The sequence below is a fragment of the Ptiloglossa arizonensis genome, chromosome 6 (genome assembly GCF_051014685.1).
Source record: "Ptiloglossa arizonensis isolate GNS036 chromosome 6, iyPtiAriz1_principal, whole genome shotgun sequence".
Taxonomy (NCBI): domain Eukaryota; kingdom Metazoa; phylum Arthropoda; class Insecta; order Hymenoptera; family Colletidae; genus Ptiloglossa; species Ptiloglossa arizonensis.
In genome coordinates this window covers 510,205-1,416,174 of record NC_135053.1, presented here as the reverse complement: position 1 = coordinate 1,416,174, position 905,970 = coordinate 510,205, and the positions used below count along the sequence as shown (strand labels likewise).

Sequence of the window (905,970 nt, the reverse complement as noted above, 5' to 3'; positions counted from 1 at the left end):
ATTCAAGATTCGAGAACAATTTCGAAATGATCGTCCCAAAAAAATGCATTTCTATTTTCTTAGCTGTTTCACCGATTTAATATACTAGATTGTTCGATAAGTCTTGCCGTTTTTTCCATTGTAAAAATATACTACGATACTTCAACGTTTGAACAACTGTAAACGTACAAACGAGTCGACAGATCTGTACGAAACTTCACGCGTGTTCATCGAGCAGTAGTACCATCTTTAGAAAAATAAAACGACGAACCTAGTATCTCCATTTCTTATCGAACGACAAAACTATTATACATCCTATCGAGCAACCTATTACATTTATTTGAATTTAGTCTGCTCGAAGAAGAAAAAGAAGAATTCCAATAACGAGGAAAATAATTGTCTTGATACACACACAACGGTTGTGATTCGAACGATTTGAACGAAAAGCTCTTTCAAAGTTTGTTCACCTATTTTGGTTATATTCTGCAGTGACAAAGAGAAAGGTAGATTATTGACCGATCGAACTTATAGTTGGGAGATGTGTCGAAAGAATCGACCTAAAGCTGCGAAGGGTTTCCGACAAATGCACAGGTATGCACGAACGAGGCCACACGGAGGTAAAGTGGAACACGAGATTCCCTCTTCGCAACGCCCAACTCTGGTTTTATTTCGGCACTGAAACCATGCTGTGACCTTGACCCTTGGGCGGGAATCGAAATCCTGCTTGCAATTCTACTTTCATCGACAGAGAAACTTCGTTTTCGTTGCCGTATCGGAAGTGGTCTGCGCGCCCATTATTTTATTCCCTCGAGTCGAAAATATTCGAAACAATTGTTCAATTATTATTTACACCCTTAGACCTCTTTTTACGCGCACTGTCCACGTTGGTTATTGTACAACTGAGTGCTCGAGAACAACGCACGTTACACACCGCTCGCTTGCATCATCAGAATCTTGTATACTAAAGTTTCCAAAAATATGTACGGATATTTACGTTCACCTTGTTATTATAAATGTATTATCCAAACAAGTATACGAACTATAACGAACCATGCTTTAAAAATATTTGCTTCGTATCGATTAAACTTAAATTTCTATAAATGTAAAATTAATAACGCTCGATTAGAAAATCATTGTAGAATCAAGGAGTCGAGTATTCTGGTTATTCGATTTATAATTAGAAAATCGTCAAGTGTGTATTTTGGAGCGGTACGTAATGATGTGCAAATTTACTTTTATAAACGAAGTGATCTTATTGCGGTCTGTACGCGAGATATTTAGGTCAAAGGAAAACGTCGCTGAATGTACATAAATCGTATGTTCCATGATTTTATAGAAAGATTCGGAAATGAAGTGTGTTTAAAGCCGGCCAGCTCGTCCGTGTTGCAACGTTTAGACAGTCTTACTTCTTGGAATAGAGAACGAAGGACGAGACGGCCAATAGATTTATGCTCTCTGTCTTTCGAACGAAACACTAAACATATTTAATTTCTAAATTTTCCGATAGCATACCGTACGATTAAATTTCTCTCCTTGTGTCCTTTTACCGCGTTAAGAAAATATAGATTCTATTCGAGAAAAACATAAATGACCTTGACATTTTCTCGTCACTTTCAAATGAAACATAATTGCTACCACTGTATCGGGTATCCGCATTGAACCGGATACTTTTCGTACAAACGAAGCATATAAACAAGTCTAATATCAAATTTCAAATATTTCGTACGTGCAAACAGAATCAATTAAACGAATATGTCGTACCTTTCCCATTTCTTAAGACTTTTGAGCCCGTGGATAGTATCATCGTGATTATGCATCGAAGTCACTTGAAAGATGATCGTATTAACCTTATATTCTCCATTTTATTACTCAAAATGGTTCATTCCGTGACAAAAGTCGAAATTTAGGGTTTTTCGTTTTAAAAATGAAGAAAGATAAGTTTTTCACGAATCCTTGATAACCTACTCTTGCAGAGCCATGGGTAATTCAAATAACACCGTAATTTACAATGTGGAAATATGCATAGCTATATCATTTCTTACGAGAATATCTACGTACGACAGAATACAAGGAACATTGATCTAGCATAATGGACAATCTAACCGATAGTTAGTATAATAAGTGTACAACGAACTAACAATAATGAAAGAAATTGATAATCTAATAATAAATGAATTTAATAAGTACGACATTGTTTAATTGTATAAAAAGGAAATTCGAATAATTCCTTATGGCAACTACGCGTTGATATAATTGCTATTTGAATTTCTGGTAAAAAAAAATGGAATTGCTCGTTTTACGTTAACGAGATAAATCGAAAACCTCGGGAACCGAGACAAAGAAGGAGGAAAGGTGCAGAGTAGAAGGAATCGGAATTCTAAAACCAAGGTGAGTGTTTGCCCGAGGGCAAATGCCACTTCCTGCATTCAGAGCTTTGAACTCGTGATACGTGAACCGAGAGACTGCACTTTTCGCTCATATTTCCTCAGTGACTTTTACTTCCGTCTTCGCAAGTACCTCATTTTCGAAGAAAATACATTGTTAAATTGCAGATTAATTACGTAACGGCTACTCGGTGGAGTAATTAAATACCTACATTGCGCTAACAACTTGACATACGCATACAGCATTAAAAATATTAGAAGCGTATTTTTTTTTTTTTTTTTATTGACCGATATTTGTATTCAGGGGATAGAGGGGGCATTAACCCTCAAAGTTATGGGGTAAATGCCTATTTACTTCAATATCTGATAAACTAAGGGTGATTGAAAAAACGTCGAACGTATCAAAGAATTTCGTTTTCACCGAGCAAGGACCATGTTTGAATATCTAATCGATCGAGTATTTATAAAAAAGTGATCTAATTGATTATAATGGCGCCACGTATGAGGTGGTTATATATTTACAACCTTTAGGTTACCCGTTAAAAACAAAATTCCTTTCTTTTTATTCGACATTTTTTCCTATTTCCATTAGTTTCTCAAATATTCAATTAAATGCTTACGTATTTAATTCACAACTTTGAGAGTAGTTTCCATGTGTAACATTTTTCAATGCTCCATCTGTGTATTAATTTTCGTCTATCGGACGATGTTCTTTACAAGTATAAAATAGTGTAATATCTATTATTAATTGCGATTAAGAATTTTCCAAAATCAATGTAATTTATCGTCTAACGTATTAGAGACAGATTATAGGCAATTTATCAACAGCTGAAAGTGTTGAATTTAAACGGAAAAAAAAATTGGGTTACAAGCAACGCCCTATAATTATGCAACGTAATTGATGTTAATTATTACATTACGCAGGGGCGCGACAAAGTCGCGTATCGTGCAAACGCAAGAAAGCGAAACATCCAGTTTTCTTATCTACGTTAAAATCTACTCTTACGAGAAGCGCGGTGCAACTGAATCCCGCACAATCGACTGCAAGTTTTCACGTAATCTTTAGATAATGCCTCGTATATACGGTTTTCATGTTTTTACAGCATGACGGTAGTTATGATTTTCAAGAGTGTACATTACGTTCTTTATTTTCCTCATTGCGGTCTACTTCGTGCCCTCTCTTTGAGAATAGTCTCCGATCGATCTTTATTGTTATTATTTCGCTACCTTTCACCGACTAAATCCCTCTACAGACTTAAACGACATTTGATACAACGATTCGTAGGTTTACTCGAAAGTTTTGAAAATAATAATCAATTTTAAAACTATATTTGTTTCGATCGAATTTAACTCGAATGTATTACTAACACGTTAACATTGCACGAAAGAATCGCAAACTTTGTTTTTCTATTCAACCTCCATAGTGTATCCCTTCGTTATACCATTCGCTAAAAACGTTTCAACTCAAGTTCAACAAGGAACTTATTGTTTGTGTATAATTCAAAAATAATAGCAACGAGTTTTTGAAATAACTGATTTCGAAGGGCATCCTTCAATCGATAGGCGAAAATAGATCTTTGTTGCCTGTAGGACAAAGCGTCATTGTTTAAACTAATCTGTTTGGAAGTATCTTACAATTTAAGAAGGGCACAAAAGAGAACGTTTAAGGTAGAAAAGTGTGAATAACGTAAACATCCCTTTCTATTAATTATCGAAGTTTAACAATCGTGTGACTGTATATTTAATTTCTTTCTCTGACACAGAAATTTGTTTCTCTTTTCTGGAGAGTGCCACCCAAAAAATAGGAAAAACACTGACCTGGAGAAAATTGTTCGTATGGAAAAATATGAATGACTCGAGTGAAGTAACATTGTACTTCCCTTCTTAGGGAAGAGCCTTCGAAAAGAGTACCACTGGTTTACACACCCTGTATAGCGGTATCGCATACCTAAGAAATCTATGATCAAAGACCCGTTTCAAAAAATTCGAAAAACACTGACCTGGAGAAAATTGTTCGTATGGAAAAATATGGATGACTCGAGTAATGCGACATTGTATTTCTCTTCTTAGGGTAGAGACGAAAAATGTACCACTGGTTTGCACACCCTGTATAGCGGTATCGCATACCTAAGAAATCTATGATCAAAGACCCGTTTCAAAAAATTCGAAAAACACTGACCTGGAGAAAATTGTTCGTATGGAAAAATATGGATGACTCGAGTAATGCGACATTATATTTCTCTTCTTAGGGAAGAGAGGAAAAATGTAGCACTGGTTTGCACACCCTGTATAGCGGCATCGCATACCTAAGAAATCTACGATCAATGACCCGTTTTGAAGAGGACTCGGAGGGACCTTTCCTTGTACGCGAAGAATGCGAATATGGTGTCGTAAAGTGTCCCACGAACGAGCAGTCCGGGAAGTACGATCGGCTCGGTTTTCGCGCGAGCTACCGAATTCATCGGTCGATCGCGATCGTCGATGCTGATCTTGAAAACGACTCGCCGCTATTTTTCCTCATTCCACAGCGGTCGAGAAATTACTGACCGAGCGCCGCGTGAAAAACCGGGACCACGTGGCGACGAAACTTTCACGTGCGCGCGCGTATCGTAACGAGGACAAGAGCGAACGGGGAAGCAAGGGGATCAGAGTCACGGGACACGCAGTGAAAGTGTTGTTGAAAGAGAGAGAAAGAGGAACATCGAGTCTTCCCTCTCGTTTCACGAGGCTGACAACACAGCCGCGATGTGTGTCGGGTAAAAAGCCAGGTAAAGGATTACACGAAGCCGCGGAAACAACGCAAACAAATGTACGTTTGCGATTTCGGTTATCAATCGTTTTCATGATTCTGCCCGCCATAGGTTTCACATCAGTGGCCGATGTCCCTTGGTAAAAATTGCCACGGAATTACCTGTCGAAGTACGGCCACGCATTGCATCAAACGTTTCCGCATTCTAATAATGCGTCAAGAAATAGAAACGCGCGAAAAATTGCAAACAACGCGTGTACGCGTGTACGCGCGCGCGCACTCGCACGTGGGAGGAATGGAAAGTACAAATTCGTTCGGCTTGTGAATGTTTTTCAAAGAAATCATACGCGTTCTTAAATTCTGTTTCTTCCAAATCGTATTTCAGACCGGTATTTTAGCGATCGAGAAAGTTGACAAACATAGAACCGAGAATTAGAAAAGCATGATTTTTTACAGTGTGAAATCTAGAACTATACAAATATTTGATTATACAATCAAATCTTGTAATCCCTAATTCCGTAATATTGCTTCGTCTGTACTCATTCTAAGACGATTTTGGCTGTATATTTATGTAAATTGTTCAAACGAACATTGTTGCTCGAACGTCGATGGTTAATGTATTTATTTGTACCTGTTTCGGATATGAAAGAATGGAATATTATGTATTTACGTACACTGCTCTAAATATAGTTTACAGTAATGTAAATGTGTTAATGGAAAACAAAATTGCAACTATTTTATTTTAAAAATAGTTAGGTATTTGTACGAAAAAAAAAAGATATAGAAAAGACCGTATTACTTGTTTTGAATTTTAAAAGTCCGTCTATTGAATTGGAATCTCTTCTTCCGCGCTAATTAGCACTGTACTTAAATTCAAATATTGATTAAAACTCGCAAATCGTTGGAATGATATAACCGCAATGTCCGAGAACAATGGTGACTTTCTATTCCTCGAGTTGATACTTTAATACTCATTGAAATTGAAAACTGCTCCTCTGCAACAAAGAAATGTTTTCTTGCTAAACGAGTAGCTACTCGGTTGGTCGTTTGCTAAATTCCCTAAAAGATTTTCACAACCACAACAGCACGCTATCGTATCTCAAACGATGACATTTTTATTTTCTATCTTTGTGCTTATATAACGTTCAATATTGGGAGACAATTTGTCGAAACTTCGTAAAAAATTATAATTTTTCAAACACTTGAACCAATGGATCACACTCGATGATAAAATTTGACGAAAATACAATCTGTATATCGTCTTCTATAGTAAGAGTGTAGGTATTTTTATTTAAACTATTTCGCAAGAAACTGGTGTAATCGAAAGTGTGCGACACTTTCATAAAGTTATCGTATTCAAATTAATTTCAAGAATGGAATGATTGAACAAGCGGAAACACTTTAAAGCCCAATGTCTTGAAAAATAAAACATAATTTGGTTTTTGAGAACTATAATATATTTCGGTATATTACGTGTATATGTATTTAAGACGTTTTCGACTAGATTTCCAGTCCTCTTCGATATTACTCGAACTAAGATAAATTTTACATAACAAACAATAAAATGAAATAAAAATATAATATGAAATCATGTAAGTTAAACGGAAACGTAAAAAATAAGAAGCAGAAGTGTTTAAAAGGGTTAACCTGAATTCAAGGTTATTTCGTTCTATATTCTTTATGTAAAATTTATTTTCGATCGAGTACTATGGAAAAAAATTAGAAATTCAGTCAAAAACATTCTATGCAAGAAATATACTCAAATATTTCCTAATTCGTAAAGACATCGATTAAAGACAATAAAATACTACGATTTAATAGTACAATAACGAACGGTTATTGAGTAAATATGTAAGTACGTTCCAAAATTCATGGTACATGAAATTAATCGTCAGGTGATATTTTTTTGTAGTTACCGTGGTGTTTGGAAAAGTTTTAAAGGTTAAATAATTTCTTGTAAAAGGTGAAGCAGATCTTGTTTTTCGCTTATGAATGTTCCTCTTTAAAAAATACACACGTATATCCCGATTAATAATCTCCAAATGAGCGTACGATAAATTTGACTGCATTCTGTATTCTTCTAACGTGTACAATCATTGAAGGGAAAATTCATCCCTAAAAAAAAATGTGGTTAAAACTCGAAGACTAACTGCCACGTTATCATTTGAATAATTATGACTGGTACGAAGATCTGGCTACTGAAGATCTGAAAGATATTGCACTGTGGATGAAAATTTCATTCTTAAATATACATAATATATATATTTTTTTAATAAGCAAGACGAAGTAACTGCGATTTTCTTTAACGAAGTCGAATATTATTTTACATAACTCGGTTCTTATAAATCTGCGTATAAAATTTATTAGACTCCGTACATCGTAAAGCGCGTACTTCATGAAGTAATTGAAAATAAAGAACAAAGAAAGTTGAACAATTTTCCCTATCGCAAACTTTTCCCATTCGCTCGAAAACATGAGCAAAGTTTTTATCTGGATAAAAATTTCGTATAACGAACAAAAGATTACGAAAATTTGTATTCGTTATTACATCTGTGTTGTTCGAATTAACTTTTATCTGCATACAAATTCAAATGAAATTGTGCCGAACACCGGTTGCAGGTTTACGCTCTACGTCTTTCAAACGCAACTTTAAACATATTTTACTTGCAAATGTCTCGTAAAGCATTAATTTCTCGATGCACGTAATGTACATTAGTACATTACACGCAGGGCATAATCATTTATTTTAATAAATCGAATAAGAATTAAAATAGCAGTGATAGTTAGAGTTTAACTACATTTGTAATAGCTTTAGTAGTCAGTTATCAACTGCATAAACTTAAGTAGAAATAATGAAATTGTAGCTTTATTTATTAATAATTATTGATCGCTTCAATCTGATTCACATTTTTTCGTTATTAAATATCTTGAGGATCTCAAGAAGTGAAAACCTGAAAAATGTTGAAACTAGAAACATTCTACAGATAAAATTGTATTTGTAAAAGCTCAAAGAATTTGTAAAAACTTCGACACATTTTTTCTAATGTTGGACCAAGTCAATAACGAAACTGATCCTAAAAAGCCAATATGTTTAAATAAAGTGCTAAATTACAGTCCATCTGTGGAGTGTTCGTATCCAAAGAAATTTAACAGTCGATTTATGTAAAAAATATACGTAACTCCATTTAAAAAGCACGATGTCAATTCATATATGCATCTTCTGAAAATAATATTCACTTAGATAGAAAATAATTATAGTCTAATACAGTTTTAAATAGTGCGTATACAAATTGGTTTGAATAAAACTGAATCGAATCAATTGTAAATTTTATTAACAATTATTTAATTGTTAATTACACTTCCAATCAAAAGGTAATCAATTATAATCTCTACGAGCAATTAATCTTCATAATTAGAAAGGTTAATCGGTACTTCCAAATAATGTTTGTTGCAATCGTCAATTTTATTGCAGCTCCCCGACGCTGCACGATTTCAATGGAATTTTACTCGCAAATCGAGCACGATGCAATCAATTTATCAAAGGTCCAAAAAGTTTCTCACATTTTGGGACGCCACGTACACGAAATCAACTTCCTAATATTTGCGAATCATACGATTAGTATATTTTCGCTATATTACTGTCCTCGTCGTGAATACAAAATTACACAGTACTTTCGACTCGGGCCTCTTTAGCATACATCGTGGCTTTTTTTTTTCGAGAAACAAAGTGTCTCTGGCCCCATCGTTTAATTTGTAAACCTAAGAAGAGCGATATCTCGATCTTCCGGAAACGCTGGAGTGGTAGCTGTGAAGCAAAAAGGAGGAAGAAGAAAAGTGGAAGAGAGAGAAATTTCATCGGTGTTCCAGTGAAATTCGAAAGGTCGTCTTTTTTGAGGTTACCTGCACTCAAGGCATGTCTCCAACATAACTAGGGCAAATATTTAATCTTCTCACACGCGGGTAGGGTGCAAGGATTCCCCCTTTGTAATCTTTAACAGATTATGTAACTTCATTACGACGAGAAATAGTAAATGTAATTGGCTTTCAGCGTGCTGGTTACCAACCGTAAAAAAATCTTTTTATTTCTATCATGTACTCGTACACGGATATTTGTCAGTTTAATTAACTCATTACGTTTAAATCGGAGAAAAGTATACGATACTTTCAATTTTTTATTCCTCGTTTTATATGTTGTACAAGGATCAAATTATAAATTATTATATCATTTACCCAAGAGGATCGAAATTATAATGGTGTAATACAAATTCGCTGAGACCAACACGAATTTTTATAATTTTTTGCAAGCAAACGATTATCCTAATTGTTATTTTTGTACCTCAAAATGTACGAAAAATCATCTATTTTCATTCGATTCGAAAGAAATAATTTCTTATATCCAATGATTTCTTTCACTTGTAAATGATTAAAAATGGATATCAATAATTGTGACGTACGAAGAAAAACATTTTTATTATAAACGGTTTCTTTCTTTAAAACATTACCCTCGGACTCTTATTTTTATATACATACTTGATTAATCTGATATAAAAACAAGTAAACATTAAAACAAATAGTGCAATTTAACCGTCAAAATATATCAATCAACGGTTACACCTCTTTGTTTACGTCACTTTACGATATTATTTTTGCGTACTCGTTTCCGTTTTAGGAAAAATAAGTGTCCAAGGATGACCTTTTACGATCAAAGACGTTCACAGTATCAATATTTTCGTCCACGCGTCGATGAGTAAAAACTACAAAAGTGCTTGTACAAGCACAATTAGTCCTGTTCGTTCTTAATCTCTTATTTACCGGAATAAAGAGTACAAGACCGGGGTGCTTAATAACAAGCTCCGAACGAGTGGTTCCCCCACACCTCTCCCCGTGTCTTTCGAGGATTTTTTTTCTCCCCGTTCATGGCAAGAAACACAGCCACAATAAGTCGATTTCTGTGTCAGTGTGTCATACGGGCTCGTATCAATAGCGAGAGTGAGCGCGAGCGTTACTCAATGGGCAATTCTCATGTGTGACGAGCATACGCGCGAGTGAACGGTGGTTCGCGCCGCGTCACGTCACGTTGCTCCGTGTCACGTCACGTCGTTGTCACGCATGGGTGTTGCTCCAGTGATCTTCTTTCGCACGACCGAACCGACCCGATCACCGACAACGGGAAGATGGCACAAGTCATCCGGTCATCGTTGCCCCGAGATCGACGGTATTATCGTTACCTTCGTCGAGCTGTCGGAGAAAGTGAAGTTAAATCGGCCGAAGTATAATCAAGAGTTTTCCATCGGACGCGCTTCCTGGATCACAAGATTCTTACTAATCGACCCGAGGTGCGGGTTTTTTTTCCTTTTTTCGATCACGTGTACCCTTCGCGCCGCGAAGAAGGAAATTACGAAACCGTGAAACGCGACCGATGTCTAAAACGGTTTCCTGACGGGAAGCTTTTCAAGAGAATGTTACGCGCAAATTGTTTTTGCTATTGCATCTTGCACTTTACTCGCTATTAATGCTTTCGCTACGAGAAATTTGACCCTGTGCGGAAAGGGTAATATTCACCAGTGAATAGCGGAGACCAGCAACGTAAATAGGGCCATGGTTGGAGTTTAAGGGACGACGTCGACTTTTCAATGTCGGAAAATTTATATATTTTCTCTTTTGTTCGCGTTTTCTTAAGATTTTAAGAATACTGTTCTACAATGCTAAAATAAAATTCGAAATATCGACAAAGTTGTAACATTTTCCGTGAAACGCGCCAAATCTTCAACTTTCGACGTGTTTACCACGAGACAGTTTTGTGATTTTTATCGCCAAACATTTTTCAAACTGACAGGTAACTTCTCTCAGAAACTATTCATCCGAGTGATTTAAAATTTAAACGATGTATTCACGCTATCGCGCTACATCGTTTCACAAGCGGATTCTATTTTTTTTTTTTTTTTTTTTTTTTTTATTAATACTTTGTAACAAAACACTTTGAATACTGTTGATTTTATCTGTAAAATTTACATTTTTCTTTTTAAAAACTTGCCATTCCTTAATAAATCGATATTTCAAGCATTGTGTTTTATATATATACATAAACATTTGTTTCTGAAAATTGGAGGAAATATTGTTCAAAGTATATATTTTTGATATATGTATGAAACGTTTGTGTTATATATTGTAAATTCTCAAATATTAGTTTCTCTTACGGCTCGAAATTTTGGCTTCTCGGTTTGAAACGTTCAAAATGAAAGAGTTCGAAGAATTCTGTAAAAGAAACAAAATAAAGACACGAGTACATAATTTTACACGGTTATTTATATATAATTCAAATGGCTGTATAAACTTTTACGTGTTACAAATTTTATAACAAATAACGACTAAATTCCAAGAAATGTTCTGAAACCTCGCACATAGAAAATATCGAAAATCATTTCGGCAATGTTTTGGAGTAAAATTTCACTTTTCACGTGCAAACTTAGCTCGCTTGTTTTTCAATATAACCAGGTGTAATAAGTGTGAGCAGCATTTCCAAGGTTACGGAAAAGATACAACGTCTGTAAATGACGAGCGGTTTTCTACGGAGTGACGTATTTATACGGCGTCAGCACTGATTGTAAAACGTACCATTTGCTAACGTACATATCTTTACATCACTCGTAGCGAAAGGTTTAAGGATATAGTCGTCTAAAATTTAAAAAAAGTCGATTTTTCCAGTTTTGTATTTTCTTAAAATTTTAGATGGTATATAGAATATGTATTGACAAATGAATTGTCAAAGTAATAAGATTTTACACTCTCTGTATGCTTTAACACTGTTTGTCAAAATTTTTAAAACAAATGTTACTTCTTGAAATAGTATTTTTCGAAACGGTGGACACTACATCGCAAGATGTAGGTAACCTACTGATTTAAAAATTTGCATAAATGTAAAGTACATATCCCCCACTATCGTGTGAAGTAATATTATCTTCGTATGTAGAAAATCTCTTTAGTTATTGTACAATTATACGGTATAAAGATTTATTCGAAGCTTTTCGAATAATCAATGACTCTCGTAGGACACTATAATCACATCATTGTTCTTACAAGGTCTCGATGAAATTTGATGTTCGTATCGTAATTATACTAGGAAAATTGGCAAGAAGTATGTCTCATTAATTCCAATATCAATTTTTTGTCAATATCTCTTTTCATGCCTCTACCTCATACTTAGGAACTGATGCTATCACTTTCTCCCCTTCATATGCATCGATTCGTTCAACTGTCATTGCTTAGGACGCTAGAGACAAGCATCATTCGAAAGAGACACTTGCCAGTCATCAAACAATGCGTGGCTTTGTTTTATAATGTATTTTTGATAGCAAACTACTTGATGCGCACCATTGAACACGTTGTCTGAAGACTTACGAAGTCGCTGGTCACCAGACACTTTATGGCCTCGTCTGAATGACCCCTTTGCTTTATTTTCGATGGCATACCACTCGAAGAACATACTAGTATGCGAAGTGTTCGTCACCGATTTTGACGAAACTTCCCCAGTTGATAAAATAATAAAACTTAAAAGAATGTACTCTTTTTAGCTACGGATTCTCAAACTTCAAGGGTGAAACGATTCTCCAAAGTTTCATCTCTGTAATTCTACGTGGAAAACTATTCGAGATATAAGTTATTTAAACCAATTTTTCACAGTATTTGATGGAACATGGGTTATAGAAATATTAGAAAAAGAATTTTTTAAATCATTTTTACTACAATGTTCCAAACAAATAATGTAACTCGTATCTATAGCAATTTAAGGGGGATAACAATGCAAGGACGCGCAAATAAAAAATTTCATTTTTACACGTTTCAAAAGATTAATTATTCACAAAATATATTCCTGAAGGTTTACTTTGAAGTTTGGACTATTTTTCTTTTAAGAAAGCACCATTAGACATATCAATTTCAAACATTGTGTATTTATTTCTGTTTTGTAAAGTTATAGAAATTTTTTCAAAGTATAAATAAACGATTTTGTTGAAACAATGCATGCGTTTTCGACGATGTATGCACAAAAACATACGTCCACGTTTTGCACGATAATGCTCTCGTTTTCCTTAGACTAAATAAAAAAATTAAAACGATTCTTGTTTCGCATAAACGTGGCTATCATCCGAACTAAAAGAATTTTGAGAATTACATAACTCGTCCAAAAAAGAATTCAATCCCTTTGCCAAATTTTGTTGCTTCTTCAAACGGTAAAAAAAGTATTTGCAGATATCGAATTTATTTTAGTTCGGACAAAGATAGAAGGGTATCTGCTCCATGTGTTTATCAACTTTCACGTATCGATAACGAGGTATCGTGCAGCATTTCAACGAAAACGTCATTGTTAACGTAGAGTGTGAGAGTATCTATTCAGTGTACAGTTAAAAATCTAATAACACTGGCAATTTTTCGAATTTCGTTACAGTTCATTCGGCACAGTATCTTTAAGACTCGAATCTTTCAAAAAATGTGGAAAAAGAATTCATTTTTTTTCAATCTCTATACTAAATAGATCACTTAAGGACGAACAGATTGTTATTCAGAGTTTAGCGCGCAAAAAATCTCGAAGAATTTTCAATAGCTCGAGCAACGAATTTCCCTAGGTCCTTTGTTCGACGAAAGTAATGAAACGAGAGTTCTGTTAGGTCAGCTTTATTTTTAAAACGAGTTACGCTTAGCACGCGGGCCAAAAGTGGATTTAAAACGCGTACGTGTCGATTGTTGTGTCTTGCTTCCGTTTAAGAACCATCGCATTCCAATGCGGCATGAGTTAATCGATGATGAATCCAAACCTTGAACCGATTTCGATCGCATGTTAGACACGAATGTGAGTGACGCCATATCCTTCGTTTACCGATGAACATTTCGTAGACGATATTTTCAAGGTATTCTTGCAGCTACTTTTGTACGTCGGTTACCCAAATTTGCTAACATAACACGCTTCGAGTACTATTAAGATATCGCCTTCCAACCGAATCACTTCAATCCCGTATGTTTTATTTGAACCCGACAACATTGTTAATTAAAATGTTTAATTTAATAATGCAAGCTTCGTTTTTCAAAAATTTTATTCAACAACGTTACAGTGTTGAAATAAATCGACGACATTGAATGCAGTCGTAACAAATCATTTATTACACGTGTTCAAGAATGACTCAAGTTTCAGAATTCCAAATTACGGTTTTTGTATGCCTTGTGCCTCTGCTACTGTGCCACTATTCAAAATAGATGTTAATTTTACTTTTAGAGAAACTTTTTTTCAAATTATGTTAATTTTAGGGAAACTTAAAATTAACGAAATCGAACCACAGGGGGAGGATCACAATGGAAATCAAATTTCGAGGTTTAACTTGTAAACCTATTCCAGATACCCTTTTACCTTTGTCCGAACTAAAATAAATTCGATATCTGTAAATACTTTTTTCACCGTTTGAAGAAGCAACAAATATGTTTAACTTACAAATTAACTTGTAAAAAAGAACTTGGACAGAAAAATGTCAAAGGATAACTAAATAATCGTTTATGTACTTTTCATCGACGATTTACTTTCTTCAGACATGGCTTTCAAGTAAACTATGCAACTAACGTAACTGCTAAATAACTCGTATGTACTTCTTGATAGCCTATACTTGACTTATTTTCTAGGCGCTCGCATAATTAAAACTCGCGGACGATTAAGGAAGCGCTTACAGCAGTTTCTAGTGAACTTATCATAATACTACTTCGAGATCAGTGTCCGTTGAGTTCCTGCTTCTTAGATTTCTATTATGTAATAATTCGCTGATGTATTATATATAGATGTGAACGCAATTCATGCGTTAAATTGTACACAGTTTAGAGGCACATCGTTAAGAAGTTACGACAGTGTAACGGGTTAAAGTATAAACTAGCGTTTAGAAATTGTTTTCGAAGACGAGTATGTAATTTTATGAAGTATTTATCCTACTACTTGGTAGTATACACAGGGTATCCCGTTTAAATTGGCACAACGAAATACCTCGTACGCAACTAATTAAAAAAGAAAAATGGTACACGTTTTTTCATAATTTCGAGAGAACATTCAAGTAGCATTGTTTTCTCAAGGTCGTTTCAAAGTCAACTGGATTTCTATATAACAAATCTACACGTTTTATTTTCGAATCTACTTTATGTTAAAATATGCCTCACTTTTGTCTGGAATATATTTTTGTAAAACTTCTATTTTTTTCAATATTTAGAGAAACATCTATAAAACGATTGTCTGCAAGAATCTAAGAAGTTTCGATATTTCCCTTCATCTAATGTTCATATTTTACATTTGCTTTGATTTTCCGAAAGCCTATTCGCTTATGTGCAAACACAGTTACCGACAGCTTATATCCAATCGAAATGCTACAGATCAAAACGGAAATAGTCTAGTAGATCTTGTATAGTTAAATATATTCACGCAGTTATTATTTTATTACGAGTTATATATAAAATATTTAACAGTTTTAGATAGAATTGAAATTATTTTTATTTATAGTGAATCCAGACAAAATATTAAAGAGGCTGTTAGTTTCTGTCTTTATAATGTTTTGGAAGACGTTTATTAGGTTGTTCATTTTATCGGTCGTACAAACGAAAAACAACTACTGACGCAAATAATACAGTTCGCGTAGTAGCTGTAGTTATTCACAATCCAGATACGTTTGGATATATCCAAATATATCCGTAAATGAGTGTGCAACATATTTTAAAGCGTCATAACTTCTACCCCTACAAAGTATCCCTATACCAAGAACTTCACAGAAATAATTGTCAAAGTCAAATAACATTTATAAATGGCCTTTGCGAGTTTTCAATGAACATTTCCAATTGCTATTTTATTTTTCAGCTTGTCAATCGAAATATACTTATTAATCAAAATGTACTAATTAATAAATAAAAATGACAAATATTCGTCGACGTGTAGCATAACAGGCTACAACTTTAAATTCACTTTCTTTGATGGTCTATTTCGGAGCACAGCAAACATGTAACTACAATTATATATCACTTAACGTATATATCTTTGAACACCTGATTCATTTTCACGTTACCAGTATATCCGGGTTATTAACAGAACGGTTTCTCTAGACACAATAATAAATGCTTAATGGATCTACAATAGATCTAGAAACTAAACTGATCAAAGTTGAAAAATCAGTTTTAGTTTTCGTAAAACATGTAATTTACTTTCTTCTGTACATTGTAATGTGTAAAAACATAAACATCCTCGTTTTGTCGCATTGAAAAAATTTGACTTTTTCCGAATTATTCGACAGGTATTTTCTACTAACAAAAACAAGTACTATTCCTCATAATATTTATAAAATTATATTATTATAGAACAATCACAATATTCCTAAAAAAAATTTCCCGAACATTTTTCTTTAATACGCTTGCATCTACAAATACAATATATGGAGCTAATGATACTTTTTTAATTTTTAACGTTACGGTTATAAATTTATACATTTCATTTTGAAGAAATCGAATAGAATATATTACTAACACCATTGTAGTAATTATTCCCAAAAAATGTTATACTTCAAATTATGTTCTTTCAGAGACTGTCACCCATAAGTCATTGTTTGTGTTATAAATTCCTCATAAAAATAAGTTTTCCCGGGAAATACTTATTAATCAGTCGCTTTCTTATAACTTATAATTGGGACGTATAATTTGTATAAAATTTTGATAGAATTTATTTGACTCGTGATCCGTTGAAAATTTCTTTAGAAAAAACGATGTTGACGCTTTGTGAATTACGGCGATTATGTCGAATTGGAACCTAAGAGTACCATTGATGTCGTTTAAGTCAGTCGGAGAATTGGTTTGTATAATAGCTCAACAATCAAGTCTAGGTCGCAACGACAGCTACTATACATGATACAATACGTAAAATAAATATGCATCGTCAAATCGATCAAACTCGAATGATTCCTTTAACCAACATTCATTAAATTCTCGTCATGTTAAGAGTGTAAAGTCAATTGGTACCCCTTTCATCCTCAGTTGCATTCCAGAATAATCCTCTTGTCGTAACGAGATGTAACGCAAGTAGGAGAAAGTTGTTATGTTTTTAGCGCATATTACCGACCATATTCGACTGCGTCGACTGACCAAATCTTTATATACAAGGTGTTTCAGAACTATAGGTATAGACTGTCGACCTCGACAACTCTACACTTCAAATTCACTGGCTATCTTTGCGAAACGAATCTTATCAACATCGATTCTATTATATTTGTATGAGAGTTTAAAACAATTATGCAATATTTTTAAAAAGAAACTACGTTTACGTAGTTTCAGTGGAACTTTTTAACAAGATATTTTCAAATTATTAATTTTCATATAATATTATTTAGTTCCTATGAGTGCAAGTAAATAGAAATTCTTGTTCGAATCAAATTTGTAAAATATAATATTAAAAATTCTTGCGCAACACGAGCAGATGTTTTACGTTGTTGAATGTAAATATAATATTTATAATGTTATGCATACGTTACGATATCTGCTGGTTAGATTTCAATCGAAGTTTTGAAATAATCGTTTCTATGGAACTTTTATTATACGAGTTCTAAAATATTTGTGTCGCGAGAACAATTCGAAAAGATTACCTAATGATATTTTTCGATAAAAATACTTCAAAGACAGATAAGTTTTTGAACGATAAATATAAATTTTAACAGAATTATCGAAAATAAAAGTTAATTGTCTCTTTCGACCTTTGATTTCTATTTATCATAGAATTACTTTACGAAACAGATATAACTACCGATAAAATTCTCTAAATATTTACGTTACGAATGCATATTTATGCATATGTTCTCAGTTACATAAATAAGCATCTATTCCGTTGTACAAAATGCTTCGTAAAAACCAAAACACCTAATTACCTCCTTTGAGTTTGATGACACGCGAAAATATTGAAAAAGAAACACGGTACAATGTAAGATCCGTTTTTATCAGATTTTTCAAGATCGCCGATATTTTTTACACGAAGGCAAACGTTTTTCTTTCGTGTGTTGTAGCAAGAAAAAGGTGCATCGGGCTCGAATGATGACTTTCAAGTGACCTTGAACTCCACAAGAATGACACTACTCAAAGCCGACGTTGTAGTAGTAGGCGAGTTTATCGTTTATGTCGATAAATGCTCAAAATGATATCCAAAGAGTGAACACATCGCGGGTACTTCGAAAAGATAAATATTATTTTGTTGCGCAAAATGAGTTGAAATATTGAGATCGTGAAGAAATACGCTAAAAGTGATTCGGTGACTAAGAAATATAAAAGAAATCGGTAACAATTTAGAGTTAAAACACTGTGATTGATAAATCGGAGCAAGGTTTAAGCATATTGGTACGATGCACGAATCAGGATTCGGTCACACAGGACCTTAGGTGACATTATTGTCCCGACGAAGCAAGGTTCAAACGACGAGATTCGGAATCAAATGACCCCCTGAAAGGTTGATTTGCGTATTACATCAGTTCTGTTGTTATATTTTGCCAATTTTTCAACAAAATTACGTACCAAAGGTATTCCGTAACAAAAAAGCTAAATGACTTCGAAATATTCTCAAAGCTGCACCTTGAGGCTTCTATCGATGCTGAATTTCAGTACTACTCGATCCCCATCAACATCCACATCGACTTTACCGATTCAATACACAATCCGAGATATTTCCATTTACGGATCAAAATTGAACACTCTGTTTAAAACGAAAAGAAAAATTTATTTTTCAAATCTATTGCTCTAATCCTATTATCCGACACGGTTTAAGGAATACTCAAAGCTTACAAGCACGATACTCAGTGTGCTCGACCCATATCAACATTCACATCGACTTTACCGATTCGATACACAATCCGAGATATTTCCATTTACGGATTAAAATTGGACATACTATTTATTAAAACGAAAGAAAATATTTATTTTCCAAAGTAATTGATCAAATCGTATTATTCGACACGGTTTAACGGATGCTCAGCGTGCTCGAGGTTCGTAGCTACAGTGCGCGCGGTACAAAGATTGGAAAATGTTTAGTCCATGTGTCGCGATTCTCGAGCACAATCGCTTCGGAAGAAAGGAGGTCAATATCTTCCCGAAGGAATTCAATTCCAACGTGTCACGAGTTCGTGCCTTGCAAGGACACGGATTATTTTCCATCGTAAGAATCTCCGAACCGTTCGTTTCAGACCAGCGCCACGAGTCGCATTCGAATCGTAAAAAAACGTCCTTTTATTAAATATCGCTTCTCAATTCAATAACAAGCTTTCGATGAACCTTGCGTTTAGTTTTGCGAAGCGATTATCGAACAAAATGAAGCAAAATTGGGAGACATTGTTGTATTATACGTGTATACGCGTAGTTTAAATATGCGACTTCTTTTATCCCGGATAATCGGTCGTAACCGAATTTCGGATAATCGACGTACCACTGTATTTATTATCTTCGATAGAACCGTTCGGGATGGCGGCAAAATGTTTCTTACGCTTTTCGTGGCTCGATGACAAGGTAGTAGTTAACAAATAGGATACCGTGACCTCCGGACAGAAACGAGACCATCTCCGTTTCTTTTTAACGAAACTGCGCATAAATTTTCCCACAGTACGTATTTTTCAATGTTGTTCGATGGTAGCCAAGCACGTGACACAGCGAACGTTTCCTCTCCTAGTCGCTCTAGATCGACGTCTCCGTCTCGAGAGTCATCGTTTCGAAATAGAGCATAAGATTCTCCCGTGTGATGCCTCGAGACAATAAAGGTTAGAGACAACCGGACGAAGCGAGCAACGTCTTCAAGGTACGGCTGCGTCCTCCTCGGTCGCGAGACGACTCGCTCGAAACGTTTTCGATAACTCGGGCGAAGAAAACAGGAGCAAATCGAAGAGGTGAAACGATCCAGGAACCGGGTGTAAGATAAACGAACCGTGCACTGACCCGCTTTCCGCCACAGACATCCTTGTTTCATAATATCCATGCTGAACGTCGGTTAGGGGCCGACGTTGTAACCCGGGAGAGATGCATCTTCGTGCATTAGTCAACGTGTATTTCCCCGGTTGGTGCTCGAGCAACACCGACAACAGACTCAGGACGCTGTTTCTTGCGCAACACGCCCCAACGCGACGCCGCGGCTCTGACTGCAGAGGAGAGAAGACGCGTTCCCGCCATTCCGAAGGATTGGTCCTTAATGATTGTGGACGTGCCGCATGTTCGTGACGCGCGTAATTCTTCGCGTATGGTGCCTATTACGAATAATCACCAGAGCAACCTACACGCTGCGGTGGTACTTCCACGAGTATTACAGCTCTTTCATCGATCCCTTTTCCTGAGTCTTCCACCGCTCCCGTCGATCCCTTTTCGCGAATTTTTCAGCGTTTCCATCGATCGTTTCTAGCGAATTTTCCACCGTTTCCATCGATCACTTCTATCGAGCTTTCCAGTACTTTCATCGATCGTTTCACGCAAGCTTTTCAGCACTCCCGTCGATCCCTTTTCGCGAATTTTTCAGCGTTTCCATCGATCGTTTCTAGCGAATTTTCCACCGTTTCCATCGATCACTTCTATCGAGTTTTCCAGTACTTTCATCGATCGTTTCACGCAAGTTTTTCAGCGTTTTCGTCGATCCCTTTTCACGAATTTTCCATGGATCCCTTTTCGCGATGCATGACGCATTCCTGCGAACCGCCCAGTGATCACGCCTAATTAATGAAGTAACGAGGAATTCGTTGTTCCTATTCGTAGTTGGCACGACAAAGGATTGGCCCTTAATGATTGTGGACGTGCCGCATGTTCGTGACGCGCGGAATTCTTCGCGTATGGTGCTCATTACGAATAATGACCAGAGCATCCTACGCGCTGTAGTGTACTTTCGTGAGTTTTCCAGCGCTTCCATCGATCCCTTTTCGCAATGTGTGACGCACTCCTGCGAACCGGTCAATGATCACGCCTAATTAAGTAGTTGGTACGACCGAACCGAACTGTCGATGGACCGTTTATCCAGCACCCCTCGACGAATGGACGAAATTACTAAACATAACAGTTTTAATGACAATATAAGGAAAACATACCGGTAAATGAGATTTTTATTACTTTTCGCTAAATTTTCGAATCTTTTTAGTAAATAGTACCTTTTTATTTTACGTAACGAATAAACTCGTCAAACGCACGAAAATAGAGTTTTGGATGAAACACGTACACTCGTTAAACGCAGTTAACTGGTTAAGGGAAACATAGCTTTTCCAATTTCAAAAAATCAATATTTTTATAGTCGTTATGCTTTCTTAAACTTTAATGCTTCGAGAACACTGTCCTATGATGTTAAGGTAAACTTCAAAATAATAACGATGATGTACTATTTTGCCTGAAGCGCGTCCCTTAAACTGGTGGGTAACTTTTGAACTGTAATATTTATGATAACATTCTCTATCGTTGCCACGAGCAGATTGTGTTTCTTAATTCTTTTCGAGAGTACTTTAGAAACGGTATTTTTCAATATGTCAATATTTATATCAATATTTTCAAAAATTTGCAAAGACGGTAACAATGACGTTCTTCTTGTTTAGAAAAGTTCCAATTTTATTTAATTCCACACCATCGTGCGACTGGGTATTTCGATTAGATTGATACGAGGGCTAATTCGTATTTTCTATGTATACATATACATTAACATTTTTTAATCCTTGTATTTTTCTTGATATTTTATCGGACAAAAATATATGTAATAAAAAATTGGGATCATATTGATCGTACTTTGTATCACTGCTACCTCACGATGTACTAAATTTGAACGATTACTTTGAACGTCGATTAATTGTTATTACCAAAATAAAAACAGCGAAAACGAGTGAGAAACAGAAGGGGCTGAGCTGTTTCAGGAAGTGAATCGTGACAACTAAAAAGACTGTAATTGGTATACATCGTAGTTTGAATTTCCGAAAATCACATTCAGAATTTATTTGTTCCGCTCATTCTCGGTACGTTTTTACACCTCTTTTTTTAAACATCAAATTATATGAATATTCAATGAAATAACGATCCTGTTTTTTTCAGTCTCCAATATGAAACGATGAAATAGACTTTTTAACGAGTCTCCTGATTCCGGGCTAACACATGTTTATAGATAGGAAACAGATTCGTTACCTTGAAAACGAATCTCTTGGTTGATCATTGTCTCGATAATGAAAACACAAGCAGTCTTGTGCAATAATTCAACACACAACACATTTTGTCGTCGACCACCGTCAAGGATCCACGAATCGACAATGTATTTCGAGTTTCGTCTCAGGTACATAATTTCTCAACCGTACAAAATTCAAAGAAATTTGCCTCGTTCCTTTCACTTTTCGCAGGAGTTCTTCTTTTATATTCCCTCATTAGCGATACTTACGTATTTGGATGTCAGTAGTCATAAACGAAATTGTGTCGTAACTTTATTCTTAATTAAAAATAAAGTAAACTACGTTCTTAATTAAAATTAATTAACCTCGTATCTCTCGGAGCAATGACAAATACGCAAATTTTAATTTATCGTTGTCCATCGTCTTTCATTCGTATAATTCACGTGATTTCAAATAAATCCTAATATTTTTAACGCAACGGTTTATTTTTGCGAGCTTTAAAATTATGAAAGTGCCGAGCAAGTAACGAAAACGATATTAAAAATACTTGTGCTCGTAATGCTCTAACATTAAAATTAGTACACGTCAAGAAGTTGAATTATTATAAATTTTGTAAATAAATACAACATTCGATATTAATTAGTTATTCGTTCGTAATTTACAATAGCAATGGAATCGACTCTTGATCGGACTATCGAAATGGTACGTTATTTTATACCATTGAATTCATTTTCAAACAATGGGAACAAAATATGTAATTCCATCCGAAGAAAAGAACTTAACCTTCAAATTTCCTTAATACATCCTGCTACGAAATTATACTTTTCAACAGAGGATGTTCCCCTTCAACGTTTCTTACACATTACTTTTTCTCTAGTTGTCAAAATTTCTGAGATATTCGTATCGGTCGTTTCGTAAGAATCACCCTATATATTCGCACATGTACGTTACATGTACATACTTATGAAACGATGCAACGATCTTTCCTAATACATTTTCCACCGTATCGTTTTAATTTGTGGAAAATCGTTGAAAAGCAAAATTATTAGTGACCAAAACACGACAGAAAATCGAGTCGAAGATCCAGATTCGAAAGCACACTTCAGAATTTCATTGTCAACTTTGTTGCTGCGATAGAAAAAATGTCTAGGAAAGAGTTAAATCATTCCGCTAGCAAAACGCCAGGCATGAACGAGGCGAACATAATTACGAAAATCTGATGCGGCTGTTCCAATTTTACGAGCGGGGTCACCCATTTCATGGATATACTTTCCAGATTCATATCTGCAACCTTGTACACAAAATCACCTCAGGATCGTTAGATCCCGAGTCGCAGGTGTTTCCGCGGATAATTAGAGTTCCATATATAAAGTTGTCGGATTACTCATCCGGCAAGGGTCAAACGTAAAATGGAACAAATTGGTTCAACGAGTAGGCGATTAACCGTTGACTGAACTGCAGAAATTTCTTGGTAAATTTATTGCTCACTGAATGAATGGAACATTCCTTTTTCCATGATGCCGATTCAGTGACGGAAGAACGAAGTTGATTGACAATCTTTCATAATAAACATCCGAATTTTGAGAACAGGTCGTCTGTTAACACGAAAAATAACTCGAATAATATCTACGACAAATCTCTCTATTGAATCTTTTTCTCAAAGTCAACGACATTTACAAGTGCATCGTTTTATCCAATACTTTAAAATTACTTTTAAAGAGAACAGATGGTGTTCTATATCGTTGGTGTACTCATCGATGAACCTTCCATTGGGAACCATCTATTCTCGTTAAAAATACTTTCTTTTTTAAATATGAACAAGAAACAAAGAGAACAAAACAGTTTTGAGAGAAACCAATACAACGAAATATTACTTCTTCGTTTAACTCGAATGAGAGAAAAGTTCATCGACAATTCTTCGTATTATTCGTGTTGCTTCTCGCGGAAACAAACGACGACCTTCTCGCAAACTTTGGTGATTTATCGACAACGATTGCGAACCAAACTTTATTCTCTTGTCATAGTTCCAACACTACAAAAGAAAGAATGATACGGTTCGTTCAATGAGCAATAAATTTCCCAAAATGTTTCTAAAGTTCGGTCGTTGATTAATAACGTCCTCGTTGAACAACTTGTGGTGGTTCAAATTCGAATCTATCTTAAAATGAAAAATGTAAATGACTCTACTTCAACGAGAGAGATCAATTAAGATTACCATGATTCGAAACCGTATTTGGCATTCGTTTTAAACGATCGAATTTAAAGAAAGATTAACCGCTAAGGCTACATGCAATTTAAACGATACGCAAAGTCCTCGATCGCAATCCTTAATTTTTGATAATGTTACCTCACCAGAGAACGGAGACCAATCAGGGTTGAGGTTGCCTGAAACTGCGCAGAGGTTCTGCTGCGAGATTCGCGATCTTTCTACCTTACGCGTCAGCCGCGAGCATGATCTCAACTGGCAGACGATCACGTTAATCATAGAAACGCAAGGGCGACCGAGAATTGAAATCGACGAAATTGGGAACTGACCTTACGTCATTTACGAACGGATTGTTTCATCTTTGAACGCGACTAACTGCGGTGAGAACAAGTTTTCGAAGTTTCGAATTACAATTTTATTCTGTCGCGCGGAGTAAGTGTATCTTCTTCGATTCTATGATCAATTCTCGCATTGTCGTTTATTTTTCTTATATATGACAACATTTCCGTTCAATGTTGACCACCCTCTTCGAACACAACGGAAATTATTTCATCGAAATCCTAATATTAACAAAATGATATTCGTAATATTCGTAATATTCGTGTTTTGTATTATAATTATGCTTAGAAACTAACTGTCTTTTATTCACAAACTCGTCTAAATTGAACACAGTCTATATCGAAATTTATTCAATCAAGAGTTACAATTGGTCGAATGCACCAATTATTATCATATCTTGATAATGGGAGATCGTACAAAAAAGAATGTTTTCTACATTTTCGATTTGTCTTTGCGTAAAGAAATCAAACTTTCTTCGGATCTTTCGACAAATGGGAAAATATCGTGAATTCGCGCCAACTTTGCCGATCAAATGGATAAATTTGTACGTTTGAAACCAAAAGTGTTGCGCATCAAGTCCGTACACATTCAGCCATGTTAAAATATCAACTTAGAGGACGAAAGGCATCGAAGGTCGTGCGACCATTCGATAATTCCAACGATGCGACCGATTCACTAAGCTGGGTCACGGTTTCGAAATGTGTAAATTTCAAACTGTGCGACAACACCCGCGGAGAATCCTAACAGAGATTACGGCAACAAGAAGTTCAGCGATTCGTTCGTGACGTTTACTCGATCGAACAGTTGCTAAGATAAATTTTTATTCATTCAACGTAAAATATAATTCTTCTTTATGATTGAACTTCTAATCTTCAAATTTATCGAAATTTTTATCCGGATAATGTATGATCAATGGTGTGTACCTTCCTAAAGTCAAAATAGACTAATAACTCGGATCAAGAGTGTTCGAAGATTATTATATTTTCACATATCGTTGTATTCGTCTTAACATTAAATGTAACACTGTAACGATAAAAATATGTAATTCCAACCAAAGAAATGTCGATGACCTCGAAATCTCGAAGAAAAAAAAAATAAACCTGAAAAAAATGCTTCCCCGATCCATCAATTCAAACATTTACCTTCACTGACGTTTCTTCGTATCGATAAAAACAACGAAGACATTTAAGGTACTCGAGTTAAGTGGGACACCCTGTATAATTCTGAGTTCCACTTCCTTATTTCTCTTCTCTAAATATATGCATTTCTACGATCGTTCGCAGTCTAATAATAATTTATCAAGCTTAGCGAAATTTATGGAATAAACTGAAGGCTACCGTGTAACATTCTGAGAGACAACTCGATTGGAACGCAGAGTAAATTTACATTTACCTGGAAATGTTAATATTCAGAGTATCTCGATGAACAGGTTATACATGTGTACATCTGTCGTAAAAATTATAATTATATCATGTGCGATCACGAAACAACAATGTACGATAAAAGTGACAAACAACATTTTCCATTTTCTATTACTGAACGTGCAATTTAAATATACCCTTGTTCATTTTTAAGAATTCTATAAAATAATAGTTTTCGATGTACTTGAAGACAGCCTTTTATGTTAGGCAAAGAGGTCCTTATAATAAAGAACAAATGACCACATGAGAATTGCTCATAAAAAAAAGTAGAGGCATGACCAAACAACTTCGTTTCTACAAAATGTTCCAAATATTAGTCCCATATTTTGTTTACCAGTAATTTCTAGAAGAAATACGAGACTACTGATTTGAACAGATATATTTTATACCGAAGCTTGGGAATTAAATACGAAAAACTAAACGTACAATCTTAACTTATAGTTTCGTTCAATTTCTCTAGAATTCTAGATTTATTAGCGTAAACCTTGCTCTTTAAGCAACCCCAAAGAGAGAAATCGAAAGTGTCAGATTGAACGATCTGGACGATCAGACAATGTTACGATTTTTGGATATTAACACTAGAACTACCGATAGATTTTAATATATTAACACTGCAACTACCAAAGAGACCAATTTGACTCGTTTCAAACTTCTTTTAAAAATTACTTAATTATTAACCGTGTCTTTGCCTACAATATTTGTGGACAATTATCGAAATGGACAACTAATAGTACTCGTAAATTAATTTGCCCTTTCCCCGTCTAATTTCGAAGATTATGTAGTCTCATACAAATAGGAATACGTTCATTATCGGTAGTTCTAGTGTTGAGTTATCCCTCGTATGTATTTGAAAAAAATCGATGATCGAGGAAAAATAGAAAAGGTCATAACGTCTTTTTTAAAATATACTATAGAATTTAAAATAAATTTCTTTGTAAAAGCAGTTGGAACCAGACAGTTTGACTTGTTGGTAAATTTAGTGTTAAACAACTAGAAACACATACTTCGAAATTAATATCGTATTACGTACTGTATGAGTCATATCACCATCCTGTTGAAACCACGTGTTTTCCAAACCCAATTCGACCATTTTGCGAGATAAGAAATTTTTCAATGTATCTCGATAACGTAACCAGTTAACAAACTTCCGTTGTCATTTTCAAAAAAAAAATACTGGACAATGACACCTTTTGCTCAAATTTCACACGAAACCGTCGCTTTACCCGAATTCAACGATCGTTCGTGAACTATACACAATTATGATTTTCAATAGCCCTGTGACGACTATTCTGCTTGATAAGGCAGCTATTGAAGTCGACACGAGTCTCGCTGCTCATTATGACTTTTTCATCAAATTCAGGGTCAATCATTAATGATATTTATCATCGTTTCGCTGTATTCTCGTCGACGTTGATGGTAATTTTCTTCAAGCTGTCGAGTCGATTGAATTTTGTAGCGGTATAATTTCAAATCTTTGGTTAAAATGTTATGTAAAACAGTAATAGGTTGCTCAATATGTTTTGTCGTTCGATAAGAAATGAAGCTATTAGGTTCGTCGTTTTATTTTTCTAAAAATGGTACCACTGTTTGATGAACGTGTATGAAATTTTATGTAGATCTGTCGACTCGTTCGTATATTTACAGTTGTTCAAAATTGAAGTGTCACAGTATTTTTTTACAATGGGAGAAACGACAAAACTTATTTTGTAGTACTTTAAAGACCCAATTTCTGAGCACGATGACAAAAGTGTTATTCGACACTGTCACGTACACTTTGAATATTTTCTACCGAACATCTAGTTTGAGAATTATATCGTGTCTGACACAGTATTAAATTCTTGAAAATTCTCGGTCAAACAGTTTTGGTTAATTATATATTTTGTGATTAAGCGCACGATTTCGACCGAACTTTTCACGTAATTTTCTTCTTCGTAATATTAGAAAATATCGATTTACAATATCAGTTTCTACGATAAGTGTAAAACTTCATGATAAATCTCTCATGTGTCTGCTTCACAGTTGTAATATAATAAATGACTGTGTCACGTCGTATACAAATGGTAGCCAATCAAAGTATGAAATTGATTTTTAAAACACCCTGTATTAACGACACGAGTTCAACCAATCGGATTTGTATCCATGTGTTTAATTTTTCATTAAAGTTTCTATCATGAAGTTCTAATTTTTCATTAAGTTTTTCATTAAAGTTGAACAGAAAATTAATAGTTTAATCGATTTAAATAATGTATAAAAATTTATATATGTCTAACTACGTATACCGTATACTTATAAACACAAGTATATCCTAAACTTAACATCATAAGACACTTTTACCACTGAATGAAAGAGCTACGTCTTTGTCTAATAAAATATTAATATATGCATCTGTATGGAAATACTCGCATCGTGTTTACACCAACTTATGTGCGTCTTTTTCGACTTACGTGGCAATTACTCCGGAATCAACTAATACGTAAGACTGAAAATTTATTGTGCATCTTTTTCCTGCAATTATCATTTTGATTCTAATTAAGGAAAGAATTCAAATTTTAATACTTGTTTTATTTGCGCAACAAGTTTCTGCGTACGCGATTTATTGTAAAATTTTGCGTCACGGATGTTGTTCCTTTGAAAGCAATTTGCGTCAGAGAGTTTTAAATATTTTAGAAACCACGTGTAAAATTATCGACGCTTGAATGAATTTACGGAAAAATGTTGGCTTAGATTGGCGTAAATTTTCTGTAAAATTGCAACGTGTAAAATCTGTACAAAATTACAAATCGTTACTCAAATCTATTCCGATCTTCGAATAAATTATCGCAATTAGTGAGCAATTTTCCGTTAACACGTGACGTAGATTTATGCACACTTTTATAGTTGCCTGTGACTCACAGATTTTCCATATAACGATCAATAAAACGAATTCAATGTAAGTTTACCTTGTCTTTGATAGTTTCATATTATCAATATCTCCATACGTATCTTGTCTTTAATGCAAATGTAATGCAATTGATAAATACATCGAATTGAATTGCTCAAAATACGTGCCATTGTTTAAAGTAAAAGCTTGTACGTTTCTTCGAGTTTAACTTTCATAGCCTCGTACGAAATCTGCATACTTTTACGATCCTTAGAAAAATGGTTTAAAAATGTCATATAAACAAAAAGGCAACATTTGCAAATATTTATATGGCGTGTGTGATCAAGTTTAGTAAAATAGTTAACACTTACAGTACTGCTTTCTAAGTTGTAGGCTGGAAACCAACGAATCTCTCAAGAGACACACTTTTAGCATTTAATAGCATCGCTGACCCCTTCGTGGCCACAGTATTGTTTTTAATACAGTTTTGGACAATTTATAGAGCTATTATATTATTATAATATCGAGTGTGTACTTTATTTTTTTGTAAATTTGACATACTTCTTCGATTTCAGTACAATGATAAAATATTTACGAAACCAATCTGTATTGTATTTTTTTGTTTCTTTTTTGCAATTTCGTTATACATACAATTATTCATTATTCAGAGGAGATTAATCTGAATCGAAAAAAGAAAATAATGTTTACCGTATGTAAGATGCAGGCACGAAGAGATTACGCTCTAGCGCCTTCAAAATGAATAAAAATATAATAATAATTTTAATTTATCAAAATCAAAAACTCGTAATACGATCAAATTGGTCAAAAATTTAAGCTACTATATATTCTACCTAACAAAAATTATACACAGATACCAAAATAACACGAATTATCATGTTTAAAAGATAAAAATAAATTACAATACATTGTTAGTTGTTTGGAGAGTCCATGGCTACAATGCTGCTGTTCGTACATGTTATTACAATATATAGAGTCTACATAGAGGCCAAAACAAAGTTTTTCGCTACCTGTTTGACGATTGCCACGTACACAGTCCACTGACCCACAGATAAATCAAAGTAACTTTGACTTGAGAAATATCGCTTGTGTGATTAACCTAGAAGTTGTTGTTTGTTTTTCAACATTGTAAACGGGGGTAATAATACACATCGTTCGGAAAAGAATAGAATATTTACTACTATGAAAATCATAATTGCAATCATTTTATCAAATATGGACAATAAACGTGTTAATTTATGTACATATTAACTCACTCGCATCGTATTTAAAATTAACCCTAGGAATTAGATTTAAAAGTCCTGTAGGAAGTAGAAAGTTAAAAGTGTCCACAAACGTGTGAAAAATCATCAAAAATTAAATAATAAATATTTTACGTTACAGTTTTGCATGCGTATTTACATAAACCACTGTAACATCGCGAGTTGTTATAATAACTGGAATAAAATAATACTAAAAATTACGATTGTACGAAAGAAGTGTACACTTTCAATGTATAGAACAATTATTTATTTTATTTTATCTTCCCAATTATTAATCGCCGCGATAAAGTAATACTAAAAATTACGATCGTATACTACAAATGTATGCAACAATTATTTATTTCATTTTATTTTTCGAATCGTTTCTCGTGAAATACCATTTGGAGAACGCTACTATAGATGCTAGTGCAGGAGCACGTACAAATACTAATGAATGCCCAATTTTGAAACTCGGGTGATCCGAAGTTTGAAGCAAATGTCATTTCGAAGCTAAAAAATGTATTACTAGTATGTCGGGCAAGTTGTTGCGAAAGTGACCGGCATAAAAAAAAACTGAATTTTCTAGGTGTACGTGCACCGATTGATAAATTCGTTGCGGGCTTGCATTCCAGGCACAGAAATGCCGAATACACGAGTAATTTGTTGGCCGCACGCTGTTGGCCCTCGTTTACAGGCGTATCACGAATTCCCTTTAAACATAAACGTTCGACCATTGTAAGAGAAAGTAACGTCGCAGCGATTATAATTTACCGTGAAAAAAAGAATAACAACAAAACATTCCCTCCATTTTACGTCATTCTCTCCGTGGAGCTTTACCAAAAGGAAACCAACGTAACGATTGTTGTTTCGTATACAAAAGTTTATTTACGGGGTCATTCCATGCTAAATTGATCACTTTTCGTAGTCGAGGTCAGGGACATTTATGAGATCGAAATACGTTGTAATCCATGTGAAATTTAAAGAAGTGTAAGTCATCCTTTTTTCGATTTCGAATTTGCGGGTCTTTTCAGACCGGGAGATACTTTTGTATTGCTCAGTTATACCGTTAGTAGAATTTTCTTCGAAAAGATACGACAAAACGATAGAATTTTTATTCCAAATATTTGTGCAAGCAATATCAAATTACGGGTCAATTTGAATCGAGGCGTAGTCTCTTTCGTGGTTGCCCAAACCGTTTGAATTGCGCGAATAAAAATGCACAACTGGTCAAAGTTTGAGATGTTTGCCTAGCTTCCCGTGATCGGATTACGCGAATGAATTTTAATCTCCGAAACTATCGATCGTATCGAATTTTCGTTGTGTTTGTTTTCTTCGAGAAAGATCCCTGCCTTTCGGTATGAATTTTCTTTTAGACCAAACAGTGGTTTTTGCAGCGTGAAAATTGTAAGCAAACTCTCACTTCGCAAATTTTTGATCAAAGGGATTTAATCCAATTCCATTACTCTTTGAAAATCCCGAAAAATATGACCGAATTCTTTGAAACTTTCTCTACAATGTCACGAGGTACCAAAGGTTACAGTGGAATCTTTGATGCCGAATCAGTCGCTGTCTCTCGTACAATCGACTTCAAGATATCTTTACAATCTGTTAAAATATTAACGTACAGCTACCGCCATTTCAATCGTAGAAAACATTGATTTAACATTTTCACGAATTACGCAAACACAACGGAGCAAGTATCGCTAACACAAGTTGAAATACATTCCTGCAAAAGTTAATTTACAAATAAGCTAAAACCGACTTTATTTGTCGAATGCGCTTCTTGAAAGATACATAAATCTCTCCGAGATTACCCAAGACCAATCGTTTCTCAATATGGACCCAAGACCTATTCCTCAATACCGAAATAACGTCTTTTTGCCGAGTATAAATACTTATCTCGTCTTTACGGTAGAAATCTTCTACCAATTACTTCGTATTCTCTGGCAATTCACGACCATGTTTAGGATTTGGAGTTGACATCACTCTGTGTTCGACTTACAGCTGATGTGGGAGTCTTGCCTTATGATGAAAAGTATGGAATTTATTACAAACCTTTGAAAAGCTCCACAATTTCGAATGAACAGTAAGAATACAGATTTTCTCCTTATTATCCGAGTTTACGCAAAACTTATCCTTCAACTGTTTTTGGAAGTACTTTGTACTTTTACCACACTTTGTTTCAATATACAGAATAAGTCGATAAGAATTATTATCCGAAATATCTCGTTATTGACTCGATGAAAAAATGTTTCGTATAAAATACAAGTTCCAAAGCTGAACGATACCTGTTATACGCAAACAGATATTTATTTGCTGACGAAATTATCGCGTTATACTCCGTAGAGAAAAGTAGATCGAGTCTTGACGAGTGTAACCATTCGAAATACTATTTTTCTAAACCAATCCGCGATAATTGAGGCAATCGAATAAGAATTTAAAGGATATCATTTTGACCACATCCTGAAACCATTGGCAGACTTTGATCGTTCCACGGGACACTAGGAGTACTTAAAATTCCCAGGAAAAATGCTTTTGTGTGAGAATGTAGATCGATAATATTCTTAACACAATTTCTAAAACCGTGGTAGAGAGAATGAGTATCGAATGACGATACTGATGGAAAGTATGTGACTCCGAATATTGTGGGTGTAGATGCACAGAGTACCTTCACAAATAGACACTCGATACCAGAAATATCAGTAATAATTGCAGAATTTCGTAAGTACTTTCTTACAGCAATTAGAACTCCACCACTTCCAGAAAGGTTACTCGTTAGGTTAGAGCTATCACACCGATAAACATCATAGCCTAAAAAGCCAAGCTCCACAGATCTGATGCCAAGATGAAGCCACGTTTCTACTAAAGTGATGATGTAACTACCTAAAGTGCATGCAATTTCAAATTGAAGATTACAAAGTTTTGTACGGAGACCTCTGACATTCTGGTAGTATACCAATGGGAAATTATGGTTTGTTAAACGTTGAGAAACAATTTTAGGAACAACGTGGATGTATCGGATTATTTTTGTGTCGTTTGGTGCTTGATACTGGCTGGTCCATTGTACTTTCTCCTGTTTTACAGGACAGATAGCGAAGAAAACGAAAAGTTAACACAAATCGATCACGGATTATTATCAGCGTTATGCTTACCTAACCGTCTGATCGAAGTGCACGATTCACTGGTCGTACACTGTCCAGAATCCCTTTAACAATTGATGTGTCCAATACTTAATCCCACTCCTTCGGATCAAAGAATATAAAGTTACGCAATCTCCCGTTTCTTTCGGCAATCTTGTCAATATTATTATTCTCGAGATTCCTTTCGGTATATTTTACATTTTTTACGATTGTACAGACTCTTTGATAAAAACTATTCAAAGTGTTATTCAAGAGCTCGAGCTCGAAAATACACTCGATTGTAGTAGTTTGAACTCATTTTCGAGCTTACTCGATTTTATTATTGATCATCGAATTCGTGTTTTTATCGACTACGATGCAGCACTAAAATGTATACGTAGTTTCGTTTAAAAAATTCAAGTTCACCTTGATATCTCAGAAAATATGACGCAAAAAAAAAAGTATATCGAGTTATTTCTGAAAACAGTTCTTGTTTTATGGACCCTATCTACTTGCTCGATTGTTCATTTCTTAGGTCTGGAAGTTTCAGGCGTTAATAGAGGGTCAACTGTAATTAACTATAATGAATTTAAAGTACTGATCGATCGATCATCCATTCGATCAATCGATGTTGAATCCCTTTTCATCGAAGTATCGCCAATACTCTCCACCGATGATCGTCGAGATGGTCCTACTTCAGGTAATACACTTTACGGTTTGATTCTTATTGTTCTTGCGGAATAATTTTCTTCGACAACCATCGCAAATGTACGCACCCTCGGAAACGATTTCTGCATTTCCAACGTCACCTTTCGAAGAGCTTTTCTATACCAATAGTGATTCTCCCGGTTGCAGGGATTGCTATACTTGTAATTCACCATCTTGGAAAATACACTCGCGGATTTACCGGAAACAGAAACGATACAAAAGTGTCACGAAAACGAATTAAGTACTTTCAAATGCGAACGTGTAAACCTGATAATACGGAGAATTCTACATGTGCATCACCATATTGGGAAAAAATGTTGGTCGGTTAAAATCCCTACAACCGCTTTTTTTATTAGTGCTGCATCGAATATTCTAGATAAACGAAAGGATACTGAAAATGAAAACAGAATGCATTCGCGTTAAAGCGTTTTATTATACGAAATAGGCAATTTCGAGTGTACACCTTGCCGATTTCAATTTTACTGTAGATTTTGTTGAAAAAATATAACGCAAAAGCGCTATGGTCGCCCAACCGTAGTCAAGCTCGTGGTCAGTTACTTAAAATTGATCGTCTCGACCTTTACCAACTCACTGAGATATTAAGGGGATGCACATTGTAAAAATTACTTATTTCAATTTTGCTTTGTAAAAAAAACTTCTCCAAACAAAGTTACAATCTTTCAAGATTGTAAAGATACTCCGTATCTTTCAAGGGTTACGTGTGTCAAAGTAATTTTTTTCACAAGATTTCAAAGTAATCGATATCTTCTTAAACGATATCTCTTTTGCTTCATTGTGGAACATAAAAAAAAAACAAATTCAACGACCGTAATAATCGTGCCATTTCTAACATTTATTCTCGAGATATTTGCATCGAAATATATTTAAAATTTTCCAAACATTCACACGATGGAATTTAATAAAACCATGGACTGGTTGCCTCGTTCTCCTTAAAATCACAATAAGAACTAAATAATGTGCAGGAATAATTAATTAAAAGATTTCAAGTACGCATTGAAGTCGACTATCACCATTTTAAACATTGTAATCTTAAGAATTGTGATTGAAGTGTAAATGTACCTTCGGCTATCGCTTCCAATAATAGCCAGTGTTTACATACGGATACGAATGCGTAATTCGATCCGCTGCATGAATGTTTAAAAAAGTTGGAATGTTTTCCGATGCAAATATCTCGAGAACAAACGCTAGAAACGGTATAGTTATTATGGTCGTTGAATGTTTTCCATGTTCTGTAAAAATAAGGAAAAAGGTACACGGTATTGTTTAAAAAAACATTGATGACTTTAAAATCTCGTAAAAAAAAATGATTTCGAGGAAAATTCTTTCCGTAGTCACGTATAACCCTTGAAACAGTGCGACTTTATCTTAGGAAGTTTTTTCATACGGAAAAAAATAAAGCAGAAATTTAGGTGATCCCATTTAGCTGAGAAACCTTATATTATGTCGTCTACTACAAATTAATGTACAGAAAATACGTTAAAGGGGATAGAGGCGAATACAATAAATTCCTTTGTTAACCTACTACTAGACTTACACCGAAGAATCGTTTAAATAGCTTTAAATAAATCTTTATCCCGATTTATATTAATTATAGATAATTAATCGAATAACTTCGCAAAAATGAAAAGATGGATTTATCATTAAAAGGTATTAAATGAATTTCAAGAATTGAATTTTTGTTCACATTTATATTAAATAACGTAAAGAAAGTATAAATAAAAAAATATGACACCGTTTAAAGAAAATACCAAATTGTCGAATATTAAAGTATGATAGTGCTCACGTGAAATTAGGGACGATTTAGGTCATATTTTTCCTGGTTTCGAATTTGTTTAAAGAAATATAGGACATTTACCTTTCGCCTCGACATATCTTGTTGAATGCATAATGTATTTTTCTACATAGTATACTCTTCGTAAATTTTGCAACGCTACTTTAGCAAACACTCTGTGAAATACATGTTGATCTCCTGCAGGTGTTTGCGAAGCTCCCATCAAGGACAGAATGAAACGCTTTTAAATATTCTTCGAAGCTTTGCGCGAACAGCTGCTGAAGTTCACGGTGAAACGAAGTTCCTTCACGTGTCAATGTAAATCACGGAACATCAATCATGCCTGAATTAAATAAAAAATAATTACGTAAACCGAGCGCCGATTGAAATGCGTTTACCAGGATCTGAAGCCTGCTAACCGATGTAAATCTCGTTAGATAAATGTCTGGCTTCGAAGATTCTATGTAAACAAAGTACCCGCTTCAGGCAACGAGAATCCGATCGATCGAGTTTAATCGTCGTCGTGCTAATATCTCTCAATTTCAAATTAATTATACGCGAAGAGATGTTTTCTTTGCGATGTTTGTATTGTAATTGTAAAAGCATCCATACGTTGTGTTTTACTCGCGATATATTTTAAATATAAATACAAATTACACTTGATTATCAATTAGAGAACTATGGAAATGGAACTACAGTGCTATAATGTGCAGGATGTTTCAAAACTACAAGCACGAACCTCACTTTCTTTTTCCAATGTTGTATCAGCTTCGAAGTTAAGGGTCACTGTCACATTCTTACCATTGAATATGAACTTTATACGAAATTAATAAATAACTGTTATATAAAAAATTATCTATTTATATTCTACATTGTACAAAGTGATATTTGAGTTTTTATATTTTGAAATTAGTTAGGCAATTGTTCTCGGTACATTGTTCTTGACGCTTAAACAGTCTTTCTGAAAACATATTTTCTTCTTTGCATCTGTTTTTGAGTATTCGATGATCTTCTATGACGAGTATTATTGTTAATATCTTACTACAATTGTATAATAAGGGTGGTTCGTAGTGTGTTACTCGGTGAGAATAGATCAATCTAATGTGTCCTGTCCTTAATCTGTTGTATTATTTGAAAATATAGTTTGTTTCACATCACGAATATCTGTATGTTTGGATCGTGACTTCTCTTGATTTCAATTTTCCTCAAACTTCTCTTAACAAATATGTCTGGGAATAATAAAACTTTTCTTAACGTATACGTCTGTGAATATTAAAACTTTTCTTAACAAATATGTCTGTGAATATTAAAACTTTTTTTTAAGAAATATGTTTGTATTCCATTGAAACTTCCATATTAATTAAGTCTACATTTACGGTTCCCAGTTTCTATCGATGTTAGTTTTTCGGAACTTTTTATCTTCAGCGTTATATTTCGATTTTTTTCCGTTTGTAGTTTATGTCCAGCCTAACAAATTTTCGAGGTACTTATCAATCAAAATAAAACTCATCGAGTACCTATAAACTGGATAAACAATCAGTTTGTCCGCTGATAGCTTAAGGGGGTGTATTGCGAGTAAAGAATGCAACGTTTACTGCAGTACATAAACAAAAACGATTAGATTGGACGAAACGCGATGAAAATTTTACAATTAAGGTACAATAGTAAAACCTCAATAAATGGGAGAGAGTTGCCTTAATCGGGCCATTGCCTACGTGCGACCAGTGTTGCAATTTGAGATTTAGGGAAGTTTTCTCTTGTTTTGGTTGGTAAAACAAGTTGCCTACATTGGTAAATAGATGATGCAACTACTCGATTCGTTCGAGCAGTCATTTTTACCATTAAATATGAGCTTTATATAAAATTAATAAATAACTATTATATATGAAATTATCTGTTTATATTGTACATTGTATAAAGTGATATTTGAGTTTTTATATTTTGAAATTAGTTAGGCAATTGTTCTCGGTACATTGTTCTTGACGCTTCAATAGTCAATAATGGTAATGTTCCTTAACAATTAGGAATTATTAATTGTGTTAGTTAACGATCGAATATTTAAACAACACACCAAAAGATCAAAGTCATTACATTGCTTCTTTAAAATGTATTATACATTTGATCGGCGACAAGATGCTGTCATCGTTTTAAAATTCTTATCTAAAATGAGAATTGGACCACATGTTTTCAATTATTTAGTAAAATTCCCTGGTTTGGACCACAACCTGTTACCAACACTTGGACCAATTCATCGAAGGTAATCGCAACATAAGTAAAAAATAAATTCTTTATGAATCTTGTTTTTATGCTTCGATGAATAAAAATGATTTAAACATCGTACAAATGAAATATTACTGTTCCTCTTATCAGAACTCAGTCGGTTCGAGTTTTTTTTTTTTTTAATTTGATTCGGACGATCACCGCATTTATGTATGAAAAGGATCTTTCAAATTTCTTTTGTTTTGTACAAGTAGAACAAGAGTGAAAACTATGGACGTAAGTTTTTTTGTACACACTATATACAACGATGCATTGCTTCAACAACATCGATTATTTATGGTTATAAAAAAATCTTACAGCCGGTAAAAAAAGAAATAAATGTCCGTACACGTTAAAGTAGTAAGTATCGATACTTCTCTCAAAATTTAAATCTTATGTACAAATTTTTGGACTCCAATCTAGACAAACCCTTTAACTCTGATATCACAACCAGGTAGTCTAGTACACTTTTGTACATTTCGTTTAAGAAGTGTTAATGTTTTTGTTAAAATATTACAAAACCGATCTCAATTCTTCGGACTATTCTACGTTGAGTATTCAAAATAAAAATTGATCGAGAAACTGTTCGGTAGAAGAACATCAAATCCATGGGCATTATCGAAATACAATATTATTCGAATAACAATTCAAATGAAATGTTTATTTTATTTCTTATTTCGCCTATCACATTATTCTAAACAATGTTATTTGATATTATACAGCAAATAGATGATTTTCAAATAATTTCGTTATTTCGAATAATAATGAGAAATAACAAATAATTTTTTATAATAATTATACACACTATTGGATTAGAACATTATCCAATTATTTCGCTCAGAAATAATGGATTTCAATGATGTATAAATACGTGCGTGTATAAATGTGTGTACGATAAGCGCGCATCTCTGCTCCAAATATAATTATACATTTGTTCAATCATTGAGAAACCCAGATACCCCTACAAATAAAGCTACGGTTAATTATATTCTAAACAAAATTGTGGAAACATTTTATGTATACTTTTGTTTATTGAACCGTTTCTTTATATTACAATTACGAGTATTTCTGTTTTGTTTCTTAGTTTAAAAAAAATCAGAAAAGGTTTTCGAGAAAGTATAGGAGCGAAATCATCTGTATATCCGATTCATCCGAACAAAATGCTCGTGGTACTTAACTACCTCGATTATCGAACGACCGTTTATATTTGAACTATTGACACAAGGATTGGCAAAACTGTTATCGATACTTGTCTTCCCAATGAGAACGATCGAATTATTTCTACATGGTATTGTTATGCTTCCCTCGAGCAAGGAGAATAATTCAGATCCCGTTCCGCGTGCGCAACACGTGAGGCTAATCTATGCCTACATAATTTATTACGAAAACAGCAAAATACCGGTGCATCCGAGCGAAATACGTCTCGGTCGAGTGCACGCGTAATGAAGAAGAACACTGTACAAGGGATCATTAGCAATCATTTTCCTATTCCCTCGGTAAACGATGTATCTTTCACGTTGACAGCTGTATTATTCCTAACGAACAGCGTGGTAACGGCAATTTTCGCGTAATCAATTTTCATGCGACGAGTATCCATAGATTTCTACGAAAGGATAGTTATACAAAGACAGACGAAAACGTAAAAACAATGGGTTGACTGCCATTTCCTTCTTGTTCGAAATAGAACGCTTAGGCGACTGTATTATTTGCTTCTTCCTTGTCCCAGAACTGTATCCATAGTAACATTAATTTCTGCAAACGATGTGTTTCCCACGGAAGGATAAATAATGTCTAGGAACATTGTTTTTCAATACGGAAGACTGCCTTTCGCTTTTTATTCGAATCTAATTCGAATCTTAACGTAATATTATATACTCGAAAGGAAATTTTTTCGCAATTGTTTCTAGTATATTATCGACGAAGCGTTAACAACGAAGACAATTTGCTTGTACCATCGATGTTGCAAATACGATTAACATATGTAAACTGTCTTTGAGTGAAACGTTCGAGAAATTGTTACAATTTTGGAAAGAAAGTACTTTTTCCTCGATAAGAAAGATCGTCTAATTTCACTAATTGAATAAAAAACAAAAGTTTGAAGTAATAGGTTGCTCGATAAGTTTTGTCGTTCGATAAAAAATGGAGCTATTAGGTTCGTCGTTTATTTTTTTAAAGATGATACTACTGTTCGATGAACATGTGCGAAGTTTCGTAGATCTATCGACTCGTTCGTGTATTTACAGTTGTTCGAACGTTGAAGTGTCGTAGTATCTTTTTACAATGGAAAAACGACAAAATTTATTGAACAAACTAGTACTTTTCAGCGAAATTCCATTTCTACCACGAAATCGAAAGCGTTAATAAGAATTTTAAAAACTGATAAAGAAGTTGGACAAAAAAGTGATATTTGTCCGAAAATTTGGATAGTTTCATCCATTTATTTATTATTCGACGCTCGAAAGTTTTGCTTTCGATAAACATCGTGTACAATAGCGGTTGTATCCGGTTTCTTCGAAAGTCTCTTCGATCGAGCACTTTTGAATAGACGATAAAATTTAAAATTCCAATTTACAAACAAGATGATCATAGTCTACGAAAGTTAAACCGAATTCGACTCTCTCCGACTTTCTCGATTGGCGCTTCGTAGTGACAGTATTCTCTCGTTAAAATAATTTTGTCGAAAATCGCGATGTCTCTGGAAAGACCAAAGATCATCGTCCGCATACTCCGTTGAAAACGTATTCTCAAGATCGTCGAACGAGTAGAAAAGTCATGTTAAGGTCAATACTGTCATCTTGGTATACAATTATAATTACATTATACACCTTTATATACATAATAACCGCACAATATGTTATTACGGTCGTAACTTTATAATAATATTATTACCCCACGTTGAATAACGTTACCTCTCTATTGAAACTTACACGGTGCGTTATTAAACGAGTTATTTAAAATTTTCATGCTCGACGATGAAAACATCGACTCTAGCTTTCGCTTTCGATCGAATCACCCGAAGCACTTCTCCATCTGGTTATCGAACACTTGAAAAGTTCACTCGTAATTCGGGAAACGTAAACCACAAGTTGTCGTAACACAAAATCGTCTTCGACGATCCGGTGCGATCCAAGTACAGCCATATTTATCGTTTCTGCTGAGTACAGTAGCGTACACAGAATCGTAACTTAACGTTAATTATAATTGTATAATTTAACGTTACAATTTCTCATCTACACCCACGATTCGTTTAGTAATCAAATTTAATGTAATATCGTACTTCAAATATGTAAATATATCGAAGGAGAACTGTAAGTGGCAATACTGCTGGCAGAACGCATAAGTGGAGTACTTGAAACGAGGTTGACCAAGCTCTTTGACAGCTGATTTTGAATGAACGTTGATTTTGAAATGTTCCAACTAAGAATTTAAAAGCACCAGAATATTCGATCGTTAATTTTTTAAATTTTTACATTCGACTAAAAATTTGCAAAATAAAAATTTATTTACAATTTTTGTATTCTAAACATGACTTTTCTCCTTGATAAAAACAAAAGACAAACTCAAGAAGATTGATGAGTTTCGGAGATGAAAATTCATTCGTACAGTCGTATTTCACAAAAATGAATCAAAATCGCAGTCTTCGACGTTCTATGCTTTTTAAACAAATTCGAAACCGGTAACATTACGACTTAAACCCTCGCCATCCATTATATTCTAAAACTTCGCAATTAATTCAAATGAGTTTCTAAACTTTTTTCACTTTCTTCGATGTAACTTAAATTTGTTTTCTTTTATTCGCCAGTTTCACGTCGCGTCGATTACACGGTTATCAACTTAAACTTGTTCCTAACGTAACTTGTACTTTGAATCGTAAACAATTTAAACGAGTTATTCGATTCGAATGAAACGGAATGAAGTTAGATTGGCAAAAATTAGTCGATCAGAGCTGAAAATAAATGTCTCGTCGTTATACTTTTCAAATAACGTTGCACCGTAGGATCAGGTGACTTTAGTTTCTATGTCAGTTTCTCGATGACTGCAACTGAGTTCTACTCAACGTTAGTTCATAAAGTGTCATCGTTCGGCTGCACGTGTCTTTCAAAGTTCATTTTTAAAGTAGCAGTTTGCTAACTGAAAGTTTTTCAATCATTTTCGGTACGACATCCGACATCCGACGTCTGTGTTTCCTCGCTACAGTTGCATTGCTTCCTATTTTGAACAGACTCCTCTATTTCCTCCCTTTTTCAACTCTCTCTTTTTTATACGCTCGCTTCCGCCGTTTCTCCATTTTTTAAATCCCTTTTCGGAACTCTCCCGTTCTTTTTGTCGTTTTTTCCTCTCTTTTCTTGCACTCGAACAACAAAATACACCTTTCGTCGTTTCCTCTTTAAACGTCTACAATTGAGAAAATATTCAACCAATAACTCCGAACGACGTTAATGGTATACGGTTTCCCGGAAAAACTGTATTACTTACGGGATGACGTAACAGTTCATTGTTCGCATAAAATTTGATGCGTTGTTCGTTATTCGTACTTCTAGGAATTGAAAAAACAGACGTTAACCTTCAACGAAGCGAGATGAACCGGAACGGATCGATCGTTTAATCGTCGCTAGAATTACGAACCAATGGCACTGGATAATTTCGACCATTATTTGTATAAAAAGTTACACGCGTGACTCGAGTAAATAATTCGACTAAAATCGGCGGAGTGGTTCCAGTGAAAGTGTACTTCGTCGCGCACGAACGAGTTATCGATCGTCATCGCTGGTTGTTTACCGCTGGAAATGAGATCTTTGCCCATTTCTTGTAACTGTGACATCGGTGATTCCATAATCGTGGTGGCGTCGTCGACGCGTTAACCGGTCGAGGAATCGGCAGAGTTTCGGAGAAGGCTGCGCTCGGGAAATGGCGTCGATTCAGGCTCGCGTGCCGTAAGGATATTTTAATTGAATACCCGTATCGCGGATTACAAAGTCGCTGTAGGATAGACCGCCGCCACGCGAGTACACCGAGATGAGCCGCGTTTGTATGCGCGCGTTCCACCAGGCTGCGATCACGCGCCAAATTGTGCAATCCTTCGTCTCCTTTTTCCCTCCTCCGCTCGATCGTCTCCTTTTTTCCCTCCACCGGTTCTTCGTCTCCTTGTTCCTCCTGTTCGGGCGAGTGTCGACGGTATTATCCATCGTTCGACGGGATGACAACGCTCGAAAAGGGGCGTATCGTTATCTAATGGTGTGAAGCGGTTTACACGTTCCGCGTGCAACGACATTACGTCACGGGCGTGCTTGAAAATCAAATGTTATATAAAACCACATCGGCCGTGTAATGCCTTCCATTACAATAATTACGATTTTGTGTCAATGCTGCAACCGCCGCGCGGATTCATAGTCACGAGTTGTTTTCATCATCGTCGCTCGAAAGCGGCGGGTCGTTGAATCGAATTACCGTGATGCCTATAACCGAAGAAGAAATTTCGCTACGCTCCGGCCGCTGTCATGAATGGGTGCCGAGTTTTACGGCCGTGCCACTGGATAACGATTTTTCGTCACCCGTTACAGTATACTCCATCGTTCGATAATTATACATTATCGACCATGGTGAATCCGTTACGTGCGACATTAGAATTCAAAATTTATATACCTTTGCCTTGGAAAGGTCTATTGTAAAATTATTTTCTATATAAATACGTTTAACAACCACACGTCTCTCTCGACTTTGTAAATTCGGTAAGTTTCTTACGCTCGGCATTGTAATTAAAATTTTGTATACCTTCGCCTTGGAAAGGTCTATTGTAAAATTATTTTCTATATAAATACGTTTAACAACCACACGTCTCTCTCGACTTTGTAAATTCGGTAAGTTTCTTACGCTCGGCATTGTAATTAAAATTTTGTATACCTTCGCCTTGGAAAGGTCTATTGTAAAATTATTTTCTATATAAATACGTTTAACAACCACACGTCTCTCTCGACTTTGTAAATTCGGTAAGTTTCTTACGCTCGGCATTGTAATTAAAATTTTGTATACCTTCGCCTTGGAAAGGTCTATTGTAAAATTATTTTCTATATAAATACGTTTAACAACAACACGTCTCTCTCGACTTTGTAAATTCGGTAAGTTTCTTACGCTCGGCATTGTAATTAAAAATTTGTATACCTTCGCCTTGGAAAGGTCTATTGTAAAATTATTTTCTATATAAATACGTTTAACAACACGTCTCTCTCGACTTTGTAAATTCGGTAAGTTTCTTACGCTCGGCATTGTAATTAAAAATTTGTATACCTTCGCCTTGGAAAGGTCTATTGTAAAATTATTTTCTATATAAATACGTTTAACAACCACACGTCTCTCTCGACTTTGTAAATTCGGTAAATTTCTTACGCCCGGCATTGTAATTAAAAATTTGTATACCTTCGCCTTGGAAAGGTCTATTGTAAAATTATTTTCTATATAAATACGTTTAACAACCACACGTCTCTCTCGACTTTGTAAATTCGGTAAGTTTCTTACGCTCGGCATTGTAATTAAAAATTTGTATACCTTCGCCTTGGAAAGGTCTATTGTAAAATTATTTTCTATATAAATACGTTTAACAACCACACGTCTCTCTCGACTTTGTAAATTCGGTAAGTTTCTTACGCTCGGCATTGTAATTAAAATTTTGTATACCTTCGCCTTGGAAAGGTCTATTGTAAAATTATTTTCTATATAAATACGTTTAACAACCACACGTCTCTCTCGACTTTGTAAATTCGGTAAGTTTCTTACGCTCGGCATTGTAATTAAAAATTTGTATACCTTCGCCTTGGAAAGGTCTATTGTAAAATTATTTTCTATATAAATACGTTTAACAACCACACGTCTCTCTCGACTTTGTAAATTTGGTAAATTTCTTACATTATGATTATAAATTTGTATAGTTCCCTTTCAAAAGTTTACCAACATACAATCCACCTACTTCGATTTGGTAAATCGACATTGCGATTACAAATACTTCCCCCACAAATGTTTATCAACGTACAATACACCTCTATCGAGTCGATAAATTTTTTACGTCCGACGTTATAATTACAAATTTGTATACTTTCCCCTTAAAGATCCATTATGAAATTACATACAAATAATACACCTCTTTCAATTATGTAAATTCATTATCATCGTCGTTACAAATTTGTATACTTTCCCATTAAAGATCCATTATGAAATTACATACAAATAATACACCTCTTTGAATTATGTAAATTCATTATCATCCTCGTTACAAATTTGTATACTTCCCGTTCAAAAATTTATTATAAGTTTACCAGCGCGTAACGCATCGATTTAACATTACCGTCTAGTGTCGCCATCGTTTGGCTCTCGCTTATGACCGACAAAATGTCACATTAGCGCGTCAATATAGTGTGTTTACAGAAATCGCTTTAAGTACAGAATCATTCTACGTACGATCAGTGTCGAATCGACGCAGAGGCAAACCTCGGGCCTAGGGGTGCCATAGAAAATGAGGTGCTCAATGTTCCATAAACCATAAAAATTATTCGTTTTCTACGATACGTCGGTTTTCTATTTACCATTAACAATTTAAAAATTTTATTCTTTTAGAAGCAAATGCAAATCAAATTTGATACGAACACTCGCAAAGAATAGAAACGTCCCTTATTTCCTTTATTAAGTAAATAATAATATATTTGTTTTAGACGCAAACAGTTACTTCTTTTTATCAAACAATGTTTTTAGCAAACATCGTCGTTACTTCTTTTTATCTATTGTTTTACTTCACACTTTTCCATCTAAAGTGTTTGACTAAAATGATACGCGATAGAAATTATTTAAGTCATTTTCTCAGTTTGGTTTATGTGCGCGTAAAAACAATCAAAAGCAAATCTAGAAGAAAATTAAGATAATCGGGACTTTGACTTTGGCAAAGGAGGACAACGTTTCAACCCGTATCTTGCAATTAATCGTTACTATTGTATCATAATTTTATAATATCATAAGCATACCTTCTTGCTTTGGCAAGTGAAACATACCTATCAAATAATTCGAAACGAGATATATTTGAATAAAATACACAATCGGAGGAACATATTTGAACACTTTTTGCAGATATTGGATAAAAATTACGGTAAGAAAATTCATTTCGCTAGAAATCGTGCAAAGCGAGCAGAAGCAAACAGATCACGCGCGTTATGGAGAAAAATCGCTTGCTACGCTTACAACATTTATTCTTTTATCTATGTGCATCGACTAATTATGTTTTACTCGGTTAAGTCAATACTAAACATACTTTTCTACGCGTCTATTATACTTCGTGGACGTTCCAGATAAAGAGGATTTTTCCAGGCAAAATTTTGCAAATCAATTGCGAGATTGATGACAATCTCGTGCAACAAGCGTGTCGCGGAGAATTATTCTACATAATCGACAGACCCGATCAATTTCACGATTTATCGCCGATGGTTTTTCACCGGAGCAATAACCCGTAACACAGTGGCGGCCTTGTCACAGTATTTAGTCGGGAAAAACACAGTCGACTTAAGAAGTTCGGCGTCCTTGCGGGAGATCGCTTGTCAGTTATTACCGTCTTTTCCAGAATGCGTTTGTGCAATCCTTCGGACTATTGCAAAACTGTGATTACGTCAATAGTTTGTGTACTACAACAATCGGTACTCTTAACCCTCTTCTGTTTCAAGTGTCATTGACAACATCGAGTACTGTTTGCTTAATCATTTTTTCCTCTTCACAACTTCTCTTCTCGGTTCTGTGCTATTCTAATCGAGTTTCGAAATCCTTTCTACGTTTCCTCTATTTCCCAGTGTTTCTTTTTTCTTCTTTTTTAGACACGTGTTCGACCTATATTATTCGTTTCCCATTTGTTTAATTTTTCGGATATTCTGTTTCCTATTTTCAATTCCCTAAATCTCTAACTCCCTGTTTCTAATTTTCTTCGCGCTTTGTATATTTTAACTTTTATATTCCTTATAATCCTTATTTTCTATATTTTTCAATCCCTTGTATTTGGTATTTCCTATATTTTTAACTCTTCGGATATTTCCTATTTCTCAGCTTTGCAAACTTTTGTACTCGCTACTGTTGATAGTACCGATACTACTGTAATATAATGAAAGATTTAGTAACGTTAAGAATACCAATGGTACTGCAATATAATGAAAAAGGTAGTAATGTTAACAATACCGTAATTCAATAATATTAATAATAATACCAGTAGTATAATAATATAATAAAAACGTGTGATATTTAAAATACTGTGACACCATGGTACCGTAATAAAACTAGAGGAGTATTTAAACGAATTAGATTGAAAACGTTAATTAAGTTCCATGTTGGTATTGCGTTCCTTCGATACTTTCATGTTTTCTTTTCTAATATTGGCTACGTTGATTTCGCCATACAGTATTTGTCAATATCGTTCGAAAATGTGCCAGAGGAAATAATAATAATTGGCTCGAACTGTCGCAAGAAGAACACATCCTTGAGCAGTTTGTTACTCTTTCTATCGCATTTTAGTCGCAAAGCACAACCGCAAGAATTCAATTCTTTCGCTGGTTGATTTACGAGATTGTCGTTAACACTGGCAGTGGAATTTAACGCCTAATAAGTAGTTGTTCGCGATAAATATTACGTTACATAAAGTGTTTGACGCGACACGAGTTCTCTTAGATTTTTAAATTTGCAGATCTAATACGATAATTCGAACCATTGAAATTATTGAAATTGGCAGTAACGTTACGCAATATGTACCGTTAATTGTACTGTTGGCCATTTCGCTACGAAAATAATAATACTCGGCATTATTACTTTGCGCGTAGAAATTTATTATAATGACTCGTCAGACTTTTCTTACTCTACTGTTGCGCAATGAATAACATTTTCAAATATAATCGAACCTCCGTAACTGGCACTTCAAAGGAGGAATGAAAATCTTCGAGTCGTAGAATTTTCGACTAATCGACTTATCGTGTAAACGAGATTTAGCCAACGAGAATTCAACGTACAGAAACTTTCTACGAAGATCAATAATTGTCCAATTGTCTTTATAGAAAAAGATTCAATTCTTGAACGAGATCTATTTATCGCATAAATATATAAATGTAATCGTAAGAAAAATGCCAGATTACTCGTTATTATTAAAAAGGTCTGTAATTTTTCTCTGTGTTAAGTTTATCGATGTTGATCTTCTCACTGTTTCGATTACGTTCACCTTTTCGGAAAGTGTTAGTGTTTTATGCTTCCTCTTAGTCTTTTATGCTCCCTTTATTCGACGTGAACGCAAAAATTGAAAACCGCCTTTTGTTACTCGAGAAAACCCTAACAGTTAAAAGAAAGAAGACAGTATCGAATAATTAGTTTCCAATATCTTGCGATAGATAGCTGTAAACTTCGAGTTGTAGATTCAGCGGCGATGGAAGTTCCAATTGTAGAAATCTAGCTATTCTAAGTTTGAGTTGTAGTAAAAAATGCATCTGTATATTTGGCAAATGATTCGAGTTAAAGATAGTTTTTATTTCGACTTGTACAAATTTTCACAGTAAAATGAAAACGAACGATTGAAATTAGTTTTGTAGAGGGTTTCGAGTTATCGAAAGTCGTCTGTATTTCCAATATAAAATTCATTTATTCATTACTCCTCGTTATGTTTTACTGTTTTACTTTCCCATCCATAATGGAAATATTGTATTCGTAAAAAATTTCAAAACAACTTTGTTCACGAAGACATATTTTAAGAGTTCCTGATTACCTTTCCATTATTTAAAAAAAAGGTTTTTTTTTTTAATGCGCGTACAGTACGCGTACGTATACTGTATGTGTTTTAACATGATTCCGTTTAAACGATTGAATAAATTTCAACGAATCTTTACATTTAAGTTTTATCTATCCGTGGAATTTTCTCTGTCTTCGCTAATAAAGTGTTGTGTAATGTAGCAATTTATTTACGAATAAATATAACTATTATAATATAATTAATATAGTGTTAATATAGTGTATTTTATTAAAACCTTATTATATCGAACAAAGTTATATCAAAATGCGTAAAGGATATTTTAGAAAGAAATATAATAATTCCTATACCAAAATATTAAATTGTTATACGATATGTAAAACTTGACTTACTTTGCATGCAAAAATGGCAATGCAAAACAAAAATTACATGCAAGTAATTAATTAAGTAACGTAACGGATATTTGCGTACTCACATAAAAAGTTTTATGCGGACTCAATAGTGCTTCGATATGTTTGATACATGGACTGGTTATATACACGTGGGTTTCGTACACTTTTCCTAATAAGTTTTAATTAAAATTGTATTAAAGTTAAAACAATTATCACAAACTAAAGTATCACTTCCACTTTTCAGGTTGTGGCCAGGGTGTAATATCTACGGAATTGAAATTATCGATATTTCAATAAAAACTCCTGCAAAAATCGATTCTCGAATACCAATCGGAAGTAGCGACATTCGAATAAAGTTTATTACTCTATGGCCACGAATAAAGAATAATTACTGTAGATGGGTATTTCTCTCGGTTTCTATACATCTAGTAACTTTTCCGTGGTTTATTTTACAGCGCTACTAGTGACCTGTCCTACAATTAAAAGGGAAAAACGTGAATTGATTCCAACTTCCTTTTCATACTCTTAAGTATTAATTATAACTCAAAAATTATTACTCGTAACTAGGAAGATATGAATTAACATATAGCAGTATCTTCGATAGAATTTTAAATAATGCAAGATATAATAACTAAATAATATTAAGTATTAGGTATATAGAAAGACAATATATATTATGATCTAAATAAAGATTTGAGAATCATAGTTTCGTGGTGTTGATAAAATCAGTATCTTTATAAACAAGATTATAAGCGATGTAAAATATAATAATTAAAAATTATAAACAAAATCCAATTTCTAGACTACAAGGCTAGTACGCAATAACTTACTATTATTATATATCTTTCGACAAGCAACTAATCGTTGCTAAATAACTATGCCACAAACTAGACATAGACTACCTAATATAGCGTTATCTAGTAAGCATAAAAGAAGTGTGTGGCCCATAAATATAAGCAGCCTCGATCTAAAGAAAACACAAATCATACAGAACTCACAGATAGTATTCAAACCCTGACTACGGTACAAATTATGTTTGATATAATATAATTATGTTATATCTGTAATTGAGTTTCTGATACCTAAAGGAAAAACAAAATGAATATTGTTACTAGACAATACCTTAGAATTTTTAAACATAATTTAACACTGTATAATCAGTGTAACGTTTTAGGAAGAGCACTTGCATTTAAAAGTGCTTTATCTCTTGATAAATTATATCCGACAAGTAACCTTCAACTTTTTACACCAACCTTTGTAAGTTTGCATTTCTAATGTTTTATTAATATATTACAATTAATTTTAACCTTTATTGATACTCACTCTTATCATTTGATTTTCTGTTTGGTAATTTAAATTAAATAATAAACGTGTTTGTCGAATTTTTCTTCAAATTTTCAATTCTCAGTTTTCAAATCTGCGACTTAATATTTTAAAACTACAAACAATTTATTTTTACCAAGTTTCTACTATGTTAATATTTACAATTTTAGATCTTTTCAGGTTCCTGAAGATCCAAATGCAAAATTCAGTGGCTATATACCTATAGAACAACTTAATATAACATATTGCCGTAGTAGTGGTGCTGGAGGACAACATGTAAATTGTACAAATAGTAAAGTAGATCTGAGGTTTCACTTGAAAAGTGCTAAATGGTTATCAGAAGAAATTAAAGAAAAATTATTAAACTTGGTTTGTAATTTAGACTTTACAAATTATTCCAAAGAAGCAAAATTATTTGTGTTAACGAATAAACCTATTACAGCATATAACAAAAATAAACAAGGAGGGCTATTTTGTAATCAAGTCAGAATTAACTAGATCGCAACATTTAAATCTAGCTGATGCTCTACGAAAATTAAGAACAATAATATGGGATTCTATTAAACCACCACCAGAAACATCTCCCGAAACTAAAGAAATGAAACGGAAACAATTGCTCGCAGCAGCAAGAAAAAGACTTCATGAAAAACGAATGCATTCAGAAACGAAACAAAATAGACGACCCTCTATTACAGATTTACTTTCATAATTGTAATTATATGCATAGCAGTATATTATTAAAATAAATAATATATAATGTAAAACAGAGTAGTAAATTTTATATAAATCAATACTTTCAACCTAATGTTTCTTTGTACTTCAAATCAATTATTGTATAAACTTTTAATTATTTACAATAATAATATAAATACTTGATACAAATGGTATTAAAATGTGAAATTAGCCATTATTATTATATTACAACTATTAATACTTAATATTTGTTTCTCAAACATATTAATTATAGATGGAAATTTTATATAGTATCGATAAAAGAAAAACTCGTTTTGTATGGAATAAACTTAATAATAAGCACTTTTATACCGTCTCAAAATTTACTTCAACTTCTAAACTGAGAACACAGTAACAACTGCAAAAGGAATAACAATTACATATGCGAGAAAAAAATGTTTGCAGGTTGGAAATAGAACGAGAACTAATATTTTTGGAAAGTAATCATTTATTCTTATGATTCAAAACAGGATAATATTATGTACTATATAGTTACGTGATGTAACTTGTTTCCCTAGCAACGCATACGCGTAAATGAAAACAACGAGTTACGTCAAGAAAAAGTATCGTGGTTCATTGATAACTCAGTTTTATTCAAAAATGTCATTTCGTGACTTAAGAAGTAGGTAAATTAACGTTTCCATACTGAATTTAATAAACCTCGTGATATAGTGGCCATAATAATTGTAATTTTTTATAGATTTCACAGAAATGATGCGTGTGCTCGGTTATCCGAGATTAATTTCCATTGGAAATTTTCGATTACCAAATTTTCCATTGGTTGCGGAAATTCTTATTTGGCTGGTGAAAAGATTTGATCCTGAAGCTGATATACCCAATGAACATAATACCGAAGAAGAACGTATAGCATTAATTCGTGCAGTTGCTGAATTTATGGTAATAAAAATGGTTTATCAATTTAATATAATTCTTCTTGTTTTAAAAGTAGGAATTATACAGACATACATTGGTTTATAGATTTATTCTAATAAAAAATGACATTTTCATTTATCTAGATATAGTTTCATTTGTAACACAATATTAACAAAAATTAAATCAGAACAAGTTTAACAAGTGTATAAATACAATGATACTTTCACTTTTAAAGGTAGAATTTATTGATCTTGAAAGGAATATGTAGAATTCATGACATATACTTCCAGCTTTTACTAAAATCAATTATTGTAATGTGCAGTTAAATACTTCAAATTATTTTCCAATAAAAGAATAAATATAAATTTTTATTTCTTACATTGCAAGAAAACAAAGATAATATTAATTCTTACACTTGCTTATTATTCTGAAGTTTGTGAAAGTTGTGAATTAACGTGAGTCAGTTGTTTATTATGTATCATAAATCATTAATCAATAACTATGAAAAAATATATAAATTTGAGTAAAAATATTTATATATATATATATATATATATGTTATAATCTTTGAATTAGAAATTGATATTATCAATTGGTTTTAATATAGGCACTAAAAACGAATATTAAGTTGAATACAAAAAAATTATACCAAGCTGATGGCTATGCTGTAAAAGAATTATTAAAAATAACCACACTACTGTACGATGCTCAAAGCAATAGTAATAATAATAATAACGTAACATCTGATAATAACTTTGATTTAACTAATTTTGATATATCTGATAAAGTTAATGGACTGAAATCAACTAGACAGTTAGCTAGTCAGTTGACAGTTACTGGTGCATCATTGTTTGACTTACTAGGACGTGAAGTTAATCTTCGGGAAATTCGCAATTCAAAGGTTGCTAGACAGTTTGATACCTCAGAAATTGAAATGGCACTGAAAAATGTTATTGAAAGTGTACATAAGGAAATTGATGATACTAAAAGGCAAATTGATAATGTTAAGGTATTACTTAATTTTTCTCTCTTTATTCTCGCGATACTTAACAATTTCGATACACTTTGTTTTTACTTGTAAAGGATACAGAACAAAACTTGGATGTAAGAATTGAAAGGCGTCGTACAGAACTTGATAGAAATCAAAAAAGGCTACAAACATTAAAGAAAGTACGCCCAGCTTTCATGGAAGAGTTTGAAAAACTTGAAGTTGAATTAAGATCTTTATATGATGATTATTTACAAAAATTTCGGTATCTTGCATATCTTGAACATTTATACGAAGATACCGCTAAAGCGGAACAAGAAAGATTTGAAAGGCGGTGCGTATATTGACTGCAATAATTAAGAGTCTGTAATAACATAGTGTAGTAACTTGAAACGAATGTTATAATTAACTTAAAATAATATCTGATTAATGACAGACAAGAAGCAACACGGAAGCAGTTGGAAAAAATGAGAGCAGAGGATGCTAATTTTGAAACTATGATGGAAGGAAATGATTCTATATTACCAACAAATCTTCAAGAACCTCCACCTCCTCTCGGTGATATTGAAAAACAAAATACTGAAAAAAGGATACAAAGCAGTCGATTAAAATCAGGTAAAGAATATTACAATGTAGTCTTTAAATATTTTAAAACAGTTTATTATTTCAAATAAACTTCAACGATAAGTATAAAAACTCTCTTCTAAACTTATTTATAAAAAAAATAGCTGGCCGTGCATCAAGAATGCAAATATCACAGCGACGAATTTATGGCAGTATGTCAGGACGTCAGAGAGGAACAATTCAAGAATCAAATGACAGTGTTGGTTCTTTAGATAGTGATAGTGATTTGCTGATTGACGGTGATCTCGATGATGACGATGAAGATGACGATATTTTAGACTCTGTAGGAGGACCAGAAATTGGGAATTTTAATTCAAAAGTTGTGCAAGAAAAACGGGCTGTTAGTAAGTTAGATCATTCAGATGAGGATTTTTAACCATTATAAAACACAATTACAAAAGTTTCAAAATATACCGTCCATGTAATTATCGATCTGTATACGCATATTTTTACAATAACTGTGAGTAGATATTAATAAAAAATAATACGTTGTTATTCCTCGTGACTTCTAAATTTTGACTGTAGCAAAGAATACGTCAATATAAAAAGTTGTTCTGCTTATTTTGTTCATTCGAAATATCGGTTACTTTTTACGGTACGAAAAATGGTGAGAAAAAGATTATTTTTTTCGAAGAGGTAAACATGATTATCAATATTTTTTTTTTCTTCGAAATTTAAAATTTAAACAAAAATTACGTCTATTTGAGAAAACAGAATGTCGAAAAAAATTTATTACATTCTAAGACTAATAAATAAAAATTTACGTTCAAAGCTGTTCATAATGACATTTTTGTTTTACATAAACGTAATTCTTCTTACTTAAAGTCATCCAGAGGTTATCATATGTAATTTATCGTCTTCCCAATTATAACAATATGGCAACGAAAATACATTATTATATTTAGAAAAATTTCTAGAACCCTGAAATCTTTGTAAAAAATGACCTTAGGAACGAAATATTCATTAGTACTATATTGAATAGTACTTGTCTTTTTAAAACAAATAATTACACAGTATTTCGTACCTTTATAAGTAACAAAGATAATGTAGATCGTCAAGATAAGCGAAACACAGTATATACGATATAGTCTCGTTAAACAATATAAAATTCAATTATTCGTAAATTTTACATATGATCCGGACTTACATTACGAAATATATTTTCAAGGGAATCAAAATACATATTGTCGTCGTATAATATTTATTAACTTTTTCAACACGACCAAACGGCATGTTGATTGTGGCTCAGCACCGATCACGTGTATGTAATCACCTATCCTACATGCTGTGTACGTAAATTTACGTACACATTTGTGTATACACATATATACATAAATGTATGTGCGCGTAAAAAATGTGACCTTATGAAAGAAATAGAAACAGTTTGCCGTCTTCATTGTCATAACGCTCAAATTTGTAACTTCTACTTAGCTGACACAGTAATACTTCCCCTTTTCGTCATTTATGAACATAATTAACAATTACCTTCTGTAATGCGACTACTTTTATGTAACAACGTCATCGGAAATTACTTTCATTGAGCAATGAAAAGTATTTGCGAGACTGATCGATAACAAGTAAAATCGTTAAAACGTAATTAACATTAATCGAGGTAAAAGGTAAACAAGATCTTTCCTAAGAGGTTCTCCACAGCGTAACAAATTCGTCGGATAGAAATTGCTAGATGTAAATGGCGTTTTAAAAACATTACGCATTCTACTCGTTCGCTATAGATTAAATACTAGATGTTCTAGATACATATTATACATACATAAACTACAACTAGGTATTGATCCTATGGATATGCGTATGTTTTATTTATACGTTGTGCGAATTTTATAGGTGTGTTCAAAAGAATGTATCAACAATACAACAGTGTTAATATCAAATCTCACGTTATAGCCGGCAATGTAGACCGAAGTGTAGGCCTTGCTTAATAACTTCTAATCAGTTTCACGTAGATCGGCTTCGTTCGAACAGAAACAAATCTATAAGTAAATACACGTATAAAATCGTGAAAGAAGCACCATAGCGTAAGAGTTGCAGGATCGACCCGGAAAGTCGTCCGATACTTTCCTGGCCGGTCATGAATCCTTCTCACGTAGAAAAATATTATTCATCAGCTTTTCGATGAGCATCATCGGGCCTTCGTCAAACGACAGCTCTCTGGAATGACTCGTTGACAGGCACCGGTTCTTCGTTTTCGAAAACGAGATTTATCAGGCATGGACCGCAAAGGTTAGAAAAAATCTTACAGCCATCCTCCTTACTCAACCCTCCCACCCAATAAATCCCGAACGCGGTGAAATTTCTCGGCTGGAAGCGACGATCCATTGAGAAATTAAGGGCCACCGTAATTATAGAAATAAGTTCTTGCTACCTTGGGCGTACCAGTGAAATTACCAATATCCCATAAGATATCAACGATGGTCTTCTGCTACCTGACCGACTTCAATACAGGACCTGTTTTTATTCGCGGTGTGATCGCCGGTATTGGTTTCAAATTTGGCAGCGAACAATCAGCGTCCAGATCCGACCAGGTTTTGCCAACGCTGTCAGCCAATCTATCCTTGTATTTGTAGGCCGTTCTATCGACTACCGATTGTGTCTTTATACAGTCGTCGCCGCCGAACTCGCATACACGGTAGTGGTGCAAAATCGCAGCTTCCGACGGTACGTTCAACGTTCCGTGTCCAGGGATGAACTCCCAAACAAAATGGTTGCCTGCCTCAACGATATTCTGCGGCTTGCAAACATACTTCGAGCGTTGTTTATGCGGATGCAACTTCGCTCTGCGTCTCGTTTTTCTTAATGTAATTAAACCAGCCTCGATGGGTGTTCGACTCATCGTTACAAACGGATCGTCAGCCCATTGCAGATAAAAAAAAGCATTCTGAAAGGAATACGCTCCGGTGGACTTGGTGTTTATACGACTGCTCATCCACCTGGAAAATAATTTAACATCAATACGATGCCGCGCGTGTAACGTTTGTGTAACGAGTAGCAAAAGTGCAAGGATGCAAACATAATAGATTGTTCAATAAGTTTTGTCGTTCGATAAAACAATATTATAGTACTAGGTTGCTTAATAAGTTTTATCGAACGATAAATTTTTGAAAACTGGTAGGAATTCTCACATTTTACAATCTCGCTACATCAATTCTTATCACAAAGAGGTTTTCTTCTTCGTTTTACTAGTAGGCATAACCGATTTTATTTTTGCTTGTTTTTCAAATCTAAAGTAGGAATTGTCATATTTGCAGTCCAACCGAAGTCATATCTATTCTTATCTAAAACAAGTTTTCTTTAGTTCACGTGGTGTATGTTTTTCGAAATAATCAAAAATATGTAATAAATAAGAACGTATTAAGCCTTCCCTCAAAATGAATAACGGAAATTTGTAATTATTTTCAAGAGTAAAAAATCGCACGAAACATTGGTTCTTTAAATCAATAGTTTTTTGAGGTAGTTAATAATTAGTTAAAAATAATGTTTAAAAATAATAATGAAGACACAACATTAGGTAACGTTTGTAAATAGAAACGATGTAGCATTGTATAAAAGAATTTGCAAGAATCTCTGTAGCAACCTAATATAAAAAAAAATTCTATAAATAACGTTATATAATATAAGTAATGTTTCATGTATAACTATAAATAACTTTTGGGAAAATTTCTTTACCTTTACCGTTAAAACGGTACAACGAGAAAAAAAAATTCTTCACAATAAGAATAAATGTAGTTTCAATTGCCTACGAGCAATGTTCAAAAATGGGAGCGCAAATTAATTATTAATATATGAACACGGATAGAGGAGTTTTTTTTATCTCAAATGAGCCACTCGAAGAAGACAATAAATTACATACAGTGAGATACAGTTCGATTTTGTTTTTATAGACGTGCAAGGTCTTCAGTGTTTAAAAAATATATGCCTATACTTCAGGAGACAAATCCACGCACTAAGTCAAGCAAAAAATATTGTACAAACGTGTCCTGTATATCTTAGTTTTTGAGATATCGATGATTAAAGAAAATGTTCAAAGTGTCCATCTTGTCCTGCAACATTTTTATTTTAAAGCTGTTCAAAATCTATCGTGTACTCAACAGAAGTCAACAATGTATCGTGCGAAGCTGAAACGTTGACCTCTAAAAAAAATTGAGAATTGTATTGAATCAAACGTTTTAGTCAGCCTTCAAAGGCTTGCAACTAAGTAAAAATTGCTCGACGCTGCCCACATTCTCCTATACCATGGAGCTACTACATTCACCTTAACCCAAGAGTTCTTCCCAGCTCTCAACTATAGACGATCTGGTACAAAATATTCAAAACCATTCGTGGAACATCTGGCATTTTTGAGTCAAATGAAAAATGCAATGCTAATACGTGCAATAGCATTATTTGAGGCGGACGCTTTGTACATTTTCTTCAATCATTCGTATCTCGAAAGCTAAGGTATACAGTACATACGTTTATATGAAATTTTTTTAACTTATTTTACCCTCAGAAATATAAATATGTATTTCTAAAAAACTCCGTATATTTTTCGAAATGACGATCGTTCGAGTCGAAGGAACACAAGCGTTAGTATTTTAATTTGAACATTAGTACATTTATTCGCGCTTTCGTGCGTCATTGAATATCAACAAACTTCTCACCTTATGAGATCAATTATTGTGTCATTGTGCCTCGGTATAATAAATTCGTCGAGGTCCACCAACGCCACGTACTCGTATTTGTACATAGATCGATAAAGGCAATCGTTCAGGGCAGCGAATAGTCCTTCCGTACGAATTTCTAGTTGAGAAATCATGTCTAAATGATGCCAAGGTAACACGGTAACGAGACCTTTAGCTTCGTAGTACTTGAGCGCACATCCGGCCTCCGCACCAACCGTGTCATTGTATAGTGTCACATGGGTGGCGCCAAGCAGTCTGTGCAATTCGATAAACTCCACAAGTTGCAGCACCTATAAAATTTTCACGCATTGGCACTCGATACACCTGAAATTGTCACGCGACGATTCTTCAAGAGGTTACGTTACCTCGGCTTCCGTCAAAGCAGAGAATATCTTCACGAATTTTTTATAACAATACTATACGTTTAATTGAAACGAATTTTTTACTACGAACGAAACGTATAACGAATTTCAAATCTAATTGTTCTTTTACGCGTACGTCGGACGCGAGCAAACAAAATAGCGTTCATCCGATCCGCGACATGTGCGGGGATTCCCTGACGTCGGCAATAGTGTTCCGGCTCCAACAGTGTTCGAAAATTCATACTCGAGTAATTATTATTATTTTTTAATGAATTTTCTGCCGTACGACGTACAAGAATTTTTTCAAACTGAAAAAGATCGAAGAGATTGTAACATTTTGGAGAAAAATGACACTTTTGCAAAATTATCGAAAAAAGAAATCATGCGTCGTGCAATGAGCAATACGATTAAGAATATTAATATCAAATTTGATCATAATCGATATAACGGTATTTGAATCGTTACTGAGACATCGATACAAGAAACACGATTTCGCGAGGAACGTGTAATAGGTTGTTCAATAAGTTTTGTCGTTCGATAAAACTTATCGAGCAACCTAGTACTATACTGTTCAATAAGTTTTATCAAAAGACGAAACTTATTGAACAATCTAGTATAAAGTTTACCCGGCATCCAATGAAATAGAAACAAAAATTCCGAAATCTGCGTATTTTGGTTATCGAATAATAGTTGACGACGTTCTTTCGTAGAATCGGAAGCAAATGAAGGCGTTGGAATGTCAAAGTGTGTATTGCTGATCGAATAAAGTTAAAAAGTGAAAAAAAGATATTTGTAGAAGTGTATTTTTCATAAGTACACGACGATATCTAAGACACAAAATTATATGGCTTGTTCGTCTAGTAGTAATTAAAGATTATATATTATGATATTTAAAGAATATTGCAATATTTAGATACGATCGACGGTTTTCGTAGCTTTGAAAAAACAACAAAATATTTATACACGTTTGAACATTTGGTTGTGTTTCTAGTGTATCTGAACAAAAAATGTTATCTGACCTTAATAATTCGGAAGAAAGAGATTCAACTTGTTTGTACTTTTCGAAAAATTACATTTCCTCTGTGCGCAGTAATAATTTGTTCATAATTTCTCTCGGTTATTGAATAGGAACCTGTGAAGCAAGTAATTTCTCAAAAAGTGTGAAAAAGATGCGACTTTTTTCCAAATTATAAGTACACGCTACATAATCTTATACATAATCTTTTACTTATCACTTAGACGAACAATCCACACCAATTTGATTTTGAAATACCGTTGTGTATTTATTAAAAAGTACTCGTACACTTACACGAACATCTCTTTTTCTAAACATCTCTAACCAAATTTACCAGCAACGCACAACACTTGAATTTACATGACATCGATTTTGACAGTCCAACGCCTTTATTTGCCTCCGATTACTAAAGTTACTAAAGGACGGTCACTTCAAGCGTCTTGTAATAGGTTGTTCAATAAGTTTTGTCGTTCGATAAAACTTATCGAACAGTGCTACGATCAACAGTACAGTACTAGGTTGCTCAATAAGTTTCGTCGTTCGATAAAATTGATCGAACAGTGCTACAATGAACAGTATAGTACTAGGTTGCTCGATGTATATTGAGATTTCGATTTTGTCGTTTGCGGAAAGGAAATTTCGATTTTGTTCACCTGCAAAGGCGACGTAACCCCTTAATCTGTTCGGTTGTACTTTTATCGATTCGACCGGGCGTATCGTGACTCGACACCGTCAGCGCTCCAATCCTCGCTTTCTTATCGAAAGTAATACATCGGACAGCGAAATAAATAAGACAGGTCGCAGAGAAAATGAAAAAGCGAAAGTACGATAGTCTCGTTGGATGAGTTATTCAAGATTTCCGCTTTAGGTGACGGGTAGGGGGTTAGAGTCGCGAGTCGATTGCGTTAACAAGTTACTCAGTTACGTTTTCCTTCAAGTCTCTCCGTGGTATCGCAACCTACCCTGTTATAATCGTAATGCAGGGGTTTCACGCAAACAGCCAACAATTCCTTCTCCTTCGACCTACTCTCTGGTCGGTTCTGTACGAGGATACGATTCGTCGGGGTTGCTTTAAGCCTTGCCACGACGCTCACCGTCTCCGGCACTTTATCGTTGGTGGGCGATTCCTTTGGTAACGGGCAAATCACAAAGCACGCACTGTACTTCAGGCTCCAATTCTCCCTGATCACCTATCGGAATACAAACACCGTAACTGTTAGTTTCGTTCAGGGGGTATTCTGGTAATCTGGCCGAAAAACATCGACTTCTTTCCGATTTTTTTCCAAAGAAACCGTACGATAAACACCATATTTATCGGTGTTTACGTTAGATTCATGATTCTTTATAAAGGAAAACAATGAAAATTGCAGACGTTCCATAATCTTAGGTGAAGTATATTTTGAAAAGTTGGCCCGCATGGCTGACACGATTCCTGACGTTCTGTTCGTATGAAACGAAAAGAATCGAACAGCATCTTGATCGATGTAAATGTGACTGTGGCACGGATCGCGAGAAAAATCTTGAAAATTAAGAAAAATTCCGATTTTTGAAGTTTGAGTGTCGATCTTTTTGCGTCTTCTTCGTCCTTAACGCGTTAGAAAAGAAAAACATTAAATTTTGAAATTCATAATTCGTGCGATAAAAGGACAATTATCTGCTGATGATTCTTTCTAAACTCGAAGTATCGGTCGACCAGAATTCGAGATACACTGTCAGCCATTTTAAAAAATGCAGATTCGAGATGTTCCCTTTAAACGTTTATAATGTTGTTCATTTTGTGAACTCGAGGAAATCGTTTTGCACAAATATTTTCGAAGACTAGAAAAATCGAGTTTTTGAAATCATATCGCTGGAACGTATCCTTGATACTTGGACGTCGACGCTCGGGTCCGTTTAGACCCAACTCTGGACAGTCTTCGGTACTCGATATTACGTATCGCTTAGAAGATACTAGGTTGTTCAATAAGTCTTGTCGTTCGATAAAACTTATCGAACACTACTACATTGAACAGTACTTTATCGAACGACAAAACTTATCGAACAACCTATTACACACATTGCTAAACGGTATTCGATGTTACATCCGAGAGAAAAAACGTATCCATACCGTAGAAAAATTTACCGTGTTTCAGTTTAAGAAATTGTTATTCCAAAGTTCTGCAATATTTTTCTGCACGATTTCTAATTACTACCAATTAATTTAAATCACTACTAATCCATCTAAGGCAATGGTGTCAGACACGCGGCCCGTAAGTCCCTAGAACGCTATCCGCGGACTGAAGCCGGAAAGTTGATTTTATTAAAACGATAAAATGAAATTTAGAAAAAAGATATAAAATACATATGTTGAAATAGTACAAATTAATCATTGCGAACAATATATTGTAAAGTAAAATTTAAATCATTCATCGATTCGGTGACATTATTCCGAAACACTTTTTTTCATTACTCTGATCCACGATTCAGGACCCGAGAGTTGATTTTATTAAAATAATAAAATGGCGTTTAAAAAGAATAGAAAAGTATTGCAAAGTAATTATTGCAAAAATTGTATTGCAAAGTAAAATTTAAATCATTCATCGATTCGGTGACATTATTCCGAAACACTTTTTTTCATTACTCTGGTCCACGATTCAGGACCCGAGAGTTGATTTTATTAAAATAATAAAATGGTGTTTAAAAAGAATAGAAAAATATTGCAAAGTAATTATTGCAAAAATTGTATTGTAAAGTAAAATTTAAATCATTCATCGATTCGGTGACATTATTCCGAAACACCTTTTTTTATATCTCTGGTCCACGATTCAGGACCCGAGAGTTGATTTCATTCAAATAATAAAATGGTGTTTAAAAAGAATAGAAAAATATTGCAAAGTAATTATTGCAAAAATTGTATTGCAAAGTAAAATTTAAATCATTCATCGATTCGGTGACATTATTCCGAAACACCTTTTTTTATATCTCTGGTCCACGATTCAGGACCCGAGAGTTGATTTCATTCAAATAATAAAATGGTGTTTAAAAAGAATAGAAAAATATTGCAAAGTAATTATTGCAAAAATTGTATTGCAAAGTAAAATTTAAATCATTCATCGATTCGGTGACATTATTCCGAAACACTTTTTTTCATTACTCTGGTCCACGATTCAGGACCCGAGAGTTGATTTTATTAAAATAATAAAATGGTGTTTAAAAAGAATAGAAAAGTATTGCAAAGTAATTATTGCAAAAATTGTATTGCAAAGTAAAATTTAAATCATTCATCGATTCGGTGACATTATTCCGAAACACTTTTTTTCATTACTCTGGTCCACGATTCAGGACCCGAGAGTTGATTTTATTAAAATAATAAAATGGTGTTTAAAAAGAATAGAAAAATATTGCAAAGTAATTATTGCAAAAATTGTATTGCAAAGTAAAATTTAAATCATTCATCGATTCGGTGACATTATTCCGAAACACTTTTTTTCATTACTCTGGTCCACGATTCAGGACCCGAGAGTTGATTTTATTAAAATAATAAAATGGTGTTTAAAAAGAATAGAAAAATATTGCAAAGTAATTATTGCAAAAATTGTATTGCAAAGTGAAATTGAAATCATTTATCGAATCGCTAACATCTTTTTGAGACACCGTTTTTCTTTATTCGTAGTTCGCGGACTCTCCAAAACTGCACTCGACGACGCGCATCGTATTCAAACTTCGTGAGTTTTTGACTACGGTGTTTTGCGAACGGTGAAACGAAATTGTACGCGATGAATGAAGCAGAACAGCGTTGCCTTTGACCTATCGGGAAGATAAATTTGTTCGAGGTTGTAAAACAAACCCCGATGCGCACGAAACAAAGCGTGACGCCAATACACTTGCGATGAAAATTAGTCGCGCTCCCGCGTTTTTTCTGCGCGTTTCATAGGCAAGATCACGGAAGCAAGTTATTTCTCTGAGTTAACGCACCTTTACTTTAGCAGCCACCGTTACAGAAGCGGTAACGTTTCCTCCGTTCTCTGGTCGATACCAAAATCTGCACCAAACGCGCTCCGGTCCTTTAGTCTTTGTCGCGCTTATTATGCGCACCATGCCTTGAGTTTTGCCAGTTGGCGAGCCTGCACCGCCAACTCTGTCGTCGAAGTACGCCGAATATACAAAGAATTTGAATCTGAGAATAAAAGAAACGCGAATCTTTGAGAACAAGAACGGGCAATTTTCATTCGGTATAACAATGAACGAAAAGGACAAATATTTACTTACTTGAAACGAAATGACAAACAAGTTTGTTTGAAAATAAAAAGGAATACAAAGAAATTCTGATATCTTATTGGAGTAAATAACGAATAAAATGAACATTTTGTTCGAATAATATTTCGTTTCGTAAAACTCCGTTTAAGAATTAGAAGACCAATGTCCTGTACAAAGATACAAGAATAAATTAGTAGATATTGTACACCGTGGCCTGTGTCGGCGTTTCCTAAATTGTTTTAGTCACGGAACACTTTTCATCCAGTAGTACAGTATTTATAGAACGCTTGTATTTTTTCTATTTGACTTTTTCAACGGGAAATGTCATTTTCATTTGTTTACTAATTTGTTCGATAAGTTTTGTCGGTTTTTCCATTGTGAAAAAAATATTATAACACTTGAACTTTGAACAACTGTAAATACACGAACGAGTCGACAGATCAACATGAAACTTTACGCATGTCCATTGAACAGTAGTACCATCTTTCGAAAATTAAAACGATGAACCTAATAGCTCCGTTTCTCATCGAACGACAAAACTTATCGAGCAATTTATTATTTATTTTTTTATTTAACGTTTTCATTCTACATGTATTGTATGTAAAGGTGTTCGGGTAAGTTAAACGAGCAAAATACGTTGACAATCGTGCAAACAGAAGTGCTGTTTCTAACCTAGCTTTAATTAATGCTCGAATGTATTTTATTTTTAAAAACAGTAATCGTGTGTCTTGCTTCGAAGAAAACAAATCTCATTTAGAGAATCTATCTCTGTTACTTGTGGTCTCTGCTATCGATTATATAAATATTTTTCAAATTGTTATAAAATTTTGTCCCTCGGATTATGAACTTAGACAGTAATCTAGCATTTATTAAAGAAACGAAATATGTCGAATATTTTTGTAGGAACATTGTACAAAAGGTTGACAAAAATCGTCCACCGTTAATTCAAGAAATTTTCTTCCAAATAAAATGACGCAAGAGTATTTAACGCATCGAGTTCAAATAAGAAAACATAAAATATGATGAAAACTATTGAAGTGTACGTATTACTTTCCATAAAAATGCATTACAACCAGAAGGATATTACTGCACTTTTTCTTCCATTTGCTAAGTAATTGTCCCTTCTACTTGTCAATGGAATGCAACAAATGAAACTCTCGTGCGATAATCGAGATTTGATTGTGTCGATACAAAAATGAGAAAAAAATGTACAAAAATGATTTTTGTTTGAATGATTTTTGATATTATGTGGAATTAGCATTTTCTTGGGGCTCGAGTCGTTTAAATTGCAACTCGTTTTTCTACTTTCCCGCAGGTTTCTAAGATTCGTACTTACGTCGGTAATTTTAACTTTCCGCTCAATTTATTCAAATAAGTTGCACAGATTTCGTTAATGCATCGCTAAAAATTGGCGAACCATCTACTCGAATGACATTATTTTTACTACCTTGAAATATTACCGTATAAAACGTTACTGTGTGCAATATACACAATATTTCTTTCATTCTCGATAATTTATTTCACTCTCCAAACTTCTTTAAATAGACGATCATTTAACTTTTCAGGCAGTGTATTTAAAAAATAGAAAAATTAAACAAAAAGGTAACAAATACTTGAAACGAAATAAGAAATAAGTTTATTTAAAAATACGAACGAATACAAATAAATTCTGAAATCTGATCTGTTGAATATATTTTCGATCGAATAACATTATCTCAAATAAAGTAATTATTTCAAAAGAGAGCAAATATAGCGTTTCTTGCAACGGATACGTTTAATTAACACTTACGATCGAAACAAGAAATTTAAGTTCGACGTAACGCAATATCCGCAACACTAAAGTTACGTATAATACCCTGACGAGTGCAAGTTTCCTTTTTTTGCGTGCAAGCAGCAAGTTTTCAGCGATTAAAGGGGTCAATCGGAATTAAGTGTGAACAATTACGGCCAATAAATATTCAAGAAGCCCTTATCAGTCCGCGAACACACCTGGTTTTCGTGACCGGTAACCATTCGGCGTGCGTGATCCTCAAGCTCTGATCGAGTTGTGGTAGACGAGCTTCCAAGTTGGGTGGTAAACTCGGTAAACCTCTGGGGTCCGGTTGTATCGCGGTCTTCTGTCCTCCGTCTTCCCCGTGCACCAATAATCCGATATGATCGTCAAAGCTTCCCTTCAATCCGATATAATCTTCAGCCTGGAAAAATCAAACAAAAACGTTTAATAATTCCCATCTGTCGGGAGGAACTGTCATTTCTGTCGGATAGAATTTACTTTCCCAAAATACGCGAGGAACGATAAACACAAAATATTGCCGATACGTCGAGAACTCGAACCGTTAACGGTCTCCCAAAAAAGCAGTTCCAAAAACGAGCAAGTCATCGAAAAGATAACTTCGAAAACTTTGAAAATTGTTCGAAACACGATCTGGAATCTTAGTATCGTAGTATCGGTATTATTCGAATCAATTGGCCGACTGGCAAAGGAGGCTCGAGGTAATCCATTTTTTTACAATAATCGAACGTCTACAGTTAAGAAATGTTATTCGGTAGATAATATACCGAGTTGATAGCTTTCATACTTTTCGTAACTACTTTAGCGGAGTCTTTCCGTAGTTTATGTTAAGTAAAGTCTGTTTTTAAAACAGCGAATATTTTACAATGCCTGAGGGTGTTATTTTCAAATGCTCTTTGTTAAATTCTGTTCAGAGTGACGGATTTTTGTTCGCGAACACTGAACGTGGACAGTTCACGTATGTATAATAGATTGTCCGTGGACAGATAGCGGACAAAGCAAAAATCTGGAGGCAGTCTGCGGATAAATGGTGGCTTGTATTTAGGTCCTAGTCCTGTCCAGATTGAGAATGAACTGTCCGGGGATCTGTCCGTGTGCCCTGATGCAGTTGATCAACAGTTTAGCATAGATTATTATAGACAATTTCCAGGTAGAGAAGAACGAAATAGAACAACGAAAAAAGTGTACGGATAAATGGTGACTTGTGTTTCGTTTTTCGTTGCGATGGAAGACAAGAGACTTTCCCACGAGTAAGAGCTGAAGTCAATGTTTATCAGAGTGCATTTCAAGCTCTTCACGGGGAATAATCTTCTCGTTATACAATTGTCAATATGTAGACGAACGAGGAAACATTGTTAATTATTGAAGACTCACAAATAAATAAATGTTTATGGAAGGTTACTCGCGAAGAATACAAAAACCGATGTTTAAAAAGATATGACGCAATGATGTTTCTGTCAGAAAAATATGAATGGAACATCAAAGAAATGGACGAAAAGATAAACAAATTATGCAGTCAATTTCGCAGAGAACAAGTAGCAAAAAAGTAGCGAATATTAAAAGTGGACGATCGTTGAAAGATTATCGTGTTTCGTATAGGAAACTTCGTTGTTTCCGGTGAAAAAAGTCAACTCCAGAGGAAGCCGTACCATCGATGATGATCCATATTGTTCAGCGGATCGAAATACTTAAGTAAATACTCGTGTATTATTAATAAGTTTATTTTTTATAAATCTACTTTACTTTAGTTTTACAAAATAAGGAGCATCGATATTGTTACTGTACAATATTGACACACGTGATTCTGCCAATCTACGAACGATAAGAAAAACAGGAAGAGGACAAAAACGAGCATAGAAGTGGAAACTGCGGAATGTTTAAAGAAATTAACTGTAGTAGCTTCCAAGAGAGACAATTTCTTCGCATACGGAGCACGCGGTGTCGCAAAGCTGCGAAATAGCGGAAGGTGCCAAACGGAAATTACTGTCGCACAATATCACATAGAGCAAGTAGAGTATACAGCTAAGAACAACCACATATAACACATAGAACACCTCAAACACATACAACGTCTCGAACACAAATTACCGCTAGTACACCCCAATCGTCGTTATTAAATTCAGAATATTCGAATTGATAATACAGGAATTCATATTAATAAACTCGTTCTCTCAAGTATAAGGATAATTTCACTTCTAATACACTTCTATAACCACCAAATATCTATAGATAAACCAATGTTTATTTATTTGTTAATTTACTAACAAAATATTTAGTTTTCTCCTTACCTGAACAAAATTCTTCAAAATATTAATAAGAACTTGCAGCATGTTTCTGGTACAATTTCTGACATTAACTGTTTCGATAGCCAATCTTACGGAAGCAGAAATTATTGTACGAAAATTAGTATCGTACTTCTTTATCAATGGGCTAACAGTCTTTAATCAAATTTCAAAATCACTTTTAGACATTCTAACGAAATTCCAAAATCCAGGAGCATCAAAATTACATTCCAGGAGGTGATTTTCTCAATGTTGATGACGTTTTTCTAAAAATATACGTATCCATAATCGTTTTCTCCTTTTTTGTCGCAAGCGTAATAAAAATACATATATGCCAACCGCAGCAACAACCTCGTCAAGAGAAACGTACTGAGATATTGTTCGACATCTTCGACGATACTGTCTCGTAGGGTTCAACAGGGTTTATTGAATTTTCAATTGCAAGACGTAGGGCATGCAAGGAAATGTCCGCCAATAGTTTGCAAACAATGTCCTAGATGTAGTCGTGTGACATCGTCTGCAGGATGTGTAAACACTGTCAAGCGATTTCCCAGAGTGTTGACAGACAATGTTCTCGGACAGTTCACCGACAATCGTCTGTCAATCTGAGCAGGGTTTCAGTTCCGTTTCTATCTTGATTTAGGTTACTATCGTCGAGTCATAAACGCGACCGAAGTAAGTGTCTCTAGCTCAAAGACATTCGCTTTGTTTAAATTTCAAATCAGTTGGTAAGAAAATTTCAAGAGAAGATGACGATGCATGCTTGTTATATATTTTTACAGAAGAAAAACAACGGTAAAATGGGGGAAACGATGGATACATCCTTTTGTTAAAAATGATAAACAGTGTTTGTTGTTGCTAAGGAGGTGTAAAAAGATGATAAAAGATGCAAATCCTTGTATAGGACGTCGAAAGAGATTTTCTTTCAGTTTGTTGAACAAATCAGACCATTAACAAACAAGATACAAAATACAAGAGGAGTATGGATGTTAAGAGACGATTGATAATAAGACTGAGGAAAATTTCATATTTTATGTCTACTAAGAATAATAGTATTATATATTTTGTTTATATTAAAACTAACGTTTACAAGTTTTATCGTACAAAGATAGATAGCAATTTGCCATTGTCATTGTGTTGTAACTGATTTTATTTTAAACTACTTAAAATATACCACGAATCTCGAGCGTCTAATAAGCGATTGTTGCGAAACAATTGAAGAGTCCAAGGACGAACCAAAGATGGAGATTTTAACATTGTGCGTTAGAGTTTAGAAAGAACTATATCGGATTATAGTTTAATAAGAAAGAAAAGTGGCCGCAGTTCAGAAAAATGTTGGATTCGTTGGAAAACGATCAATGTCACATTTCTCCAATGGAATGATCGAAGTCCAACTAAATTGTAAGTAGATGATTTTTAAGGATACAGTTCGACCAGTACGAGTAGAAGTGCGAGTTCTTCCACGTTACCTACATTCTAAACAAATGCCTATTACAATAATCGTTATTTTTTCCCCATGGAGAAACGATGAACGAGTTCGTACTCTTTTTTATTCAAATAACGTTTGATCGAACTTCGAATGGTAAAAACAAATTTTATTTTCATAAAATTTATAAATGGATACGAAACTAATCACTTAAACTTAAGTAAACACTTAGTTTATTACTTAAACTAATCACTTTGCGCAGTGATACTGTTGGAACGAATACAACGATGATGTTCAGACGTGTCAGACGTCGTTAGCCAATGGCTGACGTTAGTTTTAAGGACTGTCATTGTATGTCAAAAGTTTGGCCATTTTCCTTTGCGTTTTTCAGTTCCAAAAGAACACACAATACTGTCGTGGCGCATACTAAGTTGTATTACTCTACATTTCTTTATATATTTTAACTTTATATTCTTGTATTTACAATTCATTGTACGACTGGATACGCAAGATCCTTGCATATTATAATAAACTGTATATTATAATCTGAATTTACAATAGATACAGATTCACGATTTCAGAAGTTGCCTTTGTCAAGGTATTCATTTGGCTACTCAAATCCTTATAAGAAGTTTCACAAACCATATTCTTCAGCCCTGACCACAATTCATAATTAAGTGGATTCAAATCTGAGCTACCAAAGAACCAGTGCTTAGTTGGAATGAACTTTGAGGCATGGTTCCAAAACTATTTCTGAGTTGTTTTTATTTTGCGAGCTGGGCTTTCTTGTTGGAAAACTCACCTTTGACTTTGAAGGATCATTGTATTCGAATGTTTTCTAACAAGTGGTTTATCACTTATAAGTGATTCGAAGATCGTAGAAGTTTGAGATAGAAAGAACGTACAGTGTAAGTGTGCAATCTGTGACGTGTAATTTAAGAACATAGAGTGATTGTTACGACTTTGGTCGTTTAGAATCGTTTGTAGATAAGGTCGGATCAAATTCAATTGGCGGCTAAATGCCATTTACTCGACTGTGAGTCACGTCAGCTTGCCACTCTATTCGGGAGACAGAAACGGTATGGTTTTACGAAGAAGCAAAACGTAAAGCTGAGTAAAAGCCTAACAGTACGAAGGGATATCTTTGGTAGCCTTGTACGGTTGATTGATTTCAATCCTACTATAGTTGTTCAGAGTTGGTGTAATTCTATTGGTATCTGCAAGACCAAAACTGTCTCCATTTTACCATTGAGTAGTGGAGTAGCATCAAGGATAGTTGTACGAATTATTTTACCAAAAATATTACATCTATAGGGTCTACAACTTTTACTTCCTCATTTTTACTCAACCCTCCGCCCATGTGAATTTAAATGACAACAACCGTGAACGATTCGACATGTGCACTGTATTGAATTTGATCCACTAATGAAAATTTAAATTTGTATAACATTCGTTATGTCGTTGTCAGACCACTTGTACTGCCTTTCGTTTAATGAGGTTTCCCCGATCAAAATAAGTCCAAACAGAGAATATTTCTAATTATACGTTATTGGAATCATTTCTGAATATTGCAAATACGCGTACCAAACATACGTAATGAAAAACTAATTTTGGACTCATTTCGATCGGAAATATATCTCGAATTCATTGGCAACACTCTCAAAAGGACGCGGTGAAAAATAAAACAATAAAACTTCTCATTGGAAGATTTAATTCTGTGCGCGTACCTTTCGATTTACGGCTATTGACTATACAGATAAGTGAAAACCAGAGATGAATAAAATTCTTATACAAAATGAAAGTTCTGAGTAACGAATACAACACACATAACATTTTATCCGTTACTTATCGAATCAAAATTAGAACTTTATTTACAGACTGAAATTACATTTCGTATTGAACGAATAATAACGTATTCGAATAACGATCCAATCAAATAAACGTCACGAATAAATTTCTGCACATCGTGTTTATTTGTCATCTATTTTTCGAATAAAATTCTACCAATCTCTGGCAAAGGCTCACTGTTACTGAATTTCGTTGCTTCTCGATGTATACACCCTATTTACACTCCTTGTTAATCATTCTCAAACAATCTTTTCATGTAAAATCAGTGCAGCTCACTTCCATATTTGAAAAAGTGACACGACTTACTACTTTTTTATATTTTATTATTCATATTTTCCTATTTATTTTAAGAACTCACGACACGGTAACTCATTACCTAAAAGTACACACTTTAAGCTATAAATATAATAATTGTTATTAAAAAGTTGGATTTTTTTTCGAGAAACTTTCTGCTTTATGGTCAAAAGAATGCAAAGATGTATGGTAAAAAATTCAATGTTTCATTTACAACCAATACACAAGACACGTAAAATAATAAAAATTCGTACGCTTAACGAATTTTCTTATTTTTTCATTTCAGATGATTTAATCATTAGATGTATCTTCCATCTATTCAGGCAGAGTAGCTGTAGGTGATCGACCGTAACCTTTACACGAATAAAATTTTTTTAACAAAATCTAGAATGTTTGCAGTTTGATACAGAACTTTTAGGTAACGAGTAAACATTTGATTAAATTACATATCTGTTTTGAAAGAAAATTTTCAATGTTCAACTTGTCACATTTTCGTAATCCCTTGGACGCGATAATTTTTTCACGTATAATTTATATTCACGCATTTTCATTGTGTTCACATGTATACTTATGAAACAGTACACTGTGCACCGTGGAGTTTTAATTTGTCCAAAACTGTTCCAGAAAAGAATTTTCAGTCAACGAAACCCGACCACAGGACATGTCTAAATTCCAAGTCTGAAAGGGTTGAAGCAGACAATCGGACAAAGCGAAGAGACGAGAGACACAATGGCGTACTAGCCAAGCGATATAGCAAGCACCTCTCTATGGCCCTGACCGGCCAATTGATTTAGCGGCAACTGTAATACTAGTCCGTATTGTACCGTCAGTCCTTTTAGAATTCTAAAATGCATGTACGACATTTACCATTCAGCTGACAGTGTAATCCACATCTGTCCCCCCCTCTCTCGCTTTTCGTCCTCTTCGACTATTAACTATAACCGTGCATCGATCTATTCAACCGACAGGTATACATTACAGAACCGTTTTTAAATTACGACAAATACGAAACGGATGAGAAAATGACCGGTTTCGCGAACCTCAGTCCCTTGTTCTCACAAATCGAAAATGTACGGAATATCCTTAATATTTCAAACATAATCGTTACCAATTTGCGTTCGCATCAAGATCTTGGAAATTGGCGCGTGACTTTTCGTCGATGAATATTTCAATTCAATATTCGTTCATCAACAAAGACGTTTGAAATTGTAAAGAAAAACGTCTCCGTCCGAAACGTGGTCAATAGTTTTCTCAAGAACTCTGAACAGAATACCTCTACGAAAGTTTCGTTCACAAGCTACGTACCTTGAGGAAAGTAAACTGCACTGTTCGCATCATCGCGGAACATTTCTTTCGTTCCACGGTCTCGCTTTGAAACGATTCACGTGGACATTGAATGTATCAATATGGGAAGAATGAATTTTGCCGGTGAGATTTGTTTCATTTTAATCAATTTCGTACAATTGCATCGTGGTCAGGAACAAACGAATCTTTCTACCTAAATGAACATCGCCGAATGAAAATATGGTAGACGCTAAGGGTGAACATTGACAAATCTGTTAATACATGTATCACGTTGATCGGAAAGTTTTCACGTTTTCTACGAGATGGTGTTGATGTAGATCAATGTGGAGATTAAATGCTCCATTTTGATGTCAGTCATTTTTCCTTTTTTTTAAAATTGTGTCCCAAAAAGATTGAAGAATTTGTCCATCGACAGAGTGCACATCGTGTCATAATGTTTCATAAGTGTGGACATATGTCTAGGTTCTTGCTCGACGACAAGAATGTAATAAAAAATATAATTACAAAATGAATATTTTATAGTAACGTTATTTGACAATGTTTATTCTGTTAATTGTTACGGAGTTTTCCCTGCATTATTGTTCAGAACTTAAATTACGAAATAGTGCAATTTGGGAATGTCAATGAAGAAAATCCACTCGCTATACTATGTAATATATGGATATAAAATGGACAAGATGGCGGTACTAGGTGCTATAATTTTATATAAAATTTTAGGGAAATGGAACGACTATTGTTATTGTCAGTTACATGCCAAACAGATTCACAAAATTTCAATTTGACTTCGAAATAGAGATATGCAAACATTTTACGACAAATAAAGCCATCTATATTGATTTATTCGTGACACATATTCGATCGAACAATTATTTAAATAAGTATTTATCAAATTCTATCGAACGATAAAAATTTGTATTTGAATAAGCTTTGAATAAGTTTAAAGTTGAACCGCGCTATGAACATAGGATAAATAGTTGAAAGTATACATATATGTGGTACAATAACATTATATTTATCAGTTGCGTTTCCAATGTTGCTATGAAATTACGATATGCGATCCGTTTTCGTGTTCGAAAATGCATCTTCAAAATAGAATCTCGAATAACATTGAATAGAGTTGGTCCTCGAGGGCTTGGTAGATAAATTATATCGACAAAGTGAAACTGGAGACGTAACTGTTTCGTGAACCTTAATGGTTTCGTTTCTTGGATCTTTTTCGACCCATTGCGTCTTCATAATATATCATTTTTCTATAATTAAGTCTATTACGATTATGAAACAGGTGGTACTGGATACTCTTCTATTTCCTTAATTCTCTCATTGTATTGCAAAGTTAGAAATGGGATCCATAGATTTAGAACATTTTTGATTCAAAAGCTCTGAGTTTATAGTAGAATGGAAGGACGTTTTAAGGTTAAGAAAACAAAGCACGCTGTGGTCTTTTACGACAAATGGGTCTGTTATTTCTTAGGAAAATTGCCCTTAACAATGCAAGAGAAGAAAGAATAATACAGGGAAGAATATAATTACAAGTATTTCGAGTCGTACCATATTTGGACTAATTTTCATGAGAAAAATCTTGCCAATCTTACTCATTGATTATACTCTCGTGAATATATAATGACAAATATAAGCATTTTGCGCTTCATTAGTGGATAAAATCTGAATCTTTTCGATTATGGAAACAGGAAGCTTCGTGCTGATTAAACAAGAACATTGGAGAGACACACCGTAACTTGAATCCTTCTCTGAATACAATACTTGCCGGTGGTCAATAGAAAAAACGTTACCGTTGTTTATTCGCTTGTTCCTCTACTATGTTTGTTCCTTTTTGCGACCATAAATCCATGCTTCTTCACGCCTCATTTAATTTATGAACGCATCTACATCTCTGTCATCGACTCCACGCAAATACGATGTGACATTTCACAAATTGTACGTTTCGTCGTTCGGAGTTGGACTTATAAATAAATGAATAACACGATTTGACTGTCAGAAACGTGTCTGCTATCGGCCGTGACGTGAAAATCCTGTATTTACTTCGCTTTTGCACTTCACGCAACGACACCAAGCGTTCAAAATTGAAGGGCGAACAATCGATTGACTTAACGTCACTATTCTCTCACAGTTAAATGTAAAAAAAATTCACTTTCGTGTTGTTGACAGACCAGATTGGCGAAAAACTTTTCCGTTATGCAGATCGTTAGAACCGCTATTACCATTGGACACTTCGAAATTTAAAAAGAGAAATCTTATTCTAACCAAGAAGAACGTAAATGATTTTCTTTTGTAACCAATGAGCTAGTATACTTTTACTATAACATGATACTTTACCGATACTATACTGTGGCTTGTACAGTATATTCTTCAATTAAGTTTTAACCATTCAGTGCTTCAGAAAGACGAGAAACTAGAAAACAGTGTATTCGATATTCCTTACTACCAATCGCTTAGGAAGTACTTGATATTTTTGGGACAGTATCCATCTCAAACAAAACTTAATAATAAAATAAAGCTAGTTGTGTTGATAAGTATTATCAGTAGCATGATAATACCAACGGTAAGTAGAAGACGTTAATTCGTTAATATATGCTGCCATAAAACATCAAATAAGAACATTGTAAAATTAACAAATCCTATGTATGAAAGTAAATAATCAGACGATATTGTTACACAATCGCAACATGGAATTTGATAGTTATTCGAGATACATAGATCGATAAGAGCCAAGGATTGGGATGGAATCATCGAGTGTCTACCACATTTAATTGCAGCTGTTGACAGTTTTATCAAATTATTAAGCCTCCAGTTCAACAGAGCGAATGTATGTAAAATTTCTATTGCGAAAGGAGCAATTATTAAATGTACAGAATCATAGATATCCACAATATTATAGTTCAGAGAAATATTTAACACCGTGAAGGAAGAATGGGAAATATTGAAGCTCCATAACGAAGTGCATTACCTAGATGTAATCACCGGAAAAGGAAGTAAAATTGCGCAAATGTACAGAAGTAAGTATTTTGTCGTAATTTTCAATAAGTATCCAATTTGAATATTTTCGTGTGATAAAATTTGAAGAATGTACAATGCGGGTACAAGAATATAGGCTCTTTCTTTGAAATCAATTATTGGTCCGTGCCAGTATAAATAAAATTAATAAAGACGAATGAATGAAAATTAATAGAAATGTATCGTTACAATAATTTTCAGTGCATAGCTTTAATACTGTTTTAATCAAAGAAAGTGTAATTCAAGTATGCAACGAATAGAATTTAATTTAACTTCTTTATCGAATAAAATAGGGAAAAAGTTTATTTGCATAAAATTTAACTATATTTAAGGTTTATTAAGTACACTGAAATAAGGAAGATTAGTCAACATATGTGTACCCATATATCAATGTCGCGTAAAATAACATCACGCGTTGAAATATGTTTACAACCTTAATTTTGCGTGAAAATACAAGTTATTGTATACTCGTATATATACGAGTACAATATTGTCTCGTTATAAGTCGATATTTGTGTCTCGTTATAAGAAATCTCTCTTCGATTGTAAAATGATATCTCACTTTTTGATTTATATTGGTACGAGAAATCTATCCCGAAAAAAGGGTCCATGTTTGTATTAACACGCTGTATTTCGTGTACTTATAATTACAGACCAATTATACGTATGCTTTTCAGTATGCTTATTATCGGCTGTGGCATTATTTACATCACTTCCGTTGTTCAACCCCGTGTTGGATATTATTGTACCGCTAAATGTATCTCGAAAACGGAACCAAATACTGAAAGTTTATTATTTTGTGGACAACCAGGACTATTTTTATATCATGTATCTTCATTTGGCTTTCTCTTCAGTTATTGTAGTAGTAGTTATAGTCACCGTAGATTCTTTGTACATGATCATAACTCATCACGCTTCTGGAATGTTCACCGTATGCGGGTAAATATATCCGTAAAATTTGAAACATTGCACAATGAGCTACATAGTCACAATCACGATTCATTATAGCGATGCACACTGTGCATTCTGCAATTTCAAGTGGAAAAAGAAGTACAAAGAAGATCAAAAGGCATTTTCTTTCAAAAAATGGCCCTGTTACATTTGAAATTTTCTTCTCATAAATCTTTAACTCGATAAAATAGGCTAAAATGTTTCTCCAATGCATCAAATCTAATTACGAACAAAACATTTCAGCGTTGTTAATAATCCTGAAAGAAATAGAAATAGCTCGCTTCGCGCGACATACTCTGAAAAATATTTAAATTTCTTGAAAGATTGTTCGCGTCGGACATTATTATGTGTAACGTCGTTGCATTTCCACGAATTGTGAATGTTCAGGAACAAATCGAATACGAAGCAATTTCAAATGCGTAACAACTGCATTCGGCATATAGTTCATCAATTTTCATATCCGTTACTTTCGTAGAAATAAACATCACGCTTGTTTATTCGAGTAATTCTGATAAATACAGATATAAGGTTAAGAAAGCAACGGAAAATAACGATGCGACTAAAAGAAATAAATATTTCCTAATGGACGATGGATACGAAGAAATCAGACAGTGTGTGATAGCCCACAAAGAGGCCATCAGGTTCGTAACAATTAAATAATATCAAATTAGAACGTAAATCCTTTCGAATACTTTACATAATACGACTAATTCGTTATTTTATTCTGTTTCGAGATTCTTCAAGTTCTTGGATGAAATAAACCGAAATAATTACTTAATTCAGATGGGACTCAACATGATGGGTATTAGCATCACAGCTTTTCAAGTAAGAGAAATTTAGCGCGACAACGTTTCTTTCTTTAAGGATCCGTTAAACAGAGGCACATTTTGTTTATCAGACCGTTATACATTTGAACGAACCTACTCAAGCTTTCAGACATGGTGTTTTCTTCCTTGCTCAGAAATTTCATTTATTCATCCTCAGTCTACCTGGACAAGTTCTCGTGGATCATAGTTTAGAATTAACTACCATAATGTATGTTTTCAACATGAACGCGATACAGGGAAGCGAAAATGCTTTTTATCTCGATAAAATCGATTCGAGAGTAACCTTTCGTGGATTTTGTAATAGATACGCATCCAGCTGGTACTGTACACCGATAAAAATGCAAAAAATACTTCGCATAATGCAAATGAGGAGCAACAAACCATGTGCATTGACCGCGGGTGGATTATACGAAATGAATATAGAAAATTTCGGAATGGTATGTAACAATACGAATGTAGCCGTAAATAATTCATTATAGATTGTGAATAGTATTTAATAACAAATGCGCTTTAATTTTAAGCTGTCTAAAACGTGCATGTCGTATTTTACGATGATGCTGTCGATGAAAAAATAGCTGCTGGTTATCACAACATTATAAAAGTATTCTCGTTGATGCAGAATACTGTCCGATCGATATATAACAAAATAAACTGCATGCGTATGGTAGACATGTATAGGTGGTTTCGTTGAACATGTGATTAAAGTTGTTACACGGTTTATTAAACGCTATTATTTCAATATGCGTTAAATGTTATTATTTAAATATGCCTTGGTATCAATACCAAAAATCGTTGCGATGTAGAGACAATTTATAAATTTATTAGCCGATAAAAGTAGGTTATTATTCTTTAAAATGTGTCAGTCGTTTGATTTCCCTTAATTGTTGTTATGTTCTTTCTTTTTGTGAATACGATGTTAACTGAGCAGGAGTAGAAAGTTACATTAAACGATAATTATTAATGAATTTTATTGGTTGAGAATACTTACACAAGAATTAGATTAAAGGCAAAAATTACAATTATTTTTCAATATATCTATAAATTAAGTATTATAGGTAAAATGTACACTGACAGAACCAGTGTTTGCCAGTCGAAGCATTTGTAACGTGATTGAAGCAATACATGGTACAAGAAGACGTATGAAATCAGATGTACAATGGTAAATAATAACTTGGAGTACTGGTTTCTATAACGGTACGTATTTTAAACCGAGGTATAAGAAAACGTGTGCAGAACCAAGGAAAGAAAATATATACGAAAGTAATAATAGAGGTAAAAGATAACGTAAAAAACATATAACAAAAGGGAATAAAAGAACATAGCTGTGTACATTTTTCTATTATATAATTATAATTATTGTCACTAATATTGGAATCTTCTCTTTTACATTATATTATATATTCTCAGACTATGTGTTCTTATATATAATACAATATTACTCATTTCTGAAGATGCCCTTAATTAAGAGGTAAAAAGAATGAAATAAAAATTTGCTTAGTACAATTAGTAATTTTGAATAATAATCTTCGATTGTAAATATTTCAGTAGACATTTTTCTCTCAAGGCAAAACATTATGGTCCATTAACTATTTGTACCTCCATTGTTTTCAAAGAAGATAAAAAATTTATATAATTGCATACATCTTTTTATCGTTGTATCACATTTTGTGTAATTAAATAATGTACATTAATTTTCAATATTTTTATCATTTAGATCCCTGAAGAGATCCAAAAGAATCTAGACGATACGTTTATGCCTGTAATTAATTATACAATTGTGTTTGCTATAGAGAGCCCAACCAGTAATTTTTTTCCCTAATGACTTCTCAACGAATAAATAAAAGAGCAACAAATGATTAATTTATTATGTCCGATATGCCAAAAACAAGTTGCACAGTAAAGGAGAATGATGTTACCATCGTATGGTGTTAACGATATTTCTATAGGTAAAGTTGCTGCTAAGCTAGCAAGGTTGCCTCTATTCCTTTAAATGGAACTCTATGTTTTTAAATTTATCTTCCGATAATAATTGTTAAGACAAATGCAACGACCCATAATACAAGGTCGTAAAATAAGTTCAGCGACTGTCACAAAAGGTCGGTTATGAGGAAAAGCCAAATTGATACATTTAGCTACATTGGTTTTCTGTATCTATTGTATTATTGCGAGAGAAAACTGAGTTTATGGAGGACTGTTTTAAATTGCTGATCCAAGTAAAATGTCATTCTCCGGTTTTCATGGATTCATCTCCGTTAAATTGAACTACTAGAGGACCAAGTGTATCATACATACACACGATAATCGCCATCTACGTATACTCGTAGCTTCTGTACTTTTTACATTGTCCAATAATCGATCGTCTAACTGAATTGCGAGTGCGGTGGACGTATGAGGAATGGCATCATCTTTCTTCAGTTATGGCTACGTGAAAACTCTCCTCTCGTTTTGCATATGTCACTACGACGGGACGCTTAAAACATTGCGGCAGAGAAGAATTTTTTTTTCGAATAATCGTAACGGTAATTTTTCCATAAATTTTCATTCGATTAACATTAACCGTGAAATACGTTATTTATGTGTGTAAACGATTGCAATTTCAATCGAACGTCGAAAGGTTCAATTAAGTACATACGTACCGGATAAACTTTCAAAATTGATTTTCTCGAAAATAAAGCGTTGTTCGCACATCCTTTATTTACATTTTCACGAGAAATCACTACTAACGCTATTTATTGTCTTTTATTTTTTACAATTATTCATTATTATATTTCTCGATTGATTCACTTGATATATTATATTTTCTCTCGCAATTTTAACAAACGTGATAGTTAAACCAGTGGCTCCATTTAGATGCGAGCACGAATGGAACTGTATACGGTATGAAATATCTGATCGTTATGGCAAATAATCCAATTTCACCAGTACTGGATGTTTATATTTGGAAAAAGTACCGTACATTTGTTGGTTTAACATTAAGTAGAATTAGCGCGCGATAACGTAAAATAATTTCCAGTGAAAAACAATAAAATCAGTAGCTTTAAATGAGAATATAAGAAATATCTCGTATTTATTCATGTAATTACTGTTAGTTTATACGACTAATGTTATATGAAACTCACGATGAAATTTCTTTGGCTATCTGTATATAGTACATATAACGTGTCATTTATTACATTGTTAACAGAAAGGTCTTTATTCTTATGTTAATTAGTAATTTATTAAATATATATTGTCCAATCTTTATTTTGCAAATAAACACTACTTTTAAAACATATATGGTCTATATGTCTGAGACTGTAGAGTAGTAAAATAATGATGGGACAACATACAAACAGTATGTTAAGTAGTGTAGAAAGCAATGCTCGTTATCCATATAATTTAATATCAGAAACGTTCCATTACTGTAGCATCAACTAATTTCCTATTAAAATATTAAATTAACAGAATATATGTAGAAGCTTGAATGGAATAATTTTAGAGTAAAATCAGTACCGACCGATGAATAGGAAGGAAAAACCTAGTTCAATTTAATTCAATTTAATTTAATTTATTTCCAGGAATAAGTCCAATTTGTGATAGAAACGTAAATACGAAGGAAACGTTTAAATGAAATGGTGAATTGAATTTTAATCGGAAGGAGAAATACAGGAAATAATAAATTGATTAAATGCCGATTGTTATATGATAAAATGTTCAAATAATCATAAAATGTCAGAAATGATCAACATTCGCATATTACGTTGATTTAATTACATCTTCTAACGATAGCATCGCTGAAGAATAAATTAATCGTAAAATTCGAAAGACCGATGTTTCGGACACGGATTTAATCCAATAAGTTCAAGAGCACCGAAGTTATCACTGTTGAAACTGATGATAATTTCATAAAGAAATGCTGCGTTACTCAAAGTTGTTTAACGTTGAAATTACATGGAAAATTTTATTCAAGTTAATGAAATTAAACCTTATCGCGAGTCGCGTTTCTGTGTTTCTTCGAATGCAAATGATTTAGAAATCAAGGATATTTTCTGTATTTTCCGTGCAAACCGAAACAACCCAAAAGCGGTACATGTCAATCGTGTCGTCACGTGTTACGTTATGACAATTGTAAAACAAAACTGCTAACAACGCTAAGTATACTGGTACACCTGTTATGTATATGTTCACTTAACGCACTACCCGTGCGTTATCACACACTCATATCTCTGCAACAAGTTTCGCGGTGCTCCCTCAAAGTTAGCGGTATTGACTTTGGAAACTCGCCCACAGATTTACTTTTCCCAAGACTTTACAAGGAGAAATATTTGCTTTTTCCGTAGCAGCGATTTCTATCCCCCTCGAAGTTTAAACCCTCCTCCTCCGATTGCTTCCAGAAATGAAAAATACTAATAAAGCTACAGTCGAACCTCGATAATTGCAAAGTAACTGCGTTGGACATTTCTACGAGTAACGAAATTCATGCGATGATCAGGGTAACCAATCCAATAACAAGGAACCTGACTTACGCGACACTATGTCACTACCAATGATTACTACCTATTATTTCCACCTCCAACTTTACTCGTTGCTAAGTAACCATCCCTTCCACTTGACAACACGAGACAACGAACGAGGTTCTCGTACAACCATCAACGTTGCATTTATCGAGGTTCTACCGTGTCACGTTGAACCGTCACGTATAAAATGTTCACTTTTTAGGTTATAACAGGAATGTTTCACCTTCTTATTAAAAAATAATTCGATTTACTTTCGTTATTATTGATGTTGTATTTATAGATGACAGTTCGACGGATAAGTTTTGGAAAGAATTGTTATTTTTATTGGGTCAAAATTATCAAAGATTACTCGAGACCGTTCACATTTTTCTTACCGTATCTTTTTGTTCGAAAAATTATATTCTTCACCTTTCCACGACCTAGAGTTCAACGCTTTTAACCTAGATAGTTCTAATTTACTTATAAAAACATCACCTAAATCGTTTTATATATCTCGTAATTTCAAAAACACTACTTACACGTCACATAATCGTTGATTGCAAAACATGATATCGCCTTTGTTACATTTTTCTTTATTTCGAATAAAACGATAATAATAGATAATATGTAACTAATTGTAATGACCGTAAGAATCATTTTTACGAGTTTAAATTTGATTATCCAAAGGAAATAAACTTTATTCTGGCAGACAGACTTGTCTCGAAGATCATCTTCGTTGTGAAACCAAGTGTTAGTGAAACTTTCCAGTTTCTTTCTTATCTTGAATAATTGTGTTACCGTACTTGAGATCAAGTTGTAACACAATATGCTAACAGAAAGGTGGATGACATTTTATCGTTATCATCGCTTATTTTTGTATACATCAAAGATACGAGTGAGATACAGATAACACAGTACGAGCAGTTTCAGGAAGGAATGCGGACCTTTGTGACAACCTGACAGAGAGGAATCGTGACAATAGAGAGTATTGTACAGTACTATATAATATTTTCTTGTATATGGTAAAATATTTGTTTTCACCAGTAAAACTCACTCGATATCCTTACTTAGAACTACTGATATCTGATGTATAACGGTTTGTTTCAAAAAAAATATTCAATTAGCATTTTCGATGAATGTACCGGTATAACGTATACCATGTATTCGGTATAACATACAATTAACATATAAAATCAATCATAATAAGAGGTACGATCGTGTCGCGATTAATGAATAATGAGTAACGTTCGTTCATTATATTCGATTTAATTATCCCTATTACACATGATTATTCATCGTAATGGATATTTATTACTAACGGTTAATCATCAACTACATTTCTTTCAACTATGTTGGAGAAGGGTCTGTGTAGTCTTACGCAACACTTATATATTTTCGTGTGTGGGTGAGAGTAATAGTGCGCGTGTTAGATAAAGGCAGTTGAGAGTGAACCATCAAAGAAAGATCTTCAGGAAATTAAACTTAGAGGTACACATTGTAAATTCAGAAAAAGTCGTTAATAGTAGAGTCACACTTGTTTCGTTTCTTAATTTCGAACATCTCATTGCAAATATACATTTATCGACGTAAGTAAATATTTATCGGTATTTTATCGATTTCATTGTATGTTTTATATCCTGTAATATCTACAGATAATATTTGTTGTATACAAAAAGATTTGCTGTACTACTTAGCAGCGAGTATGTATAATCAAATACAAAGATACCAATTACTAATTGTTTATTAACCGATAATATTTATTTACATAATTATCCAAACAGACCGTAATCTATTTAACATTACACGTCATCGCGCATAGCAATAATCGATTAACACTCACTAATTAAACTGTTATCCCAATATTCTGTTTCAATCCTCATTTAATTACGTAAGAAATAATGGTAATACTTCGTTGAAATTTACGATAAACTGGAACTAACTAATTATATTCGAGTTATACTAGTCTTTTATTCTCAACAAAGATCGTCTTTGATAAAGCGGTGAACAAAATCTTTTGTATTGTATAATTTATATTATGTAAAGTAGACTCTGTATTCGATAATCATAATTATTTATAAAGCATCATATTTAAATAAACGTGTATGTTTATTCATTTTCGGCACTGATGCATATAATTTTTGACATTACGATAAAAACATTTCATTTCTCATGATTTACATCTGTACATTTCTCGCGAGTTCACAGGTTATAAAATATATATGTGCATACAATTACTTCTTTTTCTATATTTTTCTCACATATCGCTCAAATGGTAACTACTTTTTATATTTCCTTTCGTTTTCTTCTTTACAAATCTTTCCTTTTCCACTTCTAACGCGTAAACGCATACTTGTAGCGCGTTAAAACTGATTGAAAAAATTGAGAATGAGTGGAAAACAAAAATAACGCTTAAAATTAAACCGGTGTAATTTGAGCGACCACATACGTGACTCCTTTAATCGAGCCCAGAGATTTTTTTCGTCATTGTAAAATTACTGTATCTCATAAAAATATAAAATACTAAAATATATTACCCTCTGAGTTGTAAATCTGCTAGCTGGACTTCATATTACATCAAACGTCTTAAAGTTAGATTTTACGCGTAACAAATCAATTGTTGAACTTCAAAACATAAAACTTTACCATAAAACCGAAATATCATAGTAAAATGTAAAACAAACTTCTCTGTATGTTCACGTAGTATTGGTCGACTGAACGCTGCTAGCAGTGAAAGGGTTAATACACTTAAACGAGCACAACAGTGGTATTGTACGTACATTTGTTGTTTCATATTTCAGTGAATGTGAAACTATAGATACACGTATGACCGTTTATGCGCGTACACGTTGTATTTAATGCAATGCAAGTCTATTCATTCTGAAGCATGCTAAGATGTAAGAGAACTCGTGACAGGGGATAAATTCAATTTTGCCCCACGTTGTATCCGAGTGTTTCCGTTTGAGCTACCTCGCGACTAATTTCCTTTGAAACGAAGAATACTATTCCGATGTTGAGATTCCTCGTTAACATTAAAGCGTGCGTATTATATAACTATTCGTATCGGTTACGAAATACGTTACTGGGTAAATTAATTTTAACAACAACGTTCCTCGATACAAGCAGCTATTAAATAATATTCTTGAACACTAATGAACCTATGGTATCTATGACTGTAATTGCATTACAGTAAATGGAGAATTATTTATCAAATAGAACGGATCGGGAAATTAATTTTGTACACATATCGTGTACATGTATATTTTAGTGTATACGTGTAAATTTATTTATGTATTTGTATTGAAAAAATGTTTTGGAAGATTACTGTATTTGCCGTTTACTAATTTTTTGAACTAATTACTCGGCAAATGAACGTAAAATTTCACTGGAATTATTTTTAGTCTTCCGTTTCTTCGATTATTTTGCAAGAATTAAGACGATTAAGATCAAAATACGTGCACGTATTGTGGTATTGGAATTTTCCGTTTCCACTTGGGTCTGCTTGGAGTGCAGGCCTAGAAGAGTGCATTGCGTGCGGACCCTCGTTGGGGTAGACATTTTGGCGCCGATCTGTCGTCAGGTTTCCCGAAGGGCACGAGCGACCCTTCACAGGGGGTCGTGCAAGACGACCGAGCGTGGGAGTGCGTGAGAGTGAAAGGAAATGCGTGTGGTCTGGAGAAAGTGAAAAGTGTTTGGAAAAGACGAGCGATTGAGATGAGCGAACGTGACCGGATACCTCAAGTGAGAGAGACTGAGGATTAGAATGAAAGGGAATGAATGCAGTCATTGAGAGTCCTTATTGGAAAATTGTCCAAGTGCGTCGTGTCGCGTAAAGAAGGAATAGCGTAGTCGACGTAGTTAGTGTAGTTATTAATTGTGCGATTTGTTAATGTTTTGTTTCTACTACTACCTCATTCAATACACGTATATCCTAGAACTTTATTCACCTTTATTTTATAACCATCACTACTTAATTAAATAAAAAAATTCTACAATATTGGGTGGGTAAACTGAACCATATGTCTGAGGATATCAAGCTAATTTTGAACATTGAGCGTAAATTTTTTTATTCCCTCTTGGTACATTTCTTTTATATAGACAGTTTAGCTTAAGCTGGAAAGCATTCAAAATGATCAAAAATTCGAACAAAAGTATTAAAATATATGATACATGTGCTATACTAGCCATTTTATAAAAATGAATAATTAAATTTTTTATACAAATAATATTTTTGTTGAAGCCAAGCTCTTCGACAATCGTTTACTTTTTCCAAACGGAAACCATATTCTTTTTCAGTCACGTTACATGTTGTATAACTTTCTTTGAAAAATTTAGAAATAATTTATTTAAACCTCTTTCTAAAATGTACGATCTTAGAGAATCTTGTAATATTCCCCAGGAATTTTTAAGCAGCGATTCTCAATTAGTGATCCGCGTAATTGTCATAATATGTTTGACGTGAATTCATAAGCTCTTTAATTAACATCTTCTCAGCGTGCATTTTTACTTTAAATACCTGGCTCGGAAAAGTTATTGTAATAAAAAATGAACCGCAACTTCAAAGAGACTGAGAACCATTGCTCTCGAGACTCTTAATTAGGATACCGGGCAAATAAGGAGAAGAGTCCCATCGCGCTAATAACGAAACTGAGAAAAAAGGCTGAGAAATGCAAATTTTCTATACTCTGCGTGCCGAGTACCAGAACCGGGGTAAATTTGTGGAACTCCAGCAATAAAGTCTCAACTTCTTGCCCTTTTATTATTCCCTTCAGAGCCGAATTCACTGCGAGCGAGATGTATCTTTTTTTCGATATACTAGGTTGTTTAATAAGTTTTGTCGTACGAGAAAAAATAGTAGTTAACAATGTTTCTCCGTAGAATAGTGTTCTCCATTAACGCTTGGTATAATAACACAGCAGCATCTCTCTTAACCGAACTTCAATATACCGAGTACTACATTATTCCAACATATTTTTTTATTTAAACAATTTCTATATTTATACACGACTCGGTGTAATAAGTTGATCGATAAGTTTTGTCGTTTGATAAGAAATGGAGCTATTAAGTTCGTCGTTTTATTTTTCGAAAGACGGTACTAATGTTCGATGAACATGTGTGAAGTTTCATGTAGATCTATCGACTCGTTCGTGTATTTACAGTTGTTCAAAATTGAAGTGTCACAGTATTTTTTTACAATGGGAGAAACGACAAAACTTATTTTGTAGTACTTTAAAGACCCAATTCCTGAGCACGATGACAAAAGTGTTATTCGACACTGTCACGTACACTTTGAATATTTTCTACCGAACATCTAGTTTGAGAATTATATCGTGTCTGTCACAGTATTGAATTCTTGAAAATTCTCGGTCAAACAGTTTTGGTTAATTATATATTTTTTGATTAAACGCACGATTTCGACCGCACTTTTCACGTAATTTTCTTCATCGTAATATTAGAAAATATCGATTTACAATATCAGTTTCTACGATAAGTGTAAAACTTCATGATAAATCTCTCATGTGTCTGCTTCACAGTTGTAATATAATAAATGACTGTGTCACGTCGTACCCAAATGATAGCCAATCAAAGTATGAAATTGATTTTTAAAACACCCTGTATTAACGACACGAGTTCAACCAATCGGATTTGTATCCATGTGTTTAATTTTTCATTAAAGTTTCTATCATGAAGTTTTAATTTTTCATTAAGTTTTTCATTAAAGTTGAACAGAAAATTAATAGTTTAATCGATTTAAATAATGTATAAAAATTTATATATGTGTAACTACATATACCGTATACTTATAAACACAAGTATACCCTAAACTTAACATCATAAGACACTTTTACCACTGAATGAAAGAGCTACGTCTTTGTCTAATAAAATATTAATATATGCATCTGTATGGAAATACTCGCATCGTGTTTACACCGACTTATGTGCGTCTTCCACAAAGTGGAAGTGTTATAATATTTTTTTACAATGGAAAAAACGACAAAACTTATCAAACAACCTAATATTCCACCTCTATTCTACATAGAAAACCATAATCGCTCAAACAGTTTAAAATCATGAGTAACACGATATCCGATGGTGTATTTCAAGCTTGTCATACATCGCGTGCGCAATGTACGAGACAGACGTACGTATGTATACGGATATTAATTGTAAGAATTAATCACACGTTCGTTTACATCGTAAAAGCAATTCGTTGTGAGTTACCACAAACTTTACGACTTCGTAATTCGTAGAGAAAATGTAACGATAAGAGAAGTAGGTAGTCACATGCTGTTAAATTTTATTATCCGATATACCAAGTTGTTCGATAAATTTTGTCGTTTTTTCCATGGTAAAAAAATACTACGACACTTGAACTTTGAACAACTGTAAATATACGAACGAGTTGATAAATTTACATGAAACTTTACACACGTTCATCGAACAGTAGTACCATCTTTAGAAAAATAAAACGACAAACCTAATAGCTCCATTTCTTATCGAACGACAAAACTTATCGAGCAATCTATTTTACGGATTAATCTGTTTCACTTTCAAACGTACCTGTATCGTAGAATCTAAAGATTAAACTCCTTTATCGATTATCATTTTCCTTCAAATATTTTCAGTGACTTATTGGAAACTTTCATAGACACACGATAGACTTCAATCGAATCACTTTATTAATCGAATGATTACAAAGACAAATTTCTTACGAAACAAAACTAAACATTGTAAACAAAACTGTGCACGTTTCACCGAGGCTTCGCTGATTTGTACAGTGCTTAGATCTCCTATCTTGGTTGACTAAACTTTTGATAATTTAACAAATTATACCGTATTTACATCATGTCACTGTCTGCATTCACAAACGCTAATTAAATGTAAATAAAAAACCGTTCGTAGAAATACGATAAGCACTTACATCAGAATCTAAATTCTATCCAGTATATTACACTATATTACAAAAGAAGAATTATACAAGTGATGACTGAGAATTCTACAAATATTCTCAAAATATGTTTATGCCAACATAAATATTACAATTATTGTACAAATATTATCGTGTTACTCACGATTTTAAACTGTTTCAGCCATTATGGTTCTCTATGTACAATAGAGGTGAAATAATATATATCGAGAAAAAAAAAAGGTAGTTGTTATTGAAGTATTATACATGAAATGTATATTTATGCTAATAAATAATACAAAATTAAAATTATATAATTATACAGTTTATTAATCAAGGGTAACTACGAATGTAGGATTTCATTTGTCAATGAAAATTATGATTCACAGAATTTCTTGGAAACATCAGCTGTAGAAATCCACGAAATTGTACCACCTTCATCGCTATCGTGTTCTCTCGACACAAAGTTTCGAAATCGATCAAACAGTCGTGCGAAAATCTCGAAAAATTGAATTCGCCAAATTTCTTGGGAATGACGTCATAATTCCAGGAATTTGCGACACTCTAAAAGTTGTAAAGAAAAACGAAAATGCAGGAAAAATAAATGCGACTGATTTTGTTTAACTTTACGTGACTGCTAAATATTATATTAAAACATGCCAGCTTACAAAAATCTGAGCACTGAGTAGGGTAAACATAATTATTGTAATTAATAGCAGCAGTATTGGCAATAGTAAAACATTATATTTAAACTTAAATGTATATTTTGTGTGTACTAGTTTTAAAAAATACCGGTCTAATCTAATCTCATCAGAAATCATAATTCTAGAAATTATGAAAATAGATTTGATCTAAAGAGACTACCGAATGAGAAGCGCTGGTTTACGAGATGCGATTAACGTCGAAATTATAACATCGATGGAATAAGTACTGACGTTAGATACTGTATAGACGTTATTTTACGATGAAGTTATTACATCGATGTGATAACTCAGAGTCACCCGACGGAGAGACTTAGCGTTACTATAGCGACATTAAAGAGACACGTAAACAGTCGTGAATTGTACAAACAAAAGCAGTATAATGGAAATAATTTGGCGGCGTTGAATTCAACGAATCTCGTAATATCGTTTTAATAAGACTGTCGTTTGATCAAAATATTTTTGACATAGATTGCACAATCGTGTGTTCCATATTTGTCGAGTAAACGAAAGCGGTGGAGGAGAACAATATTGATGGAAAAGAGGGTGGAACGGAGGTAGCGAAAATGAGATAGTTCAGAGTTGGGAGATGTTGGAAATAAACGAGGATGAGGACAAGAGGGAGAACCACAGGATGAGAGGAGGAAAGGAAGAAACATTACGTGCACAGGAGGATAGCAATTGTGGTATAATGCACCGATGCACCTTTTAGATTCACTTTTCCATTTCAATTTATTATAAGTCTTTCCTCTATGTCACCAAGTTTTACGTTATCGTATACTACACTATTGAACTTAATAGGTTGTTCAATATGTTTTATCGTATACTTCGAAATATCGCTTCTTAAACCTAAACCCGACTGTCATCAACTTCGCGATTAGATTTATTAATTCAATTTGTAGACTAGGGAAGTTTTATTTTTTATTTTATTTACATGCACTACTTGGTCTATTTTATATATAATTTATTCGTAAAGCTATTTTATTAATAAGTATTCACTTATAGTTTATTTTATTTCGATATCAAACAAAGGTATGAAATAACTTTGTTTTTACCTCTTGGTGAAAGATAACAAATATTTACTCTTACGTGAAACAGTGCCAAAGCATCAAATCAAATTACTGACAGCTTTAATTGACTAGAGAATTAAATAAAGTTGTTTTCTACGGTGTGCTAGCTCCCTGGTTGAATTTTGATTCAAAAATAATCTAATTCGAAACACCGCTTCTTAAACCTAATTTCAACCAACGTCACCAACATCGTGATTCCAATAATCCTTAAAATCCTAAACAAAGGGACGACATTCGATCACTGTATCGTTGTGTTTCTATATCGACCAGTAAATCTTTCCCACTTCGTTTCGGTCTCAACATCGTGGACCAGTCGATCGATCGCTATTCTTATACTTTACCTATCTATTTCGAAATATCGTGCGTTATAAAATGAAATTCATCACCTTTGAAACTACCCACGAAGTATTAATAACTTTCGTGCAATAACCGATCATTACGGGGGGTAAGGGAAGAAGAGACGAAGCACAAACTGTGAGAGTAGAATTGAGTACAATACACGTGTAGAGAGATTAGAACACTAGGAATACCGAAGCACTTGAAAGAGAAAGGAAACGAACAAAAAGTACAGTACTTTCTACCATGTTGTCACAGCTCGGTCACGAGCCTGTAACAACCTCGCGGAGAGTTTTGCACCGCAATGGTAGATTCATAAAACCAACGAATCCAGGTATTCATTCTTTAGAAATCTGAATTTTTCGTTCATAACCCAGTGCCACGAAGGTTGCTAATTAGACAGGAATTTGTTCGTTTCGCTCGTGTGTTTTCCAGACGCAGCCGCTTTATGAGTTTACAGCCTGCAAACTGTAGTAGCATACGAAATTTCCGGGAACAGCACCCCAAAGATCGGTACCTGAGGGTGCAGTTAATTGGGGGCGGTTACTTTGCTCTAACCGAGCGCGTGTCTTTAACCAATTAAATGCAGTAACAGTTTCCCTTCCCAAATGGGGAACATTTTCAAATTAATGAATCCCTGTGTTCCGTTCCCAAATACGCTACACGAAAGTTCGCGGCTCTCAACGTTTAAAAGCGAGTCTTATTAGACCGAAAAGTTAATTGCATATAAATCGTGGATATAAAAAAAAAAGTCAATCGCGAACAATTACGGTTGCTTTTAAGCTGCGAACCATTGCATTCGCTTGCAATACTCGAGCGAAATAATATCAGGGTACACTTGTTTGGTATCCACCGTTTGAATGGAATACACGAAACTAAAGTGGTGTGTGACGGAGAGAAGCTCCAGCCTCTTTGCATCGTGGAATGGTACAGATAGTACCGTAACAAAAATGACAAAGTATAGAACAAGTAAATTGTTTAGACAAGTATAGGGGAAAATATAGTGTATTCGGTATAATTCAGAAATACATGTCCATACTTCAAGGAGTGAATCTACACGCTAAAATGAGTAAAAAAATGTCTTACGAACGTATGTCCTATATGTGCATCTTACGTTACGGACGATCGAAGAAAATGTTCAAAGAGTCCTCTTTGATTTTCAACATTTATATTTCGGGGCCGTTTAAAATCTATCGCGCGTTCAATGCAAGCCAACGATGTACTGTGCGGAGTTGAGAAGTTGGCCTCTGAAAGAAATTGAGAAAGGAATTCTACCGTTTTGATCGACTTTCGAAGATCTGCAGCTAACAATAAGTAAAAATTGCTAGATTGCATTTCTAGGGAGTATTCTGGGGTAATTGGCCTTTGAAAAATCGATTTTTTATTTACACTTTGAACATTATCTTCGATCGACTGTAACTCAAGAACCAAGTTATATTGGATGGACGTTCACAGGACATTTTTTATTCCTCTTAGTGTCGTAGTATTCATCCCCTGAAGTACGAACGTATATTTCTGAATCACTTTGTACAGTTTGTAGAACGAGACGGGGATAAAGTACTGAAACGAGTGTCGGTGAAGGAGTGGGGAGGGGAGCAAAGACACTAGGAGAGACGAATCGGGGGACTAGAATGAACGAAGGAGCTACACTCGGCGCTGACTTAACTGGCTGCTCAAGGCCACTTTCTCTACCGTGAATGATCGTCCCAAACTATCCCATCCCCTTCTATATCGTTACAGATATTTCCTTTCTTTCGATACAGGAACATTTGGACTCACAGAAACGTCACTGCGGTGCAATCTTCGTTTGTCTTTGAACGTTGCCAGGACAATCTATTTACCTTTCTCTTTCAATCTCATATTTACTTTCTCACTCTTCCCCTGCAGATGTTCGTTTTGTTAGCTTTACGTCCCTGTTTCTTTCTTACTGGCTTTAAAACAAACAATAGAGCGGAGTGAATGTACATCAAACGAGGAGCAGAGAGACGAAAGAGGGCGGCGGAGTGGTTAGACGGTATGGTGGGATTCACCCCTCGATGGCCTTGAGCGGCCAGTTAATTTGGCACCGCGAACAGACATAAAACAGTGGGACACTGGAAGATGAATGGAAAGGCGTGATAGGGGAGAACGGTGGAATGAAAGACAGAGAAAATGAAAAAAGAGTGATACGTAAAAGGAAATGTAAAATACAAAAACATCAAACTGAATCGGACATGCATTGGCGCTCAAAAATTTGGAGCAATTTTCGATATTTAAAATTAACCTTTACTCGTATACGTTTTACTGGAAATACTAACCTTGCATATTAATGGAGAATTACTAAAGTATAATTTATGATGAAAAATATAGTTGTAAAAGTATTTAAATGTAGATATTTTATCGTTGAATATTCTAAACGATCTGTGAACTTCTTCGAGGAAGTGAAAATTTCTCAAAATAAACTGTTGCCTAAGAATTGATTAAAAAGAATCATATTTAGCAAAATACTCAAACATTCAAAGAAGTATGACTCGACAACGTATGTATGTATCTATCGACAGTTTTAGCCCGAACAATTGATAGGAAAATTTAATTCTATACGACAATTTTTTGATTAGATAGAGCAACTACAAAATTTACTTAATAGTTTATTACGATGTTTCGATCAATAATTTGAGCGATACTCTTCAAAAAGAGAGACTTTGCTCTTGATAAAACAATTATATTACCGACGAAAGAGCAATCGATATTAATAATCATGGACGATAATAACCACAATTAATAACCATCGGTTAACGAACATCGATGTTGCAATGCTATTAATTTTTTCTTAGGATTTCCGATCGACCAATAATAGCAACGGTATCGACTTAATTTTCTTGCGTTTTTAAAAGTGTCTGATTTGAATGATAGAAGTGTAATCTGCAATTAAACGGTAAAAAAAGAAAATAAGTCATGCATCGTTTAAAAAAATGCAAATGACCCTGAAATGATCTTGATGTCTCTCCATTGAGTGATTATCCTTCTTGAATATTTAGAAGAAAAATCTTACGAATATTAAATAATTGTTCGAAATCCAACGTAATTACCAAACTATATTTATTTAAAGATGAAATATACTGCAGGCGTATGAATATAAAGTGGCTTTGTTTCCATAAATATTGAAGGCTGGTTTAAATTTTTACGAAAGTAGTGGGTTTGTGTGATCAAGCGCATGGGTTTGATATATTGAAGCCAAGCTACAGTTAAATAAGTCCTTTGTAACCCAAATGGGAATGGTAAAGTAAGTACATACACGGTGAAACCTCAATTGTTCGAATTAATCGGGAAACGTGAGTGTGCGGATAATCAAATCTTTGGATAATAGAATACACGTGTATACAAGTATAGTATAGTATCGAACTTCTTCGTTGTTAATTTTCATAGACTTTAGAATAAAAAAGAAACAATGAAACTGCGCTTTGTTAAAGATTTATAAATTCCAAATTCTCTTAGCAAGTCCAATTAGGTAAAGTGTACATTTTCTTTTTGCTTTCAAAATGTTGAAATGTGTCAGCACAGTAGTTAACTTTACATTTCATTTTATCGATCGAGCCACAAACGACACCATGTCGTTAAAATGCTATGCGAACAGAGTTCCACCATTAAACTTTCTAGGTTGTTCAATAAGTTTTGTCGTTTTTTTCCATTGTAACAAAAATACTACGACACTTCGACCTTGAACAACTATAAATATACGAATGAATCGACAGATCTACTATACATGAAACTTCACACATCAGTGAGCAAGTTCATCAAATAGTAGTACCATTTTTCGAAAAATAAAACGACGAACCTAATTGCTTCATTTCTTATCGAACGACAAAACTTATCGATCAACCTACTACACCGAGTTAGAAACTGTTTAAATAAAAAAATATGTTGGAATAATGTAGTACTCGGTAAATTGGAGTTCGGTCAAGAGAGATTCTGCTGCGTTATTATGCCAAGCGTTAATGGAGAACACTATTCTACCGAGAAACATTGTTAACGATCGTTTCCTTTCGCGTGTTTCGTGCAACAATTTCGAAATAGCACAGTTTAAATTTCCACCGCGTCGTGTTAAAATGCCGAGGTAACGTTTCAGTTATTTATTACGGTAGTCGCCGAGGTTTTTGTTAATGCGGTGCACGTTGAAAGGGATTTTCTGCGGTAATTGTGCAAGTTCATGGCCCAACTCTGCAAAACGGACGAAAGAAACAGAAACCGCGAACCTTCAGAAAGCGTGCCCGCCGCCAAAGCAAAAGTCTCTTTGGACAGTTAACAAACATTTTTTCTTCCAATTTTCAGCAATAGACGCCTCTGAATACGCGCATCCACGGTACGCTGTGAATAAATCATCTTCTTTGCGGTGGTAATTGCCGGTTAACAAGTAAAACGCACAACGGTTTTACCCTCGCTTCATTAACGAGACATTACATTGGGCGAGTTCTCGTGAATGGTTTATCAAGCCACGGTCTGTTTCGCCTAAAATAAAATCAACGCGAGCCGCATTCATCTTGATAACAGCTCAACGAATCGCCAAGATTTTTATCGGTGTAACGATTCTTCGTGAAACAGGTTCCCTATCCGCGATATTAATTCATAACTGTGCGTCAGTAACGTGTATACGGTTTCGTTTTACGAAGAAAGATTGGTTTAACAACTAACTTTCTTCATCTCCATAAGTTGCAATCCATTTCGCATCTCGGAGTAGATACTTCCAAGCAAACGTACTTGTGAAATGTAATTACAAATTGACTTTAACTGGAGAACAGTTTGCTTTTGAGAACACTTTCTCTGTTGAAGACGCGGACTTGGATTTCCTGTACAAGTTGAGCCTGTAATTTTGAACTTTGATGCTTTTACAATTTCTATAACACTAGTTTGTATCTTTCGTTCATGACCAAGAAATTCATTCTTCTACGTATACGAAGCAAGAGGACAACATTATACTGCACAGTTACTTCGAATCATTTGTACAATATTTTGCCATCTTAAAACATCGTACAGAGTACAACGATACTGATTTTGATTAATTGAATTTTTGCTTTTCATTCTTTCACGAACACTGTTTCATTCGTCAAATATTAAGTATAAAAACACGTCGTTTATTTTTATTTAATATTCGTTTTCCTAAATTATCTTTCACCGATGTTTAACAACATAAGGACTTGTTCACTTGTTCACTAATGAAGCAAAAGAATAAAAGGGAGAAACGACTCGTAATAAATAAAAAGTAACGTCACTATGCGCGAATCTACACACTGGCTCGGTACTATAGGTTTTGTTCTCTTTTTCCAGTAACGAACGTGAAACAAAGGATAGTAGACCAGCGATATTAGGTATTATACATACTGCAACGACCGGGCATAACACAACTTCATATCCATTGCAACAGTTTTGTCTGGCTTGGGCAACATTTAGGAAACCTCCCAAAAATTTTCATTAATTCCGCCATACATCCTACCTACTACAAGAAGCTATGAAGAATGTCCCTGAGATGTATTGACGATGTGAGAGAAATCCATCCTTTCGTCCATAAATTGCGTTTTACGATAGACATTAATTTACGCGATACGAATTTGGATCAACGATAAAATAACCTTTAAAAATTCTGATTATTAAATCTCAATTTCATCTAGGGTCATTCTTTTCAGTTTACATCCTCAATAACGATTTAAAGAGAAAATTTTGAATATTATTTTTATCTTTATTTCAGATATTACGATTAATACGAAAAATGGAACAAATTAAAGCTTCGATGATTAATAATTGCTTCCTCGAAAGAGAACAAACTAGATTTTAGTAAAGGAAAGACCAAAGCTACCGAGATATGTGAATTTTTGAACTTACAATATTTGATTTATTCAAAATAGGATAGAAAAGAGATTTTAAGAAAAATTGTTTAAATACCACAGAAGATGATAGCCATACAGGACGAGTTCAAAGTATAGTGAAGTGTTCAATATTTTGTTCGAAATCGTTAGATTTTGTAGTATCAAATACGAGACGTGTAACCACATATGTATCGAGCACGATAACCAATAAAAACAGGTTCCAACTATTCGTCGGAAAATCAGTCGATGCGTGTCATACTTTTGTAAAATATTCAAAAATTACTAACTGGCTCAGTGAGTTAGCAGGTAATGCTATTTCGCTCAAAAAAGAGGATGAATCGACAAGGAGAACAAGTTGAAAAATATGGGCGCATAAAAATGAGTTACAAGTTGTAAAAAGAATCGTTGAATTTTCATTGGCCCACGAAGTAAAATTTCATCGATACTTCAGAATTTCTAAATACCACAAGGATGGATGATTTATGTCAAGGCTGTGTTCAACCCTTGACCCAGCTGTAAACTATTTGAAAACGAGATAGCGTTGGAAACCTCTAGCTTCAAAACATCCATAAAGTTATGTCAGGGTTAACAAACTGATGCTTTGAGACTGTATCCACGTTCTTAAGAAATAAATATATCTAAACCAGAGCCATGCTAATGACGACTTCAAAAATAGCATTGTTCCTCTCAACTGCAGTGTAAAACCAACGATGTATCTTAATCCAGCAGAGATTAACGCGAATCATTGAAATGATTCTTCGGAGAATGTCAACCAGCGATAAGCGGAACGATGACAACAATATTGTCTGCATAATTAAATTGAATTTTCCCTCGATCGATGAAACACAATGAATCCAATATTTTTTCAATCATTCAGAGAGTACTTGATACAAACTCCATTGGAAAATTATTCTACACTCGTATAATGAAAATCAACCTCAAGATTCCTGTTATCTAATGTTCGTTGTCTTAGCGTTCACAAAAAGGTACAAATTGATTTTAAATTGCTATTAACTAATGTCAAGAAGAGAATAAAAATGAATATTATTAATACTATGAAAGTGTAAAACGATACTGCTGTCTTCACTCCAAAAATTTAAGGATGTTCTTTTTAAGGAAGTTTTCTACTCTAGACGTAAAAAAGAATAATTTTTCTTTACATTTTCTTAAAGTTAAAATGCTAAAAATATAGGTTTATTCGTTTCTTTGATAAATAAATATCACTGCACGAAAAAAAGGTTTTCTTAAAATGTATATAAATAAATGTGTAAAATTTGAAAGAACTATTATCAGCAGTATCAGAGAAATAAATTTATGAAAAACACAACTTTTGTCTTCAACTAGAAAGTTTCGAAACTAGTAGGACATGTGTAATTAGCATAACAGAAGCGTAAGATCGGAATTGTACAATTAATGTATTTCGTGAAATATCTCACGATTTAAGAATTGATTATTATTCAAGGTGTGTTAATGGTACATCGAGTACTGGAATAGCAATTCACGAAATTAAAATAATTTAATTTATCAATTTTAAACAAACTTAGAGCTTCGATCAATTGACTTGAAATTATATTTTTTTATATTAACAACTGAATAGAATTCCTGATCATTTTCAATGGTTCGACATTACAGTTCCATAGAATGGAATGTGTACATACCGCTCCTGTAAAAGCTATTTCCTACTGCACCAACTCACTTTTCCATCACGGAAATCATCTGAGACCAATTTACTCCTTAAATTCGCTTTTTAGGATTTTCCGGAGTGAGGAAATTCGGAACTGGAATTTAGCGAAAAAAGAAAAACTACGGATAGCAAAAATGGACGACAAGTGCGAAAACACAATTCAGTGAGAAACGTTTCTGTGATGTAAAAACTCAAATGATAACAAAATATTCGAACATAGAAGAGCAGTACGCTCCAAATGATTCGTAAACAAAATCTTATAAAATCCTTAGTAATTATTTAATGATAATATCATCGTCTAGAGATACCGATGAATAAAAATAAATTTAATTGCTAATAGAATTAATTTCTCGTGATTCTTTTCTTAATGTCACTTGGATTTATTCGTTCAATTTGTAGACTAGGGAAGCTTTATTTTCTTTTTTATTTACATACACTACTATTTATTCATAAGCCATTCTCAATAAGTATTCACTTATAGTTTATTTTATTTCGATATCAAACAGAGGTATGAAATAACTTTGTTTTAACCTCTTGGTGAAAGATAACAAATATTTACTCTTACATGAAACAGTGCCAGACCATCAAATCAAATTACTGACAGCTTCAATTGCCTAGCGAGTTAGAGTTGGACAAATATAAAGTTGTTTTGTGTGTTATACGAGTTTTCTGGTTGAATTTTGATTCACAAGTAATCTAATTCTCGATTCGAATTAAAAATCAAATATACAAAATAGTACAGGGGAAAATCATTATAAAACGAAATTACTTGAAAAACTTGAAATTTATTAACGATTGTAACGGAGTACTGAGACGATCTAAAAAACACATTTCTTTTTATTTATCTTTTATACTAGAGTTATGTATAACGCAAACTTTTATCAATTATTTTTTATTGTACTGCATTTTAATGGATAAAATTCTGGTAAAATTGAATTAACTCCCAGAAAAGGTCCTTTTCACGTAAATGTCACCTACATAATATTTGTCATTTTATTCAAGGAAAACATAAATATACAGAAAAATGTTAACAAAAAAGTGGTTTTAAGGAAACTCTGCTTTTGACCCACTTTCGTGCAATATGCGCCATAGATTAAACGTTTATAAAACATTGTCCAGAATTTTTAGTAGCACTTCCGGTGTTTTAAAATGATTACAGCCTAAATTATGTATTCTTCATTTTAAAAAATTCTTGATAAAGCCCGAGGTATGTAAATTTCTTAACGTATAAGAAAGCGATTCCGTTAAGTTGTTGGTTTGAGTATAAGGAGTTCTTATTTAAAATCATATATCTAGGGCAAATCTTATTACAACAAACGCGATTTTCAAATCTTAATTCGAGATAATCTTTAAATCTATGTATATATCACAAGTAAATCCTTCATTCGTTATTATGGATATTTACAGACACAAAGATGAGTATATAATTATTAATTTCTTATCCTTTTTGAATTTAAAATTGTTTCGTTCCACATCGACTGGATGATTAACAATTCCTTGAAAAAAATCATTCGTCTTCTAAATCTATTGTACGATTCACAGACAGACTGTTCTATCACTTACAATCGGTCGTAAAATGCAAATAAATGCCATAGCAGGAGATAAATGAGTGGTTAGCTTACAAATTAATTCTGTAACCATATCATAAATCTGGACAGCAAAATATGCTGATGATACAGAGTTCTCCAAGCCTATAAGCTGGAATGTAGATTCATTAAATTTACATTATCCGCCTGAATCTGATTTACGCGAGCCAGAATCTTAATGATATATCAACAGTGTTTGTGTCTATATCAAAGAGTGTTTTATCATTCTATTGAAACAGATAACCCGAGTTTATCCAACACATTCAACGAGATATCTCTCGTCTGTAACTTGTGTGCGTAATTCGGATATCCTGTTTAATTCGACGTTAATATTTACACATTGTTATAATCACATTTAACCTATTGTTGCAAACGCATTAAATATGTATCTTATCATTGTTACTAAAATTTCAAGTCGTAAAACTACTCGCGGATGCTAAAATATTTAAAGAAAAATTCGCACTTGCGAATATTAGTATTACACAGTATAGTTTACTCGTGCGTTATTTATGTTTAATAATTAAGACTCCAACTGGAATAAATTACGCGCTGCTGCCTAATATAAATTGATTACCGTGACAAGGCATTAGGTATCTTTCTATAATTATCTCAGGAATGTATCATCATTATACACGTTTCTATAATTGTCTGACTACGGTCACGGTGAATGAGATTTTTTAATATTTTAATTCGATTGACAGTGATGATGTAATTGGTATAAATGAGTTTTTGCGTCAAAATTAAAATTTTTTCTTTCCAGTTTTCATAGATTAGTCGTGCAATATACTCTAAATGTGAAAGATATTTGTGCATTATAGATTCTATAGCTGAGTACGATATATAGATGACCGCTTGTACTGTTTTATAGGCCCTTGAATACAACCAACATGAATGTTCAAATAATATTTCTCAGCAAGAAACTCGATAATAAATTGAACAACGTGGGTCGCACTCCAAGTTTTAAGGATATCAGCCATTAAATTTTCTTCAACACTTCTTCGTTCGAGTGTCAAGAAAACTGCATAAAACCGCAAAAGGCGTTAGGGTCTACATCAGCGGACAAAGGATCAAAATTTTGATCGTTTTAATCGTTCGATCAAACTGCATCGTTTGTCCAAGGAACAAAGACATTAGAATCAAGATTTTTCTATCTTAAATGTGAAAACCTTGTGCGTCGATCACATATAAAAACCAATAAATGTTTATATCGTCGTATAACAAACTCAGATTCTAATTGAGATATTTATGCGAAAGAATTTTTAATTAAAATTTCTTCTTTATAAGATTCTATAAGCAACATTTTATTCAATTTTTGATGAATGCTTCGAGTTCGTTATATTTTATACGAAAAGGAAACATTTATTGGTATAAAAATGTGATTCTACGTAAGTTTACCAATAGGATAAATTGCTTATTTCGAAAATTGTTAATAATATTACAATTTTGTGCAAATATCCTCAATATTACAATCTGTTATAAAAAGTGAAATTTTTAGTAAACAGGTGTATCGATTTATTAATAAGTAACGATTAATTAAATTAAAGAAAAATTTTACACTGTACACGCTATATACACTACTTATATGGCGAAGATAAGGGAAAAATTATTTGCACCGAAAAGACAATTTTGGCCGCAGTATAGTATTTAGGACAACGATCACTGGGGGGTATGGCACACCGTTTGAAAGCTTATGAGTAAAGAAGTCCGATGAGGGTGGTCACGGCTACCGCAAACGCCCTATTCAGAAAATATAGGTTAACGCTACCTCTTTACGGATTTTAATGAGATTTATTCAAATACATTATTACGACGTACATGTAACAAAGTTCCAATAACCTTGAAAACATCTGAGAAAATTAACCCAGCTAGGAGATAATGTCTGGTTCAACTCAAACCCAAAACTCGCAAAGCGGCCAGCTACGTCGGTGCAAACTAATTTTTATTAATTTTTTCTCAAGGTCATCGAGATATAAAAAACTTGTTCAATCCCTTTTTTCGTGGTTGATACATCAAAAAAAAACAAAGTTACAAAATGTCCCGTTCGAATCATCGAAGAGTTCCAGAAATTTACAAATTTAAGCTTTTCAACCTGTATAAATAATATATCGATACCATTGTTCTTATTCACAATCGAGAGAGACAACATTCGAGAGTCCGGTAATACAAGTTTAAGAGTTAATCATCGATTTTAAATGAAATCGAGGTGAAGAGAACCGATTGCTATTTCCCAATATGGATTTGAGGAAATTGAATTGTTAGTTTTATTTGCGTGTCGATTAATGTTCGAAGTTCGACGAACTCGAACAAGTGCGAACTATGTTCTACCACGAAAGAAACCGAATCCTTTTACAGTGAAACTGTTAGCGAGACGTTCCGGTTGACTTTTACCTCTGTAAACACCTCCCGTGTATGTCAGTCGCCACGCGTTTTTCATCGAGTATTTAAATACTCGGCAATACGATAAAACCGTTTCGCAATCGAGTCGAATCGATTCGATTCGCAAAACAATACGAGTGCCCCGACGTCTTTTCGTAGCAGTGGGTAGCTACGTACTTGCTCGATTCTTTTCCTCGTGAATCATTGTCCGGCAACGATACAGCGAAGCATATAAAACACTCGAAGCACGTTGAGACGAGGAACGACGGCACAGGGAAAAGTGGAAGCACGAAATAAAAGGGGAATAAAAATAGAAGTAAGCGCGGCAGGATGGAAAAGCAGCGACAGGGAAAAATCGATGGACCACGATGGTAAAGTTTTCCGTCTTCACTTTTCCTCCGCCTTGTACGAACAAAGAGCGACCGAGTATAAAGTTGAGCCCTCGCCATTAGTTCAAAAGTCTTTTACCAGTTCTCTTTACCTCCAACGGGAAACGTTTGAGGATTATCGAGCCCCTCCTCCATCCGCGAGAAGGAGACGTGGGAGTTTTAGAATGGAGAACTGGCGTTCATCGAACTCACCGGATATCTTTTGCTTATTACGGGAAAGGAAGGCGAAAATAAAGGGGAAGAGGACGAGGAAGGAAGTTCCGACGGTCAGAAAAAGTAACTCGGTTGTCAAGGATCGCCGCGGGCCATCGAGATATTTTAATTTCCCGGAGGGTAACTCGCGGACACTAAAGCGTCCTCGTAGCACGATTTTAGGTCATAATCTGTTCCCTTTTATTCGCGATGATTGCGAACTTTATAGCGGAGATTAAAATGGTTTCCGCTTCGTTGGAAAGCAGAGCGTTCACTTGTGACCCTGCGCTTTATAGAGTTTCATCGGTCGCGTTTTGTGTCAAAACTTTTGACTTTGTCCCTTTGTGCTACCCTAAATTTTTCACGCGTTAACGGCGGTTTACCAGACCGTAACGAAAAAAGATGTAACAATCGTGATCGAGGAATTTTGATAGTTAAACCAGTCTGGGAATTTCGCATCACGAAACACGCAAAATATTAACGAACGGTTAATTCTCGAATTATGTTTCCTATTGGCACGTTTACGATCCATCGAGCCGAGACAGCTTCTAGTTCAATGAATACCACATGGACGATTAAATCGAACATTTTTCTAAAATTGCAAAACGTGGATATTATATTGCAGATGATGATGCGCATCGGTCGGGAAAGAAGGTCGAATGTTTATCGCTATGAAAATCGAGACAATTTTTTGTACGTTTCAGCAGTATCAACGGTTGTGAACGAATAGTTTAACTTTTTCGGTGTTAACATTTGTACCCTCGGCACGTGCCCCGTGTTGGAATTTCATAGTCGTATTTGTTAACTCGTTGACTTTTTTGGGCATAGTGAATTAAGAAATATCACCTTTTTAATACCCCGATATGCATGCCGGGATATTTTTCAAACCACCGTGAAGAATTAAAATAACTCTGTACGAGTTGAGACTGTTAGTATTCTATCTCGTAATTAAATATCTGATTAAATATCTGTGCCTCAGAGAGTTAAGTATCGAATTACTATTTTTTCAAAATTGACCTAACTCGAACCCTGCTACGCGAAACATCTTTTTAGAATTCGTAGAATCCAGTGCCCCGAATTTTGTAAAAATGTGATTTAATCAGCGATATAAATACTCCGATTAGTCGTTTCGTTGAAGAAGCAAAGTATTTCTACTTCACCCTAAAGATGTGGACACAGGTGTGGACAATTGTAATGTAATTATACGATTACGTTGAAAAGTATTATACCGTTTGAGCGTAGAATCCTTCAAACACTCGTGCTTTGAATTCGAGCAAGCCAGAGTTTCCACCTACGTTGACTTTAAAACTGTTACATTGAACTTTGAACTTACGAACAATTGAACTCAAACACTACGAACTGTTGATATTATTACTTAACGTGTGTGCTGTTCCTTCCGTTAAATATCGTTAGTTGCTAAATAATCGGTGTCGCTAATTTTTTAAGAACTTACTCGAACTTGATAGTGAATTTACTATTTCGATTTAACGTATACGAATCGTGTTTTAGGTGTATCCTATGACAGTTAACTACTAATCGTACAGGAACTTCGCGAGTATAATTTTCAACAAGAGCCAAAACTATGAAAAATGAACTTATTTGTTGCATTCTTTGAAATCGTTCCAACGGATCGTTTAAATTGATCTAATTTTGTTCGTCCTAAGAGCATTAAAACGCTACGTAAAATGAACGCGTATCGAACGTATAGCACTTTTTTGCGGCTAAACGAAAATAACTACAGGTCGGTTTATTTGTCTTTATTAATTCTCACTTTGACGCTAGCTGTTAGAAGACACGTTTTACACATATGCAGGTTCTATCGTCGATAGCGGAGTCATCGTTATCGTTACCCACCCAACAAGTTATCACGATGCAGTTGCGGCGTGTGTATATACGCGAAGCCATAATTTGATATGCACGCTCGTTACAAAGTGACATCCTGAATCGCTTGCCCCGTTCCGTACCGAGTCCAAGCGAAAACCGTTGGCGCTATAATTTTTATCTCGGCATCAAATTAATGAACGTAATTCGTTTATTTTAACGAGCCGCCGTCCCTCTTAAATTGCGTCGATTACGATAACAGAAACTATTATTTATTCAACGTGACCGACGAAAAAATTAATACGAAGAGGGCTCGTAATTCGTTCGAAGATATCGGTTCGAGGGAGTTTCGTTCGGTGCGCGTAACGTGATAAATTAATTCCTTCCGAGCGGGTATATCGCGACTGGTGGATCAAATTTCAACCAAATCGCAGCTAAGATGTAAATTCGGGAGACTCGATTTATCGTACCGGTTGCAAAACCGGGACGAATTTATCGCATCTGTTTCGATAATAATTGTACCCGGAGTGTTTCACGCAATTGAAATATTCAAAGTTTCGGCGTATCTCGTGCTTCGAATTTCGTTTAAAAATTTTCTTCGATCAATATTTACCGTCGACTAACGACCATTAAAGCGGTTAACAAAACAAAAATAAACATCGGCCAATGAACGGTCCATCGACCGTTGGTAAATAATTCGTTAAACACGGCTCGGTTAATTGAGTAACTTGCCGTCACGTTTTGCCGAAAATGATCGAACCAAATTCTCGGCCAGCGTTCGCTCCATACACCTGCTAAATATAGCCGGATATTTGCATCAAATAGCGCGCTTAATTAAGTGGATACAGATGGTCCTAATTGCGTACTTACTCCGATTTCCCCGTAATCCGGACGATCGGGCGCAGGCGGCAATCGATGTCCGCTCCTGTGACCTCCTAGGGCCCCGGTGCCACCTACACCCACGCCTCGCCTCTCGTCGATCAGGAATATCTCCGTAAAGACGATCAAGCCGAACACGGCGAAGAACATGACCACCAGCATGAACGACATGTTGGCGCGTTCCTTTAGAACGCCGGCGGTTGCCCGGCTCCCGGATCCGCTCTTTCGGAAACCCATCCTCGAGCGGCTCTGGAACAAACGATACAAACATTCGAACGTGTTCACCGACTCTTTTCTTTTCGCACAGCTTCCAATAAAGATTGGCTAATTATTTGGCAAACGGGGGATCGGACCGATTTTCACGATTTTTGAACAATGGGTTGTTCGATAAGTTTCGTCGTTCGATAAAACTTATTGAACGGTACAATAGTACTAGGTTGCTCGATAAGTTTTGTCGATCGATAAAACTTATCGAACAACGTAATATGTTGTCACAAAATCCTTAGTAATTGATCAATAATAATATCAAAGTCTAGAGATACCGATGAATAAAAAGAAATTCAACTGCCAAGAGAATTAATTTCTCGCGACCCCTTTTCTCAATGTCACTTGGATTTATTCGTTCAATTTGTAGACTCGGGAAGCTTTATTTTCTTTTTTATTTCAATACGCTATTATTTATTCGTAAAGTCATTTCTTTTTAATAAGTATTCACTTGTAGTTTAGATAAACTATAGTTCAGATTTTTCAATATGTTGTAGAAATCAACATTTTGAACAACGTTTCTTTAACGCCTTAGTTTCTGAGATTTTTCCTCGAAAAAATCGCTGCTACTATATACATTGAATTCTACTTACGCGTATCATTCAGCTGCGAAAAGAAGGCACAGCGTGTTTACATCTTCGCTTCTTCCGTACTTGAGTTTTTAAGTACACCCGTTATACGTGTCCATTGCACTATAAAAACCATAAACAATCGGCGACTCAACCCTTACGCACACGCCGCCGCAAACACGTACCTATAAACAATATTCATTGTAGTGGTAGCAATAGTTTTATGTAAAAATCTCGGAAACTAAAGCCAAACGGCAGTTATACGTATGGGAAAAAATTGTTCAAAATGTTGATTTCTACAACATATTCAATAATCGTCGAAATCGGTGAGACTCCCTTTTTCTTTGGTGTAATTACCAAAGATTGCACTGTGCGCGCGTAGCTGATACTCTTGTGCGTACCCAAATACTACACTTCCAACGATAAATTAAAGCGTTGAAGAGGTTTCGATGCAATAATTGTTAACGAAGACGGATCAGCTAGACAAATAACTATAACTGTATTTCATCTGTGGCACAAGATCTCGTTACGATCGTGATGTTAAAAAGTTGTATAAATCTCTATTGTAACAGAGAACGTTTCGTTCGAACGGATACGCCGTAACGAAGACTCGGTCAAAGTGGAATCATGATTTTAAAATTGTAAATTGAGCTATCATTGACCTCGACTCCACCCTGCCCTTTCCCCAAGGGGTTACCTTCGTCACCAAAGAAATGGCAAGCGAAGTCGCTAGCCTGGGAAAATTCAACGCTGTAGGTGCCTGGCGTCGATTTGGGGACCCATAAATTAGGTTCGGGTCGCGACGTTTGCATAATATTGCACCTAAACTCGTACCCGAAAACTATTTATAAGACGCCATAAGTCAACATCCATCTTATCGTTCCCCGAGACTCGTTTGCATATTTCGTCGAGGACTGAACACTGACCAACCGATGAAGAGACATACCCAAGTGTGTCGCTAACCATCTAACGAGCTTTTGCACGATGTTAGAGATCGAAATACTGTAACGAACGGTGTATAGTTTTAGGCGCAGATGGTCAATTGTTTAGAATACACGTTTCAAGGAGCTGTAATAGGTGGCTCGATAAGTTTCGTCGTTCGATAAGAGATTATTAGGTTCGTCGTTTTATTTTTCTAAAGATGGTACTACCGTTTGATGAACATGTGTGAAGTTTCATGCAGATCCGTCGACTCGTTCGTATATTTACAGTTGTTCAAACGTTGAAATGTCGTAGTATTTTTTTACAATGAAAAAACGACAAAACTTATTCAACAACCTAGAACTAAAATATGAACGTATCGTAGATATCGTTCGCAGCGTATATATTATTAAAGGTTCGAGTTAAATTTGATTAATAAGAGTTATACTTAAAAAGCGCAAATTACGTATTACTAATGAATTTTCATCGGAGAGTAATTTTAAACTTTTAAAGTAAAGTTTCTATTATACTATTGCACGAAAGACTATTAATTACCACAGAGCAGACAAAGAAACATTGATACGTCCGTTAATTTTCTCTCTACTAATACATGCGATTTCTATTTACAAATTGCAGATTACATTTAAAGAGACTTGCAATTCATTTGTCAATGGTGCTTATATCACCGAATATATATATATATATATAGTGTTTAAAAATTGCCAGTTTCGCAGTAAATTGTAACGTTCGGAATTAGTTTCAACAGTTACAGAAGAATGTTTCAAGAGGAAGAGATATATTCTGCAGGGACAGGCTAAGTTCGAATACAATATGCGTATCTTTCGTTCGAATAATAGTGTTCCGATGGTGGAGCGTTCGTGTAACTGGTGTCGGGATAAAGAAGGTTCTACTGTACTTGACACCGGGGATTACTCGATCTTTACGAGAGTACAGTAATTCCCGGTTTCAAGTGACAAAGTCTGAACCGCTTGCTCGCTTGAAACCGGGGTAGCGATTGTTATCTCGAATAGACGTCGTGGGAATTTAAATGAAATACGTTGAGAGTGAGCGAGATAGACCAACGACGAACGAGTCTCGCATTACATGCGTTCGATGAGCGCAGCTTCAAAGCGATACATCGCGCGTATCGTTGTCTCAACCACTAAATATAGAAATAAAATTGTTGTATTTTTCGTTACATCTTTACGAAAGTATCGTCAACGAATTGGCGAGATTTGCTCGACGAAAATGAGTCTAAACGCGACCTCGTTCGAGAGGCGTACATATTTCCGAAATTCAGAAATGATTCGTATCAGGGCTGGAGTGATGCAACATGTAATGTAAGTGATTCGCATTCCGAAAATGTTGCACGCAATGCTCGACGAATGGTTCGTGGTAATCCATCACCAGTCGGTTTTTGCTACGAACACAAAGGCGTTCCCAGTTTACTGCTGTACGCGTTCGATGCAAGTTCGCGTCGTGTTGACGTCTGAGAGAACGGATTGATTGAAATTATCGATTTTTAACGAGGAAAATATGTGTTAGCGTTGCCCCATTTTTAAGGTGGCTTTCATCTTCGGAACTTGAAAAAACGGGGTTTCATACTTTTAACGAATGCGTGACATTATTGAAATTATTCCCTCTTGCACGTGGAAACCGTTAATTAATAAACAGTTTCTCGCGATTTTATCGTCGAAAAAGATTTTAATACTTCCAATAAACTTTTTCATTCTGGAATTTATATCTTTCTCTTCGCGAACAATTGTATAATTTCGTAATGCCAAAAGAAGATTAAATACTGCTAAACGACAAAAATATATAGAAAAGCAAATTCCATATACATAGGTATGTATATTAAATAAATAGTTGATTCACTGTTATCGCATAGATTGTTACTTCGGACGAAAAATTTGATGCGAATCTACGTAACATATTCATTTTAAGTTTTAAGTTCTAGAAGCTCTTTAGGTCCGCGTATACATTTTTATACGTGTAAAAGCCTCCAGAGACCAAAAAGTTTGAAAACCGCTGACCTAGAATGCCTTTCGGTTAATCGTAATTAATTTTCAGTTACGTTAGATAACCTGCTTCGTAATATAAATGTCTGTGTCCGTATCTACATCGAGCGAGAGTATACCTCTCTCTTGGGATAAAGGTACTTGAGAATGTACCGTAAAAGATGAAACTTAAGAAAATTGTTTCGCAAGACGCTGTATCGAAACACGCGAACATTTAAAAGATTAACAGAAATATCTCTTAGAGTTGCATTTAGTTTATCTTGTTGTAAAGTTCAGATTATAATATCTAGTTTATTATAATACGCAGGGATCTCGCGTATCTAGTAGTACAGTTATCGTATATATTAGAATATAAAGTTCGAAGAAATGCGTATACAGTGATACGTCTTGATGTGAACGACGACAATGTCGTGTGGTCTTCGTGACTCTGGACTTGGAACTCGATTAAAAAGAAAAATCAAAAAGAAAATGGCCAAACCGTTGACCGCGTGGCCGACGACCCTTCCGCGCCAATACGGAGACAGTTCTTAAAACTGACATCGACATCTGGCACCCTTAAGATCGTTGTTGCATTCATTCCAACGTATCTATATCTTTTTATATATTTCTCCGTACATTAAGTTACAAGTCGTTGAAATATTAAAAACGTTTCCCAAAATTGATATTTCTTTGTTCCTTCTGTGTTTAACTAACCTAATATAGTATAAATTTAACTCATTGTACCTTGTCACCAATTTCCGTACACTTTGTCCAAGATGTTACGTTGAATATTTATTATAATCGACAAACACGTACAATGACGGATTAACTACCGAGCAGCTTGGATTTCACTACTGAGTTTTTAATTCCGTACGTTAGGTCTGATCAACTTGTCAGCACCAATTAATAATAGCTTCGGAGCCCAATGACGTTTAGTTATTCGATCGTGACTAGAAACTGGGTCGCGATCTGCGCGTCTGTTTCATTGCACCATAGTGCTAAACTCGCTGTCGCTTATGTTATTCTGAAATTAGCGTCTGTGATGGTTCACACTTCAATGTATTTTTGTAAATATTTTGCTTTGCGAATTAGAAAACTCCGAAGCGCAAATCAGAATTAGATTTTCGATTCGTGAATTCGTGTCACCTCTTAATTTCTGAAGTCGAAGAAACATATGTACGTTTGAAGGACGTGTAAAAAGATCCAATCACTCGTCCAAACTACCTCTATTAATTTCTTAGTATCTACTACATACATAATTACATATGGATATAACAATGGCGAGTTACCTACGATCACTTTCTTCAAATCTAAAAGTGATCTTTTAGGTCATAAATGTAACTGCTGCAATGTTCAACTATATTAAATGGTCAGATTTCTAATCTTTTTCTATGTCACGAGCATGACCACCAGAATAGAAGAATTACTTAGAACCAAATAGGGTTTAGAAATAATCGCTAGAGAAGGATCAATATGTTTGTTCGCAAAGAGTTATTGCAATATTATAATATAATAGAAGTATTGTATTGTATAGTTGAGCGTTATCTTAGTTTAGTAATAGGAGAATTTTAATTATGAAAATATGTAAATACCTTCTATTCGATATATAGAGTACGCAATTTAAACGCGAACGCCTAAATATGTTCGTTAAGTTTGAATATATGAGACAATTGTTAGGGAAAAAGTTAAACTGTTATAAATCGTGTTATGATGCACCTGTGATTGTGTTTCGAAAATTGCTTTAAAGAACTAAAAATCAAAGTATTATCCCACATATCTGTATATGAACTTTTTCCGTTATTTTGACACACAGAATCGATCTTGAAAAAGTGTTCCATATTTTTATTCATATATTCGTATACGCCATTATTCAAAAACTTGATAAATCGATCGAATGCATTTGTGTATTGCATTGCGACAGAATGAAGTGTTCCCTGCTTTAAAAATAAGTAAATTGCATATACATAAATCATACGTGTACGGTTCGAATGTCAAAGTGATAAAACCTACGTCAATTACCCATTTAGATGGTAAAAGTGCGTGTTCACGTGATATTAAGTCACGACTTCTATTGCCGTGACAGTGAGTGTCACGGCATTTGTCATCGTGAAAGCTGAAAGTTGCGTTGTCATGACGTTACGATCAGTGTCGCGACTTCAGTGTCACAAAATCAATCCAAGTTTAACGTTTAATGACATTTCCAATACAATATCACGAGATGCGCAATGAGAATGAGCAAAGTCGCGATATTTTTTCAACGGTACTTTAAATAAACTGCATTCTCTGTAATACGTTGTATATTTATAAAAAGAATCAGAATACGGAAGAACGATTAATGGATAGAAACCGTTCGTGTGTTTTACGGTCTATTTTCTTGTCAGAGTCATCGTCGTTGATAAATCATTTCTGCACAGTGTTTATGATCCAGATACATTTTCTTCATTTTCTATTAATTTGCTCATTTCTTATGAAAATAGTTTGCTTCACAGAGCGAAGAAACGGTAAAATCGCATCACCTTGCACTATCATTATAGCGACAAATGCCATGACATAAAATTGCGTGAAAACACCAGAAAAAAAGTCTCACGTTCATGAATTTACAATGCGATGTCTCTAATGCGATGCGTACACGCACCTTTATAGGTAAGCAAGCATCCCCCACCATCGACTCTGCAGGCACTGCTCAAAAATCCGTATAAATACAAGGCCATCGACTGAAACCAGTCAGTATCTAGTGGAGCTAGTCACGAGCTACTTGGAATCTCTCGAAGTAGCTTTAACCAGCTCCTAAACAGACTCTCTGAGATAACATTAATTGGTCTTTGACAACCTCTCTGGGGTAGCTTTATACTCGAAGGTAACAAGTACTACTTCTTTATTTCTCGAAGGTAGCTTTTACCAGTTGATTGGTAGCCTGCTTGAGGTAGTTCGAATCAAATTTTTCATTTCCTTGAAGTAGTTTTAACCAATTTCTCAATTTTTTTTTAAGTAACTTTAACCAGATTCTTAAGTTCTTTGAGATAGCTTGCACCAATTGATCGACTTTACCTCTTGTATAAACCTTTCACCAGCCTTGTTGAGGTAGTTTTCATCGACTTTTTTAGTAATTCGGTTAAAGTAGCTTTTGTTTGGTAATCCCGTTAATCAGACTACTCCTTGACATTTTACAATCTTCGAATACCTAGTTTCTACAATTTGAGTCACTTATAAGTTGCAATTTTCTGATTATAATACGTCTAGTATTACTATTTCTTATTGTCTGTACACAATTCGCTGCATCATTATTAATATTTGAGTGATCTACTGCATTTTCTAAACGTCATTAATACACGTATCGCTAGAACATTGTATCGTTACGCATATTATAGTACAGTTAAACCACACGATCAATTGATGTTAAATTATTCTTCATTATGTAATCATTAATATTATAAAGTGTCATTACACAGCGCTAAATCATTAATCATTACGAAATCGTTGCTGTTGTAGAATATCATCGAATTATATACATTATCTATTATAAATTATGGTATTTCGGTAAAATAAAATCCGTGTAAAAAGAAATCTCCGTCTTTGAATTTTACTTTTTAATCGCATCGAACCCACTTTTATTTTTTCACCTCGATAAAGAAACGAACAATAATTCTTAAAATATTTCTGCATATCGCAGCTTCGAAAATAGCTTTCAAACGTTACAAAACTCGAATAGAAAGTAATTCTACCGATTTAATAATATTGAGAAGAAGTCAAGTGAATAAATCGAAGATATTGGGAAATTAAAATGGAAAAAACGAAAGGAAAACGACAACTTCAATTTTTGTTTGAAATTCCTCTACTTCGAGTAAACGATACTATGCGCTGTAATAAATGATCTTCTTCGGGGGAAAATACAATTATTCGTTTATACGAAAAGATCGATTATCCTAACAACACGTGCCCTATTTACTTCAGATAATCGAGGCTCCATTGTGGAACAAAAGTAACGGGACAATGAGATAACAAGTGTCATGTTCTCGATACCTTCCTTTGTAAGACCTCCTTTTTCTAAAAATTGTAAATCGCTTACATGCATGGTTTTAGCTGTGCGCGCACACACGCCCAAAATATACGGTCGATAACTGACGTCCATTCCTATATTTATTTCAATATCGTACAGAAAGTACACTTGACCTTTGAAGAAAAATGTTGCTTCTGGCAAATATTGTAAATCGTTAACAATCTACGTGTCGTTAAATATGTCACAATTAATAGAACGTATAGTTCATTTAATATAAAACACGTTTCTAGCCTCGCGTGTAGTGAAGAAAATTTCGTGCCAGCGTATCAATACATATGTATGTTTGCAAAAATCGATCGAGCTAGAAAAACATATTGTCGTGAAGTTCGAATGGAGAGTCATAATGGATGAAGGTATCTCTTAATATTTTTCAGAGAAAAATAATATATTTATTTTATAATACTTGAGTGATTTTCAATGGAAATTTCTAAGAAATGATTCGAAAATATTTGTTCACTATATAAATCAAGATTCAACGTTATTTATAATTTTATATTGAACTCTACAATTTAAATATATTAAACAAAATTCTATACAGCTGTTTCAATCATTCTTTAACGGAAACGGAATTATCAAATTGAGAGAGTGAAAATAATTAGAAGAGGTAAAAAGAGGAGCAAACATTGAATCGAGAAATTAAACAGAAAAATAGTATAAGGTAAAACATGTCTATCAAAGAGTTGAGACAAGTGAGACATACATGTTTACATGAGGTTCAACGTAATGAATAAACGATACTTCAGGGGTTGATTCAGTGCCTAAAAACAATGAAAAACGTTCATATATACATATATTTTGTTTTACTTTGTTTACGAGATATAGCAAGTTTTGTATTGAAAATAATAATAATCCGTTAAGCAGTTTAGTTTGTCTATTTGATAAAAGCAATACGTGTCGTACTAACGTGTTGCGATTTATTCGAAGATTGTGTTGTGCGATACAAAATTGAACAAAGGTTTCAACAAATTCGAACATCAGAGAATGTTGAAAAAGTAATCGTATCGATGACAAGACCTGTAGAGGTAATGAATACGAAATAACAAATTATGTGAACTTTTTTTATTGTTTTTAGGCACTGAATAAACCCCTGGAATATTTCTCACTAATTACAGTGCACCTTGAATATAATTCCGATAAACGAATCTAAGATTTAAGAAGTAATTTATGAAAATATAACACAGCTGGCAGGAAACTGGAGAAAGTGTTACAATTATCTACTAGTATACTAAATAATGCGTAGTTCAGTTTTGAATGTGACATACTTTTAATTCTCTAAGCAATTATTTAAAGAAAAGGAGATGAAACGTATGGCTAATATTTTTGCTTTTATAATATTTGGTACGTGCGCTAGCCGGATATCCAATGGAGAAACTTCTGGGACAGTTTGGTGAGCAAATATACGGACTTATATACATATATATGCGCATACACGGTCGAGGACGAACTTCAACCTCGGATTTAGATCAAATCGTCGATCCCCTGGGAACTTGAAATTAAATTTCAGGAAGACTGAAGTTTCGTACGTTTTACTGCTATCTAAGTGAAATCTACCTACCATTGAAAAGTACAACATAAGAAAAAGTTTCTCCTATCGATCTGTTATCGTGAAAATAAAGTTGGGAAGATAAGAAGAAAAAGGACGATTACTCTAACCATAAACTCGTGTTTCGACAAAATTGTACTTCCCTGTCTTTGATTTATTTGAAATATCCCCGTCAAGTTAATCGAAGACATCCTCATTTCAAACCAAAATTAATTATAATTAATTCTAGTCTACTAAATTTGTATAAATCTACAGGATGATCTGGTTACATATTACTATTCGCATTGATAGGTAAAAAATTGCCAACTTTCATTATACGTCTGCGAATAAATGTTGTAATTATGCTGTGGCTCGTCTACTGTTCTTCATTTCTTAAATATCATGTTTGACATACATAAAATGTGTACAACTATGTATTTATAATACGTAGGATCTGTATTGCACGATGACACAAAATTGTATAAGAATAATTTCACAAACGAAAATGTGAATATCGTTTTAGAAATCACTTTATTTTCATAAAACTGTCGAATGTTTAAAATGGTGTTCGATTTACGACGATTCAAACTTTTCGAACGTCCCCCCTACATGTCCCTATATTCTCTGACCCTTTTCGTAGATCACTTTGTGTAAAACCAATTCCAATCTTGACGTAACTTTGCGATCAATCGCAACTTCTTTCTGTTCCTATTATCGAACTTCTGCCGCGCTGCCAGACATAAATCAAGTTTGTCAAGTTTATAAGGAACTTGACTTCCGTCGTATTTCTTCGTATCGTGTTCTTTAGCGTACCCCGGTGTATCGATTTCTCTTTAAAATGCAAGAGTATTCCGTATCGCTCGATAATAAACGTGAATGGAGCGCTTTGAATCACATCGAGGTCGGCAAAGCATGGAAGATGGAAGGCAAACAATCTTATTGCTTGAAATTTTAATAGAGAAATTTCCATTACTGCATCGCACGACTCACCTAAAGTGGTCCCAGGAAAGCCACTGCCAAGCATGGGGACGGTAGTTCGTTCTGCAAGCAAACAGAAATAAAAAACGACAAATAATTAATTCGTTCTCTCCAGACGGGAAATATCGCGATTTACAAGGCAAATACTTTTGTATTCTATCTCGACTCGCGTCGATGCAAAGAAGACGTCGTAAAATTCGTAGACATTTTTCCAGCAGCGCGTATGTTTTGCATAAACTACCGGCCACACAGATACAACGACGAGGACAATAAAATTGAGAACTCTCAACGTTACGGTTGTACATTTTCCTTCGAAAGGTTCAAATAAGTACATTATCGATCCGAATGAAGAAATTATATTTGACAAAAAAAGAAAGAAAAAAAGAAAAAACGAAACGAAAGAAATGTTTTTCTTTGCAACAAATTACTAACGACATTTTGTATTCAATTATGATTCTCTTAATATAAGATAAACACACGGTTCGTGTGTAAATAATTATGTTTTGAAATTTTATCCGAAAGTCGAGTACGGTAGAAATTTGTTAATACTATTCGGTAAAAAAAAGTTAATTCATTTATTCAACGATATTGAATAAATAACAAGAAGATACACATGAGTGTGATAATTTGTTTTTATACTTGTTTCTCTAGATTGCAAACCGCGTATACAAACTTTAACTTAAAAAATACGAACGAATTTAAATCGAACAAAAATTTATAAAACGTACGTACATTCTATTTGAAAACAAGTTTGAAACGTATCGAAAGAATAATATTTTACTTCTACTGTACGGAGTCCGCCAACAGCTTTCCTTTGTCGAGGAGGTTCACTGAAAGGTATAGTGTTCGGCTTGAGGAGCACTGTACTAATATGCAAGGTGTCCCACAGGTTTTTATACAAACTTTGCCCGCATGTTCTGCCGCTGAAAATAAGGTGAAAACGTCATTGAAACGTAGGCTCGTAAATGCTTTATTAAAAGCTTCCAACGAGAATATGAATTATGAGGGCAACGATAACGATCTTGCTCTGTAACGTGACACCTAGTACCTTTTGTGCAACAAAAATAAATGAAACGTTCGAAAATAGTTTTGGCATTTAAAGAACGCAGACTGTCGCTGCACGAGCCGGAATGCAACGGAAAGTAAATTGCTACCGAAGTGTATAATTTGCAATCGTATCGAATCGTTTCAAAAGAGCAGATACAACCTCTACCAATATACGTATAACGTAACCGTCGTTTATCTAGATATTTGTGCACTGTACCGCGCCAATTGAGTAAAAATAAAACTGTCATCGAGTCTTTGATATTTCATATCTTCGTTAGAATTTATGCGAAACGTTTATATTACATTTTTATACAACATTTTCATCTTATTTTTAGCCAACGAATAGAATGGAAATATTTATACGAACCTACGGGACACTCTGTATACTCTACAAGTTAGTTTTGAACAAATTAATCGTTTACTCTCTGATCCGAGTAAAACTTTACACGTTCGGAAAACAGCCAAAAATAATAGATACGTACGATTTTTTAATTACGATAATTCGAGTCAAAGGGACGAAACCACCCTTACAACTCTATCGCCCAAAGTATCATTTCTTAGCACCGTGGGTCTGAATTTTGGATCTTTCCTTAAACCTAACTCACAGCAGTTACAAGAGGACAAACATCTACTTTTGGCTGTTCTACAAGCTTAGAAAGTTTCAATTCAGATCGTAGCCGTTGGCGTATGGTCCTTGTTAGTATTGCGCAAAATTGAATATCGTGTACACGACAAGTAGTAACATAAAATCGAATTGATAAAAAAAAGTTCCATTTAGAAAGAAACGCACAAGTGTTCGCAACACTTCGGCTTCGTTACGCCTTCCGTGTTCTATTTAAAAACCAGCGATGCGAATAACGTGCAATAATTATTCGCGATTCGCACGATTCCGCGTCGAGTCTGAATGCAAGGACTAGTCCCAATTACGTATGCACTTTCGATACATATCTAACTGCGCTGCGTTCCCGTAATTTTCAAAAGTCGAGCAGAAATTATTTAAGTCGGCCACGTGATTGAACGTGCACGGTCACGTATCGCAGAGTGTAAAATAATGTGCACGCGTGAAAATGAAAAATACATTACCGCAACTAAAAGGGAACACACGATTCGCGATAAAATATTTCCATATAATAGCGTAAACTGTTTCGTGGTTTACAGGGATATTTCATAATTTGTCATTAAATACGAAGCACGATACGTTCACGTATGCGTGTATCGAGCACCTGCTCGATGAAAGTTTGCATCGCGCGTGGAAAATAATCGGAATACGTTTCGTCGATAGAGCTTAAAGCGCTAGTCCGATTATGCTGGCAGCGGTTTTACCCCCCCACCCCCCTCCCCCTCACCCCTCCTCTCCCGCACCGTGGAATGCACCACGTTCTCGCGTCAATGCGAGGAATGCATTCGCTTTGTGCGGAAAATCGTCGAACTTCGTCAATATTGGACAAGTTCGTTGACTCGCGCGAAACCAATAGAAAGTTCGGTTTATCAACGCAGAGAAAACTTTCGTGCACTTAATTTTCGTGACCAGTGCCTTAAGACAGAAAACTTTAAATTGGAGAAAAATAGCGGTCCCGAGCGTCCCCTCGTCGAGATACATTGCTATCTTGTCGGGGCTTGAAAAGTTTCCCGATACAAACAAGGCTGCGTTCGCAAATTTAACTTTAATAACTTTACAAAAACACAGGGGAAAAGAGTTATCGAGTTTCGTCGTCCCTCAACTTCCCCGTTTCATACTTCTGGAGTTATACAGAGATTACCTAATGTTCATATTTATAGTATTTTATGAAATATTTATGTTAGGGAAAATGAAATCGGATGGAAAGTTGCTAACATTTTAATCAATGCAGCGCTTCTTTTTCAAGAAGTTACGTTACCAGAGACGTCGAAGAGAAAGGCAAATTTGGCAAATTTTTGTAGAAAAGTGTACGTCGTGATGAAATTATCGGTTAACGTGTTACTAATGTACGTGAATTTTTTAAATTATACATAGAGAGAAAACGTTTTAAAATTATTCTAATCTAACGATAGACGTGATTAAAGACCAACCTGCCGAATAAAGAAGACAGATTTGTAACAGGTTAATCGAAATAAAAAAATCGATGATACTTTTAAATTATTTTAAATCGTATCGGAAGAATATTTTAAAAACTACCATTTGGAATTTTAAGGCAAGATTGAAAAAGAGTTTTCATAGAAATGAAAAGATATGAAAGTGCTGCAATACTTTTAACATATGTAACACGTTGAACGCCACATCATGTATCTATAGTTACAAAACTATTCGCCCACATCATGCGTGTACCATATTTTACGTATTTAATCAGTTCCGACGTTAGAATTACCAATTCTAATTTACTGTAATATAAACTTGAATTAACATACTTTAAGTTAGAATGTATTCAACTCAAAAATGGTACACAGTTTGTTTAAAAATTATTATTAGCAATGCGTGGAACAAAATAGAAGGATTTTGTTTTCGACGAAGTATTAATTTATTGTAATTCAGATTACGCAAAGTATTGACTTTAAACGAATTTATTTTTTGCGTCTTTTTGATACTTTCCAGATAAGAAGGACTTGTTACATAAAGTTTGTACATTTTTTTTATCGAATGCATCCTCGGCTAAAGTATATTAATTAAGGTTTGTATTAAAGTTTATATTAAAGCAAAAGTTTTACGAAGTGAGTTTGACAGTCTACGTGTCAAGAGACAATGTTAAATTTTTAGAAGTCGTTTAAAGTAAAGAAATCATTATTTAAAAAATAACCGTAAGTAAAATTTGTAATTACAATTACTCTGACCAGCTGGCCTGGAAATACCATTGTTTCGTTCGATGATTGTTAAATTACCATTATAATATATAGAAACTGAAGCAAACTCGAGAGAAGAATTACGAAGAAAGAGCTCATAGGATGCCTATCTAAATAATACTTGGACACCGAAACTTTCTTCACATTTTCTCAGAAATTCCTGACCAAGAAAGATTCTCTCTTCGTTCATCTTGGGTCAGTTTTAGAATCACTCGTACATGATAATTTTGCGTTCAGTTTATCCTCGACCGCGTCCAAATTTGTGTTCAGATTTTCACATATTCAGCCTTGCATTCCGAAGTATGCATCAAATTCTTGTATAAATTCATCTGTTGCAACACATACTCGTAAACGTATGTCGATTGGTCAATCCTACGTATATGTATCTCAACGTATCCGCTGTTTCTAGGAATTTATGCCGTAAAAACTCGTCGAATTAGAATGATTAATAGAATATCTTGTGCGATTAATGTATATGAATTAAGAGTTTTATATGTATAAATTAAGATTTAGATGTTACAAGTTTATATTTATATAATACACAGTTGTATAACAAACTTATAATTAGTGCATTCACACAATAAAGCATGAATGTAAATTTTACAGTACGAATGTGTCAAAGATACGTTTGAAATATATTTTGACTGATTTTAATTGAACGAAGGGTGAATGCACTTTCAATATTAATATAAATTTCTTCCTATTAACGGTTTGTTAAGCAATGGAAATGCGTGCATATGATCGTAAAACACGTTTTTGATGTAAACATGTCTAGTTAATTGTCAATGATGCATTTCTAACCCGGGAGCATAGGTCTTTTAAACACTGTTGCATAAAAATGAATAATCAAAGACTCTTTTTCTTTCCAGTATCTTTCGAGAACTTTTTTTTAAATATTATAAAAATATTTCCAGTATAAAATACTACGTAGAGAAAAGCAAGGTAAGTCTAGTTTGTACTAGCATGATCGAGAAAACATAAATGTACCTTGTAACAAAATTAAACCTTTAAAACCAAAAGAGGTCATTTACCACTAATGGAATAATAACGATCATGATCATTCTTTGCAAAGGAGGTAAAAAGAACTATCGCATTAATTAAAAACTTTTTACTTTCGTTTTAACAAACTTAACGATTACATGATTCGCAAATATAGTCATCAGATGTATCTCATCACGGACACTCGTATTCTTCCTATTGAACTTTTTTAATTCTTTTTTGAAGCATTGATTAGGATATTTCAAACAATTGTGCTGCCATACGAATAGACATTTTCTTCTTACCAATAACTTCTATAGCCTTTAATAAGTTTTTTAGTACGTTTATATCTCCGTACCATCTAAGTGAAAAAAAAAGGGTTCAAAGTTCGCTGAAATGATCTCTTCGTTTTATGAATGTCAATGAACCTGCGCTAAGTCGTATAAAACTAAAAAAATTACCGATCGAAACAAAATAAGTTAAGAAGGTTTCGGGTCGCGATAAAAAAAAAAGGGAGTTAGAATCGAAGAAACAAAACAAAATCCGTTGCTCGTTGTGGAGTTTATATCGGATCACAAGACAGGAAAACAAGCACATCGTGATACATTGCGACAAAGTTGTTCGTAAACAACGTACTATTTCTTTTTAAGAAAATTGTGCACCGGAAACAGATACTAAATAAAAATTCTAACTGCAAGCAAAGTTGTACATTCTATTTTAAATAAAATAATATGCAAAAACGATATATCGTTCAATTAGTATTTTTACTATGCTATTAAAATGCGACTGATATCGTTTCTTATTCTATTATATTTAGTAAGCGATTTATTATTTTACTTTATTGTTTCTGTTTTCTAAGACAAATAGATAACTTTTTCGTGTTATTATTATATAAAATATTATTAGAGAAATAAACAAAAATATAAAACATTTAAGAACAATGTAAGGAGCATTGTTTATAGATTCTAACGTGTGTGCTTCCAGGTTAAAAAGGGTCTCTATTTTTCTCTTGTAACGATTATCCGAAAATTTAAAAAAATCAGCTTACATTGACTACGATATCAGTCTTGAAGATGAAGGAACAAATTACAAATCTACAAAGAAGGTAAGCAACGAATATCTGAAAATACTGAGCAAATTTTAATCAGATCACTAACAATGTTGCAAAGCAATCGACTATAAGTGCTCTGATGGTTTCCAAACGCACAAAGGAACTTGATAACGTGGAAAAGTATGTACACAAGTGTTCGACAAGAATGAAAAGAATCATCGGGAAAACTTATACAATTCATCTCGTTAACGTCATCCTAGCAAGTAGTTCTCCCAATTAGGAAGACTATCTGCCAACCGATAAACCTCCACAATGTACGTCGATACCAGATAATCGCTTTAAGAAATTGATCGTGAGTGGTAATTTATAGCTGGTACCGAGCAATATTCCATTCCACGGTAAGATAAATCAATTGTTGATCGATAGCCGCACTCAAGGTATTTCATAAACTATCTACTGACCTTTTCACTTAAAATTGACAAAGAAAAACCTTCACCGATCATTTTTACCGTTCCTGTAACACTAAAAATGACGATCCTTTACGTTTTTATATTTAAACGAAATAAATAACAGTCGAACGATACACGTATACGAGTTGAATGATACACGATTGTGGTAAACGAACATCACGATGCAAAAACAATCTTCGAAATATTCTCGACGCTTGAAATCCACTAGGATCCATTTCTGTATTTCCACTTGACCCGGATACGTTAAGTAAAATTTACGAAGAAAGACTCGAATCCATCGAGCAGAATCGAAAGGAAGGAAGAGCGAACCTCTGCGTAAATATTTTCCTTCGGGAGGGACACTTCCTTCGGTGCACTAAGTTATTCAGCCTCTAGTGCACTTTTACACCCTCTAGTCAGAAGTAACGTCGCGACGCGCCCTGTTGAATAGCTAAAGAGAAGCCTTTCGAAGAGGCCGGGAATTTTTGATCGAATTAATTACACGATCCATGCCAGGCCTCGAAGAATCAGCGACAAATTACTGACCATTTGTCGCTCGTCGACACGAATACTCGAGCGGACGAAAGTTCCTCAGCCACGCGGAATGGTGAATAAATCCTTGCATGGTCAGTCACGCACGACTGGTTCATATAGTTTCTGGCTCGTGCTTTTTGCCGGCTCTTTGTCCACCTTCCCCTTTTGCACGTGCTGAAAGACCAAAGGAAAAGACCTTCCCTTCGCTCGCATCGTGCATACTTCATAGAAATGGATAGAGTTGCTAGATGACTGAAGTCTACTGTCGACGGTCCCGCATTGACCATTCATTGATTGACTTTCATGCGGGTAAATATCGCGGATGCACTTTAATACCATAGTACTTTCCCAATCTAACCTCGCAACTTGCGTGGAAAAATATTGCGGAATATATAACCTCCAAGGATTTGCAAACGATCGAGTTTACGATACGTGACTTCTTCGTTATTGTTGAGATTAAGGATTTCATTTCACGATCGGTGCAACCCTCCGCGTTCATTTTTCTTCGTAGACGGACAAACTTTAAATTTTAATTGGGATTTTCAGATCCTTGGAATTTTTAAATTTTAATTGAGATTTTCAGATCCTTCGAATTTTTAAATTTTAATTGAGATTTTCAGATCCTTGGAATTTTTAAATTTTAATTGAGATTTTCAGATCCTTGGAATTTTTAAATTTTAATTGAGATTTTCAGATCCTTTAAATTCTTCCTAATCCTCAATGGCGACTCCACGAAGATAGCCTTATTTGGAATTGGCTGAAATCAATACAGTGACGTCGTTAATCGTATATGTTTTCAACGTTACTACGATAAGATGGTAGAAGGTAACTTTATGCATTTATTTTATGCATTTATGATGTAATATGATAATTTTATAACACACCGACGAAAAAATCTTTAGGATTTATAAACGAGGTCACGCGCGTACGTGAAAAAAATTCCGTGACAACCGAGTTGTTCAAATAGTGCCGTGCTTGGTTTAATTTAGGCATTATTTAAATACAGAACACAAATTTTGTGCAATCTACGAGCAAATTGTAGAAGAAGAAACGATCGAATGTACACGCGCAGATATATTATTTATTTCTTGCGATCTATGGACTCACTGACAAGAACGCTAGATGATGTGCAGGTGAATCTAAGTCGAGAAATGAAAGTTTTTCTTATTCAAAATTAGTAAACATATAAGTTTATTTAAATATGAAACTTAATATTTCATGTAGGTATAACGTTATGGTCCAAATTAGGATACCGATGGTGTAAATTTAGCGATCGATCTCTCAATTTGAAACGACTTATTGTTTTATTCTTCCAATCAAATAAATAATATCTAAATCGACCGTTACACCGTGTACCTGTTTTGTTTCCTATTCTAAAATACCGAGAAAGCATCATATGTATTATATATGTATTGTACTTAGAAGTGGGTAAATTTTCACTTTAAATCATACTCGATATACATAAAATCTAAGACCTGAAGAAAATCAAAATTAGTAAAAGGATCGGAACTAAATAAATACGATTTGGAGAAATATTATCGATTGATATCCAATAAAACAGAAAAGAGATATTCCTTTATGTTCTCCAAAGAATTTGTAGTATTTAACTCGACAATTCGAGCAATATTGAGAATCAACGAGATCGGAAAGAAACGAAATTTTACGATAAATAAAATTCTGAATGTTTCGTGCATCGCGCGACAAAATATTTATTGAAATTCAATAAGAGGATTAGGAAAGAGAAAATACAATATTACGTATGACCACGTTACACTTTCCCGCTATTGATCCGCGAGAGCTCGATCGAATACTTTTAAGTCGATTTATACAATGAAAATTTAATTTCAACCGGAGGCTGCATAAAAAAAAAAAACGAGAAACTAAAACACGGAATCGTGTTGTATGCACTTATTAACGTATGATGATAAAGGCGAACGTTCTACCGTGAAACTCTGAATTATTCATAAGTGTTTCTAATGTTCGCCAACAGTGATAAAAAAAAATGAACGACGATAAAACAGAAAAGACGTCGAAAGTTTTACTCTATCCTCGTGTCTTATCAAGCCACCCCTAAGGGAATTTGAATACATTTCATCGACTCCTGCCAAGAAGACTACAAACGAGCTTTTACAATTTGCAAGCCATTCGAATTTTATCATCGCCTCTCTCTGTTATTGCAGACGTTCGATCGACTACTGAATATGTATAACAATTTTTCCTCTATCAAACGCGTTGCGCCCATGGCACATCCGGAGTGAAAAATTTTCCAACAAATTTCAACGTCAAATCGAATTGTATTTACTTTGCAGCAACGGGTTTACCGAATACTTGTCGCCGGGCGTTTCCATATTTAATTCATTCGTTTACGACATTTGAAAAATTTCAATTTTCGTCCCAAACCCACATCGTACTTCCATGCTAACATGACGCAACTTCGTCAAAAAAAAAAAATACTTCTTTTTAGTCGAACATTTTTCAATGTTTTCGTATCGAAAATTTTTTTTTTTCAAAATTTCTTAAATCTAACAAATATACGCTCGAACGAATCAGATATTTCATTCGATCAAACGAAGCCGATGACAAAGGAATACTGATTACAAATCGTTGAATTTAATCAAAACGATCTAATATTATTCACAATCGTGCATTGAAATAGACAGGCACAACTTGATTTTAATCACTGCAAGAGAAGATGAAACAAATTAAAAATTTTAACGCTGAAATGGTAAAACGTTCAAATTTCGAATCTAATTTAAAATTACTATCTATTACTGTATTACACGGAATAATATTTTAATGACTTCTGATGGTCCGAGACTGTAACATTCATTAAACTAACGATTATAAACGCCTTTAATAATTTTCTCGATTCAAGATGATTTTTTTGTTTGGCTTCTACTAAACTACCGTAAGCAAAGTTCTAATTAAGAAGTAACGTAACATTTATGATACCATGCATAATATATAATTATATATAATTATAGTTCCATATATAAAAGGCTAAGTGTATTAAATATTTACGAGAATAATCGTTGAAATATTCTGTTGAAAATACAAAACAAATTTACGGGGTTTTGCACTGTAGTGCGATAAGTAATTCTCTAATTATTTTGAACAGTGCGTTACACAAAAAGCTTTCGTTCAAATGCAAACACCGAATAATAATATGTATTCCAGTAAAGAGACTTCCAACAAAGCTCTGGGACGTTGTCGACGCTTAATCCACATTCTACATAGTCTACATATGCAAGATGTTTGCTGGAATCCAACAAGAGACTGTATATACGACTTTGTAAGATAATTTTCAAACAAGATGTTTCACCCTTGAGACCGGTATCTGTTAGAACAACCACAATAGGTCCACCCCCAGAGATTGTTAGAGGTCATCTCTAATTTGTATTCCTTTAGAAACCTCTTGCTTCTCTTCGAGTGGTCAAAGCATTCGTTTTGGCAAAATCTTTTCAAAACGTAACGATCGAAAGTGATCATTTTTTATATGCGTTCGAAAAGAATAGTTCTATTTATATAACGTGTATCTATATATCCTAATTAATCGGGAGGCAATAGCTTTTTAATTGATACGCGTTGAGTATCTCTTTCCGACAATTTAACCACAACCTCTGTAATTGTGTTACAAAATAAAATCTATTTTCTTTAACACTGTTCACTTTGTCAACTTTTATTGGATAACTGTTCGTTAACGTTTTTAATTAAATTTTTCGGCAAACTCGCAAATCTGAATTGGATAATAATATCTATTTAAATTTCCAACGATTATTATAAGCGAAGTACACGGTTCTCTACTTTGTAGTTAATGTGTAGTTGTGAAAAATTACAGTTCAAACAAGGTGTTTCTATTTTATTATTTCGAAACGATTACTAGTCAAGTGATATTTTATTATTTTATTTCACCTGATGTTTTTGTTGGACAAAGTTTGCGATATTATACATTTAAATAAACTGCTAAACTTTACTGCGCGAGATAAGATACGAGAAAGTGTATGGAAACGAGACGCAGTTGAAATGCTATTTCTAAATCTAACTTCAACATTTTTAACGTCATACGACATTTAACATTGTCACCTATTATAGTTATTAATTTTGATCACTGTTTAGACATTGTGTAACAAAAATTATAGTGTTTCATTTATTATGTGTACAACCTATGTGTTGTATATTAGTACGATAAAATTACCTTTGTAATTTTTAAATTATTTCGAATTTTGATAACTTATTTTCGTGTCACTTTTAAAATATAACGAAACGTCTTCCATTATCGTTTACTTTTTGTGTCATTTACTTCGAAGAAACATTTTAGACTATAATAAGACTATAGCCTAGATTATAGGCTATAATAAGTAGACACCGTGTACAGCAGAGATGCGAGAAAAATCTAAGTGGAAAGGCACGTAAGTAAGAAGGAAACGTCGACGTAATTACGAAAATACGTTTACTGGGCTGTACATATGTATAGACGATCATGAAAATACAAATTCTCGCGAAACGTTAGATGGAAAACCAAGATTGGAACATTTTGCGAGAAACACTCGGACAGCACTCGGTTAAAAATCTCTTTCAAAGCGCGTTTAATTCTTCAAATTAAATAGAATAATTCAAATAAGAAAACATAAATTTTTGAAAAACACATTTTTGAATTTTCTCCATATCGAACTACAGCAAGTAATGGTTTCATAATTATCCAAAATTGTATCCGAACAAGCACGTTTACTTATTAGAGGACATCGACGGTTACAATAAAGACTCAATTGTGGCTAAAAATTCAAATTCTTATAACGATAATGTTTAATCGTTAAGAAAATAAAATTCCCCGAAAGAGATTTAAAAATTTCTCGATAAATTCTTTCAGCGATGTTTACGTCGTGTTAATTTGCGCAAAGAAAACCGTAAAATATTTATGTGAAAAGTTTTCTCGTACCTAGCAATAGTCTCCAAGACTCCATCATGGAGGGATGAAAATTTAAAGGGTGATCTCGCCCCTTGAACTCGACCCCTCGCAGTTGAAAAGGTACATTTAATTTTGTCTATTCCGCAAATATGCAAATCGAGTCTGAACACTCTGCGCGTGTTCCCTGTTAATCGAGTGCACGTGTGCGTGACAAACGTCCAAACTCGAGTTTCTTTCGGCTTACTTTTGCATAAGGAAGCACCTGCTGTTTAGAATTACAAATTACGCTCCGTGCCGTGCACTGGTATAAGAAAACGTTGCAAAATTCATACAGTGGCACAATCTTGGAATACATAGATTTCTCGCGGCTGTCGGTTCGAGTGTACGAAAATAAAAAGAAATAGAAGTAGAAATAAAAAAGGAACGAACACTTTTGGAAAAAATAAATAAAATCGAGCGGTGTATCGTGGAAAAATAAATCGACAGCATCGTGCACGCCTCTATCCTCGATTCCCAGTGACATCGGTATCTTCGGAGCCATCCAGTGTGTACCTACACACCGTGTATACATAAATCTACCTGGAGCTGGATCGCCGGTACATAAAACTTTAAACTCGAACGGTGGCAGTGTATGAATCAATAAAACGTCACTTTATTCGAAAATGATAAGCGTGTGCACGGCGACAGGTAATCTATCCAACTGTCAGACTACGTTATTTCGATCAAACGTACGGATCCTGGTGCTCGTTTTTTTCTCTATCTCGAACGCAAAGCAAGCCGAGAGCGAGCATTGATTTTCCTCTCGGCCCCGAAGGGACCAATTTCCCTCAGTGCACGACGTGCCAAGGTTATACATCGTCCTGGACCCTGGAAGAAAGGAAGTCGTGCGGTAGAAACTGTGGTACGCCCACCCCAGATATTACTTCCTTCCGCCTGTTGCATCGACTCGATCCTAGCTCAAACCACGAAGCATCTTACGGAGATTTCCATTTACTTTTCGATACCGTGTATTCCCATCGACGAGAGGTTACGACCTGGACAAGCGCTCTTTGAACGATACCGATTATCTTACCGGTTAATGGTCGTCAGGTTTTTTATGTAATTCATAAACATTTACAAAATCTTGTTTTTCTTTAGGCAAAAAGTAAAAATCTGTTCAATAGTAGAGAAACGATCCCTTCTTTTCGACGATCATAACGTTTTCTATATAATTTATAAATATTTACAAAATCTTGATGCTTTGGACAAAATATTTGCAAGGCGAAAAATAAAAATCTGTTCGGTCGTAGAAACACTATTTTGATTCCTCTTCGGTAAAATAAAGTAAAATTATGACAAAGGAACAAATACATTTCTTTTGTTCGACAACTCTATGTTACATTAATTCTAATAATATTAGTGCGATAAATTGTGTAATTAACAATAATATTTGTTTTGCTGTACTGTTTACGTTCATCCGGTTCCTTCTTCTGTAAGTGCTAATACGCGCTAATTATATTAGATTAGTTAGTAAACGAAAGCGTTACGATCGCAACGGTCGGCAAATAAAGAGATTCGTCTAAATAAATTTACACATATATGTGTAAAGATAAATTTCCACATTTATGTCTCTTGAACCTTAGCAATTCTGAACGAAATATCTCGCGAACCGATATCGATCTTTCAAACGCTTAAGACAGGGAATCTCGTGACTCCAGGTCGTTCGTTTAATGCTTGCAGGAGATATCTTGAAATTTTACGTTACGAATAAAACAATTGAACTGTAATCGTTTACAATGCTTAATATACCTATATTTATAAAAATTCTACTCGATAGATTGAATTATTTACTTCTTGGAAATAAAAGATTACTTCGAGGAAAACCGGTCAAATAAATTATATCTACTGCACTATATATTGCAAATGTAACGCAATATAGAAAATCATGAAAATACCAGTGACACACTTTTATAACAACCTTGGGCGAAAATTTAGAAATGGAAATATTTACGAAATGAAAGAAAAAATATATTACCTTTTTCAGGATACCGGTACATAGGAATACGTTTAATTTTTTATTTAAATACCTTAACACGAATTTAATCATTACAACTGCGAATAACAATTTGAAAAACTAAATTTCACGATGGCATAATACAATCACTATTGGTTAGAATTTTAGTTTGTGTTATTCAAAGCAATTCATAGAAGAGACAAACGCAATACAAGGAAAATATAATCTTACAGTTGTTAAATTTCGAGATCGATGTGTTAATTAAAATTTTCTTTTGCATTCTCCCTCCCCTTTTAGAAGTCGGGCCTCTTACTATGGAAAACACTGATTCAGGATCTTAAAACTTGTCATTACTAAGTATTAAGACGAAATTCGTAAAATTATTGGAGAGACAGAAGTTTGGTAAGTGTGATTTATTTCTAACTTTATTTCTATTTTTTCAACCACCAGTACACTTATTGTTAGCAGATAGTGGGACAAAATCTCATTCCAGTAACATAACTACCTATAGATAAGATCGAAACGTTGGAACACCACGAAACGCTTTAAACTCGTTTTTCTCAAACCGATGTACCTGAAAATGGCAAATGCGCTAATTTACTAATAAATCGATTGTCTACGCTCACCCATCAATGATGAAACAAACAACGATGCGGTACACCACGCGATGTTCTTAGCTTGCGGGTTAAACTTAGACTGTTCTCGATCGGGCAACAGTTAATTAAGACGAGAGTTCTTCGTCATAAAAAAGCGACTGAAACTGTCGTGCCTTTGATATTCGTTATTAAATGTTTGGTTAAGAATAATTTCGTAAGTCCTGGCGATATTAAATTCTTACTCATCTCGAAAGAAGCTAATTCGAGTTTAAACAATATTACCAAGTATTTCATCGAGACACAATTACACAGAGTAACACTAAGCGGAAGATAAAAAATTGATTTATTTATTAAGAAGATAGCAAACGTATTCCGTAAATTTTAAAAAGTGCCTGTTACGCGTTTAATTATGGACATTTTCATGGACAAAGTGAGCATTATCGAAGCAGTCGATCGAACAGAATTACAATCGCCTCGAATGTGCCATTTCGTGCAAAGCAATGGTATTTCAACAGTTTCCGTTAGGTACCAAATTTCTCGAGAAATTAATTGCTACAGATTCAACGTTAATAACGATATTGCGGGTTCTGAAATTTTCATGCGTTTGCACTGACAGAGGAAGTTCACAAACCTGAAAATTCTAAAAATTGTTAAAAATTATGTACAAATAGAACAGCTCATCCGTAACATGAAACTAAACTCTTGGTACAGTACTGTTGAAATTGTTTCATTTTGCCAAATCTAATCCAGATTCTACTTGCATCCAATTGTTCAAAATTTTCCGAATTTTTAGATTCGTGAGCTTTGTTTCTAAGCAAAAAATGAATTCGTCATGTCGTGACACGAAATTTGAATCAGGGGTTTGAATATTCGAATGGAGAAATTTTCGATATTGCTTTTTTAGTATTATCCCGTAAAAAGACGGAAAGGAAAATGTTTTGAAGCACGACTATGTAGACTGACCAAGGTGAATATTATTTCCTTCTGCCTGTTGCACAGAATCGATTCGTGACTCGGTCATCCTATCGTCGATCCTAAAAGTTTCCACCAATTTTTTGGTGATATGACCTGTAAGTAATTCGACCACAAAATACAAGCACACCTGTCTTTTCTTTCTTGTAAATGCGCGGGATGGTATCTATATATAGGCTAACCCAATCCACTTTGAAAAATCACGCTATGCAAAATTAAAATATACGTATAAAACATTGATTTTTTCAATACATCGAACATAAAATCACTAACTGATTACTGATTACTTATAAATATTTCATTGGTGTTTTAGCAAAAATATAAAACATACAAAATGGTTATCGAAAAGTCTAAAAGGTAAACATTGCTATACGTATATGAATATAAACAAGTAAACCATTTAAAAAAAAATACTCGTCTTTTAACTGTCTTGCAAACATCCACGTCAGTTTGATTGTAAATATGTGTATGCTTTTGTAATCATTATTCGAAGAAGTATGTAAAATATTGACCTTTAACAATTATACAATATTGTGTTGTATGAATCAGTTATTGAAAAATTAATTAAAAAATCAAAAATCAAAAAGAAATAGTGTTTAATTCGGAGTTTGAATTAAATACTCAATTGATTTTCTATACATGTGTTCATAAATGTTTTTCTTGTTTGCTCTGTAAATCATCAAGTAAATGGTAAAGCAATAGTTTTGCTATGTATTGTTGATACATGAAACATAATTTTTAATTTTACGCAAAATTTTCTTTATCGTTTAAATTGTTATTTTTATATTTGTAGAAAAAAATTGTGTCACATATAGTACAATTTTTCATAATTACAAGTATTACCGTATTAATCCATTTAAACTTGATATTATGAATTTGCATTTATTAATATACGCTTTTCTATACAACGTAACTATTGCTATAACAGAAAATTTCACACTAATGTAAGTCATGGTGGCAGAAAATTTTTAGTTAATTTCGGTTACTACCATAATTGTAACACCGAAGACTGTAAATAACATTTCGGTTATCTCGCAGACCGTGACCGCAACCTTATCATAACTATTTCAATTTCTACTCCCTGGTTAAATCATACTTCCTATTCGCTATTATACTCACACTGTGAACGAACTCCGTACATATGTATGTTACGTAACAGTAAAGAATTAATCAATTTTAATTGGCTCGTTAAGAAAAAAATCATTGTCTCCCTTTCAATTCTTAAAAAGTATAATGTACATACGTGTCATACAAAGATGGGCAATATTTTATTCGAATAATAGATGTCTAATGAAAACACCGTGCATATAACGATTTATTCTCACGGATATCTTACTGTATTGAACAATTATTGAGATCAACAGTTATTTATCCAAAGAAAACTATAATTTCATTTCATAATTTGGAATGTATAATAATTTTTATTGAACGAATGACGCATTAAAAGTTCTTTTCTCGTTATTTGAATTTTGTATCTACATAAAAAATATACTTATCTCTGATGTTATATACCCAACGATCGATAAAATTCTTATCCACGACAGCGAAATAAAAGTACCTATTATATGCTATAGTTCGGGGTCTATGAAGGATCAAGCCCCCGAAATTACAGAACATTAATATAATCCTGAACCCTGGTTAACAATGCACCGAATACTTGAGTCGTCCTCCCGTTCCAGTAAAGTGGGATTAGGCGGCTTAAAAAGTGAATCGCTGGTTTTATATACGTCTGCTGAACTTAAATAAACCCCTCAGCGTTGGATAAAATAATCCACGAACCTAACCGTATCTTTAAATCGCTTCTCTCCGGTGAGCAACTTTAAAACAGCAATTCTTCCAAGGGCGTGGACGCGATTCAGATGTGATTAGGCTAACAGAGTGAATCCGTTAGAAAAACTCGAGTATAGTTATTAACTACGTATTTCTGCACGTTCACGTACAAAGCATTTGACGTCAGATATATTCGATACCAAGGTCTTTGATTATCCCCTTTTTTCAAGAAACTAATTCGAACAAAAGAATCAGCTCGAGAGTTATAGAGCATTCAGGAACGATTGCCTAGGTCTACCGAGTTATGAAAAGTATTGAAAATGGAACGATGATAAGCATAAAAAATTGTAAATCATTTTTTACCAAATCGAACCCCTTGCAGGACGATCCCCACAACCGTTAGGGTGCAGTATCCTCACGTACTCAAAGTGCTTGTTAACTCGACTGTTAACACAGAAGATGGCTCCGTGCCAACCTTACCATAGCCAAAATGGTACCACGAGAGTCGGCTGAAGAGGTTGACAGAGTGACCATTTCCTCTTAAGCCACAAGCTTAATAGAGTGCACGGTCCCTGGTCTACTAGCTGGCCGATTAGGTTGGGCCATCGTGGTGGCAGTTGGCGACCTTATATCACGGGATAAAGTTGCGACTTGTGAGAATTGAGGTTAATCAACTCACGTACCATCTTGCATAACTGGTACAAAAAGAAATTTCGCTTCGACCGATGTATATCATCAACCATTATCATATTGGTAGGTCAGCAGTTCCTACTTGTAAATGACAATTTTTATCCTGAATCCAAGCGACGGAATGTTCGAATTAGTTTCTCGAGACTATCAATAGGTATTGAGTTTCAAGGGAAAAAAGGAAAATCAATAATCTTAGCGTTAAATGTACTTCGATTTTACGTTAAATGATTGATATACGAATGAAAAGTTTTAGCATACATTCTATCATATATTATTGATAAATTTTGGTCACAGATTTAACGTCATTGTCACAGAAAAACGTCGCTCCTTGATGGGATTCCACGCAACCATGATTTTGTAGTAGGCCAGATTAAGATTTATCTATTAACGATTGTAAATTGTAATCAAAGCTGGAAAATACGGCTGGCAAAATTTCTCATGAAAATTTAGATAGCTCGAAGGACAGCTTGAGGAAAGCAATTTCTGAAATAACCGTGGAGATCATGGATTCCCCGACAGCCAATTGGCCGTCTCATTTGGAAGCCTGAGTCACTGCAAAGCGTGGCCATTTCGAATAATATTATATTTTTCTCTTCTTATTAACTGTGAAAATAAATCCCGATTAGTTAAAAATGATGATAAATTATAAAAAGTAATTTTCCTTTTGCTCGTCACTATTTTATAGAATAAGTTTAACTTAGATATTTGCTTAAGGTGTGTCGAAATGGATAAACAAATATCACATTCAAGAAAGACGAATTTGTACATCGGATTGAATTGCTTTTAGTGGCAAAAATCTATACCCCTAAAAGTGAAAATGTTTCTCTTATTTATAATAGCAGAACCTGTGTCAAGATCGCTTAAAAATATCGCGACTACTCGGAATAATTCTCAATACTATAATATTTAACAATAAAAAAAATTTAATGACAAACTCTACTCGTTCAAAAATTACTTGACAGTTGACACGCTGAGCTATCTTAGGTCATGATTACGATGAATTTTGAAAACTTGTAGTTTAATCTAAAATATATGCACTCGAACTTAAAGTATAACCATCGTACACGTTTGTGGTATTTATAATTGCATAACGTGTAATTTTTATACAATATACACACTTATCGTTATGACATTATAATAGAAACAAAAAAAGACATTCAACATGTATCTTTACTGAATATACGAATAGGGTAAACGATTTATCTTTTGAACTAACCATCAGTACAGATTGAGTAATGTATTATAATTGCAAAATGCAATGCTGGAAAATGTGAATTTGGTTATCATTACGATATCTGTCGATGGAAAGCAGGCCTTTGTATCGATGACTGCTGTGAAAGATATCTCTGCATAGGTAGCTACAATGATATTCTATTCTATGAAATAAATAAAAATAAATTCTCTTTCTACAGAGGTATAACACAATAGAGTTACAGCTAGTTAATGTTATCTTCAAACCGATAGCATGAAAACTATATCGTTCAGATATATGTTAAACTTTAAATGTTTATATTGTATTTAGTTTCCGATGGTTAGAAAAAATATTAATAAATATTTAATTAATTATAGTTATATGAAACTGTTAAACAAAATTATTTTGTAATAACTTACAAATAATTGTTTTTTTTTTTTAAATGCGAAAAGAAAGTCTTACAAACTGAACTTGATTGAAATCCCAATGAAACTAAAAGAGTTTGCAAATAGCATAAGTAATCTTAAACTTTAGTTACTCGTAATAATGTATTTTGTACACCGATATTTTACCGTGGCATTCGAAAAAAATGAATGTTTTGAAAACATGCAACTTTTTGTCAATACAAATCACTTATATTATATTTTGGACTTAACCCTTATACCAATGAATTATAGATAATCGTATATTTAATTGATGTAGCGAGTAAGTTCGTACCTCAAAGTTGTGCACATAATTAAGGCTACGTTTGAGTTTAGGTTTTATACAGTTAATATAAACACGTTTACCGTGTACATTTGTAAGCGTACAACGTGGCACGACACAAAGAGGTAGATCTACCCAATTGGCAACGTGACAATTTTCTCTTTACATAGGTACAGTAATTTACCCGATACACAGAGTGTTTTGAAATTTTTTCATTAAACTGCACATTCTACAAGTGGAAATAAGAAACAGATGTTGCACGAAGGTCGACTATAAACGTTTCGTTACAAAGTTATGAACAAATATTGAACACAACGTGAAATAGGTAACAGTGAGTGTTCCATTATGAAATATAAAATGTTTACTTTGTTTATCTTATGTGTGCACTCGCATGACATTTTGTTCCTTCGAAACGATTCAGTATACCTGATAAGTAGTACCATTAATACGATGTCAAAATAAACGATCATTCACTATATTTAATAACACATTTCAAAAAGTCATCTTTACATGTCCATACAAACATCGACGTAATGTGAAATTTATTACACGATTATTGAACGATTTATTATTAATTGCAACGCTGTTTCTTCGTTCGAAATTATTTCTGTATCGCCAACTTTTGTTTTACAATTCTCCACACACACAAAAATCAATAGGCGTAAGATTGAATTAATTTCTGGAAACAAAAGTCTCCGATATCGATTCATCATATTCTGAAGGAAAAATCCATTGTTACCTATATTTCACGTTCCGTTCAATATTTGCTTATAACTTCGCGCATAACATTTTCTCTTTATTTTGACGTATAAAATATGTTCCAGCAGTTTGACGAGAAAACTCCAGAACACCCTGTAGAATCGATACGAGAACCGATATAGGACCGTCATAAAACCGTTATAGAACCAATATAGAACCAATATAGAACCAATACAGATATTGTGAGCACATTTCCTTGCCATAACATTTATGAGATTATTTCGATACTTCGTAACTGTTTCACCAAGGACCTTTATACAACAGTTTGAAACAATTATTTCTGAAAGAGTTTCGGTCCTTGGTTAAAGGCAACTTATCGATAACCGTGTCACCGACAACGTCAGTAACTCGATGACGAGAAAGCGAAAACTCGTGACTTCGATTTCAATCGTGCTGCAATAAACTCGTGATCTACAGACTTGTTTCGAGGAGGCACGTGACAGCCGACCGGTATTTACAGAAAAAAATTGAAAGCTACTTATGCACTGTCACGCGCACCGTCAAACCATTTAAACATTTCTTCGGTTTATGATTTTTATTAACATCGCGTAAGTGTACATTTTTTATTTTCCCACCAACGCAAATAAAATGTTTACGCGCGTTAAACGTAGGAGAAAGTTCCATCAACTTCGATCGTTAAAGTTTAGTAAATGTTGTTCGTGTACTTTCTTAAAGTCAGCTGTTTGCACGCATGCTTCACGTAATTACTCCATGATTCACTATCCGCTGTTAACGAGTAAAATAAACCGATCGTGGATCAACCCCTAGAGAAATCTGCTGAACTTTCGAACTGGTTTGATATTGTTATTATTTTGATTTTATATCGTTCGTGTTTACCTGCCATTGAAAGGGAAAGTGGAATTGTTTCTAACTCTTTTCATTGTATAAAAATTCATTTCGTTTCAAAACGACGTTCAAAATTTTGTTTCCGTTATTTGCGTGTGCCTTGTTAGAATTAATTTCTGTAAAAATATTAAACACAACGGGGGAACATAGACTTCTTTGTTACGCGAATATTTAATATCGCATGGACACGAAATTTAGCAATTACGAATCATTTACGAATATATTTGCAAATGTTGAGTCTCGACTTCTATTAGAGTCGAATTCTATACATCTAATGTTTGCACTCATTTGAAGGACATATTAATTCAAAATGTGACATTTCGCACAATCTTGTTTAGGACAGTTTTAAAGAAATTGTTACTTTCTTCAGAAAATCATCTGTCTAATAAGGTATCCGTTACATTAAAACCTCAAATATAATACGTAGGATTAAACAATCGATAAATATAAGATAAATGTCCCTATAAACAACAATTTTTACAAAGGTATTATACATAGGCAAACAGATTTTATGCAATATACTATAACCGATACACATTTTGTTTTTTTGCCATTGCAGTTAAAGTCAAAAGTTTACCGAACTGTAAAATATCTTATTACAATTATTGGAAAAGATACAATTAACAATTGAATATAAGAATATTAATCAATATTTATCAAAAGTGTAAAAAAATATTATACACTCCCAGACAAATGCTATCTTTAACTTCTCATCTTATAATCGTAATAAAATAAAAGTTGTGAATTATACATAAAGAATGCCTTGTACAAACATCTAAAGATAATTTAGATCGACGAAAGGTTAGTCAATTATCTCACAAGAAATGTAAACGTATAAATGGATACATAATCTTATTTGTTTAAGTAACTAATTGTACAAATCTTGAATTTTGGTTTACGATAAATTGTTCCAATTCTATTTTGATACATTCTTTCAACTTTTTCATCTTATGAAATAGCCTTTCCTCTGCACACACTATTTGTGATCGTAATCCTCCAATAATTCTCTATTAAATTTATGTATGTCCGTGAGCAACCGCACACTGACCATTTCAGAACAGAAACTTTTCCTTTTAAAATATACACTTCTATCATTTTTGCTGTATGTATACAAGCATTATCTTTTTGGAACATGTATCGCATGCTACAAATATGATCTGCGTATTTATGAATTTGGTTTCTCATAAATTCCAGATAATTGACACTTTAATTTACCCACATAAAATTAATTTCCGTTCTACCTACTCGTATCATTATTTCTTTTCCACGCGTCTAAAGTCTGATTTTCGTTACTGGTTACTTACGTGTGTCATAATAATAGAATGAATATCCATCAGGGCCTCATAGGTTGAACTTTTTCTCATCTAAAGATTATTTCAAACGTCAAATGCATGGAGGAGGAATAATGATACAGGCAGGAATCGGATATAAAGGAAGAACAGAAATTAATTTTGTCCGGGAATGTAGTCGGTAATGAGGACAGAAGACCGAATATACCTTTTTAAATGACCTACATATTTGAAAACTAAGAAGAACACTTCTTGTGAATTTTTCTTATATTACAACAAAAAGAAATTTATTTTTAAAACGATTATATTCTTACGTGTTCGGTAATAATGCACTGTATTCGTGTCATTTATAATTTTTTCAGAAAAACGGTCACCTAATTATGTTTGAATGTGTAGTTCCTTTTCATTGGTCACTTATCATTGGAACATAAAATATTGCATAGTTGATAGATGCTTCGACTAATAAAAAATTGTTCAGAAACATAAATAAATTACACGAATGAATCAGTTCTTGACAAGTGACCAATAAATTATTCCTTACTATTATATATTTAAAAATTTCTGCTTAAAATGGTAGATTTCAAATGTTACTAAATCTGATCTAAAAGACAAATGATTCAACTCTTAATAAAACTATAGATTAAGTTAGCCCATATTAAAATACTTGTACGTAGAATGAGTCATCTCACATAATATTTCTTGCCACCGAGTATTTAATATTTCAAAATGAAATATTGCTATAATTAGCAATTTAAAGACATCGAGTTCAGTGATTCAATCTGTAATAATGCAAATGTGCTCGGGAAAGAATGCTAAAGATAGTAAATTTCTATATGTATTAACATAAGTAGCGTTTCTTTCATTTCTGTTATATTTGTGACACGCTAACGCGATTTTCTAATTATATGGAATATTGTTCAAATATTATTGTCCACTATCTTTCTATTTAACAATTATACCGTGCACAATATCTAACGACAAAAATATTCATCATCATCAACACGGGAAAATAAAAATATCATATTCTGCATCGAGAAAGAAATATTTTATTTTCCCAATTTTTAAGTTTTCATTGTAACGGAAATTTATCACTGCGCAACGTACAATTAACGTAGACTGCAAACGAACGAAGGCCACTAATAATTCGAAAAATTTCTGCGAAATGCTATGTGCGTGTTACATAAATCAGATAAATTCACGGAAGTTGTGTCTAACAAAAAAAAGCTGTAAATATGAAAATTCACAGTGTTAATAACGGAAACGTTTGATTTATCGTGGGTTTCATAAATTCCATTGCAAATGTCGTTTGTTACCATTTATTCACAATTCAAACGTGGTAACGTTGTAGGCACGAAACGCACAAATATCTTATTCGAATATTATTCTTTTTAAAACACCAATTTCGCTGCTACGGCGTTTCGAATTGGTGATTTGTAATTTTCTGAAACCGAGAATCCGGTAATTTCGATATTCGCAAAATTTCCCAAATGCCCGGTGTAAATCAGCGCTCGAACGACTAATAATACAAAAACGAAATGAGCGAATCGTTTTACGTAATATAAACGTAATACCCAGGAAATTCGAAAATTTCCGTATTACACGAGAACAATGTAAGTTCTGTGATATAATAATCAATACAGCACCTTCTATATACGTAATTTCTAATTAAAACGCAACCATAAATCGCGTTAATAAAATATTGTGTACACTACAAACAAGGAATACGATGGTAATGAAATAGCGTGACGTCCAGTTTTTAGCGTAGAATTACAAGATTTTTTAACAAAAATATTCTTTCTCCACGCGGTGTGAGTGATATACAAATAAAATGATTTGAAAAATCAACACAGGTGATAAATTACTCGGATACGAGCAATGTTCGAACTGTGCATATATTTTAAACGCGTTGATCCTCGAACTCTGGATCCTATTCAGTAAACATTTATCTACAAAAAACAAACATAAAAACAAAAATTTGCCAACTTTATTAGAATTTTCAGCGAGCAGTTTATAATTGAAATAATTAAAAAACATTTCGCATCTATAGTTTTCCCTGTGAAGGTTTGAATCTGAGGTAACGTTATGACAAAAACTTCCAGTGATAAATACATTTTTCAAAGAAGCTCGAAGAGGAAGATTCACGGTAAGTATGTGCCACAATATCCAAGCGGAACGATAGCAATTTATATTCAAGTAGTATCGATACTTTCAATTTCATCGTAATTGCATCTTCCAGTCGTGTGAATCTGTCTCTTCGATCAAAACTGCTATTTGTTTCCATAAAAATATAAATGGACGTCTATCTATGGTTTAAAATTTAAACAAAATATTTCTTTTTAAGTTGTTATATTTACGTGATATATCGTACGTGAAAATAATCAGTGAAAGATACAATAAATTTTGTTATATAAAATATTAATTTTATATTTGGGACTATTACACTGAGAAAATTAGCGAAGAGGCATAATAATTTTAATTTATTTAAAACTATAATCGCACAATTAATCAAAGGTTATTTACTTCAAATCTGAGTGTATAATAATCATTTTATCGTGTGAACTCTTTGATTATCGTCAGTTGATTACAATACTATTTTACTATTTATATCGTGGAATTAATTTTATTAACAAATTTAAAACAAAAGTAGAAATAAGAGACTTCAAATGTGCGAGGATAATAATACACTGTACGATCGTATTTGTAATTGCCTATTAATGCTAATCTAGCAACGATAATATTTACAGAGAAGAATGTTTTTATTAATACTTAATACCTTCTACGTATATCATACTGAACCCGATTTTTTTAGCAATAAACCAATTGCTATAATTACTGTCATTAAATTTTACACGAAGCAAATATTTTTACACATCAAATTTGCCTGACATTAATTAGGAGTCATGACAAATCTTGTCATGTTGGTGATAAATACCAGTTTGCATTCTCGATTAATTTTTTTTACCCAAATTATATTTTATCATTGCGAATAATAAAAATTCTCAGCAATAAGCGTTGAAGTGTCTACATTTCGGTCGATATGGTTTCAAATTTAACGAGTTTCTGCGATTTCCTATGCAAATTGTACTTGACTAAAAATTTGTTATACGATACATTAAGTGTAAACAATTGTTTATCGACACGTGACGTGTTCTATTTACCAATATGTGAGTCATTTTAATTCCATTTCAAGAGAGTATGAAAAACTGCATTATTCCAAAAGTTATTCTATGGTACAATCGAATTTCATAACAAATATATTGTTACGAAACAATAGCGTGTATAGTTTTGAACCGACTGAAAATCAATGCTTGATTAAATTTGTATCGATCCATCAATAGAATTTGAACTTTCTAAGACTTTGCCCATTTGATTTGTAATAATTCTCTCTCAATTTTAATCGTATAATATTTAAAATACTAAAATGGAATATTTTCTGTTTAGTGTAAAATACCATATATTTCATGTATATATCTATACATGTTGTAATTTAAGTCTCGACAATAGCATTAATTAGGAAGAAAACCTGATTATATTTAGAAAAGATGTATTATACACAGAAAAGACGATTATCGATCCAAAAGACTTACTAATTCTACGATCGATTATTTATGAAAAAAAAAAGTCTGGGATAAAGCATATAACGAAACATAAAAATGAGAGGGTGAATATTAAATGGATATTAATGACTAAAACTGGGGAATAACCGTGTAAAACAGTACCGAATACGTACATATCTACGGTTTTATCAAAACTCGACCATGCTTCAATAATTTACGGTGTGAGCGCCGTGACGTGGCAAATTAATTAAATTCTCTTCACAATTCAGCACTACGAATAGCACCGGCGACCATTCGCACCAGTTCAATATCAAGCCTTTTAACCGAAGGAAAAGCAATGCCCTTAGAATATTGGAGAATGAAATTGACATGTAACTGTGTATGTAAAATAGTTAGAAGTGCTCGAAAATCTATACAAACCGGTACACATTATGATATTTCACTAAATCACTACACAAACCGATACACATGATATTTCATTTAATATATCACTATGTACAGCAATTACAAATTTTAGCAATGCCCTTTGAATATTGGAGAATGAAATTGACATGTAACTGTGTATGTAAAATAGTTAGAAGTGCTCGAAAATCTATACAAACCGGTACACATTATGATATTTCACTAAATCACTACACAAACCGATACACATGATATTACATTTAATATATCACTATGTACAGCAATTACGAATTTTGCAAAATGTTGGTTCATTCTGTATTAATAAAAGTCAGTTTCTGCATTTTTCGTTTAAACTTTACGCGTATCTTTCCGTTATTTTCCCTATACATACGCCGAGAGCGATAATTTGGACGACCATATGCGGTCGAGTGTATTCAACAACAATTACAAAGAAATGTTTAATAAAACGCGAAAACGATATACTCTATTCGCTATTTTATCAGATAAAATTCTCGAAAAATTGAACACACCTCCTCCAAAAATGAACTCGAAACCAGCAGAAAGTCTCGTCAAAAAATAAGTACTTCAAATAGAGAACAAACACAATTCAATGCAATCGGTAATCACATTCATACATCTATTATAGACAAAATATGCATTCTGTGTAACGGTAATAACAGAAAATACTTAACAGATATTTTACTAGCGGAAACGTTATCTAATTAATATAAAAAAAATTAAAAATTCTCAATTAAATGTCTAACCTCTGGTATAGTAATTCCGTTACAGAAGAAAACTCACAAGGAACTGAAAGTATACAAAAAATATTCGTACAAAAATGGTTTGATATAGAGAGCGACATTGTATGGTGTAAATAATTGTTCAGCGTCCTTTGCAACAAACATCTTTCACAAGAACATTTCTCTCTAATACAATATAACAGCCAACCCATAAAAATGAAAAATATCCACAATATTTCCCGCAAGAATAAAGCAAGAAATCGATGCCCATTATCAAGCTCTTTCATTCTGCAGAAGTTAAAAAGAACACTTCATTTAGGGGATGAAAATGGACCAAAGTGCTTAAATCTACTTCAGAGACCCTCATTTCTGATCAAATTGTTCTAGAACCTCTTAAAAAGCTACGAACCTTTACTCTGGATTTTAATTTTATCCTAGACTGGCCGCCCAATTTCTATTCATTGCATTATCTCTTTCCTGACGAACAAACCTTGTCCAACTCTTTCCTTGAAATTTATTTTACGAAAGTATCTCTATGGAAATGCCCAAGACCGTTTGCGAAAACAGTGTATCGCGCAGCCTTTTATCGTTATTCTCTTTGTACATTTCAACGCAACTGCTGTCATCCTTGAAAATAAGTAGCGTGGCAGTGCAATTAGAACGACGATAAATTTCCACCCGTGTTACGAGCTTCATTATTTTCCGTCAAGTGATAAATGATTCTCGAGTGCTTTTCTTAATTCATCATTCACGTTCGGTTTACTAAACATTGACTGAAGACGGTTAATCGTTGAGAGCGACGCGACGTAAGGTCCGTCGATGCTTGCAGATGGAACACAAAACAACGAACAATAAATATATATTGATATTTTCACTCGATGAATGCATCGTACGGTAGCGTACGATGATGGTCTTGCGATACTGTTGACCCATTCACCGTCATGTTACTCAAATGCGAATGACGCTCGTATTTACTCGGTTATGAATTACCGGAAGTCCTCGAGTTACACAGCCTTCAATTACACTGTTCTATCCCTCATTTGTGTCCTCACCACATATTTTGTATGCCTGTATTTAGATATCGAATAAAGTTATGTTTCTTTTCATAGAGGAGTACGTACATACGAATCTGTTTCTTTTTAACTAATTTTTGAAATTATTTAAGCTTCTAAGTAGAATGTATTGTAGAAAGATGAGTTCTAGAAGTAATCGCGAGTATCACGTGGTCAGGTGTTTTAATTTGCATTCGTAAGACCTAAAACTAAGCAAACATTGATCGACACTTTTCACATTCCCTTTACTGGTGGTGTTAGATTTCTTTTAACACGGGAGTGATCCATTGTACGTTAATTATATACTCTGTCGACGTATGATAGGTCTAATAAAACCCTCTGTATGAATTCTTGTATATAAATATTTCAAGTCTTTGTATACAATTGATCTCAATTCTACCCAATTCTGCCTCACAACGATAATAAACCAATCAACAAATAATACAAAACGGAACAAGTAACAAACTAATTTCTTGGAAACACAAACTATCTCAATAAATCCTATCAAGCTTTCGAGGTTAATTAGATATTCATATTCTATTATTATTGAAATTAGAATATTGTAGAAGTATAAATGTAAGTTTATAGTAGTAACAATTTGTGGTGTAATTAATAAGAATCTATTAAAGAAAATGTACTTATGGTACTTAAAAAGCAGATTTTTTATTAGAACTATTCTTCCTGCAATACTCTGATAATAATACTATCAAACGCAAATATCACAAATCTTATGATACGGATTGCAAAGCATATGTTTGTAAACTGTATAAACAAGAATAATTAACATTTCGTGCGTTAATTTATTATAAATATCTATATTTATCTTATGCTTTTCATTGATAAACGAATGTTATTGTATCGTAAAAGAAACTCACTTTTTGTCGAACCAGCTTCGAATCCAAGTCCTTTTCATTTTTTGTTTTAATTAAAAGGCACTAGGTAATTCACACTACTCCGCAATTTATAAATCGTATTTAATATATCTCGCTGGAACTTTCTCCTTTGAACTGTCAGAACATTCTGATTATGGCAAAAATACACGGCTCGAGGTCTATAACTGTCACAATAAAATGACGAGGAACACCAGGAATGTCAATAACCCAAGAAAGGGTCGAGAGATAAAAGATACGAAAAAGGAAAGATCTAGGTAAATGTAAAATATTTGAAAACATTCTAATTGTACCAAATATCGTACTTCAGCGTTACCATTAAAAACTACATTGAAATTATCGTGCAATAAATAAAAGAGACAAAATTTTGTTTAAAAATTGAAAAAAAAAAATTTTTTTGAGATCAGGACAAGAATCGATGTTGACCGAAAGAGAGTTTTTGTAATCTAGTACGTTGCTTCTTTTCTTTCAATCGTTTTATCAACAAAATTGCAAACATATGATGTTATAAAACGTCATCAAAACAATTCACTGTATTATTATCAATTCTAATGGCTTATCAGCTCGCATTATTTTCTGTTTATTATTTTAATCACTGTTGATATTGTTTTCCTTTCTTTTTCTTTAATGGAGACTACTTTTTCTACATTTACCACCCATGAAAAATAAATTTTGACTTTGTGATCAATTTGTAAACTTACCACCGACTTAAAACTAAATACTAAATCGATGAGCGCGGGAGTAGGAAAATATATATGTACGTGTAAGGAAGTAGAAAGATAATGTTTACCCTATAAAAATACACAGGGCATACTCTGTATACATGAGTGAATCACTAAAAGTATTACAGATTAATATTTCTGAAATTGAGCAAAGTACGAAATTTTTATTTTCCAGCGTTTATTCAGTACCGAAACGGGTATTGCACGATGAAGTTAATTTTTTTCTAAACGAACTCATGGTCAGTTCAAGGACATCTTGATTGTTTCAACCGACATGTACATTTTATTACGTACAATTGTAGCCCGTTTCTTGGCGCGTACAATGACCATACATTCTCAATGTCGTATTTACATGTATTACGAGAATTGGTACATATCGTCTACGTCGCATTGGTACATATATTGTCTACATATGTTTATATTGCCTATGACGGTACTCACTCTTTTTTATTTCAATCAATATTTGTGCATGGATAAAAATAACAAAACTTTGAAATTTTTTTATTTACAAATAAACAGGAGTCGTTCCGAGTTACTTTGCAATTTTATTAAGAACGCAATTTTATTGACCTCTCAAACATCGCAAAAAATTTAATTGTAAATTAAAGACACATTTGCGAAATTTTGCTTATCAGTCTTACTCGATACATTTAACTTTCCTTCTTATCTCTCGAATAGGTGCCTCAATTTACACATTTATAAGCACTCTGTTCAGTATAATCAATTTAATACTAAAACTGCTAAATATTGGTGATAAAAAGTCTGAAAGAAATAAGTATTAATAATTAGTAGAAACTTTACATTCTCTAATTCGTTTCTTTAGTGGAAAAAATGTTTAATGTCTCCCTAATTGGGAAACCATGATATCCCCCTCTTCCCTCCCATCCTTCCGCTTCTACCGTTTCAGCAAATGATAGTTGTCTTCTTTAGAAATGTTTTAAAAAAGAAAAAATTTCATAACCAGGATAAAGTCCAAAATGTATTTCCCCAATATATTTTTTCAAAATATCTAATAGTTGGAAAAACAGCTTTTTTGTTTAAAAATATTAACAGTCACCATAGTCTAAGAATATATATAAAAATTGTTCTTAGACTACTATGAATATCGACACGTTTCTCTAAAAACTTTAAGGAACAGAAAAATTGCTTTTAAAATGGCAAAACATTACGAATAATAATAAAAAATGCATCAATTATTACAAACAGTGTCGTTTTATTTTGTTCTATATTTTTACTTTGAAATGTGAACACGAATTTATGAACTAACCTATTAGAAAGTAGATTTTAATTGGTTTTCCAATTAACCTTGATACCTCTCGAGTACATTGAACTTCCTAATAACAATTTCAGAAATTAATTACATTTTTAATGACATTTACACAACGAAATATTAAGTAAAACACTTGAATGGTTCTGAAAATATTGTACAAGGCGCGATCAACGGTAAATTACAGTAGCATTTCCAAGAGTTTTGCGTTTAGGCGATAAACCTCTAGAAGACAAAAGACTAATTAAGCAACGGAGCAAAAAAAAAAAAAAACTGAATCCTTTCACGAAAAAGCAAATTTACGATAAAAACTGAAGTTTCACCGAACATTGTTCAAAATGAAAGTATACTCACTTTCACCTCATACTGGAGAATTAAAGTTTCAAATAATGTAGAAGAGCATTCTCCACGGTACAATTATTTCTACTAGAAACGTACATATAGTACATATCTACGTACATGTATAACGTCAAAAGTAAGAAATATTTCACATAACTATTTTCCAAAGCAACGAACACTCAATTCGAATTCCAATGTCGGTGATTAAACGTCTCTTAATTCTCCTCTCTCGACGTTGATCTTTTAATTATTTACATTAGAAGCGACTTCAACTATTTCTGACCTTTAAATATGTTATCAACATTCTGAACAACTTTTCCCTATGCGTGTTACCACCACTTGACTTCAGTTTTCGAGATATTCGCGCAAATACATATATTCAATGCTAGATGTATTATACAGTGGATCAAAAAAATATTTGCACACTATATTATGTGGAAATTCCCCTAACTTACAGGTCCAATTTTAATGAAAGTTTATATGCATATAAAGCATACTGGGCTGCATGTAACATAATTTTGTTGTTGACAAAAAATGTTCTAGAAAGGATAAAATTAAAACACGAAAATTAAATATTTCTTCATTGTTATAATACAATTTTTGGTGTACTTTCTTTACAGTTGAACGATAGAGCATTAGAAACTAAATATTTTTTTTAAGAAAATTTTTGCTGTACTTCACACGATTACGAAATTAAAAAGAAAATGAAAGTCGTTGCAAGCTCTTCGATCGTCATCACTTTCTCTTTTTTCAGATACAACTTCGTAATAGTATGAAACAGAGCAAAACTTTTCATATGAAAAATGTCCAGTTCTTAGTGCTCTGTCATTCTATTGCAAAAAAGTCCCAAGAAAAGCTTTATTAAAAAAAAAAAAACATTAAAACCTTCAAGACCTGACTTCATCCTCTTAAAGAAATTTCCTGTGAACCAAAAAATGTCTCTATTTATGCACTATTATGCTCTACACGCACACAAACTTTCATTAAATCAATCTTAAAGGTAAGAAGCATTTCCTTATAATACAGCGTGCAAATACTGTTTGAAGCTACTGTATAGTTTACTGCTTACAACATTAATATTATTAGTCCGAGGTGTCTCGCAGTTTACATTACATAGCTCTAGTAAGTTGTAAAAAACATTATGTTGGCTGTTTAACGAAATTTCTGTTTTTAAGGTAATACTTAAAATGAAATATTACTTCATTCTATAACTAAAATTCTTACTTTAATTCGCCAAGTACACATAACAGTTCCTTTACCTTGTATAGCGTTATTCAAAATTTGTATTTAGATACAAGTATTTCCTATCTCTGGGTATTAATCGAAGATAACGAGATTAAAACAGCTTTAAAAATTCTACAAAATACAGTCACGGTCATATAGAAGTTGAAATGTAATTCGCAGCACAAATCGAAAAGATGATTCCCGGTAAAAAAATATGTTGAAAGCGCAAAATAAACTCTTTTCGTACGTGGCTTTTCAGTGTACACTCGACTATAGCTTGAATATAAAATATGTTTTTTTAACTCATGATTCCTAATTATGTTCATGATAATCGTCCAAATTAAAATGTATGGAGACGTAGTTGAATATAGTGAAAAGGCTTTTAAATTTATTCATTAACTTACACCACTTAAGGTGTAATATTTTATAATTTTGTCAATGTACGGATTCTTAAAAATATATCGATGAATTAAAATTATATAAATCAACCCTAATACCTTTCTTATCTTCAATTCTTTAAATCGTTTTAGTTACAAATTGTAACAAATTTCTTATCTTCCAAATACTTTTCTTTTTCCGTTAATACCCAGTTTATTCACATGTTGCTCGAGAGTCTGAGCAATAACGATTGAAGAATCGTATCGCGTCATCGTAATGATGACCTCCATAAAAGTGGAGAATAATTTAATTCAGAATAATTCTCATAATTTACAAAGAATACCATTATCTCAATTGCGTGATTAATTCTATGCAAATATAATACACAATTTCCAGTAATAAACTAATATGCACACAGAGTGGGAGATAATTCATGATACAATTGAAAAGAAAGATTGAACAAAATTTTTCAATTATTTGGAAAATTATAACGAACAAAAATTATTTAGGAATTAAATGTGTTTTTCTAATAAAAAATTGTTGCATTACTATGTGAAAAACTAAAACTGAAAAGTATTCTTTTCATTGAGGAGAAAAATTCATGAACTTTTATATGTTTTATTGAAAAGAACTTTCTCGATAAACTGTCAATAGGACAGTAGTTGAATTACTCAGTATAATTACGTTGACAGGACCTACATTATTGACAATAATTAGACATGAAATGTTCGCGTAACGAGTTGTCATTTTAATTTGGCTTACATGAAATTTCATTCAACCGCCTATAATGGAACGAATCCATATAGAATTTATGATTTCACATTTACATATGCGACAGAATACTTGACCCTAAAAGACACAAAATTAATATTAAAAGATGCTTCCGTTACCCTCATAGATTATAAATCGTTAACCTATTGATTAAACTTTTCATTAAAATGGAAACACATGATTACGAATTACTAAAACAAAATAGTTCAGGAAAATGGTTATAGTCTTTAGATTTATTAATAATTCATTTTTCACGACTACGGAATAATTTTGTATAATACTTGTACATTTCTACGTCTCGCCGAAATATTACAAAATGCGATGAAACTCGTATACCAGTGAAGAAATGTAAGTAGGAAAGCGAAAAAAAATAAATGACAAGAATATAAAATACTGTGTTTATAATTGCGTCGGTAAATTTCAAATAATGAGAGAAACAAAAAGTGCTGATGCATTAATGCAGAAAAGAGAATCATTGGATTATTCGGTAGATAAAATTTGTTATGCGATCGAAAAGTTGATTTTTGATACAGGAATAAGTGAAAAATATAGGATGAAATTGTTTTATACTAGGCTTCGTTTACAAGAAAATCGAAATTTAAACATGGAGTATGCATGCAGTCCGAGTACTTGAAATTTATGTCAAGTATAAAAATTGTGTAGTCTAATTAAGTGTACAAACATTGTACAATTTTATATTTGCATTTAATTATTTGTATTTTTGTTTATATTTATTTGTTATGAAAAAATTGAATAACTCAGTAGAAACTAACACAATCTAAAGGTTATCGTTTCTAGATAAAGTCTTGTGATTCTCTTGATATAAATATTAACACACTCTACCTTTTTCTATGCTTTTGATCATTTTAATGCTATCTAAATAATGTATTTTTAGCTTTATATTTTGTAAAGTCACATCTGGAGAACTGTTAAGTTGAGTAACTCAGAAAGAAACAGAGAAGGAAAAAATATTAATTATAAATGTTTCTTGGTTTTATGCCAAAAACAACATGACGCAAATAAAATCTCCGCGAAATTACAAGTGGCACCACTATATCTAAAAAAAAAAAAAAAAAAAACACTTTTTTAGTAACTATTTCTTGTTCAGCCTAATTTGTTTTGCTGATAATTCGTCAGTAGAAACAACAAAATGGAATTTCCAAACATATATTTTTTTCACCTTTTTTAAATCAGTGAGAAACGTGAAAAGCGGACTCTTGTTCAGCACGAGCTCACCATATTACACGGCTGTCTATGGAGTTTGATGGATGAATTTGAAAAATAACACGCGCATTTTATTCTTATTTAATTTATCAGAGTTCGCTCGATAAATCTGAAATTTAGATTTTTATTTCTTCCTTGCTTATATTTTATCAAAACGAGAGTTCATGTATAACGCGTGTGATTTTGACTAAGTACAATTAAGTAACAAAAAATGTAATATACAATTCTTTGTGTTATATTTGGCTGTATCTAGTGCACAATTATCTCTCAGATAGTACTAGTCCAACTGTAACACTTGCTTTATTGCTGTAAATAAAATAACGCTCTAATATTCGTGTTTTGGCATCGTTAAATACTTCAGCTACGCTTTTCTTTATCCACGTTAAGTAACAAGATAAAGAGGGAAGAACAAGCGATAAAACCTCGTGTCTACATCCATCGATCAGAAACTGTTCGGACAAAGATAGCCATCTCTGAATTCTAAGAAATGAAGGAGGCACGGTGACAATATACCTAAAGACATATACACTATTAGCTTGAGTAACAATTTACAATACTCCAAGTGATCTATCAATTTTAAGAACGTAAAGATTATTATAGTCGAATACGCAATTACACTTCTCAACAGTCTATGTAATATTGTCACGAAACACACATTACTATGGAATGAAGTCATATCCAAGAATTTGTTTATCAAATTGTTTTTAGAAAATTTTGTCGTGAAGTAATTATAGATAATTGCGAACATGTGACTCATTTTAAACCTTATGACAATTAGAATATAATTCCGAAGCAGTGTTGTTAAAAACACTGACAACTAATTATTACAATTGAAATTCTTAATTGTTAATTACCACTAGCCATTAACCATTGTAATTGTGAAAATGAATTACTTGCAGCAGTAACAATTAATTTTTCATTAATCGATGTTGCAATTAATAACTAAACAATTGAGTCTGATTTTAAGAAATTAGAAATTTACTTTGATCTTAATTTTAAGAAATTATTGTCAATGTCGATCATTTTGTAGATAGATGTAATTAAAAACTAATAGTTAATAATTAAGAATTTCTCTTTTATTTGCAATTGAAATCGGACACTATTTAAAATTCGAGAAAATATTATATATTTGATCGATTAGATTAAAAATGTAATTAATTAATAGCCAATACTGTCCCAAATTTTAACCATTTGTTTTATACGTATCTTTCTTTTTATACGAAGTAACAAAAATATCATACACAAAACTGCAATTACGTTTCAAGTTTGACAACAACAAAATTCAATAGCCACGTGGGTGAAATGCTTCAATGTTTATTAAATATACTCCTCAAACTTTACTTCTCACCAAATTCCATTATTTCCGTCAGATACATTTTCTAAATCGAAAATTTATGTTAAATGCATGTTCTTCATCAATATACGACTATAAACGTGTTTTCAAGATTTAGGACATTATAAGATTTAGTATCTTCCCCAAAGTACTTTATAAATGAAGTTCAAAGCTTTGCAACTCTTTGGCAAAATGCCTAGATCCGAACCATGAATACTTTGATTGATAAACTTGCTTTGTTCGAAAGACCAAGTGCTTTTATCTTAAATTGATAGACGGACACTTCGTGTGTTACAATTTAACAGAGTCATGGCTTTTTATGTAGTTCGTGAAATACAGGTTCTTAAATAAACCTATCGTGAAATCTGCCATATTATGGCTATTCACGTTTATAAATGCAAACAAAAACTATGATGTCCAAAAGGATACGCTAGTTAGGACATTAGTCAAATGCACCTACGTTTGACGAATTTCCAAAGTCGACTTTTAATGAGAAATCAGCTCCTTCTGGGTTGCACCACGAATTTTACGCCTCGGTCTGCATTCATTCGGAACAGTGATGCACTTTCATGAGCAACAAATCACAATATCACATGCATTTGCATTTCTAGCAATAAGCATAGAAGCAAGTTCGCAGAAACTCGGTAATCAATTGGGATTTGTAAGCAAAGTTTCTCTACGGAACATGTATAACGTGTGCCACGTTGAAATGGAAATATTTCTGTCTTAACTGCAAACGCGTTAAAGAATCGTTATATCGCGTAAAATCTGTAAACAAATACGAAACGATTGCGTGTCAAAAGGAGAATGAAAGAACTTTACATTCCAAAGACAGCATTTTGAACGAATCGACAACATTTATTTCGTGACGATCAATAAAATACGTTCACCTCCATGGATTTTAAAAACATTTATCCCGCGTTAAATTACAAAGGATATAAATTTAATATGGCCATTTAAACTTCGAATAAGCTTTTCTCAAATCATGTATATTTGAATTGATAATAATTTTATTGCAGATTCATTTAATTTCAAAACGTTTAAATGAAAATCAAACTAACATGTTATTTTAATTTTACAATGAGTACAAAACATTTTTTTATTAAATTACAAACAGAATATCTCCATTATCTGAATATTTATAACTTTTATTACAACTGATTTATTAACCAATTTCAGAGAACGAAACATTTCAATTGTAAAATTACACATGTCATTGCGCCGAAAATTAATATAAAATTAAATTTCGAGAAAAATGATATTGTTATGACAGAAATATATATTTGAAGCACCTGTTGTGTCATTAAAACGCTTAATACTTCGAGATTGAAAAGAGTATGATTTTTCATTTAAAAAAGAAATAACTGAAAGTCTACTTACTTAAATGAAGTAATCAGTACTGAACAGCCTACTACTCATACTATTCATACTGTAAAAATTATTTCAAAATATAAATGTCTTGTGAAGATGCTCGCGGTTTAAAACCGGCGGTGAGCATCTTTCGAGGCTTAACGTCATTTATCTTTTAGGAATTTCTACCTCCAGTTTCAGACGAATTTTCGCACCTACCGTTTGACGAAAACAGTGGATGAGATAGACGAAGAATGAACGCGACAGAGCAATAGCAAATGAGTCCCGGCCTATCTGTAGCTGGCAGTCCAGAGCGATAAGGCACGTGCACGGAATGAAAGCGATAAGCCACGCGCATTGCTGAAAATTTTTATTCGTACAGTTTTCATTATGCCTTTATAAAAGCATTACCATTGGTTTGGAAAAGTTTTCCCGACAAAAATGAGTCCAAACACGACCTCTTTTGGACTGTTTACAATTATGTATATGTATTATATTTGCAGCAATCAAAAGTTATTTAAATTACGCATATTAAAAAACCGTAACGAAACAGTGTTTAGATTCAATTTCTTCCGGAAAACCCCATTAATCTGTTAATAATACTCTCATGAATAAATACTTAAGGGTTCTCTGTTAATAATAATAATAATAATGAATACAAAAATTGAATTTTTTATTAGCGAATGACTGATCCCGCGCTTCAGAAGGATCACGTCGGCTGCCGGCCGGCAGACTAAAATATAATACGTTGTCAAATGGTACGCGCCAAGCTCAGTCCCAAAGTAAAATAAAAAAATATCTGGTATATTAACCTTAAAACATTTTTTTGTTCGACTATGCACTCAAAGACTTAACTAAAAATGTTCCGAATTTATACAAGACATGTTTTTAATTTTATAATATTATAGCAAGACTGGAAATATTTAGTCGCATTTATTATAATAAAATAGCGCTTTTATAATAACTGAAAACAATATATCGCGAGGACGCGATGACTCGAAAACGTTAAACGATACCGAACCTTAAAAAAACTTCATTATCGATCCGAAGTCGAGAACATATTTCAAGCAAATGCTGTGTCAGTTGTATTATGTGACGTTTAATTTACTAATGAAATATTTTAAATTGAAAAAATAATACACCAAAAATTTACCAACCATTTATCAATGTTTTCGATTTAAGTGTATGCAAAATATAATTCAAGTATAAATTAAACGAATGAACCAATAGGTAATTGAACGATACAAAAGTTTCACAAAAGTTTAGAAAGTACGTAACTAATTATCTTGATAATTATGCACGAGGTCATGAAGATCGCACGATTGAATTAAATTTTCTCCTGAATACACTTGTCATTCATGAAGCGCAACACACGTACGGTAATAGAACTTCCGCTATTGCAACATAATTAAAAATTAGCGTTTAAATCAACTGCACGCAATCTAGACGTAAAAGTTTGTCATTAACTATTACATATTCAATTACTATGCGTTAACAAATCAATTACTTTCTGTCCCATAGGATTATAACGGTTCACTACAAATTCATTAGAAATTCACAAATGAAAATAATACACTATATCTTATTTCGATCAAAGAATAAATAAATAAATAAATAAATAAATAAATAAACAAATAAACAAATAAATATATATATATATATGTATATATTTATATTTATTTCTATATATACGTATTATTAAGAATTATTATTTTGTTTATCTCTACGCTACAAGTACGTTTTATCATACGTACTATTAAATTAGAAATTCATGTGAGACAATTCATCCGACAATTTTAAATCGCAACAAAATCATCGACCTTAAACTGAATTCAAATCAAAGGTAGTACATAACCTAATTAATTTCAAAAGGGAATCAATTTCTCAAGTAAACCGATGAATATCACTGATAAAAATATGAACAATACGATATTGAAATATAAATCAAGGTTATAAAGAAATTCGACTTCTAAAACTGTCTAGCTAATACAGAAAGCGATTCTTTTCCATTCACTACAAACGTATAAATCTCGAAACATACGTACCAAATCACGGAACAACATCGCGTTCTGTTCGTCGGTTAATCATGACAGAAACTGAACTGACCTCTATAAGAAACTCTTCGACACCAGTCGAAGCACGTCCCCGTGACCACGTTTCCTTGGCCGACAAATGATATTCAATGTTACTCACGATTAGAATGCGACACTCTCCAGCTGGCCTGCATTTCCCGTATGCAAGTGGTTTACCGGCATCTTCTTGACAGTTGTCGTTGCTCGTGGTCGCCTGCTTCATTGTTTCATCGTAATCGCGTTGACGGTTACTCGTCGTAAACAAAAAGTGTAACAAACACCGATGATTTACAATTAGCCGAGGCAACGAATTGGTATAACAAAATCCGCGACTGAAAACACTACGAAACAGAAAAACGAAATACTACGTGCCAGGACGTCCTCGGTTTACCTATCGTTAAGGGCGCCGCGACACTTATCGCGTTGTAAACGGTCGCCCACTGGCGCACGCTCCTAGGGCGAGTGCATCGATCGAAGCACCCTCTACTACCCGGCTTCCTTATTGGTCGATCATCGGTGCGCACGCAGTCATAAACGCGGGGTATTTCTCGCGCATGCGTACTATGTAGTTGAAAAAGGGCGCGTTCGGACCCTCAAAATTATTGCTTTGATGCACATGGAACATGGTTTTTCCAATTAAACTTCAAAAGCATACAACTTTTTTCAAAGTTTACATATTTAATGAATATAGTCTCATGTGATCGTTCGTATTTTTCCCCGTAATCAACGAACTTTGTTATTCTGATTCACTACAAATCGAAAGTTCTGCTTCCATAAGTTCGTCGTTTCGAAATAGTTTTTTATTTTATGAAAAATGATCGAAATGCTTAAAGATACAAAAATTGACTAACAAAAGATGAAAAGAATGAACAGAATGTGATTAAATTTTGTAATATAATTTAATAACTTTATCTATTGTTATTCTTTATGGACAAAATTTTGCGTTAATGTGTAGCAAAGTTGATTCTATTATGAGAAATTATTATTCTGTTAATTGGTTTTGAACGTATTTTTAAAATTTGTTTAAAATATGTTTCTGCTACAATTGACACTTGGGGTTTTGAAAGTTTATATAATCAACAAGTTCTACATAATGTTCAGCAGGTTGATTACTGTGTACCCAATTATTTTGATTAATAATTAGAAAGAATGTAATTATCAAACACAGTTATCTTACTAATCATTAATCACAAAATGATTACGTTTTTAAGTGTAATTGATTTATTATGTTATTGAAATTTTAACCAAAATCCGAAATAATTTGTAGGAAATGTATGTTTAAAGTTTACTTAAACAAATTGTTCTTTATAAAATTAATTTGATTTGTACAATTTGTTATTTACAAATTTTTGCCTATGATTTTATGACCCATTATTATCGTTCTATATACATATCACTATTTCTAGTAAAGACTGAAATAATTTTACATTTTATAATGACAAATTACTGATCAATAATTACAAATTACAAACATGGTTAATTTACTACTTAATCGCAGTAATAATTTACTTGTTAATAATTACATTTATTATTCTTGGGTACTTCATTATTCAATTACAAAAATATTCAATTACTATCTGGTTTTGTCTACGACCAATAAACAGTAACCACTACTCTTTTCAAGTGTAGTGGTGTTCCGTGTTCCAGAATATGTTTTTCTCTAACAGCCTCTTGTCCTGATTGTTTTCGTACATCATATAAAATTTATTTTTTATCAAAAATTTTTCAAAATAGAATTTGTTTCCTTCTCTTTCTCAAAGTAATGAAATAATTTTCTTCATTTACTTAAAGCTTTTGAACGCCAATCAATTGATAGAATTCTCCCAAACTCCATCCTTTTAAATTGCCAATCTTTACTAAGAGATGAACAACCGTTCACTACTATTGCCTATCTTTCGTATAGTTTGATCATAAATAAATGATTGGAACTGTCATTTAACTAAATCTTGTCTTCTTTTTACATAAAATTTCTCAGCATTTAATTTAATGTTTCAATACATTTAATTGGTAATTTAATTTTTAATGGCACATTATTTGTTTCAAATTTCAAAAATTAATGCTAAACATTTCTTGCGTTAACATATCTTATTTCTGTAAATGTAAAATTAATTCGTTCTATAATTTCTACAGGATTGCTGTTCAATTTAAAATCTACAAAATATCGCTTAAAAATTCTGATTATGTACACTAAGTAGCAGAAAACATTAAATCACAACAATCAAATATGGTTTCGTTTTCCTTATCGCATCGTAAATTTTAATCTGACGGAAAACATATTTTTCATATACATCAACCTAATATACCTTTAATTGTTTAAAAAGCTAGATGTTCCTAATTATGCAAATATACACTACAGTTTTGTAATTAACATGTCTGAACTACATAAAGTTAACGCATCTGATAAAATAATTCTTTTTTAAATAACATACTATCTGATTTTTGTCATACGTTATGTAAGTGATTTTTTTAAAAGATATTATTTACAATTTGAAGGCACGTATAATGTTAGGTAATAATAGAGTTTCAACGAAACACCCAAATAATGGGAAATTCACACGTTCTTATAATATCTTTGGGACTTTGTGTATGTTAATTATATCCTCATGTCAGCGTTTCCCAAACTTTCGTAGTCACGAAATATTTACATTAGTTTGTAGCTTTTTAATTTAAAAAATAAAGAAATATATAATTAATACCCCAAAGCATTGTATTTAAAAAAAAAAAAAATAATAAGTAAGTATAAATGATAAAATCATCAGAAATGATGATTTATAAAAGAAAAAAATAAATAATATTTTAATTGTATTTATTTCTGTGTTTTTGAATCTCAAGTTCATTTAATATTAGAAATCTAATAATCATTTAATCTTGAAAAAATTTAATATATGGTAACACATTCTGTCATAAAAAATGATCGTAATAATTATAATAACCGAGAAATGGAAAGGCGTTCTTTTAACGAGTACATCATTATTATATTTAGTATAACAAAGAATGAAAAGTATTACTACTCTTACTATTTTTATTGCAATTTATCGAAAAATATGAAGAAACTATTTTCAGATGCAGTTATAATTTACACGAAAATAATTATATACAAATTACATGTCTTACATAATACAAAGATTTATATTAACATTTATATTACGGTAAAATGAAAATTGTAAAGCAGTGATTCATTACTTAAATTACATAACTTGGAAAAGCTGAATATAACTTACACACACTATACAATCACCGTTGTAAAAAATACGCGTTTCATTTTGAGATAGAATATATTCATTCACGCTCAAAGCTCAACGTCACTTCAAAATTCCCATAGAAATATAAGTGGACGTTCAGACATTCTAAACCCTGAAGCATCGTAGTAGAATTTCATCATTGACATGATGGTTTAAAACTTAAACGACGTTAATGTTTTAAAATGCTCGTAATATTGAAACAATATTAATACTTTGAAATTATTTACGTAATAATTTTGTCATATTTTAATAGTTGAAAGTATTATATGCAATTTATCATCGAACAAATTATTGAACAATTCTCAAGCTATCTTTAATTCTTTAATATTATTGTACTATTTAATTTGCATTACCTTTGATGTTCATTATACCAATTAGTACCTTTAATACTTTTATTTTAAACTTCAATCAGATTTCAATGTATTATTTATCTCGAATAAATTACTTCACTGGGCAGATAGAAGAGTACAATACCATGTTATTAAAATAATGATACAGAACTTCCATAATTTGAATTAATATAGAAACATAATGATTTTGAAAATATTTTATTTCAATTACAATAGATTAGACTTCGAAACAAGGTGAACAAAGTAATCTGTTATAATCTGGTCTGCTGAAAACGTGTGTACATATACCTAGCTAAATTATCCGTACAAAGTACGGGATTATAATCTGTAATCAGTTTCAGAGGAAATTTACCTATTTTGTACTATTACAATTCGCTGCAATATTTTCCACACTTGAATAACATAAATCATTTTTGAAATACGTACCTATAGAGACTTGGCTCAATGATTATGTAGAGTCGAGCGGGGGATGTGTGCAATTTTGCACGTTATTTTAGACATTTTAATTAATTGCTCGGAAAGTAATTGGAAGTTTGAAATTGAACCTTTATCGCGATCTATTCAAATCATTTTGAAAAATATCGGTAAAATTTCGTACCTTTACGTTGAATTGTTTTTAATTGGTGCTGCCACGGACAAACATCCATCACCCAATTTTATTATTGATATAAATTACATCCCGATGCAAAACCATCGCTAAAGCATCATAAAATAATCACGCGCAGTCATATTGATAACATAACGACAATTACGTTAAATGTCAATTCCAAAGAAAATTTACAATCGACATTAAAATTCAAACAAAAATCCGGATAATCTGTAATGCGCGGATTAAATAACAAATGAAATTAGGTATTACGATTCGATTCAACTCGGACGCTATTTTCCTACTCCACTCACTAGGATAATTTTATATGCGCATATAAGATGGCAGAATCGTATATAAATGCTTGCAATTTTCGATCGAAGTCACGTAGTCACGATGAACATTTCTCCTATGAAACTTCCTGATAGTTATTCGTAGAAACGTACAAATAAAGTTTCATTTTCCGAACACGATATTTCCGGCAATTGGCATCGCGTGGTTATGCAAGCGTTATTACCGGTAAAACGAATCGAAATCCTTCAATCCTTTCGATACCAGCCAACTAGCCATCTATTTACGTGTATTCGTGTATGTTATCGAATATTGACAGTGCTAATGTAAAAATCTCGTGTTACTTTTCGCCGCTCGCACGAAACGAACTACATGAACTAGAAATCTAGAATCTAATCCATAAATAACCTAATTGCAAAAAATACAGTATATCTTTTAACCCTTCAGTAAGCAAACTCGTAACTGTAACACAAGGGGTCTAACAAACTCTCGATTTCTTTTTTTCTTCTCCATTGTCGTGTAAACAATGTATTCAATACGTTTCAATTCAATTAGAAAGTAACCAATCTATATCAAGCAAAAACACATTACGTGCTCCAGTGAGAGGTATACTAGAACTTCGCGCGCCTACTTAAGGGTTAATACATGGGCAGTATTGCAAGAATCAATTTAAGAACAAAACTCGCAAAAATGTTTATATAAACGTACGTACACATTCTTATCCTACTGTTAATTCGAAACATTGATACGCTGCTAAATACGTAGCGTAAGTAGCTACGTATATAAGTACTATTTCTAATAATGTAATAAAACCTTGTGTCTTATTTAAGCAATTATTGAATATAATTTTTAAAAAATTGTTCCCTACGATTAACTCAAGATGAAATCTTCGTAGAAGTTGAAATGCGTCAATATATCGAAGAAGCTTGCCACCAGGCGCGTATCAAGGCTTTGCAACATGTTCGAGAGTTTATGAGCTTCGCGTTTAAGTTGACAAGTGGCCATTTCGAACATTTTCTTTAAAAGCAAATAAAGTGGTCGAAGCATTAAACTACTAAATAAACTCTAGTGAGGGCTGGAACTAGTCCCTAATAACTATTAGCAGTTGATGCGACTATATATACATATATATATATAGTAAACAAAAAAATTATATTGGACAAAATTTATATAAACACTTCTAATAGCGTTAAATACTTGTTCGTAAAGTTTCCGCAATATGTAAGTCACTAAGCGTGATGTTATACTAAAACAAGTGATAATTTTCTTCGGATTTTGAAGACTTGTCATCATATTCCTGTGAACAGATCAAATTACATGTGTTCCAGAACTACTTTGCATTAAATCGACTCTGATGTAATTTCGAAGCGGCCAAATTTGTCTGTAGGTAACCGATCGTAACATTCATTTCATTCATTATTAAAAAAGATTTTCTAATTTAATGGCGATGATTTCGGTTTTGAAAATAAACAAAGAAATGGAAAGTCAATTTAGATTGAAAATAACGACATATCCCTCGTTAAAAGAAAACAATCCATAATACATGGCACGAGATATTCTTAGACAATTAATTGTTCCCCGGAAATTAACTTTTTCTCGTTTAAAAGAGTCGAACTGTTTATTCAAGCGTGACGAAATTGACCCCTTTTTAAATCCGTTAGTAACGAATGGTAAAAAATGAATTATTTACAAAAAACAAAAACAATGGTCCAAACCTAAACAGAGACGGTTAGGCACTTCAAACTTCGCTTTATAATCCAAGAAAGTATCGTTACCTACATGGTAGGGCTGGAAGTGTATTTTTTATTACGAACGTTTACCATATACTCGGATAATTGATACGGAAAAATATTACTCGAAATTATGTCGATAAAATGTAACACAAAGTCATTAACGTTTGCAATGACGAGGAAAGAAACTGTCCTTCACTGTAACCCTTTCCTTGCCGACAAAACAAAAATTTGATAATTTAACCGGAACGTATTTGCTCGCCGAATGTTACCCTCTCAGACTTTTAATTATGCCGAGTTTTACAAAGTTCACTTAATGGAGGCTTTCAGAGGAAAAAACGAGAGCTTTTATGATAATGAAACGTACAAATGACATAAAAGTTAGGGGGAACTTAAACAGACTGTTCACGAATTCGTGGTACAAACTTTACACGCGTGCGGTATTTACCAAACTCAATGAAACGGTATTAACGAAGACAAATTCGAGAACTAACTATTTCCCAGCCAGAAGATATTTCTGTCATATATTCTCTGTTAGAGGGAATTAAAAGCATTGAAAAGTATAATATGCTTCGCAACATTTAATACTTCGAACGATTCGAGGCAATTAATTTAACGAGTGTCCGTAGTTTTGCTCTTCTTGTATCAGAACGATAACAATACACCACAAGTTTTTATTTATTACAACAAATTATTGTATAATGCGATAAATTGAAAGTTGTGAAATATAAACTTTGTTCACAATTTATTATATGTTTGTGTACAAATTTCAAACATCAAAGTAACGGTTACTCAAGCACGAGAATATTGATCGTCTTTGGAAGAAAGAGATTGTAGAATTGTAGAGACCACACACGAATCTTAAATGCCAATTACCGTTGATTATTCGATAAAAATATAATCTTGGAGTCTCGAGTAAAAATATTCTTTTATATTTAATCCGCAAAAATAAACCGAGGTTTATCAATCGAATCACAAATCGTGATGTCTATCATGTCGATCAATCTTATATAATAAAAACACGAAACGTAAAATTTGTACCAAGGAGGGTTTAGAATTGACACAAATAATTATTGTTTAACATACATACATATATAAGCAAATACGGTTAAAATACTAATATTTACTAGCATAAATTTTTCATATATTTTCCAAATTAAAATTATGCGTTTCTTTCTATAGAAGACTCTTCGTATGTCTTTGAAGATATTAAATCTTGCTCGTGTAACCATTAGTTTGATGTTTCACAATTGATTTAGGATTATTTACAAGAAACAAAGGAACCCTATTTAGTTCGCAAAGGCCTCGATGAAGCAAGGTGCCAAATTTTTGCTTTCAGATAGATAAAATATAATATGTACAGAAACGTTCCTATTACGAATTATTAAATTAACAAATTCGCGACTTTGAAAATTTGGACTTTTGTATTGCATGCTATGTTATACACACATGTGTGACAACATTGTCGAGTCATTTTTTAAAGCACGCCATGCAAATACAAGTAACGATATCTAGAAATCCCACTAGTGTTTGAAAATGCTTCTGTAGAAACTTTTGGTCAAATTGGTCGATATAAATATTACGCGTCAAAAGTATAAATTACAAAAATCCTAGTTGGAAGCAAGTTACCGTGGAAAATAAAAAATTAATTTTTGAACCAGCATCGACAGAACCGAAACTTTTGGTATTGAACGAACAGAGGCACTGATATTTTTATCCGATCGCTTTTCGTCTTTTTTTCAAAATAGTGGGAAAAAGTGTGTTTTGCGTCAAAAATATTCAAAATTCTATCTTAACGACTACTCGTTTAAAACTAGAAACCCGTTGGTTTTGGGAATCGATGTTTGCCAACATTTTTTCGTTTCCTTTGATCGATGCTAACGAACGCGTAAACTTGGTACCATGAATTTATGAGCGTTCTGTACAATGTTTGCGTTATACCGTTACACCTTGTATACACCGTCCATTAGAGACAGTCGGTGTAAACGTAACGCGAGTTATAGTCTGTCCCATAAGAACGTGTTAGCGATATCTTCGAAATTTAACACCCACTGAAGTGAAGGCCATGATAATCTAAACACGCACGGATCTCTCGAATATGCGTTGCCCAAGTTTCTTTCAAATTCGTTTCTATCGTTGTCGAGAACAGATCTTTCCCAGATGAGTGCTGCATACGCAAAACGGTTTGAGAGTTGTTTCCTGTGTAGTCGCCCAAAAGGACCAAAAATGAGTTTTTCAAGTGTTGCGAAATACTTTCAAGTGTTGCACAAGTCACCACAGCTTGTCAAGAAATGGTAGATAGGTAAAAGAAAACGAAACATATCGATGATTTTCCAAATCGTGGTTAATGAGCAAACTACAGGCAACAAAGAAAACGAAGCGATCTTCGGACTCTTTGTTAAAAATCCAGCACTTTCGTTGCGTAAATGTTAAAACTGTATCAAAGGGGACACATCGGTGAAACGTTGGTTCACTCAAACGAAAAACACATGGATTTTGCAAGAAGATAACGATCAAAATCACGGAAGTCACATCTGTAGGGAATGGAAAGCGACAAATGACATCACCGTGTTGGATCGACTATCCTGGTCCCCTGATGCAAATCCACTCGAAAATGCGTTGTTCTTAACGAAGCACAAACTTAAAGAGAATATATTAAAATTCAGAACCCTAATAGACTGGATTCGTCAAATATGATGATCGTTATCTGTATTATACGCCGAAGAATTGGTAGAAAGCATACCAAGGAGATGCCAAGCCATTATAGCTAATAGAGGAGATTTGACTCACTGTTAAAGAGCGTATTAGCGTTTTATATGCATATTCGGTTTATATAAAGTTTTTCACGAAAATAATCCCATTTACAAAAATACCAACGACACGCTTTTGTGAAACAGACTGTAACCTTCCGTGAAACAATCCGGTGGAAATTATTACCGAGCCCGTGTGCAATCGAGACGCAAACCGAAGACATGCGTCGTCCAGGTGCAATTATTTGCGTTAGTGGTTCTACCGTTAAATAAAATATTTCACGAGGTTCCGCGAGCCATCGTTGCACGCGATCTCGGTGAAAGAGCGCCTCGTACGCCCGTGGACGCTTGGGAGCATTCCAAAATTCCAAGGAAAGTGTTCCGCACATTCATTAGATTCAGAATTTCACTCGCGTGGAACGTGAGGTGACGCGATTCTACCTGAAAATATTTGAGCTATGCTGCCGGAAGTCCTGAAGGACATCGTCAGGGAGACGTCGTAGCTTATCAAAGTCCGCCTGGCTTCCTCGCACCAATTCCAGAAGACGAGCTTCTGGTCCCTCGCCTGCAGGTCCGTCAGCAGCAAGGCAAGGTTCTTGGCGACAGTTGCATCGATTCTAAGCACGTGACGGCCTTCCACTACCACGGGAATAGTTTCTGCTCTCCCGCCGCACCTAAAGAACAATAACGTCAGATTACCGGGTAAATAAAACGAACGGCCCGGGGAGAACCGTGCAAGATCAGATTTATGATCCAATTACAGGGGGTGGGTGTGGGTGACTGGGTGGCTGGGTGGCTGGAGGAAGAATAATTTTACCCACCACGACATCACTCGTTCGCGGAGGTATTCCGCGGCCGGATAGCTCAGCGATTGTTTCGGCGATACAAACAGAATCGTCAGTCCATCGACAACGCGCTCTTCGATCAATAATCCGGGCCTGGCCGCGAAATAGAGCAGGAGAATTAGATTTACCACGATACCGGCAATCATGCCGTATTCTGGACCAATTACCAGGCAGCTCAGCAAAGTCACTGTCAAAGGTATCAGATCGATTTCTACAAGCAAAGACAAATACCAAATTAGAATCGCAGCGAGCGGTGAATTGTCAACGGAAGACAGGGTTTCGTCGGTGGTGACCAGACCGGTCGTTAACACGTCCCGCGTTCACGTGGATCGCCCATAATAAACTTTAGCTGTTCGGAACGATCGTGATCCCCACCGTTAAACGAGATTAACTATGGCCGCGGGATCGATAAGATCGAGACTCTTTTGTTCCACACTTTCGGCGAATCGACCCCTCGAAAGTGTATTTGTAAAGCTTCATTCGAAAATTTGAAAGAATAAGGACGTTGATATACAGTTCGGATCTGCTAATGCTAGCGCAATCGTTGTTCCTTTTTCACGTTTTCGTTTTGTTTCCATTTTATTGCAATAGGTTGGCAACATTTTGAGTAAATATGTTCTCAACAAAGTTTGAAATTTATACGTCCGATAGTTTTCTCCTCTAAAAATGTCAAGTACCGACCAATTTTTAGGACTCCAAACTGGTTGGACCCTTTAAGATTTTAACTGCCGCGCTCGAGCATACACAAGCGAGGGCAACGATATCATTCTAGAAACTCGAGTTGAAAACACCCGGATGCGAAAACTTCTTGGTCTTTGTGGACATTTTTGAGAGATTTTTTACTTCCCTTTTTAATTTTTATATACGTATTTCTCAGCAGATATATTTCTTCGCGAATCAATCGTGAAATTGATCCAGCACGAAAGCTATTCCTGACACCGATTAATTCGGCACGAAAAGATTAAAGGGAATGTTATCACCGAATAGATCGGAGAATGTGGAGAACAATTATACCGCGCGTCGTATATGCTCCACCTGACGTACATGTATGTATTAAATGCAGTACGATAGAACCTCGACAGCTGGAAGAAAGCAGAGCTGAAAATTCCTGCAAGTATCGAGATTCGTGCAATTAGTCACGTCCACTTGTCAACACAATACAACGAACGAGATTTGCATGGAAATATCGTGGTTGCATTTATCGTGATTCTCCTGCACCAAAATGAACGCTACGAGAATCGTGAATTATCTTCTATTATATAATACAATTGCAAAAACGAAGGGAAAGCATTATGAACCGAAAGAAGATCAAATGACGATTGTAACGCGATGTTGTTAAACACGTGATAAATTGTATCTTTAAAAACTTAGTACTGCAAAGTTAGCAACATTTTGCGACTTTCATTTTCTTTCTGACTTCGCAATCGTGCGAGGTACAACAAAAACTTTCCTACAAAAAATGTTCAGTTTTTAGTGCTCTATCGTTCAACCGTGAAGAAAGTCCCCCCAAACTTGTATTAAAACAATGAAGAAATGTTGAATTTTGTGTCTTAATTTTATCCTCTCGAGAACATTTTTCGTCAACAACAAAATTATGTTATATGCAGCCCAGTATGCTTTATATGCGCGCAAACTTTCATTTCAGATTTGTAGATTAGGGGAATTTCCACATAATATAGTATAGTGTGCAAATACTCTTTCGATCCACTCTATGCGGTCTGACACAAATAGGAATACTTTCATCGTCGGTAGTTCTAACGTTAAGGAACGAGGGAAGGTCGTTGGGAATTTTGTCGTGAAAGTGTACAAGAGTTTAAAGGCGAACCCCGCGCACGAAATATTGAAGCGAAATCAGGATAATGCCCCGCGTAGCGTGGCTCGCGATTAATCGGATCTTACTTTTCGTTCTCCAGAGCACGTTGAAAATATGAAGCTCGAACATGTAGTACATGGCAACGATAATCACTGCAGCGAGGGTTGCTTTCGGGATGAATTCAAAAGTCGAGGTCAGAAGGCCACACGCTAAAAGCACCAGGCATCCAGTAATTACACCGCCCATCGGTGTTTTTACACCCGAAGCGTTGTTTACGGCGGTCCTTGTGAAGCTTCCCGTGGCTGGCATCGATCGTACAAAGCTACCGAAAATGTTGCAAAGTCCCAAAGCTAACATTTCTTGATTAGCATCGACCGTCTTTCCTCTCGCTGAAAGAATACAATTAAGATGCGAACGTATAGAAACGATTCGACCTAAACGCTAGAGGGTTTTAACGCCCTTGAACATCTTTACACAATTACTTTATACACTCGAAAAACATTCGAACGTGTGGTTTCGGTATCTACACTCTTTATCGGTCATTTGTTTTTATTTTCTGGTAAAAGTGTCACGTAATGGGATAGGGGAAATAAAAATTGAAAATATATCGCGGGTATTATAAAAGGAGTCTCGCTTCTTCGATAACAATGGCGATTTATTGCTAAACTATGTTAAACTGCGACTCATAAATTCGTTAACGGTAATGCTCGTATTCACAATTTTAACTTGGTACGTTTTATTATTAAATTTATCGATCATTTTGTTCGATATAAACGTATAAGATTATTCGATGACGCAACAGAAAATATATAGTCAACAATGTAGATTAACGAAAGAAAATATTTAGGTTATCGCATTTAACATCGGAATTTTATTCGAGCGCAAAGAATTCTATTAAAATAATGAGAAAAATGTAATCAACGATCAAGTGGAAAAAGGAGTAGGTCTCAACAAATTCATTTTTTAACGAAAGTTTCTCATTGACATTGGTAAACGAGATTGTATACTGCTTTAGTAATACATTTTGTTTTGTATTAGCAGAGAACTCGTTGTTTCTGAAACTTTTAAAGTTGGTGGACCGACCGAAGACTTTTAAAAAATTAACAGGACAATTGTTGGAGACTGTTACGTTGTGCATATATTTTCGTTAATTAATTGAATGCTTTGAGTTGACTTTTAGAAACGTACCGAAAGCTTTAGAAATAGCGATGCTCTCCAAAATGGCGATCAGAGGAACCGAAAGGGTGGTGCTTCCGAGTTCGTTAATCACTTCCACAAAATTGTACGTATAGTTCCTGGTTACAATAGAGAATGGCGGTGGACCAACCGGAGGTAAGCCTTCAGTTATATTTCCAGTAATTTTGAAAGGTTTGATACCATAGGAGAACAATGAATAGCTTAATATTATTCCAACGATGACTACAACAGCGTTCCTCGCCAATGACACTACCCACAGAAATTTTTGAAACGCTGTTCCACATTTCTTGCCAGGCAGTTTCTGTTTTTTAACAATCGAAAAGCAAATTACGATAGAAACGAAAAAACTGCGATCATTTGTTTAAAATTAACAATAAATCAACATTCAGTTCCACGGAGCTTTGTTTTCCGAAAAATCGATTTCCCAATTGCTCGAATTTTAACTAAGCGGATCTTACAAGAGAATCTAGAAGGTGCACACAGTGTGCAAAGAACTATTGACTTGCGAATTACAAAACTTATATCGTTATTAAGAGTTTCTTATTTGTCACGGTGAGTTCTCTCGAACTCCAAAGTCACTATCTATAGTTTATTTATTCCCTGTACAAACGATGAACAACAAATGCTGATCGTAAATAGCGTAATTCATGAATCGATGGGATATAGATTGAAACAATTTAAAAAATAAATTTACTTTCAGACACACGAGTACAATCATAGAACAGACTCCCAGTAGTGTGTCCCAAAATGTGATCATATCAATGTGATTCACAACTTTAACAATGGCATCGATGAACGAGTCGCTTCTGCCGTTCAAACCAAGAAGCGTGCCCAGCTGAGACGTTGCAATTATTATTGCAGCCGCATTGGTAAATCCAGCGATCACTGGCATACTAACGAATTCCAGAAGGAATCCCAAATGGAGCAACCCCATCACCAAAATAACGCATCCCGATAAAAAACAGATGAATACCTGAAAAAGAAACGACATTAATCGTATCACGTTACACGTACGCGTTAAACCCACGTTGAATTCACGTTTACGTTTCGACACGTTTGGAGTTTGTTTCGTGAACTTGTTCCATGTTTTAAATACATCGAAGTATAACTTATTATTTATCCTCGTTAATGTGGTATTTATCCGCGTTAAGTAAATTTCTTGTTGCGAAACTCGAAAACTGTGACATTAAAAACTGTGAAAATAAGTAACGTTGAAGGGGACATGTTTCTTACGACCTATTCATCCTTTAGAACTTTTAAAATTAATGCGTGAAACATGCTTTCGTATCGTCACGACCGAAGCAGATAATTAAGGCGATGTACCACCGTGTGGGTCGAAAAAGAAGCTGATATTTGAAACTTTTTTCCAATCATATGGAATGTCCGATATAAATATTTCGCATATATACTACGAGTATACATTATACTTTGAACGATACTTTTAATATAAACATCTTTGTACCACCCTAATCGAATTCTCTAGTTGCACGGTCGGGTGTATTTCTCTAGTCTTAACGGTCAGAATTGAATAAAATTGAAATTGTTAGAAACTAAACGAATTTCGCTGTTGTTGCGCGTAAAGATTCTTAAAAATATTGATTCGTTCAAGGGCGACGAGATTTAAAAGAAAATTATAAACGTTGGGGAAAAAATCGACAGTCTTTCAAGTTTTCATCGATAAAATTAGAGACGAAAAAAAATCCATGCGCGTAACGATAAAGTATGCTATTGGGAATTGTTTGCACGTTTCTCGAGCAGTCTGCTTCAATCGGAACACCCGATACATAGTCCATAGATACTGCGGTGGAACCAATTTCAAGATTCATTTCATCCTACACACGTATCTCATTTCTTTCTCGTAAGGTAAAAGAATTTTCGAGCTTAAGAGGTAGCAGGGCAACCTCGTGAAAAACCACGTGAAAAAACGTTGAAGAGTACTTACGGCGATGTCTTCACCGAGTCTTATAACGTGCTGTTGCGACAATAAAGCCATTATTGCTGTAGGCCCTACCGTGATGTCTTTGCAGCTGCCGAACACCAAGTAGACGAAGCATCCCATGAAACTGCTGTAGAGGCCGTACTGAAGTTTTCAAAAGTTCACCTGACGAGAATCGGCTTCCCAACTATTGTCAATTCGATGCAGCCGCCCGATTTTTATCAATTCCGTAACCGCGAAAAGGATTAACGAAAAAGTTCGAAATATTTGAAACGTATGTAAATCAACCACCGCGCTCTTTTATTTCTTAACGGTACGCTATTCTTCCCGTGCCCTCCTCCTGTTTTGTTTCGTTCGAAATTTATCGATTCCCGTGTCACGGTTCCCCGAAACCTAGGTACATTGTTAACGAAACCCGAGCAATAGATTTTTCAATGAAATTCTGTGGTTGTATTATTAAGATACGCGCGAGTGTTTCCTTTGTATGGAAAATATTTTCTACAAATATGAACACCGTTAAACGCGTCTATTCGGCTTTGATTTTAATTGCTTATTCTTAAGATTAAAATAATGCAAAATCAATTACCAACCAGAATCAGTTTGTTTATTTAATGTGTAATTAATTCAAGAGAGAATCATCATCCGCTAAATTTGCACAAGTGTCTTGTAATTGAGTAAATATTCGGACGATAGTAACTTAAATTCTGTAATTCAATGATTTTATTTCCAATGTCAAGTCAATTTTGATGTTTGGTCACAAAACACTGACGAGATTTTTGAACTTCGGGTTTAACTAGAAATCAATTCTTTAGTTCAAGCATTCAATGACACAGTAGTTGTTTAAATTCTAGTGGTAATTGATTAATGTCAAGCACGTATACACATTATTCAACGAAGAAAGGGCAATTCATATTTGTGAACAATTTTGGAGAATGAATCAAAGAATGAAATCATGGATGAAAGAAATATTATAAGTTAATATCAAAGTTATAAGTGCAAACATATGCGACAAGTAAAGTTCATAAAAATGAATTAAGGAAGTAATAAAAAAATGTACTCTCGAAAATTAACAATTTTTCTGAAATATCAAATATTTTCGTACCTATGATTCTGAAACGATCTGCATATTTTTAAAAAATCTATAGCTACCATTCAATGAACAAAACTTGTTTCATTTTTAGTACCCTTCTTTATGAATTTTAGAGCAGTCTAGTAATTTACTTGCACTTCCTCATCGATTCAAGACTTGAAAACATTATCTTGAAAAGATTGTAGCTAAATTCGAAAAATTGGCAATTTTATAAGACTTTGGACTGAACTCACTACATAGTATGTGTACTCCAACACTGTACGTCGAAATGTAAAGCCATTTCTCTCGAAAAGCTATTTTTCAAGCTGACGTACATGATATCTCAAAAGCCACTTTAGCACGTTATAAAGAAACATTTATAACAGAATGTGGGAAAATTTCCATTTTTAACTGACTTAAGAAATAGTAAAAAGAGCGAAAAACTGAGTGCACACTTCTGATCAAAGTGATGCTGTTTTCATAATTCTCCAAATTGTAATTTTTCAAAGGTTTATTCGATAGAGAAACTAATATAGATTAAAATAAGATTTTTGATTTTTTCCTGTCAAATGAACAATTTGCCCAAATGCCTCGTGCACTCCATTGAGGTAGATTTTTGTTTCTTGCCATTTTTTAGATTAAGAAAAACATTAACCAAGACTATTTCTTAAATTTACACAACGTACACATCTACTAATTTCCATTCTTGTTCAATTATTTCATCATAAAAAAAAAAGAAATAATGAAGAACCCTCAATTTACGATCCATAATACTAGACTGCCCTCTTGAGCAAAAATCTTCAACACCATCGAATAAGTATACACACCTGAGCTGGAAGTCCAGCCACAATTGCATAAGCTATACCCTGTGGTATAGCAGTCAAACCGACTGTCAATCCTGCCAAAATATCTTGCAAAAGTTTGCTCCAACTGTACAAGGGCAGCCATGCCAAGATCGGTATTCTTCGTAGTAGGAGTTGCTTCAAATCGGGTCTCAAAGTCACGTTTCCCCCTGCAATTCGTAAAGTTGGAGAAATTATTTACAGAGAATTAATTAGTTCTCAACTAATTACCTACTTATCTAGTAGTTCTCGGAAGCAATTATTTTCAATACAACGAGCCAGGCCGCCCATAAAGTGAATCTTTTCAAGTTAAACGCTCTTTCTCCAAAGTCGTAATCAACTATCTAACCAAACAATCCTGCCGTCTCCATCACAGCGAAGTTTCTATTATTTCTTTTGAAATTTTACTTCGTACGCTAGAATCGATGAAAACTTTATCTTATATCATGGAGAATCGTTTCTATAAATTTCGCTAAAGGCTTCTAATCAACGGATGATTGCGCTTCTATACGATTACATAACAATAATATAGCTGTTTGCAAAAATTCCTCATTTTTGGTGTACCACCATTCTCGGTGTATACACGCTGGCTAAGCATTGTACTCCGTGAAATGGTGAACACATGTGTACATTATTCGATAAATCGACATCGCGGCAGGCAAACGTTAATTTGACCATGAACATAATGGATGCACAGCGCTATAAATAAATGGTAACTGGCGAATCGGCTAATTAACGGAAAATACGATGGTAATCATGATATTGCGCTTTGTAGGATCGTATTCGCTTGTTGTAAGATGGTAATCGAACTCGGATTTTCTTCATCGAAAATCCATGACCTCAATTTTTTGTCCAAACGTTTAATGAAAAAATGAGTCGAAATTGACCATGGAAGATAATTTTTTTCACAAATTTGTGTAATAATTTTTTACGATGTGTCAGTCTTGTGTACAAGGCTTTTCATACACTTACTGGAATTATATTAGAATTAATAGCAATCGAGCATAATAATCATTAAGTTACTAACAATTCCTCCTCCCCCTATACCTGTAGAGAACCTCGTATACAAACTCTAAAGAAACAATAATTACAACTTTATCTTTCTATTTGAGATCTCACGATCAAAATAAGTCGACCTGGTTCGATAAATTTCTTTCGTATGCAGCTTCGTTCTAAAAAAAATATGACTTGTAAAATATCATTCGTCCACATGTGTATGTATTTGAATTAAATTTGACGTAACGAATTTTGTTACACACCGCTGTCATAATTTCTTCTTGTACAGAATAGGAGATTATGGTTTGCTAACATTTACAATTTGCCACGATTATGGTATCACTCGGGATATAAATTTGCTGCGATAGATACTTACAAAAGAGAATGTTTTCCTTATTGTAATTCGAAAAAAATATACAAGGTTCGTCAAAAAGCGGCATCAACGATTTCCAACAAAAAACTTTTATTTTGAATTTCGTGCTCTTTCGCGTGGAGCTTGTACACAAGTCTGATCCTGCGTAAACATTTTCTTCGTGACTAATTAGAGGTAAACTCATCTCGTGTTCTGCGTTCAAAATGAATTACGTAAAGTAAGAACCATTTCATATTATACATCGGGAATATCATTAAAGCTGATTTATAAACCTGTTACGGATCGTTTGTAACTTTTTGAGTAAAGAGAATATAATACAAAAATATACAAAGAACTGATTATTGACTGCAGAATTATGTTGGTAAAGCTGCATGTCATAATGGTAGGGTCGCCGAATAACAAATGGAATTCGTGTTTTCTTTCCGATAAAAAAAACATTCATTTTTATCGGGTTGTTACAAGAATTCTTACAGACCTTTTCTTGTTAATTAAAAAACGCTTACCAATACTTAGACAATTTCTTATCAAATAAAGTGTGGCGTATTAACTTTTATGTATTTGTGCTAATGATTAATGAGCTTTTCAACGTCTAATTTAGAGAACTGTCTGTTTTTGTATTAAATAAACTCTTCGAATGTATTTTCTAGAATTTCTTGATTAATTAGTCGTTTTTCCTTGAGAAAGGCGTCCAACTTTTAAGTAGATGATAATGTATGGGTGAGTGATCCAGTAAATAAGATGGATTATACTTCGAGTCACCATCGTTTGAACGCATACAAAAGACAAAAACAAATTCTGTAAGAAACTATTTTATCTTTAAGATAAAATTTAGTTACCATTTAGATAAAATATTTCTTTTTATAGAATACAGTTAAATCTGAAGGTTTTAATGCGTGAAATATGTAAATATATACTCATAAGAGAAATCCTACTATTTTTCTTAATTAAAGTATGTGCAATAACACAATATAATATGGAAGCTCTTGCTATGTATAAACAAAATACTGTGATAGCAATTAAATTGCTCAAAGTTCTGTTACATTCATCTTACAGAACAACGATTTGATACGTTATTCAATATAGTGACCGTAAAATGCAATATAGCATACAACAAAATCAACAAATCGTAGAAAACTTTGAATATAGAATATGATAAAACATTTTACAAAGCTGTATTTTTCTTACTTGTTACCACCGGGGAATATATAATTCCTGACATGATTGTTAGCTTCGCAATAAAAATGTGTACTTGTTCACCTTAGAAATAACAATTTTCTGAGCAACAAACGTTTTTCGTTACGATTACACCAAATCGAATGAACATTTCACGATACTTTATATGCGAAAGAAATCTTTTCTCTAGGCAGTGTTGCCTATGAGACGAATGAAACAAGACTCTGAATCTTAAACAATGAATACCGGATGGAAAACGAGGAGAACTAAAATTAAATCTCAAATGAAAGATACTACAACATGTTGATCACTATTGATGCAACCTCTTAATCCTTAATGTCCTTGTGATGTCTGCACATTTTCTAAAATTACCCTAATAATATAACATTGCACAAGTAAAGACATCCTCTCCTCCCATAAAGCAAGAAACAAAACATTAGTACAAATTGATAAATGGTTAGTCGATCCAAGCAATACATTTTAGTAAAATGGTGGGTTTTATTTTTTGAGTCACCTTCGATATAATTTTATTCATTAGAAATCTAAACGAAAGTAAACAAAGAAAATGTGATCAAAGAAAGGAAAGTATTAAATGAAATTTTACGAATAATCAAATAAGAAACTTGCAATTATTATAAATATTCGTCCTTGGGCAAATTATTGGTACAAGTTCCGGGATAAAAATAAAAGTACACATCAATGAAGTCGATGAGAGAGAAAAAGGAGAAACTCCAATATTTGCAAAAGAGGAAAAACATGGAAACGTTAATTTACCTTATGATTCGTACTGTTTTTCTGCAATATGAACACGCGATATTCTAGTTTTAATTGTACAAAGGTTTCAAAAACATAACAAAAATAATACTAAATATAAAAATGGTGAATAGTATATAAAAAGGAATTAGTAAAGCAATTACAAACTGTTGTTGTTCATATTTTTGTTTTAAATTGTTGATAAAGATTATTGTACTGACAATAATTCAAAAAAAGAGTCGAAAAACGTTTTGCTGGAATAAATTGTACGAATCGGCGTACGATGTATCAACTCATTTTAATAATACAAGCATTAACTCTTATCAAGATATTAATACCTTATGAAATCCTCACGTACCTACCTAAATCAACGAAAAAATTTATGGAGGGCATAAAAAGTGCTGTAATTACATTAATTTTACTACTTTCCTGTATCTTTGGATAATTAAACATCCATCAAAATAGTATGAATATCGTTGTGATATAAAGTGTATCTACATTTATCACATTGGGTGATCTAGTTATAGAAATACGATACTATATTACTCTGAAAAATTGATTCATTTTAAATGTTATTGCTCCCGACAAATATTGAAACAATGACAAGAGATAATGGGGTGGAAACACAAAGTGATGGAATCTGCAAGATCATTGGATCACCATTAAAAACTTATCAGAGAGCAATTCGTATAATTCTTCAGACAAAATATTATATTTATATCGATTTTCTCAAATGTTGGAAACCACGTCTAACTATTAATATACTTCCTAAATAACATTTATTTCATTTGGACAGAAACTGAGCTATCCAATGCTTTAAAAATTGTAACACTTGCTCGTGCATTATTATAACCATTTAATAGTCATGAAAGTACACAATAATTACTTTATTGAAAAACATTTAAAGATTATCTTTATATTTCGACATTCATTGCAAATTTTGTTGATCGATCTATATCAGTAATTTCTAAACTTTTGAAAAGCGCTCCTCTAAAAATAAAAAAATTTTAGTAAATAAATAATTTTAATTAATTGGTTATACTATACTATATATTGTAGTAATAGTTTCCCAATGATCATTACTTATGATCTGTTTCTATCTAGTATTAATTATTTGTCTAAAGAAAAATGAATTTTAGAAATTACAATTTTCGTACTTTATTTACTTCATAAAATTATTCAACTTTTGCTTCGAATATTTGTCGCATTTTTACCCGGAAAAGAAACAATTATTTACTTCTGTGTTTAGTGAATTTTCTGTTACAGTCTAATATATTTATTTGCAAGGTAGGCTATATAAAATGTTACAAATTGTTTTTAGCTGGTTTCAAATTTACGCAAGGAGAGCACCGTTCCTCATTTCGTTACATGAAAGAGTTCATAAATTTATTGATAATTTGTTCATAAATTTTTTAATCGTGCTTTTAAATTAATGATGATTTATGAAAATATCTTTTTGTTTTCATATATCATAAATCAAAAATCTTTTGCGCATTAAAATTCGGATATTTATAAATACACGACACGCTATACTTTGTTTGTTTCCTGATTTATGTATTATAAAATACATTTTATTTTTTCGTGTTAAATAACGCAAATACACATCGCATAATCCACATAAATAAGTATAAGCTTGAACATATACACTTGAATTTGTATAACAATGAAAGAAAAAACTTTTCAGATTAATAATGTAATGCTATGATTACATTTTTAATTGTAATCAGAAATTACAATTTACAACATAGACTGAAAGTAAAGATCTGTTAAAAATTAAATAAGAGAAAGAAAAAATGATGTAATACAAATTTAAACTTCTAATTAATATTTATATTTAACCTCTTGTCAAGGATTGTTTTTTCATTGTTAAATAAGATTGATCAATTGGACCAACGACAGATAAGACACGATGTTTAAATCCAACAAAATTGACAATGAAATATATACAACAAAATATCATGTCTCTAATAGAAAGCGACAAAATGTGTCATTGTTTTGTTATTACTGTAACAATGCATTGAATATTCTAATTAATGTTGATAAAAGATCACCATTAATATTGATAAAAGTGTCCAATATTATTAATATTAATGAAACGAAAAAATGCAGCAAACAATTACTATTTGTTTACGTTAGAATTACCCAACAAACATTAAAATTTATGTACTATACTATTTGAAAGAAATGACCGATACCACTGTCCTGTTATGAATGAATCGATAACAGTACCGCGTGTATCATATAAATATTCGGAAGACCGTTGGTGCCAACAATTCGTAACATTTTATATGACTTACCTTGTATATGTTGGTCAAAATAATTAGAAGATGTCATGTCTAAGCAGATATCAGATTCATATTAACTCTGAATACATGTAATACGAGTACCTTTAAAAATATTAATCGAGCAAGTGATCGTTCAAATACTAGTTGTGTTATATAATTTTCTAATTATTTTCTCCAATGTATATCTATATGTATTTCTAATATGTTTCTATGTGTATACATAAATGCATATATATGTATATATGTATACACACATATTGATTGCATGCATCGACCTACACAACACCATAATTTTAATGTACACTAAATCTCGTTTTGTTCGATAAAACAGTATTACTATCCCGATGCCTTCCTGTCACGAATTGTTGTAAAGTACAAGATGCATCAAAAAACGAATCACAACGTTCTACCAGTGAATTATTATACACCTTTCGTTCGGAGCTTTTTCAACGTACTGGCACGCTTAATGAAGTACAGATGTAATTAAAACCACGGTAACCAAGACACTAAGGAATAACTTTTCAAATGCAGAGTCATATACAGATAACACGTTTGACTTGCGATTACCTGGCTCTGTAGATAACAGCGATTGAACCCACAACGTATTGACACTGCATAGAGAAAATTTCTTTATTCGCTGAGCCGTTCTGATCTGCGTGAAATATTTTATCGTGCAAGTCCGCTGATTCCATCAGATAACAAGATCACATGACACTAATCGTCACAATAGTGTCGTGTTTAAATTCGTAAAATCCTCAACACGTGTTTCGATCGCATATAAGCGCAAAATTACCCAATAATTTATGTACCTTGCGAAACGAAAACCAAAAGCCATGGCACATACGAGTTTACATTTATGGTTAAATTGTTTGCTCAGAGTTAGGATAGATATTTCAATCCGGTGATGGACTATACAGAAGTTTACATTATAATGAACGTAATTTGTACAACGTCGTTTTGATCGATAATATTATACAATTGAAAGATATTACGAGATATGTTCTGCAAACGTATGTTATATACAACACAGTGGGGAAGTAATTTATTATTTTACGATTACTTTTTTTTGTTTACCAAAATTGAAGTTTAAAAATAAATGTTTAAATTACAAAAAGTAAATATGATAATTATTAGCAGTAATTAAATAATTATCACCGATATTAGCAAATAATTATGAAGTACACTTGTAAACTGTAATCGTTAATCAGTAATTTATAATTGTTCAATGAAACGCTATTTACGCTGGTAATAGAACCAGAAATGTAATCCAGAACTGAAGACTTTTGAAATAACCTTATTTGAAATACTACTTCCAATAATATTGTACCTTATTTCATAAATATTTAATTTCACATAAATAATAAATATATACATGTATATATATTTTTTCTTACGTGTCAATATATTTATTAAAATTGAAATTTGTACTGAAAACAAAATATACTTTTATATCCGTTTCATAATTATTCGTTTCATAATTAATTTATTCGTCTGTTCGTATGGTTAATGAATATATAGTTTCTGAAAAAATGTTGAGTATAGTTATTAATGTCTAATTACTAACTTATTGATTCAATCGCAAACAAAACGGAATCATTTTGTGATTAATTATTAACGAGTTAACCATGTATGATAATTAAATTTGCTTTAACTACGTATGTCACTCAATAATCTTGATCGATATATTAAGTACTATTTGCGATAGTGATCACAATCACGTAATATCTCGCACTCATAGAGTAGAACTCTGATCAGTCAGTAGAAATATATTAACAAAATACGAATCTCACTCATTCTTACATTGAAAAGAAAGTCTAATTGCGGAATTTCGACACTTGAAGTGTGAAAAACTACCCAATAATGGAAATAAAGAGATAAATTTTATTCATAGAGATAATCATCGAATGCACATAACAATTATTAGACTATTGACAAATGCTATTAAGTGAATAGGAATAGAAATGTATAACCGTATTATCAGAGCAAACATAACCTGACACATTTACAGTAATTATATGTTTTTAATACATATAACTATTCGTAAGCAGAGAACGACATCGAAAAATTTTAAAATAAAAATGATTTCTGTATAATCAGTAACATCAATAACCAATTACATAAATAATTATACGATACGATGAAGCAGAGGTTTCATTGAGTTTTAAGTATAGTTAAAAAGGTCAATAAGTTTATACTAACAAAATCGATCAAAATAAATTATTAATATAATCAATTCCGGATCGAGGAAGTATGTAATTATAAATATGTAGGACTTGAAGGAACGGAGAAAATACTATATCTACTTGTATCTGATTATTTATATACACATAATTATATTATATATATATATATATATATATATATATATATATATATATATATATATATATATATACATATATCGGTCGTAAGTTTAAAATATTATATTTCGCTGCTATTGTACTATATGTTAAAATATAGCAAATAATTTGGAACAAATATTATGTACAGCAGAGTCTATTATGCTTACCGTATGAGAAGAAAATCACTAGCTCCAACACCAATGAAAACATCTGCCCGCAAAAAAGGGCTCTTGGTTGATGTCGAAAATGATGACTTTCTTCTAATACGGAAATAATTAATGGACGTAGATGCAGTAGCATAAACGAGAGGGGAGGGGGAGTAGGTATAAAACAAAAATGTTTGTCAACATTTATAGACATAACAGAAATGATCAAAGCCTACAGAAATGAAAAGACAACATTTTTTCCTACAAAATAAAAAACCCCCTCGATTGTTCAAGTGTAATAATCATTTTAGGCCGCTATTAAAATCTCCTGTTTTACCTTTTTTTATCTGGGTTAAGCAATCAAATAAAAAATTATAAAATCTCGAAAATTTCTGGAGTGAATAAATTTTAGACAATGGTAAACATTTTTAAAATTATAAAGACAACAAATGCGACATCGATGTAACAGTAAATATAATTAAGCAGAATTGGGTATTGTGTAAGTAAAAGTGATACTTAGATAAAAAATGCAATAAAACATCATTTTAGTATTATCTTTATCCTTTATTTTGAAGGGTTCGAATGTTCCGGTTATCTTTATTTGACTAGTAGCACGTACAATTTTTATTATCTTGTACGTGATATTCGAAATATGTCGGTAGATAAAACTATATGTCTTGATAAAATTATATTTCTATTTGGTTACATCGAGGAAGGTAACAGCAAGTTTGAATTTTGTAATAAACCTTGTATATCGAGCATAGAATTTCTATAATATTGTTTCTGATTTATCGAGTATATTCTTGTCTATTAAATATCATCTTAACAAAGATAAAAAAAAATTACTCAAAAGGATCCTTAAAAATTACCATCATGACGTTTATAGCTTCTGATAGGACAATTTGGTAGATAAAAATAACAAAACATAACGTGCTTACGAATTGTTATCTTTACATTGTTTGTTTAGCACAAAAGTATCGGACGTTATCGCGATGACGGTACTTACAATTTGTTGTTACAGTTTTTTCAATATGCTTATGAAATGCCAACAAATTAACACAGCTAACTTATCAATTTTGCTTATTCATAAAATTGTTGTACTTAATAATAATGAATTTCATATATTTTTAGGAAATTCCTGATTTGCCTCAAACCTCTTTCAAATACTACTTAAGATATTGCTTTACGGAAATTAATCTGATTATAACTTTGCTATTCGTTTTCTTTTTCTATTTTACACTTTGTTCCATTATTATATACAGTCAAAAAACTTTTATATAAATTATAATTTTACATACTGACTTCTCTGTTTCAAATAGTTTATGAATAGAAGCTGTTTTAATATTTTTAATTATTCATGAAAGTAAAAATGTCAGTATATTTGTGTCTATTCGTGTGTGTGTGTGTGTGTAGGTTGTTTGAATTTTATGATAATAATAAAATGCAGAAGTAAAACAAACGAGTAATAATAAACCGATAGGAAGTTATTACATTAATCTAGAAAGTAATATTACATTGTTTCAGTCTCTATCAACCTTTCCGTTCTTATCTTTTTGCATTAGTACGAAGTTTACTTCGTTGCTATTCTTTAAAATTAGCAAAACATGCTATTCTTAGAATATAAATTAACTATTTCTTTTTTGTACAATTAATTATAAAAAATTAGAAATTATACAATTGCACGTAAATAATGTATCGAATATTGGGAGATATTCAAAAACAGAAACTAAAATGAAAAAAATTATTCCCTGATGGATTGCCGCAGTCGGTAGGACTCGAACCTACGCTCCCAGAGGGAATCTGATTTCTAGTCAGACGCCTTAACCACTCGGCCACGACTGCTGTGTTTCCAAGTTTCGGTTATAATGTAAAAATAGTCAAACGAATCCGAGGAAAATTATAAAATTATAAAAATATAAACTATAAATGAACTGTCATGATTTTTTCTTGATTTCAGGATTAACTATAATCTTTAATCCAATTACCGAAACACTGATTTTTCGCGAAACTAAATTAAAACGTAATAACAGTAATGATTTGTAAGTTATACACGATTGAAGACATGTATGATCTAACAAAGCGATATAATCACCGTAGGAGAACCGCAAATTGTAAAAAAATAGCGAGCGAATCGAGTTATAATATTGAAGAAAGTTGACAAATTGATAGTTCGAAAATAAAACTTACTCAATAACGGTGTTGTTTCTCCAATATATTGATGCCGATAAAACATTTTAGCATAATGAAATACTGTACCGAGGCATCTACGTATTACGAACGCTTCAGACAAAAGCCTCGTATAGTTAACACGAAAAGAGTGATCTGACTCGTTACAGAGCTGGGCAATGTCGATAAGGTAGAGCATAATAATTAAGCATGACTGTTGATGTAAACTTATCACTTGGACAGCTGTTGGTGATATCATTACACATTATGTGTAATAAAATCGCTTCGTCTATTCTGAGATGACGTATCCTATAATGACGATAATATAAAAAATTATAGTTGTTACGTAGAGCAGTAAATGATTATGCTCGTTCGAACATTACAATAATCATTAGTAGCGCTGATTTGTCAAATTTTATTCGCTTAAAAGTATTATCGATCGAATGAAAGATACTTAATCACCTTAAACTAATATTATCAGTTATATAACAAATTATTTCTAATAATTAAACAGATGATACACACCGTATACTTCGCAATACGTCACTTCGCTATCTTAGAGTTACGAAATAAAAGTGAGAAAACCAATGATAATAAAAGTTTACTCATTACTGCATGAAACAAGAACATAAATATATTCTTTTAACGGTAATCGATAACTGTTTCCGAAGCATAGTGAATTAATGAATAGTTAAATAAATCTAACACTGACAGGAGGCTACTATAAATGATCTTACTTCCTATTGGTTATCAAATTGATAGCCTTGATCAATACGATATCTCCTTACTCGTTGCAATCCGTAAAATAATTGTGTCATAAATTTTTCAGTCAATGGACATGAAAAAACAACGACCTTGCATTTCAAAGTTGTTGAGGAATACACAAGCATCGTGTATCATTGTATCGACAATATTTACTATATGGTAGAAAATATTCCCTGAACTTTGTCACAAATAGGAAAAAATTAAAGTATGCCTTCTTCGATTTCTTACATTCAATAATATTGAAAAAATCATTAGATTTGTAACGTGTCAGAAAAGTACTTTTTCCGATTCGAAGTTTAACTTATGACATACAACATTACTTTTTGTACATACAAGATAAGTGGTATTGTGATTCAACGAAATATTTTTTTAATGAACCCATTAGCAGAAATGTGGTTAAACCGAAGTAAAAGTGTGCCATTGTGTCCTTGAAATAATGCAAAATAGAGATTTCATTATAGATGTAGTGTTATCGTTACAAGTGACAGGAGTGGTACTAACGTCAGTATTCCTGTCGAACAACTTACTTGTATTCATTCATACATAATTGCTCATTCATATAGATATACCTTACGGGTATATGTTAATATACGAAGGTGAGTGACACTCTTACGAAAACAATACATCTGGTCCTAATACACATTTTGTTAACACATTTATACGAGCAACATTGCCGCTCAATAGTTGCCTTTGTTGTATCAATTAATACGTTTATTGCTATTTAGGGCTATAACTATTTACTAAAAATCCTACCGGGCTACTCAGCAGTCACATGATAAAAAAGAAGTATATAGATTAAAATTCTTCAATTGAAATGAACATTTAACACAAATCAAATAATGTCACTAATTACCTAACTGAAACGATTAAAATAAATTAAATAAGAAAGAATAAGAAAAACTAATCATTTATACTAACAGTAGTTTTAGTATTCCTTGCAAAACCACAACTGCGTTTAGAGTATTTAATAGAGTCTAATGTGACGCAACATTAATTTAAAATAATTATACTTTCAATCAATTTTCTTCGTTAATTTCATAACATTTTATCGATTCTATTATTAAAATTCCACTATTATTAACATTACTTCTATTAACAATTCTTAGTATTCGTAATCAGTTGAAAAAGACTATGATCCATTGTAGTGAATTATTAGATAATATTATATATTGTACATTCCATTAACACTATGGCAGTTCGTAAAAGTGACACAAATACGTTACTTCACTAGATCTTAATATGGCTCAAGCTATATGTTACACTTTTGAACTGAATGAGATTTGCGTATTGATTTATTTTAAATTATTTCTAACCAATAAATATCTTATGAAATTAACACGCAGTGAATTTGAGAAGATGGACTTTATCTCGTATTGTACCTGATACAGAGATTGTATCAAAATAAATCGACAACGATTTGATGACCGAATAATAAAATACAATGTTGGTATGAAACAGAGTAGCAAAAATTCTCTAGTTTAAACGACAATGCAAGAACAAACTAGTAAATATTTAGTGATTCAATATCAGTATAAAAATAATCTGGTAAAGGTAGATGGGGTATCTAACAGAATCACTATATAGAAACAAACTAGGTAACGAGTTAGAGTTCGAATGTTCCTTCTGTAAGAGTTAATTGGGTTTTTTGGAGTGGAAACGAGACAAAAGTCAATGCAAAGTATACGAAGTTACAAGAAAGATGAAATTGGAATAGAAGTATGTATACATGTATTATATTATATTATTTAAGAGGTGTTTACGGTGAGATGATTTAAATGTTTTATTGGGACACAACTAACAATATATTCGTATTTTTCACTAACACGTTTAATTCGGAAAAATTCTCGATTAAACTTAACACGCTATTAGATATAATCAGTACTGATAACAAATAGACCCCTTACGTGGCTTTGCCCCTTTCAACGCACCGTAACATATTTAATTTGTGTAGGGTGCGCCCCTTCGGACACCATTATATAATAACAAAAACAGACGGTTCGAAATCGATTCTTCACAAGCGAGTTGTAATTGATCGACAAATTTTTAACGTGTACACTGGTTGGTTAACGCAGTTTTATGTTTGGGAGATAACGATTTGCGAAACTCGAGATTTATACTTACGGTAAATATACTAGGTGGAACAAATGTAATGATCTCGTACAAATTGCAAAGTACTAAGACAATAGCGCCCTAGAACTGTAGGGAGCAAGGAAAAACGTATTTAACAATTTGAACCCAACAAGAGTATCGCTTAACTGTATTGATGGGACTAATGCGATTAGATATATCGATGATACTCGTGCGATTCCATACCAAAGTATTTGCAAAGTATCCATAGCAAAGTATTACAAAGTATCGAAATCTCAAGTATTTGGTGTCAATTCCTGTACCAATACTTTGGAAATGAGTAGGAATCGATGCTACTATAAATATAACAAAAATAAAAATAAAATTCTAATCGGTACGAAACAATTGCACCGATGAGAGAAACCTTTGCGATTAAAATATACTACATTGTTCAATAAGTTTTGTCGTTTTTTCCATTGTAAAAAAAATACTACGTCGCTTCAACTTTGAACAACTGTAAATATACGAACGAGTCGACAAATCCGCATGAAATTTCACACATGTTTATTAAGCAGTAGAACCATCTTTAGAAAAATAAAACGACGAATCTAGTAGCTCCATTTCTTATCGAACGAAAAAACGTATTGAACAATACCTATTAAATGTGGTTCTCAAACTACACATTTTAACACAATGACAGATTCTCCGAAGACCCACCACTTTGATATGTATTGTATGGAGAAAGAAATATCAAATTACAATTGGTATTGTTTGTTTCTTTTTCCCTACAATACATAAACTTTCGAAAAAGCATGAAATATCAATACTCTCGCAAAGTACCGAATTGATACTATCGTTGAAGTATAAAACAGATATTGATTTTGTTTGCTAACTACGTGTTTGAGATTGTTCGATAACCGGACTATAATTTACGGACTAGTATCGATAATATTGATTCGGTTTATGACATCGCTTGCGTTAAAACCCGGGACAACGTGCACGTGTTTTGAAAATCACTGTTTTCGGTATATTTTCAAAGCATATCTTGACTTACGACACACATTTGATTCTGAGTAACATGCTCTCGATAAAATATCTGACTCGTACAATGGCGATGATTAACAATGACATTTCGGTACAAGAGGATTTTATACAATTAGATTTAAAATTAAATTTGTACTATTCGCATTGCTATGTAGAAGATAATAATATGCAATGTATTTCTACGAACTTTTAATATCATCAAACAGGTAGATCATTGCTCACATGATATATAATAATTAAATAATCCGTTTTACTTTAATATTTGTGCATTCAATTGTTTCCTTCGATATTCCCAAGCGATTAGAAACGTAACAGAGAATCTACAAAACTCGCAAAACACCTGTGGATTATAAATTACTGAACGTAGTATGTAAATAGCAATTGTGTTGTCATTTATTTTACGATTCTGGACCCGATTTCTTTTATGTCGAGAAGTCCTAATTACTTTATCCCAACAACGATTATAGCTCAAACGACTTCGCAAAAAAATCGAACGCGAAGCACATTCCGCGCTTACGTAATCGATTGTGCAACACTGACAATGAGAACTGATCAACGTACAACCAATACCTATGTGTTCTCCATGAAAATATTCAAAAACTCTAAATAAGTACTTCTTCTCCATGGTAAAAAAAACAAATTTATCAATATATACAAATTTCGTTCGTGTAATTTTTCATCTTTAAATGTTTATTCGTCTTATCTTTTACTTTGAAACACTGAAAAACAACGTTTTTCTTGGAACGTAAATTCCAACTTATTGGAACTACATATACATATTTATATTCGTAACATTATATCATATTTCCAAATGATAACATTCTTATAAAGGATCTTTTTATTTTCACAATTTCACTTACTACTACTACTTATTTGTATTAGAATGATTTATATGATGCTTTGTCAACATATTTATCAAAAATTGTTCAAATTTTTCTTCAAAACAAAAGAAAAACGTACAATTCTGTAAATGTTGATGAATAAATTTATCCAATTGTTTTTAGAGATTAAGCAAATTAACAAAAGTATTCAAATTAAACCGTTATTAATTTATCTTGTAATAATTAAAAATTTACAACTTTTTTTAAGATCTTTACAAATAATCTAATTGTGACGTTACTTTGCCAAACATATATACACAGCAACACACACACACACACACACATACACATATATATATTATCCTTCGAATATTAAATTAACTTCTATGACGCATCATCCTTCTGTAGGTCGTATTTAGAAGACCCTTTTTTGGAATTTGATGATTATTTTTCTGCTTTCATTTACATGCATCAATAATCCTTCTCATTATTTAACTTTGTAAATAATACGTATACACTTAACTACGTAAGTGTGAGTATTTTTACATGGAAACAAAAATCGAGTCGACGAGGATGGGATTCGAACCCACGCGTGCAGAGCACATTGGATTAGCAGTCCAACGCCTTAACCACTCGGCCACCTCGTCCGATGGCAACCACTGCTCTATTGAATTTATTTTTGCGTAGCTGATCTTAGAAACTAAAATATATGTTTTGTATAAAATTACACATTGACCCGTTAACCTTGACCTTGACATTATCCAAATATCCCCGAACTTAGGCAATGTAATCACTAATACTTGTTCGCAGTATTTGAATGATTCGATCGTTTCGATTCAGTGAACAGGAATAATCGAAGCTATCAAGCAAATGCTTTAGTCAGAATTAGCTACAGCCATGAATCTGACGGTTAGTCCACTGATTACATAATAAACACCTTTCGTTCAACAGAACATAAAATTTCAATATATCTTCAATATTTTACTGAAATTGATACATTATATAAATTTAAATATTCTATTAATAATACGATAAATTATCCGATGTAATAACACTGCAAATAATAGCGATAACAGAATAATTGCTTCCATATCAGGTAATTTCCCTCGTGCGATTATGGAAAAGTGTTCGTTCGCGTACAAAGTAACAAATAAATTATCATGGTCCTCGATACATAATGACAACGACATCCATTTTGCAGTATCGGCACAGAACAAAAAATAAAGATGCAGTAGGAAAAGCGAGTTACATAATTTAATGAGCAATTCAGAAAAGATAGAAAGAAAAAGAAGTAACTATGCGAACGCATGGAAGAAGAATTGTGGAATAACGGATTTAGATACCGACGTGTTTTACAAGAATTTAGAAAGAATGCAAATGATGACTGCCACCTGGAGACAATGTAGATTCGATCATAGATAACGGAAAGTCACGTGCTTCGCGTTTACGTACATATTGACTGAGAAATTTAGCATTCCCTGTATTACGTGGTTACCTCTCGAGCCAACGCACTTTATTTCCATGAACTTCGCGTAAATAACAGAGAGCTTTCTAATCAGCCTTAAATCAATATTATTCATAATTTTGTCCTAGAATATCGTTATTTTTAATATTTTAAAATCGAACGTCTCTCATATTTATAATCGTATTTTCTACATTCTATGAACGATTTTACAATTTTCTTTCATATTTCATTTAACGTTACTAATCGTGCATAACAATAGCACTTTATGTAATCTTATTGAAAAAAAACTAACGAATAAAAAGGTTATTATACGTAGAGTACATCGACACATTTACAACGACAATTAATTAAGTAAACGGAAGATGATAAACAAAAATTACCGCAATCGTAAAGAAATGCACGTTGTGCTCTCTAATTCTGAAATTCACCGTGATGGTAAATTACAATCGCAAGAACTTGGAATGAAATTCATGTAACGTGAGCAAGTTCCGTTGCACATTTGTTACGAGCACTCGTGACTGAGTAAATTGTTCAGCGTACTCGTACACGTGTTTAGAATTACTCTTTTCCATGGTTGAGAATTCTTGTCTTTCTATCCAGAGTGTTAATGAATGGAAGATATTATATTTCGGAATGCTAGCTGCAATGCCTTGTGGAAACCGAAACTGTGTACTTAAATTCATCGATGAGTCAATTTGATATTTAGTTTCATTCGCATAGTTGAGAATTGAATACAAATTGTGTCATTTTATCTTTTCGCGCATTGAGGTCTAAATTTAATACTGTACTTACCTTCACGAATAGGATACATTACAGTAGAATGTCCATTATCAGAGCGTTCTACTATCTATATAGCATAGTTTCTTCCGCATCATTGGATTCCCTTTTCCAATAAAAAAGATGCACAGTTAGACTATTCGATGAGACATTCTACAAACCATTTTATGTTTAAAATAATTATTCACAATTCCAAGACCCGAATGAAAATTACGACAGCGACGAATACATAACACCTCATTTTAAATTATTCGAGACTCTAGAAGAAAAACTTAGGTACATACATAAGAAATACAATTTCATATAGTTAAGCATATTATAAATTTAACGGCAAAAATGATATAGGACCGATTATCTTTTATAAAAACGTCTAATTTCATTTAAAATATATAAAATTCAACGTCAAGTTAGTTAAAATTCTTTGTTCAGGTAATATGTACAACTTAAAATTATTGGAAGAATATTGTTTTATTGTTGACTTGCATGTATTTAAAAAATTACTATATTCAACGAAATGGAATAGAAAAATTGTTTTACTCGTTACTTCATGACCGTTTTAGAAAGTTTCTATTAACAATATTATATACATTTTGACTTCTTTATTAGCACTGTATTCATAAAATTTGTCACAAATGCTGGTGTTCAAGTTTCATTTTTGTACCGAATTCATTTAACGGTAGATTCATAATTTATTTCTTTGTTTCTTAACATTAAAAAATGGAAAAATCTTAATCAAATAACATTGATTCCGCTACACCACATCTCTATTATTTAAAATCTTGGAAACTTAAACTTTGGAAGCGTACTCTACTCACCTTGAGGCTAAAAATACATCATACACGTTTTTACAAAAGATTATACACGTAAAAATAATTGTAGGTAGAGAAACGTTTTTCTTTAAAATTGTAAACACTTTTTGTTTAAGATAGAATTTTGCAAAAATTCTTGATAAACTTCTGAAAAATTTAACATTATGAGAGATATTCTTCTTGCTTCTACTAGAAATATACAATTGAAAACAATATGTAATATCATTATAAAATTAGAATTAATGTAATTGTACTTCTTTATACTTTTGGCCTGTGATTACTTCATATAGTCGTGTTTCTTAAAAATCAACACGCAACATTCACAATGTAAAAACCTTCTTTTTTATATATTATTTTCTTTCTTTTCGCTACCTTATCTCATTTACTTCTTTTCTACTAGTGACTTCATAATTATTTTTTCATAATCCCCTGTTTCTTTTTTACGATATTACTACCCTATTATACTTCTTATATGTTATATTTCTATTATTTATTTTAATAAAGTTATGTACACTTTTCTAAAAAGAGCCTAGAAACAAAGTCAAAATGTCGATGACATACTGTCATTTGAAAGTAGGGTTTTTTTTTTCATATCGCATTCAGTATTGTCCTGAAGATCAAGGAATATTGATTTGTTTAAACTTTTCTTAGACTCTGGCGCAAATGAAACATATTTATAATTTAGGAAAGAATGTTTATTCACAAAGCGAATATAGTACGCACTTAAAACTTAACATGTACACTATTAGAAACGTGACATTTTCATTTTGAAAGAAAATAACACTCTGTTTCAATTGTAAAATGAATTATTGTAAATGAAAGAAAAGAGCTTACATGATTAACACGTTATACTATACAAGTCTCGAAACGGTTCAAATAGATCGATTCTTGTAAAACAGGTTCGTAAAGTACTTACATACCTATTAGATCTATATGATAATTCTATCGTTTTTACACATGAAATCTTTAACCTGTTCATAATAAACGGGAAAACCTCGAATAAGGGGTTTCCCCTGTTTTATTGTACGTGGCGTATATTACAAAACAATCTTAGGTCACGTTAGGTAATTACATTATTTCTTGAAAACTGAAACATTTCCTTAGGAATATCATAGAGTGATGAAATTCACTCAAAATGCACGCTGCACAAGAAAAAAAATGGTAAAAAAACGACAACAGTAGCCAAAAATTGATTTAAAATTTTCAGAAAGAATAAAAACTAATATATGTTAAATATGTAATAATATGTAAAGAATGTGTATTATAAATCAGAAACATCGATGCCAGTAGGAGCAAAACACGAACAAAGGTATGCTCGATGTATGATGGGACAGAAAAGGTTCAGATTAAATATTAACTTTCAAAGTCATTAATTCTGCAAGATACTATCAACAATTATGACAAATGAAGCACTGATCTTCAGCGAAAAAGATTTCTTCTCGATAGCAAAAGATTCAATTATGTGTCAAAAAAAGTGCTATAACTTGAATTAAAAAGTAGTTGTTCCTTATAATAGTCTCTTCACTTGTTGCCGTGTAATTAGCATTTCTTTCGATCAATTATAAAATTATTAAAACAATACAAATTCGATAGTTGTAAGTAAGTCGCGAATATAGGCTCCCAAAAATTTTGAATTACAAAACACATAAAACCTCGCACATTATAAGATTATATTATAAATTCATTGTATGTTTTTTTGAATTGCAATAGAACTAACCTGGAAACCCAATATATAGAAAATGTTCGTGATATTTAATCGAGCTTAATTTGACCTGTCAGATAAACAGAACTCTGGCCGTCCAAATGAAGTTAAGGATGTTGTATTACATAATTTACTAGAGACGTGTCCATAAATAGCAAAAAAGACTCCTTTAAACATATTCGATGAAGTTATTCAATCAAGTAAATAAATTATTTATTTCATTCACTAATGAATTATTAGTTTCGAATATCGAGAAAAAATATAGAAGCATGTTACTCTGAATATTTAAACAAAGTTTCGGGCAGTGATACAATAAGCTTATAGACGTAAATATAAAAATAGAATTACATATGTAATTCAAAATTTACTAACATTTCAGCCACTGCAATTGCTGAAGATAATAATTGTACATAAATAATTGAAGGTGTAACAATAGAAAAATGAGACGCGCACAAACCATTCTAGCAAGTTTTCTATTATTTCATTGAAAGAACTGTTTCTGGGAAATATTTGAAAATGTAATACAATTCACCGATTGCGATAACTTTCGGATAATCCCACTGCAATTGACACATAACGTACTTCACATTGTTGACGACATTACTCGTCGTTGTAGGAAATTTACCAGTATTATAGTACTTTATTCTATTGCATTAATTTTCCTCTATTAATAGGTTGCTAAATAAGTTTTGTCGTTCGATAAGAAATGGAGCTATTAGATTCGTCGTTTTATTTTCCTAAAAATGATACTACTGTTCTATAAACACGTATGAAGTTTCATGCAGATCTGTCGACTTATTTGTATATTTACAGTTATTCATAGTTGAAGTGTCATAGTATTTCTTCACAATGGAAAAAACGACAAAATTTATTGAACAACCTAGTACTTTTTTTGATTAGTCACCAACCGAAAATTGTTTCATACTATGAAATATACCAGTCATCTAACATTTCAACAAAATAGTTTTCCTACAAAAATGTTCCGTGTGCGATGTAACCGGATGTTAACTACCAGAGAATCGAATCACTCCGCGGGAGTGGGTAATCGTAAATGACTTTTTATTCGTTCGTTCGATTTACGACGTGGTTTAATGGCGATACCATTTTCTGGTTTGATTGCTCTAACAATAGATGTGAATTCACATGAATTCCATTTGTGGCAAATATGCGCCAGTACGCTTGGCTGTGATGTAAGAGAACGGAAACAAACTGCAAGATAGCACGCAGATACGTATGAAAGATCTTTGACTAGTAAAGGAGGCAACTGAGCTTATCGTTAACGATCCATGTGATTACCGACCTTATTATGTAACGTTGTAACTTGTAAATCGTAATTAATTCTATTTCAGTAAATGAATTCTCAAAAAGTCTCACTTTTGATGATAGAAAATTTCAACATTTTTAAGATACGCTTGAGATATAAATGTGATTGTTTTTCTATACGTCTGTACGTTATATCTTGTTTAACAGCAATATTTAACGCTACCTAATGTTCCGAATGTTCGCATACATCAACAATTAAATTCTTCGAAATCACTTTTAATTATTACTATCTTGCATGACACATCTTTGTGGAAAATATAAATAACATTTGATTCATTTCTTTCTGAAGAAAAATTCTTTCCACGTTAGAAATACAATATTGGCAGATTACATTCTTCCTATACGAATTGTTTTAGAATATTTTACGTACATACTGATAAAAATATTTAGGTTCTGTATCTGCAGAATTTATCTGACATCAGAACTGAAAAAGATAATATATATTTAATACGGTAGAATATTTACTTTATATTTAGTTTGTATAATGTAAGTAGAATAAGTATTGTACAAAGCATATTTTAATGAGTAATATGAAAAGTAATTTATTATTCGAAAATTGAAAAGACTTGTAAAAATAATTGATTAATTTAAGCAGCTTACTACATAATGCAAAAAAATGAAATGACACAAACTCTGTTGTATATGCCAAAATTATAAACAGTATTAATTAGGCTTCAGATACATAGACATTTCCTAAATTATTGTTTTCTTCGAAAAAAAAGTAGTTTTATCCAAGTAAATAAAAAAAAGGCACCACTATCAAAATGATGTAGTGTATTTTTTAATTTTAATAAAACATATCCTGCAGGTATAAAGATCGAACTGTTTCATTTGCTATACCGATTAGAAATTTTAATGCACTTTTTTACAAAGCTTTAAGTCATTAATATTACCTTAAATTCGGTTTTCCTCGAAACAGAAATATGTATTCCAAAACAGAGTAAAAAATCATTAAATTATTATACTAATTCTATTTTAATACTATTATAGATATATTTCTTTGTCTTGTGTCTCTCTTCAATTGAAAATTAATAAACACTCTTTCTTGACTTTTTTCCAATCACTTTGTTAATACATAAAATCTACAATAGACATATTTACGTACGCACGGTCATAAAAAGTTACATTACACGTTAATGACACTCAAGAGCGTGCTTCCAGACACAATCTATTTAGTAATTTGATTCCTGTTTGAGAAATACAAGTATCACATTTTCAGTACACTGATCGAAAAACATCTTTCGAATAGATCCTATCGTATGTTTGTTTTCGACCTTTCGTCACAGTGATGATGTTGAAATCGTTAACACACATGTAATAATCGTGTTTATCCTAACAAACAGAATTTGAATGATTGATCCATACGTGACATATGTGATTCGCCATTATGTATACGAACGAACATTAAATGCGTATTAAAACGTATCAACGTTGAACAGTTGGTAAATCAAGTTTTCTATTAAATCGAGAGAAAAAATTCTACAAATTTTAAAAACAAAATTTCAATCTTTAGAACAGGTTTCACTGGATTAGAATACATATATCGTATTGCGTTAGAGGAACGAAGACTTACCAAAGAAATTTCGTAAGGAAAGCCGAATCAGGTTATTCACTTTTTCAGGGATATTCATGGATTGTTAATAATGTGTCCCATTCTACAGTCCCCTCTTCACGCTGTAGCGTTCCAACACATGGTACAGGAAGTGGCAAGCTGCTACTATTTAGCAACCAGCGTGTAACGCGGACTGACTCAGAAACACGTGACGATGTTTTAGGAGAGATGGGTATTAATGCGCAGACGCGTCAGCGCACCGCGCAAAGGCGAATTCTCGACTGTCAAGTTTCTGCTCAGGTGAGCGTTCCCCGCAGAGAGGCATAGTGACGTTTGCGGCGTTCGAACATTTATAAAGCTTTCTGTTCGATTCGCAACTGAACCTCCATAAAGAATTGAACGAAAACACTGCAGGATCACTTTCCCGAGCGTTCGTAACCTCTACTTTCGAGCGAAAACAAGTTTCTAACGCGCATAACCTTCAATTTTTATATTCTTTCTTCAAATACCATCGTTGCACGACCGAACGCGGTGTTCTACGTTTTGTTGTTAAAGTTAGAGTTTCGTATGCTGAGATACATTTATCGCGACTGTGATTGAAAAAAGGCAGAAAACGGGAACGATTTGATGCCGTTCAAAGTAAAAACGGCACACCAACAGACACACTACTGGCTATGATGGCTTCATGACGTTTAACTATCGTGGTTCGCTCTTGGATGTGATGTGACATTAATACGAGGTATTTATTTATGCAAGATTTTTATAATGTTTACATATTCAATTTATAAGATAATAAAATTGTATTCTTTTATATGGAAAAGTAAAATTTGATAACGCGTAATGATCGATAAATTTTAGTCAGTTTTAGAGGCACACGTTCGCACTGTTACATATGTACGTATTAACTAGTTTACGTTTAGTAGAATCAAATTTTGTTCCTTGTGCAAGTAAATATCAATTTTAAAGCACATTATAAAATTGTGAAATATTATGTAATCTTTTTGAAACTCAATCGTTTATAACATTTCTAATAGAAGTACTGTCACGTTACAACAGAATGTTTCGAAGGATTAATAAAACGATACTAAAAATAATAAATGGTAAACTACGATGAGACAGTAAAATTGAAATAAAAATGAAATATAAAGATAAATTAAATAGTATATTTAATTTTTTCACCTAAAAGAAGCAAAAATATTAATAATCTCATACGATACACCTTTCGATAAACAATTAGAAATAGAGAAAATTGTAATGGACTTGTTAAGAAAAGAATTATTAAATTTTCCTTGGCAAACTTTTCCAAGGAAACGTAATTGTACACATTAATCAAACATAAAAACTCAAAGTTTCATCCCTATCCCTATATAAAGGGAAATATCTTTGTCCCTTTTTAAAAGTCCAAATTTCATTATACTTAATTACATGTATACGATTGAGAATAATATAGAAGATTAATTTCAAAATGTTTTACAATTTAGACTCTTCAAGTGACCAAAAAATATGATTGATCAATTTTTACAATTGTGTTTATTCAGAAAAGTCTAACTAATGATTATTTTCTTAACAGTTTTATCAAGAAATAACTAAGTAAAAAAAGTATTGATTTATTGTTAAAGTTTACTTTACTGAAATATTTCATATGTTACGTTCAAATTTCACGCCTAATATTTCGTTAAATATGTTTCACTATATTTGTAACTTTTAATTTCAACAGATTAAATAAAAAATATCGGTCATCGATCATATTATAGTAGGAGAACATGCGTTTACTCCTAAAGTAACTGCATGTTCCGTGAACTCGGAGAGAGTTGTAATTAATTACTACCGCGGCAATAATGCTACGAAAACAATCTGAGCATTATCTTTTAATCAAAAAGCAATTCACAGTAACTTAGCATAGCAATTCTCTTATTCGAAATGAAATACAATTTTTATCCGTATTCTCTCACGATAACTTATATCAATCTCTACATTAGAATTTAGAATAATCGTAACGACTCTATCGAAATGGAAACAATACGTTCATTTAATATTTTGTATAGATATAAATTTATTTACAAATAAATCTTCGACTGGTTTAATGCCTTAAATTGCAATAATAAGAGACATACATAAGACGAAGATGAAATCAGTCGACAATTTCTTTTTTTTTTTTTTTTTTTAATTTAAATAAATATGCGATATTGATCAGAAAAAATTAACTAATTGTACTGTTTCTATCTCCTGTAGCTCATCTACATACACAACTAGATCTCATTTTACAAATCAGTAGATAAAACTCTACGGAACGTATCAATTCATCCATCGCTTTGTAACACACGTTGAAATCGCTCAGAGAAAGCATCATCCGCCTTTATGTAGGATTATAGGCCTTCTAATAAACTTTCGCACACACTTAGGTACAACTTGCGAATACATAAGTGAAACGAATGCCGTGAATTACGTGAAACATTTCAACTAGAAGTACCGGAACTTGTCACTGCTCTAAATACAAATTTATGAAACAAAAATGTGTTTCATAACATCAGTTGAGTATCATCTTCTCAAATAAAGTAATCGTTCAATATACACTTCTTTATAAAAGTATCAAAATCATAAATCGAAAGGAAGTCTACCTTTTTTTTAATTTTATCAGAACATATATTTTTCGTTCAAAAGAATATCCGTTTCTGTGACATTTTAATAGAAAAGAATGTCTGACACTATTGAAGGAATCTTATATGTTTTTCCTTTAACAATTTACCAAACAAAAAAAAATGTTGTGACGTTTGTCTGTAACTACGCTCGAATGAGTGACTTTCAATAGTTACGATTGCCGCGGGGCAAACGTGCCAGACTAATCCGGGAAATCCCGTGTATGAATTTTATGGGGGCAGAAAGTACTTTAATTTTATTATTTTTTCCTCATTTACTACAATATTTTTATTTATTGAGATTCGTATCTACTTCACACTTCCAATCATTATTTCTAATATACTATACATAGGTAATACATATGCATTAAGATGGTCCTCATTTTTTGATCTCGAAATTTTATTTATTTCAACCTCTCACCTAAAAAACAATTTCATATATAACAGAAAAACGTACCTTGAAGTTTTATATGTAAAACCACTTTTTCAAGTTCTATACAAATATTGTTCATCTACGTGACTATTTTATTGTTACTTTTATCTACCAGTATAGAGTACATCTCTTATTGGAAATATCACTTCATTAACTGTATTGGATTCGTTTTTCTTTTGTTCTCATTGGGAAGTATTAAATTTTTGAGAGTAATTTTCAATTATATCAAAAATGTCTTTTGCAAATTTCTTGTCGAAGATATATTTTTAAAAATATTATTCTATAATCAAGTATTCCAAGGGTTAATATCACGTACACTGCATGGGTACGTAAACAGTGGGTGCAGAGAAAATCTGATACAAAAATGATCACTTATAAGCAGAAATTAAAACCTGTGCATTCCTTTATATCTGACTTTTTATTTTTGATCAATTCTATCAAAATTAAACCTTCTACTTTTTAAAAAATTTGATTTATCCATTGACAACGAAACTTATAATGTGAGAACTTTTGTTGAAAAATGTTCCATAACTATTTCAAACCCTGATTTTTATCTTTTACATATCTATGTGTATACGCATATTAATAATATAAAATATATTGTAATCCGTGAGACTTTCGTGTACAAGGTTTCGCTTTCGAATAAATCAGTTTTGTAAAATCTCGAATATACATACGAGTATATCTACCTGAGTTTCAACTAAACCGACTTTATGCAAGGAACTTCAGCCTCTAGGCTTGGTGTAGTTCACCTTCTTTTTTTATTTGATGTTTATGAACGTGGGTAAGGTCGTAAAATGCAAGTTCTCATAATGAATTTATTTTCTTTACTTTATATTCACACGTATTAATTCCAAAACACTTAGAAGTGTCCTCAATCATTGCAGCATGAAAAAAGTTCTGCCTGGTTGATCACAAACGCTCAAACAATCACTAAAATGTTCTGATCCATTGCTTGTCGAAGGCCTGTACGATTTTTTCTTTCAATTGCAGATTTTTATTATCTGTACCGTAAATTATTTCTTTAATGAGATTGCAGAAATAAAAATTAATTGGTGAAAGTGCGTTTGCATCCTAAAAATTGTGAAAATCAAATTCTTTGATAAAAGCCTGGTACAAGAAAATTTATGTAAAGAAATCTTGTGTAAAGAATCGACGAATTTCTTTGACAAGAACGAGTGATTTCCAACTTTCAAACAGTAATGTTCATATAAGTTCGACATTCAATATTATCTAATGCTTGTTTCAAAAATTATACTCGATCGAGATATATCTAAATATAACTTTACTTGATCATTTACAACGATTATTGTTCTATATCTATTATCGTTCGTTAATTATTCGGCTGTATCCAGCCATTTAGAAAAATGAAAAGATTAATACAATAAAATGCACAAAATGAAGAACTAGCTTGCTCAATTTCGAGAAAAGGTAATAAAAAGTAGCGTGGCTATTCAGATTTAAACTATTGGATTTTTCGGTAAAAACAGCTAACCCAGACCATTGCACATTATTGTATCGTATAAACAGCATTCTTTTCAATTCTGATATTTATTTTAGTCTCCTAAATTATTTCCAAAATATAGCCCCCCTATTTTATGGAGCAACGTATGCAAAAAGGACTCACAAGGAAAGTGCAATGCCTTCGAGTCGCGAATTTAATTGAAGCTGTGCATGATGGTAGATTTAGTTATTTTGTTTATAAAAATGTACCATTGTAATAGCAGATACTCAATAGTTGTCTTAGATATTTATGATTAAAATTTGGCCGTTACATTGAAATATAATTTTAGTCGAACCGACTGCTAATGTTTTGAAGTTCTTTGTACCCGGGTTCAATTTCGTGCAAATAGACAATTTTTTTTTATTTATCTATTCAAATTAATTATATTTCACGCATGAAATATCATACCAAATTTTAAATAACTTCAACTTTACTTGCTAGATAAAAAGACAAAAATGATACTGATTGTTACATTTGAGGAATACAAAACCTATTGCTGCATATAAAGATGGTAATATTTTATTCTTAAATAACTAAAAAACTATCGAGTATAGGCCCCGATGATTGAATATCCTTACATTTTCATAAACAGTATAACCAAATAATATGCAAAGTTTCAACTAAATTTGTGATTCGAAGGTTCTGTACTTTGTTTGTCAGTCTAAAACTATTTATTTACAAACAATAAGTATACCATATTTGTTTTATTCGTACAAAATTGACTATTCAACGAGTAGAGTCACTCTTCGATAAAAAAAACATTAAGAGAAGTTACTCCATTATTTGATGACACGCAAACGACACCTTATGTTCCATAACACGAAACAAAATGAAAAAGTATCCATAGCTAAAAGTTTGTACCGCAAAGACGTAAGAATGAAACCTAATGACCTAATTGTGGCCATAAAGTTTAAAAAATCAGTAACCTAACTGTTCTTTAAACGTCGTGTTTATGCAACGTAAATTGCTCCTCGCAATATCTTCAACTTCGTAAAACGAGCTACAAGTGTATGGAAATATTTTACGAATCTCTGGAATTCATTTTTCGAATCCAATTTCGAGAATTATGATCATTCTCGAAGTCCCGTTATCGTAAATTGCAGTCCGTTGACCACACTCTCCGTGCAAAAGTATTAAAGAAAATAACAAACTATTTGTACCGTGACCGAGTCACACCTGTATCCATTTAAAGTTATACTTCTCATCTGCAGCACCATTGTTTCCACAGCTACGTGAACTTGAATGACGAATACTAATTTTTTAATTACGCTGAGTATTTTAAACACGTCCGAGAGAAACATAATTTGCGAAACGACAGTTTTGTCGTTTTTGAATTACCAGTTCTTCTAACGTACGTTTACAGCATTGAAAATAAAATTTGTTATCGCACTTTTTATCATACAAATTCGTAATATAAAATAGTAAAAACATTTATACGCAAACAGTGGTAATCCATTATCGAATCGAATCGTCACTAAACTAGTTAGAAATCAATTGATTTATTAGAAAATCAATTCGAACGTTGAGCAATGAAAGATGAATTATTTAACACTTTCCCAAAAATTATTACCTCTCGCGCGAGTCTACTACACGTTTTTAATGTATAATACATACGTGACACTAATCCACTACACTACGTTAAAGTTCAAGAGCCAATTTAAATTTCGTAAAATATCTGATACTGTGATAAAAAGAGACATTTCCAATTTCTAAACTCATGGGAAAATCGAATTTTATTTTAATTCATCGAAAAAATTTAAATATTATATCGTTCGGAGATAACGTTCAGCATTGCACACATTTGATAATTGTTGAATGTTTTTTTTTTCAGCGTAAATTACGTTAATAAAACTTAATTTACATTAATTAGAACGAGATGTATTCTTGAATTCAATGTATTCGAACCCCAAATAGCTAATTTATCAAGCATTGGCGTTCTAATCGCGTTAAAATTTGTCTTTATGCTTTAAAATAAATCGTTTTAACAATAAAATTAAATGTAGTTATACTTTGCGTATAACTTAAAATGTTGTATATTGTACTATTCTAGAAGGAGAAATTTTCATAGTAGTTGTTACGTTTTCAATTTGTTAACAAAGTATCTTGTACAAAACTTCGTTAAATCCGATGATTATTCTTTAATAAGTTGTTACAAAAATATATAAGGTCGAGTTATACTTTTGAAATTCCTGTTCAAAATATACTATATTATATTAGATAGGTATATTACGTGTCGTAAAGGAAGCAGTTTTATAATAGTTGTGTATTACGACATCGATCCTTTAATCGAGTACTTTTTGCTAAACCTTGTGACTCATCAATATTCCTTAATACATCAATTTTAAATTAATAAAGCTGATTTACACTTGCAACTTCCTATATGGAATATTAAGAAACCTTCTGTACGCGGAGTTCAATGTTGAACGCGTCTAATTATATCGAGTAATTATTAGAAGATGTGTTTAGCATATATCGAATGAAATATACTTTACATATAACACGTCGTGTTATTATGGTCGTGCATGATACTGCTAAATGCGATCGATCGAACGTAACTCTTCGATCACGAGAAGGTAGTGTAGTAACACTAACGGTATCTAATTACGAGGTTGACACAATTCCTTAACTATCAAATCGTTTCATATGAATGAGTGTCCTCTTATGCTAAGCTCTGGATGTCTCGTAAAAAATTCTCAAGACAGCAAATCGTTCCATAATGCGCAGATGTTCATACCAGTTGAGGATGGTATTGCGATAAATCGCATGAGAATATTGCTACGCGAAATCAATGATACGGAGCTCGGTTTTTATGTCTTGTGATCATAAATATTTACATGCCACAATGTCAAGTTTTTACGCGTTTCTATCGACGTTTGACTGTATTTACATTTAAGGAGGTATTCCCATTAAGAAAATTAAAAAATCAATTTTCGTTTTTATCGGATATTATGGAAGTCTGAATGATGGATCTCTGAAAATATTGCCTGTAAATTTTACATTAATGAAAGAAAAATGATCGAAGCTACGATGCTTAAATCCGTACTTGGAACTTTAAACGCGTTTTACTGAAAACTATGTTTCTCGAGAATTACCAGGCCGAACGATTTGAAATTTCGTGCACATGTAAAGGTTTATTACCCTTATTAGACTTAAGTCGACATCTTTGAATCTTTTATTTATTTATTCACTCTTAATGTTCAAAAAAATTTGGAGAATATTGAAATCGTTTTTTAAAATGCGGTATTTTGTTAAATTATATTTATTATCTTTTTATTCTAGCCAGGATAATAGTCATTTGAATAATGGTATACTTGAATCGTATACTTGAATAATTTGTTCGTTTCGTCTGTTTCTCACTTACAAAACGACGCCAATCGCGTCGATAATAAAAACACCGAAACGCCTGAAATATTTATCGCAACGTTCTAAAACATTCAGACAATACACTTAAAAGTCAAGAAATACTTCTACGAAAGTTCAATTCATTGATATTCTTATACTTCTTCCTTTTTTAAATTCTAATGTTTAATTACCTAATTAATCGTCTTCCTAGTAGGGATCACCCGCCCCTTTCCCTTAACGTGTTAATTATTAATGCTAACAGAACGTAAGTATTTACTGTGTAATAAAGTCATCGGACTTCTTGGATCTCTTACGAAACATTGCCCGCAATTGTCTTCTCGATCACCCGTTTACAGATCGGAATACGTTTTGTGGTAAAATACATTAAATGCGCGACGACGTGTTCGATAAATAATGCTTTACTATGCGTAAGACTTATTATCTGTGGGGTATGAAAACTGCAGTCAGTCGAGTGCCACGTGTTCATTAATCAGAACTGTAATTTCATGTCGAACTAATTCATGTGATCGAGAATGTTGAATAAGAATTTTAATTTCTGCGAAGTCTGAAATGTACAGGTAAAAAACATACAAAAGTCTTGGACGTAAACAACGTTTCAAGCAGAAAAAATTCTTCGAACAAACAGGAGGAAAAAATCCCCGTTAAATAATAGTTGTGCAAGACTTAAAACGAATGAATGTGTAAAATAATGTTCTTCTGGAATTTTCAGGACTTCCAGTAACTCTATGTCACAGACGGAGTATGTAGTATATGGAATTGTATCGGTTTAGCAATTATTTAAACGGCAATAAGACTTAATTTTTCTTCAGATGTCTGTTGTCTATTCATTTTTTGGGTAAACATCTTAACCAAATCCGTTTTCCAAAACTATTTTGCGACAAGACTGTGTTAATTTACATTTAAAGTTTGTTAACTTGCATCATTCTGGTTACATAAGAATATTATAATAAAAAAAATATCGCTCCACTTTTTAAATCTTCCTTTACAAAGTCGTATTTTAAAACGATAAAAGAAATATTAAAAACTATTAAAACGAAATAAAACCTGCAGGTTGTGCCGTACGAGACGCAATTCCAACAATACAAATTTCCAATATTTAAAACTTGAATTTTTGAAGTGTTCCTTTCAGTATTCTATCCTGTAGAAAATGTATCATCCTGATTTATATAAATTCCTTTGTAAAATTTTGATTTATGAACTGATAAAATGAACAAAATGTTCCTGAAAATTTGAGAAAGATAAGTTTAAGGATTGCATCCTATGAAATAGAGTTCCAAACTTCGCAGGCTTCGGTATTAAAATTTGAAATTGTTTTTAAATAGTGTTTCTCATTATAGAATGATATTAATGCTTTATTTCTGTTACCAGCTCGATATTGGTTAACTAAAACTATAATATTGATTCTTTCAAAATCATTTATTAGTCATTATTGCTGTTACATACACATATTATGTCGTTTGAATATTGCAATATGTTATTATAACGTAACAATAGACAAAGTATTCTTTAAATTAAATTAAACGCAGTTTTACATGCTATTAATCAATCTCATTTGAAAATTTGAGTACTGCAGACAGCGTCATAAATAATCTAAAGATGAAGTTTGATTTTGATCTCGACTAAAAACGTTAACCGTTTATTACTTATAAATGTATTACGTTATAAAATTTATATTACACACGTATTATAATGAACATTATCAATCACTAAGAATTTATCTGTGCAAATACGGTAATAGTACCAGAAATTTGTATGATAAATTATTATAATTTTATCATTCGTACTTATTTTTTACAGACTTATTAATGATTTCAATACCGGCAAATGATAAAATATTTCTTTAAAATTTTATAGGTAATTTGCGATTTTTTACAGGTAATTCAATACATTAATAATACTTATAGTATAACACATATATTAATAATATTATTCCAACAAATTATACACGATATACTCCTTATGAGGCTACACCTCTAATAAGCTACGTGTAATAATTGTGCCTAGACACGCTGTTCGCTAACCATTTACTCGATTACATGTTTTTTGTTATTACACATCGATTACCATAAGCAATGAAACGTAAAAATGATAAAAAACTAAGATATCCTATGAAAAACCAACTCTAACGCAAAGCAAACCAAATAATCTAATACCAGTCATTAAGAAAGAATTAACGGATTTTCCAAAAGTAAAAAATCGGAGAAAAATATATAGATACAAATGGTATGCGATTTCCTATTAATCACTTGACCGACATGTGTAAAATCTGAGACCTTTTTCCACGATTAGGTTAATTTCTACAAAAATTAGAATGCAATTAGAAGATTACTTCCAATTTTGAAAATTTATGTTTTCTACGCGCTTATTTTTTAGGAATAGTTAATAAATAAAAAGTTGTTTATATTTTTGAAATAAAATTATTCTTCATTTATTTATTACATTTTATACTATATTTATGTTCAGAATAAAATTTCACTTTAACAAAATATTTTCTATTAAAATTTTCTGGTTCTTTTATTTTCGATATCGGTAAACGTATCGAGTGTAAATTTTTCCGAATTGCTGGAAACTGATAAAGTCGATAAATTTGGATTTCCTTGAATAGTAGATATCGATGAAACGTCTCGAATATTTTTGATACAGTTTAAAATCTTCTTTATAATCTACGTGACACATCGGATGAAACAAATTGTGTATCTTAATCCTTGCTCTTAAATTTAAGTAGTACACGTTTAATAACAATATAATCTGTGAAAGAAAACTCCAAAGCCCAAGTAACGTACTTGGAATACCATTCTGTGGATGTTTAATATTTTTTGTATTTCTATATATTTTCCTCGAATATAATTTACTTGAACAAATATATACAAAGACTTGCGAAATCGAATATCTTGTGAAAAGTTTTATTACATCGATTGAATACGCTGCATTACTATATACTTTCGAAATTCTGTACCAAATACTACATACATATAGCGTACACTATACTAAATATATTACATATTACGAAGGAGACATTTTTATAGTAATTGGTATATTGCGTTTTACAAAATTTCATAGTATTAAGGTCTATATTTCTTAATTAGCCGATTTAACAAACATGTAACGTCCTGTATATCATTTTACATAATATACTTATAATATTATAAACTGTAAAAGAATCTTTATAAGAATAAAGTGCGCATGTTTGCCAAATTTTAAATATTTCTATATTCGTTAATAATTTCGAACAAAAGTTTTTCTTACAATATATAATATTTATAGACACAGTGTATAATGTTATACATAAAATCATGGGTATGGCTCATTGTCAGTCATTTTAGAAAAATCGAAAACAGTGGTATAAACGATAAAACTGAATTCATTGGAGAAAGACAATAATTCATTGATTACACTCGGCACATTTTGAATACAAAAACCATGCGGTACGTGTGCAATAATTTGCGTAATTGTTGCTGCGAAAGCCAACATTTGTATCACTTCTCGTGAAATACGTTACGAAATCTTGACGAGCCAGCGAAATTTTATACAACGCAGTTTTTACACTCTTACTTTGGAAATCGTAATTTATCTCCGACCAGATCTGAAATAATTACATTATCAATTGTATCTAATTGCGTGTTATAAAACCGTTATAAACATTCTAAAAATTCAAAGTTTATAACATTGTTCCCATCAGTTGTCGACCAACTTTATAGACTGTAAAAATTTGTTTTATTTATTTACGCATTTATTTGCTTAATAAAAAGATCAATAACAATAAAAAAATACTACACATTAATAGTCCGTGAATTATTTAACGTACTATTACATTTTTAACTTTGGCGTGCAATAAAAGAAATATATATATATATATATATATTGAAAAAACTCTTATTTATAGATAGAGTCTCTTTATTTATAGATAGAGCTATCTTGATATTTCTTTTACAAAGCAGACAATAAATATAATAAATGTATCTACGATACATGAAGAATTTATAATCATTGTTATAGGTTCGTAAAAACATTATGCTGCTTGTGCGAGGAAAATTTAAATTGACACTTTAACTGTTATGGAAACGAACAAATCAATTATGTATGCACCGACAAACTAATACCATCTACAATCATTCACTTTTCAACGTTCTAATAGCCCCGTACGTCATTGATTTGTTCGTTTGTACACACAGTTGAAGTTTTTATTGAAAAGTTCTTCGCACAAAGAGCACAATTTCTACAATGTGTTTTTAATTTTTTGAATACAGTCGACAAAGCGACCGACACGTAATTTGCCTTCTCTTTACTTCTCCTCTGGCAATAGGGATATTTTTCCAAACGCCAGGGAAAGTAATACCCCAAAGGAGATGTGAAATGTGCACGTAATATAGGCGTCGAAGTGAAACTCGTGCGTAACTGAGAATTTAAAAAGTGTTTAATTGTGCTTTGTAAGCACTGTTTCGAAATGTACCTTGTTGTGCGCAATTATTAAAGTATTTTAATACAATTTCGATCGTAAAATATATTCGACGCTCCAATCGCAAATTAACGTTAATCAATGTGCAGCGCAATTAACCCTTTCTTTCACAAGGTCACCGTACAGAAACCTTTAAAATTTTTTCATCAACATAGTAAACACTAATGCAATTAATTAAAAGAATTTATTAAAAACCATGTAAATATTAAAATATAAATTTAACGTTTATAATTAATTTATAAATCAATTCATCTTAGATGATTCAATTAAAGTTATTAAATAAACTCTAATAAACGAGTCATGATTATTTACAGAATTACACTGTTTTAGAGCAGCGATTACTCGTTCGAGCGAATTAGCCATGAATGGTTTATATCTTTTGTTTGATTTCTTTTTCACTTCGTTTCTGACAACGTTTACGTTCTTTTCTTTTTTTAAGCATTTATTAAATGGTCGCTATCTAATTTAATTAATATAGAATGTTCAAATTGTCGAAGAGGTCTCTCTTCATGGATTTCTTTCGTTTTTAAATATTTTATAAGAGGCGATGTTTTGAACGACATTTTCCTTTGAGAAATTTTGATTTCCAAAATATTCGTAAAAAACTTTCGATACTATACATTGAATATTACCTACACGTACATACCATGACAGAGTATGCGTCAACATAGAACCGCTTCTTACTACTGTTTCTATAAACCCATCACGATGGTCGATAATTAAAACATATAACGGGTGAATCTAAAAACTTCGACTCACAAAGCCAAAGAAAAGTCTACCCCCAACCGAGACCGATTTCGTACGAATAGAAAAAATGCATTGTCAACCATTTCAAGATCGTATGAAATCAACGCTGATTGGGTGCATATTTTTCCACAATCGGCTATATAAGTCTAAGTTGCTAAATTCACCCGTTACACATCTTGACTACCAGCCATGTGTTTATAGAAACATTATTTCTAGTCTTACGCTTATGTACACGCTACCACGGATGCACTTATACGTATATGCAGAGTTCAATGTATAGTATTGAATGTTTTTTGCAAACATCTCGGAAACCGAGGCCGACCGCCTATAATATGTAAAGGAAAAAATTGTTTGAAATATTAATTTCCACAACATGTTTAAAAAAGAGCAAAATCCATGAACAGGGACCCCTTCGATAACTTCACCTATAGAATTTTCATAGATTGGATGATAAAAGTTACCTAGTATCTCGCGTCGAAAAAAATATTATAAGTAATACGTAAATTAATTCGTTGCAAATAATTCAATTTTTAGTCTAAATTCAACAATAGAGAACGATAGAAAAAAAGCAATGGCACTCCTTAAAGATATAAATCTGTTAAGTAACCTCTAAGAAATAAAACAAGTCATTAATTACCATAAGCAATTGATGCGATTTTAAACATGTACCCGAATCGAAACAAATAGAAAACAATTGCTACCGGTTATAATACACAAGTGAACCATTTTTTTCCGTTTGGATAACTAAGCAGCAGCTAAATACACATTATTGATCCAAAAAGTTAACTTTTGTATTTATAATGTGCATATTTGCATCGATGGGAGTAGTTCTCCTGATCCGTAGACAAGAAATGTTCAATGATCAAGTATTTCTTTTGGCATTGGCTTTCTTGAAGCTGGCTTTTTCTTAGTTTCTTTCGAAGTTTGTAAATGCATCTCTGAAGAGGAATGTCCTTGTCTTTTTTTTTCCTTTTTTGTATTTTATGAGTAAGTATTAAAAATAAATTATGTCAAAAGAAATGAGATTCTACTTATCGTGTTTATTATCATCATTCTCTCACGATGTACAAAATTTATACATTCACTGTAAAGTGAAAAATCTCTCACAATATCTAAGAAACTGAATGTCGATCGAGTACTATTATCGAAGTAGATCTTTTATCGCACAAAAAACAAGTGTTAAATAAATTGTATCCTTTTCCTGAACCAATGCATTAAGTTTACCAACTCAACGCAAAACTGTACTGTAATTTCAATTTTTCTATCAAAAAAAATAGAAGATGGTATTTATTTCACGTATGGTATGTAGTAAACATACACGAAATTTAGGAAAACGTGAAATAACGAGTAACGGGAATTACTTTCCGCGGTGTTTTAAAACGTATGTAATTCAATTTTCTAAATTTAATACGCCGCAAGAGCAAGTGATTGAAAGAAATCAAGAACCAACAGCGAAGGTGAAGGTGACGCAGCGAAAAAATATCGAAATCCTTGAAATTGCTATTGCGAAATTCACTCGGCAAAAGGTTTAACGAATTGGAGAAAAAATCGGGTATCGGCTTAGTAAAAAAGAAAAAAAGAACAGTGAAAAAAGTATTGTAACGGTACCACGGAAACAGCAGCCAATTAATTCGCGTATTCTGGTTTTTCAGGGTCGTGACGCGTACAGGACAATGGAGTTCGTTTGACCAGTGGCGCTCGTAAAAGTCAGCTTCTCTCGAACGTCGGTATCTCACCACGAAATCGAGACGCACACTTTCTTTTCTATCGGCCCTTCATTTTCTACGAAACATGTCAAAGTACAACATCCAAGAATTCGACCTCGAAACGGGGAAGCAAGTCCGGTTAACCGGCTATAGCAATGCCGCTTTCGAAGATCCACTTCGGGGCAATAATAATAATAATCCTGATCAGACCGCTGACCCCGAGAACAGGCTCAGCAGCCTCCATGTTTGCAGCAAGGACGACAAAATTGTGAACAACGATGGTGAGTTTGCATCGTTCCGTTCCCGTGTAAGGTAGAAATGCACACCAACGAAACATTATGTTCGACACTGTCCGCGTCACTATTACACCTTACTAAATGACAATCGAATTATCGTAATTATCATTTACCTGTGACCAACCATTATCAGACGTTGTCGTTCACCTGTGTGCAAGATAATTATTTTTCTCGGCGTAACTAAATATATTCAATTTTGTCAATTATTCGAATTACGTAATACGACAAGGAAATAAGAATATAATAATATAACCAGCACCTCGTTTAACTGTAAAATTGTATAATGTAGGTAGTCGTGTCTGAATCCTAAAAAACGCAAGTATACCGCGGTAGTGTATCAAAAAATTTAGTTAAACAATGGATAAAGAGAATGCCTCGAGTAGTGTGAACTGATAAAGCAAAATATTGTACCTGTAACGAGGAAACGAGTAATAATCGTTATTGCATACCTGCAATAATAAAGAGAGTAACTTTATTTTTTAATGAAAATATTGTAGAATGATTGCTCTTTACAAAGAACATTAAATACGTTTCGAGTTCCCATACACATGCATAGTTACATACATAGTTACTTGTAGAACTTTCACTTCTAATTCGTTATAAAATGGTCTGAAACATTTGGACGTTGGTATAGATGGTACTTCTACGATTCTTTCGGTATTTCCCACAAATTTCATCAATTACCGTACAATTGATAACATTGTTCGAGCCATTAGTACACAACAAAATAAATACTTTTTTTTATCTATTTTATTTCGTGCATATTTTTGTAACGCATGAACTGCCATGCGTGAAAATGAGAACCACGTGGTCACTCATCACATGATGAAATTATGAATACATTGAATTTCTTCAGAGATATCACACGACACATCGTATATAATACATAAGAGAAACACATTTCTTTCCAGCACGTCATCCTTCTTGAAATTGTATACAAAGAAAACAACCTTCGCTGACGACGTGAATGAAAATAAGAAACAATAATAATTAACTGCCGTTTCATTCGTTTTAATTTTTATAAGGAACCACGTTATTCTTACGTAAAGAGCATCTAAATTTTAACGTTTGCAGTTTACAAATCTTAAAGTGTACAAATTATAATCTAAAATGGTGTTTTGTGGTGAAAATTAAATAAATGATGAAAAAACCTACAGTGGTCGGCAGATAAATTTTTATAAAATACGCCTGACTCCTAAAGGACCAAAGTGATGTCTCATTTGTCGCAGAAAAGGTTTCAGTGATCCATGATGTGCTACAAATAGAATGTTAACGTTAACCCTGATACTGATAATGAAAATAGCTGACCTGTATCTTTTATATTCCATTTAATAATATTAAATGAAGTATGAATCATTTAGGCAGATTTTAATTTCAACTTATTTACTAAAATATCGTTTAAACTTCATGTATATTCATATTACATGTATCTGACGACAGATAATAACATTTTACGAGACATAAACACAATTTAAGTTATTTTACGACCAGAATTGTGATAAGTATAGTTTTTTCTATAAAATTTTGAGAATCAAACTGTTTAAATATCCAAAATTTACTGTTCTTATAAGAGTTGATCGCTTTAAATAACTAATCATTCTCTCACAGACAATCGTATTTTAATACCAAAATAGCCATAAATCAACAATTTTTGATAATGAACAGCTAGGTATTTAGAAGTAACGATATTTTTAATTATTTTGTATTCTTTTATATTTCTAGAATATGGAAGGAAACAACTCATTTACAATTATTAATCATCCATATATTTTGGCTTTATCAATCCCCATTTGTAAAATTCCTTCTTTTCGATTCAAAGAAATCATAAAGGATACTTTTAGTTTTATCGACATTATTAATGTTTCTTTCGCTTAATACTTTTTCATGGGTCATGACGTACTGAGTTTCATTACCAACGTTAATACCAATCGATCGAATTTTTCTTAATATGCTTCCGTAATGATCATTGAATTGGGGCTTCAGCATGCCCCAACAGAAATATAATATATCTACATAATTTCTTACTTAACTGTCTGGACACTCAAATTTCACTTTGACCGTACATTTGGTTCGAGATGGTAAATCCCCTTAAATCTGAACTAAGCTACCGTCTCCTACGCTCAATTCAAATACTATGATGTGATATTTTGTTAGAATTCGATGTAAATGTAGTTCGTGCTTTAGACATATTAGAAGAGAACAGTTCACGCTAATCCTTCGGTAGAGATTCTTTCCAGGCCATTTATACAATACTCGTTTCTTCCAATTTAAGGTAAGTGTACCAGTAGTTGACCGTTTAGTGACTCATACAAACGGGTAATCGATGTTTCTTGATACTCAACGTGACTCAAATTATACCTGTATTATTTTTTTTTACCACCAGTGAGTGATCCTACAGTTTTGATATGTTCAACAATTATCTGATTAATTGGCTACATTCATTAGCCGTATGACAAATTGTTTTAATGAATATTTTTCAAGAGCATTATTTATGGAGATAAAATTCGTTTTCAATATTGACATATTAATCTTGATGAATTGTTTCTTCGACACTCTTTAACTACCCATACTATAACTCCTCTAATGTCAATACCATTCATTACGAATGTAAAACACCTTTCATAAAAATAAATCAATCCTTTGTTCGCATCCATGTTAACAAAACTACAAAGAGCTTATTTTATAACGTCACTGAGCCATTTTTTTGTACAAATCCTGGTACACACTATTTTATAGAAAGAATTGACGTAACTGCAACAAATTTTATTTGTTATTTACACATCAGAGGTAAAAAATACTTTCTGTACATCAATAAAAGTAGAATGGAAAAGTTAACTATATTTAAACAAAATATTTGCTATCGTGTCGGTTCCATTACTATCCTAAAATGTTCAAAGTATAAATTCAAAAAACAATAAATTTAGAAATTATTCTATATTACAAAATCTAAAAATTTAATCTACCATTACATTTAATTGTGATACTTTGTTCTTTTTTTTATAATAGTAATGGTAACAAATTAATTAATTCAAATGATCGAGTCACAGACATTGAATAACGAGCTGATACATATGGATCAAAAAACTCGGGGATTTACAAAATTACTTAACGTACCAATTTTCCTCCAAGTTAAATATAAGATATACGTACATATATAGGTAATGAGGAAATATACGGAGAAATACATCATTCCTCGGAATTCCTATGGAACAGGAAAGAGATTCCATACAATAAAGAAGATATGAACATTCACTTTCGTGGTTAAGCACATGCATTTCTCATTATACGCGTGTACACAATTAACAATGAAAAATTAGTTCGATGCGCATTTTTTACAAAATTTCTTTTCAATTTATTTCTTTAATCTTGTATCGGCTCAAAGACCATTAACGACCATGGTGAATCACATTTTTAACATTCAATATAAATTTTATACTTCGACAAATAAACGGTCGCATCCAATTATCTATTTATTTGTTCTCTGTTACCTTGTAGCGAATGAAATATATTGCTTTCAAATTTTATTAAAAATTCCTTTCTCTTTTGTTTTTTTTGTTAAATAGGCGTTTGTCTACAAGTCTTCTGAGTCACTTCGATGTTATTTGGAAAAGAATGATATAAAATAAGAAATAATTACTTACGGAGTTACATTATTTCAGAACAGCGATTATTCATTCGAGCGAAACAACCAGAATGATTTGCATCCTATGTTTGATTCCATTTTTTGCAAAGTTTACATCATTTTTCTTTGTTGAATATTTATTAAACGTTCACTATCCGATATACAAAGTTAATATAAAATTCCCATAAATTCAGTAATAAAATATGCATAGGGTATATGCATACAAAACAAAATATTATAAAAATTATAATAAATAGAGTAATGTAAGATGATTCCGTACTTGAGATTCGGTGACTACTAATGGTGTCGTTTTTATCCATCGAATACCGAAGATTATGAACAGAGATGTACATTCAAATTTCATGAAAAATATATTTCTTATGTTACCTACAGACACACGTACATATATCAAAAGATTATTTTTATTAAACAGTTCACGACCTTAAAAACCTTACGTGCCTAGTTAAAACCTTTTTGACCAAACGTAATCGTAATAAAATAACAGGTGAGATCCAGTTGAAATAACATGGAGAAGTAGGTAAAATCGTGGAAATCAAGAAACACGAAAGAATTGAACATTATAATAATAGAACTGTGAAACACAACGTGCACTAATACGTGTTTTGTTAGATACATCGTAGATCAAGCGAATAGATACCATCAAGGATATACCTCAATTCTAAGGGAAAAAGTTTTCACTACCAAGTATTAACATATTAGAGTTTTAAATTGAAATGTATTGCTGAAACGAGCACATACGCACGTGAACGTCACTGTACGTAGGCAATTCGACGGATTGATTGTTATCGGAGCAAATATTCTGTTTTAATTTATTCCTATCCGTGCACGTGCTTTGTTGGAAATTCATGAAACGCATTTTCCTTTCTCTTTGCAAGTGCTAGCCAAATTGGGAAATTTGCCGCACCTTATTGCACAAGAATTGTGAACAACTAATGCGGTTAACAAACGATAAGAAAATATGTTCACAGTGATGATGTCGTCTATGGATTCGGAACTTTCGTAGACAGGACTGACGTCAATGCATTTGATTAATCGTTCAAACACGTCAGTTATCCAAGATTTTTGTCGAGAACGCTTGGTGCCTACTAACAATGAGGATCAGTTTCGAGCCGCTCCGATGTACAATCCCAGCGCAACAGATGCTTTATTTTTCACTGATAATATATCACTTTGAAGGTGGAACAATGACAAGTAAATTTCTACAGTTCGCTGAATACAAGTCTGGACATCTACTGTCTGTTATTGGTCAAAACTTTGAACATATACATACAGTGAAAATATTCAAAGAAAAAAAAACGTCTTCGTTCCTTGTAGAAAAAATTAGACATTTCGTAACACTAGAAAAAATAAATATTAATGGATAAAATAAATTGAAATTAAATTTTCAAGAATATGTGGATTAATCGAAAAAACGAAGATTGTTCGTAACACTTGTGCGATGAAGACGTCGATAATGAAAGACAGAGACTTTAATTCTCGATGACTGTGACGTGCTTTCAATTCTATTTAACGGAGCATTAGACATTTTTTTAAATCGGTTCGAAACATTGCAACAGAAGAAATAAGAAGAATGCTCTAATAATATAGAAATCGATTTATGAAATTGCCCTACTAATATAAAAATAAAGAAAAAATGTTCGTACATCATAGAACTTAAATTTATTATTACCCATATTTATGATCCTGTTGGAATCAAATTGCAATATTCATAAATTTCCTGATGAAAGATAATTCTACTATCTTTTTAATACATTTGTGATTATTTTCCTTAACAATAATTAAATACAAATTATATTTTGTATTCCACGATATTGCGTCACTTTTGTATCAGGTTACTAAATAATTTCAATCAATGGAACTATCAATCCTTGGATTCAGATTTCCGTTAGGAGAAAAGAAAGAATTAGCATTTATTATAGACCGATCGATTTAAACATTTGTAAATTAAATTGAAAACTTTAAAATATAAATAAACATATTCCATAAAAGAAAATAAGCATGAATCCTAGCGTACTTACGTACATCGCGATTCTTTTGCAATATTTCGATAATTTGACACAGGAAAAGACGAACTTAAAGAGCTCCACTTTATTTATCGTTTCGATAAAAACTTTTTAGCAAATTTCCTAAACAAATCTTCGCTAAAACTTACGACAAATATTTTTGTTGAACCTTGCAGAAAAATGGAACGAAATAATTGACGAGTTTGTTATACAGGTTAAACATTGAAACACTGAATAATCGTTGTTTGAGAAGCCGTGTACCCACCAGGTATAAAAATCGGTGAAAAGAAATTTAATATCGAACAAGTTGTAATTTATATTACTTTCCGTTGAATAATTTCATAATTCATTGAAAAGATCACTTCTCTTGAATTCTTCACAAACTGGAACGATCGTAGCGTAACGTTGTCCTTTCGAAATGTACGACACAATAAAATTAATTAAACCCGAATGAATTACGGTACTATTCGTAACTGTGTAACAGGTACAATTAAATTAAATGCAAACAGTATGAAACCAATCCAGAGGAAATAAGTTATTAATTGAACAATTTTTTTTGCATTATCATCACGTGCCAACATGTAAAACCAGTTAAACCTGTATAGCTTCACTTTTGGTCGCAATTATCACCGGTTATCTAGTAACATTAGCGACATGCATACTTGAATACATTACGGTAATCTTATATAGAGATGTCTCGTGACAGCAATTTTTTCTTCCTTCTTTCTCATTTTTCTTCCTGTCCCAATCGTAGTACTTTCTAATAGTTGCTAGTTGAAAAGCCACGTCGTTGAGCATACCAAGGAATCCATATCGAAAATTCTACACACCAAATAAACGCTCCTGTACATTTAATTACCATTTATCCATTTCCAACGTTTTCCGTTTAAATCTTTTCTAACCTTATAAAATATATATTATATATACCCTTATTCTACATATGTTGCAATTATGTAACACTGAAATAGTCAATAATCCATTTTCCTTCGCACGAATCGATCGCTCGATAAAAGGTAATCAACGCTTTAAAAGTTCCGATATACTGTACAAGATGTTTCAGAATTATCGATAACAATTCAACTTTCTAGTAAAATCATAAGAAAAGAAATTAAACAATTTTAATCAACGAAATCAACCTACCTTAATCCTGCGAAATCAATCTTTTTCTTTCAAGTAAACTTGCCGACTCTTCGTTTGGATAGATTTTTTATTTAATTATCTATGCCACTACTACCAAAATTATAATTCATAATGGTAATATTGTACGATATTCAGCCACGTCTCCACATTTACAACGCTCGACGCAAAACATACTAACACATGTATGTTTAATATGATAAGCATATTATTCAACACTATTGTAAAATAAAATTGTAGAAAAAGTACATATTAGTGTAACTATTACACTAAGTAAGTGTAATTCATTTAGTCAAAACTCAGACAGGCATCTATATAGACTTTGAAACTGGCTCTTTTGTAAATGGATCGTTACATAAATAAATTTAACGAAGAATCATCTTATTTTTGGTTACATCACGAATTGCAAGACGCCCTTAGGATCGTATTATCGTATCTACGAAATAAAAAAATCTAATGGTCTCTAAAATGATTAATTTCTGGTTGTGGGTTTGTTAAAATTTGTTGCTTTCTTTCCTAAGCTTTACCAATCAATTGAGATTCTGCTTATAATTCTGAAACATCGGTGAAACTATATTAAACGCACAATACTTCTTTCGTCTTTGATAATTGCTCGCGTAAATATTATTAAATTATTTTACAATCATGTGTAAGTAAAGAGATTTATCCGGAGTACTCGTTTCTTGCTATGCAATACCTCTAAAGGAAATTGACTATATGTAAAACCTGTGACTCTACGTTTGAACAAAAATAATAATAAACTGCTATAAATCCCCAAGAAGAGTATTCAATTATTTTTGTTCATCGTTTCAGTAAAGTGAGACGTTTATCAGGATTACTCGTTGCTTGTTATAAAACATAGCTAACAGGAATTTACTGTAGAAGCTGCGACTATATCTTTGAACAAAAAGAATAATAAACCGCTGTAAATCCCTGTGAAGTGAGTCAAGGTTTAATTCGTAACGCAATTGAGAAAGAGCGTTCGATATAATGTGTATTTTCTCGTATCGCTTAACAGAGATATCTGAAAAACAGGGCGAGTTTATGTAACCGTTCACGTAACATGTTTCAGTTCCACAAAATCCAGAAAGGAATTTGTTATGTTCATTGGGAAGGAGATGGCTGTACCAACGAATCAAAAAATCGTGCAAGAAAAAGTTACTCTACAAAAGGGTACCTATTGTGGCGTGGTTACAAACGTATCGCAAAGACTACGTAGCGAGCGATCTGGTTGCCGGTATTACCGTAGGCCTTACCGTTATACCGCAAGCAATAGCCTATGCGAATGTTGCAGGACTTCCTTTACAGGTAAGGACATTAACGTTCGTTCACCTTTGGAAATCTTTCTTAAACCAGGTTTTGTTGTTTTAGAACGAAATGTTGTTTGCTGTATCCGTTAATGCATAATGATTCTTTGACGTGTGTGTATATGCTTCCAATAAGTGCAAAATCATTGAGTTGTGACACGCGAAACGGCAGCGTGCGGCCATCACTTCAATGTTTACATATAGTATTCGATTCACGCACGGGAACCATAAATTGGTGTACACACTATCGACCAAAAATGTGAAACCATTTCACTTGTTGGTACTTTCTATTTTTGCCAGCAAAGTTACAAAGCTTTAAATACCATTTGCATGGATATTCTGGGGTGTTTGCGTCCTATGAATTTTGAAAAGACGTTTTTTATGACGTGCCTCGAATAGAAAGAGAATAATACAAGTGCTGTTTGGAATCTTGTCGAAATAGCAAAATAAACTAATGCTTGATGAAAATTGAAAGTATCTCCGTTGGGAGTAACCATTTAGTATATCATTTTTCTAATGGTATTTTACTTGTATTACAGAGTTCTTGTGCGCAGAAAGTAATTTTCAGATACAAGGGTAATTCATCTTTCTGCGTGTTGATTTATATTCAGAAGAATTTGTTGTTACTTTTTATGCAGAATTCTTCGTAAAAATCCTTGAATCAAGGAAATTGGTTTATAAGATGGTTGAAGATTTTACAACCTTGAGAATTATTTTAAATTTGATACTAGCTACTTTTATATTTCTTCTAATTAATTGAGCAATACTAAGGCAATTGTGTCATTCAAACCTTCAAATATAATTATGTACACTTAAAGCTGAAAATATGATACTTTATAATACAAAGAAACTTATCTACTATTTATAATATTGGCACTTGCGTTTTGCGAAGGTAATTTACAAATAAAGTTAAAATATTGAAATTAACAAATAATTTTGCTACACGTACGAAGAGATTGTTCTGAGAATCGCTTAAGAAGGAACTATTATTTTCAACTTTTTACTTCACTAAAGAAGAAAATAACGAGCTCGATCGAACGTATATTTAAATTTGATTGTATTCCTTCGACTTATTTTGAGGTACAGAATCACTCTTCGGTTTTACCACGTCTTTTGATCTACTTTATAAGTTGGTCTCACAATTAGTGAATGTATAAAACATGGTTATACGAAGAGTGAGTTTTGGTTTTTAATTAAATATTTGAAAATTATTGGACAGAGGGCCAATATCTACAACTTCGTGTAGAATGACAAAGTTCCTTTTAAACCTTCTATTAATCTAATTTGAATCTTTAAACTATTTAATTTATCGTTTATGAAGCATTCCGTATAAAATGTAATCGTAACATGTTAAGAATTATGGATTGCCTCTGTATCTAAACAATTATTTCCTACAATTCTTTTAAGTATTATTAAAAACGTTAAGCTGACAAGTAATCATCCGATAGTAACTTCTAATAATAATTTTCATAGCAGGCGTAGCGTATTGTTATCAGTCGAATCGATTTTATAATAATGAATAACAATTTCATCGAACATTGTATTTTTCACTACTAATCGTGTTTCAAAATGACATTATTACTTTTTCTGATCAAGAAGAAGTGGAAGAAAAATCTCTTCCAAATTCATGGAATTTAAACCATCAGAATCCTAGAAAAATGGGATTCAAAACTTTGTAACTTGTTAGCAAAGGTTTTTCAATTCAAATGAATAATTCCGTTAATAAAAGTACTTTAGCAACGAAGTCTTCGTATCGTAACTTAAACATACAAACGTTTCGTGTGTTGCATTCCAATTATAATGCAATATGCACAATTTAAATTTGACATCGAATTTAACGATTATTATGATAGTAAATCAATTGTTTATGAAAATCTTTGAAATCGAAACCAGAGGAGCATACGAATATGTGTTTTACTTTGCAGTACGGTTTATATTCTTCTTTTATGGCATGCTTCGTATACACCATCCTAGGATCCTGCAAAGATGTACCGGTTGGACCAACAGCAATTATCGCAATCTTGACTAGGGAAACGTTACAAAAATCGGACTTAGAGCCCGACTTTGCAGTCCTCTTAACCCTCGTATCTGGCTGCGTGTGTTTGCTGATGGGGATCTTACAATTAGGTGATAACATCATTAATGATCTTTAAATCTCGCTTTGCAAACGATATATCCAATTCCAATATATCAATATTCAAATCACCTTTATATACATGGTATATTAAAATATCTAAGGTGCTGAGAAAGCTTTGTCGTATGGAATTCAAATAACATTACAGTCTGTAAATAATTTTTCTATAATTTTATACATTTATGTGTGACATAATTTTCTATGACTAATTTCAACGTCCGACGAACCATATAAAGTATAACGGAAACACTTTAAAAATTTATTGTGAACATAATTAAACGATGGAACTATTCAAACACTTTGCATACATAATACATCCCGAAAAGTGATCTCTTTCTTTTTAATTGAAATGTACTATAAAATGTTTTGCACGTCGCTTTTGTGCTTAAGAAACTCGACTTTTAAACTACCGGAATGTGAAATATGACTGACGTATCTAGATCTAGTTACAGATGTCTATTCTTGTATACAATTGATAAAAATAGTAATTTGTAACTAAATATACTATTTTTGTAGCAAACGAAGAATAAAAAGTTCTTAATCGACCCGTCGAGAATTATTCGTAGTCCCACATTTATCTATTTGATGTAAAATGCGATTCTTTCTTCCTGTAATACGAATAATTTGTTTGCATTCATTTATTAATTTTGTGCAAATATATTTTAGACGAATTAATGCTTATTATCACATTTATTTTCATTTTAACAAACTATCATTATTATTACGGATTGACAAATATTTTTAAACAATTTGTATTTTCTATTTAATATTGTTAGTCCACAACGTTTCTATTATTCAACTAAAACTACTTATCGAAGCGAATAAATATTGCAGACGGCTGATACTTTTGCATTTATCGTGTAACTCTTTACATTCCTTTGTTTACATTCTACATTTCATAAATAATAAAATATATGTAAAATCCACTATCTATCGGAAAGACTGATCAAATACCAAAGTTCTTGGATTCTCTTCTTTTTTAACACCTTTCAAACCTAATAACACGCTTTACAATACCATTTTACATAATATAGGAAAATTGTTTAAATATTATATTATGAATTTGCTTAATAAATGTTTACATATTTTTCCCATTAGGTTTCCTATTGGACTTCATATCAGGACCAGTTTCGGTCGGTTTCACATCTGCGGCAGCGATTATTATTGCCACCAGCCAAGTAAAGGATATATTAGGCATAAATATCAATGGTAGCAAATTCGTCGATGTGTGGCAAAAAATATTTGAAAAAATTGGCGAAACGAAACTTTGGGATACTGCGTTGGGCATCACGTGCATAATCGTCCTTCTTCTTCTCAGAGTCAGTACCGTTAAAATTCAATTATCAGAGATTAGAGATGAAATGGAAGATTAAATAATGAAACGAATTAATTTTTATATCGAAATTTGTAGCAGATATAACGTTTACTTCAAACCTTATACATACAATGCGTGACAACTTCCAATTGAAAATACCCCTTGCACTTAAAGGGTCTGTCCAATTTGAAGTCACAAGAAGCCTTAAACAGCTTTGAGGTTCAACTCATCTCGTAAAAATACGAGAATAGATACAGAGTACAGTTCAGTCTTATAATATTGGTAATTTTTCGAATTTCTCCATAATTTTCTCAGCATAGTGTCTTTAAGACATGAAACTTTAAAAAAGAAATTAATTTTTTTCTTTTTACATTTTGTTAAACCTCAAAGTAGACAAATCCTTTAAAGAATTTTCGTTTCTGTTCTATTGGTACATCCAATCCCATGCGATAACCTTGTTCGTGAATTGTATCCCCTTTTATCTACAGACGTTACACCCCCACAAACCTCATTATCAAATATCTTGTCATAGATATGATTTTATACCAATGATTGATGTACATCTAACGATTTAAATTTATTTAAATTTATCCCAATAATTGGAATTAAACATTTCGTGAAATATTAACTAAATCAACTACCGAAAATTGATTACCTCGGACGTCATTACCTTTTACTTTTGTTATAGTAAAAATGAAAATACTTTTTCACGCTTATTTCGTTCCAGAAAATCAAAGACGTAATGGCAATGCGGAAAACTACAAAAATGCCGTCGAAAGTACAAATGATTATGCAAAAATCTCTCTGGCTGCTTTCTACGTCTCGAAATATCCTCGTGGTCCTTATTTGCGCGGTTATGAGCTGGCTTTTAGAAAGTCATTTAGGTTGCTCGCCGGTCAAGCTGACAGGTCATGTTAAACAAGGACTTCCGGAATTTCAGGCACCACCTTTTCAAACGCAACACAAAAATGAAACTTACGAGTTCGTCGATATGATATCTGCTCTGGGTTCTGGATGTCTAATTATTCCTCTATTGAGTCTTTTGGAAACAATTTCTATCGCCAAAGTCTTCAGTAAGTCACAAAACATTGTTACCAACTACACAGCTCGCTTTCAAAATACATAATATACTGATAGTTAGAAAATATTTCTTTGAATAAAGCATTCATATTAATACATTGTTCAAAGTGGTATTAGAAACAGCTAAGTAAATCGATTAACTAGTAGTAATAAAACAATTGTTTACACGATACTAACAATACTTGAAACGACAACGTATAATGCGATAATTAACACCTTCGATACTTCTTTACTTCTTTACTTTTCAACTCATCAAAAAATGTCTGGAGAAATGTAATCAATACCAGTGTTTCTCAAATTGTGGAGCAGTTGAACCTCCCAAAGATCCACGAATTCTCAAAGAAAAAAAATGATATTACTTAATCGAATAAAAAACCTGTCATAGTATTTTATTTTTATTAAAAACACCTGTTACGAATCAAAACAAAAATTGGAAACCGAAAAGCTTGAAAGTCGCTGCCCTGGAGAGTCACGGTCCGTAATTGAAGAAACTCTATTGTAAATCATATTGAAGAATAGTTCGATGAACCATAATTTTGAAATGATCTCAAACTTGAATATTCGTATAAAATATGCAGAAACTTACAAATTCCTCGATTTTACTACAAACGTGTACACTTTAATAACGACTACGTCTTACACATATAGACGGAACTTGAATCAACGATCGGTGCATTTATTGTACAATCTACCGATTCAAAATTTAAGTTTAAGAACCCTTCAAGGTCGTATCGCCATAGATCATTGAATAGTGTTTCACGATTAATTGCATCACTATACTAAAAGTATTATAGAAGGAAACGCCATATTTTAATTCGAATAATCAATATGACGATTCGTCTCGCGTTTCCGTTTCAAATAGATATGCCTATTATTATAGAGACTCGAGAGGAAGATGGTGTTTATTAACGATCACACGTTCGTAGATGAGGGTAAACCAATTGACGCTACTCAAGAAATGCTAGCTTTGGGTGCGTGCAACGTCGTGTCAGCTTTCGTTTCCTCCATGCCTGTCAGCGGTGGCCTCAGCCGTGGAGCGGTAAACCATTCATCCGGAGTGAAGACTACACTCGGCGGTGTTTATACCGGTCTTCTAGTACTCGTTTCGCTTCAGTTCCTCACCCCGTATCTTTACTTTATCCCTAATGCCGCCCTCGCAGCGATCATAATCGCCGCAGTCATCTTCATGGTGGAATTACACGTAATCAAACCCATATGGCGAACTAAAAGTACGTTCTTCGATTTTCTATTTCCTTTCTGCATCGCACAAAGTGTAAATGAACGAACAACGTGCAAACTTTAAGAATCGATAGAATATATTCAAAGAAACAAAGAAACCTTGATAAACGTATACCCGAATACTGATTCAGTTTCAGAGATTTTCAACTTCTTAATTTGTACTTACGAAATATTTTCCATAGAAAATTTACCAATCGTCGATAACTCTCGTAATACGTTATTCCACAGTGCGTGTGTCGGGCAAAGAACTGCCCAGTGATTTACAAACTAAAAAGTTGAATACCTCTGTAATTATTAGTGCCCGTATATACATAAGTTTCCGTACTCGTTTGTTTCGTACAATAAGTTCTATCAACTTCCAAACGTTGTACGTATGTATCTAAAGTTTGTTTGCACTATGTACTTATTAAATGTTAAGAATGAAACTTTTGATTGATGTATATATTTTATAGAACTATAATAAATTGAGTAATTAAAAAAGAAATGACAGGAGTAGAATTATATGTTTGCTTTGACTTTTTTCAGAAATTGATCTCGTACCAGCATCAGCCACATTTTTATGCTGTCTTTTTATAAGACTCGAACTAGGTATAGTGATTGGTATCGGTATAAACGTCCTGTTCCTACTTTACGCTTCAGCAAGGCCGTCGTTACGAGTTCATAAAGATACGGTAAGAGAACTTTCATTTTACAGCATGCATATTAACTTACTTAGCAATCAAGAATAGTAGGAAAGCTAAATCAGTCATGCTGAAGTACGGAAAGAAATGAAAATTTTATTATTCTCTGTGTTAGATACGAGCGCACGCTTCTTCTATTTTTATTAATACATCTCTAAAATAATTTTTTCTGTTGCAGAGTATAAACGGTTGTGAATATCTCGTCATAACGCCCGATAGAAGCCTTGTTTTTCCGAGTGTTGAGTACGTGCGTGCTGTAATTAGTAAGCACGGTACGAAGCAGGGAACCGCAGTACCTGTTGTCATAGATTCTACACATATTCAAGCAGCAGACTTTACGGCCGCAAAAGTATGTTTAATAACAGTATGTACATAAAGTACCGTTTGAAAAACCAAGTTACGAAATTATAAATCGCATAAATCATATTAATTGTATTAAAATTAACGTAAATTGTTTAGGGTGTGAAGAATTTAACAGAGGATTTTTCTAAACGTGGACAGCCCTTAATCTTTCATAATTTAAAGCCGAGCGTCATCGAAATTTTCAAAGGTGTGAAACCTTCGGGTTTGAGATGTAGTTCTAACGAAGTCGAGCTTAATGACTGCCTTAAAGGAAACTAAAATATCATTATTTATACAGTATGTTTCAAAAATTTAATATTAATAAATTACTAACTAATTAACAATAGCTTAATTTATTTCTTACAAGTGTTAAAGTTACGTACCTTGAAAATTGAGGATATAGCGATACATACATATATACGCATACAAACGCTTTAAAACTCTGATTTATTTTCAGAATTTTCAAATGTTTTGGCAGCCGCTACCTATTGACAATACTTGGATATTCGTAGAAATTCCGTCCTGCGATTACTCCCTTTTATCTTATAAGGGACCTTATCAATATCTATTTATGTATGGCACTAGTGTTTTACATGTTTTTTATACATATACAATATTATACGTGTCTATTTAGTAATTACTCTTTATTACTATTAATATATCTCTTATAAGTGTATATTTCTACAAAAGATATTAACAAATGATAAAATATACTGTCACCGTTTAGCTTAAATGGTATACTATACAAAAATTGAAATTTAAGCATAATTGAATTAATGTACATATTTTTCCAAACTATACTGCTCTCTTCCCAAAATTAAAAAACCGTATTTAATATAAATTTGAAAAGAAAAAGTTCCAGAGTTTTTAGTTAATTATTATAACTTATCTATACTCTTGCTATGTGAGATTAAATCATTTTTAATTTTAATTTCTTCTCATTGATATACCGTTTAATTTATTTCCAGTACTTTTGCTCCCATTGCAGGTTTTGCAACGTAAAACGTGGCATTTCCAGGATATCTATAAAAAAAACAGTAATATTTGTGAAAACTATTACCAAATATTAAGGCTGTAGTAATGCTAAAAAATTGAATGAAATCTAACTTAGCCTTTATATGTTCTATAACTTCATCAATTATATCCTTTTTTAATAAAGTTACTGTACAACCCCCAAAACCAGCACCAGTTAAACGACTTCCTAAAACACCATTTATTTCTCTTGCCAATGATACTAAGATATCAAGTTCAACAGAAGAAACTTCATAGTCATTTTTTAATGAATCATGACTTTCATTCATTAACTGTCCAAACTTGTTAAAATCTCCTTTTTCAAGTGCAACTGCAGCATCAATTGTTCTCTGAATTTCTGTCACTACGTGCCGACTTCTTTTTATCATTTCTTCAGGTGCATTTTGTAATTGCAAAACTAGAAATAAATCAGAACACAAGAAATAAGTATTGATTACAAAATTTAATACAAAGGTAAGTTTCTCTTTTTAAAATCAAATCTTGCTTTCACCTTGAATATCACTTATAGATGCTTCACGCAAACTTTTTTTATTTAACTTTTTGGCAGCTTCATAACAGCTATCTCTACGTTTACAATATGCACTTGAACTTAATTTATGAGGAGTATTAGAATTAGTAATAAGAAAAACGTAATCGTTCATTTGAGATATAGGTATTTGCTTAGTACTAAGATCTCTACAATCAAGAAGAAGAGCATGACCTTCTTTTCCCATTACAGAAATAAATTGATCCATAATACCACAAGGAACTCCAGCATAATCATGTTCAGCAGATTGACATGCCAAAGCCTAAAATATAGTGTATATCACCTTTAATTATTTTTAATTTTTAATGGAAAAAATTAAAAAATGAAATGCGCAACATAGAAAAATTAATATTAGTAAACTTTAATGAAAATGGTTAATTATACCTTATCTTCTAGCTTATTCAATTGTACACCAGTTATTGCTTCTAAAAATGTGTAAGTAGCAACCTCTAAAGCAGCCGAACTACTAAGACCAGCACCGATTGGTACAGATGATGCAATAACAGCATTGAAAGCTGGTGTATCACCTCAAATTGATATTTAATTAAAGTTAATACAATTGAATAACATATTACTAGTTACATTTTCATGAAATAAGTAGAAAAAAGTAAAATGTCGAACTTACAAGTAAAATATGCTATACATCCTTTCACATAGTTAGCCCATCTTGGTTCTCCTGGTTTTAAATTGTTAGAAGCAACTACCTCAAATTCAACCTGTTTTTCAAAACTAACTTCCTCACTAAGAGAAATAATTTTGTATCTTTTCGTGTCGCTACGTTTTCCAGCTATGACCGTAAACATAGGCAATGCCTAAAAATGTAAATATATAAATGTACCATTAACTCAGTACATTTTTATTTATTATTAATATGTGTATGATTCAACTTTTGAAATTAGTATCAATAACTGCTAGTATAGTTACACAGAAAATATGTGTAAAATCGAAAGTTTGATTTAACTTCTTTACTACTTATTTAATTAAGATTCTTTAATAATAGTGCACTGAAAATAAAATTAATTTTTTTAATTACGTCTATAAAAATTTAAAATTAATTGTGATAAATATTAATAAATTAATTAATTAATAAATATTAATTGTAATAATAACAATCGTTATGATCGCTAAAATCTTTTAAATTAAAAATATATTTTACAAATTTAACAAATTTATCATGAAAATTAGTTTCAATAATATAATTAATATTTTCACATAGTCAAAATTACAACCAGTGCTGTGATTTCGTTATTGATGATATCACAGTAAAAGTAGTTATCAGTACATCAAAAATAAAAAGATTGTATATCTCTATAAATTGAAGTTTCGTAATTGGATACATACGATAAAAATGATTGCGATAAATGTAATTAAATATCTTCTACCAAAATTAAACATTATTAATACTCAAAAAAGATAAATATATTACCAATGAAATAAATTTTCTTTTATCAATTCATTTTACGATAATACATTAAAATTTGCTATAAATAATAGAATTCTTTTTGTAATTCAAAATGCTTTTATATGGTAAAATTATCAAATAGTTAAATACGTAAACAATAATTACTCAAATGAAAACATAATATATACTACAATAATGAGAATATAGAAAATTAAGAATTGAAACCAACGATACGTTTTTTACATCTTTTAAAATATTACCTGATCTATAAAATATATTTTTCAATTAATGATAACGAACAACAATCAGAGATTAAGTTATTTTATTTAGGATAAAAAAATTGTAATTCATTTCAACATAGAGTATTTTACCATAGGTAAAACGAAACCTTCGTTGTAATCCGTGTGTTCTCCAATCAAGTTCACGCGACCCGGTGCACAAACACAAATATCTGCATTTTCGCCAAATTCCTTTGCAAAAACTTCTAAAGCTTTCAGTTTGATCTCATTCACAGTAGGTACTATTGTTACCATTTCTACAAACTCTTTTAAGTCTGTTTATATTTGTAATCACTTAATTTGCGCAAAACCTTCGAAACTCAAAGTTTATTTGATTTTGAACAATGCGTCGATCGATAGCGTAAGAACTTAATCAATAAAATTTGTAAAGATAAACAGACGTTTATGCCCTATACAACCATGGCATATTGAACAATACTGAAGATACGAATGTTCAATGTGTCTCCGCGAAGGAAAAATTAATATCAAGCACATCTTATCAGTTGAATTTCATATACTGTCACACAGCGGTTATGTGAGCATAAAACATCCAATATCATTTTAAAGCTTCAGTTAGATGAAGGTTTCTTACGTTATAGATTACATAAATATGCATATAATATTTAGCAATTAGTTTAACTAAACAAGCACGTTGCGCAGTAAGTAAATAATTAATCAGATTATTTGAATAAGAAAAACGCTCGTTTAACTCAGGCAAAACTATATATCTATGTATACTTGCGCGCGTTTTCTAATATGTGCGCCATAATATAACATACTCAGAATAGTGACATTTGATGTACGAACAGTATTGAACAGTATACATTTGTATCCTATCCATGATATATGGTTTTATGTCAGCAGAAAATGACAAATGTTCGGTTATTAAGAATTTCTAACCGATGATCCTGTTTGTGTAATGAAACAATTGTCAACTCATGACAATAATAGCAAATGATAATGCGATGACGGTCTCAAATCCACTCATCAAAGAACTGAAAGGTAATTTTGCGATTTAGATGTTTCTAGGTTAAAAAATTATTTTGTCAGTAAAACAACTAATTTATGACAGACCGTGGCTTTTTATCTATTCACAAACAAATTTGATTTATTTGCATTATAAGTTCTATTCTTATATTTTTTAAAATTTCATGAACAATTATTTAATGTATATAAAAAACTATGTACAATTACTTTTACATTATATGGAAATGGCTGTCTCGACAAATCGAACAGCATATGATACAATAAATCTAAAATTGGTTACAAATGTTGAAAATTTATTTAAATCGTATAAAATAATAAAACTTCTCTTTTACATTTTTCTTGTGTCGTACATATACAAAGTAATTCTGGATAATAATAAAAATAAATATATGTGTAATACAAATGTTATTAGCTAGACAAATTCTTATTCGAATATAATTTATTCTTATCTGTTAATAGAATTTACAACGTTTAAATTGTATTTAAAATATCAAAAATATTTTATATTTTTAATTTTTATTTTATTTGTTACAATGAAAATAAAACAATACAAATATTTCATATTAATTGATAAAATACCTGTTAATTAGATAATTGTAATATTCATTTTATTATTATACCTAATAAAACTAATGATATATTAAGTAACTATCAGAAACATTAAATTATTGAAACTTTTTTATGTCATTACTAATTTAATTTACTTTTAGGTTGGACACGGAGATTAATAGAATGTGATAAAGAAATTTATGATGGAAATATAGACTTGCCTTCTTTTTGTAAATGTTTAGAAAAATGTTTACAAAAGGGAATATTAATGCGTTTAAATACAATAGATTTTGCAAAGTTACCTGACGCTTGGTACTGGTTGGAAGAAATTGCAGAAAAACATTTTAGGTTCATAAAAACATCAATTATTTTCTAGTGTATTTTGTAAAATTTAATAAAAATGATATATGAATGTTAAATTATAGCAAAAGAAATTTGGTATAATTTAAATTCTTTTTAATACTTTATTATTTTCATTACTATAGCATTAATATTACTTTACATTTTTTTCAAATTAAGATAACATTGTTTTAGTTCCTGTTGCACTTACTCTTTAGTGGTTGAACAAGTGAAACAAAATCCAAAAGTGCATACACCTAGTGGACGTTTTAGGCTTTTAATTAGAACATGTTTAATGCGAAAGTGCCTTCATATGCCTATTGAAATACTGGTATATTTAAAATATATTTCTGAAATTTCTTTAATTAACATATAAGTTTTTTTTATTATCTATAATTCTACAGATGCTTTCATAACAATTATTATGTTCAAAATTGAATAGGTCAGGACACCATTAATGGCTACAGACTATTATGATAAAAACAGTATTCTAGGAGATGATATTCTTGGTGAAATATTTCTATCAGTATTGCTCCAAAGTAGTAAACTAAATTTTAAATTAAATTTACGAAATTCTAGTTTTTTGGATGAATCTTGGCATTTGCCAGAATGTGTGGCGTTGGAATTAGTACCGTGTAAAAGTTTAGGTATTTCTGTATGGTAAGCAACATTAATTATGAACAGAAAATTTTAACTCTGAATAATTGTCTTTATTATTACAGCTTTACTAAAGGAAAAGCTTTAATAGTTAATTTGGACAAAAATTCAGTAGCTGCAGAAGATGTAAGACATATAATACTTTATCTTTTGTTAGACTTTCATGCAAATATAAAATTAAATCTGTATTATAATAGTAAAAGATATTGATATTAATGTCTGCTTTTCATTCTGTACTAGGATAAAATTGAGATTGGAGATGTACTGGATGAAATAAATGGAAATGTTATAACATCTAATACTAAGGGACAGTTGCGCAAAATTATGAAGAAATCTATGGGTCAGCCAGTGTGTTTACATATAATTAGAGTATGTATTATAAAACAGCATTTTTTAAATGATAAAAAATTAGATTTTTATGATTTTGAACTTTCAGCATCGAAATAAAGAAACACAGGAAGTGTATACTCCAATAATGCATCTTATAAGGAACTCAGGTATTGAAAGTATGAAAAAGATTTTTAAAAAATCTGAAAAACATGATGATGAAAAAACTGAGACATCTAAAGCAAAGAATAAATCATTAAATGCTGGATTTTCCGTTAAATATTGTGGTTCTATATATATTGGTCCAGAAGGAGATGTTAAACAAATTGAAAGAGCAATTCTACAAGTTTTAAAATTGGAAGAAGTAAAATTAATCCCTGTCAAATTTGAATGCTTAGAAATTGGAATTAGAATAACAGAGGTCAGAGAGGATACAGTATGTAATCATAACTCTTTACAAGTTACTTTTAACAACTCTTAACATTTACAAATGTATGATATTGTAATACAGTAACTTTTATTTAAATGCTTAGGTAATATGTAAACAAAGTTACATGGAAATCTCATCTTGTGGTCGTACTGCAAATATTCCACATTTTTTCGCATTTATTGCAGGGTAATACAAATAATAGTATAATTTTTCCAATATGAGTTATAAATAATTTTACTTAATTAAAATACGATTTATATACATGTATTTTTAACTCAATTTACAGAGATACTAATTGTAATTTAGCAACCAAATTTGATGCGTATGTATTTTATCATCAAAATGAAAATGAGGTGCAGACTATATTACAAAGTTTGGACCAAGGATTTCAACGTACCCATTTTGCAGTTTAATCGTTTGAAATAAGAAAAACGATTATATACAAAATTCTTTTATGACAAAAACTATATTTTAAGTCACACATTTAGAATATTCCTGTTCGTATGTCTAGTCAATGTTAATGAATTATATTCTTTATTTATTTTACACCATAATTAGAGTTCTTTTCCTAATAAAACATATTTATCCTAAATATGTGTATATGAACAAAATTTGTGATTTTATTCACTGAAGAATACTTATTCTTTTATCGTAAAATCATGAAAAGTATAAATAAAATGATTCGTATAGTATATCAAATATTTTCCTACTAAATATGGTACATATCTATTTATAAATTCGACACTATGTGATATTAATTCCTAATTAAACATGATGTTTTATCTTTCATTATGTTTGAGATATGTACGTAATGTTAACATAAATATATTTATTAGACAATCAGTTGTATATATAATCAAAAGAACATATCACAATAAATGACTCTAAAATTTATTATGTATGTATCATTATATTTGTGTTTTTAAGAGATTTAATAAATTTATGATGATTTTTGTAAATATATAGCAAGTTGGTGTACACAGCATTCTGTTAATGATATCACTAATATTAATGACAACTGTTAATATAATTTTATATTTAAAAGTATGTGGAGGAAATGCGCGCACACGGAGGGTTTTGCTTATTAAAATGAAAATAATGTCATATAAACATAACCATATCTGTTTTTTTCAATTTTAATTTTTTAAACTTGTTAAAAAAAATTTGTATACTTTGTTGAGCAAAAATATTCAACACATTTTAAAATCCCATTAATATTTTGAATTGTTTAGTAATTATTTACAATGGACTGTGAAAATGTTCTAAATTAATTAACCTTTAGAGCCAACCTGTTTCAAATGCATACACAGACTCACAAAAATATTCGAACGATGACATATTCCTATTTGAAATTAACACAAACCGTACAGTATAATAAATATTTTGAGATTGTTACATATATCATGTACTTTCTTCATCTACCGATCATATTTATTATAATTTTGAATAGTATGACTAAAATGTAAGAAAATTTTATCGTATTTTACCCACATTTTTTTATGCATCATTAAAGGAATATCGTTAATAAAGATAGAGTGTGGATAAACAAAGTCACATGTCTATACAGAAGCGTATTGACCCGGGTATTCGCGAAATAAATATATAAGTTATTATGCATATACTAATGTATCATTACTAACATTTACAAGACGTTTTTAATGGTAACGAGTGAATGTTTTAGAATGGAATTTTAATCACATGAAAAAGTGCATGCTATTTAAATCTATATTTCACAGTATATATATTTTATAGATATAAGTGAAACCAAACAAAATTTCATTTTCTAAATACATAGATACTTTTTATTGCATACAAAAAGTACTTGGGCCCATGGAGAGATGATCGAACCTACAAGACCTTCGGGTTATTTACACGACGCTCTAACCAACAAAGCTAATGGGCCGTCTTGAACCCTGACCCCCTTTGTGCGCCATTTTATTATATATGTGCAGTGACAATTCTAAAAGTATTTAGATACAAATATTTAGAATAGAATTTCTTTGGACCTACGGTAGTTCTTAACTTGAATGTCGTGTCAACTTAGTAAACTAATGAAATTCTAGTTACATGACAAGTTATTTACATCCAACTTTATCGTTTAACGAAACATACTATACTTATTTCAGAATCAATTTATACATGAACTATTAAAGCAGAAAAGTAAAAATTTCATATTTTTTATTTTATCACTATAAAACTGCTTTAATCGAATACATAAGGTTCTTGCAATGAAAATGGTACCAAATACAATCATATAAACATGTTTATTTTTTTAAACAAGAATAATTTTTGTATAATTTGATTTTACTCATTGATATTTATAAAACCTTTACATCTGTACGAATTTTCAAAATTTTTAAATGCAATTAATTTTATTTGGGAGAGAGAAATTTAGAGTTTATTTTAAACTCTTGAACCCATGAAATTCAAAAATTAATTTTTGATTCATTAGTCCACTTTCTTGGGAATGGGTCACATATTCAAATTGTTATTTCATAAACTGGAAAAAAAATCCAACTACTCAATTCCTTCAAACTTTGTAAAAATTAAACTAAAGATTTATTATAACAAATAAACAAAAAAATATAAGGTCTTAGCAAAATTAAAAGAACAAATTCTACTTTTGAATTTATTGCGCACTCAGTTTTACTCTTCTTTTAGGCATTGTTTTTGCTCACTCATGTAAGTCTATATATCTATAATCTGATATTTACACTTTATTACACATATAGTGTTTGTAAATAAAGGCCTCAGTTATTTATCTAACACTTCCTTTTAACTGTGACCCTAACTTTAACATACTCATACATGCATTGTTTTACAAGAGGACTAAGATATTTCTGTCACACAAACTTATTGTTTTGAACGCTTTTGTTAACATATCAACTGGTTGTTGCTCCAATTTACAATATTTTACACTTATTGCACTTTTCTTAATTTTTTCATGCACAAAATTATAGTAAACACTCATATGTTTAGACTTCTTATTATATATATATTTTTTGCCTTTTGTATTACACTTTGATTGTTAATCCATAGTTTTGAAGACTTTATGGCTCCAAACAGTTTCTTATTCAATTGTTTCAAGTATAACAGCTAAATTTAGGCTCCATACTTAACACATTGTATACAGGTTACAAAGATATTTTGTATATAGCAAACTAAACTTTGTGGCCAGGTTACGAGACATCTTGTTTTAATGGTTTTTCATACATGCTTATTGATAACTTAAGAAATTGAAAATAAATTAATTTTCTTGTTACATTGCAGAATTTGTCATTTTTCTAACGATAAAAAGATGAAATATTAAGACTCAATAAATATAGTTAAATAATAAGAAATTAAAAAAAAATAATTTTAAGTTTGTTCGTCAATGGAAAAAGAAGTAAAACCAGTTATAATTGCAAATTGTACCGAATACAATTGCACAAAAGAGAATGCTTTACCAAATATATTCTGAAGCATTATTCAAGTTTATAAAATAAATAATAATTAATCGATTTAATTTTATTTACACAATAAATAATACTTAAAATGTAAAAAAATCTACATAATAAATAGATATATAAGAAACATATAGTAATGTTTAAAAATACTTTGTAAATGTACATTAAAAATTGCATATACATGTACTAAAAATTAATTTGTCTAATATATAAATTTTATTTTAATTTAATAAAATGTTACAAACATATTAAGGAATTCAATTTTTGTTAATTTTTAATGTCGAGAAATACTTAAAGTACTTAAAGTGCACCCAAATAATAAAAGTATGTTTTCTTATAATATATAATGTATAAGTATAATATTATTACTCAACAAATGGATTTTTTTGAAAGCTGTTATGTAACAAATTGGTTTTCTACCCCTAATTTTGAAAACAATTTTCATAATTTTTCCAATGAAAACGAATGGTAAAAAAAATAAGCGTCGAAAGCTTTTGTAAGAATAATCATATCTAATATAAAAATTTCATCAAAAACGTCAATTGTCATTTCAGAACTGTCTCTTATACGTACTGTTATGCGAAAAGCATTTAACACTTTGTTTACAAGTCACAGATTACGTATTCCATATTTTGAGTTTTATTAGTTATTCACAAGATCGCGAGAAAAATTGTTTCCCTAAATCAATTCTTTCCTTATAAATAATACGGAGTACGAATAAAAAAATATAATGGAAATTATTGAGATGTATGTTTTACTTTTCGTAAAAATATATTACAATTGATCGCAATCATTTACAGTTAAGTAACTAACTGTATTTTACTCGTTCTCGCTGTTTCATACTCACTCTGACTACATGTTTTTCTCACTTGTTCTCAGAGTTTCTCACTTTCTTTTACACATTTGCTACTTGATCTTTAAGTTGTTGCAGCTGATTGCAGCCCAGTCCTGACAAAGTAACAATTCGAAGGGCAACCGTATCCATTTAGTGCGCTAATTCAAACTACTTGAAATGTATATCTGTCAATTAAAGTTGTTATTAAGCAAGATAAACTTACCAATTATGTTTTATGTTGGTATATATACATGTATGCAGGATGTTTTACACAAAGATATAGGTGCTGTTCTGTTATTTTGTTACTTTTAATTTTATTGTAGTCTTTTACGTAAGATACATGGATCACCCTTAAGAGGTAGGTAGGGCTGATAACTCCATAATTTTAAATAAATTTTTCATTTTGCATTTTTTTTATATCGTTTCAAGACTAAGTAACAATTATTTAAGATATACCGCTGTATTTTGAATAGTTAAAGAGATATAGTGAATAATATTGTTCATCACGAGAATTTTCAGATGCTATGAAAAACATCAAAACCAACATGTAAGTTAGGAATTATTTTATTAAATGTCCAAGACGGTGTATATGTAGTTGTAAATATTTACCGACATCATTTAGGACATGCTATCAGATTTTGAAATAAGGAAAGTTCATTTATACTACACTAAACATTTATCAAAATAATTGACAACCTCAATATGTTGATCCAAATGCATTATATTTAAAATAAATGTAATGACAGATATTTTTTGTCATTTTTTCTTAACTATGTAAAGTAGGTGATCCAGCAACGACATTGCATATGTCAAATAAAGAGTGTCAGTATGTTTAAAATTTAAAAAAAATGAATTTTGTAGCTATTCGTAATGGGCTCAAAGAAGATACTTGTAATGCTTCGTGCGAGACACCCTGTATATATGTGTATAATATATATATATATATATATATCTTTTTTTATCATTAGCATAAATTCATGTAATATTAAATAAAAATATTTTGACAGATGCTTCAAAGTGACGGTTGAAAAATGTACAAAATCTCGATTTTAAGAAGGTCGATAATAACTCGATTGGTGACGAACAGACAAGAGGCATCTCGAAGGTGATTCTTAGATCGGGGTTGGGGTCGGGTTCGGGGTCGGAGTCAAGTTCCCTGCTTGCGACGTGCGCTGTAATCGTTGCGCCGTGTAACCTTCTGTCAGCCATCGTCGGCAGAGAGCGAGTACTCAGTGATTAGAGGAAAGATGGCTACGAACGTTGGGGTAGAGTGTCAGTACTTTTTCGAGGATGTCGTCTACCGTGTGGATAAGAAAGGTAACGTTGTATTTGGAATCGTTATGGAAAACGACGATGAAGATTTATCCGAGGAAAGTTCTGACAGTGAAGAGAGCCCAAAGAGAAAAAAGGGCGAAATTCGCGTGGTCTGGCATCCCTCCGGTGTCGAGGAGTTGGTCAACGCGAAAAAGGTATTTAATGTTTAATATCGTACGAGAGTGTGTTGCTTATAAGATATGAACATTAGATAAAATGATATTTCGTATTTTATCGTGTTATTACTCTTCTGCCATATTTATGTTTTTAATTTCACGAAAAACGACAAATGTCATGTATACAATATCTACGACCAAATATTGAATTAAAATTTGAATTCAGTTCTAACGTATTAAGTTTAACTTTTGATCTTTAGTACAGTATTATAGCATTTGAAAACTTAACTTGTATTTAAAGGTTCACTTGGCAGATAGAACACTTATGCCAGGAGATGTTGTACGTCGTATGATCAAAGGAAAGGACACACAGAGAGGATATTGCAGAGATATTGAATTAACTGCTTGTGTTCAAGTGATTGGTAGCAAACAGGTCCTTACAAGTATTAGAAGTGAAGATTTAGTTCCTTTAGAAGTATGTAATCAAGAATATATAATGATTATTTTTAACCATGCAACTTATGTATTATAATTAATAGTTTTTGTTAATAGGAGTTTGCAACTGATATAGCTGTTTGTATGGATTCATGGGTGGGTGGCATAAAAATGGCGCACTATAAATTATGGCTTACTACACCTGATGGATCCCGTTGTGTTATAAATGAATTGGATTCTCGTGTTTTTGGACTAGTAGAAGAGAAACGAGATAATGTAAGAATCAAATTTAAGATAACTTTTTAATCAAATATACAAAAAATCTCTTTTAGGACAATGACTTTCCTCACTCTTCTGAATTTTATCCTGGTCAAAGTTTGTGGGGACCAGTTCAATGCTTAGAAGATGCACAGTGGATTACATGTACAAAGGAAATGAAAGCAAAGAGGAAAACTAAACCACAGAAAATAACAAAACTCTTCGTAGAGAAGGTAGAAATAGATTGGGTAGGAGTGCACTGGCAGTGCAGAGCATATTCAAAAGATGGTGCTTGGTCAGATCAAGCGCAACCAAAATTTGTAGTTGAAGGAGAAAATTTGAAAAAATTAAAATTATTAAATGTCTTTGACCCTTCTACTGTGCAAGTTGGAGATCGGAATTTTTATGTAATTAAAGATGATGAAAATGTCATTACAAGAGAACAGTGGAGGAAACATCAAAGAGACATTTTTCAAGTTCCTAAACATAGTCCAAAGAAAACACGTCCAAATATCAGTGTCACAAAACCACCTGAAGATAAAAAAAAAGAAAAGGACAAGGATAAGATTAATGAGCAGCAGGCATTAGAAGACAGTACTCAAAATAATATTAACAATTTACAAAATGTGACCAGTAATAATATTCTAATGCCTCCAGCACAAACTCAAACTACTGAAAGTTCAGATGATTGGGATACAGAAGATACAGGTTCGCAAAGTGATAGTGCTTCGGTAAGATTTTTTGTTGCTTTTAAATTACTACACAACATAGAGAATTAATGAACATTTTAATATTTATAGGTATCCAGTGGGTGTTCAAGTATGTCATCTATGGGTAAAAAGAAAAAGGGTCCTGCTTTGATGACTAAAGTACTCAAGAAAAAAAAGTTATGTAAAGCAAAAAAAAAAGTACCACCTATTCCACTTATTCCAGGAACTAAAGTTGTCGTAGAAACATTATCTACAAATACAAAAGCTAATGTTGTATGGCAAGATGGCTCGGTAGAATTTGGTATTATATTGATAATATTTTTCTTGTTTATTTTCTCGGTACTGTGAAATTTTTACAACTTCTATTGTTACTCTTCTATAGGCATTCCATCAACACAACTTTACCCAATTCATCATTTAGATGACAATGAATTCTTTCCGGGTGACTTTGTGGTTGATCAGAAAGAAGAATCTAGAATGTATGGTGTAGTTCAAAGTGTTGATCACCAAGGTAGAACAGCTAAAATAAAATGGTTCAAAACATATACTTCTAGTCAAAGTCCACAGTGAGTAATCAATTATGTTCTTTTAAATGGAACTAATGAAATTGATTGGGAAAACATACCATTAATCTTAATAAACATTTGTCAGACCCACTTTACTAGAGGAACGTGAAGTCAGTGTGTATGATTTAAAGGATCATCCAGATTTTCAATATAGACCAGGTACATTAGTAATTCGAATAGCTAATTTTGAAGGGGAAGATGCTGGATGCACTGCTGGTCAAGTGCTAGATAATTATCCAGAAGGACATGTTAAAGTGTGGTGGGTCGATGGACATGTAAGTATGTGTTGGCCTCAAGATTTGTATAAAGTAGGTGAATATGATAGTGATGAAGGAGAACTGTGGGATGATGTGTCATCTGACGCATCATGGGAAACAGAATTGGAAGACTATTTTATTGTTGACACTGATGGAACAGAACAAACAGAGTTTGAAAATATAAGGCCAAGATTAGCTGCTCACATTGAAAAAGCTCGTATTGCAATGTCTAGATTGGAAGAGATCTTTACTCAAAATCCGTCACTTCAGACAACTGAAGTTATGAGAAAATTATTAGAAGTTTACAAAGATTGCCGATACATGGACAAACTTATGGGTACTTCTTTCTTCCATGAGAGTCATTTTCAAGGACTTTTAGAAAGAGTCAGAGAACGTGGTCGAGCAAATGTAGCACAACGTATGGCGGATCAAGTGACAAGATTATTTACTCACAAATCTGACGGATCTGAAGAAAATTCTAATAGTATTCAATCGGTAAGTAATCCTGAGAAAATCATTACCGTAACAGAACCTACCGATAACAAGGATGATGAAGACAGCAATAAACAAGGGAATGTGAAACGCGAAGAATCCGTCAATCGATTATTTATTAATGTAAATCCAAATCCTGAAGATTCAGGATTATACTCTGCAGAGAATTCAAAGAAAGAATCAGGTTCGAGCGAGTCAAGTGGAGAGTTTCTACTTAGTGAAGATGCAAATAACATACCTGATCGTTTGGTAGAAAAAACAGAAGCAAATAAGGTTACCAAAATGCAGATGCACATAACAAGTTCTCATGTAGCTGGTTCTCAAGTTTGTGTAAAACTTTGCACATTGATAAAGGCTCAGCTTGTATTAGCGCATGCGGAAGTTTCTAAACGATTTGGACTATCAAACATGTCGTTATCTGACGCTGAAAAAAGTTCGTCTCCATTAAAAAAACAGAAAAAAGAGGAAGAAAAGCACATGGAGTTATTACAAGAACCATCAGAATCTTCAGTAGAAATTCCACCACCAGTATATGAAGAAGGAGAAGGATTTTCCATAGAAGAAACAGCACCAGACAGTCATAAATTTAAATTAACAATGTTCCAGCCTACAGATCCTACAAACTTTTTTCGAACTGTTTCCAAGGAATTAAAACTCTTAAAGAGTTCACTTCCACCCGGTATATGGGTAAAAGGATTTGAAGATAGAATAGATTTATACTCTGTAATGTTTCGCGGACCTGAAAAGACACCATACGAAGACGGTCTCTTCCTTTTCGACTTTCAATTGTCTGTCGATTATCCTATTGCTCCACCACTTTGCCATTACATTTCTTATTGCAATGATAGATTAAATCCTAATCTCTACGAAGATGGAAAAGTGTGTGTAAGTTTACTTGGAACATGGTCTGGACGTGGAACAGAAGTTTGGACAAGTTCTTCAACTTTGCTGCAAGTCATAGTCTCCATCCAAGGCCTTATTCTTGTACCCGAACCATATTTTAATGAAGCTGGATTTGAAAAGCAAAAAGGTTCTCAACAAGGAAGAGAAAATTCAAGAATGTACAATGAAATGGTTGTACTAAAATTAGTTCAAGCGCAAACTAAGCTGCTACAACATCCACCACCTATTTTCAAAGATATTATTATTGGACACTTTAAAAGACATGCAAAGAAATTATTACAGCGGCTCGATCTATGGATGGAAATTTCTGAACAGCACAATAATCAACATCCATTGTCTCCAGTGACACCTACTACGTTCAAACAAATATCTGACGTTGGTACGTTGTAATAATTTTATCTTGAATCTAGTATATAAAATGTTCAGATTGATTTAACAATGTCTCTTCTGTTTAGATGAAAAAATTCTTCCGGAATTTCCATTGATACCAGCATCTAGGGGTTTCTGTATAACACTTCGTAAAACACTAGCCACATTCAAAGAGGTATTAATTAGGGAGAATATTGTAGGAGACAATAGAGTACAGGAAAACGTCAAAGAACAAACGAGTAGTACTAAAAATGAGTGTTATGAACCATGTAAAACTGTTGATGGTAACGCAATGAATTATAACAGTAAACGAAATAACAGTCAAGAAGATAATTCTAGATTAACTCCAAACGGTAATCTGTCCAAGGACTGTATTTCATCTTCCTCGACGAATATTTCCGTCGCGCCACTAAGCGAAACGAAGAAAAAGGCTTCGGATCGTACCATCAGCTAGCCACAAGGTAAACCTAAATTTAAACCTACAAATTTAACTCATAAAAGGTACACGATTATGCGGTAATATATTCAATTAATTTATTATATATATATATATATATATATACATACACGTAAATATATATATATATATATATTTACGTGTATGTATGATATATATGCACACACACATACATACACCCACACACACACACACACACACATACATACATATACATATATCAAAAGTATGTTCAATGATAATCGCGGTATCTATTTATTAATATTAACACCACTACTAACAAGCGATAACATTTTAACAGAAACGCCGCTGTCATTGCTCCGCAGCTAGAGATACTTGTTACTGTAGAGTAACCACATAGACTTTGATTGCAAATAGGTTATAGCTTAGACACAAAGATTCGTATTTAGATGAGACCCTATGTCGACTAAGTCCAATGTTATAGAAACTTCTAATGTAGTTTGTAAATTCTAGCAAAATTATATTAGATGCTTTATTATTTAAAGTAAAGTTTTCTTTATTGATGGTTTGTTTCGTACGTTTGTAGAAAATTTAGGGTCTTCACAGACTCCTATTAACTTTTTTTTTGATGTCATGGATAAAATGATAATAAATTGTACTTACTATTATTACAACAGTTGCGGAAAGTGTTAGTACTTATGGTACGACATAAGTGTTTAACAATATTATTTATATTTATTTTTTTAATTCTATTTCCTTAGCGTAATGTAGAATATAATTATCTACAACCGAGAGAGTCATGTTTCTATAAGTTTCAAATCTTATGCATACAAGTGAAACATGGAACACTTGATGCATGTGAAATGGAATTATATAAAAATGTATTATGGAAAAATATTGCATGCAACGAAGTAACAATGAATGATCAATGCAAATGATCAATGTTTCTTTGTTCTATTTATTTTTGTTACTTTTCTTTATTTTATTGTATGGTCATATATTATTTATATTAGATAGAGTATACATTTATTACACTTTATTTATTTACCATCTTGATACCTAAGAATGTATAATTTAAAGAATCACCTGTGTAACTAGCCGGTCACATTGTCAAAGGAATATAATTCTTCGGGGGTTATATAAAGATTTTTTTTTAAGAATGGTTTGTTTCCAAATATTTTTGTATATTTCCGAGTAATATTTATATAATGCATTTTTTTCATTTATATGCCGATATTTATATATTAATAAATAATGATGACGTTTTTGTTATCAGATGGTGTTTGATCGTATTAACTGATTTTCCGATGATGTAAATTACACTTGAAAAGTTATATTGGTTTCCTTGTGAAATTTACGATAGTAAATATGCACAGTATAACGCGCGGTTTGAAACCTTAATGTACAAATTCTTAAACCGTATTGTTTTAATTGCATTTATTTTGGAGAGAAATAAATTATTTGAAGAGAAATTTATTTTGGTTAAATAAAATTAAGCATCTACTTATAATAAGTTCAGAATTTGTGTATTAACGGGTGAAACGCGATTACATACTGTACAGAATGTTCGCTTTAAGAGTGTGCGCGAAAATAATTATTTTTTAAATTATTGAAGGTACAAAGAATTTGTTCATATAAAGTTATTGTTTGCAAAGATTTCAGTGTTAACTTCATATTTTGAAATGAAACCATGCATTTTTATTATATTCATTTTTTATCAATCGTGTATCAAATATTCCTATGAATATAGGTGACAAATATCAAGTTTAATCATCGTTATGTTTTCAGAGTTGCTCACTCAACTGCTAACGAACAGTAATTAAAGAAAATATATAAAATACACCGATGAACGTAAACAAAGTCCTGTAAGTTTATTCAGCTGTTTTTACATCATAAATTGAATATCATGACTAAACTTAATTATTTGTCATCAATATAGTGGAACGTGATTGATCGAAAGTGTACTTCGTTTATCACGTAAAATTCAACTTGGAACAGACAATAAAATGAATAATAAATAGCAATGTAATAAAAATATGTAGTTCCATAAGCAAAAATACATACAGTTAACACTGAAAGCTCGATAAAAATCTTGCAAGAAATTCGAGTACAATACTATAACTTACCCTTCAAATAAAACAAGTTTGTTATATCTACAATAATTTTTAAATAATTTTTGTATACACTTAAATCGGAATTATCGTATTTACATCGAAGCGTATCTTTTCTGCGGTAGATGCAGATCCGATATTCTTCGACCGTATTGCAGTGTCATGAAGGAATCGCTTTAAAATGCGATGACTTTGAAATTTTCGCGCCAACAGGGCGCAGTTTTCACAGGTACAGGAACAAGAATTAAAAGACCATGTACTTGCGCGAAGCTTTCTTCGAAATCATATGGTGCTGAATAAAAACAAACAAGAAATGAGAGGAAACACAGATATACCACGGAAACTACAGTTTCTAGGGACGAGAGAAAAAAAGATTGGAGAGGAGAAACGGAGAGGAAAAGGGAAAGGGTGGGAGGGAAGGAGCGAGCGAGAGAGAGAGAGAGAGAGAGAGAGTGTGTGTGTATTAAGTAGAAAGGTAGAAAAATTAGATGAAGTAAATAAGGAGGAGAAAGAGAAATGCAAATGCTGCCATTTCAGGTAGAAGAGGTTGTTATATGAAATGTGATGTTTTGGAATGCCTTGTATATGTGCCAGCTATTTCTATTTCTATTATTGTGGTAATTATATTTGCAAATTGCATAAAACTTTATTTTCGCTCTAATTACTTTAATGTTATCCAAAACAGAAGGAATATTAATTATTCAACTCAGCATACAAATGTTGATGCCAACAGTTTTGTATTTCTATTTTAACACTGAATTTTTTGAAACATAATTCCGATGATTTGATTCATAAATTTGATCTAGTCTGATTTATATCGTTTTGAAGTAAAAAAGTGAATTAACATTTTCACAAAAGATATTGTTCAAAAGATTAATTAAGAACTAAACCAAATATATAATAGACAATATTTCTTGAAATTATATTTCATTTTGTATCATATATATGTATGATTTATGTCATGTATACAAGGTGGAGTAAAGTCCTTTGATTTTACATTTATTTAAAGGCTCTTTTTTGGTTGGCATCAACCAATATAATATTACATCGTTCATGTAATAAATTATTATACTTGTAACCTGATTTTCTTGATTTTGGAGTAATAAAAAGTCAGTATGCAATTAACAAACATTCATTATTTGCCTTTTCTGTTTAATAGATCCTATCCCGACTTACCCGCAACTTCAATCTGCATTCCTGATAATCTACTTTGTATGAACATCATTAAATTTCAGCTGCATTCCGAGTCTCTACATTCTTTTAAATGTTTACGAAAAAAACAAACAAGAGGTCAAGTCCTAACTTTTAATTCACCTAATGTATATTAGTTAAACATTTTATAAAAATTTGTACAAATATCCTTATCCTTGTATTATAAATTCATTAAAATTATACTGAATTACTTTTTATATTCAAATATTTAAAGTATACATACCTAAATATTTGAATTTTGTTCATTTACATGTACAATAGTATTATTATTCATTGTTCTTAATAATGTGTTAATTATGGTTGTAAGCCCAATAGAGTTTCATAATAAGAATATCTTTTATCTCTTGTGAGAACAGATAAGATGCACTTTCCACTTGTTATCAAATATTTCTTATCAAAACGTTGACTCACTACGAATTTACGACCAATACGCTTAGGTACTCCAACGTGATTTCAACGTTACTCACCTAGATATTTCAACCATAAGTGACATTTATACATTACTTTTGGTAATTTAAATCCTTTTGATCAAAAAATGTGTTCCAAGAAATTGTTTTGTTACTTTGCTATTGGGCTATGTAAGTAATTATATTAATTTATGTAGTAATTGAAACTTAGTAATCTTGAAAAAATCTATCACTAGATTATGTATATACCACGAATTTTCACGTTATTTTTTAAAGACACAATATCATTTTACTGGTCGAATTAACATATTTCTGCAAAATGTAAATCCTAACAACATTATTAATTAAGGGCTATAATAGTGTAAACCCGTAAATTCTATTTTAACACAAAATTAATAGTTAATATATGTATATATACATATACGTGTATGTATATACATGAGGCATTCATAACGTCTTTTTTAATAAAAATTGCCAGTAGAATATTTACGCATAAAATGTTATTAAAAAGGTTGTTGTACAAAAGTTAATGTCAGGTAACTTACAAAAATCACAAAACATGATAGAATAATCGTGAAAATACGACAAATATTTTCACGACAAAATTGGAGATATAAGTTAAACTAGAGTGTAAGAACTCCTGTATAATTTACATGTGGGTTGTGTAAATAATTTGCAATAACATTAGAAAAATAAATCGACATTATTTCATTCTAATCCAATAATTTTAAACAGTAATTGTGGGGATATTTATGGATGGAGTTGAAGCAAGACGCAAAATTTTAAGAGGACGGAAAACGATTACAAGACGTTATTACTGTAAGTCAAAAATATAAGTAGAAGAAAAAAATTATGTACAGTAACCAAATGTGTTCAATCTTTTAGGGGGAACTGCAATACCAGCATGGTCTATAGTACTTTTAATAGGAATTAGTATGCTGTTGGCCGGTGGTGGGCTCTATGCGATACTACAAAAATTTGTAGTTGATAATGCTGATACTGGAGAACGTCATTCGTATCAACCTGCATTGCAAAATGAGGCTTAAATTTAAATATAAAGATACACAAATATTTTAAATAGCAGTCATTACGTCATTTTTATACTTTAAAAAGAAAGCATCAAATTATTTTCACAGGAAAAATTTTATATAAACACAGTGACAATGTGTTATTTATTTTTATATTTTTCTGCCTTTCACAATCGTCTATTATTTTAATCTTACTAATTGATTATCGAAATTCAATAATATCGCTACTTGTATAATTATATCTCTCGTACTATTTTTATTTCTTTACTAGTTCAAAATTGAGAAATATCCTGTATGATAAATTACGCATTATTTATATATGGTTATATCATCGAAAGATGCGCAAATTACAACAAACATCATTCAATGCACAGTACGATTGGAAATCAATTACATTCTGCTTTGTACAGTTTGATAAAAGAGAATTATTAATTTTCGGGCTCATGCGATTACTCGTTCAATATATATATTATACATTGGTAGTCAATTATTAATTGGTATGAAAAGAGAAATCTATAATTTAGAATTCTCTGCGATGATACTTGTCAGGATCAAAGTATGACGTTACAACAACACGATTATTGAATTTTCGTCCTGTAAGAGTTTGCTGTGCTTTCTGACAGTCAATCACGCTATTAAATTCGACGAATACCTATAACAAACACACAACAAATTCTAAAAAGTGTAACATTTCTAAACCAGATAAATAAAAATTGTATATATTTTAGTACAGAACATACTTTTCCACAGCCAGGTACATCAACACCTTCTATGGGTCGTGGTATTTCCACAGATCGAACCACGCCATATTTGTTACACTCTTCTTTAATGTCTTCTAAAATATCTTCGTATTCTTCTTCTTCCATTAGTTCCTCAGGAGTTACCATGTTTAATAGACAAAGCACCTATGTTATTTATAAACAATAATAATAGTTTCTATCATATTCAATTTATTATAAAATAATAAAAAGTTATAAGAAACATTGTATGATTTTGTTCATAAGCGTTTTTTATATTAAACATATTCATATACGAGGAAAATAGATATACATTAAAAGGAATCATAATTCCAATTATTTTACCTCAGTTGCTGGTCCACTTGTCCCAACCATAGATAATCCAGGCACCTGAATTTGAACTGGAGCTTGTGCGCCAATCATAGGATTCTTAGCACCTACACTAGCTCGTTGCACAATTAGTTTCTTGTCTCCCAGCTGCATTCCATTTAATCCAGCAATTGCTTGGTCAGTCATTGACACGTCAACATATTCACAGAATGCGTAACCCTTGGATAGACCTGTAGCTGAATCCTTTACTAGATTGAATGCTCTTAGTTGTCCAAAGCTCATCAGTAACTCTTTCACCTGTATTGTGAAAATGACTTTACTTATTTATTGATGTCATATTAATATAATCTAAATCAGTTTTGATTATGCAACTTCTTCATTTTTATTGTAAATTTAAATAAATTTAATGAATTTTTTCTTTTTTTAATAATGTGTAGCATTTATAAAAGTTACAAACACAGTTATAAAAAATGTAATACAATTTAAATATTTTTTCATATTTCGTATAATTTTTCAAATCTAAAATTGATTTATTATTACTGAGATATCCAATCCAATGCATAATTTTCCATGTTTCTCATCGGTAATGTGAATATTTAATATATGATACTCCAACCCACTAGTTGAACATGTGGAGCTTAAAGTAAAATTTATAAACAATTTTCAATTATACCTTTGTTTTTCTTTTGGGAATGTAAATATGTTAAAATACCATAATTTTAAAATAATATCAAAGTTGCATAATCCAAAAATAAAGAAATCACTATGAATGCATAGATGTATTATATCTCGCCTACTCAATTTCCACCTTAACATCTTCATATAATGCCTTTCTTACATACAAAAGTTTTACTCCAGTCTGGAACAGATCTTTGTCAATGTTTTGAACAGAATACTCTTGCTCTTCGAACGCGGATTTCTCCCACATTCATTTTTATTCTTTCTTCAAAAAGAAGTGTACCTTAAATTTACTTACGTCTTTCCATTTCCCAGAAGTACTGAAAACTCTGAAGCAGAGATAACAGCATGTTGCATTTATTGAAGATTTACTGTTATTCCTGGGAGTTAAAACTTCCAGAAAACTGTGATATACACAGCTTTATAACAGATATTTAATAAGTATTTCAGTTTATTTCATCAAGCCATATGTAAACGCAGCCTGATGTGTCTTGACTAAAACATTATATAACAATGATCAGTAACATGATCTGAGAAGTTATATGGTATAACCAAGACATTCCAAGCATCTGTATACATATGCTCCAATAAGGACCATATCATCATGAAGACATTAGATTTGAGTTTGTCCTAGATATTAGTAGCACCTAGGAGATTAAGCCACTATTTTAGGTGATTACAGAAGTTTCAAACTTCTATAAAGATTCTATAACAAAAACTATCCCTTTTACCATTCAATGTTCCCTATTGCATCATTAAAATCCGTATGAATAAGCAACACGCTATTATCAATAAAAAACTATCGAATTAGAAAACGCACCATTTGTATAGAAGAACCAAGGTCTTCAGAAAATGGACTGCAAAAGTCGCATAAGCCCAATACGAAGGCATGAAAATGAAATAAGTACTTGCCTCGAGGGACTGGGCTAGCCTCTCTCCAGGCAGTGTGGTATTTTGTCATGTTCAGTAGTAGTAGTAGTGGTAGAAGTAGTGGTAGAAGTAGTGGTAGTGGTAAGCAAATGCTTTTGATCGGCGCAACCCTAAGCTAAGAAATGGGGAGAAAGGGCACTGGTATCAGTCCACAATTACTATGTAATAACCAAATGGTTATATTTTTTGATTGTATTATTTGAACAATGTACCACTGTAAGAACACAGTATGTATTAACTTTTCCGGCGTTTAATGTAATCACATTTACCGACTTTTATTTTCTTACTTTCTCTTTGCACTTTGTCTTTGTATAAATGCATATTACTGATATTTGAACACATATGTTCATTCGTGTAACCTGTAAACGTAACAAGACACAAGGACGAAGAGCTGTAAAGCCTGAAAAGCCTGTAAAGAAAACAGCTGCAAGAGAAATAATACTCCTGAAAAGAATAGATGCCAAAAGACTTGGAGCTGTTACCAGATGCACATAAGATTATGTGTTGACCCTGTAATCCCATCAAGAAAAAAAAAAAACAACTGATGTACTTGATAAAACGTTGATTTATCTCTTGTAGTCCTAAAAAATCTTTTTTGCACATAACATCACTGCATGAAAACTCATTCTGCAAAAGTGTTCCAGGTGTGAAAATACAAAGAACGTTTTATTTCTGAAGATGGTTCTTTGCACCTAACAACTTCAAGGTAAATGCGAATAATCATCTTTCTTTTTGACTAATTACTAAGTATAAGTACAACTATTCCTCCTCTCACCTCCTACCCCTCCCTTTCCTGTTAAAAATTCCTAAATTTAAAGAAAAATTTCGTATTCCCTTGGCTGGGTCCACGATGATCCTAGAAAGACTGTAAAAGAAACACGACTGCTGCGACTGCATGCCGCCTGAATGCTGTAACACCACTAACCATTTCCCTATCCACTATCGAATAATGATGTTTCGAGAAGAGATGAGAATTTTAAGAGACGAGGTTCTACATTGCCTAGCTTGACCAGACACACAAATGGAATTGAAACCTGTTTCACCTAGTTAAATAAAACCTAGTCGACGCTGAAATCCAATGGATACACATACATACCTCTATGGCATTTGGGTAGTTGACACATCTTCGTAAGATTGATCTCCGCTAAATAGCTAAATACCTATGTTATAATTTAATCCTTTGGTATAACTCACAATGCTGAGAACTAACATGTATTCAAAGTAATCCTACAGCATTGTTATACAGCGATGCAGTTGTTTTAATCTCTGATGTCATTTGGGTATTTTTATCAGTTTTTATAAATCTCATGGAATAAATATAATAAAATGAGATTTAATTTATATATGGACATCAGTGAATAAACACTACATCCAAAGGTGTGCAATAAACAAAATTGTGTTATAGATTTGTTTGCATACCTGTTCTTCGTTCAAATAATTGGGTAAACCACCAATGAAGATCTTGTGTGGAGAATCTAGAATGATAAAACACTGCATTATATTTTATGTAACATTAAAAAGAAATTTTTATAACATAAATAAAGATGAAAAAGAGTATGTATAAAACATACCAGGAACCGTACCTGGCACGTTCATGCTTGGATTATCAGTCATTCCTGGCATTGGTTGATAATCATGTGGTCTTCTTATTTTCAAGCTTTGTCCTTTGAAGTTGATACCATCAAATGCCATAGCTTGTGTTGTTTCATCTATTGAACGGAACTAAAAGCAAATGTAATGAATAATTTGTCATGTAACAATATAAGCTATAAATACAGAAGTTTCATTTCTAAAGAAATATAATTATACCTCTAAGAAAGCAAAGTTTTTGTCTAAATTGATTTGACATGCCAATACTGGGTTCCCAGCAGCTTGTGCAAGTCCGGATAGATGCATTTGCTGATTGAAAAACTCCATCATTTCTTCTTCGGTCACACCAAATGGAATGTTGCCTACATAAAGTCTCCTTGCTTGTCGAGTTATTGTACTGCCAACAACGGGTACAGCTGCTTGCGGAGTATCTGCCACAATGTTTGCTGGTATTTGTCCTGCAGCTTGCATTGCCTTATACTATTAAAATTGTGTATTAGTCTCTAAAATATTTGACTTATTTAAATTATAAATTTAATAAATTAAATATATTTACTTGTAAAGGAGTAATGTGTTCAAATCCAGGTGGTGGAACATCCCAATAAAGAGACGGTTTTCTTCGTCTAGAACTACGACCCTTCTTAGGTGAACTACTTCTTTTTCGATCTCTTCGATCTTTAGAACGTGAGCGTGAACGTTTCCTACGATCTCTACTACGAGATCTATGTCTCCTATCGCGATCCCTGTCCCTATCTCTATCCTTATCACGGTCTTGGCGATCTCGGTCTATTAAAAATAGATACAAGTATAAATATCAATTATTTTTATTTTTTTATTAATAATGAAAGAAACATTTTATATGAATATGTAAAACATTAAGTTTTTGAAATAATTTTGATCATGTTTTTGTTTTAAAGACATATTTGGTTCATAACTTAATAGTTTGCATGCAAATTCATTTTCATACAATTTCATGCACGTATGAATAATTCATAGTGCTATTGTCTATGTACATCACTTGTAATGTATATACTATGTGCATTCATTACCTGAACCTCAAAGATTAAAATTATTATCACAAAAATCACAACCATTTTCAAGTACAATTCGATATGTAAAGAAAAAACGTAGGGAACCTTAAAGGAAAGCAATGAAATAATACAGTTACTGAAATAATACAACATTCTCAATGCATAATGAGAAATATACCCATGAGGACAATCTTCGTTGATGCTTGTTTTTCAGGTTATCGATAAATTCCCAAGATCTCACAAAAAATATTCGAATGCTGATTAATTCACGTTGAAATTAATTACAAATGGCTCACAGTTTGATCTTTTTTAAGGGAAAAATTATAAAGGGAAACGCTTCGAGATATGTTTACCACTTTCACGAGTATGTTTCTCCGGCCATTACAGTCAACCGACTTATTTACCTGGTTGTAACGCGGGAACAGTGGCGGAAAGCACAGTATTTTTAGAGACATTTAGAATACCTACCTCCATTAAAATCTTCGCCCATTTTTCTACTTATTACCTGGAACACGAAATTTGTTCCCAATAAGTAGTAATATAAATAACAATGAGACTAGCAAATGTCAATCACTCTAAAACCAAATTTTTATTCTGAAATGGCGATAGACTAGGTAAATGTAGCTAGTGAATAAGTCTTGATTCAATGTCCGCCTCCAGGTGGCGTCAAATACAACCGGAATTGATCTCTCTTATACAATACTATAATAAATATTTAAATATAAATAATTACTTTAAAACCTACTACAAAACAATCACACATAATTTACCACAATGCATTTACAACATAACATTTTGTAATAGTGAAATACTGAAACACGTTTTAAATAAATTCCCATTATTTCAAGCTCTAAGTACTAATACTTTATTGTTTACCTAATAATTAAATACATTAAGCAAATATTAAGTTTGATTAACTAACCTAATGTATTTAATAAAATGAAGTTACATTATAATATGTTTCGTGAGTCGAGAAGTGGATCTAAACAAAACCACGTGACTGCTGTAACAGGGACGTGAACAAAAAGTTATTTCCTGAATACATACATATAAATGTGATAAAAATTATACAATAAAAAGAAATGGATTCTCTTACAATTCTATATATGCTGTGTTAACGAGAAAATATATATAAAAATATCAAATAAAGTTAACGAAATAAAAATATATTTAAAATAATATAAATTTAAAAAAAAACTAATATGTAGATAATCAGAAATTATCTTCATTTAATTAGTAATATTAGATTTAAAGTTATTATCAAGAATGTTCAGTTCTCAAATCTTCATCTCAATATTTTTTTCTTTTAAAAGAAGGTACTAAATTCACTGTTTCTGAAAATAAATTTTTCATATTACTAAACTTAAAAGTCATGTTACATAACGCTACTGTAACTTTTAATTTGCATCCAGTGAATTTATTTAATATGCATCGGACTTATGATACATCCCTAGCCAGAGCGTTGCATCGATATATAGCTAATGAAATTTTGGTCACATGACAAGTTTTGTTTACATTGAACTTTTATCTTCTCGTGGAACGACATACAGAAATGTTACTTTTTTGAACATAGTTTCAAAATTAAATACTAACGTATTAGAAAAAAAAAATTCTTCAAAAAGTGTACTAAATCACAAACTAAAATTGACAAAAATAAAGATTATCGATTATAGAATAAAAAATATTGTCATATAAAAGTTAATAGTTATTCTAATCTAATATAAAATGAATCTTTATTATATTACTAATTACCTTACGAAATTATACAATTCTTTTAGATTATTTTGATTTATTACAAGAAAGAAGTTAATATTTTTAAGTTTAAAATAAAAACTATAAAATTTTCAATTAGTGTATTTACATATATTCAATTTGTCAAAATATCATATATAACACATTCATCGCATAGCTCTTATAAACTACCACTCGAGGCGCTTAGATAGCACCGAGTTTGAACAGTAACCGAGTTTGTCACTGAATTACGTTCTCTGCATTTGTTTCAAAATGTCCAAGATAAACTCGAAATGGAAAAAAATGTAAAACCCGTAGACTTATTTTCTGCTTATGATAATATGGAAAGAATAAGAATATTAGAAGGACGTCTAAGACAAGCAACTTGTGACGGTGATACAGAAGCAGTTCAAGAATTACTTAATTTAGGTGTTGATGTTAATGCACGCTTTGTTGATACATGGTATTATTCTAATAATTTGTTACACTATGTTTCTATATCTTTATTATTACTATTAATTGTACGGTTTAAAGTGCTAAATTTAATAATGTAAATACGTAATTTCTGTTCATATGTGCATATAATCAATTCATACAAATATTAAAAATTTTAAAGTAATCCCATAATTAATGTGACCCTGTTAAGGACTCCTTTACACTGGGCGTGCAAGAGGGGTTATTTAGATGTAGCAGCTTTACTTTTAAAGAATGGTGCAGATCGAAGTATAAGATCTGTATATGGAGAAACTCCAAAATCTTTGTGTACTAATCCACAAATTTTGCAACTTTTGGATGTGTCCATGGATTCTCAGTTGGGTTTAAATGACTCATCAGTACCCAAACATTTTAAAACTGATTTTATACAGGGAGATTCAGCAATTCCTAAAATAAGAAACAATGGCTTACATCTAGATGGTAAGAAATTCATTATAACCTGCTTTTGTGTAAAAATATCAATAAGTAAAAACAATCAAATTAAATGTTATACCGGTTCCCTTTACTTTTAGAATTAGTATTAAAGATTCGTGTAGCAGATGCTCCTGATCCAGATTTCATAGAAATTGAATTACCTCAAAGTGACTTAACATACAAGGCACTAATTCGAGTATGTTGTCAAGAATTGAATATTGATCCAAATCAAATTATAAAATTGAGAAAACTGCCCAATACTAAATTAAGAAAAGATGAAGATATTCAACGACTTCAGAACTTTCAAGAAATTGAAGTTGTTACAAATGCTGTTGGTACATACAATTACATGCAGAATACAAATGGTATTCCCAACAATATTTCAACAATGCCGGCAAATGGATACCAAAGTATTTCTAAGAAAGATCAAACTATTTTATATTAATTATTAATATCATAGATTGTGCTTGTTTTTTTTCATATGTATTAAAATTAAAAAAACATTTAACGAAATACAATATACACAAGTAGATACATAATATTTAAAGTGCAATAATGAAACATTTTTAATCATTGTAAAAGAATGTTTAGGTAAACTTAATTATAATAAGTAGAAAAATAATTTTTTAACTTTGTTTATTAGATTTAATAAAGTAATACACAAAATGTTATAATTTTTTATTCACACAATTCTACTAGTTTTTAATACATTTTTGTTTTTTTAATGGTAACATCTCCTTCAGGAGTAACAGTTACAGTAGCATTACCAGATATAGTGCTTAATTCACCTGTTACTGTACGATATGCTTTTGGTCTCTTAAGTTGCACTACTGGTATTTTAACAGAGTTTTTAGTCTCTGAAAAAAAAAAGAACTTATTAATGAATAAACCTATAAAAATAACCTTTACCATGATTTAATATAAGGAATAAAACTGACTTAGTGTTGTGTAAATAGGAAGAGCAAGACTACTGGTTGTTTTAATACGGACGCAACGAATATTAGCCCAACCTCCTGGATAATTTTTAGATAAATATTTACATGTTGTTAACACATTTTCAAAAATTTCTTCTTTTGCCATGGATGTATGTCCAATCTGAACTATATGAGTATCACCACAAGAATGCAATTGCATACAAGTTTTTTTCAAAGCATATTCTATCTCATGTTTTAAATCTTTACTCTGCATCCTAATAGATGTTGGTAATTTTCTTTTTTTATAAAACTCATTTCCCAATAAATGAGAGAGGTGGCCAGCAATTTTTCCATCTACTAGAAAATGATCATAACTGGCCACGAGTTTCCTTTTTAATTCATATTGATCATATTCAGTTTTCACTTGATTCATTGGAATTATAGATTTTATACTTGTACAATTATGTTTGTTTAACAGATCTTTATAATGTTCGATTGTTGGCTCATAATCTTTTCGTCTTCCTCGTTGTAAATCACCAACAAAAAGTGCAACATCCTCATTTGATGAAACTATTGAATATGGTAATAATCTGAAAAAGAAATAGATAACGCTAAATACATTTTATTAATTCAAAACTATTAATTACAAAATGAAAAATATATCATTTTTAAAAATGCAATCATGATTCCTCATAAGGATCCATTGGTAATTATAAAAGTATAATCATTTGTAACTTGCACATAAGCTATATAAATTATGTATTAGATAGCACATGTGATTAACTTTTACACATTGTACATTCTCTTATGGGAATGCAAAGTGTATCTGTTTGTTAATTGTTTTCATATGGAATCATTTACTTGAAAAGATACTTACAGTCGTTATATTTGTCTTAGCAACATGAGAATGAGAAAAGATAGTTTTATAGGTATAATCTCAATTCATGGTCTTCAAAGACCTCTCATCAGAAATAAATAAAGATAAAAGTGTACAAATGCACAAATGCCATTTAGCCCAAATTTTACATTAATGAAAGTCTCAAATTTATACAAAACAGAATGTTTAATCTACTAAGAACATTTAACAAATGGAAATAACTTTTTCAATTTCTGAGACTTTTGTTATAATGAAAAATTGCTCAAAATTTGCATTTCCTCTTCTAAATAGTGTTTTCAGTTACAACATTTTATCTCAAGTATACTCAAAAATAAAAGAAAATATATTATAAAGTTTGGTAATATATACTTTGTTACAGAGTTATAAACAAATATTGTACATATGAAATATGTAACAACATAATTTCCATCACTGCACACAAAAGGTTGACTGTCTTTATCTGGTCTGTGTAATTACAGGTTTTTCATCATCCTAATATCCTTATTTATTCTAATACTTTTACGAGCAATTAGTCCTTAACTATGGAGTAAATTAACATCTTGTACAGAAATGCAAAAAATATTTCCTTTAATAAATGCACTGATACTCATTTTGTGCAAGATTTATATGATGGTAATGTTTGAACTGCTGTGCGAGAAAATCAAGGTAGATTTTTTATTACTTGAAGTATTAAACCATTTGTATGTTTAAATATATTTTTTTGAAAATATTAAAAAGAAACTCTTATATAATGTCTTCAAAAAGAAAATTTAGCGTTCACAAGGATAATAAGAAAATTTAGTATTCATATTGTGACCAACCTTGCTGTTGATTATGACATACATTTATGAAACTTAAATTTTAAGACAGGTTTAACATCACCGAATTGTTACCAGATGATAAAAAATATAACTACGCAGATCAGATAAACACAGTTAATCTTCTGGGGGTTGTGATGAAAATGTATTGTTACATATTTCATGCATACAATATTTGTTCATAACTCTGTAACAAAACATAGATTGCCAAATTTTATATAATTTTTTTTCTTATTTTTACCTATAGAGTAAGTCTTTGCAGTTTGTTGAAAAAAACTTGGAACACTTTATATAATTGAAAACAAAAATTTTAAACTGCCTAAATAGATTTTGCCTGTAAATGTCCACTTCCTTGCATTCTACAATTTAATTCTTGATCATACAAAGGCAAGTCATTTTGACCTGTATTGGCATCTTAAGCATAATAAAAAACTAGCAAATCTATTTGTTTGCATAGCTTAGCTTAGTGCTATAACAGTGCTATAACTTAGTGCTAGTAACTGCATAAATTCATTTTTGCATGTAAATGTCGTTACCACTATTGAAGATATGAAATAAAGGCTTTATCACCAAATTGACCATTGTCGACTGAACTTTAAAAATGTCCAAGATGCTATATCTATAAGAAATGATAATAAATCCAATCCAATACAATACAAAATGTATAAACTGCCTGAGATATATATGCAAATAGCATATAAAAATAAATACTATTACATATACATAGTACAGATAAATAAAATAAGTAACATATTTAGAAAGTATATGCATTTTTTTAATAGATTCCCTTTTTCTCTATATTATAAATATTATTAAATAATAATTAATATCTAAATATAAAAGTTCGTATACATTATTTTACACCACTACGTCACGCGATCAGCTGAACGAGAATTAAAACAGAATTTTATAAAAATATTTTTTTTTAAATTATTGATACATAATATGACTAGAATTAAATATTTATACTTACATTCTCATTTGTCTCCTTGGTGTTTTCGGTACTCTTATACAAGTCACTTGCATCAATATCGGATGATGTTCTCCTTCAAATAATGCATTTTTATTTTTTAGTTGCTCTTCCGTTAGATGAAAAATAGCACTAATACACTGTAATATGTGTTCTCTTGATAAATCATTTAAATTTAAGGTATTCGTACTTTTTTCAGTATCATTTAGTTTCCTTCGTTTTCGTAATTTCGGTAACTGCTGATTAACAGTTACATTTTTATTATTTTGCATGCCATCGTTTATGGAATGTTTCCTTTTTAATCCATGCTTTAACATTTTATCATCACTCTTTTTTATAATATTTTCAGCGTGTAATTTCAAGTCTTCATTATTGGCCACGTGGTTTATGGATTTCGCAACGTTCACTTTTTCAGATCCACAGATAGTTTTTTTTCGAGGTCGTTGAATTGTTGATTTGTTCATTACGATCGCTTTTTTTACAACTTCCTTAATTAATTTCTTGTTAATCAATTTCGTATTTTTATGTTTGTTACTTTTTGAACTGTTTATAACCTTATTTTTTGTAGTTGTATTTACAGCTTGCTTTGTTTCTTTTGAACTCGACCTTTTTACCTTGAAATTTGATTTTAGTTTTGTGCTTCTCTCATTTAAATTACTCAATACTCTCATTGATTCTTTGTAATCTTTGATATTGGATGAAGATACCATTTTTCACGAATGTACCAATTCTTTCTTAATACCAGTTCTACGGTCGGAAACGGAAAGGATAATCAATACCGCGAGTCGGTGCATCATCCGTATGTACAATGTCAACCATAGACTATATGCGAGTAATGATATTTTATTCACTATTAATTTGTAATCATTACAAATAATAAAATGTTTTTTGCAGTAACATGTAACAGTTATAACATTTGTTACGAAAATTCTTTTTAAATTATTGTCGCATAATTTATATTACAGATTGTAGAATGAAATAATATTTAGACATTATAACTAATAAGATGATTGCATGCAAATTAGCCACATTTTAAAATTCCAAGAATTTCATTAATCACAAAGTATGTACAATAAGAAATATATTTTACATACAACGCTGTGTTTAAAATATGAATTAAATACAGAAAATTTGTCGCATCTTTGCGAGTTTCGATTTACAGTACATCGGTCCTAATACATCCCTGGAAAAATGGATCAAACTATAAAAATTGCGGAAAGAGTATTGCTGCATAATCAATGGTAATTTTATGTTCAATGTTGATAATTATGGAAAATAATTCGATTATTGTTTCTAAAAGAGCCCGCTAGAATGTTTCTATTAGATTAGTACTGTACGCTGATATTTTTCAGTGCGGATAACCGAAAAGGTAATCAGGACTTTAGATGACATTTACATGTGACCAATATCTTGACTTCTAACGCGACATCTATGATTGAAATGTCATAACAACGTGCATTAAGTTTTCACAAGAAATGCGCAACGTTCAATGTCACATACAAGGTATACAATTTCATTTTACGAAAGTTACTGATATACGATTTAAAATACCGACATCGTAAAATATCAATGATTTTAGAGCGATCTTTTCGTATAAAAATGGCGATTCTAGCGAAAATGGCGAATCCATCATTACTCGCATATAGTCTATGGCTGACATTGTACTTACGGATGATGCACCGACTCACGGCATTGATTATCTTTTCCGTTTCCGACCGTAGAACTGGTATTAAGAAAGAATTGGTACATTCGTAAAAAATGGTATCTTCATCCAATATCTAACTATACTTATTTAACTGAAACTCCTCTGTGATTCTATAACAGAATTACTGAAATCGGTAAAGTCCTATTGAACCTAGTAAAATAAAAGTTAGATAACTCTAAAAAAAACTATTACGACATAACTGTATGTTCATCTCTCACCACTGAGGGGGAATGCCCTTATCAAAATAACGCGATTTGAGTTCGAATAGCAATGAAACGCATACATAATACTAATAATGTTAATGAAACTTTTTTATTTTTGTTTTTTTTTAAACGAAACCACGGGTTATCGATAGTCACTACCGGTAAACAAGAGGGGTTGGTCTACCTAACCGTTTAGATAGTAACCGCATATTTAGAATAGCTTCTTAAAATATAATAAATATAATACTGTAACATAGAAAGCTTCTGTAACGCATACGAATGTAGAAAACTTTACATATTTTAACAAAACATAAGAATTTGAATTTAACTCTGATACATTTTATTAAATTCCACCCCTTATAATGTTGAAATTTTATTTTATTTCAAATCGATCATTGAAAATGACACGGAAATTGTTGGAGGATTGTTTAGCTGATCCGTGTACGAAAAGATATTGCCTAATATCTATCTTATATCTTATCTGCACGTGTAGTACCTTCATTAATTTCGATAGTTCGATTGAATACAATATCTAAAATCAACATTCTTAATTTAAAATGACAATTCAAAACCACTAATATTTTACAAGGTTGGTATCACAGATCCTGACACCAACTTTCATAAGATGAAACATCTATTCTATATCTCGTCTGTGATTTGGTGCGAGGGTTTGGATATTCTGCGATTTAGATTTCCCTCTCTCTCTTTAGTAATGTGGCTTGCCATTCGCGGTGCTGCAAGTGCCTCGTTAAAAGCTAATGATATACCTGTCTATGATAGTTATCCTTTATCTATGATACAGGTTACAGATAACCGCTAACTTCAAAATCTTGGTGTACACGTACTAACCCATTTACGCATGATTTACATCAAGAAGCGAAATCGCGTGCGATGTTTAGCTTATGTCACTGAAAAGTAGAATAATCCACAAGCATTGTGTTATCTGCATTATCAAATGCAAAACAATCTTCAACTAGTGAAATATTTAGTTTAGTGATATAAATGAGTTTTAAAGTTTTAGATGTACTTTCCTGAAAAGGACCTAAAAACAAAGTTGAATTGTCAACAATATACTCTCGCTTAAAACTACTATACTTTTTTGTTTAATATTGCATTCAGTCGCGAAGATCAAAGAACTTTTTAAAAAAAAATCTCTATTTAATGGAGTAATCACAGGCAAAAAAAGAATTTTGACTGACAACAAATTGCGTTTCTTGATGCATATGAGTTACATTATGGCATTATATATATATATACATATATATTAATATTAACGAAAAATACCAGCTTCGTTCAAAAGAGTGTTTTAAAAACTAACTTAAGAAGTTAAAAGTATAAACTTCCGTTTAAGTTAATTTACTTCAAACATTAATTCCGTCCGTTTGAGATTTTTAAATGATGAAAAAGCTGTAATATTTTGTCACTGCTGGAAATAACGTTCGCAACTTACTATACCGAGGACCGTCACACTTGGTTAACCAAGACAATCGAGATCAACGATCAGTTACAGCATATATCAAAGGTAGTCTTGTCGACCGTTGATCAGAATTACTTTTTTCTTCTAGACATCTTGCTTCCCTTCCATCCTTTGTTTTTGTTAGTCTTTATCTTGTCAACGACATTTCATGTTGTTTCACCGTATTATTATCGCAACACATGAATATTTCGCACAATGATCGTTGTTAGTTCGTTAATTTTGTTCCCCTTAGCACGTTGACTATCACGGAAGATTCCCTCGTGAGTCCTACCAGACCATTTGATCACATTAATCCATATGTATACAATGTCTAGTAATTCAATCTTAATATTTTTCTAACGTAAAGTGTAAAGTCAATGGCTTGCGTTCAAAAGCATTCACCACAAAGGTAAACGTAAAACATAATAATTATACGTTCACTCCTTATTGGAGCAAAGGACAATGTATGCTCTTAGCCTTTGGACTGTCTAAAAGGATTCCAATTGTATATTTTATTGAACTTCAAATTAAGGTGCGTTTTTGTTACAAAATGCAAAGGACTCCTACAGACTCTACGCAACCGCAGCTTGGTTAACACTGTTTCTAAGAATATTATATAAAATAATTTTATGTGAGATAATTTTGTTTTTGATAAGTCTGATCTACTGTATACTATATAATATTGTATTATTTTTGTTCGATACTCTTATAAATTCACTCGTAATCGGATATGTAAATAAAAGTCTAGAGAAACTCACGCGTCGATCAGATATGACAATCAACGTGTTAAAATATTTTCAATAAATCATATTCATCATTGTTTTATCAATCCTATCACACTGAATCCTATTACGTACAAACATACACTATGTAAATATCATTCCTAACCGAGTAAATATGAATGTTACTCAACTGGATATATGCAAATGAATTGTTGATCCAAGTGTGGCTCGAATTCGGGTATATAACATGGCAGTCAACGCGTTAAATGACTCTTATTATCAAAACGGAAAAACGGCTCCGTGAAGAACAGAAACGCAGTCAAGACCAAGTACCGATATGCTTCGCTAAGCACTTCCTACCATCGTAGAAGTACTCGAAAGTACGATGCTCAGAATTCCGCGATACGTGCAACGCCTGCTGCTTCTATGCGTTGGTTCTACAATTTTTTGTGCCGTTTTTATTATTTTACTAAGCCGAGTTAATGAAAAAATCGATAAGAAAATCGATAAGGAAACATCCACAGGACAGACGGAACTTCGAAAGTATACCCCGGAAGTCTTGATGACACCAATGAGGACACGAAATTTTACCGACAAGCAGGTACGTTTGTGTGTAGTTGTCGCGAAACTTAATTAAAATAGTACACTCCTTTCTTTTAATTGTACCATGAAAATAAAAATACTTGATTTCCTCGGTTTTGGTATACTGACATTGTCAGACTTCGCGCCATTGTGCAAAAGAAAAGGATATTGTAAACAGTTTGATGGAATTTGGCGGGGTGAATGCAGAAGTCGAACGGTTTGTTCTGTACAATATCTTTTTTTTGGTGTACGCTTTTTTTTTTTTTTTTTTACGCACAATTAAAAGTAGTGCTATAAGGAACTTCAGATCCTTATAAGGATTACGAGAAAAATATAACTGTCTTCGATACCTATTAGCAAGAAGAAATAGAATAATAAAAACACGTGTCAGTCAATTACAAAGGCTGAAAACTGAAAACCGGAACCGCTGAATCGGGGACCCATGTCGACCGGACGACACAAATAATCACGACATCTATGATATAAGAATAAATTCTCATTTTGAATTCAATGTTTGGTTCCATCCCACTTCTAGTATGGATCTAACTTTTCATTTTTATTTGATAAATTCTTAGGTTGGTTGGTCACGTGTAAATGTATTATATACAATGTTATATATTATTTCTTCGATCAAAAATAGAACCAAGAAATTTCCCTTTACTAGGGAAATTACTAATTTTCCCAAAACTAGGATCGAAACGTCGAATTGATTTTTGTAATTTTATGCCTGTCTTCAATTTTAGATTTAAATTCCATAAAAAAACTACTTTGTTTCAGATTCGAATTTCTCACGATTTCAAACAATTAAATATTGTATACATTTATTTTTATATGACGATTATTTTAATTTTGTTTACATAAATCCCTATTTATATGTATATAAATAATATCACGGTATAAGAGAGTTAATGTTGCTTGCACACCTATATTCTGACACCCAGTAACTTTTTTCACGCAAAATCGTAAACACATGCTGTCTGTATTCTAGAAAGGAAGGCTAGCTGTCATGAGATGGAAGACATAATTCACAGTCACGAAAGTGGCTTTGAGCGTCCAATTGATTTTGATCTCTTCAATTGTAGGGTCCCCTTGACAGCTTCCGCTTGGTACTTACGACATATCATTAACTCGCGCCTTTATCTGTATTAGATTAGTAAAATGACTTCGCTTGGAAGGTGGCTTTTCTCTTCCGAAGGACATTTTCCATCACCGAGAATTAATGCAAAAAAGTTGCCATATTTGATTTTAATTTGGAAGCATGGAAAATTCTTGGAACGCAGACACATCAAACGTTTTACAAATAATAAGTTAATAAAACATTGGTATTATCATAATACATTACATAAAATAAAAGAAACCGATTATTAGTTTAACGATACCGATACGTATTAAATTTTCCAATTAATTAGCTTTAAAATTAAAGTATCATGATTTCATTGACCTGAATTTGTTTTTTAGATTTTCACCTTGGAAAAATTGTTCGGTAAAAAGATGTATATTAACTTACCGGTCAAAAGATTTAGACGCAGCAGATGCGGTTGTATTTCATTTACATCTGACAAAAAGCACGTCAGAGTTGCCAACTAGACACCGATGGGATCAAAGGTGGATCTTTTTGACTGATGAATCACCAATGCACACTTTTCTCTACGGAAATCAAGAAGTGTGGAAATATAATGACCTATTTAATTGGTCGATGACCTATCGAACAGATAGCGATGTACCGGTACCTTACGGCCGAGTAATTTCCAGATCCTTCGTAAATTCCCAAGATGAAAATTTTCCAAAGAGTTCTATTCAAAAATTGAAGACGAAACTTGTTGCTGTAATGGGTAGCAACTGTGCCGGTACGAACGGAAGATGGAATTACATAAATAAGCTTAAATCGATTCTTGGGAAGGATCTAGATATATACGGAAAATGCCTAAACGGCAATAGGACTGCATGCCCGGGTCATTTCGATAAGGATTGCTTAGCTTTAAATACTTACAAATTCTATCTAGCTTTCGAGAATTCGAACTGTAAGGAATACATAACGGAAAAAGTATTTTGGAACGGTTATCACAAAATGACGATACCGATAATAATGGGTGCATCAAAGAAAGATTGCGAGCAGTTATTACCGCCTTATTCGTTTCTTCATGTTAGCGATTTCGCTAACCCGGCCGCTTTAGCAAACTATATCCAGTATCTTAATCGTCACGATGACAAATATCTCGAGTATCACGAATGGCGTAGATATTACGAAGTAATTAATGAACATGGTTATTTCGGTAGCATCTCAAGGCATTATTGTCGCATTTGCGAGGCTCTTCATTATAATGTTCCTACTACAAAGGTGTACAAGGATATGGAGTTATTTTTTAACAAAAAACAAGATTGTACCCTCTAATATTTTTAAGTTTTATTGTTCAGTTGTATTATAATATTATCATTATCATTCTGGTTGTATATTTGTTTTAACGAACGTGTAACATTTACTTCAAATAGACTGAATAAAAGATATAAATACATATTTATAATACTGCTTGGTATATAAAATGAATTACGCATATTTTTATTACCGTATTTAATGAACAAGTATAATATTTCATGTATAATATTAAATTATGCAATATAATAATTGTTACAAAAATCTTATAATAAAAATCAAGTCATCTTTAAATGTGTTTACACTAATTTGTAGGTCACATAAGAGAATGATAAGACTAAAAATAATTGTTCAATAAGTTTTTTTAAACACTTTTCGCGATACGATACATACGTAAATCAAGGCACTATGTACAATAAATACATATATTGTACATGTGTGAGTAGTAAGAATTATTTTTACATACAGAATAAAAGATATTTTATTACAAATTACATAATACCTTTATTATTAAACTTTTTATAATAACAGAGTTAGGTTAGAATGTTACATTGTGTTTACGTTTATGTTGCAGATATCGCTATAAAAAAATTTAAATTCGTATTACGTAAAGACTTCCAGAAGTGTTTATGCACCATTACGAGACTAGATCACAAGACTATTTACGGTAATGTTTATCATTTGTATAGACTCGTGAATATTCGAATGCACAGTATTGTAATATCAAAACTTTGTCACGTTATCACGGTACTAAATCGCAAACAATTTTTTCCCAAATCTCGTATTATTTTTTTCCCTATATTGTATTATACAACGTATTATACTAAAACTTCCGTTTTTATGGCTTCGAAGAGTTTTAAGGGACAAAACGATCATTATAATGGTGTAACTGTCGACTCGAACGAAGAATCTTGTGAATCTGAAGAATTTACTAAACGTCTTACAGGTGTGTAATATATATAATATTTGTTGTATTACAAAAGTTTTTAAGTATTTTATTTTTTGCCGAGATTAGAAAACATTTCGGAAAATTCAGTACAAAAATTTTTATTATACAATTTATGCTTGTATTTTAAATATAACTTAATTATAGTTTCTTTAAAAGAGTGGATAAAAAATAAAAAGCGCACAATATGGTTTCGTGTACATTTACCACACTCTGAATGGGTACCAATACTTGTAAAGAATGGATTTAAATTTCATCATGCACGAGAAGAATATGTTACATTATATCAATGGTTATCGACAGATGAAAAATGCAATGTTCCACATTATGCTCATACAAATTTAGGTGTTGGAGCATTTGTATATAACGAAAAAACTGACGAGCTCTTAGTTATTAAAGAAAAGTATATAAATAAAGCACCATTCTGGAAACTGCCAGGTGGTTTTGTAGAACCAGGTACATAATTTTATTATTAATATTTTATTATTGTATTATTAATTAAGAAATTGATAGTTGTCTCTTTACTTATTGTAGGAGAAGATTTAGAAATAGCTGTAAAAAGAGAGGTGTTAGAAGAAACTGGTATTGAAACTACTTTAAAATGTTTAATAGGTTTCAGACATGCCCATGACTATGCATTTAGTTGTTCTGATATATATATAATTTTTTATTTGTCTCCTATTAATTATAACATTAAAATGTGTGACAGAGAAATTTCTGAATGTAAATGGATGAAGGTAATGATTTTTATTGTACACCAAATTCAAAAATATTTGTTCATACTACCACAAATGTACTGTCAATTGGCTAAATCATTCAACCACATCCTATCAAATGGAAGTGAAAGTGTATATTCACTTGTAGTAGTATGCATTAGTTTTTTTATGTTAATATACTTATGAATTTTGTATCTACTATTACTACCTTTTGTTATTTTTATAGTTCAATGAATACATGGAACATTCAGAAGTACATCAAAATAATAAATTGATGGCAAAAAAAGTGTTTGAATTTTTCAAGCACAAAATGGGAATTACTGTAGAGTATTCAGTTCATCCTATTTTTAAAAAGCCTATATCTATATACAGTATATCAAAAATTGATAATGAAAATGTATAAAATGCAAAGTAATATAAAATTGCAATAAAAAAAATATGACTGTACAATATGATTGTTATTTTTTAAGATCAAGAAAATGTTAAAATGTACAAATAATAAATAAATATTTATTTTAAGAATATACAGTATGAAAACAACATAAGTTCTAGACATTATTATAAAAAACTTTTTGATTAAGTAACTAAAATTATTTAATCACTAATGTTACAAGTTCTTAACACATATGTAAATGCTAAAAGTTCTTTAATAATTCTCCGAATTACATTTATATTTACATTTTTATGGTTATACACGTCCTTTTTCTAATATTTCCATTTTAATTTTGTAATTATCGATTAAAATAAAATATCTTTTCAAAACTGGTAAATGAAACAATGTTTATTTCTTACGAAGCACTCGTTGCATATAATGCATACATAGGGTTATAATTACAAAAAAATTGGCTACATTATAGTTTCAATAACAACATTAACAAATTGATGCGTTATAAATTATAACATCTTGTATATAAATTTCTGTCTCCTATATTGCTAATTATATTTTTTCGAAATTATGAAGAAAAATATATGCAATAGGAAGAGAAATTATCTATTTTATCGTAAATTCAATTCTCTTGAATTGCAAAAAGTATATAGAATATCAAAATTTAGATAAAAATTAGAAAATATTAGACATTGAATATGTATTAAAGCATGAAACGTTTCTTGAAAATGTAGCTTTATGTCGAAAGCAGCTTCCTTCAGCTCTGTTTATATACTTGTCATACTTCGGTCAATGATTATCAAGTGTATGAGGAAAGCGAAGGAACATATATTTATTTAAAGTTGTATGATACTATTTTGTTGGTCGATTTTTTAACTATACAACTCATATTTTCTCTAAGGAGAATTAAGAGTGTCGATCTACGACAATTCCTATGTAGGAAGATAACTACATAAGATAAAATTTATTGTATGATGAGTAAAATGTTTACAACCGCCAACCTCTCCGACAAAGAGTTGAAGGAGCAAGGAAATCGTCTTTTTAATCTTCATAAGTATGAGGATGCTGCGTACTGCTACACCAAAGCAATTGTGAGTGTCATTATGAGTATATGCAAGCAAATTACAACACTGCATCTCATTTCTGCAGATTAAAAATCCATCCCAAGCGTTATATTTTACGAACCGAGCGTTGTGTCATTTGAAATTGAAACGATGGGAATTGTCATGTCAAGACTGCAGACGTGCTCTCGATATCGATCCATGTTTAGTAAAGGGTCATTTTTTCTTGGGTCTTGCACTTCTGGAATTGGAACTCTTTGATGAAGCTGTCAAACCCTTACAGAGAGGTACGTACTTATATTTTTATTTAGAAATTTCATTCTTTTTTTTAAACCATGGATAAGGAATTAGAACATAGCAGTGTCTGGATCAAAATTTGTTTTGAACATGCTTTGTACTAAGCTTTGGTCCTAGATTTTTATTTGATTATGCTTGTAAATTTCTTTTTTATACAAATTAAAGAATGTCAAATATTATAATAATATTTATTTAATACTTTAACACTGTACACAAAGAATATTACATTTATTTGTTGAATATCTGCTATATACACATACATGTTTTTAGCAATTATTATATATAACATATAAATTTTATGTTTTAATGAATGCAAATACATCCTTCCTTTTTGTGTATACATTGAATATTGTTAAAAAATATTGTTAATTATTGTTCTCAAATTACAAATATTAAATTGATTAACTGTATAATAAGTCCAGACAATGTCAAATAACATCTACCGTAATCTAGTTTGCTCTGAAGAGATTTAGTTGTAGATAATTGATTCATCACTATCCTATAATTCTAATAAAATGGTTGTAAATTTTGTTAATAATACATTTAATATTTTTAATTTTAATGTCTTGAGTTTAATATTCATAATTATTAAAATAAATATTATAAATTCAAAAGTATAATCATTTTTTATATTCTCTGGAGAGGGGTGAGACTTACATTATATGTGTACTAATTGATTAATTTCATAGTTCACTGAAATTATGTAAGTTTATGGTTTTTTAAAAAATAGTTTGCATTTGTTATTAAAAAATACTTTTAATTTTATATTACACTTTAATGACATTATCAATAGAATGTGGTTATATAGAAATATTTTGTAATTATATATTCATGGTTTTTACAATGATTTGAAACTTATCCTTTGTGCGATTACTGATCTCAAATAATGGCATAGCTGTGGATTTGGCGAAGGAACAAAAACTAAACTATGGAGATGATATGACTAGTATTTTAAGACAAGCACGGAAACGTCGATTTCAATTAAGGGAAGAACAAAGGATTATTCAAGATATTGAATTACAATCGTACTTGAATCAATTAATAGTAGAGGATGCTGAACGAAGTTTAGCTGCTATGAAAGAACAAGAAACAATAAAAGATACAAGCGATAAAACTGAAGAAGAAACTACATCTAAAGATTTTGCAAGACAAAAAGAAGATATAGAAGAAAAGAGGGATACATGTATAGCTCGCCTTAATGATTTATTTGCAAAAGTTGATGAAAGAAGAAGGGTGAGTGTATACTTTTTAATTCTTTTTGAACTTTTTAATTAAATACAAATAAATATAATTATGTTTTATGTGTGATTTTTATGAATACATTAAGTAGAATAGAGAAGTACCCGATTATTTATGTGGAAAGATCAGTTTTGAAATTTTGCAAGAACCTGTAATTACACCAAGTGGAATTACATATGAACGAAAAGACATTGAAGAACATTTGGAAAGGGTAGGACACTTTGATCCAGTTACCAGAGTTCGTTTAACTCAAGATCAGTTGATCCCTAATTTAGCAATGAAAGAAGTAGTAGATACGTTTCTACAAGAAAATGAGTGGGCATTATATTATTAATATGTATAGTTAAGTTATTGTCATACTTTTATGATAAAGAATTGTATATCTCATGATTATTTACGAGTTCTGTTAATTTACATAAATGTGCATATCATTGCCTTATGAACAGTAAATAGACCATGCATTTTATAAAATTTGAGTCAAATTTTGTTTACTTTAACTGAATGTATTCAGTTTATTATTATTTTTAAGTATATTAAGTAATTGGAGAATAATTAATGATAAATAATAAAGAAAATTTATTGTATAAGCGTTGTCTTAAATCTCGAGTATTGATGTATTAAAAATAAAAAATAACACAGTGCCCTTAAATGGGTTATTAGATGATATATGTCATACACAAATATTGGTCATATATACTACAATTGTATATCTCTTTTTCTCATAAATGATAAATAAAGTCATTTATTTTGTGATGTGTGGAAAAGAATTCCTAATTGTTTAAGTAGTTGTTTATTAGAAAATAATGGTGTTAATTCATGGTAAGTAAAACATACCTTTAAATGTTTTAACATTTTTTCTCATGTTATTATAATTGCCATATAGTCTTATTTCTTATTATATTACAGATTCAATTTTCTTTTAAATAAACTGTTCTCATACAAATAGCATATATTAGACACAATGTATAAACACGAAATTGATATGTGTTATACAAAGTGTTCGTACATCAGAGGTTCCTTTGATGAATATGTTATGAAACAATGAAATTTAATGTAATAAGACTAGAAACTCCAGCAGTGATAGGTGGGATATAATACTGATAAAAGGGTGGACGGGATGCAGCTCCCATTGAAAGTACAATCCAACCTAAGAAACACAATATACTGGATAATATTCGTGACCGAATGCCAAGATAGTTAGGAGGAATTTGTAACCGCCCTGAAGTACTACATGCTACTAAAACTATCCAACTTTGATATAACAGAGGATCCTCGGTAGAAAGTCTCTTATCATAACTAAAACAAACATACAACAAATTTATGTTAAACTATATTAAATTTTTCACATACATATAAACATGAATAAATATGTAATGTAAATATCAAGTACACACCTAAAATTTTTTGCCCAAACGAGTACAGACGGTATAGCTGGAACAGCAGTAAAACACCAAAGGAGAAAAAGAATAAGGTGGTTGAATATTTTTTGCCTTGTATCTTCGTGTTCTTTAGAGTCTTTCATATTTCTAAATCGTACTGGCCAGTTGAAATGTTGCAATGAAGCCATTAACAATTCTTCTAAGTAATTTTCATACATTCTCATCAAATTTAAAAAATACAAAAAAACTGAAATTAACATAGCTAAAGCTCCACAAGTTCCAGAAATTAAAGATAAAACAAGAATCGTTGTAATAAGTGGCAACTGATTTAGTGCTCCAAGTAGCCAATCTGATGTTGTCATTGAATAAGTTATTACACGTGCTAGAAACCTAATAAAAAAAATTGATTAACCCTGTAGAATTTAATATACTACAAATACGTAATTATATATTCTTACCTAACAGCAATACTGTGTGCTACTGAACCAAGGAATATAATAGTAAGGCATAGTCCAATGGCAAATATAGAAAGAATTGCCAAAGCAATTAAACATTCAAACATTAAATCATAATAAAATGAGAGGAATATTGTCACCATTATTGTTGGAATTTGTTCATGGTTGTGATTAATTCGTATCGATAAAAATATTAAAAGTAAACTAATAATTGTGGTATATAGAAGGTACCAACGATCTCTTACAGTACAGGAAATTTGATCTATAATACCACCTTTCTGAATATTAATTGTATAAGAACATGAAGGATCTAAAGTTATTCTTAAACTTGCAGAAACGTTAGAATATTTATATCTGGTTTGGACTTTCATTGTTTTTGGTCCATTATCTCTAAAATGTTAAAAATTTAGTATAGAATTTATACTATATTTTAAAATATAGTTATACTTACATAACTGTAAAATGCTGAATTTGTGTAACACCAATACTCCATGGTTCAGATAATTCAACAACTGCATGATGTTTTGCATTTATGTCTATGCATTCAGATGCTACAAGTTCAACTGTTATAACATCTATAATATTATCAAAAGTAGCATAATATCTGATATGCCCAATGTCAGATTTTTTTACTTTAGGTCTTACAAATAAATTTTTCAATAGAGGTATACTGCCTCTAATAGGTATAAGCCTTGTATTGTAAGAATACAAATCAACATTTACTTCAACATATTTTTTAAAATTTTTTTGATCAATTCTTACTATAATATGTGTTACACCAGGGTATTTTATTTCTTGAAGATTTAAGTCAACAGTTTTTCTTAGATAATGTACAGGATCTGGTAAAATTCTTGTTAGATTCGTTAAGTTCCAACCCCAGTTACTAATAAACACAATTCATAAAGATGATATATATTATATATTTTATATTTTATTATTATAAAATAATGACTTCAATATGGTATGTTTTTATGTAAAAACAGAACAAAAAGTATTATTACCAAACTCTTGATTGCCCTTGTATGCTAGATGCTGTACATACAAACAACCAATCTTTAGATTCTAAGTTTACAGTGTCAATAGTTAAATGCTCTGGTTGTCCACTCAGTCTAACCATAAGATAAATAGGGGATGTTCTTTTAGATAAATTTTTATTACTCCATGTATAATGCCTTTGAATATTTTCTATCCACTCACCACCAAGTTCAAAGTCTACTGTTTCTTTATAATCATATAATCTTTTTCCCGAGGCACGCTGTAAAATTAATTACATTAGGAATCGTGTTATACATCAAATATATTAATAAAATTTCTTACATGATGAAGATGATATGATGCAGCTTGCAATTTTTTATCAATCGAGGAAGAGATTTTAGGAGGCTTCTCAGAAATACTAACAGAGTCAAATAATAAACGTACAATAGAGAGCACTAATTGTTTGCACCAAAGAATACATAAATGATCTGTAGATTTCCAAACATCTGGTATATTAGTAGAAAGGATATTAATATCAGCTGTGGAATCTAAAATTTGTGTTGAGGTCACAAGTACATCTCGTGGTCCACCTCCTATTGATATCACACTTGTTCCAGCATCTTTAATTTCTTTTAAACGATTTTCTAAGTTATGATAATAACTGGCAAAAGTACTGTCTAATACTAGTATTGGTGTATGGGGAGTAGCCAAAGTAATAATAATACTTGCAACACTAGCATTTATATTTGGTGTTAATAAGACAGAACCCTTAGCTATAATGCCTCCCTAACAAGATAGAAACATATTTTAATATTTTTATTATAATTATTATAAGTATATGATTTTTATACTTGCCATTGAATGTCCAATCAGTACAATATTCTCTACATTAAATTTGTACAAACTTAAAATTTTTTGTATACAATATGAAACATATAAAGTCTCTTCCATTAGTACACCTTGGATGAATAAATAAATTTATCAATTAATACCTTAACATATTAAGCAAATTCTTAAGAAATTTTAATAACTATCTTCGTACATTATATTATAGAAAAATTATTACTCAGTATATTTAACAAGAATTTGAATTATTTAAAATATATTTTATTTATATTTATACCTCCATATAAAGCAGAATAATCCTTTCCTAATGAAACTGTAAAATAGTCAAAATGAAATGGTGTCCCATCTAAACTCTTCCTCAAACTCACAGAAGCAAGAGACCTTACTAAAAAAGAGTAAATATATTAAAAATAATTTTCATCCAAGATAGAAGGAATTACAATATTATGCATGAATTACAAAAACCTTGTTCGTGAGATCCAGCATTGCCTGGTATAAAAAGTATTGGTATTCCTGAGAAATACATTCTTCTAAGTTTTTCCGTAATAAAACCTTCTCCATAAGCATATAATCCATATCTAGGATATTGTTCTTCTATTTTATTATCCAAGGATACTCTCTGATATTAATAATAAACTTTTTATATCATATGAAATCATAATAATGTAAATAGTAAAATAACATTCTTCATGATATAAAAGCATATATAATGTTTGATTGTTGTAATTATTAGTTTTTTAATTATATTCTTCAAGTTATAAATCAGTTAGCAATAACATGAAAATTAATAGAAACAGTTTTAATCAAATTTAATATATAAATTTTTGTATAATTTTTATTCATTTTAAAAAACAATTACTATTAATATTAATGAAAATTTTTTTTAAATTTTCATAATAACATTATATTAATCCAAATTAATAGTTACTTATAATCACAATATTGTATAATTAGTATAATTTGGCATAATGCAATTGAATGTTTAAAGAGGATTAAAATAAAATCGGGTAGTATTTATTAATATTTTTAATTACAACAAATTTCATATTATATTTACGTACCACATATTGCGGAAATTCAAACATATATGTCATATCACAAGTATTTTCTTCAAAATCCGTAATATAACGAGCAGCTCCAAGTATGTAGAGTAAAAGAAGTAACATTAACGATAAAAAAGATATACCATAAATTAAAATAGATCTAATCTGAATCATTTTTTTTAAATATCAAAATCTATGAGATTGTTATATAAAATAAGCGAAAATTTTAATAATTTTAATGAAAGTATTCATCAGTCGAGGTTAAAATTTGAATAAAATAAACATTTTATTTTTATTTGTTATTTTTTCTGTGAACTATTTGTCTCATATTGTTATTAAAAAGAATAGTGTGATATTAAAAGAGAAAAATAATTGATAAAGATCAACATATCCAAGCTGAGAAATTACGACACAACGGTAACATACATGTAGCGGTATACATAATACATACTAGTGATATGCTTTGCGCAGTTTTGTATTACCACTATAGAAAAGGATATTTTCAAAACAATATAGATGATAGATAGATTATATTATATAATGTTAATCAATATTAAGAACCATATAAATTAATAATATGAAACTAAATTAACATAAATTTTGTAATGAATATAAATTTCACAAGTTTGTAAAATATTTGAATTTCATAGGGTTTTATCTGTTTTCAAAATGTAGAAGGGATATCTTTTAAATGTACAAAATCAATTTTGAAACAGATATTCTACAGTATCTTATTTTCTGTTATTGAATTGATTTTACGTATATAATGAACGTGTATTGCGTGAAATTGAATCGAGAATCTGTAATTGTTGTGAGAATGTCATGAACTTTAAAGTGAAAGGATATTTCCACAACTCTACTGTAAAAAGAATGCAACTGTTATACTACATACTGTAGTTCACATAAGTGACTTTTATGTAATAATATTGTTATTTTATTTACAGTTATCTATACTAAATAAGTGTAAAAATAGATAGAAGGGCAATAATAAAATACATTATTTTAAACAAATTATATTTATTTATTACTTAAAAAAATGCAATTACAGGTATATAAAATTTATTGCGCATCTTGACATGTATATATGTTTCTATAAAAGATGGAATATGATAACAATGTATGATAAGATATCATTCATACAATGTTGTTTTCTTATCTCTGTATGTTCTGCAAAATTCTACTTTAGATACATGAATCATTTTGAACATCTTAAAGTATAAGTTATTATAAATGAAGATTCTGTATTGAGTTTTTATAAGTTATTGTTTTTAACTACTCAAAATACACTTTGAGAAAATGTAATATTATACAAGTTCTGTGAAATATTTTGAACAACTACATTGTAATAAAAAGTATTTCTATCAAATTTTAGTGTAAAGCTTTTGGTAATATATTTTTTCTAATAAATCAAGATTGAAGGTATACAGAATCATGAAGTTAGTGCATCAAAGTAAATAAAATTGTCCTTTTAGTATATAGCAATCAAAAACAATTAATCTTTACTTTTAAAAGGAAATAAAAATGTAATGTTTAATTAGTAGCATCTTCTTTTGAAACACTGAATGGCTCTCCTACAATTTCTGCTCCAGAATCAGCAATTACAACATCCTTTGTTGGTTTATCGCGAGTATCAGTACTAACATTTTCAATTTTTCGTACTACATCCTGTAAAATAATTCTTATGTAAAAAATATACAAGATGTATATAGACGTTTAAATATTATAATGTAACATACCATTCCCTTGATTATTTTACCAAAAACAACATGTCTACCATCAAGCCATGGAGTTTGTTTCACAGTAATAAAAAACTGAGAACCATTAGTATCTTTTCCAGCATTTGCCATAGACAACCATCCTGCACCATAATGTTTCAATTTAAAATTTTCATCTTCAAAGCGTGCTCCATAGATGCTATGTCCTATAAATTAAAAAAATATTTAATATACAATTGTATATGATAATTATAGTCGAATTAAGTTTTCATTTAATTATAAATACTTTTTAAACAAATTTGATAAAACAAAATTTAATATTTTTCATTAATTAAAATTTTATCTATTTTGTATTTAAAAGAAATTGAATCAAACCTCCAGTTCCATCTCCTCTTGTAAAATCTCCTCCTTGAATCATAAACTCACGAATAACTCTATGGAATTTGCTACCCTTATATCCTTCTCCCTGTGGTTTTTTAGCTAATTCTACGAAGTTTTTAACTGTTTTTGGAACTGTCTTTCCAAAAAGCCCAATTTCAATTCTTCCCTCATATTTGCCATCAATGTTAATATCAAACCATACCTATATACACACATTGATTGCTTTTAAATTTTATGATTCTATAACAGAGCTTTTATTTAACTGCCGTTTTTATATTTTACTTTTACATAGAAAATGTTAATAAATCACAATATGAAATTATTAAATTTATTTAAAAATTGTTTGTTGAATATGAATGTGTTAAAAGTGAATGGAAACGTGTATTAATGTAAGTTAAATTTTTTAGTAAGCAACGCAAAAATATTATTTTGTAATGAAGTCGCATTTGATTTCGAAAATTTTATTTTTATCTAATTTATATAAAAATAAATTTTTTGATAAAGCGTCTGTACTATGCATCGATATAGTCAATTTACTTACCTTGTCTGTTACTTTTGGGCCTTTTTTATCATCAGCATTACTACTCGAACAAAAGACCGATAGCACAAGTCCCACTAACAAAAGTAATTTCATTATTGATAAAAAGATTTTAATTTAACAAGAATCAACCGGACAAAGACTTCTTAACGACTGTGCTCTGTCAGAATAGAACACAGTCAACCGAGTAAACGTGGATCCTTTGCGCGTGCGCATACGTTAGAAATGTGGGATTATTTGATTGGTTACATTCACTCGTGCAGTAACGTATACAAAATTCTGCAACACAAAATCAAAAAAATTTAATAGAAAGCTGAAGTGGGTTATGACCAGTGCTGGATATAATTTCAGATACAAGTATCTAATACTAAAACTTAATAAATAAAGTAATTTAGTTTGAATAGCAAATAAATTAAATAAAAGTGTTTTATTTTTAATCTTCAAGTATCTTAAATATTTGAAATTTCTTATTAAAATGAAAATAAAAAAAGTAAAAAGAGATGCAATACATTGGTAACTAAAAACTTACTTAATTTCTGCCTCTACATTTGATGGAACAAATCTTGTTTACATTTACATGGTCAAAAGTATACTACTTTAAGTATGATAAATAGGTTTTGACACAAGTTCTTGATATTTTAATGCTAAATCCAAAACAAATTTTACAAACTACTATTCTATATAAAATATTTTAAAAGAAAATATTTGTTTCACAAAGTAGTCAACTGTGGTTTATAGAAGAAACATTTGTTTCAAATATTACCTAATCTCTATTTTCATAATCATTGATAGTTTAATATTTTATTTAGTACTTGCGAAGTATATACCAGAATAAAATATTTTCATTCAATTTTTTGACTATTCAAATAAGCTTTTGTATTTATGTTTGAAATGCTATTTCTATTATTTGTAGTAATTATCCTTTATAGTAGTTTCAAATACTTCTACTTCAAATATTTTGCTTGGATATATTTATCGCAAGTTAATTAATTCATATAAAATCATATTTTTATTCCCATGATAGTACAACTAAATAATAGTAATAATATTTCTAAATAATATTTACTGTAATTAAATTAAAATTTATTTTTTGTTTTTATTTTTACATAAAATTTGTTGTTTTAATTTCAATAATTATTCAAATGTGTTTTAATTGTCCCAATGAATGGAGATAACAATAATTTGATTTATATATAAAATACGTCTTTATATACACACACACACATATATATATAATTATTTACACGAATATGAAATTTTAATCTATAACTTCAAGAATACAGTACAATAAATGTTCCATTTTAGATACGTATGTTCAAATGAATAAAACGTTTAAAACTTTGTGAACTGATACAATCAAAGAATGCTTTTCATCGTAGATATACGCATCGTCACTACTTATAATTTACTGCCCGTTTTTGTTCGGTCATTGTAGCGATGCATTATATGGTTAAATTATACAAAGATGATAGATGCAGATACACTAGTAACTAACATGCAATAAAAAAAACAGAACTGAGCATTTGTACGAATATAATGTTTGCACGCAAATAAAAAGCAGCACAAAGTTTTGTAGTGTCAAATGAAACTGGGATTAATAGTTATATTTCTGTTGCTCAGTGTCACCAGCAAGAAATGTTAGCGATCAGTTAAAACTGGACTAGTTACAAAATACTTGTATTAGTTACAAAGTAAAGCATTTACTTGATCAAAAACTTATTCCAGTGAAATCAAGGGATTAAACAAATTTTATTGATTTCGATAGACAATAATATAAATTTTTATTACGTAACCACAAATTTAGGGACCTCGATGAAAATTCGATTATCGATTAAACATTTTCGATTTTATATCATTACAAGCTCATTTCAAGTGATAAGTGAGTCAACCGGTGTCTCCCGTTTTGCAAATAAACAGACGTAGGACATTATTTTATAACATTTATAATGGTTGTCGAGACTTTTGAAAATAAGGTACGTATTTTTTTTATAAAATTTATTTTCAAAAGGGTAACTACATTTTATTGGAATATAACATTAACACTACTTCAAACTTTTTCGATTATTAAATGAGTGTGCATTTTTCTGTTATCGATTACCTATTCATCGTGTGTATGTCGATTTGTTAAATAAAATACAGAATTTTTAATCTCAATTAGCTTACGACCACAATAAATATTTTTCATAATTACTTAAATGACATTATTATTTTTAATAAGTATGATATATTCTCCATTATGAATTAAAAATGATAAAATATTATTATTAATATAAATTTTGTTTTTATTTACAATGAAATTAGTTTTTGATGAATGAGTTCTAATTTTTAATATACTGTAAATGGATATTGATTTCATTGAGTAAAATTTTTGAAACATTTTTATTTTAGTTCATAAAAATTAAGTAATTTTGAAATTTTGAAGATGGAAGATGAACCAGTTGAACCAGGGGTGTCCCAAGCTGATTTTATTAAAGAAGAATTAAATTTTGATGTAGATCTAAATGATTCAATGACCCAAGCAGCTTTGAATGATCATCCAACTGAAGAATGGATAGATATTTTGGGAAATGGACAGTTAAAAAAGAAAGTTGTTAAACAGGGTAAAAGTGGAACACGACCAAACAGATCTGATATTTGTACCATAAAAATGGTTGGCAAACTAAAAGATAATACAATAGTTGAAAAATATGAAAATCTTAAAATTCAATTAGGTGACGTTGAAGTGATTCAGGTGTTGTGTACTACTTTAAAAATTTCTTTTTAAATGTATATTAGTTATTCTTAGAAATATTAAAGATATGTACTAATAAGAATTTCTAATTTTTTTGTTAAAATACAATTTTGTTACTTAACACAGCCTTAATAATTAATAATTTCTTTATTATATTCCTTAATTATAGGGATTAGACTTAGCAATTGCATTAATGGATAAAGATGAAGTTGCTGAAATTGAAGTAGATCCAAGATTTGCTTATGGTCATTTAGGAAAACCACCAAGCATACCACCTGATGCCACTATTTCATATACGGTTGAATTAAAATTTGTTGAATTAGAAGAGGAAATAGGTAGTCTTAGCATTAGTCAATGGAAAGAAATTGGGTAAATAATTTTATTAAAGCCATTTATATAATTTGAAGTAGTAGTTAATTAATATAATAAATAATTGTAATATATATTTTTGTTATTTTAAAGCAACAAGAAACGAGAACGTGGAAATTGGTGGTTTACTCGTAATGAACCTACACTTGCAATTCAGTGTTACCGGAGAGCATTAGAGTATTTATTACCAATGGAAAGTCGTACTTCCTATCAAAATGAAGTAGAAGACTCTACTACTGATGCAGAATTGCAGGCTTTATTGGAGAATCGTATGACAGTATACAATAATTTAGCAGCTGCACAAATGAAAACACAAGCTTATGATGCAGCTTTAAAAAGTGTGCAAAGTGTTTTGAGTTATCAACCTCAAAATGTAAAAGCACTTTATAGAAAAGGTAATATTGTAAAAGATTATGTTTGGTACTGCACATAATAAATTGTATACTTTAAACACATTATATATTTATAGGGAAACTGTTGCACTACAAAGGAGAACATACATTGGCATATCAAACATTACTTCAAGCTTTAAAGTTACAACCTGAAACAAAAGCTATTCAAGTAGAGTTAGCTATTTTAAGAGAAAAGAATGCTAAAGATGCTCAACATGAAAAAAATTTGTATCGCAAGATGCTTGGCACAAGTAAAAATAACAATGTGATTCCAAAAAATATAAAGAAAGAAAATAAATATGAAACTACATCAAAGCTTACATGCAGTTTGATTGGAGGCGCAACTGCAGCAATTTTAGGTGTACTTTTATATAGACTTGTTTCATGAAAGAAAATAAGAACTGATTAAATCCAGGAACTGACAATTAATAGTTAAATATTGTAAGATATTATTTGAAAAAATTGTCTTCAAGTTGTTAAACAAAATAAATAGGGCATATTATTATATTAAAATTTTCTTTTTATAGTTAGTTTTTATTGTACACGCCACAGAAAATACCATACATATGTTACACACCAGACAAATATCACATAATGTGTAATATTGTTTTGATAACTTAATTATATTTCAAGTATGATCTAACAATTTGGGAGGTATAAAAGATGATTACTGTTAATGTTTCTTGATATTAATAAATAATAAGTAAACACCAGGTAGATTAACTAAAAAGTATATTTTTATGGTAAAACAACTAAAAGGATAATGACATTTTTATGCCATGTATACATTATGTTTTTCTTGTATAAAACTTAATATAAACAGTTTGTTATAAATAAATCAAAATTGTTATATAATTATTTTAGTTTACTAAATGCATAATAAATTTTGAAAAAGCTAAGTATTATAAAACATATCACATTTTCTTATCGATCATTGATTTAAAATTTCTAATTATATTTAAAATAATTTGGGCAGTTTCAAGTATTTTTTATACAAATTTGTACAATATATACAATTTCAAGTTTAAATTTTCAATTGAGTACTTTCCTCCATATTTTATTAAAGATTTAAAAACAATGGAAATGGTTGATTTAAATAATTGTCCATTGGCAAAGTATCTACTTTGTTAATATTTGAATCTACAAAAAATGATGTTCCTTCAACAGCTCCTAATGATAATTCAGAATAATTTGAATGATCATAAAAATTTTGATCTGTATTCAAAATTCCATGCTGAAATTCCAAATCTTGATAACTACTAAGATTCAATATTTCTGTACAATTTGTTTCAAATTGATCTATGAGATCATTCATAGTTAATGTTTTTGGACTGGTAACTTCTACAGTAACAATTTGTTCTGCCTTAATGTCTACTAATGAAAGAACTTGAGGGGTAGAATCTGTAATAGGTAATAAATTAGTAAGTTCTAATGATAATGTTGGATTTTCACAGAGATCAGTATTAGACAGTGGTTGTAATTCCAAACTCGAATCAAAATGTTCATTAATGATGTCCGTATTTTCAGAAGTATTAATCCTTTCATTTGATGTTACAACTGTATTAGATCCTCTTTTAATTTTAAGTTTTTTAGGTTTAAGCTTTTTTGGTTTCTCTGGTATTGGAACAAGATGACCATCTTCTGTTTTCATGAGTTTTACAACCTGTTGAATTTTACATTGTAAATGTACATATTCTTTAAATAATATGCATTTATTAGGAAATAAATATATAATTGAATTCACCTTTTTCTTCTTTTCAAGTGTAATTCTGTGACAAGTTTCCATATGGCGAGTAAGATGATGTGACCTCTTGAAAGCAGTGCTGCATTGCATACAAGCAAATGGTCGATATTGTTGATGAGATAATTTATGTCTTTTCAATAAACTATTTCGTTTAAATGCTTTACCACATTCTTCGCATATAAATTGCCTCTCTTTATTATGTACATAAAGAACATGATCATTAAGAATACTAACACTAGTAAAAGTTTTACCACACTGTTCACATACAATGTTCCTTTGCTCTACATGTAACTGTTTGTGCCTATCCAAGTCTGATTTTCTTGCACACTGAAATGTGCAACCATATATATTGCATGTGAATCTTTTTTCTCCTTTATGTATACGTCTAACATGTTGATCAAGTGCTCTTTGCGAAATTAATTTTTTGGAACAAATTGGGCAAGAAAAAGTGTCCTTTAGAGGTATTTCTCTATTTACTTTACTAAGATGTGAAGTAGATTCTAAATGACGAGAATAATCATCCTTTTTAATAAAAGTATGTCTACAGTCAGCACAAAAGTAAATACCTACAAAATAATTATTCCTCATGTAGTTTAAATATATTTTTTTATATATATTTTTTTAAACTCACCATTATTTGATATTTTATTATGATTTAATTTTGAAGAGTGTTCCATTTTGTAATGTTCGTGTGCTTTCTTTTTAGATGCAAAAGTAACATCACACTTTGAACATTTGTGATTATTATGATTTTGGATATGAATTAGATATGTTTGTTCAATACTAAATGTTTGTAAGCATCTTTTACACTTGAACTGCTTTTTTGCACAATGATTTTCTTTATGTTCCTTGTCATCTTCTTCAACTTTTAACATTTCTCCACAATCTGAACAAACTTTGCCATTTTCATAGTTATGTTTTGCTCGATGGCGATTTAATAAAGTACGTTTAGGAAAACTACGAGAACATACATCGCAAGAATGTGGATATTTTGTTGCTCTTTCACCATGCGAACGAAATAAATGTATTTCAAGGTGTTTTCGCCTTGCAAATTTTGCATTACAATGAGAACAATTATTTTTTTGATGACCTTCCAAATGTCGATCCAAATGTCTTTTGTATCTAAATGTCATTGAACATTGACTACACGTTTTAACTTGTTTATTTAATATATCTAAACCACCAATTTTAATTTTGTTTTGATTAGTTGCTGTTACAAATTTAGTTTCAGGATCATTATTTTCATCATTTGAATTCTTATTGTTAATTTCTAAAGTATGAGATTTATCCTTAATTTGTGTAAAAATATTTTTCTCAAATATAAATGGTCTTTTTATTTTAATAGGTACATTATTACTTTTTACATCCATTGTATCAATTGGGTTACTGTTTGTAGTTGGTATTAATTTTGTATCTTCGATATAAATACTTCCTTTGGCAAAAGGAACAATAGGTTTTATCATTACATTTTCCATCATCGAATGATTTGTTATTATATATTTACTCTTTAATTCATTTTGATAAGTAACTGCATTTTGCAAAGAAATATATCCAATTTTATAAAAATTAGAACCTATGTTATTCAAATTGGTACTTTTATAGTTGCTATTCACATTATTTAATTGTGACCCTGTGTTTGAGTTATTCGTAGGAATAAGTGACAAATTTATTCCCAAATCTTTACTTCCAAAACTATTTACACATTCTTGTAAATAATCAAAGGCTACAACTTCATTAGTTTCCGAAGACATGTTTTGTACTGTCTGTAGTACTGAAACATCCTGATAAAATATGTATTAAATTCATTATATGTGTTTGTATAGAATGCAAACATTAAATGTTAAATCATAATTATATAGTTTCAGAAAAATTGTTTTACAATTTTATTACTTGTGTATTTTATTCAAATTTTGTTCATATCGTAACTTTTTAAAAAATCTTACCTGATTGTCAAATGAATAAAATGATAGTATTTTAGATTGTTGATTCGTATCATTTGACATTGTTTACACTATTTTAAGAGATAATAATTACTCAGGAATAATTATTTATTTAATGATAATGCAGTAGAATTATAGGATATTTCTTGAGTCAAAATTGAAATTAATTAAATGTTCTACGACATTTATAAAATAATTGCACTTGGATATAACCTAAAAAAATGTTTACAGATATATAAAATTGACATAGTTCGAACGCATCCATCAGTTCTTTCACATATATAACTTTGATTAAGTTACTAAAAAACTGTGTAAAAGTACATTTTTTTGTTCAAAGTATTTTAATTTGCACTGCGTTACATTTTTTAAGTTGACAAACATGGTCTACCGAACGTAACTATTCCACTCTACTACTACTTTGATTGGTTCTTAAATGCAAATTCATTAATTAAAACCTCTTTTGGATGGGATGATTAAAATTATATATGTTACTTCGAGACGTATATTTGAGGCTAGTAGCTGCATTTATAAAAGAATAATAAAATGGTTTAAATTTTTTGTTGCTTTTTAATTCAAGGAATTAATATGTGAACCGCATTTCTAAATTACATAAATTATATGTATATAAAAGTAATACATATATATTATTGAATATTATCAGCAGTATAAAATCTTAGTAAACATAATTTATGAAACATACATAAGAGTTTAAAAGTGTTATATGTTAGTCTTAAAATAACCAGTTTAATATACGTTTAATTCAATGAATAATATGAAATAGACAAAAACACACATTCAAAATTTGTTTACTATTGTATAATATGATGGTTATGAAATTTATCAATTATAATATAATTGAGAATTGAAATTTTGTTACCTTTCGATGTATATTATGTATTTATATATTTATTTTATTCGTTTATAAAATATAACAAATGAAAAGAAAATTTAATAACAATATTATAATATTAGTTTGCTGTTTACTGTTATATATTAATCGTAAATATTTAAGTACTTGTAACTAAAAACTACTTTATTATTCCAAATTAATTTTAAAATACTTTTTTTATCATTTGTCATTGAAGTTGATAAAAGACCTTAATGAAATAGGTATGTATATACGTGTTTATTATTCATGTAAACATACTTTAAATTTATTAGAAATGAAAACTAATTATGATTAATAATAACTGATTGAAAACATAGATAGTTGACGTTTTATCTTATACAGAAACTTTAGCTTATACTATATATTTTATTCTTTTAACGTTGTATTCAAGTTTATTTTTGCGAGTCATGTATCATACGCAAAGACGAGACATAAAATAAACGCTACGTGTTACGAGAATTGATGTCACATATCTGATATATCAACCTCGTAAAATATCAATGGTTTTAGAACGACCTCTTCGTTTAATAATGTTGATTGTAGGAACTATGTTCAGCTAAACCACCGAAGTCGGTAAAGTTAGTAAACGTAGAAAATCTTTCTACATACGTATATGTAGAATATTTGTGGTTTTATCAAACTTATCAAACTCTGAATGTTAAAGTAATATATAATACAAAGTATTATAACTATAATTACTTGAATTTTTGCGATCTTTTGATTTGTATTACATTACGTGCAATATACAATATAGTAAATATAATTTATATTTATTAGTGAAAAAATTTTGTAAGCATTTAATTTGAACAGAGGTTTGGTTTGAATAATTTCTTATATTTAATGAGTACAAAATTCAATCAATCAAGATCGATAAAAACAATTTAATTATTAGTTATAATAATTAAGATAAGTATAACAAAAATATTTTATTTATAAATCTCAGAGGCAAAAATTCTCTATTTTTAGGGTTGCTTTTTCCAATAAATTTAAAAACTATTATTTTAAATCCTAAATATCATTTACGAAAAGGCCGTCTAAATGAGAATACTTAAAAGAATATTTTAGACTTAATAAATTTATACTTAAAAGAACTTTATTTTAATTTCTTCACTCGCTGTGTGAATAGAATATAACGGAATATTTTACGAGAATAATAATAAAATAAAATTTCACTACATGCCTAATTGTATTTAAATATAATTAACATTATATTTAATTTTAATTCCTAACACTAAAAGCTCTGAAATCTCGTTTAATTCTGAATCGATAAAGTTGGATGTGACACGAAAATGGTAAACTTGGTTTATAGGACAGAAAGTTCTCTTTAACGAGCGGTCTGACCTAAACCTCGTCCGTGGTTTTGGCAAGTTGGATTTATTTGAAATGTACACAATACTATTTCAATTAATAATTGTTTTAATTTGATTTTAATAAGTTTTAATTGGCAAATATGGAGATTCTTTATAATCTTTTGATATCAATTTAACCTTTACATGTATCAAATATGGGTTTTTGAACAATTATTGAACGTAAATTGGGACAAGAAATTTAAACATTGTGAGAACTTTATCAGGTTTTATTACGTGATAAATATTACTGTGTAATAAATGAAAATGAGTGAGACATCTGAAGCACAAAACAAGGATATCGGTCCAGCAGTTATAACGGAACAAGAACGCGAGTTAGCACAAAACGCACTGTCTGAGTTTCAAAAAGGGGCATATGTCAGTTGTTTATCATATTTAAATAAACTGGAAACTTTGAGACCAAAAGATCTGAAAGTAATGCACAATAAGGTTGTAGTAGAATGTTATAAAAACGACTTGAAAAAAACAGAATTGTTAAGAAAGAGTTTGAATGCAATATGTGGACAAATGTGTACCACCGATTCGATCGAAACTATAGATGACATTGAAAAATGTGTTATGAGGTACAATCAAGCAGTTTTATTGTATCACACGAGACAGTACAATGCAGCACTTCAAATTATGAATAGGTTATTTGCTTTTATAGAACCTATGGGTATGTAAACAATAATAAAATCTATAAAAATGTCTAGGATAAACTACATAAGCGTTCATTAAGAAATAACTCATTAATGTTGAATTTAATATATGTATATTGTTGTTTTATAGAAGAATCGCTTGCGCATAAAGTTTGCCTCCTTCTTATAGAGTTACACATAGTAACGGATCAACCAGATGCAGCATTATCTTTAATTAATTACGTAGAAAATCAACTTATATCTACAGATAATTCTAAAATTACACCTGTAGATAAAGAAGGTATAATGAAATCGATGAAAGAACAGAAGGAACAAAAAAGAGAAGTTGATGTAGTTATCGATGCATTTAAAATAAAGTTATTGAAATGTAAAGCTAGAATATATCTTATGATGCATCAATTGAAACTGTGTAAAAGGGAATGGAAAACATTAGTTTCCCTGGGAACACCTGTAGTAAGATAATCTTTTTAAGATATTCTTTTTTTAAACATATTAAATCCATTTTTTTTTTCCATTCATTATTTTCATCCATTCTTTTACTTAAAATTTTACTTATTCGCAGAATATATCGATTGTATTTTTAAAAGCTAATCTTGAATATTTGAGAGGAAATTACAAAAAAGCTATCAAGTTACTAAACTCTGTAACATCGGAAAATTTAGATTTCAAGTATGTTATATTTATAATTACTTTAAAAGAATATTTAAAATTATCTGCACATTATGGTACTAACATTTTTATTGGTTGTAGATCTTCTGGAGAGTCTTCTGCTGTTTTATACTACAACAATATGGCATGTTTACATCTTTCTATGGGTAAACCAAATTTAGCTTGTTTCTATTTACGAAAAGCTTTACATGAAAATAAATGCGCGCTAGAAAGTGTACAAACAAAAGACAGTGGTAATTACAATGGTTCATCCTTGTTTTCTTATTTTGTATTTAGATATTGAAAATAATGTTTTTAAAGAAACTGATTTTATTTAGATCCTTTATTTTCGCAACCATTATATACGCTCAGTGGAAATAGGCATTATGAATTAATGTACAGTTTGGGTGTGTCATTATTACACGCAGGTCAAGCATCGGTCGCTTTCGATTGTTTTATGGAAGCTGCTCAAAAGCTTCATAATAATCCCAAACTTTGGCTAAGGGTTGCAGAGTGTTGTATATATTGTCACAAACCAGTAAGTTTATCCATTATGCGTTGTAATATTTTGGAAAATAAGAGCAATATTTGTATCATTTTCAGACAAACGAAGTCGATTTTAATATTCCAAAACGAAGGAAGGATTTAGTACAAAAAGTTGTTGGTTCTGGATTTTATAAAAAAATTATTTTGGCCTCTTCTTTATCCAAAGATTCAAAGTATCATCCCGAGGGTTTTCCTTCTGCTATACCACAATTAACATTAGAATTTGCATCCCTCTGTTTAAAGAATGCATTATTTTTATTACCAAATAACAATGAACTTAACGTTCCACTTACAACAATCGCTAGTCCCCAAGCAGTACCTTTATCGTTAACAGCTAGCCATAATTTAGGTATTAAATTTGTATAAAGAAGTACAAATATTATTCCTTGAAATTTATATACTTAAAAGATGGGTAGATATCGTCAAATATGATTATTATCTTAGTAATTTTGTAGGTGTCCAACACTCAACTTTAATGTCGCAAGTTACAGCCGTTGAAGCATTAAATTTGAAGATTAGCGTTTTAGCTGCAACTGCTTATATATGTTTATGTCTTGGCGATTATGTTGTTGCGCTCGAGCATGCGAAATCATTATTAAATATCAACAAATTACCTGGTGCATATAGGATGCTGGGAAATCTTTACGCTGCAGAAAGTTTGATATTTATGGATAAAATTAGCGAAGCAATCGAATATCTTAAACCAGAAAATATTCAAGATTTGAATACTTTTGTATTTATTCCCGAACCCCAAGATAAAGATAAAGAAAAAATCGATGAAGTTATTTCAAAACCTATAAAAAGTGAGAAATAGTTTTAATACATCTGGTCCTTTTACGAAATTCTCAATTATTATTTATACATAAAATGTTGTTTATGTTAATCAATTATGTTTTACAGTGTGGTATCCAACGACTGTTCCTACAGGTATCGCTGTACTTCGTTACAATTTAGCCGTAGCTTATGCAATCCGCGGTGAACTTGACAAATCTGGGGAAACCTTAAAACAGGTAATTGGCAATTTTATAATTTTCTGTGTAGCAGATATACGAATATATTATTCGAGCATTGGTCAGTATTATATTTTTTGCAGGTCTGGATGTCAAAAGGGCCGGATTGCGATGTTCCTATACACGTAATAATGTTAGCTTTATATATAGAATTGCAACTAGGTAATATTAATAGTATTTCTAGTTATGTATAAGAACGAAATGAAGTTTTGCGTGATAACGATTGTATTTATTTTTCATGCCGCAGGTCATGCAGATATATCGAGGTCGATAATAAAACAACATTGTCCGCAGTACCGTTGACGGTAAAATTTATATTTACGAAGAGAATATGATCAAATTGAATTTTTATGTCAAGTTTCTTTTCATAAATGTAAATTAATTGTACGCATCTGCGTATGTAAATAAAGATGTAATGTATAAAATTCACAATTCTTCCAATGTATTGTAAGAGATTAATAAATATTATAATTCTTGTATTTTTTTAAAAGTTTTTCAATTTATATTTCTTTTAAAATTATTTATCTTTTACTACTTCTGACAATACCGTTTCATTACAGGAGATATACGAACTTGATTGATTTCAAACGCAAATAGTGTTGCGTTTTTTATATTTTTGTTGTACGACGAAACTTATATTACGTATGTTTTTAGTGACGAAAATATGTAACGAAGGTTATATGCAGTTTTTGACAGTCGTGTAAACAAATTCACTCTACGAACTCGATATTCTGTTGTAAACACGCGAAGTAATTTGCCGGCAATGATTTCACCGATTGTTACTGGAAGTGAGCTTACTGACTGGTATTGGGGGCCTCTGGCCTGTAATATGGTCATGGCCGTCTAGGCGAATCACCCCAGGGCCTTATACTGGACCTTACTCTGCCTGACTCACACAGATCCAGTGGTTCTCCGCTATCGGTTATTACACGCGGTTTGTCGTGTGTTTCCTCTATTTAATATGTATGGTCGGTAACGAGATACAATCGTTTCCTGAAAGCGCTGGTGTATACGAGTTCTTGATATGTAATGGTGCATACCAATATTATTCGTACAAGAAACTTTCGAACGATATTGGTTATTTGACAATTTTGTTACCACGGTGTTGTAATTATTTCACGCGATTAAGTATATTGATCGTAAAATATGTACATTATTACCATGGTTAATAATATAGCAATGGCCACGAATGTAAATATATTTTTATTGGAAAATTTAATAGAAATAGATTTACAATTAATTGTCGATTTTTATCTTAATAGTATCTATACACATTCAAATGTGTACAATTGTAAATAAAAGATGGGCAACCTTAGTCGAAGATGATCCATGGCCCATGAGTAACCATAGCTGGTTGAACAATGAGAGAAAAATAAACGATTGGATTGCATTGAAGATTTATCTGGCGACTTCAATGCTTCCCCGGTTGAAGAGGAAGGACAGCGGAAGGTTCCTCGTCGCAGGTGCGATACAATTACGCGATTTCCTCCTGCAAATCGCGTTAACGCAACATTAAAACGACGTTCCTTGGATTTAAGACTCATTAAACAAGTATAATTAACGGTTCACGATGCGCGATTACGTATTGTTATTTGCATTGGAGCTTATCTCGTTTTTGTCAGCCGCAGTGAAACCGATCAATGTTTAGATTTCATGTTTCCACGAGTCGCGTTACATCTTGGTATTCAAGTCGTCCGATTTAAACGTAAAATTTCGAATTAAGTTATTTTTCGTATAGAATCAAAGTAAGTACTTTTTCTACAAAATCTCTGTAAGCATGTCTTTCTTAAAAAGAGAAGAAAAATAATACAATTGTACAAGTGTCTCGCACAAATGATTATAAAACTGTAACCAATCGTCTACGAAGGTTTCGAGAATTTAGGGTTGAAACGTAACAACTTGCGCGTACTGGCTATTGTCCGCCCTTTTATTTATTGCCGTTAACTGCACAGAGCATTGTTTAATTCGTAAAATTAATCGTTCACGATGCAAGTTACACGGTCGTTGAAATTTACGATTTACGCTCGATCCGCGACTACGGAATATTACGATCTATCGTTTTTGCTTATTTGCGGGAAAAAAATAAATACCAAAGTCTAGAAATTACTCTCAATATAATCGTCGTTCTACGAATTTTCACGTTACGGAGGCGGGGTACCATTTCAATCGGTACGCACCGTTTGTGAAATTTGTACCGATCGCGCGTGTCCATGGAGCCGAAGCGGACTTGATAAATTTAAAATAAAATTGATCCAACCATTTGGCGCGCTGCCCTGACCCAGTTCGAGTTCTGTTCCCGTCTCCAGCGAACAGAACAAGACGACGCCGCTGCCGCCACCGCCGCCGCCGCCGCCGCTCGGAGCATCGAGAATCGCCTCGGGGAATCACCGCCCTCCGCGTGGAATCCTCGCGAACATCGGAGAACGATGAAACACCCTGAGCGTCCGCGTTTCTCTTAGAATCGGTCATTATTCGAAATAATGAAGTGCGATGTCGTGGAAACTCTCCTCGAAGGATTAGATCGATCTAATGGGAAGTTAGATCAATTAGAAAACTATCGAAGTGGAATTCATGGAAGTGGAAATTAAGGCATCTGTATAAAAGTGTGATTGTTTCGAATAAAATTCCTTCGGTCGAATAATTTATATGGATGGTATTAATATTAGTTATTCGTAACAAGGCATTCCGTCGATGTTATTCGTGTAACACTGGTAAACATTATTTTTCTTACAGAGAATATTTACACCGATTCTTACGTATTTGTTACAGTTAGCCTCTAATATTAACACTGGCACTACCGACGATGAACGTATTACTATTTGTATTAGACTATATATGTATCTTCGAAGTTAGATGGGGAAAGGACAAATTAATTTACGAGTAACGTTAGTTCTATATTTTGATAATTGTCCACGAATATTGTAAGCAAAGACGTGGCTAATAATTGAGTAACTTTGAAGAGATGTTCGAAACAAGTTAAATTGACCCTTTCGGTAGTTCTGGTGTTGATAAAGACAAAATGTAACTAGTAAAGAAGATTTAATAATGATAAGAAGAAAAAAAATCTTCTGTATTTTTTTTCGACTTATCCGACTTTGGAATCGGTTTCTTTTTTCTATCGCGTACGCGTCTTTATGTAATTCTGATTTGGGACATTTCGGGACATTTCGGCAACAGAAGAACGATACTAAGGCAAATGGAGCATTAGCATGCTGGTTGGTTACTGCTGGACACTTCCTGAAAGCAAATATTCCAGGGAATCAACAATTAGTATATTTTAGGTAACATTTTACACTTTGTACATATATAGGATTATACGAGTTATTGAATATCAATTAAACTGTGCTATTTATTAAAAAATTTATCGTTACTGAAAAATCTTGCGCGATAGGAAAAACAAATGGATTGCACGTTTGAATTCAACGTAAAAGATACTCGTGTAAGAAGAAATGAGCAAAATATTGTAAACCCGTGTAATCTTCGATGGCAGAACAGTAACTACATACGGTATATCGTAACGATTTCTGTACGTTGAACGCTTGAACTGTGAACAAGAGAGTATTATTTAACGCGATCGAATGTAGATACGTGTATATATTTAGAAATTGATTTGAAAAATTGTACAACTTATGTCAGTGCTTTGGCACAAATATGTGGCAGTATATTGTAGTTCGTGATTCAGCTTCGATATAAATATATAGTTCATCGTTCGGATAAACAATTGTTCGAATAACGAATAAGTATTTATTCGTCTGCCCACGTTATCAGGTTTATTCGAATGAACATTGATCCTTCTATCGACAAATCCTTTTTCTAAGGATATTCGATCAAAAAGAAAGTTGTACTGTAATTGATAACGGTTGTTCAATTATTTTTGTAATCGATTAACAATAAAATAAAAATAATCATTAATCAGCGAATAATTTCTGATATTAAATGTTAAATGTATGTTACGTTTGTAATCTGTAATTATATAATAATACTAGCGATATACGATAGGTATGTACGTGCAAACTGACAATAGTGAACTATAAGACCGCAGATGGGAAGTACTATAGCAATTGATCGATTGCCCTTGCGACGAGTTTATTAATTTTATATTCAACGATTCGTTTAATCAATAGGTAACTTTATATTTCCTTAACCTATTAAATAAATGGCAAACAAAATTGAAAAGCTATTAATATACGAAGTTTACGTTCGTTTCGATCGTTCGATTATGTTTCGTTCGATTCTTGCAAGCTTTATTAAACTCTTGAGACGTTTTTGGAGCTCGTTGTGCAATGATAGCGTTAATAATATTTGTCGATAAGACATGATTTAATGAGTAACAATATTTGGACAATAATTTAAATACCAGTATAAAAAAAAATCGAAATATAAGCGCGACTCGAAATAGGTGCGAATGTTTAATTATCTCGAAGTCTCTAGGCACTGTTCCGTGTATACGATTGCATTACATAACACTCTTTTGTTTACAAATAAAATTTATTCTTCACGAACCGATTTATTCTCGCTTCATTAGGTACGGTGCAACGGTAAATCATTATTGAACTATGGTTCAAATTGTAAAAGTATGAAATTTTTTACGCAAAAACAAATGGAACAATTTTACATTTTATTACGAATATGGAGGCGCGAATGATATAGATATAGATACAATTGTTTTTATTCAAAACGAATCGGATAATTTAAAACGTTGTCTTGGAATTTTTATATTCTTAGCATTGGTACATTTAATACCAAGCATAAAATTAACAATAAATAAATTATTTGTATATTCGTCAAGAGACGTTCATAATCTAATTTCGTAAGTATAACGTCCGAACTCTTTATTTTTAACACAAAAAGTACGAATGTTCTTTTTCCTTTTCAACTATTCGCTTCGTTTTCGAAGCGACGAAGATAACAAATTTGCACGATTATTATTATAAAGGGGATTGGATTTTTCGTAACCGATTATGTATCAAATTTTCAATGACATTGATCGATTGAAATTCATTCAATCGGTATCTCAATTTAGGATTCAAGTTACAAAGTGAACGGTCACTATTTTGTGAGATTGACGTATACGAATATTCAAGCATTCGGGAGAAATGAATACATACCCTGTAAATATAATTTACTATGATGAATATTTAACACATAAGCGATATGTACAAAGTAGTATAAACGAGTGCAGTTTATCCTTATGTTTAACGCTATAAATATCTCGACCGTATGGTTTGGATGTTTCTCGGAACTTTATTTCAAAAGAAAATTCAAAACCTGAAAAAGTCAGTAACTAGTAGTTAAATCATCAAAATTGCAGAGCCAATGTAAATAATTATTAAAACTTAATTAATATGTAGTATTATATCAATGGTCACGATTTATGAGTTACGCACATACATTTACATTCATAGTTATATTTCCTTGGTAGTTTTTCTAAGATTGAGAAATGGAACATTAAAACTACTATACTTGTTTACCTTTCCGCTTGGAATTGAAAAGAAGGTTTTATCAATTAGCGAGATTGTGTTAATTAAGGTGATACCTCGTTGACGATAAATTAAAGCGCGCCAATGAAAGGAAATTGCGATTACGCGAATAATATTATCTTCTATTCGTGTTTTCATGAAAATTCATTTCATTTGGAACAGTCCGAAGGTTAAGAATGTTGAAGACGCAAAAGATCCTGTTATATATTTTTTTGCTTCGCTTGATCGTTAAACTGGATCTCTCATAGAGATCGCATACTGGAAAAGAAAGGTGACATATAAAAGTAAAATCGAGTATGTATTAGGTAACCGCTTACTGACATCAAGTGCCTGTGAAAAATGAACAAATTCATTAGCATCGCCTTGACTTTTAAAAGTACTCGTTTTGCAATTCTTTTGTCGAACAAAGAAAAACATTTCAAGCGGATTGATAATTTATTCGGTTTTCCAGCTTTATTTCCATTTTGATTTTTATCGAATCGAGTTTATAAATACATGTATACATGTTATAGCGATATCTAGATATGTTTAGAAATTCATCAGTTTCCAATATAATTTTGTAAATTGGTAATTTATTGAATAAAGGAAAGTCCGTGTTTCTGTTACAAATTGCAATGTAGTCGAATAAACCCGACAATATCCAGTCGTTATTTCACAAATAATCAATCATTAACGTAGATGATTGTTGATCCATTTTTGTGTCAAATTGACGGAAAGTATTTTCGTAATTTAAATTACAATTTCGTTTGAAAAGGAAAGAAATTAAATTTCTACCCGTACTCATTTATTGTTACGCTCGAAAACTATATAATTTCGTTCAAGAATTGAAACGAATTCAAATTCAAATTCGATTTTACGAAGAATTAACCTATTTAATTACACCAGCAACGGTTAGAATTTTCCAAAGACACGTACAATTTGCACATTACACGGAAAAAAATCGAATCGGTAGGATCGTGTCTCGTCGATAAATATTATTAAAGGCCGGACAGTGAATGACACATGATGGTGAAGTGCGAGGTCGCGTGTGTTTTCATCGAGAATTCAGATTGAGAATCCATCGGCTAGAATGGATCTCCGTTGAATTGTTGTTTAAAATCCTCGGGATGAACAAGGATGCGCGCAGGAGAGAATCGTTTATATCTAATTGTAAGATCCTTCCTAGAGACCTCGATAGATCCCTGATTATAAATGTTTGCTCCTCGATTGCTCTTTAAAGTAAGCGATTGTATGCAATTAATAAACGTCATAAGCGTCGATGATTATAAATATTCGACCGTCGTAAGTGAAACGTACGTTTGCAAATCGTTTCCAGTTTTTCTTTTCAGACCGACAACCGATTAGTCTTCCCTTCGAACGATACATTTTACAATTTCACACCTTCTTCGATGTAATATATACCGTGTACAGGTTGCTTCGTAACAAGCAATACATTCGAGAAGGTTCTTTTACATTTTTATAAATTACAGAGCCTTTGAAATTTTATTAAATCTACGCTTCTCAATGTCGATACGTTATTAAAATTTCAAATTTGGAGAAACTTTGTAAATATATATGCAGCTCAAAAGTCTTAGGGGATCCGATGTTTTTTGGCAAACCTCTAGTATCGAGCGTAAGTTTAAAATTTGTAACCACGTCTGTTACCTGATTATTTCGATAATTTAATTACTTTGATCGATCGAAGGTGAATTCGAAATCTTAAAAATCGGTGCGTTTTCTATACACACCTGCTCGTAGTTCGTACAATCGATTAAAATTGTGAAACTGACACTGTTGAAAATTTCACCACAAGAATGGTAAAATTAGCCGAGAGAAGAAACTGTTTAAGCGAAACAAAAATATATGTATGGTTATGTATTAAAACGGCAGACGTTGCAATGCGAAAAAGTAACGTGGTCGTATGGCCGAAGACCTTGTTGTATCACCAAACTTTGCTCTGTCTTACGAAATACTTTAATCTTTAATACTTATAAAATTTATCATTCTTAATCGAAGGCAGAAAATTAACAACGATGTTTCTAACGGAAAAGAGTAAAGTTGCCAACCGGTACCTACCTAGATCGTTAGATAAATATATACAGAAACAATATACAAACACTTTTGTTCGTATCTCTCATTGCCAATATTCGCTTCGGGCGATAGAACGTTTGGCGAATGCTTCAGGGTACCTACCTCCAACTACGATTGCTCGAAATACAGTATGTAAGTAAGAAATATTGTTTTACTTTCATGTCGACGTGGTGTGCAACCTGTGTATATACGTATTATATTCAACCTTCTGAGATGAATTATTAATCTCGATATCTATTCCGTCACTCTTACGCGTCGAATATTTGAGAAAGCTTACTTGTAATAGGTTGTTCAATAACTTTTATCGAACGATAAAACTTATCGAACAACCTGCTAGTATGTAGAGGAGAAACGCGTAATAAAAATCGTAAAAACAAAATAATACAATGTTTCGACTTTGAGGGGGACTTGAAAGGTATTTTTTATCGATATATCGAACTAACACCATAGACGAATAAAATGTCTCGCGAGCTTGCATAGTTCTCGGTCTTAAAAATTGAAGAATCTTCGAGACTTTGTTCGAAGAAAAGAGTATGAAACGTTCACAAATTTTGCATATTTCCTTACGTTTTGACAAACCGTAGGAATTCTTTTCGAATATGAATTATTGTACGTAAAATGTGATACGAGAGTAGATACATCGTGTGGTGGATCTACTTAAAATATGACCCAATTTCAGTGCATATTTTTGAACGATACTTAAAAATCTACGCGTACGATTCTAGGGTATTGCCGCAACAGTTGTTGGGTCTATGCTTAATGTTTATATTATGATAAATACATTGTACTATTTCCATTGTAATATGTATATCTCGTCGTTACAAATATTATTCCCGGCGGGTCTTTGCATTCTACTTATGTTACGAGCCTTTTAAAAGGTTCTCTTTTGAAATATCGCCTCGAGGTAGTTGAATACTTGAAGCACGCATCGAGTACTAAATACAGCCGTTCATAGAATGAATTCGAACGAATCTAAATGTAAAATTTTCTTTTTCCAATTACTCGCCACTTGTGCATCGGTTAATATTAGCAACAGAGTCATCGAATTAAAGTAAATTCTTTGAAAAATTATAATACCATATCGAATAATTATTAATCGTAATAATAAACAGTCTTCGTGCAATTACTCTGGTATTGCACGTATACTTTATTCCAATATGCGCAATATTTACTTACTCGATAATATTAAAATATTATCCTCACTACCGAAGAAGCAAATTTTTGATATAAGATCAACAAAGACCCGAGGAACACTTCTATTTTCAATGAAGTTAATTTTTCGATGTACGCAAGTTAACGAATCCCTTATTTAACGTCTTGTGTATGTATAACATTATAACCGTGGGCGAAATGAACGCTGTTCGAAAATTTTAACAGCTGAAATAACACATCATTGAGCGCTCGATTGAATATCGGTAATTTTATGTATTCCATTTTCGTAATTGCAAAGAAAAGCAGTGAATTTGCAATCATTATTGTACACGAGCTGGATAATAACGTTCCTAAAGAAAGGGCGTTGCTTGCAGACAATCTATACTTTGAAAGGTCTGGAAAGACAACTTACGCAATATGCGAAGCCATATACATAAGAGGGTTATGCGCTGATCCTTCAAATTCTTTTACGTAAATGTTAATCCAATTTTTTTGTTCGCTGTACCGTCGACATATTTGGCGTTTACTCTTTCTTGTAAAGAAATAGCTCTAGCATCGGTGACGCATAAAAACGAATACTTTGATCGAATAAAATATTTATCGCGCGTTAAATTCGAAATTACAATAATTTTATAAATAGGTTCAAATATTCGCGCAACGCAAATAAAAATTCGTAAATTCATTTCCATCGTCAAATTTTTGAATCGAAAATTACGATTTCTACCAGTTTCTAATACGTATACGTATATAAAATAATATCTTATGTAGTAACTCCTTATAATCAATTTTTCCTTAAAGCGATCGTTATTGGAAAAAACAAAAATTTCAAATCATTGTCCTAATTGCTTTCTCGTGGAAATTTTCGAACAGAAACAAGATCAAATTTTGTACGTTAAGATGTAGCCGCACGATCGATTCTTATAATGTATGCTCAAAATGAAAATTACAGGTATCGATGCGTTACCACCAATTAGGTATAAATTTGAATACATTTGAAATATTATTTCCGACAACACGTTTTCCATATTATTTCAAACGAAGCGATTCCTTTTGGAAACTCCAGTTGCTACGAACATATGGATACTTTGTTCAGTTTCAAATAAAATATTAAAATACTATTTCAAATTGTCGTCTCTTATTTGATTTTCAACTGGAATTCCTTCAATTGCGAAGAAGCGTGGAAATTAATTCTAGCCGAGATTGAGCTTCGGCCGGCAGGTGATATTCGAAATAGACGAAGAGACGGGAAGACGAGGATAAAGAATGAACCCTTTCGATTCGACAACGATAACCTGCGTATATCTTCGTCCTTCCCCACTACAGGTATGGCCATACATGGTACCAGCCGCACTTGACCTATATCTTATTATGCTGGCAGCGTCCGGATGCAATGCGAAACGTTTGTGAATAAGCCCGGCGGGTCTCTTCGAGGTTGCTGAGGTTCACCACCACCATAAAGAAGTCCTTCCTTCCTGTAACAGTCGTCTCGATGTCCCAGCTTCCGTGAGAGACGCAGACTAGGCCCAAGTAGTCGAGAAGTTCGCGTCGGTATTCTAGTTTCGCGCATTTCTCATTTACATCCAACTCGATACATCGATTATGAACGAAAATCATTTTTGTTTCTCGAAGCCGGCTACATTCTCCCGCATCTTCGATCTACGTAGCAACGGAGTAGACAGTTTTCTACGGTGAGTGGTTTCTATTAATTATATTCGTTCGATCATCATTTCTTTCGTCGAAATTTTCTGTTTTTTTTTTTTTCGATTGTATTTACTTTTCTCTCTTAATTCGGTAACTTTTATAGTTACCAATAACAACTCGCGAGTGTCCTTCGTTTTCGACCGAATGCTCGTAGAAGCGTATTAAAGGAATATTCTAGACGTAAACGCGAATGTGCAACCTACGAAACATCTAGAAGCCTTGAATAAAAACAATAATTTTTGTTACGCATACAAGATCTTACTTCTATGCGAAAGCTGCACCGTAGCCTCGAATAAAAAGACATATTTTACTTTTTTCTCGAATGCAATAAAGTCTCGCTCGAGCACGCCGGTTGTTCACATTTACTTAAACGCGTGACTGCAATTGTCCAATAATCCAATAAACCCTCCGGTGGTCGCGCGGATGACGTTAGTTATTAGGCCGAAGTTTTTGCTACGTTATCGATAATACGTTATTCGATTTGAAGAAACGTGAGTCATTATTCTTTCTACGAGGAATAGAAGAATAGCGTAATGTTGATCCGATAATTTGTTCTTCTCTTCTTCGAGAATTTCATTGAGAAAATTAAGAAAACGGATTTCTTTTTAAACACGATTTACACGACCGATCGCAAACGCGTTGCACTTTTTCCTCGATGAATTTACATTTTCTTACCAATAAATGTCGTGGATCTGCCGGTTTTTTGAAAACGACGCAATCGATCGAACGACTTCTTTTGTTCAGTTTCTACAATAGTATCTCTTATTTACGGGAAAAACAAAAATATTATTTCTACTTTTACTACGATAATAGGCTCTATTTCTTTTGTTCTTTGAATTTTATATATCGCTATTATCGAGGGAGCCTCAACTCTGTAGACATCTTTAAATTTCGCATCGCGTTTGGTTTGCACGTATTTAAGTAAAATAATTGTAGGGTTACGTAGGCGTTTCTCCGTAAGGGCAGAAGAATTACGCAACGCTCTCCCGTACATTTGCTCGAAACACGACCGAAACGTTGAAATTCTTGGTTTCGCTGTTTGTTGGTTTGGTTCAATGAATCGGTGACACTCGATCCGGAATATCGAGACACCCATCGACCCTTCTCGTATGTCTACGGTACCTTTACTTTCTCAAGGTTTTGGCCAAGTGCCCTTCGAGCGATTCCTATCTTCCCGGTGTTTCGCTCTTGACCGGTATTTGGGAAGGTCACGACCTCAGGGTAGGTTTGTCACGAGAGAGGTAATCACGCATGCGCGACCCGTGGGCGAAAGTATTTAAAGAGGTGGACGCGTCTTTGGGAAGGCCACTCTTCCCCGAACTGTCACGGACCGCGCAAGTCCCCCACTTTCCTCCCCCTCCGAGGCAAACGAGCACGCATTCCCGACGAGAGCGGGAAGATTGGCTCTTTTAGTCTCTTCTTGTTTCCCCCCTTTCTGCAATTACCTTTACCTCGACGATAGTCCCCTTCTTTAGGATCGTTCGTCCTCCGTGTTTCCCCTCCTCGAAGATCGTCGGTGTGACATCGGTTCACTTAATAGACCTACTGCCCTGTCTTCGCAGATTCGATTTGGTGCCACGAAACGCGTCGGACCGGTGACAGGCAAGAAGAGATCGTCGCCGCTGGACAACCGACTCTTTCCTTGGACGAAACAAGCAAACGTGCCGGGCCTGCTATGCAAACACAACCGACGATTCTCTTTGAAACGAAATTAATCGAGGTTTCGATCTCTAGGCCCAATGAACGTTGCCTTCTTTCGATCGATTAAAAGGGACAAACGTATTTGAATAGGTCACTTATCGGCGCAGAAAATACGATGTCCGTTTAATCGTTCGACAGACTCGTAACCAACGGAGGAACAAACCTCAATAGTGTTCCTCGGAAGAATGGATTAATTCGGAAGAACCGTAGACACGAGATCGATCATCGTGTCTTCGATCGTGGATCGAAGATCTTGGATATTCGTTACAGTCAGCGAGAATTCGAACGCGTAAATATGGAAGAGGTGGACGTTCAACAAGAATCCAGGGACAAAGTAGGCAGCTTGATCTTTTCCCCGCCTCCGATGAAGAAGTCCGACACGAGGGATAGTATTTCTTCCGTCGACAGCGACGTCAGCTTCTCTTTCGATCGAAGAGGTTCAAAAGGGGAAGAAGCTGACTTATCCGACAGTGGAAGTTCCGACAATGAAAGGAAGCTACGGATCGTCGCTAAAGGGCAAAAGAATTCTGATCCAGATTCAGGAGCAGACTCGATGGAGGATGTCGTTCATAACGCGACGAACGATCAGAAGCAAGAAACACCGGTCGAAGCGAACACGGTCGACCAGTTGAACGACTTTGTTCCACCGAGCGACGAATTAGCCGAGAAGATATGCGTTCAAGTCGAATTCTACTTCTCCGATGAAAACATCGTCAAGGATGCCTTCTTACTGAAACACGTCAAGCGGAACAAGGAAGGATACGTATCTTTGAAACTTATCTCGAGCTTCAAGAGAGTGAAACACCTTAGCAGAGATTGGAGGGTGGTCGGGGCTGCTTTGAAGAAATCGAAGAAACTGCAAGTGAATCCACAAGGTACCAAATTACGTAGACTCGATCCTCTGCCTCCTTTCGATCAAACCACCCCTTCGAGAACGATTCTCGCTGCGAAACTTCCCTTGGAAAAATTGTCGGTGGAATCTGTCGCTGAACTTTTCCGACCCTGCGGTGAGATCGCTCTCATCAGAGTTCTTCGACCTGGCCATCCTGCACCAGCCGAGGTAATTATCCTTCGTCGAACCGCCAACTAATTTACCATTAATTATCACTAATCGAAACGAATTCAAACGGTCCGTTTACACTTAAATTTACCAATCGTGTCGTCTCTTTAATTATTTAGGTACGACAAGCGATTGCTAAAAGGCCAGAGTTGGCATCGAGCGACGAATGCGCCATGGTCGAGTTCACGGATTCAGCGTCTGCTCGTACTGCTTTACAAATGACCTTCGGTGATGCCAAGGTGTACGAATTGCAACAATCCAACGACAAGAAGAGGAAACAACAACCGGTGAAGAAAAGTACCGTGACGAGATTGGCCAAAGAGGAATCTTACAATTCCTCGAGTTGTGCCAGTGGATCCGAGGCTGAAGATGGAAGAGCCAGACATAAGAAACCTATTCATGGTTACCCGATGTATCACGCTTACCCGGGCCATCCCTATCAAGGTACGATTAAAAATAATTCTCGACAACGTACCCGAACGAACCACCCTCTACCGGTTTCCGATCAATTTTTATTCGGTAGAATTGCCCATGAAATAATCAACGTTTTACGAAGAACATGCGCGATCGGCGTATGAAAAAGTTCCGTTGGTTTGATTGTTCGTTCATCCTTTACGGTATTGCGACACAAATGAACGATTTAACATTAGATTTACCAATCGGTCAAAATTACTGCTTCCAACTGCTTTTACAAAGAAATTTACTTTAAATTCTATAGCATATTTTCAAAAGTCGTTACGATTTTTTCTATTATATATATATATATATAATCAATTTCATAAGTTCCTCTTTTTCCTCGATCATTGATTTTCCTGAAAGACACGAGGAACACCTTAATGTACTAGAATCTATCGGTAATTCTAGTGTTAGATGTAGTCACTATCGGTTGTCACGTAAGACCGTTTATCTTGTTTGCACAAAAATCAGCACTTTTTAAACTAAAAGTATTGCAGATTGGGTCCACGACTTTCTCGATGACGCCTAACGAGAAGAATACAGCTGATTGTTTCTCGTGTGATTTTTGAATTACCGTTGATGCGCGTGGTCGAGCACGAGAAGGCGATGAAACTTTTTACTGGCAGGCGTGGCGCCCGATTTGTCCAATTATTGACGATGTCTTTCGGAATTAACGATTTCACTTCCTTTTAAAAGCCGATAATAAACTGTATTTCTTCCGTCCCACCGTACATAGAGCATAACTTTCTCTTAACGAGGGTCAGGCTGCAACATCGTTGTTGTCGATGTGGCCGGTTAACGATACACTATTTTTCTCGAGACATCGTTGTAAACTTTTTAATTGCCCCGGTAATTGGAACAGATTCCTATTTCCAGATCGACTAATTTCCAACGATTCGTATAAAACTATTAGACGATGCTTGTACAAGATTTTTCCTAGTAGCGTAGAAACTGTAAACAAAAATTTGACAATAAGCCTTCGCGCAACAAAATTATTGTAGGTGGTTAATCGATTTTGTATATAATTTAAACGAGTTTATTAATTTTGAATATATTTTATAAACTATCTAGGTGGTAAATTTACAAATATAACAAAATTTCTAAAAAACGAATAATCTTTATCGATACTTTAAACGCATCGACCTCGCGCTCGAGTCCTGTTCGCTAATGAAGGAAAGAACGTAAACAAAAAGAAAGAGGAAAAGGAAATATGCAACGATACCGGTTCGATTTTTAAAAAACTAGTTTACTATACCCTAATTAAAAGAATTAACGAAATGTTGTCTACTGCTCACACCCGGTGACAGTAAAAATGATAGTATCTCGAAAAGCGTGTCTATACAGTTGAATGGACAATTATCGAGAATCTACTTTTATTTGAAAATTCTTCTTATCAATACTCGGATCGAAAACGCAATTCGAAACTGATGAAACGTATTTCTTGTATAAACGGTTCCCACGGTCTTGATAATTGTCCAGAAAAATAAAAAATGAAAATAAAAATCCGAGTTCTACGAGTTTCGAGATGTACAGATTAGGTTCTTTGTTGCAGGACCTCCCTCGCCAGATGCATGGTTATCCCGCCGGGTATCTGCTTGCTCCGTGTCCGGTTCGGAGAATGGCTTCGTTCTTCGTCGTTTGTCTTCCTGTTCCGGTTCCGGCTCGGAAACAGGAAATTACAGCAGACGTTACTCTGGCTGTTCCTCTGGTTCCGAGACCGGTTACTGTCACCCGGTATTTCCACCGAGTTACTATTACCAGGAGAATCGACGTTTCTCCTGTTGCTCGAGTTCCGGTTCCGAGTGCAACGGTGCCTGTTATCACTCTAGTCGTCGCGGTTCCACTGATTATGGGCCATTTTTGAGACGGTTGTCAGCCTGTAGCAGAGATTCCGGCTGCGACATATCCGGTGCAAGAAGATTGTCGCTATGTTCCTCCGGTGGTGAACAGGGCGCTTTCTGTCGAACCAGGAGCAACAGTGGTATCGCGTTGACGCATCTACCAGAAAACGTGACAAGGATGCCATCCGGTCCGGATGGCACGCGTGGATTCGGTCGACCGCCGAAAATGAACGTCATGCCACCAACCATGGAACCTACTTGTTAAACGACTCTCTCGTCGAGTACTCGAAGAATGTTTCGATGAGTACCCGAGTGTTTTTACCGTAGATACACGGTAATGGTAGTGACGATGTTGACAATTGTTTTTAGTTCGTTGTCTGGCCATAGAACGATCGATTTCGCCATTCCTCTGGTCGACGTATAAAAATCTATTATTAAGGACTTTATCGCGAGATCTCTGTGACACGATCAGCGCGTTTACTCGAAGCGAAGTAACGTAATCGGTGATACGGTACAAATCGTCCGACGCGTAAAGTTCATTTGTTATAACGCGCTTCGTTCGTTTATTGAATACAGTAACGTTAAACTCATCTTTATATATTTGTCGTACGCGTGAATCGTTTCCCTGTTAACAATTAGAATTGCTAACAAATATCGTCCTTCGAGTGTATTAACGTATTAACCGTTTATATCGCGCCAATTGAATTTGTACACGTTGAATTTGTTAACATTCGTTATTAACTTTGCTACGTGAATTTAAATATTTGACTTTGTAGCTGCCCGTGACAGCTGAAAATATGTGTATTTAAAGATATTTATGAGAACGTGTTTAAATTTTTCAATGTACATCGTATTCAGCGATAAGTGGTTTATACCCGAAGAGGTATAAATATTTAGTAGTATTGTAACAGTTCTATAATTGTGATAAGTGCACCGGTTTTGTGAACAAACTTTTGGAAATGTACGCATATTGCTCCGCGTTTAATTCAATAATTGTAAGTAAATGATGTATTGCCTAAGAATTTTGAATCATGAGGTTCTGTGATATCAATGATAAATGTACAGACTTCGGAATCCTAAGTAGAATATGCCCGTACCGACCAGACCGTGGTTCGTAAATTGTTTATAATACTCGATCAATGATAAACATTATAAAGAAATATATTGGTATGTTACGTTAAGATCTCATTTTGACTCATTTCTATTCCTCTCTAATCTATAATATATTCCCCTTATCCTTTATATGTTTTAAATTTTGCATTTTTCAGCCCCGTTAAATAATTGAACGTCACTTGTTTCTAGAAAAACAAGTTTATGCTGCAATGTATCGCACTCTAGAGACAGACGGGAAACTTCATGCAACTATTTCGCATTATAATAGGAAGAGGAATAGTGAATTCTTTCAGGGAACGCAACAACTGCAGTAAATGATCAATTAAATCAATCTATATTTAACGTCGTTCGGTATGAACTATTTATGAATTATTCGATCAGAAATTGTTTTACATTTTCCGAATAAAAGTTGTTTTATTAAATATTATTTCAAAAGTAGATGCATGTAGTACCTACAGCTATGTAAACGCTATATCACAGAAACACAGAGCAAGTATTGTATATACAAGTACGAATCAATATCAAAGTAATTAATAATTCTGTATGCATTTGTATCGACAAAAATTGTCAATATATAAAAGAACCTGAATTATACAGAACAAAATATTCTTTTTTCATTTAACCTGACCACAAAGTATTACGTAGCCGGAATACTACAAATATATGTAAATAATCAACGAATTATTATCAAAGTGCACAACTTTATGGACAATATAAATTTTCCTGCACGAAGTAATCTACAAATGGTGTAGCGTTTATTTATTATTCTATATAGTATGTTTAAACTTTTACACGAATAATCTTAATAATGTCGATAGATAAGTACAACAATTAATTATGTAAAATGAAGCTTGGGAATTTAAGTTTAAAATATTCTCTAATATAAGAACATCGGACAAAAGGTAAACACATTAATTCTTTCAGTTTTACATATACGTATTATTAAAAATATTATTCCTTTGTAATTGAAAAAAAAAATACTCTACGTTTCAATTGTACCGTGTTTATTTTCGTTCGAAGGTCAATTTAATTAATTTCCTAGCGACATATTTTCAAGTAAAAGCTGGAGTATACATATGTACACGTAGTCAGTATACCCTGATGTAATTGAACTCTATCGTATATTGTTTTATGTATTCTTTAAACTTTTACATAATAATGTTAATTTTTTTGTTCAAATAAATGCGTAAGTATCGTGTTTGCCAATGTGAAAGTATTAGTTACACATGACAGTGCGAACGATTGCGAATTAGATAAGTGGCACGAACGTTCCAAGTTCCCGTGCATTGTGCTACGTGGATCTCGAGGGACTTCACTTTGCTTCGTTGCACGAGTAACCTAGTACTTATGATCAGTATAAGATGGTGAGGTTAGGATGTGTTTACTTGTCAGATTCCTCGAGACAAGAGGTGAAACACGAAAACAGCTTAAACATAACAGGGATGTGAACACAAAAGGTGGACAATCTTAAAAAGAAATCATGTTTTTCCCCATTGGATGGCCTCGGGTTCTGAATACGACAGAACCGGAGAAGATAACAGCGGTTGTATGCAACAGGGATAAGATACTTTTTGCTGTCTTAACGACGGATGCTCTCACCATCTGGTATTGTAAGGCATGTGTCACAAATGCAACGTTATAATCTGACGATTAATATATTGCAAAGTATAATTACGATCCTCCATGATGTTTAGTATCATGGGTCAAAAATATTACTTATTTATGAACTGTTGATACTGTAAATAATAATTACTTTTAGTTATCACTTTTACTTTGCTTACATTGTAGCTTTATAATGTAATTGCTTTTTTATAATTCTTGGTGTTAAAATTACATACCTGCTTATCATTTTTACTTGTTAATTATTTTGCACATGTACCGATATTTTTATTTTAAACAATACTATAGAGAAATTCATATTGTTTTTACGTCGTTCTACAGTTTAATCTAATGAGAAAACATTTACTTACAGCCATGTGTGCCAATTATATTTATCAGAAGAACTGCAGATTCTTTGAGGAAACACGGTGACAATACTTTGGTACAATGGAGACCAGACTCCAGTATGCTGGTCATAGCGGTATGAAATATTGTGTAATATTTTCAATTATAATATAAGAGAGGACAGGTTATTATAATTTATACGTTTGTAGACGTCGGATAGCTATCTTTTATTTTATCGATTATCGGATACTAGTCCAGAAGGACGAGGTCTTTATGAACAAAGAGACTCTCCGGTTACAAGTTTAAAAAGAGATAGTGCTGAACTTTTTATTAAAGAAGTTATTCCTTCCTTAGTCTTGACATTTGTAAGTAAATATACAAATATGTTCTTTTTAAAAAAGAAAAAATATTAACTTTCTACATTGGTTTTGTAGTTTGTTTGAAAACATATTTTCTTCTTAGGAAAAATCAGCCTGGATAGATGGTGGTATCAGTTCGTTAGTTTGTATACGTGATGAGCTTATGGTTGCTACAAAGACAAGTCATATAATACGCCACAAATGGGATGGTACTGTAAATCGAGATTATTCTCTCGATTTAAGAAGAATTCCGTTTAGTGTTGATCAACAAATATCTACCGTAGCTGTACCTCTTACCGATAAAAATGTATATGTTACCGATATTGAATATTCTCCCTTAGTTGGTGGATTCGCAATTGTTCTTAATACAGGCAAAGCAGCATTTCTCACAGCACAGTCGCTGAAATTCGATCCCAATGTATGTCGATTATTTTTTGAACAAATAAATAGACAATTTTACAGTAATATTATGTTTTAGCAAGTACAAGGAATTTGGGCTAGAGATGTTGACGATGCTACTTGTGCAGCTGTAAATCATAAATATCGTCTGATTGCAATTGGAAGGCAAAAGTATGTCCTTTAAGATTTTTGAAAATTACATTGAAATATGTATTTATACAAATTTATAATATGTATTTTGTTATTAGTTCTGAGGGTGCAGTATATTATGTTGATGAAACAACAGGTGGTCTAGAAATGTCACATACCTTAAGCTTATCCTCAAAAGATTATCCAGGAAGACCAGGTCGTGTAAGGTGTTTAAGATGGACTCCTGATAGTTGTGCCATTGTGTTAGCTTGGGAAGGTGGTGGCCTAGCAGTATGGAGTACATTCGGTGCTTTGTTACTTTGTAGTTTAAAATGGGATTATGGTTTGAGAGTAGATTTGACCCATGATAATCCTTTACACATCCATACAATGGTTAGTATATTTGTTAATTTTAACTGTTGGTATTAATTTTGGTTTTTTTTTTTTTTATAAAAACTCATCTTTTATATATTGTAGGAGTGGTCTGCAGAAGGTTATCAGCTTTGGATGTTAAGGGAATCTCCGGATCCCTCTTTGACAGAGGAAAATGGAAATGAAGGAACTAATTTAAGGCGTTCTTTGATACAGTTAGATTTTGTAAAGAGTCCTTTGACGATCAATCCTTGCATGGTAATATTGAAAAGGAATATTTGAACAAATATTATTTTGTATTAATAGTATTTTATGTTAACAATGCTTTTATATGCAGGGTCATCATGGACATTTATATTTACAAGGTGAAGATAGATTGTATTTAAATCTCGGTGGTGGAGTTTCTACAAACACTTCAACTTTTCATATTAGTAGTGAAATACCTAATGATTCTATAACGCAAACACTTGCGGGTTGTAAGCAATGGCTAGTTGTTCCCATCCCTACCGCATATAGTGGTTCCAATTGGCCAATAAGAGTATGTAAATGTATATTCTTCTGATAAAAAGAAAAAATATATTTTTAAATAAATTCTTTTTTTTTCTTTTAAGTACACTGCTATCGATAACGAAGGTATGAGCATAGCTGTAGCTGGACGGACAGGGTTAGCTCATTATTCTTTACCTTCGCGTAAATGGAAACTTTTTGGTAATGAAACTCAAGAACGTGATTTCATTGTAACCGGAGGATTATTATGGCACCAAGGTTTTTTAATAGCTAGTAGTTACTCAATATTAGATGATAAAGATGAAGTTAGAATATATCCACGCGATACACGTTTGGATAACAATTATGTTAGAACTGTTAGAATGCCATCACAAGTGTTATTATTAAATACACTAAAAGATAGACTTTTAACATTTTGTGCTAATGCGCAAATTAGCATTTACGATATGGTACCCGAAAGCAATAATGGTAAGTAATAAGAAAAAATAAATTTATGAATTGTAGACGTCGAACTCATATTCAAAATATTGATGTTTCAGATGCAGGAAGTATAGAATTAATAAGATTACAGACTGTAGATGTTAGTGGACTTTGTGTTCATCCTGCCTGTGTTGTAAGTGCCACTTTAACTACTATACGTGCAGAAACGGCAGGAAGTCATCCGCATCCTGAAAGTCTTTTGTTAAATGTATCTGGACGCCTTCTTATGGTTCAACGAGAACATTGTACTGATAATCCAGATGTTGTACGTGAATAATATATTTATGATTAATATTATCATTAATTTTTATTATAATATTTATATACATGTTACAGCTGTTTACATGTAGTGCTCCAACAGTATTAGCTTCTTATGTAGAAAACGTCTGGGTACCGTGGAGATCGAAAAGAGATAAGCCTCATTTAACAGAAGCATTGTGGTTATTTTGTGGTGCTCATGGCATGCGTGTTTGGCTACCATTATTCCCAAGAAATCATCAAGAAAAAGCACATACATTTATGAGCAAAAGAATAATGTTACCTTTTCACTTACGTATTTATCCTTTGGCTATACTCTTCGAGGATGCTATTTTATTAGGAGCAGAAAATGATACAGTCCTTTTTACTTCGGATACAAATTCTCCATTTTCATTACCTTTTAGTTTATTGGAACTTACAGTATGTGTATTATTATTAGTGTACTTTCTATTAGTTAATTCGAAATTGTTACACATTTTCTTAATTTTAGAGTCAAGTTTATCTTCATCAAATATTACGACAACTTATACATCGCAATTTGGGATATCATGCTTGGGAAATTGCTCGTTCGTGTTCTTCACTGCCATATTTTCCACATTCGTTAGAACTTTTACTTCATGAAGTTCTAGAAGAAGAAGCAACTAGTAAAGAACCAATCCCAGATGCTCAGCTGCCTTCTGTAGTGGAATTCATTCGAGAATTTCCAGGAGTATGGGCTAGAGCAGTTGTACAATGTGCTAGAAAAACAGAGATAGCCCTTTGGCCTTATTTATTCTCTGTTGCTGGACCACCGAAGAAACTATTGCAAGATTGTTTGCAACGTCAGCAACTCGATACTGCTGCTAGTTACTTAATAATTCTACAGAACCTAGAACCGTCTGCTGTTAGTCGGCAACATGCTACCTTATTATTGGATGCTGCTCTAGAACAGGGAAGGTGGGAACTTTCAAAGGATCTCGTTCGTTTTCTCAGAGCCATTGGTAAAGCATAAGAAACACATTTAATGTATGTCCTTTCTTTTTATTATTTTCATATATATGTTGTCTTTTCCATAAGATCCGAATGATGTGGAATCTCCGCGAACATCTTGGGGAGGAACATCAAAATTAGGAGTACCTCCCCAAACACCACCACTTTCACCCCATGAAGATGATTTATCCCTAGTATTAGGGACCATGCAAGTTTCAAGAAGTCGAAGCTACAGTACTACGGTGACACCTAAAGTACAATCTGACTCAGCCAAAGATATCACTCCGTCTTCAATGTTAGAAAAAACTAGAAATGTAGTTATGAGACGAAAAAAGTCTGTGCCTACAAACACTTCTAAAGTTGAAAAAGCTGACAACAAGTAAGTGTTGGTTATACGTGTATTATATAAAAAAAGTAATTAACCCATTTGCATCCAAGCGCGGAATAATCCGCGAGTCACGACTGTACACTATCACCGAGCGCGGAATAATACGCGAGTCGCGACTGTCGACTATCACCGAGCGCGGAATAATACGCGAATCTACGACTGTCCACTATCACCGAGCGCGGAATAGTCCGCGAGCCTACGACTCCCATTTTACCAGTTGCAATAGATTACGTTTAACCACTTCTGAGAACTTTTTGGTTCTATTAGTTTGATATACATCAGTGTATTCTAAATAAGTGTTACTCTTTTGTGAAAATCTTTCAAACTGCCGCTATGAGTGTTGTGGCACGCAAAAATCCGCGCGGCACGCAAAAAACACTATGCGAAGGTGCAAAAAAGCCTATAAAAAAATTTTTTGCTATATAATATTGTGTATTAATCGTTTTAAACAGTATATTGTTAATAAACTCCATAAATAATTTTGATGCTCGTTACTGCATATACGATCAACCGCTCGCGGTGATACAGGTCAGTCGTCAGTTGAACGTCGCTGATGTTTGAACGCGGCAGCTTAAGCAGAGCGATGATGCAAATGGATTAATATTGATTATAACTGTTGAAATAATTGTGTAAAATAAATTATCTTTTAGAGAGGGATCGGCTGAAGAGTTTTTTATTGACGTAATATTACAACGTCATGCTCGTCGATTACTCTCGGCAAAGCGACTTGCAGATCTAGGCAGATTTGCTGCACGATTAGACTTTCATTTAGTTACATGGTTTGGCAGAGAACGTGATAGAGCAGCGAAAATCGATGATTACGTTGCAGCATTGAAAGCAACGCATGAAGATTTTGTATTTGCTTACCCTGTGCTATCTCTTCCAACTCTGCAGAAGTTTAGAAGATCCAGTCTTACATCTCTACGTTCAATAAGATCAATTAGTTTAGAAAGTCCAGAAGATGAACCATTGAATACAAGCTTTGCAGTCGATTTGCCCGATAGTGGTTACACAAGTTTACCAAGTGGTCGACCACCTTATACCACCTTAGTTTCCCCCGTTGCAAGCTTAGAAACTCAATTTCCCACAACTGACACTAAATTAACAGCACATATGTTACACGGTATTTATATTTTTTTATACGATAAACGATATAATTATTATTGTACTACAGTAATTTTTTTGAGAAAAGTATAAATTTTATCTGGCGTTTACAGATGCTAATAGTGTTCTTAGCGACAGTAGTACCATTTGGAGAGATGAAACTGAATCCATTGTTGGGACTGGCGTTGGAACAGTGTGCTGGGTTTCACCAGAACCAGTAGAACAGACAGAAGTTCATGCTGTTTCACCTTGTGCACCGATAAGTCGGGCGGAAGTACAACTTAGATACCTTTTACAATTATTTCTTGAAGGCGGTTGCCTAGGATGGGCTGCGGTACTAGCAACTATTTTACGCGATGCTCCTGCTATGGCTAGAACTGTAAGAGCAGCACATGCTCCTATGCAAACTTTTGATTCTGTAATTAATTTAAGGGATGGTCTTCTTACATTAACTAGGTGGTCTCACTCTGAATGGTATGTGTTATATGAACAATGGTAGTTTTGCAGAAAGAATATTGTAAACATAGTAGTAAAAATTATTTATATGTGCTTTTCAGTTTGGGGTATAGACCATTTATGTCTGGCATCCAAGTACAAATTTCTTTGTTGAACAGACTAGTTGTAATTAAACAACAGCAAGAACAGGAACAGATACCAGAAAGTCCTTCTCCTAGTCCAGCTCCATCCGCTGGTAGTAACCAACGTGGAAATTTATCTCGATCGCGACATTCATCTATTAGTCATGCTTCAACGACTGCTCCATTAGAGGAAGATCGATCGCATGAATTATCTCTAAATGTTGAAGAGGTGGCTTTCCGAAATAATTATAGCAATCTCAACAGTGCAGAAAATATTTCTTCACCGTCAACATGTGTAATTTCTTAAAGCAAAGCTGTCGCCTCAGAATTCAGAGGTATTGTATTACAGACTCTAATATTGGTATGAGACCTTTCCAGAATTTTTCGGCTTTCTATGAAACTTGTTTCAATACACTCAGTTATGAATACAATTTAGCAGACCACTGTTTGGTACTAAAATTTTTCTTAAAATACTGTGGGATAGATATTAGTCAACATCAGACCTCTAATTTAAAGAGTAAGTTATACATGTAATATAAAGGGAACTCTAATAATTTTTCATCGTGATATCGAGTATATTGGTTAAATATTGTATGATAATTATGTACACAATAACATCTTTGAAAATTTAACACTTAAGATGAAATATTACAAAATTAATATATCTCATTTTTTAAGCATTTCTATATCTGTAAATATGCTACTAAAGTTGTAGAAAAGGTACCATTGACATATTTTTAGATTCATTCTTAAAATATTTAACAAGAAACAATAGAGTTTGAAAAATCTACAAACCATGACTGATACTATTTCTTCCTTTACTTTGTAGACAATATACAAGAATAATAAATATTAATGTAAATGCAATTGGTATTAGTAGGTTATAGATTTGATTACAAGAGAAAGAATAATAGTGAATTCTAATATTTTATATATTGCAATATTGTATTGACTGAATTGTGATTGCATTGTGAAAGAATAGTTTGCACTAATTGTCGTGCTGTTTGAATATAAATTATTTATTTTGAAAGATTTGCAGTAGAAAAATTAATATCCACAAAAAATAGTTGTGTTTATGCAATAGTGTATTGAATAGAATGGCCGTCCTACAGTTCAGATTTTTTGTTTATACTAGAAATGAGTGTTCTACAATCAAATTAAGAACAAATAACTATGTAAACCTAATGTCAATAACTTTATAATTGATATTACTATAGATATTGGTTTTATATCAAGCTAGGTATGCTAAATAATGTAGAACAAAAAATAGACATTGTTGGTAAATAGTAGTTGGTACACTATACATTTTTAAACGAATGATTTAAAAACTGCTAGTTTATTCAAAGAGAATTGTAAGTAAGGTAATATCTATTATTGATTGCCCATATTGTAAACATTACTAACGGAGACATTAATACTCATAAAATAAATTCTGTAATAAAAAACAGTGATACATTTGAGAAACAAAATTCTTAATGTTCAATTTGTAAATCAAAATTCCGTTGGATTAATTTATAACAATAGAAAAATGATGTACAGTAGAATACCATTTATTTGAATATGTTGGTAGACAAAACAATTTGTATAATAACCATTCACTGATTTTCTTCAAATTTTCCAGATAATAGGAACTGACGTTCATAAAACTGGCTGTAAAGATTTCATTTTAGCTAAACCATTATTTCAAGATAATTAACAAAATTTGATTCATATGCAAAATATTGAAAACTGTCATCAGATGTTACTTCACTAATTAATCATTTATTTCCTGATCTATGGAACAAATGACTGATAATTGGTTCTTGATATAAGTTTATATTTGTAAACAAGTATATATATGACTGGGTTACTGCTTACCAATAGTTCAGATAAATACAGTCCTACTGTACTACTATGAATAAAAATGTGGTATTGAATTTTCTAAATTATATTAATAAATTTTGCTAAATAATACAAATAGGTAATTATCCAAGAATAGTAATAAATGCACTATTTATAACAAGATAGAAATAATATTTAATTTATATAGGTAGTGTCTACTAAATTTAATAATTTTTCAATTTTTGTTGTACGTACTGCTTATTTTAATTTTAGTAATTTTATTTTTATTTAAGTATCGTAATTTCAAAACATAAATATCAAAAGGAAAAAATAGCTCATTATAGACAGTCAGAAACAATAATCAAAATTACTTATAAGTATTTATGTCAGATTAATATAAACTTAAGAATATTAATTGGGGAATGGTTCATTGAGAAAAATACTTAAGCCTAAATAGCGATTATTATGAATTCATTGTTTCACAGTTTTTATATTTCTAAGAATCTAATTAGTACTGCCCCTTTTGTACGTAGTATTGATTAATCATACAAAATGAACAACCTCTTTTCAACTAGTTATTCAATTGTGAGGTTCAATTTCATGAGATATAGCAATGGACGTTTACTGTGGTCTTGTATAACAATAATACTAATTAATGTATACAGAAAACTGTGGAACACTAATAATAAATTGTTTATATATATATTGTAACATAGATATTCAGAAATATATATTTTCCCATAAGTTATGAGGTGTTTTTTTGTAATACATTAACATAATAGAAAGTACTTTCTGGTTCTTCGTATGTTTATAAGAAACATCTTACACAATTATTGTAACCAACCTGTGCAATTCTTGTGGTTGGTGTAATTATGTAAACAATTTTATATATATATAATTCTCATAGTTTTGGTCGCTTGAAATTTTACGAAATATTGAACAGTTTATAAACGCGTAGATAGTGTGCTATAATTTCGTTCTTGGTATACAACAGCTTTTATTTTTTATTGCACGCACACTTACAGGGCTGTGACTTTTTCAGTGATCTGCATATTCCGAGCTCGTAATCCTGCCGTATTATTCATTACAAACTGATTGTATGCGTTACTGAGAAATTAAAGATTGCACGTGTGTATTTCTTTTAAAGCGAGCGTAATCTCCTTGTTACTGTAAAACGAGTAACATTAGCGATATTTTGTTCTTTTAATTCATTGATAATATCCACAGGTGTTACCTTTGGATTAGCACGTGATTTAATTAATTCTTTTTGACGTTTCTATACATTTTGTGTGCAATTTTCTGTACTATGTCCGGCACAATATTTATTTCTTATATCATTTACTGATTCTTCGATCGAAGAATCGATCGATAGTGCAAAAACAATTTCACGCCAAGTATTTCGAGCCATTAAGAAATTTATTGTGAACCTGAATTTATTTTTGCGAACCTGAAATGGTATATTTCGAAATATTTCATTTTGTCGTTTTAATACCAATTAAGTGTAATAGTACTGCATAGATTTATCCGAAAATAAATATTATCAACCTTGTATAAACTTATAATCGAAACTAATTGGAAACTGTTCCACATTCCAATTCGGTAATTTTTAAAACAGACACATAGAAATGAATAACGTTGATTTTATTTTGCCATATTTTTCCAGACAATGTTGCATTAATTATATACGATATAAATAAATATTGCAGTTATTCACATTAGCAAACATTTTATTCAAACAATTTAATTGACTATACATCATTTTATGAAATTCTTTTAATTTCAAATTTGATGCAAAAATGCGTCACTTGTAAGAAAAATGAAAAAAATCATCCAACTGAAAATTCTTACGCGTCACTGTAGATATCTAGATGTCATCCTTTGTAACAGTATGCGGCAACTTTACCTATCGTCTTTCGCTGATTTGAAGTCTCGCGGGACGGCATTAGATTTTAATTGTGTCCCTATTTCACTATGTATATCAATACAAAGCTTGGAGACTATAAATCTAAATTTCTGAAGTCAAGGTCACCCGATGGTCATGGTATATCAGGTTGTTGAATTCGTCTTAAGACAAATTATAATAATATGAAGTAAAAGGTATGCAATGCCATTTAAAAACATGAAGATGACCTTAATTTGTTTTAAATAAAAATATTTTGTCATTTTCTATATTTAAATTTGTAGCCGATCAGAAACTGATTAACTTTTGTCCGAAACATTTTTTCATCAGACTATTGGAAGCACCTGAAACATCGTGGCGACAGTTGTGTGACACACTGTATATATAACTTTTTTTTAAATGAATTAAAAATTAATTTTTATTTATTTCTAAATTATATTTTTATTAAATTATTTTTGTCCCTGAAAAGAATTTTATTTGTTTCTACTACTAATTATATAACCTTATATGCTTTCCTAGCATATCGTAAAAAACTAGCAAAAATTGTTGTCCTCTATTAGATATAACTAATGTGTATAATAGTAATATGTTAAAATTACGCCAATGGGGTTCTAGCTGCCGCGTGTTTTTCATTATCTCTCTCTATCTGGCTACTTCCTTCGTCACTCAGTCCACATGTGTCTGTAACCGCCGCGACGAATAGCGGACTAGAATTAAATGTGTACGTGAGAGTAGATGTACCCCTTCCACTTTTCTCGCATTCCAACCACGAGACTTCAAGTCAGCGGTAAGGAATACACTGAATCGGCAGATTTTCTATCCCTTTCTCGGTTTCTTCTGGCAGACCGATTGATTCCTCTTCAAGAATTATCCTATACATCAGCATCACTGTATTTGTTATCTCGAACAATAAACTCACCAATAGCAGTACTAATCGATCGTTCGTGTTATCCAAATTCTGCATTATACTTCACGTAGAAAGAATCAAGGTAGAATCCACGCACGTGTTCTGTACGAAAAGGTACCCTACTTCCGTGGTGTGCGTTCTTAATAGGATTTGGATAATATAATCCGAACAAGGTTTGCTCCTTATTTGTGATATCTTAATTCTTTCGGTACTATGGACGTGCTTACACGTACAACGGATTGTATATTTCAAGTGTCACGGATGTGTTTACATTGCTTATGGACACGTTCTATTTATCCCATGTTTCATCTTTCATCGATGCTCACAGTATGCTCTCTAACTGGAAAGAAAACAAACGACGAAATAAACATAAACAAAGCGTGTACCTGGTAGAAAGATCGTTTGTGTTTACAAACAGTTGGTTTTATATGTATATAGGAAAGTATGCAGCACTGAAACACGTCATTAACGAAAGGACTTTTTATTCTTAACGGCCTATTTTACAATTGTAAAATTTAAATTCCAGATACCGTTCGAGGGATATACAATCACAATAAAACTTTCTCAAACAATGGCATTGCTTAACATTATTGTTGCCTCGTCAAACTAAACATAGTAATGTGGATTGTACGGTGTTTGCTTCATATAAACTTCGTTTGTGTATAGAACTGGTTGCGATTTTCCTGAAAGAGGTAGATTTTATTACAATTGTTTGAATCTAATACATATAATTACTTATTAATAATACGAATATTATACACGCACGACTGATACTCAGACTGCACCAAAATATCGACAAAAGTGAATTATTAATTTATTTAATTACTTCTCGCTCAATACCTATAATAATGCATACATAAAGGACATTTAAATAACTCAATGTTGAAATCGATATTATAGCGAGATTAAATAAAAAGAGATATTTTTATTTCGCGAGTAACATTTTTTGTACTATATGTACTTTTAAATCGAAGAATTCATCGAACGTCGCAAAATTTTCTCAGCATTTCTTTACGCAAATAAGTTCCGATTAATAAATTACGTATTTATACAATACAGGACAAGATTATAGCACATCTTGTATTCTTATGCGATCCATAAGGTTGAGAGAAGATGTACAGTACAGTACCTTCTCCGTACTATGCTTTCATTTTTAAAAATAACACGTTAAAGGTCATTGGTAAAGACCAAATGTAAATAGTAACTGAATTTGTCGAGACAAAATGATAATATGCTCGAACGAAATTAATGAATCGAGGTAAAATCGAACCGAATCTTATTTTTTTAATTAGATAAGTATTCTATTACGAAAAGTGGAAAGTGAATCAACAGAATTGACAATAATCGTTTAAAGTATCGACAAATGTGAGAAAAGATGACTTTTGAACGATTGCAAGGCATTAACAGAACGCGAAAGCCGTCTCATTTTACATGCTGCTTCTAATTTTAAAGGCATATAATGTCAGACAAATTTCCACAGTATTAGAGGATATAAGAAACTGTTTAAAATACATGGCGCGATTTAAAGCAAAACAAGCGTATTAAAGGACAACGATTTAACTCGTGGATATCTTTAATCGCTTATCGTAAGGAGTGTCGATCACCGTTGGCCCGGAGTTCGAATTAATGTCGGAATTAATACTTTCATAATTTAAAGGCAGAAACACTAATATTAAGTTATAACCAAATGAAAAGCTGTTGCGTAATAATATAAGCAGGAATTAACTACTATGGTAAAGTTTCTATCCAATTGGATGATCAGCGACAATAAAGTAAAACAGCTGAATAACTAAAAAAAACATGCATACGCCTCGCAATTGATATAGTATAAATTTCAACAAGACAATGTAGAGTTTCGTGCCGCCGGAAGAATACAATAATATCTGTCTGTTAAAAAATATTTCTTTTACGGTGGTCCATCTATTCACCCGATTTAAGTATAATCCTTTGTATCGATAACGAACCGATCTTCGATGTAAAGAAAATTGAAAAAACGAAGCAAAAAAACAAAAAATTATGTAAAACATTATCTAACGTTTAATCAATGTTCCTACTTGAAAAGAACGGATAATAAAACATTAATACAATGATTTTGTGCAATTTGACAACAATCTCGAACACGTATAATAATTACCTGTTACACTGTAGGATTTGGAACGTACTGAATCGGAAGTGGAAAATTCGCGGGTGTTTGAGTTATTTGTACGACACTAGGTATTTCTGCGCCTGGAACAAATATTCCTATAAAGTGCACTTAACAATATAGATTTATAAATTTTCATCATTAGAATCAGTAAACGAATAATCGTGAAATTATCGAAAGAAAACAAGATGTTTCAATGTAATTGTAAATATTCCTAACGTTATAATAAGACGAAACATCGTCCAATAACAACAAATATCGACCAATCTTTCGAAACATTGTCCACAAAGTGTGTTTATATTCCGAAGTATGCAACGATCGCGAGTATGTCCAATATCGTGTAACATTTTCCTAGCGCCTCGAAGTATCACTGATCAAATTTGCTAAAAAAAAAGGGGAGGAAAAAAAACTTTGTACCAGTTACACGCAAGTATAGACACGTTGCAAAGGAAGGTTCACGGAATAGGGGATCATTTTGCATTATAGGGTAACGTACTGTTTTATTTTTACGTGACCGGCACGATGTGTGCTAATAATAATGTTAACCGTAAAATACGGTATTGTTCTTATCGCGCAGTAATGGGAGAAAAAATGTTTGCTCGTATTGAAACATCAAGAAATTATTTATTACGCAAACGTTACAATAGGAAGCACTTATCTAGATGTTAACGTTAATTATCGTATATCTTAAATTTACATTCCTATAAAATGTCCATAGGCGTTTTGTGCTACATAATTAGTAAGTTTCTAAATGAAAATAGCGAATCGCAAATATTATCGTTAGAATAGTTTAAATACACGCGTATGCATGTAAAAATGTATACAAAAATATGTTTGAAAATGGAAGTCAACTGTCCTATTTTTAGAGGTACTCTGATAAAACGATAGAACTTTTCTATTTTCATATACAGATGATTTATTTTAAAGAAGTTTAGGCCCTAATGTGTATATAGATAATAGGATTTCACTTATTCCGAGAAATGAATTAGTTTGTACATACAATTTTGTACATTGCGGTTATACGCACTCAAGTCGAAATGCTTGCACTATAAACAATGTATATCGCTATCTATTGAACAATATTGTTAGGTGTATTACAATAGTAATGTGACGTGTAAAAAAATAAATATCGTATTGGAACAACGGTAACAAGTGCAGCAGCTTTGCAAGAATGAAATGTTATATCGAAAGATTTCTACAGAAATCGGAATCTCTATTATGTCTTGTAATTAGGATACGTTAAGAAACGTCATGGAACAGCAGATAATGTTTCTCGTGAAACGAGAGCTCGAAAAACCAAGCCAAGAATTGATTGTAAGATTCATTGGTTTGTATAAAAAAAAAAAAAAAAAAAAAAAGGACTCGAACCAGGATCGTTTAAACTGGACTTCCCAACAATGGTCCAGAGTAATTTTTAGCGATGGATAAATTTAATCGATTAGAATTTGACGAAAAAGTGTATATGTGACATCTGATACGCGAAGAATATTAAAAGAATTGTATAGAAAAATATCTTGACTGTAAGAGGTGAGTCGATACTCGTATGGAGTTCGATGACAATGAAGTTGCAGAAAAATATATATCGAAAGAATGAATCTATCGAGCAGATAATAATCAAAAAGATACTATATGCGTTGTTAAGACATTTTTAAATGATAGTATTCACGTAATGAAATGTGAAATGGTCAGCACAATCTTCAGATTTCGATCCAATAAAGATGTTATGAATTGATGTCGACAAATATGTAAAATAATAAAAGCCAATAAATATTGAAGAATTATACTCGCACTACACAAGAGAAGCATGAAATTTAATACTTGCTGTACATAGATGTACTCGACTTATCGTATCTACGTATGTCACGAAAATATATCGCTTAAAAATAAGGGTCTATCTACGAAATATTGAAATATTATAAGTCAAAGAAATTTGTGGAAATATAAACATTTCGATATGTATATAAGTATTTAGGTATGTGTTCGCAGAAAATTTGACACTTTTTAATACAAATTTGAATACAAAAATACAAAAATTTTTTTAATTATAGTAAATTAATGAAAACTATTATATTTTTCTATTTTGTTATGTATATTGTTAACTTATAAAAACTACAATTGATTTTTTTATATCTGTTTACTGTATAAGTACAGAACAAATAAAACTTCATTTTGCTAACTATTTGTAAGTATGTGGCCGCCACTGTATATACATGAATTTGTATATGTATATACAGTATGTATATATGTTTATACTCAAAATCGTCAATTCTTAGCTGGCTAACAGAAAATATTAAAAACATTATTTTTGTTTTTTTATTAATTATATTGATGCGAATTCGCGTGTCAAACTTATCTGTTTTGTTTTTCTTAATAGTTTATATTATAAATATAATTTTTGTACATTCAAATTAGAAAAGAAAAAATAAAATCCAAATAAAAAAATAATAAATACACTTTTAGTATATAAAAAGAAACTAATATGGAATGTTTTTCACCCCTTCGCTTACCCATAAACTAATCATTTGCTTTAGTAGATACTTTTATTCTTGAGATTTATTATTCCTTGGAATTCTGTTATAAACAATTGACCTCCGCACACTACTTTTATAAAAACATTTCTTCGTGTTATTTAAAATAGCGAAGATATTTATGATAACAAAAAATTAGAGCACGCTGTCTGCATGTACATTTATGTTAAAATTGTAACAATCAAATTGGAAGCCACAACTTTTCATGCAACAATGTATGTATAGAAAGCGAGACACGAATTAATGTTTGAAAAATACATGTACTTTAAGATATAGTCACAGGAACATTATGTGTAAAACAAGGTCAGAAGACTGGAAGGTATGTTGAAATGGAATCAGGCCATAGGTGGTCCTACAAAAAATTATACAGTCAAATTGGCTAGCGTTTTCCACATGTAATCAGAACATTATCAATTATATTTCTTTTATCGAATTAAAGAGGGCTATGCATTCGGGGCTACTATATTTTCGGATTCAAACCAACCGTTCTAAAATTGTGCAGAATGATAAAGCTTCTTTAAACAATACCGACTCTAATATAAACCTACATCATTTTTTAACTTTCTAATGATTCTGTAATTTTCAGAATCCCAAAAATTTCAGAAAAAAGTAATATACAAGAAAGTTCTAATTATGAATATTTATATATATATATATATATATATACTCCAATTATTACTTTGTATATTTTTCTACATTTTTTAATGCGAGTTTCGTTCAAAACGTTAAATGTGAAGGCTACTGGCATTGACATGTTTTTCTCTTTTTTTCTAACGATTTGGTTCTACGACAGCGCTCTTTCATTTTACAAAATTTGAGAAAAGTCGATTTTGTGCTGAAAATGGGCCTGAATGTATACGCCTTTTTCTTCTTTTTCAAATCTTTTTTTGCTAGTGCAACATTCAAATTGACATTGAATTCGTACTAAGCATATTGTCACTACATTGTCTCTATAAACAACTACTATTAAATGTAAACTTGAAAAAGTAAGAAAACAGAATTTAAAAAATATACAAAGTAGGATAGACAGATAAATGATATTAAGAGATTATAAATGAAAAAGGGAGTTAATAATGTAATAGAATAATACTAATTAATAATGTAATAGAGTAATGTTTTTACGATATATAAAATTTAATTTGAATAGCGTAACAACTGATCCAATAACATAAAAGTAATCGACGTAAAATATATTTAATACGTAATTTGATGTAAAAACTATTTCAGTGTAAATTTGTGGACTGATTTTTATATCCCGAAAGTAAAGTGTTAAATCAAATTTATAATATTCGTTAGAACGTTCGTTCAATGATGTGACATAATATTGTCGAAATTTTAATTTTGTATGAAGAGATACTTACGTCCATAAATTATGCCCTGATGGCGTATGCGATGTCGCCGATAGAAAATACAGCATAAACACGATATACAAAATATTACCAATGAAATTATTGTAACAACCACGAAAATCACTGCGACAAGAACCCTGCAATACAATGACATGAATATGAACAAAATTATAGCGATACACTACCAAAACTTTTCCTTGCTTTCGAATACAATAAAGACAAATATTTATGCTAAATAATTGCTAGGACAATTACATTTACATAATTATACATTTTTTATAACTTTGCTTATAAGTGCCTACAATACCAAAAGTGTTAAAAAAAACAAATACATAGCAAGGTTTATTACTTAACTAAACATGGAATACTCGTATACATTTATCATAACTCTCTGCTAATTCATTTTTATACAATGCTTTACGTAAATTAAAGCAATAAAAATATCCTATTTTGGCTTAACAGATATTGCGTATTGTTAATTATATAGATTTCAATATGAACTATAATGATAGTGTGTTATGAATTGGTGCTAAATGTCATTGATAAGAAATTTAATAACTATTCAAATACTAAAACTGGTTTGAACACAGTTTATATTACGCAGCAAAGAAGTAAAGAGAACAAGATACAACATTCGATCGATAAAAGAATCAAACGAGAATCAATATTTTTAAGAATGAAATTGTATAGTAATTAATTACACATCTCATTTTTAACTATAATTGTGTTATCATTGGGTTGGTTTTTATGTTTTTTACAGCATCAAGTAGAAAAAATGATGTAGTTTCGTTTATCATTTAAATGATATTAAAAAGTCAGAGCAATTTTAATTCTTTCGAGGAAAATAAATATTTAATTACTTCGATAAAATTTAAATATATGCTGTAAACTCCCTCTGATCAACTTTTTCCTATACACATAACTACCGTCCGGTCTTAATTTCCGAATTGTTTGCCTACAGTTTCTATAAACACATCGCAGAGCAACTAACAAGTGCCAGTTAAATTATTTTATTTAATAACGAAATAATGTACGAAGAATCCATAAATAAAACAATTTTAATATTAAATATGAACTTCGTTTTTATGTAACAATTCACATTTGTTTATATTTAATGCTTAAAAATAAATATTAGGAGGTGAATGTACAGTGTACATGTATGTATTTTATTAACGACAATATGTTATGTATGATGAAAAAAACCAAAAAAGATAGCAAAATAAAGGGGAAAAAAAAACGATTCAAGACAAATATTCATAAACAAATACAATACGTAACGTCAAGTACGGATTATAATTTCCTATGTAATAAAATATAAACAAAAAAATTTACATTTCGTTAAATATATAAATCCAAAAAAGTATACATGTGTGATATATTTCTTATATATGCTTTAGAACATGTAAACAGACATTTTTTAAAATAAAAGAACAAAAATGGAATTAAAACACGTACACCAATAGTAATATTAGTAATAAGTTTCGAAAGGAATTAATATATTTTAAATAATTTGATTACAATTAATACCTTGCGACCTACCTCGTTTACTTGAATTTGCTTTATCAGTATCTGTATCAGTTGAAATCTGTTACACGATCTGGTTAAGAACATCACTTATCTAGTCATAGTATTAAGAGCACAAAAATTTTAAACTTTGACTCAAAACGGGGGCCACTTTAAAGAACTCTATTAGAGTTTTGTAACGCGAGTTATATACTACAACTTCCATTTACTGTGGTTTCAAAAGCGATTTTCACACTTTAGCGTCCCCCTTGTTAGTTGTCGACGCCACAATGTGTTTACAGAAACTGTAAACAAGTGGCGGTCCTACGTTTACGTACAAGCTACCACGAACGCGTGTAGGTATCGACAAAATTTAAAGTCATAGTACCAAAGGAATTTTTGCGGTTATATGTATAGTTGTTCAGAGTGTTGAGTTTTCTAACAAATTTCAATTTCATCGAAATCAATATTGTGTACGTATTTGTAAACATGAAATGTTAAAAACTATTAATAATAGTTTTTTTCGCTCTCATTGAAAAAAAAAGGACGCAATATAATTAAAGTTGTTTCATTTATAAGGATCGAATACCCGATAAAATAATAACTAATAAAAGTATTACCATGTCGTCATAAGAGCAAATGTGTGTCCTTCGCAACAATAGCTTTTATTATTCTCAACATCAAGACAACAGAAAGATTTGCTAGGAGGATCCAAGAGTCCTGGGCACGAATTACTTATCAAATGATTCCACAAACTCTTCTCGCCGAATGAACATTCCATTCCTGAAAATAAGAGTCACTTTGTTTTAAAACATTATCGCTTTTAAAAGATGTAATAAAAACAAAAGTTTTTCATCGAATACTTCCTGATTCGTTTCGTACGAATACAAAACGCATCCCTGCTTAATGTACAGCTAGTCGCAAAATTGAGCGTACACTTGCATTAAATCTATATTGCATAAGAAGTAGCAAAAAATTGCAATAATTAGTAAATGCAAATATTTAACTTTAATGTTCTAATGTTTAAATTCGATTGCTGAAAACAAATAGTAACAAAAATAAGCTATTTTTGTTATTTTTATTAATGTTTCCAAACAACAAGCAATCATTTTGTCAATTAAAATTGAGCATACAGAATGGGAATCTCTTAAAATTGTATATTGTTATATATTTTTCGATTTTATTACAGAGGAATTACTGCACTACACAGTAGGACGTACATAACGTACATTGTTTTGATTTGTATTTGTTATTTTAACAATAGTTCCGGAAAGAAAGGAAATATATTTTTCTTCGACAAATCATTGTAAATTTATATTATAAAGGAAAGTTTTATAGGAAATCGGTAGTATAGTTAATAGAATTCACTCTATCGCATATAAAATAATAAATAAATTTACATACGAAGGTATACTACAAAATAAGAGCGATCGAAGGAGAAAAACAATTCTTTCCGAATATGACGAAATATATGTGTATGCAGTGCGACAAATTAAAATCAAATCTACTATTAAGTGCTAAAATTAACAGTTAATGTTTCTTCAAGACTTGGTAAACCTAACTCGAGGGAAACAATTCATCGAGTTTTCCATAGAAAAGAGTACCAGGTTCGAATAGCTAAAAAAAAGCCTTATATTTCCAAAATAAATAGATTAAAGCGTTTAGAGTTTATCAAACAATAAGTAAATTGTTCAGAAAGTTTTTGAAAAGATACAAATTTCCCCGATGAAACTAAAATTAATTTATTCCGCGCGTACAGTAAAGAAATCATATACGATCAAATTTTAAACACGGCGGAGAATCAATTATAACACGGGGTTGCATGACGGCAGATGAAACGGGGAATATTAAATTTGCAGAGAAAACAATAAACAAGATAAAATACTTGACCATTTTAAAACGAAATTTAAAACCTTCGATTGAAAAATTTCAAATTCCATCGGTATATCATGCCCAACAAGACAATGATTCCAAATACACCTCGCGTGTTGTTATCGTTGCTTTATAATGTCCCTAAATGATCGAAAACTCTTTATGGAGAGAATTAAAAATTTAATTAAAAAATTACAATATAAAAAATAAAGACAACGCGAAAATATTCGAATTTTAACAAATTAGTCGAATCAATACCAAGACATCTGCAGGCAACAAAATACTAATATAATTTTTAAAAATATTAGTTTCTTGGGATATTCTTCTGAAAAGCAACAGTGGCTACTTGTCGCAATATTTAATTTTGAAAAATTATAGTTTTTTGTGTATTACTCTAAAAAGCACCAAAGGCTGATTGTCACAATATTTAAGGACAAGTGCGGAGTGGAGGGAGAATAGACTAAAAATATAAAATTTTTGCTTCGAATATTTAATAGTTCCCAAGATATTAATGAAAACTGTCGGTATTACGTATTGAGATTTCCCTATATGGACACTACTAATGCAATAGTAGTGTCCAATCTCCAGCACTGCTGCAGATTGGAGATTGGCTATGCAATAGTGGTTGTCACCGACTGTCGAGTAACCAATGACGCAATAGAGGTATCGGTCTCATTATCTAAAGGGTGTCTCACTTAAAATTGGCTTACTTATTTGGAATATCGAGTACACGATCGCTACTGGCTGGTGTACAAACGGGTGGATGTTGGATGCATATACGATAATTTTACCTATATTTTCAGACTAAGAAATTTGCGATAACCACGACCTCTCTCGTTAGATTTCGCTACTCATAAACTTTCCAATGGTGTATTACATACCTCCGTATCCGTTGCTCGAAATATTATAGTACTGTCTTATTCAGAATTACGGTAAGTACAGTACATGTAATTCAATATTTTTCGGTCATAAAAATTAAAACATAATACAACCTAAAAATATGCGAGTTAAATTTAAATGGGACACTCTATAGGTATTGAGACCGATATCGCTATTACGTCATTGGTTATTCGACAGCGGCTGCGAACGCTACTACATCGAAAAACAGTCGCAGTAGTAACGTCTGTATAGGTGAGATTTCAATGTACAATGTTAAATACTTTTTATTAATATTTCATAAACCATTACACACTGGAGACCAAAATTTTATATTTTGAATCCATTCTCCATCCATCGCCTTTTTAAAATTTCCGAATGCCGGTAGACCACTGGTGCTTTTCTTAAGTACAATCAAAAAAATTGTATAAGAAAAAGTTACGTTATTAATCCGTTTTTTAAATAAATATGCTTTTACTACGAGTATAAAACTTTGAATTTTTAGAGGTTCGTAACAATAACATTTTTTCTTTCTATAAAATTGTTACAGACATTTTTTTAATAAAAAAAAAGTATAAATTCTAATAGAATTGGGAAAAAAAAAAAACAATGTTAAGGGTATCTTTGCAGGAGTGTGGTTCAGCTCGGAATAAACGAACCGATTATACTCGGTTTGAACAAGATAAACAGTTCGAAGAATCGAGTAACTCGAATATTCTCTATTTTTATCTAAAAACAGCTCTATTTCTATGGCTTTACTTAAAGCCATCGATATGCGTTTATTTTTGTATAAAGTAAACTAAATTGGACTGAAAAAGGAATTTCTTTCGTTTATCGCCTGAATGTTACTTTTGTACTGCAGGACATTGACGCATTCAACGAATGATAGTACAACCATATCGCAAAAGACACTTGTGTAGCACAGATTCATCGAATGCAACTGTACTCTCGCTTGCCAGAGTATTTGAATTAAATCAGCCTTGTCTACGGGTGAATACCTTGTCTCAGTAGTATTACTTTTCCTCACATACGGTGTGTTATTTTGCATGGTATTTGAACATCTAACGCGACATCCACTATCGTTCCTGTATTACGACCATGGAGACTGAGTGTAGCAAACTCTTGAACTATACTGAACGAACAACGATGTAAAACACCACAATTGGGCCGAAAAGGCCGACACGATCAAATAATAAGTTTCACAAACGAGAATTTCTATTCTTTGATATTGCTTCTATTATCTCAGTATCTCGAGCATAGAGTTTGAAACATTGCATGATTTTTTACCTAAATAAAAGTTTTATCTCAACTCACGAATAAAAGTTGCTCTAGATAAAGCATTATTTAATATCTAGATAAAATACACTCTGCTCCTGGATTTTTGTGCCTCCGTATCGCACGAAAGGTTTGCAATCAATTGATAATTTATAAAGTTTTACTTCAAATTATCGTGTACTCGTATTCAAGTTTCTAAACCAATGATTCATTTTGTACTGCGAACTACCAGTAAAACAAATATTGTTCGATCGGATTACGATACTATTGCATTTTATAGAAATAATTATTTTCAACAAACGTTTGCATTCTATCGATAAATATAATAGTGGTATGAATGAATTCAAAAACAGTTTAAACTTCTTATCTAATTTCCGAATAGTCTATCACTTTCATCTGCTACCACAGTGTGATTCTTGTGAAACTAACTTCAATTTTCAATTAAAAACACAATAAATATCAATACCAAACACTCTGATCCATGATAGTCCTTTCTCGTTTAAATCTCTCTTGATTTTATCGTTAAAAATGATTTTTTTCTTTGACCTGATTATAATTTCTTCAAGGGAAAAAGTTTGCAAATCATAATGAAACAAAAATCTAATCAATTTCTATTATCATCTCTGGAGCTCGCTTAATCACTCAAGATCATTTTTCTGATCTTGAATCATTCTAAATCATTTTGTTTCTGCGCCGTGTCAGCTTTCAGCTCTGTTTACGAGATAGAGAAGCGCGTGTCTACAATTCTGCCAGAATAGACAGGAAACAATGCAATCGGGTAACAAAACAGTATGGTGAGTATAACCGCTTGGTAGCACTGAACTGGTCAATTCATTCTCTTCTCACTATAATCGTTCAGAGTTGTTAATCGTTAGTGCAGCGAATTGTTCAGAGGCGCGAGGGCGTTGTAGCGTGGTCTGAGTCGCAGCGTTGTAGCGTTATGGTTGCAGATAGAAAAAAATTGAATGATATAACACGGATCTAACTTCCTATGATCTCCCTTTTTTTTTATAAGCGCAACGTTGCATCTAAAACGTGCAGTACAATTTTTTTTTTAACGAACGATACACCCCTTTTTCGTAGAAATCGATGCTATCCATAAATGGTCTTCTCGTTATTCTCTTTTCCTTTATTACTCTATAAGTAATGGGAGATGTTTTTGAAAAATTAATACTTTGCGAAATATTTCAAATTTTTTAATACACGCTAAAATTTTTTAAGCGCTCTGATATTTCAAAACTTTCCTCGGACTCCCGCTGCATAACATCGTATTGGCTCCACCATGTACATTTTTACATACAATTAATTGCAATAGACTTTGGTGAAAAATGTATATAAATCACCATGTACTTAATAAATATACGTAGTTGCATTTCTTTCGTTAAATTTAATTGTAAGAGTTATTCATTTTTAATCGGAAACAAAGTAACACAAATTTTATGGAATTATGAAAAGAAAAATAAATATTACAAAATTGGAACTCGAAGTGAACTCCATCGTACTGTATGTACTGTTTTAATCATTTAACTTCGTGTGAAACAATTATCCGTATACAATCCTAGATTATATTCGCGACAATGATAGACCGACGTCTTTCTTTTGGAAAAAGAAGAATCTCTCTGGTCCTCCTATAACTTCCCGTTTCGGTTGAGATTTTTGCGCTTTTGTTTGTATCAAATTCTCGAGATTTGTTCCAGAGAAAAGACTATTGTGCATCAAAGTGTTTGGAATTGATACTGTTTGAGTTTTGAATTGGAAACTGAAGTTAGTTTCACAAGAATCACATTGTGGTAGCAGTTGAAAGTATTAGGCTATTCGCAATCGATTAACTTTCTAAGAAGCGATTAATTTATCTTGCAATATGAGATCTTTTGCAGTTTTGTGTAAGTGCATGCGTATGTACATGTTACGAGTGTTATCTCCTTTGAATAAGGAACCTTGAAATCTAGCCTCTCTGTTTCTGAATTGATTCGTACGATTATTATATTTATCGATAGAATACAAACGTTTGTTGAAAATAACTATCTCTATGTACACTGTAATGTTATTTTATTCAAACCCCGAATGTACGACTATTAAAAAAATGAGACAAGAAAGAAAGAAAGAAAGAAAGAAGGGAAGAAGTCCGATACAAGACTGGGGCCAGTTAAAAAGAATCATCTTTGTACGGATTACAAGTGAATGCAGTCTTTGAACCACTTACATCCTTCGTGTTATTGCTCAATATTTTTTACATGGCAACAAAGTGTTAACATCTTCAAAAATTGGAGTAATGGAGATCGTAATTTTTTCTTTCATGTCTTTAATGTTCATGATAGTTTAAGCTGGATTCATGTAACCATTCATTAAAATATCCTTCAATCGGTTTTATATGAAGGTAGATCGATCTCTCTCTCTCTCTCTCTCTCTCTCTCTCTCTTCACCATTCGAGCCACTTGCTCTTAACGAAGGAACACTGTTTTGTATTCACCTTTGAATAATGTTTCAATTAACGGTTAGCTGACGCATAACAGAGTTGGGCAAAATTTTATTCGAATAAAAGATTTCGAAATTTAGATTTTATATGCTTATTGTGAAATATTTCATTATATAATTCACACTTTTCTTCAACGACCACCGAAGAAAAAGTTGTTTATCTTTTATTCGTTATTCGAGACTTTTATCTGTGTACAAATTTTGCCCATCTCTGATGGATAGTCGTAACACTTTGATACTTAGCAGAATTGTCGCGCAAAACTATTCGTCGATCCGAATTTTTTACATTTAACATTTTATAAATACAAAAATAATTCCGAGACGTCTTGCGTAGCCACAAAATAGGAAACTTATCTATACTAATGCAGATACGTTGGCGTCTTTCAGTTTTTAGTAGAATGTGGTTGGATGAGATAGCTGATTGACAACGTCTTTATAATACATTTGTGTGGTATGAACAAGTTTTTTAACGATCAGTGTACCGCCTTGTCCTTCCAAGACATTTTCTCTGAAGAATATTTAGAATATTTAAAAATTGTTTGAATTGAAAATTTTATCAAACACGTATAAGAGTATATTATTAAAATAGTTTCTAAAAGTGGTGCACCAGACGAAAGTGCTAGAATTCCTAAACTTAAATAAACATAAAACGAGTCGAATAGACAGTGACAGTGGTTGAAACAATGTAATCATTTATATGTGAGGGTCGAAGTGTTAAGTGAGAAATGTTCAGTGTTAAGATGTGCTTTGCATTTGAAGTGATCCAAGTATGATTCAGCAACTATTTCGATTCGAACTATCTTTGGTAGTTCAAGTATTACCAGTATTTTACATATCACTATTATTCATAACTTGAATTTATTATACATACGAATAACAGATGACGAGTACATACAGTATAGAATTGATCAAATTGTTTGTATAAAATATTTTCTAACGAACTGTTTATCCGAATAAACTGTTCTTTGAATCAAAATTAATTCATTAATCGGAAAAAGATCGCTCGTTCGCCGTTTCTTATTCTTTGTTGTTTGTCATTTATTATTAACGGAACAAATGTTTTACTTTATTAAAAAGTCTGTACAGAATGAGTAGAATCTTTATTAAATATAAACTCCTGATACTGCTACACATCCCCAATCCATAATGGCACCTTCGACATGCTTGAACGTTAATTTAAAATTTCTAATTTTACTTTTCCATCGGAATCGTGGGCCGCGAATTTGCTTTCGTCGGTCGAAAGCACGCTTTTCCAAGAAGAAAAATCTTTGCTTATATATTGCCTAGCAAATTCCAATTTTTTTGTTTTATTTTTCACGCTAACAAAATAACTACTTGCCGACTATCCGGTCATAGATATTATTTTTTTGTAAAATTCTCCTAATATTTTCAGGATGGACTCTTTTATTTTATATTTCTCAACATTCCCTGCAAATTTTAGGGCACTTTCCATGGAATCTTTCTTAACTTCTCAAAGAACATAACATTCGTCTTAATCGCTTATGATGTTTTTCGTGCTTCTTTTGTTTTATTTGAGATACGGTTATCTTCATTATATCGTTTAATAATGTACTCTATTATATTACGACTTTTGTTCAATATCTTAGAAATTTCCCTCTGAGATTTACCTTGGGGATAATGAAAAATGACTAATTTATGCTTTTGTAAAGTCATATGCTTTTTTCGACTTTCCATTTTATTTAAAAAATTGAAGAATTATATATTTATACTGTAATTAATTTAATCCAAGGTTTAACAATGTATAACTATTAAAAACCAGTGAAGAAACATATTTTTATTGGGGGAATCACGGCACTTTGTAGGTGGACAATTTTTAGTGAGGCAATTTTCATACATAACATCATATATTCTAGTTTTTAAGTAATGCTTAATAACGTTTTGTGTTAATTTTCATAATAAAATGGGTACTGCTGTAGATACAAGAGTATTATACTGTTTGTAACAGTCAAAGAAGAATTAAAATTCAAAATGATAAATTATAATTTTACAAATAAAGATTTCTTTTATAGAAAAATGAATTACTTTTCTATCATGAAGATTAAAGGCGGTTATTAACTCAAAAGACATTGCAACAGAATATTAATCTACACACATGTATCATATTTATTACATCGAAAGTAGTAATGTATATGTTCAATTTTATATCGATAAAATAACTATACTTTTTTGTTTTTATTAAATATAGATAAATAATTCACTTTATATAAAAATATTTTTAAGAATTATCTGTTAAAATATATATGAAAAAATATATATTGATTTTGTATTATCAACATAAATTTCCATTCAATTTTGCGAGTAACCGTACCTATCGTAAACGGACGAAAATCAATGATACGTGAAAACCAAATATACTTCTTTTTTTTTTTTAATAACATCTTCCAATAAAAAACGATTTAAATAAATATTATTATTTCTAGAAAATATTTATCATTATCTAATTTTAACATAACGTGAAAACAAAGAAAAATGATGTTCAGATACACGAATAATAGCGGCACATTAATCAGAATTAGAATGCAATGTATTTAATTTTTAATACTTAAAATCTATAGCAATTAAAGTCACCGTGAGCGTCTAATAGCGAAGAAACAATTCCTATCGATAATATAAAAAAAGTACCGAATAATATGAAATTGAATCACAGAATCATTGTACTCACCGTGGGATAACCCTGTGTTAAGATAAATAAGCAGTAACAAAGAAGTAGCACGTAACATTTTAAAGAATTTTAGTATTAAATTACGAAGTTAATGTTTCAGAAAAATTGAACTGAGGAAATTTGATAAAAATTGCAACATTTGACAACTATGCAGACTGTAAACAAATTCAGCATGCAACACTTCCACCTTACACGAAATAGAATGCTGCCAGTAGTGTTAAATAAAGTGTAAAATACTACTATGACTCAACAGATGTCAGGTTTGTCGCTTGCGACTGTGGTGACACCTTTCGAATAAATTCTACCACTAGAGGGCTACGATCAATGACAGAGTCGTCAATTCTCGCTAGTATCGATCAATATCAGATTTCTATATACATTAATTTCTACGTTAGTTAATAAAAATTGTTATGTACTAACCAAAAATGGAACTAATTTTCTTCTTTTTTTCTTCTTACGTCCTAGTCGATATTATTATAGTTCATCACATGTTATTCGATCATTTTCAAAAACGGACAAATGTTTTCGTTTGATTTTAGCGGTTAATTTCGAATTCGTAAAGTCACTTTAATAAGTCATATTAATGAATTGAAAATTGGATTATATTTATATTCATCTTGATAAAGTATTTTTATTAAAAAAAAATAAGTACATGAACATGAAAATTTATACACTCATACTTGCAAATATATTTTTTAGTATTCTAATAAATAAAAATATTAAAATTTCTGTAATAAGATCAAAACAATATAATTAGTACGAATAATAAATACAGTCTATTAATTCTCCAAATTTGATATTGCATTGTGGGAATAAATCTTATTATAGTATACACGAAGTTTTGAAATTTTGTTAGTAATTAATATGTTAATAGAAGCACTAAGAAAGTGTTACTAATTTCCAAAAAAGAAATTAATTATAACTAGAAATTGTCTCCTATTTAGCATTACCAAGATATATGCTTTTGTTAATTAAATCTCCAACAATTTGACCGATTTCCTTATCAGATTGTAAAACAAAACTATGATGATAACCATGCTTACAGAATTCTGCATTGATACGAGGATGCGTAGCTATCATATCTTTATAATATACAGCTGGAGTCCAATCGTCGCAATTACCGTAATAGAACCATAACTTATCGACATGTTTTGAAAGTATATCGTCGTCTCGTTCTTTTACAATTTCCATTTCTTCGTCCGCCATTTTAATTACATTTTTCAAGCTACGAGGATTTAAAAGTTCCTGTATCGCTTTGTTATACTTTCCAGGTATACCATACAGCAATGAAAAAGCACTGATCAAAAAAACTACTATAAAATGTGGCAAACACGAGAGTATCCAACAAAGAAAGATTAGAATGAATGCAATACGCGATACCTGAAAGAAAAGCACATACTGTTTTAATCGTTCGATGCTGTAAAATGATAGTTCATAATAGTAGGACATTGAAAGAACTTACAACTCTAGTGAAAAAGCGTCCATTACGAGTTTTGGCCATATGTTCTATGGTTGGAAACAATAAGTAACATTTTGTTACTCTTTTAGAAATAAAATTGTCTTTCAATATGTTTAAAACCATCCAACTTCCTATCGAATGACCAATAAGATGTAACTTTGCGTCTTCTGGCACATATTTTTTTATAAACTCTTTCTGCAATTGAATCATAGTAAATACATAGTTCTAAGTAAAATCAAAGCTGACATAAAAGGGAGACCTTGTGTTCGAGTTGCGCCATTAAACTATAATGTTGATACCACGTTGAATCATTTGGCATGGTACTTAGTAAATTATTTGGCGGTTGTACATGTCCTGCATGTCCTATCACCCAAACTGGTGTTTCGCTGGGGAGTTTCGTTTTGAGAGTTTTTATAAATCCCTCGTAAAATTGTGGAACACCAGGATTACCCGGAATGATAACCACTACATCTTTATTGCCACACTGCGAAAGGCCTTCTTCTACCCAACGACCTTCCGTAATTACTTGGGTAGGCACACCGTTCCAGTTTAGCATAGCACGTTGCATATTGTTTTCTACTGTAACACTGTAAATTTATTAATATATCTCTTTAAAGTATTAAAGAGATGGATATGGTTAAAATGAAATATATATGTAGACACTAGTTTTTTATATACAAATAAAGTTCCTTTTTCTCTCTATTGTTTCAGATCTAGTATAAAAATTATTAAATTTAATAATTGCTTAGTAGTTGTTTATTTGAATAGTAATTAAACGAAAGATCGATAATAGCATACCTGTAGTTGTAAACCAGGTACTGTTAAGTATTTTAATTTAAAAAAGTAAATATATTAACAACTTATTTGCTAAAATAACAAATGTATCGAATAGATTTATTACTGTTACACGTCACATTGTTTCGACCGTCTACAATTGGACGTGACTTAACGGTACTGGACGTCGAGTATTCTAGCGTTGTGATTGTGGTAAGGAAGGTTACATAGAATGTGTGGAAGTATGACGTGAAATCGAATGATATTTGCATGGAAAAATGAATATGACGAGTGTATGTGAAATATTTTGTCAATGAATGAGGATTGGAGTTCGACGTATGGAAATGGGTGTGCATGTATTGTATGGCTTGAAAAACAGTAGATAACAAAGCGTCAAAGAGAGAACAACACAGAGTGAGTGAGGGAGTTGATTCATTACGCAAATAGTCGCAACGAGAACAATAAAACCAATTAGAAACAATTTCATCTGTCTGTGTATATATGTTCATATATGTAAAAGGTCTGTTATACTAACAATTTTGTATTAAGTGACGTAGTAAAATAAAGCAAAATACTCACAGTAATGTCGACACACATTTATTATCACAGAAATATATTTCTACCTTGGATGCATAATTATGTTCAAATAATTATATATCAGGTTTTAAAGTGTAAATTTAATAATTTGTATTTTAATACAAGTATTTTAAATACATGAATTATGAATGTGTAAAAGCAACTCACGTGCCGAAATAGCTCAGTTGAGAGAGCGTTAGACTGAAGATTTAATGGTCTCCGGTTCAATCCCGAGTTTCGGCAATGTACTTTTCTTCTCCCATTTTATTTTATATATACACATAGAAACGCACAAGAGTACAAATAATTACATTTTGTCATAGTGTCGAGTAAAATATTTTATTTTCGACTCGTCGAACACTGTTAAGTACGACAAAATAAATTTAATTGCATAATAAGCTAATAAAAATGTGTTAATTAATAATAAAAATGTCTATTTGTCTTCGTTATTTACACGAAGTTTCTATTTTTCGTCATACAAAATATTTTTAAAATACGTTACCTTATAATCTAACAGAATCGGTAAATAATGTGTTTTTCATTAATAGCATAGGTGTTACGTTTTACATATTATCAAGTACACCAATTATATTGCAACAAGAAACTCTTCATCGCGTTCGATATATTAACACATCAGTATAGAAGCAAAGAAACTTGCGTCCATGGCTATTAACGAACTAAATCTACATAATAAGCGATTCGTAAGAGTTCAAAAGTTACAAAGCCGATATACGGAGTAAGAAGTATACCTGCATATCAACGAGAAGATTTCAATTTCAACATCTACCTATGTTCGTTCCAGTATTTATTTTCGTTTTTATTATTGTGAAATGGCTTCGAAAAAACTTGTTCGTACTATCGCAAATGTACACATTTCGACTTCCACGCACAATCTGATCGACAATGATTCTGGCGCGTTTACAATAATATTGATCGGTTTCTTTTCTAATACTTTTTAAATAGGTTCGTAATAATATAGTTTACATGTTCCAATAAACAAAGAAGTAGAACCAATATCTTATTCCCTTGTCGAAACTGTTCGATCCGTTTGAAACGACGCTGTAGCGTCCTACTTAACCCTACTGCGTTCCTCAGGTCCTCGTAATGTATCCTTTCTATACAATTAAAGTTATTGTAAAGTATGCAACTGCATTTTCATCGACATTCTATCGCGAAGTTAAAAACGCGGGTTCCGTACGTTCTGGAGACTTTTTTTTCCGAAAAATCTCGAGTGCGTACAGTCGATCGGAAGAACGCTTTAAGATTAATCGATCAGTGCGGTATCCGTGCATCGATTTCCCGCGCATTGTCATCGACACGATACGTCGTCGGCAAGCGCGTCTATGTTGCAACCCGAATAAAGCAGTGGACTCTGTCTGAGCATAAAAGTCCGTCTCAGATTTCGATAGGCGGCAGGTGCTTGGCGGACCGCCATTTTGGTAGCTTCTCTGGTAGCAGCGCATTTCCCACGGTGCACTGCGACAACGGTAGACGCGGCGATAGCTGCTCCAGGAGAAACGCACGAGAGGGAGAAAGACGAAGGCCAGGCGCGAGCGAGACAGCGCGCAAGAAACAGAGAGAGAGAGAGAGAGAGAAGAGAAGAGAGAGAGAGAGAGAGAGAGAGAGAGAGAAGAGAGAAAGAGAGAGAAGAGAGAAAGAGAGAGAGAGAGAGAGTCACGTTGAGTCGTACCACTGATTCCGGCTGGTGGAAAGATGGCGGAGGGTAATTCGAACACGCGTTATATAGCCTCTTGTTAGTCGCGCATGCGCACACCGGGTACATTGACTGCGATGGTGTCGGTAGGCGGAGCGGCGTCTAGGACCAACTTGTACCGGGTGGTACCGCATCACTGTCAGCAAAAACCGCATAAAACGGCACCACTCGCTTCTCTGGTGTACCGACGCGGGAGGGGGTTCAGGTTTATCGCGGGGCAGGATGGAAGTTCAAGCAGTCGTGGCGCCACAGGGACGCACAAGGAAATGCCATGCCGACCGACGACGCGCACGCATTTTCAGCCACTTGACCATATCCCGGTCGAGAACGACTATGACAAACGATTTTAGAATCGGGTACTTCCCCTCTCGAGGTTCTACATTGCTTTTGTTGGTGTTAAAAAAATAAAAATAAAAACAAAAACTATTCTATACGAATATATTTTGTCGTTTTTTGCGTAATTAACGCTAGAATAGACTCTAGTGTATTAACCCTTTGGACTCGATAGGAGATCCTCGGTCGCCACCTAATTCAGTGTACTATTTTCGATCCGTGAAAACTTCGTGGTTTGGAATTCAAATTGGAATTTAAATATTACGTTCTTGTAGAGTGTAAACGCATGCATGCGAAGTATATAAAAATGTTTCATTCCAGATTAATTTTACGACTTAAAGAATTTTCTCGAGGCGTCGGTTTCTGGTAGCAAAGCGCCTCGAGTGCAAAGGATTGAGATGTTTCTTAAACGTGTCTCAAGAAAATCGATGGTCGAAGGAAAAGGGGTACTTATGAAATTGATTATACGTATAGGATAAAAAAAGTCATAATGTCTTTTGAAAACATGCTATGGTATTTAAAATAAATTTCTTTGTAAAAACAATTGAAACCAGTCGTTCGGACCGATTGGTAAATCTAGTGTTGAATCTGTCGGTAAAATCTCGTCGATTCGGAGGTACCGCTTCTAGAGCTACAATTACCGGTTCTCGATAGAAAATTATTATTCCGTATAAAAGAAACTTACGTGAATATGATGTACAAAATTATATCGTATGTAAACGGTTCGATTCTACTATTTTTGAAAACAGATTAGTTTTTCATCTTAGAATCTATAATAGAGAACGAGAGAGAGATAGTAAAAGGGAAAATGATCTAGCTTATTTATAGAAACAGTTTAAACACAACAATTCGATTGATTCGTCGCCTTGTCTCCGATCGAATAAACCGTGAAAAGTCGGATGACCGTTGCTCCATGTCGCTGTACGATTTTAGCTCTTCGTTGGATATATTTCTTTTCGTTTTTCTTTTAGTCGTATTGGCGCGAACTACTAAATACTTCGAAAAGTTAAGAAGGCGTCATTTTTACGGTTGATGTTTCCAAGAGCGATAAGCTAATGGAAGGAAATTTCATAACGGCCATTTTTTGCTTCCCTCGGATTCAGCGAAGAAATAACGACGCGAATTCCAAGATTTATTCGTTTAGAAGACGCACAACGATTCGAAATGAAATAGGTACACGCGCAACGCAGTAATCGCAATATCATCTTCTACTGTCACAGAGAACTAAACTTTATTCGCAACATTCTCTCCGATACGTGTGACGTTAACTATAAACGTTTTTAAGTCAGCAGGTAAGAGCGGTGAATTAGAATTAAATAAATTCGGAGAATATTTTCCATAAAATTGATATTTATAAAATTGGAAACTTTCGAAGTATTAGTTGAGCGTACAGTCGAGTTTTCGAGAAAGTGATAAACTTGAGTATCTTCTTATCGCAGTACATCGAAAGATTACCTTCGATACTTGTAAGAAGGTGAAAGAACGTTTTTGTAAAGGAACGTGGATTTTATTGCCACGAATTTCGACTCCCTTTTCCGGTAAAGTGGTTAGTAAAATGTAATTGCACGTGCGCGTATGGATGTAGCGATGCTGCAAAAAAATCATTATTAGCGATTGTTTACTTGCAATGTTTCCCTCGATTTTGCGTAAGTTTCGTTTAAAAAATTTACTTGTAATACGAACGGTTTACGAGCGATTTAAGATTGTCGAGTTGGCTATAAATACAGGATAACTTCGGAATGATAAGTGCAATTTTAACCGGTTTAATAAAACTCCTGAAAAAAGGACTTGGCGAATGTATCTACTTAGATCGGCTAAATGTTGTTTACATATTTCTTATTTCAAATTTTCTATTAACGTTTGTGATATCCGTCGTTTTAAGTTACCCAATACAGGAGTTAAGAAGAAACCTTGAGAGATGGCTGCAAGTAAGAGAAACTGTTAAAAATATTCACGATCGTCTAAAAATGCCAAGGCTACTCGAAACGAAGGTACCTCGCTGCTGATAAAAATGTAAATGAAATGTAAAATCGATCGAAATAAATATCCATTCTCATGTCACCTTTTAATTATAAACGCGTTGAATCTCTTGAAATATCAATTATTTTACAATATATTGTAATAGTTCAAAGAATCGTTTGTTTTACGTATTATTGCACGCACACGCACACGCACACGCACACGCGTGTGAGAGAGAGAGAGAGAGAGAGAGAGAGAGAGAGAGAGAGAGAGAGAGAGAGAGAGAGAGAGAGAGAGAGAGAGAGTTTGTAAACCATAACATGTATACATATATAGTTGTGATTTAATATTGTCAAATACAGGATTACGATGTTGCTGTAGTATATGTAGGTAAATATATAGTATGTCAATATTATCGGTATTATTATAGTATTGTAAAATGTTTTCTGGGTCATTCGAATAGTACGTAAGGAACGGATGCGGAATAGCGAGAGAAGAAAAATACTTGTATGTTCGAGTATTAATCGCTTTCGTAATTGCATTGTCATCTTTTACTGCACAAACTATGTACTTATTTGTCCTTAGGGAAAGTACTTAAAGCGACCACCTTGGACCAGTGCTTACACGTATAAGTCAGTAGACGTCTTATCTGATAGATATTTCCATCGATCAAATATTATCAAGGTATCAAGACGATACACGCTTTATGTAAACAATCAAATGAAATGAGTTCGACGAGAGACTCGTAAAAATTCCAAAATTTTTATCTTCGATTTAAAAATGGAGTTACTTCCATTTCTGGCGATTCGCACGGTTTCAGGATATCCAAGAATGTTGCTCCATAACGCGTTTACGTTATCGTTCATGTCAGAATATCTTTTATTCAATAACAATTCACCGAAATATAGCTCCCTGTGGCTATTTGTAATAACTTTTAACAATCGCGATTTTATTCAAACGATAGTATCTACTATTAATTGTTCAGTTTACTCGACTTTTCGTGTCCAGTGTCTATTTTGTTTTTCTATCAACGTATAAAGTTTGTATTTTCTCGAATAATTTAAGCGACTCGACCAAATATAATAGGAGAGATACGAAAAATATTGTGTGCTCGAGCTGGTATTATTTTTGATCATATTATATAGGAACTTTTGAAACGTTTTGAAAACAACAAATAGAATCAAAACGCGTTTCCAATACATTACGGTCACTTTCGGTATACATTTTTCATCTTACGGTCAGTTTTCCACAAAAGTTGTTTTATTTACGCGTTTCACGATCGAGAAACGTGATATCTTGCAGATTAATTTATCACGGGCATACCACGTCCGCTGTTTTATCGGTTTTATTGAATTATTACCCGATAAACGAATCGATATTATTGTTCGGACAATGTTTCTTTTTGTTGCGAAAGCAAGTGTATAAACCTTCGGTAAATACCGCTTCAACATTCAACGCGAAAGTATTCAAAGATGATAAGCAATTGTTCGTATATTAAAAACACCACAAGTTTGTCAAAATATTATAAATACAAGATGCGTTTACATTTCCAAGTTCCCGCGCGATAAAAATCTGGAAGACATATCGGTTGGAACGACATTCCAATACAAAGGGTAAGTGTGAATACTTTATCGCGAAAGGAATTTATCTTTGTTTATCCGATACATTTAACGTCGATAAGCGCGAACGATTGCACGTTTCGCGAAACCGAATACTGACTTTCTTCTCCAAGTTTCGTAGTTCTATCGAACCATGAATCGCGATTCTTAAGTTCGAGCGTAGTTTTCCTCTAATAGGTATTACTGTGAAAAAGCGCGGAAAATATTTAAACGGTATCGATGCATTTCGGAAGAATTCTCGCAAGTCCCGAAAAAAAGAGGTGCGGCTAAAGGAGGTGTGGACGGGGTTGAAGGCGTGGCCGCGGGTGTGGCTACAGGAATGTCCACTACCTCTCTGGGCGTTCCCACGGTTGGTTGTAATCGCGGTAGTGGGGATGACGGCATCGAACCTCGCCAGCCGCAGTCGCAATTCAATCGTTCGATGGTGAGCATGTTACGATGTGCCGCGTTACGGGTGGATCCCTTTTTACCGGAAGCGAAGGAGATTACTTACCCATCGATTGAATCTTAACATACACGCCGTATTCCGAAACGAGCCGTGTCCGTCGTTCCACGTCTACGAAAAAGTTGTTCACTGATTACTTTTCCCGGCGAATGATCGAACGAATTATTAACGCGCCGGCGAAAGTCCATCGAGCAATACGAGTGGATTAAACGTTTCGAGGAGTCATCGTACTGTATCGCGTACTGAAACGCGATCGAATCGTCCGCGGACGGTCGTCAGTGTTTGGAAAATTGTCGAGCTACCAAACGGATACAAGGAGAAACGTTCGACTCGTTGGGTCGCAGCTTTAAGCCGGCCGGCGCCCGCATTAAAGGGAATATATCCGAAGCGTCCGACGATTGACGACCTCCGTTCGCAATCGTCGAAACCTTGTGTCGCGATTTTCTATCGATTTCGATCCGTTGATCGATTTTACGTATCCAATCGAAGATCGACCTCGCGTTTGGTCTCGTTTCAACGAAGTTCGCGTGTACTCTAGCTTCGAAATGAGCGCCCACTTGCCGTGTTTCGGAGAGAGATATTTCGAAGAACTATAGAAATTCTTGTTCGCTGAATATTTCGCGATATCGGTTGAAAATGTAGCTTCCCACGATTCGTGATTTTAACACTTTACACCAAGAGAAGGTCGTCACGACGGACGGTGCCCTCGCTTCGCTAATGTTTACGTTTCTTGGTACGTTTTGCTGAGCGAATCGAGATTTTTATTATCGACAATCGATCGAAACGCGATCGGTTCGAGAAAACGAGGGTCTTCTCCATTACGCGATTGAAACGATACAGCGGTGTTTCGTACGGAACCGCGAACGAGAAATCCTTTGTTTCGAAGAGTGTGTCGTGCAAAAGTTCCGCGAACTCTACTGATTTTGGGCTTTTTCGTTTTCTTTCGCGTTTTCAAGTGGAACTCGACCTTATACAGTGAATAGTGAACGAACCAGTGTTTACGGTAGTGCGTCGGAAACGGGAGAAATATCGTAACGGATGCAACGACATCCGACGGCTTCATTGTCGCGACGTTTCTTTTGTCGAAGGAGGATGATTTTGTGAACGGATATTTTTCTTTCTTGGAGATTTCTCTCCAGGATGACCGAGACCTGTCGCCACGTCACGTCTGCATAGCCGTCACAGTGGAGTTCTGCTTAATCGCAGGTAAATATTTTTCATTTTACGCTTAAAAATTTACGACTATTTGCATCGATAACGTTCAGAAATGCGTCTTCCGAAACAACTCGACGTTCTCGATAAAAACTACGTTATCATTACGGTTTTTAAATTATTCGATATTCTTGGATTGTTTCGAGTAAGCCACGGGTCACGTGATATGTTGCTTTTCCGCGTTTTCACGGTAGGTCGTTTATCATTCGAAGAATTTTGAGAAACTCGATTTACTCTGTTATCGCACGTACTCTACGAAATGTGCGTTTCTATAGGTTGGTTTAAAATTCGTCGTTTATACAAACAACTTTCGTTGCGAAAATTTAATTTTCGTAATTAAATCGAGATACTGTTGCCGATACCAGAATTGAAAAACTATTTGTATCGGTATTTTAAGATTTTAGATCCTATTTATTGTAAAAAGTAGATACTTGTATCGTCTTTTTTACGGGAAAAATAGTTTTTCCAACGAGGTGAGGTTAGAAAACTTCGGTTAACCAAGTACGATGGTTTCTTCGTTGACAAATTATATCAACTGAATCTGTGCAGCATGGGAACAATAACAGGGACAATGTTTTGTTTTTAAATGCAGAAATTTAATGAATAAATACAATATCGCAAAATTAAATACATATAATAAAATCGAAGTAACTTGGCGATAGTCGTAGATGTACAAAATTTTATTCGAACGATAGACAATGTATGAAAACAACGTTTAGCGATTTATTCGCGATGTTCATTAGAACTTGACTTCTTGGTCAAATTTCTATTCCTTGGAACGTGAAGTCCAATATCGTTCTATTATTCTAATTTTTATTCAATCAACGTCAAATAGAAAGTTGTTTAACTCGTTTAGGTTATTGTAAGTAGATTTTGTTAGAAAATGGAGCAAAGGCGGATTCGCACGATTCGTCAGGCAATCGTCCATCGAAGCATTTTTCGTGATTTGCACGTAGGTTTTCACACTGGCCGTCGCTGTTCCACCCGATGGTCCCTTTGAAGAATGTTTCCACGAACGGTTATCAAATGGATAATGCGAATGTACTTCGAATCGTTGTCAAACGCTGACGAAATTTTTGCGACACAATTATAATCCACTCGCATTAACCTTGCAAATCACTTCAACGTACAGATGGCTCATTGAAAGAATTAATCTCGCGACGATGATTTATGTTCAAAGCAAACAAAAATTCAAACCGATATTGATCCTCGACATCTATCTTTTACGGTTTGGAAATATAATTGTGAATATTTATTTACGATCTTAGTGGTTACTTCCGTGTTACAATATTTAAGATACTCTTAAATATACCGGAAATATTTTTACTCCTAATAAGTCATTTGTTAAAAATGTTCTTTAGAACGTCAACGAAAAAGTTGAAAATAACGAAAATGCATACATCGCACATACGCGTAGTATAAACATAATTAGGTAAAAGGTGGTGTACAATATATATTACTAAATTTGTCATTAATAAGTGTACATTGTGTATAATTTTACGTACTGTAGAATTACGAAGTACAGGAAAATGCCTTAAAGTGAGAAAAGAAATTCGAAGGGATTGTAGTTCCAAGTATGTTTTAGAAGTTTCTCGTTCCTGTCGTAAAAACTATGTGGTAAGTAATTGTACTTCGTGAAACTTGTTCGCAGTGATACATCGAATAAATCCGATCTGAACAAAATGAGGACAAAATATACGCGATACTTGTTACGATTACAAATGTATTTCGTGTATTCGCGGCAATGAGCTTTCTTTCTTCTAATTTTGGAAACTAAATATACATGTAGCGCCAGTACTCTTTTGGAGGTTATTGCTTCGAATTGCCGTAAATAGGATCGTTGCAGGCAAATAGTGTCTGCGTGTATTATACGCGTGAACATCCCGAACTTCGTATCAGGAGACTCGTTTCGAGACATTTCGCTACCACTTATATAATTATATTATTTATCGATACACGATTACGATCGACACATCTTTACGGAATCACGTAATAATCGCGAGTGTCGCTAAATCAATAACCTTCGATCGGTAAAGAGGGCCAAGTCTTCTCACGGACGTCAATAGGTACATGCAGTGTTCGAATTATCGATGCTCGTAAAGATACGTTAGTTATTCCGTGGGTATAGAACATCGTCGACGATGTTTTGTGAAAAACGTGCGAGAAAAAAATGTAAAAGATCGCCTCGCGTTAAACGTGAAAAAGTGTCACAAATTCGTTGAGAAGTTCGAAATAATTCACGGTTTTTTGGTTTCTCGTTCGAGTTTCTGTCGTACAAAATATACACTATTCTATGTATAAAAAATACCTACTGTACCTGCAGTAATTACTACAGTGGAACTTGGATTAACAGGTTCAATCGGAATTATGGAAACGGTGTTTATGTATTTACAAAATTATTATTACGTATACGCCTCTTCATACATATGTATATCGTTTGTTTGCCGTGTTAATTTCGCATTACCGAGTGCTTTTTACGGTGTGGTGTTAATGTTTCGAAGGGTAAGAAGAACAATTCGAATACCGCATCTTTTGCCGATAAACAGAACAAGCGTCGTATTACGTAACAGCACAGGGTCACGGTATGTTGTCTTTTTGTACCGCTTCTTGTTATTCGAACGATTTTGTGTGCGAGAAAAATAAAGATTACAATTTTCGGTGGGAAACTTTTAAGGTATTTGTATTTGTACTTTACAAATAACAATATATTCATCGGTAACGATCGGTTGTCAGCGGTAATGTAAGGAAAATAATAGAGGGAAATGTTCTATTATTATAAACAGAGATTAACATTAAGCCATTTTGAAGGTGTCTAAACAGTGTCAATATTTAATAACGATATCCGGTATTACAACGTGGTACTTCAACAATTCGTGACTGTCATTTTTAACGAGTACTAGGTACATTCAAAATCCACGATAATGAGAATAAATGTACATGTTTTAACAAATAATCTTCGAATAAGCTTTGAATAAATTTTATTACAATTTATGTTTTCGTGGTATCGAGGTATTAGAAGATACAATTATCTTTCGAAAATAAAGTTTCATCGTGAAGAATCGCGATACGATGAAAGTAAGGTTAGAATTAGGCAAGAATAGTCGGATATGTTCTTCGATACATCGGACAACAGAGGATCGAAAAAGAAAACTCAGAGAAGCGAACCATAATTAATCGAGAGACCAAACTTGTTAACAATCTTTTGTAAATTCTCTTGAACTTGTAAATTCTCATTGTTCTGTATACACGCGTTTGTGCAAAATGTGTGTACAAGTTCCTAGGTTTGTTTTTACCAACGGTGAAACTTTGTACGAAAACTTCCTCGAAAGGAACTTCTCTGAAGTTAAAATTGTAGTTTATTTGAAAATCCAACGAGAACGCTAGTTTCTTATTGTTTAAGTGAAATCGAATGTTGCTTTCTTCATAAAAAGATACCAATCTAATATTCCGGTGAACCACATTACATGCATCGAATTGATATTATCGATCATCGATTTCTTTCGTATTTTTCCTGCAGTAGGCGACATTCTGGGCTATTTCGTACTTTTTTATCGGTACGATTTGAACGATCACCTATATTATCGACAACGACGAATTTTTATCGCAGAAAGATGATTTTACACGGTATTTGAATGCACCCTCTGTCGATACGTAGCTTATCGGACAGTGTCGGTGTATACTTAGGTAATTCTGGTCTGTAGAAATTGAGACTTGTCTAGTTTTACTTGTTTCAAAGTGACATTGTTTTGGGGAACACATTTGAAGTATTCCATCGGTTTCGATGAGATTTTAAGAAGTATTTCTGAGATATAGTAAACCCAAAAGAAACGGTAAGGTATTTGCAAACGTTTAAGTGTGCTGGTCAATACGTACATACAAATGTTTCGGAATTATAGGTACAACGTGACAAATGAAAGAGTAGATCTTATAAAACGAATGAAGGTTTTGTACATAAATGGTGTACAGCATGTCTTAGAGTAGAGTTTTTGTAAAGATTATTGAATGAAACGAGAAGGTAATAAGTACATATATATATATATGTTTGAAAATTGTTTCACGGTCAAAAGTTGTTCTCGTAAGGAAGCAGTATCTCGCGAAGTGAACAAATTTTGTCTCTCTTGTCACTATCTTTTGTCACTCTTAAGAGCGTTGAACTAAATTTGTCCGCAGGAACACGTCGAACTTTCGGTCCGTTGCGCAACGTACAGTAATATTTAAATAAGACGCAAAAAAATGTCTCCGTACTGGTGGAAATAGGCTGGAATCGGTGCCAATCAGTTTGCGCATCCAACCCTGTTCTACTAATCGGAAGTCAAAATCCGTGTATGCATTTGTAGTAGTATCGACGAGTTGTTTCGCGACGCGTGTAATAACGATTTAAATTTACGACTTAAAGAATTAAATATCTTCGAAACGATCGCTTTTCTAACGTACGATCATACTTATTTACGCGTAGAAGTTCGTCAAGTGTACAAGGTACGATATAAAATACGTAAATTGACGATTTAAAAATGAAACGATCTGCTCGGAGTTCCTCGAGTTTTCATTTTTCACATATTTATCGAGTCTTTGCAATTCTGAATACTGCACGTGTTCTACATGTAATAACTTTTTTGCATTCCACAATTGAAAAGAAACCAGTTGTTACGAGAATTTTACATAAAGGAAACGACGATAGCCGAACGAATGTTTGGGAATTTTCATACTTCGACTTACGATATTATTAATTCTCGCGTTCATTAAAGAAATTTAATAAAAGTCTTTCGATCACGGACGACGGACGTTGTTTATAATTTCAAGTTTTGGTAAAAAAAAGAAAAGAAAAAGAAAAAGAACGTTACAAAGAACCGCGAAAGAGAAGAGAAACCGTTGTTTGAGATGAAACCGAGACGGTGTGATTCTTTCGCGCGGAATTTCTCGTACTCTTAATTAAGAAATCAGATTGCGGTAATCCGATTGCAACGACACCTGAATATTTATCTGTGCTTTCAAGTTGATCGTATTCGGTGACTTTCCAGCACTTCGATTCTGCTGCTTCATTCGGGATTTAAACGATCGTTTGCACGTGACACGCGACTACGTAAACTTTTTGAATTTTTCTACCATTGTTGATTCGTTAGAAGTTGTCGACAATTATCTATCGAAAGCTGCTAAATAATGTAACCTTAACCAATTTGGACGCTCGTATTCTACGTGCTGCTAATAATAAATAAGCCAATACCATTCGTCAATTATTCGACTGCGACCAGTTAATTAGAGAAGCAAAAAAATTCCTACAACAGCATACGACACAGCTAATGTCGAAATGTTTGGTAAATTTTACCCAGTGGAGTCTACCATAGACCAGTGATTCTCAAACTCTATGTGTCGTAAGTAATAAAAATAGTACCGTCTGCAACGCAATCCACCGAGTACGTATACACTAAAATTATCATGGCACCATCGATCACTAAACGGCAATGACCTGAAATTCGTAAACGTCAATGTTGAACGTAACACCGCAACGTCTAACGATCGTTTTTCGATGAGTATAGTTCTCTCAACACTATAGAACGCAAAGTCGAAGAGAAACATCGGTATCAGGGAGAGACGAAACGAATAGTTTTGCAAAAATATATTTCGTGGAGAGCAGGTGTCGAGAATGATAATTTATCGGTTGGTCTCGTTTGCTACGAACAAATTAACTACGTTGCAAATAAATGATAAAAAAATCGGCCGAGGAAAGTATGCTCGAATATTTATCGAGTCTTTGGTGAATATAATTGAACACGACGTCCGGGCTAATAATTTAAAAAAATAGAAGAGTTGATCAAAGTTTTCGGGGATTGCGTTTCTTAGATAAAATTTTCAACATTGTGTCCATCGATTCTTGTCGAATTTCACCTAAAATTAGGTACCAAAATTCGTAAATAATTCTCTTCTCTGTTTCGTGCCCGAAGCAGTATTTTCAACGCTGAAAACGATAAAAATCGAAATATCGGTGGTTACTTCGCGACGTTCAAGCCTAATCTTGCGCGTAGATTTTGTTCACAACTCGGTCCGTTTCGTTTACGTTAATTTTGACTTTGGTATTGTGCCAGAGGAACGATTGAGAACCGCTGCCTTGGACCGTACCGTAGCAGATTTTTGTATCTCTATGGAAACGAATGAGAACGAAGCGGGACAAGATCGACAAGAGTATGGCAAAATACGGAATAAATTTAAGAAATTATTAATTTATCGTAATTGTACCCGAGCTACCCGAACGGTGGAAGATCAGGAGGTGCAAAAAATTGAATTCGCGAAATATTACGAAAACGCGAATTGCAAATGGCGCTCGCGGCACAATGGGACGAATTTACAGCGTCCCTTTTATCTCTTCCAGTATAATAAACAATAAATAGCGGAGAGTATTCGGTCCTTTCGTTCGCCAGAAACTGCCGTCGCTCTGAGACGGCATTGCCAAACAACACTCGAGAATATTTCACGTTACGGGCAAACGAACGTCGTCCATCTTATAGATTACGAATCCCGGTGCTTATTCCGATCGATTTAGGCGGTCTTTCGAGCGTGAAACGATTGCAGTTTCCTGAAATAATTGTCAGAGCGGCGACGCGACGTTGCGAGCTGCGCCTTCCGACCAAACGAAAAACTATACCGGTTGCTTTCCGTTTCTCCTCGTATAGTGTGTTCGTTTGATCAAATCAACCGTCAGTATCGGTTTTAGGTCGAACATAGTTTCCCGCGAACATTTCATTTTTTCAAATTCGAGACCTTGGAAACTCAATACGTCGATACAAGAAGACAATACACGATATTTCGGTTTTAGTTCGAATACCAGGTTGTTCGATAAGTTTTGTCGTTCGATGTAACTTATTGAACAACCTAGCATACATAGTTTCTCTCGAACGTTCTACGTTGATTCATTTTTCAAAGTTCGAGCCTTTAAAAGCGCAATACATCAACGGGAGAAGGTAGTATACGACAGTTCGATTTTAGGTCAAACATGGTTACTCTCGAACGTTCTGCGTTGATTCTTTTTTTCAAATTCGAGCCCTTGGAAACTCAATGCATCGTTACAAGAAGATAATACACGATATTTCGGTTTCAGTTCGAATATACATAGTTTCTCTCGAACGTTCGACGATGATTCACTTTTTCAAAGTTCGAGCCCTTGGAAACGTAATACACCAAGAACACAATATATACGACATTTCGGTTTTAGGTCGAACGTACATAGTTTCTCTCGAACGTTCTACGATAACTCATTTTTCAAAATTCCAGCCCTTGGAAACGTGATACACCAAGAAGATAATATACGAGATTTTGGTTTCAGTTCGAACATGGTTTTTGTCCAACGTTCTACGATAACTCATTTTTCAAAGCTCGAGCCCTTGGAAACGTAATACACCAAGGAGATAATATACAACACTTTGGGTTTAATATACAACATTTTGAATTTTCGAACATACATAGTTTCTCTCAGACGTTCCATGATGATTCATTTTTTTAAAATTCGAGCCTCTTAAAACGCACCATATCGACAGAAGAAAACGCAATATTTCGATACAAGAATACAATACATGCGGCATTTTGCGTAATAACTGTATTCCATTATTCGTACGAAATGTAGAACATTATTAGGTAAAATAATTTCTTTATTAAAATTTTGATTGCTTTCGTAAAATAGAAAGAGGTTTCAATTTCGCGTTTTCGGAAATCAATGCTCGAAGCGTGGTATTCGGTATTGCTCTCCATTTACAGGAATTTTATAACATTTTCCCGGGAAATATATAACACAACTGTAATAGCGAATTAAAAAATTTCATCCAAACAATATCATTCAGGATTAGTATTTTACGTATATCTTTTTATACGTTCGTTTGAAACGTAACGTTTTGTAATTATTTTTATCTTACGCAGGAAAATCTTTTCCAATTTTCCAAAAATTTTAGTCTACATTTTGTATTTATTTTTTTATCCTCGACGATTGCACTTCCATTACTGGAACACCGTGTACAGTTTACAAAAATTTTAGGCAATGGTAAAATCGTAAATGATTCTTTCGTACGCATACGAGGTATACTTATCGGTACGAGTTTTTAGGTACTCGAAAATTACGGGTCTTGCGCAACGAGAAACTTTCGGAGCAATGTACAATTGTATTTCGTATTTTCGATTTTTTTTTTGCACGAGAGATCATCGTCTTTTCGATTGTACCGCGATCGCCGAAGATACCTGTACAAAAATGTTACGTACTTAACGGTAGAATTGTAAATCGTTCTTTTGTACACGGACAAGAGCAGACATTTCATTAAAGGTTTTTGTATACACGAAAATCACGGGTTCTACGTAACGAGAAACTTTCGTGGGCCCGACCCAACTCCAACCGATCGTTTCTTAACCCAAGCTGCGTCCCAGGTATCTGAAAATTTCGGGTTTTCGCCTCTGGTGTATCCATGACGGTGTCCCTGGTACGTTTGCAAATGTACGTTTCTCAGGTAGCGGAGTCAACAACAAAGGCTAGCGAACGGTCGATTAATTGGTTTACAGCGCGAGGATATCTATCGGAACGAACAAATAAATTTGAATACTTCTGTTGGAAAGTTCGCGTTACGTCTGCCCTCGGTTCGCGTTGTTTGGAAACGTATAGTCGCGTTTGAGATTGTACGCGAGATGCAAATAGAGAACCTGTGTCGCTTCACGTAAGAAGCAACATTATTGAACCGATCGTGAAATCGAAATAACGGTAACAATTTCTCTTAACAATTATTTTAAACAATAGTCGCCCGATCGAATGACAACAGAGTAGCCGTAACGATAACGATTCGCGCTTTGAGACGGACGAGGTTAAATATTAATTAAATAGCAGTCGATTAAAATACCAGGATATCTATATCGGTGGGTAGGTATAATTAAAGAATCGCCTACCCGAGAATGTTTATTCGTCCGTAAACTATAGGATTTGTGCATTTATCGTATATTAATTATTATTACACTCCCTCTTTTGCTTATATCGGAACTATTGATATAGTTTTCGTTCGATATAGCTTTTGTATTTAAATAGGAGCTTCCATCAACGCATCTTAAAATATATGTTGCTTATGGTTTTCGGTATGCGCGAACTGTTTATTTATTATTTTTTTAATTCTATTCACTTGTCTCTATTAAATATTTCAAACGTATCAAATCGCGAAACAATAGTTTTTTAATTACAATCTATTTTAGTCGTTATCACGGAAGGAACGGAAGAATATCCAAAAATGATAGCTACGTAAACGTTTAGTCATGTTAGGCCATGTTAGGCCATGTTGCGCAATGCGGTCCAATTAGGGAAACATTTTGTTTCAATAGTGTTTTTTGTCGACTTTCGATCGTTAGTAGGTGCAGCAAATTGCTGCTTTACAATCTAATTCCAAGTTGTAACTTTTCAACGAGTTTAATTTTTCCACTCGGTCTCTTTGGTACTTTCACTCTGCAATCGAGGGGATTAGAACTCTGGTGCAAGTATTTAAAAGTAGATGCAATCTATAAGAAAAGGGTGTATGTCTTCTTTCGATTTCAACTATTCACGATAAAACTTCGTACCAACATTCGACGCGTTGCGACCGCAAAACTGTGGTCGCGGAACTTTTGAGATTTTTTGACGTTTGTTTCCCGAAACGAGGAAGAGACGATCTTTCGATGTTTGCTTCTGGAAACGAGGAAAAGACGATTCGTACCGATCTGGTTTACACGTCCTCCATTGGGAGAGACAGTTTCGGTCAGAGAATCGCTATCGCCGATCGGACGCTTCGGTTTCGAAAGAAACGGAGCGTATCGATGGGACCTCACCCTTCTGGTCGAGGGTTAAACGATTAATTCAGGGTTGAGAAAGAGGACGTTAACGTAATACGCGAATATTCAACGAAGTTGGCGCGGCTGAGAATTCGAGGCGAGGCAAGATAGAGTGTATATTCCAAAGGTTATAAAAACCGGTCCTTGGTTTTGCCAGACGAAACATCGAGGCGAGCAGAGGCGAGAGAGCGACGTTTCGGCTGCTTCGGCCAAGGATTCGCTCCGAAATGACGAGGCTTCGCGAAGTCGCCTACGAATCACGCGCGGTTCCCCGCACTTAAGGGGGGTCCTTCGGTTTCGAACGCCGAACGGAGCCGTAATTTCACGAATTTTCTTCTCGAGCACCGCCGATGATCTCGCTCTCGAACGTTGCGCATTTATTTATCATCGTTTCGAGAGAACGTGCGTTCTTTTTTTTCCGTACAAGAAATATCAATAGGGTCTCCGAGCATCGACCGGAAATAATTCTCACCTCCACCGTAGGGCGATTGAAGATAATTCGAGAAGAGAGAGGGAGATTGGTAGATAATATACGGAAATCATTGAACGACGAAGAAATCGGTAGATGCATCGTGTATACGTAAGGAATCGTTCGACGAAGATTAGGCGTGATGCTTCCAATGTAAAGATTTAATACACGGGCAATCCACGAACTAGGTAAATATTAATTCTTTTATTCGCTGTATTTTTGATAATAAATTTTAAATAATACTATTCTATATTAACGTATAGAGTAACGTAAACGTCTTTTATTAACATTCTTTAATATTATCGACCACTTGATGCGAAAAAATCTACTAAAAAAATAACCGGTCGATGCGGGGGACAATTTTCCATTCGCTATGAATTACATTTTTATTTTTACAAATCGTTAATCCGGATTGGTAAATTTCCGGAAACAAATGTTCCTGCTTTTTATTAAGTATCGTTTACGGTACGAATCATTTTTTTTCAAAATTGTATCTTCCCGTTTTTGGTTCAAGTTATGACAAAAAAATGTTAAGCAATCGATATTAGGATCATTTCTCCTGTATCGAAAGGTTGCGCGGATCGAAGGTCGTAGAAAAAAAAATATCGCGAGTTCGGTGTTTCCGATTTTTTTAAATTCCATCGATCGAGAAGGAAACTGCAACGTTGTTTTGCGGTTGGTACAGCTATGAAAAAATAAATTTTTGGAACGACAATGCTTCGGAGAAAAATGGTGAAACTTCATCGGGAAACCCGAAACATGTTTTTAAAAATAAAAGTAGCGACCGCGGAAGCGGTGCCGGTTGCTAGCCCCGACGACAAAGATACATTCACTTTATACGTGTGCCAAATTTTGTGAAAATTGGTTCATCGGTGACAGAGTTTTTCCGGTCACCAGCTCGAAAAACGTAGTTTCGAGGAAAACTGTGTTCGAGTTGAACGTCATGGCTCCGTCCGTGCGAGCAAGCGTGTACGTGTATACATACATACATTACATATATATATATATATGCAACAATCTACGCTATTGAAATTCGACGATCGAGTTTAATCGCATCGCGATCTTCGATAAATTTGAACAAGGAGATCGCAGAATGAAACGAGTCGTATTCGCGTTTCGATCGCACGCGGTTGATTTTCGATTTCCGTAATTTCAGTGGAATGTTTCGATACTCGATCGAACGGTTTAAAATTTGAATATTTTTAACGGCCTGTATCTCGAGAAAATGCGAAAGGAAAAAAGTCGGTTTTTTTTTTTAAACGTACGGAGCGAATCCCCCTTAATGGAGCCACCGTCGAGAAGCTTTTGTGAAATACGAGAATAAGGGATCGAGAGTGGAGGAGACCCACCGGATTATCCCGCCGATTAATGACGAATGGCCAACGAGCCACGAAAATCATTCGACGCGTGTACGCGCAGCCTGGCTGAAAACAACGAGGCCTCGCCTTCGCTCGAGGAGTATTTCTGTCACGCCTTTGACCCCGGCTTTTGCAAATTTTCCGTCTAACTTGCGCCCTTTATCGAGATCAACGGGTCACTCGAGAAATTGTCGCGAAAATTCCACGGCGAAAAGCTGCGCGACAAAGTTTCGTTAGTGTTCTCGCAACACCCCGCACTCGTTTTTCGATGGGATCGTCAATTCGGTTACGAATTACTTTTCACACGCTTCGATTGCCACCGACTACGACTACGATTACGATTACACATTGCAAATGTGATCGTTACCAAATGCAACTGTAATTGCTAAATGGAATTGCCATGAACTGTAATTGGAACCGCGATTGCCGAACGTGATCGTTGCACCTACAATTGTAACTGAAAGTGCAATTATTACCAAATGCAATAGTAAATGGAATTATCGCTGCTTACGATGAGAATCGTGATTGTCAAATGCGATTGATACCGATTACACTTACAATTATAATTGAAAATGTAATCGCTACCGATCACGCTTACAAGGGTAATTGCCCGATGTAATCGTTACCGACTAAACATTCACGATTCTAACGGCTGAGCGTAATCGATATCGAGCACTTATGTTTGCGTACAATGATAATCATCGTGTAATGTGTGTAATTTGTTCGCGCGTATGATTTTTGAACGATATGCGTGATTTTTTACAGAATGCGAGGATTTTGTGCGCGTTTTCTGTATAAAAAATTACACATTCCACGCACCTTCCAGACACACTTTCCGCGCAAAACTCGCACGATGCAATTGAAAAGGACATCTTCCACACAGGAACACGCTTTTCGAACGAGAAATACCCGCGTTTCGAACAAATACCACGGAAAGAAAAATTAGACATATTTCCCAAGTACCACGCGCATATGTATAAATAACGGTACACACTTGAGTAAATACGCATTGCGAAACGAATCTATCTATACGTGTATTTAATATCATTTTATTCCCTAGGAATTACATCTGCTCCTTTAAATTGTATTTAGTAGCAATTACATTTGTCAATTAGAATTGTATTTAGAAGCGTTTGCGTTTGGTGTTTGCAACTGTAATTAATTGCAATTATATTTGTTAATTAAAATTGTACTCAGGAGCGATTACATTCGGCGTTTACAATTGTATTCAGTGCCATCTATATATTTGACAATTGTAATTGTATTTAAAAGCAATTAGACTCGGCAATTGGAACTGTATTCGGTAGTAATTACATTTGAATATTCCAATTGTGTTCGGTAGCGATTGAATTTGGCAGTTAGCGTTACACTGTGACAGCAGTTACGTCTAACAGTTACAATTGTAACGGTAGACAAAAGCGATTAACAATCGCGAAAAGTAATTCGTACTTGCGGTTACTTCGTAGCATCGAGAATCGGGAATTATGGAAATTCGAAGGAAATTGTTCAATAAATTGCCGATTATCTCGGACAAGTTATCGGGTTTTCTATTTAAAGGATACACTCGCGGCAGATTTCTGCGTAGTTTTCGGTGTACACGAGTACTCGATGGTACGGCCTCGTCGATAAGGCGTTAAGAATAGGAATGCGGTAGACTCTCGAGTATCGAACGGACTCGATCCTACTCGACCGTTAACTTAATTTCATATACGCAGGATGTTTGGGTGGTTATTGCACTTATTCCCTGAATTAACGCGTTACGATTACCGAGCGTTTGTTTACCGTGCACAGGAAGCGGAGGACTGCTTCGCCAATTACACGCGAAATCGATGTAATCGTTATTTTTTCACCGTTCGTTTATTACCAGCGAGTTCGAACAGTGAAAATCGTAATAATCGCCAATCGTATAGTTCCGTTGAATTCTCTGCCCGTGAATAGGTAATTTTTCCCCTCGCTCTTCGCGACTCCGCTTTCTAGCGTATTATTTTCGTAACGATGGGCGAAAACTCTCGTTACAGAGAAGGAGCGAAGCTTGCGTACCCGCAAACCTGCCCCAGCTTTGCCCAACCAAGTGTAGAAAAAGCTTTACCAACCTTTTCAAACGAACTCCAAGTTGCAGCGCACCAGCCGTGTATTTTTTCAGCGTGTCACGATACCGATGATTTTCATTGTGGTTCGAAGCATTGGTCGCGACTTTGCGATGTTTCTCGTTGAGAAAAAAAGGTCTCTCGTACACGTGCAACTTGACGTACTTCTGGACACTTTGTACGCGATTCGTCGAGCAATGCGCGTTACTTCGAGATCAGTTTTATTTTCGAAATCGTTTCATCGCTTCGCTCGATACTCGTTTAGTATTTTATTCTTCTTTCTAACGTAAATCCACCAACTCGATTATTCGATTTCGATAAAGAATTTTAAAGATAATAATTGCGCGATCGTAACGTAATTTATATTTAATTCTCGTCCTTCTAGACGCAGAGGCGAAGTCTAGGTCAGTGTTGAGCGTACTTATACGTACGTACGTATCTTGTGGATCATGAATGACAAATAACGTTTTATACCCGAGTCGCGAATGAATATTTATTCGGATATAATAGTATATTCGAATAACGTAAATGGGCGGATAAATATTTATTCGTTACGTAAACTGTAACCAAGTCTTTCGTACTAGCCCGTGTTTGTAAACACGTGTGTGGGTGGGGTATATAGAGGGTGAGGTGTCTAAGGACGGAACCTAAAATATCCCCGTTGCTTCAACGGTACGAAAAAATGTCCAAAGAGAAGAAACATTTGTCAAGAGGGAGAGAATATTACGACGGAAAAGATATTTTTCTCAAGGTTGTATATTCGGAGATTTCAAGGTCATCGACGTTTTGTTATTTTCATTGCCGTGATATTATGCGTAACCGATAAGAGGACAAACTTAGATATGTATAATATACATCGACTTTCGAACGACCTTACAACCAGTTATTTCTATGAAATTATAATTTAACGCGCAGCTTCAACTTAATTTCCATCCATTTAGTATCGTCAAGTATGACGAAACAGAATATCACGTAATCCAAATTCTTTCGTTTAATCCAATTCCATAAGAAATTTTACAAATTAACGCGAGCAAAGAACAGTGACTACAAACGACACGTATTCTTGTTAAAAGAATTGGTCGAATTTGCGATCGAAATAAATATTTCTACCCAGATGTTAAACATTATTGTTTCTTTTTTTGTATAAATGCGTCTAACCTGTAAAAAAATTGCTCGTACATTGGTTCGTTATAAATCGTTACTTTGACGAAGATACGTATTGCGTACGATTAAGATATTGTCCATAATTATACGTTGGCCGTAAAACGGTTGTTAATTGCGTTAGTTTTTTTTTTCGTAAACTTTCATATTTGACTGCACGGATCAGTTACACTCCGTACTTGACTTGATTCACGTTGCGAATTTCGATAAAAGCGTGGAAAAATTATGGATAGATTCTCTAAGCGCACAACAAACTACGATATTTGTTAAACATTGTACGCATATTACGCAGGGTACGCTGCGCATCGTAAATATACATACATATGTATTGTTGGCGTTATATTGCTTCTATGCGTTAAATTACAATTTTACAACAATAACTCCTCGAAAGGTCGTCCAAAGGTCAACGTGTTAAACACGATCTAATTTGTCCTCTTATCGGTTACAATACTGTAACGACAAAGACATATGCATTACCTCGTTTAACCTTAAAGCGTTCTCCCTTTCGACTATACGCTCAAGATTTTTGGGTAAAAAATAAGGCAAATACTTGAAACTCGTGTTTTCAACTTTACAATATAATGAGAGGATTAAGAAAATACAGGAGCGCCCAGCGTATTTGTCCAAGTGGCTTTAAGTATAAAAAGAAATATATATATTGCGAGGAGTGATCGGGTCAAAGAAGACCCGAGGGCGCACACCAGGATTAAAAATCGTCGCTGACATCGAAATCTCGAAAAATACGATCGTCGCGATCTTTGTCCCTTTGAAACATTTACTTTTCCCTTGACATATTTTCAAGTATCGTTAAAAATAAAAGATACTTTAGGTTCCACCGTTGGACCCCGTATACTGGAGAGCTGAAATTCAAATTCAGCGATTCTTCTCGAACAAGGTTCTTTCGTTGTTGGTCAGGATTTTATTCGATATTATCGTTACGTCGAATAAATCGTTCTTTTGTATAATTCAAAAAAGAAAGAGGAAATTATTCCGATTCCAAGTATAATTTTCTCGCTCGTTCGTGCAATTTGAACACGTTTTTTTTCGGAGTTACGAGAAGCAGTACGCGCGTGTGTTTCCTGTTAAACAATTCTCGCGCGACGATAACCAGAAGTATTTTGCAAATAGGGCCTGAAAGATCTCGTTTCGCGAAAGAAACGGGGGGTTTTTTTTTTTTTTGCTTAGTTTTTAATTTCTCAAAGGACGTTACGAGTCGTACGACTCCCTTAGGTTCGCGTTATCTTCGTGCTTGTACACTCTCGCGAAAATCGTGGCGCTTTTGGGACGCTTTAACGCGTTTTAAGTTTTATACGATGTTTCTCTGGCGCGCGAACGTGACGCAGCACTTTTATCGCTACTGGTATTTTTTCGAATTTCCAGCAAACACGAAATATTGTACAAAGCGGCGAATGGCAGACGGTGTTCGAGCGACTGTTCAATCATTAAAATGGAAACCCACGTTCTACGCAATATCGCGTTGCAACAATGGAAAGTGTGTATTGTAAAACAAGCAGCGCGCGTGCATTGTATCCTTTCGGCGATCTAAACGCTTTACATAGGCTGAAAGGCTGCGTTACTCGCAATCTCAAATACTGATTTGTATAAAATTGCCGCCGCTGGTAAACACGGTTCGGTTATGCGACCTTAAAACACGCGGTGTTGTATTCCGATAAATATGCATAACGATTTTTGTAAAGGTTGGAAGTCGATAAGCGCGCGATAGTTAATTTTAATACAATCGTTAACGATCGGCTGTTTCGAATGATCGATTTTGCGTACAAAAAGAATTTATCGCGGCGACGGTCTCGAAATATTGATTCGAGAATTCGATAAAAATTTAAAACTTTGAAGAAACCAAGTGCGGATAATTTGAATAACGGGCTACTTTTGGATTCGACGATGAAACGATCCAAAGGTCCATTGAAAACCAGTGAAAAAATTGGGAATTTTCGTATTACGTAGGTACCGCGAATATTTAGAAAATCGTAAAAGATTTTCGTATCTTATGTAATAGAATTTTCAAAGAAAATTGATTATTTTTTAATTTTGCACTTTGAGAATAATTTTGGGTATTTACCACTTACTTACACTATTTACGGTCAACCAGCTATTTCAGGGCCACACGACAAACCCTCTGCTTCTTCGCGGAACTCGTCTTTTGCAGCTTTCTTATATTTTTAAGCCTTCCTTGCTTCTTTTGTCGCTTGTAAGGTTTGAAGCTCGACTTTATGCGGCTTTTATATTTGTAGCGGCTTTTGTCTTTACGATCATAGTTTTCCTCATTTTCAAGAGAGATACGAATCCATTGTTGAAAGTATAAGCAGAAAAGTTACAATTTGGAGGATTTTCGCACCGCCAAAGATACGTTTTACGAGTGAATTGGCAAACGTTGCCTGGTCCGATATTTCTCGTTTTTTTTTTTACTGCGAAAGGTTTTTATTACGTTTTTTACTATTTTGAATCTTTTATTCGACCAATATAGCCGAACGCGCGAGGAGAGCAATTTTTATTTATAACCGGTGCATCGATACATCGACGAATCGCCTTATCCTCGCGATAATGAGATTCAAATTTCAACATTTTTCGTCAGGGATAGATTTTTAACACTTCCGTGTGTACAAAATTTGCGCAAAAAGTGTACCTTTATAACCTACAAACAAAGATACTCCTTTAAACGTAAATTGTCGTTTATTTTTAGCACGTTAAGGAATTTGCTCGCCACTATCTCTGTTACTTTCAGCCCGATCATTTCCAATAAACTATCGTCCATGAGATAAAGATCGATCGAAAAATTAACTCTGTCAATTGAATCGAATCAACGAATACAAGTTTAAAAACTTGGTATCCGAAACACGGATGATTTTCTTTTACACCGTTTCCAACGCGTTGTGCATTTTACACGCACTTTCTGGATTTGCAGAAAATGGTTAATTTCGAACTTGTACCGTTTTTCGACCCATCGATTCAATTCATTCCACTATTTCTATCAACTCGATCGTTAATGTCTCAAGCGCGTGTTACAAACAGCTACTGAAACTCGTTTAATACGAACGTGGTAACGTATGCATTTTTCGATAAACGTTTGCAATTTCGTTACGACGTACTGTTGTTGCAATGTTCCTCGACACTTCGATTCGAGTGTTTTCGCATTTCAGAGTGTTTTTATTCTAAAAACTATGCCGTGCCGATACTTTTCTCCGTCGTTCCATACACGTGGGGTTTCTTCGTGCGTATCCAACGTGGAATCGACTGAGATTCTTTTTTTTTTCGCGGCAACCTAATGTTAGCAAAGGTATATCTATAAGAGAGAAAAAGGGACCCGGAGACCTCGAAGTGTCATTAGTTTCGCGCTGACGTAAATAAATAATTAAATCACGTCCGGAGAGAGACCAAAGAGGAAGAGCCGCGATGTTGATTGGAGAAAATTTCGCAATACGGCGCTAAGATTGGCCAACCGGTTCTTCTTTCGCACAAAGACGTGGAGAGGGGAGGGAATGGGTAGGGGGGGGGGGGTTCTCTTGGTTCGTTCGGTTCGTTGTTTTTCTCTTTTTCGTCCGCTTGCTCGCCAGCTTTCTGTCTTTCTTGCCGTCTTCTTCTGGCTTTTACCCAGTCACGTCCTCCAACAGGTACCGGTACGTAAAATGTGTTCACGACATTAGTCCTACGCAAAACACGATTCGCGCGAACCAACGACCCACGAGACCCGAAAAACGCGATCGAGAATCGTCGCGTTAACGTTTCGTCGTTTTTCGCGATAAAAATGACGACACGAGCGCTTCTTTCTCTCGTACGATAAGTTCTACTTTATACGTTAGGAGATCGTATACGGTGGATCAAAAAAGTATTTGTACACTATATCATGGCGGAAATTCCCCTTACCTACAAGTATGATATTAACGAATGTTTGCGCGCATATAATGCACACGAGGTCGCACGTGACTTAATTTTTCGTCGACAAAATATGTTCTCGAGAGGATAAAATTAAGGCTCGAAAATTCAACGTTTCTTCGTTGTTTTAATGCGATTCTTTCGAGGGAGTTTTTTCACGGTTAAACGATAGAGCGATCAAAATTAAATATTTCCTGCAAGAAAATTTTCGTTGTATCTCGCACGATTACGAAGTTACAAAGAAAACGAAAGTCGTTGCAAGTTCTTCGTTTGTCTGAAATCGGCTGAAATCAACCTTTACAGTGCCACTTTCTCTTCGATTTTTCAAACACAACTTCGCAACAGTGTGAATCAGAGCAAAACTTTTCATACGGAAAATGTTCGGCTCTTAGTGCTCTGTCATTCTGTGGCAAAAAAAGTCCCATGAAAAGTCGCATTAAAAAAATTAAAAAAAAAAAAAAACATTAAAATCTTCGAGACTCGATTTCACTTCTCTAAAGAAATTTTCTGTGGATAAAAAGAATTTTTCAACGTATGCACTATGATGCTCTACGTCCGTAGAAATTTTGATCGAAATCAGTCTTACAGGTAAGAAGAATTTCCTTATAATACCTTTTGAAGCCACTCTATATTAACTTATTTCTCTTTACCCGCTTATTACGGTTCTGTACGCACGTGTTTACAATACAGGTTATTCTTATGAAATGGTTACGTATCGCTTGCACTCGCACCGTTCGTCCACGCAAACACACGCATACACATGCCCGTACACGTACTTACGTCGATATTCTAGATCGGGATGTTACCGATTCACAGCCAACTGTTTCTACTTGTTTCTTCGCATCGTAGAATTCGATTTTCGGAGTAAGATTTAATTCACCTGGACTGTGGAGGGGGGTTGGTTATTAAAAGTATTTTAAAATTTATTCAAGGTTACTTTTCGTGTCTGTTCCATCGAAAAGATAATCGGTGGCAGAAATTTGAGACGGTATTTGTACAAGAGAAAGAGATTCAAGGGCGAATAGGTATTTCATTCTCGCGCAAATAAGTAAAATTAACTATTATTCGAACGATACACACGTTTACAAATTTTATTCCACACGTATTATATTTATATTCTTACACGAAAAATCGAACACTGCCGCTCTTCTTGAGAGCTTACGTTGTTTATACAGTGTGTTCCACTGTGTGCCAATGACTGAATAACTTTATCGGTACCTTGGTAGATCGTTCTGATTTGTTTTCGAAATAATCGTTTACTTTACTCGAGTATCGCGTAAAATGCTAACAGCAGAACGTTGCATTAAAAATGAAATTACCAGAATGGAGCGACAACGATTGTTAAAACTTCGAATAGATTTGTGTCTACCAGAGGGAGCTAGTCGTTTCGAGCATCTCCTTTATCTCCTTCTTGTACCTCCAATCGTGAATTTTTAAACGAACAGGGAACCGAAAGAATTCAATTTGTACGCTAAATTGTACGAAAATAATGTAATGTGCAACTTGGGCGGTGTTCGTAATCTCTGCGAGCGGTAAACTAAACGACCATGAGCTTCGAAATCTACGTAGGTATTATAGGGAGCTGGTAAGTTGACGAGCGGGACGACACAGGGGCAAGAAGGGTGTTTCGTTCGCTCCGCCTGTCCCCACTTGTAGCTTTCCAGTGGCACGTGTTGACATAGTAGTAGGACTTCCATATCTGTGGGGGGTATTATTATTTTTTATTACGTATTATTTTTACCAACCCTGTTACGAACTTCTTCGAATTTTATTTATCATTCTCTATCCCTATTTGATCTCAGTATTTGGCCACGGAAGATTCGAGTTCGTGTTCCTGTCGAACGTTGGATCGATTGTTTGGAAACTCGAGACGGTTTATGGTTACGTGTAATTCCACACTCTCGAAGACGGAAAAATCTTCCGGGAAATTGTGCGACAAGAGTCGCACACTCCGCGACAGAGTGAAACGAACAATTTCTTTAAAATTGTTACAATGTCTGGAACAGTTATCCCGAGCAGTCAACCGGGTGTATCTCGATTTAATTATTTAATTTAACGTTTCGTTTTTATTTTAGATTGTCTTTATTTCAGTGCTTGCGACAGCTATCCCGAGCAGTCAACCGGGTGAATCTCGATTTAATTATTTAATTTAACGTTTCGTTTTTCTTTTAATTTTTGTCCTTATTTCGATGTTGCTTTCTGCTTTATTCGTTCTTGTTTCACTATTGTAAGATAAAGTTGACTTTCGATATCGAATACAGTGATAAATTTAGTTACATAGATTCCGACGAAAGCGCAGACAGCGTCAAAGGTAGCGCAAAAAAACGTAAAAATTCTGATTTCTGAAAATCGTAGAGTTTATTTCGATAAAAATATATCTAACGTAACTTACGTATCATTTTCGGTAATTAAAAAGTTTTAAATGTCAATTAAAAACAACGCACGCGAGATCGCGTATAATTTATTTTTACCAGGAAAATCCTACGAAATTATCGTTTCTTTCAATATATTGGAAAGTAAAATTTTTACAACGTATAATTAAATGTACAGTGGTTCCAAAAAGTATTCGCACTCTCCGTTATAAGGGAATTCTTCTTATTTGTAAGACTGATTTTAATTAAAGTTTGTGCACATGCGGAGCATTATAGTGCGTCTATAGAGAAATTCTGTAGTCCACAGGAAATTTCTTCAAGAAGCTGAAATCGAGTCTCGAAGGTTGCAATGTTTTTTTTTTCAATTTTTGTTGCAACTTTTTTTGGGACTTTTTTACAACGGAACGATAGAACATTAAGAGCCGAACATTTTTCGTATGAAAAGTTTTGTTCTATTTCACACTATTATGAAGTTGTATTTGAAAAATCGAAGAGAAAGTGGCACTGTAAAAGATTGATCAAAGAGCTTACAACGACTTTTCTTTGACTCATTTTCTTTGTAATTTCGTAATCGTGCGAGATACAACGAAAATTTTCTTACAGGAAATATTCAGTTTTTATCGCTCTATCGTTTAACTGTGAAAAAAATTCTTCGAAAGAATTGCATTAAAACAACGAAGAAACGTTGAATTTTCGAGTGTTAATTTGATCCTCTCGAGAAGATATTTTGTCGAGGAAAAATTAAGTCACGTGCGACCTGGTGTGCTTCAAATGCGCGCAAACATTCGTTAAAATCATACTTGTACGGTAACGAGGATATCCTCGTAATACAGTGTGCAAATACTTTTTTGATCCACCGTACATCGTGGTTACGCCAATGAAGTTCGTCGTATCGCTCGTTTCGTTCCGTCTCGTTCTGTCTCGCTGTACCAATGCCCTCTCTTCGTTACTTAATCCCATTTGTAGCGGTGACAAAATCGGCCAATATCGAAAGTGGTGGGAGTGTGCTGTAGCCAATCGGACCCGCGTTTCTTACATTCGTCAACGTATCGGCTCCCTGTGGTACGTCTCCGGCAAATGGAAAATTGTCGCCTATACTACGGAGCAATTAGCAACAACGATATTGTTACCGAGACACGTTCCACCGACGGAATTGTGAACACCTTGCAATAATTTGGAATCGTATAAAACGCGTCGAATTCGCGTCACGGGTTCTCCTCGTCGTCTCCGCGTTGTAATTAGATCCAGGAAACGTTGAACGCGTGGCTCACGACTACAACACCGTTTCAAGAGTCGCGTTTAATTAAGCCCGCATCTTTCTATAGCTCGTTTAACGCGTGAAAGTTACTCGATATACGATGCAGGCTTATTAACGCGAGCGTTATTTTATCGTGGCGGGCGTTGAATAATGTTTCGATTTTTATGCAACGCGTTAGATAATACCGCGCCTGTTGGTACATCGAGATGTTTGGGCAGCTGGCAATAGCCCCGGTGTAAATAATGCTACTTAATGACGTTCCATGGCTAGATACTGTACGCGTTATTATGATCGCGCGATTGTCGTATCGCGAGCGAACGTCTTCGTTGTTCGCTTCTTCGAAACGCGGACGAGCGTATCGGTAATTTGCGCGATAGCGTAATGGGCCACGAACCACGCAGTTCGTTTGAAAACTTGCCGGACAAATGTATCGCATGTGTACAAAATGAAAAAATTACAATTTTTTATATCGATATAATTACTACGATTTTTTACCGTACTTTCGTTTCGATACTTTTGGGCCACGCATCGGTGATTTCCGCGATAGCGTAACGGACCACGTATCGCGTAGTTCGTTAAAAAAAGTTACCGGACAAATGTATCGCGGTGTAAAATGAAAAAATGACAAGTTTTTATAACGATACGATCGCTACGATTTTCTACCGTACTTTCGTTTTAATTCTTTCGGGCTACGGTATCGGTGATTCGCGCGATAGTGTAACGGGCCGCGAACCGCGCCGTCCGTTTTACAATAAAAAATTGGAATTTTGTATTCGATATAATTTACCAGGATTTTCTATTAAATTTTTCGCAGAATGATTTTACTCCGCGGTACGAGCATCGACGAACGAAATAAACCGATGGAAATTTGTATACATTTACGATGAAACAATTGTCACGTTCCAGTTGGAAGGTTTCGTGTCCGTTTGTATTTAGCGCTATTCGTTAACTCGCGTTGACGAAAAAGTCGCCGATTCAATTTCGCGAACGCACGAGTTTTCTCTTCGACGAGAAGAAGAAAACGAAAGAAATACTAGGAGGGTTTACCAGCTCGGCGCTATCGTTGCGATCGAAACTCGACGCTACCGAGTGTACCGCGCTCGAAAATCTTTTTCCTCGCTCTCTCTCGGAGACCTGTGGGAGCGAAAGCTCGCACAGTCGCGGTCCCGTGTACCTCCGCTCTCCCCCCGATAAAAGTCTCGCCCTGAACCTCGCTCGGACGTTGCCACGTGACAGGTTCGGGGCTGGTCGTTGGATTCGGAAAATCGCGAAAACTGGCGCGCGGCGCGTTGCGCGTTGCGCGTTGCGCGACGCGTTCGAAGTAGACCGAGTCGTACCGGAGACTGTGACGTAAGTCCCGTTTCCTGTTTGCCCGGATTGACCCGACCCGGTACGACCGTCGACCCGCGGTCTCTTTTTCCATCGACATCGTCTCCGATATATGTATTTACAACAAACCGTTCATCCGGACGGAGGACAACGATATATCGAGCGGGGCCGTAGCTAGACGCGCGAGAGCGACCGTGTGTCAATGGTCCGATCAAAGGGAATTGACGTTTAATAAACGAGTTACATTGGCCCCAGTACAGTGGTTTCTAAGCTCCGCCCGGCATGGGCTTTGTGCCGGTGAATAGAACGCTGTTTATGGACGCGGGAGTGGCTTCCAGTAGAATAACGCTCCATTGTGCATGGTCGAGCGACGCTGGCGTATTAATTTATGGAGTAACACACCGAAGTAGGTAATTCAACGAATTACGGAAGCGTTAAACTTCCGATCGCCGAGATAATCCGATTTCTGGTGGCGCGCCACTCGAACGCATGCCTTCTACCGGATAGACGAAAAGAACAGAACGCTCGGATTACGTCCTCGTGGACCGTCGGTACGGAGACGTTGATTTTAGAGATTCGTGGAACGAATCGGAACGGAGGACGGAGAAACGGTAATCGGTTGCGTTCTTTTACGAAGAACGTACGGAATCTCGAAGAGTCGTTTGAAACTTTGCTCTTCCGATCGCGAGCGATTTCTTTCGTGTCTCTAAAATCGCTCAAGTTTTCGAAGAGGATCGCAAAGATCTATGCACCTTGCGCAAGGTTACAAGTTCCTTTGTAACTCCTTACATCCATTTCTGCGCGTTCTATAATTTCGAGAAACGTTTTCGTATTTCTCGTTGTTCGTGCCGAATCTCGAAGAGTTTAATTTTCGCTCTCTAATCGCAAATGGTGATTCGTTCGATAAAATCGCAGGGAATGTTTTCGATCGATACGAACACATCGAAAACAGGAGACTCCAATTGCTGTCTTTTAATTCTCAAACGTTGATGACGAAGGACGAAAATGCCACAAACAAAAGGAAGGGCGACACACGATATATTTGTAAATTTTGCTCAGTACCTTTCCATTGGGAAATTGTTTTCGAGCACATCGTACTAAAATACTTTAACTTCAATTGCGAACAAAAAAGATAAGTCGGTGATATTACAGTTCTACGAAATTCGAGTGATTTCAGATTCAGCGTGCTCGTGACTTGGCTACAGTCGTAATTAGAAACGTTCGTACGTGTACGTAGCTCGTGAAACGCAAATCTTAAGAATCTCCGTTGCACTCTCTCGATTAACCGTTTGTATACAATTTGCGTGTAAAATGTCAAGAAGAGAGCTCTTTGCGTTAAGAACTCTCCCATTATTCTCATTCCCCCAACAATTTTTTCGAGGCGTGTAAAATCGCAAGAAAAGTTTCGGAAGAACATCGAGACGAAGATCGACGCATCCCTTGCGAGGAGAGTCGACGTCTCGAGAACGCAGAGCTGTCCGAAACTTCGAAAAACGTTTTCGTGTTTCTCCGGAGCAGTCGATTTTGCCATCTTCGCGGCGAGTGTTCGTTCAATCCGGACTTTCGAGTCCAATCGTTACCGACTGCGTTCCGTCGACGTTGAGCCAAGTCTTTCATTACTCGAACTTCAACGAACGTCTCGATTAGGTACAGTGAATAGTCGAGAAAAGACACGCTCGTTCCAGCTTCGCCCGTAGGAATCCAAGTTCCGTTTAACGGGAGTTAGCGTTCCACGAATAGAACATTGTCTTTCCTTCCGGACTAGCGTGTCGATCTATGCGAATTGAAAGGAGACGACGTCCATATTCCTAGCCTTTTGATACGAGTTGGACGATACAGGTACACAGGGGGGAGGATCACTCGATCCACGGGCGTAACTTAGCCGATAGACGTCCTTCGAACGCAACGTTCTGTACACATTTATCGAAACAGGCATATTCCTCTAACAAGAAGGGAGAACCCTTAAATTGTAACGCAACATCGACCGTTTGTCGTGTTTCTCGCGGCGCACGTGCGCGGTGACAGTGACCAAACGATCATTGGTTTACGTAAGCTATCGTCGGTGTTTTCGACGATTCGAGACAGTTTCGAGGAGTCCTCGCGTATCGATCGCAGCGTGTTTCGAGCAACTTTGAGAATATCGCAACACCGTAGGATAATTCTTATCTCGCTTAATTTGAATCGATTTCGAACTTATTCGAGTCGTTGGTCGGAGATTGGTAAAATTTGTTCGTATTTGGATAAGAAATGTCCCGAATGTGTGAAATTCGTATTTTCAATTTTATAATACAACGAGACGAGTGAGGAAGTACTCGTGTCTGTTACAATAGCTTTAATTACAACGATACATTGCGAGACCGCGATGGGTCGAAAGAGACCCCAATAACGGATCAGAGTTAACGGAGCGTACATTCTTATTTCGCTTTGAAATATAAATAATAATCGATCGAGGAAAAAGTAAACTGTCAACCGTAAACGTAAAATTGATCGCAAAGATCATTGTTCTCGATATCGGTGTGTATCATTTTTTCGAAACCGAAATTGTCAAGCCTTTCTCCTAGACTCTTGTTCGGACAAAGTTTCTCGATTCCATTGCTAGTTTCCAAAGAATTCGGGAGGAATCTCGCTTATCGAGACGCGATTTTTCGAGGCGATTCTTTCGTTCGACTGTAACGATTCGACTTGAAACGGTTATTATCGGCAACTAGCGGACTACGTGGTCGAACAAGAGGTTCTTGCGAGAAGCATCGGGCAACGTGAATTCAAACCCGCTTCGCTTTCGGTTTAATTTCCCGTAACCGTGCACCGACGATGATAAAGCGTTTCGGCGATAGCGGTCGTTCGATACGTATTTAATCGTGCAATTTTCAAAGTCGCGTTCGCCTCTCGATCGATCGATCGAAAGTCTGGTTTTACGATTAAAAGGAGAACGAAGATTTCGCCGTCGTGCTGCACGCTTTTCATCGGCTTTCTACGGGATCTTGTTTTAGGTAACTTTCCAGTTGGGAACTTTCAGTTACCTAAAATGTGACTTTTACGCGTTTACCAAATACCGGTAACAAGTTTAACACGGTAGTGGCAACTCCGCTCGAGTACACGTGTATTTTCGCGGTATGCGACGATAATTAAGCGTGCCGGTCCTTGGGTTTTAATAAAGTTGTAATCGGTGATTTTAACCTTCGGTCTTGCGCGTTAAATATCCTCCATAAAGCCTCAAAGACGAGAAGAGGTAAATCGAATTTAACGCGAGAGAACGAAGATATGATTCTCTATGCGATATCAGTATTCTCGTACTTGTTTAATAAAAGAGAATACAATCCGAAAAGTTAAGCGATCTTTCTCGTTTTTGTACTCTAAGGGGATATTTTTGTCATTTTCGCGACGATGTTTGCCAACTGAAACGATTGAAACGGTTCAATTTTAGTTACCGTGGAAATACTTGCGATAAAAATGTGACAAATTTTGGGTCAATTGTAAACAAAATTTTGAAGCATTTGTCTTTAATATTTCACGAAATAGAGATTATCGGTTGGCTTTTAGTTCGTACGAAACTGACTCTGAAAGTTTAAACGTTCCAATAATGAGTCACGTAGCGGGATAAAATTATAGATCGTAGTTACAAGTTGAACGAAAAATCCAAGACTCGACTTAAAATTTCCGGAAAATGTTTTCAAGACTTTGATTTTACAAAAATCGATTTTGTTCGTTTAAAAAATGAGACAAGACTGTAAAACGACTGCGGTGCATTTAGACGCACGAATATTAAAATATTTGTGATCATTCGGAGTATTTAAAACGTTTAGAGCGCGTGAACAATGTTGAAACGTGTTTTTAACGCGGCGAGCAATTAAACGTTCAAAATCTTGAGAGCATTGTTGTCAAATAAAGTATTCGATATTGAAATTAAAGGAAAAATCAGAGATAAATACTAATAAACGCGGAGAGCACATTTCCAGTTTTCAGTTTCATTCATATCCGTTTACCTCCACACAGAAACAACAAATGCACGCTAGAGTACAAATGGTAATTAAATTACATACAAATTGGTAAATAATTCCAATGTAAATCCATTACTCGTTAATCAATAACTATACGATATTACCAGCTCGTGATAAATAGGTCGTAATGAAATTATAAACGTTTATCGAGAAATACATTTGTTACCGTGTTTGCGCGAAATATGTTTCTGTGCCCATAGCTCGCGTATTTACCATTATAAATCAGGTTGGTCGAAGTAGACCAAGCCGAGGAACGGTACAAGTCGAAAATTAGCCAGTTTCTAAAATTTTCAAATTTTAGCCATTTTTTTTTCTTTTAGCCACATTCATATTTTCTGACAGGAGCGTATTTCGTTCACCGTATGATGAAAAAACAGTCCTAAGAACAGGAGTTTGGAAACGACTTTCTTCCAATTACAAGGCGACTGGAAAGTTAATTTTTCAATTTGTACAGTTGTAAACTGGAGATACACTCTCGTACCGACAACCAACTATTTATCTACACTTTATTTACAAGTATCTTTACTCTCTGTATTTAAGATTCTTGTACTTTACGTTCTTCGTTGGACGATACTCCTTGTTTTTGTGTATCGATTTAAAAGAAACAATTTTGTATTTAGGATACCAAAACAAATCGAAACGTTCTTTAACCCCTTGCCCAACTATTCAAGTTTCGGTAACGCGTATCATAATCAAGAACAAGGTCAATCGTGACTCTCACGGTCCACATAAACGTTAAATGTTCTTCTTTAAGACATTACGTAAGGATCTCTTCCTGATATTTTCAAAAAAATAAATTTTAACGTATAAACGCGAACAACGCTCACCCGTAGTTCTTACATTTGGCCCGATATTCTTACCACGAACCTCGCGCGATATCGTAGGCGAAAGGGTTAAGAGGAAAAAGAAATAAAATGCTCGAAAGGTCGTGCAAGTTTTACCTTTACGCATCGAGCAGAACAATATGTATCGTTATTTTTGATTCGAACAAGTCTCGTGGTTTCCGGACGCCGTATTCGTACTTTTTCCCATTCTCGCAACGAGTACGCTTCTAAAGTTTGGCCATCTACTTGCACTCTCGTGTATACGCAATGCGATTCATTGTGCAGGTAAGAACGACAAGCTTTTCAAGAAGACGCAAACGATTCCTCTCCAAGTTGAATTTTCTTTAATTCTCTCGACTGTTATCCGCGCGAATCTCCTTAACCAACCAACGAATACGGAACAACGATGTCACAGTTTGTCGTCGACTAATACTCCGTTTCCTGACTCTTTTTCTTCGGCTCGTTCGCCACCCCGTGTCCACGGATGGGAATCGAGTTATTTGCATCCAGCCCCCGGTGTCGATTATTTACACTTACGCCGAGACAGCGTCTGGTAAATGAAACGCGAGTATTTGTCGATGTTCTCTTTGTTGCAGTGTACCTTTGCGTAACCCGCACGTCGATCGAACGAGTGCACGTCGATTTCAAAGTATTCGAGAAACGTTTTACCGGGCGGTTCGAGTTTTCCTCGAGGTACGAGCCCGGCTTTGACTTTTCAAATATCGGCGAATCGAAACGAAACTAATTAAAGACCGACGGTGTACTTTTATCGACGACAACGAATCGCGAAACAAAGCGAGATAACGTTTTCGCGGGAAACCTTCGAGGCGCGCTCTTTTGTCAGCGAAATTCTACATCACCTAGTATTTCATTTCGAAACTCGTCGAGAACATTTACGCGCGTCCAATCGTTTCTATTCGTTTTGACACGACAGCGACAATATTCATTTCGATAGCGATAACAACGATGATGATAAATATGTAAATCGATACTCGACAAAAATGGTAAATGAGAATTGAATCAAAATTTTCCATTTTACAATATTTTAAAATGTACCAAATTTACGCGAAATGTCGAGATTTTATAATTTACGAACGGAGTTGTTATCACCGTGATAATAACACGATTTCGAAGGTTTAAACGTTCGTTTGTAACGCGTTAAGGGGAATTTGATCGCTATGGGTCGTCTCTGTTAGTTTCAACTCGAATACGTTTCGATAAATTATTATCCGTGAAATAAAGACGAATCGAAAAATTCACTCTGCCGATTGGAATGGAATCGATGAGTCGTATTTGAGAAAACTGGTTTTACATATTTGCAATCTCCTTTCGCATTGTTTCTAACTTATAGTTCTGTATATTTTACACACAGTTTCTGAGTTATGTATCAGACGTGGTGGAATTTTAAAGATTCGCAAAGAGCGCGGGGAATGGACGAACGAGAAATGAAAAGAGAGCCGGGACGTAGGTTATTTGTCGGCGACGAACAGTTACGCTATCGTTTCGTATCGATTCGTTATAATTAAGAAGATACTTGTAAAAGAATATAGCACTTGCCTTTGGGGGACTTTCGGGCCTTAAGTTCACGTCTTTTTGATGCTTCGAAGGGACGACACCGATAAATCCACGCGTTTCGAAAATTCGAAACAGCTATGGCAGCTATCGGCAGAATTCGAACGAATGCGATTTCGAATAAAACTCGAAAATATACGTAATTTTAAATAAATAAATTTGTCTCGGTTAACAACGAATGTATTGTCCTTTTTATTCGCATCGCAATTCGTTCGAACGAGAATGTATTGATTATTTTTAATTCTTTATTGGAATTTGTTCGCGAGTATGTAAATAACAACATTATCTTTTACGTAAGCGTGCTTACGTGCTTAATATTTGTAGCGCACGATTTGTAAACAAATCTATTCGAATAATGCTCAAAGTTTCTTTTACCGTGTACGTATATTTTAGATATTCGGTAGAAATATTATTATATTAAAAATACGGTAGTTTTTTCGACGTTAAATTTTTTTTAACTTTCTTCAATCATCCCGGAGAGCATTCCCTTACTATTTTGAGCAGTATATTAGAATTCAACGTAACTCGAATTCGGTATGTTAACATTCGGAGTTTCTATCTCCGCAAGGTCATCTCGAAACGTATTAACGGACATTGGATCGAAAAGAATCGTAAATATTCGAAAAGAACGTTAGGAACTGCGCGAGCTAAAGAAAAGGAAAACCAGGAAGCAAGTACGTACATCGATTGACGGAATTCGTGACATCGTTGTTCCGTGTTTACAAATTAAACGGAAACGTACTCTCGAGTAAAGTTTCGAAATGCGATTTTCAATAACTTGGACCGTGACTCGAACAGTACTCTTGCAGTGAAATTCTCGTAAATTCGAAACTGCATCTCTAGAAAATTGAAACAGTTCGCGAAACGTAAAGATTCCAAAGGTACGTGATACAATTTGTTTGAAATTTTCGGAAAAATCCCGTTCGAATTTCTAATTTTGAAAAACGTTTCTCGAAACGCGGACGGGCTAGTATTCGAATTGAATTTCGTAAAGTTCGAAAAAGTGATGAATTATTTAAAAAAGTATCGCGAACGGGAAATCTTGGAACGCGGATCTTAACGAAGATCTCCGGGCGTGGTAGAATCGAAGAAGAGAGAAAAAGAAGAAAAAGAAGAAAAATAGGGCGTAGGGAAGGAGGTGGACGCGTAAAAGAGGAAAAGCGGTGGGAAAATGGGGTGTCGGTTGGCGAGAAAACTGCGATCGTTCCGTATTCGTCGATCAGGAGGATCGCGGTCCGCTCGGTACGCCGAGACGACGCGTTAGCTTCTTGCCAAGAATCTAAATGCGTATTCTAAGTCTCCGCGTGTCGTCGGCCTTGACCCTCACGGACGGAAGACACGCGACGCAATGCCGGAAAGTTCTCCGCTTCTATGCGCCGTCTTAATCAACGATCCGCGCCGAAAAACAGCCGTCTCGCGAGCTTCCCTTTTCTCTTTCCGGGATGGGCGGCACGTTTCTCGTTTCGCGCCCCGCGTACCACCTTATCGCGATTCTTTTGTTTCAGTCACGCCTATCGCGGTTCCCTACGCGTTCTTCCCGCGTCTTGTTTCGCCGTTTCGATAAAACGAGCTCGAAAATGACAACGAGCACTCGTACAATTGGAGACGCGGTACCATTCGGTTCTTTGGACGATTTGGACACTCGACCAAAGAGGACATCTGGACGAGGAGACGGAGTATTTTTCTATACAACGTAAACGACGATGATTCGTGTCTGTACGGGAATAAATGTTGCGCGGTGTGTTACGCGTCGATTCGAACATTTCAATATCAATTTCTTCAACGTTTTCGACCCATCTGGCTCTTCTTAATTACGGGAGGAAACGATTGTAGCTACGATAATGATACGTTTCGATTTCTACCGAGATAATATACATTTAGAAGGAAACGATACCGTATTCTCTCGAAGGGAGGAAAAGCTCAAAGTAACTGTCTCTGAAAAGAATTTAACAAGAATGCGATTTTTACACAATAACGAGGAACGAGGAAGGGGGACGAGGAAAAGAAAATAAGGACAAACGTATAAGATACGTTTCCTAGGTTATAAATACTGTAGTAGAAAAAAGGAGGGAAGTTTTAATTAATTTTGGAAATTATTCAAGAACGATACAAGTTACACGTTGGTCTTCCGATATACGTTTTCCTGTATAATATACGTACTCATTATTCGTATTGTACGCTCAACGTGTAATACGCAGCGCGCATGGGTTTCGATGTTGGATAATTATTTCACTCGTTACGTTTTCACGCAATTCGTGTTACTGTAATGAGCAGTGATCGATAGGATTAAAATGTTCAAAGAACGAGTCGCATCGAATAATGGTAAACGTTCAACAACTCGTTGTTTCGTCTCTCGCGAGCGACAGATGCCGCCACTCGCTGTTCCGTTCGATTAATAAAAACCTCGATAGTTGCAGGAGAACGGAGCTGAAAACTCCTGCAAGTATTCGAAACTGTGCATCTATCGAGGTAATCGATCCGAGAAGAACTTTGCTACTTACCGGATTGTTGAATAAGTTTTGTCGTTTTTTGCATCGTAAAAAAATACTACGACACTTCGACGTTCGAACAACTGCAAATATACGAACGAGTCGACGGATCTACGCGAAACTTTGCACACGTTCATCGAACGGTGGTACCGTCTTTAGAAAAATAAAACGACGAAACTAATAGCGGCGTTTCTTACAGAACGACAAAACTTATCGAGCAATCTATTATGATCCACGTTCGACCAATAATCGTCGATCTCTTCACAATTTCTCTTCGTCTCGAAGCGACTCGTTGCTAAACGACTGTTTCAATCGTCAATAAAGTAACGCAGCGAGGTTCGCGCGCAACTGTCGCAGTCCCGAAATTCGAGCTCCGAATATTCCGAGAAATCCGTATCGAAACACCGATAAAAGGAGATAGCGCGTATTTAATAATTCAGCTTAGCGTAATACAGTCCAGGACAGTTGTTATATCCGTAATTACATATTCATGCGAGCAAACGGGTGTTCCTAACACGCACACGGGCGGTCGTCGAGGGATTAATACCGACTATTTTCGAACCGTTTGGTTAAACTTTACCAACGCGTTTCACCCGGCGATGAAAAAATACGACGCAGTAACGATCCGCGAATACTTTTAGTCCCCCGTTACGGCCTTCCATAGTCGAAGGAAGTACTCGATGCGAACTCCTACGTTGCGTTATCTACGCTACGCGTGACAACGAATACTATCGTTCTTATCGCTCCGCGGTATCTAACCATGCTTGTTTACATTCCGTTATCGTATAGAGGCAATGTCGAATAATGTTTACAAACACAACGATACATTCGAACGCGGAAATGTTCGCGCTGCACGATTTCCTTCCGAAAGAAGAATTTCCGAATCTGCGCTCGAGTCCCATTTTTACGATATCGCGATCGCTGGAACACGCCGGCAAAATTTCCCGTAAACAATTCAGGAGCGTACTGTACGAGAAATCTCGCGTCGATCGAGAACAGTTGAGAACAGTTGAGAACCACTGGTCCATCCTCTAACCGCTCGTGACCTGGCTGGCCGTCAATCATTTAAGGGACACGCTTCTTCCTTTCCATGGCCCTTCTCCCTCGCTCCATCGATCGTACCCTATAATAATAGCGTTCCTCCCTTTGACTTTCTCGGAATGCCAGATATCCATAGGACAGCTAGTTATACACCGAAGAATGGTAACAGATCCCTTTCCCGTCTTTGCCTCGAACGCTTGTTACTTCGAAACATCGATAAATGAATCGCCGGCGTGCTTTACGGTGTCCCTTTCACCGCGGATTCGACTTGTTCATTTCTTTTTTTTAAATCGCGTAACTCGTTGTCGGTAACCCGAGCAACCGTTTACTCTCTTTTTGTCAATTTTCGTAACGTTTCGCGCACGGTGGTATCCGCTTTCGAGGGAATCCGCGGTGGTCGTTCGCGCTCGAAAACGGGGTGGGGATTTTGATCACGAGGCAAGGCTCGATGTGCCAAAGTAAACGTGTACAGCGGGGGTTGCTCGAATCCGGCGTAAAAATCTACGCTCGAAAACGAGAATCTCCGTATCGTGATTACACGCTGTAACGAATAGTCCGCGCGTTGTTTATAAATAACTCCGTGCCGGTTCGGGGAAGGTAAGGGTTGCATTATAGTTCCGTGAAGAGAGCAGGTATACACGGGCTCTCGAAGAACTTTCCAAAGGCAATAAATATAAAATGGAGGAGATATAAATCGAAATATCCAGTTTATATTGTGTCCTTTGTGTTCGAGGGGATAGGAGGCCCGTAAGAAAGTGCTTGAACGTGCCTGCCGTTCGTTCGTCCTAAAATCCTAAGTAAATCCAGTACCCCGCTAATTCGCTTTGTTCCTTTTCTCGTCCTCGGTTGTCTTCGTTCATTACCAGCAGGCGTCCCTTAACCATCTTCGGCTGCATCCAATAACGTATAGTATTACAGCCTCCTGCTCTATTAACGACCTCGATCCGTCGAGTTTTCTATTTATTTTAAGCCGTCCGATGTTCGCGTTTCTTCCTTTTCTCGTCGTTTATCGCGAAATCGCGACGCGATATCGATGATGTCGCTCGGGACATTTTCTGAAAAAAGTGAATATCCGAAGACGTTTGCTCCGTCGAGAAGGAATATTCAATTTTCTTCTTCTAATCGCGGAGGATCGAATTTAAGGGCCGAAGCTGCCCTTCGAAGCTTCATCCCCTCAAGATGCTATCTCGAGAACGATCGAAGATACGACGAAAAAAGAGTGTACGCCATGGTTGATCGAAATGTGTTTAAAACCAAGGCGCAGAACCGTTCAATCGACGATTGGAAATAATACACTTATCCAGATCAAACTGGATAAGTTTTATCGAACGACGAAACTCATCGAACAACCTAGTATGTGGATCGGAATCGATTCGTGAATTTTAAATCGTACGACAGTGGAAATGGAAATTATTACGCTCTTGAATAACAATCGGTCGTGTTTTGTCAACCTTGTCGTCGTTCATTTTTACAAACGTACATCGGAGTTCTCTTCGATCGTGCGAATTACTCGTCATCCTGTGCGACTACAAAATCAATTCTTACCGATACGTTCGATAGTTTGCGTTAGTTCTCTGCCATTAATTACAATTTCATTCACCGCGGTGGAATTTAACACCGAAGAATGTCACGCGTTGCGAGCAATAAATCGTACAACAACTCGGGTACAATCGTAGGCAAGACAAGTAAGGTTTTTACGTTTTGCATGTAAAAAAATTCTAAAAGTAACATTCCGGATTACATAGGTTCTAAACTTCGATCCAACGAGTGTATTCAATTTTACGAGAAAATTGTAACAAAAATTCTACAATCATAGGTTATCGTACGAGCATTTCTTACTCTCGTTGATAATTTGTCAACGAAACATTCATAAATTCGCGTTTACACGGTATTTTTGTTTCACGTTTAACCGTGGAACACACTGGTAAAGTTTGCCCGGTACACGTGTACGAACAGAACACGCGAAAGAAAACCTGTGTTTCGAAACGTATCTTATTACGAGGAATTGTCAAAATATTTTGCTCATCGCAGGGCTGTCCGTAAATCGTGGCAGCAATTTGGGCCAGGGAGATTTTATGGCTCGAAATACGACGAAAATCGAGAATAACGAAAACGCGTCGGGAATTTCGTTTTCGAGAAAAATGCATTTGAAAAACAATCGAGTACGTGTGCATCTAACCAATGAGCGACGTTACGGATTTCGTAACTGACCTCTGCTGCGATCATTTTTGCACACGATACGGTATCAGGAATTACTTAGGTACCATTGGAATACTATTATTTCCCACTCGTATCGTAATTTCGACTTTACCTCGTACTCGAACCGACGAGTCTTCTACGAAATTCTCAAGATCGATTATCAGGTGCACGCGTACTCGACTGATTTTCAAGTGCATTTTTCTCGAAAACGAAGCCTCCGACGCGATTTCGTTGTTCTCGATTCTCGTTTAATTTCGAGCCACAGAATCTCCCTGACCCCATTCGTGCTACGACTCACGGACCACCCTGTATACAGACAACGGAACGATAAAATTGATCAATCGCAGCTTTTTCTAGTTTACCGATGCAAATCGAAAATTGCAGTTGCAACCACGTTTCCAAATATTAGGTAGTTCGAAAAGTTCGTATCGTTTTCATGCGTCCGAAAGAGGTCTATACTTCTTTCATTCTTTATCTTTTTTTTTATCGAAACGTAGTCGCCACAATCGTTCCCCATTTATCCGATACTTTCGTTATCCCACTTTCGTCAAATTTCCTATGCTTTCGATTCAAAAATTGTTCCACGTGCTCTTGGACGATTTCTCCGTTTCGAAAGTTGTTCTTCTCGATAATAAATATCGCAGTGATCCAAACAAACGGATACGACAATGTTCGCGACTGTTGTAAAATTTCCCAGCCGAAATAACTCGTTTATTGGAACGTTCAGTTTACCACAAATTTTACATACTTGGACGTTACGATCAGAATCCACCGAAGAATGGACATCGTTGTAATTTTTCATCTTCCAAGCGATACTTTCCTCGTTCGAATCGTTCGATCGACTTCCTTTAAGCGCGATCGAATATGGTACACTCTCCGTATACGCTAAAAATGAGTTTTGTAGTTCCTTTCTAAAATTGGTGCAACCCGACGCGACGAAAACGAATTCTATTTCCGCTTACGCTTCTCGCAAGAATCGTACAACGAACGACTAACTCGCGCAGAAATTGCACTCGGAATGCGACTCGAGTTGCACGGGTTGCAAGTCGAACGATACTTTGTTACTCGGTTAAAAAGGTAATAAACTCGTTACGCTCGATCTAACGAATAACCGATTGTTAACGTTGCTGGACGCCGAAGCGCAAAAATATCGATACGAAACGATAAAAGTGAGCAACGCCCGACGCAGGTACAACGATGAAAAAAAGGGAGAGCGAGGATTCGTACCGTAGAAGATCGAAAGAAAACGCAACGTAACGGAGATCAGCTGTCTCGGAGTATTCGTAAGAGTCGAAAATACATCGATCTCCGAGATCGAGATCCTGTAGCTTCCCGATCATCGAGAGAGCCGAGGCTTCGAAAGCTATCGCAGCAACCCTCTCCGGTTCACCCCGTCCGACTCTTTGGCCGCGACCATCTCATTAAGTTGCAACTAACGTCGAAGCAATTAATCTGAAATCTCGTTGGACGGGAGGAAGGTAGACGGACGGGCGATGGATGGAGGGAGAGACGAAGGAAAAGAGCCGATGAGCCTCTTGTAGCGGTGGTCCGAGGGATCTTGGTCTCGGTATACGTATAGCGGATCTTAACAGGTCGGCGAAGGAGACGGAGGACGGGGGGTTACAGGCGCGAAGGGATGGTTTCGCGCGAGGGTACGAGGATGATAGAGGGAGTCGTTAACTACTTGAAAATGAACTTCTCTCCGCTCTTCCACGACGTTGGCTCTTCCGCCGTGACACACGGCTGATTCTCTCCTCCAAGAAACTGGCAGCCACGAACTATCCGGCGCGACGCGCGCCAGATACGATAGGAAATTAGAAAGGGAATGAAAGTTCGGTCAAAGGACGCGAGGGGATGTTTGTCTGGCGGATGGCGTCGGTTTGAATGGGAACGCACGGGGTGTAAACGTGGTTCCAAGGGAGATGGGGCAAGGTTTGCGGATCGAGCCGCGTTTGTGATAGAAATATCTTTGAGATCGCGCCGATGCGTGACTGCACGCGCGCAACGATGCTGCCGCGTCGATGTTCCATCTCGGCGCGGATCACGTCGTTCGACGTCGGGAACGTTAACGAATCGATACCGTCGATATACACCCCAGACCCCGAATCGTAATCCACTATCAAACGGTATCGAACTCGCTTCGATCCGTTCCGTTTGCCACGCAAACCGCGTACCGATTTCCTCTCGGTTCTCGTACCATTACGATTGGACGAAATGAAAATTAAGAGGTGCGCGATTGCTTCGAAGAACATTGGGCGATGTTTGAGATTTTTCAAGGAGGAAAACACCGGAGGTACCGATTCGAAACTTTGCGTATTTATTTTTCAGTTTCATCGGGGTACCAGGATTATTTCCAGTAGAGTAATCGAAATGTTGACACTTTTAACAACGGTTCGCGCGATTACTTTCTTCGTTCGGATCTCTAGTTTTTGTCGATATAAACGTCTACCTTGTTTAAATCAAAGCGAACGAGAAATTACAGAATCGAGAAAATAAAATTCGATCTTTTTGCAAAATTTCCTCGATTCCCCTGGTAACGAGCTTTTACGGGTATGGAGTTAGTTTTGGTTCCGGAGATAAAGGGACGCACGGTGTACATTGGAATTACGACAAATCGTTCTGCAAAAATTACGTAGCATTGAAAATATTTTTATTCGAGACGGAAGCGGTAAAGAGACGTTAAGACCGTGTTTGTTTTTTAAATGGATATCCGACCGGTGCACAACTCTAGGTAGGAGGAACGTTTTCATAATTCTAAAAACGTTGGAAATGTTTAAACGATAATTTACGAAGAGAAAATAATGTTCGTTCGCGCGGTATTACTTTCGTATTCGTCTTTCGTTTTCTCGTTTAAACGCCATTGAATCGATTCGAAGACACAAATGGGAATGATTAAGTAATAACGAAATCTGATAGAGATAAAAATGAAACGTATACCGTACAATGCACGCACGGATTTGTGTATTTGTATAATAAATATATACAAAGTATTCGAAGAAACGAAACGTTTCTCCGTTAACGACAATTAACCTATATCGAATAAATTGAATAAAAAGTCCGGTTGCCTGCCCTCCTTTCACGACCAAGTCCTCGATCATCTTTTAACTAAAAGCATTTTCACTCCACGGAAATGAGTCGCATCGCGGTAAAAACACATCGTTCAGTTTTGACGCAAACCTCGTCACGATCGATCATCGACGTAATACGTTGATAACATCGAGTACATTAGGTATACAGTTGGTCGCAAAAGCATGTGCCATGGCATGTGGAATTGATAAACTTTGTTGATTTATTTGTACATTGGTAACTCGTACTCTATTAAATATTCCAAAACAGTGCTTCACAATCTCTGTAAATAGCCTTCGATTTAACGCGTACCTTCACGTATCGATAAAAAATAAACCACGAGCGAGACTCGTTTCGAATCAGTTCCTTAACCTTCTGCATTCCTTAATTTTTCCTTTTTTATTTACCAACAACTCATCGATTAATTTACCAAATAGATAAAAAAAAGGGGGTTTTAATAAAATATCGTATCGCAACGGTGCAGAGTGTGTAACAAATATATTTTTCATTTCTGTTAAGTAGTGAGGTAATTGTACAACGTCGAGTCCAGCTCGACATTGGAGTTGGTGTAAGAAATACGATGTCGAGCCACACTCGACGTAGGAGTGGTAAGGGTTGAAACGTTTACAAGAACCGAAGCTCAATGCTTGTAAACTTTTAAACAACCTTACTATCCTTAACGATACTACGCGATAACGATTACATCGATGCGTCAACGAATGTTTTTACTTTTCACGCTACAATTTGAAAAAATGTGGAGAATCTCCTTGGAATGGAAAACTCTCATATCAATCAACGTGTTAACGCTAGAACTATCAACGAAGAACGTATTACTATTTGTACCAGACCATATACGTATCTTCGAAGTTGGATGGGGAAAGGGCAAATTAATTTACGAGTGCCATTAATCGTTTATTTTGATAATTGTCCATGAACATTGTAGGCAAAGATACCGTTGATAATTGAGTAATTTTAAAGAGAATTTTGGAACAAATCACATTGACTCCTTTCGTAGGTCCAGTGTCAACTTAGATCGCGAATTTTTGACGAAGTCATTGACGACGACGGACGAGATCAAGATCTGGGTCCAAACGGACCCGTAACTTGACCTCGCTTGCACGAATATTTCAAACAAGGATTCTATCGATCGATCGATGTATCTGTCCCTCCGCATCTTGCAATTTATGGAGAAAGACACCTTTCCACATCTTCTTGTAAATATACTTCTTAGAAATATTCTTCCAAGTACAAATCTTCTTCTTAGATAATCCTGTATTCCAATCACGCTTCGACAACTTCGAGCTTAGATTCCATCATTCTATCGTACTTCCTTTAATTTCCAAGAAAAATTATACCAACGGTACGATTGAATTATGCGGGAGTTTCTCCGGATCCGAAAAGACCCGTGTTCGGTACAACGAGAGAAAACATTTTTTCGCACAGTATACGTCGAGTTTCCTTTAAAAATTGTTACAGTTTCGGTACCGAGAGGGGCAACGAATTCGATTTACAGTCCGGACTCGCGATTTTCCGCAAAATTTCCTTAATTCTCCGTGCGGTCGGATATCGTTATGACCAACTGTGTACAGAAGTTACGCGAACGCGCAAATACAACGATTTGCGTCCGACGCGAAAATTAATGCAACCCTCGCGGAACAGAAACGAAAAGAAGAAAGAAACGGGGATTGGGAGGAGGGAGTCGTGAATCTTGTTTTTGCAGGATTCTGCGTATTTCTCTCGCGCTCGCCATCGGGAAAGAACTTCCATTGGGAAAAAAACAACGTGCAAAAAGAAACGAGAGAAAGAGTGAGAGGGGTGGTGAGGTGGGGTGGGGTGGGGTGGGTGCGGAGGGAGGTACACAAGTACGAATTCCTGGTCGATGCGTGTTCGTGCCTCGGGGCGAACGGTATCCGTGGCGTTATTAAAAAATATGCGCCGTAAAATACTGAATAAATCCTTATTCATTAATTCCATTAACGCGAATCGGATTCAGAACGGAGGGAATAAAGGGAGACCGGTGGAACGGGACCGGAGCAATAATTGCGCGATGTATATTCGATAAGAGGAGGGGGCGGTTCGGCATAATGACGGATATCGAGGTAACGCGAACGCCTCGATTTCATTGGCCGGATCGGTGGTGGGGGATGGAGGGGATGCGCATCGTTCTACCGGTTGCGCGTTCGTCGTACGTAAACAGGTAAATTATGGTTATCGGTATTGCTCATCGGCGACGAGTACCCGGCGGTGCTTCGTTACGCGTGGATTCTCGCGTCGAGTCGCGTCCGCCTTTCGTCACGACAATTTCAAGACCTCTCTGTCCTTGCCTCGTCCTTGATCTAACGTCTTACGAGCTCTGTCGGCTAACAGCGAGCGTAAAGGTACAACGTGTCAGTTCGTACGCCAATAATTTCATACCCGTTTGGAACTTTCCGGTCGAGTATTCGAGAATTATAATGCGGTACGCTCGCCGGAGACGTATTTGCATCGCGAATCCGCGGAGATAATATTTTACGATCTCGAGGCCGCGGGATTGCGCAGCTCTCGGGACGGTGGTGTTGCTCGTAGAGACGAGAGGCTGATTCCTTGGGAGGAAAATTAACCGAAAGCGGAACGTTCGCAACGATAATACGCGTTTAATGTACCGAGATCGTATACCTCGAAACGGGGAGGAAAAAATTAATAATACAGTGTCGAGCGACGAAAGTACGATGTAATAGGTTGCTCGATAAGTTTCGTCGTTCGATAAGAAATGGAGCTATTGGGTTCGTCGTTTTATTTTTCTAAAAACGGTACTACTGTTCGATGAATATGTGTGAAGTTTCGTGTAGATTTGTCGATTCAATCGTATATTTACAGTTGTTCAAACATCGAAGTGTTACAGTATTTTTTTCCGAAGGAAAAACGATAAAATTTATTGAACAACCTGGTACGTTCGGTATAAAAACAATGCACCAGTTGTTATTAACGCATTCAGTGTTGAACCGATTTTTGGTTAATTTTCGTTCAGGTCATGTAGGGCGTATACTCGCTATTGTGATTAATTTGCTGTTGATTAAATATTGTACGGGTTACGATATTTGTAATAGTGAAAAAAATATGATTAGCAAGAAAAGGGTGCGGAGTTTAAGGTGCATCGGAGAACGAAGCAATAAATTTAATTTTTATCGTTACATATTTGTTTGCAGTCGGAAAGACGTACACGAACTTTGTAACGATATACACGACATAAACGAACGTGTTGACCTAACCTCGACGATCGTTGAATGTTCGAGATTTTGAAAAAAAATTAGAGGTATTTGTACTGTTGGCGCGCGAGAAGTTGTCCAGAGTCTTACACACGAGCTAAAACAGCAATCGTTCACTCGATCACTCTACACGGACATATTGTCGCTATTGGGCAAACGTAGAAGTTCACAGCTTGGCGAGAAACGCGAGCGAAACGAGACACGACAAAGAGAAACGTATTCGAAATGCGTTCGCGAACTCGTTTCGTCTCACTTTGTCGCGTTTTGTTTCGTTTGAGATCCTTGTTACGTGTGCTTCCACGTGTGCTCAACTTAGCCAATAGTAACAGTGTATCTGCGTATGGGCGCAACGATTCACCTTTCCCTTTTGTCGTTTTAGCTTACAGGACAACTTTTCGCGCGCCAACAGTACACAACCGTTGAAAATCGTTCTCGTTTGATAAATTCGGTAAAAGACAAAACAGAATAAATCGTAACGCAGATGATTACTTTACCGATCGTTGTGTTGATACGTTTTTTTTTTATCCTACGTTATTATAATTTTCGATCGAACCGTTTGCAATCCGATAGCTTTAATTTTATCGCTCGAAAATTGTCGAATGGTACTTCAACGTTAATATTACATTTTACGATTGGCTATGTCGTCGATAATTATTTGCTGCCAAGGAAGCGTACGAAGCACCGAAATCAACAGTCCTATCTGGGAAAGAGATTTTCATTATGGAGTGAAAATTATAAAGTAAAAAAAAAAAAATGGCAAATTGATCGAAATTGGAAACATTGTCGTGACTTTACGTTGGAAGAATTTGACGTTAAGAATTATTTTGAATTAACTAAAATTACCGTACGCTACAGCGCGATACACTGTTAAACATTGGGAAACAACAGGACCCGAAGATTCGTTGTTGATGTACACTCGACATGGTCAAAGGTGACGACTAAATCGGAAGGTGTAATCTTTCGTTCCACTGTAGCCACGTGACTTACATTCAACTTAATATTAATAACATTAATAATAATTTATTTATTTCTACGGAAAGAAGTTTTCGGTACACAAAGGGAAGTGAAATTCCGATCGAAAAAAGAAAATATAAAGAAGAGATAAACGATAAAGTTGAAGAAAGCTATTATAGAGTAATACGAAAAACCACGTATAGCACAATAGATAGTATTTTTGAAAATAGCGAGGGAGTTACGGATAAACTCTACAGACTTGCGAAAGCAATTTGCGGTAATAATCGATCGGAGCAATTATTATTGCTACCGTGGTGTGTACGGTGGGATTCATTGGTAAAAAAGGGTGTTTTCTAGGTGACTGCGTTGAGACGTAAATATTGAATTTTTGGAGCAGCTCGAGCGAGATAATAATATCGTTAAAAACCACGTATACAAATATCAGCTGGTACGGTGTTGATCTAGGGGCATTAACCGGAGACGCGTCAATACTGGTTCGTAGTTACGAGAGTACATCGACATGGGTGTGTTCAAGTGGTTGGAAATAAGTCTCGAAAGCTTACGTTGTGCGCTTTCAATTAGAGATACATTAAACGACATTTGTAATTTCGATCGTTTCGTTCCATTACACGCGTGGATTTAGATCACCGATTGCCACATGCGCGCGCAAAGCACGAAACTTAAAAATCGTATTTTCGAAACTCGTAAGTATTTCTGAAAATTGCCGCGACCATGCTCCGAACTCGTTACTCTCGAATCGACTTTTCTTTCTTTTTTTTTTTTTTTTTTTTAAACTTGCGCTGGTGTTACAAATTTCAGTGAAATGCAATTCGACGCGCACAAAAGACGACGCTTTCCAGCCGTGATAACAGAATTCTCTTTTATTGGATTTATCTGGCTTCATCGGGTTTTGAAATGTTTCGTTGGTTTTTGGCATGCTTTATCGAGTTCCACTTTAATCGGTGGCTTCGTTCGATCGTTTCGGCACCGATACACCTTTAAACGCTTTAAAAGGCACTACCGTGGTAAACCGAACGCTAGAAATAGGAGATTGCGAAATAACGATGGAACGCTACAAGTTCGCAAAATTCTTGTTACGTAACGGGCGTTAATTATCGAGCGTTACGATCTTTGAAGATTGTACACTGCCGAAAAAATCAGTCGAGTCGATTTTATTTTAATTCGGAGAATTAGCGTTAATGCGTGGTCTTCGATATAAGAAACTGAAGTACGGTGGTATTTTGATTTTCCAATTTTTTTTTTGTTCACACCAGCCTTAAATATAAGAACTTGAACAAAAACGTTAAAGTAGTATCGCATTGGACTTTGTAATACAAGGATGAAAAATAATTTGTAACATTTGCTCAGAAAACAGTATTTAAAAATGTAAGATAAAATCACGAGACACTTGGTCTGATGGATTTCAAAACAATCTTTTCAAGTATCACATGGGTATGTATCGTTTCCTAAATATTATTTTGATTTCCGGTTTACGAACAGTATTGTACAATCTTTTCATTAAATTTGTTTAAAAGAAAACAAGCCGAAAAAGAATGTCACGAAAATGTACGGTAAAATTCTAAGAATAGAGACGCTGCAAATTGTACAAAAATTGTTCCTATCGTTGCGCGTGTTAATATTTTGTTGATTCTCCGTTACGTCCGTATACAGTTCCACAATAGCGCGCAATTTTATTTCGACGTGACACGTTGTATGGTTTTACGTAGATTCGCAAGGCTGATTGTACGTTTATCAAGGTTACTGGTGAATTTGGTATTTTCTATTCTTTATCTATCGTCAATTAGAATCGTCGTTACAGGCACGAGGGTTCCTATATAACAAATACTCGAATCAAAGTTGGAGCAGTTTCGATCGCTAAATTGTCCAACTTAATTTGTAAATAGTGTTCGGTGTTGAAAAATACGTATCTTTCGCGAAACAATTACGCCCATTGAACGTTTCGTATCTACAAGATACACCTCGTCTTGGTTACACTTGGGTACTATAATGGAATTAACAAAGATTATTTCCATTGTCGTCTCCGTGTCTTTATATGCTCGCCCCACCATACGGAGCTGTGTATTATACAGGATGTTCTCGAATAACACGTAAAAGCCGACCGAAGGTGATTCTTTATGAAAAAAAGAAGAAAAATAAAAAGAATACAATTTTGTCGATTTCGACTTCGTTTTTGAGATAATCAAGTTTGAAGATTTACTTCGCGTTGGAACTTTGCTGGATCATAATTTCGTCGCTGCGGTTGAAAAGAATCATTTTCCAAAAAACTTCTCTCCATTCTTTGTACTGTTCTTCGATCAGGAACCCTCCGATTAGGATATAGTTCTCTGTAATATCGAATGGTAGCGGATAAATTTCAAGTTCAAAGCTCGGATTATATTAATGTATTCCTGATTCGTACAAGTCATCGTGGTAAACTATAGAAAATTGAGTGTTCACGAAGTACCAACGATTCCAGAAACATACCAAGAGTCGTGAAACATTGTTCACAAACACGATAGACACTATACATTGACGAGCGAATCGTACCTTACAAGGTGATTGCAAAGTCTCGAGGTCACCGATTTAATAGGTTGCTCGATAAGTTTTGTCGTTCGATAAGAAATGTCACTATTAGGTTCGTCGTTTTAGTTTTCTAAAGATGGTACTACTCTTTGATGAACACGCGTGAAGTTTCGACTCGCGTAGATCGGTCGACTCGTTCGTGTATTTACAATTGTTTAAAGTTGAAGTGTCGTAGTATTCTGCAAAATTTGAACTAAATCGGTGATCCCAAGGCCTCGCACTCTCCTTGTTAGTCGTAAATGCGAATAACGCGAAGTGAATCTTCAAACTTGATTATCTCGAAAACGAAGCCGAAATCGAAACAATTTTACTCTTCTCGTTTCCCTTATATTTTCATAAGGAATCGTCTGCATCCCGCGTTTACGTGTTATTCGGGTACACCCTGTATATTTCGATAGAGTGTCTCGAAACTTGGCGACAGTAAGCGTTTAAGCAGCAAAGCTCCGCTCCGAACGTTAGAACTCTCGCGTTAATTAAAAACATTTTAAGACGGTTAACACGACGTCTATTTAAACGGGCGCAAACATCGTGGCTGCGAGCCGAAGCATGTTACATTCCGTGTACAAACACCGCTTTTATTTCACCGAATTGAACTTAGTATCGTCGTCTTTCTCGCGAAACACGAGCTCGACGTATCGCGCGACTTTGAACCTCGAGCTCTGGAGCAGTATCACTGAGAGCTCCGTCTCTTTTTCACCCGTTTGTTTCGATCATGACTTTTCCTTTTCGTCTTCGTTTCCGCTTCGAAGCAACGCTCGGCTCTCGAGAAGTAACGATCGTTTTTGAATTCAGGAAAAGATTCTCACCGACAGATTGCCAATGCTGCGCGCGCACGAGAAAGAGTCGGTTTCGTTTCCCGCACACGCGATTCCTTTCTTGCTCCTCGCAAAGATTTCACCAAAGTTCGCCGCGGTTCGTGTATTTTCGTCAGAGAGATGTTCTTTCGAAGTCGATACAGTGTAGAAGATGTCGGTTTCTTTTACAAATTGAACGTTTCGATCCTTAGGAACGTAAAGGTTCTTCACAGACGCAAACGAAACATATTTTTCTTCGTGGTTATAAATGTGGGGAACTGTAGCGTCTATAGAAATTTACAATGCGAAACTCGCATAGAAATTCAAGTATGTAAGAGTTTATGCGTTGCGAAATCGGTGTGTGTAGCAGAATGTCGCGGAAGGGTGTACGAACTTGGGACAACTCGTAGGACAAGGTGACGAGTCGGTTGAATTTCCATAGTAACAGAAAAAGGAACTGATGAAAAACGAGAAGAAACCAAGGTATCGATTCGTATTGTATCGGATTTGAAAAGTATAATTTAAAAAAAAAAGAAAAGATAATTTTCTTAGTTTCCTTAGTTCGTTTCCGATTACAAGTATTGGATACTCATCTTTACGAATAATCGGGCAATAATTTAAGTACGATGGAAATTGAAACGTAAATTTAGGGATAAAGTCCGTGGTCGTAAATAAATCGAATAACAAATGTGTATTTCGAATAATAGATATTTAACGGACTACGACGTGTTATAAGATTTATTGTATTACACGTCGGTGAAGTAGCGTACCTCGTATTTGTATTTCTGTAGATGTAATAATTTAGAATGTCTAGTAGACATTCTGTTTCTGTATTTTTACCGGTTCGTTTCTACATATGTACGTATATTAACGCTCAACGAGCATTGTATCGTTGAGTAGCAGTGTATATCTATGTTACCACTGAATTTTTACTGTGCAGTTTTATATCAACATTGTACGCTATCGATCGGAGACCGTGCCGTTGTCCGTATTACCTTACCGTTCGGTATTTCGAGTTATCGTGCATTGGAAAATGATCTTCGTCTTGAACTTATGTCTCTTACGTTGCCTCTTTTTGCGATAACCGTTGTAGAAATTTGTTCAATATTAATTTCTTATTTTCATCGGTAAGTCACGCACTTTGTTGATGCATATATATTTCGAGTCACGGTGCATTAGAAAATGATCTTTGTCTTCTTTATACTTATCCATGGTGTGTTGCCTCTTTTTGCAAAAAAAATTATCCAGCTTTAATTTGGCATTTTCATTATCGAGTCAGTTGTCGAAATGAATTTCGTCTCAAACATTTTCACGGTGTGTTGTCTCTTTTCGCGATACTCGTCCCTCGCGATCAAAATTTTTAACTTTAATGTGTTAGTTTTGCGTGAAAACGACTAATCCGTTTGTCTCGCTGCAACGACTAACCGCAATTTTCCATTGCTAACGAAAATAACCGGTTAGCGAGCGTAAACAGTCGACAGACGTAAACGATTTTAATTAGAGGTCGCGGAAAGTCGGTAGTAGCTCATGTAAAATGGAAACCGAAAAAGTGAGCGAAACAACGAATCGATACCATTGTTATTACCAACGAAGTTATATCGGCACCGTGTCAATCCCTGTATTACTTGCTCCGTTAATTCACAACGTTTAATTAAACCGCGACATCGGTCCGGTTGAAAATAAAAAGAAAAAAAAGAAAAACCTCGGTGTTCCAGATCTCAGTTTAATTTCCGTAAACTTCAATGATCAACTTCGAGAGAAGATTCATCGTTGTTGCGAGGTTGTAGTCATCGTAATCGGAAACCAATATAGCGTACTATGTTACTGCTTTATTTATATCGACGATGCTATTTTTCCCCGCAAATTATACACAAGGTTTCGATCCTTTTTTACAGCAAGTCATCGAACGTAACGCAATGTATTATTCTTTCGCGTACAATTAAGAAATTGTACAGGGTCGGTATAAAAATAATAACGATTTTGAAGTTCGATGGTAACACAATAAAGATGCACAGGTTAAAATTTATAGAGCTCGTTGCACTCGTCTGAATCGAGATACACTTATCGAGACTCGAGCAACGATGAAGGACATTCGCTGTAGAAGTAACACAGAGAGTTTCTATATATCGACAAATATTAGTTTTGGCTTGCGTATTCGTTAAGACTCTTTTGTTTATTCGAATAAACTTTATAAAACGTGCTAGTTTATAACCCTGTTTTTTAAACAACCTACAGAAACGAACTCGTAATGATTTAGAGTTCGATTGTTTCTTCCGAGGGAGTTTGGATTTTTCAAGATTTTAAAATAGAATAAGAGGACAAGACACACTTTAGGGTAGTGTTTTGGAGCACGAATCGGAATTTAAACGATTAAAGAAGTTGAATAAGAAACGTACAATCTATTAGTTGGAAGACCTTGGTTTGCTACAGACGAACAGTTATATTTGTACACACAAATATCGATACATTGAATTGTAAACAATCGAGTGAAATTAAGTAAATTAATTAACTCGAGAAACAACGATAATTCGAGTTGTGCATACACATTTCTTTTATCTATGTATACACAGAGTGATCAGAACGAGTAGAAACAAACTATAATATAAAACCTTAGACGTATCCTCCACTTCCCTGTACTTTAATTTTCATCGATCGACGCGTTAAATTCAATTAAATTTCGTAAATAAAAACTCTACCAAATATTGCAAATAGAAAAAGAAAATTGACCGATCTACCATTTCGAGAATAGAGATCGTTGTCTTTGAACTTCCCTATAAGTAATCGCAAATGTAAATCAATTGCACGAATCTGTGCCGAGATACAAAATTTCAACAAGGATAAATAGTTTTGCACCCACGGTTGTGTTATCTGCGTCGAAAAAAAAAAAAAAAAAAAAAGAAAAACAAAACAAAATCGGTTTTAACGCCCATGATTGGGTACCTACGAACGTGCAGATCGCCCGAGCTGCGCAACCGCGAGAAATCGTGGTATTTTTGGAACGTTTGCGGAAAACTCAAGGACGGGAGCGTTTCTTGGTGAAAATTTTTTGTGATTGAACGCGAGTTTCTGGGCTCGCGTCGATGATCGAGGTGATTCGCGAGCGTTCCGAACAGTTCGGATGGATATAGTCGGGAATCGGGAAACCTTCGTGGTACACGTGGTGCTCGTGATAATCCTCGCAGTCGCGAGTTCTTCGATCCTCTCCCCATTTGTTATGCGTCGCAACGTACTTGCATTTCCACGCGTGCTTGTGTGGGAAATTCGATACGTACGGATATACAATGTGACGGTGAACGCCGCCAGCCAGCCAACACTTTGTCGGAGTTGTCCTACCTGTACTTACGGTGCTACCGCAAAACCGAGAGTAACGCGATGCTTCTCGTTCGTTTCGGGTCTCCCGCAGAAGTCCTTTTGGTCGAGTTTTACGATCGATGAATATATTTACGAAACCGTTTCGTTGGTTATCAATTTTAATACGACGAAACACGATCACAGGCACGATCCTTCTTTCGCGATCAATCGTATCGCAAAAGTTCCGGACGAACGTGCTTCGTTGTTTATTTTTTATGTTCTTTCGTATAGATGGATCGGTACTGTTGAGGTAACCGGTGACCTTCACCGATTGCCGTACGGTTCGAAAATGAATCATATTTACCGAGCGATGTAGTCTAATGTCGCTATGTGCGAGAACCACGATCGTTTAACACCAACTGGAGAGAGATTTTTCGGGCTTGGATTTTAAACCGGTTTTCGGTCGTGTTTCTATGATATACATTATAATACATATATATCGTAGAACGTTGCGTAGATAGTTTACACGATACTCGTGTGCGAAATTATGAATTTTAAGGTAGGGTGTACATATAGGTTGACAGGTTCAATTTTTTCGAGTTTCCCTTTATTTTTGCACATACGTAGAATAGCCTGCTCCTCGTTGCACCGTCCATGACGGGTTACCTTGTATATTAAACGGAGTTAAAATTGCGATCGATACGAGATGCATACCGTTTTAAAAACTACGCGCAGAGATTCGTATTGTTTTTGCTTAATTTCGGTCGATATTCTGAAAAAGTCTGCTTTGACGGGTGAAAATGGAAACAGGAGTACGGCATACTCGGTATCTTCGCGGATTTACGATACAAAATGTGTAGTACGCGCACGTGTACCGGAACGAAATGCACGAAACGTTGCGAAATTGCAAAGAACGAAGGCGGTTTTTCATTCTGCTTACCCAGAGAAAAACGAAGCTGGAAACGCAAAGAAAATAGCGAAAAAGAATATTTTGCACTTTTCCTTCGTTTTTATTTTAAATAATTATCGATTCGCGTACGGTTATCGAGCATGTACGTAACACGTTGTATCGGAGAGATTTGCGAAGAATCGAGAGACGCGCGCGCAGGCGCGCACCGCCGGGTTAAAAGTCTTCGATATTATAGTTTTCCAATTGTTTCGAACAGGGGGCACGAGAAAAGCGAGAAAAACGTTTCCATGTGTAAAATTCTCGAACCGAGGTCGTTGCGTCTAACTTTTTCCAGAAATTCTCGGCGTTGGACATCAAGCGTCGAATTAACGCGTCATTGATCCGTCGTTCGCAATCATCGTCGGATCGGTAGACGAATCTCCAAAGGGAGATTCCCGGTCTCTCGGAATTGCGTCCAAGAGGTTAGAATTCGATACGCGCACGAACGTCGAAAATCGATCGGGATTGGCATTAGCAATTACCGCCTCGATTGCACTTCCATCCGCGACGTCGGCGTTTATACGTGCAGAACGCCGCGTACGACTCGCAAGCGCCTGCCAGTTAGACCTGCACGCTCTAACCGTTCGCATCGCGTGGTCCTGGATAAGTATAGTCTGCTGGCGATAGAATAAAAACACGACACATGTGTCCCACTGACAGCCGGCCTCCGTCGCTCGGCGAAGGTTACGCATGCCCGTTAGAGAGCCCAAGAGACGAACGCATAGACGGACCGAGAAACTGAACCGTAGGGAAAAAAGAACACGGGGAGACCGCGAGAGAGCAAACGAGTCGGTCGACCCGAGGCCTAGAAGAACGCGCGCGAGAGAGAGGGACCACGGCGACCGCGCGTGAACGACGAGGACGCCCGACGACGATCGAGTTAACGAAAGAGTAAACGGGAAAGAAGTTGCGCAGGCAAGGATAAGTAACCGAGCAAAGAAAGGAAGAATGCGTGCGTGCCGCGTGGTTGCGCCCGGGGGGGGGATATGCACCAGGGTACGGGAGATAGAGCACGCGGGATATAGAACGGAGTGAAACAGCGAGGCTGATAGAGGACTCGGTCGCGGATAGAGGAGAAGAAAGACGAGGGAAGCGGTACGTGACCGAGTAAGATAAAACGTCCAGAAGGGTGCGCGAGATACGACGCGAACGACGGAGAGAAGGAGAGAGAGAGAGAGAGAGAGAGAGAGAGAGAGAGAGAGAGAGAGAGAGAGAAGCCGCGGTCAGTGTATGCACAACACGTGGGTTTGTGGCTGCGTGGGTGCGTGCGTGCACACACGCCTACGGTGGATTCTTCGTTCACCGTTTTCTTCGGTGTAGGAGGGCTTGGATTCAAGCGCCTCCCACACCGTACACACGACACGCTACTCGTGTACAAAACGAGCGGGCACGGTAAATACGTGCGTGAACGCACCGTTTCTCCTTCTCTCCTCTTCTGTTCGTAACTTCTTCACTCCTCTCCTTCCGTCCCTCTCGTTCTTTAGCCGCGATGCGCTCCGCGTCTCTCTCTCTCTCTCTCTCTCTCTCTCTCTCTCTCTCTCTCTCTCTCTCTCTCTCTCTCTCCCTCTCTCGGTCTTCCTTTCTCCCCACTCCTTTGACTGTTGTTCTCCCGCCTTTTTCCACCACCCCTTCCCCCTCTACGCTGCCGCACCCACCGCGCGGGTACCAGCGAACGAAGAACGCGTGTGTATTTACACGTGTGCGCATACACGAGGACACGATATCGCGTCGTCGTATCTAAGTACTTTTGTTGCATGCCTGCGCTATCTCCGTCCCGTTCCCTCTCTTTCGTCCTCTTGCGTCCTTCTTCTTGCCGCTTTTTGTTCCTCCTCCCCCGCGGTGTTTTATACTCCCTGCTTCTCCCTCTCTTTCTCTCTCTCTCTCTCTCTCTCTCTGTCCCCCCTCTCTTTAGTTTTCTCTCGGTTTGTCCGTTTCCTTTTCGACCGTGGAGCGCATCGAGGCGGCTCGATGCGCGAAAGCGACGGCGATACTTATCGTTTTATTCGTTCTCGTCGTGGCGCGTCCTTAAGGCCCCGGGAGAGAACGTTCGTGGCGGAAGCAGCGGATGTTCGATGAAAACGAAATGAATTCCGCGAGGGGAGAATATTTTCGGGTGGTTTCGCGCTCCATCGGGGTCGTCGGTCTTAACGGACGTTTCCTGATTCTTCTTCGTCTCGCTGGGAAATGGTTACGAGTCGGAGAAATTGAAAAGAAGAAACCTAAAATTGACCGTGTTTGGGAACCGGTACGAGTTCACGTTGCTTACAAGCTTAGTAGAAACGTATAGGTATTTATGTTCAAGGATGAATCGATCTTGTTGTTTAACCCACGAACACGTAAAACCGATACCAGACTTCCCATTTGACGCATTTTACCCTAAGAACGCTTGGTGCTTGACTTTTATTTACGTTTGGTAAATTCTTTTCTTCGAAGAAATCGATACCGTGTTCCTACGATAAAGAATCCTATATTTGTATGTAAAATCGGATGCTTCTTTTGTACAAGTAATAGATATCTTGGTAACACTTTCGATACTTTCTTTTTGGATTTCTCTCGGAAATAAGTAACTCGAAATATAAAAACGGAGAAGTAGGTATTTATATGTAACACAAATTCGAACCGTTATCAACTTCACGCGCTAATGCGTGTTTTCTAAAGCGGAGAGCGTGACTCGTAAGGGTGACGTTTTATTATCCAAGAGTGTTGCGAAAGAAAACCACTAATGTAGAAAAACACGGATAATTTAAACCTCTCTATTGATATATTAGTCGTTCGAGTTCAAACCTGTCACTTATCTTGAGCGTAGATTTTTTTTACAGCGTCTTTCAATAATTTTGGAAACCATTGCACTAATCTGCAAGAGAAAACATTTCACTCGTCGTTGCGATAAAGAAACTATTATAATTGTACTCTAACTTCTTTTATGCGAGTATAACCGAAAAGAACCATTTTTACGCTTAATCTAGTTTTACTTCGGATATGGTAAAAAATTGTGAACAAATTTGTGCTTTGTACAAGTTGATGGTGATTGCGTAAATTTAGAGAGGAAAATTTCGATGTCGAAGATTCGATTTGTCCGGAACGGCCAATCGTCGTAGATGTGGATAAAAGCAAGGCCATGGTTGATAGTGACCGTCGTATGACTAGTGAGATTGCTGTGTCACTATACATTACTATCGTCACTATTGCGCGACACTCACGAAAGCTTGAGACGACCAGGAAGCTGGATGTTGCGTCGATTTGAAAAAAATCACGACGAACACACGATCGAAAGAATTGCCAAATTCTTGTTCCAAATTTTACCTTTGTTAAACGCGTAAAAAAATAAACCCATCGTTTGAAACTGTTACAATTATTATATAAAAAAAAGAAAAATGGATCCACGATCGTTTTGCAAAATTCTCAATGTTTCAACAGAGGGTCCAGTTTTAATCCATAAAAGCGAATTACTCCCGAACTATTCGTTTGTTCTATTTCGCACAATTTTCGATAAAATAACGCACGACACGATATATCTTTTATTGTCTTTTATTGTAGAAAAAAATTGTCCGTTATCGATTTGGAGAATATGACTGCAGACAGGTGTGTTAATGTCATTTTGCAATATTGAGATTATAATATCTACTAAATGACTTTTCGACGTAAATAGATAGATAGTTTATCGTAGGAAATAATGAACTGCATCTATCGGTGCATTAAAAATTATACGACTCCGTTTAAGGAAACGTATGTCATCTTACGAACTGTACACGTATACGTAAAGAAAAACTAACTACACCAGATTGTGTTCCACTCGGAACGGTTTAATCTCTGTTTGAAACATTTTTGATACAAAGTAATTCACATTGATAGATTAAAATTGAACTTTTTGTCGATGTGCAACAGTGGTGTAAAATTTACATACGAACGCCGACCATCGAGTGCAGTTTTCGAGAGTCCGCGGACCTCGAACGAAAAGTGTCTCGAAATAATTTGATAAATTATCTAAATTTTACTTTACAATGTATTTTTGCAATAATTTTCAATATTTTAGAACATAATTTTATACTTTATAATTTTGGTATAGAATCATCTTTCGAACTTGGCCGCGTGTTTGACATCATTGATCCACGAGAGTTAATATTTCATAAACGTCCAATTTCACGGTATTCTTCGTCCGACAAGTTTCAATTCTCAAACAACGATATTTTCTTCGTCGATCTTGAATTTCACGAAAACAGTGTTCGGATAGAATCGAGCAGAGAGTTGCCTCGCGATCGCGTATTAAGTTGCGTAATATTTTGGACTCATTTTAGAGTGTGAAATCGTCGAGAGATCGAGTTCCGAGTGTAGCGTACGCGAACGATTAAAAAATATGAAATTCAATTTCAACGGGATTAGCGGCGACCGCTACTTAAGCAAGTCGAGTACGTACTTGGACCAAAAGTGATCTCGTGTGCCACGATGGCGAGAGTCGGATTACAAGAGAGCCAAAGTTTTCGAAGTGCGAGCATTATTGGATTACCAAAGCGTCAGGGAGACGTTATAGACGATGCAACTCGGTCCCGTGCGTTTGCTTTTCTTCGTAACGCTGCCTAGCTTTCTTTTGGAAAAGCGACATCGCGTTCGGTACCGTTCGCGCGCGAAAATTAAGACAATTTGAAGACACGTGTATCATTTTGTGTCCCTCTTTTATAGAAAAATTGTACAAAGCGATGCTAAGAATAAAGTTTGAAGACGAGCGACTTTGAAAGACAAGTCGAATCGATGGAATCAATTTTTCTGTTACGAAGCTTCATTTCTTTCTGCTAAAGTAACTTTAACATTCGTTGTACCACACATGGGATTTTTCGGATCCATAGAGACTTTCGTATTGCGCAATTATACCGTTTGCACAACTTTATTTAGGAATTAAGGAAGGTACGATAAAATAGTACAACTTTTATTCGATATATATGTGCAAACTGTTGCGAATACAGTTTGAAGTATAAATTTGTTACAACGAATGAACGTCTATTAGTGCACATGGAATACACGTATCCAGTGATATAGTAAAGAATTTGAAATACATGTATAATCAGTAATAAAACAAATTATGGATAATAAAATTATTACGAACACTTACAATCTATTACTTATTTGAAGTTCGATCAAAAATGGAATTGAAAATGCTCTTGTAAACGATACTTTGGTTCTTTTTTTTAAAAACAGTATTGTTATATTTAGAACAATTTTTTCCTATTATTTTAAAGCTTTCGCAATAAAAAAAAAATATACATATATATATATTTCCATACCCAAATATTCATATATACGTAAGTCGCGCATGTATGTGTTTGACTATACCACACTTTGCATCGATATGCAACAAACATTAATCGATTGAGAAAGTGATATCCATATGATATCGTGACCCAGAAATATAAAAAAAAAATTGTAAAAAATATATCAAAAGCATGCAGGGATGTGATCAGGCAATTGTAGGTGAGAAAGGTAGCGCGACTAAATATTGACGCGATATATTTTTTCTTATTGTAAAAGCTTTAAAATAGTTACAAGACGTTGCTGTGAATTAAGTACATTTTCAATTCTATCCTTGATTAAATTTCGAGTAAGCAGTAGTTTCACGGTATTCGTATTAATTTGATCACCCACTGTTTATGAAAAATTCGCGCAATGCAACGGCAGTGTCATATGTTCTGTACAGCTCTACGACCGACCAAAGAAAAAAGGAACCTTCGTTCACACGACACAAAGACCCTTCTGCAGCATAGGAAACTCGTAAACAAACACGAGCTATCGTCTACTGGTGTCTGGTACATCTGACGTCACCGTTGCGTTCCGAGGAACTCGTTCCAACGCAAACGAGGTCAAATTACGGGTCCGTTTGGACCCAGGCGTCCAAGGTCGCCTAAACCGCTGCTATCGCGAATATTAACCTTTTTTGGGTTCGACGATTGAGACTCGTTGCGACATTTGTATTGCCGAGTGCAAGATGACGAGTCTAAAATAAATAAAGAAATTAAATCCGTTCAATTTGTTTTCAAATAAATGTGTACCCAAAGGGTTAAAATTCGATGCAACGAGGTCCGCCGTTCACGGTTTTGGAACAAATTATCTATTTTGGATTAACTGCAATTGATTCAAACTGGTAGAGTTAAAAAACATTCGCAATACGTACCGGAGCTTTTAACACTAGAACCACCAAAGGGGTCAATTTGACTTGTTTTAAATTTCTTTTTAAAATTACTCAATTATTAACGGTATCTTTGCCTACAATATTCATGAACAATTATCAAAATAGACAATTAACGGTACTCGTAAATTAATTTATCCTCTCCCCATCTAACTTCGAAGTTACGTACGTGGTCCGATAGAAATAGTAACACGTTCATCGTCGGTAGTTTCAGTGTCGACACATTGATCGTTATAAGAATTATCCATATCCGAGGAGGTTCTCGACATTTTTTAAATTGTAGCGCGAAGAGTAAAAACATTCGACAAACTCATCGATGTAATCGTTATTGTCTAGTATCGCTGCGAATAGTAACGTTGTTTAAGAGTTTACGAGCATCAGGTTAAAAAATATTCGCGATACGTACCGGGGAGCTTTCAAGTTCGAGTTCGGCGTCGAGACAACCCGATGCCCTAGTTTCTCGTTGAACGCGAAATTGTCGGAACGTATGCAGAAAATTTGACGCGAGTGTCCATAGTTCCCGATACGTTACCATGTGTTTAACCAATGATGACTCTGCGCTGCGGAGAGATTGCGAGCAGCTACGAAACACTACAAAACGTAACTAGGTACGTGGAATTTTCAAGCGTCGCAACCGCGACGAGTTCGGTGTCGTCGCTTGTATAATTCCGCGTTTGTTTTCCATATGTAGACGGGTGCGAAATTCGATGATAAATTATTCGGTGACTCCAGGGTTGGTCGGGCAGGGTCGAATCCCTGGAGAGGTAATTTTCTATTCCCGGAAGTGAGTCTTCCGGTTCCGTTGGTCGCCGCGCAGCCTTTTAATTCCCATATCTCGACGCGTTCCTTTTTTGCATTTAGCTGTTTAATGGAGTAACTGTCGCCCTTTCTACCGACGAGGAATATCCCCTTCTAAATTTTCATGAAACTTTGTGGACTTTTAGAGCGGTCGGAAATTACGCGTATTTTTTTTTTTCTTTTTCAATTACGGTAGCAGAGGTTCGAGAGAGACCGCTATCCACCGAAGCTTCAGGCTTTCGATATTATCAACCATCGTATGTATAATTTATGGAAATTACACGGTGAACACGTTGATAAAAAACAGTCTACTGCTCAACGAGGATTTTTACCACTCGTTTTATATTTTTAACCGCTAGCAGGTATACGGTATCGGTGGAGAATATGCTCGCAGTTGATTATAAACTCGAAGTAAAAATATAATAGTTCTCCGTACGATCGTTCAATGTTGAGAACAAAAGTGGGAAAAACGATCGTCTGACCTCTTTATTGATCCTTTTCACCGATGCACACAACGTGTTATTCTTCGTAAAGAACCGTACAGAAGTTGTTTAAAAAGTTCCCTTTAATCGTCAGTAGTTTGGAAGATAGAATCTTTTACCCTGGAAGTTTTACCCTTTGAATTTGAGTTCTAGCAGCTGAGAAAATAAATATCCCTCATTTTTTGGCCGCTCTTCGAACCTGCAGTTTCGTTAAAATGATGGAGAAGGACACTTTGCGGATGCTCCTCGTGAGATCCGCGTGAAAAGAAAACGCTCCGTCTTTGTTTCTCCTTTGATCGTTGCGCATGGAGATGCAAATGTGACCCCTACGAGACAGCTGGATCCGCGTCGTTACGTGTGCTTCCTTCGTTGCTCCAAAGAAGCGTTGATTGCTTCCTAATTTGCCCGAGCTCGAGACGTCGATTAATTGGCTTCTTTTACGAATACGGGCTACGATCGAGAAATGCTTTATCACAGCGTGTCGCACCAGTACCGATTACCGATTCTCGTTGAAAAAATCGACTTTCCGGATCGGAAATGAAAAAATCGATCGCGAGAGAATCCGTTCAGAAAATCGATCCACCGGTGTGGAAATATTCGATTTTTTTCACAAATTTATTCGAGATCAATTTTCCAAGTTCCGAGCATTGAGTTGTCGTCTTTGTCGTTAACAACGCGGTAAAAATTTTAAAAGAAAAGTTGATCGCTTTCGGAGGGAAAATGGTGGAAAAACTTGGGGCGAAGAAAATTTGTTCCGAAGATCTTTTTCTTTTATGCGCGATACCTGGACTATATTTTTGCGGCGTATATTTACGGACATTGTAAAAAACAGATCGTACAATTTGCGATACATAGGTTATTTATTAAACAGCGACAAAAGTGTACCGTTCTATATCGATTTATCGACTTAAAATATGCACGTAGGTATTATCATCGAAGAATTATCATCGGGAGATGGTAATCAGATATTTAGTTTTGTTAGAGTTTGAATGGTATCGCATTCGTAATCCTTTTGCTACGACGGGCGACTATGGTTGATCGGTCGATTGCGTGCAGTAAACGCCTATGAGCGTTCAGTGTATACGCATTATCAATACGCGAAAAGATCTTCCGCACACGGCGTACGGTTTGCGTCGAAATCGTTCGTAATCAAAGGGTTAACGAGATCACTTTATTCTTACAATTAAACGAAATTGATTTTAATAAATCTTCTATACGAACGAAAATACACGTTTGTCGATATTTCGAAAAATATCGACGAGTTTTATTTCGATCGGAGGAAACTACCTTTTGAGAAATATTGTTTCGATAGTTTGTTCGTCTTGTTGAACTAAAAATAAGTCGATTTGCTCCATAAAATATATACATAAATTTTGTTTCAATACACCAGGACGGAGATTCGATTTACATTCGTTCGAGCGTGTAAAATTTAGAAATTTCGTCGTAAAAACACGTGGAAACTTTTTAGGGAAGAACTTTCTCGCCCAAAGCAACGTCTATCAATTTTAGTACAATGTTCCTTTCGTGTAACGTTGGGAAATTTAATTACGAATATTTATTCAGAATTTTCGTGTTTACTTCCGTGTTACGTTATTTAAACAAGCTTAAAAACTGACCGTACACGCGTATACCGGTGCCTCTGAATAAATTAACGTCAAACACAATTGCTCGCGATAAAATACGGTATTGGTGTTCATTAAGCGCAGAACGCGAAGGTTGGACGAGCGAAACGATTAATTTTGAGACGATACGCAGAGAAGCGAGCGTGGGTAGGTGGTTCGAACGCGAGAGGTTTCATCCGCGCGCGTACAACGGCTATTTTCGAGAGACGAGCGTTACAGCGTAGATTTTGAAGTAAGTTTTACGAGATTCTTTGGTAAGTCCGAGCGGTGTTTCCGGAGGGTTAGCGACGGATAACGCATCTTCCGAGAAGTCGTAACACGCGAAGCGTCGTTTCGTATTTACGTTATTACGCTCCAGTTGGAAGCGACAGCGCGGCACGGCAATTGGCAACCGAGTGCAACTGCGCGTCCCTTGGCGAGTGCATTGTGCATCGTCGTTTCGATGGAAACTAATATTCGAGGATCCCTCCTCGTCCGAGCGCAATAAAACGAACGTCGCGTTTAAAATATACCTACCTACGAAATTGCATATACGAAAAACGATACAAATCCGCGACACGAAGAATGCAACGGGGTATGTAAGTCACGCTCGAAGATTTTAACATACTTTCTCGCGAACACGAGATACGACTATCGAGATTATCAACAAGGTTCGACGAAAAAGAATTTAGCGCTTACGAAACCGTAATTACGAGCTGCGGGAAGGTTACGAGAATATTAGAGCGTTATTACCGTGTTATCGATCGTTAGTATTTAGGTATACAGGTTCCATCGTGGCAACTCGCGCAGGAAAGATGGGTAAGAAATTTGTATACTCTCGTAATCGGATCGTGATTTCGTACGTTGCAATGATACGAATCTTTGGTACAAAGAATCGATATTATTGCGTTCTCTCTTGGATCTAGTATTCAGCTGAACGGAGTCATCGATAGTTAATATTTGGACTTGTGTAGGTAACGGGACCGTGATTTCGAACGTTGCAATAATAAGAATTTTTGGTACAAAAAATCGATATTACCGCGCTTGCTCTTGAATCTGGTACTCGGTCGAACTCATTGGCGAGTATTCGGCCGATTTTTTCTTCTACAGTGATCACACGTCCCGATTTTACATCCTTCGTCTCGATTTTTTTAACAAATCGGGACACTTACTTTCTTCGTATTCAATCCCGATTGTTTCGAATTGTGATCAAATTTCTCCATACGCACGATTTTTACATCGAAAAGTAAGAGAAATAAATTTTGCGCATCGTTGCACACTGTTCCGTAACGTATAGTAGTCTCCTTTTATCCAATACCATAAGGACACAGACTCTCTAAGCGTTTGAACAAACGATCGATTCTCTTCGTTTCTATCCGAACGAATGAAGTCGAATATCGCAAGAGCGATCGGTTTATCGTCCGAACACCTCAGCGATAGTTGAAATTCCTTCTCCAAAGATGAATTTCGTGGTTTCGAATACGATACGAAGGCACGTTTGACGCGATAAAACCGTATCTAAAAATTGTCAGATCCTCGATAAAAGTAATGTCGATAACTCTTGCCAATCGGATAAGAATTGTGCGTGCATTATCGGTACGAAGGAAAGCAATCGTGGACGAATTTACGGTAAAGAATTGCCAAGTTTCGCGAAGGTTTGACTTTCGGTCGAGTTTTCGCGACGCGGAATAAAGAAAGTTCGTCGCTCGTATTTCGAGCGTTGCTTCGTAATCGATAGAAACGTACTATATAAGAGACAACATAGTTCGCTCCATTGTTCGAGGGCGTTTGATCGGTGTAGGCCCGTCGTTTCCGCGTAAAGCCACAAAAATGGTTACACCGGATGAAAACGATGTTCCAATGTTGGCGAGCAATTGTCGCGCGTCGACGTCGATCGATCACGGCCATTTCCGTAACAGCGTACCGAGAACGAGAAAACTTTCTTTCGTCAACGAACACGAATTTTACGTACGATACCTGGCCCCGATAATGTAATGTGTATCGTAACGGTTGATACGGCAGATACGCGTCGATAGATAAAAAAAAAGAAAAAAGAAGCTGTCAGCGTTGCTTAGGCTCGGCCGCTTATCGAAAGGAAAAAAAAAAGCAATCGTGGTCGATGAATATTTTTAATTAAATTCAGAAGGAAGGAAACTCGTTCTCGAGAACGTAAAATCGTCCGTGGTCGTCCGTTTATCGCGCGTTTACGATCATCGAACGTCGACGAAGATACAAGTCCGAAGTAAAAAAATCTTTCGACTCGATAAAGAGATCGCGCGCAGACGTGGCGAAAACAACGCGACGAGTGAGTGTATTTTTGTTTTCGACTTGTTCCCGACATTTTTCGAACGATTTCAATGCGCTCCGTGAATACTATAGGTTGTGTACGCGCTGCAAGTGGAAATTAAAAGATCCACGAGGAGGAAGATCGATGCGAGAAACGAACGATTCGTGCAACGCAGTTTTCGTGCAACGCAGGGACTTGTAAGTGTACGGTGGTAGGTCGTCGTGTGAAAGGTTTTCATCGCGATGCTTAATAAATAAACGTATACGTTTGTTTAAACGCGAAACGTAGGTTTTAAATTTAGCGTAGACAAAGTTCTTCTTCGGAATACAATTTGGTTTCGAGATACGTGTGTACCACCGAGTGCCAGAGGTTTTGAGTTTGGAAACGATCATTTAAACGCGCAATTTTCTATTTCATCCACAGCGATGTTACGTTGCAAAATTAGACCAAAGATCGGAATCGGAGAGAGAAGTTTACAACGGTTGATACGTGTACACGGTTTACGGAATAAAGTTCAGGGTGAAGGGTATTATTATCGATAAGGGATAGTTATACGTATACGGTTATAAAGGGACACTGAATTGACCTTACACGGGAAGCAATGAACGGTAACTACAACTACGAAACTAAAATATCGGTGATCAAAGTTAAGCAACCGATCGATTCGACTTGTTTTCCATTTCGTGAAATAAATGAGCGTAAAATGTGTACAGCGTATCGGAAACGTCTGTTATATAATACAACGATTCGAGAAATCGCGAAAAGCGATGATTCAATTTAGGTAAGATCGCCCGGATTCGTAGATACGCAACGGGAAAGGAAAATGTAAAATTTGATAAGAAACGAGCGAATTTCACCGTTGGTTCTGCGTCGTTCTCCAATAATTTTCTAACTTGTTCTCCGTGCGCGATACAGTCGCTCCGAGCGTAAAACACAGACCGCGGTGAGTTCGTCAATTAACGAAGCTAACTAGTCTCCTATAAGGCGTCATCGATCCCCTTTCACGGACAAATTTTTTCTCCGTCCCGATAAATACTAACCGTTCGGACGACCAAAGGGCTGAGTCCTTTCGAAGCGACACTAACGAACGTTTGTGGACTACTAACGAAGGTAGAAAGGAGCCTAATCGACGAGATCTTTACTGCTCTCCGTGTCGCATCGGCCGGGTCGGTTGCAGAGACCGCTCGACTCGTTACCGGTTTGTTTGAGAGGGTGCCGAAAGATCGGTCCGCCTCGCATTTGTCCACGTCGCGAATCGCGATAATCCTACAAATTTCCTCTGGAAAGAAATTATGTCTCGCGCGATAAAGTTATAAGAATGTCCGAATGGAGGTAAAAAGGAAAAGTGAGAAATGAAACGATACGAATACGTACCGCGCGAGCCAATTGCGAAACGCTCGGAATCAAAATTGATTTTCTCGCGATACGCCCGCGGTATTGTTGCGCAGCGTTCAGGTTCCGTTGCCTGTAAATATTTCATGCGCGTTTTACCATTAGCTTCTGCGGCAGATGTACGAGTTACGCGAGCAGTATTTTTTACGTGTCGTACCACTTCGCGCGTTGTATAATCGTGAATTTCAATGGGATCGTTTGTGCTCGGCGATGCTCGTTCCTAGGAACCAGTTGCGTTATTCCTTTCGCGTAATTTTCCTACGCGAAACGGCATCGCCTCGTTTAAGGAGGGACACCACTCGGAGGGGTCAACAAACGGGTCAATTTTACCAACTTTTTTTCTAATTTATACCGATGAGAAGCTTGATTAATACGGTGTGAGTTTTTATCCTTAGGGATCGCGCTGAACTTAATTCAACTTACGAGAGAAAAATAAAAAAGAAATAAAAACATCGATCGTCCGAAGCAGAAACGTAATACGTAGACACGTCTACTTCCGTGACTCGTACGTCGCTCGATCGTTAAGGGGGGACACCGCTCCGAGACGTTAAAAATGGATCAATTTTGCAACTTCTTTTTCCAAGTAGTCACCGAACGAAAAATGTCGTTCTTTTCAGAGAATGTAAATATAACTTTCAACTTCCCCTTACAATTTTGCCGAAGTAAAAATCGTACGAAATGGCGAAGTTATTCGCTATTCCCAAAACCGTTTCTGGTGAAGATTGTTCGTTGGTCGCCACGGTTGACGAGTATCGGGAGGTTTGAAATAAAAAAAAATGTCATCGATTCGTAAACTTGAGACTGTTATCCAAACTGTAGGGTACGACTTTTCGAAAATTTGAATAATCGTAGAAACGGTCGAAGTTTGAAGAGAAAACAATCATTTTATTCGAAAGGACGACTTTAAACGTTTGTAAAAAATTAAATAATTAACATATTTAAAAAATCTTACGCTACGTTGTAGAATATTCTGTGCAGAATAACTCTGTAATATTTGAAATAAATCGGATGTGTATAGTTCCGGGGATTTCGTATCGGCCAGGTTGAAAAATACAGTTTTTGGAAAAACTTGAAACTTGTAATAATTAGTTTTCCACCGATGGAACAAAGAAACGGGAACGTTTAAGGTTTCATTCTTCTCTGAATAAATTTTCATTTCCTCGTTCGGTTAATTGTAAATTTGCTTAAGCGTTGTTTGCTAAATTTTAATAATCGTTGGCGGTGAAAATTCGTTTCCGTTTTGCGGATCGATTCTCTACATGCGGCCTTAAACGAAAGTAATTTTAATCGTGTATAAAGACGGAATTGTTCAATCGTATTTATGGTCTTCCATTTATTTAAAAAGTGTAGAAAGTAATGTATCATCTTTTCGTTGAAACATCGACTCGAACGAGGTGAATACCTCGATCTTTTGATCTTGTTTCCATTTTTATTCCACAAACCGATACAATTTTTTCTATTCACAGTGCGTATTAATTTCACCTAACGATCTATCCGAAATGTTACAACTACCCCGAATTAAGGGGTGAAAAGTTACCCACCTTTTCTTTACCGCGTAAATTTTCGTTTATCCACGCAACGACGAAATCTTGAGTCGATGTAACTTCGCAAAATTCTATTTCCCTCTCTTCGTTCGATATTCCGATCGATCATAAAAGTATACGCCAAAATTGGTTATCTACGTCTCTCGCCTAAAAACAATGTTCAATTCTCCGGTGTTAGGTGTTAACGATTTTCAGCAGCGTTTGCGACTTTGAAATTGATCGGTAATTGTCGTCATCCATCGTAGCGTTATCATTGTGCAGCTTCGGTGACTGCAAATAACCAATTGCATGTTTATTTATTAATACGAGGAACAATGCTTCAGAGTCGAAGTCGGCATAACAATGACTGGCGCCGTTGCTATATCGTTCGTTCGCGTATTCTAACGAGGGTGCCACTAACATCTATAATCTGCTTATCGGCGAACGAATATTCAAAGTTACGAGCATCTGTATTGGCGAATAGCTCGCGTATCTCAGTAATGCGGTAGGCGGTATTGTGCCGAATAATTTTCAGATATTACCGGTATTCCAGTGATTGGTTCGACACGCGAATAACCCCGCGATTCGTCAAACCGCGTTTTCATTGGGCCTCGTGCTCTTACGTAATCGGTAGGTTGTAGCGATGCGTTCGTCGCGCGCGATACTGCACTTGAAAAACAACGATGCATTTTTTTCACGATATCGAAATTAACGGGTCTTCTCCGATTTCGCGAGGTTAAATTTCAATATTTAACTTCAACGGGCTGCGAAACAAATATCGTTGAAATTTTAGTTCATCGAAACGTTAAAACGTTTCGTTCGTTAATACCGAAGAGAAGATCGATGTAACGTGAAAAAAAAAAAAATAATACACTCGGATACTCTGATATTTGAAAATCTTGTTGCACGGTAACTGTTTTTCTATAGCTTTGTCACCTTGAATCGTACCGAAAAGCGAACGAAGAAAGAAATTTCGAAGGGTGTGTATTTCATTATTTCTGTCCACGTTGAATTTCGTGAACAACAAAAAATATCGTACTTCAACGATACCGTTGAAACGTACTCTGAAATAATGATTGTAAAGGGGAAGAAAAAAGTTTAGACGAAGACTGAAACTGAGTTTTCTCGATGGAAAGTTTCCACGATCTGACGCTTTATTCGTTCAACCAAAGTTCTTCCGTACTTATTGTTCGTCAATGTTTATGGTAGATATTACGCCGGTAAAAATTGAAGAAACATGTTAACATTTTTTTATTCGAAAACGGAGAAAGTTCTCGCGAATGTCTCGGTAATATTTGATAGAATATTTAGGAACCAGTACCGAGAGCCTCGTAATTAACGAATCGAGTAACTCGATAAATCGGAGGTGGGTGAATGAAATCTCGTTCGAATGACACGCGACTAACGCAAACGAGGAATAATAATTTCTTTACATCTCGTGAAAAAAAAAAAAGTAATGTACAGGCAGTAAATTTATCAAAGTAACAATAATTACGAAGCGAAAGGTATAGACGAGACATTTTTTCCAATTTACGCGAGTCGAATGACGGGAATAATAATCGCTGGCAAAATGTAATAACGGTAATTAATAATACACGAGAATAATAGCGAGGAGAAATACATTTTAATAGAACTAATTAAACCGCGCCGACATTGCGAGCGTTTAAATATACCAGGAATGTATCAATTATGGGAAACAGGAGATAATTATAGGTGTTCAGGTATTCGGGCAATTTCAGTCGAATTCTTCGAATGCTTCTACGAAAGTATGAAAGAGTTCACTGAGTCTTTGCTCCGCATCATTGGCTGATTGCTCTAATTACTACTCGACTTTTATACTTTTTCTTTTTCTACAGAAATCTATGTATTTATCATAATTCTATTAACCCTCGCCTATTGGTCTATTAATTCATTAAGAACGGGGAAATTGTATCCCGTGAGTTGTTTGTATAAATTGTATCGGTTGAATGTAATTTATAAAGTTAAATACCAACGATCATTACGAATAACGTACTTTCTACGTTACGTTTTTGAGCAAAAAGAATGCGCTAGAAGCGCAACAAACGAATTAAACAGTGTTCGTGACCGAATTGAACGTTAAAATATAAGTCGAGGCCGAAATATAGTTTAATAATTAATAGAAAATACGAGTAGCGAAAATACAAACTTTGCTTAAATTTTACCTATTTATCACCGAGTCAGCGTGACTCGAGAAAAGTTAAATACCGTTTTATCGTATGCAATTACGATACATTTTTATTTCTAGCTTTCGGACGGAAACGCTACTCGATTTACTTTCAGGAAAAGAATGAATAATATCGGGCAATGATAAACAGATGGTAAATTGTACGAGAAAAAAAGTAGAAAAAAATTGAATAAAAAAAAATTCTTTCAGAGAACCGAAGACTCGAAAATCATGTTACACCGATGTAGCCGTTTTCAGAGTACTATATAACGTTCGAGTACTGCCCCAAAGTTCTTTCTTATTTGAGATTCATTGTTCGCAGTGGATGTTGCACCGATGAAAACTGGGAAAATTTAACAGTTTTTTTTTCTTTTTATTTAAAGAGAAGAGAAGTCACACGCGTGACTAACTTTAAACGAATCACTTTGCGAGCAGAAAGATTTACTCCAAAAAAATTCGAGATACGATATCGAGGTTCCTCTCGTAAGTAACAATTCGAATAACGCGTTCGTCGATTTATTATTCGTATAGGTGACGATAAATCGGAGGGGGGCAAGAAAAATCTCACTCTCGATACGCAACGGATACAAACGACGAATAATAATCGATTCGCGTATCTCGAAAAAAGTAACATAAGTGAGAGCACCATGGCTTCCCCTTGTACTCTAAAATGTTATTTAAGTAACTATTCGATCGACTTTTATTTACTTTGTCGTGTAGAAATTTATTGAAATAACTATTCGATCGATTTTTATTCAACTAAAGATCAACTCTGTTGCGTAAAAAGTTTTTTCAACACTATTCGATTGACTTTTATTCTTCTAAAAATCTACTCCGTTTTGTAAGAAACTGTTTACATAACGATTCGATCGACTTTTTTCCGATTAAAAATTTACTCTCACGCGTGAAAAGGTATTTAAATAACAATTTCTTCGATTTTTCTTCCACTGAAAATCTACTCTTACGCGTGAAAATTTATTTAAACAACAACTCGATCGAGTTTTCTCCGATGAAAAATCTACTCTTACGCGTGGAAGTTATTTACATAACAATTCGATTTTTACGTTTCTCCCACCAAAAATCCTCTTACGCGTGAAAAACTATTTAAATAATAATTCGATCTACGTGTTTCCCACTAAAAATCTATTCTTACGCGTGAAAGTTATTTAAACAACAATTCGGTGGACTTATCTCCGATTAAAAATCTACTTTTACACGTGAAAGTTATTTACATAACAATTCGATCTACGCGTCTCCCATTAAAAATCTACCCTTACGTGTGAAAATTATTTAAACAACAATTCGATCGAGTTTTCTCCGATGAAAAATCTACTCTTACGCGTGGAAGTTATTTACATAACAATTCAATTTTTACGTTTCTCCCACGAAAAATCTTCTTACGCGTGAAAAACTATTTAAATAACAATTCGATCTACGTGTCTCCCACTAAAAATCTACTCTAACGCACGAAAACTTATTTAAAGAACAATTCGATCGAGTTTTCTCCAATGAAAAATCTACTCTTACGCGTGGAAGTTATTTACACAACAATTCGATCTACGTGTCTCCCACTAAAAATCTACTCAAACGCAGGAAAACTTATCGAAACAACAATTCGCTCGACTTGTCTCCCACTAAAAATCACGATCGTTACTTGCAACGAAATCACTGTTCGTCGTTCGTTGCTCGAACGATACGTAGTCAGCCCGTACCGTGCGTGTGGAAGTATGTACACGCGCGCATCGTCATTACCGCGACTCAATTAATTACGGTTAATTTGCGCGTTCGTTTTCCTTACATGTAAATGGCTCCGAAGGTATCGGCATCGCCGGAACGAAACCTGAAAGCCATCGCGTAATGGGCCGTTTAAAAGTTCGGATAATTTCCGTGGGCTCGATAAGCGCGTTCGATTAACAGCCCTGGATGGCGTGCCACGAATAATCGCGAATCACTGTTATTGCTAATTAGCGGTGATTATTATTCTCTTAGCTCTGGGATCGCGTGGTATCGAGTGTCGTCCGGTTTCGTCCCGTTTACGCGTTTCGCGGTTACAATTCCGTACACGCTGGCCCAATATCGTGACCCAATTTCCTCTCGTGATTCGCGATTCGCGATTCGCGATTCGCGATTCGTGCCACCTTTCGTAATGCATTCCCGTCTTCCGAGTCGAATCGACCTTTTCGAAACGGAACAGCTCGGTATGGAAATTTCGGGCTTGTTTATAGCATCCGCAGGAAACGTGAACTCGGATAAGAAATTCTCGATCAGCGATTCGTTCACCCGTAATTGCGGCAATTTACCAACGAAACACGGTACATCGTTCGATTCTCTATCGTTTGGATGGCGGGAACTCTACTAGCTCGAACGTATTCCCGGGTAATATAAAAAACGGACGTGGAACCCGATCCGTTGCACGATAGAAATTCCTCACCCGAACCGAGAACGCTTTTATTGCTTTCGAATAGCTTTTCGTGCGCTAATAGCGCGGGGAACACGGGATTTCTTTTTCACTTTCCATCCTCGCCAGTAGGTTTCCCGAGGACCCGAAACCCAGCTCACGAGGATCTCGCGTAACAGGTAAAGAGGTCCTCGATACTCGGATCTCGATTTCAACGTACGAATCCGTAAACCTCGGCCCGATAAGATTTTATAATTCGATCGACGCAAGTAACGTATCTCTCTTCGAACCAGGGCTAGTGGAATTTATTTTCTCCAATTCCTCGGGACTGTTTGCTCGCAATTTGCGAGAATTCGTTCGTGGAACGATCTTCTCGACGGTGCTCGAGAAAGTTGCGTTACTCGGTAGGGGAAACTCGGATAATTCCACGACGATTAAAATAATTAGGTATGCGTAAGTAAGTTTCGAGCACAAACCGGCACTTAGGCTCGTCGATTTAACTGCCCTTTCTATGTCGTATCGTTAATCGTTGCGAGTTAGCTCGCGATTCGCGATGGCTTCGTGAAAAATTTGCCAGCCGAGTTAACGCCAAAACTACCAAAGGGGTCAATTTCGATTGTTTCGAACTTCTTTTTAAAATTACTTCGTATCAACGGTGTCTTTGCGTACAATATTCATGGACAATTATCAAAATAGACTATCGATTGTACTTGTAAATTAATTTCCCTTCTCCCCACCTAACTTCGAAGATAGTCGATAGCTTTGGCGTTAATATCAGGGGCTGGTTGCAACAAATGCGCAAGATACGATGTAAATATTCTCCGTGAGAAAAATAATGTTCACCAACGTTACACGAATAATATCGACGGAACGCATTGTTACGAATAACTAATATTTATATTATCCCACTTTTGTACGGATGCCTTAATTTCCACTTCCACGAATTCTTCGATAAGTTTTCTAAACGATTCAAATCTAACTTTCCAAATTTCCCTTCTCCCTGTTTAACTTCGAAGATACGTATGTGGTTCGATGCAAATGGTAACGCGTTCATCGTTGGTAGTTCCAGTGTTAACGCATCGATAGCTACGAGAGTTTTCCACATCCAAGGAAGTTTACGACATTTTTCAAATTGTAACGCGAAAAGTAAAAAGATTCGTTAACGCATCGATGTAATCGTTATCGCGTGGTATCGCTAAGGATGGTAACGTTGTTTAAAAGTTTGCAAGCATTGAGTTTCGTTTCTTGTAAACGCTTTAACCCTTATCACTCCTACGTCGAGCTAGACTCGACGTTACACAACTACCTTAGTACTTAATATAAATGAAAAATATGTGTCTCGGATACTCGCTCTGCACCATTGCGATACAACATTTTATCAAGACCCTCATTGTTTGTCTATTTTGTAAATTGCTCGAGGAGTTGTCGGTAGGTAAAAAAGAAAAAAATGAAACAGTGCAAAGGGTCAAAGAGACGTACGTTCAGAATGCCCTTTACCAGTGACCATTGTGGTGTTTAACGTGTAAAATCTAACAACACAGGTCTAGACGAGAGAAGTTATAAAATAGCCAGCCGGATGGATAATTTTTTTACAGAATTCAAACCTTTTCTCTGCCGAATTAATCGGTGAATAGCAGGACTAGCGTCGGCGGCAAATTAATTTATTCGTAGACAATTATTACATCTATTTACAAATATACCCGAACATTGAACAAAGACTAAAAAGTCTCGGAGCTACAATCTTTTTATACCCTGTGTTCTCTTTGACTCGAGCATCTATTGTAAAATAACATTGTTACCGGTTCGAGTATACTCGAGCGCAGCAGTCAAAAGGTTAAACAAGTATAGTATAATACTTCTATGGCTTGGGAACAGTCCTGGCACGAACCTCGCGGAAAATTCGAGCGATAGTCGAGACTGATTTAACAAACGTTAATGTTAGAACAACGGCCGAACTCGTTCTAAGGGTAACGAAGAGTGCACAGAGAAGAAAATATTAGAAAAATAGGTCCAGAATCGATGAGAGGCGCGTTTAATCGCGCAGAACGTTTTGCGAAAGTCACGAGGAAGAGAGTACAGAATATTAGATTGTTATAATATACGTTTACGAAACGACAAACTATTTTATCGAAAGAAATGCGATGTTTCTCGATCGCGTCCATTTGTTCAGTATTACCTAACCGTTCTTAACCCATTTGCATCATCGCTCTGCTTAACAAAAGTTCGCACGAATTTTTTCGTCGAATCGATAAAACCATCGATGACACTCGAAATGGACTTTACGTTTCGATTTTCAATATTTTTCAACGCAGCCACTAAAATTGTGACATCGGACGTAAAAGTGATTCTTGCAAAATTTCAAATCGAACAAATATCGAAAACCTGTGCCACGTTTTGATTAAAGTTTTGAAATTTTTGGGATTTTACACGAATTTCTGTCATAATTTTGTACCGCTCTATTACACAACAAAAGAAGAGCCAACAGATCTTTCATACGAAACTATTGTTTCTTTCTCGTATGTACGTAAACGATATTTATAAGCAAGCGTAAACAATTTACTGAAAAACTTGCGTCGTAGAAACGAGAAATTAAACCTGACATACAACGCTTTGGTTTAGAAAAGACTTTTTAACATCGTAGAAAACGCTAATCTGTTATAATATATATTGTATATCCAATATACGATCTTCGATTTATAACGTACAACTTAAATTTCAATAGCATATGTCCGCAACCGTGTAACCGAATTTTATTCGTAAATATCGATACGATTATAATTACAAAATCGAATGGTAAACTTGTGTATCGAAAGAAGCGTAATTCGACTCGCACGACCACGTGCGACCATTCAAGTGTGACTCTTGAATGGTAAATTTCGAAGCTTTCGAATAAATTGTACAAAATTACGCATAAACGACACTGTACTACGCATAAGAAACCACGGTTTCGAAGAAAAAAGTTCCAAGAGAAATTACGAAACTTTTAGACGCTTTTGAAATATACTTCGCAATAACCGATCAATTTCAAATTTCCCAGGAATCGTTCTTTCGTTCGGCGCGATGGAGTTGCAACGAAGAACAAAAAAAAAAAGAAGAACTGGAGAAAAAAAATGTTTTGAAACCGCTACGGTCAAGGGCCGTCCTAATGGTCCTGCAGAGGGAAAACTCTGTTACACTTCCGCAGAAATTCGCGACAAAGCACGTTCGTTACGATCGGTATGGAGATCGTAGGAGGCGCGCGCGGTGTTTTCGCGTTTTAGGGTCTCGGTTTTGCAGAGCGGCTCCGCGGCTCCGCGGCTCCGCGGCAGGCGGAAGCCGCGCTGGCACCGCGATTCGATTAATTACACGTTTTTATAATCAACGGAGTTACGACGACGCGTATACCCGCGGCTTGTATACTGTACACCTTCCTCCTCGCCGACCAATTAAGCCGGAATGGCGCAACGGCGTGGAGTAACCTAGTTGCGCCTTATCTCGGATCGGGCCATCGGTAACGTGGCGTGCGAAACGCGTGTATCTCGTTGGCGCCATCTTTTTTCCCCTACCTGGACGACTTATCCGATCCATTCTCTCTTCCAGCTGTTATTACGTCCACCCTTTCATACCTCCGATCGCTTTTCCTCTTGTTCCTCCCGATGCCTCTGTTCCCTTATCGTTCCCTCTTGTTCGAGCATCTCGTATCCGCGCCAGTCCCATTGCTTCGCTTATGTTTCTTTGTTCTTTCCGTGTTCATTTTATTCGTACGTAACGTCACAACAAACGGAACCGATTCCTTCGGTAGGGACAAAGGGAGGAACGAGGACCGGGAGGTACCAGGGACCGAACTCGAGAGGGGCCAGAAACGAGAACAATTTTATCACACGAATAAGAGTAGCGTGTAGCGATTTACCATACTAGGTTGTTCGATAAGTTTTGTCGTTCAATATAGTACCAGATCGCTCGAGAAGTTTCGTCGTTCGATAGTTAGTTCGATATTTTACTTCGATCGTTACTCGCGACGATTACATTTCGATAGGTTTGTTACGCAATATTTTGTATAATTTAATTTGTATTTTAATTCGTTGTTCGAGCGATCGGTGAAAAATTGAGCGTCCTTTACTGGTTGCTCGAAATTTTGATCATCTTCGGAGAGGGTAGATCTTATCGAAACAGAAGACGAATAAAATTAGCTCGTGACGATTTATTCGCGATTGTTAAATTTTGATTAATTTGTTCCGTAATATTTCGTCTCTATTGAAATTTTAATTTTTGTTCGAACGACGGATGAAAAGTTGTTCATCTTTGATTCGTTATTCGACATTTTTATCGACTTTGGACGAGGGTGGGTTTTATCCGGAGAAAAAGACGACGCGTGAAACCAGCGTACAGCGATTTATTCGCAATTTGTTAAAATTTAATCGGTTCTTTGTGTAATATTTCGTCTCTTTGGTATTCTAATTTTTGTTCGGATAAAAAATCGTTTATCTTCGATTCGTTGGTAGAAATTTGTGTCGTTTTTGGAAGGGGTTCGATCGAAGAATTGATCTCCCGACTTTGTAATCTGCGCACGTTGCGAGAAGAGTTAGAAGTAAGCGAGAGTCCTTACTATCCCTCGACAGCGAGAGTAAGTAAGAAACGACGAGATCGAGCGAAAAAGGTTAACGGATGGCGATGATAACTTTGTGTCGTAACGGGGGTCAGAAATTGTGACATTACGCGTGGCGGTACGTTATTACGAGTCCTGGTACGCGATCGTTGCTACCTACACCGGCAATGTCGGTAACGGAGCGACGACCGACGAGGATCTCGATGGCTCTGTTCGAGAGCGAGCGAGAAACATCGAAGATCGAGCGTCGCTCCCGAACAGAGTCATCGAGATCTTCGTTCATCGTCGCACTGCACCGATATTACCGAGATAGGTAACTACCAACCTCGTGGTCCACGATCGCGTGGCAAGGTCCGTTTAAACGATCATTTGTAGATCGACGGAATGCAAAACGTGTAATCATAGGACCAGATTGAAATCGTTGGATCGCTTAGCGCGAAGCGGGAATCTTACGTGCGAATGAAATTGTCGACATACGACGATGACCGATCGAAAATAACGAACTTGCAATTTCGGTTTTTCTACGAGATCGAGAGACAATTTAACCTTTTTCTTTTCTTATTTCCCCGATTTAACCGTTCAAATCGTACAAGATTCTGTCTTAACGTTTCGATGCATACGCTAGATCTATGGTGTACGCTTGTACTTCTTCTTCGTACGTACGGTATAAATGACAGCATCTCGAATCACATTTTCAAGAAAAACTTTCAAGGTTCCACGTGTTTCTTCATAAATCGGACCGATAATTCTCTCAACGTTACCATTTCTTGCCAATCTTCGAATTGTCGGTTTGGCGATTCCTGGAATATTATCGCGTAATACTGTGCCTCTTTGCACCTCGTTTTCCACGACCGGTCATTTTAAATAAATTCGTCTACTTAGCTCAGTGTCGATATAAAATCTTGTTCAAAGAACAAACTTGGTAATCTCTTGTTGAAAATTTTCTCGTTCAATCTTCGAATCTGAACCGTGCTTTGCATACCGATGAGCTCTACCTGTGAAATTATAAGGGATCGTGGGATGTTTTTTCTTTAGTTTTCCAATCTGACCTGTGCTCGATGTTTACTCCAAAGATGTAATGCTCTAAAATTTGACGAGATTCGCAGTTAAAGTCATCCTCGAAACTGTGTAGGATACTTACGATATCTACCTAATCGTGAGCGATCGTGCGGATTCCTTCATTGGTCTTTAAATCTGAATCGTGTTTAACTTTACGATTGAACTGGTTCTCGAAAGAATATGTATCTAGAAAACACTTTTGTATTCTTTCACGATCGAACGAAAAGCAATATTCTTGCAACTAAAACTATTTACAAAGATGTCGATACGCGTTGTTTAAGGTGACCGTATCGGGTACTCGATCGACGTATGCAATCGCAGTTTACATTTGACATTCTAGAGAAACTCCTTCAACTATTAACTCAACGATTTCTTCGGATCGTGTTCGTTGGCCATGGAAGATCGACTCGTTCGTTGGTTATTTAAAACAAGAACGGATCAAGAATAATTCGTTAAGACGTTGCTATTGATACAATGCTGCAACTCGTAAAATGGTCTACCTACCCGTAGCATTGTATTATAAAAATATTTTTTCAACTTGTATCGGCAGTGAACGTACAACTCTGTACCGAGAATTGTAGGTAAATTGGACGGTGGGTCTTCTCGTTGATACGAATGACAACCCACCCGATGCAGATATTGCATTAAATACTCGAAGTAGACGCAGCTGTAACTCGAGATCCCTCGTTCGGAATCTGTTTGGTAGAACTAAACGATTACGCCTTCTCGATCTGCACACGTGATCTTCGAGGAGCAGTAACTTCGAAACGAGTGACTCCGGTGGGTCGACCGACGAGCCTCTACGATAATGCTTTCCGAACGTAACGATCTCTCCTTTGATCGCGAAGATCCTTGGGCCTCGGTGAACGATTTTCTTGGTAACGTATTTTGGCCTACAAATCTCGAAATCGTGCAGAATTTCGATGCATAAATTACCGAGCATCGTGATCGAGCTCCAACAGATTTTTAACACGACTTTGTATCCAAGATTCGGACTCGTTGCACGTGTAAATTTATATAAAATATATAGACGGTGGTGTCCGCTTTGGTGTGCGCAGAGGTTTATCCGAGGATGTGATTTCTGCGAATTCGAGCGACCGAGTCAAAGATACACGACACGTGCGAAGTTCACTGCTAGGTTTCCAAGAATTGGTAGTGATAGCGACGGAGGACAAAGCGAGCAAAATTTCGGACGATAAACCAGACACCAGTGAAGTTGTAATTAGTAAAGTGCAGCGCATTGATTAAACATTAGATGTACGCTCGAGTCGAGGTAACACCGTAAGGTACGATACGAAGTTTCTTAACCTCTTGAAGCACGGTACGAAGTTTCTTGACTCTCTTAAACTCACGGTACGAAGTTCCTTAACCCTTAAACTCACGATACAACGTTTCTAGACTCTTAAACTCACGGTATGAAGTTTCTTGACTCTTAAACTCGCGGTACGACGTTTCTAAACTTTTAAACTCACGGTACGAAGTTCCTTAACCCTTAAATTCACAGTATGAAGTTTCATGACTCTTAAATTCACGGTATGAAGTTCCTTAACCCTTAAACCCAGGGTACGACGTTTCTAGACTCTTAAATTCACGGTACGAAGTTCCTTAATCCTTAAACTCATGGTACGATGTTTCTAGACTCTTAATCTCACGATACGAAGTTTCTTGACTCTCTTAAACTTACGGTATGAAGTTTCTAGACTTTTAAACTCACGGTACGAAGTTCCTAAACCCTTAAACTCACAGTATGAAGTTTCTTGACCCTTAAACTCACGGTACGAAGTTCCTTAACCCTTAAACTCACAGTATGAAGTTTCTTGACTCTTAAACTCACGGTACGAAGTTCCTTAACTCTTAAACCCAGGGTACGACGTTTCTAGACTTTTAAACTCACGGTGTGAAGTTTCTTAATCCTTAAACTCACGGTACGATGTTTCTAGACTCTTAAATTCACGGTATGAAATTTCTGGGCCATTAAACTCACGGTATGAAGTTTCATGACCCTTAAACTTACGGTACGGAGTTTCTTGAACCTTTGACTTACGGATAACTTCGATGTAAAACTTACGATGTATGTGGAAGATCGCGCGTATTGAGCGTACGCGTATGCTGAACGCTCATAGGCGTTTACCGCATGAAATCGACCAAGGGCATATAGACGTTGATCGTAATCAAAGGGTTAACACTGGAACGGTGAGCCGCATACTGGTTCAGATTGTCGTTTCAGGAGTTCAATTTTTTTTCTTCCTTTAAGAAATCTCGCTAGAGTCGATCACTAGCTAGCTAGTTGTAACAAATGCGTAAGATTCTATGTAAATATTCTCTGTAACAAAAATAATGTTTATCAGTGTTACACGAATAACACCGTTGGAATACTTTGTTACGAATAACTAATATCGATATTATCCGGATAAATTATTCGATCGAAGGAATTTCATTCGAAACAATCGCACTTTTATACAGATGCCTTAACTTCCACTTCCATGAATTCTTCGATAAGTTTTCCGATTGGTTCGAATGTAACTTTTCGAATTTCCCTTTTCCCAATTTGACTTCGAAGATACGTACACGGTCCGATACAAGTAGCAATACGTTCACCGTCGATAGTTCCAGCGTTAAGGGCGTAACGATATACTTCGAGTTGTTCATTTCGATAGAAACTCGCGACACGACACTTATCGATGCTGAGACGGAATTTATCGGCCTCGTACCAAGATCCCGACTTGCATAAATCAAATTGCGGGTTTAGCGAATCCAGGCAAATCCGAGCTAATGGACTTAAAGATCTTGCCACGGGACAGGTCGGTTATTTTATTAAAAAAGAAAAAAGAAAAGGAAAGAAATCGTATCCGTTTCTCCGCGTTCGATATTAGCGAGTAAAACGAATAAGTTCGCAGCGAATGGCAAATAGAACTCGATCGAGAAATCCGAACACCGAAGAATGTTGCTCGTTCGAATCTCTTTCGTATTCCGGGCTTCGCCTTCTTTCCATCCAGGATGACGCGTTAACGACTCGATCTTCCCCGGGTCTTTGTTTATTCTTTCAACGTTTACGCGCGCGATCGGGTAAAAATTAATCGTCGATAGGATCTTTGGAATGGTCACATCCTTCGATATCGTATCTCGTGTCACAGTGTCGTGTATTATTTATATATCGTACATAGTATCGTATAGTGTCGTGTACTATTTATACAGTATCGTGTAGTGTCGTTTACTATTTATATAGCGTCGTATATAGTATCATATATCGTATAGTGTCGTTTGTAATACTATTATACAATATTGTACAACATCGTAAGTGTCATATTATTTGAACAGTATTGTACAATATTTATAATACTATTAGAATATTATATACTGTCGTGTATTATTTGTATAGTATTATCCATACTGTCGAGTTTGTGTAAAAGTTGCGATAGATTACGGTGTAAACGGAAGGATTGTTATTTTAATGACCAATTCTTTTCAAGGTCTCGATACACGATGTTTTACATATATGCGACCCGATCGATTCGTGAATTTTCTTCGTTAAGACAAAAGATCGTCCAGTGGGGCTCATCTTCCAGGTAAAAATTATCACGTCCAATTGGTAAGTTTAGAAAACCATTTTACGCGATGTGAATATTTTTCGCAGTATGTATTTTTAACGTTGAAACTCGTAAATCGGTGTAACGCGCGAACGGTACCTATCGTTGTCCATCTTCGATATTAATTTTCAACAAAACCGTCGATTCGATGCAACCAATTTCGGTGGTAGATAATAATGGACGATTCTACGTTGCCGTACACGCGAAAAATTTCAATCGATCGTTTATCATTTCGAACAAAGAGGTATCGATACGGACGTCTATCGAGGATTCGTCGAAACATCTGCACGCAGCCAACATTATGCATATACACGTAATATCGTAGAATATCGTATACATAGTACCATATGTGGAATACTATGTTGTATCGTATCGTATAATATCGTGTAATACTGTATATAATAATATCGTGAACCGAGCAGCTCGTTGCGGCTCGTAGATCGGTCACTGTACAGGATTTTCCTGTTCAAACGCGCATCTGCATACTTGTACACCCTACGTATATCTTTCTCGTTACTCTCTCAATTTGGCCTCGCGAGAAATATTTTTACCGTCAACCATAGTCGTTTAGCCTTCTCTGAGTCTTTGTCTATTCTTTAAACGTTCACGTGTGCGATAGGGTAAAAATTGATCGTCGATGAGAAGGAACGGAGACACGATATAAAATCATATAATATCATACACTATGATCTCATACATTATTATATAGTTCTATACAATATCGTACGGTGCTATATTTGTACTTCGTATTACTATATAGTGTCGTAAAGTGTCGTATAATATCGTATATTATAGTAAGATACGGTCATATACGTTATCGTACAGTTTCGTATAATATCGTACAGTACTATGTGTGTATTACTATTTAATGTCACGAAGTATCGTATAATATCGTGTAATACCGTATAATGTGAATCAGGGTGAATCGTGAGAAATATAATATATACCTCTAAATATCTTCGTTATTTATCACTGTATCGAAAAACTTCTCGAAAGTTCTTCATTTTTCGAAGATACGTATACAGAAAAAAAATTACTCAAGATTGTTTCTTTACACGATTTCAAAGTCATCGGTGTGTTTGTTTTTCTCTTAATTTTTTAAATAGAATCGTGTATTTTTCTTATTACGGCATGCCGTAGCCGATGTCGATGCGAATCGATCGATCTAGCATTCCACGACCCTGAGATAACCTCGGATCGAGAAATTTAGATTCAATTAACGGAAGTATTAACGCACGAAATTACCTTATTTGAATCGAATTGGATGTTCAAAATGGCAACCTTCGGCATTAATACGTGCACGTAATCGTCCTACGAGGCTTCGAACGGCTCTATCGATCATGTCTGACGAAATATTCCCACAAGACGTAATTATTCGTTCTTTCGTGTTCTCCGAAGCGGTTATGAGTCATAACTTATGACCTACGATAGCGGTAGACATCGTTCAATTTTCCCCGCGAGAAGAAATCGAGTTGTGCAAGATCGGGTGAACGTGCTGACCATGGAATCGCTCCGTTACGTCCGATACAGGGATTTTTATGATCAACGTTCAAAAATTCTCTCGCGATACTTCCGTTAATTGAATCTAAATTTCTCGATCGCTCGAAGAAGGTCACAGTCGGATGTGACGCACCCTGACAAAGAATACCGCGATTCCATGTAAACGAATCACCGATGCCGTTAAAATCGTATAAAGAAACCAACTTCGAAACGATTGTTCTCCTAGCCGTCTTTTCGAATAGCGAAACTTGGATAAGTTTTTCGATGGAACGATAACGAAGATATTTCGGGGTCCCGTTTCTCGCGAGTCACTCTGTACAAGTGATATCACGGAGCGAGTACCTCGTGATTGGTCGACCACTGTGTAGAAATTTCTTTCCAGAAGGTACATCCGCGTGCTTGCGAATCGTCCGTGTATCTTTCTCGACGCTTTCGATTTGGCCTCGCGAGGACTGTTTTCACGGTCGTTCGGTGTTGTATTTATTCATTCCTGTAACGTTTGCTATCTCGAAGGTCCTGGATAATTCTTCGCGCAATCTGCGTCGAAGAGCGTCCAAGTTCCACGTTGTTCCCGGTTCTTCGGTCGCAGCTGGTCTCACGTTGTTCCGTCTTTCGTAACGGAGCGAACGTGCGAAATCCTCGCGTGAGAATCGATGTGAGAAATTTCGAGGAGGCACGGCCGGGACCGGAATTTCTCGGGCTGTTGCCGAAATTGTTGATCCAGTTCCTCGATAATTGACAACTATTCCGTAATTACGTTGTCGCGTTCAACGTTCCCGGCCCGCGTCCCAATTTCCATATTTTAATTCGCAATTTTATCACTATAACCGACGCAGCCCGCCGTACCGAATAACGCTCCCGTACACGCTGATTTCGGAATCACGCGATTGGATTATCGATCGTTAAAGAATCGCTGCGTACGCGCGAAATGGCTTTCAGCCTGGAAAGTTTCAGCTGGTTGATTTTAGCGAGACGTTACGCGGAACGTCGGGGTATCTCGTTGAATGCATTATACCGTGGTCGTTGAGGTAAATTAGGAACGAAGATGACTGTTATACCGTCGTCAATTATTCACCCACTTTTAATAATGCACATGGTGCCCCGAGCCAGCCCTTCTTTCCCTTCGGATGACCGCCACTTGTAGCGATCGGGTATTACGCGACAGGTAAACGGTCATTTTCAACCATTATTTAACATTTCGAAAAGCGGTCCTCCGTTCAAACTAGCCGATCGGTGAATATTTGAGAACGATAAATATTCATAGATACTGTACAGGGTGATTCCGAAACACGTATCTCGAGTAAACAATGCCTCGTGAACGTGCGTTCTATCCATCTTGATTTTCGAGTTACGGAGGATCGAAGAACACGCTCGAGGTGTCTAGGTTTTTCTTTCGGGATTCTTTAACATTGATCCTGTATTCAACGGACGAGATGACAAGTCGACCTCTCAGAGAAATTGACAATCGTATCCTGTCGAACGTTTTAATCGGTTTTCAAGGACCTGCGCGTAACAAATAAAAAATACTAGACACTGTCCCCACATTTCTCTATAATACGGTATTTACATCCCTTTTAAAGGGAGATATCGCTCTGAGGCGTCAAGAAATGGGTAAATTTTGCGAATTTTTTTTCCAAAAAGTCACTTTTTCATATGAAAAAATATAATCGTTTTCAGAGAATGTAAATATAACTTTCAGCTTCGTTTGACAATTTTGTGGAAGTAAAAATTGTACAAAATGAAGAAGTTATTTTCCACAACCCCTTCTGGTGAACGTTGTTCGTTAGTCGCCACACTTAAAGAACCGAGAGGTTTGAAATAAAAAAATGTCGTCGATTCATAAACCAGAGATTATTACCTAAAATGTAGCGAACGATTTTTCGAAAATTTCAATAAATGTAGAAACGCTCGAGGTCTGAAGAAAAAACAATCATTTTTATCCAAAAGGACGATTTTAAACGTTTATAAAAAATTAAATAATAAACATATTTAAAAAATCGTACGCTACTTTGTAGAATACTCTATGTAGAATATCTGTATAAAATTTGAAGTAAATCGGATGTACATATAGTTCCGGAGATTTCGTGTCGGCCAGGTTGAAAGATATAGTTTTGAGAAAGACGTGAAACAAGTTTATTTATCGTTGCAACTTGTTTGAATTTCGAAATATATTTTTGACAAAACATTCTGTGCATTTTAAACTTTAGGAAAATAAGAAAAAGAAGTTCGATTTTTTTGACTCGTCAGGATGATGTCCCCCCTTAAGGTATTCCGGTAATTCGGCTCGAAAAATTGATTTTTTTTTCTCGACAATTTGAGGATTTTCTTCGAGCGTCCATAACCTAAAAACCAAGGTAGAACCTACCTTCGTAGGAGAATTTTTACTCATCTTGGTGCATATAGTCTTACAAAAGCGTGTCGCTGATATTTTTGTAAACATAATTTTTTTCGTAAAAATCCGAGAATACATATAAAATATTAATACGTTTTTACTTTGATAGTGAGTTCAATCTCCTCCACTAGTAATAATAACTCGACGTCTCCTTAGTATGCTTTCTATCAATCTGTCTGCGTATAATACAGGTAGCGATCACCATACTTGACGGATCCAGTCTATTAGGGTTCTGAATTTTAATAAATGAATTTTAAATATTCCCTTTAAGTTTGTGCTGTATTAAGGACAACACATTTTCAAATTGGATTCGCATCAGGAGACTAGAATGGCCAATCCAATACGGTGATGTTGTTTGCCGCTTTTCATTCCCTATAGATGCGACTTCTGTTGTTTGTATCGTTATTTTCTTGCAAAATCCATGTGTTTTCGGTTCGAGTGGACCAACGTTTCACCGATGTGTCCCCTTTGATACAGTTTCAACATTTACGCGATAAAAATGTCGGATGTTTAGCAAAGAGTCCGAGGATCACTTCATCTTCTCTGGTATCGGTAGTTCGATTTAAATCACGATTTGGAGAATCATCGATACTTTTCGCTGGCTTGTACCACTTCTTAACAAACTTCGGGGACTTGTGCAAGTATTTCTCAGCACTTGCAAAATTCATTTTTGGCCCTTTTGGGCGACTACACAGGAAAACTGCCTCAAACCGTTTTGCGTACGCAGCACTCATCTCGGAAGGATTTGTTCTCGACAACGAAAAGAAACGAATTTGAAAGAAACTCAGCCAACGCGTATTGAAGAGGATCGTATATAATAGGTTGTTCAATGAGTTTCGTTGTTTTTTCCATTGTAAAGAAATACTACGACTCTTCGACTTTGAACAACTGTAAGTATACGAACGAGTCGCCGGATCTACACGAAATTTCACACGTGTTCATGGAACAGTAGTATCATCTTTCGAAAAATAAAACGACGAACCTAATAAGCTCTATAAAGCCGACGAACCTATAAAGCTCTATTTCTTAACGACGAAACTTGTGGAGCAACCTATTATATTTAGATTATCATGGTCTCCGCGTGAATGACTGTTAAGTTTTGTAGATATCGCCGATACGTTCTTATGGTACAGACTGTAGATTCAACCCCTGAAGCGAGCACATGCATTTTCGTGCAAAATGGAATCGTTACGGGAGATGGATCGATGTTTGTTATCGAACGGTCGTAGATTTCCAATTTGCATCGAGGATCGGTTTCGATAACGACGGATTCCGCGAATAGATTCGGAAAATTCGCGTACAATGTACGATTAGAGCGTCTAAACGCGCGGCTAAGAGGAAACCTCGTATACCTGTACGACCTGTACACGCAACGTGTATACATTTATAAATCGTTATCGCGCACCTTCGTCGCCATTGATACGAAGGTCTTTGATCCGCGCTCGCTTCTTCGTCGAGCAATTACCGTAACCGTTGGTCTCTCATAAAGCATTCTCCTCTCGCCGATGTACCTGGATTATCAAGCTGGAAACACCTGTACGCTCGCGGTGACTAATACTCTCGGAAACGAGATAATCTCCCTTATTGAAAAGATCGTTTTACATCGAAAGGTGGCTCGTCGAACGAAGAACGAGAATTTTCATTCGCACTGAGACTCTCCTCGATGTAAATGGCGCTCGGTGGTAACGTTCTGTAAAAAAAAAAAGGAAAACTTTCGACGCGTAACAACGTCGAGGCGTAAATTTTTCACGGACGTAATTTATTTAAACGTGTCGCGTATTGCGCGTAGGGTCGGCTTTGGAGCTTCGATCGCCTTAAAAAAAAGAAGAAAATCAGCGTACTCCGAAATCCCCCGGGGACGAGAGACATTTTCAGGGAAGAACTAATCTCGTCGGGGTACTTGGATCGATCGAGTGGTGGCTCGTACGCCGGTTTCGAAGGTAACGATAATAGGGCAACGGGTCTCACGCTGGCCTTGCATCGCGTATGTATGCCCCAGGTACCTGCACGTACGTTTCTCGCACCTGTGCTTAACGCGCGATCTGATAAGGGCTAACCACCCCGTGGCAAGCGCGTCAGATAGGGTGGTAATGCGCGTGGCTGGATGCTTCTTTCAAGCCGACCCTAAAGGCGCTTTTCCGTTTCGTCGACACGACACCACGAACCGCCGCGCCATCGAGCATTTTAAGGAAACACCGCAGGTGGAGGTTCGTTTCCTACCTCGTGGTCGATAAGACCGACACGACACCCGACCGGAGACGAAGAAGCGCATTTGCCTTTTATAATGAACGGTACCAGCCGTTCAATCATGCCAGGGCTACTCCGTTTCGTTACGCGTTTAACCGGGGGACACCACCCTGACGAGTCAGAAACATCGAATTCTTTTTTTTCTTCTTATTTTCTTATTTTCTTATTTTCTTATTTTCTTATTTTCTTGGAGTTTGAAGTATGTAGAATGTTAGGTCAAAGATATTTCGAAATGCAGAAATTGCAGCGATAAATAAACTTGTCTCACGTTTTTCTCGAAACTACTAGGTTGTTCAGTAAGTTCTGTCGTTTGATAAAACTTATCGAACAGTACTATATGGTATAGTATAGTTACAGTTTCATATAGTGTAGTAGAGTTTTATCGAACGACAAAACTTATTGAACAATCTATTATATTTTTCAACCTAGCCGACACAAAATCTCCGAAACTATACATCCGATTTACATCAAATTTCATAGAAATATTCTGCACAGAGTATTCTACACCGTAGCGTGCGAATTTTTAAATACGTTGATCGTTTAATTTTTTATGAACGTTTAAAGTCGTTCTTTTGGATAAAAATGATTCTTTTTCTTCAGGCTTCGACCGTTTCTACAATTATTGAAATTTTCGAAAAATCGTTCGCTACATTTTAGGTAATAATCTCTGGTTTATGAATCGACGACATTTTTTTATTTCAAACCTCTCGGTTCTTTAAGTGTGGCGACTAACGAACAACGTTCACCAGAAGGGGTTGTGGAAAATAACTTCTTCATTTTGTACAATTTTTACTTCCGCAAAATTGTCAAACGAAGCTGAAAGTTATATTTACATTCTCTGAAAAAGATTACATTTTTCACTTGAAAAAGTGACTTTTTGGAAAAAAAATTCGCAAAATTTACCCATTTCTTGACATCTCAGAGTGATGTGTCCCCCCCCCCCCCCCCCCCACCCCTAATAAACAACCGATGTTCGAGTCACGGAAGTATAATAGATGTGTGTCTACTATATATACGCTCCTGCTTCGGACGATCGATGTTTTTATTTTTTTTTTTTTTTACTTTTCTTTCGAAAGGGGGATTAAGTATTGCGCGATCCCTATCGTTAAAAACGTACACCGTATTAATTAAGCTTCGCATCGGTATAAATTTGAAAAAAGGCTCGTCACAGTGGACAGCGAGCGTTTATGCGAACATTTTCGGTGCACATGCACGGCCCTCGTAAATACACGATAATCGCTCGGATACTGCGACGAGTTCTTATTTTTTTTTTGCCTTTTTCTTTTTTTAAATTTATCAAACAGCACGATGTACGCGAATGTTCGCGGCGTGTTGCGAAAAATAAGAATCGTAACAAAGTGGATATGCTTGCGCAGTGAACGGTGGTAATCAACATTTTGGTAAGCAATATTTTAACGATCGTATTGTGAACCAAGTTTATCGACCAGCCGACTCGTATGTCGAATGAATTTTATATCGATTTTACGTTCGAACGAAACCCAAAGGACTGCTAATTAATATTCGAGGAACACGAAATGGAATAGCTTTTTGTTTACGAATTTCGTATCTTTTTGTTTTAATTCCACTTGAAATATGGAAACCGGTCGGGATCGGCTCGTTTATTTGGAATTTTCGATCAGAAACACGTCTATATCGATGTTTAACGTTCGTTTCGAAAATTACGACTCGTTTTAAATATTCGACTGTTGCGTAAAATAATGGAAGAAATGAGTTCGTTGACTTCGACGATCAAATTTCAGATTTCTTTTAAAACTAGTTTCTTATCGACTGGAACGTATCGCGTTTACATTTTTTTCCGCTAAAAGAAAGAAATGTTTACCGAGCCGTTGAAAATCGTGGTTATGGCTAGTCCCGAAGCTCGTCGTTGAAAAGTGGACGATAAATTTGCCGGAAATCGGATATCGATGAAAATATTACGCGTATAATAATGCACTGAAAATAACACTGTGTATTACGAAGTACAGCCAGCGGAAGATTTATTTAAATGCGACCCGATTTCGGAAACAGGTAAACGTAAAAAATAAAATATAGACTGCAAAGATTGGATACAACGTTTTGTCGCGTCTAATTTATCATCCGCGAAAAAAGTCGTATTCGTGAAAAATAACAGCGTATTCGATGCTTCGTGTACGGTATCCTTGCAAAATAAACTTATCGATACTCGATAGGATGAATTTTTTGGAGCAGCAGAGTTGGTGGAAATGACTTGAATTTTTGAGAAAATATCGACGAAATTAGAAGTAGTTAAACAATCGGATAATACACAAAGGACAATTTCTTACGGTTGTGCGCGAAAATGATGCAGAAGCTTGTGCAAGTTAATATTGGCACTGAATAAATTGTAACGAGAACGAGAATGAAAAATTGATAGTCTCGTCTTCTATACGTTTTTCGAGAAAAATTCGAGATAGTAATGTCGGATTGGAACGATTCTCTCGATACGAATTTTGCGAGTCGTTTTGCAAAAAAGGAAAATGATTCGTAATATTGCTTTATCTTTGTTTCGATCGTTTTCGTTGATCTTTAATTTTTGCCTTTGATGTATTAATTTCTCTCGAAATGAACCTCATAATTCTTCGACCGAAATGGTTTTGTACGCAACAACGATGTATTATTTGATACATTTTATTGAAACGATATTTAATTTTTGCCATTGGTGGTTTCAATTTTTCTCGAAATAAATTTCATAATTGTTTGGACGGAATTGTTTTCTACGCGACAACGATATATTGTATTATACATTTTCTTGGCTAATAAAATTCAGAAGTTTCTCAATTTCGAGTTTGCACGGATAATATCCTGTGCAATTACCTGCGCTTTCAATTCCCGCGCTCCGGTTTACCTATGCATTTCCTCAGCTCGGTCCACCTTGGGTAACTTTGTCGCATAACTTGCGCATACATTTCGATCTGTATTTCCTGCAATACGTATAGCGTAGAAAATGATGGATTAGCCAGGTGTCTCTCGTATCGCTAAGGAAATACGCATGTAACGTGCCATTCGTAATTATTGAAACGACTATTGGGAAAAACGAGGTTTATATTTTTGGCGCGGAACGAGTTTTATCATTCTTTTGAATTCGTTTTCTCGGATTTTTAATCCGTAGCTGGATAATGTATATTTTTCGTCGAGCAATGGACGGCTACCGCAACCGTAATTGCGATATTTACATTGAAAAATAGTTTTCGAGCAGTGATATCAATCGTAGAAATATAAAACTATTGGCAATATGTACTATATTGAAAACTTATATCGATTTCGTTTCGTTGATTCGTAACGTGGTAGATTCGTAGATTAATTCGTTGACGCTTTCACTGCCCGAATGCTTTTGTTCGAACTATGAACGTTATATATTTTCCATCGATAGTCCTCGATTGTTAAAATTTAATTGGCTTGAAATTGCGCGTAGCGCTTGGTCCGACGCGATAATTGTTAAATAGTCTAGCCGAAATCCGTTATCGTGAAAACGCAAGAGGTCCGGTGGCAAATACGGAATTGATAAAAGTGCATCAGAACGCAGTCGATGCATCAGGTGTACGGAGATTCGCCCTGCACAAATTTTCCGTTAATTTGTGCTGTTTAAAGAGGGCTGAGAAGATTTGAAAATCGAGGACAAATCGTATATACGTTATCGTAGTATAGTATTTTACGTTATCTTATAGTATCGTGTAATAATGTATCGGTAGTTATGTTCAGTGGACACTTTTATTTACTTCCATCCGAACCGACATGGATCAATGAACTTTCATTTATCGCGATATAGCGATATAACGCGTTAAAAATAAATCTCGGTATCGATAAATAAAATTAACCCCTTTGGCTGCAATATTGTGCGAGGCTCGTGTTAAGGAAATCGGATCGACCGTAAGAACCACGGGTGAGTTTTCTCCACATTTGTGCGTTTAAATATATTTTTTTTAAAATATTAGAAAAAAACCTTTATGTAATATCTTCGAAAAGGAAATCTAGGACAAAGAGTTAAATAGATACTTTTATCTGGATATCGTACCGTATACTGTCGTATACTACCTCTCACTATCGCACATTATCATACAGTATCGCGTATCATATGTTACAATACGATCTTATAAAGTAACATATAGTATCGTAAAATATCATACGGTATCGAACAGTATCGTATAATACGTATCAATGTACCTCTTTCGGTATCGTCTCAATTTGAGATCACGAGACTATTTTCCATTTCGAGAATTGAAATCGTCGCCGAAAGGAAGACTCTTTTGAGAAGTCGAAGACACTCTAAAAGCTCGTGTTGTACTCTTCACGAGTGGTACCAAAGCCCAGGACCTTCGCGAGTCGATCTCGCTATTCTTCGTATCGTAGCTGGAGGGATGCACGCACTTCGAGCGTGCTAAAACGATCCTGAACACGGTCCTGGCATTTCTTCTAAAAGGAAATCGGTGTTTAATTACCGCACTATTCTTTCCGGCTCGGACGTTTTCCCGAATAGCTCGATTAAGATAGCAGTAAGATGACATTAAGACTGTTGCATAAAGACTGTCATTTTTTCGGTTTCTTTTATGATTTTTCTTTTAATAATTAGGCAGATAGGCTATTTCGTATTTTTCAGATGTGTTTATTCTTCTTAAAAGCACATACGGTATTTCTTTTATTCAGAAGTATTGAAAATTATTGGAGTTGTAGCTTCTCGTTTAATAGATCTCCTAAAAAATATGTTCCATTGGATTTTACGATTCCAGCCGATCCGCTAATCGGAGACAGAGGAAGAGAAAGTATCTTCGTTAGGAAGGATATAGTTGTAGCAGGAACTAGGAAGAAGTCAAAATCTCGACAAGTTAAAAAATGATGGAACTTTAAATTCTGAATTGGTATTTTACAGCTATTTTACAGCTATTTTACAGCTTACAGATATTTTATTTGGTGTTCAGCGTGTTAAAAAAAATGGTAAAACTCGATATTTTTAAGAATCTCTAGTTCCGGCGATAAATGTACATATACTGAAGATTCTCTTCAAATATGAAGTAAATCGGTCAACAGGATCTTGAGATATCGTGGAAGTCAGTTTAAAAGTAACGTTTCGAGAAAAACGAATTTAAAATTTCTCTTATCAATTTCATTCGTAGCAGTATATTCGAACCTCTGTATCGTTTTCACGATCGAAGCAACGATGTCGCACAGATATTTTCAAAGTCGTACGCTTGAAGAAAACGAAATAAAAAAAAAAAAGAATGAATTTTTTTGAAATTTTAGACCGTGATACCGTTCCCTTGAAACGACACTGCAATTCTTTCAGCGTTGTGTCACGAGACAACGCGTTGTTATAACGTCGACGCGTTAGAGTGACATACGATACGACACGGTCGGTCATTTCAACTGATGCGAATAAATTGCCGCTTCCTTTTTGTAATAATACACCGGCGTATATTTTATCACCCTCGCGACGTTTTAATCCCTCAAATGGCGCGCGACACTCTTCCAAGATGTCCGCACCCACGAAAATCGTATGTATTTCGGGAGCGTCCCGTATTCGTACGTTTCGCAGAGACGCGTAGGTACCCACACGGACGTTACGAATTCTCGCTCTTTGAAAAATTTATATCGGGACGATACAGGACAGTTTTCTGCCGTGAACGTTACGGAAGATCAAACCGAGGGATCAACGTTGCCAATTTGTGTTTTATCGTCGGACGCGAACCGTATCGTTAATAACCGACGCTGTTTCGGTTCGCTGTAAATCGCGTCGCGCGTAAATCGACTCGCGCTCAGGAAAATCGAATTTATGGAATTCGTAACTACAGAAACTACTTAGAACCGATATTCGTCCAATTGTACGGTTTCGTTCGTTTCGCGAACTGTTTCGCGCAGGTTTCGTTTTCTTTCGTGATTATTCGATCGACGAAACGAACAAGCAAGAAACGGATTAGGAAATATTATACACAAGTGTTTTGTATACTTTCGATGCAATTTTTTAATAAATCCATTTCTCGTATATTAATATATATTTTTCCTTTCTTTTTATATAGATATTATATATACTTTCGATGTAACCTTTCAGTAAATCCATTTCTTATATATAAATATTTTTTTCTTACATCATACGTAAATATTGTGTATATTTTCGATGTAATTTTTTGGTAATCTATTTCTCGTTTGTTTATTTCGTCGATCGAACGAAGAATTATATCGATACAATTTGTTGCATACACATGCGTCGTACACTCGTTTTGGTCAATGCAATACCAACGGTTTGGGCGCCCACGAGGGAAACAACGTCAGGGTCCAAACGGACCCGTAATTTGACCTCACTTTCGCAAACATTTTCGTGAAAAATTCCATTATTTTATCGTACCTTTTTGTAATTTCTAAGAAAAGTACTAACGGTATAATTCACCGATTACAATTTTTCCGGATAAAGTAATTTTTACTTCGTGCACGATTATCGTTAATTTCCCGTGCGATGGTTTTGGTACGTATTAACGAGTGGAACATTATAAAATTCTTTCCGGGAGATATTCATTTTTACTCCGTGGACGATTACCGTTAATCTTCTACGCGACGGTTTTCACACGTATTAGCCAATGGAATATTACAACATTGGTTTATCCGTACAATAATAACAAAACCATTGATACACGAAATAGATGTAAGTTGTACGGATCGATACAGTGTAAAATATTATTTTACACTGCCATGAAAAACGGTGCGGAATATCGAAGTAACGAAATAACCAAAATTTACGCCCGCGAGAAAGATAAGCGAAGACGAAACTACGTCGCTCGAAGGACCGTAGGCGACCAACATCGAGACTTTCGAACAAGATACCCGAGCAACGCGTTCGAAGACACTCGAGCGTCTATTCGCGCTTTGCTTTTTCGCTCGAGAACTCTCTTCGATTCGAATAGCTGTCGTGTTTAGCTTTTCAGCGTGGACAATTCATTCGTGTTCGCCTCTACGAGTCCGCCAGCCTATCGAAAAACCGTTACACCGAGCAACGTATCCCAAAAAGGGTCGAGAATAAGTCGCCAGGAGCGCAGCGACTAATTACAATCGCGAAAATAAGTAATCGGGTGTTCTTAAGCGTCACGTTGATCGAGCACTTCCACGAAACCTCGCATCATTTAACGGGCCATCCCGAGGCAGGGTCTGCAAATGCTGCCAACTAGCCTCCACGAAAATCCTCGAAATAGATTGCCGTTTTTCTTCTGGTGGCCGTCGTTTTCGCGAGCACCGCCCAAATGCTCACCTTTTCCTGGTTGGCCCGTCACGGCGGTCTCTTTGTTTCCCTTCGGCTCTCGTACCTGCTCCGACCGATAGGATCGAAGCGTCTTTCCTTTGGAAACCGTTCGAGCCTGTTCCAACACACGGTGAAAACATCCCGTTATAGAAACTCGCCTCGAAATTCTTGCATTTTCCATCGGAGGAACGCCAATTTCTTATTAAATTTGAAATTTCCACCGGATCAATAATTATATACGAGAACCCATTCTCGAATATTTATCAAGGGGGAGGGGGGGGGGGGTGTGTGTGTGTTGTGGAATAATTGGGAAGGATTCGCGACGGTTTTTTAAAATGGCAATGTTGTTTCTAACGAAGAAATGGAAATATTTTTATTTTTGGGTATGTATTGGTGAATACATCGAAGAAACGTGGATTTCGTATTAAATTCGAAATTTTCACTCGATCGATCCATTCGAACGACCAGGGAAAGGTGTTGTTAAATAATTGGGAAGGATTTGCGACGATTTTTTAAATCGAAAATATTTTTACTCTTGGATATTTATTGGGGAATAAATCGGAGAAATACGGAGGACTATTCTCGAGGTTTTTTGAAATTGTAACGTTTCTAAGAAAAATGTAACAAAAATTTGTACTCGTTATCTTTACGTATTTATTAGAGGACGCGGTGGAAAAATATGGGGAACTATTTTCAACGCTTTTTTAAATCGTAATATTTCTAACGAAGATATGAAAAATATTTTTACTTTATATTCTCGTGTATAGCGGAGAAATATAGGGAACGATTTTCGATGTTTTCTTAAATCGTAACATTTCCAATAAAGAAATGAAAAATATTCTTGTTTGTTACTCTTACCGTCGACGTTTTCTTCAATCGTAATGTTTTTAAGAAATCAAAAATATTTTCATCGATTATACGTTTGAGTAAATTTCGACACTACTTTGTTCGAAAAAATAAAAAAAGTAAGTTATTCGATCCAATTTGAGAGAACATTATGCACGAAATATCAAGTTTGGCATTTAAATAAACGTATATTTTTATCGGTGTTTCGCACCGGTGCTTGTATTTCGCTAAAAAACTTTCGCTTCACGATTTACGTACACCTGCACACTTATCGCGAGTCCATGCGTTACGAGACACAGGTACACGTGTAGATACGTCCAATCGTTTCCTTTTCTATACTTTCCTTGTATATTGCGCAAAACGACGTTATCGTATCGATTTCAACTATTTATCAACGTGGTACAATTTAGGCACGGTGTTCTACCTGTAAACGACGCGAAACATTTGTCGGCTTGGAAACGTGCATCGAATGTTAATATTTTTTAACGGTTGCTTCGATTCTGTAACCGTAGCGTGTCGGTTTAAAGTTTATCGGCAGTGGAATCGAGCGAGTAAATAAATTTGGCACAAAAACCGGAGATCGAACGAAATTCAAAATATCGCACGTTTCTTACATCGTACGAAACTAATGCGTTTTTGATGAAAAAATATTAATTACCAAAGTAAATGCAACTGTATTCGTTACACGATTTCGAGTTGTATTTGGATCGATCTTTCGCTATTTTCCAGTCAATTTTTCAATGTTTCGATATTGTACAGCAAATTCTAAATTGAACGATTTTCTGTTTCAGGTAGGACAAGTTTTTCGAAGCAAAAGGTCGTAGAAGTAACTCGAATTTTCGGAAAAGAGGTTGGCGGGAGTGAAATTGCACGAAAAGGTAACATATAATTAGCGCGCAACTCGTAGGATGCGAGCGAACTAAATCGCATTGTTTTTAGTCAGTATCGCGCTCGGTACGTACGACTTTCTCCGCCATTATATATTAGTAAGGACAATCGCGCAAGTAGTTAAATAAAGTGAGCAATGTCAAATAGTCCAGTCATTTTTTTAGATCGGAGTTAAATTGCTCCTATTCTACCAGTTACGCGACAATTATTTCGCTTTACAAGTCGAAAATTAAATTTAATTGTCTCTGTGTCGAAACGACGTAAGTAACGACGTAAGTTACGAGCAGTGTACTGGGTGGTCCGTTTGAAACAAACCACTCGAAGAAGCTACGTAGTTTGGAAAATATTACGCTCCACGAACTGAGAATTAAATTTAATTATCTCTGACGAAACGCCGTAAGTAACTATATAAAATGTAAGCGATGTAGAGGGTGGTCCGTTTAAAACAAACCACTCGAAATACTTTCGTAGTTTGCGAAATATGAAAGCACAATTTTAAACGACGAATAAATAAGCTAGTCGAGCTTCGAGACCCCGAAGGTATCCACCTTTCGAGAAATATATTTTCCTCATCGTTTTTCCATTTAAAATTACCCAAATCGTGTCGCTGATATTTTTGCGGGTCTTCGAAGCTAAGAAACTTACTCGAACGTTCTAATTATTCCGTACATCGATGTATCATAGTCGTGAGTCTTGTCGCGGTGAACGGACCTCTGGTAGTATAGATTTGTCCAATTGGTACCGCACACCTGTGAGCACTCGGTTTATCCGTTCATCTATGTATATCGCTGGAGTGTCTTGACGCGTTTCGCCATCGTTGCAGCTTCGTTAAAATTCTAAGGGTGTATCCACACGGTACGGGATCTCTGGCAAAATTAGCCGAAATTCTGACGAAACGTTCTCCCAAAAGGACACGATTTACAACCGGAAGCACCGAACAGTACCATACGAACCCGGCACGTGAAAGTCTTGGAGATCTAGATAAAGAACGACACGAGCGAGGAATATACAGGTATCTCGGAAGGTGACGAAGAAACTTTCCTAGCAGGTCGTTTCGAATCGAAAGGATCGTCTAAACCGTGGGTCTATTTTCATCCTCTATCGAGATAACGTCGACTCGATGCAAAGTATGGCGGTGTACACTATTTAGCTATCGACAAAGACGTATCTGTCCGCGATGAACGGTCTACTTGTGTCTACGTTTCGACCATAGTCGGAGCAAAATTAAATTCACCGAACAAGACCGCTACCCTCGCTATGGATCGCGATAAACGCAATTTCTGTTGCAATTTTTCATCACGACGGTTTTCCATTCTTCTCGCGAGACAAAGAGCGTGCGTCTGCGATTCCAGAGAAACGCAGCGAGATAATCTCGAGCACGATTCGTTTTTATTCACCTATGGCTAGAGAATTTAGCTACGCGATCGATGATTTTAACGATACGAAATCGTTCCAGCGTTTAACGAAACCGCGATAATTCCTTTCCCGTTGGATACGTTTGAACGAAATTTTTACGAATCGAATGCAAGTAATTCCAGCATCGTTTGATCGAGCGCTGTTCGATAACGCAGCATCCTTTTCGTAATGGTAGTTCGCAGAGGTTGCGGATGTAATCGGTTTCGCTCCTTTCTCCACGTGCAAACGAATCGTTCTCTTGTAGGAAAATCTTGCTCGAGGTTAGTTTTTGTACATCGAAGGTTGCGTTTTGTCGCGTCACCGGACAATCCGTTAAGTGGGTTCGTATTCTGGATAAGTTTTTTTTATTCGTTACGAAGGCATGCGACTTGAAAATACAAAACCGTTTTCGATACAGTTGATCAATCACCGTTGCGTATTTCATTCTTCGCAGTGTACCGACGTCAAAATGCAAATACGGAGTAACGGTTTGTAATACACCGTATTCGAAAGTTGTAGCTAGTTGAAACGATGTTCCCGGTTCGATCGATTTTCTAAGTATTTAGATTTTATTACACGTTATTGTAATATCGACGAACTGTCCATCTCGAGAAAGAAATCGGACGACAAGTTTATCGCGAGACGCGTACGTGTATCGACAATTTCGTCGATGGGTTGTACACAAAATTGAGGTCGAAACGAAACGAACCCTTTAAATGTAAAAAAAAAAACTTAATTTGCTAAACGGAGGGCAATGTTCCACGGCTTCTTTATAGTCGTCGGTCCCTACTTTTCGGACTCGATCCAGCTCGAAAAACGATTCTCCGGATCGTGGTCCCCCTTGAGGTCTCGTTGAAAAAACACTGGTTAGAAACGTGGATCAGAGACGGGCAAACCTTTGATCGAACAATACGCAACGAATAGAATCGTCCGGGGATTCATTTGCCACGTCCAATTACACAATTATACGGTTAAGCTTTTACCGCGCGAGTAACAAATCAAAAGCTATTTATCTCTTACGCGAAGCTTCGATTCAGCTACGAATATTATTCGAGTAACGTGGGTCGAACGAAACCAACACACGGGATGTGTAAATTATTATCCGTTCGTTGCGAAATGAAAATTCCGTTCTTTCCTCGGCGAGTAACCAGCTGGAAGAGTATCGTTTAGTCTTCGTTGTTCGAAACTGTTCAAACGACAAGGAGAAACAATTTTGCTCGTCTTCGTCCGTTCGTAGATCGGCGAACCGCGCGGAACTATCGAGCAAGAAACGAGGAACAAGAGGAAATGGGTTTAGAAAGTAGTCGATAAGAATGTTTCGAGCTTCCGTCGGTGTCGAATCGCGCCTACGAAATCCCCGGGCGAATTCGCGTCCGCGTGTCGGATTCGAGTCGCTATCACGTGGAAAATGGCAGAGGCGTGTTTCGCCAGTTTCGAAGGGGCGCGGTGCGAGAAAGGCGCGCGTGGGACAGATAAAATTTTGAGTAAGAATTGCCGAGAGAGACGTTTGACGAGCGGTCGGCCTTCGCTGCCTGCTCCCTCCCCCCTCTCGCGCTCACTCTCACACACACAAACACACACAAACACACACAGGCTTCTTCTCCCTCCCCACTCTCGTTTCTGTTCCTTTCCCGCTTTATTTGACGCTGGCACACAGCCGCGCGTGCTCTTCCCCTCGCGTTATCTCCCTCCTTCTCTACCCCCGGAATCTACTCCACCTCTTTCACTCGTCCCCCCTCTCTCTCTCTCTCTCTCTCTCTCTCTCTCTTTCTTTCTTTCTCTCTTTCTCTCTTTCTTGCTCCGACAACGAATCCCGCGCCCGTTTCCCGTCTTTGTTTATCTCGGAGCACACACGTGCCATTCTCCTCTTCCGGCGAGTATCTAATCGTTTTCTCTTCTCGTTTTCTTCTCCTTTTCTCCGGTTAATATTCCGTCCTTGGTCCTTCATTTTCGACAGAAGTGGAGGAAATTTTGCTCGAACGCGGACAACGTGCAACGAGTCGTTCACGATCAGGGAATGGAAATTTATCGGATCGAAGGGTTAACCGGACAACTTTTCGCGTAAATTGTTATTCGAACAGGCGTATCGCGTGTCGTTCGCACGAATAAGGGCGAACCGTCTTCGAGATTCAGGCGAGGAGTACCAGCTACGAATAATAATTTTAACGAATATATTTTTTGATCGGAATACAAGATTCTCGATCGGGTAGCCGAGTAACTTTTCTTTTCGTGTAAAAGATCGAACGATACTTTGAGCACGTGCGTTTTTAAAATGGCAAGTAGGTTATCTTCTATCACCCGTGACGATATTATTCCTATCTTTCGCGACAAGATCGTTCGTATATTTAAGAAGAATACAAGTTACCGTAAACTATTGTACGTCGATCGTTGCGTAAGGTTCGATCGAGAGTTTGGGTGAACTTATTTTCGGAATAATCGGTTCGTGCTTACAATCACGAATGAAACTTTATTCCGTGCACGATCCAAATGAACGTTTATCCGAGTAATCTTCAAAAACAAAGTCTTTCGACTTTCGCTCCCTTTTTTCCTTCTTTTTGGTAGTTTTCTTTGTCTTTGTTGTCTCTCGCCCGCTTTCTTGTTTCTTTTCGTCGAATTGATACTGTAAATACAATTAGGTTTTAATGTTCTTGAAAAATCCATCGACACGGATTCTGTTCCTCGGTAATTCGTTAAATTTAACGCGTACCGCTGTGTACGTATATCGGTACGTTTGTTTCGATATCGCGTAAATATTATCCCATCGGCGGAAACGAGAGAAATTTTAATCGAGTAACGGGTAACGAATAAAAACAATACAATTTTAATCGAGTAACAGGCAACGAATAAAAAAAAGAAAACAAACGGTAATTTATTCGTTGCCAACGAAGGAATTGTTCATCGAATGCAAAACTGATCGAAGTACGGTCGCGTTTGCGATAACTTATTCAACGAATCGATAAGATTTTCCTCGTCTTTGGTTTCCACGCAATCGTTTTCCGTGTTTGTACAAATAACGAATACGTACGCGTAATACGAATGGCACGAATAATGGACACCGCAAACGATAAGCGATGTAAGAAATCGAGAGGTAATGGATGTTTCTTCGAATAAGGATCAATTTTACGAGTAAAATAAGATATCCAAGTGAGATATCGACGAAGCGTAAATTGGAATACAAGCTGCTCAACGAACGTAATGCGCGAATGTCACGAACAATGTTGCAGCAATAAACGTAAACACAATGCGAGGAATGTGTTCAATTTTGTAAAACGTCGACGACGATTCGACGAGTTTAAGAAAATTTAAACGAGGAACTAAACGTTGAGATTGGATAAAAATCGAAAGAACCTTTTGAAAATTTAATTATTACGTAAGCTTGAATCGCTATCGTAGACCGTCTGAGATAGTAGTCGAGCGAGTAATCGACGAGTTTTTACAAGAAAGAGGGAAAGAAACATCCGAAATTGAAACAGCGTATTGTTAAGTATTAAACGCGATAGTAGAGTGTAAAAGTGGATCGTGATACTCGTGGATGGATATTCTTAATACGAAATACACGATACCGTTAGAATCTAAGAGAAATGTGCAGGAGGAAAGTTGAAGGTTTCGTTTCTCACTTTTACTCGCAAAGCTTTAAGCTCGAAAGCACGAACGTATGGCTTTGATGTCGTGCCAAGGATGATAATTTAACATTTGGATAAAGTACCGCGAGCAAACACACGTGAAACTACTCGTGCAATTTACTTTTTCGGTCTTCGTAACTTTTCTTTCGCACACTCGTTTTCTCTCGTTTGGAATCCCGCGTTATTTATCGACTTTTCGACTTCCTCGAACCACGGTGTCTTCTCCAGGTTATTCGCGATACACACTTTCGTGCCAGCGATGTTTCAAACTCGCGAAATCGAGAATTCCGAACGCCTATCGTTGACTCGTTTTCGCGTTTAACGAACGTCCGCGAAAAATTCATCGAACGCGCGCTGCGTCTGTAAATGGTCCGTGTAGAAACGGATAAACAATCCAAAAACTAAAAATACTCGAATAATCGTATCGTCGCTGTACGTATCGATATCGATATCACCGACCGTGAACGTATTTCTATTTATACATACGTATCTTTGAAATTAAAAACTCTCTATTTTAATAATTGTCGAGTATCGATCGAGCGATTTAAAAGAAAAAAGTTCGAAACGCGTCGCAATTCCCGTTTTGGAAGTTTCAACGTTGAACGGAGACGGGCAAAATTCTTATCCGGACGAATGTTTGAAAGACGAAGAATTTTCGGTGCGTTATTCGTTCGTTAAAAATGATGTTTCGCGTCGAACGAATAAAAAGTAACAAATCTCTTTACAGAGACGCGATTAATCGTTCGGTATTGCATACGTGGATAAAATTCGGTCGGTCTCTGGCTTTAAAGTGTAGATCGAAGCAACGAAGCGGCGGAGATTTTAATTAATACGAGAAAAGGTATTTCTTCGTTGCGTATCGAATAACCGTTAATTCGATCGATACAAAAAATGTTATCGTTTCGTTCAGAGGATAGAAGAAACCTTACGCGAAACGCGTTTACGTATCGCGATCGGTTCCTGTGCAAAGGCACACCGGCTTGTTCGATATTTATTGTATTATTAGCGTTCGATCTGAGGCGAGATTGGCCGGATCACCGATACCGAGTCCCAAAATCGTCGAGCAACGTAACGAAAAAATCGTTTCGTAAGGAAAAACACCGTTACCATTGATTGTAAAATGGTGGTTAGCCCAGTCGTTCGGTTCGCTTTGGTTTATGGTCCGAATGCACGACGACATTGTACGAAAGTCGGTGTCGCGCATTGGTAGCTGTTTTCCCACAAATTAGACGCATGCACCTGCGACGTCTGCATACCGGACGAAAATATTTTCGACATTTTGGCAGTGTGTGAAATCCGGTGGCCGCGTCTGCTCCGCTCGAAACGGTCGCTAATGGCCCCTGAACGCCGCGCGTAGAGGCGGTATCAGAAATATTTTAACGTTTCAACCTTGTACCTCGTTAACGGGCGCAACCCTTGCAATTTGTTCTTTCCGACGAACTCGGGGACCGAAGGTACGCCGAGTTCCCCCGCGAACGAGTTTCGAGGAGCTCTCCGCGTCCTCGCGAGTCAAAGAACCGGGCTATCGACGGAACGATCCATCTCCCACTCTGTTACGAATTTCGATTCGCCGCCATTTACAGCGAGCGCGGCAATGATTTCACGTTCCGTCATTCTTGGTTCACGGTACTAAAAGCGTTCGTTCCTTTCTATTTCTCTCGTTCACCGGTCGAGTTCACCTCGTCTCTTCTCTTCTCTTCGCGCTCGCGCTCGCGCTCGCGCTTCCCTACCCGTTTAGTGGACTGTCTCCCGTTCTGGAATCCTGCTACTCTACTCCCGGCGGACTCGCCTTCTCTCTCGCTGTCCTCTCGTACCTCTCCTTCTCTCTCGCACTCTGTTCTCATCCCTCTCTTTCTCTCTCGCTGTCTTCTCATCTCTATCTTTCTCTCTCTCGCTGTCCTCTCGTACCTCTCGTTCCCTCTCGCTGTGTTCTCATCCCTCTCTTTCCCTCTCGCTGTGTTCTCATCCCTATCTTTCTCTCTCGTTGTACTCTCGTACCTCTCGTTCCCTCTCGCTGTGTTCTCATCCCTCTCTTTCCCTCTCGCAGTGTTCCGATCCCTCTCTTTCTCTCTCGTTGTGTTCCGAACCCTCTCTTTCTCTCTCGCTGTCCTCTGGTCCCTCTCGCTCTCTCTTGCTGCCCTCTTATCCCTCTCGTTCCGTCCACCGTCTCGCTCTTCCACCCCTAAATCCTGCGTCCTCTTCCTTCTTCGATCCGATCTCCTCTCCTTGGCCCCGGTTCGCCCCTCCTCTCGACACTCCTTCTTCCTTTGTCCAACAGTTTGCCCGTCTAGCTTCTGCTTGGCCCAGTCCTCCTTCTTTCTTTTTTCTCGCTCCCTGTTTCCCTCCGTTTAACACCTTACGAACAGGGATGGACGAAAAATTTATTTCGAAATTTATTCGAAAAAATTTGCGTTTCGTTCGTAAGGGAATGCTCGATTATCGGTGCAAACGGGTTATTGGCCGTCAAACGTTGATTCGATCGGTCCTTTTCTGAAAATGGAAAAATATTAAGAAACGGTCGATTCTTTCATTTTTTTCAAAGAACGATAACGGGTCGACGTTCCGTTGACACGGTGTAGGAAAATATTGTTCGTATCTATTTGTAATTGTCTTAATTTTATCCTTTGGAGGACATTTTTTGTCGACAAAAAATTGTCATACGCAACCTGGTAGCTTTGTACGCGGACTTTCGTTAAAATCGGACTTGTAGGTTAGGGGAATTTTCTCGAGACTCGCAAGACTAACGTTGTTACGTTTGGCCCGATTTTACTTGCCACGAGTCTCGCGCGATATTGTAGGTGTTGGACGAAGGGGTTAAAACTTTCTTGAACTTTGTCCAGATTCTACAGGCTCGATCTTTTTCCTTCACGTGGCGCTCTATCGTCTCCTCTTTCCTTCGCACACCGGGGGAGGGGCTCTATCGCCTCCTCTTTCCTTCGCTTGGTGCTCTTTCGCCTCCTCTTTCGTTCGCACGGGGCTCTATCGTCTCTTTCGTTCGTACGGCGCTCTGTCGTCTCCTCTCTCCTCGCACTTGTTGGTAGCGCGTAATAATGGGTTCGGGAGCGATAGTTTTCGCGTAAAAGGTTCCGAGACCTGGAATTCCGTTACTGTTCGCGCGCTCGATGTTCGCGTGCTGTTGGATCGTGCTCAGCCCGGCCGATGCGACGGCGAACGAAAGTCCTCGGACAATAATACGTGGGTCGAAACCGAGCGACCGGACCGCTCGATTTGTACACGATGCCATAAGTCGGAGTCGTTCCTCGGTATTACGGGAGGTGTTACGTTACTATAATCGACGTCCGATTCTTGCTCTTCGTGTCTCGAGTAAATTCGTTTCGTTCCCTCGATCGAGGAACTCGCCGAGAACCGTTTTTAACTTGTATCGATTTCCGCCGAGTTTACACGCTCGTTCGTTCGGAGCGACAGTTTTACGGTCTTCGTCGAAATTATCGAGCCTGGTTGTCGAACTCGTAGAGGAATTACCAAAATTATTAACTCGATTATCCGAAAAACGCGTAATCGAAGTAAGTAAATATCGTATCACTGACACCGAAACTACCAAAGGGGTCAATTTCACTTGTTTCGAACTTCTTTTTAAAATCACTCGATTATCAACGGTACCTTTGCGTACGATATTCTCGTAGACGATTATCGAAATAGACGACCGATGTACTCGTAAATTAATTTACCTTTTTTTCATCCAACTTCGAAGATACGTACGCGGTCTTCGTTTTAACTTCTTTTTAAAACTTTTTAAAATTACTCGATTATTAACGGTATCTTTGTCTACAATATTCGTGGATAATTATTAAAATAGATATACAGTATTCGTATATTAATTTGCTCTTTCTCTATCCAACTTCAAAAATACATACGTGGTTTGATAAAAATAGTAACGCTTTATTCCGATTGTTTTTTGTACACTTTGTACCGATTGATTTTTATTGAAAATTTTTTTTCATTAGTCGATCGCGTATATCGGTGTATAATCAACGCACATTCATCGAACAACGAACAACGATTCCGAGCTATCGACGCTAAAACTACCAAAGGGGTTCGTTTGACTTGTTTCGAACTTCTTTTTAAAATTAGTCGATCATTGACAGTGTCATTTATCAAAATAGACGAATAACGTACTCGTAAATTAATTTGCTCTTTCCCCGTCTAGCTTCGAAAACACGTACATATGCAATTTGATACAAATAGTAATGGGTTCATCGTCGGTAGTTCTAATGTTAAACGATATTTATTTAGCAGTCGATGCACACCTAAGACGCGTTAAAGGTGGTTTTAATGAGATCCAAGAGGAATGTTGTACCATTAAACGCACCGATTTTACGGATTTCCGACCTCGTGTAACTCCGAACATTAGCGCGTCGTATATCATTTCGTTCGTCTCGTCTTATTTAACAAAGTATCGGTGCTAGCTTAGAGAAATTATACCGACCTGTGGAAGTATTTAAAACGATCGAGTTATCCTTGAAGTAACTTGGAAGTATATTTCACTCCGGTGGATTCTATGCGAAAAAGTCGAAAACATTTTATCGCGACCGTTACTTACGGGAAATATTCGTTAGAATAATTATTTCATAGAAATACTTATTTTTGGTCATCTTGCATCGCGTTGGATAAAGCACGTTGTACCTATTTTTCTTTTTAAGATCCTAATCAAATTGGGCGTGTTTTACGAGTTACGGAATATGTAAATTTCTTATCTGTGAAAAAATGTTGAAAAATCATTACCGGCTTTCGACTCGATACGTTGGAGTAAAAAATGGTATATTTATTGTGGCGGAGTTTTACAATCGACCGTAACGGTGCGTGCGTTTTATTCGAAAAATTTGAAATATTTGCCGCGTCGATGCTCAAATCGCCTGTTAATCAACAATCGTGCGTTCCAGCCAGTTAGTATTTCGATGTTTCGACGTCCGTTGCGATCTTCGAAGCTCTCGTAATTTATTATTCAACGTAAACAACTCGGCCGTATTATTATATTTACCTTGGCGTTTTACCGTGGGCTACCAGAGACAATGAATCGTTGGCGGCTGTCGAACGAGAAACAGAACGTAATGGTTATCAGAAGCCTAGTTTCGGAATGGCCATTAATTCGTTACTTTTGCGACATAATTTTTAAAGTTCGAGCGAGCGTCGCGTGCCCCGCGGTTTATTAAATTCACTCGCGTGCCATTCCATTTACCGAAGTTACTCGCATGCACCTTGCTCGAGCTGCATAACAAAATTATTACGGTGCAGTATTTTGTTATCGTAACCTTTCCTCGTAAATGGATCACGCGACCGAGATGGTCGAGAGAAGAAAAAAAATTTTTTTTCCAACGCCGCACTTTGAAATACCAACGGCTGCACCTTCCGGAAGTATCGAGACTCTATTTTATTGTTGGTACAATGACGACCCCGAGCGAGTAGTGGCGTTATTTGTTCGACCGTGTTAAGTATTGAAAATACTCCGACGGTGAATTTGAAAGTTGAACGGACGATGTTGGTAATAATGTGAAATTTAAAACGTGGAGTGTCGACTTTCGTACAAATGAAAACATCGCGAGCACTCGTTTGTTAGCGAGCGGTATAATTTCTCGTTGAACCAATTTTTCTATAATTAACTCCGCGCGATAGGTTTCTTAATGTCTGAACAAAAACATGTTTTATTTTCTTTGCAGTTTTTCATATTCCGTTTGCGTAATTGCGAAATATTTTCTAACGGAGTACGAATTTTTTAAATATTTGACAACGATGTAGGGGTCTGACGGACTCCGTGTTCGCGTTAGCGGTAGAAAACTAGGTGTACGTCGTCGAGGATTGAATTTAATAAATTTGGAGCGTTTGTGTACTTTTCTCGTGAAAAAGCTATTATTCTTTCTACGCGCGTAGCGAAGAATCGATAACCGGCGAACATTACGAGAACGGAATTAAATCGAGCGGTTTTAATTTTTCGCCCGTAGAAAGTCCCCCCTCCTGAACCGTTTAAAAAAATAAAAACGGTTAACGACCAAGTCGATTTTCTCTTAAACGCTCAAGCCTGGGAGCTGCACATTCTTGCGCGTCAATTTACATTGTATCTATTGCGAAACGACCGATACCTGCGTATTTACGAAAATTGGAGCCTAGGTACGGTGAACCTACCGATTAGCGATCCGAGAAAAAATAAAAGAAGAATCTCGTTGGAACGGAGTAGCGGGATTACGAAACGCTCGAGAATTATACCTAGAAATATACTGTGCTTCGAAGCTCGTGATCGTTCGGTTTATAAATAAAACGTCGTGAAAGAGATACCGGAAAATGTTTAAAATGTATTTGTAGGAAGGTGCGTTTCATTTCTTTCGTTCGTGCTACGAAGATCGACGCGTTCAAAATCTCGTTAACGAGAGATCGAAATTTGGATCATTTTTAATTGCACCGCGTGCCCCGAATTCCGAGGTAAACGCGAAATTTCAACGATTGTCGCAAAACTCATTGCCCGATACGATTTTCGCGAAATAAAATGCTTTTTAATAGCGATTCGTGTATTCCCTTCTAAATACGATATTAAGATCAAGCAAGTCCTTCTAGATCATTGGAGCTTATTTTGTTTTCTTCGATTATGAATTTTAGCGTTATTTCATTGTAGATGAAATTAAGAAAACCAGACGTTACGTTTCGCACGAAACAGTCGTTTCTTTGCGACCGTGCGGTCGTTTTATAAAAATTAATTTTATATTTATTTTCGTTCATACTTTATTTTCAAAGAGTTGCAAGATATTACTGTCTTTGCAATCGATCCGTTGGTAAGGCAATCGTTGCGCGTTAAACAATTGCATCGATTTTGTGTTACCGCTTCAAAGTAGACATTAGACTCTCGGGTCTGCGATGATCCAACCATGGTCACGCGAGTGTAAGAGTTGAACCATCGTTGCTAATAATCATCTAGGTGCGGTTGATCGAACGTTGAATATACGTATATATGTCTGCATAAGAGAAAAATCGTAGTTTGGAAACGTTCACTTTATTTTTAATTGCACGCTGTCACTGGCTCGTATAATTTCGCCTCGAGCTTCGAAGAAAGAGGATCTCTGAAAAACTGAAATTTCGGAATGCTCGAGAAAATGATGATCGATCGAGTCGTTGGAGCAGAGGGCAAACATGGGGAAATAGGACGAGCGTATTAGAGAATAAGAAGAAACACAATCGGAATAAAAAGAAACGGAAAGAATCCTAACGAAACTGTGTATTGGAAAACGTTTGAGAATCGAAGATAGAAGTCTAGACAGGTTTTGAATCTCTCGATAGATTACAAATTCTTCGAAACTTTGATCGCCAGTTTGCCAAAAATTTCCAATAGGATCGACGCGGGAGATTTAAATTGAAAAAGGAATCGATAAATCGATTCGAGCAATGTAGTGGAACATTGTTCTTTTATTCGATCTTTGGCAATTTTTGAATTTTCTCTCCTGTATTTTGTTTCAGCTTCCAAACGAATGATATCGCATCGAAGATAATTCGAAAAATAAAATCGAGAACATTCTGTTAGGGGAAATCGTTGAAATTGCCCAACAATTTACCGATTCGTTTCAATGATTCTGGTATCGACTCCTGTCGGATTCGGTCGATTCAATCGCCGAAGAGATCGTTACAGGGTCCTGGCGCGATTGTTTTTTTTTTTTTTTTTGCTTCTAGAATGTAAATTGTTACCGGAAAGATAATTTTCCGAAGAAGCGAAAGACAATTTTTCTGCCGAAACGGGATCTTCGCGAGTTCGGTCGATGGTGCGAAACAAAATGGGTTGTCGAATAATCGGAGCAATTTCGAAAAGGACGAAACGAGTCTCGTTGTTATTTAACAACCGTTCCGTGAAAAACGTATACGTACGCTGCAAGTTGTATCGTCCGTGCACAGCACAGTGTCGTTGGTAATCGCGTGAAGATTTATGTGGCGTACCGGTATCGCTCGAATCTTCTGCAGTTTTCAAGGCTGTCGAGACTGCGCAACTTCGAATAGTAATCGAACGCGACGCGAAACAAAGCAACGAGCGAATCGATTGAAAATTTGCAAGCGAATGGATCGAACGCTGGCCATCTTCTGGACTCAGGGACGTTAGAGAAGACCGGCCGACGGAGCGAGATCGCGGAAAGAACGAGCACAAGTGCCGCCGCGATCGTAGCGGAACAATAACACGGAACAAGAATAGAAGTCGCAGGGAACGGGAGCGTAAGGGGTAGCTGGACGAGACCCGGTAGCGGGATTAGGAAATGCTCCGAGATCGAAGGGTCGTAATCTGTACCGTGCAGCGCGCGAGGAAGTTGCAAAGGAGCGGGGACGAACGAAATCGGTGGAAAAGAGCCGGTGGTGGAGTAGGGGACGGAAGACGAGGAACAAGAAGAAGAAGAAGAAGAAGAAGAAAAATCAGAGTACCGGGGGGCGAGGAGAGGAGACGAATGAACCGTGGCGAAAAAGGAGCAACGAGAAGAAGATGAAGGGAAAAGAGGAAGAAGAAAAATAAAAGTATCCGTTCCGCGCGCGGAGCGCTACCAAGGCCCTCGGACCAAGGGCACACAAAAACTCTGTCTTCCTCCTTTTCGCGTCCGTTTCGCGTCCTTACCTTCTTTCTCCCATCTAGCCTCCCGTACGTATTCGCTCGCTCGGTCACTTAGCGAGTCTTGTTCCTCCGGTCTCTCTTCGGGCCGGAGCGGTTCTTTTTTCGGCCCTCGATAGCCACATAGGAAGAACTTAAGCGCAAATCGGCGACGGATGATCACGGCGCCGCGTCTGTAAAAACGACGCTCTCCGCGAAGGAAACCCCGCGACAGATCCGAGACAATACCCGCTTCCGGTCCCGGTCCCGGTCCCGGTCTCGATCACCGCGCCGCAAACAAATCGATCCTTCCGTCTTCGTCGATGGTGGATTCTTCTCGGCGATGGTACGGGGCCACGGCCGTGATCATTTTTACAAGAATAATACGCGCGAGGATCGTCGATACCGATCGGGCGATAACCGCGAAGCGCGTGGGAGTACAATCTGGTGCACGATGCGACCGCGTTGGACGCCGGTGGAGGGCATTACCATATCGCTGTTGCAACTCGACGGACGACTCGTCCGTTGGATGAATTGTTACGTCCATTAGGGGCCACAGAAGCGACGATTTTTCGTTGATGCAACTAATTGAGCGATAACTGTAAAACGCGTGGGAGTACGATTCATCGTGCGATGCAACCGTGTTGGACGACAGCACTGCGTTGCCACACCAGCCTCCGTGCAGCTCGATGTGGGAGAAATTAATTTTACCGTAATTCGCGCAATCTGTTACACGATTCGGACCCTTTGCTCGGTATGCTTTTTTCCCGTGATATTGTTGCAACTCGACGATACGACTCGTCTGCACCTCTAAGAGGAACGGTAGTTGCGACGATGTTCGTCGAAATGTTTGCGCAGCTATCGTCACACGACTGTAGGTGCAACTCGACGGACGACTCAAGGTAGGATGAATCGATTTCGTAATCATTTGTACAACCTGTTACACGATTCAAACCTTTTGCACAACAGGATGATTTCTGCCGTGCTATTCTTGCAACTCGACGATACGATTCATCCGCGCGTCTAAGAGGAACGGTAGGTGTGACGATTTTTCGTCGAATTGTTTGCGCAGCTATCGTCACACGACTGTAGCGGCAACTCGACGAGCGACTCAATGTGGAATAAATTAATTTTCCTGCGATTTGTACGATCTCTTGCACGATTCGGACCTTTCGACGGCAGTATGATTTTGCCGCGCTATTGTTGCAACTCGACGATACGATTCATCCGCGCGTCTAGGAGGACTGGTAGATGCGACGATTTTTCGTCGAATCGTTTGCACAACTATCGTCGCAGGATTTGACAATAATTTGTACAACCTGTTACACGATTTAGACCTTTTGTACAGTATGATTTCTGTCGTGCTGTTGTTGCAACTCGTCTGCGCATCGAAGAGGAACGTTAGGTGTGACGATTTTTCGTCGAATTGTTTGCGCAGCCATCGTTACACGACTGTAGCGGCAACGAACGGGCGTCTCAATGTGGAATAAATTAATTTCCCTGCGATTTGTACGATCTCTTGCACGATTCGGACCTTTTGACGGCAGTATGATTTTGCCGCCCTATTGTTGCAACTCGACGGTACGATTCGTTCGTACGTCTAGGAGGGATTACAGGCGTGACGATTTTTCGCACAATAATTTGTGCAACTATCGTCGACAAGACCGATCGAGAGATAACCGTGAAATGCATGGAAGTACGATTCATCGCACGATGCAGCCGTGTTGGATAGCAGCACGGCGTTGTTGTACGATCGGCGGTGCAACTCGACGGACGACTCGATGTACGATAAATTTATTTTATTATTTATTTGTACAATCTCTTGCACGATTCGGACCTTTTGGACGGCTGTAGAGAATAGCTGTTCAGTTGTTGCAACTCGACGTACGAATCATCCGTGGTAGGGGTCTGCGTCTGGAAGGGACCGCACGAGTGATCATTTTTCGTTGAATAATTTACGCAACTATCGTCACGGACGTAGATGCAACTCGATGAACGATTCAATATAGAATTTATCAATTTACAACATTTCGCACAATCTGCGCGCACGATTCAGACTTTTTGAACAGCAAAACGGCATAGCGTACTATAATTGCAACTCGCTGACGAGTCATTCGTGGGAGTGGTCTACGTCTGGGAGGGACCACACGGGTGATGATTTTTCGTAGAACAATTTACGCAACTATCGTCACGGACGTAGATGCAACTCGATGAACGATTCAATATAGAATTTATCAATTTACAACATTTCGCACAATCTGCGCGCACGATTCAGACTTTTTGAACAGCAAAACGGCATAGCGTACTATAATTGCAACTCGCTGACGAGTCATTCGTGGGAGTGGTCTACGTCTGGGAGGGACCACACGGGTGATGATCTTTCGTAGAACAATTTACGCAACTATCGTCACGGACGTAGATGCAACTCGATGGACGATTCCATGTAGAATTTATCAATTTACAACAATTCTCACAATCTGTTGCACGATTCAAACTTTTGAACGCCAGTACGGTACAGAGTACTGTAGTTGCAACTCGACGCACGTCTAGAAGGGGCCACAGGTGCGACGATTTTTCGTAGAGTAATTTGTGCAACGTACGATCGACGTATCGACTCGAGCGATAACTGTAAAATACATAGGAGTAGAATTCATCGCACGGGTGTAACCGTGTTGGATGACGGTACATCGTTGCCACGCGATCGTCCGTGCAACTCGACGGGCGACTCGTAGGATGAATCGTTCGGGCTATCGTGGACCGCGAAAGCAATGTTTCTTCGTGCAATAATTTGTCCAACTATCGTCGATACAGTTTCATCGATAGTTGTACGGTACGTCGTACCTACGATCCGTTGTTCGACGCGGTCGTGTTGGCATAAAATAATCGTTGCAACTCGACGATCCGAGTCAGTGTAGGATAAATTGTACAGTAATTTGTATCAACTATCGTCGACACATCCGATCGCGCGATAACTATAAAATTTGCGGAAGTACAATCCGTTGCACGGCAATCGCGTTGCGGTATGACGTTACTGGGCTACATATTGTTGCAACTCGGCGTACGGCTCGCAGTATTCGTACAATAGAATAAATCGTCACGCCCGTATTACGCCCATTTACCGCCAAGATGGGTACGGAGATTGTCGAAATACACAGCTTTCTGCTCTGTTTTCTTTTCCTGCGTGTACAACGCACGTCACTCTAACCGTTGTCCTTAATTTATTCGACCGTGTCGCGCGGAGGGATGCAAAAGTTTGCACAATAGTGCAAGTGTGTAGTAGTTAACTCGACGAAACTGCACTCGAGGCGATTCGTTTCCCTGACGCTAACCGATGTTAAATTTTCAGGTAGGTTTTTAGCCTCGTCGATGATCTCGACGGGCTTACCCGTGAAGAATCAACGTATTGTAATTACGGCGATGCGTATTTCACTCGATTCCAAGTACGCGAGACGAAGTAATACGTTTGGAAAAGTATCGATTTATTATACGTAGAATTATTCGCATCGTCAAGGGAGAGAGAGACTTTACGGTTGCGTCGCCGCCAACAATTGTTCGCCTCCTTTATAAACATTGAATGGTGCATCAATAACGAGAACAATAACGTAATATTGCCCGTAACGACGCGTAATAATTTTTCGGGTTGCAATCTCGCTCAAAAGTATCCTCAATTTATGCGATCCTAAAGCTGGACTTCCTACTCGCGTCGTTCGCCGTACCGCCCCTTTCGTCACGGTTTTCGCCTCCGCGTGCTTCTTTTCCTACGATTATCTCTATAAGCTATAAATTTTCGCGAAAAATAATAACTGAGAATTAGCGAACCTATCGAAATATGGCGATAAGATCGCGCGCGATAATCCGGTCCGCGTGGTAGATTCGCGGTTTCCAAACCGTGCGAGTTAGGCGTCTAGTGACTTACCGCGGCCGGTGTACCGGTGTCTTTTAACTTTACGAATTCGCTATAAACTGTGCAAACCTGCCTCTTTCCCAATGGTATCGAGAATTGTGGGTTTCTAAGTCGTCGTTTTGTAAGAGGTGGAGATAATGAGCGCTATTATTTATATGACGGATAGGATCTGTGTAACAAGCGTTTTAACAGCGTTCTCTTTACATACGATGAATATGTAGAGCCAAGGAAGCTGGTTATCAAACGGTGATCTGCTGGGAAACGTCGCGGAAAGTTTTTTTTATTCGATAAGCAGTCCTGCGCCGCGTACCGAGCCTCTTGGCGAATAACCGCGGGAAACGGGCGTAACGGCGTGAAAAATATTTTCCACGTCGCCCACGAACCAACCAACGGATGTCAGCCGTTCAACCTGCACGCCCGCGTCTTGCTCTCGTTATCGACAAATTTTTGATAAAGGTTCAACGAAAGTTCCACGTCGACGTCGCGGCGCTCCTCCACGTCCTCCACTCGACACTTTGACGGCCACCGTCGCGCGTACTTACGACGTGACTTCGCCAGCCACTGGTTATCGGTCTCTGTAACCTACACCTACGTCGATAAGCATTACGACGCCCTGTATATTTTGCATAAAAAGGGCGAAACTGAAAAGGTTCGAGAAAAATACCCGTACCGCGACGATGTATTTTTATCCTTGACGCGACTTTTTCAATGTCACCTTTCTCGCGTTACTTTCAAGAACTCGAATTATCGTTTTTTTGCGTAAAAACTACGCATTTGACATTTGGAATACCACTATTCGTTTCGTGAATACCAAATACTACGTATTTGGAACGTCGGTTCGTTTCGAACGAACGCAAAATTACGAGAGAGGGCGAGAACAAATAAAAGAGCGCAATGTTACCGAGAAACTAACGAAATTTTGTATTTCGAGTTTCGAGTAAGAGTGGAAAGTAAAAAATGTTGGAAATTTTTTCGTGGTTGAAAAACGATACAAAGTAACGATTTTGTTACGGAGCGGGTAATTCGTAGTTCCAGTTTACTTTTCCTTTGTAAAATAAAAAAACGAACTAGATGCGAAAATGATTTCTTCTTACGATCTAATCGGGAACGAAGATCACGGCACAGGATCGATCGTTTTAGGTAAATGTCGAGTTTTAGAATTTAATTGCAGCCTTTACGCATGAAACTTTCGGTGTCGTAATCAGCACATTCACGGTATACCTATATTTCGCGCGTGAAACATCTCACAGTTCTTCTCCTCTTGCATTTTCACTGTGATTCACATTGCAGAAGAAGCACGCCATTTTGAATAGATTTTCCTGTTCCAAATTATATTCTTCTTCGGTAGTTCGACTTAACGTTGTAACATAAAATTTCGTATTACATTCTGTATTCTCAAAACGATCTCAAAATTGGTACAAAATTGTAGAAGCGATGTACAAATGAGTAGATTGAGCGACTTAATCACGTTCTTACTCTGCAAATTGAGTCGCGAATAAATCTCACTCTATTATTTACGGTGTTGTGTATTAGGTAACTTTTGTTGTTTTTAAAATACAGTGGTATTCCAAATGACCAATAGTATTTCAAATATACTGCATTTCCTTTATTGTTCTTTATTATTCTTTATTGTTTCTTCGAGTCTTTTGATAAATTCGTAACATTCTTAAATTTACTTTCGATAAGTATCCTGATACTTCCGGACGGGAGTGTATACTAACGAAATGAAGCACTTTTAAAGTGAAAATTAGTATTCGAATCACAGAATAAAAAATAACTCCCCGATCGAGTAAAAATCGCGAATAAATCGCTATGCGTTGGTTTTATTCGTCGTTTCTGACGTCCACTCGATTTACGAAGTCTGGTTAAGTATTTCGCATCGTATGTTCGTTACGGTAATTACATTTATGTGTGTCGAATCATTTCCGAAGCGTTCTTGCGCTTAAGAAAATTATGTTCGAGGAAAATGTTTACGTATGCATACAAATACTAATCATCCATCGAACGGGCATCTTCTTGTACGATTTTTTTTTCCAATTGCTGCATTAATTTATCGATACACCGATTGTAAAAATTGTTTACTTTACGTTTAAAAACACGTTGGCTTCGGTATTTCAATCGCGTTCTCCTTGTTCAAATTTGAAGTTACGTTTATTTTTAAGCGATTTGGACGGTTATTTAGAAAAAAAACTATCCGACAAGTGGATTATTTTTAGAAACGGACAGCAGCGTGTCAAAGTTCGCACAGAGAAATACTCGAAAAGTTACGAAACGACCTTAAAGTTTCTTACAATAATATTCCTAGGAATAATTTAACTAAAGTGGATTTTCGTGAAAACGAGCATTTGAGCCAGGTAAACGCGAGAACCGAGAGATTCGATCCATGAACTTTTGATTAATTCGTTACATTCTCCAAATTTATGTTCCACCGACTATCACATTTTTCTCCGATTTACTAGATACCAAAACACGATACCACAATTTCGTTCCAACGTCCGGTTTAACGGTGAATACATTATTATTATTATTTTTTTTTTTAAATATGCATCCATTTGCCGCATTTTTCTCCGTAAAATATGAATTTTTCAAAAAGTTGCACGATATTGGACACAGTGTTCGGAAAAAGTTTCAATGCCGCAGGACCTGCAAGGTATACGACCGCCTTTTATTTATTTCTTTCCTTTTTGAATATCCTTCGTATTTTTGAAATACATATTTTGTACAGGAAACTCGAAGCAATAGGACGACACTTTTTATTACAGGGTAATGCAATGTTTTCCATTTACACGATAGAAACAATTTTCGCTTGCTTCGAGAATAAACTAATCAATGGACAATTGTCCGTCGATGTCTAACAAATATAATTCGGCAAATTCTTGTTCTCTTCCAATCTGAAACGAAACAGGTGTTTCGTACGTTGCGAGCTAATGGGTTAAATATTTCTCAAACTATTTGTCAAAAGTGCAATACGTCGATGCTGTTTCGTTACAGTAAAAGTCATCGTAGCTCTACAAATTGTGGATAAAAATCGACATTTTAATCTCTGACGTGATCAATAATTTTTCTACGCGCTTAAAGAAAGTATTACGTTATCGTTTGCGCAAATGTGCTGCGCCATTCTGGTAAACTAAACTTCATAATTCCGCTTCGCAACGATGATATAGAAACCGACTATCGATTGTCCAACCGTTCGATACGATTCGGAATACATCACCGATAATCGATAACGACAAGAGCGAGGATGCTTTCGAAGATTGGAATGAAAATCGGATTCCTGATCGCGATCCAAATACGAAAGAAACGCGTTCGTTTCTGTTCGTTTCGCGAGAGATGCTCCGGGTTTGAAAACGTTACAGGTGTAACGCTGATATCGACGACGGCGATAACATTTATTCGCTATTGAGAAAATTGTTGGTTAAAAAATGAACGATTCGATTTTTCGGAAAAATATAACTTCCGTTCAGGCGACAGCCGCGGTCCAAGATTTGATTCTCCCGTTTCCGTGGCTACCTATTTATAAAGATATCGCGTTACGATACACGTACGTTGCGGAAAGGATGATTCTCGCTCGGTATTTGTGAAATATTCGATTTCGCGATGTTTTCGAGAACACGGTCCGGTCCGTTGGTCGGTTCGTCTCTCCCGGAATTACCCTGCAACGAGCACGAGACGCGCGTGACATAATAAGTAGCAATTCGTATGATATAATCGTACGCTTCGCGCTGATAAATCAAGTCCCCGTTGCAGGATGCTTTCAGCGTTATTTTCCCAGCCGCGAGTACGGGTTCCCGGTTACACGTCGCGTTAAATGCGACGTACGAAATACACGTTGATGAAAATTATAAGTAAATCGCGGCGCAGCGGCCGCGATGACAAGGGCCGTGTGTCGGTTCGTGAATAAGTGGAGTACGTCTAGACGGAAAATGCGACGGGAAAAAGAGTTTTTTTGATGTGTACCCGGACGAATGTTCACGAGTACTCGACGAGCGAACGCGAAATGTTTGCGAATGTTTGCGAATTTTCGCGTACGAGCGGACACGTATCCGTGACTTTTAACTACCGTCGTGTGTAAATCTCCGCAACAACGTTCGTCTTCGAACTTGCGAAACGTTGAATTTCGAAACGCCGAGAACACGAGAACCGTGTTAATCGCGATAACACGTGCGTTCTCTAACGAAAAATTCTCTCTCCTCGGGATAACTCGTTTCGCGATACACAACGATCGCGACCAACGAACTCGTCCTTTCGTCTCCAATTTTCTCGCGACGACGAATCTTCACGGAAGCATCGAACCCGTTCGATTTTCTCCCCATTGACCTCGAGGCGTTCTCCAGATTGAGTTTTTTCAATGGAGAAAGTTCGTGAAATTTTACAGTACGACCAGAGAACTATGGAATCAGAGAAGCATTCGATAGTGTCTTTTGTAATAGCGATAATTATAAAGAAAAGAATAGGTTGTGAGAACGCGATGGGTCGAGAAAGACCCGAGATACGCATCAGGGTTAAATCCACGTTCGGATCGCGTATTAATCTCGACAGAGAGAAATATCGAAACATTTTGGATCTTAAGCTACCAATAATACTTGAAGATGTAAGAATACGAAGTGTGGTATCGGTATAAATTTTGAGAAACGTTTCGCTAGATATCTGAAAAATATTGAACTTATAAAAAACGTTTGGAACAAAAGTTGTGCATTTTTTACGTAGGATATGATCTCGAAATAGAAAATATGGATTTATGGTAAAAAAAGACAAGGTGATTCGAAATAGTAAAGGATAAGTGTCGGTTTATTTTTTTTAAATCAATAAACGTGTCTTTGAGATTTTTACAATCTAAACTTAAACGAGACACTCTGTATAGAGTGCTGCGCAAGAAATATGGCGACGATTTTTCGAGGGGGAATTTAACCTATCGAATTAACGTAAAAAATCGGTAACGTTGGTGGTAGTCGCAAGAAGTTGTTATTTTTGTTTAAAGTTGACCAAAGTAATTGTTTGCGTACGTACGGTAACAGCTTGAGAAAAAACTATATTGAAAACCAAAGAACTTGCGACGATGTGAACACTTTAAAGCGAGTGTCGAACATTTTGATCGCTTATCGCGAACGATATTTTCATTGTAAAAAGTATCCGTTGATTGTTAACCGAAAGAGAAAACGTTTCGCGATAGATGGTCTTGGAAATATTTTTTCTCGTTTCAACGGCTGGAATTTGTACCAATAATTTCGACCGATCTTTTCGAAACGCTCTATCGAGCAAATAGAAACAAATTTAAACGACGAGCGAATACGAACAAAGTGTTACAGTTTTTAAAAAGGATCGATTCTTTTACCGATCGATTTTATCCTTCGTTTTATCGAGTGCTATAACGAAGACAATTTCGAGACAGGTATTCGTTCTGGATACGTGGTTTTCTTAACTTTAAACACCACGGGGCCGAAACGATGAGTTACTTGCATAACACGGGGTTAATAAACAGGACTGGGAGACTTCGATCGAGGAACACTGCAATTAACACGTTAAAAGCCGAGCAAATTCTTCGTACCTTCCGATTCGCATCGAACGCCCTTGAGGCTTCTCGGTTATTCTTTGCGTTTCTTCGCATCGTTGTGTAAAGAACAGAAATTATTCACTATTGTTAACTTCAAGATTATTAGAGTTCATTTGCGACAAGTAATAAACTCAGAGGAGTTCTGGCTTAACCTTTTCGGTTTGTTCAAGTTACCGTACGAAAAGCAGAGACATTCCGATACTTCGATTTTCTATTTATTATTATACAATATTCCAAGGATTGCTATCGCTTAAAAGTTCGAAAAGTTTTTAAATTTTATTTACGATAAACGTTTTAAGAAAACATTGTTTCTCCAAGTGGTAGACTCCCGAGTCAATTTCGATTATCCTTTACGTTTCTTTCGATTATTATATATTAAAAACAGAGACATTTGACATTCCAGTCGTGTAATTATTATTTTGTAGTATTCCCAATGGATTACCGTTATTCGAAAACTCCAAAGTTTTAGATTCTATTTACGATAAGCCTTTTAAGAAAACATTTCTCCAAGTGGTAGACTCCCGAGACAATTTCGATTATCCTTTACGTTTCTTTCGATTATTATATATCAAAAACAGAGACATTTGACATTCCAGTCGTGTAATTATTACTTTGTAGTATTCCCAATGGATTACCGTTATTCGAAAACTCCAAAGTTTTAGATTCTATTTACGATAAACGTTTTAAGAAAGCGTCGTACAAGCGGCGGCTCGAACGGAAAGTCCAGCGGCGGACACCGGTGTTCGCCACGGCCCTCGACAACTCGTTATCGATACGTAACGGAGCTACCGAACAAAAGAGAACAAAAATCAGCCTCGTTTTTCAAAAGAGTACAAAGAAAATTCACCGAACGTTACTTATCGTACCACGCGACGCAAAGTAAAGCGACGACTCGGGTACAACGAGACTTTGGATTACACCCGAAAGGATTGTACGTTAAAATCGGGCTGACACTGTCTCGGGTGATTCCATGCTTCAGGAATGCACGAATCGTGCGTGTCATTACACATAAGTGGGAGTACGGTAATTACAGAGGGTCGATGATTACGATAGTTCCTATCCAATGGCTCCGCTATCCCTTATAATTACGACTCGGAGTTATCGTCCAATTTCGAGCTCGTGTAAAAAATAAAGATCGTACGTGGCAATATTTTTCGACCGAGTTTCCTTCCAGATTCTTCTCCGTTTCGTGCTTCGAAAACGTTCGAGCCTCGTTCGCGTTTTCGTAGCTCAATGTACCGTGACTGCAGACGTCGGAGCATCGCGGCGCTAAAGCCACGGACAATGTTGTCGAAGCAACGATAGCCGAATTGTCGATATCAGAAATGATTTTCAATAAGCAATTCTGATTGTCAGCTGTCAATAAGCGATTTCGATCGTCACTGGCTAGCAGCAACTTGGACGTGCACTGTTCGATGCAATTCCTACGTCCCGATCTATTAATACAGTTTATTTGTTATCGATCGAAAACGTAAGTGCCAACGAGGATTCTGCGCTATTTCGACGTGCGAATATCGTTGCTCGTTTTTCGATGGTAAATCGACCGGATTGCGCATCGATAAATTCTCCACGAATTTTCGTATACGTAGACAGATACGACGAGAACGTTCGTGCAAGAGAACCGTGATGCATTTTTCATTTCGTTAGAATTTTTGTCTTCTTTCGAGAAAGTAAAACAATCGACGACCCCACCGAGACAGTTATCTCGGAACAAACTTTGCAAACTTCACAGATAACATATTTATTAACGAATTTTTCCCCTAGAATTTCTCGATACGAGTAATATTTTTTTTTCTCAAATAAGCCCCGAAATACAAGTTTTCAAACGAGGAAACGCTCACAAGGAGCCATCTTTTCTAAACGACGTTATTGGTAGAACGTTAATGCACCAACTATCGAGTATTCCTATTTTTCGAACCATAGTTAAGACAAATGTCAAGGATATCTATCGACTTGGCGATCACTTTGCTAACACTGAAGTTCGATTGTACGAAAAATGTCTAGGAACGAACGATTAACGCGTAATATTTTGTTCGAGGAGTTGCGAAAAAAGTTGAAAATTTGTAAAACGAAGTATACGAAAGATTAAAAACGTAGAGTCGAAAGTTGGGTTTTGATTAATGGAAAACACTTAGATCCCAGGAAGCGCGCAAGAAGCAGCGACGGTTATTTTCTTGTAGTTGCTGCCAAACCGTTTCCTACTTACGTCAGAAATCGCTTATATCTGTGCAATAATTAGCTTTCAGACATATGTTTATTACGTCTTTTTTGCCCCTCCTCGGCGGTCTCACGAGCCAATTAAATTCGTATTTACATTTCTGGCGTATCCTGCATATTGCGGATCATACTCCGTAAATAAGTGAACAAAACGACGCAAAGATCGTATCGATTGAACACGAGGAAGGGTTATGGTGCGAACTATGGAGATTTCGGGATCACCGTATCCGTGGATAGAAAGCATTTACGCGAATAATATTAGATAGGGGAGGCAAATGTGTTGGTAGGTTTCCTTACGAAACCTTCCTTCCGAGTCAATTATTTTTCTCGCGAAGTTGACATCGCTTAGGATAAGTTGGGAACAAGGATGAAAAACCGAAGGAAACCGACGAGGCAGGAAAGTCTAAAGAGGGAAACAACGAGCAAAGTTCTACAAGAAAGAAGTCTCGAAAACGGTAAAAGTTGAAGCAGGAAACCGAAAGGTGAAGGCATTCTTCGCTCTTTGCGGCTTCGCACCTGTACGGAATTAACAAAGCATTTCGACAAAGAAGATGTCCGGACGAAGTCGCGCGAAAAATTTGCAACGAAGAACCTTCGTTCGAGTTAACAGAAGTTCCACGGTAAAGACAAAAGTGAGCCGTAACTTTCGATATCCATTGTAGATACGTGAACGGGATTCGAGATAAGGAAAAACGATCGTTTTTATCGAGAAAAGTTGAATTTCATTCGCACCTGTATTTATCGTGACACGTTTTACCTGCACCGTGATCGATCGAACGATAACAATTCAAAGCGTGATCGAATATTCTATTTTTACAACGTTACACACGGTTACGTATCGACAAATCTTTCGCTGAGAATTTATCGACCCCATCGAAGTATTCGAATTACGAGAGACGTTTCCCGGAGAAATGTTTCAATTGTCAGAGAAAGATGGAAATTCGTTTGGATCGTAAGACCCGACCGTTGTATCGTATTTTGAAAAATTACTCGGATATCTGCTCTCTCGTTGGCTTCATTGCCACAAAAGTAACGGATAGCCACGAAGCGATAAGGACGAAGTAAGTTTTCTCTCCAGCAGTAGCCGGTTCACCGAGTTGAACGTTTCCAAAAATGTGTAAAACGCAAGTAAATCGTACGAATATACAAATTGTATTTGCAATTCGTAGAAGTTGTTATTTTCATAAAAGAAACGTACTCAAAAATTGTCTGCGTCAGGATCGGACGGGATACAATTTTCGTATACACGAATTGTACATACGAATGAAATATTCAAGATTCTCGAACCGAGGAAGTATTTTTTCACGAATATTTTGATCGCTAGAAACGGGTCCGAGAAGACCCATCGGCGTTCAATCGTGCGATCATTTGTGTCGATGATCGACTCTTTGACTGCGAAAGGCGTATATCTGCGCTGTCTCAGGGTCGTTGATACACACCAAAGTCGCATATATACGCTTTCACGGGTCCATACGTGTACACGAAAGGCGTATATACGACCGTTAAATTTTTCTCGTTGCAACACATTTACCGTTTCGCTAAACTGGTATTGGATTTATTGTTACGTGTCGCGCAGCAACCGATTGAACAACTTTCGCGCGAATATCGCGTCGATGGTTCCGGCTTGGTGCGTGCCGTGGTCAAAGGGTTAAAGATGTACCTTCACGGTGTACCTGGAAAGCGAAGCAACTCGAAGAATCGCATGGAAATAGTTTCGTCGTGGGGATTCCTTGACTGTGTTCAGCGCGATGTGCCACCTAGAAGACGAAATCACGGATGCAAAACTTTGAAAGCTCGTAGAAGGACGTAGCGCCGGAAGAAAAGTTGATGGAGGAAGTAGCAGGGTAGGAACAGGTACGAAACGGCGAAAAATGAAAGAGTGGAAGAAGAGAGTCGAAAGGAGGACAAAGGGTAAAAGAAGGAGTTGCGAGGGGGCGAAGAAACGAAAACCAGCAAGAGGAGAGCCCGACGGAAAGACGAATGGAGCGAGAGGGATGTGGGAGGGATACGAGGAGCGAGAAGGAGAGCAGAGGTTGGCTAAGAGGGGAGGCAGCTGAAAAATTCAGAAAGACACCGAAGAGGTAGGAAGGAAGAAGAGGTGGTGGCGAAGCCGAACGCGAAGGTGGAAGTGGAGGAGGAGGAGGAGGAGGAGGAGGAGGTGGTGGAATAGAGGCAGCACGGCGGAGAAGTTAGAGGTGGAAAAGAAGGTGGAGGAGAAGGAGGAACCGGGTAGAAAGCGCCTCGCGCGCTCTGAAACTCGTTGTTAAAGCAGATAGAACACTGGCACATCCACGCCGGCTCCGTCTGCCTCTGTCCACGTATCCCTGCTTATATCCTCTTTATGCTCGTCGAGAGACCTCTCTCTTTTCCACTTCCTATATAGCCGTACGAGCCACGCAGATACAAGTTCCACCCATCCAGCTGGGTATATAGCGGCACGTACCTTCCAGGGTACATTCGACGTAGTTCCGCCGCCCTTCTGCCGGCTTCCAACGTACCAAACGGCCGTTTTGCAGCTTGAAATACGAGGACAACTCCATCAATTTAACCCTTAACCTTAAAGCGTTCTTCCGTTCGACTATACGCTCCGAGTCTTTCGGTAAATAATGTCCCGAATGTACGAAGCTCGTGTTTTTAACTGCACGATACAACGAGAGGACTAAGGAAATACAGGAGTATCCGTTCCCATATATTATAATAGCTTCAATTGTAGAGAAACAGTGTAGCACGAGGAGGCGAAGTACACTCGTGGAGTAAGCTTAACTAGGGATGGGAGCGAGTTCGATGCGTGCTCGCGAATCCGAGTCAATTGCGGTATTTAACGCGTCTATCTAACGTTCCTTTCGAGAGTTGGATCACTATTCGTGAGAAATATTATCTCGTTCACTGGACTCGCGAACCCGAGTCAATCGCGTTATCCAAGGTTCGCTTCGCGAGTTGGACCGCTATTCGCGAAACGCATCGTTTCGTTCGCTGCGCTCGCAAATCCGAGTCAGTTGCAGTATCTGATGTTTGCTTCGAGAGTTGGATCGGTATTCGTGAGAAATATTATCTCGTTCACTGCACTCGCAAATCCGAGTCAATTGCAGTATCTATGGTTCGCTTCGAGAGTTGGGCCACTGTTCGTGAGAGACCGTTTCGTTCGCTGTATTTGCGTACCAAGTGGAGTTCTATAGTCCCGAGGGATATCACCAGCCGACTCTAGCGACATCAAGACCGGATAGAGCACCGGCCAATGACACTTCCTCTGGATCTTGATTAGCCGTGGGCGTTAAAAGTTCCAACGAACAGGACTTGCACTCCTTTCGGAATCGAACATCTATGTTTCGCGTAGTTCTCGGCCTACGTGAGCTGGTTTCGAATCTTGAAACAAGTACCCGTAAAGTTCGTACCCGAACCTACCTGACATAGATGTTCGACAGAATCGAACCTGCTAATAGTTACTCGAATCGTACGCGATATTCGTTGCAACCGTTGCTATGCAACTTCCGATAAGATATTCGTACTTTCGAACCTGCTCTATGGGACAGCTTTCGGAATTCATACCGAATCGATATCATCGAAACCAACCCATAAATTACGATATATGAACATCGTATCGTCGAATAGGTGCAGAACAGATACAAGGTACTTGGGAAAGTTCCACGACTTATTCAGGATTCGAGTCTATTCGCGAATACACCTTCTCATTCCCAAAGTACGTTACAAAGGGTTCGAAGCTACTCGTAAGATACTCGATCCCATCGCTATTTCCCAAACGCGAAGTTACACCGATCCACGAAACTTCCCTAGCGGTCGAACTTTGGAATTCCTTTTTGCGTTCACGAACAAAACTTTAATATCCGAAGGCGCTGTAGTTGCCACGACGTATACACAGATTGTTCGAAATCTTCTTGTTGCCATAGTTCCTTTAAAAATCACAAAAATATAGACAAATTTCATCGTGGTACAGGTCGAGGATGAAAACCGTATCACTGATACAGAAAAGCCAAGATCGATCGCGAGTGGTCGATGCACGATCGGTTAACCGCTCAAGGTCACCGTGGATCTCTCTCAACCGATGCTCCCTGTTCGTTGATGCACACTTTGTTGCGCCAGTTTCCCAAATTTAAGTGGAAAATATAAATATTCGATAATCGAATGGTGCACTCCTTGGATCGTAGCAGACCTAACGAGAATAAAGTTACTCAAAAAGTTTACAAGTATCCGTTGCGCGCTATTAAAGAAACCGTGTAAGTTCGAACCAATCGCTAGTGACCATCGTGGTAGTCAACGTGTTAAACACAGAGGCGAGCTGACACGGCGTAAAAGTACGGAGTCGTGTACAATGTGATTCTTGGTCTGGGAAGTGGCCTTGAGCGACCAAGTGGATTTAATCTGATTATAATTGCGGAGGCTACGTAGTTCATCCTGCAACATTATTTTTCTACCAGCGAGATTCCGTACGATTTAATGTGGATTCAGCTTTTTGCGCAACCATTCCACACGGGTGGTACAAAGGCGCGGATAACTGGTCAGTTTCAGGTACGAAGGTGCCTGAATTGCAACTAATCGGTAAAAGTTTAGACCGCGACTGGTCGATCGGTTCGAAGTTCAAAAGAAACTGACTCAGCTTCCGAAATGCAAGTTTCCTGTAGGATGGTAAGAACGCAACTGGTTGTTCCGAGGGTAAAAGCTTCCGATATAACTCTACGAGGTACGTAGATACGAGTTCTATCTATCCAGAATATAGAATATAGCGACATGTATATTCTCGGATAGATTAGACGTAACTTGATCTCTCTTCTACCGAGATCCAACACAAGAAACGTTCGTTTTTAGGTTCGAACAGCTAGGATAACTCTATCGGTTAATTTCTCGAGCGCTGTGTCCAGGTAATGTATCTACCTATCTTCCTATCCTTGGTGTACAACTTGTCCGCACCTATCCGTATGTTATAAGTTTCGAAAGATGGGCTTTATCTTTATTATATTCTTGTGTTCGCAAACGACGCGTTATCGTTCAGAGTTGATGCAGTAGCTGTCGCGGGTAAATCTTTTCCCCATAGCCACTTAGATCGGTATTCAATGACTAAGTTCCTGGTAGAGTTCGTACACGGATCAAGCACGAGACTCGAATTCCTTTGTCGATATACAGCTCGTTATCGACAATCGTAGCCGCGAAAGAAGAAAGGGAAATGTTCATTGGCGCTGAGACCACGATGTCGGTCTTTACCGGGAACGGAGCTGAATCGTCAAAGGAAACTAACGAACGCTTTGTCTTTCTCTCCCGAACCTAACACACTTGCGGATTATTCGAACGTCGAAATTGAAATTTGCGTAACATCGCGCGATTCTTAATCGAGACATTTTCCAATTCACGATTCCAATACGATACAGAAATGTTTATCGTTCGCAGATAATTGCAAAAGCAAAGACTTTCGTTCGCGATTTACAAAATGTACGCGAATGTTGAATTTTGGTACACGGGAGTATCGATCGCCGAGTGAAATTCGAGTCTCTATTGCATTCGTGAATGTTCTTGGGGTTCTTGAATGTTTTTAAAGTAGGAGTCAAGGTGATACGACGGAGCAAGGTCTGGAGGATACTATGGCGCGAGGTTTACGTTGGAGAGGCTAGGATGACGCAGGCTTTGCGGAAAGTGTTCCCTGGAACGTTTACTTTAAATGGCGATGATCTAGTAGACGGTAGAGGTTTTCCATAGCTTTTGAACCGGCTGGTCTCTTTTTAGGAAATTGTTAAAATCGCTAAAAAATAGTAGACGACGATGCTGGGTAGATTTAGAACACGTACGGTGATAGCGTAAGGATTTATTATTACGAGGCGAGCAAAAATTTAGGCGTCTCCAAGGCCAACCGGCTCCCCCGTGTTCCTGGCTAGGCCTTCTAGTCACCTTCTCGCAGCCTGTGGTTCTCAATTTTGCGATCGGCACCGTCCACGTTGGAAGAAATTATTTAAACCGATAACGTTGCTCGAAAGCACAATTATTACTTATGGTATTGTATTCGTTACTTCGAATCAAATTTCTTTTAATCCGTGAGTATACGTCGTAACGAGGAACGTAGGTTGAGAAACCCTGTCATACGCTGAGAGAGAGCCGGTCGCGTGCTAATAAGTGGTAATGGGCAGAGGTAGAGTATACGGCCTTGGAGACGCCTAAATTTCTGCTCTCCATAATAGGTAACCGTAAGCTCCTCCTATTTGCAGCGTTAAACACAGAGCGCGTGTTGCAGCATTGTTACGGGATAGAAATCTTTACATCGACCGATGCAGGTTGTTTTTCTGTCACCTGTGCGAGCGATTCTGGCCGGCTACGGTATAACTCGTCAGTGGTTGATTCACCTTGCTGTGAGACGAACCAGTGAATAACACCATCCATGGACCATCACTCTTCATCATTCTTTTAGAATGCAAACTTCGTTTCGGAATAGGCCTTGGAGGTTCATCAGTGTCCGGCCATTGAGAAATTGGACATCGGTTATCGTATAGGATTCATTTTTCATTCTGTATCATTAGCGGGTCCAAGAATCGCTTGTTAGATTGGCGTCGAAAAATTGAACAATATGTGCTTCTTAACCTCCGATTCGTCCGATTTGCGTTCAACGTTCGGAGAATCCGCTTTTCCAATTCTCTCGGCTCGGTCTCTCTCAACCCTAGTGCGTTTCTTGGGTCCTTTTCGACTCATCGGGTTGTTGTATCGTTTCTCTGCAATCAAAACTATCGCGATTGATCAGATTGGATGCAGTTTCTCAGTCGTCCCGTTGCATTACAAAGTTAAGAACAAGAGTTTCATACATTTGGGACATTCTTGTCCCAAAGACTTCGAGTGTACAGTCGAACGGCAGTGTGCTTTGAGATTAAGGACAATTGAGTTTAAACTGATACGAAAACGTGACGCAAGTGTCGTGTGTGTTCGTCTCACGGTAGCAACGATATCGACAAGGAACATTGTCCAATCGACAATCTTCCGATGAAACTTGTCACATGGACGAAGCATCGAAAAATATTGAAGGCGTATTTTTTATTCAAAGGGGTGAAAACAACCCTCGAAGTTGCGAACGATCCGATTTCGTGGACGACTCCGAAACGAACGGACATGGCACAAAATTTAGTCTCTGACGAGCAATTGCAAAGTCTGAATAAAAATTTCAAGTTACAGGTAGCATCACTGTAGTTCATCGAATTGCTTTTGTACAAACGATCAGCTACTGTGACATTGTTTACGTCTCGAAATTGTTACTCGGATCTTCGTTAATCTTTTAAGTGTTCAATTAACACTTGTGTGCACCACTGGGTATCCGGTTACCCATTTGTATATTTCTTCCAATAACTAACCGTGTTTTTGTAAAAATATTAGAAACCGCGATATTCTTCGAACATTTCTTGCAAAGAAAAATTTATGAAATTTATAAAATTATTCTCATAATTTTAAGTAACTAATATTCAAATTTATTATACACTTACCGTGCATGCAAGAAAGATAACGTATGTAAAAATGGAAATTTCTCTAAAAAGTTGACCAGACCGGCAAACGAACATGGGAACGAAACGAACGATCAACTTTAGCACGGAATTATACCACAGTTTCGAGCTACTATAACACAATTCCTATTTGTATCAAACCACATACTTGTCTTTGAAGTTAGATGAGGAAAGAGCAAATTAATTTACGAGTACCGTTAGTTGTCCATTTCGATAATCGTTTACGAATATTTTAAGCAAAGACACTGTTAATAATGAAGTAATTTTGAAAAGAAATTTGAAACAGATAAAATTGACTCCTTTGGTAGTTCTAGTGTTAATTTGGAGAGAAACGGTGAACTTGACCCGCGCGGGTAATTGAAGCGTTTGTTTTGCTTTCGGTGAAGGTATTACTATTTGTATCGGACCATGTACGTATTTTCGAAGTTAAATGGGGAAAAGGGAAACTTAGAAAGTTAGATTCGAATAATTAGAAAACTTGTCGAAGTATTCGATAGAGTAAGTACAGAAGTATAAAATTGGAAATTAAGGCATCTGTATAAGAGTGCGATTGTTTCGAATAAAATTCCTTCGCTCGAATAATTTATCTGGTTAATATTAATATTAGTTATTCCTAAAAAGGTATTCCGTCTATATTATTCGTGTGGCACTGGTAAACATTATTTTCGTTACAATATTTACATCGAATCTTATGCATTTGTTACAGCCAGCCTCTAATGTTACCATTAGAACTATCGACTATTTTGGAAGTTAAAAAGGGCAAATTAATCGTCCACGAATATTTTAAGCAAAGACACTGTTAATAATTGAGTAATTTTGAAAAGATGTTTCAAACGAGCGAAATCGACTCGTTTGGTAGTTCTGGTATCAATTTAAAGAGAAACGGGGAAGTTGACTCGTGTAAATGGAGCGTATGTTTTGCGCGTTCAATGTTTAGTCGATTCTCGACGGATCTGGAGGATTCGAACGTGGAATTCGATTGTAATTCATCGACGTGGCAATTCCTCGCCACCGAACTGACCCATGGAATCCGAGTCCGCTTCTCGCTTTTGCAGCCGAGTTGGGTCGTTGCGTTTCTTTTCGCTCGCATCCTTCGCCTCGAACGTTTCGATCTGTATCTCGAAAAAGTATCGAAGTCTGACGCCTGCTAGTTCTAAGGAGGTTATACGTTACTGTTCGTCATCTATATGCAAATGCGGGACTAGCCGGTTAAGAAGGCGGAATTTGTGATGGCTTGGTGACCAGCGGCTGGAAACGGGCAACCGGTCATTCGTTAGCTAACGATAAACAGGTAGACTCGTTGCATCCTCTTCTTCCTTTTTTGTTTCTTCTTTCTTTCTTTTTTCCTTTCTGTAAATAAATCGTGCGACGTGCTCGATGTTGGATCGCTTCGAATTGGCCCTTCCGCTGTTTCTCTTTAACGCTAGAGCTGCCGACGGTAAAGGTATTAGTATTTGTATCGCGTACATGTGTATCTTCCAAGTTAAACGGGGAAAGGGCAAATTGATTTACGAGTACATTGGTTGTCTATTTTGATAATTGTACACGAGTATCGTAGGCAAAGACACTGTTAATGATCGAGTAATTTTAGAAAGAAGTTCGAAACAAGTCGAATTGACACCCTTGATAGTTTTAGCGTTCGTCGCTTGGGATCGGTGTTCGTTGTTATACGGTGCGTTGATATACAGGGTGTATACGCTAACATTTGCGGTGAGCTGATTAAAAGTGTTTTCGATAAAAGTCGATCGGCATGGTAAAAAATTCCGTCGGTGTAAGGTGTACGACAAACATCGATAGTACAAATTTCCAAAATAGTTTGTCTTTATAGCGAAACCAAGGTCACCTTGGATTGTTCAAACAAAATCTTATCGTATTGTAAGGAACATCGAGACGAATTCAAAAACGTTGTAACATCGTTTTTTTTATCGACACGATGCCATTGTTTACAGCAGTGGAAATGGAAAGCTTTTCGTCGTATGCTATTTTTAAAAAGTGTAAACATAATTGACCTTAGATTACCGAATGTAAACATAGAAGTGGTATTTCGTAATGTTCGATATCGTCGAATAAACGAAAATTGAACAAAAAATTCTGCCCTTTATTATAATACAAAAATGCATCCCCCCTCCTCGAAGCAATATTCGATCACATTGGTTGGATTCAAAGCTCTTCGTGCTGTAATAATTCTTTTTGTACTCAATGTTTATTTATCTTACGACATCGCAACATTATAAAATCCTAGTTCCGTGTTTACATTCGGTAATCTAAGGTCAAGTGTGTTTACGCTGTTTAAAAGTAGAATGCGTCGAAAAGTATATGTAAGTATGTTACATAGTATTTGAATTCGTCTTGTAAAATGTTCTGCGATAGAACGAGAAAAAAAAAATCTAATTTTCTTTCAAAAATCTAAGGTAATCTTGGTTGCGTTAGGAAAACAAACAATTTTCGAAACTATTATTTTTAACGCGCCGTTTGTCGCGCACATTGATCGGTTATCGTCGAAAATGATTTCCATCGGATGGCCGCAAATGACTGAAAAATCGCGTTCGATGAAACACACTGTTCAAAAATTCGTAAACACGGTGTACACACGTTCCGACTAATTCGAAAAGAACTTTGTCGTCTGTTGGAAAATGACTCGAATACTTCTCGATCATTTTCTCGCGTTTATCGCGAACGTTGAAGTACAGTTACGAGGAGTAAAAAAAAAAAAAAAAAAAAGAAACTTGAATTAATATTCCGTACGGACAGGAAACACAAATCTAATTGATCCAGGCTTTTATTTAGATTACGTGGAACTGTTACAACGTCTCAACTGACTCACCATTTACGATCGTAAATACGGTATTAACCGTTTGACTGCGGACGAGCGCGATCGCGCGGCTCGCTCGTTAGTCGAAAACCGCGATGAGCGCGATTGCGTTCTTTGGTCGGAAGCGCGAAATAGCGCTGAAAGACGCCGATCTTTTTGTCGGTAGCCGACAAATGGCCTTTTGGTCTACCATCTTTTGAAAAACTCGCTCGATTTTCGATCTCGAACCGCGCAACGAAACGCAGCGAACGTTTCTCGTATCGTAACGACAATTTCCATTCTGTCGACAGTGTGTAGACATCGTAACGATCGTCGTGACTTTTCCCACCTTCGCGTCGATTATATGAAAAACTCTTTCGCAGAAAAGTTATCGGCTACTTCGGTGGCGATAACGTTCCAATGGTGAAAATTTCCAAAGACCTTTCCATTCGATAAAAAGTGGTCATTTTGACTTTCTTGAACAGCACTGCACAGTTTTTTACCCCAATCGAGTTCAACGATTTACCGTACAATGAGTTTTGGACGACCTCGAGCTTGGAAATGTATAATAATTTATCGAAAAAATGTGTTTTATTTTTTTGTTAAACGCGATTCATTGCGAATGATACATACTTTACGACTGTAAACGGTAAACTGACTCTGAACCGACTTGTGTAAATAAAAATATAAATTGACCGTAAACCGAGTTATGTTACCGGCTTGTAAGCTCGTAAATCGAGCTTTTGTTCATGGTACAATTGCCAAATGCGTCTTAAACTAGTCAAGTACAAGCGACGAGAGACCGTACATTTAATAATGAATCGTCTCTCAAATTTCAAAGAGGTTGATACATCATTGACGTACGGTAAGTGCAAAAGTAATACTTGCGAGGCTTTAACACTGGAACTACCAAAGGGGCCAATTTGACCTGTTTCGAACTTCTTTTTCAAATTACTCGATCATTAACGGTGTCTTTGCCTACAATATTCGTGGACAATCATCGAAATAGACAACTAACGGTACTTGTAAATTAATTTTCCCTTTGCTCGTCTAACTTCGAGATACCTGGTCCGATACAAACGGGAATACGTTCACCATTGGTGGTTCTATTGTTAATATCGATAACGGTATCGGGATCAATTCCAATTTTCTGCAAAAACAGTTTTTAACATCGAACGTAACGTACACGAAAAATTAACATATGTTTTACTTCGAAAGTTGCGTTCGTGTTCAGCTCGAATAAAGAATGTTACTCGCGCGAATAGCTCCCTAGTTCCATATGCTATAAATTGTATTATATTTCCTTCTTGACAAATAATCGAGAAAATTCGCGAATATCGAAATGGAATTACTCGCTGGTGGATCATTCGAAGACAATAGTAATTATGCGTGTGGCGTGTTTTGCGCGACAAAGTACTATACAGAGTGTTCCTAAAAAGGAGCATAATTTTAGAAGCAAATTTCGCACATTGAAATAAGAACAAAAGTTCACATAAATGTGCATGCTTTGAAGAACCATTGTGACCAATTTTCATTCAAAAATTCATTATACAGAGTGTTCCAAAACGTGTGAACGTAACTTTAGAGGAACATTCGGCATATTCGGAATAAGAAAAAGAAATTGACAGAAATGTGCATACTTTGAGATCTTTTCTGACAATTTGCGTTCAAAAATTGAACCGTACAAATTGTTCTACAATATATGGATATAAAAAGAAACGCATGTCCGATGTAACCCTGTTTTCGAATTACCAGCTGTTTTTTTATTATATCAGCTGTTCTATCTTCGCAAAAATTGTTCGAAGTGGACATCTTCGACTCGACTATAGGCTTCGAAACGTTTTATCATAGATTTCCTCGTAAGTTCAAAAGTATCGGGCAACTCTCTCGAATACGCAATCGAAGTGGCTCAACGTTGTCCACGGGTGTTGTAAACCAAAGAGTTTACGTGCCCCCGTAAATAGAAATCCAGAGGATTGGAGTCTGGCGACCGAGGGGTCCGGTTAATTAAATGTTACAAAATAGCATTTACGTAATAGACAGCAAGGTCGTACACGAGACCAGAACGTTATAAACGGTCGAAAGAAGATCTCGAAAGAATTACTGGAAGACGAAAGTTACTATACTAGGAAACAAGGTTCGTGCATACTAGGTTGTCCAATGAGTTTTGTCGTCGATAAAACTTATCGAACAACCTATTATGTTCGTATATAATTATAACGATTGGAATATCCGAATTTATCGAAATTCAAGATAAAAAGGTCATACGTATACAATTGACTCGATTTGTTAGCAAAGCAACCAATCGAGAGAGCATCGAACGGTTGAGGTTCGTTATTGTAAACGATAGACGATTGAAACTGTAATTCATCGACGAGCGAAGTGAATAAAAATCGAAATCTGTTCCCATAGAATTTATCGTATCGTGTACGAAAAAATTCAGTAAGCTTTAACTTATCGGATTCTATGAACTTGCGATCGTTTCGTGCTCTGTTTATTCGACGAAGCGAATTCCTATCGAAATAATCGTTTTGGATATCTGTTGCATCGACCTCGAGTCTTCTCGCGGAAAATACAATAATTATAACGACGATATTGAAGCAAGAATTTACCAATAGAACGAAACGTAATACGAATAAGAATGGACGTATACCTTACGTGTATTCGGTGAACAAAATTCAGTTCAGAAGCTACCTATTCGTCGAAACGTATTCATTCTAAAATAGTCAGTTGCCTCGAGTCTCTTCACAGAAAATAACTGCAACGATGGTATTCGTCGGACGAAGAGTATACCAATAGAATAAAATGTAATATCCGTGTATATCCTTCTCGTATATTCGCTACACGAAATTCAGTTCAGTTTCTATCTATTCGTTAAATAGAGTTCGTTCTGAAATAATCGTACATCTTTTCAAAGAAAATAATTGCAACGATGCTATTCGTCGGACGAATCTGATAAAAATAAACGCGTACATCTTCCGTGTACTCGATACGCGAAACTTAAGAATCCTTTGCCAGGAGTTCTTAGATCGTCGGGAAATGGAATAAATAGGTACGGCGCTCTTAACTTTTTTAATGGAAAGGATTTACGAAACACGGTGTAACGAAAGTGGCACAGTCAAAGGTGTTAGTTTAGAACGCGTTAAAAGGAAACTCTCGTATAGGTCACAAATGACCGAGCTTTACCCGTCCACGAGTTAATACACTGTCTTTGTCGAGGTTTGGCAACCAAATCTCCGAGTATTTGCGGGCTTAACCGTGCGATACTTTGTCTTTTAGTTTCCAGGTCGTAGACGAACCATCTTGTTTCGTCACCCGTTACAATTCTCCTTGATAAATATTCGTGTATCGATTTTACAAAGTTTTGTCAAAATTTGACAAACTTGATAATCTACTTAATAAAATACTTGCTTAATAAAATGTTGGGTTCGTATCCGAAGATAGGTGTTTGAACTTCTTAATGCTGTTTCTTTTTCGAATTGTTTTTTACTATTCCGCTTTCTTTTTCAACGATACAACGTAATATGATATTCGTATCCGAAGCATTTATTACGAACGAAAGCACGATTAATATTAAAATATCGTTTCGATCGTATTACAATTTATGTTGTTCGTGTCGTATCGGTAAATTGATCAGGTTTTTCTTCGTAACGTGCGTTGCAAGTAAAGGTCCTGTAAAATAATTAAAATTTAATAATGGTAATAATAATAATAATAACGTCTACAGTGCAAAAGGAAAATACGTATTTAGAGTAGTGCTGTAAAAGGCAAGGCGAGGCGAGGCTACGTTGCTTGTTATTAAGTCTGACCTAATAATGGTACAGAGAGGCGAAAGACGAAGGAAATGAGAATAATTACAGTAATGAAAAAAAGAAGAAAAGAAAGGAATAAAGATTAGAGCACGAAATAAAAAGAATACGAAAGTTATGGGTGTCGACGATCACGAATAGATACAAAGAAAGTTAAGTTAAAATAGAGAAGCTTGATTGTGAATCCGAATATTTTATCGTTTCACAATTTTTACACATTGTGTCACCGGAAGACGGAGCGACGTATGTTTCAATCGAATGTCGGATTATGAAAGACGGATGACAATTTTTGCATCCAACCTAATCGCGAAAAAATGATCACTGAGAAATACTAAAATATTCGACAAAAAGAATTACGTTTCTCGAAAACAATACAAATTTATCGAACAAGGTGCAGCAAGTAATAATAAGCCTTTGATCACCATAAGCAGTTGATGCGATTTCAAACGAGCACGTAAACAAAAATTTTTGATCCAGGTTGATGCTAGCGCACCAACGATCAAAAATCAGCTGTCGTTAAATACTTCTCGATGTAAAATCACAAAAATTTCGAAGATCGACTCTATCTCGTATACTAGATTGTTGAACGAGTTTTGTCGTTTTTTCCATTGTAAACAAATATACTATTACACTTCAACTTTGAATAACTGTAAATATACTATGTAATATTCTACACGAAACTTCACACATGTTCATCGAACAGTAGTATCATCTTTAGAAAAATAAAACGACGAATCTAATAGCTCCATTTCTTACCGAATGACAAAACTTATCGAGCAACCTAGTACTATACTGTTCAATAAGTTTTATCAAACGACAAGACTTATTGAACAACCTAGTACTGTTCAATAAGTTTCGTCGTTCGATAAAACTTATCGAACAACCTAGTATACGTTGGATATACATAGCGTACAAATGTTGGAGGAGTCATTTTGAAAAGGTAGCAATATTTAAAAAAAAACAAAGGCTCGATACGTGAAACGCATTCGGGACCTTTTGGTTACGAATCCTCGATGTCAGAGTACCGATAAAAAATCAGCTGGCGCTAAATACATAGCATCGAATACAAAAAAACCAGAGTTTCGTGGGTTTACGAAGACTAGATGAAGAATAGATGAAAAAAAACTCCGTATGACTATTTATCTGCAATGTTTGTTCGATCGGCAATTAATATTTGGCTATTTTGTTCGCGCGGGAAATATATTATAATTCGATCGTGCGATTCGAATTGTAACTTCTATAGTGATTGAGATAAAGATGAACAGAGTTTGATTCGATCGATAAACGATGAATGAAAACTCCGTACAACTATCAGGAAATTCTATATTGATTATTCGTATTGCCACTATCGTTGCTAATTGTTTTCGGACGTACTCCAAACAATAGAGTGACGATAATATTGATGTTATACAGGATTGACGTTAAATACAAAAATAAATCAAACATATTTTAACATCTCAAAGTTGTACTAAAACGAAAAAGTAGTAACGAGAAGTCCCATCGCCCGAGAATCGATCCCACTACCACCAAACAGCTAGCTTCGTTGTAGTCACACGCTCTACCAACTTACCCAAAACTTGTTCCGTTAAAAAGACCGAAGTAATTCGTTTACTATGTTCGTATGAAACTTCAAGTAAAACAATCTCGAAAACAAAGGCTCATTTCGAAGAAACCTAATAAAGTTTTTCGATACTAGGTATGTATTATAACGTCAAAATATCTAAAAAATAAAGGTCCATTTTGAAGATACCTAATAAATTTCTTTGATACTAAGTACGTACTATTGTACTATAACTTGCATCTACTACCGTTTCGAAAGCAATTTCCACTACCGTAAGGTCCCCTTGCGAGTCGTTCGTATAGCTCAAAAAAAAATAGATCAATAGCTACAGACCATTTAACCGATCGCTCAAAGGTTAATGGAAATATTGATATCTGGTCTGTTTGGACGGACTATAGATTCGCCCATCTCTGGGGTAGGAGTGGAGAGGGTTGATGTAAGCGAACTGCTGCAAGTTCAAGGAACGGTTCGCGGCTCGATTATTCTTGTAACTCGACGTCGGGACCGAAAGTTGTCGGTGATAAGGTAACGCTGGATTACGGTTATTGTGGAAGACGGGAGATTCGTCGTGGTGAACGTTGACGAATGGACCTGTTGCGGTCGTGCGAAGGTGGCCGCACGAAAGGTCCGAGGGGCTTTAATTCCCGCGATCCGGGCCCTCCGATGCTCGAAAAGCACTCGCAGGGGCCTGCGGGGCTGGCTTTATGGGGTAGCCAGAATTAACCATTAACGTATGATTGTACTCGACAGAGGCCGCCAGCTAGCCCCGCCGAAACTTGACACCGTGATCCCGCCTTGTGTCAAGGCTACCTCGGAACATAAAACATAGTCGAACCTATTAGACTGGTTCTACCGGGTGACTCTTAACCGAACGGTGGACGCGTAATTTTCTTGGCATCGGTAGAGGGTAGGGAAGGGGATTCGTTACCTGCTTCGTTTCCAGGGGCTTTGTTGTTCGCGACGCTTCGCGTCGCGCGTCTCTTTCGGGGAACAGCCAGGCGAGGGGGACTCGAGGAAAAGCTTTTTCCTTTTCGTTAGCTTGCCACGGCGTTTCCCGAGGCTCGAAAACCGTATCGAGGAGCGGACGTTGAAAGGAGAGCCCTCGAGACTCGCCGGAAAGTGCTTTTGTGAGTCCGCTCTCGTCATTTGCTTCTTTTCGCGCGAAATGTTTGACTATGCCACCACCGTGCCACGCATGCTTAAGAGAATTCGGGTAATTCAACGCGCGAGGCTCCGTAGGTGTTTAGAACGTGTGCGGGTGGGTATGCGCGGTAACCACCGTTCGTCGAAACACACGGTGCAAGATCTCCACGCCGTGGAAAATCTAACGCGAGAATAGAAGCGCACGAGCGTACGCTGTCTACTTCGTGCACGGTTTGTGGCGATAAATTGTCGAGGATCGTACGCGAATCTAGTAACATATTCGAGCACAAATTTTCCCAGTTGTAGCAGGAATTTTCCGAATGTACCGTATGCTTCTTTCGTCTGGATACGTTCGAACGCTTCGAATACTTTTTGGCGGGAAAAGCTTTCAAAGGTAGAAATCAACGCGAAAGGAGCATTTGTGCGTTTAATCGATCGTCTCGTTTAGAAATTTAGGGTCATCGGTTATCGAATCTGCGGGAAATATAGAAATCCGTGAACATTTAACGATCCAGAAAATACGAACGCTCAGAGTTCGTTTTACTCGACGTTCTTTGAGTACGTCGTTGAGCGTAACAATTTAAGAGTAAAGTGAATCGTTTGCGAAACTTATAATCGATCCACTTTGTAATTCGTATTTTTTCAAAGTATCTAAACACGATTCTTAACGGTATATTTCGAGGAGCAATCTCTCTCAACTCGTTGGTCGAAATATTCCAATCGGTTCGAGTAACACGGAATTACGATTCTTTCGAAATTGAATTTTAGGCACGGTTTTTACTAGTCGTTGATTCGTTCGACACGGTTTTGGACAAATTGTAAATACACGATACGAAATATACCGGGGAATTGTACAGTTTCGTAAATATACACGAATATACAACATCTATAAGAGAATACGTGTTATATGCCAAAAAATTATCGACATTAAAATATCATGGGCATATAGATACGTCGCGTGTGTATATATATTTCATAGGTTTGAAATAAGATCTTCAGTTTTTCTTTCGATAAAGGAGATCTGTTTCGCCTCGGTTAACATTTGAAATTATTTAAGATCGTGTACCAAATGTACAGCAGAAAGAGAAACAAATCTGAAAAGAATTACGAGTCGTATTGGGTCGTTAATCGACACTGTCCTCGTTCCCTTTACTCGCGCTATCCCGTTCATCTTAATTCAAGAGTAATCTTTTCTCGTCCCGACGATACACTGTATTTTTACAATTCGACTTGCGCGGTATTTACTCGCGCTACCGTAATCTTTTTAACCCGAGAGCGATTTTTCTATCTCTCTATAATACATTGTATTTTTGAAATTCAACTTTATTTACTCGCGATACTGCAGAGCGCCCTTTCTCTCCACGATACGTTGTATTTTTACAATTCAATTTGCACGGTATTTACTCGTTCTCTTTATCTCGAGAGCGATTTTACTCGCGCTACCAGAGAGCTTCCTCTCTACGTTACATTCTACTTTCACGATTCAACTTGCCCGGTATCTCCTCGCGATGCTACATTCTTTTTAACCCGAGAGTGATTTTTCCTTCTCCCTACGATACATCGTATTTTCGTAACTCGAACCTCGCGACACGTATATAGTACTCGTGCTGGCACATTCTTCGCGACCGGAGAACGATCTTTCTTTCACTTTACGTTACGTCGCGTTTCTACAATTCGATTTGCACGGTATTCGACTTAGGCGGAAACCTCCGTAAAGAATTGTTGGGCGCAAAAATTTCAAGACTACAGTCAACGTGTCCGGTTTCGACGGGCCGAGTTTTTCTCGGCTCCGGTTTTCAGTTACTCGAACGCTCTCGAGCATTCCTACGGAATGCATAATAGTTCCAGCGGATGCATTCGTCTGCAAGATGATCTCGAAGCGTAATTCCGCGACGTGGACGCTAATTTGGGCCCGGTCGGTCTTCTGGCGGCGTCCCGCGCGCGGCAAAAATAATTGCGAGCCGCACAATTATTGCTTAACAAGTAACTGTGCAATTATCGCGACACGTGGTACGCGTTATCTCAGCACCAAATTGTTACGCGCGCCGCGTAATTGCCGCCGATGCTAATGTACAACCGATTGCCGCTTTTTGTATCGGCCGAGTGTGTTGTAACGCCGCCGCGAACAGGAAAAAATGATTTATTATGTGAAACCGACGGGATGACGTATTCCCGTGCAAGTATGGTAATCGATCCAATGCGAGCGCAACTCCGATTCGACGTCGATCGAGCAAAACGGGTTACGCGATTGAAATTGCTTATCTCCCGCGATAAAAGCTTCGAAACCTTTACGATACACCGAGAGTAGAACTTTAAAGCTATATTAACACCGCCGTGAGGGGATCGTTCCTCTTTCTTCTCGCCGTCCACGGCTTCCTCGATTCTCTTTTTCTCGATCGGTAATTCCCGTCTACCGTCTCGCATTGTCGATCCTCTGCATTTTTCTTCCGGTAGGAATTTCTTGACCGGCCATTGATTTTTTCGATACGGGGCGTGACAGAAATATCGATTGCGCGGTAAATATCGAGGTGTCGTTGAATCAACGTTTCATCGATACGATGACACTTCGATCGTCTATCGTCGGTTCATTTACGATCTATTAACGTTTCGCGCGAACAGTGACAATTATTGTTGCCTTAAACGACGTTAATAACTTTGGAAAATACCGATTGATAATGCAAAAAAACGAACACTATGACACTGTTCGGTAAACGGAGAATCAACGACCGAGACAGTTACGGGTCATCGATAACCCAACGATCAGTTTCAGTCTCTTATTGCATCAAAGTTTATATACTCCATTTTCAAAAAACACATACCATTCGTACAATTTCAAACTGATCGATTTAATTACTTTTTATTATTACTTTTTATTATATTACTGTTTTACGTTTTATTTCACTCGGACCATTAAATAATATTTTCTTACGTTTTGAACCACACGGAACTATAATTGCTCGATTTGTGTAAATAAATGCGAGAGAGAAAAGGAACGTTGTTTCGTTTTAATTTTACAGTAGGTTTTTGAATTTATTTTCACGTTACGCGCAATTTAAATTTTAATCGTTTCCAGTATCAAAAAATGCACACCGAATCGTCGAAATTGGATCGTTTTCAGAACGATAAAACGATACGAAATTATTATTCGTTACAGTATCGTGTTACTACATTCGAGTGAATTGTAGAAATTGTTATTTAACCGGTCGATCGTTTCTTCTTTTCCCATTTATTACGACCGATATCGGGCAAACGTCTCGCGATAAGTGTCTACGAACTCGAGCAGGTAAGAAACATAAATATTAACAACGCGTTACGTTTTCCACTCGTTCAAATTCTATGAAAACGTGTACGAGCGTTCTTCGATGGTCTCTTCGTTGTGTAATTTATTCTTGTCCCTTATTTCTCGCATTTCCTCGCCTGAAACTCAACGCGTTCGTTTCGTTCGCTGTAAAATTTCTTTCCAAACTCTATCGAGTCGATACGTCTCCTCGATACTTGATCTTTTTTCGCGCGCTTTGTGCACCGCGCCGAGATCAATCCCAGCGTGGTTCAATTTGCGGTATAAGGAACGAAATTAACACAGAGAACGGACACGCGTGTTTATTTGCACAATCGCGATACCGTTCGCGCGGTTTTCAAGAATTTTCGCGAGCGGTCGCGTAATTCGTCAACACGTAACAACGACTTGTTTTAACACTAAACGTACCAAGCGGGGTCAAATGACCCCTTTTGAAAATTTACTTTAAATTCGTACATTTATCGTTATTTCTCTCGGTCATTCGACTTTCTGTAAATTCTTATATCATCCGATTATTCAATTTCCCACTTTCCGTTTTTCTCGTAGCTTATTTTTTACCGACAAAAATTCTTTACCTACCTTACGTACCACGGGGGGTCATTCGACCCCGTACGAAGTTTACGTATTTTTTAGCAGTTTTCCAACTGGAACCTTAGTTCTAAATTCATACTTAGGACGCGATGAAACCAGACTGACGTCAATACCACTCAGCGAATTTGTCGCGATGAAATCAGTCGAACCTTTCACCAACTGTAGAAGAAATATTACAACCGACAATTTTTTTACGACTTCATCTTTGGCTGCGAAATTATTGGCGAAAAGGACAACGTTAGTGGGAACAATGCGCGCGAACAGGTGGGAATTGCCCGCACTTGCATAAACAACGAAAGATAATTCGAAACTTCATTCAACAATGACATACAAATCGAATGACTGTACGCTAACGATTTATAAATCAAAACCAAGAAAAAAAGTAGCGATATCCCAGTACCAAACGTAAAACCGTAAAAATCAAGAACAATGGAAAGAAGACACCCGAAACGATCAGTTACTATAATAAAACCAAATTTGGCGTCGATATAGTTGACCAAATGGCGCGAAAGTATAGCATCAAATCGAAGTGCAACAGATGGCCTGTACAGGTATTTTTCAATATTTTGTATCTGGCTGGAATCAATTCGTGGATACTCTATCAGGAAACAACTGGGTTGGAGCTATCGAGGCAATCTTTCCTGTTACGATTAGCAGACGAGCTTGTTACAGAGTACCTCGAATTTTGCGAAGAAGAAAAGGAAAATCAACGAGAAGGAGTATCGAGCAGCTCCAATAATAATTCTCAATCCAGGAAAAAATGTCAAATAAGATTGTGCGCGGGCAATAAAACAACGCAAACTTGCATAATTTGTAAAAAATTTGTTCGCGGGAAATGTACGAAGGAGAAACCCATCCTGTGTAAAAAATGTAATTGGTCGATTGTTTTGTTTATAACGATAAAAATATGTGTTTCATTTTATACGAAATCGGAAATGATGTTGCAAATTATTTCCTTTAATAAATAAAGAATTTTTTACGAAAAATCTACGTTTATTTCATAACGGGTCAAATGACCCCGTATGGTAAGATTAGGTATAGGAAAATGCCGGTACGTTTAGTGTTAATACGAACTGTCGGCCGGTGAACGAGCACTGTATTGTCACGACCGTGGTCGTTGCACCGGTAGTTAAAATGACGGTTTCGCCGATGACGTCAACGTCATCTCATGGCAACGATCAACAACCAGCCTCGAAATCGCACGTGGAGTTTCGAGCGTCGACACCATGCTTGAAAACACGTCGCCTTACCACGGAAATACTCCCCACTCCATTGGACGCCATTTTATTTTTTTCACTTTTTTTTTTTCTCCACAGCATCGAGGAGACCTTCGTCGACTCGCTTTTCGAATATTTTTTCCTCGACAGAGTAGAGCACCTTTGTTCGCTTCACGATGCTCGATTTACGGTCGCGTTCGCGCCACGTTTTCCGTTAAACAACGATCGTCAAAGTTTTGCAGCGTTCGAGCTCTCGATCGTGTATTTATTCACTCTTAAATCGTAAGTATCGCTCGTTATTGCAGAAAGATCAACAATCGCGGTACGTAGCAAAGAATTCATTCGTTTCGAACGTTTCGAGCCTGTAATAATCTTTTTTTTACCGTAGTTACTCGTTATTCTATAGAGTGTATTGTAATTTTTACCGTAATTTTGCATACAAGAGTTTCTTCAACGTGGATATTAAACGTCCGAGATATTTTCAGGTACTGTTCAGGACAATTTTATTAGCGTATACACTTTATTGCTTTGCATATTCTTGATTATTTTTTACGTTCACCCCCTATATAATTTTCTAATGTATACTAATCTTGTATTATTGTCGGTATTACGTTTTCTATACGATTGTAGGATGAACATTACCATAATATATTAAATTGAATAAATTTGAATAATGTTTGTCTCGCTGCCTGTACAGTTGTAAATTTTTATTAATTATCTTTAAAAAAAAAACAAACAAATGTCATTCGTTTCAAAATAGAAGCGTAAAGATTTTTGAAATTTTTGTACTCGTCAACTTGCATTTCTTCGTTTTTGCTTAAAATAACAAGGATTAAATACGAGTGTGTAAACAAAATTATTATCAAACTTATCATCGATGTTATTACATTGTATATTCTGGCCTATAATTTTATCAAAGTTTTCGATCATATTATTTTCGTCTTAACGAATATAATATATAATTACTCCAAAATTACAGTTCAAGACAAACGCGAATTTACGAACGTTGTGCTCTCTTTGTCGTCGTTAATTTAGGTGATATTTTCTATATATTCCAACGCATTCTTAAAACTTTATCGAATAGGTGCGTATACGTATTAATCGAAGAATCGTTGGTATCGATTACATTTTACTATCTAAAACCGCGTTTAAGGGCTTACCAGACGGTTTATCGTCTAGCGAAATAGCCTTAACGCGTTTCCTGTTGGTGTGCCATATATGGAGCAGCTGCTGAGCGGGACGGAAGTACTGGAGTATTTTGCAGAAAAAAAACACGGAATAAATTAATATTTGTATTAACTGGTAATATATTACCTGAATAATATTATTAAAAATAAAATGGTTGTCTGTTCAGGTTTTGCCGATGGAGTCGTCGATAAGACTGGCCTAATTTATTTGGGTAGAACTCTTTCGCATCGAAGTTTCGAACACGAAACGAATATATGATTAATGTATTGCAGTCGTTATCTGACGTCACCGCTTCTTATAAGTTTTAATCTTTTTTATAAAAAAAAAATCATTTTATCTTTATCTTTGTCCAGTGAATAATTTTCTTAAATTCAATTGAAAAATATCTGTATCGAGCTGCGTTACTGTATTTCAAAGTGGGTTCGGTAGACCTCTGCGCGTTTACTCGAAGGTCGAAGACGATCGTGGATAAAATTTGGAATAAATCTTCGTTTGCGAAATAAAAGAAGCATTAACACTAGAACTACCAACGGTGTACGTATTCCTATTTGTCTATCAGACCACATATGTGTCTTCGAAGTTAGATGGAGAAGGGCAAATTAATTTACGAGTACATTAATCGTCTATTTTGATAATTGTCCACGAATATTGTAGGCAAAGACACCTACTTCCTCAACAATGAAGTTAATAATGAAGTAATTTTAAAAAGAAGTTCGAAACAAGTTAAGTCGACCCCTTTGGTAGTTCTAGCGTTAAGTGTCTTCTCGCAACTCGAGTTCAACCATTGGTTGCACACCGTATACACGCGTTCGACACTCACTGTTTCCGAATGGCTTCGAGTTCCCCGGGCCGCGGGACTGGAAATACTCCTTGGACGGAAGAATCGGAATGTAATTACGCCGTTTATAAACACTGTATCCGCACGGGGTAAACTTTTTGAAACCAGGCCGTGACGGTGCACGTATATACGTACCTATAGTTCGTTCAATGAGACGAGATACCAAATGCGATGAGTGCACGTGATCGGATCAGGGCCAACTTCACAATACTCGGATTACGTAAAATATTTTTTCTAAACCTCATTGTTATTTTTTTGTAATTTAAATTATTTGACTTACAATCAAATGACTTGTATAATTAATAGCGCACATAACAAAGAATCTATGTTTTCGAACAATTACTTCTTAAAGAAGTATAAGATAAATATAGGACAACAACGAAATAGTGTGAAATAAGGTAGAGAAAATAATTTTTTGTTACTAAAAGTTTATTTCGAATCACTGTTTAAACTACTACTACTATTACTATGACCATCACCATCGAACGAATAATGTTCGGTTTGTTTGAAAAAGATCGGATCGTTCGAATAAATCGAGCAACTTTAGAGAGATGGTTCAAATTGGCGTACAGTGTGAATTCCAAAAGTTCTTTCAAACCGTTCGGTTTATTCTGACCAGAGAAAGAAACCCTCTATAATTAACAAGGAGACCTTACGGTAGTGGAAATCGTTTTTGAAACGGTAGTAGATGCAATTCATACTACGTACCTAGTATCGAAAAACTCAACTAGGTTTTAATCGTTTCGAATCAAGTCCTTTTAAATCGTTCGATTTATTCTCGTTGAATTTCTAATACCATTTAAAGATGATGCAACAAAAATCATCTCTGGTAGCCGTATATATAAATGTATGCGTATATATACATGTATATAACGTCTTTCTAGAATCTTCTGGAAGATTCTATTCTACGAATACGTGACATTCGTTAAACGAAATAAGAGTTTGTTCGTTACCATGTTGAACGATTCGCAGTTAGTCTGAAAGTCGATCTGGTATAAAACGCACGCAAAAGATACACCTTCCGTAATTTAATGAAGTTTGATAGCTGTTATTGAATCGCACTCATAATTCAAAATTCCGATAATTCCGATCACGGAAGAAAGCCCTCTAGAGGTGAGCGAGGGTCGTTCTCGAAGCTCGAGAAACTAGACCAATAGCTACGGACCATTTAACTGATCACGCAGGCGTTAATGAAAACATTTGGTATCTCGTCTCTTCGGGTGGACTATAAGCGGTCGAATTTCGCGCACCAAACCGGGGAACGAACGTAACCCCCGCGCGTCGTTTACACGTATCAGGGTGTCGTCGTTTGTCTTCCGACAGAACTACGAGCGACGGACGCGCATTAATTTCACTTCGTCCCGCTTAATTGCGGCAGTTCATCGTTCCTACGAAAAAATAAACGCGCCCGGAACGAACGAAAAAAGACGAGATAAAAAGAGAGAGGGGGGGGGGGGGGAGAAAGAAAGAAAGAAAGAAGGAGAAAAAAAAATGGTGGGGGGTCCGGCGTCGTCGAACGTACGCTGACGAGCTTTGGCCGATCTTTCAACTTCAGCTTCTCTTCTCTCTCTCGCTTTTTCTCTCTTTCTCTCGCGTTAACTCCCTCTTCTCGTTTCGAGCTGGCGTTTCACGATAAAACGTCGAGGTCCCAACGCGGAGGATCGCCACGTGGTGTACGATCCACGTAGACTAAACACGAGCCTCGCCAGCGAAACCAACGGGAGAAGTGGAAGGAGACGAAAGACCCCCCCCCCCCCCCCCCTCGAACACTCTTCACCTCGCCCCCACCCTAATCTACTCGTAACGCGTCGCGGCCAACGGAGGAAATAATTTTTATTATTGTTCCGGGCGCAGCGTCTGGTCGCCCCGGTTGTACCGATTAATTTTCTAATAGTTCCTCCGCGATAATAACGCCGACGGAGGGGTGACGTTGCGCAGGCCTCCGCGGCAACAGCCCCCTCCCCAACCTTCCGGAGCCAGTGCACCCGGCCCTCGAGCGACTCGACCATTTTTTATCGCATTAATTCGTTAGCACGTTTAACGTGCTAACGAAATACGCTCTTCCGTGGTTCTTCCTCTTTTTTTTCTCCGCGGTTGCTTTTCCTTTTCTCTTTTCTTTTTTCTTCTTCGCTTTTTTTTTTGCTCTTCGCTTTTCGCTTTTTCTTCACCGCGAACGGTTTATCTGGCAGCAGTGCTTTGAGACGCGGCTTCAGAAAATACGCGGCACGGTACCGTCCTAGAACCGGGTTTTTACATTCGCGGGCTCGCGGCTCGATGTACCCGTTTTTGCCTCTTGGTCGCCCTCTTCCCGCCATCTCGAATGAAATAGTTCCCGGATGTAATTTAATAAATGCACACGAGCACTTGCCCGCCCTACCCGACGACGGGCAAATTCTTATCCAGATAAAAGTTTCCACCCGTTACTAGACGATAAACCGAGACTTCTCGTTCGTTGCTCGTTGAATAAAAATGTTCATTCCAGTCGTAGAATTAAGTATTTCGCGACAAGCGGTTGAAAATTTAAACGTTTATCGCGTCGGTTTTGTTCCTCGTCTTTCGTTCGAATAACATTCGGCGCATCTTGGGTATTTCCTGTTCCTTCCAAGTTTTACATCTATTCGAGTTTGGTTTCGAGAGGGTTCGAGCGCGAACGGAGAAACCCTTGAGTCGATTTTACGAAAATTGTCTTCTCAGTGATGTTATCCTTGTGCCACCGAAAACGTGTGGAGGTAAATTTGAAATTTAAAGTCCCAATATTTCTTTTCATTTCAATTCTTTTCACATCGAAGTATCGTAAATTATTACATTTATTTCATCGTACGATTTATTTACGATGTATACGAGAAACGTTACTTTCCGAAATAGAATACAGATTACGTAAACGCTTTTGACAAACGTTGCATCGCGTTCTGTATTTATCGTCGTTGTTAACATTTCTTAAATAATATCCGTAATTATTCGTGGAAACATTTTCGAAGTAATAGTTCGTACAATGGTTGTTTCTTCGAAGTCTTGCATTGTTTCGATCACGCTCGCCTTGTTATCCGGGCTACGTAACACGAACAAGCGACGCGCATCGCTGAGCATCGAAGTCGGGCCGATTTTTTTTTTTACGCTTGGGTCAAAAACGACCCAGACTCCTCGGGGCAAAAGATAATTTTAACTCGCGATATTTTCGCTTTGCAATTTTAAATGCAATTCGTTTCGACACCGACCCGAACACCGATGCTTTTGATATATTTTTTAAACACGATTGTTAACTATTCGGGAAAATTATGTTCTTTATTATTAGAAAACCGTATGTTATTTTAAATCGATCGATAGCGGTAACGCTGTAATTGTCAGTTTAGATACAGTATTGCGGTAAAATTGCAAAGAACGCTGGCGATCGCGACGAAAATAAAAAATTCGAAACAATGAAATCGATCTAGCGATTTCAGCTATCGAGTTTTCGAAATCGTCGAGAATCGAGCGCAAAATATTATCCAGTTACGAGAAAGTTACTCGTCTTTCGAGTTTAACCGTTAACGTCTACAAAACCGTATAATTATAAACATCATTCTCCAAATTTATAGTCTTGTGTAAGCCATGTCGATAAGCCATGTGTAACCAAACTTGTTAATTTTGCGCGAAACAAGAGTTTCCTTGCTTTTTAGACCTCTGCGGTACTATATCGAGTTATTTTCAACGTATTTGACTAGAATAACCACTCTGGCCAATGACTGTAGCAATATACTCGAATTTTCTGCACATAACCATAACTCGTTTAAAACCGATGTGTACAGAGCTTTGATTAATTCGTAATCTTGTTCGAGTTTCGGCGTGTTTTTGTATACAATGTTAATACACGAGTGTTCATCTATATGTATATATGTGCACAACGTAATTATTTTCTCATCGATGTATGAAAAGGGTCACTTGATCCGTATGTGAAATAAAAGAAATAAATAATTTTTTTGTAGAAGTCGCTAGCCAAAAAAGAAAAAATGTATTCGTCGCCGGATAAACTATTTATAGATTTGAAACAAAGGGAGCAAAATATACTTCCACGATTGTTGAACCGTTTTACGTTAAAAACGTATCGTCTGTGCGTCGTGTCCCCCACTGTGGAAAATACTGACCCAGATAATAGAACAAAACCTTTGCGGCGGGAAGCAATTACACGTACGCAGCGGCTAATTGAAAATCGATAATTTTGAGCAAATCAATGGACGACTGTTTGGCGGGCTGTAACCTGCATTTCCGACAGAATGGTCCGCTGAACATCGATGTTCACTTTGATGTCCTCTTGTGTCACGCGTGCGATCGAAACTACGACGACGGTTTAGCGATAACGTAAAATACGTTCAGATTTATCGATGCGGAGTCTGAACCAGAAGGAAAGGTTAACGGTATCAAGTGCGAACGAGGTGAAAAGTTAATAAATTATGGTGATATATACCGCGAAATTGGGTCAACGATAATGCGAGGTTGTCGAGCTACAGGGACTACTGTGCAACGATTACTGTTATTATTGATCTTGTTGTTCGGTTGCTATCGTCGTCGTAGATTTTTGTCGCGATTGCACGAAACGAAAATTTTACGCAACGTATTCACACATGCACGTGTCCGTTTTCCATAGAGATGTATCGTTCGATTTTTTTCGAAACGACCGAAACGTTCGATTCGTCGTTTCGTGAATTTTCAAGAAACTTGAACGCTCGGTGTAGTTGCGTTGGGTTACGTTTCAAATTTTAAGTCATTGGAAAGCGAACGAGATATTAGAAATTTTAAACACTTTTGTAAAATATTGACGAATTCGAACGTTTCGAATGTCTCGCGAGTATTAAACGTTTAGAAACATTGGGAAGTATCGATTTTCAGAAATCTTGCAGAAGTTTCGATGGTAATCGTTGACCGAAGTCATTGTTCATTTATGTTGCTACGTAGGTAAAAGGTACAATATCGATTGGATTATTTTCGTCCTAGAGATACACGAAACTCTAACGGTATATAAAATACAACAAAAAACGGTTTCGTATATTAAAGTGTAAATTTTATTTCGAATATAGGACACGATACTTAGGTATATAAGTTATATAAGACGTTGTAAAAATTAAATTAGATTCCACAGATTTGGAATTGTCTGAATTTTTATGATTCTCCGAAATAAAATTTGAACCGTACTACTTTCTACTTACATTTCTGTGTAACAGAAAAACACAGTAAAAGTATTATATTTAATCGTAGCACCGTCATCGAATATTCCAAGTCGTAGTATACGAAGTGATATAATTTAAAATAGCAAAGTGGAGTAATTTTAATACACTTCTGTTAAGTTTTACGAACAGAAAACCACATCTACTTTTGGTGTATTAACAAAATCGCATTTAAACCAGTTTATACACGATTTATCTCTTTGTTTGTTTAAAATAGTTACTTCTACAAAAAAAGAAATGCATATGCCAAAGCAGTACGATACATACGAATACTGTTAATTTTCGGAGATAATAATATTCATATCTATCGACTTTACAATACCCTGAACAAAATTTTCATTCACATTGAAATTAATGTTCACGATAAAACTGTCACGTTCGTTAGACGCTAATACGGATTGAAATTTTACTTCGATTAATTTTTGAAAATTTTGGAGCTTCTAAAATATTCGAATTCGTTAAGCTTACTAAGTCATAAGCTTCTACTCGATATTCGAAATAATACCAAGCGATTCCAGAATCTCCACGAAAAATCTTATATTTTTAAATCCTATTTAAAATTCATCGAACCGACATAGTTTATTCGTTCATTGAACATTGAACGGTAAAATGTTTAATTTCTCACGCGATGTGCAAATATTTCATCAACCTCAGTATTTTCTTGGTACTTTTTAAATGCAAGCAAATAAATTCTATTTTCTTTCGTACGAGTGACAACGTACGATCAACGCGAGAAACTAATCGTTATTATTCAGTATTCCAGATCGTAAATAATGTTTCGCGGCTAAAGACGACATCAAGGTCATCTTGGCACAGATCATTGACTCCACCCTTTAAAAATATACGAAGTGTCATTTAAAAGAAGCACGTTGATATCTTGGGATGTGCAAAATGCGAGACAAGTTAAATTTTTATGTTCGATGTACTCCATTAATAACCATGTAGTAAATAGCAGTAAATCATTTTAATCGATTAACAACAATTATTGAAGTTCAAAACTTTATTGCATATGTGAATTGACCGAGTACAATTTTATCAAATGTATAAGAAAAATGATTGTAATCAATTTTAAACTATTTTGTTTTAAATTTAATCATAATGATACAAAATCATAAGTGGACAAAATTATACGAACTCTATAAATATTTACTAAATATATAATTATTAATACTTGGTACTGCAACCTCTTGCTTTTATGATCGCTTGTAATCTTCACGGTGTACTGTTTACAAATTTTTCCAGATAAACTTTGTCTACTTGTTCAAATTTTAACCGTAATTCGGATAAAAACTGTGCTTTATTATGACGTTTTTTGTATATAATACAATATTATGTAATTCGAGAAAAAGTACTCAAAATCTGGTATCGAAGACGTTACAATTAAGCTGGTTCGAACGACGGTGACGAATTATAAATATTTTACACAAACCAGTTCTTCTTTGAAGCAATAACAAGTTACTTCGAACGACAATTTTTATCGATGTATGTATCCACTTTCACAGAGTTTCTCGTAAAACTCGCCGTTCTTCTCCAGGAGTCAGAGGAATGCGTTTCATTACACTTTTGCCCCGTAATTTTCCCTCGGAGTGCAATTGCAGTGTCGAGAGTGTAGGTATTTTGACAGTTGCAAATTCTACGTGCAATGCGTTGCATCTGAAACTTTATTCGGCTATGTACATACGTTCACTCGGGTGATCGTTCCAAGCGCTCTCAACTATTATCTAAAAACGATAGAATTGTTTAATATCGATCAGATGGGTACGTACTAAATTATTTGAAACGACAATTGTTAAGGGTGGATATTACCTCGAAAGCCGGAAATATGAACCGATTTTAAGAATTTTCTTGCAAGGAATTTTCTTGTGTGAAAATTACATACTTTCAAGAACTTTTGTGACAATTTTCGTTTGAAAATTGCATTATACAGAGCGTTACAAAATATGTGGGTATAACTTCAGAGGTGAAATTGGCACACCGAAATAAGAAAAATGTTCGTATAAACATATTTCGTTAAACATATTAACTTGTTTCTGAATTGCAGTTCTTTGGTATTACACCAGTTGTTGTAAAGATAGTTATATCTTTGTAAGAATTATTCGAAGTAGGCACTTTTGATTGCAGCATTCTAAACTTATTATCATAAACTTCTCCATGTATTTTAAAGTACCAGATACTGGGTTGTTTAATACGTTTTGTCGTTTTTTCCATTGTAAAAAAATACTATGACACTTCAACTTTGAATAACTGCAAATATATGAGAGTCGACAGATCTATATGAAACCTCACACATGTTCATCGAACAGTATTATCATCTTTAGAAAAAGAACGACGAACCTAATAGTGACATTTCTTATCGAACGACAAAACTTATTAAGTAACCTATTATAACTGAAATTCACCAATCGTACATAAAAAAAGGGATGTTGCTTGTAAACGGTTAAAGGAAAAGTTTATCGTAAAAATGATCGATAACGGTACGTATTCGGTATATAAATTGTTTTTTCTTATTTTAGTGTACCGAATTCGTCTCCGAAGAACCTCTTGTGTATACATAAAAAATACGGATCTTCTTTGGCCTTAATCGTTTCTCAAAAAGTTCGAAATTTTAGAAATAACATAGTCGTTAGTAGTTGCCATCGTTGCAGTAAAATGGATCCAGTAGACCTTATCTCCATTTCTCGAGTTCAAACATCCAATCTCACCAGCACGAATTTTCTGTGCTATGTAAACTTAACTTTGACGTTTGTCAACTTTTAAACAATATTAATATTCGTCTCGTACAATTGTGGTCCCTTTTTATATCGTTACTTCATAAATCTTCCGTACGAAAAACAAAAGAATTCTCGTATTTTTCGTAAATAAATTCAACTCGTTCAGCTTTTAGTTATTCCGTATTTCGCGTGGACGAACTGCAATTTTTTACACTTTACTACAATGTTTACAAGACGAGAATAATATTACAGTTGTAACCGTAATATTTTCGTATAAACGAAAACCGTGATCGAAAATTATCCAAGATCCACAACCACGAGTCTGATTCGTAATTTGGACCAAATGGGTTGGTACAAACAGGAAGATTGATCATCTTTGTAACAATTGCGCGGAGTTCCAATAAAATGAAACACTTGGAACGACCACGTTCGGTTGAAAATAAATCTGGCGATCGAACGAATCGAATGGTATGAGTTGAAGAGTTACGCGAAGTGGAAAATGTCGTCGCTTGCTTATAAAAATATTCTCCGCGGAACGTTGAGAAAGCGCAGAAACAAAAATTCCGTTACTAGAAACGGTGAAAGCGGTGTGTGTGCCTCCCCGTTAAGTTGGCGCGATTCTCAACGTGGAATTTCCCTGCTGGTGAACTTGTCTGAAAGTTCTAGAAGCGTAATTTCGAGAAGGACAGTCGCGATGCATGGAATGAAAACGGAGATGAATCGAAGGTGAACCGAAGGCAAGGACAGAGACGTCGATTCGTGACGAGCGATGAAGAGGGGTCGATTATCGAATGAAACTCGAGTGGAAGGACGAGGTAGCCCCGGGTGACTCGGATAAATAAATAAGTTACACGGGAAAAACAACATCCCTGTTTTTCTCAGATTTTTCCACCGTGTTCAACCATCTAGACGTCTTCGTGCCACGAGAAACGAATAATCGAGCGGATCGAAGACTCGAGGAACGCAACCAGCTGCTCAATTGAATCGCGGGAAAATTCGATTCGGGGATTGTTTATCAGCGTGTAAAGTTTCGAATGCGATTCACTCTCCGCGTTGCGTTCCGTTGTAATTGGATGTTAATCAGTTGCGAGCGTTTGTCCCCCGATGTGTCCGTTTATCTTTCTATGAATTTATTTACGAGTTCGTACGTATGTCATTGATTTGTCACGCATATTGCCGTTTGAACGACGCGGTTGCAGCCGATTACGAGTAAGAGCGTGATTTCGAGAACGAATAAAAATTTATAAAGCTTCTCGGCTCGCGTTCTCACCGATCGATATTAATTTTTATCCTTTTATCCGCGTTTCGTGATACTCGTTCGGAAGTGATAGGTTGCGAGAAGTTTTTCCGTTCGATGAGAAACGGAACTATTAGGTTCGTCGTTCTTTTTCTAAAGACGTTATTGCTGTTCGATGAACATGTGTGACGTTTCGTGTACATCCGTCGACTCGTTCGTATAATATATTTACAGTTGTTCAAAGTCGAAGCGTCGTAGTGTTTTTTACAATGGAAAAAATGACGAAACTTATTGAACAACCTGGTAAGTAAATTTTGAAATTATATTTGCCAAAAGTATAATTCGATACGACGAAATTCGTGTACTTCGAAGCATTCTATCGAGACTTTAGATCACCGAAGATTCGCTTAGATTAAAGAGACAGAATATATGTGTCTGTGTGTGTGTGTGTGTGTGTGTGAGAGAGAGAGAGAAGAGCTAAATGCCCATCTCTAATTACGATCCATTTTTCGAATGTCAGGGTCGCCCTTCGTTACAACTCCTGTCGCCTTCTCTCTGTTTCTTTGTTGTTCTTTGTGGGGTCTTTTGTTCCTTTTCTTTTGTTAATTACATTTCTGCGAGGAAACACGCGAAACTAGCGTATGCTACCGTCGCACACGGGATTTTACGAGTAGACGGTATTTTTCTCGCAGATGTTTGGTGTAAGAAACAAATTTTATCGAGGAAAAATAAACCTCGTGTCATTGGAGCGAAAATATAGTATACGCGCGCAGTGCGTTTACGATTTCTCATTAATAAAATTGCATCAATTTTTGTTCGAGTATTCGAGGTAAAAAATTGCGATACAACGATTAAATCCTATTGTAACAAGATTCGTGTTTTGGTCCGAAAGATTTATAAATACAAATTGAAACGGATCGTTTGAACGATAAAATAATTCCGCGACGAAATTTGGTAACATTTTAATATCCGGGACCAAATGCTTGTCGCAAAGTGAAAACATCGCGTATTAAATAAGCCGTGAGCATTTATTAATACACTTTAACGTTTTACGAATTACGTTTAATTTAAATGTATAAAACGTTTTCGAAGAGAGCGTTCAGTTTTGCCGAAAACCTTGAAGCGTATTAACTCCTTTGAATCCGAAATTTTGACGTCATTTTCGGTGACGATTCGTAATTAATTCCTTCTGATACTGTTCAAACATAGAAATTACATACACGAGTAATTTATATTGTTCCAGCTGCGTCTATCGAGCCTAACTATTAATTTACGATGTATAATACATTTCCTTCTTCTCGTGTCAACAGTGACAATGAATAGGTGTCTTTGTATTTATACATAATTGTGCGAAATATAGAAATTTGTGAATCAGTATCTCATCGCTTCTGAATTATTCATATTCCGATAGAAATAATTTTGGATAAATTAAAACGTTGGCTACGAAATATATCGAGAAAGAACGTTGCGTAATTTACGTGTTCGAATATACTATATATACCTATACTAGTTGTTCAATAAGTTTTGTCGTTTTCGCCATTGCGAAAAATACTATGACACTTTAACTTTGAACAACTGTAAATATACGAACAGATCTACACATTTCACAGATGAAACTTCACACATGTTCATCGAACAGTAGTACCATCTTTAGAAAAATAAAACGACTTCCATTTCTTATCGAACGACGAAACTTATCGAGCAACCTGTTACCGTGCATAAGAATGATTTACTTCTTTACTACGATCGGGTTCGAAAAGGTCGAGAAACCTACGCAAGCTATTCGACGCACGATATTTCTCGGATTCTCGAGATCGAAATAGCCCGTTAGATTTTGAATCGGAGTCACAGCGATTCGCGTATCTTTACCGAGTAATCGACCTAGAAATTAGACGTTTGTTCGCGACACACCGCGCGCGTGACGCGTACGATGAACGTGCGTATCGTTCCGTGCCGAGTTCATCGCATAATAGCGATGATGTACGTAATTCACAAATGCCTGTGTATCTCGAGACCAAAGGGATATGCATCGTTCGTCTAGAACGCACGCGTTGCATTACAAACCGTCGCGCGAAAAAGGGACGTTCGCGCTAGAAATACCGATCTTGAATCGATTTTTCAAAAAATCTTTTACACCGATAGATCGAATTTTTTTTAACAGTTTTGTCTTTAGAAATACACGGTTCGAAGAAACATTCAATAGGATAAGAATGTTTTTTTTTACAGGTGAGGGTTTAGACGAGATCCAGAGGTCATGTCCTTTTTTTTATACAGGACGATCAATTTTTTAATTCAATTTCGATAGAACAGCGAATTTCGAGTATTTATAAAACTATTAGAGTACAGTGATCCTAAAAGTTGGCATGTTTACGATAATAACTTTGTCTTAATACTTTCTTTACGAAGCATGTTAGAAGATATGCTCGATACTTCGAATTTGGACAAATAGCAAATATGTAATGGAACGGACAAAGTTCAATATCTTTGAAACGGTAAGTTTCAGGACAAGTATGCGTTGGTACTTTTATACTTGAAATTCCATGAAAATTAAGCATAAAAAATTGGTCGTCCAATTGAAAAAATAAATTTGATTTATAGATCTGTTTTGCGTCTCCGTCTGTAAAAGACTAGAATACGTATTGTGTATTTCTTTAAACCTTGCAATTTTTATAAAGTGACATTTTCACGCATTGTTCGAAACAACGAGGATATTCGAGTGGACACAGTACACGAGACACACTGTACACTGTTCCAGAGTAAAAGGAAAGAAGTCGATAGTGGACTTTGATATATCGATTAGTCCTCGCGTTGCGAATCGTCTAGTGGTCGACTGTACAGAGGATATCGGGTCAATTCGGACCCTTTCGAAAAAGTTGCTATTTCTGTCGTCGAAAATGAGTTTTTCTATCAAATTTTTATTCTTTTTCATATACGTATTTATGGAGTGGTAAGTGTATCGATCGGTTTCCGTTACGATTCACGCAGAAATTCACGTATACTCTATGAACATTACGAATATACTCTAATCATTTGTTATATTTTTTTTTGATATTTATTATCATTGTCAAGCAGGAGAGTAAAAAGTAAGATAAGTCGAGAGGACTATCGACGTTCGATTGTTTATGAACACAGCTTCGATTGGACCTTGTATTCCCCTAATATACAAAATATACAGAATAACAAAAATTACACGAACTTTGAGTGAAAAAAGTATCGTAAAGAAAGGTGTCTCGGTATGAAAAATTCCGACCGTTCCTTCGATCTGAAACGAACAAACAAAATGACATTTTGTTTCGTACGAATATGACTACGGTGTGAATCATTAGAAACGAAAAATCTTGATAATTAAAGAAATGTCGATACTTTGAAATTTAAATATCGTTTTCTTTGTTTTGTTTTTTTTTTTGTTTATAATAAGTGAAAAAAATATGAAAGAATAAAGATTTCTTAAGAAATGTTGTAGCACTTTCGAATAATAATTTTGTCTATCCGAAAAAATTGTATCTAAGTGAAAAATACCGAGCCAAGTGGATACAGTTTGGTAAGGTTTGAGAAAAGAAGTGTACAACATTGGTGAAAAATGTTAATTAAAAAATTCAAAAATAAAACATATTAAGAAACAAATGGAGAATAAATTAATGACAAATGTGTTTCAATATTTGTCGAATATTCTACCGATAATGTTTGATCGGTAGAGTTTTCATAAACTCTATTTTCAACAAAACACGTCATCATTTGGCCGTATTTTGATACAGAGCGCATAATATAAAACATAAATAACAAATTTTCGATCGTTTGTAACGATATTGAGAATATATTAACGAAAAAATAAATGATAATCCTACGATGCGCAGCAAGTGTCGGAAAGATCACCTGCTGCGATGCATCGTTATCGCTATCTTCGTTACTTGTAAACGATCGATCGATTGAAATATTTCTGGGTCATTCGTAGCGGGATATTTTTCATAAATTACAAGGCAACAGCAGTGGCGGAACTACAAATAAGTTCTCAGCTGCTAAACGCATCCAAAAAGTTAGTATACTATCGCGTGCCAAAGCATGCGCAACAACGCGTCGTCGTCAGCATTTTTCGCAAGTGTAGCCAGCAACTGTACAAGGTGTTTCAAGATATATGGGCATAATTTCAGAGGCAAATTCGGCATATTCAATTAACAACAAAAATTCGCACAAACAGCTGCCCGATACGACCTTGTTTCCTAGTTATAGCCCTTTTTGTTTTCCAGCGATCGTAAATTATTTTTCGAACTTTTTTTTGGGTCGAGGTTCTCCAACGTATTCGACAGAGTTGCCAACAAATTAGTACAATACTTGGTATTCTTGAAATCTGCATTTGACAGGGGACTTTTCCAGTTGGAACAATTTCTACAAAGATGGTCGAACAATTGATACAAAAACTGATCGGTTCGGAAATAATTTTCTTCTCTATAAAAATTAGATACTAAACCGTTTCTCAGAAATTTTGTTATATTTACGAATCATCCGTCTTCAATTCATAAATATAAATAAAATCGATAGGTTCGATAGAATTAATATTTAAATCGAATTACTCACCGTTGTAATATTGAAAATGATGTCGTATCGGACATATGTTTGTACGAACTTCTTTTCATATTTTAGCGTGCCGAAATCGCCTTTAAAGTTACGTTTGCATATTTTGAAACAATCTGTATATCGTTGTTCGGTACTGTAAAGCTTTGCCGCACGATCGTATCTTTTTATTTTGTTCTTTCAATTGAAACAACTGAAAACAACAAAGACAGACATACGATTGCAAAGAAAAACAATCGCACGATCGCATATTTCTCCTTGTTCTTCCAATTGAAACAACCGAAAACAACAAAGACAGACATACAATAGCAACGAAAAACGATCGGATGTTTCTCCTTGTTCTTCCAATTGAAACAACTGAGAACAACAACGACAGACATACGACAGCAACGGAAAACAATCGCGCGTTTCGATTGGCCCTAAAGGTTAACGTCGAAAGATGTTTGCCGGTGGTGGCAAATTTTCGCGCGAAAAAAAAAACAAAGAGTTCACGATGTTTGGCGTCGTTTGAAGCTCCATCCCACGTATGGAGAGGAACACGTTTTACGGTGAGTTCCTTGGCTTTCCGATAGGGCACGAGGAAGGGAAGCAGGTCGAAAGTTGCGTGCTTGTTGTGACCTGGATCGTTCGGCGCTTTCGCGTGGATCTACTATTTCGCGTGGACATCGTAATGGATGATAATGAACGGTTTCACGAAAGTAACGACCGCGGCCCGATGCTCGTCGACGGTTTTAAAATTCACACTGGACCGCGTTTCCGTGGGCTCGGTACCAATTTTGCGTACGAACGAGGGCGAAAGTATTTCGTTCGTACGAAACGTTCTGGGTGGTTCGTGCCACTTCGAAACGAGTCGCGCCGACCTGAGAATGCAATGTTCCCTCTGTAAATACGGTTCCATTTGGCGCGTGGAAATTCTCTCGTCGATGAAAGATTAACGTCTTGTTTACAACGATCGAGAAATAAACGGACACGAGAGATCTCGTTCGCGAGCGGTTACAGGGTGTTTCCGGAGCAGCACTCGCGGTTCAACAAGTTAAATACAGCATGGGACAATATACTGGCAGACCTGAAAGAATACCTTAAGGGAGGTACTATCGTATTATTGTCTATAATGTGATTTTTCCCCTTTTTGTTGGGATTTGAGACAAAAAACTACGAACCTTTTTGTGTATGGGCTGTGGCACATATATTCGCTAACATTTAAGAAAAAAATATAGGAAATATACAGAATAACAAAAATTACACGAACTTTGAGTGAAAAAAGTATCGTAAAGAAAGGTGTCTCGGTGTGACAAATTCCGACCGTTCCTTCGATCTGAAACGAACAAACAAAATGACATTTTCTTTCGTACGAATATGACTATGGTGTGAATCATTAGAAACGAAAAATCTTGATAATTAAAGAAATGTCGATACTTTGAAATTTAAATATCGTTTTCTTTGTTTTTTTTTTTTTTTGTTTATAATACGTTAAAAAAATGTGAAAGAATAAAGATTTCTTAAGAAATGTTGTAGAACTTTCGAATAATAATTTTGTAAACTGCAACACGATAAATTTTTCTATGACACTGAATACGTTTCTTCTCGAGGTAGTCGCACTAAATACCGTCAAGAAATGCATCTTCTGAATCATACTTGATCTTCAATATCAAAAAAGCGAGTGCTTAATGTCTAGACTGTGTCCGAGATGACCCAAGCGTTAAATATCATTAACTTTTCATTATTCTTCGCAATTACGCTCGAATTACGAAGAAAAGGTACTATAAACTTGTCGTAGATAATAATTTTTTCTAATCCTGCACATGATTTTTTATTCTGCTGGTAGTTTATATGTAGCTTCGTCTCGCTTTATTTTGATGCCTCTCATTCGCGGCATTCGTTACACGATATACTTGTAATTCGAGGTGGGACGCCTAATCTGATTCGTTGGTAACTTACGGTTTCTGCATAGTAGTTTTACTCTATATGTTGCGGAGCACTTAACTCTTTGCGGTCCTATGTCGAGTATGACTCGACATCGCGTTTCGAACGAGATAACAATTATTCTACGAATATTTCCCCTAGTACCATAACCGTATACTTCGTACATACGTATCAATGTAATTCGATACAAATAGAGATGAGACAAGAGCGATGTCGTCGTGCATTTAAATTCGATTATGCTTCTTGAAAGAAGTCTCGATGGTTTCAAAATCGTCTTGACTTACGGACAGAATTTTACGATCGATCTTATTTTTTTTTAAATTTCAAATTAAATCTGCCAATTTATTTATTTATTTATTTGATTGTTTATTTATGCATGGAGTAAACCCTTTAGAATACGAAAAAAAAAGAAAGACGGATTAGTCGTAAGAATGTATAACACGGAACAATTGAAATGTAAATCTAGCAGGAGTGGAAAAGAAATTTGATTTATAAATATTGACCATAGTTGGACAAGGAAAAATATGTGTAACGTAAAGTTTCACGATAGTTTGTCACGAATGAGAAAGCAACGGCAGTGATTATTGTGGGTAGAATTGAACAAATTCAATTACTTAACAATCACAGAAATATATTTGAACACAGAACGAATGTAAAAATAGTTCACGTAGCTACGCACTACACAAAAGGTTCTCCTCTTCCATTCTCTGAATTCTTTCTTTAATTGTTATTATTTGCTCTCTTGCTTTATACTCGACTGCTCTAACTTTTGATTGCTCGCTCCCGTAACACTATATAACACTATACTAGACAAATGACCCTCATTCGTCAAATTCATCCTCGTTCGCATACATAAAACCAATACTCACAATTATGCGTACGAATGATATCGAACGTGAATTTCGAAGAGCAATTGGTCACCGTCTCGGCTAAAATAGCGAAGACTCGGACCAAGTTGCTATGTTCGTAAATATGTTGTTGCGCTAGTAAGCTCGTAAGTATTTTGCGAAGTAACCCATACTAAGTGGATCAGTGGCTGGCGAAATCGGCGCAAACTGGTTGGGTGAAACTGTGAAGCGCGGACCAGCTGAATCGAAATTGTGAAAATTGCGGGTCAGTGAAGGTTTAAGCTCGTATGGCCTCGGGGAAACTGCCCAATATGCCCATGCTTTAACCAATTCATCCTAAACTACAAGTCAGACTCGTAGTGCACGACCTGGACCAAAACTCCCTACTACGAGTCAGACTCGTAGCTGTCGATCTCAAACAATTTTATGTCACAGTTTGTACTTATGTGTATCGAATGGAAGATATTACAGACACTAGGTTGTTCGATAAGTTTTATCGAACGACAAAACTTATCGAACAACCTATTATAATTCTAATATTATTCTCGCCTTATAAACATGGAAGTTAAATGTTGCGAAACATCACCGAATCAGTGTCGTGGTTTGTCAACGTGAAACGTGGAATACCTGAACACTGGATGGATCAAACGTAGAAAGAATGATACAAAATTATAAGAAAAGTCTTTCGACATCGACGAATCAGTGATTTGAGAGACAAAAGAGAAATTGGACGTTACAGAAGGACAACGATTCTAAACATGGAAGTTAACTCTGCGCGTGTAATGAAAAATTGAAAAATGTGTCAATGACTGAAAGTGTTTGAGATTGTGTGAAAAAGCTTTGCAGAAAATGCACGTGGAATATTAAACGATCATCTCGGTAGGATATTATGGAAATCTTTGCCTCGGGAGTACAGGGTTAAGTTGGTCGAGAGTGTGAACTATTAACGTAAAAGCGTCATACTACTAACAAGGAGGGGCCAATGCACAAGGGATTGGAATGAAACTTTGCAGGCTCAAAGAATAGCCGAACAGAGTATCGTACAAAATGTCTATCCGTTAAATATCCGGTATCATATCGACGTGAATTGCTATTCCTTTCCTGGTACTTGTATTATAAAACTCGAGGAATATTTTTTCTATTAACACGAATTGCAATTGATTTATAGATTTTACTGTACCATTGCGATAAAGACCTGTTCATACCGCATTCGGTAATCTTCCGAATAATTTTAACAAAGTGCGATGTTTTATTTATTATCGCGTATACATTATACATACACATCCCCAAGTGAGCGATCTAAACAGTTCTTATTACAAAATTGCTGTTCGTATAAACAAAGAAACGCCAGGTATGGTCTGTTGCTCTTTCGTGTAGCAATTCCCGAAAACTTAGAAATTCCTACGGCGTTCACGTCCTTTTACACACACGACTGATTCCATCTTTTTTTGTCCGTTTATCTAAGAAAACGAGGGAAATAAGTCCGAATGATGTATTTCGTCCGTATGGATTAACGTTCTTTATTAGGTTGACTCCGCCGGCCCACGTGTTGCCTTTTCGGTCGTTCGTTTTTCTTTTGTCTTTCTCGAGAGATAACGCACACGCGCGCGCGCGCGCGCGCGTGTGTGTGTGTGTGTGTAAAATAAAGGGGAGAGTGCGTGTGTACGGATTGATCCGTCTGTGCGAAATAAGACGGAACAGTTGCATATTGTCCGTTCACGAGAAGAAGGTACAGCGTGTTTATATTTTCGCTCGGTCCGTAGTCCGTTGTCGCTCGTACCATCGCAAGCAAGAATTACCATTGGCCAAAGACGATGACGAAGATTAACGACGATCGTGTATCGAGACCGAGGGAGAGAGAATACTGCGCCATTGGCGTAACCTCCTAATCAAATATTAGCTATTAAAAAACAAAACGATTTCGTTCCTATTTAAATACTATCACCGATTCGATAAGTTTCTCGTGACGAGGAAACGAGTTTAATTTTATATTTCTAATAATCATTAATATTTTGAAAATTATTTCTAACGAAAAGAATTAATTTGTATTTATTAAAAATAATATAAATCCGCTTATGTTCATTTCTTTCTAGATGAATTCTGTATGTTTACAATTTACGCGAAAACAAGTCATACTAAAATTGAAACAAGCATAATTTTTATATTTTCTTACATTACAAATCATAAATTTACTTGTTTCAATAGCAACGTGATTTGTTTTTGCATAAATTGTAATTGTATACAGTTTATCTTGATAGAAATAAATATAAGCGGATTTATATTATTTTTAATAAATACAAATTAGTTCTTTTCGCTATAAATAATTTTCAAAATATCAATGATCGTTACACACATTGAATATTCAGTTTTTCATTACGAACAACTCATTGAATCAGCGCTGGTACCTAAACCGTAAGCAAATTATTCTGTTTATGAATACTTGACGTTTTACTTGCGTCGATGCATCTTGCTACGAATTCGTTCTCACTCGGATTTGCGATCACCACTGTCAGTCTTTGTCACCTGTTCGGCCAACAGCGATTCTTGCTTGCGATCGCAGAACCAGAGCAACTGACTCCAGAAGGAGCAAAGATGTAAACACACTGTGCCTTCTTTTCGCACCAGAATGGTATCTAGCGTTACACGTATCTTTCTTCCGATTGATATGTTCGTAGAATTTTACACAAATTCTATCGCGCAAAATTCCTAATTATTAACCACAAACGAACGTCGATCGTAGTTCGTTGTTATTATTTAATTACATGCGCATCGTTGTTCTTAAAGAGTAATCTAAAAACCGAGGTATTCTTTCACAAATATTAAAATTTACATAACCAATATCTTGTTTGCGATCGCAGAAACGACAAGGGATTACGGACAGAGCGAGGATGTAAACGCGTTATGCCTTCTTTTCGTGGACGTATAATACGATACGTCTATTCCATACGGACCTGGCCGACGTATGAAAAACATATAGTCCATGTGCGTTGCGGAGGTAGCCACCGAAGGGTTAACGAATCGAGATTCGCGAAACGAGTCGTGTACGCGGCCATCGGAGTTTTGAGATGTTTGCGAGCCCGTACATCGACTGGAAACGCGTGGATGCGTGTCAACCGACACGACGGGGGTATTACAGCGGTAGTAAGAACCGTGAGTGGTGAATCGGTTGATGAGCAAAGAGAGAGAGGGGGTTGGGGGGAGAGGGACACGAGAGAAAGAGGGGAAGAAAAAAACGAGAGTCAAAGACGAGAGGGGGTAGGTGGAAACGAGCCGTGGGAAGGAGAACCGTGGAGGTGAATGCGAATGGGCAGCACAGGGTGTGACGCGAACGAATGCGATCCGCCGCCATTTTGAAAGCTCGGGGACGCCGCCACGGTCCTTCGAAACCCCAAAAATTTCACCAAAATTGCCCGTTCCATCGACTTGGGTGGTAAAGTCGTCGGTAAAAATTCTCCTCGGTTTTATCGTTTTTCAATATTTAACAGTAGAGCTACCAATGGTTCCGATACCATTGGATTCGTGTATTAAGAAATCTTGGTACTGTGCGATTCGGAGCTTCAAGGATTCGAATACTACCTAGTAGATTCGGATACGGAAGGTTGTACTGCACCGATGTTTATTTTCGGTCTTAGAAATTACCTATTTATCGAAACTCGCAGAAAAAAAAACAAATTAAATGTCAACGCGCAAGTGTATAAAGTTCCGCGAGTTTCTGCGGCGACCTTGGTGTTTATTTAAACCTTGAACCGTAAAGAATTGGAACAAGGAAAAATCAAGTAGAAGAAATTGCAATTTAAAGCGAAACAGCGTGTTCGGTGCGATGGATCGTTTCCACGGTGCTCGTTTTCGTATCGAAGTTACGTATTGTAGATTATTTGCGCATTAAATGAACATATTGGACGCTGCAATAGGATTCTAGCATTGCAAATTAGCATGTGAAAATTTAATTCTCATTACTTCCGGGATAGACCACGCGTAACGCGTAAGATACTCTTTGACGTGATCGATGGCGAAGTCTGCGGGGAAATTACGGGCGTATCCTCCAAATGCAACCTAAAGGAAGGAAGATTACTATACTTGCATTACTTTCGACGTCTGTTTTTATATTTGTAACTTTTCTAACGAACCAATCCGAATTATCTTCAATGATCCTCGGTGGATAAAGAAATTTTTCTTTCGATAAATTTTAACGCTAATTTATTCAAAAAAAGATATCAATTTTTCGTTCCGAATTGGAAGACTAGGCGCTCCATTTGGACCACTATCCTAATTCGAATCGTAACATTATCCGTTGATATCAGCATTTGCAAACTGTTCGCGAACAGCATTGAATTTCAATTTCCTAGATATCGTTTGTTCGCGTATTGTTCTTAAACTGTTCGTAATATGCAGCTGCACGATACGCATTCACCGGAAAACGAGTCACAAACATTGCTCGCAAACATTTTGCAAACAGGTCAATCTTTTCGCAACAAACTTGTTCAATAAGTTTTGCCGTTCGATAAAACTTATTGAACGGTACTACATTGAACAGTACTACATTGAACAGTACTGTTCAATAAGTAACTACATTAAACAGTACTACATTGAACAGTACTGTTCAATAAGTAACTACATTAAACAGTACTACATTGAACAGTACTGTTCAATAAATAACTACATTGAACAGTACTACATTGAACAGTACTGTTCGATAAGTAACTACATTGAACAGTACTGTTCGATAAGTTTCATCGAACGACAAAACTTATCGAACAACCTATTATCTCAAGAAACTGTTACAATAGCGAGAAAAACTGTTCGTGAACATATTTCTACGAAAAATGTTCGTAAATTGTTAGAAACAGTGTTCACGAAAGGAGTAATTGTAAGCTGTGATCGTACAAAATTTGCGAGTCGGTTTTGAACATTGTTCATGAACAATGTTCGCGAACTGTTCGCTAGTGTATACGCATCTGTCGATGAACGAGTTCTAATGCGAATTGTTTTCTGTTTCAGGTAGGACAAGTTCTTCGGAGTAAAAGGTCGTAGAAGTAACTTCCATTTTGGGAAAAGAGGTTCACGGGAGTAAAATCGTACGAAAAGGTAATTTATAATTAACGTGCAACTGGTAGAATGGAATTGAAATAACTCGCGTTATTTTTCACCGCGTACGCGATAGGCTGTCGTACTTATACGTACCGCTTTCTCTGGCATCGAAGCGATTACGATCGTTCGAGTAGTTACATAAAGCAATGAATATTAAATATTTCGATTATTTTTTAGATCACGGTTAAATTGCTTCCAACCTACCGGTTACGCGATAATTATTTCCGGTTCGGTTGCAAATCGCTGCGTGGTCTTGGTAATCCATCGAATTGCTAAAAATTAGAATTTACCGTACAACGAATCAACCGTGTTTCCGTAACATCGTAGCAACGTTGAAAACACGCGGTAAACGATGTTATTGTGCCAATTTCAACTGTTCGTCGACGCGATCCAAATAAGTCAACCTCCTCCTACATTGGACATTGCCCAAAGAAACGACCATTTCGAAAGCAACGACTATCGAAATAGTAGACTTCCAACGCACGAGATATAAATTTCACCATTCGACGCGTGTTGTACGAAAGCTCCGTCGTTCGTATATTTTTCGTTCAAAATTACAGCTTCTCTTCTCGTCGAACGAGTTATCCTCTAGTTTCGAGCGATAAGGTGTACAGTTTCTCGTATTCTTGGATCGAAAAATGTATCGGGCAGAGTTCGAATGAAAGAACGCGTGGAAAAAATCGATACGAACAGTTCAGACGATAGAGAACAGAGTATCGAAAGATATCGATACTGCGTGTAGCGTTCCACGATTTAGAAACGACACGTTCCAAACTACTTTGCGTTTACTTCGTACACACGGTTAAGTGCACTCGATCCTCTTATAACACAGTCAATTCTTTCTATATTGTATCGAAACCGTAAACGAAATTTAGATAGCGATGGAAATATTCGTGCTATACGAGGATTGTTTAAATTTATCGAGTCGCGTTGCGCGAAAACCCTGTTGTAAAAATATCGGGTTACAAGACTGTCGTAATTTTTGCAGTGTGTTGTAAGAATCTCGTATTATAGGTGGACTATCGCAATCTTTACACTGTGTTGTACAAATATCGCATTATAAGAAGACTATGCTTCGTCCGGTCCAAGCATATTTCTTTACTTGTGTTGCCAATAAACGAAGCACGTGACACCATTTGCCGCTAAATGCCTCTGTTATAAATACGAAAGTCACGAGGGGGCCAATTTACCAGCAGGGGGCCATGATACCACCTCTCCGTCAATAATTATAAAATGGAACTCGCAAATTTACAGAGTTGGGCAAAATGGATTCGAATAGCGAATAACGAATAAATCGATTGCATTCGAGAAAAAATTATTCGCTAATTACGAATAAATCGATTTTCTTCGAAAAGAAATGATTCGTTATTTGCGAATAAATCGATTACTCGTATGAAATTTATTCGAATACGATATTATTGGTTACTCGAAGGAGCTCAACGACGAATAAATATGACGTCAGGCGACGCGACGGTGACGCGACACGCGACACCGACACGCGACACCAAGTGGGACCAGTCTTACATTTACGAAAGGGTGTTTCGACGTCTGTTAAAGATACGGAGATATATACCGATCGACGATGACAGAATTGTATAATTCTGGTTACTACGAGCAAAAACACAACGTATACGTACGATCACGGTGTATGTACGGTATTATTTTTATTATCGGAACAAAGCAAAAATTTCTATTTCACAACCGTAATGACAATTGCAATAGGTTCTTAATTGATATATCGGCACGGTACGCGTAAAAATCGGTAAAATACCTAGTAATTTAGTTTATTCGGTAAGTATATATCGGAAAATAGTCGATTCGTGTATTCTGCAAATTCTAGAGTCTAAACTTTTCTAAATCGGAGCTTCGTATTACAAATTAAAATTATCCATCGTATTTTAGATTTATTTTTACACAATAACATGTTTTTTTACTTTTGACTTGCTTTTATATAATGATTCAATATCGTTTACTCGTAATTTTAGATTTCAATGGTATCTTTTCGCTAGAATACAGAATTGTACAGAAAACTAAAATGCTCGTATCCTACGTGCGCATACATTTTTTACGTTTTCTCAAAGTATCGCAACATTTAATCCACATCGTATTACCCACGCTTCTTGTCAGTCGCGTTCTCGCATAGTATAGTTTATAGTCAAAATATTGTAACGAATCGAGCATTATCGAACTGTGTTAATACCGTTGGTATAAAGTCATCTATTTATATTCGTAAATATATTCGAATAAAATTTTCCTCAAGGAAATATTCGAAATTATATTCGAATAAAATTTTCCTCGGGGAAGTATTCGAAATAATATTCGAATAAAATTTCCCTCGGGGAAGTATTCGAAATAATATTTGAATAAAATTTTCTTCGTAGAATTCATTCGAAATATTATTCGAATAAAATTTTCTTCGTAGAATTCATTCGAAATATTATTCGAATAAAATTTTCCTCGGGGAAGTATTCGAAATAATATTCGAATAAAATTTCCCTCGGGGAAGTATTCGAAATAATATTCGAATAAAATTTTCTTCGTACAATCCATTCGAAATATTATTCGAATAAAATTTTCCTTGGGTTAGTATTCGAAATATTATTCGAATAAAATTTTCTTCGTAGAATTTATTCGAAACGTTAACCGAACAAGTTTCGTTCGAAAAATACATTCGAATTGTTAGCCGAGTAAATTTTGATTCGAACGATGCCCAACTCTGCAAATTTACCAGCACCGGGTTTTGCTTCCTGCGCGCATTCTTGTAGCACAGCAGCCATCTTGACAACCCGAGTAGAACCCAGTATAAACACAGATGCTCGGCTCCGAGCGATAGTCGTGCCAAATATGCAAAGCAAAATTCGCCGAAGCACGATTTCTTTCGGTCCTCGTGGATGTGTTCGCGTTTGTGTCTTTACCCATTGAACAACCCTCGCGGTTATTCGCGAATATTGCAAAGGGTGGCGTGACGTTCAATTTTCTGAATAATTACGCGTAACATTTACCGCTGGGCCATTAACGAGCGGAAAAGAAAAAAAAAAAAAAGGAAAATATATACACTCTTGAAACTCGAATAATTACTGCCGCGTCAAGCGTCATAATTTGGGGGAAAAATACAGAAAAATTGTGCGCATTAGTAACTTGGAGTTAATGACGCGAACGACGAGGCGAAATAGTGGAAAATGTTCAGCGGGGTCGAGCGTTCATTACCGTTTCTTCTTTCTTTGGTTTACATCCGAGTCGCGAATTTCTTCTGCAATTACGTCCAACGAATTAATTCCCGTTGATTAATTAATCATATTCGCTGGAAACGGATACGATCGTGATAAGGTTGTCGAACAAGTGTGCAAGTCGAACGACGATACCGAAATCACAGAACACGATCGCTTTTGCGACGCAAGTCATTTTTTCAAATAGAAATAAACTCGCACGGTATAGTATAGATCTTCGTATCGAGTGCAACGGAAAAATTGCGTTTCGAGGACATTGTTGTGAAATTACCACCCGACGAGAATCATAGTTTCTGTACTTTTAGAGTCGAGAAATATTTCGCGAAAACCGTATAAACTTTTTTTTCGATATACAGATTTCCGCGTTATTTGTACACTTTTCGGCATCAATGTATCAATGTGGTTTAATTTTTCAATCGAGACGATCATATACGACTGTTTCGAATACGAAATTGGTGAATTTATAGGTATCGAGGTAAAAATGTAATTTTGACAAAATTTCAAGCGGCGTTTTGGAAAAGTGTTATAAAATTGGCTCGGTAGTCAACGTTTCCAAATTGTCGTTTATGGAACTTTGACACGATGTTTTCTTCCACGAAACTCGATTTATATATTAATTGTAACGAAATTAGTCGCAACGAATTATCGATTTCTTTGCTACGTGTAATTTATACGTGCATTGGAAAATAATATTTAACGAATATACGCGCCCGTGTAATTATCATTTTCTTGGAAAACGTTAAACGTTACAATTATCTTCCGCTGCACGGGTGATATTCAACCGAATGAGGTACCTATCGTTGAAATTTATGAATGATATTCGATCAGAAATGACTCGATTATAATTGAATAATAATATATAACGCAACGATGTATCGTATACAGGATATTTTAAGATCGCGGCGTTCGAGATAACACCTAAACGCCCGATTGTGCAAGGTATACCTCTAGAGATAATCTTTTGCAGTTTTTGGATAAATTCTGACTGGATAAAAATGCTATTTTTATATTTATTTGTTGTGGAAGAATTTTACTCGGAAAATCGACACATTCTGTCGATAGTCTTAGTCGTTTCCTGTTGCATCGGTTTGCAGACAAACCTCGAAAACGGTCAATTTTCGAGTTAATTTCTACAAACGCTTTTACATTTACATCGACGAGTACCAAACGTGCGCAAAGCGTGTACCAAGAATTTCTGAACACTCTGTACAGTCTTCCCAAGGGAAGAATATTCTACTTTGTAACGTTTGTCAATTTACAAGTTTATTTTGCCCAAGGATAATAGCTCCCGTGTTATTTTCATCGTTATTGAAATTTCATCGAAAGTTTCCTTTTAATTACGAGAACGCTATTCGATTTGAAAATAAGAATGTTCAAAGTTACGAATAATTAGAGGACCTCGTGTTCGAAGAATGAGCCACGTGTTGGAAACGAGGGAATACAAAAAACGTCTGATACTTAATATTTCATAAAGTATCAATATTCGATATCGATGACGTTAATATTTAATACGTACTCTGCGAGTAGCGTTTAAAATACCGGTTACATCGGTTCGAGCGATCCTCTAATTATTTCAAGCAGCGAAACATTTCGAGAAATACGATCCCTCGTGTACACGAATGAAAAATTATCGGATAAAACTCGAATCGTAGATTGTCCAACGCGTATCGTTGTTCGATAAAAATGCAAGAGTCGCGGTCATCGATGAGGCGATTACTCGTAAATGGGATTAACCGACGACAGGGACATTACAATTTGCATTAATTGCGAACTTTGAGCCCGATACATTTCCATAAATCGTCACAATTGTCATTTCTTTCAGAATCTACGAGAGTTCTCGTCACTGCGGCAAACAGCGCGTTCTTAATCCTCTATAATCTACTGTAACATTCAGGTAATGTTTCACGTATTCATTCTTGTTGCAAATATTTATGTTTTCTGAATGCGCAAGTAGTCGTGACCTTTAACAATTTTGAAATGTCGCATTGGTCCTCGCCATGGTCCACGTACTCGTAGTCCTATTTTTTTTTTCTGTTATAGTTGATTAGAATTACTTATACCTCGACCATCGATTAGCGACGAGATTACATTACACATAGTACGTAAATTTAAATATCGATTGAATGTTGATATATTTTATAGAAATTTCGTAGTACTCGTTACAGTGTATGTCGTTTCACGTATGCTTTCAGTGCGTTCGGTGTTGTACATATTTATTTATTTTTCTCTTTTATTTTCGTGTAACAATTTTATTCGTCGTATCGAATAAACGGGAAAATTTTAATAAAATACAAGAGAGTTGTATTGCGTAGAGACAAGTTCAGAAAACAAGGTTTAACGCGTGAATGTGGATGTTCTACGATCTAACCCAAATCTGAGCCGAGTGTAATCCTTTGGGTCGGATATCAACTACACTGGCCGGTTGTGCATGATTTGTAACTCGAATTCGACGAACAAATCGAACGAGCATTCGTAAAATAACATCGAGAGAAAATTTGTTTTCAATTTGCTCGAGTACAACGAGTTTCACGAATACGAAACTCGAGCCTCCTGCACCTGAAAAATGGAGGAGTGTAACGCAACGAATATCGATACTCGCGCCTGTACGTTACGTATCAGGTCCGGCACTTTGGATCTTACCGCGTATATGGTTTAAGAACTAAAGATAGCGTGCTATCTTTTTGCTCCGGATGGTGTTTGAACGCTCTTGGGGAAATATCGAAAGTTCAACACGTTCACAGTCCCCTGACCGTGGTTCGTTCGACAAATATCGCCCGTACGATTAAACTGGAAGGTTCTAAAACTGCAAAACGTAGATACACTCCTGGTCTCCTCCTATCGTCACGTCATCGAAATTCGCCAAATACGACGAGTGGTATACGATCATTGCCTTTTGGTAATACAATAACTAATGGCAAAAGTCGTAGTTCATTACAGGTTTGTATATTTATGATAAAATAACATTATCAGAATTTTCAACACACATTTTCAAAAATAAAACGTTTGTTCAACAAAAAGGAAAGAAACTGAAAAAAAAGTACAACACTTTCTACTATTTAGCATTGTGTAGGCCTTCTTTTATTTTCAATTACTTCGATCATTGATTTTGGTAAGAATGAAACGATCGGCGATTATAATTTTACAATAATTTACTCCATTTTTTTTTCGAGGCACAATTTTCATTCGTTAATATTTAACAATTGTCCATGTTCTCCTTTTCTTTTCGTTTCGACGTTTAATATACGCCACATACAACTGCATGCTAAATAAAATAAACAAACGTACAATTCTCCGTCATTTGTTCCGTTGTGATTCTCCATTTCCTTTCTTTTGTCAACAAACACAAGAAAGAACAACGAAACTTCAGTTTGTAGTTATACGTGTATTACTACAAGGGTATGTTTATATACCGTTGGTCACAAATGGTGAATTCTGAACGTATCCTTGGGTACATAACGATACAGCACACGTGTGCTATATTTTGGTCCAAAAGTGTATACACTTGGTTGTGGAATAAGTTTTGTCGTTTGATAAAACTTATCGAATAGTACTACATTGAACGACCTATTAGTAGTATCGTTCGGAGAACAAGATAGGACATTTATTACTGTGCTCGTGCACATTCGAGTGGTATTCGCGTCATTGCAAACGCGTTGAATGGGAACACGGTCTTTCGTAATTTCCTTAAGATGGTGAATACCGATTGAAATGTTAAATTTTAAGAAAATGTAAAGAAAGGAGATTTTTTTTTTCAATCGACGAAGAACGCGGAATTGTAAACGCGTTAAAGCGGAACATCGCCTTTCGTGAATTTTTCAAGACGGTGAGCACCGATCGGATTGTTGAATTTTAAGAAAATGTAAGGGAAAAAGGATTTTTTGAAATCATAAATGCAGCGTTCCTCCTTAACCGACACAGGATGCGATCCTCGCGCGAGCAGTTCTGTTCACGATCATCGAAGCGCGGGAAGACGCGTCCTTTAGTTGTTATTCGAGACGACGCGCGAACAGCAACGGCTAAAAATGGCGAGAAACGTAAACGCGACTGCGATACAAATGCTAAGCCGGCTCGATTTGCATAATGAGCAATATAATTAGCACGTGTCGCTGAATACGCTAAGATGACCGGCGTTCGTCGAAAGATGTCCCTCTCGTTCTCCATTACCGAAACTCACGGTGCTTTCCAAAGTGACGACGAAGTTTGCCTCGTTTGCGCGACAAATGGAAGGTGAGACGGTCGAGCGATAATGCGCAATTTTTACGAGTATTTTGCATCGGTGTTCTTCGAACTATAGCCTCGAGAGCTGACGTCTTAAAATCCAAGGAGGCTGCGAGAGAACATTTTTAACCTAGGAAACCATGGATCGAAAATCTCTTTTTATCGATACATTGATCGTCAAAGTTTAACAATCGTACGAGTATATTTTTCTTGGAACATTTCGAACCTGCCACTCGCTAGGGAAGGGTAGTATCGAGAAATCGGTTGCCCGACAACCCTTATGGGCAGTTAAAACCCTTATGGACGTCTAAAGAAGACGTTGAAGAATAACAAGAAAGAAAAATATTTCTACGTTTCAAAAGAAACAAAAAATCAAATTTAAAACAGTAGGTAAAAAAATAAGGTAGAAACTTGTTCCGAGGTAAATTTCGCTGCAATCGCGTGAGAGTTCTAATTTATAAAAATTCATTTGATCGATGTAAATGATTCTTCTCGGGAACGAGGTGCAACGAGTTTTATAATTATGAAAACGTAGCTACAAATAAGGATTGGTACAACGACGGTATTATAGACGTAAAAATATCTACGTTCTTCCGATCCAGGAAAATCTATTTTTAATTAACGCGTTGAATATCGTGCACGTACCTTATGCACGAACGTACGACAGTAACGTTTCGGTTACTATTGTTAGTGCATGTATATCGACAAATGGACAAAAATAAATCTCACCGCGAGTAACAAACGAAATAATAAGCAAGAAAAAACATTTAAGACGGCAATAAAACAATTTGTCTAAAGTTGGCAGTCGATACTTGCACAACGGTAATAATTATCCACACGGAGAAGGAGCGTTAAAAATATTATTTTTGGAATCGCTATTATCGACAAAGCCTATGGCAGGAATTTATATTCCATGCACCGTGACTCGTGTAATATTTGTATCTAACTTTTTGCGATAATTCGAGTCTGTTGCTATCGGAATTACGTAAAAAAAATGGAGAATATGTGGTCGACACACGATTTGAACGGAAATTTAGCCATTGTTTGAAAATGCGATGTATCGAACGCAATCTTCGATCGTAAAATATCGATCGTCTCGACGAAGCCGATTAAGTACTCCGGTAAGTACTTCTTATTAATTAAACGTTCCAATATTCGCTTCTAGAACGGAGTCAAAGGCTATCCTATTTCCTAGAATCGTTCGTTACAGGAAAACTTAAAGTCGTGTTGAACTTCGATCTCGTTCGAAAGGGAAGAAATTAGTTGTCCGAGAAGTTCACGATGGAAGAACAGTTCCGAACGATTTCGAAACGTGTTATTAACTTGATGTATGGTCTGTTTGTGGACCAACGTTCGGGATATACGAGTGCCCGGCGGCATACTTTCAACGGTAGTGATCTTAATACGGGCCTAAAGTTTAGTACGCGACTTAAAAGAAAAACGGTAAGAGGCATACCTGTTAGCGAGAAGTCTAGTCGGGTCTCTGGCTCGTTAAAATAAAATTTGTACGTTTACGAGTCTCTTTTCAACTACCACGAATCCCGTTTCTTTGCAATACTTCTAACTGCCTCGAGAGTAAAATTTTCTACGAAACAAGTAATATTGAACTTGAATGAAATATAGTAAACGCGTCAGTTTCTACGAGTTCCTGGAAGTAGTAATACTCTTCGATCGAATAAATTATTACAGGAATGATAATCACTTAGTCGTTCGCGAATAAAATTTTATCAATTATTATTCGTTGATCGAATAAGAATATAACCACGTTCGATTCTCAAGGCGCGTTGTACGTTAGACGAATCGAACGTAACGAAACGAAAATTCTTGACGGATAGGTGCGAGCTTGAATAAAAAAAAAATAAATGATAAATAAAAAAAATTCTTTCGTCGTCTTCGATGGTTACCGAAAAGATTTCTTTGTTGTCGCTCGTTGTTGATTTTCTCAGCGGAAACTTTTGCACAGAATTCGTTCACGATTTCGCGCGCGTCTCGTGAAATCGTTGTTAAACGTAGATAAGAAAATCAATTACTCAAAAATATAAATATCTCGCGCGTTACGAAACCGAAGAAATAGCGAGGCGTCGAGTAAAAACTCCGAGCGTCTTGCAGCCAGTTTGCTCAACGTTTTCGCTGCAAGTGACTAGCTAAACTTGCGCGTAAAACGTCGGGAATTTTAACGAGCGGCGCGGCGCGGCGCGACGCGACGCGACGCGACGCGACGCGACGCGACGCGACGCGGCGGTCTGCCGATGGATGATGAACGCTGCGACATTTGCGTTTCTCTGGTGCATTTTAATTGCAACACGGTCATGCGATACGGCGTCGTTACAACTTAATTGGCACTTGGTCGAGGAAAGACGAAATCTCGGTCTATGAATGAAAACAGCGAGAGCTCGTTGTTCCCAGACTTTCTCTGAATCTGCTATCGGAGCTGGCTAGTCCTGTTAATAACCGGGGAATATCAACGACCGAGATTATCTATCTGAATTGGATTAATTAGCGTCTGGTGCACCAGACCGTGTCTCCCGAAAACCGAAGTGACACCTGTAATCATAAACGAACCATGGAAACTAAGAAAATTATCGCACGAATACGGTCGCAACCTTTACTTTTTATTTTCGAAACGATACAAATCAATATCTTAGGTTCTTCTCGTTTTTCACCGTTCGTTTTTCCGTTACTCTGGAAATTCCACAACTCGACACCTTGTCCCGCGAGTTGTCCCAGATTCGTACATCCTATCCGCCACACACTGCTTTCACATCGCATAAACTCTTACAGATCGTCGAAAAACGCATTCGCGATTGGACGCACAGTTTAACAGGCTAATTGCCACGATAGTTTTCTACATTCAAGTGTGTTCTCGAGATTTGTTCAAACTGTTACGTGAACAGTAGAAATACTCGATAGGTCGTCGGTGTTCTTGTTATTTAATACCATCGTTAACGATAGCGATGTTATTTAAAAGTTTACAGTACGGTTCATTCCTTGTAACCGTTTTGATGAAAGATTATAAGTTCGTCGATCACCAGTGATCACGAAGTTTAAGATGTTAAGAAGAACACCTTGAACAAGTTTACCTCCAACACCTTAAACATAGTTACAAGTTTCCTGCTAACGTGTTCATTGGTTTAACCTTTCGATTCAAATTAATTACCGCGTTCGGTTTTATATCTCGAGGACAATAATATACGCAGACAGGATCGAATTGCATCTAATGTTGATTAAAATTTGTAATATTTGTCGTTGCATTTTAGCGAGAGCATCATACCTTTTGAACGGATCGGTGAATTTTTTTCGATGAAAGTTAATCCAACCGCGTTTTTATTCGGGTCAATTTTAATTACACGCGAGGTAAGTATCTCAATTTTATTACATATTTTTCGACAACGATCATTTTATACGATTCGTACTTTATTACAGTACGAGAAGATTGTGAATTTCACGAGGTACGAACAATATGTTTTACCTTCTTAATCGAAATAGCAGTTTATTTTCAAATTAAAATTTACATTAAAATGTTTAAAGAACACCTAAGTTGGAGTATACGACTACAGATGTCCCAGTCCTTGAGTAAATGCACGAGTGTTAGACAATGCAACGAAGAATGCAATACTTGTTTCGTCGTATAACATAATTCCGCTTTTCGTTGCTTTACGACTTAAACATCGAGACATTCTTTCAATTGAATATACAGTAAAAGTTTTTGGTCAAAATGCTCCACGTATACAACAACATGTGTTTTTAACTTTACAATAGACCGAGAGAATTAATCCATCCCATATTACTTACAGAAAAACAATATAAAATGAGAACGCGATGAAATATAAACAAGAACCATCTCTTATATCTGTACTCCTAATTACAAAGGATATTGAAAAATATATCGCTTAAAAGTTATACTTTCTTCGAAGGCTCGTAAATTGGTAGGAATAATGTTCGACGAAAAAAATATCGAAATAAAGAATAGATTGCATCGATGAATATGGATGTAAAATTTCACCGAAATGAGCGTCCGACGATTCACGAATGTCCCTCGTCGGCCTTGGCGAGAGATAAATAAAAAGAAGTCGATTCCTGGAACGAAACCTCGACCTTCTCCGGATAACCGTAACGTGGATGATCCGTTTCAGTTATCCAAAGAGTACTGTGATTCTCCAATGTGGGAAACTTTGGGTAAATAGGTTGAAACGCGAGCTCGTTTCAGCGCAGTTGAGTCCGTTAAATGTTAAGCATTCCTTGGCACGGTGTAAGTCATAGGCGCGGCTTAATATTGTTTAATAGGTTTAACATTCGACACGGTTAAGTAAATTACGAACTTCGAACGTACGAAGCTCCCTTCGACGCGGTAGGCGCGTTTTATCGCGAAAGTTTAACACTGCCGCGATCTACGCGCAATTTTATCCCACGATTCATAAAGTGTATCTTTCGCAACAATCGTACACCTAAACCTTTACGTTTCTTCTTACGGGCCGCGCTCTTCGCGTTAAAGACTCTTTGTTCCTTTCACTTGGCCGTGCCTTTTTTCTTTTTCTTTCTCCAACTATCGTGCACTCGTAGGAGTAGTTTCTTTCTTTTAAATCGGTTCAAGTTCGAACTCTTTTGTTTCGAGATATTTACGAATTTGCGTTAATATCGAAAATACGTTACTGCGTTCGTTTTGTACTTTTGCGATCCAAAACGTACGAAAAGAAAATCGAAACGATATTTCCTTTTATCCGTAGCAATTGGAATCTCTCCAAAGAGATTATTTTTGCGTTTAATCCTCGCTGCACCGCGCCTGGGTCTTTTCGGACCCAGAGGGACTTTTGCATCGCTTTGTTATACCGTTGGTGTCATTTTTAAAGGAAACGAGGAAAGGTACGATCAAGTAACGGAATTTTTATTCGAAATATTTGTGCAAACAAGATCAAATTACGGGTCTGTTTGACGCCAGAAGTGATCTCTCTCGTGATCGCCTAAATCGCTGGTATCGAAAGGGTTAAATGTACAATATTTGATACACGTTACAATACAGTTCGTGTATTCGATAATTTTTTAGTCGTTAGTTGATATTCTCAGGATGAATTCTTCATAACAAATTGACCGTGTAACTCAATATTCGATAGAACATGTTACGATACAGTTCCAATTCGATTTGTGTCTTGTATCGTTGGATTGCACTTTTCGCGAAACAAATACACGAAGATCGCATACGATCGTAAGCTACGTATACTGTACACGTACTTGGATCTAAAAGCTTGCGAAAAGCTCGAAGAAAATCCGTGGCGCATAATTTTTTGATCGTTAGTCGACACTCTCTGGATAAATTTTTGATACAAAATTGTACCGTGCAGCTCACAGACGTTTGCAAACTTTCCCGTGAAACTCTTTTGTGTCGCGCAGAGTTTCAACACTCGTACCAATGGGACTGGGAAATTGATCGTTGATCGAAAATTGTTCGAATTTACAGTAACGTTCGAAGTACGTAACGTAAAAGTGAAAAATGTTTCGATACGTAAACTCGTTGTTTCGATCGAGGAAAGTATTCGTTCGCTTTTAACAATCGATACGAACTTGGTAAATACGAATAACTCGATAACGCGTAACTCGTTGCGTATCTGTGAACATTTTTAAAATCCATTAACAAGAATATCAACCGCTGATTTACGATGATTAATGTATCGCGTTAGTCTTATTTCCTTCGACGATAAACTCGCGGTAATTTCAGTACTTTTTCTTTATGTCGTTATCGTCACCCAAGGCGAACGTACTCATTTGCATTGAGAATATTCTTTCGTTACCATTTTCGAACCGATGCAATTCTAATCTTAACACCGGTACCGGTCAATGCTACCCGTTTCTTTCGTATTTTATATTTTCCTTTATCTTTTACAGAAAACGAGAATCTTGATCGCGCGTTCTCGGTTTACTTTTCGGTCACTTTGTTTCGTTGTAGAAATTTAACAAGATCGCGATTGCAACGATTTTCTCGACGATCCATTTTATTACCACGGTCTCTTTGCAAACGGTACCGATCTACTTGCGTTGACCAACGATCGTTCTTTTCTCGTACGAAGTCGATCGACCGCGTGCTCGTCGCGACTCGTGATACTTGTCGCGCATGCGCGCGCAACGTACGTATAAAAATCTCAAATAGGCCGCTTTCGATCGGCTTTGAAACGCGATGTATCGTTCCCAAACAATGAAACCGTGGCACGTTTATGTGTCAACCCTTTGTTCGGTGCACGCATTTTTCACGATCGGCTGTGGTTTTCAGGCTTAACGGGCCAATTTTTTTCGTCGCCACGAGCTCGTATTTACGAGGGACACCTGTTTTCGGGCACGTTCCGAGGGCGATTTGCCAAATTAACCGACTCGAGGAGGTTTTGCAAGCTCGCACGCGAATGCTTTAAAAATTGTTCCGCGAAAACTGGAGCATTCTTCGCCGAGAAGTTTCGATTTTCACTGACCTACAAACGACTATTCGGAACTACGTTCCCACCAGAAGTTGTAAATAAATTTTGCATATTTGCGCCGTGTTTACTCTTACATCGTTAATCCTGGAGCTTCAACGAAGCAAAACTTCAACGAAACGAATCTCACAGTCGATACACTGTGGTGCTGTTTTCTAACACTTGACTCTCTAAATTTATTTGCGCTCAGTTATTACCGGATGTGTATATTCTATATTTTTCTATCGTTTGAACTTATTCTTAAATAAAGTGTATTAATATTTTTAAACGACGACAGTTAGAATTTGTAACATTACATTTTTTTCGATTGTCTTCCGACTGAGAGAGATTAGAAACAGATATCGGAATACTTTATTTCGGCGAGCTTTGCAAAGACTATAATTTATAACGTCGATGTTGACACGGAGTATAAGGAGTATAAGTGTTCTGTAAATGTAATACATTGTGAATATGTTATAAAATAGTTAATCGCGAGAGAAAATGTTAAAAAGAAATAATAGATTACTCGATAAGTTTTATCGTTCGATAAGAAATGGAGTTATTAGGTTCGTTGTTTCATTTTTCTAAAGATGGTGCCACTGTTTGATGAACATGTGCGAAGTTTTATGTAGATCTATCGACTCCTTCGTATATTTATAGTTGATTGACAGTTGCTCAAAGTTGAAGTGTCATAGTATTATTTTACAATGGGGAAAACGACAAAAAACTACATATAGAGAAACGTTTAAACATGCAGACGAGAGTTGCGATAAACAGGAAAGAGTAAAATGGGAAATGGAAAATTCATGCAGGACCGTTAAGAGTATCATCCAAGAAACAACAAACGTCCATCACTTTTCTGAGAAACTATGGGAAAATTGTCAAAAATAGATACAAACGTGTGAACAACGATCGAATTCACCTAAATTTCTTGTCATCTACCTCAGATATCGAACCATTTTCGAAGTCATTGGCCAAGAAAGTAATAGATACATAAAATGAAGAAATTGGGCAAAACGGAATTACCATAAAATCGATACTACGTGGGAACAACAACCCATCACGCATCAACATACGTGTATGTCTAAAAATTGCTTCTAATTTTATATTACTTTCATCAATTGGTACGTGCACGAAATGTTTCAAACTACTTGAGTGTCGAGAATGCAATTTCATTTTAAATAAAGTGCTGCTTTTCGGTTTTACTTCGATATAATATTTTTGGTAATCGAAACGATACGTTGATGTTGGTATAGTCGACGTAATGTCCTAGTGCTTGTTTGATTCGATATATAAGCGTATGAGCAAAAATCTTCGTAATTTCTTTCCGGAAAAAATTCCAATTCTATGGCTTCCATTCGCTGAAATTGTGCTCGTTTTGTGTTTAGATTTTCTTTGTCCATTAGTCGTGATAAATGGTTAGTTAGATTTAAATATCGTAAAATTTTATCCGTAATAAGATCATCTGCAGATATAGGTGTTAATTTTATTTAAGATGGCGCAAGGTATTTTAAAATTATCGAACAAACTAAGCCATTAATTACTTCGACGATATATCGATTTTTGAAAATGACAGCATTTGGGCAATAAAGCTCTTTCTGTTGTTGCCTCTACAGAGCCGCAAAATCCACGAGAAATACATCACCCGGTTTAAATCGATGCCAGATATCGAATTGTAAAAGTAATTCGTGCAACTCATTTGCATTTAGAAGCGGAATAAATTAACCGGTATCAACGAGTGCAAAGTAAGCGACGACTTTTTTAAGATTCGTTTGCGTGGTTAATTTAAATACTATGCCATTGACACTTGGTTCGTGTTGTTAACAATATCGCTTTTTCAAAATTGTCGATATATACGTGTGTGTGACTCGGTGCCTGCAGATTCGAACAGGTTAAGATCGAGGTACATCGTTTTTCGATCCTGGTTAACCACTTGTCCTAAGTTTCGAAAACGCGTATTATAATCGATATCAAGGTCGGTCACAATTCTCTCCTCGTGAACGCTAATTTTTCTTTTTGAAAACGTTTCTTTCTAATATTTTCGAGAAAATAATAGAATATGTTCGATAAGTTTTGTCGTTCGATAAAACTTATTGAACAGTACTACATAGTATAGTACTGTTTTATCGAACGACAAAACTTATCGAACAACCTATTATACTTTAACATACGAATATGGACAAGATTCACTCTTGATTCTTATGTTCGATTCAATTTCCTTACCACGAGTCTCGTACGTTTGCAATACAACCGCTCTGAATAAGGTTGACATTGAAAAACAAAGTTTGCACTGTACCGGAACCACGTATTTTTTCATTGGCGGTGACATTTTGCGCGGTTGAACCAATATTTGCAGAATCTTACTTCGATTTGATAGCAAATTTTACAATACCATTGTTCATCGAACCAATAACAATTTCTTCGAGCTAACTTTTCGAGAGATTGTCAACAAGTTGTACAAATACTCTCCATCTTTTCACATGACTACTTACGCACATATTACATTAATATTATACTTATATGACACTTTAATTTACAAATATATTCTATTAATACGACACTTATACTACACTTTTATTTACTTATACATTATATTGATATTACACTTATTAAAATATATTTACACTTATGTAATAATCTTAACACGTTACGCATTTTTGGAAGAAAGTCACTTCCTACTTTGAAAGTAGCTATATTTAGCAATTCAAAATAATCACTTCTGCTTGATGTTAAAAGAACGTGTTCCGTATTGTTTGAAACTACGTTTCGAACTAACGCAGCGTTTCTATTTCTTTATTGGAGAACGTTCGGGAAGAAAAAGATTTCTATCGTTAACTATAATACAAGACACCAAGGATAAACACTTGTCCACTCGCGCGAAATAAACGAATCTTATGACAATAATTATCGGAGCTACAGCAGAGACAGCTACGGTATAAAAGAATTTTCGTTGTTCCCAATATAATGAAACAAACTGTGAGGGTTGGTTTTTTGTATGCGAGTGAAGATGAATGCGACGAGTGAGAGTCCTTTGTTTAGTATAGCGTTATACAGTCTATGGTGTGAATGTCATGGGAGAGAATCTTGTCCGATCGTGCAGTCGAGTGTAAGAGAGCGAGAGAGCAAGTAACAACTAAAGAGAGAATTCCGAAAATAAAAAAAGAGAACCTTTTGTGTAGTGCGTAGCTGCATGAACTATTTTTATATTTGTTCTGTGTTCAAATATATTGCTGTGATTGTTAAGTAATTGAATTTGTTCCATTCTACCCACACAAATGAGATCTCTTTCCGCGGTACATACTTCGTACCTTAGAACTGCTTCGTTGTTCTTACGTAAAAAAGACTTTTCGACACTGTCTTCTTACATTGTACAGTGTGTTCCAAAATTTATGAGTAGGAAAAAGAAAAAAAATTCTGTAAACATGCTTCGTTAAAATGTTACAACAAAAGTATGAAATTGTAACGAAATTTCTCCTAATATAATATATTATAGGGTAAGAATAAATCGATGATATTTGTATAATTTTTTTATGCGCATTGTGTTTACTACTCGACATCGCTGAAGGTGATGGATGTAATTTTTATTAAACTTTTATCGTTACTACTCCGTTTTAAAATGAATGCCATATTTTTCGATACAAGACTAACATCGTTGAAAAATAGAATCGGTATAACTAACCGATAGTTACCGGTAACGACAGAAGCAACATTTATTAATCAGCGATTTAAAATATCTAATAAACGCAATGTGCATAAACGTCGATAAATATCATCGACTTGTTCGTAATACACTAGAAGGAAGTTCGTCGTAATTTTACAATTTTCTTCTAACTTTTCAACGAAACGTTTATTTATAAGAATATTTGTTCTTATTTCTACTCATGGAACACACTGAGTTGGCTCCGTTTGGCCGTTAAATCCTAAAACACCCTTTATACACTCGATTTCAATCTTCGTTTGATATATCTGTTGGTCTCCTCGTTAATTACTTCGAAGATGGTTCGATATCCGAAGAAGATGAAGGTGAAGCGTAACGTTTGGGTTAGTTCGATCGCTATCGCATGCACGTGTTTGGAACCAGTTTATTATACCGGAATATTATACACATTGTATTATGTTTCCAAGCGGAACCAAAAAGTGCTATTTTCTACCATGTTTCTTCGGTACGGAGCAATTTTGAAAGAAGCGAGCAACACGCTAATTAATGAACAGGAAAAGAAAAGAAAGAAATTGAAGAAAAATTTACAGTCGATGTTGGTCGTTAAGTACTGTAACGATCGAATTTAATTTACAAATTAATCAATTGTACAATATACCGAGTGGAAATAAATTGATCGAATAAAAGGAAGCAGTTTGGACACGGATTGTAACCGTAAGAAACAGGATTCGATGCAACTGTATCTCGAGGGTAAATCGTCCACGTCTACGGGAAAAATGGCGTCGTCTTCGAGAAAATGGACGATTCGAAGATGAGAAATTCTCAATCCTCGTTTCTTTATTAATTCTTCGTCTCACAGCCTGGCTCGTAGGAACCGAACGGTTGCGCTAACTCGTTTCGGCTTAGGTTCGTCGGATTCTCGTTTTTCGGAGCCGCCTCGCTCGGATGTTTCGCGTCAGATGCATCCCTCGCCTCCCTCGGAGCCCGGACGTCGTCTTGGAAATATTTGTCACGTGCCCGACAAAACGCTCGCATTTTGACGGATCACCCTGTAGACGGGGGAGCACGGAAAAGCACGTTGCCCTTCGAGAGTAGGGGCGCCAGTTGCCTAGCGACCGGCCCTGGAAACCCCCGTAGTCCCTTTGGGGCGCACCCTGTACAATCACCGGTGATGTGCTCGAGACGCTTTCCATCGTTTCGAATAGGTACGACGAAACTTTCGAAATTCGAAGCTTTCGTAGATTTGAAATACCTCTTACGATCCCGAACCACTCTGGACGATCTTCGAACTCGCGTCACGTTGAAATTGATCGAATATTACCTTGTAAGGGTTCTCGCGGTACTTTGGGTCTTCTTGGACCCAACATCGTTCGATCGTACCTGATAAAACAATTTCTTTTAGAAATGAAGAAAAGTGCGATAAAATGATAGAATTGTATCGTTTAACCTTTTGCGGACAAGAAAATGTTCACGTCGCACGTTTGCGTTATAAAAGCTTTATTCGAATAACTTTTTCATAAAATCCAATAAAATCGTAAACAAACAAATTTAATCGTCTTTACATACGAGACGTTTTATATTCGTGCTTTGTGCGAAGTTTAGTTTAGAACGACAAACATACGCCAACCGCAGCGCGAGAATTGGGCGGCTGTACGCCGACACGCGTCCGCAACATTAAAAAGACTTGGGAGGTTATTTGCCGACACTCGTCCGCAAAGTGTTAAAATATTTGTGCAAGCTACGGATCCCTTCACACTCAGATTGTATCTGATTCGTGGTCGTCAAATATCGTTATTGCGAGGATTAAGCTTCGATCACTTTCATGAAAAATAAGAACTGTAAATCTTGTCACTGTAAATGTTGAAACGTGAGAATCTTTCGAGAGACTGAATAGAAGTTGGAGAAAAGTTTGGGTCGTTGGTAAAGAAAATGGTGATATTTGTCCGTTGTTTGTTCGTTGGGTGACTTTACACCCTCGGGCAAAAATGATGCAGTTGATTCGACGATATTCGTCCATAAAGGATTCGATCGACTATTCCTCGAACGTAAGGAGAATTACGAGTTTACTGTATAGTAATGTATTTACTAATTCTCGTAATTGGTAAAAATGAATTGATGCAAATTTTCAAAAATATACGCTATTTCTTTTTTTTTATTTCTCCTTTCCTGTGCGATCGTTGCATTTTCGAGCTTCATTTATACTTGTACAGTGTTCACGTTGAATCGAAAAGACTTGAAAATCGACGATTCGAAACGTTTAACGAACAACTCGTTAAAGAAGGATACTTAGTCGTCTCTGTTTACCATATCGATGGGAAATTCTGTACACCCTGTACATCGTGACACTACTGTATTAGAAGATAACGAGTATCTCCGACGTTGGGTCGGTTTGTAGACCCACCTTATCTGAATATTTTTCTTTATCTATTTGCGCAAGTACTCTTCTAAATCCTTCGATCCCTTTTTCCAGATCTCCCGTATTTTTACAATATATATACCGTCCGACGCATACTATGTACGATTTTAACCGATCGTCGAGTAAATCGCCTTTTCTGCGTCGATATTAACCTCGAAGAGTTCTTTTCGACCGTGCACTCGAAGTGTTTGAGTCGGAAATGTTCCGAATGTCTAAACTTCATATTTTTAATTTTATAATACAACGAAAAAGCTAAAGTAGCACAGAAGGTATCCATTCGTGTCCGTTTTTGTGTTTATGCTCTTTGATATACTCAAAGTCCGAGTAAAAATTGTCCCGAATGCAGGTAATTCGTATTTTTAATTTTACAATAGAACAAGATAGGACTAAAAAAATACAGAACCGTCCAGTCGTGTCTACTTTTGTTTGTATTCCCTTTTATACAGTCAAAGTCTTTGAGTAAAAATTGTATCGAATCCGTAAAATTCATATTTTTAATTTTACAATAGAACAAAACGACTAAGAAAATACAGAATCGTTTAATCGTGTCTCCTCTTATTTGTATTTCCTTTGATATGTTAAAAGTCTTCGAGTGAAAATAGTCCCGAACGAACATAATTCATATTTTTAATTTTATAATACAACGAGAAGACTAAGGAAATACAGAAACAAAGAAACATTCGGTTGCGTCCGTTACAATAGTTTCCAATGATGGAAAAGAATGTATGGTTGCGGTGGGTCGGTAAAGACCCGAGGAACGCATCAAGATGAACAGTACTGGCGGTGGAGAAGAATGGTGGGTTTCGAAAATCGGGTGGTTTCGGAGATTAACGCTCAGTCGCGACTTTTCCGTTTGCTTTCTTGTCCCCGTGAAACCTTTCAAGGTTCAAGGATCAAGGATTCCGCTGCCAGGTTTTCCAAGGGAAACTTTCACTTGGCCGTGGTGGAAAGAGGAGCGGCCGCGATCGCACGGTACCGGACGAGCTCGGCTATTGCCGCTGATCGTTGTCGATAATTATCTTTATCTCGCTCGATCCTTATGATTATCGTTTTTTACGTTCGATCGTCGAAGCAGCTATTCTCCTCCTCCGCTGTCTGGACACCGATAAGATCTTGTTTATCGGACGTTCGTCTGCTGGAAAACGAACGGCTGTAAATTCCACGAGTAACGGAAAACGCTCGATGGATACGCACGTGTACAGTGTGTCGCGTCGAGGTAACGTCGATCTACGAAAATTAATACACGGTATATTGTTCGAAAATATATGCAAGACTCTATTACAGACTCGATGCACTCCCTACAGTTATCGATCATGGCCTGCCACCGTTTTCATGTACCTTCTACGAGGTTTGAAAATTCATTTCGTACGAGTCTCATTCGAAACGTTAGAATTCAACGCGTTGACGCGTTGTTTCGTTCGACGTTCAAGACCTTTAACTCGAAACGTCACCGAGTAACTGGCTCGATACCTGTACGAAGCTAGTATCGTTAATCCTTGTGTGCGTTACTTTTATTTTACACGTTCTCGAAGTTTTTAATTTTCTCTTCCTGTAACACACCGAATGCCGATTCAAACAATCAGAGCGAACAATTATAGGAAACTGTGATACAGTTTCATGCTAAAGTCGATCGTTCAACCGGTTCTCACGTTCGTTTGCCAATCTATAAAATTTATTTAGAAAATTTTCGTTTATAATTCCTTTAATTACATTTTGTTTTATACACGTATCCGAGTATCTCGGTTGTACGCACATAATGAGCACGTAATGTAAGCACATAACGAGTTCGATTGTTACTTACTTAAAAAAGTGAGTATAAGTTTTTTGATTAGCGTAAAAATGTCCAAAAAATTGAGATCTGGAACGATTTTACGATATGTTTAGAAGAACACCGTCGATTACTAGAAGAAATGTACAAATGGATACCCGGTTGTGCATACAAGGATAACTTTGTAATCCAGTCGCGTCTGTTACGATAGCATTGTTAACAAATTGTATATTACGAATACGGCGATGAAACGAGAAAAATTGAAGGAACGCATCAGAGTTAAGGAGTACTCGATACGAAAAACTACACCGCGAAGGTAACTCCAATTTTTGCACAACTACGAATACCTGGCACTTCTATACAAACGAGTAAATAATTGTAGACCGTGTGCATCGATGATCCGCTTATACGTTAAAACACGATTAATCGTGCCATCGACAATTTTTTCCTTTCACGCGATGCGTTTTCAAACGATCTCCATTTTACCGCTTAAAGTACTCGATCATATTCGAAACGCAAAATACAATTACTACGAATAAGTTTTTGCTACCTTTAATATTTTTATCGGTTTCATATTTTATAAATGTACAAAATCTGTTAAATAATTTTCTCTACTTCGTTTGAAAATTTAGAAAACTTGGAAATTTCTCTTTAATTATCAAATACCCTAAATTTAGCCCAAACTTAACTCCTTAATATTTTCGTCGGTTTCATATTTTCTAAATACGCAAAACCTGCTAAATAATTTTCTCCACTTTCTTTCAAAACTTGGCAAACCTGTAGATTTCTCTCGTATTTTCAAATATCCCTCGTGATTTAATTTTCAGCGAATTCGTGTATTTCTATCGCCTTTGTCGCGTTCGTTGGGTCCGCGATCCTTATCGGTTATGGTCGATTTATCGTCAACGCCAGGATAATTCGTTCCGTGACATATTTTTACACAGTCGGTAGTTTATTTATACGGTCATTGTGTTTCCCGATGTTCGTTAACGAACCCCGGTCGTTCATTACCGTTTACTCGTCGCGAATGTCGCGTATCGATCAGACCCTGGATGGTCTCGAATTTTTTTTTCGAATTTTCCACGAATATCGCGAAAAGCAAATATAATACGTAGCCGCGGAGATATACATTTTCCACGTCGGTATCGGAATTTTGTAATTTTTTTAGACGGCTCTCCCACAGCGTGCACACGTTTCGTTATCGGGAACTTGCAGCCAGGACTCGTTGCAAAGCGTTTGCATCTTCCCAATAAAGTCGCCCGCGTTTACGTGCGCGAATTGTTCAAATGTCGAATCATTTTGTTCGCAGTTACGCATTTGAACACGCTCGACCGCTAGTGACAAATATCGTTTCAAATGCTCGAGTCAAAGAAAACACGGGTGCGTAAACTGTTCGGCCGTTGTGAAAAATTTCGTCAGATTCTTCGTCCAATTTTTACACTTTTACAAGTAAAAAGTATAAAATTAAATCGGCGCGGGGAATAACGCGATAACGCCTTCGTCGGCGATTAAAATATACAGGGTCCGGCCGAATAACGTACAAGAGATTGCAACGCGATTCCTTGTGAAAAAATAAGGAAAAATATGGAACAACGTTTTTTTCCTTCTAGATTTCATTTTCGAGAAAATCAAGTTTCGAAGTAAGTCCCCTACGTAGGTTTATTGTTACGCTTATTGTAAGGTCTGGTTTCTCGAACGATGCACGACACGTATTGTATTTGTAAACTACAAATAAATAATAATAATAATAATTTTTTTGATTGTATACTTCTTCTTTGAAGTAAGTCACCGTTAATAGTTGAGTAATTTTAAAAGGAAGTTCGAAACAAGTCAAATTGATCCCTTTGGTAGTTCTGGTATTAAAATAATGAAATAGCTCGCGAGTAACCGTGATCTGAACCCGATAGAAAATTTACGGGCAAAATGATTGAAACTGATTCGACGAAAAAGTCGTTACAATTGATAAATATAAACTTCCGTAAACCGTAGAATCATCGTGGGAAGAAATTTCAACTATGAATTGTAAAAATGAAATAACATCGGTGCGATATTGTGTCAAAGGTGTTATTCGAGCACGTAATGTTACAAAATATTGCAAAATATTAACAATAGTATCTTTGATCGGAAACTTGTTTCCAAGACTCCCTCTCGTAACATAATTCCCCTAGATTCTACATCGCTGTTGATCACTGCAATAACATTCGAAAATCCTAAAACACCGAAGTTTCTCGTAAAATGTTGCATCGATGTATAGAATCGGAAAGTTTCTGCCAGGGGTTGTACATCGCGCGAGAACGTTCGAACGGAGTAACCCTGTTACTTTCCCAATGATCGAAGAAATGCAATTCGACCCGCATCGGGCTGTTTGTACGGTCGATACAACGAGGGGATGCCTAGAGGTCCGTTTATCCATTGAACAATCCTGATGTTGACCCTGATCCTGGCAAAGGGACGAAGGAAGAGCAGGCCGGGTCCTGGAATGCCGTGGCTAGCTCCGGGCTGCTTCCACCCTTGCCCCTCGCTCCGTCACCCCCTCTCGTCCCGTCTCAGTCAGTTTCGTTGTGTTTACCCAATTCCGTCTCCCTCTCTCTATCTCTGTTCCGCATTTCTCGTTCCATTCCCCTTTCCACGGAGTTCTTTTCGTCTCTCCGTCCCGCTCTTTTCCTCTGTTTCGCTCTTTTGCCATCGTTCCCCCTCCTCTTCTTTCATTATCTTCCCCTCCCGCGTTCTTTCTCTCGGTCTGGTCTCCCCGTATATCTCCTACGGCTAGCCTCTGTGCCTTCTCGGTCCGAGAGAAGCGTCCACGTCACGTCCTATCGCGATCTCTCGTCTCTCCTTTCATCCGGGCAACGTTTCGTCCCTCCTCGCCGCCCTCGTACCCGGGACTCGCATTTTGTTTACAAACCCGACGTTTCCCTTTCGCGCGCCGCGTTTTCGTCGCCCGAGGAATCGGAATCGTAATCGCGCGCCGATTTCCGCGCCCTCTTCGTTAATTACTCGGAGATCGGCCACGAGCCGATCGCGCCCGAACGAAACCCACCGCGAGCTTTCGGTCTCCGAGGGAGGGGAGCGGCGATGCCGAGCTTCGCGTACTTCGACACTTTCCTTTCTACCTTTTGCCCTCTCTTTGCCTACTTTTTTTCTTTTTGCTACTCGGGACGTCGCGTCATCGACCAGCTTCGACACCGGCCGAAAGAAACGGGAGATAAAAGCGAACGAAACGAAATCGACACGCGCTACTTTCGCGAACAGACCCGTTTCGACGTACAGTACCGCGGTTAACGTAATCGAATGTTTTCGCGTGTACCCGTAGCAACGTGTCGAGGACATCTTTACACGTTGAAGTTTATCAACACTCGGAGAACGGAGTTCGCGGGGACCGAAGCCGGGTCATTTCTGATCCGTGGGAAAATCACGCACAAATAGATCTCGGAGTGTAATTTTCTCCTTGTATTATTACGAATAGGTTCATCATAGAGAAACAATACAGGTTTATTTACAAAATTTAGAAATTATCGTAACAAAAATAGGTTTGTTACAGAGAAAAGAAAAACCAGCGTGTTTTGAGAATAAATAATATTTATTAATTTTCTGTACAATTTCTACGCGAAATTGTATTTTTTCCGAATACAGTGATTATTTCGAACGTGTCGTTGACACTCTTTACAAGCAGAAGTATATTTGTTATCGTTTTTTGTACAAATATATTATCTTCCACGTTTACGCAGCTGTTGGTTGGTGATTCTAAACGTACGGAAAAGCTCTTGAAATAGTCGAATGACCCACGTTTCTCCCGCGAGGGTTAAACAGTTTTACACGAATCGAATGTATGTACATTGAAAGCATTAATACCTTTTTATTTGGCCCCTTCGTTTACGATATCGTGCGAGACTCGTGGTAAAGAAATTGGGCCAAACGTAAGAACCATGGGTGAGCCCACTTTCCTACGTTCAAATGTATTTTCTTGAAAATATTAGAAAAAAAAAACCCGTGTATAATGTTTTAAAAAAGAAAATTTAACGTTCACGATTATGACACGCGTTATCGAAACTTAAATCGTAGGGCAAGGGATTAATAACATATACAATTTGTTGGAAATCTGAGCTTGGAATTGTCACGATAGCTTTTCACCAATTTTTCGGCACACGACGCAAGTAACTTTGTATTTCTTGACTGGAGTTTTTAATCTTAAAACACGTTTCCCCTTGACGTGTTCACTGTCATGTCAGTTTTCTAATAGGTTGTTCGATAAGTTTCGTCGTTCGATAAAACTTATCGAGCAAGCTAGAAAAATAGAACAAAATGGCGCAAAGAATAGAAATGTATTCGATGGTTCATCGATGCTTACAATATTATACAACTTACCGTTGTATAATATTGTCAATAACGATAACGGTATTTAAAAGTTTGCAACTATTAGGGTTCGTTCCTTCATTTCTGCAAATACACGTTTTAAGATCCGTGCGCCTATGACCACCATGACACTCAACGTGTTCAGCTTTCAGATATTCCGCGCTTCGAGGTACCGGACGCGGCAATTTTTTGTATTTTACTTTAACGATAGCAAGGTGAGACCGATATTGAGGTCGTAAGTGTAATATTTTCCACTCGGTACGTATAAGTAGAAATTATGATCGAAAACACGTAGTACCTAGCACGTTTTCGTTCGGATAGTGAACTACGAGTCCGACTCGTAGTTTAAATCAAACGAGTTAAATTTGTGCTTCGTTATGGACGGTGTATTTTCTATTGGATTTGCATCGAGGAACTGAGCCGACCAAGGCAATAGGACGATACCATTTTTTCTTCTCCATTCTCAAGCTTCGAATCGTTTTGCGTACGCAGCACTCTCATCTTGGCGAATTCTTAGCGGTGATACGAACGAATTTGAGCAAATTTTCGTCAACGAGTACTCTAGAAAATTGTATATATTTAGATTATCACGATCTCCCGTTCGTTGGATATTAACTTTCGGAGATATCGTCGTTCTTGCGAAACACTCGAATAGAAGAGTTACTTGGAACGAATTTAGAGATTCGAACCAATAAAGAACAACTCAATTTAAAAACAGTGTAAAAAATTACGTCGATGAACGAGCAATTTTTTTCTCATTTGACAGAAGAATACTTTTTGCAACCTTTTCATCTTCGTACAATTTTTGAAGGGTCAAGTTGTTCTAGTATTGCCAACGAATGAAAATATATAATTACTCGTTGAGCTATGATTAGAAATGTGTTACTTTATATATTTTACATTTTACGCGGGGAAAGGAATCTTTGGTGAACTTGACATTAATTTCAGTTCGTTGGACGTTGTCAATTGGTAATAAATTATTGTACAGAACAATTCTCGAGGAGGCTTCCTCGTGTTTAGGATCGAAAATTCTTTGAAATTCTTTTTAAAGAAAACTACTCGACACGTTGGATCGAAACATTTTTTCTTCTATTGATAAATCTTCAAAGACATTGCGCAAATTATTCTGATAATACACGAGTTATTAATAATATATCTCGATGGTGTACCGAGAGTGACACAGTAATTGGTGAAATTCGTCGACAATTGCACCTCGTCTGGTAATTGCGAAGTAAAAATGCAAACGGATTATTATTCTTTATGAGTGTAGCTTCCACCCGAACTAGAACAAATTGTAAAACTACGAAATGCTTCTAATTTGTTCGAACTTGTTCGTGTGTCATATTAGCGAACAGTTACAATCGGTAAAAATAAAATATGTAGAACCGTGACGAGCAGACTGATCGTATCGCCCGATTATCCACGCTATATGCCTAACTACGAGTGCTATCAAATGCTTCGTTGATTTAATTTATTCGCATAAATGTTATACCGTTCCAACAAAGCTGACGAGATATTAAAGCGATTGTTACGAATTAACAATTAGAGCAGAATTTGCGTAATACGTACACATCCTCTACAAAATTAATACAGCGAATCGCATTACGTGTACCTTGGCGACAGTGTATGCAAAGATTACGTATGCCCGACGATCGACGGTTAACGTACGATTTAACGTTGTTACATTGCTCGTATCGTTGTTCGATGAATTATAGTTGCTGCGTGTTACGTAACATTGGTTCGAAGAAGTGGAAAAAGTTTCAAAAGTCACGTTTAAATATTTTTTTTTACAACGAATGTGTAAAAGTGTATAAATATTGACCGATGTATATATCGTGTATATATCTTAGTTATATATTTTACCTCAATTAGCTCCTTTACCACAGCACTGCATCTCGATTTTTCACACTTAATCCTTCAATGCACAGTTTATTTCGAAAGTTACACGCGAAGTTGAACAAACTATTTTACTCGTTATAAGAAGTAGATATTGTCTGGAAGAGAAATTAAAATTGTACCTAACAACATCTACCAACGAAAAATAAATATGTCGAAATTCTGCAATTATATTTAAAGGTTAAAACGTGAGTTCGAGTCTCTAGTACGATGTCACGTGGCTGGATTTAACAACGCGGAAAAAACTTGGAGAATTCCACGAAAATCATTGATCGTTTGAAATGCAGTAACGATACGTTCCAAAGTAATGCGCAAAATGGCGATTCAATTAAATTTTACGCTTGTGTATATTTCTTATTCGAATAAGTAAATTAAATGTACGTAAGGGGAAAGATAATGGTTGCGATATTCGATACACGTACTAAGTTTTACATACCAAGGTGTGTATTATTTAATGTTCGATACGCATCGAGTCGTTTTATAAATATTTGCCCATTTTTGTTCGTATAAATTGTTCTCGAGAGAAATGTATACGAATGCGCAAAAAATATTATCAACATAGTTGTTATCTTGTACGATTCTTTCCTGCCGATAGAATAATTTATCAAGATCTCTTTCGAAGAAATCGGACAATTTATTTCCAGAAGCTCGTTCAATGACAATTCCAATAAATTCGAGCCGTGAAAGATTTCAATTTTTAAACGCTTATTTCAATTTTGGAACGAACGTTACCATAAATTATTATTTACATAAGAAACAGAGTATGCCCAATATGGATTTTTTCTACGTTACTTTCAAATCGACAAATATCAATTCAATGTTAACCACTGGCAGAAGACCGAGTACAAGGCATCGATGAACATCTTGCGATTCGATTTTGCAGGACTGTGTTTATCGATATTTACATCGAGCAAATCCGCATAGTTAAACGCTTTCGAAATAACCCGATAGGATAAGAAAACAATTTCAGACCGATAAAAATGAAGAAAATTCAAGAATTACGATTTAAGTTTATCAAACTTTTGTAATAACTCGGTGTAAATCAGTCGATGAAAAATTTGATACACTTTTCCAATAAATACGCGCGTGTACACCGACAGCGCGTAACTCGAAAAGAGCATTAAATTAAATCATCTTTCCCGAACTTTCTCAATTTTGAAAATTCTTCAATGGAATAATATAATTTATATTTCGAATTCTCGGAGGGGAAATAAAGCTGCCTCTACTTTGCTTCAAAGGGACCGAGGAAGTTAAATATACATCTTCGGCACATAGCGTTAAACAACGGTAATTTCGCTCGTACAAAAGCGTACTTGGACAGAAAAATGAGCACCCCTGACGGACGATCCTGGACTAGGGGGCGAATAAACGAGAAAGAGAGAAACGGGGAGAAAAAGGAAGAGCCGCGTGAAAGGGAGGTGGAAGAGCGTGGAGTGTATTCGGTTAGAAAGGAACGGAGAATGGTGTTTCAGTTCGTAGGTAGTGGCCTGCCCTCCTCGACGTCCTCGTTGCCCGAGGCCGTGTGGTCCCTACGGGCCTGGTTAGGTCCCAGCTTAAGGGCCGACCGTTCTAACGGCGCATTTCGTTTCTGTCGGTGCCGGACCGCGTATTTTCGGCCGGCTTGGCCGCGGCTCTTTGTCCACCGGGGAAAAATTCCTTACCGAAACGAGTGGTTTTCCATTATCGAGTTCCAACCGGATTTCACTGGCCCGTAGGAAACACGAGTGAGCTGCACGTATTGTTGTTTCCGCGTTCACGCGGAAAGAAAACACCTACACGAGAAAAACAAAAGTTTCGCGCCCAAAAGTTTCGCGACCCTTTGTGCACGATCCCGATCGGTGCGTCGCGTGCTACGAACGCCCATGGGCGTTCCGCGGATACGTCGAACGTACGTGGCGACGAAACTTCCGCACAGGATAGGTTCCGAGTCTTCGAATCCCGTTAGCACCGAAAGAGTTTATTCCTGATTAACACCGGAACTATCGACGGTAAACGTATTCCTATTTGCACCAAATTGTACACGCACCTTTGGAATTCAAATAGAGAGAATTGATTTACGAATATTTATTTCGAACAGTTACTTCGATAACTGTGGTCGAATATCGCGGCGAGAGCACCGGCAATAATCGAGTAATTTTGGAAAAAAGAAACTCGGAATAAACAAATTGACCGTTTCGATCATTCCAGTATTTTTCTATTATAATACTTCTCTTCTGTTCTGTGCATTTCGCGGTAAATTACAAGTTTCGGTTCTTTTACGATTCGTTAATCGTTCGATCGTTATTATCGGTCTCTTTTCGAAATTATTTGTTTCTTTTTACGTTTTTCGTCAGCTCGTCCGGATTTTTCGTTCACCTTTTTCTTATTTGGAGAGAACGAAATAAAATACGAGAACGTTGCATTCTGCAAAAGCAAGATGAAAATGCGAGGCTCCGGGAACGCGATTGTCGTTCGACTTAATTGAATTTTGTAGCTCCGATTCTGTTTGGTAAATCAGAAGAGGACCGCGATTGTTTTGGATTTAACTATGTTACCGCTAACCGTGTAGAGACGTTCGAGTATTCGCAAAATACGAATTCTAGCTTCGGCTATGGAATATTCGAGAACGAATCGGAATCATGAAATATTTTCAGTGACAACGAGAAAATCCCCGTGGCACTGATATTAAGAGAACGTTTGCGATTAAATAATAAATTATGATTTACGACACGGCCCGGAGTGGGTTCGATCCGAGAGATCAACGCGCGACATTAAATTCTACCGTGTAAGCGGTGACAATAATTGTTTCCTGCATTACATGTTCGAGTAATGGGGTCGGTGTATGTGAACCTAGACGCGGATAGTTCTGGTTCGAGAGAATAAAAGTTTCTGATTTATCTCGATGGTGTGTTTAGTGCATAAGGCGTTTCATAACGACCGTAAAGAACTTGGACAATTTATTCGAGGGGATATTTTCAGGGGAAAAGTCTCGTTTCGAGTACCCGGGTCCAAACAATGGATCAAAGTTTCGTTGCAAATAATGCAAATACATCCCTAATGGGTGTCGATCGTCTAAATGCTTCTTAAATTATTTTCCTTACTAAGAATAGAAGTACCATTCAGTGACGTATACACGAAATAATAGAGTTATGAAAAATACAGAGAAAAATATTGATATTATTTCTGTAAATATAACTTTTAAAAATGTAACGATGTGGTTTTTCTTTACGCGTTTATGTTTTTCAAACAGTGTGCTTTTTTTCGAATATTTGACAGACATTTATACGTACACTGTACAGTTGTTACAAAGATTAAATCCATATTTTTTCAAATCTAATCACGATTCTTAAATTGTACCGTCGCAAGGTTTATTTTAAATCGTACCATTGGGTTGTTCAATCGTTGTAAAAATAAGTACATCGAGTTACTTCCGTTTCTTACCGATAAACTACGTATCTGTAAAATAATTCCACTTCTTAAATATATCCTTCGTCATTTTTATTGACAAATTTGATCTACATTTAAGAGGGGTTACGATTTTAGAAACCGACGGATACGATTTCGAGAACCGGTCGCTCGAATCGTACACTTTACATTGTATTATAGAAAATCCTCCAACGAATTAATTCGTTCTAGGTGACAGCGTCATCGTTGTAATAATAGACGTCTTAAAGGTCGAGTCGTGGAATTTCCGAAATTAATTCGCGTACGAATTATCGGTAAAAGAGAAATAAAATGGAATATCTTAAGTGGTACGATTTTAGCAACTCTCCCGTGGGCTCGTGTTTCCGAAATTGTCCGATTTCCAGAAACAAGAAAGCATCCGACAAGGAAAGATGGAGCTTGGACGTTAATTAATCGAGCACCGTTGGGATTTTATGACCGTGCATTAATAATTTTAAACAGATCCATTAAGTCGGCGGCAGTTTCCCTTGTCTGGAAAATTGTTTCGAGACGTTTGACGATCGAGTCGGTCGGACGATCCGCGCGGCGGCGAGACTAAGCGTCGTTTAGGCGAGACGTAATCGAGGCAAACACGTTGGATTAGATAACTACGGCTGTCCAAGAAGAATTTCGATCTTCTCCGCTACGTGTTTTTGGTCGAGGTTTCGGTCGAGTTCGACCGCGAGCCGAGCGGAGAGTCGCGCGCGTGGAAATTTCATTAAAATCGAAATCGCTCCGCGGCCTGTCTGGTGGGAGTGTTACTTTAATGTTTACTTTGTCTTCGTTAACGAAGGAGAGTACCTTTTAACGAAATTAGGCGGGGCCTGATCTAATAACGATGTAATACAATCGATACACGTGCTCCGCTCAATTTAACGGTGCGTCGTCGGCGTTATACGTATATAACGAGAGTAACGTTTACGTGCGCGAGTAATATAACTTGAGTCGATCGAATAACGAAGCTAATTTGTGCACCGATTGTGCGTTACGAATGAAAGGTAAATTTTGGCGGAGCGTGTCCGCGTTCAACGTTATTTGTATAATACATTCGTACTTTACATAAATATCTCGATTGTTTCGGCCGTGTACGCTCCGACACGATTTACCGAGCCCCACGAGTCATCGTACGAGGACCGGGGAGAATCATCGACCGTTTCGAATGTTCATAATTCGTACGAAAAATGTATAATAACAATGCGGAGGAAATGTACAACGCGCGGAAAGTTTTGTCGATTTTCGTAGCAACGTATTATTATCGTATTATTATCCGTGTGACTTCACTTTACAGTTATAGAAAAGATTCCAGTTTAATTGAATCTACGAGTCGAAGGAGGGTAAAAGTTCAAAATTAATCATTTTTAAACAATCTCGTACGTATGTGTAAAATGTATAGAACTACACATCAAGGGATCAAAAACAGTGTTTAATAATATTCGAAGAATCGAGCAAAAAATTCGAGCCACGAAATGTCACGTCCAGTGTTTCTCCAAGTGGGGATGTTCTTCTTCAACGAAGAACGCTATTCAAACGATGCTACAATTGCACGGGTTTTTTTACATAATTCGAAAGTGTATGTCGCGAAGGTTGGGAAAAAATATAAATTGAAAATGCTAGTGAAAGCTGGTCCGATCTTGAGAAGTTAACAAGAGAGAGAGAGAGGGAAGAAAGAAGGAAAGTTGTTACTTGGAAATGAATTTTAACGATCGTAAATTAACGATAGATAATAATTTTGGACAATGTTTCTTTCGTACTGCTTCCCTCTTTCTCCTTCCTTTCATTGATCTCCCGAGACCAGATCAGTCGTCGGTGACATTTTTAATTTACATTTTCATAACACTTGGACTTTCGAGTTATATAAAAATATCTGTGTAATTTTAGCATAAATTGAATGGTATTCCTTGTAAGCATCTTAGAGAACAATAGAGGTCTTGAAAGAAAATTCGTTTCCACGAAATATTAAACGTTACGAGAATTTAGGTCTTAGGCATGACTAAGGAAATATAGGACCACGAATTTAAAGTTTCTTCAGTTTCACCAGCGCACTTTACAGTTATAGTAAAGCTTCCAGTTTAATTGAATCTATGAGTCGAAGGAGAGTACAAGTTCAAAATTAATCATTTTTAAACAATCGTAACTGTACGTAAAATGTATAGAAGTACTCGTTGGGATCAAGAGCAATGTTTAATAATCGAGTTTAACGAGTGCAAAAGACAAAATGTACAAAATGCAACAAATTCTTTCAAATATATCAAAATGTAGTTTTTACACTTGTATTGTTTAAAATTTTAAGAGAAAAAATTAGACACAGAGCTTTTAAAAGAATTTTCAATAAATTCTGATCGGTAAACGGTAGAATAAGATCGTCACTTTGGTATACAAAAAACAATATAATTACTAACAATATAAAAACTAAATGGCACAATTGCATAGCTTGGATGTTGAAACGTGACTCCGAAAGTTAAGAAATAATATAATATCCGCGCTGTTGACGAAGAAAGAAAATGTTATGGAAGACTCTCGAAACAAATTTATTTCTTTTTGCTGTTAAATCGCTAGGAGCGTTTCTGTTACAAATAATTTCATTTGTATCTAATAGTCTGCAGGACTTTACGGCAAAGATCGATCAGGGAACGAAATTTGCTCTAACTTTAATGTACAAAGAATAGACCGACTTCGTCTCGAATTTTCGCCCGATAATTGAGCAACAACAATTACCGTGGAACGCTCGAAACTATAGAGTTTTTTAACACTAAAACTACCGTCGCTGAATGTATTACTATTTGTATCAGATCACATACATATCTTCGAAGTTAGATGGGAAGAGGATAAATTAATTTACGAGTACAGTTAGTTGTCTATTTCGATAATTGTCCACGAATATTGTAAGCAAAGACACCGTCAATAATTGAATAATTTAAAAACAAGTTTGAAAACCACGAAAGATAATTCGATGCTCGTTGTTTTATTTCGAAGTGCGTTCGATGACATTGTACACGAAGTGCAATGTCATTTGAATGATATGATTCGTTTCGGTGGAGCGAATATGAATAAAAGTACGAGAAATGCCTAATTCTCGCGTTATAGAATGGAAAATTTGAATTCTCTCTAACAGAAATATTTTCTCTTTTAACAGAAATATTTTCTTCGTTTCTTGCACTACGTTGACCCAGTCAACAGACGTTGGGACGAGTCGATCAACAATTGGTTTGGAATTGTCCCATGAAATTGTGGATTCCGTCGGTCGATTCCGTGTACGAAACGCTGTTCGAATTGAACAAGAATTTGCATAATAAATTTTACTAACTTCAACGCGTCGAGTGACCGTGTATCGATCCTTGGAGATGATTCCGAAACGCGTTACCCGATAGAAAAAATGTCACGTGTCTGACAATTCGATAAAACGACTACGACGATTGAAAATTTAGTACTTCTCGAGAAAATCTCGTACTTTCGCGAGAAAAGAACGGGATCGAAAAAGCACGAAATCGAACAACAACCACGTAAGTTATAACAATCCGTAACGAGGCGAAACGACTAATAACGATATTCTACCCTCGGTAATGGCGCGGTTGTTGCACGGCCGTCGCTACCGAGCGAGAGCAAGCTTCGAGATTCTAGGGTGGCCTAGACAAAAACCCTGAAAATCTCCTCTCGACCACGGTCGAAAGGGCGTCCCCTCACCGTAGCTTTTCCATTGAGAGCATAAAGCGAAAATCCAAGGGCCGTGGAAGATGGCGACTCGACGTTCCACGAAACACCGTTTGATTTATTCCCTTCGGTGGTCGTCTTTTTCGAAAATTGATCGAGCGGGAGGATTCGATTGAAAATCCGTTTCGCGTTCGACCGGGCGAGGGTAGAAGCATCGCGAGTGATTTATCACAAAACACGAGACTCGATTCCGTGAATGTTTAAAACGCGAGACGAAATACTGACGGATGCGTGCTATATTTCGGACGTTGTTCCGGGCCGTGTTGTTCCGTACGAGGTTTAATAGTGACGAATTGCTGTTCCGCGACACGAGCGTCGAGGCGGCTGGTGTAAATTTCTGCTTAGCCCCCTTTCAGCCCCGAATACTGGTCGGAGCAATGGACGGCTAGCGGTTGCGATTACCGAGGACGGAGTATTTTTTTCCTGGAGTGAATTTTGACGATTGAACGTACAAGGCGCAACTAACAAGCAGAGTGCAAGATCTTCGGGTCACCGATTCGGTGACCCCGGGACGGTTATAGTTGCTTCGATGCTTGAAATTCGTGGGGTCGGTTTTATATTTAATTTGAGCAATTTTTCCTCGGTAATGGCCGCAGGTATAATTGGACAGATGTTAGATAAAATAATACGCTACGATTTAAAAGGAAGGAGCAAGGTCTTGGGGTCACCGATTTAGTTCAAAGTTTGCAGAATGGTAGATTCGATATCCCTGTTGGTGAAGATAATGTAATTATGTGGGTCTCTGGTCTATAATTTTTTAGTTATTTCCTGCAATTGAAGATTTACCATTCCTTAAATGTACTTCTGTTCGGAGCGATCACTGTGTAACGATCAGAGTTTCTACGCGTAGGACCTGGGTTCGACTTTGGGACAGATGAATAACTTTTTTCTTTTTTTTTTCGCTTCTTGTTTATTTTGTATAATTGTTTTTTTAATAAAAGGTATTAGGTCTGGGTTAATTGTGACGTTGGAAGACTGATCGCGGTTAACTATATAATCCATCTTGACGTTCGCTAGTTGTCTTATCGGTTTCGTTAATACAAACAATTGGTATACACGCACTGACGAGAAGTACGTCGAAGCCAGGTGAGCGACCAACAAAATCGCGAACCAAAAGAAAAATGAACTTGCGGTAAATACTTATATAAACGACCGTATTGTAGTTTTTACTTGTAACGATAATTTATATATTTTTCTTTCTGTAGGAAACAGAACTGTTTCAATTTTGTAGCAAGCAAAGACACTTTATTTGTAATTTATTTAAATTTAATTATTTGTTCTTATGTGTAAAAAAAATTATAGAAAATAAAACAGAGAAAGAAAAAAGAGTTATTCATCTGTCCTGAAGTCGAACCCAGGTCCAATGCTTAGAAACTTTGATCATTGGATAGTGATCGCTCCAAATGGAAGCATATTTATTAAATTTTCAATTGCAAAAGAATTATGGAGTAATGCCCCGCATAATCATGTATTTTCATCGACAGAGGCATCGAACTTACCATTCTGCAAAATTGAAACTAAATCGGTGACCCGAAGACCTTGCACTCTCCTTGTAAGTTACAATTAATATAAAAAAAAACTCTCCTTGTAACTCGTTTACCACGAATAAAATAATACGAGGAAATTATCTACACGTGTCCACAGTTCACACCAGTAGCTTCCGATGGACGCCTATATACGTCCATAGCGCATACCAGTAGTTTCCGCTGGACGCATATATGCGCCCATAGCGCACATCAGTAGTTTCCGCTGAACGCATGTTTGTGTCCTTAGGCTACACCGACAGCTTTCTCGAAACGCATATATGCGTCCTTAGTCTACACCGACAGCTTTTTGCAAACGCATATATGCGTCCTTAGTCTACACCGACAGCTTTCTCCAAACGCATATGTGCGTCCTTAGTCTACACCGACAGCTTTCTCCAAACGCATATATGCGTCCTTAGTCTACACCGACAGCTTTCTCCAAACGTATATATGCGTCCGTAGCATTCAAAGGGTTCCCTCGCTATTCGAGTTGAAAAACGAGTGATATTCGTTTTGGAAATCTTTGCGCCATTTGTACCAGTCACAGTACTCGCGAGGACTTTGCGTGATGTAATTTGGTTGCTATCATAAACGAGTTATCGATTATGTTACGACCGATCGAAATTGTCAATTGGTTGTTATCGGATAAAGTAATTCGAGGGGCTAAATACTTGGAATTTTTTTTAAGGAAAATTTTGTTGGAAGCAATATAAAATAAATCCTGGGCGGAAATTTTCCGCATTTATTAATATAGGTACGTATTTGAACGTTACATGAATTTTTTTTACCCATTTCACTATAATAATACACGAGTAAGTAATAGCGTCCCGGCGCTGTATCGAAAACGTAATCGAAACGGTTGTGCTTCGTCCAGTAATTGAAACAACTGAATTGGTTTGTTGCAGCTTTTGTCCAAAGCAGAAGAAACTGAAAATCTCTAAAATTGCTAAAATGGTGCTTCAAAGGAATAAATTTTATTGCTAGTTTTTCACCTAATTTTTGCATTATAAGAAACAGTTTCGCGCATCGACGTAATCCTGTCTCGAACGAAAATTGGACGTTTACTTCACGCGCGAGCAAAATTTCAACCCGTTTCTGTTTACTAGTGTAAAAAGCAACGATTCGAGAAAAATGTATCAAAGTTTGGTACGTGTGACGATCTATACTAGGTTGTTCGATAAGTTTTGTCGTTTCTACCATTATAAAAAAACACTATGACACTCCAACTTTGAATAACTGTAAGTATACGAACAAGTCTACAGATCTACACGAAACTTGACACGCGTTTATCAAACAGTAGTACCATTTTTCGAAAAATAAAACAACGAACTTAATACCTCCATTTCTTATCGAACTTATTGAGCAACTTATTATATAGATTTAAGTTAAAATTTGCGTAACACCGCTAATTTTTCGAAATTTAACATAATTCTTCATAATGTTTCTAAGACTTGAAGTTTCAAAGAATGTAAAAATAGTGTCGCCGAAATGTATGATGACAAAAGAAACGCAATGGACGCGAAAAGTTGCGAATAAACATCTCGAATGGTCGAGTAAACGGTAGATGGAAAAATTCTTCCCACACTTTCTCGCGGTTAATACGCGAATTAGGAATTATTAATTATTAATTACGAATTAATAAACGAGAACGGCACCTTTTACCGAAGCTTCTTCGCGTTTCTGCGGAAAAGTAGCGGAAACCGCGTTGTGTCTAATTATTCGCACACCTCGATACGGCGTCGAAGTACTCGAACGAACCACTATGTTCGCGAGGAGCCATAACACGAAGCCTCCATTTTATCCGCACCACAAACGACACATATTTTTCCTTAATAATATCCGTCGTTGGAATACGAATGACGCGGTCCATGGAGAAACATCGATGTCATTCGTACGGGAATGACGCAGCACGCAATGTGTTAATACCTATACGCATTACAAATTATACTAATTTAGTTTCAAACACGGTGATCAATTATGCACACACGGTGATTCATTGCCTACAAGAAGATATGTAATACACGCTGTCGTTTCTTTAACACCGAGATAAAAATAATTGAGAAATAATAATGATATCGCGGTCGTCTCTTAGCTGGCTGTTAATGTCAATGAGCTAATAAATATCCCGTAAAGTCTTCGTTCGGAGTTATTAATACGTGGGTGATTCTAAATATAAACGATACTTTTTTTTACAAATTTATTACACGAATATTTATAGCCACCGATTAAAGGTTATTTTTCCAATAACGTTGGTTAGCGTCTGTACACCTTCGTTGGTGAACCGATAGCTTCTTGGGGATGATTTACCGGGATTAAAAAATTGTAAATTCGCTAAAAAATACGTGTAAACGTTGAAACGCATCGCGTAGAGTGACATTTCTTTGCTGGTTAATTAATACAAAATATTCGTCCGATAAATTTGCAAACAGAATCTGATTTATATCGGAACCATCCTTGAACGAGTTACGATTATAAAATACCGTGTGGAGCAAATGTAAAGGATCAACGATAGCAATTCTCGTGATCCAAATCAACGATCCGTGTGCCTGCGTTAAAGTTCTTAACGTTGCTTCGAACCTGTTTTTACTTACCTGGAATTTTTTCTTATCTTGGAATTCGTTGGTCGAAATAAAACTCTAATTTGCACGCTTTCTTCATCTTCTTATACCTAATCTAGTTAAATTTTAATCTTCGTAGTTAATTAAACGAACAAACGAAAATCTGAATCTCACCTGCAACAGAATGTAGTTGCAGTTTTAATCGCTTCTTGAAAGTTAACTCGATCTTCCTCTAAAGTGTCGTCTTCCATTCCTGAGGTTAGGTTAAAAACAGCACTCTAGCTGCATCTCTTTTGTACAACAATTGTCGACACATTTTGCTCGTTTATCTCGTTCGTACATCTTTGTACGTATTTACGCGCATTAAAGGTGTTAAATAAAAACAAATGTGTATTTTGTGCCATTGGAATCTAATTTAAAAACTCAAGTCGAGTTTTAAACCGATTTAGAGAGTCTAATTTTAGTCGTTCCAGTCCAGATTTTAATTGATTAAATATCGAACATTTCCGAGTCTGGTTTTGGAAATCCAAGTTCGTACCACGGAAAATTCAATTTTGTTCTACGTCACCGTGAATTATCCAACGGAAAGTTATAAGCAACTTACGAATTTTGAGTAACATCAATCGACGATGATTATTAAAATACTTGTACACGACTGAAACGTCAAATTTCTCGACGAATGCGCGCTGCGAGGGATCGTAAATTTGAACAAATAATGGTTTTCGTTTAACACTATATTTACCAATCATTCAAAGTGACTCCAACTGTTTTTATAAAGAAATTTACATGAAATTTGTAAATTCCACAGCATGTTTTCCAAAAACGTGACTTTCTCTATTTTATACGTACGATCAATTTGATAAATTCCTTTTTTTTCTCATCTATCGGATTTTTTCAGACACACGCGAGATTCATTTCAATGTACCGGAATTTGTTAATACTTTCAGGGTTACGTTGAAATATGAATAATCCAGTGGTTCGATACAGATTCACAAATTACTGTATTTCACACAATTGTATATAAATGCACAGGATAGATGCAAACTAAAAGCTCGATTGAATAGAACAATGGATGGCCAACACGTATTATTTATAATAGATGTCGTGATCAGTACCGTTAATTTACCAATTATTTTCATGTTCAAACGGTTGAAAATATCGTTTTAACGAAGGTTCGATGAAATGTTACCGAAAAAACCATACGGGACCATACAATGCCCATGTACAGTAGACTCGTATAAAGTGTACCGTGTTGTAGGAATTCACAATATAGGAAATCGTGCTGTACGAGTATTTTTCTCGTACAACTGTAACATGTTTGAAACGATTATTGCTATGCCAAATTTTATTTTCTAGGTTTTATAAAATAGGATAGTATTTTAAAAATAAATGACGTACAAGTTGTACAAAATTGATCGAAGAAACGTATTATTAATGTATACGAAAAATCTTTGATTTCATTGAAATTTAATAAAAATGTATTTATACAAATTAATACATAAACGAAGAAAACAATCTAATACTAGACTAACGTATATTTAATTTTTAAACCAGGTAATTTCTGTGTTTTATTGTTTGGCGCGTTATACGGAGAATCGCGTTATACGAAAACAGTAGTCGCAATATCTTTGTCTCGTTACAGGAATTCGCGTTAGACGAAAGTCTACTATATTTACGAAACAACGCGTTTCGAGAAAGTAACTTTTTCAGAAAGACGGTGTACTATTTGCAATTTGACGGAAAATTATGTACGGACGATATCGACGAAATAAATTCTGGAATATTACTTTTATCGACACGTTCACCGTACAATTTAGACCGCAACCTTTTGCACAAAATGATACGATTTCCTTCGAAACATTACGAGTGTCGCAAGAGCGATATCCAAGTTTATATTCTATTTACACATTGAGAGTAAATATACAGAAATGCAAAGGCGGACAAAGAATGTACTTAGCGGACACGATATATACAGAAATATCATAGCAATTTGTCAATTGAATTTTTAAACGATGAAAGAAATCCGAAGAAGAGGTCAATTTGATTTTACAATATAATTTCACAGTAGAGTAAACGCGAGCGATGATGGTAGATGGTACGTAGAAATTAATTTTCTCAAGAAGCTGAGGACAATACGCGATATTGTTAATTTATTCGAGAAAGAAAGGCTAGTCGTTAATAATCCTACGAGAAATTTGATATTCAATGGTCTCGTGATCGGTTCGTAATCGTGACTACGGTGAAAGATCTGTAGTTCGTACTTGAACGCAACAAGTCTCTGAAATCTGTGCCGATTCCTTTCTAAAAGAACTTTGTTTGGCAAAATACGGGTACCAGACAATAGAAGCGTTTTCTAAGCGAGATCGTACGAGAGAATAGTATAAAATCTTAAGACCATTCACGTTTCTAAAGTTTGTATTAGGGTTATGCGAAAGACTCCAAAGTTTGAAAATAGCTGGCATTATGCGATGCTTCTGACCGATACTGCGATACGTTTTTCTTTTCTTAAGCTCTCGTTTCTTAACTCGTCCAATGAACGACAGATATCGAAGTCTCTCCAATTAAATAATTTTTTCCTCAAAAATGCTGATCGATGCTACTCGGTGTTCGAAGCGTTGCTAAGACTGGTCGAACTAATCAAAAACTGTGGCGTTATCTCTTTTTTTAAAAAAAATTGAACTATAATTATTACTTTTTATATTGTGTTATTTACCTCGAGCAAGGACAAATTTTTTGTCGGTGACTTGGTCGCCTCTGAAACTAAAGATTTTTTAAATCGCGGTATGTGTCCGTCTTGTACACGAAAGATGGTAAGAAAAAGCGGTAGATAATTACAGAGAAAAAAGTGGTAGATAATTACGGAGAAAAAAGTAGTAGATAATTACGGAGAATATTTCGACCGAAGAATATTATACGGTTCAAATGTCGTTGATAAAGAAAATCGGTCCAAAAACGATGGAAACTTGCACGCCTCCAATGGAACAACTCAACGCCTTTTCAACCATACACGTGTTTTCCAAACCCTTACGTTTATTTAAAAATCACGTTTCTCGACTCGCGTTGGGTATCGAAATGCGCAGTTTGGAACACGGTTAACACGATGAATGCCATGGTGGTCACCGGTGACCGACGCTCCGAACTTCCGTCTCTTTAAAACGTTTACAAGAAACGAAACTCAACGCTCGTAAACTTTTAAACAACCTTACTGTCCTCAGACACACTACGAAATAACAATTACACCAAATGTAATTACAACGAATATCATTACCTTCTGTGTTACAATTTGAAAAACGTCGAGAACCTTCTCAACGCTTCCAAATTACGATTCCCTGATAACGCTCATAAGACGCGAACTTCGATACTTGTAAACTTTCAAATAGCATCACTCTCGTTGGTAATTCTATAAAATAACGAGTAAATTGACAAATTATCGAATATTTCAACGTTTAACGCTACAGTTCGGACAAATATCAGATATCCTTGAGTAGAGGAATCTATCGTGGCGTTTAACAGCGTCGAGTATGGAAAACTCGCGTGGCGAACGCGTTGAAAAGAAACGCGCGAATACGTATATTTCCGAGTATCGAGCACAGAGAACGAAAAGAATCGATCGGCGTGAATGGAATATCACTCTCGTTGGTAATTCTATAAAATAACAAGTAAATTGACAAATTATCGAATATTTCAACGTTTAAGGCTACAGTTCGGACTGAGTTCTACTTGAGTAGAGGAATCTATCGTGGCGTTTAACAGCGTCGAGTATGGAAAACTCGCGTGGCGAACGCGTTGAAAAGAAACGCGCGAATACGTATATTTCCGAGTATCGAGCACAGAGAACGGAAAGAATCGATCGACGATCGCGATAAGACGGGGGCTCGGTTCGGCGAATAGAGAGAAAAGGAAGGTAACGATCGTCGCGAGAACAGGACGTTAAAAGGGTAACGAACGAAACGAAGGAACGCCGTGAGGAGTAACGAACGCGAATCGAGGAGCGACGGAAGCGAGCGCGACGCGTCGATGCACCGCGAGGAATTTCAATCCCGCTGTCCCCTGGCCAGGGCTTATCTGGAAAAGTCATCAAGCCGCTTCGCTTCGTGTACACGTCAGCCCTCTGTTCGCGAGAAATTCAGCTTTCACCTGGTAGCGGGAAGAAAAGGGAGATCGGTGTAACGAGAGAGGCCAACGAGGCCTTTACAGCCACCGAAGAGGACGACGACGGATTCTGTTTGCATTCTGTGGCGCGCGCATCGTCGATGCTTCGGCCACGAAGAAAAGATCCGCGGCTGTTTCACCGCTCGCCACCGAAGGGTGGAATTTAATGCGAGATGCGACTGTTCGCGCGGGGCCAACTCCTGGACAAACGTCGCTTGGAAACGGAGGACGCGTTGAATTAAAATTGAATGGGAAAACTCCTTCGAATGGGAGAAAGCTCTCGCGCGGGTTAGCTCCGCGATAGACGCGGGGAAATACTGTCGCCCCGGTTTTTCGACAAGGTGCCACGCTTCTTTCGAATACACCTCCCGGGGATTTTATTTCGATACCCGAGAGCGACGAAACTCCGTTAGGGGCGCGTGGATTAATACGAACAGCGTCTCTCGTCGAAAGTATACTAGCTTGTTCGATAAGTTTTATCGAACAGTACTGTTCTTTGAAACTTCCAGACCCTGCAAAACTCATCGAACAATCTATCATTTCGACGGGACAGCGAACAATGTTTATTTGGATACACAAAGGGTTGAAAAAAAGAAGACGATGGTACTTTTGTAATTTTAGGCGCGTTTACTCGTAACAGCGATAGAAAATATATTGGTCGGAGTTTTCGAGCGATTGCTCGACGTTTCGTTGCCAAATTTTAGACCCCTTTGAGAATCTACGAAATATATGTATCGGTGTATCTTAATTAAATAATAGAACAAGATTGGCATCAATTTTCTATTTACTCGGAGAGACAAATACCTGTTTCTTAGAAATTTTACGTAGGAACGATTTTAAAAATAATCAACATCGACGAACGTGTTGCGAGACTTTTCAACCCATTGTTTTAACGTTATTGTAATCGTGGATGAGTAATTATTGAAGCAACGAATGAGATTGAATTTAATTTTTCCTTCGTCAGAGAAGATAAAGACCATTCGTTCGACTTTTATTCGACTTGAAAGAATTTAGGAGATTTTTAGAGATCTTTGCAAACAACCATCGTATACGTATACGGAGAAAACGAAAAAACTAAAGAAGATAAACATCGTTGTTCGTGGATCGATTTTTCTCGAAATTAGAACAGGTCTTGAGACACGAACGTAAAAGTTGAACATAAAGTTTCGTTGAAATTCGGTCAGTCGTTTAGACGCAATGGTGTTAACGTATACATGCGTGTACATACATACGTACTGCAAAGAGCTATAAAGAATGCCTCCGAGTGATGTTCACGATATGATAGCCATCCGTCTTTCCGCTCGTAAAATGCGTTTTCACGATAGCAATGCTATTACTCGCTAGTTTATGCGATTCGAGATCCCGACCGGTAGCGAAATAACCTTTTCCAAAAATTTTGATCGCCAAACCTGAATTCGATTCCCGAGTATTCTCTCGAGCTTCGCGGTTGTACGTATCCACGTTCAGAAACAATTCTTTTTTCAAATAATCGAAACGCAGTCAAGGGATATTGAAACATGTTTCCGTATAATCAGAATTTTTCTCAATTACAATATCTTCTTTAAGAATGTTACAATGCGTTTGCTCGTAATCAAAATTTCTCTCGATTGCAATTCGTTCCTAATAAGAAACAAAACAATAGATTGTTCGAAACTTCTGGATCGGAATAATCGAAACGCGATCGAGAGATATTAAAACAGGTTTCTGTATAATCAAAATTTATCTCGATTACAATTCCTTTTGTAGAAAAAGAAAGACAAAAATTCATTGTTCGAAATTTCTAGACTAGAACATTTCTAAATAATCGGCACGCGATCGGAGGATATTAAAAGGTTTATTTCTGTAATTAAAATTTTCCACGATTACAGTATTTTCCCTATAGGAGAGGAAAAATAGATTTTGCGAAACTCGTAGACTGGAACACTCCGTCTATAGTTACTATTTTTTCTTTTCTTTCGTTTCTTGATTCTTTGAAAAAAAATTGATTCTTTGCAACTTCTAGACCGGAACCCTCCTAAATAATCGACACGCGATCAAGAGATGTTAAAACAGGTTTTTGCATAATCAAAATTTATCTCGATTACAATTTCTTTTGCGGGAAAGAAAAAAGAACAAAATTGATTCTTCGAAACTTCTAGACCGAAACACTTCTAAATAATCGGCACGCGATCAGAGGATATTAAAACGTTTATTCTTGTAATTAAAATTTTCCACGATTACGGTATCTTTCGTACAGGAAAGGAAAAATAGATTTTGCAAAACTCGTAGACTGGAACACTCCGTCTATCGTTTCCATTTTTTCTTCTTTTTCGTTTCTCGATTCTTTGAAAAATTGATTCTTTGAAACTTCTAGACCGAAACGCTTCTAAATAATCGACACGCGATCAGAGGATATTGAAACGTTTATTCCTGTAATTAAAATTTTCCACAATTACGGTATCTTTCCAATGAGGGTGGAAAAATAGATTCTCCGAAACTCGTGGACAAGAAACACCCCGTCGATCGTTTCCACTTTTTCTTCTTTTTCGTTTCTTGTTTCTTTGAAACTTCTCGACCAAAACACTCCTAAATAATCGACACGCGATCAGAGGATATTGAAACGTTTATTTCTTGTAATCAAAATTTTCCACAATTGTGGAAAATTTCCAATGAGTATCTTTCCAATGAGAGAAAAAAAAATAGATTCTCCGAAACTCGTGGAGAAGAAACACCCCGTCGATCGTTTCCACTTTTTCTTCTTTTTCGTTTCTTGATTCTTTGAAACTTCTCGGCCAAAACACTCCTAAATAATCGACACGCGATCAGAGGATATTGAAACGTTTATTTCTTGTAATCAAAATTTTCCACAATTGTGGAAAATTTCCAATGAGAGAAGAAAAATAGATTCTCCGAAACTCGTGGAGAAGAAACACCCCGTCGATCGTTTCCAGTTTTTCTTCTTTTTGGTTTCTTGGTCGCATCGCAGAGGAGAGATTCGCGTTGGAACGCAATGTTGTAACAGCGACGCAGAATAAAACTGCGCATTATTGTCCCTTGGATCGGGCTTGTAAAACTGCGTTGCGCCGTAGGAAAGCCGTAAATACACCGGTTATTCCGGATGTGCCAGTCGAATGAAAAGTGCGGTATGGCTTTTCGGCCCGCGACCGTAAAGATCCGGCTTTGCTCTCGTCTGGAAGCCGTCCCGGATTGCCGGGATTTGCTACGCGTTTATAATTAATGCAGATGGACGAGGGGAGTCTTATCGCTTTTCTCCTCCGTTTCTTTTTGCGATCGTGGAATTTTTCAGCAAACACATTGTAGTTACATGTTGCGTTATATGGCAAGGAGGATGCGATCGGTGGTATTTATTGCACGAAAATCGTTAATCGTCTTTACCTCTATTGTGCGTAAAATGTAGCATATATGTACATATATATATGTACATGTGTACGTACTTACGTGAAACATTTTCGGATCGAAATTACGGTAACTTGAAATAGAATCGAGTAAGTTGCTCAACGATAAACGAGTATAGAATAAATATGGAATGCAAGTGTAAAAGCGAATGAAAATAATAGAGGTAGTACGATTTCGATTTATTCGATCGACGTATAAGAATTGAGCAAGAAGAATTGTAAAAAGAAAAAAATTAAACAGAAACTGTTGAATTCTGTACTTTATATTTATTCTTGTGTACGACTATAAATTCGGATTACATGTTTACGGTTTAATGCACGAGAAGGAGAACCGGGGAGAAAATGCGCGAACAAAACAAAATGTCCACGCACGCGCAGACTATACCTATACGCAAATACTCATCAAAGGGAGTTAGAGACGTTGCAATCGTGATACAGATATGTTGGTGCTTCGACAGAAATAATTGGGCGCGATGTGTAAGTAAAAATTTTTAGAAATCGTGCACGATACATTGTTAAAAGATTGTACAAAAATATGATTCGAAGAAGAGGAGACTCAAAACATAGAAATAGAGAAAAGATTACACAGTACCAAATTTTGAAGAAAATACAATAGGATCGAATACAATCTTTAGTAGCGGAAAAACTTGTTCGAGGCAGAAAAATTAACCTTCCTCTTTGTCAATTGGAATATTCAAAAAGAGGTCCAAAGAAGAGAACGCGAATCGACGACCGAAAAACGTTATTCTACAATTCTTGCTTCTACAATGCGCAATAGTAATCGTGTTTTATTTATTTGTACAGTGTATCCTCCGGAGACCATTTTCATCGCGAGCGACTGCATCTAGCGCGCGGAAAGTGTATCTCGTTGAAACATTTCCTTGCTCGAGATACTTTTAAATAAAAAATTGCAAGATTCGTTGGCAAGTTCGTACAAAATGAGTAGGCATCAGATGCGCGATTACTTTCTCACGATTGCATTTTTCCGAGTATTTCTCGGCGTTAAGAGCGATATTCGGCAAACGGTCCGCGCGTTTGCGATTCCTCCAAAATATTTTCACGTCGTGACTGGAAAATGGCAAAACGTTCGATTACGATCGGTCGAAAAGTTCGTTAACGCTAGATTTACCAATCTATAAAAATGACCGATTTCAACTGCTTTTACAAAGAAATTTACTTCAAAGTCCGTAGCATATTTTCAAAAGACGTTCCTACTTTTTCTATTCCATACATGTGTGTGCGTGTGTGTGTAAAATCAATTTCATAAGTTCCTTTCTTCCTCGAACGCGTACGAGGAACACCTTAATATACCGAAATCTATCGGTGGTTCCAACGTTAAAGACCGAAAAAACTGTATCACGAAAGAGCAACAAGTTTATTTATACTTCCTTACAACTTACCGATGACCCGTAACTAGTTTCGAAGCGAAGAGAACCGTATCGGCAGGACGAGTTCGTAAAAACTGCGGCGACATGCGAGTCGACGGCTTCAATTTCGCTAAAACGCATTTATGTGTATTCGTTTTATTCGTAACATTAAGAAGCAGATATATATATATATATATATATATCCCCAGCAACACCAGCCAAGAAAACCAGCTTCTCGATCAGCCTGTAACGCAAATTCGGAAAAAATCCTGTCACTTTCTAGCAAGACACCGCGATCGGTTTCGCAATAGGCGAGACGCGTTAGTACGAAGTGTATTTGGTAGAGTTTGGGATCCTGGCTGGAGACTAAAACGCTATTCTAAAACGCGAGCCGTCGGAACTGTTTTACGCCGTAAAGCGTGCACGGTCGAAGGGTGTCTCCTCGTTGCCTCTAACGAGGCAAGAAAGGGCCGAGAGACGGAGCCATTTATCGTCGTCCGAAAATAACGATCGAACGCCATATGCGTGCGCGATCGATCCTGCAAAAAGCCGGGAAGAAAACGGTCGAAAACGGTGTCAGAACGCAACTGATATACGTCATGATGAGCCGCACGACTGGCTGCTTTTCGACGGACTTCTCAAGAGGGAAGCCGGGAGAAGAAACGAGTCCCGGGGCCCTCTTCTTCGAGTCGCGCCACGATAAACCACGTAGATAAACCGTGGAGAGGCACACAAAGAGAAAACGCGTGCAGATAGACGGAGAAGGAACGTCATCGCCCGTACGAGCGGCCCTGTCGGCGTGCCAGTGTGTGTTTGCCCTAACAATCAGTCGTCTGTTGACTCAAGTGGACTGTTAGCGAGACATCGCTAACGCAGCAACGCGGCAACCACACGGACGCCGACCGTTCTCCCTTTCCTGATCACGTAGCGATCTCCGTGACCGCTGGCGAAGATTGCGATGACCGGAATGTAATAACAATCGGTGTTCCCGGGTTACGTAGCCAGGCTCCGGACGTCTCGAATTAGAGAACCGCGAGGAATTCCGAAGCGATCGGGGCCGGTCTAAACGCCTACGAAATCATCGATGTAACCTTCGTCTTTGTCCTTACGTCGCGTGACCTTTCCTACGCTTTCGTAATTGCCCGGATTGTATCGAATTCATTTTTCGTTCGAAACTACATTTTTTTCTCCCCGAGCGTAACTGGCTCGTATTCGGGACGTAAATTAACGCGTAAATTTTGATTTTTAATTACCGGTGAACGTTTCATTTTCACCATCCGACCTGTGAATCTTCAACGTAACTTTCATCTTTGTCCCTAGGTCGCGTGACCTTTTTCACGCTTTCGTAATTGGCGGGATCGTACCGAATTCATTTTTAATTCGAAACTAAATGTTTCTTCTCCCCTAGCGTAACTCGTAACGTAAATTGGCGCGCAGAGATCCGTCATACGGTTAAATTGGTTATTCATTTTTAATTACGAGTAAATTTTCTTACCTTCGATTTACCTGTGAGCTGTTATTTTGCTAAAAAGTAGCCGATCTGTAGAAAAATTCCCGAAGCGATGGTTCGCGTTTTTAAAACCGAATCAATATTTTAGTTATACCACGTATCGAACTTATCGAAAAGAAAGAAAACTTTGAGTCGTGGTTCATCCATTCCTCGTTGCTACGTACGAGATGATGGATCGCACGAATAAAAGTTATATTCCTTTGATAAACCGTAATAACTATTTTTACCGAACGCTGAAAGGTTATTTTTATTATTGCCTGTACTATTATTATAATTATCGAACGCTTGTTTATAGTTTTATTTTTTTCCCCGTGATAATCGCGTGGTTTCAATTTTAGAACGTCCCTCGCGATGACAACGAGGGCAAAGACGGTCCGTTTGGTTTAATTGGAATCTTCGTCGCGATCGACGAATCGATTTTCATTCCAATCTTCAAAATCATCTTTGCCTTTGCCGCTACCGACTATTGGCGGTCCATCTATTTCGAATCGATGGTTCATCTGTCGGCGCCAGTACAGTTGACTTCGTTATCATCGTTACAAGTTAGAATTAAAATATCCACGTGTTGTATCGATACTTGTCCAACAACAGTGCGATATTATTTCCGCGTAAAAAAATTAGTGACCGCGCTGGAAATCAAAGTGTCGATTTTTATCAAAATTATGTAGCTACGATGTAAGATTCATTGGTATGTTCGATCACTTTGGAAAAAACAGCACCAACACGTTGCGTCTTCGATAGATAGTTTGAGAATCTTCTCTTCTTAAACTGTCTTATCAGATAGGAGCACATAACGCTTTCCAACGAGAGGAGGACTAGTATACCCTCTCGTTCTTACTTAAGTATTAACGACTTTATTCGTCGCAATAAAGAAAATAATACAAGAAACGTTGCATATTGTAGAAGCACGGTAAAAGGGCGATGGTTCCGCGAATATGGCTGTTCTATATTCGATACGCGCCAACCCAAGATAATTGCAAACTTATAGTGTAACTTAATCGTAAGATGAACGATAGGATGTTGGTACAGACAAAAAGAAGACAAAAATGACCTATTATGGAAAGTGATGAAACGAGTTGAATGTTTAAAAGAAACATATAAATATATAGAACGTATTTCGACCGAGAGGTAGTTAAAATAGTAAGCAAACGCGTAGGAACAGGAAGCCTGAAATTTTATAGCGGGGAGAGGAATGAATTAAATTACACTGTATTATTAATTACCACCGCTATTGTTTTCATTCGTTATGCAGACGAGAGTAATAAAGCACACGGGAGTGGATTTTATTTACTCGTGAAAATTTCTATTTAAAAATTTTGCAGTATATCTTTACATCTGTATCGTCGGTAGGATCGATCACGTTTTCCCGATGAAAATGAATTCAAACGTGGCCTTGTTCGATCAATTTTCATTTAGGTCAACTCTTTGTCAAAAGTGGACTTTTACCTCGATAAAAGTTTTGTAATCGTCTCTACTTAGACGCGTCACTTCGCGCCAACTGTGTACACAAAAACCGGCTGATCGCCGAGAACAATCTTTGTCGCACGCGGGACCGAGGATAATGTAAATTGAAATGTTTCTATTCCTCGTTGTATTTTCGTATGACGCATTATTGAAAACAAGAGCTCGCTTGGTTTCATTTTCATTGTCATCGGTTTGAACTTTCTCGAATCGAGACAAAACCGTTGATTTTTAGAACAAAATCGTCTACTCTATTCGTTAAGAGTCTCCGTGCGGACCCGAAGTTGCGACCTTTATCGAGGAGTTACCGAACGAGTTCGTGTTTGGACTCGTTATCGTCGAGGGAAGCTCACCGATTCGGTAATACCGAAACAAGTACGGTACTTGCTCGTTAAGAGCTCGATTTGATCTACGTGATAAGAGCTCGGCGCTTTCCCTACCATTTCTGATTCACTGTTGCCCCGCTAAGGCGAGGACAAGATAGAATTAGAGCGAGTCAGAGGGACTGAAAGCGAGCGAGAAACGGTACGAGACAGACGAAGCATTGATGCTTCGTCTCGCTTCGTCTTTCAGACACCCGATATTCTGTCCCTCGCGTGCGCAACGGGCGTGGGAGCTTACACAAAAAAGGCTCACAGACACAGGGCGCTCGCGCGGCCACCCAGCGATCAGTAGCCAACGGGAAGAACGCGTGTTAGGTTAAATCATCTACACATTGAAAAATAAAATCTGTACATTCTTTATTTTATTTTTATCACAGCCCTTGTTACAAAATTGTATATAAATTTCTGGGTAAAAGAAAGCTTGAGAATGCGCATGGCTAGTAGTTGCTTGTACTTCCTCCCCTTTCTCCTAAAGTAATAACAGTATATTATTATGCACTGTAGTATATTGTTTTACGAATATGAATCGAAGAAATGGTAGATAATGAACTTATACCGACAGAGTTTCGAGACAGCCGGTTTTGTAAATATTGTTCTTACATACTGTGCTGTACTCTAGCATAGTATATAGATTTTGTATATTTGTTATTATAACTTCGTGAAAGTAATTGTCGATAGATTGGAAACCGAATCCGAATACGATTATTGTTGTTTTATTTCATACGTGGGTAAAAATAATCCGTGTGGGTTCGTGTTTGGGCTCAGTTTGGTTGAAAAAATCTCTACCAACCATTAATAACGTTGTCACGAAGGTATAATGAAACGCATAAATTTGTACGTTGCGTTAGAAGATAAAATGAAATGCTTCGTCTTAAAATCGAGAATAATCGTATTTGTATACATTCATCGTTCCGCACTATCGAACAGTGTTTATATCATATCGCGTACGATACAAGACTTACCTCGCATCGACTTCAAAAATTCCTTCGAAAGCTTCGTACCCCTCAGCCATGAATCACTCATATTTCGTGTCCCTGTAAAAAAGATCGAAATTCTATTCGTTTAGCCGGTAATACTCGAGATCTACGCGTATACGAATAAAGATTCTTTCGCATCGTACCTTCGGTGATTTCTCTTATTGCCGATCTATTCGTTCATTATGTTCGTCTTTCCAGGAAATACTCTTGTAAAATTGCAATCGTTTGTTGAACGAATCGGGGCTCCTGTGTCGCATATTTTTTTAAAACATCGAAAGCTTTTTCCAATTCTTTACTTCGTACGTCTTCCTGTAAACTTGTTCGTCTTTCTTCCCCCTCTTCGTGGGTTTCTTCTTTAAGATCCGTATTTACTTGCATTCTCCGTTGTTGTTGTTCCGTGGCAACTTCTTGGTTTTCATCGTCGACCAAAGTTTTCGTGGGTATAACCTGCCACGCCAGGCCGGTTACATTCATGTTGTACATATCCTCGCATTGAATGTCCTCTTGTTCTTCTTCTTCAATTTTGCAAGCAAAGGTTGCTGGGAAGTCTTTACCGATCAGCACATTAGCGCTTCCCTTTCCACCAATGTTATGCACTAGGCGGATGTCGTGACGAATCTTGAACTTTGCTAGCCATCCCATACTAGCTTTAAATCCTTTTGTTCCTGCAAAGTGCCTCGACATTTTCTGCGCCTGCTTTTGCAGTAATCGGTCGGAGACTGGGTCTCCCAATGCTTTTCGTTCTATGAACCACTTGTAAAGCTGATTTTCCAATTCTTCGTTCTGCGGTCTCCGTAGCTTCTTCTTTGTTCGGGTCAGGGCACCCTGGTTACCGAGGCGGTGCAACGTTAATGTGTTTCGTTGAATGCGACGAACGGTCGTGGAATGAATCGAATATTCGCGTGTTATTTGGCTTACAGTCGTACCACTGTCCAATTTTCGCACGATATCCAGCTTCTGCTGTATGGTAAGCGCGGTTTTTTTATTCATCATGTTGCCCTCCATTTCTTTCCGCTGCCGTGCACAATACTCCGAACGCGTGAAAGAAGTCGTTGGTCTCGATTGTCTTGTGGATTCTGTAGAGGTCGAGAAACGACTGCCGACGATTCTCTCGAACAACGATTTTTCTCGTTGAGTACTGATCGTTGGCTGTTCGTACGAGCGACCTATGACGCGAAGTACCCAGTCGATCTCGTAACGAAATGTGCGGAGCCTTTCCTGTGTAAGCGCCGTCGTCCAACGCGCACACCCTTCGCGCATGCCGGTTGCGCACGTCGGTCGCGCATGCGAAGGACGGAGTATCGGGTGTCCGAAAGACGGAGCGAGAGAGAGAATCGATGCTTCCTCCGTCTCGTACCGTTTCACGCTCGCTTTCAGTTCCTCCGACTCGCTCTCGTTCCATCTCGATCTCTCCTACGACGAGAAAGAAGCGAGAAACGACCGCTTGGTAAACATGTTTCCTCTACGTTCAAAGCTCGCGGCATAGGACCGATTAACGAATAAATACCATCTACCGAAAGGTATACAAATTTTGTACAAATATTACGTTAATTGTTTGTATTATTAAGATAAAATAAATCGTAAGTTACTGTGCTCGCACTCATAACGAAAGTAGTCGTGGAAGGAAAGGTAAATATTCTCTTATAACGTAATTACGAATATTGATCGTATTGTTTGTAAGAATGTGCGTACTGGGTTTCTTATTACGCAATATTTATATTAAAAGATTTATTTACTCGAACGATCGATCTCACTTTGTAAGTTACGATGCGCGTTAATTTCTAAATCGGTTTGCTCTTCGTTCCAAGGAAGAACAAGAGTAACGTTACAGATCTGAAAGGAGAATTGAGTTCAATATTCGATAATAGATCTCTCAACTACCTTACTATTTTCTACTACTTTGAACACTTTGGGTAAATATTTTGATTTATAAATTTATAGATCGAAAACGTTTTAATTAAAGGTGCACCGCTTGTTACGACCATCGTGAATTACGAATCGTTTGATAAAAGTTTGATAAATTTTCGTTAACGAATGACTCAGACTGTGTGCGATAAATTGGTCGAAGTTGGCATCTGGAAATCAAAGTCCCGTCAGTCGTAGGTAAATCTCTCTGCAAGACAAATATCGTCATTTAACATCTGGAATTCAGATATCTCCGCTCTTTCCTGCACGAGAACATTACGGTCCTAATATTTCCAGTTTGGTCGTTCGTTGGAACTGCGTGTACAGTCATGGAAGTGTGCATAAATTGGTTATTGCAATTTCAATAAATCATTGTCGGCCCAATTCGCGGATCTCATCACTCGGACATCCAGCACTAACGTGTACATCGTTAAAGCGATAGTCGATGAATGTCATTATTTTCCGGTAATAAATCGTTTTAACGGAGCGTTTAATTCGTACTCTACGGTGTTACTTTCCTAAAGACGAAGTACTTTACAAACAAATCATAAATTATTTCACAACGACCGATGGACTACGTAAATTAATAAATTTTCTTTCATTCTATCGAAAGTACATATTTCATTTCCTTATTTATATTTTTTAAACACGGAAGAGAAGTAGGTACACCGAAGTTTAAATCGGTAAAAGAATATTCCCACGCGCAACCTTGGAAGTAATGTTTTGATTCGTTGACTGTTCGATGAACCGACACAAATTCAATCCGCGATACGATAATCTCTGTCTCTCTTGTGAAAAACGATATAAAATGCCAACAACTCGATATACATTGTTTAGAATTTTTTCGTAAACTCGAAAACCGTACACATCGATTTACCGATCGTTTTCAATATCACGATTAATGCACAGACGACTTACAAAACAAGCAAGATCAAGGGTCTCGGTGAGCAGTATATTCATGAAATAATAATATCGACGAACTTTGTTCGTTTCAAACCGAAAAACTGCCGCTGAAATAGTCCCTTAATCGGTTCACTCCGTGATACGATAACTCGTAGTCTCGTTTGTGTACCGTAATATAAAATTTCAACAAGTTCGATATATATTTTTCAAAATTCGTTCGTAAACTCAAAAACCGTGTGCATCGATTCACTAATCGTTTTCGATATCACAAATGATACCCAGACTCTACTTTCGAAACACGATCAACGTTGTTGACCGTTCGAAACCGAAAGACGTCGCTGAAATAGCCTTCCGATTTTTCTGAACATCCCTGGTAACACCGTAATCGAATTACGATCTCAAAGCTCTATCTTGCATCCCACGTATCGTCAGTCCCACCTGTTCTCTGGTCGAGGGTACGAGGGGGAGGGGCCGTAGATTCGTAATCCATCCACGAGGAAAAAGGCAGGACTTGGCCGCGATCGATTTCGTTCCGCCCGCATGACTCATCCACAGAAGCGAAGGTTCTTCCTCGTGTGGAACCTTTCCTGGCCAAGGTCTTTTCTAACCGCAACAATGAGAGAGGAGAAGAGAAGTCCTCCGGATTGTGTACGCGTATACGGGGTCTCGTGGCCTGGCGGTCAACGTAGCTCCAAGAAAGTAGAAGATAAACGTACTTACATATGTACACTGCTGACGAAAAGTTTCCGGCCACTTCGATATATGTGAATGATTCGTGAATTAATTGAAAGTGGAGCTACAATTTTGCATACTTGTTAACGTCTATTCATAGGTAGATGTAGTCAACGTAGCTCCAAGAAAGTAGAAGAAAAACGTACTTACATATGTACACTGCTGACGAAAAGTTTCCGGCCACTTCGATATATGTGAATGATTCGTGAATTAATGAAAATGGAGCTACAATTTTGCATATTTCTCAACGTCTAATCATAGGTAGATGTAGTCAACGTAGCTCCAAGAAAGTAGAAGAAAAACGTACTTACATATGTACACTGCTGACGAAAAGTTTCCGGCCACTTCGATATATGTGAATGATTCGTGAATTAATGAAAATGGAGCTACAATTTTGCATATTTCTCAACGTCTAATCATAGGTAGATGTAGTCAACGTAGCTCCAAGAAAGTAGAAGAAAAACGTACTTACATATGTACACTGCTGACGAAAAGTTTCCGGCCACTTCGATATATGTGAATGATTCGTGAATTAATGAAAATGGAGCTACAATTTTGCATATTTCTCAACGTCTAATCATAGGTAGATGTAGTCAACGTAGCTCCAAGAAAGTAGAAGAAAAACGTACTTACATATGTACACTGCTGACGAAAAGTTTCCAGCCACTTCGATATATGTGAATGATTCGTGAATTAATGAAAATGGAGCTACAATTTTGCATGCTTCTTTTGCATGCGATGCAATCATAGGTAGATGTAGTATAATACCAAAAATTATAAGAATTATAATTATGTCGTTATTAGTATCAATAGTATAAAAACAGCGTTAAAGAATCTATTCGTCAAAGAATGAGCCTTTAGATTGTTTTAATGTACCAATTAATCTAGGGATTCTATCGACTGAGTTTGTTATTGTTGTTTGAGAAATATCTTCCTAAACACTCTGTAACATTTCCCAAAGTTCTTGTTTGGACCTTGGCAACTATTGTCTAATCCTTCTGTTCAGGTGATCCTAAAGCAATTGGGATAATATTCCTTTCTCTACTTTTTCTTAAACAAATCCTTTGCAAAGTTTGGACGTGCGTTTTGGATTCTGCTGTAGCACAAATCCTTGCCCAATTAGACGTAATCCAGACGCAATTGCGTGGGGTTTTAATATTCCTTTAGAACATTCCTTCCTCGATGTACCGTCTATAAGAACAAAGTCACCTGTTCTTTTAGCTGAGAAACATCCCCAAACTTGAGTCGAGCCACCACCGTGTTTTATTGTGGGTTTTAAACACGGTGGCAACATTTCTTCTGTAGCAGTACAGCGAATAGTATGAACCAAATATTTGAAACTTTGATTCGTCGGTCCAGAGGACTTTACTTCAGTCTTCTGATTACCAAAGTAATCTATTTCCAATAGTCTATTTCCAAAATGACTTTATTTCCAAATTTTTTTTAAATTACTCAATCATTAACGGTGACTTTGCGTACAATATTCATCGATAATTATCAAAATAGACAATTAACGGTACTCCATAAAATAATCCTAATTAGGGTTTGTGGGATCCCCGGATGGCACAAATAGGTATCAAAAGAAAGAGAAATCTTATAGGTCAAATTATTATAACTTTCAGCTGGGTTAAAGTGCATTAATTGAAGAAAAGGAAGATGGTCGAATATTTTCCGCCGACAGTGTTGGTATAATTAATACGCGAGAGAACCAAGTGCGGTGTGTTTCGAACGTTTTCAGTCCAAAACCTTGTAATTTCGCCACTTCTTCGAGCGCTAACAATCCCTTTGCGTGTAATTACACATTGTCTTTATTTTTGAAACTTCGAGTAAATGTACTTATTAAATATAAATGCAAAGAAGATTTAATTTTTATTCAAAATTTTAAACTAGACTAAATCCCATAATTTTGTTAGTTTTCCGAATTTTGACAGTGCCTTTGCCATTATTCGAAATGTCAAAAAAATGTAAGAAACAAATCGATATTTAAATAATTTCATATTAGAAAGATATCGAGCCGCGCTTGTACGATGATTTATCTTTACCGTGTCTTTGAGAATTTTTCGCGTGTAAAGTATTATGCAAATGCTCCATAATGCACGTCATACATCGATATTTATTTACGATAAAAATGATTTAAAAATTAAAAGCCGAGAATTTTACAATTTTTCCTTCATTTCGATGGCGTCGCTCTTTTTTAGTCAAAAAAAAAAAAAAAAAAAATGCACTGGAACAATGTTCGAAGAAAGGTAAGTTTTAGTATCGAAGACTCGTTGCAACTAGACTATACAGAAGCACATTTTTCAAAGAAAAGTTACCCTAAATAGTAATCGTTCTAGATATAAATCCTCTGATCATCTTCCTGCAAAGCGATTTAAAAAGTTTAGTCTATTCGTAAACGGAGAGTAAAGAAATCCTCCTAGACAGACAGTGAACCAAAATGATTATTTCAAAGTGAGCGAAATTCTTTGCGCAAGGACGAGTCAATTAACTTGCATCGAATGTTACTCAGTCCTAGTAACGTGTCCCACATTCAAATATATTGGTTTAAAAATAAGTTGCAATCTCAACGTCCCACTGATATTGTCTACTTTTCGAGCACATTAACAGCCGAGACTCTTGCAACCTTTCCTCGATTTCAAGAGCATTGATTTTCTTCGAACGAGCAAAATTGCGCGACAATTTTCGATCGATTCTCAATAAAAATTCCCGATAAAATGGCCGAAACAATGCTCGAAGAAAGACAAGTTTTACCATCGAAGAGTCACGGCACCCGGAGTACAACTTCGAAGCACACATTTCGTGGAAGAAGGTTCAAGAAGTCGTTCAATAAATTATTCTTACGGGACTTGCACGACACGAGCCAAGACTCGTTTACCATCTAACCCGAATAGATACTGCCGCGAAAGAATTGCGAAAGAGCGAGCAGTACGGGCGAAGATACGCAGGGCCTGCATTATCAAACAAATTTACGCACGGTGCGAAGCTCCCTCCCACACCGAGTACGTAATTTCTTAACCGCGTCACGCGAATCCATCATGCCGAATAAAATTATTACTTCCGCGTTTTAAAGTTTCCCTCCCATTTTCCTAATAACGTTGAACACCGTCCACGTTTCGTGCCGTCTGGAAACGACAAATTGTACAATATTCTGGATAAGGATGCTTTCGGTGCTGATAAAGAATCAACCAGATGCGAAAATGTAACTCCTTAACGAACCGCATCTCGAATTACGAATCTCGAACGATCGATTAACCTTTTCCGTGGTTTCTAAAGTACGATCGAACGGAGTGAAAAAAAGAAGTACGCAAACACTCGAAATACGTGCGAAAGGTGTGTACAAAATTAAAAATCGAAAGGAACATTCTTTTCGATCGATTCCTTTTTATTATACTGTAATTATTTACATTACATTTACAACACCAAATGCAATATACAAGAGTCCATGTGAGTTGGCTCACTTATTCATACTTTGGTATACTGTGTGTATTACGCGTCAATTTTTATATTCTTCGCTACTCTTAAAAAGTTGTATAATCTTGATTATACTTATATTACTTGTACGACTTGTATTACAATTTTAATAACATTGCGATTCTTGTTTACATTTCAACAATGGAGATAGCTCGCATTTTATCAATATTTCTGATCGAACCGTTCGATCGAAAAACTGTCAAAGTTAAAGAACTCATATTTTGATATATTTAAAAAAAACAGTTTTCCGCGCTCGATGAACTCTAGAAAGTGCTCGAAACACAGCAGGTATAGGGTATTCTTTTTATTCTCGATCCCAATGTGTATTTTTATGCACGTTGCGCATTCTATTTGACGTATTCGAAGATAGTTAATTTCGAACACAGTTCTTCGACTCGTGGTTTCAATTCCGGGCGATCGTTGCATCGATCTTTGAATATTTTCGGTCTCCGACGATCGTGCGACAATAAAGTATTTTGGTCACGCGTAGCGCGATACGGTTCGCGCGATGTTGTTAAATTTCCCGATAGGGTTTCCAAGATACCGCGGCGATTTCGCGAGCTCCGTTTCTTCGGTTTTACACAGCCAGCGAGGAGGTTCTTCCGCAAACACGAGGATCGGCTGCGGATTGCTGCACGTCCGCGGCAAAAAACCCTCGCAGCGCAAAGTTCATCGCGGCGACGAAAAAGTAGATTGCTGGGATGCTCGACGGAATTGAAGAGACACTTAATTAATGTTGTCGGTGTTTCTCGCGTAGAGATTCGAAAGTTTATACGGAACGGCGAGCTTACGATTCGTCGTCACCCCGGACGAGATATGGAAATTCGGGATATTAATTAGGCGCAACAGAGCCGCGCGCTGTAGCGTCCGCGCTACCTACTTTCCGGATCAATTACGGATTTTACGCGGCATGAATAAAGTATGAGAAGCGCGAACGAAGAAACGTAACGAATAGTGTCAATGAGATGGAAAGACGGATAAAGGGGCGAGAATAGAGAGAGAGAGAGAGAGAGAAAGCGAAACAAGCGAGCGACTCCGGAAGAAATAAAAGCGAGGGAAGCGGCTGGATTATGAACACCGCCCCGAGAGGTCGCAAATGACGCGGCTCGTAGACGAGTCCATCGAAATAAAACGAGGAATCGAGTGTAAGCGATCCGGGAAAAATCGGATAAGGGAACGAGAGGGGGATCAAAGAGACCGAGACGAGAGCATTAATGGAACTTAAGAACTAAGTTTGTACGGACAAATGTTGAAACGAAACGATCAAATTCGAGAGAGTGGCCCGCCTAAGTGGACGAACATCGGGGGATGCTGAATTAAGACGAGAAAACGGAAAGGAATACGGTAGAATTTTATTCTAATTATCTGACAGGGAGACTCGAAATACATTTCTCGAGCGTCGAGCTTTATTCGTTCGAGTCGAATAAAATTTGAAAATAAAAATTTTGAATTTAACGTCTTTTTCTACATTGCGTGTCCTCTTTAATAATATCGCGCTATTTCGACGATAGTTACTCTGTAAATTGTTCGAAGATAAAGTAGGTAAAGTAGGTCGAAAAGATTTACGTTTAACTGTTGCTCGAAGGATTACAATATTTGTTTAAAAGTATATAGCGCACGATCGCGAAACAACGGTAACACTCGTCGATCGTGGTTAGTAACTTTTGAGCTTAGAATCCGGATTTTCGATAAGTACCGCGTATCTTTTCGACACATCGAGGAATATAATTTTATCTTGAACGCGAGATAACGGTACTTTTACGCCTTCAACCATCGAAGAACTTTTTCCACGACCGTAAACGCATTTTCGTGGTTTTTGTCGTCGGTGTTCACTTCTTGGGCGTTATTTAAAATATATTGGACAATATTATTCAGCAACGTGTCCGACAGTTATCATTTTTATCCCGTGTCTTCTCCGTGTGCATGTGAATAAAGAACACGAAGAAAACCGAGAATACGCCCGTAAGGAAGACACGTTTGCGCGAAGATGAAAGAAGAGAGTAAATTAAGAAGATTGCAAAACGAAATATTGGGAAACGAAGCACCGTATCGTGACACGAAAACGTGGGACGGCTGTGAAAGATAAATTTCGCGCGCACGAAGAAGACTACGACGCGGCGAAAGAAACGAAGAAAGTACACCGGGAAGACGAAGCAAAGGAAAATGCTGACGATACGAAAAGATAAAAGACACGGAGAAGATAAATACCGTGAAGACGAAACGTAGAAAGCGTACAAAGGAAGAAGATGGCGCGAGGATGGTGGAAGAAAGGTGAAAATAAATCAACAAGATAAAGCGGAAGGGAGCGTTTGAGAGAATTGAGAAAAAGACAGCGACGAGATAAGGCAGTAAAAGGATAATTACATATAAAGAAGATAAAATGTAGAAGACGTAAGAGGAAACAAGAAGAAGAAGAACGCGAGGGAAGCGAGGATGAAAATAAAGTATCGGCGAGGAGCAAGCAGGCCACGAGAACGAAGGAGAGCAAAAGAAAGGGATGGGAAGGAAAGGGGCAAGAGCACAATTGTGATAAACAAATCAAGGATGCCGTAAAAGGGAGACAGCAGAGGAGGAAGCAGAAGATAAACGCGACGAAGTGAAATTCGAAAATAAAAACACGACACGGGGAATGCTGAGAGTGGGAGCGCAGAAGAGTATGCGAGGACGGGAAGCGAGACGAAAAAATCAGATCGAAGCAATTAAGACGCGATAGGAAATCCTAGAATTTTTTTTAAGAGAAACCACCAGTAGATCGAACGAATCGACGGAGAAAAGGAAATACGGAGAACGGGGTCGCAAAAATATACAAGATGTCGAAGTGTTCCAATCTTTTGGAGCGCGATTTCGTTAGTTAGACGTGCGCGTTACAGCTAGTAAAATTATATATATATATATTTTATAAACTTATGTAGATGAACAAACAAATCCTGTTTGTATATGTTAGTTCTCTCTGTGTGTACGAAAGTATTCCAAATAGTAGATCGATTCGTAAATAGGGAAGAAACACGAACTGAGACGGTTAATTTGTAAGAGTAACGAAATTTGTTTGCACAAAACGCATTAACTTGCGTCGAGTGTTCTCGGCGGTGTGTCTCGTCTGGACGTGTATCGGCGTAAAACTAAGTTCCAATCTCAACGTCCATAGATATTGTCCACTTTTTGGGCGTTGAACCGTTACATTTCAGCGTCGAGTTGCATTTTAAATCTCGATGAAACCAGTTGCGTCTGAAATCAATTACGGTCGCGCTTTAACGCGGATAAAATAATTACATAAAACCGGAGTAACTCGTCGAGGGTGTTGGTTCGCATCTTAAGCTGCCATTTTCACGGATAATTAATCACGTTCCAACATTATCGATATCGACTCGATACGTCGAGAGTCGATTCGAGAGGCTAGCTCGGTCACCTCAAGTATCTCGTTTCTTTCGCCGATAGGAAAAAAATTCGAAAGAAAAACACTATTTATTTGGAAGGGGCAAATATTACGACGAGCAAACAATTTTTTCTCACGGTCATATTCCTCGAGGCTGCAAGGTCATCGATATTTGTTTCAACGGGTCGGTATATTTTTATCATTCTGGCGTAATAGTCGAGGTCAAGACCGATCCAACGAATTATAATCTATAATAGCACGACCTTTGTGCAATCGTGAGTACAAGAAATCCGGAAATGTATGGGAGTAGTAATTAACGAGATAACGACGGTAGAGAGATTAGAGAAATTTATTTTAACAAATGCTCAAAATTGTGTTCGTCGTCTTTGATGTATTTCTAGAGGGAAATTAGCGAATATTGACCTCTAACAAGGCTTTTTTATACACATGTATCGATTCGTTAAAAGTTTAACTCTATTGTATCAAAAGAACGTTATTTACATGTAAATAAACAACGTCCAATCAATATTTTCTTCTTTCTAAAATGGTTCCTACAAGGATCGAAACATTCACCAAATATATATATATATATACGCATGTATTTCTAAAATGACGCGATTCAAACAATACGACTTTTGAGTTATCGACATCAACCGCGGTCAAAACTCTTCTATTAATCGCTTACAGTCCACTAACTTAACTTAGGAATATGTTACTCCTGTAACGTTCCAACGTTTCAAATGAAATCGTATCACCTTGTATAAAATTGATACATCGTCGTTGGTGGCTTGAATCGAATAGCAACCATGTCGACGAAAATTACACACGATCGTTGTTTCTTAGAGTCTACTCTTTCCGCTAATAGTATTCGTTTGATAAATAATTTCCTGCCAAGCTTGCAAATATAATTCCTCATCTTTTCGAAAAACTCGTCATTTTTAGTTGCACCGCTATGGAAATATTTGACTCGACTCTGGATGCACAGAGTTGTCCTTTCGAACTACGTTTCTTTAACTACTCCATTCACCAGGCCCTTAAAAAGAAAATTGTCATCTAATATCAAAGTAACGCGCGACAGGAAGCTAGCGGCTCTTCGGTGCGTAGATCGCGCGCACCCCAAACGAAAGGGTGGGGAGACGAAACGCGAAGGAGAAACAGAGAGAGAGAGAGAGAGAGAGAGAGAGAGAGAGAGAGAGAGAGAGAGAGAGGGAGAAACGAAAGGACGTCGAGACGCGGGAGACGCGGTTCTTCGAAATCAGATACGCAGGAAACGAAGATCGTAGGGTGAAGAGACGCTGCGCTCGGGTGGAGGAGAGAATGACATACGAAAATTGCGAAATCCCCTAGACGCTCAATTAGCGGGTAACAGTATCCAAGGGTGGGTTTTCCCATTACTCGTGGGTTGTACCGGGAGGTTCAGGGACGACTCCAGGGGACGCAAGGCTCGGGGCGATGGACAGCAATTGCGCGAGCACGCGTGTGCGCCGCGAAAATGGTCGGTTCGGTTGGTCGATGCTGCAGGGGGCGGAAAAGCCAAGAGAGAGGGAGGATATCGCGTCGTTACGTTCGTTTCGAGCATCGCGCTTATGATAACGTTTATTTACATCGTGCTCGAGTCGCTGAGCCGTGATTGAAACTGAACACTCGTGACACGCTCGGAGGAGGAAATCGTTCGACGCACGCCGGGGAAGTTACAGTGAGTCACAGCTTTGTTTGTACGAAACGAACATACATCGCGAGTCAAAGCTACGTATCGTTTGCCCGGTACAAGTACCTGGTTCAACGTTGTCGTCCGAACAAATCTTCTTCCATATTTTTTATTTACTTTTACACGTGGAATTGCTCGTCACGAAACACCCTCTGTACACGAACGTACGATGTGTTTCGCGCATTCTGTCCACTTGAATATGTACATATATTTTCGGCATTTCAAAAAATACGCGAGAATGTTACCAAAGTTGTAGGATTATCGTCAACAGGAACGTATCGTTGGTATTTACGCGAAAATGTTGGGAAAGTTGTAGGATTTAAGGAAATACAATATACGGCACGAATGGCTTTTTTATAGGTAGAAGCATAGAGGAGGTATAGTGAATAAGTCAATGGGAGCAAAAGACTGTTCATTCATCAAGGCTCGGCTATTCACGCGGATCTTGCATCCCAATAGTAGAAAGATTCCTATTCTTGGTTAGGCGTTACTCACGCCGCAAGTACTTCCCTACTCCTTCGTGGTAGAGATACAGAGGTCAATTTTGTTCTTTTTTTTAACGAAACGTCGAATTTTGTATACTCGATTTCAATACAATGGCGTACTCTGAATATAAAGGTACCAAGAAGGTACATTTCACTTAAATTTTACCGATTCTGAAATATTCGACATTATTCATCCTATTACTTTTATCACGAAACTGTAAAAAGTTTACAACATTGTATCGATGCACATGGGTAATACTTCGAACATGCTTTACGTTTTGCTGTACTTTTATACTCAAAATACGACATTGTTTTAGAATTGAGTATAGAAAATTGAATATTCTAGTTAAAAAACAAAATCGACGTTTATATTTTCTCTACGCTTCCATCTATAAAGAAAACCATTCGTATCGTATTGTGTTCTTTTTTCAATCCTACAAGTTTTCTAATTAACATTTTTCCGTATTGTTTGAAATAACGAAGATATTCAAGTGATCACACCGTACATAAGAATGAAAAATAATTTATAAAAGATAATTTATAAAGCGTGTAAAAAATAATGATTACTAAATACGTGAAAATATTGTACAAGCTTCGTGCGAACAAATTTTTTTCCATATTTTTTATTTATATTTACACGACGAATTTTTTCCTTTTTATTTGGAACGCATGTCCTGGAATACCCTGTATATACAAACATGTATAAAAATAACAGCAACCAGTATACGTACGCGCGGAATATTTTTTATTTCCGTGTTTGATACCAGATGTTCGATCATTTTTTACCTTTGATTGAATGTCTTTTGGGTCGAATGAAATATTCATCGAAGTTTACCGAAATAATGTTACGTCGATTCGTTCAGCTTTTATTTTACACGGTTATTCGATGATCTGTAATTTCAGAAGAGAACCGCATTCAGGTCGGTCGAATCGTTGAAGTTCTGAAATATACGCATGCTCTACGCACTTTGCTCTTATGGCCTAATAAAATAGACCCCTCGGACGTTTAGAGATTACTATTACGGTAAGTCCTCGAATTATGTGGTCTCGAGTTACTTGGATCCGTAGATACAGGGTTGTGCTCTCGGTACACATATTTTCTACTCGCGTAAATATTTAGACATTACACGAGATTTGATTTTCTTCGAGAATTTTTGTTTTCATAAAGAAGTAAATACACGTACCCGTTACATTTTTAAAAACACGTATCTGAACTCTGAGAGATTTTTAAAATTAACAAGAAGGGTTTACCACCATCGTGTTATTGATTCAATCGAGGTTTGGAGCACCGATTTTGTTACCCTGTCTACAAACATGTACTATTATAAGATCGGATATTCAATTTTTTTTTTAACAATACGTATTTACGATTAAAGTTTCGATATTTCTTGAAGAACAATCGAATAGACAATGGTAAAAAAATCTCGACGTAGCTCGAGAGTTCCGTATCAGACTGTGGCGCGACAGGTCCGGGTTCTATTCTCCGTAGATGCATTTTATTTTATTCTTTTTCTTTCGTTCGAATATGCAAAATAGTTCGATCTGGTAGTCTTTTCTTATCGATACAATTTTTAATTTATGTATCACGTGTAGAAATACAAAAATAATATTTATTATCATGTATACGAACGAAGATATAAATCATTACGAACGAAAATTCATTTTCTTTTCGATATAGAGAAAAACCAGGTACCATCTATTTAGAACAACGAAAAACAAATGTTCGCGTAATGAATCAACCTTTTTACCAAATGTTTTTCTGTGCTACGCTTGGTTTGCTTTTATGAGAAATACCACTCTCGTATATAACTATAAGTATTAGTTTTGAATTTGGATAAACGAAAAATAAAGACATTTTTTCATACGAAATTGTAAAATTTAAAACTAACGGTAAATAAAAGTATTTTCATGAAAATATATCTTTTCGTAATATTTTTAATACTTACAATTAAAGTATTTTGTGTATATAAACAGTGAAAAGAGAAAAACGAATAAAAATACAGTCAGTCACAGTCAGACGTGTAATTTTTAAGCTACGCTACACTTGCAGAGTTGTATCATCGATTCAATTGTTCTTTAAGAAGTATCGAAATTTTGATGGTAAATATCTCGAAAAATATCGAGTAAAAAATCACAAACATCGATGTCTTGTATTTTTCAAACAAATTCGAGATCAGTAAAACGAAAGCTAGCCACTGTCGTTCTTTCCAGAGGAAAGTGTAGTCGTTATGTTCCCTTGGTAAAATCAAAGGAATTGCAATCACGTTTTTATCCATTAACTTGGAAACTTCTCGTTAATTTCCGTATAATTTTTTCCTCTCGTATCCTAACTGATATTCTTTCCTCTCAGATTCGAAGAAGGAAATTACACGAGGACTAATTTTAATATGGTACACGAAACAATAACCTTTTCGTACTGCACTAATTCACTTTCTTTCCATACAGAATTCGTTTTCTTCGCGAAAAGAATAACCTCCCCTAATTTCACACCGATTATAACGTATTTCCATTTCATCGATACCTCGACTACAGAGAGTAATCGGTTTGGTGCAAAACGACACACTTATTAAATTCTCGTTCAAAATGTTCGATAACGTGTATCGTCGTTTTCACTCGGTTACTCCATTACGTAAACGGGCTCTTCATGGTATTACGTCTCTTCTTATCCTAAACCATGAACCAACCGTCGAAAATTCATTCTCTCGAAAAACAAGTTACCTCAAATCCGGTATCGTTCTCGAAACGACTCAAAATATAAACTACAAATTATACTTGAATTGTTTTCGTGTTTGCGATTTCGACGAAATTGAGATCCGCGATTCCATCTAATTCGCGACAAAGATCAATTTTCTCGCCGAAGAAGATTCCCAAATATTTTCCACAGATCGAAATATTAGGTTGTTCGATAAGTTTTGTCGTTCGATATAACTCATCGAATAGTATTACATTGAACAGTACTGTTCGATAAGTTTCATCGAACGACAAACTTATCGAGCTTATCGAATAAGTTATAAATTATAAGTTATAAATTCGATAAAACTTATCGAATAGTGCTACATTGAACAGTACTGTTCGATAAGTCTTATCGAACGACAAACTTATCGAGCTCATCGAATAAGTTATAAATTATAAGTTATAAATTCGATAAAACTTATCGAATAGTGCTACATTGAACAGTACTGTTCAGTAAGTTTTATCGAAACTTATCGAGCTTATCGAACAGTACTGTTCAATGTAGTACTGTTCACTGAGTTTTATTTAACGACAAAACTTATCGAACAACCCAATAAGCGCATAGGTGCCCGTGGACGATAACAGGGAACGCTGCGTGAAAATCTGAAACCGATTAACGCGAACGAAGTGTCGTGTCGCGTTTGGTTTTCGAAAGTTTTCGAAACCAGCGAAAAGGTGAAAATCGAAACGGAAACCACGATCAGGGTTGATTCGACAGGGTGCGCGAGGGTTGTGTTTGAGAATCGAAGAGACGCGACAGCGAACGTGGATGAATCGCGGGCCTCGGTTTCGCGTTAATCGGGTAAAAGTGGCCGTAACGAAGGTTCGCAGGTGCGAGGAGAAAGCGTAATCAATCTTGCGTAAGAGCGACGCGCGTCGTTAAGGGTGATTTTTACGCGGTCGCGCGGAGAAACCTTCGACCGAATTGATCGTCGACGATAAGCAAAGCGTGGATCGGAACAACACGGTGAGAATCTCGCGGTCGTGTTGCCCCGCTACCGTGAAAACGGGACGATTGATCCGGCCGCGGAGGCCGGAAGACGTCTTAATTGAAACGACGCCAACGGCGCGGAAGAAATCTCCATCGATCATCGCGGTCGGAGCGACTTTTCGCGCTTGTGGCTCGATCGTCGATCAATTTCCGCGACGCTCTCTCCCTGTGTGCTCTTCTGTCCGCGACACCTCCGATAAATATCGCCCGAAGCGTCGCGGAAAATACCCACCCCGTTTGCTGGAACGACCCGGTTGTGTGCGAGTTTGTTCATTCATGTACGAAACGCGTACGCGCGTCCCTGGTAAAAAGTCAATAGCTTGTTTAGCAGCCGGTGCCCGATGAAAGTCAAGTGCTCGACATTCAGTTCCTCGATGGTAACTAGACGCTCGGAACCCCCGATGCTATCCGCTACTCGAATTCGATTTACCGTCACCCGATTCTTTTCCTTTTAACGTTCAACCGGATATTTGGTATTCGCGAGCGCCACGCCGCCTCGTGTGCTCTCCGCGTGCTCTCCGCTCCGCGCCGCGCCTTTATATCGCGGAACGATTTATGCTTTCGACGGAACTGCCTTCTACGAAAGTTCCGCGCGATCGACACGGCACGGTCCCGGTGTGCGTTATTGTTTCGGCGGAACGACGCGACGGAACTAAAATATTTGCTCGAGTTCGCTCGATTTGCGATAAAGGTGACTCGCAACAAGGTGTATGCACATTCCACCGCGGTACGAGCAGAAATACTCCCGGTAATATTTATCGATTTCAATCGATCGTGCGCGATTTCGAAAACGACGAAACTGTACGCGTGCACTCGAAGAACCGTGTTCTATTACCTTTTTAACACCGGGTTTCTTTCGCGGAAGATTCTGCGGATTTCTGAAAACAAATTTGGGAGAACATTTTAGAACCGTACAATTTTTAACCGAACATTATTCACTACCAAAACAGGGGTCGAGAATTAATCGTAACGGAGCACGTTCGTTCAAGATGAATAGAATAGAATAGTCATCGTAATGAGATACGATGGTTCGTTTTTATTTCGAATAAATTGACAAGCAATGAACGTTTGCAATCGTATTTGTTCTACGAGTAGAACAATTAATGATGTACAGATGAGTTATGCAAGGCTGGAAAGTGAAATATTTTCGAAATTGTTCGAAATTTTCGAAAAAGCTTCGGACGATGGTCGAATGGTTTTAAGGGGTCATTGTGTCGTTTCTCGGATTGTTTTTTGCTTCGATTTACTAACTTTATAAATTTATAACGTGTACATAACTAGAATTTATAACACGTACCATTATGGAACCAAAATTTCAGTCCAAGATTGGAGAAATGTTTAGATGTCAACGGTCATCATTTCGAACAGAAATTGTAATAAGTAATACGGAGAATTCTATTGGTAATTACACATTTTGTTAGATTATTGCTTTTCATTTGAAATACTTTACATCAGGATATTTGTAATTAACGTAATCGTATATAAAATGGTACAGATTTATCCGACTCGTTAATCTCTAAAAAGCAAAGTTGCAATTGTTCGTTCGAGTAACATTTTGCAAATATTTTAATTAAAATATTTTCTAAGATAATGGATTTCCGCTATAAATAGCTTTAAGGCTTTTCTTATAAAGAATAACTTGAAAATATGGGGTTCGTTTACAAAAATTCTAGCCGTATCGAAGAATGTCCTTCTCGAAGTTGTTCGATCTTTGTTCGAAACCTTTTTAGATTTAACGAACCGTTTGGACAAATATCAGCTTCCAGTCTTCGGTGATTCACCGTGTATAATTAAGAAAATGAAATACACAAAGGGAAACAACGTTTAGAAGAACTCTATGATAAGAAAACGATATAGGACAAGGTAGAATCATTTCGAACACAGGGTATTTACAACCAACCCTTCTTTTTACTTCCTACGTAAGAAAAACTATTATTCGTTGTATTATTCCGATAGTTGAAGATTAAAAAATATCAGCAATCCGTATATCTCGTAGAATAATTGATTGCTCGATAAAACGAATCTCAGAATTGAAGCTTTTGGTTACAATACGACTGCGATAAAATACAACAGGTAAGAGCGAGAACGCGTTTAGCGTTGTTAGGTGTTGAAAAGAGAGTGAAGCTTTTAAATTCGTTTCTTCTGGTAGCCACCGTAGCTTTCTTTTTCGGTAGTTGGAAGGAAAAGGGAAAGCTATTATTATGCATAGAATAGAAAATTCCTCGTTAATTCCATTGAAACTGGTACGAAAGTTTGTCACGGAAAAGCTGTGCCGCATGAGCGTTGTCCAGGTTTATTAAGCCGCGTTACACCGAAATCGTGTTTTCAACGTACATGTCGTGTTGTACGAGGGTTACGCGTATCTCGCAAAGCAATTGATAAAACCCGCGTAATTATTTGCAGCAGGGGTCGAAACGGTTTCGAAACTTTTTTAATAAGTACCATTTGAACAGTTTAAATGGAACTTTTTTTTAGAAAAAAAAAGTGGAACTTTTTTATAGATAAGAACGGATAAATTAAAGTTCCACGAATACAAAAATACTGATTCGAATAGCATTTGTAAAAGATGCGAGTAAAAATTCTTCCGTAACGAAAAGAGAAATTCTATTCGTCGATTCTGAAACAAAAATTGTCAATTTTTACAGATTTACGTTCCAGCGAACACTGAATATCGTTCGATGACTTGCCAACGAATGTAAACACAACGCTTACAATTCAATGCAGAATACAGAGTAACTGGAATATCTGCAATACCATGTACATTGAATTAGAAAAACTTTATTTAGTTATCGCTTCCGAGTTTCATTTCCTGTTCGATGTGTCGTACGAAACTGTTAATTACTTGGAATAATACCGTGTATAATACGATATTATACAGTCGAATAAAGCCACCGTACTGGTAACTATGCTCTATGAATACGGTATGGCAGTTTTATTTATTTTATAAAACTTTTTCTAATAAAAGTTCCGAAACAACTGTTTCCATGGAACTTTTGGTATACAAATTCCGAACTATCCGTTCCGGGGGAACAGTTTTTAAAAAAGTTCCTAATGACAAAAATGTATGCTCGTAAAAATACCACGAGAGACGGATATTGTTTCAAACGAACGTAAGTTCCGTTCGAGTTTTTTTTAAAAACAAAGGTCGCCTTTCGGTTCTCGATGTCAGACTTTTGTTTCTGAGATTGGAATCGGAAACAATGTTTCAAACAGTTCCCAATGACAAATGTGTTTGTCCGTAATAATAGCACGAGAACGCGTATCTTTTGAACGAACGTGAGTTCCGTTCGAATTTGTAAAAACAAAGGTTTATTCGATTTTCTTTATCAGAATTTTATTCCCAAGATTAGTGTTACAAAAGTTCAGATTATAATACTTGGTTCGTTACTAGGTTGTTCGATAAGTTTCGTCGCTTTTTCCATTGTAAAAAAAAATACTACGACACTTCAACTTTGAATAACTGTAAATATACGAACGAGTCGACAAGTCTACGCGAAACTTTACACACGTTCATCAAACGGTAGTACCATCTTTAGAAGAATAAAACGACCAACCAAATAACTCCATTTCTTATCGAATGACGAAACTTATCGAGCAACCTATCATAATACGCAAGGATCTCGCGTGTCTGGTAATACAGTGATTTAACTTTATGCGAATGACAAAGTGTCGTGTGCTTTTCTCGACTCTCTGCTCGTAAGTGACTGTAGAAAACTGAAAAAGAAAACAATGGGCAAATCGTTGACTCTGCAGCTGACGATCCTTTTTGACAAAACAAACGCAGTTCCCAAAACCTAACACAAACCGTTCGACGCTAATACACGACACTACCTGTGTAACCGTTGCATTTATTCCAACAACGTTTAAAAGAGTTTCTAACGACGAAAATTTGTCCGTAATAATAACACGAGATTGCTTATTAAATTTCGTTCGACTTTGTAAAAACGAAGGTTGTCTTCAATTTTCTAATACTAGGTTGTTCAATCATTGTTGTCGTTGGATAAAACTTACCGAACGGTACAGTATTAGTTCGATAAAACTTATCGAAGAAGCTATTGTATATCAGAATTTTATTCGCGAGATTCGAATTTCGTCTCGTTTAATACGCGTTATCCTCGATACACAGTGCAGAGAGAAATGTCTGGCCCTTCCGAGTAGAGGGTGGCGGCAGCAGGGGACGGAATATCATCCGAAACACACCAAGGGGTGACTAGAAGCTTATCGCGATAGGCGTACCGCCGCCAGGACGCGAATCCCCGGGGACGTTTCTTGGGACGGAAAATAAAATGAAAAGGTTGATTCCGTTGGAAGGAAAAAGAATGTCATCGAACCGCTCGACCTTTGTTCCGTTTCGTCGATAGCGATCAATTTATGGCTTTACAAAGAAGCGTAATTTCGTTACTCGGTCTTTCGGACTTTTAACGTACGTGCCGTATCGCGCGTACGCAGTTGGCGACTAAACGATCGCGCGTCTTCAAATTATTACGCAATCTTTCGTAACGGAACCAGATTACTATATTCGATAATATCGATCACGCTCGATAGGTCGTACGTACGTAGGTATAAATGTTCGTTTTAGAGGAAATATATGAAAAAATAGTATTCTTTAATGGTATAAATGTTCGTTCTAAAGAAAGTATATGAAAAAATACTATTATTCTTTAATGGTATAAATGTTCGTTCTAAAGAAAGTATATGGAAAAATACTATTCTTTAATGGTATAAATGTTCGTTCTGAAGAAAGTATATGAATAAATACTATTCTTTAATGGTATAAATGTTCGTTCTGAAGAAAGTATATGAATAAATACTATTCTTTAATGGTATAAATGTTCGTTCTAAAGAAAGTATATGAAAAATACTATTCTTTAATGGTATAAATGTTCGTTCTAAAGAAAGTATATGAAAAAATACTATTCTTTAATGGTATAAATGTTCGTTCTAAAGAAAGTATATGAAAAAATACTATTCTTTAATGGTATAAATGCTCGTTCTGAAGAAAGTATATGAAATAATACTATTTTTTTATAAACATCGATCGCATTCGATACGGTGAGTAGAAGTATTGTGAAACGCAGGCAAAAATATTATTTCGTAAATATTTATCCCACTCGATGTGGTGAACGAAAGTAGAAATATTTGTCGCGGAAGAAAATGTTCTACAAAGAAGAAGTAGTCAAACGACCGTGGAAATTTCTCTCGAAGAAAACGATTCAATTCGTGGAAAGTAAAGAACAGTTTATCGTTAACAAAAAACAATATCAAGCGCACGTGTATTCGTTCGTATAGTTTATTCACAGTAACGAGTGCGATCAATGACCGTTAAATTTATCGTATTACAAAACGAAGATCGCGTATAAACTTCGAGAAGTATCTCGCAGTCTAGACTTAGCTTCGATTGATGTCTATTTTCAAAATGGAGATGCCATCTTCGGTGCAAATAATTTAATTTATCTTTCGGAAAATTCTCCGCAAACTATCTTATCTTTCGCAATAGTCCAAAGCACGTGTCTCTCCTCGATACTTATATTTTAATCTTTAACTATTGGAATAATACAACGAATAATAGTTTTCCTCGCGTCGAGAGTAAAAACAAGAGGGTAGTTGTGAATACCCTGTGTTCGAAATTATCCTACGTTGTCCTATATCGTTTTCTTATCATAGAGTTCTTCTAAACGTTGTTTCCCTTCGTGTCTTCTATTTTCCTAATTATACACGGTGAGTCACCCAAGACTGGAAGCTGATATATTTCCAAACGGTTCGTTATATCTGAAAAAGTTTCGAACGAAGATCGAACAACTTCGAGAGAGACATTGTTCGATACGACCAGAATTTTAATACGCGAATCACATATTTTCAAGTAACTCTTTAGAAGAAAAGACTCGAAGCTATTTATAGCGGCAAACCGTTACTTTCGAAGGTATTTTAATCGAAATATCTACGAAACGGTACTCGTGTAAACAATTGCAACTGGCACAGTTTCCTTCGCCGAGAAACGATCGAAAACCATGTAACGCGCATCGTTATCTTATTTCTCGTCCCGTCACTCTCGACGATGAAAAGCGTATATTACGGCGCGTAAGGAGTCGTATAAACTTCCCCTTGCCGCTTGTCAATTTTCCTCTCCTGTCTTCCGAAGAATAAAAAAAAAAAAGAAAGAAAGAGAAAGAAAGAACTGCTACGACCGCGAGTATAATTCACGCGTCTAATTACGCCCGTCGCGTCGGTCGTCCGGGCCGAATTAGCTATAACTCAAGGCCCGTTCCAAGTTACCGCAAAACGGTAACTTGGAACAAAAGCGACCGAACGGGCCTCCGCCTCCCGCGGAGTGTATTAATATTGCTCAAAATTTCGTACGTCGAGTTTACGAGGCTCGCGGGCGCGCACAGTACTCGCAACTTGGGATAATAGACGCGGTTAAATTGCGGCATCTGCTCGCATTAGCTGCAGCCCAGTTTAAGAACCTCCGTCTCGCGTGTATATATCTCCCCACCGCGTTCCCTGGCAGTTACTGGCAACGCGATGTTCCATAGGGGCCGGATATAAAATATCAGGAGGCGAAAACGGCGCGCCGGGTCCCGTGCCAAAAATCGTCCGGCACCGCGGAACGTTTCGCTCGTATTGTTCGATATTCGCGCGCGATTTTCCAACGTTGCGCGTCGGGACGAATCACATTCGCCGCGCGCACCGCCTCGACCAGAACCGTACCGAATGCGACGGACGCGAGCATGTGCCGTGCGCGTTAATTACATGCAAATACCGTGTTATTCGGGTCGCGTGACCCGACGTTCGAGCACCTTCGCTTCCAGACGGAGATTTCTTTCGACCGGTTGCGTTCGATCCGAGCTGTTCCCCTGATACGCGAGACTCGATTTTTCACAATTGGGGATTTTCATGCACGAAAATAGAACGGAACGAAAGATCGTACAATGGTGCACTGGCTCTCCAGAGCCGTGGAATGGTCTCTTAAACGAGAATTTAGGTAAAATTCTTTTTTATTTACTTTCGGTGAATTTTAAGGTAGAGATAAAAATTGATCTTCGAGGCAATCTGGAAACATTAATTTATCAGTTTCGAGCATTTTTGTGGTATTGCGTTCGATCCAAGGTGTTCTCGTGATACGTGAGACTTGATTTTTCAGAATGGGGGATTTTCATGCACGAGAATAGAACGGAACGAAAGATCGTGAAATGGTGCACTGGTTCTCGAGAGTCGTGGAACGTTTTCTTAAACGAGAATTTAGATAAATGATAATTTGTAATAAAGTATTGTATTAATTTATTAGTTTCGAGTATTTGTATCGCGTTACATTCGAGTGAAAGTATCCTCATCACGGGCGGCACTTGATTTTGATGCAGGAAAATTGAAAAGAACCATCGACAATTGTGGAATATTGTTTTATACGGAAACCTTCGCGAATCGAGTAAAATTATTTTTGGTTCGTTCTTTTTTAAGTTTTAAGAAAGAAAAATAATAGTATTTGACGCGATAAAGGGATATTAATTTATTTTGGAACGCAGTATCGTGTAAAATTAGCTCGAAAGTCTTGAAAACTTTCGTAAATTAAGTAAAGTTCCTTTCGGTTTGTTCTCGGCGAATGTTGAGAACAAATGGAAAATGAGTCTTCGAGGTGATCGAGGAAATTTTCAAAAACGAGAGAAAATTACAAATATTATTTGCTGCATCGAAGCATCGAGTTGGCGATCGAGAGTGAAACAATGTCGGTGCAATTTATACGTCGGTTGGAATAAAAATTCGTTGCATATTTGCATTTGCAGTGTTCAGAGATACCACGTGCTATCGAAACTAGGAATAAATGTAAATAGCGTGCGAATAAATCTTAGGAGGTTATCACTTTTGTGCGGTGTATAAAATTACCTTGGTATTTTAATTCTATTTTTGAAGTCGAATCGAAGAAGACCGCACAGTGTCAATGTTCGAAATTGATCAATTTTTTATCGCTTCGAGACCAATTTTTCAACTCCGCTCAAAATTTCCAGTATTTCTGTTGTTCGATACAATTATAGGTACTCGTTCGATGTTAGTCACGCGACGAGATAATATTTTAATAATTCGATTACTTTAATTACCGACAATTCGAAATCTTTACAGTCATTTTCATAATCGTGCCTCTAGCGTAGGTTATTTCAATTTACTAGGGTTGCGAAAGTCGAGTCAATTATACTGCAATAAGAATGGAACGGTGTTACAACTACATGACTGTAAATTAACCGCAAGATTGGCAAAATTGTTACAGGCTCTCGTTAAGGAGTGGCAGCTTTATCGGTGACTTTTACCTCGTTCGATCGAATTCGTGAATTGCAGAACGTCGATAGTCGAATCTACGAAACTGTAGAAAGCGAAGGCACGAAATTCTGCGAAAAATTTTCGACGAAAGGTACACCGTGTCAAATTGCAACGGTTAAAAATATGAAAACTCGTGCACTCGTAGCTATCGAAGAAAACGATGAATGGATTTATAAAATATTGACGCGAGCTGTTGAGAAACTTCGACCAAATGGGAGCTTTCCATGGAAAATAATTCCTTTGCGCGACAAATTCATTTTCCATGACACGATTCCCAAAGAACAATGTTCGAAAACAGCCATTCTTGAAACGCGTCGAAGAAGTAAAAATGTTTACGCAATGTTTGTACATTTTAAAGAAACGGAGAACGTCTGTGATTTAATCGACGTGTAATGGGAAAGTTGTAACAAACGCGATTAAAAATCTGATCACTGTTCGTATACTATACCGAGAAGCTGGTGTGGAATTCAGATTCAGCGATCGGAATGTTCGAAGATTGTTACGTTATCGAATTTACAGGAGAAGATAAAAATATAACGACTATAACAATAATTTCTACACCATTGAGAAATAATAATACGGGTTATCGCGATAAATCGCGTTCGTGTCTTCAATTGTGTCTCTCTTGAAACTCATGGATAAATAATTCCTCTGGGAAAAGGAAATCGATAGAATATAAAAAAATGTATAATTTGGAAGTTCTAAATCGGAAGTTAATTCTAATAAATACAAATTATTAGAAGGACAGTAACAGAGTAAGAATTACGTTAATATTCTCTGTGTTGACTGTCGGTTTGTTACCATAGAATAAAAAATAGTTTTTAGTTTTGTACGTACTGTTGCAATTGTTGGACACCGCCAAATTTTGCGCAAGTTCCCTTCTACATAGTTTAATCTTTAAAAGTTTTTAGCCTATCGTAAATTAATTTGCACACTTTTCTGTATTTTCTATGTAGACTTGCTTCATTTGCCGAAGATCTATAGCCACATTCGAAACGCATATTAATAATACACAAGAGTATACTCGTTCGGACTATCGTCGTTAATTATCGGTGTTGGTATTATTTCGAAACTTTTAATTAACAATACTAGTTAAACTCGTTACTACGTTTCTATCTTAGGTGCATTCGCAACAGCGAATAAAAAATGAACCAACTTTGTATCCGTTACTCGCCGATTAAGAACTGTAATTTGATTTATGGAATTAAATATTTCACGATGAACAAAAATAAACATTTATCGCGAAACTCGTTGCTTTTTATCGGAGTCTTTTTTCATCGAATAAAATTCTGTCCATCTTCTGTTCCATAGAATACACAGATGCACGATACACGCATAAGAAATGTTTCGTTCTTAGAAATAATTGACGTTCAAACTGACTCTCAATTAGGTAGAACTGAATAATAAATATATGCTAAAAACTTTTGGTTTTTAATGTCACGGTGTACACGTTACCGCTGTTCGTTTTAATCGAATACAACGATTGTTCGAACACTCGCAAGGGAGAAAAAAAGGAGAGAGCGATACAGACAGAGAGGAGAGGGGAAAACACGGGGAACAAATAAAATATAATCATCGATATCGAGGTGGAATTTTCCGTTTCGTTGGATCTGGAATGAAACAATTGTTCATCTATAGTGATGTATGGTCCAGTTTTGATCGTTCTCAACGAATTTGCGCCAAATTTCTCGTCTTACAACGGTGACAAACATCGAGACGCGGGGAACTAAACACAAGGAGTCATTTTTCTTCCGATTGTAAATGAACGACACCTTTGGATCGTGTATCATTACGTTTTCGGCTAAAGTCGTTCGATACTTGCCTTAACTTTTCGTTTGTAACGACTTTATAGTTTCAGAATCGAGTCTTCGAGAGAATATTATCACAAAAAGATACAAATCGTTCGACCGGTCGAATGATCGGTCGTGGTAAGTAAGATAGACTACTCATTTTTCTTAAAAAAAAAAAAAAACACTAAAAAACGAAGTGAATATCGAAAAATGTATCGCGAGTAATATGCTGTTAGGTACGTTCTATGGAACGACAAACCTTGTTAAACGATCTAGTATATTTTAGGAAAAGTTGCGAAGTTTAAAGGCGATGCAATTACGTTGTGTATAGGAAAATTCTAATTGAAATGTTCAAAACGGTCGTTCGACCGGTCGTGATAGATTTAGCGTTGAAGAATCGCGAGAAAACGGAAAGAAGGATCGATCTTCGATTGATTTTCTGAGTTCTGGTGAGTCACGTTTATTATCATCGAATTATAGCGCGCGAGATGGGGAGAAGTTGCTTCTCCTTCCATCGTTTTGCAAATGTATTTTCTTTCGACGTTCCTTCTGCTCTGCGTGTTTCTCGTCTTTTCCTTTTTGGCTGTCTCCTTTCGTGCAGCTTGAAACGTTCGTTCGATGATGCATACAGTAGAACGTAGCGGCTTGGGTTTTTTACGCGGTAACCGTGGTTCCTGCACGTTTTGCACGATCTTACGCGATATTCGTACACGTTCCACGTTTCGTTGTTACCAGAGATTCTAGTGTCTAACTGCACCCTGCACTTGTTAACGTTTCGCACCCTGTTTCAGAGGCCACGAAGCATACCAACGCGACGAGCAAACAAAGCGATTAATCGCGCAAGTATTTCATTCCGCGCGCTTCTATTCAATTCACCAACGCTTTTCAACTAAATTCCTCGATTCCTAAAGAGTACCGCGTCGGAAACATCGATTCTTCCCGCATTTTTTTACACGCCGTCGAAAACGCATTTTCAGAAAGGAATTTCGAAATTTGAACATTCGACGAAAACAACCGACTTCGATGCAACGATCGTTCAGCTTCTCTCGACGCGCGAAATTCTATCTTTATTGAAACGAAAAAACTTTTCCAATTTATTTATATATAATAATATACCACTGGCTTAAAATCCATTAGCGACCGCCGTGAGTTTCATTCGCAACGTTCGTTATAAATCTCGTGCAAATTTAACAAATATCGTGTCGTACGTACAATTAATCGTTTGCGTTTCAAGTTACGCGTAACGATATTTAATTTCTAAATTCTCCGAGATCGATTTTGTCGCGTCAATTTCTCTTTCTATCGTGTTTGGTCGAATTTCGATAACGTGTACGCGATACGTGCATTTTCGTCGTCCGAACGGTCTATCTTTGCACAAACGCGATGTCATCGGTTGTTAGATTCGTCCTTCCAAGTTTGACGAAAGCTCGGTGCACGTTGAAAAAGGAAAAAAACAAACAAACGAATCACGTGGTTTTGTCATGCGACCGAAACTCCACGCGACTAAATTTCATGGCTCTCGTCGGCATTATAATTCACGTCGGTAATGAGCGAGCGAATGAAAAAGGGGAGAAATATCGAAGTCTCTGTATCGGAAAGTTTAATTACGAACGAAACTTGCACGTGCATTCCTTTAATTGGCTGCGGTGCATTTTCTTGCACGCGAGTCGGAGGCGAGGTTGCGCCCGTAGCGGTACTTCTGCATGAATTATTTCCACGTAATGTACATTTCGAAAGAGCGGTTTTTCTCAACGGGCGTCTTGCGACACGATCGGCGAATCGCGAGCAACTTCGTCGGCTGTTTTATTGCGGATGCAATAAAAGTTGCTGCGCCCTCCCACGGTGCATCGTGGCGCGTTGCACATGCAGCCGTTTTCTTATTCTACCGGTTGTTCCACGATAAGGGTTCTCTCGCGGGAAGAGGTACATTTTATACTCGTTCGTTACATGGTACGTCCCGCGAAAATTAAACTTTTTTTTGCACTTCGATGTTTCATTTTTCGAGATAGAAGTGCACCGAAAGCGAGTACGGTGTCGAATGAGCGTACATTTTCTATTACGTTTCGATCGTATGTTTTGGAATTTTCTCGAACGACAATCAAAGAACAAAAGTTATTTAAGAGAGATCGAAACGATACCACAGTGATACCGTTATTATTTCCTTTGAATTTTATACGGCTGCCGATCAAGAAATAACACGTTTTTATACTTTCCGATTACATTTTTAAATTACGTCTCGATTATTCGCAGATTTTTACGATCGATAATAAAAGGACAAAAGCTATTTAAAAGTGATCGAAACGATACCGCAGAGTACAACGAGACCGTAATTATTTCCTTTTACGCGTTTTAAAAACCTCCGATCGCATTTTAACTATTAAATAAACAATTTTTTCTCGAACGCCCGCACGTCCAATACGATTGCGTCCATTTGACCGAATGGATTTCGATAAAAGTTTTTTCGTTTTCGACGTATATTCGCTGTTTGTGTAAATTTTGAAAAACAATTTCGATAAATTTTAAAGAGTAATCAATTTTCCATCAAAATCTTAAAATCCACATTTTCTCGGTCGTCTGTTACTTTTTATGTCTGTTACTTTTTATAGCTTTCTGGTACATCGTTTATGACATTTTCGTCTCAGTTTTATCTACAGGACGCATTGGCAAAGCTTATACGGAAACGTGCAATGTGCTCTGTATAATTTATTATATTTACCCGTGCACAGTGAACTATCTTTTTCGTACTTTCGATCGGCCAGGATTCTCCTTTCCCTAAAGTGTCTCTAAAAACTCGTTCGACGTTACAAATGACGGATGGGGCGATGATTTTTCCATACTAGGCATTAATTAAGTTAATGAAACTGAAATCGTACGAGTACTATGTCAATTCGATCGCTTTGAAGCGCATTCGGAAAGCGATATCGAAATGTATTGGAACAAAAATTAAATGGCACGAGAGTAAGCAGGGCATGATTGTTAATCAATCGATATTGCATGCGAGCGTTCCGATGAAATTTTGAAAATTATATTTTCACGGAAGAGCAGAAAATTTTGTGCACCAGGAAAGGTAAATAAATTTCAAATGCAATTTTTGTGTCGAATTCTCCGTGTTGCGTTGTTTCGATAATAAAAATGGGAACGCACCGACGAGACAAGAGTAAAATCGATCATCGAGATAATTGCAGTTATATCTTTATACCGTTTTCGTTATGTAATTACAGAAAAATGTAATTCTTTTTCGCTCGTTAATTCGATCTCCTTTAGATACGTATCGTTAATTTCGAAAAAAAATACGTTGGCAGCGAATAATTAATAATAACATTAGCGTCTTTCTTTTCATCACCGATAACGATTCTATCGATTTTTAGAGTGAATATATACCGGTCCATAGTTTTATTTTTTTGAGTACTGTTTCGGTTAATATTAATTTGTATCGCACGGAAATTTTGGATCCTTTGGACGCGTTACTTTGACCATTGTAATATTAATTATTCATGAAAGTTGTAGAATGAAAAACCCTGCAAAAAAAAAAGAACCGACGGCGGTATGTATATATGTATATATATATATATATATATATCTATGCGAAAATAGTAAAACGATTTACGCTTCGAAAATGAATAGAAAATTGTGTTTTTCGTGGGATAGAATTTATAATTGTTTCTGGACGTGTGCACGAATAAATTCGTATAACCGTATTCACGGCTGAAAATTTGCACTACGTGAAAACGCATATTTTACAAATGTCCGATCGTGTTTCAATTTTACGGTTACAATCGATAAAACGTTCCTCCAAAAATTACAAAAGTCTCTCGAACGACACTTGAAAATTGTTATTCGTGGTTCACGTGGAGTTGTCGATCATTGCAGCAACGAGTCACGAGAAATAATTCACAATTAATTTACCCTCGCGATTTCTGCAATTAAAATTACGATACGTTCGCGGTATTTTTCCACAACTGGAAGAGCAATGCAAATGAAATGGAAGACGGTTCGAAGGAAACTCGAGAAAACAGAGTTCAAGCTGGGGCGAGGAAAATGTTATACGTGCTACGAGACGTTTATCATTTGGAGACAGCAGGAGAATGTCAGTCGCTCTGATAAAGTTGATAAGAACACAGTCGCTCACTGATACGGGCTACACGCGTGTATCGTTCGAGCTCGTACCCAACACTTCGTTCTCCTGGTTTTCTCGAACGCTAAATGTCATAGCAACGCCATTTCTATCAGAAATCAAACGAGAGAATAAAACTGACGACGCTGGGTAACGTAACGCGCTGATCAACGTCTTATCAGCGGTGTATTTTCGATTTTCCGTAGCATGGAAGCATCGAGCAGAGTTTAATGCAAACTTTGTGTTGTTTTTTTCGATTATTTATTTTACGATCAAAAGACTTTAGCGAACACTGTTATAATAGATTGCTCGATAAGTTTAGTCGTTCGATAAGAAATGTCACTATTAGGTTCGTCGTTTTATTTTTCTAAAGATGTTTTCTAAAGATTCTTCATGTAGATCTGTCGACTCGTTCGTATATTTACAGTTGTTCGAAGTCGAAGCGTCGTAGTATTTTTTTTACAATGGAAAAAATCTCGTTTTAAGTTTCATAAGTATACGGTCGATAAAATTATATCTGCGCTCGTACGTAATCATCTACTTACACTTCAAACTATGTATAATTTTAAACAATATCTATTTCATTTTTACATTCGATGGTAATACGTTAATGTTTCTTTTTAATTATATTTTCTCGAATATTTTTGTCCTTTCTGGGTAAATTATATATAATTATACGCGTTTCTTGTCGGTTAAACAATCTTTCGGTATGGTTGGTAAATTTTCTTCTTCTTAGCGAGTTCTGCTGTGTATTTACAGTAATTACAGTACATTCTTCTACTGTGTATATTTTATCGATAGTACTGATTTTATTCAATTAACGTTAATTCGAAAGAAGTAGCACAGCTTAAAAGCGTGGAATTGTAACGATCTCGTGCAAAATAAAATATTAAATTAAACGTTCTTTCGGAGCAGTATGGAAAACATTAGCTTGTTTCTCTCTCGATGCTTCAATTCTTTTGTGAATTCTGGTTAAGAAACTTTTCGGTCAATTATTACGATTCACTTTTAAATTTAACTCAAAGGTGGATCTAATTTAATCTCATTAGTGATTAAATTAGAATTTTGAATAAGACATTGTTTTAGCGGCATTTCGAAAGAATGACTTTTAAATTCAGTAGCAATACGACTTACAATTAATCGCTACTCGCTCGTAGCAATAGTTACGATAAATATCAGCGGGTAAACAAGGAAATTTATCAAATGGAACGCAAATTGTTGATATTACATCCAATCGTTCGACCGTTAATATTTATTACAATATTTGTGACGTTTACCGAGCAATATTTGTTCGTATCTTTTTTGGATCGAAATTCATCGAATTTCATTTCTGTTTACAAACCAGGCGATAAATTCCTGTAAATGGTCCAAAAAAATGAGATACTTTGTAGATTACTGATGCGTTGAAATTCTTTTGCGCTTGATTATAAAATTTAGATTTAAGAGACGAGTTCCACGAAAAGTGTAATTATCCAGGTGTTAAACAAACGCGTGAAACCACCGAGAGTCGTACAAAGAAATGACCGCGCAAACTTTAAACACAACCGAAATACGAGGTCAATGCACCTTTCAGCTTTAACGAAGTAAGCTCAAAAGTGAACGAAGAAACTAAGCAGATGACTCGTAAATCGATAACGTAGGGTTTGGTCTGGAACGAGACACGAAGCGAAAAGATGGAAAGGTCTGGTCCGTAAAATATTCTCGTTAATAGTGAAAAATATAGTTACGGTGAATAACAGATATGCTGGAAAATGATAAATTCGGGCTATTTCCTTTCTAAGCTTTATCACGCGTATCTGTGTATTTTCAACAAAACTTGCCATAAAACAGTTTTAATTTTAACTTCAACTCGGTCGTTGCTAGAAATTAGAAAAATATTACTTACGCATCAAAAAGATTATTGCTTGTTTCGACTTTAGTTCTTCTTCGCTATCTTAAATGAAAATTTCGGATAATTTTGTTTTAAAAATAATGCTCTTCGATGGTACTTTATATGTGTTACCCCACTTCGATCAAAGTGTTGAACAATCATTATTAATACGTAAAAAGAGTATTGCCGATCGTTGTTTAAAAACAAAATTTTCCAACGAAAAACGGTAGGAGTTTGAAACTAACACGATGATTCGAGAAAATTATCGAGTATCTTTACAATTGAATTCTTCTTTCGATTAAAATTAATTCTAACGCTTCTTTTAAAAGTGGATCGATCGACTCGTTGGTCAGAAAATTCTTAAATATTTCTTAACATCTATTCCGAATTGTATTTAACGAACAGTATTGAATTTTCTTCGAACCGGTAAATTGAAAACTAAAATTAAAAGCTCGGTTGAAAACACAAAAAATAAGTTTACATATCTTTGTTTGATTACATTTGACGAATCGAATTGTACTTTAATGTCTTCGTCGGTAACGAGAAAACGATCAGGTTGAAAATTCCAGAAACGCGTTTACAAAGATGTATTTATCGTTTGCACGTTCGACTTATTACGTTATCGAATCGTCGAACGTTGAAATTTACGTCATACCAATTATGCGAGGTTGCTGTTACTTCTGCTCGGATCCACCTCCCTCGTTATGTTTCTCGTACCATCGTTGGTTGCGTTATAATTTACGTTCAAGGTGCGCTTCGTATCTGTATTCAACAATTCCAAAATATTTCGAACAGGAATTTTCGTCTCGAAGTACTAGGTTGCTCGATAAGTTTTGTCGTTCGATAAAACTTGTTGAACAGTACAGCGCTACGTTGCTCGGTAAGTTTTATCGAACGACGAAACATATCGAGCAACTTATCAGAAACCGAAAACGTTCGATTTCGTTTGCAAGTCGAGGCTCGTAGAATCGCTGCATTTCGTTTAAAAAGCGCATCGCATCGTTTGGATTATTACAGGAACTTTCGAGATACGCGCGTCTCTGAAGCGTCGCGACGTTTCGTGAACGTTCGATAGAGACTAGAGTTCGTTTTGTGGTAATCGTGTTCCTGGAAATGATTGGAACAGAGGTCCCCGATACGACGAGGGACACGGTATCGGGAGAGACTCTGTTTCATGGTTCTCGTCGCGGAGTCGATGAAAGAAAGGTGACCGAACCGAGGCACTTTCATCCTCTGTCCTCAAAGGGTCATTCAACCCCTTGGAATCAATCGATCATGAACTTCCGATGAACGGTATCTCGAGAATCCCTTTTGACGAGGTTTTCCCGGAACGACGGTGCCCTGGCCTCGAAAACTCTCTCCCCCGGTTCGACGTTACGTCGCAGGGGTGTCGTGTTTCCGGCGACCATTTGAATTAAGGTGGACACGCGGCAGATGGACGCACACAGGCTCCTCTCTGCCCTGTCGAACAGAAATTCTGCCGGCAAACATCGATCGAGCGGCACGAACTCCTCTGTCGACTCTTTGTCCCGTTGCCAGCAGCTGAAACGTGCCCGGGTATCCAAAACCCCCGATTCCAGTGGATGCGGCCCTGCGGACCGGCTTTCCACTCTCGGGGAAATTCGAGGCCTCGACTGTTTCCCGATAATTAGCGCGTGTAATAGGGACAAGTTGCCGAATTTGGCCCACTTCGCGCGGCTTCGATCGCGCCTGGAATATAACCTATTCGAACGAACGTTTTTCAGAGCTGTTTTTTCCAAAAATATCATCCACTGTGTTTCATCATCTGCTTTCGATACAGTAACAGATATATTTTATTAAATCGACTACGTAACATGGGCTACCACCCGCCCTACTCAATTGAGTTCTTCACAAGTAAACTGCATATTCCTCCTCTACTGTGCATTCACAAATTTCTGAAAGACCATAAGTATTATATATTGCCCATAGTTATAAGTATGTAACTATAAGCACTAAGTACAATCACTAGTAATAAGCATTTATTTATGTATAACGATGTATCTTCGGGTAATCTTAACTTATGTATTCCATTCTTGTTTTGTACTGTTAGTATGCACATCGATGTGCATGCTGCTAATAACCCTGTACTGGGTTCATAGCGTAAATAAAAAAAAAAAAAAAAAAAAATCTGCTTTCGATCGATTCAAATTTTCTGTATCTCCTACGCGATTCCACACGATGCACCGTATCTTTTATCCAGTAAACAAAACCTACAAATTATACATTTTTCTATGTTAATCGAAGTGTCCATCTGCCACACGAGCGCATACGATGCACCGTGTCTTGTCCGATAAACAAAAATAAAAATCCGAGATTTCTGAATCATAAATTGTGTTACGTTAACGCGTTGATTTCTAAAGGAAAATCGAGGCCTCGATTGTTTCCCGATAATTAAGCGCGTGTAATAGGGACAAGTTGCCGAATTTGGGCCACCTCGGGTGGCTTCGATCGCGCCTGGAATATGACGTATTTAAAGGAACGTTTTTCAGACGTGATTTTTCCAAAAATAGTTTCATCCTTCCTATCGTTCGATTCAAATTTTGTTCATTTTCCAGAAGATTCCACACGATTCCACCACGTTTCGTCCAATGAGTAGAAATAAAAATCACAAATTTTTGTACGTTAACGCGTTGATAAATAAGGGAACAACGAGATAAGAATAAAATATAATCAATACCGTGACGCAGTCTTGAGAAATGTAAAATTGAAATTATAAATTGAAAATATATACGTATAAAATTAGTTCAATTGGTTTCTCGTTGGGGAATTCTAGTTTGGTTCGCTCGCAGGGAATACCACTCGATTTTGACAAAAGTTAGCATTGAATGATATTAAATCTGTATTTCTCCTATCGGTCTATTTTGCGAAAAGTAGCGAGTGAAAATTACAACCCCACGTTTGTGTTTAAAATATCTGTTCGGTGAACATCACGAGGACCAACGAAGTTAGAGAAAATATTGAACGCGAAGAAAGTTTGTATTTTGGTTTTCTATAAACAATCGTATGTTCCAGAATCAGAATCTCTCATAAAAGTCATATCTGGCATCACTGTAGTCAATCGGATAGCTTCTTTATAAATATCCGGGTCGAATTTTTATAAAATATACTTACACAAATATCGGAAACCCCGTAAGTTACACAGTGTTTGTTGCAATAGTCGTAAAACATTCAAGACACGAAATATCGACAACGATTCTTTTCGGAAAAATTATAGACCAACCGAACACAAAGCACGAAGACAAACGCGTTGAATATTATACCGAAATCCTTGTCCAAAAAAAAGTTAATTTAGTACGCAAATTTTATCCGAGTGAAACGACATACATAACTTTTCAGAGCGTTTTACTTGCAAATTGTTTATCATTAAAACCGAATTGCATACGGTGGCTATTGGAACGGTACGATAGAAGCGTAAAATGATGAAAGTAATTAAAAAGTGATTAAAATTGCATGGAATATTGTACACACTTTATAGATTTCCTACGACCAAATTTGTACCTCGTTGATTAAAACAAAATATTGTACCACTCGACCCCGGTAAATACATCGAATACCCGAATAAACATCAATTGGAGGCATATTTAAAAGAAAATTTTAGCTTGCAACAGATCGGTCCTAAAATAGATCAACTAATACGAAAGAATAGTTTTTGAAATGTACAAAATGTTTCTCTGAAGTGTTAAACCATCGTCGCTGATAACCTAAGTGTAATTGTAAAAATACCGTGTGCTCGTGATGCAATCGAAAATTTCAATTAGGAAAAGGAGAGTATATCTGTTCGTATCTGTATTTGTAAATAAAAATAATCACCTTTCCGTAATGCACGTATTCAATTTTTTTTTTATTTTTCGTCCGTGTATTCGGAACTCGATGAATATCGATAGCGATATTTTCATAGGCGACGTCCCGTCCACATCGAATTTGAATTCGAGTGGATCGCGTCGAAGGAATTGCGAAACTCTCGGAAAAATGTTCACATTGTATTCCATTGGAAACTACTTCTCGGTGAGTAATTATTTGTCAGCGCAACGCGTATAACGAATCGAGAAGAATCAATATAGTCGGTGGTAATTAAAAATCGAAATGCTATTTCGAAGCTGGTTCGTGTCTCGTTTCATGCTACGCGCTATTCCACCTGCGAACTTGGAACACGGCCTGAGTCAATAAACAGGCCAATAACGAGCCGGCGAATGGCCTGGCTAATTCTCGTAAAAACAAATGAAAAACGAGGCGGAAAATTCGCGCGTTTTGTGCTGTCGCGAATACCAAGCCGGGAAGATCGAAGCGTGCGAGCGAGCGAGCGATCGATCGTCTATTTCGGACTCTTAAATCTCATCGAAGGTATCGAACGCGCGAGAGATCGCGAAAGTCGGTCGTTCGTTTACATTTTTCTACGTAATTTCTCGTTTTCTTCGAAAAGGTTCGCGAAACAGGGCATAACGCGCGAATACACATCGAACACGCGTTTCGTTACGAAGTTAACGGACAGCTCCTTTGCGCGGGAAACTCGTGTGTAAATAATAATTCGCTCGAAGGTACGTTGACGACTTGATAAATTGTTGCTATAGAATAATTGAACGTTTGGAAGAAAGGTTTTCACTTTGTAAAATGTACGGGGGAATTTAAGAAAAATTCGTTGCTCGTTGTAGCAATTAGAGATACAGATGTTGTATATTCGTATACGATATTTTATAACGTATATTCGTACTTCTTTCACCTTGATGAACGAATAATAATTCAACAATAAGAAAGTAATTTATCAATTGTAAACGCAAAATTGAGGGTAAAAATGTATTCATTCTTCAGGAGGCAAATTTGTAATACACGCCCTTCTTTTCGACACCCGTTCGATCATTCGGTTCAATTTTATGGCAAACACGGATGAATGGGAATAACTTCAGGGCTTTTTTCAGGGATTCTGTTAGTTTATTCCGTATATACATATCGCATTGAAGAAATAAAAATAATTTAAGCGTCAATTACATTCTTTGGTATTCGTTTTGATTCTTTCTTTAGTTTTTATTCGTGGAATAATTAATCAGAGATATAAATCCTCCTCGAGTTACGATATCGATTCGTGTTGTAAAACAAAATAAATATTAATTCCGAGGAAGTGCCAATAACTGTTCTCTCAGCGATATTTAGCACATTACGAAGTAAAAATTTACTTGCATCGTAAAAAATCGTATGAAACTTTTAGTTATAACTACGTTTTTCCGATGCTAAAAAGTTACACACTTTATCTCTTCGAGTTATCCAGGACATATTAGGTAAATATAAATATCGACTAACAGTAAGAATGTAAGGTTCGTTTGGTTCCTCGAATAAACTTTATTGATAAAATTCTCTCGATGTTTCAATAAACGGAGGCCCCTTCTCGGGACAAAATAAACCATAATGGTAACGCAATAAGATACTTGTACGAACAGCGATGTGCTTTTGTTTTACCGGTAAAGTTTGTTCGGACAACAAAAATAATGATACAATTTTATTATTTTTCATCGTCAATAACTGGAACGAAAAAAGAACTTGTCTCTCGTTTCTATGGACATCGGTCGAATATTGATCGAAGCGACTAGTCGAAGAACAGTGCAAGTCCAAAATCAACCATTTTCAAATAGTCTCGAAACTATATGTATGAAAAATATCTAGAACAATACGTTGGGATACAATGCAAAAGAACTTTGTATCCCTGGTTCGGGTAATCCTTTGAGTTCAACGATTGAGAAAAACTGATTTTCATCTGTCTCAAAATATGATTTTCGGACTTGCATTGTTTTTCGACTCACCGATTCGATTTAAGCCTAAATTACGAGTCAGACTCGTAGTGCACGACTTGAATCAAAACGCGTTACTACGAGTCACACTCGTGATCAATTTCTATTTATTGTCGATCATAGTTTCTATTTATACGTACGAAACATATTAAAATTGTAGTATTACTCCCATCTGGTGAACATTAAAGTAAAATTTCCCAAAGAAAGTCACCGAGCGTGAAATAAACAAGATCGAAGGAGTTAAGGAAAGATTCTCTTTTCGTGTAGAAAGTAGTAGGGAACATCGAGAAGGGATATAAATTGCTTTTCAAAAGCTCTCTAGAAAATGATCCTTCTTGAACGCGTTTGTTCGACAGCACGCGTTGACAAAGTTCTCGCAAGATAGCGGTCCAGGACGCGGGATGGTCGCCATTTTCTCGAGACTTGCTTCGTGTCTCCAATTATTTTCACGATTCGTAAAGGAGAGATCAAGGATACGATGTTCGATCAACGGAGGCAATAATTCGCGGGATAATCCGATAGTAAGGTGGAAAGGACCCGTCGACTTTCCCTTTAACAATTTATCCCGAGCATGGATATTTATGGATCGGATCATCGAGAAGATCAATCTCCAAGGGGTCCTCTCGTATCTTCCAACGGCGCGTTTCTATTTCCCCTCCAACTCGGCCGGCATCCTTGCCCTCGGACCGTCTCCGTTCTCGATTTGATAATCAGGAACGTGCAATTGCAGTGGGAAGGTATGAAACTGTAATTCGAAGCGTGATTGGCGGACGGAAGGAACGATTCTCCTCGAGCGAGCGAGCGGAGAACAACTCGATTCGGTCGGTTGCGATGAGTGAGAGAGATAAGCATAGAAAATGCGAGAACTAGATTTCTCTTTTCAGGAGAGGATACCGGGCTATCCGGCCCAATCAACGGAAGAGTCGTATCTCGATTTTATCATTATTTTTCTTTTTGTCATGGTAATTAGAGTTCTTCCAAAGAAATTATTTCGCTGCAACGTTTTCGATTTTTCAGTGTACACTCGCAGGACGTGAAACGTCACAGGATCGCTACTTCTTTTAACAGAACTACTTTTGCGTATATTTTTGCGGACGTATGTTCGGTATTAGTTATGTACAAAATAAGAAAACATTTAGTCGTTTAAACGTTTTAAATAATGAAAAACTTGAATCGTTGAAACAAAAATGTCCAATGTTACAAACGGAGGTCTGGAATTGTTTACGAGATAAATGGAACGGTATTAATCGTGTAGTTATGAAAAATCGTCAGGATGGTAAAATTAGTGGAGTTGATGTAACACACGGAAGAAATATAGACGTAAAAAAGATCCAATTGTTGTAACGATTGGTGAGATTTTGTGAAAATTAACGCACAGTTAACGGTGCGAGATATAAGGAAAAATTGTTTTCCGTTGAATGTTTCTACGATGTTTATTATTCTTTTCGAGTCTTTGTGACATATCAGTGAGCGTCCTATGACTTTTGAGCGGAGTTGTAGATGCTTCTCGAGTTAAAAACGTGACGTCGATCTACGTTATAAAAAGAAATAATTATCAATCGAGTCGGAGCGACAAAGATTGTTCTTTTACGCATTCAACGTTTCGTATCGTCGGTTTTTTCTTTTTAATTACTCGAACGATTTTATCTTCGTGGTTCGAATCGCTGAAACTATTGCTACGTTCAATTTGTCAGAAAATATTTCTACGTTCGAATTGTTAGGAGCGATAATATTTCTACGTTCGAAACGTTAGGGGTAATAATATTTTTACGTTCGAATTGTTAGGAATGAAAATATTTCTACGTTCGAATTGTTACGGTTGCCCCAGAAAATATTGCACAGTTTTAATTACTTTGCTACTCGTTATTTGAAACCCGTCTGTCGAAATAAAATCCACCAACGCCCATGATTTTTCGTTTTGTGAGATAAAAAATTTGATTTTCGATTCGTAAACATATTGAATTGTTTTAAACTTTTCGACGCGGGGCGTTACCTCGTTCGGGTAGCTACGAGTTGTGCTAAACTTAGCACGTGCGAGTAAATGGTTCAATGGCCACTATGTAGGTACATAGAAACTTTTAGAGATACCCTAATTTTTCCATGGAAATAATAAATACTATTTCAACGAACGAAAGGAGTGTATTAAAAACGGTAAAGCACAACTGATGCGGCTTATAGTAAGAAAACACGTTTCTTTTTTTAGGTGCGCATAAATGCACTTTATATTCGATACAATCGACATAAATTTTATTTCGATATAAAGCTCTGGTTCTTTGAAAAGTTGTTTCAGTTGCAGAATAAAAGCTACCGTAAATTTTGTTGCAATTTACCGTAGCTGGCGTAGCACGTTCTTCGTAAAATTCGAAAAGTGAACTTTGCTCGACACAAATTTCCTATACGTCGATTTTTAACCGACGAATGTAAACAATTTTACTTAAATTCACTTCGACAATTAAATAATAGGAGACAATGTATAAACAAGCGACGAACAACTTTAAACCGGTAACGAAAATTCGTGTAGCGTAAGGGTTGACGATTCAACTCGATATTTATCGATAGTTTGTTGTTTAAAAACAGGACGGAAAGTTTAATCTGGATACGTTATTCGGTAATCTTTGTTTTCTCAAATCGAACTTGGAAAGAGGTCTGTCGGATAAATACTTTTACGTTCCGTTGCCTTTTTTCTCTATTCGTACCATATTGAGTAATTTTACTTCAAAGAATCCTATTAAAACGAATGGAACTCTAAGATATAAATAAGGTAATACTATAATCGACAATACTCGTAAATGTCTTTATACCGAAAGGGAAAGACGACGATAAAAACGAAGCGTGTACAATTATTACACATGTTAATGTTGCATCTATAAATTAATAATTAATTGTTTTCAGACTAATTTCCTCCCTATACTGGCTTATCGAAGAACGCTAATGCTAAAATCGAAGGCGTGAATCGATCGTTTTACTTTATTCGGGTGAATCATTCTCCTACAATTAATTGTAATTTACAGCTTCCTATAAACAGTAAGCGCGTCTTTATACATGTCGTGCATACATACGCATGATGTTCTTCGCGAAGAATCGAAGAACTCCTCGAAAATATTCAACGCTGATAAATAACGCAACGAGATTGCTTCCTCGTAGCGAATTATCATAAATTTGTAATATTTTATTTTTTTTTCTTTTTTTTTTTTAATGAACAGTCAACGGGAGGAAGTAATTGTGTAAAATTACTGCTCGGCGGTTAACAACCGCCTTTTATTACCGATAATGAATACAAAAGGATATTAAAATCTTGTATAATAATCAGCCGTCTGGTCCCACAGTATCGATGTATTTTATCGATAATCTCTCCGCGCAATCGGGTAGCTCGGGAACAAAGCGTTTGGCTTCCCACAAAGAATGAGAAACGGAAAATACCTTGAAACGAAAAAGGTCCGCTTTCTCTTCTTTTATACAATTTTAAGTAAAAAAACCTAACGATCGTTTCAACGTTGATCCATCGACGATCCATTCGTGACCACGAGGGTACGGTGGAAATTTCGAAAAATAAATCGAGTTTTGCGCATCGAATTAAATTCGAACGATGTCGGAGAATGTTCTTAACACTAGCAAAGGTATCAATTTGACTTTAAATTTCTTTTTAAAATTATTCAATCATTAACGGTGTCTTTGCCTACAACATTTATGGACAATTATCGAAATAAACAACAAACAGTACTCGTAAATTAATTTGCCTTTCCTCCATTTAACTTCGAAGATACGTATCTATATGGTCTGATACAAATAGTGATACGTTTATCATCGGTAGTTCTAGTGTTGAACGAAAGTTTGAAAATTAAACCACCAAGTAGAAACGCAAATAGAACGACAAGATTGGTGTTTTACGACAGAAAAAATCTCAACATCCTTTATGCCAAAGTTACCAATAATTTTCACTTCTTGAGGAACGTCGAATGTCTTTCTTCCTTCTTAACTTTATACCAATAAGATATTATACATTGTGTAATAAAGGTGATTATACTCGCTCGACTATGCACATATTTATCGTTCGATTGTATTTTATATTCAATCGCAAGTTTTCAGAATTCATCCAATTGCGCGTTTATGGTTCAAGCACGAGGCGGACGATAAATTCTTGTTTCTTTTAATGAACGGACAGCGACGATGGAAAATCAGCGGAAAATATCATTTTATCGTTCCAACGACAAAAACAACGTTTATCGTTAAAACGTTGTCCAATCGATAAAGCGAGTATAAGACAATTCTGTATCATCTTCGTCTCGTAGTATCGCATGGGTCGTCTCTAACAAGGAACGCTATTCGATCGATATTAAAGTAGCACAGACTTTTTAACGTACCTCGAGAGAATATATCGCAAAGTTCATAAAAGTGTAGATTAAAAATATTACCAAAAGCTGGTCTGACTTTAAGAGACAAAGGAAAGAGAGAGAAAAGGAAGAAGAAAAGTAAGGAAAAGAGAATAGAAAAACCGTCTGTTGAAAATTATTTATCTTTATTGCATAGAAATAAACTGTGGGAAATAAATGATGATAAATTAACGATAGACAATAATTAAGAAAGGAATTCGTGACAGTAATTGAGAATAATAATAATGAAATTATGAGGGAGGGCAATTATCCATTACGTTTATGATCATTTTTTCAAATAAAGATAAATAATTTTCAACAGACGGTTTTTCATATTTTCCCTACTTTTCTTCTTTATTTTTTTTTCTTTTGTTCAATTTATACTGCTATTGGACCAATCGATTATTTTTTGTTCAATTTTATTTAAAATTTTCAAAGAATTCGATTTCATTATAGCTTTTTTGTAATTTATTGTTGGCTGGGTGTTTTCTAGTTTTTGTCAACGGCGGATTATACATATTTTTATTGTATAACCCAATATATGTTTCTTGATACCATTCTATAACTGTTGTAAATATATAGGTTTTCTATGAGTTTTATTACTAACTTCGATCGGTAAGGACAAAAAAGGAAGAAATCGACCAGAAATGATTTTTACAATAAAATTAAAAACTTAGAAAAAAATCTGTACGGTCTTCGTATAGAACGTTTTTCCATGTATGTTCCTTTTCTTCTACTTCTCTCGGTAACCGATCTGTATCATTAATGGACTGAGATTGTATCGAAATAAATTAGTAGTACAAAGTGCACGATACGTATCTGGATCTGAATGAGTAAGAATGAGTCATTTGATACTGTGATCTCGTCTGCCTTGAATAGTTGTAAATAGAATATAGAGTGATAAGAGTGAGCTTTCTAAACTTGTATAGGACAAATGTTTGAGAAGTGGGTCGCCATTATGATTTGAATAGGTTTGTGACGATTAATAGAACCGATGTTAAAACAAAAACATTATATTAATAATTAATAACAAACAATGAAATAGCTATGAGGGTTTTTTAAGAACCCTCCCTGGCGAAGAACGTCGATCCCAGTTTGGGGACCTAAACGGAGAAAACTAATTTCAAACTTTGCACGTACATCGATTCGTACTCTGTCGAGATATAGACATTTTTTCAAATATAAATTGTACATCGATAAAGATATACCGAAAGAAATTGATTTCGCGTATTGTTTACGGACGAATCGTGATTTTACTTCTTGTACTAGGGATCTTGGGTTCCTTTAACGTCGGCGGTACGTTTTTCGTTCGAAGTGCGATGAATTGGTGACAAAGAATCGCGCACTAATGAATTGCGAACAAAATTTACCAAAACGTGTGAATTGGAAAAAGAAATATCCATCTTCACTTTCACGGCACGCATCCGAGTATAAAAGCGTCCTCGAGAAAATTCAATCCTGCGATGAGAAAGTAGAGGCTTTCCCCTTTAAAACGAGTCTACGTACACCGATGTACGATTTTTTTTTCACGAGGAGACAGCAATTCAAATATTGACAATTTTTCTCTCCAAAGTTAACGATTTTTTAATTTTACTGCAAAGTATAGTAATTGTATGATACGCGTGACGTATATATGGTAATCGCACACGCGTAAATAAAATAATAAATAGCTTCTTGAGCTACGATCAAAAGTTTGAGACGAATCGAAACAAATGTTGGTGAAACTTTTCTTTAAAAGAATACAATTTTTCGTTGGATCGACATCTAACCGTATTGGCGATTTAGAGAGAGAAAATAATTATTCGGTAGACTCTTCGAGAGTATCCATCTATATTAAGTTTATATTATATTATCTGTATTAAGTTTATATTATATTATCAATATTAAATTTATATTATATTATCTGTATTAAGTTTACATTATATTATCAATATTAAGTTTATATTATATTATAAATATTAAGTTTATCTCTATCTATATTAAGTAGTATGTTTCGTCGTCGAGGAGGGTTTCCATAAATTTTTTCGAAACTCCATCGACGAATACCGAACTTATCGAATCTCGGGGACACACGTGACACAAGATTGAAAATCTCCGAAAAGTTTCTATTGCAGCGATACGCGTATTAAATGGACACGTGCGCGAAACAGCCCGAGAAAGTAATTCCTATCGATCTTGGGATCGGAAGTTGGTGAAATATCGGTCAGAAATTTCAGGTGGACCGGCGTTTCCGTGTCTTGAAAAGTTTTCGCGGTTCCTCGGCCGGATTCCTTCGTGGCACACCCACACGCCGTTTTCTCTTTGTTGCGCCGCGGAAGTTTTCCAACATCGAGTTTTACCCAAGCACGAGACCGTGCCACGAATTTGCGAGAAAACGGGAAACGAGAACGGTCGCCAAAGAATTCCCTAATCGTTCCCCGGTAAATGTTCTACTCCCTGCTCGTCCTCGAAACGAATTAAAGAACAGTCGATCATTTCCATCGCGGAATGAATTTCGCGGCTTAAAATGTTCGCGATTGGTTTTTCGTTCTTCGGGATTTGCAATTCAAATGGAATCCTCCGCGTTGTCGTTTTCTAATTTCGCGTAACGATTTCCCTCGTTTCTTTCCGTTTCCATCGGACGGCTCTGGGATTCTGGAGATTTTATATCGTACGTTTCTTTTTTCTCTTTTCTCTCTCTCTTTTTTTTTTTCAAATTCCGTGAATGCCGAAACGGCCGAACCCAGTGGGATGAAGTTTTTCGATGGGCCGAAATCATCGCAAAAGCGGAATTTTTTCACGTTACACGAATATCGCCAAGAGAATTCTGCACGGAAAAATAAAAACTTTTTTCGCTTTTTATTTCAGCTGTTTTTTATAGCTGTATTTCACCTTTTTATCGGACACGTATGTATATCCAATTTTAATGTCTTTTCTTCGCTCAAACCGTATTATTCTCTTTCCATTTTAATTCTTTACAAGCTTGGTTCGGTAAAGGTGTAATATTATTAATATTGTTATTGATATTTAAGTAGCGCAATATTTTCGGCTTTAGTTTAAGTCCTTGTCGTTACAAGTTAAAAATAAGATCACTCTTTGCCTTAACTCTGGATTTTCTTCAATTCTTGTAACTTCAACGATTCTTCGAATATCGGTTCAAGATTTTAAGAAAAAAACACTCGTAATAATAATAACGATTTAACTACACGGAAAGAAAGGAAGAAAGTACACGTGTGGACATCTGTAAAAGTCGAGACTCGATTTCGCTGTTGTTGTATCTAACCCATAACGCAGCGATGCTTAACCTTCTTAAGCTCGTGCCGCTGGCTAGAAGTAGATTGTCGATCGTGTTAGAGAAAGCTTGACACGGTTCTTAATTCTAAATAATTGCAACAACGATATTAAAAACTGCCAAGAATCAAAGTTCATCGGATCGTTGGAATCCTTGTCAAATATTTACGCAGATTTTACAGTGGTTAAAAATCGCTGTTACAATGGCGTAGAAAGAGACAGAAAAAAATAGATGGTTTCTACCTCGTAAAAGATTCAATAACTCGAAAGGTAATTACTTGAAAATTTATAATAATAAAAATGTTCCTTCTCTTGCCCTTGTAAACGAGCGATAAAAACACGTCTGTTTGTTTTTTAATCACACACTCTTCCAACTATGTTTCTACCACTTGGTAGATTAGAAATCACTGCAAAATAAACGATATTAAAATCGACGAAAATAATTATGGTTAAAACACCTTAAAGGTTATCATTGCGCGTTCGTACACGTACGATAGAATCAACGAAACAAAATATGCAAAATATAAATGCAACTATTAAGGTAGAAATACAACATTCGTGTATATCTTAATACGGTTCACGATTCATGAATGACTCGAGGCGGTTTTGATTCAACGAACATCGTTCGTACGGTTAAGCTGGAGGATTTTCTAAAATTGCGAAACATAAATATATCACGGGGGATAGTAATGCGTATCGTTCAGAAAAGAGAGTAGAAAATTTATCGCTCCAGAACTTTTTTTCGATTTTTCGCGCGTTCGAACGTCGTTCGAGCTTAAAAGTGTCAATGTAACAAAAATTTCGTGTACTCGAAATTTCATTAAGATTTAATCGAAACGTAAGTAAACGAACTCTCGGGTTCGATACTTGTTTTCAGTTTAATTCCCAACATTCGCCTCGAAAATGACGATTTAGAGCAAAATCACCTTCTAGTTGGTGCGTGATTACGTACATTATCATCGTCTACGCAAGAACAGGATAGAAAGAGAGAGTTTTCATCCGTTTCGAATATCAAAGGTTCGCGTTCATTAATTTTTCCTGTTCAACTTGAAAAATTTACCTGGAAAATGGTGATCTACACCGGAATACCTCTTCCAGTTATGGTTTGACGCGTAAATTATTACCATTTGTACAAGAACACGATGAAACGAGGAATTCTTCGTCTGTAGAAAACTTTGATAATTTGTGTTGGGTAATTCATTTTTTCACCAGTTTTTAAAATTCAACTGGATAGTAATGATCTAGATTAAAGTATCTACTCGAGTTACAGTAAGACGCGTAGATCATTACCATCTGGATAAGATTACAGTGAAAGAAGGAATTGTTCATCTGAAGAAAACTTTGGTAATTCTTTTCTTATTATGGTTTGACGCGTAGATTATTACCATTTGGATAAAAACACAGTGAAACGTGGAATTCCTCATCCGCACAGAACCTCGACAGTTTGTGTTTGGTAGTTTTTTCCGTTCACTTTGTAAAATTTTGGTTCGCACAATGGAAAACTATCTAGATCAGGAGACGTAGTAAACTATTTAGATCAGTAACGCGTAAGTGTTCGTCATCCGTGCAAGAACATGGCGACGTACGAAGGATGTTTCGTCCGTTCAAAGCCTCGAAGATTCGCGGCTGTTAGTTTTCTCTATTCGAATCGCAAAATTCACCACCAAAAATGACCTAATCCAGACCAGAGTGCCTCCTCGAGTTGACGCGTGACGCGCAGATTATCACGATTCGTGAAGAACACGTTGGAACGAGGAATTTTCCCAACACCCGCTGAAAAATCCCGCTCGACTCGTCACGGAGGCTCTGTCAACAAGTAGAACAATTTAATAATTTGTCCTTTGTCCCTCTTACATCGTTCGAGCTCTGAAGTGTCTTTGAAGTAGCGTGGATTGTTGTAAATAGAATATAGAGTGACAAGAGTGAGCTTTCTAAACTGTAAATGATAAGTGTTTGGGTCATAGTGAGAAATAGGTGGGTCGCCATTATGGTTCGAATAGGTTCGTGACGATTAATAGGACCGATGTTGAAACAAAAACGGTATAATAATACCTAATAACAAACAATGAAAATGCTATGGGGATTTTTGAGAATCCTTCTTGGTGAAGAACGTCGATCCCAGTTTGGAGACCTAAAAAGAGAACACTAATTTCAAACTTTGCACGTACATTGATTCGTACTCTACCAAGATATAGAAATTTTTAAAAATGATATATGTATAGTAAAAATACACTTTGTGGAAAATTAAAGGATTGTCATTTTTGGGTCGAAAAAGTGGCGGTATTTAAATCGCTGTAACTTCGCGAACAAAAATCGTACAGCAGTGTACCTAGACTCGTGTTTGAGGGAAAACTTCAACTTTTTCAACTCTGGATTAAATTTTCTCAAAGACGTGTTTGTACACCGGATACGGTGCAGGAGAACGAAGATGATCTTTTTTTCCGAAAATGTTCGAAATTTAAACGACTCCGCGGAATTGAATAAATTCTCCTTTGCATATCGTTTTACACCGAATTCGAAAAAGGAAGCTTCTTCTCTACGACAAGCACTTGAAAGTTGACGCTTGATCTTTCGTCGCCGATTTGTCACTCTTCGAATGAAAAATGATCGGCAAGATGCGCGATACAAGGTTTCCGGATACTTCGACACCGATAGGTAATTTAATTTCTGCAATCCGCGGAAGAGCACGTTGGAACGAGTGATTTTCCCAACACCCGTTGAAAAATCCCGCTCGGCTCGTCGCGGAGGCTCTGTCAACAAGTAGAACAATTTAATAATTTGTCCCTTGTCCCTCTTACATCGTCGGAGCTCTGAAGTGTCTTTGAAGTAGCGTGCATTGTCAGCGCGGCGCACACACGCGCGCTGGACCTAACGCGTATCGGAGGTCCTAGACTCCTCTCTCTATCCTGGCAATGGGTCGATATACGTAGCCGGGCCACCGAGTCGACTCGAGGGTTCGCGTGTGCCTCCAGCAGGGGACAGCCAAACTGGCTGTCATTTCCACCCAACCTCTGCCCACTAGCCTTCCCAACTACCCTTCCGAACCGCCCCCTCGGCTGCGCGATATTATGTTCCTGAAATATTGCCGCGAAACAAACAGTCCGCTGCACGCTCTCGACACGTTACGCATGCCGCCCGTCGCCCGTCGTCCGTCTCCATTTCCCCCGCGTTCGCGTTTTGTCCTCGGGTTTTTCCGTGTTTTATCCTTCGTTTTCCTTGTCTTCAAATTGCCTGGTTAATCGCGACAGCGACGAGCTTCTTTATGAACCCCCGGCGGGACGCAAAGTCGCTGACGGATGCTGGGATACACGGCTTCCGGCTGGTGAACGTAACGTCGTCAGAGTTGCTCGAATACGCGGTTTAAAAGCGATTCGTTGGGAAATTGTAATTACCAAGGGGATCGAGACTCGGTTCGATCATCGGTGCGTCTGGAATTGATACCTTTGTAGCTCGAATGGTAATAGGTTGTTCGATAAGTTCGGTCGTTCGATAAATTTCATCGAACGACGAAACTTATCGAACAACCTAGTATGTACTGCTCGATATATTCGACAAGGAAGTGAAAACTACATCGGCTTAACTTGTCTTTTCCTCGTTTCGACGAGCGAAAAGTTTTGACCATATTTTTTTCGTCGTAGCGTAAAAATTTTTCTACGAAATGAATGTATACTATACTCGGTATAGTATATATGTACCGCTCGATAAAACCTTCTGCTTGAAATTAATACCGAAATTAATACTTCGATCTAGTGTATACGTATGTATTGCTCGATACATTCGAACGAGGAAACGAAAACTACAGTGTAAGCTGCCGTTTCCTCGTTTCGACGAGCAGAAGGTTTCGTCGGTTTTATCGTATTAATTCCAACGGCGTATTTTTTTATAATAACGCATGACTTACGACCGTGAAAAGTCTTATTGCGCAGTAATTCTACTTTGTAGACTTTTATGACCGCAATCGATAGCTTTGTACCGTGTGTAATATGTATCGTTCGATATATTCGACGAGGAGATGAAAATCATATCGATTCGAGTTGTCTTTTCTTCGTTTTGACAGATAGAACGATTTGTCGATTTTATCTTGCTAATTTCACAGTAATATTTTTGCGATTGTAACGTCTCGAATATTGGAACGAAGTCTTATTACGAGTAAGTGGTTGGACTCTAATTTTTCAATTTTTTTCAATACCCTTACATTTGAGATCGATATCTTTATATCGCGTATAATATTGCTCGACATATTTGAACGAGAAATTGAAAGTCATATCGGTGTAAGTCGCGCCGTTTCCTCGTTTCGACAAGCTGAAGATTTTATCGATCTTATCGTAATAAATTCTGCAGCTACGTTTTTCCAATTGTACCTTACGAACGTTGTTACGAAGTATCGGTACAAGTAGATGGAATCCTTTGGTTCTTTTTCCGACAGCTTACGTCCGAAATTTCTACATTTGTAACGCGTATAATAAATATTGTTCGATATATTCGTACGAGGAGACCGTGTCTACGTAATTCGCGTTTTTTTCTCGGTTCGACGAGAAAATCGTTTCGTCGGTTTTGTATTCATTTTACAACCGTATTTTTCTGATCGTAACGTATGCTTTGGTACGAAGCCTTATTACAAGTACGCTTATGCGAAGTTTCGTGCCGTGGCGCTCATGGGTCAAGAGGCATTCGCCTATCGCAGCATCGATCCGGAGAGCCGAAAAAAATTTAATTACCTCCTACCAGCCACTCTACCAGGGGATTTGACTCTGAGTAACTAGTTTTCCCGCCGTATTCGTATCATCGAGGACGGCCACGGAGGAATCTAGACTCCGGTCTCTAGCAATTGCAAGGTAGTTTACTTTTTGGTCATTGTTGCCGCTGGAGGTTAACCCCGTTTCATCGGGGATAAGATCCGGGACTTAGAAGTTATCGATTCTTCTGAGAATCTTTTGATTTTTTTTTTAAATCGCATTTCTGCACGCGAACCGATACTTTTACAAATTTTGTTCACGTACACCGTTGCAAGTTCAGTTGTCTCGAACGGTACGCGAAAATCATAGCACGGAAGAACATTGTTTAATTATCAGGAACGATTCCGAGCTCGAGTTTGAGTCCTCTTCGGTACGATACTGTTGGTAAAAGTGTAAACGTAGAATTGTGAAAAGCAAATGATCAGAAAGCGCGTAAGAATAAGAGTTACAAATTCTTTTAGAGAGTATGGGAATTAACTTTACATTTGCGTGGGAATTAACTTGTCGTTGGTCATAGTTGTAAAATAAAATGTAGCTTTGAATGATCAAATTGTCGAAAAATAGCGAAGAAATAAAAAAATTATTTGTGTGTGTGTGTGTGCAACTGGAAAAATGTAGATTTAATTTTTTTACTTAATCGCTATTTTTTGATAATTTTATAATTAGTTTCTTTTTGATTTTTAACGACAAGTTGCGCTGTGTAATATTCGATTAATTTGCATATCCTTTAAAAAAAAAACGTTGCAATTCTTGTCGTTACACGCTCCAATACAGTTTTATTTCATAATCCTAGCTTACATTCTTAACTAGTATGTACATCGTACCGAAGAGAGATAAATAGTCGAGCTCGATACGTTTGTGCCACGATTTTCACTTAACTTTTGTATCGGCTGTTTACAAAGTATTTGTTGCTTATCGATACACGTAGAAGGTAATTTTCATATTCGAGCACCGTGACTTTTCGTCCCTTTGTAATTTAATTCGCGACGAAGTATAAATGTTCAGCTACGTGTTAATACAGAACATTGATTACATTTAAGCAATTTATTAAGCAAATTCGATACATTAGCTTTGTAATTGCGAATGCTATTACGTCAAAGGCACCAGAACCAATTTTAAGTGTAAAATACAGAAGGCAGCGTTAAATATGTTTTCATCGACGGTATAACGGAGAGAAATGTGTATTTTCATATTGTGAAAAATAACTTAAGTAAAAAGGGAATAAATATGGATATTCGTGTAACGTTTAAATATAATATTACCAGGGCCTCGATTCAAAGCTCTTTTATTTCTACTCATTCTTAACAATCGATCCCAAAGAAAATTAAAGAGATACTAGCTATTGGTTACTAGTTATTAGTTGGTTTATAAACAACGGGTTTGATTTTCCTTTATGTACATAATAAAAAATGTATAAATAATATATTACGATACAAAGCAGGTATATAAACAAAATGATCTGAGAATATATCACGAAATAAAATAATGTGAAATGAAATAACATCAAACAAAATAAAATAAAATAATATCAACTAAAATACCAAAATTTGTTACAGAATTATAGAAATTACAACAGTCTTGATCTATTACACAAATTTCACAAAAAGGTGGGATAAGAAGAGAAAAAATCCAGTTGCTCGAAAAACTTGTCAATTTGTTGTTCAAACAGCAATTATTTGAGATGTGGATCAGTATAAAGGAAATTATTATAGGATGCTTCAAGTTACTTTTAGTGTTATTTAGTATTACTTTTAACTCATAGTTAGTAGGACCGTTGATAAATATCGCTTCGAATTTGATTATTTCGATCGTTGTCTACTTCTTTCGGGTGTACACGAGCAGAGGATGAGAAAATACTATCACCTTGTTAACACAAGTCGTTTAGGATGCTCGTTCGAGAAATATTTTCAAGCGAAATTCGAGTTATGCGATGGTCGACCAAAAAAATGTGTCATTGTTGTTTCGTTGATGCCCCAACAATTCGTGCCGTATTATGTCCAGGTTGCAAAAAATATTAATAAATCCGTCTCACCGAACCTATGATAACTTTCTTCGATACCCATTTGCTTTGTAACGCTATGCTCTGAAATTGATACGCATCAGCATTAATGAATCAAGTCTATCGTGTGTTGTAACAGACAGCATATTCTCAACGAGCAAAAAACTATATACGAGCTTGGATGTAAAAAAGTGTGTTTTGTATGCTGAAACATATACTTCGCGAGTTTCTACGTTGTCTCAACGAGGCGCGGCGACGGAATATCTACTCCAAGCTTTAGGGGACCGTGAATCCCTTAATGCAGTGGTTCTCAAATCGTGCATCATGGAATATATCAAATTTTCGAAGGAAACTACTTTCTGGAAAGAAGCAAATCTTCTGCAAACTTTCATTCGAGAGCAAATCTTTCAAACACTGATCAGACTCCGATGAAAATATCGTTATTAACACTAGAACTACCAATCCAGTGTATTAAGGTGTTCTTCGTACGTCTTCCAGGAAAATCGATGATCGAGGAAAAGGAGGAACTTATGAAATTGATTATACGCGTAGAATAGAAAAAATTGTAACGTCTTTTGAAAATATGCTATGGAATTTAAAGTAAATTTCTTTGTAAAAGCAGTTGCAACCAGTCATTTTGACCGGTTGGTAAATCTAGTGTTAAATATTTATAAAATTGATCTGTCATTAATCGTTGTATAGAAATGTTGTAACACAGTCACGTAAATAGGGCACAGAAAACTATAGAAAAAAGAAAATATATTTTCATTTAAATGTTATCGCGTGGAGTCTGTCAGATTCTATATTCGCAGTTAAGGGTTAAATATGCTTGCAACGATCTCTCGTTTTCTACCCAACGATAAATACTTATTAAAACGCATATTAATGGAATGCTGGTGAAAAAATAAACGCAACTCGTGTTTCTAGCCATTGAATAATTATTATTCATCGTTGTAACATTCTCGAGCTTGTTATACATATTTTTTGGTAACAATTGTTTTTTTATAAATTGACTTTTCATTTATCGAATATAACGTGCAGTGCGAACAAATCTCTATGAAAGAAAATAAATTAATTACCCATATTTGTGGCGTACTAATCGATACAATTTCTGATTCCGATGTAAGAGCTTCTGAGACATTAATAATATAAATAAATAAATGATTTTTGGAGAAGTTTGACAAAACGATATCCGGATGTGGCTAAATGCGTAATTTAAACATTATTTCCTTTTGTTACAAACTAGCTTTTTCTACTACACCGCGACAAAAACTAAATATATTTCAGCATTACACATAAACAATACAAACGAATTATTATATACGAATTACACTATAAAACACGCTTTACGTTTCACTTTGAAAAATGATAACCAGCGTCGTTTCGGTACGTAACTTCTCCCCTATAGAAATACAATCGCAGTTCTCGATAGATTTTCGAATTTGTACACGTATATTTTTATTTTGGATTCGTTCGCAGAAAATAGAATGCATCTCGGCATCGATTAGATCTTTTCCATTACGAAAGAACGTAAATGATCTGTAAATGTATCACGAGACAGAAAGTGGTCCGCAAGTAAAAAAGTTTGCGAAACGCTGACCCAACGAATGAAACTGTTGCGTGGCTTTTTTCACTCGGGGGCAACGCGAAAGAATCGCTGAGATACCGAGAGAGCGAAAAATCGAATGCGATACCGGTTTAGAATTTCGTGCGAAGCGCAGTATTCTTTTTTTTTTTTTTTTTTTCTTTGAGTAAATATAACGAAATCTAAGATTAAGGTATTTTTCGTTACGTCTTATCGCGAGTTAAAATTGTTTTATGGAAATTTAATAATTCGAAACGTCGACTTGAAACGTAATATGCACCGTAAACTGGTTTCCAAGAAAAGGTGCAACCACGCTGGCTGACTCTTACAGAGAATCGCAAGAACCAGCAGCTATCAAAGTGTCACGTTGAAAATGTGCGAGTCATCCTTTTTCTTCCTCGGTTTCGCGGTAATTTGTCATAGCGTGGATATACAGGGTGGAACATTTAAATGGGAACACTTAAACATCTCCGTTATTTATGGTTTTGCGAGAAAACTTTCAAACGTTCTACCGTCTAAAAGGGCACGTGTGACGCATTATTGTTTTTCTCTGCGTAATTTTTTTACGAGAATCTAAAATCAGAGTTATTTGTTTTTTTTTAAACGGCAACTTATATTTTTCTCGATATCCTTGTAGAGCTTCAAAAAAAAAAATATCCAACGATCTTATAAACTGTATTGTTCCGATCGTTCCATTTTGATAAATTTTCATTTTATTTACGCTTCGTTTACGTTCGCGTTCTGCACATTTTCTAACTCCTGTTACGTAATTGTAGCACATGTTGCAATAATTATTTTGTATCTTTTTACGTTGTAGGTTTCTTAAGATGAATAATATTTTTTAATCTTCTCCATTGATAAGAATCCAATATTCAACGTTCAGAGAATTGAATATAAAATTGTGTCTTTACTATTGTATAACACTGAGTTGGATATCTATTGTGCTAAAACCGCATAATTGATACGTTTAACGACATATTTGTTAAAAGACTCGACAACTCTTAACAGAGAAATTAAGCATACTTTTCCCCTGTAAGTATTAAATACGATACAAAGTACGTTAAATACGGTATTCTCTATTTTCCTAATCCATCTTGGATTTTCGACATGATCGTGTAAGTGAAATAAAAATTCATTCCACATGTTTTGTTTTCAATGTTCTGTAAGAGTTTCGAACAAAAATATAGGGTGCTGTTTAAAAATAATCAACGATCTTAAATTCTCTTTAAAAAATAACCCTGGAAAAAGAATAATACTACCGTTACGCATGTTCTTTCAAACTGTGCGATTTTATCCAGTCGAAGGGTTCACATTTAAATGTTCCACCCTGTATACCTATCTTACGTGTGGGTTAAAAAGTGGTTGTCGTAGATCGAATGATGCACCAGGAACACGTTGGACCAAAAGAAAAAGGTTGCTCGACATGGTGTACGTTCGCTACCGTACGATATCTAAATTACCGAAAATTTAAATAATTCTCGCGTATGTTTATGTTTCACGAAATTTAGTATTGCATTCCTGTGATTTCGGGGCACAATTTATCGATACACATCTCGTGTATGCGTGTTTGTCTAACCGATATGGTGGATCGACGCGATGTTCTAAGCCGTAACGTTTGTTTTCATCCACAATCGTAATTACGACGGTATTCCAAATCAGAGAAATTATATTTAAAACGAGTTATCGCACGCTGTGAGTAACGAAATTACAATGTAAATGCGATAACCAAATTGGACGAAGATAACGACACGTCGCTACTTTTTAATCGTCTGTGTTACGATACAATTACTTTTACCGTCCAAAACGTGAAATTCGTCGAAATTGCAAGACGAAGAAACGATAGCGCTGATTCGAGCAATAGGCGAAACCCCTAAACCTTAACTCGAATATAAATACTGTGTCACTTGTTGTGAAATTTGTGTTAGATAATCAACTCCTCGTAAAAATTGTGCGTTCGTGTAAATTTCTTAACTACTCGGATCGTGAAAAGCAAAAACAGAAAAAATTCAAGCATATTTCTCGGAAGTGAAAGGGAAGTGTAAAAAGAGACGAGATGAAAGGCTATTGCTTTAATAATAAAGTTGGATCGATAAAAAATTCTGACGAAGGATTAAATATAGCGTTGAATATATAAAAATAGTTTAGCATTACCGCTTGCTCGGAATGTTTATTACCTTATCTGATATCGTGTAGCTGCACCTTGCCTTTGCCCAGTATGCTTATTTCTGTTTCGGTGTATCGTTACGTTATTATTTATTATTATTATCGTTTTAATCGTTATCGTCGATCATCGTTATTATTATTATTATTATTAATTTCGATATTAGTAATATTAAAGTCCGTTCAATTTTGAAAGCAACGTGGATGTAGCGTACAATACGAAAAGAGGACGTCGTGTTGCACCGGTACGGTAAAGAATAATAAATTGGCGAAATAGCAAGAGATATTACATTCGAACCAAGCCACCGTATTTCATAGAAATCACAGTCGCGCTCTGTTCGGGTTGCATCAAAACCCCGACAAGGTGTTCCGTTTCTTTCATCTCTTTCTCCAATTTTCGGTCCCGTTTCGTATTGGCTACTCTCGTCGATTGCGTTTTGCAGCGACCTATTATATTAGCGACGGAATGCAAAAACCCGCGACGGAGTTTCGCTCGATATTCCGCAGAAACCATCGTCCACCGCATTTCATTTCGCGAGAATGAGAATCGGCTCGATATCTTTCGTTTAAACGGGATAACCGCGAACCGAGATGGAAAAATTCGAAAATATTTTTCTACGCTTCAACTCTTCGAAACTATATTCCTAATGTTTTATTTCGAAATCCGCGATATTGACGAACTTACTTTTAGAGATCGCGTTGGGTGTGTCGAGCACCTAGTCTCGGCACGTGTAAAGGGAACAACCATCATGGAGATCGAGATGATATGTAGAAAATTTCCTTTCGTATCGTTTACAATTTTACCGCTTCGAGAATAAATCTTTGATGTTCTGTTTCGTAATTCGAAAAAATACCAAAGTTACAGAATATTTTCGATAGTGGGTCAAATTGCTCGTGCACACCTTCCGATGAATTTAAATGCGTTCGTCTCGAAATTGTTTCTCCAACTGATCGTCAAGGTTTCTCAAAACACAAGAAACGCATCGACTTCGTTCTTATTAAGAATGCATTCTCAAACGTACGATCATTCTCGATCGTGGTTTTTTCTCCATTTCTTCGTTTGTATTCATTTTGTGTTCAAATCATCGAGAAACTTTTATACCAGAAACAGAACATTTGACGCAAAATAGGCAGCCGTTTCGATACAAATTATTATTTTACGAAAAAACCACGACCGAACGATGACGAAGTTACTAGAGATTTTTACGTCAAAACGATCTTTTTTCTCGGATGTTTCGAGAGGTCAAAAACTCGATAACCGCGAAAAGATCGTTTTTCGAACGATTAATTTCGACGAGGAGTCACATTCGGTGAAATTGATATTCTCTTGCCGTTCTTTTTCTTTTTTTTTATCTCGCGTTTCGAAGAGTGAATTTTTAACGCGTTAATAGAGCAGAGTTTAAAAATAATTGAAACGGAGCTCGAAGATAAATCGCGAAGACGACCTTACACTTTGACTCGGCACCCTGGTTATCCCTCTTAACGGATAGTCGATGTCCATCGCTTTTCTGTTACTCGATGGTGGTCGTCGACGTTCAATATCGTTCATAAACGAGCGCCTGGCTCGATACGTTGGGCGAGATGAACGACTCAACATCCATATCCCGCGATAGAAATACAATATCCGAAGGAAGCATCAGCTGCAAGTATTTAACCCGCCGTTGACCAGTCACGTCGTTAGATTTTATATAACATGGCGCTTGTTAAATATCTATTCATGAATGAATGTTCATTTGCGTGTCTAGACGCTTTCATAATCGTTTAAAGATCGATTGATTTATTTTCATCGCGCTGTTTGCGCTCGGCACAGAAAAAGTTGCGCATACTCCTGTCTATTAATATTATTAGCGAAACGTACGAATTAACCACAGTTCAACAAAATTGCAAATGTGTACCATCGATACAATACCTTGGAGAAACGACAAGAGTTTCGAATTTTTCGCAACCTTTTTTTCCAAATTTCCTAAAATTCCTACAGGAATACGCGCGAATCGAACTAACCCGATGGCGGGTTATTTATTTACAGAAACGGACGTTTCAAAATATGCAAATTCGAATACGAAACCTCGTGAATACGAGGTACGAATTTTTATTTCAACTTTATATTTTCGAAACGGAACAAAGTTACGATCGATCAACGAAGGAAAAATATATGAATGATCGGTACGCGGTATTCGATTCTCGTAGAAATAATATCTTTCATCGAGGCTTTAAAGCTAAATGATGTTTTTTTTTCTTGAATTTCGGGGCTCGAGACGCGCGCTTCGTAATTCCGTACTGGAAATAATTATGGTTTTTTGCTCGTTAGCGCATACTCGATGCAACTTCGACGATACTTTTTGCGCGAAGAGTTCGCGGACGTGTTCGATCCCTTGGTGAGAATTAGCCTGTACGATCGATCGACGTTTCTCGATCTTTGCGAAACTTGGGGAAACGCCCTCAGCTCTCGATCACGCCGGAAACGTCTCGCGTCCATTTTTCTTTTCCCGTTTGGTTCGCTCGGTCGAGGATTTTTCCACGCTTTGCGTAACACGAAGCGCAAAAAAAGCTGCTGGTCCTTCGAAAGCTCAATGGCTCTGACGTTACTATGCCGTCAACGCGATGCACGTAAAGAAATAATACGAAACAATGGAGACATAAAAACGTGACACACGCGAATGACGCGGGTCTTTCACTTTTGATCGGTATTTATGGTCGATAGCTGCGAACGTTTTTGAATAAACGTATCATTAACATCGATATACTAGACACCAGAAAGGAAGAGAAAAAGAAAAGACACGGACACGCGCACACGTGCATCTTTTACGACAAATGAATCTTCAAGGCAATCGGGTCTTAAAGCTTGTTTAATGTTCGTCGGCTATTACGACGCAATAGCGCTTTAATGGTTGTTATATTTTCTACTTGAACTTTTCAAACCTCGCACCTGTGAGAAATTAATTACAATAAATACTACTTAAGAGACGATAGTTTTTCTTATTCGAACCCCCATCCCCCCCATTCGACGAAATAGCTCTCGGTTCGGCGCTGTCCGCGCGGTAATTAAAGTAAAACGATTTACCGGGCGCAAACGCTGAAAGTGAAAACAATTTCGAGCCGTATGATTAACTAAACAATTACCGCGAATTATCTTTTCAATTCTCCCGCGACGACGTGGCGATAATTCGAAACGAATTTAACCGGGTTAAACGAACTCTAATGATGTTTGCGATTCGCGGTCGCGCGAGCTGATTTGGAACCGTTCCAATATTTTTTACCGCGAACGGGACTGGTTTCCGTAGCTTTGTTTAATTCGCGCACAAAATGCATTATGCGCGACAACGATGGCGAGAACGGTTTCAACGTAATACGTTTCGCGTGACACGGTGCCAAACAGATTTTCAGCTTTACATTATTCGAGTGTATCGTTCCAGCGATACCAGCGCTCGTTAGTTTCTTTCGAATTTCACATTTTTCGATAATCACCGTTTGTTTACCGGTTTTCGATCACTCGTTAAAAGAACGACATCGTATCGATGTTTTTCCGTGTTTCGTACTGTGCGGAGATCGTAAGTTGTCACGTATCTGCAAACCGAACGACAAACGGGCGAGAACACTAGACCTTTGCTCCGCCCATTCCTTACCACCGATCTCCGTAATTCGGTGCTAAGCGGTCCGTTACATAGGCGTAGAATCTCTGTATCCGCGAGAAATATACAAAACTACCGATACGAGGATTTTATCGTAGAAAAAAATTCTTCGTGCATACTTATCGAATCGAGAGTGTCTTTAGAACAGATTTCAACAAAAGTAAAGCACACTCTAAAAGAGGATCTTAAAAACTGGTAAAAATTTAATCAGTTCCGGCACCTAAAATATTAACGCATCGTTTATTTAACGCACGATTATTTACCGCAAATACGATAAGTTTTGTCGTTTCTTCCATTGTAAAAAAAAAAATACACACTTCAACTTTGAACAACTGTAAATACACGAATGAGTCGACACATGTAGACAGATCTACATAAAACTTCTAACGTGTTCATCAAACCGTAGTACCGTATTTAGAAAAATAAAACGACGAATCAAATTTTGTTTGTGTACAAACGAAATGTGAATTTGTAAAAATAAAGGTTTATTCAATTTTCTTTATTAAAATTCTATTCCTGGGGTTAGTGTTGCGAAAGTTCTGATTATAATACTTGGTTCATTACTAGGTTTTTCGATAAGTTTTGTCGCTTTTTCCATTGTAAAAAAATACATAGACACTTCAACTTTGAATAACTGTAAATATACGAACGAGTCGACAGGTCTACACGAAACTTTACACACGTTCATCGAACCGTAGTACCGTCTTTGGAAAAATAAAACGACGAGCCTAATTCCTCCATTTCTCATCGAACGACCAAACTTATCGAGCAATCTATTATATGTATAAGAAATGCACTCCATACACTTTCGAGTAGTTCGTATCGGTTCAACGAATAGGGAAAGCTGTTTTTTCTTAAATATCTCAGGACGTGGATATCGAACTTGTCCCGTACTTCGACTCATCGATTTTATTCGATTGTTCACGAGGGAAAGAAATCTTCGTCGATTCTTGGAATTTGTTCGCGCTCAATCCCATCGTCGATATCGTCGAAACGAAGTACCGGGATACAAGCTTTCATAAATTCGTTGGTCAAAGTCCGAGTGTTTCGTGTTTTTCGTCTAATTTATTCGCGACAAGCAAAAGTCGGAGGTTCCGTTTTTTTCTCTCCTCCCCCCCCCCCCACCCCCCTCCATCCCCCCTTCGTCGTTCGTTCAAATTTGCCCGCGTCACGCGAGAATTTTTCACGCGAAGGGTTTATAAACATCGTTGATCTTAATTCCGTCGGGTCCGTGTGCAACAAACGCAAACCGGGTGCTCGGCGCGTGCATTTTTCAAAGTGTGCCCTTTTTTTTTTATTTCTCTCGTGGTACGGGGCACGGTATATCTGATCGGCAACGAGCGTAATAAAAATACATCATCGAACATCACGCGAATAAATTGACCCCTTTCCGGCGATGAAAGTAAAATAGCGTAGGAATTTAAGTCGATCCATAAATCACATTATCGCGGCGACATCGTAAATTATTATGAAATCGTAAAGCACGGAATCATCGTACCGTGTATGCAAGTACCTACGTACTTTGCGAAACGAGCCTTGGGAGATTTTTATACGCGGAGCGTATAGAATGTTTCGGAATTGTGCGCACGAAACTGAGTCGATGGTTCTTTGCAAAAGAGACGAAAGATTCTTGCTGAACACAGCTGTGAAATTTCATTATTATTTCTTTTTTTTTAATTATTTTATTTACGTGCTCCCTGTTCGTTGGCCAGTGAATCGTCGAATCGGTTTATCACAAGAGGTTCACGATTTTCTTTCACTTTGAAATCGTAATGTTTTCTTGCACAATTCTCGTTAGGTCTCTGTTAGGCAGTTTTGGAGCGATTGAGTTTTCTTTCACGTTTCTTCGGATAGATCCTTTTAGCATTTCGATGAAATACGATACATCGATACGATAAGATCGCAGATTTCGTATTCGAGTTTTTCTCTTTCGCGAACAGGTACGCGTGCGTTTGCTTCGAATGTTCGATCCCGAGTGGATTTATTATCGTTTGATCTTTCCTGTTCAAAGGTTTAATCGTTGTTAAGATATTCTGGTTTCAGTTACGAGCGCTAGATTGGAAGAACGTTTTTTTTATTACGGATTATCGGTGGAAAGTCGGTCAGTTGATGTTGGAAAATAGCTCTCGAGAGCGGAAATAGAAGTAACGCAACCGAAAATGAAATCGAAAAAGGAATCTTTAATTGCGATAATAATAACTTAATAACGGAGACAGTTCGAACACGCATGATTCGCCGAATGAAAAATATTTGACGAAGAATGATGAAGTTAAACGACTTGATTTATAATCCGCGTCGCGAATATGCAAATACTTGTGCATTCCAGCGATCCAATTTTTAAACTTTAAACGCATTTTTGCGAAGGTAGGATTTTTCAAACTGGTGGGTAACTTTTCTTAAAAACCACTTATCCGATCGATTTAAAATTGAAACTTCGTAGTAACATTCTCTGTCACTTTCGGATTTATTTATTCATTTCTTCGAATAGCTTTTGGAGAGATTTCACGTTTTATCGATTTCTTTTTCCAAATTTACGTTTCTCTCTTACAAATGTTCCGCTTCTAAACGAATAAATATTTTTAAAAATCTTTACGCGCAACGATAACGACGTTCATCCAGTTCCCAGAAATGTTAATTTTCTTCGATTTTGACCATCAGGATCGGAGAATTCCACCCCACGACGCGATTAGAAAATTCCGATGGCGTGGGACGAGAACGCTCATATTTTCTACGTGCATTCTTTCGCAAAAATTGAGAGAAATATCGTTAAAAGTGTCTACTTTCGATACGTGTACGAAGTATTTGTATCAGAGGTTTCGTAACGTTGGAAAAAATTCCGAAATGTCGGTCGTTTTTTTACTCCGAAACACGGTGATTTGCTCGAGGGTTCGTGAAATCGGCTAACGCAATATTCGTAGAAGGAGCTGTCCAATTTCGTAATCACAGGGTGTCATTTTTCATCGAGGGTGTTTACTTTCGTCCTTGGTCCGCGCGAGTAAATAGCTGTCGCATCGCGTTAGAAGATCGGCCATCGCGGTTTTCCTTTTTGATATCGCGACAATTTGTCCGGGCACGAATTGTTGATGCCTGCATTACCAGGTGCATAAAGGCTGCATCCGTGTTCCCGTTTCGCCTAGGGTGGAAAGAGCGAAAAAAGGGGACTGCGCGTCGTGGAACGGATAGAGGAAGAAGTTGACCGAAGGGAAACCAGAAGAGTATAAAGTATTTTTCATGGCGCACGAGAGAACGACAAACAAATGAAAAAAAGAAAAAAAAAAAAAAGGCACACGCAACACCGCAACACCCTCTGTTTGCAGAAAATTCCTTCCCTTATGAAACTTGCCCGATTTGGTAGAACAGAAGTTACTGGAATGAGTTTCGTCCAGTTCGTTGCAAAGTCCAACTGTGTGATAAGATTTCTTTCACTCCGCGATGTTGACACGGTTTTCGTCAAGGGATACTCGTATTCCGCATTCTTGTGTTTCTTTCACTCGAGAATATTTGTTTTTTTTCCAGCCTTCCCTTAAATTTGCATTCGTAGAAAAGTAATAAATCTATGGCTTTGAATAAAGTTAATATCGTTAGAATCGTACGGCAATGTTGAACGTCGAACCGGTATTCGGATACTGTTTCGTGCAGGTTTTAACAGATTTTTGTAGAAATTATTTCTAATTACGTAGTGGGATTAAATGGTAATAGTGTATCTAAATTCTGACGGAAGTTATTGGCCGGTACAGAATAAAAGCTGGTAATTCTTCGTGAAAGAATAAATCGAAATTGTCGAATACAGTTTTCGTAAATAAACTTCCATTTTTTAGAAAAATAGCTTTGAAAATTCGCGGGAAAGAGTGCTCTTGACTGCTAACGAAGGAGACAGTTTTGGTTGTGGACACATTTTACGTATTTATGCGAACAAATGTCCTGAAAAATCATTATAAATATCTGTACGATCTTAGTAATCGACACAACTTCAAACATTGTTAAACAAAGAATGTCACGAATTGAAATGATTAGGAACAAAGCTTCTATTATGATCACAAATCAATTATTAGTTCTTCAACACTTTCTTGCATATTATTTTCCAATCTCATCGGTTCGCGAACAAAATTCATTTTGATCGTAAAATCCAACGTTACGTTTGTCTGTTAGACGTCTTTTAGGCTACTTACGAACAGAAAAGAGTGTACGTTGCGCAAATTTTTAAAACAATGAAACGCGACTTACCAATAAGTCGAGAACCGCATTTTGACAACGGCTGATCTGGAACTACATTATCGTACACTCTTAATAGCATATTTTTCGACACGCATAAGTTCCACTTTATCGATTCCTAGAACAAACGAATACCGATCGTTGTAACGTTATTGGAGCAACGAAAACCATTCGTGAAACGGAATCAGTTCGCGTATAGATTCGCTTTGGACTGCAACGTTTGTAAATCCCGCCTCTTATTTATATCTAAAAAAGAAAAGAAAATAAAACCAAAAGAAGAATGGGCTCTCGTGTAAATAGTGTTCGAAGAACCATCGCCTTGAAATAAGATAGTTCCTTTTCTTTGCTGTCTTTACAAAATAAATTACAATTCAGAAGATCGATAAATTTTCTTGCGTCAAGAACAACTTGTACAATATTCTTTACCAATTCAACGAGTCTATTAGCTGCATTGCGGAAAATATCATTCTAAAAACTAATAATATTTAATTCATCGACCGTAAAATACCTATGATGAATTAACAATCGGGTATAGCGATAAATAAATACGAAACGTAATTTAACCAAGACCGCGTTGCGAAGAACAGTGATACGTACCATTTGATACGAGAATTATTAGCCAGGTTCTTCGATATATCTTCTTTCGCATTTTCACCGATGCGTTTTCGCGCGAATAATTGTACATAAAAATCACGTTTAATAAAGTCGTATTAAAAATAACGTTTAATAAAGTCGAATTGTCGTAACCGGTCCGAAGTGGTACGCAGAGACAAGTAACGTTCGAGTTGCGATAAAACGAAGCGGAGTGCACGAAGCGTTCGAGGATCGATATTGAAAACTTCGGGCCACGTGATACTGTAGGAATTTATCGTTATGGGTGTCCCGATGGTTGGTTCGTGTTTATATTGAAGAATGCGTATCCGTTTCGTGCTACGACAACCACCACTGTCACTGTTTCCGGTATCCGCGCGTATACAAAAGTATGCACCGATGAGGGAAAACGGAATATTTGTCGTTCTTTTCGAAAATACCGCTCTTCGGATTATTTTGTTTCCCATTTGGTAACGCGTCGAAGAAACAAGGTTAGCGCGATTTCTAAGGAAATATACGAGCAGTCGAAGAACTTACGAGAATACAATTATGACGACTCACGGTACACAGATCGCGCAGCTAACTATTCGAAGGTTTTCGAACATCTTAACGCGTTTTTGTACAATCGATTTCGTTAACACTAAAGCTACCAAAGTGGTCATTCGATCCGCTTTAAATTTCTCTTTACAGTTAACTCGATCGTCAAAGGCGCTTTGCCTGCAATATTCGGTGGCAATTATCGAAATCGGAAACTAATTATATTCGTAAATTGATTCATTTTCGAAGATACGTACGAAGTTTGGTAAAAATAGGAATACGTTCACCGTTGGTGTTTTATTGTTAATAAACGATCGCATACAGTCGACTACGAATCGATATGTATATACTCGTTTCCTCGAGTGCTAATGTTTGTAAAAATATGATAGATTATTATTATATTGCGAGTTTCTCGTCTGGATTTCAACATCGCATTATTCATCGAGTCGAGTTTTAAAGAAATGAAAAAGTATAAATAGAGTTAGTAATTTCTTGCACTCTTTTGCTCCTGTTTGTCTTCTTCTAAATTGTTCTCCGTTATGTTTTCTGCTCGTTTAGGTTACATTACAGGTATATATCTTTTAGTTTTCGTTCTGAAAATGGGCCAACAGAATGCTCGAAACGTTAATCGAATAAAAACAATTACTGCTACTGGGAAGACTGCTTTTACGACCAACAATTACATTTGGAACGGTGCAAAGTTTGAAACTAATTTAATTAAAGTCGAATCGTTTCGGTTCTTAAATGGCGAGCGTGTATAATATTTACAAAAATTGACGCTTTGTTTCTTAGTAGAGTCTTCGGTAAGATTTACTCGACAAATTGAACCAGTTGGTTTCAACCGGATAAACGACATTCGGCTGTTATCGATGTTTTTAGATCGTCGACGAGCCAATTAATGTTACACGTAACAATTATGATTGGTATTATTTTTAGAGAATTGACGCGCAAAAGTTCCTCAGAGTCTCGGTATCGGTCGAGATACAATTAAGAAGAGCCGTACCTAAGCTTACAAGCGGATATCGATTATCACGAAGAGGATTTATAGCAATGCTACAGCTGATCTCCATATCACCATCGTAACTATGCAGAGACTGTCGATGTGCTATCTTCCGATAATTAATGCGACTTAACCAATTAAAATGGCGAGAACACGATCCCGAAGTTGCCCGTTAAGGATAGTTATCGAGGCTAACGAAGAAGCACTTTGCTGTTTCCGAGTTTCTTCTCGTCAACAACCTATTATAGAACAACGAAGAATATTTCCTTCCGTTCGTCAAGATTCGTGATTTCGCATCGTTCCGTCGTTTCGAATTTGATGAAATTCACCGACCAAAAATCCTCATATTCTAGAATTTCATTGTACTCGGTTTCATACAGATCGAATCTAAACGATTTTGTCCAAAAAGCAATCAACCGAGTCATAACCGTGCGAGTAATTTACTCGTAACTACGAAAACTTCTAATTCCAATTAAAACTCGGCCAATTGAAGATTTAGTTCTCTTCTCAACAGCGATTAAGATATCCAACGTTCAGATACGTTAAGAAGGGCGTAATTAAAGTCAGAACGTTCTTCGTAATCAAGTGCAGAGAGGTACATCGATGACGATACTTTCGGAAATTCACGATTATTTTTCAAAGTATTGATCATTGTACTCGAATCGGTGATAGACCTGTGTCGTTTTTTCGGAGAAAATTACAAAAGCTAGTAACCGTAACATTCGAAATGAAACAAAGTATCCTCCTCGTATACAGTACATCCTCTTTTAATTGAACCGAAAATTTGTATTTATATATTTTTCATTACATCTTCGTGCACCATCGACAGTGAAATTTTTCCGGTAAAAACGAATCCAAACGCGATCTCGTTTCGGTCATCGTTCAATTAAAAGTAATTGTAAGTTTTCGAACAGTGTGTAAAATTATACATAATTCAACGCAGTCGGGACAAAGTTGTATTTGGATTCGAACAACTTGGCGACAGGAATACAAGAATTGAAATTTCATTCGTGCTTTGTAAAAAAAGTCAACGCTTGAGAGAAAAAACTGTTCTTTATCGTTTAAAAAAGTAAACGCTCTTATCATTGTCCCTTGTTTTCACGCATACCTACGTTAAAGGATAAACGTTCTTCTTTGTTCACTTTTAGCGGCATTAATCGCAAACGTAAAATTACAAAATTTTACGATTACCTTCCAAAAGAATCTAAGCAGGTCCCAGAAACAATTCGACCTCAAAGTTCCGTTTATTTTCCGAGCGATTGATTAAATAGTGCAAAGAAACTCGGAAAATTGACTTTGGACCGATTATTCGATCAACTCGCCGTATCTCAAACACGGTGTGTGTTATCCAACCGCGATAAGTTTTACGATAATCTGCGACAAATACGTCGGGGGAAGTTTCCACGGAGCAACAGTTCCTCCTGGTTAGAAATTATAATCTCGTACGAATCAATTCAGCAGTCGTTTATATCTTTCGGACCCGGGCGGTGCGGTGGATATTGGAAACTCCTCGATTTCGTTGATTATGCGATTCGTGTACGGTGGTCGGATGCTTTTACGATGGAAACGGAGTGTGCGCGAGAGAGATGAGATCTCGTAGAAAGAGACAGAGTATCCGTAGTGGCGGTGTCGAGACAGGAGAAAGAGGACGAGAGAGGCTACCGTAGACTCTAAGCGAGTCTATTGTTGCACCGGAGACTTAATATGCATTTCTCTCAGGGGTGAACCACGCTCTTCAAGATTCTCCTCCCCCATAGTTCGTTGCGAAACGAGGAATAAACGAAGAATCGAGTTCGCCGTGAAAACTTGCCGCTTTGCGTCGCTCCTATTATCTCTTAATAATCACTGGCCCCGTTCTATTATTAATCTTGTTACGTGGTTTGCTCCTCTCAGGTATTCCACCACTCGTAAAGACGTCTGCTCCTTCGTTCGCACTTTTCCGGTGTACCGTGATCGTTTGAAGGTGGCTGGTATTGTTTGCTCGTTGTTTTTGCTTCTTTTTCAACGCTGACGACGTCGCCAACCGATTTTATCGTTTCTTTTAGAATGGTAGTAAAATTTGAAGAAACATCAAGCTTGGACAATGTGACGTAAAAATTGCGTTTACGGTGACCTGTGAATTCTTTTTACAAATACCGAACTAACAGGGATATTAACCGATTTTTGTACGCGGTAAGGAAATTGTTGGACTTTTTTTTTGGAAGCAATACTCTTAGTTTGTCTAAAAGAATTCACGATCGTACGAATTCTTCGAAAGATTAATTTCTGGGAGAAGGTAGAATTTTGTACAATTGAACGTTCAGTTTTTTTTTTTTTTCAAGTTCAAGTTGATTTTGAAAGACGAACGTAACACAGATTTTGACGCCTAACATTACTATCTTTCACATTACGATGGTGGAAAGAGATTAAAATTTGAATTCGAGGCTACGTAGCACTTCTTTTAATGTTTTTCGGATAATTTATATAACGTTGGATTTATATAATCCATATCTCAGACTGTCCAAGTATTCTTTAAATTAAAGAAAATTTTCCTAAGAATACTTTTCGTTCGTAGTTACGGCAATGCAGTAACAAAAGTAATAGAAGGTATCGAATTTATGCATACGGCTACGTTTTTTTTTTTTTTTAAACAACAGAATAAAAGATTATTTTACTCTCACGAAAATAATTATTCGAATAAAACTATTATAATTTTCCTAATAAATACGACTAAATCGAAGACACTTCTCCATTCCGGTACAAATTTTATCCATACGAGCTCCAATTATAAAATAATCAACGAAACGATCGTTGCTCGAATTTTACAACTTTATTACTTCGGATAAATTTCTTTCAGGTTTGTTACTCTCGCTAAAATAGTGTTTTTTTTATTTCTCAACTTGAAACTTCCTTAAATTTTCATTTTCGCTGACTTCCGCAAATTTTCCGTTTTGCGCGTTTCGTTTTTTAAAATTCGAATCCAACGTAAGACTTTTCGTTTTCGAATTTCAAATTCTGCGCAAGGATTTTTCATTTTTCATGCCGGTTCTGGTTCCACGGTCTCCCTCGACCCGACAACGAAACGACCGAAAAAATACCACGAATATTTTTCGTTGCCTCGCGTAAAATATTCTAAAGCATTTTTAGGTGGCAATAAACCAGCGAGTTTTTTAGGCCAACGAGCGTTCGTCTGCAATCGCTTATTATCCACGTCGAGTCTGTCTTCCCGTTCAGACACACGGGATATAATTCAACTTTTGTTGGAGGAATTTCGACGGAACGTCACGTTGCCGCGTATCAAATCTCAAATCCTTCGGGCAAATTGAATTCGCATTAAAATCACAGACATTAATGAAAGGAATAAAAAGCTCGTGTAGCAACGTTCGTTTTAAACGAAACGCGATACGCGTTCGTCAGTCTGTCCGTCCAAGTTTTTGATGCAACTGAAACGAGACTCGGTTTGAACGACACGCGTTTTCATTAACGTTAAGTTCCACGATCTGTTTGGGAGATTCGATAAATTGAAAGATGAAAGATGAAAAGAATCGTTTCGTTCTTAGCTTACCTTGATACGTCGAATTAATTTGCCTCGCAATCGGTTCGCGTTCTTCGACCTTTGTTTAATATCAAAACGATTATTCGTCCTCGATGGAATAATCGTAGAATATCGCTTTCAACGTACGTACTCTGTCGATCATTTTTACATTAAAAACAATTTTATTTCTAAATACTTTTATCGCCGATATTTACTTCTATTCGTTCGTATAGCTTCGAAAAGACGACGTATACTCTTTAAATACTTATTGTTTTATCTTGTACTTATTTAGAAAGAACACAATGGTAGATAATGGTAAATATTGTTTAGAAAGTTATCGTTAGTATCGGTAGCTGTATATACTCGTCTTCTCTGTTTTTGGTTACTCGAACGAGGTACACAGATTTTCCCGAGATTCTCCTGCCGTCCGTTTCTTAATTGTCTATAAATTTACGGTCCATTTCTCGTGTATTCAAGATGGCAGCTTTTTACAGCGCCGTGAACGCATTCTTCTTCGTCTCGAACCGTTCCGTAGGTTTGTGTAATTCCACCGTACGAGTTCTGTTGCGGAGACAATTACGGATCGACCATCTTCTTCGTTCCTCGTTCGATTTAATTTCTCCCGCCGTATTCGACTATTTCCTACGTTTTCCATTACCATCGTTGTTAACCCTATATCTGGCCGTTAAAATTCTTACAATCGCTCTATTCTCGCTCTGTAAGAAAACCGTAAAAACACTCCTCGCGAGACGAGTTTCTCTCTCTCTCCACAAAAAAGAAAAAAAAAAAAAAATTATCGCGAGCTCGGTCCACGCGCACGGAACAAAAATGAACAAAGAGCCCCGAGAGCCACGGGAGATTTAGTTATCAGCAGCCGCGGATCCACGATGTTCAACGGTACGTAAGTTACCGGGTAATTGTCCGTTAACATTAATTAAAAACCGAGTAATCCGCTTTTATCCACAACCAAGAAGTTATTAAGAGTAAAAGATAATTAAGGAGGACCGGGTACTGGGCGGCGTTAAAAAATTAATTACCGAGTCGAGTGTATCTCTTGAAAAAGCTACGGCGGTTGGGTAGGTCTGGGTTAGGTGGACGGGGGACAGGGGACTTCGGGGACCAGCGCGAAGTATAGAGTATCGGAGGATTAATTACCCGGCGACCGTGCGTTCTCGCGGTTATGGCGATACAATTTCGGGATAATCGGCCGGGACGGCTTTCGCGCGCGCGAGAGGGCAAACGCGCGCGAGTGTTCGTACGTGAGAGGCCACGACCGGTGTGAAGAGAGACAGAGAAAGAAACAAGAGAGAGGAGCGAGAGAGAGAAAGAGAGAGAAAGAGAGAGAGAGAGAGAGCGCGTTAAAAAAGAGAAAAGTCCTGGTTGCAAATCACATCGGTCGCAGGCGGCCGAATCCTTCTACCGGTCGGCCGTTCGGGCCGCACCCTCGAGCACTTGAATTTACTACGCCATTCACGTTCGCGTCTACATAAATTGTTACGTCGAACGTGCACGTGCGCTCGGCTCGAGTGTGTGCACGCGCGTACCGACGCGACGCCGCCGACCGGGACGTTTTCAGACTTTCGCGCGTAGAAACCGCCGCGCGAGGATACAGTCCGAGGCGACGCGTTTTTTCGCGAAAAGCGTATTTCGTACGTGTTCGCGCATTAGGCGCGGAGCTCTCAGGACGACGAGAGGGTGATTCACGTTCCTGGCGGCGAAGATTTGCGGCACGAAGCGTAACGTGAATCCGCTACGCGAAAGCTGCCCTCGCGAACGAACCGCTCGGAAGAAACGAGGATCCACTCGGTTACAAGAAATAATCGGTTTTAGAAAAGCTCGTAACACGATCTAACAAATACACGGAATAACGAGATACCAACCTCGTTCGAGATGCGTGCGATTCTGTTTACTCGGGGACGCGGAAAAAGCGATGGACGAAGTACCGCGTGACAAATCCAAACGACTCACACTGGAGCGAAAAAGTATTCGTGTACTATATTAAGAGGAAATTTCTGTAATCTACGAGTTTGATTTTAACGAAAGTTTACGTGCTTATAAAGCATACTGGGTCGCATACGACGCAATTTTTCGGCCGATAAAAAATCTTCTCGAGAGGATAAAATTAAGACCCGAAAATTCAACGTTTCTTCGTTGTTTTGATACGATTCTTTCAGGGGGCTTTTTCGCAGTTTAGAGTACTAAAAATTGAACATTTTTTGCAAGAAAGTTTTTGTCTGAATCGTTACAGCTTTTACAGTGTCAGTTTCTCTTCGATTTTTCAAATACAATCTCGTAATAGTGCGAAACAGAGTAAAACTTTTCATGCGAAAAATGTTCAGCTCTTAGTGCTCTATCATTCTATTGCAGAAAAGTTCCAAGGAAAGTTGCATTCAAAAAATTCAAAACATATTGAAACCTTAAAGGCTCGATTTTATCTTCTTAAAGAAATTTCCTATGTACAAACAATTTTTCTATCTATGCACTATTATGCTCCACGTGCACGCAAACTTTCATTAAAATCAGTCGTACAGGTAAGAAGAATTTCCTTATAATATAGCGTACTAATACTTTTTGGAGCCACTGTATTACAACTGTGTTAAATTTCTGCATTCTTCGGTAACTCTTTCGTTTTGAACTTTGTAACAAAGACCGACTCTTTCGACCTCTTTCGGCCAAAATCTCCGCACGCGTTCCAAGAATCCATTCTCGTGTGATCTATCGTTCTATTGTAAAAAAATCCCGAGAAAAGTTACATTGTAAAAATAAAAGAAACGTTAGAACCTTCGAGACCTGATTTCACCGTCTTAAAGAAACTTCCTGTGGATAACAAAATTTTGATATATATGCACTATTATGCCCCCCCACGTGCACAAAAACTTTCAATGAAAACAGTCTTACAAGTGAGATAGAATTTCCTTATGATACAGCGTGAAAATACTTTTCGGAGCCACTGTATCTCGGAGAAACTAGCTGCATCACTTGCAAAACTAGTAATAAGTTATCTTTTCAATAGATGCTTTTACACCAGGATCGACGAAGTACACCCATCCATCAAAAGCTACGAAGCGGGAGCACCACGAGGTAGCGTACTCGGACCGATTTTATATTCACTTTACACGGTGGATGCATCACAGTCGAGCGAAGACAGCATCTTCATCTTTACCAATGATAAGCGATAACGGAGAATGGAAGCTGTATCGTAGAATCGGAGAAAATTGCAAAAAGTTGAAGACCGAATGGGCAGTGAACGAACCGGAATTGATTTTTCAAGAAGCACGAACGCGTGTTTCGCACTCGACACGATCACTTTGCCGGAGATGAAAATCGGTAGCGAAACAATTCCCGTATAGAAAAAGAAAATACCTCCGGAATAATACTAGCTTGTTCGATAAGTTTTGTGGGTTTTTCATTGTAAAAGAATGCTATGCCACTTCGACTTTGAACAACTGTAAATATAGGAACGAGTCGACAGATGTGTGAAACTTCACACGTGTTCATCGAACAGTAGTACCATCTTTAGAAAAATAAAACGACGAACCTAATAGCTCCATTCCTTATCGAACGACGAAACTTATCGAGCAATTTATTACTCGATGGAAAACTTACTTGAACAGAACGCATAAAAGAAATCAAAGAAAAAATTAAAGTACGCAGTAGATCGATCGTATTGGTTAGTAAAGAGGAAATCGAAACTTAAAATTGAACTCAAAGATGTACGTCTCGCTGATCGAACCAATTTGAACATATGGAGCACTACTCTGGGTATCAGCTATTACCACGCGTATGAAGAAAATTGGAACTGCTCGATCAGAAGCATTGAGAATAATCGATAAGAGATGCACATTGGTACGTCCGAAACGATGGTATTCGAAAAACCCTCGGAATCTCGCCAGTGAAAACAGAACTACACCTCTCTGGTATAGCACGCAAGGAAAGAATAGATAAATGGCACAGTGAAAGACTGCTATAATACAGGACCAGAAAAGTTGGAAAAGAGGAAACATTGAATGGACATATTTACTACAACAACAAACCATTAAAAACCAGATAGCTCCGATGGAGAACTAAATGGGACGAACGATTTCTTGTACGAGTCAGTGAATCAGTGTACGAATGAACGTACGAACGAGTGGAAGATAAATTATTCCAACTAGTTTCTAATGTCGACAAAGACGAAATATAACTAATAAAATAGATTTAACGTGGAAAAACATTCCACGAACGTGTGCTTCCAATGTCCATCTGTAACCTTGCGTCGATAATCGAAATGTTCACGGTTGTTCGTTAATCGAGATACTCGTCCCGTTTAAGTGAATCAAACGTTCAGCGATGATTTCATCGCGATATTTTCTTGAAACTTCTCCTCGATTATTTTTTTCACGAATTTAGCGTTAAAAAGATTCGTTCGAGATAAAATTGTTTTCGATAGAATTGAGTTTAAAAATTCTTTCGTGTAAGTTTATACTGTCTGTTCGATTAATTATCTATCCGCTACAAACGTGTTCTTTCGCTTACACTTTCGTACTCGTTGCCCTCTGTAACGTTTACATTTCAGCCGACTTGTTTCTTCTACGAGATTAATTTGGTTTGTATTCATTTTTATTGAAAATTCTTCAAAATTTCATATATATCTCGCACTTTCGGTCAGTTTCTATCGGTCAAACTGTGATAATGGTTATAGTAATCGTAAATACGTCTACGCGATAAAAGCGTTAGAAGGTTGCAATAAAAAATGCAAAACCAGCAGTCAAGCATTATAAACAACAACTTGTGTGATCGTGTTAAAGAATCAATGCGCGCAGAAACCAGTGTAAATCGTCAGCAGCTAAAGAAAATAATAATAAACGCTTTCGATCGTATAAAGCGTTGAAATGACATCGTATTGGTCCATGACTCGTTGATAAGGAGTGCAAGGATATGTACGCGTTAACAAGGACGACTCTTTGAACGATTTATCCGATAATGTAACGTAATTAATAACGATGATAAATGTGTTCGTATATTGACATTTCTTATTTATCGGTATGCAGTCAAAGTCAGAGATAGTCTCGGCGCATGCTCGAAAGAATGTTCAACCTCGACTTTTTAAAAAACGAGGCCCCGAACGAAAAAATGTTATTTTTTTCACGCGTGAAATCACCTCCGGTTATAGCACTCGTGCGGACGAACTTTGTAGATTGTTTTCGGAGATACCGAGAAAATGATAATTGCGACTATAATACACATAATTCAAAATCGAAATCGATCGTCGATGTGTCTCGTCTATATGTACGTATGTATTGTTACACGTGTTAATGATCTTCATGTTTTACTAATGTTTCAGCGAGTATGTCGATAAATGGAAATGAGCAGCTGTTGTCGACGAGACAACTAACCAGCCGTTTGCAGTTGCTCTCGAGATTACAAAACGATACGATATTTTATTCCTTGTTCACTAATTTACGTATAGTATACAAAGTGTACTGAATATTGCAGTGATTCTACGTGCGAAAATAAGTCGAAAGAAAGAGTAAAATTTTGTTTGTTCGAGGCTTCGTTTTCGAGAAAATCACACCATGAATTTCCGTCAAGTACTTAAGAAGCAACGAGAGTCGATCGAATGGATTTTTTTTGCACTTAATCGCTCTATTTGTATTTCTAAACAGTTCCATAATTCACAGCAACGTCGTCGTTCGCCTCTTGTTATTCTTATTACATCTAACTGGTGTTTGAAAAAACAAAGATTCGAGGCTTATCAGCAGTTCGTGCTTTGTTAATTCATCGAGCAACACTTTACCCGAGTCAGAGCGGAAAACATATTCAGCAATTTGTACGCTCGTTAAATAAATGGATAATTGGAATTTAATGTATCGATTCGATCACCAACAACCTATAATATTGTTTGCGAATACGAATAAAGTAGTTGAGTGCATAGAAATGCATTCGATCGATTCCCATTACTTCTTAAGTGCACGCCTACTCTGCGATCGATCTTTTCGAAACGAAATGTTACTTTTCAACGAAAAAATGTTATTCTTTTTTCTTCGACTTATTTTTATATGTAAAATCACTTCCTGTCACAATTTTCGGTACATTCGATAATGTTGCGCTGTGTAGTTACAGTATGTACACGCTACCCTCGACTCTCGACAAAGATAATTGTCTTTGGCAAGACGGTGAACGAAACTTGTATTATTCCGTTTTGAGAATAAATTTCGAGGCATTTACAGCGCGGAGCTCGGGTGTACAGCTCCAAGAGGTACCACGAGGTGCCAGCAGCTCGGTTGTAGCGATACTCGTGTAAATGTGCCTTAGTTGCGTGTCCATTGAACAAGACGGTTCGCCAAAAGGCGGTACCGAGGACTTTGTGGTACAGGGGTAGTCCCAGAAGTACCTGACCTAACAAAGAAAACACAAAAAATTTGGAAAAGAATATCTTTATTTCTCTACGTAGTTTCCTTTTAGATCTATACATTTTTCCCAACGATATTCAATAGGTTCGATACCCTGTTTATAGCCAGAACCGTCGAGCTCTGCAAAATAGCCATCAACCGTAGACACCACCTCCGCATTGTTGGCAAATCTTTTACCACCGAGCCATTTTTTCAAGTTTGGAAACAGAAAATAATCCGAGGGGGCTAAATCTGGTGAATAGGGTGCGCGAGGAAATAATTTGAATTTTAATTCATTGATTTTGGCCAACGCGATAACGGATGTGTGAACTGGTGCATGGTCTTGATAAAATGGAAGCTTTTATTTCGTCAAATGCTGTTGTTTTTTCTTGATTTCATTACTCGAACGCTGCAATAAGTTCGCATAATATTCGCCGTTGATTGTTTTACCTTTCTGAAGGTAATCAATGAAAATGATCTCAGGTGTATCCCCAAAAACTGACGCCATGACCTTGCCTGCAGATGAAACTGTCTTCGCCTTCTTTGGAGCCGCTTCTCCCTTTTCGGTCCATTGTTTCCACCGTTCCTTCGTCTCAGGTGTGTAACGATGGACCCATGTTTCATCCATGGTTATGAATGGACGCAAAAACTCGGCTTTATTGCTATGAAACCTTACCAAACGCTCGATCGAAACATCCTCGCAACGCTATTTCTGTTCCATTGTGAATAATCGCGGCATCCATCTTGCGCACAGCTTTCTCGTGTCCAAATTTCCAGTCAATATGCGATGTACGGTACTTTTTTACATGCCTACCAAGTTTGCTAGCTCGCACACTTTCAGTCGACGGTCATCCAATACCATTTTGTGGATTTTTGTCACCATTTCGGGTGTAGTCGACCTCATTTGGTCGACCACTGCGATATTCGTCTCCACAGCTCGTACGACCTTATTTAAACTCTGCCATTCAATATTTTACTGTTGTAAACGAAGGAACAGACTCCCCGAAAGCAGAATCTACCTCCTTTTTTATATTGATTAGAATTGAGGTCTTTCGAACGAAAGTATTGTATCACCTAACGATAACCAATTGTTTTCATGTTTACAAATTCACTGAGAGCGTTCAATATCGATGGCTGTCAAAGAAATACTAAACAACGTAGCGTTGTCCATCTTGAAACTTTAGCTTCATAAGGTCGGTACTTTCTCCCTTAGTTGTTCTTTTCAAACAACTACCGCCATCTACACGTGAGGTCGGATACTTCTGGGACTAGTACGACCTCGTAAAACTATGCGTCCGTGCTCCGTGGTGTACCTCCTCTCTGTTCTTCCGTCCCCGTATCGCTCCGTACAAGTTCGTACTCTCCAAAGTATCGAGCAGTTTCATTTCCTTCCACCGGTTAAAAACAAATATTCTCTTCCTTATTCTATTGCATATACTTCTCTCGTCGCAAACTTTCCTCATTGGACAAGAAGCCATTTTCTCGCTGCAACTATCGATATCTGTAGGAGAGATGTCCCGGTACCGAGAACTTTCAGTTTTTTTTGTCGTAATTTGAGCTAGAGTCACACTTCGGTGAAATGCATCCTTTATAAAAGTAATTTGCAACGTAAGTGGTACTTGATAAAAGAAGGAAAGTTTATTCAATAAGGATTAATAATTTAAAAAAATGGAAATTTAATTCACAGAGAATGAAAAATTGTCCCCCAGTACCAACCGGTGGTTTGGTTATATGGCTGGTAGATTTTGAAGTATCGAGCGGTTAATAATGCTAGGAAATGTTAGTTAAAGACACTTACGTTAAGATGGAATTGTGCAAAGTTTATTTTTACAACTATTGCGATAAAAGAAATGATTACTTTCCCGGTTCGTGTATTGTGTGTGCCTAACTTTCACACCGCACCCAGTCTTGGTCGAATGATTCTTTGCACATGATACATTCGGTGACTTTTTCTACCGATCTCCCTCTCTGGTTCTTTTATTTATCTTTCATTGTCCGATAACGAAGATGAAAATTAAAACCTTACTTTTCGTATCAGACCGGATGAATATATTTTTCAATCAGAGTAGAGGAAGTATTGGTTCTCTTCTCAAAAATCGTCACCGAAAAGTGCGGTAAAAGTACCGTTGGTGATCGAGTAATTTTAGAAAAAAGCTCCAAATAGGTAGGTCGTGGTCACTTTGCTAGTTCCGGTAAAACGATACAAGTTTCGACGTTTCCCATTGGTGCGAATCTTCTTCGAAATACGAAAACCGTGCATCAGGAGTCAGAATGTAAGAGAAAGAGGGAGTAGGAACTTTCCCGTTCTCCCTCTCGTACGCGTTTCCTGTCCCCCATTCTTCGTCTATGTACACCATGGAGCTCGGATGTATAGTTCCGAGGGATGCCATGACGTACTGCTTCCTAACACCGTCCGTGGGTTGCGTCACGGCGATAATATAAACTCCGCCGAGCCAGCGGCTTGGCCTCGAGTGACGTCTAGGTACGCCTTGGTTGTGTGCTGCGAGACAAGACGGTGCACCGACCAATGGATGACTCTTCCTGGAGATCTCGCTTCCCCGTAGGCGTTACCAAGGCAGCGTCGAGAGTTCCGGCGAATAGGATCCGCATTCCTTTCGGAACTAAACATCCGAGCTCCACGCTGTGTATACTAATAGTCCTTCGAATCGCTGCGAAACAACCATATCGTCACGATTACCGAACGATGTTTAAAATTGGAAATAATAGGTTCGATGAGAAATGGAGCTATCAGGTTTGTTGGTTTATTTTTCTAAAGATTTTTCTAAAGTTTATTTTTCTTAGATTTCTAAAGATTATTTTTCTACTGTTTTGACTAGTACGTTATTCGAAAATTAAGTTATCGCTTACCAAAGACGTATCGTTGCGTTTTGAAAATATATTATCTATGTTGTTTTCGATAATATCAACGAGCAATAATATTGCAATAGGATGAAATTATTTATTGCCAAAAATGGATCGTTGAATTTTGAGAATACTATTCGAAATATTTATTTATTCGTACGGACAGAAGACCCTTTGGTATGCGTCAATATGTTACGATAGAAAAGCAGTTTGCAAGTATAGAAAGTGAATTACGTTTTAAGGTGTAGATGGAACGGAAGAAGTCGATTACTTTCTTTACAGTTGACATTTTTGATGATTATATCGATGCAATTAAATTATTCCTGCTTAAGTAGGAGACTGTGTCTCAACTTACGGACATCTAAGCGTAGAAATTTGTGTTGTAAACATTCTAATTTACATTCAACGAGTTGCATACACTGTAAAACGAAAATGATGTAACAATTGCTCGTACACGAGTTTTATAAATTGCTGTAAAACGAAAATATCGTATCAATTTCTTCGCGATATCCGGAGTTTAAAATGGGTTATCGGTTCATGGATAGAGCTACTATTCACCAAACGTGTATCGTTGCATTTTGAGAATAAATTCCGTCGCATCTAACCTAGATACGGTAATTCCCGCTTTCAAGCGACAAAGTCGAGACCGCCGGGTCACTTGAAAGCGGCGTAGGTAGTTCAAGTACACGAATATTCTCGTGTAGGGTACAGGCGGTCTAAAATACGATGTCAATATTCCCTTATGTTTCGAGCGGGTTGAACGATACAACCGATATAAATCAGAGTATTCGACCACGCAAACGAAGTAACTTTATTTTCCCTAACGATTACTTTACCTTGGATGGCTGGTTAAAAACTACCTTGCAATTTTTTCCTAAAGCTAACACGGAGGTTTATCGTTTCTACAACGAATGCATCCCTAAACAAACAAACATCTCGTAACGGATCGATTCTCCTCGGTGTTATTAAACGATACCTCGACTCGAACCTTCCAAAAAGAGAATCATAAAAGTATTCGAGTACTCCAATGCGGAAAATTGTCACCAGTACACAAAATCTCGATTCATTTTCGTTGAGAAAAGATCGCAAATTTATTAATAATAGATACTCTTGTGACAATGTAATCCCGAGTGTGAACATTTTTAAGAATAAACCGAAACAGTGGTGGGGATGACTCGGTTTCATCTATGCGGGGAAACACGACTACACGTACAAAGAATTTTCTTTTCCATAACGGTTGCGTTACGTTGCAATTTTCTCGGCGAGCCATCGCCGGGTTTCATTTTTCCAACGACTGATACTTTCGCGAATAAAAAACAAATGGTAAATAGAGCGAGATCTCTCCTTGGATTAATTCTTACATCGTCGAAATATACCTCGAGGTTCCGAAAAGAGTTTCCTTGCAATCGTATTTCCCTCGTAAATACTCGGACAACGAGTTCGAGAAAACCACTCGGCCGCGAACTGCCTTAAATCTCTGAAAGAAAAAAAAAAAAAAAAAGAAGAAAATGCAAAAATAGAAAACTGCATCCCGTGGTTGCAGGTAGCGCGCGCGAAGCGAGTTCCTTCGGTCGAGTGGCGCGTTCGAGAAGCTGGCTGGCATTTATCCCGAAATCTAAGCGGGAGCACGGTCCAGGGTTACCAAAAATCGATATTCGCGCGCATTCTACGGTGCGTGTGCGCGCGCGAAAGCAACACGCGGAACGTGGCGCGTGGTTGGGAAACAGGGTTGCACAGGATCGTGTAAGCGCGGTGACAGGGAGCACGAGAAACCAGATGGGGGGATTCCGGGCACAAAGAGAAAGAAACGGACGAGATTGTCGTTTCTGAACAGTCCCGCGGGTCGTTGGCGTTTCCGCGGGGCGCCTGTTAAATTTTTATCGATCCGCGGCGCACGAACGTCACGTTTAAAAGGGTGAAATATCGGTTAGGAATATAGGTCAGCCGGGAACACACCGTTCGATCCCAATGACTCTTTGAACTAACCGCGAAACGAAAGTAGCTGTATTGTCAGGGCAAGAGGGAAAAAGAGAGAAGTACCGATCTTTTTTTCTTTTTTTGTTTTTTTTTTTCTTTTTTTTGCAAAGCGGCTTAAACGGTGGAAGCGAGTTTGAATTTCGTCCAACGAGCTTTGGGAGCCGACACACGAGGGGGGTAGTTTTTGGGGCACCCGGGTTACGTCCGTGCTGCGCCTACACGAACACAACGGCTAATGGTTATTTTACCTGTACGGTTAGACACGGAGCCGAGTATTCGCCATTTATCGGGCCATAAATATCTCTAGTGAACCGGTTTCCAATTCTACCGAGGGAGAATAAAATATCCGATTCTTACGTAAGCACGGGATTGAAATTTCCAACGCTCTTGCGCGGTAGGACAATGTTCCCGATTCTCTCGTACCTTGAACGTTCCGTTCGACGCAATTAGACGCTCGGGTTCCTTTGAATCGGCTACCTTGATGAAATAAAAAAAGATATCGCGCAAATATAGCGCATTAAAGCGTTATTTTCACCGAATGCCTCGGTTCCACATTATATCTTCGTTTTGTTCGTCCACGGTTTACAAGCTGCTCTTCTCCGCTTTTCTCCTTCCTGGTATACACACGTATCTATCATTTTTCTCGTTCACTTTTGGCTTTCAATCTTTTAACCGCCGAATTCGTTTCGTCGGTGCTCGTCCGCAAGCTCGATTTTCCACATTTTCCTCCGCTTCTTCTTTTCGTGTATTTTTTCTTACAATTTTATAACTTCATTTTGTACATACACTTCAGAAGTTGATCCTACACTCAAAATCGGTGATAAAAGTTTATACAAACGTGCGTCCTACCTGACTTCGTTTACGAGAAGACATTTTGTAAACACAGTAGACCCTCCTGAAACCGTAGTAAACCGCTGTATCTCGTAATTGCTCTGTTTATGAATAATACTCGATGTCGTTCGAACAACCATTCCAAGAAATTGCAAATGTTTCGTAATACGAATCGGTTTAGTTCGTTTCGTCGATCGACTGGTAATACAAGGTGTTTATTTTGAACATTTGCGAAGGTAATCGAATAAGACAAAATTCGTTCCATCTTATGAACAATAATACACAGGACGTACATGTTTATACGAACTCTTTTCATTGTTTTTGGGTCTACGATCAACTCCTGAAGTGAGTTTCACAAATTGCGAGACACCTTCTGTATTGTGTACGCATATAGATAGACTTGCATGGAAAGTGCGACCAAAGATACAATTGATTCGAGTTATTTTATTGTTCGATTTTATTATATTTACTTATTTCAAGTTTTTATTTTGCTGTAAAATTTGTAATACTATGTAGACAGTAAATAAGCTTATACGTGTAAGTTACTCCCTAACAACATCCAGTCGCGATAATATAAAACAAATGTAAATCGAATCTCGTCGCTAATAGCCAAGCAGTTGGTATGACGTAAAATAAAACGGTATAAAAAAAAAAAGTTAAAAGTATCAAAGGATTCATGGATAAGATTGCAGTTACTACGTATATTTGAATATTAAAACATTTTGACGACTCCAATATTTGGCGAATGTAATTCGAATATTTCGCTAATGTGATTTTACGAGTAGTTCCAGTTCTGGCGAAAATATACGATGACTTCTTTATTTCGATAATAACATTCGAATCATCGATACTGGAATACTCAATTATTCGAATAATGATATTCCATCGCTGAAATATTCCAATAACGATACTCGAGTATCAAAATAATCGAACTTGGTAGCATTCGAATATTAAATTGTTCAAACGGTCCCAGTCCTACATGAAATTAAAAGTTGAAGTACTCAGGCGCCTTGTATTTTGAAGTTTTTCTTTCCGAAGGAATTATTCTCACAACTTGCTATACGTTTGTACACGCTTCTACATTGATCGACACTCGAATACTATGTGGTTCGATAAGTTTTGTCATTCGATGAAACTTATCGAACAGTACTATATAGTACAGTACTGTTGTATTATTGCTATATACTGTATACAGTAGTATATACTATAATACCTTTTTTAAGTTTTATCGAACGATAAAACTTATCGAACAACCTAGTATATCTACTCCTGGTATATCCTTCCTTGACCATCGGTGTCGAAGATACGTTCGAATAAAAGGTAAAAAATGATAAAAGAGAGGAAAAGACTTACAAAGAGAAACTCGAAACTTAATGAGTTACGTTTACTAGCGAACAGGACGTTTACAGCACCCTAATATATCAAGTTACCATCCCATCGGCTTGAAGCCGGTTCGAAACTAAAGGGGAAATCGCTCGTTTCATAGAAACCGAGGGTAGCGTACGAAAAGCTCGAGACACGGTCCCGACAGCGGCTTAATTTTTAATTTCCCTCGCTGTTGCCGCTGGAAGAGAGCAAAAGAGGGACGAAGGGTCGCAAGGGGCGGGGGAGGGATAGTGAAACAGGTTTTCAGGTCGGTAGGGTACGAGAAGGGCCGCTACGAATCGTGACTACCTAACGACGCGGAGCTGGCCCCTTTATGGCTGGAAAATGGTGAACAGGTGCTCGTAAAAATCTGACGCCTCCGACTCTACTTGCCTTCCCCTTCTTCCTGTACGCGGTACAAATTACAGGATCGAGCGATTCTTCGGCTTCGACCGCTGGAGACCGTTAATTGTCCCTCGCAGTCGGGTGCCGAATTTTTGACAGCTCGAAATAACGTTACACGGGGCCAAGATACGTCGTTCTCGAGCCTCCAGGTACCTCGATGGGCAACATTTTCCGAAGAATGTTAACACTCGAACGGTAGGCTCTCGGACGACTACGTTGCTAACGTAGTCAACTCGTATCGTATTATTTGCTTCCGTTTCTTCCTACGAGCGACGCGGTTGATAATAATCGATAATAAGTACGGAAGACGAAATAAATACGCAGGGTGGCCCAACATCGATGGTACAGCCAAGAAGGGGACGGTTTCGTACGAAAAAGTAAATCGAAAATATAGAATTAAATTTTATTCGTTCAAAACTTCGTTTTCGAGAAAATTGATTTTGTATATTCTCCAAGTGTGCATTGTGTTGTGGTTAAACGGAATCTCGATACAGGTTACTATTTACTTCTCTGTTTTTGTCTAATGGTTTTAACACGATATCTGTGCACTTATTACCAGTTTTAGAGTAATCGAGAAAACATGGATATGCTTCTTGTGTCGGAAACGTGTGGTGGTAACGCATCTGTCGTAAGAATAAAAAAAAAAATTCAACAATTTCTGCATTAATAAAGCGATCCTTATTAACGACACGTCTTACTTTCATTCGTAAACCCTCGAAGCAGACAGAGATAGATAATAGAACACAATATCGAAAGGAATCAACATTACGCGCGATGTTAATGCTATTTGCAAACGATATCGTTAAACCACGACATAATTAAGCACACACGTACTAGGATAATATTTAAAGTCGATTTTCTCGAAAACAAAGCCTCCAAGATATACATTTTGTTCTATATTTTCGATTTCTTATTTCGCGTTGAATCATTCCTTTCTTGGTTGTACCATCGATACTGGAACACCCTGTATGTTTAATTCTGCCTTGGCGTCACTTTGCAACGTACGCGGATGTCGCGCGAAACTTCATTCCCGCAATTATCTTCGTTGTCTGTTAGTCCGTGAAAGGCCAAGTTATAATTGGTAATAATCGGAAATCGTACGTAGCAACGTGTTACAGAATCTTTGCGCAATAGTTTTCTAAACTCGAACCCGATGACTTTTTCTACGGCATCAAATACGTTTTTCTCATGGAAGTCATTGAATACCGTCGAGTGTTAAGTAATTTTGCTGGCTTCTCTGGCTACTCGAAGTCTTCGTTCGTATCGGGTGAACCGGTAACGTGCTTCTACTTCACCATTCGTAACTTAGCTCGTCAGGTTTTTAGCCCGCGATTGAATTTGTGCTCCGAACGGTTACACGTGTAAACAAAATGTTACAGATCTCTGACCAGTCTGTTTACAAAAAATGCTGCAATCGGGTATACTCGAGCGAGGGTATTCAATGATGTAGGTATTCGGGTTAACGAAAACGTTAACTCGTGCATTATGCACGAGGTAATTCTTAGAAAATAAATTGCCTAATTAATTCGACGAAAAGGCGTTTTAACGTGGATTAATTCGACAACGTTGTTACGAATTTCTACAAGTCTTGCGAAATTTATCTCTTATTTGTTAGCAAATCTGTGCACTTTTCAAGTTTACGTAAAATATTATTTAAGCAAGCTAACCACGATGCAGAATCGAACAATTTCTTTTTGTACGTTACAGACATGTCACGAAAATCGATCACGATACATCGAATTGTCGGCCGATCGATAACTTTTGATAAAATTAATATTTTTTCGTTTTACTCTTCGCGAAATAATATCGTTGCGTGTTAATACTTTGGAATAAAAATAGCTATATTTTGGAATAAAGCCCGAAGTCATTAGGTTTGCGATCGAAAGAATCAATTGTACTCAAATATTATTATATACGTATGTTGGTTTTCGCGGAAAAAAAGATTGCACAATATTTGAGGTCAGAGTAAATTTCACATCAAGAAGTTTTCGATGACAAACATTCGATTCATTAACAAAACTATCCTAAAACGTTGACACGCGAGAATGGTCCATTTTTTTCGATTCGGTTCGATATTGAAATTTTAGCGCTTAACATTATTTTATATACAAAAATGGCCGACTAATTATACTCAATGGTTCGCAGTTTTAATTCAGGTCCAGTTGCGTTCTAAAATTCCGCGTTCAGAGCGTAGCATTCCTTTGTTAGAATCCTAGGTAGCGCAACGAATTTAAATAATTTAAAAATTCCAGAATAATGTGCCGGTTCGATACTTTGTACATATATAAACGAAAGACCACTGCCGCCCGTTCCTTCTGGGTCGGTAACCCTAAACTAAACAATGGAGGTTGGTAATCATGACACGATAGCTTCCTAGTTGATATCGCCAACGGTGCACAACCAATCGTAGAACCTTATTCTATGGTATAATGCGTATTCTACGTCCAGTCGTTCGTAGAATTTCTTTTCTGATAAGACGAACTTGAACTGTAAAGCGAGAAGAAAGAAAAACCGAAAGAACCCCGAAAGAGATTTTCTTTAGAATCTTTGACACAATTATTTCGCACTATCCCCGATGAAAAGCGATTTTTCGAGTTACAGTAGAGCGTCCCATATCCGAATAATTGAGAGACATAAATATTCGAGTAATGGAATTTTCGGATATTGGAACGATCAGTTTTCTCGTATCGAACTTCATTTGTTCGGCTGGGAATCGAGAAAATTTGCAGTTCGTTCGGTACTTCTTCGGCAGATAAATTACATAAGTAATTGTAAGTTGTAGTATTCGAGTAACAGAACGTTTGGATAGTAAAGTGTTTGGACATTAACCTTACAGCATTCTTACGTTCAATTACGTTTAATTACACAAAGTCTTTGAATTAAAAATGTCCCGAATGTATGGAATTCGTGTTTTTAACTTTATAATACAAAGAAAATACAGGAGTATCCAGTTACATCTATTGTAATAGCTTTAGTTGTAGGAAAACAATATATTATGGAGATGCAAGAGGCAACAACGATATTAAATTTCATTTCTTGAAGTAGAAACCGAGAAGATTTACAATTCGTGCAAATATTCGAGGAGCTTGCGTTCTTTGGTATTTAAATTATACAAATTATATAAATAATCGTAAGTTGCAACGTTCGATCGCAAAGTGTCCAGCTATTACGGTATTTCAATAATATTTAGAACAATGACGTTTTAGATGTTAAATTTCGTTCACTGGAACAACGATCGAGGAAACGGACACTTTGGGCAAATATTCGAGGATCTTGCGTTCTTTGACATCTAAATTACATAAGCGATCGTAAGTCGGAGTGTTCGGATAATGGGTGTTCGATACCGGAGGCTTTGTTGCACTTAAAATTGCAAAGAAATCAGTATCCCTTGGGAGGATGTTACACGATAATGGGCCCGGTGCGGCGGCCCAAAATGCAGCGAAATTTCCAGCTGGAACGAGCAGCGGATGTCGCGTGTCCAGGAAAGCTGCGTGCACGAGTCGATTGCAGGGATTCTGAGCGCGTAAAAAAATCGTATACGTGGAAACGCGTCTTTGGAGCCCTCGTTAAGTACGGTGGTAATAACCGTCGATAACCTGTCAATCGACGGGTATATACGTTTGTCAGAGTGCACGTAAGAACGTGCAACGAGGGGATTGATGGCGCTACCGTTCGTACGAGTTGGATTATAATAATTAAGCGTCGCGGCAGCTGGGCAACGATTTCTCGGTTAGAGTGTTCATTGCCAGTTCGCGAAATGTAACCGTCAGTTCGTGGTAATATTTCAGTACACGGAGAATTAGCGAGTCGTTTCTTTTTACAACGTCGTGTGGATACCTGATAGAAGAGATCGGTGGACGGATTGGTGTTCGAGAAGGGCCGAAACGCGACGAAACGAGGCACGTGGTCGCAGATTCAGCGTTCGACTCATCGCGCATCGAATTATTGTTTCCTTGTTACGATGTAGATGTTCACTTTCTATCGATAGATGACGTTACCGAACGGAAAGAATAATCTTTTCGCGGAAGAAAATTTCTTTTCCGATACTACGACGTATTTTATTAAGATTGGCATCTAGAAGCGTCTTACAATATCGAGACCCTGTACACTGGGTTGTTTTTGTCGTTCGATAAGACTTATCGAACAATGGAACAACCTATTGTGCTTTCTTCGAAGCATTTTTCCCGAACAAAATAATAATGTAATCCCGAACGAAGGAGTACAGAGGAGCGAACGGAAAGTTTACCGATAATTTCTTAAACCACTGTCAAGTCAACGTAAAAGAGAAACGCGAACCAAGGAAAAGGTTAATCGATTCTAAAGATAGAGTTACTTTAATCGAGTTGAAAAAAACCGCGGCGAGCAGAGTCCCTCATAGCGTAATCTCGCGTCAAAGAGAGCCACGCCCGATTGTACGGCAATTTATAAAAATTTGACATGTTCTTTAGAAGTTATTAAGGTTTGCACTCGTTCGGAGATTTATTGCCCGTTTAACACATCGTGTACGCGTAACGTTAATGCACCCGATCCGTATAATTTGGAATTTTCTCGAGTACACGGGCCCGGCTTGACAATCATGCAACCCCAAATTATGTACCATTTTTGCGAGGGGGTACGACGCCCGAAGAAATTACGGTTTCCGTGCGAAACGAGGGCCGCGCGCGTTCTCCGAATTCGTCCGTAGTTTCCAGTCATCACGAGCGTCCCGTCATTAACGGACATCTTCCGAAAAAACGGAGACATCAATTTCCAACCCTTCTATTTGGATGCCCGAAGACGTGCATCGACTGAAAAATCCGTGCGTCGCGACGTCTCTGTGTACGCGTGGCTGCATGTATGTACCTAAGAGACTACATTATGTTTGCCGACCTGTTGCTACCCCTACCCCGTTGCCTCCTCCTTCCACAACCCCTTCATGGCCATCCCTTCGGTGACTCAGCCCCCCGCTAGGAAATGGAACGCTCTCGCTCCGTTCGACTCGTTGAGAACGTTCTCTACTCTAACCCGACCTCTGTCTATCGTCTCTCCCTACCCAGGTTTTTGCACGTGGACACATCGAGTTCGTACGCTTCTGCTGTTCCGCCATTTCCGACGTTCTCTCGTGTATTTTCTGCTTTTTCTTCCGCTTACCCTTTCCTCCTGTCCCCGTTTCGTTTCGGTGGAAACGAGGACCGGGAACACCCCCGTGGTGGTTTAATTTCTGTCTCCTTTGGTTTCCGTTTCGACTTTTTTACGTAACTTTGATCGTCCAACATGTTGTTCCCATTCGACGCTGTTCTTTTCCGCTCGTAGTTATCCAGAATTCTATTTCATCGAAAGAAGATGTTTCTTTTCTGCCGCTCTATCGATCTTTGTTATCTTCCTTAAAATTGTATCACTTTCCAACTTATAGAGAAAGAAAGCGTTGCAATCGAGACAAATTTCGAAATAAGAGTTCGAATAATTCGATACGATTCCGTTTGCTCGATTCAATTTTGAACGATATAGATCTTGCAGTGTTTTAGTCTTTTCCGTATACGTTCATACGTATGTACGTATATTTGTTGTTTGTAAAATTTAAAAAATATGTCTTCGACGAATTTAGCGGAGAATTAAGTTTCACGTTAAAAAAAGTTGAAGGAGCTTTTTCTCTATCTCTTCTAATAAAGACTAAATTGAACGAAATTGTATACGTTGCGTACTTAAAGTTCATTTTCTTACGACACCGAAACAACTAGAAGGAAACACTATTGGAAGTTTATGGCACGGTTTAAGTTGGTGAATTAAGAGAACGACTTTGTAAGAAATACATAAAGATCGTATGGAAGGAGGTTACTCGGCAAGACGATCGGTAAGAGAAACTTCATTTATTCGAAAAAATCAGTTAGGTGCAAATTTCAGAAAGTGTCGAAGTATTTTTGTAATATTAGAATCAGGCATTGTTTTACCGAAGAAATATTACGAGTTTAACGAATAAACTTTACGCTATCAGCTAGATTCTACATACCTATGCTTTGACGTATTCTTAGTTTATGCGTGTACTGCTTTAAACAATTAGGGAATCACGTTAGTAGTGGTAAAAAAGATTTGCATTTAACATAATAATACCTTCATTGAACGTTCGAATTACACAGCATGAGAGTTTCCAGGGTATTGAATATCCCGCAAAGTGGTAAGGTCATTTGAGTAGGTGATCCTCTAATTATTTTGAACAGTGTATTCTTCCTTCATCATGGACAAATTATAAAGCGATAAAGTCAAAGTTGCATATGCTGACCGATTATTATAGTTACTCCCCGCCACATGACCGTTATTAACTGACAATGAGTATTTAATAGGACCGGTAATTAAGGGTTACCGTCACGTTCGATGCATCAGTGTTCGGTATTCCATATTAATGTACAGTAACGTAACTTTCAAAGATTTTTTTCGATCGATGTATGCAAATATTCTTCTTCTGCTCCTCGTCAGTTTTTCTCCATTTTCTTCTTTTAGGTTCATTTTTATCACCTTCGTGCGATATAAATCTTCATCGGTAAAGCTTCAATTCTTTAAACACTTTGCGAAGAAATTACTTTTATCTCGATTTATCTTCGTTTAATAAAGTAGAAATTGGGTGCATTTATCGGTATTTAAAATTAATCTTCGCAGTAACAACAGTTTTCTGTTTAACTGGCTCTTTTTAGGTTCAACAAGTTGAGCGAATAATTCTTAAGTATCGAAATAATATTACGATGTATCCTATTTAACTACGTATGTACATCGATCTTATTAATGGTATAAACGGTACGTCGATTCAACCTTGCTATGTAAATACATGCCATAAACGAGATCGATGTACATAGTTAAACAGTAAATCTCGGATAATTCGGAATTTTCGCTTAATTTTTGATTCCTTCGATTAATGGAAACAAGTGTTACTATTACAAAAGATTGCCCCTAAAACCAGACAAATATAGTACGCTCGATATTTACATTCTTGCGCAAAGTTAGTAGCAAAGAAAGTACACGAAATTGCTATTTTATCCGTTTCCACGATTAATTGTATTCCTCGTTTCTTTTTCGTAATTCAACCGTTCTTTTTCCTCTAGCGAGAAGCGTTTTTGTATTTCGTTTCGCGCGTTTATGTAACATTTTCTGTTCGCTACACTCTCTGCTTTTCCGGCCATTTCCGCGGTTATATTCTACCCAGGCAAACACGACTGCCAAATTTCCCCTTAAGCTCGTCTCTGTGCGGTCCTGTCGCCCCCTTAATTCCACGGGGCACAAGTGTGTAGGGTGATTAACGATGGAAAGTCGTTTCCGATCGCCAGATACTGGCATCTGCTCTCTCTCCTTTCCCCTCACCCTTCGATTTCATCGATTGGGAAAATGATGAACGGAGAGTCACATCCCCCGTCGTTAATACAGCAAAATGGCCGGTTGAAAGGGGGAAGGAACGCGATCTATGTATTTACTACTTCCCAATAGGTGTAGATTTTCTCCGCAGTCGCAGTAATACCGAATAGAGCGAAAATTCCGAATAGAGCTTGGTATTATCGATAGAAGCGAGTATTTTGATCCTCTGAGCCCTTTACGTTCCTAATGTATTATGCGTAGACCCGAATGTCAACCGACACCATCGACGTTGAAATTTAAGCGTTTCGGGGAAAGGTCCTTCTCTGCATCTGGCGGGATACAGGGTATGTTCTGTTTTGGTACCTCGTGTCGCTAGAACCGAAATAGTCGCTGCTACAAGCTGTCGGTAACAATCGATACCTTTGAGCAAAGAATTGGAACAAAAATGGCCGCTTTCCGCACAAGGTCGTGTCGCTGACGAATCTTGTTCGACAAAAGATACCAATCTTGAACTCTGGCTGGGAAAGTTCTTTCCAATTGTCGTCTATTCGCCAGACTTGAATCTTTGATCCGCCATTTATTTCAGTCGCTGCGATACACCTTCTTTATTTTATTTTATTTACTTAACGTCTTTATTGCGCAAAGCTTGCGACATACACGCAGAGTAAACATTCATTTACCGCAGGAGACGAGATACAGAGAAGATTAGTGTGCAAAGAGGCGAGGTGCAGCGGAGGTGTTGTCTCTAAATCTAACCTCAAACTTATCCAATATACACTTTACGATGCATAGCCTCGAATCCCCTAAGGATTTACTGCGTGGAAATTGGTAAACTGCTCGATAAATGGCTTTAGGTCGTCGATCAATAACGGAGAATATTTTAATAATTGAATTCTAACTCGAATTACGTCGAAAGAAGGTGACAAGTTGTTGTCAACAAGAGCGTGATTTATTCGATGCATCCATATGGTCCTCTTCGTGAAGAAATATACCTGGTATATTGTTTTTTTTATCGAAGAGAACCGTATGGATTCAGGCTTGATAAACATCGAAAACTAATTATCTTACTTCTACCTTAACAAAAATCATATTATTCTACTTATGATTTTAATTTTTCAAAGAACAAAACATTTTATTTATGCATAAAATTTTGGAAAACCTGTGCTCAGATTTTCAGTGGTGTAATTTGATTGAATATTTCAAGAACAGTTCGTGAAAATTGCCAAACGACTGACCTTGTGTTCATTTTGATTTCAGCCTCGGGAGGGGGAGGTTCGATGTTGGTCCCTCCCGTGGCCCAAAGTGGGACTGGGGATCGTCCCGTGGGCGACACGGGTGCCCGGGCCCAACAGACGTCCGGCCCTGCCGCGGCAGCAACCCTATGGCCCTTGGCGCCTGCGCAGACCAATCAAGTTCCGAGTCAACAGTCTCAGGGTATACCACCTCTGGCCGCCACCCCCGCGCCAGCTCACAACCAAGGTAATTTTTTGATTTTATTTTTATTTACGCGAGATTATCGAAATACGGGTTCAAACGTTCACAGTTTGTTCAAACTTGCGAAAACGCGCGCTATGGAAATATAAAATGGAATCTGTAAACATATCGTGGAAACATCGTACTTAATTCTGTTAGATGAACTTGCAGCATCTGAGAATGATTTAAATTGCAATTAAGTCCGTTACGTTGCTCCTCCATGAACATAGGCTGGAATGTTTAGAAGGTGATACGTAAGTGAACGTGACTGTTCGAAAGTTCTGTAATTTGTATCCAATTTGTATATTAAATTCTTCGACCCTTTTGGTCCTGTAGGCATTTATAAATATCCAGGCGATGTGGATTTCCGCGCACGGTTGCCGAGTGTACATACCTATATTAGTACCGAAAGGGTTAAGTTTTTAAATAAAAGTCTGATCTCTTTTAAGCGTACATAGAAAAGTTATGTCAAGCGCTGCAAGATTGTTTTTGCGTGACTGTCAATAATAGCCATGGCATACTATATATTTTCGTGTAATCATCTTTTACAATGAAACGTAAGATAAATTTATGTTATAACTACACACAATTTTTTGTTCTCAAGATAAATGTATTAACGATACAGATACAATTGTTTTACATATTCTAGGTTATTAAAACTTTTCTATGTTAAATGAAGCTTCATTGTCAATCTATTATCTTTCAAAAGGAGAGTGTTTATCAGTAATAGAAGATATTTATATTCAGCATATTTATAGAAATTATATACCTATTTTATGATCTATTATAGTTTAATGTCTATTGTACGTCGACTGTTTTTATTATTTCGATTCATAGAATTGTTTTCCAAGAAAACATCCTATAATGCTAAAATTTGTCTACGAATACGAATGCAAAATATTTATCTATAAATTTTCAAAGCTTGCTTCAATTGAGCAGAAATATTTAATTATTCTTTGTTAACATAATGTGTTTTATATTTTGAAAAAACTATTAACTGGTAACTGACATTTTCTAAAAAAATTCTTTTCAATTCCTCTGCGATTGATTTTATTTGACCTGTCGCAGTACACAGAAAATATCCAATATATTCATGAAAACATGAAATATTTTATCAATACACTTTACTATTATATATTGTTTAATGGTCATTCGAGAGATGCGATTGGAAATGTATACATTCTTCAAGAGAGGCATTTTAAAATACTTTTTTTTTTTATTGAAAAGTACATGAAAATTATACATCCACAATTGGAATGTTTGCTAATTGACAAAATTCAATGAAATTGTTATTCACATGACAAACCTAATCAATTTTAAATTGTTCCGATAATTTATTCTAAACGGATAATAATATTAAAATTTCATGAAAAATGAAATTTACTTGGACGATATAATAAAAATGATTGATATTTGACATATTTTCCTATTAAACTTTTAAATGTGGAATTTCTTGTTTGATTGCAGAAAATCTTATCTATGATCTATGAGAAAAATTGACGAATAATTATTATTTCTTCACTTAAAGTGCTTGATTTATTAATATTTCCTTTTCATAGAAAACCTAATGTAAGGATTTATCTTTGAATAATATTTTTTAATTTCAATTTTTTTTGTATAGCAATGTGCTAAGAAAACGTACAATTAAAGTACTTTGTATCAATAGAACTTACGAATTATGTGTTACACTTTGTTAATGAAAATGGCAAATTATAATTCTCTAGATCCGTTCACATAATTCTTTATCCGGAATTACACTCTTCAGAATTAATACCCATTCTATATTTTAAAATTACGTAACTGAGTATCAAATTCTACTAACGATGATTTTGTATGGATAAGTCACTTAAATTTGAAACAGGACTTAATTAGTTCGCAAAATATATATTTGTTAAATTTGGAAATTGTAAAATATTTATACCATAAATTGCAAATGTCAGCCCTCCTAGGAAAGTCACGGAAATCCTATTAAGCGAAATACAAATTATAATCCAGAAAGTAATGTTCATATGAAATGCTGAGCGTGATGTATCGTAAATTTTGCAATTTACGAAGCTTGTTACACATTTATGTACGATCGTGCAATGTATGTACTTACAGTAATTCATACTTTCGAGAAACAGAGAATTTCACGTAGAAAATATTTGGAAGTTATAATTAAATAATTTTCGAAGCAAAATATTAAAAAATTACATTATTCCGACGTACCTTAGTAATAATTTTAAACCTAAAACTAGCACCCGAAAAAATATTAATTGATACGTAAAATTTAATAAATTGAAATTGCTCAAAACAATATTTTATTCCAATACCAATAAATGTGGTCAAACAAGCAATTCTGCTTTTATTGGTTTATTGACAGTATAAACACAATAACAAATTTTTCACATTGCCAATTGATAAAAACATAGTTGCTCGTTTGACAACACTTATTGATGCTATTTTAAATATTTTACAAGTGAATATGAATTTTTGTTAATTAATATTTTATTGTTTAAATTATTGAATATTATAGTTAAAAAAAAAGTAGAAGCACATGGTGGTGTTGAATTGTAAACATAACTCTGATTTCATCTGCAATGCAGTGGTCGACACGTGCCGAAATAGCTCAGCTGGGAGAGCGTTAGACTGAAGATCTAAATGTCCCCGGTTCAATCCCGGGTTTCGGCAAGCCATTTTTTTCTCGTCTTACTTTTACGAGAAAATCACCCGAGTAGTTATATGCATGTACTAGGAAGAATTTTCCAACAGCCGAAATAGCTCAGCTGGGAGAGCGTTAGACTGAAGATCTAAATGTCCCCGGTTCAATCCCGGGTTTCGGCAAGCCATTTTTTTCTTGTCTTACTTTTACGAAAGAACCATCCGAGTAGTTATATGAACGTACTAGGATGAGTTTCGCAACAGCCGAAATAGCTCAGCTGGGAGAGCGTTAGACTGAAGATCTAAATGTCCCCGGTTCAATCCCGGGTTTCGGCAAGCCATTTTTTTCTCGTCTTACTTTTACGAGAAAATCACCCGAGTAGTTATATGCATGTACTAGGAAGAATTTTCCAACAGCCGAAATAGCTCAGCTGGGAGAGCGTTAGACTGAAGATCTAAATGTCCCCGGTTCAATCCCGGGTTTCGGCAAACCATTTTTTTTCTCGTCTTACTTTTACGAAAGAACCGCCGGAGTAGTTATATGCACGTACTAGGAAGAGTCTTCCAACAGCCGAAATAGCTCAGCTGGGAGAGCGTTAGACTGAAGATCTAAATGTCCCCGGTTCAATCCCGGGTTTCGGCAATTCATTTTTTTCATTAATTTTTTTTACGATCATTATGAATAACTTTTCAAACGTTTATGTTTAATAAAATTAATAATTTACAAAGAAAATATTCTATTTTAATTAAATTTCAGAGTAATAATAGTGCTACAAGATCATCGAGTCTTCTTTTTTCATTTAATTTTTGTTTAACGGTTATTATGGAGAATATGATGAAAGTTTTTATTCAGTAAATTAATATTATGCTAATTGGATTATTGGGTGTAGGGTTTATTTATTTATAATTGCTATTTACAATGTCAATACGTGTTAAAAGAATGTTCTGGAATGAACGGCCGTAATAGAAGTAGTTAGACCGTAATTAATAATAATGCATAAGTAATGGATCAATGCAGAAAGTGTAACATTATATAAAAGTAACATATTTACTCTTCATTTTTTACTCTTCATCTTATATGGCAATATTTTTCTACACAAAATTGATGCGTGAAACTTAAGAACAGTCATGAAAATCTTTCCAACGTTTACATTGCTCAGCATTTTTTAACGAATTACAATTAATCAAATCACTGTAATTTTGGAACACGCTGTGTTCTCACTTATATTCCGACACAGTTGTATGTATTTACATATTACATAAACTTTTCCTTTTTCCAATTTTTCTTTACTAAAGTAATGTATATATATATATATATATATATATATATATATATATATATATATATATATATATATATATATATATATACACATAAATAATTACACTTGTATAATCTCAAATCCAATCTTCTTTTGTTTTTTGCCAATATATTTAGGATTTTATGAAGATCAATATTTTTTTAATTTTTCACATAGAAAGGCAGGAATTTTCGTACTTGCTCTCTCTTCTTCTGATTGTACTGCTAAGAGTATTTAATGTACTACTAATATCTAACTAACGGTTAATCTATGTTTCGTATATGTTAATACTTTGATCGTTTAAATGTTAAGAATTTTATCGTAAACTTGTCAATTGAAACAGATAAATATTGCTCAATGACTGCAAGCATACGATTGTAAGAAGTAAATTGTTTGTTTCAATGATGTTACAGGTGTGAGTCGTTACGGGCTGTACTCTTTATTCCCTGGGGGTGGCGGGGGCAGTTACGTCGCGGCCACTCCTGCCACCCCCGGACCGCCTACACCAGCACGAGCTTATCACGCGACAACACATAAGGGTAAGTTTACAACGATTTCTACTTTATATTACCCTCCCCCCCCCCCTCTCTCACTCACTCACTCACTCTTTCTTCCCTTTGTTACTGCCCCTTTTTTCCATTTTTCTCTCTCGGTTGAACTTCTTATCACTTGTTCGATGTATTATATTTTTAGTTTGATTCTTTCGCTACGTACGAGAAGGTATATTAGTATTTCTATTATCTATAGAAATTTCTATTATCCATACTATTATAGTTATGAAGTCCTATCGTAATGCTGTCATTTATGTTCAATTGATTACAATGAATGGAAGTAACGTGTTTTTATATAAAATTTACCGAGAATTACTTATTGCATTATCTTGATTTTGAATTACATATTGTTAATGTAGGTTCAAATAAAACATTTTATAGGTACATACAAAATGATTGATTATAAAATAATGCGATCTCTTATGCGAACATTGCAATCGGAATGTTTTACGTTTAAAACGTATGAGATATAATAAAATAAAATCACAATTATTAGTTTTTGATACTTCTACGGAAAATTGTCTTCAGTGAAATGATAAATGTATTTTGAAAGAACGGTGCATGTTTGTAAAATAAACACAACCGACTGACGCACATAATTTTCTTAAACTGTTTATTAAACGAAAAATAACTTCCCAGATTTTAAATGTTCTTCGAACCAGTCGACGCGCTTTAGCCGTTTAACTAATTTAAGAAATTCTACGAATGACTTTTTCATTTTTATAGCGAATAAAATACGCTTTTAAAGTTTGTCCATCTGTTTCCGAAACACTTTATGTATTAAGAGTAAGAATCAGCGAGAGCAAGCAAGAAACAGGGAGAGGGGATAACTTTACGACATAAAACGAGGAAGAAATTGTGACATTATAGCGAGGTAGCGCTGGACTCTGCGTTCTTAAAATCCTAAATCTCTTTTTCGAACACCCCGCGCAATATTTGTTTCGTTTCTGATATCAATGTTTCCAAAATTTTTCCTTCCGTAAAGTCCAAATCCTTGATTTATTTTCAGCAACGTAGTAATCGTAACTGAAAAGATAATTTGTCGAAGTTCTGGCCGGTGAAGTTACTCATTCTTTTCGCCATAGTTCAAACTTTCACTGTCTATTGTCCTTCGTTTCCCCTCTATCTTCAACTTGTTCCTTCTAAGAATTGTTGGTCACAGCGAATTTCCTAGAACACTCGTGTCCTATCACCTTGCTACATCGCACTCATGTGCCTGCCGTTTTGTTTTCGCGAATATCGCGCTTCGTGTAATCTTGTCGCCAAAATTCGGATATTTACGGATTCCATCGGCTTAGATCGTCGACACTTTGTTCATTGTTCCCGATCAGTCGGATTTGCGCTTCTGTCGCGATCGGTCAGTGTTTCCGCAGCGTTCGTGTGTTCGTGTGTAGGTGGTGCTTTTGTGCGTGATTTCTGTGCTTCCGGTTCCTGCGCCTCGCTGGCGACTACGCTTCAACATTATTCCGTATGTGCAACATTTATAAATTGAATTCGATTAAATTTATCGAGGTGAACGCTTCATTTTCGAAATCAACGACGAAATAAACATTGTAACGTAAAGTCAACGATACTGACGATGAAATTAATATTATATTACTTCGGTGAACGCAAAATTATTTAAAAATAATGTATACCTTTCTGGAATACAAAATTATCGATCGTTAATATAATTTTTCATACAGATGATAAATAATTGAACGGGGAACAGACATATCGATTATTTTTATTTTGTTTTAATTAATAGTTTCGTTTACCAATTTTAATTCGAGGCTCGCGTAATTGTCGGAGTGCTCGTGTTTCATTGTATTATAAAAACTCGAAACTGATTCCCTCCATTTCGATAATAACCGAGTCGATGATGGCTGCTAATAAAAGCAACAAATGAGACAATTATTAACGGAATAACGTCTGGTTTATTTATGTTTTTAAATCATTTTCGGGAAGCATACCGCTTTTTGCACAGAAGAGTTACGCTGTAAAATTGGTACGGTCACACAGAACTTATTGAAATATCGCGCGTCAGCTCTATAAGAAAATTACAATAATGGCTAGATTGCGAATACGAGAAGTGGAGCCGGTATAACTATATCTCAAGGTGAATGAACGAGACCTAAAAAGAGAATCGAGTTTGATGGAAAAAGATGAAATATAGGAATTCGTTAATCGGAACAGTTTTCGAATTTGCAGCATGTTCGTTTGTAATTTAACGAAAAAATGGTTCAGCTCTATCTTATTCGCTGTTATTCAACATTAAGATAAATCACAGTTAGATGATCATTCTGTGTTTGCTTTTCGAAGGAAGGAATAATCCAATTTACGACTAAGAAATCGTAAAAATATATATTGACGTTGTGTTTGCAAAACACAGTACTCGAAGATTACTATAAACTATAGTTTCAATTAGAAATTATTATTAACGACGACAAAAGTAGTGAGACACGTTCAAGGAATGGTACGTGTACATTTTTACAGTTGAAGGATTTATCAAGTAAATCGCTGCCTTGTAAAGTTGTACTTGTTAATCTACTGTATAATTTAATCGTTCGATCAAATTTCCTTATTTGCGGTTACTTTTACAATTGGAGCTGTTTGTCCTAAACAAAACCCTTTGATGATCATGGTACGATACTAAACAACAAAATGTGCTAGTTTTAAATAAAAGTATATTGCCGACGTTTCGACTTTATTTGCAGTCTCTCTTCTGGCAAGAATACATAAAATTTAAGAAAGAGATGTTCTTTACAATTTGTACATAATTTAGCAGTAATTATTAAAAAATATTAAAGAAGAATAGTGTCCATGGAGAAAGTAAACAGGATCATTAAAGGAATTACGATACGAGTGTTATTTTTGTAGGCGAAGGCAAATATTTACTTTTCGATGATCTTCTTTTTTATTAAACAAGTATAAATGTGTTTAGTGTCGTATTAGTTACATCTAGGTAATTATTAGGGGCGATGGTTTAATATGTTGGATTTAGAAGCGTAACACGAGTCAAATTCCATCGAAAAGCATTATATCTTTAAAAAATCGTACTATTTATTTTATAATTGAATCTTAGCCAGAAATAGTTTGAGAAAGTACCGATTAAATTTATTGCAACTTAGATGATTTGCTTTGGATATTAAGTACGAGTAAGTGTTGATCTGGGTAGTCCATTCTTAGTTTATTTTAATACCGTTTCATTTTATAAAGTAAATATAGTATTTTTGTACGGAAAAACTTTTTCTTTAATTCTAAACAAACCGAGGCTGTGAAATTTTCCCATTGGTCGTTCCTCTGATTTAGAAACTTATATTTACAGCCTTGCCTCGATAAATTCTCTGTAAAACACTGAAAAGTATAAATTTATATAGCAACACTTACGTGTTTTTATTACGAACAAAAATCTGCATTTGTATTTGACGAACTGTATTCAACCGCCCCAAATTTTTTAGCAACGTTCCTTGATGTTTCTTTACGAGATCGAGGCTATTTTCATAATATTCAGAATTAAATCAAGATACGTACATCAGGTATATCCAAATTTTACGATCAAACTGTACCAGTGTGTTCTATGGATAAATATAAGATAAAAATGTTACACAATGAATGAAAAAAGTTTCGCGTTTAGACAACAAAGTATTGAAAATAATGAAACTAATTGGTGTTGTTTACATTGCGGAGCGAGGTCGGCCATGTTTATTTTCTTCGTTCGACTTGTCGATCCTCGATCGAAAAATATAATTTTGTACATCGTGTACGTACCATTCATAAACTTGTAACTGCTTATCATAGTCAGCTGGCAACAGTTTCTGCATCGGCGTATAATGGTGTGAAGGTCAATTATCAGCTTTTAATGTTCTCCAAACAGGTTTTTGCGAATGCCACGAAACTCCCCGAAGACCTTTTACGGTAATATTATCGAGTAAATTGAGAATTAATTTACGAAAAAGTAATCTTTCTTCTCCTCATCGATACTATTAGACAGTTTGCGGTATAGTTTTTCTTTTTCGTCTTACGCTAGGAGCAATTCAATTTTATATGCATATTTTTCTTTCTCGAATGTAATATTTATTCGTTCGATCGAAATATGTTTGAAATCGATGTTATCGAAGCAGAATGCCGTTCACTTGGCGCTGTTATAAACGACAAAACGAACCTATCGCGCGTAAATTAGAATACAGTTTAATAAACACGGAATAATGTGGCAGGTTTCCACTATAGAATCCTTGTTGATATTCTCTTGCAACAATTCGAGTTTTCCCGGAAACCGCGAACGATATATCCGCATACTCTTCATTCGAGAAGGACGGTGACAGTTTAATTGGAAATTCTGCACAACATATCGATAGTTTTCGATACTACGACAAGTTACATCGATAACCTTCCAAGATTTCAAGTAGTAAACACAACTCGAACAAAGATTAGATTAAACATTGCCGATTTGTTCTCGTATCGTAATGCAAATACAGCAAGTTATCGATTTATTTACAAAATTTGGTCATGACCTTAAAATGAAGCTGTTTTGGGCTTCGGTTTTTATAATATTTTCATTTTTCATTCGTAGAAGACTCTGTTACTATTTAATCGTTTAATCGTTCGAAGACACTCTGTATAGAAATAATATATAGAATTTGTTAAAGGAATAATACGTGCGCGTTTAAATGTTTTCCAAGTTTCCTGAAATAACCGTCTAAACCGAAATGAACGTAATATTATTCAACATACATACATGTAGAGGATTAATACCATTCCTGTTACGCGAAACGTTCAACACGTAACGTTTATTAATATTAAGATCGGATGGATTATTAAGATTATCGGATCGACATTGCGTCAAACCTAGGATCACGAGATCGGATAACGAACACTTACGCTAAAGAATTTTCAAACTGTAAGCGATGAACTCGAATTAAACACTGTTATTCGTTATAGATAGAAAATCGAGCAAAAGGAAACCATTCTTACTCGATAAACAGGGTCTCGATTTTATTCACGTTGCGTTGCCTCTAGAATCTTTTGCTTGTATATTCGTAATTAATTTCGAGAATATGGGATATTGCATACCTTATAATGATAAATTACCTTCTTTTCTCGCGTCGAAGTAAGATTATACAAAAGTAAACTTTTTTCAGTGCGACAAAAAAAAACAGGTTTTCCAAAGTAGGGAGCACAAATGGAGAACATTTCACGATTCAAGGGGAACGCGTAGAAAACATAGAAAAATGTAGACCACTTGAATATTTCTATCTGCTAATAAATTGATCATCGAAATATATTTCTTTTTGTATCAAAATTTAAGAGCTTAGTAGTTTTTAGAAGCATTAATATTCATAACACGATAGTATCCTGAAAGTATTGTACAGTTTTTGTTTTAAAAGCCAGTATTTTCTTAAATATTTATTTATCAAGAAACAGTGATGGTTTCTGACTTTGTATTCTTCAGTTCGAGTAATACAATCATTTGCACATATAATATATATTTCTTTCTATCGCGTTAAATATAGCACATATCTCGTTTAATAAACGCTTCCAATCCTAAATTATGGTTTAGTAAATATTTATCTATTACTGCGGACAGTTTGCAATTTGGTCATGGATTTTTTTAAAATAATTTATTATATTTCACCCGAAAACAATTAAACGGATAACTATTGATAAAAACGATTTAATTTTGAACCAGTTAAAATTGATTCAAAACACAGATAAATAATTTTTCGTTCGTTACTCGTTCGATGAAAATTAGAACATTGATTATAGACATAAATATTTCGTTTATGAACGAATAAAAATGACTAAACGTTGATTTTATTCGTCGTCTTTTATTCGAACGAAAGTTTCTGTTTCTCAGTAACGAAAACGTTTCTTCTAAGTTCTCCAGCAATAAATTGAACAATCTTCCTTAGCTTCGCAATAGATCCACTTCCGTAATCGCAGCGCGAAAAGCGGAAGTAAATGATCCTTATCGTTGCCTCGAATATGTTCTCGAAAATCAAAGAACTGCGTTGTTTTAAACAACGCAAGGTAAACAAAATCAAGGGAATCTCTATTCGTATGGTGATCTCTGTATTTTTCGCGTTATTATCTCTGTTTTCCAATGTAACATTGAAATTCAAATTTCGTGACAACGAAGCAAGATTTTCTTCTCCAAGAATTCCATAATCGCAGGATCGCTCGGTTATTTGCGTTTCCACTTTGTTATTAGTTCTCTCCGAAATTACATCGCTCGGTGGAAGTTTTACCACATCGTCGTCGTCGACGTCGTCGTCGTCGTCGTCGTCGTCGTCGTCGTCGTTCGATTCGTTTCTAAGAAACGACGTTTCCGTCATACGCGCGCGTGCACGCGAACGTGAACGCTTTTCCCCGTCAAGCACATTTGTCGTCGCGTTGGTTCCTGCCGGGGACAGCTTTTCAGACTTTAAGAATTTCTATTTGTCTCTGCCCTCGGCATTTCCGTTACCTCCGTGGAGGTCTCTCGTTTTTGCATTACGCTAGCTAATCGACTTCGCGACACGATTTCAACGTTACGCGAACGTTGAATGACAATTTGTAACGCCCGGTACGCGTTCGCGTGCGTTACTTCCGCCTGGATTTTACGTTTCACGGTGAATAATGCGCATCAGTTTGGAAAATTATACAACGTCGCAACACACGAGGCGTGAAAAGAGCTTTTTCGGCGACGAGATTTCCACGAGGTTCTCGCGTACTTGCTACGATATTCGACAGAATTCTCAAGAATCGGATCAATTTTTATCGAAGAAATTTCAACGCTTTCTATAAACGGCGTCAACGTTCGCGTTAATCGCAAATTTTATCAATTATCAACCGTCCCTCTTCCTGCTCCAAATTCATAGGACACTTGCTCGTTTCGACAAGTTTCTATTATAAACACAATGAAAATTATTAAAATTATTTTCCGCCACCTTTGCGTATATTTACGGACATATATTCGATGTTGCTCGTTCAAATGTTTGAAACAATGATGTGTTCGAGTCATTGAAAGAGAAATGTCTAAAATCGATACGATACGAATGGTATTGATCGAGGAGTTATGAAAAAATCTAATCACCCGAGTACCAAAGTTAGCGGAAGTGGTATTTAACGCGCAGGATGAATACATAAACGAAAACGAGATTTAATTATTGTTAACGATTTTGATGAGATATTGTGCAAATTATTGCACATATGTTTTGTTCTACGTATAGCTGATGATGTAAAATGCGAGAAAAGATTGTTTCCGTTAAATGTTTTAACGATACTATTATTCTTCTTTGGGTCTAAACGACATTTTACTAAATTGTCTTACGATTGTTGAGTGATTTTTTTTTGCAATACGGTTACTCAGTTTTACATTCCCCTATGACGAAGTAAGAGTGAATATACAATGTTCCAGAATTTTTCAATCGATCTGTGCTAGCATGTTTTACAAATAGAAATAGAAATACATACATGCGACACGGTATTTTATATATAAGTGTTGTAATAACGATACGATATATTATTATTACAATGGTTTTATTATGCAAATTAGAAGAAAGCGTAGTTACACAGTGACGTAACGACGAGGTAGAACCGACCTTTAAACTCGAGCTAAAATATACAAAGGAAAAGGATTTCTGGGACACGCTGTATATTTAACGTACAAGGACGAGGTACATCTACATGCTGTTATCGATCTAGATTAAAAATAAAGCAACGATTTCGAAAAGATGTTCCGGATTGTGGATTCTAGAGTCCACGAATTATAATCGTCGGCCCAATTTACGAGCATCGTCAAATATTTTTCTCAACGTCGTAAAGTGAACGACAGTGTTCGCTCATAGTTTTACGTTTTTACATAAATTCGAAGATTTTCACTCGTACAAAATATACTATACGACGAGATCATCGACGAACCTATTCCAGTGCTGTGAGATGAAAAATGTTGGAATTCGGAAAAATTCCCTTCTGAAAGCATCTCTCGATCGAGAGATATTCCGTTAAAAAAATTGCAATAAAATCGGGAATTATCGTAAGATCGGAACCAGTGACGTTGAATTTTTCCTCGTTTATCGAAAACTCTGGACGCTAAAAACGTTGCGCGCTAAAAACATCGTTTTCATCCACGTTTATCGAGGTTTCCTCGTCGATGGGCTTTCAAACGCGCTGATAAATTTTCTTACACAATTTTCGAATCACCCCGCGTCGTAAACTTAAGAACATGTTATTTACTCGTCGAGGCGCTTTAATACCCGGTGCCGTAATACACGAGCGAACAAGATGTCCGTGGATAACCGATAATTATTTAATAAAGCGAACGCGGGCGTCGCTCTTGAAAGTCACGAAGTCGACGATACTTCCCGGGGAAATAAATTAACGATACCGGCCAGCTGTTCGGGGTACCGAAAGTCTCTCGATGCCCGAACTTCGAAGGACTTCGAAACTGCTTTATACCACGGTGACTGGCCGTGCACGTGCGTGGCAATAATTTGTCCGGCGAGATGCAATCTAAATGAAATAATACGCGCTCGTCGGTAATGATTGTCTGACGCAGGCTGCGCATCACCTGCTGCAGCTGCTTACGAATAATGGGAAATTTCGGGAGGAAATTAAGGACAACGAAAACACTTCTTGTTCCCAATTGTGTAAACGAAGAAATTCCGTGCAACGATAAAGCCGCGCGGTCTTTGTGTTCCCTCGATGAAAAACCCGGATGGAAGAATCGATCCAAGTCGAATCGACGAGATGTAACAACTCTCGCGCCAAAGAATTACGTTCAAAAATTACTTCTCGGTAATCGAATATCCATCGTTTAGAAACTATTCATTTTGGGATGTATTTTGATATTTCGATTTGAAAAACTGGTTACTCTACCGAGATGTAAAATATCCGAAGAATTCGTTTAAAAAAGCGAGAAAATATTTGCCTATACTGACGCATATTTACACGTGCATTGCATTTTTACGAACGAAGTGATTCTCTTTTACCGTGCATCCAAGACCGTCTTTTTTATACGATAGTGAAACTATGTCGTAAGATAAGCATACGCCTGTGCATTTGGTATATACCGAGTGTTTCGACGTTCGTGGTACAAATTGGTGAAAAATATTTCATTCTGTGGCTCGAAATAAGACGAAAACGTAAAATAATAAAATTACTTCGATTTCGTGAAAAATGCATCTAAAAATCGATCTAGCACGCGTAAAGCTAACTGTATACACGTATACTGTGGATTAAAATTTATAGTACAAATGGGATCGAGGAGATTCTATGGCTCGAAATAAGACGAAAATATAAAATTGCATCGGAGGCTCCGTTTTCGTGAAAAATGCATTTAAAAATCAATTCGATGCACCCAACCGATGACCGGAGTTACGGATTATACTATAAACGTTTATAGCATCTTTCGTACACTTTACGAACGCGTTAATAGGAAAGTATCGATAGTAAACAGTGGCTGACGTTATATTCTGTACAGAAACGATCACAGTAGCCATCTGGAGAGAAATTCGTAACGCCAGTCGTCAGGTGCACGTGAGATTAATTTTCAACTGCATTTCTCTCAGAAAATAAAGTCTTCCACGCAATTTTCTCCTTCTTTATTTTCGTTTTATTTCAAGTCACATCCCCGACAAAATTTGTACCCTAAATTTCGAAATCACTCCGTATGTACATTTTGCAAATAATTTCTTGCTTCTCTTTTCAATCAGTTTGCACATATTCGTATATTTAATTACTTACGTATACTTTGTATTTTTCTTTTCTTTTACAGTAATTTTCTTACATTTTGCTCATTTTCTTCCTTCATTTTGCACACGTTTTGTATGCATTTACGTGCATATTTTGCCCACACTTGATACACATTTGCACGTATGTTCGTTTATTTCGCGCATATTTGCACATATTGTGGATATTTTACCCGAATTCGCGTATACTGCGCGCGCATTTCCATATACTTTCAATACGATACATATATTTCACGTACGTTTGGCGTATTCGTTGTATACGTGCTCGGTCACTCATTAATTTTTTATTCTTCGTTCTGCTTTTCATCTCGGACAATATAAAAATGCGTATAAAAATTCTCCCGTTCGTTCGTTCGATATTTCTCCCAAAACGAGCCCCTGGGTGCCCCAAAACTTCGTATTCCCGTAATACATATATGCACTGATACATATGTGCATGTATCAGTTTGTTCAATGATAAGTTTCTTTCAATAAAAATTGGCTGTCGGTATCACATTATATACGACTCGATAGCTTCAATTTTTCCGTGCGAAATGGTTTCGAAAGTTTTCATTTCGCGCTAATAACGATGAAGCTTCGAGTGAAAAACCATGTAGTCTCCAACGAGTAAAAATGAACATCTTCGACACGTGGTGTCTATAAAAAGAAAGAAGCAATATTTCTCCAAAAAACGATCCCTCGATTGTCTCTTCGTTCTTCTCGAAACACTCCGAACGAAATTTCCTTCAAAATCATGACTCAGAGATTGGTTCGAAAACCTTCGAATTCTTCGAAAGTTTTTCAAAACTCGAAGCGCTGCGAAGAGATAAAATATGAAGTGACAAAGAACGCGTAATCGATTAACGCGTTGACCGATCATTTTCTATATTTAACGCTAAAACTACCAAAGGGTTCAGTATAACTTGTTTCAAACTTCTTTTTAAAATTATTCAATTATTAACGGTGTCTTTGTCTACGATATTCGCGGAGAATTATCAAAATAGACAAGTAACGTAACTCGTAAATTAATTTCTACTTTTCCCGTACAACTTCGAAGATGCGTATGCGATCTGATACAAATGGTAATACATTCTACTGTTGAGAATATTCCCGAGATCTGTTTAAACCGTGTACCGAAAAGCAGAAACATTCGATACCTCGACGTATTTATTCTAGAGGATAGCGAACAACGGTAACGTTATGTAAAAGTTTACGTTAAACTTCGTCTCTCGTGACCGTTTCAAAGAAACGTTGTAAATTCGGCGCGCCAGCCACCAACGACCATCGCGACATTTAACGCGTCACGCTGGATACTTTCGGGTGAAATAAAAATTCCTCGTTGGTCGAAAACCGCGCGAACTTATCGACCGAGGTGATATTTATTACGCCGATGGTCTCGAGATCGCGGAAAAAGAATCGTCACCGTCCACGCGGCAGTTTCGCGATCCAGAGACACCCCTACTAATTAGACTCGCGGCGAGTGCGAATCGCGTTCGGGTACGACACACGGCGAATTCCTCGGGCTCGGGCTCGGGCTCGCTACCTGGCGAACCCCCACCCTTTCTGTTCGGGTGCTAGCGCGGGCCCCCTCCCCTCCCGCGCGGCATTTTTTCTCACCTCGAGAGCTGCCCCCGGTCTCGGGACAGGAGGGAGGGACCGGCCTTTCACGGGCCCCCTCCGCGCGGGCACAATGGCGCAATTATGCAATTAAAGCGGGTGAATGAGGTGGGGGGTGGGGGGTCCGGCCGACGAGCGCTCGAGGGGGGTCAGAAAAATGTTCTCGGGCAAATAGAATTCCGTGGTACGTGCACACGGCGCGGCGTCGCGGTTCTGGTCGGCGCGACGTCGGTCGGCCATCGGGAGAGAAAGACGACGAAATTCACGCGGCGAGACGCGACGGAGAGGGGAGCTGAGAGTGAGAGAGAGGGGGGGGGGTATCGTGGGGGAGGGTCGGTGGGGGCCGAAGGAGGAGACGCGGCAGAGGTCGGTGTTCGAAACGCGAGGGTGGCGAGCCTCGTCTTTCTACTTTCTACCTCCTTGGTTCGCCCCCTAACGACCTCATTGTCCGAGGTGTAATCCAAAACGCCGTACGCGAGGAGGACCGTGTGGTCCGCCCGAGACGTGAAAAAACGAGGAGGCGAGAGGAGGCGATGGAAAGAAGGGGGAGATTGCCGGTACGGGGCACCGCGATGCCCAGAAATACCACGGGGGGAGCGCGGCTCGATTCCTCCCTTAACGCCGTGACTGGCCCCTTGTCTAAAATCGAATCTCGAGCCGCGGGCGAGATTTCAATTATCCCCGCCGCAATGCAAATCCACGCGAACGGGCCCTCTGCCCCCTCGCGTATCCTCGCCTATCCTCGCGTATCCTCGACTATCCTCGCGTATCCTCGCGTATCCTCGCGTATCCTCGCGTATCCTCGCGTAACACCGCGCACACGCGTGCTTCCTTCGCTTCTTCTTTTCGATCGTACTTCCGGGTGGAAACGCCGCTCTTCCAGGCTCGAGCATACCTCGAAGAAGCTCCGGTCGATAATTACGGTCCGTGACGCGGAGCGTTCGTATCTCCCGATCTTTCGATCCGAAATGCGAAAATAAATGCGTGCTTGGAAAGTATACAGTACAGGGTGGACCGCTCAACTCGAATAACGGAACGGTTCCATGGAGAAAACGAGTCGTCGCGGAGAGGGTGAGATAATTATTCAACCTCTTGTCGTACGATTTAACTTTCGATAACGCGTCTCGTAAGCAACAGCTAGCTCGAAACTCTTGCTTTTCTTGTCAATGTTGAACTTTCTTTTCGAAGACATTGTACGAAGGTTTGTTTCTAATACTACGTTTCCAATACTACTCGAAACCTATCAGTTTTGAGAAAATACATTCGAACGTACGAATGTGAACAATAAGATTGGACGAGTAACTGACATTTCGGGTCGAAAACCCAAAAATTTATAATATTCGAGTACCTAAATTTCATAGATTTTAGAATTACCGACTCGACTTATGCCCTACTTGACCCGACTTCGATGTTGAATACTCGACATTTTCGGGTGCCCGATTATCGCAAACTGTCGGGTCCCGACCCGACCCGAGTCACGCTCTAGCCGATTCGAAGCTTGGGTACCTGATATTTTCGGGATTCACTAATGGATAAAACTCACCCGTGATTCTTGTTTGGCACGATTTTCTTGCCACGATATTGTGGGCGAAGGGGTTAAATTAGGAGGTCATCTCATCGATTTCGATGATCGAAACAAACTTCTGTAACATACTAGGTTACACTAGGTTCAATAAGTTCGATAAAACTTATTGAACAGTATAGTACTAGGTTGGTCAATAAGTTCCATAAAACTTATTGAACAGTATAGTACTAGGTTGGTCAATAAGTTCGATAAAACTAATTGAACAGTATAGTACTAGGTTGCTGAATAAGTTTTGTCGTTTGATAAAACTTATTAAACAACCTATTATGTTACAGAGGACAAGATTTTAAATAATTTTTTTCTATGTATTCTTCAGTTGGTCTTGGTTCCTGAGATATTGGCAAAATTCATTCGCTACTATTGCATTGAGTTGAGGAGGGTCAGTCGATAATTATCCACAATGAAGTTGTATTTTTGTTCCTGTTGACAGCACTGTTGTTTCGAAAAGCATTTTAGGTGGTTTCCATTCTATTATTTCTATACAGGTTTAGCGTTACTAGGTCGCGTCAGTCGCTGCTAGCTTGCCGTTAACTATAATTGCTCCTCTTTCTGTTTGCACCAAAAAAGAGCAATATTAGAGATTTGATTTTTGCGATCAAAAGGTGTATCAGGGATAGTAATTCGTCAAAAACTTTCGACACATTGCGGAACCAGTGTTTCACTGTAACGAAATATTTACGAATGAATTGAAAAAATGGCCGCACATGCTTTACGCGTACAGAGGGAACCGAACCAAGAGCGAAGAAGCGACTCGGGGGAAAACGTTCTTTTTTGAAGCTTATGAAACAATCTACCAAGTGTATTGAAAAGCAAGAGGGTTACATTGAAAGTTACTACCGACGACAAATTTTTATTTGTGTCCAAATAAAGTTTATTGCAATATTGCGTATGATTACTGACTCCTCTTAGCATTTATAGTATCTTTCGTCTCTATAAGTACACAGATAATAGGTGATCAGAGTAACATCGTTGTGTGTTCAATTTAATATAACGGTAACAAAGGAATCTTGCTTATATCTCGAAGTCTAAGGTTGGGTGAAGGTTATATGTACGCGAAACAATTGTTCAAAATGTGAAATTCTATGAAATATTTCGCAATCATTGAAATCGGCGAGATGTGCCTCTGATCTAACTAATTACCGAGGGTGATTGTGTTAATCGACTAGGTTTAACTTACAACGACTTTGTTTCTCGTACTCTTCCGTTTCTGTTGTCTAGTTGTTTTCCTAGATGGCGGACCCCGAACAGTCACGTGATGTAACATAACGTAACAGTATCGGCAAAAATGTTTCCTAGAGGTCTCCTTTCCTGAAATTTCAAGGTCGTGGTTTTTTAAAGCAAAATTAGTTATCGAGTATCACTTCTTTGTTTCGATACTTCGCAAAGAAAACATTGAAACAGTGTTTCTCAAAGTAGGGGACGCGATTCCTAGATGGGACATCTTGCGATCCAAGAACAGTTCGTGAGACAATTTTTAACGCAGAAAAATTTGGACGACTTAAACATTTATATCTACTTAATGCATTGATCGTCAAACGATACACAATTTTCGATGGATTTCGAGTACGAGAAATTCGTGAACTTATGAAAATGTTAATTGCTTGCGCAAGTTCTGCTCGCTGGTGTACGTTTTCCGCGGATTCGATGTTTAAAAAGCAACTGGCGCTTATCTCGAACTGCGTATTTTCTATTATGATCTATTACAGTTTCCTATCTATGTGGGAGTTGTATTATCCTGCTTGTATAAAAACATTGACCGTTCGTTTGTACGAACGCAGTGGGCAGAATTTGTGCAGTAACACAACGAATTACAGTAACGAAAAACAGCTGTACGAAGATCGGTGGAAAAATGTTTGTTTTTTAATTTCATTAATGCTCAACACGGTGTCCGTCAACGTCGATAGTTTTTTGTAAATGACGAATAAAAGATTCTAACTCTTCTTTTCCATCCATATTAGCGTAGGCAGTTTGAACGTGTATTCTCAGATTTGCGAGCCAAAAGTGTTTACGATTTTCTATAAACTAGTGCATCACCACGGTAACGTAAGCGGAAAACAATATTTTCCAACGATACGCTACTGTCTGAACATATATACGACAAGAAAATTCAATCCGTAGAAAGTCGAATGTAAGGATTCGGTGATAAGGTTACGAGATCTCCGATGTGTTACAACATCGAACATCTTACGATAAGGAGATATCACGATCTGGGTTAGCATTTATTGCACGAAACTGGGTTTTTCGAGACATTTTTCATAGGAGTCGCTGAATATAAAACAAAACAAAAAAATACTAGCACGTTAGTTGCTAAGGATTTGCAGTTTTGTAAAAGAAAGAGCTTCAAATGACTTGAAAAGACTACACGTGGTTTAACTTTTATTAAATACGTTAGAGTTTGGATAGCTGGTCCATGTAACCTTTGAAATAGTATTTTTCAACGTTGGTAGGAGGATTCTTAGAATCTAAGAAAAGTGCAAAAGAAAATTTCAAACGTAGAAAAGTGGATAAGTTGTATAAATAAACATCTGTTTCTATCGATGCATCGATCGTCGAAGTTCGACAATTGTAGGAGTGTATTTTTCTTGTATCGTTTTAAATTTGTCGTATGCAGAGTATTTCTTTTCCTTTCAGCATATTTCTTACCTCGTGTGCAGAATATTTCTTTTCTTTTCAGAGCAGTGAATTGAAAATCACTGCTTTGGAGGATACTTCGATTTTACGTACATAATATTTTATTTTGTACCTTTGGTTTTTTTCTTCTCGATGTCTTGCCACTTTACGCGTTAGACACAGGGGTTATTATTGTAAAATTCGTTTATTACTCGTCACATCTTAAGCTCGTTTTCATTCAAAAAAAGAAAGAAATATTTGTTCGAACGTTTCCTTGTAAGAATGCTGAACGTTTCATGAGTTTTACCTTTTCTTAATTACGCTTCCTGTATATATGGATAAAACTTTCTTGGAAAAAGTAGAACATAATTTTTTACGACATGCAGTTTGTAGTTCGAGATATATTACATCGTATTACGATCGCGACTATGCGGAGATAATAGAGCAACTTAGATTGAACTTTTTTGAAGAAATAAGGTTTGTGGTTAATTTGACTTTCTCGTTTAAACTTCTTACCGATCGAATTAAGTATTCGCATATCCTTTGTGGAATATGTGTAAACATAACGTCTAAAATTGTATTGTCGACACCTTAAACTCATAGGTTTGTACATTTAATAAACAGTTATTATCAACGTTTCGATTTCAGTGTTCTTATTCTTCTAGTATTACTCTATTATCACTTATTATTCATATTGTTGTATTGTGTTATTATTGAGTTAGTATTCGAGGAAATAATTATTAAACCAACGATATGCTATTAATTACATTATCGATACAAAGTTTGAAACAATTAATTTTTTTACAGAACTTTGTGCATTTTGTTACTTGTAGACATATGTGTATATTGATAATAAGAATGATACACTTTTAGGAATTAGTATTTTAATCGTTTATAACGTTCAAAAATATTTTAATAATATTTTAACAGTTTCTCTAAATAATTTACAGACACATAGACGTCCCAAAAATTTGTAACAAATACTCCCAGTATTGTTTTTTATTCCGTGATTGGATTGTTCTAATGTTTGTTCTGGTAAAATCGTTCGTCATAGTCAACCTGTTTCTTTTGTCGAGTGTGAGAATATTTCTCACAATTTTATTTTATGCTTATGATCGTTTCTCTGTCGAAACATAAGTCTTTGTCCAACAAACTGCATTCTACTTTGCAGAATTTACACGGTTCGTGACTCAGAATTACTTCTTTGTATCCAAACATTATCAAACTTGACGACCAGATATGTGTATTAATTCTTGAATCGCTAGAAATCCTTGTGTCGATAACAGAAACGATTAAAACGACCAATTGCCATTCTAGGTACAGGATACTGTTATTTTAGGCAGTAGTAATTCTACAATACATAAATATATCAGTTAATTAGATGTTTCTAAATGTTTCAACTTTTTCGTTACATCAATGTTTCAATCCATAATAGTGTTCATATCTTTATATTCCTTACTCCTAAACTAATACTCGTTACCTACATTCCGTAAATATGTAAAATCTTCTCAGAAATTGAGACAGCAATTTTTTTAATTTGTCAAATCGAATTTCACTTATTCTGATTTTCCGTGCAACCGAAGAACTAAGTATACTCGACTTTGACTCTCTTTCAAGATTTTAAATTCAGATTATTGTCGATCGATTATCGTTTTTTCTATTAACATGATCGATCGTTTGCACTTGTTTACTGAGTGGAGATTTTTTAAACGGTGTTTGCACTTGTATACTATTACGTTAACGTTGAGTCTCATTTTTTTATCAGTTCGATAGATTGAGAAATTTTTCGAAATATTCGATCGATAAATTATTTTATTTTAAATGTTTGTATCGATCTTTAACGACACTTTCAGTTTCGAAAATATAAATCTTTATAAGCGTCTCGAACATTTCGCGCGTTGATTTACCGTGTAAATTTTCGTAGAACAGTGTATTTTCTTAAAATCCATCTATCCTGTTCAGTTTCATTTACACCATTCGGTGCAGCGTGCAATGGTTTAATGCTCTCGTGTAAAGTCGTAACTTCGGATAAACGTCTGTGTTAATCAAGTAGCCAATGTTTAAGAAATACTCAGCTTGGTGTGAATTTTCCAGCTATATTTCTGAAAGCACCGTGTATAGCGCGCATTCCTTTGAATTACGCACAGGAGCAACCTGTAAAATTACAATTTTCCACGTTAAAAAACTTTGGTCGTTTAAAACTGTTCTGTATATTTTTTCCCTAAACATTTATTTCTCATATTATAAAATATTGTCTCGGATACTTTCAAATACTTTGTTCCTCGTAGAAAACATTTAAAAAAATTGTGTACGGTGAAAACTTGGTTGTACCATTCGATCAAAATCATTGCAATCTTGTTGTAGATGATACGAGCTATTATCTTTTTTTTCTATTCACCGAGAAACAGGTAGCCGAATCGCTTTCGATTCCTGTTTGAAACTCGTCGAACGAAAAACGTTTGCTACTCCGCAGTGCCGTAAAAAAAGCTCTAATTAACAATTCTTGTGTTTTATTTTCCTATCTTTCACGCTGCGAATTGTCTGCAGAACGAACAGGTGAATGCAACGTTCAGAAAGTATTTTAAACTTCGACTCGTGGGATAAACACTCCTCGAACGATGAATTTCCTGAAACAACGATTTCGATCGTTTTTAAAATACTCTTCTGGTCGTTCACCACTTTTAAACGTTCCGACATATTTGAAGTAGGTGCATACGTGCTTGTGTAGCTTTTCTTTATATTTTTATCACGATACTAACGAGGCCTTATACTTTGGAATAAAATATTCCGTTTAAAAGGCAATCGTGTATAATAATTTTATTAATTCAAAAAAGTAACTTCGTATAGGTAGTGCAAACGAATTAATCTATTGCTTGCACAATCTATTGGTACATTAATTAAAAAAGTATAGTACTGTAATGTTCAAGTATTAATAGATCTATTTATAACGTAAAAAATGACTATTTAATATTTATTTGGCAATGGCAACATACTGCCGTACTAACAATTGCTGTATCAATGAAAATTAAGTGCAAGGAATACAGGTGATTTATACATTCTAGATGATTATTTATTTAAAACCACCAAGCGTGTCGATTTATGTAGAATTTTTCATAAAAGGCGAGTTTGGAACGTTGAGGTTAGTTCGGCTCGAAGTTTTAAATAACCAGATGAATAATTCAATTTAGTCAATGCCGTATTTTGCATACGTACTGCCCCGTTATAAAACTATGAATTGTGAAATTAGTATACAAAATTACCAATATCCATTAAATGTAGCTGTATATCGATCATTAATCCTTGTACGTTATCCAAAGCTCACGAACTTCAAATCAGTGTGTAGAGTCTACAAAATTTCGAGTAAGCGGCTGTTACACTTTCCAAAACAATTAGGTGATCATTTTTTTGGAAACTTAACAGATTCGATTGAGAATCAATAACTGTTAAAACTCTGTGCATTTAACGTATCAATATTTCAACTTTCGTATACTTGAGAAACAGATCCCCCAATTATTTTCTGCAATGCATGCGGAAGCAGATACAACGATTAGAGGGAATAGTGTCGTTCATCATGATCTCGCCTCATGGTTGAAGATTAAGAATTACGAAACGAAAGTTTCTAGCGAAGTTACTAGTCAAGAAAATAGTTTACGAATCGACGAATCAAGTCGATATAATAGCTTGTTAAATAAGTTTTGTCGTTCGATAAAACTTATCGAACAGTACTGTTCAATGTAGTATTGTTTAATAAGTTTTATCCAACGACAAAACTTACCGAGCAACCTAGTACTATACTGTTCAATAAGTGAACACCTAGCACTGTTCAATAAGTTTTATCGAATACTGATAAAAGTTACAAAGTCGAGTCCGTTCGGAAACATTCAACTAGTATGGTAGACGATTATATTTCAGAAATCGGCTGTGATAAAGATTAAATGTTGCGTATACTGATCAACGCGATGAATGAACGCGATATACCGAGAGCGAACGAGATAGAGCAACAGCGAACGAGCCTCGCATTACAAGCGCTCGAAACTTCGAAACGATGTAACAATTTTTACGCTTCTCATTATGTCTTTCTAATAGCATAACCCATTAATTGACGAGGTTTTACATTTTCAATCGCCTGTCCTACAAATCGTTTCTAAAGCACGCGTATCGATGCAAAATGACAGTTTATATGCTTCTATATGTTAATATTTTTAGAATCGAAATAAATTTATTTTTAATTTTACAATTACAAGTTCAAGAAACTTATTCGTTTATTTAACGATACGATTTCGATTCCAAGAAGACATTACTTATATAAATTCTTAAATGCACAAATAAAATTCGTCGATGTATTAAAATTATTCGTTAAGAATGTAACAATGATCTACAGGCACGACAATACAATAACCAAATGTAAATAAATTCTTTCAATGTTAATTAATAATATAATGAACAAATTTCCATTTGGTTTTCAAATTATTATCACAAGAGTTTTCCAGAAGTAACGATGATATTTTTACAGCAACGATCCAATTCGAACTATTTTTAATTACACGTAGTCAAAAGTTCGTAGCAACTCCACGATACGAATTCAAACAGAAGAATTCATTGTTCCAGCAAATACTTGTTTCCATAATACGGCGTGAAATGACCGACGTATTTAACGACAAACGAGACGTTTCTTTCTACAATTCTTCGCTATATACCGGGTGGACGCGGTGACCTCTATTCCTTCTCTTCTCTTCAGTTTCTCGTTAGAACGATGCACAAATGAGAACCTCTGTATTAAATATAGCGAAAGAGAAGGCAAGGATCGACTGTCAGTCGTTGGTGCGCGCATTCCCACTCGACTAAACAGTTCGGTCGACAGAAAGTCGATACGTGGCTGCTCCGAGCAGTGGGGACGCCGAGGTAAAAGTCCGTACTTTTAACGAGGAGTTACCATATCTGGAAGTGTCTCGGGGCTCGCGAACGAAGGGCGAAGAGGAAATCGTTTGTATTTCACTTCTCTGCCCCCTCCACCTCCCCCTTACCACGGTCCCGGTACTCTTTCTCTGTTTCTGTTTTCCCGGCAGCAAGAGTGTCTCGTTCGATTTAAATGAATTTGCATGGATTTTCCATTTATCCGTCTGCTGGCCGTTTATTGCATATTTATCGAAAGCGGCGAACTAATGCGATAAATTTCAATAAGCCCATCGGGCAACACGTCACTCGGTGACTTTAATATTCATACAGCTTCGGCGTATATCCGATGGGCAGGGACACTTCGTCGTTCGCGAAATCAGGAAATGCAACGGGCTTCAACCGTCGAGAAAAGCAGCCCGGTGCGTACAGAGGTGCGAAACGCTCCACCAGGAGAGGATGCGGTGTCTGATTTACGATCGAAAGTCGGAGCGGGACTGTTCGTAGCCAGTTTCGGTCGCTGACTTATCGTTGCTTCTCGTTTTTTCTTTAAAACGAAGCGTTCCGCGGCTTTCCTACGCTGTCGGAAACGTCAATGAAAATTTATCGGCGCGCCGGTTGTTCGTGTCCCAGTGGGTCACCGGTGACCCACCGCGAGCTCTCAATGATCGTTCGAAATACCACGATCAATTCGCATTGTAATTAACGTAGACGACAGACACTTTTCGTCTAACTAGATAAGATTTCGTTCAATTTTTTTTCTTTATCTTGGAGGATATGAAAAAAGGTTTCGCGATATACGCGTATCGGAGAAACTAAAAAGTTACAAGAAACAATTGTCGTTACGGATCGATTTTGCTCAAAATCGAAGCATGTCTCGAGACAAGAATATAAAACTTAAATATGATATTTGTGCACAATCGTGTTCAATTTTAATCGTTGTACTGTTCTCCCATTTTGAACATAGTAAAGTTCTTTGTTATAAGCAAGATCGGAAAGTAATAGTAACGGCAACTAACTGCGATCAGAATCGAATAGTAAGTGGCGTGTTAGCGGTTGATTGATACAGAACAAGATTAGAGTTCTCTGTTTCTCTTTGATAAGCATTTGTTGTTTCGCATACTACAAGAATAACGGGTTATTCGTTAAATATGAATAAAAATTCCACCAGGTATTTCAGACAAATGTTATTGCGAAATAAAATGATTACAAAATTCAATTTATTATAATCCAAGAGATTAGTACGTAGACAGTAATGTATTTGGTACCCAACAGTGGATGACTGTTTCATCTCGGATCTTCTAACACTCTTTGGTAAGACTTGTCTAGCAGATCCTGCCTTAGACGCAATTAATCGTTTGAACGTTCTCCTACTTGTAGAGAATGCAGCTCATTATTATGAAATAGTTCGTAGCGTTATTAACCGATGCATAATTAATATCTCAAATGCAATTATCATAATGTGGGTCATCTATGATGTACAAGACGCAATGATCTCTTTTTACTTGCAATTCCGAGACAACCACTATGAAAATTAGAATTTATCTTTCATAATGACAAAAATGAAAGAGAAGCATCGAGAACTGAGCAACGAAGGCATACCGATGACCGTAAAGTAATTATGTCCAAACATTCTCTAAGACGAATGTTAAAAATGTGAAATTCTGCAGTTGCAAGAAGCTGTACTGTGTAAGCAACAAAATTATGTAATAATAATTAGTTTAGGAAACCTTATTTGCGTTTACCATGTTTTAACACAGTACATCGTAATATACGTTATTGAATATAAATTGCTTAAATAGAAATATTCAGTTTCTTTCGTAGTAGTTGTTTGGCATTGTTTATTTTATCGATGATAATGGTATTTCGAACAAACTTACTCGAGTATTATTATTCGTACCTATCGAACTTGGTGTTAAGTAGTCTTCCATGAATGAAAAAATAATCTGTACAAAGATTAATTTACAGCAGGCAAGAAGATTATAAATATTAAACTGTATACTTTCCTGCTTGGATTTATTTTTCATTTACCGAAGAACATCTAGAACCAATGTCGAAACGTGTAAAGAATAAATTCGAATATACTCCTCGACGATCACTGTGAACGATTAGTTTTACCTTTTCGCAAATATTATTCTGAATTTGCTAACAATAATATTTGAAGTCGTGTAAATACTAAGCAGTTGCAAACGTTTAAAGATTATCGTTGACACACGAATAAAAATTACGCGGACATGAACAATTTTAGCGATGAATTTTAAACGATAATAGGAAGTACATTTTAATGTTAGATCCTTTGTATTTCTATATCGATATCGACGTTATTCCTTAACATATTTATGTACTTTTAAATATAAATGTACCTTCTACGTTGAAATATTTTCTATTAAATCAACTGTAAATTTCAAACCATTTTTTTCGCTGTTATGCAAGGTATTCCTTAAATAAGTCACTAGACTAGAAAAAAATGTTACCTGATACTGTAGCTATAAAAAACCATGGTAAATAATGGCTCCACGGATGCTTGCTATCAAGATAGGTTGACAGGAGAATGAAAATGTATTTACCTATGTTGGAATAAAACTTTTATTTCGTTTCTTTTCGTCAGAGTCAATATTAACACATTCACAGTCTCACTTATGGCGGTTTTAGTTCATACGTATTACCTGTATGAATAAAGTTTTTTTAAAACTGCAAAACGTATGCACACTATAAGAATAACAATGCGTATCGTTCAGAAAAGAAAGTAAAATATTTGTTGTTAATAATCGATACAATTCTCTACGTGTACAAACGATATTTACGTAAGCTCTGGTTGTGAACGTGTTAACATTAAGATTTTTCCATTTTAGCTAACTTCATCCTGATAGGACACTCGGTTCGAAATCATCACCGATAGCTCCGAATAATCGGTACAATTTTCTACGTGTTCAAACGATATTTACGTAAGCTCTGGTTGTGAACGTGTTAACATTACAATATTTCCATCTTAGCTAATTTCATTCGGATAGAACACTCGGTTCAAAATGATCATAGATAGCTCCAAATACGCCCGATTCTTAGCTCGCGAAGTATATTCCGTAAGAATGATCAACCTTTAATAAGAATAATTAACTCGAATAAAAGTTTCATCGTGACCACAAAGGTGCTTTGTGCCGATTACTGAGCCAAAGGAGGAACTCATCGATTAATCGCCGGATACTGTAGTTTCAGAGAGCGTGTTTTCCGCTGCCGTTGGGGTCGGTGTGGGTGGTTACACCTGGGGTGCTCCCACGCCACCCCCTGGATCACCCTACAGTCCTGTACCCGTGACGCAGCTCGAACTGTTGGCCAAGAATTTGGCCAGTTTGGCTCCTCCGGGTCAACAAGCGCTTAGTCTTCAAGGTGTCGGTGTGAACGTCGGTAGTTTGCATCACGCGCAACACACGCAACACACCCAGCATACGCAGCACACGCTCAACTTGACGGGTCTTCATCATCTTCATCATGGTGAGTACCGGGAGAGAGTGTGGATCAATTTTTTTACACATCATATTGCCACTTCGAAACGGGAAGTTCATCGACTCCAACGGTTCGATGAACTTTCTTTCTTCTTTCCTTTTTTTTCGAGAGACTACTTGAAATCGTATAATACGAAAAATTGAGAAGTATACAGGGTGTTTCTAAGACGATTCAATCGATACTGTATTCCATCATTGGAATCCTTTGACAAAATTAGAATTCACGGAGTCATCGAAAGTGAACCCTGTTGCGTGTTATGCAGCAATGGCAATCGTGTCAGCAACGTAAATAAAGCGGTCTCTTGTTTAAAACTAAATCGGTATTTGTAAAATAAAATTTTGTCGAACGTGAGTTCGCAAAATTGCAACAATGAGAACATCGATTTTGAATATCCAACGAACACACATGCACTCGATAAACAAGGGTAATGCCCAAATGTGGGATTCGGTCACGTAAAAGCAATGGTATTTGTTCAGGCCATTGGAAACGTTGATCGAATGAAACAGTTGGCCATTCGATCTGTCCAAGAGGTAAAAACTCGAGAAGAATTGGCCGAAAGCTCGTAATTCGATAGGTACACCTTTGCACAGAGTAAAGAGGTCAACGTTTTGAACGGTTTCTCGCATAATAAAGTGCAATAGAAATTAGTAATTAGGAGGTTCGTGCAACGATCGAGGTAACCATCGTGAAATTAATGTTTCATATTTTTCATTGTATCTCCATGAGAGTACAATCGATGGATTGGCGAATTTTTCCCTACGAAAACGAGTCCAAAAATACAACCTGATTCGGAATATTTCTAATTATATGATTTTCAAATTTTTGTTTAAACGGCTCAAACGATGCGTAATTAAAAGTAATCGAGGTCGTGTTTGGACTTATCTTCGTCGGAAAAATCTCACTGGTTTGTCAGTAATAAATTTCGCTCAATGTTCAATGATAAAGTTTAAAATTTTCTTCGACGAATCTGTTCAATTATTTCTTTCATTTCCATGGAACGAAGTTATAGCTCTTGTTTTGCTTTTATTACAAATGATAAGTTTCACCGATTACACGACCAAATTGTATCCACCACTGACTCGGTAACACAGGGTGTTGAATATTAATCGATTGTGCTCTCGCTTAAAGAACAAATTCTCCGTTAAAAATATCTGGGAAGCATCAAAGGTAACTCGACGAATGAAATAAACTTATGAAACGGTGGATGAAATGCAAGGAAAAAGAACCGGCGAAACAGAGTTACGTTTGGCGTTCCCCATCGTGCGAGGTCCATCGATCTAAATACGTCGGATCGTCGGATATCTCGAAGTCGACGAACTTTGCTCATTTAACTTTATCGATCGCGTTTCCATAATAAATGGACGAATTAAAGTTACGTATTCAACAAGTTCGGAAAGAGTTTAATCGTCGTACGATTGCCGACTAATTCGACGTAAACGTCGAAATGATCTTCGATCACTTCGGAAGTTGACACGGGGTTATTCAACGTCCTCGAGTACTTTTAAAGCTGTATCCGTGCCCGACGCTCGTGAGTCGCTATCGAAGTTTCACGTGGACCCAGCCGTTAAGCAGCTTACAATGTCGGAAAGGAAAATGGGTGTTCGAGGAGATTCGAAGTCTCAGCGTTCGTGCTTAAATGGTATCGCGTAACGAATCTCTCTGAGATACTTGTCGAAACTTTTGACGTCGCGTCGAGACTGCATTCGATCGGTATTTTCTTTTGTGCAAATACGTTCACTTTCTCGTTACGTGCTATAACGAGATTGTTCGAATAATTCGGAGAGGCAAGTCGAGCGAAAATTACCCGCTGGTAGTTTCTAAAATAAAGAAAAATAAATTCGAAACCGTTCGAAGAAGAAATAGTCCCGTCGAAAAATCTTTAACCTTGTTTGTTCGATATTCCTCTAGTGGTTTATGTTTCTAAAAGCTTAATTTTTGATACAGTTAACGAAAAAGGAAAGAAAAATCAAATCGATACAAACAGTGATACAATATCCCGAATAATATTGTCGTTGGATGAATCGTTGTCACGAGTCGATATCGGTTTGAATTTTTATTTCTTTCGTGGAGAAGATAATTCGTTCTTAAAGAGGTTAACAATTCATTCTTCGCGGTGTACGAAAATGTGCTCGTTTTACTTTACCGTTGTTTGCATCGTTTGAAAGTATTTAAATACTTGAAACTATTTAACACGGACCCTTTCTCTACTTGTCTATACTTTCTGTAACTTTTGTTTTTAAATTTCTCACAAGATGGAACTCGGTAACACAATCTCGAGAACAGTACCAGAAGGAATATTCGAAAAACTTAATTTTACTCGCACGATATACGCTTTATCGATTTCTTAAATATCGTAACTCCGATTCGATTTTTCGATCACAAGTTCCTACATTCTGAAGAGGTTCTACGTTAAACGTTGACGTAAACAATAAATATTTCTTTCTATTCCCGTGAGTTCACTTCTGAGCTGATCCCTCGCGTAAAGTGTGGTTACAATTGATAAGTTGAGCGTTCGACCTAATTGTTTTCAATAGGAGGCCTTCATCAGAACACCTTCTCGCCTCAACTGTCTCTGGTTACCGGCAACGCGCCCACGTTGACGATCAACAGTTTCTCGTCGCCGAACTCGACAGGCAACGTAGTACCGACGACTGGTGTTCTCCTCCAGGAGTATCAGTCGCCGTCAGGTTCGACTACCGGATGCTCGGTTACTATGAACGGCACCTCGTGCCCGACGAGCTCAACGACGAGCACGATGGTGATGCAGGGAGATCAGACCGTCGGCAACCAGGTCGTCCAGGCCACCGGCAAGAAACGGGAGGCCTTCCTGCCGAGTCAAGGTCAGCCGGTGAAACTGGAGAACAAATCGACCAGGCAGCCCTGCGTTTGCAGGAACAGCGGTACGTGTAGCGCCGATCGGCTTTCTTATTTTTATTCTTTTTTTTTTTTCTTACCCCCATCCCGTCCAGGCTTTATTGCGAGCGCCTTTTAACGATCTAAGACGAGGTTATGATCGAGTCCCGAATCTTGCTCGGAGGAACCGCTTACAGGTGCTTCCTCCAAAGGCTATTCTAGTCTGGACCCGAGAAAAGTAGGTTATCGTTACAATTTTGCAAGGTGAAAATCATTTTTTGATATCTATTTTACAAGGTGAAAAAAAAATTGTTAAAATTATACGAGGTGAAAAAAGAAAATTGTTAAAATTATACGAGGTGAAAAAAGAAAATTGTTAAAATTTTACAAGGTGAAAATCATGTTTTGATATTTATTTTACAAGGTGAAAAAAGAAAATTGTTAAAATTATACGAGGTGAAAAAAGAAAATTGTTAAAATTTTACAAGGTGAAAATCATGTTTTGATATTTATTCGACAGTTTACACGTATTTTGCCGAGTTACGTATATTTTTTACTTAATGGTACAAAATAGATTTTAATTGAAATCGGTTTGAGGAAAGGTTGACACGATTTCGGTGTTCCGTGTCGAAGATGCGCATAATTTGTGACTGGATGAAAGTTTTAAAAGTAAGAAATACACAATGAAAATTAGAAGTTGATTTGGGGTACGAAATATCTCACTACGAACAACTAAGAATTTAACTATCCAATCAGAAATACAGTTAGTAAATCGATATACGTTGACGATATTCGTCGTTCTTTAAATGAATTGAATTTTATCTATCTCCGCTTCCGGCGATAAACGATCGAAGAAATGATCAATCTATGCGACTATGACCATAGCCCGAATTAGAAGAAACGAAAAATATTGAAAATTAGCAAAATGGCAGCGTTTCGAAGACGATATATCAACAGTTTAAAACTTTTCCAGTTTAATGCTAAGTGGACACTAGACAAAACACTAGTTGAGTAAAGTGTATAGCGTTTTTCTTAGTCTAGGGGAAAACAGATAACTACTTTGCGTGTATGTTAAATTTTAAGTCGATTCGTTCGTTATTTTTTTTTTTTAATTATGTCGACCGCCTCGAGAAACATGGTTTCGAGAAAAACGTGTAAAATATTTGAGCATAAGCGACAATATTTCTACGATATTTATTTTTAGTTACACCAGGGTTGTGTAATACACTTTTTTCTTTCACAGTTTTGTCGAATTATCGAATGATTCAATTTCTGAAAGTTGTACCTGTCTCTTTTGTCGCATTGAACATTTGTCATATCAAATCATTTTTTAATTTCCATTTCCATTTTCTATCAGGATTTATAGAATCGTATTAAATTCTTTCTTAAACGTTTTTATTTCGATTATATGCTTCGAAACGTCTTTCTAGCGCATCGTCTCGAAAGTGATATATAGTAGATTTTCTCGCTCCTTGCGATGTTTCGTATTTTGGAATCTTGAACCATCCATTTTCAAATGCACACGTTCCTCTTTCGTGACACTGAATACCTCATGATTTTACTTTGAACAAAACGTACAAAATTTTTCACTATCACGTCCAAAGTACCGTACGTGATACCTCAGCGAAAGAACCCTTGTAGCTCCACTATTTTTACGAATTTTATAAAATCTTTTAAACTAGTATTTTCAGAACACAATTGTTCCAAAGAGAAAACCTGCTGGATTGATATTTCCAGAACCTGAGTTATAAGAAAATTCAAAGAAAAAGAAAGATCAATTTTTCTAAAGTTAAAATCAGCTAGGTTCGTATTTCCAGGATTTCAAACTATAAGAAAATTGAAAAATTAAGAAAGATCAATTTTTTTAAAATTAAAATCTACCAGATGTATGTCTCCGAAATTCGAAAATATAAAAAAATGCAAAAAAAAAAGAAGAATTAATTTTTCGAAAATGCTGTACTAAAAAATCCCGTTAAAACAATGCATCGAGAAACCGATTGGTTAGAATTCAGAGAACGGGAGTCGTTGTTTTTCGTCGAGAGCTCGCGATGTCTTGTCCAGTAGCTGTGAAAGATGAAGCTGAGAGTTTCTGGGTCGTCAGGTAATCGGATGTGATCCTTCGAAGCTTGTGTAAGACGGTGACTCGGTGATGGGTACGATTCAGGGAACAGCTCTTTGACAGGACTTTTGTTTTATGTTACACTCCTGTTTTATAGTGGGTCCGTTAGGTGATTTCCAGGTATTTGACACGAAGTTTGGGACAAGTTCGATCGTTGGTGAGATCGATTTAATAGTTTCTCGACGAATCCGGGAGTAGATTGATATTATACGAGTACATGAAAACGAGTCAATGAAACGAAATCAATGCAAGTTGAACATAGTTTCGATGCCCTCGTATTTTTAATGTTAATACAATCATATGAAAGTAATTTGGAGTGTAGATGTTGCTATGTAATAGATTAATGCAAAGAGTTAAACCGTTGAAGAATTATGCCATTACTCGAAGCATGTGGGGTTAGTTCGCTTTAGCTCTCATGACCTCGTACGATGACTGCTAAGCAAATTGGATAAACGTTTAAATCTTTGACAGACTGCACGTTTAAATAGCTTCGTAAAAAATGCGAGATAGATATTATAGATAATACCGATGGATAGAATAATAGATAAACGAAGATAAGATTTGTTTTACAGTAATCTTTATACCAATCGTTACATCGAGATGATTAAGTATTTTACTTATTATTGACGTTCTCTCATTTCGACATTTCGTTTAATTATACAAAGAAATATTATTTTTAACAAATTAAAAAAACCTCCAGATTAAGAAGATGTTTTGCAATATTTTAAACAATGCTGTTTCAATGTTGCTTTTCTTAGGCTACGCCACTTTTTAATATTCTTAGTAGGTTATGTAAGTGTTGAACTACTAGACCTTTTTAATTAGACATTGGACAACTCAAAACGTTCACGAATCATACTGATTTTCACGATCTGGGCTCCGGTCCAATTAATCCGCGCACAAATCCGCCACACTGTAGTTTTGTCAAAGTGCTTCTGCTCGCCGACCAAGATTAACATAAATCACGGGAGTTATTCGTTGCCAAATTTAAGGGGGAAAACCAGGGTGCTGGGTCGAAAAGTAAGGTCGTTCTTGTAATTTGTTCTTCAACTCGGGCATTTCGGGCATAATTTACAAAGAAAAAGAAGTATTGAAAAATATTAATTTTATTAGAATTTATTTGTCGTTTATATTTTTCGGTAAAAAAAAATACGGTTTTACGTTTGTCAGGTTTTTGGCCGTTTCGTTCATCTAAGAGAAAAAATTGTGCGTTGTAATAATTTATAATATCGTTGCTATCGATTGGATTATGCGAAGTCAAAAGTGTGAAGTTACAGGTGATTAGATTTTGAGAAATCTGCGCTCGTACAATCTGACACAACTAACTTTCTTATTTTCTTAAGTTTCAAAATAAAACTTTAAGAATATATTTTTAAGTAGTTAAACTTCTCATGAAAGTAAAACAAATTTTTCACTTTTTTCGATTTTGCAATGGTGGTTAGCCCTCTACAAAGGATATGCTCGTTAGTGAGCATAGTCTAGTTCGTGTAGAATTTATTGCAAGAAAACTACAAGCGCGAATAGTTTGAAAGTTTAGCACAAGATTGTAGCATATATTTACCACAGTTTTGCGTTTTTTTTCCATAGAACTTTTCTCGCTAAAAAGTTTTCTATTAATTTTTAATTTCCAGTGGACCAAGATTTCTTTTGTGTTTTAAATATGAAATCTTATACCGAAGAGGACACAAATTTGTGACAAAAATTAATCAACTATTCGCATTTAAGCTCCAACTATTTTCATTTGTCCTTAATTATGTCGTTGCGTACCAAATAATCGATTTCGCAAACGCGTGAAATTTCTCACAATTTGAAGTTTAAAGTTTGTATATATAATATTTCGTCGGTCATTCTGGTTCAAAGTGACAAATCGAATTAAAATTCGAGTATTTTTCTTATACGAATCTAAATTGAGACATATCGCATCAGTGACTATACGTAATACCGATAAATTTAATGCATAATCCATCGTTGGTTTGTAAAATGTTTATTACAATATACAAATACTCCAAAATGACCATACGATTGATCCAAAGAAGACTGTAGACAAAATATAGACTTCTTCGATCAGAGATACAAATGCGTTTTCATCGTTTGTATTATATTTCGATCGATAAATATTATTTGCAATTAAAATACAACCGTTGAATTTCATCCGCGACAATCTAACGGTAGGGGTATATTTCTAATTCTTCAAAGTGTAAAAAAATCTATCTTATCCGGACTTTGAGTCGAGGATACCTGTTAAAGGTCGCGTTCGCAGCCTACCTCGTGTATATTCCACGAATGAACACGTTAAACGACGAACGTCCTTCTGTTCGTGGTAAGAAGCCTCGTTCTGCTCGAAAAGACGCTTCCCGGTCGAATTAAAGTTGATCCGATGCCTGCAATTTGTTTCTTTTGGGAGTTAGAGCGAGAGCGAGAGATCGAACGAGAGAGAGAGAGAGAGAGAGAGAGAGAGAGAGAGAGAGAGAGAGAGAGAGAGAGAGAGAGAGAGAGAAAGAGAGTGTGTGTGTCCGGTTTGTGGTTTGAGGGCGGTAGCTAGACGACTTCTCAGAAGTCTCCGTGGTTTCCTTTCACCGTTCGTCGAGATTATCGAAGTGATCGAGCTGGCACGAGCTCGTGAAAACAGCGCTGTTACATCAGAGCCCCGAAGAAGTCAGCCGGCGCTGATGCGATTGCTGACCTTGCAGAAGGTTTCCCTCGCATCTGCATAGACGCGAAAGACTCGCGGACGAAGATGGGGTAAGAACGAAGCGTCCTTTGTTCGAAAGGCTTCTCCAATCATAGTTGTCAATTACGTCGAAGATCCGTTTCTAGGGAACGAAACGTCATCGGTTCGCGAACTCACGCTACGCGTTAGAAAACATCGGTTGCCGTTTGTTTTCATCGGTTTGTGTACGCATTTGGACCGCTCGCGTTCTTAGAAATGCACGATACAGGTCCACTATACTGCTTCGAAAAGCGATTCGAGTAACAGTTTAGTATAATACGCTATATTGTACGCTGCAAAAAGCATGAAAATTCGAATAACATATTCTAGCATAGTTTTTTCGAAGTAAAATTTAGGAATGGGAGTATTTACTAAGCGAGATACGCGAATTTTACGTGAAAAATACATTTTTTCGAAGTAATGACTCGGTGGGCTTAAGTGTACATCGTTTGTACTTGTTTTTACAAACATTTTAGCCTCGAAGAAATCTTCCGAACGCGCAATACCAATGTTGGATAGACCATAGCGAAAAAAATACATTCGGCTTTTATTTACGGAGTCACGTTAAATTGGTCGTTCATTCGGATAACAACGAGCATCGAACACATCTCACAGGAGAAAATTGTAATTACGTTTCAAATTGTTCGCAGAAAGGCGAGCACATTAGAAAGAGTTCGTAGCAATTTAGTACGAAGAGCTCAGATCTAATGTGCAACAAAATGGACAACATTTCTAGCAATTTTTATGATAATAAAGTAAAACATTTACGAAATGCATATTTTGTTCTACTGAATACTTTACCAGATGTACATTAAGGCTCACCAAGTTATTATCTAGGAATAAAATTCGCGCATATTTGGTACATTCTCAAAATTGTCTCGAAAACGAAGCTTTTTCAATTTACTTTTACACGTAGAATTACTTCATGCTCGACAGCACTTCATGCTAGTAGTACACTTTGCTGGACATTCTGCATATGTAGCGCGATGGAAGAGAATACGTAACAATAACAATGCGCCTAATTATTTTTTCGAGCGAACCGGAATGTTCACAAATCGCTTATCGTCGATTTAATTCGCGTTCAAATACCGTAAACAACGTTGAACGAACGAAATCGGAGATTGTTTGACACTTTTGCGGAGTTAGTTTTCTCAAACCTCGTCCTCGTAGCGCGATGGAAGAGAATACATAACAATAACGATGCGTCTAATTATTTTTTCGAGACAACCGGAATGTTCAGAAATCGCTTATCGTCGATTTAATTCGCGTTCAAATACCGTAAACAACGTTGAACGAACGAAATCGGAGATTGTTTGACACTTTTGCGGAGTTAGTTTTCTCAAACCTCGTCCTCGTAGCGCGATGGAAGAGAATACATAACAATAACGATGCGTCTAATTATTTTTTCGAGAGAACCGGAATGTTCACAAATCGCTTATCGTCGATTTAATTCGCGTTCAAATACCGTAAACAACGTTGAACGAACGAAATCGGAGATTGTTTGACACTTTTGCGGAGTTAGTTTTCTCAAACCTCGTCCTCGTAGCGCGATGGAAGAGAATACATAACAATAACGATGCGTCTAATTATTTTTTCGAGACAACCGGAATGTTCAGAAATCGCTTATCGTCGATTTAATTCGCGTTCAAATACCGTAAACAACGTTGAACGAACGAAATCGGAGATTGTTTGACACTTTTGCGGAGTTAGTTTTCTCAAACCTCGTCCTCGTAGCGCGATGGAAGAGAATACATAACAATAACGATGCGTCTAATTATTTTTTCGAGAGAACCGGAATGTTCACAAATCGCTTATCGTCGATTTAATTCGCGTTCAAATACCGTAAACAACGTTGAACGAACGAAATCGGAGATTGTTTGACACTTTTGCGGAGTTAGTTTTCTCAAACCTCGTCCTCGTAGCTCGTTGGAAGAGAATACATAACAATAACGATGCGTCTAATTATTTTTTCGAGACAACCGGAATGTTCAGAAATCGCTTATCGTCGATTTAATTCGCGTTCAAATACCGTAAACAACGTTGAACGAACGAAATCGGAGATTGTTTGACACTTTTGCGGAGTTAGTTTTCTCAAACCTCGTCCTGACGACACAATCGAAAGGGTATCGGTGACAAACGTTGCTGCGGCTGAGTAAACGTCGCACGATTCGAAACCCACGGACTGGCTCGTACGCGTAAAAGACGAGACGTGAGATGTTTTTCGAAGTTCCGCGACACTTCCAAGTAACGAAGTCGCCGTGTACTCGAGAGGAAGATACGATCTAAGGATCGGCTACCTCGTCGTATAGAAGCTGGGAACCACCATGCTTCGCTGTCGCTTATGCAATTGACTTCGTTACGGGCGACTTCCTTGTAGGGTATACGTCTGCTGAACTTCAATGTAAACTTCACAGTTGCCGGTACTATTCGACGTTCTTTTGTTGGTTTGACGAATCGTTGCGTTGAGCTTTGCGTTTGGCACCACCTGAGCTCGCGTCAGCTTCTTTGGAAATGTTTATCAATGTCGAGGATCGTACGTTCGAGTCTGGAGCGCTCCCTGGACTCGAGCGTGACAGTTTCCGTTTTGTAAGTTGCCGAGACGGGAAACGAAAATTAGATTGTAAATGAACAAACGGAGAAAGAAGCTTAAGAAAAGTTCCTTGGCTCGGGATATACAAAAAAGATGGCGAAGAAATTGTTGCAGTGAGAGTTCATTTCTTAGGTCTTTACTTTCAATTGAACGCAACGGTGAGTACGCAACAAGTGTTATCGTTTAAATTTCCTTCGACATTATCGACATTAAAACTCTTCCCTAGAAATCTTCCACTCGTGGTATCAGAAAAATGGCTAAAATTGTTACTGATCGATAGTTGAATCAAAGACGAATAAGGAGTTCTTGAAAGTCCAAATCCGAAGCTTCGTTAATTTCATGGTAGATCTATGGTCCAAGGTCAAAACCCTGGAAAACGTAACCGCAACTCGTTGCAACCCTTTTATAGTCGAGAGACTTTATAGTTATTGCCACGAGACGGTAAAACCATATATATCTGAAAGGTTATTCGTTGGTGGTTTTATCCGCCTGCTTCTGTTCGTAAAGCATTCGTTGGTGGGTTTGCTACCGTATCGTAAGTTTTCTTACCTATCGATCGATCGTTCCAGGAAGCTCGGGAAACCAGAAACAAAGGCTCGAAAAATTTTCGCTGGAATTTCACTCGGAAAACTTCTAGAACGATTACAAACGAGGATCTGTTACTCCTTATTTCGCCAGACCCTATCGCGAGTAGTTTACGTCCCCCTTTGCGCGGTATGAAAAATAACTTTCGCTCGGAGGTCGTGTTGTTGCTCAAAGAGCTAAAGTAACTTTTAATCAGCCTGGAGAAACAACCAGCAAAGAAGGAAAAATAAATCTCATTATCTTGGAACAACACAATAGTAAAGATAAAACTAATTGCGACGGTGATTATCGAGATGCAAATGTTATCGAAGTCTGTACTTTATTCGATACGAGTAATATGTTACTTTTCTTACTAATTACTAACAACCAATCGATCGTACACGTATAAATCAATTACTATTTTTCTTTAATAAAATATATCAAGGATTGTTCAAGAATCGATGGATCTTTCTTTCTCGACGAGATACATCTGTGTACAAATAATTCAACGTATGTTGAATCCAAGTGTTTCGTTCCTCTTTCTACAAATGTTTCGACCACTGTACTTCGGTCTCTTTCTCTTTCTCTTTTACTAAAATATAAAAAAAAAAGAACAGAAGTCTTATTCTTCTTCGACGAGGAATCAAGTGTAATTAAGACTTTTCTATTTTACATTCCTAATTGGATACAACTTCTCTGTCGTTGTAACAATGTAATATTTGCATACACTGCAAAAGTACTCGACCAAGTTGCGTTTGACTCGGTTTCTTAGCAACCTACGGTTAATTTTTTATTTTATACGCTACGAATGACGAAAGAAGCCACACCCGGTCTATTTTTAAGCAAGATAAATGTATAATTGCGTGAGAGAGTAATTGAATTGCTCGCAAGGGGTAAACATTGCGTTAAATCGTTGGCTCGCAGTCCACTGCAAAAGCAACAGTTAATAATATAATCGACAAGTTCGATCTTGGATTCAGTACGAAAGATTTATCTGAACGTGGAAGACCGCGAAAAGCTATACTTTAAAAGAATAACAAAGATTGAAAATGTCGCGGATGTTAGTCGTAGTACGATTTCATGATGTTTAAATAGTGTTGGATTATTTGAACGTATCGATGTTAAAAAATCACTGATTCTTAAGAATCATAAGACTCGGTCTCGATACGCGTAAAGCTACCAAAATTGAACCGTGGAAGAGCGAAAGAAAGTTTTATTTGGCGATTCGTCTATGTTCAACTTATTCTGAAGTGATGGATATACTGAGTTGTTCGATAAGTTTTGTCATTCTTTCCATTGTAAAAAATACTATAACACTTCAACTTTGAACAACTGTAAATACACGAGTGAGTCGACAGATCTACACGAAACTTGCCACACGTTCATCGAACAGTGATACCATCTTTAGAAAAATAAAACGACGAACCTAATAGCGCCATTTCTTATCGAACGAAAAAACTTATCGAGCAAGACTAGTAAGAACAAATTATAACTCTGGTACCAAATTCCAAGAGAGTATCGAAGAGGGAATATTATGATACGGGGTGCATCTCTGCCTAAAGAAGACCTTTGGTCGAAGTCGAAGATATCGCGAAGAGTATCGATTATGAACATATATTGTACAATAGATAGTACAAAATAGGCCGTCAAATTGGACTTTTCAACGCAATAACCCAAAACGTATCGCAAAAGTGATAAAACTAGTTAATTGCAAGAAACGCACAAGTTCGATCGTGGCTAATCAGCTGATGTAAATCTCATCGAACACACATAGTACAAGAAGTGAATCGTTGCAGTTTTTTAAACAATGGAGAACAATTTTAGATCTGTATATCAGATGTCTTATCGAGTGAATCTCTCGAAGTTACGCAGCCATGGTTGCTATAAGAAAACGAAGCATTAACCTATAATGTCGAACAAAATCTTTGTGTTTGCATTAAAACCTAGTTGTGATCCATACTGGTGCTTTTACACAAAATTTCAATATTAATAATCACACGTCATTGTCCGAACAAAGTCAAAAATTTATCACTTCTGTACACCAACAGCTTACTATCGAGCCTTCTTTGTGTCATTACGGAATTCATTGTACAACGTGGTGTTCAACGCTAAAAACTACCGACGGTGAACTTATTGCTATCGGATCACATATCTTCGAAGTTAGACGAGAAAAGTGCAAAATAGTTTATGCGTACCGTTAGTTCCTTATTTTGATAATCGTCCACGAATATTGTAAGCAAAGACACCGTTAATAATCGAGTCATTTTAAAAAGAAGTTTGAAGTCAAATCGATTCCTTTGATAGTTCTACTGTTGAAACTTTTCGAGAGAAAATATCGCGGCCTACTGTCCACTGGAAAAACAACAGTTGGTAATATAATCGACAAGTTCGATCTTGAATTTAGTACGAAAGATTTACCCAAATGTGGAAGACCGCGAAAATTTACACTTTGAAATGATAACTGCCATGGATATTGCGCCAAGAAACAAAAAAAATTCTAAAATATTCGATCTTGGAATAGTTTTGAGAAAGTGGTCCCTACTGGACTTACCCCGCGCTGTCGTGCGCTACAAGAAAGAAATCTACACCTTGAAAGGATAACTGCCACAGATATTGCGCCAAGAAACAAAAAAAATTCTAAAATATTCGATCTTGGAATAGTTTTGAGAAAGTGGTCCCTACTGGACTTACCCCGCGCTGTCGTGCGCTACAAGAAAGAAATCTACACCTTGAAAGGATAACTGCCACAGATATTGCGCCAAGAAACAAAAAAAATTCTAAAATATTCGATCTTGGAATAGTTTTGAGAAAGTGGTCCCTACTGGATTTACCCCGCGCTGTCGCGCGCTACGCGGAGAAGAAGCAGCTCGGGAAATCGGTCCGTCGCTCGCAGGCTCGGTTGCTGACGCGTGTGCGCGTGTGCGCGTGTGCGCGTGCGCGCGCGCTCGGCCAAGAAGCAGGAAGCCTCCGGAGCTACCGTCGCTGATGCAATTGACGACCTTGCAGCGACTCCCTCCGGGCGTTCCGCAACGCGAAGTCGTGTCGGTCGACTCGAACCAGGAGGGAAGAGGCGGTGCGGATTGGTCGGGGAGAGTGGGCAAAACCGAGGGAGAACGAAGCGCTGAAACAGACGCAGAAGAGAAGCCGGCCGAGCGAACTAGAGAGGAACACGTCGAAGAAACGGCGCGCGGAACGAGGAAGAGACGAGAGAGTTGCTCCGTGGCGGAATAAAGAAGAAAAGAAAACGTTGGGACCGTGAACGAGGGAGAAGGAGAGGCCCAGCTGGGACGAAGATGGAGGAAAAGAGAACGAGAGAGAGAGAGAGAGAGAGAGAGAGAGAGAGAGAGAGAGAGAGAGAGAGAGAAAAACGTCGAGACGGTAGGAAAAAGAAGCAAACCGGGGAAGAGAATCGGGGAAAAAATGGGGCAAAAAGGTGGCGAACGAAGAGAAGGTGGGAGACGGCGAAGAAGAGGAGACACGAAAATGAGAAAAGAGGGACGAGGCCTTACGCAAGATTCTCTCGCTTCTATATTTACTGTAAGAGCCGACCGGCGGTGGAGCCAGTTTCTCTCCTTGGTATCCCCGACGCCAGTTTTACGCTTCGTTTTCATGATTCATTCCTGTCCACCACGTGGCCCAGTCGATGCTTCCCACGGCGGGCTACTTGTTCGGGAGAACGACCGCGACGACTTTTGCCGATCCCCAGACTCGTTACCCGAACGCGCGCGAAGTAAATTGCACGATATACGGAGAAACGATGCTTACCGCGTCACTTTCGACCGACGAGAATCTCCGGGCAATTTTTCGCCACGTTTCGCGAATATCGAGAGACAGCATCGTTCTTGTTAATCGCTGGTAACGAACGTTGGGGAAATTTCGAGGATTATTTTCTCGCGTTAGTTCCGATCGTTCGCGCGCACGCTGTGCTTCGAACCTTTGGGACTGTGGTGTCGTACTCGTAGGCGAGCGCGGCCCACCGAATGCAGTTTCCGAGAGTTCGCGGCCCTTGAAAAATAACATCTCCAAGTAATGTTGGCGAATCGATAAGTCATTTGAATTTTACGTTTCTTTTTTCTGTAATTACACGTGAACAAATTACAAAACGGGAGAAGCAATATACTAGAAACTTGATATCAATCTTTTATTGGAAATTATTTTCTCAATATCGGGTGTAATTTTTTTGTTTTGCGATACCGATGTTGAATGTTCGTTCGTTAATCTTGTCCTGTGTGAAGTTTCTATCGTTCTTTAAAAGCGGAAATAATTGTTTGCGCGGCAAACGTTGCCAACATTTTTGAAACAAACGTACATTTCGATAAAATATTCCGGCAAGTAGAAACAAAAATCTGGAACACCAAGATCCCGATACTTTTCTTTTGGTAACTGTATTGTATTGGATATCGATTGATTCCGTTTGAATGTCACTTTTGCGGAGCGTTAAAAAGGGAGATGAAAAATCATTTTTATACGACTTCGATCCTTCGAATTGATTTTAAAATCCAATTAAAAAATTGTTGGATATTTGAAGCATACTCTTTAAAATCGCAACTATTGTATAATTTTTCACTAATCTTATTAATAATTGTTTCAATGAGGTGAAACAAAGATTATTTTTTAACGTTGAACGGTTATTATAAGGAAAAGACGAATACAAATACAAAGAGAAATTTGCAATTGTAAACCATCGAAGAATATTAATAATACTTGGAATATTATTCAAAATTTGGTAACGACTCGTATTCTTTGCAAAGACAATCCTCGTAAGATTTTGAACATTGCAAGAGAAATATTATACTATTTCCGGAATAGTATTTTGAACGATACATTTCCATTTGTAAAAATTATTTTTTTCTAACGAAGAATTCGTTCAATTTTTTACAATACACGAATATTAAAATGTACAAAGAGCAGAGATATTCAGCCGTAGAATTGTATGAAAACTTTTCTGGAAGAAGAGAAAAAAGAAAATCGTGTGTACTTTTAATTATGCGGACAACTCGGGGATTATAAATTTATCCTGCGATTTGGTTTCCGTGCAACGGTGTTACAAGATGTTGAATAATTCTTTTAGAAACTTTCGGGTAACTATTTCAATCTCTGGCAGAGAATTTTTCCACGAGCCTCTGTTGAGTCACGGTTTCGAGCGGTTTTCTTTTTATCTTGATAACACTTTGAGACCCAGGATTATAGAACGCTTAAAAAATATTACTCTTCGAGTAACTTAGGTTTCAAACTCTCGTTATTACAAACTCGTTATACCGTATACGGCTTAAAGAATCGAGTTTTAGTTTCACAATCGATGAAACGCTTGAACAGTTTCCTAGTAACAAAAGTCGGTTGTTCCAGTCTAAATGTTAATATCGTGAAAGTTATCTATCATTTAATTACAACCAGGAGAAGGATATCATTTATTGTGATTTTTCTTTGAATTTAATTTTGTTACTCTCGTAGCTTTTCTTTATCGATTTTTTTCGTACAATGAATTTTTCCGAGTATAAATATTTCGAAAAAAGTATCGTTGTTTTTGTGTTTTAACGTACTCGTGAGAAGCAATTTTTATTTCTTTTTACCTAAGAACATTTACTAAAAATACTGTTTCCGTGTTAAAATGTTTAAATATCGATTAGTTTATTATTAATTTTGCAACTTGTTGGGTTTTTGAATCTTTCAAATATTCTTTCATGCTAATATCTTACTTTTCGTAGCATTTAAAACTCTTATTTTCATAAAAAATAATTATTAATTATCACGCAATAAGTATTAATTCTTCCATCAACGTGTCGATAACCAAGTCATTCGTTTACGAGCAACGTTAATGTTCCTGACGATGCTGCGTCATTTCATCGTGACGCGTAATTTTTGTTTTTATGGTATTCATATTTTTGAAAAAAATCAGTACTATACACATTTAAACGACGCGGATAAAAAACTCACAGGATGACATATTGTTCGTGCACGAATGATGTGTAAATTTGAATTTTTGAAAGTTATACGTTTCAAGGTGTAAAATTGTTTCGATCTAAAGTAGTGTCATGGACGGTAAAGAATATATTATAAAAAAGTCTAGACCGACCCTAGCAAATATGTAAAGAACTATGATTACGGACTAAACGTCCGAGTTGGACGATCGGATTGCGAATTTATGTTTTCTAGAAATCTCGAATTTATTCCAATTATCTCCAAATTTATTCCAATAACGAATAACCAATTTTTGTATGTTGAGAAAAATTGAAATGCATACTTTTTGTTTTGTTACTTATCTTGAAAACAAATGTTACTTTGACGTTTTGATCCTTATTTTATATTATTGATCTCCTTCGTGAATCAACGAATTCGAGTTATATCGATAAGAGGTAATACGTATTAACAGCAATTTTTCGCGCATTACAATTCATTGAACATAAAATTGATCGAATACTTAAACATAATTGTCCTCCTAGAATAAATAATTTCCAAATGTGACAATTTTTGGTGTTGGATGCGTTTGATTAAATTTTTAAAAATTTATGGAAACATCCTCTCTATCGAAAAACAATTGCTAACTTTAGTAATTATTTGTTATAGAATATACATTGATCTACATAAAATTTTTCTTATTACACCTTACCTATGAAGTCTTTTATTCGTTAGGAACGTATAAATACTTATTCGAATAAAAATTTTTCAAATCAAAAAACAATTGCTAACTTTAGTAATTATTTGTTATAGAATATACATTGATCTACATAAAATTTTTCTTATTACACCTTACCTATGAAGTCTTTTATTCGTTAGGAACGTATAAATACTTATTCGAATAAAAATGTTTCGTAACATAAATAGACGAAACTTCGTTCGAATATTTGCACGAGTACATTTGTTCTTAGAGAACATTTGTCCTGCCATTTGTTATCGGAAATTTTAACCGAATTAATACGACAATTACTCAGTTTCGCTCGCAAAGACCTATCGCAATTCTGACGCACGAACTCACGCGCAAACACGTCTTAATAAGTCTTTTAATTCGTGGAATATCAGCATCGGCTCGGTGGGTTTATGGTCGGTAAATTATGGTTTCATTTATTCAAAAGGTTGAACGCACCAGGCAGTGGCCGCCGACTTGAAAACTTCAACGAGCCATCTATATTGCAGCGCACGTATATTTTAAATACTTGTATAATTTTAGTAGTTCCGCCCAGCTCTCCGCGGAGCGGTGAATTAATTTCAGCGAAACGAAATCTCCGTCTCGTCCCCCCCCCCCCCTCCTCTCACTTTTCTCCATTTCTCTCGAAAGAAGCTCGAAGACCCGTTCCGTCCATTTTCCTCGTTTTCCCGCTTAAAATCCTCGAGTCTGTGTAAAAATATTTTCCTCGATCGTTGACAGTCGTTTCCTTTCCACGTTTCTTCGAACTGGAACCTCATTTGCATTTCACTGTTTTTCACGTTTCTCTTCCGGACGAAATGTTCGAATTGCCCTCGGTGACGCAACCGAAAATGTTTAATAGCGACCGACCGACCAACGTTTATTTATTTTCGAAGAAAACACTTCGTCTAGATTGTTTTCCTTTAAAAGATGTTTTCTAAAGAATTTAGAAAACACAGGGGGCAATTCTTTTGTTATTTACAGACTTCAAATTTATTTCCGTAAACGTTCTTTGAATTCTATTTTCATACTGGAACATCAAAAACTGTTTTTTTTTAAAATTCTTTCATTAGCGGAAGGGGCCAGATTTTTTTTAGAAGGAGCGACGGATTTTATTTGTTTATTTCCGTAAACGTTATAAACATCGAAATTTTACATACAATTTTTAAATATTTACCTCAGAGGAGGCGAGAGTGTTTTATTTACGAGGAACAGATTTCTTCTTGTTTATTTCCGAAAATGTTGTTTAAACTTCTTTTTACGAGAAAAATTTGTTTAATTCGTCCGTAGGGGAATGTTTGCTCCCTTGCTCCCCTCTGGTTGCGCTACCGATCGCTCTGTGTTTTCCTTCGTGTCGCCGCGTGATTGTCGTCCGTGGGAAAACGGGACCGCGTGTCAGGTGTTTTCGGCGCTGAAAATTCTGCGTTTGTTTGAGAAACACCAATGAGGACAAAGTGGAAGTTAAAAGGCTTACATCGAGAGCCGAAGGTCGCGAGAAAAACTTAGTCGTTGAACGTTACCACCCGTAGCGTTTAATACTTTAAGAATCGGGGTTTGATACCGTGTTTGAGGCCACATTTGTCGTTACATTTTCAACTACGGTACGAAATCGTCGATAATCGCTATTAGACCGCTACGAAAGTTACATCCTTGTTAAGCGCGAGAGACAAATTTAACGCTCAACCCCTTTGGACCTGAATTTCTGGCACAGAGTATCGATTGGGTTCTGAGAACTCTACTTTTCCGCGTAGATTAAATTCTCTTGCTGTTCTATGTAGAAAAGTAGAACCTCTCGTATCTGTATTAATTGGGAGACAAATGCAGGTGGTTAATATAGATAACAATAAAATGAACAGTTTATTTCAATATTTAAATATTTCATATCTTTACAACTGCTAAATTATATAAGTTTTTCAACGCAAACGTAACTGTGTCAAGTTACGTTCTTCTTGTGCCTCGAACCATCGAAGTCCTCGTTCAAATTTCTCGAACGCTTCGACGTGAGAAGACACATCCTCGTCGTTACTTTCGTTTACTGTTTTAGCTTGTAGAAAATAAATGCGCATGGCACCTCCGTCACTGTTACCGTCTTTATCGCACCGAAGCCATTCCATTACGTCGTTGTTATCACAAACAACACATTGTGGTATTTTATGCAGTGTGACGGCAGCTTCTTCGATATCCTCTTCTATTGTTTTTCCTTATTTGCTGATTTCTTCGGTTTCATCCAATAATAGTTTTCTTCGCAATCGTTTAAGTTACGTTCTGTCTTCTGAAATTGTTATCGTGTCATTCTATGGACCGTTTTCTTTGATCGGTTTGCAACAGGGCACGTGCAGCATTTACAGTACCTGGTTAATTTATGGATGAATATTGATTTAAACTCTATAACGAAGGCACGTATAACAAATTCAATATAAATAGAGCAACTGATTTAGAATTATCGGTTCAAGGTTGTCAACACAAAACTACTATAACAAAAAGATGCGATATGTGTATTCACGTGGAAAGAAGACATATCGAACATCTACTACGACAAGAAAGGTTTTTATCATCGATGAAGTGTGTAATCTTTGTTGATATTAACGATCTCGCGTGGACAACCTTGAACTAATGTACTTTTAATGAAGCAATTCCTGTTTATATTGAATGTGCTGCGAAGAGACTCACTCTCTGTATCGAATGTTCGTAAATAACGGAAGTTAATTTTACGTCAAAAAGATGGATTGTAGGAGCTAAGTTGATTAAACATTTTTTCTTCCTCTTCGTGAATACTTAAGCATTCGAAGTCTTGGATCCTTTTCTTTTACCACTCTGTACGTGAGGAGGCATTTGTCGCTATCTGGATAATAAAACGTTTCGATACTAGGGTATTTGGAATAATGGTGGTTCAAATACGGAAGGCTGTACTGTATTAGGGTAAAGTGGTCGAAGAACGATCGGTTCGTGGAATATTTTAACCCTCGGAGTCCGAATTCTCCACTGGCAACGGAGTTGAGTCAGAATAACCCAAAATATACACTGCTGTTCAAAAGTTTAGAGCACTTTTCGATTTTGATCGAAATAAAGTTTTTTTTACTTGTCTCGTTAAAAATTGTACTGTTCCGTATTAAAATTTACAATATTTGAAAGAATTAATTTCACATTGGAAGAATATTTTCACGAAAGAGTGTTCAATGGGACACGTAAGTATGCATGCGTGCATAAAATATTATTTATGTATCGTATGAAATAAGAGTGGCACGTCATAAATATTCTAGCGAAAAACATGGAAAGTTCACAGATTGCTTTTTCGAGAAAACATGAAGTTTTATTTTTGATCATTTTAGAAAATCTCCATTATTAAGCTACAGTTTATATCGATAAATTTTCACTTATTTGGTAAAGTTCAGAAAAAAGGATTGTTGAGAATTCGTAGCAATGAAATATTCAGATCTAAAATCTATTACGATTTTTATCTCTAATTATACTTGTAATGCTTAATGAATATATACGTTAGGTAATAATTTTGATAAAATGTTTCTATAGTAGAAGCAAAAGTTTATTTTAAAGATGGAAAGCTGCTGCTCCAAACTTTCGAGCGGCAGTGTACATACGTGTACGTGACTCTTTATATTTTTCTAATTAATTTTCAAAATAAAACTTCAAATAAATTACTTCGTTAAAGAAGTGTTTGGTAAATCGTTCGAAACAATGGAGTAGTGTTTGATCGTATTGTTTGACAAAAATATTTACTTAAAATACCTTACGAACTATAATAAATATATAATATATTTATAAAAATAAATATAGTCTTCCGTTTGCTTGTTCCCTTCAACGTGTTCTAATTGCGATCAGAAAAAAAAATAGGTTCCAGTTCTGTAGACTTCTTGTACATTATACACGAGATTATTGACTTTAAAATATGATGTACACATGTATTACCGCTAGCTTCGAACGAGTTAAAAACACCTTGTACTTGAGAGCAAGGTGTACAGGGTGTTGTGGAAGGAGATGTCAGCACTGTGACCGTAGATGCTAAAGATAACTCAGAGAGATTTGTTATATCAACATGTGGCCCGTTTCGCATTAGTTACCGAGGTGCAGACATTTGAAGATTTCGGTATAGAAGTTACGTACAGGTGTATGTATATTACGTTACTATTTATTCCATATGAAACGTAATTATTTATCGCAAGCTATACACGCTGGTTTAGGGTGTTTTCAGCCACCATTTAACGTTAGTTACTGTTGGTTGTTCTCTCTGTCGCCATACACGAGTATTCTTTAACGAGAGAATTTGGAATTTCTGTCTGTAATTTTTGTTACAAAATACAATTTCACGTAAAATCAACTCGAATCGGTACTGCTGGATTCTATTCTTTGGAAAGATTTTTTGTTTCTTCGATCGAGCCGAGTTGGATCGACATCCGTTTTTATTTTAATTTTTGTTTGGATCGTTCACAAAGGAAAAGAATAATTCCAACAATAGTATCGTCGCGTAAAGAAAATTGAAAATAAATTGATTTGTCTCTATTTCGGTTATCGGAGTAATTTTTTAACGCATATATGAATGTATCGAATGTTTTCGGTTCGTTAGAGTACATTACATACAATGTACTTCGCAATTTTGTTAATCACGATCAACCAAATTTACTAGTGAATTGTTCTAGCCTAGTTTTTATACGTTTACATTATCATTTAATTATGGTATTTTAAAGGTTCTTAAATTACTTCCGAAATGGATTTTTTTTAAAAGTAAAATTGCTCTTGCAACCGAAGAAAACACATTTTGCGTTTGTAACATGTACATAGAGAAACAAAATAGCCTTACATTTATTTATTTATTCGTAAACTTGTTATTCCTATCTCGTACGTTACTTCCAATCGTATGAGAGTGTTTCAATGTTTTCAAACTTACATAAACATACTTCTGTTCTCTAAACCTTTGCGGTCGTATGTCTACTCTCAGCCATCAAAGCTTTTTTACCTGCATGTATTGCAGCACTGTGAAGATGTAAAGATTAAAGATTGTATGTTCAAACAGAAAAATTGAGAGCGGGAGATACCAAACTAATTATTTTTGGGACACATATACTTGAAAACCAGGGCTTTATATTGGAGACTGCTTTGATAGATACCACACGATGAAGAACTATAAAATATAATTTTTACATAAAATTAAAACATATTATTGTGTTACATATATCTATAGTTTAAAAAAGAATCAATAAATTTTGCTTTTCCTTTACAATTTTGCATATTATGTATTACTGTTCGTTCAACGAAAATTAACTCCGATCAGCATATCTAAGTATAAACTTAATACGACTGCAAAGGGTTAAAACAGCACAAGGTCCATCAATTTTTTAGATTTGGTATTCCAACAACCTTCGAAGTGAGATTGAATAAAGTGAACCACATTTTTTGATCCGAAATAAAAGCAAGAAAAATTCACATTAGGCATACTTATCGATTTTAAACGAGAATTTGGACCAAATAAGCTTACGGTATTATTCACTTTGAGGCTGATGCAAATTTTCGAAAAACAAAACATTAATGGCCCAGACGTATAGAAATGTACATTCGACGATATAATGCATAAATGTTTGGGCACTGTGGAGTTGATTCGAAAATACACGCGTTAACCGTTAAATAATTGGGGATTGCAGCTCGACGTGGAAATCAATGCTAGCTGAATCGGTTGTTTTGTTGTCGTTCGCTTCCTATGTTCTTCCGTTCGTTGTACGTAGATTATTTAATCAATATTTCCCATTCAAGGGAATCGAACTATTGAAGTCGAAAAACAAATGGTTCGATTGATCCCGTATATTGCTTATCAATTTCAGCAATTGTCGAGAAAATTTTTAAAGTCATTGTGGAGTAGAATATTCCGTCGAACGTTAATCAATATTACCACACATTGACGACATTACGAAAACGTGGTATACTAAAGGGGGCCATTTCCCTTTCCTCGTGTCTTGAATTAAAAAATGAATAGTATTTAGGATTTATTTTTAAGAAATGTACGTGTCGTGTTGAAGACATTGCACGCCTTTTTTTCACGAAATTTACTTTAATAACAAACGAGTTATTAATAATATCGTGATACTGTACTCGAAAATGTCATCGTAATCGGTGAACACAATTGTACCTCGTATAGTGATCAGAAACGAAAATAGTAAACTAATAAACGGATCATTATTCTGTATGGATGTAGTTTTCACCCAAATTAGAGTATTTAGAAAAAATCTAAAATTGACAAAATGGCAGTATTTTAAAGGAATAAAAGGAATTTTACTTTGTAGCGAGCTTGTGTTTTGCATTTTATTTTTGCATTACGAAAAGAAAGAAGTAATAGATTAATATTAATTTGGACGAAAACTGGATGTTCATTTTACATGTGAATAAAATTTCGTGTCGATTGGTTGATTAATTTTTGAGATTTTGCTAGTTTAAGAAATGATAACTCGACAAAAATGCGTTTAAAGTTTTGTTACGTTCTATATAAACGTTCATATTTTCGTTGGTTTCTTGAATTTTTGTTTACTATGTCAAAGGTGTACTTTTGAATCTTCAAACATTCAAGAAATGCAATAAAATTATTTGCAAAAAGATTATTTTACACGAAATACGAGAAAACCCACGTAAGTTGTGTAAAGAATCTAATACAACATGGATCATCAAATTTTTGAATTCATTTTGTGATTTTAATGTTCATGAAAATTTCAATTCTTCAATTTTCCAACCCACTTGTAAATTTCTCGTTTATTGTAGCGTACAATATTAGCCTATCGAATTGCAATTAACTCGTCATTGGTGAACCGAGAACACGATACGTAAAAAAGGAGTAAGTTGGTATACAAAATACATTTCCTTTTCAAAAACTTGGCGCCGCAAATTTGAGAAATCGAGGAAAATCATCTGCTCGCTTCGTAACGTTAAGACTTTAAATACTTAACATCCACTTTGACGGGGAGTTAAACTCTACTCCCGGCAAATCCTTCAATTGTCGAATTAACGTAGCACAGTGTTCCTCGTAGACGGATTTAAGTTACGTTCATCCTTCGGCTTGGCGCATGACGAGTAACAAGATTAGCAACAAACAGGTAAACGTGTTCTGGATTCTAGTTAACGCGCAAATAGGTTACAGCTCCGCTAAGACTAGTCGCTCTATCCTCCGTGTTGCTTTACTCGATTCTTGTCTCGATACCCTTAAGCACTGTTATCTAAAACTGGCTTCGTTAATGATTGCTATTTGCCGCTTTAAGTTACTGACAAATGCCGGTTTCGCGTAGCAGAACCATCGTCTAACCACAAAATGAACGGTATTTAAGAAGGGATACGCGAAGGGATCATTTCTTTGACGAGAGTTTAGCTACAGGGTCGAAACGTCAAAATAATTTATTTACCCAATAATCTAATGTACCATCTGTTCGGCCGGAGGGACTGTTCTTCGATTTTCTCCCAACATGATGTTTATGTAAATCGATGTTTTTCGAACTGTAGTTCAAGGACCTCTGAATGGGGGAGAATACACGCGTAACGAAGACGATAGTATTTATAAATGATTACTTTCTAAAATATATTTTGCTGTACTGATTCATTCACCATACTTTCCCGCCAAAAATCCTACAGAATTTCTTTAAAAGACTTCCTTGTACTAACTTAGGTTGTTCAATAAGTTTTGTCGTTTTTTTTCCATTGTAAACAAATACTATGACACTTCTACATGAAACTTCACACACGTTCATTAAACGGTAGTACCATCTTTAGAAAAATAAAACAACGAACTTAATAGCTCCTTTTCTTATCGAAAGACAAAACTTATCGAGTAACCTATTATATCCGGTAGATTTAAGATAGCATCAAGGGATAAAAGTTGGAGGATAGTTTCACCTCTTGAATTTGAGTTACAGCGATTAAAAGAAAATATGTACGTCTTATTTTTGGTTGCTCTACTATCAAACATTTGTCAAAATAAAGAGGGAGACACAGAGTATAGACACACAATATTTCTTTCGTTTCTAGTACTCGATTCAGTCTCTGAAAATGGACGACGCTCGAAAAATGACCGAATTTTGAAGGCGATCAATACAAAATAACCTATCCGATCGACAACACTCTTTTGAAGAAATTCGACCCAGTACCAGAAACTATCTGAACCGAGATTAAAAAAGACCCGATCGCTGTTTTTAATTGTCCCAAAGTTTCGCGACAAAATTCCATGCTAGCCATAAGAGTTTCGAGTTATCGCGAAATCGATGGATCGTTGTAAAACGAATATTTCTACTTCGCAGAAGAGTGTATTTCGATTCTGTGTATCGTGGAATATCGACAAATGAAAAGACAAATGTATTTGGAAACTATATCGATTAAAATTGACTATAGACTTTAGGACTCGGTGAACCATAGAGAGTACCGTTAAACGTTTATAGTACGCTTTTTAATCGCATTAGAGCTTCATGAAAGCCTGTCAAATTGCATGCTAGCCGTAAAAGTTTCGAGCCGTCTGAAAATCGATGTATCGTACCAGAATATAATTGCTAAATATCTCTACATTATATTTCCTAATATACCTCAATTTTCAGGGAAATTGATTATAGTTTGTTTCGAATCGAAATTGAAATTTCTAATTTAGAGACAATTAAATCAGTAGTAAATAAGAGAAAAAGTGAACATCGAAAAAAAAATTAACGACCAAAAATTCTGTAAATTTATGAACTATTGTCCGTTAGAACAGGCGTTATTTTCGTAAAATTTATATTCCGGAATTAAATGTTCTTATAAGAATTCGAAAACTCGTTATAGAAGAACAGAGTCGTACACGTTGGATCGTGTACAGTGGAGAGGAGTTGGCTAAGTTTGCGTTTCAAACGTTGTTGGAACTTTTATTTTTTTTCGACCGTGAGATCGTTTTTCCCCCTAGATCTTTCAATTAACAAGATCCTTCGATTATTGCACATTTAAGTGCACCGTTAGAATGCACGGGAATTGACGTTACAGTTTTTAATCGTGTCCGGAGTTTCATGAAAGCCAGTCGAATTGTACGCTGGCTCTAGGATGTCTCGTTCCATTCGAGAAGTTATCGGTAGTTCTGATAGTTACAGGAAAATACAAAGAGCACAGTTGGAACGACGAAGTTCTCGGAAGCCACGGCGGAAAGAACGTTGGCTGGCCATAATTCCCTCTACTTTGTGTCACAAAGTACTGGACGATATAAATGTTTTCATTGTCGGTGAGCGAGGTACGAGCAGGGCAGCGCACATTGCAAGGCAAATGTCCTCGCGGCGTGTGCACGCAGCCACACTGGGTGGCATAAATGTTCACGGCACGGACGATAAAATCAAGATCGTCCTTTTTTCGCGATAGAGACCGTTGGCTGTGGAATTAATGTCGGCGTTACTCACGCAGCTATTGACCCCGTTGCGAATCCCTTTTGTCCCGACGATCGTTCGCGAGAAACGCGAATCGACCGAAAGCAAATATTTTTTAACGCGGCGTTACGTAGAAATTCGTTGAAATTCCACCGGTCGATACACGGGTCAAGGGATTGTTTAATACCGTGCTGGATTAATTACAAGGATCCCTGCTTTAAAGCGACGAGATCGCCGCTTCGCTCGAAACCGAGGCAGGTAGCGATTTTGATCTCGAGTCGAGGGTGGCGCTCGCCCTTTGTACACTCACCGTAAAAAATTGACGAGTTTGAAAATGTATTCTTTTGCTAAATATTCGAGCGCAGAAAGAAAGGGATTAATAGGCCACAGATTGGTAGCACATGATAAAATACTTTACGAAACTTGACGAAAAATAAGCGGCTATAAATATAAATTACGTTACGAAGTAGAGAAATCGTAGCTCGACATTGTTCTTTTTTTTTTAAGCATATCGCGAGGAAATAAAATCGTCAAACTTCTTCCCTGTACGATCTTCGAATACAAAACTCGTTTTGCGTATCTGTTCTCGACTACAAACCGACTTATATCGAACAGTAACATTGTAAGACGATTGGAAAATACGATTCCAAGTACGCACTTTTCTGTGCAATGTTTTTAGGATACTTCGACGAAACGAACGAACGAATTAGAGAATTTCATTTACGCTTTAATACGTGCGCAAAGTAATTCGTCTCAAACGTATGATTGCGGCACGGACAACGTGTCGTCGATGGTGTGCGATACATTGAAATAGTTTATTGAAATAGATGTATCGAAAGTTGAAATGTAGCGATAGATTCTATACATGCGCGACAGTTCTTGCAACGCTGCAGATACGCGACAGATTGTGCGTTTGATTTTCAGAGGGTTAGTAACAAACTCTTGTTTTACAAATTTAGGGAAAACCAAGACGGTGCATTCCGACGCGGGCTGCAGCAGGACACTGCCGGTTGCCTCGTCCTGGAACGGGCAGGACGCGAATTGCAATGGCAGTATCAATGGCGGTAATAACTTGGTGAAAAGGGAACCTTTGGCTTCGGTACCTTGTCAGGTCGCCGAAGTCTCGACGTCCCTTCACGCGACAACCACCTCCGTGAAAATCGAGCCAGTCCCACCGAAATCGGAAAACGGTGAGTCACACGCAACTTTCCCAAGTTTTTCGATTTATAATTTTCTAATCGTGTCTCCGTTGATGAGTTGCAAATCTCTTTGTCCATAAGTCACGATGGGAAATAATTTATACGAAAATTTTTACTCGAGACGACAAATAGTCCCACCGAAATCGGGAAACGGTGAGTCACGCGCAACTTTCCCAAGTTTTTCGATTTATAATTTTCTAATCGTGTCTCCGTTGATGAGTTGCAAACCTCTTTGTCGATGAGTCACGATGGGAAATAATTTATACGAAAATTTTTACTCGAGACGACAAACAGTCCCACCGAAATCGGGAAACGGTAAGTCACGCGCAACTTTCCCAAGTTTTTCGATTTACACTTTTCTAATCGTGTCTCCGTTGGTGAGTTGCTAATCTCTTTGTCGATAAGTCACGATGGGAAATAATTGATACGAAAATTTTTACACGAGACAATAAATAGCACTTTCGATCCTCGATCCACTGATCAGGTCATTGGATAGCAGACCAGAAAGTATCACCCACATACTTTCGAGTTCCAACTATCATTTTCGTCGACGACGATCGTTTTACGAAAGGATCTATAGAACCGTGTAATATATTGTAACGCTTCGAGCAAAAAATAGGTGTTTGCGAAATGGTCAAAAATTTTAACACGAGTTAGACAAAGTATAAACTTTTAATATCCGAACAATCGGTAAACGATCGATTTGCCTTCGACCAGATTCTGGATAATAAAAATACAGCTGATAATAAAGTTTCAACAAAGGAGATATTTACCGAACAGTGGAGAGTATATATATTGCACGGCAATATTGGAATTTGAATGAAAATTATTTGTAATCAAAAACACGGTTTTCGTGTACAGCCATCGAGCATTTGTTTATATTCGGAACGTGGTTCGGTAAAATATATTGTAAGAGTTAAAAAATTATCGAAACAATATATTTCGTGACGTGATTTTTGAAATTAGCCACGTACGATCTTTTGTCGTAAATTGTAACAAATTTTTGTTTTCCAAGTGTTTGATATTGTTTTTACTTATTCGTTATTCTTTAATTCTGTTACTTTTTCCAACTGTTGGTGTGTATCTAGATTTCCTACATATACTTTTCTAACTCGTTATGAAATAATATATCGTCGAAAGATAGTCACGTAGATAATATAAAAGAAAGGTAACGAATAAAAATAAAAATAATCATTTTCGTCGAATTTGATACGGTCATTGTCCTCCAAGTCCCATCATTTGAGGGTTAAAACGTCGTATCCGATTAAATATCGTTCGAATAATTAATGGATCCAGTCGATTGACATCGTGACGTAACGGGGTGTTGAATATTTGAAAAGTTCCAGTACATTATGCAGAACGTTTCTGAAGTAGGCGAACGAACTTCAAGAACATATTCTACTCGTCGTAAGGATGAGAAAGTGTCTTACGAACACGAATCCGGAAACGGTTTCTTTCCGAGTTTGTAACCACTTTTGTGTACAATAGAGTTTGGCAAGTCTGCCAAGTTTAGATTTACAAGTACTGCTATCATTTTCTTTCTGTCGGAAGCAACTAATAACAGTACTTGACGCTAGTGTCGATATACATCGTAAAATTTGTGCAATTCACCGTGGTAACTTTTCTTACCGATAATTTCGTAGTAAATTGCTCGTTGAAAATTAAAGGTAATGAATTTAGTCAGGTACGAATAACGTTTGAGTGTATCAGTAAAGGTAATAAATTTAGTCAGGTACGAACAACGTTTGAACACTTCGACTTCGAAATTTAAAAATATATTTTTCGTTCTTCATTTTTATAGATGTACGTTTACTGAACAGGAAAGTGATGCTTAAAACCATTTAGTAATATTACTTTTCGAGTATCAAACGTATTGAAAAATATTTAATAATATAACTTTTAAATATTTGAAAATATTTCACAAATGTAACCTTATTATTAAATATAACCTAATAAATACGAGTCGACTTTGATAGACGACTTTTACCGAATGGGGACCATGAACACGAAGCTTTGTATCGTATTAATTTATCACCTTTCCTTACCAATCATCGGCAGACGTATTAAAACGAGCATGCCATTACCGAATCTCAGTATCAGCTTCCATTTTCGTGTAATGTGCGAGTATTATTGAAGATCTCCTTAGTGGTCTGGCTTTCTTCCACCTACACTTACAGGCAATAATTACAGACAGCTATTGGCAAAAGAACTCCATGCATTATTAAAAGATGGTTTCACCAGATATATGCGAGCAAATATGGTCCGTGTGCACATTTTACTATTACTGTTCCGGTTTTTTTTTGTTTTTAAAGTAGTTTGATCAAAAGAGAAGTTTTAGACTTCGGAAGAATAATTGGATGTATTTCCAAATTTTCCAAATTTATATTCACGTATCTTTTCATACTCCTCGATGCTTTCTCGAAACGAGGTAAAATTAATTCCCGCCGCTCTGATTCTTAGTGGCTGAGATTTTATCGATTTAACGCGATTGTAATTAATAAAAATTCTTTATAAACTGTTCAACTTGATTTATCGAATTAAACATGGATAACCTTCTTGCAACAATAACCGAGTCGTATAATTTGAAATGGATCGCGAACGATAACCAAGTTTTCGGTTACCCCAAGTAGACGACGATATTTGTTCTACATTTAAAATATTTTGGATAGATCGTTTAAATTTGTTCCATTTATTTCAAAGCATACGTAGCTTAAATAACTGAAGCTCCACGGAACAAGACGAATTATGTAGCATATTTTATTACTCGAACGGGATAGTTCAGTTTGAAGTATCTCTTATCTCGGTTTTCGTTGATTACACTCCGAGTATATTCTAATTCCATAGCGTGGCGTACAAACAAAAAATGAGCCACGCCTTTTCGAGAGGAAGATTAATCGCGTTGAATTTAAATAAAAATCGATAAGGAAATTAAAAATGGGATCGGTAACGTTATTTTCATCTGACGTTTCCTTCTGTTCCTTTTTTCGTTTCTAGGAAGAGAGCAACAAAATGGTAACGCGTCGATGGTTTCTCGTAACTCTTGTTCAGAATCTTCCAGGAAGAAGCGAGCTGGACAGTTGTTACGGAAATCACGAACCGTGACGTCGTTGCATCGTAATTAACGATTATAATTCAAGTTCTGTTATCTCAGGAACGACCTATCCTCGTGGGACGTTCGTCCGGTATTGATAATCGAAATTAAGATCCGAACGGGCGATATTTAACTGTTAGCGTTATCGATTCGAGTATTAGTGCAATTAGAACGGGAGTACTTGACGCACGTATTCGTAGCAGAATAATAGCTACTTTTCCAATGGGCGAATTTCGCGGGGACGTCGGTCGTGCATGTAATCGAGCGATTTAAATTTTAATGGGAGGTCAGATCGTTTGTACTTATCGAGAGATTGGCCCAAACGTAGCGTAAAAACAATCGAGAAACGTTTTTTCTTCCATGGAAGTGTTATTTGGCCAAGCGCGAGCGTTTCGCGGATTTTTTACCAGGTTCCGTACGTTACATTCCGTGTGGTAATCGTGCAGGAATGTCGAGTGGACCAGAGTTTAAACGGAACAAGTTTAATGCTAATTAAACTATTCTAAATTACAACTCTTATGCACCCTACATTTTATCTTATCCAACTTTCTCTCTCTGTCTCTTTCTCCTTCTCGTTGATAACTGCAATGTTGACTTTCTAGCTGCGATTTTCACGAGGAATGTTTGCAAGTTTGTGGAGCAACTAATGAATAGAGACAAATATTTCTTTTTCAACTTTGAAGGGTCTTTTCACCCTTTCGATGTTATATTAAAAATTATTACAGATATACAGAGAAGTTTTGCTAATCAAGTTACTATGATTTTTGACGAATAATAGCATATTCGTCATTTTTCTAAAGACGAATTTGTGGGTTAATTATATTGCGAATTCAAGATTGTAAGTAACGATTTTGGTCGAAAACCTTCCTTGTATTCTCAATAACTTTGGGTATTTCAAGGATAGCTCGAATGCTTAAACTCGAGCTTTCACGGCTTGAGAAATTACGTCTTTCTTGTTCTTAGCTGTTCTACAAATCTACAAAGAAAGTAACGCAGATACTTCGTACGAGCTTGAGGTATTCATAGTGTACGTTTCATACCGAAACAAATATATTTTTGTCACGTTTTGTAAGCAACGATTCTTTGGATTTAATTTTCGATAAATCGGTGGAAAAAGATTTCTTTGGTACTTATTGAGCAAACAGCATTTCTGTAGATGTAACTCCGTAGTATACGAAAAATTAGTCAAGAAATCTGCTCGTGATTATTTTTTTTATTTCAAATCTTATTATCCGTGGTAAAACGTTTCTTTTCTTTTCTCGTTTAGTAAAATTTGATCCGAGCGGGCACGTTACCCGAAGACCTTATTTGAGAAAATTGTGGTTTATCACACTCTCAGGAAGACCGTGGACGTTAATTAGTAGAATGTTAGGTTTCTGTACGGTTGACATAAGGATTCCTCGAATCAAGGGTAATATATATCCGTTCAGGGTAGTGTAAATTTAACACCCTCCGTAACCCAAATTTCTTGTCGCTCGCGAATATTCTCAATTATTGAGACGACGAGGAAAATTGTTCTTAAATGGGAACAATAAAAGAAATCGTGACTCGAGAAGATATATTCTCGTCGTACGTGTACTTGATCGTTTAATTTTTGACGAGAATCGCCGATCGAAACCTGAGTTATTGATTTTAAATTTGCTCGAAATAAGTTTACTTTTCCACAGTTAAATATTGATTGTACGCGCGTCCCTTGATATTCAAATATATTATTACGTCTAGGCCGGAGTACGAACTTTGTAACATTAAACGATGATTTAGTGTACAGTTTTAATATTTCTATACGTATTAAATTGTTTGCCGGTTGAAGTGAGAAATATTTCGAAGGAAGTATATTTTAAACTCGTTTATAAGAAAAAAATAACAGCACGAAATACTGTGTTACAGGAATGGATGTAAAATATAGTAAATGTCTTAGAGTTTTTAAAAGTAGTTCTCATCTTTATATATACGTGTTTATTATTTTGTTACTCCTCGGTTGCAAGGGCAAACTCTTATAATTTTCATACTGTACACGCGATTACGTTTCATACTATATTTTCATATTATAGTAGATAGGTGTACCTAGATTTGCGCGTACATTTTCCACTAAACGTGTAATCCTCTTAATTTTTAACGCGTAGCATCTTTCGGGTATTATTATAATTATAAGCAGTACTGTAAGCGTAACAGTATCGGTATTCGAAAATCACAGTCTAAAGCTGCAAATCTGTTCGTAGGTTGTAGCGATAGCACCCGAAAGCTATGATAAATTCGAGAAATTCGATAAGGTTAACGAATACGTCTTTTCGAAGAATTTTAATACACATAAAACAGTAATGAAATTACATCGAGCAATTAGCAATCGTTCAGCTTTAGAATACTTTTTAAAGAAAACGGGGTACTGTTAAATGCTTTGGAATTCGTATATTACGAAATACAGTCGTGATAACCCGAAGCTAGTTTGCCATGACTGCAACGATCGTTAAGGGTTAAATATACTCGGTTACTAAAATTCGAAGAATCCGTGGATCATTAATAATTCGAGGCAGGAGGCTGTCGACGTTGACGTTAATTAGTTAGAAGATAAATATAAAATGCAAACGAAGTAACACAACATATTGCAAGAACAACGTCGCCACGATGCTATGAGCGATTATATTCGCGGGAAGCTTCGGTTACCTGTTTATAAACTTTCAAACTTTGGAAACTGGTATTTCGCGTGCACGAAATTCCTTCTTAATAGGATTTTGCCCGAATTAAATTCATGGAAATGGAGAAATTAGTTGATTTCTCATCGAGGAAAGAAGTAATTTTGTATTTTTGATTTCGAAAGTTTGAAAACGTCGACGAAGCTTTTATTAAACGATTCTTGCAAATCTTGGAGCACTCGAAAGGAAGTAATAATATTTCTCATATATTCGAATAATTAATTTTTATTGTGTCCCTTGCTACGTCGAACTTATAGCAATTGCACGGTTTCGTTTAGACGTAGTCCTTCTTTGTCATTTTCCTGTACCAAACGAATTATTCCGTTGAAGATAAAATAAATGTGCATCTATCGAATACTTTAATATAACATATATTTAATGCGATGATACTTGTACGGGTAGCAGATCGGAAAGCTGAGAAAATGCAACGATCGATATAATAGCATTGCTATTGGGAAAACGTAATTTATGTACGAAAATACGTATTGCTCTCGTATCGTGAACAGTATTCATTGGTATTCTTTATATCTCCTTGTAGTATTTATGTGGTTCGAAGGTACAATAAAAGAGCAAAGCAGAATTTTTTTTATTATAAAACAAGTTAGCTCTGAATAAAATATGCAGTATTTATTATACATCGGTGTATTTAAAGAGCAAAGCAGAATATTTCATAATAAGGAATAAATTTGTCGTTCACCCTTTAAAAAGAAACCTAGACAGGACTCGATTTGACGTTGCAATCCCGAATTCACGAAAACTGGAATTCAGATATTTGAGCAAATATTAATGTCCGCTGAGAGACGCGATCTGAGCATCCTCCCTATCGATTTTTCAAGTGTTTTCTTTTTAATGATATGCGTTGGTTGATTTTTGCGATCCGATCGAAAAACGCGAGGAATAGTGCTCGTCGATATTCTCTGTGTGTCTCGTAACGGATTATCAAGATTCGGACGTTCGAGTAAAAGCGTGCTCGAGATTCGCGTATTTCAAAATTTTTAACAAATTACAGACACCTAACGGTGTTTCATTTTCTCGAGGACGCGACTGATCATGGATCAATCAGACAGTTTTTGACTTTTTTAGTAGAATTGGTCTCGTTGCATCGAAATGGATCGTAGTTCTTACCTCGAACATTCGAGCAGAATAGCAATTTGTGTCCGAATGAAAATTAAAATTTAACGAAAAATCGTTCGTTGTCGCGATAAATATGAGCCCAACGTTACCAAAAATTTTACACCCACTCTTGTATCTCATTTCTTTCTTCGAGAAATATAGAAAAGTGATCCGAGTTTTCTTGGCCAATTAGAAAAACAACGTTCATTACGTTTGTTCAACATTTCGGTCCTCTACGAGAATACAATTTTCTTGAAATAAAAAAATCGAAAAAATTTAGTAATACGATAAGGATAAAAGATAAGAATCGTTTGAAATTCTACAGTAACACGAATCATCGTCATTATTATCTATTGAGATTAAGGAAGATAGAAATGTACAATTCTTGTTATTTTTAAAATAGGAAAATATTCACGTCGCATAAATTACTTTACCTTTGCAAGCTCAACGAAAGCGGGAAATCAAACTCTTTAATTTCTCGCAGTAATTAACGCGTCATTTTCAACCACTTCCCCGAGCCGTGATCGGGCGAAATTTATTCATGATTCACGAATAGGACGTTACTCGTTATTCGTTATTACGCCTTATCCTTGTATGTCACCGATTTTCTCATCCAAGGAAAGTACGAAAACGTTATTTGTTATCTCTATTTGTTTTACCAATAACCTCAACGGTACACGTAACGATATTACGTTTATTTATTCATCGTATCGATCCTCTGTAGGAATACAATTTTTCCAAAATAAATACACCGAAAAATCTGGTAATACAATTGAGATAAAATTCTACAGAAGCACGAACCATCGTGGTTATTATCCAATGACATCGAAGAGCAAACGACTAATTTACAATTCCTTCTTATCGTTGGAAGAATATTCTATAGAAACACGAACGATCATTGGTAGTATTGAATGGTATTCAAGAGCAAACAAATCCGCAATTCCTCTTAATTCTTACCAAAATTGGTAAATATTCGCGCGAAATAATTCATTTGATACTCGCGAGTCTGGCAGGGGTAACTCTTTAATTTCTTGCAGCAATTAACGCGTCATTTTCAACCCCTCTTGGCCGAATCGTGATCAGGCAAAGATTAAGTCTTCCGGACAAAAGGCAATCAACCGGTCCCGTACACCCGGTCGGTTCTTAATATCTCCAACTTGCCGAATTTCCGCTCGATACGGAGCACCGTGCAGACAGAATCGCTTCCGGGCCGCGTTTTATCGCGTCTATACTTTTTTAATTGTCACCGTTTCCCGCTCGAAGCGCGAATTTCTGCCGTCGATTCTCTTCGCGCTGTTATCGCCGGATGACGTTCACGAGCACCCGATCCCGCGCGAAATTCTCGCTCTCTTTTTAACGAGTCGAGGCCCACTCCCCGTGTCTGCAGCCTGCACGTAACAACCGATGCACCGACGAAATATGCTTTGAATTTGCCCCGCGACACGATACGACCACACGCACGCGTGCTCAAGGGGTTGCGCTCGTCCCATGACCACAGATTCACAATTATTTCGCATTTCGAATCCCACTGTTTCCCTCGCAATGGCGAACATTGTTCCGACCGCGCTCGCGGTACCAAACAGGCGAAATCGTTTTCGATGTTCGTAATCGACGTGTGTACTATATTTTGCGGAAGACGCCTTTGGTTTTCGGAGCCCTCGTCGATCGGGATTTCGTTGAAATACGAACGTTTTTCTTTTATTTACGGGAGGTTTCGATGTTATTTAAGGTCCGCGTGAACAAAAGATAGAGATCATGGCTTTCGACAGGAATTGGGAATACTCGTCCTTCGATCCGTGTAATTTTCAGTACACGTGTAATTGTGTATTATTTTGCGTATATTTAAATACACGTGTGTCATTTTATCTATTATATATTTGAATACATATGTATTGTTTTATGTGCATTCAAGTATCCGTATTTCAATTCGTATCATTTTTAAAGTGTGGTAACTAATTTGCGAAACAAGAATATGGTTCAATAACTTTCAACATTCAAAATAAATAGATACAAGAATAAATGAAAACATCGAATCGTCAGAATTACAAAACAAAATGCGGGTTCAAAAAATTCCAATTTCCATCTAGTCGCATTGCAACATCATTGACTCTCGAATTCGGTTTTTCAACTGCTGAGAATATTGTTATTTCAAAAGAAGTCGTTTATTCTTAGAGAATGTAACGCGTTAGATTTGTTGTACCACATCGAAGGATTGATCGAATAAATCGTGTTAATTATGTTATATTGAAATTTGTTTTTGTATCTATAGCTTGAAAATTATGTACAACGATATTATTCTTTCGTAACTTGGTAATCTTATTTAAAAAATTATACAAATTAAAATGCGGGTACGTTGACACACGTGTAGTCAAATACACGTGAAATAGTAGTATTGCAAGTCAAATAATACTACAATTGCACGTACAGTGCGCATACCTTAAACACAGATGAAATAGGGATCTTTAATAGAGAGTTTTCTTGAGTTTCGGTTTTATTACTAGATTACTAGTTATATTGTTATATATAAGTGAAAGTGAGCAACAATCTTTCGGTAATTAACGAGGGATGTATTTTCTCTAATTTTCTACAATTGTTTGTCATTTTCCTATCAAATTTTCTACTTCTATTTTATAAGATTCTCGGTTTTGCTAGAAAAAAAAACTCTGCGCTCACGTTATTCACATTATCTCACCGAATCGTCATTCTTCTGCATAAATAATTTTGTGAACTTCGGCAAAGATGAAAATCGGTGCAATATCGCGCGAGTATGCTGGATGTTGCATAATTTCCCCCGTAAATTGCTGTCGTTTTTGCAGCGTTTCTTTTTCAACACGCGGTCATGTATTGTCCCGGTGAAACAACACTTTACGTCGTGTAATTGAAACTGGTCGCTTTTCTCTCAACTTGCATTTAAAACGTTTGAATTTTTCGCCATGAAATTGTTCAGTAATAGTTCTATTGGAAGGTAAAAATTCGTAATGATTGATTTCCGTAACATTCCACCAAACAGGGTGCTCTGTGACTCATTCTCTTTGACATTTAGTATTCTTATAGAACCATTTTTCGTCTTCTGTATCAATAGTATTTAAAAACGGTTCATTTTGCAGTTTACAAAGAAGAGTAGAACACACACCCTTTTTTTGCTTTTTTTGTCGATAATTTGTGTCTATTGATCGTATTTGCGGATCTTTTCAATACGTTTAGGTGACGATGAATCGTAAAATGAATCGAATTCAACCTTTAGACTAGTTCTACCGAATTTTGTTCAATAGTAATTCGTAAAACATCTTCATCGAACTCTTCGTTCGTTTTCGAGACTATAGTTCCCGATTCGAAACTTCTTAAATCATTTTCGATTGCACTAATAATTTATCCACGCACCTGAGATGCATCTTTCACAACTACAGGTGCATTATTAAACTCACACGCATAACACAACGCGTTGAACGTGTTCTTTCATCGCGTTCGTGTTAAACGAGTGTAATAAATTATTACTAATAACTGTATCGCTCGAGACATACCCGTGAACCTTTAATATATTGTACGAGAGTTCTTATTTATAATAGTATCTAAGGCAAACAGATAAGCGACGATCGTGACCAGTTCTAATGTTTTTTTGTTAAACTCGACTCTCCGAGTAACTGCGTTACTTACAGGATGACTTAATAGAACCTCCTGGCTCCTCTTCGATAAAGAACGATTAACAACCGAGAATCTGAAAAGATTCGACGAAAAGAACAAGCGATAAAGAGATCGAGTGTACGCGTTGCGGTGTCGATTAACAATATGCATCACCACCCATAAATATTTACAGTTACCTTAAATATATAAAATATAATCTAAGTGAGATATTCTAAAATAGCTTTCGCCGTTATTTTTCTCTCGTATATTCGTATACGGATAATAATTAACGAGACGGATAATATTTAACGTCAATTTCTCCAAATGAAGAGGTAATAACCAAAGTCGAAAATTGAAATATCTCTACACTCTGTTTATTGTTGAGGTATTCGGATGATTGAAATAATATTTCTGCTCACATTTTAGACGTTTGTATGGATTTCGTTGAGCGTTTCACATTCTGAGAAAACAAATATGGGACGAGAGTAGGCGTTTTTTCTCTATTGGTTTGAATTCCGGGGTTACAGTGAGAAGAGGAACGTTCTTTTGTTTTAAGTTTAAAAATGGAAGGATATTCCGATTGGTAAATAGACAAGGTAAATGTTTCAATATCTGTAGTGTACGGTTAAGAAGTTCCTGGGTAGCGACACGTGCAATAGTAAGCGACGGCCGGAACGACCGAGAAAAGCTACCGAAGACCGTATTTTCGCACATTCGGTGAACGAAATAGACGTAAGCTTTAAAAATTGCATCAGAAGTAAACAAAAGTCGAGAAAATCCTGTTAGTGCGATAACGATGAAAAGGCGATTGGTAGAAAACGAATTACGAGGATACGTTGCAACGAAAAAAACCCTTCTAAGACGATGAAACAAGAGCGAAACGATTTCGAAAGCAACGTGCAAATTGGACGAATTTCGACTGGGAGAAAGTATTGTGGACCGATGAATCGAAATTTGAATTACTCGAAAGTGTACTGCTTTTGTACACGTAAATGTAGTGTTTTAAACGCTCAAAATCGTATTTTGTACACGTAGAAGTTGTTATCTTAATGTGTTGTACTGGCGATTAAGTGGCACAATGAGAGGAGGTTTTGTGACGATTTGGAAGTGTTTTGGAACAAATAAAGTCGTTAGTTTAATCAAAATAGATGAAATACTTCGCAAAGAATGATGTTTGCAAATCTTAAAAGAAAACGCGGTACAGCGTTACGATAACGATCATACATATTGTGCAAGAGTGAGTGCAAATTATTTAATTGTATTTTTGTATTGGATTGTATTTTTATTCGACATCGATATTGTATATAAAAAATATACAGAAAAGTGTGTAAAATGTTCTATATCGGACATGAATAATCGTAATGGTTTTACTTTAGAAGTAAAGTATGCAACAAATTTTCTTGCATCCTCGATGGTTTCGAAGATAGGTGTTAGCAGGTCTCACCTACTTATACTGTTACACGTGTTGTAGAAACAAAGATTTTAAAAACATACATTGATTGGGGTTTGATGGAAATTTGCAAAAACCCAGAGTATTCTCATTGTCTTCTTTTAAACCTTATAAATCGAAGTAACTTGTACTTTCGAAGTACATTCGATTTCTGTATTACGATACAATTTGAATAAAATTACAAAGACTCTTCTCGGGAGTATAGACAAACAACAAATTTAAATCACCCTTTTGAAAGTTCCCTAAAACGGTACGTGTTGTAGGAATCAAATTTTCTGAAACATCTAATGCAGAATGTTCGTAACCGAGATAACCCCGTATAAATTCAATTAAAATCGCAAGACGTGGCTCGAAAAAGACCCTCGATCGTCTTCTTGAAGGCTAACGACACGACCGTCTGAGAGACGCTCGTTCGCATAACTTTTTCGTCGACGATCGCGTCGGTGTTGAAGAGCACCGTCCAGACGTATCGAGTCCTGTGTGCTATTAATTCCTTGCGGCGAGTGCGTGGCTACGGGGAGGAAAGTAAGAGCTCGAAAGGGGGTTGAATGTTAACCGCAGCCGACCAATGAGAGGTCGGATCGTCGAGTGGAGCCCTTCTCGAGGACCCCTTCGCAGATCCGTGCGGCTCGTGTGCGTGAACTCTTGGATAAAAAGGCGCGTGGTGTGCGCGGCCCGCTCGTTTCGTTCGTGTGACAGGAAGAGGAGGGCAGCGAGTCGAAGAGGGTTGGAGAGAGAGGAAGAGTCACAGGAAATGTTTAGCAGCGACTTCGTTCCTGATTAATCGTACAAAGGTTCGCGCGATTCGAGTCATCTTGCGAAATTCTGCTTTGAGATTTCTCATCGATTACAGGCGATCGCTGTGCAATTAGAGAACTGGTCGATTCAATTTTCGTGATCTTATCGGGTTACAGATACTAGAGAGAACGAGAAGTCTTTCGAGAGAGTTTATTGTAATATTCGATTACATTTTGGCTCGAGCATGTTCGTTAAGAGATCTTCGAGGTTTGTTAAAATATTGAAAAAGTTTCACAGTTGAAAGTTTTTAAAACAGATGGTTGCAAAATTAACATTTTGTAGAGTAACGCAGCATTTCTTTCGAAAGAAGCTGAGTTTACTATGATGTTTGGCTGCACTTTGGTTCGAGCATGCTCGTAACGAAAGAGGTCTTCGAGATTTGTTGAAATATTGAGAAAGTTTTTAAATAGTTGATTGCAAAATTAATACTGCATAACATCGTCTGCATGTTTTTCCAGTGTATCTCGACGGACAATAATTTGACAATTCGTAATCGATTAAACGATGTTTTTCGATCATTGCTGGTTGTAACTTGTTAAATTATTATCGAATGTAAGATCGTTTACTTTCAAATCTATCGGTAAAATACATTGGTGGAATGTTCTGTACTTTGTAGACTTTTGAAAAATTAACTTGAAATCGTTAAATCTTAAAAATCGCTTCGACCATTCGTGTACCCCAAAACGTATAAATAATTTACAATAACACCGCGGTAGTCTCGGTAGAAAATATATTACGAGTTGCTTCGAAGGTTTTTAAATAGTCGCGAAGGAACAGTTCGGTGGAAATTAATTTACGTCGTTGCGTAATTATTAAATTTTCGTAGACGCGATAAACTGTAATCTAGAATTTTATTTCTTTTCCGTGTTCTTAAACAATTGAGGCGTTTTACGAATTATTTGATAATGTTGTCCCGAAAGCCCGACGCGCGTTGCAAAATCGGAGTAACTCGACGCAGTAATGCCAACAAAATTTATTAATTTTCCGAAGCTACTTTGGCTCGACTTTTCGTTGGATTCGTTGATAAAGCAGCGACGTAAATTTACAGCACGTGCGCACATTCTAAAGTAGAACGCAATTCCGGTGACACTATTTTGCTTCTTTTGATACCGAGACGACCTTCATCGTTGTTAAGTTACGAAACACACTTTTGGCACGGAGAGAAACGCGGTGGATGTAAATACAAGAGAATAAAAGGAAGAAGAGAAGTAGCATGGCAAGGCAAATGAAGAAGCTGAAGCACGCAAGTTGGAAAGGATGGCGTCCATTGATGACAGCATGAAATTAGACGAAAGTAAACGAAGATAAGAAGAAAAAGTTAGCGCGGCAAAGAGGAGGAAACGAAACGGAACGAGGCAGCGAAAGTACAAAAAGACATGGAAAACAGGATACGAATATCGATTGCAAAACGAGATATTTTTCAGTCATTGGCATTTGTTTAAAAGTCACCACTCGTACCGATTATTTACGTTGCATCTCTCGAAATTGTCAAAATTTCATTCATCGGCAGCACTTACGAAAATTCTGAACCCTTTGTTAAACAAAAATTTTCTCAACGTTCTTTAAACAATTCGACGAATTTTGTTAATCTTCCGACAGCTTGCAGTGATCCTTTCTTCATTCCAGAATTTTGAAATTCAAGCGTTGCAAATTTCGTAAAATTATAAGAAGATAAAAGAGAATTGTTTCGAGATTAAACAAATTGAAAGTTATCGATCATAATTGCAATATTATAGTTTTAACGTACAATTCGAAACTAATTTTCGTAGTGTTCATCGTTGTAATACATTTCGCTATAATATTTTCAATGAAAATATGACCGAAGAAAAATATGTTTGTACATTAAATCCACACGTGTATATATTAAATTCTCGAACGTGTATATACGAAACTTATAAGCAATTGTAACATAATCTATACTCGGTGGTTTTGTTATCGTACAATTAAGTCTGAAGCAAATGGTTAATTAACTGACTAGGTACCTACTATATTCTGCAAATGTTAGTGATATTATATTCCAACTTAAAATTAGTCAAACTTTGCGGTGTGGTAGGAGATGCGCAAAATTAAAAGGAAACGAGCAATGATATAATCCGCAACAAATGAGTATGGTACAGATTTGTCACGATTTCAATGATCGAGGGTAGACATACGAGTAAAATGGATGTTCCTTGGTGAACAAGGGTTGACGCGTGAGTAGAATATACCTACTATTGCTACCTACTATTTCGAGAAACTTTGGATTATTCTGACAATGTTTTTTAAAAATATGTACTCGAAACTACGAGGCCATAATCTCACGAAAATATCCGTCTTTCTATGAATAAATTTATCAGATATTGGCACTTACGGGAATTCTATTTGTTCAATGTACGCATCTTTCCAGTTATTTTCTATTTACAAAATATATCATAAACGAACACCGTGAGTTATTTTCTATTTACAAAATCTACCATAAACGAACACCGCGAGCTGTCGAGTTTCGTGGAATTTGATTATTTATTTATAAAAGTACGTAGTCCATAAAATATTTCAAGAGCGTTACACAGAAATACTCGATAGGGGCAAAATATCCAATTCCACAGTTTTGAACAATATTAGTCTTTCGATATTTGTCGACTATTGTTTTCAGAAAATAGAATAAAAGGAATTTCAGATATTTATCGAGATTTTTGAGCGATACTTAAATAAACATATGATCGAAATAGTCGTCCAGTTCGATGACCGAGGTCGAAAATACGATCGCACACCGTATGTAATCCTTAAAGTTTAAAAATAATCACTTTGACGATTCATCTCCAGACTCGATGAACTATCAAAAGTAAAGTTAAAGTTGTTACCTACTCGAAGACGTGAAATAGCAGAAAAATGGTCACAAAAAACGTATACCACGATTACTCTCGTATCGCTAGAGTATATGTACCATTGTGATTTTCATCAACGTCAACCGTGCGTTGAACCCGATTATTAATATTCGCAACGTCCAACGGAATGTCACTTTCGCTATCAGCTGGCCGTATGGAAAATCCATATTTTTCGTAAATACTAGGTTGTTCGATAAGTTTCGTCTTTTTTGTCCATTATAAAAAAATACAGACACTTCAACTTTGAGCAACCGTAAATATACAAACGAATCGACAGATCTACATGAAACTTCGCACATATTCATCGAACAGTAGTAGAAAAGTACTTTAGAAAAATAAAACGACGAACCTAATGGCTCAATTTCTTATCGAACGACAAAACTTATCGAGCAATCTTGTACACAAAAACGTTTGCTCCTCGGTAAACTAAATCGATTCCTTAAATTGGATCCAAATCTTACGGAGCACTTATCGTCTAAATATTGAAAAACCGTGGAGTACTCGCGGACCACGGGTGCAGGAAGTCCGTCGTAAATGGTTCCAGCGATAAAAGAAGATAGAAATGGAAACAACCGAGCGCCCATTATCCGACGATGACGAAACAGCCGATTACGCCGAGACACAATTGTCCCGCTCGTTATAATGCCTCGCGAGATGTCGAAATCGATTCAAGGAAAAAAAGGGAAGGACACGTCGAGGCCGCGCGGAAAATAAAAGGGATGACGGAAACGGCGCGAAGGGTGAAAAGGAATTAAGGAAGTGTGGTGAAAAGGGAACGAGCGAGGAGGATTGCGAGACACAGGGGGAAGGAGAGAAAGAAAAAGAGCAGACGTCGGAAGGGTCGCGCGAGAGGAGAGAGAGCGAGAGAGAGCAAGAGAGAGCAAGAGAGAGCAAGAGAGAGAGAAAGAGAAAAAGAGGAGAAAGAGAAGGATGGAGAGAGAGAAAGAGAGGAGAAACAGCCTTGTTAAGTAGGAGGTGCGTGGCACGCATGGCGACGCAAACACAAGGCGTGGCTCGAAAGAGTCTCGACCCTATGTCTATCCCTGGTACTCGCTGGCACATGCACGCTCACGAATGGAACGATCACCAGCCTACGCTTATCTGCACGCGTTACGTCACGCGAGTACCGCAGCGTGTAACGACGAGTAAAACGTGAAAGAGCGGCGGAGGCTGGGTGAGCCGACGTGAGAATTCATTCGGTAGATCCGATTCCAGTCCGCGGCGGGAATCGATCGTCGTTGCGCGTTAAGAGACCGTTGGTTTGGCTTCTTTTATTCGCGGGATTTTGTATTTACTCCGACTTTTCCCTGCTCTGTTTTCGGGCACAGTGGTTGAATTTCGACGACCATTCGCGAACGAGTCGAGTGGTATCGATGCAAGAGCCGCTGAGAAGAAGCTGGTCGTCGAGAACACGTGCGACGAGTAGTTGGGTCGAGTGTACGCGAGACAACGAATAGCTGGCTCGATAACCGGGCGTAGGCATGAGTGGAAATAGGTACGTTGATTATCGAGCCTAAGGACGACCAGTTGGTACCCACGAGAGTCGAAGAGACGATCCTAGAAGGAACCTCGTTTCATCGAACGTTTTTACTTTTATGCCGTGTACATTCGAAATCGCCAACGGTGCTCGAAATTGTAAAATATCATCGCGAGATGAATTTTTGCGAAATCGATACTATGATACTCGGTGGAAAGTGGACATTACGAAACACTAGGCAACGATTTGCATATCGATCGGATTCGGAAGATAGTTCGTCTTTTTATTCGAAGATACGATAAACGAGTGGTAATTGAAAGCTCGAGGAAAGTTTATAACAATTACGGAAAGTGTTTTCTAAAATTCGACAAAAATACATGGATTCGTAAAAATTGGCCTTTTGTATCGCGCGCTCCGATAAGTAGGCTCGATCCGGTAAATCGGGCGGTTCGATATCTTCGGGAAATTATTTTCTTCCAAATAAATTGAAATTCGAAGAGATATCGATTCTAGACGTCTATCGATTGATACGATGCTCGAATGATTTTTCGATCGCGGTTTGGCTCCTTTTGTTTACTTTCATTTCGTTTTCTGACACGTAGTTCGTGGCCAAGTTCGATGACTATCCGTCACGGATGAGTCAAGTTGCAAGAGGCTAGAGGTTCTGCTGGTTGTTGAGCACACGTGCGACGAGTGGTTATTTAGGTTGATGGCCGAGTGTTCGCGAGACAACGAATAGATAGCTCGATAGTTGAGCGTAGGCACGAGTGGAAATAGGTACGTTGATTATCGAGCGTAAGGATGACCAGATGGCACTGATGGGAACTGAAGGGAATGGTCCTGGAAGGAATACTGGCCCGTTGCTTGGGATTGTCAGCCAATCGTAACGCGCACGACCCAGCCGAGCCTATGAAGTGTTCTGTTCTCGGAATCCTACTCTTTGGACGTTTATTATACGCGCTAAGTCGATAACCGCCTTATTGGGGGGGTTCAAGAGGTATTATTGGATATTTTGACACAGCCGTTAAAAATAGAGTATCTCTAGAATTTTATAACGTGGAAATTGTTTCAGCTTTAGTTCGAAACATTGTTTATACACATCTTACGTTCAATCTTATTTCATTTACGTACAATTTTCTATACGAAAATATGTAATAGTTTAAGGAGAAAAGTACCTTCACGGTTGACACGGTTTTGCTACACCATGTGGTCCAAGTCAAGAGAACTGAATAAATTATTCATTCGATGTCTCCGTTGTACGGTTTTGCTTTCAACAAAGATAATTTACTTATAATTAAAAATAGGGAGACGCAATTTCGAACCACTTTGTGGCTTTATTAAGGATCACCTTTCAAATATCTTAAAAAATTTCATCGTAACGTTAAGAGAATATTTACAACATTCCATTCGTCTCCAGCGTGTTATTTATTAGTCGGCAATGAAGTTAAATTCTTTCCTAAGGTACAATTACTAAGCCAGGTATAACACACTCCATAGTTGGGAAACGTACCCCTGACCTTTTGGTACCCCTAATGAAAGATTTCTTCAGCTCCCAATAGTAACTACGAGGCTTTGAAATAAATTCTGTTCGACATCAACAAGTGGAGATTATCCAAATAACAATGTGTCGTTTCACGGTTAAGGCTCGTAAATTATACCTAAATACATTTGGAGAGATTTGCAGTTAATTATATTTACAGGAAAGTAAAGCTGGTTATATTTGCAGAAAATTAAAGCAGGATTAAATAAACGATATTGATCAGTGAACGTAGTTGTATGTAAGCACGGGGCAGATAGTTTGCACGAAAAGATGGTAATCCATTTTTATTAATTTCATTCAAGGTCTTTATTTTCCGTAATGACGATAGAAAAAAAAAGAAATACATCAATTTAAGTACAAGGAAACACGACATATAGTAATAGAGAAAGCAAGGTGAAAGGGCGGAGGTTCAGCGAATTGCTGTTTTGCAACATAGCTCTAGGCTATAATTAACATCGAACGTACTTCGAATCGCATAATGCGGCTTGTCGAGCGTTTTAACCGTGCCGTGTCCGACATTGTTGATTTCTGTTCGAGATCGAGTCTCTTTGAATCTCACAATGCGTCTCGGAATGTCCAAAATCTGTGTCACGTTTGAATCTCAATTACATCCAAGCGAGAATGGATGTTCTAGGTTCTGAGAGACTTATATCATCGTAACACAATGAATCGAATTATGCGTAGCTCCTATATGTATAGAGTAATGTTTAGTTTGACCTGTTGAATGCTAAAACTTCGAAAACCACCAGACAGGCTTCGATGTGGTTTTAATCGGTATGTCAGACATTTAATTTAACGAGGAAAGTTTTGAGCTACAGATCTCTACGCTACGCTTTCGGAGAACTGAATAATGATGAAAAAATCTGAGAAAGTTAGATATCTGCATACCAAATGTTACACAGTCACATCTCGAGATGGGTTTGAAAAGGTAGAAAAAACTTGGTAGATCTATAAGTGGTTTCTTGCGTGGATCGTACCCTCGTCACAATTTGATTTTTTCATTCCTGCAGATATGTTTGTATCGAAGAAGACCCAAGGTTTTAAATCGAAACTCTTGAATACAAATAAACGTTCCTTGTACTCGATTATTTCTATCGTCATTATTGAAATTTCTAGCAAGCATTTTATTATCGTATTGTTGATCCAGAGAACCAATGTTTTTGAACCGAGTGTTTTAACAAAGTATTTATAGACAATTTTGTCGTAAAGGTAATTCTTTTTCATCCTTACGAATATGCTCGTAAACTTTAACTTTTTATTTCGGAATACTCAGAATTTCAGAAACACTCTATAATAAGAAATGGTTTTACTACTGATAGATATGTTTAGTTAGAAAAGAAATCGTAGATTTTAGCCACCTGTAGTCCTGATAAATAAGTAGAAGTCGCTTATCTGTTACGATTTCTACTTATGTTTATTTAAACCTTATACTTATGTTTTGTTCATTTCCGTTAGTTCCATTAGTTAGTAAAGTCCGCATCTATAGTTTCGATACAGTCTGTACAATCCACCCAGGTGAAGCTGGACAGCAGTTACTTATAAAATCGTTCCAAGGTGGTGGTGATATGCATAGCCAATCGGTAGTCAACATTGTTCGTGTTGGACAGATTTTCCACGTGGAAACTTCCGTTTATCGAGGCTGCACGTAACGTGTAGGTTTGCAATGCAGAAAGTTGCAGGAATATAGGTCCTAAAAGTTATGAGTGCATTGGGCCAGTGACAGTGAGTTTATGATATAAACTCACCAGTTGTTATTGACGATGAATTAGTAAGACCGTAGTACTACATAAAGCAATATAGAGTTATTGCTAAGACATTGATTATTTGCTCAATTAGTCAACCGATCCATAAACCTTTTCTCCAGGTGTCCTGCAAAAATAGTCTGTTCCAACCGTTCAAGTTATAAATCTATCCTTCATAATATTTCAAATCATAGTAGCATTCTGTTTTGCGAGCATACTAGACTCTACAGTGGAAAAGAAATGGTAGAAAACAGAAATTAATCGAACAGAGAATATTGATCTCATTCAGAATATTTATCGGACTTATCCCTACCAAATTGTTTGTTTTGATATTCTGTGTCATATTTGACTGAGGAACTTTCATCGATAATGATGACGCGGAACAGATATTTACGTATTTTATTAATTCGAAAGAAACTAATTTTTGAGTAAGATCAATTCAATGCATTGGCATTACATTAGAAAATGTACTATATGCCGAAGAGAATGACATCTATTTTAATTAGAACTTTCTGTTCTAATCAGAGTCAGGTTCATTTAACAGTGTCAGTTAGAATCTAAAATTGGTAAGAAGTTATTCAATAATTTGATATTTCTGCATTAGTTGTAGTTACATCGAATTATAGCAAGAACCTGTGTCACCGATGAATCATAAAACGAAAAATGGTTGTATTCAAGTATTTTCTACTCAATATAAGTTTGAAAATAGTGAACAAATTAGTTATTGCAAGCATATTATATTCCTACAGCAATAATAGCGTATAAATTCGATCCTGGTTTTAGATATTCCTCCGTATATTAATTAAATTGTTTTTTCATTTCTTGTATCGGTCGATGTCTCTAGGAAGATTCAAAACTGTGTCGAAATGTTATTATTATACAAACACAATATGCACCGATTATTTTTTATTATTATTTTATTTATTGTTTTATTTTCAAGTTAAAATAACTTTTTGCTTTTAATAGTTTGTTAAAAATGTTTGTTAAGTTTACACTTATAAGTATTCTAATTGTCTTTTCGTTGATTGCATACAGTAATAGTACTTCTGATCAAATGAGTCGGTTTGACATTGAAACGAGTGTTTGTGACAATAACTACGGAAATGATCAGTCTCTATCTAAGCTTCTCGTAATATTAATTATACATATCAGTGGATTGGCAGAGGAATATCAATTGTGTAGCATCCTTTGATTTCAATCTTTTGGATTTTGATTCTCGAAGATACCCGAAGACTTTTGTTTACGATACTCCTGTTGCTATCGTGTGAATAAAATTTCTATTATTTCTATTTAGTTTCTAAAATTGTATTATCATTACGTGTGACAAAATATTGAATATATAATACTAGCAGTTTTTAAACGTCTTCGACGAATCCACGAGACATCGATGCGTGGCATGCACTACGACGGAAGAACGAAGTGTTTTAACAAAGTATTTATACACAATTTTGTCGTAAAGGTAATTTTTCATCCTTACGAATATGCTCGTAAATTTTAACTTTTTATTTCGGAATACTCAGAATTTCAGAAACACTCTGCGAATAATAAGAAATGGTTTTACTACTGGTTGATCGTAGATATCTACCAGAGAGTAATCAGTAAAATTAGTTAAGTTTATCAGAAAGGAAACGTAGATATAGAACCAATTTGATCATTGAGGTTCTGGACGTACACCATTATTTTTATTTCGATTGTGTGTTTTTCTAAGTCTTTTAAACTTGTCCAGAGAAAAAAAACAATTATTTTAAATCTTATCGTTGATATGTCGAAAAATACAGGCCTTCCTTATCTCTTTTTGCTTTTATTCGCGAAATTAAATTAAATTTTGCTATTCTTTTATTTTGGCGCTTCTTTCAACTAGGAAAATTAATCTGCAATTTGGAGTGGTTTAATTAATAATAACACTTTTTGAAACGAAAACCTAATTATATCGAGAAGTTCATTACTCGAATAAATATATTACTCACGATTGGGTATTAAATATTTAAAAACTATTAAAATTGTACTTACATCAGAGTTCGGTACAAATATTAAACTGTATAAGCACAAAGTATTTCACTTATTTTTAAAATTAGGTTTCTTCTTTCAAAATGTGACGCTGTTCAGTTATTATGTTTTCGATCAAATTTCAAGGCACACGATCAAAACAAATCAAGAGAGATCTATGTGACTGATTTATGAAGATTAAATAACGTATCTAGGAATACAATCTACATGTTATGCAATTTAATTTTCCACGCAAACAACAATAAATAGGTGTAGCAGATATTGTGTTATAAATTTAAGAATCGCCTATTTAACACTGTGGAAGTATTTATTTTCAACATTTAAATATATTTAAGGTACACATTGTATGTAAGTATACATATATTGCTTGTCATATTTAGAACAAGTATTGTATAATCCATATAAGCAGAGTTATTTTTAAATAAACGTATCGACCCTTTGACTTATAAAAATGGTTGTTTATACTTAAAAATATATAAACAAATCATTTGTACAGGAAAAACTTAATATAAATATATTGGTATGAAAATGAGGGTAGTAATAATTGCCATAAAATGAATGTTAAACGATCGAATGTGATAAAATAAGAAAAAAGGGAAAATGTATGGGGTCTGCCTGGTTTGGAACCCTACAAATGTGATTATATTTTAGTCCTTTCTTATTGAATATATTAATTTCTCTAATTTGATTATAGAATTTTATCAAGCGTAAATAATGTTTTTGTATCATAAATCCTTGGTCTGGTCATTCTGAACGAAATAAGCAAAACAATTTTTATTATGTATAAATGTGGTATTATCGTCTGAATCAAAATAAAGAAAAAATCGCGAAAGTTGAAAGATAAGTTTTCAAATGATAATTTTTCGTCAAATATTGAAGTTCCTACGAGCGAGAAAGACTTTTACAGGCATATAGTGATTCGAGTTTGTCTTCAATGGAGGACATCGACTTATTACGTCATCTCGTTTAAAGTACGACGTGTCTAGAAAAACTGCTTCAATGTTTCCGCGCAGTCTTACACTACATAGACTGTTCTATCCAAAGTCTTACAATATTGCGAAGTTTTGGAATTTTGCTAAAATTTTGTCAGAATAATGCTTTCAAGGATGAAATACTCATGAAAATCTAACAAAAAAAAAATGAAATGTTTTTATCTCCAACATAGGCAGACTCCTTGAAGCAAACTTTCGGAAGACAACCCTTAAAAGAAAAGCACGAGAGATTTCTACGCGTGAGATAAATGGTAGGTTTAAAATGATATAAAAACAATACATAGATACACCTACGGTTAAATTCCAAAGATCAATGTATTAATAGAAAGAGATGTTTAAGCTGTTCAAATTTTTGTACAATTGAAAATTTTCTCTCATTTCCTTCTTGATTCTTAGGCGCCCCCTCTCCTACGGGACATTCTCCCCACACATTATTTGAAGGAAATCAATGCTAAAATCTCGTTGACTTACTCTCGCGAGCCAACGATATAAAATCGCGTAATTTATCGGGCGACGGTAGCATATTGCGGACAACGTATCTGCATTACAGTTTTTCATCCCGGCTTCATTGCCGAAGCGGAAAGAGCGGCGGATAGCGAAACGGCGAAAATGGAACTCGAAATTTATATGCATGCATATCTGTCTTTCAGGGATCGTGGTGTCGAATGCAGGGGCCGGCGGCGTACCAGTCGGAATCGCGGTGGCCAGGCAGAGATTGCAGCATCAGGAAACCTCGACTTCGATGCGCAATGTTTCCCTGAGTCATCACACCTCGCATCATGCGAGCTATCATCACTTCCAGCCTGACAATCTCGGTAAGTTTATGACCCCCCGTGCTCGGCTACGTGTCCTTCGTGCACCCGTACCGAGTGTACGCATATTCCTTTTTCATTTTGCGAACGCTTCGATCGGTTTTCTACGATGAAAAATCCCAAAGAAATCCCTGGATTTCCGGGATCTTGGATTTCTACATTCGTGGCTTCGACGTTCGTTCGGTTGTCGATGATTCTTTCGATCGGAACAGCTTCAGGAAGACTCATTGGGTCGAGCTACGAATTTTCGATGCTTCGAACACCGACGTTTCGATCGTTCTCTCGCGTTGACGTTTCGGGACAATTTTCAAAACCGTCCACGCTGATTACTTCGGTAATTTTCGAAATAATTCTACTTGTTTGTCTATTTTATTTTTATTCGATATTTTTATCTTTCCACCGTTGCGTACGAATGTTTGTAATTACGAGAAATGCCCAAGACTGTGATGCGGTTAATTTCTGATGCGCGAAAAGTTTACGAAACTTTGGATTTTTGGGGAAAATAGACATTAAAAGATAGTAACAAAATATTTTCACAGTGATCAGATTCGGACGGGACGTTCATTTTCATATTGTAGAGAAATTGTAACAAGTGTTTAGTAATTGAAAATGCTAAGGAAGACTATAATGGTTGTAAAAAGTGAGTTCTATAATTGACGTATTCTGTGATATATAATTTACAAATATTGGCATTTTGTGTTACAGAACAATTTCATTTCAGGGAGAAGTTATTTTTTGTGAATTTTAAATTACATAATATTGACTCTGATCTTGCGACGATCGATGGATTGGATGTTGTCGTTTTTTATTATTTGGAAACTTACAATTTTGGTAGTGAATTGCATGTTGCAATACTTGCAATAACTTGAAAACTAAACGTACACGTATGTGCCAGGATCTTTGAGGAGATTAGAACTGGGTTTAATGAATTGGCATCATTTCAAATTCTATTGGTGCTCCTAGTACCAAGTATAATTTTCTAGTAACTCGCGATGAGCCACTTAAATTATAACACCTAAACAAAAATATCGATGATCTTGAGATTTTAGAGAAAATTTATTCCCTATTCGTATGTTTGCTTTTTGGAACAGTTTGACTTTTTTTTGAACGACTTCGGAGAAATCAAGTTACGAAAAATTTGCTAAATTATTAAAAATACTTTTTAAAATTATTATACGGTTTGTTAGTACCATCAAAGTTCAATTAATATTCTATTGGTCGAAGTAATGACTCGATCGGATCAGAATTCTCTTTTCTTTTCTTGATTACTAATATTTAATATTTGTTTCGTTTTGTTATAACAAGGAAATATATAATCCTATTTTTACGAGTTCGATTGGTATAGGTATATATTGTCAGGAGTAATGCAATATTTATAGAAAGTCGACACAATTGCAACCATAGCCGAGGAGTAAAGATATTCGCGCGAATTTTGCACAAAAGACTGTAGGACTTAAAGTTTGAACTTAAATTAGTTCCTTCGAGTTACAACTTAAATTGGAAATTAAAGTTTCATCGCATCCTTCATACTCCGTTGGTCGTTCTTTGCGAGATTTTTGTCTTTCTCAACATTTAAATAACGTCGCGCTCCAGAAATAATTGAACAAATAAAGTTATCGTAGAAAAGATATTCAAGGACTTTGTTAAAACGAGAACAAAAAAGTATTGTTTGTTTACTGGGATACGATAACTCGTAACGCGTCAGGGAAAAATGTATCGAGTTTAACGAATATTTTTATCCATTAAAATGTTTCGCCCAAAGTTTTCATTGTTCGATAACTTTTGCGCGAAAAACCTGCAGTTAATTTCGAGACAGCGTAATTAGAATATGATTCTATGTTGTATTCATAGGTAATAATAAATTGAAGCGAACGGTGGTTCCATTATTTCGTATCAAATATTTCCGACGCGTATGATTCATAGGAAGCTTTAAATTCATGCCAATAATTTACCGATATCGGGGAATTGTTAATTATTCGACAGCGCGCATAGAATGTGTAAAATTTATAATGATCGATCGCGTTGGAGAAATGATACGTTTTTCTTGTCTTCGTTAATATACCATATTGCTGAAAATAATTGTAAAGTCGCGTTTTTGAATAATTCGAAGCAAGGAACGAAGAAACATCCTGTATTTGTATCAATTTTATTTACAATGAACAAATCGTAATAATAATTTTCGCCGAATATGTAACATAAACAGTGTATTAGAAGGACGTTTTCTAGTATTTACAAGTATGTTGTGCTCGCTAAAATGCACGAGAAATGTTTTACAAATAGAAATACCGCAATTAGTTACATTGTTCAGGTAAAATGGAGTTTTGTGTTTCAATAGCGCACGTGAATTGTTTTCCCTTGTTCGTCGTACGTTGAGCGAAAGCAAAGGTCTCTGCTTAAATATTACAAACTTTTCCCTACGAGGATGTTTACAAAGCGCATTTATTCGTGATAAAAGATTTAGTGGACCTACAGCAGATAGTAGAAAATGCATGTCGCATGGTACAAACTCGGAAATCATTAAAAGGCTAATTTAGTAACAAAGTGAAAGAAAATTACGTTTAAAATTCGTTGCTACAAAAACGTCAAAGGTGTACCGAAATGGAAGAATAAGCATAACGTGCATTTTATAAAGGTACTTAAAGATGAACAGCTTGTTTCTATAATATTTAGTGAAGAAAAATAACCGAGGCATTTATAGTATTTAAACGGAAAATTTATTTTATCGGTACGAAAATATTCGTATCGATAACATCGCAAAGTATTTTTAATTCTTGAACACTTTTAGAATTCCAATACTCGAATATACTGTTGTAATAAATTAACAAGAATAGAAGTGGAATAATTGTTACGAGCGAACTTGAACATTAATTAACGTTTCGATCTCCGATTTGGGTCCTCATCGGTAAACGAACGGGTTACGTTAAAGATGAAACGATAATAACAAATTTATATCGGTGAATATTATTAATATATTTATTGAAATATGCACTGATTGAACGACAAGGTTAATTATATGCCTATTCTATAAGAAACGGTGATACCGAAGATAAACGTGTTAAATAAGGTACGAATAACTTTGACTTTTTATTATTTTTAAATCAATTAATGTCAAATGAACAAATTCGTTTAGATAACGGCGGAAATCGTGTTCACATTAAGAATAAGGGTTTAATTCCGTAAAATAGTTTTTACATTATTTAACGAGCTTTTAAATTATGAATACAAATAAAGGTAAACAATAGCGATTACTATTGCGAGAATGTTTTTATCTTTACTTTAGGACCTCTTCGGTGATATTAAACTATCGAGTATTATTACAAAAAGACTTATTTTTACTTTAGAATTGTATTTATATTTGTTTAGAAAGAAGTTGACAAAACTTGGCGAAGGGCAATTGTTTCCAACAATATTTTCATTTTATTTCTCGCAAAATAAATGTGTAATTTTCTTTTAAAAATGTATATTTTGTAATAACTTTGAGTTTTACGTTACCAAAGAGGATTCAAAGTGCAGTTGAAAACGTTTTAATGATACCTATCAACGAATAAAGAAAATTGCTTGTGCGTGACCAAAAAGTATCGTTACTATTCTCAATCCATGGGCAAGAAAATGAAATTTTAATTACTGTATAGATAACGACTATAAACGAATAAAGGAAATCGCTTCCCTTACGATTAGAACATTCGTTGTTATTTTCTACCCGCGGACAAGAAAATCAAGTTTCTATTAAGGGATAAGTGATAATCATTGTCGAATAAAGGGAGCTGCTTCTCTACGACTAGAGAAATCGCAATTATTTTCTAGCTACAAGCAAGAAAATGAAGTTTTCATTAAGGGATAGATGATAATCGTTATCGAATAAAGAGGACGACTTCTGTACGACCAGAGAAATCCCTATTATTTTCTACTTACAAGTTCGCTCTTAAAGAGTATTTCATTGAATAATTTCCCCGTCGGCCAATATAATCTCGAAAAACGTGTTTTTTCTACACGCGGAAGTAATCGCACATCTGGAAACGATTCGAGCAACGTAGGCTATTTCTTAAACGTCGCTGTCATTGGAAAAAGCGTTGCCAGAAGAAACGGTGACGCAACGAACGCGCCTTAAGCACAACGCCTGGAACAATACCAGCTCGCGGTTGGACAGGTATGAAAAGTAATTAGCCTAGAATGAGTTTTTCTTAGCAGGTTTCATACACGCGAATGTAGTCGACCCTGAGCATTACTGCGTATCAAAAGCGAATAAAAGCCGCGAAGGAAAACTTTACCGACGCCATTTTTGACGCCGGTGTTGCCTGAAATCGTTTGCGACCGTACTCGTGACGTTTCATCAACCGTTACGATTACTATTATTATTTTTTTATTACCGATCCGGTATCCTGTTGCTCGACGATCGTGTTTTCCTCGAGCGATGCTCGAACGAAAGCGAAAGATTCGAGAGAAAGAAAGTCGTTCACCGTTTTTCGTTCAGGCTCGGTTTTTCTTCGAGTGAATTTTGATTCGACGAAACAGCTGCTTTTACAATATCGCTCGAGCTTTTCAGTATGGGCGACGCGGCCGTGCGAAAATACTCTTGATTTTCATTGTTCTTTCGAGAATGCTCGAGCACGGTGTTCCTTTGTGGCGCGCTCCTTTTGCGCGCTTTAATCGCGACACAATTATTTTGTTCAAACGACATTGTGTCTCGCGTCTATAAGGATCCGTTTAACTTTCTTTGCGACCGCAACACGCGTTCCATTCTTTCGACATTAAAGCGAAGAAGCTGCGTTGTTCGTTCTACCGCTCTTCAACATTTTTCTCCGGCCGGTGCTTCAACATTTTTCGATCTCGATTCCGTTTCTTCCAATGTAATTGTCGACGATCCTCGTCAAATTTTTGGGTAAATTTCAGAGCGTGTATTGCCGTTCAAGGTCACCGTTTCGAACATTTAACCTTGCAAACTGCTAAACCTTTACATTTGTCTAAAAATTAAACCGATTCAAAGACGCATAATTGGATAAGAATAATGTAACATCGGATGCTACCGTTCCTTGAACGAATATATGTACATAAAAGATTCGATGGAATTTACTTTAAAAGTACTTGTGTCTTTACTGGGTACAGAATTTCGAGAGTGCTCTCTACTGATGACTCGGATGACTTTGAACAACGTTGTACCGTAGATCATTGTATTAGTCTTACAAGTCTCTGTTAAAAGGTAAATAACAAAGTATATTGTCTTGTTTGAAAAGAAAGTTAATGACCCTAAAATGTCCTTGGAGCTCCAATCGAAACCAAAACAACGTCACGGTAGTATATCCTCCAAGATTGTACAACTTGTGCCTCAAATACTCTCTTCGATCTGTAAAAATAAACTTGTGTGTATCTTCTTAAGAAAGTTTGCGAAAATTTTTATTTCGTTCATCATTGTAGCGCTATTCAAAAAAGGTGTATTTAATGTGTACAGGGTGAGTCGTCTTTGACTGGAAGCTGAACTGTTTCCAAAACTGTTAATTATATCAAAAGAATCTTCGAACAAAGGTCGAGCGGTATATTGTTTGATATAATTAGAATTTTCGTAAGTAGACGTGCAGAGGATATACAAGGGTCAAGTTTGTTTTCTTAAATCGTATATTATTCAAAGCCCCAATCACTTTACATCGAAAAATCATCACTTTAGGAAATATTTTCATTAAAATATTCGTCGAGCGATATTCGTACAACCGATCGTACTTGTTTTTTTCATTCGCATATAATATATTTCTGTACAAAATAATACAGGTTAACGAATCAGATCGACCCGTACTATTTTATGTAATATACTAGGTTGTTCGATAAGTTTTGTCGTTGTTTCCATTGTAAAAAAAATACTACGACGCTTCAACTTTGAACAACAGTAAATATACGAATGAGTCGACAGATCTGCACGAAACTTCACACGTGTTCATCGAACAATAGTACCATCTTCGGAAAAATAAAACGACGAACCTAATAGTTCCATTCTTATCGAACGACGAAACTTATCGAGCAACCTATTACAATTACGTCGATTACGGATAACCTTTTGCAAAGTACTTGGAATAAAACGAAGTAATCCAGTAATGTGTATACTTGTCGATAGAATGTCTTGGAATGTCTTTCGAATGCCAGACGGTGTTTTGTTTCTCAGATTGTCCAAGAAAGTATTCATAAGAACGGTAAAATAAATAGCGGGAATCTCTGGCCGCGCGAGGGTGTCACAATCGTCTCTATCGATTCGCCGCTGCGAGCGTGTAAGATCCTCTTTTGTTCCGCGGGCGATCGCGAACCTCACCTGTGGAATATTAGATATATTTCTACGCGGTTGCGTGCGTACAAGGGTACAAGCGTTATCGGATGTACGGCTGTTTTCATTTGAGGGCATCGCGCAGCCATCGGCATTCCTAAAGCGGCCGAAACATCTGGACGGAATATTAACGAGGGCCCGGCGAAGGGCTGCCGGCGTTCTTCGGGAATTCCTCTTCCGTTGTTCGAGGGTACGAAATCGATCATCTTTCGAATCGACCCCAGGAAATTCCACGATTTCGCGACCGTTTCCACTTGCCGACCTACAACGAAGAAAAGTCTCGCGATCCGAGAGAAATGAACGAAAACTTACCGATACCGGGGAATTGTTGATTATTCGACAGCGCGCGTTGAATCTGTGACATTTATGACGATCAATCGCGTTGGATAAATAATATATTTTTTTGTCTTCGATGATATACCATATCGCTGAAAATAATTTCAAAGTCGCGTTTTTTGAATAATTCGAAACAAGGAACGAAGAAACGTCCTGTATTTGTACTAATTTTAATTAGAATGAACAAATCGTAATAATCATTTTCGTCGAATATGTAACATAAACAGAGTATTAGAAGGACGTTTTATAGTATTTACAAGTATGTTGTGCTCGCTAAAATGCACGAGAAATGTTTTAGAAATAGAAATATCCTGTATTTGTACAAATTTTAATTACAATGAACAAATCGTAATAATCATTTTCGCCGAATATGTAACATAAACAGAGTATTAGAAGGATGTTTTCTAGTATTTACGAGTATGTAGTGCTCGATAAAATGCTTCTTAGTTTCTTTTTTTTTTTAGAAAGAAACACGTTTCAAGATTCCCCAGTCATGTTTTGTCTATTAAAAAAAAAATTTCATTCGAACGCGCGTATATACTGTTCGCGAGTAAAAAGATTGCATTTGGAGTTACGACGGGTCTTGTTCGTTTAGAAATTATCTCTCGAGATATGTGAATAGTAATGCGACAAATATACATACATATATACTAGATCCAACTGAACGAATCAGTAAAGAGAAACACATTCGTTTGAAATTCATGCGATAGAAGAAGATGGACTGTGAGTTCGGTTTTGTTTTGTTCATGCATCGATCACATACATTTGTTTACATCTGCTAACTCGTCTCGTAGGACCAAGTATAGACTGCCAAATCTCCAGATGTAATCTTCTTGCACGCGTACTATACATATGTCCACTGATTTTGAATAAATTTTATATTTAAGATCGACATTTTCGTCTCAACAATTGATTCAATTTTGAGAAAACTCGGTCCATGAACAACGATGGTTATTTTTTGTAGTTTTTAAAAAACGTTTTCAATTAATCTTATAGAGAATTGAATTTTATGTAAAAAGATGGAATAAACCTTTTTTTCTACCTTCTTTAATAAAGGAAAAATTACGCGAAATCTTATTCGCTGTCCAACTAAATAGTTTTTTTTTTTTTTTCGTCGGGAAGTATTGCAAACTGTTCCTCTTTGTTAATTTTTTCATTTCATCGCGGAAATTGCGCGCGCTTTCATATCGCTGACCCACTGAGCACCGGAAAAGCGAAAATTCGCGGGCCTTCGATTAATCGCACGACGAAGTGGACAATCAGATTTGAAACGTAGCTGGTAAACGAATTCGTCGATGGAGAGTGTTTTTGAAGCGTGTTTTGTTCCACAATTTTTTGTTTTCTTCTTTTCTCTCCTCTTTTTTCGGTTGATTTATTGATCGAAGCTTTGCCAACTGGCGCAGCGATGGAAAAAAGAAGATTGATTAAAAAATTGTGAAAACAGCAGTGGGGTATTATATTCTATAAAGGGATAGTTATAAACGACTGCTTCCTTTCGCATACAGGGTGTTTCGTTATCGATGGATTACTGTCTATTGCGCAAAAACTACAAATTCCGATTTAATTTGCAAAAATATCTGTTTTCGGATACGCAGGATGGTCCATGAAACCGTTTGGTCCGTAACTTCGTTATCGGTGGATTTAGAGAAAAATATCAACGGAAGAATATGATCTATTTGAAGAATATTATATTTATAATACCATATTTTTGCTTAAAATTGCAGTGTGGGAGGATTTGATCCGTGCAAAAAGATACATTTTCCTTAAAAAAAGTAATGCCATTGTTGGATGCAAATATACAACATTGCACTTATTAAAAATATATAATTCTACAAATATAGTAATCTTCGAGCAATTCGTCTTTCTTCTTTGATAGTTTCTTTCTAACTACACCGATGACGAAAAAATGATAACCTGAAACAGTTGCGTGGATCACCCTATACAATATTACAAACTTTTCCCAGCAATACAGTTGCATATCAAATGGACATTGAAATCTTGAGAACCTGCAAATATCGATTTCATTAATAAATAAGAAATATCGTCGTAAGAAGAATATTTGTTAAACTTCCAAGTAAATGGAATTAAAATCGCGGAGTCGCTGAACCATTCATCTTCATCCATGTTGCATGTGGTCGATCTTTCGATCGATAGTGTATCATTATAACACATTTTGATTTTGAACGAATACTACACTTTGAGAATTAACTTCTCGAATCGAAGTAAAACTGACTCGAATTGGTCGTCTGGGGAAGTTTGTGTTACACATTTTGTCATCCGGACCGCTTAATTTATTTACATCGAAATTGCCTTTGAAATTTTATGTCACGATACGGTCGGACGTGTTATACGTGCTTGCATAAAAAAATTCGTCTTTCGTATTGTCGGAGCAGCTTCTAGTTTTACAGGCAGGTGCACGGTTCAAAGAGGTAGGCTATATACATGCATGTATGGAACAGGTAACGTACAAGGTGTTCCACCTAAAGTGACGTTCGTAACGACGTGGAAGTTGCGATAAACCTGTAAAAAGGAAACTTCAAAAGCTTTAGGGATGAAGGTATCGATAAAAGTTGTACGTGTGCCGCGTATTTTATGCCAGACAGAATAAATTAATCGATGTTTCCTTTAAGTAGATATTCTTCCGACGGGCAATTACTTTCTAACGGAAATTTTGACATAGACGCTTAGTCTTTAGTCGGTGTTTCGATTTAAAAAACGAAATGCAAGTCGTAGGTTCTTTTCAATTTTAACATTGTAATAGCGAGCTCCTAGAATAAGTACTAACGAGTTCTAACATCGATTATAAATTATCGACAATGAGGCAAGAGAGGAGATTTTTTTGATCAAGTATATCGAGGAATTGCGTGCAATTTAAAAACGAGCATCGATAAACGGTTCGTCGATTTTTTTCGTTCGTACGTTCTCCGTCCGAAGTGCTATTATATTTAAGCGATTAGAAATTCATGACATCGGTTAACGAAGTTCTCGCATCGTAAAATCAACCAGAAGCTTTTCCCCTAGCATTTTGAATACAGCGAGTTACAAAAGGGGGAAACAGATTTACCAAGTTTCAATTAACGTGGAAACTTTTTTCTGCTCCTGAAAATACGAACTCAACTATTCGATACGGATCATTTTTGTTACAAAGCGTTCAATTTGCGCCGAATTTAGAATATTTCAAATTTGCATCGAAAAATACTCATATCGTTAAAGAGAATTTAACAATCGAAGAGAATATTTAATATATAATATTATATGGCAGCTAAAAAGTAACCAGTTCCTACAGGGACTTTTGCAGTCAGTTTTTACAACCAGAATACTGTATTTAACGCTTAAACAATTTTTTATTAGACAACGTATGCTCCATGAGTTTCTATATATTAAATTTAAAATATAATTTTTTTACTTTCAATCAGAAGTACATTCAGTTTTTTGTATTTGATGAACTCTTCGAATATAATTTTTAGATTGTCATGATTAGTTTTTTTCTGAAAAAGTTATTCATACTTTTAATCGGATGGTAATCAGCGACTATTGAACAAATAAGTATTAATGTTTTAAATTACGTTACGTTGCGTGCAAGTTTAATCTCATTTGTAATAGGACAAACACGAATTCTTTAAAAAATTGTTTTGACTTAAAAATCACAAAGCCAGAAGCTCCATTATTGCAGAAAAGCGAAACTGAAAATTAGTATAATGATCGAGGTTAGTGCAATAATCGAGGTAACCAATCCAATGAGAAGAAACCCTAGTAGATACTTTGTCCTCCAACTTCACTCGTTGCTAAATAACCATCTCTTTCATTTGTCGATGCAACGCAATGCCACGAAGTTTGCACGCAATAAACGGGGTTGCAATAATCGAGGTTCGAGAAGACAATCAATATCGAATATTTAATACGCAGACAATAGTATTATATTTAGATTTGAAAAACAATTTCAATTAACATTTCAACAAACCATTGTTCTTATGCAATACGCTTTGATAGTCTTTCTAGCGATCAAATAGATATTAAAAAATTTGGAGATAGGGGTTATATTTTTGATTTAAAATGATTTTATAGGGCAAAGATTTCCTTCGACAAAAACGCGACATTGGAGTGTTGCGTTTCCAAAATTAATAAATTGTTCCATGGTCGTTGAGAATGTTCTAGAACAGACCGCCATAGACGAGTCTAGATATTCAAGTAGTATAAGTAGCGTAGCAAAAGGCATTTGGTGCTACTCGCTGTCTGAAATGATTCGTGTAGCAACACCAGGATTTCGAGTTTCACCATAGATTCGAAGTGTGTACACAGTGTAAATAGTGCAAACAGTGTAAAGGACGCAATTTGGGCTCAACGATTGGTAGAGATTTTTACCACTCTATGTATGTTTACAAATAAGAAATTTTCTACAGCTTCGTTGTACTATTTTACAAAATTTTGACTGACTAGTCAATGCTACGTTATCGTTTCGCGATTTGTTCTAATTTGTATTTAACGATTTATATTTTGAAGAACAATCTGTATTGTAATAATTCCCACTACGTGTCTACAGACATAAAGATAGTCGATGCATTACAAGCTAGAGGCATATAAATTGAATATAAATTCATTTATATTCAAATTCACACGAGTATAAATTGCTTCCATTGGCTGTTCGGAATACATTAAACAAATTGTTATATTTCTGTACGAGTCTTCAATGCCAATGATTTTTAGTAAGAGTGGCGATGTGTTTTCACACACATCTCTCGGTTCGTTTATATATAAATATATTATTTAAGAAGAAACTTGATATTTTCCGAAGACACGCATAATTGTTATATTATGAAGAATATAACAGTGGTATACACGCATAATCGTATCTTAATTAAAGCAAGTATGTGTTCTATATACATGAAATTATAAACGGTTCGAATACCGAGTGGAGAGAATCCATTCCTGGTTGATTTTGATTTATTTTCACGCGTTACAAAATTTATTGATTTCGTATAAAGTTATTTCGGTACAGATTTACATCGAATTGTTTTACGATCGTGGTGTGTACGCCGCTGCAAATTTACATTTTCCAGAAATAAACTAAATTTCCTTTATCTTCGTTACATCGAGTGGACATTGTTCGACTATCTCCGAGTTCTGTGTGCTAAATTTCTCAAATCGTTTTTATATCGATCGATGCATCTTATAATGTTTAATATTTTCCAATTATTTAGCACAGGCGAGAAATCTGGAAACAATTTCACTTTTGACATCAGTCTATTCTTATTCTTGACATTTTATTACATTTACGATGCCTTTTTATCAATGTAAATGACATTTCTTTATATTATTGCAAAATTCCTGGTGCAACTACTTTTAAAACAATTTTAAAGCAGCCTGTATAACTTAATACTACGGTGAAACGATGACTTTTAATTTCAAGAGACCGTTCGAGTCGATTAACTTTATGCGACAGTCTATTCGGTTTAAAATCTTTCAACGTTTATTTCTCTTGACGTTTAATTATATTCGTAATAGTTTCTCTTTAGAATGAAAAGGATATTTTTTCGTATTTTTTTAAATTTGACACAGTGCTCCTGACATAATTTGAATTCGATATACCGTAACGGTACGATGGGACGATGACTTTTAACTTTGGGAGACACGTTTGAGTCTCGAGACGATTCATTTTGCGCGTCGGTCCATTCGATTCAATGCCTTTAAACGTTTCTATATCTTCGTATTTTTGCAACATTTGACGCTTTGCTTCTAAAACAATTTTAAATCGCTATATCTTAACAGTACGACGAAACCGTGTCTCAATTTCTTTTATATTATAAATCGATTAACTTTACGCGTCAGTCCATTCGGTTTAATATCTTTAAACGTTTCTTCTTCTTGACGTTTAATTACATTCGCGATAATTTCTCTTTAGAGTGTAAAAGGTATTTCGTTTCGTGACTGCTTCCGAAACAACTTTAAACTAGTCTGTATTTCTCAACCCTATACCGAGAAGATTACTTTACCTTTGAGTGATAGATATAAATCCGAGTCGGTTAACATTATCTATTGGCCTATTCAATTTCAAATTTTCTAACTTTGCTTCCTTTTAACGTTCAATCATATTCCAGAACATAAAGAATATTTCATCCAATCTCTAAAATTTCAATTCTTAGCTACCTCTGTAACAATTTTTAAGTAATCTAGATATTTCAATAGCATGCGACAAATCAATGATTTGTAACTTTGCAAGACAAATTCTAATTTTGCTTCCTTTTAACGTTCAACAATATTCCGGAACTTAAAGAACATTTCATCGCATCTCTAAAATTTCAATTCTTAGCTACCTCTGTAACAATTTTTAAGCAATCTAGATATTTCAATAGCATGCGACAAATCAATGATTTGTAACTTTGCAAGACAAATTCTAATTTTGCTTCCTTTTAACGTTCAACAATATTCCGGAGCTTAAAGAATATTTCACCGTATTTTTTAAAATTTGACATTTTAATCTCTTCCAAAAAAATTGTATATCGTATACTATATGGGATAAAGTTTAACTTTCAATTCTAGGAGACATATTCGAGTCTCGAACGAACTAATTTTGCACGCAGATCTATTCGTTTTAATACCCTTCAACCTCGCTCTGTTTCAAGGTCCAGTTCGCGGGCGATTAAATTTAAGAAGATGAAGAATATTTCACCGTATTTTCTAAACTTTCACTTTTTAATTTCTTCCAAAAAAATTGTATATCGTATACTATATGCGACGAGGTTCGACTTTCAAATCTGGGAGACATATTCGAGTCTCGAACGAACTAATTTTGCACGCAGGTCTATTCGTTCTAATACCTTTCAACCTCGCTTCCTTCTGACGTTCAATTTGCGTATAATCACGTTTCGGAACATAAAAAACGTTTCGTCGATTTTTTTTGTTTAAAATTTCAATTTCCGACTGTTTCTGGAGCAACGACGCGAGTCGAGCCTTCGTACCCGCGTCATCGAATCGCCGAGTCTCGAGCGTACGCGATCCGAGAGTCAATCGATATACGTCAATGCTCGCGCGCGTTTCATAACTCCGTCGTTGCTCGAAACGATACATCGGGAAATATGCATACGCGAGTACGAATCACTTGTTGGTAGATCGCGGAGGAGAGCCGCCAGTGTTTGCAGTCATCGTTCGCTTCTACCTCGAATTCCACTTGTCTCGTCTTCCCCAGCGACTAGATCGCACTGTCGTAATTATCCACCGCCTAGTGTTTTCCTGGTGATCGTTTGCGCTATCGGTGCGCTATCCAATCGTTGCTCGGAATATCGATACTTTTTCGCACGAGCGAGTCGCGACACGGATCGTTACACGGAGAATGGAAGCCGGATGAGAGAGCTGCTCGCTGAATTCTTTGGACGCGAATAATTTTTCACTTGAATCCCAGGTACATGTATGTACAGTTGCTCGCAAAAGTCTCGGATTATACCCCCGTGAATTGCAACATCGTGGGCGCCACGAGAGCCTCGATATTCCTATACGTAGTAAATTCTTCGTTACAGTGAGAAACATTTAAAAATCGACACTGACCCTTGCGATACTCATCGAAGAAAGAAACGTGGTTAGTGTACGCAATAAGATTCTATTCGAGTTTTCCGCTGTTGTAGAAGGTATGGACAAATTTTGTACTTTTTTACGTAGAGTTTACTCCTCCCCGGGATTTATTCGAGATATTTTTGAAAATATTCGCGAATAATTAGCATACAAGGTGTTCCAGAATTTAACAACCGACCGGTGCTAATATGTTCTGCGAGCAGAAATAGAAAATAAGTCGTATAAATATAGTCGAATGAACGCTTGGTTAAATTGTTAGAAGAAAAATATGAAATTACGATGAACTTTCTCGTAGTATATAATATTATGGCATTTAAACAAGTCGATGATATTTGTGTAATGTGTTTATGTACATTGTATTTATTAGATATTCGAATTCGTTGAAGGTGATCCGTGATGCTTCTATTAGCACTGTTAATTATCACAAATTATCGGTTAATTATTTTTAGTTGCAAAAGGGAGTAGTAACTGTAAGAGATTAATTAAAGTTACACTTATCGTTTTCAGCGATGCCTAGTAGTAAATGCAACGCGCATAAACAGATTATACAAATGACGTCGACTTACTAGTATTCTTATGCTGTAACGTATTAAGAAGAAGTTCATTATGATTTTAATCATAACTTTTTAATGTAGCGTTTATTCGGCTACTTTTATAGGACCTTTTCTTTTTTCTTTTTACTCATAGAACATTTTGGCATCGGTTGGTTGTTAAATCCTGAGACAACCTGTACAAGGATAATCAAATCCCTAAAAGTAAAAAGAAATACAGGCGGCATCATCCTCGATGAACCTAATTTGCTCAAAACCTAATGAAGTCTCGAGACGAGACTATAAAATTCAAGTATAAAATTTCATTGAAATGGATAGACACGTTCGAACAAAATTTTCTTCTTTTCGGTGGTCAAAATCCGATCAGAGGTCTTGAAATGTGTTTTTTCGTAAACAATTTGATTTTTTTAAATGTTTGTTATATCGATACCTTTCTTTCGTTCAGATCCGTAAATAAAGATTTGTTTATAATATCTTACGAACACGTAAAATTTACTCGTACTTCCCAATTTCGAAATATTGGGAAGATTTTTAGCGACGGAAAGATGCTCGATAAAAATCGTAGAGAAACGGTTGTCGAGATTTCAACCTCGTTCGATTCCATTTCTCGAGTGTCTTGTATCGTCCATTGATTCCCTCCTTTTTAATTCATTTCGTTCCCTATACACGTAATACGTAAACAGACATTTTTACAGTTTGATGTAAAATTTAACACATTTTAAACGACTAGTTTATCAATCCATATTACTAGGATAGGTTGTCCTTAGAATTTCTGTTCGTACAACGACCGCATAACTGTAACGTTCAACCGATACACCGATATAAATTTCATAGTCTCGTATAGCATCGCGGTACGACAACGTTGTCAAACACCTTGTCCAACCGGTCTGTTTCTTTCCACGTGTAGCAACACTCGATACGGAATATTTTCCGAAGATCCTCTCCAGGATCTGAACTTGGCGTAATCGTGGACGGTGGTATACACAAGTCGAGGCGATATTATCGTTAAAAGATTCGAAAATCGCGAGCTATGAAAACACACTCGACGACTATGCGATCCCACGATGGGAACCGGTGTTTCTACGACACCGTATTCGGACGTGGATGATAAAGGCATAGGAAGATAGATGAGGACGAAGACGACCGTTGTATCCGACACAGGAAGACAGGAATCATCGTCTACCCGTCACTTGTTCCTTGTCGCACAATGCTGAAATACTATCCCCGGCAGAGTATTCCATTGCTGCATACTCTCGGCGTGCCGTTCCATTGTTACGAGCCAGATAAAATGGCAACGCGTACAGAGATGAAATAGGCTCGACAGGGAAAACACACTATTTATCCTCATCGTTCCCGTATCGTAATTATTCGTCTTTGTTAATGATTCGCGGCATTTCCACGGAATATGTTTTAGCGTGAAAATAGGGAATTCTGTAAATCGCTGATGAAGATAAACGACAACCGCGAATACTATATTTTGCGGCCCGTTCGCGAAGCGGAATGGTTTGCGTTGGGAACGGGTCGTTCGGCATTGAAACTAAAAGGGTTCGATATTAAGGTCATGGAATATGACGTCCGATGAAATTTGTTTTTCGCGAGGAATTTAGTACGCTGTCTTTGAATTTTCTTCTTCGGATATAGATTTTGAACAATTTTACTCGCTGCTGTTACTGTTTATCGATTGGAGAAACACGAACGATTTAAGAACGTCGAGTAGTGTTGTTCGATCGAAATTAATCACTTAAATCCGAAAGTATTGCTTTTTTTACGTAATGTTCACTCGAAGGCAACATTTATAATAGAATATCTCTTCTGTAAATTATAAGGATGTTCAGTGTATTTAACGTTATCACTGTTTTTCTATAGGAGACACAAACCATTTAAAAATGTCGAGTAGAGTTATCCGATGAGAATGAACCATTTAAATCCAAAAGTATTATTTCGTCCATGTAACGCTTACTCGAAGGCAAAATATCAAAATGAGAACCAAAGTCTCTTTGTAAATTGTGAAAAGACCGTTTTTCTAAAAATCCTTCGGTTTAAATGACTTTGTACACGTGACATTTATCTACAATATTTGTTTGCGAAACGTAAACGAATACGAATAACGCTTGTGAATCATTCGAGCAAGTGCAATATATAATGAAAACACTACGTCAAAGGTTCTTAGACTTGAAAAATACACAGTAACGTTCATAGTTTTTGAGTTTTACAAACTGGAGAGTATAGTGCTACAAGTCGCGAAAGAATTTAACCTACCTGGAGCGACCTGTTATTTTAAATAACATTCCGTTTGTAATTATTCTCGCTCGAGGGTAGACCTACGAGATAATTTCTAAAAGATGAAATTAACTTTATCGCTCTAAAACCTAAAACAAACGCAGTATTTGAGTAGCATTGTTCAAGGAATTATTAAAGTTGTATTCCAATCGACGCATGCGTACACAGCGTAGAAATGTTTCGACCGATTGATTTTAAATTGTAATTTGTATTAGACACGATGAAAATCTCAGAGACTTAACTAGTGGTGGTTTTCTTTTTTAAAGAAAAGTTTAAAGGAAGTTTCATAATGGAAACGATTGTTTCCGACTAACAAAGGCGTTCCATTGTAGGCTGTTGGCGAACTGATCGGTTATGCGCGTTGAAAATGACTCTTATAGAATAGGAGTCAACTGCTCAACGAACTAGTGAAAACAGGTTTTGAACGCACAGCTCTCAGGCGGTATTATCTAAGTTTGTCTCCAAGATTCTTATTTATATTATTGTTGTATAATTTTGGTGACTAGTTACATGGATTTAACTGAACACTTATATCCAACGACTCGTTATTTGCATCGATATAGTCGATTCGCGCGAACACTCTGTAATATCTAAAATATTCTAAGAACCTTGCATCAAACGACTTACTCTCTTATCGTGTTTAGTTATTTAGATTTGTATTGTTAATAACCAGTTTGAGACCATACTGTCGTCCATTACGTTCAACCACCACTGTCATATCAGAAGTAATCGGTACAAAAGATAGGTGTGTTATTATATTACATCAGCTACGCTATTTTTGCGATGAGATTTCTCCAAATAACGAGGATCGTTTTTTTGCGCAATTCGAAACATCAAAGCAAACGATTAAGAGGAAACCGAGCAATATTTCGGACCAACAAAATGTGTGTTTCGAATTATGAAAAGTGTACAAGTTACGATAAAATTTGTGTATTCTTTACAAAATATATAACTTGTATCGTGCATAAGAACATTGAAAGTATGAAATACTAGACAGAGAGATTGTCGTTTGAGTACTTCATCCTCTAATCGTTCACTCGTAATAATTAGAAGAAATATAAGTTCCACCATAGAAAGAAGAAGAGGAAGAAAGGTGGGTAATTGCGCAGACAAGAAGAGAAGAATATATTGTAGAAAATAAATAAGTAAAGAATAGAAAATAGAATTTAAGATTAAGTATTGGTAAAATTTTAATTAAATCGAAGTTGACAAAAATGAAACATTTCTTTGGATGTTGTTCAACAATGGATTAGAACGACAAATGTATCGAATACGTTTGCTTAAAATTTTGTAAGATTGCTAAAGCTTAAACGTTAATCCCAAGAGCAAACAGGAATTCTTTTCAGTTATCTGTCTAATATTTTCTGTTCTCTCTATCCTTTGGAGATACTCTTTTCTTTTTCTTTTATCTGCCGCTAATCAAAATATTTGTCGATCGAAAATATCTTGGTGTTTTTTCTCAAGTCAAGAAGAGACTACGAAGAAAAATATTCAATATATTCTATTTTATGCTGACAGTGATCTAGAATGAAACCGAGAAACTTTGTCGGCGTATTTGGGAGGTTGTTTAAACAAAAAGTGTCGCATACACCGTGGGTCGTTTCGTCTTCGCTTTTGAGATATGGATAGAAATATCGACACGCGTTCAGTTAGTAGTCTATTAGTTCGTTTCTACTGTGTTCGTGTTCTGTATCGATAAGAGCGATCGATTTGGATCGGAAACCCGATACGCGCGAACAATTGATAGCAATTATCGGGGAAGCACTAGCATTAGCAACGATCTTGCTAATATTCGGTGGATGTGATTAGTGGAAGCACGTCCATTTGCGCGTATAGAGACACAAAACCGTAAGTTCGAACAATTTGCGTAAATCGGTATAAAAGACAATTTCACACAGTTTCGTGTAATAATTATCAGCGAAAGTTAAGTAGCTCGAACGTATCCGAGAATGAAGACAGGTCAAAGCACGACGTATATAATTCTTTTGTTCACGAATTCGATCCATCGATTCGAAGCAAGATCGATCGAAGCTACGAATCGTATCCAAAGACTCGAATCGATAGAAACAATCAATTGGACATTTTTATAAAAATGTATCTAATTAATGCAATCGAGTAAATATGTATTTAATTGAATTTTTTTTTAAACTCGTATCATTAATTCGATATTTTTTTATCATTCGAAACTTAAAAATCTTGTCCAAAGATTCCAAGTAGAATCGATCAAAGCTACGAAAAATTCCAAACATTCCAAACTGAATCGTCCAACGCTACGAATCTTGTCCAAAGAGAGATTCTAAGCAGAATCGATCGAGGCTAGGAATATCGTACATAGAGTTGAACCACGATCGATCGAGGCTAGGAATATCGTACATAGAGTTGAACCACAATCGATCGAGGCTAGGAATATCGTACATAGAGTTGAACCACGATCGATCGAGGCTAGGAATCTTCTACATAGAATCGAATCAAGATCATTCGAAGCTTCGAATCTTGTCTAAAGAGAGATTCTAAGCAGAATCGACCAAAGCTACGAATCTTGTTCAAAGATTTGGATGAAAATCGATCGAGGCTAGGAATATCGTACATAGAGTTGAACCACGATCGATGAGGCTAGGAATATCGTACATAGAGTTGAACCACGATCGATCGAGGCTAGGAATCTTCTACATAGAATCGAATCGAGATCATTCGAAGCTTCGAATCTTGTCCAAAGCCTCGAATCGAGATCACTCGAAACTTGAGAATCTTGTGGAAAGATTCGAAGCAGAATCGATCGAAGCGCGAGTCAACGAACAAGTAACCATGGACGCCGATGGGCCATGAATCGGACTTCACGGGCCGTCGAACGAATCTAATCCAGCTGCGGAACGAGAAATGCATTTCACTGGGCCTGTTCTTAGGTTCCAGCACGGCCATGGCAGTAGGCGGTGCGACCCTGGTGCATTGCGGAGGACCTGGAGGGGAGGACCGTCCGGCCCACCTCGCCATTCCCTCGGGAGCCCTAACACCCTCGTTGAACGCGGCTCTCGGCTCGAGCCTGAATTCCAGCCTGAATTCCAGCCTGAATTCCACGCTAGGTAGCATCGGCGCCGCGGCGAGCGCCGCCACCGCCGCCACGGCCGCGGCCACAGCCGCATGGCCGCCCACCTTATGGCAGTACCCCGCGGCGGCCGCGGCCGCTGCAGCTGCAGCTGCAGGTGAGACCGACCCTGTTTTTCTTTCCTCCTTCTGTCTTTTCTCTTGTCTTCGCCGAGCGAATTTTGACCTCTCGATACGCTCGGTCTTCTCTCGCGAATAGTTTTCCTTTTACGACTATTTTTTCCGCCGACTTTTCCGTTCGTTCTTTGAAGACTTTCCAGTCACTCGAACGACCTCCAGCGTTTTTTCGATCGGTGTTGTTTATGGAACCTTTGCGGACAAGGGCTGGAGTATTTCAACGAGTTACGATAATATTGGAAACTGTTTGCGTTAATTTGTTTTTTTTTTATCGAAAAATCATTCTACACGTGTGTTTCTTTACGGTAAGTTACGATAACAGCGAGAACTTTTTGTATGGACTTTTGTTCCAAAATTTCATCAAAGAAATTTATTTTACACGGGTGTTTCTTTTCGGTAAGCTACGATAACAGCGAGAATTTTTGGTATCGATTTCTGTTACAAAATTTCATCAAAGAAATTTATTTTACACGGGTGTTTCTTTTCGGTAAGCTACGATAACAGCGAGAACTTTTGGTATTGATTTTTGTTCCAAAATTTCATCAAAGAAATTTATTTTACACGGGTGTTTCTTTTTGGTAAGCTACGATAGCAATGGAAACTGTTCGCGTCGATTTTATTCAGAAATTTCATCAAAGAAATTTATTTTATACGGTAAATCGAGATATTTTTGGCGATATATTTTTACCACGTAGGAATGTATAGTTTATTTGGTTATATCGAACAAGGTAGTGGAATTATTTGAATTTTGTATTGCGATATTTCGATCATAAGACAGTACGATTTTCTGTAATATCGGTGCAGATGGATCGACGAAGTGATCAAATATCCACAAATCGATAATAATTGATTTACTTGAATTAAAATAAGTAAACTTTAAATACGCGATGATTTCCTGCATTTACTCCAAAATTGTACACTTGTGTTTAACGTTCGTGCTCAATAGTGTCCTTTCGTGGGTTAAGAGAATATGATAGTCTCATGGTCTAATAAATAACAATTAAGTACGATACATGAAATCTGTGTCATCTGATAGAATCTGAATAGTCGAAAATAAAATATTGCGAAGTAATCATACTCTTCCAAATTTTATGGATGAGACGTGATTATGGCCCTGGTTGTAGCACCGATGAGGGGCTTACAAGACCATTATAACATATATATGTATACTTACATACTGCGATATAATCGAAACGTCGTAATAAAGGGTTTGATTAATTTTGATATCTCGCTTGATATAATCGAACAAACGATATTCTTCATTCTTCCTGCCATATTATTTTCAATAGTTACGATAGCAAAAGAATCGAGAAAAGAACCTTTTATATCTGTAACTCGATTCATTTGATTTCTTAATTCCGATTGTAAAGGTTCGTTAAATTGAAATAAAATTTATACGGCAGATAACGTAATTTTTAGATACTCGATCCATGTAACACACATGCTCCAAAATGTCTGTCTGCGAGGGGTTAATTCCAGAAGGATTCGTCCAAGTTTAATATTTAGGATAATTTATGACCTCGATTTGAAATGAACTAAAGTTAAAGTTATTCGTATTTTAAACGTTATGTTGATAGTGATTCTTATTTAATTTATTGGATATTACGTATAATTTTCATATAGAATGAAAAATAAATTATAAATGATTTGATAGTGCTGGAGATCGATCGAGACCTTAAAAATGTTAACCTAAAGCATCCCATAAGTCGGTGTTTTTTAAATTTTGTCAAATGTGACTATAAGAAGAACTATTTACATTACGACCCAGGGACTATATGATATAAAAACTGAGTTGCTATTAAATATTATATTATTAATATTTAATAATACAACATTAACAAAAAATCTAAAATAAATAATAAAATAAACGTAAAAATAGATCTATATATCTGGTACTCTGTCGAATCTACTTCTTTTTTTTTATTTTCATCGAATCGAGATTGTAAATTCTAATTCGCATAAATACAAATATTAATAGTATTTATAATGGAAGTTCTTGTATCTTAATCTAATACGATAACAAACTTAATCTTTTGATATCATTGTTCGGTTTATAATATCTGTTGTAGTAATTCGTTCTCTTCTTCGACTCAAATATTGATTCAGGACTTTCAAGAGAATAGATATCTTTTTTCGGTCGTGGTGATCCGTTATATCGATTTCACTACCCGCAGTTTGAAAAATACTACCATAAGTGATGCGGGGTTTTCGAGCGGCGTATAATAAAACAATGAAATTGGACACGACGAGCAGGGTGGGCGAGTCGTGTAATTTGTTACGAGTCGATATCTCGATAATCGATAAAAACATTGCAAAATTTCTCGACGATGGTTTAATACTTGAACTGTGGACTTCGGAGAAGTAAAACAGATCGTTTATAACCCGTAAAGAAATTTATCTTCAACGCGTTTCATATAAAACATCGATGCTACACTTTTGTTCCATCGTTTCGTTAAATCTTTTCTTTCGTTAAAAGAATTAAAAAGATTCGCAAGCGTTCTATCCGTTAAATGATTATTATTATCGATGCTTTATAGCATTAGCAAGAATCACTTCGAGCGTATATTTAAAATTTGGAAGGTTGTCAATCCCTATTGGTGATCCTAATAAAAAAACAATGTCAATTAACAAGAATTAGAAAACAAGATTTAAACGGATCACTATAAAAAACAGTGTTAGTCTGTAAGATATAAATTTTTGTTTTAACTGTCATATATTAATGTTGCGATCGACATGGACCTGCAACACAGATCGCAAATATTGCAAATTTTAAACAGCTGTTTGAAACGAATCTTTTCTATACCTTTTTAATAATTTTTTATCGTTGAACAAGGTTTATAGAGTAGAATATTTTACAGCAAAAAACAGTGATTTCGGTTAAATCTGGATTAGAATAGGTTTCATAAAAGAATAAAAAAAGTAATCTTCTATAATTCAGATTTCCAACAATTATATCTTAAAAACAAAGAACGAGGGACCATTATTTTTCACTTCGAAACACTTTTGAAGCTTTTAACGTACTTCAATATTATTGAAATCGGCCCGAGAGAGTTAATATTATAAAGAATTACATTGCTTTACTATTACACAGTTCTGTAAAAGAGAATAATATAAAACAACGTATTGTTGTTTGGTAAGAAACTCTTTGGTGAGAAACTCAAAGTGACCTTTAGATCTAAAACCAAGCTAACGCTACTTTCAGACGATGTCGCAACAAAAGCATCATTTTCTTAGCATTAAACCACCGTCAAGAGTTCTTGCTACATTTTCAGTGGTTAATGAGGTATTAACTCGTATCGAGTTTCGTGACTCACCCTATATACCTATCCATTTTGGTATAAATAGCATATAATGTAAATAGAGATTTCCATTAAATGTCATACCCGTGTTTGACAAGCCCGGCTCGAATATCTCGCTTGTTTGAAGAATTACAATGGAAACGACAAAAGGGCATATCTGGCATGTTATGTTGTACAAAATGGAAGAAGGAAGTAATACGATTGTGTCAGCGAGAAACAAGCAGGCAAATGTAACGCTATTATTTATCAGAAGGTTTTTTTACCGTGGCAGAAAACATATCGTCCGAAATAAATCGTATGATCGTATATTACTTTCGTAAGATTGATTTGCTGCAGCAATGTGTTAACTTGGTGTTTCTTTTACTCGTTTTTACGTGCAAGTAGCACATTGTGCCACCAATTTTTGCGTCTCTGTTGACATTCGATTACGAAAGATCTCGTTTATTTTAAATCGTTGAACAAAAGTCGATTATAGAACAAATAAATTTACGTTTGACTTTTTCGCGTCATTATTCATTGGCTAGTCGTTAAAACGTTTTATTCGCAAATTTCGAGGCCTCTTCGGGAAATTTTGCTAAAATTTTCAAGACATAAATAATTAAATATTTCATTTATAGATATACGCAAAAAAAAATTATTTTAAGGGATTAATTGATTTTGTATATAGATTAAACAAGTGTATTAATTTTGAATATATTTTATGAATTAATTAGAGGGTAAATTTATGAATACAACAAAATTTCTTTATACAACGCGAGTTAAACTTTGAAGATCCAGATGTAAATTTGATCAGACAGGATAATTTATGTACGGGTTTTGAAAGTTTATCAAGAAGACGGAATAATTTATCTTTGTATGTTTGAAATTTATCAATCGGACGAAGTCATTTATGTACGAACATTTAAATTTTATCAATCGGACGGAATAATTTATGTATGAATTTTTAAATTTTATCAATCAGACGGGACAGTCCCTATACGGATCTTTAAATTTGATCAATTGGACAGGATAATTTATGTATGAATCTTTGTAAGTCGTACACGAGTTGTACCCGTCTATATAAAATTTCCTAAAGAGGTCTCGAAGTTTATGGACGAAACGTTGAGTTTTTACGGCTGGCGTATAAATAATTGCTCAAAAAAGTGCAACGAAACGAACTTGTTTTCCCGGCATTATTCCTGGCAAAATTGTATCACTGGAGATGTTTATCACGATTAACTTGACGAATTTCGTAGAACTATTGTTATCAAACAGACCACCTTCTCATGGTTTAGTAAAAAACACACTTCCGCACTCAACGGATAAAACTCTGAGCGATTGTTATTTGTTTGGATGCAACACTTTTCGGATGGTGAACATTAAATAAAGTATTTAAATAATTATTTAAAAATTATTTCATAATACGATCGCCTTTAATAAAACAACCGTTCAGGAATGGTTCGAAGTATATAAAATTGTTGCAAAATATGAAGCAGAATAGAAAAATAATAAAAGCAAGTACAGTTTTAAACAACAAGCACATCCATTTTATTATATTAAGGTCTCCTGTTTTGCAACCATTTTCAGATTTCCAAAAACAATTGCCCTAATCATTTTTAAATTCGATTTCAAACATTTCCTCTGATTATTCACGTAGAAAATATTCATTTTGTTCGATCGAAAACGCAAAGACTCGTGGAACTAAATATTAATTCTTACGTCCGAAATTCGATTTGTTTGTTTGTTTTTCTTCCAATGTATCGTGTTACGGCTAAGATTTTACGTAATACTATGTCGAAACTTAATTGTGGGTAATTATCAAAGTGAAATATTCGCGTTTACCACGTTTGAAATTTATTGCTTTCGTTCAATTCCGTGAATTAGCAGCGTTACAACGAACGCGGCTCTTTTTTTTCGGTTAAATCTCTGGCGGATTGCGCGGTCGGATAAATCATTCCAGTAATCGGATATTTATTTGCAAGCCCGTGACCGCCATTTAGTTAATCCGAGGAAATCTTTTTGCTCGACGCGTACGAGCGTTTGGCTCGCTCGCACGATACGTTGTTCCGCGCGACGCTGAAAATATTTTCGGGAACGTCGCTGCCATTAGTTGTATTTACTCGAGCGATACGGAAATTTTCGAAATAACGAGCGTGACTTTTTAACGACTCGTTGAATTACTACCGGCCGTTCGATTTAAGTGACTAACTCGCAGGTAAAGTCATAATTGCCCAGCTGATTAACACGCTGCCCGCGGAAATCGTAATTCCCATCTTGCATTTCCGGTTTGCTTCTTTATTTTAAAAACACCGTTTGTGTACACTGCCGTCGAGCATTTATTTACATTCGGAACGTTTTTCGATCCCGAATGCGGGCCCTCTCCGATAACATAGGTTGTATAACAATTTTTTGAAATAAAATAAAATATTTCTTTGCTCTCGTGAATGTTAAAAACAGAAACATTCTTCGACCATTTCGAGCAATTTACTCGTTGTATGAATTTTGCACGTTTCATCGCATTCCATATAAATATCGTTTTTATAAGTTATTTTAGAAAAAATTACTAATCCTGAAAATTAACCGTGATTCGCAACAAAGAGTTACACGTGTGTATATATTTTCAATTTCTTTTCAAATATGCAATGGACCAAACGGTCAACGTTCAATGTAAAAATTTTTTATTAGATCTAAAATACACATTCAGGATCGAAAACGTGAATATAAATAAATGCTCAGTGACTATAAAGATGCTTTTGATTATCTTCATGAGTAATACATCACCGAATAATTATTTTGCTTCTTTATTTATCGACGAAATTCTATATTTGGAGTGGACTGTTTATTTAAAAAATGATCGATTTTTTCTTTCCGACTTTCCAACGATCGATCACTTAATCGAGCGATTTATCGAACGTCGACGTTGCCAGTTACTGCCGTTATTAATACTTGGATGTCTGTTTTGAGGTCTAAATTATTACGTGGATAAAAGTGTTAAGATATGGGCATCGAAAAATGAACGGAAATAAAACATGCGTTAAAGTTACATTTGTGGAACAGAGAGCGCATAAACCTCCAGGCTGTTCCGGCGATGTATCAGGTCGTTTCATAAGTAATGTCGTTTCTTATCTTATATCGGACGAGCGAAACTAATTTGGAGCGTTACATGCTCTATTATACAGTTCGAAGAATGTGATAGTGTAAAAATGCAATTAAAAATAGTTACTTTCGAGGTTCATGGCGAACATGTATTAATCGTAAGGAAGTGCCAACGACCCTTGCGAAATCTTCTAATGGGAAAAATATTAATAAACCGAAGGAAACTTTTTCTATGAAGATTATCTATAAAAAAAAAAAAAAAAGAAAATTTCTATAACCAATTTCAATGATAGATTTCAAGTAACGGTAGTTTACGGTTGTTCATGTTTTTCTAGATTAAAAATTTTCTTGTATGCCTCTCTCTGATCCTAAAACGTTCTTCATTTTGAAAAAGCTCTACCGTATAATACGATTAATTAAAAACGCAATAAAGAAAAGAAAGAATCTGTAATATTCACACGATTTTTCTAACGAAGATATTCAGTGTTTCTGCAGGTTCAGTCGTTTAATACTAACATCGAATATTAATTATTTCACGAACATAGAAATAAAAGTGAAAAAAAAAATTGATACAGTAGAGAATTAAAAATCATCGACGAATAAATATCAACAAAAATTCTTTGAAGAAGTACTGCAAGGGTTATTCGAGAAACCATTAGTAAAGGCACCCTTCGATGTACCATTGTTCAAAGATGATTCTACCATCGATCCTCCTATTCTTGAAACGAAATTGCTCAACTTTGAACATGTTTTATTTCCAAACGTCTGGTAAAGCATTTACGTTCCATTCGAAGCACGAACAAGCTCAATTGCATTCTCTGCATCGTTGCATTTTGGGAAAAACTGGGCCGACAAAAATCAAAGACCTCTTCGAACCACTTGGCTATTTCCTCTACTATTTTATTTTCGCGCAACATTCTCGAGATGTTCGGCACGATTTCGGGGCAAATTCATCCCCATTTCGCAAGGATGACCGAGCTTCCTTGGTGACCGAATGACATTTAGCCAAATAACCAGGATCTATATTCGCATTGGCCGTGCATTCCGTCGTTACCTAAATCTTTCACGTATTTCTGCATTCGAATTGCCGACTTTCAGCTCCTCGTTGTATCTATTTCGGCCATTTGTCGATTCTTTGATCATGATTGAGGCGACACTCGCATAGGTATTCTTTTCCAAACGTTTCGCTTTGGATTAAAAATGGTTTTTAATTTGCAGCGATGGTAATTCTCAGAACGCCGAGAAACGTTTCATCGGAATAATACGTTCGAAAACCGTGAAAAATACGGTTTCGATGGAAATGGAAACGCTCTTGTCGCACTTCCGTCACAGTTTCTACACGAAGCTTAAATATTTATTTTCTTAGATGGAACACGCACGATTTATCGACGCTCACCTCTTCTCGATTTAAGATTTTTATCGAATTCCTTGCAAAAGCGATTCGTATCGAAGCTAGTACGGTTATGGTTATGGTATGAAGCTTATGTAAAGTGAGTGATTATGGAAATAAGTATTAATATATATTTTTTCTACGGTCGATGTGGAGTTAAAAGTTTCGTGTAGAAAGATTTTGATCTTCGGGTTTTAATTTTCTTTAATACGAAATAACGTGCAAGGAGTGCGCAATGAAAAATTAAAATTTAGCGAAGTGAATTTTGCGACGAGAACTATAATTTACTATTAATGTATGTTAGTACCAAATATGACGAGCGCGAGTTTCGTTTTATTTGAACCCTTCTGTATTAATTTTACGACTCGTTGAACGATGTTACAGCGATGCCGATGGAGCCAGTTGGTTTTCCACAAATGGGTGTCGGTCTTCAAGGTGGTCTACAATTGGTCAGGGATCCGACGACGGGCCATCTTCTTCTCATTCATGCTGCAGGTATGCATCGATAATCACGTACACCCTAAAAGGACGCTACAAGAACGAGCAAAAAATTGCACGAATATTCATAACTGAATAATAATGATAAAAATAGGGATACAATGATCATAATAAGAATAATAAAAATAAATGCAATTCCACATAATAAAGTTTCATTTTATTTCTACATAATGAGATAAAAATTTTAATTTTACATAATCGAGTTTCGTCTTACTTTTACATAATAAAATAAAATTTTCATTTTGTACAATCAAATTTCGTTTGAATATTACACAATGAAATTTCATTTCAATATTACAGAATGAAATTTCATTCTAATATTACACAATGGAATTTCATTTTAATATTACACAATCAAATTTCATTTTAATTCTATGCAATACAAGTTTATTTTAATTCTGTAATATTTCATTTCATCGAAGGATAATAAGAGTTTTCACAATTTTCCACCAACAGAACAAATGCAGCAGGCCGTAGTGTGGCCAAATTACTCGAATCACAATAATGGAAACATCGCGCCGCCACCTCTTCTGCTTCCGCCGCCGCCACCGTCTCTTCAACTTCTGGGCGACATCGGCGGAGCAAGACTGGTTCTCACTGAAAGCAAAAGGAAGCAACAGAGCACTCTGCCTATTGTCAAGATAGAGGCTGACTGTGGCAACAGCCCCACCACTATAATCAGTGAGTACTATGTTTCTGTCTTTCTGTTTTATAAACGAACTGGGTACTTTGGTAATTGAGTCCTTGAGGTGGAAATAAATCATCAGAAATTGGACTCCACACAGGAGTGCAAACGGCGGTTCCGCGCTCTAATATTTTTAGGTTATTGCACGCGAAGTTGTAGATTCTCTCTCGAAACTTTGAATCGTAGTAAGTTACGTAAAAATGATTTTTATCGATCGAAACAAGCACCAACGAATTACACTATTCTTTACAAGTTAGAAACGTAATTACACTACTCTAACTCGTAGGCAATGGTATATTAAATTTGTAGGAACTTATTTCGATCGATGAAAAACATTTTTACAACAAGTGCATTTACCTCGTTATTCTTGAAAGCTGAGTTTCTGAAATTGAGAAATACTTGAATATTGTTCCGGTTAAAAAATGGTCGCGATGCTTAATAAAGTATCGATCGGTTAGTGCTAGGGGAAATGTGTCAGAAAATGTTTCATACTCCAAGTGACGTAGATTTTAAACCATTTTGCGAACGATTCGTGGCTGACTATTGTTATGCAATAGTAAGATGCCAAACTGTATTTTGTTTCATTTTTCGTGAATATCTCGAAGTTCTTCGCGCTATTTTTCGCATTTATAGTTCTACCTGATTGTAATAAAGAGTAATATACGATAAAAATTGCAGACCATAGAACTGTCACCATAATTCTTCTTCAATGGGGACTTGGCTTTGGCACATGGTTCGCTGCTTTATCGATATTAAATCGTCGAGCTATCGTCGGCGACCTTTGGAGACTGCCTACTTTTCACACTTGAAATTGACGTACATGGTGTTTTTTCATTAATTGAAACGAAACCCATTTATCCAACTTTTTTATTTTTCTAATTAATCCTAGACTTAAAGATGCTCGAGCAACGAACGTCCAGTTTCTCCGAAATGTTTCGTTAAGTTCATTTAAAGTCTTTAACTCGTCGTTATGTATGTCTTTTTTCAAAGGATCTTCCGATGGGAATTTCTTCGAATCAACGTTGCATTATTCGTTCAATCGAAACACCCCTAAACGTCGTGTTAAACATTTCGAGATAGAAATATTGTACTCGAACCAAACAACAATTCACTCTGACTCGTTACATCTATCGATATTGCGATACTGTCGTGTTGCGTTACTGAAAAATTGAAGTGTTCATCTTTATCTGCAAGTTTATTGGACGTTTTCGTGTCACGACTCTTAAAATAATGTAAAAACTGAACGCACAGATATATGCCAGTATTCCAAAGGAGGTTAATCCTACGTGTGGTCTCTGGTACATTATGCCTGAGTTTAAATTCGTATAAAAAAATTATTCAAATCTATAATTTAGTTTACATTAACTTGGACATTTCATTGATAATACATATGGTGGCGTAAAATCGGTAAACTGCATGCGTTAGTTTAACACGCGTTTAGTGACATCTGCTGATAATTTTCATTTATGAAAGCATAATCAAATGCACCGGTCTGCTGGACCGCTACTTCATGTACAACAACCTGATACTACACTCGAGGTAGAATAAATTGCCCTATCAAGGTCACAGAGCGGCTGTCACAACGATACTATTCGGTTACCCTGCCGCTTGCCATCATCATCATCCCTTCATTGCCTCGAAGGAGTGAAAGAGAAGAGGTCCGACCATATGTCTATGATATGTGTGTATGTGACAAGAGCCGAGGCGCGTGACGAAACTGTAAAAGCGGATGATCGTGCTTGGAATGATTCATAGTCGAGAAAATGACCTTGACAACACCATTTTTCCTGCCAGCTTTTGGTATCCATTTAAGGGAAATAAACGTGGTGTGCAATTGAAAATATCGAACACTTTTTTCGTACATTTTCGGAAAGTTGAAAAATATTAAAAACTATCGAAATATTACAAAACATAGCCGATAATTCAATATCGAATTACGCGCTACTGGGAACCACTATTGCTCCTGAATAAATAAAAAACTAAAGTTTAAAGGTGGTTCAAATATTTCAGGAACGAAAGTACGTGTATGCTTCTAGAATTCTATATAGAAATTTTAAGAATTTTGCAGGCACAATTATGTTATCAATATTGAGGCTTGTATAGCTATTATTTTATTAATTTGCAAATATATTACGGAAATTTCATTTTGAAATTTAGAGAAATAACGAAGTTATAGAATATTTTTGAGCTTGTATTAGGTGGTTCGAGTCCATCGTTTGGCAGATTTGAACGCGTTTGCCGCGAAATTACATTTTTTGAAACAATTGTTAAAATTTTTCAAAGTGTAACGAACTTACTGATTTAAATTTGGTACATTCTCGGATATATACTGTTTATCCTTTTTCTCATTTTTCCATTTACTTTTATTGTACGTTAAAAAAAGAACGAGACATTTTCTGGCAAAAAGGACCCTTCGACTTTAAATGGCAGTCATTTATTATTGTACAAAAAAGCCGCGAGCGAAGGAGAACGAAATTCTTTCTTTCCATCGGTTTTGTAATTTTTCTTTGCATTTTGAAATCCTCGTCCATCACTTTCTTCAATGATCTCTCTACAATGACGTCTTCGCAATATGATTTTATTTTCAACAAAACACGAAATGTTTTACTGTTGTTGTCTTCGGTATACCTACGTACGTAGTACACTCGACACCAACGTCGTGAAATGTTCCATTACGTTTACGAATTTTAATAAAGTCTTTCGGATCGTACTTTCAAAAGCCCAAGAAAATGCAAACTGCTACATCGCAATACTTCTTTAATTTCGTCTTTTGCAAAGTATTGAAAATGTCAAAGTATTATTTCGAGAAGTCTATTTTTCAGTGTTACAGAAGCTTGAATAATTTCATTGACTAAGAATACCTGAACTTTACCGTAAACAGGAAATGTTCGTTCAAACAGTTATATATTGTAAACAGGAAGCATTCACAATCAGAATTACCAGGAAGAGCTGTCTATCGATTCTATTCTTCGGAAACTCACCTTTGTGTGTATAATTTCCTGATAATATTTTAGAAATACCCTCTGTAAAAGTTCCAACTATCGAGCGTGAGCTGTCAGATTGTTTCAGAAGTCTTTGCTTATTTCGTAACAAAGTAAGAGGGTAAACGCTAAAGGTAAACGATTTATCTTTTATTAGATAGGGTAATTATTTACCGATTAGAAAGGGTTGTTTAACGAGTTGCTTGCGCGCCACTTGTTTGACCTCGTCATCGTTTCAAAATCGACTTCTTCTACCGTATCTAAACTTTCTGCTCCTATTCGTACTCTTCCTTCGATCAAGATGGTTTTCATCGTGTTATTCTAACATTCTTACGCGAATCTAAGAAGATTTCATCCTTTACGATCACGAAAATATAGTCGGTGCAATTGCAATTGTAAGTAGAGCATTATTACACCTCGATTGTAAAAACCTAGCCATGTACAGGTAGCTGTACTTATTTCTCTAACAATGTAGTATGAAGAATGACTTAGGTGTTGTTAATTTTACGCACACGTTGCCTTCGATGTTCAATTCATCCTCGTACGTAGGTACATGGTAGCAATTATTTCAAAGTTTGGACAAAAGCTTTAACAATCAGAAGATATTAAAATTAAGTCTGGACGGGAGTTTGAAAATCCTCTTGGACCGCGAAAGCTGGTCGGAGCGTAACACAATAAACGTTTAACCGAAGATACACAACCGTATATTTGAGTAATTATTTTCACACACCGTGGCTGCAATTACTTGTCGCACGGACCAAATGATTTCTATGGAAGTGTGTGAGCCGGGTTAGGTCCTTTTCCATTTAGATGGATAAATGAATTTGAAAACAGAAAGAAATCGTACAAGAAGACAGCCACTTCGTGGATGATTAATGTTCTTCGTCAGAGTTTTCTTTTCCAATATTTGGTATAGAAAACACTTTTACTTTCTAAATATTTAAAGGCAGTTACAAAAATATATACAAAAATTGTTACTCCAAATTACATATTCCTTGTTTCATTAGAATCCTGGTTATTTAAGTTGCTATGTTGTTAAACAATTAAACAAGGAATTACGAAATAATCTCGTACTACCGAAATCTAACTGACCAATAACAGGAATTGGTCAAACAATAAGATTCGATTAAGATTTTATTAAAGATTTTCATTTATTCCGATGAGTCCTGGATTCGAAGAAGAGTTTAAGAAAAGTTTGAATTTCTTAAAGGTACACGTCATTTTGTCGTACAAGGAACAATTAGGTGCTTCCACCTTATCTTCGTCGATGAGTTTTTAACTCCGGATACTGGTCAACACGCCTAGTCTTGGCTCGCGCGATAAAATAAAGTACACCATTTGCATTCGTCTTAAAAATGTGTCGAACGAGTGCACGAAAACTTTTCTTAAATTCTCATACGCATTAAAGACAATAAGCATTTCGCAAAGGTCTATTAACAGCTCCGTGACGAAACAATTAATTTCTATTCGTTCGTCGAAAAAAGTACACATTCTGAAACATTTTGAAACATTTGTCTAGCAGATAAATCGAGACCTTTCTTAAACTCTTATTGAAATTGAATACTTCCAGAAACTATACCTCGTCCCTTACAGTTAATTCTTTCAGTATAAACGATATAAAATACATGTTTCACATTTATCGTAAAGATTCATCGAACACCAAACGAAATGGTTCCCTAGATAACGTTGAAACCCTAAATCCCATAGCGTCGACCGAATCAACGAAGGCGTTGCAGACCGTGACCTCGATGACAGGAGCTATCGTACCGGATGCACCCCTGGTGACCACGCTGCACTATTACCCTCATGCGCCTGCATTGGTTCAGATCAGCCAGGCGGAACCGATGCATTGCAGATCGCAGGTAAGTTCGCTTTTGGCTACTTTTCGTTTCTGTTTCGCTCGCTTCCTCCTCTCTCTCTCTCTCTCTCTCTCTCTCTCTCTCTCTCTCTCTCTTGCTCTCTCTCTGTCCATCTTCTTTCCCTTGCCCTCTCCCTTTCTGTTCGTCCTGGCGTCGAATCATCGCGACAGAGAGGAACGCGACCGACGCGGATGAAGAGGAGGGACGACAGTAATTATGCCAGGCTCAGGGCGCGGCCTAGCCGTTCGCATAATGCGGAAACGTTGTGGCACATTGTATTAATCATGCGCAAACCGATTTGCATCGCTATCTGCATAGATATTGCGAGCCGGCACGCCGTAGAGTCTGCAATGCCTGTGACGTTCAACGTTCCCTGTCGGCTTGTTTGTTGCGCAGTCCTGTTCAGCCTTTGTCCTCCTTTTGCACTCGATTTTCTCGTTGACCCTCGCGTGTTTTCACTTTCCCCCGTTTCCTTCGGCTTTTCTTCCGTCCCGTCGCTCCCTTTGTGCCCTCCTCCCTCTCCTGTCTCGCGCTCCTTTCATTCACTTGTTGCGATTCGTTTCGTCGTCCCCTTGTTTCCCCGTGGCTTTCGGTTTCGCGGTTTTTCCCTCGTGTTTACCCTCGTTAGATCGTGGCGGATGTTAACGATTTTGGAAGTCTCGGAGCAATTGACCCTCCATGAAAATAAACGACGTCCGATCGAATATGGGTTGTCGGAAAGATTTCGGTACTTCTCGATTTTTTAAACAAACGAAACTCTCTCGAGTACTCGAACCAATTTTTCGTCGATTCTTAATAGGTCACGATAATATTGCACGTTAATCGAGTTTATGCGTAATTACGCGTAATTTGAAAATATTTTATCGTTACATGTTAATCGCACATCGGTTAAATATCATTCGAGATGAAGATTATAATTGTACGTATCTATGTACTTGGATATCGTCGCGAATCATCGATAATTTCTCCTTGAACATCTTCGAAGAAATGAAAGTTTATCGATGCTATATTATTCCTTAATGACGGAAAGTTGCTGTCGCTTCTTTACGAAGTATTAACGTAGTCGAACCGTCTAGATGATCGATCAACGGACGAGACATGTATAGCGAAAGGAGCAAACTCGATAGTTCGCGTTTCCTTAGAACCATAAATTAAACGCACATCCGTCGTTTCTGCATTCGCGTAGTCTGCCATTATCGTTTCAAATAATATCAAGACTGTATACGTTGTAAAGGAAAAAGAATAATAATACGGTACCGACCGAGGAAACGAAAAAAAAAAGAGGAATACGAGAACGAATAATTAACGTATAGGAGCAAAATTAAGTGTAAGTTCGATACAAAAGCTAGGTATATGCTGTGATTATCCCAACCTCGTTGGAGGCCATTATAAGAACTATATTAGGAACGTTAGACTCTTTTTGCTTTTATCTAAAAACTACCGTAAAGCGATTCGTGGAACATTATGAATGCGTTTGCTATCGCTTTGAATCCACGTACGAGATAAAAAGAGTTAATGGTAAATTTCCAAGAGAAATCGGTTACGCTAGTTACGTAGAAGCAAAAATCTATCCGTAACTCGAAAACAAGAACAAACATTGCAAATGTTCGCGCTAACTTCTTCCGTTGCTTCTATGCAAAGAATGTAGCCCCGGGTCCACGTGTTTCGACACACCCTGCATATTCCCCAAAGCGACACGAGCGCATTAACGATGCATAAATGTCAATATTTCAAGAATCGATAAATATACATGCACGAATGTCTGGTACGCGTCTGGTGTACCGCTAAACATTTTCCCCGTCAAAAAGTGAGCCAAATATTTAATAAACGGTAATCCACGGATGATTAATCCGGTGAATACAATGGGCGGGGTAAACGTTTGACGTTCAATTTATTCGGTTTTAAACCGAGCAACAGCAATTTCCCGTGAATACGATTAACACTAATTTATAGAGCGACACGGTGTGTCGAATCAGATTTTTCACATTAAAGGAAAAGATGGAAGTTGATTTGACGAGATCGATAGGAATTTATTCAACGAGTTAATATTCTTCGATTTCACTTTACGACTCGAGGGCGTTAAGAAGCTTCGACTGTTACATATTTATGACGCGAGGGGATGCAGATTCGACTTTAGTATCTTTTCTTATGCCGTGCTTTCCTCGAGTATAATTTCAAAGGATTCGATCCTTATAGATTTCAATACACGTGGTAATTTTTTTTTTGCTTCTTTTGTCTCGTTTATTTGCGACTCCCTCTTCTTTCGTTCTTTGCTTCATCCCCCCACCCCACCCCCTTGCTTGCTCCTCCTTTTATTCATCGATTCAGTTCCTCGACTTTTGCATCGATGGCTGTTCCCTCTTTCAATCCTGTACGTTAGTTTTCTTCACGGAATAATGGTCATTGTGGTTCCATTCGATAAGCTTCTTTGTAGCCATTTTGGGCCATACAACGATTTTTGCTCGATCGTCGATAATCGAAGACCGCGAATCTATATAAAAAAGACGTGTGTGCGAATGCATTGTTCTCGTTTTAACTAAAATGTTCGATTTCTCGTCCGTTGGAAACGGGGTGTATTCAAATCGCGTAAATTGTTTTCCAAGATAATTACACCGATTTCCATAATCACGCCTTTAAACAGGCAACGCGTAAAATTCACAGTGAAAATAATAATAATAATAATAATAATAATAATAATACTTCTTTATCGTGCCAAGATCGTGTACACGAAATATACGATGTGTCGAGCGAAAAGAAAAAGAAAATTTATCAAAGAACAAGTGCACGTAACGGTACAAGAATACAGTTACATACTGTTATTAATTTAACTTTGCGCCATGATTGATCCAACCTCGTGTTCTCGTTAAGCTAACCTCGAAAATTTGCGACGATTTTTACGATCGAGCAACGGAAGACTATGACTAACGAAGCTAATGATAGATCTCGGAGAATTCTGTAATTTTATTTATGGTCGAGTTAACGAAAGAAACAACTCGCGAGACTTCCGGACAGTTGTCCTGTTCAGAAGAATTCTTTTCTTTTTTGTTTCTTTGTCCAATGAGTTGGATGTTTAGAGTTCGAGGCATACCTCTGTTTTTACGTATATCAGTTCCACGAAACGAACCTTGGGTATTCGATTTCTCGATATTTGTAAACGATACGACTAATGATACTAAACGATAAATATTAAAGAACAATCGCATAGAATCAATAACAATGTTATTCATGGATTATAAAATCGATCAAATATTTCCAATATTGAATTTTCTCGCTTATGCGTTAAATTTCTCCCTCGATTATTTTCACCACTGTTTTTGTTCATTCTGCGCGAACAATCTACAACGATGGTAATTTAAATTTTAATATTTTTCATTATATCTTTCCGAGAGTATCGACCGATGAAAATAAATTCAAACACGAGTTAATTTCGACTATTTTCAATTATACGATGCTGCTCGAACAATTTTTGGAAAAATTCCAAACTATGTATTATTGAAAGTAGTCCGAACCAGTTGGTGTTTTGATTCATTTTCATTGGGAAAACCGCACCGGATCCATTGATAAATATTATCACGAAGATACCATGAAAGATGTAAATATCTTTATTTTCATTGGCGTGAGAATTGTCGCTGGAAAGTAGAATTTGCTTTATTATACTACTAAAAGTAGAAGTAAGGTAGAGAATGGTGGTTCTCGTTCTTGGAACTTCGCCTACCAGTCATATCGACGCTTTCGTTGACTTTGCCATAGTTGGTGATTTTATTTAACGCTTTGCGAATTAAATGCACTGATTGTTGGCTTGGTCTTTCTACCGTAAAATCGTAGCACGCTGCGGAAAATTTTAATAAAGTTGGACAAAATGGCCGCGCTCGAATCAATTGCATATGCAGACAAGGCAATCAAAACTGCAAATTGGATGTTCGTTAAATAAATTTTATTATTACCGTAGTTAGTTCTTGTGTATTTATCGTTGACGAGTCTACAGAAATTGATTTGTCGGCACTTATTAATTTTCGATATTTTATTTACCGTTTTGTACAAATTATGACTTCGCGAGTAACGTGGAAAAATTTGACGATTTTCTGAAAATTCGTTTCTTCTTTGTTCGATTCTGTGCAATATAAATGCGTGTAAAATTTTAGCGGAAAAATTTTAACCTAAACGTAGTAAGGCTTTTGACGAATCTATTTTTCGATCGTTTGCAAGAATTCGGTCATCCAGTTACTGCAGTTGAGTCAATGCAACGACAAATGAGTAGAATATTAAATTCAATGGTCGAGTGGAATATTGTATTAAAAATATATATTATATAAACTCTTATCTAAAACTACTAATGTAAATTATTAACGATGTTGCCACGTTGAAAGTATATTCCACGTTACGTTCTATAGTTTTTATAAATACAACGAACAGTTCTCCAAAGTATGCAATAGTGCTTCGAAATACAGGACGTTTCAGTGATCAGCGATTTATAGTTATTATTACGTTCGAGAAATAAATGATATCGTTAATGTTGCAAATGAAATATTATCTGAAACGATTAATGTAAATTATTAACGATACTGCGTCGAAAGTATATTCTACCTTACGTTCTATAGTTTTTGTAAACGTCTTAGTGATCAACGATGTATTACGTTCGAGGGATAAACGATATCGTTAACGTTACAAACGAAAACCAAGAAACGGTAACTTTTTCAGTGTTGCTTCAATCACCCGCTATTTCGTCCAAACTTTATCGAAATTCTGCCTTGCCTAACTCGCCAGTATTTGACTCGTCGAATATCCTGCGCGTAGCAGCGAAATTCGTTTCTGTCGAAGGCGACCTCGCCCGTGTCGTGTCTGACGCCACCGCCGGAGGTGACGACGATTCACGCGATTGAGCCACCGGAAGTGGCGCCGATAATCGGCGTCCAGGACGCGTCGAACCAGACGGACGCCCCGGAACCGGAGGACCAGGAGTCGTCATTGGTGGACGCGTGCGTGAAGCAAGAACAGAACCTGAGCCCCTGCCAGCTGCAGAACTCGGCCAATCTGACCACGACCACCACCAACATGACGAACCTGACCAACTTCGAGATCGTGGCTGCCTCGCCGGAGAAGGTGTGCAACGTCGTTCGAATAACAACGACGACGACCACCGTGAACCCGGCCGTGTGTAGCTTCGTGGGCAAAGTCGACAAGGCGGAGAACACGATCATCAATATGGCCGACTGCCCGAAATACTCGATCACGAAGGAGTGTAGAAGCGTCACGGCGATCGACCGAACCATCGAGCACGTGGTAGCTAGACAAATGGACAGGGAACACGACGACCGGGGACACGTGGACGAGGAAAACGAGGAGTCGTTCGCGGAGGACGGGTTGTCTTGTAGGGACATCAGGAGCGGACCCAGAATCATCGAAATCACCGAGGAGAATTGCGACAGTTTTCACGAGAACCTCGAGTTCTTCGGTAGGAGGAGAGACCACTCGTTGGATCGTCACAGGGACAAGAAGAGGAGCTACGCAGCGGAGACCACCCCCGCCGAAGAACAAGAGAACGAGGACGACGCGAAAGCTGTCGACAATTGCGAGGTGAGGCCGAATATATTTTTTTGCTTCGAGTTGTTTGGGAAACACGGAGTACAACTATACAAATCGATGTACACGATACGATACTCGAGTTTGAAAACTAAGACGACAATTTCTAATCGTTTGCAATGACTCGAAGACTCGTCAAGTACGCGCGAATCGAACTGCAAGCTCATCGAGCTGACTCAACTCCGTGTTTCCATATTCTTTCAACGAGTTTTCTCGTATGCTTTCAATTCGTTTAATAACAACTTTTACGACTGTACCACGAATTATCCTCTATTCTCTATTGTTTCATCTGCGTATTTTAAACGAAAGTTCTCGCTTTCCGATACTCTTACGTTGACCGAGAAGCTTGACCTACACGATACCAAGATTGCTCTTCTCGTTGTCAGATCCCAGACGCTTTATGTGTCGTTCTACCGTTTTCCAGGCTGAGTTGACTAAAGTCGAGGACGCTAAAACGGCGGAGGTGCACAGACACGTGAGTTCCACGCCGACGGAAATCTCCAACGACGACGCGCAAAAGCAACCGGAAGAGCCCAGCGAGTCGAAGGTGGCAGTTGTTTCCAATAGCGAGAGCTACGGAAAGGTACAAGAGGAGCAGTCGCAGCCACACCAACCGCCCTCTCGACCACAGATCACGGTGAAATCGTTTGACATGCCGAACATCGACTGCGACGATCAGGAAGTCGAGAAAATAGTGATAAAGCAGGAGGCTGACGAAACGGGGTACGAGGACTACTCGTACAAGTGCGAAGCGACGTCGACGACGGAGAAGCCGAAGTGTCAGGACTGGGTGAAGCGGCACTCGGTGGAGAAGTCTCATCCTGGAATCGAGAACGTGGTGGAGAAACTGAAGAAGAATGCAGCCGCGGCTATGCAGGAGGCAGCTCCCCAAAAGGTCGAGGATCTCAAGGACAAGAACGCGGAGAGCCTGCGCTCAAGGAGGCACTCGGAGACTACGCCGAGAAAATTGGAGAACGGCTTGAAGAAACATATACTGAGGTCCTGCGAGAACGCTCAATTCGCTCAGGACAAGCACAAAACGCCAAGGGAGCCCGAGGTTTCCTCGACGGAAGCTACCAAATCGTCTCAAAACTCTCAGGATCTCTCCAAGTACTCGACGACGACGGAGGACGATCCGTGCGGCTCTCCCACGAACAAACACGTCTTGCCTAGAGAGTACTTCTTGAACGATAACAACAATGACACCAGGAGCAACAACAACAACATCAAGGCGATCGATAACAAAGAACTGGTGGTGAAGAAGGAGAAGGCTTCGTCGCCCGTGGTGTGCGAGGCGAGGGAGATGAAGTGTTTCGACAGCGACGCGGTCACCCCGAAGAAGCATCGAAGAACGGAAACTTCGGAGGACCGTGCTCCGTCGCCGGACAATCAAAATTCGAAATCGAGGGCCTCGATCAGTCCCAAGCAGAGGCCCACGGTGGACATTAGCGGACTGGAGTTGCTCTCGAACAGTATCGAGCAACTGGAGCACCTGAAACCGGACACTCAAAACGCAGCTACCGCGGCTGATCTAGAGAAGTCACCGATCAGAGCTAAACTGATTTCTCCTCCCGGGGAGAGCAACAATAACAACAACAACAACAACAACAACAACAACAACAACAACAACAACAACAACAACAACAACAACAATGTGGACAGCCCGTTAGGGTTGCTGTGCGCGCTTGCCGAGCAAAGGTTCATGGAAGAAGTGGTCGACAAGGTGCCGAGGAAGCTGAATCTTGAGAGCTCCGAGGAGATCTCTCACGCTGGTAGACTGTTGCTGAATTTAGGTAGAGCGAATCACCTAGAGGAAGAGGGAAAGGCACCGGAGAAAAGAAAGTACACTCAGGCAGAGGACGAGAACTACGAAAGTCCGAAGAGATTCAAGGGCGACGAGTCCGAGGACGAAGAGTCCAAGTGCAACTCCTTGCACTTCGACGAGAAGAACGATACGAGCAAACAATGCGAGGCAAGGTTACAGGGGGACGTGGTGTTCAGGGTTAAGGAGACTACGAGACGAAGTATCGATTTCTCCGAGAGAAACGGTGTCAGCATCGACGAGGAGGAAGACACACCGATAAAGGACAAACCTTCTGGGAAGAACAGTCCGTACAAGGATTCGGATTACGAAAGAATCGAAGATTTCGAGCAGTACGATCGCCGCTATGAGCAGTATCAGATGAACGGTACGTATTGCGAGAAGGAGTCCGTCGATGACAACCTGTCGGACTCCGATTCGAAAACGTACAGTCAGGAGATGTGTTCAGAGGCGATGATGATGGAGGAGAGCGATCGAGACGTCAAGAGAAGAAGACTCTCCGCGGGAGAGCAACGCGATTGTCACGATTACAGGAACTTGCAAGCGAAACTGGACGCGAAGAAGTTTATCGCCCGAAAGGGACACATGGATAACGACGGAGACTGGCCGAACATGGATGCCATGGAGCTGGATATGAGGGTCAGGTTGGCCGATATTCAGAGACAGTATAAAGAGAAACAGAAAGAGTTGTCCAAGTTGACTCCGAAGAAGGACGAGAAAAAGAGTCCTGGCAGACCGCGAAAGAAGAGCCACTCTTCCAGGTGAATTTATTTTTAACTTTTTCGCTACTCGACAGTCCAAAGAAGACGTCTTGTTTTAGAATTTGCTATTACTATGAATATCTTCGTTGTTTATGATTGTATGGAAATATTGTGGAGGACACGGTTGAATTGCTCGAAGGTCCGAGTGTAGCGACAGAAAAATCATTTTCCTCAAGGTCATTTCTAGGATTTGCATGGATATCAATGTCCATTACTATAAGCATCTGTTGTAATGCATAATAAATATATATCTCGATATTAGATGGTTGTAATGGAATATTGCTACTATTTGTATAGTCGTTATAGGTCGTTAATAGTCCTGAACAATGTTTTCAGAGATTCATAAACAGTGAAAATACTTAGAGTACTAGAAGTACTCGTATAAGTGGTACAACCTATATATCATTATATTGTACTTCACTTACAATGCAATTGTAGAACACTTTTGTTACTACAAATTCAGTTCCACGAAGAGAGTTTGTTGGAAAAGTCTACATTTAACAATGGTCATTCTTATACAGTAATAGTTTTTCTATAGATGTAATATTTAGTAGGATGTCGTTGCAGATGATGACAATTATTCTAACTTACTCTACCTCACAAATATTTATTTACAAACGTATGTTGACTTTTTTTATATGGATAGTGATATTAGCATTATACTTGTAGATTAAATTATATTTGATACAGATAGAACTGAAAATATCTTAGGGCTACTTTACTATATTTAATAATTGTCTAACTGTTTTTATACAGTGTATTCAAAGAATCCTGCAATTTTATGTATATATTATATTAACGAGTTAGCAATACTCGATTATACACCTTCTAGAGTTCGATCAACACAAGTCCCTATCTTTGCAAGGTATATTAAAAACAACCAAAACAATTGCTTGAAATCAGTACTTTTACAAAGAGGCAATAAGTAATTAAAACAAGCATGACTTAATAAAAATGCAACAGAAAGTTAATACCTAGTGAAAGGTAACGCAACAAAAGATTGACATTTTCAGTTTTATAGTTCAACAACCCTCTTTATTGAACCTAAAATTTCCTCTTCAATTGTCTCGTATGTACTACGAGTAACGAAGTCATAGTTTGCAAAAGTTTCAAATAATTCTAGGAATTTAACTAAGTGGTCATCGTTAGGGCTAAACGTAGTAAAGTGAATTCCAATTCGTGTGGAAAAGTTGAGAAATATTTGGCAAAGTAAAATAAACGTGTCATGAAAACTGTTCACAGTTCTGATCATGGACCTCTGGCGTCACCAGCGATGTTAGAACAGATGCCTTCTCCGCATAAATCTCCATCACGTTCGCCGAATGGTTCTCCACCGCCATTGACCTCGACTGTCCTGGCTATGCCAAGGTGTAACGTGAACTTGGTGAAACTGGGTGAGCCAAGAAGTCACATTAAACTGTTGGACAGTATACCGAGCATTCCGATCCCTGTTCCACCAGTCGCCTCGCCTATCACTGTTCTACCCTCGAGCAAAGCGTCGCAGGACGACGACGAGAAGAGCACAGGAAGGGTGAGTTGAAATTTTAATTGTTCATATTTGTCTCATCGACGTGGTAATCTATGACAGGGATAAATCAGAGTTGTTTGTTTTATTCTTTCCATTTCGATATATACAGTGCAAGATTTGCCCAACGTTGGTACTTAAAACATGGGTTATTGTTTTTGAAGAAAATATACAGTGAAGGATATATTTCTTCGATGAAAAGAAAACGATGAAGTATATTATCAAGATTAAAGTCATCTAAGTTTTTGTTTTACATGCAACGAATTCAGATTTATTGTGTTGCACGATCTCTGTGTGCGATCTAGAAATAAAATCGCAAGTTGGTCATTGCACTGTTGGCATCGTGTAAATACAAAGATAAACGTATTTTATTTACAAATTGTTCAAGAAACTCGCCCTTTATCTACGATAAATGTTAATTAGTGTTGTTATTCTGACATGGTAGTAATTTAATTTAAGAATAAGACGAAACAAAAATATGGAATGTACGTTTTCAATAATAGTGAAACACATATAAACTTAGAAACGTGTGTGTAGCTCGGTCTTAGTTTTAGGGTTAACTGTGGTGGCCAACAGAACTCTATGTAAAGCTATAAAACAGATGACAAAAGTTTCCTTTACACAGCTATGTAATGGCTATAAGTCAGTTTCATATCGTTGAAACTCCAACAATAAGGGTTCTATTCGAAGCGGTTTAAGCGCTCGTAAAGTCTTTGTATTATTTCAGCATTATTTATTACCTCAAGAGAAATAATCTCACAATCCGATGAACTTAATAAAGATATTTAAAATTGTAATGTTAGATGCATCGTTCACTGTACAGATTGCTTGTAAGATTCTTGTCAGTGTTTAAAATTTAAGACTAAAATATGAAATAATAAAATTGAGAAAGATGCACTTATATGCTTCTTACTTGAAAATACTTTTAGTTCGATTCGTTCTAATATCAAAAGTAATATTAAAAATACGTGCATCGAATAATTATGCAAAAGCTTAAAGAATCTTTAACTCATGATTGTACTTAGAGGTTGTCAGTTACCTTAACGTTGTAATTAATCGAGCGAAATACAGACAAGCAAGTGTGTGTAAATATATATTGTGTAAAATAATTTTAAATGAAATGCAAGGGAACGGGGCATTTTACCTAGTTTCTTTTCTTAACGCTTAAGAAAAACTGGACCGAAATGGTTGTTATAAAGCTGCTTCACGATAATTAAAATTCTTTCCCAGTTGTCAAAGCTGATCTCAATCGATATCGTTCTAAAAAAACTAGACGTTCTAACAGCAAAATAATCTGCGACGAATAAAATCAATTAACAGTCCGAATTGCGAGTGGAGTTGGTTAAATTACAAAAACTGTGCAATGAAATATTAGTTAATGACATTCAAATGGATTATTGGAATTTAAATTTGGTATTTTCCAATGCATACCAATAGCTTCGTAATTGTTGAGCTTTGGAAAGTTGTCGTGTCTAATTTTTCTGCTTTTAATATAAAATTTTCTGATTCTATTATTTTCTTTGATTTTTTATGTTTCAATTTTTTACGTTTCTTGTAAGCTTCTTCTGTAGCATATTGGCAATCAAAATTGTGTTCTCAATAAAGGAATAATAGAAATATAACGTTAAATCGGTGTATAGAAATTTAAGTACATTTCGAGTGCATTATATGTATAAATATTAAATCGACCATTTCTCTTTTTCTTTTTAAAGAATGTCCAGTATTTCGAAAGAAAATAATTAGAGTCACCTGGGAAAATAATGATTTTACTAATCTCTATGTATCCTTATCGTAACAAATTACTACTTTTACACATTCTATATAAACATGATAGACATCTACTGCGGGATTCAACCAAATAACTTCAGTCGATTTTCAAAGTACTGTCTGTAGTGTCTGTATAATAAGATGAAAGTGTACCTCGTTTAATTGTAATTTTACTGGAAAAAGGAAATCATCTTTTTCGAATAGATATTATGTGTTTTACCCAAATCATTACAGATGGGATACGACACGTCATCACCAGCGCCGACCATCGCGAGTTCCAGTTCAGCTTCGAAAAAACGAAAGGTCGGTCGGCCCAGGAAGTTGATGTGCACGTCAGGAAGTGTCAGACATCTCACGGAGACGATAGTCGCGAAAAAACCGAAAAGCAAAAGTTCGTTAGTTGGGTATCTCTTGTCGTCGAAAAACAGGCATCTCCAGACGAAGGTGAGCAATCAACTTACTGTTAGTTGGCAACGAATTCGATTCGGTTTGGTGAAAATGTAATTTCTGTCGACAGTACGTGAGCAAAACTGGCTACACTCCGTTGCCTTTCAAAACTGGGATGTCGTCGATGAAATCCTCTTCCAAGGGTCATAAATCGGTAAAAACGAAACCGAAACCCGTGAAACAAACGCCTCTACACAATAAGAATGTGATCAGCTCGATCATCGCCGTAAAAGCGAAATTGAGTCAGGAAGTGAAGCTGGAAAAACAGAGCAAAATGAAGCCGAAACTAAAGGCGGAGGCGAAGGTGAAGACTTGGGAGGACGATGAGCCTGCTGCTCCTATTGTTGAGAACGTGTTGCCAGAATCTACCGTACAGGAACCAGTACAGGTAATAAAAAAATCTAACGAACTTTTCGTTTAATTATGCATTTTACAACATTGATTGCTTCTAAATGTAAACTGCTTAAAGTAATTAAAGAATCACGTGTCAGGTTTGCATATCAAATATCAAATTTTTGGGGCATTGAAATGCAACTTCATCGACATTCGTTTTTAGAAATTTATCGCATTTGTATCGACAAATAGAAATTATGTACAGTATATTACCATTATTCATTTACATTGAGTACATAATATTTACAGAAAATTGCATCTTGCTGTATAGAATTATTTTATGACAATTGATTTTCAAACTTTGTATTGTCTAGTGCACTACACTAGTTATAATGTATTAAAAGAGTATATTATTTGCACCACATATTTGCAAAGTTCGCAAAATTTGAATAATTTATTTCTAGAGTTCAAATACTTCAAAAATTGGAGGATCGACTAATTCTGTTGAGAAACACGCTCATTTTCTGTGTTTGAAACTCCTTTAATGTTATATTTCAGTTCTACTTTCTCCCTGCAAGATGAAACTAAACCTTAGTTTTCTAAGGTTTGCACGTAAATATACACTCCAAAAGCAAGAAGACGATCTAAGTTTTCTACTTGTAAATAAATAAATAGTACACGCAAAAATGGAGAACCATACAAATTCCTCGTTTTTAAAATTACGAAAATCACGATGCTTAACGTCTCTGATCTTTTCGTTTTATAAAAATAATAGTTCCAAGAACGATGAAAAGATAATTGTTTCAATTGATATAGTTCTTAGAGTGATCTCTACTAACTGGTTGCATATTCGTACATACGTGATACGCTACTTTTCGAACATTGCAACGTGTGTTACGATGTTTCAGGAAATCCCTGTGGAATTGCCAGAGACCGTGGAGATCGAGTCGGAGAAGAGCAGACACGAGAAATCGAAGAAGAAGAAACGGAAGTCGAGTTCGTCGTCGCCATCGCGGCGTAAATCGAACGACCGCGAGAAGAAGGAGTCGAAGCGCAGGAAGTCGCTCGAGTGCAAAGAGTGCAAGGAATGCGCTAAAGTGGCGAGGGCCGAGAAAACGGAGATCGTGAACAAATGCAAATTAACGTCGGCACACTTGGCCATTGACCAGCTGAGAGTTCTTACAGCGATGGGTGGTCTGTTTTACGCCGGAAGACTGAGCGCTGTTCAAGCACCTGACGTTTATGCCATCACGCTGGACGGGGAACGGGGCAACAGGCCTCATATCCATCCCAGAGAGGAGATTCTACGAGACGCGGTAAATTAACGTTGATTCGTTTGGTGTTTCGTTGAACGCAACAAAACAGAAGCGTTTGCTCTCCTCGTTGAACGGTACACGCTAGACTTGGTCTCGACTTAAGATAAAGATAATCGATTCCTGGAAATTGCTATTTTCCTCCTGTATAACTTTCAAATGATAGCCAGGTTCCTCGAAAGCGGAACAGGTAGCGATTTTTACCTCGTATCCGATAGGTACCGTTCGAAGAGGAAAGCTCGAACAGGTTAAAAAAAAGTGTCTCGTTTGAACGCAAATTTTCATCTCCGTGTATTTCGTCGACACAGATCGTGGAAGTCTGTCCCAGTTCGACGAAGGAGTTACCTCCTGGTACCAGACTCTGCGCTTACTGGAGTCAACAATATCGATGCTTGTATCCGGGCACATCTGTCGAACCGACCGAACCGGATCCAGAGCTCGACGAGAAGTTCGTTAGCGTGGAGTTCGACGACGGGGACAGTGGGAGAATCGCTTTGGACGATATCAGGTTGCTGCAACCTGATTATCCTGTCGTTGGTAAGCTCTTTTGTCTAGCTTCTATTAGATTACCGTTTGAAAGAGCATTACAGTGGTGCTTTCCACACTTGTCGTCAGAGAACGTTCTTCCAATTCCTAGCCCTATGTGTTCTCGGTTATTTATCGATTTGTACATACACAGAGTCAGTTTAGGAGGATGTCGTAACATTTACAAACGTATTTAGACCTCACTTTCTACATTTCAAAACCAAGTGGAAAATTTTATTAAATATGGAATTGAAATTTGTCTTTGGAATATAGTCACCGTATGAATGACACGTTTGATATATAAAATACGTTTGCAAATCTTGCGTTATTTTTTGTACACTATTGGTGATAGTCCTTAGATCTTAACACCGAGTGTCTACGAAAACAGAGTATTGTAGTTCATTAATCGACCCTGGATAAAGCTCGTATCTTTCATCTCATCTTCCCTTTTTTCTCATCTATCGAACTCTGATGTTCAATATCCTTATACGTATGCTGAAAATGTTTGCAATTTACGTTGTTTCGCTTTTCTAAGGAAGTCAGTTGTAGTCAAACTCTGAAAACGATACATAACTAGAATTTTAAAAAGTGTCATATTCTCCAAAGCTAGTGCTGTCTAACGTAAACTTCAAATTTTAGGGATATACCTCCTCTCTCACTCCATTATCATAGTAACGGTGTGCAGAAAAGGACACAGCTGCATCAGGAACTTCACTTGTGGACGGCACTGTTCTAAATATTTAACTGCTCTATATGCCTGCCTTGAGTGTATCTATAATGCAAAATTATTGATACTCTGTTACCACGTTAAGTGGTAACTAAAGTCTAAAATTATCGGGTGAATGCAAAAGTTCTGTTCATCTATGCTGAAAATTAGAATTGCCTTCATTAGCCGTAGTTCAACATGTTCCATTATCAAATACAACTTTGTTTTAAAATAGTTGGTCCCTTTGTTATAGAATTCTACAACATTTAAGTAAAAAGTAAGTAAACATGTTTACTTAAACTCCATGTTTAGGAGTTAAGTAAACATGGAGATTGATTTGAAAATTTTTCTTTCATACAAAATGATGTTTTCCATAATATATAAAATTTATATGGTAACCATTCTTCGTCTCTTTCCTCATAAGTGGACAAATATTTTTCACATCTTGATTCTTGAAACATTAACATCGTGATAAATTTTTACAATTTTTCTCGCATCGACACTGTCGCTTAAAAGTAGGCAACTATCTCCACAGTTAGTGCAGATTTTTTATCTTTCATTCACGTAGTGGTTCAATTTATGAAAGGAATGAATACGAATAAAACGTTTCTTTAATAAATTCAAGGTATTGACAGTTTTTCTAGTTAGAAAGCATTCTGTTCTAGTAAAAGTCTAGAAGCCTCGGTACAGTAGTTTCCAACCGATCTGTCAAAGTTAGGTAACGAAATCGGGACTGTTCGTTCACTTGAAATCGAAAACAGCAACTGATGTATACGAATAGTGAGAGAGAGAGATCAACAGCGAACGAGTCTCGCATTACACGCGTTTGAGTTTATCGCCAAAGCGAACCAATATTTTGTATACTTTTTATATTATATTTAAGACAATTATGAAGGGTCTTCCCGATGAAAATGAATCCAACCACGACCTCGTTTGGATTATTTTTAATTGTACATTATTCGAATCGTTAAAAAACAAAAATTTTCAACTACGTATAATTAAAAATAGTCCGAATAAGAGCGTGTTTGTACTTATTTTCATCAGCAGAACTTTGTCGACTTATTGATAATAATCTCCCGAAGATATAATGACAAATGTAAAAATAATATTATCGTTTGTAACGTTCTCGCCTGCAACCGTCGGCCATTCGAGTCGACCTTGCTTGTATTCAGCCTAAAATTTGCCACTTGAAATGAAATGAAACATTTAAAGACTTTAATATCCTGTACAATCTTCTCAGAATTGTGTATACTTAATTTTATATTGAATTACAGAATACGATCCAAATCCTCTGTTGTCGTTGGGCAAACGTCGAAGACAGACGTCGGTATCTACAGAAGATAAACGCTTGTCCAGCAACAATCAACCGTCCACTTCGTTAAACGCGAACAATGCGATTCCTGCTGTTACCTCCACGACGTGTTGTTACGTTTCGTCGTCTGACGGACAGTCGCTGGAACGATACAAGTCAGATGACATGGATGCCAAGGATTTGGAGGAGTATCGCGAGAGGAAACGCATGAAAAAGAGAAGAAGGGACAAGTTGAAAAGATTACAAGAGGCCCAGGAGGGAAAAAAGAAGCACAAGAGGCACAAGTGTTGCGAGGAACACAGGAAGCACAAGCATAGGAAACATCGAAAACATAAGCACAAGCACAGCCATCACAGCAGCCACAGTGAAGGAAGTCATATAAGGTTTGTTCTTCTTTTGAGCTGTACTCTGATCTACGCAGTGTAATAATTGTAACAACGAGAAAGAGATTCGATGCTGTACAGATAAGTCCAATTTTCCAAATAAAGTTTTCTCGCTCCGAAGAAAATTTCATCCAATGTGTTCGTGTAGATCGGACGATTTGGGTGGTTAATTATAAAAAGAGCAGAAGGTTTATTTTTAATATCATAAGAACAAACGGAATGTTCCTTTGAAAATTACTTGGGAAGAAGACACGTTCTTGTGACAATTATTTAAAAAGATATACTTTCATTTATCGATTGAAACATTCACTATGTATTAGAGTCTACTCGACAAGAGCAATTGGAAACTCGTAGTTACTTTCAAGAACAGAAATATTCTGTCCTCTGATTAAGAGATTCATTGCATTTTGTCTCTTGTCCACTGGTGCAGTTAAACTTCATTCAGTACACACGAAATGGAACAAGTTCGAAACGGAGAACGGAAACGTTTTGTTTTTGGAGGAATGTGTAACTTTCCAATTACTCTTACTGATTGATTCTACAGTATGACCGAATGTTTTGGTTATTACTCGCAGAAAATAGTCAAACAAGACTTTTGTTTTGTGTTTTGGCGTAAGCGCCGTTTACTCGAATAAAATTAAGAAATAGAACACCGTACAACCAGTACCCGAACGTACACGGTGTTTCGCTGAAGTTTGATCTTAATTCGATTACTTTTAAATATTTCTCAGCAGTGGGGAAAGCTGTTGCGGTCAGAAGAGCGAGGAGGAATTGGTGAAAGAAGCAGTGCCCGCGGCAGACGGTGAGGTGGAAGCAGAGGAAGAAGCGATAACGCAGGAAGAAGTTATCCCAGAACCGATCAAGGAACCAGTCCGTGAGGAGAAGCAAGAGAAGCCGAAGAAAGTCGACAAGAAATCGAAAATGCGCGAAAGGCAGGAATCGGTAGAAAGTCGAAGTAAAATGGCCGCGTTTTTGCCGGCTAGACAGTTGTGGGGATGGGCTGGAAAAGGTTACAGACGACCGGGCGCCAAAGGAAGAGCGAAGAAGCAATTCTTCAGGGCGATCCAACGCGGAAGCGAAACCATTCAGATCGGCGACAGTGCAGTCTTTCTGTCGACAGGCAGACCCGACAGACCTTACATCGGCCGTATCGAATCCATGTGGGAAACCTCGAGTTCCAACATGATCGTAAAGGTCAAATGGTTTTATCATCCCGAGGAGACAGTGGGATGTCCGACAAACTTGAAGTACCCGGTAAGAGTATGATTAATTGCGATTCAATTTTCTCGAGTAAGGTTGACGGAAATTGTCGAAAGCAACACGAAAGTCCCGATAGATGTATGTCTCAAAAGTAGCAACTTCGGAGATATTTATTTTTTATCGTAGCTCGTTCAAATACGATACTGAAGGTGTAAATTGAAACAACCTACAGTACGAGAAATTCAAATCGAATTTAATACCGATTAAAGAGTTGAATATTTCTGAAATTGTACCATTTAGTATCTTTCGATATATGCTCGTTAAGATTTGTTTACTTTTTAAGTTTCCTCGGCTTCCAAAGTTCAGACCTGTAATGTATTCGCACTTTGAACATCAAATTATTATGGTACTTTACGAAGTATGTCTCAACGACACGTTCATTTCGCAAAGACTGTGCTCTATTAGATATCGTACGTTGCAGCGTATTCGATAATAAATATCAGCAATTAATTGTTAACGAACATTACGAATAAGAAAGCCGATTGAAGATTATTCGAGCACCGTTCGAAATTCGGTTATACCGTTCCATTAAATAGAAGAGCAATGTTAAGCTATAAACGAACTCAACGAACGGTTCACGTTTAGAGCCCTTAACGAGGTTAGTTCTCGCCGTCTATTAATGCAAAATATTCCTATGAATGTTTAGGGCGCTCTCTTCGAGTCCCCTCACATGGACGAAAACGACGTACAAACGATCTCTCACAAATGCGAGGTGCTACCGCTTCAGGAGTACACGGACAAGCTGGGCAAAGAACCGCACAGATACCTGACGATCTACGACAACAACGACATATACTATCTGGCCGGCTACTACGATCCCACCACGTATCTCTTGACTATGCAACCTGGGGTTGTTTGAGAACAGCTTAAGCTGACGATTAAGTTAACGGGTGTTACTTAATTGTCGTCAGCCAAATATACTGCGAAATAAATGAAACGCCGTGGTCGCCACGGTTGGCGTCCGCGCTCGACTGTGTCGTTTGCAGCGAGAGAGGCTCGATGTCAAGCCAAATCGAAATCACTGGATGATTTCGACGCGACGAACGTCGCGTGAAACTCGTTCTCGCGAACGAACCGATCCAGGTTCGCGCGTTATACAGACATTCGGAAACTTTTGAAGAAACGTGGATTATAGAATCCAGTTGACTCTCCGACCGTACACTGTCGCGATCATTGTCACACACGCTAGGTGTTTCGCGAGGCCACGCGGACTCACTGCGAGGCACAAGCATTATTTATTAATCGCAGTGAACGGAGGATAGGTTATTTACGTTGAACATCGATCGTGTTTTCTTCTTTTTCTATGGTTATATTGTTACGAGCGTTAATTTTCATCCGATCGAGTTAAGCGGGAAACGACACGCGCGGATTTCGATTTAACGCTATTGTCCCGATTATCCGCGCAAACGTCGTGCCCGCGATCGAGAGGTGGTTGTTGATTTACAGTTTGCGACTAGTATCTTGCGTCTTTCGTGACTATCGGAGTTTCAAACGAGGTGCACCGTGTTTACTTCGGCGCCGGGAACGTTGGTCGAACAACGAGTTCCGAGCGCTGACCTTTGAGACTGTCTTTCTTCGCTATTGTGATTAAGTACCTACTGAGATTCACGCGCGGGCGAGCGAGAGAATGTCGCGAGATTTTCGAACGTCTTATCGGACGCGTGCAATGACAAGTTGTTTTACCGTTCAACAAGGAGAATACCTGATTATTTACGTATGGGTATTGTGATAGATTTATACGATACAACCGATAAAAAGGTGCGCGCGACAGATTACAGAGAGGCGCGTCCGCGCATCTCGCAGCGATACTTCCGCGTTTCGCGCTCTGGAATCGCGCGGGAATTCGAGATGCGAACATCGGAGGAGGCTTGTGCCTTGCGCGAACAGATTCGGGACGCAGCTTTAACCGATGCGAGTCGTTCGCTTCTGTCGCGGTCGTGTCTCGACGGTGAATGGATAAATAGTTACAGAGCAGATGCATATATAAATATATATTACAGTATGTGTACAGGAGAGATGCAATAAGTATACCGAGTGGCATTACGAATACGCGGGTGAAGCTACGAAGAACACTTGATCAAATGTTTTATCGACTGTATATAGATAATATTATACGTACGTTGTACATAAATGTTAAGTGCGTATCCGAGTGTAATCAGACTCGTCTCTGATCGTTAATCGTTAGACCGGTGTTGATAATTATCGTTTAACCCGTGGAAACAAGCAGCGAAATCGTGTAAACGCGGAATAGGGATGAGAGGTCGTCGAGGCTACGTACCTCTGGCGTTTCGGATGAGAATCCTATTCCGAATACTCTTGCGTTCGACGTCTACACGGGATACGATGTATGTACTTAGATTAAGAACCGCCTTCTCGCGTCCATCGCTCCTCCGTCGTCTCCGTTGTCCGCGTGTAGCTCGACGAGTTCGATAAGATCCCGGAGATAGTGTCCTCCCGAGTGCTGAGGATCGTGCGGCGAGATCGGACGGATAGATCTTGGCCCGTAGCCAATCGGTGTTGTTCGATAATTTTTCTAAGAAGGGAGGACGAGAATCGACCTCGAAGCCGAGCTCAGGGATCGTCATCGGGACGATCGCGCAGGCGTGGACGCGAGCGGGAAGAATCCCCTTTCTTTTAATTTCTCGACGATGCGATAAAGAGATTCGGTGGATTTCACGGCGAAGTGTTGTTACCGCTGGTGATACGGAGATAAGGTGCTACACGTAAACCTTTTTTGCGGGGCTGCGCGCGCGCGTCGCCGTTTCCAGGTTGACGTTAACGTGGGGGGATGGGAGGGGGGTATGGGGGCGCGTTCCGAAGCGTTCGGTTCACGCGTTGGTTTCACGGGCCGTACGACCTCGCCGAGACCGCCGAGCGAATCGTGCAAAACTTGTTAGGATTAAGGCATTTTCTATTCGGGTCATTTTTATACTTCTTCCCCGGGCGTTCGTCGGTCAGCGAGAGTATGGATTCTCCAGTGGATACCATTCGCGCTCGTCGGTTTGAATCTTTTGTCTCGAGAGAGTTCCGCTGTGGAAACAGTGTAATTGGTCGATTCGTGGTTTTCATCGACGCGAACGGTTTCCATCCTCTCGCTGTTTTTCGCGCGGACGCGGGGTTCGAACTGAGGAAACAGATGCGGCCGCCTCGTAGCGAGACGAGGCATCGATCTTAGTACAAACTGCAGATACAATAATTGGACGCGCGTTTTCGGCAACGTTCGCGTCGGAGGGTACTCGCATCGTGAGCGCGCGTGGTGGATCCTTCGCGTGTAAATAGGGCCCGTAAGTGCGCGTCGCGTGTCTCGGGGTACGGGGCCCCGCTGGCTTCGATAGGATTTTGCGATTTCTACATCCGGGTTGTACATTTCTCGTTACATCGTGACGCGGGCACGGCGGTCGTGAGCCTCGTCGGCCTGTTCGATTCGATCGCGCGCGGCGCGTGCAATCTGTGTATATTGCATAGTATTTTTCCATTAAGGTCAAAGAAAACTAGCAGAAAAAGGAGGTGACAAAAAAAAAAAAACAAGATACGCGATCGGGAAATCGGTCGCCGTTCGTTTCTCCGGGGCCGGTGGTTCTCGAGCGTTTCGTGGCGCCACTTTCGAATTCGTGAGTTCACGCTCGAAGGAGGTACGCGCGTGTATATATGCATAGAGTATCGAAACCAAGTGTCGAGAATCACTGCTCGGGACGAACGAAGACGCTTATAGGCTGAGACGCCTTATCGCGCGGAGACGTCGTTTTCTCGACGACGACGACGACGACGACGACGACGATCTTTTCTCGACGTTTCGATTCTATGAGAAGTAGCCTACTCGTAGACAACGTAGACGAGGCACAGTTCGCTTGTAGATTTGTAAATACGTAGATTAGGTAAATCGAAGGAAATGTCGGTGTCCTCGGTCCTTTTTTTATACGTCCCGATCAATTTTCTTCTTCGTTGCGCGTAATCTGCTCTCTTTCCGGTTGGCGCTCGATCGGTCTCGAGATCTTCGCGCTTGGAAAGAGAGTCGAAACGATGCATCGCTCGTCGCGATAAAATAGAAATTAACGAACGTTCAGCGACCTGCGAAAGCACGAGAACGCGGGGACACTTGTCCGGCACGTCTCTTCGTTGTTCTCCTGCGAGTGAGAGGAATTCTTGTATCGTAGAGTCCGATCGAAACTACGTCGATCTTTGTTAAGCGGAGGTTTCTTTTTATTTTATCCTATCGCTTTGTAGTTAAAGGTACGGTATTATTTTCGTCGTGACTGTAAGTATATAGTTTTGTACGGTCGTGTTGCCCGCGAGAAAGGAGATGTACTTCTTCGAGGTAATCGCAGACGCTTGCTACGACGTTTCGAGGAGAATGATTTCTACCAAACTGTCGATAATTAAATAGATTAACGCTGAATTAGTATTGTACTGTTCGTGCTGTCTCCCAATTCGTCGTTCGAGAATGCAGGGTGGTGGAGTGTTACTTTTTCTTTTTTATTTCGACGGTTTCATTTTTGTAACGGAGCTACAAATTGTCAAGCGGGTTCGCGTCGGTACTCGAAACCGACAGTGTCCATCATGGAACAGTTTTGGGATTCAAGTCGCTTACTTTCTAGTTTTAAAGGTATGTTTGGTATCGCTCATTGCGATCGAATTTTCACCCCATCGTGGTCCATAGTTTGTACTACCGGCGGTAAATTGTGTTATAAATTGAACAAATACAATTACTTTTGCATAATTTCATTCGTTCGAACGAAGGGCCCAATTCTGTTGTATATTTCATCGACCATCGAGTCCATTTTAGATCAATTTCCTCGAGGAACGCTCGAAGATTTTCCACGATGCTTCGTTTTCATCGTGAAACGCTATTTTGGATATAAATTTGTATAATTTACAAATTGGAATTTGAAACTAAAATTCAGACATTATATATTTGTATATAAATGATGCGCGATATTCGTTACGTACATTAGAATCGAAATGCGGCAGTCGATGTGATATACCGGTAAATTTCATAGCGTGCTTCGCAAGGAAATGTTGGTCCGATTCGTGCGATCGATTCCAATACCATGATTATCCGTTTAGTTTAAAACGATCTAATCGTTCAGTGCGAAGTGACGAATATCACGTGTTACGATTAGGTTTTACGGCTCGTGCTTCTGTTTCTTGAAAACGAATAGAGTAAATGTAATTCGGTTTCTTTTGGCTTCTAGATAAAACGTCACACTCCTTGAAAAATATTGATTCTTAATATCGTTTCATTGCCTTAAGAATCCTCGATGTATACGTGACTTTGAAATGCCTTTAAACTGAAAGGTTAATTTAAATTTGCCAACTTGCACGATATAAGTCTAGCCGTGTATACTCGTAAAATTTGTCTGCCACATTTTAATTTTTTATTGGATATCGCAATTATTTTTTTTTATCAGGTACCGATAAATGGTTTCTATCAGGAACTTCCAATTTTGAGCAAACACTATTATCAATTTCTGTTTTTTCATTAGCTACTAGTATAAATTATTTTTGATTCTCTGTTAGATACTATTTTATATTTTTATGATCTAACCGATTATTTAAAAAATATAACGACGAATTATTCGTTTACCGACATATATTTCAAGCCTTATTTATTTACTTTGAACAGCGACATTAGACGTGTTCGAAGACTTCGATCGCATTTTATTTACAATCTTATATTCTCCTCGATTTGACACAAGTCGCAGTCTTCATTTTTTAAACGATTTTAATAATGTAATAAGTTCGTCCAAAAATTGTCGTAATTCGTATCATTTCGATGATACGAAAAAAAGTCAAAAGAAAAATTTGTTGCGAAGGGTCAAATACTGTAAGTAGCTAATATTGGTTTTTTATTTTCGATGTAATTCGTTAAAAATAACAAATTTCAAAACAAGATATATCGATCCTAATTCCAAAACATAGGATATACCGACTTGAACGATCTTGGATTAAAAAAAGTTACGTTTGTGCAAATATTTTCTTATTTTATTTCAGTTGAGTTTAGCATTATTAAAAATAAACATTTTGTAGGTTTGTAAACGTACTTTTAACTGCAAACATTCGATCGTGCATGTTACGTTATTACTCCAAAACATAGAGTAATGCATGGTCTAAAAAATGCGTGAAAATTAATAATAATCGATCAATTTAAATACCTTTATTAAATCAAACAGGTATATACTACAATATATGCACCGAGGTACGTTTATTATTTTATACAGTATCTTTTCTCCCCATAGAAGTTTGACTTTTTTCTTCAAGATTATTCGCAGATCCAAGTATCCTATATTCGATATTCATTTTTGAACGTGCTATTTAATGACTTTAAACTAAACTTGTCGAAGACAATGTCTACTTTTTAAAATATTTGACCCTTCGAAACGAACAATCTATTACTTTGACATTTTTCGTATTAAAAAGAACGGTGATCTCTTACAATTAGATATGCGAGTCAGAGAAAACATCCGGTATAAGTTCTGTACAGCGATGGTAAATTGCCAAGTTCCTTAGGATTGAACAACAGAGAGGCAAAGAAATTATGCCTTTACTGCACCTAATCTTATTAGGGATCTCCACATTTAGGTGTTAAGTGGGCATATTGCATAAAAGTAGAATCTCCGTATTCGCAACAAATATACATAATCGTAGGTACGAGGATTTTACTGCATAACCAACTTTCTCGTGTATATTTATAAAATTAGGACAACCTTCGGTACAGATCTGAACAGAAATATAGCATACTCTAAAGAAACATGTTAAAAAGTGACGAAAATTTTGGTAGCTTCAGCATTTAAAATATTAACAAGGTATCGTTTCACAGATTACAAGAAATTGTAAATCCACAATTATTTATCATAAATAAGATGGAGAAAATTGATTAGAAAAGCAGCTGAAGCAATAAGTGCGCGAAACCGGCTAATTGGATATCTACTATGTGCGAAGAAAATTTCATTTTTAATAGTTATTCTTGACAATAATTGTTAGTACGTAGAATTTATCGGGATTATATAACGAAATCGTGTGTGTGATTCGAGGTGGGACGATTATTCTGTTTCATTGGCAATTTACGATCTCTGGATAATACAAGGGCACCGTGAACAAATAGTCGATCGTATAACTTTGTATCTTTTCCCGACACGAGTGAACATTTAAGGTTATCAGAGTGCTAACGATGAAGAAAGTAAACGAAGAAAGAAATTTTCTTTTTGTAAGCATGGACGTAGTTTCGGTTAACTGCACCAAACTTGAACACTTTCGAAAGAATATTATTTAAAATACCATATATCTCTAAACATGTTATCTTATTTCATGAAATGACATTGCAAATGCTTATTCTGTCTTCGAAGTAATTAAATAATGAGATACTTTTGGAAATGATCGTTGTGATCCGAAATCTTTCAACGGATAAAACGACAAATTTATTCTCGTCGCTGATATACCTAGATGAAAGTGATTCGAAAAACGAAATTAATATAACAAAAATATTTTGTCGATATTTTTCACATACATCGTCCATCTTACGTATATTCTTGAATAATTTCATATATAATGTAGCGATCATTTATACAAATCACAAATATACATAGTGACCAAGAGGTACCCATACAAATTTAGCATATGGCTAAAAATAAGACGAAAGTTTTAAAAAGCGATTAATTTTTTATTTGCAAAAATAAAAAATTATAATTTATTATTTATGCAATTATTATCAACGAAGTAACTTCACTATTCGATGTTTCGATTATAACGGAATCAAATTTTTAGTTTCGTTCGAAGTTAAAGTCGCTCGAGCCTGGACCGCGCGATGCAAGAATTTCTAATATTCGCATAGAAAAGAGACGAGATTGACACTAGAACTACGAAAGGGGTAAATTTGACCTGTAAGTAAAAAGTAAATAATTAAGTAAAAAATTACTTAATTATTAACGGTGTCTTTGCCTATACTATTCGTGAACAATTATCAAAATAAACGACTAATTCTAAGACACTTACGTGATCCGAGACAAATAGAAATAACAGCTTGTTCAATAAGTTTTATCTAACCACAAAACTTATCGAACAACTGGTACGTTCACCATCGGTAGTTCTAGTGGTTAAAAGTGTACGGAGGGTGCGACGGGGTAGGTTTTATCGCTTTCGCATCGGTCACTGTCCATATTGTACATATGCAAGTGTCGCGAATGAATCGCTGAACGATACCGACATTTCGCACCGGCACCCCCACTTTCTTCGAATTTATATGGAATTGAGGCGCGTCTCGAGGTAAGGAGAGCGGATGGGTAGGAGTGTGCTGCGATCGAAGAAAATCGAAGAAAGCCACCAGACGTTGGTGAGCCGAAATATCGAACGAACAAGGGCAAGAGAATCGCGACGTTTCCTTCGGAAAGGGAGACACCGGTCGCGCGGTTTTGCTTGGCTCCGACCGATTTGAAATTTCGGAATCGGTGAGAGGATTCGGGCGTGCGAGAGAACATTTTTAAGAGATAAGCGTATACCGTTCGAGCTAGTCTAGCCACTATGTAAGAGTAGTTTGTAAGTGTGCGGTTATCGGGGTGACGGATGGACAGGAGGTTCGCGCCCCCGTTTGCGAAGGAACCCAATGAGACGTTTCGCATTGGAATTGTCGCTCTTTTCCATTCTGTTTGTACTTTCGGTCTGTGAATGTGGTAGTTTTTCTCTCATTTTTTTTCTATTTTTTACCACGTTGACTGCCGTGCCTAGTTTTCCATGTCCAAAATTGTCCTCGGTGTCTGTTCGAATTACAGTGTGCAAAAATATTCCATGGTTTTGCGCATTTGGTATTTCGTAGCATTTCCAACGACGATTATGTATGAATCTACGAGAACAGAGCGCGAAAAATCGGGATCAAAATTCTTAGTCGAATTCGCGAATTCGTTCCAGAAATTGATCTTTTTCTGTCTCGAGATCCAATCGCGCGTGAACCGTTCGACGAGGAGAGCGAACAAGACGCACCAGGAGTTACGAAGAGACGTTACGTGTGTCGGTGTGACAGTCGTTAATGTAAACTGGAAATTTTTATAACTCGCCTCGTATCTTCGCAAGAGTGTTATCGATGGATCGACGAGATTCTCCCGATGTAAACGAGACCAAACACGGCCGTATTCGGGCCATGTTTATCTATACGTTATACCGATAATTTGCGAAAAATTTCAAAGTTTGTATAATTGAAAATAGTCCGAACCTGATCGTGTTTGTACTCGTTTTCGACGGGAGAATCCCAGCTTTACGTGGATAACATTCTCGCGAAGATACCATGTCGAATGTAAAAAAGGTTAATTTTTATTAACGATTAAAATTTGTTCCTACCGGTGTAACTTGTCGCTCCTCTTTGGACCGACAATCGCCCGAGTTGAAGGATCGATTGTACCGAAAAAACATGAACGACAAGAAGGATGATTTTGTTTCTTTTATATTCGGGCAAAATCGTTGCACACGTAGAGTTAGTTATAATTGTACGAGGGTTTGTTGATAGAAACCCGGATACAAGCGACGCGGCAGTCGATCAATTAAGCGGGAACGCGAGCGCGTCGTTCATCCAACACCGTGAAAGAGCATCCCCTTTTCGTCACATTGCGTACTCGATTGCCATTTTTATTGTTCGCGCTGGGCAAAATCACCGAGCGCCAACGTACACGCGATATAGCTAGGGTTAAACGAGATATGCGAGCCTGTATATTTTACGAGGTAAGAATGCGTGGATGAGTTACGGGAGAAAGAAGAGAACAAAGAAGATAATATTTTATTCTAGAGAATCGAAATTATTATATTTTAATAATGGAGACGCGGATAGCCGATTTAACAAATAGGTCGAGGATACGAGACAAACGAGCAAACATATAAGATAAAAAAATATATAAAAAGGAGCGAATAAAACGACAAAAAAAAAGAAAAGGTGGATATATTATACGAGCAAATGAGAGAGGGAAATCGTATGCGCGAGAGGTTAGGCGTGAGCAAGAGGTCTTCGAAGAGACGCACGACTGTTTCGAACCCAAAAGTCTGAGAAAAAGATTTCAGGACAAACAAAGAGAGATACAGTTGAATTTCATTTATATTTTCCTACGCGACTTTTGTATGACAAGTGACACGTGTGGTACGTGTGGTACGTGTGGTACGTGTGGTACGTGTGGCGTGTGAATGCGAGGTGAGCTTCGGTTGACGTTTGTAATGAAAAGGTATAAAATTCGAAGATCACGCTGAAACGTGTTAAAAGGGGGAAAAAAGGAAATACGAAAGGTGAATCTTGACGCACTGCGTCAACGTGTATATATGTACTATTTTTTTTTTCTTTTTTTTTTTTTTCTTCAAGCAGGATTGTCGCACGCCAGAACGTTACACGTTTCTTTCTCCACTTGTTGTGAAAGATTTTTGAATTCGTGGAGGGAGGGAGGCAATGTAAACAGACGCAGACCTCGAGAAGTCGATAACGATTCGGTCAGAATTTTTGTTTCATAGGGGACAGGTTTCTCGTGGTTCAGTTTCGAATGATATCTAAGATTATGTTTAGTCGATAAAATCATAATAGCTGGTAACCTCTAATATTTATCAAATTATTGTATTCTGTACTAGGTTTGATACCTAACTTTACCTCTTAAACTATTTCCTCTGTTTCGAAAGAATGTTTTGTATACATTGGGTTACATGGTTTTACTAGAGACATTACACGTGAAAAATATTTCCATTTTAGGTGAATGTATGATGGAGAAACGAAGGTCACTATAGTTTTTTTTATAGAACCATGAGGGCGAATTTTAATAACCAAACTTTTGTCTTTGATCGCACCGACGACAATAAATGAACTTAAACGTACGTTGGCATCGCGAGTAAATTGTTATTAACAACACTTCGATTCTGGACAAGTGAATTCCTATGAAGGGTCGATGAACTTCGTTCGATTTGTAATTAGTGAAGCAGTTATTTGAAAATGAATCGAAACAATGCTTGTCCGTTATATTGAGTACCAAACCCATATTGTAAACTATTTTTTGGGACTCCGTTTGTTTCATTTGGATCGTGTAACGAATAAAAATTTCTACACATTGGAATTCAGAGTTATGGAAAATTAAAATGAAATTGTCGCACGGAAACAAATGGTTCTCTGTGTACATTAAAATTTAAATGCAATTCGTAAACAAATAACACGATAGTCGATATGTTAAAGGACAACACAGAATATATTTGACACGTATTCGATTGGTAGGTTTTGGTAGCTTTCGATTATGCAAATCATTACGAATTAACACATTGTCGAAGTGGAAAATATTCACGTAATTTGATATTAGAAGGAAATTTCCAAACGAAGGACAACGAAATAAACCAGCGAATTAATTTTGATCTGTGTTTCGTCTTCCAAAATTAATTTCGAATATTTCTCGCGAAACAGTCTGTCGTAAAATGAAACAATGCATTTAGCGCAATCGCTAACGATAATTCACATATTAATGAATTTTTTAAGCCGACAAATACAAGTTCAACGACCATAGATTAGACTTTTTGTGCAAAATAACGTTGAATTCGCATCAATTGATCTCGATTCTAGTCGCATATTTGTATTATTTTATTTTATGTACTTCGTTAACGTTTTTAATTCATTTCAAATAAATAATGATTTTTAAGGAGGTGCACTTAAAAAGCGTAATTTTGTTGATAACTTACATTCTTTGGAAGAAAATACAAGAATAGTTTCAAATTAGCAAATTCTGTGCGCAAATAGAGTGGAAGAGTGTAACTTTAACCCATGACGCGTATCTGATGGGAATCGAACGTGTATTTGCACAAAACCTCCCTTCTTCCTCGCAAGACTCTCGAACTCACATTTACCACGTCGACGTGACAGGGTTTTCGATATCTTCACTTCCTGTAGATGAACGCTCGTTCACACATGAAAATATGACACGTTTGAAAATCTGTAAGAATTTTTCTTTTCGAAATTTTATTGCATACTTGTCGAATAGTTCGTTTATTTCAAACGAACGAGTGGTTTAATTGCTCGGTAGGGATTGTAAAAAGTGTAACAATAAGCGAAGAACATTGACACCGCGGTGACACGTTTCTTTCTACACCTTGTACGTGAAAAAATATCTAACAAGGACCACCATTCAATAATGTGTTAATAGTACAAGAAAAGAGCAACGAAAGAAAACGTCGTGAGTTTAATTCTTGGAATCCTTTTCAAAGATTTATCGATCGATCCAATGAAATGGACGCAAGTTCATCGACTAGTTTTAAGGAATTTTATCGATTCGAAATTATCAGGGCAAATTAGTGGTAAGATCAAATCCGTCAATAGAAAACCATGTCTCGACTTTCGAAAACCAGACTGAATCACTTGAATATTAACTAAATAGAGGTTAAATGTTTTTGCCGTTCAAGGTCACTGAACGTCTACCCCCATGACTCGGTTGTCCTATCGTTTTCCTTCCTATCTCTGCATTGCATTGAAAAAGTGTAAAAAAAAAAAGAAAAACAACTTTAAAAAGAAAGTTCAAAATCACGTCGCAATATAAATACTCTTAAAATTTCCAAGTAATGTTCCCAATTTAATCATTGTCGCTAGAAAACCCGATTAACCGGTCATTAACAGATTGTTCGGTTAATATTGCGTTTGGAATAAATCGAGTTGTCTACTTGAGGAACATTTCAGTGGTTTGCGAAGCGATATCCTTGTCGTGTACAAGCAATGTTTTTTCTTATTGGAATATTGTCTGTTGACTATAGTACCTTAACGAATCTGAGTTAGGTTTACTTCTATTCTTTCTGTCACGAAACTATGGTATTCCGTATTAGTGACAAAAAATATTTCATTAAGAAATTATGTAGCAATATTACACGGGGATATTGTTTGATATCTACCTCGAGTTTAGACCCATAAAATTCTGACTTCTGAAAAAGATGGTTCCAGGTCCTGAACCGTTGACATCCCGTACCCAAGAGTTTCATCGTTTTCGCGCCATACTTAATATACAATAACACGACGATTAATCAAACACACACATTAATCGGATAATGACAATTCAAATTAAAAGTCCAGCAATATGAAAAATGAACAACTGTTACACAAGAGTTCCAGTTATATAGAAATTTTGAAGTAGTTACCTCGGGACTAACATACTAATAATAATACTTGCTCTCTATCGACACCACTCTTCTGACTCAAATTATGGAATCTTGTACTTTCATATATATAATTGTCTACACTCTCCCCCTACATAAAATATAGTTTAGTTTAGATTTCGTTTTTTATGATTTCGTTGGTCTTCATCAATCTAACTCTGCTTAAAGACCATAACAGGTCTTCAAGAAGTTTATTTCCCGATTATTTTCCATTGAATTTAATCAATCTTTCTTCTAATATTTGTTTCGTATCCGGATCGTACATTCTATATCCGTGTCTTTCACGAGAATAGCCCACAAAAATACCTATTTCGCTCGATAGATCCAGTTTGTTTCTTTTTTCTTTTAAAATATAATAATACGTTAGACACCTGAGAACTCGTAAGTAATTTATATTCAGTTTTACGTCGAAGAATAATTCAAGCAGTGTCCTCGGTTTATTTTTCCACGCAGTTAGGTTACTCAGTTGTTGCAGGCCGCAGCCTCGGCCTAGAACTTTTACGGTAAAGAACTATTATGCAACACTTTTCGTTACCTTGTATCCGTGTGTAGCCTTTCGACGTCAGGGCTGTCGTGGATAATAAATTTTCCTTTAACTTAGATACAGATCCTTATATTTATTCCTTATTCTAATTCTAACGATACTTATCCCCTCGTAACGTAACTTAGAGTTTGCTCCAGTTTGCTAGAGTTCACCGCACTCTAAATTTATACCAATAAACCATTTTAGATTATTTACCATATGATTAGTTACTTCGCTCTAAAATAGCCAAAAATAATAGTTTTGGATATTACTCGGTTATCCGTGTTTTTAACATCAAAGACGTGTATTTTGTTATCATTTTCAATGGTTTCGACTACATTACTTGCTGGCTTCTATTTACCAAATTCCTTTGTCTTTGTACTGGTCGTCCCACCTTTGTCTTTCCGCTTGTTGCGTTGCCACTAGTACGTTTGTTCGTTGGATCTACGATACCAACATATATTCACTCGATGCCTTGGATTGCCGTATACATAGCAATTCTTTGTGTACTGTTTTTGCATAACATAGGCGGCTCTTTCTAGCTCCTTGCTGTGGCCTTCTTTCCATTGAGTCTCTCTCGAAAAGTTATGCAGTATACCGCGACAATAAGCTCAAGCGATTCAACCGTTTCAATTCTATCAGCAACTTTGATATCTTGTCCGTCAATCGTCATTCTTTCGTTAAGGGACAAAACAGCGGAGAATACTAAATTAAAAAATTGTTCACCGGAACGTATACAATGACCCAATATCGATTCAAACAGCCGAGAAGGCACTTCTAAAAAAATATGTACGAAAAAACCTTCTGACGCTTGGAGAACATTCGCAATTGACTACATTGGAAATAGTCACTCTTATATCGAGGCAACCACAACATTGTCACGCTTCGTACACCTGTAAGAAACACTGAGGTCAGCCGTCACATTCTGATAACACAAAACGGGTAGCCAAAAACAATTGAGCAAAACGTTTATGTAACCTTTTACACAAATACACTTTTCCCTGCGGACTTACCTGGGTTGTCACAATTTGCACGTAGTCATTGGAGTCGTGAGAGTATCCCAATGTGGAATCCCTCATGAAATAAAAATCTATACGACCCGAACGTTTAGTAAAGGCTGCATGAGTTCTATCACATCTTCATTGAAGCACATGGTATTCGCGTCGAAAATTAACACGGACTAACTTGCTGAAATTGATGAACATCAGAAGCCATTATAAGCCGATGTAGTACTATACACTGTATCAAAATACCATAACTCGCACGCACGTCATCTATATTCAAGGTGAATTTATCCATGACAGTTTTCGAAATTTTTCCCCGATTTATTTATATTGGTTATTTATACCGCCGTATAGTATGCCAGTTCGCGTGGTGTTATTGTCACACCGAGCGAAGATTCATTTTGTTCCATCTGCTGGAATCTCAAGTCGTTATTTTCGAACCTGATATTGCTTCCATGTTCAATTCCCGGATTAAATCATCAGATCCAGTCACTAATGGGACTGACGGTAACGTATTTTTTCCATTTCGAATTCTTCTCGAACTTTTTATACGCGACACGTGTTCAACCCTCATAATCACTCTTCTCTACCAGATTTGTTGGGATTAATTAGCCTTTTATTCTACACGACTAATACACTAATAGTAATACTTGCACGCTCCGAGTGACTCGCTTATGAGTAACTGACTAATCGTTTGATGTTCCGGGTATCGATACCACTTTTCCTATTCCAACTATGGAAGTTTGTACTTCCATAAATACAATTGTCTACAATTTGCACGTACTGATAATTCGTATTGCTATTTTGTTTCATTCGTAGATACCACGAACTGCTAAGTTGTTTGATAAGTTTTATCGAACGACAAAACTTCTTAAACAACCTATTAGTTTCCGAGTTTACATTCGTTTGGACGCCAAACACTCGATTACCCGGTTTCAAGATCCCTGTCCACAGATCGTATTGAACGTTCAACGTGTGACCTTGAGCTACCGAAACCTTTCGCCTCTACTGTCTCGCGTGCGGATGGTTTCGCGGGGCAAACGAATGGAAGTGACGAAAGGAGAAAGAAATGTATGGCACGTACATTGTAGGATGGAACGCGAGAGAGAATGGTCGGGAGAGACCGAGAAGGGTGTAAAAGTGTGCACGGGCGTGTGAGCGATTGGAAAGCGACGTGAAAAATGATACGAGCAGGTAGAAAGGAATGTGTTGGCGATAAAAGAGAGCGAGGTGTGGTGTAAGCGTATTTCATATTATGCTTCTAGCGGAGTCAGTCAGCGTAATAAAATAACGTCATTACCGCATATTATCCATTGTCTTAATGTTAATGATTGATTAACGATCGATTAATTGTCGAGTTAACCCGTCTACGATGAGATACTCTGATCGGTCGAAGACTAACGCGCACACACGTTCGTTACATGCATAGGGGCGACTGCAGGGCGGAGGGGGAGATACACGCGTGTATTCCATTTGTATTATGCGTATGACATTTGTATTATGCGTACAGGCGCGTTTTATCGTGAAAATGGTGGACGTCTGCGAACGCCGAATCACGGAGCTGCGTTGACACGCGAATTAGCGATTTGTACATAATATAGTAAACGCGTAAAACGCGGACCCGAGGAGAATACACACGGTGGCGTGAACGATGGGAGAAATAACGGGCCATCGAACGATCACGAACAAAAGGAAAGAGACGATACACATTCTTGTTTATTTCTGTTAGCTAAGTACTTGGCCAACAATAAAATGCATATTAGATACGAACGATCGCACCGAGTCTTTTATTCGGAACGATCCACCACTGAGACACCTTTTATCCTGTCACAGCTTTCACGAAATTACAGAATCTATGAGACGATAGGTGAAAGATTACTCGTAATAGTTCATTCCTTCCGATGTAGAGATTTTTCAATTCCACTTGCGCAAATTTTTCATACTATTTCACGATTTTAACACCAAAACTAGCGACGTTGAACCCATTACTATTTGTATCAAATTAAATACATATTTTCGAAGTTAGATGGGGAAAGGCAAATTATTTTACGAGTTCCATTAGTCGACTATTCGAATACTTGTTCATGAATATCGCTGTCAAAGACACTCAATAATTGAGTAATTTTAAAATGAAGTTTGAATCAAGTCAATCGACCGCTTTGCTATTAAACCCATTACTATTTGTATCAAATTAAATACATATTTTCGAAGTTAGATGGGGAAAGGCAAATTATTTTACGAGTTCCATTAGTCGACTACTCGAATAATTGTTCATGAATATTGCAGTCGAAGACACTGTCAATAATTGAGTAATTTTAAAATGAAGTTTGAATCAAGTCAATCGACCCCTTTGATAGTTCTAGTGTTGACAAATTCGATGAATGAAAATAATTTTTAATACAAATACTGGAAGGAAACCAAAAGTGTCATAAGTTTAACGTTTGTGGTGTCAGAATCATGTCTAGTGACGTGATTTAGGGGACTGCTACGTTGCGTTGCATAGTGTGGCTTTTCTGGGCCTATTTTATTTTTGAATTTTCAGTTCTTATTGTATTTTCGAGTTTTCAAGCAAATCCTTTAATATAATTACTTTTGTATAACTATTACCTTACTGCATACGCGAGTACCTGATTAACTTTGTTATTGATAAATATATTTTTATTATTAAAGAAATTTCAACAGTTTTAGTAATTGGACATTTCTAAACCATAAGATTTTTTTTCATTTGTTGGGAGTTGGAAATGTTTACAAGATTTTGATACACCACTGCGTGCGATAAACACCTTGAGCGTTTCGCTGATACACTTAATAATGATACACGAATACACGAATTTGGACTTTTTTTATATGTTTGCAATATAACGTTTCGTATTTTTTAATTTTTGTTTTAATTTTAACCACACATTCGAGAAAATTAGTTCAGGGACTACTCCAGAAATGAGAAACGAAATATGAAGTTATTAATAACAGTTTAGCGAAATTTGTTAAAATTAAAAAAGCTTCGTAAATGATTAACTTGCGCAACATTTATTAAAATTCATTGTAGAGATATGTATTAATTATAACTTATCGATTAAACTTGTCCTTAAATATTTCAAACAGGATAATACTTCTATGAACGAATTTCATTGAATATTATCGACGTTTTTATTCTCAATTTTAACGAAACTTTAATATGTAAAGCAGCTACAAATAAGGGACATGGATATACATTTTCAGCTTCGGTAACTCAAGTTTAAGGGCCAAAATTACCATTCAAAGTATCATCCCCGTGCTGCTATCTTGGAAACTATCGAAGATACGAGAATATTTTTTTAGAGAAATATTTTATGATTTTTGGTAAAAAAATCACATGCTGCGCGCACCACTAAAATTTGTTAGCAATACATCATTTACATCGCTTTTGTTTTCGAAGTTATTAACATTTACATAAAGATCAGAGAAAAAAGCTATTCTTATTTCAAAGTTACAAATTACTAATTCTTTATTACTAATCGTCAAAATGTGCGTAGTATCGGCACTAAATCAAAATTATTATGGCAAACAACGAATTTAAGATACGATAATTTTCTTGTGACATTGATACACAAACTTCTTTGTTGCAATTATTTATTGACGTTTGCACCATGTTACTTTGCGTTAAAACTCATAAAATGATTTTTCAGCAGAACTCGTTTGCATCTTCAATCATTTTCAAAATATCACTAGAGGGGTAAAACTTTGTAAGGTAGTTTGGACTCGTAAATTTGAATTACGTTGAATAAAAAAAGAATACGTCTTCCTTAAACTTAGCACTTTTGTATGTATGGTGCCTACAATTTCAGGAAAATTATGGAAACTGTGCCGAAGGTTATTCGAATACTTCTCTCGATGTAAAAGCTTTTTTACTACGGAGATAAATTGATTTTTATCGGGGAAAAATCAAATCGCGCTCAAGTCGTTAATTTGACAGATTGTCGCAAGGAAAATCGAAAACAGGGGCTAGAACGAGAAAATGGGAGCAATAAAAGGTGCTCCTTTTGCCAGACAATGGCCGACAAAAATGGCCCATAGGGAAAACCATTCCGAAGCTCTGCTTTCAATATCTTTGCGATGGGAAGAAGGGGTGCAGTCTTCGAATCGTATTCTTTTTATTTCCTTTGGTACGCATTTCGATGATATTTCCGATTTCCAATGAAAACTGGAGATCGTGATGAATTATGGTACCCAATGGCAGTCGATGTATTTGTGTATTATTCGTATATTTGTTGCTTCAGTTTACCACTGGGAAAATGTTTGTCGTAGAAACGATAACTCTTTGATTTAAAATTTGTCTTCTGTAAATTTTCATCGCATTAAGTGGTATTATAAATTGCCGCGCCGTGCCTGTAGCAATTACGAAGCTTAATGTAACATTGCGAAACAAAATATTGTGGTACCTTGTCTACCATAATTTAAAAACAGCAACCATTTATTTCCTCCTCAGTTACTATTCACAATATCCGAAATTAAAATTGAAACATTATTATTGATAAAATATTAATAATTAATTACGTGCTTATAATTAATTACAATTAATATTAAATAATTTTTGGAATATAATTTACATATTACAGGAATACAAAATTAATCAAAAATAAAAAGCGTACCCCATGCAAATTATTCTTTTTTTATGTTCCGAGTTTTTGTTTTGGTTCCTTGTAGGGTGAAAAAGTTTTTTCGAACGTTTAAATAAATGTTTAAATAAATCTATAGGATGTAGCATCGTGACAGATAAAGTAAAAAAGTTTTTATCACGAAAAGAAAGTATTGATAATGAGTTCTATGCAATTAAAGAAGGGATACTTTCTAAAAGCAAATATTTAACTATTTTTCTACCGAATTTTGTTCAGTGATTGCTTAAAAAAATACAACATTTCATTTTTCAAATACTTGAAGGTAGTTTACAAACGTATCAAAATTTCTACTCTAAATTTTATATATTTCCTTTTATTTCACTGTTTATTATGTTAATCACGCATGGTTTTATTTGTTTATTCGGTAACTATTTTGTCCAAGTTAATTTAATAAATATCTAATAACAAGGAACCTATTACCTGTTACGTATATAAATTTTTAGAGAAAAATTACTGCATTTTTTTAAAGCAAGAACATTATTAGTTTCAATAAGATGCTGTTCTTACATTCGTAAAATTTTCCAATATCTGGCTCAATAAAAGGCAGCAGAATTCTTGTATCTGGTTCTGCATTCAATCTATTGCAATATGCTATTGTTATTGAAGCAGAGACGAGATATAGAGGTTTCATTTAATGGACGTTGAAAAACTAACGAATGTGTAATTTCGATATTTCTAAACAAGTTTTCGATAAATAATACGATCAATAACTACAAGAGTCGTCAGTGTCGTGTGACTAGTATGATGCAATGAATAAAAGAAACTAAAACTGTTATGAGTAGTTTTCTTTTTCTTTAATACTTTGTACATAACAAAGTTATTTTACTCAATAATGTCGCGTTATTTCGGATGTATCTTTCTCCTACTCTCGTCTTGTATTGATTTATTCGGTAAACGACTAATATTTCGTTTTACTATTCCTTAGAATTATATCAAGATAAGAAGTTTTCGGACAAAGGTCGAACAGAGTGATTGTTGCCTCCCAAGTAGTAATGGAGATCAATATCGATACTATTAGCGGTATTCAATCACTTCGATACCAAAGTGTACGATAAGAGCATTTCGAAATTTCGAGCACTTCGTGCCACTTTTTTATACTGATAGACCTTAAAGTGATATCGAATCAGTATTGTATCGAATCGAATCCTATTTGATACTTATGGATACCTGTTTGATAATTTATAAATGCATCGATACCCATTTGATATTTCGCAAAAATTTTACCAGAAAGTATTTGTGTATTATGGCAACTTTCGTTCTAGCTGAAAGAGTTTTCTCGAAGACCGAAGAATTAATACCTAAAAAAGGATTTCTTAACAATATTCTACGATATCTGTATGGATGAGAGATTAATATATGTGTAGTGTAATACCAGATCTTAATAACCAAGTTGATATTAAAAAAGTATCTACCACACTTTTTTATATTTACAAGACTTAAATTTAGATATTTATTCCAGGTAGATACTTGTAAGCTAGTTGTAAATTACATTATCTATAATGATTTCTATTTTATTATTCCAGTATTGTTATCAAAATTTCCGTCTAGTACCAATTGTATATCGATGCTCTGATAGAAGTACCAAATCAGGATCGATATATTCGTAGAAGTATCAATTGGATATTGATATTTTCCAGTATGTACCGAGAAGTATGAATTATTTTCGATACGTCTTTGATACAATTCGGTAAAAACAAAAGTTATAAAGTGTATAATAGTAAACACTAACCGTAAGTTTAGATACATTCAGAAAAAACAGCGTATTCAAATAAGTGCTCAAAAGTCAATAGTGAACACGAATCAATAGTGTTTCGTCATTATTTCCGACAGATATTTACGCCAGACGGGAACTGAGCGACGTTTGGACGAGCTCTGTTGAAAAATCGTTGCTAACGAATTTTACACGGTCTCGTGCTCGACTCTAATTCGCAAACTATCATGAAACACAGCACACCGGTCCTGGACTTCGACTGCAACCTATACCATAAACCATCACCCGCGGTTCAGTTTCTGGAATTTTCCAGATAACCAACCTTTCATCCCCAATGATTTTCTCTTAGCTTCCTATACGTATCGCCGAATCCTTGATTGCCATAGTTTTTCGGTAAATCATAGTACCAATTGTTGCACAATTAATTAAACGTTCGAACAAACTTTTTCACCCGACAAGAACTCGAAATAAAAAATCGAAACGTAAAAAAAAATTGGTTGCCCGTATTATTTGCATGGACTCTCATTTTTTATTAGTTTTGTATTTCTGTACAAATCGTATTCCAAAAATTATTTAATATTAATTGTAATTAATTGTAACATAGTAACGAGTTCTCTTTGTGAGCGTATCTTCATTTCAACGTAACTCTATTACGTTAATTTATAGTAGAGATAATGTATTTGCGTTTTTCAGAGCACGTTAGACAGTGTCAAATGACTTTAGAACTTGTTATCTGAAACGACGTTGAACAGTGAGAGTGCATATAATTATTGATCGAAGATTGCTGCTTTCTTTATTCGTGGTCAGGTTTTTATACAGGTAGTCGTATAGAGAAGTGGGGTATTTGTAAGAGGTGATAAGGCCGTTTCACACCAGCCATAGTTCAACGCTTGCCCATTAGGATGCATGGCCTGTGTCAAGGACCTATTCAACTCCTGATCCGGCAATAAACTTCGAGAAGGTGCATCGGACTGTTTGTCTTCAAATATACTCAAAATGCAGTAACTCTGTCATAAATGTGCCTATTACTGCGCAAATGATCAAACAATGCATTTGTTATTAATATATGTGAAATGTATATTTACTCGAAGTTCCTTCCAATCCTGAAAATGAGGTCACAATTCCGAGAATTCGCGAAAATCGTCTTACCTACTTGGCTATTATATTTTCTTGAAGAAATACCTTATGAAAGTTCAGGAAATTTTTAGTTCGATATTTTCTTGGAAATAACGTCCAAATTTCAGGAATCCCCGTTATTTTAAAAGACGAAGGGAAAGCGGGAAACGCAGGAAAATAAATAAAGATAATAAAGGCTGACTTTGTTTCATTCTAAGTAACTTCGTTTTTATTAGAATGTGTTATCTTCTAAGCAAATATTTGAGTTCGATAAGGGTAAACAAGATTGTTGGAATGTATAACAATAATATAAAGAGTTAATAATGTTGTTTTTCTTCTTCGGATCACTAGACGAGTGTGCTTAGTTATTGATCCCCGTACGAGCCCCCAAATAATTGTCGTACTCGTGCGGTGTATTGTATATTTAAGAATATTATAAGTTACAGTGTTATTAGTATTAGACGCGGTGTTGGTGATTAGTTTCGCTTCTCACTAAAGGTAGATCGGCCGCGTATAAAACTAAGCAATTTATTATCGTCAAATTAACAATTTCTTATCATCTTGATTCCCTCGACACGCGTCTTTATCGTCTTTGTCACTTATGTCTTTTACTGGTCTTTCGTCTTAGTGGGTCTTTCTAACTGTCTCGTTTTATTGCGTCTTTTTACTCAATCGTCCGCAACAAACTCTCCGCGTCATACTGTCTCCAACGTTCCTCTCGCACTCTCTATACAGGCACGCACATTCATTCTCTTTCATTCCAATCCTCAGTCTCTCTCACTTCAGGCATTCGGTCACGTTCGGTCATCCTAATCGTTCGTATTTTCCAAACACTCTTCACTTTCTCCGAACCACATGTATTCCCTTTCATCCTCGTGCTGTTACACCAAACCGTAATCATGTTACGATACCTACCGCGTTGCATTCTTAGGATTAATCTCTGTTCCCATGCGAGCCAATTCATAGAAGTCAGATAACGTAAGTCAGCCAAAACACTTCTTGGACCAGCCTACGCGACTCCCCGTGTGAACCTCATGCTGGGATCGAACTCTTTCTTTGTCACCGAACGATATAAAGACCCGTCGAAGATCCCGAGGGTCACTCTTCTCTGAGTCATGTCTAAGTGCTAAGTACGTCCGTGAAATTCTTGTTAGTCGATCTATTTCAATAAAACCTCGGTAAAGTGCCAAGGGATCGTTGAATTCTACACGAGTATTCCTTCAACCCTTCCTTCCTGCATAACAGTGTGTGGCGGCGCTACTCACGCCTGCCACCAGAGGGAAACTCACCACCAACCGTTTCCCGCAAGTTCCCGTACCTGCTCCGATCGGTATATATACGATCTCTTACCGATCTTCCAATGTCCCGGCGTATAAGGCAGGGCCTGCTAGGATGCCTTACTGACGAGTCCACTAGCAGGCCCGGAATGAAACGCTATCGCCATTTTCTATTTCCTTCTCTTAAACATTTACAAATAAAGAGCCGCCAAAAGTGCATTCTCACGCTCGGTCGTCTCGCAAGACCCCCTGTAAAGGGATACTTGTGCCTTCCACGAAACCTAGCGAACAGATCGGCGCCAAGCGTTTTATCCTAATCCAGGTCTGTCCTCACGCGCTATCTCGTTTAGGCCTGCGCTCGAAGCAGGTCCAAGCGGACACGGAAAATCCGATACAACAATAATAACAATTTTAGTAGTCATATTTATAGTAGTGTTGCCAGTAACTTCGGTAAAAAGATGGTTGGAATATATAACAATAATATAGTATAAAGAGTTAATAGTAATAATTTTAGTAGTCGTAATAATAGTAACGCCAGTAACGATAGTAGCAGTCGGTTAACCCAGTGCAAACATCGCTCTACAGAATAGTTTAAAATTCCATAAGAAATACAAAGAGAGTTTCACTGTTTAAACTTAAGTTTCGGCAACCGAGAAGAAAATACGAGGGCGCTCCGATAAGTACTTAGCTTCACCACCCCGATGGTCACCACGATCGCAAGAAAAATTTACTACCGTGTAGTACATTCTTGTAGACAGCTACTGTCCAAATTTCAGCCGAATCGGACTCGTAGTTTTGTTTTGACCGCGTGTGGAAGCGGGTGTGTCCGCGTATTTTAGAAAAATGGTAAAAGAACGATATCGGTCGGTGATTCGATTCTTGTTTTTGGAAGGGAAATCGTTCAGCGAAATCAAAGAGCGCTTGGATGCTGTCTACGGTGACTCTTCTCCTTGGATGTCGACCGTCAAAAATTGGTTGAACGAGTTTTAACGTGGTCGCGCGTCGGTTTTTGACGAGCCACGTCCAGGTAGCCCGAAAACGGCTACCACGGAGGATAACGTGAACAAAATTCACGATCTCGTATTGGCAGACCGCCGATCGAAGGTGCGCGAGATAGCTGAGACAGTAGGCATATGAAAAGACCGCGTGGGTCGTATTCTGCATGAAATATTGGGCATGAGAAATCTGTCGGCGCGATGGGTGCCGCGTTTGCTTACTCCGGACAACATGCACAAACGTAAGACCACTTCGGAGCAGTGTTTGATAATCTTTAGGCGCAATCTGAAGGAGTTCCTGCATCGTTTCGTGACCGTCGATGAAACATGGATCCACTGGTACACACCAGAGACCAAGGAACAGTCGAAACAGTGGACTTCACCCGGCGAACGCGTTCCGAAGAAGGCGAAGTCTGTCCTATCGGCCGGAAAGCTGATGGCCACCATTTTTTGGGATTCAAAAGGTGCGATCTACATCGACTACCTGGACAAGGGCGCAACGGTAACAGGGCTCTACTATGCCGGTTTATTGGGCCGATTCGACGCCGAATTACAGGAAAAACGGCCCCACTTGGCGAAGAAAAAAGTGCTCTTCCACCATGACAACGCACCGGCTCACACCTCCGCCGTCGCCTAGGCCAAATTGGTCGAATTAGGCTACGAACTGCTACTCCATCCACCGTATTCTCCAGATTTGGCCCCGTGTGACTTCTTTTTGTTTCCAAACTTGAAAAAGTCACTCGCCGGGCAGAAATTTGAGTCGAACGAGGAGGTTATCGCCGCCACGGAGGCCTACTTTACAGACCTCCGGAAAACGTATTTTTCAGACGGGTTAAAGAAGTCGGAGCATCGCTGGGTCAAGTATATCGAGCTGACAGGAGACTATATAGAGAAATAAATCGCTACTTTTCCAAAATTTTCCTTTTTCTTTTGTAGGCTAAGTACTTATCGGAGCGCCCTCGTATGTGTCCCTTATTTTTAGCCACTTCAACCTGAAAAACGTAATTAAAATCTGTGTCGAGTACTTTGCGAATATTGCACGTTAGAAGAGGAGACATTCTTCAGATAACGATATCTCTATCGAATGACTAGATGAAGCAAGAGAGACCAATTCTTAACCCTTTAGTCACGAGCACCGGATATAGACGACACCCACTCGATGACCTCTGTGTACGAGCGCCGGATATAGACGACATCTACTCGATGACCTCTATGTAAGAGCGCCGGGTGTAGCCGACGTCACCGCGACACCGTCAGTCTCCTTCAAGCTTTTAATGGCTAATATTTCACTGGAATGCAATCTGCAATTATATTGACCCGTATTGGCTTAATCCTACCGAAAGTATGTTTCGAACGCACGTAATATATTCTGTACGTCGAAGCAAGTCTCTTCTGTGTTTTCTGTTCGGGAGTGAAGTATTTGTCCGGTACAAAAGTATAATATAATATTACAACAAGAAATCTTCCTTGAAACATTCGCGACAGAAGACGCGAATCTAAGTATGAACGTAAAAACTGTAATGTGGGTCTGTATATCGATCCTTGTTTCAAAATTTATCATTTCGAATTAAATTACTGAGAATTTTAATTCAATACATCGATTACCCTGAATAATATTTTTAGTTACAATCATTGTCAAATCTCTAAATACATTGTTACGTAACACTTGAAGAAACGTACATACCGGAGAATGACAAGGTAGAGTTGAAGTGCGATCACCAGATTATCAAAGTGTAATATGCACACTTTTCAGCGCGGTGTCACCGTTCAGTTACTCAGGTGTAATGAAAGGGTTAAAAGGAAAAATGCAGGCGACCGGTCAAGCACGGTTCAAACGGTTAAACGATTTCAAACGGAGCTTAGCAAAGCGATCGTTATTCAAATGGCCGGTGTGACAACATTTCGGAAGAGGAAAATTAAAGCGGTCAACGCCGAATGGACGCGAAAAATTTGACGGAGCGGAAACGCGTAACATTCGTCGACGAACGATTCGAGGAAAGTACAGCTTCTAAAGCTCACCGAACCGTCCGGAAGAGACGTCTGCGTCGTCGTCGACCACGTTTCTACCTTAACGATCACCGAAAACGATGTATCCTGGCATCCGAGACAAGTGAAGAACGAAGAAGTCGAACGTGACAAATTTTTACGGGACACGTAGGAAAAACGGTCGAAAACAGTCACGGATCTGGAGGATTCGCCGAAACGTTTTAGGAGATCGTTCACATTTACGGCGGCTGATAAACTCCAGCGTTGATCCTGAAACTCGATAAATTCAATTGAGGCACCAATCGAATTCGATGATTGCTGGAGACGCACGTGACTCGTAAGAATCTGCGTAGGTTAAAGACAAGATCGTTGGTGGCCTTTCGAATCATCTGGTGACTTTAGAGATGTATTTTTCTTTAGCCTTTATGACTGAAACTAAGATTGTCCAGTAAAGAATTACTTCTCGTATGATTGGAAAATTTAATTTTGCAAAGAACGAATCGAGCGATAGATATCAGAAAATGTACCAAATATTAGAATCAAAAGAAATACCGTGTATTTTCTTAATTTTTTATTTCTGTTTTTCGCGAACAGTTTTTAAAGTTAAATAATTTTCATTGTGTCTTGTTTGGATCGTTGAATTACTAACAGCGGAAACCGTGGATTTAGACTTTCCTTTTAGACCAAAGCTATTCCGTTGGACTCTGCGGGAGTTTGTTCCAGTTGTGGTTCAATCGTTATTAATAAACGCTTCTATAAAGTGCCGTCCGATTAAACTAAATTATTCTACACGAAATTCCTGTCTATGGTGTTAGTTTCGGCAGTCGAGCCTCCGATTATTACATTTCGAGTATTATATAATAGGAATCGTTGAAATTGCGGCAGTACTGCGCAAACAAAGCGCGAGAGGACAACGAACGCCACGGCATCTTTAAATTCACTTCAATGTTGGAGAATTTCATAACCCGGAATTTTTGAATAGCTTGTTCGCCAAATTGATCCGGATTTAAAAGTTCCGTAATCCGTTCTTCGATGGAAGCTGATTTTCTAAACTCGAAGAATAATCTTTCGGAGGGAAGATTAAAGATTTTCAAACACAACAATTATTCGCCCGGTGTATCGATCATATTTTACGAGAGTAATAACGAAGTGATTTTGTCCGGGTTCGGTCAATTGTTTATAAAATTGAAAATATTTATTTTACGTATGCTGTTAACCCTTTGAACTCGAGAGGAGACCCTCGGTCACCACACAATTCGGTGTACTTCTTCCAATTCGGGAAAATTTCGTTACTTGAAATTGAAATTGGAAATTAGGTATTACACTTTTTTAAGATGTAAACATATGCACGTCAAATATTGAAACAAAAATGTTCCATTCCGTATTAATTTTTCCGATTTAAAAGATTTTATCGAGGCGCCAGTTTCAAGTAGCAAAAACGCTTCGAGTGCAAAGGGTTAATATAATTCCCGAAAATGGCATTTTGTCGCAAGTTACTAGTAGATATGTATATAGGTACGTATGTACAATGTATCTAGCGAGGTATCGAACGAACATTGTTAAAGTATTCAGCAGGTTATTTTTAAAAAAAAGTTCACTTCGTACAAAATTCAGGCTTCATCATTGGAAACAACTCGTTCCTGTTCTAGAAATCAACGTAAATAATTCATTACGCAGACGACCGACATTATATCCACAAATGTTGACAATTTGAACAGAATCCATAAATTTCATATGAAATAAAAAGGAGAATAAACCAAATATCGGAATTGTAGTTTCGCTCTAAGTACGCTCAATATTTTCCTTCCGATATTATTGATCAACGAAACGAAATGTATCTATAGTGTGTACAACATTTTTGTTCGCAATGACTTGGTAAACATGTAGGAAAAGTAACTATTTTCTCTTACTATTATTAAACTTAAAATACGAGAAAACAAAAGTACATGAACGTTGAAATCTATCCTCACAAATGGTAATACCTATTATGGTGTAACGACATAATATTCATAAAAATAGCGAAACGACCAACAAAGAAAAAGGCAATTTACTTTAATAACTTACTTTTACTGAATAATTCCTGAATAGCTTTTGCTGAATTACTGAATAGTTCTATTTAGTCAAATTCTATGAAGCTTGAAACACTACCTTAAGAAATCATGTGACCGAAGTGTATCAGATAAAAAGGATTACATCTGGTCATCCACGTGATGAAGTCTTGGAAAAAATCCAAGACTGGGGTATTTTTCCTTGCAGAAAAATGTTAATCGCTGATCGGTGCGCTAAAAAAAAACGACCAAAACTCGACCAACTATCACCGTATCGAGACGTACCGCTTTTAATTTTATATCGATCAAATCTCAGTTACTTCAAACGTTTATATTAAAGTTAACTATATTCAAACTTGGTGGATTTATTTTAATATTCACTCGAGATTAATTTCTCGACGTGAAGTGGAGCGAAATCAGAAAGCATCTTTCATTAAGTTGCTCTGGATATACACAGTGGCTCCAAAAAGTGTTTGCACATTGTATTATAAGGAAATTCTTCTTGCCTGTAAGACTGATTGTAATGAAAGTTTGTGTGCATGTAGAGTATAGTAGTGCATGTACAGAGAAATGTTTATATCCGCAGGAAATTTCTTTAAGAAGGTGAAATCAAGTCTCGAAGGTTTTTTAGTTTTATTTTCTTAATGCAACTTTTCTTGGGACTTTTTTCAACAGAATGATAGAGCACTAAGAGCTGAACATTTTTCATGTGAAAAGTTTTGCTCAGACGATTGGAGAGCTTGCGACGACTTTCATTTTCTTTATAGCTTCGTATTCGCTCGAGATACAATAAAAATTTTCTTACAAAAACTATCGAGTTTTTACTACTCTATTGTTCAACTGTGTAAAAAGTCACCCCCAAAAATTATATTAAAACAATGAAGAAATGTTGATAATTTGGGTCATAATTTTATTAATTCGAGAATCTCAGTTTTTGTCAACAAAACTATTATGTCATATACGATCCAGTATGCTTTATATGCACGCAAATTTTCATTAAAATCCGACGCGTAGGTTAGGGGAATTTCCTCATAATGTAATGTGCAAACACCTTTTCGATCCATTGTATTTCCATTGTTTGTGTAAAATGCGAGAAAAGATCGTTTACAAGAAAATTGAACCGTTGGAAAAAGCGAACACAGCGATAGGTGAAGAACCCCTCTCCCCCTCTCCAAGGTCGTATTTTCAAATTTCGTGGGCATCGAATACCGTTATTTGCGACACAGCGATAGCCGCAAAAGCAACGAACGAATAAACGAATGCGTGGAACGTTTCCAAAAGCTTCGAAAGGCTCAAACCCATCCAAACCTCGGAGAAAAAATAACACGGAAGAAAGAAAATGTCCGCAGTTTGGTAGTGTCGGGTGACCATCAAAACGGGCAATCAATGAACTGAGTGCAAGCGAGTGTCCGTTCTCGGTCCCCGAATATGGAAACCAATTCCGCTTTGTCCCCCTGTCCTATTTCGAAGTCCATCTCGTGCCCGATCCAGAAACTTCAAATTGCTTCAAATTGGATTTTAATTCAACTCCCTTACAAACACGCGACCTTCCGTTACGACAATCGACCGTCCGCGAGTTTAAATGGACTTCGACCGGAAAATAAATGTTCCTTTACGGCCGCCATGTTCCGTCTTCTCGTTCGCTCTGTTCCACGTTGGCCCGTGGAAATTTTCAATCGAAACGTCGTTTCAACTATGTCGTGTTTCGGACGTCGTCTGCGGAACTTTCTACGTGGGGGCAAATTTTCGTCTCTACACCGATGCATTTACGGGAAACATTTTGCCGCGTTGCTGCACGACCATCGGATATTGCGATCAACAGCCCGATGAATTAACATTCTGAGAGTTGGTCGGATCGCGGCGCGGTGTACCGTGATCTACGAATGCGATAATTCGTCCAATTCTAGCCGTGCTATCATAGACGCGCGGAAGATGTGAGAATTCTGATTCGAGTGTTCACGATGGCTTTAAAAATAAAGCACTCTACGTTTTTGCTACCTCTAAGGAAGATTCGCAACCAAGACAAATTTTGGAAACGTTTCTTAATGGTGAAACACGTTTCGAGACTTCCCAATCGCATTTTAACCGAAAGAAAAAAACATTTTACCGAACGTGCGTATATACATCGTTGCGTATGTACATTTGTAGGTGGGTGCATGCGCCTGTTAACGCAATTGCGTTTAATTTAAACGAAACTGTATATTTACGCTATATATTCTCATCTCGAAGTCTGATGGAATTTTGAGCAAAATTGGCCCATGCATAATGGATACTTGGAATACAATATTATGGGTTTTCCAATACATGTATAGTCATTGTTCGTACAAAATTTTTAAATTCGATTAAAGGGGTATTATTTCTTGCACAATGTAAGGTAAATTTTGTATCAAAAAGTCCATTTAATTTTAAATACATTGTAGAGGCTTGCAGCTGCGTTTTATGGCGGGACCGTGCTTCGAGTTTGTTAGAGAAATTGTCCACATGGCTACGGCACGGGCCTGTCACCGAGGGTCAGTTTATTTGTTGTTCGACTCGAGGCACGGAGCAAGTGATGGCTATTTCCCGTCATAAAACACTGCAGGCACTTGGACAGGGACCCTCTGCATCGCCTGGCACGCGAGGCCCTAGCGCCGTTTGTTGCGTCATTCGGGATGCTGGAAAATTCCAGCCCAGGCCTGCAGGGGTTTGGACACCCTGTCTACGTCGCGACGCCCCCACCTAAGCCCCATAGCGATGGGCATGTCCTAGATTCGGCGGGACTAGGACCCGTCGTAATTGGTCAGGCATTCGTCGCCACCCACCCTTAATTCAAGGGAGTAGGGCGAACCGAGGCGACGTTTGCACTGACCCGAGAAATCTTAGACTAGTTGCACAGAATACCACCAAGACAATAGAACCAAGGGTCGACGACTAGAGTGTACAGAGTATCGCCAAGGGCTTACAACCAAGGCGTACAGAGTACAGCTAAGAGATCACGGTTAGAGTTTTGGCCTGAACGCACGGATTGACGTGTGAAGCTTCCGGCGTTAGTTCCCACAAAGAACTTGCACTCCTCGAGGGAATTACCAGCAATCCCTCGAGCCTCCACGGAATCTTGGACCTTCGAGGAAGTTCGGCAGCCGACTTGTGCATCCAGTGAGGCGCCGTGTGTGAGGACAACGCTCAACACCCCCCTGGACGTGAGAGCAGCAAGCGGCGGAGACCTCGAAGGCGGCATTACAACCTCCATCGGTCCAGCCTAGTGGACAACGATCAACAACAGTTAGTCCTTCCAACGGGAAGGTGGTCCTTCGAGTCATCTATAGTCGGCACCCATCGTGCAAACACATTCAGTGCTCGAAAGATCCTCGAGATCTACCACGAGCAGCTACAACATAGAAACGAAACTACAAAAATGTGTATGACAAAGTAGTGCATGGTACGTTGAAAGTTCATTTGTTAAAATTCTGAAGTTCGTTGATGTTCAAAGTTTGATACAATTTGAGTGGTTCAAATAATGATTTTTAAATCTACAGTTGAGAAATTGTAGCCGAAATTTCGCTCCAAGACAAAATCTAGGTGGCTGCTCGTGAAAGTGGTTACAAAAAGGAAAATCAATTACGATTTCCAGTATGGTTCTCAACTCAATGTTTTCACTGCTGTACTCGAACAATGATACTATTATTCAGGATATTATATAAATTAAAGGAACTATCAGGTATATAAACTTTCTAACATTTTTCGACTATTTTGCAAGATTTTTAACAGTACCTTGTTCTGGAACGTAGCATAGCGGTGATGGCTTGCCTTCGTGATGGGTCCTCTTCGCTAAAGAAATGTTTCCGAGTGGTGAAACTTGAAGAGTGCCATCTGGAAGTACTTGTTTACGTGGAGAACGACCGAGCTATTGGAAGGGAGTGGACTCAAGGGTGTAGAAGCATGCAACCTTCGGACCACGAGGGGTAAAACAGTTGAAAAATACCAATCGAGCGATTTAGACGACGAATGCTTTGTAGAAGCAAAAAGTTGCAAAATATTAGTATTATGTATCATTTATTTAATTTTTACTCATATTTATGGGTATGGAAATAATTGAGTGAAATTTTTAAACTATTGTTCTCGAATAAGCAGTACATTTACGTTTTCTCGGTTCGATTGTTTGTAAATATTTGTAATCAAATGGAGATTCTTCTACGACGTGAGTAAGCGCGAGAAACGAGTATTATTTCTTCTCGTTCACCCTCTCGGAGAAGAATCCTCAAACATCATCTTGGACCAAGAATGAAATAAAATTTAAGCTTTCGCACCTTCCTCGGTTCTTCTCCGTATAGATTTTAAGTTATTTATCCAGCACACTGTAGAATCAGGAGATTACCTCTGTATATTTACAGGAGGAAATTGCTTCAAGCAATGGTCGACGTTGATGGGTTTCATACGCATCGATTATATGAGCTATTTTCGTGCACAGGGCTTTTCACCTCTTTTCCTTTCCCCCTAATTTAAACACACACAACTGATGATAAATTTTAGTGGTAGTTTTTTTACAAAACGAAGCGCGGTTATTCATCGGTTATTTGTAAGCTGTTTTAATGAATATTTTTCCTGCAAACAATTTTCCGATCGTACTGCCATGAAAACTAAATACTAATGGTATTCGCAAGTTAAAAAAGTTTTCCTCGTTATAAAACTAACAAAGGTTTTCTATATACGCGAAAAGTAATTATAATCGTGGTATTAATTAATTTTCAGTTGAACGTTTAAATTTAGGCCAAAACCTATGCATTTGGACCAAAATTCTGTTTGCTTCGTTTAATGCAAAGGAAATAAAAACAACAAGATTATCATTTTTGTCGACAAATACACAATGAGAAATATAATATCTTATTTGATATTTTATGGAGACCTAAAATATATTTGTTTCCTAAAATATATTTTGAGACTTTCTAATTATGTAAAACGTCGTAACACGAAAGAATTAAAAGAAATTCAGTTTCTAGTTTTGAAATAAATAGACATTTTTCTCCCATTTCGTTGCAAAATATTTTCAGAAGTGTGTTAAGTGTACATAAACGATCCCTTTCAAAAATCTATATTTTACATTTATTTTGAAAATCTTGCGACTAACTACATAATTACATTTAAAATTTACACTAGTCGCCTATATAAAGTTTGTACGTTTGTTTTTTTTTAATGAATTTTTCAATACTTTCTTCTGATGCAAAGATCGGTTCTAGAGGTTAAATTTCCCACGATTTCAATTTGCTCTATTCTAAAGATTCCAATTGTGTTTTTAAAGAATTTGATTATAACATGTAAACAACGACGTTACAGACTAGTTACACCATTGAATGCACTTTCTAACTTCATTTTTTGCCTTCAACGATATTTAGTTAACGCCGAATCAGCTCATAAATTACAACGAAATGTTTCAGACATGTTATATTACATTACTGTCACATTCTGCAGTGAGAATTGTGTAAATTTGACAGCGGCTAGATGAAGTAGCAATACCATAGTGCTTCGTACAGGGCGCAACGTGACCGATGATGGAGATTATTATGCGTGAGAAGTATGTCGGATCTGTAACGAATGGTTCTACTTCCAAGAATGTATACATCTTTTTGCGGTTCTAGTCCATATGCAGTGCCAAGCGGATATGAGTTATTGAAATTGGTGTTAATATTTGTAAATAATTTTTCACCACTCGTGATCACTTTTAACCTTTTAAAACGCTCGCAAACAAGAAAAAAATGAAAAGACAAAGGGGTACCGAAAGAAGAGAAATTACAAGTCTTCGCAGAATGTAAATAAATATCGAATCAAATAAACAGAATAGGGAACATATTTTCATAGAAGACTCATCAAGACATGGGACGTATGTAGATAAAAATTCTCCTCGCTTTCTACATATTTTAAAGATGTATTTCTTAGTTTACATTTTATACATAATTCATATATTTTGCATGTTTTACTTAAATAACGTATTCACAAAATATATACTACGAAGTGTTATGTGTATGTAACATATTTTAAAATCAATTCCATGTGTTTTTACTACTGACAAACCTTAGATAAGTATTGATTACGTATATATCCGTACATTTATTAATTATATTATGTATAATGAAAGATGCCACAAAAAATGTTCATACAAAGGAGAAGAGCGAAGAGAATTATTTATAATATCCCCCTCTATACCAAACAACTTTTGTAGAAATATTTTCTTCATAACTCCAGTTTCCAATGAGATAAATAATATTTCTAACAACTAAACATCGTCATTATTATACATGTATAATAAGGAAACGAATATCATATTATACTTACCTCATAATTATAACAAAACTGACTTTATGACACTTCATCATTTAGACATGGAATTTATGATTATATATTACCTTAATATTGACAACTGTATGTAAATGTTTCTCTATAAATTCATATTACTGCATTTTCAATTCACGGAAAGTTGTTTTAACCGGCTCATTATATGTATTTATTTGATTCAATAGTAACGTGTGTGTGTGTGTGTGTGTGTGTGTGTGTGTGTACTTTTAACCGTAATATTATGATTCATATATCCAGATGTTGGCTTACGATTCGGCTATCAACCGATTAATCGGGTATTCGAGAACCTAATAATAAATCGTTTAAATCGACAAAGCACAATTGGTATTCAAGTTAATCTCGAGCTTAACAGAAATCGTGGGTTCGTATCGCAAACTAGGCAATATTCGCAGCTGCAACGGAGCGCACATGCAGACAACTTATCACATGTGGCTGATTAATCGGCCAATGATAACTGCTTATCCCTAATCGGCATGGCTGTTTATCCAATATTCGAAGCAATCGTGTGAGATCTACTTTGAGTCTTGCACTACGCTTGTCATCTAATGATGTTATCTAGAGACTATTGATGATTTCAGGGTATATCGATTAAGATGAATTGAAATTCTAACCAGCATTAAGTTTCTTAAAACAAGAAATACACCAACAATAGTCGCTAGAAATTTTGCATACTATTGTTAAAATTATGGAGGCTAAAATTAGAATTTCTTTTCATCGATACAGACTATTGGATCACTCTTATTCTCAAGTTCAGCAACAGCTTAGGATGAAACGCTTTTTCTATCGAACAAAATTTCATTTCATTTTAATAAGTTACACTTTTAATAAGTATACAATTCTACAAAAAAGACTCTCAAATTTCCTCTTTCGTTGTTTAACATGTTTATTTTTTTCGGTCTAGGAGTTTGTAAATCTCCATCAACAAATTTAGGAACTCTCGGAGGCCAGTAAATCACAAATTGAGAAGCACTGCCATAGAATAATATTTACGCGTCGTTGAACCGTCTGATAATGTTGGCTGAATCTACTTTGTGCCTTGTGCTGCGCTATTCGGGTTAATTGATACGTTTGCTATCATCGTTCAGTTGGAAAATCGTTTGCCATAAACAACGCTATATCTGTCGTAATTTATTACTGAATAATTTGTTACACAAATGTAACACTTATCTATAATTCACATTTCATTTGTTTATACGTAGGTGTATAAAATAAAAAAATCGTCGCTATTGCACACATGTGACGGTGGTCTCGCGAGAATCGATACGTCACATACATGTGCCGCATAGTTACGAACTTGTTAAGTAGCGTAATTTAATTTATTTAATAACTCGAATATAATCTCGTGGGAACTTGTCGTTCTGCATCAGAGGTCATCGAGAACTTGAACGAAATTTCAGTGATATGCTGATTCATAGGACGAACATGTAGAATACATGGACAATGCTATGAAAGGAATTTTATAGCAAACGTTTCTCAAGATACTGAGAAATATGGACATTTAGCTAAAGTTCCGAAGAATATGAATACCACGGATTTTATTATCGATATTTTATTGGATTTGGTGTTGAGTGGATTCATAGTATTGGATAACTTAATTTTTATTGGGATAGATGCTTGAAAATCGGGGTCCCAACGACTTTCGTTTATTATATAATAATAAACAATTATTATTAATATATCCTACACTTAAATCACATTAAAAATCTTGGTAATTAAAATAACAAATTGTAATGTGATGGTAATTCATAAACATTTAAATACTTATTTAAAGGAAAATATTGTAAAACATCTATACACAAGCAGTGATAATACTTCGTTGGCCAGGAATCAACAGAAAGATTTTAGTTAAAAAGTTATTTCCCACGAGAAATTTTTAATTTGAAAGAATATGTAAAAATTTCGCAATAAACATCAATATTAATTCTCTATTCGTACTAGCACAATATGATTTGTCTGTGATAAAATTTTTGTGAATTCCGAGCTCGTACAATTAATGAAATATATCAACAAATTTAGATGTTGCGTATATGAATTATGATACAAATGAAATCTCGTATTCGTTTGAATGATGTACATATAATACATACACGTATAGGATAATTTTAGAAACTGGGACAAACTGGAGCTCATTTATAAGCGAAGAAACAAAAAATTCGTGACGGAAAAATTAAATTCTCCCTGCGGAGCTGCTTTTTGATAAAATAATTCTTTCGATCGGTGAAAAGGTGCAAGTAGTTATGAATTTTTTTTAAGTGCTATAACTTAAATTTAAGGGATGAAATTACCTTTCAAAATTCAACTCCATAAGAGATAACTTGGAAACGGTTAATGATAACAATAATTTTTTTTTGACAAAAATTCTATGGTTTATACTTCACAGATTACGACAAAATATTAGAGTCGATATAAAATGAGCAAGAATGTTTGAAAAATATAAGTTGGCCATATTTATTCGAAGAGATACAACGATTGTTCGTATAACAGGAAATATTGCACTTTTTATTTCAAAAATATAGACAAAAATTCCATTTCTTTTTGCCGGTTGCTTATATACTCGCATTAAAGCTGACATCTCGTAATACTCGCGCCATTGTTGACAGTTTGTAATACACTCGTTGAAATGGTTGCGGTTCATGATTTCTGCATATTAACTATGGCAAATAAAATCTACATATAGATCTGTTTCATCCTCTGAATGTTGCAATATACATTTTATTTCAGGCATTTCGTGTATTTTTACATATTATTTCAATTTTTCATAAGTGTGCCAACATTTGAGTGAAACTGCATGTAGATTCTATTAGCTGTAGTTAATTTGCAGAAATGGTGAACTGCACCTGGTCCGACGAATGCATTACACTCAGTCAGCGTTGATGCTTCTTGTTATACGAACAATCGATATATCCTATCAAATAAATATGGCCAACTTATTTTTTCAAGCATTATTGAATATTTGTTATCAACTTCAGCATTTTGTCCAATACATCAAAAACCATACAATTTTTATTAAAGAATTTATTATTTTTATAACGTTTTCTCTCGTTTTCGAGTTAGTTCTTCGAGGATCGAATTTTGAAGGGTGATTTCACCCTTTAAATTTAAATTACTGCAGCTAAACAAAAATACTAATTAACTGTTTTTAGTTGTTCTTCAGATTTAAAAATGTCCATCCAAATCGGAATCACACCACTCATAGTTTTTTTTTTTCAATATCGGCTAATGTCAGTATTCTGAACAAATCAGTAGTGGGTTTAGAAATATTATATTTTCAATATCGGCTAATGTCAGTATTCTGAACAAACCAGTAGTGGGTTTAGAAATATTATATTTTCAATATCGGCTAATGTCAGTATTCTGAACAAATTGTACCATCAACAATATTAATAATTTACGAAAGATAGACGAGCCCTTATAATTTATTAATTTGTCTATTGAGCAACAACCATATCTATGTTCAGTAAATGACAACGTACTTAATTGTCAGGAGTCGAGATCTCAGAGACTTATTTGTGCCTTAAGGAGATTGCGAAAACTATGTGGCCCTGTGTAGCGATAATCAGATTTGACGATACGTACCCTAAAGGGTATTTATTTCCACTTCACTTAAGTACTCCTTGTATCAAGTTATTAGCGAATATTCAAGTACTGCTTTAATATTGTATAATTGTGTTACACTCGTATAAATAAATACTACAATTAACGTACTTCGAACGTACAAGTATTCAATTTAGAATTATAGACTACGTAGTCATTATAGAAATTGTATATTGGAGTCATTCGTACCTCACAAATTTTCTTACATATTTAAAAATTTGAAAAAATATTGTTTCTACTTTGAATAGCGTTCTATGTAAATATTTTTTAAATTTAATTTTGTACAACTGTCAGTTTTAATATGTATTACGACATGTAATAATTTTTGGCGTCATCAAATATTCTTAGTACGTTAGTGGGTTTAGAAATATTATTCGGAATTTAAAATTTGTAAGGCAATGTTCAATATACGTCGCAAGAAATTAAAATATTATAAATGCATAACCAATCTCATTAACTCTGTTAATTAAATTATTTTTACTTTATTATGTCGATTGGAACACTCGAACTAGTTCTCTATTTTATCGACAATTGCACGTGACTTTGTATCGTGGAGACATCTGTAGAGTGCAGTTTACAAAACCAGAAAGTAACGTACTATATACGAAAAGAGAAATTGATTGGAAATTAAATATTATTTCACACACCCATTAATAACATAAATATTAATATCATAATAAAGTTAACATTTTCAACTGTGTGAAAATAATATTTAATTTATAATTAAACTTTGTGTAAACTTTGAAAGATCGTAACAAATTTTATACAGACTGAGCCGTATTACATTTTACACGAATTTAAATTTTACAATCAAATTTAGTAGATTTATCATTTAATTTCTAGACATTTACGTAATATATAAATATTTGGTAAAATTACATACCCGTCGCAAAAAACAATTTTCGAAGACTTGTACAATTGTTAAACTCACACGATCGATGTATTATTAGAAAGATATGTTTAAATTAATTACATTTTTCTAGATTAAACATTTTGTTTCAAGTCTCCATTTGATTATAGGTCGTCCCATCACTTGTTAAATGGTACCTTATTTTTCAGCCTATCCTTTTGTCGTAATCTCTTGAGGGACTAGTTATCAAATTTTTTAAGAAACACCCCTCTAAAAAAGAAAAATTTCTTCGTACCAAATAAATGGTAGATTTAAAATGATACAAGAAAAATATAACTTTACACTTCTGAAACTCTCATAAAAAATTTTCTCCCGCATCTCTCATGGATCGTAAGTCGCCCCCTCATCTTGGAAGGCACTGCCTCGAGAGATATTACTATACCAGGACAAACGTTACTTTATTTTTCAGCCAGTTACCCTGTCGTAACACCTTAAGACGTTAGTTTTTAAATTTTTCCCGCCCTCTTAAAAGAAAACTACCTCTGCTCGAGAATGTGTAGGTTTAAAACGATGAAGAGAAAACACACTGGTAATAGACAGAAATGTTAAATTAATTATGTTTATTCCATATTCAATTTTTCTCCTGTACCCTTACCCTTTGGGTATTGTTGTTATAAATGTTTTTAACTAATGTAAATTCGAATGCTCTCTCAAGATCTTACAGATTTATTCGCACTTTCATCCCAAAGAGCTACACTTCTCGTTTCCTTAATTCTGATTGTATTACTCGCATTTACACTTAGGCTAATAAATACCCTGTATCTCTCATTTTCAATGCATCTTTCTCTAAATTTCGTTGTCAGTCGAACAATCTTTCCTAATCTTTTTTCTTTAATTTACATACTATGTTTATTTTATTTGTAAATCAATGGGTTTATTACTCGTAAACAAACAAACAAACAAATAAATATATAAATGAATAACTAAATAAAATAAATGAAATACCTAATCATCACTCCACGTTTCGCAAGATATATTCGAACGGGGGTTAAGTTCGTGAGTGAAAGACCGATAATTTGAACGGTAGTTTTAGATTTCACGCTAAGCAAAACATTTGTATGTATCGCGACCGCATCGATGATTGGGAACGATGGCCCGACGAGGGTGATGGAATACGAGCGACCACGAAATTGGCATCGACTTCCTTCGGTAATTGCGGTTAGATCGCGAAAGACTCGTTCCCTTTCTCCCTTCTTCTTTTCGTGGTCGCTCCTCGACAATCTCCCCTTTTGGGCGGTAATTTCCAGGATGCTCCGATGTACAAGGAGCTCGCGTACGGTTTATCGCGTGTTCTCCAGCGATTCGTCTATGCTAAGGACGGTCCTTTAAGGCTCTGTATTGCAGCGGGCCATGTCGTCGGCACCGATAATTAGGAATCGTTTACATACACGCTTAAGTTTCGCGGACGGAGCCGTATCGAGGAACCAGGAACCAGACCGTAGAAAACGAGAAGGTTCCGCATAATAGCCGACCATTGTTATCCTCCTCTTTACTACCCTCCGATTGCTATTACGGAACAACAGCGCTCCAGATTCTTCCTACCTCGCCGATTCATCGATCGAGTTCATAATACTCCGCTTGCAGTTATTACGGACAATTAATTAGGCTCTGTAAATATCGGTTGAAAGAATTTAACGTTAATACCACGGCCGTGTTCCCTTTTGATTTATTTGTCGAAGTTTCGACACGTTTATCGATTCGCTTCCGTTTATCAACGTTGTTCGTATTGACTTGTTTAGAAATTTGAATAAGAAGTTATTATTATAATAGAGTTTTAAATAGGTACTTTAACTGTTTGTAATTATTATTGATTCGTTGTTTATCGTTAATTAAGATCTAGTGGTACATGTTCGGTTCCAAAGATTTTAGCAAATTTTTTATCCAATTTTTATTCGTTATTGACAGAGATTACACGATTTATGTACATGCAACGTAAATCAAATATTATCCACGTTAGTATATAGAAATAGCGCGGCGATTGACGTCATCGGACTTTTTAATTAACAGTTTGACAGCATCAGATTTTTTACTATAGTTTTTTTCTGCTCTAAACGACATCCACCTTTTACTTAAAACTTGTAAAAAAATGTGCAGCAGTGAGGAGGTACCAGAGCCACGATGAAGCATAAATATAAAAAATGTAAAAAACAAATATTCCGGTGGAGTGTACGAAATAAACAAATTCCACTCTCCTGAGAGTTGGGACGTTATATTTTGTGGATTTTAACGCGATAAACCTCGTTTCTACTAATTTAAATAATAAATATACCAAAATTGCTTATTCTCGCAACTGGTTTGAAAAGATTAAGTTTCTAATAATTATTTATCGCGAAGTTTGTATTTCGAACGAGGTGCAGAATTTGTTACCGCTTAACGATTTTTGTTGCAGAGCAAATAACTTCGCGTAAATTCGTGCGGGACTGAAAGAAACAAACGACGCACAACAATAAACACACAACTCGGTCAACATTTTCCCACTAGCATCGTATAACCTTGTCTGCCTAGAGTCGCGTAAAACGAGGTGTACCCTTTCAAATGGATATTGTTTTTTCTGTCGATACATGACGTATCTCGACGCCCAAACTTGTTTGTAGATTGTTCGCGCTCATGTCTGTCGCGATGCAACGTTTTCTACTTTATCGAGCACACGGAAAATCCGCGTGGACGTGTATTTATACTTCACAGTGAAGTCAAAGTCATCGAATTTGTCTCCAGAGAGTAGACCTCGCAGTGAAGTCAAAGATATCTAATTTGTCTCTACAGAGTAGACTTCACGGTGAAATCGAAGTCATCCAACTTGTCTCTATAGAGTTTCAATTAGAATTTCACGCATACATATCTACGAACATAATCATCTGTCACCGATTTCGATGAATCGAATCAATTCTTTCGTTGGTTTGTTCGATGTATAATATAAAAAATCGGTAAAACAATAAGTTCTTTTTGGTGTTCGAACAGTGTAGATTTACTTATTAAATGGTACAACGATGTTTCGATATTACGTGCAAACCGTCTTTAGAAGAAACGCAATGTTACCATGGAACTAAAAAATATAAAATTATTGTAAAGACTTATATAATAGTATCAATTTTAAAATATAAATGCAGAAATATAGGACAAGAGATATGGGCGAAAATGAGAAAAAAGTAGAGGAGGAAAGGCACTTCCTTGGAAACAAAGTAATAGGATGAAAAATTGAAAAACACATAATTATTGAATTTTAGAGCTGCAGTATAAATATTAATGGTTTATTTCAAAATAGCATGTTTATATTAGAACAATTATATTGAATATTTTTTATACTTTTATATGTAATTCGTTTATTTGACAAATTTCTCCATTTCAGTTTATTTAAATATAATCGCTGTTTATGTTCGTTCTTTGTTACACTGGTTGGTTTAGTACAATCCGTTTGCCCATCTATCTGTGTTGGAAGGATATGAATTCGATATTGAAAGATACACAAGAATATTTTTAAATTATAAATAGAACTTTAAACGGTTAAATAAACTTATAAAGAAAAAGAATGTCTTACTGAATTCGAGAATTATTTACTTTATAAATACAAAAGACACGTCATAAGAAAGTAGTGATCAGTGAGGCCAGCATTTATTTACAATTGGTAGTTATAAATTTGTTGACGGTTCATAGCAGAATAATTAACTTTCCTTCTTATCTTATTTTAGTATTATCTTTCCCTGCTGTTACTAAGAACACGATAAAAATAACTTGACATTGACACGCTTTGATTTTAAGGTCTTTCATTGTATAATATTGTATAATGCGTATAACCGTATTATACAAGTACATGAATTCGTAACTGAAAAATTGATCGAAATTAGTCGGTTAAATTTGTACCTAGAAATTTGAAAAATTGTAAATTATTTTTTCATTCAAAGTGCACAATTTTTTATAGAAAACATTTTTTTAATTTTAATTTAATTAAAAAAGATATTTTTCGTTTTTTAATCTTCAATTTAATTCGTGGAGGTCCGTGCTACACAAATTTATTTTAATTCCAAGAAATAAATTTATATACTGTCTCGTATTAAATCGCAAAGGTTTTCAAAATTTGATTACGATCAATTTGAAGATCTATTGGTAAATTTCTCGGTTCAATGTCCTCTCAATTTGTTGATTTTAAACCGATTGCACAGAATCATGTTTCATAGTGTACGTTTGAGTAAATGTATCCCAGGTTAGCATATTTTTCATAGATTTTGCTGCTCAAACGTCCGCTTCGTGGATTTAATAGCACTTGAAGATTTTTTTACGCGCTCGAGTCATTTTGTCTGCGGATTCAACTGTCTAGGTCATTCTTTTTGTAGATTTAAAGAACTGGCTTGCAAAGGGATTCCACTCGGTGGCCGTATTACCTTTTAAGCTCGGTGATCTTCTCTCCAAAACGGAATTTAAATGAACAAAATTAAGTGGGATATCATTTAAAGTAGAAAACGTCACTAAGGTTATGCGACATAAAAGTGTCATAATGTTGATTCGAAGTATTAGAAGGAATATCCTGTTCGGGGTGATTTTATTTTATCTAACCTGGATAAAATTCTTCCTTATAAGCAGAGGATGCATTAATCTATTGACAAAAATGTCCCGATTGAAACGTTTGAAAACTTCGATCGACTGCTTCACTCTATCGAGAAGATAAAGATTTTATACTTTATGAAATAAGCCATTTAATTTTCACCTTCGTCGAAAGAAACGAAGTTACCGCGTTTTGAGACCAATCGATTAACCGAGAAGTCGTAAAGAAATGTCTCTTGCCTTTCATTCTCTTTCGATCTCTAATAAATCATAAAAAGAGATCTGGTCATTCTACGATCACGAGAAATATTCACGTCAGCTGTCTAAACACTTTCGACAATGTTTCTACGGTCGTGTAAAGTTCTCAGATCCCTTCGTATCGCTGTTTGCGCAACGTTCCTGACCGACCGTTTCATTGTTTCCGCTAAAACGAAACTTTAAACGCGACTTTACAACATTTCGTCGTTCCCTTTTCGTTTTCCTCCCCCCCCGCAGGATCCCAACCCACTTCGACTAACCAGCTCGGTTTCTCCATCGTAGCCATCGAGTTAAGCCGCTCTTAAGTCTTGGCCGGGCGTCTACGATCGTTGCGGGATTTCAGCTTTAGTGAAATTTTAAGCCGTGATGGCGAAGCCAGACGGATAAGAGCCCGTGATTGCATCGAGAAAGGGAACGACTCTATTCCTGTGCTGTTTCCTCGGCTGACAAACCATCATCGGTTAGATCGACGGTTGCTTCCTCTGTGAGGAATAGTTGCGCGGTACAGGAGTTCCTTTTCGTTCGACTGGTTTTTCTTGTCCACTTTCTTTTTTTAAAGAACTTCCATAGCCACAGGGGACGAACTTCCAATCGGTGACTTCCTGACGTCCTGTGGAATTTTGAGCAATCCTTCCAAGCTCCCCCGTACTTCGTTTCCGTTTCGGACGACACGGCGACCGCATCGGAGAAATCTTTCTCCGACTCTTCAACTGTTTGACACGATTTTCGAACCGATGAAAACTTCTGCCCCGAAGTTTAGAGTCTATCATCGTTGTCCGTGTAACCGTTGTATCGCCGTTTTTCGTGCTATTGGTGTTTTACGATGGCGCCTGACATCGAAGTTTGGGAAATTTTCAGTGACCGAGGACGGAGGTGGCTCGTGGATCTTGTAGTTCAAAGAACGGAAAAGGGTAAGATAATATTAATAGTGGCAACGATAATTATTATTAGAGTTTATTTAGATATTTTGTAAATGTATACTTTAATGAAACAAATCGCTCTATTCTTTATATACCGACCAAAAGTAAATACGTAGTATTAAGTGGATTAATAAATACGAAAATGGCAATACCATCATAAATTTATGAACGATCCTGCTCTACGAGGTATCATGAAATTTCTTGAAAATGTTAAATTTTTTAAAAATTTCACATTTTAAATAGTCTTGTTACGGAGAATTGAGGGTAATAAGTGCTAAAAGTTAGTTTTAGCGTTCATTTATTCTCGTATCTATTAGAAAACGAATATGTAACGAAATAAAAAATATCATTGTACAGCTGTTGGTAATATTAAAAGAAAAGTTTGTGCGTCATTTTGTTCGTGAAAACGAAGAGTTCATTTTCAGTTTCGACGTCTTTTATACGCTTAAATGTTCACTGTATTCTTCGTATTGCAACTTTAACAATACCGAAGAAAATTATATAACCATAATATCAAATTTGTATTGACATATATTCTACTGCATGTTATTCTTAGACTTGCACAATATGATGGTTAAATTTATACTTTGTATATCTTCCGTGATCCATAAAATTAATTCATGAAATTGATAGCAAACATTTGCATAGTTATAAGGGACACCAAGACATCAACTTCGCTTTACCGAAATTTACGAAATAGATAAAACCGAAGCCGATCTCGCTTCTCGTTATATTTCAAAACCAGGAAGTGTATTATGCATGTAAACTTCAGGTTAAAGTGACTCCGAGTATGTCGAAAGGTGTTTGAGAAACATGATCGTGCAAAAAAATGCAATATAAGATTTATAAATACCGAGTGCACAGAAAAATTCAGTATATTTCTTCGTAATCGTCAAAAGAAGATGAAGGAATTTCACGAAAAAATATCAAGGATTGAAACGGTTATGTTATAACTTTTTGAAGATATTTCGTTTAAACATTGTGAACAGAACTTTTATATAAACAATTCTGAAATTATAAGTTCCGATAACAACAGACGAAGATAAATTTTAGTTTCCGAAGATAAATATTTCAGTTTGAATAGACTTATTTTCAATAGAATTGAAGATTAAACACTAAATTCTAGTTTTTAATGTTCATCGATACCAAAAAAGTTCCCAATCTGTACATTTCTATATTATAACAAACACTTAGTAATATTAAGTATATTGCAGTAGAGCAAACTTAATTGTTTTATAATAAAACTTCTACGAATTCACGAGTATTTGTTTCGCAAGAATAGTCTTCAACAAAACATTTCTTCGCAAAACTACCGTAGACACAGATTGTTTTAAATAATATATCTAAATTATAACAAAACTTAAACGTAACAATTTTTACCGTTTCTGTCGATTCATAACATACATAGAATTATTTATAACTAATAACACGAAATAAAATATTTGTTCAATCGATAAATGTCTGTTACAACATTAATTATACTGTATCGTTTCGTAAGGTATCCATTTATTAACATCGTGGTATCTCGGAAACTGAGCGATTGCGAAGTCATGTTTATAAGAATTTTCTTCCTTACTCCGAATAAGGTCCAAAAGTTTGTCCGTTAAAAACAGGCTGCACAAAGTCTTCACTCCTTAATCAATTAGAAGAGTGCATTTCCCATTGATCAAAGTTGTATCACCGAAACAGGAAAATTAGTAGTCGCACGAAAAGCACGATTAACCTTGTACCCCAAGGAGTTTCCGGCAGCAACGAACAAGAACTCGCGTTAATACTTTGTCGTTTTTTGGCCTAAAAACTATGAGTGGGAGAACTTTTTGGGTCATGGAATTGAATTTTTAGTTTAAAATTAATAACTATAATAAAAAGAAAACGTCTTTATTAACCTTTCTAGAAAAATCAGGACAATTTAATTAACGTTTATTTTATAGTTTGTTTATGTTATTTGAAGTTAATTACAGCAGAGAATTGTTGCAAGCTAGTAGGTATAGCATTTATATCGATGATTCGAGGGTGACGAGGTATTGTACTCTAATTTAAACAAGTGAAATTAAATACTAAAAAATACTCAAGTTAAAATTAAATATTTAGTAAACTATTCAATTTTATTTCTATATTATGTGATTTTGAAATGTAACGAGGGTATGTTTATAAATCTTCATCAAATCTTCTTTTCTCTTCCAGAAATAGATTTTATTTTATTTTTATATTTTTTCATTTCAATTAAGGTTACATTAATTAATTCCATAATTTCTGGATCAATTTTCTTTCTATTTCTCTTCTTCGAACAATAAAAATAGGTGAATCTAAATTCAAATGGAATACAGAACAACTGTTCAACTGTTCGGTAAATGGATACACATGTTGCAACTTGCCATTGTGCGATTGTAAGGTGTAAACTCACACATTTTGGAATTGTTATTTAAACAGCTATACCAAACATAATGGTACAGCTAATCTTATAACAAATCATTACGTCTGTAGATTCTATAACTCATGTGCACCTTAAGTGCTATAACGGTGTTTCCTCCAGTAAATGGATGGAAAGTTTCCAAAGTGCTGGATGCTTCAAAATAATTAAATTACTTAAATTCCTCATGAAATAGACTATTCAATAATACAAATTTCAGGAATTAAGGAAAATTATACAACGATATTAAGTAGAAATTTTGATAGGTCTTTATATATTTGTATTACAAATAATTTAATTTATATGTTCTACTTTATAGATAATAAACGCTCTTTCAATGAATAAACCAATATACTATCTTATTTTTAAATAAAAAGTTTTAGGTGCCACCTCTTGGAGCAGCAAATTTTATAAAACATATTTTATTTTTTGATAATCGTTACTTTAAATAATAATAGAAAATCCTGGACATTATTTCTTGCTTGCGTTATACTATAAAAAGATAGAGAATTGTATGGAGTACATACAATATCTTTTACTTTATTTATAAAAATAACAGATTACTATATATCTAACTTTTTAAGAGACAAGTCAATAATATTATACCTGAGTATTCGACTGTAAGTGTCCCAGTCATCGTTATATCGATCTATAAATTTTAGATATAATCATATAAAATATAATAACCGTTTTCTTAACATTTATTTAAACAATTAAAACTCCACCACTAAGATTGTTATATTGATTTCATCTTTAAATATTTTCCTTTTGTCATGAACTTTATCTTTACCCACACCGTGATTGTATTCTCAGTATCGATAAACTTAAAGTATGTATAATAATTTACTAAATTTAAAAAAGAAATACTCCTATTACCAAACTGTTGCGAACCATATTAATGAAAAAAATTGAACGTGTCGATGACTAAAATGGTGCCGAAATTATATAGATATATCTAGTTGACAGATAACCAGTAAGTATTGTCATACAAAACTTTCTTATTTTACAGATTTCTCTTCAATAGTGAAGAAAAATCATAAAATACAGATCGATAATATTGCACTTAGAGAAGATGTAATTTCTCAATTAGTGCAACGAAATTGCAACTTTCCCTTTCGGATTATGAAAGCTGAATAAATTCTCGAAATTTTGAAAAAAAAATTTCCTTCAGACACACTGGTAGCCCAACTAATATTTAAGGAATATATAAATATTTCACTATTTTTTCAAAGCAACAAAAAAATCGATTGTACCTAAATACTGCAATACTTTCTATCATAATATACTTATACATAATCTTTTATTTACCACTAGTCGAACAAACTGTATTAATATGGTTTTTAAATATCGTCGTGTATTTATGAAAAGTGCATTTACACGAATATTTCTTTTACTCTAACCAAATTGACAATGCACAACTGCAGACTTACGTAAACAATCTTTTCATTCTCTTTCCGATTCTATATTGATACTACAACTACCAAAGGGGTCGATTTGACCTGTTTCAAACTTTTCATTAAAATTATTTAATTATTAACGGTGTCTTTGCCTACAATATTCGTGAACAATTATCAAAATAGATGACTAATGATACTTGTAAATTAATTTACTCTTTCCCCATCTAAGTAATTTCTAAGATACCTCTCTGATCCGAGACAAATAGGAATACGTTCATCGTCAGTAGTTCTAGTGTTGAAAATGTCGTCAACTGTAATTCGATGAGTGAAAATCCTAATTTTCATACTATATATCGATTTTCCGGGAGGTTCTCAATGTTTCTGGTCCACTGTACGTTGCTTCGAAAGCCGAAGAAACAAAGACAAAAAGCCTGTTTTTCTCCGTATGTACTCCTTGTTTCCCGAGCCGATGGCATTAAACAGCGTCTTCCGCCTTTATCTGGAAGACATCTCTGCATTCGGTCGCGCTGGCCCCATATAAATCAGCATCGACTCTCGCGAGTAGCTTGCGCCTCGAAGACCGTGCGCGAGTTACATTGTTACCGGGCTCTTCTCGTAATAAGGAAATTATTTACGACACCCGTCGCGTCCCAACGAACGAGACCGTGAACCCTGTACCAGCTCTGCGCCCGTGGTCTCGTCGTTTCCTTTCGAATTGTGAAAACCAAGTCGCGAATACTCGAGGGCCCGATAGCGTGCCATTATTTTCCAGTAGAGCCACACTTCCGTGTGGATGCACCATTATATCCGGGATCACAATAGCATTCGCGTGTTCCCTCTCCGTGCACCCTCGCCCTCGTCGAATCTGTGTTTCCCTTTTGGCCCCGGTACCATTATGGCCCACGGTTCCTTTTTCGTTTCCGCGCTTCCGGCGACGCGGTTCCCATCCTTCCTCGTGCTTTTCATCACGCTGCCCGGTCGCCGCTTCGACTTCTTTCATCCTTGTCCACGGCCGTGAAACGCGACTACCAAGAACTTATCGCGCAGAAGACAGCTACGAAGTGCAAACCTTTGAATCCGGTGGGTTCAAATCGTCGCCGAAATTCGAACAATCGATACCCTCGAAGCCGCGAAATTCCTTCGACGGTTGGGATTTCCTTCGGGTCGTCGTCGACGTTTCGTTAATTTCGAATTTATTCGAAAAATACGGGACTTTGGATTTTACATAGATTTCTGTTTCAAAAGTTATCAATAATGTAGAGGAATATATATATGGATAGGAAAATATGCCCATTCCTCCGATATAATAATGTATTCCCTCTGGATTACAGATGGAAATATAGGGTCTGCGCAAGGTCACCACGCGTACAAAAGGAAAAGCAAACCCGCTCGTACCGCGGAACACACACACACACACACACATACACGTTTTCTCGAAAACTCTTTCTAACTTTTTCCCGATACCGGTCGACTCACGTCCGTACCGGTCGCTGGTTACATTAAAACTCATCTCTTGTCTTTCGCAGCTGGGCTTCAATGAGCTATCGGTTTACCGAAACAGTCGCTCACTCGATCGAAACTTCGCGCGATTCGCTCGCGCGAAAACTCGTCCCTACAATAATTTAGAAGAAATTCGATTCGAGTTATAAAGTTTGATAACGAACTGAGCAGTGTAACGATTTTGTTATGTTTTATTCGAGTAGTGGGACATCGTTTGACATCATGTAGTACGTTTAAGTCACATTCTGAGTGTAACTTCTGTGAGAATTCATTTTGCGATTATTGTGAGAAGTACGAGCGAAAAATTACGAACGAAAACGGAGTTTATTTTCGTCGCAACGTGTCAGACAAATTTTAGAAGGGATCTAGTGTCATTGAAACTGCAAAATTAATTAAATCGGAACAATACGGGACCATTTTATAAACGAATTAACGAACAAGATGGAGATTACGTTACAACATAAAGAGAGGTGAAAAGTGAAAAATATGAACCTCGACTGAACGCATGGAAATAGCGTAAATTTTCCGGACGAACTAATATTTGGAAACGTGGTTACAACTACAATCTTCGATTTGTACTGGTAAACTAAGCAAAGCAGCGATTAGCCAGTTTCTTTGTATTACTGCAACATGCTTATAACCGAGTTAATCAGGTTACTCGGGGTTTAGGTGCCTCGGTTTACAGAGATTAGTCTTCGATATTGAGTATATAATACTCCGATAACCGGTACAGATTGAGGTTTGAATCTCTATTATTACCATTAAACTTGTTTTTCCATGTAAGCTTTGAAAGTCGTGTCAACCGCTTATTATTAATAACGATTTGTTCCCTGTGTTAGAGATTGTTTAATAGATTTATGTCTTTGAGGAATGCAATGAATTTCTTTTATTATTTCCCGATGTAACTAATGGTATCATCGTGGTTGGTCCGAAAATTGTTCTCCGTCTTTCATACTATTGATATTTCATTAAAATACGTTTTGTAAGCAGATGAGTCTGCTTTTTTTGAGGAGCTGGTTGTAATCTTGCCTATGGGACAAATCAAATTGGGTTTCAGACGATTGTTAATATTTCATTAAAAAGTTTAAGATCATCATTTTCGTTGTTTTAAGTGACACCAAAATTTACAGTGATTAAAAAGAGGTATTTAAATTTGAATGCAGTGAAAGCATTTATACTGCTCGGTCAAAGTTGCTATTTTCTGATTTCACACAGTGATGATATATGCATGTTTCTAGAATATCCTCACTCAGGTATCGATTACATTAAAAAATCAATGTAGTTCGTCCTAGGTAAGTAAAAAGGATGCCATTTTGTACAAGTATTCCATCGATTACTACGTTGCAGGAAACAATTCTTTTAAACTGTAAAAGTTTTTTTTATTAAAAATTAGTCTCTAAACACGTGTTGAGAATGTTTCAAGAAAGAGAAACTGTACATTAATCTTTTTTCGTTACGTACTACGCATCATTCAGTGTGAAGCCTTTTTATTTTATTTTTTTGTAAAAAATCGAATTAATATATGTTTCGCTATTGTGGTATGGTCAGTAGATAACCACGTTCACTTTAACAATGAAAAGTCGTGATAAATATTAAATTAAAACCTTTTTACTGTACATTTTACCTCGTTCTTAATAATTATGTACTTTTAGTTGTTTCTCTTTAATCATTATTGGATTACAAATTGTATGTATTTATGGCATGCGCTAATATGGAAAACACTTGCAAAATGAATGTGGAATATATTTCATTTTGTACAAGCGCATATATTCTGGATACGTTTGCATACGTGTTTCGTATTCGCATACACCATAAATTGCGTAAAATACGGAATCTTATCATTCATTTATAGATCGTGGTGCCACTGGAGATGATTAAAATTACAGTTAAAAGTATTTCGATAAATTAATATCAAAAAAAGAAAGAATTGTTCAAATCTACTCAAACGAACTTCAAGCTTGACGATTGGGATTAATTACGGAGAAAAGTAGTAAGCACACAATACAATGTTAAAGAAGTTTCAACAATACTTGCGTGTCGATAATCACTATCCTATTTCTAGAGTTTGTAAACTCGTAAATTTGGATCTTGTACGTGTGTGTAGGTAATTCTGCTTTGTGTATGTTTGGTTGAATGAGAGCCAAGTATAGGTGCGTGTGTGTCTTAACACTGCGAGCAGCTGGCTCTCGTGTTCCCCTTGTGGACTGAGTATTTCCTCGTGTAAGTATTTCTGCTTCGCTCTGGTTTTGTAATAAACTCGTAATGGTCTGTGGTTCTTCCTACACTGAGTATAAGTAGAAATTTTTAATACGTTCAGCGAGCGAGAAAGGTTTCTAATTGGTGGAATAAAAGGAAAGGAGGTTGGAAAATTTGAACTCGGTGCATCTAGAGTCCTTGTACATGTCGCGTCGCAAATATGGACGAACAACTCACCATTGCTTCACGTAAAGGTGGAAACCTTTATTTGCAAGGATCTGGCTGTTTTGTCTTCACACGGGTTCCAATAAAAATTGCACCGTGTGCGTGTAGTTGATACTCTTATACGTACCGAAAGGCTACACCTCCAACGATAAATTAATAGTGTTGGAGAGGTTTTGAAAAAATAATTGTGAACAAAGGTGGACCGGCTAGATAAATAACTATAATTGTATTTTATCTGTGGTATAATTTATTGAGTTATAAATAATTAATACTTTGACAATAGCTGGATAATAGTAAATTATGTGACTATGACACAACCCTCTACAACGCTTCACGACTCTTCGCTCAACCCTGCTCGGTTCGACATCGCTCTGTTCAATACTTCTCGACTCAACACTTCTCGACTCAACACTTCTCGACTCAATACTTCTTGGTTCAATACTGCCTCTTCTTCCGAAAAAGGAAAAACCCTATCCGCTTTTTCGTTAGGCTGCTTCAACCCCTACTTTCTCTTTTATTACCCTCGCTCGTTGCTCGCCAAATGTTGTCTTAAAGCTATGTTTTTCTAAATCTAAGCTAAGCTAAAAATTACGATACTACATATCTACGGTACAAGATATGTAGTTAAAAAGTTGTACGAGTCTCTGTTGTACTATCTTTTATGGGATCGTGCTGCTGTGAAGTTGTATACTGCTCTCATCTCGTTCGAACACCGATACACCGTGACGAAGACTCTTTCAAGGTGGAGTCATGATTTCAAAATTGTAAATGGTGCTATTATTGGTCTCGACTTCACCCTGCCCTTTCCCGAAGGTGTCACCAAGGAAGAAGCAAGTGAAGTCGCTAGTCTGGGAAAACTCGTCGCACCTAAACGCGTGTTCGAAAACTATTTAAAATAGGCTGCAATTCGACATCCATCTGTTCGTTCCCCAAAAATCACCTGCATATTCCGTTCAGAATGAAATATTGGCGAACAGTTGCCTGGAAATCAAGTCAGGCCGCGTTATAAATTAACCTTATGCGCAAAATCTTGTCTTAAACATTGCATACTACCACCACCAAAAACTCTCATAATTTCCAATTGGAAATATCCACCCTGGACGCCGACAGAATCGACTAATCACACACAAGTACCAAAGACGACCGAAGTTTCAACAATGAGACAGACACGAGGTTAGGGAGTCTCGATTCCTGATAAACCTTAATATAAGCTTCACGATAAACCATTTAACTATCGAAAACTCACCTCCTTCCACCGTGCACATAAATAAATCAAAGTTCACGTTAAACATTTGGTCGTGATTTAACTACCTTGTCAACGCGATTGCACTCCGTTAAGTCAAAATGCAATCATCAGAACGACAACATCGCTCAATCAGTACTATTACAGAGGTCTCGATCAACGACAATGTATCGATCGTGTTTACAATGTAATTACAGACACACGGAAGATGATTCGATTGCGGCAGTAAACTAAATTAGATGTAGGAACTCATCACCGTTATAACTAGTTGAACCTAGATTAGTGCTCCCTTACGAGCTAATGGAATTTGTTTTTCTTCGTTGTGATTAAAAGATACCTTTGGCTGTTCGAGGAGCAACACAATCTCCGAAAGAAAGTTACTTTTCATTCTCCGCGAAGGGACATGTAAATTACTTACGACAGGACAAAATAAGGAACACATGTAAGGGGTTTGTAGCTGTTTTTGAAGTTTTTCAAGTAAAATTCCAACGAAACATTGTCAGACTTTTGTTTCTAGCTTGCAGAGCACCATTGGATAATCGTCAGCAGATAAAATAGTTTGCGATACAATCGCGGGCCCTTAAACCTGCATTTCATAAGCAGAAGCAGACAGATAAAGCCATGAATAATCCTTTAGATATATAATAGTATATCCATCCCAGTAACTGCAGGTTCTCTCAACTATAAAGTCTGCAATGATCTGCGGATTACATTTCTCAGGGTTTTGAACTCTATAAGGACTCTTCTGTCAAAGAAAATACGTCAGACATAAGTAGAAAAATAATCTTGCCGAATAACGAATACTACCAACTAAATTAAAGCTTTCTCTGCATGGTTTTAAATATTGAATTTTATTGTTAGTTAGAAACTAAATACTATTTCAGATCGAATGAAGTATATACTCAAGGATGTTACTAGTAACTAAATTGAAGCCTTTCATTCAGGATATTAACTATTTAATTTTATTATAGACTAGAAACCAAATATTATTATACACGGAATAAGGTATATAATATCCCTATTACGAACTAAAGAAGTACAATTAAACTCAAACGTTTACTAGCCACATCCGCCATTGCTCAATCCAAATTGCATCGAAAGAAACAAAACATAGTTGATCATTGATGGTCATTTGCTTTACCACCTAGTGACCACATTCTAAATGACCGTAAAGGACCAGAATACCTAGTTCCATCGTCAGTTATCATAAAGTTTGTTTCAAGAATTTCATAATTACATTTTGGCCCCTCGATGGGTTGTGACCCATTACGGAGCACGTTTGAAACCAGAACAATCGATTTTGTGCACCCCGGTGTGTCGTGGGCCGATAGCAACGAGCTTTATTCACTTTCAGGAGCTGACGTGTTGTTTTTTTTCCCTTGTAATCTTGAAGAGGCGCGAAAACAACGTGCTATCATGAATTTTGATCGTAGACGGTCTGGAAAATAGACTCGGCGGAGAGGATTTCCGATGTGTTGTCGAGAGTCGAAGGAATCGGTGAATTGGGTCAACAACGCTTTATTTAATATACGATCATTATCAGCACTCTCCTTATGTAGAAAAGATAAAGATGTAAGTGTTTTTTAAAATTGTACTTTTACTGAATCGTAGTCCAACCCTCTCGTTTTATCTCTCTGATTCTTCAATGGCGTACAACGTTGTGCGATTTTGTATACTTTGATACGGCGTAATTTGACAATCGACAGTTTCGATAATGTTAACGCCACGGGGTTTCGTTTTATTGCTCTGTAATCTTCAGATTTGAAACAACTGAACACTACGTGTACCAATGTGTGTTCTACATGTACCAATGAATGGAAATTTAGTGACTTTATTCATGTCAGCGATTTAAGAATGAAAATTGAAACGTTAGATAAGCTATTTAGTACATATTTCGTTTCTCATAAGAAACGTATGTAAGTACAATGCATGCAAGTATAGTACAGTAGCTTACGTCTTTATAAATTGTATTTAAAGTTAAAGAAATTGTAAATGTATTTTATTTAAAATAAAAAACAAACAGTTGAGCGTTAAATCCTTTTTCTCTTTCTCTATGTATTTACACACAGATTTGGCACACATTCACCAATAATCTTCAAACGCGTATACCCCCAGGATACAGAAACTAGTGTTCAGACTACTTGTTGAATTCTTCTGTATTCGAATATTCAAACGGTTCGGTGATTCAAGTATTCGCTTGATATAATTCGAATACTATCGAATACTTCAGTATGCCAACAATTTAAATGAACACATTAGATGTTTCATTTCTTTTTAAAAAGTTCCTTCTATTTTTTCTTCTTAATACTTCGTTGTTTATAAAATTTTTCCCACTAGTAACACAGACATCAAAATCGTATAAAGTTATTTTCGTCGATTTTGTAAATTCAAGAATGTCTTTTACGTAGTCGTATGAAAATTGGAATTTCTTTATGAAGAAATATTTTCTCCTTATGACGCTTCTGTTCGAGTAGTCTCACTTTTACTATAAAATAATTTTATAATCTACAAGCCTTACAATATCGACAAATTTTTTTCGATGAAAAAACATATGTTTTTAATAAAACCACCAAGTTAATTTTCATAGAAACAGCATTACCATTAACCACATATGACCATTTATGTAAACCGATTTTCTGCTTAAATCGTTCGAAAATTATTAACCGATTCACTTTACAAACTACGAATAAAGTTATTTTAAACGCTTTCTCTTTTCGCTACGTCTATATTCAGTCGCTTTCTCTTTTTGCTACGAGCTTCAATCCACGCGATATGCCGCTACAGAAATCGCATTACCTTTGATAAATCTATTTCCTAGCATCCTCGATTTTCCCACTCCTTCACGTGGGGTGTGCAGTGTAAGTTATTTCTGTTCGTTTCGTGTCGTGACTCGGTGGCTTGCCAGCCCGTGAAAATTACATTGATTTCTGCCGGATAATCACAAAGTCTTCCGTCTCCTCTGTAATCCCCGTTTCTCTTGGTTCCTACTTTTCCTTTTCTTTATTAGAAACAATTCGATGAGGAAAATGTCTTTGTGAAATGCGACGAATTGTTTTACCGTAGAAAGTCTTTCGCCGATGTTAGCAAAATGAACGCTGCCTGTTTCGTACAAAGAATGTAATAGAAATTTCTCTGAAATCTGAGACCGGTTTAAAATGACTGGTTACTGCAAGAAACAGGAAAAAAGAAAATCGTTGCTGGTTGTTTCACCGAGCTATTATTTCGTGTAAAAATCAAATATGATGTTCGAAAGAAGAAACAATACACGAAAATTAATTCTGGTGTCATATAACTTTTACGAGCCTATAGTTTTGTATACGTACTAATTAAATAAAATTGAATTGCAATAGAATAGGACAGCAATCAATTTTTATTACTGGACCAACCCCACGAAGGGGTCAAATATATGCTTAATTTTTTTAAAAGAGATTGACAGAAATTGGTGTGTTTTGATCATTCTAGTGGTTCTTTTAAAATTAAGTGACACCTGAAAAATGTTTTTACATTTTACGTAGAGAAAAAAATATAAAGAAATCGATATATGGTATCGTTTTGAAATATACAATATTATAAATTATTTAAGTCGTTATATTACTATTCTAATATACTTCAGATATATATCATTTTCTACATTTCTACAATTCGTTATATTGAATCAATAATATAATACAAGATTTTTCAAACAATTTCCTAAAGAAACTTATTAATGGTCAACAAATTTCTTTAGACAAAAAATGAAATTACCTATAGAAAATCTGTATTCGATTCTTCGAACATATAATATTTTGCCTTGGTGCTCAAATGTTACTGAAAATTTAATTGAAAGGAATTTTGTGTACGATGGATATGTACGAAGAAAGGAAGCCCATCAGTTTTGTTGTAACTCATCGCGAAATTAAATCGCGTACGTTGTATTGCAACGATCTTCTCCGATGTATTAAGCGGCTTCCTTGGAAAGCCTATAAATGCAGACACGGACTTTCTGCAATTGCGAATGTGTTTGTTGTTTGCTTTGTACAGGTACAGTATCTATCGATTACAGGTCATTCTACGTACCTGTATCGTGAATTTCCTGCGAAATATCCAAGAGCTTGTATTACCGATATATTGTGAGAAAAGTGTGAAACTACTATATATCAATTAAAAGTCGGAGACGCGTAAAAATTCTAGGGGTATCTGATCGTGTTCATTAATTGGTAACATTTGAGATGTTTTCTACGTAGCTACTACATTTATTAAAACTATAATTTGCGTGTGAGTTCTTTATAAGGTTGCAGAACATGTGACAGGAAAGACTCGGTATAAATATGAAAAAAAGAAACACGGAGCCGTTTCTTGAAGCCGCTTGTACAAGCGGAGGTTCTCATAAAACTTTCCACGTCCAGGGGTCGCTTTAGAAGGTCTTAATAGCCGGAGGTGTTCTGAAAGATTTTTAAAAAATTGAAACATGGCCTGGTTCAACGTGCTAAGTTCATCGCTGCGAGAAGTTCGTCCCGTAATCGTTTCCATTACAAGTTATAACTCTCAACGGCTTGGAACTCGCACACCACTTATTATTATTACACTTGTAATACTACACGAAAATCGTTACTGTATTCGTCTCGCATCTTTTGTCGCATTTATGGAATCGTGTACGACATTTCCGTTAGTTTTTAGTCTAAATAGAAATTTCAAGTATATTTAATATTTAGAAAATATGGATGCGTTTAAGAAAATTATTTACAAAGCGATAGGAGTAAATTTTGCTAGAAAATTATTCTTTGTACAATGAAAGTAACGAACTTATAAAAATATGGAAATAAAAAATTCCATCAAAGGAAATTGTATATTGAGTTTAGAAGAGATTGGAGATATCAATATACTATATATTATTTACAAAGAGTTCTAACCCTTTGTTGATACGGTGACATTTCGGCTACTTGGTATCCTGAGAAATTCACGACTCATTACTGTTTTGCGTGGATAGTGATGAATATGGGTGCTTTGAATAACATTAATGGTCGTATGGAGTACGTAAAAAGAAGTATGGATTTTTCAGAAAACGTTTGTCAAAAATAACTATAAGATAGTCCAACGACACCAGTTACGGACTATCATACGTTATCGATCATGCAGACATGAGATTATTTAAATTTTTCAACATATTTACTATCGTTACATTAATTGTCTATTAAGAATTTTTTCTAAACAATTCTTACGTACGCTCGTGAAAATTTATATGGTACTGATTTTGTATAAAATACATTGTGTAATACAATCTTTAAAATTCCCTTCGAACGGAGAATAAAATTGATAATATATCACAAGTAATCGATTGCTTAAGTATCGATAGTTAGGATAAGATAACATACAGAGGAAGATGACAAAGATGCCACGCATTAATTAGGTGAGTTGTACTTGGTTATAACATTTGGGTTTCTTTATTACAGCTTTCTCGTCGCATGACCATTAAATAATTATTGTTTACTATTGCTTATTGTTAGTACAAAGTCGCAGGTTACGTATTCATTATTACTTATTGTTAGTACTGTAGTATCGGATACTCCGAGTCCGCTTGGGCCTGTTTCGACCGCGGGCCTAAACAAGGCAGCACGTGCGGACAGACCCGAGTCGAGGTAAACATTTGGTGCCGATTTGTCCGCCAGCTTTTACGATAGGCCCCTTTACAGGGGGTCCTGCACGACGACCAGGTGTAAGGATGCATGGAGATGAAAGAGAGTACCTGTGGCTCGGAGAAAGTAAGGTATGCTTGGAAAAGACGAGCGATTAGGATGGCCGAACGTGACCGAATGTCTGAAGTGAGAGAGACTGAGGATTGGAATGAAAGAGAACGAATGGGTATGACTATATAAAGTACGAAAGGAATGTTTGAGGACACAGTATGTCACAGACGGTATAGAACAGTATGTCACAGACGGTACAACACAGTGTGTCCAGAAGTTAGGACAGGACAGTGTGTTCTGAGTGTAAGAGTACGACGTCGAGGGTATGTCCGGAGAATGTGTCGCGGACAGTATGAGTAAGAAGACAATAAGACGAGACAATTAAATGACGCACTAAGACGAAAGACCGATATAAGACTTAAGCAACAAAGACGATCAAGACGCGTGCCGAGGGCACAAAGACGGTTAGCTTAGTTTAATACGCGGTCGATCTACTTTAGTGGAAAGCGAAACCAATCACCAACACTACGTTTAATACTAATATCACTGTAATATAAAATATTGTAGTATCGGATTTTCGGCGTCCGCTTAGGCCTGCTTCGAGCGTAGGCCTAAGCAAGATAACGTGCGCGGTTGGACTTAAGTTGAAGTAAACATTTAGCGCCGATCGGCCCGCTAGCTTTCCTGGAAGGCACGAGTATCCTTTACAGGGGGTCTTGTGCGACGACCGAGCGTGAGAATGCATGGAGATGAAAGGAAATACATGTGGTTCGGAGAAAGTGAAGAGTGTTTAGAAAAGACGGGTGATTGGGATGGCCGAACGTGGCCGAATGTCCGAAGTGAGAGAGACTGAGGATTGGAATGAAAGAGAATGAATGGGAATGACTATATAGAGCGCGAGAAGAACGTAGGAAGAGAGTATGACAAAGTATGACGACGAGAGTATGTCCGAAGAGTGTGTCGCGGACAGTATGACCAAAAAGACGATAAGACGAGACAACTAAAAGACGTATCCAGCGAAACTAACCACTGACACTACATCTAACACTATCATCATTGTAATATATAATATTATTAAATATACTTTAATATACCACATCAGAGCAATAGTTATTTGGGGGCTCGTACGGGGATAAATCATTTAAAAGACCTCTTCTCCAGAGATCCAAGTGATAGGAGGAGAGAAAAGAACAACAATATCCTTAAATATACTTCGATATACCGCACGAGTACAACAGTTATTTGGGGGCTCGTACGAGGATTAATAACTAAGATCTCTTCTTAAGTGATCTGAAGAGAGGAAAGAACAACAGTACAAAGTCGCATGTTACGTGTTCATTACTACTTATTGTTAGTACAGTTGCATATTACGTAAAAGTATTTCTTTCTCAATGAGTACCAAAAGTGGTCATTTCTCATTATCCTTTATTCGACATGCTGGTCGCAGACGCTGATTAATTTTCAGCGCAAGGGATTAAATTTATGAGCGTCGATTTACGTAACGCATAATCGATAATTTATTTTTACGAAAAACGGGAAAAGAAAAAAAAGAGCGGTAGCAGGTGTTCTCTCCTGTCACCAGGTTCTCTAAAACTGTTCCATCTCGTTACCAAGAAAAAGATCGGGGAAGAAAGTCAATGAACGTTTCTGTAACGCATCGGGGGAACAAGTATTATAGAAACGGAACGTCTGACCTAACCACGCGTCTACTTTCATATTCTTCGATCGCGTCGATCCCACACACACCGTTAGGTACCATAGGAAAAATAAAGCGTGACGAGCGACTTCTGTCTATATGCACGCGCCTCGGAGGCAGAATAGCATATGCGACTTCTGCTCCTTTCGTTTCCATTGTTCTTTTACGAGGAACCGTCTCCAGGGCTCGAGTAAAGGATAAAGCTCGCGGCGAAAGTAACTTTTTATTTGCGTGCGGAGAAATATGAATTCCCGTTTTCTGCGTTACCGATTCGTATCAGATCTCACCTTCGATAAGCACGATTCGATCGGCGTTCTACCCTATGATTTGATGCATAATTTCAAGCTCTCGAGATCAAATGACACGTAAATATATCGTCTTACGAGACTTGCGAAGTATCTTCAATTTTTCACTCCGTTCTTAAAATGATTGCCAACCACGCGACCAACGGTGGCCGTTTGCTCTTCCGACTGAGAAATTACAGTTTAGAAATATCGTTAGAAATTATATTCGTAAAAGTAATTTCTTTCGCGATAATATTGATCAAATTTTTGCTCTTCTTTGATTTAAACAAATTGAAATAAATTCATGCGGGCGACTCGCATCACAAGTACATCTATCGTAACATCATTCTCGGTTATTGAAATTTTCTGTTTCTTTCTTCAAACGAATTGATAACTAACAAAATGCGCGTAATTGCGAGATAATAAATAGCTGAATCTATCGTGCAAATTCCGGAAAATATTTTGACTAAATGATATTAAAATGTTGCCTCGGAATCTTTATTCCATCTATTCGTGTTAAAGAGACGACATTTTGCAGAGGAAGATAAATAAATTTTATTCGTTTTGCTACTAACCAACTGTTGAAACAGGTATGGATACTTACATATCACTTGTCGCGAAATTAACGACGCCTACCTGCGATAGAAACAGGATAAGAATAAAACGGTAGCATCGTTCATTGAATGTTGCATGATTGCTTCGAAACGTGTCAAAGCTCCGACGTATTCGCGAATGTAATTTACGAAATGTCTCATAACCAGTCGGACGAAATGCAGTACTTTCTACAAAAGCGTCTATTGCCGTACGTAAGTCTGAAGATTAGAGAGAACTATGCGAATTACAATACGCGAAGGAGGAAACGGGAACAATTGTGCTACCCGTACAAAGGCACGCATATTAGACGTAACGCGAATTATGAAGTGAAAATTGCAAATGTTACACGCAATTCGGGGAGACGTAACTTACAATTAGTTGCACTGTAACACGGCTTCATCGTTTAGAACTTTACGTTGTCTGCCGGATAAAATTGACACATTCTATATACGTACAAGGCACGCAATATATTTTCAATTCACGAACGAGTATAGAAATAAAATAAGAATCCATTTGTATATTACCATAATTTTAATTTTATTCAACAATATCATCGATTAAACATTTCTCTTTAACATTTTCAAGAAAACGTGTTATCTGTCGGTAATAGAACTTGTATATTAATAATTATTGCTTTTTTATCGAATTCGGTGTAATCTGTATGCATTTTTCTATCGATTACACGAACACAATTAGAAGAAATCACGCATAGAAATTATACACGTGTCAAACGTGTTAAACGTTTAGATAATTTCCTGTAATCTTGTCAGAATCTATTTTTCGTACGAATTATAAATAATGTTGAGCTTCGTTACGGTAAGACCGCCAGACTACTACAAATTAATCTAATAGAGATACATTGCGATCGAGGTACGCTCACAAGGCATAATCGATACCGTGGTACTATAGTTTTAGAAAGAAATTAATAAATATGAATTTGATGGAGATTATAATAAACCAATTTGAATGTTTCTTTCGAAAGAATATTTGTAACGGTTCGAAGGTTAGAAGGTAACTAATTTTTCAATTTCGTGTACAAAATAAGAGGAAATTGTTGGGGGTACGAAATCGTTAGGGTGAGAAGTCAGTTGTCAGGACGTGTAATTGGAAAATTCCAGAAACTAAACGTAGCTTCGAGTGCTCTGCGCCGAAATCCAGTATTCGTGCGTGGTGTTTAGCGAAACATTACAAAATATTTCGACGCACCGTTTTTTCTATAACCAAACTACGACGGAATAAATAACAGAAGTAACTTTTATCGTTTACACGTTTTCGATGTTTAGAAATAAAAACAAAGTTCACGATTATCCGATCTTAATTTTCTCAATTCGATCGATAAGTACATTTCGTTGTAGAACGAATATTTTTATTTTAAATACTTATTTAAATACTTCGAAATAAATATTGCACAATTCAAGGTGTGCTATAATTTTGTCACATGACTCGCTGTAACTCGTGCACTCGACACCCGATATTAATTTAACTCGATATAAATTCCGTCTCGCGATAGAAAACTATTGAAAAAGATTAACGAATGCACAGAATTTTATTACGAAGAACAAACATCGAATATTCGGTATCGAGGCTTCCAGCATCTTCCGATCGAATTTCATTCGGCAGAAAATATTTTCACTCCGCAATAAGGGAACCGAATGGTAGCTACCTCGAATATTACTTCAACTGGAAACAAAAGACACGGTGCCGCGATCCGGAAAAACTGCAAAGTGGTGTCAAGCACTAATATTACCTAACGATTGCTAATATCGCGTTCAGATCCACGAAAGTTTCTCGAAACAGGGGCATCACGTTGAAACGCGAGGACCACGAAGCGAAAACGTTTTCCTTGAAGCGTCCTCAATTTCGCAAGAGTATCACGCTCACAAGAAACGTAATTAATCTCCATGGGCGCATCGAGGAATCGAATCTTAGAGAGCAGCCACTTGTTTATACAGGGTACGTAATTTACGCGATATCACCGAACGAAAGGCACCATTTAAGCGGTTGAGAGCACGTCACGCGACAAAGCGTTCATTACTGCGACCAGGACAAAAGGAAAGGGTGAAATAAGGATCGGAGGGAACGTCCGCCGTGGTTAAAGCGACCGACCCTATTATTCGAGCGAAGGAAATAATATCCGAGCCGCCATCGAATCGTGTCGTCTTAAAAAGTCTACTTCTCATTCTTTTCACCGTACCCTCGTTCGAAGCCCATTTTTACCCCCTTTCTAGTCACCTCCGCCCACCGTCGACATTATTCCCTGAATACGAAAACCTCGAATCCGTCGCAAGTTTTTCCACGAGACGCAATGAAATTTTACCGACAAAGGGGAAAGACGGATCGAAGACAACGAGGAAGAGAAAAAGAAAGAGCATCCCGTGCCCGTGATACGATCTCTCATCGACTCGACCAACGGGGATAACGTATTATCGTAATCATATCTTTATCCAGCAAAGGTGAGATCGTTGCGATAAGTAAGAGAGAAAATGGCTCCGGGACTTTCGCATTTTCGGAATAATTTACGGTTAATTAAGGATCTCTCTGACATCGAGTTGAAGACGGTGATAATTGTTGCGCTGGATCTTCCGAACAAAATATCAGAGTATTCTGCAAATTAATCTACGAAATTACAACAGCAAGCAAAACTCATTTCGAGCATACTTGGTTGTCTGCGATCGTTTTGAGAAACAATTTTATTCCTCGTACCGTGAATACCGTGAATAAGGTAACCTGGTACCATTTTATTTGAATGAAAAAACGCCCCGTATTTTAAATATTTTCTAATTTTTAGCTTTTCTTTGAAAGCAGAAAAATGTATACTTTCTGTACTATTCTAAAAATAAACGGAACAAACAATGAAAATGCAAATAAATTCTAGTTGTATTACCATAATAAATATAAAAAAATACATTTTCAATATTGTTTCATTAATTACGTATAGACAGTTTACGGTTTAGAAATAAAAAAAGCAATCCGATAGAAATATGCAATAATTTTTGTGACGCTGTAATGGTACTTCAAGCGGAGAAAAAAAATATTTATACGAGTTATTTCTCCTACAGAGTTATAATGGTTAGTGGAAAATGGTACTGTATTTGCATATCGATCAAAGTTTCGTTTGAAATATTTATTCAATTTTACGAGTTCAAAATAAATACATTAAATATGTATTTCTCCTTATGAACTTTAAGTAACCGACTGATATAATGACAATGAAATATTTAAATATGGATATGAATCGGAATATTGGCTGCCTATTAGTAGTTGGTTACTATATCTGTTCAAATAAAACGCTCTTCTCCCTATTTGTTAGACCGCCACAGGAAAATGGCGACAACGATTGCTATGAATAATAAAATGAATAAAAAGTATTCAGATACCATCGATACATTCACTTTCGAAATTGCTAATCTTATATGAAAGTATTCCAAAGAAGTTTTTCAAACGATTTCCGAATTATCGAGACTATTGTGTCGATCGATACCTATCGATTACATACAATTTGATATCTATTTAATTAGATTGATAATTCATTAGAAATAAAAAAGCTATGGCAACAATCAAGTGTAATTGCAATAATCCCTCGATATAGCTATACGAATCATACCTATTAATATTAGTCATGTTTCGGTTTCTTAACGATATTTAATTATGCGAATGACCCGTCGCGACGTGTAAACAAAAATCGGCACAGCGGCCGAGCGACGAGCAATTAAAATAAAATGTTTCATATTTTTCAAAATATCTTCACGAGAATATTGTTAATAGATCGATAAGATTTTTTCAAAGGAAATGGAATCAAACACGATCTTGTTCGTATTGTTTTTTTATTATAGATAGCTGAAAGTTTTTTTTTAGCAGTGATTTGATCAAGGATAATTAAAAACTGAAAATTAATTCTTTGAATAAAATCGATATAGCAGCCGGTGATGTCTCTGTATTAAAGAAGTACTGTAGTAACTTTATGAGGTTGAAATCTCATGAATTTTGCACAAATGAAACTCTTATTCATCACTCTTGAATCTTTTACATTAAAGGTACGAAATATATGAAACAAATACAGTAACAGTGATAATTGTATCGAGATAATGTATACCATGGTATAATTTCACTTCTATTATATAATATTTTCTCTTTAACTTCATGATAATTGTTTAAAAAGATCATTTCTTTGTTTTATCACCATGTTCACTTTGCTTGTTACGAATAATAAGACCAGATTTAACAGAGACAAAGAATTTATATAAATTTTGGGGAACTGGTTTTTAAACATTTTTAATCGTGCAACTATACTTGCGAAAAATAATTAGAAATATTGGAGCAATTATCGTGGAAAAACATTTATTACTAATTTTGTAGGAAATTATTTTTTTTATAGCTTTAAAATCATGATATAGGTTATTTTAGATATTTAATTTAATATTAGCTGCAATATAAAATTAAAGTATTATTAAAACATTTCTTTATTAATTTCCTACTCCACTGCTCGCTATTAGTTTCCTTTCTATTAGGAATTTAAAGTTTCATTTCATCATTCATTGCGTTTGGCACGAAATCACCTACATTACAATTTCATTGAATCGATTTGTTAAATTGCCAAGTTCATGAATAAGCAATGAATATAGTATTCTATAAAATCGAGTTTTCCATACTATCATCACCAATGGTATTATTGATTGTATTAATTCGCGAAAAATTTGCACGAGTTTCTGTTATTTTTAATGTTTCTCTTCGCTTTTTAAATTAATTGAATACTTCTTTTCATTTGAACACTGTCTCGCAAAAAAGTGTAAGTATAAAAGTTTGACTGATTAATATTTTCTTATAATATTCATACGTTTTCTGAAATTCTTTAAGCTGTCCAATTAGTAAATTGTGCCCACTTATGCTATAAGTCATGTTCAATATAAATGGTTATTTATATTGATTTAAATAGACAGAGGAAAAGAAAAACGAGAGAGAAAAGCTGTAATCGTGTCATCTGCGCGAACTGTACTTCAATCCCTTATATTTTATCGACGATTATTACTTTTAACAATAGATTGACATGCTTGTACTGTCTAGTTCTGTCGATACGAATTGTAATGGAAGGTGTTCAAAATAGAAAACTGCGAACGCTCACAAGTGGACATGCACTCATGAATAATGCCAGCGTTCATTCATAAGAAATTTTAGATAGAAAGCAGAGTTTATTAAAGAAGAAAGCGACATGGGAATAAACTGTTATGAACAGAATCATGGAAAATATTCAACGAGCCGAAAAAAGACTTTTTTTTTGCAAAGAACAACTACAGATTTTTCTGTATATTCGATGATTTCTTCGTGTACAGTCGACATTTAAATGTACCAATATTTCACTCAGTTAACATTCGGTATACATTCTGTTACATTTAGACTGTCGTGGATAAATATCATTTGAAAACGAAGAGAAAATTGTAATGTGTCACAATAGTAGAAGCAATATTAACAATATGCTAATAGCATACTGTTGCATATGTCAAACGTGAATGAAAGTTTGTTCGATACATAAAAACAAGTAATTCTCATTCTTTCTCCCTATTCTTCATCAAGTAATATATGTATTAAGACTGGCAATTAATTTATAATTGTTACTTAGAACATTTCGCATATAGTAAGGACGAAATGTAGAAATTAATAAAGGTCATAACAGATGAAATAATAAATGAATTATTTTCGTTAAGTACACATATTATGTAGAAATTTTCAGAGTTATATTTTCCTGTATTTACTTTCGTAACACCAAATATTTCTCTCAATTTTGATGATAATCTTTCGTAAATACGTAGATCAGTTTCTATATTGTATTTGTATTCTTGTTTTTGATATTTGTTAGTTAAAGATGTCTTTAACAAATTTCAAACTGTAACTTTATTTGCTGAAACACTAGTGGACGCGAACAACGTAAACGGTACGTGTGGTGGACAATCAGAATGACCAAAGTTTTTAATTAAAAAAATCAAATAAATTCCGCGAGCGAACAAGCAGTGGAGAACAAGAGGTAACAGAGGAGTGTGAATCTCCCGAGGGCAGAAGTGGTGATAAAGAATGGGTGTCAACAAAAGGAAAAAAAAAGCAAAAAGCGAGCTTGTGATAGAAAGGAAGAGAGAGGGGATGAATCGAATAAGGAAAACAATAGGACAAAATCAAAGAATACTGGAGCGAAAGGGACGCAGATAGACAAAGGATGAGAGAGACGTGAAGATATTGAATTAATTGCTAGCCCGCAGTTGTTTGCGATTCATTAAAACTCGATCAACAAAATGTTTCGGAATTTCGAATAATGTTGTTTGCTCGGGCTGCTGTTACTCGACGAATTTGTTAAATTCTATAACCACCAATTTGAAAAACTTAACCAAAATACTTCACTGGAATCTACTTGTTTCTATCGTTAAACAAATATTATGTATAATTCTTAAGATATTAAGATTTCTCTAGCATATTGAAATTGATAAACATTGACACGATTAATCGACCGTATGATCTTCTATTGGTTAATATTGTGAGTTTTCTAATAACAGAACCACAGAAAACAAGAACAAATGCAATTAATGTAGACTTCATAATTAAATGGTACAATGAAGACAAATCATGACAAAGTCACAAGTATTGAAAAGTAAATATAAATGTGAAATATTAAAATAATCGATTACAAATTGAATTACATTGTATATTCTTCAAGAAAATAATTTTCATGGTCTAGTTCTCGAATGAAATTATACATCGATAAGATGCGATAATCGGAGCAATTCAATTTGGTTAAAATACACGTTGATAAAAGTAATAGGTTTTAGGAACGTATCATTTCTTTCGGTAAAAATAAATTTAGTACACTAGAATTTAAGGAAATGTTAATTCAGAAATGATTATTAAAAATTTACAACTACCAATGAGTCGCGGAAATGGTTTAATAATGATGTGGAAGTAGATGGGAAGTAATTGATGTTCGAAATGTCGTAATTATCGATGGGACTTTAATTAAACATAAATACATTTCGAAAGATAATTTAAAGTAAAATACGGAGAGATTATGGTTACTAAAGGATAGAAACGACAAAGTTATTTTTGGAAGAGAAGAGATTTCAGAATATAAATTATTTTCTTCTTTAAAATTTTCTCTTCCAGAATACAGATACCTATCTTATTTATTACAGAAAAATATGATTAATCGCAATAGTGACATTTAACTTAAATTAAGGAAAACTTGTTAAAAACAATATACCATTTAAATTAATTGAAGCAATTCTGTCAATCGAGTTTTCAATAGCCAGTTCTTTCTACAGATGCAAAATTTTGATTGTGGAAAGTACCATGTTAAAAATATCAACAAGACCCTTAATACTGTCATATAACAAATTTCTGGTCACAAATGTTATACAATCGAAACATATGTGTTCAAGAAATACCCATTTTTATTACATTTTATTGATATAATGTTTATAGGTTCTTTGTGTTATTATTAACCTATGCTATAGGTTATTAATGTTATCGGTATTGTCCTCGTTCACACATTATTTTTTGTTTAGTTAATTTTCTAATCATATGTTAGAAATAAAAGACACATTTAGAGTTTTCAATTTCTTTTATCCATCGAATGTTTACAATACACTTTTTTTTAAATTCTAAAGTTTAATAAAACGAGAAAAGTTCTTTTCACGAACCTACCGTAACCAGTTAGCAGAAAACTCGCGTTCAACGCGAAGTAAAGCTACATATGAAATCGTGTGTTGCCTCAAAGGACCATGCAACATACGAAGGTTTCATGTTGCATCAACATAGTCAACTTGGACAAACATAATACATTCAAGAAAGAGTACTAGTTACATTTAAACGAAAAATGAACTTGCTATAGAATTAGCTAGCAATGTTGATAAATATGATACGATTTATATACTAATACGAAATATATTGGAATTCTATACGTACCAGTGAGAATATACATGACGGCCAATATAAAGTGTTATAGCTGCTTTTCTTTTCAGAAACTGATGAAAATATTGATTTTATTTTTTTTTCCAAATTATGTGGTTTAAGGGGGCTGATCGTTTAGTGTGGAACAAATTTTGGACGATGATAAACGGGCGAAAGGTGGAACTACTTAGGTTTTTTCAAATGGAAATGGCTTCAAATATTTTTTCCATATTTTCTTATAATATTTTCATACAACTATTATTATATATAAAAACAACGATGCAAACTACTTGGGCATTGGATTTTCTACTACTTTTCGAGAGAATATTTGTAAAAAATTTAATAAATATTTAGAAACTCAAGGACATCATTTTGAACATTTAATGACATAACACTATACCGATATTTTTCGTTTTCTTCACTTTCTTTTCTCTTCTCTGAAGTCTCCCTTTTCAATAAATGTAGGAGGACTCTTTCTCCCCTAACATTCTTCCCCCCTCCAAATAATTTGTTACACATTAAAAGATCAACGTCCCTAAACCATTTAATTAAACAAAAAATAAAATTCGCATCTTCATTGATTAAAAAACAAAATAGCTTATAACATTTTATATCATTCTGTATAAATTAAACAATTTATTTCAAGACGTATTGATATCACTTTCTTTAATATCTTCTAAAAGCTTCAATTCTGGCAATATTCCAATATAATTTTAATTGTGATGTTAAAGTTTTTAACGGATAATCCGTAAGATCTACATATTCGATACACGGGAAGGAACTTATTAAAGTTCCGAATAAATATTTGTTTAATTATTCCAATTAATATTTATTGTTGTACGAAAACTATTTAGCTTCGAAGAAAGAACTTATCGGTATATAGGAATCTATGAAAAGCGTAACAGTAATCGACATGTACCAATTACTTTATTTTATCAGCTTCTCGATTAAAATGGTAAAATATAAATGTTAATTTTAATCGATTCAAAAGAAATAAAATGGGAAAGCTCAATCATAAGAAAAATTTTCGCATTGTAGGACAGAGTCTCGGTCAGATTGATATTTATTCTTAAACGCACCGGAAATTATTCAGAAATGAAATACGCCGCACTTTATTCCGAGTTAAATAAACTGAATTTCATTTGCGAATTAGTAATGACGATGTACACCGATTCGAACTTCGATTTTCATTAAAATTCAGTTTCCTCTCTGCGATTGTGTTTTCGCAGGTGCGCGATATCCGTGATTTTTCACAGAAACAGAATATTACAGTACATTTTAAACGATAAATTACAAGTTGAAATTGAACAAACACCATAAAAATCTCTGCGTTCCGTAATGGGAGATTTTAAGTTTTAAAAGGTAACGATTAGTGGTCCAGTATATCGATTCTATTATTTTTAACCATTTCTTATTATTCACATTTTTCTGCTTTCATTTAAAAGAAAATTTACTGAACAACTGTTAATGTCCAGAAACTTAAGAGTTTTATTCAATAAATGAAACGTTTCCAATAATTGTAAAATTAATATTCTTCGCTTTAAAAACGACTGATTGCAACCACATACATGAGTTGAACTTTTGGGTATAATGGATAAATTTTTCACATTGTGTAATTTTTTTGATAAAACTCAAGTTAGAGCCTGAGTTAAAAGCTAATGAAATATTTTGTTTCAAGCACTTTGTTACATGATCGAAAATTCGGGAATCGGCTATTGAATAAATGCAACAGATTGTTATCGAGCGGCATTCTACGATACACTTAATTTTAGAAGAGCGGAGAGAAATATCGATACCACGTGTACTGCGTGGAAATACTACAATTCACCAACATCTACGTGAAAGAGTGCATTATTAAAAAACGAAATTTTATTATCGGGGAACGGCGGTCTATCTCATAATTCATCACTCAGTGTTACTTTGGCGGGTAATTTTCCGAACTAAGGCGCACCATGACGATTAATCTTGAACCTTACAATTCCCAGAAGGATTCGGGGAACAAATCTGCGCTACCGTATTGCAACAGCCCACGCGATCTATAAATCCAAATGCACAAATGTTGCGGAACTAGTGAAATATTACCAACAAGAGGACAGTACAGCATCTGTCGGAGAGACGCTTTTGCAAACAAATATTTCTTGCAAGACGTTTGAAATATATCCCATCAAGGAAGTCACGGACGCCTTCGACCGTTTCTGTTGACAAGGAAATCCCACTGAAACATTGTGTTCGATCACAAGGAGGATATTAACTCCCATGGATTTCGTGGAGCCAATTATTTAGCAAATAATATCGAGAACGAAATAATCGAGAACAGGATGTGTAACGTACACTGTAAGAGAGAGAGTACGCGTGTCTAGAGAGCTGTTTTGCGTTTTATTTTCTTGTTTTTGTAATATACTAGGTTGTTCGATAAGTTTTGTCGTTTTTCCATTGTAGAAAAAATACTACGACACTTCAACATTGAACAACTGTAAATATACGAATGAGCCGACAGATCTACATGAAACTTCACACATGTTCATCGAACAGTAGTACCATCTTTAGAAAAATAAAACGTCGGACCTAATAGCTCCATTCTTATCGAACGACAAAACTTATCGAGCAACCCATTACAATTATGTCGACTACGGATAACCTTTTGCAAAGTACTTGGAACAAAAAGAAGTAATCGAATAATGTGTATACTTGTCGACAGAATGTCTTGGAATGTTTTTCGAATGCCAGACGGTGTTTTGTTTCTCAGATTGTCTAAGGAAGTATTCATAATGTTACTTAAACGTAGTTTAATCGATCCACTCACGGTGGTAAGACGCTAGAGGTGCACGTGATAAAAATTTGCCAGTAGTAAAGCAGCTTCTAGGGACTTAATTCTTCGCACAATTAGGCGACCGAGACCACAATAATTCCGGCAGCTGTTCTTAAAAAATATTGCGTATCGAGCGACCGTATCGTAAAGCCAAGTTTGCGTAGTTTTAACAAGAGACAAGTTTCTTTTGCACCAAATGCAAAAATAAGCCTGACAAAGGAAGACAAAGAAATAGAGGCGGGAAAACGAAATTTGTTCACTGGACTCGTGAAACGTTCACGATCTCATTCGCGCGACCTGTATTATCCTTTGTTTTCTTTAATTAATAGCAGCTGTAAAGGGTTTCGCCCGTGGAATCGTTCATCCGGTCGTCAGCCATTACTCATCGAGAATCCATTAGAATTCCAGCCGTGCGTTTGCCTCCGAACGAATAAATACGACGAATAAATATCGGAAAGATATAAAAGCCGTTGCAGGGCTTTCTGCCGTTCGCCCGTTCGTATTTGCTTACAATACGATGAAATCGGACCCCTGTGACGATTTTCCGCAGCGGAAAATTAAACGAACATCGCCTTTGATGGTCCTTTGCTCGCGCCCAGCAAAAGAACAACTGAAATATGAAAATCGACTGCCATTTCTACTATTTTTTTTTTAAATATTCATCTGATGTTTTAAGGTTCTTCATTTTTTTTTCATTGAAATATTTGTTGCGTTTCGAATGTGTACATTACATTACATTATAAAATTGTTGTAACGAACCTTATATATCGATAATAGTCGAACGGGGAGTCGTTTGAAAAATTGAAACGAGTTCTTCGTTAAACTGATACCTGTTATGTTATTTGTTTTGCGTTCAATGAATTATAGCTGTTACAATTGTATTTTTAAGAGCGAATAAAGAAAAAACAGCAAACACGAATTACGTTTCGATTGTTTCGTTGATTTAGATTGGTAAATTTAAGTTTGTATTCTGCGAACGCGTACGGATAACGATACATATAAATAATATTTGAATCTTAATTTCTCACAATGATGACGAAGACCCATTTATACTGGGTTTAACAAAAAAAAAATATAGTTTTTACGGCTTTCAAGGATGAATTTATGCAGTGTGGATTTGTTAAAAGAAACTTGCCACAGATACTCATTTGGAATTTAAAATTTAAGGTGAGATTTTTATTATTGTCTCTGTGTACTTTATTCGACAGTAGGATAAATAATATGCAAAAAATTTGTTTCTACGTAGTAAACGCATTCATCTCTTTGGTTTCCGGAATTAGATACACATACCACGCTACTACCGTATAGAATCGAACGAACCATGTGCCTTATTAAGAAATTTGAAACATTTTAATAAATATGTATTTTCCAGGCACCTTCCTTTAATACTTTCATACACACAATGACAAGAAAAATTCAATTCCATTTGAAAAAAAGACATTAGTAACCATAAAATCTCGAAAAAATGACTTTGAGGAAATTTATTTTTCTGTAAGTGTGTTTGACTTTTGAACAATTTAACTTTGTCCTGAACAGTTTTCTCATATATTTACAAACAACGGATATGTGTGTTTTGCTTTAACTGTTGTATTATATCCCAAAATTGTATCTTATTTTTAGAAAAATATCAAAATGGTTTTCGAACTTTTTAAATGGTAACTCCTCGTATCTTTTGTTTCTGTATGAACTTGTAGACGATATAAGAGCTCGATCGTACCTAAATCTTGATAGTATCTATATTAATTTTCAAAATATAAACTACTACTATGTCAGCTATGTAACTTTCGTTAGATCTAATTTATAAGAACTCAAAAACTCGTTTTAAAATCGCGGTGATAGAATTATGGATTCTATCTTTCAGGTATACTCGTAACAACGAACGGGGATTAATATTCACAGAAAAGCTATGTCTACTCGCAATAACAATCGCATAGTTACAAATTAAGTTCTAATTGAAGGAAGATCGACAGTTGTAATTTTGCGTACTCTCCACCGTTTGTTCGCCCATGGGAAAGGCGGCTGGAGCAAGCTGTCCAATTTATAATTTCCTTTGGGGTTTGGAGAAGCAAACGACGAGAGGAAGTTTCCACGGCGGTCAACCGACTATTTCTAGCGACAGTTAAATCTTCCATCGGGATTACCGTCGTTCCTTTTCTACTTCAACTGACCTCTTTCAAGAACTTTATTGACACGGCTACACGTTCAGTCGTCGCGACACTTCTTTCCTCAACAGTGGCAAATGGAAGTCAAGAGTGGTTTATTAGCTCGTGAGCTGGTTATTTCTTCCAAAAATACGATTATACTGTCTACATTCAAATTTTTCGTCGTTGAACGAGAAAGTTTTCATAAATGTGATCAAAATTCACTTAATTTGGTCCGAGGATTATACGCGGAAATGGACAGGAAACCTGCTGTTGTCATCTATCCTCACCTGTCATTTCTTACAGTGATATCATTGGTTCATCACCCCACTGTGCAACCATTACCCACAAAGGCGTGGTTTCATGCTTACTAAGAACTACTATACCAACACGCTGAAATGTTCCCTTGCGGATAACTAGTTGATGATTTAAATGTGATATAGAGCAAATTTTTGTTTCGCAAATTTTTTTACGATATAATATCTTTATCCCACAATATATTTACGATACACTGACATTCTTCTGGATATTTAATTTGTAATACGGAAAGGCATGTAATTAATGCACAAATAAAATATACAAATTTGTTAATGCAAAAATTTTATGCTTTTTCATATATTTTACTTTTAAAAACAACGTAGAAAACATAATATATACGAAACATGAAATAAGTTAAAACACAAGTTGTATTCTATACAATTACAATTAAAACAATAGAAATTATAAACTTGTTTAAATTTGATGGCATGCATCCCCTCGTTAGACAGTTGTTTTTAGTGCTTTCTTATGGATTGCATGACTGACCAACGCGACGAGAAAACATATAGCATCAAATTGAAATGAATTTAAAAGTTTATCACAATAACGAACTAAAATTCTGAGTTTACAACCAATATAAATTATGATTTTTAAAGGAAAAAAAAAATCTACACTGTCCATTTCTTGTAACTAACATAAATACGTTGCTACTTACATAATACAGATACGAAAATAATATTCGACATAAACTTGCTCGAAAAATAAAGACAGTTTACATTTGAAGTCATTCGACCATCCTTTTTTTCATGCTTTTTTATGCATAGAAAATTCAATCGCTTTAATTTTTGTAATTATTAATCATTAAATTGACATCATCGCTTACAAACGCAAGACAAAATCATTTAGTGCCAGAATCTTCCACAATCAAAGAATTATAATAATTATAATTTTTCACGGAACACTTGAAACTTTTCACAGTTATAGAAACGTCAATATATAATATATACAGAAATACGTTCATAATTTCGCTCATTAAAGTTCAGATAGTTGATACAAGCTAAAGAAGTTAAACTTTGCTTAATTAAATTTAATTTGACTCGAATGTATTATCAAAGCTACGCTTGTTCATTTATCTTCGTTAATTTCAAATCATACAGATCATCAAATTTTCACTTCAAAGGAAAATATAATCGACGGTGTGTTTTAGGTTTTAGGTTCCCCCGGATCGTTCAATAAAATTAATTATACCGTTGATTAATTAGTCAACTAATATTTGGAATTTGCTTAGTCATTGTGAACAATGAAGTAATTATTATCAATTATGTTTGTCAATTTCATACATCATCAAAGAAAACAAATTTCCATCGATAGTAGTGCGTAGCTAATTCTCCGTGCAATAATTTGGCTTTAAATTTTGGCCAAAATGGTATCTAGCAAATGAAAGTTTAGTTTCTCGAACGTAATTTTATTCGCTGTTCGAATTGTGCATTGTTTTATTCCGAACTATATCGTTACTTGTCATTCCGTAAATGGTTTCGATTTCTTCGAAATTCCCTTCTCGCCACGGTCCTTTTCCCTTTGTCGTAAAGTTTCACAGTCCAACTTCAACGAAACTTCATCAACTCGTTCAGATCGCATCGAGAATCCACCCTATTTTATTTCCCTTGGACGCTATAAACGAAACAATTTTACTGTGTAGCGAAACGTTCGACGAGAAACTCGTTGCGCAACACCGCCACGCCACTAAATATAGTGGTAGGTTTAAATTCCTTTATCCCGTCGAAAAATAGCGTTTTCGTTGCAAATAGACAGAAAGAAAGGGTCTTTGTTTGATCAGAAGATTTTTACACCCGGATGTTGGGGACGGAATTATTTATAACGTTTAAATTCCTCTTTTACATAAAAAAAAATACCGTTTTCGTTGAATATATACAAAAAGAAATTATCTTCGTTCAATCAATGGGGTTTTTACACTTCGATACTGAGAACAGAATTATTCATAACGATTGAATTTATCTCCGCAAAAAATACCGTTTCTGTTGGAAAAATAAAAGAAAGAATAGGATAAAATAAATTAAATTTTACAAAGTTTAGTTCTTTCAAGAATTCTTTATTCCCTGATAGTAAAAAGCGGTAGTTAATACTTGTACACTTCTCGTAATTAAAAAGGCTGCAACCTCTACCTAGTGCAAATTTTTCCACTTTGGTGAAACAGGCTGACACGATGGAATTCCTTGAAAATTGTTCAAAATTAAATTCCTCTATTCAAAAATTATTAACCGAATGACTTACAATTGCGCCGGAGGAAAAAAAAAAAATCGTTTCTCGTGTAAAGAGAACAGCGTGCAGGTTGCAAAATAACGTTACGCTTTGTATCAATTAACTGTAAAGCTGACACAGGGGAAAAATGGTGTATCGATGTTCGATGGTACGAATTGGACTAATCCTTTTTTATCTCTGATGGTAAACACGTCGCAAATCTAGTACACGTTTTGTACAGTAAAATGTTTCTATAGCTTTGATGCTGGTGACAAAGGAGATTAATACTCCTGGTTGTCCCATTATAACAGGTATTGATTCCTACAGAATGTTGGGACTGGCTTTGGACCGAGACTTTGTAACAAGAACACGTTGAAGTTTTGTAATTATATCGTTGATTCTCTTTGATCCGAATTCTATTAAAATTAAGCATACAGACCGTAGAATGAGAATAATTCCAAATTACAGCCTGTTTTGTAACATATTTGATCCAGTTCAACGATAAATAGAGAATACAGAACAATGAAAAAGTGCGAGTATACATAGGTGTGTCCTAATTCAGTTTGTGCTCGATGTACAACCACGTTTGTAGTATCGGTTCAAACGGTTTCGTCCATAGTATCACGTATGCACGGAATATCTGCGTTAAGTCCAGTAATGTGCAGGTTAGCTTTATAAAAAGTATTAGAAATGACTTCCGTCTGAAATGCATGCCTGTAGACACCGTGTCGCAGAGTATATCAATTTACAAAAAATTCCAGGTACTCTGTCAGATTCGTTGGCAGCCTTGTTTTGTAGATTGATGAAACGATTTTCAACGCTGTTAATAGGTACTGAATAAACATTTGTTTTCAAGTGGAGACAGAAATAAAAATTCAGTGGATTTAAAGCTGGAGAGCCAGCCGGGCAATAGGTTCTGTAGAATTTATCCATTTTTTAGGAAATCGTTTATTCAAGAACTGTCATGCATAAACCACATGCAACGAACGACATAAAGTGGAACTTCTAATAGTTTGTTCAACTGATTACACAAGAAGTTGACGTATTTTGTTCCGTTGATTCTTCACGATTGTTTCAATTCTTGACCATTTTGATGTTCATTGAATATTAGATATAATTCTATTCCATTAATGGAACGATAAAATTAAATTATTAAGAAGATATTTGTTTCTTTGGGTAAAGAGAAAAAATCGATTCCTATTCTCATTTGCGTTTTCTATAACTATTCATTTTCTGACGAGAATCATGAATATAATTTTTGGTCAGTCAGCATAATCTTTAATAGAAATTGGTTCAACGCTAACGAGTCAATATTTGAAATAGAAATCAAAATGCTTTCGTGGCAAGTAATTATTATTTCATTAAAATTCCTCTTCGTACTTAACAGCATACTACGAATACCGAAATGCTTTTCGTATGTATTTCGTCTTCGAAGGTCTACGGAAACTTTCGTAAAGTTAAGGAATATAGACTCGAGCTCTGATGCGTCTCCTTTTCGATTCACTGAATGTTTCAGTGAAACGACTATCAAATTGGTCTCGAGCTTCCCCTTTAATTTGATCAGAACGGTGGGCATTATTGATATCATTCTGTCTGTGGAACCTCTCTTGCGCTTGTGTACATTTGCGACGTCTATTTGCGTGTTTTCGTGCGCACATTGTATACTCCCTTAATTAGCTATTCCTTACGTTTGTATCTGTGCCATTCATAAATGTGTGCACGTGATGCATTTTGTATTTTGCTTGTCCATTTCCTAAATTGGGTATGATAATCAATACGGATTGGTCTTCATTAGTATTTGGATTCTATTTAGCTGTCAATCGATGATATTTCTGTCCGAAAGTATTCCTCTTTGCATTTCGCTCGGTATTAAATAAATGGACTGCAAATGATCACGCAAATGCCGGTTTTAATATTTATACAGAATGTACGTAAATAAATGAGATTGTTACACAAAATTGATATCCCTTATCTTAGCTCTTAACGAGCATTATTTATTTTTCTCCGCGAATATTTAATTACGTATAATTGAACAAAAATTAACGAATTAATTCGGACAATTTACGTTTTTACAAGTATGTGTAAATGAAGATTATTTTAAAGAATCTCGAACAAGCTTCTTTTTGCGCAAAAGACACAAAGAACAAAGATGCTTATTGGTATTAAAAAAGAGGAATGCTTGTTTCGATCAAATATTTGATTAATGCGAAGCTGCACGTGTTACGTTCGTAACTTGAAAGTACCGTACATTAACATCCATGCAGCATCGTTAAATTTTCAATAAAAGTATATTACTGTAAAATATACTATGCAAATATACCATCAAAAACATTATTCGGTGTATTAATTACACGTTAAAATTATAATTAAATAAACAGAACGATTGTACGAAACGTTAATTGTATGATACTATAGAGATTACATTTTAATACGTAATGTAACATATCGATGTTTATCGGCTAGTAAAAATAACTTGGTTCAAATACAATTCCCAATGGTCCCTTAATCGCTCGAGTCTGTTTTATTACATTACTACTGATAACCGAATAGAGAATTCGAAATATTCCATAGCAATTTTAAACGGAACACAATCCGGGCCAATAGCGTTTTACACGACGCTTTAGTCCCGTCCGATAACAGTTAAAGATACCGGGTCTCCTGTTACCATCGTAATATCTGTTATAAGCATTCGAGTAAAATTATCTATCAATAAAACTAAACGATCCAACTTTGGCAACGCTAAATTAACCATTATGCGACCGTTACGTTCGAAAAAGCCCAATTCCCTGCGCGACATGTGTTCCGTATACATTATTTTCATTCCCAGTGAATTTCGTTTCGCTGTAAAAAGATTGTTTCAAGGATAAGCCTTGCACCTATTCTTTGTAACGTTATCTCCGCGCAAATATTTTTCTTTCCCTCGAAATTTCTCCTTCACGGTGTTCTGCGTTATCCGACATCGGATAATCGCAATTAGCTTGGTTTTAATTAAGTGGAAGAATTGTCCACTAAATTCGTTGCAACGAGCGTACCGACTTGTGTTAGTGTCTTCGGTCGCTATTTACAGTTTGACGTAGAACGAATCATTTTATTTCGTTGAAATGGTCTCGCGTTATAATTTGTAATGGAAATATAATAGTATCGAGTTAATAGTGCCAATATCAAGTGACCAAGTATCGGTTCGTACCAAATCACTTTAATTATAATGGTATCGACATATCAGAAGAGAAATGAGGAAAGGTAAGTACAGAATGAGACAAGAACGTTTCATCTTGAGTCAGTTAGTGATCTCGTTGACGAGGCTCTCAGTAATCACTATCTGCCTTTAAAGTTTCGTTAAAATTGATTTATAATAATTCGTATGATTTCTTTACCAGTGTGCAATATTATTTAAGGAAAATATGACTGTATTTGATCGTAAAAATCAAAACTATTCCTCTTACATTTGTGAAAACCTCAACTATCGAACAAAAAATATTTCAGCAGTTTTATTTTGAAATTCGGAAAAATAACGAAGTTATAGAAATCGTGTTTTTCGAACTGGCGTGTTAGATGTAGTCAGATATATTGTTTATCATCGGATCGTGGCTTTTTCTCATTTTTCCATTTATTTCCATTCTATGTGAAAAAAAAAAATCGAGAACTAATATATCAAAAACGAAATTTTTCAATTAAAACAAACGGACAATAACGACACTGTTGTAAATTATAATACTAAACGTATTTTCTCTCGGGAGACCAAAAACTTGTCAAGCACAAAATAATTTTCTTTTCGGATGATCGATCTCGACGAGAATAAACATTAAATAAAATTAACATTTTCTTTGATCCTTCTCTTTTTCATTTTACCCCTCGATAAATGAATATAGTAATAAATTAGAATGAAATAATTAGCGAATTCAAAAACAAATCACAGAATCTATTTTTCGATTCCGTCACACTCCTCCTCAATAATGAAATAAGTCTGTTGCGGAAGTTTCGAACTACGAAATGGTTTAGACATTGCTCGAAATTTCGGTGGAAGTTGATCAAAATCAACGGCGCACACGGGCGAAAGTATATAGTTTCTGAACGAAACCGAAATACTGCATCGCGATATTGAGTCGGCCCGATAGTCCGCTGTCGTTATCCATGAAAAGTGCGCGGCTGCAATTTCCTTAGCGATATATATCTTTTCTGCGGTGTACCGTAGTGACACTTAAATCGGTATGGTTCGCCGGCACGGTCAATTATATATTGGAAGTGAAATTGGCTTTCGGCTGTTTCGGAAACAACCGCGACCTCCGCTCGTGCGGAAATTAATGGCTTTGTCGTACCAACGAAGCTGCGGGGAGAAAGGAAGAAAGAAAAACAAGAAAAGTAGGATGGCGAAATGGTGAACGCCTCGGTTAACTGTAGCGTTGCCGATTGCTCTTAATCGAGCTTATTATCTATCGATCCGTTTGTTGGCCGTGCGCGAAAGGCATCGCGAGTTACCGTGATGCCGTACGCGTGTTCGTGACGATAATTGCGTGCAATTTAGGTCGTCATGAATTGAAAATGGTACGCGAGTACTATCCTTTGTCAACGCGATGAATCGAGGGGTTGAAAAGCGATTACCCGCTTCCTCCCTTATTTTATTGGCATGATAAGTTTAATGTGATTTTAGCCGTGGTACGTAATTATTATCCCTAATTTTATAAATACATGGAACTGAAAATTGAAAAGGGAGTACGGCGGCTACGTTCACCTCCATTGTTTTGTAAATACGGTGCATTTATTGCGATTCAGGTAAATTAAATGTCCTCGTTATTTCTACTCTCGCGGTTACAATGAATTACCGATTGAAGAGCAATTGCGTACTTGTTTTTACTTGGACGATGTCTGTTTTTTTTTATGTGGAAATATATTTATTAAGTATGATCGATTTAGTAGAACGAATAAGAAATTGAATACTTTCTACGTGTTGGTACACGATATATTCACTGTAGTCTGGGAAATAATTGCGTCTGAATACGGCAAGTTAAGAACGATGAGAACGAGGACGTTTGAGTTTGTTTAATTAATATATTTATTTGATATTTACTCGACACTATGATTTAATTAATCTACCATCGGTCTAGCATTGGTAATTCAGGCTGGTAATTACAAAGGCTTAGGAATATCGTTAATTATACACGATGTATTGATAATTTGAAAGTAATTTTCCAGTTTTTATATAACTAACACGATACGCTTAATATTCGGAAAATGGCGCGCAATAATTAGTAAGATGAGTAAACAATTGTTTAGAAATATTTGTACAACTTTGAAGCAAACATATGCTTAATAAATATATATACACACAAGTGACAATTATTATACAATCAACAAAGAGAAACTGCATTTCGCTCTAACTATATTTGCTTTAGTAGGAAATAGGTTCGAAAGTCATTGACAAGCGAACAATTTTATTAACAGTAAACGGTTTTCCTGAATTATAAGTATACGAGGTTCGTTGCTCTCCACGCAATTGACAAAATGAAACGCAACTCTTTTATCTTTCCCTCTTCCGTTCTGTTCGTTATTTCTGTGTCACTAAACACTTCCATTTGAATTGCGGCCACGTTCAGCCACAATTATAATTATAGTGGTCGCCTACGGAAAAACTAATTATTACTGTCATTGTTTTAATACGCGACACAAACAATTGCGTTGATTTCCGCTTGTTAATGGAACGGGACGTGAATGAAATTCATTCGGTCGACGGATGTGTGGCATTCTGCGAAGTTTGCCTCCTTCGTTTCCTTTTTTTTTTTTTTTTTTTTTCATTTGTCGGGCCACCGGTTCGCTCGCATTTTCGTTTTTTTTTTCCAGCCACCCCCACTATTCGTTTCGCACGAAGTTTTATCGTTTCACCTTTCACCGACGAAATTAAACTGCGTCCATAAGTGTTCGGATACAACGGGTACAACCGCATCCAATATTCATTTTCTAACACGATTCAAATCTTTCGTTGATTGAATCGTAATCGTACAGTCAGCCGCAGAAATTGAAACGTGAATCGCGATATTACGAATTTACCCTACGAATAGCGATATTGTGGAATTAATCGTACGAATCGCAGTATAACCGCACAAGTACTAAGTTGTTCAATAAGTTCTGTCGTTCGATAAAACTTATTGAACAGTACTGTTCAATGTAGTACTGTTGAACATCAAATGGCAAAACTTATCGGTCTATTATTTGATTATTCGTCAATTAAAGAAATATTTTTGTCGAAATAATGCGTATTAATTTCATTTAGATGAAAATATCAACAAATACAAAATACAGTGTAATATAAATGTATCGGATTCTTTTGGATTCCTGCTGTTTGAGAGGGATACGACATACTGAACGCATTTCCTTCTAGTCGGTAAGCTTTTAGTTACGCAGTGAAGCACTAGATAGCGCTATTGTAGCTGCGCGACACGAGTGCGCATAGTCATTAGAATCAGTCGCGTTTAAATTACATACATATATTCGAATTTGTTCGTCAAACGCAATACATATTTAATATACGATGTTTTCATTTGTCCATCGATACCTAATTAGCTAATTATAAATATCGCAGAGTTATGAACAGAGCATTACTCGTGGACACTTTTGTCTAGGTTACATGTATCGATATTTATTCACGAAATGCGATGATACGAGTATATATTTAACAAATAGTACTTCAATGCTTGCATCGATAAACCATTTAAAATTTTAAACATTCCGGAGCTATTGGCTGAATATTGTTCTATTTAATAGCAGTGCATGGAACTTGTCACCTATACGTTGGCCGCGCTTAGGTTAGATGTTTCGTAATGTTGCGTTCACGTTGCAAGCGATTTTGTGTGAATTGTCGATTCAAAATAATGATTCTGCGCAGTAATGTCGCACAGCCGTTAAACGCTTTAGCGCGCAAGATTGAAAAGCGTGGTAAGAGGGGGGAGGGGTAGCATAAACCACTTACATCTGGCACCTAGCTTGCTCTAGCGTTGGAACAAATCCACGCGGTAGAATGTATTGCGAGGAGAATGAAAGATCAGTCCTGAATGGAATTGCGAGTCGTAATGTGTTCCGAGCCATAAACGTCTGGCTTCAGTTACCCTTCGTAAAGCAAAAGTGACTAAGTAAAAATAACTCGTCAATGTTCACATTTCTTTTAACCCGAGACTAGAGTAGACTTTCTCTTTATAATACATTACTATTTTCATTAATATGTTTTTGTTTCACCATTGTAAATACAAATTGTTCTATAAACTGAGTTTCTTTAACTGCGTTTCTTGTGCTATGTTAAATGTTTATATGTATTTCTATCATTGACTGTAGTTTTTCATTGCGCAATATCGCGCGATCATAACCGATTTTCCACATGGTTGCAAAATGTTGTGCGTACTTATTCCATTCTATTTTATACGTTACGTAATGTATTAGGGAATGTAATACATGGAAGGAGGAAATTGTGTCTCTTTGTAAATTTCTATGCATATTAGTCAATTTATGTAAACAAATTTAGAAAATTCATTTAATGTATCGATCCTGTTTACGAACCCTCGTCGAAATTTATTTATTATTAATGCAATTCGAAGAATGTTATTTAATTTTTAAACAAGGACATTCGAAGTAAGTAACATTGAAATAGTACAACAGGTTTAGGTACCTGTGAAATGATTGTATAGTAAGAGTAAGAGTACGTAAATTGCCAACGTATTTTTAAAAATAATTTTAGTCCCCTTTGAAAATAATAAAGGTAAAGAAGTAATTTTTGCAATTTGTAATTATATCGGAGCATGCGCGCGTGTATGTGAATCACAATATGTTTAAAGGAATGGAACGAAACTTTATATGTGCTGGGTACGACACAATTTGCCCTGGAATTGTAAAAATGTAAAATTTTAACAACGACGATTTAATAAAATTTGAAGTGAGCGTTTGAAATATTGTGAAAAAAATGCACACCGTAAAGTCTGCTTTACTTCTTTAATTTTAATTTTATAAGATCGTTTAATCTCTAGAAATGTTCGGCAGGCTCCTCAACAATGCGAATAAATTTGAATAGTTTCAAGAGGCTGTACATTTTGCAATATACATACACGTTATCGACAAAATCTGCGTTTTGTGACCGAATGTCATCGATAAACGATTAAAGATTGATTTTCTTCATTAGCGACTTCATAATTAACGAGGATATATTTGATAATTTTTCTTCAAATTCAAACTAATCAACATTTTCGTTTCGTGGAGAAATTATTTCGCGATATAGCTTCGACAAAGACTTCGTGATCCAGTATCCAATGGTACGAGGGCAGAGTCGCGACAAACTAGGCTAATTTCGTTTTGGATTTAACGAACGAGCGGAGCGTCCAACCAGTGAGGGGATTTCTCGCGAAAACGCTTTGCAATAATATCTCTATTGGATTGGCACAGAAAACGATCGGCCGTAAAACGAACGAGGTTTTCATACCAACGAAGCAATCGTCGACTCTTGCGGCGGGAATCTTCATGGAAATCCGGAAAAATAAATTTCTAGAATAAGTCTCCGAAATATATACGTATAAAAAGTTCTTGAATTAAATCTCTAATTTCCAGAATAAATATCCATCTTCGGTTTAGTATTATATCTCTGTTTACGGTTTATTAGAAAAAATAAAATTTATACCAATTGTATTTCAATCAGAAATCAAATATATCTATATCCAATATAATAGGTTGTTCGATAAGTTTTGTTGTTCGATGAGTAGTAGTATATATATTGAACAGAGATTATTCACATAAAATATCAATGATTATAGATCCAGACGGAGAAAGTTTTTACTTGAATACCTCTCTAACTGAGCAACAACGAATAATGAATAAACAAAATTATCGATTCGTAAAATAATTGATTTAGTATTATATGTATGTATGTATGTATGTATGTATGTATGTATGTATGTATGTATGTATGTATGTATGTATGTATGTATGTATGTATGTATGTATGTATGTATGTATGAATGAATGTATATGTATGTACATATCGTTTTGTTGCTAAGTGAGAGAGGTATTCAAATAAATACTTTCTCCACTTGGATCTATAATCATTAATATTTTATGCGAATGGTCTCTGTTTCTTTGTCTCTTTATGAACGAGACATCCTATATTCCTTTATAATTGCTGTAAAATTACAGTCGCGGCTACGACAATAGAAACAAGCAGGAAGTACAGTTATTGTTACCTTCCCCTGAAAAACATTCCTCGAAAACGTGGTAGCACAGTTCCAGGTTAAAAAACTGTATTACTGGCAATTTGTTGAATCTATTGTTACAGCGGTAATAACACCTTTGAAATCGTAACTGTTTGTCTGTTCTGTAAATTTACACAATGGAATTGAGACAGGTTCTGTCGTTAAAATGTAAAAATATATTCAACTACATATATAAAAAAAAGAGAAAGTAGCGTAATTGATGCGTAAGTGTACAAACAAATTCGGATGGTCATTTCCATAATTAAATTTACTAAATCGATTAAATCATTTTATAATACGTTTAATTGCTACGGAAGATATAATATTTGAAAATATCGGCGACGTGTGATTTTAACAATCGTTTTACGTACAAACTCGAACGATCGATTTTACATTTTGTTCGTTGTTTCATGCACGTTAGATTACGAAGAATGAAAAAAGGGAAACGAGTAAATGAAACATTCCTGGTTAAAAAATGTAAGTACTTTTACGTAATTGGCGCAGGGAGGAATATTTGTCGTTACTTTAATTAAATTTTACGTATCTGCTTAATTAGTTTTAATTTAGAAAAGTTACTATGGGTTTTGCGTACACGGTATAGCCGACAAATATTTTACATATTACAATCCGAGGCCAGAGTAACACTAGCGAGTCAATATATATCCCTGAAGGTAAAGTGTTAACGCAAACCGTAACTGAATATTACGAAGGAACTTTTCGTTCTATTTTCATGACTTTATCGAGAGCCTGAAATTTCGCGCTTGGCGCGAAACGTATAAATTAATTAACGAAATCCTTCGAGGCGTTGTTGAACGAGACGTAACCGAGTGTAATCGGGTGGAAGTTCATCGAACGGTAAGAACTCTGGCTAAGGGAAGCATTACCTTCGCGATGTCCATTTTCGGAAGTCCAGGCCAAGCGAGGGGTTTCCTGGTTGGGGCTAGTTTCCAAGGAATTTTTCCAGACACGTTCGTACCTTCGGCTCTTTGAGCTTCCGAACGAAGAAGCGAAGGCGATAAGGCCGAATGGAAAGAGACAAAGATAAGAAAAGCAAGGGGGGACTCGAATGGGGTAGAGATAGATGGGTGACCGGCCACTCGAGAAACTTTCTCAGGAAGTTGTCTCTCGGTCCCCTGCCAAGTGCAAATCCGTTCTTCTGGCAACGTCGTCCACGCCTGCGTTCCGCTGCACGCCTCGAATTATTATTCCGTTGGGTCAAAAGTCGTCCGCCCGATCGAAAAAACGTCGCCTCGCTCGAGATAAGCTGTTCGATTATTTCCTCGCAATCGGAAGTCGATTTCGCGTCGTTCAAAGAGGACTTTTCCAACGACGTCCGCGTTGATCGGCAGACATCTATTTGATAATTAACCTTTTAAGAGAAGAGGTGACATTTTGGGTAGACGTTCGATCGATAGGAACGAAATAGGAAACGAGATTCGATGCTTGTCGATCCGTTGTATTGAAAAAAGGTTCGAAATTGTGACTATTTTCTGCTTTTCAACTGAAGGAAAAGAAAATTAACACGAATTTGTACAGCTTAAAGAATCAGAGAACGATAGATGTTCGATCGAACGTGTGTTGGGAAAGTTGTAACAAACACGCGTAAATATCGGTATCTCCCAGCGAACACAATTCACCTAAATACTGTATCGGAGCTTCTGCAGAGTTTGTGTAATTCATTGGTAAATAAAAAATCTTATTTGCAAACATAGAATATTTCTTTATCAAATATATATATATATGTAACAATACAAATAAAAAGATTTCAAATATCAGAGTAGAATATTTTTATATCCAGTTCGTTAAACGGTGCAGAGCGTTCAAAAATTGATTCGATTCAAAGTATTAGTGCTTATTCGAAAATTGATATAATCTACATCCGTCGAGTACAAGCGACGAGAAGAATCTAATTTTTACGATTACATCAGATTCATATTGACGCTGTAATTCTACCCTTAAAGCATTCTTAGAAGGCACAAGATGTATTACTTACAAATTTAAGGCGGTTTTCGAAAAGTGCAAGGCCTACAGGCTTGATGCGTTCATCATGCATGCGGGCTCCGTAGGAACGTTGCACAAGAGTCCCTTGACTCGAAGGAACTCACACATATATCATCGTCCCTTGTTCATTTCCCGCGGATTTATGATACGTCAATTGTTATTTAAAACGGTACGACTGGACTCTTTTCTAAAGAGTATTAATTGATATTTTTCAGCGGTATGAAAGACCCTTAAAAAATGTCGAAAGTATACAAAACATAGCAGTTCTACCAACGTTCTCAAACATGAAATTCTTCTCATTGACCGTATCGTATCTTTAAGGCAAAACTTAACACAATAGTGTTTTCGTTTATTCATATACATTTACTACGGATGATGATCGATCCGAAAAAATAATCTGTGCGTATCAAAATAAATTTTATTTTTATCTAATAGTATGTTAATGAAATATTTCATGTTTCTATGGCAAGAGCGTAATTAGGTATTTATTTATTAAAAGGCTATCGAAAGGATCCATGTTGTTCCTTAGTTTTCTTTAAATGCGGTGAATTATTATTTATTACTATACTTATGTATATTTTAATTGTTTTATCTTGTTGCGTTCTCAAATATTTTATAATATTAATAAGAATATTATAAATGTTCTACTTTAACAATATAAAGAAATATCACGTAATATGTGTTTCATTTTTATAAAAGAAAAAAATTATTCAATTTTCAAATTTAATTGTACTAATCTTAAAAGAAACTGGCAACGATTACCTAAATTCCGCCAAATTTTCCTCTCCGCATCAATATGTATACTAATTTTTAACTCCAAACGAGCCACTTCACGTCAATTTAGAACTCTGAAATTATTAACACGGATTGTATAACTCCGTATACCTTGCTCAGGCAACGGTACAGTTACACTTCTTTGCAAACGAACCTCATTCATTCAAAAGTGGGAGAGAATATCGTAGAAATTAGCTCGATGCCTGCTGAATATTTTCCGTTTCTGTCAGCAGACGTAAAAACCGAGAGATCTTTAAATTATTGTTAGAAAGTTCTTTGAAATATTTGGCTTTTCGTACGCTTCCTATTTCTGTCGTTCCCTCTATCTTCCTCTTCTTTCGTCTCTCGAAGATTTTAAAGGAATATGAAATTACGAATAGCCGTTGACAAACAATAATTAAGTCAGTATTCAGAATTACATTCCAAGGAATATCTAACTATGCGAGGGTGGTTTCGACAATTTATTGACAGAGAATTTATTCTATTCCCCTTCTTGTCAATTTTAGGTATAGTATTACCTAAATAACTGAGCAAATTTTTCTCTCGAAAACTGAATCTGTTGTTACATAGGTCTAATTACATTTTAAAAATTAATTCTCAAATATATTTTACACGTTCAACACTAGAACATGCAAAATATATTAGAATACCCCGAATAAAATGTGGAATACATTGAAATGTACAAAATATACAGTACATATATGATTTTGCATGTTGTGCTATATTTTGCACATTCTGATTTATGTAATGTATGTAATTTATTTTGTGTGTATGTCATTCGAATAAAATATAAGAAATATTTGATTATACATATCGGAATTCATTCCTAAATTGCAACGTATATGATAAATAATAATTTAATCTATTTTAAACTTTAAATACCGACCGAACATTGTTATTTCACAGCGATTTATGCGACTTGTCGTATGTAAGTAGGTTAGTCCTGTCTACGTTAAGCGTTTTAGAAGATTCGAAGTTCGAACCGCTCTGGCATGCGGTCAGTAGCATAATGAATCTGCGTAGCTACGAAACCAAGGCACAAGGGTAGCATCAAACTGGTCGTATTCCCCTAACTCGGAACAAATTTCTGTAACTATGTGTATAGAGGGTGATGTACACAATATTTCAGGTCATACTATAATCCATTACCAGTGCAGTTAGAGAAAAATCTCAAAGAAAGAAGACGAATGATTCGAAAAGTGGTACATTTGAAAAATATGTCTTTTTTTTTTATAAGTGAAACGGTAAACAGGTATTCAAGAATTGAGTTATTTTTTTAAATAGAAATTAATTTTTTTGCATCGATCGAATTTTCACATCATTTTACGTAAAATAGTATCGAGGTGAAGTAGTAAAAAGTGATTCATTTACGAGATACTTTAAATAATTATGTTTATCGATGAAAATTATGATATTTTTACCCATTTAAAGCATAATCGTCGGAAAAATATAAATCAATAATACCAAATTCGGTTCGTTTTAAGTCAGGTATGAAAACAATTAAAAAGCTTTGTTTGAAATGTGTGCAATGTAATGGAGAAACATTGAACATCTCTTACGATAAAGATATTTATTTAAAATATTTTATGAACTAATCGAACCTATTTACATTTTTTTTACTACCGCGTTTCAATAATTTCTTACGTAAATTAACGAAAGTATTCGATGTATAAAAAAAGAATGCACCATTGCACTTACTAAAATAGTATAGTTCTACAACTACAGCTTTCTTTTTCCTTCGAGATTTCGTTCTAACTTCACTGATAGCGGAATTCTGAGTTAAAACAGTTCCGTGGACTTTTCTGTATACACGCAATGGTGTATAAAAAAAGGCCGATTTCTCGAAAAAAAATCGCTACGTTCCGTTCGTAACTGAACAAGAATGTCCCCATTCGCGATCAGTTAGCAAGGTATTACTGGAACTTGTGCACGACCATGGTTTCGAAACATTCAACGAGAAACGCCTCTTCCAGGTTTCTGTCACGACAGTGAAAGATTTTATATGGAACTTAAATAAGAATAAATATTCGAACGAAAGTACCTAAATAGAGTTAGTTGCAGAAACTGTGCTCTTGTTTTTCTTTTTCTCGAATGCGAATAAACTTGTATCCCAGATTGGTTTTTTGAGTGTTTTAATTCTGCGATGATCAAAGATAAATAATAACGAATTTTAGAGCAATGTTTAGTGGTTATGGAAATAACTGTTAGTTGAACTGCAAGAACGTAGCTGCGCGTTCATTATTTTGTCTTTCATTTTACGAAAAATAATTCCGTAACAATTTAACACGTGACACATTTTGTTGAAATTTGAACAGAAGTACAACTATGTTTCGTTTCTTATAATTTTATCGACTAATTTTACTTATTACAAGATAAAAACTTTTAGTCGATAAAAACGAGTTCTTTGTGTAGAAACCAAAAGGCGAGACAACAGATCTGAATAGATAAAATGTCTTATCTGTCTGTAAGTTAAATTCTTAAAGAAGAATAATGTTTCGTTGAATATATCACAGACTTTAAATTAATGATTATTACGTTGGTCGTTGGCTGTGACGTAAATTGACGGTTACAGAGATTTCAGTCACTATTCTACGGATTCTACAAGTACACGAGACCGATAAATCAATAGAATTACAAGAGCTATTCTACGACTGCTTAATTATATTCTCATATTCATTAAATGGATTAGAAAAGTTTGATCCATGCATTGAACAATTATGATGTTCATCGTCCAAATCCCTCGTTACTGGAAATAATGTATTAAATTTATCGCTGTAGTTGATGATTTAAATTCCGTTGACCCCCATTCCGCGACAATAAAGATAACTAACATCGTACAAATTACAATATTTTGAGCATTTTCCGATAAACGTTAAATAATAAATTGTTCTTTTTCCCCAGCTGCAAAGCAAAATAGTAAATTCATTTTTAAAGGGTCAATATTAAATAGATACAATTCAAATACATCATTTTTTACTAAACTTTCTTACCATTTTATTAAAAAAGTTTTCAGCTTTCAAAACAATGTAGAAATATATTCCTTACGCTGACATTAAGTTCATTTGTGGTTACATTTATTTGAGAACGATTCTTCAAAATAAAATTTATCAAATAATTTCAAAGGCACAATACTTTATAATAACATTTGATTAATTTTACGCCCCTTCACCTGAAGTATTAAACCATCGTGGTAACAGTAACAATCATCTAGGTGCAATTAACGCGTCGCCAAAACATGTACCTAAAAAGATTTCCATTATAAAGTTCTTAGATTATTTTTTCAATAGAAATCTGAATTAATTTGAAATCGTCTATTTAATGGTATGATTTTACCTAATTACTGAGGTACACAAATACTAACGAATACAGGTTACTTATTTCATTCGTGTTATTTAATTGATTTCACTGGATTATACAGAACGAGTTTTCAATTTTGTTAATTATTTTCAACCGTGTAATGAAATCCTGTTCACTCTACTCCTTCCTTTACCAGTAAACCTGATATATAATACATATATATTTATCTGAATAAAATCATGCAATGTAGATCAATAATGAATCATTTATACTACATTTGTTTCGTTTGGTACGTTTTACTCTCTTTTTATTTGTAAATGTGATAGACCATTGAAAATACTGTACATGTCTGGTAGATGGTTGATTAAGGCAGCGTGGGCAGATTTTGACCAACGAAGGATATCCTTCTGGGATAGATGGACTTGAACCTCCAGTGGTAAACGTCACTCACGTGCCATACCGCGTTCAGGTAAGGTACATTAGTGTTAATTACGTCTCACCCTATTTGCATACCCCAGCGAAGTAAAAAGGGGAGTAAATAGCTTAATATTTCGTATCGTGCATACGAATAGATAATTGTGTTTATATTTTGATTATCTATATTTCTAAGAAACATTTTTATCTTACTTTTTCGTTTTAGATCGACGTGTGTTGTATAGATTCGAATATTGAGTAAGAAGATGAATTTACATAAATTTTAAACACACAAGAGTAACACTGTACGAAAAGACTTTAAATCACGCAAAGACAATCCGAGGAATATTAAAAAATAAACATGTATTATGTTCATGAAACTTATACTTTCGCATCAATGTTGATAAGCCATCAAATTATAAAGGAATAATTACTGTCGATGAATGTAAGATTAATGAAATAGAAACGAACTTATATTTCTGGATCGTAAAATTCGATTTTACTTAGTTTAATGTGAAATATGTGATAAAATGTTCGTATGTCACGCAAGGATTCGATGTCGTGGAATATTTTATGTTATTTGAATTTCATCTAATTAACTGTAATGTTCTTTCGTGCCTTATCAGTAACATAATGGGCATATATGATTTTGAGGAGAAATAACCTTTAAGCATGCAACGAGTTGTATACGATCATTCATTGCATCTTAGATTCGTTTTCAGAAAATATTATTGGAAACAAAATCAATTACCGTTGTGTAACTAAAAATGAATTATAAAAACTATTCTCCTATACATGACGAATTACATTTTTTTTGAAAATTATATTCATATTACATTTAGAATACTAGTAATGCTCAGTTGTATGATACTTATACTGACTATATATACTATGATCTGTATATATACTTATATGACTATATATATTTGTTAGTTACGAATAATCAGTACCTACTCTGCTTGTGTACCATCGAATCGGTTCCACTCGAAAGGAAATGATTAAAATTTAAAAACCCTCCAATTAATTGCAATGCATCTTCCTGTCGAAGAAATGAATTTTTCACCAAACGGATTCAAGGGATCTCGAAAAATAAGGATCCACCGTACTGTAATTATTTCACCGTGAATATCTGTCAATGAATTCTCTCTACCCCAATTATCGTCCCTCAAAAATGGCTTCTCGCGGATCGCTTCGAAATTGTTAAACGGTGTACTCGAGCGAGCCAATTGAATTAGTAATTTCCCAGAATCGTCATTGTGCCACTGTTACAATTTTTCTCTCCGGTCTGTTCCGTGGTCAGGGACGAAAACGAGGACGAGCTGTCCCCACTAGTTAGCGTGACACCGATACATCAAACACGAGGCATTACACGCTTCATCGAGCGCAAATGGAAATTCGAGGATTGAGCATGTCGGCCATTGGCCATAGAGCAAACAGTTTCCACGTGTAAACAAATCGGCACGTGATTGTAACCGCGGCTTTATGTTCGGCCAGTCCGCAGATTTTATCTACGCTCTGGCGCGGACGATGTGCAGCACAAGAATTCGATTCGCGTCGATGGAAACGCGACAGAGTAATACATACATTACGGTTGTCGTTGCGACTGTGTTCGTCCCTCTTTCTTCCGCACTGTTCACTGTTTTCATTTCCCAGAGAACGTCGTGGAACGCGCGTGACATCCGTGTATGTAATCACGTTCCAAGGAAAATCGTGCAGAAAATCGACCGGTGCGTACCGTTTATTATTCGATCAATCTCGTCATTTTTTCCCGACAACGAAATTTTTTCAGTGCCTCGCGCGCTGTGTTCCTTTTTTACTTTGTAATCACAATCTACGGGGTATACCAAAAATACTTGGTTGCTTTTAATTTCTCTGAAACAAGAAACTGAAATTTAATGAAATAACGGAAAGTTGCTGAAAATAAATGTAAGAGGAATAATAGATTGCTCAATAAAGATGGTACTACTGTTTGATGAACATGTGTGAAGATTCATGTAGATCTGTCGAGTAGTATTTTTTTGACCATAGAAAAAACGACAAAACTTATCGAACAACCTGGTATATGTCTACTTATACAGAATGTAATATAAAAATATATGGAAGTACAATATTAGGCAATTTCTGTAAAATTAAGTATCAGTTTTGAAGTTTGAAAACATAATATCGAAATTTCGTAAATAATATTTGAAGTTAGACAATTTATATATCAGAAACCGTAGGAATTTGGTTTTTTCATTATTAGTTTCCATTTGTTCTCGTTAAGAACAGGTTTGTTTAAGTTGTAAAAAGTTGTTTTCCGAGATGAGGAGTTACACAAATTTTGTAATAATTTATTGTAATTTTACCAAGGCCGAACAAATACTTTTGCTGCCTCTAAGTAAAGTAAACGGAGTTATATATTTTAACCGAACAATTAACCGAAGTATCGCAGGTATAATATATACACTGATACGCGTGGATCGCTTTGAATTTTCGAACGTATTTAATGCGAGACTCATTTTCTGTTGCTCTATCTCTTTCACTCTCGTTGTATCACGTTTGGTTTCATTGAATCGAGATCGAAACTCGACATATTATATTATAAATATCGTCTACTTACTCCGCTTTCGAGTAAATTAGCGATGTTGACTTGAAAGCAGGAATTACTTACCTTCGTATGCCAGAATTGCCAGAAGATAAATGAAAGATTGATGAAATTGAGTCCAAACGCGAATTCACTTCATCTAGTTTTATTTATCTGTAATTCTAAATTTTTCAAAAGTCATTGGAATAACGTGTACACAAATATATTTCAAATGTGGTCGTGTATGGACCCATTTTCATCGAGATATCCTCGTCAAACCATTATTCTAACGATGATACAACAACAAATACAATAATATAAATTTTTTTCAATGCAAGTGCTTTCTCGGTAGTGTAAAGGTTGAATGAATTTTTTTTTATCAGCGAGTTCCTAAAAATTAATACATCGGTTTTCATGGTAAGAGAAACTGAAGTAGTTAACTATAAAGTAAGGTTATTTTGAATGGTACATAATTTGCATGTTATTATTTCACTAAATTTCTCTTACTTTTAAAATATGTCTGCACTTCTGATCACAAATTTGTGCGCATGGCATAGAAATTTTAAAAGGACATGCTGATAGTGTTCCCCGACTTCTCTTTTTGCCTTTCCTCATTTCCCTTTGCTCTCTGTCTTTACCCCATCTCTGGGACTCTGTGACGCTGGTTTTTCGTGAGAAAACAGTTCGTTTGCTACATGTAATCCCTTTGAACATGTTATCCTCTTGTTAACCAAAATACGTAAAAATAAAGAAATTTTGACTTTAACGTTCAAGATTAGGATGTACTGTTTGACAGAATTTTTAACAGATTTCTACACATCCGAATGGGTAAATTTACACGTAAAAACTATAAGGAACATATTTTTGAATTCTTTACGAAGCAGCATTAAACGAACAGCAACGATAAATTTAACTGCGTAACAAGAAACTTTTAATTTGATAAAATTGGAGTTTATACTACAGACGTAATATACTTGAAAACAATAAAAACGTCGCACCTTAGCACGAATATATCGAATGTAATTCGGTATTAATTACAGAAGTTTATTCATTGGAAATAGCAAGATTTTCTTAAAGGAAGAATTTCGATGTTCAAGGTCACCATGGAATTTCACGTTTTCAACATTACGTGTAAATCGCGGAATTAATTTCGGCAAGCTTGACTAAATGCCGAAGGAAATCACACGTCCATGAACGTCCATGCGTTAATAATTGATCACTTCCGGTGCATAAAATATTGCAATACGGCCGGCAGTAATCGCATTTCCATGCGGAAGAATCAGATATAACGCGTTCGCGAGGTATCGTTTTGAGACTGGGTGGGTAAAAAACGAAAGAAGGAAAACGTTCCGCAGCGTGTTGTAGCGAGCACCCAATAAATCAAGACTTATCGCGTCAAAGTGATTATCGAAGTCGTAAGCCCAGCACTTGACTCACGATCTGATTTCACAGTACATTCAAAGAACAAAATTTATTCCAGAGATGGTGACCGATGCGTTACTCGGTTTACTTTTACAAGTTCCGCGATCCGACTCCGTAAAAGATCAATTCGCGTGTGAATTTCGTTCCGTGGATTGCGAGTACATCGATTCACAGATTCAACGTCTCTGTCGACGGAAACGGAAATGTTTACGCCGTAAACTACGAGCAATTACGATTCGAAAATCGGAACGATCGTAATAAAAGGAATGTTACTTTTGCATGTTACACGAACGAGGAAAATGTAGCAGCTTGCTGTAGTTCCATTGCATTGAATCGCAAAGATTTTATTTATTAGCGAAGTATACACTCTCCTGAAAATTTGATCAACGAGATGTATCGCAAGGTAACTATTCGGTTCGTGAATTTTATAAATATAAATTCATAAAGAGTACGTACACGAAATATGTAATTTGGTAGAGGTTTTCTCAGGTTCATCGTATAGTCCATTTCGTGCAATGTTCGATAGACGAATTGTTCGAGAGGTTTAATTTCTTCGTTATCGAACGATAAAACTTATCGAACAACCTGGTACATAGCTCACGGTGATATGTATAAATCTTTTTATTTCTAATCGTAACGGCTGTTCTCAAATAAGTGTTATTCAAAATAACTCCTAAACTACCAAATTTGTATTAGGAATAGAAGATTTTAGGAGCCAATGTTTTTGTACCAAGACACTGCATTGACACAAAAGTATAAACATTGAACTGTCATTACCGAATGAATTTCAACCACCAAGTTTATTTTACCGTTGTCAAAACTTGCAACGGGGATGATTTTGCTACTTGAATCCGGTATAAACATTGAAACTGCATTCTATTGTTATTCTGATATATCATTAAATGGTGTAAGAAAAATTCTTATCATTTAAGATTTGAATTCGAATGAATGTAATGTTCTACTTTTTTGAAGGTGATTTCAAGATAAATTTCAATTTTATTAAGTCTAATTTGAATTTTGTCCACGAGGTCAGAAATTTCACGCGCAACGAGAATTTAGGTATTAAACGAAAAGATTCGGTAATTCGTTCCGAAGCAAGTTACTCTCGTTTCGTTCAAGTATTTTGTAAGTTCAATGTTTGATAAATTTTTAAATCGGAGTCTACATTTGCTCGGTAAACATTGGCAGTCTTCGCGAGTACAACCGAAAATGGCTCGAGGTTACGAGGGCCGAGACCGTTTGAGTCGGAAGACAAATGTTCTAGAAGTTAGTTCCTCGAGGCTGACAGTAAATATTGCGAGTTCCAGTCGGAGTAAAACGTACGGAGATTATCAACGCGCGATTTGACGCGAAAATCCGATACAGGGAACAGCTGCTTCGACGCGAAAGTAGTCCTCGTGGATGAGTAACTGCGGATAACCGTGTTTTTCATTGTCCAGAAGTTAGCAGAGTCGCGGGCCTCGGAACGTTGAAAACCCCATAAATCAGGGCTTATCGCGGGAGGAGCGATTATCGAACTCGTAAGCTCAGCACTCGGCTCCGTGGCCAAGGGGTGAGTTTCTCGCAATGGGGTGGCGTTCTCCAGGAAGCTATACGGATAATTAGCAGTCCGCGGAAGAAGAAAGAACTCGCCGGCTAACGAGCCAACTAAGAGATCGAGCATGCTCTTTTTAGCTCTTAACTAGTCTCTCCGGCCCGGTAGAAACTAAGGGAATAAAAAAGCATTGTATTCGTCGCGCAGACTTCGTCCCGTTTTTGCCCCGTTCCACCGTGTGTATAGTACTTGCCATCGATTCGCCACGACCGCTTGTCCAGTGAAAATTATCGTAATTGAAACTAAGACCAACCTCCGAGCGGAACATCGAAGACGAGATCGGAATTGTAATACGAAATCTGTTGCTTCGAAGAAATTGATTTTTTCCGCAACGATGCAATAAGAAGTGACGATGCATCGCCTGGTGCTGCCTTCGATTCATTATTCGCTTACGTCTTTTTAGGGATAAAGTGACAAAAAGGATAATGCTGACAAGATGAGCTAAAGTCACGTGATCTGAAATATTTATTGAATCGTGAATTCATTAGTAGCGTAAATAATGTTCGACCTACGATCGATATACTGTAAATGATACGTTCAATAGAATGAACAAATTTTTAATGGGTAACGTCGTATATTGAAATTTATAATTATTTCTTAGATAACGTTCTGGCGATACAAACAAGGCTTAAAATTTCGTGAAATTTCACCGATAAGTACAATGTTTCAAGTTTGCAAGGGCATACTTTTGATGCATCAAACAGTATTGGGAAAGATTAGGAAAACTCAACAATAAAACTACAGCTACGCTATTACTTAATTTCAAAAGTGTAATCGGTCGTGTTGGATTTATTTTACAGAGAAAGGAGAACAATATATTTTTACTGGTACGCGTTAGTTTCGAATTATGACAAATGTATCAAATCGAGAGGTCTATACTGAAAAATAAATGCACGATTTTTTATTTTTTAACGGAACTTTCACAATTAGGCAGAGATCTTCTGGATCTTAGAAATATTCCTTAAGGTGAACAATTATTTTACATTGATACAAGAGAGCTTTGGACCGCTATTGGTACATTTGTCAAAGTATGAAATAATAACTTATCGCAAACTTCGTGCGAAATAAACACACATAAGGTTGTCTCCGTTCGTACTCCGATAATTGCTGTCGACTTTAGAAAAGAAGATGGCGCGGTACTCGCGAGTTTTAAGAAATATTAATTTCCAAGGGAGTTAATAATTTTCTCCACTTCTTCGAAGTAATGAGAGGCACGGAAAAGTCGTAAACAATCCTTTAGTGCACCGCGGATCTTTTTATTCGACAGTGAACGCTATTCCGGATGTTTTATATCGTGCTCCTGGGAATCTCCTAAAGCCACGATTTTTCTTCTCACCTATATCAACCGGGTGGCTTGTAAAACATCGGTGCTTGGCTGCTTACCGCACTACTTTGATTTTTATCTCGGTCGGCTAACAATAACGTGACTCGTTGCACGTAAAATTTATCGCATCGCGTGCAACCGCTGCACTTTTACACATTTTTTATCGAGTCAATGTAGGAACCACGGGAATTTCTCTAAGAAAATGGAACGGTAATCGTAAAGTCTATGGTCCTTTTCGATGAATATTCCATCAGGTGTTTAACACCTTTTCATTTGTAATATGTTCTCCCGGTTTCGCAAAATACGAAGGCATAAACATGGTATACAAGATAAATATATTTCGATTCAATGCATCGACAATAACGTGATGTAACGAATTGAACAAAGACGAGTACCTCACGATACTTTCTGACGAACAAAAAAACCTGATTTAAGTACGCAATGCATAAGATTTTATTTAATTTTATCTTGATCAAAGAAACAGATGAAAAGATTTATTTAACTTTTTTATTTAGAATTTAATTCTCTTTCAGATTTATTTGAAACATTTTTAACAATTTCTACAAATAAATCAAAAAATCCATCAAACTATAAGAAGTAACCACTATTAATCATGGATTGATTTTGCACAAAGAATAATCAGTTTATGAGATAAGAATGTAAAACTTGAATATAAAGTTTCATTTAAATCCATTCAGCCGTTTAAATATATCGTATTAACAGATATGCACACATGTGTGTCTACGTAGTTACCTACATACGTATTTAAAATGATTGATCATTAATCGAAACGTGATATACGCTCCTTGAAACATGATTTTTCATAAAACAATTTTCTTTCAAAATTTATCACGATTCCAATACTTTCTTTCTTTAACGGATCACATTTGGTTGATTCATGGTATTTAAATACAACAAAAACGTATAGAATTTTGCGAAGTACATATTTCGTTTCTGCAATATAGTACGTTTTATAACTGGGAAAAGTGCTTGATGTGATTTCCAATCAGGGAAGTGACTTCGAGCGGGCAAAATCTCTTTTCCTGGCTATACAGTATATCAATCTGAAGTGTTACAGACTTTTTCTCGGGGAGTATTAAAAGTACTGAAAAGATTTTTTTACCATTGAGATATAGAGGAACCTTTTACACGATGCACACGGCACATCCAATGAGCCTCCAAACGTGCTAAACGTGCAAAAGCTATGTAAAATTTTTTAATATCGCGTCTTTCTGCAGTACTTCGCTAGTACATCGATTATTTTTTTTTTTTGTCATTCACCTAATATTAAACAGAGTATCCACATATTCGTCAAAATTGATTATTTTTAAATCTATACTACAAGAATACCGATAACTATCTCCTGTACCATCAAACTGAGCTAATATATAAAATACAGTCAGCTCTCATCGTATAATCGTCAGATTTGATTCATTGTATGATGATCGTTATCCTCACTGATTGTAGGGATCACCATCAGGATCAGTGAAACGTGAAATGCGATACGAGCCGCTGATTAGTATTTAAAGACCACGGACTTGCTAAAAAATGGAATGTAAACACTTTTGGTTTTATTCCTATGAAAGTATTTATAACATATTGATAAGATTTTTCCAATGAAAATAAGATCAAACACGACGTGATTTGCATAATTTTTAGTTATGGTAACCGAACCGCGCAATTAGTTATTAGTTATTGCTCCACACAATTCCAGCCAGGGATTACCACATTTAGGTACTAAACAGTCACATAGGAGTAGAATGTCTTTATACAAGGAAAATATACAAAACCATGGATCTTATTGCATAATAAAATTCCTCGTTTATACCTATAAAATTAAACATATGTTTAGTACAAATCTGAACAAAAATATAGTTCGTTCTAAAAGAGGATATTAAAAAGTGATCAAAATTTGAGTACTTCCGACATCTAAAATATTCATAAGGCATCGTTCCACAGGTTGCAAGAAATTGTACACAAGTACGATGGAAAACTTACTAAAAGAGCAGATAAAACAATAAGTACTCGAAAACAGGCTAACGAATATCTAGAATATGCGAAAAAGAAAATTTTACTTCTAGTATTTATTCTTAATAATAATTGTTATTGCGTAGAATTTACCGGGGTTGTATTACAGAAGGTACGGGAATTTTGTTGTGTTGCTGATACTTAACATTCTGGGTCTATACTAGATTGTTCAATAAGTTTTGTCCTTCAATAAAACGATTGACTAATTCGTTGGCAACTTACGATCTCTGTTCGCATAGTATTATACATAAGTAAGTATTAGTACCCAAAACGAGGTTCATAGTTGTCGTTCATAGCTCATTATGTATGCAAAAAGTGATCGATTTGCTGTGGAATAATTCAAAAGTTAACAGTTCCGTTCGAATTCTAATTTTAAACGGTCACAACGAACGAAAAATCGATGTGCATTTCATTTGGTCTTATCGAATCTTTCCTATGATTGTCGACTGCCATTGTCGACAAAATATGTAGGTACGAAGACAGTCAAATCACTTGTACCATACACGCTCTAAATACTTGAAATAATCAAAAGCTTCGCTTTAGTTATTGGAATAATTGAAAGGGAGAAGGGATTTGTCTTAACCGAAAGCTTATGTCTCAAGGATTACAAGAGTGTGGATCCGAATTGTCGAGAACTTAAAGTTTTCGAGAAAAAGTACTGTCTTGTTATAAGTCGTCATTCATCCCTCGTTATAAGTAGTTTCTTTATCCCCTCCACTGCATTTGTAGTTGCCGTGGCGAGTGCGCCAGATGCGAGTGAGCGAAAGGGCACATGATTGCAGCAAACCATAAAGTTCTTTATGCTTTAGTATCCTATTTCGAGAAAGAAAATAATGATAATATAACGACGAGTTATTTGCTATTTCTAAATTTTGGCTTATATTGTTTCAAACGAACCATTCCTCAACGAATAATAAATACGTGATTTCAAGCCGTTAATTATTGACAAGTATTTTAGATTCTCCTTGTACAAGAACATTCGGATGACCACACGCAATACCTACGCTATTATTATTATAAATCACCCGGTAGAAAATATTCTAAGCCCAATTGCCCTCGACGATCCTTAAAAATATGCTGACGCTGACTTCTATAATTATGACCAGCTTAATTTCATTTTTTCTGAAAGAGGTATGAAGATGTAAAGTGGAAAAACTATTTCGATTGTTTTATTTTTGAAAATAAGGTACAATTAAAGATATTCTTTATTTAATCTCTCAGCGACGAGCTCCAGACGTCGTATAGTCGTTTCTTTCATTTGTCGACAATCTCTATATATTACATAGACTGAAGTTTCTTCACCGATCGTCAATATTTTGCTGCGTGCTACCAACCTGGATACATTATAGGATTGTGGATCGATTTTTAGTCGTTTTTAGGACAAGGAACGTTTAACGAGTCTCTGTCTCGGGCGAAGAAACTAATATCCGAGCAGAGAAACTAACGACACGTATCACCTTCGTGTGGAAAAACCTATATAAGTCGCGTCTTCATCGCTGGAGGGTTAAAAAAAAAACAATATTTACTTTCCTATGTCCCTATACAATCTAAGTCACCGAAGACTCGAGCGAATTTTATGGTTCACCGCCTTCATGTGGCGTCTTGTTCACTCGCAGTCTGTCACACCCGCTGTGACAAAGAATACAAGAACTGCGAGGTAGAGGACTGTTTCACAAAAGTGTTATCGCTCCACAAATGTACTGCACCTTTTATAAGTTTTACACGCATAGCACACAATTATCCACGTGTATTTTCAGAACAATTCTTTATCAAAATAAAGATAAGTAATTCGATCCGCGATCACGTACCAAATGGGCTGTGACTCTGTTACTTTTACAAATTTTACCGTCAAATTTTCGGAATACATTTGAATTTTTCGCTCGACAATCTCCTGTTAACCTAGATAATTTTAAGATTGTAATCACACTCGTGCAAAATACATATATATTACTATCTGACGTCATATATTACTACGATGTAATAGGTTGTTCAATAAGTTGCATAGGTTTTTTCTTTCCTTTGTTACTATTTTAATATCATTTCGAGCAATTATTCGTACCATCTGTAATATGTTCATTTTGAAAAGAGCCAAAACACTGATTGAAAACGTTCAATACACCTAATGCACTTTGAATTAAGTTTATCAACTACTTTTTATTTTCTCTGCTCTTATTTTGCCGATGTTTCGATAATACCTGTTGTTAGTACCGTATCGACCATTAATATGTATCAGTACTAATGCATACATGTCATTGGACAGCTGTGAGATTACCTAATGCTGTTACACTCGGAAACCGAGCCTGCAATGTGAACGATCGAACGTTCTGAAGAGTAAATGAGGATAGTTAACGAACGGAATAACACAAACTGCGGAACATCGATTTCGTTCTTGCAAAATCGGGAAAATATAAACTGTGCACGGATCAAGTTCCACTCAAACACGAACGATCCTCAAATCTATAAAAATTGGCAGGAGAATGAATCTTTCGAGAGAAGGTTGACTTCACGAAAAAGATACATAGTAAGTGGAAGATCCCTTTGATCTTGACTCGGCGTCCCATTTTGTTGTTTACCAAATAAGCTGGCTTGGAGTTTGAAATCGTTGTGTAAAAAAATTTCTATGAAAAGCAGTAAACGTCGATGTCTGAAACCGTGATCTCGATTAAGACGTTCACTGTATTGCAGAGAACTCTTGACGTCGATAATACTTTTTTAGGGTATAAATAAATGATCCTCAACTGTCATCCAGAGGAACAAGTCACAGAGACGCGAAGGTTGTTCTCAACTCCGATTGGATAGTTCTACTACTTCTGTAGTATAACTTCTCATTCAACCTCGGTTTCTGTTGCTCAAATAAAGTTACTGTATTTATTTACAAAATACAAAATTATCGAGTTAAACTTCATTTGATGTTTATAAATTAATTTGTCAAGAGTTAAAAATAATTTCATTGACACGATTAACTAGAACAACAAGTAAAACTTGACGTCCTCTAGAGAGTGTTGATGTTTGGCTAAATTCTTGTCTAAAATACGACTGTAATAAAGAACTCTCGTCCTTTCGACTTGAAGGCCTTTAAATGCTCTGTAGACGGTATATTCGTGGGTTCATTGTTTATTTTAAAGTAAACTTTTCATCACTGACAGTTTTGGCTACTTTTATTCGAGTCTGGTTATCAAGAGGAGTATACGATCCGAATAAATGCTATTAAAAAGAAAGTGGTACCTGATTTGATCTTTACAAGAAATATAAACATTTTAACATCGTTTCTCTTTAATATTACTTACTTATCTTTTAAGCTGTTTGTTACATTTCTGCTTCCTTTTTCAAGGATGAAAAAGGAATATAATATTCCTTATAATATGCTATACACAATGAAACAACATTATATTCAACTTAACAATATTTAATTCTCATTCTTAAAAAGTACTTCCTATGTTTAATATTTATTACGAACAAACTCACAAGATGACCCACGTAGGATGATTGTTTTACAGTTTACATTGTCGTTTACAGTTACGCGAAAATATTCATGACTGTTCCTTGAAAATATTCATACTAAAGTATTATGCAACTGCCTATGAAATTTCTCTGTATAATTTATGCGGTCGTTCTGCGCGATTTCCCGAGAACATTAACACGTTTTTTCTCTAACGAATAAAGTAAACCGTAATGTAGCCTTGCTTTGCAATTTTAGGATCCAGTATGCATATAAAATACCTATGCTGTATAATACTCTAAAATACTTCAAAATGCTTCCATAGTCTCTAAATATCAATGTCATAGAACATTTATGGGACCACTTTGAATGAAAAATTGGCAATCATCTTCGAAAGAAGATCTGAAAATTGCTTTGCTAGCAAAATGGAAACACGTACGTAGATAGTGAATTAAAATACTCAAGGCGTAAATCAAAAGGAAATCTCGTCAATATTGAAGTATTGGATAACTTAACTTTTTCTTGGAATTAGAATATTTAAATATTCTCTTCGATTTTTATTAATATTTTCGTAAGTGGCTATTCGAAAGGTGGCCAAGCATATGCATAACTAATTTGTTTGATCAATTACGAAACAAACATAACATAAAAAGATATTGCACATTTAGTTTATATTAATTATAAAAGCAATTATTTAGAGATAAATTCTATGTGTTTATATTTTCTCGAAAACTACTTCCATTTACATTTTTATCTTTATTACGACGTAATATTCGACACGAAAGAAAACATAATTATTTCATATAATTAACATTCACACGTAGATCTAAGATATTTGTTTTTGGTACTTTACAAAAATGTAAATTAAGTCCTAGTTCATTTCATAAATATTATGATTGTATTGTTTACCGCCGTTACTCTCTAGATAACAGTTATTTGCGTGCTTTTTCGATATAACATATTAATTGGGCAGATTAGTAGCACCAGAAGGTAAACGATAATCGATGTTATCTTTATTGCATGGAAAAATGAGCCTAGAGAACGAGACAATAAAAATGTAAATGGCTCGCGTATCAGCGTTGCTGTTTTAAGAGTGCAATTTTTAACTTCAACGAACATAAATCGCCCGTATAAATAATGCGAAATGCTATCAATTGACTGACATAAATATTGTCTAGTTTTGCTTGTCCGACTTTTATTTCAAACTTATTTGGCATTCTCGTGTTGCACTTTATAATTTAATTATAATACAAACTTTTACGGTAAAATTTGATTACTACAGTTACTAAGAAACGATAGATTTAAAAGTAATCGATTTCCAATATCGCTTTCTGAAATAAAATCATTTCTCATTTAACACTAATGTGATACTTACGATATTATATTAATTATAATAAGAACTCTATCCATTATAAAATATCGATAAAATTCGCCCGTATTTTACAGAAAAGTTTCTTGATCGTTTCATTCCATCGTATTCTACGTATAAATGTTACACTTTACATATTTATTATAATCAATAAACTTAATGGCCTAACATAGTTCTCACATTATTCTAATCTTTAGAGTTATGGACAAATGAACGAGGAGTTCAAAATTTTATCTCAAACGAATCTCTCAATAGAAAACGAATAAATTTGTTATTTTTGTTATTTAATAGTTTCAATTTAGACCTAATTACCTGCTACCTTTCAATGTTTCGGAGATCAATTAAATTTATTCTACGAAAACGTTATTTCTGCAATCATCGATTAAAAACTGTGCAATTTTCAATTTAGAATCTATTTCACAAACGGTTTACCGAAAACGAGCAATGAAAAAAAATTAACGCTTAAACAGTCTCGTCAATATAGACATCTTCTAGTAGTGTAGAATGATGTGTTCGGAAAGTTCGTCCCTAAGAAGACCATTCATTGGTGGAAACGAAAATTATACGAATGTCGTGACACCTAACATCAATTGACATCGTTAAATGTCACTGAGAACTGGGAATTAAACCAACAAAAGGAGGATATGACCAATAATTCAGAATAAGATTCCTTTCTAATTCTAATGGAACGAAGCAAAAAATTTAAATAAAGTAGATAAAAAATCGGGATGTTCTCCACTTTAAAATAGAGTGAAATAATAAAGCAATCTTTACTCTATTCGAAAATTCATTTTCGAGGAAATTGAGATCGAAAATTAGTCGAATACCCATGCGTTTCACCAAAATCCATATCACTCCTTTTTGCTTTGCTCCGATATTCGATTCACTGTATGTAAATGAAATTGTGTTCCATGTATATTTTAATGAATTACATGAATTCTATTCTAACAATTGAAAACATGAATTTCCACAACAGTTTGCGTAATAATCTGCATTAAGTTATCTTAAAACCTTCCCAACTAACGGAATAAAATTAATTAAAAACTACTTTTACAATTAAAAAGTCACATTTTAAATTGTCCATCGTATCAAAATAAAATACTCCGAGAGTCGTACGTTCTTATTTAAAGAATTATTTCTTTAATGAATAGTCGATTAGCATATCGTTAAAGGAGTAAAATAAATATATTATACATAGATGAAAAATTCAAAGCAAATCGATGGAAAATTAAAGAAGTTTGATACTACAGTTAAAGAGTTAGTGGATTAAATGAAAGAGGACAGTGAGGAATTTAAGAAAAATACTTAAGACAGATAGAAAGTCGTAAGAGAAAACTTAAGATACAACGAACGTAAAGGCAGAGAAAGAGGCAACTAAGAATCGGCTAAAGATAAAAAACAATTGAAACGTGATAGTGAAAAAGAAGAGACAGAGAGGTATACGAGATAAGAAAAAGAAGGAGGAACCTATTTCAGCACATATGAATATTCAAGGCAGGGATAGAAAGGTGCAGGAGTAGAAAAGAGTAGTATATGAGAAACAGAATACGCTCCAAAACACAACAATCTGTGGATAAGGGGATTTACTAAGGTACATAAACATGGAGAGAAAATGCAGAGAAAAGGAAACATAAATAACGGAAAGGTTGAGTTCTAGAAATGAAACAAACCTGAACAAGTAAGTACTGGCAAGAGGCGAATAAAAAATATTGTAAACTACGTGGAAGAAATAAAAAAAAATTAAAAAACTTTTAACAGGTAAGTTAAGTGCAATCAATTTGTAATTATAATATTACTTTTAACCATTTCTATAAAATTATACAGTACGCAAAAATTCTTGTCCGACTTGATCGATAGCGCAGTCACCAAATAGGTAGATGTAATCATAACAAGTAATTTATATATTGTTTTCGATTATTCTTTCAACATCTTAATATAAGTTACATCGTAATATCCTTAAATTTAGAATAAAAATAGCAATTCATATTACATCTTAATACAATTCAAGTACATCTTTATATTATAAGTTATATTGTAATATTGTTAAATTTAGAATAAAAATAGCAATTCATATTCTTATGTACTATAACTTATTCAAAATCACGCCTTCTTTTGAATTTATAACCTGTAATAATTATTAATATATTAAATTTTATTTATACTACATATTTTTTCCATTTTATGTAAAAACAAATCGTAAATTTGGTGCAATTCTTCATATTACACTTTCTAACACTTTCATTTGTTTCTCTAGTGTTATCATAATCTTTATACTAGATTAAACTATATTATTCTGAAAATGACGACGAAAAGGTAGTCGAAAACATTAAATAAATCGCTTGTCACGTCTACGTATTGTTGTAATTTTATTTAATATGTCATCATCCATTGTATATTGTTAACATAGAGTTAAATGGAATACTAATCAAAGTGTTACAATTATTTTAAACCGCTAACAGAAAGGAAAACTGATGCGTAGGTGTAAAGTAGAAGTATAATAATTATTAGTAAGAACTAAGATATAAAAATGAATAAAGTAAGGAATATGTAAAACTAAACTACCCTTATTAAAACCTAACTTCAATGTAATATGTACACAGTACGTGAGGTATTTCTGTAAATTGTAATAAAAATAAGAATGCATCGGAAGTTATTACTTGGCCGTAAAAGTTAAGCAGTAACTAAATAAAGACGTATCGAAAGAGTTTTTAATCCTGACAGATAAAATTGATCCTCATGAACAAAAACTGCACATCGTTGATCGATCTTCGCACCAGCTTACGAAAAAAAATACAAATATTTTTATTCATAAAATTGTGATAAATCAAATTGAATTTTGCTCTAAAAATTCTTTGTTTACATTGATACACTCTATACACGAAAGAGCTGATATAAATTCTAATAAAAAACAATAATTGGATCGCCTCGATAGATAATAAATATAATAATACGCAATAATTAATTATTTTCATTTCAGGGAAGACTATCCAATATTCCTTTCCAGTGCAGCACGAAATTAATAATGATTCAAAAAGGAAATATTTGTCAATTGCAAAAAGGTTTGACGTGAGATGGGGAACGTAGGTAACGTGAATTCAATTATTACTGTTCAAACGCGAAGGTCTCGTTAAAATAAACATGATTCGAACCGCAAGAAATACTTTTAATTGCAACGCCAATGCAACGTATTCCCATTATATAAAATTGATCGCAATTTTATTAAAAATCGCGGTACATCGACTAATAACGTTATAAAATAAATCACGAACAATATAAATTCATCTCCATTAAAAATAGCGTACTTGGCACAATGGTACATGGTATTTATTAAATATTGGAAAATGGTCGAGCGTTTACAATATTGAAGTTTGCGTTTTCTTGATTGTAAATATTGCTACTCATTTATTGTGTCACGTGTCGGTTTTAGGAATTTTCTTTTAAGAAAAATAAATCTAATTGTTTGACCACAGAATTCTCCTGTTTTATCGTACCCGAATGAAATTTCGCGAGACAAACGCCTTGCTACCACATAAAGATGGTAGAACCACGACTCTGTTCAACAGAAATCTTGTGAAATATTTTACAAAATACAGTGGTATTATCGAAACCCGATAAAGTTGTGTACATGGGGCATGTGTAAAATTTCTAGCCGAGGCCGTAAGCTCCCACGAGTCAGCTTAGAGAAATATTTACGAAGTTCATAAAATTCTATTGAGTTTTTCTAAGTGTCGAACGATCGTAGAAACTGTTGACGGTATATTTTATATGATCCTCAACGGGATCGTTTTGACCATCCAAACTGTAAATCACACATAAACTCCGCTTTCGATATTTAAACCTCCTATTGCGAAATGCAAACGGAACATTCATTTGATCATCAAAACGTCAACTTGGAACTCGGAAATTGTCCTTTTTCTCTCGTGAGGACCATTTTCCATAACGCGTAGAAAAAAGAGAGTATAAAAACGAATCGCAAAAATGAATGTAAATTAAAATGAAGCGCGTTGAATGGAATTGTCGAAAAAGTATATAGTAAACGTAACAGAAATGTTGTAACACCTCTCACGGAATAAATAATGTTGTCACTGTTACCTCATATGTATGTATAATGATTCGATATTCTAATATTGAAATTTGTAAAGGTAATCAGATGTTTGTATAACATTTTCCAAACCGCGTCGGTTTAATTGCTCGGTTATTCAACGAACGTATTGGCAATAGCGGGAAATTATGATCTATTCGATGAAATCAGAGTTTCAATTAATTGTTAGTGTCGTGACAATGAACGAAAACACGATCACAACTTTCCGCAACGTTGCCACACTGCATTACAAGTTTGGTGTTAACTTTCTCGTTGACATGGTCGTCACTATATCTCACATATGAAGCTTTAAATCGTATTTGCAAATTGAATATCGTCTATGAGAGTTCGTCAGATAGGTTTTAAAATTTCAACAAAGACATCGATTAAAACTATGGCGACTAAAATATGCGAAGATGGAAGAACGAAGGAACGAGAAGGCGGAAAGAAGTATGTCTTTGGACTTTGGTGAAGCAAGGGTTGTCAGTAGGGCTACCTAACAGGCTTTGGCTAAGGTTGCGTTTAAAATACAATTGTTATACTAGGTTACGAGAATGATGTTCAATTCCAATAATCCATGAATGACTTAGATCGATTTTGTATTTGTAATAGTAGTAATTTGTAACGGATTTCCCCAATTTATTTTCATCATGCAAATGTTAAAAAATAACTCTCACAAACTTTTACAGTTAACTTCAACTGCTACTGTCAATTTTATTGAAAAAGATATAAGAAAAAAAAGTTTACATCAGTTTCTTCATAACAACAGTTATGAACCACCAAGCGATTTAGTCCTTCGTCGATTGGAAGTTGAAGAAATCGATTTGAAATCAACTTTGTTTTCATTAAATTGAAGTTCTTAAGAGAATTTCTCATCTAGTCCTCTGCAGAAAGTGAAAGAAATTAGGAAGATATGAACTTTTTTCGAAAAGAATATCTGACCATTAAGGAAGCCACAATTTCTCATTCGAAATAAAAAATCGAGAATTTGCAAGGAAGAGTTCGGTCGGATAACTTTCTGGTGACAATTATGAAAGATACCGTCAAAAATAAACAAATTCGTGAAACGACTGTAGGTATGAGATAAATATCGGTATGACTGGGTGTGAATGAAAAGTATTTGGGACAGAGCGAATGGCATCGAGCAGATGTTTAAAGTTTACAGTAGGATATAGGTTTCGAGAGTATGCATGGATCATTGGGAACGAATCTGGAGTTTTTAGGCTAGAGGAGACGAACGAGGTAGTCGAAGAAAGGACTTTGTTACGTGTGGACAGGTTGTGATCAAACAGTCGAAACATGTGGATTGTAGAGTGGAAGTTTCATACTTAAATATATTTTACATTATTATTATCATCAAGAGATGAATTGTCGTACCTGCCTGAATGTCTATCATTCCTTCACATGAGGCAACCTTTGTTTATCTTCGATGACACTGTTCGTCAGAATTGGTTCTCGTCATTTTTAAAACATCGATCAGTCTTCGCGCGATTACCGAGAAGAAGTTAGAAACTTACAACTTTGTCAATTTCTTGAGTTAGAATAAATGAAGTGTTACTTCGAAGATAATATATCCAATTGTCTACGAAAAGGCATTAGTCATACATAAGTAGTGTGATTGTTCCTAGATACTTGGAGGAAATTGGGGAAGTCAGAAAGCTTGAGAAGTGGAAGCTCATAAGCTCAGCAAGAATTAGAAGAATCGATGGTACGAAGTGTGCAATTTGCTGCCTCAACGCCTTTCCATCGAAAAATACTTGACTCAGATAATGATACATTATAAGAAATGGATAACGTACTGCAATTGTTATCGTGAAATTGCCCATTGTTGCAACTGACCACAAACCATCAAAGGTAATATCGAGAATAAGTTTACAATCTTAAGAAAGGAATGTTGATCGTTAAGTGGTACATAACTGTTGTTATTTATTATACAACATTGGAACATATATATAATCATTTATTTGAAAAAGAAATTTCATATAAAATTAAATTTTTTTTTCTTGTATCTTTTTCAATAAAATTGACAGTAGTAGTTGAAATTGACTGTAAAAGTTTGCGAGAGTTATTTTTTTAACATTTTCATAATTCACGCTTGACAGTTTATGCAGAAAACGTGGAAACAATAGTCATCTTGTTTGACTAATAATATAGATAATTCGTATAATATTTTTAACTTTTCCACGTCTACATGAATCAAGGAGTAAATACGTTAATATAAAATGAATTAAAATACTAGTTAAAATATTATAGTTATTTTTAGTAAATATTATAATCTTTTTTATTCACATTTCAATTGTTATTTGTACGGTGTAAAATTAATCAAGGGTTCATACTTTTGACGGTAACAAATACTATAGTTTGTCAAGCTATAATTTTGCTATGATAACCGCTATAGTATTACGAACGGTTTTCTCTGCGACTTAAAATGACACAGATTAATATGAAGGGGCGAAGTTATAAATTGAATTACGTAATACACGAGCCACCAGTAGCTTGGTCGGTAACGGAGGTGTTAATTTTCCTAAGATTAATTTAATTCTATCGCATTAACCGGTAAATTAAGCATTGCCTTGAGACCCCTGCTTGTGATCAATATCCTATATTGTACGCAAGGGTGCCTAAAGTACCGTTCGAAATTTATATGCATAGCGATAATATGATAATAGCATTACCAGTTAAAAATGACTAAATTGGTAATTGTATCGTCATGTTAATTTCATTATTTCAGTTTCGGATAGAAGTGTTTATTACGAAGAGTATTTTAATACTTATTACACAAATAGAGTAACTTATAAATCAATTTTCTTATAAATCACTTTACGATATCAATTTTATTAAATTCACTCAATGTTAATCTTCCGATACTGCACATATTATAAAATCACACAGTTAAATTGTACTCTTCTTGAAAGTAAAAATATTCTTCGTCTAAAAATTCTTAAATTAAATTAATTAGCATCATTTGTTGCATTGTCAGCTCGATAATCTTTATGTTAATTGTAGCACAGATTCCAGAAGTTTCCATTATTTAATTATTATCAATTTCTTAACCACAATACAATTTGTTAGTTTGAGCGATTGAATCTCAAATGAAAAACATTAAATTGCAATGGAATATGTATACTAAAACCAAATTTTCTTCGATACATAATTTGTGGAATGCCTTTCATACAATTTCTGTGCGATACATCGCTCACCTTATTTCTTTACCATTCTCTTGAGACTATAATCAGTCACTATTTAATTTCCACTGGGTACAATTTATGTACCACATGATGAAATCCTCTTATTGCATTTTTCAAACTTTCATCCACGACTTCCTTACAGCATTGTGTACGTTAACTCTTCGTTATGCTTAATTTTATTCTCAGCACTTCATCAAACACAATGGTTATCTTCTCGTTTCCTTTTTCCTCTCTTTCTTTTACTATTCTCTTATTTTAATTTAATTAAGCGCGAAAAATATTAATCCAAGTTACAATCTTGCGCTACTACAATCGGGGACAAAAATAATAGTATACCACGTTAATTTGCTAATCATTTAATGTGTAATAAAAAAGAACTTTTTTACATATATATCTTTTTATATTCTATTTGTTTATGAGTTCTCGTTGATGAAAATAAGTTATTGAAATTTTACATAATTGTATCTGAAAAAGTATAAATATTGAAGAAAAACAGTGAGACAAAATGATAGCATGCACGTGTAAAACATTTCAATCTATGAACAAATTTATCAGTTTCATTTAATATTTAGTATTTGGTAGAGCCTTCTTTAGTCAAATAAAAACAAATGGTGAGTTAAAAATTGTATGCTAAAGAAATAAATGTTATACTTCCTTGGATTCACTCGGATATTTCCAGTGTATTAGAAGTCACAATAATTATACAGTTTAAGGGACTCACAAGTTTTTGGAGTCATCCTCCTGAATAACCTCTATGCAGTTTTACCCTTCGCTCAATTCTAAGTAAATAGTTATTAACTGGAAGTGCTTGAAAAATGTAGCATTTATTTTCGGTAATTGTTCGACGAAGATTGTTTTTAAAAACTTTTCCCTATACGTAGAATCGCCATCACCATTTATGATATTTAAAGATAATAAATAAAAATATTACAGTACATTACGAGCTCTATTCACTTATTTTTTTATTACTCCCATTGAATACTATTTATATGTACGCATCGATCACATCTTAATGATCTTGAATCCCTGCTTGGGTGGTCAGTAATCTAACCTAACCTATGCTCGTCCGTCGCTCACGTGTTAAACTTTTAAATAAATTATAATTCATTATTTTATTCGTTCAATAAATAGAAATACTACTGGTAATAAATGCTATATTTTTCAAACCTTTTTTATTAACATTCTTTTAATGAAAAATGAACAACAGCTAAAACCTTTTGGAAGTTACTCGGAAGAGTGTCTTTGACAATATCAAGGTTAAGGTCATCGGAGCTGAACCCTTAAACTATATAATTACCAAAGTCACACATCAGCTTGTTAATTATAACAATAATTAGTAATGAAAATAACACAAAGAAAATGTTACATATTTCCTTCGTAATAATGTTTACAATAGTTTGTATACAAATTAAAAACAAAAGTAAACAATCGGTTCACTCTAGCGGCAATTTTCATCGTCGCGAAATTACCAACAGGAACACGTCTCGTTATCAACGATCATTTCAATTGCACAATATTTCTCCATATTTGTAACAATCAATGGTTCTTGATAATAAACGAAGTAGCGTAAGATTAGCATGTCATAAAAATGCAGAAGCACTTAGTATACGTTTGTAAACAGGGAACATCTATCACAGGAAGTTATTTTCGTTCAGCTGTTCACATTACGCGTTTACCACCCGCGAAAACAAGGTCGTTGAGGCAATATTTATGTCTTAAGAAGGTTCGAAAGCCGGAAAATTGTCAGTATCCGGCACACCGCTATCAAATGTCAGTTCTATTGTCGAAGATATTATGCACAGCTTTCGAAGCAGTCTGGTATCGAGTCCGGCGTGTTCCGCAGCCATAAGCGAGGCCACTCGTGTTCGTTGAGGTACGATCCTCCGGGGAGGACATTGGGTGTTACGGAAGGGTGAGATGTTACGTACAAGTTAGGTAAGTGCTGCCAGTAACGTGCATACATACCATGGCACGCAGAATCTAGATCCCCTCGACTCTGCTCCGAGCGAGGCTTCGAGGTACACGTAGGGCTGTACGCGTCTATGCAAAGTCTGCTTAATGCTTGCCATGCATCACTGCAATTGCGTGCACCGTCGCGCCTCTACCCGCATTCCACGTAACGTCGCGTTTTGGTGGAATACCTTTTTAACCTTCACGATCACGCAATCTTTTCCACGTAAAATGCAAAATTTACGTAGGATTTTAAACGAATCTTGAAGAAGTTAACAATATGCTGAAAACCTTTTCGACCAATGATATTAACGCGTTTATCAGTTGTACGTAGGATCAGTCACGATGCTGATCGTTTAGTAGCAAAAACAATATACTTCGGAATAAAAATAATTGTAAAAGCAACAAGTATATCAATTTTTACGCGCTTCATGAACAAGTAACTAAATACATGCATACGCTTAATTTATTTTTTAGAAATATAATTTATAATTTTGCTTCTTCGAGCCAAAATATAATTTGTTAAGTACGTAGAATACCACATGGGTTGTTTAATTGGTCTTGGATCTAAATTATTACTTTTAAGACGATTCAAGATAATTTAGAAACACATAACAATGACGTAGGATTAAAAGCGAAGATTGCTTAAAATGACGAACACTGATGAAATTAAGCCAGTGAGTTACTTGTAAAATAAGGAGGCTGGAATATCGATTGTGATACGAGGTTAGGAGATATTGAAGATGAAAATTTGTACGTCGATCATGTTGTCAAGTGTGCCTGTTTGTCACTGTGTCATACAGAAACAGTTGAAGGAATCGCGATGAAACTTGAAACATATCCATAGAATGGTCCATTTTAAAATATGTACTTAACTAATGACATCGTAACATTTCTACCGGGATGAGACGTCAACTGTTATATAAAATGTGCAATATCTCGCTCACAACTACTTCACAGCTAAAACGTTCGTACAAAAAATATTCCAAATTAATTTAGAAATTTTCTGCTCGATGTAAATTTTCAATAGACTCGATGGTATCCAAAATGTAGATGCAAACCTTCCTGTCTGCAGTACTCTACGAGGGTGAGTAACAGCAGAACCTTATTTATTTGTGCCTCAGAATGTAAAGTGAAAAACCTTGTACCTACATCAATAAGCGCTAAAATACTTTTTGCATTCAAACGAGATTGCTCTTAGTGTAGTAAACAATACTTAATTCCAGAAACATTTCCCATAAAATCGTACGGTATTGGTATCAACGAAGTATTCACTATTAAAATTGATATCAAGTACCTGAGATTTCGAAACTTCTTCATATTTCTCATTACGTACTTGGGTGTCGAATTACTCGTGTGTGGTCAATACTTAATCGTATCAGTTACTTACGATTTATGCGATGAGTGAGGAGATAGAACAGTGGGATATCTAAATAGTATAATAGAGATGACACCACAGTAACCTTCAGCGGTCACTTGATATTGTCCTACTTATAGTTTCTTCAAGTATTTTGAAAATAACATTCCTGTAAACTTATCCTATATCCTATTTAACTGGAATGCATGTAATTCAATGAAACAAATTTACTTTTATCCGAAAATAATTCCGTAAGCTGTTACATAATTTTGTAGGTAAAAGTTGAATAAATTGATTAAATGAAATAACACGAGAAATCACAGTATTGATTACAAATCCTCTGCATGTTGCAAAATTTACAGCGTCGTAGTTTCATGCAGTACAATTTCAGCGAAGATCGAAGTTTGCCGCATGTAATTGCGAATTATAATTAGGGCGTAGACCTGTCAGATATATAATTAAGTAGAGAAATTTAATTTAATCATAGATTTAATTAGTATAAGTGTTAGTCGTTAGTACAAAGTACATCTAAGATAGTAAGACCTTCTGATATCATTTAATTCGATTTTGAAATACGATTTAATTCGGAATACTACGTAATCTCTTAAAAACTATTCTCTATATTCCTGAGTTTATAATTTACTAAGTTCTACGTTTAAAAAGTTTATCTCCAGTTATATAATATTTACAGGGATGAATGTTTACATGCGTGTATCGTACAATAAATTGTTGATAATTGACAGCACTGAAACAGAAATACTGAATCCTTATCTTGTAAATTTAATCATCGCTAGAATTATATTTATGAGTTAAAATTCCAGAATTACGAAATTGAAAGATTTACAGATTCAAAGATTTAAAAATTCTTTTGCAAAGAAATGATAAATTGTTTAATTTCATTTGGTTCTCGATGAAATTATTAATTAGTATTAACTTTGATCAATTAATTAGGACCGTGAGTGTAGTGCCACATCCATGTTAATTATAGCACTGACAAGTTGTGGCATCTGTTAAGTTATTGCTTTAGTCTACCGATACCTCTCACGCGTAAACATGATTTTCGAAATTAAAACGAAAGAAGCACGTAATTATCTCTGTATATATTGCACGATATGTAATTGTATATAACACGATTTGATATAACGCAGTATGTATTGGGACACACCACATCCACTTATATTTATGCCAAGT

At 35.7% G+C, this 905,970-nt stretch overlaps 27 protein-coding genes and 8 non-coding genes across 82 annotated transcripts; 22 read left to right on the top strand and 13 right to left on the bottom strand.

Annotated features, from left to right (window-relative positions):
- Nucleotides 1–50,117: 50,117 nt before the first annotated feature.
- LOC143148180 (large ribosomal subunit protein mL62) lies at nucleotides 50,118–51,535 on the top strand. Its single transcript, XM_076314214.1, has 3 exons — nucleotides 50,118–50,612; nucleotides 50,859–51,047; nucleotides 51,121–51,535. The coding sequence occupies exons 1-3, from the start codon at nucleotides 50,454–50,456 to the stop codon at nucleotides 51,385–51,387; spliced, it is 615 nt and encodes a 204-aa protein (XP_076170329.1). The 5' UTR covers nucleotides 50,118–50,453; the 3' UTR covers nucleotides 51,388–51,535.
- A 67-nt stretch (nucleotides 51,536–51,602) lies between these two features.
- Cluap1 (clusterin associated protein 1) lies at nucleotides 51,603–54,387 on the top strand. 2 transcript variants are annotated; one of them, XM_076314212.1, is made up of 6 exons: nucleotides 51,603–52,032; nucleotides 52,111–52,307; nucleotides 52,891–53,292; nucleotides 53,367–53,605; nucleotides 53,708–53,886; nucleotides 54,000–54,387. In XM_076314212.1, exons 1-6 carry the CDS (start codon nucleotides 51,945–51,947, stop codon nucleotides 54,269–54,271), a joined length of 1,377 nt encoding a protein of 458 aa, XP_076170327.1. In that variant the 5' UTR covers nucleotides 51,603–51,944; the 3' UTR covers nucleotides 54,272–54,387. The 2 variants fall into 2 exon arrangements, with proteins under 2 accessions (XP_076170327.1, XP_076170328.1); XM_076314213.1 differs by having other exon boundaries at nucleotides 51,965–52,036.
- LOC143148178 (uncharacterized) lies at nucleotides 52,917–156,798 on the bottom strand. 8 transcript variants are annotated; one of them, XM_076314207.1, is made up of 11 exons: nucleotides 156,513–156,598; nucleotides 117,261–117,402; nucleotides 116,492–116,542; nucleotides 107,029–107,189; nucleotides 106,163–106,420; nucleotides 66,174–66,379; nucleotides 63,903–64,104; nucleotides 60,911–61,138; nucleotides 58,551–58,861; nucleotides 54,920–56,840; nucleotides 52,918–53,850 (listed from the first exon to the last, which is right to left on the bottom strand). In XM_076314207.1, exons 4-10 carry the CDS (start codon nucleotides 107,035–107,037, stop codon nucleotides 56,333–56,335), a joined length of 1,722 nt encoding a protein of 573 aa, XP_076170322.1. In that variant the 5' UTR covers nucleotides 107,038–107,189; nucleotides 116,492–116,542; nucleotides 117,261–117,402; nucleotides 156,513–156,598; the 3' UTR covers nucleotides 52,918–53,850; nucleotides 54,920–56,332. The 8 variants fall into 8 exon arrangements, with proteins under 8 accessions (XP_076170320.1, XP_076170318.1, XP_076170322.1 ...); XM_076314209.1 differs by lacking the exon at nucleotides 107,029–107,189; XM_076314206.1 differs by lacking the exon at nucleotides 117,261–117,402.
- Nucleotides 74,810–78,559, top strand: LOC143148539 (uncharacterized). The gene is made up of 12 exons (XM_076314953.1): nucleotides 74,810–74,862; nucleotides 75,128–75,241; nucleotides 75,298–75,403; nucleotides 75,491–75,691; nucleotides 75,830–75,955; nucleotides 76,028–76,145; nucleotides 76,821–77,082; nucleotides 77,538–77,735; nucleotides 77,829–77,919; nucleotides 77,993–78,129; nucleotides 78,226–78,358; nucleotides 78,443–78,559. Exons 1-12 carry the CDS (start codon nucleotides 74,810–74,812, stop codon nucleotides 78,494–78,496), a joined length of 1,593 nt encoding a protein of 530 aa, XP_076171068.1. The 3' UTR covers nucleotides 78,497–78,559.
- A 3,308-nt stretch (nucleotides 156,799–160,106) lies between the features above and the next one.
- LOC143147900 (sodium-independent sulfate anion transporter) lies at nucleotides 160,107–195,782 on the bottom strand. Of its 4 annotated transcripts, XM_076313616.1 has the most exons (9): nucleotides 195,623–195,782; nucleotides 173,028–173,212; nucleotides 171,138–171,275; nucleotides 169,890–170,168; nucleotides 169,187–169,496; nucleotides 168,085–168,387; nucleotides 166,162–166,396; nucleotides 165,782–166,014; nucleotides 160,107–162,157 (listed from the first exon to the last, which is right to left on the bottom strand). In XM_076313616.1, exons 1-9 carry the CDS (start codon nucleotides 195,678–195,680, stop codon nucleotides 162,150–162,152), a joined length of 1,749 nt encoding a protein of 582 aa, XP_076169731.1. In that variant the 5' UTR covers nucleotides 195,681–195,782; the 3' UTR covers nucleotides 160,107–162,149. The 4 variants fall into 4 exon arrangements, with proteins under 4 accessions (XP_076169731.1, XP_076169729.1, XP_076169730.1 ...); XM_076313614.1 differs by having other exon boundaries at nucleotides 160,107–166,014; XM_076313615.1 differs by lacking the exon at nucleotides 195,623–195,782 and adding an exon at nucleotides 183,298–183,422 and having other exon boundaries at nucleotides 160,107–166,014.
- On the bottom strand, nucleotides 182,871–182,952 carry Trnas-aga (transfer RNA serine (anticodon AGA)). The gene has a single exon. It is a non-coding gene; the product is annotated as a tRNA-Ser (tRNA).
- Trnas-gcu (transfer RNA serine (anticodon GCU)) lies at nucleotides 188,539–188,620 on the bottom strand. The gene has a single exon. It is a non-coding gene; the product is annotated as a tRNA-Ser (tRNA).
- Nucleotides 195,783–195,846: 64 nt separating the features above from the next.
- LOC143147899 (sodium-independent sulfate anion transporter) lies at nucleotides 195,847–226,444 on the top strand. Of its 2 annotated transcripts, none has more exons than XM_076313612.1 (11): nucleotides 195,847–196,340; nucleotides 210,393–210,727; nucleotides 218,598–218,833; nucleotides 220,758–220,959; nucleotides 222,065–222,285; nucleotides 223,009–223,354; nucleotides 224,288–224,590; nucleotides 225,126–225,271; nucleotides 225,459–225,629; nucleotides 225,740–225,830; nucleotides 226,080–226,444. In XM_076313612.1, the coding sequence occupies exons 2-11, from the start codon at nucleotides 210,532–210,534 to the stop codon at nucleotides 226,112–226,114; spliced, it is 1,947 nt and encodes a 648-aa protein (XP_076169727.1). In that variant the 5' UTR covers nucleotides 195,847–196,340; nucleotides 210,393–210,531; the 3' UTR covers nucleotides 226,115–226,444. The 2 variants fall into 2 exon arrangements, with proteins under 2 accessions (XP_076169727.1, XP_076169726.1); XM_076313611.1 differs by having other exon boundaries at nucleotides 225,740–225,919.
- On the bottom strand, nucleotides 225,351–237,236 carry LOC143147902 (galactokinase). 6 transcript variants are annotated; one of them, XM_076313624.1, is made up of 7 exons: nucleotides 237,127–237,236; nucleotides 236,443–236,615; nucleotides 227,806–227,992; nucleotides 227,565–227,707; nucleotides 227,145–227,442; nucleotides 226,730–227,051; nucleotides 225,351–226,645 (listed from the first exon to the last, which is right to left on the bottom strand). In XM_076313624.1, the coding sequence occupies exons 3-7, from the start codon at nucleotides 227,981–227,983 to the stop codon at nucleotides 226,576–226,578; spliced, it is 1,011 nt and encodes a 336-aa protein (XP_076169739.1). In that variant the 5' UTR covers nucleotides 227,984–227,992; nucleotides 236,443–236,615; nucleotides 237,127–237,236; the 3' UTR covers nucleotides 225,351–226,575. The 6 variants fall into 6 exon arrangements, with proteins under 6 accessions (XP_076169739.1, XP_076169738.1, XP_076169736.1 ...); XM_076313623.1 differs by lacking the exon at nucleotides 237,127–237,236 and adding an exon at nucleotides 236,654–237,044 and having other exon boundaries at nucleotides 236,443–236,588; XM_076313621.1 differs by lacking the exon at nucleotides 237,127–237,236 and adding an exon at nucleotides 236,654–237,044 and having other exon boundaries at nucleotides 236,443–236,543.
- LOC143147901 (uncharacterized) lies at nucleotides 229,360–232,880 on the top strand. Of its 2 annotated transcripts, XM_076313619.1 has the most exons (10): nucleotides 229,360–229,519; nucleotides 229,725–229,862; nucleotides 230,558–230,744; nucleotides 230,931–231,066; nucleotides 231,178–231,395; nucleotides 231,458–231,518; nucleotides 231,633–231,761; nucleotides 231,829–232,155; nucleotides 232,253–232,335; nucleotides 232,436–232,880. In XM_076313619.1, exons 2-10 carry the CDS (start codon nucleotides 229,799–229,801, stop codon nucleotides 232,560–232,562), a joined length of 1,332 nt encoding a protein of 443 aa, XP_076169734.1. In that variant the 5' UTR covers nucleotides 229,360–229,519; nucleotides 229,725–229,798; the 3' UTR covers nucleotides 232,563–232,880. The 2 variants fall into 2 exon arrangements, with proteins under 2 accessions (XP_076169734.1, XP_076169733.1); XM_076313618.1 differs by having other exon boundaries at nucleotides 229,511–229,862.
- Nucleotides 237,237–237,569: 333 nt separating the features above from the next.
- On the top strand, nucleotides 237,570–245,407 carry LOC143148244 ((E3-independent) E2 ubiquitin-conjugating enzyme UBE2O). Of its 4 annotated transcripts, XR_012992437.1 has the most exons (10): nucleotides 237,570–237,899; nucleotides 238,162–238,335; nucleotides 238,413–238,571; nucleotides 238,628–239,284; nucleotides 239,354–239,564; nucleotides 239,646–239,829; nucleotides 239,915–241,860; nucleotides 241,937–242,311; nucleotides 244,057–244,133; nucleotides 244,208–245,394. XR_012992437.1 is itself a non-coding variant. In XM_076314378.1 (9 exons), the coding sequence occupies exons 1-8, from the start codon at nucleotides 237,678–237,680 to the stop codon at nucleotides 242,302–242,304; spliced, it is 3,921 nt and encodes a 1,306-aa protein (XP_076170493.1). In that variant the 5' UTR covers nucleotides 237,570–237,677; the 3' UTR covers nucleotides 242,305–242,311; nucleotides 244,057–245,395. The 4 variants fall into 4 exon arrangements, 3 of the variants coding, with proteins under 3 accessions (XP_076170493.1, XP_076170494.1, XP_076170496.1); XM_076314378.1 differs by having other exon boundaries at nucleotides 244,057–245,395; XM_076314379.1 differs by lacking the exon at nucleotides 244,057–244,133 and having other exon boundaries at nucleotides 244,593–245,393.
- A 593-nt stretch (nucleotides 245,408–246,000) lies between these two features.
- On the top strand, nucleotides 246,001–248,012 carry Hoka (hoka). Its single transcript, XM_076314297.1, has 3 exons — nucleotides 246,001–246,169; nucleotides 246,734–246,817; nucleotides 246,884–248,012. The coding sequence occupies exons 1-3, from the start codon at nucleotides 246,127–246,129 to the stop codon at nucleotides 247,042–247,044; spliced, it is 288 nt and encodes a 95-aa protein (XP_076170412.1). The 5' UTR covers nucleotides 246,001–246,126; the 3' UTR covers nucleotides 247,045–248,012.
- U2af50 (U2 small nuclear riboprotein auxiliary factor 50) lies at nucleotides 247,165–252,929 on the bottom strand. Of its 3 annotated transcripts, none has more exons than XM_076314294.1 (8): nucleotides 252,791–252,929; nucleotides 251,848–252,077; nucleotides 251,511–251,771; nucleotides 251,273–251,423; nucleotides 251,121–251,176; nucleotides 248,109–248,390; nucleotides 247,767–247,931; nucleotides 247,165–247,678 (listed from the first exon to the last, which is right to left on the bottom strand). In XM_076314294.1, the coding sequence occupies exons 1-8, from the start codon at nucleotides 252,810–252,812 to the stop codon at nucleotides 247,547–247,549; spliced, it is 1,299 nt and encodes a 432-aa protein (XP_076170409.1). In that variant the 5' UTR covers nucleotides 252,813–252,929; the 3' UTR covers nucleotides 247,165–247,546. The 3 variants fall into 3 exon arrangements, with proteins under 3 accessions (XP_076170409.1, XP_076170410.1, XP_076170411.1); XM_076314295.1 differs by having other exon boundaries at nucleotides 251,285–251,423; XM_076314296.1 differs by lacking the exon at nucleotides 252,791–252,929 and adding an exon at nucleotides 252,501–252,702.
- A 1,248-nt stretch (nucleotides 252,930–254,177) lies between these two features.
- LOC143148287 (ankyrin repeat domain-containing protein 40) lies at nucleotides 254,178–255,622 on the top strand. The gene is made up of 3 exons (XM_076314481.1): nucleotides 254,178–254,516; nucleotides 254,700–254,968; nucleotides 255,061–255,622. The coding sequence occupies exons 1-3, from the start codon at nucleotides 254,347–254,349 to the stop codon at nucleotides 255,405–255,407; spliced, it is 786 nt and encodes a 261-aa protein (XP_076170596.1). The 5' UTR covers nucleotides 254,178–254,346; the 3' UTR covers nucleotides 255,408–255,622.
- Nucleotides 255,582–259,318, bottom strand: LOC143148285 (uncharacterized). The gene is made up of 3 exons (XM_076314479.1): nucleotides 258,545–259,318; nucleotides 255,901–256,466; nucleotides 255,582–255,819 (listed from the first exon to the last, which is right to left on the bottom strand). The coding sequence occupies exons 1-3, from the start codon at nucleotides 259,249–259,251 to the stop codon at nucleotides 255,665–255,667; spliced, it is 1,428 nt and encodes a 475-aa protein (XP_076170594.1). The 5' UTR covers nucleotides 259,252–259,318; the 3' UTR covers nucleotides 255,582–255,664.
- Nucleotides 259,319–262,659: 3,341 nt separating this feature from the next.
- Nucleotides 262,660–265,754, top strand: LOC143148286 (alpha-(1,3)-fucosyltransferase fut-5). Its single transcript, XM_076314480.1, has 3 exons — nucleotides 262,660–263,228; nucleotides 264,359–264,516; nucleotides 264,668–265,754. The coding sequence occupies exons 1-3, from the start codon at nucleotides 263,013–263,015 to the stop codon at nucleotides 265,599–265,601; spliced, it is 1,308 nt and encodes a 435-aa protein (XP_076170595.1). The 5' UTR covers nucleotides 262,660–263,012; the 3' UTR covers nucleotides 265,602–265,754.
- Nucleotides 265,755–265,917: 163 nt separating this feature from the next.
- On the top strand, nucleotides 265,918–267,753 carry LOC143148063 (uncharacterized). 4 transcript variants are annotated; one of them, XM_076313942.1, is made up of 5 exons: nucleotides 265,918–266,025; nucleotides 266,155–266,526; nucleotides 266,686–266,982; nucleotides 267,061–267,392; nucleotides 267,469–267,753. In XM_076313942.1, the coding sequence occupies exons 1-5, from the start codon at nucleotides 265,989–265,991 to the stop codon at nucleotides 267,643–267,645; spliced, it is 1,215 nt and encodes a 404-aa protein (XP_076170057.1). In that variant the 5' UTR covers nucleotides 265,918–265,988; the 3' UTR covers nucleotides 267,646–267,753. The 4 variants fall into 4 exon arrangements, with proteins under 4 accessions (XP_076170057.1, XP_076170056.1, XP_076170059.1 ...); XM_076313941.1 differs by having other exon boundaries at nucleotides 265,924–266,025; nucleotides 266,674–266,982; nucleotides 267,469–267,748; XM_076313944.1 differs by having other exon boundaries at nucleotides 265,929–266,025; nucleotides 266,674–266,982; nucleotides 267,061–267,263; nucleotides 267,469–267,745.
- Nucleotides 267,754–268,414: 661 nt separating this feature from the next.
- Nucleotides 268,415–270,846, top strand: Stub1 (STIP1 homology and U-box containing protein 1). Its single transcript, XM_076315248.1, has 4 exons — nucleotides 268,415–268,718; nucleotides 268,777–268,975; nucleotides 269,881–270,218; nucleotides 270,316–270,846. The coding sequence occupies exons 1-4, from the start codon at nucleotides 268,599–268,601 to the stop codon at nucleotides 270,556–270,558; spliced, it is 900 nt and encodes a 299-aa protein (XP_076171363.1). The 5' UTR covers nucleotides 268,415–268,598; the 3' UTR covers nucleotides 270,559–270,846.
- A 152-nt stretch (nucleotides 270,847–270,998) lies between these two features.
- Nucleotides 270,999–275,258, bottom strand: Pgap1 (GPI inositol-deacylase). Its single transcript, XM_076315242.1, has 10 exons — nucleotides 274,941–275,258; nucleotides 274,345–274,498; nucleotides 274,157–274,264; nucleotides 273,885–273,992; nucleotides 273,376–273,815; nucleotides 273,060–273,313; nucleotides 272,510–272,941; nucleotides 272,062–272,448; nucleotides 271,619–271,993; nucleotides 270,999–271,520 (listed from the first exon to the last, which is right to left on the bottom strand). The coding sequence occupies exons 1-10, from the start codon at nucleotides 275,094–275,096 to the stop codon at nucleotides 271,256–271,258; spliced, it is 2,679 nt and encodes an 892-aa protein (XP_076171357.1). The 5' UTR covers nucleotides 275,097–275,258; the 3' UTR covers nucleotides 270,999–271,255.
- A 1,140-nt stretch (nucleotides 275,259–276,398) lies between these two features.
- On the bottom strand, nucleotides 276,399–279,347 carry Ppib (peptidylprolyl isomerase B (cyclophilin B)). Of its 4 annotated transcripts, none has more exons than XM_076315251.1 (5): nucleotides 279,261–279,347; nucleotides 277,560–277,835; nucleotides 277,013–277,220; nucleotides 276,659–276,843; nucleotides 276,399–276,587 (listed from the first exon to the last, which is right to left on the bottom strand). In XM_076315251.1, the coding sequence occupies exons 2-5, from the start codon at nucleotides 277,650–277,652 to the stop codon at nucleotides 276,453–276,455; spliced, it is 621 nt and encodes a 206-aa protein (XP_076171366.1). In that variant the 5' UTR covers nucleotides 277,653–277,835; nucleotides 279,261–279,347; the 3' UTR covers nucleotides 276,399–276,452. The 4 variants fall into 4 exon arrangements, with proteins under 4 accessions (XP_076171366.1, XP_076171367.1, XP_076171364.1 ...); XM_076315252.1 differs by having other exon boundaries at nucleotides 277,560–277,633; nucleotides 279,261–279,324; XM_076315249.1 differs by lacking the exon at nucleotides 279,261–279,347 and adding an exon at nucleotides 278,801–279,132.
- On the top strand, nucleotides 278,904–281,844 carry LOC143148675 (peptidyl-prolyl cis-trans isomerase FKBP8). 2 transcript variants are annotated; one of them, XM_076315246.1, is made up of 5 exons: nucleotides 278,904–279,529; nucleotides 279,979–280,287; nucleotides 280,457–280,656; nucleotides 280,750–281,051; nucleotides 281,126–281,842. In XM_076315246.1, exons 1-5 carry the CDS (start codon nucleotides 279,503–279,505, stop codon nucleotides 281,434–281,436), a joined length of 1,149 nt encoding a protein of 382 aa, XP_076171361.1. In that variant the 5' UTR covers nucleotides 278,904–279,502; the 3' UTR covers nucleotides 281,437–281,842. The 2 variants fall into 2 exon arrangements, with proteins under 2 accessions (XP_076171361.1, XP_076171362.1); XM_076315247.1 differs by having other exon boundaries at nucleotides 278,916–279,529; nucleotides 279,945–280,287; nucleotides 281,126–281,844.
- A 102-nt stretch (nucleotides 281,845–281,946) lies between these two features.
- On the bottom strand, nucleotides 281,947–285,121 carry LOC143148673 (uncharacterized). The gene is made up of 5 exons (XM_076315243.1): nucleotides 285,054–285,121; nucleotides 284,736–284,945; nucleotides 283,424–284,573; nucleotides 282,793–283,358; nucleotides 281,947–282,711 (listed from the first exon to the last, which is right to left on the bottom strand). The coding sequence occupies exons 2-5, from the start codon at nucleotides 284,793–284,795 to the stop codon at nucleotides 282,109–282,111; spliced, it is 2,379 nt and encodes a 792-aa protein (XP_076171358.1). The 5' UTR covers nucleotides 284,796–284,945; nucleotides 285,054–285,121; the 3' UTR covers nucleotides 281,947–282,108.
- Nucleotides 285,122–286,904: 1,783 nt separating this feature from the next.
- Not10 (CCR4-NOT transcription complex subunit 10) lies at nucleotides 286,905–290,309 on the top strand. The gene is made up of 10 exons (XM_076315245.1): nucleotides 286,905–287,643; nucleotides 287,757–288,079; nucleotides 288,189–288,295; nucleotides 288,377–288,528; nucleotides 288,613–288,812; nucleotides 288,878–289,169; nucleotides 289,276–289,623; nucleotides 289,721–289,830; nucleotides 289,914–289,992; nucleotides 290,078–290,309. Exons 1-10 carry the CDS (start codon nucleotides 287,229–287,231, stop codon nucleotides 290,131–290,133), a joined length of 2,082 nt encoding a protein of 693 aa, XP_076171360.1. The 5' UTR covers nucleotides 286,905–287,228; the 3' UTR covers nucleotides 290,134–290,309.
- Nucleotides 290,310–301,560: 11,251 nt separating this feature from the next.
- Achl (La ribonucleoprotein translational regulator Achilles) lies at nucleotides 301,561–306,472 on the top strand. Its single transcript, XM_076314878.1, has 3 exons — nucleotides 301,561–302,994; nucleotides 303,114–303,438; nucleotides 305,003–306,472. Exons 1-3 carry the CDS (start codon nucleotides 302,230–302,232, stop codon nucleotides 305,554–305,556), a joined length of 1,644 nt encoding a protein of 547 aa, XP_076170993.1. The 5' UTR covers nucleotides 301,561–302,229; the 3' UTR covers nucleotides 305,557–306,472.
- A 998-nt stretch (nucleotides 306,473–307,470) lies between these two features.
- Nucleotides 307,471–314,622, top strand: Rich (guanine nucleotide exchange factor subunit Rich). The gene is made up of 17 exons (XM_076314713.1): nucleotides 307,471–307,590; nucleotides 307,797–308,019; nucleotides 308,377–308,484; nucleotides 308,558–308,713; nucleotides 308,811–309,125; nucleotides 309,186–309,277; nucleotides 309,355–309,628; nucleotides 309,713–309,865; nucleotides 309,945–310,145; nucleotides 310,219–310,582; nucleotides 310,654–310,859; nucleotides 310,931–311,272; nucleotides 311,343–311,832; nucleotides 311,909–312,200; nucleotides 312,860–313,332; nucleotides 313,427–313,787; nucleotides 313,871–314,622. The coding sequence occupies exons 2-17, from the start codon at nucleotides 307,885–307,887 to the stop codon at nucleotides 314,196–314,198; spliced, it is 4,290 nt and encodes a 1,429-aa protein (XP_076170828.1). The 5' UTR covers nucleotides 307,471–307,590; nucleotides 307,797–307,884; the 3' UTR covers nucleotides 314,199–314,622.
- Nucleotides 314,623–317,443: 2,821 nt separating this feature from the next.
- Nucleotides 317,444–335,506, bottom strand: LOC143148250 (uncharacterized). 8 transcript variants are annotated; one of them, XR_012992438.1, is made up of 6 exons: nucleotides 335,224–335,505; nucleotides 326,663–326,825; nucleotides 324,552–324,676; nucleotides 320,682–320,745; nucleotides 319,050–319,202; nucleotides 317,444–318,859 (listed from the first exon to the last, which is right to left on the bottom strand). XR_012992438.1 is itself a non-coding variant. In XM_076314416.1 (5 exons), exons 1-5 carry the CDS (start codon nucleotides 335,279–335,281, stop codon nucleotides 319,121–319,123), a joined length of 486 nt encoding a protein of 161 aa, XP_076170531.1. In that variant the 5' UTR covers nucleotides 335,282–335,506; the 3' UTR covers nucleotides 318,985–319,120. The 8 variants fall into 8 exon arrangements, 6 of the variants coding, with proteins under 6 accessions (XP_076170531.1, XP_076170530.1, XP_076170533.1 ...); XR_012992439.1 differs by lacking the exon at nucleotides 320,682–320,745 and having other exon boundaries at nucleotides 317,447–318,859; nucleotides 335,224–335,490; XM_076314416.1 differs by lacking the exon at nucleotides 317,444–318,859 and having other exon boundaries at nucleotides 318,985–319,202; nucleotides 320,682–320,739; nucleotides 335,224–335,506.
- Nucleotides 335,507–335,934: 428 nt separating this feature from the next.
- On the bottom strand, nucleotides 335,935–337,845 carry Sturkopf (lipid droplet associated hydrolase sturkopf). 4 transcript variants are annotated; one of them, XM_076314414.1, is made up of 5 exons: nucleotides 337,481–337,844; nucleotides 336,942–337,269; nucleotides 336,686–336,877; nucleotides 336,267–336,603; nucleotides 335,935–335,951 (listed from the first exon to the last, which is right to left on the bottom strand). In XM_076314414.1, coding segments are annotated over exons 2-5 (840 nt in total). In that variant the 5' UTR covers nucleotides 337,251–337,269; nucleotides 337,481–337,844; the 3' UTR covers nucleotides 335,935–335,949. The 4 variants fall into 4 exon arrangements, with proteins under 4 accessions (XP_076170529.1, XP_076170527.1, XP_076170528.1 ...); XM_076314412.1 differs by lacking the exon at nucleotides 335,935–335,951 and having other exon boundaries at nucleotides 335,994–336,603; nucleotides 336,942–337,261; nucleotides 337,481–337,845; XM_076314413.1 differs by lacking the exon at nucleotides 335,935–335,951 and having other exon boundaries at nucleotides 335,994–336,603; nucleotides 336,942–337,258; nucleotides 337,481–337,845.
- A 357-nt stretch (nucleotides 337,846–338,202) lies between these two features.
- Trnaf-gaa (transfer RNA phenylalanine (anticodon GAA)) lies at nucleotides 338,203–338,275 on the top strand. The gene has a single exon. It is a non-coding gene; the product is annotated as a tRNA-Phe (tRNA).
- A 5,814-nt stretch (nucleotides 338,276–344,089) lies between these two features.
- On the top strand, nucleotides 344,090–789,930 carry Wge (BAH domain and coiled-coil containing protein winged eye). 8 transcript variants are annotated; one of them, XM_076314124.1, is made up of 23 exons: nucleotides 344,090–345,308; nucleotides 515,033–515,104; nucleotides 654,582–654,803; nucleotides 659,152–659,277; nucleotides 682,891–683,172; nucleotides 685,719–686,084; nucleotides 710,958–711,188; nucleotides 734,756–734,833; nucleotides 735,233–735,397; nucleotides 755,332–755,628; nucleotides 763,796–763,906; nucleotides 764,366–764,590; nucleotides 769,283–769,437; nucleotides 774,229–775,008; nucleotides 775,439–777,597; nucleotides 778,840–779,128; nucleotides 781,124–781,333; nucleotides 781,407–781,724; nucleotides 782,578–782,985; nucleotides 783,291–783,519; nucleotides 785,488–785,908; nucleotides 786,640–787,162; nucleotides 787,815–789,930. In XM_076314124.1, the coding sequence occupies exons 3-23, from the start codon at nucleotides 654,602–654,604 to the stop codon at nucleotides 788,025–788,027; spliced, it is 7,788 nt and encodes a 2,595-aa protein (XP_076170239.1). In that variant the 5' UTR covers nucleotides 344,090–345,308; nucleotides 515,033–515,104; nucleotides 654,582–654,601; the 3' UTR covers nucleotides 788,028–789,930. The 8 variants fall into 8 exon arrangements, with proteins under 8 accessions (XP_076170239.1, XP_076170241.1, XP_076170240.1 ...); XM_076314126.1 differs by lacking the exon at nucleotides 515,033–515,104 and having other exon boundaries at nucleotides 774,253–775,008; XM_076314125.1 differs by lacking the exon at nucleotides 515,033–515,104 and having other exon boundaries at nucleotides 786,643–787,162.
- On the bottom strand, nucleotides 561,777–564,398 carry LOC143147920 (uncharacterized). Its single transcript, XM_076313659.1, has 7 exons — nucleotides 564,393–564,398; nucleotides 564,168–564,246; nucleotides 564,003–564,053; nucleotides 563,880–563,923; nucleotides 562,557–563,826; nucleotides 562,399–562,470; nucleotides 561,777–561,905 (listed from the first exon to the last, which is right to left on the bottom strand). The coding sequence occupies exons 1-5, from the start codon at nucleotides 564,396–564,398 to the stop codon at nucleotides 562,594–562,596; spliced, it is 1,413 nt and encodes a 470-aa protein (XP_076169774.1). The 3' UTR covers nucleotides 561,777–561,905; nucleotides 562,399–562,470; nucleotides 562,557–562,593.
- On the top strand, nucleotides 657,395–657,467 carry Trnaf-gaa (transfer RNA phenylalanine (anticodon GAA)). The gene has a single exon. It is a non-coding gene; the product is annotated as a tRNA-Phe (tRNA).
- Trnaf-gaa (transfer RNA phenylalanine (anticodon GAA)) lies at nucleotides 657,548–657,620 on the top strand. The gene has a single exon. It is a non-coding gene; the product is annotated as a tRNA-Phe (tRNA).
- Trnaf-gaa (transfer RNA phenylalanine (anticodon GAA)) lies at nucleotides 657,701–657,773 on the top strand. Its single transcript has one exon. It is a non-coding gene; the product is annotated as a tRNA-Phe (tRNA).
- Nucleotides 657,854–657,926, top strand: Trnaf-gaa (transfer RNA phenylalanine (anticodon GAA)). Its single transcript has one exon. It is a non-coding gene; the product is annotated as a tRNA-Phe (tRNA).
- Nucleotides 658,008–658,080, top strand: Trnaf-gaa (transfer RNA phenylalanine (anticodon GAA)). Its single transcript has one exon. It is a non-coding gene; the product is annotated as a tRNA-Phe (tRNA).
- Nucleotides 789,931–905,970: the final 116,040 nt, after the last annotated feature.

Bases quoted from the DNA above. Each gene is read 5' to 3' on its own strand.
- LOC143148250 (XM_076314415.1), bottom strand. From the start codon at position 335,281: ATGTTACGTGCTACTTCTTTGTTACTGCTTATTTATCTTAACACAGGG. The intron at 324,677-326,662 runs GTAATACTTTTA...ATTGTATTGCAG, and splicing joins TTTGCTCTTATGACGACATG to GGTTCTTGTCGCAGTGATTT. The intron at 320,746-324,551 runs GTAAGTATCTCT...TATTTGTTCCAG, and splicing joins TCAGGGCATAATTTATGGAC to GCGCAGAAATACCTAGTGTC.
- LOC143147901 (XM_076313619.1), top strand. From the start codon at position 229,799: ATGACAATAATAGCAAATGATAATGCGATGACGGTCTCAAATCCACTC. The intron at 229,863-230,557 runs GTAATTTTGCGA...ATTTACTTTTAG, and splicing joins ACTCATCAAAGAACTGAAAG to GTTGGACACGGAGATTAATA. The intron at 231,762-231,828 runs GTATGTATTATA...TTGAACTTTCAG, and splicing joins TGTGTTTACATATAATTAGA to CATCGAAATAAAGAAACACA.
- U2af50 (XM_076314294.1), bottom strand. From the start codon at position 252,812: ATGGGCGAAGATTTTAATGGAG. The intron at 251,424-251,510 runs GTATAATTATAT...ATTTGCTTTTAG, and splicing joins AAAACTTTGCTTTCTTAGAG to TTCCGTTCAATAGATGAAAC. The intron at 248,391-251,120 runs GTATGCAAACAA...TTCACAATACAG, and splicing joins ATTATTTGAACGAAGAACAG to GTGAAAGAGTTACTGATGAG.
- Ppib (XM_076315251.1), bottom strand. From the start codon at position 277,652: ATGAAATTACTTTTGTTAGTGGGACTTGTGCTATCGGTCTTTTGTTCG. The intron at 277,221-277,559 runs GTAAGTAAATTG...GTGTGTATATAG, and splicing joins GCCCAAAAGTAACAGACAAG to GTATGGTTTGATATTAACAT. The intron at 276,588-276,658 runs GTATGTTACATT...ATTATTTTACAG, and splicing joins GTAAAATAATCAAGGGAATG to GATGTAGTACGAAAAATTGA.
- LOC143148286 (XM_076314480.1), top strand. From the start codon at position 263,013: ATGCTCAGAATTCCGCGATACGTGCAACGCCTGCTGCTTCTATGCGTT. The intron at 263,229-264,358 runs GTACGTTTGTGT...TATCTGTATTAG, and splicing joins GAAATTTTACCGACAAGCAG to ATTAGTAAAATGACTTCGCT. The intron at 264,517-264,667 runs GTTAATAAAACA...TTTGTTTTTTAG, and splicing joins AAACGTTTTACAAATAATAA to ATTTTCACCTTGGAAAAATT.
- Sturkopf (XM_076314412.1), bottom strand. From the start codon at position 337,250: ATGCAACGTGCTATGCTAAACTGGAACGGTGTGCCTACCCAAGTAATT. The intron at 336,878-336,941 runs GTCTCCCTTTTA...ATTCAATTGCAG, and splicing joins TGGCGCAACTCGAACACAAG to AAAGAGTTTATAAAAAAATA. The intron at 336,604-336,685 runs GTAAGTTCTTTC...CTTTTCTTTCAG, and splicing joins GACGCTTTTTCACTAGAGTT to GTATCGCGTATTGCATTCAT.
- LOC143148675 (XM_076315246.1), top strand. From the start codon at position 279,503: ATGGTTGTCGAGACTTTTGAAAATAAG. The intron at 279,530-279,978 runs GTACGTATTTTT...GAAATTTTGAAG, and splicing joins TCGAGACTTTTGAAAATAAG to ATGGAAGATGAACCAGTTGA. The intron at 281,052-281,125 runs GTAATATTGTAA...ATATATTTATAG, and splicing joins AAAAGCACTTTATAGAAAAG to GGAAACTGTTGCACTACAAA.
- LOC143148180 (XM_076314214.1), top strand. From the start codon at position 50,454: ATGAATATTGTTACTAGACAATACCTTAGAATTTTTAAACATAATTTA. The intron at 50,613-50,858 runs GTAAGTTTGCAT...AGATCTTTTCAG, and splicing joins AACTTTTTACACCAACCTTT to GTTCCTGAAGATCCAAATGC. The intron at 51,048-51,120 runs GTTTGTAATTTA...AACCTATTACAG, and splicing joins AAGAAAAATTATTAAACTTG to CATATAACAAAAATAAACAA.
- LOC143148063 (XM_076313941.1), top strand. From the start codon at position 265,989: ATGTACAATAAATACATATATTGTACATGTGTGAGTA. The intron at 266,026-266,154 runs GTAAGAATTATT...TTTATGTTGCAG, and splicing joins ATATTGTACATGTGTGAGTA to ATATCGCTATAAAAAAATTT. The intron at 266,983-267,060 runs GTACATAATTTT...TACTTATTGTAG, and splicing joins AGGTGGTTTTGTAGAACCAG to GAGAAGATTTAGAAATAGCT.
- LOC143147902 (XM_076313620.1), bottom strand. From the start codon at position 229,115: ATGGTAACAATAGTACCTACTGTGAATGAGATCAAACTGAAAGCTTTA. The intron at 227,443-227,564 runs GTATAATTAACC...ACTATATTTTAG, and splicing joins TGAATAAGCTAGAAGATAAG to GCTTTGGCATGTCAATCTGC. The intron at 227,052-227,144 runs GTGAAAGCAAGA...ATTTATTTCTAG, and splicing joins ATCTATAAGTGATATTCAAG to TTTTGCAATTACAAAATGCA.
- LOC143147920 (XM_076313659.1), bottom strand. The intron at 564,054-564,167 runs GTGAGATCGATC...TTACGTTATAAG, and splicing joins CGCGCATCGTAACTTACAAA to AGAATATTTACCTTTCCTTC. The intron at 563,827-563,879 runs GTAGAGGAAACA...TTCTCGTCGTAG, and splicing joins CTATGCCGCGAGCTTTGAAC to GAGAGATCGAGATGGAACGA.
- LOC143148287 (XM_076314481.1), top strand. From the start codon at position 254,347: ATGGAAAAAAATGTAAAACCCGTAGACTTATTTTCTGCTTATGATAAT. The intron at 254,517-254,699 runs GTATTATTCTAA...GACCCTGTTAAG, and splicing joins GCACGCTTTGTTGATACATG to GACTCCTTTACACTGGGCGT. The intron at 254,969-255,060 runs GTAAGAAATTCA...CTTTACTTTTAG, and splicing joins CAATGGCTTACATCTAGATG to AATTAGTATTAAAGATTCGT.
- LOC143148178 (XM_076314203.1), bottom strand. From the start codon at position 156,614: ATGAAGCAGGCGACCACGAGCAACGACAACTGTCAAGAAGATGCCGGT. The intron at 66,380-106,162 runs GTAAGTACGCAA...TGATTTTTCCAG, and splicing joins CGGATTACGGGGAAATCGGA to GCTGAAGATTATATCGGATT. The intron at 56,841-58,550 runs GTGAGAAGTTTG...ATTATTTTCCAG, and splicing joins ACAATAATTGATCTCATAAG to GTGGATGAGCAGTCGTATAA.
- Pgap1 (XM_076315242.1), bottom strand. From the start codon at position 275,096: ATGATTCAGATTAGATCTATTTTAATTTATGGTATATCTTTTTTATCG. The intron at 272,449-272,509 runs GTAAGTATAACT...TTAACATTTTAG, and splicing joins ATTCAGCATTTTACAGTTAT to AGATAATGGACCAAAAACAA. The intron at 271,521-271,618 runs GTGTGTACTTGA...TGTTTGTTTTAG, and splicing joins GTTTGGGCAAAAAATTTTAG to TTATGATAAGAGACTTTCTA.
- LOC143147900 (XM_076313614.1), bottom strand. From the start codon at position 195,680: ATGAATATCCCTGAAAAAGTGAATAACCTGATTCGGCTTTCCTTACGA. The intron at 169,497-169,889 runs GTAAATTTATTT...GTTAAAAAACAG, and splicing joins TTGTACTCGTGTGTCTGAAA to AAACTGCCTGGCAAGAAATG. The intron at 166,397-168,084 runs GTAAGATCCGAT...CTTTGCTTGTAG, and splicing joins CGTGCTCTGGAGAACGAAAA to AAATCGATCTGATACCTTTG.
- Rich (XM_076314713.1), top strand. From the start codon at position 307,885: ATGTTTTTCCCCATTGGATGGCCTCGGGTTCTGAATACGACAGAACCG. The intron at 309,629-309,712 runs GTTAGTATATTT...TATATATTGTAG, and splicing joins CTTTACACATCCATACAATG to GAGTGGTCTGCAGAAGGTTA. The intron at 311,273-311,342 runs GTATGTGTATTA...TCTTAATTTTAG, and splicing joins TTAGTTTATTGGAACTTACA to AGTCAAGTTTATCTTCATCA.
- Not10 (XM_076315245.1), top strand. From the start codon at position 287,229: ATGAAAATGAGTGAGACATCTGAAGCACAAAACAAGGATATCGGTCCA. The intron at 288,296-288,376 runs GTATGTTATATT...TATTGGTTGTAG, and splicing joins TCGGAAAATTTAGATTTCAA to ATCTTCTGGAGAGTCTTCTG. The intron at 288,813-288,877 runs GTAAGTTTATCC...TATCATTTTCAG, and splicing joins GTATATATTGTCACAAACCA to ACAAACGAAGTCGATTTTAA.
- LOC143147899 (XM_076313611.1), top strand. From the start codon at position 210,532: ATGTCAAAGTACAACATCCAAGAATTCGACCTCGAAACGGGGAAGCAA. The intron at 222,286-223,008 runs GTCAGTACCGTT...ATTTCGTTCCAG, and splicing joins TCGTCCTTCTTCTTCTCAGA to AAAATCAAAGACGTAATGGC. The intron at 224,591-225,125 runs GTACGTTCTTCG...GACTTTTTTCAG, and splicing joins ACCCATATGGCGAACTAAAA to AAATTGATCTCGTACCAGCA.
- Cluap1 (XM_076314212.1), top strand. From the start codon at position 51,945: ATGAAAACAACGAGTTACGTCAAGAAAAAGTATCGTGGTTCATTGATA. The intron at 52,033-52,110 runs GTAGGTAAATTA...AATTTTTTATAG, and splicing joins GTCATTTCGTGACTTAAGAA to ATTTCACAGAAATGATGCGT. The intron at 52,308-52,890 runs GTAATAAAAATG...GTTTTAATATAG, and splicing joins GTGCAGTTGCTGAATTTATG to GCACTAAAAACGAATATTAA.
- Wge (XM_076314123.1), top strand. From the start codon at position 654,602: ATGTTGGTCCCTCCCGTGGCCCAAAGTGGGACTGGGGATCGTCCCGTG. The intron at 735,398-755,331 runs GTAAGTTTATGA...GCCTGTTCTTAG, and splicing joins CTTCCAGCCTGACAATCTCG to GTTCCAGCACGGCCATGGCA. The intron at 785,909-786,639 runs GTTTGTTCTTCT...AATATTTCTCAG, and splicing joins AGTGAAGGAAGTCATATAAG to CAGTGGGGAAAGCTGTTGCG.
- LOC143148673 (XM_076315243.1), bottom strand. From the start codon at position 284,795: ATGTCAAATGATACGAATCAACAATCTAAAATACTATCATTTTATTCA. The intron at 284,574-284,735 runs GTAAGATTTTTT...ATATTTTATCAG, and splicing joins TTTATTCATTTGACAATCAG to GATGTTTCAGTACTACAGAC. The intron at 282,712-282,792 runs GTGAATTCAATT...AAAATTCAACAG, and splicing joins CACTTGAAAAGAAGAAAAAG to GTTGTAAAACTCATGAAAAC.
- LOC143148285 (XM_076314479.1), bottom strand. From the start codon at position 259,251: ATGGTATCTTCATCCAATATCAAAGATTACAAAGAATCAATGAGAGTA. The intron at 256,467-258,544 runs GTAAGTATAAAT...TTTCTTTTTCAG, and splicing joins CCAAGGAGACAAATGAGAAT to ATTATTACCATATTCAATAG. The intron at 255,820-255,900 runs GTCAGTTTTATT...TTTTTTTTTCAG, and splicing joins TCCTATTTACACAACACTAA to AGACTAAAAACTCTGTTAAA.
- Hoka (XM_076314297.1), top strand. From the start codon at position 246,127: ATGTGTTCCAAGAAATTGTTTTGTTACTTTGCTATTGGGCTAT. The intron at 246,170-246,733 runs GTAAGTAATTAT...AATTTTAAACAG, and splicing joins TTACTTTGCTATTGGGCTAT to TAATTGTGGGGATATTTATG. The intron at 246,818-246,883 runs GTAAGTCAAAAA...TCAATCTTTTAG, and splicing joins GATTACAAGACGTTATTACT to GGGGAACTGCAATACCAGCA.
- Achl (XM_076314878.1), top strand. From the start codon at position 302,230: ATGGAAGAGGTGGACGTTCAACAAGAATCCAGGGACAAAGTAGGCAGC. The intron at 302,995-303,113 runs GTAATTATCCTT...TTAATTATTTAG, and splicing joins GCCATCCTGCACCAGCCGAG to GTACGACAAGCGATTGCTAA. The intron at 303,439-305,002 runs GTACGATTAAAA...TCTTTGTTGCAG, and splicing joins CCCGGGCCATCCCTATCAAG to GACCTCCCTCGCCAGATGCA.
- LOC143148539 (XM_076314953.1), top strand. From the start codon at position 74,810: ATGGAAACAGGAAGCTTCGTGCTGATTAAACAAGAACATTGGAGAGAC. The intron at 75,242-75,297 runs GTCACTATTCTC...TGTTGTTGACAG, and splicing joins GAACAATCGATTGACTTAAC to ACCAGATTGGCGAAAAACTT. The intron at 75,692-75,829 runs GTAAGTAGAAGA...GGAATTTGATAG, and splicing joins GTAGCATGATAATACCAACG to TTATTCGAGATACATAGATC.
- LOC143148244 (XM_076314381.1), top strand. From the start codon at position 237,678: ATGGCTACGAACGTTGGGGTAGAGTGTCAGTACTTTTTCGAGGATGTC. The intron at 237,900-238,161 runs GTATTTAATGTT...TTGTATTTAAAG, and splicing joins AGTTGGTCAACGCGAAAAAG to GTTCACTTGGCAGATAGAAC. The intron at 239,285-239,353 runs GTAAGATTTTTT...TAATATTTATAG, and splicing joins CGCAAAGTGATAGTGCTTCG to GTATCCAGTGGGTGTTCAAG.
- Stub1 (XM_076315248.1), top strand. From the start codon at position 268,599: ATGATGAGTAAAATGTTTACAACCGCCAACCTCTCCGACAAAGAGTTG. The intron at 268,719-268,776 runs GTGAGTGTCATT...TCATTTCTGCAG, and splicing joins ACTGCTACACCAAAGCAATT to ATTAAAAATCCATCCCAAGC. The intron at 268,976-269,880 runs GTACGTACTTAT...ATAATGGCATAG, and splicing joins TGTCAAACCCTTACAGAGAG to CTGTGGATTTGGCGAAGGAA.